Below are 1044172 nucleotides of genomic sequence, written 5' to 3'. Positions count from 1 at the left end.
CAGTGGGCCTTGGATAAATGAGGGATTTGGACCCAATCTGATAAATAGCAGGACAAGAAAAGATTTACTTGGCAGGAATAAGTAGTGTGAATTTCAGAGAAGAATCTGATAACAGAAATATTGGGTTTTCAATCTGCAGTACTAGGGCAGGCACGAAAAATGGGCCTAGCCTAAGGCAGCAGAGGAGGAAAGTGAGAAAGAACCCACAGGAGGGACATAATGAAAGTACATCTGCAGGATTTAGAAGATAAGTAGACAAAAAACCAAAAGGATTGCCCAGGTACCTAGTTACTAAGACAAAGGTTTAACAACCTGGTTGTGTTCATTATTTTAGGCAAAATGTGATCAGTAGGGAAAGCTAGATATTCCAACTAACAGCTGCAGCAGGCACAAGATACTGAGCCAGGACCACAGGCGGCAGCTGCTGGACTCTGGAGTGGCTTCATGACTGTTTCTAGTCATCTGAAAACACGTAGACAAAAGGCTTCAACTCTTTCAGGAAAAATGCAATTAAATTCTAATGAAAATGTATGTTCCCCAGTAGCAGTCAATGATTTCTTTAAGAAAGTTTTCTCCTTAAATCATTATGGTAATGATGAAATATATATTTGGGCTGAAAATGTACTGTTCTTAAGACACTATTTTTTACATGCAAGCTTCTGGTAAATTCTTCTTTATAAATAGAGAATTGTCTATATACAAGGGAAAATAATATGCTGCACTTTTACGTTCATTAACTAATTACTAGCACATTGCCCCCATAAAACATCCTTACCAAGACTGGGTACATCACCTTCCTGATACAAAAATTTCAAAGTCTTACAACCATCTTTCATAAAAAAATGAGTAAATGCTTCCAGCTGTTAAACAAAAGAGAAAATGATGATCAATAAAATGACTAGGGAACTACAACAAAATGAACCAAGCCCTGTACGAGGCATTTCACACACCTTAATTAATCCTCATCATTTTGCAGATGAAGAAAATGAGGCTCAAAGAGTTAATTCAAGACACACAGAGGCAGGTACATTAGAGGCAAGATTAGAACCCAAACTAACTTAACTCCAAAACTACAATGGAATATAGGTAAATTCTATTTCTTAACCTACATTAATGATCTACAGCTTTGGGCAGCCACTTACCTGACCCTGCCTCACAGAATCTTATAAGGGTAAGTAGGTGAGTTCAACTGGAGGTAAATAAAGGAATTATTATTAAGAGAAACTTTTTTTTTTTTTCTTTTTTTTTTGGCAGCTGGCTGACACAGGGATCAAACCCTGGACTTTGGTGTTATCAGTACTGTGCTCTAACCACCTGAGTAACCGGCCAGCCCAAGAGAAACTATTCTTAAAAGCTGACTTGGGAAACAGAAAACTTGTCTTATTAACTAACCATTTTGTTTGACCAATTATTTAAGCAATTATGTTCTCAGCAATTGTAATTTGACCCATATATAGCCAAACTAATATAAAAACAAATTATTTTAATGATATTCTTCCATATTTATGAGCACGAAGTTATTATTCAATTATTTAGGAGTCAGTGTAATATCTCAGTAAGTAGAAAACTAAATAGCTCACATAAGCAAAAGCCTTCAAACATCATACAGGAAATGCAAAGTTACTATACTCCTTTCACCTAGTCCCAATGATTCCATACAGAAATCTCTCTCTTGGTTACTGAGTTTGTCTTTCCTTACTGATCACTTGGGGGAAGAATCCCAAGTGTAGCAAAGCCACTCCCCCTAGGGCAATAGTTCTTAAACTTCAGTGTGCATCAGAGAATCACAGAGAGGGCTTTTTTAAAATATAAAATGTTGAGCCCAAGAATTTACGTTTCTAACAAGTTCCAGGTGATGCCGATGCTGCTGGTCCTGGGACCACATTTAAGAACCACCACCCTAGGAAATAAAACAGAACCACATAGATGCACTTAGCTCTAGCTCTAGCCCTTAATTTTCTACTCTTCCATCTCCCATGTAAAATTGATTCTCACATAATTACAACCTAAAAGATACAAAAGCTGTCAGCACAGCTCTTCTTGCCCAATTCTATCAATACTTCCTTCCTGATCCTTAGCTTTGAAAGCATGCAAATTCTCAAAAGTAGTACACATGACTATGACAAAAAGATATCAAAATATCAAATGCAACAAATCCTTGCTTTTTAGATACATCGTACTTCTGATACTAGCAAAGCAAATGTTGTGGGCCAAAATCATGAGTGTGAATTAAAAGTTCACTTATATTACATAAAATTTTACAAGTAGTTTATCTGAGCTTCACCCTAACATTGCGCTAGGTAAAGGTAGCATTATTATGGCCACTTTGTGGAAGCAAAAACTAAGGCTAAAAGGAAATTAAGTGAAGGACCCAAAGACACACAATCACAGTATGGAGCCTGAAATTGGTCCCCAGCCTCAGGTGTCCAGATCTGTGCTCCTTCCGCAGAACCGTATGTGGCATAATCCTGCCTGACAACGCCAATTTGTCTGGCTACTGCTAATGTCTGGAATCCTCACAGTGCCAATTGTCTAGCTACTCGACCACGACTATGCCAGTTGTGGTGCTCTTTTACCTACTGGTAATCCTGCACCGACTGGGCCAATTGTCGCGCTAAGGCTGGGTCTGGAGCTCCCAGACCCCTCAAGCCCATTCACAGACTGGGTCACAAAGCCTTCACACACCAGGCTGGGTCCACAGACCCCTTCATGCAGGTCTATGAGCTAGGTAACCAGCCAAAAAGGTCCTTGGACACAAGAACAGCAACAAAACTAAAAAGATACATTGGCGCACATGCACACTAACTCCACACACACAATTTGCTTACAAAGGATGCTGAACCACACCCAACTGGACCCAAGGCGAGGGCCCTGACCAAACTATTCTATTTTCCCAACAAACCTGGAACCAGGCTGAGAACAGGAGCAGTTCTGGGAGGGACTGCTTGAGAGGAACTGTAGTCATGGGAGAATACAACTATGGCCAGAAACATAGCCAAGTGTGGAGCATCAGACTTCCCTTCTTTTCTGCCCTCTAATCTCCTGCTGGTGCCTCCCAGTGGCTGAACCAAGTGGAAGCCAGAGAGCAAGGGAGTCCATGTGATAGATTCCATAGAGTTCAGCCTTGTAGACCACAGAGTAGGGCAAAGACAAGGGGAGAATGGATCTGGAAGCAAGCAAAACAACCATCATGCCCTCTGCTGTCTGCCTTTTTGTGGTGTCCTTACTGAGCTACTTTAACTCTGGATTGCACCCCAGGCTTCACATTCATATACGCAATTTCCTAAACCACATCAAACCACGTCACTGCTTGTTCCTTGTTCCATCTTCTTACTCACCTGGCCATCAACCTTGACGCCAAATTATCAAATGTTCTTGCCTAGTCCCTTCAACCAGATAAGCAATCTAAACTCTCTCAGGGTTTGACACTGGTTTCCGTTCTGGCTGCACTATCTTCCTTCCCCTGTACATTCACAAACAACTCTTTTTTTTTTTTTTTCTTAGGAAAAGGAAAAGAGTTTATTTCTGGCAGCCAGGGATATGCAGGCCAATCGAAGTGTGCAGCCCCGAGTTGAAACCTCTCGCAGCTTTTATTTTTAGCTAGGCGGGAATTTTTCGCGCCTGACACAATCTAGCCAATGCAAGCAAGCCAGCGGTACATAAGCTAATTTTGCGGTTAGCCCTGTAGCCCCTCCCCACCCTGGATTCCCCATAGGGACTTTCCAGCCTAAAATGGCGTTGGTTATGCTAATTTGTTTATTCCTCCATTTATTTTAGCAAGCAATTTGTACAGAAGCAGAATGCATATGTTAAGGTCAGTAGGAGTTGGGGCGTCCCTTAACATCCCCCCCTGTTGTTGTAGCTATAGCAAATCATTGCTATCTTAGGGGTTGAATTTTATTTTATTTTTTTTTTTAATTTTTATTATTTTTTTTTTTAGTATCAACACTGGTTTTTATTAACACTGGCATGTGGGATCCAGGTGTCTAACATAATATTAAACACATGTTTAAAAAAGAAAGAGAGGGAGGGAGGGGAGAAGGAAATAGACAAGAAGGAAAGAAAGAAGGGAGGGAAGGAGGGAAGGTGGGTCAAATAGCATATGTTTTCAAAAGCTGCACTAAAAAAAAGAAGAGAAAAGACGGCACAAGAAATCCATCTTCATGTAAGGAAAATATAGAGCCGTTAAGACTTTTAAAAGATAAGAATATAGATAGAAATAGGTGCTATATTTCAAATATTGAGATGTTAAAAATTCATCTAGTCCAGCCCTGTAGTATCAGGCTGGACTAAATTAGTTTACGCCAGGGTTAGACTCACTCCTGATAAACGGCTGCTGAATGCATAGTGTAATCAATCAATCTTTCTTTTTAAATCCAATCTGTCACTTCCATTCTCAAAACCCTCCAGTGTCTTCTCACGCCAGGAATAAAATCCAAAGCCCTTCCTGCCCTAGGCTCCCCCTAGGAGCCTCTAGGAACCTGCATGACGTAGCTGGGGTTTCCTTTTTACTTCATGCCCCGCCTCGCAGTTCTGGCCTTCTGACTGTTCCTTCAACATGCCAACTCACTCCTACCTCCCTGCTTTGTGCTCACGGACGACCCCACCTTTCCCAGCTCCCCTCACCCCTGCTTCACCCCCAACTCTCTCCCTGACTGAATTCAGGTATCTGCTCAATATCACCTCCTCCAAGAAGTCTTCCCTGACCACTCTTTTAAAAGAGCCCTCCAATCACCAACCATTCACTCTTTCTCCTATCTTTATTTCTTCTTTGCACTTATTATCATCTGAAATTACATTATGTATTCATTTTCAGCACTTTTTAGTATCTATTTGCTGCACTGAAATGTGAGCTCCATGAAAAGGGACTTTCTCTTCTTCACCAGGGTATCCCCCAACTCCCTAAAGCGGGGCCTGGCATTAGTCAATACTCAATATTTGTGAAATAAAACATCCTCACTTGGAGAGATACTAAGCCCTTAATCAAACCTGTTCCAACACTATCACTATCAACAAGTCCTTCCTCTGGTCTTTACCTGAATCCCAGAGTGATGACCAGCGGTTGACTAACAATCTCCGGTAAGTAATTCTTTGAGATTACAGACTTGATGGTGAAATGGGGCCTTAGTTATGACTTATTACAGCCCTTTCATCCTAAGCTGAGCACACAGGTGCAGAGAGGTTAGCTGTTTCTCCAAGCTCACCCAGAAGCAAGTGACCCTGGGTCACTTAAAGGGTCCACAGTACCTTCTTCATTTCTGTAACCCCAGGACCCAGCAGGGTGCCTGGCACAGGGAAGGAGCTAAGCAGAAGTGCACCCAGGGGACAAATGCCCTCAACCCTGCTCCAAGTGCTCACTCTACTGAACTGCCCTTCCTCTTGTGACTTCCTGCCTGAGAGCCATTTCCAGTCACTGAATCATGTGTCATTACTTCCTGTCCTCTCTTCTTTTATTTATTTTTTATTTATTTATTTTTTATTTCATTTTGTTGATATACAATGTGGTTGATTATTGTGGCCCATTACCGAAACCTCCCTCCCTCCTCCCTCTTCCCCCTCCCACCCAACAATGTCCTTTCTGTATGCTTGTCGTGTCAACTTCAAGGAATTGTAATTGTTATGTCTTCTTCTCCCCCCGTTTTTGTGTGTGTGTGTGTGTGTGTGTGTGTGTGTGTGTCTGTGTGTGTGAATTTATTTATTTATTTTTAGCTCCCACCAATAAGTGAGAACATGTGGTATTTCTCTTTCTGTGCCTGACTTGTTTCACTTAATATAATTCTCTCAAGGTCCATCCATGTTGATGCAAATGGCAGTATTTCATTTGTTTTTATAGCTGAGTAGTATTCCATTGTGTAGATATACATTTTCCATATCCACTCATCTGATGATGGACATTTGGGCTGGTTCCAACTCTTGGCTATTGTAAATAGTGCTGCAATGAACATTGGGGAACAGGTATACCTTCGACTTGATGATTTCCATTCCTCTGGGTATATTCCCAGCAGTGGGATAGCTGGGTCATATGGTAGGTCTATCTGCAATTGTTTGAGGAACCTCCATACCATTTTCCATAGAGGTTGCACCATTTTGCAGTCCCACCAACAATGTATGAGAGTTCCTTTTTCTCTGCAACCTCCCCAGCATTTATCGTTCAGATTCTTTGGGATTTTAGCCATCCTAACTGGGGTGAGATGGTATCTCAGTGTAGTTTTGATTTGCATTTCCCAGATGCTGAGTGATGTTGAGCATTTTTTCATATGTCTGTTGGCCATTTGTATATCTTCCTTAGAGAAATGCCTACTTAGCTCTTTTGCCCATTTTTTAATTGGGTTGCTTGTTTTTTCTTGTAAAGTTGTTTGAGTACCTTGTATATTCTGGATATTAATCCTTTGTCAGATGTATATTTTGCAAATATTTTCTCCCACTCTGTTGGTTGTCGTTTAACTCTGTTAATTGTTTCTTTTGCTGTGCAGAAGCTTTTTAGTTTGATATAATCCCATTTGTTTATTTTTCCTTTGGTTGCCCGTGCTTTGGGGGTCATATTCATGAAGTCTGTGTCCAGTCCTACTTCCTGAAGTGTTTCTCCTATGTTTTCTTTAAGAAGTTTTATTGTTTCAGGGTGTATATTTCTTTAATCCATTTTGAGTTGACTTTAGTGTATGGTGAAAGGTATGGGTCTAGTTTTATTCTCCTGCATATTGATATCCAGTTCTCCCAGCACCATTTGCTAAAGAGGCAGTCTCTTCCCCAGTGTATAGGCTTGGTGCCTTTGTCAAAGATCAGATGGCTGTAGGTGTATGGGCTGATTTCTGGATTCTCTATTCTATTCTATTGATCAGTGTGTCTGTTTTTATGCCAGTACCATACGGTTTTGGTTATTATAGCTTTGTAGTATAGTTTAAATTCAGGTAGTGTTATGCCTCCAGCTTTATTTTTTTTGCTCAGCATTGCTTTGGCTATGCATGGTCTTTTGTTATTCCATATAAATGTCTGGATAGTTCTTTCCATTTCTGAGAAAAATGTCTTTGGAATTTTGATGGGGATTGCATTGAATTTGTATATCACTTTGGGTAGTATGGACATTTTCACTATGTTGATTCTTCCAATCCAAGAGCATGGGATATCTTTCCATCTTCTTGTATCCTCTCTAATTTCTCTCAGCAGTGGTTTGTAGTTCTCATTATAGAGATTTTTCACCTCCTTGGTTAACTCAATTCCTAAGTATTTTATTTTTTTGGTGGCTATTGTAAATGGGCAGGCTTTCTTGATTTCTCTTTCTGCATGTTCACTATTGGAGAATAGAAATGCTACTGATTTTTGTGTGTTGATTTTGTATCCTGCTACTGTGCTGAAATCATTTATCAACTCCAAGAGTTTTTCACAAACAACTCTTAAGGGAACACCTTTTCTGGCTTGATTATTCCCTTCATGCCTAAATTTACCATTCCTTGCAGCTTACGCAGTGTCTGGCCTGGTCTGCAATGGCTTTAAAAGTAGATCCTAACCACACAGAGACAAAGTCTGAGACATACTCCAGGAATGGCAAATATAAGGATTTGTAGGCACATGGCACTTCCACTTCCTAACCAGCATGCTAGCCAGTGAGAAAGACTTCTCCCAGAGAATGCCAATCCAGAAAGCCAAATGGCAAATATTTAAGGTGGGATTACCAGCTCCGCAGACACCCACCTCCCTCATTTAGTTCTAGCAGTTGTCCTCCCCTGAAGACAATGACCAGACCCCAAAGTCTATGTCTATACCCTTTGCACAGCTGCTAGAATTTCAGCTGTGGGGTTGGCCAAATTTGTGACCTAGCAATTTTCAGATAAAACAAGATTGGAAACCTAACTGGTTTCCTCCCTAAGCAAGTGCAGGAATGGTCCTCAGGACAGGCCTGAAGCCTGGGCCTACTGAGAAATGCTTTTTTAGAAACTGGCCTTTCCCTCATTTCATCGTCGTCATCTCAAGGATACATATAGGGTTGTTTTGCACCAATTGTTTCTTCTTGGAGATTAGGCAGACATGTAGCCAAAGTCACCATAGGAGCCAAAACAGTCATTAGAGAAGGGAAGCCATTAAAACAAACAAACAAACACAACTTGAGAATGGCAAAGAAAATCCTCTTGCTATATGGGTAGTATCATCCACAGTCAGGACCAGCTATAGAATTTGTGGGACCCAGTGAAAAATGAAAACGCAGGACCACCTGTTAAAAAATTATTAAGAATTTTGGGGCCGGCCCGTGGCTCATTCGGGGGAGTATGGTGCTGATAACACCAAGGCCTCGGGTTCGGATCCCTATATAGGGATGGCCGGTTAGCTCACTGGGTGAGCGTGGTGCTGACAACACCAAGTCAAGGGTTATGATCCCCTTACCGGTCATCTTTTAAAAAAAAAAATTATTAAGAATTTCAAGATGGTGAAGGGAGATCATTAAATCAAGCACGGGGCCATTCTAAGCACAGGGGTCTGTATGACTACACAGCCCACATGCCCATGAAGCCAGCCTTGATCATGGTGGTACATTCCAGCAGGAAATTTCAGTGTCCTAGGAAACCACACCCTACTTCCAGTTGCTTGCTGTGGTGCACCTTTTTTCTTATGTACACATATCTATGCATTCTCTATCCTTGGTCATTAAAATAGCTTAGAGCTATTGATGTCTTTGCATGAATCACATCATTGTTACAACTGTATACTAAGGGAGCAGGAAAATGAGCAATTCTGTCGGGGACTTCCAGGACTAGACTTTTATAAGGGGTCTTAGAAGAAATGAAGGGCAGACAACTTTGCAGAACTTGGCAACACACTGCATCAAGCAAGGGAGAAGCTCTTTTAGGCACCATTCCACAGAATGTTGGCTCATAGAGCAAGCTGAGGAACTTTGCTCAAGTTCATTGACCCTTGTAAAAGCAGGGAATATGGCCCCCATGGTGACAATCGCACCACAACCCCACCCCACCCCAACTCTCTCACCAGTGCATTCAGTGGGACAATCGGCTCACCACTAACTTATACCTGCTCACTGGTCTTGCTGGGATTCTAGCCCAACTGACTCCTAGAGTTGGGAAAAAGCCCAAACAGCTAGTGGTAGTGTTATCAAAAATTAATTTAGAACCAGAGCTATGAGGAGGAAAGCTACGACACAAATTTATCATATACTACTATACTTAGGGTGACCATATACATTTATCATCCAAAACTGGGACACTCTTAGGAGTCAGAGGAGGCAATGTTAATAATTATGCCAGGAAAATAGGCATAATCCAGAACTGTTCCTGGTACACTGAGACATATGGTAACCTGGCCTTGTTGCAAGCTGACATGACTGACTCCATCTTTGTCCCAGTTGTAAAAACAGATAAATGCATTTTTACACTCTGTAGCTCAGTGGTCACAAGCCTGTTCCTGTGTTAGCAAGAAAACCACAGACTGCCAACTCTTTCCTGTGTAGATAAGAAACAAAGTTGCTTTCTAAAGCAGACCCCTCCTCAAGTAACCACACTTCCTGCCCTTGCACCCAGGTGTGATAAAGACCCTTACCCAAAAAGCTTCTTTACCTAGTTTTAACTCACAACCACAGTAACCAGGTTAACCATTTGTTAGAAAAACCCCAGTTTAGGAAACTCTGCCCGCAGACAGGCAGAGGAGCCAATAAAAATGGCTTAACCTGCTTATTTTGGCTTCTGTAAACCAGCTTGCTTGCTCTTGCAGAACATCCTTTATGCCAGACAGGATGCAGTTTTTGCCTTTATAAACCCTTCCCTAACGAGGCTGGGGGCTGCTCTCTGACCAGGCTTTCTGGGGAAACAGCTGGCCAGCGGAGAAGTAAAATCCCTAATTCCTGACTTTAACAGTGAGTGTCTGTCATTATTCACTCAGGGTGTGCACCATAGAACAACCTGTAATTGCTTCATTGTTTTCTACTATACTAATACAATAGTAACTGTTCCCTAGCTCATATTTATGCAGTTTGGTTTTCTACATGCATGATTTGCATAGGTAGTTCATATAACCTGTACAGTCTCTAGTATCCGCTGGGGATTGGTTCCAGGACCACTGGTGAATACAAAATCTGAGGATGCTCAAGTCCCTTCTATAAAATGGTATACTATTTGCATATAACTTATGCACATCCTCCCATATACTCTAAATTATCTCTAGATTACTTATAATACCTAATACAATGGAAATGCTATGTAAGTAGCTGTTATATTGTATTGTTTTTTATTCGATTTTTTTTTTTAAATATTTTTGATCCACAGTTGGTTGAATCCATGGATGCAGAACCCACTCACGCAGGCTGGCTGTACTTATAAACTATTATTCTACCTGCGCTTGTCTAGACCTCTAGCTTCTGAAGTCATTTTGAGTTAGAATTTTAGCCCAATTTCATTTACTAACTCTCCTCTTTTCTTCCTCCACAATAGTAGACCTGACTAGAAATATCGCTCAACTTTCAACTGACTGTAATTACATATATAATAGCTTCTTCTCTAGTCAGTAAAATTCGTTCTCTTTCTAAATGTTTTGGTGTTCATGACAATGACTCTGGCTTCTTAAATCAGTCACTTCTTTAAAAGCAATTTAAAATATATAAAATTTAAACTTACAGATGGGCAATCCAAAATTAATTCTTCAACAGTTACTATGTCCAGACCAAGCTTTTCTGCTAGAATTTCAAATATATATTTGTATGAAGGATCAATTTTCAGTTTTCGGCTTTCCCTTGCATCTCTAAATCTTGCCTAAAGAATCAAAACCACATGTAAAAATTGTGATTATGAAGAAAAAAATACCAAAATATTTCATTTAAAATAAAAGTGATAAGTGATACACATGAAAAATCTATCAGAAGCACACCTGTCTCTCTTTCAGTGTTTCCTGTAGATTTGGAATGCCACTCATACTTCTGCGATACCTGGAGGAGCGATGGGAAGACTGAGAGGAAAGCACATCAGAAAGCACTGATTGAACCAGTCGTGGTCCAACCCTGGGTCGAAGTCTGCTCAAATCTGTCTCATCATCATCAGGAAGAATTATCATTTCTTCAGAAGGAATGAGATCCTGGTAACCAATCAAGGAAGGTTCCACACCTTCTGGGGAAAGAGGGACAGCATCTTCTCCTGGGGCCTCCCCTCCTGGAAGGGGAGGGGCCCCTTCTTCAGGAGGGGGCGGGGCCTCGCCTCCGGAAGTGGGTGGGGCAATATCTTCTGAACTGGGAGGCGGTGCCTCTTCCATAGAGTGCGGAATCTCTTCTCCCGCAGAAGGTGTGCCACCTTCTTCCGTGCTCATGTCTTCTAACCTTGACTCCTGCAGAAGATCTTAAACTTCAAAACCTAAAATTATAAAATGTTCTCTTTTAACACTGTACATTAAATTGAGTGTTATGTGTTTTTATTCCTCCCCTTGAAGCTAAATAGGTAGCAAAATCATCTACTTCTCCCCTGATCATATTATCTAAAGAAGCTAAGTTTACAGCGCTAGAGAGGTGATTTTTTTTTAGGTGCACACACACAAACACACAAACCTAGGGGATTTTTCAAACTATGAGTTCCTCCTAATTATGTCATCACCCAAAGGTACTGTCCTTCCACACACATTCCAACCCTGCTGTAGTAACCACTCCAACTGATGGGAGGGCACCTGTCCTCAGCTGTATCAGGGCTGAAGAAAAATTGACAGCCACTGCATTAGAAGACTGACTGGAGATCGTTGCCAAGATATGGACTGTGCAAGAGACCAAGCAAACAACTACACGGGCTTAAAAAGTGCCTTGCTTGGGCTGGCCCCGTGGCGCACTCGGGTGAGTGCGGCGCTGGGAGCGCAGCAGTGCTCCCACCGCGGGTTCGGATCCTATATAAGGATGGCCGGTGCGCTCACTGGCTGAGTGCGGTGCAGCCCGTCACAAAAGACAAAAAAAAAAAAAAAAAAGTGCCTTGCTTCAAGGAACAATATGGTTCATCAATCAGATATTAAATTGTCCAGCCATCTCATCAATATAAGTATAACCAAAACCCCACAAAAGCATAAATACATCCTCTTAGTAGCCAAAATAGATATCCCAAATCCAAATACAAAGTTCATGCTGAAAAGCGATTATGACTATTTGTCGAAGCAATGGTGCCATATAAAGTATAAATCCAAGTAGCTAAATCAGAACAGCTCTAATTATTAAGGGGTGTAGCAGTTATCATGAGCACATAATCATGAAAATTGGGGGATGCCAGTGGGACAGGAGAAAATTTTTGTCAGTTACAGACAAAAATCATATTGTAGGACAATAATGAAGGCTCCATCAAAATAAACAAGTTTCAGGATATGGTTAAAATCCAGAAGCCAGAATAATAGTAAATACTTAGAGAACAAAAGAATAAATTCCCAAGCGGATAAGAAAACAGAGAGAGGGGCTTTCTAGTGGGAAACTCTGACAAGGACACTGGTGCAGACCTGACCTAAGTAAGATGGAGCTTCTGATGGAGGGACAACAGCAGACATAACACAGAGACAGACTGTCACCTATGCCCCACAACTGCCCTCTCCAAGTTTTCCAGAGAACTCATCAACAGCTGAAATTGTTTTCTCTTATACCCTTAGTTGGCCTACTCAAGGAAAGAAGTACCCAAACTGATCTTTTAGCTGCAGCTAACCAGTTTACCCACCCTCCCCCCTCAAAATGTGCAAACAAGAACCACTGTTCCCAAACTGTCTGCAGTTGATTTTGCTAATCACGCCTCTCTCCCCTCTTTCATAAATCCTGGGTTTTGCCTTTGATCTTGGTTTTTTGCCTTGACCCCAATCTAGTGTTTATCTCCTTCATACATGAGTTAATCTGGTTGGCAAATAACTATTTAAATGTGTCTCAGTTATTACTGGACACAAAGAAGATCTACAACACCCAGGAGTTGTGTGTGCATTACTTTCGTAACACTTGAAATTGGTCTAGAAGAGCTCATCATACCATCCATAACTCAAGAACAAGTATGACAATACATACTAGTGAAGTCATATCAACTGCCTGTCACTCTGCTCAAATTTATGCCTTTGAATCCTGCAAAACAATTCACTTTATTCAGTAAAAGATTCTGCACCTTTCCTCAAAGAATACTGATAGGCATCATCGTCTGGTTTCTGTAACTAAAGCAAAATTTAATTTAATTTCAGTATAGTGGTAAACACATGTACTGATTGAGTTCAATAGGAATGAGGAGCATCCCTGTAGGCTCCTTACAGAGCCATATAATTATTTAAGCCACTATAGAGCCACTATTATTTAAGCCATCGAGGAAAGGCTAAAATTGAATCATAACACGATCAAGCTCCACATAATGATTGGCCGTATATACAATTGTGGTCAGGGCAATAGGCTGGCTATACCACCAAGCCTAGGCTATACCAGCTAGGTTTGTGTGAGTACATTCTATGATGCTCGCATAACAACAAAATCACCTAACGATGCATTTCTCAGAATGTGTCCCCATCGTTAAGCAACACATGACTGCACTTTGTTTAAGATATCAGGGAAGTATACAGTAAATCTTAATGAGTTTTCATCTAAAAATAGCTACTATGTTTTAATTGGAGGTACAGATTAAATTTTTATATAATGTTATTATCCAACACAATTCATTCCCTGAAGATTCCAGACAGTTGAGATTCATGGGCACATAACTTCAGAACTTAGAAAAAAAAACTTAGAAATCATGCAGTTCATCTCTCCCATTTTACTGGTAATGACGATCCAGAGAAGTTACAGTTCTTTCCCAATTACATAGCCAGTACTCCCAATTACATAGCCAGTACTCCCAATTACATAGCCAGTAATGATCGATCTAAACTTCGGATCATTTCACTACTCTACTTAAGATTCTCCTCTGGGCACCAAATATAAACTATTGTGAAATAATTTGAGATATATTTTCTATGTGGTTGTTGAATATCAAATCTTACTTGCCAGGTAATAAACTGTAAATACTCAAAAATCAGCTTATCACTTCCAAATAGTGATTCAACTATTTAATTTTAAGTTAGAAAATGTATACAACTATTTTATATAAAGGAATTCCTAAAAACTGCACCAAAACTTTAAATACCTTACATACTTGAAATGGAAAAATCTTAGCAAATATAAGTTAACTTACTTTATGTACACATTCTATATGTATGTGTATACATACACATACACACAGAGTTGTTGGTTCACTGCAACATGTTTATAATAGCAAAAACAAGCAAACAAACATACACCTTGGAAACAACCAAGTTGTGCCTTAAAGGACACATTAATTGTACTGTATTACCCATCTTCAATAAAATGTTAATGCTGACATTAGTGATAAAAAGAATAAGGTAGGACTATATATGCAGATACTGAAGCTCTCCAAGACATATTGCTACATGGGAAAAAAAAAAATCAAGGTTCAGTACATTGCATAATGATACCAACTGTATACATTTTGTAAGTATATGTGTGTGTATATATATATATATATATATATATGGTATTTCATCAAATCTAAGATGCACACTTTAAGGTTTAATTGGCAGCATTTTTTTGTTAACATTTTTTTCTTTATGCAATTACATAAAATGTAATTTGCATTTAGTAATTGCATAAAATTTTACCATCAGTAACAGTTTACGTTTTATAAAATACATTATAAGCTTTCAAGGAAGAATACACAATAAATTATTAAGAATGATCACTTTGAGTGAGAGAGACTGGAGAGAAGTAGAGGAAGAATTTTACTTTTCAATGTTATAATCATATGTTATTTTACATGTATTACATGGGTGTATATCATATACAATAACATACAACATGTGTTTATATTTTTTATCTATACAACTTAGGACTTAAAATGTAGGACCTAAAATTCTCTATGAATTTACCCCAAGCATTCAGGCTCTGCTGGTGAAAAGAACACAGTGAAGGCAAGATAAACATTTGTTCACCTTCTCCCAGTCTTCTCTTCCACAAACAACTAGCTGCCACATGCAATTATTTTCAATCCCCAACACTCCCCCTTAAGGTCAATTTTGGTGGTTCAGTGAATTTTCCAAAATTGACAAAGTCATCCTTAGGTCATTTTTAGGAGCAATAGGACATTGGACTACTCCACACCTAGGAATACTGCAGTAAGCGAGCAAGTTGCTTTCCTGTGTGCAAAGTGTACAGCCAACCCAACCACAGCCCCTTCTCTTGTAACCCATTTCTGTAACCCTATTGCTGAATGCCTTAGCTCATTCCTGATTATTGAGGGTCTTCTGAGTAGCTTGGCTGCTGTGCCTGCATACTCTAAGACTCAGGAGCCCTTCCAAAGCAAAATGCACAATCAAATTGGGGTCGGAGACTGTTACATACAACATAAGTGGTCGATGTCAATAAAACGTGAATGAAGAAAGGACTGAGAGAGCCTGGCAGGCAGAGAAACTTCTGGGGAAAAATACTTGACAGAGAAAGTGACATTTGAATCTGACAAAGGGCTGTCAGGAGAGCAGGAGATGGGGAGCATTCTAGGCATAAGGTGGGCTGGTGGAGTGCAAAAGCAGGGAAGCAGCAAAAGGCACAGCTGGCTGGGGAAAGTCAGAAATTCAGGGATGAGACTTTAGGGCTGCAGGGGAGTGGGAAGGTTGGGCAGCAGAAAATACTCCTGGAGATGTAGGTATTTTGTCTGTTTTACTTTTGAATTCTTAAAAGGTGGGTGGGAGCGGGACGTGAAGTCACTTAGACAAAAGGCAATGACTTAGCTTGGGTTTTGTAGCAGGATGTTCACGGAGTCTACTCGTGGAGAGGGGGACTGAATTTTAGCGTGGACTCCAGCTCCCAAAAGGGAGGAACGTGGGTCGGGGATCCGGCGGGAGGAGGCTGTGAGGGGGCGTCGGATGCGGCCTCCCCTGGAGGAGAGCCCGCGGCGCCCACCGCTCCCAGAGCGCCCCTACCGCGCACTCACCCGCTGGCGCCCAGGGTCCCGCCACCGCCCTCCACTCAGCCCACCGAGGACGGCCCCGAGCGGCCTCGCTGCCCCTGGAGCCGGCCCTGGAGAGCCGCCAGCGCGCCCGGCCGTTGGGAGTCCGCGACAGGCTCGCTCCGGGGCGGCCGCGCGGGCTCCGCGGGGCGCTGCTCCGCGCGAGCTGTCCCTGCGCTACCCGACAGGGAACCGGCCCACCCAGCCTGAGAGTGAACATCGTTCAGGGGCCCCCGGGCACCGACGGGCAGCTACCTGCAGATGGAAATTGGGGGTCAAGGGGGCAGGGGCGGTGCCAGGGTCTTGGGAGGTTTCCAAGGCACGCTCTGAGGGGATTGGCATGGAAATACGTAAATATATAAAATAATGTTTTCTAAGATCTTAGTTTCTGAAGTTACTTAATGTTTCACTTGAGAACTTAAACTTTCTTGCTGAGTTAGTTTGCTCAGAAACCTATGATTGGTGAAGAAGAGAATTAAAGACCGTGAAGAAAACTGACTTCTTAAAGTTCACCCTCTCCCTTTTCCAGTAGATTTTTGCTTTTCCTGTGACTCGCTGACATGACGTGACCCTGTGCATGTGCATTGTAGTTGGGTGTTAAAGTCTTTGAATGTACAGTAGATCAACGTAGAATGAGAACTGGAAGTTCTGCCAACTGTTAAAAAAAAAAAAGAAAAGAATATAAAAATTACTGGTAGGGCTGGCTGGTTAGCTCAGTTGGTTAGAGCGCAGCCTTGTACCACCAAGGTCAAGGGTTCAGTTCCCCTTACTGGCCAGCTGCCAATAAATGAATGAATGAATGAATAAAATAAAAATTACAAACAGAGTTAAATAACCATGGCCCATCCACATTAAGAGATACTGTGCAACGATTATACAGTATGAGATTATAGGGGGAAGCAGTCCCTGCACATCCTTGCTGAGTATGCAAGACTGCAAGACCTATCCACTCTCTGACTCTGAGCCACTTCCTTAGCTACTCTGTGGGCAACGAAGTAGGTCACAGCAACCACTGTGTGATTAAGGCACACTGACTACTGTATTTACTGCTTGCTACAAAAGAAACCCTAGCGCAAGATTTCTTAGCTGCCTCACAATCCACTGTCTGCATCTGGGCCCTTGTTATGGCCCAGTGGGACTTGGGGAGGCAGGGGAACTGGTCTCCCTTATGACACTCCTGCCATTTGTTGGGCTATGAGTGATAACGTCTCTCTCTGGTCCGCTGAATCTCATTGTCTACTTTTGGCACTGAAATAATACTCCATATGGACAGAACTTTTGTTCTAAAGATGTGTGTAGCTGTATTAGGTTTGTAGCACCATGTTCCATGGAAGAATTTCATTAACTCTGGCAGAAAACCAGATTCATGGAGCACTGCCAATTGATAGCATTCCTGAGAATGCCTGAGATATAGGAAAACTACATGTTCTACAGAGTTCTCTTGAGGCTTAGTAGAAAGTAAACACCATGTAGCCCATATACCAGGTGCTGTGGATTGATTGAATTGTGTCCCCCAAAGTCCATATATTAGAAGCTTAATCCCCAGTGTAACTGTTGATGGTGGAAAATCCTAGTGTGATAACTGAAAGGCGGGGCCTTGAAGAGGTGATTATGTTACTGGACTCAGGTCCCGCTGCCCACCCCCTTGAAAAGGAAAGAAAAAAACTCAGAAGTCAAACGGTTGGTGTTAGAAAAGCAGATGTATTCAGCTGAAGGGAATGGTAGTCTGTCCCATCTCAAAGATTTACACTGACTGAGGGCTTTTTAAAGGAAGGGTTGAGGGAATGGTATGTGGGAGCTGAAAAGCAGGAGAGCCGGAGATGTGAGTTACGAGGGGTCTGTTTCTATGCGTCAGGTACAAGGTCTTGCCAAGGCCTCATCTGGTTTCTGTTCTCATCTTCGCTGTTACCCAGGACCCTGAAAGATTTTGATTTGCGCCAGTGTACTTGGCTAGTGCCCAAGGTCAACTTCAGTCACTTGGCCTTGATCATTTCTCAAAACTCTACAAGTCTCAAAGAAAGAACTGTTAGCTTTGCAAAGTACTAATTAGCTTCTCATCCTTGTTTTCCTACTTAGCGAACGAGATAAGAAAGTCAGGGGATGGGAAGAAAGAGTCGAGAGAAAAAAACTGTCCCTTTTAAAATCCTCCCCTACTCTGCAGCCCAACATGGCTTCAGTCCTGCTCACTCCAACAATTAGATTGTAGAACCATGCCTTAGTGAAGGGATTGATAATGGTAGTCAGAGGTGTGGTTCTGAGGGCTTTAAAAGGAGAGCCTGTGAGAATTTCTCTCTCTCTGCTCCTCCATTTTCTGCTATGTGAGAGCTCTGGGTCACTGTTACCACCATTAAGGCCTTCACCAAATGTGTTCCCTAGACTTTGGATTTCCCAGCCTCCAAAACTGTAAGCAATAAATTATATTTTCTTAAAAAATCATCCAGTTCCAGGTATTTTGTGGTAAGCAACAGAAACAGACTAATACACTAGAGTACTTGAAAAAGTTCATGAAAAGTTTCTCATAATCTTTCAATTCCTTTTTTCTACGAACTTTTTGACATTAAGTGCCCAAGATCCTGAGAATTAAATGTCCCTGAAAATACAATAAGGGAATGTATATAAAAAATTAGCATGATAGTACATGGTAACTGCTTAATCAGTGCTAGCTGTTATTAGTAGTAGTTCAGTATTAGTGTATGTAGTGAAGTAAAATACTGAAGTGGTAATCAGGGAACCTGAGATTCAGTCCTATGACTGTGCTACCCAGTAAATAATCCAACTAATTAGTTGAATAACCCTCAGATTGTGAAACTACTCTAGGTCTAGGTGTCCTCATTTGCAAAATGAAACAGGGGAGATGTGATAATGTCTAAATTCCCTTCCAGTTCCAAAAAATCTATCACTCCATGACAAATTTGATTTCAAGCCTCACCGACTGAAAGAAAGATGATACTATTGGCAGAAACAAAAATAAAACAACTAACTGGAAATGTCTAGATGTTGTAGGAAATATGCAGTTAAAATGCATCAATTATCAATATTTATTCTAATTATCCTAACATAACCATATGATCATATTATCAAATAATTTAAGTAGCCAGGCACTTAAGTAAAATATATATAAATTTTGAATAACTATCCACAACTCATTCCCTTGAGATTTTCTTCCAGGATTATCAGTTTATGCATGTAACAGCAAATTTATACAGTACCCTGTTTTGCTGTTCTTGCTAAAAAAAACTGCCAGTGCAGAAAACCAAAACACCTGACAATGAGAACCTAAGCAACTGATAAAATGACATTCATTAAGGAAAATAAATATAATCATAAAAGTATTTCAAACATATTTTGAGTAGATTTCCTAATATAATTCTAGCAAAGAAGAAAAACCATATATATATACCCCTTGTAATGGGTTGAATTGTCTCCCCAAAATTATGTCCAAGTCTTAACTCCCAGTACCTGTGAATGTGACCTTATTTGTAAATAGAGTCTTTGCAGATGTAGTTAAATTATGGGTCTCAAGGTGAGAGAGATCATTTTGAACTAGGGTGGGCCCTAAATGCTATGACTGGTATCCTTATAAGAGAAAGGGGAGGGAGATTATGGACAGAGACACAGGGAAGAAGTCCATGTGAACACAGAGGCAGAGATTGAAGTTATGCTGCCGCAAACCATGGAACTCTGGGAGCCATCAAAACACTGGAAGAGGCAAGGAAGGATTCCTCCCAACAGCCTTTGGAGGGAGCGTGGCCCAGCCAACACATTGATTTCAACACTTCTTCCCTCCAGAATTGTGAGAGAATAAATTTCAGTTAAGTCACCAAATTTGTGATAATTTGTTATGTAAGCCCTAGGGAAACAAATATACTCCTTTTACCAAAAAAGAAAGCACTTCTAAACTCTTTGGAATTTGTGTTTTCTCAAATAGGGACCATTTCTAAACTATTTCCCCACTATTGCTGTCATCCCTTGTGTTTCTATATGTGGTGCTTATTACTGTTTACTTTTTAAAAATGTTTTATGAGATATTTAAGATACACAGAGTTATAAAGAATAATATGACAACTATCCATTTGACCAATATCCAGCTTAAGTTAAAAAACATTATCTACACAGTTAAATCCCCAGTGTATTTCTCTCACCTCTTCTTCCACTGCCCCTTAGAGAAAATCACGTTCCTGAATTTGAAGTTGTTTATTCCCAAGTTCTTCCTGATACCATTACTAGATGGGTATTTAGCCTTAGGCAATATGTTATATTATTTTGCATAATTTAATATTTTGTGAAAAGGGATTGTGCCTTATGTATTCTTCTATAGCTTGTAATTATTTCATTTCTATTTGTGGGATTTATTCATGTTGGAATATGTACCTTTGGTTCATTCATTTTCATTTATGTACAGTATTCCACTCTATGAAAATAACACAATCTATCTCTTTTCCTACTGTTGGACTTTTAGACTTTATCACTATTTTTTCTTTTTTCTTTTTTTTTTTTTTTTGCTATTTAAGCCATGTTTCTTATACCTATATTGTAGAGTATAGGCACAATAATCCTCTAGGATATATACTTAGCAGTGGATTCTAGGATTTACTATTTTCAACTTTGCTAGATAGTGTTAAATTATTTTCCAAATCATTTCTAATAATTTAGGTTTCCACCAGCAAATATTTATAAATTTCAAATGCTCCACATCCACATCAACACTTGATACTGACAGATTTTGATTTTTTTAATTTCTGTTAGTCTGAAGGGCATGAAAGAAACTTCATTGTTACATTAAATTGAATTTTCCTATTTATGAAAAGATTGGAGCAGTTTTTCATATGTCTATTAGCTATTTGTGTTCCCTCTTTTATAAACTGCCTGTTCTCTTTTGTCATTTTTTTATATTGAGTTGTTTATCTTTTTCTCACTGATTTGTGAGAGTTTCTATATAGTCTGAACACTGAACCTTTGTTGACTATGTTTGTTACCCATACCTTCTCTCAGTCTGTGATTTCTTTTTACCTTATTAGAATGTGTTTTAGTTTTCTTTTATATTTTGTGCTTTTACATCTTTCAACCTAAATTGCAAAGAGAGAGGCTCTCTAAAAGAATAATCAATTTAACTGACAATAGAACATTGCAATGGGAATATGCATGCCATAGTAAGCCATGTATCTGTGTATTCAGGGAAGTAAAGGAAAGTGAAGGTTTTTAAAAGCAAAAGAGAAAAGTACATGTAATTTTTTTGAAACAGAGAACATTGGTTGCAAGGGCTTATCTCATTAGTTGATGCCAGTGAATTAATGGAGATTGCATAAGGCAAGTGTTCTTGTGCATCCAACTAGCAGTCCTTGTGACTCATGCAGAAAATTGCAGTTTGAAAAGTCTTGGCAAAAGTTTTTATTACAGTTATATATGTGTAAGAGAGTCTTTGTAATAGCTCTTACCATAAGAATGTAAGCATGCGTGTCCTCCCTTCTCAGCCTCCTCGCTGTATTTATTTATATTTTGTTAGAATTTGGCACACGTGGCTCCATTTTGATTCTGAAAATTTTCACACATCTCATTAAGAAATTTCTACCATGAATTCATGAAAATATTCTCTAATATTTTATTCTCTGAGTTTTTAAGTTTTGCTTTTTCACATTTATGTCTTTAATCAACTTGTGCTTCTGTTTTTCTTTATGGTGTGAAAAAGAGATGTATGTTTTTTTGTCATCAAGATAATTGATTGTCCTAGTATCATTCATTGAAAAATTTATCTTTTCTCTTCTTATCTGCAGTACTAAAAAGTACATATATCAAGTTATATTTATGATATTGAGCCTTCCTACCCATTTATATAGTTTATCTCTCACATATTCTGGGGAACTCACCTGAGGGGGTTAAAGGAAAAGAAGACAGTTGGGGTGTCTTTTCAATAATTCAGTGGTAGTGCACAGTATATGGAATATTTGTTTATTGCCTCAATTCTTGAGCTTAACAGTTTTAAGATCTATCTCCAAGTTGAAGTTCTGTAGTACACTGACTTTTGATGAAATACCTTTAATAAGTTAGTACCAGGTATACACAAAATTTATTTGGAAATTTTTATACTGCCAACCTTTTTGCAGGGGACATCTATGGTTCAGTTTGCCCAGCAACCCTCTCTTCTTACAAGAACATCATCCTTAATCTTTTGGGGAATTGCTTCTGTCCCAAGTCCAACCAGGTGGTTCTAATCCAGGCTGCCAATTACAGTGCCCCAATTACAGGAGTAAGCACAGGTCCTAGACCAAGCAAATCAGCTCCTTTCTGGATTTTATCAAATTGGAATTCAGGGAAGAGGTTCACTCCATCTCCTAATGAGAGGCTGAGAGCTGCCCCATTTCTAGCTAGTGTGCCTGACAAGATGAAGCTCAGATGCAGAAAGAAGCTGAGATGACAGATGGAGACCATCTTGGTGGTGGCCAGGTGGCTGGTGCCATATACATCCCTGCCCTGCTTCATTTTGGTTAGGTGAACCAATAAACTCCCATTTGCCCAAACCCTTGCGTCCAAAATCATGACATCCATCAATTTTCTTGCAAATTTACACAGACCCTCCAATTCACTTAAAAACTCTCTGTCAGATTTCATTCCTCATTTATCTATTAATGTTACAGAACCTTAGATAGTTCACCTGCCCACGTGCGTAGCCCAGCTAATAAATCTGCACACCAAGATTTGCAGCAGGAAAGACTAGCATTTATTGAAGGGCACCAACTAAAGAGAACAGGCCAGCTAATGCTGTAGATACCTGAACTCCCTGAAGGCTTAGAACCATAAGCATTTATACAGTAAGATTTTGATTGGCTCACAGTGGAGTCAGCATAGCCATTCCTGAAACCTTGAGTTATGACTTCCTTGGTATGAGGAAAATGGAGTTAGTTTAGTCAAGCCCTCCTGCCTCATATCTGGCTGGGTATGAGTCAACATGTCCTTGCCACTATTGTGTAGTTTGGTGTATAAAATAACAGCTTCAAACCACCAGGGGTGGAGCTCGTGTTTGGAATAAAGCATGTGTACTTTGCCCACAGCTACTCAGTTTTTCTTTCGCTTACCTGACTCATGACCTGCACAGGACTGGGTGGTGGGGTCTGTGACCCAGCCCAACACTCAGCATAGTTTGGTGGCAGGATCTGAGCAGGTAAGAATGCCACAGGCCCCAAGGGAGGAGGAGGATATGCGGCCACTCTCAAGCATGTGTTACCCGGTGGCTGCAATCCTGTGGACTTGGGGCTCACTGGAAACATGGGACCAAGTGTATGGATCCCCTATGAGTATTGAGAAAGCACTCCAGGTCCTGAGCTCCACGGTGTAGGATGAAGAGGCCCAGAGAGTGGCTGGTCAGATGGGCTGGCTGATGCTTACTATGCTACAGGCCAACATGGATCTTCATGACACAGCTTGACTTCCAGAGTTGACATGAGAAAGAGAGATTCAAGACATGTGAGTACACGCTCTGGAGGCTGAAGTGCAGCAACAGGTTATTCCTGCTGCTGACACCAGGGACTATGATGAACCCAAGGGTGAGTACATCTCCATGGAGGAGACTGTATGCTCTAGCCATGACCTGTAATCCATCAGAAATCAGAGCATGAACTGCCCATGGGACAAGGTGGGCAACGAGTAGGCAATCCACAAGTGACTCAATTCACTACCTATGTCCCCTACACTCAGGCTGAGTTGGTGGACTTAAGGAAACAGTTTTGGCAGAAACAGGGCAAACCCCTAGCTGCTTGGCTTCTGCAGCTGTGGGACCAAGGGGTGGATGGCATGATGTGTTCTGGTGAAGAGATGGAAAAGCTGGCATCAATCACCATGCATCCATCCCTGCAGCAGTGGTTACAGAATAGCTGCAGATATGCACAGGGGCAAGGCAATCACTCCTTGATGGAATGGGTGGATGCAGCTCTCCAGACTGTGTGGATGAATGCTGGAGAACTGCCCGAACTGTGAGTAAACAGCAAACATATGCCAAGCTGGTCCAAGTGATTTGGGAGCTGGGGATGTGACAGTCCATTTTAATGTGAATACCCGTGGCCTGGATGACAAATACTTCACAGGCAGCATGAGGAACGCAGTGCTACAGAATGCTCCATCGAAGTCCTTTGGGTTGCTGGTGGCTACATCGGCCCCATACGTTGGGTGCCCCATACATGAAGTAAGAACCATGATAGCCAGTCTGGGTGAAGCCAAGGGAAGGAGACAAACAAAGGGGGTCCAAAAGGTGGTAAAGGAGAAAGCCCCCCAAAATACTCAGAATGGTGCCCACAAGGACTAAACAAAATGAGCCACATATAGATGTGGTTTGACTTGCTTATGGCAGGAGTTGACAGAGGGAAAATTGACTGACAACCAAACGCAGTCTTGTTTGCCTTGTGGCAACAATTGCACCCTGAATAGGGCGATACCAAACTTCCCCAAGAGGCTCACAATAAGGTACACCCAGTGTATTTAAAGGATTTCATGGCTACTTCTCCAGAATGTTTTCTTTTGGCTCGGGCTCAGGCCAAGGTGCTCACCTCCCAGGGGCAGACAAGGATTGGAGGTACCATGTTAAACTGGCAATACACTGTTCTGAGGTGAATGTATAGCATGTGTTAGTGTGGTAAGACACTGGCACAGAATGTAGCCTGATACATAGCAACCCAGAGAAGTTTCCAGGGTCCACAGTGAATGTTGATGGTTATGGAGGACAGACTATTAAAGTCAAAGCTGTGTCTTTGCCACTGAGCACTGGACAATTGCCCCCTGATGTATATACTGTGTATGTATCTCCTGTAGCCGAGTACATTTTGGGTGTGGATGTACTCTGTGGTTTGCACCTGCAAACAACAGTTGGGGTATTCTGGCTGCAGATCCAGACAGTAAAGCCTGTGCTGCAGAGATATGTCAAGCATGATCCACAGGTGTAACCCATGCCAAGGCATGTGGTAATGTGAAACAGTACCACCTGCCAGGAGGACATGCTGAGATATGTCCCACTATCTTGGAGTTAGAGAAGGTTGGCATCATTCGTCCTGCACATGGTCTTTTTAATGCCCCCATTTGGCTAGTGAAAAAACCCAATGGTACATGGAGAATGACTGTGGATTATTGTGAACTGAGCAAAGTAGTGCCTCCTTTACATGCTACTGTGCCTTTGGTTCACAATTTAATAGATCAGCTGATGACTCAGCTAGCAACTTATCATTTTGTACTGGATCTTGCAAATGCTTCATTCTCCATTCCAATTTTGACTGATAGCCAAGATCAATTTGCCTTCACCTGGGAAGGAAGGCAATGGACTTTTGAAGTGTTACCTCAAGGCAATATACATAGCTCAACTATTTGTCATGGTTTGGTAGCTGGAGACTTAGCCAAGTGGACTGAGCCCAACACAGTCACAATGTTTCATTATATTGATGTGTTACTTGTTGCTTTGCCTCACGCAGATTTGTCACCTTTCTTCCCCTGGGTGACAGAGCTGCAAAAGGATTACTCAAAGCCTATCTCTTCTGAGCAGTGAGAGACCCTGAAGGGGTTAATTTCCCAGAACCCTCAAGAGAGAGGCATTCTTTCCATGGGAAATTAACCAGTTGGGTTTCTCTCCCTGCATTTATTCTTCAGACCAGGAAGTTACAGGAAAAGAACATAGGTGGGGTTTAACAATAGAGGCTGGTAACATCAGTGAGACAAGCAAAGTGACATTCCATAATGCAATTTGCAAAAGGTTAAGTCCACCCATCATCAAAAGCTTGGTCTTAGCAAACATTCTCTTTCCCTACAGCAGCTTCCCCAGTGTTTTACATATCAAGTAACTTGTCTGTCCTTGAGCCAGCAACCTTGCTGTGTTACAATTCTATATCTTACAACAGAGACTTTAGCCTGGGGAAAGTTTCCTGTCTTTTGAAAGGTTAACATTTCTATATGTGATTCTAAAAGATTAGGCTAAACCTGAGACTACAGGGCTTTGGAGGCCCTTTGAAATACATTTGCTCCATAAATGTTAGTGCTCTCTACAGTTACTAACCTCTGATTCTCTTGCAGTTTTAACTGAGGTGGCTCTGATTCTGTTAGGTCACTTGGAACAATGTGGGTGGGCCTTGAACACAGCCAAGGTGCAAAGACCTGGGCTATCTGTCAAACTCTTGGGAGCTGTTTGGTCAGGTAAGACACAGGTCATTCCAGAAGCCATTGTCAGTAAAATACAGGCATACCCTCGGCACACAACAGTGGTGCAGCTACAGACGTATTTGGGACTGTTTGGGGGTATTGGAGAACTTTTGTACCCCATATGGCCCAAATGATGTGTCCACTGTATGCACTAACAAAAAAGGGAGCTCCTTGCGATTGGTCTGAGGAAGTGGAATGAGCTTTCCATGCTACAAAGAGGGCAATACAGCAATCACAAGCTTTGCAAGTGGCTGACTCCACTAAGTCTTTTAAGTTAGATGTACATATAACCCATGAAGGGTCAAGATGGCAGAGACAGGACCGATTCTGAATGCCTATTGAATTCTGGTCTCAGCTTTGGAAGGGCGCTGAAGTATGCTACTCTCCGCTTGAGAAACAGTTAGCATCTGTGTATTCTGCCCTGATGGCCACTGAAGCTATTACAGGAAATGCCAAGGTCCTTGTGAGGACAATATACCCCATTCTACGTTGGTTGCAGATGTGGGCACCCGCTCCTAAAACTGGTACAGCTCAGACTCCCACTCTGTCCAAATGGGGAGCTTATATAAAACAGAGAAGCACTGTCAATGAGTCCTCTGTCTAATGAGTTACAAACTGTATTGGAACAAGTAGAGGTTGTGGAGGACACTTTGACACATCCTACACCCATGGAGGTGGAGACCACACCTCTCCATGAAGTAAAGGGACCTAATGCAGAGCAGGCTTGGTATATAGATGGCTCCAGCATGGGTCCCTCAGCATCATGGATGGCTGTTGCTGTCCAGCCCTTAACTGATACCATGTGGTACAAGAATGGTGTAGGGCAAAACAGATGGTATGCCAAACTGAGAGCAGTATGGATGGTAATAAAAAATGAGCCTGGGCCATTTACCATCTATACTGACAGTTGGGTTGTATTCACAGGTTTGATCCTTTGGATGTCTACTTGCAAGTATCAGTGGTGGCTGGTAGGTCACTGACCCCTGTGGGGACATGCTATATGACAGGAATTATGGGATTTAGGACAGGAAAAGGAAGTAACTCTTTTCCATGTCACAGGACATTCCCCCTTAGCAAGTCCAGGCAATGATGAAGCTGATGAGCTGGTAAGGTAAGATGGCTGGAGAGAGCTCCAGTGATTGATGTAGCCCAATGATTACATCAATGGGTGCAGCATGCTGGGAGTAAAACCATGTGGATGGCGGCTCAAAGGTGGGCCCTACCTATAAAATGGAAAGATGTAGTAAATGTGTGTTGCGTTTGTCTGGTATGTGCTCAAGAGAGTCCACACCCCCAAGGGTGCTGCATACCAATGGGCAGATGCTTCAAGGAAGGGTGCCCCTGACTCGATGGCAAGTGGATTTTGTGAGACCACTTCCCACCTCAGGGAATTTCAGGTACATTTTTACAGCTGTTGATACAGCTACAGGACTCCTGTTTGTATGGCCATGCAAGGCCCCAGACCAGGCAAGCATTATTAAGGCATTGAATAGCCTTATGGCCACGTATGGTCGACCACTGGTCATAGACAGTGATTATGGAACCCACTTTACTGGACATGAAGTTCAGAGGTGGGTTTTCCAATTGTCTATTCAGTAGAAACAACATGTTCCATATCACCCCCAGGCAGTGGGAATTATCGAATAGTACAATGGTCTTTTGAAAAAGGAACTAAGGCTGTCTGCCCAACCCCCATCCATGAAGGGGTGGACATGGCAGTTGTGGCTGACAGTCAAGATCTTAAATGAGAGACCCTGCAAGGGCAGGCCCTCTCCAGTGGAGGCTCTATTGCATAGAGCCGCAGCACCTATTCAACTGCAGGTTACTACTAAAGAAGAGCTGCTGAATCCGGATATGGTAAGAATGGAAACATTCTCTTACCAGCCCCCACTGTTTGCAACAGGGGCAAACAGTACAATGGGAATGGCCATGGAAGATAGAAGCCCCACATGTATGTTGGGTAGGCTTAATCGGACATTGAGGGAGAGCATTAAAAGAAGATTTACAGGTCTCAACTTGGGTAAAGAGTGTTATGGAACAGATGTAGCAAGGAAGCTCCAAACACTCAGGGGGTGGGAGGGTCAGAAAGTTTATTATGCTAGTGGGACCCAGGTGAACTCACGTTCTGAAATCCTGGGAACCCGCCCTGAATCTTACAAGGCTTTTTATAGGCAGGTTAGGTGGGCTCTTTAAGTTTTGGTTTCTCTGAATTCACGTGACTTGAGCAGGCAGCTGATTATTAACTGGGCTGACTTCTGGGAGCCCTGGTAGATAAGCTCAGTTAGCCACAGAGACGCTGCATAAGCACAAAATAATTTTTAATCTTGAGTTTTCCAACAAGAATACTTGGCCTCCCTGAGTAAAGGTAACATGGCCTGGAACAGAGAAATGTTCCATTCTGAAGGGTATGTTTATTTTGTCCTTGTGGCTGATTATGAGTTCCCCTATATTTTTACATGTAGAACCTACAAATCCCACAGTGTTAGCTGATAAGCTGTGGTATCACAAACCAGGTAAGGCTCCTGTGCCCACAACCTTCTTTCTCAAGATAGTAAATTGGCATGCATTCTGCCTGAGGGGCGAGTGCTCCCCCTCTTGGTGCCGATAACTCTTTTGTCTTTCTGCCCATAGTTTTGTAGCTGCCAATACCATAGTCAACCGGGTGCACACATATGCAGATGTAGCCAATGTCTCTGCTTACAGAGTGTGCACCAAATTCCCACCAGTGTGGCTGCAGGATTCCCATGGAAGATCACTCCAATGACAACTGCTAACTGAACCTGGTTTTTCTGGAACTTTTCACATACTGCCATCTGGAATGGTACTACACAACATATTGTGAAAAACGTGAAGGCCCACCTCAATATTCGTAAGCCCTGGGACAGTTACAGTGTACAAGATGGGTTTTCTTTGTTAGCAGCTGACAGGGTAGAGTTTCAGGGTTTGGCTGATAGGTGTGTTGAATGTACTGAGGGTACAGAAGTTATGGGCTGGACCCCCCACTCCCCAATGTCAAGAAATAGAGTATGAGACTGAACAAAGACCCAAGAGAATAGTGATATCAGTACCACAGGGAACATTATGGGTATGGGGGACTCATGGGTGGCCATATCTTCCACACAACTGGACAATTAGATGTACCTGGGACACTCTTTATTTACCAGCCTCAGTGTATGCAACACTGGACCAACATCCCTCTAATTGGGACTCCATTAAAACTAGATATACGGTGAAACGTACCCTCTGGTGGTATTAGCCATTAGCTTTGCTTTCGCCACAAGGAGCGGCTTTGGTGTCTGAATGGAAAATAACTGCTTTAGCAGATCATGTTGCTAGAGCCCTGAACCAAACCCATCATGACTTAACCCTCTTAACTTTAAAGGATCAGGAACTTTATCAAATGAGAAATGTGCCGTTACAAAACTGCAGGGCTCTAGACATGTTGACAGCTTCTCAGGGTGGAGTGTGTGCTCTCCTTGGAACGGAATGTTGTATATACATCCCTGATTATCACTACAATGTTATTCAAGCTTTACAGCAATTGACAAATGAGATTCGTGCTGTGCAAAAAATGACTGGTGACCCTCTCCAGGAGTGGTGGGCAGATGGGTGCTGGCTGTGCTTGAAGGAAGTGCCTGTGTTTTTGGCAGCATGCTGCTGCAGCCTATATTGCGGCTGTGGCCTGTGGATACAAGGCTCATCTATCCTTGCCAAGGGAACATCGTGGAAGAATACAGATGCATAGATTGTACAAGGAGAGACCCTGAAGGGGTGGGGTGTGAGAAAAATGGAGTTAGTTTAGTCAGGCCCCACTCATATCTGGCTGGGTATGAGTCAACATGACCTTGCCACTATTGTGTAGTTTGGCATATAAAACAAGGCTTCGAACTGTTGGCTTCGAACTGCTGGCAGTGGAGCTCACGTCTGGAATAAAGCATGTCTACTTTGCCCATGGCTACTCGGTTTTTCTTTTGCTTACCTGACCCACAACCTGCACAGGACTGGGTGGTGGAGTTAACGACAGGTCAGGCTCGGCTTGCACTCTCGCCTTAAACAAATGACCTGAAAGTCTGAAAGTTGATGCAAGGAGTGGAAGGTTTCTTCAGATTACCGGTACTCAACTAAATGTCTAACCAAGCAAACAAACAGAAAAGTGGAGCAGTGGGGTCCAGTTTAGCCTAGTCCTAATTGGCGGGGCCAACCTATTCCATTAACAGTAATTGATAAAGGAGGTTCTCCCCACTGTTTTCAGCATAAAGAAGAAAAGTATCGACTAGATTTTGAAAGAAAGTGAGCCGAGATGCCGGCACCGCCGTTCAAGCTTTATCAAAGAAAGAAATTTGCTGGGCTGTGCTCAAAGTAGCAGGCAGCCTAGGGCTTCCCTGAAAATGGGGGACAGCACCAGGTGGGGTGGTGGTGGTAGAGCTTATATAGGTATGTTGGCGCCAAGAGCTGGGTGATACCATCAAGGAGGGTCATTATGCTAATGTGGATCCGGGTGGAGAACTGCATCCTTGTGGAAGCAAAAGGGGTTTCTGTTTAAGTCAAGAGGCTTCTCATAAAGGGAAGAGGGGAGGGGAGGGGTGGAAGTGGGTGGCACCATTTTGTACCTGAGCTTGTCTAAAGTGGTGCTGGTTATGTTGCAGATCTATTAGATTTAAATCAGAAAAACAAAGCATAGCCAGGAGCCCTCCAGGGTGCCCCTATACAGAAGTGGATACAATCCAAACAGAAGAAGGCTCAGAAAATCAGAGAAAGGTAAAGAGAATAAGCAATGCCTTGTCAGACTTTAGGCCAGGGACTCCAGGAGAGATCTACCAGCAGCAGAGAAATGGAAGCAAAATAGTCCCAGTGGCCACTTGCCTCTTGCAGCTAGAGTCCTCTCCGGTGCCCAAAGCTTTCCAATTTTTGCCAGTGATTAAATTAGGCTCTCGGATTCCAAAGTCATAGAAATGAACAATGTACCCAACAGTAAAGCAAGCAACGCTTTATTAAAAGAGTAGCTAGACTTATGCATAAGGGGGGTAGCAACAGTAAGCTAGCCCCCCGCCCCAAGGGAGCTGTTCAGGGTCTTTTATAGGGAAAGGAGTTAAGGGGTGGCAGGCCATTGTCACTGGAGGTGGTCCATTCTGTTTTTCCTGGTTGCGTCATTGGTGCATGCTCAGTAGGAAATGGTGTTCATTATTGTCACCCCAGGACAGTCATTGTAGCAGTCACCTTGATGCTTTGTGCCCAGGTGGGAATTCCTAAAGGGGTCTTAAGGTTAATTTGTAACTTTTACAATTATAGTAAACAAGCCTTGGGGAGGGGTTTTGCAACTCAGTAAATATTTGTTTCCTTTCTTATCTCCTCTGTTGGGGCAGCCCATGGGGTAATCATTTGCCCTGAGGGGTCTCAGGACTGAGGAGTGGAAAAGTAACCAAGTGTCCTCTGCAGGGAAAATAGAGTCAGTTTCATTCGCAGGTCTAGTCTTACAATGTTTCAGTGGGGTTTGTGACCCAGCCCAACACTTGGCTTCTCCAGGTCTGGATAGTAGCAAGGCCACAGTTCGGGTAATCTGAAAACACAGCTCAACGTTTATGTAAATAATTGTTATCCTGGCCCATAACCAAGGTTCAAAATATCAAATGACCATGAGAAAAGAGGGAAGTCAGAGATATGCCCACCCTGCTAACCTCATGCCTATCAACATTCTGTTAGGCAAGCATATTCCTATTTCTGGGAATTCAGCCAGCAAGTTTGACTGGAAAACTACCTCTATGGCTGAGCCTACTCTAGCCCCAGGGGTAAAAGAATTGAATATGGGGTCCTGCTGTTTCATTAACATAAAATCCTTTTCTAAATTACGTTTACACACAGGAGTTACTAGTTATTATTTTAACAATAGGAAGTACTTATTCAGCATCTACTATTGAGGCAGGACGTGGTAGGGACACACCCCAGGGAGGCTGCTCATAAATTTTCAGACTGGATCAGCCAGAGCCTGTGCCCGAGAAGGGGCAGAGGTTAGCTATGAGGAGTTAGCACGGAGAGGATGGAAAAGGTCAGGGGTGCCTGCCGTCTCTTTCTGGCAGAGATGCCTGTGCACTTTGGCACGGACCTTCACTTGGTAATAAAACCCTATCATGTTCCCTTTCTCTGTCTCTCTCTTCCTTTCCTTCTGCTGGTCCACAAAAGATTCTTCTTTCATAGATCAAGAACCTGGAAATGTCGCCCAGTAACACTATGAATCAGGCATCGAAGACACAGTGATGACTAAGCCTCCCAATGAATACTATTTAAATATATGCCTTAGCAAAATTAATGTAAAAAATACTGCAAGTTATGAACATTTGGATCATAAGTACAGTAGTCAAACCAAGTTTTAAATCTCATTTCTCATCAAATTCTGTAATGAAGCTCAGAGAGGGTCAGTAATTGTTCCATGCTTCTAGAGCTAATACATGGTGGAACCAAAATTTGAACCTAGGTTTTTGACTAAATCAAAGTTGTTTTAATTATCCTGTGTTGCTTAAACTGAGAAAATGCTGGTGTAAGCAGAACTGAAGCCATGTTGGGACCTAAAACCACCTGGGTTGCAGGAAGGGTTGGGTAACAAAAATAGACTTTGAATCTTTACAATTTAAAAACAATAACTCCCAATTCTCACTTTCCATTGGATTCCAATTTTCTTCAAATTGCAGCCCTGGGGTATGAGTGGTTACCGAATAACAGATCTGCAACATAACCAGCCCCACTTTAGACAAGCCCAGGTACAAACGGCGCCACCCTCCTCCTCTCCTCCCCTCCCCCCTTCCCTTTGCAAGAAGCCTCCTGACTTAAACAGAAACCCCCTTTGCTTCCGCAAGGATGCAGTTCTTCACCCCAATCCATATTAGCATAACGACCCTCCTTGATGGTATCAGCCAGCCCTTGGCACACCATATAAGCTCTGCACACCTGGTGTTATATTATCCCCACACCTGGTGCTGTCCACCATCTTCAGGGCAGCCCTGGGCCCTGTGCCACTTTGAGCACAGCCCAGCAGATTTCTTTCTTTTAAAGCTTGAACAGTAGCCGGCATCTCGGCTCACTTTCTTTCACCGAACTTTAATAGTTAAACAGAAACAATTAGGTCATTAAGTAACAGAAAAGCCACGCTCCCCAGCCGGTGGTAATCTTTTTAAACAGCTTGCCTCCGGCTCGTGCAAGGCAACATGGGAGTTGCAGTCTTGAGGCGTAGGCTCTGACTCACTAGGACCCAATCAGCAGAGAGCCAACCTGCTCTCCGCGCAGCGATTGGCTGGAAGTCAGAGGCCGCCCGCCCCCGGCGCAGTCGCACCGCCTTCAGTCACGGCAGTACAAGGGCGGGTCGGGGTGTTTGTGGCTGCTGGGTTCCTGAATACTGTCGTTCGTGATACCGCAGTGCGGCCATGGCAGAACTGCAGTCGGCGTCCGGCGGCCTTACTGACGAGGCCGCCCTCAGTTGCTGCTCCGAAGCGGACCCCAGCACCAAGGTTGGCACAGGACCTCATTCTCCCGCTTCAGGGCCCTCAGAGGGAGCGGATCCTGGGGCTCCGCCGGGCCTGGGCCGGCCCGGATTCGAACCCCATCCGGCCTCCGCTGCAGGTCTGCCGGCTTTGGGCGGACTGGAATGGGCAGGGAAGAAGGCTAATGGTGTCCGATGGGGGGATCCGTGGAGGCCACGAAGAATGGAGGGGGATCCATTTCCTCAGATTGTTTCAAAGACTGCCACCCTACTTGCATTAACTTGTTTAATTGGGGGACGGTAACTGGGAGCCAGGCCAACCTAGGGTCAGGTTCCTTGTCTGTGGGTGTGCGGTTCCCCAGGTCAATCTCCATGGCTTATAAGAGCAGTTTCCGAACTCTCAGTCCTAAATTCGGTGGTCCCTGTCCATACCGGTCCGGACCTCGCAGCTTCGGTAATTTTTCGTAACCACCCCGACGCCAGGCTTAACTCCTCCAAACTAATATCGCTGGGGGTTTAACCGCGCCCCAAATTTCACTTTTGCTTGACTTTTGCTGTTGCTTGCGACCGCACTTCTGCCTCCTTGTGCATGGTGGCCCCCAGGAGAGATGACAGACCATGAAGCCAGGTAATCTTAGAAATTCCTTCTTTGACCCTCCCGTTTTACAGTGGTGACCCAGTGAGAGGAATGACCTGTTGCGTATGACGGCTTTCACTTACTTAACATCTCTGTACTGAGTCAGTGTAACTCACTCAGGTGTGGTGCCTCCCTGCGTTGTCAAGATTAGACACAGCATCCTGCTTGGGGGAGGTTATTCCAGTGAAGTCATAATTGTCAGTAAACACCTTTGTCGTTATTCATTTGACTGCAACATTTGTAAATCCCTCGAAGATTGAATATGTGCTTTATGTAGACCTCTAAAAGGAGCGATGACTGGTCCCTGCTTGCTGTTTGCCTTCAGGGCAAAGAGACACCTCTAATTGCTAAAGCTATTGACTAGAACCTGGTACTTAGCTTAGGGAAAATGTCAACGCAGAATTAAGGGGGAAGGGGAAAAAAAAAATCCCCTCTCACACTCATCTTGCTTGTATACCCCTTAATATTAATATCTAGTTATTTCATGTAATATAAATTGAGTCATTCAGTGTAAATTAATTTCCCAAATAACAGTATTTTATGTACTTACAGAAATTAAATTCATGATTAACAAACTTTGAAAAAAGATATCTGCAGACCCAGGTGCTTTCACTGGAGAATTCTACCAAATATTAAAGAAGGATTAACGTCAATTATACACAGTCCTGTCCAGAAAATTGAAGGGGAAGGAACACTTTTATAAAGCAGTATTACCCTGTTATTAAAATCAGATGAAGACAGTACAAAAAAAACAAACAAACAAAAAAACAAACTATAGACCAACATCTCTAATGAATAAAGATGTAAAACTCCTTGACAAAATATTAGCAAGTAGAATTCAGCAATATATAAAAATAATTATATACCATGACCAAGTGAAGTTTATTCCAGAGATGCAAGGTTAGTTTGATATTCAAAAATCAATCAATATAATCCATCATGTTAAGGTAAAGAAAAAAAATTAAAACTCAAATGAGTGTATCAATTGATGCAGAAAAGGCATTTGAAAAAATTCAGCACCCATTCATGAATTTTTTAAAAAGTTAAGAAAAAATAGGAATAGAAGGGCATTTTGTCAACTTGATAAAGAGCATCTATAAGAAAGTTACAGATAATATTACACTTAATGGTGATGCTTTCTCCCTATTGTTGGTAACAAGGCAATGATGTCTCCTCTTACTACTCTTACTCAACAAAGTGCTGGAAAGTCTAGCTGGTACAGTAATGTAAGAAAAGGAAATAAAAGACATAAGTTGGAAAAGAAAAAATCAAATGTCCTTATCTGCAGATGACATGATTGTCTAATAGTAAATCCTAAACAAACCTGCAAAAAACTGGTAGAATTAATGAGTTCGGCAATGTTACAGGGTACAAAACAAGCATACAAAAATCAATTGTATATTTAAATACTAACAAAGAACACATGGGCACCAGAATTAAAAATACAATACCATTTACAGTTGTTCAACAAAATGAAATACTTAGGTATAAACTAATAAATGTTTAAGAACTTGTATGCTGAAACCTGCTTAATTCTGATAATAGGAATTAAAGAAGATCTGAATAAATGGAAATACATACTGTGTTCATGACTGGAAAACTCAGCATAGTAAAGATGTGAATTCTCAGATTGATACACTTTTAACTCAATCCCTATCAGTCTTTTTTTAGATATAGACAAGATTATTCTAAAGTTTATATGGAAGATGTCTAAGTCTGTCTTCAGTGGCTATAACAGAGTGCCATAGACTGAGTTATTCATAAAGAAAAGAAGTTTTTAGCTCACAGTTGTGGAGGCTGGGAAGTGCAAGAGCATGGTGCCGGCATCTGATGAGGGCCTTTTTGCTGCATCATGATATGGTGGAGGGATCACATGGTGAAAGGGCAAGAGTGTGCATGTCAGCTCAGGTTGCTCTTTCTCTTCTTTAAAAGTCACCAGTCCTGTCATGGGGGCCTCACCCTGATGACCTTCTGTAATCCTAATTACCTCCCAAAAGAACCTCCCCATCTCCAATCAACATGAATTTAGGGATTAAGTTTTCAACACATGAAATTTGGGGGACACATTTAAATTATAGCAGAAGGCAAAAAAGCTACATTAACAGTTTTGAAAAAAGAATAAAATGGGAAGAATTTGTCTAACTGATTTTAAGACATTGCATAACTACAGTAATCACTATGTGGTATTGGCAGAGAGTTAGAGACACAGATGAGTGGGATGGAATAAAGAACCCAGAAATAGACCTATGCAAATATGCCCAACAGATTTTTGACAAAGATGAAAAAGTTCAATGGAGGAGAGCCTTTTCAACAAGTGGTGCCACAGCAATTGGCATCCATAGGTTAAAATATAAAGCTCTACCTAAGTCTCATACCTTATACAAAAAAAAAAAAAAAAAAAATCCATTTAGAGGTGCTCAAAGGGGTCTTGATCCTTTGGTTCACGTACCTGTCCCACTTTTACAGTTTCGTTAGGATTATATTGTAGACAAGTAGGTCATGCATTGGTCACATCTTTGATTGTACCTTTAAAGTTTTCTCGCAGTCGATTTGAGGTAGTTAAATTTACTCTCCCCACCCCGCCACCCAAATGGATTAGGTCTATTCTACCTTTTCATAAGGCAAAGGAGCAAATCTTTGTCACCTGGTAGCCATCCCAGGAAACTCAAAGAGAGTTTGGGCATAAAAGACATCTTTTATTGTTCCAAATTTAGAGCATGATAGGGGAAAGACAAAGTTAAAAATTCTCAGATGAGACAAGACATGAACATAAGTCTTACTTTTTGAACACAAGATATATTTTAAACAATACTTTAGAACTAAAACAATAAACAGTAATTTTTAAGGACTAAACTTTTTAAAACAGGAACTTCTTCACAAAATCATGCAAGTGTTTGCCAGAAGTACAGGGAGTTAACAGAGTATTTTGGTGATAGAAAACTATCTGAGCACAGAGTAACTTGATTATTTTATAAACAGCAAGCCTTGTTTTTTATATCATCCATGTAACAAATCATAGTGAAGGATTTTAAACCTCTATTTTATTAATAAATCTACTAATAGTGAATTTATGAGAGGTCTTCCAAAAGGTCATGGAAAGATTAGTATTTTAATTTTATTTTTCTACGCACCTTTTGAAGTACCATTGTATTTTTATTTTGCCATTTATAAACTTTTTAAAGTTAATTTTGACATTCATTTTTACGTATGGATTTAGACATATAATATATAGCTTTGTTAATAGATAGTAAAATTAAAGGCTTTAACATTAATTTTAAGATATAATCTTAATAGCATATTAAATAAAACTGTGTATTTATACATGTATATTTTGCTTTTTAAACTTAATATACCTATGTGCCTATCCTTATGCTATATATTTCTAAGCAGCATTTTAAATGTCTTCATAATATTCTATTTTGCCTGTGTCATACTTTATCTGACTAATTCTTTGTTATTAAAGGCAGTTTAGCAGGGTGGTTGAAAGCAAGGACTTTGGAACTGGATTGCATGGGCTGGAGTTTTTTCTCTGCCACGTAACTCTCAGCAGTAAAATGGGGATGATAACACATACCTCATAGGGTTGTTATGAAGCTTACATGAATTACTTTCTGTAAATCTCTTAAAACATCTCTTACACAATTATTGTATAAGTGTTGTAATGACTGTCTTTGTACATAAATCTTTGTCAGAGTTTCTAAAATTTCCTCAGATAGATTTTTAGAAAGGGAAACATCTTGGCCAAAGAGTGTGAATTCTTGAAGACTCTTGAAATCCAAATAGCTTTCTAGAAAGATTGTAGATAGGGATAAGTAGGATTGTCCAACTTCTTTGACAAGTACATGGCACAGCATCTATAGCAAAAACAAACAAACAACTTCTGAAGTACATGGATTTGAGTATAGCCTTTATGGACTGAACAGAAGCAATGATAGTCATTTGTAGTCTAGCAGTACTAAATGTTGATACTAGAAAGATCTTGAAGAGACAAAATATGAATGTGAGCAATGTGTCATTGGTGAAATAGTTAACTGGATCACCACAGAACAGATTTTAAAAGGTAGTTTTTAGATTTTATACTTTTTTTTTTTTTTAACTGAAGAAGAGACCAGTAACATTGGATGCAGCTTTGCTGAAAATATTTTATCTCACGGTTCTGTAGTTTAGAAATCTGACATGGGTCCCACTGTTTTCAAATCAAGGTATTGTCTGGGCTGCGTTTCTTACTGGTGGCTCTCCAGAAGAATCCTCTTCCAGACTCGTTTAGGTCGTTGCCTGAATTCATTTCCTTTCAGTTGCAGGACTGAGGTCCCAGTTTCCTTGCTGGCTATTAGCTGCGGATGAGTGGGGGCTGTCCACTTTTAATTCCATGCACTTGTGCGCCTACATCTCAGAGCCAGCACCCACCCACACAGGTTGACTCCTTCTCACACTTGAAATCTCTGACATCCCCTACTGCCATACCTCTCCTCTGCCTTCCTCTTCTGTTTTTAAGGTCTCATGTGGTTATATTGAACTCACCTAAATAATCCAGGCTAATCTCCCTGTTACAAAGCCAGATGATTAGTAATCTTAATTCCATCTGCAAAGTCCCTCACAGCAGCACCTAAATTAGTGTTTGATAGAATAACTAGGGACATCTTTAGAATTTAGTTCTTGCCTGCAACTCACCCCAGAGACTGCAGTGCATGGGCTGAGCACCAAGTCCGTCTCATCTTCAGACCTCTGCTCGTAACTACCCGCCTGGCTATATTTATTTATTTTTTTCCCTGAACAGCAAGTCTGGGGAGGAGGAGAGCTTTATCCCATGAGGCCTTCCAGCTAAAGCCTTTGTAATTGCCTGTGGTCTGGTCTGAAAGATCACCCATAGGATTTTGTCCTGGAGTTGGCCTCCTCAAGCAAACGTTGTAACTGATAGAGAGGGAGCAGTCATTCATTTTAGCTGGGAGAAGGGAATGTTTGCTATTTTTGTAGTAATCACAGTGCCTTCTTTTAATCTGTGCTTAGAAAAGGATATGAAGTTAAAGTGGTCTTGTGGCTTTTTAAACATTTTTTTAAAGTTTTTATTTTTGGTCTCACTTCATTGTAGTCACAGAGTGACTTTGTAGGTGTTTTTACAATTATGTTCAACAGGAGAAAACCAAGGCCTAGTCGTGAATGCCAGGCTAGCACCGGACAGTCAGGAGCTGCTTTTCCACTTTCTAGGCTGCTTGCTAAAAAACTGAGACCTTTAGGAGGGTAGCACCTAACAAAGAAAAGCAACCCAAATATTCTAGAAACGTAACTTCAGAGCCAAATGCCTTATATGTGATTATCAGCTGTGAATGAAGAATTTAATTACTGAGGTCAGTTTTAATAAGATAAAGTAGTTTTCAAGGCTAATTTTATTTTAAATAAGATGTTTAATGCTTAAAAGAGAACATTTTGGTAACTTAAAATTCAGCAAAATAGAAAAACATTTCTTAATGACACTGAATGAATAAAGTATATTTGTATGATGTGAGTTACAGGGGAGAAATGGCTATGTGGCTACAAAGGGAGTGGTCAGAATTTTCAGGTCTGTTTTGTCAAGTCCATGGGTATAACAAAAAAAATCAGTTGGGAAGCGGTGATGAGGTTAACAGACTCATGGTCTGAAAGGTAGCTATGGTAAAAGGAGACCTAAACTTAGAAGGCTTGGACAATTAATTTAATCATTCAGTGTCAGTTTCTCATCTATAAAATGGTGATATTAGTACCTATAGATAGTAATACCTCATAGAGTTATTGTACCTAATTCTGTCAAACTCCTAAGCAAAGTATTACTATTAATGCTAATAATAATCTTAACTCCAAGAATTAATAAACTCTACCTTTTTATCAGTCAAGCCTTCTGTTTCCTGATGTTTATAAATTGAACATTTTTACAAAGGTGTTAGAGACAGTTACTTTTTATCCTTTTAGTTATTTAGGAGTCTAAGATCTTGTTAGTAACTCGTTGCTAATTTACACGGTTATCAGTTAATGGTTCTGGAAGGGCTTTTATGGTTTCATTCAACAAATATTATGGTGATTGAACTCTTTATTTATAACATCAGTGTCTTAGTTTCGGTCACCCAGAAGCAGACTAGAGACAAGAATGTAGTTGTTAGTAGTTTATTGGAAGTGGTCACAGAAAGCCCTGTGGATTGGGGAAGGGAGGCCAATAATAGGTATATGTGGATAGATTACCACTGTGGGTAACTGGGCTTCAGTCCTGCTGGGAGCCTCTGAGGGACTGTGTGGAACATGCCTCAGAATTGTCCCACTAAGGGGCAAGGAAGCCAAGCCTTTTATCCACTATTGGTTGAGGGCCATTCTTGGGGTGTAAACTCCTTGGCACTTTGGACCTGCCCCCACATAGGGACCTGCAACCAGAAAACACCACTGAGCAGAGAGCCACAGACATTGTAGATTGTAGATATGGAAATGTTTCCAGGTGATTTCCATTGTAGGCTGAGAGGACAAAGTTTTTTTTGGTTTTTTTTAACCTTGTGTTACAGTGGTGTACCATTTGTATCTTGTTACAGAAAGCACAATTAATGTTGGTAATGTCAACCTAAGTTGCAAAGAGAGAGGCTAAAAGAATAATGAGTTTAACTGCGAATAGAACATTGTAATGGGAATATGTGTGCCATAGTAAACTATATATCTGTGTATTCAGGGAGTTAAAGGAAGACGAAGGTTTTTAAAGGCAAAAGAGAAAAGTACGTGTAATTTGTTTTGAAACAAAGACAGCATTTGTTTTAGGGGCTTATCACAGGAGTTGATGCCATTTCAGTAGTGGAGAGAGTATCAGGCAAGTGTTCCTATGCATCCAACTAGCTGTCCTTGTGACTCATGTAGCAAGTTGCAGTTTGAAAGGTCCAAGGCAAAAGTTCTTGTTACAGGCATGTGTGTGTAAGAGAGTCTTTGTAATAATTCTTATCACAGGCATATATGAGTGAGGGCCCTCTCTTCTCAGCATCCTTGCTTTATTTTTTGTTAGAATTTGACACATGTGACTCCATTTTGATTCTGACAACTTTCAAAGTAATAAGTGGTAAAAGTTAAAGGTGTTTAATACAATATGTACTGTGTCTTCTTAGGATTTTCTATTGCAGCAGACTATGATACGAATTAAGGATCCTAAGAAGTCATTGGATTTTTATACTAGAGTTCTTGGAATGACGTAAGTGAATTATTTATTGGCACCTTAATGTTTAAATACATAGCTTTGCAAACACAGGGAATGTTTTCAGATCTATTTTTAAAATTAAAGTTTGTTTTAGAAGTAACAAAAGTTCTTTTGGCCAGGAGTCTGTGACTAGGCCTGATTGGACAGGGCTTGTGTGAAGTTCCTTTTCTTCTCTATCCCAGCTAGGCTCAGTGGGCAACAAGACACAAATACTTGGATTTTCTTTAATCACCCTTCTCTCTAAGAGCTATGCTCTAAATCCTTAATATGTTCAGACACCTTTTGATGTTCTGACCACTTCTAGCCTCTTGTTTACTTCAGAAAACATATAGCTGTAAGTATTGACCACTTTTAGCCTCTTGTTTACTTTTGATGTTCTGACCACTTTTAGCCTCTTGTTTACTTCAGAAAAGATATAGCTATAAGTACATATTACTCATAAAATGAATGGCTTTACTTAAATCTAGCCATTTGTTCCATTTTTATGGGCTGTGTTTTCTTTTGCTGAACATGTAATATCTTCTGATCTTGCAGTCCTAAAAGCATATTAATTTATTTTTCTCTTTTCCCCAGCTTTATTGGGTATAATTGACAAACTTTGTTTTTCTTGATTTGTTTCCCTAAATAACATGAGTTTTTTGTTTTTGATAATATAGATATGTAAAGAATAAAATAAAATGATCTTTAATTTACTGCCTAGATAATCTCCACTAACATTGAGAGAAAAACTCAAGTAATACAGATATATGTGTATGTTTAAAAAATTTGGCCAGCTTAGAAAAATACAAAATGAAAAGTGATAGCTTCCCTCCCCTAGTCCTTTTCCCCAAAGATTACTGCTGTTAAGTTTCTTGTGTTTCTTTCCAGAAAAAGTAGTTATGCATACATTTGTGGCATATTTAAAGGACAGAATGAAAACAAATTTATTGAGTACTTGCTATTTGCCAGGCACTTCACATGTTATTTCTTTCAGTCTTCATAGTAGGCTTATGAGGTAGTTTATTCCTCATTTTACAGATGAGGAAACAAGTGCTTAAAGAGATGAAGTTACTGGCCCCAAATCTCACAGTTGGCATGTGGCAGAGCTAGAATTTGAATCCATGTTTGATTGACTCTAATGTTGACCTTGGTTTTAAAGAGCCCCGAAACAGGATACAACTTGACAATAAGCTGAAAGATACGCCTTGCAGAGAAAAGCAATTTGCAGCAGGTTTATTTGCTTCAGTTCCCATCTGATTGGTCTATAAGCCTTGTGCTGTCTGCTTTAGTAGGCACAGAGATAGATTTTCATGACTCGAGTATTTGATATGTTTGATGCTTTATTATAAACATGTTAGAGTAAATCTTACTTGTAGTAAGTCAGTGCGTGGATCTCAGTGGGCCAAGGCAGTTACACAGCAGTGATAATTAAAGATTTGGAGAACTTTAGAAATTTTTCATTTGCTATGCTTCAACCATTTGCTCTTGATTATGAACAAGGTCATCTTTAAGCATTTAATCCTCCATAATCTAAAAAAATTTGTGTTATATGCATCCTCATTTTACCTCACTCCTTGTAAAGTAATTGTACACTCCAAACTCACTTTATAGTTCATAACTTCAATTATCTTTTTTAAAACCTCAGGATTAGTAATTCATTCACTCTTTCTCTTATATCAGTCTCACTTTTCCACTTAACTCCGTTCAACCTACATACAAGCTTAAGTCTTTTTTCTTCTAGAATGTTCTTGCCCTCTGCCCTCTCATCCACCTCCCCATTGTCACCATCCATCTATATCGGTAGATTGCACTTGCTGCTGTCTTACTTGCTCACCTCCTATTCTTTCTCCCAGTTTGATGCAGTCTGGCTTCTGCTGCCCCGTGCTACTGAAACTGCTCTCACAGGACCATTCTATATCATGTGACTTTTTCTGTCTTAATCCTGTTTGACCTTTCTGCAGTATTTGATGCCACCTGATTCTTATTCTTATTCCTTCTCTTACCACCTATTTCTTTCCTAGAAATTTTGGCATAGTAGGAACTCAATAAATGTATTTATTAAACTGAGTGGCATATATATTTGAAAGAACAGTAAGGTAATACATTATATTTGTCACTGCAAATAAGCAAAATTCTCTTTTGAATATATTCTTTTCCATTTATAAACAAGTACCATAATTTCAGCTAAATTTCATTATATTTGAAGAATTGATGAATTACAAGTTTGCCTTTTTATTTTTGTATTTCACTGATATTTATAGATGAATAGATTTTTTTAATGAGATTTTTTCCACTGCTTTTCCCCCCTGCTTTTCCCATTAAAATAGCCTCACTACATATAGCTCTTACTCTTAGTAAAACTTGAATATTAAGTTATGTTAATTTTAGTATGAATCAGCCTTTCCTATTGTTAATGATTTAGGCTTCTTTCTTAATTTCAGGCTACTCCAAAAATTCGATTTTCTTTCTATGAGATTTTCACTCTATTTCTTGGCTTATGAGGATAAAAACGACATCCCTGAAGATAAGGATGAAAAAATAGCATGGGTATTCTCCAGAAAAGCTACACTTGAGCTGACACAGTGAGTATTAGTTTTTATCTTTTTATATATTCTAGATTTTTTAAAAGTGGTTTTTAAAAAAAATTTTTTTTCTTACCAGTTTAGTTCAAACCAGGTCTACCTAATCACTTCACATTCATAACAGGTTGTTTGAGCATTTTTACATGGATCTTGTGGTCTTTCCATTGTTCTTATGGCATAGTACATAGTAGGGCAAGTGAGATCAATTGTTTTTTACATAGACAGTATAAGACTCTGAAATGGTAAGATATTTGCCAAACTGTAGCTAAGCAATATTTAGGTAATACAACTAAAGTCTTCCAGCATTAAAAATTTTATTCTTTTATTATTTTGCTGCATTTGTGATCCAGAAATGTTGTATGTTCTTTTAAAAAGTTAAACATTTTGTAATAATAAATGTTCAAATTTTAAGGTATTTTTATAATTTCCACATTTAAAAATTTAGATGATTTCTTTACATTGTTTCTCTGCATTCTTTAATAACTACCAAAAGAGCATTTGTTTTAGGGTGTGTGATTTAGTTGTGTCCCTTGACAAAGCTTTGGAATCAGACAGACCTAGACGTGGTTCTTGGCTCTGACACTAGTGCTGTGACCCTAAAAAAATCCAGTGGCAGTCTCATATGTAAAATGTAGATATTCAAATCTAACCTGTGGAGCTGTTTTGAGGGATTAATGAAATATAAAGTTCTTAGCACAGTGAATGATAGTTGCTCTTATTATAATTATTTTTCTGATCCAGATGCCTGGTTTTACTGTCTCTTTACATCTAGTTAAAATTATTCTTTCCTGGGCCGAGCCCGTGGCGCACTTGGTAGAGTGCTGCGCTGGCAGCACGGCAACGCTCCCGCCGCGGGTTCGGATCCTATATAGGACTGACCGGTGGTGCACTCACTGGCTGAGTGCCGGTCACGAAAAAACGACAAAAAAAAAAAAAAAAAAAAAAATTATTCTTTCCCCATTTGCCCTTCTTCAGCTGAAAACAATATTTGTAGTAGCAGGGGTTAGGCCAAGTACGTAAAGTAGCATATACACATGGTAAAATTTCAAAGACAGATTATTGCAACTTTCTTTTCAGAATATCATCTGTTCTACGGGACAATTATAGTTATGTTTTCCCTCCTTTTGTAGCAATTGGGGCACTGAAGATGATGAGACCCAGAGTTACCACAATGGCAATTCAGACCCTCGAGGATTTGGTGTGTTTGCCTATTTGTGTACATATTTATGATTATAATAACCCTAAAACATTAATGGCCTAATTATTAAGTACTGTATAATCATATAATCAATTTATTAGCAGTATGGTTATTTTAATTTTCCATAAGTAATCTTATTTAGGAGTTAATTTCAAAGTCTCTGTCTGAACATTACATTTACTCTTTCACAATGATCTTACTTTTAAGTCTCAATATTATATTTCCAGTAGACTTTTTAATTTAAAAAAAACCAAAAAACTATGGTTAATAGTAATCCTAATTTCTGCTAGCATGTTACTTCTGCCTTGATCTGAAATCTCTCAGTCAAGATGACAGGATTATAGGCTTCAGTTGGCTGCTAAATACTCAATGCCAACAACAAACCTATTTTTTTTGGTATAGATTATAAACAGATTGAACTATATATTAGCCAATATTGGTTTATTTTAAATAACTTAAAATTCAGAGCAAATAGTTTTTTATTGCACCCAGCCAGTTAAACCTATATTTGTTCTTTAATATATTATAGATTTTGAACCTACTTCACTTAATCTGTTTTCAAGTGCCTTATGTTTTGAAATAGTTTTGGAAGCTGTTTGTGGCACTTGGACACTGTTGTGATTATTCCTTCTCTCTGCATATTTTTCGGGGGATGTCACCTAAGGTCACATTGGAATTGCTGTTCCTGATGTACATGGTGCTTGTAAAAGATTTGAAGAACTAGGAGTCAAATTTGTGAAGAAACCTGATGATGGTGAGTCTACTACCTACTGTGTTAAGGTCTCTCTTTAGTTAAATAATATTTACTAAGCACCCATAGAAGCCTCTGTTGTAGTAAAGCCCTTTGGTTGCAAGTAAGAGAAGCCTACTTTTTAATATGCTTAAGGAAAGAAGGGAAATTATGGGAAGAATATCTGGATATCTTAGGGAACTGAAAGACAGCAACTAGGGTGGCTTCACAAAGGACTAGACACAAGACCTGGAGAGCTATCAAAAACCTAGGTTACCTCTCCCACTCCTCAACCTACCACATTCTCTCATTGGCCACCAGCTTTCACTATTTCAGGATGTATCTTGATACCTCAAAATAAGTTCCTTAAAATCTGTTTTATGGTTTTAATATAACTATGCTAGCTCTCTTTAGTTAATAATAATTGCCTGGTATTTCCTTCTCATTCTTTTAAATATGTTTCTGCCATCATGATTTATTGTTTCAATTTTAATGTGAAACATTTCACTGTTTCATTTTAATCCTTTTTTTTACCCAGCTAATTATTAAGTATCCGAATCTTCTCCCTAGTAAGAAAAGAACTTGCTCCCTTTCACCCCCATCATGTTACTGTTACCTAGACTGGGATATTATTGATTTATTTTTTCTTTTTCTTTGACCTTGGCTTTTTTTTTTTTTTTTTTTTTTTTTTTTTCAGATAACAAATATATGAAGGTGTTTGATCACCTTTTCTGTATATATATCTTATAGCATCTTTTGGATTTTTCTGTCCCTTTTTTAAGTACCTCAAACCAAAATTGTTTTCAATGGGTTTGTGAGGTAAAACTTTTGAGACTCTGTATGCCTAAGAACCATGCCTTTGTATATGAATGACAATTTTGTTGAATATCCTAGGTTTATTTTCCTACAATCTTGAAAATACTTCTCAATTGTCTTTTTGCATACAGTGTTGCTGTTAAAAAAATCTGCTGTCAGTCTGACTTGTGTTCCTTTCTATGTTTCTTTTTGTTCTGGAAGTTTTTTATATTATTTCTTTGTTCTTGCCTTCTTTCTAGAAGACTTCCTTGAAAATTAGCTAATTTCCCCCCAAATATATCTGTTCTGATATTTAACTCATCTTTTGTGTTATTAACCATCTGTTATAATTTTCATCCCTAATTATTGCTTGGTTCTTTTAATATTTTCTTGTTTCGTATTGGTAGTATTTCATGCTGCTCATCACTTTTATGTGTTCTTGGCTAATTATTCTAATATTTCTTCTTTTGTTTGAATCTATACTCCATTGTTTTGGTGTTTTTTAATGGTTATGTTTCCCAAATTCTTGTTATTTTGTCCTCTGAGCTTTTTCTCCCTGCAACTGTTAGCTATTCCAATCCATCAGGCAGTGTGAATGGGGGAAGACCAGATCCCAGTCCTTAACAACCACAATGGTCTCAGGAAGATGGGCTGGATAAGCCCAGGTTGGAGATACCTAGGCACCTGGAAATGAGACTTAAATACTTCACACTCCACAGAACAACTCCTCAGGTCAGATCTTCCCCCTTTGTCCTTCAGAGAGAAGCAATATTAGTAGGAGGTACTTCTGAGATTGTCATTTCCTAGCCCTGGATATGTGGATAGAGGGCTAGGGAGCTCAGTTGGCCCCCACTTGGTTTTCTGTGTTTCTCACAAGCACAAGACTCCTTCACTGCCCTTACTGACCCCTGAGGATATCTGAACAAATGCAAGGGCAGGTGCTGATGTCCAAGATACTGGGGAGAATAAGAGCAAAACTCCTGTTTATTCTCCCATAGCCATGATGCACTGCCCTCTAGTCCAGGCCCAAATTACCACCTCCTACACAGACTGGGTTACAGTTGCCCCACCCCATCTCTCACCTATTTCTCTCTCTCCCCAACCATCACCACCAGCGTTTCTTTTTTTTTTTTTTTTCTATTTTCCATCTGTGTTAAACTAGGGTTGATGTTGGGAAAGGAGCCAGAGATAGAAATCAAACCAATCTTGGTCTCAAAAATAAATTTCTGAGGTCACATTTTTTCATTTAAGCAAACAATTCTGACCTATTAGCCTCTCAGTCCCAGTTGTGAGTTCTGGGAGAAAGAATCTGATTGGCAGAGCTTCGGTTACTTGGCATAGCGTTTAAAGGGGTTTATATGACCCGAGCATCTGGGTCTTTTGGTTATGTGGGTAAGCCATGCTCTCTGTTCCCTTGAGCACCTCACAGTTCCCTTTTTCTTCTTTAACGTAAGACAATTTCTTTTCTTTTTTTTTTTTTTCCCTCGGTCTTTTCGGCACTCAGCCAGTGAGCGCACCGGGCCATTCCTATATAGGATCCGAACCCGTGGCGGGAGCGTCGCTGCACTCCCAGCGCCGCACTCTCCCAAGTGCGCCACGGGGTCGGCCCTAACTTAAGACAATTTCTGTGACTAATGAACTCATTGCATGAAATGGTATTATAAAGGTGAGGCAAATACCTGATACCTAAAAAATGCAGCCAGTCCCAAAGTTTATTTCTTCCACTTTTGTGTGGAAGATAACACTTTAGTCTTTATGAAAAACAGGCATCTGGGTAACAGTGACAATGTAGAATATTTTAAAAATTAGAACTATTAACGAAATAATGTACTTTATTAAAATACAAATTGAAATTTAAATTAATAAAAATAATTTTTTAATTTTTAAGGTTTTTCAGTCTTTTTAATAATGAAAAAATTTCATTTTACAGGTAAAATGAAAGGCCTGGCATTTATTCAAGATCCTGATGGCTACTGGATTGAAATTTTGAATCCTAACAATATGGCAAATGTTATTTAGTTATATGAGAATGCTCCTTTGAAATTTCAGTGAAGACAGAGATAAAAAAAAGGAAACAATGTGATTCAAGATATTCAGATACCAGAAGCATCTAGGATTGATGGATCATTGTCCTAATTCAAATTATTCTTAAATCCATTTCCTTTTCCTATTTCAGCTGTTTTTTTTTTTCTTTTTTTGTTTTTCAGCTAACTCTTCAGTCATTCTATTTTTTAAACAGTGCTTTATCTTATGTCCTTGAATGTAGTTGTATAACTTTACTTTTTAGGTAATAATTAGAACAGCTCCCTTCAGAGGCTGCATTTGCCTTCTGCTGTCTCCTAAATATTACTTCTTTTCAAGTCTGCCTTTGAATCATAATTTTCAAAGAAAACATTTAACTTTTTTGTTGTGGTTATCTTCTGGGGTTTCAATTCCTCAGAAATAACTTTTCACAATGGAAAGTAAAGAACACTGAACAAAAATGAAACATCAAGTTTACTTCAAACAGTATAAAGTGTTTGTTTTACAAAAGAGAAGTTACTCTTGAGAGCAATTCAGAATCATGCTGACAAGGATACTGGGAGACAAACTAATTTTTTTTTATTTATAAAGTATTTTAAAAGTTCAAGGACTAACCCTATTTATTTGGGAATGGGGAGGAGAAAGGGAATAATATTTAGTGGGTACCCAGACAGTGGACTAGGCTGTAACATACTTTATCTCATTTAAACTCCCAAGTATCATGTGAAAAAGAAGGACATGTAAAATAACTTTAATGAATTGAAGGCAATATAAATAGGCTCAAACACTAAAGATCTCTTCATCATTTTTAGTATTTAGATTGTGCCTCAAAACTAGTATCTTGCAGTATGTCCTCCACTAGTCTTCTGTGCTAAAAACTATAGGTGAGTTTGAGCATTGTGCTCTCAGCTCTCAGGCCTGAGAAAACACAGTGAGGGCAGTAGCAGTAGAAGAAATCTATAGCTCAAAACCACTCTACGGACGCCTGGTTATTCCTGCCTAAGTAATGCTTATATTACTCGTGAAGAGTCCTTCCTACACCAGGGTCTTCATGATGCTAGTAATCATTTATGATAAACTATGTTCAGTGATAACTTAGTGATTAGAAATCAATTCAGTGGTCTTCCCTGCCGTGATTGACATTTGATGGGTTTTGAAAAGTCAAAGTGATTTTGAAAATCTCCTATGGCCTGGAAAATAAAACACCCAATCTGTGGTTGAACTTCATTTAGATTTTCTGTAGACTCTAGTAGGAAGGCCTTTGGATAGGTCATGCCAACTGAGCTTGCCCTGCTAGAGCCACTTTACATTTCCTTTTTGGATGAAATGGATTTATGTGAGCAGTTTAAACAAATAGCAGTACTTACAGATGGAAATAAAATTTTAAATAAGACTGTTTAATTTTAAAATCTTTGTCTGGCATGTTCTTTCTTTAAAAAGGCTGCCTTTAGGAATACTAAAAGGATTTGAGAAGATTTGCAGGTTCATTCTGAACCAGGAATAGTCATAATTCTGTACAGCTTATAAAGCAGGTAGTTTCTGGATAAGGAAGTATGGGAAAGGTGGGAAAAAGAAAGTAAATTAGGAATAAAAGATTGTGGTAAGGTGCAAAGAGAAGAAAGGCAAAATATCAAAAAGTGAGTCAGGAATTTAAGATCAATTTCTCAGGTTGAGTACTAGAATTAGCAAATGGGAGGGCTATTCATAAATTCAGTCATTTCAGCTTTATTTCTAGTGAAAGGGGCCTTCTCTACTTACTAAGTAGACTTGCCAAAAGATAGCCCATGCTTATTAAATTTATTCATCCCTATATGCATTGAAATATCTGTATATATAGTGTCACCAGGGCTTGCTAGCAATTAAAACAATTCACTTCCAAATTAACTTACCTGAAAAGTGACGATATAAAAGGGAAACTAGAGCACAAGAAATAAGTTTTCTTATTTTCCATGATTATAGTCAATGTAGAATAATTCAGTCTCATGAGCCTTTCACAGCTAAGACTGGGACTTAGTATAATAGAGGTGGTTTGAATTAAGAGCTTATGGCTGACAAGATGTCATTTGTAGCTTCCCAGCGCAGTATTTTGACCAAGATTGCATACAATGTGTCTTAGATCAGGCCACTGTAACAAAAATACTGTACACTGGATGGCTTAAACATTTATTTCTCACAGTTCTGGAGGCTGGGAAGTCCAAGAGCAAAACAACAGCAGATCCAGTGTCTGGTGAGGGCCTCCTTCTTGGCTTGCAGACAGGCACCTTCTCCCTGTGTTGTCACACAGCCGAGAGATGTCTCTCGTGTCTCTTACAAGGGCACTAATCCCAATCAAGAAGGCTCCACCCTCATAACCTAATTACCTCCTGAAGGCCCCATCTCCAAATTCCATCACATTGGGGATTAGGCTTAAATATATGAATGTGAGGGGGACACAAACATTCAGTGAAGAGTTATATCAGTAAGGATATCTGCTGCTGGCAATAAGAAAAAACCCAACTATCTGATGTAGCAAGTACTTCAGAGATTCTAAAATGTGTTGATAGAGGGTTCAGAGATAACAAGAACCTCATATTCCCCATCCTGTCATTTTCGGCATTTTTCCTCTTTGGGCCAATACTACTTGTGATCAAGATGCTTACCACAATTCCAGGTGTCGTGTAGACCAACAATGTCCAGTGGAAAAAAAGAAAACCTTTTATTCCTCATGTGTCCCTAATAAGGAGTGAAAATCTTTTCCAAAGCTCCTCAGCAGAATTCCCCTCATGTTCCGACCAGAACTGGGTCACTTGCTTGTCACTAATCACTGGCAAAGGAGATAGGACCACAATGACTTAGATGGATCATATTTACCTGAGTTAGCTGCATGGGGGTGAACACTGGACCAAAACAGACTGCCAGAATGGAGGACACTGGATCAAAATTGAGACTGCCGGAATGGAGAAGCAAATAGGGGCTTCTGGGTAGGTGTAAACTGAAACTGCAATGGGTGAAATTAGATAATGGGAACCTAGTTGGTGCAGGCTGCTGTATGAAATCATAAGGTATTTCCTGCCCTTAAAAACCTCAGGTCTAATATTGTGGTTCTCAACCATATCAGACTGAGCAGACAATTTTTATTAGGAATAAAAATTGCATTGTAACATTTATAATATCATACCCACTGTAAAGCTAGGGCTTACAGACCCCTTGGGTCTGTTGCCCAGATTGGGTTACAAACCCTCCACATGCAAGTCTGTGAGCTAGGTAATAGAAGAAAAAAAAGGTTTTGGGAGCCGTGGGTATAGAAAAATAAATGAGTTTTAATCAAATCTAGGAGCAACTGTACTAGTGGCTTCTCTGAGAGTTTTAAGAAGCGCTGTGGATCAGATCTCTTAGTCTTTTATACTTAAGTCCACAACCCTGGACACCTGGGTGCCCATACACAACTTACATTAAGCAGTAACAAGGAACACCTGAGGACATTTACAGCAAATTCTCCGCAAGACTGAACATCCGAGGGGCCCTGACATTTTCCTATTTTTCCCAACACCCACTGTCCTAAAATTAAATTCTTTTTTTGTTTGTTTGTTTGTTTTTTGTCTTTTTCATGACCGGCACCCAGCCAGTGCGTGCACCGGCCATCCCCATATAGGATCCGAACCCGTGGCGGGAGCGTCGCCGCGCTCCCAGCGCCGCACTCTCCCGAGTGCGCCAGGGGCTCAGCCCCTAAAATTAAATTCTTATGTCACTTGCATGTATACCAGTTTCAAAAAGAGTCAGTCCAATGCCTTTATAATAACATGAAGGAGATTGAAATCAATTTGTAATAAAATACTGCGCATTTCAACATGTAAATACCCACATACTACTATACTAGAAGACAAGTAGTTAGATGCTTGCCCTTAAATATAGGAGAAAAACTCTTTAATATAGTATTGTTGACACTATTTAATATTTTGAAATAAAGACTGAATTTGGTTCATGAAGAATTATAATTTTGCACCTTTAAATGCATATTGATAACAGGTGTGTTTTATTGGTGACTCAAAGAACGTGAATTATGTTACTGTAGGAAATGTTTACAAAATGGCGATCAATTCTTGCTAAAATTTTGGAAAGAGTAACATTCTCTTTGTTTATAGATTAGTTTTGTCCCTAGTGAATACTAAAATTGTGTATGCAAGTAGTAAAATAGAAGTTCTAGGATCAGATAATAAAAAGCAGGCTTTAAATTTTTTAATTTCTGAATAGTTTTAGATTTATAGAAATGTTGCAAAGATAGTATATAGGTTTCCCATATACCCCATATCTAATTTCCCCTATCTTTAAATCTCACATTAGTATCATACATTTGTTACAACTAATGAACCTACAGAAATATTGTTAACTAAAATCCATACTTTATATTTCCTTATTTTTTTGCCTACTTTTTCTGTTACAGGATCCCATCCAGGAAACTATTATATTTAATCACCATGTCTCAGGCTCCTCTGGACTGTGCAGTTTTAAAGATTTCCTTGTTTTTGATGACTTTGAAAGTTTTGAGGAGTACTAATTAGATATTTTGTAGAATGTTTTTCAACTGGAATTTTCTGATTTTTTTGAGGGGATGGGTCATGATGAAACTAGGGTTCTGGGTTTTTAAGGAGGAGGACCACAGAGAAAAAGTGCCCTTCTCATCACATCATATCAAGGATACATACTATCAACATGACTGATGATGTTAACCTTAATCTTCTCACTGAGTTATTTTTCAAATATCTGTCAAATTTTTCTGCTGTAAAGCTATCATCCATCCACCCCCTTTCCCATACTGTACTCTTTGGAAGGAACTCACTGTGTGAAGCCCACACTTGGTACGAAGTTATGCTCCATCTCCTTGAGGGGAAAAGCAGACTTTTTACTTATTTGAGTACTCAGTGGGACTTCCCAAAGTTGTGCAGGCCTTTGCAGGATCCACTAAATACCCAACGGAAAATGCCCCGTGAGTTCCCAAAACAAACTCTAGGGGTCAGTACTGTCCTGTTGAGAATCACCGGTCTAAGATTTCCAATTCTAGTTTCTTTAAAGGGGAGTGTGTTAACTTAAAAGCATTTATAAAGAAATCTGAGTGCAAGATCCATAGTTCTATGCTTTTCTCTTTATTTAAACATGACTTTTATGCCTCCAATTCAGCAGTAATTTATTTTAGCTATTTGCCTTTGAGAGCTCTTCATAACATTCAACTTTCTTTTTATGTAAACTCATATTTTATTGCTTTATATAATATTAAACTAAGTTATATATCCATAATTACAAAGATAATGGATTAAACATGTTGGTAGTGGATACAATTGATAAGCAATTCATCTGGGGAAGCAGAAATGCACAGGTGTCAACTAGTTATAGTTATTCAGTCTGTCAAGGCCTGGGTTCTTTAATTCAACAATTGGCTAAGTGGCAGTTGCTTAAGAGAATGTCTACTGTAAATGCATCAATATGAGTCCTATAAATTTTAGCAAAGATTACAGAAGATTTTTTTAAATACCAGTACCTAGGACTGCTGCAGTTATGATGAAATAGGCACTTTCATAGACTTAAAACTACACATCAATTTTGCTATAGGTTTCAAGAGTCATTAAAGACTTTTAAATGTTCAGATACTTTTATTTGGTAAAACTGATATTCTGGAAATCCTGTTTTCTAGGAAATAATCAGAGATTTTAAATTTTAAAATATATAAAATTTGTTGCTTGCACCATTTTTCATAATAGCAAAAAATTAGAAACGAATTAAATGTTCAAAAATAAGGAAATAGTTAACTTTTATAGTACCCACAATGAATATTATCTATTCTACCTATTTTAACAACATTGAATTGTGTTTTCAAAGAACATATAAAGCTATAGAGAAATGCTCTTGAGATATTAAGTGGGTCTAGAAGCTCTCCCTCCTGACTCCTCTTCCCAAAACCCAAAGCATCAGGGTTTAGATTTTGAAAGTCAAAAGGCTTTTTTCTTTTGTAATATCCCTGGGCCCATGGTCTAGCTGAATGGGGATGGGCAATGGGTTACAAAGAAATGCAGGGAGAAAAGTTAATATCTTAAAACATCATGTCATGTGAACAATAGGATATAAGGAATTAGTGGAGTAGGCACTGAATGATCGGGAGCACACAATCATATTAAATATTCTAATAGAACAAGAAGCCTAGAAATACAAGACATGGATCCTATTCTGAGAACATTATAATCTGTGGAGGCAAACTACATAAAACAACTAAAGCACAACAGCAAAGCGAAATATAAACAAGAGTAAAGTATAGTTAGAAGCAATACTACCTTTTGGGGGGCTATGAGTGGGACTATTAGTGCCAAGTTTTAGCACCTGAAGGACTAGTTTGACGTGTTCACCCCTAAATCAGTGGTTCTCAAAATTTGGCGTGCATCAGAATCACCTGGAGAGTTTGTTAAAACACAAGTGTCTGGGCCCCACTCTGATTCATTAGGTCTGGGGTGGGCTCTAGAATTATCATTTTTAACAAGTTCCCAGGTGATGCTAATGCATGGACTACACTTTGAGAACTACTGCCCTAAGCATCAACATTCTTCATGGATTTGTGGGTTCAATTCTACGAACTCACTAGAAAAGCTGTCTATTCAGCAGCCCTTCCTGATATCCCTTATTATTCCACCTGCAGCCCCACCCAACATAATTAGTGTATGTCCTTTGGGTTAGTCCCAACCCCCTTTCCAAAAATGGCATAAATATAATCTCTATTCCTGATAGATCCTCTCCTATGCATTACCTTAAAGCTCAGAAACATACTCCTCAATCTGTTCTTCCATTTCCTGTTGTTCCTCCCAGTATACCCCGTTCCATTGTGAACATATTCTCTCATGTTCTCAGCATTTCTTTTACATCATTTTACTTGTTCAGTAAGATTTCCAGAATCTGCATGAATATAATGCTTGTAAATAGACTGGAGACCAGGGAATGAGGAATTTAGTAAGATTGCTAGATACAAACTCAATATACAAAAATCTAGTGTATTTCAATAAAACAGCAATAAACAATTAGAAAAGGAATTTTAAAAATGATTTCATTTAAAATAGCATCTAGAACATCAAATACCTAGGAATAAATCTAACTAGATATGCAAGACCTCTATAAAGTATAGAACTAAAAAACTTAAATGACAGAAATTAAAGACCCAAACAAATGTAGGTATTATACCATTTTTATAAGTTAGAAGACAATAACAAGAGGTAAATTCTCTTCAGATTGATCTTTAGATTTGATGAAATTCCAATCAAACTCACAGAGAATTTTTATGGAAATTACCAACTGATTCTAAAATGTATATAGAAATTATTATAAGGGCCAAAATAAAAAAAATGATCAAGCAAAATTGGATAATTTTCACTGCCAGATATCAAGACTTATTATAATGTTACAATATTTAAGGCAGTGTGGTATTGGTAGAAAGATAGACAAACAGATCAAAAGAACAGAATACAAAGTCCAGAAACAGATCTGCATATCATCTATTTACAGCAAATGTTTGTGACAAAGGTAGCACTGCAGAGAAATAGGTAAAGGACAATGTTTTTTCAGGTTCCCAGAAAAATGACTCCAAGATGGAGATTCAAATACATATGTTTTATTGGGGAGTACTTTCAGGAGCAACACCCATAAGGAAGTGAAGAAAGCACAGTTGGGCAGAAGGAAGGATTTAACTATCATGCAGTTGCAACAGAGGCCTTAGCCAATCCCAATGGCCTTTTAGAGATATTGCAGATTGAGGCAAGAGGACCAAGCCTGTCCTTTGTACCCTTGAATTGATCAATCATTGGTTGCAAGCTGCCCTCAGGCTGGGAACCTAAACTTGGATGAGGCAGCTCCCTTACACCAAGGAAAATTCCTGGGAGAGACTCAGCGGTAAGCTGTCAGCAGGCAGCACTTCCAGCAGTTGGAGGAATGAGCATCTTGGTCCTGAAGCAGGGATCAAGGAAACACACCATAGCAAACAATATAGTCTACCCCTTGCACCATTCAGATCCACTTCATATAATAAGTTTAATCCATCTGGGAGCCATTCCTTTAGGATTCTGATTGGTCTCTTTTTCAATAGGAACTTATTATAGGAGAAAGGTTAAGAAGAATTAACTACTGACCCTACTTCTGCATTTGATTTTGTGACTACAACTCAAACTCATCATCTCTATCCTCTGCTGCCGTTCTAGACTCCTTTCATACTTGGCTAGCACCTCTGCTAGTCTAGGTAGCTTACCCAAACTGTCATCTCTCCTCTCTAAGGGGTCTGAGACCCTGGTCACCATATCCTTCAAAGGCCAGCCAGAGTGGCTGCACTTGTCCATTTACCATCAAAATCAACAGGGATCTAAGTGAATAAATCACATTAATACTAAGCATATTCCTAGAGGCCCCCATTGTGTAGCAGCAGCCCTACTTCCTAATGATCAAGATCACTTACTCCTGTCAGAATGGTGATTCTTCTTGTCTGAAATAACAGGACAGCAGCCATAGTTTAAAAATGAACGGTACTCATATTGTGCTCCCTGGTGGAAGTATTCTCCCTTTGAGAACCAGGGCCTCTAGATAAGAACAGCCTAGAGTTTGGGGATAAGAAGCACTCATGCCTGGATTACTGGGAACAGTGGTGGTAAGGGGGTTACTCAAATTTCCACCCCTTGGTTTCCAAACCCATGTATAATACCTATTGGGACTAAAGCACTAATAATGATCACTTATTTACGGTATATATTGTGTCCTGGAGGATAGCACCTCATCAGAGTATGGTCTCTAAGCTAGCACCTCAGCTGTATCTTTAAAAGACCAGCAGTGTCTAGTGTGTGAAGTATGTGATAGGCCCTGTGGATCCCATGGTCACATATCCATGGCTACATCCCTTTCTGTATAATGGGCCTCTTGATCTGATGAGACATTATTGTGTTGGTAGATCAAACACACTCTTGGAGTATATGTGTTGCTTTGTGTTGCTTTGCCTCCCACGAATTTGTCACCCCACTTCCCCTGGGTGACAGAGATGCAAAGGATTACTCAAAGCCCATCTCTTCTGAGCAGTGGGAAGCCCCGAAGTGGTTAACTTCCCTTCCTCGGGAAATTAACACTGAATTGGGGTTCTCTTCCTGCATTTATTTTCCAGACCAGGAAGTTACAGGAAGAGAACAAAGGTGGGGTTATAGTTTAACAGTATAGGCTGGTAACTTTCAGTGAAACAAGCCAGATGACATTCCAGTAGACAATTAAGTGGTCTTATCAACACAAGCTTGATCTTAGCAAACATTCCTTCTTATAGCAATTTCTCAGTATCTTTACATAACAATCAGTAACTAATCTGTCTTTGAGCCAGCAACCTGCTATGCCACAATTCTTATCTTGCAACAGAGACTTATAGCCTGAGGAAAATTTCCTGTCCTTGCAAGGTCAATATTTGAAACTGCAAGGCTTTGGAAAACCAGGCCCTGTGAAGTACATATGCTTTTTAGTATACTCCACATATATGCAGTGTAGGCCCTTGGACACTGATGCTGGCTGAGGTCCTGTGGTCAGGGAAGGCAAGCACATACCTAGAATACATGTTGATTCCAGTCAAGAGGAATTACTGCCCCTAAAGGGTGAACAGTGTTCAAAGAAATCAACTTGCCATCAAGTGGCTTATCAGTTTCCTCAAGGGATGGTGTCATATCAGGGGCTCAATATTGGTCTCTGCTGCTGGCAGGTTGGCAGAATTGAGTGGCGGTAGCTAGATCAGCATGGCAAATGGGATCCAATGTGTTAGGCCTGTGAATAGCTTTCATCTCTGCCACTGTGACCAGTTCATTCATGTTGTCCACCATGCCAACACTGGTGGCTGATCACAGGCTGGCTCATATGAACGGGCCAAGGCATCTCTTCTTGGTTGTTTAGTGTCTCTTTTGTGGTGGATGCTCTCTGGTGAGCATGCAATACTGTCAGTTTTATACTTCATGCTCAGTGTTACAGATCCAACCACATTCTTCTTTCCCACTGCAACTTGTCCCTAACCATCCAACCTTTCTCATTTTAGCCTCTAATCAATCAGCCACAGTATTAGCCACTGCTTTTGACTCCGTATATGTTTTACTTTAGGGCATTTCTTTTTCCATACAACATATCACACTGACTCTGCCCATCAGGATGATTACCACTCACTGTTTTTAGGGCCACCCTGATTGTCAGCTTGCACCCACATGCTGAGCTGACCTATCCATGAATCAAACTTATCCTTTTTCCTCGTGTCAGCTGGTCATGAACATCCCCACCCCCATCCTGTGTGGCCATAGGTGAGAACTTTGGAAGAGGCATTGTTACAACTGTGTTAGATGACATGAGAGTCTGGGTAACTTGCGCATATGGCTTACTTATTACAAGTGTCCCCTGCTTGTAGTCCACCTCAGATATACTTCCATCTTATAATGGCTTATTGCTGGGTCCACTGGATGTTCATGGGTCTGACCAAACTTAGGTCATGATGGGCAGTTCTGGCCACATGGTCATTTGCTTTCTCTTGGTCAGGTGATCCATCTCTACCATGGTTCAGGAGCACTTCAAAAACACTGTGGGAGTGGGCCGAGCCCGTGGCGCCGGGTTCGGATCCTATATGGGGATGGCCGGTGCACTCACTGGCTGGATGCCGGTCACGAAAAGGACAAAAAAAAAAAAAAAAACACTGTGGGAGTTTTTTTGTTTTGTTTTGAATAAAATATAATTCTTTGCTGCAAATTGCATGACATTGCTCCAGAATCCTAGAGGTCTACATTGTGATTCTCCTAGGGCTTGACATAAACTCCACATAGCATCTTTTCTTATCACAGCTACTTTAAATGCCTTAAAGTAGGCTGGATCATTTTGACCCAAGAGGCAAGGCTCTTGCACTGCTGTCTGCATCTATTGCATAGCCCTTTCCTACTTTGGGCTCAGCTCAGCTGGCAGCCTTCTGTGGCACTCAATAAATGAGTCAGAGCAGTATTACCAAGTGTGAAATATGCTGCCCCCATACTCTAAAGGAGCTTTCCAGATGTGGTGCTTCCTTCCTTCAATAATTTGTCCTCTACTTTGGAGGGGATGACCTAGCATGCCTTAGACACTGGGATTCCTAAAAACATCATTGATGTGTGGGCCCCTGAATCTTTTTATAGTTTATATATACTTTTGGGAGTTCTGAGTCTTGCCAAGACCTCTAATACATTTTCCATTTCTTGCTTATTCAATTCAGTGAACACAATGTCATCAATACAGTGAACCAATGTGATGTTCTACAGAATGTGTAGGTGGTCTAGATCACTTCAGACTATGACACAAGGTGGAAGAGTTACCATAGCCTCAAAACAAGATAGTAAATATATTTGCTTTCCATCACCTGAAAATGCAAACTTGCGTCTGGTCCTTCGGAAAAGAATGCATTCACCAGATCAAAGGCTGCATACTATGTAACCGAAGCTGTTTTAATCTGCCTAAACAAAGATACCACATCTGGTACAGCACCTACAATTGGGTTAGTACTTGTTGAGTTTGAAGTAGAGCACCATCATCCTTCAGGATTGACTTGGTGTTTATATGGCCCAGACTACTTAATTATATGGAGATATGAGGGGGTTTACCACACCTGCATCCTTTAGGTCTTTAAGGCTGGCATTAATCTCTGTTCTACCTCCCAGGTTTTGATATTGTTTTTAATTTACTATTTTGGCTGGGGTGGGTGTATTTCAGAGTTTTCTACATGGCCTATCCCATTAGTACTCCATTTATTATCTGACTCTTTTATTCCCCCACTCTATCAGGGGGGCCATGATGATGCTTTGGGTTTGCAGGTATCAATGACAACTTGAACCTTGTGTCCAACAGTCTTCAAGATACTGCGTATTCCCTTTTCACCAGTGTTATCCTAGTAAATGACTGTAGCCCCTTTGGGGAAGGACTGGAAGAAATTATTACTGATAAGCTCACTGTAGTGTTGCAGGGACATTCTGGCAACTTAGACTCTCATTCAATTAGTGGATCTGAAAACAGGTTCAGATCTGGGCAAGAAATTGTGATGTTTTTTATATTGAGTCAATGGTCATTAACCTTTATTTCTTTTGATCATATAAGTTGAGCAATACTTTTGTAGGCCACCCGTCTACTTTCCCCTGGGGAATCCATGTTCTATTAACCTTCTCCATCTGGGGCCTCCTCCCCTCATTGACTGCCATCCCAACCTTACTGCTCATTGAGATAATTGCACCCACCTTGTTTCTGAAGGTTAAGTGCATAGCCTCTATTATTTGGGGAACTTTCATCCCCATTACAGGCAGCTCAGTTCTGTAACAACATCTCATACCATCAGTTCTAGAGAGTACAGAGCCACTGCTGAGTTCTCGGTGACAATGGTGTCCTCATCATTAGCACTCTTTTTTATTGTTTTGGTAAATAGAATGTGTTATAGGCATTCCTGTGAAACATAATCAACTGATGGGGCTTCTGGCCATACATAGGTTATCCACTGTAGCATGCCCACCTCTCAGCTATAACCAACTACATTAGAAGTCAGGAAAATAGTTATCTTCAGGGAGGAGGGAAAGATGGTAACCGGAAGGGAGCATAGGGGGTTTCTGAGATGCTGGTAATGTTCTATTTTTGAAAGTCCAACAAGCTATACGATTATTTGTGCACCTTATTGTATGTCTATTAGATTTCAATTAAAAATAAATTTTTTTAAGGAAAGTACCATAAATGGAAAAATAGTGACAAGAGGAACACTGTAGATTAGAAACAAGACAAAGTTTATTCTCCTCAGGTTGTTTCCTTAAAGAGTATGATTGCAGAGTATGATTGATCACTCAATATTAGAACACACTCTGCTCACTTAAAAGAATGTTCTTAATTCAAGGGAGCAAATAAGATGACCTTTCTTGAAACACTCCTCCCTTTCCTTCCATGAAACTGTAACCCACCTAGTTCTAATCTTACCTTCCTGACTGTTCCTTCTGTCTCTATTTACTTTTTGCCTTTAATTACAGATGAGAAATACTGAGTAGAGAAGAAAAGGAGATGAATTGAGACGGAAGACCAAGATTCAAACCTTGGTTCAATTACTAAATGTGAGAATCTGGACAAATTATATCCATGTGAGGAATTATGTCTTAACTATGGAGTCAAGATAGTGATACTCACTTTACTTCCTCACAGGGTTATTGCTAGATCAAGAGGGAACATGGGTGTGGACCATTCTGTAAACGGTGCCATAGGAATGTAAGACATTCCCCAAATATTCTGTCCTCAGCATTAGCCTTTTCTTTCTGTACAGTCTTTTCCTCTTTTGGCAATTTCACCTACTTTCATGGCTTTAACTATCATCTCTTTGATAATAATTATTTAAGGATTTAAAAAGATTAAAGCTATAACATAGGCAGAGCAAAAACAGAAATACAATTAATATACAATTATATTTGGCCTTGATGTCAGTCTTCCTGGGCTTTGGGAATGAGACTGGTTGCTTATTTTTCCACATGGAAAAACTGCCTCTCACTTTTTGCTGTTTATGTCCTATTCTCTTCCCTTTTCTCTATCTCATGATCAGGGGACATTCTTTCTTTCTTATACCCTTGGTTTTTCACACTCTCTCTGATTGACTGCTTCCTTCCCATAACTACCCTAAGCCAGTGGCTCTCAGACTTTAGCATATCAAAATCCACGAAGAAAACACTGTGCTTAGTGAAAGAAGCCAGTCACACAGGACTGCATATTTTATGGTTCCATTTTTATGAAATGTCTAGAATAGGCAAATCTGTAGAGACAGAAAGCAGATTAGTTGTGCCTGGGGCTGGAGATAGTGGTGTGGAGAATGAGAAGTTACTGATAATGGGAATAAGATTTCTTTCTGTGTTGATAAAAATGTTTTGAATTAGATCATGGTGATGTTTGCACAATTCTATGGACATACTAAAAACCACTAAACTGTACCCTTTAAACAGATAACATATATCAATGAGAGGGGTCTTCAAAAAGTCCATGGAAAGATTTGTATTATCTTTTAATTCTATTTTTCCACAAACTTTTTGAAATACCTGTGTATAGTTGTTAGGAAAAAAAACAACAACACACGGAGGACTTGTAAAAACACCGATTCCTGGGCCTCACCCCCAGAGTTTCTTATTCGGTAGGTTTCTGATTCAGAGTTTCTGATTTTGTAGAAACTTGCATTTATAACAAGTTATCCTTAACCCCAAGAGTGATTGTGATGCTGCTGCTCAAGGACCACACTGTGAGAGCCACTGCACTAATGTACCAATGTCCAATAGAAATGTAATATGAGCCACAAAAATTTTTCTAGGAGCCACACAAAAATGTAAAAAAAAAATTTTAAAAACAAATTAATTTTCATAATATGCTTTATTTAACACAATATATCCAAAATACTTTCAACAGGTAATCAATATAACACACTTATTAATGCAATATATTCTTTTGTTTATATGAAGTCTTCGAAATCTGGGTGCATACAGCATTACATCACGTTTCAAGTGTTTAATAACCACAGATGGCTAGTGGCTGTTGTAATGGACAGCACAGTTATAGAGTATTACCTTTTTTTCCTTTCTTGAAAAGGGCTAGGTTTAAACCTCATTTGTGTAATGGTGATAATAGCATATCACACCTCATGGGATTGTTGAGGACACGGAATAAGTGAATACATGTAAAAATTTGTATAATAATTTCAGGCAGGTAATGAGGAGTCAGTGTTATCTATTATTGTTTCCTTAATAAGTCATCAAATGAAAGAAAAGAATATCTGGCTCAGTAAATTTTGAATAAAATTAAAAAGAGACAGATGAGCTATTTCAAGTTCTAACCTAAACCACTGAAATAAAATGATAGATTTTAACCTATTTGAATCAGATAAAATGTTTTTGACAGGAAGAAACAGAAAATTCAGTTCAAGCAGATTTAAATAATAAGGAAATTAAGGGCTCATGTAACTGAGGTACAGAAGGAAAGTACATTTCAATTTTGGTTAATGCAATTCAAACAACAATGTCATCAGAAGGTCTCAGGTCTTTCTGCCTCTTCACACTCTTGGTTTTGGGATGACTGCTAGTTACAATTAGAGCTAAATGCTTCCTGATTTACATCTGGCCAGAAACAGAGAGTGACTTTCCCCCAACCATTAAAGTCTTTTCCTTCAGTATAACAGGGGTTCCTGGTGTGCCAGTGATGTTCTATTTCTTCACCTGGGCTTGTTTTGTGAAAATCCAACATGCTGCATAATGATTATTTGTGTACTTTACTGTATATATGTCTAATAAAAAACAAAATGTTCTCTAAAAAAAGGAAACAACCATAAATGGAAAAAGAGTAAAAGGAACACTTTAGGTTAGGATCAACATGAAGTGTCTTCTCCCCTTAGCAATATATAGTATTGTTTCGCTTTATTTTTTAACTTATATATAAAAAAAATCAGACACAGCTTTCCCTTTTTACTCAGCATTATATTGTGAGATTAACACATGTTGAGATATGTATACTCTAGTTAATTCATACCCCCAGTTGTGTACTGTTTTATTATATAAATCTACTACTATTTATTCTTCTGTTACTAGATACTTAAGACTTTTCATATTTTTCTTATTAGAAGTGACATTACTATGAACATTCTTATACATGTCTCCATGAATAGGTATGGGGGAACTTTTTCTAGGGTTCTATCTAGGAATCACACCAAGGAGTAAAATTTCTGGGCCCTGGCACATGCCATCTTCAACTTCACTAGATACTGCCAAATTATTTTCCAAAGTGATTTATCTATTAGGATTAGGTTTAGTTGCAAGTGATACTAAGCCCAAAATAACAGCAGCTTAAAAAAATGCAATATATTTCTCTCTTACATAAAATAAATCTGGATGTAGGCAGTCCAAGTGTGGAAGGTGGCTTTATAAAGTCATAAGGGACCCAGAAAACTTGTCTTACTGTTCTATCATTCTTCACATATGGTTTTTTCTTATAATGCAATATGAATGTTCAGACTTCAATCATCATGTACAAGTTCTGGCCAGCAAGAAGAAGAGGAAAAGAAAGGCTTCTGAGTAGATAGCATTGGTCAGAATTCAGTCACCTGATCAAACCTAGCTGCAAGAGAGACAGGGATATGTAGTCTTTATTCTGAGTGACTAAAAATAGTGGACTCTACTACTAAGAAAGAAGTGGCAAACTGGTTTGGGAAGTAAATAAGTAGTCTCTGCAACAGTGGTTGTACCATTGTAGTGTACACTCTTACAAGCAATGTTTAGAGTTCAAGTTGCTCCACAAACTTATTAAAACCGGGTAAAATCCAGTCTTACCTTTTTGTTATCTTATTGGTGTAAACTGGTTTTTCATTTATTCGAATAAGTTTCTATTTAGATTCTACTACGTGCCAGTTACTGCTAAAGGTGCTCAGGACACAGCAGTGAATATATCAAAGTCCTAAAGTCACAGAGTTTACATTCTAGTAGGAGAAAACAATAAACAAATAAGCAAATATGTATATATGTGTGTCTCTATAAGTCATATTTTGATAAGTGCTGTTTGGAGAAATATGGAATGCAGGTAGAGTTGCTATTTTATATAGGTTGGTCAAAGAAGACCTCATTGACAAATGACACTGAAGCAGAGACCTGAAGAAAGAGAAGTAGAGAGCCATGTGAATGAATATCCTGGGGAAGTGCATTCTGGGTAGAGGAAATAGCAAAGAGGCCAAAGTGATTACAGAGGAGAGTAGCAGGATCTGAGGATGTCAGCAGATGTGACCTGGGCAGAGACTGGATATGTGTTTGTGTGGCTGGGCTTTGCTTTTGGGCTGCAGCCACCATCGTGACCAGAACATGCTCCAGTGAGCCCATGCCCTTCCCTCGTGGACTCCAGAATGGAACACATGGAACACAGCCATTCCGGGTGTCTCACAGCCTGAAGCAGAGGGACCTCAGCTCTTCTGAATGAGCAAGAAATAAATGCTTATTGTTGTATACTGCTGTAATTTTGTGGTTGTTATACAGCATTTTTGTGGCAATAACTGGTACACTTCTATACTCCCCACCCCCACCCCCATCAATTTCTTAGTTTATCTCTTTTTTCTAACTTCTTAACTGGATGCTAAATTCACTTATTTACAATATTTTTACCTCAAAAGCACATTTAAAATATTTTTTTCTTCTGAGAACTGTTTTGGTCATGTAAAACAGCTTTTGATATGTAAGGTGCCTACTGCCCTTTTTTTTTTTTATAATTTCAGTTTTTATTTCTTCTTCATCTCAAGATAGATTTTATTTTGCTATCTTTTTGATATTAATTCTAGTTTTATTGCATGTGGCTAGAGACTATAGCTGTATTATTTCTTCTTTTGGAAATTTACTGTTTTGAAATTTTCTTTGTGAACAAGCATATTACTGATTTTTGTGAATGTTCCTTGAACAAAAATAGTATGTATTTTCTGTAGAATACTAAGTTCTATTTTGTATCAATATCATTGAGGATTTAATTAAAATCCTCCACAGCCTTATTGTCTATTCGGTGCATTGAATTCTAATAAACATATATTAAAGGCTCCTAATAAAATGATAGTTTTATGAAAATCTCCTTATATTTTAAAAAAGTTTTTGCCTCATAGTTTGCTAAGGATTTTGAGATGGAAGATTATCCTGAATTATCCTGGTGGGTCCTAAATGCAATCATAAATGTTCCTAGTAAGGGCCGACCCCACGGCGGCGCACTTGGGAGAGTGTGGTGCTGGGAGCACAGCGACGCTCCCGCCGCGGGTTCGGATCCTATATAGGAATGGCCGGTGCACTCACTGGCTGAGTGCCAGTCACGAAAAAGACAAATAAAATAAAATAAAATAAAATAAAATAAAAAAATAAAATACTAAAAAAAAAATGTTCCTAGTAATAAAGAGACAGAGAATGATTTGGCACCAAAGAGGAAAAAACAATGTGACAACAACAGCAGAAATTTGAGTGATATGCCACAAACCAAGGAATGCTGGCAGCCACCAGAAGCTGTAAGAGGCAAAAAACAGCCTCTGGAGATAGCGTGCCCTTGCTGACACCTTGATTTTGGCCCAGTGAAACTAGGACTTTGGATTTCTGGCCTCCAGAACTGTAAGAGAATAAATGTGTTTTGTTTTAAGTCATCAAGTTAGTGATAATTTGTTACAGCAGCCATAGGAAATAATACTTTAGAAAAATTTTTTCTTACTTTTTATAAATATGATATCATGCTCTATACAGTACTCTATAATTAGATTTTTTTTCTCTTAGTAATGTATCAATTACATCTCTACAGGCCAATATTTATAGACGTCATTCTTTTTAATAACTCAGTTAATACTCCATAGTATAAATGTTTCATAATTCATTTATTCATCCCCCTATTGATGAACATTCTGGTTGTTTCCAGTTTCTTATTGCAAATAGTGATGCAGTAAACATCCTTGTGTGTAGAGGGTACTTCAAGAAGTTTGTGGAAAGATTCCTGTTGTCTTTTAATTCTATTTTTCCACAAAGTTTTTGAAGTACCCTCATACGTATTTTAAGAGTTTCCTGCTCTACCGACTAAGCTAGCCGGGCCACCTCATACATATTTTATATGTTAGGATTTTTTTGCAGGGAGGGGAGAATAGACTCTTAAGAGGATCTATGGGTAAGTGCATTTTAAATTTTAGGAGGTATCATCAGATTACTTTCCTAGAAAGCTGCAAAAATTCACACTTCCATCTGATTTGAATTCCCCTCAGGACAAGTGTGGTTGAGCATCTTTTCTTATTTTTTGGTAATTTGCTTTTAAAAATTTTTTTTATTTTACATAATGCTTGCTTAGTTCTTCTGCCCATTCTTTCTTTCGGGTTATTTGCCTAACTCTTTTTCTGTCATAGGTTTAAGAAATATTTCTCTAGTCTTTCAATTAGTTTTTGATTTTACTCTCCTTCCATCAAACTGGGACAGAATTTCCCCTGCCCACTTACATCTAAATAAGCCTGAGAATCTAAAATGCCTTTCCCTCTATGCCTTGATCAAGAAGCCCCACCTGTCATTCCTCTAATACAATATTTTGGAACAGACATTTCTCTCTTATCCTTCATTCTAATCCACCATTGTCTGATGGATCTCAATGGCTTTATCTGCACAGATGCTCAGAGAATCCACATAATATCAGTTAATATGGGCTAGATAAAAATGATCCCCCAAGTCAGTGGCTTATAACAACCAAGGTTTATTTTTCCCCACAGTGCATGGCCACTGAGGGTCTCAACTGCAACTAATAGCACAGTCTTTATCTGTAACATTGTTGGCCATCTTGGCAAAGGAAGGCAGCATAAAAGCTTCAGCTATAACTAATACACATTAGTCTTGCTCACATTTCACTAGCTAAAATTAGTCACATGGCCATACTTGAGTCTCTAGAGCAAGGAAGTGAAATTCTTCTACAGGGCAAGTCAGTGAATATTTATGTAGAGTTATACTATCTATGATATACACACTGAGATATGCAGGCAATTGAAAAATCACAAGTTATATAAGGGCACTGAATGACTTGAGGAAAAGTAAACCAAGACCAAAAAACCCAGAAGGGCTGACTCCTCACGTCAGTGGAATCAAATGGCTTCTCCCAGGGCTGCTTTTATCCTTCTGTCAAGGTGTACAAGGGTCACCTGCCTGGAGCTCTTCAGGCAGCCACTGGACTGAACATTTTTCTTCCCAGGTTCAGACAGAGGCAGGACTCCTCTGAGGCTGCTGGCTCCCTGGTCCTTCTCTGGCATAGTAAACTCAGTGCACAGATGTGTCCCTGAGCCTGTATCATAATGCCCTACATCATCCTCTCAAGAACCTGAAGCCTCTGATAAGATCCCTTTCAGTGTCATGCCTCTCTCTAAAAGAGAGTTAGTCAAGAATGTTCGTCCACAAAACACTCTTAACTCAACATTCTGTTCTTGGTCATTTCATCTTGGCTTCATTCTCTAAGCAAAGAATTTGATATATTTTTAGACACATAGTAAGTATAACATGCTCCACAATGCTTGAGGTACAGATAGTCTCAGCATTCTTATCTCACCAAGACAAATTTAAATTGGCTTAAGCACCCAGATAACAGGCAGAAAATTCAGAACCACTCTGTTGGGCTATTCCCACTTACCCTACACTGATTTAGAAAAACAGACTTGCAAGGTCACCCTCAAATGAGAATCTCTGGCAGCAGAAATCAACATGCCCCAAGTCATTCTTATGTACCCTTCACACATGATGTTTCTCAGTCTGAAATTACCTTGCCCTACATTGTCTGTGTGTTTCTCACTTGATTTCTAGACAGCACAATCCAATAGAACTTTCTGCAATGATAGAAACGTTCTATACATGCACTGTTCAACAGAGTAGCTATTGTGGCTATTGAGTTTTTGCAATGTGGCTATTGTGACCAAGAAATGAAATTTTTAACTTCATTTAAAATAGCCTACGGTCAGCCACCTAAATAAATAAATAAAAATAAATAAAATAGCCACATGTGGCTAGAGACTACCATATTATACAGTGCATTTCTAGACTGTTAGTTCCTTGACAGCAAATACCGTATCTTTAATCTCTGCATCCCCTTTGTGCCTGGCACAAAGTAGCCCAGGAAATGAAAACTGAAGTAGGAAATAAGCTTAGGCTATTTCCAATTTTTTTAGGTTCCAGGTATATTAACAAACGGAGAAATGCCAAAATTGGATTACAAACATTGTGGTATATTTTAAATATTTACCTTACATTTACAAAGCAGCTTTACTGTCCTATTCTCAAGATAATTACAAGATTAAAATATTAAATCATAGACACATTGGTGTTGATGACAATGCCTAAGAACAGTATGGTATTCAATTACCCTTCTGCCTTTGGATTAGCAAATATAAAAGATGTATTAAGACAACAATGAACTCTGCTTTAGAATCTTCCATGTACCTTCAGTTAAAATGAATATGTGGAAATATATATATACATTAGTGAATATAATCAGATCATTAATATGTGAGGTAGAAAGGAGTTTAGAACAAAGAATATAATTTAGATTAGATATACAGAGAGCTAATCCTTCAAATTCTGGCCTACTAGAAGAGATTACTGAGAGATTGTGAGAAAATTATTTGATTGGAGAACTTGGGGCTTGAAGCTTCCCATTTACTTTCGTCAACCATTACTTTACCTATGTGGTATATTTTAAATTTTACCATCGCCACCAGAAGAAAAAAAGCAAAATTAAAAGAATGGTATTCTGCAGAGCTGCAATACCATTAAAACTTCCTTGAAGATAATTCATTGTTCTAGTTCTATTTATCTCATGTAAAACACTGGAGAATTCATAAACAAGACACATTCCTATCATCATGGAAGGGTGTATACATTTTAACTCTTGCCTGAAGTGAGGGCAAGGGACTGGGCATAAGATAATCATCATAAGCATATTTACCATTTGTTTTCCTAGCCTAGTGAAATTACCCACAGAATGTAGAAAATTATATATAAATCAGAGCAAGAGAAAGTATAAATCTAAATAAAAGGTTTGAACCAGTGAACAAACTGGAATGCAGATAGGCAGGCCACAGGATCCTACCTAGGCACTAAAGTAGAGCCACAAATTTGACTCAGGGCTTTGTGGCAGCCAAGGTGAAAAGGGAAACACATTCAGTTACACATTTCACTTATCCGTAAGGAAGACATATCAGTTACTCAAGGGTAGCCAAGCATTTCATGATACTTGGCTCTTAAAAAAAATTCTCTCCTGGGAACATAAAGTGATCAAGGGCACAATAACAGCCCTACAGTAAATGCACTAGTCTCTGTGGAGTTATCTCTTCTTGAATCCCTTAACATATGCAGAGGACACAATACTCAAAACACAAGTCAGTAAAACACTCCTGGCAGGGGGTGAGGAAGATTTCTGTGTGTGTGAGCTCAGGACAATACGGTCAAGTATGCAGTTTTCCAATGGGCCTGCTAGTATTGTGTGGCTGACTAAAGGCCAATATATACTGTTTAGAATTCAGTAATCTGATCAGCTGATGACAGAGGGTTGAAAGCCTTTTGTGAAGAGTGAGTCACCCCATTAAGATTCTCACCGAAACAGGAACATTCCTCTCTATATGGTAGTGGATAGAGGGCACCCACTGAAGGGAATCCAGAATTTTCCTTAAAAAACAACTCTTAAAAAAAAAATGTTCAAGACCATCAAGGTCTATCCAATAGAGCGGAAGGTCTGCAAATTCAGACGTCATGTTTTTCTTTTTATTAAAGTTCACATTAGTTACCAATATTTGGAGATCAATAGATTTCAAATCTGGGCACACTGGATGTTTATGTTACATGACAACAATCTGCTGAGATGAGTATAGAGCAATTACCCTCCTGTCTAGACCATTTGGGCACTGGAATGATGAAGATTAGATTTAAAAAGTTTCAAAGAAGAAATTATTAATTGCTCACTTTGACTATAGGAAAATCTGAATAATGTTTCCATGAAACACATGGCTTTTAGCAAAGTAGCTGGCCAGTAAATTTACCTGGATGAATTACTTGCAAAACATATCCTTAAGTAAAGATATTAATCTGGTATTTAGTTACTGAATCAATTAAATCTGAGGACATGTATCAAAATAATTATTTTAGTTTTGGAACATGTGATCTTGATCCATTCTTTCTGACAAGTGGTAGGTGAGCAATAAGACCAACTATACATTAAAGTTTGTTATAATAAAATAACAGCAGCCTATAAAAAGATAGTAAACTTTCTTATCTCTAAAGCAAGGGAGCATGTATCCAAATAATTTAAAAGTGGTTTCAAATTATTTAGATATAAGTTAAAAACAAGAAGGGCCACAACTTGGCTATTTTATGCTACTTGAAATACTTTCTGATTTGTCTGAACAACAATTCTATTGATATGGACTTTCAAGGTCATACAGAAATCTTGGTTTTATAAGAACTAGGATTCTATATGTAACACATGCAACTTAATCTGAAACTAGTTCTCATTCACGGAATCAAAGCATGAGAAATCATTTGAAGCTGCAAACATTCTTTTAAAAACAAAGTTTATTTTTTCTAATTATAAAATGTACATTGTCAACAATTTAGAACAAAAAATTAGATTTTTTTTCCCCTATGTATTTTGAAAAATTTCAAACCAACAGAATACAAATATGCAGGCCAATCCATCCAGTTACAAATGCTAAGCTGACAAATTTACTCAGAGCTTCTTGGCAGTCTAAGTGAAAAAGGAAAAACAGCCACAATATAATCCACTTTGCCTATTAAGAGAAAACACATCAGTTATTCCAGGACAGTCAAATGTTTCACGAGTTTTGGCTCAGAGACAAAATTCTCTTGAGTTCTCATAAGGAACATAGAGTGATATCACACACAACCCTGCAGTAAATGCACTGGTGAGTTCTGTAAGCTATGTCTTCTAGAATCCCTCGATGTAAGCAGAGAGTACATGGTATGAAGGTAGCAGTCAAGGGGTTAAAAGCATGGATTCTAGCACCCAGCTACTTAGATTTTAGTCTAGGCTGCATCACTTATTGTGTGACCTTGAGTGATTACTTAACCTTTTGTGCCTTAGCTTCCTGATTTATAATATATTGTGATTAATACCACCTACTTCAAAGGGCTGTTATAAGGCTTAAATGAGCTAATGTCCATAACACACTTAAATGTGGGTAACATGGGTACAGGTACTATGTAGGTGGCACATAGTAAACATCATTATTATTACAGTAAATGTTGAAATAAATGTGTGCACATTATGCTAATAGTACAGAGGAACTTAAACCAACCAAGAGCCTGAGGGAAGGTTTCCTGGAGAGACAATGCTTGTGCTGGGTTGAAATCTTGGTCTACTTCGTAACTGCATTATGACTTTGGCCAAATTATTTAAACTTTGCATCCCATCTGCTAAAACTGAGATATAATGTCAGTGGTCAATACAATAAGCTAACGTTTGTGAAATTAAATAAGACAATATATGAGGGTTAGATAAGTAAATGCACTAGAGCACTGCATTTATAATAAATATGTTTCTTCTTGGATTTGGTGGAAAAATAAATTACTCTTGCACCCAACTTTTACTTGTGTCCATTTTTTCCAACTGAACAATTTTAGTTTAGAAATAGTTGTACATAAATATCAATTCAGATCACAACAAAACTACCTGGAAGGTATGCTAAAGTGACATCACTGGCTTAGCACAACTCTCCTGATCTTTTTCATTCTCATGGAAATGCTTTGGTATATTTGTGTCCATTTTTGCGGCATTTTTGTGCCTGACAGAGTGGGTAAATACACCTTGACTTCCATTAGGCAGAACTGATTGCTCCCTCATTTATATCACTTTATATGTCCCTCATTTCTCTTCACACAGATTCTTTTTTTTTTTTTTAATTTTATTTTGTCGATATACATTGTAGCTGATTATTGCTCCCCATCACCAAAACCTCCCTCCCTTCTCCCTCCCCCCTCCCCCCCAACAATGTCCTTTCTGTTTGCTTGTTGTATCAACTTCAAATAATTGTGGTTGTTATATCTTCTTCCCCCCCCCCCCCCGGTTTGTGTGTGTGTGTGTGTATGTGTGTGTGTGTGAATTTATATATTAATTTTTAGCTCCCTCCAATAAGTGAGAACATGTGGTATTTCTCTTTCTGTGCCTGACTTGTTTCACTTAATATAATTCTCTCAAGGTCCATCCATGTTGTTGCAAATGGCAGTATTTCATTCGTTTTTATAGCTGAGTAGTATTCCATTGTGTAGATGTACCACATTTTCCGTATCCACTCATCTCATGATGGGCATTTGGGCTGGTTCCAACTCTTGGCTATTGTAAAGAGTGCTGCGATGAACATTGGGGAACAGGTATACCTTCGACTTGATGATTTCCATTCCTCTGGGTATATTCCCAACAGTGGGATGGCTGGGTCGTATGGTAGATCTATTTGCAATTGTTTAAGGAACCTCCATACCATTTTCCATAGAGGCTGCACCATTTTGCAGTCCCACCAACAATGTATGAGAGTTCCTTTTTCTCCGCAGCCTCGCCAGCATTTATCGTTCATAGTCTTTTGGATTTTAGCCATCCTAACTGGGGTTAGATGGTATCTCAATGTGGTTTTGATTTGCATTTCCCGGATGCTGAGTGATGTTGAGCATTTTTTTATATGTCTGTTGGCCATTTGGATATCTTCCTTAGAGAAATGCCTACTTAGCTCTTTTGCCCATTTTTTAATTGGGTTGCTTGTTTTCTTCTTGTAAAGTTGTTTGAGTTCCTTATATATTCTGGATATTAATCCTTTGTCAGATGTATATTTTGCAAATATTTTCTCCCACTCTGTTGGTTGTCTTTTAACTCTTTTAATTGTTTCTTTTGCTGTGCAGAAGCTTTTTAGTTTGATATAATCCCATTTGTTTATTTTTCCTTTGGTTGCCCGTGCTTTTGGGGTCGTATTCATGAAGTCTGTGCCCAGTCCTATTTCCTGAAGTGTTTCTCCAATGTTTTCTTTAAGAAGTTTTATTGTCTCAGGGTGTATATTTAAATCCTTAATCCATTTTGAGTTGATTTTAGTATATGGTGAGAGGTATGGATCTAGTTTCATTCTCCTGCATATCGATATCCAGTTATCCCAGCACCACTTGCTGAAGATTCTATTATAGCATGTAGTATACTGTATTATAGTTACAGTACATTTATACCTTGCTTTTTTTAAAAAAAAGAACTTATGGCAGTTTGTTATATACTTAGGTGTTTATCTCTCTCTCCAAACTGTAAGTTTCTTGAGTAACTGTGTCATAGCCAGAGTATCTGGACAGAAGCGGGCACAGAATGTACTGACGCTCAATGTTTGCTAAATGATCTGAGTAGCATTTGAAGTGTGCTGTTATAAGTAAATGAAACTAATATAAAGTTGGGGGGGATTATCTAGGAATTAATGTGGAAATTATCCATTCAGTCTGATCTTTTCCTTTGATAGATGAGAAAACTAAAGCCTGGAATAGTTGAGTAATTTGCTCAAGGTTATCTACCTAGTTAATGGCCAGAACCAAGACTAGAATTTCAATATCCCATCAACCAGTCCAGAGGCCAATCCATTATACTGACCTGCCTTTCAGACCCCAGTGATTTGGTGTCTATCTCCACTACCATACCAACCTGCTATTGTTGGTCACCAATCACTTTTGTGTTGCAAAATCTAGTCAATGCTTTCTAGCCCTTGGTATACTTGACCTATAATGGTCTCTGACTCTGTTCACCCCTCTCCATCTTGTAATTCTTTCCTATCCTGGCTTCAGAGGCATTCCCCTCACCTAGTTCTCCTTTTATCTGTCTGGCCATTCGTCCTCAGACTTCTTTGTGGGCTTCTGATCATGTACCACCTCTTTGTAAAGTTAGTGCTACCTGGGGGTTCTATCCTTGGTCCTCATTACTTCTATATTTTCTCTGTGACTGATCTCATCCATGCCTAGGACTTAAATTACCAATTATAGGTTAATATCCTTCCAAACTATTATATTTCAATTCAACTTCTCTCCTCACTCATAGACCTAAGTAATTTGTTTATTGGACATTTCTCTCTGGATGTGGAGAAATCTCCATCAGGTCACAGTCATATTGCCATATCTTTGAGGGAGGTAATCAATTGTATCCTTTTCCAGATAAAGGAAACCAACTATCATCTTCATTACCACCTGTATTAGTTTTCTATTGCTATTTTAACAAATCACAATATGAATTTATTATCTTACCGTTCTAAAGGTCAGAAGTCCTAAAATTAAGGTGCTGGCAGGGGTGCGTTCCTTCTGGGGGATCTATGGAAGAATCCATTTCCTTGCCTTTTCCAGCTCCTACAAGGTGCCTGCATTCCTTAGATTCATCTTTATGGCCAACAGTGTAGCATTTTCAAATCTCTGACCTCTGCTTCCATCATCCCATCTCCTTCTCTAACTCTGACCCTGCTGCCTCCAGCCCAGCCAGACAATCCAGGATAATCTTGCCAGATCTATAACTTAATCACATCTGCAAAGTCCCTTTTGCCATGTAATGAAACATATTTACAGGTTCCAGAGGTTAGGATGTGGATATTTTGGGGGGCCATTATTCTATATGACACAACTGACAAAGTTGGTATCGGATATTACCTGTGGACAGAGAGCTTCCTAATACCAAACTCTGGAATTAAATAGGTTTACTTGCTTTGTAGCCCTGGACTAGGCACCCTCACCCCCACCCACAGGCCCTGCTTCTGGAGAAGGAGAGAACACCATGACAGTTCCCTGAAGGCAGCTCTCTTTTAATAGAAAAAGAAAGGGATGGACTTCACATGTCCAGTTTCTCCTTTTAAGTTCACCAATCAGAAAGTCATTCATTCAAAAAGGAGTGAGCTGGGGAAAGGTGCAGCAAGAAGCCGGGAATATAATACTAATGGATGTTACTCCATACTGAGGGAGACATTGAGAGTGCAGAATAAGTGTTTCTCCTAACAAACATATCCCTATTTGAACTCATCACACCTTGCACATCTGTTGTCCTAAGGAATGTTACCACCACTATCTCATAACTTAGATACCTATGGATAATCTAGACTACTCTTTCTTCCCATATTGTTAAATGTTACCATCTGCTCCAGCACCTATACTATTAACTTGGCCTACTCATTTATCCCCTACTTGGTGCTGTCAATTCTATCACCGTCACAGCACTCACATCTATCTCCTCTTCTACATTCCCACTGCCAGTGCCTTGGTAAAGGTTCTCATCACTTCTTGTCTGGAGTACTGCAATGGCCTCAAAACGGGTCTCCCTGCCTCCAATCCTTGCTCATCTTATCCATTTTCATGTTCTATCTCTATTCATGAAGCTTCTTGCAATTAAGTCCTTCCCAGTTGGTCTCCCCCAACCCTCTCACCCCGGTCCCCCAGCTTGCCTCAGAGCCAAGAAGAATTGATTCTCCGACATCAGCCAGGGTCAGATTTGCACCCAGATTTCTAGGACTCCAAAGTCCACGATCTTCCCTGCTCTTGCTCGTCTGCCTTCTCTTATGAGAGAGATAATTTAAAGTCGAATGGGCTTTATACTTTATACCTTTGCGTACATTATCTCGTTTTAGCCTCATAACTCTCCAAATGCTGGCAAGACGGGTATTGTTACACTCATTTGCGGAATGAGGAAACAGAGTCAGGCGAATACAAGTTTCGGCCCACCACAACCTGCTGCTAAATTAACGAGTGTCACTCAGCAGCCTAGACACTCAGCTCCTTGGAGAACCTTCCCGCACCTCGCAGAACTTGCCCACCGGGACCGTGCCAGTCTGGACGAGGCCACTGCTCTCCCCACCGTAGGCGCCCTGAACCTTTCCATCCGCAGCGACCTGCACCGGTGACGCCATATAGTGACGTGCGGTGACGAGACTCACCCGGAGCCAGGTGCCGGCAGAAGCCATACCCAGAAGCCCTCTGCTCCGGGAGGCGGAGGGTCCGGCGGATGGAGAAAAGTCGCAGTACGAGACTGAGGCAGCCCTGGGCCCTATTCCCGGAGACCCCGCCTGCCCGCGGTCGATCGGTTGCTATGTGACGCCAGCGCGCAGAGGCGCGTGCGCGGCCACGGAGGTGTGCGTGAGAGTGGAAGCGCGCCGCGGCGGCGGCGAGGACGGCGGCGACGGCAGCGGCCGAGGGGGCGGTGGCTACGAGGCGGGTGCGGAGCAGGCGGAAGAGGCGTCTGTGCCGGCGGCTAGGTCGCAGAGGAACATCGTTGGGGTGAGTAGCCGGGGCTTCACAGGGGAGGTGGGGCCTGGCTTCACCTGCTGCGCGGGCCCGGGGCACGGTAACGCGCGCCCCAACCGTACCCGTGCGCGCCGCTCCACGCCCCTCAGCCGCTTTTTCCGGGGGCGGGGAAGGAGCAGGGACGGGGGCTGACGAGGGCCAGTTCTTGGGCCCGGGAGCTCTGGGAAGCGGTAGCGAGGGCCCGGGGAAGACTCGTTGTCCTAGAAGGTGCAGTGGGAAGTAGGTGTCTGGGGGGCTTCGGGGTGGCTCTGCCAGGCTCCCAAACGGAGGAGTTCGAATCCGGACATCCCGGTTTCCCCGAGAAGCCTCGCATCCGGCTTGAGACAAGGTTGCCCGAGACCAAAAGAAAACGAAACTGGGGACCCCGGGGTTAGGGTGCGGAAAGTTTGGGATACTGGGGCCCTCATGGCCCCTGCCCTGGCTCCGAGTAGGAGACGGTTGTTATGGAGAGAGTTGTGAATCATTGCCTGTGTGCGGCGTCAGACACACCCACGACCTAGGGGAGGCGTCAGCATAGATGTTGCCTGGAGTTTCCAACCTCACATGTATGTGCACGTGCTTCTTTGGCATTTTATCACGTTGTTGCCACAGATTGTGAGGCCAAGTGGCTGATATCCATCCTCAGTTGCTACTTCCTTATAGACCAAATCTGCTGTTATATTTCCGAGAACTGTGTGTTCTTTTGTCATTACTAGGGCCAAGGAAGTATGGAAGCACTAGTTTTTGTTTTTCCTAAAAGTAGTACTGGGCAGAAAATACAGATTCCTTTCAATGTGTGAGCTGGAAAATGTTGATCAGAGAAGTCAGAATGTAAAGGTGTAGCAAAATCATCAGCCCAGATCTCTTAGTTTGCTGGACTACCTCATGGGTAGAAATGCGGTGGTTGTGGTCACCATCCTTGGGAGGTTTGGGCAAGAAACTAACTCCATAGTATCCACTCGGTTCTAAAATTCGGTGATTCAGTTTCAAAACTGAGGATTTGTAAAGTGTGTTACGTCTTGGAACCTTGCTCTGTAACAGAGTACTCAGAATTCAAGGTCACTTCCTCTCTGGACTACAGTAACTTTTAAGACAAAAATCATCTCTATTTTCTTCCTCACCATATCTCCAGCACCTAGAAAAGTGCTTACCACAGAGTAGGCACATAGATATTTGTCGTATATCACACTGTTCATAAGTGGCATATCTATGTGTAGAAAGCATTTAGTCCAGTCCTTCAAGTACTTAATAACACGTTCTCCCCTTTGCCCAGTATTATGCTAGATGTGTGAGGAGGATTGTGAGATTACAAATGACATGGAAGGCCTGAGTTTTTTCCTTGAAGAGCAAAGTTTAGGAAAAGAAAGCATATGTATATAAAAGAATTACGAGACTAAATGAGGTAGTGTGTAAACAAGTGCTATATGAGGACTATACTTTAAGTGCAGTAGAAATTTAGAAAAGACATCACGTGGACTGAGTTAGGGAACTCTTTGGAAGAGGTACAGCTTGAGCTGCTCTTTGAAAGAACTATAAAATTTGAATTAGAAAAGAGATAAGAAATAATGTGCTGAGAAAATAATGTGAATTTGGTCATTGGGGGATATGTTGAGGAGACACATGCCTAGTGACTGGAGCAGAAGGTCTCTGATAGGGGAATATTGGAAGGGAATGTTGGTTTAGCAGGTTGGGAAGGGAAAGTGTTAAGGACTAAGGCAGGCTTATCAGCATCCTGCTGATAACAAAATAGGGCCTGTGTAGAGTCTTAGACAAGACTGAGTATTATCCTTACTTAAAATTAAAGGATATTATGGTTGAACCAGGATCAGGTTGTTATATGGTTTTGATTTCAGTTACTAATTGGAATAAATGCCTCACTGATGTGCATGTATCTCAGGTAGTCAGCAGTGTGTCTTGGATTGAATGTCCCCCCAAAACTTAATCCCCACTGTAACTGTTGAGGGTGGGAAATCCTATTATGGTAATTGAAAGGTAGGGCCTTGAAGAAGTGATTAGATTGTAGGACCATGCCGTAGTGAATGGATTAATAATCGTGGTCAGGGACGTGGTTTGGAGGGCTTTAAAAGGAGAGTGAATGAGGAGGTTAGTCTCTCTGCTCTACCATTTCACAATGTGATACCCTGTGTCACTGTTGCCACCACCAAGACCCTTATCAGATGTGTTCCCTAGACTTTGGACTTCCTAGCCTCCGAAACTGTGAGCAATAAATTTTGTTTTCTTATAAATCACCTGGTTCTGAGTATTTTGTTATAAGCAACAGAAACGGACTAATACACAGTGCAAGTCTCAATTTCTAAAATCTGCCTAATGTGCTTGAGATGTTCTTTTGGAAATTTACTGAAATGATGTACCAAAAATAGTGATCCAGACACACTCAATGACACAGTTTTACTTGGGATTATCTCTTATAGTGGCCTGTGAGGTTTGTAGTTAACTGTTGCTTCTGTAAAAAATACAAATAATATTATTTGGGAAAGGTGTCTATCTGAAGAAAGATACTCAAAAATATTGACAAAGATTTGAGAATAATTAAAGACATTGCTGCTGAATGTTGAACCATTGGTCTTTTAATACACCTTTCGTTATGTGAAAATTATTTTGAGTGGTGTGTAAACCTGAAGTTAAATTGCTAACCCAGACATGTAAAGTTACAACAGCAAATGTTGCCTTATTTAACAACTCAGCAAATATTTATTGGATATTGGCTCTGGCTAGCCTCTCTGCTGGGTGCTGAGAAGACAAAGGTGACTAAGACACAGTACACTCCTGACATATTAGTGTTCATCAGAGGAGATAAACCACTAATCATTGTATGTTGTGATAAGTTAATCACTTTTGGAATGATAAAGTACTGGGAGAGCAGATCCCTTTGGCTGCGGAAAAAATTGATAGGGAAAACTTTGAGAAGAGGGTGCAACTTAGCCCTGAAAGTAGAATTTTGCCACATGTGAAAGGGAAAGAGAACATTCTAGGCAGAGGGGATAGCATTAAGCAGAGTTGCTGAAGATTAAGACTGAATGGTGTTTTGGGGAATATCTTAAGTTGTTTCTTGTAAGCTTCTTGCATGGCAGAAGTGATGAAACAGAAAAGGTATTTTTGGAGTCAAATTACGAGGGTGAGGTCTTCCACTCCATTCTAAAAAGTCTGCACTCCTCCCCCACCCCTCATACCCTCCTACCCCCAATTGAATTGGCAGTGAAGGGTCATGGAAGATAAACTAATCAGGTCAGAAAGTTATTTGACAGTTCATGTGTAGATTGCAGTAAAGAGGTAGGGAGACCAGTTAGGATGTAGGTGAGAGATGTTGGTAGCCTGAAGGAAGACAGGGGAATGAATAGATTGTGGAGACATTTTAGATGTTAAAATCTGTAAACTTCATGACCAGCTGGAGCTGAGGGAGAGGGAGAAGTCAAAGATGATATGTCTAGCTTGAGCAACTGGTTGATTATGGTGACATTAAATTAGAAAATACAGGAGGAGGAACAGGTTTGTAGTGGAGAGAAGAAAAAATGGCATGTTAATTTTAAGGTTCCTACGGAGAGTTTAAATAGATCCACCAGCTAATTGAAAATTCTATTTCCTAGTTTATGAGATAGTAAGGAACAATTGTAATGTGGTTGACTGCTAAGCCTATGGGAATACCATCCTTCTAAGAGGCACATTTTAGTATAGTAGTTAACTTTGTGGACTTTGGAGTTAGGAAGACTTTAGGTCAAATGTCTGTCAGGCCATTTATTGATTTGGTGCCCTTGGGCAAGTTATTTAACATCTCTAACTCTCAGCTTCTTAACCAGAATTAAAGAATTGTCGTGGAGTGTAAGTAAGGTAGTATGTGCACAGTGATTAGCACAATGCCTAGCTTATAAATGCTTAATAAACGGCAATCATTGCTATTATTATCTGCAGTAATATATAAAGAGACAGTAAGAGAAGTACTGACTACCCAGAAAAATGGAGAGTGAGAACTGGAAAGGACAGTGAATGGAACTTTTGGAAATCAACATTTAAGTCAGTGTTTAAACTTAGATCAGTTCTTAGTCCATTTTGTGTTGCTGTATCAGAAAACCAAAGACTGTGTAATTTACAAAAAGCCAAAATTTATTTCCTCACAGTTCTGGAGGCTGGGAAATCTAAAATCAAGGTGCTGGCAGCTGTTGAGGGCCTTCTTGCTGCATCATAACATGGCAGAAGGCATCACATGGGAAAGAGGAGAGTGAGGAGAGAGAGATAGAGAGAGAGCAAACTCATCTTTTTATAAGAAATCCATTCCTGGGATAACAGAACTAATCCACACATGAATGCAGAGCCTCCATGGTCTAATTACCTCTTAAAGGTCCCACCTCTTAACGCATTTAGGATTAAATTTCTGATACATGAACTTTGGCAGACACATTCAAACCATGGCCATATTCAAACTTGAGTGTGCATCAGAAATACCTGGAGGCCTTGGTATAACACAGATTTCTGGGTCCCACTTCCATAGTTTCTGATTCAGTAGGTTTGGACTGGAGCTTGAGAAGTTGCGTTTTGAACAAGTTCCCAGATAATGCAGATGCTGCTATTTCTGGGACCACACTTAGAGAACCACTGACTTAGAGGGTGGGTGGAAGAAGAGGAACAGGCATAGACACCAATAAAGAGGTGGAGCTTTATAGAGAACCAGGAGAGGGAAGAGTAGGGAGTTCAACAGCCACCAGACTGTGTAGGTCCACCAGTCTGATTTCCAGTTCCATAGATCTCATCTCATTCTTATTTTTGTTTTCTCCAGAATGTAGTATAATACATAGCAATGTTTGAATGAACCTTTGAAGTTGCTTGATACCGAGCTTGTGCATGATTGCATGTACTTCACACAGATTTCATTCATCCTCTTATATCTCTGCTTAGTCATGGGAAGGACAGTATTTCTAATATTAAACACACAAAATAACTACAGAAAATTTCAAATAGCTGATGTGTAGCTATGTGCATTTGACTTTGTGTTAGGTACCCTCTACCCTCTTTTTTTTTAAATGACAATCTGATTTGCAAAATAATTGTCAATAATATGTGCCAATATTCCAATTTGTGTCCTGTATTAGACACGTTGGAGTTTTTCTAAGGGAAGCAAATAATATACTTCCCATTCCTGGGAAGTTAACAATAAGATGGACGAAATGGGCAAAACCCAAAGAAAAGAAACAGGAAAAGGTATAATTACAGAGACATGGATGTAAAGGAATCTGAATCTAAGAACATATTCCTTATTCAGTGATATAATTTGGGTATTACATGTCATATACTGACTACTTTTGGCCTGTAGCACAGATTTTAGTCCTGTTCTCTGATAGGAAGTTATAAGGGAGTTCCACTATGTGAGGAAATCAAACAATATCTGTGAGAAGTTATAAACACATTTGTAAAGAGATTTCAGGAATTTAATTGGAGCTTCAGGAATAAGTTAGCTACTCACCATGTTTCCTAGGGTGCTTGTTCTATCTCATTTATTTTCTCAGCTAACATTCAGTAAGCATATACTAAGCACCAGAAATTGTGTGAAGTGCTGGGCATGGAGAAATGATAATTGCTCTTGGCACCTAGGACTGGCCATAGTTAGGAGGAATGAGTATGTACATGTGTATATTGTCAGGGGGAAGATGCCTGACTTTTATAATCTTAAGATTATATTGATATGAACAGACATCGAGGACATAAAATTAAATTCATTCAGCCTTGTGTATGCAAGAGGCCGTTAAGAGTATAGAGGTGTATAGATTTTTTTTTCAGCAATCAAATTTGTAATTTGATAGAAGGTAAAGAACATATTAGGAGTTTTACAAAGAATATGAGAAGTTCTATATACATATTGATTATAGACTAGGTACTTAAACTGCATGCTTAAGGGAGCTGGACAATTAGAGGCTCCAGTGCTGATTTTCCTATACATGCTATATTTGACCCAAAATTTTTTTAGTTGACTGAAAGGAGATTTTACATAAACATTCAGATTTCCCACTTCTTTATGTATAGGTGCAAAGTCTTCTAGAAGAGGAACTGTACTTTTTGAAGCTAACGGCAAGCTAATTCAGAACTCTGTTTTTTATATCCCTTAAAACCTCATCCCAAACAATGTGGGCTGTATACTTAAGATTTCCCAGCTAATCTCCCTTCTTCCTATCTCGCTTATTCCCTCCACTCAAGTATTTAATTTTTAACCTATTTATAAAATAAATAAATTCTGTTTATGGTTTAATATAGTTATTCTGATTTGATTCATTCCTTGCAGTTTGACTGACTCTTTTCAGCCCTATTTTATCCATTCCTGGAAATATAGACTGTAATTATCTTTGTAAATAATAGTCAATTTTAGCTAATTTTACAATAAATATTTCTATAAAATTATGGTTCTGCAAATGGAATAATATTAAACCCTGTATTACTGTAGTTACCTATTTTTATGTAACATATTATCCTAAAATTTAGCTGCTTAAAACAACAAACATTTTTTATCTCACATTTTCTGTGGTTCAGGAATTCAGGAGCAGCTTAGCTGGATGGTTCTGATGAGCTTCAGTCACGCTTTTAACCAGCAGTGCAGTAGTCTGGGGCCAGAGGATCTGCTTGCAAGACGGTGCACTCACATGGCTATTGGCAGGAAGTGTCAGATCTTTTATAGGGCTGCTTGACTGACCTTACGACATGTCACCCAGCTTCATCCAGAACAAGTAATGCAGGGGAGGGCAAGGAGGAAACTATATGCCTTTGATGTCCTATTTTGAATATACACACTTTCATTTCTACTATATTCCATTTTTTATAAGTAAGTCACTAAGTCCAGTTCACACTCAAGGGAAGGCATTTTAGGCTCCCCCTGTTTGGGGAGGGTGTCAAAGAATTTGTGGACATAGTTGAAAACAGCTGTAAATCCTTTTTCATATGAAGCCATTTCCTCAGCTGAAATTGATTGTTTCTCTTCCAGCACCTGCTGTGATTTTTGAGTTGATTTTCTGTTGTTGTTTTGGTGGCTGGCTAGTACAGGGATCGAACGCTGGACCTTGGTATTATCAGTACCATGCTCTAACTAGCTGAGCTAACTGACCAGCCCCTCTTACTTGAATATTCACAGTATTTTCTGGAAATGCTCTGAAGAAAAGGTAGTGGTTTTTAAAATTTAAAGAAAGTTTTCATAAATTATAGAGTTGTAGATTCCTTGAAGTTTTGTATCTATCATATTAGCTTTAGTACTAATGCAGCCTGAGTGCTTTCATTTTTATCCTATTGTATACATTTATTCTTATATAATTTCATTTACACTTAGTAGTTTTAGCAATTACTCTGAAATAGAACCAGACATTTCTAGGTAAGTTAATTCTTCTTTCAAGCTTTTAGAAGGAAAATGTTTGCTCCACCAATGTCTGAAATCACACATTTCAGTTTTCATTTGGCAGAGCAACTTTGGATTACATGGCTTAATTGAATCTGATATTAAATATTTGGGTACTTTACAAACTTTTCTCCTTGAGTAAGGTCCTAACTGGATTCATTTTATTCCAAATCCTACTCTTCAGAAGGTGTATATAGAACATAATTAGTTTAGTCAGGGATACTTTTTCTGAATGCATCACAATCAATTAGGTTTATGGTTTGATGGTTTATGTCTTTAGGTGTTAACCAGATCTTAACTTCTACCTCTACCCTAACAAGTATCAACAACTTTTTATCTTAACCTAATTTCAGACATACAGAAAAGTTGCAAGTATAGTGCAAAGAATTCTCATAAAATATTCACCACATCTCCCAAATGTTAACATTTTACCACATTTGTCTTATCCTTTCTCTCTCCTTTTTTTCCTGAACTGTTTCAAGAGTGGGTTGCAGGTATAAAGCCCTATCCTTCAGTGTGCCTTTCCTAAAAACAAGGATACTCTGTTACTAACCATTTTACCTCCCTTGTGGTAAGAATTCACCTAACTCAGGTGGAATTGGGGAGGAGATGCCCAGCAGCTTCCCTTTTATCCATGTAAACATGTGTTGACCTCTTGCTAGGTTGTATTTGGTGCTGTGGGTACAAAGGAGAATAATTTATGGTCCCTGCCTACAAAGAATTTGTAATCTAGTGGGAGTGTAGATTTAAAGGTAGGTGTTTGTAATGTAAAGTGGTAAGAGCTATGGTAGAAATATATCAAGAATTTGGATCCCCATACAGGCCAGCTACAAAAAAAAAAAAAAAAGGAAATATATCAAGAATACTTTTAGCTTAGAATTTATGTACCATGAATACTTCCAGGTCTCTAATACTTCTGAGGAGTATGAGAATGAGTATTAGAATTAGCTGTCTAATACTTCTGATGTTCAGGGAAGGATTCTTGGTGATGGTGACACCTCACTAAGCCTAAAGAATAAAGCCTTGCCTATGCAGGGGGTGAAGGGAATATTTATTGTAGGCAGAGAGGTGGCAACATATGTAAAGGTAAGTAACCATTAGTAGTTCGGTGTTGCTGGAGCAGAAAGTGAGAGGCAGGGACTACTCAGAGGAAAGGCTAGAGTGGTAAGCAGGGGTCAACAAGGGCCACGTGTGCCCTGTTGATGCATCTGTATACCAGCTGAATAATACAGTCATCAATAACTACTGTTTGTTAAGCACTTACTATATGTCAGGAATTGTATTAAGTGCTTTGTAGGTATTTTCTCATTTAATCCCCTGGGAAAATATGGAGGTGCAGAGAAGTTGAGTAACTTGTTCAAGGCCATGTCTAATGAATGTAGAGAGGGGATTCCAAAGTGGAGAGGTCTGTCTGACTCCAGAGCCTTTTAATTGGAGAATAATTAGAAAAGTGTTAAGCAGAGGAATAGCATGATTATATCTTCATTTTGGATTGATTATTCTTCAGGCAAAGTGGAGATGGAATTGAGGGGGACAAAATGGGAGGCAGGGAGATAGTTGGGAAGCTGAGGTGTCCAGGTGAGAGGTGACTGAGACCTGAACTGGAATAGAAGTTATTTGACAGGCATAGAAGTGATAAATTAGAGGAATGTTTAGGAGGTGAAATCAGAAGGTCTAACTGATTAGATATGGTGGGATTAGGTAGAAGATGGAGTCAAGGGAGACTTATAGGTTTTTAGCATGAATTACTGTGATATGACATCACATATTAAGATAAAGGACACTGGAGGAAGATATACATTAAGAGAAGATTAGTTTGGTGTTGAGTAGTTGATCTGAGGTACCAGTGGGGACAAACATTGGAATAATATTGCAGTCATATGAATCTGTACATATGAATCTGAAATTCAGAGGAGAAGTCTTGGTTACAGATAGAGATTTAGAAGTTATTAGGTGACAGTTGAAAACAGGATAGATAAATAAACTCACCTGGAAGGCATAACCCTGGGGAACATGACTCTTAAGGAGACAGTAGTAAAAGAAGATACAGTTAAAAGGAGAACCAGAAGAAGGATGTATCACAGAGGCCAAGGAAGTAGAGAGTTTCAAGAAGAGCATGTTCAGTAGTATCACATGCTGTGGAGAGATCCAGGAAAGTAAAGACAGAAAAGTGATTCTTGGGTATTCAAATTAGTAAGTCATCAATGACCTTGGTGATAGCAATGTTAGTGGAGTGGTGGGCTGACTGTGAGACTTGAATTGATTCAAGAATGAATTGAGGTTGGAAAGAGGAGGCCCACACTTAGATAATCTTATAAAAAGTTTGAATAAAAACTGGAAAAAGAATTAGAAAGTATGTGTAGAGCACAGGGTTGAACAGTTGGCTCTAAACTCTGCATACTTTCAACTGTGTGGAAGTAGGTTTGGCCTTTGTCCAACAAGTTCAAAGTTCTTGAAACTTTTGAGGAGTACAGACTTAACTCTTGAGAGTTGGGGCTAGGTGCTTCCTCTGTAGCCTCTAGGTAGGTCTTTCTATTCCTGAATGGAGTATAATTAGCTCTAATTTGTTGTCAATGCAATATACATGTCAGAAAATCATTACCAAAGTGCATCACCATAAATTATATTTTGGCAAAAAACAAATGAACGGGGAACAACAACAACAACAGCAAAAAGTGGTGGAGATTGGTAGAAGCAGCCCTAGGAAGGAAAATGATAGTATGCAGTAACTGTTACATGTCAGGCACTGTACTGTGTCCTTTGTGGTTTTTTTTTTAAAATTTATTAATTGAATCAAAATTGATTATACATATTTTTGGGGTTGAACATTGAGATATGTTGATCAAATCAATATTACTAGCATATATATTGTTACAAATCATAATTATTCTTTATGCCCCTTGTCCAGTCTCTCCCCCTCCCCCCTTTCTCTCCCCTCCAGCCTCTAATTACTCTAGATTTCTTCTCTCCTTCTGAAGGAGTAACGGTTATTTTGTTGATTTGTTGCCTAGATGATCTGTCCAATGCTGAGAGGTGTGTTCAGGTCCCCCAGTATTATCATAGAGCAGATGCTTCTTCTGTCACTCTGAAATGGGCTTTGTGGAGAGAGACATTCTCTTCTTTTCTTTGTCTCTGCTGGTGACTCTCGTGTCAGTGCACTCCACTGGTTGGCAGACCATCTGCATGGTGATTGTGGCGTCTAACCACTTTTATGGCAGCCATGATTATTGTGGTGGCTGTGGTGGGCCACCAAAAGGAGGTGATGTTTTTGCCATGCTCCTTGGCGCTGGTGGTGTGCCTGATTGTGGGGTATGTCTGGTCCCCTTCTCCATGCCTCTGGTCCCTGGGCGGGCCCTGAGGTGCCGGCTCCATGTGCCTGGTTGTGGGAGGAGGGTCTCATCCCCTTCTCCATGCCTTGGGTCACCAGGCAGGCCACAAGGTGCTGGTGGCACAGTGTGCCTGGTTGAGGGATGGAGGTCTGGTCCCTTTCTCCATGCCCCGGGTCCCAGGGTGGGGCTTGAGGTGCTGGTGTGGCGTGCCTGGTTGTGGGAGAGAGGTCTGGTCCTCTTCTCCATGCCCTAGGTCCCTGGGCAGGCTCCAAGGTGATGGTGTGGTGTGCCTGGTTGGGAGGAGGGTCCAGTCCCCAGCTCCATGCCTCAGGTCATTGGGTGGACCCAAGGCACTGGCATGGTGTGCCTGGTTGTAGGAGGATGGTCTGGTCCCCTTTTCCATGCCCTTGGTCACTGGGCAGGCTCAGAGGTGCTGGCATGGTATGCCTGGTTTTGGGAGGAGGGTCCAGTCCCCAGCTCTGTGCCTCGGGTCATTGGGTGGACCCAAGGCGCTGGCATGGTGGGCCTGGTTGTGGGAGGGGGGTCTGGCCCTCTTCTCCGTGCCTCAGGTCCCTGAGTGGGCCCCAAGGTGCTAGCACAGTGTACCTGGTTGTGAGAGGGGGGTCTGGTCCCCTTCTCCATGCCTCGGGTCCCCGGGCAGGCCCCAAGGCGCTGGCATATTTTGTGTGAAAGTGGGAGTGGGGTCTGGTCCCTGGATGCAAGCCTCCGGTTCCCAGGCAGGCCCCAAGTGCTGGAGGTTTGCCTGGGCCGGAACTAATTTTTTGTCCTTTGCTTCTAAAATGGGGGAACTTCCTGTGGGAACCAGTACTTGATCTCTATGGTTGAGCTAAATTGCTGCTTTGCTGCTGTTTCCCTAGGGAAGGCTTTTTGTGCAGCTCAAAGTTTAATGGTTGGTCTTATAGGTACTTCTGGCTCTCCAGAGACCAGGTGGATGTGTGTTCTGTGGAATCTCTGATCTGAGCCTGAGTTTTTTCATCAGATTGCATGCCATGAAATTCTGCATTCCTGACTATTCTCCTGTGAGTGGTCCTGTGCTGATTTGGGGGCAGATCGGCTGTCCTTGCTGTGTCCCAGTGTTCTCCCGGTGGGCCCATCTTCCCCACTGCCCGTGCTCCAAACACTTCCCATGGGATGGGCCCTGCGCCTGATCCTTTGTGATGACTCACCGGCCTCTGAATGGCTCCCTTTTTTCAGTTGTGGCTCCTTGCTCTTGTGTGGGTCCATGGGAACCATATTAGTGGTCTTGCTGTCCTGGGGGCCACTAAGGCCCTCTTCTCCCCTGCTGCCTCCAAGTAACTCCATCTGAAGGGCACAGCTGTGCCTTCTGCTGGATCCTGCTCCATGCACTCACAAGTTCCAGCCTTAAAGCAGCCGTGGACTGAAATGCTCCAAGCAGCTTTTTCTTTCTCTCATCATGGTTACTCCTGCCTTCATGAACTGTGTAGGTCTCTCCTCCTCTTCTCCTGAGTTCCAGTGGCCCCACCTTGGCTGATATTATATTTTTATAGTTGTAAATTTGTTGATTTGTGGGAGAGAGTGATGCTGGGAATCGTCTATTCTGCCATCTTGACCAGACCCTCCTTTGTGTGTTTTATATTATTTTATTTTATCCTCATAGCCACCCTATGAGGGCAGTAGGTTATTCCCATTTTCTAAATGAGGAAGTTGAGAGCCTGTAGCTTTATCTTTCCTGATCATATCCCAGGTTCTGCCACTGAATGGCTGTAAGCTTGGACAAGTCTCTCAGTTTTCTCATCTGTAAAGGACCCTGGTTGTGATCCTGAAGTTTTTTTCCAGCTATGGGTTCTAGGAATCTGTGAATATTTACTAATAGTGTTCTTATTTGGGCACGAAAAAAGGCTATTCAGAGAATTTCCCCCCTCTCAGTGAGTTAATAACTTAATAGTAACACTGTCAGGTTGTCCAGACTAAATAATTTATTTTCCCCTCACAAAGTGAGTACCCATTATCTATGTGGCCTTATAAGGCTACTATAAAATATATCAAGCAAATAGGCTTGGTGACAGGCTCTCCATTAATTGTTACTGGCCCTGAGCACTTCGGCAAATAGCTACCTGCAAGATTGTATGATGATTTTAAAGTGTGTTATAGGTTAAGTGCTAAGTATTTTTATTAATTTAGGAAGTACTTTGGCATGTGACCTTTAAAAATCACATAATAATATCATAAATCTTAAGGCAACAAAACATTTACTATAGCCAACTTCACAGCTGGGGTGAAACATTTTATAGCATGTATAATGAGCCACTAGATGATGGTGATTCTCTGTTCACATCTGAAAAACGGGAGTTGGGAAATGAATTAGAAGCTTTAAAGGTCTATTTAATTGTGAAAATTAATTTCAAGAGATAGTGTCATGTGCCCAGTGAGTACTTAATAATTGAGGAGGAGAAGGAAAAAAGGAAAATTATGAGGCTTTCAAACCTCAAGCCCATTTTGGAAAAAGGTTATAATAAAACTATAATGCTAATGTGACTATCAAAAACATACTTTACAGCATGATATAAAAAGAAACAAAATTAGCACATACTATACATTTAAGAAAAAATATTCTCCCAAATTGGAGACTTTGTATTCTAGGTACACTAATCCTGGAAAGCAGAGGTTCTCATTGCGCATGGCCCATTACCGAAACCTCCCTCCCTCTCCCCCCTCCCTCCCAACAATGTCCTTTCTGTTTCCTTGTCATATCAACTTCAAGAAATTATAGTTATTATGTCTCCCCCCCCCCCCGGTTTCTGGGTGTGTGTGTGTGTGTGTGTGTGTGTGTGTGTGTGTGTGTGAATTTATTTATTTATTTTTAGCTCTGACCAATAAGTGAGAACATGTGGTATTTCTCTTTCTGTGCCTGACTTGTTTCACTTAATATAATTCTCTCAAGGTCCATCCATGTTGTTGCAAATGGCAGTATTTCATTCGTTTTTATAGCTGAGTAGTATTCCATTGTGTAGATATACCACGTTTTCCATATCCACTCATCCGATGATGGGCATTTGGGCTGGTTCCAACTCTTGGCTATTGTAAAGAGTGCTGCGATGAACATTGGGGAACAGGTACACCTTCGACTTGATGATTTCCATTCCTCTGGGTATATTCCCAGCAGTGGGATAGCTGGATCATATGGCAGATCTATCTGCAATTCTTTGAGGAACCTCCATACCATTTTCCATAGAGGCTGCATCATTTTGCAGTCCTACCAACAATGTATGAGAGTTCCTTTTTCTCTGCAACCTTGTCAGCATTTATCATTCACAGTCTTTTGGATATTAGCCATACTAACTGGGTTGAAATGGTATCTCAATGTGGTTTTGATTTGCATTTCCCGGATGCTGAGTGATGTTGAGCATTTTTACATATGTCTGTTGGCCATTCATATATCTTCCTTTGAGAAATGCCTTTTTAGCTCTTTTGCCCATTATTTAATTGGGTTATTTGTTTTTTTGTTGTAAAGTTGTTTGAGTACCTTGTATATTCTGGATATTAATCCTTTGTCAGATGTATATTTTGCAAATATTTTCTCCTACTCTGTTGGTTGTCTTTTAACTCTGTTAATTGTTTCTTTTGCTGTGCAGAAGCTTTTTAGTTTGATATAATCCCATTTGTTTATTTTTCCTTTGGTTGCCCATGCTTTTGGGGTCGTATTCATGAAGTCTGTGCCCAGTCCTACTTTCTGAAGTGTTTCTCCTATGTTTTCTTTAAGAAGTTTTATTGTTTCAGGGTGTATATTTAATTCTTTAATCCATTTTGAGTTGATTTTAGTATATGGTGAGAGGTATGTGTCTAGTTTTATTCTCCTGCATATTGATATCCAGTTATCCCAGCACCATTTGCTGAAGGGGCAGTCTCTTCCCCAGTGTACAGGCTTGGTTCCTTTGTCAAAGATCAGATGGCTGTAGGTGTATGGGTTGATTTCTGGATTCTCTATTCTATTCCAGTGATCAGTGTGTCTGTTTATATGCCAGTATCATACTGTTTTGGTTATTATAGCTTTGTAGTATAGTTTAAATTCAGGTAGTGTTATGCCTCCAGCTTTATTTTTTTCACTCATCATTGCTTTGGCTATGTGTGGTCTTTTGTTATTCCATATAAATGTCTAGATAGTTCTTTCCATTTCTGAGAAAAATGTCATTGGAATTTTGATGGGGATTGCATTGAATTTGTATATCACTTTGGGTAGTATGGACATTTTCACTATGTTGATTCTTCCAATCCAAGAGCATGGGATATCGTCCATGTTCTTGTGTCCTCTTTAATTTCTCAGCAGTAGTTTGTAGTTCTCATTATAGAGATTTTTCACATCCTTGGTTAACTCAGTTCCTAAGTATTTTATTTTTTTAGTGGCTATTGTAAATGGGCAAGCTTTCTTTCTGCATGTTCAGTATTGGAGAATAGAAATGCTACTGATTTTTGTGTGTTGATTTTGTATCCTGCAACTTTGCTGAAATCATTTATCAACTCCAAGAGTTTTTTTGTAGAGGTTTTAGGCTGTTCGATATATAGGATCATGTCATCTGCAACGAGGGACAGATTGACTTCATCTTTTCCAATCTGGATGCCCTTTATTTCCTTCTCCTCTCTGATTGCTCTGGCTAGTAATTCCAACACTGTATTGAATAGGAGTGGTAAGAGTGGGCATCCTTGTGTAGTTCCTGTTCTTAAAGGAAAAGCTTTCGGCTTTTCCCCATTCAGGATGATATTGGCAGTGGGTTTATCGTATATGGCTTTAATTATGTTGGCATACTTTCCATCTATACCTAACTTCTAGAGGGTCGTTGTCATGAATGAGTGTTGAATTTTATCAAATGCTTTTTCAGCATCTATAGAGATGATCATATGGTCCTTGTGTTTGATTTTATTGAAGTGGTATATCACATTTATTGTTTTGCATATGTTGAACCAACCTGGCATCCCTGGGATGAATCCCACTTGATTGTGGTGTATAATTTTGTGTATGTGTTGCTGTATTCTGTTAGCTAGTATTTTATTGAGGATTTTTTATCTGTATTCATCAAGGATATTGGCCCATAGTTTTCTTTTTTGATTATATCTTTACTTGGTTTTGGTATCAGGTTGATATTTGCTTCATAGAATGAGTTTGGGAGAATTGCTTCTGTTTCCATCTTTTGGAATAGTTTATAGAGAATTGCTGTCAATTCCTCTTTGAATGTTTGGTAAAATTCTGCTGTGAATCCATCTGGCCTAGGCTTTTCTTTGTTGGGAGCCTTCTGCTAGCAGCTTCAATCTCTTTTATTGTTATTAGTCTGTACAGATTTCCTACATCTTCTTGGCTCAGTTTTCGTAGCTTGTGTGTGTCCAGAAATTTATCCATTGCCTACAGATTTTCAGATTTGTTTGTATATAGTTGTTTATAGTAGTCTCCAATGATTCCTTGTATTTCAAAGTTATCAGTTGTAATATCACCTTTTTCATTTCTAATTTTTGTTATTTGGGTTTTCTCTCTTCTTTTTCTAGTTAGCTGTGCTAATGATTTGTCAATTTTATTTATCTTTTCAAAAAACCAACTTTTTGATTCATTGATCTTTTGTATTGTTTTTTGGGTTTCAATTTCATTCAGTTCTGCTCTGATCTTAATGATTTCTTTCCGTTTGCTTACTTTGGGTTTGGATTGTTCTTGTTTTTCTAGATCTTTAAGGTGAAGTGTTAGGTTGTTCACTTGCCATCTTTCCATTCTTCTGAAGTGAGCATTTAATGCAATAAATTTCCCCCTTAATACTGCTCGTGCAGTATTCCACAGATTTTGGTATGATGTATCTTTTTTTTCATTAGTTCCAAGAAATTTTTTTATTTCCTGTTTGATTTCTTTTTGGACCCATATGTCATTAAGTAGAATGCTGTTTAAGTTCCACGTGTGTGTATAGTTTCCAGAATTTTGTTTGTTTTGGATTTCTAATTTTAATCCATTGTGGTCTGAAAAAATACATGGGATAATTCCAATTTTTTTGAATTTGTTGAGACTTGATTTGTGACCTAATATGTGATCTGTCCTGGAGAATGATCCATGTGCTGATGAGAAGAATGAATATTCTGAGGTTGTTGGATGGAATGTTCTGTAGATATCTGCCAAGTCCAATTGGTCTAGCGTATTGTTTAGATCTTATGTTTCTCTGCTGATTCTTTGCCTAGATGATCTGTCCAGTATTGACAGTGGGGTGTTCAGGTCCCCTGCTATTATGGTATTAGTGTCTATTTCCTTCTTTAGGTCTAATAGAGTTTGTTTTATAAATCTGACTGCTCCAACATTGGGTGCGTACATATTTATGATTGTTATGTCTTCTTGATGGATCAGTCCTTTTATCATTACGTAGTGTCCCTCATTGTCTCTTTTTATGGTTTTTAATTTAAAGTCTATTTTGTCAGATATAAGAATAGTTATTCCAGCTCGTTTTTCTTTTCTGTTTGCATGGTAAATCTTTTTCCATCCTTTCACTCTTAGTCTATGTGAGTCTTTATGAGTGAGGTGGGTCTCTTGAAGGCAGCATGTAGTTGGGTCCTCCTTTTTAATCCAGTCAGCCAGTCTTTGTCTTTTGATTGGGGAATTTAATCCTTTTACATTAAGAGTTGTTATTGAAAAGTGTTGATTTACTCCTAGCATTTTATTGATTTTTGTTTGGATGTCTTAAGTGTCTTATGTTCCTTTCTTTCTGATTTGCTGTTTGTCTTCTGTATTTGTTGGCTTCTTGGGTTGTAGATAAATTTTATTTTTCTTCATTGTTGGCATTTTTGTTTTACTAGTGGGTTTTGATTTTTCTTGAGTTTTTATCCAGTGGTAGTTATTTTTCAGGTACCAAACCCAGTACTCCCTTGAGAATTTCTTATAAGGGTGGTCATGTGGTAGTGAACTCCCACAGTTTATGTTTGTCTGAGAAATATACTATTTGCCCTTCATTTTGGAAGGATAGCCTTGCAGGGTAGAGTATTCTTGGCTGACAATCTCTGTCTTTTAGTATTTTGAATATATCATCCCATTCCTTTCTGGTTTTTAGGTTTTGTGATGAAAAGTCTGATGTTAGCCTGATTGGGGCTCCCTTATAGGTGATTTGACGCTTGTCTCTTGCACCTTTTAAGATTCTCTCTTTGTCTTTGAGTTTTGCCAATTTGACTATAACATGTTTTGGAGAAGGCCTTTTTGGGTTGAATACGTTTGGAGATCATTGAGCTTCCTGAATCTGAACATCTGTGATTTTTCCTATACCTGGGAAGTTTTCTGCCACTATTTTGTTGGATATATTTTAAATGCAATCTCCTTTTTCTTCCCTTTCTGGAAGACCCATGACTTGGATATTTGAGCGCTTAAGGTTGTCTGATATCTCTCTTAGATTTTCTTCAATGTTTTAAATTCTTTTTTCTATTTTTTTATCTGCTTGTGTTATTTCAAACAGCTCATCTTCAAGGTCAGAAGTTCTCTCTTCTGCTTCTGTAAGCCTGCTGGTTAAACTCTCTGTTGTGTTTTTTTATTTCATTGAATGAATTCTTCAGCTAGGCAAGTTCTGCTACATTCTTTTTCAGGGCATTGATTTCCTTGTACATTTCTTCTTTCAGGTCCTGTATACTTTTCCTCATTTCATCATGATGTCTAGCTGAGTTTTCTTTTATCTCATTTAGTTTCCTTGGAATTATCACTCAAAATTCCTTGTCAGACATTTCAAGAACTTCTTGTTCTATAGGATCTGGAGCTTGAGAGTTATTACCCTTTGTTGGTGTACTTCCTTGGTTTTTTATATTTCTGGTATCTTTCCTTTGATGTTTAGTCATGAGGTAGGGGATTTCACAGTCCAGTGGTTTGACACTATTGTCTGGTTCAGATGCTGCTGGGGCTGCCAATTTGGCTTGGCTGCCTCAGTGTGTGCTTAGTTGCCCACTGGTGCCTCGGGTGTATGGTTGCTTCGGGTCTTGCGCCTCTCTAGGGAGGTGCCTCTCTGGTCAGCCTGCCCTCCACTGGGCTGCGGATCGAGTCAGGCAGTGGCAGCGAGGCCTCCTTCTGGGTTGCCTGCTGGCATCTTAGGGCTTGTGGTGTCTGTGGATCCTGGGCCCCTCCGGCTGGGCGCCTCTCTGATTGGCGCACACTCAGCCATGCTGGGGATAGAGTCGGGCAGTGGCAGTGAGGCCTACCTGCTGCATCATGTGCTGGCACTGCAGGGTGCATGGTCCCCGCGGATCTTGGGCCTCTCCAGCTGGGCACCTCTCTGATTGGCGCACACTCAGCCTGGCTGGGGATGGAGTCAGACGATAGTGGCGAGGCCTACCTGCTGGGTTGTGCCCTGGCACTGCAGGGTGCCTGGTCTCCGCAGATCCTGGGCCTCTCTGGCTGGGTGCCTCTCTTATTGGCATTCACTCGGCCGGGATCTCAATATATTTATTTCTAAGTTACCTGCATTGTAGGTTTCTCTTATGAGAGCATGGTACTAGTATTTTTTGATGGGCTATGACATTCCAAGTTGATGCTGTAGCTGAGCTGGTCACATATCAAGATTATGACTTCAGGTAAAGAATCAACTGAGGAAATTCCAAGGAACAGAGATGAGCCTTGATACATATTTTGATCAAGATACAAGAGATAGAATTCAATATTAGATGTGAGTCAAATTTGGCCCATGAATGTTGTTCAAAATTGAGGGTAGCATTCTAATCATAAGCTCATCAATCATTCACTAGTGTCTTGGGGGTATTAGTGCACAGAATACAGAAGACCCATCCACTCCTCTTTATAGTTTTGTTCTAAAACAGAAAAAAATACATACTTCCTTTTTTTTTTTTAAATGAGTTTTATTCTCCCACAGTGTAGGTGAAGTATATATGTACACCAGAAGAAAGTGAAAGGCAGGGCACATGTTTTCTTATTCATGGGAACTTGTGATATTTGGTGGTAAGATTAAGTTTGGAACATGCAATGGTGACAGTTTTATGGGAAAAGTCCATTTTCCTAACTTTAGAAGACATGGGTTTCTTGGACTTAAACTCTTTTTGCCTAAGTTTTTCTGTTCCTAAAATGAAAGTTGTTGCCTTGACTTTGTGCCTGTTCATTCCCATATTCTTATATACACACTATAGGTTTGGATATGGAAAAAATTCTTGGTCTATAATTCAGTGGCTCCTTAGCTGAGCCAGTCACTGTCTGTAGTTTTGGACAGTAACTCAAAGACTGCATGGGATAATTATCTCTGAGTTTTACTCCTTTGTTTTTCATTGAGTGATATGTTGGAGTTAAAAATAATGCTAGTTAAAGATAAAACTAAAGGGGGAAAAACACCCAAAAGACTAATATGATTTATGAACATTTCCTTTATATTATGTTCTAGTGTTATGTAATGGATTTGACAGAGCAGCAGTTGGCACTCAGAGGGTTGGAGAGTCAGGTGGGCCAGATGAGCTAGTGCTCCAAGATCTGAGCCCTGAGTTTAGGTCTTACAGGGTTTATATAGGCAGATTCTTCGAGTTCTTCTAAGTTTTGTTTTTTCAGTATTCATGTAGCCAGTGTAGTAGCCATTGTGATAAGCAAGCACATTTACAAAAGCGGGAGTGCGAGCACTTGGTTATCAGTAAAGCTGAAACTATAAGCAGGTTCTGTTCTAAGGGCAAAACAAGCTACTAAAAGAATTAATTTTGTATTTTTCCAACACCAGAATATACAAATAAGCATATAAGTCAGGATTTTAGGTTTGTACTAATTTCTCATTTGATCTCTTTTATTTCATAGTTTCACAGAAAATAGCCATGATATTGGGGTTTAACAAACTGCAGGCAAAGTATGCACAGTAGAACATTTTTATAACATTCTGCAAATGAAAAGCCAATTTCCTTTACACAGGCAGTAATGCAAATATTCACAGTAGCTTTGTTATGAAGAAATTAAATTGTTGCAATTGATGATTCCACCACTTTAATGGGAGTTCATGTATAATAACCTTTATTAATTAGGAAAATATCATATAATTTAAACCTGGGCAAGAATATTACAGACCCATAAGTTGCTACTGAAGAAATTAAACAGAAATGGCTTGTCTTGTATTTTCAAATATTATTACAACTGATAACCTCTGCACCCATCATGACTTTTTCATTGTTTTTTGGCTCAAGGTGCATATATATTTATGCTCCCAGCATACAGTTCATGCAGTTTTTAATGGGCTTGGAACCAGTATGGTTGAGAGTATGAAAAAGGATAGATAGTGATGTAATCTCTGAGATACATAAGTGATAGCTGATACTTAGAGTTGCACCCTGTGACTTTTCAGTCCCCAGAGTTATCCCATCTTATGGAGGATTGCCTAATATGGAGTCACATAGCGGAGCAAACGAGAGCTGGGAGACTGAAGGAAGGTTGGTATCTGGGTGAGGTAGGTCTTGGGTAAATATTCTTAACTTAACTTAAGAAAATCTGGTAAGTTTTTGTACCTGATCCCTTTGTGAAGCATAAGCTGAAGAAGGTAATTTGTAGGAAAGAAAGAAGAAGCAAGCTTCAGTATTTGGAAGAAATTTGAAACAGAATGAAGCTCAGTTGGGTCATTTGATATTTTACTTTGTTCCAGGATACCTGATTTGAATGGTTTTGTTTGTGTTTAGGTATTTGGGAAAGGTTATTTTAGAGATTGGATCTAGAGAGACTGGAGAAGGCTTGGATTGAATAGAAAATAGCAATAATACTGCAAATTATAAATTGGGCCTTTTTTTGCCTTGGGAGTTTTAGATATTTTATGATTGAATGATAAAGGAATAGCTTCTCCCAGCCACCACAGAATTAGTTATTATTGCCAAATGAGCCTGGAGAATTGCCTCATCTAGAAGAACACTTTTCAAAAGATGGCCCAAGTCTACTGGTCCAAAAAATATTGGCAAATAACTGGTGATCTCATAGTCTTTCATTTATATGTATCCTTTGGCAACTTACTAATAACCAATCATGTGAAGCATTAACGGCTTGCAAAATGTGGCAGGGATTCATTCATAAACCCATATTAGCATAATACTAGAGTTATAAAGAACACTGATTTAGTGTTAAGAAGTCTGGTTATTATGCAACACGTAGTGACATTGCAAAGCTGTTATCCCACGTATGAACATACATAAGTCAGAATTATTTTACATTTTTTGGAAAGATATTTATCACTAGTATATGTCGAGTTGAGCTTTTCAGTTGTTTCTATTCTCGTTTTTTCCTTATACATTACTGTTTAGGCTTATCATTATTATTTAAATTTGTTATAAGTTGTTCAGTTAATCATGTAGTATATAATGATGCATATTTGTATCAACAGCATTCTTTTCTGTAATTTTTCCATAGCTAGATTATACATTTTCCCCCATATTAGTAAAGCACATGTATATGTAATCTTTGAAAACTTGGCTTGAAAACGGCATTTCATTATTATCACCCATGGCATACTTTACCTGGTCTCAATAGGATATGTTAAAGTTTGAGAACTGCCGGTCTGAAGAGTTATTTGGTAGGCATAGAAGTCAGAGTCAGAATCATTTCTGATTTCTTATATGTCACTACAGCATAGCTCTTATAAGTTCAGGACCTTGACAGACCTCTGTTTGAATCTGCTATTTATTGGCTGTGTCCTTAGATGAGTTTCCTAATCTTGTCTGTCTCAATTTCCTGTGTGTAAAGTGAAAATTTAGAAAGTACCTACCTGGGCTGGCTGATTAGCTCAGTTGGTTAGAGTGTGGTGCTGATAACACCAAGATCCCTGTACTGGTCAGCCACCATAAAAAAAAAAAAAAGAAAGCACTTAACTAATCCAGTTTTTTGAATATTAAGTAAGATGATGTATGTAAAGTGCTTAGGACTGTGCCTGACTTATAGTAAGTTGTCAGCAAATAGTAGCCATTATTATTAGGTGAGAAGAGCTTTCTGTGGCCCTACTGCAAAATGGTTAATTTGCTACCAGATTGTAATTCCAGCAAGTATTTATTTATTCAACAAATATTTTAATGACTTTTGCATAGAGGTTTATTGTTAATTATAGTGTTTCAAATGATCTTGATTATTTCAAATTTGAGGGTCACCTTGTTATAACATCTGATTGCTAGGAGGAGAGTTGTCATATTGGCCATTTACTTATTGTTTGCTTGTGCGGCATTGTTACATTATTTTCAATTAGTGGTTTCCTTGCAGGAACCTTTTTAATCTCCTTGTCATTTTGTGAGGGATAATTTAATTAAAACTAGATAACATTTGGAAAATTCACTTAAGTAGGCACATGTAAACTTAATACTTTCCATAAACAAAAAAGGATACTACCTTCAGCCCTGCCTGTTTGTGGAATTCCCACTCTTCTCTCAAGACACCTGTTTATCTTATGAGACCAGCTACTGTTTTTGACATGCAGATCATGAGAGGGAGGCAGTATCCATTTACATATAAATATTAGTAAAGCTTAATTTTTTTCTCATTTTTCTGTTTTAAAAATAAGTATCAATAGAAGTGTTAATATTTTCTTCCCAAATCCCTATGGTTTGTATTGCACTCACCCTAGGATGTGAGCACATCATTTGGAGAGCAAGTAGACAATTATATAAATATTAATTCTTACTCTGATATAAGAATATAATTGATGATTTCCTAAATTACTGTTAATTTAATATTATGTTTAGCATCTTTGTAGTTGTGTTGGTATGATATTTATGGAAGTAGTAGACTTCGTAAAAATCATAAAATCATGCCCTGCTAGTTGTAGAATTGACATTATTTGCCATCTAGTCCTTCCTTCCTCAGAAGACAATGAGTTCTTCAAAGGAAGAAGAGACTTTTATTAATCTTTGTGTTTCTATCACCTAGCACTGGGCCTGTTGAGAGAGCTCAATAAATCTTTTATCAAATGAATTTTAATACTGATTCAGAAACTAGTTAGTGCCTTGGCAAAGAATTGGAGAATCAATGTGATAATTGGTAATTGGAGTTACATGAAATCTCAATAAAATAATCTTGTCAAATATTTTTGTTATGAAGCAGTTCTTTAGTATTCAAAGCAGAACATATTTGTAAACATTTATTTACAAACATATAAAATTGTAGGATGACAGGACTTTGGAGCTGGACTTTTCAGTCTTTCCCAGAGAAAAAGAAATGTCAGGAATCCTGTCATGTGAACTCCAGTTATGTTTCTCGCTGTAGCACTTCATTGGCCAGGTGGTATTACTCTTCTGCAAGGTTTGGAATTGGATTTGCAAAATATCAGAGTCGAGATTACACCTACCAGTATGGTCAGTCTTCACCTGTTTATTTAGACTGTTACCGAGACTTTTAGATGACAGGTTGTAGAATATATATCGAAAGAAGTGAAGTATCCTTCCCATGAGAAAGTAGAATGGGATTTTTTTTTTGAGTGTTTAAGTTGCAGACAGGACATCATTTATCTTCCCAAGCGATATTAATTTAAAGTTTAAGGAATTTTGCTTCAAATTACACACCACATAGGTACTAAGAGCAGAAAGAAATTGCTAAACCATATGCTCATGAATGCCATCTCTTTCCTCAAGAGAAAGATCATTTATATTTGCAATTAAAGAGCAGAAGGTCTTTTTTCCCATAAAAGCCTTTCAGTCAGGAAATATTCTGGGCAGAGAGGGCTTCCCAGGGGAGATTCATACAGTGTTCAAGGACTTGTTGGCGTCTCTACCTTGTGGATCTTTGCCCTTCAACTATTTCCTGGAAAATAAACTTTAATTCTAAAAATATAATTAGCCCTTGTCAAAGTTTGTAAACAGTTCTGCTGGAAGTGTAATTTAAGTAAAGAAATTGATATTTAGTCAACTTGGTTTTTATCTTTCTTAAGAGGCAATTATAACATTACAGCATTATGAACTACATATGGTGTTCTTACTTTATTGATGGATGTTGTTTATTATTTTGGTTAGAACAAAGGATGTGGGTTTCTTACTGCATAATAAGCAGGCAATAACCCTCATGTGGGAAGCATTGTCAAGTGACTGTATGGGAAGCATTGTCAAAATGAAAAATAATGTTTGACCTTTTTTGGTTATACTGACATGTTATGAATATGTGCTCCAAAATTGTGTAAGTTTCTTCGAAATCCATCTCTTGATATAAATACTATCAGTCAGAATCTTGGTTCAATTATAATGTTAAAGTGTTATGTCCTAAGCTAACAGATACAGCTTATTCTAATGAAAAAAATAGATTTTAGGTTTTAGTTGATAGTTTCAATTTGGGTCAGTACGTGGGATGGCTGTGGGACCCAGAGGATACTGAGTCGGGTCCTGAGTGTGCATGGTGTCTGCATGAGCTTGGGCTGCAGTCCAGACTTGCTCCTACTCCTCTGGGTTTAAGTGAGAGGATAACATAAATGTCATGTGAAGTGAGAATTTTCTTTTTTATATATTGAGAAGGATTTGTAGTATATGATCTTAATCGCTTCTCTATCTGAGCCATATCAAAGGAAAAGGGAACATGGACCCAAATAACGTCCTCAGTTCCCACCACCTCCCGAAAAGAATAGGGAAAGGGAGGTTGGGGCTGTTTCACGCTTTGGGGGTTTGATTTTAAAATATTAGACCTCATGGATAGTTTAACATCAACACAGCCAGGTTAAGCAACTTTCCTCTTTCTTCCCCTCCCCTTTCCCTTTTCTGCTCCTGGAACTGAGCGACTGTTATCATCAAAGGAACGTCTTTTGGGCTGTGTCTAGCAGGCTTTGGACTGGAATGCTTTGTGCTGAGATAGGGGCTAATCAAGAGCCTATGACTTAACCTACCAGATGCCATTGGACCACAAGGGCTGTGTCACCTTGCATAACACTGATTTCAAAATTGCCCATTACTCTGTCTGAACCCTCCCTAAAAGTCTTATAAACCTTGTGCTTTCCTTAGTTCGCGAGAACTGATCTGGGTCATTCTCCCCTGTATGTTAGTGGAATAAACCTTTTGGCTGAAATGGCTCTTGACTCGGGTCTCTCTCTCTTTTCTCTGTCTCACCAAACCTAACAGTTGTTTATTATTTTGGTTAGAACAAAGGGTGTAGGTTTCTTACTGCATAATAAGCAGGCAGTAACCCTCAGGATTTTAGTACTTCTGCTTTAGTCATTTAAAAATTTTTTTGATGTATTTGAGGTTCATGAAAGTTAACCAGCCAAGAAAAATAGTGTAGTTTCCATACCACCATCCCTGGTAGATAAATCCACACGAGGTCCCAGAACCCCCAACTAATAACTGTATTTGGTACCATGAAAGGCACCATTTCCTGGCTGACACATTCCTGTCCTCTCTTAGAGGAAGTTCTTGTTCCTGCTGCCTTCTTTACTTTGAAGGGACAGTTTGAGTGACAGATTACTCTTGCTCTATCTGTGAAGATCAGCAAGTTCAGACTCTGGGACTGTCCCTAGGAGCAAATCTCAGAACACTTTGCATCTGAGAAAATCTGCCTTAAGTCTAGAAAAAGTCAGACTGAAAATCTCTTAGGTGAAGATCTTTAGTTGGGATGTATAGGATAGAGTGTTCTGATAGGCCATACTGCTCAGGTATCTGATTTACCTGTCTTAGTATAATGAACTTTATTATTATTATTATTTTTTGCCTGTGTTAGTATAATGAACTTTTTGTCCTTGCCTTCAAGTTGTTAATGAATTTTGACCTATGGAGATAATTATATAGTCCCTCTGCTTGCCATTTCTGTTCTTAGTCATTAAATCAGGTACTACTGGTTGTGGCAAATTAAAATACTTGTTCTCTCCTACACAAACTAATTTATTTTGTAATTTTAGTGGCCAAACTTATTGAAATATCTGTTTATAGTTGTATTACAAATAAAACAAGACTTTATAAAATTTTTAAACATTACAGAAATATGTACTGCATTATGTAAAATTTTTCCACAGCCCCAATCCCACATGGATTGACCCTGTTAATAATTTGATGTATGTGCTTGCTTTTTGAGTGTTTATTTTTTAATTAATTTATTTAAACAAAATAAGTTTTTACTACTATTTTGCAGCTTGACTGTTGCATGTAAATACATATTTTTTAAGTTTTTTTAATGTCAGTATCTACTTTTATTCTTTTTAAATCATTTGTAATATTTCATTGTATAGAGGTATGATTATTTGTTCAACCAATTCCTTTAAATGGCCATTTAGGTTTTTTCCAGTGTTTTGCTGTTATAGAATGTGCTGAAGCTGATATCCATATGTATTTTAAAAATTTTATACTTTTGTTTGAATATCTGACTTACTTTTTTCCAAATGGCTAGCCAACATCTTTTACTTTAAAAAATCCATATTTTTGGCCAGCCACCAAAAATAAATATATAACTAAAAAAATTAATATTTTCCCCTATTGAATTGAAATGCTACATTTATATATATATTGAATTCCTATGTATACTTGGGTTTATCTCTGGACTAATATGTTCCAATGAACTGTTTCTCTAATATGACATTATTTTAATTACTCTAATTTATGATTTGCTGTCTTATCCAGTAAACTGGTACCCTCTCATTGCTCTTCTTTTTCAGAATATATACCAAATTACATATTTATTCTTCCGGATGAACTCCCTTACCCTAGTTTACTTTAAAAACTCTTGTGATTCTGATCAAGATTACTTTAATCTGATCAGGATTACTTTTTTTTTATTTTTAAATTTTATTTTGTCGATATACAATGTGGTTGATTATTGTGGCCCATTACCGAAACCTCCCCCCTCCTCCCTCTCCCCCCTCCCACCCAACAATGTCCTTTCTGTTTGCTTGTTGTATCAACTTCAAGGAATTGTAGTTGTTATGTCTTCTCCCCACCCCCACCCACGATTTTTTTTTTTTTGGTGTGTGTGTGTGTGTGTGTGAATTTATATATTAATTTTTAGCTCCCACCAATAAGTGAGAACATGTGGTATTTCTCTTTCTGTGCCTGACTCATTTCACTTAATATAATTCTCTCAAGGCCCATCCATGTTGTTGCAAATGGCAGTATTTCATTCGTTTTTATAGCTGAGTAGTATTCCATTGTGTAGATATACCACGTTTTCCGTATCCACTCATCCAATGATGGACATTTGGGCTGGTTCCAACTCTTGGCTATTGTAAAGAGTGCTGAGATGAACATTGGGGAACAGGTATACCTTCGACTTGATGATTTCCATTCCTCTGGGTATATTCCCAGCAGTGGGATAGCTGGGTCATATGGCAGATCTATCTGCAATTCTTTGAGGAACCTCCATACCATTTTCCATAGAGGCTGCACCATTTAGCAGTCCCACCAACAATGTATGAGAGTTCCTTTTTCTCCGCAACGTCGCCAGCATTTATTGTTCAGGGTCTTTTGGATTTTAGCCATCCTAACTGGGGTGAGATGGTATCTCAGTGTAGTTTTGATTTCCATTTCCCAGATGCTGAGTGATGTTGAGCATTTTTTCATATGTCTGTTGGCCATTTGTATATCTTCCTTAGAGAAATGCTTTTTTAGCTCTTTTGCCCATTTTTTAATTGGGTTGCTTGTTTTCTTCTTGTAAAGTTGTTTGAGTACCTTGTATATTCTGGATATTAATCCTTTGTTGGATGTATATTTTGCAAATATTTTCTCCCACTCTGTTGGTTGTCTTTTAACTCTTTTAATTGTTTCTTTTGCTGTGCAGAAGCTTTTTAGTTTGATATAATCCCATTTGTTTATTTTTCTTTTGGTTGCCCGTGCTTTTGGGGTCGTATTCATGAAGTCTGTGTCCAGTCCTATTTCCTGAAGTGTTTCTCCTATGTTTTCTTTAAGAAGTTTTATTGTTTCAGGGTGTATATTTAATTCTTTAATCCATTTTGAGATGCTTTTAGTGTATGGTTAAAGGTATGGGGCTAGTTTCATTCTCCTGCATATTGATATCCAGTTCTTCCAGCACCATTTGCTAAAGAGGCAGTCTCTTCCCCAGTGTATAGGCTTGGTGTCTTTGTCAAAGATCAGATGGCTGTAGGTGTGTGGGTGGATTTCTGGATTCTCTATTCTATTCCAGTGATCAGTGTGTCTGTTTTTATGCCAGTACCCAACTGTTTTGGTTATTATAGCTTTGTAGTATAGTTTAAAGTCAGGTAGTGTTATGCTTCCAGCTTTATTTTTTTCACTCATCATTGCTTTGGCTATGCATGGTCTTTCATTATTCCATATAAATGTCTAGATAGTTCTTTCCATTTCTGAGAAAATGTCATTGGAATTTTGATGGGGATTGCATTGAATTTGTATATCACGTTGGGTAGTATGGACATTTTCACTATGTTGATTCTTCCAATCCAAGAGCATGGGATATCTTTCCATCTTCTTGTGTCCTCTTTAATTTCTCAGCAGTAGTTTGTAGTTCTCATTATAGAGATTTTTCACATCCTTGGTTAACTCAATTACTAAGTATTTTATTTTGTTGGTGGCTATTGTGAATGGGCAGGCTTTCTTGATTTCTCTTTCTGCGTGTTCACTATTGGAGAAAAGAAATGTTACTGATTTTTGTGTGTTGATTTTGTATCCTGCAACTTTGCTGAAATCATTTATCAACTCCAAGAGTTTTTTTGTAGAGCTTTTAGGCTGTTCGATATATAGGATCATGTCATCTGCAAACAGGGACAATTTGACTTCGTCTTTTCCAATCTGGATGCCCTTTATTTCCTTCTCTTCTCTGATTGCTCTGGCTAGTACTTCCAACACTATGTTGAATAGGAGTGGTGAGAGTGGGCATCCTTGTCTTGTTCCTGTTCTTAAAGGAAAAGTTTTCAGCTTTTCCCCATTCAGGATGATATTGGCAGTGGGTTTACCATATATGGCTTTAATTATGTTGAGATACTTTCCCTCTATACCTAACTTATAGAGGGTAATTGTCATGAATGAGTGTTGAATTTTATCAAATGCTTTTTCAGCATCTATAGAGATGATCATATGGTCCTTGTGTTTGATTTTATTGAAATGGTGTATCACATTTATTGTTTTGCGTATGTTGAACCACCCTTGCATCCCTGGGATGAATCCCACTTGATCGTGGTGAATAATTTTACATATGTGTTGCTGTATTCTGTTAGCTAGTATTTTAGTGAAGATTTTTGCATCTATATTCATCAAGGATATCGGCCTGTAGTTTTCTTTTTTGATTATATCTTTACTTGGTTTTGGTATCAGGATGATATTTGCTTCATAGAATGAGTTTGGGAGATTTGAGTCTGCTTTCATCTTTTGGAATAGTTTGTAAAGAATCGGTGTCAATTCCTCTTTGAATGTTTGGTAAAATTCTGCTGTGAATCCATCTGGTCCTGGGCTTTTCTTTGTTGGGAGCCTTCTGATAACAGCTTCAATCTCCTTTATTGTTACTGGTCTGTTCAGATTTTGTACATCTTCATGGCTCAGTTTTTGGAGCTTGTGTGTGTCCAGAAATTTATCCATTTCCTCCAGATTTTCAGATTTGTTTGCATATAGTTTTTTATAGTAGTCTCGAATGATTCCTTGTATTTCAGATGAATCAGTTGTAATATCACCTTTTTCATTTCTAATTTTTGTTATTTGAATCTTCTCTCTTCTTTTTTCGTTAGCCATGCTAATGGTTTGTCAATTTTATTTATCTTTTCAAAAAACCAACTTTTTGATTCGTTGATCTTTTGTTTTGTTTTTTGGGTTTCAATTTCATTCAGTTCTGCTCTGATCTTAATGATTTCTTTCTGTCTGCTAACTTTAGGTTTGGATTGTTTTTGTTTTTCTAGTTCTTTAAGGTGAAGTGTTAGGTTGTTCACTTGCCATCTTTCTTTCTTTCTTTTTTTTTTTTTTTTTAAAGATGACCGATAAGGGGTTCTTAACCCTTGACTTGGTGTTGTCAGCACCACACTCAGCGAGTGAGCGAACCGGCCATCCCTATATGGGATCCGAACCTGGGGCCTTGGTGTTATCAGCACCACACTCTCCTGATTGAGCCACGGGCCGGCCCCCACTTGCCATATTTCCATTCTTCTGAAGTGAGCATTTAATGCAATAAATTTCCCCCTTAATACTGCTTTTGCAGTATCCCACAGGTTTTGGTTTGATGTATCATTATTTTCATTAGTTTCAATAAATTTTTTTATTTCCTGTTTGATTTCTTCTTGGACCCATATGTCATTAAGTAGAATGCTGTTTAAGTTCCACGTGTGTGTATAGTTTACGGAATTTTGTTTGTTATTGATTTCTAATTTTAATCCATTGTGGTTTGAAAAAATACATGGGATAATTCCAATTTTTTTGAATTTGTTGAGACTTGATTTGTGACCTAATATGTGATCTGTTCTGGAGAATGATCCATGTGCTGATGAGAAGAATGAATATTCTGAGGTTGTTGGATGGAATGTTCTGTAGATATCTGCCAAGTCCAATTGGTCTAGCGTATTGTTTAGATCTTATGTTTCTCTGCTGATTCTTTGCCTAGATGATCTGTCCAGTATTGACAGTGGGGTGTTCAGGTCCCCTGCTATTATGGTATTAGTGTCTATTTCCTTCTTTAGGTCTAATAGAGTTTGTTTTATAAATCTGACTGCTCCAACATTGGGTGCGTACATATTTATGATTGTTATGTCTTCTTGATGGATCAGTCCTTTTATCATTACGTAGTGTCCCTCATTGTCTCTTTTTATGGTTTTTAATTTAAAGTCTATTTTGTCAGATATAAGAATAGTTATTCCAGCTCGTTTTTCTTTTCTGTTTGCATGGTAAATCTTTTTCCATCCTTTCACTCTTAGTCTATGTGAGTCTTTATGAGTGAGGTGGGTCTCTTGAAGGCAGCATGTAGTTGGGTCCTCCTTTTTAATCCAGTCAGCCAGTCTTTGTCTTTTGATTGGGGAATTTAATCCTTTTACATTAAGAGTTGTTATTGAAAAGTGTTGATTTACTCCTAGCATTTTATTGATTTTTGTTTGGATGTCTTAAGTGTCTTATGTTCCTTTCTTTCTGATTTGCTGTTTGTCTTCTGTATTTGTTGGCTTCTTGGGTTGTAGATAAATTTTATTTTTCTTCATTGTTGGCATTTTTGTTTTACTAGTGGGTTTTGATTTTTCTTGAGTTTTTATCCAGTGGTAGTTATTTTTCAGGTACCAAACCCAGTACTCCCTTGAGAATTTCTTGTAAGGGTGGTCATGTGGTAGTGAACTCCCACAGTTTATGTTTGTCTGAGAAATATACTATTTGCCCTTCATTTTGGAAGGATAGCCTTGCAGGGTAGAGTATTCTTGGCTGACAATCTCTGTCTTTTAGTATTTTGAATATATCATCCCATTCCTTTCTGGTTTTTAGGTTTTGTGATGAAAAGTCTGATGTTAGCCTGATTGGGGCTCCCTTATAGGTGATTTGACGCTTGTCTCTTGCACCTTTTAAGATTCTCTCTTTGTCTTTGAGTTTTGCCAATTTGACTATAACATGTTTTGGAGAAGGCCTTTTTGGGTTGAATACGTTTGGAGATCATTGAGCTTCCTGAATCTGAACATCTGTGATTTTTCCTATACCTGGGAAGTTTTCTGCCACTATTTTGTTGGATATGTTTTAAATGCAATCTCCTTTTTCCTCCCCTTCTGGAATACCCATGACTCAGATACTTGAGTGCTTAAGGTTGTCTGATATCTATCTCAGATTTTCTTCAATGCCTTTGATTCTTTTTTCTTTTCTTTTTTTTTTTTTTGTCTGCTTTTCTTATTTCAAACCGCCCATCTTCAAGTTCAGAGGTTCTGTCTTCAACTTTCACAAGCCTGCTGGTTAAACTCTCCGTTGTGTTTTTTATTTTGCTGAATAACTTCTTCAGTTCGGCAAGTTCTGCTACATTCTTTTTCAGGGCATTGATTTTCTTGTACATTTCTTCTTTCAGGTCCTGTATACTTTTCCTCATTTCATCATGATGTCTAGCTGAGTTTTCTTGTATCTCATTCAGTTTCCTTAGAATTATCACTCGAAATTCCTTGTCAGTCATTTCAAGGGATTCTTGTTCTATAGGATCTAGAGCTTGAGAGTTATTATCCTTTGGTGGTGTACTTTCTTGATTTTTTGTATTTCTGGTATCTTTTTTTTGATGTTTATTCATTGTGGCAGGGGGTTTCACAGTCCACAGGTTTGACACTATTGACTGACTAAGATGTTGCTGTGGTTGCCAATTTGGTATGGCTACCTCAGTGACTACTCAGTTGGCCACTAGTGCCTTGTGTGTGTGGCTGCCTCGGCTGTCGGGCCTCTCCAGGGAGCCACCTCTCTGGTCAGCTTGGACTCTGCCGGGCTGCTGGATCACGGGGCGGTATCACAGGGTGTGTGGTCTCTGCTGAGCTTCCACCTCCCATGCTGGACTTCTCCCTGTTCCGTGCGCTCTGGCCCAGGCTGCTGGGATTCGCCGAGGCACTGCAGAGCATGTGGTCTCTGCAGAGCTTCCCCTTCCCCCATAGGATGTCTCCCTGCTCTGTGCCTGCTAGGCCAGGCTTGGGATGGAGCCGGGTGGCGGTAGTGAAGCATACCTGCTGCTAGATCGCGCGGCGGTGGCCCTCATTTAGCGTGTGTGGACTCTACGGAGCTTCTATCTCCCTTGCTGGATGACTCTGTGCTCCGTACGCATTGGGCAATGCTGCTGGATCGCGTGGCAGCAGTGTGGTCCCTGTGGAGTTCCCGCCTCCCCTGCCGGACGTCTCCCTGGTCCGAGTGCACTAGGCCAGGCTGGGAATGGAGCCGGGTGCCTGCAGTGAAGGCTACCTGCTGGATCACGCAGTGGCGGCCCCAGAGGGTGTGTGGTTTCTGCAGAGCCTCCGCCTCCCCTGCCAGAAGTCTCCCCACTCTTTGTGCACTGGGCTGGCCTGGGAATGGAGCCGGGTGGTGGCCGTGAAGCCTATCTGCCAGATCATGGGATGGCGGCCCCGCAGGGCATGTGGTCTCCGTGGAGCTTCTGCCTCCCCCGCAGGATGTCTCCCCATTCCATATGCACTTGATGTTATGTTTTTATAGTTGAAATCGGTTGATTTGTGGGAGAGAGTGACGCTAGGGACTGTCTATTCCGCCATCTTGACCAGGATTACTTTTAATTCAAGTATTAATTAGAACTGTGTTTCTCAACTTAAAAAGCCTTTTAATAACTATAAATTTTCACTTCTCATTCAGTTTTTTAATATATATGCCCATTTAGCAAATTATTGTTTATAAACTGTGTATTCCTACCAAGAATATTTTGTTGAATTTTGTTTTCTTAAGTTTCTCTTACTGTACTAAAACACTTTTTGTTCACAATATGAAGTGCAACAAAATATCAAATATGCTTTTTTCATATGGTGATTTAGGGACTATTGATCTCTTTACAAAACTGAATCTTTACATCCCCATGTAATGTATGTCTTCATTTATTTTTCTTAGATTCTTTAATAGAGTTTTATAATTTCCTTACACGTCTTGTGAGTCTGTTCCTAGGTATTGCATGTGTCTTGCAGTTAGAAATCTTTTTCCTCATGTTTTCTAGCTGGTTTTTAGTATGGAAGAATGGTTTATATTTTCATATAATTATTTTATGTGGTTGCTTTAGTGAACCTTCTTTTTTTCTGTAATACTTTTTCAGTTGATTCTATGTATTTTTCATGTGGGCAGTCATTATCTGCAAATAATGATTATTTTGCCTGTTTCCTAATTAATTTACCTTTAATTTGGTTTTCTTAATTGCATTGTCTTTTGTTCCTGCACGTGTTAGTAGTGATAAGAGTAGATATTTTTGTCTTATTTTTGAACTTTATTTCTCATTGTTTCTCATGTTTTATTATATACCAGATGCTTACATCTGTTAGTTAGGTTGTGTATATGTGTGTATCAAGAAAGTATCCTTTCATTCCTATTTAATTAAAATTCTTTTTTATAAACTTGTTAATGAATGTTTAAAACAGTATATTAGTTTTTATTGGGCTAATTATATGATTTTTTTTCTCCTTTGACCTTTTAATGTGAAGACTTAATTATTTTTCCTAATATTCATCTGTCCTTAAAATTGACCCACCTTATCATGAATTCTTCTACTAAATTCTGTTTTCCAATATTTTATGTAGGACTTTTTTCATTTATGTTGGTTTTTGAGTGTATGAATGTGGTCACGTCCTTGTGTCAGGGCTATATTGGCTTCATAAGAAGAGTAGAAAAATTTACTGCTTCCCATATGCACTGAACAGTTTAAATAACATTGAAATGATGTGATCCTTGAAATTTGAAGAAACCTTTTCATAAAGCTGTTTGGATCTGGGATATTGGGAGGTCAGGGGTCAGGAATACATTCGTGAAGGTTTGGTAGGTTTTTTTTAGTTTCCCTTTCTCTTATCCAAGTCTAAGATTAAATAAGTGTATCAGATAGGTATATCATACAAGTAGACTAAGTTCATTGCTTTTGCTAACATTATTAGATCCTCTGGTTATTTCTGGCGCTATGAGCTATGCAAGAAATATTTAACATAGCAGGACTGAACTTTTTTCTGCATACCCAGGGTTTTCTTTGGAAAGGCTTGCTTGCAAGGTTGACCCTTGTCTGGCATCTGGGAACTTAAATTTGGGGAGGGTTCCTTCCATTAACTGATGAGTGGCACACTGTGCCTAAACTGTTTATACAAACAGTGTGGTTTATGCTGAATACCTACGTTCCTTCTGGGAGTCTAGAATTTGGAAACCTGCCAGGCAGAGGCTACCTATATGAGCAGCCCCCATTAGAAACCCTAGGCATTGAGTCCCTAACAAGCTTCCTGGTGGGCACCATTTCACATGTGTTGTCACAACTCGTTGCCGGGAGAATTAAGCATGTCTTGTGTGACTCCATTAGGAGAGGACTCTTGGAAGCTTGTGCCTTGTTTCCCCTGTACTTTGCCTCATGTGCTTTTTCCTTTTCCCCTTTGCAAATTTTGCTTTGCAGGCTTTTGCTGAAATAAACTAAAGCCATGAGTATAACTATCTGCTGAGTCATGTGAGTCCTCCTAATGAATCATTGAACCTGAGGGTGGTCTTGAGAATCCCTGATACAGTACCTATAGAATTTTGACATTCGAAGAGACTGAGCAGTCTTCAAACCTTTCCTTTTTACACGAACCAGAAGTTCTTTTCCCACACCAAGCCCAGCAACTACAACCTTTCTAACCAAACAAATGATCCCTTCTCTTTTAAGAAAAAGGATAGGAAACAGTGTGATATTACATTGGGAATTGACAGAATGAGCACTTTCTCAGCTTCTTGCTATAGGTTGTGTCTTTATAGTTTAACTAAAATTTCTGTGAAGTTTTTAGCATCTTATGGGAGGTGCTCTCCTGGACTAGAAGCTCCCAGAGAGCATGAACCCAGCCTATCTTGAGCTAGATATCTTCCTAGTTTTTGGCTAATGGTAGGTGTATTAGTCCGTTTCTGTTGCTTATAATAAAATACATGGGACTGGGTATTTATAAAGAAAACAAAATTTATTGATTACAGTTGCATAACTCGCCAGCTTTGAGATTTAATGCCTGCCCTGCTGGGTTTTGGACTTCTTTGGGACCTGTTACACCTTTCTTTTGGCCTATTTCTCCCTTTTGGAATGGGAATGTGTACCCTGTGTTTGTCCCAACGTTGTGTCTTGGTAGTAGATAACTTACATTGATTTCATAGATGGGACTTTGAACTTTGGACTTTTGAGTTGAAAGAAGTTAAGACTTTGGGATGCAATGAAGTATTTTCAGGTGAAAAGACATGAGTTTTGGGGGGGTCCGGGGGAAGAATGTAGTGGATTGAATTATGTCCCCCAAAACTCATTGAAGCTTGAATTGTGTCCCCCAAGTTTTATTTATTAGAAACTTATCCCCCACTGTGACTGTTAAGAGGGTGGGAAATCCTATTATGGTAATTGAAAGGTAAAGCCTTGAAGAGGTGATTGGATTGTAGGACCATGCAGTAGTGAATGGATTAAAAATGGTTATCAGGGGTGTGGTTCTGAGGACTTTAAAAGAAGTGTCTTTCTCTCTGTTGCTCTCTCTGCTCCGCCATTTTTGCAGTGTGATACCCTGTCGTCACTGAAGTCACCACCAAAGAAAGCCTTCACCAGATGTATTCCCTGGGCTTTGGATTTCCTAGCCTCTGAAACTGTAAGCAATAAATTTCATTTTTTGAATAAAATACCCAGTTCCATGTATTTTGTTATAAGCAACAGAAATGGGCTAATAGGGTAGATTCTTAATAAATATTTTAAATGAGTGAGCACAAAAAACTAATTTCACTTAGAAATTATTCTTTGATGATGTGCCTTGGAGTTCCTTCCCCTCCCCCTGCCCTGGCCTTATATAGGTGACTAGAAGCTGACTCTTCTTTTGTACTAACTTTGGAATTGCTGACAGTTGTAAAGTTTATAAAGAAAATGAAATACTTTTCATATAATCTTTTAGTTATCTATTGCTACAAAAGGAAGTTCTTTAAAACTTAATGACTTAAGTAACTGTTTTATGTTTCATATAATTTTGTAGGTCAGGAATTTGAGCAGGGCCAAGATGGGTTGGCTTATATCTATACCACATGATGTCTCTTAAGGCTGGAACATCCTCACATATCTAACCCCTTACTGCCAGGTTGGAAGGGTTTGACTGGGATTATATGTCTGAGGCTTGGTTTTCATTTCACCTGGGTTCCTCGGTGCTTCTCCATGCAGTCTCAGGGCCTCTTGCTTTCCATGTGGCCTCTCCAGCATGGTCAGGGCAACTCAGGGTTCCCAAAAAGTGCAAAAGCAGAAGCTGCCAAATTTTCTTAAGGCTTAGGTCCAGAACCTTACTTCTATTGGTTAAAGCAGTCCCAGGGCCAGGCCAGATTCAAGGGGAGAGGAAATGGAATCCACATCTCACTGGGGAGGTAGCATGTGTGTATAGGGAAAGAAAAGAGTTTGAAGGCAGCCATTTTGGGGACTATCTAATGTATGAATAATGCATTTGTACGAACTTTTCAGAATTTCCAATCCTATTCATAAACTTTGGTTTTAAATGTATGTTCTTGTTTTATAGCTGAAACATCTTGATTTTATATGACAGGCAAACACAAAGAAGTATTAAAAGGCAGTGGCAGAGTTATAAAATGTAGCTTAGAAAAATAATTGTCTACTATAACCATGTCATTACAGGTATGGAAACAATCACATGGAAGTTAGAAAATTTGTCAAAGATCATATATGTAGTAAATGGCAGAATAACTTTTAAAGCTTAAGAAACAAGTCAGTATACAGCTTCACTCCATGAACTTAAACATTTTTTTTCCCAATTTTATTATCAAGTTAAAATTGGTGGTTTAAAAAATTAACTTTATTGATACATGGTTTCTAAAACATGCCTTTTGAAATACAGGCTGGTAGACCCAAACTATCACTGTAGATAAGCTAGCCCATTGGTGAAAATGTGTATTTTCTATATACAAGCTCTGGCATTGGTAACTTTGTTAATACCATTTGCCTCTGTGCAGTAAGATTCAAAGTAGAATCATATCCTAAATGTATTTTTTCAGTGGATATTTTGTTTACTTGTGTACCTAAGTAAGGGATGTAAACCTACAAAAATAATAGTTTAAATCAGTAGTTATTTTCTGGGTTGCTCATAAGCATCAGTTCAGAATGGTGATTCCAATGCCTGTATCCCCTTCTAGACCAATTAAATAAGAATCTCTGATAGGTAGGATTCAAGCATCTTTTTTTTTTTTTTTAGATTCCCACGTGATTCTAATGTATGGCAAGAAGATTGAGCATCACTGGTCTAATTAAAATTACTATACGCCAATTAAAATTTTGTTTATTCCATACTAAGTGGCTATTTTTTGTACCCAGCAATATTCTCTTTATGTCTCTATTTGGAAAAACATAATTAAATTGTAAATTTAGCAAAATACGATTATATGTATTGAGAAGCAAAGATCTGGAGAACTTAAGACAGTTATTTACATACGTAGTATTAATGGTTATGATGTATCAGTAGAAAAATTATGAATTTTCCTTCTGAGTTGATTAACCAAAGATCCGTCATTATTCATCAAGAGTCTTTAGTCAATGATTTGAATCTTAGCCATGACCTAGATAATATATTCTCTGGTATAATATTCTCTTAATATTTTATCATATTCACTAGGTATATGCATTGCATTCTTTCAGCCAGGGAAAGAGTCTGTTTTGTTTAGAGGCATGCACCATAACTGAAATGTCGGACAGTGATGTGAGAGTTTGTTTTGATGAGGAATGGGATTTTGAAGTGAGAGTCCAGTAGCTTTCAGAATTTCCTGGCTGACATAGGAAATAACCATATTATTTTGAGTATCGATTGGGTAACCCAGCAAGAAACAAACAAAAAATCCCCCTGGTCCTCTATCTAGACTACAGTCAGTTCTTGATGTCAGTCCTTGATCACGTATTAGGCTAGGGGTGGACAAACTACGGCCTGCAGGCCAAATCTGGCTTTTTAAAAAATACATAGTTTCATTGGAACATAGCATGGTCATTAATATACTTATTGCCTGTGGCCACTTTTAGGCTCCCATGGCAGAGTTGAATAGTTGTGACATAGACTCACAGCCTGCAAAGCCTAAATATTTCCTATCTACCCTTTTCTGAAAGTTTACCAACTCCTGTGTTATACATTTGTCTGTTTGTATCACATGTTACTTGCTCATACTCCTAAATAGATCCTTTTAGGCTGAATTTGGTCTTTCATACATAGGTGACTAGAGATGATTCAGTTTTTAGGGCTTTCAAATGGACGCTGCAGTTGAGGAAGAGGGATTTGCTTTGACAATGAGGGGAGTATGCTTTGGCCCTCTGATGCTCCTTCTACAGGGGACCAGGAGCTTGCTCACTTACCTGGAGTGGGTGTCTCCTTGTCTAGCTCATCCCTCATGTTCATCTGTATTGCCATCCTTTTCTATTGCTCCCTCTGTTGGGGGTGGGCATTTGGTAACAGGTAACTGGAGCAGGCAGCTGGGAACCTCATCCATGAGTATCTTCCACTGTAATCGCAGAAGAGAAAAAACATTTTTCATACACCTTGCTAATGATAGTGGATCTGGATGTGGAAGTATAAAGATTAGGAGCTGCTCAACCTTTAATTGTGATTTAATTGAAGAGCTCAAAAAGTTGTGGAGCTCCAGTGGAGAGAGCATATCTGGCAACATGATCTTCAGAGCTGCAAGATTTTTTTTTTGTCCCAATTAAAACATTTTTTTAATTTTTATTTTTAAAATTTTATTTCATTATTTTTTTGAAATTCAATTTTATTTATATTTATTTTTGTGGGATACAGTGTGTTGTTTCAGTACGTGCATATACTGCACAGTGATTCACTTAGGATAGATAGCATAGTTCTGTCCCCATTAGTTCACTCCTAATCTTCCCTCTACCCCCACCTCCATCCCTCCCAGCCTCTGATAACCATTATTCTACTCTCTACTTTTTTTCCCCTAAACACACAAAGATTAACATCCTTATTGCAAAAAAGAACTCTTAAAGATGAATTAGAAAAATCTAAGCAGAAATTTGGTGAAAGACATGAGCAGGTAAGTCTCACACCCCAAAGAAACTTACGTGGTTAATAAGTATATTCTAAGATCTGGTTGTGGGCAGGGGCGGGGCTGGCCTTGCCCTGGTCTCAGGATCCCAGGTGTCAGGCTGGCTCTGTTGCTAGCCTGGATGTGCGGTGGGGGTGGGGCTAAGGCCCATGGTCTCTGTCTCTCAGTACCCCCAGGCGGGCGTCGGGCTGGCTCTGTTGCTGGCCTGGATGTCCAGAGTTGCAAGTTTGGAATGGATGTTAGTCTTCAGAAAAATACTGGGGTTATTATTTGTGGGGGGAAGGTGATTAGGCTGCTACTATAAACTTTCATTAATAAATGTAAAGTTATTTTTGTGACTCCAGAGATTATAATATTTATAAAACATTTAAAATGATTTCAGACCAAAACCTTTTATTTGAAATCTGATTATTTCATCTATTCTGTTTGTAATTCAGGCCTAGATCTGTGCCTGGATGAATTTTCTGCTGGGTATAGTTGTACTCTACCTTACTAAATATATCTGTGCTAAAAGAGGAGTTATTTTGGATGTTGACTTTCTCTTCCTGAGGTACTGTGAGTAATATGGGACCTATGTTTGGGCTCAGTTTTTAGACTATGATAGCTTCAAGTGCTGTCAGTGTGTGAAGACCCTGACATTTTTTCATTCCTAGTGTGATTAGGCAGTGAAAGTAGAGGAGGTAATGGAAACAGGCTGAATTGCTTCTCAGAATAAATGGGTTAATAGACTCTCATGTGAATTTTTTTTAAAAGCACTTTAAATTTTTACTTATCTATGTTTATGGTGTGTGATTTTCTAAGTGTACTGCCTTCCCTGCACTAACTCTCTTCCTTTCTTTCTATAATAGGTCAGCGACTATCATCTGTTCCACAAGATGAGTAACAGCCATCCTCTTCGCCCCTTTACTGCAGTGGGGGAAATTGATCACGTGCACATTTTGTCTGAACATATTGGTGCCTTGTTGATTGGGGAAGAATATGGTGATGTCACATTTGTTGTGGAAAAGAAACGTTTTCCTGCCCACAGGGTAATTTTAGCAGCCAGGTGCCAATATTTTCGGTAAGTTTGGAATATTTTCGGTAATACTGTTTGGAAGATTCAGGTCACTTGTAGAGAACAGTGGTCTTTTCTACTTTATGAAAAATATGTAACCAAGCATAACGACAAATTCTAGCAATCCTTCAGTTCAACATCTGTAAGAAGTTCATCTTTGTAGACTTTTTGTTTGTTATTTTTGAGAATCGCCTTTACCTTTAGGAACATTTTAGAATTAAGAGGTTAGAAGACTTCCCAGGCTAGACAATACCCAGTCAACCATTTTTCATGATCTCAAGATTATATCTCAGGCTGAGTCTGTTGCCCTCACCTTCTCCTCATAGTAAATGACTAATGAGACTTATTAAACTGATTTACTGGCAGATAGACTTCTTGTTACATAGGTGGAATGACCTCTGGACTTGCTAATGGACATGTATACCTCTTGGTTTCAGACTACTGAGGTCCAGGACCTGTAGGTAACCCAACAGATCTCTCTGAGACATGTAGTTTGACAATCTCAAATTAAAGAAGCTTAAGTATTGAGTAAGTCCAAGTTTCATAGTTATATTAGAACTAAAACTAAACAAAATACTTATTTAATGTAAAAATTCCATTTATATGTAGCTATTGTTTGTTATTCATACCCTTAATTTCTAGGATTATAAATATTAAACTGATCTAAATAAATATTAAAATTATTCTATATTTTGCCTAATATTAGTTAAAAGGGAATTATTACTGAATTATTGCCTGATATTTTATTGATAATTATTGACTGATGAATAATTGAATGATAATTTATCCTTGATAATGGATCTTTTTCTATTTACAATGATAAAGATGGTCCATAGAGTTATAGATTTGCCTGGGAAACTTAATATCTGAAAATGGAGATGCCAGTGGCTTGGGGAAAACTTTAGTTACTTTCTAGTGAAAACCACAGTCTGGCTTTTACAATCAGAATTAACCAAGACAGCAAGATAGCAACACATAGAGTTACATATATTGTAGTAAATTGTGTCTCTTGGAAATATTTACTCTTCAGCTAGAACTCCTATGGTTTCTTATGAACATTTTCAGAACTTCCTATCTTGTACATATAAAATGCCACTATACGTGGAACCAGGAGCTTAGAAAAGAGAGGAGTTTGTCAAGAGTTCTAGCTAATACTTTCCTATTCTCCTTCCTGGTGATCAACTTTACCACGGTGGTCAACTCTACTCTGGCCTTGGTCTAGTCATTATTTGTTACCAACCTCCGTCCTCTGCACACTTTTCCTTTTGTGTTTCTTTTCCTTTTCTTAAGAGTCCACTCTTTATTAAATCAGAACTTTTCAGCCTTATGTTTAATTTTTGTTGATACTGTGTACCTTACCCTTTTCCAAAGATAATTTGAAAAAACTGTATATGGGTATCTTTTAGGTGATCAGTATATTCTTAAAAGAAACTTTAAATTTTAGAAATTTAAAGATCATAATGAGTGAGTGGAATATACTCCCCTCACTTATTGGCCTGTTCTTCATGTCTCTTTGTAATATTTGATGGCTCACTAGGCTAAACTCAGTCATTATCAATGCTGTCTTAGATATAATCTTATTGATGACACTGTTTTTGTGCAAAGGTAAGTTAACTGTTAGCAGTCAAGAGAAACCTAAGTGTTGTTATAAGAGCCTGTCAATTCCTAGATAAGAACAAGGTAACTGTACAGAAGGGAACTTTTCACAGTAAACATTGAACCTTTGTGCTTGTCTCCTGGACGAAGTTGCCGGTTTATAGTGTTTCAAAGGAGCCTTGTCAAAACCACTTTTAAAGCATTGAGAATGCAGATAAATACATTAAATCACATTGAGTGTGAGTTAGTGTTATTGAGGTCTTCCCAGGAAGAAGGAGTTCTTTATTTATTTATTTACTTATTTTATTTTTTATTTTATTTATTTATTTATTTATTTTATTTATTTATTTTTAAATTTTATTTTGTCGATATACATTGTGGCTGATTAGGAGGAGTTCTTTAATTGGGTAATTTTAAGGACATGGTTGGATGCTCTTTGGATTAATGAAAACCTTCAAGGGTGTTTTTAGGTAGAGTATATAACCCAATGAAGAGGTATGCTCAGAATATTCTTGAATCTTTTGCTGGGTTGTTTCGACTATTTTCCTGAGGCAAGCAAGAATGCCAGGCCCCGGGGGAGGGTGGGAGAAGTTCCAGGCACGTATGGAGAGAATCCCTGAAATGCGAGTCCTGCTGTAAGAATCTTAGGAACAGAGAGAATCATGTTCTTGCTCCCTTAGTCTCTTGCTCTCACTTTTACATCTCTTCTTTCTTACTCTCTACTCTTCTCTCCCTTTTTTGCCATCCTCCCTTTTCCTCTTCTGGCCACTCTTTCTTTCCTGATGGAGATTTACTTGGCTCATATTATTTCTCCTAGAGTGATAGAGGTGGAAATTCAAATTCATTACCCTACTGGATTGTCTAGTTTTCATTTTTTACATGAGCAGACAAGCAATAATGTGGGGCTTTTTTTTAAACCTGAAAGACCAAAAAAAGAAAAAAAAATCAAATCACTCATAATTTCATTTTTAATTTATAAAATAAAAAATATAAGTCCTTCCCTCTCAAGCATCAAATTCCATTCCCCAGAGACAACTGCTGTTAACCCTTGATTTTTTCTTGGTTTAAACAGATATATCTATATATACATATGTACATACATATAAGTATGTGGTTATACACTTTTTTTATGCAATACATATGTATCTGTAATTTGACTTACCTACTGTATCCTGGACATCTTTCTAAGACAAATATTTCTGAGGCAGTACATGTTAACCTTCCTTGATCTTTCTAGTGGCTGCATAGAATATGTATCATAGTTTTTTCAACCATGTTCCTATTGATGGACATTTATTTTTTTTTTCAGTGTTTCAGTATATATTCTTATCAATTTATCTTTACTGTATTATTTCTCTAGAATTGAGTCCTAAAAGAGAGATTAGTGAGTTGAAGGGTATGCACATTTTAGATTTGAATAGATATTACTAAATGTCATTACAAAAAGGTTGTACATTTATATATACTCTCAAAGCAGTCCATGAAAGATCTGTTTTCCCATTACTTTTGTAGCAATGAATATTAACAGATTTTTTAATTACTGCCAGTCTGACAGGGGAGAATGGCATCTAATTGGTGTTTTTAATTGTTTTTATTTAATTACATCTTCTGTTGAGTTTTGATTTTTAAACTAATTTATTGACTTTAACACCTTTATATTGATTTCATTGTTTCTCTCAAAAGATCACTTTTATCTTTCTATTTAATATCTATTACATATCTTGAGCCCTCAGGATATCTCATTAGTTTAATTGTTTACGGAATTAAATCAAAATAGTTCTTAGATCATTCTTCTTGCTTTCTTTAGAGAATCATTTAAATTGATAACTTTGGGGTTGGCCCGTGGCTCACTCGGGAGAGTGTGGTGCTGATAACACCAAGGCCACGGGTTCGGATCCTATATAGGTATGGCCGGTTAGCTCACTGGCTGAGCATGGTGCTGACAACACCAAGCCAGGGGTTGAGATCCCCTTACTTGTCATTTGAAAAAAAAAAAAAAAATTGATAACTTTGAATTTCTTCACCTGGATTTTTGTGTCATTAAACAAATTTATGTTTGTATAGTGTTGATAAACAATATTTCATACATTTTATAGCAAATCCTATTTGAGGTTTTCCTCATGTGTTTCTTCTCTGATGTGCAGAGCATTACTGTATGGTGGAATGCGAGAGTCTCAGCCTGAAGCAGAAATCCCTCTCCAAGACACCACTGCAGAAGCATTCACAATGCTACTCAAATATATCTACACTGGGCGGGCGACGCTGACAGATGAAAAGGAGGAGGTGCTGCTGGACTTTTTGAGCTTGGCTCATAAATATGGATTTCCAGAGCTGGAGGATTCTACCTCTGAGTATCTCTGCACCATACTCAACATTCAGAATGTCTGTATGACTTTTGATGTTGCTAGTCTCTACTCACTTCCCAAGTTAACTTGTATGTGCTGCATGTTTATGGACAGAAATGCTCAGGAGGTGCTCTCAAGTGAAGGTTTCCTCTCTCTTTCTAAGGTGTGTTTTTGTGTACAAGTAATTTATAGGCATGCACTGTTTTTTATTTTTACCTGTACAGTAGAAATATAGCAATGGACTAAGAATAAAAAAATAAAAGTCATTGGTATCCAGGAGGATGTCTAGCCAATCACTTGTCTCTGGTTGTTGGGACTCTAGATCATATAAGAGAGAGAGGCTCTTTGGTTGTGTTTTCTTTTAAGATTCTTCTGGTGAGTTTTATGTACAAAATAGACTGTGCAGCTATGTGGTTATTTTCAATGTGATGACAGTTAAATAGGGCCCTTTATGGTATTGCATACTACTTTTTGGTTTTGTTTTTCTTTGACAGAGAGTGCAACTAATAATTACAGCAAGAGGGCAAATTTATAAAGGAGATCTGATGCATCATTGGATGTCTTTAAATTACTTTTTTTTTTGCTGGCTCAAAATTCACTATTATAGCTAGAGTGAAACTATTTTGCTCAAATCATTCTCTGTACTCTGGATGGTGGTTGTCTGTCTTTTTCCCTTTTTGTGTTTCTTCTAGGACCTGGATATTTCTAATTAGAAAACGTATTGAAAAGCTACGTATCTTGGTTTGAGTGTAAACTATGATTTTTATTATTCTACTTAATTTTTAAAGGCAAGGATCTTTGAAGGTTGTGCCAGTCTGGACATCTGAGAACTAAAAATATGGTAGTGTAGTAATACTGTGGAACAAAAGATTTTGAACTATAAATGTTAGATGTATCTTACTGACTTACAAATGTATACTGTCCTGAAGAAACTGTATGTATCAACAGCTCTTCACTTTGCCACTTTTCTTCTTGTTTTAAACAAGATGGGTGAAGATGTATTTGGAAAGAGTAGATGTTTGATGTAGTGGTACAAGATGCCTGGGTAGGAAAGAAAGGTGATACACCATTTCTTGTTATTCACACAGCCATAATGGGCAGGAGAATATGTGGCACAAAGCATAAGGAAAGAAGGGGGTCAAAAAGAGTTATTTGTCTAAATATAAGCGATACTTGCAGTTCTGAAAGGCTTTACTGATTGATCATGCATATGGATGGGCTCCATAATAACTGGAGTTTTTCCTTTTTATTCTTTTCAGACAGCACTTTTAAACATCGTATTAAGAGATTCATTTGCAGCTCCCGAAAAAGATATTTTCCTAGCCTTGTTAAACTGGTGTAAGCACAATTCAAAGGAGAATCATGCTGAAATCATGCAGGCTGTGCGTTTACCTCTCATGAGCCTCACTGAACTTCTGAATGTTGTGAGGCCATCGGGACTATTGTCTCCTGATGCCATTCTGGATGCTATTAAAGTACGATCAGAGAGCCGGGATATGGATCTCAATTATAGAGGCATGCTCAGTAAGTACCAACTTATTCTAAACCCACCAAGAAATTTTGTTTGCATCTTATGCCATTCTCAACTACAAAACTCTAGCTACAAAACTATAGTGCTGGGATATGTGGTATATTTAGGTCTACAAACATGGTATTTGTAACTCTGCTTCCTATAGAATGTCATTCCTTGTCATTCTCCTTTGTCTCTCCTGAGAATGATTAGCCTTTGGAGATCCCCAAATAGGTATTTCTTGCCATTCCTGTTCAAATTTTTCAAGCCACTCCCCAGAATGTCAGAAATAGACACTTTCCTGGAAAGCTTCTTCTCATGCTAAGACCTTTCCTACCTTCCTCCATCAAATAAATACTAAGTACATGCCATGTACTTATTACTTCAGATACTATGAACATGGAGATTCTAAATAACAATAATAGCTAATACTTGTGTAGCATTTCCAACACTTATGTGGTGATTTTTCTTATTAATGAAAATAATAGCAATTAACACTTACAAAATGCTTATTATATATGAAGAGCAGACCGTACATGACCATTTTATTCTTACAACAGCCCTTTGAGGTAGATACAATTATCAACTTCATTTTACAGATGAGGAAACTAAAGCACAGAAAGGTTAAGTGACTTGCCCAAAGTCACACAGAAAGATGCAGAGCTGAGAGTCACACCTATGTAGTTTGGCTCCAGAGGCTGTGTAATTAACCACCAAACTATGCTGTGTAAGTGCAAAACATAATATCCACCTTTGATCCTTTTATTTTCATTGTGGAAATAAGATATAACTTCCATGAAAAGTTAAATACAACAATCTTCAAGAGGTTACATGCAGTGGAACTTTGGAAGGAGGAGTGGCTTGGAATGATTGAGGGAGATTTCACGGAGGTTGTGATGCTTGAGTTGAGCATTGACATTTAATTTGAATGGCATCAGGGTTGGGTGAATTTAAGATGAGAAGACTGGTGAAGTTAATAGACAGAAGTTAGAGCATTTGTTGGCCGTGAATAGAAGAGCTTGATTAGAGTAGAAGGCTTATGTTTATTAATAGCAAAGGAAGTGTGTGAAGGTCAGCTCAGGTCATCTTTGAAACTAGATTGGAATCTATTTTATATGCAGGGAGGAGTCGATTTAAGAGAGGGGGTGTGGCATGCATAAAGTGGTGGTTTTGAAAGATTGATCCATGGTGCTATACCTGAGGATTTGGGATAGGTAAAAACTAGATTCAGTGAGAGCAGTGAGGAGTGTATTTAATCTGTGCACAGTTGATACAAACTCAGACCAGACTGGTGGTAGAGAAAATGGAAGATAAAGGATGTGTAGAAGGCATGTTATGGGAAAAAAATTGGATCTTGATGGTTAAAGGGATTTAAATTTGGGGATTAAGTTTAGGAGAAAGTTACCATATTTTATCAAACCTAGGGAGCCAGAAATTCTGAGGCACCATTATTTTATATGCCACTAAGGAATCAATCCTGCCAATTAAACTGTGACATACCATGATGTCTGCATTTGAATTTCAGAAATGTTAAAATTTGAAAAATGTGTGTGTCTTAGAGTTAATAAAATACAGTACTTTGAAGATGATGCTGAGCTTGTTTTTAGGTTTATTAGGTTTGAGGGTTTCTGGGACATCTAAGTTGTATCTCATGCTAGTCATTTCCCTGAGTAATCTCTTCCTTGATCATGGCTTCAAACACTCCCTTGAAATACTAATTGATCTTGAATAGGTATCCTTAGCCTGGACTTCTCTCCTGACTCATCAGATTTATTTTCACTGGGCATAGAAGAAAAAGCATATATTTGGGGCCAGATAAATTTGACTTGAAATCCTGAATTAGTCACTTACTAGTTGTATGATGTAGTATTAAATCATTTAAGAAGTTTTACCTGTAGTTTTATATTTCCTAGTGTTGTAATAAGAATTAATTGAAATAATGTGTGCAAGCTCAATATAGGAAACCATTGTTATCATATTATCATTACTGATGTATTCTTCCTCATCTCTGTACATCTGTGTGGGAATTATCACAGTGATCACATTGTTTTAAACATTTTTGTTTATTTGTATTTGATCCTTAAAGGCAGAGATGATTGTTGCTTTGCCCCCCATGGATTTGTCACCCCACTTCCCCTGGGTGATTACTCAAAGCCCATTCTCTACTGAGCAGTGAGAAGCCCCGAAGTGGTTAACTTCCCCAGAACCCTCAAGCGAGAGGCATTCCTTCCTTGGGAAATTAACCTTGAATTGGGGTTCTCCTCCTGCATTTATTTTCCAGACCAGGAAGTTACAGGAAGAGAACATAGGTGGGGTTATAGTTTACCAATATAGGCTGGTAACTTTCAGTGAAACAAGCCAGATGACATTCCAGTAAGGCAATTAAGTGATCCATTAACAAAAGCTTGATCTTAGCAAACATTCCCTTCTTACAGCAATTTCTCAGTATCTTTACATATCAATCAGTAACTAGTCTGTCCTTGAGCCAGCAACCTTGAGAGACTTTTATAGCCTGAGGAAAATTTCCAGTCCTCCACAAGGTCAATATTTGAAACTGCAAGGCTTTGGAAAACCAGGCCCTGTGAAGTACATTTGCTGTAAGAATCCTCTACAGATGATCTTTGAAGGCCTTATTGATCTTTGTGTCATCAACATTTAACACACTGAATAGCATATAGCAGGCACTTGGTGAATGCTTGGTGAATGAGTACAAGAAGAGTCTAATAGGAAGTGGAAACACATTACTGGTGTTTAGGAAGCCATCAAAGCTGGTACTAAGATATCAAAACTGTGCTAGAGTATGGAGAAAGAAGTAAAGATCAAAGTCTGTGACTTGGAAAAGACCTATAGCCAGGGAACTTAAGGTAGAGAAGAAAGAATTGGAGGGGTAGGAAGACAACTTGGATAGAGGAGAGTTACAGAGGCCAACCAAGAGGAGAGAGCTTTTATACGGAGAGGGTGGTCAGTGGTATTTCGTGATGTTGGGAGGGGAAAGAGAATGAGAGTAGAGGGAAAGCTTTTGAATATAAATTGTAGTGAGTGAGTAGTCTGGACAGAATCCTGCTGCACAGGGAATTAGGCTATAAATATTTGAAAGATAGTGGATATAATGTGTTGACCATCTGATTTGTGAATTGGGCTGAAAGGTGCAGAGAAATAGTATGGTAACTAGAGAGAACAGCTTGGGAGAGGTCCAGGAAGAAATTGGAGATGCTAGAGAATGGTAATTAGTTGAGGGTCAGCCTTGGATAAAGTGTGGGAGGGTAGAGAGGTAATAAGATGAGTAGTTAATTTTAGACTTTCCAAATCCTCATTGTTAGATTCTCTCTTTTATAAGCTCCTTCTCCAGACACACACCCCGCCCCCGCCTTCTTGCCCTAGGTTTGATTTAAGGTGTTGATAGGGCCTTAGAACTTGATTCATTATAGGAATAGGCTTGGGACACAGCTGCGGAGTGAGGGGATATTTTGTACTTTTCACGTAGTTACTAATAGCTTGAATTGATCAGCTGGTCAGTATAGGTGTAAGACCTGTGTTATAATAAACCCATGAAATTACTTGTGAAAGGGAAAAATCAACAAGTTGAGGCACTCAGTTCTGGAATGATATACTTACTGTGATTATTGCTCATCAATGTTAAATGCTTCATTTTGGAGTAATTCAGGGGGCGGTCAAGGAAGAGATTATATAAATGTTTGGGAATCCTTTATCTAACTTCTAAACTTGAGCAATGATTAAATAGGCTGTTTTTTCTGACTTCTAAAGTATATAAATAGTAAAATCAATAATATAAATACTAAGGAAACATAACACTTCCCTATCAGATCCTAAAAAAAAATAGGTTAATTATTTTCTAAGTAAGTATTGTCATAACATTCATATCATTACTTTCTTTTTATCAGATTTCTGCATTGGTAGGAAAAAATCATCTGAAGTCATCATTTCAGAATTGTTCCTAGACTGATGATTTGGAAAGATAGGTCTGCGTATTTTGAAGTTATTGACAGAATTTGTTGGTTCACTTTTTTGTTCTTCCCTGGGTGTAGGTTCTGTGTATTTGGGGACTTTTCGTGATATATAGAGAGGTTCTATTTTGCGATTAGGGGCATAAACACTAATGCTTTTTCTTTGAGTTCATTGTCATTGGTTACTGGGAAGTTTAATTCTTAGAGCTGCACATCCTGAGGCTTTTACCAAATTACAGAGATTTTTCCCCCTTAAAAAAAGAGACTCCAGAAGATGTTTGTAACTTACCAGTGATGGTTTGCCTTTCTGAAAGGTAGTTCAGACTAGTTTTATGCATGTATAATGATGAGCATTTGTCTATACAGCTGAGGAAAGGGAATTAACTTTTTAATGAAATTATTTTTTTCCTTCGGATATTTGAACTACCTGTACTATTTCCTTAACATTTAAAGTCTTTGACTTCTGTTACTATTGTATCTTCCCAACTATAATTTGTTGTGATAGGGAAAATCTCACCTGTAAACTAGGGAGTTCATAAATCATCTCTATGAGTATTCCTCTGTAGAGGCATTTAGTGTCTGTATATGTGCTCTTGTCTCATTAGATGGAGCTCTAGAAGGCTGAGTGTGATCAGCACATAGGAGGCAGCTTAGAACATTTTTTTCCCCTTTAGATAAATAGAATGAAAGTCCCTTTCAGTGCTGTTTCTAAGTAACTTGTCTAAAGTTACCAAGTAAAATTGATGCCTGAGCTGGAACCAAAGTACTGGTTTTCTGACTCACGAGGCCAGTGCTCTTCTAGATTCTCTTGTGTGTTTGAGTAAAAGCACTGTCAAATGTGGAAAGAAGGCCTACAGAGAGTGGGGATAGTGGGGAAAGTTAAGCTAAAGATAGGAGTTGTGGAGAAAGTCATTTGTAATGCTGAGGTTGTTGGGAGAGTATTCATAGGAGGGAGCCATATGTTCTTCACGGAAGTTGGGATAGGGAGTAGAAGATGATTTAGGTGAACGAATCGAGCAATGGCATTGCAGTGGACAGAGAATTAAGTCTGCATCCAAATAATCAGTTGGGGTGAATGACCCTGTCAACCTACAGTAATACAGAGTCTGATAAAAGATGATGATGAACTTAAAAGCAATTAAAGAAAAACACAGGATAACCCAGCATCACTCAGAGTTTGGCACTGTTTTAGCTAGGGGCAGGTCCTGCTCCATTTCTACTTAGTTTTTTTCCCCCTAATAATTGGCTTGTTTCTACCAAGCTGTGGAGCTTCAAATATTAATTTTTTTAATGTTTGTAAAATGCATTAAAAATTGCAAATGTAAAGAAAACTGTGATTGTTATCAACTATCTTGTCGAATCCCCCACAACCTGGTATTTTTTGAGAGCTCTTTTCTTTACTGATAGACAAATAGAGACACTAAGAATATTTATGGTTTGAATTATTTTATTATTGATTTGGATTTTCTCATGATGTCTTTCCCTATTTATCATCACTTAACTATAGTTTTTTTTTTTTTAAAGGAAGGAGTTTATTTGAAATTTTGGAAATGATTTTTTAAATGCACACCCTTTTTTTTTCCAACTTTATATTTTTGTGGGGTATATAGTGTGTTGTTTCAGTACATCCATATACTGCACAATGAATCACTTAAGATAGATAGCATAGTTTCGTACCCATTAGTCCATCCCTTCTCCTCCCTTTCACCCCCTCTCCCCCAGCCTCTGGTAACCATTATCCTACTCTCTGCTTTTATGAGAACCACTTTTTAAAAAATTTTAGATTCCAGATATAAGCGAGACCATGTGGTATTTGTCTTTCTGTGCCTGACTTACTTAACATGATCGTTTCCAGTTCCATCTACATTGCTACAAATAATAGGATATCATTTCTTTTAAATCTGTGTAGTATTCTATTGTGTATACCTTGTGTATTCCATTGTGTATATAGTATTTTTACCCATTCATCTGTTTATGGGCACTTAGGTTGATTTTATCTCTTGGCTGTTGTGAGTGGTGTTGCAATGAACATAGGAGTGCAGGTGTCTTTTTGATATACTGATTTCATTTCCTTAGGGTATATGCCCAGTAGTGGGATAGCTAGATCTTAAGGTAGATCTATTTTTAGTTCTCTGAGGAACCTCTATACTGTGGGTGTACCAATTTACATTTCCACCAACAATGTAGGAGGGTTTCCTTTTCTTTGCATCCTTGCCAGCATTTGTTATTTTTTATATTGTTGATAATAGTCATTCTAACTGGGGTTTGATGATATCTCATTGTGGTTTTAATTTGCCTTTCCCTGATGATTAGTGATTTTGAGTATTTTTTCATGTGCTTGTTGGCCATTTGTATATCTTCCTTTGAGAAATGTCTGTTCAGGTCCTTTGCCCATTTTTTTAATTGGGTTATTTGGGTTTTTGCTGATGAGTTGTTTGAGTTCCTTATACATTCTGCATATTAGCTTCTTGTTTGATGTGTAGTTTGCAAATACTTTCTCCCATTCAGTAGGTTGTTTCTTCACTTTGTTGATAATGTCCCTTGCTGTGCAGAAAGAGGGTTTTCATTTTGATGTAGTCCCATTTGTGTATTTTTGCTTTAGTTGCCTTTGCCTTTGTGGTCTCATTCAAAAAAGCACTGCCCACTCCCATTTTGTGTAGCATCTCCCATATGTTTTCTTCTAGTAGTTTCATAGTTTCGGGTCTTTAATTTAGGTTTGTAATCTATTTTGAGTTGATTTTTGTGTATGGTAAGAGATATGGGTCTAGTTTCAGTTTTCGGCATGTGGATATCCAGTTTTCCCAGCACCATGACTGAAGAGGCTGTCCTTTCCCCACTATATATTCTTGGTACCTTTGTCAAATATCAGTTAGCTCTAAATGTGTGGGTTAGTTTCTGGGCTCTCTATTCTGTTCCATTGGCCTATTTGTCTATTTTTATGCCAGTACCCTGCTGTTTTGTTTACTATAGCTTTATAGTATATTTTGAAGTCAGGAAGTGTGAAGCCTTCAACTTTGTTCTTTTTATTCAAGATTGCTTTAGCTACTATACGGGGTCTTCTGTGGTTCCATACAAATTTTAAGATTGTTTTTCCAATTTCTGTGAAGAATGGCATTGGTATTTTGATAGGGATTGCTTTGAACATGTAGAGTACTTTGGGTAATATGGACATTTTGATGATGATAATTCTTCTGACCCATGAATGTGGGATATCTTTCCATTTATTTCTGTCTTCTTCAATTTATTTCACCAGTGTTTTGTAGTTTTCATTGTAGAGGTCTTTCACCTTCTTGGTGAAATTTACTTCTAGGTATTTCATTTTTGGGGTAGCTATTATGAATGGGATTACTTTCTTGATTTCTTCTTCTGCTATTTCATTATTAGTGTATAGGAAGGCTGTTGATTTTTTGTGTTGATTTTGTATCCTGCCACCACACAGAATTCCTTTATTAGTTCTGGTAATTTCTTGGTAGAGTCTTTAGTGTTTTCTATGTATATGATCATGTCATCTGCAAACAGGGATAGTTTGACTTCCTCTTTTCCAATTGGGATGCCCTTTATTGCTTTTTCTTGCTTTACTGTGCTGGCTAGAACTTCTAGTACTATGTTGAATAAGAATGAGGAAAGTGGGCATCCTTGTCTTATTCCAATTTTTGTCCATTCAGTATGATGTTAGCTATGCGTTTGTTGTATATGGCCTTTATTGTGTTGAGATACATTCCTTCTATACCTAGTTTGTTGGATGTTTTTATCATGAAAGGGTGTTGGATTTTATTGAATGTTTTTTCTGCATCTATTGAAATGATCATATTGTTTTTTTCTTCATTGTGTTGATGTATCACATTGATTGATTTGTGTATGTTGAGCTATCCTTGCATCCCTGGGATGAATCCCACTTGATCATGGTGAATGATCTTTTTAATGTGTTGTTGGGTTTTGTTTGCTTGTATTTTATTGAGGATCTTTGCATCTGTATTCATTAGGGATATTGGTCTGTAGTTTTCTTTTTTTGTTGTATCTTTTTCTGATTTTGGTTGACACATGTTAAGGTTAATGTTGGCCTCATAGAATGAGTTTGGAAGTATTCCCTTGTCTTTAGTTTTTTAGAAGAGTTTGAGAAGAATTGGTATTAGTTCTTCTTTAAATGTTTGCTAGCAGTGAAGCTATGCTGTCCTGGGGTTTTCTTTGTTGGGAGACTATTACTGCTTCAATCTCATTATTCGTTATTGGTCTGTTTAGGTTTTCTAGTTCTTTATGATTCATTCAACCTTGGTAAGTTGTATGTGTCCAGGAATTTATCCATTTCTTCTAGGTTTTCCAGATTGTTTGCATATAGTTGTTTGTAGCAGTTTCTTATGATCCTTTGCATTTCTGTGGTATTAGTTGTAATGTCTCCTTTTTCATTTCTGATTTTGTTTGAGTCTTCTCTCTTTCTTTCTTTGTTAGTCTAGCTAAAGGTTTATCTATTTTATCTTTTAGAAAAGCCAACTGTTTGTTTCATTGATTTTTTTGTATTGTTTTATTACTCTTTTGTACTTTTTAAAAAAAATCTTTAATTCATTTATTTCTGCTCTGATCTTTGTTATTTCTCTCCTTCTACTGATTTGGGGTTTGGTTTGTTCTTGCTTTTCTAGTTCCTTGATGTGTATTGTTAGGTTGTTTATTTGAAGTCTTTATTCTTCATGTAGACATTTATTGCTATAAACTTCCCTCTTAGAACTGCTTTTACTGTATCCCATATGTTCTAGTATTTTGTGTTTTCATTTTTATTTATCTCCAGGAATATTTTAATTTCTTTTTTGATTTCTTCTTTGACCCATTTGTTGTTTAGGAGCATGTTGTTTAATTTTCATGTATTTGTATGTTTTCTAGTGTCCCTTTTGTTGTTGATTCCATTTGTTGAGGCTTGTTTTGGGAACTAACATATGATCTATTCTAGAGAATGTTCCATGTACTGTTGAGAAGAATGTGTATTCTGCAGCTGTTGGGTGAATTATTCTATACATGTCCATTAGGTCCAATTTGCCTGGAGTAGATATTAATTCTGATATTTCAGAATTAATTAAGGTTAATTTTCTGTCTGGATGGTCTATCCTTTGCTGAAAGTGGAGTGTAAGGTCCCCAACTCTTATGTGTTGTAGTCTGTCTGTCCCATTAGGTCCGGTAGTAATAGCTTTATGTAACTGGGTGCTCTGGAGTTGGGTGCATATATATTTACAAGTGTTATATCCTCTCGTTGATATAGTTTTTTAGAAGAGTTTGAGAAGATTGAGTTGATCCCTTTATCATTATATAATGACCTTCCTTATCTTTTTTTACTTCCCTTGGCTTGAAGTCTATTTTATCTAAGTGTAGCTACTCCTGCTCATTTTTGGTTTCCTTTTGCATGAAATATTTTTTCCCATCCCTTCACTTTCAGTTGGTATGTGTCTTTATACATGAGATGAGTTTCTTATAGGCAGTATATTGTTGGTTCTTGTTTTATAATCCATTGAGCCACTCTGTGCCTTTTAATAGGGACAGTTAATCCATTTACATTTACAATTATTATGTAGGGACTTGTTACTGCCTCTTTATTACCTTTTTTCTGGTTTTGTTGGTCTTTTTTTCTTTTTTCAGATCTGACTGTCTTCCTTTGTGATTGAGTGGTTTTCTCTAGCAGTCTTTTGATTTCTCACTGTTTTATTTTTAGTATGTCTCTTGTAAGTTTTTGTGTTATGGTTACCATAAGGTTTACAAAAAACGTGTTATAGTTGTAACAGATTATTTTAGACTAATAACTTGGATATATAAGAAAAAAAGAAAGAACTAAAACCAGCACCACATTTTGGCATAATTTCTCCCCACTTTTTGACATTTTGTTGTTTCAAGTTACATTTTTTAATATTACCTACATCTTATACAGTTGTGTTTGATGTTGTCTTTTTAGGTTTATCCTTTAGTCTTCATAATAAGGATGCAAGTGGTTTATTCAATACCTTTATAACATTGGAGTATTCTGAGGTTGTGAACATACTTTACTAATGAGTTATGTACCTTCAAATGTTTTCTTGCTACTCCTTAGCATTGTCTTCTTTCAGATTGAACTCTCTTTAGCATTTCTTGTAAGGCAGGTCTTGTGTTGGTGAATTTCCTTAGCTTTTGTTTGTCTGGGAAAGACTTTATTTTGCCTTCATATTTGAAGGTTAGTTTTGCTGGATAGAGAATTCTTGGCCAACAGTCTTTTTCCTTCATCACTCTGAATATATCATCCCATTCTCTTCTGGCCTGTAGAATTTCTACCAAGAAATCCACTGGGAGACATATTGGGGCTCATTGAATGTTTTGTGTTTCTTTTCTCTTGCTGCTTTCAGTATCTTTTTTTTGTCTTTGGGTTTTGATAATTTGATAATGATGTGCCTTGGTGTGTTTCTCCTTGGATTGAATTTCATTGGCAACATCTGAGCTTCCTGTGCCTGGATGCTGTCATCTTTCTCCGTACTTGGGAAATTTTCAGCCCTTATTTCCTTGAATATGCTTTCTATGTCTCTTTCTTTTTCTTCTCCTATGGGTATGCCAATTATGCGGAGGTTATTTCACTTGAGGGAGTCCCATATTTGCTGTATTTCTGTTTCATTTTTTCTTATTCCTTTTTCTCCTCTGATTCAGTAATTTCACGTTTTATCTTCAAGTTCACTGATTCTTTCCTCAGTTTGATTAAATCTGTAGTTGGAGCTTTCTCTCGAGTTTTTCAGATAATATATTCCTTATTTCTAGAATTTCTATTTGGCTTTTTTTGATTGACTGAATTCCTTTGACAAGTTTCTCATTCTGCTCCTTGATTGTTTTACAGATATTTAATTTTTTATCTATTTTCTTGTGACTCCATGAACATCCTTAAGAGAGTTATTCTGAATTCTCTATCAGACATTTCATAAATCTGCTGTTCCTCTGGGTTTGTTAGTTCGTGCTTGGTTTGTTTCCTTTGATGGCATCATATTTTTTGTTCTTTCTCAATTTTATTGTGTCTTTACATTGATGCCTAGGCATTTGAGGAGACTGCTTCCTCTTTTAGGTTTCATATGTGTTCTTTGGTGGTGTTAGACCTTTACTGATAAATATCAAAGCTCTGTCTCTGATCTGTAGGGTTTATATATTTTTGTTTTTTCTTTCATTTCTGTGTTATCTACCACTACTACTTAAACTCTGCACTGGAACTAATTTGTCTTTTGGTTAATTCCAAAGTGAAGAAATTCCTGTGGGGAGCAGCACTTGAGCCCTGTGGTTGGGCTAAATTGCTGCTTTGCTGCTGATTCTCCATAGAACACTTTTTGTGCAGCTCAGGTTTTAATTGTTGACCTTTTAATCACTTCAGGGTCTTGGGAGGTCAGATACACCTGGGTTGTTTGCAAAGTATGGCCTGGGACTGAGTCTTTCCAGCGTACTATACCCCCTGCATTTCTATATTCCTGACCAGTCTCCACTGAGTGGCCTGTGCCAGTCAGAGGGCCGATCAGCTGCCCACACTGTGCCCCAATGTTACCTCAGTGGGCCAGCCTCACCCCACACTCCAAACACTTACCATGGGGTGGGACATGCACCAGTCCCTTACAATGACTGGCCTCTGAGCAGCTCCTATTTTTGATTGGCTGTGGCCTCTTCCTCCTATGTGGGCCCATGGAAAGCCTGTCAGTGGTCTCACTGGCCTGGGGGCTGGGATGGTGCATGCCGAAGCCCTCTTTTCCCCTGCAGACTCCAAGAAACTTCATGCAAAGGGCACAGCTGCACCTTTTGTCAGCTCCTGCTCTGTGTGCTCACTGGGGCGGCTTGCTGGAGTGGTTCCTTCTTTCTCTTGCTGCAGCTTCTCCAGCCTTCATGAACTTTGTGGGTCTGTCCTCCTCTTCCTCTGAGCTCTAGCAGTCCCAGGTTAGCAGTTTTTGCTTTTTAATAATTATAAATTGATTGGTTGTGGGAGAGAGTGATGCTGGGGACTGTCTATTCCACCATCTTGATGACGTCCCAATCTCTTAACTATAGATTTTGCGAAAAATAACTTGGAGTATTTATCCAGTGAGGTAATCACATTATAGTTATCGTGAGAATTTTCACTTGTGTAAATGTTCTCAATGTTGAAGTGAAAGATACTCTCAGGGAATGAATCTGTATCAGGAAAAAGGTTAGAAAAGTTCTGAAGTACTCTTGAAATAAACTTCAAAGAAGACTTAGATTTGTGGTTCAAATTTCATTTCCATTTTGGACTTAAGTTACAGTTACTTGAAACTCATGTGCCTAGTGTGTTATTCCTAGCTTGACAAATTTTAGTGCTGAAGAAGCTTACGCTTAGAGAAAATCAGAGCATGGCATCAGTTTCTAAATCTGAAAGCTTGATGTTCTCTTTGGCTTAGTCTTCACTCCTGGTGTCAGAACTGGAGGAGAAGTTTCTGGTGGTCAGCAGCAACTGATTCTGCACCTCCACACTTTATTCCTAGCAAGAAGGGAAAAAAATGTTTCATTTTGCCAAGTAGTTATGCATCATAGATATCTGAAAACCACAGATTTGAAGCTTTTGTTTGCTTGCTTGCTCATAAGCGCTTCATCTCTGGATGGAGGTGTCACGAAGGCAGGCCTGTCTGTCTAGTTCACTAAGTTATTCCCAGTGCCGCACATGGTACCTGGCACAGAGTGATTCCTCAGTGAATGCTTTTAGACTGAATGAATGCTTTATACAGTATTTTACCATATATTATTTGTAGTGTAAGTTTTACAGTAACACTGTGAGGTGGATTGGGCAAAGTATTATATTATCTTTAGATAAGAAAACAGATTCAAAGCTACTAAAGAGGCCTCACTCAGGGGTATTGAGTGATAGAGCCTGAGTCCGAAACTTAGGTTTTTTCACTTTAAGTCCGGCATTTTCTTTTACTATTTCAGACTATCTGTTTCTTCTCTCTGAGTGTTAGAGGGCAGGAGGAGTTAGAAAGAGAGGAAAGGTATGGTCATCCCCTCAGAAACCCTTCATGTGGAAAGTGGCAGTGTTAAAAACAGGGCCCTTGGAGACATATTGCTTGGGTTTTAATCTCAGCCCTGCTACTTGCTGGCTGTGTGACCTTGGGCAAGTAAGTTCATCTAACTTTTCTTTACCTCCTCCTCTCATCTGTGAAATAGATGTAATAGTGGTACTGTACTCAAAGGATTATTATGAGGAATAAATTAAAGGAATTAATATTTGTAAAGTACTTAGAGCTGTGTCTAGCACACAGTACGTGTTATGCGAGGTTTGTTAAATAAGTAGGAAGAATGTGAATGATTATTACAGGCTAATAGAACTTAGAAAGTTATAAATCTATAGCACTTGAGCTTCTGGTGGTAGGAAGTTGAGCATGACTAGGGTTGTTTTGTTTTTGCGAATTGCCTCAGTCTTTTGCTAGTTAATTAAATCTCACCGCAACCTCCATTTTCAAGTGCATTTATTGTGCCTTTACTTGGCTTCATTTGAAATTTTTCTTTAAAACCATTTTTCTAAGAAGTCCACAATGATGAATTACTTAGTTTTTTCCCTAAGAGCCTGATTATAGCTCACACTTTTCTCTATTCAAGTCACACGCCCAAGATATATGTGTACTTATTTGAAATGCTTGGAACCAGAATTGTTTTGGATTTTTTCAGATTTTGGAATAGTTGTATATAAATAATGAGATATCTTGGAGATGGGGCCCAATTTTAAACACGAAATTCCTTTATGTTTCACATACACCTTATACATATAGCCTGAAAGTAATTTTATATAATATTTTAAATAATTTTGTTCATGAAACGACGTTTCTGTACATTGAACCATCAGAAAGCAAAGGTGTTACTATCTTGGCCACCTTTGTGGACAGTCTGTGCTTGTTTGGCATCAGCATGATTCCTGACTCTGAATTTATACGTTACAGATAAGCAATCATTTTTTTACCCTTATTCACACATAGGTACCACAGTAAAAAATGACATACAATTAATACAGTGAAAAAATAATGTGTCAGGTGTGGAGTTTTCCATTTGTGGCATCATGTGGGTGCTCAGAAAGTTTCAGATTTTGGAGGATTTTGGATTTTCAGGTCAGGGATGCCCAATTGTACTGTAAGAATTCAGTATTTATTTACAGTCTGTAAATTTGCATAGTTTTCTTATTGTGTTATTTTAAATATATGTTTCATAATAGCAGTTGCTATATTATTTTTAGAGCTTACTGTGTACTCTATAAATGTCATTTTCACTTAATCCTTAAAACAAATAAACAAACAAAAAATATGTGGTGGGTAGATATTGCCCTGTTGAGAAATTGAAGTTTGGATGACTTCCCGGAAGTGATACACATGGTTGAAGGAGGAGCCACTATTTAAACTCTGGCTCTCCAAGCTCTCAACATCTTTGTGTAGCCTTTTGTTTCTCTATGGTGAGAGTCAGTTTTAGAGTGTTAGTACCTGAAGGACAGATACCAGATCTGTGAAGCATAATTTGCATAGAGGACTTCAGATTACCAGGCATAGTTGGTACTTAATAAATCTAATATTAGAAAGGGGAGGGGATTTAATAATAACTGTAATACTGACTTTGATAACAGACTGCCAGAATTTTCATTTTTAAAAATTTTCAAGCGAAGTAAAAATATTCTTCTTTCAAACATAATCTTTGTATTTTTCACCTAGATTAATTGATTCAGCACGTCTGTGCATAACTAACAGCTATACTATATTGGAACCTTTCTTCTTGCTGTTGTTTTATCAGGTGTCTGACTTATTTGCTTTGCTTTTATACATTATCCTCATTCTAGATAGCAGGTCCAGGTCATGTTACATGCTGTTTTTGACCAGTAGATATTAAATTAAAGGTACTAATAGAATGAACTTAGTAGAGCAGGTTTGTTTGTACATGCTTTTTGTAGTATTATTAACTTTTTCTTAATAACATTAGTTCCAGGAACTTTGCAGCTGTGATGGTGATACTAAATTTAAACTCTAGATGGTGTCTTAATCCTAGACATTCCATATCTTCTATCCCCATAGACTTGCCTATGTCATTTTTAAATTAAATGCAGATACTAAAATCAAGTAGAATGCTAGAGTTTTATCTTTTCCCCCCTAAAATATAGAATAATATAATAAGTAACCATTAACTTTGCTTTTTCTAATTTTAACTGTAGTACCTGAAGAAAACATTGCAACTATGAAGTATGGAGCCCAGGTTGTAAAAGGGGAGCTGAAGTCTGCCTTATTAGATGGTGATACTCAAAATTATGATTTGGATCATGGATTTTCTAGACACCCCATTGATGATGACTGCCGTTCAGGCATCGAGATTAAGCTAGGTCAGCCGTCCATTATCAATCACATACGGATACTCCTGTGGGACAGGGATAGCCGGTAAGTCATTAGCTTGACTTAGAAGCGGACATCATGTTTGGTTGAGATGACCTAACTTTGTGGCCATCTACTTTGGTTTTATAGATTTTGATGATTTATTTTTTTGTTATCACTCTGTTATTTCTTTTGAAGGTTAGTTTCCAGGGAATAGTTAGAAGGCTTTAAAAAAATAACATTTTTTTTCCTGCTTATAAAAGTGATGAATATATATTTATTGTGGAAAACGTAGAAAATACAGGATAGCACATAGAAAAAAATAAAAACTGCTAGTACTCTCACCATCCATTGTTAATCTTTGTTTGTATATAACTAATATTTTTTATTATGCATAAACACACACACTCATATACACACAACAGAAACCTGCACAAATGCAGTTTTATAAAATAAAGATTAGATGTACAAAAAGCTAACTTTACTTTTTAATTAATACATTGTGAACGTTCTAGTCTTTCAAAAATATTCATCTATGGCTGGCTGGTTAGCTCAAGTGGTTAGAGCACAGCCTTATAACACCAAGGTCATGGGTTCAGATCCCCATACTGGCCAGCCTCCCCCCCAAAAAATTCCTTTTAACAGTTGTCTGGCATTCCATTATATGGGTTAAAATTATTTAGTTACTTGATTCCTTTTGGATATTGTAACTCTTTAAATGCATTTTATTCTATGGATGAAGAAAAAATGTCTTTAAATGTGTGGATAAATATTATTCTCAAAATAAAATAAATTTGTGAAAAAAATTTGGTGGGCTTCAGCCTGGAAGCCCACCCAGTTTCTCGGCGGCTTCAGGATTCTGCCTTCCTTCCAGCCATTGTGATACTTTCAACCACTGTGAGTTCTAGTATTCATTCGTGATGGCAGAAATTACCAGAGCAGTATGGGTGACCAAAACTGAATTCTCTCTCTCTTTGCTGCTTATCATTAACCTAAACCCTATGTACCCGGAAACTAAGCCCTGCTCATGCCTCTTTAGTTGTATGTATGAAGGGCTTAGTAGGAATAGTGTTAATGCCCTGCAGACCTTGCAAGGTAATGCATTTATCTTGTTGCCACCACTGGCCACCACCCTGGCCTTTTATGCCATTTGAGCCAAGTATGAGGGATGCTTTGTGAAATGAATATCAGCATTTCCTATGTATCTGGGTGTTTGAAGCCCAAGATTATCTCTCCCTGTTTCTTTTTTATTAAGTGTATATTTCTTGATATATATCTTGTTGATATAATTTGATGTTTAATTGGCAAAGTGGGGCTAATTCATGTATCTCATTTCCAAGTCTATGATTAATAAAAACCGTATAATAATGCTACTTATATAGCACTTTCATTACTTTTCTATGGTAGGCACTGTTCTAAAAGCTTTACATGTTTCACTCATTTAATTAATAATGAAATTGGTATAAAAATAATAAAAGAAAAGGTTAGTATGTTTGAAAGTGGAAGTAGTTATTAGCATTTCCATGATGTTAAATATTTATAGGCCACTTTGTTTTAGTATTTGTGTTACATTCATGGGGGACTTAACTTTACCATATGACTGTTATTTTCTCACAGAAATTGTTACCATTCTAAGCAAAGGTGAATAATTCAGAATCTTAAGCCAAAAAGATTTTGACATGTTATAAAATTATATCCTGCATTACTGATAACCCAGAGAGGTTCAATAAAAGGTTATAACCAGTTTTGAAACTGAGCGATAAAATGAATGGGAGTGAGAGGATAGCAGAAAATGAGGGGACGACACAAAATAAGCTGACCTTTTCTGGTTACAGCTGTGGGTTGCAGGCTGACATTTATGGTCACCTAAATCTTCCAAGATTGTTCATGTTGATATTACAGTACAAGTAATAACTACATCTCAAATTTAAATTTGGCTTATGACAGAGGAATATAGATTTGTTTGGTATAGGACCAGCATGTAATGGTCCGGGGAAGCTGACTAGGGGAGGATGATAGGCTAGTTTCATTACTGCCAGATTATTAGCTGGCAAGTTTTAAGTTGTACCCAGAAGAAATACACATTATCTCTTCACCCATGCCATTTATTTTCTGCAGGCTGCTTGTATGTGTGGGATGTCAGGAGACTGGGAGGTAGTAGGAGATAAGCTGGCCTCTGTGGGGAGCCCTTCCAAACTGGCTTTCCTCCAAATAGGGGAGGGCTGTGCACCCAGGCCAGGGGAGGGAGAGGGAGAAGGCATACCTCCTGCATCCCTATTTTCTGTTTATGAATCTGCTAATATGGTATGGACAAGGCATCCTAGCCATATTTCAAAAGGAACAAATGTCTTGCAAGCCTGATATGTGCCAAGCACTGTGCTTCATATCCTCCTGCATCCCTATTTTCTGTTTATGAATCTGCTAATATGGTATGGACAAGGCATCCTAGCCATATTTGAAAAGGAACAAATGTCTTGCAAGCCTGATATGTGCCAAGCACTGTGCTTCATATCCCTGGGGATATGAAGATAGATATGGTTATAGTCCTTGTTCTTAAGCAGTTTATGATTTGACAGGCAGGCAGACAAGCTGAGAGAGAATTTTGATCCACAGTGGGATATATACAGCTTTCATTATTATCAGTATTTGTTATGCAGAAAATGTAATTAGTGAATTCTGTGGTTTTTGTACCTTTAAATGTTTTATTAAAGTGTGTAGATTTGTGTTATTATTTTAATATGGTAATGTTTCTGCCTCTTTCCTTTTGATTCACAGATCTTATTCATACTTCATTGAAGTATCAATGGACGAACTTGATTGGATCAGAGTGATAGATCATTCGCAATATCTGTGTCGTTCTTGGCAAAAGTTATATTTTCCAGCCCGTGTCTGCAGGTTAGTTCCCAAGGTTAATAAATGATTTTGGTTTTTATATAAGTAGGTTTAGATTTTGAGAAGCAGACAGCATTTTTCTATCTCATGGAAGAAGAGTTTTCAGGGTATCAACTACTAGATACATGCCAAGTAAAAAAACTTAGGGAAAATATGGAAAATTATGTGTCTTCATATTTAGAGTGTATCATGGGACTGTTTATCCCAAATGCTTTGTACCTTATTTATGTAGTAGAAATGTGAATGAATAGGAAGGGACAGGGAACATTCGAGAAGTGATAATGCTTTTTAAACTCCATGCTATACATTGAAAGCAGAATTCTTGTTAGGGGGTGCCTTCTTTCCATGAAAGCCATGAGAAATATTTCTGGAGGCTTCTCTGGCAGTGTCCAGGGCCAGGAGGAGACTTTCTAATTCCAGTGTACATGTTCTGGATATCTATGTTCTTTCTCTAGGTCAGTGGTGATCAAATGGGGTTTGACAGGTGTTTCAAGTGGGGTTTGGTTTGGGGCAAGGGAGGCTTAGATGGTGGAGCTCCAGGCTAACACCCTCCCTTCAACCAGAGCACCTCAATTTTTACTGTTGTCATGTATTGTAGCCCCAGGTAAGATTGTTTTTAAAAAGTATTGAACAGCTACTGTTCTAATATTTCATTTTCTTTTTTTATGTCCAGTACACACCATTGTGCAAACTTTCTGAAATTTTGTAAAACCTGTATGAATTAATGAATTTGGGAGTTGGGAAAGGTTTGGCTAAAGGCCCCTGAAGTACTGTTGTTTTTTTCTGTTGTAGTTTTACTGCTGGAAATTGCCCTCAGATATTCTTTACTTCAAATTCAAAAGATCAAAGGCAGAAAGTGATTGGTTCATTTAGTCAAGTGTGGCAGGAAGAAAAAGGAAGGAATGTGGTGGGTGTAAACCAGGAAAAATGTGGAGCTGGCCCCTTACCTACTTCCCTCCCCACCCTCACCCATGACTCTTATTGTAGCTGATGTGGAGCATATGGCAATGTCCCACACACTTAATCTCTTGGTCAGTAGTCTCCTTTATACTTGTTAAACTCATGGTCTAATAGCACAAGGATGAATTCTTATCTCCACCACAGAGACTCCACAAAACCTTTCAGCCTCTGGTACGGTAAAGAATGTTGCCTTCATTTTTTTATTATGGGTATGACTGTACACAATATTGTATCCAGGGATCCTCTTGTGTGCAAATGAAGAAAATCAATTTCATTTACCCAAAGTGGGACTGAAGTGTCTGAGGTCAGGTGTTTGCTGTTTTTATCAGAGGAGTTTTGAATGGATTAGAATGAGAGGGACAAGAAATTGAGTGAAGGTTCCATATCTCAGAGCAGCCTGGGAGTACTTCGAGAGTGACAGAGGTGCCCCCACATGGAGGAGATTGCGTCTGCATTGACTGAGGTTATTACCATTGTATGAGATTAAACAATAAGCAGCAGAACAATCAAAGTGTCTGATGTGGACCGAAGGACTGCGTGTTTGTATCTAATTTAAAACAATAGGAACATGACTCCTAGCACAAATCACCATGAATGTAATACCAGCCATGACAATCTCTGTGCTTTGCTTGCCTGAAAGCTCCAGTTGTATGGAGGGAAACTTGTGCCCTCAGTCGTGGTCTCTGGGTTTTAGAAAATATATTTCCCCTTTATTTATTAATGGACATTATTTATTTTCCCTTTTCCTTATTTTCTCTCTCCTGTCTGGCCTTGACTTTGTTGGTGTGGCTTTTATGTTTTTAGAGCTTGGTTGTATTCATGATGCTAGTTTTTGTCTTGGTATAACCAGTTCCCAACTCTGATTGAGAAAAACTGAGCAAAGATGGTGTTAGAAACAGTGATAACAAGAAAAGAAAATTGATATTCACATTAGTAAGAAAATTAAAATAAAATTATAACCACTTTAACTTATTATTTTTAAATTAACTTAAGAGTAAGTCTCTATTGATTATCCAAGGATGTCTTGGTGTTTCTTATCTTCACAATCATTTATTGACTACTTGAACACAGTTCTAAATATTCTTCTTCCAGTAACTTCACTGGGCAAATAAATTCTTTACTTTATTTCCTTAGCACGTAAATGTTGTTTGCATTATGTTAGTTAATTTGCACATTTGTATGCCACCTTTGTTCTCTAGTGTCCTTTGCATGTTTGTCTTTCCTCTAATACTAAAATTACAAACTCTTGGAGGCAAGGAATATGGATTCTAATCTTTAAGTATTCTTACATGGTATTCAGACTGTGACCTTGTATGCAGTAGGTAGTCTATAAATGTTAGCACAGATTTCATGGTATCAAGTCACTGTCTATGTAATGAAGAGAGATAAATTTAACATTAATATGTACATATATTCATTGGTACTTTTTATCAGTGCATTCATTAAAACATATAGGAGTGCTAGAAAACTCTCTAGAGTGGTTTTGTCCTATTTGCAAAGGTTGCTTTCTCTTTTTTTTTTCTTCAGGAAACTGAATTTTGAGGTTAATTCTGAAGGATGTGAGTATTACCTATTGGTGAAAGATTACATTTAATACATTCACCAAAGAAGAGATGCTCTATGAATTGGGGAATGCACAATTACCGAGTCCTCTCTCTGAGTCTAGGCTAAACTGCATATAAATCATGTAGTAGAAAAACTATGGGCTGTGGAGTTAGAGCTCATCTCAAGTCTCAGTTTCATCTCATACTTGTGTTGTGATAAACTTGTGCCTCTCTGAACCCTGGTATCTGCACCCATAAAAAACAGGAATAAAAACGCCCTCTTCATGGGTTTTGCTGTGAGAGTTAGATGACATAGTGTATTTACAAATACTGAGCACTCTGCCTGGCCAAAAGCAGAGGCTCAGGAAATATTTTTTATTATTTTTCCCAATTTCTGAGACTCACCCAGTGTTTGACCTTCAGAGAAAGAGCCATCCCTGCCATCTTTGGCCATGGTGGCTCTCATTGTTTCCTTGTGTGTGTGTGTGTGTGTGTGTGTGTGTGTGTGTGTGTGTGTGTGTGTGTGTGTGTGTGTGTGTGTGTGTGTGTATTACACATGTAATATATATATATATATATATATATATTTTGGTGGCTGGCTGGTACAGGGATCTTGGTGTTATCAGCGCCACACTCTAACCAACAGAGCTAACCAGCCAGTCCCATATATTTTGTTTTTGATAAAACTTTTTTTATTTTGGTAAAGTATATAAAACATAAAGTTTTCCATTCATCTGTCTTGTGGAATGTAATTCAGTCAGCATTCACCTTGCCAAGATAGTGGATATTATCTAGTGGCAGTAAGGACACCTTCAGGCTTCAAAACCAGAGTGCTTGTTGCCACCATAGTAGTGAATGGGGGAAATTATGTCTTTCTGGACTCTTTTTAGGAATGTTTGTGGGATAAGTGGTGACTGGCCTATGTATTCAAAAGCTTAGACCCATCACTGCCTTCCCCTCCAACCCTGACTGCGGTTGATGAAAAGTGACTCTGATTTCTGTACAATTTTTCATATGCCCTCAGAGCCGTGTTATGTCTTGTCAGCCTTCTCTTTCACAGGAGAGGAAATTTCTGCTTTGCTCACAATCTGCAACCTTCAAATTGTCTTCTTGGCTATCGAGTAAGCTCTCTCAAAGTCCTTTCCACAGCTTTCTTAGATTGTAGAGCCATCTAAGAAACACTAGTAAGGAATGGCAAATGTTGAGTTCCCTGGGAGTGTTTTTAAAAAATTTCTGGCTGTTTTTCAGCATTGTGCTGTTAATTTGGCAGCCATACAATATTGCTGAAAAATGAGAACACTTGAAAACGTGTGTGAATGGGTAGAGGTAGACTTCAAAGTCTGCATATGACTGGTAGCTGGAATTATAAGAATGATCTTAGTGTAAAACCTGGGAGTTGAGGGAGAAGAATAGCAGGACTAAAATCAAAGTCCTCAATGATATGCCTATTGGGAGAAGGAAGAAAAGAGTGGGTGGCAGAGGTATTTACTGCAGGGGCTGATTAGGGAAGAATTAGGAGTACAGTTTACTGAAGACAAGGCCAGAAAGCATGCTGACAAGGGTACAACTTGACAATTTAGAACATGGCACACGAGGGATGATGAACTTGAACACAAAACTGGATTTCTTTCTTTTTTTCCCTTTAAAAAAAAAAAAAGACCAGTAAGGGGATCTCAACCCTTGGCTTGGTGTTGTCAGTACCACACTCTCCCTAGTGAGCCACGGGCCAACCCTTGTTTTTAATTATTAAAATGGAAATATCTCTCCTCATAAGTTATAATGTAGTATATATTTTAAATATTGATAAAACTTGCCCTCTGGAAAGGTTGTACTCAATATCTACCAATTGCGTATAAAAAATACTTGTTTCTCTAAACCCTTAGCAATACAGGCATTGTCAGCATTTTGTCAATGTCATTTATGATTTGTAAAAAAAAGTCTTATTTTACTTGGATTTTTTTTATCTGTGAGTCAGAGTTTCTTTTAATACTGGCCATTTGTTATATCTTACTTATGAAAAGCCTATTTTTGTCTTCTCATATTTTTCTTCTGAGATGATTATCTTTTTCTTTTTGGCTTGTGAGAACTTTATATTGATACACTGATAGATATATTTATTATATATATGACATTATATATATATTGTCCATATATGACATTATCCTTTTGCTTGTCATGTATTGTGAAATTTGTTATTAGTTTTTAGTGTTCTATTGGTACTTATTACCATATAGAATTTTACTTTTTTAAAAAATGTACTCAAGTCTGTCAGTCTTTTTAAATGATTTCTGGTTTGGTATTATGTTTAGAAGAGTGTTCTTCCCCTCAATATTAAAGAATGTTATCTTTTCATAGATTTTTTTCTGCTTTTTTTAATCTTTATACCTAAATATTTAATACATCCAGAATATTTTTCATACATGTTTTCAGATAGGGATAGTCAGTTGACTAAGACCATTTATTTGATGATAACTTCTTACTATATTAATGTGAATGACCATATTTATCATGTGCTGAATTCTATCAGATACTTTATTCTGTTCCATTGATTTCTTTGACTCTTACTGAAAGTGTTTTAATTATTGTAGTTTCCCTCCCCTCTTTTTCCTTCTTTTCTTAGAATGAGAAATTGTAATGTGCCAAATGTGTCATAGAAAAAAGAAAGGGTGTTATAGAGCATCTGCCAGTCTGTCTTCTGGTCTCAGTGGTCATATTAGAGGCCATAAGTGATGATAAACATCTCACTAGAATAGTTCTACTTTCACTAACAACAAGAAATTTAGGCATGCTTTACCAACTGAGGAGATAGATTTCTCTTCATTTATTCATCGTTTATTCATTCGTCACTCATTCAATAAATAAGCACCTACTTTGTGCTACACATTGTGCTTGATACTTTTTCATTACACTGAAGAAGACTCCCAAGATTTCTGCTCTTATGGAATTTGGAAGAAACAGATGTAAACAAACAAATGGTATGAACACATCAATTGTAGGTGATGTGATGATGATACTGTGATAGTGAAGGGGAGAAGGTTGTTAGGGAAAGTCAGAGAGGGGAGGTGGGTGTTATAAATTGAGATGAAGGGAGTGACATTTTCTGGTCATTGTTTAGACATTTAGGCTTTCTTTAATATACATTGACTGTTATTCAGGAAGAGCCAGTCTGCTGTGGGAGGCCTCATTAGATGAATACTAAAACTATACTGTTTTTTGGTATAAGGCACTTTAATCCCTTTTATTGCTACCATACATTCCAGGTTCCTTCTTATCCCTGTCATCATTAGATGCAGCATAATTTTTTTTTTCACCCATTCTCATTAGATTATAGTACCTATGCAGCGCTATAGATCTATGAGACATAAAACAAATGAGAAAATAAGCATTGCTATTTATGGAAGCATTCTTTCCCTTCCTTATTAACATTGTATTAAAAATGCATATTGTCTTTCTTTTCTCTTTTGTTCTTCCCTCACTCCCCATAACTAGGCATTGATACATTTATTTACCTTTAAAGGCAGCAATTTTACATTATTCAGTGGTTCACCAATGCTTTAAAATCATAGCTAGAATTATGCTGAGCCTTTACTTTCTTTATATGATTGGAGAGCTTCACAATTCAAGAAATGCCTTATTCAGATGTAAAGAAAACAGAAGTAAGTTCACTTAAAAAGGTAATAATTTTAGTTCAAGCTTAGTTTGATTTGTCCCTCTACCTACAACTTTGATATAATAATTGAACTTTCATAGAGCAATTCTGCATACAAAAGAACATTTTCTTCTAAGAATGCAAAGCAAAATGTAGCCACATGGTGTCACTAAATTATAACAGTTGTTCTTGGAGCCAAAGAGAATTTGAAATTGCTCTTTTATAAAACCATATTTAAATATAAATTGTTCTGAAGTCTATGATTTGTGAAATAACATGTGAAACTATCTGTACTATTTAAGCCTTTGTACTGATATGGAGCATTAATTATGCCTGAAGTCCATAGGATGTACATTCAGGTGCTAGCTAGCTCTTGTGTCATCATCTGCTAAGCATTGGAGAGATGTGGGCATCTGTAGTATAGTTATTCAGTTTCATACAAACAAGGTGTTTTTTAACTTTCCTTTGGAATTTTGAAATAAATAGAAGAGTAGCTTAAAGAAGATGAGACAGATTCACTAAATAAAAGGAATCAGAAAACAGGAGGAATGAGTATAGAGACAGGGTTGCAGGACTTCAGGGGGTGGACAGGAAGGGAACAGTCTCACATTTGTTGAGTGTCTTCTGAGGACCAGGCAAATATTACCCTATGTGATTCTTACAATGGCCCTATGAGAGAAAAACGACTACCTTAATTTTACAAATGAGGAAATTTAGCCTTAGAAAGGCTAAATTTACAACCAGGTCTGTCTCACTTCACAGTCGATGTCACATGACGTTGCTGCAGCAGGATACGAGGTAAAGAAATAGCTCTGCTTTAGAGTGCGAGGAAGAGACATGGAGCCCTGAAGGAGTTCACTGCCTCGTTGGGAGGAAGTTTCCAGAATGCTGCAGGAGAGGGCGCTTTATGACCAAACTCTGCTAGTGCTGGTCATAGCCACCCCGACTACAAGCACATGTATACTAATAAAAATGATGAACAACTGGGGAAGTTTCTTTTTAAAAATGCTCCAAGGGGAGTGTGGCAATCTTTTATCTAGGTATGTTCAGTCAGTTTGTCAATAGAGCTTTGAATTTTCCAACTCCTTAGTTCCCCATAAGATCATTTTAGACTGTATTGTTATAGAGTGAATCTCATGTTCTTAACTCCTGGTTTGTTGTGCTTCAGCTGTGTTTAGAAACAAATTCCATATGAAATTTCTCTTCAGAAGATCTCTTCACATCTTGAGTTGCTTTTCTTTTTTTAGTTGAGAAATTGTCTAGTTATTATTTTCACCTAGAATCCTCTCATTAGGAAAAACCCAACAAAACAAAACAAAACAAAAAAACCCCACTGTGCTTTATATTCAGTAAGACCTTTGAGAAACGGCTGTTTATCCTTAAATTACTTGTTTGAATCCAGGGTTTTTTGTTTGATTTTGTTTTGTTTTAAGGATAGTAACATTTTGAGCTTTTGTGGGTAGTGAGGGGATTGGAAATGAGAAAATAGAACAGAGTTGTCCTTTTCCTTTACATTTTATTTTATAATTTTAGAATATAAATTAGTGTCTTGATAAGCCCATTGCATGAAATGATGTTAATAACACTAATAACCTGTTATTATTACCACAAATAACCATTGTCTGTTTTTCATTCTGGAAGGGCGAGAACTATATTTGGTTCTGCTAACAGTTGCTTCCCAAGCAGTTAGGTCTAGGATTAAATTCATATAACACCTCCCTAGTTGATCATCAAACATCCTTTTTCTCATGCTTTCCCTCTTCTCAATACTATTTTTATTACTTATAGGATTTATTTATTCAATCACTCCACAAACATTTATTGAACACTTGCTGTATTGTATGCGTCTAGTTTAGGTGCCAGGCATAAAAAGACAAACAAGGCACAGTTGCTGTTCTCAAGCCTTTTGTGGTATAATGGGGATGACAACTTTCTAAAAATTGATAAAGTAAAACATGATAGGTGCAATAATAAAGATATATGTAGGAGGTACAGGAGCGTAGTTGGGGGGGGTCCTACTGAAGAGAGGATTTGAACTGAGTCTTAGAGGACTGAGAGATTGCGCAGGCAAAATAAGGAAGAAAGGATGTTCTGTATATTCAGGACACTTGCCAACAGTAGACTGTGCATTGGACTTGGCCACATATAAACCCTTCACCCAACGCTCTCCATCATTGGGTCCTTGTGCTTCTCCAGTTTCGTCCTTGGTTCTTACAAAAAAATGTTCCTTTTTGGTCTCACTAATCAGATTTGTCTATTTACCATCTACCCGCCAGTACTTCCTACCTGTATTACCTTGTATAACTGTGTCAGGTATACTTAGTTTTAAGGTTATGTTTTTTAAAACTTCTTTCAACAAAATTAAAAGACTTCCTGTGAAGAACTGGATTAGGTTGTCACAGAGAATAGTAAAAATTTTCAAGAGGTGAAGAAAAGTACGTTTTTTGGAGCCAGGATTTGAGCTAGTATGTCTTTTGCTTAGAAAAATAATGTATTTGCATAGGTACTTCATTTTTGGGTGCATGCTGCATTTGAGGAAATGAACATTAGCACATCATTTTTCCTATTTGAGATGTCCTTCAGGAATCTGTTTTGGTGTACTGCAGCTCTCCCAACAAGTTTTTCTGAAACTTAAATCCTGAAACAGGAAGCCAGGTACTGAACTATGAGGCATGGGACTGTGGGTCTATCAAGTAGAAAGCAAGGAAGGAATAGAATGCAAAGCCATCCAGGACTTTGGGCACCTGATTGTGAGCCAGGGGCCCCCAGCATAGGAAACAGAGTCAAAAGTGAGCTTTGGAACTAGAAACAGGAACTCAGCAATTAGTGGAACTGATGGGGAAGAGTTTCCAGGACTTCCAACCTAACTTCTGGAGTGAATAAGAAAATGATAGCAGTGGAATAAAGTTTTACTGACTTTGCTTTTTGGAAGACCGAGACGATGCAGGGGGAGCTAGATCTTGGAGCTAAAATAAACAAACTTGGAGAGATTTATTTGTGAATTGCATAGTCATTTTCCTATCCTGCTTATTTTAGAAATGGTAATCTAAAGAAAATATTAGTTAAGTATTTAAAAACTCTCTCAGTGGAGAGTTAGGCTTGTGTACATTGAAATTTCACCTGGCACTGCCTAGCAGTGATTGTTCTGAACTTTCATAGCATTTATAGCTTGAGTTACTAGGTTTAGCCATTAATTATATAATATTTTGTATACTTCTCTCTTTTGTGGTTCTTGGACCTTGCTTTGTATTCCTTTGGTAGTAGTTGCTCATCAGATATCTTGCTGAATCTCTTTAGTCCTCTACATCCTTGAATGCCGGTGCCTGGATAATAATCGATTTTTCTGGAAAATATCTTTTTAACACTGCTGTTTTTTCCCCAGTGTTAGAAGGAGATACTAGAAACAAGATTCTTTAATATATCTTTCCACAGAAAATATGTTTAAAGAGAACTGTGTGTACAAGTCCCATGGTTAATAAAATCATCAAAGCTTTCTCAGTGATCATTATAAATGGTACAAGTTCCCTAGATCAGGGTGCCTTCTGTGAATACAAGGTTAGCTCATGGGAGAGTGGACCAGAAGTAAAATCAGTCAGCTGCCAGAAATTCTGGGCAGAGTGCCAGGCTTGGTTCACCTTCTAAAAATTCATCTTCCGGTATGAAAATAGAGGGCTTGATCCCTGCAAGGAATGGTGGTAGCATGAACACTTGGTCTACTTTCCTGCCAAAGTGCTTTACTGATGCGGAGAAAGGTGGGGGAGCTGATCAGTGTAAACTGGTGGCTTTGACCTCATTTAAGAGCTGTATTATTTTCCTTAGCAGCCTTACTTGATTATGTTCACGTTATGATTTCATAAGTTAATAATTGTTCTTCCAAATAATGTGGGTCATATATATACACATGAATGTGTTCTGCTCGATGAGAAGCTATAGGTGTAATTTCTAATAGTTACAGAAATTCTGTGCACATTATGAATCTATTAGGATGTAACAGCTGTTTTAGTTCATTTCACCCTGCAAAAGAAATGTGATACAGACTAAAATGATCAGTAATTATGTATTTTGAAAGCTAAACCTCCAGTTATAGAGAGGGCTAATTTACACATTAGATACTGATAAAAGTATAGTATGCTGAGTTTCAAAGTTAGTGTTATCTCCTGTATAGGACTTTGAAAGAAAATCTGTACTAAAAGACATTTTTTTCTTTGACATCCTCTTTTGCATTGCCCATTGTAATTTTGGAGTTGCAAATCAACAGTAATAAAAAAATTGCTTGATATTTTTTCTAAGGAAAAAAATTAGAAGGACTGTTGGAGTAGGATTTAGAAGGATTTTATTTTATGTCTGTTGATCAGTGACTACCATCTGCCTTCCGTTTAATGTTGTAGAAGCATGCATGCATTTCCCAGTTCTGAACAGACGATGTGCATGGTTTGTTGAGATATATGTGCGTTCTGGATGTGTGTGTGTGTATATACCTACAGTGCTTAAAATCACACTTGAAGTGTAAAACAGATAATGAGGCTCCATTTTGGGCTAATTTACATATTCAGCTCTTGTACACAAAACAAAAGACTACGGTGACACTGATTTTCTTTTCTACTTTAGAGTCAGCACTAACCAGCTGTCAACAAACATTTTGATTAATCACTTTTCTTTATTGGGGAACTTTGGGGCACATTCTTTGTGTAAACATATTTTCTTTGATTTCAAGGGACATATTTTCAGTGTGATTCATGAATGCAGCATACCGGTAAGCTGTCGTGCACAAAAATATATTTTTCTACATAAACCTCCTTTTTCACTATTGATTTCTCTAGGGCAAAAATATGGTTAAGAACAGAATATTCCAACTCAGGGTATATGCCTGAAATAAAGGTGGTAGAATGTATAAGCCTGCTTTAAGTAAATTGAAAATTTTAAAGTATGGATTCATAAACTTGAATTTTCCAAGAGATTTTTAAAGAAGATTTAACTGTTCTAATACGTTTTAAATATGATTCATCTACAGAAATTTTGTTAATATTTTGACATATATTTATATATTTTGACATACATTTGTTAGAATATATGCAGTATGTTCAAAAAGTTCATGAAAAGATTTGTATTATCTTTAATTCCATTTTTCCACAAACTTTTTGAAGTACCCTCGTATTCCAGTCTCTCTTCTATGTGTAATTATACATAAACATGTTATTTACAAAAAATGGTATTATGTAATATATGATATTTTGAAACTTGCACATACATCTTTATATTCATTGTTGCCGTTGTTCATGTCAGTACAAAAAATCTGCTTTATCCTTTTAAACAACAGCACTGTATTCTAAATCTGCTGTATAACCAACTAGTTCCCTATTGAGGATGTTTAGGACCTTTAGGATGTTTCCAGTTTTACTACTGTAGAACAATGTAGTCTTTGCCCACTTATCTGATTATCTCTAAACAAGCAGAGTTAAAGGGTTACCGTCTTAAAATGTGAAACATATTACTAAATCCCATCCAAAAGCATTGTACCAGTTTATTCCCATCAGTGTATGATATTACCTATTTTCCCACATCTTTCTTAACAACGAGCATTATCATTATTTTTAATCCTTGTCAAACTGATAAGCAAACTGTGGCCTCATTTGTTTTGTTGTGCAAATTTGTGACTCTTTGTAAAATTAAAAAACTATACATCTATGTATTGATAGGTATCCACATTTGCATGGAAAAGATGAGATTTGAGTTGGCTTGAAAGGATGGGTTGAGTTTTGATCAGGTGATTTTAGAGGGCTTTTCCCGTGAGGTCATCTAGGATAGTGGTTGTCAACCTGGGGTGATTTTTCCCCAGGGGACATTTGGCAATGTCTGTAGACATTTTTGAGGTGAGTGGTAACTAGTATCTAGAGGGTAAAAGCCAGGGATGCTGCTAAATATCCTACAGTGCATACAAGTGTCCCCTACAAGAATGAATTATCCAGCTCAAAATGTTAATAATGCCAAGGTTGGGAAACCCTGATTTAGGAGAAGGTTGCAGTAATCCCATATGTGAAGAGAGCTTGAACTAGGGTGTCTGGTTAAAATGGAGAAAGGTAATAGCTGTGAAAGACATTTTAAAAGAAAAACCAGTCAAACTTGATGACTGGTTGAATGTAGAGAAAAAACCATAAACTTGAGTCACAGAGAGCTTCAAAGTTTGGAATGTAGATGGCCAGGAATCTAGAGGGAAGTTGTGAAGAAGTCAGTTTGAGCTAGTTGCAATTATTCTGCAATTATTATTTAAGAAAAAAGTGGTGATGTTCTTTGCTCTTTTATCTGCTTTGCTTTTATATAGTGAGATACTTATTTTATGCTTGGTGACAGGATTGTGTTGGATTTTGGATTACACAGTCTCTAACTAATACCAAACATTTGACCTCAAACAGTTTCCTCTTTCTGAAATATTCTTCTCTCATCTACACTCCTGAAATCGTATTCATTCATTTAGCAAGCTGAAATGCCACTTCCTCCAGGAAATTTTTCATCTCCCCAAGTGAATTAAAAGTTTTTTTCCCTCATTTATTCAACAAATACTTATTGAGTGCCTGCTACGTGACAGGCACTGTGATAGTTACTGGAGCTACAGTGGAGAGCTTTAAACACACATCCCCTGGCCTTGTGGAGTTTACAGCTTAGTAGGAGAGTCAGATATTAAACAAAATAATTGCAAATAAAGGAATAATTATAAATTGTGATAAATGCAAAGAAGGAAAAGCGAAAGTGGGCATTAAAGGTATAACAGAGGAATACAATTTAAACTGGGGAGTCAGGAGAAGTCTTTTAAGGGAAGAAATATTTAAGTAAAGACCTAAGTGATGATTAGGAGTTAGATAAGCAAAGATAAAAGGGGAAAGGGGAAAACATTTGAGCAGAGACAGGAAAGCCTCAGGGAGGAAAGAACTTGGCTTGTTTAAGGAAGTGAAGTCAGTGTGGTTGGAGAGTGACTGTGAGGAAGAGGGGTAAGAAGTAGGTAATGACCAGGTTGTCCAGAGCTTTGGGGGGGTTGGGGGGGTGGGGAATGGAGAACACATAAAAGAGTCTATAGAAAGTACAGTCCTTGGGAAGGATATTAAGCAAGGATGTGACATTATCTAACTTTAGTTTTTTAAAGACCTAATCTATTTTGTGGGGAATGGATTGAGGTGGATGGGAATGGAAGCAGGGAAACCAGTTAAGAGACTTCTGTTATAGCACAGGAGAGGTATGGTTGTTGCTTGTGTAGAGATGGTGGCAGTGGAGTTGGAGAGAAATGAGGAAATGGGTAGATTTGAGATTTGTCTTCAGCTTCTGTGAATTCCAAAGAGCATTGTTAGATACACAGGCTTGGAGCTGAAAAAGGATGTCTGAGCTGGACATCAGTTGACATAAGGATGTCAACTCCTTATGACAATAAGAGTTGTCGTAGAGGATGATATTTGAAGCAATAGGAGTCAATTAGAGTCAAAAGAGATAGAATGTAGTAGAGTGTAGAAGAAGAAGAAAAGAGGACTAGAACTGAATTTGAGGTGCTCCAAAATTTGCTCTAGTAAAAAAAGGAAAAATCGTCAAAGGAAATAGGGAAGGAATAACCAGCGAGAGAAAGACAAACAGGAAAAATGTGGATTCAAGAAGAAGGGACAGACCAATGATGCCAGATGTTGCTGAGAGATCAAGTAGATGAGAAATGGAAAGTGTCCATTGGCCCTGGCAACTCAGAGTGCTCTGTTCACCTTGGCAGTAACAGTTTTACTGATACAGTAGGGGTGGAAATCAGATTAGAGTGGGTTAAAAAAATGTGTACTTTATAATAAAATTGGACATACATATATACCCATTGAGCCAGAAATCACCCTGTTGATAAAATTTATTCAAAGAAAATATGTATGTGAGGATAGCTTATTGCAGCATTATTTATAGCGTCAAAAAACTGAGAACTACCAAAATTCCCATCTATAAGGTAATTAATTAAAATTAAAGAATTGTACCCAAATGAGTTAATCTAGAGGGATTTCTATTAGATGAAAAACACATATTGCAGATAGTATTAATTGTGATTCTTCTTTTGTCAATAAACAACCTTACATATGTTTATAAATATGTGGATTTATGTTAGCATAGAGAATGGTGAGGAAGTATACACACATTAATATTTATTATTTTGTGAAAATGAGGATGGGGTAAGAAAAGGAGGAAGATAGAATTAGATTTTTAGTTACCTTTTGTTATACTTGCTGTACCATCATTTTTTTTTTTTTTTAATTAAAAAGGGAGTCGAACTTCAAAAATCTTCTGGGAGGTGAGGCAATGGAGAAAGAATGAATAGATAACTTTTTTAGAAACTTTGCTATGAAGGTGAATAAAGATACAGGATGGAAGCAGAAACATATATACTTTTAAAAAATGAGAAAAGTACAAAAGCGTGTTTAAATGCTGATTAAAAGGATCCAGGAAGGAGGCTTCCAGTCAAGATGGCAGAATAGATGGTCCCCAGCATCATTCTCTCCCACAAATCAACAAATTTACAACTATAAAGAAGCCACAGAAGCCAAGCTGAGGCTGCTAGAGCTCAGGGGAAGAGGAGGGGAGACCTACGGAGTGCATGAAGGTCGGAGAAGCAATGATGAGAAAAAGAAACCGCTTTGACATTTTGTGCTGCAGCTGCTTTAAGACTGGAGCTGCTGAGTGCATGGAGCATGGAGCTGGAAAAAGCCACAGCTGTGCCTCTCACATGAAGTTGCTTAGAGGCAGTAAGGGACAAGAGGATCTTGGTGGCCCCCAGGCCAGCAAGACCACTAATAGGGTTCCCGTGGATCCATGTAGGAGTGAGGAGCCAGAACAACTGAAAAAAAGGAGCCACTCAGAGGCCAGTGAGTCATCACAAGGGACCAGCATACAGCCCATCCTACAGGAAGTGTTTGCAGCATGGGTGGTGAGGGAGATGGGCCCACCAGGGGAGCACTGGGGCATGGCAAGGATAACTGACCACCACCCCAGTCAGTGAAGGAACACTCAGAGGAGACTGGTCAGGAATATAGAATTGCATGGGGTGCAGTTTGATGAAAAGACTCAGGCCCAGACCAGAGTTTCTACACAACCCAGGTGCAGCAGGTCCTTGGAGAGCCGGAAGTACCTATAAAGCCAACCATTAAAACCTGAGCTGCACAAAAAACCTTCCCTAGGGAATCAGCAGCAAATCAGCAATTTAGCTAAACCATACAGCTCAAATACTGGTCCCCACAGGAAGTTCCCCATTTTAGAAGTAAGCAAAGGACAAAATTAGTTCTGGCCCAGGCATACTGCCAATGCCTTGGGGCCTGCCCAAGGACCCTAGGTATGGAGCCGGGGACCGGACCCCCTCCCACAACCAGGCACACTGTCAGTGCCTTGGGGCCCAGCCAAGGTCCCAAGGTATGGAGCCGGGGACCGGATCCCCCTCCCACAACCAGGCACACCACCAGTGCCTCAGGGCCTGCCCGTGGACCCAAGGTATGGAGCCAGGAACTGGATCTCCCTCCCACAACTAGGCACACTGCCAGTGCCTCAGAGCCCACCTGGGGTCCTGAGGCATGGATATGAGGACCGGGCCCACCACGCAGATGGTCTGCCAGCCACTGGAGTGCATTGACGCAGGGAGAGTCACCAGCAGAGACAAAAGAAGGGGATGTCTCTCTCCATAAAGCCCATTCCAGAGTGACAGAAGAAGCATCTGCTGTGTGATAATATTGGGGGACCTGAACACACCTCTCAGCATTGGACAGATCATCGAGGCAACAAATCAACAGAATAACCATTACTCTTTCAGAAGGAGAGAAGAAATCTAGGGTTATTAGAGGGGAGAGAGGGGAGGGAGAGGGAGATAGGGAGAGATTGAACAAGGGGCATAAAAAATAACCCTGTGGTGCACTCAGGAGAGTGTGGCGCTGGGAGCGCAGCGACGCTCCCGCCGCGGGTTCGGATCCTATATAGGAATGGCCGGTGCGCTCACTGGCTGAGCGCGGTGCAGGCGACACCAAGCCAAGGGTTGCGATCCCCTTACTGGTCATGAAAAAAGAGAAAAAAAAAAAAAAAGTACAATTTGTAACAATATATATGCTAGTAATATTGATTTCATCAACACATATCAACAACATTGAACCCCCAAAATATATATAATCAATTATGAGTCAATAAAAATTAAAAAAATAAAAATAAAAGGGATCCAGGAAGGAGAGAGTGAAGAGGGAGAGAAAAAGACAGCCAACGGAATGAGAGACACCTTCGTTTTTTCTAACAGGAGGAAAAAAGAATAATGCTTTTATGTTATAATAACTTCTGTTTCCCTGTGCAGCCTTCGTGACTGCAAGGCATATGTTTTAAAATATACCCTACAGAAATTGAGTCTGAGGGAGTCTGACTCACATCTTGATCTTTAGAGGTTTGGGCTTGTTTTTTTTTTTAAATACAAATTGTTGATGTCTTATTTTTTTATTCAAGAAAGATGCCTCTTCAGACGATATCTTATTTTTTAAATGGTATTATCTGTGTGGTGTTGGTAATATTGATAGATGCCTTATAGTACTAGGTGCTATTAATGTAAGTTATTTTTTTCAGTTCTTAAAACAACCCTTGGAGGTAGGTTTTATTATCCTCATTTTACACAGCCTTATAAAGGTTAAGTAATTTGTCCAAGATCTCAAAAGCAGAAAGGTTTAGGGTTCTAACCCAGATATGTCTTGCTTTACAGCCAGTTTTATCATACTTTGTCACTGAGAAAGAACCCATTCACATATTTAAATACCTTCTTCCCCTTTATTTGTAAGGTTTAGGGGATACATGCTTGGTTTGTGACCTCATTGGTTTTTTTTTTTTTTTTTTTTTTGGAAGCTTTGTTTATGATATTGGTTTTATCAAGGGATTCTGACAAAGTTCACATAATGATATCCTAATATCTTGTTTTTATAGACAGGAAGAGCCTTATCAAAGACTTTTGGAGGCTTACACACTGTCGTAATGCCTGGAAGAAGGAAGCAAGTTATAGTTTATTAGTCAAGACATGGTCTATAGCATAGGTAATAACCACAGTTTTCCAGACACTTTGAGTATTTCATTTGGTCTTACCTGGGAGGTAGGTATTGTTGTTCAAATATTGTATTTCAGAAGTGAGGAAACTGAGGCTTAGAGAACATAGTGAACTTACAGTCACCTAGCTAGAACATAACAGCTGAGATTGAAGCGCGGGTCTGTCTGACTCTAAAGGTCTTTTTTTAACACACAGTCCTGTCTTCTTTATCTCTGTTTATCATCTTGTGGCATTATTTTTGTTTTTTGTGAGGCTTCAAAGATAAAGTTTTCGAACTTCAGGATTCTGAAGTAATAGCTTTTAATGAAGAGTGATCAAATACTCTGTCTCTCTCTCACACACACACACACACACACTTTATAAAACAAGGATAATATCCGTATGCTATGTATCTTTTAATCTTCTAAAAGCATTTAGTACCTGCAGTAGGTCTGGATTCTGGCAGTTGCCTGATAAGTATTTGGGCACTTAAATTAATAAGTCAAGATTTTAATTTTGCTGCTGTGGCTAGTAAATGACACCAGATTGAAATCATTTTTGCTATCAAAGAGTGACATGCATACTAGGTATTGTTTTATTCAGTCTATTTATACTATGGTGATAGGGCACACAGACAGGCAATATTAAAATATAGATTGTTAGGATGTGCCTCTGGGATGTGCTTCTAGTCTCCTAAGAAACTTTTCTAGTTCCCAGAGACAGAAGTATTTCTCTAATGACTGTGCGGCCTCTCATATATGGATGCCCTTGTTATCTGAGTATTCATTATCTCGTGCCTTGCAGTCATGAAGGTTTCATAGGGAAACAAGTCATCATAATATAAACATATTTACTAATGAACTGTCCGCGTATAAAATTAGTTCCCACTCAAACATTTATCCCTGATGAATATTATTTCTGCCCATCCCATTGGTTATAGTGTTTCACTGATTGTTGGGATGATGTAAAATCATTGTACTCAATTGCAAAGTCAAATGGCAGATTTTGCAAAAACACAAGAAATAAAGATTTCATGAAATCTACAAAAGTGAGGTTGAAGAACTGCCAGACCCACTTGCAAAAGCCATTGGCAAATGAAATTCTGTCAGTGTTAGACCAGTGAACAACTGAGAAAGAGAAAATCCACCAGAATGATTACGTGGTATGCATTTTAAGAGAAGGATCTGACTATTGAAAATTAAGGAAATGTTGGTGATGTCCAGGTATTTTGGAGGAATATCCCTTACTGTAATTGTGCTGGGAAAGTTAGTCAAGAAATGTTAGAAAAGTATACTAAAAGGTATCTAACAACTGATTGTTTACTACTACTACTACTACTACTACTACTTTGGTTAGCACATAGTTGCATTTATTACTTCAATTTTGTTAAAATATACTTACATTTGACCGTACTTTTTAACTTAATGAAACCCTTTTGTTTCACATTAACCATGAAATTTTGGTCCATATTTTAAGGAATTCACTTTAAATGCCCTTTTTCAGATAACTATTGTCCCAGAATAATGAGAACCTCCTGTAATGGGCTATATACTTGTCTTTATGTGTCTATATGCCTTCCCTCTTAAGTTTAGCTGGTAATGAACAGCAACAACAAACAGTGGCGTGGCAAGTGAGAGGTAGGGGCAACTCATCCTGAATAAAATTGTCTTTTAACCAGTGAGGCAAAGAAACAGAACCTTGATGAGCAATAGTCTATTCTAGAAGAATGGCTAACTGGCAGATTATACTTTTATCTTGGAGAAAGGATTCAGGTCACTCATTAATCAAAAGGCATTACGTAAATAAGGATTTCCAGTTTGGAGGTGATTGAGAGGAATGTAGCAGTATTGTTTTTGAAGTCTTCGTTTCTATTCAGTAGCACTGCCCATAGTTTTGATGTTACTCAGACTCCAAGGTGAATAAGTTTGGAGCTTCCTAATCTGTTTGAAAAGAAAAACTTGTTTGTGACTTTACCAGCCTTAATTTTGCTCCACTAGTAGTCTTGGCAGGCTCAGCTGCAACAGCAGGAGTAGAAGCTAATGTACCCTACTGGCTGTTTTCACTACAGCCAAGGTTCTGGAAGCCCATTATTTCTGGGGATGACATTCCTTTTATTTTTTTTTTTTTTAAGTCCTAGAGTCTGGGGAATACCCCAAGGTTGTGGTGGGGTCAGAGAATTCAGTATTTTTTGGATTTTGAATTATATGTACAGAACATATATTGGTTGAAACTATAGTGCATAGTTGATTTTCTGGCAGTTTCCAACTACGTGCAAGCCCTATTCTAACAAAATCAAAAGATTGTTTTTTTTGAGATCTGAAAGGTAAATGTGTACCTTAAAGCCATTCTCCAAATAGAGCTCATTTATTATGACCCACATTTGCATTCATGCTTTCCTTGAACCTAGGCCAGAATATTTATCTGTGCAATTTAAGTAGCAATACGTTAGTTAAGTGCTTGATTTAAAGTAGCTGGCATTTCAATTTATTTTTCTTTTATTGGAAAAGTTCATCCCTCTGAGAGGGGTTGAATTAGTCATTGTGTAGTTTAGATAAGTCCCTTGATCTGGGGACAAAACATTTGCAGGATTTGTGGGGCTGTCTGTAGCATCTGTGTGACTGGCACGTCATGAATCTCTTAATAGTTGTGAGATTGCTTTTCACTGAAAAATGTGACGTGTGACTGACTCCTTGTCCTCCATTTTATGGAAAATCATGTAGCTTGTATATCATGCTAACCATAGATCTTAATTTATGTTTGTCCAGGGATTTTACTCTGAGATTACCTTCTTAGAAAGTGAAAAGGTTTAATACCGTATGGTTTCTTTTATTAGTATGATCAAGAATATATTTTCATCAAAATATACCATCTGGTTGTTATAAGAAAAAGCAAGATAAATACACTGATTTATTTACTTCATTTTTTCTCCTTTTTTAGCCTCCATCTAATTAGCTAAAAAGTATAAATCTTTTAGATTGGCTTATTTAGAAAATATTTTTTTAAAAAATTTAAATGTCTATATTGAAGCAATAAGTTCTTTAAGGCTGGTTTCAGCCATCTTTTTGTCCCACATATACCTTGCATTATGTCACATATATAGTGAAATTTCAGAAAATTTGTGGAAGCAAAGTTATCTGTAACTATGGTGTTTTATGTTATATTGTAAAACTACAGAAGTATGTTATTTGGTTGGAGTTACATTTAACTAATGCTGTGAAAAAGAGGTATACAGTATTGAGAACATTTAATGGAGAGCTTTGACCTTTTTCTCAAATGGGGATGGGGATGAATGAGGATTAAAAGGAATTATCTGGTGAAGGATGGCATGGGGGTGAGGAAGTGAGAGGCAGAAGCAAATTTCTAGAGTCTCTTCTCCACAATGCTGCCATTTATATTTTCCTCTTGGACACTTCTCTGTCTCTGTGACGAATCTTTTTTTTTTTACTTTTTAAAAAAACTATTATTTTTTTTTTGTGGCTGGCCAGTATAGGGATCCGAACCCTTGACCTTGGTGTGATAACACTGTGCTCTAACCTACTGAGATAACTGGCCAGCCCTCAGTACCCAATCCTGTTGGTTGCTTGCTCCTCCAGGGTTACCGCTGGAATGTCCAAGTTCTTCTCCCTTCATTAGGTAGAGCAGTTCCTCTATCTCCAGGTCCTAAACTCAAATAAATAAATTTTTATTAAAAAAACCCTCCATTCTCCTTTCAAGATTTCACCCTCAGATCAAGGGAATTATTCTAAACCACACATTGACATCATCATTCATTCATTTTTTCATTCATTCATTCATTTATTCAACACATTTGACTGGGCACTTGTTCTCTACAATTTGGCTTCTAATGGCTGGGCATATAACACTAAAGGAATTCACAGTTCAGTGGGGTTACATGCCCAGCACATTAAAGATCTTAGCAAGATAAAGAACACTCAGTTAAACCTCTTTAGAAGACAGTGGGCTTATGAAAATCAGAAATATTCTTTTGTGACATATGAAACAGTTATGTATATATCATAGATGCATCAGAATGAAACACACCAAAAACTGTGACTTTCAGCCTGAACAGATCCTTGTGGTTTATTTTGTTGTAAAAATAAAATTTTAGAAGTTGCAAATGGTTTAATTTCCCATACTTTCTAATTACCAAATTTATTAAGTACTATGTAAATCTTTTCTTTTTCCTTTATGTAAAATTATTTTAAAGTAAACTTGCATGGTGGTGGTGGGGGGGGTATTCTGTCATTTCTGCCCTATTGAATTCTAAAGGATATAATGTCAGATGTATGGGTGACTTTGTCATAACTGGAAGAGTTTTTTACGTTCTTATTTTCTCTGAGTCTGTATGTTAGTAAAGTCTCATCTTGTTTGGTATTATATGTTTTTAAAAACAGAAAGTTTGTATTAAAATAATTAACTTTCTGTAACCAAAAGACCTATTTCCTTGATAAGACTAATGAGCTTTTCCAGAGGAATCTTTTGTTATGAGAGGTAGGGAGGGGGAAGTCTCTGTAGCAGAAAAGTTGACAGTAAGACTACTAAACCAGTAAATAGTATATTTTGTTGAATGTTTTCCATGTGCCTAATATTAAAAACAGTGTAGAAATCCAGTGGACCCAGAACTTCCTCTTCTCAAAGGTTTAGTAATCAGTCTTAGATCTTTTAAATTGTATCATTTAGCTAGATTGCTAATAGGAAGTCTTTCCACTATCTCTGTTTTTTCTAGACTGGAAGGATTATTTCTGTTGGCTCAGGCTCTTATGGCAGACAGGGTCCTACATTATCTAGAATCTTTTAAAAAGACTTTTTGCCCTTGATGCTCTAGAGAGGCCATGTGTCCCACTCTACAACTAATATTAGGGACTGTGGTGTAAGGTCTATCCAGCTTTTTCTTTTTCAACACTCAAAATGTCAGCCTTAAAGATGCTACGATTCAAGTACAGCTGGCTGAGGTGACAGCTTTGTTCTTGGATCTGTTTCAGTGACCAGCCTGCTTTCTCTAAATCTAATCAATATCAAGTGAAAATTATAGTCCCTTCACTACCATCTTGGTATTAATTTTAGTTTCAGTTAATATTGTTTGACCTACCGTGGTGTGTTAATCCTGTTTGTCTTTTGCCTCCTTCATTTTCATCATACTTAATGTCTGGTGGCCTTTTCTAATATATTAACAATATGCTAGTCTAATTGATCAGAATGTAGGATGTTGATCAGGCTATATTTACCAGTGAGTAAGGTTGGTAGGTATTAAATAATCATGCAGCCCCAGGGTCCTGTCTCTTTCATTTTCTTTATCTTTGGGATTGGGCCAAACTTGCCATCTTGTTCTTTGTCTTGAAGGTTTCCTGCCTCGATGAGGTAGTTCTGCCATTACTTTCTCTTTCTGTACTACTTTTATACTTTCTCCTTAGAGCACTTCATGAAGCACACATGTTCATCCCATGATCTCATCTTGTTCTCTCTTGTTTTCTGTACATATAAACCTAAGTGTGCTGGATACTGCTTCAGGTCCCTGTACTATGTGGTTGGCTTAAAGGTTGGAAAATCCCAAGATATAGAATTGGACTGAAAGAAAGACAGAGGCCCTTAATTACGTCTTGATCCTAAGCCAAATGCTCCAGCCCAGCTTTATTAGATTCCTGCTTTATGGTATTTGGATACTGAGCCAAGTAATGATAGAGTGATATTTTGATTTTCATTCAGCTTTTGATTTCTCATTTTTTTAAAAATGTAAATACATATGGAGAGAGTAGTAAATGGCAGAGCACACAGAGTTCCTGGGTTTTCAGCCACCACACTATCAAAACCCCTAATAATTTCTGCATTCTAGCTGTTTCTAAAAATCTGTCCGTCCTTCTTCCAACTCTCTGCCTTAAATCCTGCCTTCAACATCTCTAGCTTGGACCTTGCTCATGATCTCTTTGCCCTTCTCTAGTCCATTTGCCACATTGCTGTCTTCCTAAAGTGCAAACTAATCATATTATTCTCTAGTGTACAACCTTTCGCTGGCTCCTTCTTATCTATACCATAAAACCCAAGATCCTTAGCCCAGAGGCAATATCGTATAATAGTTGAGGGTACAGTTCTGGAGTCAGTCTGCCTGGCTTTAAATTTGGCTTTCATATATTAGCTGGGTGATTTTGGCTAAGCCACTTAACCTCTCTGTCCTCAATGTATACACCTGTAAAAATGGAGATAACATACTGGCTTTTTTGAAGGAGAAGGGTTGCTATGATGATTAAATTGCATAAAAACAGTATAAAGGAATTAAAACAATGCCTGGCATATAGTAAATCTGTAGTAAGTTTAGACTCCTGCCTACTTTGCTAGTCTTACTTTCTGCTGAAACCTGAAGCTCCAACCAAATCAAACTGCTTATAGATTTCAAATGTATACCATGCTAGTTCATTATTCTGTATCTTTAAACATGATATGTCCTTTGCCCAGGATGAGCCTCACCGTACCTGATGCCTGAGCATTGCCTTCCCTATCAAGGTTTCCCAGACCAACCTGAGTACTGTAGGCATTCAGGATTTAGCAAAGTACAGATTGCACAAAAATGCCTGTCTTCATGGAAATTATGTTCTAATGGGGAGAGACAGACAATAACCCAAATAAACAAGTAAAGCAGGGAAGAGAGACTTAGGATATTTATGGGGTGGGGTTTGTAATTTGAAATAGGCAAGGCCTCATTATAAAGGTGACATCTGAGTAAAGACCTGAAGAAGATTAGGGAACAAGTCAATGTGGGCAAAGCTGAGGGAACAGCAGCTGGCCCTGATGTGGAAACATTTCTGGTATGCTCTTGGAATGGTAAGGAGGCTACTAGGGCTGGAGCAGAAGGGAAATTAGTATAAGACAGTATCAGAAAGGAAATGGGGCCTGATTGCATAGGGCTTGATTTCAGTAAGATGGGGCACCAGTGGAGGGTGTTGAGGAATCCTGTGATCTGATGGTTCTAACTACTGGGTGGAGCATAGGCTGTACAGGGGCAAGGGTAGACACATTTCAACAAGAATAACTTAGTAGTAAAAAGAGAGTGGTGGCTTGGATGAGAGTAGAAGCAGTGGAGGTGGGGAAAAATGCTTTAGATTCTGATGTATTTTGAAGGTAGAGCCAGTGGCATTGGCTGATAGATTTAATATGGGGTAACAAAGAAAGAAAGGAATTGAGGATGACACCAATGTTTTTGGCCTGAACAACGGAAAGGATGGAATTGCCATAAACTTAGATAAGGAGGGCTGTGAAGAATAGGTTTTGGAGTAGCTCAGTTTGAACATTTTAGATTTGAGATGCCTTTTAGGTGTTCAGGTGGAGATGTTGAAGAGGGATTTGAATATATATCTAAGGTCCAAGGGAGTAGTGTGAGCTGGATACATAAACTTAGGAGTTACCAGCATAAGGTGCTTCTTTAAGCTGTGAGACTGGATGAGATCACCAGTGTTAAGAAGTTGAGGACAGGAAGACACTCCAACACACAAGACTGAGAAGGCACTGCTGGGGAGGCAAGGGCAAAGTGGGGTCTTGGTGAGGGTAGTGTCTTGGAAGCCAAGAGGGAAGCATTTCTGAAGGACAGAGTGATCGACTGTGTCAGGCTGTTGCGTGAATGAAGACTGATGGTTGATGATTGGATGTGGCAACACAGAGATTCTGAATGTCCTTGAGAAGCAGTTTTAGAGGAGTGGTGTGAGGAAAGCCTAATTGGAGTAGTTCAAAATGAAAGAGGAATTGGGAACAGCATGTGTAGACAACTGTTTCAAGAAGCTTACCTGTGAAAGAAAGGACAGCAATCGGATGGTGATTCCCTGCTTTCTGAAGACTTACCACAAAGTCAGTTCTGGTATCAGAACACAAAAATACTGAACCAGCCTGTTTGGGGACAAAGATACCACCCTTCAAAGCAGGTTACCAGGACTGTCAGTTTGGAGACATGACATTTCTGAAGACTTGGGGCAATGCCATGTGAACAAAGGACAGCTAATATTTATTGAGTGATTCCTCTGTGCCAGCACAGTGTTGGGTGTTTTATATCCATTGTCCATTTAACTATAATAGTTACTTGAGGTAATAGAGCTTCATAAAGAGAATCTTACAGGTAAATAACTGGGGATTGTGACAATCCTCTCAGCAGTATGTCTTATTTTACCAACTTTGATAGCTCGCCGGAATGTCCAGGGTGCTGTGTTTTATGGGTATCTCAGAAGTGCCAGGCACATTTATGGAACTGGGCATTAAAAGGAGTGAGATTGTAGGTTACTTTAAAAAAATATTATGTACCTCTTGTTAAGAAGATAGTCTTCACTTTTTTAAACTGAGAGGTTAGATTTTGGGAAAAATACCCCAATCCAATGAAAACCCTCCAAAAGAGCTTAGTTAAATCCTTAGAATTTACAGGTCCCCTTTACCCCTGGGTTCTATTGTTCCTTTCTGCAGTTATTGATTTTTCCTGTTGCTTTTTCTATAATGTCTGCCTTTATCCACCTCCTTATGGATTTATTGCTCTTCTTTTTATCCTGCTCTCTTTAGAGGAATACTATGTCAAACTTTTATCTCTTCTTTCAGGTTACAACAATTTAAAGCTAGATTGTGCTCCTTGCCTAAACATGTTGACAATGACCCTTAATAATATTTGAATTATAGTGTGGTTTTTCAAATAAACATCTTAGTGCACTGTTTTATTTTTATGTATGGACCTTACTTCTTTACTTATTTACATATCTCTAGGGGAAGATAAATGCCTGAATTGGGCAGAAAAGAAATCATGCTTTGAAAATGCCCTATTCTTTTTTTCAACGTGTCATCTAGGAATGCACTATTTTAAAATTTTGAACTTGGTAGGCACATTTTCATTTTAAAGGAAGAGGAAAAATGACTTTAAAAAATGTGTTGGCAAAACCTGAAAAGAAAGCTCTAAAAAAAGGACTCTAGCCTGACAAGAGAACAGGAAGAAATGATTACTGATGATTTCAATTTCCAGTAAATTACAAAGCATACATAATAGGCTTCAAAGAGAGGTGATTCCTATGGCATGCTTCATGCTGCCTTCATAAATAAGTGTGTAAATGAAAGGGAAATGAATTGTCCCAGCCTGGCAAATCTATACCATTTTGGTAGAGTGAAAATGAGTGAAATTGAAATAATTCTATCACTCCTTACTGAAAATAAAACACAAGTGTTTTTGATGTATTTCTAGAGAATAGTGTACTTTTAGATTTGCTGCAAAGAGACATAATTTTGAATCAAAGGTAACTAGATGAGTATCAAAAATAAGGATGTAATAGTGTTTTTTATAATTTAAATTGCAAAATTCAAAAATTCGAAATATTCCTTTGTGGCTAGAAGTGTTTTTTAAAAACCTCCTTAGAACTTAGCAGATTTTTTCCCAATGGAAAGAAACTTCATTCATGTATTTATTTAACACATATTTATTGAAAGCCTATAGTGTGCCTGGTAATATTATTAATAAGGCAGAAAAAATCCCTGCCATTAGGGAGCTTATATTCTAGAGGAGGAGACAGATAATAAACAGTCATGTAGATAATTCTATCATTTCACTTATCATGTGATAAGTGCTATGAAGGAGCAGTTTAGGATTCTTTGAGAGGTCCTCCTAAGGCAATGATGTTTAAGCTGAGGACTGAAGGAGAGGGAAAGGTGGTCCAGGGAGAAGGAACAGCATGTATAAAGACCCTGAGATGAGAAGGAGCTTGGCAAGTTCAAAGAGCTGAGATAAGCTGAGAGTTAAGCAGTGTGGATAGAGCAAGTGAGAAAGAATAGAAAGGCACAAAATTAGGCTGGAGTGGTGAGCTGGGAACAGATCACTTAGAGCCTAGTAAGCGATTTCTGTTGTGGATTCTAAACTTCATTCTGAGAGCAAGGAGAAGCTATTAAAGGATTTTTCGCAAGTTTGAATTTTAAAAATATAATAGGAAAAGGACATCTTTCAAAGAAGATATACAAATGGCCACTAAACACATGGAAAGATGCTCAACATCATTAGTCATTAGGGAAATGCAAATCAAAGCCACAGTGAGAAAACACTTCACACCCATTAGAATGACTGTTATGAAAAACAAAACAAGATTGAAAATAACAAGTGTTAGCAAGGATGTGGAGAAATTAGAGCTCTCGAGCATTGCTGGTAGGAATGTAAAATGGTGCAGCTGCTGTGGAAAAGTTTGGCCATTCCTCAATAAGTTAAACATGTAATGACCATATGATCCAGCAGTTCCACTCCTAGGTATATACCACCAAAAACTGAAAGCGAGAATTCAAATTCAAACAGATGCTTGTACATCAATATTCACAGCAGCCAAAAGGTGGAAACAATGCAAGTGTCCATCCACAGATGAATGGATAAACAAAATGTGATATATACATATGATGGAAAATCAACAAGCCTTAAAAGGGAATGAAATTCTGATACATGCTAGAACATGATGGATGAACTTTGAAAACATACCCAGTGAAATAAGCCAGGCACAAAGGACAAATATTGTATGATTTTACTTATATGAAATACCTGGAATAGACAAATTCCTAGAGACTGAAGATATAATAATACAGGTTACCAGGGATTGGGGGTGGTAATGCATGGGGATTTATTGTTTAATGGATATAGAATTTCTGTTTGGGATAATTAAAAAGTTGTGGAAATGGATAGTGGTGATGGTGAATGTACTTAATGTGTGAATTATACACTTAAAAATGGTTAAAATGGTCAAAACAAAACATAGTATGCTGTGTAAAAATTCACCATGTATATCAATTTGGAATTGTTTTAGTACAAATTACAGGGAATTTTGGCTTAAACAATTGAGGTTCTTATTTTTCTCAGATAAGAAGTCTGGAAGTTGGCAATGTGGTATAGGAGCTGACTGATGCCTTCAGGAGCCAGAATATTTCTGTCTTTCCACTCTGGTGTCCTTAGTACGTGGTATTTGTCCTCGTGCTTGTTTATGGAGGTCACCAAATGTTTGTTCCACGTCCAGCTCCTTGTCAATATTCCAGGCAGGAAGAAGGAGGATTAGCAGAAAGGGGCAACCACCTGGATCAGGAAAGAGAAAGCTCATTGGCTAGAACCTTTGTGTTGTCCTACATTCCTTTTTTTCATATACCACATCTAATCTATCAGCAAATCCTGTTGGCCATACCTTCAAAATATATCCAGAATTGGGACCACTTTTCACCATATTCACTGCTACTACCCTGATCCAAGCCACCACCATCTCTGTCTTAGATTTTTGCAGTAGACTGATACCTTGTTTCTAAGCTCCCTTTTTTGCACTCCTATAGTCTTATTTTCAACCCCTGGGGTATTTTGTGTGTTTTTTAAAAAATTATTAAAACGTAATTCGCATCCATAAAATTCACTCTTTTGAAGTGTGCAATTCAGTGGTTTTTAGTATATTCACCAGATTGTGCAACCATCTAAGCCCAGAGAATGTTCCTTTTTAAACATAAATCAAAAACTTCTTAAAATCTTCCAGTCACTCCTCATCTCACTCAAGGTAAAAACCAAATTTCTTGAAAATTCTGTAAGGCCCTACATGACCTAGCCTCCCCTTACCTCCAGACTTCATTTCCTACAACTCTCTCCCTTCGTCACTTTTTTCTCAGCCATATTGGCCTCCTTGCTGTTCTACACCAGACAAGCTCCTGCTTTGAGGGACCTGTACACTTGCTGTTCCCTCTGCCCAAAATGCTTCCTCCTTTACCTCCTCCCAGTTTTTCCTCAATGTCACCCTTTCAGTGGAACTTTTCCTGACCACCCTATTTAAAATTATAGCCTCCGCTTTATTGTCAGGTCATTTTAGCATGATTGAAAAATCAGGGAGAAAGCTTTTTTTAAATGCCTGGAAGGAATACTGTATGAGATGTCTAAGATGCTGCCTCTGATTCCAGTTCTGTGACTTAATACAAAATCTCTTTATATCTCAGCTTTTCTCTGAAACAGAAGATATTCACAGAGTCATTGTTAGGATCAGTGGGATAGTAGCACATTAAGAATTTATTGTGGGAATCTCCAAGATGGCGGTGGCTGCGGCGGTTGGTGCGGAGTAGCTGAGGTGGAAAAGGCGGCCACTGGGCCTCAGGCAGCCGGGAAACTTGTGGACTTTCCTCTCACCATCTCTTAACGGAGGACCGCTGCTGCTGGCCGGTCGTGGGGGCTGACCGCCACTTTGCCCCGGCAGGAGAGGCTGCCTCATTTACAGGCAACAACTTTGAAGTGTGGAGCAGGAAAAGAACTGTTTCTTAGCTGCAAAAGCAAGTCTCTAAACAGGGAACACAGCGCCAGGGCTGCTGTGGATGCAGACAGGATCCTGGAGGCTGGGGCCATGCTGAAGGCGGCCAGCGGCCCTATTCAGGATTCAAAGTTTCAGGCCGGCATTAAAGAAGATTCCTGGGAGCGCCCGAGCCGCGCCGCGGGATCGACTGAACAGCCCGAGGCGGCAGCGGCCGAGAATGGGGAAGGCGACAAACAGAGGCAGAGAGTGAGCGCCCGACCTGGCACAGCCCTGTGAGTGACCCCTGGCCCAGCCCTGCTCGGGGGGCTGACGCCCAACCGGCTTCTGCCTGCATCACCGGGTCACTCACCGCCCCAGGGCTGCCTCCATTTTCCCAGGTGCTGGCAGCTCGGCCCGGCTCGGCCCCTCACTGAGCCTTCCCACTTGCTTGCCCCGGCGCGGGGCTTTCTGGAGCCTGTGGGCTGGCCTCACCTCCCACTCCCTCCGCGGTTTTCTGGCGGGGCTGGTGGTGTGGGACGTCCCTGGCCAGAGTCGGGAGGGCAAGGAAGTACGGGCAGGGCCGACTGTCACTCCACCACACCATGGACTCCGGCCCCCAGTAAACTTCCTGTTACTGGGAGGCAGATACCATCTCTGCGGCCACCAGTTCGGAAAAAAGCATAACCAATTTCTGGCTGGGAATAGTGTGGTAGGAGAGTTCCCAGGTCCGCTTGAACCTGCCGGAGAGCTGGCTGCAGGTAGGCGCTAGACTTGGTCCATGCCGGAGGGATACAAAGGTGAACAAGTCCCGAGAAAGATCTACACAGTGCTACAAAGGCACCCAGAGCGACTGGTCATCTGTGCCTACCAGAAACCTGGTAGACTTCCTGGGCGAGGCGGTGCCGAGCAGGGTCTTGAAGGCCCAGCTGATAGACGAGGGTTGCAGAAGACATGTCCCAGCCCAGCACAGTGCGCACAGAGTGGGGAGACGTGCGGCCAGGGAGGGGGAGACTCGACAGAAACCACACACCCTGTGGGGTTGCCATGGCACGATCCAACAGCCTGGGCCAGAGCACATGGAACAGGGAGAAGTCCTGCACAGGAAGTGAAAGCTCAACAGAGATCACACACCCGGTGGTACGTGATCCACCAGCCCAGCAGAGTCCAAGCTGACCAGAAGGGTGGCTCCCCGGAGAGGCCCAAGACCCGAGGCAACCATACACACAAGGCACTAGAGGCCAACTGAGGAGTCACGGAGGTAGCCATACGAAATTGGCAACCACAGCAACATCTTAGTTAGTCATTAGTCTCAAACCGGTGGACTGTGAAACCCCCTGCCACAATGAATAAACATCAAAAAAAAGATACCAGAAATACAAAAAATCAAGAAAGTACACCACCAAAAGTTAATAAATCTCAAACTCTAGATCCTGTAGAACAAGAAGCCCTTGAAATGACTGACAAGGAATTTCGAGTGATAATTCTAAGGAAACTGAATGAGATACAAGAAAACTCAGCGAGACATCATGATGAAATGAGGAAAAGTATACAGGATCTGAAAGAGGAAATGTACAAGGAAATCAATGTCCTGAAAAAAAATGTAGCAGAACTTGCTGAACTGAAGAAGTTATTCAGCGAAATAAAAAACACAATGGAGAGTTTAACCAGCAGGCTTGTCGAAGTTGAAGAGAGAACCTCTGAACTTGAAGATGGGCTGTTTGAAATAACACAAGCAGACAAAAAGAAAGAAAAAAGAATCAAGGACATTGAAGAAAATCTGAGAGAGATATCAGACAACCTTAAGCGCTCAAATATTCGAGTCATGGGTATTCCAGAAGGAGAGGAAAATGGAGATTCCATTGAAAACATATTCAACAAAATAGTGGCAGAAAACTTCCCAGGTATAGGAAAAATCACAGATCTTCAGATCCAGGAAGCTCAACGATCTCCAAACATATTCAACCCAAAAAGGCCTTCTCCAAAACATGTTATAGTCAAATTGGCAAAACTCAGAGACAAAGAGAGAATCTTAAAAGCTGCAAGAGAGAAGCGTCAAATCACCTATAAGGGAGCCCCAATCAGGCTAACATCAGACTTTTCATCACAAACCCTAAAAGCTAGAAAGGAATGGGATGATATATTCAAAATACTAAAAGACAAAGATTGCCAGCTAAGAATACTCTACCCTGCAAGGCTATCCTTCCGAAATGAAGGGCAAATAGTATATTTCTCAGACAAACAAAAACTGTGGGAGTTCACTACCACACGACCACCCTTACAAGAAATCCTCAAGGGAGTACTGGGTTTGGTTCCTGAAAAATAGCTACCACTGCCATAAAAACCCAAGAAAAATCAAAACCCACTACTATAATAAAAATGGCATTCATGAAAAGAAAAAAAGCTAACAAAACGTTATCTACAACCTAAGGAACCAAAAAACACAGAAACCAAACAGTAAATCAGAAAGCAAGGAACAAAAGACACCTAAGACAACCAAACAACCAATAAAATGCTAGGAATAAATGAACACCTTTCAGTAACAACTCTTAATGTAAAAGGCTTAAATTCCCCAATCAAAACACACAGACTGGCTGACTGGATCAGAAAGGAGGACCCAACTATATGCTGTCTACAAGAGACCCACCTCACCCATAAAGATTCACATAGACTAAGAGTGAAATGATGGAAAAAGATTTACCATGCAAACAGAAAAGAAAAACGAGCTGGAGTAGCTATTCTTATATCTAACAAAATAGACTTTAAACTAAAAACCATAAAAAGAGACAATGAGGGACACTACGTAATGATAAAAGGACTGATCCATAAAGAAGACATAACAATCATAAATATGTACGCACCCAATGTTGGAGCAGCCAGATTTATAAAACAAACTCTATTAGACCTAAAGAAGGAAATAGACACTAATACCATAATAGCAGGGGACCTGAACACCCCACTGTAATATTGGACAGATCATCTAGGCAAAGAATCAGTAGAGAAACACAAGATCTAAACAAGACTCTAGACCAATTGGACTTGGCAGATATCTACAGAACATTCCATCCAACAACCTCAGAATATTCATTCTTCTCATCAGTACATGGATCATTCTCCAGGATAGATCACATATTAGGTCACAAATCAAGTCTCAATAAATTCAAAAAAATTGGACTTAACCCATGTATCTTCTCAGACCACAATGGATTAAAACTAGAAATTAATAACAAACGAAACTCTGGAAACTATACAAACACATGGAAATTAAACAGCATTCTACTTAATGACATATGGGTCCAAGAAGAAATCAAGCAGGAAATCAAAAAATTTATTGAAACTAATGAAAACAATGATACATCATACCAAAACCTGTAGGATACTGCAAAAGCAGTATTGAGGGGGAAATTTATTGCATTAAATGCTCACTTCAGAAGAATGGAAAGATGGCAAGTGAACAACCTAACACTTCGCCTTGAAGAACTAGAAAAACAAGGACAACCCAAACCTAAAGTTAGCAGACGGAAAGAAATCATTAAGATCAGAGTAGAACTGAATGAAATTGAAACCCAAAAAACAATTCAAAAGATCAATGAATCAAAAAGTTGGTTTTTTGAAAAGATAAATAAAATTGACAAACCATTAGCATGGCTAACAAAAAAAAGAAGAGAGAAGACTCAAATAACAAAAATTAGAAATGAAAAAGGCGATATTACAACTGATTCATCTGAAATACAAGGAATCATTCGAGACTACTATAAACAACTATACGCGAACAAGTTTGAAAATCTGGAGGAAATGGATAAATTTCTGGACACACACAAGCTCCCAAAACTGAACCATGAAGACATAGAAAATTTGAACAGACCAATAACAATGAAGGAGATTGAAGCTGTTATCATAAGGCTCCCAACAAAGAAAAGCCCAGGATCAGATGGATTCACAGCAGAATTTTACCAAACATTCAAAGAGGAATTGACACCGACTCTTTACAAACTATTCCAAAAGATTGAAATGGACACAAATCTCCTAAACTCATTCTATGAAGCAAATATCATCCTGATACCAAAACCAGGTAAAGATATAACCAAAAAAGAAAACTACAGGCCGATATCCTTGATGAATATAGATGCAAAAATCTTCACTAAAATACTAGCAAACAGAATACAGCAACACATACATAAAATTATTCACCATGATCAAGTGGGATTCATCCCAGGGATGCAAGGTTGGTTCAACATACGCAAATCAATAAATGTGATACACCATATTAATAAACTCAAACACAAGGACCATATGATCATCTCTATAGATGCTGAAAAAGCATTTGATAAAGTTCAGCACTCATTCATGACAAAGACCCTCTATAAGTTAGGTATAGAGGGAAAGTATCTCAACATAATTAAAGCCATATATGCCAAACCCACTGCCAATATCATCCTGAATGGGATGTAGAGAGGAAGTAGACAAGGATGCCCACTGTCACCACTCCTATTCAACATAGTGTTGGAAGTACTAGCCAGAGCAATCAGAGAAGAGAAGGAAATAAAGGGCATCCAGATTGGAAAAGATGAAGTCAAACTGTCCCTGTTTGCAGATGACATGATCCTATATATCGAACAGCCTAAAACCTCTACAAAAAAAACTGCTGGAATTGATAAATGATTTCAGCACAGTAGCAGGATACAAAATCAACACACAAAAATCAGTAGCATTTCTTTTCTCCAATAGTGAACATGCAGAAATTGAAATCAAGAAAGCCTGCCCATTTACAATAGCCACCAAAAAAATAAAATACTTAGGAATTGAGTTAACCAAGGATGTGAAAAATCTCTATAATGAGAACTACAAACCACTGCTGAGAGAAATCAGAGAGGATACAAGAAGATGGAAAGATATCCCATGCTCTTGGATTGGAAGAATCAACATAGTGAAAATGTCCATACTACCCAAAGTGATATACAAATTCAATGCAATCCCCATCAAAATTCCAAAGACATTTTTCTCAGAAATGGAAAAAACTCTCCAGACATTTATATGGAACAATAAAAGACCACGCATAGCCAAAGCAATGCTGAGCAAAAAAAATAAAGCTGGAGGCATAACACTACCTGACTTTAAGCTATACTACAAAGTGATATTAACCAAAACATTATGGTACTGGCATAAAAACAGACACACTGACCAATGGAATAGAATAGAGAATCCAGAAATCAACCTACACACTTACTTCCATGTGATCTTTGACAAAGCCACCAAGCCTGTTCGCTGGGGAAGGGACTGCCTCTTCAGCAAATGGTGCTGGGATAACTGGATATCCATATGCAGGAGAATGAAACTAGATCCATACCTCTCACCGTATACTAAAACCAACTCAAAATGGATTAAGGATTTAAATATACACCGTGAAACAATAAAACTTCTTAAAGAAAACATAGGAGAAACACTTCAGGAAATAGGACTGGACACAGACTTCATGAATACGACCCCAAAAGCACAGGCAACCAAAGGAAAAATAAACAAATGGGATTATATCAAACTAAAAAGCTTCTGCACAGCAAAAGAAACAATTAACAGAGTTAAAAGACAACCAACAGAGTGGGAGAAAATATTTGCAAACTATGCATCTGACAAAGGGTTAATATCCAGAATATATAAGGAACTCAAACAACTTTACAAGAAGAAAACAAGCAACCCAATTAAATAATGGGCAAAAGAGCTAAAAAGGCATTTCTCTAAGGAAGATATACAAATGGCCAACAGACATATGAAAAAATGCTCAACAGCACTCAGCATCCGGGAAATGCAAATCAAAACCACAGTGAGATACCATCTAACCCCAGTTAGGATGGCTAAAATCCAAAAGACCCTGAACAATAAATGCTGGCGAGGTTGCGGAGAAAAAGGAACTCTCATACATTGTTGGTGGGACTGCAAAATGGTGCAGCCTCTATGGAAAGTGGTATGGAGTTTCCTCAAACAATTGCAGATTGATCTACCCTACGACCCAGCTATCCCACTGTTGGGAATATACCCAGAGGAATGGAAATCATCAAGTCGAAGGTATACCTGTTCCCCAATGTTCATCGCAGCACTCTTTACAATAGCCAAGAGTTGGAACCAGCCCAAATGTCCATCATTGGATGAGTGGATACAAAAAATATGTTACATCTACACAATGGAATACTACTCAGCTATAAAAACGAATGAAATACTGCCATTTGCAACAACATGGATGGACCTTGAGAGAATTATATTAAGTGAAACAAGTCAGGCACAGAAAGAGAAATACCACATGTTCTCACTTATTGGTGGTAGCTAAAAATTAATATATAAATTCAGACACACACACACACACAAGAAAAAAAAACGGGGGGGGGGAGAAGATATAACAACCACAATTACTTGAAGTTGATACGACAAGCAAACAGAAAGGACATTGTTGGGGGTCGGGGGGGAGGGAGGAGGGAGGGAGGTTTTGGTGATGGGGAGCAATAATCAGCCACAATGTATATCGACAAAATAAAATTTAAAAAAAAAAAAAATTATAGCCTCCTTCCCTGTACACATACACACACACTCACACAGTCACTGACACGCATTCACAACATTCCCTTTTCCCCCCACTATTTTTTTCTTTAGTCTTTTTTACCTTCTAATATGCTATATAATTTACTAACTTACTTTATTGTCTCTCCCTCCCTATTAGATTATAAACTCCTTCAGGGCAGGGTTTTTTGGCTTTTTGATCCCAGCACCTTGAGCGGTACAATATATATTTGTTGAATGAGTAGATGAACTGCGTTATGTGGCACCTCAACCTGCAAAAGTGGCTAGCCTCTACATTAGAAGAAATGAGGAATGAGTTGGGAATGGGTGTTGACTGAGCCCATTGAAAGCTGCAAAAGCTGTTATAGTAACGCATCGTTTATTTGATAAATATTTATCACTAAGTGCTAATCACTCGAGTTACAATGGCAAATAAGGCATTCCTGGTCCCTGCTGTCATGGAGGTTACATTCTAGAGGGGTGATATATACAATAGGTAAGTAAACAAATAAGATAATGCTTGCTATGAAGAAAATAAGACAAGGTGATAGAAAATGAAGGTAGGCTATAGGCAGAGGTGGCAGCACTACTTTATTTTTTGTGGTCAGAGAAGACCTTTCTAGAAGGTGACATTTGAGGTAAAACCTGAATGACAGGGAGGAGCCAGCCATGTGGATATCTATGAGCCTTCTAAGCTTCGGAACAAGGACGAGAAAGAAGGCTAGTACAGATGGAGCATGGTGAGTTGGGAGTGGCAGGAGATGAGACTGGACAGGACAGATTATGCAGGGCCATTGAGGCCATGGTAAGAGTTAAGATTTTTATTTTCAAGCTGACCGGTTACCTCAGTTGGTTAGAGTGTGGTGCTGTAACACCAAGGTCAGGGTTCGGATCCCTGTACCGGCCAAGCAACCAAAAAAAAAAGGTATTTATTTTATGCTGTGTGAAGTCATTAGAGAGTTTAACCAGGGAAGTGATCACATTTTATTTTATTTTGTTTATTTATTTTATTTAAAGATGACTGGTAAGGGGATCTTAACCCTTGACTTGGTGGTGTCAGCACCATGCTCTCCCAAGTGAGCCAACCAGCCATCCATATATAGGGATCCAAAGCCATGGCCTTGGTGGTATCAATACCACACTCTCCCAAGTGAGCCACGGGCTGGCCCTAGTGATCACATTTTGAATGGGAATTTGTACTGGAGTGGGGTTCACAAACTCATTTGCTTTCAGTGGCTGTGTAGCATAAAAGTATGAAGCAGACCCATATAAGCAAAATAATATTGAAACTACATTGATAAATGGCAGTTTTCCTTGGCCTATGTGTTGGGAGACAATAGAGAAGTGGCAAACAAATCAGAGAGCATAGGTCCTATGCCAAGAGGTGTAGCCTCTCCTGAGCCCCACCCAATTTAGGCCAAATGGAATTATGTGCACAGTATTGCCAGCTCTTTTAATTTTTCAAGAGAAGCCAGGAATCCAGAAGATTTTGTTAAACTCTTCAGTTCATAAATACTAGCAACTAATCCAAGTAGTTTATTAAAATACTATGGGCCGAACTTCCAGTCAAGATGGCGGAATAGATGATCCCCAGCATCACTGTCTCCCACAAATCAACTAATTTACAACTATTTAAAAAGCAGCGACAGCCAAGCTGGAGCCGCTAGAGCTCAGGGGAGGAGGAGGAGAGACCTACAGAGTGCATGAAGTCTAGAGAAGCCACGATGAAAGAAAGAAAAAACCTCTCTGACCTTTTCGAGCTCTGGCTGCTTCCAGACTGGAGCTGCTGAGCACACAGAGTTGGCAAAAGCCACAGCTGTGCCCTTCAAATGAAGTTGCTTGGAGGCAGCAGGGGAGAAGAGGGCCTTGGCCCCTAGACCAGCAAGACCGCTAATAGAGTTCCTGTGGACCCACATAGGAGTGAAGAGCCACAGCAGCTGAAAAAAAGGAGCCACTCAGAGCCCGGTGAATCATTGCAAGAGACCGGCATGCAGCCCATCCCATGGGAAGTGTTTGTAGCACGGGCAGTGTGGGAGATGGGCCCACCAGGAGAACACTGAGGCACAGCAAGGACAGCTGATGTACCCCCCAGTCAGTGTAAGACCACTTAGAGGAGACTGGTCAGGAAAATAGAATTGCATGGTGTGCAATTTGATGTAAAAACTCAGGCCCAGACCAGTGTCACTGCACAACTCAGGTGCATTGGATTTCACTAAATCCGAAAATCCTATAAAGACAACCATTAAAACCTGAGTGTACAAAAAGTTTTCCACAGGGAATCACCAGCAAAGCAGCAATTCAGTTCAACCACAGAGCTCAAGTACTGGTCCCCACAGGAAGTTCTCCCACTTTAGAAATAAGCAAAGGACAACAAATTAGTTCTAGCGCAGAGTTTAAGTGATGGGAACAGCAAATGATTCATCACGAAACTGAGAGAAAAAAGAGTACCCACAACCAGAGACAAAGTTTGATATCAGCTAGTAAAGGTCTCATTTTACCAAAGAGCACCTATAACACCTAGAAGGACCGGAAGTCCCCTGAGCTACCAAGCCAGAAAGGGGGACAACCAGGCATACCGCCAGTACCATGGGGCCCACCCAGGGTTCTGAGGCACAGAGCTGTGGACTGGACCCTCTTCTCACAACCAGGCACACTGCCATTACCATGGGGCCCACCCGGCATGAAGCCGGGACCAGATGCCCTTCCACAACCAGGCACACCACCACCACCACAAACTAGGTAAGGAGCATCCCCAAAACATCACCTCCATGTGGGTGGCCCACTACAACCACCACAATAACCACAGCTGCCGAGAAAGCAGCTAAACACCACAGCCACCATGCAGATGGTCCGCCAGCTACTGGAGTGCATTGACACAAGGAAAGTCACCAGCAGAGACAAAAGAAGAGGATGTCTCGCTCCACAAAGCCCATCCCAGAGTGACAGAAAAGCATATGCTCTGTGCTAATATTGGGAGACCTGAGCACACCTCTCAGCATTGGACAGATCGTCTAGGCAACAAATCAACAGAATAACCATTATTCTTTCAGAAGGAGAGAAGAAATCTAGGATAATTAGAGGGGGAAGGGGGAATAGAGGGGGGAGGGGGGAGATTGGACAAGGGGCGTAAAATAAAATATTATGGGCCAAACAGAAGAGCCCTGCAGCTAGATAGGGTCTTGTAGATGACACTTTGAAATCTCTAGATTAGGGTAGTGGCAGTGGAGATGCAGAAAAGCAGATGAGTTTGAGATATGTTTTGAAGGTGGTAATGACAAACTTGATGATAGAACGGATGTGGAAGATGTAGGTGAGAGAGAGGGAGAGGGAGGCCTCATCCTTGACGCTGGGTTTCTGGCATGAACAACTGGGTAAATGGTGGTACCATTTATTGAGATAGGGAAATCTGGAAGAAAGGGTGTGGGAAGACCAAACGTTTAATATTGGGACTCACCAAGTTTGAGGTGTGTGTGAGTCATCCAAATGGAGATTTCCAGAGAGAGTTGGCTGCACAGGACTGGTAATTGGAAAATAGGTCTTGATTGGAGATACAAATTGGTAGTTACTGACCTATGCTATAGTTTAGTTGAAGCTATGGGGGTAGATGAGGTCAACTATAGAGTGAGGGATTAAGAGAGGGTAGAGAAGAATGTTGTATGTCCAGCCTTAGAGTCATAACCGTACTCTCTTGATAACTGTCTATGCTTTCTCCTCTTTATGTACTCTCTCCATATAAACTTATGGGTTAAACATGTACTTAAGAAAATAAATACTGTTTTATCTTTTTAGGAGCCATGACAACAATCCTAGGAACCTCAGGATTTCTATTCATATACAACTAGAAAAAATGGCTGGTTTTATATTAAACTTGCTAGAAGCAGAGGAAGTAAGCAGGGCTTTGGCTAATTCTTAGTAGAGATTTCAGAGTGTGGGTCACTCCCAGAATGAAAATTTTATAGTTGGCCTCTGTTGATGCTCCAGTTATAAAATTCCCACCTGTCTGAATTCTTCCCTCCTTCCTGTCCTTATTCTCACCTTCCTTGCCTTCTTTCCTGCCTTCTTCAAATATTTGAGTACCTTCAAAGACTTTGTGTAGGCATAGGTCATGCAATAGTATAACAAAACAAAACCATGAAGCTTGTTGTCTATTTTCAGTAATAAAATATATATTGTGAAATATGTATTTGTTCGTCATCCCTGTTTCCTGGCATGCAACTCCTAAATTCCTTAGAATCTCCAAAGTGTTGTCTTTTTGTATGCTAATAAGTTGATTACTGGCTGTCAGCCACTAAGTAGTTTCAGGACTGGGACTGGTCACGTGAAAGACCAAGGCAGTTTTAGGGGGTTGGGACTTTTAGGGAGAAGGGCAGAAGGTTAAGTTGATTAGCAATAGCCAGTGATTTAGTCAATCATGCCTGTGTAATGGAGCCTCCATAAAAACCCTAAAGATGGTTCTGGAAGCTTCTGGATAGTTGAACATGTGGAGGTTCCTGGAACGTGGCACACCTGGTGAGGGCATGGAAACTCCTCGCTCCTTTCCTATACCTCACCCTGTGCATCTCATCATCTCTATCCTTTGTAATAAACTGGTAAAGTAAGTATTTCCCTGAGTTCTGTGAGTCACTCCAGCAGATTAATCCAACCTAAGGAGGGGGTTGTGGCAAACCCAGTTTACAGCTGATTGGTCAAAGCACAGACAAAATAACCTGGAGCTTGAGAATGACATCTGAAGTGAAGGGGAGGGCAGTCTTGGGGACTGAGCCCTTAACCTGTGTCATCTGATGCTGTCTCTGGATAGATAGTGTGGGAATTGAATTAGACGGCACCCAGCTGCTGTCTGCTGTAGAATTCCTTATTTGCTTGATGTGTGGGGGAAAACTCCATACATTTGGTCACAGAAGTCTTCTGTGTTGATTGTTGCTGAGTAAGAGTATAGAAAAACACTTGAGTTTACTTATTTTTATATTTTCAAGATATGTTTAAATACTCTATTATTCTGATATTCTTTTTTAAATTTTTCATGTCTTTTTATATGGGGAGAGATGGGAGACCTAAACATAAAAATTAGAATAAATACAAATAATATGCATTTCACTTTAGGAGTCTTTCATCTGAGACTACCAGAAACATTGTTAGTAAGTTTCTATTTACCATTACATCTTTGTCCAACATTAAGGCATTTATTGTGTTTTCTTGCCATCCTTCTGATCAAACTGTGAATGTACGAGAGAGAGGACACAGACCATGTGAAAATACTGCTGTGTGTAACATATCTCCACTCTAGTATGTGGGATCGTAGAACGCAGCGTGAAACACATCACAGCTCTGCTTTGCTTTGGTGTTAAATTCAGAATAGTGATTTTATTTTATTTTTTTAGATTTGTACTTAAACTTTTAGGTATCTTAACACTTGCTGCCAGTAAGGCACTGCTGAAGCTCTCCTGCTAGTTGGCTCACGTCTTTGGTGTCCAGAGATAGTAGTGTTTTCCTGAGATAGAAAACACTTTTTATTTTATAAATCTTTTAAAAATTGGCCCTTTGGGTTGACCTTCAGGTATAAGACATACAGCTATTGTTTAGTGTTTTAAAAAGAACAAAAAGTAAATCTGAACAGAGCCAGGCTTTTCTTTTTGTTAGAATTTTGCATCTGCTTTTACACCATGTGAGTGCCCAGAGTCATCTTAAGATGGACATGATTTTATAAATCTTAAATAAAAAATAAATGCTTTATAGGTTTGAGATTTTCAAGTGAGTAATATGCTGTAAGTCAGTGAATCTGTCATAATGCAATAAAGTTTATTGTAATATAAGCCAGTTTATCAAAGGTATGATTCATGATTACTAGCCTAATCCATAAAATGGGCCCCACTGTGGAACATTTCATATTAATTTATTATAATTCCACCATGTGTAGTATTACTTACCATTTATTAAATGCCAACAGTTTCCTGGGCACTGAACAAAATCAAGAGATGGAACTTGACCCAGGCCAAACAGTTGGTTCATAGTCTGGCACAGGAACACAGTAGAGGAAGAAAAGTCCTGCTTTTCTGAGTTCCTTGTTTTGGTGTCTGTGCCCGAAGGGTACTTTTGATCCCTAGACTACTTCAATCCCATTTTAAAATTCAGAGTTCATGTAGAAATGCTCATGATTTACTTGTCTTATTAATTATGGGTATTAATAAAGAATCTTAACTTTTAAGAGAAAAGCATCTCCATTTCTCAAAAATAAATAACTTTAATATCCCTGCCCTTCATCCTGTGAAAAACCTTTAAGATTGGCAATCCAACCACCCAGGCATTTCTAAAAATGTTTTTTTCGCATAGCTTGTGAACTCTAATAGAGCATAGCTTTTCTTTAGTTGCATATCTATGAGTCTAATTCCATATAAAGCTTAGTATACAGTCGTGCTTTAAAATATCTTATTTTTAATACTTGTCGTTAAATCTCATTTATCTCTTGGTCTATTTTCCATTCTATTTGTAGTGGGTTTTTATACCCAAGTTGAATTGGTTTAACTACCGGTTTTGCTTCCATCATTTGACTTGTACCCAGGGAACGCAAGTCATTTTTCGTATTATCCTGAGAAAAAGATAATCAAATCTTTTAAAAAAATTAATAGACATTTCAAAGCCAGCTAGAAGTGATTTTCAAGTTTTTTTTTTAATCATCTGTGCTTCTGGCATTGGTTAACATAAATAATCAAAGTTGACTGTGGCACAATATAATTCTTGAACAGTGGTCATCTGGTTATAAATACTAACACATGATAACATGTCACTCCTGAGTTCATTTGGTTAGAGGAATAAAAATATAGTCATACCTCAGTATCCTCGGGGGATTGATTCCAGGACCCTCTCAGATACCAAAATCCACAGATGCTGAAGTCCTTTATATGAAATGGTGTGGTGTCTGCATAGAAACTACGCATATCCTCCTGTATACCTTAAATAATCTCTAGATTACTTGTAATACCTAATACAATGTAAATGCTGTGTAAGTAGTTGTTATATGCATTGTTTTTTATTTGCACTATTTTTTACTGTTGTTATTTTTATTTACTTATTTTTTTCACGAATATTTTCTTTTTTTTTTTGAATTTTTGTTTTATTTTTTTATTTTATTATTATTATTTTTTTAACTTTTATTTTGTCGATATACATTGTGGTTGATTATTGTTGCCCCTTACCAAAACCTCTCTCCCTCCTCCCTCTCCTCTCTCCCCCCTCTCCTCTCTCCCCCCCAACAGTGTCCTTTCTGTTTGCTTGTCGTATCAACTTCAAGTAATTGTGGTAGTTATATCTTCGCCCCCCCCCCCGCCGGTTTTTTTTTTTGTGTGTGTGTGTGTGTGTGTGAATTTATATATTAATTTTTAGCTACCACCAATAAGTGAGAACATGTGGTATTTCTCTTTCTGTGCCTGACTCGTTTCACTTAATATAATTCTCTCAAGGTCCATCCATGTTGTTGCAAATGGCTGTATTTCATTCGTTTTTATAGCTGAGTAGTATTCCATTGTGTAGATGTAACACATTTTCTGTATCCACTCATCCAACTATGGACATTTGGGCTGGTTCCAACTCTTGGCTATTGTAAAGAGTGCTGCAATGAACATTGGGGAACAGGTATACCTTCGACTTGATGATTTCCATTCCTCTGGGTTTATTCCCAGCAGTGGGATAGCTGGGTCATATGGTAGATCTGTCTGCAATTGTTTGAGGAAGCTCCATACCATTTTCTGAGGAAGCTCCATACCATTTTCCATAGAGGCTGCACCATTTTGCAGTCCCACCAACAATGTATGAGAGTTCCTTTTTCTCCGCGACCTCGCCAGCATTTATTGCTCAGGGTCTTTTGGATTTTAGCCATCCTAACTGGGGTTAGATGGTATCTCACTGTGGTTTTGATTTGCATTTCCCGGATGCTGAGTGCTGTTGAGCATTTTTTCATATGTCTGTTGGCCATTTGTATATCTTCCTTAGAGAAATGCCTTTTTAGCTCTTTTGCCCATTATTTAATTGGGTTGCTTGTTTTCTTCTTGTAAAGTTGTTTGAGTTCCTTATATATTCTGGATATTAACCCTTTGTCAGATGCATAGTTTGCAAATATTTTCTCCCACTCTGTTGGTTGTCTTTTAACTCTGTTAATTGTTTCTTTTGCTGTGCAGAAGCTTTTTAGTTTGATATAATCCCATTTGTTTATTTTTCCTTTGGTTGCCCGTGCTTTTGGGGTCGTATTCATGAAGTCTGTGTCCAGTCCTATTTCCTGAAGTGTTTCTCCTATGTTTTCACGAATATTTTCAATCTGCGATTAGTTGAATCTGTAGGTGCAGAACCCATGATATGGAGGTCTGACTGTACTTGAGTAATGCAGTATTGATTGTTGAACTGAGATACAAAGATTAATTAATGTTACCTTAGTTGACATTAGTTAAATGTGGCACAAGTGATTAAAAATTTGGTAGACATAAATTTTGATAAAAAAAAACTGATCTAGATTTTGATACTCAAAATTACTCCTGCTTGTATATAAGAAATGTTAAAAGAATGTTATGTAGGTAACATGTCACTCCTATAATCTATTTGGATTTTAGAGTTAAAATCACAATGAATACTTTTATCATTTCTCCCAACCTCCCACTCCCATTGCCTTTTGTTATTAGTGTTGACAATGCACATGTTCCTCAGAAACCCATTAATTTCCCCAAAGTAATTTGCAATTTTGTCTCTTGGATTTAATGCTATGGACTCAACCATTACTCTGTTATCTTAAGAAACTAATGAATTCTTAGGCATCAAGTTTGTAGAAATAGATTCATAGTGGAAGATTTTTTTCTGCCAAATTGGTACCTCAGTACTGTGACCTTGCAAAGAGTGGTTGTGGAGTCTAAAATACAGTTCTGGTGTTTAATTTTATCATCATCTGTATTAGTAAAGGTACAGATTAAGCTATGGCATCAGGGACCCAATGACTTTGATAAAAATAGGTTGCTTTTTTCTCACTTAACTGTCCGGTGCTGGTAGGCAGACTTTACCTCAAAATCTCGTGACTCTCAGGCTGGCAAGGTGGCTCTGCCATCTTTCAGATGTGACTTCTGTGGTTCCTCTAGTGGTCTCTGTGATAGCAGAGGAGCGCATGCCCAGTGTATGCAGACCAAGGCTTGGAAGTGTTATACATCACTACCACTCATATCCCGTTGGTGAGGACTTAGCTACTGGCCATACCTACTGGTGGGGGAAGCTGGGAAATGTCTCAAGTTTGGTAGCTGTGTGCTAACTAAAATTTGCCGTAGAAGGGAAAATAACAAATTTTGAACGTGTGCCACTCCATCTTATGTCTAATGTTTTCTTTGTGCATAACATAAAATTTAATGTTATGTTGTCAGTACTTGGGAGCCAAAGTGAAGCACTTTCCCTAACTCTCCTCCATCTCTATCTCTCAAAAATAAAAAAAAATTAAAGAGGTGTATTTGTCCTTGTTTTAAAAGGGAAGATTAACCTGTTACATTAGATCTGCAAAATCAGCAGAAATTGATAGAATTATTCCCTGTCCTGCAGGAGTGTTTGATAATCTGTGTGTATTTGCATATCCACAAAAATATGTCAGTCAGAAGGCCTATTGGCCATATGTGGAAAGATAATAAAGGATATTTATTGAGATAAACTCTGGGAGAGCATATCCAAGCACTTTATAGGGGTGTGATTGTTTCCAGTGTCATAGTATGGCTATCGTAGTCTGATGTCTTTGTTCATGTCGGCCAATCTGATTATCTTTTCGTAGTACAGACTCATCAAGTACCCTCTTGATTCCTGTGCAATTCTCTATACACAGAGAAAACGCACCAATCATACAATCTATAAATATTTCTGATTTCTATGAGAGTGGTTTCTCATAATTAAAAAAAAAAAAAAAAGATTTGGGATCATGGCCATATATTCTCTCCACTCCTAGGAAATTAGTTTCTGGTTATGATTTTGACTTCTATTGATGTGGTTTAACTATAGAGATAGAATGTGTACTTTCTCCCATATGACAAAATATGTCAGTCTTAAGTGAATTTTACTAAGGGTGAGTCATCTCTAAGGGCTTGATCATCCAGACACTGACCAGATAGACAGATTTAGCTGACTTTCCCTTGTTGACGCTGCCACCCCCTTCAGCTGCAGAGAGAGAGGGAGGGAGGGGGAAAAGAAGGAGAAAAGGAAGGATGGAGGGAAGGGATGAATTCTGACCTCTGTTGATATCCTTCATTATGAGTATTATAAAACTTAGCTAGAGTGCAGAGAGCAAAATTCTTTTGTGGTTTATTTTATAATGTTTATCAAACAAGGGTGGCTTTAAGAAATAACTGAATTTGTTACCTAAATACTGCCATAATGAGTATTGGCTATGCCAAAACTAAAACTAGTTTCTGAATGGATAGAACTAAATAATCTCATGTTATTTAGTCAGTGTGTACATTTTTCAGAAGACTCTAATGTTAGCCTTATTGGAATGCAATTCTGCATAAAAATCATGTTTGACAGAACACAACTTAGATAATTTTGTGGTCAAGGTAGCTCATTCATTTATTAAATAAACATTGATTTAATTCTTGCTATATGCTCACTGTTCTAATACTAATCTATGTCTCTACTTTCAGGCAAGTCTACTCAGTTTTTCCCAGGCATTTTTTATTTGTAGAGATCCTAAGGAGAAGAAAAGTTCCTTAACCTATCTTACATTCCATAATATATAATCAGTAAAATGTTTTTTCCTGAATCGTTCTATCATCTGGAAATGGGAACTCAGTCAATAACCAGCTTTTCTTTAATATACCTTCTATACTTAAAAATGGTTTGAGGTCACTTGTCGAATTTTAACATCTTATTTCTGTCACTTCCTTATATTTTTAATTTAATAAATCCATAATATTTGTTGGTAGCAATTATTAACGTAGAGAAATCAAAGTAATTGAAGGTTCAGCCCTACTTTTTAAGAAATTAGTCTAGTTGGGGAGAAAGGACATAAGTATGTCTTGTCACCTCCTACTAATTGAAGAGATGTCTCAAAGCCTGAATAGTATAGCCAAAAATGCCAAAGGACTTCAGATAGGCAGCAGAACACACAATGTTTTAAGAGCACAGATTTTGGAGCCACACTCCCTGGGTACAAATCATCACTTTGCCATTCACTAGCTGTATGTCTGAGCAGTTGTTCAACTTTTCTGTGCTTCAGTTTCCCCATCTGTTAAATACAGATAATGATAGATCTTGTAGCATTATTGTGAGGTTGAAATTTAATTAGTTCATATATAAAAAGTGATTAGAACAGTGCCTGGCACATATTAAGCATGATATAATAATAATAATGGTAAAAAACCACTGCACTATAGACCAAAATGTTGGAAGATCTTGTGGGATTAAGGGGAGATTTGAAGGACAGATAGAATTTGGATAGTCTTAGAGGTGGGGAGAGACTTGTTCAGGCAAGGCAGGGAGACTACGAGATGTGTAGAGGGCATCGAGGGGACTGGTTTTGTTGGGACAGAGTTGTCTGAAACATGCGGATTTGAAGGCAACACAGAAAGGTGGGACTTTGGCACAACTCTCAGAGACTTCAAGCATCACTGTGAGGTGGTTGGATTTAATCTTTGTAAGTGGTAGGGTACAAGTAATATTTTAGTTTTGATGTGAGGCAATTTGCTACATTGGTGGAGATGGTTGGCGAGAGTGACTAGATAGAATGTTATAGCACAGGCCTGGACTGGATGGTTCGGTAAAAATGGAGAGGAAGAGATGTCTGCAAGAGGCATCATCATGGAAAATTGAAAGGATTTGCCGGCCTCTGTTTTTTGAGCAGTTTTCTCCTGCCTAGTATGCACTCGTCCCTCATTCGGTATCTTTAACTACAGAGGGAAAATCAGAATAGGGAGCAGTCTGTGGGTGGAATATCAGATGTTTTGGACATTCTTAGATTGAAAGGCTGATTGGAAATGCCTGACAGGTAGTTGGAAATGAAGGGCTGAATCTCAGGAAGAAGGACCAAAACTGAGAAGTTAGGGCTGGAGTTAGAAATACGGCAGTCATCTCCTTAGAGCTAAAGTTTGAAGCCACGACAAGCACCAGAATCTTCAAGAGAGAAAGAATAGGAAGAGCTGGCCTATTCTTTGAGGAACTTATGGTTTGAGGGAATGTGACAAAGCAGCCAAAGAATTGGGAGAATACCAAGATAGCATTAACAACTTCTGTTCAGGAAGCATTTGCAAATAGAACGCATAGTCAGCAGTATCAGAAGCTGCGTAACAAACAGAATGAGGCTTAGAATAGTTATTGAGTCTGGCAACAGGGAGGCCATTAGTAATCCTGGTAAGTGAAGTTTTAGTAGAGTTTAGGAGACCAGACTGTGAGACTTTCATTTGAGAAGCATGGATGTGAAAGAAAGAAGAAATATGGGATTGTTCTAGTATGTTCCAATCTAGATTTTTTTCAAAAAATGGAGATTATATACATGTTCAGGTAGAGAGAGAGAGAAGCCAGTCTAGAGAGAGAGATTAAAGATTTGGGGAGGGAAGTGGAATGAACTGGCAAGGAGCTGGAGCAGAGGGGATGGATAAGATGGAGCCTGTGGGCTTAGCTTCAGAAGGGATGAGATCCACACTCTTAGACAATGCATGGTATCATGTGCCTGGGACAGTGCTAGACACCGAGCAGGTACTTGGAAACAGTATATAAAGGAGGGAGGCAGGCTAGATGTAAGAACAGACATTTAGAAATAGAGAGGAGGTGAAAAAGAGTGAGTTAATATTGCCTGAGAAGTTAAATTCTGTTATTAAGGTAGGAAATGAGATCCTCAGATAAGGTGTTAATGAAGATAATAACAGTAATTAAAATCTGCTGCCTGTCAAGCACTAATGTTTACACGAATTATCGCATGTATTTCTCAAACAAACCTGTAAGGTACTATTTCCCCATTTTGTAGATGGAGAAATTAAGGAAAAAGAGAACTGATTTGCCTAAAGTCATACATTTAGTAAAGGGCAGAGTAGGGATTTGAACTGAGTTAATATGACCTCACAGGTCATGATCTTAACCACTGTGCTACTTCTTCCCAGGCCCTGGGAAATAAATGGAAGATTTAGGACATTTGTGAACATTTAGATTGTTTATGGTGGGAATGGGGTCTTGGATGCAAGCTGTAATGTATATACTTTGAAATCTTTAACAGCAGTAATTTTTTTAAAAATGGCATCTTTTTTGGTAATTCTGTAAGTAATATATGTTTATCGAAGAAAACTTAGGAAATAAAGAAAAGTATAAATTTGAACAAAATCATCCTAAACCCAGAGGTAATTGGCATTGGTAATTTTGTGTATTTTCATGTAATTTTTAATTTTTTTCTTTTTAAAAAATTGAATCATAAAGTATATGCATGTATATGTGTATATATATGTATGTGTGTGTGTACATATACATGTTGTGTGTGTGCATATATACATAGTTTCATGGGATTTTCATTTGAAATTTTATCCAGAGTGTTATTTAATATCATCAAATACCCTGTAAAATTTTTACCATTTCTCTTCTGTTGAATGATCAGGTCATTTCTATATTTTATTCTTATAAATACTACTACAGTGGCTATTTTTCTTTGTCTACAATTCTTATTATTACCTTAGGCTAGTGTATTAGTCAGGACTCTGGTGGCAAGCAGTAGGAACCCATCTTGAACTAGCTTAGGTTGAAGCCAGAAGTTCTTGGCTTACATAAATGCTGAAATGGTTGGGATGCAGCTGGGCCTCAAGGGTAACTGGAGCTGGAGAAAATTCAGGTGCCTAAAAACCCCTCCACTCTTTGTTCTTCGTTCTTTCTGCATTTTTTTTTACTGAAATAAATTACTTGATACCCTGGGCAACATGAGCAGAAATAGCTCCTGAGCCATCGCTCACAGCATTGCTGGCAGAGTAGGACTGCAGCTTGCTCCTCTCCCCCCACTCCATTATATTATGAAAATTTTCAAACAAAAAAGGAGAGTTGAAAGAATTTTATTTTTTTTATTATTATTATTTTTTTGGCTTTTTTTGTGACCGGTAAGGGGATCGCAACCCTTGGCTTGGTGTCGTCCGCACCGCGCTCAGCCGTGAGCGCACCACCGCTGCGCTCCTGAGTGCGCCACAGGGCCGGCCCAGAGTTGAAAGAATTTTAAAGTGACACTTTACTATATAGGTATGTATAAATACAGATGTTACTATACTTGATTATCACATATTTGTCTATCAATCCGCTATCCATCAATGTATCTTTTAAAAATACGCTTCAAAATAAATTGCACATATCACTATCCTCCTACACTTGAACTTAGCCAAAGGGCTGAGAAGCGATAGTAGGCTTCCTCCTAAACACTTCAGCATGCATATCGTAAATTTAGAGTTCAGTATTTACGTTTTTCCTCTGATGTAAAATTTACATACAAAGAAATGCATAAGTCTTGAGTATATATTCACTGACTTTTGAGAAATTCACACACTTGTGTAACCCAAACCCTTATGAGACTAAGTTGAAAAACTCTCATGAATGGCTCAGACTAGTCCACTTTGGGCCCGGCACCCATCACAGAACTCCCATAGTTAGATGGAAGCAGCATTTCCCACATGCAAGAGGATGCTGTGCTAGACAGACAGAACTATAGATATCTACAAGAGAGAGCTTCCTGGAAGTTGAATTACACTAATTACATTTTGTGCTATAAAAAAGCATGTGTATCAGTTTCATCTTCTTTAGAAAGCTTTCTCTAATGTCTCACACTGATGATTTCTTTATTCTATGTATGTACTTCATTATTTTTTCCTTAATTGATATATCACTTTTTTCCTCAGCTTGTTTCATGTCTTTTAGAAAATAGATTGTAAGCTCTTGAGGTTAAAGACCATTTATTTTGAAATCTAACCTTATCCCTTGTATAATAGCATGTGATGGTAGGTGTTCATGTTTCTCCAACAAGCAGATGCTTTATGCAATCAGTAAAGTTGCTTTTAGCTGTAAGTAAGAGTAAACTGACCAAAGAGGCTTAAATGATAAGGAAGTACACATCCCTATGTAAAAGTACAGAGATTGGCCAGCTTCAATGTTGGTTAACTTGGTGGCTTATGATATTGAAATTGTCAAGGACCTAAGATTTTTTCATCTTTAGACTCTGCCATCATTATTATGTGAGCTTTACCCTCAAACTGGATCCTTTCATGATCACAGATGACTATTACAGGTCCAGGCATCATGTTCAGATGCAATAACATCTCTTCTCTTCATTGCTCAAAAAAGCTAAGGAACGTCTCCCAAAAGGCCCCTAGGGACCTCCATATATCATTGGCTAACACTAGTTGAAATTATCAACCCCGTATCAGTCACTAGTGAAGATAATGGAACCATGGTGATTACTGGTCAAGATTTACACCTGGAAACAGTATCCCTCCTCTTTTCCCATGGGGAAGAGAAGATACTGATACAACTGGGACTCTGCTAATAAGAAGGAAGGAAGGAAAATTCTGTAGGCAACAGATAGCATCAATTACACAGCATTATTCTTTAATGCAAATTCCTGATCTTGTCCCCCGAAGTTGGTGGTGGGGCACATTAAAGAAATTCTTTATCTAATTCTTGTTGCTGCCTAAATGCTTTCTCAGTTGGTAGCATTTGATATTGTATTGGCCTTGATATTTTAGGTTTTAGTTGCTTAATATTTTTCTATTTTTCAAGGATTTATCAGCCTTTGAATCTTATTGTATTTTGAAAATGTGCATTGTAATGATTTCTTCTTCATTTCATCTGGAATTAATTCCTGTAAGCCTAGTGTCTAAGTCTGTGTTCTCTGGAAAACAGAGCCTGAGTCAAGGATTAAGATGTTGATGCTTTCTTTGAGAGGTGCCAGTTCAGGTCTATAAGGGTAAGGGATAAAGGGAAGTGAAGCAAGGAAAGATGTCAAGAAATGGATTTGGTGTATTATAGAGCTAGCTTTTCCTTCACTACAAGCTATGAAGCAACAGAGCAGGTCACTCACATCATCCTTGCCAACAGGATTTCTCTGAAAGGGTTGCAAGGAAGAATTAAGAGTAGTCCTTGCAAAAGAGAAAGAAAGGGGGGATTTATCTGTCTGATTTCTTCCTGTCTCCTGTTCCTAATTGATGGAGGTTTACTCCATATAGGGCGCTACCTCTTCTGCACTCCCAAGCTGCATCATCCAGGCCTTCTGTGGCTACTCAGGATGCTTGATCCCATGCTCTACATTGTGGTATTTTATACAAGTTCAAAAGTGACTTGGATGGGGCAGCAACTAAGAGAAGGAGAGAGGAGGGGCGCCAGGGGGCAGTGAGGCGGGGGGGAGGAGGAGTTGGCTGCAGGTATCTGAGAAGGTAAACAAGGTTTGTGTCCTAATATACCTAAGAAGATTGAAGTCAATTTTTTTTTTTTTTTTTTTTTTTTTTTTGCGATAGCATTATTTTGGTATTTAATTACTGGGAAACAATATAGTTTCACAACGTAAGTCAGCTACTGCTTTTGTTATCCAAAGCTGTAAAGTTTAAGATAATCACCTTATGAATTAGTTTACTTTTCTCTGGTCTAGGAATCTCTTATAGTAAGTGTTGACAGTCTTTCAGAGCTCAAAAATCATATTGGTTGTTGTGAGTCTAGGTCCACATCAACTCCATAGCCATTCTGAAAATATGACTGAGGTGGAGTGGAGTGGCTCTGGACATCCTTAGATGTCTTGTCTCTCCAAGTTTATCAGGATTGATGGGTTCTTTGGAGCTCTAGACACTTGGAAATCCTCTGAGTACTGGCTTTCAATTCTGCAAATTCTTCCAAGGCCAACTTCTTTTCAAAGAGAGCAATTTTCATTTTTATTCAGACTACAGTGAGAAAATTGTGTTGAATTGGTGGTAGAAGAGGCATAGCCTGATGGGATGAAGTAAACAATGTCAGCTCTGGGTTACTTTGGTCTTTGCATTCCTCGTATGTGTCTTCTGTTTTGGGGGGTGTTTTGTTTTTGTTTTTTGTTTTTTTTTGGTTAAATATCTCTGGTGTTTTTATTAATATACTTTACTCAGATCTCTATAACTGCTTAATAGATATTACAGAGTAATGGTAGCTGCTTTTTATGTGGGAGATTAAAGGATGAGCTTGTCAGCGATGAATATTAATTGGGTGCATCTAATAAGCCTGAAGAGACTTCCTGCTTCATGTGATAGGAACTGAGGCAGCAGAGCGTTTGGACGTTCCCAGCATTTCATCAGCTGAATGCTTTTGACCCCTTCTGAATTGTCTACACTGAGCAGAACTGCATACTAGAATGTGGGACCAGGTACCCTTTCGATCTGCATTGGAGGCATGGAATTCTTCACCAGTCTCTGATTTGTGCTATCCAGATTTTTAGAAGTATTTTGAAAGTACCTGTGTTCTTTTACCTGACTTTAGTGACTGGACTTAACCTAGGGACATAAAGTCACATTTAGCCTATTGGTTTTTAAATACATAGTCCTACATGTATCTGGTTAGTTGAGTTTTTCTTCTCTCTATTTTTTTTAAAATTCATTGAATTATTTATTTTATTTAACATAAACTTGAAAATAAAATCCTCTCCCCCAAATTTTCTAGTCTTTAATTTACCTTGGGTATTTGTTGTTTCCTGCCCTAAGTATGAGGCTACTTGTAGGACTGATTTAAGGTGAGATACTTTTCCTCTTTGAGGCTCTCCATATGTGCTGGAATCATAAAAATTCAAGAATTGTGCCAAATTTTCTTTTGTTGATGACTGTGATTTAGTCTGTTATGTAACTGTAATATATAATTTACACATCCTGAAGATCATCAGTCTCTGTACAGAGTGACTATATTTAACCCTCACTTCTTTGGAAAAAGAGAACATTACCAATTATCTTTGAAACTATATTTGTGAGACAGTGAACATTGATCCACCCTCTGTCTCCTTTTTTAATTTTTTGTGCGTCAGTAGTACTTTATGATTTATTCTATGCTTTTCATGTATAAAGGCTCAGAGGAGGAGAGAGCCTAGTAGCTGATGGCTATATCTTGAAGCCTCCCAGTGCTTATATTGTCTAAACCAAGAGTAACAGACATAATATCTCTGTAATCTCTATTAACACACAGGTCCAGAGAGAATAAAAGGATAAATCTCTTCCCACTGTTATCTTTTAGTTGTGGAAGGGGAGTGTGAAGAGAGGATATTGAAGTAAATTATTTAATGGTGAACAGTTGTATGCTTAGCAATAAGAAAATAACACCCCTTTTCTCTGTATCACAATGCCACTGGTTCCTGTGTGATTTGAAGAGTTTTTGAGAAAATGATTAATGTTAGTTTCCTTGTATCTCAGCCTTTTAATGTCAAGTCCAGTTTTAAGCTCAAAATCCATGATGGTGTCTTTTAAACAAATTTGCTGTTTACCACTCAGCATTTTGCCTCATTGCCCTGCCTCAGGCTCTGTTTGTATGAAGTTGTCATGATGTAAGAGGAAATGTTAACTGTTTTCATATAGGATTATGTTCCCTTAAAAAAGAAAGCCTTGAAGAAGAAAATGATGTTCTCATTAAATCAGTGCTTTAAGAGTAGGTGGGAGGAATTGCTATCGATCTAATGGATTTAGTACCTCATATACAAAGTCTATGGAATAGAAGTAATATTCTGCAGCCGAGTAACTGCAGATTAATCCATCTTCAGACAGAATTCTGGAAGCATCTGTAAAATTAGAAAATTACTTTTTCTTTTTTTCAAGCACAACTGGACTAAATGTATTTCCTAAATACTTTAGAATTAAATTATATTCACATAAGTAGTTCTACTAAGAATTATATGAAAAATTGAAATAAAATCATAAAATATAAATGTTAGGTTCTTCTTGGCTACATTTACTCTGGTGCCAGTCTGTTGGAAGGGCTGCAGTATTGAGGGGTAACCAGAGGTCACTTGTAGAAATTTTTTCTTTGTTACATGGTTCTCTAATAGCTCATGGTGGTCCATTTTAGTTTTCATTTGGATGAAGTCGTTCTTTTAAGGTGGGTGGTAAAGTCAGACGTTTAAGCTTCTCTTCAAGTTCTTCCTTTGACCCTTTTGAAACCTTTTTCTTATGTTCCACCCAATGAACGTACATTGCCAAGTCCTCCTTCTTTGTCAGGAAGGGCTAGCCACCATTCCCATCCTTATTTTTCAACTAACCTTTAATGAGTTGTTGATTCTGTGAAGATATAGGTACTCCCAGGACATGTGAGAATTTTAATAGATATGAGTGGCATTCTACAGACATATTTGTAAGACATTAAAGGGGATGGACTTTGTTCATGTTTCATTCTTGTTTAAATTACATATTCCATTCATGCATTACACCTATCAGATATTCAATTGGGGTAGCATTTACTGTTTGAAGGTTCTCAAGTAAATAAAAAGTAAAATAATAACAATATTATTAACAACTACAATTCCATATAATGGAAATGAAAAAATGCAGAAGGAATTAGGACTTTTTATAAATTTACAACTAAAAGAATAGACACATATTAGGAATAAGAGCAATACTGTATATTTCTATGGAGCATTGCAGTTTACAAAGGACTTTTCGCACCCTTCATCTGAGTTTAGTGTGGCCTTACGTCATAGCGGGGGGCGGGGGGGTTGATTGGTTGGACTCCCATGGTTTCTTTAGCCTTAAGATCTCCATCTAATCTTCACACCAGCAATTTTAACTGGCATTCTTACTGGACTGTGTATTATTGGACTGGTTGAATTGTGAGATAGTCTGCTATTGGTGGCAGCTGTTCTTCTTTATGTTTAATTCTTTCCATCCTCTGCTTCTCTCATCACTGTCACTTTCCAGTTTGAAAACTAGAGCATATGTAGCCATCTTTATTTACTTTTGTTCTCTGCTAGCATTTGCCTTGTATTAAATGAAGTTGTCCTTTATGAGACAGCTGGCAATTTGTTTTTACAGTCAAGACTCATATACTGCATTTTGGAACCTGGGATATGTTAGTAAAGCTACAAAAATAAAAGTATCATCTGAGTGAGCACTGCATTGGTGCTGGTGAGCTGCTGACAACCCTCCCTCCACCCCTTTCTCCCCAAAAGCCACTGCCTGAACATTGGTACTTTTGCTTGTATACCCCACCTTTCCTGATAGTTTTACAATTCATAGTAGGCTGTGAGAAGAGCTGTAAATAGACTTATGTATGTGCACATGTCTTCATATTAATCTTATTCTCCAAAATGGAATCATTCTTTAGACTTATTTTTATGAGCAGTGTTCCTAATTTGATTTTAATATCAGCCCAAGGAACATTTCTTATATTCCTTACATTGGGATTGTTCAATGCAAGGTGGGAGCACTTCTTAAAATATGCTTTTATTAAACTAACCTTATAAGAAAAATTCTATAATCCAGGTAAACCTCAGGTTTCCCTGGGCTCTAATAGATTACATGGTCAGGCATTGTGGTAAGGCAGGGGCATGATGAACTCCTTGGAATTTATTCTTGGAATATATGGTCCAACCCAGTTAAGAACCACTACACTTGTTAACATAGCTTTCTTATTGGGTTCTTGCTATACTTTGTTAATTTTGGTGATTTTAGATTATGCATATTTTAACACCTTGTTTTTATAGTACGGGTATCATAATGTTAAACTTTACCATTAAGCTACGTAGAAATACTTAGGTCTCAACCACAAAATTCTATCAGTGTAGTGGTTAGTTAAACATATTTATATAAAGAATGGTTTGTAATAATACAGATTCATTTTTCAAATCTGCCCCTTCAGAGTTAAAATCTCACTTCTTAAAGGTGATGAAGATATTTCCTGAAATTTATTAAACTATCAATGACTGCCTCTAAAAGGATTATTTTGTGTCTGTTTTTTTTTGTGTGTGAAAAGGTCAGGCAAAATAGTTAACTGCCAGCAACACAGTCCACTCTGTTATGGAAGCTGGTGAGATTTGCAGAGCCTGTTACATAAAGGTGTTAACGGATTCAATTCAGTTCAGTAAGCAAGCCCCCACCCTTTTCTTGGTACTGGAGATACAGTAGTGAATGTGCCCATATTCCTATTCTTAAACAGCTCTTAGTTAACTGGACGAGTGAATTTTACATGGCTCATCACGTAATTGGTAGTCACCATATGGCATTTGACATGGACATGTTCCACAGGCAGTCTATGATTAAATGGGTGATGCAAATCATACTATCCCTTTTCTTCTTTAAAACTTGTAGTTTTTTGTTGCCCTGTGGATCAAGCTCAGCATCCCCATGCTGAACTTTGAAGAAGGCCTTAGATCACTGCATTTCTCTTTCCTCTACTTGTACACATCTAAGGTTAAGTCCTTCCCAGAATTGCATGTTATGTTTGGAAAGCCCTTCCTGTCATCTATCCAAGCAAATCTTTACTCTTTGCCCTTCTGTGCGAAACTTTTCCATATCTATGAGAAAAAGAACCCAAATCTATGGTTTCCCCTTATTCTTTGAGTTGTGTCTAATATGCAGTTTCTCATCATAATTCATATAGGAATCAAGCTACACTAACAGCATTTACAAAATACTATGGGAGCAGAACACAGAGGAGGCGATGATTATTTCTGGGGAATTCAGAAAACGTTTTGTGAAGAAGGTAACATTTATCTAGGTCTTGAAGGATGAGTAGGAGTTTTCCAGTTGGGATGGTTATTTTGGCCAGAGGGAACAATATAGATGAAAAGTTATGGCATTATGAAAGAAATTGGCATATTTAGGGAATGAGGCTGAGCTGTGGGGTATGCACCTTTATTTGGTGGTGCTGAAGCTGAGAGACAATGCCATCTATAGGATTTGTACAACAGTCTCTGAAATGCAAAAACCAGGCTCAAGTGGTTCTTTTTTAGTATGCTGTGTACTATCACATTACCAGGTAGGTTTAGGTACTTGATAATTTTTTTTTTTTCCCGTGAAACTAAGGGTAGTTGGCTTTTTGATGAGAGTAGGAAAATGTAAGTAATCCTTTAGGAACCATATTTATTCATCATCCATCTGGCAGTCATTCAACAAATATAAATTGATATTGCTGCATTCAGGGCAACGAGGGAAATATAAAGATTTTTCTGCCCAAATAGAAAAAACAATCCTAATTGAACAGCAAAAGACCCCAAATAGCCAAAGCAATCCTGAGCAAAAAAGAGCCAGAGGCATAACACTACATGACTTCAAATTATACTACAAAGCTATAGTAACCAAATGGCATGATACTGGCATAAAACAGACACTCATAACAATAGAACATAATAAAGAACCCAGAAATCCACCCATAAACTTGCAGCCAGCAGATCTTTGACAAAGGCACCAAGAAAATACACTGGGGAAGAGAGTGCATCTTCAATAAATGGTGCAAGGAAAATTGGACATCCATATGTAGAAGAATGAAACTGGACCTGTACCTCTTGCCATATACTAAAATCAACTCAAAATGGATTAAAGACTTAAATATAAGACCTGAAACAAAACTACTAAAAGAAAGCATAGGGGAAACACTTCAGGAGGTAGGACTGGGCAAAGACTTTATGACTATGACTCCCAAGCACAGGCGACAAAAGGAAAAATAAATGGAATTATATCAAACTAAAAAGCTTATGCACAGCCAAAGAAACACAGAGCAAAAAGACAACCTACAGGGTGGGAGAAAATATTTTGCACACTATGGATCTGGCAAAGGAATAATATCTAGAATATACAAGAGAACTCAACAGTAAAAAACAAATAACTCCATTAAAAAATGGGCAAAGGAGCTGAATAGGCATTTCTCAAAGGAAGATAGACACATGAAAAAAATGCTTAACATCACTTGGTATCAAGGAAATGCAAATCAAAACCACATTGAGATAGCATCTCACCCCAGTTAGACTGGCTATTATCAAAAAGACAGAGAATATAAAATACTGGCAAAGAGGCAGAGAAAGGGGAACCCTCCTATACAGTTGGTGGAACTGTAAATTGGTACAGCCATTACAGAAAATGGTATAGAGGTTCTTCAAAGAACTACAAATAGAACTGCCATGCGATCCAGCAATTCCACTGTTGGGTGTATACACAGAAGAATGGAAATCATTATGTTGAAGGAATACCTGCACTCCGACGTTTATTACAGCTCTGTTTGCAATAGCCAAGAGTTGGAACCAACCTAAATGTCCATTGTGGGACAAATGGATAAGGAATATGTGGTTTATTTACACAATAGAATACTATTTTGTCATAAAGAATGAAAAATATTGCCATTCACAGTAACATGGGTGAACTTAGAGAAGATTATATTGAGTGAAATAAGCCAGTTACAGAAAGAGAAATACCGTATGTCCTCCCACTCATAAGTGGGAACTAAAAAATAAAGAAATGAATTTTTAAAAAAAGAAAGATAGAACAATCACAATAATATGTTGAACCTTCAAAAGGAGAGAACAGAACTGAGGTTACCAGAGGATGAAGGGGGGAGCTGGGGGGTAAGGGAGGAATTGGTAATGGGCCACGAAAAATGATTACATTTTATATTGTTGAATATACTAATTATCCTGATTTGAGCATCACATATTGCACACAGATATTGATATTCAACACGGTACCCGACAGACATGTACAATCGACTATGTTACAATAAGAAAAAAAACAAAAGATGTTTCTGCCCTGTTTGTGCAATATCTCTTCCCCAAATTGAGTGTTTTATTAGATTTTTCTTTGAAAAGTGTTAATTCTGTGCCATTTTATTGTTTTATGTGTGCTTGCTACTAAAGTAGTGTGTAGTTATTGCTGTGTCTGAAGGATTCAGAACCATTTTAACCCACTCCACTGGTTTATTTCAGGCATTCTTACCCTGCCTTTTGAGGAGAGTACAGGTTCTCAAATGGCTGGCATTTTTCTGTGTATTGTGCCTTTCCAGCCAGTATTTATGAGGCGAAGAAGGCGGAGCATGCAGTGTTATAGATATGAAAGCTGATTTGTTCTAGACCTTTTAGGCCTAGCGTATTTTAGCTGCCATTCTTATAGTTGATGCAAAGAGAACATAGTTTACCTGTAGCAAGGAAAAGCTGAATAACACTGAAAGCAAAATAGAAACTTTATTCTCAGTGATTGAATTTATGGCAATATGTCCTTTTACCCATGTGTGGAAGAACATTCAAACCTATTCTTGAGGATTATTTTAAATCACAATCCCTTCCGTCCCTCTCCCCCTTCCCTTCTTTCCCTTCCCTTCCTTTGAGTAACCTCCATGTGTCAGCACTGTGTTGGGTATTGGGTTACAACAATAAACATCATGCTCTTTAGCACCTCAGGAAGGGTGCTGGGGTCTGGATGTTTGCTCTCTTCAAATCTCTGGTAGAAGCTTGATCCCCAAAGTGGCATTGTTGAAAGGTGGGGCCTCTGGGAGGTGACTGGATTGTGAGGTCTATGCCCTTGTGAATGGATTAATCCATTCATGGATTAATGGGCTAATGGCTTTGAGATTATCATGGGAGGGGCATTGGTGGCTTTAGAATTCTAGGATACTAAAGCAAATGAATGGGGAGGATGGAAGGGATGTTGGGAGCGTGAGCTGTTTGGATTTAGAATTTTTTCAGGGCTATGCTTTCTCTTGACCAACTCAAGGAGTTGCCCATGGATTTGGGTCTCTGAGGTATCGTGGAAGAAAGGGTCCCTGGATATGAAGATTTCAAGAACGTGGGAGAACAGGATATTGTTTGCATAGTGTATATTATTGTTGACATGTGATGATAGGAGCTGGAGTGAAGGAGAAGTGAGCCGGGAGTATAAGTTTTCAGTTAGGTGGAATGAGTGTGAATTTGGGAGATAATTGTGACAGGAGCAGGTGGGGCTTAAGCTTTTAAAGGGCAGGGAGAATTGCAGGCAGAAGAGAAAGAGGTGGTTTGGGAATAGTAATGGGGAACAAGGGTATTGGCCTCCACCACGTCCTGGCCCTGGGATTTATGGGGCATTGAGAGAGAAAAAAAGTCACTTCTTGAGAGGGCTGCTGTTTAAATGCTGGTGATAAGAAATCAGCAGAGACGGAGAGGTTGGAGAGTGGAGTTTCCTGAGAAGGGAGCATAGGTAAATGGACTGTCGAGTCTTAGTGAAGAGATTAGCCTTGGCCTTCTCTACAAGGAAGGGGGAAGGCAGCAGGCTCATGCATGGGTTGGGTGGACAGAGGCCAGTGCTTCTCTTCTCTGTAGAAGGCAGCAAGAACAGCTGCTAGGAGTAATGCTGTAGAGGATTGGGTAAGAGATGTAAGAGGAATGGAGGAGGTTTGAAATAGCAGCTGTGGAGAATGGAGGAATAGAAGTGACACACAGAAAGATCATCAGGAGATGGTGAAGGCTCAGCTGAGACTGGAGACCGTGAATCAGGTATAAACATTTCATTTCTCTCCCTTCCCATTACATATCTAATGTCTATTCCCTCATATTCCCACCAGACTGAATGAAATTGCTTCCTCATCTATGTTTCCATATTGAGCACCTACTTTTATATCACTTACTGCATTGCGTTACAGTGATTTGCCTTGTTTTCCCTTTCAGAGTGTGAGTTCTTGGACAGTAAGGCTTATGTATCATTTATTCTTTCTTCATGATCACCTAGAATAATGACTGGAACATAAGCACTCTGTTAACATTTATTGAATTGAATTGAATTACACAAGTGTGGTCATTTTCTTTTCTTTTTTTTTTTTTTTTTTTTTGCGGCTGGCCGGTATATGGAACTAAACCCTTCACCTTGGTGTTACAAGGCTGCACTCTAACCAACTGAGCCAAGCCAGCCCCCTTATTTTTCTAATAGTTCTTCTCCTTTATGGATCTAATGCCATATATTCTAAACAACTTACTGGTTTCTGTGGGCACAGTATGCTCATTAAGAATAAACCATCCTATGTCCATCCTATGCAAGAGCAAGACCTGTGCAGAAGATTAAGATATCCCACTTGTCTCTATAGGTTTGGCATTAATTTGCCTTGGGGATTTCTGTCAGCAGAATGTTGTTTGCCTTGTTATTGACCTTGCCACATGGCCATGAGGACATTCTTTGAGAATATAGTGAATGGTCATATTCCTCTGAGCCCTCTTTATCCTAGCATTCTCTTCCTTCAGAGTGAATGGTACCAGACCATGTGATTTGAAAGCTATAGCAGGCTGGATATGAAGAAGAGTGCTTTTCTTGTAAAAGGAACCCAACAAGCAAAATTGAAAAGTCACCTAGCTTCCAAAATGTTGGAAATATTGTATAGACATGAAGACCATACAACCGTGGAAAAATATTAATTTGCCCATAAATGTGTTCATATTGTTTTGAGGGTACATTAAGTATTATTCATATTCCACATCAGTAGCCACAGCTCCAGAAGGAGGCTTTGTTAGGTTCCCTCTGAGATGGAATTATAGAATCTCATGTTAGAAAGGAATATCAGGAGCAGCTGGTCTAGACACCCACTTCAACATTTGAATCCCATTATCCAACATCCCCTTCAAGTAGGTGTCCAGCATCTGCCTGTGTACCTCTAGGGATCAGCAGAGTTCCTGAGAACAGAAACCAGGTGCTGCACTGATATCAGGACATTGCAGAATGCTAACTCTATAACAGTAGTTCTCAAACTTTTGTTACTAGGAGCCCTTTATACTTTTAAAAATTACTGAACACCCCAAAGAGCTTTTGTTTGTACAGGATATATCAATATCTGTTTCTTAATTAGTTTGAAAATACAATAAAACCATTACCTGTCAATATAAATAAAATTTTAATGAAAAATAACTATATTTCCCCCCCAAAAAATAAATTTAGTGAGGAAAATGGCCTTGCAAATTTACTTAAGGTCTGGTATAATAAATAGAAGACAGGTGGATTCTCATATTTATTTTTCGTTTAACCCATTGTGGTATCACAGGTCATGGAGGTTATGGAAAGTTCAGCTGTACATATATGCGAGGCAAATAACTTCTCAGAATTAAGAAGTTTTGACCTCATGGACCTCCCAAAAGGGTCCCTGAGACCCCGGGTACTAGTGTACCCAGATCACACTTTGAGAACTGCTACTCCCTTGTACACCAAGGTAATGGGATGAGTTGGTGAAGTAAACTGGTAAGGACAGCAAGGAAAGAAAAAATAGATGCAAAAGGGACCAAGAAAAATCTACTCATATTTGTGGTCAACACGTTTGAGTGCCTACTGTGTGCCCAAGTGCAAAACACTGAAAATGCTAATGCTCATATCAATTGTTCCCTATCTTTTTCAATATAAAGACCCACTTTGACATCAAAAAATATTTCAGGACTGTAAATTAGCTTTTTTACTCATAGTATCCATTAATTGAGAAAATGACAAAAAGCTACTGTGAATTTAGTTGTGGTTTTTAATAAATTTCTATTTTATTCATCACAACAGTATCTGTGAATGTTAGAAAATGAATACTGTGTCTATGTTTTATATGTTATACATTTGGCCTGCAGGCAGTGCCTGTTGCCCATGGGGATTTGCAGAACCCATGCAAATAACTGTGCCTGCCTGTGTAGCTGCCCTACCACATATGATCCACAGGTTGGAAACTGAAGTCGTTTATCATTTCTTGTCACCAGCATTAAAGGGGTTGAATGATGGATTTGTTTTGGGGTTGTTTTAAGCCATGAAGACTTTTGATGCTTTCAGTTAAGATGGCCAGGTATCATTTAGAAAAAGCCAAAGATGGGTGTGTGTGCTCTGGGGTTTCTGGTTCTCTTTACTTGCCCTTCTCTTGCCAAGAGCAATGGATAGGCACTTGCAGATTGAGTGCTCTCACCTGCCCTGTGAGATGTTGCTGAGAGTTAATGGGAGAGAATTGTGTTGAGAGAGTTAATTCTGAGATAGAGAAAAGTGGAAGTGTGGTACTAGTGCAAGGGGAGGAGTGAGAAATTAAATGGTATCTTTTTAGAAGTCTGCCTTATTGCAGTCTGCATTGCTCCTTGGGGATTTTTCTACTGAGTACGAGAAAATCAGCAAGCACTTCTCGAAAAACCCAGATGAAATTACTGCTATAAATTTTTATTTTTTTTTTCATGGTATAAAACCCTTAATTTAGATGAGGAGGGTTTATTACTAGTGTTTTCTTGGTGTTGCTTAGTTCAATTAATTTCAGATGACAAGCTCCAGCTCCCCCTATTCCTCCCCCCATGCCTTGCCTTTTTTTCCCCCCTCCCAATATGCGGAAAGTACAATTTGTTATTGGTTTGCCTTTGGCTCTGGAGACCTCATTACGGACCTGAGAAAGGGATTCTATCTCTCTTTCCTTGACACCTTTCTGTTATCTGCTGGATTCAGACCATTTGCATTGTCACGTGGAAAGTGTGTGTGGTGTGTTTGGGGGGAAGGTTAGCAGACAAAAGTGGTTGTGTTTATACCTTTTAAATATTGATTTGAAATGACTATTGGAAGTTAAGAAATTGTTACCACACTGTTCACCTAAGATATGGAGCTCGGCTTAAGATGAAGTCTCTGAAAAGAACGTGGGCACATTTAGACAGGAAAACTTATTTAGTTGCATTGACAGTTCATATGTAGCATACCTGGTTGTTTGAAAGCAAGAACAAGATGTCAACAGAATATTGTATTTACTCACACTCCTAAGACATAGCATGCTGCACCTTCTAGTTCTTGTTCCTATCAGAACACTGTGAACATATCTTGCAAACAAGGGAAATAATCTATGGTGTTTTGTTTTGTTTTGTTTTCTGCATGGTAATATAGAATCTATTGTAGTGTGAATAAAAGGAGTCGCAAGAGATTCATTTCTGTTTGTGAAGTGTGCTGTCTGTATCTTTCTGCATGTGATTCTTTATTTTACTTAAAAAGCAGATATAAAAATTAGAATGAGGTGATAGAGAATATATATCACATAAATAAGCAATTCAAACAAAAGTTTTGCCATTATAACAAATAAATACCCTGCTTTAGAGGCTGAAGATTAGAATCCTGTTACATTAAATGCTTGACAATTAATTAACTATTGTCTATAAAGTTCCCAAGATGACAAGTTACTTAAATACCATTATTAGAAGTAGCTGGATTAGTAATAATAATGTTCAAGTGCCATTGACAACAATGAGGAGATTTTAAAAATAAAGATAAATGCATGTGATGGTAGTCCAAGTGATTTGTGTGCTGAATGCAGAGCAGGCGGTCCCTGTGCACAATGTTTTCTGAGATTGTAGTTTGGAATGTGCAGTACTTGGGACAGTGTTCTGAGGAGGATGAGTCAAAAGTGCTTAATTTGTTAATATTTTTTCTCTGTTCTTTGTGTGTTGCTTAACCTCTTGTCAAAATAGTGTTCACTTAGCAAAATTAAAGAGAAAATAAGAAAGCTGACAAAATAGGCTTGGCAAAAGGCCAAGAATAGAAGATGAACCTCTAGCAGGTGCTGATAGGCATTGTTTATACTCCAAATATGCTAGGTCATTTGTTAGTGTATTTTTTTTTTAATGGTACATTATTTATATAGATAAAAATGTGTGAGCATTTAACTTGATTGTACAGGTTTTTGTTCTGTGGAGTTTATATCCTTAGGGCCCCATTGTTAGAGGTAACTTTGTAAGAAAATCAACATAGAACTGGCCCAGTATCAATAATGGGGGGAAATTATAAAGTAGGCAATACACATGAATCTTTATTATGGGAAGTGAATCTTATAAGATAAATGATGCGGGGCTTCTTGATTTTTAGAATCAAATATTTTAAATATTGGGTGATGTGCAGAAGCAGTAGTGCTCATCACATATTTCATTTGTCCCCTTACATTACCCAGCCTCTGTTGTTGTAGGGTTTGGGCTATGTGACTTGCTCAGACCAGTGGGCATTTAAAAGCCAGAGTACTGCTTCCAGTCCTTTTTGGTTACTTCCTGCTCTGTATTTCTTTTTAGTACTAGGTAACAGAACAAAATAGAACCATGCAAAATTTTGAAATTTGTATGTGCCTCTAAATAATGAAAGCAATTTAGCTTATGTTACATGAGCACAATCTGCTGTTTAGAAGAGTACATAGCATTCTCTTATCCATGAATATGGACTGTGGACAACAGACTAGTTCTGGTGTTGTGACTTGTCCTTGATACCTTATATGAGTCCTGAAGAAACCTCAGTGTGGAAAACCTGTGATAGGTTGAATTTGATTTTAGATATTGCAGACAGGTGCCTCAGGCATCCAAATTCATATAGTAAACCACTTTTATAAATGGTCAGATTTCTGCCTCTGATAATTTGTTGGGTATCACTTGAATGTTGGTCTTGCTAGAGATTTTTATTAATGTGAAGGTAACTTTATAGTTTGTGTTTCCATAAAGCCAAAAAGAGTCAAAGCAGTGTTGAGATTAAGGGTACCTCAACCATAAATTCATCTGTTTTCAGGGTACCTAACACACAGTATTCTTATTGAATGCTTCTTTCTATAAACCTGGCTGTTGCTACCTCAGTTGGTTGCTCGCAGTTTAACTCTAGCCAGGCTTGCTTAATTAAGACTTTAGTCCTGCTTGGAGGTTGAGAATAGCCAGGTCTGAAGCCTTTGCTTGCTGTGATGGTTGCTCAATAGTTGGTTGAAGTTTTGCAGCAACAAGGTCTGGAAACCCTCTAATAAATAATGATTTTCATTGTTAATAGGTCTAGTTATAAGGAGTAGTCAACTGTATTGACAATAGTTCTTTCTGGCTGAATATTCTGTTCAGTTTTCTTCTCTCTTCATATTCCCTACTTTCTCCTTTCCTCCCCTTCCTCCCTTTCTCTGTCTTTCCATATAATGAACTGGTAAATTTGAAGAAAGGGACACCTTACTGCTGCCATGTGTAGGGTCCAGGAGTCCTGGTCATTTTGAAGAACTAGCCAGTTCTAACACGTACTTAGGAAACATCTTACTGAGTGTAGCATCTTTGGTGATGGGTGAAATAAAGGAAATACCATTTGAAAAAAAAAAAAAAAAGCATATTCTCGGGACCTATCTTAGGGGAATATCAACTACAAATTAATATAAAATTCAGATAATATTTTTCAGGCAATTATATGTGACAGCAATGGGAGGTGGGAAACATTCCCTCCATGTGTACATTTTGAGAAATATGGTGTTTTTATTTGGTACAGTTGCATATTCATTTCTAACAGACTGTATTCTAAAAGAATTGGACTTTTATAGATTCTATGAATATTCAGAGAGTCACCAAAACCAGTTCTGTCCTTTACCTTCTGTATCTAGATCCATCTGTCATTTGCTTGCTAGATGGTCCTAGTTCTGTGTTGTAGCATTTGCCTTTCGAAAAAGAGATATTTCCTGTGTTGATGAGGGGGACATGTTTGTACCTTCACTGCCATGCTTGAAAGTTTCCACCCTCATGGTAAATCTTGGAGGTAGGGTGTCACATGCCAGGTCCTGCCTACTTTAGCATCTGACATAAGCTGTTTTAAGCTTTTAGATCATTGCTTAGGAAATGGATGCAGCAAAGGAAGGCATGATGGCTATTTCCACTAGTAAGTCATCAGGGTACTTGGCAAGCTGGCAAAAAGCTAGGAGCCTTATCTATTTGCATTTTAATTGGCATAAGCCCAAAATTTAATAGTTGTCTCATGAGTCCTCTCTCCCTTTACCCTCATTTTCCTGAAGCTGATTTGCATCTTTAGAAAGAGATTGTTTCTCAGCATTTTAAAACTCATGTCCCTTTTTCTAACCTTAGCAATCTTGCACCTTCTTTTAATATTTAAAGTATCAATTAAAAAGTAAGAATTGTAACAAAAGAATCAAGGCAATGACAGTCTTAGAAGGATGCCTTTTTATTCCTTCAGTCACATGAGATCAGTGTGATAGTGGGGCCGGCTTGCTTGCCACAAGTGTTTTACCCATTCTTGCTGGTTACAGAGCACAGGGTAGGTCACTTTCACATCAATCCTGTTCAACTGCTTTGTTTTCATGGTCACAAAGGGCAGAGAGCCTGCTTTGCAAATATAGTGTATTTTATTATAATTTTGAAAATACTTTTTCAGAATACACACATACCCAAAAGATTTTGATACTACTCCATACCGTCTCCCACCAACTCGCCTCTTTAAAGATACTGAACTATGAAGAAGCAGATGAAAGTAATTAAGATGGGATAAGTAAGACATTCTTCTTCATGAGCACATGAGCACATCTGTGTTTCTCTACCACCATCTCCATGGGGCTTTGTTATTGCTCCTTGTCTTTACTGTCTTAACCACCTCCAGATCTACCTGCGTGGTCATTTGGGCTCTGTCCTTCAGTCTTACTTGGACTAGAATAAGCCAGCCTTACTGATTCCCATCACAGTAATAATTCTGCTCCATATAGGACCTGCGGTGCCTTAAGTAATAAGGTAATGTATATAGAAAAGCTGGGTGCAACAAGTAGCACTTGAAGCATGTAAACAAATGCAAGTTCTGTTCCCTTTCCAGAATTTAGTGGTGTGTGTGTGTGTGTGTGTGTGTGTGTGTGTGTGTGTGTGTGTGTGTTGTGTGTGTGTGTGTGTGTCGTTTTTCGTGACCGGCACTCAGCCAGTGAGTGCACTGGTCATTCCTATATAGGATCCGAACCCGCGGCGGGAGCGTCACCACGCTCCCAGCGCCGCACGCTACTGAGTGCGCCACGGGCTCGGCCCAGAATTTAGTGTTTTTGCTTCCAGAATCATCTTTGGGTCTTCTAATATGTAATAGTAAAGGACAGGATTTTCATAGATGAAATTCTGAGTGGGTTTTATTGATTCATTCATGTGATTCCATTTCTGCTAACTCTGGTTACAGTCCTCCTTGTGGTGAGAATAAGTCTGCATTCTTTCAGTGGTAAGAACAGATGGAGAAAACAACTAACATTCTTTGAAGATCTCCTGTGTGAGTTCCAGGCACTGGGGCCTAGTATTTCACCTGCACCATTGCACTGAATCCTCATAACATTCCCATTAGATGGGAACGTTTATCTCCATTTTGTAGATGAAGAAACTAAGCACAGTGATGTTATTTGCCTAACTTGGTCTGTAGTGGTGAAATCAAGATGTAAACCCCAAGCCATTTCTCTTTATGTTATACAGAGTTGCTTTTTTCGTTCCAGTGAAAGGAATGATCCTTTCAAATATGTTCAAACTTTTCTGTTCTTTGGGTAGGCAAGATAGGAAATATATTTAGTTAGATATTCATTATTATTCTTTTGAAAATGAACCACATCATTCTGCCTAGTAACTATTTGGTGTGGGATCTAGGATAGTGCTTTCATACCTAGCAATTTTTGTTGAGTAGAAATCAGAATATTGTACCTAATTTATTTTATTTTAGTTATTATAAATAGAATTATGATCCATTTTTATATGAGAAATCAATGTATTTTCAAGAATAGAGATATAGATTGGCCTTAAGGGAGCTTTTTTGATAACCTGTAAAGGTAACCAAAGGGTTATCTTTTCCTACCTTCTCAGAAAAATATTTGGAGCTCTTAACTTTGAATCCATTTTAATAGGAGTTGTAATGATGAAAAAATAATGTGTATACAATAGATCTTTTATACTGTTATTTAAAAACAGAAATGTTCACATATAGAAAAAATAAGATATTTCTATAATTTTGAACTTGTCATATGTGCTCTTCATTTTGTATAACAGACAAAATAGAATTTCATAATTTTTATGATCTCATTCTGGAGTTTAGATTTTTAACACTTATGAATTAGTTATTACCACTCTAGTGTTGGCATAGACATTACCATGGTTTCATAGAGAATTCACTCATTATTGCAACTATGTGTATCTGTATAAGGTTTCATTTGTTTTGCTTTGATTTTTTACTTTCCAGAACATTTCTTCGGAGGAACAAATCATATTTAAACAAAAATTTAAATTTGGTGAGGGAAATTTGGCAATGGAAAGATGGTCTGATATTGGAAATATGTGCTAAGATAAACAGTTTTGTTAAAAAGCAAAGAACAGAAAAGGAAAGAAAAGTAAAAAGAGCTAATGCTGTCATTTACCACTGTTCAATATGAAAAGATTTGTTGCTGAACTTTGGCCTTTGGAAATTGCATTTTGAACCTTGGAACACTGGAGGGCGCTGTGCTACTGCAAGCCACTTATTTATTCAAGTCAGAAGTCATCAAATCTCTTCCTTTTTTTCTTCTCACCGAAAAGATAAAGGATTTATATTCTTGTAATACCAAATCAGTTCATACTTAACATTCAGCCTTTAGCTGTGGAAACTTGTTTGAATGACAGTAATGGCTTCATTTCAAGTTATTTAAATGTTTAATGCTGTGTAATTTACTCAAATGTGTATAATCCTTTATTTAACTAGATGAAAATAATATACTGTTAACATTGTTTTTAGCATTAGTTAATGTGACTAATTAAAGTTAAAAACACTAAAACCAATTTCCCTGTTTTCTTGCATGATCAGACTGTAGAGAGGTTTCCCTCTGGCCCAGGCTGGTCTTGGTTCAGTGCTCATCTCCCCGCAGCCATGATCTTTGCCCCATGCACTGTCCCTCCTCTCCCTGCTGTTTTCGTAGTTAATTTGATTTCTGTGTACCAACAGCTACTCTTGGTAGCAAACCTGATTAATTCTAGATCTTTTTCCTCCTACAACTTGCCTTTGCAATGATAGGAACGTCCTAACATTATTTTGTTATTCCAAAATGAATGTAGCAGTAGTTGAAATGACTGAATTACAATTGGCACTTAAAAAGAGAGAGAAAAGACGGAAGTACGTGTTGATGTCACTAGTCTTGGCAAATAGGAGATGAGTATTTCAGCAGGAAAAGGTGGAACCTCAGTCTTCCTGCCTGAAGGCCTTGTCAGCACAGGTATTGTTGCCATTGACTCAATAATAAGGAAGAACAAAACCAAAAGCTCCTCCTGTTTTCAGAGCTTTAGTCTGGTCTTGGAAATCAGATGCGTATAAATCAAAATCAGGTAACATGTTTCTGGGAGCCCGTTTGTACTGCTGTGATGTGTTATATTAAAACTGCCCATTACAGTTCTCTGTTTATGGACATACATAATTCTTTCTCATTAAACACTGCTCTTGCAGGGTGCCAGAGAAAGGAACATTTTTACTCATTGTTATTGTTGATAAGTATCCTTTATTCAAAGTAATTATTAGATCATAGCATACTATTCTTATTATTCTGAACTCTACGGAAGTTTTGTGCATAATTCGGACAATTTTTTTTAAACGTTAAAAAGGCAGAAGTATCTCATTATTTTTAGATTAAATCCTAGATAAGAATTGTTGTCTAGCTTAAAAAACATATAAACAAAACCTGTCAGCTACTTCTCATAGTATTTTATATCATCATGTAATTTTTATATGCAGTGGCACTATTCTATTTTGTGAGTAAAATCTTAAATTGAAAGCTTAAATTTAATCTCATGAGTAAAATGCAATCTTACTATTGTTTAGCACATTGACTCTGGCTTATTTTTAATTAACAAATTTTTAAAGAATTTATGATATTTGTGTCACACCATAATTTTTCTTACCATAAGTTTAAATGTTATGTTATACATATACACACACACAATAGTTTTCTCAATTGGGTTAAACAAATAATTGAAACAAATAATTGAAAATTTTACTTATTCTTAAATATATATACATAGCACTTTTAGGAGATGAGGTTATGAACTTCACGAATGACAGAGTGATGCAAGTTTAAAAATCATTATTTTAGTTGTTTTTTTCTTCTTTTTAAAATCCATAAATAATACATATGCCCAGCCTTCCTACCATTTGATCATTACCTACACTGTATGAGGTAGTAGGTGTAAAAATTATCCCTATTTTGTAATGAAGGAAATGGAGGCACAGGAAGAGATCACAGAAATAGCATGAGATAAAGCTGGGGCCAATATCACAGAAATAGCATGAGATAAAGCTGGGACCGAGCTCTAGTTTCTTGCTCCTACTCAGTACACTCTCTTCCATCATCCTCCCTCCTTCAAAAACTCAGGGTGCAGTCCTGAAGGGGTGCTATTGAACCCCCAATGAAGGCTGTGAGCTGAGATCCCAGGAGAGGTCTCTGAGTGGGAAGCCTGGACTTTCTGTTTGCCCATTTTCTCATCTCAAAAATGGGATGTGGTTAGTCTTTTACCATTTTTACCAAGGCAGAGAAAACAATAATGGTGTTTTAATTTATTGAGAACGTTGAGCCTGGGTTTAAGAGCTATTTGCAGTGTAGTGTTTACCTTCTGTGTTTTTTGGAAGGGAGGAGTAGCCCTTTTAATTTACATGAAAAGGAGTAAGCAAACTTGAGAAAGAAAGTATTGGAAGTGAACAGATAGATGAGGCATCCTTCACCACACAAGGAAATATTATGTTCATTACTCATAATACACCCCGTTGGGCCAGATGGAGGACTCAGGATTTGTTTTTCTTCCTTCATTGCTTCCTCGCTTTGTGGTTTCTTCTCATTTGAGAATGAGGTCTTTTTTATATTTATTGGTATGTGATAATAGATAGGCTGATTTCTTTAAAAGATGCAGTGTTATCAGTGTTTGATTGCTAAGATTAGATTAAACTATAAATTAGGACATAACATTTCCTAAAGACATTTTATGTTTTAATCAGTGCTAAGGAGGAAAAGATAAATACCTACTAAAGTAGCAATAAAATGAAGAAAATGAACAGGTGTTATTACATAATATTATGCAAGAAAAAATAATTACTTGTTAAATACACATAAATAAATACTAGTTAGCGGTGATAAGGTAAAGGTTTCAGCTTATTCATGTGATATTTCATGATCCTGTATAACCTGGACTCAGGACTTTGTTGTTGGCACCTACAACACAATGCTACTATTATGTAACTAACACTTTGCCTTTTTTGCCAGCATCTTAATATTTCAGATCAAATATTATTATTTCACAATATTGTGTTTACAGGTACTTCTCAGGGACAGAGGACATCACTTTCATCTCTACAACTCTGTCAATCTGTTCTTAAGACCACTTCTCCATATGCTTGAGTTTCATTATCTTTTGTCCCTTTTTGTGTCTATGATCTAATTTATACCTACCCTCAAAGAGCTCTCTCTCCACACAATGACCCTCATAAACAGCTTTTTCCCTTTGCCTCAAAACTTGTACCACTTTTTCTTATCCACATTTCTTTCTGGGTCTTTTTATTCTGGTTTTTATACCCATATCCAACATTTATAGTCCCCCAGGTGATTCAGAGGAAGCCACAGTAAGATTACCTGGTGCCTTCTCTTGCAAAAATTTATGCACTAGTGTTGAGCCCTTTTTCAGCTTAGATTCTCTGCTGCCTTTGACCCTCCAGATCATGCTGACTTACTCAAAATGAATTCTGTAACCTGCATGTTCTCTCCTGCCAGACATTCTCTTTTACCGTCCCTCACCTTCTTCCCTCTTTTCATTGACAGGTCTCTCTGGGGTTGTAGGTTCTGACTAGCCCAGAACATATAGTACTGAATTCCCTTCTTTCATGTGTCAAATAAGCGTGAGCCTTAGAACCAGATATGCCTTTTGAGACTGTAGTGTCTACACCTTTCATTTGTAGGTGAGGTATACAGTGCCCACAGAGCTGTGGGGTGTGCCTAAGGACATGCAGCAAGCATAGGACTAGCACCCAGGCCACCTGACTCTCAGTCCCTTTGGTGGCATTCCTACTACACATTTTTTTCCATCTGGCAACCATTGAGTGGAACCTGTGCAGGCTGTGCAGATTTGGGAGTCTTACACTGGCTGCTTTTTAGAGACTGAAAGATCAGTAGCCAGCTCCAGTAGCTCATCCCTTACATTACTCCATGTCAACACTGGGCTACTGCTGATCCCTATCAAAATAACAAAGGACAAAAGGAGGGGATTTGATTAGACAGAAATACTACATTTCTGGAATTAAAAACAACAAATTAAAAAGACAAAATTAAAAGGCAAATGGCAAGGTGGGATAAATATAGTATTTATGATAGGAAAATAGGCTAAAATCTTTACTATTTGGCTCTTATAACCAAAAAGAAGATGAGCACCTCAGATAAAAAATGTGACTAGGACATGTGACATTGGGACTAGACAATTCACAAAAGAAGATATAAATAGATGACTGTGTGAAGAAAGGATCAACGTCATTGTGAAACAAAGAAAAACTACTTTGTGCTTATCCAATGGAAAACTATTTTGAATAATGCCCACAGGCAGTGTTGATGAGAATGAGTAAAACATTCCTTCAGTATGCTCATCCTGGAAGGATTAATTAATTATAGAAATTACGATACATATACATAGAGGAATTGTACACCATTAAAAATGTTTTAGGATAATTTATATGAAACAAAAATGCCGACAAGTTGAGTGAAAAAAAGATACTAAAATAAACAGTACTCTTATTTTTTAAATGACATAAGTATATGCATTTTTAAAATAGCTGTGAGGGAAAAATGACAAATGTTAAAAGTATTTTATCATAGAATGAAGAGATTATGAATGATTATTCTTTTCTTTAAATTTTTTGCATCGAAATTTTCTATAATAAATGTGTACTACTTTTGAAATTTAAAATAAAAGCATTATAAAAAAATAAGCAAATTAAAATTTTTTGTGGAAGGGGTTAGGATTTCACCTTCAGATCACACATTCTTTGCAGAGCTCCTGATTTTCGTCTGACCTTTTAAAAAGCTGTCTACCACTTCTTGGTTTGCAGAGCATGTCTCTATAGTAAGGTAAAGGCCATATGGCACAGTGAGAATAGACCTGGTTTAGGGGCCCAGAGATGTGACTATGCTGTGTGAGCACATTGTGGCCTGAAGTCACTGCCCCTCCCCTGGGGCATTTCTTCATTTTCAGAGAGAGGACATTGGTTCATAGTTTCTGTAAGGTCCCTTGCAGCTCTCAAATTGGGTAATTCTGAATTTTCCCCAAACCCTTTAGCATCTTCCTTTCCCTTTTATGTCCCCTGATATCATCTTATTGATCCTAAGTTGGGAGGCTAGATCCACTTTAAAATCTGACTCCGGGAAGTTTTGTTGTTGATGGTTTAAAAAAAAAATTTAAAAATTTCCTTTGGATACTTTTAAAAACATTGAGGGAGTTGCTTTTTCAAACCTCGTACTTTATTCTCTATTACAACTATTTCATACTTTTTGTATCTGTTTTTAAAATCTAAACCAGGGGTCAACAAACTTTTTTGGTAAAGGACCAGATAGTGCCACACAAAATCTCTCTCTGTTACATGTTCTTTTTCTTTTTTCAAACAACCCTTTAAAAAATGTAAAATCCATTCTTGGGTCACAGGCCATAAGCAGGCCATGGTTTGCTGACCTCTGATCAAAACATTAGATGAACAAAAAATTATTTTGTCATACCTGGCGATACTTGCAAACTTGATTTTCCTTTCCTGTGTTTCTAAGATATGTATTCACATTATAAATAAAATAATCCTTCCTGATGACAGAAGAGAATTTATATAGTGGACAACTAAGAGCACATTATTTTGTCCATTTCCTCAAATGTCTCTATAACCAAAAGTTTAAAGACGGAATCTACATTATCGCAGTTTTAAATGGTTCTTCATATTGTGTTCTTTATGCATTTCCTGGAAATTCTTTGAATCCTAGATTTGGGTGAAGACTCAAAAAAATTAATCTTGGTGCTTCTAGCAAGGCTACATCTAGTGCTTTAAACTCTCCCTTCTAAACATGGGGATTAAGAGAACAGATTTTAGAGTCAAACGAACTGTGTTTGGCCCCAACTTGGTCATTTATCAACTGTGTGGCCTTTTCAAGTTAGTTAGCCATGCTAAGCCTTCATCTCCTCATCTCTAAAATGAGAACACTAGTAGTCCCTGTTTTACAGGGTTGCTACAGATGTCAAAGGAGATCAGGTTTGTAAAACCGCCTTGGCAAAGCTCTTGGCACAGTGGAGGCACTCAATTGATATAGGATTATTATTATCTCTTTTTGTTTTAAAAGGGTATTCAGTGCTCTTCCTCAGCAACTGATTATAACCTCAAATAATAGTCACTCCCAGGAAGCATTTTCATTACTCTAACCCATGTCTCATCTTCTTTAGAATCCATACCCAATCTACTGAACCTGTAATCCATTTTTAAAATTTAATCCTCATTAGACATAAAAAAAAAAAAAAAAAAAAAAAAAAAAAACTAGTGATGACCCCCTGAAGAATGAGAATAAAACACTTCCTCAGTAATTCTAGTTCTAGTTCCGTAGGTCTGATTCCCCTGTGCTATAGTTATTTTTATGTCTTACCTTTACCCTTCCTGTGCCCTTCTGCATTTGAAAAGCAAATAGCTGAACACAGGATCCTGAACAAGGATTCCATTATCATTTCATTCATCTATTGAGTGAATATTTACAGCATTCCACAACATGCCAAACACCATGCCTGGAGCTGGTCAGAGAGCAGTGAATGAGATTAAGTCTTTGCTAACTGCAGCTTACATTCTAGTGAGAGAGGCAGACAAATGAGATGTGAAGAAATGAATATGATACTTACTGGTAAAGTTTTGAAGACATTGGAATGGGGTGATGAACTAGCAGGTGACTGAGTTTGGGGAAGGACCACTTGAGCAGGATGGTCAGGGAAAATTTCTCTGAGGAATTTGGTTGAACCAAGACATGAGTTATAAGAAGCTGGCCATGCAGCATGCAAAAGGACGAGTGTACCGGGCTGGTGAACAACAACAGTACAAACTGAAGTGAGAACTAGCTTGAGGGTTTGAGGAAGAGAAAGAAGGCTATGTGTGTCTGAAATATGGTGAATAGATAGTGCATAGGGTGTTGGAGAAGGGTATGACTGGAAATGAGGGCAGAGAGGTAGGTAGGCAGGATCCAGGTCCTACAGGGCCTTGGTAGTGTGGAATTTATTCTAAGGATGATGGGAACCATTGGAGGGTTTAAGCCAGATGATGAACTAACTTGATTTATACTTTTGAAAGATCACTCTAGTGTTATCTAGTGTGAGAATGGACTGTAGCAGGGACAAGAAGTCAGGCAGGCAAGGAAAAGTGTATAGAGGAGACTGGGAAGGAGCTAGCTGCCAGTGAGGTAGAAAATAGGGACAGGCTTTTCACGGAAGCCTAAAGAAGAGAGTCTTTCAGTATGGGCAGAGGGAAGATGGGACTGGACAGTAGATGCTACACAAGACAGATAAGAACAGAAAGTTGATTCATGGATCTCGCAAGGTGGAGCTTATTGGTGGGCTTGTTAAGAGCCATTTCAGTGGAGTCATGGGAGGAGAGAATGGAAGCTGAGGAAATAGGGGCAGCAATAAATGTAGAAGATAAAAGGCATATCACTGGGAAGAGAAGCAGAGAAATGATGAGGCTGGAGGGGGACTTAGAATCAAAGGACGATGATGGCAAGGTATGTTTGTGTGGGAATTGGACTGATACCATTGTGAGGCGGGTGGGGAGAATTTGGTAATGCAAGAGAGTCGATCTTTGTGGGGGCCCTGTCCCTGTCCCTGATTATAGGAGAGGGGCTGGGATACCGAGCTCAGATAGAAAATTGGCTTTGGGGAGGAACAAGGTTACCCCTTCTGTCCTTGTAACAGGAGGAAAGGCAAAGTAAGTAGAATGGATATGCACGGATAGATTGAATGAAGCAAAAATGTAAGTACCTTTATGTTCATAATTCTTCCATTTTGCTGGGTCTTTGTGGTATATTATGGCCTCCTAGCTCTTTTTTTGCTGCTTTGCTGAGTTATTTGTGCAATGTATTTTCTTTTCCCTATCCAGGCCTTGTATCTCAGATAGAGATCTGTTTACATGTCTGTCTCCCCCACTGAATTGGCATCCCTTCAACAAGAGTGGTTATCTTTGTATTTCCAGACGCAACTCAGTGTTTGGCAAGAAATGAGTTGAAGGAATGGCAGCTACATCAGTACAAAGGACTCATGTAACAGCTACACAGACATGCGGTAGAAAGGAAAGTAATTCAACAGTATGAATAAAATTAAGTATTTACATTATGTAGAAGAATTAATATGATTTCTCTTTTTTAAGTTGAGTAAATTGTTACTGATCACCAGAGTTGAGGAGTAGCTCAAGGTAAAAATAGAATCACTTCACTACCACTTGGAATAAGATGGGATTTTAATGGCCCTTTTCAGTAGGGATGAATTAGTGCCTGGCATACTGTGGTGGAAAACACATTTCTAATTTCAGGAGAAAGTGAGAACCAAATACGTATGGGAAAAGTGAATCCCAGTATAGTCAGCTTGCTTGTGAGGATCTCAGAGTAAATGTTAAAGAGATATGGCCTAAGCAGACTTGTGCCAAAATGAACGAGAACAACTTTACATAAAGTTTCGGTTGCACACGTGTTAACTCTTTCCCAAATGCTTTCTACTTGGATTGGGAAACAAAACAAAACAAAGTAGTTACTTTCTCCTTCAAGACTATATGGCACATCCTAAATCAAACATGACTTTCTGAGTTTCAAGCAGCCCCTGGCAAAGAGGCTGGTTGTAAGAGCATAATCTCAATATGTGCCTTGAAATTAATGTTCCATGGGCACTCCAGATTTGTGTGATGTACTGTAAGTTATATCCAACACAACTGTTCTTTTAACCATCTGCATTAAGTATCCTGAAATGAGTTGCCCTGAAAGGAACCATTTGAATAAAGTAGATTTTATGCCTTTATAATTCCTTACTGCATGATCCCAGGTCACTGCTGTTGATATTGGGAGCTGTCTCTCCCACTTCTCACTCTCTTGCCTTTAATGGATGGGAGGTCTCTGTGCCAGGCTTCCTTTCTCTCTCAGCTGCCAGGTTCTGGGATATGGTGCTGCTACCCCCAGTGGAGGTAGGGGTGGGGGGGAGTGGGAGACAGGACTGGCCTCTCCATCATTTGTCTCCCTTTCTCAGAGGCCTGTGGGATACCAGCTGAAGAAAGGTTGCGGTCACAGCTGCCCATCCCAGAGTTCATTATCTCCAGACTCATTAAAATGCTGCTGCCTTCATCTTTCCCCTGGATTTTTGCTTTTCAAAACACTTTATGATGTGTGGCCTCATTTTATTTTACATTAAGCTGACAACCTAACATCTCACCAAGTATCAGTTGGGAATACGGTTCTGCAATCACTGTGCTGTGCCATTTTGCCAAGTTCTGTCTTTGTTACTCAGCTCTCATTCAGAAAGGAATTTGAATTACATGATGCTATGGTTTTCTCCTTGAAGAAAACTGGATTCTTGCACGCCTTGGGAAAGTACGTATCTGTGTACTTGAACCTTCCAGGTTACATCTTCCAGGACTTATACATATGAGTCCTTTGAATTGTGTACATATGTGTGTACTTGAATCTTTTAGGTTATGTGCCATCCCCCTTCTCTATTCTTTCTCTTTCATGTCATCATGGGGTCTCCTTATGTTAGAATTAAATCTTCCTGTTTTGCCTCTCCCTACTCAACAGGATTTCCAAGGACCTGTTGCTTCTGTCTTTACTTCTTTTTACCCAAGAGAAGCTGATAAAGACAGAAAGACATTTTTCAGTCTAAATTACAAAGCTGTATGTTTAGAGGGCATTTTTAAGAGAAGAGAATTTTTACATTGCTGAAGGTAGCCAGGTGTTAACTTACTTCCCTAGGAGGATTTTGAACAGAGCTCACATTCATATCTGTTATGTCTTACTGACCCTGTGTGATGGCTACTTGATATCTACCAACAGTATGATCTGTTCAGGAAGTGCCAACTCTTGGATGGGCACTAGACCTAAAACTGGCATGGAATCATCTGCTTAAAGGAAGAAAAGACTCAGAGCAGGTAGGGAGTAAAACAGGCAAGTCGTTAGGCTTCTGTTCATTTGGATCTCAATGTACAATTCTATTAATTAGAACAGGGGGTTTCTGGCATATTCTATACCTCAACTGCCAGCAAAACTAGATCTTTTTACCTTTTTCCTATTTTGCATGGAGCCCCAGTTATGGTACTGATTTTCTGAAAAGAGTTTGACATTCCTGCCATGCTTAATTTAAATTGGAGGCTAAAGCAGAGTGTGTATCCCACGAATGCCCATGTGATGGGACTTTCACCAGCTTCAACTACATTTTCATAAAAGCTCCTAAACAGACTGCTGTAAGAATATCTGTGGGTCTTCTGCCTTAACTCCAGGAATGGTAGAAATAAGCTACCATTTACTGAGCACCGACAAAGGGCAGGCTCTCTGCTAAGTGTTATATGCATGCTGTCTCAACCCGCAAGAACCCTCCAAAGGAAGGCGTTACTTCCCTTATTTATAGATGGGGAAGCTGAATATCAAAAAGCTTGCTCAGAGTCATCCAGCTGCTAAGGGGCAGGGCAGCAGTTCAAACTACATTTATCTGGTTTGAAAGAATGTGCGCTTTCCTCTATTCCAAATGGTGCTTCTCAAGTAAATCTTAAGTATTGCTTTTTTCTCTTCTATTTCTCTTAGCAGTCTATAGAAAGGAGCGTTTATGTAAAGATTTTAGTACACCTTGTAACTTAGGGCTTGCATTCTGAGATAAAAATTCTTGTTCCAGGGTGTGTTGATCAAGCAGGTATGGTAGTATCCATCAGTGTGGCTTGGTGGCCCAGCCTCACAGATGTCGTCCAGAAAGGGGAGTGTTACCTTATATAGCAGTGATTCAAGCCTGGGCTGGGTGTTAAAAGGTTAGAAAGTTTTGAAGAAATGAAATTTTTTTTCTTCCAAAGATTATAATGATTTGCCATTGTACTGTTAACTTAATCACTGCCTCACTTGTGTCATATAACCATTGTATATTTTTACTAACATTAAGGACACTATTCTTTTTGTGTTTTCTCCTTCATGTCTTTCCATTTTTTTCCATCTACACTGTGCAGACTATCAGATAAACTTAAACAGGAAGGTCAAACTAAGTTAGCCAGTGTTGGCATGGTACTATGTGAGTGAGAAGCCATGCTGGGGTGCACTGGGTGGGTTGTGTGTCTGAACTCCTGTCACTTTACTGTGCTCCACAGTGGGCCCCTGTCGGCCTCTACACACCTTTCATTATATATTTGGAAGCTATCTCATAGCCAGAGTAAAGCCCAGGGAAATCTCCACTCTCACAATTTTGGTTGTGTTCTTGTAGTTTCCAGTTGATAACAGCATAGTTTACAGAGAACTTTTGGAGCTTTTTGAGAACTCCTGAGACTCTTATTTTGTCTTTGCCAGCAGCCAAGATAATTGAAGCATTGTCAATCTATTGCAGCAGCATGTCTTCAGGTAGAATGTGATACTATTTGGGATGTTCAAATAGACCAAAAAGAACACAACTTGTAACTCCTGCTGGAGCTATAATTCTGGTTCTATATGTGATAAAAATGAAATGGATTTTTGGCTCATAAGACATACTGAGGCAACTTGGTCATTATGTAGTAGCAGCCTCTCTTGTAATTTCCAGTCTCCTCTGATTTTCAGTTTGATAATTATTCATTCCCTTTTTCAAGGAAAACAGGATTTCTCAGCCCTTCCCTGTAGTTGCAGAAATAGATTCACACAGAGTTTGAAGGCAAGTGAAGTAGATCAGAGCCCATCCAGAAGCGAAGAACCCACCTTTCTTCCCTCTAGTTTTCTGTTTTGTCTCCCTCTGCACATTTCCTCTCAGTGAAGAGAGACCGATGGTGGTCTTCTAAGGAGAATATGGGAGCAAACAGTCAAATTCAATGATGCAGAAAGGGGAGAAAATGATTGTAGATGAATGATGTGATTGGACACCATCCTTACTGCTAGCCATGTAATTATCTAAAAAAGACGGGAGCCAGGGTAGAGATAGTCACATCACACTAAAAGACTATTTTTCAAGCATCCACATGCCCAGAGATGCCCAAAAGACCAGTAAATGGTTGTGTCAGATGATATATGTGGGTAAACTAATATTATATTCAAATCAATAGAGTAAAACCAAAATATTTTAAATGTGGCAAAGCTCATGACATCACAGTACTCACGAATATATGACCTTATTTTGCACATGCCCTCTCCCCTCCCCCACATATATACACACACAAGCAGAGGCTGGTAGTAAAATTTTTGAGCCTCTTACTTCCTCTCCAGATGAAGGCATTTGGGGGAGCAGAGAGGAAACAGTGCATAGTGACCACATGGCACTTCCTCACACGTACTTTTGTCTCACCTAATCCTGTACAGTATCCCTGTGCAGCAGAGGTATTTCAGTTTTTACAGATGAAGAAATTGAAGCACAGAGAGGTCACACAGTTAAAAAAAAAAAAAAGAAATGATGGGGCCACATTTCAAAAACGGGTCTGCCTGACTCCAAAGACCTTGTGTGGATTCGCCTCCCACCAAATCACACTGCCTCACCAGAGAGCCAGTGATGTCTTTACTTGATGTGTTTGTAGCATCTTTGCTTGGTTTGAGTCAAGCCTAGTAATTCTTAAATGACTCTAGGATAAGAAGACCTCCTGTAGAGGCTTTACAAAAAACAAATATCCCCAGTCAGTGTTACTTTCATCTTCGCTTTCTTAACTATAATCAGCATTGATTCTTTCTTATTCCCTGATAGTATTAAGTTATGATAACATTAGAGTGACAGAAAATAAAATCAGCAAATATAGATACTGCTCAGTAGCTCAGTAAAATGTGAGAACTGGCAACAGTTACAGTAGGTCTTATCTAGAAAGTATGGACATAAATTCAAAGCACAGGCTTTAGAAGCATTTCAGATAAAGATAACTTTGTTTTCTAAACAAGCTTTTATTTTGGTATAAAGGAAAATACAGTCTTGCTCCTCAGCATCTTATTATAAGCATGATTCTGCCTCTGGCACGTCCTGCAGAGAGTGAGTTTGCTTTTATAAAATAAGCCATGTCTATTCAATTTTATTCAGATGTTACATCTAGCACATAGTAGGTACTAGGTAAAGGTTAGTTGAAACGAATCACTCTCAGACTTTAATAAAATGTCTTTTAATGACTTCATTTTGCTTCTGTTCCTTTTACCTCTAAATTGCTTTACTCTCCTCTAATTTTGTCTGTCATCCTAGTGGTTAGAGAAAGAAAGCACAGATTAAGTTTTCTCTTTTCCTTTCCCCAACTTCTGCCTCCGTGGAATTCATGCCATTTCAGGAGCTCTTCCATTTTAGGAGAGACATCTGTCTTTGTCGTGTATCTGCTGGTCCTCAGCCCTATTCATTATCTTCAAAATCCCACCCATCCCAGGCATCACCTCACTTAAGCCTGGATGTCATGGGTAGGGCCCCTCATAGTATTGTTGCTATCCTCACTCTGTGTGCATATTTTGTGCAGTTAACAAAAGTTTCTATTTAAAAGCTCCAAGGGAAAATTAAGTAGAGTAATAACATTTTCATATGATTATTTGCCATATTGGCATTGAGGCAGAGAAATCTGTTAGAAAAACTGTTTGCTCTTTTCCCATGTGTCCATATTTAATAGTATAGAGCTGGATATACTGTCTCTATTCTGAAGCTGTCATGTGTTATAATAATTGGTTTGACACTTATTATCTTTTTTAATACAAAGAGGAAATTGTCACAGTTCACAACAGTAAAATAGATCCTTTGTTATTTGTATTATTTTCCCTTAAAAGTATTTTTTACTCTCCTTGCCTTGATAAAACTGAAGTTTATGTGGTAAAAGATGATGCATGACATGAAATGCCATAATTTGGACAGTATCAGAGCAGAGCAGGATTCAAATGAGTCATTAATTGGTATTTTTTTAGAACCAATGTTTATAAGCAAAGCTGTCAACTCAAATCACATTCTAACCTCATAGGATCTTAGTGCTTTATTGGATTATTGGAATAATTATTCATCAGTGACTTTAATACGTCTTCCTGGAGTTGTTGAAAGCTTACTTTCCACTCTGGTTCATAAGCACATACCATACACCCTGGCTTCACTCAGGCCTGCATTCATTCATTCCAGGGTTATAAGGAGGGAAGATGTAGCCTCACAAGTACACTGAATTATGCTTTTAATTTTATATCCCTGGGAGGAATATTTGATCAGATTATTCTGGACTTTGTGCTGTGCTGCCTTGAAAACAATTTCTAAAGTGCCTAATGGTTAAGCTTAAAAACTACTTTAATTTACTTTGAATGAACCTTTGATATTCAGCAGTTAGATCATACAGAGTGAAAAACACAAAGGCAATCCCAAATAAATTTTCTCTAGCCTGTCAGGAAATCTAATGGCCATTTTCAAACTTACTTGCTAGTTTACACTGTTTGAAGAGTTAGGGAGGAGGACTCTCTGCGTCAGCTGCCATAGGATCACTGGGAACAAGACCACTGAATTTAGAGCCATCGTGTATTCAGGCCTGGCTCTACCATTGCCACTACCTCTCCCCCTTCCAGGGTCCCTCAGAGAGTCTGCACCTTTAGAACTCAGCTTTAATTTCAGGGGTTGAGCTAGACCCTATCTCAGGTTTCTTCTCTGCCCTAACTATCTGTGAGTTAAGGTGGGAAGTATGACAGCAGCTTTTGGCCACAAAGCAGCAGTGTCTCAGGAGATCATGCCCATGTTATTCTTCTCAGGGCCAAATAGTGGCCCCTTTGTTAGGATAACTACTTCTTTCTCAGCAATCAACAAATATTAAATGCCAATATAGTAGTTAGGCCCCGCCCTGCCACCCTGAACCGGCACTGTGCAAGTGAGCCCACCGGCACCAGCCAGCAGAACCACAAGGCTCCACGTGGTGCCCCCACCCCACTGCCTTGGACCCAGGTAGGGGGGAGCTCCAGGCCCCTCCCTGCCACCCTGAACCAGCACCGGCACCAGCCAGCCAGCGGAACCACGTGGCCCCATGTGGCCCCTCATCCTGCGTCAGACCCAGGGGGGAGCACCTGCCTACAGATCCGACCCACCAAGTTTGGCCCAGCAGAACTCCATGCGTTAGGGGCTCATTCTATAACCACAGAGTCTAGAATGGGAACCAAGTTGGTTTAACATAACTACCAACACACCTACTGTCAAGTAAGACAGTTCACCCCCTGCAGTAGCAACCAAGGCCACTCCACAGCCAACCTCAGTGTAATAGAAGAAAAAAAACCCCTACCAAATGACCAGGCATCAGTGAAAAAACACTAGAAGTACAAACAATAAAGAAGAAATGACACCACCTAAAGGATACCATAATGCCCCAAAGTAAGACTCCATGGAGCAGGGAATCCTTGAAATGTCTGAAAAAGAATTTCGAGTAATGATCTTAAGAAAACTTGAAGAAATAAAGGAAGACTCAATTAGAGAACACAATGAAACAAGAGAAAACATCCAGAATATGAAGGAGGAAATCTACAAAGAGATTAATACCGTAAAAAAGAGTGTAGCAGAACTTCTAGAAATGAAAGACTCACTCAGTGAAATAAAAAAACATGACTGAGAGCTTGAGCAGCAGGGTAGAGCAAGCAGAAGAAAGGATTTCAGAGCTTGAAGATGGTCTTTTTGAAATAACTCAGGCAGACAAAAAAAATGAAAAAAGAATTAAAAATAATGAGAAAAACCTAAGAGAAAGAGAGCAGACAATCTCAAGCACTCTAACATCCGAATTGTGGGTATTCCTGAAGGGCAGGAGAAGGGAAAGGGTATCAAAAACCTACTCAAGGAAATAGTAATGGAAAACTTCCCAGGTGTAGGCGAGATACAGACCTTCAGATCCAGGAAGCTTAAAGGTCGCCAAACAGATTCAACCCAAAAAGATCCTCTCCAAGACATATTACAGTTAAATTCTCAAAGCTCAAAGACAAAGAGAGAATTCTACAAGCATCAAGAGAAAAGCGTCAGGTCACTTATAGGAGAACCTCCATCAAACTAACAGCAGACTTCTCAACCGAAACCCTATAGGCCAGAAGAAAGTGGAATAATATATTCAAAATACTAAAAGAAAAAAACTGCCAGCCAATAATTCTTTACCCAGCAAGGCTCTCCTTCAGAAATGAGAGAGATATAGTGTATTTCCCAGACAAACAAAAGTTGTGGGAGATCACCACCACATGACCAGCCGTGGCTGCAAGAAATTCTCAAGGGAGTCATTCATCTGGATTCTGAATAATGGTGACCATCATCACGAATACACAAGAAAGAACAAAACCCACAGTTAAAACAAAAATGCCAGCCAGCAAGAAAGAGAAAGAAGCTAAACCATTCTGCCTTAAATCCCCAACTCACATTGAAAAGAGAAATAAAAGGGGAAATAATGATCAAAAGATATTTAAGCCACCTAAATAGCAATTAAATGACAGGAATTAAAAAAAATTTCTCAATAACTACTCTAAATGTGAATGGACCAAACTTCCCATTCAAAAGACAAAGATTAACTGACTGTATTAAAAAGATAGACCCAAGTATATGCTGCCATCAAGAGACCCACCTCACCTATAAAGACACTCATAGACTAAAAGTGAAGGGATGGAAAAAGATATACCATGCAAATGGAAACTAAAAACGAGCAGAAGTAGCTATTCTTATATCAGACAAAAAAGACTTTAAACCAAAAAACATTGAAAAGGACAAAGAAAGCCATTATATAATGATAAAGGGAACTATCCAGCTAGGAGACATAACAGTCATAAACATGTATGCACCCAATACTGGAGCACCCAGATATATCAGGCAAACACTCTTAGACCTAAAGAAGGAGATAGGTCCTAATACATTAATAGTGGGTGATCTGAACACCCCTCTCTCAGTATGGGACATGACTTCCAGGCAACAAGTCAACAAAGAGACATAGGATTTAATCTACACCCTAGACCAATTGGATTTCCAGATATATACAGAACATTTCACCCAACAGCTAAAGATACACTTTCTTCTCATTAGCTCATGGTACATTCTCCAGGAGAGACCACATATTAGGTCACAAATCTAGTCTCTGCAAATTTAAAGAAACTGAAATCATTCCGACAATCTTTTCAGATCACAATGGACTAAAACTGGAGATAAACAATAAGCAAACCACTGGAAGATATACAGATACATGGAAAATAAATAATAGGCTCCTGAATGACCTATGGGTCCAAGAAGAAATTAAACAGGAAATCAAAAAATTTCTAGAAACTAATGAAAATAAAGATACATCATACCAAAACTTGTGTGATACTGCAAAAGCAGTACTAAGAAGGAAATTTTTTGCAGTAAATGCTTATATATAAAAAAAAAAATGGCAAGACGCCAAATAAATGACCTAATGCTACACCTCAAAGAACTTGAAAAACAACAATCCAAACCTAAAAGCAGTAGACGGAAAGAAATAATTAAGATCAGAGCAGAGCTAAATGAAATAGAGACCCAAAAAACAATAGAAAAGATTAACAAAACTAAAAGTTGGTTTTTCGAGAAGGTAAACAAAATAGACACACCATTAGTTAGATTAACAAAAAAAAAAAAAAAGAGAGAAGAGAGAAGACCCAAATAACAAAAATCAGAAATGAAAAGGGAGACAGTCCAACTGACACCACAGAAATACAAAGAATCATTAGAGACTATTATAAACAACTGTATGACAACAAATTTGAAAATCTGGAAGATATGGATAAGTTTCTAGACACATATAAGCTACCAAGACTGAACCAAGAAGAGATAGAAAACCTGAACAGAACAATAACAAGCAAGGAGATTGAAGCAGTAATTAGCAATCTTCCAACAAAAAAAAAGCCTGGGTCTGGATGGCTTTACAGCTGAATTCTATCAAACTTTTAAAGAGGAGTTAATACCAGTTCTCAAGAAACTGTTCCAAACAATTGAAACAGACTCTACTCTCCCCAACTCATTCTATGAGGCGAACATAACTGATACCAAAACCAGATAAAGACATAACAAAAAAAGAAAATTACAGGCCATTATCCTTGATGAACCTAGATGCTAAAATCCTCAACAAAATATTAGCAATTAGAATACAGCAGTATATTTAAAAAATTATACACTATGATCAAGTGTGATTCATCTCAGGGATGCAAGGATGGTTCAGTGTATGAAAGTCAAAAAATGTGATACATCACGTCAACAAGCTCAAGGACAAAGACCATATGATTATCTCAATAGATGCTGAAAAAGCATTTGATAAAATTCAACATTCCTTCATGATAAAGACTCTCAAGAAATTAGGTATAGAAGGAAAATATCTTAACACAGTAAAAGCCATTTATGACAAGCCCACCGCCGGTATTACTCTGAACGGGGAATAATTGAAGACCTTCCCCTTAAGGACAAGAACAAGACAAGGATGTCCACTCTCACCACTTCTATTCAACATAGTGCTGGAGGTACTAGCTAGAGCAATCAGGCAAGAGAAAGAAATAAAGGGAATCCAGATTAGAGAAGATGAAGTCAAACTTTCCCTATTTGTAGATGACATAATACTATATATAGAAAAACCTAAAGACTCTATCAGAAAACTCCTAGAGCTGGTTAATAACTTCAGTACTGTTGCAGGATACAAAATAAATGCCCAGAAATCAGTAGCATTTATATACTCAAATAATGAATTAACAGAAAGAGAAATAAAGTAAGCACATTTACAATTGTCACCAACAATGTATGATACTTAGGGATCAATTTAACCAAGAAAGTTAAAGACCTCTGCAGTGAGAATTATAAACCTCTTCTGAAAGAAATTAAAGAAGACACAGGAAGATGGAAAGATATTCCATGCTCTTGGATTGGAAGAATTAACATTGTGAAAATGTCTGTACTACCCAAAGCGATTTACAGATTCAGTTCAATCCCAATCAAAATACCGATGACATTCTTCACAGAAATGGAAAAAACAATCTTACCTTTCATATGGAAAAACAAAAGACCCTGAATAGCCAAAGCAATCCTGAGCAAAACAAAACAAAACAAAGCTGGAGGCATAACTCTGCCTCCAAATTATACTACAAAGCTGTTGTAACCAAAACAGCATGGTACTGGTATAAAAACAGACATTCCGACCAGTGGCATAAAATAGAGAACCTAGAAATCACTCCTCAGGCTTATAGCCATCTGATATTAGACAAAGGCAACAAAAATCTACATTGGAGAAAAGATTGCGTTTTCAACAAGTGGTGCTGGGAAAACTGGATATCCATATGCAGAAGAATGAACTAGATATGCATCTCTCACCATACACTAAAATCAATTCAAAATGGATTAAAGACCTAGGTATAAGACCCAAAACTGTAAAATTACTAAGGGAAAATATAGGTGAAACACTTCAGCAGTTAGGTCAGGGCACAGGCTTTATGAACATGAGCCCAAAAGCACAAGCAGCAAAAGAAAAAATAAACAAATGGGACTATATCAAGCTAAAAAGTTTCTGTACAGCAAAAGAAACAATCAACAGAGTGAAAAGACAACCTACAGAGTGGGAGAAAATTTTTGACAACTATGCATCCAACAAGGGACTAATATCCAGAATACACATGGAACTCAAGTAATTATTCAGTAAAAAAATAAATGGCCCAATTAAAAAATGGACAAAGGAGCTGAATAGACATTTTTCAAAGGAAGACATACAAATGGCCAACGGACACATGAAAAAATGCTCAACATCACTAGTCATCAGGGAAATGCAAATTAAAACCACATTGAGATACCACCTCACTCCAGTTAGACTGGCTATGATCAAAAAGACAGTGAATAACAAATGCTGGCGAGGGTGTGGAGAGAAGGGAACACTACTGCACTGTTGGTGGGAATGTAAATTAGTACAACCACTTTGGAAAACAATTTGGAGGTTTCTCACACAACTACAGATAGATCTTCCATATGATCCAGTAATCCTTCTTCTGGGTATATATCCAGAGGAATGGAAATCATCATGTCGAAGAGATACCTGCACTCCCATGTTTATTGCAGCTCTGTTTACAATAGCCAAGATATGGAACCAACCTAAATGTCCATTAATAGATGATTGGATAAGGAAACTGTGATATATATATACACTATGGAATACTACTCTACCATAAAAAATAATGAAATACTCCCATTTGCAACAACATGGATGAACTTGGAGAAACTTATGTTGAATGACACAAGCAAAGCACAGAGGGATAAATACCTTATGTGCACACTCATATGTGGGAGCTAAGAGAGAAAGGAAGGCAGGAAAGAAAGACCACAGTAGTCGCATGATCCAACAGAGGGAGGGAACATTTCTAGGGCTACAAATTGAAGTTGAGGGGAGAGGGGGAGAGGGAGGGAGGTTGGGGATAATTGGAACAGGACAAAGGGTACAAAAGTAATTTCTGGTAATGGGTATGTCCCCAATATGAATCTGGCCCTCACATCATGGGCAGAAGGGGGGACAATCAGCTTTGTATCTCATGAATATTTGAAATACATACATACATACATACATACATATATACATATATACATACATACATTAAATGCCTATATAAAAGATGCTGTGCTTGGTGCTGTGGAGCAAGACAAAAAAAAAAAGTGAATTTGACAGAAGAGATGAGACCTAAAGGCACAGAAAAGAAATTGATGAGTCAAGGCAGCATATGTTCTGTCAGATGAGTGCTTTGTGTAGTAAATGTTGAGAGCAGGAATTGCACTATGAAGGGAGGTCTCACACACCCATGGCTGCAGAGCAGGAGAATGCATGGCAGGCAGTGGCAGAAGCAGAACAGACTGCTGAACAGAGACTGGGAGAGCAATATGGAGCTGAGGTGGAGAAATTTTTTCCTCTTAAATGTAACCATTGCTGGGAAATTTTTCTTTTTTTTTTTCTTTTTAAGTTTTATTTTGTCGATATACATTGTGGCTGATTATTGCTCCCCATCACCAAAACCTCCCTCCCTTCTCCCTCCCCCCTCCCCCGCAACAATGTCCTTTCTGTTTGCTTGTCGTATCAACTTCAAGTACTTGTGGTTGTTATATCTTCTTCCCCCCCCCCCGTGTGTGTGTGTGTGTGTGTGTGTGTGTGTGTGTGTGAATTTATATATTAATTTTTAGCTCCCACCAATAAGTGAGAACATGTGGTATTTCTCTTTCTGTGCCTGACTCGTTTCACTTAATATAATTCTCTCAAGGTCCATCCATGTTGTTGCAAATGGCAGTATTTCATTCGTTTTTATAGCTGAGTAGTATTCCATTGTGTAGATGTAACACATTTTCTGTATCCACTCATCCAACTATGGACATTTGGGCTGGTTCCAACTCTTGGCTATTGTAAAGAGTGCTGCAATGAACATTGGGGAACAGGTATACCTTCGACTTGATGATTTCCATTCCTCTGGGTATATTCCCAGCAGTGGGATAGCTGGGTCATATGGTAGATTTGTCTGCAATTGTTTGAGGAAGCTCCATACCATTTTCCATAGAGGCTGCACCATTTTGCAGTCCCACCAACAATGTATGAGAGTTCCTTTTTCTCCGCAACCTCGCCAGCATTTATCGTTCAGAGTCTTTTGGATTTTAGCCATCCTAACTGGGGTGAGATGGTATCTCAGTGTAGTTTTGATTTGCATTTCCCGGATGCTGAGTGACATGGAGCATTTTTTCATATGTCTGTTGGCCATTTGTATATCTTCCTTAGAGAAATGCCTACTTAGCTCTTTTGCCCATTTTTTAATTGGGTTGCTTGTTTTCTTCTTGTAAAGTTGTTTGAGTTCCTTATATATTCTGGATATGAATCCTTTGTCAGATGTATATTTTGCGAATATTTTCTCCCACTCTGTTGGTTGTCTTTTAACTCTGTTAATTGTTTCTTTTGCTGTGCAGAAGCTTTTTAGTTTGATATAATCCCATTTGTTTATTTTTCCTTTGGTTGCCTGTGCTTTTGGGGTCGTATTCATGAAGTCTGTGCCCAGTCCTATTTCCTGAAGTGTTTCTCCTATGTTTCCTTTAAGAAGTTTTATTGTTTCAGGGTGTATATTTAAATCCTTAATCCATTTTGAGTTGATTTTAGTATACGGTGAGAGGTATGGATCTAGTTTCATTCTCCTGCATATGGATATCCAGTTATCCCAGCACCATTTGCTGAAGAGGCAGTCCCTTCCCCAGTGAATAGGCTTGGTGCCTTTGTCAAAGATCAGATGGAAGTAAGTGTGTAGGTTGATTTCTGGATTCTCTGTTCTATTCCATTGGTCAGTGTGTCTGTTTTTATTCCAGTACCATGCTGTTTTGGTTATTATAGCTTTGTAGTATAGCTTAAAGTCAGGTAGTGTTATGCCTCCAGCTTTATTTTTTTTGCTCAGCATTGCTTTGGCTATGCGTGGTCTTTTATTGTTCCATATAAATGTCTGGAGAGTTTTTTCCATTTCTGAGAAAAATGTCTTTGGAATTTTGATGGGGATTGCATTGAATTTGTATATCACTTTGGGTAGTATGGACATTTTCACTATGTTGATTCTTCCAATCCAAGAGCATGGGATATCTTTCCATCTTCTTGTATGCTCTCTAATTTCTCTCAGCAGCGGTTTGTAGTTCTCATTATAGAGATTTTTTTTTTTTTAATTTTATTTTATCGGTATACATTGTGGCTGATTATTGCTCCCCATCACCAAAACCTCCCTCCCTTCTCCCTCCCCCCCTCCCCCCCAACAATGTCCTTTCTGTTTGCTTGTCGTATCAACTTCAAATAATTGTAGTTGTTATATCTTCTTCCCCCCCCCCGTGTGCGTGTGTGTGTGTGTGTGTGTGTGTGTGAATTTATATATTAATTTTTAGCTCCCACCAATAAGTGAGAACATGTGGTATTTCTCTTTCTGTGCCTGACTTGTTTCACTTAATATAATTCTCTCAAGGTCCATCCATGTTGTTGCAAATGGCAGTATTTCATTCGTTTTTATAGCTGAGTAGTATTCCATTGTGTAGATGTACCACATTTTCCGTATCCACTCATCTGATGATGGGCATTTGGGCTGGTTCCAACTCTTGGCTATTGTAAAGAGTGCTGCGATAAACATTGGGAAACAGGTATACCTTCGACTTGATGATTTCCATTCCTCTGGGTATATTCCCAGCAGTGGGATAGCTGGGTCGTATGGTAGATCTATCTGCAATTGTTTGAGGAACCTCCATACCATTTTCCATAGAGGCTGCACCATTTTGCAGTCCCACCAACAATGTATGAGAGTTCCTTTTTCTCCGCAACCTCGCCAGCATTTATCGTTCATAGTCTTTTGGATTTTAGCCATCCTAACTGGGATTAGATGGTATCTCAATGTGGTTTTGTTTTGCATTTCCCGGATGCTGAGTGATGTTGAGCATTTTTTCATATGTCTGTTAGCCATTTGTATATCTTCCTTAGAGAAATGCCTACTTAGCTCTTTTGCCCATTTTTTAATTGGGTTGCTTGTTTTCTTCTTGTAAAGTTGTTTGAGTTCCTTATATATTTTGGATATTAATCCTTTGTCAGATATATATTTTGCAAATATTTTCTCCCACTCTGTTGGTTGTCTTTTAACTCTGTTAATTGTTTCTTTTGCTGTGCAGAAGCTTTTTAGTTTGATATAATCCCATTTGTTTATTTTTCCTTTGGTTGCCTGTGCTTTTGGGGTCGTATTCATGAAGTCTGTGCCCAGTCCTATTTCCTGAAGTGTTTCTCCTATGTTTTCTTTAAGAAGTTTTATTGTTTCAGGGTGTATATTTAAATCCTTAATCCATTTTGAGTTGATTTTAGTATACGGCAAGAGGTATGGATCTAGTTTCATTCTCCTGCATATGGATATCCAGTTATCCCAGCACCATTTGCTGAAGAGGCAGTCCCTTCGCCACTGAATAGGCTTGGTGCCTTTGTCAAAGATCAGCTGACAGTAAGTGTGTGAGTTGATTTCTGGATTCTCTATTCTATTCCATTGGTCAGTGTGTCTGTTTTTATGCCAGTACCATACTGTTTTGGTTATTATAGCTTTGTAGTATAGCTTAAAGTCAGGTAGTGTTATGCCTCCAGCTTTATTTTTTTTGCTCAGCATTGCTTTGGCTATGTGTGGTCTTTTATTGTTCCATATAAATGTCTGGAGAGTTTTTTCCATTTCTGAGAAAAATGTCTTTGGAATTTTGATGGGGATTGCATTGAATTTGTATATCACTTTGGGTAGTATGGACATTTGATTTTTCACATCCTTGGTTAACTCAATTCCTAAGTATTTTATTTTTTTGATGGCTATTGTAAATGGGCAGGCTTTCTTGATTTCTATTTCTGCATGTTCACTATTGGAGAAAAGAAATGCTACTGATTTTTGTGTGTTGATTTTGTATCCTGCTACTGTGCTGAGATCATTTATCAATTCCAAGAGTTTTTTTGTAGAGGTTTTAGGCTGTTCGATATATAGGATCATGTCATCTGCAAACAGGGACAATTTGACTTCATCTTTTCCAATCTGGATGCCCTTTATTTCCTTCTCTTCTCTGATTGCTCTGGCTAGTACTTCCACCACTATGTTGAATAGGAGTGGTGAGAGTGGGCATCCTTGTCTAGTTCCTGTTCTTAAAGGAAAAGCTTTCAGCTTTTGCCCATTCAGGATGATATTGGCAGTGGGTTTGTCATATATGGCTTTAATTATGTTGAGATACTTTGCTGGGAAATTTTTCTGAGAATAAAAGTATTACTATTGTAAAAAATTTGGAAAGTAGAAAAACATTGAGAAAGTAAAAATCACCCATACCTCACAGTCTATAGACTGCCACTTTAATCTGTTTCTTTTTGGTCATGTCTGTGTGTTTGTGTGTGAATTCTTTTTAAAATTTTGTATGTTTTATATTCTGCTTTTTTCATTTAACATTGTTTTACTTTTCCCCATGTTGTTTAATATTCCTTAAAAGCATTTTTGAGGATTGTATAATATTTCATTATAGAGAGTTAACATAATTTGACTTTTCCTGCATTGAAGCACATATAGATTATTTGTTTTGCTATTGTAAATAATGTTGTGATGAATATTTTTGTGTATAAATTTTTGCTTATTTGCTTATTGATTATTTGAGATTTTAAAAAATTATACTTCTACTTTTATGTAGAATTTAATGTGGCAGTTGAGGAGTTTGAACTTTAAATTGTAGGCATTAGGTACTATCTAAATTTTTTTATTGTGATGTTGACTAAAAATTTGACCCCAGAAAATAAATGTAATTGTATCTAAGAAAGAGACAGGAAGAAGTTTCTATGCTGGGATAGATGGAAGTATCATGAAAAAATATCTGTGAGAACTGATGCTGATATCTATTTAATGATTCACTCATTTATTTGAACCAGGACCTGTGCCAAGCGTTGGTAATGAAGACAGATTTGATTAGTTCAGATCACTCTCAGCTCTTTCTAGAACTACTGCAGTAGCCTCGTAACTAGTTTCCCTGTTTCTACTCTTGCTTTCTTCCCTTTCCTACCCAGCAGGAAATCAGATCATGTGTATAACCCTTTCAGCTTCCCATTATATGGGATTATGGGATAAAACCCAACTCCTTAATATGGCCTGCAAGGCCACTGTATGGCCCATTTATTATCTTCAGCCTTATTGGCCTATTTTGCATTTCTTAAAATGTATCGAGCTTTTTTCTTTCTTTCTTTTCTCTTCTCTTCTCTTGCTTGTTGAGCTCTTTTCTATACTTGTGTTTTCCCCCATGCCTCTCTTCCTAGAATACTCTTCACCCAGTGTTAGGGTTTGTACTCTTCCTGAGCTTGCATATTGGCTGTGAGGATAAGAGAAGAGAAATCAGAAATGATGAATGAGGTCTTTAATTTAGGTGGTTGGTAGGATCGACAGAAATGGTTAGGCTAGGAGGTAAGTGAGATGAAGAGAGAAATGCTGAATCCAGTTTTAGGTTTGTGGAATTTAAGGATGAAGTTGGATAATCCATTGGAAAAAGCTAGCATTCCAGTACCAATCTGTTGCCTTAAAACAAAGCACTAATCCAAACCTGCTGTTCATTTCTTATTTTGGACATTATTTGTGAATCAGAGAACTCTTTTTTTTTTTTTTTTTATTGAGGCCTTGGAGCCTATTTTTTAAAATAATATTGCATTTATTCTTCTGAGTTGCAGATGAATAAATGGAAATGATAAAGCTGTCTTTTTATTTCACTCGAGGACATAGCATTCTGCCATCTCCATTACTAAAGCCCTGATGCCTCCTTATTCTGTTGGGAGGAGAAGCAGAAGTTGGACTAGTCTCCCTCTCCATTCTTTCCCTCCCCAGCCAGTCCTCACTTCCCATCAACCCTCATTTCTGTTATTTTGGGAAAATATCTAAATTACAAATTTGAATAGTTTCTGTAGTGTTTTCACATACTTATGGGTATCTAACCATACTATCAGGCTTGCAGTATTAGATTTTGAATATAGTGTTTAAAGTCTTGATATTTTGCAGAATTGCAAAGATAAACTTAAATTGGAATCTGATTTTTCCCAAGATAACAGAAATATTCTTAGCTCTCTGAAATGTGAGTAATGCAAGAGTGGGCTTGATTATGACTTGAGCAGGATTATAGATCTTAGAAAGCCAAACCTAGAGGTAAGCTCGTCTACTCACATTATAAGCCTAGCATATTTTTAGAAAATGAATGAAAATATGAACCAAAAATCTCAGGTAGGTGCCTTTAAGCCTGTTTCTATAGAAATCATAGAATTTTATCCCTGAATTGGTTGGTTACTTTTTACTTGTTTTCAAGATTTAGGGTACCTTTGACATGTTGTTAGTAAGGTACAATGTGGAGGTCATACATACTTTTTAAAGTTATATAAAAGACCAAGGAATTATCTTTTGTTGCTTGGGCAACTTTCTATGACAGTGCCCAATTCTCTTTTCCAGTAACCACCTCAGCCTGACACAGTTGTACTTGTTGCTGAACACTCTGTAAAATGTTATTTAAATATTTCTAACTTATTGTTTTGTGCTGGGTTTTATGGAACATAAATTTCTATTTCGGCCACTAATTTACAGTAGAAGTTTGTTACTAATATCACTGCAGGCTCCATCCATCTAAAAATACTGCTCATAACCTATGCTGAAAATATGTTATATATTTGCACTGTATGTAAACAGTGTTGTGTTTTATTAGTGTGCGGTACTTTGTCTATGGAAATGTTGGTATTGCAGCATATTTTTAGAGGGGATAGGAATACAAATATGGTGGAGAGACTACATAAAAGCAAAATCCCTACAGGATGGGATTTATGGAATTTCCAGAGCACTTTGAAGAAAATCTACATACAATACCCATGTTATCTACAAAGACAAAGTGGAATATTGCAGAATCTGTTCCGGAAAACTGTTATTTCACGTATTCTCCAGATTTCTAATTGCATTACAGAGGATTGAAACTACAAATGTACTCATTTGAAAGAGACAGTCATTATTGCTTTATTGACCATATTTTTACTTTCTGAAAATATTTATAGATGGGCAGAAATAACATAAGTTGGATCTTCTCTTTAGTAATGAAGAAACATAATTCCAAGAAATGACATTTTGCTTCTTTCTCTGTGTGTCTTCAAGCTGGAGGAGATAGTTTAGGGGATGGAAGGTGTAAGACTTTGAGTTTCTTTAAATCACTGTGAGCAACCTGTAGTTATTGTAAGTCACTTAGACTGTTACCTGTATTCAGTTCTATACTCTAATTCTGTTCTTCCCTAGTAAAAAAGAGCGGAAAAAATAGTTTAATTGTGAGTTAATCGTAGTTAGGCACATTAGTTTTGTTCCCGAGTTGCTAAGGGGTCTGTTTCCCTGGGTGAGGCAAAATGTGTGCTGACTACATGGTCTTTGCTTTGACAGAAACGTCACAGCTGGGCACAACTTGGTGAACCCAAAGTTGCTACTTGTTGACCAATTGAAAGGAATATTCTACCTCAAAGACATCCTGATTTAAGTTGCCAGTTAAGCCACTTGCGGCTGAGCTTTTATCACGTTTCAAGGTTATGTTGAGATTTGATAGCCATGTTCATAAATGGAAAATCTTACCAATTGTTTGAAATACAGTGCAGAAAATTAAGGCCATTTTTTTCTGCCCCTAAAATAGTGATGCTATGGTAAGTTTACTATATTTACATGGTTCCCCAGAGCTACAAAAGCCATCATCTGTGATGATGATTTTTTACAAATAACTCCTAAAGAATTTTAATGTAGCAAATGAATCTTGGAAAACTACTCTCTTTCTAATTTACTACTTCTTTCAATGCATGTTAAACAAGAAGTAGTGAATCATATAATTAAGGTGGCACTTTCCAGTTGATACTCACTGGCATTTTGGTTGGCCTGTTGGACTGAGGCAGGGGGTCTTGCAATATTCAACTCTTCTGAAAGTAGACTGAGAGTGAGGGGTGCTACTCATCATGCCTTTAGATGGCTCATCACACTATCATAACCTTGCTCTGCATAGGCACACACTCCAACTCCTCTCTTGTTCATTGTTTTACTTAGAAATCTCAAAAATGTTTGCATTAAAATAATAAAGGATTTTCTAAAAGCTGACCACTAGATCACTAGGACACATGGAATGGAATCTGAGTAATAAAGTATTTCCAACAAGGGCCTTTTTTCCTGAGTTCGTGTTAAAAGCAACACCCCCTAATCCATGTTTATATCCACAGACAGGGCATTGCGTGCAACTCCCTGAGCCATAGCCCTCCCCATCTCCAACCTGTGCTTCCATTTTCAAGACCAAGACATTCTTTGGCTATATAGGAATTCTGTGGCCAGGATCACAGTTGCCCTCCCATCTAAGCTTGGCCAAATAGTGCATAGGCCTGCACTGGGCAGGGCAATAAATATGAAAATTGGACTACATTTCATGGCTATGGTCTCCACTTTGTTATTTTTCTCTCCTCCTCTGGCTATTTTTTTTGTTCTTATAGAAAGGAGAACAAAGCCCATTTAACAACTGCAAAGTACACAGTCTACAGGGACCTTAAAGATTACTGGCAACAAAACATATTTATGTCTTTAATAAGGAATTGAAATTTACTACTCTATAAATTTTCCTTCTCTTTCTCTTTTTTTTTCCTTTGGAAATTGTTAGTGTTGGATGAAACAATTTGGTCTACAGGCTATTATACTGGTGTCTTTTGTTTTCTGAGGAAGTATTTTATAGTGTTCCTTCACAATAATAAAATTTTGAGGTGATTCTCAATTCTTGTGTATGCTTACAATTTTGAGTTAAATATTAAAATATTTTGTATGGCTTCCAAGTGTCTCAATACTGAAAGAGAGTATGTGGCATGTAATGAATAAAGATGGGTGTGAGAGTTTATCAAAAGGGCAAAGATATAGCTGTGGAATAGAGGTGATATATTTCAAGGTAAAAATTGAGTGACCATATGTTCAATCCAAATTAAAATTACTCAGATGAAATGATCATTTTGGCTCTTTGATGGTCCTCTCTAACAAAGCCACTCTTGAAAGATGAGGAGGTCATGAGTATGATGCTATGAATCATGCAAGGTGTTTTTAAGAGTGGGCTCCTTAAAATACCCAGATCCTCTTTTCTATACCCCTTGGGATACATGGTTAAGCAGGTCCAGAGACTTCGTGTGGATATGAGGGATCTGGAAGTACTATTGAAAGTCATGGAATATGATGAACTGGGCCATCCACTGCTTTTTCCTCATTCAGCTTATTTACTTGTTGGCCATTCATACATTTCGGAATAGGTGGCTTTTTTTCTTTTAATGGGACTTTAGATTTTTACAAACATATGAACAAGAATAGTAGCCTTGACAAACTGATATTTTATTTCCTTATTAAGGAATGGATTTTTTTTTTTATACCTTGATAATCTTCTGAGATAACCCATCTTCTTGGGATTTCCCCTACGTAGTCAGACAAAGTTAAATATTTTGGATGGCGAGTGAGGCTGAGGGGAAGCTTTGCTCAGAGAAAGGTAGTAAAATAACTTTTGAGGAGAAATATAGGAACTATATTTCTACCTGAAAATGTTCTTTTATACTGAGATTGTGATATTCATTCATTGGCTCATTCACCAAATGTTTGAATATCTTTTCTGGGCCTGTGGTGGTATACTGTATACAAAAGAAGATGCAGTCTCCTTTGAGTTGAGTTTTAAAGCACTGTCTAAGAGAAACTTGAGAGTTACAAAAGAGAATAAAACATGACTCCTGCCTTCAAGGGACTTACTGTTTTGTAGATACAAAATAACTCTAATAAAGTCGTACATATTAAGTGAGACAGCAGAAATACAAAATGCTCTAGGAGTCTAGAGCAGGGAAGCCTGTATTTGCAGGGATATCAGGGAAGACTTAAAAAAAATTTTTTTTATGCTACACCTCGAAAGATGCCCAGGATTTCTTTAGACAGAAGGGGCAGAGAAATGTATTTCTGGCAAAAATTATAGGGGTGTGAAAGGACATATTTAGAAAATGACAAGTGTTTCAGTTTGGCTTAAATGTGAGGTATATGTGGGGATATAGTAGGAAATAGAGTTGTTGTATAGATTGGGGTCAAAATATAGAGCTTTGAATGTGCCAAGTGAAGGAGGTTGAATTTACATGACAGCTGATCATGAGGATTGAGAACTAGGAAATTACCCAGTCAGAACTATGTGTTAGAATGATGTACTGGGAAGACATGAGTAAAGCAGATTGGAATGAGGAGTAGTGGGTACAAAGAGACTGGAATTCAGAAAGCCTCTTTGGAATTAATTGTAAAAAACTAAGGTAGGTCCACTTTAAATATGTGCAGTTTATTATATGCCAATTATACCTCAATAGAGCTGTTTAAAGGGGAAAAAATATATAGGACAATGAGGACTTGAACTTGGAAATATGAAGGAAAGTTTAGATTTAAAAGGTATTTTGGAGCTGGCTAATTAGCTCAGTTGGTTAGAGCACAACCTTATAACACCAATGTCACAGTTTCGGATTCCTCTACTGGCCAGCCACCAAAAAAAAAAAAAAGAAAAGAAAAAGTAAAGTATTAAGAGAAAGAATGCCCCCCCCCTCAAAAATAAAAGGCATTTTGGAAATAGAATCTATGGACTTGTCAATTGTGATTAAGTGGAGGAGGATGGAGAAAGTGAAGAAGTAGGAGTCAAAGATGATCAAGTTTTTAAGTTCAGGTAATTTAGGAAAATTATGGGGCCAGAATAGAAATAGAAAGGTCAAGAGGAGGGAGGAGAAATCATTTTTGATGAAATGGCGAATCTCTGGGACACGTTGAAGCTGAAGGGCCAGTAAGATATCAAAGTGGCTTTGTTCAGGAGGCAAGTGAAAATGTGGAGCGGTGTTACCTGGGGTAGGTTAGGTTTTCAGTTGTCCCTGCCCTAGCTGAAGCTATGGATATGGATAGAAGAAATTGCCTGGCAATTTCTTGTAACTCTTAACTTTCTGTGACCTGAATTAAACTATTCCTAGTTTTCTTGATTAATATCGTAGGTGGTATTATGGCCTGATATGGGTAGAGATAATTTCTGTGATTTTTTTTTTTTTGCATTTGTTTTATTAATGAGGTGTTTGTATACAGAGATGCTAACAGAGCATAAATTCAGAAACAGATAAATAGTTGTCTTTGTTTATGTGAAAATGACTGGTATTCTTTCCCTAAGTGTAGGGGGACAAACTTTGCGGGAAAGAAGGGCCTGATTGTTTCTGGAAACCAAAGCTAGAAGGGACAAAAATAGAATGAGATCCTTTTCTATAGCGTTTTCTCTCTATGGTTTTGGGAAACTATCTTAACTTCTGATGCTATAATCCTTTTTTTGTTTTGTTTTGTTTTAATTCAGGACCACAAATAGCAAAAGCTGTCATTTGCATTTTGGTTTAATCAGCTCTCTCATTAGCACATTCTAATGTAAGTGTTCCCTAAATTATTGACTAAGTTTAATGGATTCTGTGCGTATGTTTGGTTATGCATAAATTTGGTTATGCATATGTTTGGCTATTGCTCTTGAATGTTGGTGTCTTTAATTTGTTGATAATTACTTCCTCTGGGCATGAAAGGTGTTCCAGATTTTCTAGTTTTCTTAAAAATATCATTGAAAAATGCCAGATTTTAAAATGAGTGGCAGGTATTTATTTCTAGCTCTATTCATTTAGGGTGACTATTCTTTCTTTTGGTGTTAGCACTACCCTATCCTATACCTCTGTCTTTGGCTTTTCTACCTTGATTTTCATATTTTTAAAACATTAAGCCATTTGTGGATAAAGTACATACCTCAAATTTTAAAATTTTATCAATTTTTGTAATTGAAATGTATCTAAAGGTAAATATTTTGAATTTTAATTCAATACCATAAACCAGCAAAAACAAAAACCCACTTTGCCTTCTTTAAGAAGGAAATGAAAGTGTGGAGCTCAGAGTTTCAATCACCTGAAAGAAGTTGACATCACTACAGATTCTACAGATACTAAAAGAATATTATGAACAACTTTATGCTAATAAACTAGACAACTTAGTTGTAATGGACAAATTTATTAAAAGACAAAAACTTCAAGTCAATCAGGAAGAAATAAATGACTGGAATAACCATATATATATATTGAAGATATTAAAATGAAAGCTAAAAGCTTTCCCACAAAGAAACACCAGGACCAGATGTCCTTACTAGTGAATTCTGCTAAAAATTTAAGGAAGAAATGACACCAATTCTATGCAAACAATTCTAGAAAAATTGAAAAGGAAGGACTATTTCCCAATACATTCTGTGAGACCAGAATTTCCCTAATACCAAAACCAGGCAAAGATATTATGTACAAAGAAAACTGGAGACCAATATCCCTCATGGAACACAGATTTTAAAAAATGTTATCAAATTGAATTCAATAGTTCATAAAAAGGACATTGCATTATAATCAAGTGGAGTTTTTCTCTGGAATGCAGGGCTGGTTTAATGTTAAAAACTCTATATTAACAAACTGTATTAGTTTACAAAGGCTAGCATAACAAAATATCACACACTGGGTGGCTTAAACAACAGAAATTTATTTTCTCATAATTCTAGAGGCTAGACATTTGAGATCAAAGTGCTGGCAAGTTTGATTTCTCCTAAGACATCTTCCTTGGCTTGCAAATGGTTGCCTTTTTGCTGTGTCCTCACGTTTGCCGCTGTGTATGTGTGAAGCTGTTTCTTAATCACCTCTTCTCATAAAGACACTAGTCATATTGGATTAGGGCCCACTCCAATAACCCCATTTTAACTTAATTACCTCCTTAAAGGCTCCATCTTCAAATACAGTCACATTCTGAGGTACTGGGGTTTAGGATTGCAACAATATGAATTTGGGTGGGGGGACATAATTCAGCCTACAACGCAAAGTAAAAATCTTGTGATCATCTCAAAAGAGGCAGAAAAAGAATTTTGTAAAATTCAATACCCATTCCCAGTAAATAATATCAGCAAACAAGATATAGAAGAAAAGTTTCTAAAGCTGATGAAGGACATTTGTAATAAACCAATAGCTAATTTAATACTTAATAGTGATAGACTGAATGCTTTCCCCGTAACATCATAAGTATGTCAGGGATATTCACTCTTATGACTTCCATTGAGCATTGCACTGGACGTTCTAGCTAGTGCAGTACAGCAAAGAAGAGAAATAAAAGGCATCCAGATTGGAAAGGAAGAAGTAAAACTTTTTATTCTCAGACAACATCATTGTCTATGTAGAAAATCTAATGGAATCTACAAAAAAGCTACTAAAACTAATTAGTAAATTTAGCAAGTTTGCAGGATACAAATCATTGTGCAAAAATCAATTCTACAATTGCCAATTGAAGTTTTGAAAAGACAGTACTATTTACAATAACATCAAAAATTTGAAATACTTAGAGAGGAAATCTGACAAAAGATGTGCAAGACACTGACAGCTAAAAAAAAAATGCTGAGAGAAATCAAAAAACAAATGAGATAGAGATACTGTGTTTATGGGCCAGAAGATTCAATATTGTTAGGATGTCAGTTCTCCCCAAATGTATCTATAGATTCAGTGCAATTCCAATTAAAATCCCAGCAAGCATCTTTGAAGAAAAGGGCAAGCTGATTCTAAAATTCATATGCAAGTGCAAAGAAGATAGATTTGTCAAAACATCTTTGAAAAAGAACAAAATTGGAGACTTAACATTATCTGACTTTTTTTATTATAAAGCTACTTTAATCAAAACAGTATGGTATTGATGTCAATGATAATGGAACAGAACAGAGAGCTTAGAAGTAGACTCACACAATTAGAACTGATTTTCAACAGATGTGCAAAGGCAGTTCATGGAGAAAGGAATTTTTTTTGACGAAGGGATATCAATACGTAAAAATGAACCCTAATCCATACCTTGTACCATAGACAAAAATTAACTCAAAATGGATCATTGATCTAAATGTAAAACCTAAAATTAGAAAACTTAAAAAGAAAAAAAAAAAAGAGAAAACCTTTGTGACCTTGGCCTTAGGCAGAGTTTTCTAGAGCACCAAAAGCATGATTCATAAAAGAAAAAAAAATTGATAAATTAGACCTCATCAAATGTAAAATCATTGGCTCCCCTAAAGATATTTTGAAGAGAATAAAAAGATAAACCACAGACTTTGGGAAAGTGTTTGCAAATCACATATCTGATGAAGAACTTGTATTTGGAGTATATAAGGAATGCTTACAACTTTACAACTCAATAGTAAAAAAACAACCTTGGGAGAGGGCAAAAAGTTTGAACAGATACTTCACCAAGAAGGATATGGGAATGGCAAATAAGCATATGAAAAGATAATCAACATCATTAGTCATTAGGGAACTGCAAATTAAAACCAAAATACTGGAAACAACCCAAATGTCCATCAACAGGTGAATAGAGGAACAGATTGTGAACACAGTTTATTGTATTGCATATATGTTCACAAGTTGCATGCAATAGAATACTACTCAGCAGTAAAAAGAATGAACTATTGATACATGCAATGACGTGGATGAACCTCAGAATAATTGTTGAGTGAAATAAGCCAAACAAAAAAGAGCACATACTGTATGATTCATTTATATAAAAAGTTAGAAACCTCAAAATAATCTGTAGTGTCAGAAAGCACTACAGATTGTAAACGGGTGGAGAGTGGGGAGATATGGGAAGGAAGCATTCAGAGGAGCACAAGGAAACTTTTGGGGGTGATGGATGTTTTCATTATCTTGATCATAGTGGTGGTTTCATGGGTCAAAAATTATCAAATCATACACTTCAAATATATGCAGTTTGTTTGTTGAACCTCAGTAAAGCTGTAAAAAACAAAAACTCCACTTTATTTACGAAGGGAATAGAATTATGAAGCTCGGAGATTTAACCAACCTAGGAGAGATTTTTAACACTTGAAGGCTAGTCCAACTTGCCTGAGGTATTTATAATGGAGACATTGAGATCTGTAGCTATAAAACTTACTGTGTCATTTCTTTCATCCCCAGAGGGTGAGCTGAGTGAGAGTAAAAGGCCTAGTCAGGACTGGGGAGGTGATTTCCTGAAGCACAGAATTTAATTACTTTCATAGTTAGGTGACAGAACTTAAAGATTTTATCAATTATTAAGTTATCGAGCTTCTAAAAAAGCCCTGGTTGTGAAATGATTAGCAACAAATTCCATGGGTTGGCAGAGTCTATATGGTATTTGAAGAAACATTTCTTCTTGTTTATTATAAATTCACCAGCTATTAGTTTAGAGTGTCCTATTGTTCTCATATTACACTAGTAAATTCTTTTTTGTTTTCTCTTGGAAGAGAAAATAAATACGCGACTGCAGTGTGCATAATGATGTTCAGACTAATGTTGTTACCAACCAAAAAACAAATAGCAATGTGTTGTCACCTTCCTGGGTAGAAATGACATAAGGGCCAGACTGGTTTTATCATTTCTCGAATCCAACTGTTTGATGATTGCTGTGATATTGCTAAGTTGGAAAGGAAGAAAACACGAAACTTAAGTATACAGAGAAACTCATGTAGAAATAAGATTGTTTGCATTTTCTTCCTGTATAAGATTTAGATGCAGATCCTCGGAAGTTTAGTATTGTAATGGAGAAGGCTGTTAATTTATGTATTAAAGTATAAGCAAACAGATTATCTCTTTGTAATAATTATTTTAGCGTTGACTCCCTACTCTATTAAATGGACTGTTTTCCTAGGATTTTCTAATTGATATCTATACAATAAGCTAGCTTAAGATGATTCCTTAAAGATGATGAAACAAATGAAACGATGCAAAGTTAAAACTCTATCCATGTAATGCTGTAAACCACTATATACAAATCAATTCAGGAGGTAACAATAAGAAATAAAATGGCTCTTTTAAAATCAAAGTCTGCTTTTAAAGAACTGGTCTTCGCAAATAATTGTGTTTGCAAATTAAATGTGTACTTGTGCAGTGTGAAATGGGTTCTTTGACCAAAATTAGTCTTTAAACTTATCTCCTTCAGATTATCCATTATTACAAGCATAATTTTCAACTGTGTAGGTGTATTGGTAAAGGTAGGCTAAGCTGTGTTGTAACAGCAACAACAAAAACAAAATCTCAGTAACTTATCCTAACAAAAGTCTTTTTCTTGTTGACACTACACATCTATTATAGGTCGAGGATTCTGTGCCACATAGCCTCTCAGAGACCTAGGCTGATGGAGGCTCTACTATCTTGTATATAACGGTATCATTTGGGACATATGGCCTCCTTGGTCAAGACAGCAGGGGAAGCCAGAGTTGGAGAGTCATGCACTGGCCTTTAAATTCTTCAGTGTGAAAGTGACATGTTCTTTTACTCACAGCCAGTTGGCCAGAACCAGGCAAGCTAGCTAGAGAATTATCATTCTTCTATAGCAAAGACATTTACTTATCACTGGATATTATACAACATGAATTCCACTTTGCCTGGCATCCCTGAAAGTTTAATGTCAGATAATTAAAGTATTCAGTTGGCAAAGATGGTTATAAAATGGCCTTTTTATTTCATTCTTAAAATTTTTGTGTATTCTCATTTGTTAATATGGAGGGGGAAAAGAGAATCAATATATTCTTCAATTTACCATTACTCATATAAATGGTAAATTGCCAGTTTCCATTTTCCAAATAATCAAAATGACCTTGCTTCCGACCACAAAGTAAGATTTGGTGTGTGTGTTTGTATGGAAATAGGCTGTTACAATGAAAACTCACAGTATATGTTGAAAACTGCTAGAGTGATTTCAGGTATCTTTGGTTAGGAGTTTCTCCTGTTAAGTATCTCTTGATTCCAGTTTTTGCTGAGTTATTATGTTAAATTTTCCCTTCCAATAAAGCTAAACTGTTGAGGAAGAGATTCTTATATCACAATAGAATTATCTTGAACTTTTGTTTAGGCTGTTTCCTAAGTTTTGAGGGAAGGTCTATTTCTTGATAGAACAAATCAAATGTGTAAGGAATCACGGGTAGTAGTGGCAGGAACTATTGGGTCATTTTGCATTCTTAGGAACTTCAGGGGATTATTCATACTCAGATCATCAGATCCAAAGATACTTAGTCTCAGTTTGCCAGTCATCTGACCTAGTAGCTTGTGATCTCTAATAAAAAGAAATAGCTCATTTTGTAGGTAGGAAACAAAAATTAGTAAGAAAGACAATCCTCAGAATAGTTCTAGTTGAAAAGTGACTTCTTTTACTTGCAAACAAGTATTTTATTGAATCTGCTGGGGTTTTTTTTGTTTGTTGTTTGTTTTGTGACCGGCACTCAGCCAGTGAGTGCACCGGCCATTCCTATATAGGATCCGAACCCGCGGCGGGCGTGTCGCTGTGCTCCCAGCGCCGCACTCTCCCAAGTGCGCCACGGGCTCAGCCCGAATCTGCTGTTTTGAAGGGCCCCTTTTTGCTTGAGATACTAGTTGTCCATCATGGACACTGCAAAATCTGGCACTTAAAGCTCCACTCTGGGTCTATAATCTCCTTATGGTTGCTCATTTATAAGACTCCTTGCACACCTCTACACCCTGATGTCATCTTCCTTCACATGTCATGCCTGTGTGAGTTCCACAACACTTAAGTACTTGTTAAGTATCAGGCACCAAGATTTGTTAGATACAGATCTATGTACTTGAAGAACTTACAGGCCAGTTGAGAGCAAGAAAGACAGGTAAAGTGGTATTGTAATATAATGTTGGAGTGCTTAAGAGCTTGATTGTGAACTCCCGTTTTCTCTACCTACTCTCCCATTTCTTATGTGTGTATATGATTCTAGCTCTCAAATTTATCTCTCTGGTTCCAGCTATCGACTTGAAATCTCTGCTGGGATAATATCTCTTAGACATCTCAAACTTAACATGTCCCAAATAGAAATCTTCATTTTCGTTCCTCCAGTCAGTTCTTCTCCATCCCAATAAATGTCACTGTTATTAATCCTATTTTTTTGGTCCCAAAGTGCTTTGGGTTGAATGTCACCCCCAAACTTAATCCCAATTGTAACTGTTGAGGGTGGGAAATCCTATTACCATAATTGAAAGGTGGGGACTTGAAGAGGTGATTAGATTGTAGGACCATGCTGTAGTGAATGGGTTAAAAATGGTGGTCATGGGTGTGGTTTGGAGGGCTTTAAAAGGACAGTGAATGAGGAGGTTAGTCTCTCTCTACTCTCTCTGCTCCACCATTTTCGCAATGTGATACCACGCTACCACCGAAGAAAGCCTTCACTAGATGTGTTCCCTGGACTTTGGACTTCCTTTCTAGCCTCCGAAACTGTAAGCAAGAAATTTTCTTTTCTTTCTTTCTTTTTTAAAAAAAAATTAATTTATTTATTATTATTATTTTTTTACATTGTAGATGTTGTAGAGCAGTTGGGGGAGACAGAAGGAGGGAGAGGGAGATAAAGTGGAAGGAGGAGGGGTGTGGTCGAGGCCCATGGCATCTCCCTCACTCTGGCAGGGGAGCCCAGGGGGCTTCTGGCAGCAGGTCAGTGATTGCTGGGCTAGATGTGGACATCGAGGTGGGGTAGGGTGTGGCTGAGTCCCTCGCCCCCCACCGCACAGGCTCAGGAGCCCAGGGTGCTTCTGGTGGTGTCTTGGTGGTCATCGTTGGGCTGGATGTGGATGTTGGGGGGTGTGGCTGAGGCCCTCAGCCCCCAACCACCCCAGCTTGGGAGCCCAGGACGCTTCCATCGGTGATTCTGTGGTTGTTGAAGGGCTGGGTGTGGGTGTCAGGGTGAGGTGGCTGAGGCCCTCAGCCCCCTACTGCCCTGGCTCAGGAGCCTGGAGTACTTCCTGTGGTGGCTCAGTGGTTGTCACTGGGCTGGGTGTGGATGTTGAAGGGGCATGGCTGAGGCCCTCGACTCCCTAATGCCCCACTCAGGAGCCCAGGGCTCTTCCAGTGGCAGCTTGGTGGTGGTTGCTGGGCAGGGTACAGATGTTAGGGTGTGTGGCTGAGGCCCTCAGCACCCCCCTGCCCTGGCATAGGAATCTGGGGCACTTCCATCAGCAGCTTGGTGGTTGTCACTGGGCTGGATGTGGTTGTTAGGAGGCGTGGTTGAGGCCCACACCTCTCTCTCCCTCCCTGGCTTGGGACCCTGGGGGGCTTTCTGTCCTTCTAGGTTTTATAGGTGTTCTTTGGTGGTGTTAGACCTTTACTGGTTAATATCAGAACTTTGTCTCTGATCTATGGATATTTTGTTTTTTATTTCAGTTATGTGTTGGTTTATTCACTGTTCCCACCACTTAAACTCTGCACTGGAACTAATTTGTTGTCCTTTGCTTACTTCTGAAATGTGGGAACTTCCTGTGGGGACCAGCACTTGAGCCCTGTACTTGAGCTAAATTGCTGCTTTGCTGCTGATTCTCTGGGGAAAGGCTTTTTATGCAGCTCATGTTTTAATTGTTGACCTTGTAATCACTTCCAGGTCTTGTGAGGTCCAGTACAACTAGATTGTATGGAAATTCTGGTCTGGGCCAGAGTCTTTTCAGCAAATTGCACCTCCTGCAGTTCTGTATTCCTGACCAGTCTCCACTTAGTGGTCCTGTGCTGATTAGAGGGCAGATCAGCTGTCCATGCAGTGTCCCAACGTTCCCCCTACCCCACCCGTACTCCAAACACTTCCCATAGGACAGGCCATGTGCTAGTGCCTTGCGATGACTCACCAGCCTCTGAGTGGCTCCTTTTTTCAGTTGTCTGTGACCCCTCTCTCCTTGGTGGGTCCACAGCAACCCTGTCAGTGGTCTTGCTGGCCTGGGGGCCACCAAGGCCCTCTTCTCCCCTGCAGCCTCCAAGCAACTTCACAGGAAGGGCACAGCAGCGGCTTTTGCCAGCTCTTGCTCCATGCGCTCACCAGGGCCAGACTTGAAATGGCCAGGGCTTGAAATGGTCAGAGCAGTCCTTTCTTTCTTTCATCATGGCTTCTCCTGCCTTCATGAACTCCACAGGTCTCTCCTTCTCTTCCCCTGAGCTCTAGTGGTCCCAGCTTGGCTATAGTTACTTTTTAATAATTGTAAGTTGGTTGATGGTGGGAAAGGGTGATGCTGGGTACTATCTATTCTTCCATCTTGACTGGAAGTTTCATATTCTTTATAAAATACCCAGTTCCAGGGCCGAGCCCGTGGCGCACTCGGGAGAGTGCGGCGCTGGGAGCGCGGCAACGCTCCCGCCGCGGGTTCGGATCCTATATAGGAATGGCCGGTGCACTCACTGGCTGAGTGCCGATCACGAAAAAGACAAAAAAAAATAAAAAAATAGAAAAAACAAAATATCCAGTTCTGTGTATTTCGTTAAAAGCAACAGAAATGGACTGATACACCAAGCCTAGGAGTTATCCTTGATCCTTTCATTTTTCCTACTTTCCACATTTCAGTCCATTTGTTATAGGACATGGGTCTGGCTGCCTGCCCCCTTTCAAAAACAAACCACTCAAAAGTCAAATGTTGGTGAAGATGGAAGTCAGCTTTTATTCAGGAATACTTGTGACAGGAAGAGAGTTGTTAGGCTAACCCATCTCTCCAGTAAACCTGAAGGAGAATGGCCAGACCGAAATCATCTCAAAGACTCAGATTTACTAAGGGGTTTTTAAAGAGGGGGCTGAACGTGGGAAATGAAAAGCAGGAGGGAGGGGGATGTGAGCTTTGAGGGCTTCATGCAAGGTTTCAGATGCAAAGTCTTGCCAAGACTCAGTCCAGTTTCTCCTCCTGTCCTTGATGTTATCTCGTGGTCCTGCTGGAGGGGTAGAACCAACATAGATTTGTTGATGTCTTCCTTGGTTTCCCAGGGTCTGCAAGTTTGCATTTTCAGGCTGGCTGGAAAGCAACTTTACATTCATGTAAATAATGTCATCTTGCCCCATAACCAAGGCTGAAAATACCAAATAACAGTGGGAAAAGAAGGAACTCAGAGAAATGCATGCCAAGGAAAAAAAAGCTGTGTCCTTTTAAAATCCTTTAGAGCCCATGCAGTTTTAGGTCCCAACATAGCTTCAGTTCTGCTCACTCCAACACATTGGAGAGTTCTGTTGTTTTTAACTCTAAAATACATTTTGAATCCATCTACTGCAGTGCATTTGTCTGGACTATAGTAGCCTCCTAACTGGTCTTCTTACTGGCCTCTCCAATTAATTCTTTATGTGTAGTCAGGCCACTCTTCTTAATGTTAAGGAAAATGTTAAGGAAGATCAAGTTACTGTCTTTGCTTAAAACCCTTCAGTGGTATCTCACCTCCAAACTCTTCCAAGGCCTGTAAGACTTTAAGTGGTTTGGTCCCTGCCTCTACTCCTTCATCCTCTTCTCATACCTTATTCTGCCTCCCTCACTGAGCTCTGGCCATGGTGGCCTACCTTCTATTTCCTGAACTTGCCAAGATTTTTTCATCTCATGACTTGTTTTGCTCTTCTCTCTGCCTGGATATTTCTCTCTCTGGCTTCTTATCATTTGGATCACAGTTTAAATATCAACCCTATCTTTATCATGTCACTGTATTTATCTTCTTCAAGTGCTCATTATAATGCCATACCTGATATGAAAGGCTATGGTAAACTGTTGGAGCAGGGGAATGATTTTTTTAAAAACAGCCTATACTTGAGAAGGTGTGTAAAAAGGACTACGAGGAGGAGAAAATTTGCAAATCACATGTATGGAACAAGATATGTATCCAGAATTTATATATAAGAACTCTCGAAACTCAAAATAATAGACAACCCAATTAAAAAAAAAAAAAGGCAAAAGATTTGAACAGGTACCTCATCAAAGAAGGTGTCCAGATGATAACTAAGCACATGAAAAGATGCTCAATATCATGAGTCATTGGGGAAATGCAAATTAAAACAACAATAAGATAACAAAAACTACAGTAAGATACCACTACACACCTACTAGAATGACTTAAAAAAAAATAAAAAGCTGAAATGATAATACCAAATCTTGGCAAGGATAGGAAACATCTGGAATTCTCAAGTATTGGTGGTAGGAATTCAAAACGGTATAACCACTTTGGAAAACAGTTTGGCAGTTTCTCATAAAGTTAAACATATACCTACATATGACTCAGCCATCCCACTCCTTAGACAAATGAAAACTTATGTTCAGACAAAAACCTGAATAAGAATGTTTTTAGTAACATTATTAATAGTTGACAAAAATTGGATATACCCTGGAACCCCTTCATTTGGTAAATGGATAAACTGTGATATGTCCATATTGTGGAGTACTACTCAGCAGTAAAAAAGAATGAGCTACTGATAGAACAGCATGGCTGAACCTCAGATGTTTCATTCTAAGTGGAAGAAGCAAGATTCAAAAGGCTACATATTGTATGACTCCATTTATGTGTCATTCTGTAAAAAGCAAAACTTTAGCAATGGAAAACAGATTAGTGTTTGTCAGAGTTATAGGGGTGCGACAAGAATTTCACTACAGAAAGACAGCATAAGGACATGTTTCGGGGTAATAGAACTGTTTTGTAATTGTTGTGGCAAGTGCACGAGTCTATGCGTTTTTTAAACTCATAGAATGGTACACCAAAAGAGTAAATTTTACTATCTCTCAATTCTTAAAACAAAAACAAAAAGATTATAAGCAATGTTCTTTAAGTATTAGGTAAACCTTGGTTTTGATTTTTTTGATTCATCATGATGACTGTTGTGCTGCCAGGCCAAAAAATTTAGTTTTTTATTCTTCTTTCCAGAAAAGAGGTATCTGGTTATAGGAACTGTTGGTTTCTCTTGGCAGTCCAGATGGCAATGACATTCATTAAGCTGATAATGCTGTATTGATTCTCCACATTTTTAATTAGCTTTTGTTAAATAAGTGAGGTTTCATTTTATCATGACTTAAATTATTTCCAGTATTTAATTTTATATTAATGATGCTTTTTAAAGAACACTGTGTAAAGTTCTGTTTTTTTTAAACTGCATAACCTAAGAGTGGGATAATTTTCAGTGCTTTATTACCCAACATTCCATATGTGAACTTTAAACTATTTAACCTCAAAAATAATTAGACTAGTGGCTGGCCAGTTAGCTCAGTTGGTTAGATCATGGTGTTATAACATCAAGGTCAAGGGTTTGGATCCCCATACTGGACAGCCACCCCCCCCCAAAAAAAATAAATAATTAGACTAATAAGGTATATAATAAAATGTTTCCCCCACTTTTAAATACTTTGTGCTCATTGCTAATAAAATAGCTGTGTCCACTGGAGGACATGAACATTGAGTTAATGTTTATCAGACAGTGTTTTGCACTCTAACTTCATTATATTTTGCAGCAATCCATTGTGCAAGTGTTAGGTTAATTACTTGAAACCCAGACCTACTTGCTTGAAGAATTTTCATTTTGAAGTTTATCAGAGTCATTATTCACTGCAACTTTTGAAAAACTTCCCAGCATTTATTTTTCTATTATCTCCCTCAACAAAAGGAACCACTTTTTGTTCTGCTGTTGTGCGACCTGGTGTGTATGGCACTGTTTCACGAGTATATAGAATTTAGAGTTATATTTGGAATGCATCCTCAACATTCCTGCACCATATGAAACTTATCCCATTTTCTGATGTCTTCTTCCAAAAACAGCTTGATTTATTTATGTAGCAGTTATTGCAGCTGTACCATTTTAATTCCCTGTATCATCTTCTCTCTTCACTTGGGATGATATGCAGGGCAACATTTGATGTTCCAGTGGATATCAGAAGAGAAAGTTGAAGAGCTAAGTAGGGGACATTCTTCATACAGAATATATCCAGTTTTCAGGCTGTCCTCAATCAGAGGGATAGTACTATAACTCCATTCTCATCTACATCATACATTTCTTTTAAAATTTGTCGTTTAAAAGGTATAAAACCAAATATTTAAAAGCACTTTGGATGTTTACTTTGCTGAGCCTAACTGTTGATTTTGTTGTTTTATGGAATGCCATAGAGGAGACCATTGTTAATCACATCCTAACCATATAAAATATGTAACAAGCTGCTGAACAGAGTGATGACACAGAGAACAGAGTTTCATTTGAATTCATGCAAATACAGAGGTTTCTCAGAAAGCCATTTTTAAAGTACGGAGCCACATTTTGAAATTAAAACAAAGAATAACGCCTTGGAGTAGAAATCCACAATGAAACACATAATAGCTGAAAGAGTACAATAAATTCTGCTGGGAGAGCTTTCCATTTTCTGTTCCTTTTCAGATTCTAATACGAAACTCTATTAGTAGTGTGTATAAAATAATGAGACACGAAGCCCTGCTGGGTGTAAAACTATTACTAATCTGTTACTTAGCATAAATTTTCACGCAAATGATTGTCTGTGGTCGTCTTAGGAAGGACTTGTTATACGCTTTCCTGCTAAACAGATGAGACCTATTAACTATCTCCTTTGAATGAATGGTGTTGGAATTTGCAGGCATTATACATTTTTACAAGTTGGATAAAGAAAGAGATTGCATACAAGGAACAGAAGATATTTACTCCAGTCACAGATTTGTGTTCTTATGTGAATGGACATCCTTTTCATCAGTTTCAGTGTCACATTAAGGAAAGGCAGAAAGGCATTTTTACTCTTATTTTAAAGATAGGTGTATTCTAAAGTAGTCACCTTCCAATATCTATGTCACATTGTTGTTTTACTTTCAATAATTGTAACAAGAAATTTTTCATTTCCTGCCCCATAAACTCTGATCTTACCCTTGTCTTACCTGTTTCAGTTTATGGCACCTTTTTTGTTTCTTGGTCACACAGACGTAATTTAAATCAGCTCGGATTCTTTTTCTCTTACTTCATATGTTCAAGCAGTTGCCAAGTTCTTTTGATTCATCTTTCATAACTTCTCCTATATTTGTCTCTTTTTTCCATTCCCGTTGCCAGCATCCTAGTACATACTAATATGGCCTCATGCCTAAATTATTACATCTTTAATTGGTTTCTCAACCTCCAGTTAATTTCCTTCCAATACATCCTGAACATCACCACTAGATTTATCTTACTACACAGCTTCTCTTAAACTTAGCAATTGAAAGTTTAGAAGTTATTGTAATAATTGAAGCTATTAGTGTTATTAAGAGACACCATAGTATAGTAGTATATCGGCTTCAGAACCAAATAGACATAGTTTGGAATTCCAGATCAATCCCTTAGTGGTGATATGACTTTAGAGACTGAGTTACTTGACCTTTTTGGACTCAGAGTTCTCATTTGAAAATAGGGAGAATAATACTATAGTTTTATAAGGAATAACCACAATATTTAAAATACATAGCATAGTTTACTCAATTAATGATAGTTGTTATTAGTAGAATTGTCATTGCTGTTATTATCTGTAGAACCAAATGGAGAAAGGGAACAGAGTAGAGGATAGAACCAGGAGGAATACCCCCAATTATAAGGCATATGGGAAAAGAGCCCTTCTACATTGACAGATGCTTCTGAAAAATGAGGAGTTTTAAAAATTTGTGTTTCTTATAATTTAAAAATATATCTAGGTTTTCTCTCCTCAAATAGACTACAGACAGTATTTTTCAGACATGTGAACTAATACTTCTTTGCAAACCCAAGGATCAAAGGCCATTGGTTTTGGTGATTAGAAACTTAATGCTGACTTTCCAGATTACAGTTTCATATAGAGCAGTGTGACAGATGGGAATGAAAAAGAGGGATAGATGTAAGAGATTTTATCAAAAATGGATCAGGAGAACTTGGTAACAAATGCCAATAGTAAATTATGATAGCAAAGTCAGGGCAAAGAGTGGTAGACTTTTTATCCAATAAGTTTAAGGTGAAAAGAAGGAGTGAAATAGGGTGCTAGTTGTAGGAGGCCACTGGGGTAAGGAGAGGCTTTTTCACCACAGGCTGGAGACATAAAGTATTTAGAAAAGAGGAAGGAACCACTGTTGACGGTAAGTGTGAAATCAAGGACCCCCACCATGAGTTGGAAGAACTAATGATACTGTTTTATTCTTATGTGGCACCAGGGCTGCTCTTGAACTTGGGCATCATCATTGTCTTCCTGTGTGGTCACCATCCTTATGCCATAGAAGAAATGGAGTCTGCTACTTTTTTGCCTCTCTTCTGCAAATCTTGATCATTATACTCTTTGAGCAATCTGAAAATGTTTGCCATTTACAAAACAGTTTGAGGTATACATTTAAGGCTAGTTAGTGGGAGTTATAGAGGGAGTGGTGAGTACTTTCTGATGCAACTGCTTGTAAAAAAAGCCTTATTGCCTGAAAACCCAGAAAGAAAATGGTAGTTCCTTATCAGTTAGTTTGATTCAAAGTTTATCAGACCTTCTGGTCTATTTAAGCACTGTGCTAGGTCCACACTGACTAGAGAGATGAGCATGTGCCTTCAAAGAATTTACACTGAAGTAAGCACAAAATATCCACAATGTAAGGCATTCATTCATTCAGCAAGTATTTGTTAAATTATAACACGGTGTGTGCCATCTTCTGTGTTAGGCAATTAGGATAAAATGGGGAATTAGATAAAGACCCTCAAAGTATTTGTAGTATGTAGGTAATTATTATTCTATTGTTCTGAAATCTTTTCTTCTCAAATTAAGTTAGTATAGAAGTGTTGTCTAGCCTCGTTTGGGAAATTATTCTTGGGCGCCTTGGTGTCACAAGGTCATACCACCACAGTTCATTGGCCTGCTAAGTAAATATTTGCTTGACAAACAAAGCAGAAATCAATATGATTCTGTTCAGCTTGAGTTCCTTACAATGTTGTAAAAAAAAAAAAAGCCTTGATACTTCTCTATTCACTTTCACAAGTGAGAATGTTCTATATGAGTACCTCTGACTTTCCTTTTTCATAGGAAAGGGATGTCTGTTGGCTGAGCAGAGAAGAGAGGGTGAAGCTTCTGATGTCATCATATTAACATCTTTGGGTGTATTCTTCCCCTCTAGGTACTCAGTACTTTTGTTTTTATTTTAAACATAGATACAGCAAGACTCTTTTATTATATGAATTCAGATCTATCATAGACTAAATGTTGTCCCCACAAAATAACAGTGGAGTCTAATGAAAGCCTGCTCTCTGACACTGGTATTACGGAGGTGCTGTAATTTTGTTATATATATTTCTATGCATTCTAGTAGTAGGAAGGTATTTTCTCTTGCCATGGTTTTGCCTGGTCCCTTAAAATAGGAATTTTTGCACTCTGAGGAATTTTGGGGAGGAAGGCTTCATGCTTGAGAAAATGGCTGTGGAACTAGACTGAGTTATTTCCCAGCTCTGTGCTTTCTAGTTGTATGACTTCAACTTTTGTTTGTGCCATATGTAAAAATGGACTGTTGGTAGCATCTCCTTTATAGGTTGTTGTCAGGAATAATGAGGTAATATATGTAAAGCACTTAGAATTGTATCTGGCACATAGTAAATGCTCAATAAATGTTAGCTATTATTGCCTTCTGTATATCTCCCAGGATAAGGTGATAGGATTTCCTCTCTGTAAATCTCTGTAATATCTAATATAGGATTCTGCATTCAGAAACCTACTGCAGCCCCCCATACTATCCCCTCCCTCCAAATTGTAGGAATTGGTAAAGAAAAAGGGGAGGAGGTAGGTCCATCCAGAAGAAATACTACCACCCAAGAGAAATGAAAATCGCCTCTAAACTGGACCTTTCTGGGTTGTGGGCTACCTTGGCTGGCAGTCCCACAGCACTTCGGGCCTGGGATTAGGTCATCCAGTGTTTCTGTGCTCTCTAGGAGGTTTCTCTTTTATCTTAGTGTTAGATCTGAGTTCTGTGGAATAGCAATATTTACCCTCAGGGTTATGATTCTTTTCATTGCCTTTATAGGCAGTTATCCAGCTTTTCTAATTCTCCACAGGGCATTTCTGGAAAGCACATGATAAAATGGATTATATTTTCCTATAGGAAACATATAAGTGTAAATTATTTTTCTAACTTAAAACTCAGTATCAAAAAAATTCTAGCATGGTGCTGATAACACCAAGGTCAAGTGTTTGGATCCCTGTACCAGCCAGCCATCAAAAAAAAAAAAAAAAGAGAGAAAACCAAAAAAATTCTAAATTTGGTTAATGCTAAATTGGAAAACCCAAATCTCCTGGCTCCCTGACCAATGTTATATCTACTATAGCTCATTATCTCTCCTTTAAAAGTTTTATAAAATGTACATAAATGTTTAATTAGTATATGTGGTAGAGACGATCCTAATACACTATTAAGTAGACATTCAACACATTAAAAATATGTCTATTCTGCCATAAATTTGGCATACCTAAAAGTAATATGTTAGCTATAACCTACATTAAGCATTTAATTAACACTAAGGTTGCTTGCTTTTTTATAATTTGGAAGGGACTTGATGGAAGAATTTAGAAAGCTTCTCCAAGAATGTTTGATACTTTCCAGAAATATTAAGAAAGTTGTCTAGAAGTTGTTCTTTTCCCTCTTACACCTATTCCAAACAGGCCTCCCGTCATATTATAACCTCCAACTGCCTTTGTCAAGGTCACCAGTTATTGTCATAGTGCTGAGTCCAGTGTCCTGTTCTGAGTCCCTGTTTTGCTTCAGCTGTCAGCAGCATTTGGTTTATAGTTCATCATACCCTGCTCCTTGAAACATGTCATTTACTTGACTTCCAGGACAACACTCTCCCCTTGTTTTCCCTCTGCCCCACTGGCTGCTCCTACTTAGTGTGTTTTACCAATTCCTCCTTCTCCTCTTGACTTCTAAAATTGAAGTGCCCTGGATACCATCTTTGACACTCCTTTCTTTGTACATACTCATGCTCACACTCTTGGTGATCACATCCATTCTCGAGAGCTTTAAACCATTTCTATTCTGAATACTCTGAAATCTGTATATCTAGCCCAGACCTCTCCCTGGAACTCCAGACTCATTAATTCAGTTGCCAACTTTGCACTTTTACTTGAATATCTATAGGCATCTGAAACTTAACATAAAGCCACACTCCTGAACTAGCCCCTTGAAATCTCCCTCTTCCTGCAGTCTTCAGTAGTTTGGTAAGAGCAACTGCATTCTTTTGCTCAGCCCATCTTTCTGTCATACCCCTCATTCAATCTGTCTATAAGTCCTGTTAGTTCTACCTTCAGAATATTTCTAGAACATGGTCCTTTTTTGCCATCCAAACAGCACCCACCCCTAATCAACCCCCCAAACCCATCTCCTGCCTGGATATAACAGTAGCCTCATAATAAGTAATAAACTTTCACCCTTGTCCCCTGGAGTCTTTTCTCAACCTAGCAACGAAATTTATCCTTTTAAAATGTCAGACCATGTCAACATACCTAGCCTTTTCTGCAGTGATTTTTTATCCTACCCAAATTAAAAGTCACACTCATTACTACAGTAGCCTAGACGACCCCATATAGCAGATACCCTGTTACCTCTTGGACTTTCTTACTACAGTTCTCTCTTCCATGTTTTCTTCACTCCAGCACACTCTTTCCTATTACTTGAACACACAGGGCATACTCTTTCCTCAGGACCTTTGAACTTGCTATTCCCTCTGTTGGAAGCTTTTTTCTCCAGATCTTTGTATAGCTCATTTCCTTACTTCTTTTAGTTCTACACTTCTGTGTCATTTTCTCAGTAAGACCTTGGTAAGGCCAAATGCCTGTCTACCTTCAGTTTCATTTTTCTCTATAGCCTTGGTTACCACATATCAAATATATTTTACTAACTTATATTATTTAATCTGTTTATTTTCTCTTTCTTTTTGCACTAGAATGAAGCTCTCCAGCATGTAGAACTGTACCTATGTGTGCCTGCTGCCTCAGGGTAGCCTTGGGAGGGTCACAGCAGCTGGTAACTCTTTACGAAAGGGAAGGGGAGGGGTCCTTCTCAAGATTTCTTTCTATTTCAAAGAAATAACAATAAACCCAGAAAATGAGAGGTGTTATTTTCATACTTCTTTTTAGTGGCTAGAAGTAAAAATTAATAATAATGGGAAAAGGAAATAAATGCTAATAACTTATTTGTATCTTCCTCTATTTCTTCTTCCTCAAACTGTTGTGAGCTGACAACATAGTATATATGTGGTGCATAGTAGGTGCTCAATAAATATACTTTTAAGAGTGAAAGAATGAACATTTACTCTTCCTTTGTAGTTTTCAGAGAAAAGGAATCTATTTATCTGTAATCAAGGCCTGAATGACCAAGAGGTTTATTTCCTAGGAGTGTTCATATTTGAAAATGTTGTCTTATTGCTAGGAACATGTGAGACATTTTTGATTAGTGCTTCTTATTTCTTCCCCTAGAACTCACATTCTCACTCATTGCTCTCATAGCCCTGCAGAAGAATTGGAGTTATCTACTTGCCATCTTAGCTCTTGTCGAGCTCTTTTACCTGCCTGTAACCCTGCCGACTGAGCCAGTTGTTGAGGTAGGGCTGGATCTGGGGCTCACAGACCCCTCAAGCCCGTTCACAGACTGGGTCACAAACCTTTCACATGCCAGGCTCGGTCCCCAGACCTCTCACATGCCAGGCTGGGTCCCCAGATCCCTCACATACAAGGCTGGGTCCCCAGCTCCCTCACATGTTAGGCTGGGTCCCCAGACCCCTCACACGCAGGTCTATGAGCTAGGTAAGTGGCAACAGTGTCCTTGGAAGCCATAGGTGGGTGAGCATGGCCACGTGGGCAGACACCGAGGCGGTCAGCAGCCAAATCGCAGCACCATGCATGTGCACTAACTCCACCCCCCCCAACTTATTTAAAAAGAATGCGCTGCACCACCCCCAGCCTGACCTAAGGTGAGGGGACCTGATTAAATTATTCTATTTTCCCAACAATCCACTCCTTCAGTGTCCCTCACTGTACAATCTATGTGTTCAGAATCTTCTGCGATGTTCCCTTAGCGAGGATAAATGACCCTTACATTTACATAACCTATTGTCTCTTTAATATGCCTTAAGGCTTGTAGTTCTGTCCTTTTAACTATTAGCCAAGTACGTCTGGTTAGTAGTCACCATTGGTGTGATCCTCCATGTGAATCCTGCAGTCATACTGATGAGAAGTTCAATGCACATTCAGTAGGCTGACACATTGATCACACGAGTCTGGTGCGGTGCCTACAGCCAGAACATTATGGGTGAAACGACAGAAGGGTTAGGTTATTGGTACCAGTAGATTATCTGAATAGCTTCTGGGATGACTCTGATCTTACCTGACCAGACCACTGCCAGGAATTTGACTGACAGCCCAGGTCCTTGCACTTTGGCTGTATTCACGGCCCACCCACATTGTTCCAAATAACTTAACAGCGTTGGAGCTGCCTGGGTTAAATCTGCAAGAGAATTGGAGGTTAGTAACACATCGTCAGTGTAGTGAAACATTGTAATCGTGCTGGGCCTAGTCCACTTGGCTAGGTCCCCAGCCACCAAACCATGACAGATGGTTGGGCTCTGCAGATAACCTTGGGGCAGTACTTGAAAGGTCCACTGTCTTCTTTTCCAGGTGAAGGCGAACTGATCTTGACTATCAGCCGAAATTGGAATAGAGAAAAAAGCATTTGCAAGGTCTAATACATAATGATAAGTTCCCAGCTGAGTCATCAGCTGGTCCATCAAGTTATGAACTGAAGGCACAACTGCATGCAAAGGAGGCACTACTTTGTCCAGTTCTCGATAATCTGCAGTCATTCTCCAGGTACCATCAGGCTTTTTCACTGGCCATACTGGAGCATTAAATGGGCTATGAGCCGGACAAATAATGCCAACTTTCTCTAATTTCAATATAGTGGCACTATCTCTGCATGTCCTCCTGGTAGGCGATACTGCTTTACATTAACTACACATCTTGGCTTGGGTAGTACCTGTGGGTCATATTTAGCATATCCTTGTAACACAGGCTTTACTGTCTGTATTCGTAGCCGAAACTTTCCAACTGTTGTTTGCAGGTGCAAACCATAAAGTATATCCATACCCAAGATGTATTCAGCTACAGGGGATATATATACAGTATATACACAAGGAGGTAATCTTCCTATGCCCAATGGCAATGACACAGCTTTGACCTCAGTTATATGTCCTCCATAGCCATCTATATGAACTGTTGCCCCTGGATACTTATCTGGATTGCCATATATCAGGCTATATTCTGCACCTGTGTGCACCAATGCCAAAACACACTGCACATTTGTCCTCAACCAATATATTGCCAATTCCATATGAGGCCTCCAGTCCTCGCCTGCCTCCAAAAGACGAGTACTTTGGCCTGCTCCCTAATTGAAATGGAACAGTTCATCTGCCTCCACAGGAGCAACCAAAAAATCTTTTAAATCTACTAAGTGTACCTTGCTACCTGTTTCCAGACGTTTGGTAAAACACTGTTTAGGGCTCAATTGCTGCCACAAGGCAAATAGGACTGCATTTGGCTGCCAGTCAGTTTTCTTTTTATCAACCCTGGCTGCAAGCAAGTCAAGCCACACCTGCTTACAGCGAGTCTTGCTTGGTCCCTTTGGGATAAAATCCTGAGCATTTCTTGGGGGTTTTGTCTTAGCCACCTTACAGACCCCTTTTGCTTGTCTGCTATCCTCTATTTCACCCAAGCTGGCTATCATGGTCATTACCTTATGTATAGGATGACCAATGTATGGGGCCACTATGGCCATCAGTGACCCAAAGGACATTGATGGGGCATTTTGCAGCACTCTGTCTCTCATGCTGCCTGTAAGATTTTCATCGTCCAGTCCACGAGTGTGCTCACATTAAACATGGACTGCTGCATCCCCAGCTCTCGAATTATTTGGACCAATTCAGCATACGTTTGCCATTTGCTAAGAATCTTGGGCAGTTCTCCAGCATTTGCCCACACTGTTCAGGCAGCTGCATTCACCCAGTCCATTGAGTAATTACCTCACCCTTGTGCATGTCTGCGGTTATTCTGCAGCCGCTGCCTCAGGGATGGGTGTATGGTAATGGAGGCCAACTTCTCCATCTCCTCACCAGAGCACATCATGCTATCCATGTCACATAACCACAACAGCCAAGCAGCCAGTGTCTCCCCATGTTTCTGCCTGAACTGTCTCCCCAAGTCAACCAGATCAACCTGGGTATACAGGACATAGGTGGTGAACCGGGTCACCTGTGGATCGCCTACTGGTTATCCATCTGGTCCCACAGGCTGCTCATGCCTCAATTTTTCGTGCACAATAGGTTGTGCCTGGAGATGCACAGTTTCCCCCAACTCACCACTGGCTTGGTTGTCTTTCCTGGTGTGAGAAACAGGAGTGGCCAGTTACTGCATGTCATCCTCTAGGACATTTATCCATGCTTCCAACAATTCTGCTTTCTGCCACAAATCTCAATCAGTTTGCAGCATTGTCAGCAGCAGCCAGGCTCTGGTCAGCAGAAAAGTGGCCACTGGGCACCGCATGCTCAAGGATAGCCACATTTCCTCCCCTTCCCAAGAGGTTTTCTGTTGTAGTGCCTGGTCTATGCTGCCTTGCAGTACAGTGTGCAGCAACCAGATCCCAGTCAACAGAAAGGTGGCCATAGGGCAGAGAATATTCAAAAGTAACCACATTTCCTCCTTCTTCCAAGGGTTTTTGGCTCCCATACCTGCTCAGAATCCTGTCACTGATTACACCAATTGTAAAGCTCTTTTACCTGCCCATAACCCTGCCGACTGGGCCAATTGTCAAGCTAGGGCTGGGTCTGGAGCTCACAGACCCCTCAAGCCCATTCACAGACTGGGTCACAAACCCTTCACGTGCCAGGCTGGGTCACCAGTCCCCTTACATGCAGGTCTGTGAGCTAGGTAACTGGCAAAAAGGTCCTTGGAAGCTGTAGGTTGGAGAGCATGGCCGCCCAAGGCAGTCGCCAGCCAAATCGCAGCGCTGTGCATGCACACTAACTCCACCCACACACAACTTGTTTACAAAGAATGCAAGGCACCACCCCCAACCTAACCTAAAGCTAGGAGACTTGATTAAATTATTCTGTTTTCCCAACAGCTCTGAAAGACTATTGGTTATAGTCTGCACCTTATACAGTGATCACCATTTCTCTACTTCACCTGTTTTTCTTTACTTCAACTGCCAAAGATTATATGGAGGATCTAAAGAACAGGAAAGCAGTTTTTTATGTACTAAGTTGACATAAGCTGTAAGATAGTAGTAGCATTCTTCAAGCTAGATTCTTTCTACATATGTTTCAAAATTCAAAGTCAGTGCTATTGGTGTCAGTAAATATATTCTCCCTTCTCTGTCCCCAGAGGTCACTGGGCTTTGGAACCAGGTCAGTTTTGTTTAAATTAGAATTCTAGGTCTGACACTCATGTAGCTGTGTGACGTTGAAACTTCGCTTAAAATCTGAGACTGGGTCTGAAATGTTACCTTTCAACACAGATTATTTCCCTTTGCCTTTTCTACCCCTTTTCTGTTTTTCTTCTCATCCCCTACACAAAAAAGAGAACTGATCACTGGATTTTTCGTACCCTATGTACAGAAATCCCATTTGAATAGTGTCCCCTGCTTAAAAGTTATATTTAACCCTGAACATTTCAGTATGATCTTTCCCCCTTTATTATTATTAATGAAATCATCTTCTCTTCGTCAACTATGTTCTGAGCAGAAATCCTGGAATCTTCACTTTGTAAGCATTGCAAAGTAAGACAGATATGTCTTGGATATAAGATTAAAGATGATTGCATCTGAACATGTGGAAAGGCCATTACAGTTTTCACAGTCCTTCTCAAGATGTCTTTCTTTCTCAAAGAGATAACAATAAACTCAGAAAATGGCAATTGTTATTTTCATACTTCTTTTTAGTGGACAGAAGTAAAAATTAATAATGGGAAAAGAATATAAATGTAAATAAGATATTTGCATCTTCCTCTGTTTCTTCTTCCTCAAAGTGTTGTGAGCTGACAAATCCTGCAGTTGATAAACCTCAGAAGCCATGGTAGACAGGGGCAAGAAACTGACTAGGACTGCCCCCCTTTCCCTTTTCCTGTGTGTGTATTTTCTTTTTTTGGTGGCTGGCCAGTATAGGGATTGAACCCTGGACCTTGGTGTTATCAGCACCATCCTCTAAACAACCGAGCTAATCGGCCAGCTTCCCCACTTCTCTTTTGTAAAGAGTTACCAGCTACTGTGACCCTCCCATGGCTACCCTGAGGCAGCAGGCACATCCAGGGGAGCTTTGTCATTAGTATCCTTGTTCTCTGTCTTGATGTCATCCTGACTTCAATCTTAAACATATACAGGTAGTCATAGTTGATTTTGTATTTACATATTCATCCTCCTTGAACCTTGGATTTATTGAATTTGTATTAATTAATGTTTAATGTACGTTATCACTGGCCCAGTCCTTTTTGATACCATGTTTACTTCTGCATCTTTAGGAGGATAAGTAGAAACCAGCTTGCTTTACATATCACAAAGTCAGGGGAAGGCTCAGTGATTAAAGAGTGGTGTACATATACATATTCCTATGACTACAACTATCATCATTGTACACTTGTAATTTACAGCACTTTCTGTTTACAGATAGAGAGGCTCAATTTGTGACTTGAATAATGCCAGCAGTCTACTCAGCCAAGGACTCTGGTTCTGACTGAGGGTAAAGCCCACAGCTAGGGAGCTCAAGCAAGGCATATAAACATGCCCCATTCCTTTCTTTTTATGAAAAACTCCATGAATGAGAATGTTGATGTTGACATATGTTCACATTAGAATTTAAGTAGATATTATTGCTTCATTGGTTGCACTTGAAGAAAATTCTGTAGCCTTTCCTCTCAGTGTTGGACAATAAGGTATTTGGGGGGGGAAATTTGGATTTAAGATGGGAAACTGGGATGTGTCTTTTCGGGTGTTCCTCATTCTATTTCTTATATTGGCTATTGGCAGGAATCTCTACCTCTTAGCCTCATTTTTTACACTTAGAAAAATGGTGCTTTCTATTTATCTGCTTATCAGTACTAGGCAGAGGTTCTGTATAACTTTCAGTTTCAAGATACTTAAGAAATTTATGACACTTAATGATTTTGCTCCAAATTGTTAACTTTGTACTCAGAATGTTAATATTAACTTTCTTACAGACCTGTGGTTATATAGGATACTCTTATGCTTCATGTACTGTTAGAAAAATAGAGGTCTGTGGGGTTCCTCAGTTTTAAAGATTGGCTGTGTTTTGTTTTTTAGTGTGTTCTAGATTTTTTTTCTTGGCTGGCCGGCTGGTATGGGGATCTGAACGCTTGACCTTGGTGTGGTGACGTAGATTTTTTTTTTTTTTTAAGAACAGAACTTTAATCATGCTTTTTCCGAGGTTAAATTTAATAGTCTTCTGTGTCTCATTCTTCTGAAAGGCTGAGAGGACAACTGCACGTACAACATGAGTTTGGTAAGCATTACTCTGGGCTAACAGTGAGCCAGAAGGACATATCCCCTTAGCTGTGACAAAACAAGTCAAACCTCTATTAAGCATTGCATATCTTTCTGAAACTTTTGAGATACAAAAGAAATAAGAGGATATTTCCTATTCTCTGAAAGTTTCTAGGTGAGAGCCAGATATAGAAATATATCTATTCACATGGACCAACTAAAACAAATTTTAATGTATAATCACAATCTAAGTGGCAGACTACTACTGAGGAGAGTGTGTAAGGGAAAGCTGTTTGACTTTGAATTCATTTTTTGGACAGTTACTGAGTGAGTGCCATGCACTGTTCTAGTCACTGAGGATAAAGCAGTGAACTCAACAGATGTGGTCCCTGTTGTTGTGGAACTTACATTTTACGGTGGAGGAAAGAAAGACAAAAAATAAACAATCAAATAAACATGGCAATTTCAAATATGAGGTATGCTAGAAAAAGATAAAATATGGTAGAGGGATGAGAAACTTTATATTGGGTCGTCAGGGAAGGCAAAATTTGATCTGAAGCTTAAATGACAGGAAGGAATCAGGCAAGTAAAAATTTCAGGAGGGAAGTATTCCAGGCAAAAAGAATACTCTGCACAGGGCACAAAGTTGGAAAGAGCTTGGTGTATTCAAGGACCAGAAGGGAGGCCATTGTGTGCAAGAGGTAGTACAAGTGGTAGTAGGTGAGGCTGAAGATGTGGCTAGGAGACTGATCATTTAGGGCCCTGTAGGCCATGTCAGGGAGTTTGAACTTTATTCCAAGTGAGATGGGGTGCCATTAGAAGATTTCAAGCAACTTGTTATTAACTAAAAGTTTTACTCTTGCTGCAATGGAGATACACAGATGAGAGTAGAAGCAGAGAGACGAGTAAGGAGTTACATTATTCCTCTGTCACTTCTAGAGGATAAATGATACGGATTGGGCCTTGGGTGCTAGTAGTGAGAATAAAGAACTGTGGTCAGATTCAGGATATGTTCAGAATTTGCTGATGGGGTAGATGCAGAGAGGGAAGGAGAGAAATTCTCGGTTTGAACAAGTGGGTGTCTGATGGTGAGGAAGACCATGAGGAGGAGCAGGTTTGACGAATGGGAATCAAGGTTTTATTTTGGCCATGTTTATTTTGAAATGCACTGTTCTGACATTTATTACTAGTAGAAGATTAAACAAATTGTTCCAATTCCTCATCCTTAAAAAGGGGATAGTAATAGTACCTACACTATATGGTTTATGTGAAAATTAAATGAATTAATACCACTGATGCACTTAAAGCACAATCAGACACATAGTGAGTTCTCAGTAAATGTTAGCTATTGCTGCTGCTACTGTTGTTGTTAGTATCATTGCTATTATCCATAATAGTAGTACGTAGTAGTATATATTCAAATGAAATGTTGAATAGGCAACAGGATATATGAGTCTGGACCTGGAGATAAACTTTGATAGTTATCAGGATATAGGTGGGTATTTAAAACCATGAGACTAGACGAGATTCCCTTTGGAGAGAGGAGAAAAGAGAAAAGAGGCAAGGACTGAAGAAGGGGGTACTCCAACATTTAGAGGTCAGGAAGAAGAGGTAGAGTTAGTAAAGAACTGAGAAGGAGCTGTCAAGAGACAGTAGGGAAATCTGAAGGGTGTAGCATTGTGGAGCAAATACAGAAAGCATTAAAAGACAGAAGTCAACCATATCAAATGATGCTGAGAAGAGGACAGACCTGACCATTGGATTTGGCAAAGGGTAGTTAAATTGATGGTAAGCTCCACAAGAGCCATTGCATTGGAGTGGTGGGAATGAAGGATCTGTTGGAGGAGCTGGAGAGAATGGGTTGGTAAGAATGGGGCAGTAACTAGAAAGGGATGGGGGTATGGGATATCTTGGGAAGCTTACTTTAATATGGGAGTGTTAAAACATGTTTGTATGCTAATTGAAATGATTAAATAAAGAGGGAGAATTTTATGATATGAGAGAAAGGGAATAATTATAAGAACAAAGTCCTTGAGTAGAGAAGAAAGGATATGATCCAAGGGAGACTTTGAAGGGGAGCAGAAACACTTCTATTGTAAAGGGAGGCAAGGCAGAGTATGGACACAGCCAAAAATAAGATGGTGGATTGTGACAGAATGATGGTAATTTTTATTTAATTGTATACCTTTTATTTTATTTTTTTTTAAAAAGATGACTGGTAAGGGGATCTTAACCCTTGACTTGGTGTTGTCAGCACCGCGCTCTCCCAAGTGAGCCACGGGCCGGCCCTAATTGTATACCTTTTAAGATGAAGCATAAGGTGAAGTCATCAGAGAATAAGAGAGAGGGAGGAAGACTTGAAATATCCATAATGAATTGAGGATCTAGACAAATGCTATAGGCATAAAAAAAGTTGCTTTAAAAAAATTTTAAAGCTGCAGTCTGAAAAATAAGGAAAAAAATAAGGAAAGTGAAAGAAAGTGAGCCGAGATGCCGGATGCCGATCAAGCTTTATTAAAGGAAAAGAATCTGCTGGGCTGCACCCAAAGTGGGGGGCAGCCCAGGGCTGCCCTCAAAATGGAGTTCAGCACCAGGTATGGAGGTGGGAGAGACTATATAGTGTGCCAAGGGCTGGCTGATACCATCAAGGAGAGGCATTATGCTAATGTGGAAACTATGCAACCAGGGTGGAGAATTGCAGCCTTGCAGAAGCAAAAGGGTTTCTGTTTAAGTCATGAGGCTTCTTGTAAAGGGAAGGCGGGGAGGGTTTAGTGCTGGAGTGGAAGACAAGGCCAGTGGCTCTTTTGTGCTTATTGTGTGCACAATGGCGCCGGTCACGTCCAAAATCCATCAGAAGGGGATAGTCCTCATCTAGGAAAGATAATATATTATTTGCTACCAGTGATAAAACAGAATTATAAACTCCTACTTTACTTCCATTTTCTTCAGTAAGGAATTTGGCCTTCAAACAGGAAAGGAAGATACAGACATGGTTGAGAAGGAATTGAAGCCCAGGTGGGTAAAAGGGTCAAAGGGAAAGTAAATAAGTATTTGCTGCTTTAAATTAGTTCTAATCTCTAGGTTCTGCTAAATTACATTCCAGGGGACTCAGAGAACTTGCAAATCTGATTTTGGAATTTTCATTCACCGTAATTTCTTGCCAGAAGGCTAATACTATGGGTGATTTTTTTTCCCCCCGAAAAGGAATTCTATATACAAAGAACTATAAGCTTGACTTTTATCCCTGGCAAAATTCTAGAACCAGTAATTAACCTGATGATTTATGAGCATTTGAGAAAAAATGCATAGCACTAGTAACCAATTTGAGTTATCTAATAAGAAGTCATTCCCAAATAAATAGATTTTCTTTTAGAATTTTGTTGGTAATTGGGACAATGCTGTGGATGCAATGTATCTTCATTTCAGCAAAGTGTTTGATGGAGTTTCTCATGACATTTTTGTAGATAAGAGGAAGGCAAAGCCAACATTTAAGTACCTATGTGTGCAAGGCACTCTATAAGATGGTGAAATTATATTCAAAGCATTGGTTCTTGAATCAGTGACGCCCATAATGTCATTAATGGGGTATCATGGAATTCTGTTCTTGGCTCTGTCCTGACCAGAAACCTAGATAAAAACATAATAGGCAAATGAGGAGAACTAATGCAGTAGATGACAGAGTCAAATGAAAAATAATCCCAAAGACTGGGTAACTGTGTTATTTGACAGTCATTTGGGAACCATTCATTGGTTCATAGATTTATTCATTTTTAGTGAGTGCTTTATGACAAATACTGTTCTTGGTGTTGGTCCCTTCCTTTAAAGACCTTATAGAGTCTGACAAAAGAATGCACTAATAGAGCAAGTATTAACATAGAGTTGTGTACAAAGCTCTTTTGGTACCTAAAGATGGAAGTGGTCAGTTCAACCAGGGTGCTGTTCTGTGCAGTGCTGCTTTTTCTTCCAAGTGCCCAACTCCTGAAGAAGAGTTATCACTTCAAGCTCCTCTGCCCCTTTTTAAAAAGTCCTCCATGAAGCATCTCTTGATGTTTAAATGTCAGGGATGTCTCTCATTAATCTTTGCAGCCTGTTCTTACCCCTACCACTCTGGACAAAGCATCCTTCCCAGAACCTCCACCCCTCAGAGTAGGTGTTCTTTGTTACTCATTTGTTTGAGTAGTTACCTCTTTTTATGCAAATATAGAAAAGTACCTTCACTTATGCAAATGTTGAACATTAGCAGTTCCCAGTGCCCAGGAGCAATGTTCCCTCAAACATTACAGTGTTCAGGAGTAACAAACTATGAAGGTTAAGCCTACAGGAACAGTTTAAACTCATAATCGAATGATAGGTACTCTAGTTAATGCAGCACTTGCACTAATGTACCTCATCGTTATTATGCTGCATTGTAATTAGTCAAATGGAGGATGGTTGGCCTAAGAGAATGCAATTAGTATTTCTTTTATACAGTGAAAATAGATCATTGTGGGTTTTTACTTCTTTTTGTTAATTCTCCCTTCCGTATAATGATCTTTACTGTTGTCAGTTTTTCTTGAGACCACTGTAATTACTTTTTTGGTGTACTCATAAACACACACACAGATCCTTTGACACACAGGTTAAAAAAACAAGACTCTAGCACTTCTAGCTGACGGGATTCCCTCTCTGCTCTTCTAGAGAGGTGTCTTTTCTATGCTTGGCTAACCTATGCAATGTATGGTTGCTCTTGCTTCCCTCGCTTTCCTTGTGTGCTTCCCTCATCTCCAGTGGTGCACTGGAATCATTTGAGGAGCTTTTACAAAGCCACAGTGCCTAGAATCCACCTCTCAGAGAGTCTGACTGGTCTAGGTGTGCTTGCCATCAGTATTTTTTTAAAAAGCTTCTTAGGGGGCCGACCCCGTGGCGCACTCGGGAGAGTGCGGCGCTGGGAGCGCAGCAGTGCTCCCGCCGCGGGTTCGGATCCTATATAGGGTTGGCCGGTGCGCTCACTGGCTGAGCGCGGTGCGGCTGGTCCCAAAAAAAAAAAAAAAAAAAAAGCTTCTTAGGTAATTTTAATAAGCAGCTAAAGCTGAGCACCACTGCCCATAAAAAGGGATAGAGGTATAGTGGTTTCGTGATAATTTGTCCAGGGCGTATCAGCGTGAGCATAATGGTGCTATAGAGGTTAGATCCTGCTGGCCTGGGATGTAGAATACAGAGAGTAGAGAGATTCCACCTGAGTATCTGGGAAGACCAGGAATTGAAGCTTCATTCAGGCATTTCAGGGGGTGTTGGAAACTGGATGGTCTGTCTCGTAGTCCAGACATCGTACTACATCAAACATTCTTCATTATTTTCTATACCCCCTGGGAATAGGCTTGAAGCAGTTCTGGACAGCTCCTCCTCTCTTCCTGGAGGTACATCCTGAGCCTCCTTTTTATAAAGACATCAAGAATTTTATCAGATTTAGCTTCTGGGCTGGGCTTTCCATTAAATACTATGTGATTGCTAGGGGCAAACGGGATCTCCCTCTTCCATTCCCTCTCCCTAGAAGTACCTTACACATAGAATCTCAAAAATTGAAAGGAATCTTAAGGCATCCCTCTCTTTTTTAGATAAGATATTGACACCTGTAGAAGTTAAATGTGCTGCCTAATGTCACACTATCTGAAATGTTGTGTTAGAGCTAAAATAAAGATCCACTTCTCTTAGCTGCAAGTTCATTGCTTTTTCTGTCACATCATACTGTCTTCTAGTATATTCTTCTGAATATATCCAGGAGAATAAAGATCTCTGTATTTTGAAAAGAGGTGAACTTTCTGAAACTTTTGTAACTCATTCAGATTAAAGGAGATTCAATTCAGATTCAAGATGGGGTGGGAGATCTACCTAATGTTTGTGGTCCATAATTGACTGAAAATTTGCAATGAGCTGGAACATTGCCATTGAGCCAATTGTTGGGATATATATAAAGATAGATAGATATCTCTGTCTATAAAGTAGCACAGAGAATTTCTCAATTGCTTCAAAATTTCTTCCTTAAAAACTGAATAGACAGTGTGACCTTGTGGGATGAATTTTGAATGGACTATGCCATCTGCTTGCTGATGCCTGAAGTTTCTTTAAAGGAGACAATGATTTTCATTCCATACTTAGAAATGAAAGCCTAAAGATGCAAATATCTCAGAGACATAATACATATGAAGCTCATTCATTCATTCCCCAGTCATAATTAGTCAATGAGTTAGTATAAAAATAATACTAATAGCCATCACTTATTTAATTCCTCTTAGGTACCTAGCTCCTAGATGCTTTGAATATTTAGTTGAATGCCAGTGTTATTTCCATTTTGCAAATAAGGAATTCAAGCTTCTTAAAGGTCAAGTAACTTGCCCAGGGTCATGCAGCCCTAAGTGAAAGGGCTGAACATGGCATGGACCCTGTCACAAACTGTTTAAATATATAATCATTTATTCATCTTAGATCAACAAGCCTCAGTTGAATTTTTCAGATTCCAAAGACATTCTTTTAATCCAGTTTTATGTGACTTATTTTTTATTGTATGATTTAACTACAGTATCCCAGTGCTAACTTTTATCCTTTGACCTGGTAGGTTTCAATTTTGTTAACCATTTTGTCTCTAATTCCCAAACAAAAATGAGGGGTTTATTTATAATGACCTGTTTGGCATTAGCATGTGTGTCCTTTGGTCATCTTATGATAATTTATAAAGGAGTTAATGGATTTTGATAAAGGATATAAAGGCAGACGTACTTGTGCCTAGAAAACCCTGTGTAAAATAATTAGGTGGGCAAATCATGACATTTGAGAAAGGTTTTCAAATGGAGATACTCTCATTGATCATCATCAGTGAGTTTTGTTTTTCACAGAAGGTCTAGTCCTAGAATATCAGATCCCTATTCTACAGGGAAGGGTTCCACGTCTTTATTTCATTTAGAACATTGGTTCTTATCCCTATCAGGCCCAACATTACCTTTTTTAAGATTTTTGCCATCCTGAAATAAAACTTGTAAAAAGTATAACCTATCCACACACATAAATTAAAAAAAAAAAAATCAATATAACTCCAACTGGTTGTTTAGTGGAATTCAATAGGCTGATTCTAAAATTTGTAAAGAAGTATAAAGGGTCAGAAATAGCCAAATCACCTATGAAGGAGAAGAATGGGGTGGGAAAACTTGCTTTATTAGCTATCAAGTCTTAATAGGAAGGGGCACATGAGGGCTTCTGAGATACAGGACAGGAGTTTATTTTACAACAGTTTGCTGAGTTACACTTTATATTTTATCCGTTTTTGTGTATACTGGTTATATCACAAGGAAAAGGGAGTTTGAATAAATCAATATTATATTCTAGCTATGCCATAAAGGAGAAATGAAAGGAAAGAATTAGACTGGAAGACAAAAGTGTTCCAACAGATTCCAGAGTGCCCCCTAGAGTGAGACCACCCCCACTGAAAACCTCTAATTTAGAAAATCAACTTGGTATGGAGGTTTTACAGCTGTATTTGATGGCACTGTTTGTTTGTCTAACCAGTTGAACCATTATTTCTTAATTAGTTATCCTAAATCCCTCCTCTTGCATTCTGAGCCCAATACCACTGATCCTTAATGGAAACTGACAGCAACTGATCATTATTTTCAGCAGCAGACATGCATATTTTTGGCCAAGTTTCTGCATTTTATATTTGTACTCCGTATTTCCTTTCTTTTCTTTCTTTGTTTCTTTTGCATTAGTGATGTACCCTGTACTTGTCATTAGTGAACTTAATTATTTTTTCCATTGACAATTTAACTTTTGTCAGAACTTCTAGCGTCTGGCTAATGTCTTACTGTTTGGTGTCATCTCAAAATTCAGCAGTCTGCTTCTTATCCACTTGTCTCATCCATGAAAATGTTAGACATGGCCTGGTTACAACTGGCCATATTACTATGAACCACTAAAATCCTGTGCTCCATGTGCCTTTATCCTAAGGCCAGTAAATAGAAGCAGACATCTTTGAGATGGGCTGTCCCATCTATAAAAGCAGCTTAGGACATGTGTGTATCAAGGAAGACTAAAGTTAGGCTTAAAAATTATTAAATTATTAGTAGATAAGAGTAAAATTTTAAACCAAAACATATGTTCAAAAACAAATGAATAAAATAATCTTGTCTCCTAAATAATCTTGCCTCCTAAAACTGTAATTGTTTTGTAAAAATTTTAAGTACACTTTAAGACATAGAAGGAAATAAGAATCTTAAAAGTTTTATCCAGTCTTATCACTGATTTATCCAATGTTATCACTTATAACATTTTAACTTTTTTTTTTTTACCTCATTCAACAGTTGTACAATGAATATGTTATAAAATGTATGAAGTCTTTTAAAATTTTTGTGATTTTCTTTTGCTTATGTAACATTTTAAAAACTTTTCCATGTAGCCCTCTCAGTTACCAATTTTAATGGCTGCGTGGTATTCCATGTATTTGAAAAAACCATTCTGCTGGATTTAACAAGTGAGAGGCATTAACAAAGGTCCATGACTGAGGGATTTTATTGAGGCACAAGTTTGAGTCATTGCTAGTATTGTCACATGGGTGTCAAATGAGTTTCTTAGCTTGGAAGTGAGCATAGTCCCTTCCCCAACATAAGCATTTTAATGTCACCTTGTTTTCTACTGGTCCTTATATGCACAGTAACTCTTATATAGCAGTTAAAGAAAAATCCCTTATGGAGTTATGTTAAGTACCTGGGTATTGGTCACCATAGTAATGATGTAGAATAGCATTCATTTTAGTGGCAAGATTGGCTTTATTAGTCATATAAATTTTTGTAGTCTTCTACTTACAGAATAATTAAAAGCTTAAAAGGATTGAAATTTTTTTCAGTTTTATTTATTTGTCAGAAAAATCAGATGTCAGTAGTTTTTCAGAATTTATATATTTATGAGTACTTTGGGATAAATCAGTTTTGACTATTTCAGGTCTAGTGTAATTTATTTGTATTCCCTTGTTAAGCATTTGGTTTGTTGAAAGGAAGATTGCTTTGAGCATCATAAAAAATGTTAAAATATTTTCCCTTAATATTTTTAAGTCAATATTTTAGAGTCTTCCAAAATTATCATTTTCTCTTCTTTCTGGACTAGATCATTGTATTAGTCAGGGTTCTCCAGAGAGATCAAAAGGATATGTTATAAATATGTGAGAGGGGATTTATTAGGGAAATTAGCTCATGCGATTATGAGAAAAGTCCCATGATAGGCTGTCTGCAAACTGGAAGCCAGTAGTGTGGTTCAGTCCAAGTCCGAAGGACTCAAAACCAGGGAAGCCAGTGGTGTCCTTGGTGTCAAGTCCTGGAATCCAGAAGCTGAAGAGTCTTGAGCTCTGATGTCCACGGACAGGAGAGAAGAGTGTATCCCAGCTCCAGCGGATAGAGCCACAGAGAGTCGCCTTTTTTCTCTGTTTTTTGTTCTCTCCCGGGCCCCCAGAGTATTGGGTGGTTCCCGCACATATTGAGGGTGGGTCTTTCCTACCCATGCACTCATGCTAATCTATTCTGGAAACAATATCATGGACATACCTAAAAAGATAGCTTTAACAGGTTTCTCAGCATTACTTAATCTAACCAAGTTGACATTTAGAATTAACCTTTACGATCATATACTGATTTTTTAAGTTACAGTTCACAATGAATTTGAAATTTCAGGTCAAGTAAACAAGAGACTGACTAGAAGATCTCATAAATGAAATGTCTAAATATTTCTGAATTATAAGCACTATTTTTTAAATAGCTTTAAGTCACATACCATACAATTCATTCAGTGGTTTTAGTATAGTCAGAGTTGTGTAACTATTACCACAATTAATTTTGGAACATTCTTATCACCTCAGAAAGCAACCCTGTATCCTTTAGGTATCTCTTCCCTACTTCCCCATCACTCAGCCCCAGGCAACCACCAGTCTGCCTTTTGTCTCTATAGATTTATCTGTTCTGGTTGTTTCATATAGATGGAAACATGTGAAATATGTGGTCTTTTATGTCTGGCTTCTTTCACTTAGGATAATATTTTCAAGGTTTATCCATGTATCATGTATTAGTACTTCATTCCTTCTTATGACTGACTAATGTTCCATTATGAATATACCACATTTTTAAATACATTCATCAGTTGAAAGCAGGATTGTTCAAGAGCTTGAAGTCTCTGACCTGAGAACTGATGGAGCTTACTTGGTAGTAGGAATGGATGTGAGAAATTTTTCCTGTAACCAACCCCCCAAAAGAATAATCAGTAAATGGAAAAGGTATCCTAACCTGTTTGTATAGCGCTTCCTGGGATCAGAGATTGCAGGCAAAAATTAAATCTACTTACAACCTCCCCCAAACAGAATCCCCACTGGGCTATCAGAATGTTGGTTGGGGGAGCAGAGGACATGGGCCACTGTTAATTGAACCTCAACCAACTATAATCTCATCAGGGTCAGCACTTAAAAAGATTATTAAATACATATGTTAAAAGAGTAAACTAGCAGTATTCCTAAATAAAGTTAAATTCCACGCTTGAATTTCATCAGCTATTTTATAAGAATGGGTTTAATGATCTTTAGCCTACTTTGCTAGTTCTTGCATTCTTATCAGGGTGATATTGCCCCAAGGGAGTGAAAAATTCATTCCTGGGGGTCAAAAAGAAGGTAATGATTTTTATGAATAAAATACAGATATACATACAGTACATAAGCAGATGTACAGTATAGTTGTGGTACTAAAATTTCATGGGGAGGACAATTAGGGAAAAAAATGTCTTGAAAAGCTCCTAAGAGGGACAGTAATGAAAAACAGGTTGAGAAATACTGCCATGAGGAGGAAAATCATTACTCTAGAGAGACCTGGGAAATTTGAGGCTCCATTAGGGAATTTTCCTAAGGATCCCTGTAGCAACTAGCAAACTCACTAGCTTACTCACTCATACTCATGCACACATACATTCTTTCCTCTCCATCCTTTTTTATTTCCTCGTTGGTTGTGGGGGCAGGGAGCAGGGTGGAAGTGATAGAGATGGAGAGGAGAAATAGACCAAAATACACTTGGGTAGATGAGTCCAGACTGTCTGATTTGTAAATGGTTACCCTTATATACAATTAGGCCAATTTCTAGATCTGAGCCTTAATACATTTACATGGTAGTTGTGCAACCCTAAACATATTTCTCTCTGTACTTAGAGTATGAGAGAGTGATTTTGTGTAATTTATTTCCCTTGGAAGGCTCATCTCATACCACACTTTTGTTTCATCAAGATCCTTTATATTTTTCCCTTAAATTTCTAATGCAGTTAAGTCTGACTCTTTATGGGCCGTAAGCAAAGACATAAATGGTGATAGAAAAAAACATTTTTCAATTATAGGAGGCAAGAGTTCTAGGGTATGTTGTTCAGCTGTTTTCTTTTCCCATGGTAGAAATCTGATAACAAATAACTTTAAAAAGGTTTTTCATTTTTTTTTTCATCCCCTTTGGGAAAGTTATCCAAAACAATTGCTATTTCATATTATGCAAAAATGAAAAATCAGCTAAAACTAATATCCATATACCTCTTTGTTTATTCAACAAATGTTATGTGACACCTGTTATGTGTCAACACTTTATTAGGTGTTGGGGCAGTCTCACCCTCTAGGATATTACATTCTAGGCAGATGATATGGATTAAACAAGTCAACCCTGTAACACCAAGGTTGAGGGTTCAACAACAACAAGAACAAAACCAGTTAACCCTTACATCTCAGTGAGGTAAGTACAACAATGGGGAGTGCCCCAGGCAATGCAGGAGTGCAGAGGGGACACCTAACTCCACTACTTGGGGCTAATTCAAGCACTACCTGGCAAATAGAGAGCTGCCCTTACAAATGGAGAGGACCTTGAGCAAGGATGGAACCTGCGTGTCCCAGATAGAGTATCAGGGTAGGAGGACATAGCTTCCAGATCTTGGGCAAACCAGTTTTTTGGTAACTTTTCTAGAAATGTTGTTTAATTGTACTTTAGAGATACTGAGGGCTAGAAAGGAAAAGGGCCGAGCTGTGTAGTGACAGTGTCCCAGATTGCAGAGCCTCACTAGCCATGCTTTGTAGTTAAGTGCACAGACTTAAAAGATGTCGATTCAACAGTTGTCTGCCACTCTACCCCACCCCACCCACATCCCACAGGCTAATCAGAAGTGTTTTCTTCCAGTCTCATACAATATTTGGTGCTGTGGAATTCTAGGTGTAATTTTCCTCCATTTCTTTACATTTTTAGCATTGTATAGTGCCTCAGCAATGTTTTGATGTTCTATATAGCCAATCTGTCTGGTTCTGGACCATCTTTCTCACTCTGATAGGCCTTTATAGGGTGTTAGATCCTGAAGTCAGTGAGGAGCCATTTGAAGGAGTATAAAAGGGCAGATGCTTTTTTTTTTTTTTTTTTTTTTTTTTTGACTCCTCTGGTAGGGAGTAAGAATGGAGGGTCAATGGATAGGAATGAAGTTGGATGAAGGTGCCAAACTAAAGACACAAAAACCAGTAGGAGACTGTAATCATAGTTTAGGCAAGATGAGATGAGCTTGTGGTGATGGGATGAAGAAGAAGAATTGGATTTGAAAGTTATTTAATAAATGCAGCAATGCTTGAGAGTAGTTGACTGAAAGTGGAGGATAGCTCTCCAGCGTCTGCCTTGGGTGTTGTATTAGTTTGCTGTTGCTGCTGTAACAAACTCAGTGACTTAAAACAATGCAAAGTTATTATCTTAGTGTTCTGGAAGTCAGAATTCTGAAATGGGTCTCACTGGGCTAAAATCAAGGTGTCAACAGGGCTGCATTCCCTTCTGGAGGCTCTAGGGGAGAAACCATTTTCTTACCTTTTTCAAATTCTAGAGGCAGCCCACATTCATTGACTCATGACCCCATTCCATCTTCAAGGCCAACAACGGCCGGTTGATTCCTTCTCGCATTGTATCGCTCTGACATGAATCTCTGCCTCCCTGGTCCACATTTGAAGGCCTTCATGTTTACATTGATCCCACCCAGATTATCCAGGGTAAATAATCTTCACATCTTAAAGTCAGCTCATCAGCAACCTTAATTCCCCTTTACCGTGTAACTGAACATATTCACAGGTTCTGGGGATTAGGACATGGACATCTTTGGGGGGCTATTATTTTACGTACTACAATGCCTATATAAATAATGATGCCATTTGATAAGTTGGAAAAGAGAAAAGAGCAATTTGGAGTGACAAAATTGAGATGATCATTTCTATTTTAGATATTTAGGGTTTAAAGTGCCTATAGAACCTTTTAGGAGAGGTGTCCAGTAGGTAATTGGAAGTGTGGGTCTGGAGCTTAGTTAGTATTAATTTGGGTGTTAGTAGCTTAAGGATAGTAGCTGAAATCGTGATAAGGATGAGATTGCCTGGGATAGGTATACAAGTATAGAGTAAAAAGAGAAGGTCAGGTGAGACTCTTAAATTTAACACCTATGTTTAAGGGACAGAAGAAAGGACCATGCATAAAAAAGAAAGCTATGGATGAAGAGTGTAGGAAGAGGCAGGAAGGAAAAAAAAGGAGAAAATAGTGTCATAGAAGAATGGAGTAGTTAGTCACAGGACTGACAAATATCTGAACAGATCCAATGGAGTGGTAGGGCAACAGCCCAGTGGCAGCATGCTGAAGAATAAATCGGAAGAAAGTGGAGCTTGATGTGAAGGAAAGAGAAAAGGGCAGTAGCCAAAGGGAGGACATTGGTTTGACAAGTTTTTTTAAAAAGTAATATATTGTTGGGAGAAAATGATGAATTCACATCAGCAGGGCCCTATGACTTGCTTCTTCTGTTATTTCCAAGAATTAGTAAAAGTTATTGGTAGAGCCACTATTAGCTGTTATTATTGAGATGCCATGGAGCACAAAAGACAGCTGTATAAACTAGAGAATAGCTTCTGGAGTTTAACCCCAGTAATTACAGTAATTACTAATGTCTTTTCCTATTCCAGATAGCAGGGAAGATATTGCAACATATCATCAAACAATCCACCTAAAATAAGCACCTTGACAAGCACGAGGCACTGAATAGCAATGACTATGTTTTTACTATGTTTCAGTGATAGGCAGTGCATCAACATAAAGAGGAGATCATAAATGTAACACTTAAACTTTGGTGAAACTTTTGGGGGTACTGTGAACTGTACAAATGTTAAATGGGCATATAGCTGGCATACCAGCTATAATAATAGCATTAGTCTCTTGGTCTGGTAAGTGTATCTATGTGCCAGGCATTGTGCAGAATATTTTACATATATCAGATCATTCAGTTTTCACAACAACCCCATCAAGGAGATGCTTTATGATTCACATTTTCTGAATTATTATTATTCCCATTGTATGGATGGGGAACTACTTGAAGGGTGGGACAGAAGTGCTGGCTGAATCAGGTATCAAAGGTGCAAGGTTCTAATCTGAACTTTGATTAAAAAAAAGAAAGAAAGAAAGAAGTAGCTTTGTGATTGAGGGCAAGTTCCAGTGTAGGTTGGTATGCAACTCCTTAAAAAAATGAACGAGGCCCCAGAATGCTTATATAGGAAGATGACATGTAAAACTAAGATGTTATACTGTGCACCAGTCACATCACATCCTTAGAAAATGTCCCTTTTTGGTCTCTATATTTTGAAAAGTAATGAGTAGGGCCGAGCCCGTGGCGCACTGGGGAGAGTGCGGCGCTGGGAGCACGGCAACACCCCCGCCGCGGGTTCGGATCCTATATAGGAATGGCCAGTGCTCTCACTGGCTGAGTGCCGGTCATGAAAACGACAAAAAAAAAAAAAAAAAAAATGAAAAGTAATGAGTAACTGGCTGGTCTAGAGAAGAACAACCCAGATGACTAACCATTTTTACCATTTACTTGGTTAAAAATTACTTGGTTAAGCCCCCTGAGAAAAGATTTAAAATGTGCCTTACAAACTAGAGGTCTAAACAATGGTATTTTTGTTTGTTCTATACAGTGTAAGGAAATGTGAATTAGATGCCAGCTCTTAATTGGGGACTTTCCCATAAAAATATCCAAATCAGCTGCTCTTAAAAAATTGGAAACTTTATCAACACCAGATCCCCCTACCCCTACAGTGAGCATAAGCATATGTTCTCCAGTATGCCCTCATCCTGTACCCCTGCCACCCACATGGACATTTCAGATTGCCTTTCCTAGTTTAAGCCATGTGACTGGAGAGGAGTCTAACTTATAGAAAGAATACTTTCTAAAAGAGGAATGGTATTGTCCTTCCTGAAGGAAAAAGGGTTGGAGAGGGAAGGAAGAAACTTAATTTGAATCAAAATAAGAGTTTGGTAGGAATAAATGATTTCTAATGGATAGGCAGTAGGTAGCAGGCCCATACATTGAACAGTCCCAGTGGGCCCCCCACTTTATATAGTCCATGTGAAAGTCACCCTTGGGGTTGCACCTGTTCATCATGTACAACTATATGCAGTAGGATGGACTGGGAATTTCTAAGGCAATTTATAGAATTTTGAACTGTGAAATTTTTTATGTAGCCCATATGCTGCTGGCTCCTTAGTGCACTGTCATATAATAGCAAGACCTCAAACCCTCACTCTAATTTCCCCCAAACAGAGTATGTTTTTCAAACTTTTGGAGGTATAGTGGTGAAACCTCTTTGTTTCTCTTATCAGTAGGGAAGTTGAGCGTATGTTTTTGGGATGCTTGACAATTCTTTTTTCTGTGAACTCCGCTCAGATCTCTCTTCCAGTTTTCTACACAAGCTTTAGTCCTTCTTTATTTTTAGGAGTTCTTTATATTTTAGGAATATTAACCTCTCTGTGTAATGGAAGTTGCAGATATTTTTTTCTCAATTTGTTATTTGTCCTTATATTTTGTTTATAGAGGTTTTATTATGTGGAATATTTTTTTCTTTCTCTAGTCAAATTTACTAGTCTTTTTCCTTTTTGCTTCTAGATTTTAAGTCATTTAGGAAATATTTCTCTACTCCCAGAATGTAAAGTAATTTTGCTGTTTTTTCCCTAGTACTTAATATTTTTTTCATTTTTTAATATTTAAATCTCTGATTTATTTGGAATTTATTCTCACATATGGTATAAAGAATGGATCTGATTTTATCTTCTTCTGTGTGGCTATGTAGTTAGCCCAACAATATGTATTAAAAAGTCCATCCCTGATCTGAGATATTGCCTGTATTATGTAATATGCATGTAGTTTAACATGCAGTTTGGTTCTATATCTTGGGTTTTCTGTACCATTCCATTGAGCTGTCTATTTATGTATCAATACCACATTATTTTATTTATAGAGGCTTTATAATGTGTTTTAATATTTGCTCTTCTTTTTCAGTGTTTTCCTGGGTGTTCTTGTTTGATCACTCTTCTAAATTAGCTTTATAATCAATTTGTCTAATTCTAGTGCATGAAAGTTGGGGGGAGGATAGGATTATGGTATATTTTTATTGGGTATTTTTATTGTTATTAAATGTAGAATTAGGGAGTAGTGATACCCTATGATATTGAGTCTTCCTCGTCAAGAACATAGTATGTCTTTCCATTTGTTGAAGTCTTTTATGCCATCCATGTTCTTTCTTACGCATGTTGTTCCTTAGTTTGGGCCAGGTTGAATTTGAAGAGCTGGTAAGGATATCCAAGTGGAACTACTTGGTCAGTATGTGGGGCAGGACGTCACAAGAGAGAGAGGTTGTGCTGGACATACATGCTGGGAACGATTTTCATTAATATATGATTTTATGAAATGAGATTTTTACCATTGCACACTGTTGCATCTTTAAGTTAGTCATTCATTTACATTCTCTAAGAAACCTCCTCACTGAATAAATTTAATTTGTACAAGATATATGACCAAGTAACATTTTCATGTTTTCTTATCAATGGAAGTAGTGTTTTAGAGCTGTTTGTTTTAAAATTTTGTGTAGAACAATTCCTCAATTTCATGGAATAAAAAATATTAAGTTTTTGAGATTGTTTCATTGACTAAATTTTTGTTTTTAATTTCAAGATGCAAAGATAGTTGTTTTGGATTTTATCAACTGTACAAAAATATTCATTAAAAATCCTTGATACTGTTTGTCACTAATTTCTTAGAGCAAATAGTGGTGATGTTTTTTAATAAAAACTCATTGATGTGCTGTAGTGTAGAAAATATAATGGTTTAACTTCAGAAGTTAATAATTACAGAATGCTTCACAATAAAGAGATGACTTATAAATTAGTTTGAATTGTGCTTTACTTTGGTTTTATACTCAGGAAATCACATACATGTAAAACAACCCATAAGGTTACATTGTAGAGAGAGCCTTTTCAAGAAATCCTTAATCAGAAAAGTAAACAGGAGTTTATGAACATCTGCTTTTATGTATTTTAGAAATATTTTTATAGATTATGCAAGAATTTTAAAAACAACTGCTGGCCACGGTGTCTTATGTATTACCTTCCATTTCAAAACTAGTTAACACTTATTAAATCCTTGTAGACCATCTCAGAAAAGTAATGTTATGATGTTGCAGATTAAGCTTGCTTAAGGAATTAAGGTAACTCACATTACATTATAGGCCATCAACCATTTCTCTATTGGATAGTTGTCTAGTTATCTATTTTTCTATAGCACTGCTATCTGCAGTAGTACTAAAGCAGTAGAATTTCATATCACTTTCTGTCTTGATCCTTGCTTTGGGCTCTGTATGTGCTGAGAATCGTCCTTTGGGGTGGGGTGGGGGATGGTAGAAATGCTACTACCTTCAGCCCTAGTTTTAGAGAAAGAAAGGCAAAGACAAAATTAATTCAGAAGCCCTTTGTTGGCAAGACTTAGGAAATAATAAAACATATTGTCTCTTTTTTACATACATCACTTTTTCTTCCCCCCGTCGATTCCCCACAGAAGCTATTTTATTTGGAGTATTTATAACTTGTAAACTGAACGATTTTTCAGAGATTTTTCTTTTTAGGCCAATATGCAAACATAATGACCCTCATAACTATCTTTTTTGACAAAGGGCTAAGGTGTCAATGTAGTAGTCTTAGAATTATTTCAATCCAGGCAGAAGACAGACAGACTTTGGTGTGTCCATCTCCATATCCATATCACAAAGCTTTGGATTCTTCTATCTTCAGTGCATTTAACCTTTGGGGATTAGGCTAAGCGGGCAAAAGGAATAAGAGAATGTGAGAACATTTTTTAAAAGTTGGAAAAAGATATAGGCTGTTGCAGTGTTACTTAGACTACATCACAACTTTCAGTTAAACAAAGTGCCAAGGTCAGCCTCTGGAGGATGGATTCTTAGGTGGCAGTGACAGAAGTTGGCTCTTACTCCTGTCTTATAGGCCCACTTCAGGGGAGCATGCTCACTCACCACTTAGGTGCCATAATTTTAAATCATGTCCTTTAAGTGCAAATAAGTAAAAAAGCTTACTTTTAGGCTATATCTTAGCTGTTTCATTGGAATCCCTTTTCTGGGTGAAAAAAAATCAGTTATCTCCACAAAGAAAGGAGAAAGCAGCTTTCCTTTGAACATGCATCTCCTTGTACACCAGAGTTACCCATTCAGGTCCTTGAATGCAAGTATTCTTGAGTCAATCTGGAGGGGTAGACAAGCATAATATATTTAGTTAGTCTTCTAATTGATCCAGTTTTGGTAATTATTTGTACTGTTTTTAGGGGATTTTCTGTTGATCATCTTTGTGATCATGAACATAGGAATATATTTTGAAAATACCCTGGGAAAATGAAATATTTTTCTTTTTGCTGAAAACAGTTCATTAACTGATATTATCCTGCATATTTCTCCACATTTAACCTTTAACTACCTACCCAACTGTATTAGTCTGTTTCTGTTGCTTATAACAAAATACACAGAACTTGGTGATTTATAAAGAAAATGAAATTTATTGTTACAGTTTCTGAGGCTGGGAAGTCCAACGTCCAGGGAACACATCTGGTGAAGGTCTTGGTGGTGGTGACAGCATATCAAATTGTGAAAATGGTGGAGCAGAGAGAGAGACTAATGTCCTCATTCACTCTCTTTTTAAAGCCCCCAGAACCAATGCCCCTGACCATCATTATTAATCCATTCACTACAGCGTGGTCCTACAATCTAATCACCTCTTCAAAGCCCTGCCTTTCAATTACCATAATAGGATTTCTTACCCTCAGCAGTTACAGTGGGGATTAAGTTTTGGGGGACATTCAATACAAGGCACCAACTTATCTCCCTTTTTCTAAGTTACACCTGACGTCTAGAATGGTAGGAAAATGACTTTAAATGCATGACCAGAATTCTTCGAAACCCCAGCCAGGTTCTGCAAGGGGCTGCTGCATGTTTCACACAGGAAGAATTATGGCTGGTCTGCTCCTGGTCCTGAGCCAGGCATAGCCAGGCTTGTTCCAAGACCTCAGTAAGGGTAAAAATACCTGATAATTAATTGCTCTTGAACATAAAATGTCAAAGAACCAAAATTCGTAATTGATTCCCTACCGAAAGAGCTTCCTTTCTCTTTTCTCTGAAATTATCTTTCAATTTGGGTTCATTCTGAAAGCTGCTGTTTGAATTGAATGGACAACAAATGTTGGAATTTACTGAAAACAACTCATTGCTTAATCTCTGGCAATTTCATTTTATTAGATGATCAACAGATATGTTGTAAGTTGGATTGAAAAGGAAAATAAAAGTTTTAAATGGTTAAAGTGTGGTCATCGAATAATTTTCCAGACACTGTAGGAAAATAAAATTAGAATCTGTTTGAGAAAAACTCAGCTGCATCACAGATTTTTATTCTGCTGTCTCCTTGATCACTCCCATCTCTGCTCCCCTGGTTATGTTTGTGTGTTTATTTACAAAAGGCAGTCAGTAGTGGAAACAGAACAAGGAATTTGGACTCTGAAGATTTTTAATTGTAGGTCTGGTTCTTCTGCTTACCAGCTGTGTGAATTCTTCTCAGACTGGTCATTGAGCTTCCCTGAGCAAGGTGATAAAAGTACCTGTCCTACATCCTTCACCAAGGTGATTATTGATTTTTCAGATGATATGATGTACATAAGAAACTTTAATTTTCCCCAGTGTGATTTTTCTTATTGAGATTGCACTTCTAGGACTGGTCCTTTAAATTTTCTAACACTGTTTATAAGTGTTAGTGTCTTCTAACACTGTGTTTGAGGGTATAGATATCAGAAAACTATTTTCCCAATCCTTCCACTACCAATGAACTCTTTGGAATTGGGAATGCCAAGTTCTTACTGTAAATGAAAATGTAATTCCCTAATCTAAGAGGTCTTTCCGAGTATCAATTCTTACAAGAAATTTAATGGAATGGTAATGTATATGTATTTCTATATAGTGTAATATGGGGCTTGCTTAAACTTGCTGATAGGCAGTAGAATTTGGAGGGTTTATTTGTTTTTTTTTAAATCAATTCTAGGGCTATAGATCAAAATCTAACAGCACTTACAGCTTGGCAGAAAATTTTGCCTTTGGCTTGTTCTGATACTCCTTATAGTTATTCTTTTCTGAGACTCTAAAATGTTAGAGCTATGTAGAAGCCAATTATTTGTAAGGAGGTAGTAGGTCCCCCTCCTACAGAGTTGTGAAGAATTTCTTTCCTTAATTTCCCCTCCCCTTTAGCTAAGGACCTGTGAACGCATGTTGGATCTTAGCTAGGATTTTGGGTTTAGAGGCCTAAAATAATTTAGCCCACGTGAGGGGTAGCTTACCAACATATCTCTCTGATCATCCCATCCATAGCCTTTTGACATTAACCATAGCCTATGGTTGATCACTGAAACACCTGTATTTCACTATGACACTCCCCTGTCCCCCAGCATCTTCACAAAGCTCTTACTCATCAACAGCTTTTTCAAAATTTAATTTGTGGCTGTTGTGCACACCTGAAATGGAGAACTATTCTAGGTGCTAAATTGTTTAGCATCTTAAGGATCACAAAATATTTGTTATTAATATGGAAACTCAAGTAGGCTTTATGACTACTTTTCCTGATTACATTGACTTCTATTTATTTGAGAGTATTTGCTTTAGAAATTAGAGAACAAATCTGTATGAAATAATTTGAAGGTTTGCAGTCATAAAACAATCTATCATTTGCACTGAGAATGCAACACTAGCTGTGTGTGTGTGTGTACAGCAGAACCAATAAAATGATTAATATGTGTTTTTGTAGGAGCTTATTTCTCATTATAGCTTTAACACTGGAGCAAAGATTAAGTTTCTGAATTTGAATCTGATTTTTCAGACTTCCAGCTTCCTATAAGTTTTTATGTGCTGATGCAGGGTTGCTGTTTTTAGGTTATGGCAATTTGGCTTTTCTAGAAGCTATTCTTTTTCTTAGTGACTGACAGGAATCATTACTCTCTAGGGCAAGAAACCAGAAGTTGGCAGGAGCCCTACAACTGACTGTCCAATTGGATTTATTTTTTTTTAACTCTTGTGCCAGTTTCCAAATTATCTTTAGTAATAAGGCATCTGTTTTCTTAAAAAGGTTCAAAGTGGGTGATACACATGTAGTCACAGCCCTGCCCAGATCAGTTGTGAAGGGACAGGCCCTTCCTCAGACTTTCTATTTAGCACTCTGGGCAGAAGCCAGAGATCACAGTACATTCCTAGAATTGCACAAGTCAAAGCCACAACCATCAGGCAATCTTTGTATTTGTTCCTGAAGCTCTCACATTGTGAGATTGTTTAGAGGTTTGAATCAGACAAGATTGCTTTCTAACGATTGACAATAAGTACTAAAAGCCTCAGTGATTATAGCAATATTTCCTGCCTCGGCCTCTTCTCAGTATGAATTTAAAAACACTGAAAAGGAAAGGGCCAGCGCTCTAACCTGAAGAGATTTCTGAATTTGCTTCTTTTCTGGGAGAATTAATTGAAGTAGAAAGTATTTCAAGTAGGAGCTACTCCAGAGCAGAGCTCTACGTTTTTACCTGAAGTTAAACAGTCCCACTTTTATCCCCTGCTTTGCTGGTCAGGGCCAATTTGATAATAACAAGCCCAGAATGAAACTCCTCTGTTTATTTTCCTTTATCTCCAATAACAACTAGAGATGCTTTTGCTTGTTTGAGTTTTGTCCTCCCTAGAATCTTGATATTTGTTTTGAATTTGGTTTTTGGAAGAATAAGATCTCTGCATGCCCAGTTCAAGGATGTATATTTAGTAGTTGGGGGTTTTGTTATCCTTTTTTATTGACTTGCTTTGGGATGAAGCTTTCAGTTTTTAAATGTCTGACTCTTCTATTGTCCTAGCTGTGCTGTCAGTAATGAATGCATCTTCTATTTTGGAACTGTGATGGATGAGATACAAATTTGTCTGTCCTTTTCCTTTATCTAGAGTTTACTCAATTGGTTCTACTGCTGTTTTAAGATGTTGAAGATTTACAAAATTGCGCTGTAGTAAATGCAGAGTGCTTGTTCTAAAAGTCTGCTTAGGGGAGAAAATGGGTTAGTGCTCTAAGGGAATGGATTTATATTATCTACTCTTTTTTGGAATTATTTTTTATTGAGATATAATTCACTTACTATAAAATTCAACATTTAAAAATGTACAATTAAGTAGTTTTTAGTATATTCAGAAGGTTATACAAACATTACCACTCTCTGGTCTAACATTTCCATCACCCCAAAAAGAAACCCCATACCTATAGCAGTCATTCCCATTCCCATTCCCTTCTTCCCCATCCCCTGGCAACCACTAATCTACTTTAAGTTTCTATGAATTTTGTCTATTCTGAACATTTCTTATAAATGGAATCATATAATATGTGTTTTTTTTGTGTTTGGCTTCTTTTACTTCACATAATGTTCTCAAGGTTCATTCATCTCTATTATAGCATGTATTAGTACTTTATATTTATGGCTGAATAATGTTCTGTTTTACGAATATACAGCATTTTATTTGTCCATTCATCAGTTTATTAATATTTGGATTGTTTTAATCTTTTAGCTATTCTTAATCTTTTAATCTTTTAGTAATGCTGCTATAAACATTCATGTACAAATTTTTGTGGACATATGTTTATAATTCTCTTGTGTATATACCCAGGAGTAGAATTGCTGGGTCATAAGTAATTCTGTATTTAACATTTTAAAAAACGGCCAGAATGTTTTCCATAGGAACTGCAACATTTTACATTTTACATTTCCACCAGCAGTGTGGGATGGTTCCAGTTTCTCAATATTCTCACCAATATTCCTTATTAGTCTTTTTGGTTAAAGTCCTGTTGTGGTATCTCATTGTGGTTTTCATTTGCATTTACCTGATGACTAAAGATATTGAGCATATTTCCATGTGCTTATTGGGTATTTGTATATCTTCTTTGGAGAAGTATCTTATTCAGATTTTTTGCCTATCTTTTAATTTAGTTATTTTTTGTTTATTTGCCCATTGTTTATTTGGATTATTTGGTGTTTTTTGTTTTGTATTGTTTTGTTTTTTTGAGCCTGGCTAGTATAGGAATCCAATCCTGGACCTTGGTGTTATCAGCACCACACTCTAACCAACTAAGATAACCAGCCAGCCTATTTGGTTTTTTTAATTGCTAAGTTTTAAAAGTTCTTTATTTTAGATACTAGACTCTTATCAGATATATGATTTGGAAATAGTTTCTCCCATTCTGTGGGTTGTCTTTTTTTGATAATGTCCTTTGAAGCACAAAAGTTTTAAATTTTTATGAATCCAGTTTATTTTTTTCTTTGGTTGCTTGTGATTAGGATTCATATATAAGACACTGTTGCCTAATCCAAGGTTGTGAAGATATATGTACCTGTGTTTTTTTCTAAGAGCTTTATAGTTTTAGCTCTTATGTTTAAGTCTTTGATCCATTTTGAGTTAATTTTTATATATGATGTGAGGTAGGAGTCTAAATTCACTTTTTTGCATGTGGATATCTAGCTGTCCCAGCACCATTTGTTGAAAAGATTATTCTTTCCTCTATTGAATTGTTTTGGCACCCTTGTCAAAAGTCAGCTGACCACAGATGTATGGGTTTATTTCTGGACTCTCAATGTATTCCATTGGTCTACATGTTCTGTCTGTGTGCCAGTACCATACTATCTTGATTACTATGGTTTGTAGTTAGTTTTAAAATCAGGAAGTGCGAGTCTTTCAACCTTTTTTGGGGGGTGGGGTTGGGGGTGTTTTGGCTATTCTGGATCCTTTCCATATGAATTTTAGGATCAGGTTGTCAATTTCTACAAAGAAGCCAGCTGAGATTTTGAAAGGGATTGCATTGAATCTGTAGATCACTTTGGATAGTATTGCCTTCTTAACAATATTAAATCTTCCAATCCATGAATACAGGATGTCTTTCCGTTTCTTTAGGTTTTTAATTTCTTTCAATAATGTTTTATAGTTTTCAATGTATAAGGCTTGCATTAACGTTAAATGTATTCCTAAATATTTTATTCTTTTGTATGCTATTGTAAATGGAATTATTTCCTTAATTTCATTTTCATATTGTTCATTGCTCGTTTATAGAAATACAACTGATTTTTCATATTGATTATATTAACCATTTTTAAGAAACCCTTCTTGTTATAATTTCAGATATATCGGAACCAATTTATAAAGCCAGTTGTCTTCCTTGAGATTCTTTTAAAGAAAAGATGTATAATTAACATTTATTGAACACTTTATATGTGTCAGGCACTAAGCTACTGCATATGTTACAGTGAATTATTCTTATTTAATGCTAACCTCTGTCTCCATTTTATAATGAGGAATCTTCACCCATAGTTCTACAGTAAATAAGTGGCAGAGCTGGGACTTGAACGCAGCTCTCCCACCCAAAACCTTGTGTTCTTAACCACATGAATATACCGCGTTTTCTGGGAATAATTCATAGGAGCTCTATCCTGGAAGCCAGGCAATAGATTAAGTACCATAGAAATATTTTTTAGATTTGTAATTTTTCTCTCTTATGAGGGTTGGTCTTTTCACTTTTGTACAATGATGGTTTCTCCCTTCTTTGGGAAATTTTAATTTCAAAGAGATCCTTCCAGCGAGAATGTGTGAACCATTACAGAGGCTGGAGGCAGGAGGTTGTCTCAACAGGCGAGAGATGATTAAGGAGCAGCAGAGAAGGTGAGATAAGGGTATGGCTTTGAGAGGCATTTTGAAAGTAGAGCAAGAAGCCAATTACATATAGGGAATGAAAAAAAAAAAGGGAATGAAAGATGACTGAGCTTTTTTAGCTTTAATGACTGGATCAATTATGATAGTATTGGCTGGAAGGGAGGTTAGTTAGGTGGGAGAAGATGATGGGTTCATTGAAACAGGAGAGGGAAGTTGATGATATAAAGGTTGGAATCTTAGAGTATATAGTACAATAAATAGACAACTTGGTTCATAGCCAATTTCATCAGTTGCTAAAAATTATTTAATTTACATATTCAAAAAATATGATTTGCTGATAATGTAATGATAACTAAAACAGATATGATCCCTATCTTCATGGGACTTACTGTTGAAGAAGTCTGTTGGACATGTCAGATAAAGTAAACACACGGTGTATAAGTACCATCTGTGATGTATTGTGGAAAAGAACAGGGTGCTATCAGAGAGAGTAACATGAGGTCCTGATCTGGGAAGGCAGTCAGGGAAGAAAGTGACCTGCCTGAAGTATGGTATGAATTAGCCTGGTTTCAAGTAGGGACAGGGCTTTCCAGAAAGGAGTAGATGTCTATTTCATAGGATTATGGTGAAGCTTAAATAAATAATGCACATGAGAATTCTTAGCCTAACCTCGGACAGAGAAGGAGCTTTAAAACAGTTTTTTTAAGGTACTTGCAATGAGCATGAATATGTTTATAATCAGAAAGCCAATAAAACTTTTTGCTGAGACAAGAGGGAATCTGGGATGGTATCATAGGGAAAGACCATTGGGGTAACTGAAAGAGGTGGAGGGTACAGAAGAGCCTGAGGAGGAGTGGTCAGACAGGCAGTAAAAGAACCTGGAGAGTATTACAAAAGGCGGAGGGAAAAAGGCTTTTGAGGAGAAAGGGTGGTTAATCACACTCAGTATCTCTAAGGCAGTCAAGTGGGACAAAGACTGAAAAGAGACCGTGGGGTTTGGCCTTTAACAGGACATTGGATGATCTTTTAGATCAGTTTCAGTAGAGTAAAGGGGAAAAGGACAGATTGAGAAGCTAAGCCTAAAATAAGGAAGTGGAAAGAGGGTATATGAATTGTGGGTTCAAGAAGTTTGATAAGAAAGGGAAGGAGAGAGGAGATGATTGCTGGAAACAGGTGTGTTTAAGAATCTGAGCTGAGAGGAAATAGCTAGTGGAGAGAGGGCCATTGAAGATACTAGAGAGAAAGAATAACTGATGGGACAGCTGGTGGGAGGAACTGGTGGAGGCAACATGACAGGAGGGGGTCAGGAACACAGGTGGAGAGGTATGCCATGGAAAGGAAGAGTAACAGGAAAGGGGGAAAAGAGTGAAAAGATCAGAACATAGTCAAATGGCTACTTCTAGCTGCAAGGAAGTTTGGGAATGTAGTTTTTATTCCAGGCAGCTAATGCATTCAGCTAAAAAAAAAAAAAATAATCAAGGTGGTTTTCCTAAGGAAGAAGAGAATATATTCTTGGGTGAGCAACTCTCTGTCTCTGCTCTTGATAATCAAACCTGTCAAGGTGGTTGGTGAGCCAACATAGGGAATTAAAATTATTTATTACTCAGCAGTAACCTCCTTTTACTAACAGGTAAACTAGCACTCCAGAAGGTTAAGTACGTTGCCACAGTTCATACAATGAGGAGGTAGCATAGCAGAAACTAAGGTCTTCATCCTCCCAAATCCAGCATTCTTTCCATGCACTGTTGTCTTTCATGTGATTGTATGTGTATAGTTTTGTAGTTCAACTAATTCAAATTGTAGTTCAAAATTGTAGACAATTTTAAGATTTAGAGCCTTACTTCCAGATATTCTAAATATTCTAAATCTAGATAGTATTAGGTATATTATATTTAACTATAAAAGATTAAGAAGTCGGTGGGATTTAGATGTGGTCCATCGGGAAGCTTTTTACAATGGATTTAATTTAGTTTTTGTTCAGAAACTCATTTGGCTTTTGAGACAGTTATTTCTCAGTGTTTTTGCAAAGTGTTTGCAAATTCTTCCCGCTAGAGGACCTGCTATTATATCATAAGGAACACTGGTGAAAGCTATTCCTGAATACCATTTATTTTGAAAACGAAACTTTTCCCAGTAGAAACAGATGTTTCTCCATCTTAGTGTTGTGAGATGTATTTCATCTTAGAAAACTCAGGATGGAATGAAAGTAGTGTGATGGCAAAAGACACTGAATTGAGGAGCAGGGAGTATGTGACTCCACAAGTCACTTCTCCCAGCCGTAAAATAAAATAATTAATTTTTAAAAAATGGGTATGAGAATAAATTAAGAAAGAAATGGTAAGTGCTTTGACTTATAAAGTTAAAATAAACAGATAATATTAAACTCGATTTCAGCCATTAATTTAATTTTCTTCTCCTTCCTTGTCATAGCTAACTTGTTTAGGGGTTTCCTTCTTTTCTGGACCTATGTGCATATGAAGGGAGGGTAAGTGGGCAATGGAGTCATCAAGAGCTGAAGAGCAGGTGGATGGAGGATGGTGAAAGGGCCTGGATTAGGCCATTGCTGGATAAGCAGGCTGTGAACTTTTATTGTCTCTTTTTAGTTTGGGCGGATCAGTGACAACCCTCAAGAGGATATTTACTTTTTTCTTTCCATGTATTTTGCCTGAATATGTAATATGCGCAGTGAACATTGGTTCCTTTGTATGGCCTCATATTCCTAACGTTCAGGCTTGCCATACATATGTTACCTGAGAGTGAATGAGGGGGAAGGATGGGGAAGGAGAGAGACTTGCAAAACTGGCACAAGTACAGTTTTATAATTATCTCACCAAGGAAATTAATTTTTAACCATAGACTGTTTAGGTTTTAAGGCATAGAGAAGTCATTTAGCCCAATGGTTTTCAAATTGTGCTTCATGGAACTCAGTGATATGTCAGGACCAAGTAGATGGGGGTTCCTTGGAGTAAGGAACATGTACCTTGAAGAACACTGTAAAGATCAAATGATATAATTCTACTTGAAACTTCTCTGCACTCCTCTTTGTCTCTGACATAAAATCCAAGATCCATAGCTTAAAATACAAAGCCCTTCATGATCTACCTACTGTGTGCCCATGCATTTTCTCCTGTTTTATTCCTCATACTCTGTATTCCAATAGTACCAGACTCCTATCCCTTCCATGAACTTGTCAGGCTGTTTACAGCTATCTGCATTTGCACTTGATGTTTCTTCTACACAGAATATTCTTTCTCTTCTTTATTTGTCCAGAGTACTTCCTTGCTCCCATGTCAGTTATCCCCAGAATTAAATAGCCACCAAACCCTATGCCATCACTCACTATATTGTGATTCTGCTGTAATTTCTGTATAACAACTATCATAATCTAGAATGATATCCTTAACGTGTTTGTTTCTGCCCTGTTTTCCTCACTCTGCATGCTCTCCATGAGCAATCTCATGAGCTAACATGGCATCAGTTAATAACAGGTCATCATCTCCTGCCTAGTTCTCTCTCCTGTGCTTGCAGCTGGCACAGTGAAATATGACCACCAGATAGCTTCACTAGAGTGACACGTAAGCACCTGGAATTCACAACAGAATGCCTCCAGCTAGCCTCCAACATGCTCCTCTTCCTGTGTTCTCATCTCAGTGACTGGTGCCCCTTCCACAAAGCTAGGTGTCATCTTTCATTCCTCCCTCTTCCACAGCCAGTCATTTCAATTTGGCAATTCTTTGTCCTTAAATTCCTTTACAGTCTGTCCTCTTTTCTACATCTCCATTGAAACAACTAATTACCCTTTTCTTGCTGTCTTATTCCAGGTCCTCTAGAATAGTACTGTTCAATAGATGTATGTTATTTACAATTTTCTAGTAGCCATATAAAAAAAGGTAAAAAGAAACAAGCAAAATTAGTTTTAATAATATATTTTATTTAAATGAATACATTCAAAATATGATCAATTCAACATGTAATCAATATAAAAAATTATTAATGATATATTTTGAATTCTTTCTTTAATAATAAAGTCTTTAAAATCCTGTGTGTATTTTATACTTACAGCACTTATCAATTTGAATTAGCCACATTTCTACCCCTAAATAAGAAACTGTGGTTAGTGACTACTATATTTGACATTGTAACTATAGAATGTAGAGCCTGAAGCAAGGATTAAAGTGCTGATGTTATCTTTGATAGGTTCCAGCCCAGAATGGTGAGAGTAAAGGATAGAGGGAAATCAAGCAAGGAAAACTGTGCTCTAGAGCCTTACCATGCCAGCCACCACCTCACTACCACTAAAGACTCACAGCAGTTTGTTCAGCAGACATGGCTCCCTTTCGTCTTCTGTTTCCTGTTGACTTCTTCCAACCCCTTGACACCTGTTCAGGAAGCAGTATGACATTTTATCCAAGTCTGCAAATGGAAGAGCAGCTCCGTATAGATTAAAGAAAAAGTTGAGAAGCTGAGGGAATCCCAGAGATATGATAGGTTAGCATCCAATGCACTGACGGACCTTTTTGACTTGTGGCTTTGTCTGTCTGCAGTCCATTTTCCATACTGTAGCCAGATGTTCTTGCTAAATGCAGACTTGACTCTGTCATTCCCGTATTTCAAAACTCCAGTGCTCCCCATGGTTTTCAGGGTAAAGTCCAACATTCCTTTTGTTCAGACTTTTACTTGATCTGTCCCTGCATACCTTTCTAGCTTTTTATCTCAGCCACCTCCCTCCTATCTTGAATGCTGTGTGTACTAGTTATCTTTTGTTGTGTAGCAAATTACCCCAAATATAGTGCATTAAAACACCACTAAGCATTTATTATCTCAGTTTCTGTGGGTTAGGAATTTGAGAGTAGCTTAGTCGGGTGGTATGTCTTGAGGTCTCTTAGTTTGTTTGGTCTGCTATAACACATACCATAGACTGGGTGGCTTATAAAGAACTAAAATTTATTTCTTACAATTCTGGAGGCTGAGAAGTCCAAGATCAAGGTGCCAGCTGATTTGGTGTCTGGTGAGGGCCCATCTACTTATTCATAGGTAAATTCTGACAGTGGCATTACATGGGGGAAGGGGCACACAAGCTCCCTTGGGCCACTTTTATAAGGGCACTAATCCCTTTTATGAAGGCTCCTCCTTACAACCTAATCACCTCCCCCAAAGCCCCCCTTCTAATACTATCACCTTGGGGTTAGGATTTCAACATATGAATTGGACATAAATATTCAGGCCATAGCATTGTCTTATAGAATTATAGTCAAGATGTCAGCCATAGATATAGTCATCTGAAGTCATGACTAGCTTGAGAGATTTACTTTTAAAGACAGCCCACTTGCATGGTTGGCAAGTTGGCACTGGCTCTTGGCAGAGGCCTTTGTGCCTCTCCATGTTGGCTTCTCTAGGGAGCTGCTGGAGTGTCCTTACAGCATGATGGCTGTCTTCTCCCAGAGAAAGTGATCCAAGAGAGAGCAAAGCAGAAGACAAGTTTGTCAGTTTTGTTTGTTTACCTCGTGTCAGAAGTCACACATTGTCATTTCCACAATATCCTATTAGTTACAAAAGTCAGTGCTTTGTAACCAAGGGAACTACAGAAGGGCATGAATAACAGAAGACAACCATTGGGAGCCATATTGGAGGCTGGCTACCACTGTATGATGCATTTATAAAACTTTAAGCCCCACTAGCATGCCCTGACTTGTCTCTGGACATTCCTACATATTGTTCTCTCTTACCACAAAAGAATTCTCTCTTCTGTTTCTCTTCTCCTTGTTTGTCTAACTCATATTTATCCTTCAGGTTTCCATTTGGACATCTCTTACTGTAAGAAGCACCCTCCTTACCGGCACAATCCTTACCGCACTGTCACCAACGGTGGCTCCTTATTCCATGCTATCAGAGAGCATATCACGTATCATGTTTTCTTACAGTTGCCTGTTTCCTGGACTCTCTTCCCCACTAGATTCTTAGTTCTTGAGAGCAGATACCACATCTTTCTGGTTCATTGTTATATACCCAGTACTAAGCACAGTACTTGGCAGCAGGTTCTCAGTAAATAGTTGTTGGTTGGAAAGATGAAGGAAGATGGGTGAAAGGATGGATGTATGATTGATCAGATATTTTGTCTTTTTCATCTAGATTCTGAACTACTTGAGAACAGTGCCCTGGTCTTTTTATTTATGTATCCCCAGGGTGTTACATGGTGTCTAGCAGACAATAGGCCCCTAATAAATATCTATTTCTCCTTCCTTCTCTTTGTCCCTATTCTTTTTAATGGAATAAGGATTTCAAGAGGCTCAACATCTCGATGGGTCTGTCATTACTGGTAAATCTGATTGTTTACAAAAATTTACCTCTTGATTGTTTCTTATTGTCAAATATTGCTGACATTCTCCCGTAAGTCAACATTGTAGTAAGATTTCAAATAATCTGTATCTGCGATGAGAGGATTTAATCACCCTTGCAGTGTTCATTCAGGTTTAAGTAAGTCCCTTGAACGTGGAAGGTGTTATGTGAATAATTGGTGAATAAATTCAACATACTGATAAGTGTCTTTTAGTGAGTAACTATGGTGAGGCTTCAGACTGTATGAGAAGTGAACAGTTTTTCTTAGGTCTTGATACTGTTAACACAAGGAGTTACTTAACATGTAAGTTGAATAAGTTGTTTCTGTGTCTGGATTTGAAATTTAGGAGATTTACCAGCTGTGGCCTTGATTACTTTTAATGCCAGACATGTCACTAATGTTGGCCTTGCCTCCTCCCCTCAGGATGTGAAGAGCCGGGGGTCAATTACCAAGAACCCTCTGGCATGAAAGCAGTAACCTTAAACGTGGCTACACATTCCTCCTACTATTTTCATTCTCTTTAAAAATCATTCTCTTATTTTATATTTTTCTTTATTTTCATACTCAGGAAGTTCATTCTATATTTGTTTTAAGCTTTTTTGTTTTCAAATTTTTTCCTGTAGGTTCATTAAAATAGCATGGGCTTTGGAATTAACCAGAACTACATTCAAATTCTGACTGCCACTTCTTTCTGGATATGTGTCATTGGACAAGTTGCTTTATAGCTGTGAATCTTATTTTTTTAGTATATAAAATGAAGATAAGATTGGCCCTTTCATAAGACTGTCATCACAGGCTCAGTAAGACATCTTATGTAAAGTGCCTAATGTGGTCTTTGGCACGTGGTAAATGATCAATCCAGATTGGGTAATAACCCCTTTCCTAGGCTGTCTTGCTTAGCTTGAAAGGGAGTTTGCTGTGTCTCTGGTGGTGTCACATTGCCCCAGGAATGAGTGACTCATCCATTCTGGCAGAGAGGTAGTTCACTAGACCATCTGACAAAACTCTTACTCTTCTCTCTTCCTTAATTTATTTCCCAACCAACCAAAGTAGTGAAGTCTGAGTGTATTGTTCCGTTCCAGTGTGTGTTTTCTTTTCTCTATCTCTCTCTTTTTTTTCACATTCTTTTTTTTCTCTTTGACTGTTTTCCTCTCCTTTCCTTTGGTAATGACTGGTAATTTTTAGATTCCTACTTTCTTCTTCTTACTGGTATCACCAGGAGTAGTTCCTCACCCTATACATCCCTTTGCCACGCCATAAAATCTAGACTCTGGGAGAAGGACCCTCCTCCTAGGAAGCCTTTGCTCCAAAAATTCATAGCAGGGATTAGCCACTCCAGGCTTTACTTGGTGCTCTGCCAGGAAGTAGTTGTTTGGATGATGTATCCTCATTTTTCTCCTTACGATCTTCAGAGAGATCTGTCTGGGAAAAATGTGACGGGCCCCACAAATAGACTGTCTGAGTATCCAAATCTAGAGTTGAGTGGCCTGTTAAAAAGGTTCGTGTCAAAAGTGATGAATAGTTTTTGTGGATTTTGAGCAAGCTGCCAATCGATCAGCTCCTGTTTAATGAGAGAGATGCACAGTAAGAGGAGCAAAAGCCCAGCTGCCTGTTTGAGAGCCACCTGCCTTTTCTCTTTACTTCATTTTCTTGCTAATGAAGGAACCAATTGGTTTAGAGCGATCAATGCTGACCTATTAGGATCAGACATTGTTTTGGCATTGCCAAGGCAATTAAATTCAGCAGGGTGAGGATTAGAGAGAGAAAGGCTGTGAAAAAAAGAGAAATAAGGAACTTTTTATTCAGAAACAACCACTCTGGTGTTAGGGGTACAAAAAGGATTAGTTAAAAAAGAATTAATTATTAGAGCATTTTCTCTCTTGGTAAAATAATCAGAAGATTTGTTGACATTAATTCTTAGATTTAGGGAGGTAGGAAACTCTGCTACCTTGATCTGACTTAAGTTACATACCTTTATTATTGCCCTCTTTTCTATTTAAAACTGTGACTTATCCAAAAAGCCCTGTCTGAGAGACTGTGGATTGTGTATTAGGTACTGTGACCTAAATGTGCTAGATTTCCTAAAGCAGCTCTGAACTTAAGTAGTCTGGCTCTTCTTCATTCCATTGACAGATATGGATTCAGAAATTGTTACCAGTCTATCACTGGAGAGTTGACAGTATGTTATAGTATGTAAGCCCCTTGAGCATAGTGTTCATGAACTGGTCATCTTGGCACACACTCCTCCCTCTAATTCCTTCCCCCCAGCATGGTGTCTTCCACTTAGATGCTCAGTAAATATTTGAGTAAACTGAATGAATGAATAAGAGATTGAGTCTTTAAAAATGGGTAGGATTTGGAGCTGGCGTGTTAATTCAGTTGGTTAGAGCATGGTGTTAAAACACTAAGGTCAAGGGTTCAGATTCCTGTACTGGCTAGAGTGCCTCTGCTCCTCCCCACCAAAGGGTAGTATTTGAAGACTTGATATTTCAGGGTTAGGAAAACAACAGGAACAAGCAGGAATCATAGAGTAAATTAGGGAGACCATAGGTACTTTTTGGAGTGGAAGGCATGTGCTGAAGCAGGAGTTCCCAGACTTCTGGATTTCACAGACCTGTGCAATTTCCAAAAGTAATTTTGCTAAGTAAAGGTGTTAACTTTAACTGTTGTCTCATAATACCAAAATGTAGAAGTAGACAGAATTTTGGCAAAAAAAAAAAAAAAATTAGGAAGGCTGTTCTTTAAATTGCTTACATTTTGCTATATTACAAATTTCTATGTAGTTCTTTCTGTTCTGTACCAAGGAGAGCTGTTTGCACAGACACGGGCACTGGCCTCCAATAGCTTGGTTCTTGTAGAGTATGTCCTTCAGAGTTATCACTAAGGTTGCCATATATGGATTGCAGATGGTGTGCCAAGGAAGTGACTGAAGACCTCTTTATAATGAGAGTGGAGCCATGCATCAGTTTAAGCAGTCGTGACAGTGTAGGGGATTCTGTGAATGTTCCTCAGACTTGTATAATGTCCTTGATTTATAAGTGGGTAGTGTCTTGACATCTAATCTGGTTGATCTTTGATCCTCCCATTGCTTTCCCATGCCTTTTGTTTTGATTTAAATGTCACCTATGATGTTCCTTTTTTCTTGCCCATGAGGATATCTTAAACAGGAGCTATTATTGTTTACTCAGAATGCTCTCTGGGGTTCATTGGATAATTGCCCGTGAAATTGTCAGAGAACTTTATACCAGTGGTCTCACTTTTTTGATCTTGTACCCATTAGTAAAAAAGTTTCGCACATAAAGAAATGATCAACATCATTAGTCATCAGGGAAATGCAGATCAAAACTAGATAGAGTGAGATAGATACCAGTAGGATGGTGCATTAGTACATTTCTGTTGCTTATAACAAAATGCCTGGAACTGGGCAATTTGTAAGAAAACAAAATTTATTGTTTACAGTTTCAGAGGTTGGGAAGTCCGAAGTCTAGGGAACACATCTGGTGAGGGTCTTCTTTGGTGGTGGCTTTATAGCAATGTAGCGCTCTCACATGGCAGAAATATGGCAGAGCAGAGAGAGATTAACCTCTCATGTGCTCTTCTTTTAAAGCCCTCAGAACCACTCTCTGGTTCACCGTTATTAATCCATTCACTATGGCATGGTCCTACAGTCTAATCACCTCTTCAAGGCTCCACCTTTCAATTACCATAATAGGATTTCTCACCCTCAACAATCACAATGGAGACCAAGATTCCAATATCTGGAACTTTGGGGGACACAATTAAAGCTTCAGTGAGTTTGGGGGGAACATTCAGTCCACAGCAGATGGCTAGAATCAAAAGTCTGATAACAACAAGTGTTGAAAAAGATATGAAGAAATTGCATCCTCATAAACTGCTGGTAGGAACGTAAAAATGGTACAGATAATTTGGAAACAGTTTTACAGGTCCTCAAAAAGTTAAATATAGAGTTTCCATTTGACCCAGCAATTCCACCTTTAGGTATATATTCAAGAGAAATGAAAACATATGTCCACATAAAAATTTGAACAAGAATGTTTATAGCAATGTTATCCATAATAACCAAAAGGTGGAAACAACCCAAATGTCCATCAACTGATGAATATGTAAAAAACATGTAGTATAACTATACAATTAAATATTATTTGTCCATTAAAAGGAATGAAGTACTGATACATGCTACAACATAGATAAACCTTGAAAGCATTATGCTAAGTGAGAGCAGTCAGTCACAAAAGATCACACATTATGATTCCATTTACATGAAATGTCCAGAATAGGTAAATCTATAGAGACAGAAAGTAGATCAGTGGTTGCTTAGAGGTGGGGGAGTGGGGAGGTGGTTATTTTCTGAGGTGGTAAAAATGTTCTGAAATTGTGGTTATAGTGTACAGCTCTTTGAATATACTATAAACCATTGAATATTGTATACTCTAAGTGGGTGAATTGTTTGGTATGTAAATTACATCTTACTAAAGCTGTTATGAAAAAGATTTTTCAGTGGGGGGGGCTCCAGTGATATAAGTATATTTACTCAATTATAAATTATATACATGTACTCCTGTGCTATTATGTAATAAAACAGACAAAAACAGATATTTTAAAAGTATACAATAAAAGTAATGGTCATAGAAATTCTAGTATTTTCTTTTTGTAACCAATGAATTAGAATCTTACAAACCCCTGGAGTGTATGCACCCCCCCCCCACACACACACTTTGGAAATCACTCTTTTTTGACCATGAGGCAAGCCTGTACAAGAAGGCTAGGTTTGCCAGGTCCAAAGAGCCTGGATCCATCTGTACTGTGAAAATCTCTGGAAGTGTCACTACATCTCAAGAAGTGAAAGCCTTCTTCTGTATTCTTGTATCCCAGCACACTCTGAAATATGTGACGGCACTAGCAGAGAGGTGTTTCCATTCTCTTCATTGTACCATCAGAAAGAAGTTTGAGTGGCATATGATGACAATCAGTGATGGCCCTGTAACCTCATATTTCATAATTACTACTGGAATGTATTCAATATGTATGTGGGACTCTACAGAGAGAGATAGGAAAAAATTCTATTCCCAGCTGCATGACATGAAGCTGTATTTTTATTAAGAGCTTTGACTGACAATATGAATCATAAATCACCGACATGCAGCTTGAGGCATCAGAAGTCAGAGAGAAAATATAACCTATAAAATGTACCATGCTGGTATACTTTAATATTCATAGTTCCTAGGATTTTAAAGCAATTATTTACCAAATTAAGGCATTTAAATTTTTTATTTAATATTTTACTTTTTCAGGTGAGTTAGTCTTCTTGATTCTTTGTGGCATTTATCATGTCATCTGATAATAATCAATTTGGATATTTGTGCCTTTGAGTGATTGCCTCTTGAAAAAGATGGTGAATAATTATAGCACATTTTCCACAAAATCTTTGTATACTTTGAAGTCACTCTAAAGAACAGTCAGTTGTAAATGAATGTGTACACCCAACGACATCCAACTTGGGACAGTATATGTAGTGCGGGTATTTCATACATGTTTATCAGTGGTGATAATGATGTTGAAGGGTTAAGGGGAGAGTATTTTTAAATTTCCTGGCTCTATTTGAAATGTACAAAGAACATGGCATTACATTTGCTTGTCTTTTGGTGCAGTAATGTATCATTAACAATTTATTGTGGTGTATCAAGCCATGAAACAGACCACATCTTGAGCGTATTTCTCTGGCAGACAAAGGTGCAGATTTTATGTGTTGAGTTAAAGGAAATGAAACTTTCCCAGCAAGGGCAAGTAGAAAGAAATTTGGCTATAGGTATGATATATGTCCTTACGATGTGGTGAAAATAAGTTTAAAAGATTCTTTATTAAATCCTCAGCTCTATTAATTAATTTCTATGCTATAAATTATCACAGATTTCCTGTCAGTTAAAGACAGTTAAAAGATCAAATGGAAAGTTTGGTATGTGACATAGTCCTAAAAATAAATTTTTATTTTGCTGTTGTCATTTTTTCCCCTTTGTTTAAAAAGCTCCTTTATGGGTATAAAACCTGTGGTCTAACACAACTCAGATTTCTTTCTTGAGGAAGGATAAGACAATGCATCGTAAAACACAATTTATTAACCCCTTTTAAAATGTAGCTTTATGATGACATTTTAATATTTCAGAAGTCATGAAGGTTTAACTTTAAGTTCCAGTTTAAATGATCCTCAGGTTTTTGGTATTAGTATTTATTAGAAACAGAGTCATTTCAAGGTTAAAATTTAGAAACAGAATAGGTGTTTTTGTACATACACAAAGATCTACTGGCCAAAGGACTGATGGACACTGCCATTTTTAACACACTTCATTTGAAAAGGACCATATTGAATCTATAAATGCACTAAATTTAGCTGATATGTTTTCTTTCAGTCAGCATGAACTCTGGTAATACGGTGAAGAGATAGGAAAAGCTAAAACACCATGTGCAGAAAATACACAAATAGCTCTCTATTCCAAAGCTTTTTTGTTCCTCTCTCCTCAGCGAAAAACATGAAGCTGTAAACCAAATCATTATAAAAGTCTAAGTACACTGTAATCCTAACAGCTTGTAGCTTAGCACCTAAAAGTTACTAATTTATACCATCTTTCTTTTTCTTTTTTTTTAAAAAAAACAAAACAAAGGAAAACAAAACAGCCCATGATGTTGGACAGCTGATGCTGCTGTTATTTTACAAGTCAAATAGAAGACAGATGCTAGTTACTGACAACATGATCTGGCTCCAGACAATTAAACTGTGTACCTCAAAGCTGTTTTACTAAAGCAGACTTTTTGTCAGGATCTATTATACTGGAAGCATTTTCTTGGCAGAAAGTGCATATCTGAACATTTAAGTCCAGATATGCTAACAGATGCCTCTTGAGTAAGAGCATCATAAAACCAGATTTCACTTGAGTGAGGAAAATACTTTTTCCATCGTTTTTTATTTTTCATTTGGAGATTACATTTTACTTTAGATGACAGCCCTGTGGACTATGATTAGAAAGGGTATCTGAGGAGGTAGAATTGGTACATCCTATCAGTGTGAGGTGAGCACATGCATTTTAAATGAAATTGATGCTACCTAGTTCTGAGAACATGGAATGCTAATGAAACAGGCCATTATCTTTCTCTTTTGGTTTTCAGACCTCTTCACCACAAATGTCTCACACACTGTGAATTTGCTCTCCTCCTTTATAATTCTGCATGAATGTATTTGGCATCTAGGCAAGTCCTTTTCCCAAGAATTTAGTGAAATAGCTTATCTGTTGGCTGATTTCTCCTCTGGGCACAGATGGAACAAAATGAATGATACACTTCTAGAAAGTTTCTTCCAAATCCATATTATATATCTTGTGGCCATTACGCATAATCTCTGTCTCACTGACCAGATACCAACTACTGAATAACACGTACTAGATACATGGTCCCTTCATATGGCTTTTGTCTGATTATTTTAGATTTAATGTAGTCTCTTCCTACAACCAACAAATATGAAATATTTTCATTCAGAAACATAATAGTGGTTGAAAAAGAGATGTGATTTGATTATTTAATTTGAATTTCCTAGGAATGTGAATGTTCAAGAGTAAATTCTTAAATGCTTCCTTGTTTGTTCTATCTGCAAGTATCCTTTCTTGCTACACAGTATAGAACATCACTTTAGAAGTGCATCAAATACATACACATCTTGGACAAATGGAAAATTGAGACCAAAAATATCACCAACATAGAGTGGACTCCTGGGAAAGAAGAGTAAATTGGAAAAATGTATCCCAAATATAAATATCATTATAATTTATTACATTTATACTAGTCAGAATTTAAAATTTGGACCCTATAATGTAGGAACCAGAATTGTCAGCGTTATCACCTGCTAAATTGATCCTGTGAACATTGTATTGTGCATATGAGGAGGAGCAAAATATTTTGGGGCAACTTATATTTCTCTAATCTTGTGTTCTTCATTGTTTTTATATTTATTCCATTTAAATTTAAGATAATTTGTCATGAATATTGCTTTATATTGCTTTGAAGTTTTTCCTTCTTATGAAATTTTGAGGTGCCAGAGTTGATGTCCTACCTTAAAATTTATCCTTATGTCACATGAAGATTCCTCAAATAGAATTGTTTTTTGAACCTCATAGCCTAAATGGAATAAAGTAAAATTAAAAAGAGGTTTTTTATTTAAGGTTATGAATAATAGCTTACTAAATAATAGTATAAAGATTAGAATTATGATCTTTTAAAATCTCTAATAGCCTTTTAAAAAATTTTTTGTAGGCACAGATTGATTTAAAAACATAATGTTCTTTCTAAAGATATCTAGCAAATCTATTTTTTCTTAATATTTTCACTGTTTACCTGTCTCTTCATTTATTTGACCACTCTTGTTTTAAATAATTAATTTTGTACATAAAATGACTAATATTCATATAATCATTATTATAGTATTTTACTCTTGCAATAATAAATACATATTTAAACTTCAGCTGACTTTAAAAATTTTAATATCAAAATTACATAAGGAGATTTTCACACCAAGTTGCTTCAAGGATACTTACCTATTTGAAAGTGAATGATTAGATATTGTATTAGTCCATTTCTATTGCTTATAACAAAATACACAGAACTGGGTAATTTTTAAGAAAATGAAATTTATTGCTTACAATTTCAGAGGCTGGGAAGTCCAAAGTTCAGGGAACACATCTGGTGAAGGTCTTTTTTGGTTGTGGCTTTACAGCAATGCAGGAATCTTATATGGCAGAAAATGGTGGAGCAGAGAGAGACTAACCTCTCATGTGCTCTTTTTTTAAAGCCCTCAGAACCACACTTCTGACTACCATATGAGTCTATTCACTACAGAATGCTCCTATAATCTAATCACCTCTTCAAGGCCCCAACTTTCAGTTACCATAATAGGATTTCCCACCCTCTTAACACTGTCACAGTGGGGGTCAAGTTTTGGGGGGACACTCAGTCCAAGGCAGATATTAACACTAAATCCAAATGGCATACTTTGTTCATATTACTGTGGTTATGATGCTGATTAGATATGATGGAAACCTGTGTGATCACATGATCACTAATTATGAATACATTCATAGATGCCAGAATTGACCCTGATGCTCTCAACACCCTTTCAAAGGCCGATAACAGATAGCTGCAATCAAAGCCAAGCTTGAATACATCCCTATACTAACATTGGACAGAACTTGGTTTCCCTATGTTTGTATTCATGCTAAAAGAATCCTGAACATTTAGATCTGATATGGAACGAGCATATTTTTGTCAGTATATTCCATGCAAGATGAGACAATTTCCCTGTGAAGGCTGGAAGTCTTTTATCCATATTGGCCATCATATTCAGGCAGTTGTCTTCTTATGAAATTTTAGGTCATTCAAGAGTTATATATTACCCCAATCAAACTGTTTTCCATTCTTCTGAGTCCTGAAAACACTGTGACTTTTCTCACCAATTATGTGAATATAAGGAAGTAGTAGTTGTGAAGACCTTCTAATATGTATCTTATGGAGATGAGTTATTCCAGTTTATAAATGCTGACTGATATAACTACTGTATGAGCTAAGCAGACTTTGTTGGTGGGATACATTTTGCATTTCCAAACGAACCTTTTGCCAAAGGCCTAGGCTCAGAGGAAAGATAAAAAGCAATTTATATCTGACAGCAATCTTTGTCTCTTTTAATCCCATTTTATTGAATTCTTCATAAGGTGAAAACTGCTCAGTGAGTCTAAAGATATACAGATTAGGCCTAGAGAATATCAAGCACATTTGATGTTATAGCAGAGAAACAGTAAAACTTTATATAAGGCAGTGTGTTTTATTTTTATATAGTCTAATTCACTGAATCACAAGACACTTTACAGAAAGAATCAATTGCTGGATTAAAAGAAAAAGTAAACTTTTAAGGTAGATTTAAGGATGGAATATATTCTAATTTTGCAATTATCTTACAACTGAGTCAGAATCACCGTGCTTCATGTGCCGCCATTATTGAAGTTAGACTTCATGTTTTCCCACTGAGCCCTATACTATCAGCCTGCCAAAGGGAGACATCATCTGACTGCAGAGGGGTGCAGTGTTACCATGCAGCTCGCCATTTGTCCAATACAAAAGGCACTGTCTCTGCTACAGCCCACTCAGTCGTCCTTGGATTTAGGTGAAATTCCACCCAAAGTCCATAATCCCTATTTATCCTCTCAGTTATCAACCCAGGTCTTCAGTTGGACGCTAACATTTTTGTCATTGTACCTTCTGATTTTATTTCAGTTCCTCTGCTGTCACTGAGTGTTGTGTGTGTATGCATGCATGTATGTATGTGTGTGTTTGTGTGTGTGAATATTTTTTTTTGCTAAACATGTGATACACTTGTAAGATTCTTCTTTGAATTTTTTTTAAAACTCTAAGAATATTCTGTTTAAATTTTCTTAAAAAGTTATTATCTTGACTTTAAAAATTTCTGTGAAACATAAAAAAGAATGTGTATATGTCTTAATCTGTTCAGGCTGCTATAACACAATATCAGAAATTGGATGGCTTACAAACAGAAATTTATTTCTCACGGTTCTGGAGGCTGAAAAGTCCCAGGTCCAGGCACTGGCAGATTTGCTGTCTGTTGAGAGTCTGCTTTCTCGTTCAGAGACATCATCTTTTTGCTGTGTGGAAAGGACAAGTTAGTTCTCTGAAATGTCTTTTATAAAAGGCACTAATCCCATTCAGGAGGGCTCCACTGTCATGACCTAATCACCTCCCAAAGGCCCCAAATCCTAATACCATCACCATGTGGGAGGGGTCAACATATAAATTTGTGGGGAGACACAAATATTTATAGCAATGAGTTTTAATAAAATGAAGACCACATTGCTCATCATTCAGTTTAAGAAATCAAACATTAACAGTTCTGTTGGCATGTTTATAATATTGGATCCTCCTATTCATGAACATGATGCGTCTCTCCGTTTATTTTGGTCTTCTTTACTGTCAATAAAATTTTATAATTTTCTCCACATCTTCAACATCTTTTGTTAGGTTTTTTCCTAGGTATAACATAGATTTTTGTTACTATTGTGTACCCATCTTTTATTTTTTAAATTAAATATTTTTTAAAATTTAAACAAATTTTATTAATAGACCACCAAGTGATCACAATTCTTCACATTTCCATACTACTAATTCTTTTGATTTTTTTTATGTCAAAATGATTTTTATTCAACTTATTCATTGTACCCTGTCAGGGGGAATGAAAATTAATTGAATTATAAATAGCAACGTAAAAAGCTCTTTTTTTAGAATTAAAAATAATTGCATTAAAATGTGATTAATGGGCTAGTAAAGCACTATCTTTACAAAAATTTTTTTTATTGAAACATATCCATTGTACATGTTTATGGGGAGTTATATTTCAATACATGTATATAATGTGTGATGATCTAATCAGGGTAATTAGCATATTCATTATTGCAAAACTTAATCATTTCTTTGTGATGTGAACATTTGATCTCTCTTCTAGTCATTTGAGAATATGCAGTAAATAGGGCCAGCCCATGACTCACTTGCGATAACAACAAGGCCGTGGGTTCGGATCCCTATATAGGGATGGCCGGTTATCTCACTTGGGAGAGCATGATGCTGACAATACCAAGTCAAGGGTTAAGATCCCTTTACTGGTCATCTTTTTTAAAAAAAAAGAGATAATATGCAGTAAATTATTGTTAATTATAGATTCCTAGGTCTACTGTACACCAATAGGACTTATTTTTCCTATCTAGCTCTAATTTTGTGTCCAATAACTAGTTTCTCACTCTCTCTCCTACCCCACTCCCCTTTCCTGCCACTAGTAACCACAGTTCTGCTCTTTCCTTTTGACAGTTCAACTTATTGTTATTATTTGGTTTTTTGTTTTGTTTTTTAGCTCCCACTTATGAGTGAGAATGTGCAGTATTTCTCTTTCTGTGTCTGGCTTATTTCACTTAACATAGCTCATCTGTGTTTCTGCAAATGGCAGAACTTCATTCTTTTTTATGGCTGAGTAGTATTCCATTCTGTATAGGTACCACATTTTCCTTATCCATTCATCTGTTGATGGACATTTAGGTTGGTTCTAAATATTGGCTATTGCAAAGAGATGTGATAAACATGTAAGTGCAGATATCCGCTTGACATGATGCTGTCCGTTCCTTTGGGCGTATACCCAGTAGTGGGATTGCTGTTTCATATGGTAGTTCTATCTGTAGTTGTTTGCAAAACAGTCCCATCGACAACATATAAGAGTTCCCCTTTCACTGCATCCTCACCAGCATTTGTTTTTTTCTGTATTTTTGATAGTAGCCAGTCTAACTGGGGTGAAATGATATCTTAGTGTGGTTTTGATTTGTATTTCCCTGATGATTAGTGATGTTGAGCATTTTTTCATGTACCTGTTGGCCATTTGTATGTCTTGTTTTGAGAAATGTCTGTTCAGCTCCCTTGCCAATTTTTTCATTATGTTAATTGTTTTTTTGCTATTGAGTTGTTTGAGTTTCTTGTATATTCTGGATATTAGCTCCTTGTTGGATGTGTATTTTCCAAATTTTTTCTCCTATAGGTTGTCTCTTTGCTCTGTTAATTGTTTCCTTTGCTGTGCCGAAGCATTTTTAGTTTGATAAAATCTCATTTGTTCATATTTGCTTTTGTTGCCTGTGCTTTTGGAGTCTTATTCATAAAATCTTTGCCTAGTCCTGTGTCCTGGAGTGTTTTCCCTGCATTTTCTTCTAGATGTTTTATTGTTTCAGGTCTTACATTTAAGTCTTTAATCTATTTTGAGTTGATTTTTTTTTGTATGATAAGAGTTAGGGGTCTAGTTTTGTTTTTCTACACATGGATATCCAGTTTTCCCAGCACCGTTCATTGAAGAGGCTGTCCTTTCCCCAATGTATGTTATTAGTGCCTTTGTCAAAGATCAGAAGGCTGAGTATATGGGTTTATTTCTGGTTTTTCTATTCTGTGCAGTGTCTTTTAATTCAATATATTCTGCCCATTGATTACAAAATGAGGGAACAGAAGGAGCGATAGTGGTCATCCTCATATTTATTGTTGTTGGTGGGTGTTTTTTTGTTTTTCGTTTTTTGTTTTTTCCTGGTGGCTGTTTCTTTTCTTTTTTCCTGTATGGGAATCTGAACCCTTAACCTTGGTGTTACAACATGGCACTCTTTATTTTTTAAAAATATTTTATTAATTGACTCAAAATTGCTTATACCTCTTTTTGGGGTTCAACATTGAAATATGTTGATCAAATCAATATTACTAGCATATATATTATTACAAATCGTAATTATTCTTTATGCCCCTTGTCCAATCTTTCTCCCTCCCCCCCACCCCCCTCTAATTACCCTAGATTTCTTTTCTCCTTCTGAAAGAATAATGGTTACTCTGTTAATTTGTTGCTTAGATCTGTCCAATGCTGAGAGGTGTGATCAGGTTCCCCAATACTATCATAAAGCAGATGCTGCTTCTGTCACTCTGAAATGGGCTTTATGGAGAGAGACATCCTCTTCTTTATCTCTGCTGGTAACTCTCCTTGTGTCGATGCACTCCAGTGGTTGGTGGACCATCTGCATGGTGGTTGTGGTGTCTAGCCGCTTTTAGGGCAGCCATGTTTATTGTGGTGGCTGTGGTGGGCCACCCACTTGGAGGTGATGTTTTTGGCATGCTCCTTGGAGCTGGTGGTGTGCCTGGTTGTGGGGTGTGTCTGGTCCCCTTCTCCATGCCTTTGGTTCCCAGGCAGGCCCCATGGCGCTGGCACAGTGGGCCTGAATGTGGGAGGGTGGTCCACTCCCTGGCTCCATACCTCGGGTCACTGGGTGGGCCTGCAGGTCCTGGCGCGGTGTGCATGGTTGTGGGAGGGGGGGGGTCTGCTCCCGGATCCATGCCTTAGGTCACTGGGTGGGCTCCGAGATGCTGGTGCAGTGGGCCTGGTTGGGGGAGGGTGGTCCGGACCCCTTCTCCATGACTCGGGTCTCCGGACAGGCCCCAAGGCACTGGCGCAGTGTGCCTGGTTGTGGGAGGGGGAGTCCAGTCTCCGGCTCCAAGCTTCAAGTTCTCAGGCAGGCCCCAAGGTGCTGGTGGTGTGCCTGGGCCAGAACTAATTTTTTGTCCTTTGCTTACTTCTAAAGCAGGGGAACTTCCTGTAGGAACAAGTACTTGAGTTCTGTGGTTGAGTTAAATTGCTGCTTTGCTGCTGTTTCCCTAGGGAAGACTTTTTGTGAAGCTCAGGATTTAATGGTTGACCTTATAGGTACTTCCAACTCTCCAGAGACCTGGTGGATGTGTGTTGTATAGAAACTTTGATCTGGGCCTGAGTTTTTTCATCAAACTGCACTCCATGCAATTCTGCATTCCTGACCAGTCTCCTCTGAGTGGTCCTATGCTGATTGCAGGTGGATTGGCTGTCCTTGCTGTGCCCCAGTGTTCCCCCAGTGGGCCTGTCCCCCACTGCCCATGCTCCAAACACTTCCCATGGGACGGGCCATGTGCCAGTCCCTGGTGATGACTCACTGGCCTCTGAATGGCTCCCCTTTTTCAGCTGTTCTGGCTCCTCCTGCGTGGGTCCACAAGAACCCTATTAGTGGTCTTGCTGTCCTGGGGACCACCAAGGCCGTCTTCTCCCCTACCATCTCCAAGTAACTCTATCTGAAGGGCACAGCTGCAGCTTCTGCCAGCTCCTGGTCCATGTGCTCATCATTTCCAGCCTTAAAGTGGCCATGGCCTGAAACACTCAGAGCAGTTTTTTCTTTCTCTTATTGTCGTTTCTCCTGCCTTCATGAACTGTGTATGTCTCTCCTCCTCTTCCCCTGAGCTACAGCAGCCCCAGCTTGGCTGATGTTACATTTTTATAGTTGTAAATTGGTTGATTTCTGGGAGAGAGTGACGCTGTGGACTGTCTATTCTGCCCTTTTGATGGAACTCTATCTTCTGTTTTATTAATTCTTTCTAACTGTCTGATCTTCTGGTTAACTCATTCATTAGATTTCAATTTAAATTATATTTTTTATTTCTATAACTAATATATGGTTTTTTCCCTCAAATATGCTTTGTCAACTTTGATATTCTTGTGTTGCATTATGATACTTTCAACCTCTTTCTTCAAATATATTAAGATATTCATTTATATTCCATTTCTTATAGTACTGCTATCTGCATTTATTTGCCAGTCTGATTATGCTCTTTGTTATTTCTACTCTCACTTATTGATACTTGTTTCCTCATGTTTTTAGTGATTTTTTTTTTTTTTAACTGTGAGCTCATAGTCCTTCACAATTTTTGTGTAGGAATTATATTAGACCTTCATATGTGTTCCTCTGCTAGGTTACCTTCTCTCCTGCGCCTTAGGGCAGACTACCAACCAAAGATCATTTAAAACTTAATTTTTAATTTTGGGTATTTTAGGCTAGCCTAGTAGTGTGGACTTTGGCCTGAAACCTGAACTTGGGCTTAGAAATTCTCAAAGGAATATTTTTTTCCTTCTCTTTTTCGTGTGTGTGTGTGTGTGTGTGTGTGTGTGTGTGACAGGTCTGTCTCCATTGGCAAGACAGATTTCTTTTTGGGTTGTTTTTAAGTCAACCACTAAAAGCATGACGTTTTGGGAGTCTAGGCTTTGTTCAGGGGTCTCTGGTTCAACATCTCTCCCTGTTCACACTCCAGTCTTTGTTTCCTTTCCCCATGCATATATGTGGTCTGTTAAAATCCAAACTGCTGCCAGGGATCAGCAAATGACCTCAGGGTAAGGTGATCATATATCTTGGTATGCCGGGAAAATTATGAATTTGCTGCAGCTTAATTATTCATACCCCAAAATGTCTTGGTTTGGCAATAAATTATATTTATTAGTAGGTGACCACCCTACCCCAGAGCAGACACCCACTCGAAGACTTACTCATCCATAGGTCCCTAGGGAATTGTTCTTTTTGAAAGATTTTTGCCTCCAATTATTTCTTGTACTTTATTGCCAGCTTAACCATACTTTTAAAATAATTAAAAAATATGTTGTATTCATTATTTTGGGGTGGTCTTCATGAGGAGGGGTTTCTCTTCACATATAGTCAGCTATATTGGTGGATATAAAAGTCCTGCTTGTATCTTTTAAAAGATCTTTTCCAAGGGCCAAGCCCGTGGCACACTTGGGAGAGTGCGGCACTGGGAGCGCAGCGACACTCCCACCGCGGGTTCAGATCTTATATAGGAATGGCCGGTGCACTCACTGGCTGAGTACCGGTCACGAAAAAGACAATAAATAAATAAATAAATAGTGCTTTATCTTTAAAAAAAATAATAATAAAATAAAAGATCTTTTCCAGGAAGGAATCTAAAGTTCTTTCTCAGGAAGAACTTACTATATTCCTTGTTTATACCAGCCTACGGTTTATGTAACACTTCACAGATTAGAAAAATTAATAATCCTATTAAAAGGAAAAAAAGTGCTAAGTGGAAAATTAATGTTTTGGATAAATATAATTATGAAGTAAAAAGAGAGGAACATCTTAATTAACAATTAACTTTCTCAAATATTGTAACTGGAAATTCTAAGAAGAGTCCAGAATTATTGAAGTGAGTGAGGAATAGTCCTGGGTAAATCTAATAAAAGATATGTGTGTATTTGTGTGCATGTGTGTGCATATTCTTAATTTTTATGAACCCAAGAATGAAATGCACAGTAAATTGAGAAACTGAAAGCCAAAGTAGAGGTTAAATCGTGTTCTTCATGTTTAGATAATAGATTGCTCTGGCCTCAGCTGTAACAGTTGCATACTATCATTGGTTTCTGATATTCTTAAAAGGTACCATAATAAGTAATGTCTGTCCCTTCAATCCTAAATAGAGAGGATGATTTCATTCTGTCGTAAGTAATTGTTTCCAGTGGAAACACTAGTCCTAGCCCAACAGTAGCTTCCTTGCTGTGCCTGACGTGGTTTCTTCCAAGAAGAATGTATTTGGCAGCAGTACTCAGTTACATACTAAAATGGAGACTTCTACAAAGGACTAAGACAGCATTATGTTAAAGTGTTTACTTTTCATTTATCTACATACCAAAATTGACTCATAACAGTTTCAATCAAAAATCTATGTATTTTCTGAACAGAACAAAATAGTTATTAAAAGAAATACAGAAGTTTCAGTGAACCTGATGAAATATTGGAGACCTTGTCCACCAACTCAAGAAATTGGTTTAGATAAGCCTAACTTTGTTCGGAGAAATTATCTCTACCTTGGAGAGCAGAATATAGTATGGCTAGGGAGGGGGCCGGTGTGTCGCCAAGTAGGATAATATACTTAAAGGAAATTATGACACATAGTATATTCAGATGGTAGTCATTATAATTCTAATTACCCAATCTATTTAAGGTACTGAATAGCTTTTTATGATTATAACTACTCCAAGAAGGACAAATATAAGGTAATAAACATACAGAGATATTCAGTATCCAGAGTGCATAGACTAGCTAAAATGAATGATATCAGAATACATCAGCTTGCCTCCAATTTTCTTTGTATGCGATTGCAATAAAATTTGATATGCATTGCAGGGTGTAGGAGGTTTTTAGTGGTTAATGATTTACATAATGATTTTCCTTTTATCAGAGAGTTAACATAGCTCTTGTTTCTGGATTTTGAATAATTTTGTTACAGCTTTCATTCTGTTTAACTTAAATGTCTGTCTGCATACGTAACCTCATCATTTGAGATATGTGAGTTTTATACATTAACCACCGTATGTAGAATTTATATTACATAGATTGTAGGAAAGTTCTGGCATATAGGATAAATTTCCTTCCCTTAATTTCATTCCTATTTTTTCTCAATTCCTTGTTTTCTGCCACATCAATAAATATTACCAAAAATTTATTTTTCACCCTTCAACATTATTTGTAGAGAGCAGGACCATATTTAGTTGGCCCTTAGCAAAACTGTGTGTGCTTAACTCTTGCAATATTTCTGCTCACATCACTCCCTCTGAGCCTTTCTTCACATGTATTTCTTCCCTAAACTTTGTTAACTTTGTATAGCATTCTTTGTGTTTAAAAAAAAAAAAAAAAGCCACATAGGGAACTTTTCCTTTGTGGCTTTCCTACTCATCAAGCAACAAGGGATAATTAGGAGTTTGCTTTTTGCTCTCAAATCTTGGGTGTGCTTTCTGGTTGTGTTGCATGAGACATGCAAGACTGCAGGTGTGGCTTATTTTCTTGTCATGGTTATCCCTACACTTTTTTTTTTTTTTGGTTTGTTCAAGGTTGATTGTTTTGGGAAGATTTTAGCTAGATCCAAATTTACAGTTTTAGCTTACTAATAAACTGATGTCCAAAACATACTACTACTATTTTTTAAAGAACTATAGTTGCGCAATATGCAATGCTTGTATGTCCATCCCTAGCAACCCAACCATGATTTTCCAACTTGTCCTTTCCCATAGACCTTGTCCTCTTGAGGAAGTCTGTCCAATAATTAAGATGGTTAAATTCCTCTGAGCAAGAAAAGGTCTGATATTGTTGCCAGAGTCCAAATATCTGGTAACCCTTCATGCTGTGATTAGTAGTGGTAGACAACAATTTGGAAGGCATTGTTTCCAGCCTCAGCTCCCTGAATTTAGATGCTTGCTGACTTCCCATCCTCTGTAATTAATGGATGCAATGACTAGCATTTGCTTCTGCATGAACTTGCCTAGAAGATTGTAAGCACCTTCAAGGCACAGACTTTCTAACTCACACTAAAACTTTTTAATGCCAAGCCCCTGGCACAATAGTATTCATCTTAAGATTGCTCAGTAAATATTTTATGCTAATAAGAAACAGGATACAAGCAGTTTAGTTGTCCAAATAAGCCTTCCCACAGCTCCTGTTGAACATGATTTTGACCAAATTTGTGGTTCATTGTTATGTTGATTGTCAGTGCTTTACATTCTGAGAAAGCTCATGTGGACAACTCAGAAGCATTTCTTTCATTAACTTTCCTGGTACTTGTCTAGTTATGGCACATCTTGCCTCCTGACTTTTCTTTCAATGCTGGTTTTATCAAGGGACTTAATATTCCTACCATCTATGGAATTCTAAGAGTGATTCAGTCTGTACTGCCTTAAAGGCGAGAACATGTGAAAAGACAACTGTAAGCCTCTTTCTCCTCCTCCCCCACTCAAGTCTCCAGAGTGATGACTATCACATCTCAGCTGCTCCTAGAAACTGCCTTGAGTTTTTTGGACATTGTGTTCCAAAGATCACTAAAATGTCGCTGTTAACTCTGAATCCCTTTCCTTGTCACCAAAGTCAGTGAAAAAAGCCGGTGACACTTTTCTGAGACACAGTAGGTATATCCAGAGGTCTATCAGTGCTTTCAGGATCACATAGAAGATATCAATTTCATGCTGATTTCTATGCAGGGTTAGTTTTCTCTGTAGATCTCTGTTATGTGTGTGTGTTGGGGTGGTATCTGTCAGAATGCATGCAGAACTTTTTTCCTGCAAATAATCTGTTTTAAATTGAAACTATTTCATTAATTGGTTTGTTCATTCTGTTGATTATGCTAAAAATGAGAAGTCTCAGGGAGACAGTTCTTTTATCAGTACACAATAAGTTAAAATTATATATAGTATTTGATTTTTAAATAAAATTTTTTATTATCTAGAAATTTCTTGAGTATTAATAAATCTAGCTCTGACATTTACAGAATATAATTTTTCTGTGCTATCTTTCTTTACTCCTATGTAGTTTGAATGTTGATATTTAGAAAGCTTATTTTTCAGAAAGATGCTAGGCATGGAGGAAGAGTTAAATGTTGCTTACCGTGATATTTATATATTCCTTTTTCATGTTTGAGGTTTAATGATATTAACCTCTAAACATGAATTATAAACCAATATTAATGAGTTTCTATGTACCTCCCAACAGTAAGTATACAGAATGCTTTCTGCAATGCGTACTTTTATGGTTTCATTAAAAAAGAAACTGTCACAGTAAGTTTCTTTCAACATATATTGGGTATTTAAGTAATGTACTAATAATGTGGGAAGTACAGAGATGATTTAATCATAATTCCTATATTCAGTGAACTTAAAATCTATTAATTCAAATCCAATAGAGAGAACTAGGTCAGTACACAGAATAATCTGTCCCCAAAACAATAGACTGGCATGTGCAGTCTATCAGTAATTATATATAATACTACCTGAAATGTACAAGTCCATCTACTAACCAGCTTAATTAGGAATTTTTCTGAATCCCAGATTATTTTTCAGGGGTGTCCAGAAAATCACTGGAAACAGCACAGTGACACAGTTTACTCTTTTTGATCTCTTGTGGATATGTAGCCTCCCGAGAAGAGTAGCCACCAAGGACTATGGTCCTTGTCAAATGATGGTCCTTAAGTTCTTGGTGCTGGTGGCCACACAGATAGCTGGCAGCCCTCAAGCTGCATGAAAGCTAATAGAAGGACCTAACTCTACCTCTCCCCCATAGAAAAAGAAATGTATGCTTACACATCATACAGAGAAACCTGTAGATGGTGGTAGAGAGAAACATGGAGAAAGAGACAGGGGAGAAGGAAGTCCAGCTGAGAGTTTTTGTAGAATCTGGTAGCCCTTTGCTATACTTGTTTCATGGCAGATATAAGACCCTATGGCTGGAGGGGAAGGCTTTTGGATGTGTCAGAGGTAGAAAGTGGGAGAAATTATGTCAGGTTTGGGAAAATTGTTGGAAGGAAGACTGGAAAGAGGCTCATGTGGTCTGAATGGAGGGCACAGAGGGAGAAGCCAGGGAGTCTGAATAACCCTTCTAGGACCTGCTAGCACCAGGTGGATGGGCCATGGTCTCAGTGCTGAAGATGCCAAGAACATATCCCTTAAAAAGAGAAAATAAGCACAAAAAATGATACATTTGTTGTTCCTGAAAATATGGATGAAAAAAGTTTTATCCTGTTCTGCTTCATACTTTAAAGTGTTATTTTTTTTCCTGGAAGGATCTGTGGATTGATGGAGGAGTATTTTCTTCTAGCTGTTGTAGCACTGTTTGATTTTTGAAAATGGGTTATGTTAGTCCACACCAACTCACTAAAACCCCAATTCACATCTGCCGAAATAGCCTGAGGAAGTGACAAATTAGTGTACCTCATCATATTGTGATTAGGCTTAGTGTCTTTTAATATTGAGTATGATTCCACATGGTAAGAAAATAAACTGGCAGTTTTTACAAAGATGTAATCTCTCAGGAATTTTGGCAATATTTAAATTTTAATCACTGTAGATTTGGGATTATGAGTGAGCAGAAGGTACGGCCAAAAATTCTGTTACTCGGGGTCCAGAGATACTTGTTTTATTGTTGACACATGTGACTGATGGCCTGGGAGACATTGAAGTGTGTAATTCCTGTGGGATTCTTGGGGGAAGGACATGTAATTGAACCTACTTCTTTTACAGTGAAGTGTTGTGATGTGTTGTTGATCTGTGGATGAAATTATCTTTTGTTTTAATTTGAGGTGTTCAAAACTACATACAGATCTTCCTTTCAGTTGTATAAAAACTAGAAAAAGACACTGAGGTCATAAAAGGTACAAGAATTTTGAAATTTTATTAATTTTTCCAGTAATAATTACAGGTTAGATACTGATATAAACAATTTGGAGACATTAAAGAAAAAGAACATCCATACTGTACTTGTTGGATTCACTGTGGGTATATGCCTTATTTTGTGAGCTAACATTGTTTACATTATTTTCAATGTGCTGGTGTGCAGATTACAAAAAGATTGGAAAGCTGAGAGATTTATTATTTACAGAAGGTGGACAGTAGAGTCTATTGCTTTAGGAAAACACATAGCTCGGAGCAGCAGCCTGTCCAGCATTAATGAATCATAGTGATGGCAGTGACCTTGAGAAGTCATTCATCTTATTCACCCTTTGCCTCTGCACAGGGCTGTATCTCACAAACAGCCCTGGGCAGAGTGAGACTGTCTGTCATGTGCTGGACAAGATCCTAAGAAGGAGGGTCCACAGTTTTCCCCAGTCCTCCCAACCAGTGGTCATCTGGTAATCCTAAGTGTTCTTATACATCACAGTCACACCAGGCTGATTTTTTTCATTGCTGCCTGATTGTTGGAATACTTTCAGAGCTTAGATTTCTCTGTCTTTTGAAAAGAGAGCCAAAGTTAAAGTCTAGCAAAATAAAAGGTCTCATCTATCTATGCATGATTCACAGAATGGTAAATTGTCCCAGGTGTACTGGATCGTCTTTCAGTAAACTGATACTGCTGAGATCCATTAAAGCAGTGGGGGGCTGCCAAGATCTCATATCCTAGACTCATCAACTTGTTTTTTTGCTGACCACTCAGTCAGTCAGCAAGAACATTGTGATAAGTCCTAGATGATAAACACGGTTCTGTTGCAGAGACAAAATGGATCACAGCAGAGAAGAAAAAGTGTTTCAGATGAGAAAAATAAATGCCAGGAGCAAGGTCCTTATAGGTGAGAGCAAGTCCTTTCTGATCCAAGAGAGGCTCATTTCCCATGTGGAAACTACAAGGGGAAAAAAATTTTTTTTTAAATGTCTCACACCGGTCCCTCAGCCTCAGACGCCTGCAAGTTTGCAGAACATCTCCAGGGTCCCGAGCCCGTGGCGCACGCGATGACGCTCCCGCCGCGGGTTTGGATCCTATGTAGGAATGGCCAGTGCACTCACTGGCTGAGTGCCGGTCACGATAAAAAGACGAAAAAAAAAAAAGAACATCTCCGGGGAATCCCTTGACTCCATGGCATGTTAAGGGCAAATTTCAGTACTTGCTTAATAGAGTAGAGACATTTGTTGCAATGAAATGCAGATCTGTTCTTAGTGTGAATTTACTGTTCTGTAGCATCTTTATTATTTCCTATAAAATACAATCTGATTTAAAAATAACTGGTCCTATGACACTTACAAGGTTGAATCTGATGGGATGTCCATTGCAGATGAATAGCCCTGTAAATAATTTATGTCTTTTGTCACTTGTGTGTGTATTCTCTTAGACCTATAGTAATTAGCAATAAGTCTTGGAGTAAACTAGAGAGTGAAAGTATCAGAAAGTCATGTAGGTTAGTGAATTCTATTGATTCTTTAAAATAATTCTATAGTAACGACCATGGGAAAGAAGCCAGTGTTTTTCCAAGTCTGATTAATAGCTGATTTAATTCATAAGCCTTAAAGCCTAAAGCAAAGATTCATTTGTTTTCAATTTTGTTTTATGTTTTTTGGAGCATTGAAGCTTGGATAGTTTATTTAAATGAGGTACATTTATGACTTTTAATATGATTGCCCTCCCATTTACACAGAAAGTGATATATTACATTGAATAAGGCAGGTTGAGTGAGTAATCCTGGCTATAAAACAAAAGAACGCGATCTGGATTTCATACTGGATGTTACTTCCGTACTAACGCTGACATATTCAAGTCCCTTATATTGCAAGGAACAGAAATCTGCTTAGACTGACTGGAACAAACTGGAATTTACAATCAGGATAGATGGATAGTTGATGGAACCAAGGGAGAAAATATGGACAGACCTTATTAGAGAATAGGGGCTAGAAAGTGGTCATGAGCTGGTGCTATTTTTGTTCTTCTTCCAGGGCTGTACAGTTTCCTATCTCTTATGACTGCTTTTATCTGCAGACAGACTTTTCCTGCTTTAGTGAGAATATGTGGCCAACCATAGTTGCGTATATTTCAGATTTATATTACTTCCCAATTAAAGAAATACCAACAGACTAGCTTGAATCCTGATTCTAATTCTAGATTCCTGGAAAGAGAATCTGGCCCAAAGAACTATGGCCAAGAGGACAGGATAGCCCAACATCAGAAGGGCACCAGGGCTAAAGCTCCAGTTTTGCCTAAGATATTTCTTGTTATTCCTTTTCCTTTCCCATTTCTTGCCTACCATGCTTCCTTGATGAGCATTACAAACGTTTGTAGAGCAGTTACTTGATAAGGTGCAGAGGAAAAGAAAGGTGCTGAAGTTGTTTCAGGCAGAGGAAATGGCAGGAATGTGAAGCTGCACAATATGCAGAGTGAATTGCTTGCAGTTTGATAATAGTAGAGCATCAAGTGGGGAGTGGGAATGGCATGAAAACGAGAGTTGGGGGCAGGTGATTTGGAGACTGTTAGGAATCTAGGACTTTACCTTGAAAGCCATTTGTGTACTTGTGTTTTTCAGGGGATTGGTCATTGAAGGATTTTAAGCAGAAACTGACAGTTTGTATTCCTAGAAGCTTACTTGGGCATTTGTACTTTTGAAGAATGGATTGGACAGAGGAGGGCAAAAGTAGAGATGGAGACATCATTTAAGTGTCTCAGGTAGGAGAGGAAAAGACCCTGAACTAGGGCAGAATACTGAAAGGGAGGGACAAACTTGGGAAATATTAAGGAAGGATAGTGGGCAGGACTTGTTGATTCATTGGCTATAAAGTGAGGAGAAAGGAATCAAAGACAACCCAAATTTTTGCCTGTGAAACTGGGAAGATATGGTGGAATGAATTGAGTAGGAATCCAGAAACAGGTTTTAGTGCAAGATGATGAGTTCAGAATTGGACAATTGAGGTTGAAGTATCTATGGGACATCTAAGTGGATATGTCTAGTAGCCTAAGCGTTTGAGTCTGAAATGGGGGTTAATGCTTGAACTATGAATTGGGATTCAGGAATACTCATATGGTAGTTAGAGGGGTGAGAATGTATGCAGTCACCTCAGGAGAGCGTGCAGAGCAGGGTCTGTGGGTAGACTCCAGAGGATTCAGTGAATGTTCTGATTGTGTGTAAAATTTTGTACATATATTTTGGATGAGGAGTGAGGAAAGGGTCCAAAGCTTTCGTCACATTCTCAAAGGGGCTCATGAATCAAAAAAGGGTTAAGGAGCTGTGGTATAGAGGAGATGTCCTCAAAGTGGGGAATATTTTCCCTCAAGTGGGTAAAAATTGGTTCTTGGGGGGCTAAAAAACTTACTCTTTTTATTTATAGAGTGCAGGAATACATACAGTACATAAGCAGATATACAGTATATCTCTGGTATTAAAATTTTAAGGGGGGGTGATTAAAAAATATCTTAAAAGTCATCTTAGGGAAGTGATAATGAAGAGAAAGATGCAAAACATTGTTGTGGAGTAAGATGAGCAGTGGGTTTTCATCTGTTTTACTATCAGTGTCCAAAAGCTGAGAACAAAAAATTTTTATTGCTGACAGTGATATTGCTATACCACACTTTTTCTTCCTTTCTATTATCGCATCACCGTCACCACCATCGCATAGATACTGTCTGAAAAGTTTATTACAGTGAATTGAGTTTACTAAGGGTACAGGGAATAAAGGAAAAACATTGCACTTTTCAAGAAGGGGTCTTTTTTTGTGCCATTTCTGGTGTGACACTTTCAAGATGATGTACATAATAACTACATGAATATCTAGAGTTAGGAGCCCATTTTTATACCAGTCTTCCACATTAATAGATATGTCTAGTTACCTGTCTGCTGACTGATAAAGCACCCTTTGTGGTCTGAGGGAGCTGAAAGATTCTAGGAATTGTAGTCCCTTCGGCCTTTTCTGTACTTCCTCTTGTACAGCTAATGATTTTCTCCAATGAATAATTATCGAGCCCTTACTGTGAACATAATGCCAGATTTAAATGTTGAGTAGTTTTACAGAAGTTAAAGAAGACCTGATCCCATCCTTGAGGCTCTTCTCTCTCCCCCCAAAATGAAAGCAGCAGTTCATCTGAGAGGCAAGCTGCTGCTGCAATGTAATTGTTGGAAATCATGCTCTGAGTTCTTCTCAAGAAAACCTAGGTCACTATAAAGTATGAAGAGGATGCCATTTCCCTGTGTAATGTATTAGGTATATTTCCAATCTTAATATTTTTATAAGCTGTTAATAAAAAAAGATGGACAAATTAACCAAATTTTACTAATCTTTTCCTGATTTTATTCAATGTAAATTATTGGCCACCCATGGGGCCAGAGCTGAGAGCAGCAAGTTTTGGAAGGGGAAAGCAAGATCAGCAGTTTTCTGGCCACTGTGGTTCATAGTCAAATAGTTTATCTGCATTAACTCTTGTTCTAAAGTGTCACATTTTAAAACATATGTGGGTGAGGGTTTTCATAGGATAAGTATCTTCTTTGTGTATTCATCTTGAAACCTTATTACTGAAAATGGAGCTATTATGAGGCCTCTACAGTCAAGCAGTTGAGAGCATTCTTTGTGTGCTTACCTTTCTTAACCAAAGACCAAATGTAGCAAAATTGTGATAGCAACATTACAGGAATGCTAGAAGAAACTGAACCTATACCATTTGGAGGAAAAGATCATTCTTCTTTCCATTCCTAGTGAATGGTCATGAAACAGAAAGTCTTCTTTTTTCATTCTTCCAAAAAGGCCTTTTAAGAGAGAGATCACCATTATATTTGTCATTCTTTTCCAGTTTCCTTCATGAGATCAGTCACATTTGTGTGCTTGAAACTATTTAGGAGCATTTCATTGTTTAACAACTTCTAAAATATTTGGTTTAAAGTATGTCTTTTGGTCTTAATTCATAAACCAATAATTCTTTTTTGTTAGTGAAAGGCCAGGCCTCTGTTTTACATATACTCTTTGGTTCTGGTCTGAAATGAAGTTTACAGTGTATATGTGCTTTTTATGACATGCATTGGGGACAGCTTTCCTTTTCAGAATCTGCTTCATGTGTCACCTGACTGGCACCCGCAGTGTTGGGGAAATGGAGTGGTTCCTTGGTGACTCCACATAGCTGTCAGAATTAATCTGTAGACAAGAAAGGATTTTCCTTGAAATGAAGCTAGAGAAAACTGCAGAGTAATGCCTGTACATCATTCTAAGGAGACACTTAGGCCACAGTGGAGGCAAGAAAGTTGGGGTGCTTATTTTGCAAATTAAAATTGTGACCATCTTTTCTAGACAAGTGAAAATCAGATTCAGTGGTTTTTAAAAAATATTTAACTTGTAAGTTCCTTACATTTTGATAAATCAGACCTATCCACTTATGAAGAAGGTCATACTCTTCTTTTAATTCTGTAGAAGTAAAGCTGGCATTTTCTCACCTTGAAGTGCTGGAGAACCAGATACCTTAAGGAAACAGAGATCAGAGCCGAAGTTCAGTGTAATCCCTTCCTTTTGGGTGAGAAGTATCCATTTAACATGGAAATGAAAATCTCTTTTCCATTGTTTCTTCTGAACCTTGTTTCTGAAAACCAGCAGTTGTCTAATTTGTGAGCAGTCTTTCATTTTTAAAATACAGAAACTATTTTTCCACAATTTATCTTCCAATTGCTCATTGTAGACCACACAGAAATGTGTACTTATGGGTTAACTTGGCCTTGTAAGTAGACTGTTATTCTTGCTAGTGTGGATGGTATGATTACAAGTGTCAGATTTTTACTTCTAGTTTTAGTTCAGTTCCCATAGCCATGCAAATTAACTCCCAGGTCCATGGCCAGAGACTTATGGACAAATGCAAAAGCAAGTTTTAAAAAAAAAACAACAAAAACCATTACCCATGATTTGCCAGCCATTGCTGTTCTATACTGGTTAAACAGTTATAATGTTCTAAAACACAGCTTTGCCATTCAGATGATTTGAAAGCATCATTTGTAAGCTTGTGAACCTGAACAAGTTAGTTAAACACTGTGATTATGCCTCAGTTTACTCATCTGTAAAATGAGGATAGTGATAGTGCCTGCCTTATAAGTTATAAGGATTTAATGAGATAAAATAGGTATAGTGCTTAACATGGTGCCTGGCATAGACTAAGTATTCAATAAATGTTAACTACTTTTTAAAAATTTGTCATAATTATTATATTATTTTGAACTGTTAAACATTAGCCTTGATGTTGAAAGTGTTACAGTTTAGCCCAGTCCTGAATACACCTTTGGAGACTGGATTACTCAGTTTCTCCCACATTCATTTACACAACTGGTACCTTGTTGAATGATTTTGAGGAATCTCTGAGAGAAGTCTCAGAACAGAAAAAATCCATCTCCTCTCAAGATCTACAGGACCTTGTCTTATTCATCAACCTATTTGGTTTAGTTTTCCTCCAGTCTATATGTCAGTATTTTCCATTTTACCCTGTTAGACAAGCTGAAAAAGAGTAAAGTTAGAGGATTTTCTCTAGGTTACCTGAGTTTGGTAGCAGAAAACCATTTTGACTGCTATTTGTGGATGTCATTTATTACATAAAGTCCTTCCACATGTAAAGTAACATGTGCCATATCACTAGCTGTCAAGGTCAGGCAAGGAATATTGCAGTTTATCTCATGGATTGAATTGCTTAAGTGTTAATTCTAAACCCTTTATCATAAATAATTAAAGCAAATAACCAATTTCCACTTAATCATAAAGCACAACTCTTGTTAGTCTGAAAGCATTTGCATGGAAAATTACATATCACTTTAATGTGTTTTCTGTCTGTGTTTTGTGTCCATGTAAAAATAACAAACCACAGATGTATGATGACATCATCATCACTGAACCAAAGAAGGAAGCAAAGGAAATCATTTTGTGAGCTGAAGATTTAAACTGTCTCCATTCAGCTTGGCAGTGCTTTCCTTAATATTTTTAGGAGAAAGTTCCTATGTGTAGAGTCAGCTACAAGATCAAGGGCAATTGACACTCATTCCTGCAAAATAAGCCCCAAATTTAAACACAGTGTCCTCCAAATGTCCCTCGGCACCAATGAATGATTTTTTTTTTTTTATGCTACATTAGGCTCTCTAGTTCATCCCACTCAGCTCCATTGCATTTTCTCTAATGTTGTGTCCAATTTTAAATGACTTGAATGATGGGCCTTCCATCTTTTACCTGGCCAGTGTAACCCTTGAGTGCCCAGGATTCCCAAGACCTCATTCCCTGTGACAGCCATACTGTACTAGACCTGAGAAAGGGGTGGCAGAGCTCACAGGGTTTTAATTGCTGCCTAATAAGCTATAGCAACCTGAACATTTTATTAAGAGGGCAGTTAAAATTAGCATTACTATTCCAGAAGATGCTTTTAAACTGCAGTAAAAATCATGCTGAGAGAATGTGATATGCAACCTAATTTCACCATTTTCTTAATTTCTTCTATTACTTCTAGTAATATACCTCTCAAACCATTTTATATCCTTCTCTTTGTACTTCCCTGGTTACATAAATAATTTTACCTCTTCCCTTTCTGTTTTCCCAGAATATTCATGGTAAGCATAATTCTGGCAATAGAATTGAAGTGTATTACATGCAGACTTTTCAGAGTTAGAGTAACTTTTTAAAAAGTAGATCCTGATGAATCCCATGGAAGTAGGCATTATGTATCTTCTCATAGCAATAATCAGGATAGTTTTGGTTTTTTAAATTTTTCTTTCATTTTCTTCTCTTAGGTCATTCAGTTCTGTCATTTCCAGGCTGCTCTCTCCTATTACTGAGACTCCCATGAGTGAAAGCCAGATTTCAATAATGTCACCCTTCTAGAAAGGAATTTTTATCTCAGTGATGATATTTGAGCAACTCTGTCATCATACTATGGTTATTTAATTCTATTATATTTATAAGCAATTCTGTAACCTGCTGACAGTTGTCATTTAGAAACCTTACGGATCATTTTCCTTTCTTCTGCTATACTCATCAAATCCTGCTGCCTTATTCCCTCAACTGTACATTGTGATGTTATCCCACCAGTATATGGCTACTTTAGAAAAAGGATTTTTGAAAAAAGAAACATTGACTAATTGAGATTTATTGGTTTCCACAGGGAAAATTATTTGTCCTTTGTTCTTTGAGAGTAATTTATACTCTTCTATGAAGTATTTTACATAAATATTATTTGCTTTGGCAAATCTTAACAATCTTTTAAGATTCTTATAGTCTTAAATGCAGTTCTTGAAGTGATTACCTTTTGTTTATCCACACTGATTCATTTTGCAAGCATTCGAGTGCATTCAGTGCTAGGTGCTTTGAAAAGGAAAATGAACAAGGAATGGTCTCTGCTTTCAGAAAGATCAGGGTCTAGTAGGGGAGGCTGAAAAGTGGATACTTTTATACTATGTGAGACACAACTATAAAAGAAGTTATGTGAGCACTGATGAGGGAAAAATTAATGCATCTTGGGTTGAATCAGTACTCATGGGAGATTACATAAAGTATGTATCATTTGAGCTGAGCTTCATAGGAGAAGTTAAGTTCACTAAGGAGAGAAAGGCATGCCCAGAAGCAGAAACCACATGAGTAAAGCATAGATACCTGAAGTACTTTGAGGAATGACCCATGATTCAAACATAGGGCATATGATAGAAGTAGCTAGTAATAGAGCCAGAAAAGTAAATGGAGGTACACTGAAAAAGTGGACCAGCAGTCCAATAATCCAAAGGAGAATTAACTCCAAAGCAATTCATCTTTGCTTTTGAAATGTGTTTTTTTATTTATCTATGGCTGTGGTTGTTTATTGTAATTTAGACTAATGGTTCCCACCCTGAGCTACACATTAGACTCTCTGCCTCATTTTTTATTAAATCACAATTCCTGATGGTAGTGTCCATATATTTCTAAAGTTCTTCAGGTGATTCTTATGCACAGCCACGTTTGAGCAGGTTCGTGGAGATACCCAAGGAGACCCTCATTAAAACTGGGAAGAGGGGCCGACCCCTTGGCGCACTCGGGAGAGTGTGGCGGGAGAGTGCGGTGCTGGGAGCGCAGCAGTGCTCCCGCCGCGGGTTCGGATCCTATATAAGGATGGCCGGTGCGCTCACTGGCTGAGCGCGGTGCGGCCGGTCACAAAAATGACCCAAAAAAAAAAAAAAAAAAAAAACCTGGGAAGAGGTGCCTTTAAATCAGAACCACTCCTCCCTTACACTGGTAGGAAGCAGCAATGCCTACTTCTCTGCTTATGGCCCTTTCCCCCACACAGCATTTAAACTTATCAAATCACTTTCTCCTACTAATAAATAAAACATATCCCTCTCTTAACTTTACAGTCATCTGTCCAGCCATCATCCTGTTGTTCCATCCTGTTAATTCTTGTCTTCACAGCCACGCCCTGTGTTTCCACTTTCACTTCTGCTCCCTTCCAGTTCAGTCTAGACCCCAGTTCCACTGTACTGCCCACAGTCTTCCCAGCCTCCCAGTGTCTCACTTTCCAAGACTTTGCACAAGTTGCTCTTCTGCCTGGATTTTTCTTTTCCACACATTTTTTTCTTGGCATCCATCTGGGAAGCATTTCCTGGTCTTTCCTGTGTTGATTAGGGGCCATTCCTTTGTGCTGTCATGCTATTTGTGTAGAATTTGTATAACAGCATTCATTAGTATGCATTGCAGTTACCTGCCTGCATTAAAACAGTAAGCCCTTGAGGAACTGACGTTTTCTTATTTGTTTCCATATGTAGTGCCTAACAGTGCTCAGCATATAGTAGTTGCTTGATTGAAATGCTAAATAATGTAAAATATATCAGTTTAACATTTTTGAGTACCCACTATATGCTAGCTACCATTTATTGAAAACTTAGTATGTGCCTGGTAAAGTACTGAGTACCACTTAACACATGTATCATTTAATCCCACAGACTCCCCCCAAATTAGGTACTGTTACTTTCCCCTTTACAGATGAGGAAACTGAGGCTTTGAGAAGTTAAGTGAATAAACCTAAACTGAATTGCTTTTTCTGGTGTCTTTCCCAAATTTGTATTTCATATTTAATCTAAATTGGGGAACTTCTTTAATTTAGACTAAAAAATTTAAAGCAGAATATATAAACTCCAGTTATATTTGTTGTAAATTAGTTACATTACCAGTTGTCTCTCGTGTTTGTCAAAGTAATTTTTAAAAAAGATAGGATCTTGTATGGTTTAACTAGTGATTTTTCTCTTTTTGTCTAACATTTCTAATTTTACTAGCCCTCCAATGAAAATAGAGCATAATAATTATTCCATTTGAGAATTAAGAGAAACCAAATTATTAAAATCAATAGATTGTGCTACAACCCCCAATTCTCAACCCTTTATCCCCACTGAGGAACCTCTTGAGCCAATAGTTTGAACATCTTTTCTAGGAAACCTGCTCATAAGTAGAAAAATTGGCTACTTTGACTTTATCCCTTCCTTTTTTCCCCTCCTCTCTGCTAATGAGCAATGAAATGGCCTAATGACTGGGGCCACGGGGATGGGAGAGCAGAGCAGAGAGCCTGTGCTCTGAATAATCTGTGCACCGAGTTATCAGTCCCTGAGTAATTGAGTTTTCTTTGGCTTTCTTCTTTTCAGAGTTCAGCATTTTAAAGTTATTGAGGGATACACGGATGCACTGTTTCTCAAGGCACCAAGATGAGCCATGTTTTCAGTTTCTGCCGTGATCATTTTGATTCAGCTGTGTGGGCTGGATGCCTTGTGCTTCTGACAGGGACTCCAGAAAAGTAGCTGGGAGAACTCAGAATGACACAGCTCCCTTTCTGCTGAGAGTCAAACACAGAATGGCCTTTTAATACGCTTGTCTGTTACACTGTACATGATATAGGCTGAAAAGCATTTGTGTGGAAGTTGCTCAGTGGAATATGAATGCAGCCCAGCTTCATACAGGTCCTAGAACAGCAAAAAGCTGTTGGTTTATAGGGTTTGCCTCGTTTGCCTCATACTGAGAGGTTTTCTGGAATCTGGGACTTGCAGTGCTAAAATCAGGGCAGTCCCAGGCAAACCTGGATGGCTGGCTAGCCTGTGTGCTTAACTTAACTTTCCTTAGCTTAACAAAAAGGTCACAATCAGTTGAAAGAATTTCCTACTGTCTTTAAATCCTGTCTGACTCACTGAATGATGCAGGAAAACAAACAGAAAACCTGAGAATATCCTTGGACTAAGCAGTTAAATTGAAGGGACCCTTGTTGAAAGCTTTCTTCCTATTCCACCTGCATCTTATTCTCCACTTACCTGATTTAGAACCGATGCCCACCCTGCTCCCCACACTTATGAGGTATTTCTTTGTTCTTCCTCCCCCTCTCCTTTTGCTGCTGCTGCAGAAACTCCAGGGATTAAAGAGGATGTACAGTATATACTTTCTCCTACTTTGGCACTCACTTCCCATGGCTCTACTTAGATGCAGCTGGCTGAGTTGGGGCATTAGGAAGCCTCCAGGAGACTCACAGCTGAATCTCTCAGGTCCCCCACAGCAGCTGCTATCTCAAACAACTGGGTTGTGCCAACAGCAGCAAAGGAAGGGTGCTGTATGGATGTGCAGGAAGAACACCAGACAAGCCTGTCTCTGCTCCAGAGGGTCTAAATCACTCCATCTGCACGTGGAGCGTGGTGATTGTTCTGGTGAGAGCAGGAAGGGGAGGAGATGGTGTTTTTCCACAGTTATCAAGATAAACAGAGCAGCCAGTGCTATCTGTGTGGCTGTTTTATTTAGTGTGAGGATGAGTTAAATTATTTTATTTTTACTCAGTGGAAATTAACACATTCCCCCTTTCTTTTGGAGAGAGACTGTGGCTAACTAAATCACTCAGTGATTTTGATGTATTTGCAGAATGGTGATAATTTGTGGGATTGTCTGGACATATCCTTGTTTGGACGTTCAATTAGTGAGAAACCAATTCAGAAGATAAAATAGCTAAGAAATCTGAAACAACCATTTGAAGACCTGGTAGAAGGAGTTGGACAAGGAGGGGGATAGAGGAATGGCAATAGTTGAAAATGTTATTTCAAGACAAGAAGGAATGAAGAGTTGTAGCCCCTAGGCTGAAGATGGGGAAGGAAATGAAGAGAAATGGTTATCTCTGATATTATTGTCCTAAGTTCCTGACAATTTTAGTGTTTGTACCCTTGTGGCCATAGCAGGTTGGAAGGCCTAAGACCTCAGACTCGGTGAGTAACTCCAGCAAAGATTCCTGCTTGAACCTTTATCTTTACAGGAATAACCAAAAGAATGGATATACACTTGTGAAAAATTATTAAGGTTTCAGGTGATGATGAAAAGTTGAACACAAAATGGATTCTCACTCCCTTCAGAACAAAACCCCACTAAAATGTCATAAACCCACAAGGATAAAGAAAATGGGAAGAGGAGGCAAAAACATGGAAGAGGAAGCTGTAAAGCAGAAGAACAAGTGGCAAATAGTTTAATAGGCCCAAGAAAACTGAATCCTAAGCTACTGAATCTTCAAAGGATTAGGAATTAAAGGCATCAGGTGCCTCTGAAGCTATGATGTCTGCGGTGGATAGGAATTGGCTAAAATGAGGAGGATTGGTTAACTGTGTGTTTATGAAACAATGAAGAGCTCTGGATCCTCTCCCCCACTTCAAAGAACGTTGACTGCTTCTCTCCCACCCTGATGGAAAACTGGAAATTTATTCTCTGATGAGGGTAAAAGAGAGGGTCTGTAAACCAGGACAGATACCATGCACAGTTTAGAAAGGTTGTACTGTAGGAGAATTCAGTAGTCATATGCTGAGATCCCAGCTCTCAATAATACCTACCCTTCCCCTCCCCTTACACAGACAAATACTACTGCCCTGTTTCACCACTCAGCTTCTAGAACTCTGGTAGTCAGACTTATATTTTCCATTCAAGGGCTTAGAAACATCTTAGATAATCTGACTGGCCCAAGGGGAAAGAGAGAAAGAATTTGGAAGTAGGGTTTTCCTGGCAATTGACCCATTTAGGTAACCTTAAAGTGAAGTTGAAAGTCTAAAACCTTCACTGTATATTCTCAGAATTTCTTATTGTATTTTTAGTTTCCTTCCTGACAACCTTCTTGACAACCAGACATCTGAGGAAACAAATATGAAACATAAAGACCAAAACAAATGGGGAGCAGAAACTATATAAGGAGATGAAAACTTAAAATAAAAAATTCTCTATTTTCAGAGATATTAAAGTACTTATGGCAATTCTAGGCCAAGAAGAAGATGCCATAAAAAATGAACATTAACAGAATTACAAGTACATTTAAAAATTTAATATATTAAAGCAGAAATGGAAAGTTCAGTAGACAGCATAAATAATAAAGTTGAGGAACTCCCTGAAAGTAGAACAAAATCACAAAAAAAAATGGCTAATACAGGAAGTATAAAAATGCAAGTCAAGATAATGAGGTCCAATATTTAAAACTAAGAGTTTTATAAAGAAAAATTAGGAAAAGCCCAGGGGAAGAAATTAATAACAATAATTCAAGAAAATTTACCAAAGCTAAAGTACATGGGTTTTCAGATTGCAAGGGCCTTCTTGCCCAGTGGAAGAAAATAGGCCCACACCAAGGCACATCATTATGAAATTTCAGATTAATAGGGATGAAGAGAACATCTACATGCTTCCAGAGTAGGACATGGTTTTTAAAAAAAGAAAGAAACCAGGTCAGATTTCATGATGGCTTCTCAATAGCAAAACTAGAAGCTGGACAGGAAGTAGAACAATACATTCAAAGTTCTGAACAAAAACTATTTCCAACCTAAAATTCTATACCTAGCTAAACTACCAATCAGATATGAAGGTAGACTGAACATGTATTCTAACAAAGTCTTACAATTTTTATCTCCCGAAACCATTTCTCAGGAAGCTGTTGGTAGAAATACTCCACCAAAATGAGAGAAGAAGAAAGCATGAGATACAAGATTTGAGACATTTAACACAGGAGAGAGATGAAAGGAATCCCTAGGATGATGGTGAAGGCAAATCCCAGGATGACAGCTTGCATTAAGCTTGGACAGCAACTAGACTTGACTGAAACTGGTAAGGCTTAGGAAGACTTCTTCAAGAAGAAGAAATTGCTAGAAATACCTGATGTGTCAGAATGTCTTGAGAGCAGCTTAGTCAATTAAGGGAAAGTTGGAGGAAGAAGGTGAACAAGTGTTAAGCTCATACAAAACCAAGCAAACCAAGAAGCAAGACTATTTTTAATTCTAGCAGGGAAAGAAAAAAATTGTGCAGGAAAGTACTCCATGTATTAGTTGTGAATACCATTTACATAATCAGAATGTAAATGAATATTGATCCAGCCAAAGTTACAATACAATCTAAGTTGGGGGGTGGGGGGCGGGAAAGGGTGCATATGGAGAGGGGAAAGCTATCCTTGTCTTCTACAGTGGTAGATTGGTAGGTAAAGCCTAAAAACAAAAGATTAAGAAATAGCATTAGAAGCATGTTAATTATAGATGTGAGATAAATCTTAAAATAACAAAATAAAACAGGTAAAAATGGTTGTCTCCTAGAAGGGAAGGAAATGGAACATGGGAGGAGTATTTTCCATAATAAACCTTATAGGCTGTTTGATTTTTTAGACTATGTGCATGTACAACTTTATTTTTAAAATGTTAAAAAAAGAAATGTTAGCCAGCTTTGTTCTGTTTTAATGAAGAGTCCAAGCACCAAAGCAGTAGCAGTAACTATTAGTAATATGATAGAATCTTCTTGCTTATTTAAAAAAAAATTCTCTCTTACAAAGTATACATTTTACTTTATGTTCATTCATTCATAAGTTTTCTTTTTCTTGAATTTCTGAAACAAGTGCAAGGACTGACATTTTCTTTCTGATCACTGGCTTAGCACTAATGACATACCAGTAAAGTCTAGGTCATGAATGGCTGAACTCTCAAGAAGCTTTGGGGAGGGGAAAAAAATCCTTGCCAAACTACTCCACCTCCCAACCTGCTTGCTAATCTACCAGAAATATGGATTGGGGACAGACTTCAAAACTGAACTTCAGCAGTACGTAGGACTCTTAACACATAAAGGGTGTGTATGGGGAAATGTCTTTTTAAATGATTGGGGAGACTGTTAGGTTTGAATTTGAACCACGTCCATTCAGCCCTACTGTAAGCAGCAGACTCTGTTGACCACCAAGTAGTGCCACTTGGATCATCTTCTATTTTCTTTTCTTTTTTGCTTGTGTTAAAATTCTTACACATTGACAGATTTTAGTAACAAAATCTCTTATACAGGTAGTGCTGAAATAAGTAATTTTTCATGCTATTTGGAAGTTGGAGTACAGGCTTCTACAGTGAAATTGGTCATGCACTTTCACCTTTAACAGTCCCTGAGATAATGTATTATATGTATCCATACTAGTTTTGTCACCCAGGACAAAAACACTTCTGTGTGTGTCTCTCTCTCCTATTATTGTTTGCATTCCCAATGCTGTTGGTGGTTAGCATTCTTATCAAATTATCTATAGTATTATTTTTATTTACTTTGACTACTCCACCTCTTACCGATAGCTTTGTACATATAGATGATAGAATTACATACTAAGTAAATCTCTGGTTTTTTTTTTTTTTTTCCTGATCTATTCTCTAGGTAGAGGTCCAGAATTTCCCAAGGGGGAAAGGAGGGTCCCTGACATTTTTTGTGAGCACGAAAGCAGTCTAGGGATAGTAGAGAGCATGTGTGGAACTTTTTTGAGTTGGGCTTGTTTTCCCAAAATACATTACAGTTAGTTCTTTGAGGAGCTGTTGCCTGAAACACAGGTTTCTTTACGTAGGTTGTAAAGAACACAGAGGCTTCAAGGGCCATACATTCTGTTGAGCTTTGAAATTTTTATCCTGAAGATGAAGCTATACTACTATAATATATATTAATATATATATAATATATAATCACATATATTATATATTACTATTAAATATATGAGCCTATGTTACAATTGGTTGTATGAGTGTGTGGGATATGGGTTTTCCGTGAAAGGAAATAATGTATGCAAAGTCTGCACATGCGACGTGTTCAGAAGTCATTAGCTTTTATTTTAATTCCAATTCTAGTTTCTCAGGAGTCTGTATTGAAGATTTGTGATTTCTTCACTCTCTATGCCCTTTTTATTACTCTCTTGGTTTTGACATTTACTTCTGTTTTTACTTCTGTTTTTCAGACCATCTTGGGCAATTCCTGTTTTATTTTGCAGGGTGTCTAATGTTTACATTCTTGGAAGCAACCTTAGGTTTTTCTTTAGGGAGAGGCATTTTATTTACTTTTTTATTTACTTTTCCTCCTCCTCTATTTAATCCTCTACTCTAAAAGAAAAAAAGAAAAAAAAAGATTCCTTCAACCCTTAAAATTTTAATTTACAATAAATAGCATATACTCACAATAGTCTTAGGTTAGAAAAAGAAAAACTTTCCCTACCCACCATGGTCCTAGAGCAGCCATGTTACAGGTCATAGCTGCTAAATGAGTTCTTACAGATTCATAGGGAAACTAACAAATTTAATTTTCTTCTGCTTTTTCTGTAGTGCACAGTTCCATTAGACTCATTTGTCTACGTTCGTAGAAATGCATAGCCTATTGGATAAAACGAAAATGATAATGCAGCCATTTTAAAGATAAAACTAGTGAAATTCTCTCCCCTGCTCCCAGCATCTTGGACTAGGGGAAAAGTTAATGAAAAAATGCAAATGTTGAACTTTTGGTCATTTAATTCTATTTCTAAAAATATACTTTGTGTTGGTTTCAAATGTTTTATTGAGTAATAAAATTGGTTAACATTATTTCCACATGGGAATTTGTTCACATTACCACATAACAGAGACAGAAGAGGAGACTGGCTTATTCATATTCATTTTCTTTGTCTCTCTCTGTTCCTCTCCCCGCCTCTCCATCTCTCTCTGACCCTTCCCTGTTTACTCCCCCTTTTCTCCCTCCTCTTTCCCTTATTCATTTTTTGTTTTATATACTCCACCTCCCATTTTATCTCTCTGTAATCCCTTGAAAATTACAAACTGAAAAAAAGGAAAGATAAAAAGAAAACTAAACCGTGAAATAAATAAGACATTTCTTCCCATGAAATTCAAATTAGTTCCTCTTTCCAGATCCTAGGAAGCATACTTAATTAGATTTTTGCTTATATCCTGCCAAATATCTGTAATAGGTGTACTTTATCTACAGCTCAGACTCAGTTACATTATAGCCGTCTTCTTAGACAGAACTAGTTGTGCTTTCCCGTTTGACCCTTCTTTTATCCTGGAAGGTAGGGGTTTTATAACTGCTTATCCTTCCAGTTTAGCAAGTTTGTCTATAAAGTTCTGTGCTAAATGGATCATCTACCAACCAGTGTATAATTATTTGATTTTTAAAATTTGTTGTTTGTTTCCTGACATGAAAGGTAAGTTCCGTGGAGGAGGGATTTTATCTGTATTGTTCTATCCCATATTCCAGCACCCAGCAACAGTAGCCGGCATGTAGTAAGAACTCAGTTCATATTTGTTGGATGAATCAGTGATCTTTCCTGAGGGGGTGGAGGGGAGAAGAGAGTTACTTTTCCTTTAACCATATTTGTTTTGTTTTGGTCTTTGACGCAAGAGTAGTTCCCAGGGAGGACTTTTAAAGTTCATGTTGCTAAATTCAGTGTTTTAAGACTTAGCTACCATATGTGAATGGGTAATAAGCTCCTATAAACTCTTATGTCCTTCTTTCTACCACTGCTACCAGTGTGGAGCCTGAGACTGAGAGAACTTAAGGAACTTACCACATATTTTATATCTAATGCATTATGAAGCTCTAACTAGAACCCAGGTCTTTCTTTTGACTCAGTTCTGTCAAAAGTCATATAGTTTGATGTGTTTTAGTCTTGCCTTCCAAACTGCGCTATAAATTTCTCCAGTTCAAGGTTTAAGTCCTGTCTTTCTGGCCCATTCCTCATAGGACTTGGCATAATTTCTTGTACCTAGTAGGTATTTATTAAATATTGATTACTAGTAGATTTACCCAATATATCAATAAGGTCTACTGACTGGTAAATGTGCAAGAAGAAAATTTAAGTAAATTAAATAAATTTTAGCTATTACGTAATTTTCATATGATTTATGTAAGTATTATAATTAAGTTCTTTTTGTGATACTAATTCCAAACATAATTTCATACGTTGAAGGCATATTGTGGCAAGTTTTAGTTTCTGCATATTTGGGGGACAAGTAAAGCCTCCTATTCAAAATTCGTTTTTCCTGTAAAAAGCAACAATTAAATATTTATCTCTAATGTTGGAATGATTTTCTATTTTGGGTAGCAGTGGGTTATGCTGTACTAGTAATTATTTTTACCCATCTTATCCCCTTTGTATGTTTAATTCTATATATCAACAATTTTCTCTGAAAAACAAGATGACTTCTTTTGTTTGCCCTTCAGGTTGAATAGTTGCAGTGCTGGAATATGATGCTCCCTTTGCAGGGCTGATGGTCAGCCAGCATTGGGTCTGCTCTCTGAGATAGTAGTCTCTGCTTAGGCTAGCTCTGCACACAGTGTTTAACCTTTCAACAATTCTCTCTCCCAAATGAGCAAATGCTGTAGGGCCCTTTGCTGAAGTCAGTAGAGGAGAATCTATAGCTCTACAGATCAGCCAGAGGGAAGATTTTCTAAGAGTAACAAATCTTTTCTTTCGCAACATGATTTTTCTAGAAGCTTTTTGTCATTCTGGCAGTAAACTGTTTTCCACTTGCTGCCTTAGCAACAAGATCTGAAGTCACTCCCCCTCTAGTCTGTGGTTTGATTATAAGAGCACTAACATTATACCCAGAACTGGGAGAAAGTATCATACTGGAGAAACCCACAGACATTACCTGCTGCTTGGGTTAGAAAATTATTTTTGTGCATTTTCAGCATCTCTTTGAAGGGGAAGGTCAAATAGGAAATCTTGGAAATGGTGACTCCAACCCCCATGTGGTCCCAAATCTCTAGTAAATGTAGACAAATTTCTTGTTACGTGACTGTTTTTGGCCACAGCAAAGAATGGTTTTTGTCCTCAGAGTTCTCCATGGCTACATGGAGAAAGAGTCAAAATGTTAAGGATCTCTTCTTGTGCATTGGTCTTAGGTTAACTCTAGTTTTCAAGATTCTTTGCTTAACCCGAGAATATAAAGTTCAATTTGAGAATAAAACTTTGTTTACCAAAGAGTATAATTCTGATGGATTTGGCTTTAGTTGATCCCTTGAGATCTCTTTTAAATATTTCTTACCAAATTCCATCTTATCTTGTAATAGAATGTGCTCAGTACAGAATTTAGGTGGTCACATAGCTGAGGAAAAGGTTAAGGATTAACTATAACTACAAGAAGGCTTGAGGTCCACTAGAACTAAAGACTAGAAAATACCAAGGTTTAAACTGGGAATGGACAAGTTGTTGTTTTTCTATATTTTATTTAGTATGTTAAAGATATATGTGACTTAGAAATTAAATCCAGTAGCATCTTGACAAGAATTGATGGAAAGATACATTAGGAATAGGAATTTATACTTTCCCAGAATAGGCAGAGAATGCAATGAAATCTCCAAAGCAAAATTTCTCTGGGTCACAGTATTGTAATGCCTGTAAGGAAATGCTATTTTTCTGAATAAATTAAAAACCCTAACTTCCAAGGTTTCCACAAAAAAGAAACTCCAGTGCATATGGGTAGCTGGACCTCATGGCCCTCACCGGTCTGCCTGGATTTCACCTTCTTTGCCGAGGAAGAAGCTTGGAGGGGTGGCAGGTACTTTAAATTTGAAACCCAAATATGGGCAAAAGATTCTTCTCTTGGTTCCTGAGACAGGTCAAGGGCATTTTTTAAGGACTAGGAAGTCAAAGCAGGAAATACCTTAGAGCCAGGAAATCTGGATTCTGAATGTAGCTTGCTTTCTGTGGCCCATAGTGCCTATACTGTGGTGCCCTAGGAGGAAGGACATGACCCTGCCTGTGTTCTTGAAGTCTGGTCCTTGGCCTGCCTCATGAATGCACCATTTTAACACCCACCCAGGAATACTCTCCCACACAACCAGAATTCTACAAGTCCAAACCAAGAAATTCTGCATCCAACAGTGTACTCTTTGAATTTCTGTTTAATAATATCCTACTCTGCCAAGCACTGCAGTAGGTACTTTAAATACTTATCTCATTAAAATACTCTGTAACATTTGTATTATTGACCTCACTTTGTAGAGGATGAAACTAATGTTCAAAAAGGTTTAAAAAAAAAATTTTTTTTTCCTTAAGTGATATATCTAATTCAGTGATGAGGCTGGGCTAAAAATTTGGTTTTGTTGGACTCCAGAGCTCACGTTGTTTCCAACTCTATAGTACCTTTCAGTGTTGGAGTACTGTCCTTGGAGGGTTTAGGTTTTATTTTATTAAAGAAGACAGAATCTCTTTACCCACAATCTTAAAGTTACTAGAAATTCCTGTATTGGGATATCCTGTTCTGAACAGTGTTTAGGATCTAGTCTCTGTCAGCCTCTTGAATACAGCTAACATAGGGAAGGGAGAAGAATATTGGAAGCAAACTGTTACACGAAGGCTCATGTGAACAGCGTTCATCCTCATCAGAAATGGCCAATCTGTTGCATATCTGCCTTCCTCAGCATGGTTTAAGTTTTAATTATCTTCCAACTGTCCAAGCTGCTGCTGAGGACTGCAGAGAGAACAAAGGATATCTGTTATATTTTTCAGGAGTACTCCTCTACACACTGATGAAGTCACTAGCTGCCACTGCCCTTATTATCAGGTTAAATGAGAATCTGTGCATTGGAGAGACGGTGCTGAAAAGAGGGGGGAAAAAAATCTTAAGCTTTACCTGTTATTCAAAATTTCTGTGACAGAGAAAATGTGGTATCTGCTTCTCCCATTTAGGTGTTATGACCCAGAAGCAAGTTTTACTTTGTTTTTCAAAAAAAGTAAAAAGAAAGAGAGGACTCTCTCCTATCTCTACCCCTTGGATTTTCAACAACTCAGGTACTAATAACTTCTGTTCTACCTTTGGGATGCTCCATCGTGAGCCCCATTAAGGAACTGTGCTCATGATCAATGATGGTACCTGTGCTGCTTCCCTCCCTCTTCCAGGCACTGCTCATGGATCAGGGCACTCCTTCCCTTGTGCTGGACGGGGCCTCTGAAGTCTTGAGGGAGAGCACCACACTGCCACTACCAGTCACTGAAGTTGGACCATTAGTTGAAGCCTAGTTGCCTAGATCTTTAGTACAGGAAAGTCCTGGATATTTACAACTTCTTGCTTGAGAAAAAAGAGCATGGCTTCTTTCTTTTAATGTTACCATTTAAAAAAAAATACGTGTTTGAGTAAGGACTTTATGTTATTTTTGTAAATTATCCTATAATTTTATAGAGACTAAGAAAGTATTGTAGAACTAGAATAATTAAACTTGTTATGAGCATTACACATACCAGGCTAATCAAGAAGTATGATGTACAGTGGTGAATTGCTAATTTGACCTCAAGATTATGCAGCAGAAATAACATTATCTCCACTTATATAGAGCCTTTATCTGGAGGCATCTCTGAGTGCTTTTCCAACCATATATATTATTTTGTTTGTTATCTCAAGCACTATCATTAAGACTGTAAAATGTATTCCAGTAGAACTTATTATTTTCAGTTGCTTATAACTGGGGGGAAAGGGTGGGGCAGGTTGCATACTTTCTCCCATTCCTGATATTTGCACCAGGGTAAAATTTGGGAAAATGACCATTATCTACATTTGGAAAGCCTGCTTCCATATAATGTTGTAAAAAGAAAGAAGGAGAAGGAGGGAACATTATTGCATCCCCTTAGATCAGCCTGGACTATATTAACTTTAAGAACTGCCAACAGGGAAAGGCCCGTTAGTCACTTCCTGGCTCTTCTACTGTGCACAATAGGAGAACTGTCTCTCCTTTAGTAGAAACTTGACCTAGGCAATAGGAAAACGATCTGATCAAGTTCGACCTAACCACATTCCCTCCAAGGTTGCAGACAGCAGCACTCAGGCTGTCATAGCCATGTGCAGTTGAAAATGCTATGCTGGTTGAGTTCCTGTGGGTTTAAGGAAATGGACAAAATTAGATTCAAGCCCAGGTGCCAGGTTTAACACACCCCTTCCCTTCCAGAAAGCACCAGCAAGATTATCACCACTAAAACTAAAGGATAACACAATCTGTACTATCTAGACTATTAAGAACTTATTTTAAATGAACTCACCCACCCACTTAAACCCACTAAAAAAAATCAGCACTGTCTGTTTGCCGTAAGACCTCCAGAGAGGAGATCAGGGCCAACTTCCTGCTTAACCAGAGGGCTGCAGTATGTGAGGCAGTTGCCCTGGCTCTCAACACAGGAAGAGTGGTGTCTCCCTGCAGTGAGTATGAGCACACTGAACAGTCCAGGAGATAGCATTAATATTGGTTGTGAAGATGAATGATCAGCTCACGTCAAGGAGCAGATGGCTAAATGAGGTGCACAGGGAATGCCATCAGATTAAGGCTTGAAGAAACAGGAGGGAAAATAGCTCATGATATAACAACCCCAAATATCGTCTCCTTAATGCAAATTTTTAAAATCAGCATTATACATTATACAGTTAACTTGTGATGAGAAATGTAAGGAAATTACCGAATTAGTGAACAGTGATTAACTCAGAAGTAAAATTATATCATCTAAATTGAAGGTTATTTTATACAGCAGAGAGAAGATATTGCTAAAACCTTGCCCAGTCTGTCATATCCTAATTGAAATCTGTTCGGTTAATATGCCCTATCCTTCAGAGTGCATAGTTCATAATTTGGGAGAGCAGTATCAGTTAATCTAGTTATTTTTCCTGGTTCTTCCTTTGAATTCCAGTAAGACAGTGTATGGCATGTTCCCCATGGAATTGTGTGACACTCAGAAGAGTGGGTTTGAGTGTTCATTAACCTGTGAACTGTCAGGTCCCTTTGGAGAGTAGAGGGAGCAAGCCAATGCAAGGTTAATTCTTGTTTGTCGGAGATGAACTCTCCAGGGAGATAAAGAAGGTGAACAGGCCAAGATGCTCAAGACCTGCCTGGTGAAACTCTGCATGGTGTGCAGATGCCAGCTCTGTGTGGCCAGAAGGGAGGCTGCAGAGCAGTCTGGGCCATCTCTGCAGATCATTTCCTCTGGTCAGGAGAAAGTTTCCCAGTCAAGTGGGGGGCTGGCGTAAGTATAGAGGGTTAACTTCGTAACAAGGATTTAGAAGCAATATTAAAAGAAACTGTGAATGGTTTTCAATAGTTTCGGTGGATTTTTCCTTTTAAACAGGAAAGTAATATTGATTTCATGCATTTGTCTCTACTGGATGCAATGTTTCATTGAGTTGGAAGGCATTTGCTTTTGCTTGTATTTGTGCACATGTGCATAGGCACATTCCTAGCCATAAGGCAAGGGTATTTGTTATTCTCCAGTGTAAATGTCTCATGGACCTATAATTGTACTGACAGTCAAGAGTTGAACTGAACAGTACCTGGTTTGATTTTTCTAGGTAAATAAAATCTGGGTTCTACTTAATCCTCTGGGAAGTGACATCTCCTTAATTTTGTTGTAATTCTAGGCTCAGTTGGAGCTAACACTAAAGAACAAGTACAGGGTCTAAAGTCAGGTTCAAAGTCTCCTTGAGTTCATGTCCTGGTACACTGATGTATCTTATTCTGTTATCCTTGGATTGGTTCTGATGGATGCTCATTATCAACAGATTTTCTTTCTTTTTGCCCTTAGGTATATTCGAATAGTTGGGACACACAACACAGTGAACAAGATTTTTCACATTGTGGCTTTTGAATGTATGTTTACGAACAAAACCTTCACTCTTGAGAAAGGGCTGATAGGTAAGTATTACAATTACATCTTTGTATATATACTTAGATACTTTATATTCAAATATTTTGTCATTCCATTAAATCATCTTAATCAGCTCTGACTGAAGAGTCTAGTTGATTTGAATTTCTTATAATTGAGTAACATAGGGGATGATTTACATTATTAGAAGTAGCCAAAATAGTAATTCCAATAAACTTAAAAGAAATAATATACATATTGTACCAGTAGTTAAGAATTGAAAACATTTTAGTGATTCATTCAGATTTGCTATGTAGGGAATCCTTATGATAGTCAAGTACAGCCTTTCATATCAAAGGCTATTCTATATTTAATGGTGGGTGAGATTAGGGAGGGAGTCTGCATAATATTGATTGGATGTTCATACTTTCCAAGGCTATGCAGGTATTTTGGCCTTTGATTTGATATGAATGGTGTGCTCAGCTGTGATAATATCTTTTTTTAATGGATGTATCAGTCCATATTTGCCCTGTTTAGTCAAGTTCACCTCAAGAAAGTGCCCAGATAGATATAATTTAAATAAGAAGAGAGTGACTAAATTGTTATTGCAAAAAGTCAGGTTATTTGGGTGGGAAATACTGCCTGAGCTTTTCAGAGGGAATTTTAAATTTTGGTTTAGTTATTTGGTTGTTTTCTGTTGTGTTTTGCTTTTGTTTTACATAATGTTTGCTCTAGGTATCGTGTACAGTCCTTCCCATGTATTGATATTCAAGATATCATGAATGGCTTTTCCCATCCAGACTGGTTACTCATCTTCCCTTTTTCCCATGCCTGTGGTTTTTGCTTACCTCCTGTGAAGATCATAGTTAGACTAAATAGATCATTGAATCTGTGCCGTAACTGCAGCTTCCTTTGAGAAGGGACACCCCTGCCTTGCTGTAGCTAAAATAGAATTCTGTGCTTTTACAAGGTATTCAGTCTCCTCTCCTTCTTAACGTCTGCCATGTTGAGACATGTGTCCATATTGATACATCCTAAAAATATGGTAATGACTAGAATGAGAAAAATGAGTGTAAGTTGCAAATGTTTACTAATTCTTTGAATGGTCATCACCTAAATTTCCCTAACACCTGCTGTGTCCAAAACATAATCCTTTACTTATGGAAATTTGGGAAGGTAATATTAACCAAGTAGCAGGAGTGGACATTTTTCCAATGTATAGAGTGCTTTTAGAACCTTGTTAAAATAATTATTTTGGTTTTAACTTTGTTATGGATGTAATTTTAATATTAAATATAAATATTAATAACTTTAGTGACTTTTAAGCAGTTTGCAAGTTAACAAGTTTGGAGTGTTACCTGATACTATCGTTTTTTAATACAGTAGGCTGTATAGAATTGTGCTTATGGAGGGTTGTGGGGAGGGTACTCTTTTTTACCTGCCTCCCAGGTTCTTCTATAGGCTGTAGGCTTCACTGTGTATGTGATTGGATAGTTAGGAGAGTCCTTTCTGAGAAGGATCTTAGGAACGACTATCCTTCATAGTCACAAGATGTGTAGCATTTGGTTACTCATTTCAGCCCTGTGCACTGCCTTTTTGAATATGCTGCATGGAACGTGTCATATACTTAAATCAGTCCCCCCTTCTTCCTGGAGGAAGAACAAGTTTGTGGACACTGTAATTGTTAAAGAAACAGGCATATCTGGTGTGAGAGGCCATTACAAGAGTGAAACTCAGGATTGGTTGTAATGAGAAATGCTGCTGTTGGTCTACATGTTTTGTCCAAACTGAAGTAGTCAGCATTATCAGAAGCCATAATAGTCTCAGGCATGTCAGGGCATGAAAGAAGATTGCAGAGATGCAAGAAGTGTTTTTGGTGTCTGGTCAAACACTTTTTCTTCAAGGCCTTTTTTATGATGCTCCCAAGTTTGACTACAAAGATCACTGCAGTCATCTCCCTCTCTGTCATCATCCCTCAACTGAATAGGATATATGGGTACAATTGTTGGCAGATGGCCTGCAGTGAGATCTCCTCCTCAAGACCATGTTCACAGCTCAGAGCTGTCCCATGCTGAGCAGACAGAGAGGTGATATGAGTTCTGAGGGAGTGCAGGGGGATTTCATTTTCCTCTGTCTGACCCTGCAGCTCTGCTTAGCTTACAGGGGTGTTTGAAATAGTAATGGCCAGCTTTCTGTATTATCTCAGGTATGTTTTAGCAGCATACAGGCCACAGCCAGCACACCCTACAGGAACCTCCCAGAAAGGAGTGGTCCTCTAGTGGGGGCACAGGTATGTCAGTACCACCTAGAGTTAATTTTAAATTTAGATGCCTACTTTTTACTCTTTCCTGTATCCTGTAAAATATACACTCCCTTCTTGAGAACCACTGATGTATACTCCACATTTTCATGGGAAAAAAAAATAAAACTAAAATAGTGTCATCATGTATCAAAGCCTACTTTTATGTTTCTAGATTCAGAACTTTTTTCTTTCACAGTTCCTGGTCTTCCTTTCATAGTCAAGCTCCTCTAATTATTCTTCTGTAGGCCTTAAAAATGACTGAAAATATTTGCATTTTTAAAAATTAGATTTTAATGTTATTATTTAAAATGAAGAGTGATGCCAGGAAATAACATATATTAAAATAACAATAATATTCTGTTGTAAAACATGGATGAACTTAGAGAAAATTACGTTAAGTGAAATAAGCCAGGCACAGAGAGAGAAATAACACATGTACTTACTTATATGTGGGAGCAAATAAATAAATAAATAAACAAAGAAAAAAAAGATACAACAATCACAATAATACATTGAACTTTTTAAAAGAAGAAAAAGAACTGAGGTTGCCAGAGTTGGGAAAGGGGGAGAGAAAGGGTGGAAAGGGAGGAATTGTAAAAGGCCACAAAAATCGATTACATTGTGTAATGTTGAGTATACTAATTATCCTGATTTGAACATCACATATTGCACACTGGTATTGATATTCAATGCTGTACCCCACAAATATATACAATCAACTATGTTCCAGTTTAAAATAAATAAATAAATAAAGATTAAAAAAATAATAACCACAAAAGCTATAGGAGATTTTTGTCTTCTTTTCCTCCTGAAGGGTTCTTCCCCATTTTTGATAGTAGCATGTCACTCCTTCACTTGCACAGATTCATGGGGATGCTCTGAAGTCCTCCAGGTTCATATATCTGTGGGAACAGGCCACAGCTTCACCAGTATTGGGCACTTCTTCCACTTTTGCTGCTGCCGCCACAGCCCCTTCTCATTAGTTGGCTGCTTCTGGATTTTTCTGGGATGTTTTCTCTCCTGGGAGAGTCATCCTGTGATGACTATCCCTCTGTGTTAGGAGGCATTTGTAGGAAATCCTAACCTATCTTCCCAGTGCGTGGAAGGAGTAATTAGAATAGATGTGACTGCTATTTTAGAAATGTTCAACCTCGCAAAGAATGTGTCTGCTTTGTCTTAGCACTCCACTTTGTGATATGTGCATAGCATCTGCCAAGTCCTTCTATTTTGTCATAATGAATGCCAAATCTTCCTTTTCATTTAATCTTGTGTTTAAATTCACTTCATTGAATACCCTACTTGTTATTCAAGTAGAGAGAATAGTACGTATCACCTGGCTTAAACAACTCTCAACTCATAGCCAACCTAGTTTTATCTGTATGTGACCTACTTCCTCCCCATCAGATTATTTTGAAGCTAATCCTGGACATTTGATCATTTCACCCATAAATATTTTATTATGTATCTCTAAAAGTAAGGCCTCCTTTTTGTAGCCATAATCGCAATACCATTATAGCGCCCTCAAATTGAACAGTAGTTCCTTAAGAGTATTAAATATCCAGTCAGTGTTCAAATTTCCCTAATTTTTTCAAAGTCTGGAGTGAGAGTATGTGTTTTCATAGACTGATTAAATCAGAATTCAGATAAGGTCCATATTATGCCAATAGCTGGTAAGACTCTTAAGTCTCTTTAAATCTGTAGGTTCCCTTCCATTTGTCTATCTATCTCATTTTTTCTCTCTCTCTGATTACAATTTATTTGTTGAAGAAACTAGGTTTTTGTCCTATAGGGTTTCTCACAGCCTAGATTTTAGTCATTGAATCCCCATGAAAACAGTTAAGATGTTTATACATTGCATTTCTTGTGACTTAGTAGTTACTTAGAAGCTTGATCAGATTTAGCTATTATTTTTTGGTGATAATGCTCTGTAGATAGTGTTATGTGTATCTATCAAGAAACACAGAAAATCTTTGGTTGTCTTTTAGATTTTCATAATTTGGCATTACAAAATGGTTACATTCTAATTCTGTTATGCCTTCATTTTGTAGCTAGAAAGAGAAAATTTCCCTCAACACTCATTTGGTAATCCTGAGATACAATTTTCCCAGGAAAAGAAGGATAAATGTTACTTTCTTTCCCTTTATTTACCAGTTTTCAAAATGAAGTGGGTTTCTAGTGTCCTCCATAGATGGCCAATGAGGTTTGTTGGTAGGTTTTATTAAGTGGAGTTAGCTACATATCATCTTGAATTTATGGGATTGAACACATTTGATATCTGTTAATCACTTGCACTTAATATTATTAATATTCAAATTGTCCCATCTTTAATCTCTTGTAATTGGTTCTTGAGTCTTTTTGACATGATTTCAGTTGTCCTTACCAGTTCTTTGTTTTCTGGCATGACAAGATTTAGCAGGTCTGTCTTGTACGTTTCCTGCCTTTGATCTGGAATCAGCCATTTTCAAGAAGCCTTGGTTGTGTTTAGTAGAAAATAACATTTGGAAACCTCAGTGCAGTCACTGTAGATGATCCTTGCTACTGTGTTTGTCACTGTTTTTAGGCCTTTTGGTAGACAGAACTACAAAATACATGAACATATACTTTATTTATGTCACATATTTAACAGATAAAATTTATTATGAGCACACGCTGACACTTCTAATTCAGATTCAGTACTACAAGGTTCTTGTTTAACCTTTCAATCTTTCTTTTATCTCTCCTTTTCTCCATACTGAAAATCTTGGTTACCAGTAACACAGCACAGCAATTCATTTACTTTATTCCCAGTACATACAAAATAGTCTTAGAATAACAGTAGCAGTGCTATTGTGAGCCATATAATTACTAAAATAGTTTAAGATTTTTGCAGTTATTTTTTGAGTCCTTACGATATGTCCCACTAGATATGTACAGTAACATGACATGTTTAAAGTCACTTGAAATAATTCTCTGTGTGGTTATGCCACCATTTCAGTGTATAGTTATGTTCATCTGTTCCATTTTGCTTTCAATACTTAGGGATTGCCTTTTTAGAATTTTATTATATAATTATGTGAAATGCTTCCAAAATCAAATCTATAAAAGAGCTGTATTTAGAGAAATCAGGCTTCTATTCCTGTCCCCTGAACCCCTGTTAGTAATCTCTTTTTCCCCTTTAGTTTTTTGGGTTATCATTCCATTTTTAAAAATGAGGGAAAATCATTTATTTATTTATTTATTTACTTATTTATATTTTGTTTCCCCCTTAACCTTCTTAAATAATTGGTAGCCTACTATATACTATACATATATTTCTTTACCTTGCTTTTCTGTACTTAACACTTATCCCGGAGCTAGCTATAAGAAAGATATTATTCATTCTTTTTATAGCTGTGTGGTATTCATTAGTGTAGATATATCATAGTTTATTCAACTGTTTCTCTGCTGATGAACTGTTTGGGTTGTTTTCAGTCTTTTCCTCCTACAAATAGTGCTATTGCCTTGTGTATAAGTCTTTTCCTATTTTTGGCACTTTATCTCTGGGATAGATTCCCAGAAGAGGCATCATATGATCAAAGGGTAAATGCACATATGATACTGCTAGATATTGCTGAATTCACCTTCATAGGGATTATACCATTTTAAAATTCTCACTGGAATTGTATGATAAAGACTGTTTCTTCACAGCCTTGCCAATGGAGCATATTGTCAAACTTGCATTTTTGCCAGTTTGATAGGTGAGAAATGGTATCTCAGTGCATTTTTAACTGAATTTCTCTTATGAGAGAAATTGAGCATCATTTCATATGTTTAAGGGCCATTTGCATTTCTTCTTTCTTAAATAGCTGTTTTCCTCTTATGAGTCTTCTAGATGAATAGAGAATATGCTTTTAGTAAGACTTCGGGGAGCAATAAACACTTTACACTGATATTAAAGTACGGTATTCAGCATTACAAGAGTCTGGTTTTCTTCTTAACGTCTCCTGGTTCTTCTTGAAAATATAAGCTCTCTTAAGTCCCTCTCATCCTTATCCTTGGCTCTACCTCTCTGCTTAAGAGATACAGCATGGTGCTCTAGGCCCAAAATTCAGGATTCTTCAACCCTTTCAAAGAATGGGAAGAAGATCCTATTATTACCTTTAGGCCATAAAGTATTACCTCTGTGTCTGCCAGCATGGATCAAGGAAGACTGGTAGCTTTTTGTTCTGGTTTCTTGATATTTATAATTGACCTAGGGCAGCCAAAACAGCATAAGCACAGGAACTCTACATTGTTGAAGCTGTCGGACCACTCACTGCTGCCACCACCTCTGGAACTGCTGTCTGAACAGGAATACTGGAGCCCATATTCCTCTGCTGCTACCTTCGGTACCACCAGAAACAGATAGAAAAGAACATATTTTCTTCCTTCCTCCCATCTTCCAGTCTCCCAGCAGTTTCTCTGTTGGCAGAACCAAAAGCCAAGATAGTAAGGGGAATCTGGGAACTGTAGTTTGCAAAGGTATAGCCTCTGAGATGCAATGTAGAGTAAGGGAAGGAATGGAGCTGAAAGCAAACAGAAGACTGGCACAAAGGCAGAAAGGCAGGCAGTGTAAAAGGGCCTTCTTCTGACAGGAGAATTGCCATCTAATTTAGAGTGGCAAGGCAAGCACATTGGCAAGGCACGGAAATATGTGGCAGGGAGAACAACAGGCAGAGGCACAGACAGTGTGGGGACAGCTGGCTATAGAGGAACCCAACTTGTTTTCTTGCCTCATAAGATAAAGCTTCATGAAGAATGGTGTTTTGAGCTGGGCCTTGAAGAAGTAAGTAAATATTATGGAGCAATTACAAAAGTGCTAATTTAGGTAGCAACAAAAATAAATGACACTTGTTTCCCTCAGAGGAACTGAAGGTAGTCTGTGGTTGTTACTGACATTTAAAAGTATTTTGAGATTGTAACAGTGTGTTTAGAATGCCATAAAATTTCTGGGAAAGTAAACAGTTGGAAATCTGGGCTGTGAAGGGCTTTTGGCATCCACTGAACTAGGAATATAGTATGACTTCTGTGCTTTGCAAATGTGTTTAGAAAAATAAATGTTCTCTGTAGTAGAAACAGAGATTTGGGAGTGGGGTTGTTCGTTAGTGGATGAAAGGGTTAGAGTATGGCAAATAAGTAAGCTTCCTGGCTTGGCAGAAGGGCCCCAAAGGCCTTAAAGCAGATAGATTCCTAGAATGGCACTAGTGAATCTGGACTAGTCCAGACCAGGAACCATGCTTTTCCCAGACCTATTTCTCTAACCATATACTAAGCCTGGTTCTAATTGTTGGTGAAACTTAACTTCTTTATCTACTGTACATTACTTGGCATTAAGCAGACATTTATTAACAGGCTGCCAAGTGTATCTTAGGCATTGGGGAGAGAAAAATACACAGGTGTAGTTTCTGCCCTGGAGGAGTCTATGAGCTAATAAAGAAGAAAGACACTTAAAATGAAAGTGACAACACAGTAAAATAAGTCATATATTGGGAGATTTCAGCAGGTGTTATAGTAACGCTGAGCAGGTTGGTGCCTGAGCTGGAGAATGGTGTCAGGGAAGACCTCCCAATGGAGAGAATGAATTGGGTCAGTTCTTAAAGAGAGGAAGACAGAGGAAGCACAGGGGAGGATCACAGAATATGCTCCCCCTGTGCAAAGGCTTATCTATCTCTGACCCACTCCACAGCCAGAGCCCTTCCGGTGGACCACTTTGCATCTGGTGGGGGGATTGGAGTAGGAGTTAGTTATTTGTATCTTTCCATTTCCCCTGGAGAAGATAAAGCATCATTTTCTCACAAGACCTTAGTTTTACAAAAATTCAGATAAATACCCTACAATAATGCATACAGATTATAATACAGTTTGCTTTCCACCCTGGGTTGCCCATGTTCTCAAACAAGAGTGGAATACAGTTCTGATGTGGGGGATAGTCAGAGGAGAGCAGGGAAGTGTGGTTAGAAAATGAATTCCTCACAGTCGTTTAGGATTCCTATCTTAGTGTGTGGTCACTTCTATACATATGTATCCTTTCATTATCCATTTAGAATACAGACTGCGTGAAAAAAGTATTTACTGCTCTCATTTTATAGGATTTACTCCTGCATTTTACAGGATTGAATTTTTGGGGTTCTACTTACATATCCCCTCATTATAGCAGGGATATATAGATACAACTTGTGTGTGTGTGTGTGTGTGTGTGTGTGTGTGTGTGTGTGTGTGTGTGTGTGTCCAGGTAAATGTAAATGTCCCTTTCAAAATAAGGGACATCTAGGAGGATATATCCAGCATTATAGAGCAATATTGTTTTCTCACAAGCCATTGTTCTACCTCAAACTGGCAGGCTATAAATGGGCAAGGTGTTTCTCTGGCACTGACTGTGAAAGATACTCTGGTGGTTATGGGTTTGTAAAATCTAATTTTGTTAGCTTAGTCCTTAACCCAGCACTGCATCCTCCATCCCAAAACCTGGTAGGTAATTTTTAAATTTAATATTTTGTATAGCTATTACAAATACAAGGGGACTTCAAAAAGTTTGTGGAAAAATGGAATTAAGAAATAAAAATAAAAAACTTAAATTTGATTTCTGAACATAAGCTCCATCAAGTTCAAGACATTTTTGTAACCAATGATATCAGCTATTTAATTTATCCCTAAAGAACTGAGGGTCCTGGAAATTTAACCATATCAGTGTAGTCTTTTATATATTATTAACTGACGAAAAATGGGTGCCCTTTAAAGATTTTTTTTTTTTTTTTTTTAAGATTAGGAAGCAAAAAAAATCAGAAGAAGCCCAATCAGGACTGTAAGGTGGCTGCCTAATGATTTCCCATCAGAACTCTCACAAAACTGCCCTTGTTTGATGAGAGGAATGAGTAGGAGCATTGTGGTAGAGAAGGACTCTCTGGTGAAGCTTTCTTGGGCATTTTTCTGCTAAAGCTTTGGCTAACTTTCCCCAAACACTCTCATAGTAAGGAGATGATATTGTTCTTTGGCTCTCCAGAAAGTCAACAAGCAAAATGTCTTGAGCCTCTCTTAAATCTTTTGGCACAACCTTTTCTCTTGACCAGTCATCTTTTGCTTTGACTGGACCACTTACATTTCTTGGTAGCTATGGCTTTGATTGTGCTTTGTCTTCAGGATCATACTGGTAAAGCCATGTTTCATCTCCTGTTACGGTTGTTCAAAGAAATGCTTCAGGATCTTGATCCCACTTGTTTAAAATTCCCATTGAAATCTGCTCTTGTCTGATTTGGGCACAAAAGTGTTGGCACTCATAGAGTGAAAAGTTGGCTCAACTTAATTTTTCAATCAGAATTGAGTAAACTGAATTAATTGAGATGTCTCTGGTATTGGCTATTATTTCTGCTATTAATCATTGGTCCTTTTAAATTAGGGCATGAACAAGATTAATTTTTTCCTCAGAAATTGATGTAGTTGGTCTGCTACTTTGGGGTTTATCTTCAATGTGGTCTTATCCTTTCTTAAAGCAAGTTATCCATTTGTAAACTGCTGATTTCTTTGGGGCATTGTCCCTGTAAACTTTTAATAAAGCATCAGTGATTTCACTTTTCTTTCACCTGAGTTTCACCCATAAATTTGACGTTTGTTCTTGCTTCAGTTTTAGCAGAGTTCATGTTGCTTTAAGAAGGGCTGTTTTCCAACTGGTGTCTTATCCTTCTTCGTGCCTTAGACTAGATCCTGTTTGTCCTTGTTACAAGTTAAGATGAGTTTATTTTGGTGCAAAACAAATTTGAAATCCGTGCATAGTTTTTTCATAATATACATTTTCCATTAACTTTTTGAAGACCCCTGACAATGTATTCTTATTTCCTTCCTTTTTATTAAAAAAGGTAGCACATATTCACATAACTTTTTTCAATTAACAATGTTTTTAGGAGGTTTTTTCTTACTGGTACATATAGAGCTTTCTTGTTCTTTTTTACATTTGTGTAGTACTCCATTGAATGAAGGTGCCATCATTTACTTAACCATTCTCCTCCGATAGACATGTGAGTGTTTTCAGTCTCTTACTATCAATAACAATTTTATAATCACCCATTCTCCCATTGTATGAACAGTGAGGTTTAATCAGAGATGGGTGCAATATAGCCTAAAGCAAAAATTACCATTATGACCCCCAGGGCTGGCTACATAACTTGTAGACACAGTGAAAAATGAAAATGTGGGACCCTTTGCTCAAAAAGCAGGAGAAAAGTTCCATTAAAAGCTTTAAAAAAATTCTCAGCTGGGTGGTTAGCTCAGCTGGTTAGAGCACAGCATTGATAACACCAAGGTCAAGGGTTTGGATTACCGTATTGGCCAGCTGCCAAAAAAAAATTTTTTTCCCCTTTCTTCTGCAGTCTCTCTCTCAACTTGGCATAGTGTTTTTTACTTGCCATTTAATGTCATTCTAAATAAAGAAAAATTAAACTTTTAAGTTATTAGCATGAATTTTACCATTTACTTTTATATTGTGCAGTGGTGGTTTTAAATACAAACATAAGATATTTATCTCATATGAAGAATCACCAAAATTACACAGTTCACATTTGTTAGGTCATACGTGTATATGAATTTAGTTCTTACTAGAACAGTGGAAATGCTGCACAAAACTGAACTGTTTTTATTTCCTTTCTTGATATATGTGAATTCTCCCAACACTCTCTACCTTTGGCTTGTTGATGAATAAGGAAAGACTTAAGGGACAACTACTATGCTTTGCCTTCCCTTTTCCTTTCTTTCTATGTCATTATTTTTAGCATGTGTAGTTTGCTAATACAGAAAAATAACAAGAGTGAAAAAGGATATGATAGAGTTCCTCAGTCATTAGTTCTTCTTGGAATGCCTTTGCCTTCTTTCTACATTTGAAGCAAGTTCTAGTTTAAAGGGAAAGTGTCCTCTTGGGACTGTCAACAGCTCCGCTTACTCAGTCATAGACATAGAACATTTACCTTGTACTTGATCTGAGTCTCACAACTCCCATGTGTTGTGAGTCCACTGGAATTCTGTGCTCATAGGGCATCGTGAACATATATACAAGTTAGGACAGCAAGGAATGATGGACACGCATATTTTATGTATCTCCTCTGCTCATGGGCTTGCTCCATTGTCCTTGGACCTTACTTGTAAACGTAAGTTCAAAGATAAGATTATTAGGAGTTTTAAGTCAGGGACAGTGGGACATTAAAGTGTGGGTCCCATCTGAGTGCACAGGTCGCATACCCGTGAAGCTGGACCTGATCACCACTCTATTAACATTGCCCTGGAAATTCTTTTTTTTTAAAAGATGACCAGTAAGGGGATCTTAACTCTTGACTTGGTGTTGTCAGCACCACACTCTCCCAAGTGAGCTATGGACCGGCCCCTGCCCTGGAAATTCTGATGGCAGTGGGAAGCAGGGACAGGGGGCTGGGGGTGGTAGGGTGGAGAACAAGAAGTAGGTATAATAAATATTGGAGAGAAGAAATATCATTATTTGCAGATGTGATAGGATAATGTACCCAAGGAAGTGAACTGAAAAAAATATTAGAACTAATAAGAAAGAACTCTAAGGAAGGTAGCCAGACTCCACAATAAAAAAAAAAAATCAATGATTTTCTCAATTCCCTGCAATAACCAGTTAGAAAGTATAATGGGGAAAGAATTCTATTCCATTCATAATAGCAATAAAACTGTAAAATACTTAGAAACAATCCATGAGCCACACTTCTCCTTTATACCTAGTCTATCCCTAGCCCTATTACCAAGGATCACCCATCCCTGATCCACCTCATACTATTAGAGATGAGATAAGGTTCAGGAACAAGGTGGGAGGCAGTATGATGGTGTGTGCAAATAGTGTGGCTTGACTACAAGGTGAGCATGACAGGGAGATCTGCTGGAATTTTTAAACATTTTTTTCTTCCCACAAACAACAAATACTTACATGGGAATAAAGTTAATAAATCCACAGGTTTTAATGTAAAGAAACTATAAATCCTTTAGGAAGCACTCAATAATGGAAAGACATATTCCTGGATAGGAAAATTTTACAACATAACAATGTTGGTTCTTCCCATCTTAACCTACAAATTTAATTCAGGACTGTGGAGAATCACAGTAGTGTTTTTTTAAAAGAAACTTTGACTAAGTTAATTTTTTTTAATTTCCAAGAGAATAAATAAATGGAAATACTCTCCCACTCCCACCCTGGCCCCAAAAAACCCTGAAAAAATAAAAAGAAAAAAGAATGAATGAGAGGTTTATTACCACGAGCTATGAAAATCAGTACTGCATGCTAAAGTAGTAAGGTATTAATGCAAGAATAAACTGGTAGATAAATTAAGCAATCACCCAAACTGTGAATTAGATCCCAGTATGTGTGAGAATATAGTGCATGATACAGATGACATTTCACAGCAGTTAAGAACAGAAGGGTAATACAGCAAATGATGCTGATTCAGTTGACAATTAAAAACAGTTGCATGAAATTCTTTCCTCATACCATACACCAAAATAGTTTCTTGTTGAAGAGTTAGATTTTACACTGTTACTGTACTCCAAAAGAACTGTAGGGAGCTAATAATAAGTATTTATCTGATCTCAAGGTGAGGAATGACTTCCTCAGCATAAAAGCAAAGGCAGAAACCATAAACAGAATTCAAAGGTGTTTGACAACTGGGGAAAAGTAATTGCAACATACACGACAATGAGTTATTGTCTGTAACATATAAGTACAAAGAAGTAAGAAAAAAATATGAATCCCAAATATAAAATATATTCAACAGCAATTTATTAAAAAAGAAAACAAACAAACAAACATAGTAGTCAATAAAGTGGAAAGAGTTTGGCCTCACTAACAAAGAAATGCACGTTGAAACAAGATACTGTTTTTTGGCTTGTTTAATTGGCAGATTTTTATTTATATTTTTTATTTACATAAGTAATATAACAATAATTTTTAATCAAAAACCAAACAATACATAAGCATATACAGTAAAATAAAATATTTTTATGTTTTAACTTTGTCAGCCTAGTTATTACCAAAATTGAGTATATTTTTGTGTTTCTTGGCTGTTTCTACTTTACTTTGAATTACTTATTCCTTTTCTTTGCCAACTTTTCTTTTTGATTGCTTATATTTTTCATTAATTTGTAGATTATGAATATATATTCTTTGCCTTTTATATAGGTTCCAGATATCATCTTCTAGACTGTTAGTTTCCTTTTAACTTTGTTTATTGTGTCTGTTGTACAGGGGTTTTTAATTTTGAGTTAGTCCTATCTGTCAGTCATTTCTTGCTTCTGGATTTTGTGACTTGCTTGGAAACTCCCTCTCTAGCCCAAAATATAAAAATATGCTACTCTGCAGTAGTTGTAGTTGGTTGGTTATTGTTTTGTTATTGGGAGAGAGAGAGTGTGTGTTCAGTATTTCGCTCTTTAAAATTTCTTTTGTGTTTGGTCTGAGGTAGGGGTTCGACTTATTTCCAAAATATGTGGCTGTTGTCTTGATATCACTTAATTATTAATTGTCTTATCCTTTCCTTCATTGATGTAAAACATGGATTTGTATTTCTATTCTAGCTTCTGTGTCACATTGTTTAAGTCACTACAGCTTTGTAATCTATTTTGCTATCTAGTACTGCAAATCTACACACAGTTATTCTTTTTCTAAATTTTCTAGGCTATTCTTTCAAATTTCCTTTTCCAATGAACATAAAAGTCAACTTGTCAAATTTCATTTTGAAATTCTGTTGGCAAAGGTGTTTTAAATGAAAATGCTTAGTATTAGTGAGGCTTTTGTAAAATGGGCAGTCTCATATGCTGCTGAGATATGCATGGTACAAGTTTTCTAGAAGGTAATTTGGCAATATCTATGAAGAGTTTTTAAAATACCCGTTAATCTACTACTTCTACCTTTAGTAATTTATCCTAAGGAGATACTCAGGAATAGCATTTCTTCTACGTGAATGTTCAGTACAGTGTTATTTTTGACAACCAAAAAAGGGGAAGGACTACAAATGTCCAACAATAAGGGCATAATGAAATAAATTATGGCACATTTACACATCAACATTCATGTATAGCCATTCATAACATGGGAAAATGCCCATAATGTAACTTAAAATAGAAGTAGGATACCATCTTTATATTTATAGCCTAATTGATGCCAGTATTTTTAAAATTAAAGATAATATATGTGTATTTATATTTGCATGTACTAATTTACTAGGGCCACCATAAAAATAATACCACAGACTGGGTGGCTTAAATGATAGAAATTAATTTTCTTATAGTTTTGGGGACTGGAAATTCACGATTAAGGTATTGGCAGTTTTGGTTTCTCTTAAGGCTTCTCTCTTTGGCATATAGATAGCCACCTTCTTCTCAACACCACACTCTCCTGAGTGAGCCACGGGCCGGCCCCTGATAGCCACCTTCTTGCTGTGTCTCACGTGGTCTTTTCTCTGAGCACACCCCTGGTGTCTCTTCTTCTTATAAGAATCCAAGGCCCCCTGGGGCCTTGGATTAGGGCCCCAACCATATGACCTCATTTAACATTAATTACCTTTTTAAAGGTCCTATCTCCAAATACAGTCGTATTCTAAGGTACTGGGGGTGAGATCTTCAACATATAAATTCTGGGGGGAGATACAGTACAGTTCATAATAGTGCATTAAAAAGAATATAAGCAAGAACATCAAAATGTTAACAGGTTTTTTAGATGGTGAGATTAAGGTGATTTTTTTAAATTATATTTTTCTGTATTTATATATTTTCTCCAGTGAATATGTATTACTTTTACAATCTGAAAAAAGTGAATGTTTCTTTTTCTAATGAATAACTATTTCCACATTGCCTGCTTCACTTGAGAGGCAAGGCTGAGTGGACAGGGCTAACAGCAGCGCTCTCTGTGCACCTTGGCACCACGCATACGAGCTCCCAAGTGGCCTGCTGAATGAAGAAAAGTCCCGTTTTTAGGTGAGATAAGGGCATTCCTTCATGAAGTATAGTGATTTACCTGATGATTCCATTGAATAAATCAAGAGTCCTTGAGAATCTGGATGAAAGATGCCAAATGAGAAAGAGCCTATGCTGTGAGTTTCCATTTGTGTGCAATTCTAGATAATGCCAACTAACTTGTAGTGACAGAAAGCAGATCCATGACTCTCTGAGGTGGGCGGGGGTGGGGGGTGGGGGCGAGGAGGAATTACAAAGGGGCAGAGATGACGAAAAGCTTTGTTGTCTTGATTATGGTGAGTTTCATGGGTGTCTACATACATCAAAACACATCAAATAGTACACTTTAAATATGTGCTGTTTATTGTATGTCAATTATATCTCAAGAAAGATGTTTAAAATGGTAGGAGGGAAGTGAGAGAAAAGATTCCAGTAGCCTTTTGGGCATTGCCTTATTACTTATCTATTAAAATAGCAATGTGGGGCTATGCTTTTGTGAACCAAATGAAACCTTTAGGATTTGGAGGCTGTTGGAGCATCCTGCTGTATAAAATGTTTGGGGAAGCGGCCTCTGAACCTGTTGGCCCCCTCCTGCCTCATCATCCAGTGTAGCAGGGCTTGGGTGTGTCACTGATTTGAGTAAAATGAATGAGAGTGGAGGTAGGTGAGCCAGTCTGGGACACAACAATCTTTTTCAATTTATTGGTTCATTAATATCGTGAAGATGGGTATGTTTTTTTTATAGCTGCATTAGATACTTATCTTTTTTTTTTTTTTAATTTTATTTTGTCGATATACATTGTGGCTGATTATTGCTCCCCATCACCAAAACCTCCCTCCCTTCTCCCTCCCCCCCTCCCCCCCAACAGTGTCCTTTCTGTTTGCTTGTTGTGTCAACTTCAAGTAATTGTGGTTGTTATATCTTTTTCAAGACAGGAATCAGTACAGTGCTACAAGAGTGAAATGTACTTAAAAATCACAACACTACCTGTGGTAAAATTATCATAAAAACTACCTAGTGCTCAAGCAGGGGATTACTTCAATTCTGCCCCAGTAATGACAGGAAATGGTCGTTCTGAAGTTGTTTTCCATGAGGCGGTGATGAAATCAACTAAAATGATAATAAAGTGGAGTATAAAAGTGAGAAACTCAAGTGAGATGTAAAAGTGCAGAAGGTGTTAGAATGTTCGAATTCTAACAATCTTCAGGAAATGATTCTGTAAAATATCAAATACTGATTGATTGAGTTCTCAGTTCAGGACTGTCAGCATTGCAGGCAAGTTCCATAGCTTTGGGGAAAGCAGAGGAGGTGGGAACTCCTTCCCCCCAAGCCCAGTCCTGACTGGGCAGCTACTATTTTGCTAATGGTCAGAAGAGCTGTAAGGCACAGAAATGGTCTTTAGTGGCAAATGACAGTTTAGGAAAGGTTTTAAAGCCCTATTTCCTTCCTCCTGGCTGTGGGAACCAGTCATCCCAGGAGTATTATCATACTTTTTCCCAATGATTCTTTGATGAATTAATGTCCAGTAAATGTCTGTTATAAAAAATAGGAAGCACATCTCAATAAAGACCCAGTGAGCTGTGGAAGCACACTAAAATATACATGATCAGAGATAATTTTATACTATAGAAATAACTTTTATATTGATACTATATTCCAAATGACAGATCTGTCCCCTTCTTGCCACCACTGCTGCTACCACCCTAGTGCAAGCCACCACCACCTCTCCTCACTGTTGTCATTTCTGTCTACTCACTGTTCTCCTGTGTGCTCTCTGGTCTTCTCATTGTTCTCCGCACTCCAGGCAGAATTATCTTATTAGAACACTTATTTGTTCAGAATCACTCAGAGGCTTTCCATTGCCCTTAGAATAAAGTTCACAATCTTCACCATGGCCCTCAAGGAAGGCCATGGTCTAGTGCCTGCATATTTGCTTCATCTTGTACCAATCCCCATCTAGCTCTCTGTAATCAGGCCATACAAGCCTTCTTTCCATTGCTAGAATACACCATGCGTTCTCTGTTCACAGTGCCTTTGCACTTGCCATTTTCTCTGGAATGCCCCTCACCCTCTCTTCATCCTAACCCTCACCGCATCAAACCCCACCCCCAGCACAAGTGCTGTATTCCCAGCACTTGGAACCCTGATACAATAAATGGTGAATGAATGAATGAATGAAATGATGTGTTGCATTCTGAGGACTGGAAGATGAATCCAAATCCTTGTTCCCCCTGTACTACTGATCTGCTATGTGATAAATGAAACACAATCTCTCTGAACCTCAGATTTCTCACCTATGAAATGAAAAAAACTAACCTAATGACCTGTTTTTTGTTTTTAAACAAGTACCCTTTAGGTGTAGAGAATTATGTTAATCATATACCTCAGGTCATAATAAGCCTTCCTCAGAAGTCCATGTAAGGTCTCTCTCTCTCTCTCTCCTCCCCCCTCCCCGCTCCCTCTCTCTCTCTTCTCTCTCTCTCCCCTCCCCCCCCTCCCTGCTCCCTTTCCTCTCTCTCTCTCTCTCTCTCTCTCTCTCTCTCTCTCTCTCTCTCTCTCTCTCGCCACTTTTTATTGTGGTAAAGCACATATAACATAAAAATGGCCATTTTAAGCATTTTTAAACATACAATTGCATGAATTAATTACATTCACAATGCTGTGCAACCACTATCTCTAGCTGTTTCCAAAACTTTTCCCTTATCGTAAATGTAAATTCTGTACCTATTAAGCAATAACTTCTCATTACTCCTTCCCCCCTGTTTCTGGCAACCTCTAAATCTACTTCTGTCTCTGAAATTTTTTTTCTTTTCAATTTTTTTTTCTTAATTGATCAATGGTAATTGTATATATTTATGTTGTACAGTATGATACATGGATACATTTATACATTGTGCAATGATCATAGGGTATGTAGCATATCCATCACTTCAAACATTTGTCACCTGTTTGAGGTGGGAACATTCAGTATCCTTTCAACTAGCTACTTGAAGTTATACAGTAATTTGCTACTCTCAACTTCTACTCTCAACTTCTGTGAGATCAACTTTTTTAGCTTCCACATACGAGTGAGAACATGTGGTATTTCTCTTTTGGTGACCGGCTTATTTCACTTCACATAATTTTCTCCAGGCTCATCCATGTTGCTGCAAGTTGCAGAATTTCATTCTGTTTTATGGCTGAGTAGTATTTTATTGTGTTTATGTACCACATTTTCTTTATCCAGTCATTCGTTGATGGACATTTAGGTTAGTTCCAAATCTTGGTTATTATGAATAGGGTTATAATAAACATGGGAATGCAGGTATCAGTTTGAATTGTTGCTTTCCACTCCTTTGAATATATACCTAGTAGTGGGATTGCTGGATCGTGTGGTAGTGCTATCTGTAGTTGTTTGAGAAACCTCCGTACTGTTTTCCATAATGGCTGTAGTAACTACTTTATCACCAGAGTTCACCTTTTTCCACATCCTTGTCAGCATTTGTTATTTTCTATCTTTTTGATAATAGCCATTCTAACTGGACTGAGATGATATCTCATTTTGATTTTGATTTGCATTTCTCTGATGATTAGGGATGTTGAGCTTTTTTTATATACCTGTTTGTCATTTGTATGTCTTTTTTTGAGAAATGGCTATTCATGTTATTTGCCCATTTTTTAATAGGATTGTTTGTTTTTTTTACTATTGAGTTGCTTGAATTCTTTATATATTCTAGATATTAATCTCTTGTTGGATGCATAGTTTGCAATATTTTCTCCCATTCTTCAAGTTGTCTTTTCATTCTGTTGGTTGTTTACTTTGCTGTGCAGAAGATTTTTAGTGTGATATAATCCCATTTGTTTATTTTTTGCTTTTGTTTCCTGTGCTTTTGAAGTCTTATTCATAAAATCTTTGCCCAGTCCTATGTCCTGAAGTGTTTCCCCTGTGTTTTCTTCTTATAGTTGGGTAGTTTTGGGTCTTACATTAAAGTCTTTAATGCATTTTGAGTTGATTTTGGTATGTGATGAAAGATAGGGGGCTAGTTTCATTCTTCAGCATATGGATCTCCAGTTTTCCCAATGCCATTTATTGAAGAGAATGTCCTTTCCCCTTTGTATGTTCTTGTCTCCTTTGTCTAAAATGAGTTGGATGTGGGTACATGTATTTATTTCTGAATTCTCTATTCTGTTCCATTGGTCTAGGTGCCTGTTTTGTGCCAGTACCATGCTGTTTTGATTATTATAGCTTTGTATTATATTTTGAAGTCACTAAGTGTGATGACCCCGCCTTGTTCTTTTTGCTCAGAATTGCTTTATCTATTCGGGGTCTCTTGTTCCATATAAATTTTTGAAATGTTTTTTCTATTTTTGTGAAGTATGTCATTGGTAGTTTTATGGGATTGAATTGAATCTGTAGATTACTTTGGGTGGTATAGTCATTTTGACAATATTGATTCCTTCAATCTATGAGCATAGGATGTCTTTCCATGTTTTTGTGTCATCTCTAATTTCTTTAATCAGCGTTTTATAGTTTTCCTTGTAGAGATCTTTCACCTCCTTGGTTAAATTTATTCCTGGGTGTTTTTTGTTGTTATTGTTGCTGTTGTAAATGGGATTGTTTTCTTGACTTCTTTTTCTGCAAGTTAATTGTTGGTGTATAGAAATGCTACTGATTTTTCTATGTTGATTTTGTATCTTGCAACTTTATTGAATTTGTTTATCAGGTCTAGGACTTTTTTTGGTAGAGTCTTTAGGTTTCTCGCTATATAAAATCATATCATCTGCAAACAGAGACAGTTTGACTTCCTCCTTTCTAATTTGGATGCGCTTTATTCCTTTCTTTTGCCTAATTGCTCTGGCTAGGACTTCCAGTACTATGTTGAATGAAAGTGGTGAGAGTAGACATGCTTGTCTTGTTCCAGTTCTCAGTATGATGTTAGTTGTGGTTTTGTCATATGTAGCCTTTATTGTATTAAGATACTTTCCTTCTGTACCTAATTTATTGAGAGTCTTTATCATGAAAGGATGTTAAATTGTATCAAGTACTTTTTCTGCATCTATCAAGATAATCATATTTTTTTCTTTCATTCTGTTGGTGTGATGTATTATGTTTATTGATTTCAGTATGTCCTTGCATCCTTGGGATAAATCCCACTTGATCATGGTATATGATCTTTTTGATGTGCTGTTGGATTTGGTTTACTAGAATTTTGTGAAGATTTTTTTCATCTGTGTTCATCAGGAATATTGGCCCATAGTTTTATTTTTTGTGTGTCCTTGATTGGTTTTGGTATCAGGATAATGCTGGCATTGTAGTATGAGTTTGGAAGAATTCCATACACTTCAGTTTTTTGAAACAGTTTAAGAAGTATTGGTATTAGGTCCTCTTTAAATGTTTGGTAGAATTCAGCAGTAAAGCCATCTGGTCTTGGGCTTTTCTTTATTGGGAGACTTTTTATTACTGATTCCATCTTATTACTTGTTATTGGTCTATTTAGGTTTTCTATTTCTTCTCAGTTCAATCTTGGTAGGTAATAGTGTCCACAAAGTTATCCATTTCCTCTAGGTTTTCAAATTTATATCATATAGTTATTCACAGTAGTCTCTAATGATCCTTTGTATTTCAGTGGTATCAGTTGTAATGTCTCCTTTTGCATTTGTGATTTTATTTATTTGGGTCTTTTCTCCTGGTTAGTAGGATAATGGTTGTTGATTTTGTTTATCTTTTCAAAAAACCAACTTTTCATTTGATTGATCTTTTTAATTGTATTTTTAGTCTCAATTTCATTTATTTCTGCCCTGATTTTTATTATTTCTTTTCTTATGCTTATTTTGGGTTTGGTTTGTTCTAGTTCCTTGAGGTGCATTGTTAGGTTGGTTATTTGAAATATTTCTATTTTTTTGATGTAGGCATTTGTTACCATAAACTTTCCTTTTAATACTGTCTTAGCTGTATTACATAGATTTTGATATGTTGTGTTTCTGTTTTCTTTTGTTTCAGGAAAGTTTTTTATTTCCTTGTAAATCTCTTCTTCATCCCATTGGTCATTCAGGAGCATGTTGTTTAATTTCCATGTATTTGTGTAGCTTCTGGTTATTGATTTCTAGTTTTATTCCATTATGGTCAGAAAAAATACTTGATATGATTTTGATTTTTTTGAACTTGTTGAAACTAGTCTTTTGGCCCAGCATGTGGTTAGTCCTGGAGAATGTTCCATGTGTATTCTGCAGCTGTTGGATGGAATGTTCTATAAATGTTAGGGTCTTGAGATCTATGGTGCCATTAAATTCAATATTTCTTTGTTGATTTTCTGTCTTGATGCTCTGTCCAATGCTGAGAGTGGGGTGTTAAGGTCTCCAACTATTATTACATTGGCATCTATCTTTCCCTTTACATCTGATAATATTTGCTTTATATATCTGGGTGCTCCAGTGTTGGGTGCATATATATATATATATAATTGTTATATCCTTTTGCTATTATCAATCCCTTTATCATTATATAATGCCCTTCCTCATCTCTTAGTACAGATTTTGATTTAAAGTCTGTTTTATCTGATATAAATATACCTACTCTTGCTTGCTTTTGTTTTCCACTTGTGTAGAATATCTTTTTACATCTCTTCATTTTCAGTGTATGTATGTCTTTGTAGATAAGGTGTGTCTCTTGTAGGCAGCATATGGATGGGTCATGTTTTTTAATCCATTCATCCAGTCTATGTCTTTTAATTTGGGCATTTAACCCATCTACATTAAAGGTTATTATTGATATGTGAGATCTTACTCCTGTCATTTTGTTGGTTGTCTTCTGATTGTTTTGTGTATCATTTGTTCCTTTCTTTCTATCTTATAAGATCTTCTCTTTTGTTACTATTTCTTCTTCTTTAAACCCTGCTCCCATTCCCCTCTTTTTATGACACCATTCCTAGTATGTTTGATTATTTCCTTAATATGCACATATTCTTGTAAAATCCATAATACTGGGGTTTTTGTATATGTGCTTTAGTGCTCAAAAAACAATTTTATGCTATGAATCTTATTCTTTTTTTATATTTTTCTCACTCAATATATTTTTAAGATGTATATTTACCTAGTTTTCCATCATAATAATTATAGATATATTATTAGCAAATTTATATAGTCCTTACTGTGTGCCAGAAACTGTTGTTAAGCACTTTACATAAAATCATTTAACACTCACAACAGTCTTGAAAGAATAAGTACTGTTATTATTTTCATCTGTTTCATTCATTTCTTAGCCTGGTGATGGATACCTAGGTTGCCTTCAGTTTCCTTTTCTCAAAAACAAAGCTGCAGTGAATTTCCCCGTGTCTGTCTCCTTTGCCTGCATGAGAGTTTCTCTGGGACCTGTATCCAAGAGTGAGATCCTTGAGTACTAAAGCACACACATATTTAATTTAGCTTTATACTTCCAGATTGCCTTTCCGTATGGCTGTGCCTCTACCACCAGGAGTACTTGAGAGCACTTTTCCTCTCCATGACAAATATATCTGCATTTCTATTCTTTGCCATTATGATGACCATAAAGTAGTATATCAGTGATGTTTTAATTTGCATTTCTGTGATTCCTGGTCAGTGTTTCACCACTGCTGCTGCCACCAACCTAGTGCAAGCCACCATCACCTCTTCTCACTGTTGTCATGTCTATCTACTCAGCAGTGGCTGTTGGGAAAATATAGGAAAATGGTCAGGGCTCCTCAGATGTTCAGAATCTTTCCAAGCATCTGATGTAAATAGGCACGTGTGCTCAGGTGTTCCTTGGTTATTGTCTAATGTAATTGCGCATGTGCACCCAGGTGTCCTGGGTTATGGACTTAAGTCTAAGGGAAGAGTGGCTCTGATCCACGGCACCTCCCACCCCCGGGATACCCCTGGCGGGGGGGACATGGGGAGGCCACTACTGCTGCAGGAGGCTGCTGCTGCTGCTGCTAGTGCCCCCAGGACCCTCCGAAAGGCCACCGCCACCGCCGGACCTATAAGCTACTGGACCTGTAAGCTGCTGCCGCTGAGGAGGCTGAGGACTGAGCTCGTGTCATCTGCCAACAGCTTCCAGAACCTTTCCCGATCACCTAGCATGGACCTGTGTGTGAGGGGTCTGGTGACCCAGTCTGTACAATGGGTTTGAAAGGTCTGAGCCCTAGCTCTGAAAATATAAATGGAAACTTAGTATAACTAAAATAATAACAAAAATAATGAAACATTTTGACTTTAGTTATGATTTGCCTTACTTTACAGTGGTCTTGCATCCTCTCTAGTCCTTCTCATTGGTCTCCATATTATATAGCAGAGTAATCTCACTTAAACACTTCTTTGCTCATAATTACTCAGAGGCTTTTTTTTCTTTAATCCACTGAAATGTTAGATGTTCTAATGATGACCCGTACTTGCAGTCATAGACTCTTGCTACATGGATAGGATATATATTCTAAATAACTATTGGATTTGGTTGTCTAACGTTTATTTTAGAATTTTTACAACTGTTTTCTTAAATAAAATGGGCCTATAATTTCTTTTCTTGACCATCTCTAAGTAGTTTTATAAACAAAGCTATATTAAATTGACTTGAACAGTTTTTCTTCTTTTTCTGTTTTCTGGATCAATGTGTATAAGATGTAATAAATTATCTGTTCCTTGAACTTTGAGTGGTCCTCAAAGTTCTTTTCTAACTATAATTTGAAGATTTGGTGAGCCACCATACTTGTGGGTTTGGGTTTCTCACCAGGGCTTCACAGTTTTATAGATTAGCCAAGCAAATTAACATATATCCAAAGCCTCAGTGTTGCTAGAGGGAGTTTACTTACCCTTTGCAGGATTTCTGTGGTATATCAGTTATAGGTACAAGGTACAAAATAGTGTGTTTTCCTTCGTGTGCCCATTGACAGCTGTAGACAGAAGTTACATAGTCAAATGTGTACTATTGTTATTCATTCGTTGGTTTTATGAAATTTTAGCCACAAAAATTCTGTTGTGTAAGTTGTGTCTAATAGAATATTAAGGACCCTTCCTGGCCTCACCCTCATCCCCACCCCACTGATATCCTGGACCCTCCTTTCCTTCTCCATAGAAATGCACTGCTTTGTTTAACTTCTACTTCATCCCTTCTTTCCCTCTGCTCTCTTCTCTCCTTCCCATCTGTCTGATATTTATGGCTCTAGAGGAAAATTGGGTTATTTGAGCCTAATGACAAGGAGATAGCCAGAAAGGGTAGGTTTGGCAAGGTTGGAAGAGTGGGCAGCAGAGAGAGGTGATTTAGTCCCTGTAAATTTGGCAGGTGATGGGAAAAAATTCTCACACTGTGCATGATTTTATGACCAGAGATTTGTGGGTAGATACACGATGTTAGTGTTGACACATAGCGGCTTTAGAGAACTTGGGCAGTGTACCCCCAGTTTTTAGTTTAAACTACTTCGATAAGCTTTACATGGTGATTCTCTGCATCTGTCTCAGCTCAAATGAAATCAGAATACATGACATTACTATTCAGACATCTTTCATTCCTCTGAGTACATATTACTTTAACCATGATAGTAATTTTCATATCATGTTATTTTTATTTCGCACTTGGCTTAGGACACAGTACATGCAGAGATGATTTTTCATCAGACAGTAACTGCCTGGCACATACAGTCTACATAATGGCAGTTAAGCTGGGATCGAGAGACTGACAAACAAGCTATAAAAGCTAAAAGACAGGATTTCTGTGGTAGATCAGTTATAATAATTTTATATCTCAGTGCTTTACATATGTGACATTTTGTGTAGTAAACAATAAACTGCCTGCTTTTGACATTTCAAAGTTAATGTGAAGAGAAGTATAAAACAGACACTGTAAACCTCACTTCCCAAAGTGAAGCAGTAAACGGCTACCAGCCTCCGAGAGGGTAAGACCTAATTATTCTTCACTGTGCACTCTGTATCTTTTTACTACCAGTTGGTGTTTCATTGTCTTTGATAAACAAGATAATTGATATAAATGAATGTGATTCTGTAAAATGGTTCCCCAATTGTAGATTTTCATGCTGGAGGTATAATTTTCCTTATGGCACATTACCGTTAATCTTTAAATGAGTAGGTTGGTTAATCTGCCTTCCACGAGAAGACATGAGGTGAGTCACCCCTTATCAGAGCTTACAAAAGCATTGGATATAACTAGGCCACAGGAAAAAATGACTAATGGTCACATTAATGAGCAAGAGCATGTGGATTTTTGAGCGGGAGGTTTAGAGTTGGAAATGCAAGAAAAATATCGTGGAGATAAGGAGGAGATGCAGTCCTTTTCAGGAGGAGGACAAAGGTAATATGTGCTGCAAAGGGACAAGGCTCAGCTCTCCCCTCTCCTTCCTTATCCTCTCTCTTATCAGCAAGAGGCTGACTTTGCCACACTCAGTGGCTCACAAGCTGAGGATCTTAAACAGGGAAGCCCAAATGCACATTCTTCCATCTTATTTGGTGAAAAAGGGCTAGGGCTTTGCAAAACTACCATTTTGTCATATACATTTGTACTCAGCATCTTAGTCTTCTGTTGGAAGTCTCCTGTTAGGAAATGTCAAGGACAGAGCAAGCAGGAGAGCCATGTAAGTTGTACCTATTTGGGAAGTCTGGAGTGAAATAAATTGACAGTGTGCTTTGAAAAACGTGTTTCTTTTCATAAATATAAATATATTACAACAGGGAAGAATGAACGAAAAAGAAAGTGGGTAAGCAGTTAGGAGAGAAGGGGAATATTGTGCAGCTTGTCACTTGGAGTCATGGCGGTTTAAAAATAATAATTAGTAATCATTTACTTTTCTAGGGTATTCTAATATTTAGTTTTAAAAACTAATTTAAACTCATGGCAAGTAAAACCATAGTGAAATGAGATTTCTCCCAGGACGGTTCTCTTTGGCAGTGCTATCACACAGCCTTTCAAAGATCCAGCATGCTAAGGGTGGTTTGCTGTCCAGTTTAATGTCATCCTTTCACTGAATGGATGGGCTGCCTCCCTCCCTGTCTTCCACTCTTGAAAGGTTAGCCTTTCTTCAGAATAGTACAGGTTTTTCCTGCAACATCTGTCAACTTAGCAACGAGCACACCCTAAGGAAATTATGAACATTTGAAGACCATCTAAGTACTGCAGGGAACCTTTCCTCTCCCTCTTTCTCTCCTCTTTCCCACCTCTCCCTCCTGCCTTCCCCTAAGAAGAGTGGGGAAGCCACATGGCATTTTCATTGTCTGTCTCACTGATCGATTATAAGCCCATTTGTGTCTTATAAAATTTGTTTGATTTTTAAAATTTGTTTTGATTTGTTCATTTTATTGTGATAGCTCTTGAAACCACAAAGCAGTGACTATCCTAGAAGGCAGGCTGTGGGCAGAGTCCTTTGTTTAATGAAAAGACCCACTAGCCATTGTACTGTTAACACAAAATGGCTTCTTTGGTGTAATGACTCAAATGATCTTGATCTGATTCAATAGGTCAGAAATTGCTGTCCCCAGCAAATATCGACCAGAAGGAACTGCTTTCTCGGTTATTCTGAAACTGCTAGCTGCATATTACACTAGCAGGTGCAAATAGTTTTTTGCAGGTCAGTAGAATTGTTATTAGTTCTTCCTTCCTTTGCCCCCTATCCTTTTACAATTACCAAGTGGCTCCTGAGAATAAAAGTCTCTCATCTTGTATAACACCTGGATTTCTGAAATGCTGGTCCCACCTACCCATCTCACATGGGAAGAAACCTGGCTCCTCATGTCTGGGGGCATACCAAGATTGGTTCCTATGTTTCTCTGAAACTCTCAAAGTGCTTTCATATGCATCATCTAATTTATTCTGTCAACATGTGTAAGAAGGTAAGGAGAAGAAGGGATTGTTCCCTTAATTTTACAGGTAGAGAAACTGAGTCACAGGGTGGTTAAATGGCTTCCTGGAGATTACCTAGGAAACCATTTACAGAACTGAAGTGAGTTCTTTGGGTGCCTGCTTTCCATTCCGTGGTGTTGTCCGGTGGACTTTAGAGCAGAAGCTGGGAAGGGAACAGTGGCCATTTCCCCTTCAGAATTAAAGTGTGTAGACATGATGGAAAGAGAGCTAGAACCCAGAAATAAGATACTTCTTAACAGGCTGATATGAAAATATTTATAATGAAGTGTCATAGAGAAATATACCAATTTTTCATTTTCCCAAGCACTAAATGTATTCCATTAAAAGAATTAAAAACAGTAGTAAAAGGCTCTTTTTAAATTACCTTTTATTGTATTTTAAACAAGACCTTTTTCATCATACTCTGTAAGTCTACTGAAAAACATAGCATGGTTTTGTTTCCTCCATCTAGATTAACTTTGGCCTCCAGAGGTAGTGTAAGTTGTATGTTTTGCCAAGGCTTTTCTCTGATAACTACTTTTCTTTAGAAGTATGTTCCAGGTCATTTGGAAGACTCTGGCTGTCTTTGAAGCTGGGGAGCCAAATTCCCCCAGTCCTCCCAATTTCACCCCTCTTGAGACATCACCCCAGTAACCCCAGGGGATTGCCCAGCTTACCCACAGCCCTGGGCTGGTGCTGTAGGCAAGAAACGAGAGAGTGCCCAGGGAGGCAGGTTGTTCCCTCTGACAACCTTTGTGGTTTGATTAAGGACTCTCAGTGCTGAGCCCAGTATTCAGAAGTTCAGACTCACCTTTACTCATATGTTTATTCTAAATTCCAGTCTTACTCCCTTGAGATCCTCAGACAGTCTTTCCTTCTCGTACCACTCAATCCAGGACAGTTTGTGAGGGCTAAGACATATGAGAATTTGGTTTTCTCTCTAACCTTTTTCTCTTTGCCTCCAAAGGTTATAGCAGGAAGGTTCTGCCAAAGTGAAATTGTACGAGCATACTTGCTGCAGATATGGCTGGGACAATTTCTCTACAGTGTCCATTTAATATTTGAATACCTCACTATGGCTACTACTTTAAGTAAAAACTCAAATCTTATAGTTATTGATGCAATGTTAAATTTATTCAGGGTCTTAAGACTCAGGGGTTATCTGTGATTGGAGAATCAACTGAATTAAAATTATTTAAATTTAAACCAGATCAGCCTCCAACTTAAAAAAAGAAAAGCAAAGTTACTACTTCATTAAAGGGATAGTTTAGAAAAAAACTTCCTTACAAAAAAGTATTAAATAAACCAACACTTCTTTTGTCGGGCTTTTAATAGCCTTTTGCACATCCTTTGTTCTCTGTGCAATGTGAATAAGAAATATTCCCTGAACTATGCTGACATCTCTGCTCTTGGGTTACAAAATTTTTGTGACCTGACAGTACCTTTAAACCAGTAGTGTGGAACAAAAATAACTCTGTTGATTTCAACATCTTTTAGGAATAAGGAAAAATAAATTCACGTAAAATTCTTATACTACTACTCGTACAAAAAGATGGCCTTTACATTATGACTTTTTAATTTTTTTGAGAAAGAGTTTCCAGAACTTACAAAACCAGTTTCAATGATTATTTGTATGTTGGGTATTTTTTCTCTTATATCAGTATGAATTATTTGTTGGTGTGCTTAGGGGACAGATGTAGAGTCTCTTTCCCTGACAGATTATGTCCAGAGAAAAGAAAAAGAAAAAAAAAAAAAAAAAAAAAAATCACCCCAGTGAGATATTGCCTATTAGTTCAAACAGAGTTGGATGTTTGGGATATCTTTTTTCTTACACCAGGAAATGCCTTTGTCATCAATTTCAAGGCCTTGCCTACAGAGTGAATCCCTTTTTGATACACTGCGGTTGTTACTCCTGCTAAACATCTGATGCTTGATTCTTCAAGGCCTTTCTGAATTGAAGATTTTCTCAGCTAAAACCTCCAGCATTTAAAATACAGGGTTGTCAAACTACACACGGGACAGTAAGCCATACAGTTAGTTTTGGAATGTTTTCCTTCAAAGGCCCCAGTGTGAGGAGAATGAGAGAATATATTAATCTTGGTGAACTCATACATTTGAGATCCACTTCTTCCCCCCCACCTCACCTGTGCCCCTGGAGATAACTATTTCTGAATTTTCATCTTCTAGAAAGTGGGCTACTTCTGAAGTATTTAAAGCTTTAGCTTCATAAAGTTTGTATATGTTTGAGGAGTGGGGGTGTGGTGGGAACCACATCTGAAGTTTAGAAAAGTGTTACTTTCTCCTATCACTTGCCAAAATGGAGCCCAGCATGATTGTAAAAGCCCTTATAATCTCCAGATATGATGTGGGTTAGGGCAACTATGGTGATTTATAAATTGGAGCCAGAAGAAGAATGATCAGAATGTGAGATTAATATTAATTAAAACAGGCAAAACTGTCCCTCCAGCAAGGAGAGGAGGAAAAGAGGCTCAGGGGAAAGGGGCTCCAGAGTTCAGAAGGCACGGTCTGTTTTCTTCCCAGGGCTTCCCCCGCAGGTACAGAGGTGGTCATGACTGAATCCTTTGGAATTGTGTTAGGAAGCAGCCGTCTCACAGAGGGAACTGAGGGAAACTTGGGAAAGGAAAAATTTAAAAATTGTATGCCATGTATAATCCATGGTTTTTCTTTGGTGATGCGATATAATATATGGTTGAAAAGTGATTTTTCTTAACCTGATAGCTAAAACTCAGAATTAATGTAACTAAGTGCCTGTGTTGTAGAATACATTTTTGCAGTTTTTCGGTAGTTTCCAAGAAAGATGGGCTTGTTCTCTAATTAAGTATTGTTCTTTTACAGCTGTTAAGACATAACAGCTGTGGGTATTTTTTCTTTTAGAATAACTACACAGAAGGTTGGATTGCAGTTGGGTTGGAAGCTTGCCTGATCAGCAACAAGTTCCTATATAGCCCTGGTGATAGGCCTCTAGGGTGTTTGCCCCTTAAAAAAACAAAAACAAAGGTAGGCCTGTGGGGGAATATCTAGGTGTGACCTTAATTTATAGCTTTAGTTATCTTTTTGTACAGGAAATATTTTGTGTCTCTGTGAAAATCTTGGCGATAGAGAAGAATGTATTCAGCCTATTAAGCACTCGTTTGGTGTGTGAACCACTATGCCATTAGAAAACAATTTTGCAGTGAAAACAGCCAGGGAACATTGAATAAAGCCCAACACAAGCACAGTTTTTGAAGATGACAGTCCTCTATAAGGGCTAAGTGTTATTTCATTTTTAAAAAAATCTGCTTTAAGTGGTTTTTTTTTTTTTTCTGCCTCTCAAAGGTGATCTCTGGAGACAGTTAAATAACATGTCAGTCTTATCTTTAAATATAGCTGGTACAGGTGGCCCTCAGGTCATGTCCTAGTGAAGTAATACTGCCTTTTAAAAAATTTATTACTCCTGAATTAAATTTACTGGCAAGCTGTTGGTCACCCCTTGTGCTGCGTAAGAGAAGAGAGCAGTAAAATTGTTTTCAGATCACTTTTTCTGCAGTTCACCACAGTCTGAGTCGTTCTAATATTCATACACTTGCAGAATGTGTACACTTTGTTAACATGGAACTTTTGCATTCAGAAGCAGCAAATTAAATTTGTCTTAGCAGAATTGCTATGTGCACGGAGAGGGAAAAGTAATTTCTACCCAGGCAGTTCCCCTTTGCCTTTTGTTCCTAGCACAGGCTATTGTAATAGGTATGTAGCTGAAGGACAGCAATGGAAAACCAGAAAGAGACAGACGCAAGATGCTGGGATTTGGCAGTATGGTTTTATAAACAAAGTGACACAAATTGGGGCAGTAATTCCAGTGGGACAAGCGAGGAAACTGGAAGACTGGAAATACAGCACAAAGCTGAGTCCCATCCAGATGGTGTTTTTAATAAATTTATCAGACACATATGAAAGATGGTAATGAACATTCAAAATAGGGAGTGGCCCAGTCCCTCTGGGAAGAAAAACAATATGGCACCTTCTGTGTGCTGCAGTCAGTTAGAATCACTTCTAATTTTTTCCCTGTAAGAAAGACCATAGAACATATTCAAATCATCAAGCAATTACTAGGCAATCCAGCTAGGCCAGCTGAGGTTTGTGTTTCTAGGAAGAATAATTAATAATAGAATATTTCCTACTAAAGTGAAGGAAGTGGCCTATAGATATTAATAAGCCCAGTGGTGACATTTAGGACAAACTTCTTTTGCCAGAACTCCTATAGTGTGACTAAAGCAGACAGCTCTCCCCTTCAGGAATAAAAGGGCTTTTATATTCTTTAAAATCCACATTGTTATCTACGTTTCTCCTATCCCTCTAGCCCCCCCAAATGGTTTCTCCATCAAAAAATACTTTAGTCTATGATGAGTAACCAAACTTTCTATATGTAGTACAGGCTTTTAAGGGAGAAGTTGAGAGAGCAGAGGGTATTTATAATGCTTAGGTAGCAACTCTTCTGCCATGGGCATATTTGTGTTCTTTTTAATGTTTAGGTCAAGACCCAGAGATTGACTATACTTTACTTTTCTATCTAAGAAAACTTTCACTGAGAAAGCAATTTTTTTTCTGCTTTATTCAGTAATTTTTAGATTTTAACTTTTAATAAGGAATTATGTTAAGGAAGATTAAGTGCCACAACCTTACACACACATCATTTTCCAGCTCTGATTCATTCACCCAGCAAATATTTATTGACCACCTACTATGTGCCAGGCACCATTTCTTCACAGTGGGAATACAGCAGTCAAAAAAGAAACAAAAGTTTACTCTGTGTATTTTTTGGTATTTGTTCTTCTTAATCAGTTTGCTTTGCGAAAATGACCCTTGTTGATGTGTATCAAGAAAACACTTTTTCTTCTCTAACACAGTCAACACTCCACACTTATGGTCACTGAAATGAGTGGGTTTTTTTCCCCCCAACGCCAAGCAGTTCTCTAGTAGGCACCAGCAGGGTGTCTTACAGTTCAGTTCAGTTCTGACAGACACCATAGCTTAAGGGCTCACAAAACTACTCCCTACTTAACACATCAGTCACAGACAATAGGTTCCCAGATTAACCACAACTTTTGTCTGACTCGGCTAATCGGAGGTTCCTACAGCCTCCTTCTTGGGTTCAATAATTTGCTAGAGTGTCTCACAGAACTGAGGGAAACACTTACATTCACCTGTTTGTTATAAAGGATATTACAGAGGATACGGATGGACAACCAGATTAAGAGGTGTATAGGGCAATGTATGTGGGAGGGGGTGCAGAGCGTCCATGACCTCTCTGGGTGAACCATTTGCCAGGACCTTTGCATGTTCAGCAACTCAGAAGCTCTCTGAACCCTATAGTTCAGCAATTTTTACAGAGGTTTTATCACTCAGGCATGATCAATTAGTGCAGTCTCTAGCCACTACTCCCTTCCTGGGGGATGGAGGGTAGGGCTGAAAGTTCCCACCTTCTAATCATGGCTTGGTCCTTCTGGTGACCAGCCCCCAGCCAGGAGCCTACCAAGAATCACCTCATTATAATAAAAGATATTCCTATCACCCAGGAAATTACAAGGGATTGGGAGCTTTGTGTCAGGAACTGGGGTCAAAGACCAAACATTAGAATAAAAGATTCTCCTAGCACTCCTATCTGCGAGGGTTTTAGGAGCTCTGTCTCTGGAAACTGAGGGGCAGAGACATATATGTAGGGTTTTTAAAAAATTATTATTTCACAATACACATAGCTCTAGTTCATTTATTTTCAATACTATGTATTTTTGGTTTAGTGAAATTTTCATAACTCAGTGGACAAGTTAAATAGCAGATTAAATATACATAAAGAGAATTAGTGAACACAGATAGTAATTTTAAGAAATTACCCAGAATGCTTCAAGGAGAAATAAAGAGGGGAAAATGAAAAGAAAATTGAGAAACCTAGATGGTAGAATGAGAAGTTCAAACATAGGTCTAGTATGAATTCTAGAAGAAGGGAAAATAGAAAATAAGGGAGCATCAATATTCAAAGGAATAATGGTCACAATTTTCCAGAACTGATGAAAAAGACATTGTGATAGTTAATTTTAAGTGTCAACTTGACTGGGATAAGGGATACCCAGAGAGCTGATAAAGCATTATTTCTGGGTATACCTGTGTGTGTGTTTCCAGAAGATATTGGCATTTGAATCAGTGGACTAAGTAAGGAAGATCTGCCTTCACCCATTGTTGGCAAGCACCATCCAGTGGGGTGAGGGCCCACATAGAACACAAAACCAGAGGAAAGGAAAATTTGCTCTCTCATCTGAAGCTGGGTCACCCATATTCTCCTGGCTATTGGGCATCAGAGCTTCAGGTTCTCAGGCCTTTGGCCTCTGACTGAGAGTTACACCATCAGCTCCCCTGGTTCTCAGACCTTCGGACTTAGACTGGGCTACATAACTGGCTTCTCTGGTTCTCCAGGTTGCAGACAGCATATCTTGGGACTTCTTAGTCTCCATAATAGTATGAGCCAATTCCCATAATAAATCCCTTCTTATATATGTGTGTATATGAGAAGTTGGGAACCTACTGCTTATAGTTGATGCCTCAAGTGGGGAGCAGTCTTGTGGGACTGAGCCCTTAAGCTGTGGTGTTTTTCAGAATTGAATTGGACTGTAGGTCACCCTGCTGGTGCCTACTAGAGAACTGCTTGGCGTTGGGGGGAAAAACCCCACACATTTCAGTGACCATGTGTGTGGAGTGTTGACTTTGTTAGAGAAGAAAAAGTGTTTGTTTTTCTGATACACAGATCAACGAGGGTCATTTTCACAAAGCAAATTGATTAAGAAGAACAAGTACCAAAAAATACACAGAGTAAACTTTTGTTTCTTTTTTGACTGCTGTATTCCCACTGTGAAGAAATGGTGCCTGGCACATAGTAGGTGGTCAATAAATATTTGCTGGGTGAATGAATCAGAGCTGGAAAATGATGTGTGTGTAAGGTTGTGGCACTTAATCTTCCTTAACATAGTTCCTTATCAAGAGTTAAAATCTAAAAATTACTGAATAAAGCAGAAAAAAATTGCTTTCTCAGTGAAAGTTTTCTTAGAAAAGTAATAGAGATAGCTGGTGGGGCAAATAAAGGAAACTATCAATTAACTAGAAAACTGGAGCACAGAGGACAGAAAGGTAAAGGAAGCAGCAGAGAAAAACTTGTAATTAGAAAGTGAAAGTGAATCCAAATATATGAGTAATAACAATATGTTATGTATATCTGCCAGTTAAAAGACAAAGGACACTGATTTAAAAAAAAATTATTATTTATTTTTGTAATAATAGGATTATATATCCTGTTGATTTCTGTTTCTCTGGAAAACCTTGACTAATACAGCCATAAATGCTCTCACTCTGTCCTGAGAATGATAAATTTCATCTACATGTAGTAAAATTGTAAAACACTGGAACCAAAAAGAAAACCTTAAAATTAACTGGAAAGAAAAAACAATTACAGCACTTAGAAGGGTAGCTGACTTTAGAAGGCATAACAGTAGAGGCCATAGACTATGCAACAATATTGTCAAAGTGCTAAAGAAAAACAACTTTTAACTTAAAGTTGTATACTCAAACTATTTTTAAAGAGTGGTGGCAAAATTCACTTTCAAAGGCTTTGCTGAATACTAACAGATGTGTCTTAGAAAGAAGGAAATTGAACCAAGAAGAAAGGAGGATATAAAAAAAGTAATGGCAAACAAACTAATTGGTGAATGTGGATAAATAAGTCTTGACTATATGAAGTAATAACCATAATGACTGATTTAGAGAGTATGAACAAGGTGGAACTAAAATGTTACATAACAATGACAAATAAGCCAGGAGGTGAGTGATTGGTATTAAAAAGTGTTAAGGTCTTTTATATTGTTCAGGAGAAGGGAATATATAATTTTTAATTTTAGGCATTGTTAAGTCTGGTATACCTGTCTTAATTTAAGAGTAAGTAGCAAAAGAATAGAAATGGAGTGTATAAGGCCGGCCCGTGGCTCACTCGGTAGAGTGCGGTGCTGATAACACCAAGGCCACGGGTTCGGATCCTATGTAGGGATGGCCGGTTTGCTCACTGGCTGAGCGTGGTGCTGACAACACCAAGCCAAGGGTTGAGATCCCCTTACCGGTCATCTTTTGAAAAAAAAAAAAAAAGAAAGAAATGGAGTGTATAATTGCCAAACCAAATCAATAGAGATAGCTGGTAGAGGAAATAAAGGAAACTATCAATTCATTAGAAAACTGGAACAAAGTGGACAGAAAGGTAAAGGAAGCAGCAAAGAAAAACTTGTAAATAGAAAGTGGAAGTGAATCCAAATATATTAGTAATAACAATATGTCACGCAAATCTGCCAGTTAAAAGACAAAGGACACTGATTTAAAAGAAAAAAAACTATTATATGTTATTTGCCAAAAAACGGAAAAATAGAAAGTAGAGTGATACTAAGGAAGTAGTAGCCAAAGTAAAGGTGCCATAGTTATTTTACATCATCACATCAGACAACATAGACTTTAGGGCAAAGCCATTAATTATTAGGAATAAAGAACAACAGTACCTAATGATGAAAGGTTCAGTCTCCCAGGAAGATATAATAATTTTAAAATGATAAACATGAAATGATGTGATCTCAAAGTATACAAAGCAAAAATTGACAGAATTATAAGGAGAATTTGAGAAATCTACAGTGATATCAGGAGATTTTAACAAATATCTCCCAATAATTAGTAAGCATATAAGTAATTTGAATAACACAATTAACAAGTTTGATCTAACAGACACTTGTATATAGAACCATATGGCCCCCAAATTAGAGAATACACATTCTTATCAGGTACACATAAAATATTAATAGGAATTAACCATTTATTAGGCCACAATGCATATCTAGAATTTTACAGTCAATATTGTGCAGACTGTACTTTTTTGCCCACATTGAAATGTAATTAAAAATCAGTGACAAAAAGATAACTTGGAAAGTTATACTTGGAAAGTTTGAAACATACTTCTGAATAATTTATGGATCAAAGAAGAAGTCATAATGGAAATTAGAAAATATTTAGAAATGACCAACTTTTAAAATACTGTATATCAGAAAACCCAAATTGAGGGACATTCTACACAATACCTGACCAGTACTCTTCAAAACAGTATGTATAAAAACTTGAAGATAAAGGTAAAATAGGAGATATTAGCTTTAAACACATTTATTAGAAAAGAAAAAGATTAATGAGTTAAGCTTTCACTTCAAGTAGTTAGGAAGAAAAAAAAAATAGAAAAAATTCAAAGTAGTGGCCGGAAGAAAATAATAAAAAGAAGAAAAGAATTTAGTGAAATAGGAAATAAAGAATCAACAAAACCAAACATTGGTTCTTTGAAAGCACTAATAAAATAGACAAATAGGACTGATAAAAAAGAAAGAAAAGGTACAAATAAACAATATTTGGAATCAAAAAGAGACATACTGTGAAAAACTTCATGCAAATATATTTGAAAACTTAAACAAAATGAAAAAATTTCTTGAAAGGGCTAAAAATATCTAAGAAAAATTTGAAGAAAAAAGAAGAAAGGAAAGGAGGGGGAGGAGAGGCACTAACCTCATGAGATTTTAAGATTAGTGTAAAATTATAGTAATTAAGACATCATGGTAGAGGCACAAGGCTAGGCAAATCATTCAGTGAAACAAAATGCAATCTTAAAAAGAGATGCAAATATATATGAAAACTTTGTATGGTACTAAAGTAACATAAATTAGTAGGGGGAAGGATGGACTGCTCATTAAATAGTACTGGTGAAATTCATCCTTATGAATAATAGATAAAAATGATCCCTATCTTACAGCATACCAAAAATAAATTCTAAATAGATTAAAGAACCAAATGTGAAAAGAAAAATTTGAGAACTTTTAGGAAAAAATATAGGAAAATGTCTTTATGGCTTTGGTATAGGAAAGAATTTATAAACAAGGAAGGAAAAGCACAAATTGTAAAGGAAAGATTAAATATTTTAACTCAATGTATTGACCTACAGTGGATTGGCATCCTGCAAATCAGAGAAATAATAGAAAAATAGGCAGAAGATAAAAATAGGCAGTTTACAGAATAGAGATTGAGAATGATTCCAGAGAGAAAAAAGAGGAAAAAAATGTTCAACTTCATCTAGCAAATAAATGAAAAACTAAAATCACATTGAGATCTTATTTCACACTCATATGTCTGAAATTACCAAGAATTAATGAGGATGTAGAGCAATAGTTGAGAGTGTAAATTTTTATAACCACTTTGGTGAATAATTTGGCCACATGTAGAGAAGCTGAAGGTAACTCATAGCCATGAGTGTAATTTTACTTCCATATGTACACTTGTATATAAATTTTATGTATTTCTTTAAGAAACTCTTAGGAATGCAAGAAGACACGTTTGTAATGCAAACAGTGGTAACAATCTAAATGTCCCTTAGCAGGAGACTAGATATATAAATTTTGAAATATTACATATGTACTTTAAACAAACGAGCAGATATATCTGTCTATTGAATGTTCTTTCAGTCTGGTTTAATGTTTGTGGTAGATGTTAACATTGTTCACCAAATATTCTGGTTCTTCTCCTGGGCACACAATAGGGTTGCACTTTCTCATCCATTTGGAAGTTAGGTAAGGCCATGTGACTTGCCTTGGTCACTGAAAAGTGAGCAAAGTGACTGTGTTGCTTTCAGAGAAGAGTTTTATGAGCCTAGCTCACCCTCTTCCTACTGTTGCTGTGATTGAGGAAACACATGTCAGTATGAAGCCTCTGTCACTGGGATCCCTGAGTGATACAGTGAGCAGAGGCGTCACTGGGCTGAATACATAGGGTGAATGAAAAATAAATGTGTGCTGTGTTAAGCCACTGAAGAAATGAGTGGTGGTGGTAGTGTTACAGGGGACTGCTGTCTGTTACTGCCACATAACCTGCCTGCAGTTTATTATTATTATTATTATTATTATTATTATTATTATTATTAGTTATGAATATTCATGAGACAAATGCTGATTGTCACCCCTCATGCTCAAGATGTGAAGTCCAGATTCATACTGGCAGCATGCCTATTACCACAAATTGTGTTTGTACCCTGTGTCCCCCATCTAATTATCCCCCTCCCCCTTCCCCCACACACCACTTTGTAACCCAAGGAATGTTCTCTCCCTCTGCAAGTCCAACGCACCACTGTGGTCTTTCCTTCCTTCCTTCTTTCTCTCTTAGCTCCCACTTATGAGTGAGTACATGTGGTATTTATCCCTGTGTGCTTTGCTTATTTCACCCAACGTTAAGTTCTCCAGGCTCATCCATGTTGCTGCAAATGGGAAAATTTCATTTTTTTTAATGGCAGAGTAGTATTTCATAGTGTATGTATACCGCAGTTTCCTTATTCACTCATCCATCAGTGGACATTTAGGTTGGTTCCATGTCTTGGCTATTACCTACGGTATTATCTTATGTCTCAGCTCAATTTACTGTGCATCTTGTGTCACTTAAAAGTTAAGTTCTGACTTTCAAATCACGGAATACTGCCCCTTTTCCATGACATAGAGGTGCCATGACTTACACTCTAAATATAGTCCTTCACCTCTGTTTCTTTCCAAAGTCATAGAGAGCTTCTTTCTGAGTCCCTTCTCTGCCAGGAAACTGTCTTTACAGGTAATTTCACCAGTATTTGTGCTTGTTGCTTAAGCTTTATAGTCAAGGGATTCATTACCAGAAAATCTATTCTCTCTCTCCCTCCTTCCCTCCCTTCCTTCCTTATCTGTGGGTGGCTTTCCTCATCTGCAGAGAGCAAAGCAATTAGTACAGGTATATCCAACTTTGGAAGATAAATGCACTGCTTAGAAGATATATGTAAAATTATTTATTCCACATCATTATAAAGTTAGAAATGTTTTGGTATGGTGGTAGTATTGCTCACCCTCTTTCTTTTAAGAGACTATGTATAATATTACACAGAAAAATACAGCAGGTTTATATATCTAATGAGAAATTGTCTTTTTTTGCCAATCCACTTTTAAATTGTCTAAAGTAAGCTACAAATCTTGAATGTAAGTAGCTAGGGTTAATTGTAGATTTTGGTTAAATAATTTAAATGTCTGAAGAAAACTGCATATTTTGGTTAGATAACTTAAATGTACAGAAAAGGTCTCAGGGGACTTAAAAGGCCCTTACCTTTTATTATTCTCTTCTCTGTGTTTAGAGAATCTACATCATATTGGAAAGCCATCACTTTCTGGAAGCTCTTGACTTTTATAAATGAACAGGTTGATGTGGACTTAAAGTATAGAGAGAGATTCAGAATCAAAACAGAGTTGTTTTTTCAAGATACAGCAGTTCATGAACAAAGGGAAGAGCCTATGTGTTGCAATGCCCAGAATAGTAAACAAACAAACAACAAAAGGAAATGAATCACAGCTGAGGGCAACTATATATTCTGAGAAGGATTGGTACAATGTCCAGGATCACTTTCCTGCTTTATGATTTCTAAAATTCTGAATCTACATATATACGTATATAGATATATGTATGTATGTATATAATGTTTCTTTAAACAAATTTCCAGAAGAGTAGATGAAGTAAATAATCTACAGCTTAGAGAATACTAATAAAACAAATGCCTGTGTACCTATCACCTAGATTAAGAAACAGAACAAGACCAGTATTCCTTGGAAATGAAATAAGTTAATATTTGAACGAATCTCTTGAGCTGGCATCCCTCCAAGATATCATCTCCCCTCTTTCCAGACAAACTGTCCTCAATTTTGTGTAAGAATTTCCTGGATTTTCTTTTTAGTTTTACATTAATATATGTATCCCTAATCAAAGTAATTTTTAGTTTTGAGTTTTTTAAAACTTTATATAAATGAACTCATATTCTATGTCTGTGCCTTGCTTTTTCCACTCAACATTATGTTTTTTGAGATTCATCCATTTATATGTTGCTGTAGCTCATTAATCTCAATTGCTGTATAGTTTCTCATTGCAGTGATATTCCGTGATCTATCCGTTCTATATTTTATGGGCTATGATGTTTCTTTATAATAAAATAGTTTAGAGTTAATTGCTACATGTGGTTTGGTCTGTTCAAACCTTAGGTTCAACTTTTCTGTTTTTAAAGATGTTTGGCATGAAAAATGTATTCATATCTTAAGATAATTGAGATGTTCTATATTTGCCTTTTATTGTTGATTTGAAATAGTGATTAATTTTGTTCTGAGCACACTATCAGGATATGTTTGGCTTCTCTTATCCTAATGCCACATCTTGTGTTTGGATTCACAGTTCCCATGGACAATGTTGCTACAATTGCTGATTGTGCCAGTGTGATTGAAGGAGTCAGTCGGAGCCGAAATGCCTTGCTGAATGGGGACACTAAGAATTATGATTGGGATTCTGGCTACACGTGTCACCAGCTAGGAAGTGGCGCAATTGTTGTTCAACTGGCACAGCCATACATGATTGGGTCAATACGGTGAGAAGATTCCTTCTCATTCATTAATTTTAAAATGGAAGGTACACTTGTGATACAGTTTGAATGTTTGTCCCTTAGAAAGCTCATGTTGAAGCTTAATCCCCAATATGATATTTGAAAGGTGGGACCTTTGAGAGGTGATTGGACCATGAGGGCTATGCCCTTATGAATGGATTAATCCATTCAGTTAATTCACTTGTGGATTAATGGGTAATGGATTAATGGCTTATCATGGGAGCAGACTGGTAGCTTTATAAAGATAAGAAGAGAGCACATTAGGATGCTCTAGCCCTCTCGCAATGTGATGCCCTGTGCCACTTCAGGACTCTACAGAGAATGCCCACCAAGAAGAAAGCCCTCACTGGAGGGGACCCCCGACCTTGAACTTCCCAGCCTCCAAAATTGTAAGAATTTAATTTCAGTTTTTTATAAATTATCCAGTTTCTAGTATTGTGTTATAAGCAACAACAAAAAAGACTGATACAACATGCAAATTGCATTTTGGTGAAATGATGATTTCAGTAACTTTGGTGAAGAAACTCTACTGTTCTTTGCTCTAAATATTGAGAAAGGGGTGAGAGCGGAAATGGGGTGGAGGACAGTGAGATACAGGATGCTCGTTTGGATTTTCTGGTGGGGAGATGCACCATAATTAGACTTGTGGAAAGACTAGATAAGAGGTCTCTCTGGTATGGTTTACTTTCTTTTCAAGTCTCAGTTTGTATTGGTTAGAGACTTAAATAATGTCAAGATAGGTTATGTAGAATAAGAAATCATTTTTAACTTTATTAAATGACTTCACATATGAACCAAACAGATATGAATATGAGAGCTAGTTCTAAAAGATCGTCTTAGTGAACTTTGTGTCTTGGCTTTTTGTTGTTCCTTTTGGTTTTGTTTTAAGAAGGAAACCTTAACTTTGCTTGATTTATAGGATTATGAAATTTTTAAATGTGTGACTAGTGACATCCCCCAGAGAGTATATTTTCAGTTCAAGAGAGCCATCAGGGTCTTCAGTAGGTTGCTTTTTCTTTTCTTGTCTTTTTTTAAGGTTCTAAGAAGGCCTATGAAGGGCTAATGTTAATTATATATATATAATATATACATATATATATATATATTAGCCTGCCTGGGGTGGAGGTGTTAGTAGAACATGACTACCTTTGCCCCATCGTGCTCTACCATATTTGTTTCCTGTTTTCACTGTAAAGTCAGTATGTAGAAAGAGAGAAATAGCACACAAAAATAAGCTAGTAGGATATTAACAGGCAAATGTTTATTGGTGTTTGGGCTAGTAACCACAGAAGTTAATGCTACTTGCTGGTTTTCCAAGGCACCCTGAGGAGTTCATACTGGATTTCTTGGAGAATTCAGACTGTGGATTTTTTCATTTAAACCGTCAAGCTCTTTTCATAAAGGGCCATGTCATAGGCTGAGTACCAACAAACCACAGATAGAGAAGCCTTGAGCTCATACTGCCTGCCACACACTCATTTTTTGCTTAGATGGGGGGAAAGCGACAAGCCACAATCAGTCTGGAGAAGCTACCAAATAAACTTCCATTGATAGCAAACAACACTCCTCTTTCCTTTTTCTCAGCTACATGCATTAACTAAAGTACTCATAATCAGTTTATTTAATAAACTATTCTAGAATTCTTGTTATAGATGATGTGATACTTATCTGTACATTTCCCATTACAATCTATCCCTTTTTAAAAATCAAGAAAACAGTTGTTCTTCTTTTGTCTTCTGGCACTCCTTATAGTCTCCACAGTTTCTTGAAGATTGCCAATCGTGTCTCTGAGATTACATCTGCAATTTCTTTCAGCAGGCTTGGAGTGTAACTCATATGAGCCAGGAGACTTAAAATCATTTAAATTGACTAGATACTCTCTTTCTTTCACTTCACCTATTTAGGACTTCAATTTTCTCTTTATTATGTTTGTTCTGCCATTTCTAATTTGAAGACCAGTCTTCTTGCCATTGAAGATTGAAGCAAACGGCAGTTTAGTAGCTCTGTCCACTCCCTTTTAATGTTCTCTGTATTCTATTCACTTACCTAATACCCTCTCCCTAACACTGCCACCTTCTAACAGTGTTCCATGTGCATGTCAAACCAAGACGTCTAAAATAGAATTCCATGATCCTCCCCCTCCCCACTCAAGTCACCTCTCATTTTGATTTCCCATCTCATTCAGTGTCACCACCTATCTGTTTATTGCCGGAGCCAAAAACATGGGACTCTTCCTAAATTCCTTCCTCTCCTTCACCTGCTCTCAACCAGTCATGCTGCCTCCTAAACATCTCACAAATCCTTCCCCTCTTCTCCACCTCGCTGCTGTTACCACAGTCACACCTTTGTGGTTTCACTTGTCTCCCTGATCTTCTAGACTTCCACCTGGCCCTCACTTCCCCACCCACAACCATTTCTCACACTGTTTCTGCAAAACTGATGTGGCCACACCCCTCCCTGAGAGGATTTGTGGCTACCGTTTGCCTTCAGCAGAAAGTTCACATTAAGGCATTTAAGAATGATCTGACTTACCTCTGTCTACAAAGGCTTTTCTCCTGTGTCTGCATCCCTCCCAGGCCCCCTACCCTTATGTGTATTCCATCTCAGTCTATCCGGCTATTTAGGGTTCTGCACACAAGTCCCACCTTCTCTTTTTCCGTTCCTTCAAATCTTTGAACATAGTGTTATCATCGCTTCATCTCTTCACTACCTACTCATTACTCCTTTTGCCTGGCTCTTTCTCATTCCCTCTTTAGGTCTCTGATCCTTTGGGAATGCTTCTTTAACCTTCCATCATCTCTTGGGCTTATTGAGACATCTCTCTTCAATAATCCCATATATTCTGGATATAATTCCTACCAGAGCATTTGTATTATAACTGTTTTCTTGCTGCCCCTTCCCAGCCTCACCTCATATATAAAGCCTGTGGCAACTCAGAATAAGCTTCCCTTGACAGATGAATGTGCAAATGAGGTAATCCGTGAAGATGGAAGGGGAAATTATAGTGGTTACATTGGGAAATCTAGAATTTTAGATCAAGCAGGGACCTTGTGAGGTCATTGCCAGGGTGACAACTCTCCATGAGGCAAGGCCACCTCAGCTTCTGGCTTTACCCAGAGAATCAGCAGTGTTGAATCTAACTCCAGAAAAAGGTGTCATTGGGACTTATAGCAAGAGTATAGTGCCCATTTAATTCTCTTTAAATGTGGAATGAAAATGGTTCTCCCAATTTTTCTTTTCCTGACTCAGAGGGTGGATGATGAGCATGAGCACAACCAAAAGCAGATTGTGTATCTCCATGCAGTGTGAAGCACCCAGCTTCCCCAAGCCCTACCACTGTTTTTTCAGTAAGAAAATCCATGCAATTGAAGCCCTGTATAATTGGCTGAGTGTTCAGAGAGACACGTCTCTGTGAAGCTAACATTATGTTGTCAAGAACTGCATTTGCGTCTTCTGTGACATTATTAAGAGGAAAGAGAGAGAGATTTCTCAGCCACCAATGCCTGTGGACAATGTTGGATATCTTGGCAGGCTGTGGTTAGCAGCAGCTGATGTGCCCAGATAGACATTTATTGATAGGAAACTAGATCAGTGGTACCTCTTCATGGGGATGGGTAACTGCCCAATGACAGGTTGATTAGTCAGTGACATTTGACCCACAACTTCTAATGCTTGTGATGACTGACTTGCTTTTATAGTCACTGTATCTGAAGCAGCCCAGTGATTCTGAATGAACACCTAGAGGGAGAGTGGTACAGAGCAGCCCAGTGCCTAACAGTTTCCCTGTCTAGGAGGGAAGAGGTCTGGAAATCCTGGAAACTCTTTCTCTTAGCCTCTCTGAGCTGGGGCCCAGTCACATAGTATACTGCCTTTGAAAACTCAGGTTTCTTTGTAGTTAGTGACTATAAAGACAAAAGTCTCAAACATGAATTATCTTGATCACTGCATTCTTTATTCCTAAGAGAGGAATAAAGAATGCAGTGAATTATTTTGTGAATTATTTTGTGAATTATTTTGCTTGGCTGTTTTCATCCACAGAAACTGTTTCTTCTTTTCCTGAGCATTTGCCTGTAGCTGGGGAGGCAGGCAGAGCCTTCTTTCTTGACAGAAAACACTTGGGCCTAACCATAGTCAGTGGGAGCCTAATCCTCTTAGAGTGTCTAGTATTAATACCCTGTGGTGTCCTGGAGAGGGTGGGCTTGGAACATGGTCTCTGACCAGCTCTCTATACCCCCATTCTCCCATTCTCTTTCATTCATTTGACAAACATTTACTGAGCCTTTTATTATGTGCCAGGCACTGTTGTAGACACCTGGCTACAGCATTGAATACGCAAAATAAACATTGGTGCTGTCATGGAACTGACATTCTAGTGGGAGTAGGGGGAGATAAACAGTAAACACTATTTATAATATGTCAGATATTTAGAAGTGCTATGGGGAAATCAGGAGGGGTGGAGTCACAGTGCAGTTTTAAATTAGGTGCTCAGGGAAGGCTTCACTTCCCCGAGAAGGGTGACATTTGAGCAGAGTCTGAAGGATGGGAAGAGCAAGCCATCTGAGGATTGGGGGATGAGCATCACGGCAGATTGCCAAGGCCCTGAGGTGGGAGCATGCCTGGCAGGCTATAGGAGCAGTTAGGAGGCCAGTGTGGCTGGAGCACAGGGAGGGAGGGAAGAGCAAGAAGCAAGGTGAGGGAGGTAACTTTGAGAGATGATAGCCCTGAGATGTTTTGTTGCTATCTCTATGTGTAACACCAACTCCCAGAACCATTCCACCCACCACTACCATCCCCATCCTAGTGTTTCATCAGCACCATTAGAGGAAAGGAGGGGCAGGGATGGGGAGGCCCTATTGCCTTCAGAAGCCACCTTCTCTACTCTTGGCCTGCCTTGATCCAACCAACTCTTGGAAAAGAAACAACAGGAGGTGTCCTAGTTCTTATCATTTAATAGGAAACTCTCACTCCCATCTTTTGCTTTAAATAAAGGAATTTGTCCTTGTTTACAGGCACAGCAAAAGTTACTCATTTTATTTTAGAGAAAAAGAGAGAAATTACCTGGAATGTGCCTTAAAAGTGGGTAATTGAGTAGTAATTATATCATTTTCATGCCACTTTAAAAACATTACATTTTAAATAACAGGAAATCTTCAGAGGCCTGACCACATAAAAGGACCAGGGTAGAGTCATAATAACTAACCAAATCTACCTAACTACTTAGTTTATAGTCCCTCTGTCACCTTAGTTTCTTATTATCCTTCTACTTGCTAATCATGTTATGCCTTTAAGTGTTTTCAGGCTAGTATGATAAATCAAATATACTATGCTTTAAGTACACCTGTCATCCAATCTTTTTCAGCTAATAAATGACAGCACTTTGTTGAAAACCCCAGTTATAAGATGTTGATTAAATTAACAATTTTTTACATTAGCTTGAAAATAATGGTTTTGTAATTGATATGTGCAATAGTGTAAGTAAAATACCCATAATGCTTTTAGTAACAAACCTAATTATAGGTAAGTAAGCTGTCCAAAGAAGAGACAGTAGTTAGATGCAGCTAAATGGACCTGTCGTCTCTCTGGGTATTCTGAGGATTAAAGAGTTAATGACATAAAAATATTAAATGTTATATAAATGTAATATGATAGGACAAAATGGGTCCAGCCCAGAGTATGTTCTTGATGTGTATTCATAATCTCTTTAGTCTCTGGGGATGAATCTCTTTTTATTTTGCAATACGAAAAACATAATTCTACCACTTATAAAAGTTAATCTATCACAGAATGTCTGAACAACAAATCAGCTTATATCTTGCAGTTATTAAACATAGATAAAAAGAAGTAGTAACAAGTTGATCCTTTAAAAAAAAAAATTACATATGCACTGTGTTCCTTATTCATCCTGGCACATTTTTCTTTCTCTGTGAACTGTCTAGCCAATGCCTGGTCAACTACCCTTTCACTATTGTGTGGCTACAACCAACTGTAGATTATCTATTCAGTTTGTAAATTACCAAGACCCTTTTCTGATTGATATTTTTCCTTTTTCCTACTGCTTACCACCCTGCCAAACTATTGCTCATTCACTTCCCTCCCAAAAGACAGGCACAGAAAAGAAAAAGGAGAGGAGTCACAAACCATTCAATTTTGTCTCATATTTAATATTTCTAAATGAAGCCTTAATCGATGAGTGGAGAGAAGAATTGAAGCTAATGACTCAAATAATGTCTTGCAATTATTTGAGTATTTTCTATATCTGTGCAGCCCTCAATCTCTAGTAGGACCACAGATAATCTCAAGGTGAAGATAGTGATTTTTTAATATTGTGATGGACTTGGGTCTTTGCAGCAGTTTCCAGTGCCTAGTACGTACTCTGTGCTGTGAGTACTCAATAAACACTCATTGACTGAACTGACAACATAGCATGTTAGTGCAACTAAAGGGAGTTCTATCTATCAACTAAATTGGACATCATATTTGCTCAGTGTGTCTGATCTAAGTGTATGTGAGGAAACTGCTAAAGATCTGGCATCTCCAGCAGATGACTGAGATTAAGCTCTGAAGTTAGGCGCTGACATTAACACAGGTGAGGACGCCTGCATCACTCGTTCCAGACTGCCTCCATTTCACTCTGTCTGAGTGCTACACAGGCAAGCAGTACATCTATTTACATTAAGACAGTCTTCTTTGCAACCTAGAGAGCTAGAAATTTCCTTTTTATAGTCTGAAGAATACAACAAACATCTAAATATATGACTCCTCCAGCTTGGATTAAGATTGCCTGTAATTCTAGTCAAAATTAGGAAGATATTTTTACAGAATTTGCTTCATATCAGTCATGCTGAGTGTCATCTGTCACAGCTCTGAACGAAGAAATTCTTCCTTGTCTTGCTGATCCATGATTTATTAACCAAGTGTTTTTCTCTGAGCCTGTCTGCATTACAGTGAAGTCTTATCACCCTCAGACCTCGAGGTCTGGTTGCCAGAAAAATAGCAGAATAAAGAATTATATCTGTGGTTGCCAGTAGTTCCTGGAGTCTGAACTGTGTGAATGCTTAGGGAGCTAGAAATCCTGAAGTCTGGGAACAGATAGCCGAGTTTGGGGGCATGGTAAATATGCCTCAGCCAGTTTCATCCTAGAGGTGTTTCAAGACCAGAAAGTATTGCTATGGCAACTAAATTGTGTGTTAAGAAAGAAAGAAGGGGCACTAGAATCCAGATGATCTTTGGAAAAGCAGGAAAGGTTAAGTGCCAAAAAAATGCATTTGTGTGATTTACTTCACACATCAACCATTTATCTCTCTTGAATGATTAGGGAATTTGACAACTAGTCATTATAAAGTATAGCTGGATACATGAAAAGAGAGATCCGTTTACTTTTCAAGATTAACCCATCAATAAGACATTTTTACAAAGGATCTCAGCCCCATCTGATCCAGTAGTTCATGCACAAACATATGTTTAGTAATTACCCAGAATTGTTATTAAGATATCTCTAAAACAAAAACTCACTTTATTATTAGTGATTTAAACAATCATTTTAAAAGCCAAAATCATTCACCTTGGAAGAGCAAATGAGTGGAAAGCATCAACCTCCTCCTCCTGTGGTTTTACACACTGCTGCCCCAGGGAAGGCCAGACAGGATCACAGAAAGGTGGTTGTTCTCATGAGTATTAACAACCATAGGACTGTCTGCAAATTGACTGAAATTTCTACAAATTTAATACATCAGATTACTTTAATATGTTTTTTGAGTATTAAGTGGATAAAGCTATTCTGAAAACTTTCGAAGGGTCACAGTCATTTAAGGTTAATACTTGAATTAATAAACCAAAGCAATAATCTACCTTTGAAAATCTTCATATTCCCATATTTGAAAATATTCATATTCCTTTATATAAATCTGAGACTTTTTCATAGGAGGCCAATTTTATCACCTTGTTAAGTTGGTTTTGGTGCACGTTGGCAGCACGTGATAACAGTGACATTGTGTGTCTCTTTTTTTGTTTTTTGAAGTTTAGCCCTTTGTAAACTGGTAACCACAGAGGCGCTTGACCAAAACATTCTTGTATATCTAGTTAAGAACAAGCAGAAGCACTGAGATCAAGAAAGACTCTTCCACCTCCTCTTCCTGCCTCTCCTCTCTACCTCCATTTCTGCATCCTTCTCCTAGGAAAAGTGATGATGATGGCTGGTTGGTGTCCCTCAAGGACTCTTTTTCAGCAACTTTCCTGGACATTCAGGAACTTAGCTCTAGCTGAGGAATCATTTTTTTCTGCTGTGTTGCCTGTTTCAATGATGTATCAGATTCAATATAAGGGGTATTGGTTACATAGATAAATGCAGAGTATGCTTTTACTTCTCCTGGGATTTTCTTTCCTTTCTGCCCTTAAGACCTAACAGCAGCTATCCCCTTTCTTCCTTTTACCTTCCAATGCCTGAAGCCATGTCCCTCAATAATTATGACATTACCAGCCTTGCCGTATTATTCTTCTACTGTAACTGAACTCCAGCCAAGACTGTTTAGATTTTCTACACAGTTTAATGTTTACAAATGGCTACTGGTTCTTTTAGTCACCATGTCTTTCAGTATCTTGAGCTTTAGCTGCTCTCACTGTCTTCATTTAAGAGATGAAGAAACCAAAGTATAGTTTGAGTTCCTCTTCTTCCTCTCCTCCATGCAGGGTGCTAAAACTCCATCTCCAAAGATTCCAATTGGAATCTTTGTTGCAAGACCCTGCAGAACCTCCTGTGGCCTTAAAAATAAAATGAGAGAAGGCATCGCATCTTTTGGCTCAACTCAACCCTTGTTTCCTAAGGCTTGAAATTATAGAAACTTCTGTTAAATGTTGCAACTACAGCTTGACAACATTTGTTTTTATTACTAGTATTTATTTGTTCCAAAGGAGCTTGCAGTTGGATTGCATTTGGTGGCAAATAACAGAAAATCTCATTGAAAAAGACTTTAAAAAAATTTTTTTTTTAGTTTTTGTTTTGCTTTTGTTTGTTTGTTTGTTTTGGTCTCACATAACAAAAAGTGCACAGGGGGTTGGCTGCCAGTGTTGGTTCTGCAATTCAGTGAGCTCTATAATTTTCTTGGTCCTTTTTTTTTTTTCTTTTTTTGTATCCCCACTAGTTTTTTTTTATTTTAAATTTTTAAATTTATTATTAGCATATTCATTCTTACAAATCATGATATTTCTTTATGCCTTTTGCTGAGCCTATCACTTCCCAACCCCCCTCTCCCCCCATCTCTAGTATCCTTAGGTTTGTTCTTTCCTTCTGAAAGTTCAACATATTTTTCTTCCTTTCTTTCCTTCATTCCTTCCTTCTTCCCTCTTTCCCTCCTTCCCTCCCTCTCTCCCTCCCTAGCAGCCAGCTATGAGTGAGAAACATGTGGTTTCTTTGTCTGGCTTATTTCACTTAACATAATTTTCTCTATACTCATCCATGTTGCTGCAAATGGCAGAATTTCATTCTTTTTTATGCCTGAGTAGTATTCCATTGTGTATATATACCACATTTTCTTTATTCAGTCGTCTGCTGATGAACACTTAGGTTGGTTCCATATTTTGGCTATTGTAAGTAGAGCTGCAATGAACATGGGAGTGCAGGTTTCCCTTCCACATGATGATTTCCATTGCTTTGGATATATACCCAGTAGTGGGATTGCTGGATCATATGGTAGCTCTATCTGTAGGTGTTTGAGAAACCTCCATACTGTTTTCCATAATGGCTGTGCTAGTTTACAGTCCCACCAACAGTATAGAAGAGGTCCCCTTTCCCCTCATCCTCGCCGACATTTGTTATTCTTGGTCCTTTTAATACTGGCCAGTCTAACTGGGATGAGATGATATCTCAGTGTGGTTTTGATTTGCATTTCTCTGATGACTAGTGATGCTGAGCATTTTTTCATGTACCTGTTGGCCATTTGTATGTCTTCCTTTGAAAAGTGTCTATTCATCTCCTTTGCCCATTTTTTGATTGGATTATTTGGGTTTTTTTATTGTATAGTTGTTTAAGTTCTTTGCATATTCTGGTTATTAATCTCTTGTTGGATGTATAGTTTGCAAATATTTTCTCCCATTCTGTTGGTTGTCTTTCTGCTCTATTGATTGTTTCCTTTGCTATGCAGAAGCTTTTTAGTTTGATATAATCCCATATATTTATTTTTTTCTTTTGTTGGTTGTGCTTTTGGGGTCTTATTTGTAAAATCTTTGCCCAGTCCTATTACCTGGAGTGTTTCCCCTGTATTTACCTTTAGTAATTTTATGGTTTCAGGTCTTATATTTAAGTCTTTAAGCTATTTTGAGTTGATTTTGGTATATGGTGAGAGGTACAGGTCCAGTTTTGGTCTTTTCCACATGTATTTTTGCCCCAGAGAAACAAGACTGCTGCTACAGCTTTAACTACCATGTCTGTGTTCAGGCAGGAAGAAGGATAAGGGCAAAGGGGTAAAAGGATAAAGAGCCCTACCAGCCAAGTCTGTCACTTTTTATTAAGAAAAGCCAAAACTTTATTTTTGAAGCCCTACCCAGCCAACTTCCACTTAAAATCATTAGGTAGAAAGAAATATGTCATATGGTCAACCCTAGCAAGGTTGGCAAAGAAATTTAGGGTTATGGGTAAGGGGTTGGCTCATCTAGCCAGCAGCTCTGGTACAGAACCCTATCTTTTGCTTGACATTTCACATCTGCTTTGGAATTTTTGCAAATCTCCGTATTTCACGTGTTCATTTATTTTTTAAATAGCTTTATTGAGATATAATTCACATGCCATACAATTCATTCATTTAAAGTATATAATTCAATGGTAGGTTTTTTCCCATTTATTTTTAAAAGCTACCTTTTGAGCTCACAGCTTCTGGATATGTCTAAAACAGTACTGTAATAACTGCTTTTTATATTATTTCAAAAGTGCTCTGTAAATTTAAAGTCTGTGTCTGCTTACTGCACAATTCTGATCAAAAATGAGAGGCATTTATGATTATGTTATGTGTGTTTGGTTTCTTATTCATGAAATTTCCTTCTTGACAAAAACTGTAAATTTCTATTACGAACATTTAATTTACTGGCTTTCTGTAACTGGTCTGTGTTTTACCAAGCTCATAATGAAATCTAGGAGGCAGGGCAAGACCCCAGGTACCTTCTGACTGATCAAAAGGAGAATAAATTTAATTTGGTTTGCTTTTACTATAGTTAGGTATACTTTATCATATCTGCATTCTTTTTAAAATTGAAAATCCATATGGAATCTGTTAATCAGATGTATTTGATTAACTAAAGCATCTGTTTCCCTTATGGGGCTATAGAAGGTTGACTATTCTTGTGAACATATAAAATTCCAGTATCAGAAACTTCTCTGCATATCCATGTTATTTTGTAGTGACAAATTAATTATTCAAAAGTTCTGCTAGAAATAACATTTTCAGTCTTTAAGATCTGGAGTTAAAGAAAAGTCATGTACATCTACCCTGGAATGACATGATACATAAAAAGACCTCTGACTTTCAAAGGGGATATGGGCAATGACTGTCATACTATCTCTAGTCTTTTCTTTCTCTAACTTCTTGGATAATGTAGTGAGTTTTTCTGTAGGATTACAGTGAATGTTTCTGGCTTCTGGGGTATTTGAAATGAGAAGTACAGTCAGTGAGAGGGTAATTATAGCAATACCATGATTTTAAATCTAAGGAGAAGAAATTCAGATACCCTCTGCTTCTCCTTTCTCCATTTCTTTGTGCCTTCCCCTACATCTGTCTTCACTCCTCCCTAAAATGTTGGTGGTGGTAAAAGCATTTAGTTACTTCACAAGGTTGAACCTAATCAGATTGGTGAATTTGCAGGGCTCAACCTGGGCAAAAGTGTGATGGATTCACTTCTTGTGTCTCTGGTTTCCCACCGGGCCCTAAGTAGCGTGGGCCAGGACCACTCCTGCTTAGAGGAGGCCCTGCCTTCCCACACTTCCGCTTGTTTCTGCCTCCCCCCCCAGCTCTCTCCACTCTTTTCTCTCAGAATAAGGTGGTAAACAGACCCATCTTTTTCTCTCCCTTGGACACTCTTAATTCCTCTTTTTTAAGACAATGAGGGTAAGACTACTGCCCGAGCCTAGGGACAGCTCAGTGCTAAGCAGTGGGAACAATGATATCTCCTCCCATATTCACTCTGTTTCTGTGGTACTAGAGTGCATATTGGGTTGATCCTTCCTTAAATTGTAGTGGTAAGAACCAAGAATAAGTTTTGGATGTTGAAGAAGGGACAGAGCAGGCCCCCTGGCTTGCTTTGGTTTGAAACTGTTCAGGCATATACAGCTTGGGAACAGGGAGTGCTCCATGTACTGTGCCCTTTACATTAGGGTTTGGGGCCAAAAGTTCTACGACTACTACTTATTCTATTTACTTTAGCAGTGAAGTGTCCCCTTACTTCTCATCTGCTGGAACTTTCCTTGGCATCTACTTATCGCAAGAACCTTGTGGAAAAGGGTGACTGGGGTCTAGGGTGATAGCTCTTGTTCCTAAGTCCCATAGGCATATGCCATTTAATTGTCCCCTCATGTCCAGTACAAGCTGTCATCAATTCTTCTTCTGACATCTAACACTTGTGTATTCATTTCTTCTCTGAATTTAAAGAAATAATGAAGCATATATAATCAAGTATTGTCTTTATTAGAAAGTCCGTAGTAACTCTGTTGGAAAGAACAGCATTATCTATAGAGAATTGTTTGAGAATTGGTGGTAACCAGATAAATAATATCATGTTGATTAACAGCCGTCCTAGTAAAACAGGAAAATGGCTTTATCGTGATTATATTAGAGACAAGTGGAGAATTTATGGTGATTAGTTGCATCTACTTGGAAAGAGCATGTTAAACAGAGTCATCCATTTAAAATTGGTTTCATTAAAGATTTTAAATGAGTAGTTCTGTTAAAACGCCAAGTACTGTAAGGTTTTTATTGTTTTGTAGTACAGACAGCCCTGGCCAGCTATCTTGTAAAATGCTTTTTTATAATCACAATAGGCAGAGCTGGAGAGATGGCAAGGGTATAGACCTACACAAATCCATTTTCACCGGGTAACCAACAAGCAACTCAACAGTGTCTCCTTAATTGGTATGGTTTAGTCTGTGGTGCCATCTTCCTCTATAACCAATACATTCTTATTTTACTGCTGTCAAATTAACTGCCTTATCAATGACTATATAACTTTGGTGGGGGGTGGGTGGGGGCATATTGTTTATTGACTTTAAACATCTCTGTAACTTCTTCACGTTACTCTACACTTCTATCCCTTTAGTAGGAATCTGGAGGTCGGTGGCCAATGACTACCCCCTATGAACATCTTTAATTTGAGAATGTAGCTCCTGGATGTATTATCAGTCCAGGGAATAAGGAGTGTTTGGGAAATGGTTTTCATTTATAATTGGAGCTTCTTTTTCTTTTTGTCCTACTTCCTTTCTAGTTCTTTCTCTTAGGAGAGATACCAGAAATTTGGGGGTGAAAGGCAAGCCAAGAATTGTCAGTACAGTTGTCACAATAACAAAGATGGGATTATGACTATAGCAGAATCTAAAAACTCCATGGGGAATTTGCTACATTAAAATCTATTGAAACACAGAAGAGATCGTAGACATTTCTAGGCTAAGCTCAGCCTTAGTTTAAATTGTACCTTTATTTCTTACCTTAGTGCCATAACTCTTTACTGCTCAATAAGAATAACTTTGGTTTTCTGCTTTTTCCTGGGGTTGGAAAACTTTTTTTAAAGGGACAGGTAGTAGATATTTTAGGCTTTGCAGGCCATACAGTCTCTGTTGCAGCTACTCAAGTCTGCTGAGTGGACTTGGCTATGTTCCATTAAAACTTAATTTACGAAAACAGTCATCTATGTGGCATAGATTACCAATGCTTAATCTATTCAGCTCATTTTCTCACTAACATCTCTGGCCCATATAGGTAAAAGTGGAGTTGGGGAAGTTCACTTGCCGTTCTCTGTTTCAAAAAATGTGAGTAATAATACTTATAAGCCTGCTATTAAAAGAGTACTGAAAATCAGCAGTTAGTTTGGGGACAAGTTACCTACCATGACCCAGTAGTGTTCTTACTGTGTTCTGTGGGGGAATGAGCCTTGTGGGCTGCCACAAGGAGGGGCAAATAGGAATTCCTGGCAGATGAGGCTTCATCCCCAACTCTGACCTCTGTGGAGTCATTCTATTTTTATCTGTTTTAGATATTGAGATTCTTCCAAGATGTTGTTTGTAAAAGAGGTTCTGCTACTAAAGAATATTTTTGAAAATATTGGTTTATATATTTTGCAATTAGTATAATTTTTTTATAATAGATTAAAAAGTACCAAGGGATTTATCATATATCACTTTGTGTTTAAAAGGAAAAAATAGATTTAAAAAAAGAGAAACCACAAATCATCTAAATTAAAATGCATCTCCTTCTCTCCCCCTGCATCCCCCCCACCCCATTTTAACAGATTATAAATCTGAGAAGGCATGTTGCAAAAAGCAAGACAGAGGCAAAGTTGGGACTCCTGTCTCCCATCTGATACCACTGCTACTTGTTGCCTCAGAATGTTCTTGTGTGCATCAGAGACTTAAGGAGATCAGTGGAGCCCTTCATGGCTGAAATAGGCTAAGGAGATAAATTGAAGCCTCACTGTTTTCTTCTTACCTGCTCATGGTCCCTCTTCCCTTGGGCTGCTAGGAGCCCCCAAGCTCCTTAACGTCACCAAGCTGTTAAGGTGCAGAATGTGCATACAGTTTCAGCACCAGCTGCTTAGAGGTTACCTCCAGGATCTTTCCCAGCCCCTGACACCTGAATGTTGATTGTCCCAAGTCTCATGTATGACCCAGACTGGTTGCCCGAGTGGGAGGATCCCAAGACATCTGAGATCTCACAAACACTGGGCATGATTCCTTCCCTGGCTTGTGAAAGTTCCTAATCTTTTTTGTCTATATCTTTCTGAATGTGAGTCAGGGCAGTAACATAAAGGAGTGTGGAGGGTGTCTGTGTGCGTGCATTGTGTTCTCAGGATGCCCATGTAGGTCCCATCAGCCAAAATAAGAAGAAAGTAAAAAGGGGTCCAGCAGATAGGGTTATGGAACATAGGGTAGATAAATATTTGTTGTTCTTGATGAGGAAGGGTGAGCCAGCTAAACAAAAGAAAGAGTTTAATTCACAGAGTGCAGTATTCTAATAAAGCCTCATGCTGTGCTTGAGTCAATGTAGTAAAATCTAACTGCAGCAGGGCATTAGGTAGGTAGGAGTCATTTATTCATCTCTGCCTCCTTCACTCAGGTTTCCTTCTTTCTACCATCCAGTATCCATCACTGGAAAGCCTAGTTTCTGCATGGGAGTTTACCCTCGTAGCTTGCCTGGAATACATTTTGAAGGATTAGTGTACATGGCACGGAGACTGGCCCCTGTCACTCTGGTGAATATTCATGTGAGCACCTGGGAGGGTTGTTTCTAGAAAGGCAGCTCTTGCAGAATGCATTCCAAAGAGGGAGTGCTTTTCTCTTGTCTGAGCATCCTTCAGCCAAACAAATGTGGGAGGGAGGGGGAAGCTGCTCTGCAATTGTGGTGAGTATTCATGAGACAAAAACTACATCCTCACATCTTGTGCAGCAGTGGGGAGAACCGCAACCCCTCCCCGTGTGGAGCCTGTGCCTGGGCCTCCTGCTCTGGGGGGAATGGCATAGGCAATTCCAGAACAACAACAAAAAATGGCACCTGTTCATTTAGGCTTTGGTCCTGTAACTCACACCAGTTTGGTTTAATTACAGCTGTTTAGCAGTTAGGAAAGTTACAGTTATTAACATTCAGCTGAAGACGTTTGAATTAAAACTTGTGATCCTAGCTTTGAAGACCTGGATCAAGAAAACTACTGAGTGGCCAGTGATCAGAAGAATTCTATTGAAAAACTTAATTAGCCATTTTTTCTTCTAGCTGTTACAAAAAGTTACATAAAATATTGCTTTTTTTCTGGCTTCTTACCATCCTTCAAAAGATTTATCACACAGAACTTGTAGTTAGTAGTTAGGATTTTCACCTTTATATACTGGTGGAGAAGATGTTACTACTATTATTCTCATTAATGTTGTCTTTATTTTAATGGTAAGGCATGTACCACATGGAGAATTATGTTTTATCGGACACCTCAGCCTTCAAACAGAATAATCTACATTAATTGTTTAAATTTTATAGCACTTGCAACTTATTACAGTTTTATTTTTGTGTTTTAGAGGGTGGTTGTTTTCATGCGAAAGCCTTTACAAAAGATTTCATGAAGGAAGTTTATTAGAGAAGGGACTTACAAGGAGAAAACTGAAGACCAAGTAGATATGAGAGAGAGATAGACAGACACACTGATTTTCATTGTATGGGGTCTACGAGAATGAATGCCAGAGCTGGGAATACAGTGGGAGGAAGGCAGTAGTAGTTCAGTAGAGAGAGGACGCAAGGGAGGACTGGGCAACAGCTTGCAGAAGAGGTGCCACTGGAGGAGGGTAAGGGTCTGAACTGATGGACAAGTGGTTTAAAACCATTTTCAGCAAGAGCTCAGGACTTTGTAGAGTGTGCCCTGTGGGGAAAAGAAGATGATTCAAAGCTGGAGCAAAGGTTGAAACCCACATTTGACCCTGGAGAAAAGGTCAGGCTGATAAGAAAGAGAAAGAGGTGTGGGAAAATAGTACCCGAGAGACCAGAGAAGAGACTGGGTAAGAACAGAAGTAGAGAGATTACATGATTGAATAGGAAGAGTTTTGCCTTGTAGTTCATCCCTGCTGGAATGTTCTCTTGCTGTGATATTTAGAGAGGAGCCTTCCCACCTTGTTTTGCCCTTCCATTATCTCCCTTTATCACCAGGTTGAGAGAATACAAAGATCTGCCTGTAGCTAAATTGTGAGTTCTCCCACAGACACAGATTCCTGTGAAAGCTTGACCCAAGGGAATAGAAAGGCGCTTATTAAATTTCTGTTGGCTCTGCTTCTTGGTGCTTTGTAGGTTGTGTGCATGTAGGCACATATTAGCATGTGATCAGAGGAGGGGCAGAAGAATAAGCTCAAGAGATGAAATAGCAGTCAGAGTTGATATTTTTCATAAATTATCTTTTATATGAGACTCTCCAAAATGGTGTGGGGGCTAGGGGTGGAAGACTGGCTTGGGGATGAGGGGTTTGTTTTCAGATTGGAACATAATTCAGTCCATGGAGCCTTGAAGGTTCTGTACTGGGATGAGCTACCTGAGTTTTGTGAGAAAGGTGATTTATCTGTGGTTCCTGCTCCTCTTTCCATCATGCGCTCCTGTCCTGCTCCCCATGACTCCTTCAGTTTAACTCAGTAGAGCTTATGATCTGTAAAGCATTGTGCTAGGGACCATGAGGAATAGCAAGACCATTAGCCACGCATGGTCCCTACACTCTAGAAGCATGGTCAGGTGATTCCTCCTGACCGGTCTTGGTCCTGAAAGCTGAAGGGAGGTGTTATGCAGTCACCTGGAGCCAGGTGACTACTCCCCCACCTATTGAGTAAAGGCCCACACTGGGGCCATTTTGTTCAACAGGAATCATAAATGTTAAGCAAAGACCCAAAAAGTAAAATCCCTAACCCTTAGCTTATACTTTAGTGAGTTCTGAGCTCTTTGACATGTCTTTGTGTTGTTCTCACCCTTCTAATAATTTCATAGAATTGAGGACAGGGAGCAGAAAAGCTCACACAAATGCTTATTGCCTTCAGCTGTTAAAAGAAAAAAAACTGATTCTGGCCTTTTAAAATCCCAACAGCCCTTAATAGCCTTCTTAACAAATGTAGCTAAAAGTGAGCTGGACTTGATACCTAGGGAGCTAAGCCCTGTGGTCTGGGCAGGACCTCGCCATTTCTATCTCTTGCACATCCTTTTCTGATCCTGCTGGTGAGCCAAAACAGTCCCATCTCACTGATTGTGCATACTCGTCATGATGAGGAAGCCGCTGGGATCAAGGCAGATGGCCTTGCTGCGGAGAGGGGAATTGATGCCAAATTTAAACACAGGGAAAGATCTGTAAAGGCTGCATACCTGCTTAGTGTGTTGCTGCCCAAGTGCTCTGTAACATAATGAGACTTCACCTTTTAAAATATCACAAGACCATTTGAACGGTTCCCAATGTATTTGATGCCAACATCTTGCTTAAGGAAGGGGCTGTATTGGAAAGAGTCACTTTCAAAAATATAAGAAAACTGCCTTTTTTCCCAAGGGCTGTTTGGCCTGGACAAAATTTTCTCATATACCCACATTGAAAACATAAAATGAAAGAATTTTCACTAAATTGGACTGTGTAGTATGAAACTAGACCTTAAGCCTAGGCCAAGTGATTGAATAATCTGTAAAAGATTGCTTGGGCAGTGTTTAGCCCATGTAAGAAAACCAAGGAACTTAGAAAAATAGATTTCATTGAAAGCAGGAAATGTGCTAATTATAAGTTGTTTTTCCCCCCAAATGTGATAATGTATGCAAAAACATTTTGCAACCAGTGAGGTCTGTGTGAATGCAAGGTGGGATTATGATTAGTTGTTCACTGTTCATTCCACACTCGGTCTCTGTTGAATATTACAGTGGCAACCATGCTATTTGGTAGTATGGTATTAGCTTTTATGTTATCACCTAAAACTTGAAATTAAAAACTTAATCCCTCCAGGGAGTGAAAAGATGGTCTCAATTAGGTGTTAAAATTTGATAGTTTTGTATTGTCTCAGAATTTTAAAAAGTTTTGCCAAATCTAGCTATCCATAGTTATATCCTTCAGGCATATTCTCATTGATATTTCTCCACTTTCAAATAACTTACCTGGATTATACTGTATCAAAGTTAAGATTTGACAGGTGAGGAAACTCCTTTTATTTCCTCCTTTTTCAATGAGCCAGCCTACACAGTGGAGCTAAGGTGTATACTTTGCTACCTTCCCGCTTTTTTCCATCCTGCGGCTTCAGTGACTAAACACAGAAACTGCATGTTCCAGACAACCAAGAGCTTGTGCTTGCCTTTTCCTTGGCCAGCCACAAAAGAATATTATTAACCAGTGCCATTGTTTCTTCCTCTCTTAGAGAAATCACCCTCCACGCACCAGATGTGAGGGATTAAACAGTATCAGAAAGTACACAGACTCTCTGATGTCCTCTGACTAATGTATTTCCCAAGAACCCATTCCATCTGGTGAGCAGCCTGAATTTCTCTCCTCCTGCTATTAGAAGAAGCCCGGTATCCCCTTTACCCTGAGAGGCTGTGGCCCACTTAGAAGCAGGGCCCCCGTGGTGGCAGCTCCTCGGGAGTTCTCATGTCTGGAATCTGCAGGACAGCCACCTGTCTGCTTCACGCAGTTCTGATAAAACATTGTTGCTTGGCTCTAGTCTCCTGCAGAGAATCTCATTTTGGACTTGCAGTCCTCCCATGGCTCTTCTCAGCTGGACCTTGCTCCCCATCTGGGGATGAAGCTACATAATTGAACCCTGTGACAGCAGACAATAAGGAGCCCTCTCATGTTGGGAAAATCCTAGTTTCTCACCAGTAAAGTTGTTTCTCTGAACCTGTATCAGTTCCTTCTGGCAGCTTGGATGTGGCGTTTGTCTCCTTGCTTCTCCTTCAGAAGAGTGAGGGGAAAGCACTGTTTCCTTTCGTGACTACAACTTCTTACCTTTCTCCCTCACCTTCCCGGCTGTTGCATCTGTCCTTCTGTGTCATAACCTCCAGTCCCTCTCTGTTTTGAAAGTTAATCTGCCCTCTCTGACCCCACTTACCTCCTCAGCAGCCCAGAAGTGGTCAGCACTTTTTCTGGCCCTTCTGTCCTTGACCCTGCACTGTATCCTTCTTGTCACTGTCAACTGCACTCCAGGTACCACTGCCGAGGAGAGTTATAAACTATGCTGATTATTCCATCTTTGCAAGGCCCCTTCCCTGCAGCTCTGCTGACCCCACTGAGTCAGTTCCAAAGTCTGTTTTGCCTTGTCACCTTGTCACAGGACTCTTGGCTTCTGCAAACAATCTTCTTTCATGCTTGAATGAAAAGATGGCCGTCCAAAGGGAGCTTTCCCACCATCCTGTTCTTTACTTCATTGTCCCTCTGGCCCTGCAGCCACCACAGTGGCACTGCCATCCTCATTACTATAACATCTACTCCTCGTGGAGTACCTTTTCTGTCTTGTGTACTCTGCTAGGAGCTTATTCTACGCCCTTTTGGTTCCAAGTAACAGAAACCAAGTAAAGATGGCTTAAGTCATAAATAGTGACTTTAAGTGATTGGGAGATTTCTCATGGAATACTAGGGCAGAAACTCTGATGGCTCTCATAGGGACTAAAACCAGATGTTGGAATGTGTCAGGAGCCCCAGCAGCCCTCTCTTGGCCACACCATCTGTCATCTCTGCTTCTTGCTGCAGATGGCTTTCTTTGCTTCTTTGTGCCTACAATGAATCACCCCAGAATGCCTGCCTTTTCATCTCATTTTAAGTGAACAGGGCCAATTAAGCTAGAATCTTACATAATTCTAAATTTTTGAGAAAGGAAATCTGATTACCCAGCATGGGTCATGTGGCTTTCTAGGATGCCATTGGGTCTACAGGACAAAAACTGAGCTCAGGAACCTCCCACATCCACCTTGATGTGGGGCTGCAAACAGCTCTCAAAGAGAGGAGTTACCGAGTAATGTACAGACATACCAAAAAATCTTCTGCTGCATATGCTATAGCAGAGAATTATAAAATGTTAGAACTAGAAGAGCCCTCAGAAATCATTAAGTCTAGACATTTAATTTCACAGGGATGAAACTGTGAAATATAAGTAAAATAAGTGCCTTGCCTCATGTTACTTAGTTGGTACTTGGTAAATATTTTTTGAATTGTTGAATGGAAGACAATTATTTCTGAAGAACTTAATGGATCTTTAACAAAGAATAGTCTATAAATTTTTGAATTCAGGAGTATCTTTGACTTTAACTGATATCCTGGCAGTTGATCTTTCTTTAGTTGTTTTCATCCAAATGAGAAAATTCTTAGCAACATCAACAGTGTAGCCCCAGGTCTTCCAGTGTAGTCTCCCACAAGATGTGTAGTTAGAAACAGGCAAAACAGGCACTTGCTCCTGGTCTAAAAGGTACCAGTTCACTGGAGAAGCTGTTGATCTCAACTGTTCTACCTCAGCCATTGTTCACAATCTGGCACAGAATTAATCCCCTAAGAAAAGGATGAAAAAAATGCCATTCAGCACAACATAGTTTGTCATCGCATGCATAATGCAGACTTTCCAATTAGAATGCTACAATTTGGAAACTTTCTTCACAGACTGATGAGAGAGCAATTATTTTAAAGAAGGGAAAACTCAGCCCACTGGGTTTGCCTCCAGTCACTTCTGACTCAAGCCACAAAGACAAGAGTTTTGAAAACATATTCGCTATTGAATTTTGTATCAAAACACCAGCAAGGAGAGCAATTAGTTGCTGTAAACTGAACCCCTGGTAATCAATGGTATGCAGCCAGCCAGATCATTTATGGAAGATGTAAGCAAAATCACATCTGCTAATCAATTTTTTAAAAAAACAGCATTTCGCTGCTTTTAGGGAAACTCCACAACGAGAATAAGGGAAGATGGAGGAAACAACATTTAATGTCACCAGGCATTCATGGAGTGCTCATTAGGTAGAGAAGTTTGTGGCAACAACTAAACACAGACCCGATCCGCATCAATAGATCTTGGCTGAGCGGCTTCCTTTATTCAGCCTCTTTTGAAAATGCCTTCTAATGTATGGGTGGTATTGTGTGGTGGATGCATATGGGGTATGTTTAAGGAGTTCATCTCAGTGAAGGTCATAGGGAGTGTATCTGTCCTTGGTGAGCTCACTGCAAACATTCTCAGCCAGATTACAAGTCAGAAATAGCTCTATGTTGTTGCCAGTACAGAAACATAAGAACAGACTTTGCAGGCAGGGAAAGAAGTGAAGGGAGTTGGTGGGTTTTTCTGTGGTACTTTATTAGAATAAAATTTCTCTCCATGGAAAAAGAGAGATTGAAACAATTTTTCCTTTAGTGTCCTCAAGCTGCACTTGGCTTTTTTCAGTCGAATCAACAAAGGGATTTTCATCCCTGGCTAAGCCTAAATTCCAAGCAAATAAATGTCCTGGCTCATGATTAAAATCCCTCTTAAAAACTCTACAACGTAGGTGAGTCTGAGCCCTAGGCTTGATAAACTGAGATCCAGCAGTGTCCTTTTTCCACTCAGGAGTCACCATGACGCCACATTTCCATTCCCCAGAGACCCCTAATAGAGGAATAGAGAGGAGATATGTGCACTTGGATGCTGTTCAGAAAAAAAGAACTTAGGCAGGGAGAAATTATTGAGGTAAAGATCGATAGACTAAGCTAATAAAAATTAATATCTTCAACATGCAGACTATGATAGGCAATGGATTAATATCCTTTAAATATAGAGGACATTTTGTAAGTTATTAAAAGCATAAATATAAGTAGAAAATGTACAAAATGTTCAAGTTCAATGATAAGCAAAAAACTGAAAGTTAATGAGATATATTTCATCTCTCAAATTAATATTTTAAACATAATATACAGTATTGGTGATTATGCACAGAAATAGGCATTTGTTATACACTTCAGATAGTATGAGTATAAATTGATATTAGCTTTTGTTTGGGGTTGGGGAAGGAGAAGTATATAGTTATTTTGTAATACATATCAAAGCCTCAAAATGTTTACATGCCCTGCTGTAGGAATTTCACTTACAGAAACTTTCAAAGGCAGTAATCATAGATTTAGCTAAGAATGTTCATCATAGAGTTTCATAACAGTGAATATTATCAACCATCTAAGTGTCCAGTAATAAGACTTATTAAATAAACTATGGAAATATACTATGAAGTCAGTACAAATGATGTAGAAGAATATTTGATGATGCAAAAAGGTATTCATAGTAGACTATTAAGCAAAAGAAGCAAATTATGAACAATATGCACTATGTTTATGTGATTAAACAGTTCCTGGGGCCTGACTGGTTAGATCAGTTGGTTAGAGCATGGTGCTGATAGCACCAAGGTCCAAGGTTCGATCCCTATACTGGCCAGCTGTCAAAAAAACCAAAAAACAAAACCCTAGAATTAGAGATGCTATTCATTTAAAAATAACAGTTCACTTTGAAACAAATTGGAGAACGTTATAGAATAAGCTACTTACAGGGCATGACATGCACAACTTTAAGAATTCTTCTAATATGCTCTCACTCCAAGAACTCTACTAGAACATTTATGATACTAATAATTGGTCTTCCTTTTATATCTTCTCTGTATTTCATATCCTCAAAGTAGTCTTTTTCCATGAAATATTTTGAGATCTGGTTAGGTACTATCCCAAAAGGGACTGATTGTTTTCCTTTGGACACTCTATAGAAACACTAACTCATGATTATCTAGAAGGGTAGGGTTTATGACAAACCTGGCTCTCTATAAATAATCCAAAATCCCATTGAGGAAAAGAGCCTCAACATTGTCTCTGAACGAACCTGATACCAGAGCTGTTAAATGAAGAGAATGATTAACTTGAAGCTTTTTAACTAGTTTTAATCTACTCTTACAGAGTTATGGATTATATCAGCCCAGAACATATGTGGAACATACATCATGAACAGTGAGCCTACATGTTTGAGTAGCATTTTTAAAAAGAGAAAGATTAAAGGTCTTTCTAAAAGTTTTATAATCTGAATGAGATGCAAACATAGAAGCAAAAACTACATTTGAAAATTACTCGGAATAAATGTAAGTTAGCATAGGCTAACTGCATAAAAGTGCTGAAAGACTAGAATAATATTCTAGGAAATGACTAATGGAGGAAATCATTCACTTATTAGGCAAATTGGCATAATCTAAGAGTAGAATTATTGGAAACTTAAGAACAATGGGGTGAAATTTTTTCTGATTCATTCAAGAGTACTTTGAGAGATTAAATACTCAGGTGAATTAAAGGGAATCAGTAGGTATGATCTGTTTATGCTTTCCAAAAGTTTTTAACAGTTTTCTCTACTTAAAGATGAATTTTAAAATATTAGATAGTGTGGGTTCTAGTCATTGATAGTAAACATAATTACAATTGAAAACAAGGAATGGGAAAGGGAAACACAGGAGCAATCCTAATCCTCAATAATAGCTTTGTAGGTGACACGAAACTGAACTTGTGCAAAGGATTTTCATTGATTATAACTGCAAGATTAAAGGAAACTAGCATGAACTACTTTTATAGAGTGATAAGTTACGAGTTGTAAATTATGACCCAGATACATATGAGGGTACTTCAGAAAGTGGAGTAAAGGAAACAGCAGGTTTACAGAAATGGGCTTTGGGTCAGGATACCATATTGGAGCCCTATATCCACCACTCACTAATTGTATGAGTTTAGACAAATTACTTAAAAGCTTTAACCCTCACTTTCAATATCTGTAATTTGATGAGAATAATAGTGCTTGCTAAGAGACTATTTAGAAGGATTTAATAAGATAAATTGTATAGAGCACTTAACACTGTCTGATACACAGTAAACTTTAACTAAACGTTGGCTGTCGTGACCATTATTATTGCAGTTGTTACAAGGAACGTATTTACTTAGCAAACATTCACTGAGTGTAAACTGTACGCTGTGCCAAGTACTGGGCGTAGAAAAATCAGTTTGACATAGGCACTGCCTCCAATGAGCTGTCTATTCCAGCTGGTAGAGGAAGCAAACACACATGACCAACTATAAAATAATAAGATACATATTTTGTATGGGAAGGACTTTTAAGGCTGAAATCATAGAAAACAATGATTTATCTCCCATGTGACACTGTCAGAAGCAAAATGCTGATCTTCAGATTCTGAGCATTGCAATAATTCTTATTTTTTAAATCAAGGAATAATGCACATAGAGTGCACAGATCTTTTGCATATAGCTCGATAAATATTTCCATGCATCTGTACCTGTGTAACTACCACTCAGATCAAAATTAATACATTTCCAGCATTCTAGAAGGTTCTCTTATACTCTTTCCCAATCGATATCTACCCCAGAGGCAATCACTACTATGATTCCTGCCTCCAACAGATAAATTTTGTCTGGTTCAAGCTTCATGTAAATGGAATCATACAGTTAATGCTTAGGTTTTTATCTGGGCAGAAAAGGGGAATAAGAAAAATAGGACCAAAATAATTAATTTCTAAATAATGACTAAGAAAGTTTTACTAATGAATATATGTTTGCCTGTATCTCCAAATCAGGTGATCTTACCAAAGCTATGCAAAAATTCTGGTGAGAAAGAGAAGGAATCTAAAACATGGTAATAATGGTCATGAGGGCATGCTGGTTATCAGCAATTAGAAAGTACAGATTCCCCCCCCCCCCCCCCCCCCGTGAGCAGTGGTCTCAAGGATGTGACCTTTGGTCAGCCAAGTCAACTGGAAATGACACCTTGAAGAAGCAGGAAGGAGGATTTAGGTCCATCTCCTCCTCCTAAGCCAATCTGGAGAACTTTGGCACTAGGGAGACACAGGCTGCCCTAGGATTGGGTGACTTATGAAATAAACTTCTGAAAAGACAAGCCTCTCACTGCAGACTGCGCCTATTCTTTTCCTTCTTTCTTGAGATTCTCTTTCTTTCTCCAGTCCTGGAAGTGTGGTGAGGCAAAGGAGGCCTATGGGAGGGAGATAGTAGACATACATTCCCCTATGCCTGCAGCCCAAGGAAACAGCCAGTTAGAACATTTACAGCAATCCTGTGTTTTTCCCTTTGTTCAGGTTATTACTTTGGGATTGTGATGATCGAAGCTATAGCTACTACGTTGAGGTTTCTACCAACCAGCAACAGTGGACCATGGTCGCTGATAGAACTAAAGTCTCCTGCAAGTAAGTTGTGTCTTTTCTAGAATTTATTCCAGTGGAAAAGACAGTATTTCTGATGGGTTCAGGGGTTCTAATAAAAAATCATGGAATCACCAAATTATATTCTTATTTGGAGGTTGAAAACATTGCAATGATCCTTTACTTTAGTTTTGACTATTAAGTACTTTTATGAGAATTTACTTGATGTGACCAAACAAGCTCTATCTTGTGGTTTGAACTTGACTCAAACTTTTGAAAATGATATATGTACCTAAACAGGGGGAAAAAGATATGAAAGATATTTTCCTTATGCAGTACTCTCTCAGGCCCTCCCCCCACATCTCATAGTATCCCTTTAGGATTTTTTTTATTCCTTAGAGAATTTTTCTGAAGTGATATACACCTTAGTAGTTATTCTGGGGCTCTATCCTACTCCCTACCCTCATATCATTTCAGGGGTAGCTTTAAATATTGATCTCATCTCAGTGTTAGCTACACTGTTGCCTAAACTAAAGAAAGCCTTGTACCATACATTCTCCATAGGCAAACGGAGGTATTTAATGCATATGGCATTGGGGTATGAGCTCACCTCATTGCAGGAGAAGCTAGGAGGAAGGATTCTTTGGGTTCTGACCAGCATAGAATCATGGAACATGGAAAGAGCTAAGTGCCTTTTGTGTAGAGCCAGATTCTCTGGGAGGCCAGGTAGAGCAAATGGCTATTTCTTTTTAAAATTGAGTTATAATTCATACACCCTGAAACTCACCCTTTTAAAATATAGAATTTAATGGTTTTTAGTGTATTCATTCACAGAATTGAGCAGCCATCACTACTATTTAATGTCCAGAACATTTTCATCACCCCAAAAAGAAACCTCTTCCCCATTAGCAGTCACTCCCTGTTTCCTTCCAACTCCCCCAGCCCCAGCCTCCAATCATCTATTTTATGTTTCTATGGATTTGCATATTCTGGACATTTCATATAAATGGAATCAAATAGTATGTGACCTTTTGTTTTTGGCTTCTTTCGCTTAACATAATGTTCTCACAGTCATCCATTTTGTAGCATATATCAGAATTTCATTTCTTTTTATGGCTGAATACTATTCCATTGTATGGATATACCATATTATGTTTATCCATTCATCAGATGATAAACATTTGAATTGTTTCCACTTTGGGGCTATTATGAATAATGCTGCTATGAACATTCCTGTAAAAGTTTTTGTGTGAACATATGTTTTCAGTTCCTTTGGGTTTATACTAGCAGTAGAATTGCTGGGTCACGTGGTAACTCTGTGTTTAACTTTTGAAGAACTGCTGTACTTTTCCACAGCAGTGGCACCATTTTACATTCCCACCAGCAATGTATAAGGGTTCCAATTTCTCCACGTTCTCACCAGCACTTGTTATTGTCCATCTTCTTTGTCATAGCTATCCTAGTGGGAGTGAAGTGGTATATCATTGTGGTTTTGACTTGAATTTCCCTGTCGGCTAATGATGTTAAGCATCTTTTCATGTGCTTATTTGGCCAAGATTTCTTAACTGCATTTAATGATGGCTTATTTGATGCAATGTCTGACACTATCACCACTGTTATTATAGCATGTTTGTGTAGGTTAATACCTGCTACTGTAACGAATAAGCTTCAGCATTTCAGTGGCTTAACCCAGTAGTTTGTTTCTCAGTCATGTAACAGTCAGTGTGGGTGTTTCAGGTTGTCCAGTGGCTCTTCTTTATAAGTGACTGAGGAACTCAGGCAATTTCGTTTTTGTGATTCTGCCCTCATCTAGGCCCTCATCAGCATCATCTGCATCTAGCTTGTAAATGGGGAAAGGACAGAAAGAAGGTATACCTGGTTCTGAAAAGCCTTGGCCTAGATGTAGTGTACGTCCCTTCCACTCACATGCCATTGGCAAGACTAGTCACAGTGCCACACTAGATGCTAGTGTAGCTGGGAAGTGTAGTCAGCTCTTGGCTGGACAACCACTTCATAGTGGAGCACAAATCTTGTGGTCATCTCTGCCGCAGCATAAAAAGACTAACAATTATTTCCTAATTAGTATTCCAGTACTTTCATATATTTTATCTCATTCTGTCCTGAATACAAGACCCCGTGTGGGATACTGTTCTTATTTTATAAAAGAGAAAATGAACCTCAGAGAGATTAACTGTCTTTTCTTAGCAGAGCTAAGAGTTAAGCCCAGGGCTTTTCCCACTTTATCAGACTGCCTCCTAGTACCCAAAGCACTGCCAAAGAGGGCTAAACCAAGCTAGATGATGAAAAGAGGGAAGCAAGGTGGTTAACTTATTTCCAAACTCCTAGAACACTTTTTATACAATGGGAAGGCCTCCAAGGCCCGTGAAAAACCACCCATTTGTCTTTCCAGAGTCTTTGCTTATTGAGTATACAGCTCCCAGACCAGACTCTCTTCTTTCTCAAAGCTCATCAACTTTTACATGTCTTACAGGTTACCGCCACCCCCTCTCTGTCATTTCATGTGTTATAAACTGGATTCCTCGTCTCTTTCTTTTGTGTCCCCCTGTTGAAGGTGCTATATACAATGTGGGTTTTTAGCTGATTGACTGACTATTGACTAGGTACATCTTGTAATGGTTTTGTATTTAGTTAAATGGGTTTTTTCTTGATTCAAAAACCATTCACTTGTTAGATCCTCTCCTAGTAGCTTTGCATTAAGGCATCAACATCTTTTTCTTTCTTTTTTCTCTTTTGTTTCCTTTAGTTGGTGGATTAATTTATATGTTTCTAACTTTGTATTTTAGCACTTAGATGCTACAGCAGGTATGTGTTTTACAAATTAATAAATAATACATTAGAAGAACAAGAATAGTAACGTGAAGGCAAGTGCCTGTTAACCCTCTAAGAATCAATGGAACCAAAGGTTATTTTATGTTTATAGGCATAACCTGAATCTATTGTACCTCCCATTTTCAAGTTAGGCCTTAAGAAATATAGAAGATATGCAAATGGTAAAAGATGAAAGGTTTTCCTTTTTAACTAATATACTGCAGAGCAGACCTCAAGAGAAGATTCTATTAGCTTCAAGAATTGTAGCTTGTATTTTATTGAAACAGTGTGAGTCATGTTATAAATGAAATAATATAGAATCTTTAAAGATCATAGCTCTGCCTCTTCATAGCATTCTACATGGTCAAGAAATGAGAACACAGATTTTTGCTGTCCTCTGAAAAATTCCTAGGGAATAAGATTCTCCAGTTTTTCTGTTTGTCTTTCTGCTCCTGGGGTAGGATATTTTCCTTTATAGCTCTCCTAAGTCCTTTCTGCTATAGTTTGAACTTTTCTTGTTTTGCTTTCAGGATAAAGGGTCATTTTCTATTGTAGATAACACTGCTTTTGTGTTGACTAATTTTTTAAAATTACTTTTTACATCTCTTCACATAATCTAATCCTGTACTCTTAGCCTTATTTCAAAAGACCCCACTTTCCATTGTTGATTCCTTTACTCTGCTGTCCTCTAAATCTGTTTTTGACATCAGTTTTTAAATTATAAATACAAAACATGCACATGGAAAATTAAACAATACAGAAGGATATAAATGAAAAGTAAAATTTTACCTTCCAATCCTACACTCCTGAGAGGGAACTACTTTTGACCTTTTTTTTTTTTTTTTTTCTTTTTCTTTGGTTTTTGTAACTTCTCAACTATAAATACTATTTTACACATCTTTTTATTAATTTATCAGCTTTATTAACTTCTTGATATAGAAAAATGAGAACTTTAGCTCACATAACTACTCCTCATTTTTGTTAGTTACATTTTCCTTTTTAGTTCTGCTATTATTTATCTTTTAACATTAAACAGTATACTATAACCTCTATTTTTTGATCCATCAGTTATAGACAGTATTTCTTAACTCCCTACTATATTGATAAAGAAATTACTACCCCCACATTTTCCTCTCTCCTTCCCCTTTTTTCTTTCTAGCTTCTGTTAGCTGTCCTACCATATAACATTGTAAAGATTTATGATACTTATTTTTGTTCTATAACTTATCATTAAATCTTCCATGTGTTAACTATAAATTGATCCTGAAAAGAGAAAACCACTAAGAACTCATTATAATATTTCGATTATATAAACATTGTTCATGACAGATCTAATAAGTGGTTGTATCTACAGTGAGGGAAATGCTGTTCTGTGTTACTAAACTTGAGCCCCTCTTAGAAGAATTATTCAGAACAAATAGATTAGATTTTCTTACAAGTGCTCAGAATTATTTCACATGTTAAATAGCTTCATATTAGCCAGCTTTTCGTTTTTCTAAAGTTCCTAATTGCCTCGTTTCCTGTTACAGATGCTTCTGAAGCATAGTGTTTGTTCATTGGTTAATTTTGAACAGATTGCTTCCTACACCTACTCTACAGCTGTGACCCTAAAATTTCTTTTTCTTTTCTGTCTAGGTTGGTAAAACTGATTTTTGGATTTCTTTTTCTTTTTGTGGAAAGTGGGTAAAGGGTTAACAAAACCTTTTTCTCATTGCATGAGATACTGACCTTGAGCCCGGTTACATTTCTAGATCTGTTCCCCTGAAAACCTGATAGAAGTGGAATGTCAGCTCTATTATTAAATAGCATAGCTCATGATAAAAATTATCCCTGATTGGTAAATCGCATCTGGCCTGGTAAAGATCTGGTCAGAAGCCATAGCTTTGGGCTTCCCTAAGTGTGGTGGCTTTTGTAATTGGGCTTGTCCCTTGTGATTCTGAGATCTATGCTTATGGAGCTGTTAGAAGAGATAGTAGTTTCTTTTTGCAATGTGAGGCTTCTAAGCCAAAGTGGCCCCACACCTGCCCATTGTTGAGTCGTATATACTCTTACCTGAGCTCTCACCTGCAAGCCAAAAAGAATAGCTCATGGACTGTTGTATATTCTGCTACAAGGACTCCCACTGGGAAGAAATGCCTGGTGCTGCCCAGCTGTCTTGCTGTGTTTCTTTTTCTCTCTCCTGTGTGAATCTGAAGCCATGTGTGCCTTGTTTGGGTCTTTGGAGTCTGAATATTTAGTTAAGAGTATTGCTCGTGGCCATTGCACAGAATAAATCTGTAGGTAATTGTTTTCAGAAAAGGTATGTGGAAAGCAAATTTCCTGAATTCTTGAATGTCTGAATCATAGGTTGAGTATAGAATTCAGTTCCTTCAGGAGTTTGAAACCTTGGATTTATTGCTGTCTAGCAACTAATGTTGCTGATAAGAAATCTGATAGTCTAATTCCTATTCTTTGTAGCAATTTGTTTTTCTTTGTAGAAGCTTTTAGGATTTTTTCTTCATCCTTGGTGGTCTTGGAGAGGTGATGGTTGAGGTCACTATCACTTTGGCAGACAGAATTATTAATCAGTGGGACACTGACACAGTGAAGAAATGGTTTAAAAAAATGAACACAAATGAGGCCAATATGTGAGGGATTACACTCTGTCAGGAAACAAGACAGCTACATAACATGGCAGGGATGCTGCCTGGAACAAGGAAGGAAAGGAAAATGATTGAGTCACTAGGGATTCTCACTGTGCTTTTGAGAATTCAGGTTCAAAATGGCAAACATTGTAGGCACGTTTACCTTTCTCCCTTCCTAGAAACCACTGGCATGCCACCAAAGAAATACAAAGGGAATACTTTCATAAAGGTGTTGCAAACTGGAAGGAAGAGCGTTAGCAAATCAAGAGATTTTGGTGAATTTCTAGAAAAATGATAGATGAAATATTACTCATTCATAAATTGAGGAGAACTGGGCAGATACTGAAGCAAACAGCAGAATAGATGACAGACACCCCTCACCTAGCTACATCACTGTGGACTTTAAGACCACCAAGGATGAAAAATAAATTTTTTTCACTTGGCAAACATTTTGGCAAATATAAATGATTAAATATAATGAATTGAGTAATGAAAATTTTCTTTTTCCACTTGAGAATTCTGTGGCTATAGTCTAGAACCACCTCATCTTTCTAGCTTTTAGCTTCTAATTTTCTCACAAACTTTCTATCTGCCTGCCCGATTTGCCATCCAGATTCCCTTCTGAATAAATTTTTTTCTCCAACCTAAGTGTTCATTAAAAATGATGTTGCAAAGAGTTTTTAATAACTTTAAGAATATACTTATATAATAAGATTTTTTAAAGCAGTGTACAAAATTATAGAAGTATTATCACAAGTAGGAAAAAAAAAAGAAAGAAAATTAAAAGTAAATATGCCAAAATGTTACTGTTTGCCTTTGTGTAGTAGGATTATGGAAATTATTTCTCGTTTTCTTCATTTTTGACCAAATTACATATATTTCTTTTAAAATCTAAAAGAAAACTTTACTTGAAGAATTTTTTTTCTTGCTGCAGCCATAAATATCTTGTAGTTGTTTGTCCTTGCCATTATTTGAATAGCATATGCTGGCAGAGTGGCATGGTTTATTCACTGCCAGCAATAAGTCAAAGAAATTAAATAAGTGCTGTACACAGCAATATCCCAACAGCTCTTCAGAACCTTGACAGCACTTACCCCAAGCACAAGTTATGCTTCCCTGAAAAGGACACTTGAACTGCATTTTTCTTAGGCTTCTCCCCATGGACCCCTTATAGCCCAGTTCTCCGAGAGAACTTCCTTTTACCTTTCCCCAGGATTCCAAAAGTGCATTTTCGTCTGGGTTTCTCCTCTCAGAGGGGCCTGGCTACTTGGGTGCACCACCTTGGAGGAGTTTCTGTTGCATCCTAGCTTTAGGAAGCTCCTCCCCTGTGCCTTCCCTGAGAAGCACCTTGACAGTCTCTGTGTCACCAGGAAAGACCTGTGTGGGGTCAGCTCGTCTGCTGCTTGGTCTGCAGCATGTTTATAATTTGTATCTGAGAAGCTTTGTGTGTCCCCTTGCTCAATATACTGTCACTTAGTCCTGGGGAAGGGCAACATCCTGTTCTGGGGTCTGTTTCTGTAGCTCGTGCTATTTTATTCACTAAGAATCTAGGAAGAGGAGTCATGTTTCTTCTTCTCAGTGCTGCAATGGCTGAGGACAATGGGATAAATTAAAGGTGGAGAGTTACAGCCTCAGTAAACTCTTCCAAAGTGTAGCAAGATTGAAAAATGGCACATTTAAACCTAGACAATTTACTTTGTCTGTGATTTTCTGCATCTTCTTTGCCATTGTTGGTGACAAAGTTGAGAAAGCTTTCTTTCCGCCTGCTTTGTTTCTTAGCCTGACACTTAACAAAACGAAAACCTTGGATGGGTTCCAGAAGATCGCTGCTAACCTTGTAATTTGGAAATTGGGTGTAAAGGGCTCGGTGTCACTAATGTGATGCAACAGAAAGAAAACAGGTTTTAAAGGAGGAAATGTCTTTACCACCAATACTACTGATGAGAAGTAGTTCATAGTTAGTGTCAAGTTTTAATTTTCAGGAAGGGATTGAAGCTCTTGACTGTCACACAGATCCTGTGTTGAAATACTGCTATTTACTGTGAGCTTTTGCTGTGGTAATAGACGGGCTGCTCTCCTCAGATCCCTCTTTCCTGCAAAGGGGGAGGAGTATGCTTGCTCGATCCTTCCAGAAGTGTGAGCCAATTAAAGGGGTCTGGTTGTGTAATTGTCACTTTTAAAGTGCTCAGTGAAGGTTTTATTTTTTTCTTTTCATATTTAATTCCATTTTTCTCTACAGCATTTGACAGTAATGAAAAAAGCCAGTCATGTTCTTTACTGTTTTTTTTTTTTAAAAGGGCAAACATTGTTATTAATTTTGTCAAGAGTTTTAAAACTTGAACGATAAAATACATGTACCTGTAAAGGGAATGGCAAAAAAGTTAAAAATTAAAAAAATAACAGAATTCAAATAACACACACACATGCAGTTCAAGTCTGATACTAGGCAGATCCCTGTGTTAATGATGAGATAGCAGAGCTTTCCCTGTAGAAGGCCATCTATATGTTAGACCAGACTTGGAGACACCTGTTAATCAAACTGTTGTTTATAGGGTTATAAAGTACCACTAGTAAATGAAATTCAGCATAGAAAACATTAATAGGGAGTCATTCAGTCATACCTGCACATTTAAAGTGGATTTACTTTTTGTGTTGCAGAAAGATTTTATGCAAAAATTTACCAATACAGAGGAAGGCATGGGGAAAGTGGATTTTGATGCTAAGTATGAGAACTGCCAGAGTTCTAAATTTAGAGCTATCAGCAGGTCCTGTGGACCCCCACTGGGAGGCGCCTCCATACCCAGAACATTTGACAGGTGAAGGAACTGGAAGGAAATGAAGTCCTCTTGGGTATCAGATGATGAGGAGGGAGAATCTGAGGGTTCTCATTTCCCTCTTCCTTACTGAACCCAGGAGCCACATTATGCTGTGAGGTAATAAGTTTTTCCATGCCTGTTATAAGAAAAATGAAGCATACCTCAATAAAACTTTCTCACTGAGCTGTGTGAGCACACTTAAAATGTACATGGTCAGAAGGATTTTTCTTTTATTATGGAAATAACTTTCATATTAATATTACATTCCAAATGACAAAAATAAATCAAGATCACACTAATCCAACTACAATTATCTCTCTCCTGCTCTCCTCTCTACTAACTGGCCTCCCTACACTCTCTGCACCATTCTGCAAGTTTACTTTGCTTATTGTAGTCACAGTGGCACTTTTCAAGCACGGCTCTGCCGTTGCCCCTGCTTAAGACTTTTCGCTGGTCTCCTGTTGCCTAGAGAGCCCCACACAGTCTGGCCCCTCCTGCCTCTCCAGGCTCACCTGCCGCACTCTCCTGGTGCTCTCCATGTCCTTATCTCCCTAGCTTCCTCTCTCTTCCCACCAAGCATCAAGCTCTGTCCTCCCACAGAGCCTTTGCACATGCCATGCTGGCCTCTGTCTGGAGCCCGCTCCCTGCCCTTTGTCTGGTTAACTCCCATTATCCTTCTGTTCTCAGATCAAGGTCTCCTTTCTCAGGAACATCTGCCCAACCACCCATCTCCATCAGATCACTTTGTTATCCCCTCTCAGAACTGAGCTTACTTTCCTTCACAGCCCATATGGTACTTTGCAGTGACCCATTCCGTAGCATGGTTATTACATTACTGCTGCTCTTCTCCATGAGAGCAGAGATTTGGTCTATTTTACTCACTCTTACCCATCGTAGCCTACAGAAGACCTAGCCCTTGTAGGGGGTCAGTATGAACTTGTCTGAATGAATGGATGCATGAGAGCCGTTGCTCTATCTCCAATCATACATGCATGTTGGTTTCATGTGTCCTGTTACCATCTAGAGCTGTCGTCATCACAGAGCTTGATCAGGAAGTCTTTCTATCCCAGCTCAGGTGCTGCCACATGGAGCAAGGAAGAGATGGTGGAGAATAAGAGTTGCCCCTGATGATGTATCCTTGTAGACTACAAATGTGTCTTCCCAACTTTTCTTTATTAATCTTTTATTGACCTATCATCCTTGGTTCATTTACAGCCGTATTTCACAGATTTTAACTCAATCATTGCCAGAGGTTCAATTTTCTCTGGTCATCACATCTATCCTTGCCCCTCGAGTTAATGACTGTGATCCCCTAGTAACAGTTTATCACTTGAGGTTGGTTACTGGCTGTAAGTCCATAACCTCTATTTTAACCACTCAGAGTAAACTTTTTCTTTACAGGCCAAATGCTTTTAAAACTGTTTGCCAGCTGTGTCCCACCTATGTTTAGAAATTGATTTGATTTAAAATCCCACATTTGTCAAGTTAATACATTTCAATTGCTTCTCTGAATTTTCAGAGTGAAAGTTTAAAAAAACAAAAACAAAAACAAAAAAAACCCCTGACCTTAAATTCTGGAGAGGGACTCTTAACTGCTTGCCAAGTCATTCCAAGTACTTCTCCCAGCAGGATAGAGTCTGTTCAACAGAATAGATCTCACTCTGGATTCCTGGAGCTCAGCTGCAGAGAGTCCAGCCCCAGCAGTGTCCAGATAGGTGATCAGTCAGCATCCCTTACCATGACCAAGCGTTGATTAACCCCTTCACTGAAGTGGGTATTGCCAGAAAACAGTGCAGACAAGAGACCTACCTCTAAAAGGACCTTTAAGTCAGAGTCACATAACCCTAATGTAGGTAAGCAAATTGAGCACCAGATACCACTACATCATACATATCCATTTTAAAAAATGAATGGCCAGCATGGGCATCTGCAAAAAAGGAAAGTAGAGCCTGTTTGTTGGTCAGCAAACAAAGGGAGCAGGAAGGAAAAGCACTATAGTTTTGATCATATCTTCTTAAACTGACCTGCCTCCATTTACTGAATTATAGCCAGAGGTTGGCAGCCAGCGTCTGGATCCTTATGAGAAGGCTCTGTCTTGGTAACCATGCCATGATTATTGCTGGCTCAGCTCTATACCAGAGTGCTAAGAGGCTCATGTCATTTTTTTTTTTTTTTTTTGGTTTTTGTTTGTTTGTTTGTTTTTTGCTAAGAGGCTGTCTTTTTTCAAGGTTAAAAGAAGGTGGAGGAGGGGGTAGTGTTCCTATGAATTCAGAGGTCCAGGATGCACATAGAATCAATTTTCAGAACTGAAAGGGCACACTTCCTTAACTACTTGGCTTATTCTCTTGACTTCAGTTGTCTCTTCCATTCATATTTTCCACTGGCTCCTTCTAGAGTAGCTTCTCAAACTAAACTCATCATCATCTTTCCCCATAAAGCAGCTCCTCTCCTTTGGTACGCTGGCTTGTGTTGGCAGTAGCCACCTGCTCCTGGGCATCTCTTACACCTTTGACTCTTTCCTCTTCTTTGTCCTCCACAGCCAGCTGGGTACCATATCCTTTCTGTTACACCCTGTCTTTTGTAATTTCTATTCCCATTGCCTCCATCTTAATCCAGACCTTCATACCTCTTTCCTAGAGGATTTGTAGTAGCTGCTCATGGATTTCCCACAATCTGTACCATGTTTGCAACTGTTGCCATTCTCGTGTCAGGAACACAGTTGCTGGATTGTTCTTGCTGTGATTCCTTAATCCCCATACAGAGACCTCCAATGGTCTGAGGAAAGCCTCAGATCCTTGCCTGGGTCATCTTCCATCTCTACATGACCAGCTTTTCCCAAACATCTTGTTTTCATATATTCTATCCCCTGTTAGGCCACATGTCCAGACTTCAAATATATAATTACCATATCTCTCAGACTCTAACCAAACTTTCTAACCTAATTCTCTAATTCTCTCTTTAAAAGTGTGTTCCTACTTTCCTTTAGTCTGGCCCAATTACTATTGTCAAATGAGACCATGCTTTAGACCAGTGATTATCTTTATTTCCTCTGGCTGATCTTCAGGTCTTTACCTATAATATGTTCTCTTCAAGACCCAGCCAAATGCTCTGTGAGTTCTTCCTTGATCTTTCTCCTCCGAAACATGGGTGACTGCTCTATTACCTGAATGTCCACTGTAATTTATTTACGTATACCTTGATAACGTTCACTCTTTCTTGGGTCTGTTTCAGAGAAAGGAGGAAATAAGGGACTAGATATGTAGGAAGATTAGGGCTGGCCTGTGGCTCACTTGGGAGAGTGTGAGGCTGATAACACAAAGGCCACGGGTTCGGATCCCTATATAGGGATGGCCAGTTAGCTCACGTGGGAGAGTGTGGTGCTAACAACACCAAGTCAAGGGTTAAGATCCCCTTACCAGTCGTCTTTTAAAAAAAAAAAAAAAAAAAAAATTGTAGGAAGGTTGCTTTTTAAAAATCTGGCTAGTTTTCATGGTACACTAGGATTGATCCACTTGGAAGTACAATGCCAGCTTTTTCTAAGGTAGCTTCTGTAGGTGTGTAATCAAATGCACAGCCCAACCAACTTTGATTCAGTGTAATAGTTGCTGAGCAGCTCTAGTAGATAGAGGCTCATATTACATTGTGAGGGAAAATACTGAGGAGACAGGAAGACATTTCTCCTCTGAAGGAACTTACATGTTATATAGAACATTTGGGAACCATCACACACACACACACACACACACACACACGCACACACACACACACACTGTAAAATACACACTGTGTAAAATACAGAGTAGAATCCTAAAATCATAAAATATTGTAAGTAGAAGTACCTTGGAAATCATAGTCCAAGCCTCTCACTTTACAGATGAGAATTTGAGACAGAAGGCACGAGTGCCTTTCTCAAGTTCTCGTCAAATGGCAGGGCCCAAATTAGACCCTAGGTCTCCTGATTCTGAGCCCTTTTTTCCAAGAATTTTGCATGGCCTGTAAGACCATAGAAAAAACAGACATATAAGTGCTGTGAGAATATAGATATGATCAGCGTATGGAATGGAGTTAGGGAAGTTTTCCTGAAAAGATGCATTTTCATCCTACCCACTTGCTACTGGCCCATTTCATAGCTAGGACAACTCATGATTTCCCAACCAAAGGATCCTATGAACTTCAGATTTTAAGATCACCTAAAGATACAAGTCAGGAATAGACTCAGCTTCTAGATAGTATGATGAAGACTATAGATTACAAAGTAATCCACCTATATTTTCATATGATTTCCTACCTTGCTATCACTACTACTTCTTCCATAGAATATTAATTTGTCCAGCCTATTAGCTGTATCATAATTCATACTTTAAAAATTGGTTTTAAAAGCAACCTCTACATCAGTGCTCAAATCTAGATTATCTAGGGGTTCATTATCGAGGTTACAGAGTGTATTAGCCTCTGTTTTTCTTCCCTTTTCCTTCCTAGTACCTACTTTAAAAAAAAATCATTACACTGTTTATTAGGCCATTTATTAGACTATTTCCTTCCACCAAAAGAGACTTGCATATGTGTTTTTTTCCCCTCTGTTTTAAGCCGAGATCCATAAAGCATATTTTCCCCACAGTTGACATTTTCTTTTCACAATCCCTTGAAATGGAATGTAAGTGAATTTCACCATGGTGTTGTAAATTATGTACTGAGTATCAGTAGTAAACATTTCTTACAAAGTTTAAAAGTGTAGTTTCAGAGTGGTGATCATCTGGAATTGTGCACATTTACCAGCTGCTTTGGAGGAAGTTAGTGAGTGCTTTCTGCTCATACACTTTTCACCTCTTTATCTAAATTTATACAATACGGAGCCTACATAATAAACCTAAATGGAACAAAAGAATGTTTGCATTCTTAGTAATGTGCCTTAGCAATCTTAATGTGATGAGTGGTCATCTTGTTCGTCCTTCTACCTCCAGGCAGCATTGCGCATTAAATTTGTCCCAGAGAGCTCATGGTTTTCCTCTGGTGAAGAATACTAGGTAATTCCCCTTGCTTCCTCGTCTCTGGTTCTCAGAGCCTTAGTGTAAATTTCTGATGTGGGGGTGATTCTCAGGCAGAGAAGGACTTCACATGTTGGTCCTGCTCTATGAGAGTAACTTGTTTGTGTTGTTCTTTTTTCCTTTCTGATTCTCTAGGGAGTTACTGAATTCTCTGTAGGATTTGGCAGTATACATATAGGCTTAATAGAAATTCCGACTGCTGGAGCTTTGAAATGGATAGTCTTTCTCTGAGGGTATGCTGCAGGTGGGAGAGGGAGAGGCTCCTGGAAGCTTATCTGTTTGTTTGTTTTTTACATTTCTGAATCTTCTGAATTCATTTTTCCTAATTGATATAAAAAATCCAAACTTCTACTAATCTAATGTCAAGGTCACAGATTTAAACTAACAGGACTCCGAAGTTCATGGTCTCACAGCACCACTGAGCTCCTCATACCTCAGCCTTTGCCTGTCTGACAGCACTTCTAGTAGGCTAATCAAAAGCCCCAATTGCACAGAGATGTGGTTACAGTGCCCTGTGACATAGAGCCACAGTATCAAGTAGTAATCAAGTTTTCAGTAAGACATGGCATGTACTATGAGTCTACAATTACAAATGCATTCATTTTTGGATTTCTAGTCTGATTTTCAAATTCTTACCTTCACATTGCATTAATATGGTATTCTTACAGTAATATTAATTAATTATAAATTTCTGAAGAGGTGAGAAGAGAACAGTCTTCTAAGCCTTTCATATTTGGGGATGGAACAGTTGATATTTTGAGCACTATTTTCTTCTTTTGTCGCTTCCTTAATTAAGATTATCATTCAACTAATATTGAATTATCACCCTGCCAAGAACCCCAATCTGTGGGACACTGGCCTATGTTAACTCAAAAATTTGATATTTATTCATTCACTAACTTAGCAGACATGTTTTGAGCCACTGCTTTAGTCAGTCTCCTCTCATGGCCTCACTAGTTGAGCCTGCCCAATTGGTTCAGGACTAGTCGAGACTGAGGGGCCTGGATCCAAAGCAAATAGAGGCGTTTGTGGATTCTGGCACATGTAGCTAGACCAAATCTTCTCTTAGAGAATCAGAAGGGACAATATTTATGGGAGCAAGCAGCATGCCAAATCTGGAGGCACATACTGCATAGACGGAGTGGGGTTGGCCTTGGTGGATAAATAAAGATCACTCCTTCTCCCTTCAGCCTGCTGGAGGGAAGTTCAAGTGTGCCTTTGAGCTCAGATCTTCCCAGAGATGGCATATTGCAGCCTGCATGCTCAGCCAATCCACTCCTTTTGTTACCTTTTATACTGAAAGCAATAACCTCAGCCATACGGAGGCTTAGTAAATGGACTAGGTTTTGTTGCACTCCTGAGCCAGTGCTCTGGCTGCCCTCTCTGATGATGAGAGAAGTGTGATGTTCAGCTTGTAATGATCACTTGCACTTTCTGTAAACTGCGCAATACTATATAATAAGCAGTAATTTTCCACTTATCCTTGGTAATGGGAGGTTTCTGCTTGGCTTTTAGTAATAGCCAAAAGGTGAGTGTTTTTCTCTCCCTCACCAATATGATGAATTTTCAGCAGTGTCTTTTTGTTTTTTTTAAAAGATAGATTAACAAGTTGTTTCCTAAGTTTGTCCAAAATTTGTAATGGTTAGTCTTGCCTTAAAAAAGTCAAAGTTAAATAAAATGATCCTGAAGTAGCCATTTATAATAAAATGACTATACATATTCTTTAGCTTGTTTTAGCTGTCTTCTGGCTGTGCTTTTTTCTTCAAGGGATTGGTATCTTGAAACTTAGCCCAAATAGCTTGGATGATAAAACTGCCAAGTCTCAAGTTATTGTTTTAAGTTTCCTATAAGAGATTATATCTTAAATGGAAGATGACTTGGTGCCCTTCCCTGAGACAGGAAAATAGCCTTTTATGCTGTGTACTCTTCTCCCCTGAGTCTCACACTGTTAAGATTGGATGGAGACTTGCTCTGATTTTTTTAATAATTGGAAAATACATTTAGAATAGAAACAGACAAAAGCTTTACGTTGTAACCCTCCCACCTCTGTTTAAAGTCATCTCTTTACTTTCTCCTGATGCTGGGAGCACCATAAGATTCATTGTTTTTCTGTAATAAATTAAGATTGCTTTCTCGTCAGACTATCATTACCCCTTTCTGAGATTTGGCTTGCATTATCCATTCATTCATTTGTTTCTGCAGACCTCTTGGTAACAACCCCTGTCAGATGGCTTGAGCAAGACCAGCAACTGTTGATTTTGTGGTATCAGGGAAGTCCTATGAATCACAGTGATGGGAGGACTGGTACTTCTGTGATCACTGGGCGCTGCCATTTGTCTGTCACAGAGCTGTCCTTGCTGCAGATTTCTTGCCTGGCATTTCGTCTGACTTGCTAAAACCAGGATATCAGTGAACATTGGCAACTAAGACGCATAAGTTGTTTGAGCTGACCTCACATGTAAAAGATGATTTTGCCTCTTTGGCACAAAAGGTTGGATTTGTTTATCAGAATGATAGATGGATCACCTCTGTGTGTGGAGTTCTGTGTGGAGTTAGGAAGAAAAGAGAAGATACACTTTTTGCCTGTAGTTCTGGTTTGAAACAACATACACATAAAAAAAAAGACTCTATTATCAGCTGACTCTTCCCAAGTGTCATGTAAAAAGCAAGCTAGAGTTGAATGATTGTTTGCTTCCTGTGTCTGCTTAAAAATTCATCCAAATCACGGAAGGACAAGTGTGCAGTTTATGAAGACAGTTTATTAGAACTAAAAAGTGAGCTAGTAGCACCTTTGTGAAATTTGACTGCTAAAGCAGTGAGGTGTGAGAGAAGTATGTCCTTGGGTGAGGACCAGACTTCCCGTGGGCCCCAGTGTTTGCAGTGTTGCTCAGAGAAAGTGCTTCCCGTCCACTTGGCACATACATCCTCTCTCGTACCTTTTGTTTCCCAGATGTGAATCTGGACACACTATCTCAAAGACTCTCGGGTTTGGAGGGCTATTGTTTTCTTCTCCCTGCTGTGCCTTCCGTTGAAACTGCTACTCAGCATGTGGAACTGAATCCATTCTGCACATGAAGTGTACTGACCCAGGTGGAAGCAAATTTTTAATCAACTGTCAGTAGAACAATCCATTTCCTACTGAAATCTCTGGAGTCCTAGGATTACTAGTGCCTGCATTTTCTAGTTGTTTACTGGGATTTTATTTCTAGCCCTGCGTGTTATCTTTGGGGTTTACTTAGGTCAACTGAATTAAATTAGGATTTATGGTTCTTATGAACCTCTTAGTCAGGAATTTTACGTGGAGAATCCTCCATTACAGTCATAACATTGTGTGTTGACAAACAGTCGTAATCCAAATGCGGGTCTTTCCTTCAAAGCAGAAGTGGTTTGCCCTACATTAGATTTGGGTGTTATTGTTTAGCCTCTGTTAGAATGTTGGATATTTGGATTTCAGGTTTGGAGTAGCTTTCCAAGTTGTTTGAAATGATGTCATAGACCAGTGTTCTCCTTCAGAAATCTAGGTCATATCATTTGTTAATTTTACTGCAAATGAAAAGTAAAGTAGGGGGATGGAGGTAGCTATGGAAAATTTAGGATTGCATTTTCAGAGAGGACCTGAAATCTATACTAGTGTTACTAATTCCTGGTCTACTGTTTGAAAAGTGGCTGAGGAGGAAGAGTACCTAACAGAGGGTGTGGGGAAGCAATGTAAAAGCTATTGTCATCATTATTATTTCTTAAGTGAGGCACTCCTTTCCTATATAGGAACATCTAACTTATATTTTCTTGAGAAATAAGAATTCTGGCTGTAAAGAGATCCGAAGTCATAGGTTCCTGACTCTGAAGTCCTGTTCTGTGCAACACTGTTATCCCAAGTGATGAGGCCTGCCCTTTTTACCTTGGGCCAGGGGTCTTTCATTGTCATTAGGCCCAAGGGGTCTGTGAACACAACTATATTTCATTGTTTTCTTGTGTGTTTTACTTCATGCATTTGAAAACATTCTGAGAAGGGTTCGTAGGCTTTACCAGACTGCCAGAGAGATCCATAGCACAAAAAAGGGAAGATCTAAGGGTCAATGAACGCTCACATATGAAAACTTTTGGATAAAACATGCATTTCAATAGAAATAGGAAGTGTCAGTTATGGATATCTTAGTTATTGTGTCATTCTTTTACCTGATTTCTGTTTTGGTCTCCTGTGAACTTTTCCATCCAGTGTACACCCTAGGTCTGGGGCCATTTACTGCTGAGATGAGCAGGTCAGGTTCATCTTTGTCACTGACCTCCTCATGTTAAACCTTGAAATGTGGTGATCTTAGTTGTCAGACTGCAGACAGTGGTGCTGGGAGCCAGATGGAGTTCACAGCAAAACCCGAGCCATCCTTGCCAGCTCAGGTTTCAGAATCACTTTTCTCTTTGTAGCTGTATTTGCACATCAGTCTTGAAGGTTTGTTCTGAAGATCAGGGCCAGGGACATATGGCCAACCCTTGGCTTCCCTTTAGCCTTTGCTTTAACCCTTAAACACCACCTGTCTTCTTTCAGGTCTCCCTTTTTACCGACAGGAGAATACACTATCTACCTGCAGGAAGCCTATGCAGACTTTTATGCATTCATTCAAGCCATTTTAATGAAGTACCTGCTATGAGGTCAGTACTGTGCCAGGCAAAAACTGCCTGACCACAGAATTATAGAGCCCTTGGGAGTGGGCTACCCTGGGTGACTGCCAAGAATGTAATCTGCAGACTCGTTGTGGGCTGAGAGCTGCAAACCCCCTGTAATTTAGCAGTTTATACTGTGCACCTACTGTGTGCTAGGCCCTTAACTGGTGGAGTGCTCAGAGCCTGCCCCCAAGGGAAGTCGTACAGGCTATTGCTGAAATAAGGTACACATGTAGGAAAGTGAAAATCTGCCAGAGGGCTTCAAAAAAGTTCATTTTATCTTTTAATTCTATTTTTCCACGAACTTTTTGAAGTACCCACATATGTTGGAATTGTCTTTAATGTAAAACTATCCCAATCTTAGGCTTTATATTAATAATTAAGTTCTTGGAATACTTACCAGTATCTTGCCACCAGAAAGAAAGGTGTGAAATATTGCAGCATTAAGTGTACATGAATTAGGTAAAACGGGCAAAATAAAAATTCCTGGACTAGAAATCAGGAGGCCTGGCTCTCAGCTGTAGTTCTGCCACTGACTGGTCAAGAGTCCTTGGGCAAGTCATTTACTGTCCTTGTGCCTCTGTCACCATGTCTGTAAAATGCCATTCCTAAAACAAGGCTTGGTGCAAAGCTCCGAGGCCTGTTTTTATTAAAATAGTACAGTTTATTATGTTATCAATAAAAATGTGTAATAATTATGTAAAACATAAAATAAATGGATTTACCCCTAAAGTTCCATCTAATCTTTACATACCATGGTTCTAAAGTCCTAGAATAGCGTGTTGGCTGGGCACATGTACAGACACTCACATGCAGTATGCTACCTATAAAAAATACATGTGTGAGCTTTGAATTCTTCCATATGAGGTCACACTGACCCTGTAGCTGCTTCTCTCCATCTCCTGAGCCTCTTGAAACTGTCATTAACTGTCATGTGCCTGGGCCCAAGCAGCTACAGGATGATAGCTCCACCTCTCTACAGCAAAGCCTGCAACCTCAGATAGTTTTGTCAGGAAGTGAAAAACCAAAATAACAATCTGAAATATATTAAACACCTTCAGTTCCTTGAAAATGAAGGCTGTAACAGATATGTTATGTATTTGAAAGAAATAGAGTCACATAGAACAGCAAATAGAGGTGCTGAAGCACAAGGTCAGACAAATCTGTGTTTAAAGAAGGGTCAGGAAGTTAGTCTTTTCCTTCTAAAATCACAAACTGCATACAGCATGACTGGAAGCCTTTTCCTAATGAAATATTAACCTCCATTAGATGTTGGGTGTACATTAAAAATATCTTCACATTTGTATATTTAGAATGGACACAGTGGTATCAGTTAAAATAATTAGCTCTTGCCTGTAATCTAAAAGCCTTATCTCTTTACTCTTACTTGTTTAGAAGGCAGATGTTTTAAAACTGATTTGAAAATCAAATTTGCCCTTCAGTGATTTCATTTGGAAGAAACAGCGAAGTAAACAGTATAAAAAAGCCTTTTTGGTACATTATGCATGTAAATGTGGCAGCTGAATTCAGGTTCACAAGTGGAGGTGGATGACTGTTCTAGTTGGAAAAGGTTGAGTTGTTCAAATGAACACAAAGGTCATCAACCCTCAGGTTGTATTCCTCTGTCATTTGGTAGCAGGGCTGTTGCTTCATGTTAAACTCCATCTGCCAAAAGGTAAGAAGGAAAGGCTCTGGCAAGCAAAGTAAGGCTGCATTAATAGTGCAGTGGCTGGGTTTAAACAGTCTGGGAAGACTTTTATCAAGCCCTTACTCTCTGCCCGGTCCTGTTATGCTGGGTGCAGTAGAATCAGGTTAAGGGGGGGTTTCTCTTACCAGAATACCACACCACTGGTGTTGAGAATCTGAAGGCTGTGGTCACAGAAATTAAACACGTGCTGTAAAGAATCTCTCTGATATACTTATAGGTTTGTCTGATATCTACTCAAGGGTCAGGGACTATGTCTTACTCATCTTCAAATCACCACAGCATAGCACAGAGCCTTACACATGGTAGGAGTCATTTTTGTGAAAAAAGTGAATGAGTGAGTGAGGGGTTATATTTGAGGACCAGTTTGTCTTTTTTTTTTTTTTTTTTTTTTTAAACAATTGCAACAGAGATTTTGTCAGACTCACAGTGATTTAGATAAAAGTTATCGCTATGGAAGAGCAGAAAATGAGATTTAAACTAATCGAAACCAAATTCTTGGTCACTGTCCTGAAGATCAAAAACTTGAGCCCTCCTATAGATCTGGAGAGAGGAATCTCCCACCAAGGAAGCATGACCACCCTGCCTAAAATTTGAATTAAAAATCCAATTGGCTCAGTCCTCAGAATCCACCCACAGGAAGGAGATAATTCCCCAGGGTAAACACAGTATCCTGCAGGAAGAGCTTGCTGGGGTGGGCCAGACTCAGCCTGAGCTTTCACAGGAGGTCTGGCATCTTTCCAGGGAGAGTCATTTAAGAAGGCCTCATTAAATGAACTGCAGCTTGGAAGTCCAATGACAGGAACCTTTTGGGAAGAGCTTTGTGCTACACTGTATCTCTCTTGTATCTTTTATCTCTTTTCTGTTTGAGAATCATTATTTATCTCAGGTTTCTTGGGGAATGTGATGAAAACTTTCCTGGGCTGTTCTAGTTTCCACCCTCCTTTCTGCTAAGAGAATTCCTATTGGGCGAGAGGTATATTCCTTTTGGAGCTCCTATTCCCTGCTGCTCACTCCTTCTAGCACTCTCCTCAGCCTGCACACATAAGATTACAGTCACCTCTGGTTCTGAACTGCTGCTGATGGCTCCCAGAGTTTTTCTGAATACACCTAGCTGGAGGTATTTATGTATCTCTAATAATTGGATGTTATAAAAGGGTTTTCCTTCAACAAGCATTTGAGCACCCACTGCATGCAAGGCACAGAGTCAAGCACTACATTCATACTCGTCCTGTGTCCTGGGTCAGGTTGAGAATTTACTGAACTCATTCCTGCATCCTAGAAAATGGGTTTTCTATATCATAGGCCTCTCTAGGAAGCCTTTGGAAGCAAGACTCTCAGCAGCCTATTAACAAACAAACAAAAAGGTCAGATTTTACAAAAACAGTAAGACATCCTCTCTGACTTTCTTAAAAACAGTCATTTAGGAATGAAAAAGAGGTGGGGTGGGGGAGGCTGGGGGTATTGTACCTGCCAGTAGTATAGATGACTGATCTGTTAGGAAGTAGAAACTATGCCAGCTCTACTAATGTGTCTTTGCATCTCTCAAAATCTGGTGTGTGTAGAGAGGTGGTGAAGGAAAATATATATAAGGCACTCTAGAGGATATGAGCCAAGAGAGGCAGCACCAGTGTTCTCCATCTCTGCCCCTGAGGGGAGCCCCCATCACCAAGGTACAGTGGCAGCCAGTGGAACTCTACACTTCCAGAGAGAGGGAATGGGAAACCTCCACAGTTAGCTTCACAAGATGACCCAGTATCTTTTAACAAGAAGCCCTCACCTAAGTGAGGGGTATCACACGCCCATCAAACTCAACTCATCCTAACCCCTTCCTTCCCTGACCGTCCCGCATGAGCCAAGGCCTTTTTCTATATTCACACTCATTTATTTCCCCCAACCTAGCAACATCTAATCATTCTCAATTCCATTTTCTTCACTGTCTACATCAATTCTGTTTGTGTCTCTCCTATCATTGATTGTTCCATCGTCTCCCATTAGCCTCCCTCTGCAGTCTCTCTTCCATCTGCCTCTCAAGTTATCATCATAAGACAGTTGTCATCAGCTTTATCACCATAAAGCTATTATACCACCTCTTGTCCACAGTCCCAGCGCCTCACCCTGACGCTCATGTGCTTACACAGTCTGGCCGCAGACTTCCTGTCTATCTCATCTCTTGCTTCCATATACATTCTCTGCTTTCACTGCTGTGGACTGCTTCTTCTCAAGACACAGTCTGTGCTTTCTCATCTTTGAGAAATTTTCATATACTACCACTACCTGCAATGCTGGTCTTCGTTGTTCATCTCCACCCCCGCCTATTCTCTGACTGGAGAATTCTAGGTCATCCTTTAAGCCCAGCTCAACATTACCTCCTCTTTGAATCCCATCCTGACACCTCTGTACAAAACTTGGAATAGCCAGAATTCCCAGTGCAGGCCAAATGTGGAAATGACCTTCTGCTTTTCCCTGATCAGTCCAGAAACTGGGCCCATGGACTTAGGGAGGGACTAGGGAGGATTTCAGGTCTAATTTAATGATAAAAGCCCTTAAAGGGCTCAAGAGAGGGAAAGCATTCTAATTACACATCTCTTCTCTGTGATGAAGGCAGGAACTGGGTCTGGTTTGTTCACTACTACACTGTTTCTATTTGGTAGAAGCTTAGTACATGTTAATGTCTGTGAGTGACCCAGGAGCTCATCTGTTTCCTAATCTAGAGTGTGAAAGTAACAACTAGAACTTGAGGAACTCATGGACAACACAATCACTGAAAAGAAACTATGGGACCCAGAAATTCCACTCCAAGGGATATACCCTAGAGAAATGGAAACACAGGTTCACACAGAAACTTGTGCATGAGTGTTATAGCACATTAGTCTTAATAGCCCTGAAGTGGAAATAATTCAAATGCACATCAGCTAATGAATAGATAAACAAAAAGTGGCATATCCATGGAATATTATTTGGCAATAAAAAGGAATGAAGTACTGATACATGCTACAACACGGATGAACCTTAAAAACATTCTGCTGAGTGAAAGAAGCCAGTTGCAGAAGATTATATATTGTAAGACTCCATGTATATGAAATGTCCAGAATAAGCAAATGCGTAAAAACAGGGTAGATTATTGGTTTCCAAGGGCCAGGAGATGAATGCTAAGGGGCATATGGCTTCTATGAAGATGTTCTAAAATTGATTGTGGTGATGGTTGCACATCTCTGTGAATACACTAATTGTACACTTTAAATTGAATTGTGCACTTTAAAGGGGTCACTTTTTATGGTATGTGAATTACATCACAAGAAAGATGTTATTTTTAAAAAAGAAAAGAAAAAAGAGACTGTGGGACATTTCCAGACCAGGACAGAAACTACCCATACAGGAAGGAGCCTCCATGTCAGGGAGCCAGGGCAGCTCTGTGGAGGAGGAAGGCCCTTATATTGTTGACATGAATACTCTAGATTATATTACCCCTGCAGCTTTCGGCTCGTGGAAGGGTCACATGCTATTGGTGGAGCTCATAGCTGTTGAAGAAGAAGGTTAGACTAAAACTGCAGCAGAGAAACATGACTTTGCTCTGCCTTTTCCTTTCAATTCCTTTGAGCAGAAGGAAGAGAGGTGAGGTTCAGATTCACTTTTCCCTTCTCGCCTCTCTCCTGCCCCCACCCTCTCTGCCTCGCCCTTTCCTTATTTCTCATGGTTCTCCCTCCACAAATTTGTGGCTGGAATAAGGATTACTTTTTAAATGCATTTTAATTTACATATTTAGATCCAAAGATTTCATTCTATGGCTTTTGGATGAAAAGAGGGCAAGACACAGAGCAGATTGCCCTGCGGTCATTGTAAAAAGAATGGTCTTGTCTTTCTCACCTGTGCTTGGGCCACAGCAGACCACTGGGGGCCAGTGCAGGCTTCAGGGGTGTTGGCTGCATGGTATTGGGATTGATGAGCTGCCAGACTCTTGATGAGCCATTCCAGCCCCATTTATGGCCCACTTTATGTGTTGGCCACTAGTTCGACAGTATGAGTTCCTACTGTAAATGGAGTCTTACACTGGCATTGTAATGGGATCCAAGTCAATAAAATTCATATTTTAAAATCAGAATGATCCTTGTCCGTAATGTTATATTGGACATAAGTATAATATAAACACAGGAATTAGAGACATTTGCATGAACTTTACCTGATTGAATAGCAGCTCTCATAAATGGCTCTTTTGATATGAAAACGATCTAATTCTGTAGCCACAGAACTATATATGAAATGTTAATTCTGCACCAACAATGTAGAGGTTTCTCACAGTGCATGGTTTTTAAGTAGCATGTCTGTGTATTCCCACGTAATACATTTTTACTACCAATTATTGTCTGACCTAACTCAGTGCTGGTAATTCAATTTGATTCTTTGAAGGCATCATAAAATATTGATAACAAAGTAGGTAATAATAATGGTGTAAGAATGGAATCAAGAGCCATTTTTTATTAATGGAAGTGAAGTCATAGCAAATATATTTCATTTCTCCTGATTCTGTAATTCTCACTATTACTCATTCATTCAACAAATAATAATTTAGCACCTACTAAGTGTTAGGCACTGAACAAGGCAGACGAGATCACTGCTTCCATCAAGTTTACATCCTGGGCTGGCCAGTTGGCTCAGTAGGCTAGAGCACAGTGCTATAACACCACAGTCAAAGAGTTCGAATTCCCAGACCAGACAGCCACCAAAAAAAAAAAAAAAAAAAAAAAAAAAAAAGTCTTTTTTACAACCTAGTGAAGAGAAATAACAGATAAGTAATAAAGGTTCAACTACTGATAAATGCTTTGAAGAAAATGAATGAAATAGGGTGTTAGGTAGAGAGTGACTAAGCTATCTATGGTAGGCAAGAAGCAGCTACTTTAGGCCAGAAAGGCCTCTCTGAGGAGGTGACATTTGAGCTAAGTGATAGAAGCCAGCCTTCCAAAGCCTTGGAGAGAATTTCAGGAAGAGTTAAGGTCCTGAAGAAGGAATGAACTTGGTGTGTATGCAGAACAGAAAGGCAGCTGGAACTGAAGAAGCTTGGTAAAGAAGGCAGAGGGCAGTAGATCTCAGATCATATATGACCTTTGGGTCTTGGTAAGGAGTGTGACTTTTATTCTAAGAACAATGGGGAGTTATTGGAGGGTTTTAAGCAAGGGAGTTTATTTTTGCTTTTTAAAGTTCACTCTGGTTGCTGTGTGGAGAATGAATTGGGCAGGGGGGATAATATGGAACTGGGAGACCAGTAAGGAAGCTGTTTCTGTAACCCAGAAAAGAGATGGCAGGGACTTTTACTAGGGCAGTGACGGTGAAGATGGTGAGAAGTGGAATGGAAAACATTTCTGATGGAATGGACTCAGGGCTGGGATAAGGATAGGGGAAAGGAGAGAAAGGTCTTGGTTGTGCTTTCTGGCTCTGTCATTGGTTCTGAACATTTCACCTTTTTTTAAAATCAAGCCACCAAAAGGCATGCTTCTTGGGTTTCTGGATGAGACAAAGCTAGGAGGGATGACTAATATGTTAGAATGGCAGACAAGAGATTCAAAATGATCTTTCCAGGCTCTAATGTGGGACTAAACCAACAGGATGGGATTTAATGGGGATAAATGTGATGCCCTCCCTTTAAGTTCAGAGGATCAATTGTTTAAGTACAGGATGGGGGCAGTCAGGCTTGAGAGAAGTTTGTGGGGAAAAGAGCTGTGGTTTTAGTTGGCCACAAACTTAGTATGAGCTAATAGGATGGGGCTGCCACAAAACTTGGGCAGTCTCAGTCTACAGTGGCTGTTCATATACCCACACAGAGCCATAGTGCTTTGTGTTCATCAGGACATGTCTGGGCACATGTGTCCATGTTTAAAGAGGTACATTGAAGATGGCCAGGTGATGAGAGTTCAGAAAGCGCTCTCATGGAGAGACAAATTAAAGGAACTAGGGACAAAACAAGATGGAGGTAAACCATCAAAGGGGTTTGTAGAGGATTCATAAAGCAAATGTACTTCACAGGGCCTAGTTTTTGAAAGCCTTGCAGTTTCAAATATTGACCTTGCAAAGGACAGGAAATTTTCCTCAGGCTATAAAGTCTCTGGTGTAAGATAAAGAATTCTAACACAGCAAGGTTGCTGGCTCAAAGACAGACAAGTTACTGAATGATATGTAAAGATACTGAGAAATTGCTGTAAGAAGGGAATGTTTGCTAAGATCAAACTTTGTTAATGGATCACTTCATTGCCTTACTGGAATGTCATCTGGCTTGTTTCACTGAAAGTTACCAGCCTATATTGTTAAACTATAACCCCACCTATGTGCTCTTCCTGTAACTTCCTGGTCTGGAGAATAAATGCAGGAAGAGAACCCCAATTCGTGGTTAATTTCCCAAGGAAGGAATGCCTCTCATTTGAGGGTTCTGGGGTAGATTAACCACTTCGGGGCTTCTCATGGGCTCAGAAGACATGGGCTTTGAGTAATCCTTTGCGGCACCGTCACTCAGGTGACAAATCCATGGGGGGCAAAGCAACAAGGGTTATGGGGTCATAATTATCTTTAAATATGTGCAGAGTTATATTGTGGGAAAAACACCCTAGTTCTTTAACCCCAGAGGTTGGCACGAAATACCTTTTTTATTAATACCTTCAATACACATTTAGTGAGCATTTGTCTCATTCTTTAGGTAGCAGAAAGGCATGATAAAGCTGTGATTTCTTTAGGTAAATTGTTCTGGCAGTGCTGAGTAGAATGAATGGGCAGAAGGAGAGACCAGAGACAGGGGAAACCAGGGAGTAGCTGTTATAGATGATAGATAATCAGAATTTAAACTAGAGCTATGGCAGTTGGAACAGAAAGTATTTCAGGAGAGAGGCTATAGTGGGGCCAAGGCAGGAAAGGCAGGGAAATCCCTTTATAACTCTGTACCCTACTATTCAGGGGCAGGGGTGGAGCAGAATTTGGGCAACCAGTCAGGAGGCTGAGCAGCCAAGTGCAAAATGGTCAGAGGCAGAAGGGCTTCTTCAGAGGAAAGCACCACACATCATTCCAGAAGTGCCAATTGCAATAGAACCCACTGCTCCCAAGTTTGTGTGCTAATCTTAGCACGCGGTGCTTGAGTTGTCGGCGTGGAAAGCCTGCCAGCCCCACACTGCCTTCTCCATTATACTCTCACTCAGAGCTCCATCAGCACTAGGAGTTTCGAGCACAAAGGAAAGTGATCCTTGTTTTTTTCTAGACATGGATCTGTGACCTTCTGAAGGTGGCTTTATGGCCTCTCTGAAGCATTCTTGAACCTGTTTCCCAGCCATTTAACTCAGCCTGCCACTCTGGTCAGCCAGCCCTGCCATCTCAGCTACCTTCTGCTGGAGGATCATTGTCCTTCCCTGCCACATCGGAGCAGAGGGGACAAGTACAGTAACTGACGTGTTTGTCTGGGGCTCTGTAGCATTCAGTCAAACCTCACTGTATGACAGTTCTCCAGCTATTCTTGAGAGTCTCATTGTTTAGGCTTTCAAGAATCTTTGGGGGGGGGAGGGGGGGAGGGAGAAGGGAGGGAGGTTTTGGTGATGGGGAGCAATAATCAGCTACAATGTATATCGACAAAATAAAATTTAAAAAAAAAAAAGAATCTTTGGATTAGAGATCTGAGGAATTTGAAGCTAGGATGTAGAAGAATGTAAGCTGCGAGCCACCTAATAAATATGTGCCCATAAAACAACACTAAGGGGCAGTCCTAATGACTACAGCCAGGACTTCAAAGTAAAAACCCCCCAAATGGTCTCATTTGTAGAGAAATCAGAATCCCAGAATTCTCAGAAAATTTGAAAGGAAATTTCTGACTCATCTCTACACCATGTTCTGCATCTCCTTGCAGTACAGCATTTGGTGTCCCTCTTAAGTGACTTTGCACTTGGGGGTGGGGCAGGGTGAGTTGAGGCACATGTTGGATGAAAAAGCCACCCCAGGACAAACTTGTTAAGTGGTAACCCTCACACTGCCCTAACCTCTGTTTGTCTCAGCTGGAAAATCCTGGGTCAATTTGTGGTTACAAAGTCGATGCTTCCAAAGCAAACCTGCTGTCATTGGATCTTTGTTTTATTCAGGGTTGCTCTGTCAGCTGCACTCTTGCCTTTGATAGGCCACAGCAGTATTTTTCATGTCTAACTAGTGTTTTAATGTTTTTGAGAGACTGTAGTTAATTGGATCCCCATGGTACCACAAATGGCTTTAGAAGCCTCTTATGTCAGAGGTGGTAACACTGTGACTCAGAGAGAGAGAGAGAGAGAGAAGGAGAGAGAGAGAATGTGTGTGTGTGTCTGTCTGTCTGCCTGTCTGCCTGCATGAATCCTCACACTTGAGCCAGCACTGTGAGATTTAAGTGTTCTTGGGCCCAGATCTCAGGTCTGGGTTTTTTTTTTGTTTGTTTTTTTTTTTAAAGATGACTGGTAAGGGGATCTTAACCCTTGACTTGGTGTTGTCAGCACCATGCTCTCCCAAGTGAGCTAACCAGCCATCCCTATATGGGATCCGAACCCTTGGCCTTGGTGTTATCAGCACCACACTCTCCCGAGTGAGCCACAGGCTGGCCCAAGGTCTGGGGTTTTTAATACTTGTTTTTTCTCAAAGTCAAAAATCTTGGCATCACCCCTCGATTCTTAGCCTTTCTCCTCTCCAACTCTTGAGTTGTATGAGTTGTTTTGAGGCCAGCTGGAGCAGCCCAGCCAGACTTGTCTTGATCTGTGTCTAATCTACATTCACAGATCTATGATGAGCTTCCACCATCTTACTGACTGCTGTATGCCATCCAGTCCCATTTATTGATTCCTTTTGCAGAGTTGCAGCAGCAGCAAGGACCCTCCACTCTCTCATCTGTAGTGCTCTGCTTGGTTACTGTGAAAGCTTCTGAGCCTGTGCCTGTTCCCCTGTTCTGCCTTGAGATGTCTTTCCACAGGCAGTTGCTTATGTATAGGTTGTCATGCTTTGAATTGTGCAGTCCAGCCACCTAGGCAGGATCATCATCTTATCAGTTCTTTACAAAGGAGATGGTTCCTCACTCCCATCCCCTCTCTGAAACCTGAGGTGACCTATTCCTAGTACCTTGAACAAGCCTGACTAATAGCTCTATGGATAGAGCAGAGAGACTCTGAGAGGGCAGGTTAGGGCGAGTGTTTTTATAAGGGAGGAACTGAATACTTTGGAGCAAAACAGACTAGTGTGCCTTAGGAATTGGGACCCTGAAAAGTAGAGAAGCTAATCCACCTTTGGCTTCTGGCTTCTGGCCTCTGGCCTCATGTTCTGTCCCAGCCAATGGATTGTGTTCACTCATTGAGCACTAGTAACTGTTAATTTTCTCTGTTTATGTGTGTGTCATATCTGTCTTATATGAATTAGTGCACATGGAATTGATCTCTAAGTGGTAAAACTCTATACAAAAGTAAAGTATCATTGGATCTCTTCAATTAGATCATGAGCTCCTTGCAGTCCGGGGTAGCCCCTGATGCTCCCTTGTACTCTCATAGGTAGTCCCTAATATTCCCTGCTATTTGCCTGGCTAGTTAGGTGACCCTTTCCAGCCAAGCTGAGCTGGCCTCCCCTGTTGCTCTCTTTCATAGCATTGTATTCTTTTCCTTCATAACACCTGTCAGAATTTTTAATTTTAAGTTATTTATAACTTATTATGTATGTCTTTCCCATTAGACTTTAAGTTCCATGAAAGTGGAAACCACGTCTGTTTTTTTCATATCTACATTCTCAGCACCCATATAATGCCAGGCACGTATTAATATTTTTTTAGTTATTAAAGGAAAGGGAGGACATTAGTAAGTTTAGAGACAGAGAATGTCCCTGTTTTCCTAAATCTTACCACCTGGGGAAGCTTTGGCCTTTACCTTGAGGTTCTGCTGGGCCAGCTTCCTAATATCTCCTGAGCATTCTGCCTCTTCCCATTACCTCTGAATTTGACTACTGGTGACTTGACTCAAGTGAATCTGAGAGCCTCTGGGGCACATCATTGGGCAAGAAGTGATTTGTTTCTATTCCATTTGTCTGTGGTATTGTGAGAGAAGAAGGGATGGATGGCCTTATGGCCCCAGATGCTGAGAGGTGGGTAAGTGGACTTCTGACCAAGCAATTCTGCCCTTTGAAACTGTGGTACAAATGCAAAGGCTGACCTGAGGGGCCCCACAGAGAGAGTATGCTCTTTTTTATTTTCCTGTCCATGATGGTGATATGTGTCCCTCTGTAGGAGAGCTAACTAAGACATACATTCACCATTTACCAGCAAGAATTCCATCAGAACTTAGTTATCTTCAACTAAATATGACTTGCTGACCCACATTTGTGGATTTGCCTTCATTAGATTGTGGAATAGCAGCATCACACTTCATTATTACCTTGAAATTACAATTTCATTCCTGATGACCAAGCTTTGTACACAGTGTAAGCACCACCTGACACACATACTCTAAAAACAAGCTCCTCCATGTTAAGCTGCAGGTTTGTAATGGGTGATGTTTGGATGACTCTGATTAAATATATAAATTATGAAAATCAGAAATGAAATAAAAAGATAGCTCCCTGCTTGAACCAGCTGCTTAATGGTCCTTAACTCAACAACGGATCGTTTTCTCTCTTACAGGTCTTGGTCTTACACAAGCTGCTGCTTTTATATTTTTACCTTTCATTTATGGCACTCTTTTACCCTTGTTCAGACCTTCCAGTAAACAGAGCTTCTCCATTTCTACTGTTTACACATTGTATGTACTTTGTCTAGTAATCCCTAAGCCTTTGTGCAATGTTTTTAAGGATTTTTCATCCAACATTGGTTTTGCCCCAAGGATCCTCTTCCCTCAAGTAGTGGCATTGGATTTGGACAGTCCTTTTCTTTCTCATCATAATGAGATGGCCCTCATCCAGAAGTATGCTCATTGCCATATATGAGATTAGGAATTGCTCAGAAGGCCAGCGGCTTGCCAGCTGGGCCAGGCAGACAGATAAATCCAAGGAGAGGAATGACAGCATAGAATAGGAGGTTGTGCAGGCCATGAAACTCACATCTGATTGTTGAATTATTTAGACCTCATCATTTTAAAGAATTTTCAATTGCTCCAGAAGACTGTAGGAAGAAAGTTAAGCCCAAGGCAGGGATTCCTAAAGCAGGATGAGAAATTGGGAAAGGTTGGGGAATATGTTGGGGCTGGATGTAACCAATTTTTAAAAACATACAAGGAAAATAAAAATGAAGGAAGTAAAAGAAAATGTTTGGCAGAAATGCAAAAGTTTAGCAGAAGTAGTGAGAGAAGGTGAGGACAGACCTGTGGATGGGTGAGGAACTGGGTAGGGAGGTTGCCGACTGATATCTAGATTCAGAATTCCTGTGCAGGAATACCTTCCCATGGTTAGGAGGATGACTGTTTAATGCTATAGTTTAGTGGGATTGACTGTTAGGATACTGCGCAATTGTCTGTTGTGATAATCTACAAATCTTCCCCCAAACTCAGGATTAGAACCTCATTTCTGCTGGCTCGCCCACATCATATATATATATATATTTTTTTTTTTTTAAATGAAGAATAAGTAAACAACAGGAGGAAAAGAAAGCTAGAAATGGGGTGCCAAAAAGAACACATGTAGCCACACCACACACCTGCTTATGTGTGTGTGACACATGTAGCTATAAATATATGTTTTACATGTCTGTCTACCTTACATTTATGTGTAAAGGTATATATGTGGGTGTTTCTGTTTTTGAGAGACAGAGATGAATGTTATATATTCTTCAACTAGAACCTTTACACATTCATGGTGCCCCCACAGTACTATATAATACATCTCATTTTGTCTATTATTAACATCGGGGCTTTTTGTTAATTAAATAAAATGAATGCATTATCAATGCTAATTTAGTCTTTCTCTCTTCATCAGTGTGGTTTTTAAACATTTTTATTAATACTTTTCAGTGTTATATTCGAGTGGCTAAGAAGAACGCTGTTATTTAAGACAAATCTTACATTTCAGCATCAAATGTATCCAATTCATGATAAGTGCTTGAACCATTCTCCTCCTTCTCTGGGCTTCATTTCTTCTTTTGAACAATGAATGATTATTCCAACTCCTCCCCACTTCAGAGATGTGTGGAAGGTAAATGAGACCATACCTCTGACAGCACTGTCTGCTCTTTGTTGCAAGTCTGTAATATTGTTATTAGGTCGTTATTATTATTCTCTTCCAAACTGCACCCCATGTAATGCTTGTGGTGCCCACAGTCTAGCCAGGCTTTCCCTGGCAAAATCATTTTAATGCAGCAGCTCATCGCAAGTCTGTGCTCAGGGCTCATCATGACATTGTGGGGGCAGGAGTATAGTGGTTCTCTTGGCTTGTGTGTCTGTGCATCCAGGGTGTTGGGATGTCTGAGCCTGAGGGGAAGATTGTGCTGATAGCTTCCTGGTGAGAGGATTTTGGCTGGGAGGTGGCTGGGTGATAACAGGAAGGCAGGTGCTGATTTACCTATTTGCCAGTTTATTTTCTTTTGGGAGGCAGTGTTTCAATTTACTGCATTCCTTGAAGGTTTGACATATCAATTAGATGTTATCGACAGTAATAGAGGGGCAGTTGCTGTAGATGTGAAGTTTTTACTGGTAGGCCATGAAATGACACCCCAAGGGACTGTAACAGAGTGGCATGATAAATATCATGTTACTTGCACACAGGCAGAGGGACTGATTAATAAGGGAGGATGATTCTGTCTCCTGCACTAAAATGTTATTTATTCATTTGCTGTCAATCAAACCTTCTGTTCTAATTGGCTGAAAGGTTAAATCATCAAGATCTGCTCATAAACCAGGTTAAAGCAGAAAGAAAAGCAGAGCTAAATCATAATCAGTAGTTTGTTTATTTACTGCATTGTTGTATCTGTGTGACCTTGGAGAGCCTTTCTTTCCCCTCTGGTTACAGTAGATCTAGGCCTTGCATGCCTGGATCGAGGGAGCTGGAAAGAAGATGTTTGCAAGGCCTGCTGGTGTCACCAGGATCTGAAGAGGGCAGCGATAGTACTTGGTGCGACGTTACCTCAGCATAATTAGACCACTGCTACTCTTTCTGCTGCATATTTAATGTACGTTTCTTGTATTGCACAACACTTGTAAAAGGAAGAATTATTTTCAATAAGACAAAATTTATTTCCACACTAACAATTTTATAAAGATGTCAGCAAGTAAGTATAGGCATCATTAAATCACATTTTAAAGGCAGGCTTCTCATTGTGATAAATCCGCATTATCAAGTCTCATTTCTAAAATGAATCCTACATTGTAAAATTTATGGTAGTTGAGTAAAAGATCCCTTGTTGGCCTAGTACAAGTGTATATTGTCAAACCATGCAGAAAGGATAACTTCACATCCCAGTGAAAACACTGATACAGGGTTACACTCCTTTCTTAGAAGCAGTATTTCAAGCACAAGCACTTTTGGGTGTAAGGAGCTTTTCTCAGTGCCAAAGTAGCTTATTCAATGAAAGCCAAGAGTACATTCCTGTTCAAAGGATCTTTTACTCAGTCTGGAGCTGTGAGAACACAGCTTGCTCTTCAGTGGGGCTGGTAAGGGTCAGTATCCCAGAACCATAGTGCTGAGGAGGGTGGGGCCGTGCATGGCAGGGACAGGCTCCCCATCTAGATAGTGTCCCCACCACACTCACACTTCCCCCACCCTCATCTGCCACACTTGAGCCTCATGCTCCCCCACTCCCCCTCCACTGCCACCAGCCCAGAGAGGCAAAGCACTTCAGCCTGAGAAGTGGACTGTTTTTCCATTATCTTGATACTAACAAATTCACTTCCATGGTAATTTGAGTATTTTAAGCATGGACAGCCACATCAACTCGTGAATCTGATATGCCATAGTACCATATTAAACAACATATGAAATACTATTGATATGCCATATTAAAAACACATTAGCCAAAGAGTGTCTGTCTGCTCTTTGGAGAGTGTCTCTGAAGAAAGATGGCAGGAGTAGGCAAATGTTTTCCTTAGCGTTTGTAATGATTTGTATTTGTGTATATATTTTAGGCCATTGTGTTGTGGAAAGATGTTACAAATGTTTATTGGTGGCTGAAATGCAAAACCAGCCAACATTATCTGCTTTTTCATCTTACTAGTGATTGCTGAGTCCATTTTACTGTAGGCACATACCAATCTTAAGACCACCTGGCTTTATTTATTCTTAGTGAATAAGACTTTGTGGTTGTGTTGTTGCATAGTAAGACTGCAGGAGAAATGCATGACAGTCAAACTCCTAGATGATGTGACAGAATTGGAACAGTTTCAAGTCAGAGCATTAATCAGAAAGATGAAAGTTGAGAAGTGAATTTAGGTGGCTAATCCAGTAAAGAGAGAATATTAATTCTGAAGAAGAGAAAATGATAAAGTAATAACTTAATAACATCCCCCTCTTCATCCTCCTTTTGAAGAAACAAACTGAGCAGCACTTGGGTGTGTGTTGCTACTTACTTGACCCTATACAAAGAGCTGGTTAGTCATCATTAGGTGTCACTATCACCAAACCTGATGCACGGTCTGGGTGCATACTTAAAAAAAGACTGCATGAGAGAGTGGTCTGTCTGAAAAGTCACAGTCAACAGGTGGATTGTTTTTCCCAGACAGATCAGATAAAATGTCCTGTATAACTAGAAATTGTCATTAAATTATTGTACCTGAGAAATATATAGTCTCTTGACCAATTGGGATTTGAGAGTAAAGGAAATTAACTCAGGATAACCAGAGTTTCCTTGATGAGGCTGCCCATTACAGCCTCAATGTGGCTGTTCTTGTGAGCTTCCAGCCATGCTACACACACTCACCCTAAGGGTTAGAACGCAGGCAGTTGGTGGTAGACTTTCCAGACCAGGAAAGCCAAGTCTGGATGTAGCCACACCCATGGAGATGGAACAGAATATTTTGAAAGATCTCTGCAGCAGAAGGGGTAAAAGTCAGAATAAGCAATCATAGGGGAAGTTTGGCAGGTCCAGGGGGTTGTTCTGGCCTAAAGACAAATAGCACTGCCTTGAAGCTGACAATAGGAAGTGTTCCAGGCAAGGGGTAGCAAGGACACAGCCTTGGAAACTGAGGTCCAGAAACAGACTGCAGCCCAAGGAGGGTTGGAAAGGTCATGGCAGGACCTTAGTCCTCTCGGCAGTTCAGGGGATTGGGTAGAGCAGGGGTCAGGGCCAAAGTTGCCCACAGCCTGCTTTTGTATGGGAACCCCTAAGCTAAGAATGGTTTTTACATTTTTAAGGGTTGTAAAAAATAGAATATGTGGGTATTAGTCCATTTCTGTTGCTTATAACAAAATACCCAGAACTGGGTGATTTATAAGAAAACAAAATTTATTGCTTACAGTTTCTGAGGCTGGGAAGTCCAAAGTCCAGGGAACACATCTGGTAGGAGCCTTGGTGGTGGTGACAGTGAAAGCAGAGTATCACATTGCAAAAATGGTGGAGCAGAGAGAGACTAACCTCCTCATTCACTGTCCTTTTAAAGCCCTCCAAACCATACCCATGACCACCATTTTTAATCCATTCACTATGGCATGATCTTACAATCTAATCCCCTCTTCAAGGCCCCACCTTTCAATTACCATAATAGTATTTCTCACCCTGAAGAGTTACAATGGTGATTAAGTTTTAGGTGGACATTCAACCGAAGGCAATGTGACAGAGTCTTATGTGGCCTGAAGGACCTAAAATATTTACCTTTACAAAAAAAGGGTTTTTTTTTAATTTTATTTTTTAAAATTTTTATTTTACTTCTTAAAATACATTGTAGTTGATTTTTATGCCCCTTTACCCGTTCCTCTCCACCACCACCCCCCAAACCCCAGTATCTGTTGTTCACTTGACTTATATAGTTCAGGGAATTTTTGTGGCTATTCTGTCTTCTTCCCCCCACCCACCCTTTGTTTGTGTTTATTTATTTATTTTTAGCTCCCACAAATAATTGAGAACATGTGGTATTTCTCTTTCTGTGCCTGACTCGTTTCACTTAATATAATTTTCTCTAAGTCCATCCATGTTGTTGCAAATGGTCATATTTTGTTCTTTTTTACAGCAGAGTAGTATTCCATTGTGTAGGTGTACCAGTTTCCTCATCCACTCATGAGATGATGGACATTTGGGCTGGTTCCAACTCTTGGCTATTGTAAATAGAGCTGCAATAAACATTGGAGTACAGGTATCCCTTCAGCATGATGATTTCCATTCCTCTGGGTATATTCCCAGCAGTGGGATAGATGGGTCATATGGTAGATCTATCTGTAATTGTTTGAGGAACCTCCATATCATTTTCCATAAAGGCTGCACCATTTTGCAGCCCCACCAACAGTGGACAAGAGTTCCTTTTTCTCTGCAACCTCTCCAGCATTTATCATTCTCAGTCTTTTGGATATTAGCCATCCTGACTGGAGTGAGACAGTATCTCAGTGTGGTTTTGATTTGCATTTCCCAGATGCTGAGTGGTGTTGAGCATTTTTTCATGTGTCTGTTGGCCATTCGTATATCTTCCTTTGAGAAATGCCTATTCAGCTCCTTTGCCTATTTTTTAATTGGGTTATTTGTTTTTTGGCTGTAAAGTTGTTTGAGTTCCTTGTATATTCTGGATATTAATCATTTGTCAGATGTATATTTTGCAAATATTTTCTCCCACTCTGTTGGTTGTTTTTTTACTTTGTTGATTGTTTCTTTTGCTGTGCAGAAGCTTTTTAGTTTGATGTAATCCCATTTGTTTATTTTACCTCTAGTTGCCACTGCTTTTGGGGTCCTATTCATGAATTCTGTACCCACTCCTACTTCCTGGAGTGTTTCCTCTATGTTTTCTTTAAGGAGTTTTTTTGTTTCAGGGTGTATATTTAATTGTTTAATCCATTTTGAGTTGATTTTGGTATATGGTGAAAGGTACGGGTCTAGTTTCATTCCCCTACATATGAGTATCCAGTTTTCCCAGCACTACTTGTTGAAAAGGCAGTCTCTTCCCCAGTATGTAGATTTGCTGCCTTTGTCAAAGATCAGTTGGCTGTAGGCATATGGATTGATTTCTTGGTTCTCTATTCTGTTCCATTGTATTTTTATACCAGTACCATGCTGTTTTGGTTATTATAGCTTTGTAATATAGTTTAAAGCCAGGTAGTGTTATGCTTCCAGCTTTATTTTTTTTTTGCTCAGGATTGCTTTGGCTATGCATGGTCTTTTTGTTGTTCCATATAAATGTCTGGATAGCTTTTTCCATCTCAGAGAAAAATGTCATTGGAATTTTGATGGGGAGTGCATTGAATCTGTAGATCACTTTGGGTAATATGGACATTTTCACAATGTTAATTCTTCCAATCCAAGAGCATAGATATGTTTCCATTGTCTTGTGTCCTCTTTAATTTCTCTCAACAGTGGTTTGTAGTTCTCTTCGTAGAGAATTTTCACATCCTTGGTCAGCTTTATTCCTAAGTATTTTATTTTTTTGGTGGCTATTGTAAATGGGCTTGATTTCTTGATTTCTTTTTCTGCATGTTCACTGGTGGAGTATAGAAATGCTACTGATTTTCATGTGTTGATTTTGTATCCTGCAACTTTGCTGAAATCATTTATCAACTCTAGGAGTTTTTTTATAGAAGCTTTAGGCTGTTCAATATATAGGATCATATCATCTGCAAAAAGGGACAGTTTGACTTCATCCTTTCCAATCTGGATGCCCTTTATTTCCTTCTCTTCTCTGATTGCTCTGGCTAGGACTTCCAACACTATGTTGAATAGGAGTGGTGAGAGTGGGCATCCTTGTCTAGTTCCTGTTTTTAAGGGAAAAGCTGAAAAATATCATTCAGGATGATATTGGCGGTGGGCTTATCATATATGGCTTTAATTATGTTGAGATGCTTTCTGTCTATGCGTATCTTGTAGAGAGAGTCTTTATCATGAAAGGATGTTGAATTTTGTGAAATGCTTTTTCAGCATCAATAGAGCTGATCATGTGGTTTTTGTCTTTACTTTTATTAACATGGTGTATCACATTTATTGATTTCCATATGTTAAACCAACCTTGCATCTCTGGGATGAATCCCACTTGATCATGGTGTATAATTTTCTGTATGTGTTGCTGTATTCTGTTAGTTAGTATTTTATTGAGGATTTTTGCATCTATATTCATCAAGGATATTGGCATGTAGTTTTCTATTTTTGATGCATCTTTGTCTGGTTTTAGCATCAGGGTGATGTTTGCCTCATAGAATAAGTTTGGGAGAATGGCATCTGTTTCAATCTTTTGGAACTGTTTGTAGAGAATTGCTATCAGTTCCTCTTTGAAGATTTGGTTGAACTCTGCAGTGAACCCATCTGGGCCTGGGCTTTTCTTTGTTGGGAGCCTTCTGATAACAGCTTCAATCTCTTTTATTGTTATTGGTCTGTTCAGATATTCTATATCTTCTTGGTTCAGTTTTGGTAGTTTGTATGTGTCCAGAAATTTATCCATTTCCTGCAGATTTTCAAATTTATTGGCTTATAGATGTTTATAGGAGTCTTTAATGATTCGTTGTGTTTTTGAGGTGTCAGTTGTAATATCACCTTTTTCATTTCTAATTTTTGTTATTTGGGACTTCTCTCTTCTTTTCTTAGTTAATCTTGCTAAAGGTTTGTCGATTTTATTTATCTTTTCAGAAAACCAACTTTATGTTTCATTGATGTTTTGTATTGTTTTTCTTGTTTCTATTTCATTTAGTTCTGCTCTGATCTTAATTATTTCTTTCTGTCTACTAACTTTAGGTTTGGATTGTTCTTGTTTTTCTAGATCTTTAAGGTGAAGTGTTAGGTTATTTATTTGCCATCTTTCCATTCTTCTGAAGTAAGCATTTAATGCAATAAATTTCCCCCTTAATACTGCTTTTGCAGTATCCCACAGATTTTCGTATGATGTGTCATTATTTTAATTAGTTTCAAGAAATTTTTTGGTTTCCTGTTTAATTTCTTCTTAGACCCACATGTCATTAAGTAGAATATTGTTTAATTTCCATGTGTTTGTATAGTTTTCAGAGTTTTGTTTATTATCGATTTCTAATTTTAATCCATTATGATTAGAAAAAATACATGGAATACTTCCAATTTTTAAAAATTTTTTGAGACTTGCTTTGTGACCAAACAAAACCCGAATGTTCCATGTGCTGATGAGAATGAATATTCTGAGGTTGTTGGGCAGAATGTTCTGTAGATATCTGCCAAATCGAATTGGTCTAAAGTATTGTTTAGATCATGTGTTTCTCTGTTGATTTTTTTGCCTAGATGATCTGTCCAATGATGAGAGTGGGGTGTTCAGGTCTCCCACTATTATGGTTTTAGTGTCTATCTCTTTCTTTAGATCTAATAGTGTTTGCTTTGTAAATCTAGCTGTTCCAACATTAGGTGCGTATATATTTATGATTATGTCTTCTTGATGGATAGATCCTTTCATCATTATATAGTGGCCTTCTTTATCTCTTTTTATGGTTTTTGATTTAAAGTCTTTTTTTTTTTTTTTTAAAGATGACCAGTAAGGGGTTCTTAACACTTGGCTTGGTGGTGTCAGCAGCACACTCAGCCAGTGAGCTAACTGGCCATCCCTATATAGGATCTGAACCCGTGGCCTTGGTGTTATCAGCACCGCACTCTCCCGAGTGAGCCACGGGCCAGCCCTTTTAAAGACTATTTTATCCGATATAAGAATAGCTACTCCAGCTCATTTTTCATTTCTATTTGCATGATATATCTTTTTCCATCCTTTCACTCTTAGTCTATGTGTGTCTTTACAGGTCAAGTGAGCCTCTTGAAGACAGCATATTGTTGGGTCCATCTTTTTAATCCAGTAATTTAGTCTGTGTCTTTTGAATGGGGAATTTAATCCCTTTACATTTACAGTTATTACTGAAAGGTTTTGATTTACTCCTAGCATTTTACTGATTTTTGTTTAGATGTCTTAAGTATCTTTTGCTCCTTTTTTCTAATTTTCTGTTTGTCTTCTGTATTAGTTGGTTTCTTGGGGTGATGGATAAACTATTTTTTTTCTCTTTTGTTAGCACTTTTGTTTTGCTGGTAGGTATTGTTCTTTCTTGCATATTCATGGCAGTGATGGATGGTTTTGTGATATCAAACCCAGTACTTCCTTGAGAATTTCTTGTAGGGCTGGTCATGTGGTAGTGAACTCCTGCAGTTTTTGTTTGTCTGAGAAATATACTATTTGTCCTTCATTTCAGAAGGATAGCTTTGCTGGGTAAAGTATTCTTGGCTGGAAATTTTTGTCCTTTAGTGTTTTGAATATATCATCCCATTCTTTTCTGGCTTTTAGGGTTTCTGATGAAAAGTCTGATGTTATTCTGATTGGGGCCCCCTTATAGGTGAGTTGCCACTTCTCTCTTGGAGCTTTTAAGATTCTCTCTTTGTCTTTGAGTTTTGCCAGTATGATTATCAAATGTCTCAGAGAGGACCTTTTTGGGTTGAATGTGTTTGGTGATCTTTGGGCTTCCTGAAACTGGAGATCTCTGACTTTCCCTATACCTGGGAAGTTTTCTGCTATTATTTCATTGAATATGTTTTCAATGCCATTTCCTTTTTCCTCCCCTTCTGGAATACCCATGATTCAGATAGTTGAGTGCTTAAGGTTGTCAGTTGTCTCTCTTAGATTTTCTTCAATTCTTTTGATTCTTTTTTTCTTTTTTCTGGTCTGCCTGTGTTAATTCAAACAACCTGTCTTCAAGGTCAGAAATTCTCTCTTCTGCTTGTTCAAGTCTGTTGGTTAAACTCTCTGTTGTGTTTTTTATATCATTGAATGAATCCTTCAGCTCCACAAGCTCAGCTACATTCTTTTTCAAGGCGTTGATTTCTTTGTACATTTCTTCTTTCAGATCCTTTATATTTTTTCTCATTTCATTGTGTTGTCTAACAGAGTTTTCTTGTATCTCATTTAGTTTCCTTAGAATAGTTACTCTAAATTCCTTGTCTGTCATTTCAAAGACTTCCTGTTCTATAGGATCTAGTGCTTGAGAGTTATTAATTTCCTTTGTTGGCAATGTACTTTCTTGATTTTTCATATTTCTGGTATCTTTCCTTTGGTGTTTTGTCATTGTGGCCGGGGGTATCACAGTCCACTTGTTTCACCCTGATGCCTGGCTTGGATCCTGAAGGGATTGCTGCTTCTGGGCAGCAGAAAGTAGCCTGAGCCAGAAGTCCCACCCTGCCTGCCTTCTCCAGCATGGCTGGCTCGGGGTATGGGGTCCCCAAGCTACTTAGGACGCCCCTGGTGGCAGGGACAGCCTGGGCCAGAAGTCTTGCCCCGCCTGCCTTCTCCGGCTCAGCTGGCTTGAGGTGTGAGGGATCCAAGCCTTTTAAGTCATTCCCAGAGGCAGGGACCAGCCTGGGCCGGAAGACCTGCCCTGCCTGTCTTCTCTGGCCGGCAGGCTTGGGGCGTGTGGGCCCAGAAGCTCTAAAGGGCGTGTGGGCCCAGAAGCTCTAAAGTCGCTCTACGGAATGGGGAGCAACCTGAACTGGGGTCTCACGGTGGGCGGCTCCCATCTGCTACAGCACAGATCTTGGATCCTCTGTCACTGCTGCTCAGTAGCTGCAAATTGGTTGCTCTGTGGGAGAGAGCGACACCAGGAACCAACTACTCTGCCATCTTGACCATGTAGAAAAAGTTCTTTAAGGGCCGACCCCCTGGCGCACTCGGGAGAGGCGGCGCTGGGAGCGCAGCCACGCGCCCGCCGCGGGTTCGGATCCTATATAGGAATGGCCGGTGCGCTCACTGGCTGAGTACCGGTCACGAAAAAGACAAAAAAAAAAAAAAGAAAAGAAAAAGTTCTTTAATACAGACAGTCCCTGAGTTACAACTGATTCAACTTAATTTTTTGACTTTACAATGATGTGAATGCAGTACATGTTCAGTAGAAGTCATACTTTGAGCACCCATACAACCATTCTGTTTTTCACTTTCAATACAATATTCAATAAATTTCGTGAGATATTCAACATTTATAAAATAGACTATGTTGGATGATTTTGCCCAATGGTAGGCTAACATAAGTGTTCTGAGCACATTTAAGGTAGGTTAGGCTAAGCCATGATGTTGGAGGTTTGGTATATTAAATGCATTTTCAATTTATGATATTTTCAACATGATAGGTTTATCAGGATGTAATCCCATCGTAAGTCAAGGAACATCTGTATAGAATAATTCCTGGAGCCAGGAGTATGACATACTTTAAAATTACTCCGAATCAATGAGAGCCAGTTCCTAGTAAAACAACCAGAGCAAGGCTCACTTAACTGCTGAGTCACTTCCTATATACCCTTCCCAGGGAGAAGATTGAAGGCAGAGCCTGGGGTAAAGTTGGCATGTAACGGAGGGGCAGTTGGCTCCTGCAATAGGCAGGACGTCCCTCAAGGACACATGTGGGGCAGCAGGAATGCCTTACATTCCTAGTGACAGTTTACATACAGTGTGCTCTCCCAGCCACCTGCAGGATAGGGTTTTCCAGGTGCCTCACAGTAAAGACTCACAAAATCAAGTGATTCACCCAAGACCACACAGCTAGTCAGAGCAGAACTGGGCCAAAACCCAGATGTTGTGATTCCTAGTCTGATGGACTCACTGCTCCCTGTAGCATGCACAACCACGCATCTAACTAGACTCATTCGGCTACCACAGTTGTAGCCAAGGATTTGCAGGAGTGCTCTACAGAGCCTGTACCAGCCTGCTGGTCCCCAAACCCATCTGCTTGCCAGGGCATTTTGACCCAAAGTGTCTTTCACACAAAAGTTTTAAAATTGAAGATAAGAAAATGAAAATCATAAAAACAAAGATGAATACCCCAAAGGTATAGCCATCACTCTGTTGGAGTAGAGGCCCAATTACATGCTCTAAGTCAACAAACTGTACAATGTAAGAGCTGCATTCTTAATTTAGTATAGTTCTCTTTCATAATGTTTTGTCATATCCAGAAGAAATGGTTCCAAAAGGACACTTGTCATCTTTAGTTATAGAACAGAGCAGTGGTCCCTCACAAGGAGTGGAGGACAAAAATATAAATATCCTCCCCTTAGCCTCAAAATTGATATTGAGGGCCTTCTCTCTGGACAATATTTAGGCAAGGAATGGAATGGAATTCTTAGTGGCAGTGCCATTAGGGGTTTTTGTTGTTTTTTTTCCTTTTATTGTTGCTTTCTTTTGTTTGTTTTAGTTAATTTTTAGTTTAAAGGCTCTTCAGTATAGAGTTTCAGATCTAGAGTTCTGCTGACTAGATGGAAAAAACAGCTGAACGATAGAACAGCTGAAATTTCATCTGTGTCTCCATCTCACAGCCCACAGCCCTTCAGAACTGCTCAGCAGGATGCCCACGTGGTCCCAATGGCAGCAGAGCCATCACAGGGGGGGAGATGAGTAAATTGTCTGGCAACTTTAAAACCTACTTTGTGCTTTCACACACTTGGTTGAACTTTTCAAAAATATTGACTAAACAACTTGCCAGCTGTGATTACCAACAGCTCTATTTGACAGTCTTTGACAGAAAGCCAATGGGCATGTGTGACATCATCTAGCTCTAACAGGGCCTTCATTAGCAGCTTCTGCGGGGATGAGTGCTCTCCTGGACCCGGAAGAGTGATTCCTGTCCCCCGGTGCTGCTCACTGGCGCATCAGTAAACTGTTTGCTTAGCGAGCCCAGAGGCAGATGTTGAAGCCTGCCTGTACGTCTCCATCACTCTTAGGGTTTTTTATGTTCTGATCTCCAGGAACACAAATAATATTCTTTCTAAGGTGCTCCAAAATACAAGTGATAGAAAATATCATGGAAAAGGTGAATTGCCAGACAGTAAGCCCTCATGACCTAGAGCTTATTCATAAAATGATGACAAATTTATTGCATGCATTCACTGCTGGCTTTCTGAGATTAATAGCTGATCTATCTGATTTTAAAGCCTGACAATAGAATCAGAAGGAGTTACTGGTCAGTTTTCTCATCCATCCCCTTCACCCAGCAATCCTTGTCCCCAAGAAATAATACAGAAAAATAAGCTGATTTAGCTTCAGCAGCAGCCGTATGGTATTTTATTGCAGGAGATTTCCTTGTGCCAAGGATAACTTTTAACCTTGTTGAATGCAATTTGACTTCTTGGCATCTGCCTTCAACTCCGCAAAACCCTTAGGGCCAGGGATTAGCATGGTGAATAACTAGGGATAGATTGAAACACAACTATGAAAGAAAGCCATATTTTCTTGCCTGTCTCATGGCTGCTTGGTTACTAGGAAGTAGTAAAGAAGTCATTGTTTGATGTCTTAGCGTTTGGGGCACCAACAAAATCCAAAGCAGGTGTTAAGAAATACACTGCATCACATCTTGGGTGCAAGTGCATGTTGTGCACACACAAGAAACCTAGGTTTGCAAAGTATGGGGAGGGGATCTCTGAGGTTGCTGGCCTGATGGGAATTAGGAGTGCTCACAAAGATGTGGGGCCTCCCAGGCAGCCTCTTTCTCCCTGTTTTCGCTCCTATGGCCAATTAAAAGAATCTGGTGAGTCCCTCTGTCCTGCCATATCTCCAGTTTGTCACAGTGCCAGCCATATCCCACTTTCTGTCTTGGCATCTGATTTTTATGTCATCAATTACTTCATGTATGTACTTAACATATGCCATTGTTATCACCTGTCCTGTCTCATTGTCCACCTGCTTGGTGAGCTCACAGAGAGCCACTTTAGGCTGCTTCAGTTCTTCCTACACCCTGGCACCAGCATAATGCTGCACAGCAGCCTGGGTGAAGGCACTGATATGTGCAGAAACAAGGTTGCAAGGGAAGTTCATTCTTGCCTGCATCTAGGCCCGCACAGCAGGAACCTGGGGAAGGGGTTGAAGAGTGACTTGGAGATCAAGGGGGCTTGTGAGAGAACGTACACCTTTTATAAGTCTAAGAGAGGTCTAGGCCAGCAAAGATTAGACCTAAAAAGTTGACAACACCGAGTTGAGGGGTGGTGGTGCTGATATTTTTTAATCAAGAAAGTGATTGAAAAGAGAGAGAAATGATTATTTAAAATTCAACTTTTTCATGGACAGAAACTGCCCCAGAAGAAAGATTGTTTCATTCCACGTACCGCCTCACATCAGTGTGCAGATCATTCACTGTCTTGGGTGTTCATGTAGAGTGCAGTGCTTTGTGTTAAATGTGACAGTTAATGCAAATTCTGGAAAGGGCCTTTATGGGGCTTGCCTCGAAGACTTGTCACCTTTTTATTACAGTACTCATATTCAGAGATTCCAGTGCCTTAAATGGCTCTAGGCTAATCTTGGGCAGCTCCATGCTAAGATAGTTTTCATCACAGAGAAACATTTTTTTAGACTTTAGAGATTTTTTAAGCTTTCCCCAAGTGCCCCCAATTTCTTAGCTGTTAAGCTGCAAATATCAGGCCCTTAATGACTGGAGAGGGAGAGTCTATTTTTAAACTTTTTACTGAATATCTCCCTGATGTTAGGTGCTGAATGAATATGGCATGTCATCAGACCTGGAATACCCATAGGGGCTTAGTGTAAGTTTTAGGTATGAAATCAATTGGGGTTGCTTCTGAGAAAGTCTGGTGATCCTTCCGGAAGGCCACTCACTTGCTTAGCAGTGTATACTGTAGTGCGTTTATGAGGTCAGGGCCAGTTTTGTTTTGCATGGGCTTTTGGCATGAATTTCCATAAAAGCAGCCTTTAAAAAATACAAAAAAAAAAAAAAAAACCACCTGAAATTCAGGGGGCATTTAGTCCCTATTGTGTTCTAAATCCCTTTAGTATTTAAAACAGTAGGAAATGAAATTGCCAAATTCTTAACATTTGAAAATTGGCTCCTGCCCATGCCTAGTGCTCACATTTCCAGCGTGCACCTCTGAGGGAGTGTGCTTCTGCAGGAGACCTGGGGGCGGTGTTGGACAATCACATGGAGCGAATGAGGAGGAGGCAGCTCTCTCCTTAGAGGCAGCAGCCTCTTCAGAGTTTGTCTGCTCTCCTCACAGGCTGAAAGGAGCCACATATGTCACTAAATAGATAGCTTTGCTGGGCATTGTGTTTGCTCGGACAGGGAATCCTCTGGGGAACAGCAGACAGAATTTGCTCTCTCCCCTCACCAGCATCCAGGGGTGGCTGCTGGCAGAAGTGTGGGTGAGCTGCTGGCTCTCCCATTGCCATTCAGTGGAGACATAGACCTTGGTGGTTATTCTATTTCAGGCAAATTTCAGCAAAATTCACAAGCTAGGTGCTGAGAGGTCAAAAGTAGGAACATCCCTAATGAACAATATGGAGTAAATGAGACTAAAAATCATGTCCCATAGTCCTATCTCACCCCTTCTCAAGCCCCCTGACCCCCCACCACAGGCCTGGCCTAAAGTACCCAGTCTGTTCTGGATAGGAACTTCACATATATGAAACCACAGCCCCAGGTAGGCCCTTCAGCATGGACGTACCCAGTGTTGGGCCCAGATCATTCTACCCAACTGTCATTGCTGAGAAGGATAAGTGATGGGCCAGATTAGTGAGAGCCCTTGCCCCAAAGAGTTTTTTCCAGGCTCTTCAGCTCCCCTCACCTCCAAGGGAGGGCCACATCTGTGCTTTTCTTTCACATCACCAAGGACAGGACTCCAAAACCTCTTGGTCACCACATTAAGTGGTTTCTGATTTCTCTGGTGGATCAAGAGGTTGCTGATTTCCCTTGGGCGCATCAGCTGGTAGTGAGCCAATTCGTGGACTCTACACCGTGGTGGCAAAATGTTAGTCCAGACACTGCTTGGCTCCTGAAGTCTGGTCTGAATGTTTATTTCCAGGGATAGTTAGGAATTCTGGCCTGCCAAACAAGTGTCGGTAAGAGTCCTTTTTTTAACTACATAAATACACCTCTGTTCAACCTCTTCCCTCCTTTCCCTTTCCAGTACAGGGTCTACTTGGTGGTATTTATTCTTCAGAGGGGGAAAAAAAAAAAAAGGACTTGTCTCTCATGTATACCTTTAACCATATAAGTAATTACTTTTGCCTGAAAAAGATAACTGGTCTTCAGCTAATGGATAATCCTTCAATATCAGACAAGGTTGAGCCAAAGTGAATTTTTTATACAATCCATGTATATTGGAGCCTTCAAGAGCTGCAAGGACAGGGACAGAACTTGGAGAAGCTGGGAGTAAGGACTCTCCAACCTCCCATCTCCACACTGTATCTTGTGAGTTGAGGTTCCTTCAGGCTCTAGATCCCTAAACTTTGAGCAAGATTAGCTTGGATAGTAGCTATTTCTTTTCGTTTGTTTTGGGTTTTTGTTGGCTGGCCGGTAAGGGGATCTGAACCCTTGTCCTTGATCTTATAATACTGCACACTAACCAACAGAGCTAACCAGCCAGCCCTATAGTAGCTATTTCTTCACCCATTTCTTGCTCCCTTACTTGTTCAGAATCTTCTTAGAGGTCTGAATTGTGCAACATAAAATCTTTGTACCTATAATGGCCAGCTTCACCAGAAAAACTAAGGAACAAAGGCTCCTGAGGGTTACCTTTTGCCCTAAGGGGGAAGGGCAGGGGAGCCATTAGGCCAAGGAACTCAAAAGGCTTGTGGCCCACTTGGCATTTGGGAAGGTCTGGGGCTCCTGACAGTGTGCAGCAGTCTATTCAAGACACTTGCCTGGAAGAGCCCTGGTTTCTTTCTCGTACCTGATGGTCTCTTGGAGAAGGCAGGTAACAGACAAGGGTAAAGGTCATTAATTATAAGATCCAAGCATGACAGAGCCCTGTTAGAAGAACACATCTCTTCAAAAGACTTACCAGACATTTAGAACAGTTTCAATGGCATTTAAATTTGTGAAGGAAACCATTAAACCTTGTAAGAAAAAAATGCCAGAGCAAGAGGGTGCTTTATAGACACTAATTTGACTAGGCCTCCCCTATTTCTATACCACACGAGAGCTCTTGCCCAGATGCAGACACACTCACACTCCCACCACCAGTTGTGTACAAACATGATACAGAGACAGAAAGAAGCATGAATTTGCTTTTTTTCTGCATGATAAACTCAAAATCATTGCGTTCCCAGCACAGCTGCTGCTGCAGGAGAGAGAAAAGCACTTGGCCCCCGAGTCTGTTTATGTGTTTGAGCCGAGAAAGCGATTTTTGTTGCAAGAAGCTTTAAGTGAGACAGAAAAAGTCAGAGAATAAGAGAGAGAGATAATTATCTAAATTATGTTCGTGCTATTATCGAAGACGAATATAGTTAAAATGTAATTAAATATGACGGGCTAGCAGGATGTAAGCCAAGCTTTGGAATGCTAATCATCAATTACTGCATCCCCTTAGGGGAATCAAGGAGTGCTATATGGCAGAGCAGCAGAGCAGGAGCAGGAGCCTGGGGATGGGGACTGAGTGAGATGTGGAGTATTAAAACAGCCCTCCCCCCACCCTCCATATCCTCACTCAAACACTCCCTGAATGTCCCTGGGACATATCCTTTCTGTAGCTGCCACATGGGTTAGCCGCTTTCAGCTCAATTCGTATGAGAAGCTGGCAGAATGGTCCTGACCTTCTCTTTGAGAGTAAACTGCTCTAAAAGGGAAAATCATGCTGTGAGCAGAGACGGTAAAACCCAAGACCAGCTTATGTTAGAGCAGTAAATGCAAGTACATTTACCAGAGAGACGTCTGAAGTTCCCCCTCTGCCAGAAAGCATAAAATGCCCCCCTACATCCAGGAATCCCAGGAGGGAACTCAGGAAGAGAGGCTGAGGTGGACTGTAATTAGGACAAAAGATGCCACCTATCCATGCTAGCAAGCTGCTTCCCACCACTCCCTCCCCAGCCTGGACAAGAGTCCTACCTTGGTTGCACATTGAAATCACCTGAGTTGAAAAAAGTGATTCTGAGTTTTAACTGGTCTGGAGTGTGGTCTGGGAGTTGGAATGTTTACAAGCTCCACAGGTGCTTCTGATGTGCAGCCAGGTTTGAGAACTACTGGTCTAGCTAGACCCAGACTTTTGCCCACAGCTGAGGGGAAGGCAGGTGGCAGGAACAGAAGACTGTATAAGTTGTTACATCCTTCCACGAACCTCACTTGTACCTGTATCAAGGCCAAGAAGAGAACAGTGTAAGAATGTATGTATTCTTAATTATTTTTAAATACTGAAACATAATTTGTATGTCAGTTCTGGTGCTAGGTCCCCCCCCAGATTTTTGAGGTTGGTGGGATTCCTGTACAAGAGTTAAAATTTTAAATTGCTCCATTTTAACACTGCCTAAGATTAGTCTAAGGCAGGGAGAGAAACCTGACCACCTCCTTGGGCCAGATGGGTGACATGAGTGAATAAAGCCAGCCAGGCCAAGGCAGGCTCCAGAATGTGAGGGAGACCACCAGAAATTGGAGCACCTGGGTCTGTTGTGCTTTCCACAGCTCCAGCCACTGTTGTGCAGGAAAGAGGACCCATATGTACCAGATCTTCTGGTTTTCAGGAGAAACCAGAAATCTGTATTTTGATGTGAACGCTCCTTTTTTATTTTTTTGTGACTGGCCAGTACAGGGATTGAACCTTGGACTTCGGTGTTATCAGCACCACACTCTAACAAACTGAGTTTACCAGCCAACCCTAAAATCTCCTAAGTTTTAAGTGGTAACTAATTCAACTTTTAAAAAATGCTCATTAAACGAGCAAAATATGTCTATGAGCCTCCTGTGTCCAGCTTTCAATCTCAGTGAGCCTTTGGCTAACAGCGTGTGATGAAATGATCACTAGTCCCCGTGTCTTCTAACTCACTGTTTTCCTACGGCCTTAGGTCTGCAGTCAGGTTAGACAAACTTGGCCCCGTTTTTCCTAAGCCTAGCATGTAGAGGATTCTCAATAAATAGTTATTGGATGGACAGACAAACATGGTGCATGGAGTGAGCCCAGAATTCCCTATAAGTCTGGGCAGTGAAACAGCTATAAAATTCAGGTAAGCATCAGATAGAACAAAAGAACTTACTCCTGGGGTGCCAGATTAGACAGAGACCTGCGCGCTGAGGCTTCACCTTAGACTGGCGTCAGAAATCTGGGGATGAGGGAGCTCTTTGGAAGGGGATAAACAGGATCAGGGCTGATTTCGTGTCTCTGCTGCCGAGGACACCCTCCGTAGCTCTGCCTCTGGGGAGTCAGTGGGCAGACCTGCAGGCCCAGTTTGAGGCTATTAAAACACAGTAATTGCCACCTCACCCAGTGCTGTGGAAAATGTTCTCTCCCTCATATCCCCAGTCCATAGATCATCTTTATTTTTTTTTTTTTTTTTTTTTTTTTTTTTAATTTTATTTTGTCGATATACATTGTGGCTGATTATTGCTCCCCATCACCAAAACCTCCCTCCCTTCTCCCTCCCCCCCTCCCCCACAACAATGTCCTTTCTGTTTGCTTGTCATATCAACTTCAAATAATTGTGGTTGTTATATCTTCTTCCCCCCCTCCCCCGGTTTGTGTGCGTGTGTGTGTGTCTGTGTGTCTGTGTGTGTGTGTGTGTGTGTGTGTGTGAATTTATATATTAATTTTTAGCTCCCACCAATAAGTGAGAACATGTGGTATTTCTCTTTCTGTGCCTGACTTGTTTCACTTAATATAATTCTCTCAAGGTCCATCCATGTTGTTGCAAATGGCAGTATTTCATTCGTTTTTATAGCTGAGTAGTATTCCATTGTGTAGATGTAGCACATTTTCCGTATCCACTCATCCGATGATGGGCATTTGGGCTGGTTCCAACTCTTGGCTATTGTAAAGAGAGCTGCAATGAACATTGGGAAACAGGTATACCTTCGACTTGATGATTTCCATTCTTCTGGGTATATTCCCAACAGTGGGATAGCTGGGTCGTATGGTAGATCTATCTGCAATTGTTTGAGGAACCTCCATACCATTTTCCATAGAGGCTGCACCATTTTGCGGTCCCACCAACAATGTATGAGAGTTCCTTTTTCTCCGCAACCTCGCCAGCATTTATCGTTCATAGTCTTTTGGATTTTAGCCATCCTAACTGGGGTTAGATGGTATCTCAATGTGGTTTTGATTTGCATTTCCTGGATGCTGAGTGATGTTGAGCATTTTTTCATATGTCTGTTGGCCATTTGTATATCTTCCTTAGAGAAATGCCTACTTAGCTCTTTTGCCCATTTTTTAATTGGGTTGCTTGTTTTCTTCTTGTAAAGTTGTTTGAGTTCCTTATATATTCTGGATATTAATCCTTTGTCAGATGTATATTTTGCAAATATTTTCTCCCACTCTGCCTCTTCAGCAAATGGTGCTGGGACAACTGGATATCCATATGCAGGAGAATGAAACTTGATCCATACCTCTCACCGTATACTAAAATCAACTCAAAATGGATTAAGGATTTAAATATACACCCTGAAACAATAAAACTTCTTAAAGAAAACATAGGAGAAACACTTCAGGAAATAGGACTGGGCACAGACTTCATGAATACGACCCCAAAAGCACGGGCAACCAAAGGAAAAATAAACAAATGGGATTATATCAAACTAAAAAGCTTCTGCACAGCAAAAGAAACAATTAAAAGAGTTAAAAGACAACCAACATAGATCATCTTTAGATATGATTAAAGAGATGAATGTGGTCCTTGGCCCATCAAAACATGAGCCAGACAATAAGAACAGCGCGCTTGGAGGGAGGACAGGCAGCTGTGGGTCGTGCAAGAGGTGCACTTATGAAGAACTGTCACAGGGATCCTCAGGCAAGTCTCGAAGCTCACTCAAAGCCTGTAATACCTGTCACGTCTCAGTGCCACACGGCTCGCGGAGGGCAATGCCAGCACTGCTGCAAGCTCACTTGACAGGGGACAGCCTTTGTTATTTCCTCCTTTTTCAAGAATCTTCTCCAAAGGTTCATGTTTGCCTTCCAGCCCTGCTCCCAAAGGTTGTAAATCAGTCTGTTCCGCACATACCCTTCCCATTCCCTGTCACCACAGGCTTCACTCCCTTTCTTGGCTCTGCTTTTTTTTTTTTTTTTAACTTTAAAATTTTAAAAATTTTTATCAGTTATGCATGTACATAGTTTTAAAAGTCAAGTAGAACCACAAGACTTACAATAAAAAGTAGCAGTCCCCTGCTTTATCCTTCCTTACCCCAAGTCCCACTTTCCAAAGGCAACTGCTTTCCTTATTCCTCTTTTAAAAGGAATTTAATATTTTGAAAAATATATATTCAAAGAGAATACATTTAATATGGCTTTTTTTTTTTTTTTTTGACCGGTAAGGGGATCGCAACCCTTGGCACGGTGTGGTCCGCACCACGCTCAGCCAGTGAGCGCACTGGCCATCCCTATATAGGATCTGAACCCGCGGCCTTGGCGCTACCAGCGCCGCACTCTCCAAGTGAGCCCCCCTTATTATGGTTTAAAAATCAAAAACTATAGACAGTGACATGTCTCCCTCCCACCCACCTTTTCCTCCAGAGGTAGTTTATGCATAAACAAATGTGTATTCTCCCCATTTTTTTTTTAATACAAACTTTTCTGTACCTTGAAGATCTCTTGAGTTTCTCTCCCTTTCCCCCTCCAACTGCATAGTCTTTCATCATAGGGACAGGGATGTATCATAATTTACTTAACCATTCCCCAGCAATGAGCATTTAGGATGTTTCTGACCTCTTGCTGTTCAGACAATGCTGCAATGCAACCCCTATTCCTGATGCTTCCCTATGCTGTGGCATAGCATAAGCTAAAGTAGTGCAGGGGAGTGGCTAGCTCTAGGGGTATGTCCATTTAAAATGCATCTAGTTGCACTATGTCAACTTACATTTCCTCCAGCAGTGGGTCAAAGTGCCTGTGTTCCCCCACTTTGTCCAACATAACGTGATCAGACTTATAGATCTTGAAGCAAACATGGTCATCGCTTTTAGACCATTCTCTTGGTGTGTACCTTCATATTTCTAAACTATATGCTTATTCTGCTGTTTCTTAATTCCATTACCAAAATTATCTATTGTTTTCCTACTTTGAAAGATAAAGATTTAGCTTTGTTACTCTTCCCTCTGGCAAGTACAGTATACATATGCCCTCATCCTTCCGCTTAGTTAGATCACAGTTTTTCTTTGTAGCAAATTTATAGTTGGCACGAGCATGACTATGTACCTATTGTTGAGAGCCAAGCCATGTAGTGTACTGTGATCACCTTTCTTTTCTCTCTCAGTTGTTTTTTTCTTGGAGTAAGAAATTAGTTTTCTATATACCCATCATTCGTTGATTTTCTGTGTACTTATCACTGGTTCTTCCCCCTAGCATTTGTCCGAGTGATACAGTTCTCTAACCTGGTCTAACACATCTGATCAATCAATTTCTTTTCCCCCCGAGGAACCGCCTGCCTTCTCTGGTCAGTCTGGACTGGCTGCTCTCCAGGCCTGCTGCCCACTCATCCTGGGATCTCCTGCCCATCATCCTGAAAATTCCCATTGCCTCTATTCCATGTCAGATCCTCTGCTTTCTGGATCCCATAACCTTCTCTATCTTGGTTTAGTCCTTTGTTTTGGTGGAGCACATTTTCTGGTAGTTTCTTGTGAGTGCATTGGAGGTGAATTTGGGGGGATTTATGCCTGAATGAAGGTTTCTTTATTCTGTTCTCACACTTGACTGGTGGTCTGGCTGGGAATAGTCCTCTGGCTGGAAACTAATTTTTCCTCAGCGTTTGGAAGGAAGGGCTCAATATCCTCTAGCTCCCAGTGTTGCTTTTGAAAAAGCTCACGTGAATCTGATTCCCAGGTCTTTGTGTTGACCTGCTTTTTCTCCCTTCAAAAGCCTTTTTTTTTTTTTTTTTTTTTGTCTTTTTCGTGACCGGCACTCAGCCAGTGAGTGCACCGGCCATTCCTATATAGGATCCGAACCCGCGGCGGGAGCATCGCCGCGCTGCCAGCACAGCACGCTACCGAGTGCGCCACGGGCTCGGCCCATCCCTTCAAAAGCCTTTAAGATCTTCTCAAGTTTCTTAATAATATGCCTTGGTGTGGATCTTTACTCATTTATCTTAGTGGCTCCTTAGTGGGCTCTTTAACTTGGAAACTTATCTCCTTCATATCTGGGAAAATTTCTTGTGTGACTCCAACAATTTCCTAGCTAATATTTTCTCTGCTTTCTTACTGGAACATCTACTAATTAGATAGTGGACCTCCTAGTTTGATCCTCTCATTCTCTTACCCTTCTATTTTCTATCTTTGTCATTTTGTTTGACATTCTGGGAAATTTTCTCAGCTTAAGCTTCTAACGCTTATGTTGCATTATTTATTTCAGCTCATACTTTTAATTTACAGAAGCATTTCCTTATTATCCAATTTTTCCTTTTTTATTTCATTTTATTCTGTTTTGAGAGGTATAATAATACTTTCTATTTGAATCTTTCTGAGGATAATATAGGTTTTTTCCCTGAAGTTTTATCCTGCTTGCTGAGTGATATCTACGTCCTCTAATTTTTCTTCTTTATCTGCTTTTGGTTTTTATCTTTCCTGTTAGAATCTTTCTTTGGTGATCCTTGACTGGCTGTTCACCTTTGAACATTTGACATTGAGAAAGCTGCCTGGAAGCTTTTTGTATGTGGATGGGTTTATGGGCTTCACTGAAGGTTATCAGGCAGGGATTGGGAGTTTCATTGCGAGACCCCTGGCAACACAGTCCAATCCAGCACGCTGGCTGCTTCTGTTCATTCTCACTGGAATGCTCTTTGAGCTTTGAATGGCCATTTCCTCCATCCAATGTAGGTCTTAGCTCAGTTGTCACTTTATCAAAGAGGCCTTTCTTAAATATGTTATCTGAAGCAATGCGTCCTTCTCAGTCTACTTACACCGCTTTATTTTTCTCCATTGCCCCTCTTTATGTCTGATAAATGTATTTGTCTCTCTCCCACTACAATGTAAGCTCCTTGAGGGCAGGGACTTTGTTCTCTGCTATATCCTTAGGTCTCAAATGAGCCTATTCCATAGCAAGCACTTGATAAACGCTTTATGGAAGGAAGGAGGGAGGGACAGAGAGAAGAAGGGTAGGTTAGTATCTCTAGGTCTTTCCTTTCGGTCTGCTGTCTCCCTATAGGGACTCTCCAGTCTCCTACCTAGAGATTAAGACTGGATCACAGTGGTCTGAAAGCTGAGTGTGGGAAGGGGACTGGGGTCTCACTGTCTGGGATGTTTGCTTCCATGTAACTCCTCTGCTCTCAGCCCTTGTAGGCTTCTTGCCTGGTACCCCCACAGTCCAGACCTTCTCAGTTCAAGGGCTCCAGAGTGAAATATCTGTCCCCTGCCAAGTTGGAGGAGGGCTCATCCTCACTGTGCAGGAAGAAGGGAGTAGGGTTGGGGATTGCACCTGTTTTTGGTTTTTTTTTTTTACCTTCTTTCAACCAGTCTTCCTGGTTTGGCCCCCCTCACATCACACCCCATCTTTGGAGGTAGCTGGTGACTCAAGGACCTGAGCCTTTCTAGGGTTTTGCTGTGTGAATCTGCTTGCTTCCTATGTGTCTTCTCTCTGAGGTGTTGTCACAGAGATGATCACATCTCCTCATCCTTCCTCTTTGTTGTGCTGTTATGTATCTGTGTATATAATATATGACACTTATACTTAATGTAAACATATATTAAATTTCTTTACTGCCCTTTTAGTGGAAGGAGCAAAGATTAAGCCATGTGTTCACTTTGTGGTGTTTAACTACTGGTCTGGCCCTGGCCAAAGACACTCTCATCCCTGTCTCCCCAGTGTTCAACAGGTCTGCTGAAGAAACATTCTGACATTTGCTTTCTCTTTATAGCATATGCAGCAGAGTCACAAAATTTTCCACATCCAAGACTACCAGGCACCCCTGGACGTAGGATCCACAGGCCCCCTCATGAAGGCAGGGTGAGGTTTAGCATGGAAAGCTATTCTTGGCTGTCCTCTGTCTGTGTGGAGTCCTTGTCCTCGGGAGCCACTCACACGAATCCTATGCCCATACAGCCATACAGATGGTGAGTGTGCTCTCCTCCCCACCCAATGGCTCTCCTGTCCTCTGCTTGTTTCATACAAAGCTACAGCTAGCCAAAGCCAGCAGCACCACCTGGCATACCCACACCCCTTCTGTGGGACCAACTCCACCTTTTCGCCTAATTTTTATATTTGCAGGTTAGTTAATTCCACCTCTGGCAAATTCTCACATAAACACAGATAATGTTTAATCCCTTTCTTCTCTCTATCTTTATTTCAAGAACTACTTAAAATACATAAAAGAATAAAATTAATACAACATTTGCTCACATACACATCCCTCAGAATTGACCGTAGTTAATATTTCTCACATACACTTCGTCTTATTTTAATCAAAGAAATGAAGCACTGTAGTTAATGTTGAAGTCTCCTTTGCTCCCGTCAGCAGTCCCATTCCTCTGTCTCTCCTCAGAGACAACCTGTCGTGATTTTAGCATGTGTCCTTCCAGAATATTTAAAATTCTTTTACAAGGGCCAAGCCCATGGCGCACTCGGGAGAGTGCGGCGCTGGGAGTGCAGCGGCGCTCCTGCCGCGGGTTCGAATCCTATATAGGAAGGGCCGGTGCACTCACTGGCTGAGTGCTGGTCACAAAAAAGACAAAAATAAAAATAAATAAAAATAAAAATAAAAATAAAAAATAAAAAATAAAATTCTTTTACAAGCATATGCACTGTCATGAATAAGTGTGCAGTTGTGTGTGTGCCAGCCTACATTGTATAGATTGTCCCATAACTTGCTTTTTAGAACAGCCGTCTATGTTTGGATCTCTCTCTCCATATTGATCTTTTTGTAGAGCACCTGCTGAGCCTCTTCTCTTTTCCAGTTTACCATATGTGTGAATATAAATATATAATAATAATATCCAACAGTTACTGTGCTTTCACCACGTGCCACACTCCTTGTGTATTTTTGTTGAAACCTCATAGCCCTAAATGGTACAGTACTTACAGTACACCCATATTTCACATGGGAAACAAAAACCTCAGGGAACTGTGACTTGCCTGAGGTAAGCTTGTGGTCCATTCGTGTGTGTGATCCCATGTTTCTGGCCACTGTGATCTCTAGCCCTGGAGTCATGACACAAATACATAAATGAGGTGTCAATAATACTCTGGGACCCAGGAAAATAAGACCCAGGGGACAGTGAGTAGTCAATGATCCAGCCTCTAGATTATTTGAAAGTTCCTCTGCGTTCTTTGGCAGAAAGAGCACAAACTAACAGTCATTAAATCTGGCTTTTGTTGTTGATTCTATACCTGGCAGCTCTGGGATGTTGCACAGATTACTTATCTTTTCTCTGCCTCAATTTCCTCACCTCTGAAGTGGGATTCAAGTTGGCTGCCTACCTACCTAACAGATTGTGTGGGGAACCAGGTAGATCATGGTTATAAAGCACTTTGTAAACCACACAGTGGTCTGCAGATGGAAAGGCTTTTAGGATTACAAGCTTGGCCCACTTTTTCACTCCCCTTATTAACAGACCACCTACCATGTTCCAGCTATATCTCCATAATTTCATATGCATGATGGTATGTAATCCTCATTCCTCAAACAGCAGCTTTAGAAAAATTGTTTTAAATCCTTTGTTTTTTTGGCTCGTTTAATTACTACTATCGCAACAACATAATTTTTCCTTCCTTTTTAAAACTCATATATATATAGTATTTCAACCTCATAATGAGTTAAATTGAGTTTCGTGGGTGGGCCTGGGAACCCCGTCAAAATTTATAGCTTTATTTCTCTGGAAAAACTGCTTCCAAGCATCAAACAGCCTATATTACATTGGGAGTTTTGTCTAAATAATGCTGATTTCAGTATCGTGCTAATGTCAGAATAATGCTCATGTCAAAAGTGTGCTGATGTCAGAATAGTGCTGATGTAACAATAGTGCTATTGTAAGACTGATACTGATGTCATTATAGCGCTAATGTAAAAATACTGCTGGTGTCACTATAGTGCAGATATCACAGTAGTCATGATGTCAGAACAGTGCTTATGTTGTAACCAGTGTAAGCTGGGACCACTATACTGTTTGCTTTGTTCTCTAGTTTGTGGAAGGATAACTGATCTCTCTGGTGAGATGATAAACTTCAAAGGGTGGGCACTACATCTTGCATGAATCCCCAATAACACCCAACAGGGGCCAAGCTCAAGAATGTCCTCAACAGATGCTCATTTAATTCCCCCAACACCCAGCTGCCTGTCTGCCTCCAAGAAGTCGGTGCTGATGGGAGTCCCCTTGGGCGCCCCTGGGAACCACTGTGGTAGTCATTGTGGTAGTCACTGTCAAACATGATGATGCACAGATGAAGCAGAATGTCTTATCCAGGTTCCTTTGGCTGAATGGTGATTGCAGTAGTAATAACAATAACAACTAAAATTATTTTTAGTGCTTAGTATATGCCACACTGTTCTAGATGTTTTACACTTGTTAATGTACTTAACCTTCACAGAAAAATTTTAGGTAGTTATTTGAATTATTCCTATTTTACAGATGAGGAGACTGAAACAACTTACTTAAGGTCACAGAACTGGTAAAAGTGCAAAACTGAGATTCACACGTAGGCAGGCTAGCTCCAGAACCCGTGCTCTCAGCTACTGTCCATGAAAGCCCAGCAGCAATACCTGCTGTCTTGACTGCCACCACAGTGATCCTCTCCTGGAAGTCCTTTGCATAATAATACAGTCTCGGCATTTTCATTGGCTTCCTATCATGTGATCTGTATTAAATCCTTGGGCAGTAAGCAAGATAGATTGCATATACTAATATTCTAATGCTTACATATACTCTACCAAATTCAAACAGTATAGAAAAGTATAAAAGAAAACTAAATGACTCTTGAAATCAATTCTTCCATCTGAAGTTAAAATCTTGATCACCATTTTGGCAAACACTCTTACAGACACTTCTCTTTGAATGCATAAGTGTACAGGTACATATTTATCATTGGACATAATTAGGACCTCATTCTAGATGCATTTCTATGACCAGGTGAGCAGTATAGTTTCTGTCGGCATTGGACAAATGAGGAAGCTACAACTCAGGACAGGGTAATCACTACAGGGCCAGCGAGTGCCAGGATTGGGACATCAATCCTGTGTGGGGTTTGTGGTCTTTCAGTAAGCCTCAAAGCAAAGACCACATTTATCTTTTGACACTGTTGCTTCTGTTCAGACACCTTCCTCCCAGCACCCAGTCTTGGCTCTGAGGTGAGGGGGCTGCCATGTCTTGAGGCCCCGTGGTCTTTCTTGGGCGTTTTGCCTACTAAAGAAGAGATTCTGGGTACTTGGCAAGTAGGAATATTTATGCAGCTGTCAATAAAGTGCAATAAAAATGGCAGTCAAGCTTTCTCATAAATGAAATGATGGTGGTGATTTCCTGCCCTGTGAAATCTCAGTCGAGGCAGCGTCCTTTGAGGTCGCCCAGAGATTGCAAAAGTGACTATTCCAGTGCCACCTTATCAGTTCCCCACTGAGCAGCATTTAGTTATTTTGAAGGAGCTTGGGGAAATGGAATCTGATAGTTGGGGAGGGAGAGATGCTTAGTACCTTGTCCTGACCACCTTCCCTTCTAGTGATACTTTGGTCCTAGGATTGTATTCTGCTGAAGATGAAATCATAGATTCAACTCTCAGGCCGTATTAGTGAAAATGAACTCTAATGTGATTAGACATTAATGCAATGTAATGGAGGACTGGTATCACATTGAGACCTGGTCTTGCTGCTCCACAAACACTCTCATGCTTGGGCTACTGCTCTGCCAGCCTTGTCCCCCCCAAGCAGGAGCAAGGGGCTGTGGTGCTAGAACCCTGAGCCCAGTGGCAGCCTGGTGTTGAAAAGCGTGGGGGGAGAGAGGGGAGGCTGGGGGCAGCAAGGCCTCACTCACTGCCTGTGCTGCCTTGAGCCCTGTCCACGCTGTGGAGGGAGGAGTGGCTGGGACCACAGGGCTGTAATTCTGGGCCTGCCTACACTCTCAGGACCACGTGTTGTTGAGGACCAAGAGCTTCCAAGTGTACAGTTTTACTTTTACATCCAGGGTTTGACAGGCATAGGCCTAGAATGCTAAGAACAAAATCCTCACTCTATGTCTTCCTCCTCCACCTCCCCCCACACCCCAGTCCTTTTTGTGAAATTGAGACTTAAACCAAATAGTTGTCACCGGCTGTTGTCACTTGTCTTCCTTCTGTTTCCCTTTCCTGGTGGGGTGAGCTAAGAAGTAGGCAGTGCACCAGCTTTAGTGTGTGCTGCAGCTTCCTTTAGGGACAGGATGGGACTGTGACAGCCCACACAGTGTGAACCTTGGCTGGGGCAGCTCCCCTTGCCTCCTGGACCTGTGAGTCTGCAGTCAGTTACATGCTCAGCTCGGAGACCCGCAGGCCCATGGGCTGCTTCTCATCCAGTGGGCTCCCCAAGAGAGAGAGGATCTGGGAGAACAGCAATCCCCTGCTGAGAAAATGGGCCCACGGTGCAAGCCCTGGCAGTAGTCAGATGGCAGGACCTTCACGTTTGAATAATAGTGTTTTTACAAAGAGAGTGATTTTTCTTATTCTTTTTCCAGAAAACTGCTTTCAGAGGCACAGACTTTGCACACAGGATGGTAACGACTTTTTAATGACCTTAAGGGGACTGGTGTCCAGGCAGCAGTGAATCAATCTCAGTGGGAGGTTCATAGTGAGAGAGAAGATGTAACACCTGAAACCAAAGGGGAAAAAACAAACTGCAAATACATATATTTTCTTTGCTAGCATTACTTGGTAATTAGACAATTACAGGAAACAGCTTCCCAGCAGCTGTTTTCTACTGTGTGAGCAGAGGAGGGATGGCAACAACTGTGAACTTCTCACATTTATTACAGAAAATATTATTGGAGTCTACGTGGTGGGTGCCATGCACTCCCTGGTGCATCCTGATGAGTGGCTGAGCATTAAACCAGGAGCAGAACTCCTTTTCTCAGGGTTTATTCAGGGCCTGCTTGGCTGGGTTTTAAGTGAGCTGGCCTGGCTCATGCTGATCAATGAGGAATTGCCTTCAGAATATTGGGGCTGATTTTGAGACCACCAGAGACAGGCCAGTCCTGAGTGTAGACCGTCTGGGGGGTGGTGTTGGGAAGCAGGAAAGGGAAGGGTGGAGGCCTGTGGAGAACTTGTGCTCTCCCCAGGTGCCATCACTTGCACAGGGGAGGCAGGCTGTCATGAGTGACCCCTGCTGCTCCAGCCCCAAGTGCTGGGACTACACAGCCCTCCTCTTGCCCTGGCCCACCCAGCCCACATCTCTGCCCTGCTTCAAAACTCTCCTCCTCCCAGAAGGCCCCTGTGATGTGCATCTAATGAACTACCACAGTCATTCTGCCAGCAGCCCTCTGAGGTAGGCCCATTGCGGCCCCATTTTATAGAGGAGGAAATGTGCTTTATGGACGCCCACCAACCTTGATTACGTTTATATTTCACACACTCGTCACGATGTAAATTTGGTCTGTACTCTGCTTGTTTGTGGAGGATATTATAAGAATCTTAAGTCACACTCACAGATGGGTAGGAGTGCCTTCTTTGACAAGATTGTAGGCTCCTGAATGGGGACACTATATATTTCCTACCTCCCTCAGCCACATGTGAGGAGAAGCCTTGCTCCCATCTCTGCACAGAGCTCCCGAGGATGGGGTCTCTCCCTTCTCAGTGGACACTATTCTGTGGGCCCACACCACCAGCAGGGTTAACTGCACTGTCTAACCAGGCAAATGGTTGTGTTTCCTCTCACAGGTCCTGGCAATCAGTAACTTTTGAAAGACAGCCTGCCTCCTTCATCCGAATCGTAGGAACACACAACACAGCAAATGAGGTAAGGGTCTCTTTTCATGAGAGGTGCTCTGATATTTCATGATGTACAGGTAAATGCTACATCCTGAGTTAAGTGGAACTGTTTGTTCTGCCTGCTCGTGGCCTGTTGTTCAGACAGCTTGGTACAGAAGAAAGTCCTGCTCTTGCACAGTGGGGATATCGTTATCATTTCTGGATGTCTCTTCACTAGCAAATGAAAGACAGCTCCTATTGCTTTGCTTATTCCTCCCACCCTCTCTGCAGAACCAGCCGCCACAGAGAGCTTGAGAGGTCAAACCCCCCCACTACCCCATTCCCTCATCTCCAAGTCCTGAGTCCTCAGCCCTCCCAGATGACAGCAGTTTTATAGGCTCCTTGGCCCTGTAAGCGTGGTGTCCTGTAGATGGCCATGCTGTTAACTTAGTTTGCTTATCACTCTCTTGCTTTTCTCCAGTCACACTGTGTTTAGTGTATACCTCTGAAGAACCTCTGGTTAAAGACAGGAACCACAAGGAATGATACAGTTGAAATTCAAGAGGTAAAGGAGAAGCATAAAAATAGTAACAGTTCTGCAATTTCACCTTTCTGTGATCTTTCCGAGATCTGTACAGGACTGGTTTCATGGGTGTACCACCAGGGCAGTTGCATGGGCCCCCATGCTTGGGGTTTCATGCTCCGTGGCACCGTCTTGAAATTCTTAGTGTTTTCTGAATTATGTTTTATGAGGGAAGCCCCACGGGACAGTGGAGCACGCCCTAGGGCCTGGAGCCTCGGCTCACACGTGGTCCCACTCCTGCCCCTTCTCACCTTCCCAGGATGGATCCTCAGCCACCCACCCTGTGTACCCTGGTGCCCAGGCCCTGCTTGGCCTCCCCCTCTCAGCCCACTCCATGACCACTGCCACTGTCCACCCCCAGTGGGGCCCTGGCATGGGTACGGAGAGGGCCTGGGTCTGCTGTGAGTGCTGAGTTCGAGTCACAAGGTAGGGTCCTGTGCCTGTGAGGAGCTACGTGAGCCTGAGAGTATTCCAATGCCTGAGGGAAGAACATTAACTAGCTGCTAAAAAACTTCATGGCAGGTCGAGAGAGAGACTTTGGAGGAGAAAGCTTTCTTCTTGCTTTTGGAACACAGGGTTCTACATTTTCATTCTGCACCAGGGTCCCGTATCTTACAGAGCTGGCCCTGGATTCATGCACTGTCTTCGTGCAATCAGAATTATCCCAGAGCGCATCAAGGTGCTTCTGGTACTTCAAAAAGCATTTTAAAAAGTACAAATATTGTGATAACTTATATTCATTTTGCCTTTTTATTTATTTATCAATTGATATTTTTTAAAGCAAAATTCAAGAATTCTAAACACCAGCACTTTTTTCTTTTTTTCTTGATGTAATAAAAGTAAATTTGAATCTGTATTTTAATATATATTTGATCCCCAAACCAACATCATATTTTTTAAAAATTGCTAGTTGCAATTTTTCTTACCACTTACTGCATTAATTATGTGTGTATTGCCTACTAAATTTGAAAACAATTGAAATTTATCTTTAGTAATATGTCAAACCAAAATTAAATATCTTTCATTTGCAGTCCTTGTTTTTTATACCAAAAAAAGACCCCCCAAAAAACACCAATTTTTGTCTTTAATTCCTAAGTGGAACTCTGAAATTACGTATTACAACAGAAGGAATTTTCAGGTCAGAAAAGGCTGAGAAGCACCAAAGTGAGTCTGATTAGGGTCTACTTCCAGGCCTTCTCTCAGCCTCAACATTATCACCTCAGTGACCAATGGAAGAAAAAGAAGAAACTTGGACATTTTATTTCAAAGCTATTCTAGATGAAGAATAATTTCCCATTATAGAGCTCTAAAGCTTGAGTGCAAGAACACACTTTTGTGATGAGTTTCCCATAAAGTATCTGTGTAAGGGGCCCCAGCCCTTTGGTAGAGACTGGACCAGCCAGTTTGAATAGGTTGGCTAGTAGGTCATTAGTTGATTGGTGATCTGTCACCTTTGGTTGATGAGTAACTTACTCAGCTGCCTTATTGAATCAGCTATTGATCAGGAAAAGAGCCTCAAGTAGTGTTGCCAACTGGAAAGCATCTTAAATCATAAAATAAATGATGAACAAGATCTATAAACTATGTCATTCTCAGAGCTCCCAGGAAGGCACAATAAAGTTGAATTTCACTGGGCGTCACGAATATAGCAAGCCCTCAAAAAGAATGTTCTCCACTGCAGCATACCGGGTTCTGGGACATCGTTTGAAGGAAGTTGTATCACCTGTCTTAGAGAACAGCAGAAATGTGTGTAAGCTGGTATGGCAGAGTTCAGAGGTGTGAGGGACAGGGGAGGAGGGTGGCTTGGGTTGTTTGGGCACAACTCCTCAGGGAGACTGCTCTAGAGGAGAACTGTGATGGTGCAGACAGGGGGACAGCAGCTGGGGAAAGGAGGCTGGGGATGAAAAGAGTCCAGGACAGCCCTGCTCCATAGTCCCATGGGAACCAGACTGTACCATCAGACATAGAGGTCAGGGCACCTCCTCCTCACTGTGGAGGGTGGGCTAGAAGACAGGAGATGCAGGGTTTCCTCGGTCTGTGCCCGCTTACTTGCCTGGCGACATTGGTGGCTGTCTTAGCCTGGGCTGCTGTAACAAAATAGACTGGTAGTAAAACAGCAAACGTTTATTCCCCACAGTTCTGGAGTCTGGAAGTCCAAGACCAGGGTGCCAGCAGGGTTTGGTTCTTGGCGAGAGCCCTCTTCCTGGTTGTGTCCTCACATGGCCTTCCTTGATACATGCATGTGGGAGGACTCTAGTCCCTTTCTCTTATAACGGTACTAATCCCATCAAGACCTCATCTAAACCTAATCACCTCCCAAAGGCCCTACCTCCTAATACCATTCCATTGGGAGTTAGGGTTTCAACATGTGAATTTTGAGGGGACACAAAGATGTGGTTCGTAACTTCATTTCAGTCAGAGGCAGGATTTGTTTCCATTGGGTTCTGATTGTTTGTGAACCCAAAGACTTTGTGCTGATTTTGAGAAGTGTAGGTGGAATTGGTTTTTAGCACAGAAAGGTAAGATTGTCTGTGTTCATAAAAGGCAAGTCACAGTCACATAGCCATTAACACACTGGGCTCCTGGCCCCGTGAAACTACTTAAGGTCTCAACACAGCCAGCAGCTCTGGCCACTTCCCACCTTTTGCCCACACAGCCCAACCGCCATCCCCTCCGACTCATCTTCCACTCTCAGGAGCCCTTCACTACCCCCTGCTCCACCTGCCACTCTCTTGATGGGGCAGCAGCTGCAGAGAGCAGGGCTATGTGGGCCATGTGGCAAAGGGTTTGTTCACCCACATTTCTATTTCTTTTATGTACACAGACAATCTTACTTTTCCATGCTAAAAACCAATTCCACCTACACTTCTCAAAATCAGCACAAAGTCTTTGTATTCACAAACAATCAGAAGCTAAAGGGAAACAAATCCTGCCTCAGACTGAAATGAAGTTACGAACCACATCTTTGTGCCCCCCCAAAATTCACATGTTGAAACCCTAACTCCCAATGGAATGGTCTTAGGAGGTAGGGCCTTTGGGAGGTGATTAGGTTTAGATGAGGTCTTGATGGGATTAGTACCGTTATAAGAGAAAGGGACTAGGGTCCCCCCACGTGCATGTATCAAGGAAGGCCATGTGAGGACACAACCAGGAAGAGGGCGCTTGGAATAACGGAGGTGCATACCAGGCAGTGAGTGAAAGCAGGCTCCTAAGCTGAGACAGATTGGGATTTCTTGCCCACTGTAGGCATGGGTCTATGTGCTCCAGCAGGCCATGCCTTCCTGTACCCAGAGGCTCGACATCCGCCTGCTGCATGTTGATTTTCCCTCCTTCCTTATGACCGGGCTAGCTCTCGGGCACCAGCAGCCCCACAGTCTGTGGAGGTTCAGATTTCTTGATCACCTTTTCTGGCACGCTTCTTATTTCCTGCGGCACCCCACCCCTTTCCTCTGGGAAGTGTACGTCTGCTGCTGGCATCTGTCGCTCATTTTCCTTTGTGAGCATCGCAGCAACGAATTCATTTAATGTTTTAACTGCTTTTACGACTTCTGTCCATAAATTCCTCTAATGCTTACCTCTTAGAGACTCCACCACTTCCTTCCCTGACCTCCTGCTACATGTGCACTCAGCATCATCCTGTCATTTATCTAACTCCTTAGAACACTCGCCTTTCATTTCCTGACAGCCTGTGTTTGTGATCCTCTGCCCGTCTTCTTTGTTCCACTGTCTCTGCTGTGCTTGGCCTGGGTCTCCCATGTCTCGCGTTTCTCCTTTACCCTTGAACGCCATTGCCCACATCCTCTCCCTGCCCGTGCCTTTGTCCTCTTCCCATGCCTCGCACTAGGTGGCAGACATACGTCAGTTTGTCTTTGAGCACATATACCCTCCCCTTCAGTTGTTTCTGCTTACCTGATTCTCCCCAGTACTTATGGCCAGAAAAGTCCTTCTTGGCCTTTTCCTCAGTCACTTTATGTGGTCTCAGATGCCACCTTAGCAAACTCGTGGTCATCCCTGTGTCACTGCCCATCCACCTCCACTACTAATCAGCTCTGAGCCACCTGGGAGGCAGTCACTGCTCACCTTTCTAAGTCTCTCATACCTGAAAAAGGTTGGAAACTGGGCCTTGTCGACACCACTGCAAATGTCATGGTGGACTTTTCAACCCAAGTGATGATGCCACAGAGCCGTGCTGGTTCTGACGCATGGCCTTTCTCAACAGCCCCTTCATTCTCATTTCATTAATTATCTTAGAAAATGACAAAAGCACACACCTACATCCTTAAAGAAATCCAGAAGAGTCTAAATGAGATCAAATCAGTGGACCTATGAAAGTCAGTGGTATTGAACTAAATAGACATTATGCCTGCTTCTTATGAAAGGTTTTTATGAAAACCTGGGTTTGAGAGAAAGTTCTGGAGTGATTTTTCAGTAGGCAGGGAGCTAAGGGGCACAAAGCAGCCCTGGGGGTCAAAAAGGACTGTCAGAAAAGCGAACTCTCTGCAATGTAGAAAGACAGAATTCCTGCTCACAAGAACCTACATGAAATCTTTTGCCGAGTCAGTAACAGAGACTGAGGATGGCATTGACAGGCTGTAGGCAGCTCTCAGAGTTCCATTTTACTTCCTGAATTTATGTAGTAAGGGGAGAGGCTGTGTCGTATTCATCTTTGTATCTGCAGCACCTAGGCTAGCATGGTGCCCTGCACATGTGAACAGAGTACCTGTTAGCTGGATGAATGAATGATTTGATGTGTACATCCCTCTCTCCCTCTCCCAGAGAGTCAATCAAGTAAAGTAATAAAGGAAAAGATTTAGCAGAACTCCTTTTCATTATCAAAAAACCATGGCATTCCAAGACAGAGTTTCTGTAGTCATACTGAGGATTTTCTTAAAACAGAAACCAGAAGCTTTTGTAAGTGGAAAAGTGTGCATACCAAATATCTTAGCATCTCCTAGCTTAGGACTCTTATAATTAAAATAATTATTATTATAAATTACAGTAATAGCAGCTAGTATTTACTGAGCACTTACCATGCGCCAGGCCCTATTCCAACCCCTTTATAGTTATTACATTATTTAATCCTCATATGTGAAGTAGGTTCTACTCCCACTGTTGCTTTAAAGATGAGGAAACTCAATACCAAGTGTTGGCAAAAGCATGGAGCAATGGGCAGTTCTCATCCACTGTTGTGGGAGTATGAATGAGCGCAGTCACTCTGGAGGATGGTTTGGTGTTACCTATCAGAGCTGCACACGTGTGCACGCTCACCCTGTGGCTGAGTATCCCCACCCCCGTGCATATTCTCTGAAGCAACTCTCGCATTAGTTGAGGATGCAAGAATGAGGCTCTCACCACAGCTTCACTCATCAGAGACCCAAAGGGACACCACCCGATTGTCCACCCACAGAAGAATGGATCAGCAGCACATGATTCATTGTACACTGGGCCATGGTCCACCTGGATGAATATCCCAGCACGTTGAGGAAAGAAGCCAGACACCGAAGAGTACATATAGTAGGATTACAGTAGTGGTAACTTCAAAAACAGGGGAAAATAACTAATGTTTATGCATTCACAAATGGTGAAACTATGAAGAAAGAAAAATCAAGGGAAGGATTACTATTTAAACCAGAATTGTGGTTTCCTTAGGGTGGAGGAGGCTTGGATCAGGGAGGGGCACATGGTTCTTGACCCAGATGGTGTTTCTATGAGTGTTCTCCATATATAATTATTCAGCAAACTATGCATTTCTGTTTTATGCACCTTTTTACATATAGTTTTCACAGTAAAAAGTTTGGTTTTAAGCAAAAAGGAAACATGGATGAGAAAACTGAAGCTGAGAGATGCTAATTTGCACAATGTCACTGCAGTATTGAGTGGCAGAGCCAGGATTTGAATCCAGGCAATCTGGCTCTTAGCATACAGGCTGTGATGTCTCCCAGAAAAGCATAGCACATGGTAAGGGGCAGAAATGCACTCAGCTCTGCCCTGGCTCTTAACTCACTTAACTGTGAGTCAGACTTTGATCAGCAGGTGGCTCCTCTGGGCATGCTCTGTGCACCAGCCTGTGCTAGATCTAGGGGAGAAGCCAAGGCAGGGCCTTTCCTTTACGGAATTGTAGCTGCACTGCCTGATAGAAATCAACTCCCATGAAGAGCATCTTGAATCTGGGTGACATTTCATATGGCTGCACCCAGTCGATGGCAGGGACAGAAGTGCAGTAATGTGAACAGAAGCAATGGCAGCTGGTGTGGGTGGATGCAGGGCAGCCCTGAAGGAGTATGGTGAGTTTTCCTCATCTGTAAAATGGATCAAGTGATCCTTGCCCTTGGGCCTTAGGTTTGGGTAGCCATGAATGAGATTATATCATGGAAGATTTTGCAGGGGTGGGAGTTGCAGATCACTGCATGCTAGTTGCTCGCCACATTAAGAATAGCAGTTGGCCTGTGAGCTTGTGGCAGAAGGGTCTGCATGAGCTGGCACCAGCAGGACAGAAAGTCTGAAAGTGGCTGCCTGAGCTGCCCTCCAGGACCACTCAGCTCAGAGCCTGGAGTGAGGCATAATTTATTTACAGGCTTCTGTCAGTCCCGTGAGTGGCTCTGAGCTCCCAGTGCTGTCCTCGTTCCCATAGCAACATGTGGCTCTAGTGAGAAAAAAAAAAAAAGCTGGGAAAACAGACTCTTTAAAAAAAAAAATTAGGTAAATGCTCCTTCCTGACCTGGTGACAATTATTTCCCAGCTCCCCTTCCCCCAGGTCTGATCACACCCTCTCTGGCACCCTGAGGACTTCCCCTGCAGCTGCAAGAGGGTCCTCTTCTAATCCCAGAAGGCACCGCAGAGCAGTCATGTGCTGGATCCCGAGGTCAGAATCCCAGCGGTCAGCAGCCACAATGAAGTAGACATGGGGGAGAGCCTCAGAGAGATGTGGAGCAAATGGAGAGGTGATCCCCTCCCTGCGAGAGCTCCTGGTCTACAGGGAGTGACAGTCCCAGCCTTCACACTTCACTCCTGCTGGGGAGAGAATCTGGCCCTCCAGGGGTTTCTTGTCCCAGTGACTGGGAAGGGGTGCACACAAAACCTGCTTGGGAAATGAAGTAACCAAAACAAACCCAGATTTCAGATGGCACCGTGGCTGCCCTATGCAGTATACACCAGGACTAGGTGCTGGCCAGAGAGAATGTAGTGCAGGAGCAGCAAGGGCCAGGTGGGCAAGCCAGGCAGGTGGGCTGCAGCCTGGCACCTGTCAGTTTGCATAGTAGCCCTACTGGGTCCCCTGCTACACTGCAGCTCTTGAGGACAGGGACCATGTCCCCAGTACCAGTTCAGTGCCTGGCATGCAGTAGTCCCTCCACAAATCAGACCAAGGCCAGTGCTTAGGTACAGCATTGGAGTGGAATCAGCTGTCAGGAATCACCTGTGTGTGATAACCTGGAGCTGGAGAACAAGGGAGAACTGAAGACTGCACCAAGACTGTGACCCGCATGTTCTTGGAGAATGATAGAATTGTGATGGTTATGAGAAAACCTGAAAACATTTAGTTGCAAGAAAATATAGTGCAGTGGAGGAGCAGTGAAAGGAGAGCAATCCAAACAAAAACCTGGATTTAAAGATTACATGTGCAGATAATCATCCAGGCCAGGGGCCTGGGAAGAATTAGGCTAGGAAGGAAGGGGCGTGGAAGTCTAGAAGCAAGCCCTGAGAAACAGCCGTCATGCATAGACTGGACACAATGGGACAGGGACGTGGGGATGAGTTGAGGAGGAGCCAGAAGTGAGTGGGAAGAGGGGAGGGTGTGGCCCTAGAGGCAGGGTTCACAGCACTGGTGCCCGCCTTACCTCCGACCAGCCTTGTGGCCCCAGCAAGTCACTTCACCTCCCACCTCTCAGGCCTGTCTTTAAAATAGGGAGAGTGAACTAAATATTAGAGTGTCCTTCCGAGTGAGATAGGAAAAAGGCAGAAAAATATTTAATTTATTGCATAATTACAAAAAAGACCTTTTTGGGGGCATCTTTATGCTTACATGTCTATTATGAAAGATTTTACTGGAAAAAGAGAGGAAAAGAGACACAACATTGAGCACATGTCATCGTTTCAAACACTGCACAATCCTCACACCTGTTGTATTGGAGCAGCAGTAGCTCTGCATCCTCAGCTGGCCTGGGAGAAAGTGCCCACAGACCTGGGCAAGAGAGTGCCCGGGAGCCACCATGCAGTGAGGTGAATGGAAACCTCCAGCTGCTGCCGAGGGTGATCTCAAACACTGTCCCACTACCAAGTCAGCGGTGAGGAGGTGGAAGCCTCCACACTGCTGGAGCGCTTGGAGAGGAAAGGCACACGTGAAAGTAACAGTGGCAAGTTAAAAAACTGTTGCCATATATGAGCACTGTCACCCAGAAACTTCCTTCCATACCTTGTAGGGATAAGTGCTTATAAAAAAATATTTGGGTACCCCTAAGCAATACTAAAATACTGTTGCTCACAATTAGGAAATGTCTCCCTATGAAATGGTTCCTTAACTGAAAACAATGTGTTGGCTGTTCAGATGCACATATAATTTCTGCTCTGAGACGAGCATAAAAGAGATGGTGATGGTCACCATCATGAGGATCAATTAATGTTTGCTGAATGCTGGGTAGGTGTGTGATGCCACCACACCAGCCACTGTGAAAGGGAAATAAGGAATCTTCAGGAGGTATAAATCAGAAGTCACAGCTTTGCATTTGACTCATGGGCAGACATCATTGAGAGGTAGGTATCTATTTTATACAGAATGCCACCTCGTGAATGTAAGTTGAAAGCTTGGATCAGAAATCCTATTTGTTTTTGTTGACATGAAAGCAGTCTGTAGAAATTACTTAGTAGAAACTAGGAAAGCAAGGTATCATCACTGATCAACATTTATCAAATTTTCCCAATTTCTGCTACAGCTCACAGAGGACTCTTAGGCCAACTTGGGAAAATTAGCAGAGGTTTCTGCTTTTAAAAACCATGAAGATATGTCGAGCAAAATAGTTCTTGGGGAAATCCCTCTAATGAAAGGTGGCAGACAGTGGCCAGCCAAGGAATTAGCCTGATCACCAAGAAGGGGCCGGCATATCTGAGTGCATCCTGTGCAGGGTTCCGGGAGAAACGAACACCCCAGACTGTCTCAACGTGTCGAGAATTATGGCTCCCAGAGAGGCAAGGCAAAGGGATAATAAATAGCAGTTACAAAAAAGGACACCCGGATTGTGACTGAGGCTGTGTCAGATTCATACAGATGACTACATTCCAAATTAGCTGACTCCTCTCAGGGGATAGATCCGGAGGCCACTGAAGATGGTTCAGTGAAGGTGCCCCTTTGTGAGCAACGGCAATCAAACAGGCTAATGGGATACATGACTGTGGAAAAGGGAAGGGAAAATGATGCAGCAGCCAGGGTAATGGTTTTGCATAAATCAGTAGTGCGTCCCTGCCCTGTATGCCTCATTCACTTTTGGTCACATCCTTTCCAAGGAGTACTGCAGTCTTGGGGAGGTTTGGAGGAAAGAAATGGAATTACACAGCTTCTGAGTGAACAGAACATTGGGACGTGGCTGTTCCACCTGGAGAGAGGCCTGGAGGTGCCTGGTGGGAAGACGAAGTGGGCTGAGGAGCTGGGGGCAGCCAGGACAGGCCAGGGCACACTTCCAGACACCCCTGCCCATGGTAGTAATGACTGGTCTGAGCTTTTGGCACCCTCCAATTTCCACGTGAAAAGAGTGGAGGCTACACAGCCTCCCTTCCCTTACGCACCTCTCCTGGGGTGGAGGCTGCTTCAGGCCCAGCCCCAACAGCACAGCCATCAGTGGAGGAGCCAGCTTCCACACCACAGGCTTACTTTTCACCCCTTCTGGATGCCTATTTGCACCACGTGCAAATCTGAAGATGCCAGGGGTCCTGGGGTAAGGAACCACAACCTTGCACCTGACGATGATGGTGAGGTGCAGACACCATGGTGTTTATTGAGCACCTGCGGTGGTCTGGGAGCTGGCTGGGTGTTGGCTTGCTTTGTTGCCACATCGGGTTCAAGCCTCCTGGGCTTGGATCACTGATGCAGATGATTGAGCCAGGCACATTGTTCCACAGAACAGTGACAGCGGGTGAGGGACAGGCTGCCAGGGTCCCACTTTATCTGGAAGTCCTCTCTTTGCCCCCTCAGCCTGGAAGGCCACCCCCTTCCCTGTCTGCCTCCCATCCTTCAAAGTCTAGTGCATGCACACCTTCATCTCCCTATTCTTTCCCTTCCAGGCAAAATTAGCTTATCACACACCCCTGGAGTAACACGGCTGATCAAGTGCTTTTAGAGTTGTTTTGTGAGGCAGGCTTTGTTTCCCAACACAGTGGAAGGGTCCAGGCTTGGGAACTGGCCAGCCCAAGGTTGAATCCCAGCTTCCCCACACTCTCTCTTTGCAGAAAAGCAGACGCACACCCAGCACAGAGGCTCTGCCTCGCTGCGCACAGCACCCCATCCCTTTCCGCCCACCCTGTGCAGGGACCGAGCAGTAAACGCATCTGATCAGTCTGTTCCGTGAGATCGCTGAAGATGAGAAAACAAAAGCAGTGAAATGATCTATGAGCGTCCTCAGCTTGAGTGCAGGTCAGAGCTCCCTCCACCCACGGACCCCGCTACCACCGCCGCCTTGTAGCACCATGGTCCACCCGTCTCTGTCCCTTCCAGAAAATCCTTACAGTCAGTGTCGACCCTTTTCTTTCCTTAATCAGTCTTAACCAGTCTGTTATCAAGTTCTGTTCTTTTTTCCCTTCAAAAATGACTCTTTCCTATTAACTCCAAATTACTAGGTTCTACCTCAGGGGTTTTCAATGTGTAAGGGTTTACGGTCATTTACTTACTTTCTTTAAATGCTTATGTTATTTGAATTTGTCACCCCAATCATATATTTCTTTTGTAACATATTTTGTTTTTTCTTAATCTGTAACTTATTTTATTTTTTAAATTATTTTTATACAGTCTTTGAGATTTTTTAAGAATTTTTTTAATTGAAACGATTGATTATACATATTTATGGAGTAAAGAGTTGACTCAGAATTTGTGTACAGTATGTGATCATCAATATTATTACATGTCCATTATTACAAATTATAATTATTCTTTTTGTCCCTTACCCAATTACTCCCTAACCCCCTTCTCCTTTCCCCTTTCCAACCTCCAGTGACCACAGGACTGTTTTCTTCTTCTGCAAGTTCAATGTGTTATTGTGGCCGGTTGGTCTCCCCCCCCCTCCTCTCTCTCTCCGCTCTCTCCCTTCTCTTCTTTGTCAACTCAGTCCTCACAGTCTTTCCACTGGCAAAACATCTTTTTCACTTAGAATCTTCACCACACAGTTTGTGACTTAATAAAATGAACTGTTTCCTGTGTTTTGCCTTTGAGTCTGGCAGAGCCTATGTGACTCTGTAGAGATGCCTAGGGAGCCCACAGTGAAACTAGCTGGGATTCCAGGGTCACAGACTGGAGCATGGCTCTGAGGTGGCCCCAGGTCCTAGTGTCTGGTGGCTGCACCCTGGCCGCAGTGTGCTCTCCCAGAACCACAGCGGAGCTACGGCCTGGGGCTTTCAAGGGCTTCTGGGGTCCCCTTCACTCGATGGAAGAGCCTTCCATGAGCACCGTGGTGTCGGGGAGAGAAACAGTTACGCTTTCTCTAGGAGAAATATCCACAGGAAAACATAAGAACAGCCGGTTGAGATTCTTTGTCATATTGTTAGGTGTATTGGGAATAACAGCTATTTGCATTATTATTTGAAAACAAAGTGGTTAATGGGCTAAATGCAGTTGTGCAGTTAACACACCCAAGTAAGACGAGGTAAATTCAGCTGGAAATGGGAATAACAGTGGGAACCAGGGCACCGACAAGAGTCAGGCTATGGAACATTTGTCATGTGCTTACTATAGAGAGAGTGTATCTTTCTAGGCTTTTTACACAGAAACCCACCCTGCCCCTCCCTCAGGGATAGCATCACGCATGGGGACCCCTCCTCAGGTAAGAAACATGTTCTAAAGAATCAGCTGTTGGCATTAGGCCACTCCGAGATCTTTTTTAACTTTATTTCTCAGTCCAGGGTTTTTACTGATTCGTTTGTTCTTGTGCAAGGCCCTGAGCTGGAGAAAGGACAACTATGCCTTGGACTTGAGTCAGCTGGGAACCGACAGATCAGGAGACAGAGGCAGGATGGGGGGCCTTGGGGCAGGAGGCGCCCTGAAGGCTTGCAGGACAGGTTGGGGAAGAGCTCACTGGTAATTAACAGGACTGAAGAGCACCTCACAAGAGCAAAAGGAGAGAAAAACCATTCAGTGCAAGAGGGGAGATCTTGAGAAAAGGTAATAACGACTAGGACACATATAAGTCAATTCAGGGATTAGTGTCGGCCTGGGGCTCTGAGGAGCGGCCTCAGAGATATTGGCGGAGCAAAGAGAGCAGGGATTACACAGATAACCGATTAAAGAACACAATGGTGTGGGATGAAGAGCTGCAGTGTCAGAAGGAGACAGGGTCAGTAACATGCAGCTGCTTCTGAAAAGGCATCCATCATTCATGGGTAGGAGAGACAAAGCGTGACTCTGGGCCCTTTTCCAGAAGAGAATGGGCTATTTGTTGGGTTGCAAGAAGCTTTAGTCAGGTTTAAGGACACAGCCTGCTATCTAGGCTTGCCTGCTGGGGGCTGCCACTGCCCGGCCACGCTGCCCATATCTGCGTCTGGAAAGGGGAGCACTCAGAGAGTGAGAGGGACCAAGTGGTTAACTAGCCCAGGAGGGTCTTGTCACTTCGGAAACCTAAAGTATGTTAACCTGGTGTAGAGGAAGGTTTTCAAGTTTACCCTGCTAGCTCAGGTCAGAGCCGATGGCCCAGATAGTTTTCTTAGTCTCCATATAATGCCCTCCCTTCTGACGTAGGCCCATCTGGCCATTAACAGCATCTGCAGATGGGCCCAAAGAGGGAGATTTTATATAAAAAGAAGGGAGGAAAGAAAGAAAGGAAAAGGAAGGAGATATGAGCTAATGGGGCAGCCGCAGGCAGGCAGGAAGCCCTGGACAAGGACAGCGGACAAGCGCCTGACCTGTAGGTAGAGAAATATACTCACTCTAAGAGAAGACGGCACTGCCAAAACGGAGAGGACAGACCAGGGAAACGCGTGGCCTGTTAATCTTCATATTAGAGTTTGGAATGTGAAACTTGAAACCATGGTCAATAAATGAATTGAAGTGGGAATATAGAAAAAATAATGATGCAGGAAGGTAAGCACGGAATTCAGATTTTCAATATAATTCTACAGTTGATATCACATTTGTCTTCTCTGTGAACTTGATTCTATAATAGAAGGGCTCATGTGCATGGGGCCCATGAGGCGCTATGCCTGCCTGCTCCTCCCATGGAGGATCAGAACTTCCCTGGGAGAGAGTGGCCCCAGCCCACGACTCCTCTGAGCCCCCTGCAGTCTCACCACCTCAACCCTGCCTCCTCTGCCAGGCCCTCCCTCAGTGAATGACAGGTGGCCAGCCAGCCCTGCCCTGCATCCTGCCCACACCCAGCACCAGTGCCCTGATCCTCTAACCAAATAGGCCCTTGCCCAGGAACAGACTCACCAAACATGGCAAATCCAAAGTCCATTGGCTGCTCACCAGCCAGCAGGCCCCTCGGAAGGAAAGCAAGGTGAGGTTGCAATTCCCCAGGAGCACTGGGCGGGCCGGGGAGGGTAGCAGTGTGTCCCACACTTGTGGCTCAGAGTGTGGTGGGCCACTCACCACTGCGCACACAGGCTCTAGACACCTGTCAGTGCTTTCCAAGCACATCACTAATAGTGATCATTTACACGCTTACAGCTTAGCCTCAGTGTGTGCACCCAAGTTCAACGATAGCTTTTTAGCAGTTGTGTCACTTATTTATAATCTAGGGCCTCTGGAAAATTTGGGAGAAGTCTGGAGACCAGAACGAAGGCCTTGGGATAGGGCAGTGCTGTTTGGAAAGCCCGGGTTCTGCTTCCACTAGCTTCTGCCTTTTTTCTGCAGCCATGAGCGCCTGGTCCCCCATCCCCAAACACTGGTCCCGTTGGCTACCCCTGGCCTCAGTTCCTGTCATGTTGCTGGCCTTGCACATCAGCTTCTCCAAGGCTGTCTTGTCAGGCCCCTCAGGAACTGGAACTCATCCTGATCCCGTTCCAGCTGAGACCTGACTGCTCCCTGCTGCCCCGCCCGCTCATCTTAGCTCTGCCCTCTCACTGGGCCAGCACCGCCAGCCCTGCCTTCCCCAGCTTCCTGAGCTCCGCCGCCCACGCACCTCACCTCAGCCCAGAGCTTGGGGTCTCCCTCGGGTTTATCCATCGCTCTATACTTCATCTCTAACAAGTAACCAGGGTTAGTGTATTTCTCTCCTTAAACACCTCACAGACCATAACTCCTCCTCTTGGCCTCCATAACCACCTATCATAGGACAGTCTTGCTCCCAAGTTGATCCCTGGTTTCTCCATCTCCAGGACACCCTGCACCTCACTGCCAGGTGAATCTTTGCAAATCTCAGTACCACACCACCAGCGCGTACTCATGAGGCCAGGACCTCTGTTGTTTGATCTGATGTGGAGGCCTGGTCCCATGGGAAGTGTCTTGTGGGAAGCAGCCCACGAACACTGTGGAATGGGCGGGTCATACATATTCCTTCTCCAGAGCCCTCACTGGCTTCCACCGCTGATCCCCCTCCCCACTGTCCCCAGTCCCTTCCTCACTGTCCCAAGGCCCCTCCCCGCTGACCCTAGGCCCCTCCCCGCTGACCCTAGGCCCCTCTCTCACTCTGCCTTATTGGTCAGATCTTGCCCTCAGACACCACTATACTCTTTCCTCCCCAGTCTTCACTTATATTATTTCAACCCTAAAACATCCTCTTCTTCTCCTTCAGGTCCTGCCTATTATTTTTTAAGAGAACTATATACAGGGCATAGATTCTCCTAAGTGCTGTAGAGCTGTGGCCTTCAAACATTTTGTTTGTGTATTCCCCCAAAAGAGCTTTGGAAAAATGCGTAATCCTTTGAACATTTTAGGTTGAGAAGTAAAATGTTTCATAAGTTTAAGTACAATTATTTTTGTTAATCAGAGGAAAAAATAAACATAAAATGGAAAATGAGGATTGACTAATTACTAGGAATAAATATTTGATGGCATGATTTTGATAAAACAGATTTTAACTAACTCTTTGAATAAGGCACACCAGATTTGAAAGTAATTACGGAAAAGTTTTATCCATGGGTTTTAGCGAGAGTATCTTGAAAATGTCTTCATAATTCTCGAAGAATTCCAATTACACCTAAAAGAATTCACATCACCCCTGTGCATGCTTCAGTTCCCAATTCAGAGCCTCTCACTTGGGCCAAGCATCCCCCTCACAGAGTCCCAGGAGGCTGGCCAGTGACTTGTCAGAGACTGTGCCCAGTCCAGGGCTTCAGGGTGGTGAGAAGGAGGTCTGTATGCTCCAGGGCAACACACCAGAACAAGAGAGGGGAGGGCTGGGCTTTTGTCCTTCGTGTGGTGGGCAAGGGTACTGGGAATTCAGGCACACCCTCAGGCAGTTTGAGAAAATACAAATTTTGATGATCTGGGAATTGATTCCCTTAAAACTGCTAGCATGCTCCTTGGAAAGTTGATCCACGACTCCAGACCTCTGCTTCAGAAGATGGGATTTCTGCCCTTCCAAGGGCTCAAGACTGGCGCCCAGAGAGTGGAACCCCAAAAAGATCTGGTTGTTGGCAGAGAGAGGAATTTCCATGTGTGGGCTGGGGCGGTGGCCCACCTCTTACCTATGGTTCCTCTGACTGCACCCCACAGCTCACACTTCAGCACTTGCGGTCTGTTTTGTACCGTGAGTGTCAAGCTCACACACACACACCCCCACCCCAGCCCCACTGCCATGCTGTATATTCTCAAGGTCATGGCCATTGCTCACCCGTGTCTGCTGAGCGCTGTGCTCAGTGCCGTGCCCTGTCTGCACAGTTGCTGGCACAGCACTGACAGTGCAGTAATGCTTCTGGGCCAACCAACTGGTGGGTAGGCAAGCTTTCCCTTGGCTCCTCCAGGTTGAGGACATTTGTCCAGGTGGGCCTGAACCATACACAGTTGAAGTCCACTCCCCAGCACAGCTGCCCAGCAGGGTCTGGGCTCAGCCCTTGCAGGGCCAGAGAGAATTATGCATCAGGACCTTGTGGGAGATAAGTGTGGTCCTTTCCTAGGGTGGTGCCCTGCTGGCTTTTTCTTTTTTTTTTTCCCAACAGCTTTTGAGATAATTTTCATAACATACCATTTACCCCATTTGAAGGGGTACAGTTCAGTGGGTTTTAGTATATTCAGAGTTGTGCAGCCATCACCACAATCAGCTCCTTTTGTCTTTTAACCCAGCCGCCAAATACAAGAATAAATTAATTTAAAAAGAAAAATAGCCCATGAGACAAAAGTAAGCAAAAAGTGAGTAATCCAATGAGAGCATTTTATAGGAACCCATGCCACGGCCTCTCTAACTTTTGGGCCACTGGTTCATTTACTTTTATCCTGACTGATCAAAATGCATTTACAGCCTTTTGGTTGCTGTCAGGTGCCTCCGCAGGGGCGGAGGACAGTGGGAAGAATGTCCTCTAACTCCCACATGGCAGCCCCAGAGCTGGGCAGGACAGTGTCTCGACTCACGGCAGCTCCGGGGTCGCACGCTGACTCATCACTCATGGGGTCTTCTGTTCCCACCCAGGTGTTCCACTGTGTCCACTTTGAGTGTCCGGAGCAGCAGAGCAGCCCAAAGGAGGAGAGCAGCGAGGAGTCGGGGCCAGGGGCCACCAGCCCGGCCAGCCAGCTCAGCCCACATGCCCTGCGGGCTCTCAGCGGCCGCTCACTGCCCTCCAGCCCTGCCTCCACCTCACGCTCACCCAGCCGGCAGCACCAGTAAAGAGGGCAGCAGACGTGGTGTGACTCGGTGGGCCCCAACGACAGCAGGCATGATGTCCTCCCTGAACAGGATCTTTGTTGACTGTCCCCCCACTGCCCCCAATTTCCAGGGAGGAGCAGACCTGGCTGCAAAAGCGGACATAGAACAGGTTTCTCCCAATGACAGAAAGGGGCTGCTTTGTTCTCCTCCATTTGTTCAAATCAGACTGGTCACCAGGGGGAGAAAATGGGTCTTCAATCTTCATCAAGTCCACCATTAACACCCTACCTCTCTAATTTAGCCCAACGAAGGGAACCAGGGAACAGAAGGAAGTAATAGTCAGGCCCATGTCGGAATACAAAAATGGCATGTGAACACCGGGACGGAAGAGAACATATTAGGCCTTTATTACCTGGAGGCTCCCGTTAGGAAATGGGTTTCCATAGTGTTTACTTTTATGGAACACATTGCCCTGGCAACTAAATGATTTTGTATTTCTTTTAGTTATTCTCCATTTGCTGAATCATAGGTGTTCCAGATCTTTTTGAAATGTTCAAAGATCAAATCACTTGTTTTTAATCCCTTCCGCCTCTGCAGTTTACCTTCCTTCATTTTGCATGGCTGAGTGTGGGGCAGAGCAGAGAACCATTGTGTGCAGCTCCTAAATGAGACACAGATGCCACTCATCATGGCACCTGGCCTGACAAGAAACTCCTTTGAGGAAGTTCAACAAAACACAGAGCAAGCAAATCAATCCATGGACCCTGGAGTTAATAATCACTAGAACTGCCAAGTTACTAACCCGTCATTCCTGAGATGCACCCAGCCTTTAGGCTTGGGATGCTGACAAGGAAATGGTTATCATACCAGCTGCTAACTTAACACTCAGGAGTAGATGTGGGTGAGTTTCTCCCAAGTTCCGGCCTTGCCCACCTGCCTGGGACTTGCTGCGCTTTGCTGAGCCAGCAGAGGAGGGGCAGCGTTCGGGATGGGGCCGGCAGCTGGGGAGTGGCTGCTTGGTGGCAGCTGATTTCCCCCACCGCACAAAACTCAGCTGGGGATTGAGAAACAGCAGATCTGAGAAGCTTTTCTCTAATCCTCATTGAAAGGATCTCATTGGACTATTGAGCTCAATCTAGCTGTTTCTTACTTGTTGATTTCCATTCTGGTGCTGACTGCCCTTGGTAGCCTATTCAGACTCTGCGTCTGCTCATCTCCAGCGTTCTCGCATCTGTTGCCCTCAGCTGCAGCCTGAGAGTCGCTTCCTGAAAGCGTGGCCAAGTGGTGCAGTCCTGTGACCTCGGCATGGTCCTGTGACCCTGCTTGGAGGAGTGTTGAAGGCCTGGGGGTTCTTTCTAGTGTCGTAATGACACATTGGTTCAGGGTGTAGAAAGAGCCAACAGGGCAGCTGGTAACTAGCTGTTTTCTCCTAGTCTTAATTTTGACCAATTTCTGCACGTCGGAATAGTAGGGTAGCATTGGACTGCATGGTGCTATGGGAAGCTTGTCTTTGTTGAACACAGGCCTGCAGGACACGGAGGTCACCAGGCAGGGAGGAGATGGCCCTGAGGGAGGGGCGCTGGCCAGCATTCTCATAGCCTCAGGGCTGCCCCTCCCCGTTGTGGGGGGCACCAGGCCCTTCAAAATGTAAGAGGCTCCAGTAATGAATGATGGGGTGCCTGCTCGTGGTGGAGGTGCTGCCTCAGCATCCAGTCCCCAGTCGCCAATTCGCTCAGAGAGCTCCTGCCCGCTCAGCACTTCCACCTGGGGACAGAGGAGCCAGATCGGTCCTACCAAGGTAGAGTTCACACGTTTGGAAGGATCTGTTAAGGGGCTGCTTTTTAAACACTAAAGTCACCTGTCCAGGCGCTGCTGCCCTTGGGAAACAGGTGGGCAGGTGAAGGAGCGGAGAGCGACCCCGCCTCCCCCTGCAGTCCCCTCACTGCGTCACCCACGCCCTCCTGGCGCTGGGAACTAAGTGCAGGTTTGGTAGTTCAGCTCATGTCTGAAAAGGCACACACTATAGAGCCCGGGTGGCCTTGGCTTGTCTTGCCTCCGCCCTCCTCTGCCAGCAGTTTCCTATAGTCTGTGCACCTTCCAGATCTTTCTCCCAGCACTTAAAGATGCCCTTTAGATCAGATAAAGCGGAGTAAGGGAGGATGGGCGGCGCCAACAACAGATGCCAGCAGGGAGGACTGAGGGCAGGGTCTCATCCCCCCAGCTGTGGCTGCCAGCTCACCTCCCCGAGGTGCCCACTCCTGTGTGGACACCCTGTGAAGCCTGCTTGGACCCCACCCAGGAGGACACTGGAGCTTCCTTGAGGGGCCTTATGATTTGGGGACTGGAGGCTCTTTTTGTACGTCCAGCTGAGCCTGGAGGCCACAGTCAAGGTACTAAACACCAGACACAGAGGCCTACATCTCCAGGGAACAAGGATGAGCCAGCAACCAAGAAAACGCCCCCAGGCAGCCCGGAGTTTCCTGGAACCTGGCTGGTCCTTGGAGGACTTCTCCCCTGGGGCCAACTGGACCAAAATGGCCCAAATACTTGAAGCTAAATGCAAGTGCAGATGAAGCTCAGGCTGGCACGCAGCTGGAGGGTGCCGGGCACTGCAAAGCCCTCAGCCAAGCACATGGTGGAGGCTGATCCCACTGGGAACCGTGTCATGTGAAGGAGGAGACTGGGCCACAAGGGGGGGAGGGGCTACAGGCAGATGGGGACTTGTTAGAAGAATGGTGAGGTGAGGCCAGACCCTTCAGGGACAGAAAGGGCTCTGGCCTCTGGCCCTTTATCACAATTCTTTAAAGTTACAAACTGAAATGACACCTTTGTAACCACCACCAGGTCAAGAAATGGGAAGTTGCTAGAACCCCCTGTCCTTCTGTTTTGATCATGTTTTTTGGGAGAGTAGAAAGAAAACTTCATTGGGGCTTTTGGGAAAAGACTTCGACGTCACCTTCTGGCAGCTCCCATGGGGGCCATTGGGGTGGCACTGAGAGGGGAAGGACATGGGGGGCAGGTGTCTCCTGCACCTCCAGGCAGAGCGGTCCTAAGGCGGTGCTTGCTGCCAGCCCTTCAGCTTTAGAAACACCCGCGCACGTGCTTGCACAAGCTTGTTTTCCCATTTCTAGTGCTTTTTCTGTTTTTCTTCTGATTTTAGAACCATGAGCCCATGATGGATGTGGGACTCTTCTTAATTGCTCTTTAATTGTCACTTTTTTAATCTTATTAAATGAAGTGTCGATTCCTGACAAATACATTAAAAGTGTTTTATTCCTAGAAGAGTTGGGAAAATAAATTATTTTCAACAAGAGTGGGATGTGTTTGTTAGATGGATTCCTTGGCAAAAAAAAACCAAAAAAAACTTGAATTGTGCAAAAATTGCTCAGTAGTTAGGCTCTTGCCCCAGTTGTCAAACTGCTGTGCAGACAGCTCCAGTTCAGTCAACTTCTTTTTAATTTAGACAAAATTGTAATCACTTATCCTCTCTAGAACCAAGGGGGAAAAAGGAAAGTGTAATCTACAATAAAAAGCAGAGCATTCTGTGTGCTGAGGCCACTTGGCCATAAAGAGACAGAGCATTCCCCATTGCGGACTTCAATTAAGAGCCTCCCTTTGGACAGGGAAGAAAAGTGTCAAAGAGGAAAAGAAAATTAAATTTGCCTGCTTCCAGGAGTTTTTCCTCATTAGCGTTTTGCTTTTCAGTGTTATTTTAATCCTGCCTTCTGTGCAGTGACCAGTTCCTCTGCATTCTGCAGAGCCGGGCAGGGCGTCTCCGCAAGGGTGTGCTGCGGTGGGCACGGGCCATGCTCCATTTATTTTTGCAGCTGCAGCCATCTATTCTGCATGTTTATCCTGACAACAGCTCCAGCAGGGGTTCAGTGCTCATTAGTGGCCCTAGGAATTTAAAATGCAGTTCATGGTTCTGTGCCACTGTGGGTTTTATTATTATAACATTAAATTAGAAGTCATCCTGGTGCCTGATGTTTGCTCAGGAGTTTTTGGAGGAGAGGGAGGGAAGGATGCAGACAGCACACAGCACAACTGCAACGCCCCATCTCAACCTGGACCCACCCAGTCACACCGGTCCTGGCCAGTCCTTGAGGCCCTGGTTGTCTGCAGAGAGAGTGGTAAAGGTGGCGAAGGATGTTGTTTGCAGGCTGGACCAGCTTCCGATCATGCCCTAGCCGCCCTTGTGAGAGGTGGGGCTGATGGAGGAAAGAGGACAAGGTGGGTCCTCCTGGTAGACTTCCATCAGGCTGAGGCGGCGGCGGCAGCGGCCATGCGCTTGCTGCCTGGCTCTGGCTGCACATCTGAGGATGCCACTGCCCCCTCCTGCACAGTGCCCGCTGCACACACCAGCCCCACCCATGTCCCTCCAGCCAGGACTTGCTGCTGGGCCAGTGCAGGGATTGGGGCAGGTACACAGAAAAGTACGGAAACCCCCACCCGCCACACTTGTTTGAATAGCACTATTGTATCTCTTTAAATTACGGATTTAAAAAATCATACGAGTAATACTGCTCATGGAATACCATTCTAACCTAGCAGAATGGGCAATGATCCCTCCTCTGGCTCGGAATCACTTCTGAGCTGGGCCCACATATCACGCACTCCTCTGGGACTCACCACTGGCTGCAGTGCTCCCTGTCCCCAGCTTGCCATGGCTCCCGAAACCCTGCCCCTCCCAGGCCAGCCTGCTGCACCCAGCAAGCCCCAGCCAGAATCCAGGCTGAAGGCCCTCTCACCCCATTGGGCTAGTTCCCTTCTTCCTTTCTTTAAAGAACCGAAATATTCCCCCAGAGGCCTCATGGCCTAAAGACTCATAATCACCCACCTGTAATTTATGATAAATGTCTTGGAGCATTTACCATTTGCATCATGAGTATTTATAGGCCTATGCAGGGAAGGAGGAGGAGGAGGAGGAGGAAGTGGTGGCCGGGAGCTGTACACCTGTCTTTACTATTGTCTCCTTCCCAAGGTCCGAAGCTGAAGGGTGCCACCTCTGAAGGCCAGTGGGCAAGCGCTCCTCCCACCTGGAGGTGGAAGGTGCCACAGCAGAGGCCCTGACCCCACTGCAGAGAGGCAGCACTGGCTGAGCGAAGTGCGGAGGGAAGTGGGCAGCAGGGCTGAGAGGCTCTGGGCCCTGGCACACTGGTGACACTGACTGTTACAGTCCATAGCCTGCTCCCCACAACGTGAGCCCCAGGGGTTGATGGCCCCCTACACCAAGGGCACCCCTGCCTGAGCAGAACTGGGCTGTGTATGCCAGCGAGTCTCCCTTGGAGAAATTGGCCTCTGCTTGCTGCCCTGGTGCCACAGCCCCCGATGGCTGCTTCTGGCCCCAAGTTCCTGGGTTTACTCCCAGTCCATTTTCCTTCCACCCAGGGCCTGGCAGTGGGGGCCCCAGCTTCTACAGGAGTTGTTCCCTCTGAGACCTGCTTGTGGCCCCTCAATCAGCTGCTCCCTAGGTGATGGGACAGGGTGCTGCTGGTGAGGACCTGCTGGGAACCTCCCCATGAGACTTCCCAGAACCAGTGTCCCTGCAGCACCCCATTCCCACTTCCCAGTGCCTGGAGAAGCAGGAGGAGAGGGGCTGGCTCAGCCTCTGGAGTGGGCTGCGGGGAGGTGACAGCCCTCAGGGTGGCGACAGGGCTTGGCCCACAAACTACTTTTGCCAAACTTGTGTATAACCTGATTCCACTAGAAAACGAGAGCCGCCTCTGCCTTCAGGGTTTCTGGGCCTGTCAAAGTGGTAGGTGCCATCCCCTTCTCCCCTTCCCAGCCTCCCGGATATGTGAGGGCAGCGGCGTGCGAGGCCTGGGGTGGGGCGGCTCTTCCACTCCAGGGGCTTTGTCCAGAATCTGAGGAAGCCCAAGGGGCAGCGGAGCTGTTCAGCGTGTTATCTATGAGCAGATGCAGCTGCTTCCCCAGTTTGCAGAGCAGCCTAGTGGGCAAATATACAAACTGTGTGTGTCCAGAACAACTCCTGAATATGTGTGAGAATGCTGTGTGCTTTTTGTTTTAGAAATAAAGCAGTGACTTCTTGTGCCTGTGTTGTGTCTTCACTCAGTCCACAGGTAGCCCCCACTGCCTCCTCCCTAGGACAAGCCCCCAGGGGGCCGAGGCCAGGGTCAGTCCCTCTGCCCCCAGTCCCCTCATGTGGACGCTGGTTGTCCAACCCTCTGGCACCCTGCAGAGCACCAAGGGGGTGTCTCTAAACAGGCTCACCCTGGCTCCCTCTGCCTCTTGGAAGAAAGGCAGACAGCCCTGGAACATGCACTGTCCCCTTGCCACTGTGCGGCCCTCTGACGAGGGTCTGGTTACAGCTCCAGTTACCCATGCAGCCAGCCAGGGGTTAGGACTTGGGCCCAGGCTGGAGCCAGCTCTGCAGCCTCTTGTGCACGCTCTCCACACGACGCCCATGGCCTATTCAGTGCCATTTTGGGTGGAAAGAAAATTCCTGTCACCTTGAACACAGGTCCACTTCCCTTGTGATTTCCCCTGCTCTGAGCTCAGCCCCAGCTGCCATCCTCTTTATGTTTTTCTTCCTCTATGGGACAAGCATGAGTATTTGTCCCCAGACGTCTTTTATCCAGCACGCTCTCCTTTGCCTGTGGCTCCACAACTGGGCATGAGTCTCCGGCCACCCTGTGGTGCTGTGTGGGGTCCAGGACATGAGGCTGCACTTGGCTACCTTGGACTTGGCCTCATACTGAGCTGCTGTCACACAGAAGTCAGGTAGGTGTGTCACACAGAAGTCAGGTAGGTGTCTGTTCCCATTCAATGTAATTTCTTTTTGGAACCTAAACTCAGGACTTTACATTTCTTTTGTTGACCTCCATCTGATGGTTTTAGCCTAGCACTAGAGCTTCATATCAAGGCCATTGTGAAACTTGATTTAGGCATGTTCAGTGAGCCAACCTTCTTAGCTTTGGATCATCTGGAACAGACTACATGTTTCCAACAACTTGTTGATACCAGTGTTGAAGAACAAAACCAAATCCAGAAAGCACCAGGCTTCCCCATGCGCTTCCCCAGGCCCCAGGCTGCAAATGGCACCCAGCCCATCACACCCCCATTCAGCACCTGTTGGAGATGCAGCAAGGATCAAAAAGACGAAACCGACCCATACCCTGCCCTCCGGGTGCTGACATTGCAGAGGGAGGTGACAGAGGACAGGCAGCATCAGGAGTGCTCACGTGGAAGAGGACTAGCAGCTGTGGCAGCACGCACAGATTGGAGATGGTGGTCTGGGGGAGCTTCCAGAGAAAGTGACAGCTGAGCAAAGCCCTGAGGGTGGGGACCAAGGCTCGAGGCAGGAGGAGGGAGGGGACGGGGAAAGCCTGAGATGCCTCATGGCTGGTGTGGGGAAGGCTGACTGGGGCAGGGAGGCCGTGGGTCATTACAGAATGCTGGCAGGCAGGGCAAGGTTCTGAGCAGAGGAGGGACCTGAGGGCTTGCTCTGGCTGCTGCCTGGAAAGTTCACTGTGGGGGGAGGGGGTGGTGACCAGCCAGGAGGCGGTTGCAATAATGTGGCTTGGACCAGATGAAGCAGTGGAGGTGAAGGTCTGCTGTGCAGATAGTGCTGGCAGGATTTGCTGCGTGCACAGTAAGAAAGGAAAAAGCAGAGGCAAGGTTGACTCCAAATGGGATCACCCTTTACAAGGTGGTCGGTGTCAGACGTGCTGAGCTTATCAAAGGGAGAGAAGGCCCGGGAGCCAGGCTCCAGAAGTATGGCTCACCAGACACAAGATCCAGCAGGTCTTTAAAGAAAACTACACAAACTTTACAAGGTGTTCAAGTTCACACTGGTCTGGCTATGTTAGAAAAAGGGTGTTCCTCTCATGATCCCGGGTCAGAAGAGCATACCTTATCGTCATGTACACACAGAGCCAAACTGTCTTAACATCGGAGTCCTGAGTGTAGGAAACAGGGACTCAGAGTGAGTCAAAATGACCTGTTAGTTTTGGTTTGGCTCAGAGTGTGAACTGTGCTTTGTTTCACTGACTGTGGGGAGATGCGAGTCACCGGTGCAACTGTGGGAGGTGACTGCCAGAACAGTCTTCTCAGACTTGATCAACTGCCACCTCCACACCCGCCCCAGCAGGTCTGATTCCGGGGGCTGGTGGGGCCCAGGGGTCGGCATCCTCAAGTGCCCCGCTGATTCTGGGTCTCACAACTGCCGGCTTCTGAGGAAAGCTGAGCAGAGGTGTCAGCAGCCAGACACCTCAGCCCTGGGGGCACGGGGGCTGGGCTGGGGGTGAAGGGTTGGCATCGCCAGCGTCCATGGTATTTACAACTGGGAGCCTGGATGAGATGACCAAGCAGAGGAGAGGTGGACTCCAGGCCACTCCTGGGAGGTGAGGAGGGACAGCACAAGAGGCTGAGGGACCGGAGAACCTGTCCCCGAGTGCCTGGCACTGACAGCTCAAGTAAGATGAGGACTGACCAGGCATGCAGGGAGTAGCTGATTCTGGGGGCTGTCAAATGGTTTTTCTAGAATTGGCCACCTTTGGGACAGTCCCCGAGGCTGATTGTGAGCTCTTGTGTGGGTATCTGGGATTCCCCACTCTCCTTTCTCAGTGTTTACAATCCTCCTCTAATTGTGGTAGGGAGGGAAGGTAAGTGTGGACAGCCTCAGCCTGCCTCAGAGTCTTAGCCTTTCTTCCTGTGACACGATTTGCCCACCAGGGGCCAATGGTTATCTTGCTCATCTGTCCCCAGGATATACTTGCCCAGGACTCGGAAGGATAAACTCTTCTCAAGTGACTACACATTTCATTGTCCCTTCACCTATCTGGGACCTCAAAATTTCCAGTATATTCCATGTTTCATCTATTTTAATTTTAAATATCTAAAGTCTTGGACTTTGAATTCAAGATGGCGGACTGCCAGTTTGGAGGGCAGTTTGGCAGTCGACTAAAATTTAACATGAGCAAAAGAGGTAAAGTGGGCAGCGTTGTTACTCTCCCCCCGCCCACAAGTTACAAGCAATGATCAAAAAGATATATAGTTTTGAAAAAATAACCAGAATGGAAAACGAGAAGGGGCCAGAAGCTCAGGAACTGGTAAAGACAAGCTCTGAGCGCTGCCCACAGCCCTGGGCCGCCGCGCTTGGCGTTTCCGTTTGGCACGTGATGCGCAGCACACGTCTCTCTGCAGACACACACGACTTGTTCGTACAGTGGCCACATCGCCACGAAGGCAGGCCCCACGTGTTCCTAGACAAAAGGCGAGAGGTGGAGTTCTCCCCTCGCCCCTGCTCAGCTGTTCTGGTTGTGGCGGAAGCAGCAGGGCTTGGGCGGACATGCAGCTACGAGCGTGGTCACCTCTCAGCCTCAGTTCCCTTGTCTGTCCAATGACGCCAGCAGTAACCCTTCGACTGTGAGGATTAAATGAGACTCGTGTGTGTGAGTGAGACAGACTCACCAGCTGTTCTGAGGATCTGTTAATGTTTTTCCTCAGCCTAAAGCACTGGCATTTTTCTTATGACAGAATAGTCCTAAAACCCCATTTCATTGTCAGGCACATTTCCCCCAAGCTTCGACTCCTCCATGTGCTCCTCTCCTGGGTGTTCCTCCTGGCTGTCTCCCATCTTTTTGGGGTGCCCTTTGGAAATGTGCACTCTTCAGAGTATCTGGAGCCACCAGTGTGTGAGCCCAATGGGGCCAACAGTGTTTAGGGTACTGGGATAAAAGGCCCTACCCAGGGTGGGCCCTTCCAAGGGGACAGAAGGATGGACAGCACTCCAGATATAAACCAGGGCCCAGGAGATGGCACAGTTGCTTGGAGACTCCCACCTTTTTCTTTCTCATTGGGATTCCCTACACAATTTAATTGTTTAAATCTCCTCTCCCTTGTCAGCTCCTTTCCCAGGAATACTCTGTGGCCATGGAATCATAACTTTTCGCCCACTCTTTGAAACCTGCCTTGCTTTAATCCTGGGCTGATGCCCAGCCAGGCCATTCCTGATCACCACAAACTTTCAAGCAGTCCTCTGTCCCGAGAGCCCGCAGTTCCTCATGCAGGTCTTCCCCACTGGTCTGGTTTACCAGGAGGAGGAGCCACTTCGTGCATCCTCATCTCTTGGTGATGTGCTGCCTGAGGGGTGGGTCGGGATGATGGGACACTGTTGGCAGTTGCAGAGGCATCTTCGGGTCTGGCAGAAATGCAGTCAACATCTGGCACCCCCTCTGCCTGGTTCCCATCAGCCAGTGGTGCAGAGTGGCCAGGCCACCACATCCCTCCTGAGTGTCCACTACCCCCACCCTGCAGACTCCTGAGCTGCCCCTTCTCACGTTTCGGGGCATCTAAGCAGTGCTGTCTTCTGGGCCCCGGTTTACATCTGGAGTGCTACTGCTGTTGATCCTGCTATTCCCTTGAAGAATCCCCCATGCCTAGGGCCTCTTACCCCAGTACCCTAAACACTGCTGGCCCCATGGCTCTCACCTGCTGGGCTTCCCCACCGCAGCTGCTGCAGGTCAGAAGTCTACCCCAGGTCCTGTCCCCTGGCAAATGACTGGACCTGTGAGGCGGAGGGGCTCCAATGGTCTGTAGAACTCCACTAAACACCCACTGATGAAAACTACACCACAGAGGGCCAAGTCAGATGTTATCTATCATATACTATCACATAATTTCTAGAGGCACCAAAAGCTTAAGAGGAAAAAAATGGAAGCCATTTTTGAGAAAATCCACCCAGTACCTTTTCAATCTGCAAACTGGGAAAAGAGGCTATTAGCCGGGGCCTCCCAGTTTGAGAATTAGTGTTTCAAGTGGTTGCAAGTGGATTCATTCTGTCATGCCCTCTTGCGGTGGGGCCACAGCGATGCTGCACTAGAGCAGTGGCCCAACCCAGCTGCACCCTGGAATTGCCTGGGGAGCATTGTAAAAAAATCCCATGACCCTGCCCGCCCCAGAGATTCTGATTGAATTGGTCCTGGGTGGATCAGGGCATGGAAATCTTAAGCTCCACAGGTGATTCTAAAGCAGTCAATGGCTGAGAGCCACCAGTGAGTGTCTGGGATAGTGGAAACTTCCACATTCCCCAGTGGGGGAACAGGCCAGAAGGGAGATGGGCTCTTCAGAGGTGTCCCAGCCTGGGAGAGGCCGAACTGGCCAAAACTGAATCCTAGTCCAGGGCACCCTCCCCTGCTGCCCCAGCTGACCAAGTGGAGGGGGAGCCATGAGGACTGGGAGGGGCAGGTCTTCCTTTGGGTGCCTCACTCAAGGTGCCAGAGCCTGCCCTCCGTGGTGTGAGTCCTCAAGCCTCCCAGATGGGCCCTCTCCCCATCCAGTCCTCCAACAGCTCTCCAAGTCCCCTGTCCTCCCTGATGCAACCAACCCGTGAGACCCAGCTCCATCCTCCAAGAACCACAACCGCTTGGGGGCTGAGAGGTCCCTGCAGTCCTCAGATATCTCTTCTGGTCATATCGCTGCAGAACCACCACCCTAGGACTTAGTGGCCTAAAACATTTATTTTGCTCTAGAATCTGCAGTTTGGTCAGGGCTTGGGGGGACAGCTCATCTCTGCTCCACTCAGTTTCACTGGGTCAGCCCAAGTGAAATGCACTCCCTCACCCCGTGTCTGGCTGGTGCCCTGGGGAGACTCAGACAGTTGGCACCTGGGCATCTGTCTCAGTCTGATCTCTCCACATGGTCTCTCTAGCATGGCTGCTTCACAGTAACAAGACTTTTTTTCTTTTAATTGAGGTGAGATTCACAAAACATAAAATTCACCATTTTAAAGAAACAATTCAATGGCATTTAGTACATTCATTGTGTTGTACAACTACCACCTCTGTCTAGTTCCAGAACATTCTCATCACCGCAAAAGGAAACCCCACACCTGTTAAGCAGTCGCTCTCATTCTCTCCTCCCCACCAACTCCTGGTGATGACCAGTCTGCTTTCTGTCTCTATGACCTCCCCAATTCTGGCTATTTAATATAAATGAAATTGTACAACATGTGAGTTTTCATGTCTGGCTTCTTTCACTTAGCCTAAGGTTTGTGGGGTTCATGTATCAGTACTTTCTTTTTATGGCTGAGTTGTGTGACTATACCACATTTTGTCTGTCCATTCAGCCTTTGATGGACACTTGGGTTGTTTCTACCTTTTGGCTCTAGAGAATTCTGCTGCTATGAACACATGTGTACATGTAGTTGTTTGAGTCCCTGCTTTCAGTTCTCTTGGGTATGTACCTAGGAACGGAACTGCTGCGCCATATGCTAACTCCATGTTTAGCTTTCTGAAAAACTTACTGAACGCAGAAGCCAGTACTGTGGCACCAGTTTTTAAGAAAAGGCTTTATCACAAGGTCAGCCAGCAAGGAAATGATGGCAAGGCTCAAATCTATCTCCCCAAATTAGGCTCTGGGCATGTTTTAGGGGATCAGGGAGCAAGGAAGTTTCGAGTTGGCAGAGTTTGATGGGTTAGTGCACCAGGTCTTCTTTATTGTAGGACCTCTCATTTCAGAATTGGCTCCTGTGGTTAAGTTTCCAGCCTTTTGGTTCTGCTGGCAGGGAACTTTGTTCCTGTAGTGCTCAAGGGCACAATCTCCCTCCCCTACACATACTCAATGGGTTTCCTGCAAAACAACATGCTAGTACAAAGAAGTGAGACTGGCTGAAACCAGTTATGCAGTTTCAAAACCAGCAAACTCTTTTCCACAGCAGCTGCACCATTTCACATTCCCACCATGCACAAGGGTTCCAACTGCTCCATATCATTGCCACCACTTGTTATTTTCTATTTTTTAATTACTCCCATCCCAGTGGATGCGAATGGCCAGACAACTAACTTGGCAGACTCAGGGTCCCAAGGTACACGTCTCAAGAGAGCGCTGGGTGGAAGTCTAACACATGCCTTTTAGGTCTAGCCTCAGAGTCAGGAAGCATCACTTCTGCCACTTATGCTATTCACCAAGGCTGCCCATACCAAGGGGAGGGTCCACTTTTTGATGGGAGGAGTATCAAAGCAGGGACATGTTCTAAATTCATGACATCTTTATGACATTTCTCATCCACTCTTTTAGACCGGCTTATGGCAAGGAGCTTATACGAGAATATAGAACTGCTCCCTTCATCAAGAAGGTCTTGTCAGCTACCTATGGGGAAGGGTGCTTAGCTATGGCACTGACGTTCAGAGGAAGTGCCTCATCTCAACCCAGTGGAAAGACCATGGCCCCACTTTGAGTAGCACTGGGAGCCTCACTGACCATTTCTGGCCCTTGATTCTCTCCCAGGTCTTACAGGGCCTAAAGTTTATACAATTGGGGGCCCCCTTTAAATGTTATGTTTAAATAATAAATATTATGACTACAAAATTAGGTTCAAACATGAATATGAGGAATGAGAAGAGAATTTGTGACTAATACACACATTTTTAAAAGTTGACAAATTCCCAAACATCAAAAAATTCAGAAAGGCAACATGAAGTTTTACTGATTACGGTGCACCCTGTAATACTTTGTTCTTAACTGTTCAGCTCTGTCTTCTTTGATCTCTGTGGAATATATTTAAAAGCAAACGTACTTCACAGGGCCTGGTTTCCCAAAGCCTTGCAGTTTCAAATATTGACCTTGTGGAGGACTGGAAATTTTCCTCCGGCTATAAGTCTCTGGTGTAAGATAAAGAATTCTAACACAGCAAGGTTGCTGGCTCAAAGACAGACTAGTTACTGATTGTTATGTAAAGATACTGAGAAATTGCTGTAAGAAGGAATGCTTGCTAAGATCAAGCTTTGTTGATAGCCTTGCTGGAATGTCATCTGGCTTGTTTCACTGAAAGTTACCAGCCTATATTGTTAAACTATAATCCCACCTATGTTCTATTCCTGTAACTTCCTAGTCTGGAAAATAAATGCAGGAAGAGAACCCCAATTTGTTGGTTAATTTCCCGAGGAAGGGATGCTTCTTGCTTTAGCGTCCCCAAGGGAAGTTAACTGCTTCAGGGTCTCTCACTGCTCAGAAGAGATGGGCTTTGAATAATTCTTTGCATCTCCATCACCCAGGGGAAATGGGGTGACAAATCCATGGGGGGCAAAGCAACACAAAACAACAGATCTCCCTTCCCATGGTAATGACTTTGTAATATTGTGTAGGTGGAAAGATTTCTCAATCTTCCTCTGACATGGTTGATCAAATTTTGTTCTGAATTATTGAAACTTTAGAAAAGTTTCTTTCATCTTCCCAACTTAGATTGGCACAGTCATGTAAAGTTTTAGAACTGCTGTCAAATGTGGGGAAACCATTACCAAGTTTCTTTGATAAGACTCTGGGACAAGTCAAGCATTCCATTTCTTTCTAAGATTCTGGGATGTGTCAAGCATTCCTAAACTAATCTTTAATACTTTGAAAAAAGTATGGTGTGCTTATAATTGTACATGTTGCATTGTCAAGCCTATTCTCGACAAAATCAAGCTTCTGTCTCAAGCAGGTATTGGTGGTAAGAATCAGTTTTCCTCTTTTAAGAACACATCTGCTGACTGGAAGAATTTTCCACAGACTAGCCTCTGGCGCCATACATTTCAAGCCATTTCTCCTCCACGACCCGCTTACTCTTTGTGCCAGGTTCTGCAGGACATGTTCCTGTGGCAACACAACCCTGGCCTTGCACTTTCTAGACACCGGTGATGAGCTCAGTCGGCAAGAGGAGTGTTCCTGGAAGCTGTCCTGCCCAGGATAACCTACTAACGTGGAAATGACTGTGAACCAAACACATAGAGAGTACTTCAAAAAGTTCATGGAAAGATTCGTATTATCTTTTAATTCCACTTTTCCATGAAATTTTTGAAGTAACCGCATATATCCCAAACTAAATGTGTCCCCAACTTTACATTGCAAGATCTCAATAGTGTCCAGGTCACCTCAACACCACAAAAGGAGAGGAAGGGTGTTGGAAGGGAAGTTGGGATGAAAAGAGGTAACAGGTTTAGCCAAATGAAGTAAAAGTATCTCACTTTTGCAAATTGCATAAAATCTTGGGAACATGCGAGCACATAGCCAAGGACCATCACGTGTGAGGGGCTTCAAGCGCAACCCTTCCCTCAGAGTAAATCTGCTTCTGCACTCCATCAAGCCCTTGCTGCACCCCTATCCAACCTCACAGGCACCTGATTACCCTGCTTTCTATTTCCGTGAGAAAGCAGAGCAGAGAGAACATCCACCTCTGCCTGCCAGCCTTGACCTGTGGCCATACCTGCCAGCACTTGAGTACCACACCCATCAGAGGCATCACTTCTGACTTGCATAATATTACCCCTTTCTAATATCTTCACACTTCCCTAGTTTTGTCCCCCCGGAACACTATAGGTAGTAGTTTTGGTCACCACTGTATCCCCAGTGCCTGGGACAGTGCCCAGCATAGAGCAAGTGTTGAGTGAGGGTCATCCTAGCCAGGGCTCTGGGCTGGAAGGTGCCCCAATAGGGCTCGAAAGGCTTGGATCTGGAACTTCTGCCTTTGGGGACTGTGTCCTCTGGTCATTGCCCATCCCAACTTGAGCACCTTGTCACAGGGAACAGATAGATCCCTCTTCTAGTCTGGACTCCCTCCCCCTTGGTGCCTCCTGCTGCCTTGTGGGCCTGGGCCTGCAGACACCAAAGACCACTCCAGTTTCCCCTGCCTTGGGGGGTCAGATTCTCACATCTGACCCTGTGATGTGACAACCCCCCAGCCCCCTGCAGCAAGTCCATACGCTTCATGGCAACAGCTCAAGCTCCCCCTCACCCCAGCCCAGGGTGGGGGGCAGAGGAGAGACAAGAATGGGGCTGCTTGGAAGAGGGGGCAGGAGGGGAATCTGAGGGGTGGGGGCCCAGCCTCCCAAGTTGTAAACTCAACAGGGCCTTTTATAGTCTCAAGTCTGGGAGGTGTCTCATTTGTCAATAGTTCAATCACCCAAACCTGTGAGACATACTGGAGCCCAGTGGCCACATGTCCTGCCCCTTCCCCATTCCTAGGGTGCTCATCAGTTTTATCTCCTGGGCTATTTCCCAAAGCCTGCCCCGGCCCAGTGCCACAGGCCCATGTGCAGTGGGAGGGAGCCAAGTCTGGAGCCTGCTGGTCTCCTCAACACACGCTCTGGGTGTTGCTCCACCCGCTTGCTCCAGGCACTTTTTCCATCTCAAACTCCCTGCAGTGATTGATGAGAAACCCCCTTCTGTGTAAATTTGGGCACAAGATTTAAGCCAAGGGAAAAGTGAAATTCCATATATCCCCCAGCAACCCCAGCCAGGTGTCTGGAACTACTGGATGTCACACCACAGAGGCCCCTATAAGTAGCACGGTTGTCCTGATTAAGGGAGTGGATTTGACTATTCTTAGTACCTCCTATAAGTGGAATCGTATAGCATTTGTATGACTTGATCAAGGGAGATTTGATTTGATTTGATCAAGGAAGACAGTTTTTCAAGTGCTTGGCACACCGTAGGTGCTCAATGAACCAGGGCAACCTCTCCCAAGGTGTGCTGATTAAGGATATTCTGTGGTAGCAAGAAGCATGGTGCCACCGTCCCCAGGGTTTTCACATGTGCTGTGCCTTGTGAGGCACCAGCCGCCTGCATCTTCCAAAGTGTCTCTGACCACAACCGATATTCTACCCTGCATCTCGGAATCCTGAACTCCCCGAAACCCACTTTGGGGAGTGCTGGGATGGGTTTCCTTAGACTTGGTCTCCCAACTCCCAGGGAAGGCTAGTCCCTTCTGTTGTTCATTCTTCAAAGCATTTGAATTTTTGTAGCAATGTCACGTGTCCATAACTGTAGGAGTAACTATAAGGCTCACTGCATTCCCATCCCCCACCCCAAAGAAACCCACTTTGAACTTTTAGCTTTTTCTTCGGCATTTACCTCCATAGTTCTTAATAACAAACATACTGTGCTCGAGTTTTGTCCGGACATTATTTGTTGATTTCTCTCTAGGGATGAGGAGAACTGAGCTCTCTCAAATTCTGCACGTACATAAGCACACACTCCCTCTTCCCAGTCTCCTTGTAGACTTCCAGCACACATTTTTACAAGAGTAATAGTCATTATTATTTTTATGTATTCACATTATTTGTATGTGAATATTATTTGCAGCTGAGTCGTGCAGGGTCTATGGTTCCTCTTATTTTTTATTTGGCATTAATAAATTGTCTTATTTGCTGGATTTTCTGTATTTATCTCAGATTCTGACCTTCCTCAAACCGTCTGAAGGAAGCGTAAATCAGGTGCTGACACTCTCAGACTCATCAGACTGTCCTGCAGCCCTGGTGCTACCCGGTATGGCCCAGAGCTGCTGTCCCCCAGCCGAGCCCTGGGGGAGCCTGAAGAGCCTCCCCTATTTCCCAGGGTTCTGTGTCTTTCTCTGCTTACTCCTCCCTTCCCGGAACCTTCCCTCAGGCAACTGCAGACTTTTCTAAGGTATTTCTATTGGTTTTGTGCTCATTTGGGGTCTTCCCTCCCGGTAACCCTCTTCTTTGGGGCAAGAGGAGCTGCTCACAGTTCTCCAAATGTGCCACCGATGGCTCCCCGGAAGACCACGGCCTGGCCCGCTGTGCTTCCCTCTTTCTCATTGCCACCTGCCCAAGGTTTCTCCTCCTCTTCCCACCATCCCCTCTTCTTGCTGTAAGTAAAAGCCTCTCTGACACAAGCAGGAGGGGGCTGACGGGGAAGCCAGCTCCTGCAGGGACAATGGGGGAATAGCACAGCCCACTGCTCCTCGGTGGCCTGCCATACTGAGGCCACCAGACTCTCTTTGCTCTGTGCCCACCTACTGTTTGCCTCCACCACACACTTCTGCTTTTCTCTCAGGATTTTTCATCGTTCTCCATGACAACCGTGTGGTCAATACCTCTGCCCTAAAATCAGTGGGGACAGATGCCACTCCTCTGCCTCATCCCCACCAAATGTTTTTTAAACATTTTGAAATGTAGTAAGTGTATCCTATACAACAAAGAGTTCGTACAGCATATCATCCTTGTAATCCTCCCTTTGGGCCACCTTCATCATTCAGCCTATGGGCCCTTCCTCAGGAGGAGTTTGAGTCTAGGAGATGCTTCCTTCCCCCAGGAACCAGGCACCCAACCCACATACACCTGGAGGGCCTTGGGGGTGGTGCTCATGTCGCCCCCTTTTCCCCAGCAGACCCACCTTCACCCCAGTGCCAGGCCCCGTGGCCTCCCGAGGCAGACCCTCCAACAGAAAGCAGGGATACAGCTCTTTAGCCTGGACACTTACTGGACAAGCCACCTCAGTAATGCAGAGGGACTCTGCAAAAAAAGCCCCCATCTCCACCCAGCCCTAGCCAGAGAGACGTTCTACTGCTTTTCTGGCTAGCTAGGGGACACTTAGGAGAACCGGCAAAACGAGATATCCAAACTTTCATATGATTGGTTTAATTTTTTTCAGCAGGAGAAAAAAGAATAACGTTACAAGATTCTTTTAATATTTTCACAATGTTAAAACTAAAACTGAGCTCTAGGCTATGTGTGTAAGTAAATCTAGAACACAAAGGGGTTAAATAAGATTTTCTCTTTTAAAGATACAAGAATTTAAGCTTTCCTTACATTTGACAAACTTCACAGAACAGATACTGTGGGGGACAGCCCTCCCCACCCCGCCCCCACTCTGCTGGCAGGAAGTGCACGCGGCTTCTTCCATCCCTGTGTGTGGCTGGCTCCCAGAGCTCCTTTTTCCCATTGCTGCCTCCAGGCAGCAGCCAGTGGGGCCTGAGGAGGGACAGGAAGGGTGTGTGTCTCTTCAGGATCAGAGCTTGGCGGGGGAGCCTAGGCCACCTTACTGAGGATAGCCATGTAGTGGCCAGAGGGCTGAGGCTTGACCACAGTGGTAAACGCTGGGCAGACCTGGCCCCTCTGCCCTGGGCTGCCCTAGAGCAAGACACGGGTCTGGGTCCTGAAGCAAGAATTAAGGCTGGAGATTTTGCAGCGGATTCCACTCTGGTGGAGATTGGAAAGTAGGGTGGGAAAAGAAGGTTGGGAAGAGCATGATTTCCTATTTCAATATTTTGGATCAAAAAACATTTATAGTTGCAGGTGTTCAGCTGTTAATTTGCAGACAGAGTTGAACTGTTTGTTTTATAAAAAGGAAAGTTGCTGGGTTTAACTATTCCAGTGGCCTCGGTGTGTGTAGATCCACGCTGCCTCTGCAGGAGCCTCCTCCCCTCACACACCTGGATCAGATGGGGCGGCTGGGACTGCTCCAGCTTGGGCTTTCAATGGAATCCTGATCCTGTCTACCCCAGCCCCCACCCCCATCTAATTGGTAAAGATTTCTCAACATGGGCAACCAGGCCCACCTCCACCCTTCCCCACCTGGCCTGAGCTACTGCAGCTACTGAACTCCTCCCCATCCACATGGGGCAGCACAGGCTGAAAAATACGCCCGCCCACCCCCACCCACCAGAACAAATGTCACTCTTAGAGCTGGGCCATGGCCACAAACCCCTGTTCTAGACAGATCCAAACCCACTGTCCCTGTGAAGTATGCTGCCTTCCCTTGCCAAACTTGCTATGTGGTTTTGTGGACTGGTTGTCCTTGGACTACGAGGCTGCATAGAAACGAGCGCGGAGGCCACAGCATCCTCCTCTTGGCCCCTAGTGGGGTGAGTGGGCTGCAGCTGGAAAGGGCAGCATCTGCGGGCAGCAGCTTCCCCAGTTGCTCCCTAGCACTTCTGATTCCTGTTGGCTATGAAAAAATGTCTTTTTAAAAAACTCCCAATATAGAAATCTAGCTGCAGAGGCCAGTTTGCAGACCCCGCCACAGTTGCTGTGCTGCCATTAGCCTTATCTGATCAGTTGCCAGATCCCAGCACTTGGCAAATGGCAAACCAGAGCTGGGGAGTCAGGGTGTGCTCTGGCTGCTTCTCATAATCACGGATCCTGTGTAGAAAAGACGGGTCTCATTCGTGGACTAGTCTTGAGTGGAGCAAACTTTTCAAAGTGAGGTTACTGTTTCTCCTCTTGTATGATGAGTTTTTTCATAGCAAGTCAGGTAAAAAATTTCCGTAAGAATCTGTCCCTCCTCCCCCTGCATTTCCAGCTCTGTGGGAGAGCAAGGCCACCACCCAGCCCAGCCATGTGGCCAATCTCAGCAGCCTCCTGTGACCAAGGCACACGTGACCATCAGGTGTCCTGGCTACGGGGACTAAGGATAAGTGAAGAGGTGAAAGGCTGAACGTTAAACAGAGGTTCTGGCAAAGCCAGGGGCATCGTGGGAACTTTAACACCAGCTTCTACTCCTCTATTAACTCAGAGTCTCCGTCTGGAACACTTTCCGCTTAAGGCTTTTTATAAGTTTGACTCCAGCAGTGACAGGTATGTGTTGTTTTAAATCCACTAGCCATGCTCAAAAAAAAATATTCTTCATGTTTTAATTTTATACAATGGCTAGCAGGCACCTTAGTAACCAGCCAGAAATCAATTTCAACCACCATCAACCCCTAAACTACAGTACCAGGATGGCTGGCTAAAGAAAGGAAATGGGCTGGCTGTAGTCTGACGCGTGCCCAGTACAAGGTGTCTGGCTGACTTTGTCCTAAATAAGGCTAACATTAGTGAACTAAGAACAGCGTCATGTGGTGGCCGTGCCTGGCCTTCAGGAGCACCCCTCCCCGATGCGCTGGCAGGAGCGCCCCACTTTCCGGTCCAGTTTCACCATTTTCATGATGGCTTCCTCTCGGCCGCGGCCCATGTGGTCAAATGTACAGTCATGCTGCTCGGGGAGGCGATGTAACATACAGAACACGTAACCTGCAGCAGTGGGAGAAGCAGAGGAGAGAGACTGTTAGGGTGGCCTCCAAATGCTCAAAGCCTTGTTTTTGCCCTTGTCAGAGGACAGAGGGGGCATCTCTGTGGATGGACAATGGTCACGGCAGGGGCTCCTGCTGCTGAAGCGAGTTTACCACACGTCCCCCTGTAACAGAAGGGCCAGCACTCAACATTCCATGGTGCTCATGTGATGTCCTCAGAGCTCCCAAGCTGTGGCTGCTCAGAGGCTGTCCTTGCCCAAGTTGACTGCTACAGTGAGACACAGCCCCTTCCCTTGGAAATGAGTGGGCTCTGATCCCCCCACCCCCACCCCTAGTCACCAGGTAGGCAGGAGAGCACAGAGCTGCCTGCTCAGCACTGTCCCTGGCTGGGGCAAACTATAATATCCACCACATGACACTCACCATTTCTAGGAGGCAGGAAGGGAGGAGAAATGATTATGGCTTAAATTGCATCTGACCTCCTATACAGTCAGGGCTTGGGGGGATGGTGGAGTGATCAAACCACAACCCACAAGTGAGTGAGGAAGAAAACGGATGATCTCAGCTGCTGGAAAAGGTTATTACATATAGAGGAAAGAAGAGAAATGCTGAATTCTAAACTGCCATCTCCAAGGAACCTGATACTTCAACTCCAACTGGTAAGTGGGAGGTTGAGGTCCCCACACCCAGGGTCTCCCCACATGCTCTGCCCTCCCAGAAGTGCAGGAGGCTACAGCTCTTCTCTTTGTGGAGCAGAGAAGTCCAAGGGAGACATCAGTCCGGCAAATAAGAGAAAAAGACCATTGAGGCTAGTAGAAGCAGGCAGGGAGGAGAAGCCACAGAGCAGGGAGTTGGTACAGATGAAGTCCTTCCGGGTAGGAAACAATGAGGGGAGGACCTCAGGGAGTCAGGAGAGAGGCTAAGAGGACAAAAGGGAACACAGAGCTGCATGAAGGTACAGCCTGTTCCCTCCCCACTTCCCGGCCAATTTCTAGAAAGGCTGATATGTGTGTGTAGTACAGACACTTGATGTCCCCTGGGTCTGACTCTCTTTCAGGGAAGTTGGAGGGGACAAGATCTAGGCTAGGAAGACACCTGCCAGCACGGGCAAGCCCCCTCACTACCTTCTCATCCCATCAGCTGTATCTGGCCCCATGGGCCTAAATCAGGTTTACAGGAGCAAGTCTCCAGGTGAATCCAAACCCATTCCTGAACCTCCTCTCCTGTGCGCCTGGAGCAGGCGTCCCACAGCAGCCTGCCTAGACCAATACTCTCCTCACTTATTCTCCAAGCCAACTGCATTTCTTCTCAGACTTCTTTCAAGCCCAGGTCCAGACCACGGACAATGGGCAGCCACCCTTTACAAACTGACTCATCCATCCCCATATTTTCAATTTCTTTTCTTTTTTGTAGATGTAGTGGCTGTGATTTTAGAACAGCAGAAGGTAAAGCAAGGATTGAGTGGCCAGGATAGACAAGAGTCTCAGCAGCCTTAACGTTTAAGATTAACTTCACCTAAACAACACTCCTCAGCCTGAGGGAGTGTGAGTGTGTGTGTGTGAGAGTGTGTGTGTGTGTGTGTGTGTGTGTGTGTGGTCTTAAACGGCCTGACACCAAACACTAACCAGCTTCTGGAACTCGACATATAGCTACGTAGCTGAGTGCATGTGCACATGGGGGTGGGATGGGGGGTGGTGGTGGCTGAACGACCAAACTGAGCCTGAGCCCCATCCACTGTGCAGAAAACACATTATTAACTGTTTCCCAGGGAGAGCAGGGCAATATGTTTGACTCTAAATTGGGACTGCATTTAAGGAAAAGAACAGAGATGAAATTTTTGTCTCCTCAGAAACTGAGCTCCCACTTGGTCCAAAAGCAAAGTTAAGATTAATGAGCTCATGTGTTATATTTACTGATAAGTTCACTACTTGGAGATATTGGATACCAGTTTTCTTTCTCCTAAAGGATTTCACAACAGAAGCAAGTATGGCCACAATATGCATCCTCCATCTAACAAGCAAAACTATCATTTTGGAGCAAAGCCCACCTGGTGGGGGAGAACTGCCAGGTCAAGGCTTAGGGTGGAGACACCAACAGGACAGTGTCAGAATGTGTCTGTAGACATTTTTGTCACCAAGTCCCGACACACTTCTGTATCTTCACCATCTATAATAAGAGGTGAGAGGACACCTGCTGCCGCCCCTTCCCCTCCCTTCCCTTTCTTCAAGATACTGATGATTCTCAGGAGAAGGTCCCAGGGGCTCTTCTCTCCTGATGAATGGTGCTGGCTGAACAAAAGCAGGAGGAAATGGATTAAGGCTGAAATTACCATATCTCCTGGCTCAGGTCACACCTCATTGGTCAAAGGCAGACTGGGGTGGAGAGGAGAGGCTTCAGTCTGGTCCTCATTAACACCCCCACCCCCACTGCTTGGCTTGCCTTCTGGCAGCTAGCAGACAGCCAACTTGGTGGATTTCAGAGCCCCAGGCCTCTGTCTGGAAAAGGAAACAAGGAGTAACAACCACAGCAACCCCCACGCTCCCCACAAATGTTTGCTCTATCCACCCAAGGATTCTTCACCCAGCCCAAAATGTCTTATTTCTCTGCCCAATTCTGTGTACCTGTAAGACACACCTTTACACTTGGCTTTGGTTTTTGAAGGTGAAATCTGAAAACAGCAGCTAGATTTTGGGAGCAGCACTGGTAACAATTAGAATATATGGCACTATAACTCACTGGACAAAGTCTGGGCAAGATTTTGGAAGGCTAACTTCCCAAGGTGCTGCACTGAGGTTATTAGATGGCATAAATTAAGCTCAATTCCCTCTCCTGTCAGGATCACTCAGTAAGAGGAAGTTACATGCTGCAGCTCGTCCCAAAAGCTGAGTAGGTAGGCAACCACACACACAAGGCACTAGAGGCCAACTGAGCAGTCACGGAGGGAGCCATACGAAATTGGCAACCACAGCAACATCCTAGTTAGTCATTAGTCTCAAACCGGTGGACTGTGAAACCCCCTGCAACAATGAATAAACACCAAAAAAAAGATACCAGAAATACAAAAAATCAAGAAAGTATACCACCAAAAGTTAATAAATCTCAAACTCTAGATCCTATAGAACAAGAAGCCCTTGAAATAACTGATAAGGAATTTCGAGAGATAATTCTAAGGAAACTGAATGAGATACAAGAAAACTCGGCTAGAAATCATGATGAAATGAGGAAAAGTATACAGGTTCTGAAAGAGGAAATGTACAAGGAAATCAATGTCCTGAAAAAAAATGTAGCAGAACTTGCTGAACTGAAGAAGTTATTCAACGAAATAAAAAACACAACGGAGAGTTTAACCAGCAGGCTTGTCGAAGTTGAAGAGAGAACCTCTGAACTTGAAGATGGGCTGTTTGAAATAACACAAGCAGACAAAAAGAAAGAAAAAAGAATCAAGGACATGGAAGAAAATCTGAGAGAGATATCAGACAACCATAAGCGATCAAATATCTGAGTCATGGGTATTCCAGAAGGGGAGGAAAATGGAGATTCCATTGAAAACATATTCAACAAAATAGTGGCAGAAAACTTCCCAGGTATAGGAAAAATCACAGATCTTCAGATCCAGGAAGCTCAACGATCTCCAAATGTATTCAACCCAAAAAGACCTTCTCCAAGACATGTCATACTCAAATTGGCAAAACTCAGAGACAAAGAGAGAATCTTAAAAGCTGCAAGAGAGAAGCGTCAAATCACCTATAAGGGAGCCCCAATCAGGTTAACATCAGACTTTTCATCACAAACCCTAAAAGCTAGAAAGGAATGGGATGATATTTTCAAAATACTAAAAGACAAAGATTGCCAGCCAAGAATACTCTACCCTGCAAGGCTATCTTTCCGAAATGAGGGGCAAATAGTATATTTCTCAGACAAACAAAAACTGCGGGAGTTCACTACCACACGACCACCCTTACAAGAAATCCTCAAGGGAGTACTGGGTTTGGTTCCTGAAAAATAACTACCACTGCCATAAAAACCCAAGAAAAATCTAAACCCGCTAGTATAATAAAAATGGCATTCATGAAGAGAAAACAAGCTAACAAAAGCACTATCTACAACCTAAGGAACCAACAAACACAGAAAACAAACAGTAAATCAGAAAGCAAGGAACAAAAGACACCTAAGACAACCAACCAATAAAATGCTAGGAATAAATCAACACCTTTCAATAACAACTCTTAATGTAAAAGGCTTAAATTCCCCAATCAAAAGACAAAGACTGGCTGACTGGATCAAAAACAGGACCCAACTATATGCTGCCTACAAGAGACCCACCTCACCCATAAAGATTCACACAGACTAAGAGTGAAAGAATGGAAAAAGATTTCCCATGCAAACAGAAAAGAAAAACGAGCTGGAGTAGCTATTCTTATATCAGACAAAATAGACTTTAAACTAAAAACCATAAAAAGAGACAATGAGGGACACTACTTAATGATAAAAGGACTGATCCATCAAGAAGACATAACAATCATAAATATGTACGCACCCAATGTTGGAGCAGCCAGATTTATAAAACAAACTCTATTAGACCTAAAGAAGGAAATAGACACTAATACCATAATAGTAGGGGACCTGAACACCCCACTGTCAATATTAGACAGATCATCTAGGCAAAGAATCAGTAGAGAAACACAAGATCTAAACAAGACTCTAGACCAATTGGAATTGGCAGATATCTATAGAACATTCCACCCAACAACCTCAGAATATTCATTTTTCTCATCAGCACATGGATCATTCTCCAGGATAGATCACATATTAGGTCACAAATCAAGTCTCAGTAAATTCAAAAAAATTGGAATTATCCCATGTATCTTCTCAGACCACAATGGATTAAAACTAGAAATTAATAACAAACGAAACTCTGGAAACTATACAAACACATGGAAATTAAACAGCATTCTACTTAATGACATATGGGTCCAAGAAGAAATCAAGCAGGAAATCAAAAAATTTCTTGAAACTAATGAAAACAATGATACATCATACCAAAACCTGTGGGATACTGCAAAAGCAGTATTGAGGGGGAAATTTATTGCATTAAATGCTCACTTCAGAAGAATAGAAAGATGGCAAGTGAACAACCTAACACTTCACCTTAAAGAACTAGAAAAACAAGAACAATCCAAACCTAAAGTTAGCAGACGGAAAGAAATCATTAAGATCAGAGCAGAACTGAATGAAATTGAAAACCAAAAAACAATTCAAAAGATCAACGAATCAAAAAGTTGGTTTTTTGAAAAGGTAAGTAAAATTGACAAACCATTAGCATGGCTAACAAAAAAAAGAAGAGAGAAGACTCAAATAACAAAAATTAGAAATGAAAAAGGCGATATTACAACTGATTCATCTGAAATACAAGGAATCATTCGAGACTACTACAAACAACTATACGCCAACAAATTTGAAAATCTGGAGGAAATGGATAAATTTCTGGACACACACAAGCTCCCAAAACTGAACCGTGAAGACGTAGAAAATTTGAACAGACCAATAACAATAAAGGAGATTGAAGCTGTTATCAGAAGGCTCCCAACAAAGAAAAGCCCAGGACCAGATGGATTCACAGCAGAATTTTACCAAACATTCAAACAGGAATTGACACCGATTCTTTACAAACTATTCCAAAAGATTGAAACGGACGCAAATCTCCCAAACTCATTCTATGAAGCAAACATCATCCTGATACCAAAACCAGGTAAAGATATAACCAAAAAAGAAAACTACAGGCCAATATCCTTGACGAATATAGATGCAAAAATCTTCACTAAATTACTAGCAAACAGAATACAGCAACACATACGTAAAATTATTCATCACGATCAAGTGGGATTCATCCCAGGGATGCAAGGTTGGTTCAACATACGCAAATCAATAAATGTGATACACCATATTAATAAACTCAAACACAAGGACCATATGATCATATCTATAGATGCTGAAAAAGCATTTGATAAAGTTCAGCACTCATTCATGACAAAGACCCTCTATAAGTTAGGTATAGAGGGAAAGTATCTCAACATAATTAAAGCCATATATGCCAAACCCACAGCCAATATCATCCTGAATGGGGAAAAGCTGAAAGCTTTTCCTTTAAGAACAGGAACTAGACAAGGATGCCCACTCTCACCACTCCTATTCAACATAGTGTTGGAAGTACTAGCCAGAGCAATCAGAGAAGAGAAGGAAATAAAGGGCATCCAGATTGGAAAAGATGAAGTTAAACTGTCCCTGTTTGCAGATGACATGATCCTATATATCGAACAGCCTAAAACCTCTACAAAAAAACTGCTGGAATTGATAAATGATCTCAGCACAGTAGCAGGATACAAAATCAACACACAAAAATCAGTAGCATTTCTTTTCTCCAATAGTGAACATGCAGAAGGAGAAATCAAGAAAGCCTGCCCATTTACAATAGCCACCAAAAAAATAAAATACTTAGGAATTGAGTTAACCAAGGAGGTGAAAAATCTCTATAATGAGAACTACAAACCACTGCTGAGAGAAATCAGAGAGGATACAAGAAGATGGAAAGATATCCCATGCTCTTGGATTGGAAGAATCAACATAGTGAAAATGTCCATGCTACCCAAAGTGATATACAAATTCAATGCAATCCCCATCAAAATTCCAAAGACATTTTTCTTAGAAATGGAAAAAACTCTCCAGTCATTTATATGGAACAATAAAAGACCATGCATAGCCAAAGCAATGCTGAGCAAAAAAAATAAAGCTGGAAGCATAACACTACCTGACTTTAAGCTATACTACAAAGCTATAATAACCAAAACAGTATGGTACTGGCATAAAAACAGACACACTGACCAATGGAGTAGAATAGAGAATCCAGAAATCAACCCACACACTTACTGTCAGCTGATCTTTGACAAAGGCTCCAAGCCTATTCACTGGGGAAGGGACTGCCTCTTCAGCAAATGGTGCTAGGATAACTGGATATCCATATGCAGGAGAATGAAACTAGATCCATACCTCTCGCCGTATACTAAAATCAACTCAAAATGGATTAAGGATTTAAATATACACCCTGAAACAATAAAACTTCTTAAAGAAAACATAGGAGAAACTCTTCAGGAAATAGGACTGGGCACAGACTTCATGAATATGACCCCAAAAGCACGGGCAACCAAAGGAAAAATAAACAAATGGGATTATATCAAACTAAAAAGCTTCTGCACAGCAAAAGAAACAATTAACAGAGTTAAAAGACAACCAACAGAATGGGAGAAAATATTTGCAAAATATATATCTGACAAAGGATTAATATCCAGAATATATAAGGAACTCAAACAACTGTACAAGAAGAAAACAAGCAACCCAATTAAAAAATGGGCAAAAGAGCTAAATAGGCATTTCTCTAAGGAAGATATCCAAATGGCTAACAGACATATGAAAAAATGCTCAACATCACTCTGCATCCGGGAAATGCAAATCAAAACCACATTGAGATACCATCTAACTCCAGTTAGGATGGCTAAAATCCAAAAGACTGTGAACGATAAATGCTGGCAAGGCTGCGGAGAAAAAGGAACTCTCATACATTGTTGGTTGGACTGCAAAATGGTGCAGCCTCTATGGAAAATGGTATGGAGGTTCCTCAAACAATTGCAGATAGATCTACCATACGACCCAGATATCCCACTGTTGGGAATATACCCAGAGGAATGGAAATCATCAAGTCGAAGGTATACCTGTTTCCCAATGTTTATCGCAGCACTCTTTACAATAGCCAAGAGTTGGAACCAGCCCAAATGCCCATCATCAGATGAGTGGATACGGAAAATGTGGTACATCTACACAATGGAATACTACTCAGCTATAAAAACGAATGAAATACTGCCATTTGCAACAACATGGATGGACCTTGAGAGAATTATATTAAGTGAAACAAGTCAGGCACAGAAAGAGAAATACCACATGTTCTCACTTATTGGTGGGAGCTAAAAATTAATATATAAATTCACACACACACACACACACACACACACACACACACACACACACACACAAACCGGGGGGGGGGGGGGGGGGAAGAAGATATAACAACCACAATTTTTTTTTTTTTTTTTTGTCTTTTTCGTGACCGGCACTCAGCCAGTGAGTGAACCGGCCATTCCTATATGGGATCCGAACCCGCGGCGGGAGCATCGCCGCGCTCCCAGCGCTGCACTCTCCCGACTGCGCCACGGGCTCGGCCCCAACCACAATTATTTGAAGTTGATACAACAAGCAAACAGAAAGGACATTGTTGGGGGGGAGGGGGGGAGGGAGAAGGGAGGGAGGTTTTGGTGATGGGGAGCAATAATCAGCCACAATGTATATCGACAAAATAAAATTAAAAAAAAAAAAAACAAAAAACGCTGAGTAGGTATTATCCTCTGACAGCGGCCAACGGCTAGATGCACTTTGGTGTTAGTAGTCTGGAGTGGGTAGGGTGGGAATGACTGGTGGATAAGATGAATCTTTATCCTCTTTTCTTGATACCCACAGATCTGTTTCCAGAAAACACTGCAAGTGTCATGAACTTTGGATTATTCTTTGATTGCAATCTGGAGACCAAGCTGGGTATGGAGAGAGATGAGTTCAGGCTGCTAGGGAGGATGACTGTTCTTAATTTCAATGATGAGCACAGTTATTAAGCACAAGAGGATTTACAGCCTTAACACTTCCTCCACACCATTCATTACAAACCAACTGGGGCCTTTCCAGAGAGGACCAAAGAAGGTAGTATCCAGAAGGGATGAGAACACAAAGGACAAAGAACTGATGAGCAGAACTGTGACAGTGGTTCTATATTATCACCAAGGGTGTCATGTAATTCTTTTTTTCCTCCGATTTTAAAAAGTTATATATTAAAATCAAATTAACTCACTCATTCACATATAAATAATCCCATATCTACACTCTCCTTATGGCCCCATTGTTCAGCAGCATGTCATTTAAAACACAATTTCAACATACTTTTGAAAACAATTTCAATATACTTTTGCTTACTATATAGCATATAGTGCTTTGGAGGGATAAAGAGGGATAAGGGTAGGGAAATATGATTAAAAGGAAGCTCACCCCCAAAAGAAAGGAAAATAGCCAAGAAAACATTTTTGAAAACATGGTCTGCCTGCTAAATGTGGCAGATCGTGTTTTCATGATCTTTCCCCAGCCAAGTCACATGACTGGCTGCCACGCTCCTTGGAGTCCAGATTACTAGAAATACAAGCCACGGAGCTCCTTTTAAAAGGCTGCCTGAGCTGTTTTCAGTAAATCTGCACAAAACACTCAGGAAAACTTGTGTGGGCGTCTCTTTGCTTGCTGGCACTGAAGAGTAATTTGGGACGAGCCCTTGATTAAAAAGGGAGGGGGAAGCAGCAGCTCTATAAGCACTTTGTTCCATGGCCCCATCATTCCATGCCCCTCCAGACTGCAGCCTCTCTCCACCTGCCAATGTCCTGGCTTCTGACAGGCCATCCTGGGCATGGGAAGAGAGAGTAGTACGAGTGATGAGGCCCAACCACAGCAGGTAGTAGCAGTCACCCCTGCGATCTGGAATGGAAGGTCTCCTGAGGGTCTCAGATACCTACACCCTCAGTCTGAGAAGACCTTCTTCAACTGAGCAGGCAGCATCAAGATGAGGACACATGGAAGAGGAAGGGAAGACAAGGATGCCTGCCCAGACAGCCACAGTGGATGAACCACCAGAGGCTCTCATCTCAGAGCCCAGCAAGTCTGTGACTGTGGAAAGAAGAAACGCGGGGAGAGCAGTAGCTTCCCTGACTCTGTAACTGCCAGAGACCTAAGATTGCGGCGTAAGGCAAGAAGAGAGGAGAGGGGGAAAAAAAAAAAAAAATCAAGACCTAGCTAAAAAGAACCCCATGCTGATGAGAAATACAGAAGGCAGCTTTCAGGTTGCTCACCCTGAACAGAGAGGCCTGGAGGCTTCTCTTGGGAGAACGAGTATTTCAATGGAGGGCACTCATGGGTATTAAACCAGCACATCTAGACTGAGCCTTCCTGATGCAGACACAGGGCCTGTGGTCATGTGCCACACAGACTTAAAGAGGCCCAGCATCCAAAGGGCCTTGGAAATTGCAAGCAGAAAACATTCCCAGCAGAAAACTGAACTGAGGCTCATTTTTCTAAGACTCATAAAAGTCTGACATGCAAATTTCTAAAAATGCTCATTTGGTAGGAACCAAATTTCTGACTCAACCCTATAGCCTTTAAAGCTAACATCTGAAATTCTTACAATTCCTTATGATCTCTCATCCACAGTGACACCTCACCTCTGCTTACTCAGGAGCGGGCATGGTGAGTGTTTTGAGATTACAACCTAAATGACTGAGAGCAGCTTGCACAAATGCCATCATTAGCCAAATATGCGGTATCACCCAACACCTTGCGTGAAAGTTGTAATATTTCCGATTTCATTCCCTGTGTACAAAAATCAACCACAATCACTGCCTAAGAGGAATATTCTGAAAGGTCACCCAACGTAGGCCCCCCTAGAATTGGTCTGTGTTCTCCACCTCTTAGCAGTGCTGGTAGACAGGGAGCCAGGGTCAGCTGAACTAACATCAGTGCCTGGTCTGCAAGTCCCGTTGTCCCCACTTCCTTCTCCAGGCCACAGGGAATGGCCACTGTTTGGGGTGGAGCAGGAGCTAGAGGGCAGAGGGAAGAAGCCCACCTTACATGCTGCCCAAGGTGAGGCCCCTACCCTTGCCTGAGGCCCTGGGTCCCAGGGCTCCATGCCCTAAGAATTGGGTGAGGTTGGAACTGTCCTTTTCCACAAAATTTTCTGAGGGAAACAAAGAAAAGATGCCAAAATTCACATTCACAGTTTGAGTCCTTGACATTTTTATTCAATCCTTGACAAGCAGAAATGTTGCTTATTGGCTTTATCTTGGAGTAGAAAGCACCATTTAAAGTTGGCAAAACTGGGCAGCTCTGGACACTTTTGGACTTTAATTAATTAAACATTTGCTTTCTTGCAGATCCCTCACTTGGAGGCTCCCCCAAGTGGCTGTTTTATTAAAGCCACAGACTAGGGCAGACCTCAGCTCCAGCTACGCAGGTACTTTCACCTCACTAGCAAGAAATGTTTTATACTTTCTTGCTCATTTGAATTTCGAGTTGTCAAAGGTTCAAGCAGAAACTAAAAATACTGACAAGGCTTAGGGACTGAGGTACTGAAATATGTCTGATGGTGTGCATCCTGAGGTGGCAGTGCACGTGTTGTCTGTGCACAGTGCGCCTGTCCTGGCATGCCTGCTCACCAACCCCCCACCCCACCCCCCGCCACTTGTGCAGGAGCCTAGCAGGTATGCCCAGTGCCAAGGTAAATCAGAGACTATTCCCACAGATACACATGGACTACAGCAAACAGAACTTATCCAATCTCTCCCTAAACTTCCTGAGTTGGCCTTCCAAATCTTACTTCATTAATAGGTAAAAGACAAATAACAAATATGCCTAACCCATGTGTCTAAAACAACCAGGAAAGCTCATTCAGAAAAAGAATCACATTTTTCCAGCAAGGTAAAAGTTTCTCAAAGCTCAGGAAGGCTCACTGACCTTACAGCTCATTTGTAAGCACATGTTGGGAACAGCAGGTGCTTACAGGGAAGCTTGTTGGAAAGCATTAGCCATTTATACTCATACCAGCAGCAATCCCTGGATTACACCACATCCGCTGACCCAATGCCCAAGGCAGAATTTGTAGCACAGAAATGTATTAAAGGATCTTAATGCATTTTATTTCATCAGGCCCATGGTACAGGCAAAGCAGCTGCAGGTGTTTTGGAAATGGAACACGTCTACTTTACATTCTCCTCCATCCCTGGCTTTGCATGGAGGAGGGAAAACCATTATACTGCAGAACTGGATCCCCTGCTCACTGAGCTGGCTGGCACAGTGCTCTGCTGGGCTGGGAGAAAAGAATCAGTGGATGGACTGAGGTCAGTTGCCCAGGGCGCTGGAACCAAAGCCATTATGAATCACCAAGCTGGGCATCAGTCTGTCTGCTTTCCAAAGGCAAGGAGAACTTGCAACTTAGAAAAGCTCACTCTACTCCTGAAGAATTTAATAAAAACCACTAAATCATACCGAGACAATTCTAAAACAGAAACAATCATCTGTTTTCCCCCACGTCAATTAAAATGTTAGTTACATACAAGCTTAATGTTAGAACAAAAGGCAGGATGACATAAAACAAAGATACAAGAGCCTTGTGCAAGGAACTCCTAAGGCAGCTCTCTGCACTCAGTGGTACAGAGCCCTGCCTTGGCATGTGTTGTCACATCGCTCTGAGATAGTGGTAAGCAATGAAGGGAAGAAAATGGTGTCACAGTCTAGCTCAATAAAGTTCCTGATGCAGTACACACATCATTCTAAAAGTACACAAAAGTTCACCACTGCTGATACCCTTTATTATTGTTTCTCCAGACAGCTCTATTCTTGCAAAGACTAATTACCCCTTCCCTCTCCTCTGTGAGCAATGTTTGTCCTGCCCACCAGCAATGTCTCTTCATATCACCCATCACAAGCAGCCCTCACTTGGCCTGGCAGTCAGAGAGCAAGTCTCCCATGTAGCAGGTCTTGTCTCCACCTAAGACCTGTTTTTGCAAGCTGGGGGTGTTGGAGTAGGGGGCAGGGTGACCACACCGTGAAGGCCACTGTGACTTGTGACAACTCTCCTCTGAGCAAGCCCTTTAACCTCCAGTGCACAAGGAGCAGGGGGCTGGCTGCAGGCTCATATGCTAGGCTGTTTTATCTAGAGATGAACATATATTTAAAAACTAAGAGAAAAATGGCTCAAGGCAGTTTTTGCCACAGGAATAATGACTTGCTCTTTCAAAGATCATTTCATTTCAGTAGCTGAAAGCAGGTGCATTAACCTTTTGGTACCTGAGGCAGTTTTTAGGATTTAAAAACCCCCTAGGAGGTGCCTGCACTCCTGGGCTCCTCCCATTGCCTCTACCCTCCTCCCACCTCCAACCTCCACACAGGCTCTCAGGAGAACAATGTTGTGCTGACAAGAAACTTGTTTTCCTTTCCTTTTCTTTTTTTTTTTTTGTCTTTTTGTGACCGGCCGCACCGCACCGCGCTCAGCCAGTGAGCACACCGGCCATCCTTATATAGGATCCGAACCCGCAGCCGGAGCACTGCTGCGCTCCCAGCGCCGCACTCGCCCGAGTGTGCCATGGGGCCGGCCCAAGAAACTTGTTTTCTAAATGACCTTATCCTCCTTTCAGCAGGCTCCTGATTTGTCTGGCCTTCTCTTTCAGCATTTCCTTGTTCTTTAAAAGATTGTTTTCTCAAATGGAGCAGTTTCCTACAAAACCAGTTCCAAAGCTTCAGGGGAGGTGAGAAAAAGAGCCAGGCCTATCCCACCCATGAGCCACTGAGGACACAGCCTGGGCCCATGGGGGTGATTCAGCTGCCAGGCTCCTGGCACATGGCTCACCAGGGAACTGTGGCTGCTTTAGCCCTGTTTAGTCATCCCTGAAGGCTCCTTTGCAGGCAAGAGCCAGTTCATCCAAATCACAGAATGTTCAAGTGGCAATGCAGTCAGGGGGCATCAGACTGTAAGTGCCACACCTCTCTCTCCAGAGCAACACCTGGAAAAGAAAGAAACAATTTCTGCATCTAACTCTGCTTGCCTTTCATTGCACACCATGGGGTCATAAGAGAATACAAAGATGAGAGACCGGAGTCAGGAGAGACCTGTAGCTTAGTCCAACCACTGCTGCCATGGCAAGTCCCTTAACAAGTGAACCTAAGTTCTCTTTCAGGATAATCTAGTAAAGAATGTGTGCTGTGGACCCCCAAGTACTGGATTCAGATTCCAGCTGTACTACTTTGACAACTGTGCCTCAGCTATGTCTGCTATAAAATGGGGTTCTTGTGGGCATTAAAGAAAATAATGCCTGTGCACACCCGGCATGCACTCAAGGTTGGCTGTTCCTGGGATAACTCTTCAAGGTGGTGTCAACCCTCTTGCCTTACACAGTACAGCTAATGCACTTGGCTTCATGGCTCTGACCCACCCCCTCCTCCCCAGTCATGCCTCCTTACACCTCCACCCACACAGCTTTCTTTCTGCCCCACCTGCTTTTACCTCTCAGTCTAGAGATTCTGGTTCCCTTCTGCTTTGAGAAGTCACTGCTGACAAAGGAGAGTGAATGTGGAAATCTTCTTGCAAACATGTGATGCACAAGTTTCCTCTCTCCCTCTCCACAAACCTGTTTTTACAGACTATAAATGCATGCTAAGTGACAAGCTCTGTAAAGATTTCTGCTGCAAATTTTAGAGGAATCTGATTTAAATATGTAAAGACTACACAGGGCAGCCTGGAAAGCATTCAGTGGTTAGGGACACCATGAAAGGGACATGGAAACATTTCAAGGACAGCTGAGAGCAGCTTTTCTGCTCCTGTGGGGGTGTCTCCACAGGTACAGTTGAGAATTCTGCAAGCCTCTGTCACAAGCAGAGGCAGTGTGTGCATTTCCAAGTTTGATCACGTACTGACTGTGTGTTGAGGAGCCTTGTGTCTATTTCCCTGAGACTGTCAGGCTGGGAGCTGTAGTAAAAGGATGAGCAAGAGAAAGGAATGGGCTGTAGACACTATGCAAACAATCTATGCTTTCACCCAAACTGTGCCAGTATCATGCACACTTGTTTTATGTGCTTCTTTTAAGAATGAAGTTTCTCTACATGTCTCTTGTCTTTGCCACAATAACTCAAAAAGGTCATTCTGAGGAGTTTAAAGGAATAAGCAAGCTTTTCTCTATTTTCTCAAATTTGAGCTTTAAAGTCACAAGTCCCACATCTTTCTGCTGTCCACTGTTATAAGTGTGTGTGGGGGTGTAGAGAAGCTGGCTTCTTGATTCTTCCTATTTAAAGAAGTTATTTTAAACACATCTCCCCTGGAGGGAAAGGGGCTTATTCAGTGACAGAAGAATGTTTCGGCTGCAGACATGAGTTCAAATTTAAAGTCAGACTACAGACTATAGATAAACCAGCCCAATGAAGGATCCTACAAACTTCCTGCGTGGAAGGATCTAACCCCATAGTCCAGTTCCATTTCATTTGGAGAGTGGGTGGAGAGCGGGCTCAGATATGAGGACTTCACCAAATGGTTACAACCTAAGTATGAAAAACAACCCATGAATCAAACCTGAAAATTTCTGAATCCACTGATCCTTTTCAGCTCTCATTTACAGCATACGGAACAGTTGACTACTCCCGTGGGCTCCATGACACCTGCTTACCTTGTTTTCCTTCTCTTTCTCTGATAGGTCTTCATCTACTGTCCTTGAAATAGGAGAATTACTTAGTGCTGGACACTTTTTTTTTGTCTCACCCTTCTCAAGGTTAGAATTCTTCTATATATGCTAACAGTTCTGAAGTTAATCTTTCTGCCCCAGACCTCTTTGGATCCCCTGCCTCTGTATTCAATTATGTACTTGGTCGCTTGGCTATCTCAGACTTGAGATGTCTAAAATGGAACACTTGCTACTTCCCCACAAACCTGCTTCTCCTTCAGTGTCCCCCAGCCAGCGGCCCATGACACAGACCTGGAGTCATCACTGATATCTTCCTTACTCTTCACATTCAATTACCAAGTCCTGTGGATTATATTTCCAAAAATCAAATCCATTGTCTCCTGTCCTTCTCTACTGCCCTCACCTACTCAAAGCCACCAGTATCTTTTTACCAAGGCTACTGCAATAGCCTCCCCTGTAGGTGGTCATTCCACATCAAATCCATCTTCCTCACAGCAGCCAAAGTGATTGGATATACCCTATCTGTGATCACTGCGCACCTTTATTTAAACCCTTTAATGGTTTCCCACTGATTACAATAAAAACTTCCCCATCATAGCCTGATTTCAGCCCTGGTTGCCTCTTTTGCTCCCCTTGTGCCATTCACCCCCTTGACTCTGTGCTTGGCAGTCTGACTTGCTAAATAAATTCTTGCTTATTCAGGCCTCAGCTTCAATGTCTCTTCCTCAGGAGGACCTTCCTAGATGCTCAGACTAGATTACATGCTATCATGGCATCTTGGACTTTTCCTTCAATCATTAGTCACAACTGTAATTTTAGGGTCATTTGTGTAATTTTTTCATTTAACTTGTCTCCCTGACTAGATTTCATGAAATCAAGGTCCATGTTTCTGTAATTTATCACTTATCCCCAATGCCTAGAACAGTGCTTGGTTCACTCAAAATATTTTGGTTGAGTGAATGGATGAGAGGTTACTTACAAAGAGACAGTGTTCTCTGAATCTTAGGACAAGCAACAGCCAATCAGGAGCTCAAGTGGCCAAATCCAATACCCTCGCCCTGACCTCTCCATAGCATTTGTCCACTTTTCTCTGTTTCTTGAAATACTTTCCTTTCTCATCTTTTGCAATATCACACTCTTAATTTTCTTCCTATCTCACTCCTTAGAATCCTTTACTGGCTTCTCTTCTAAAAAACATCCCCAAATGAGGTCTTCCTGCATTTTCTTTTATATTCCATCCTTTAGATAATCTCATCCAGATTCAAGACTTTACCTAAAATCTCAATGCCTCTCAAATTTACATTTCCATCCATGAATTCCTCCCCTAAAATCCAAACTCCTATATCCAACTGCCTACTTGACAAACATATCCAACTAGATTGGCTAGTAGAAATCTCAATTCTAACATGTTCAAAACAGAATTCTTAATCCTCTTGACCTCTACAGTAGTTCATCTCCAAATCTTCCCGCCTCAGTGAATGGCAATATATCCACCCAGCTGCTACTCCTCCTTTCCCTTACTCCTCACACTGACTTTATTAGTAGTCTGGTCAGATTTAACTCTAAATGATGTCATGAATCTACCCTGTTTCTCTCCATCTTGTGCAAAGGTCTTGTGACACAAATGAGCTTAGCATGCTGATGGAATAGAAAAAAGGCCAGCAGGGCTAGGATGCAGTGAGGCCAACAGCTCCACAATGGCCTTCTAGAGCCCACAGCTAGTCACCCTGCTTCTGCTTTTAATGCCCAACAAGACTCCCCGCTCACAGCAGTTGGAGAGATTTTTCTTTAGGATAACTAACCTGAAACATATTTGTTTTATATTTGTTAATTCCTCTTTGAATAGATAATATATTAATATAATAAAAATTCAAATTGTATAAAATAATATTCAGCAAAAAGTAAGGCTTCCATCCCATTCTCTCAGTTACCCTCCCCAGAGGCCAAGCAACCACCACCACCAGTTTTTATGTATTCTTGAGAGTCTATGCATATACAAGCATTTATATTTCTCTCCCAGAGGAATATTTTTAAAATGTAAATCAGATCGTGTCACTCCTTTGCTCAAAACCCTTGAATGCCTTCCCACTATACTTAGAATAATAGTCAAACACCTTGCAAAGGCCTACAGACCAATAACTGGACCTCACCTGCCTCTCCCCTCTCCTCCTGCCCTGGGCTCCCCAGATATGGCAAATTTGTTCCTACCTTTAGGGCCTTTGTTGCTGTCTAGGACACTTTTCTTCTGGTTCCCCCAGTCTTTCTAGATTGCTGACTTTCCACCTCTACTCATGGCTCCCCCTTGCCCTCATCACTCTGTCATTTTATTACATCATATCAGAAATTACTCTGTTTATCTGTTCCCTTGTTCTCCCCCAGAGAATAAAAGCACCAAGAGGTGAAGGACTTTATTGGTTTTATTCCCTGCTCCTCCTATAGTTCTCAATAAAGATTAATAGAATGAACAAATAAACATTTGACTCATGAAAAATAGAAGAAAATTACTTGTAGCAACAAGAGAATGTTTAATACTAGTAACTGTCCGCCCCCCACCCACCACCAAACTCCAGGAGAAGGGAGAAGACCACCACCACACAGTTTATTTTCAGTTACTTAGGTGAACAGGAGTGTAGCTAGCACAATCGAGAAGTTGTTACTGTCTGGTTTTGAATGTACCCCATTTTTTACGGTAGGTTTACTTTCTAATCATGCTTTTCTACTGCCATTATTAATATGAGCCTATATTCGCTGAGCTCACTCTAAGAGGCAACCTAGAAACATCCAAGATGGCATTATATGCTCTCCCGAAAACGAAACTTTGCTGTAGCTCACGATCACAAATGAGCTGAGTACAGATAATGAAGAACTGAATGTAATCACACAGGTTCTTTCTGACATTCATTTTCTGTTCTACCATGGTATTTCGGTCAATTACTCTAGATTCCATAGAAAATTAATCCTGGGGTAATAGTTCAGCTCAAGGAAAGAGCAATTTAACTGATGCAAGAGTACTAACACAAACCCGGCCCTTTAATTTGTAATTCTGGACCCCCACCCCCATCCCCCGGCTAAATCTGTAACACAGCAGCAGACAGCTTAGGAGAGCACGAGTCATCCTGTGTGCTAATCACAAGGATGTACAAACCCACTGTGTGCTGACTCACAGCTTCCATCTCCAGGGGCTACCAGGCCAACAGGGTTCAAGAAGGAAGAGTGCTGGAGTGTGAGGACAGCAGTGGCCTGCTGCACACAGCATGTGTCCCTATGATCCAGTGAGGAACAGGCCTCCTCAAGGCACAGACAGGTGACGCTGGACTGTTTCTTGGACCCATAGGATCTGTCTTTAACCATAGTAGCCACTGCCTACCACCTCTCACCCTACAGCCTAGAACCATGCCATCCTGGGCAGCAAATGTAAACATTTTAACTAATACTTCACAGAAACTTTTGGAAGGAGAGCATATAACACTGTCATGACACATTTACCCTAGCTCCCCTGCAGCCAGAGCCATCAGAGTAAATGAAGCAGGCCTGCCTGGGATCACACAAGGCAGTAGCTGCTGCAGACGAGTTATCAGATGAATTCTGTCATCTGTCTTCCAGTCACCCACCCAAGCACTGTACATCTTGGCATGTGCACCATTTGATGAAGCCTGTGATCATGTACAAGGAGGTACTCGAAGCAGAGGGGCACATCCTGTCATCCCTCCTTCCAACTGTCCCAGGCACTGTTAGGGGTACAGGTGGTTCCACCTCTGAATGCCACAGGTGAAAACAGAGGAAGAGGCCAACCTTCAAGTCTCAAGAGAGAGTAAGCAGTGGCACCCTCACAGGCTCAGGGCCTGGCAGCTGTGGCCAAACACTACCCCTGGGGTCAACGCCAGTGGACTTCCCACACCCCACCGTCACACCTCCTTTTTTGCTCCCCTCCATCTCCTCAGATTTCTAGTTCTTCTCTACTTTCTTCCCTTCTTTCGCTCCAACATCTTGATTTCCCTGTACTTTTTTGTTTCTCAAGGTGCCTCAGTAGCTATAGGTTGCCTTAACTCCTGGATCAGACAGTGGAGGAAGCTTGTGAACTGCAGGCTCAAGGAGGCCAAGTTTGGTGACACTGGTGAGTATCCACACCAAACAGCTGTTGTGTGTGCACCTCTCATCTGTCTGTCCCATGGGAGATGTGTTCATTTCCTACTGAACTCTGTCTAACCCTGAATAGGGATGGAAATGATGTCTGCACAAACAAGGAGATATGAACAATTTTCTAGAGAAGCCAGCTGTTCCAATTACGGGTTGAGCATCCCTAATCTGAAAATCCAAAATCCGAAATGCTCCAAAATCCAAAACTTTTTGAGCACCAACATGATGCTTAAAGGGCACGCTCAAAGGAAATGCTCATTGGAGCATTTCAGATTTTCGACTTTCAATTAGGGATGCTGAACCAGTGAATATAATGCAAATGTATCAAAATCCAAAAAATGTGAAATCCAAAACACTTCTGTTCCCCAGCATTTCAGATAAGGGATACTCAACCTGTATTCTAGGCACTTCTCCAATGAACTGCAGGACTGAAGCATCTAATCTTTTCCAGTTTTTTGCCTCTGAGCTTTGCTCCAGTGTTTCATGGTCAGTCTCATCTACCCAGATATGAAGTGTGTTAGCTCCTTTTCCCTCTAATTTGGAGAGTGCCACCTCTCAGCACGTATTCCCAGCCTATCCAGGGCTTGTTCCTTTTGAGTCTCTGGGGATGGACCACCTGTCATGCTCCTTGTGGGTCCTGTCCCAGTGACCCAGCTCCCTAGCAGCAGGGCTTTGCATCACAGAGACTGAACAGTTTCAGTGCCCCTAACACCAGGCACCGTGTGATAGCCAACAACCGACGTATGCTCTGGGAATGGGGTCTGGTTAGTGGGCAGATGCACTGACCTCTAAGGCAGCCTTTCCCATGTCTGTCTTCCAAAAGATGGCAGTGCCCTCCAAACGCAAGTTCTCTTTTTGTGACACTGGCTATGGAGTTTATGTTGCCACAGAATCTTATTTAGGCTCATTGCTGGTGACAAGATAGCAAAACCTGAAGTGGCCAGGCTTTTCTTGGAGTCTGTATCTCCAGGGCCCAGTGGTTGAGGACTAAGGGCTGTGATGTGATCTTAGCAGTACCTTGGTCTGCTTGGGTAAAAGCACTTTCCAGAAGCAGAAACAAACTTCACCGATATTGATCTTCTCAGAGGAAAGGTGCTACAGAAATCTCATCTAATAAATAAAGGATTCAGGCTCCACTGCTGGGCTATCAGTCCAGCAAGAGAAAGAAGCTATCAGGCTCAAGGAGTCAAAAGTATTTATTGGTCACCTGTGCACTGTTTACAGAGCTCTATTCTAGAGGCTAGGTGGAGAAGAAAAAAAAAGAAAGAAAAAGTCACTAGTTCCTGCCTTTAAGGACAGCTGGAGATGCACGAAAGGAAAAAACAGCTAAAGGTCAAAAGGAGGAAAGCAAGAAATCAACTGCAAATAAAATCAATACAATTCAACTATGTGTAATAAATCGGGGGCACCAAGGTGAGGTCAACTGCATAAGGTATCCCGGAGGAGGTAAGTTTTCAAGGAAAATGAGGACCTAAATTAACACTCAGGAGAAAATGGAATGTACACGTTAATGAGAATTAAGCACCACTGTATCTCATACTACCCAGGAGTGTGGGAGACAAAAAGGTGACAGCACTGTGGTCCCTGTCCTCCAGAAGCATCTTATGTAGATGTGACAAGTGGCATATGGAACACAACTAAAAACAGTGCATTGGAATGATTCATTAACACCATCTCAAGTGGTTCTCACACAGTAGGACACCTACATTTTTGCCATTCAATGTTTAATAAAAAGCATCTCAGAAATGGGGAAGTGGTTAAGGAATGGGCTAAATTCTATATGGCTGAAAATATGGATATCCCATGCTGTAGTAATCTTACTGTTTAGGGCACCCCCTTGGCCAGATGGGGACATGAAAAAGCAAGCAGTGGGATCCTGGGAGCTCGAGAGACCTGGGCTCAAATCTCAGATGCTCCCTTATTTCTCAGTTACTTAACTTCAAAGCCTGAGTTTTCACCTCTGTAAAAATGGAGGTACCATTTGTCCAACAATGCTTTAATAAGGGTCAAATGATATTCCACAAGTGTAGACACCCAGTACACAGCAGTTGCTCAATAAAGCTATTCTTTTTTCTTTACCCAGAGGATCATAACTGCAATGGTGCAGGGTTCTCACAGTCTATTCAAATATTTACTAAGCATCACTGCAAACTAGGTACTATAGTAGGAGCTGAGAACAACAGGAGAATACAATACGGTCCCTGCCCTGCAGTATTCATGGTCTGGGAGGAAGGACAGACATGTAGATAGACAATTTCAATATGAGAAATATATCAACAGAGGCCAACCATGGACTCCGCAGAAGAGAAGACTTTAGAGGAGTCTCAGAGGGAGATTACCAGATGAAGGCTTTTGTTAAAAAAAAAGACACCAAGACTTTGTGAGGGCCTCTGGTAAGGAGAACTGTGGAGACAAACACTGAGCCCAATCTGGCATTCCTACACCCAACCCTGCCTTTGATGTTCCAATATCAGTTCTTTAGTCCCTGCGAATGGACTTTCCGGGGTGCTGGAAAGCCTAAGCCACTGTGCTCAAATATGTGAAGAGCAAGCTTGCAAAAGAGGGTAGAGTGAGGAGGAACGAGTTATGTTATATAAGGAGGCCAGTCTTAGTTCAGTGGAGTAAGCAGTCAGTCCAAGTTGACTGGCAACAGGAGATGACATACTCCCTCCATTCTGGAGATATACACAGTACTGGATTACCCATTAGGGCACTGCTGATGTGGTTTCTGCAGCATCAGTTCAAGGACCTGGATTGGCACCAGATGGGTAACTTCTAGGGTTCCTTAAGCACTTGGATTCTATGTCAAAGAGTGGCAGATTTGTTAGGCAGGCACAAGGGACTAGTGTGGTTACACACTATAGGTCTGTCATGTGGTTGTCTTTGTGATCTCCAAAATGCTGATCTTATTCATGCCTAAGTTAAAACATAGGTTTTATTTATGAAAATATGCCTTTCCCCAAAGTTGATTATTTAATTAAAGCCACCAGCATATCAAATACTATAATTAAATCAAGCAAACAATGCTTCCCTGTTTGATAGTATATATGTCTTGTCTGATTTTTTTTCTCCACCAATAAAAATTCAAGGCAGAGATGCAAAATATGCAAAAAGTATGCAAAAATAAACCTAAGGTTCTGTATCTAGATCTTATTCCTTCAGCCAAATATTCCATTGGGAAACCCTGAGGTTGCACATGTACCCTGGGCCTCAATTATTTACATAGGGACTGGCCCAACATTCTCCCACTCACCTGTGGTTGGACCTGCCCTCAAACACTATCCCAAAAGGGCTTTCCCCTAATGAGAAGCAGCAAACTCAACAGAACACCATGTATCTTTGACTTTTAATTTTTTTCTTGTATGTTATTAGTTAACACTGGGTACACATCACAGGCCACACACTCCAATAGGGGGCTATGGCAAGCTACATAACATCACATGGTCCTGGCCCGTGAGGATTTTAGAGTCTGTGAGGGGAGAGGAGACCAGAGGGAGTAAGACATGTGTTAAACACTGAGAAGGTGTAAATCTCTAAGTGAAAGAGTATGGAGTTGGCTAGAACTGATATAAAAACCTCACTGATATGAGTCCTATTCATTGAAATTTCCAGTAATTCTCTTTGGTCTTAAATTACCGCTGTTTCCAAAGAAAAAATGGGTTTATTAAGTGTATAGGCAGTTTAGGCAGTTATCAAACTTTGGGGTACATCAAAATTACCTAAAGAACTGCATTTTTACTCTCTAAAGAAGGAGCATCCCTTCCACTCAAGGACTCTGAACTGCTGGGCTGAGGCCCACACTTTTCAGAAGCACTGCTTAAAAGGGAATCTCAGTAAGAATCTATTAGGGAGGTAGAGAGTGCCTCGTAGCAGACATTTGCATACAATGTGCTAAACACAAATAAGTTTTACCTATCCTTGGAAAGGACATCCACTTTGGTAAAACTTTGTGAGCAATTTGTCATTAATTTGGATGAAAAAAAATTTTTTTAATCCCATTGTCTTGATTAAATGCTACTTCATCTATCTACTTATTTATACATTTTTTTTTTTTTTTTTTTTTTTTTACTATTATTGGTCTTATGTGGTAGTTTTGCTGCGAAGGTTCTACACAAGGGTCCCAGACCTCAGAATAAGGTTTTGGAGGGTGGGCTAACTAAGAAGAGGTTAAGGGAGTTGTATGTATCAATTTGGAGGAGAGGCCAAGAAATGTGGGTACTTCAGAAGAGACATGCTGGGTTCTGTAATGATGATGGGGCAGGAAGATGTGATGGGGAGGTGCAGTTAGTAGGGCTGAAACCTATACTGAATGAAGAAAGAAGTAGGAACTGCCCTGAGCAGTCACAATGGTCAGATCTCTTCAGCACACCAAAGTCTGCATGGAATACCATTATTTAGCACACACGTGTGATCTGAGGTGAGTGACCACATATTTTGTCTTGGTCTCTTCATTTATTAAAAAAGATGTGGTTGGACTAAATGATTGCTAAGGCTCCTTCTAATCCTGGTGGTATGTGATTCTATTATCTATCTACCCATAGATTTTTGCAATTTTGCATTTAATTCAAGCAAACCATTTCCAATCATCTCTCAGTGAGGTTTGCTTTCATCACCTCAAGTGAGACTAACCTAGGCCAGCATCTTGGGTGTCTGATACTGGTTTGAAAAGAAGAGGGTCACTCTAGGGTCAAAGGCTTTCCCCACTGTAGCTAGACAGATACATGACAAATGACAGTGAAAGATGGGAATATGCTTCAACTGTAAACAGAAATGAATCTAGGGGATGGCCACACTCTTGAAAATAGTCTTGTTGCCTTTTATAAGCCACATGGTAGCTTACTATGGGCTAAATCATCTGTTTTTGGAGAATGCATTTGAACATTTCCCAAGTTTTCCTAGAATACATTCATCAGCCACAACTATTAAAATTTGCCAGAATAGAATAGGGACAGCTATGAAAAACCTATAGCTAAATCATACTTAATGGGACTGAGATCAAGGAAAGGGCAAGGATGGCTCAACGCTTCTATTCAACACTATGCCGGAGGTACAAATAAAGCAAGGTAAAGAAATAACAGGAACATAGACTGGAAAGAAGTAAAACTGCCTGTATTTGCAGATGACATGATCACGGATATAGAAAATCCTAAGGAATCTAAATTAAGTGAATTTAGCTAGGCTATAGGATAAAAGATCATATACAAAAATTGAGTGTATTTCTATGTGGTAGCAAAAAACAGTCTGAAAATAAAATTTAAAATTCCATTCATAATATCACCAAAAAGCTAAAACACTTAGGAATAAATTTAACAAAAGAAATACACTGAAAAACACAAAACACAGGTGAGAAATTAAAGACCTACATAAATGGAGAGACATAATATTTATGACTTAGAATATTGGTAAGATGGTAATTCTGTAAAACTTTTTGTAAAAATGGGCAAAATATCTGAAGTATGAATAGACTCTTGACAAAAAAGATAAATGAGTGACCAAAAAGCATATGAAAAAGATGTTCGACATCACTGGCCATTAGGGAAATGCAAAACATACCACAATGAGATACTACCACATACCCACTAGACTACCTAAAGTTAAAAAGACTGACAGTATTAAATGTTGGCAAGGATAAGGAGAAACTAAAACCCTAATGCACTGCTGATGAGGACATAAAATGGCAGAATCCATTAGGAAAAGATTTTGGCAGTTTTTCAAAATTTTAAATGTACACTTACCATTTGATCTGGCAATTCTACCCCTATGCATCTACCTAAGAGAAGTTAAAACACATGTCTACACAAAGATTTGTGCAGCTCTATTCATAATAGCCCGAAGCTGGAAACAACCCAAATTTATGTCAACTGGTGAATGGATAAACAAATGTAGTAAATCTATACAATGAAACACTACTCAGCATTGAAGAGGAATAAACTACTGACACACAACAACATGGGTAAATCTCAAAAACAACATGCGATATAGACACAAGACTACATCGTGTATGAAGCCATTGATATTAAAATTCTAGAAAAGGCAAAACTATAGCAATAAAATGTAGATCAGTGGTTGCGTGAGGCTGGTGTAGAAGAGTGTATGGATTGACTGAAAAGAGGCACATAGGGAACTTTCTGGGACGATGAAAAGTATTCTAAAATTGAATTTGGTAATGACTACATAACTTAAATGAATTTACTAAAACTCACTGAACTGTTAAATGGGTGACTTTCATGGAATGTAAATTATTTCTCAAAAAAACTAAAAAAAACCAAAAACAAAAAACCCAAAAACACCTTATTAGGCAAAGAATTAACTAAAACTACTTACTACTCAAACTAAAATTTTTAAAAGATTAGTAATTCATTTTCTTTCACAATAATCTATTTTTCTCCCCATAAAAAATTATTCTAAACAGGGTAACCTAACCAAACAGCTTTCATAAAATTATTATTGTACTGTTATTGCTGCTAAGATTCTACTATGGAAATAACTGCAAGTCTGCTATTGAGATGGAAACTCTTTCACTTAATGGACAAGGGTCTCCTGGCTCACTGTCAGTAGGGTCTGGGTGGGGATGTAACAGACATGCCCTGCACATTTTGTCTTTTAAGAGCGCAGTCTTGGATATTCCTTTGCTTGGGGAGGGGGAACTCTTCATGTTTCTGATCTCTCTGTAGCTCTGTCAAAGGACATATGGGAGGTTGGATCTCTGAGACAGTGCTGTACTAATGGACTTAAATACATAGAGTTTGTGTTCAGTAAAAGATTTGATTTTTTTTGCTCTAACACCTCAATTTGCGATTTATAGAGGGGCAGCAGAGGGACTAACCTATTTGGTTTTAGACTAGAACGCATATGCATTAAAGATTAAATGGGGAATACAGATAACAGACTGTTTAGACAGTGAGAATGAAAAGAAGAGAGTAGTAAAGAAAGAAATTTTTCTCAGAATTTGTCTCAAGATTTCCAATTACCCTTAGCTCTCACACATACAATAACTTCCATCAAAGTGTGTTTTTTTTGTTGTTGTTTTTGCCTTTAGGAGGGTGCATAGAATACCTCCTTCTCTTGAGCCACAGATAACAAACACCCTAACTGCTGCTATCTTAGGAGTATTGGAGAAGTTTTAGCCTTTCATCGCCAGACTCCTACAGCATAAAAACAGGAACTCCTAAAGGCCTGGGTCTTTTGGTCAACATGCGTCTGTCTCTGTATTAACACATGGCAGAGCATGGACTCCTCACTAAATGGAAGTAATGATAACACCTAAACAGCCAAATCTGTTCTGGTGGTGATTAAGGATTTCAGGTGCTTTCCTGCACAGCAGCATTTTCTGGTGGATCCAGGGTAACTCTGTACACATAAGAACATACTGCCTCACTTTCTTTCAGAGACACAGGACGGAATACCAAATGTTCCTGACAGTTTCACACTTGAATGAGAATTAAAATAAAGGCACAGACACATGTGCTGATTTTTGATTCGGTAAAATGAATTAGCCTGGTAATTTCATGTCCCCACATCCTTCATAATCACTGTAACTCCTTGTCGTACTCTGGACTTTAGGCTATCACTACTGGTTCACTGTGCAGCCCCCTGTAATGGCAGCAACAGCAGTGACATATGCACATTCCTTTCCACTTAGTGAATCAGTTCACATTCTTCCTAGATCATTCTGCTAAAGAGATTCAACACCTCCTTGGCTTTCCTGCATGCTTAATTTTTTAAAAAGTCAAATTCATTATGTTGTTAATATTCAACCATTGAGGACTTCTCACTGTAAGCCAACATCCAAACTCCTCAGTCTGGAATCTGGAATCCTTTTCCTTCCTTTCTAGCAGTCTCTCCTCACTTGAGTCCAAGACTCCATCTAGCTGCACAGAGGTCATCTCCAAAACACCAGCTTTGTCCAAGCATTCTCTCTTTTCCCACCTCTAAGTCCCACCCTTTCTTTACAGTCTCAATTGTAGAAGCCTGTCCAGTTCAAAGTCTTCTGGTTAGAATTAATCTCTTCCTTTCCATATCCCTGTAACATATGGTTTGTACCTTCATAAAACTCTTATGGTAGGCTGCCCTAAGTGCCAGTCATTTTATATGTGTGTCTGCCTTCCTCTCAGGTCTAGCAAACCCCTACTTCAGTGCATGTTAAAATCATCTTGGAGATCCTGGGAAAAGTGGTAGATTCCATGATTGGTGAAAGGTAAGTACAAGATATATCTGAAACACATCTTGTTAGGCCAAAGAGTAAGGAAATGCTCTCTACCTGCTGCCTGCCACCCGCACCCCCAAAAGATGACAAGCATGTCACACAGGAGCTAGCTTAAAGGAACTTCCAGTAGACAAAACTGGGACAATTTAAGCACCAAAACAACTAAGTACAATAATGAATCATAAACCACTGAAAAAAATAAGAGCCCGTGAGTCCATACCAATAGTAGATAAATAAATGGAGGAAGGGAGGAGGCTTCATTTACAGAAGACTTCTGAATGCCAAATGGTAAATGTGGAAGGAATGCTAGTCATCAAATCATCATTTTGCTATCATCATAGTAAAGATTGATTAAGGCCAGAATCATCAGTGGATGCTGAATATAGGGGAAATTTTTGATGAAGAGTAGGGCATTTACATGGTCTTAAAGTGCTTTCCCACTTTTGCTTATTAGATGCAAGAGGAAAATTTGCAACTATACTCATACAGTGGAGAAATCAGACACCACCTTGATTGCATGGGTGATTCAAGATTAATATCAACAATGAGGGACTGATGGACATCTGTGCCTCCCAAAGTAAAACCCTGAGAGGCACCATTATCACGCAGTATTCTGGCTGGGAACGTGTAACGTGAATCTAATCATGAAGAAATATCAGACAAACCTCAAATGAGAAGTGTTCTATTCTTTAAAAAGGGTGGGGGGGTGGTGATAGAGGGCTTTATTCTTAAAAAATGTCAATATCATAAAAAACAGAAAGACCATGAAAATGTTCCAGATTAAAAGACTCTAAAGAGACATGCCAACTAAATGCAACACCCAATCATGGACTGGATCCTGTACAAGGGAAAAATGCTTTTTTATAAAGGATATTATTGGATCAGCAAACAAAACTGGAATATAGAATGACAGATTCGAAAAAAGTATTTTATCAGTATCAATTTACTAAAGTTGGTAACTGTGCTGTGGTTATATAAAATAATATCCCTATTTTTAGGCAAGATTCAGAGCTAAAAGGCAATGCGGTTTGCAACTTACTCTGAAATGGTCCAGGAAAAAAAAAAATTACTTCCAAATAAAAAGTAGAAAATAATACCTGGGGACCTTTTCTGACTTAATTGTTTAGAGTGGGGCCCAGATATTCTACTTAAAAAAAAAAAAAAAAACAACCTTTCAAGGATTGAGAACTGCCTAGAGCTGAGGTTCTCAAACTATGGTCCTCAAAACAGCAGTAAATATCAGCATCACCTAAGAATTTGTTCTATTGAATCAGAACCTTGGGTGGTGGGAACCAGCAACGTGTGCCTTAATACACCCTCTAGGCAATTCTGATGCCCAACCAAGTTTAAAACCACTGACCTAGACTACAAGCTCCTAGATTCTATATTTTTAGCTCCTATTTTCCCCATAAAACCTAACAAAATGCTTTTTGCATAGTCATATCTCAATAAATGCTTGATAAATTTGGTTTGACAGTGAATGATAAAGCAGAAATGACCACTGAGGTACTTGGAGATGATAAACTACTCCACAGGCCCCAACTAAAGCATCACTCTGGGTTTCTAATGAGAATAGAAAATTTATTTTGAAAACAATAACGGGCTGAGGGCAGCCCCCTCTGCCCAGAAGCAGGCAAGAGAGCTGGCCAAAAACACCACTTTGGCATGGGTGGTCCACCACAGCCACCACCACAGCCATGGCTGCCACAAATGTGGCTCAATGCCACAACAGTAGCCACAGTCACTGTGTAGGTGGCCCACCAGACATTTGACTGCACTGACACAAGGAGAGTCGCCAGCAGAGACTGGAAAAAGAAGAGAATGTCTCTCTACTAAACCCCACTCCAGAGTAATATAAGAAGCAACTGCTCTATCAGATGACCTGACATCCACATAGAGATATCAGAAATACAAAAACCCAAGAAAATATGACACCACCAAAAGAATACAGTAATTCTCAAATACCAGACCCTATAAAGCGGGAAACCTTTGAAATGACTGAAAAAGAGTTCTGAGGAGCAGCAATCTTAAGGAAACTGAGATACAAGAAGACTTAGACAACATAACGAAACAAGGAAAAAAATCCAGGATATGAAAGAGGAAATTTACAAAGAGATTAATACCTTAAAAAAGAATGTAGCTGAACTCATGGAACTGAAAGATTCACTCAGTGAAATAAAAAACACAACTAGTAGCTTAAGCAACAGGCTAAAACAAGCAGAAGGAAAGATTCTTTTTTTTTTTTTTTGGTGTCTGGCCATTAAAAGGATCTGAACCCTTAACCTTGGTGTTATAACACCACACTCTAATCAACTGAGCTTGAAGATAGTCTGATTTTCTGATCTTGAAGACAGTCTTTTCAAAATAACCCAGGTGGATGGAAAAAAGAAAAAAATCTAAGAAAGCAAGCAGACAACCATAAGTACACAAACATTTGAACTGTGGGTGTTCTAGAAGGGGAGGAGAAAGGAAAAGGCATGGAAAACCTATTCAACAAAACAGAAAACTTCCCAGGTGTAGGAAGAGACACAGACATTCAGATCCAGGAGACTCAAAGGTCCCCAAATAGATTCAACCCAAAAGGATTCTCTCCAAGACACATTATAGTCAAACTGGCAAAGCTCAAACAAAGACAGAGAATCTTGAAAGAAGCAAGAGAAAAGCATCAAGCCCCCTATAAGGGAGCCCCTATCAGACTAACAGCAGACTTTTCAACAGAAATTCTACAGGCTAGAATAAAATAGGATGATATATTCAAAATATTAAAAGAAAAAAACTGCCAGCCAAGAATATTATTTATAACCAGCAAGAACAGTATACCCGACCAAGAATACTATACTTCAGAAATGAAGGAAAAATAGTGTATTTTCCAGATAAACAAAAACTACAGGAGTTTACCACCATGCGACCAGCCCTACAAGAAATCCTCATGGAAGTCCTGCATCTGGAATCCGAAAAACAATAATCACTACCACGAATACACCAGAAAGAACAATACCCACTGGTAGAACAAAAATACAAACAAGAAACTAAATCTTACCACCACGAAAACCACAATGACAACTAATAATGCCCCTGCTTTAACTTTAATATTTTTGGTCTTCTCCCTTTTTTTCTTGGTCAGTCTAGACAGAGGTTTGCAAATTTTGTTGATCTTTTTAAAGAATCAATTTTTGGTTTTGCTGATGTTCTCTATTGTTTTTTAATTTCCTACTTCATATACTTCTGTTGTAATCTTTGTTATTTCCTACTTATATTTCTTTTGGTTTAGTTTCTTCTTTTTCTATTTTCTTAAGGCAGAAGTTTACATTACTGATTTGAGATTTTTCTTATTTCTAATATAGGTGTTTACAAGTATATATTTTCCCCTAACGGCTGCCCTAGAACCTATAAATTTTGATATGGTGTGCTTTGATTTTTATCTGAAAGTACTCTTTGATTGATTTCCCTATGATTTTTCTTTTTACCCATTGTTTATTTAGGAGAGTGTTGTTTAATTTCCACACATTTGTTAATTTTCTAAGTTTCCTTCTGTTATTGTGGCCAAAGAACATATTTTCTATGATCTTAGTCTTTTTAAATGTATTAAGACTCTTTTTGTGGTGAAAAGGGAAAAAAAGAAAAAAGAAAACAATAAAGAAGTCAGATTACTCAGGACTTTAGCAAAAGCACTACTGTCCCCAAAGGGAGTATATCCGCTTACAGTTTATTAAGTAATCATCAAGTGAAAATAAGAAAAAACTTATGCAAGCTCTTAAACTGGTATTTAATTCTGTGTTCTGGGAAGCAATGTACAGTGATTAAAAAACCATGCTGTGTGTATCATGCAAGATCTGCTTAGAGAAGACAGCATTCATGTGGCTATGATATGGCCCAGATTTGATAAGGATGGCTGGATTTCAGAAGAGCATCCTTTAGATGGTATGTCAGGAGATAAGACTCCTGCAATGAGAATAAGCTAATCAATTTGCCTACTGAGCAGAAAATGAAATAAATAAATCTACTTTTATGCAACTGTTTTCTAGCTTGAGAAATTAAACTGTTGAAGATACTCCAGGATGCAGAATATCATCCCAGCCTTGCCATATGCCTTTTCTAATTGGCACCCTGAAAGATTTCACAGGAAAAGGGTGTTACTTTGGTATTGTTGATTTAAAGGTTATCTAGTCATAGTGAGGCAGAGGAGAATTCCTCTTAAAAATTCACTTCCTTATTGAGAGCCCATGGAGTGTCTTGGCAATTAACAATTCCTATCACCTCTAGCTGTTCCCTATGTGAGAAGGCTCACAACTCGTCTTACAAATTGCTCTTTTGAAGATCAAAGGGAAGCTGAATGTGTCTGTGTGTGCTCTTGATGAAATTGTAATTTAATGGAATTTTTAGAGAGGGCTTTGCTGGCAGTGTTTGGATGACAGCCCTGGGGCGGAGGATTCAGGGGAGCTTGGCCACTCTTCCCTTTGGAGCGTCTTCCCTGCCTTTAATTGGCACCTCATTAGAAATTAATGAAAATGACATCCTCTGTTCCTCCTGCTCTAGGCATCGAATGCTACAAAAAGGCCCATCACAATTCATAACACATTCAATTTATATAGCAATGGCTCTTAAGCATTATTTATGAGATGTGAATTTCTTGTCAGCAGTTAATAACCTGTGCAGAATAGAAGGGGAATGGAAGAAAAGATAGCGAATATATATATATATATATATATATATATATAAAAAAAAGATTTTCTGCAGTGAAAAAGTATTCTGTTTGAGTTCAAACTATCTTCCTGAGTCTTCACTTTCAGTAGTAAATTACTGTGTTTCTCCCCCACAAAACCTTTCAGGGCAGTTATATGTCTCTTCAACACTCCACGCATCCTCAAGGAAATAACTGTACAACTCGCCCTTTCCTAGAGATCCAAGCAGACAGGCAGGAGGAACACAAGAGCTATTTGTCAAAGACAGCCCCAGAGATGCATGCTCCCACTGCTGTCCATCTTTTAAAGTGTGGCAGTTGACTCAGTCATTTTTCTGGGCACATAAGTGTAATGCTGTCAGTGGGCCAAATTGAACTACCAGCTCCCTCTAGGAAGGCTACTTCTGGAGAGAATGCAGAAAGCTCAGGACTTTCCTCCCCAATAGAAAAGTCAAATCTCTCTATAAATAGATGATCAGAATCAGGCACAAGCCAAGGCACTACATGTTAGACCATTTAAAAAGAATGCACATCTGTGGCAAATGCAACAGCCACTTTAAAACTCAGCTTCCTGCCCAAGAGAGTAAAGAGCACAACAGAGTAATCTATACTGACCAGAGACAGTCAAACTGGTTTCACTTATGAGCACCTCAAGTCATATTTCTGGATTTTTTCATCTGGGTGCTAATAAGACTTTACAGAATTAGGTGGTTTGCATCAAAGTTAAAGGCTAAACTGGGAGACTTGGTTACAACATCTCTGGATCTTAGCCCTACACTGTGAATTCTCACTGCTTACCTGACAAGGACAGGAAGCATTAGCCACTACCAGAAGCAAGACAGCACACTTGATGGACAAATTGCTTGATATGCTATGGCAAATCCTGTGCAATACCCAGGATTCGGTTACTTTCAAGAAGGAAACAAGAATATAAGGTACAGGAAAATCCCATGATTCTCATTTAGGAACAACCAAAGGCCTGTTATAAAAGCAACAGGCAAAACTGGCCAGATAGTCTGTACAATGCTGGTAACAAACTGAATTGATCAATCTCTCCAATAGTTCACATGAAGAGCAAAGCAAGAATTTGAAGACCGCAAGAGATTAGACAGACCCTTCAGTAAGGAGCCAAGTTGGTTAGCCATCAGATCCTAGAATTTCCTTGACTAACTACAGTATCCCTCCTCTACCTCACCAAGAATTTAAAATTTCCTGGCAGGATTAATCAAAACACAGCCTAAGAATAGGTTCTGGATTCACCTGGGCCATACCACATGCATGAACACAACTGAAGTCTGAAAAATCTGCTGACAGCCACTATCCTAACCCTCCTCTTAAGGGTTTCCCACAAGCACTTAACAGTATAACTAGATGCCCCCCCAAAATAAATAAATAAAATTTTCTCTGGTGACACTTGGACTCCATGCTGGTCCCCATTTCTGCAGCTGAATATACACTTCTAATCTTGTGAAGTACCACACACGCCAGGCGTGTGTAACAAACAGATATCTGGTCATGACAGGAATAGGAATTCCAACTTAGTTTCCATGAGAAGTTAGAACACTCTCCCTTCCTTCTCATTTCCAACAGGGCAGATAATTGAGGGACTGGAGCAACAAGCCTGTCTCTTCAGAAGACAGGGAACTTCACGTGACTACAGCTTTGTCACTGCTGAGCGAACTATTTAGTCCTGACTGCCAGCAATAGCACTTATAGGCTATCTATGGCTATCTCAAAGGTGAAAGGGGGCTTCCAAAGCTGACTTCTCAGGATAAAAGATAGAGGATTCTCAGAGGCTAGAGCCAGGCCTCAAAGTCTGCCTGATGACACCTCTGTTCCCCAGAACAATTTAATATTATGCTTTAAAATCAGGAAATAAAAACAGGTATAGGAAAACTGTTAAGTCAGCCTAAAATAATGCAGCCACACAATTTTGCTGCTTTGTGACATGATGTATGTGGTCAAGAAGAGAGAAAGAATTGGCTTAAGTTTTGTTCCACTGTGGGTAGGTAAAAAGTTTTTAAAAATACATTCCTGTGCAGCAATTCCAAGAGGTGGTATTAAGCTGGAGAATACAGAAAGAAAGTTTACTTGAAAGCTATTTTAAGGTATTAACTGGCTGGATGAATTAAGGTTAAAAACAAAAAAACACCTAATTTTTCTAATCAAACCTTAATTTAAAAGGGATATGAGGGAGAAATCTTCCATTTATCATAAATAGTTAAAAGCTCATTCAAAATTAATTTCATATCTGAATTATATGGTACATACCTTAGAATTTTGCTGGCTTGGTTAATTTCTAAAGTCACAAACAAGAAGGAACCAGAATAGTAAGTGGTGGGGAGAAGCTGAAAGCAGGAAACAGTGACAACGTAACTCTAAGTCTGTGTCAGAGGAGTTGTGAATGTTTTTGTCTTTTTTGTATGTGTGAGAAGAAATGAAGGGTGTTTAGAAGCAGTATTCCTGTACTCCTGATTTCTCAAGCTACCAACCTATTGCTTGTAGGGAGGCACTCAGGAGAAAAATAAAGAACTTCAGCCTTTCAGGAATAATTTCCAAAGCTGTGGCACAGTGTTAAGAACACAGTCTCCATCATGCCACTGGAGGAGAGGCTTACCGCAGCGACATGATCCCAATTCTTGCTGCACCAGCTCCAGTTTGGTTTGGCACTGGAAGCACCGACGTCGACTCTTCTGTTTAGATCGGCTGGATTCCTCAGGCCGTTCAGTATTCTCCAGTAGTCGTGGTCGCTTCACTGGCGAAGCCTCATTTTCAGACTGTGAATCTGACCAAAACAACACATTTGGGGATCAGGATTAGTGCTTGGCCTGGCAAGCACAGGTTATTAATGTACTGCCAGGCATTCTTCTGACCAGGCTACTGCCTTTTTCCAGGAAGGAACTGGACCCCGTGTGAGCAAGAGAGCCGGTTCTGACTTGCTAGTTTATACTGCACAAACTGTGACAAGCATGGACCTTTATGGTTGACTTCTAACAAGCTAGGCCTGAGCTGGAGAGGAGAGTGGCGGTGGCCTCACAAAAATCAGTTCTACGTTGCTGTTTTTAAAAATAACTAAGTTTCCGGCCGAGCCCGTGGCGCACTCGGGAGAGTGCGGCGCTGGGAGCGCAGCGACGCTCCTGCCGCGGGTTCGGATCCTATATAGGAATGGCCGGTGCACTCACTGGCTGAGTACCGGTCACGAAAAAGACAAAAAAAATAAATAAATAAATAAATAAGTTTCCATGAGGAGACCATTCCAGCTGGAAATGAGATCCTTTCTTTGCCTGCACCCCTTCACTGGGCCCTAGTTGTTTACTACTTGTATTGGTTATTTACCTTTTCTTGGGTATTTGCTTATTCTCAAGTAGACTGTAATTCTTCAAAGAAGGGACTTGTATCTGATGTATCTTTATATCACTATGCCTAGTACAATTCCATGCCCTAAACCAGTGTTTGATGGGTAATCTATAATCTTTTCTAGTTAAATTATTCATGTTACTACTCCTAAACACACAAGAATCTGGTTCTAGATTGAAAATTAGTCCAACTTTATTCAGAGTGAAGGGGTACCCCTCTTGTTCATAAGCAAGCTGTCCCATGGCCTCTACTGTGGTGGTACTGGTAGCACCTGATACCACAATCCAAGGGGTGGTGACAAAATGGAAGGTGAAAGGAGTTATAATGTGTGAGAATTTGTGTTTTGCATTCTCAAAAAAGTAACTAAAATGTAATAAAGTTCATGTCACAGGCAGGCTTTAAATAATTCTTGCCTTAAAAAAACAGGTAGCACCTGGGGGCTTTGCACTCCTGCAACAGCCACCACTCCAATACTGAGGATGCACCTCTTGCCTAGGTTCCAAAGTGGTTTGTGCTAAATCACCTCTGGAAGGAAGTCTCCCAAATCGTCTTCTTCAAAATAATCCAGATCTCATCACTTCTCACATCTCCACCACCCCCACCCTGGTCTAAGCGAACATCATTTCACCCAGCGTAATACAAGAGCTTCTTAACTGGTATCCCTTGCTCAACCCCTTGCCCCTACAGTCTGTTCTCCATACAGCAGCCAGGTGATGCTGTTAAAAATCAAGTTAGAATCACATCAGTTCCCTGCTCAAAAACCTCTAGTAGTTCCCCCTTCTCAGAGTAAAAGTCCAAATACTTACCTGAAGGTCCTGCATGATTTCTCTCCACTCACCTCCTGCTGTGCTCTCCCTTTGCCCCATCTACACTAGCCTCCTTATTGTCTCCTATCTCTGGGCCTGTGTTCCTTCAGTTCCCTCTGTCTGGAACACTCTTAACCCAGATCTGGGGATCTCATCTCTTTAAGTCTTTGCTGCAAAGTCACATTTTCATTAAAGCCTTCTTCCTTGATCATCCTGTCTACACCACCCCACCCTCTTCCCTAGCACCTCCCCTCCTCCCTTTAGGCCTTATGTTCCTCCACAGCACTGATCTTTTAACATTATCCCCCCTCTAAAACAATGTAAACTCCAGGAGGGCAGGAAATTTCATGTGCTTTGTTCACTGATGTGTCCTCCCTGCCTATAACTCAATAAATATTTCCTGAATGAATGAATCTTCTCCTAGGCAATCCTGATTTCCTATTTAAAGTGGCTCTAGTGAGAAGCTCCAGCCTGTGGGATGTATTTTAGTGAAGGTATCTGTATGCCTTTCCCTAGCCTCCCTTTGTGTGAGGGAGATGCTGCACTTCAACAAAGATCATCCACTGGACCTGACAGTGACAACAGTACAGTATGCTAATAGCCCCCCAGCCCCATCACATTGTGCGCTAGCATACAGAGGCCCTGAACCATTCTTAGCAATTGTAAACTTCATTTTTCATCTCATTTAATTCTTCCAATTCTACGCGACATTTTCCCCCAATACAAACCAACTAAATAAGGCCTTTGATGAAAACAATTGAAAGCAAGTTCACCCTATTTCCCAGTTGTGCTGAGCAAAGCTGTCCAAACCCAGTCAGTGTAGTGACTGAGGCAGCCACAGACATGCCAAGGCCCCCTCCCCCTTCCTTTACAAGAGCAACAACCAACAATCTAAACATAAATCATTACAAAGCAGTCAGCCAAAAGGAATTTACCTGGTATGAGCCACATTACTCTCCAGGGGGTCCTTCTTCACAAACCAGCAATGACACTCCTTGCATTAATAATCCTATTTAGACATACTTTTGTTTGTGGGGCGTGGGTGGTGACTAACAAGAAGAAAATTCTAGAGTAAAAGATGCAACAAAATATGATGTTTGTTCTGAGACAAGATCCTAAATCTGAAGCATCCTTATAAGAAATTATTATCCCCCAAACTTGGGGGGGTGGGGGAAGGGGAGAGGAGAAAGGTTGGGCTACCCAAACAAAACTAGGAGACAGAAGACCATTCAGACTCTGAGCCTCTTTCATTCACACCTCTGATAGAATTGAATGTGTTTGGAAATATATAGTTAACATTCAAAGCTCTTTCCACGAGTCTGTCCCAAACCGTCAAATGTATGGTCTACTGCAGACCACCTACATCCATTTCTAAAGTAAATCTTTGCTGCAAACAGAATACAATATAATTTCATTGTGGCAATAAAGCTAAAAAAAAATTTCAGTGTGGCAATGCTATCCATAGCTAACTATTCTCAAATAAGCACAGGAGTTACAAGTGTAGAAGATAATTTTTAATGTATGATTCCTATGATTGGGAAAACAGAATTCATAACAAAATCATAATCATCATCAGTTATCATCAAACAACCCACTTTTTTTTTTTTTTTTTGTTTGTCCTTTTCGTGACCGGCACTCAGCCAGTGAGTGCACCGGCCAGTCCTATATAGGATCCGAACCCGCGGCGGGAGCGTCGCAGCGCTCCCAGCGCTGCACTCTACCAAGTGCGCCACGGGCTCGGCCCCAAACAACCCACTTCGATGCGACCCCCCAAAAGCTAGGAGGCCTGTCCAGTCCTGACCTCTTTCCTTTAATTCCCCACCTTATCTGACCAATGAGCATTCAATAACACCACTAAAGAATAAGTCCACATGGTTCTGTGCTGAGATTTTCTTTTATCCATTCCACATTAATATTAAGACTACTGAGTTATTTGTTCTGGAAGGCAGTAGGTATGGGATACTCCTGAAATAATGGGTCCTAAGGGAGGTTGCTGATGCTGCCAACAGCTTCTGGCAGTTCTCTGAGAGTCAACATCCTGGCATCTGTACAAATCTATAACCAAAGGCATCCATCTATAGAAAGTCTGAGAAAGTGTGAGAAGCAGTCCTAGATGATTATAAGCTAAGACAGACAAAATGTCTAACAGAATGTGTTATTTTTTTAGGATCAAGGAACTGTTCCCAGACATTAAGAGATCTATAACTTTTAAGCTCTGGCATACAGCCACTTACCCTTCCCCCCCTCAGTTGATAGTCTATTAGATGGAAAGGAGTCCTTGTGCCCTCTAGTGCTTCTTACCACAAATAGAGAGGGAAAATAAGCTCCCGAAACTGTTCACCAACCTCCACATGCTGCCAGCCAGGAAGGTCATATATACCTTTCATATATAATTTCTTGGTAAAGCAAACAATTCCTTGGCATTTTCTCACAAGTCAACTTAGTGTTTTAATTAGAAGCTAATGAAATAAATAGGAGTCTATAGAATCATCATCACGTCTGCATAAGAAATTTACAACTCCTCTGCTAATTACTTAATGAAACCTTGTGCCATGGGGTGAGTTGCCTACATAAGAGAAACAGATGTCCAGGGCAGGGATTCTAATTATATAATAATCAACAAAATAATTCAACCATTCAATTATACATTTTATGTCTACTAGAAAAAGACTATCAGAAAGAGCCAAACAGGATTAGCATTAAGGGAATCATCTATTGTCCACATTTGAATAAATTATTTACTTTTTGCTCACAAATATCATTCCTGTCACCTTGAAGCATTTTCAATTTCCTGAACAATGAAAGAAAACACTTAATAGTCTACTTGCATATTCTGAACTTGGGCAGTAAGGGTTAAATGTGGAGAGAAAGGTGAACAGAAATAACTCTTACATGTAGCTTTAACTGTCAGAAGAAGCGAGTCCTTGAAAAGAGCATGCTTATTAGCAGCAGGAGGAGCTGTAGTGGCAAGCTAGAAACTGTTCCCACTCCAGGAGTTAAGAGTGATTTCTAATTAAGGTCCTTCATAAAGGGCCAACACAGCAGATTTTTTTTCCAGTATGCTTTTTCTTGAGAACATAATCTAATCTGGATATACCCAGACAGAACTGCCACACTCCCATGCCAGGTTCACAGCTCTTGGTACTCACCAGACCCTCTCTTTCTCAGCCAATGTTTAATATTAGAATGAGAAAGATATCACATCAGATCTTCTAGTCAGAGGAAAGGTTGATCAAGAATCATAATGTGATTAAATGAGGAGGGAAAACCTTAAGAAAAAGCATTTTACCTATCAGCTTTATTTGAAGGTAACCACTGCTTAATTTGTGACAGAAAAATAAGTAGAGTGATTTTAAAAACATACTCATATAATCTTCTGAAGAGAGAAGCTCTTCTAATTGTACTTTCCTAGCTAATTGCAGAAAGTAATGGTAAGACCTTCAATTTAGGAACACAGTTTAACTGGAAAGCTTGACTGGAGACAACAAACAGAGCTACTACTTTTAAAATTCTGTTTTGTCTCTGACAGAAATTCACATTTGTTCCTTACTGTCACTGTTCTTGTCTTTATTACTCATGTTCTCTCCCCCAAATTTCTAAATAAATTGTGTCAGGCCTGTCAGAGTTGAATCCCAATCTCTCTTAATCTCCTGTCACTGTGCAGCTGGCAGGCTGCACACACTCCAGGCTGCTAACTATGGCTATGGCTTTCTGATGTCTCAGGCGGGTTCTTAGCCCTCTGTACAAGCCAATATTCACAATACAGAATAGGAGAGTGGGAGAAGCAAAGTGGCAACAAAGAGAAGAAAGCCTTCTTCTATTCCCTTCACCCACACCTTCCCTTACTTCTGTGAAAGAAAGATGAATCTGTTTAATCTCAAGCTTTATGACATCTTTTGAGGTACTCAATCAGTTTTTTCAGAACCTATCACAGTCTCTTGACAGAATGACATTTATGATCCCAACAGCCTGTGCAAACATCAGTGAGAGCAATAATTAATGAACCCTCACACATCACTGCTGTCTCTCCTTCGACCATTTAAAAGGAGCTTAAGCTGCTAAAACCGGTGTCCATGAAAAAAACCATACTCTCACTGGAAAAACCAACAAAAGAGACTTGAAAAAAGCTGTTTTACAGGTACTTTCTCTCTGTGTTTCTCCTCATGCTTTGCTTTCAGAATGTATGCAGGGATTAGATTCATCCTTTACTGGCATTTTATTCTGTGTGCCATAAAAGACTTCAGGAAAGAAAACTCCCTCATTACCCGTTAAAAGTTTTTTCCCCCATTTTGTTTGACTGGGATTTTCCCTTTCTTTCTATCTTCCAATGGCCCTAGAATAATTTTGTGATAACTCGTCTGTTAAAAAGCCATTATGTGGACAGAAGTGAGGTTCAAGAGGCTGATCATTAAAATTTTGTGGAAAATGCCATCATCTTCATTTGATATGGAGAAGAATCTAGCTTGAAATACACCTAGGATGCCATGTCCTAGATCATACCTATTTAAAAAGTCAGTTGTTCATAAACCGTCAGGCAGTACAATTCCTAAGCATCAATCCCCCTCTTCTCCTTCCTCCTCCATTCCTAAATTATTTTCTTTAGCTCTCTTCTTTGCTATTAGAGATATCTGAGGGTGGTCTCACTCTCTATCACAACCTCAAGACTGAAAGCAGACCTCGGACTCTTTCTCCCTGCTGGGAACACAAGATTGGGAGATCTGGGGTGGCTAATTGGTGGGGCCAACTATCTCAGAAGTGCACCTGAATTTTGGGGGTCTCTGTCCTTTTCAGTACGCTCAAAAAAACATTAGGCATCAAATCTTCTAGGTGATCGTTGTTATCTAACTGTCTGATTTTAAACTTCGATGACAGCAAGACAGAAGCTGCTTCTGTAGAGATCCTTTGGTTGGAAGATATCTTAAAAAGCAGCAGAGCACACAGAAGTCATGAGTTATGATAACTTGTGCCCCTTTCGAAGATGAGTACTCACATATCTCAAAGGCATGTTTGCCTTGACTGGGATTAGATTGCTCACTTCTTCACAGCCCATCTGCCCCTCCAGTTCCTGGTATATAGGAACCTGGAAGCTGATTTTGGTGGTGCACCTTAACACCAGAAACAAGTGATTGTGAATTCATCAAAGGATCAAGCAGGAGAAGCTAATGGGCTGTGGGGAGATCAGCTCTCCATCAAATAAAACAATCTTAAACAAAAGTCATGGCACCAGAGTCCAACAGTTCTAAGGGATGAAGTTTTCCCTCCAACTTTTTTCTCTATCTGTACGTCTTTTATTTCTTTTTCTTGTCTGTTGTGCTGTCTAGGCCTTCTGAATAGGAGTGCTAAGAAGAAATCCTTGCCTTTTTCCCAGCCTTAGGAGAAAAGCATTCAGTCTTTACCCAATTTTTAATTTTGAAAAATTTTGAACGTATGGAAAAGTTGAAAGAATAATATAATAAACGTCTGTGTACACTCCATCCAGATTCAACAATTGTTAATGTTTTGCCACATTCCTTTAATTCTCTTCCCTCCATATTTATACTTTTCCCCCCGAACCATCTGGAAATAAGTTGCAAACATCAAAATACTTTACCCTGGAATGCATATACATCAAATAATCTTACGTGACCAAATTATCACACCTAAGAAATTAAGAATAATGCCCGAATGTCATCTAATATTAGTTGGTATTCAAATTATCCCCACTGTTCTCAAAGGCATGTCCAATCAAATTTCATGTATTACATTTGGCTCTTATGTCTCCCTAGTTCTCTTTTAATCCAGAACAGTACTGTCCCTCAAACTGTTTGCTTGCTCATTCATTCATTCATTCAAATAATATGGACTTTCTGAATGGTCCTGATTAGCTTTCCTGTGGAATGTGCCATATTCTGGATTCATTCTATCTATCTATATCTATATATCTATCTATCTATCTATATCTATCTATCTATATCTATCTATCTATATCTATCTATCTATCTATCTATCTATCTATCTATCTATCTATCTATCTATCTATCTATCTATCTATCTATCTATCTATCTATCTATCTATCTATCTATCTGTGGTATTGTTTAACTTTTAAGGAGGAGAACCAGAAATGTAAAACTTCCAGCCATCACCTGACAAGATTCATTCTATCTATCTATCTATCTATCTATCTATCTATCTATCTATCTATCTATCTATCTATCTATCTATCTATCTATCTATCTATCTATCTGTGGTATTGTTTAACTTTTAAGGAGGAGAACCAGAAATGTAAAACTTCCAGCCATCACCTGACAAGATTCATTCTATCTATCTATCTATCTATCTATCTATCTATCTATCTATCTATCTATCTATCTATCTATCTATCTATCTATCTATCTATCTATCTATCTATCTGTGGTATTGTTTAACTTTTAAGGAGGAGAACCAGAAATGTAAAACTTCCAGCCATCACCTGACAAGATTCATTCTATCTATCTATCTATCTATCTATCTATCTATCTATCTATCTATCTATCTATCTATCTATCTATCTATCTATCTATCTATCTATCTATCTATCTGTGGTATTGTTTAACTTTTAAGGAGGAGAACCAGAAATGTAAAACTTCCAGCCATCACCTGACAAGCCCACATAGTTGGAGGGTTGGCACAAGTTTAAGGGCAAATGAAACGCAGGTACTGTGTAATCAGCCCAGTTTCTATTGCACCTTGGCAGTGGCGGGGGGGAATGCTCTTCCTGCAACTGCCTTCACTGCACCTCTGCCACATAAGGATATGGTTCATCTGTGCCTTGGCAAGGAATGAAGGCTTAGGCAAACATTAGGAGATGAGCTAGCAACTACTGCTTTCATCCATGACTTCTTTTAGTCGATGACACTCTATGTGACTGAAGTTGATGCTGGAAGGCCATACAAGTCATTCCTCCAATCACCTCCTTTCCAATGGCCTCCTGGCTTTTTTCTGACTGTCCGTCCCCTCCTGACTGACTACACTGTGGTTAATAGTTGCTATAAGACATCTCTTCAGAGCTGAACCACCCAACTCTCTAAAATTCTTCCTTACTTTAAAAAATAAAAAGCCTTCCTTATTTGATGAAGTTTGGATGTGTTGTCCCCTCCAAAACTCATGTGGAAATCTGATCCCCAATGTGGCAGTGTTAGAAACTGATTGAGTCATGGGGGCTGATCCCTCATGAATGGATTAGTGCTCTCCTTAGGTGGGGGAATTAATGAGTGAGTTCTTGCTCTATTAGTTCTCTTGAGAGCTAGTTGTTTAAAAGACCCTGGCACCTCCTCTTTCTCTCTCTTGCTTCCTCTTGCCATGTGATCTGCTTGTACCTGCTGGCTGCCTGCCACTTTCCACCATGAACAGAAGCAGCCTGAGGCCCATGCCAGATGCAGCTGTCCCAGGATCGTAAGCCAAATAAACCTCTGTTCTTTATAAATTACCCAGTTTCAGATATTTCTGTTATAGCAACAGAAGATGGACTAATACGTTATTTTAAACCTAAGGAAAAATTTCACCGGATTAAAAAACATAAAGCCCAGGAAGGTTCATTTGCAAAAATAATCACAATCTCATTTAATACAATAATATTCCCAGTTTACTTGATCTGTTTAATTTATATAGGTCTCTAGATAAATGACCACTCTGTTTCAGGCCATGACAAGAGTCAATATTTCATTAATTATTCCTCAAGTACCTACTATGTGCCAAGCCAGCACCAGCTTTGAATTGTTAAATCAAAAGAGTATGGCAGTGATCTCTCCCCTCCAGGATGCCACAATCCAGAAGTAAAGATGTATATACAAAAAACCTACAGCATAGTAAATGGTATGTTAATATATGAATGGAGTGCTATGAATATAGAGAGTGGAAGTAATAAATTCTGGGGGGAAGGGTGATTAAGAAGTAGAAAAGGGAAAAGTCAGAAAAGGTACTTACAGAACTTAAGAACTATATTATACTCATATGTATGCAGACAGATGATTTTTAGCTCACATTTGTCATCCCCACATTCCTTTCTGCTAGGCCTGCCATTTGTATATATGTTGTTGATCATCTACCTTCTTCTCTTTACCAAAAATCTTCAACTAAATAGACCATTTCATAGTCTGGAGAACACCAACTTGATGGGTTTTTAGGGAAATAAAGCTGTTGTTTCTCTTTCCCTTCTTCTCTTTGATTCCAACTGGTTTTTCTGGATGTCACAAACTTCTCACTAAAATATTAGTGATCAGCTCACAATTTTCCTTCCATGATGTTTATTAACCTTAATATTGGCCTGTCTGTTCAGACACATACATGGCTTTCACTGCCAATTTTTCTCTATCAGGAATCTTCCATGACCATTTTATTATTTTGAAATAATTGTAGGTTTACATGTATTTATAAGAAATAATACAAAGAGACCCCATTTACATTTCACCCAGTTCTCCCCAATGGTAACATCTCACAAAACCCTAGTATAAAATCACAACCAGGATATTGATATGGATATTGTCAAGATATGCAACATTTCCATCACCGTAAGGATCCCTCATATTGCCCTTTCATAGCCATGCCTACCTCCCTCCCTGTCTTGGTCCCTGACAAACCCCAGCAACCACTAATCTGTCCTCCATTTCTACAATTTTGTCATTTCAAGAATGTCATATACAGTCATGTGCCGCATAATTATATTTCAGCCAATGAAACACCACATACATGATGATGGTCCTATAACATTATATGGAACTAGAAATTTTCTCTCTTTTTTTTTTCTTTTGACTGGTAAGGGGATCACAACCCTCGGCTTGGTGTCATCTGTACCACGCTCAGCCAGTGAGTGTACCGGCCATCCCTGTATAGGATCCGAACCCGTGGCCTCAGTGCTAACAGCACCGCACTCACCCGAGTGAGCCACGGGGCCAGCCCAGAACTAGAAATTTTCTATTGCCCAGTGACATCATAGTTGTCATAGTATCGTCGTGCAATTACTTTTCAAAAATAAATTTAGTGTAGCGTAAGTGTACAGTGTTTATAAAGTCTACAGTAGCATACATTAGTGTCCTAGGTTTTCACATTCACTCACCACTCACTCACTGACTCACCCAGAGCAACTTCCACTCCTGCAAGCTCCATTAATCATAAGTGCCCTATATAGGTATACCATTTTTTATCTTTTATGCCATTTGTATTGTATCTTTTCTATATTTAGATATGTTTAAATACACACTTACCATTGTGTTACACTTGCCTACGGTATTTAGTACAGTAACATGCTATATAGGCTTGCAGCCTAGAAGCAATAGGCTATACCATATAGCCTAGGTGTGTAGTAAGCTATACCATCTAGGTTTGTGCAAGTACATTCTATGATGTTCACACAATGATGAAATCACCAAATGACACATTTCTCAGAATGTATCCATGTCATTAAGCAACACATCCTTGTATATGGACGCATACATGGAAATATAAATGGACTCTACAGTATGTAACCTTTTGTCCAAGATCATTTTTAAGGCCACTCATCACAGAAGGTGGATTTAGAAAGTGCTAGTACAGAATAAGTGTTTTGTGCTAGCATTCATTATTGCAACTGAGGCTAACTTAAGGAATATCTTTTGTCATATCCACAAATTAGCATCAGTAAAAATTGCTATAATGAATGCTAACACAAAACACTTATTCTGTACTAGCACTTTCTAAATGCTCTTACATATATTAACTCATTTAGTTCTTATAACAAGGCTGTGAGGTAGGTACTATTACCTGCATTTTACAGATAAGGAAACTGAGACACAGGTTAAATGAACTGCCCAAGATCACACAGTTAGTAACTAGAAGAGTTGGGATTTGAACCCAGCAGCTTGGCCTACAGTCCTTGCTCTTAACCACAATGCTATCCTGTTTCCAATGGTTGTTATATTAAAGATTCTACTTCTGCTTTATCATGAAGACAAGTTTCTGCTACTTTCTATGTATACAAAGACCCAGTTATCTCTGGGATAAGGGTGGGGTCCAGGTCCTGGGCCAAGGATGGGGATGAAAACAAGCTCCTCTCTCTGTTCTGTATAGAATACTTTTGCCCACACGATTGTCAATTTCTCTAGGATACATCTCTCTTGAATAACTCTACCTATCCTCTGCTCTTAGAATATGATTTGTAAGACTTACTTCTCATACCATTTTCTTTTCACTTCTGCTAACTCTCTGGATTGCTGTGGACAGCAAGTAGTCAGTTTTTAATTTATATTAAAACAGCTTTATTCTTTATTTTCTTTTTTGATGTACTAATGCTGTTCCAACTGTCATATCTTGTGCTTAATCTTGGATTTAGACACTCAGATGTTACTTTTAAAAGAAATCCATCTACACTTGGTAGAGCGTGGTGTTAATAACATCAAGGTCAAGAGTTCTGATCCCCATACTGGCCAGCTGCCCCCAACCCCAAAACCCATCCACAAGTTTCTTTACTGATTATTTGTAGGATGACAGAGTCCCCCCCCCCGAATATCACAAGAAAAGCCACTTATTTTCATTTGAAATTTTATTTCTCTTAAAAATAAGAGAAGGTAAAACATGTCTTCCTTTCTTTATATGAGCCCCACACACAGAAATTGAAGCTTCCTCTTCTCAACCAGCGATAGCCTCCTCCAGCTCATATACCAGGTCTCTTTACAAAAAAGCACAGATAAAGGTGGGTAGCCCATAAAACACTACTGAGTTCATGTGAAAGACTGCAGCCACAATCCCTGTTTATTAAGTGTTATTCCTACTGCACTATTTACTGAAAGGGCATCACTGGGAGCTAAATTCCACGAAGAGGTTGCTGATCAGTGGAACCTGTCAGGCCAGTGGTACAGTGGTATCCTTTGCAGCTGGTACTTGGCCTAGCACCACTTCTTTATTTTAGCTTCTCCATTAGTAAGACCTGTCCTGCCTGCCCAACTGAACCATATTACTTTTCTCCACAGACTTTCCAGTCCTCATCGAAACTGACAAATTATCTTCAACAGATAATCTTTTCTTTTTGTAACCTGCTTGGGTATTTCAGAGTTCAACAACATTACAATGCATTGATTTTTTAAAATACTGCATTTTATAGCATCAGTAGAAAAAAGAATAAGGTAGCACTATTAAGGTAAGACAAAACAGAGAGAAAAGGAGGATTAAGAGACCTAAGAGAAAGATCTACTTCTCAAAGGCCACATGACCAAATCCCCTAATTTCAGTTCCTTGACAAATCAATCTATGACCATGAGAGTCCAAAGACTTGTAAAGTGATAAAACTAGTCTTACACTTCTGTTCTACTCTTTTCCGGTATTACCAGAAAAGATCAGCCAGATTTGTTTTCATCTATCCAAAGAAAGAGATATTTGAGGTCCATAAGTACCTGTATACCCACATTCATTTTCATATAACTATGTATAAAATGGGCAATACTATTTCATTTAGTTTCTTAGAACACTCATTTAGGAGTTAAACTCCCCCCCCCCCAAATGGAATAAGTCTTCTACCAACTCTGTAGTTACATGAAGCCTAGAGGTTTTTGAATTGTGGCTTACAAAAATTATATAACTGTTTGGGGCAGCTGGTAGTACCTGTGACTGTGACCACTTCCTCCTACTGTTGAATTATATTTGAAGAGACCTGGAGGAAAGGGATAAGTCAGAAATCTTCAAATAATATTGTACCCCAATATCTTGGTCTTGAAAGCATTGATGACTTGCCTAAGGGTTAACCTGATCTGGCCCTTGGGCCCTCTGCCAGGAAGACTGAAAATAGGTGTTATTTATGGAGAAACAATGCATACAGGGATTGGGTGGGGAAATGGGTAAAGATAACTGAGACACTAATTCAAGTAATTTTTCTGAATATTTGTTAAAAAACACACAGAGAAAAAGTCAAATATTTCCTTGCAAGTCATCTCACCCCTGTGAAGCGTAACTACCCTCCCTGCAGGTGTATTTAATCTTCTAATTATTTTCCTGTCTGACTTACAATGCAAGTTTCTAGGGTAGGGACAGAATCAGCTATGTTTAGTAACCCACTGGTGCTCTATAACAACAATATAATAATAACAATGATGGAAAGGAGGAGGAATAGGTGGGAGAAGAGGAAGAGAAAGATGAAGAACTTTATAACATGACAAATTCCTAATGATGGTAAATCTTGCAATGAGAGATTGTTATCCTGTGGGGTGTGCTCCAAGTTTAATGTAAGAGAAAAATGTTTGAACGTTTGTATTTTGCTGTTTAAAAAAATCAGCCTGAATGCATAATTGAGTAGATGCTAAAATTAAATAGCTGATTTGTTTTTAAACTATTTTTGTTTCTAATTTAGCATCAGCATAATTCCGTTCCTCTTCCAACCTATCACTTAGTTTCTTCCACTCAAAATCTAGTCTTTTGACTCATTATCCTCAGGGCAAATTCCTAAGCTTGTAAATAAATAACTTCTGTGTTTCATTTTAACTCCTTCTTGTGTGATGCTAAATGAATCTAAAGTTAAATTTCTTCTAGTATATGATGACAAAAAGTGCCCAGAGAAAGCGTTGTGGCCCCTGCCCTCCCCCAAATGACTGCATTAGGTGTTCCTTAACTTAGGGCTGTATCAGTGGTGACACAGACACAGGTATGTAGAAGTTTTAGGAGGGCTGAAGTAAGCTGCCTTAAGAAAATGTTTTATAAAGAAAAGAGAAATAACTCCATCTGCAAAATAAGCTGCTGGAAAATCAGAGGCAAGGACTTCTGAATAAAAATTATTATGAGATTTTACAGGCAACAGCTTTGAAGTGTGGAGCAGGAAAAGAACTGTTTCTTAGCTGCAAAAGCGAGTCTCAAAACAGAGAACACGGCGCCAGGGCTGCTGTGGATGCAGACAGGATCCCGGAGGCTGGGGCCGCGCTGAAGGCGGCCAGCTGCCCTATTCGAGGTTTCAGGCCGGCATTAAAGAAGATTCCTGGGAGCGCCCAAGCCGCGCCGCAACTGAACAGCCCAAGGTGGCAGCGGCCGAGAACGGGGAAGGCGACAAACCAGAGGCAGAGAGTGAGCACCCGACCTGGCACAGCCCTGTGAGTGACCCCTGGCCCAGCCCTGTTCGGGGGGCTGACGCCCACCCGGCTCCCGCCTGCATCACCGGTTCACTCACCGCCCCGGGGCTGCCTCCATTTTCCCAGGTGCTGGCAGCTCCGCCCGGCTTTGCCGTCACTGAGCCTTCCCACTTGCTTGGCCCGGCGCGGGGCTTTCCGGAGCCTGCGGGCTGGCCTCCCCTCCCACTCCCTCCGCGGTTCTCTGGCGGGGCTGGTGGCGTGGTGGCGTGGGGCGTACCCAGCCAGTGTGTCGGGAGGGCAAGGAAGTACGGGCGGGCCGACTGTCACTCCACCACATCCTGGACTCCGGCCCCCGGTAAACTTCCTGTTACTGGGAGGCAGATACCATCTCTGCGGCCACCAGTTTGGAAAAAAGCATAACCAATTTCTGGTTGGGAATAGTGTGGTAGGAGAGTTCCCAGGTCCTCTTGAACCTGCCGGAGAGCTGGCTGCAGGTGGGCGCTAGATTCGGTCTATGCCGGGGGGATACAAAGGTGAACAAGTCCCGAGAAAGATCTACACAGTACTACAAAGGCACCCAGAGCGACCGGTCGTCTGTGCCTACCAGAAACCTGGCAGACTTCCTGGGCGAGGTGGTGCCGAGCAGGGTCTTGAAGGCCCAGCTGATAGACGAGGGTTGCAGAAGACACGCCCCAGCCCAGCACAGTGCGCACAGAGTGGGGAGACGTGCGGCCAGGGAGGCGGAGACTCGACAGAAACCACACACCCTGTGGGGTCGCCACTGCATGATCCAACAGCCTGGGCCAGAGCACACGAAACAGGGAGAAGTCCTGCACAGGAAGTGAAAGCTCAACAGAGATCACACACCCTGTGGTACGTGATCCACCAGCCCAGCAGAGTCCAAGCTGACCAGAAAGGTGGCTCCCCAGAGAAGCCCAAGACCCGAGGCAACCACACACACAAGGCACTAGAGGCCAACAGAGCAGCCATGGAGGTAGCCATACGAAATTAGCAACCACAGCAACATCCTAGTTAGTCATTAGTCTCAAACCGGTGGACTGTGAAACCCCCTGCCACAATGAATAAACATCAAAAAAAAGACACCAGAAATACAAAAAATCAAGAAAGTACACCACCAAAAGTTAATAAATCTCAAACTCTACATCCCATAGAACAAGAAGCCCTCGAAATGACTGACAAGGAATTTCGAGTGATAATTCTAAGGAAACTGACTGAGATACAAGAAAACACAGCTAGACATCATGATGAAATGAGGAAAAGTATACAGGATCTGAAAGAGGAAATGTACAAGGAAATCAATGTCCTGAAAAAAAATGTAGCAGAACTTGCTGAACTGAAGAAGTTATTCAGCGAAATAAAACACACAACGGAGAGTTCAACCAGCAGGCTTGTCGAAGTTGAAGAGAGAACCTCTGAACTTGAAGATGGGCTGTTTGAAGTTATACAAGCAGACAAAAAGAAAGAAAAAAGAATCAAGGACATTGAAGAAAATCTGAGAGAGATATCAGACAACCTTAAGCACTCAAATATCCGAGTCATGGGTATTCCAGAAGGGGAGGAAAATGGAGATTCCATTGAAAACATATTCAACGAAATAGTGGCAGAAAACTTCCCAGGTATAGGAAAAGTCACAGATCTTCAGATCCACGAAGCTCAACGATCTCCAAACGTATTCAACCCAAAAAGGCCTTCTCCAAGACATGTCATAGTCAAATTGGCAAAACTCAGAGACAAACAGAGAATCTCAAAAGCTGCAAGAGAGAAGCGTCAAATCACCTATAAGGGAGCCCCAATCAGGCTAACATCAGACTTTTCATCACAAACCCTAAAAGCCAGAAAGGAATGGGATGATATTTTCAAAATACTAAAAGACAAAGATTGCCAGCCAAGAATACTCTACCCTGCAAGGCTATCCTTCCGAAATGAAGGGCAAATAGTATATTTCTCAGACAAACAAAAACTGTGGGAGTTCACTACCACACGACCACCCTTACAAGAAATCCTCAAGGGAGTACTGGGTTGGGTTCCTGAAAAATAGCTACCACTGCCATAAAAATCCAAGAAAAATCAATACCCACTAGTATAATAAAAATGGCATTCATGAAGAGAAAACAAGCAAACAAAAACACTATCTACAACCTAAGGAACCAACAAACACAGAAACCAAACAGTAAATCAGAAAGCAAGGAACAAAAGACACCTAAGACAACCAAACAACCAATAAAATGCTAGGAATAAATCAACACCTTTCAATAACAACTCAATGTAAAAGGCTTAAATTCCCCAACCAAAAGACAGAGACTGGCTGACTGGATCAAAAAGGAGGACCCAACTATATGCTGCCTACAAGAGACCCACCTCACCCATAAAGATTCACACAGACTAAGAGTGAAAGGATGGAAAAAGATTTACCATGCAAACAGAAAAGAAAAACGAGCTGGAGTAGCTATTCTTATATCGGACAAAATAGACTTTAAACTAAAAACCATAAAAAGAGACAATGAGGGACACTACTTAATGATAAAAGGACTGATCCATCAAGAAGACATAACAATCATAAATATGTACGCACCCAATGTTGGAGCAGCCAGATTTATAAAACAAACTCTATTAGACCTAAAGAAGGAAATAGACACTAATACCATAATAGCAGGGGACCTGAACACCCCACTGTCAATATTAGACAGATCATCTAGGCAAAGAATCAGTCGAGAAACACAAGATCTAAACAAGACTCTAGACCAATTGGAATTGGCAGATATCTACAGAACATTCCATCCAACAACCTCAGAATATTCATTCTTCTCATCAGTACATGGATCATTCTCCAGGATAGATCACATATTAGGTCACAAATCAAGTCTCAATAAATTTAAAAAAATTGGAATTATCCCATGTATCTTCTCAGACCACAATGGATTAAAACTAGAAATTAATAACAAACGAAACTCTGGAAACTATACAAACATATGGAAATTAAACAGCATTCTACTTAATGACATATGGGTCCAAGAAGAAATCAAGCAGGAAATCAAAAAATTTATTGAAACTAATGAAAACAATGATACATCATACCAAAACCTGTGGGATACTGCAAAAGCAGTATTGAGGAGGAAATTTATTGCATTAAACGCTCACTTCAGAAGAACGGAAAGATGGCAAGTGAACAACCTAACACTTCACCTTAAAGAACCAGAAAAACAAGAACAATCCAAACCTAAAGTTAGCAGACGGAAAGAAATCATTAAGATCAGAGCAGAACTGAATGAAATTGAAAACCAAAAAACAATTCAAAAGATCAACGAATCAAAAAGTTGGTTTTTTGAAAAGATAAATAAAATTGACAAACCATTAGCATGGCTAACAAAAAAAAGAAGAGAGAAGACTCAAATAACAAAAATTAGAAATGAAAAAGGCGATATTACAACTGATTCATCTGAAATACAAGGAATCATTCGAGACTACTATAAACAACTATATGCCAACAAATTTGAAACCCTGGAGGAAATGGATAAATTTCTGGACACACACAAGCTCCCAAAACTGAACCGTGAAGACGTAGAAAATTTGAACAGACCAATAACAATAAAGGAGATTGAAGCTGTTATCAGAAGGCTCCCAACAAAGAAAAGCCCAGGACCAGATGGATTCACAGCAGAATTTTACCAAACATTCAAACAGGAATTGACACCGATTCTTTACAAACTATTCCAAAAGATTGAAACGGACGCAAATCTCCCAAGCTCATTCTATGAAGCAAATATGATCCTGATACCAAAACCAGGTAAAGATATAACCAAAAAAGAAAACTACAGGCCGATATCCTTGATGAATATAGATGCAAAAATCCTCACTAAATTACTAGCAAACAGAATACAGCAACACATATGTAAAATTATTCATCACGATCAAGTGGGATTCATCCCAGGGATGCAAGGTTGGTTCAACATACGCAAATCAATAAATGTGATACACCATATTAATAAACTCAAACACAAGGACCATATGATCATCTCTATAGATGCTGAAAAAGCATTTGATAAAGTTCAGCACTCATTCATGACAAAGACCCTCTATAAGTTAGGTATAGAGGGAAAGTATCTCAACATAATTAAAGCCATATATGCCAAACCCACAGCCAATATCATCCTGAATGGGGAAAAGCTGAAAGCTTTTCCTTTAAGAACAGGAACTAGACAAGGATGCCCACTCTCACCACTCCTATTCAACATAGTGTTGGAAGTACTAGCCAGAGCAATCAGAGAAGAGAAGGAAATAAAGGGCATTCAGACTGGAAAAGATGAAGTCAAACTGTCCCTGTTTGCAGATGACATGATCCTATATATCGAACAGCCTAAAACCTCTACAAAAAAACTGCTGGAATTGATAAATGATCTCAGCACAGTAGCAGGATACAAAATCAACACACAAAAATCAGTAGCATTTCTTTTCTCCAATAGTGAACATGCAGAAAGAGAAATCAAGAAAGCCTGCCCATTTACAATAGCCACCAAAAAAATAAAATACTTAGGAATTGAGTTAACCAAGGAGGTGAAAAATCTCTATAATGAGAACTACAAACCACTGCTGAGAGAAATTAGAGAGGATACAAGAAGATGGAAAGATATCCCATGCTCTTGGATTGGAAGAATCAACATAGTGAAAATGTCCATACTACCCAAAGTGATATACAAATTCAATGCAATCCCCATCAAAATTCCAAAGACATTTTTCTCAGAAATGGAAAAAACTATTCAGACATTTATATGGAACAATAAAAGACCACGCATAGCCAAAGCAATGCTGAGCAAAAAAAATAAAGCTGGAGGCATAACACTACCTCACTTTAAGCTATACTCCAAAGCTATAATAAACAAAACAGTATGGTACTGGCATAAAAACAGACACACGGACCAATGGAATAGAATAGAGAATCCAGAAATCAACCCACACACTTACTGTCAGCTGATCTTTGACAAAGGCACCAAGCCTATTCAGTGGCGAAGGGACTGCCTCTTCAGCAAATGGTGCTGGGATAACTGGATATCCATATGCAGGAGAATGAAACTAGATCCATACCTCTTGCCGTATACTAAAATCAACTCAAAATGGATTAAGGATTTAAATATACACCCTGAAACAATAAAACTTCTTAAAGAAAACATAGGAGAAACACTTCAGGAAATAGGACTGGGCACAGACTTCATGAATACGACCCCAAAAGCACGGGCAACCAAAGGAAAAATAAACAAATGGGATTATATCAAACTAAAAAGCTTCTGCACAGCAAAAGAAACAATTAAAAGAGTTAAAAGACAACCAACAGAGTAGGAGAAAATATTTGCAAAATATATATCTGACAAAGGATTAATATCCAGAATATATAAGGAACTCAAACAACTGTACAAGAAGAAAACAAGCAACCCAATTAAAAAATGGGCAAAAGAGCTAAGTAGGCATTTCTCTAAGAAAGATATACAGATGGCTAACAGACATATGAAAAAGTGCTCAACATCACTCAGCATCCGGGAAATGCAAATCAAAACCACATTGAGATACCATCTAACCCCAGTTAGGATGGCTAAAATCCAAAAGACTATGAACGATAAATGCTGGCGAGGCTGTGGAGAAAAAGGAACTCTCATACATTGTTGGTGGGACTGCAAAATGGTGCAGCCTCTATGGAATATGGTATGGAGGTTCCTCAAACAATTGCAGATAGATCTACCATACGACCCAGCTATCCCACTGTGGGGAATATACCCAGAGGAATGGAAATCATCAAGTCGAAGGTATACCTGTTTCCCAATGTCTATCGCAGCACTCTTTACAATAGCCAAGAGTTGGAACCAGCCCAAATGCCCATCATCGGATGAGTGGATACGGAAAATGTGGTACATCTACACAATGGAATACTACTCAGCTATAAAAACGAATGAAATACTGCCATTTGCAACAACATGGATGGACCTTGAGAGAATTATATTAAGTGAAACGAGTCAGGCACAGAAAGAGAAATACCACATGTTCTCACTTATTGGTGGGAGCTAAAAATTAATACATAAATTCACAGACACACACACACACACACACACACACAAAACAAACCGGGGGGGGTGGGGGAAGAAGCTATAACAACCACAATTACTTGAAGTTGATACGACAAGCAAACAGAAAGGACATAGTTGGGGGGTAGGGGGGAGGGAGAAGGGAGGGAGGTTTTGGTGATGGGGAGCAATAATCAGCCACAATGTATATCGACAAAATAAAATAAAAAAATAAATTTAAAAAAAATTTTAAAAAAATATTATGAAAATTGTCTTTAGTCTATATTTGAAACATGAGAGGAGCACGTACATAACATTTTAACCTCAATTCAACCAATTCTGCTCAACTCTCTTCGCTGAAAGAATTGTCTATTAAGATGTCCACACTATGAACAACCATACTAAACATCAACTATATATTATATCAATGTCACATTCCAATTTTGAAAATTGTACTATGGCTATGTAGGATAATTCCTTGATTTTAAGAATTACACACTGCGCTGTGTGGTTAGCTCACTTGGTTAGAGCATGGTGCTGATTACACCAAAGTCAAGGGTTTGAATCCCTTTACTGGCCAGCTGCCAAAGAAGAAAAAGAATTACACATTGAAGTTTTTAGTATAAAAGGCTATCAAGTCTGCAACTTATTCAAATGGTTAGGTATATGCATATGATATCAAACACACACACACAAACGTATACAGGCAGACACAAAGAGATAAAGCCAATGTGGTAAATGTTAACAATGGGCAATCTGAGTGGGGGGTACCTGAGAATTGTATGAAATATTTTTGTAACTTTTCTGTAAGTTTGAAATTATGTTAAAAAAAAAAAAAAAAAAACCACCAAAATACCCATAACTATATTCAAGAGCAGCCATATTTGGAGATGACTGGCTAGACTGCCTGCCTAATTTTTTCCCAGAAATGTTGACACTGCTTAGGTCTAATGGGAAAGTGCATGACAAAATGGTTGTAGCAGATAATCAACAGTAAGGTGAAAGCTCATGCTTCTCCAGGTCTGTAGTGAAGTCAACACTTACACATAAGTGTACTTTAATGATTAGTCACAGACTTTTACATGTCACTCTCCTCGTCTATACTTTCTCCAACCCCAGTAAGGATCCATTTTTATTAGCATCAATTACCACAACTGCCGTTCCAGGAAGGATGGTGACGAAGACCTTATGATGCAATTTTAATCTGCTAATAATGGATTTATCAACAGGACTCCGAGGAAAAACTGGAGTTTGATCTTGTCAGTTACAGGAACTATCAGTTACTGCCAAGCTGGAAAACAAATTCTCCTATAGCTAAAAGGTCTCATTCAAAACAGTACCATGCAAGTCCCTCCTCCCCCAATTTTCTTTTAAAAGCCACCCTGCATATCTGAACATAAAATTTAAGCTGTAATGTAACAACATTGTCTTTGGAGAAGAGTTATTCAACTTTCTCTAGAAAAAAAGCAGCAGCACCAAGTACATTTTTTGAAGTAAATATGTACCTTGGCCCACATTCTAGGTAAAAATCTTAAAGACTGTCTACTGAAGTCTCTTTTTCTTTATCCACTGCTAAAGTAATAGAAAAATTAACACAAACTGAGTTAAATGCCCTATTTTCTTGCTTATATATGTACACATTTTTAATAAATTTTGAAAGGGCAGATGGATGTGGGAAATGAATAGCATGTAACTAATTCCCCTGTCCATTGAGCTAACAGATATGTAGTTTATTCAAAATTCTGAGTTGTGGTTCTGCTATGTGGGAATGGCTTTCCAAAACTCTGTGGGTGGATACTGGTAATGAAACAGAGAACTCAGAACGGCAGGGAGCAAAAGGCCAAGTAAGCTTTTATAGCAGACTGTGTATGCACTAAAAGTAATTATACATGTATAGTGGGAGGCTGGTTAACTGAGCCCACAGAAGCACTTGGCTGTTCAGATTACTAATCACAATGTGAAGTCCCCCATAACAAAAATGCCTCCAAGGTTAAACTGTCTGATTTTAAATCATAAACAAGTGGATTTATTGGTTAAAGTATCTTCTCATGTTGTTGGTTTGGATGCAACAGCCTGTCTCTTTTACCAATATTTTAACCACAAGAAAATTATTAACCCTCTGTGGCCCCTAAATTGTGATTTGCCCCAGAAAGAAGAGGAGTTCCCAATTATAAGTATAAAAACTAAGACAACAGCTCAGGAAATAGGTTATATGGTTGGGTCTGTTATTATTCCTTCTACTTTAGAGAAAAGAATGTCAAGGATCATAGAGAGTTCCAACAACTCTTCTAGATATGTGGTTGGTGAAAGAGGACTCTGGAATGTGAACTCACATAGTCTACCTCTAGAGCCCACATTCTCAACCACCACCCTCTACTTCTTTCCCTTTAGGATCATAAGCTTTAACCTGGGTACATTCTCATCCCCTAGATTTCCAAAGAACCACATCATTCCACTGAGGTTACCCTTTCCTTTTGTCTTTCACCAATGATTAAATTAGAAATCAGTCTTAACTTTGTCCCAGATAACTTTTGGTTCAAGAGAATACACTAAACACATTTTCCTCTGATTCCCTCCCAGACCCAACTGAAATAACAGCACAAAAATAACATGAAGAATAAACCCACTTTCAATAAAAATAATTGTATCTTTAACATAATCAACAAAGAAATTTTTAAACAGTTTTCTAGAAGCTCATAGCTGCAAGCCATTGTGTGTAAGGAAAGTCTTATGAGGCTCCGGGCTCAGAAGCAGCAGGAACGGGGAGAAGCAGAATGAGAAGCAGGGCAGCCAGCAGGGGGACCCACTGAAAATGTATTTGTAGAACAGCTGGATTAGTCTGTACCTCCTACCCTTGCCAGTCAGCCCACATTTACTTGGCAAAAATCTAGACAGCATTTCTCTAAAGAAACTGAATGATCTGTTTAGGCAAAACTGTTTCTATGGCCCCTCACAGTCAAACTCTCCTTTTAAATTTGAAAGCCAAACAGCAGGTTCTCAATTTCCTTACAATCAATTCTGCCAGCTAATACCTCTACCCTAATCCAGACCACACAGAGCCCCAAGTAAAAATTCTCACTCAGGAAAAAGACATGGTAGAAAACAGTCCTACCTTCCCCACTCATCCAAGCCTTCTTTTTAAAAAGTCAACAGAAAACCAAGCTTCACCAGGCAAATGAGGAGAACCAGAGCATGAACGAGAAGACCAAGACAAACAGAAAAACTGGCCTCAAGGTTATCACAGATAACTCAGCAAACAGAAGAGCATAATAACAAATCCAACCACTAATTAATATGCACAGAAGCTGTAACTAATGTAATTATTATTATATTCATAAATGTAGTGGAATGAATTATGTCCCCCCAAAACTCCCTGAAGCTTGAATTGTGTCCCCAAGTTTTATGCATTAGAAACTTAGCCCCCAGTTTGACTGTTAAGAGGGTGGGAAACCCTATTATGATAAGTGAAAGTGGAGCCTTGAAGAAGTGATTGGATTGTAGAACCATGCAGTAGTGAATGGATTAAAAATGGTAGTCAGGGGTGTGGTTCTGAGGGCTTTAAAAGAAGAGAAGAGTCTCTCCTCTCTCTGCTCTCTCTGCTTCCATCATCTTACAATGTGAGACCCCAGGGTCACTGTCAACACTACCAGATGGACTTTGGACTTCCTAGCCTCAGAAACTGTAAACAATAAATTTCATTTTCTTTATAAATCACCCAGTTCCAAGTATTTTGTTATAAGCAATGGAAACGGACAAATGCAATAAACAAGAATAGGATATTGTGAAAAAGAAACCTATAGAGGAAAAAAAGTGAACTCATTGAAAGTATGATTATTGAAATAAAATCAAAAGAAGGGTTAGAAGACAAATAGCAAAGGAGATGGAGGTGAGGAAAGGAGTTAAGAGAAAGATGATCAATGTAGCAGTTCCAACATCTAAACTATAAGAGTCCCAGAAAGAGACGAGAAAGTTGGGTTGGAGGAATATCAAAGACTTTCCAGAGGTAAAGGAGTGCATCAGTCTTCAGATCTAAGGTGCCTAGCAAGTATTCAACATCTTGAATAAGAAAAAGGATGCCCTCTAGATACTCCATTACAAATTTTAGGATGCCAAGGATAAAAACATGACCCTAAGAGTTTTAAAGGTGGAAAAAAATCCAGATATATTACTTAAAAAATAAAAATCCGTGACATTTGACTTCTCAGTAATACTAGAAGACAATGATTTTCATCCAAGAATTCTTACTCATGCACACTTTCCATCAAGCTGGAGGCAGAAAAGACATTTTCAGGTATGCAAGAACTCCAACACTACTTCTCTTAGGCACTAACTTGGGGGTGAATTTGGAAAAATGAGGGAATAAAAAAAAGTAAGAACAGTGAAAGTAAATTCTAGGGTGACACAGTAGGCCTAAAGAACATCTAGTCCAGATTGGAGTGCAAAGATGTTCGGCTCCAGGAGGGAGGTCTCAGGTAAAAGGTATTAAATACAGGGTTAGGAAAGAAGTAGTAACATAAAACCCAATATATTGCAAGGGGGGAAAAAAGTCAATTATTAATGCCAAGAAAAAAAAAAACTGTATTAAAGAGTTATAATTCAAATATAAAGAAAACTAAAATGTCACATGATTTTTGAGCAACAGATAAAATATAACAAAGACCCAATCTGGGTTGGCTGTAGGAACATTCTTTTTCAATGGCCCAAACTTAGTGACATTAGACTCATAGAAAAAGAAATATATTCCTAGAACATAACTTGGCAGCCTGTCAGGGGACAACATTTACAGTAATAATAATGTGTCATTTACTGGCTTTCAATTTTTAGAAACAACCTATGGACATAACATGGAAGATAAGTTGTGGTTACAGGACTAAATGCAAATAGTTAACAATCATGACAACATAATAAGTACAAGTGTAGCTTACAAGGAGGTATGAGAAGGAAGTATCTCTAATCAGAGGTACTATATTAGGAAATGGTGCTGAAAGTTGATGAATCAAGAAAGAGAAGAGTGAAAATCAATAATACAATACCAAACACTGGGATGAGGAATAGTATGAGCTAAACCTTCATATTGCATACCTGTTGACATCTCAAAAAGTAGGCTTTAAGCATTTTTTCTCCTATATCTATAAGGTAATCCACAGAGTGATAGTACTAGAACAGAAACCATCAAGAAAGAAAGGCTGGTCAGTTTTTTGGAGTAGGATTGTCTTTTAGACTATCACCTTTTCTTCTAAGCTGTTCTGTGGTATGTTTTACTTTTGTAAAAATGAAAACTTACGATTAAAAAACAAAGAAGTGAATGCCATTTGTTCTCTCTTTGCTCTTTTCTTCTGGGCTAAATGTAGTACCCAGAAAAAGTGTCACTTTGGCCCACTATAAATTTAAACTATTTAATAAAAGCTTATACTAGTAGCCACTACTTGGAAATCCTATTTCCCCTCCTCAGTCCACAATAGTTCTCTCCCTACAACTTCAGTTCTATGCTGCCTATTACAGCTGATGTTATCTATTTCTTTATTCAGAAATGATTACTTTTTAGGATGAACTCCTTAGTTCATCTTATCTCAGCTAACCATATATATGTTAAAAGAGAAAATCTAATTATGTATATCTGTATTTCCTTCTTTGTACTCTTAGAGAAAAATAATGTTTATGGGTATCGCTTCCAATGAATCTTGCTTGTATACCTCTCCATTTCTCCTCTAATATTTTCTCTTTCTTTCTCTTCCTGGGTCCCTTTTCTCTGTATTTTAACAAGGACAAACTGTTTTCCTATCTTAACACCATATCCACACCAAGAAATGCCACCACTATTTATTTTTAATGGCTCAACTAATTCCATAATAAATGATTTCTGTTTGCTGCCTTTATTTCCTTGTTATCAAGAGCCTCTTTAATGATTTCAGATTTTCCAATCGCCTTCTGCTAGCCATAAGCAACAGCTTTCCTTAGTCCTCATATTTTCTGACCCCTTTTCTTATGTCTTTCTTGATCCTGTAACAAGCTTTCTCCTTTCTTTAGCTTCCTTAACTCACTAGTTTCTCCTTCTCTTTCCTGAACCCCTAAGTACAATTCTTAGACCCTTGTCCTTCTTTATTTCCTTACCCATTTGCATAGCTTTAATCATTGCTTCTAGATTGCTAATTTCCAAACTAGGCCCATATTTATAATTTTCTATAGGACTATCTACAATAATCTAAAATTTAGCTCATCAGAAACTGAAAATAGTTTCAACCAGTGGGGATAACCCACTCCTTCCCTGACATCAGTCACATTTCTCCTCCCTCAATTCCCCAGGTTTATACTTTGCAATCTTTCTTCAGCCAAGTCTAATCAGCCATTGAATCCTGTCAATTATTCTTTTAAAACATCTTTCTCAGATTCATCTCTTTCTCCATCCCACTGGCCACGACCCAAAGAATATTCTCTGAATAAATAAGTAGGAATTGATTTTTTTTTGTAAGTCAAATATTGCTTTATATGCAAAAGGAAAACCCTATTTACATTAACCCAATGGCAAGGCATTTTATAGATTGAAGGGCTTTCCTATAAATTAATTCTTAGTTTATCTGGCCTGTAATACTGGGATTATCACGTTAGGAGTCTTTGAAATGATGTACACCTATGTATTACTTAAGGCATCAGAGAAAAACTATAATTTCTCTAACAGCAGGAAGTCTCCTCCTGATAGGTTAATTTTGTAGGTACTGCATAAAGAAGTGTATTCATTTAAAGGGACAAGTGACAACCAAGTGAACTACCAGAATGCTCTTAAACTCCTGGATCAAACTGGTAAGCCCTTTTCAAAAGTATTCCTCTGTGACCCTGCTACAGATTCCTCCTCTCTCTAAGGTTTAATTACTGTGATTTAGTGAAGCTGAGTGATCATCAAAGTTGAACAGAGCTGTATCTCAACTTTCCCAAGTATTAGGTGCTTATGTGCTACTCAAAAGCACTGCCAAGTCATATTTAAAGTTTTCCATTCAATAGAAAACACATTCCCACGGCTAGACTTTCCCTTTACATTCCAGTGTCCCTTTATCACTTCTAGTGACTCTACGGAAATAAATTCTAAACATTTCACTAGGAAGGTAATTCTTTAAAATAAAAAACCACATTAGTATTTTATTTGTCCTAATGATTGGCAAAATCTATCCTCCCTGTCTTCACTTTTTGAAATAAATATAAGTTACATCTCTTGCTCTCAAAGCTGGAATTAATTGTATTTGTTTTTGTACTTATTCTATATCTTCATGGTGTAAACTCCCAGAGCAAGACGCATGTTTATTACTACTATGCCATGTTCCTACAGAATATCCTGCAGGACTCTGTCACAGTGGTCTTTTAATCAAGTGCTGGACCAGCTGACTAACCACAGTGTCTCAGCTGGTCCTATATTCCACATAAACAACCACTTCTGAAGGTATGATCTATAACTTCGACAGCAGGCAATACAATAAGATTATGGCTTTAATCGGCTATGATTATGAAATATTTCCAAAGACCCTTCATAGGGGGGAAAGGGAGGGTGCCTTGGAAGCAGACACAGGTGTGAGGAATAAATGCCAGTCCACCTGCTGGCAGGAGAGGCAATGGGACTGTCTCTTCAGACAGATGAGCAAGAAGGAAAATGGATAACACAACTTGTCTTGGAAGCAAGCAGCAAGATGAGGCAGTAAAAACCCATCAGCATACATCATCCCATCGTGGCGCAGTGTCATCCCCAGCCTCTATTAGCCCTCGCTGCATCAGCGCAAGTCCCAGGCACTTTATCCTGTTTATAATTGCTGATGAGCAGTAATAAGGCCTCCATGCCTGAGCTCCGTCTGTTCCACATCAGCACCCACCTATTAGGTAATAACTTTTATTTACAGCCTTGCTTGATGCGCTGTTCTATTAGTACAGCCAGGAACCAAGTAGGGCAAAAAAAAAAGTCTCCTTAATGGGCACTATCATTGTGAGGCTCAGATGATTTATAAGGCAGCTTTGTGGCTGTTCTATCACACGCCTTCTGGTAAGACTGCTTTGGGAAGGCTACATTTCTAACATGCTGCCCTCTAACAGGCACACACATGCTATGGAGCAGCACCTGAAAGGTATTCCCAGATTCATCTCCCTCACCCCCCTCCAATCCAAAAGTTTCAAAGGAGGAGAGGGGTATTAAATTCTCTTGATATCCTTTTTAAATAGTGTTGGCTCAAGCATTTTGCCCCAGTGGAGCAATAGAACAGCTAATTAATGGAAGTTCAGTGCTCTTTTTTCTTGGTAAGAATGTAAGCTATGATAAAATAAATGACTGTAAGGGGGGCGGGGGAAACAGCTGTAACTGCATTTGTGGATCCAAGAAACCTGAATTTGCACAGAGCATGTGAACCATGAGAAGCTCAACACCAAAGCCCAGACTTCTCACACACACATCACCAAAACAGCAATAAGCCACATCATGCTTCCCTTTCCTTTTGATACTGGAGTACATTTTTATTTTTCAAGGGCAAAAATTCCTCTTGTCAAGACAAGCACCTAGCTTAAAATTCATTTTTACCAGCTTTTTCTCAGAAGTGGAGCCTCTACTTCTCCTGAGTAAAACCCAAACTAAGCATCTGAAACAAGCCTCTAATTTCAAGTCCAGCAAACCTACACATTACATGCTGAGCTGGCCAGACACACCAATTGGTGGCAAGGGGACCTAACTCTCACTTAGGGGTACAATTAAAAAACAGTAAGCTTTCCCTGACTTTTTCTGAAACATACACATTGTATATGGTGTCTTTAAACTCATCTGCTATTTTTACATATCAAGTATCAAATGATGTAATTATATAGTGCCTTACTCCCTCATTCTGTTCTTTAACATAAACTGAGGCAGACTGATTAAAGTTTTTACAGAGGAAAAAGAAGAACAAACCAAGAGAAAACATTTAGCAGATTATTTCCCTTTGCCAATCACCCACTCAATGGCCAAAACCCACATAGTGTCGTCAGTCAACAGCCACTATGACATACTATCACAGACTTTCTTGAGAACCACATTTTTTCTGTGGCAAAATATGGCAAGACGGCACCTTTTTGATTAGAGCAATTTTTGTAATCCTGCCAAATATTTGGTATTCATTTTGTCCCCTGCCCTAGGAATCAAATGAACTCCTCCAGGACCTGAGATGATGAGTATGCAAGGTAAAACATTTTTTTAATACTTTTTTCCTTGCCATGACAGATTTACTGTTTTGATCTTTCTTCAATGGTTACATTAAATGCTAATAAAAAATGAAAGGTTTATATCTTCCCTAATATTCTCCTGATGGGTACTTGCATATTACATAAGTAGGTCAAATTTCTAATTTTCTGCCTCAAATGCTGATACTGCAGACCTGAGGGAATAGCTATACCTGAACGACCAACAAGAAAGAAAAAAAAGTGAATCACACAGTTGAACTCACACCTAAAACCTTTAAAACTCCACAGAGCAAAGGAAGACATGAAGTCTTCCTCAGAAGAGCCATCTACAGTGTGTAATATTGACCAATACAGTTTATAGTCACTGACTCAACTCTGTAGGATTACATGTACTGGTGAAATGTTTCCATGAATATTGACTCTGCCAAGAGATAAAACACACAACTGTAGGTATTTCTAAGATTTATAGGGCCACCTCTGATTTAACATCACCACCCTTTAGCTTCTGAATCAATTTAAAAGATCTTATATAAACTTCTGGTAACATTGGGCAATGAAACATTTCCCTTTAACTGGCTTCTGAACACTGATGTGGAAAAGTTTAGCACATCAATCTTCTCAACTCCCAGGTGAAAGCGTTTTTTTCTCTTGTCTTTGTAAGAACAGACAATAATATCACAGGCAAACTGCTTGAAAGAAAAGGTTTTGGGGAAAAAAGAGAACGATGAACAATACAAGGCTGTTCTAGTTCTTGCTACTGTTCATCCCACTGAAAGGAAAATATGTGAACCAAAAAGAGAAACATGTGCTTTCCAGAGGAGGAAAGGGAGGAACAGAAGGAGAGAAGCAAAGGAAAGAAAGATGGATGGATGGAAGGAAGAATGGAAGGAAGGAAGGAAACCAAAACACAGCAGGTTAAGGGATATATAGTTAAACTAAATTACAGACTAGAAAGATGACAATTTCTGAAAAAACTGCCTTGATTTTTAAAGAGACAGTTTCTAGTCCCATCTGCTTTTATCTCAAGCAATACCACAGCTCCCTTATGGCCCTACCATTGGTTATTTTACTTGCTACTCTACTAATTATAATCACATTTTTAACATACGCATAGCATTTTTAACCATCATTTTTCAAGTCTGCCAGAGAGAATATTATCTACTCATCATATTTGCTAGAAGAAAAGTAAAAGCAAATATATGTGCAGTAGAGCAAAAGTCTGTTGACAGTACCATCAAGTCTATAAACTTGATTTTTTTCTTATTTTAATTTCATAAATAAAATGAAATGAAAATGAAAAGATAAAATGAAACGAAAAGACAAAATAAAGCCTTACAAGTGTGGTCAACTAGGAAGTGAGCAATTCTCTTGTTTTCATATGCTAAAAAGTCTGTCCCTTCATATATTCAACCTAGGGCTAAGAGATAAACTTATCCCCACTTGGATGATGCTAACCCTCCCCACCAGAGGAGCTGGCCCAGAGGAGCAGTCCTTGGGCTAGTCACTGTTCAAGGATCCTGCTGGAGACAGACTATTTCTCCAAGTAAATTTAAGACCAGACAAGGTTCTATATCTGTCCATTACAACTTAAATTTTAAGGTTTATCAATAGCAAACTCCAACAAAAGAAATATAACATTTCTTTTACTGTACCTCTGCAAAAGTCTGAAGAAAAAAATCATCTAACATGTCTTTCTATAAAAGAAATACAAAATAACATTTCTTTTACTGTACCTCTGCAAATATGTCTTAAGAAAAAATCACCTAACGTGTCTTTAAATAAGAAATCCTAATAAAAGGCAACAAACTCTCCTCCTTTTCCCCAAGGTACCTTAAACATAAAAATATGACATCATGAAGATATCCACCTAAATATCCAAATACCTTCTGTATTAGTCCGTTTTGTGTTGCTATAATGGAATTACCTGAGACTGGGTAATTTATAAAGAACAGAGGTTTATTTGGCTTACGATTCTGGGACAGCTGCATCTGGCATGGGCCTCAGGCTCCTTCTACTCATGGCGGAAAGTGGCAGGCAGCCGACGGGTACAAGCAGATCACATGACGAGAGGGAGAGAGGAAGAGAGAGAGAAAGATCTGCCCCCATGACTCAATCAATTTCCAACACTACCACATTGGGGATCAAATTTCCACATGAGTTTTGGAGGGGACAACACATCCAAACTCCATCACCTTCCAAATAAAATTGCCTAAAAGAGATGACCATAGGTCAGGTTACAATGTTTTAGCTTAAGGAACGATGTGATGGTTAGGAAAGATGAAGGACAAAAGGGAATCTTCTGGTAGTTTGTTGCTAAGGGAAGTGAACTCTTTCCTTCACAATATACTCTTTCTTGGCAGGAATGTTGTGAGAATTAACAAGGGAACATGTGGAAAACATTCTGAGCTCTTTGAAGAAATGTAAACTCTATCTAGTAATCTGAAGGTGTTATATGCTTTCACTCTCACATTCTAACCAAAAGCAACTGGGGACTTAGCAGCACTTTTCAACTCTTTGCTGACTGTAGATATCCCAGAGCTCTACAAAGGGGGCAGGGGTGGGGTGGAGTGGGGACAACCACACATCGCTTTACTTAACTTGTCTCTGCTTAAACACCAAAATGATCACGGTGCTGCTATTTTTTTCCATTTAAAGATTACACTGAGTTTAACTGTTAATAGTTCTGTGTGGCTAAAAGTCAGCACCTAATGAAAAGTCTTTCCCGCCTTGCTTTAAAAAGTCAAACTGATCTTTCATTTGCCACCACAACTACACTTTTTGCAATCTGCTTCTTAGACTCACTGTTATCACAAAGCAATTTCTTAAAAAGACTTCCCTCTCATTTTGATGGTTGCAGACTAAACCACTCTACACTGCTGTCTGCCTCTCAAAATTAAAATACCCTCTACCTGATCAAAACAATAGACACTTGAAATATAAATGGAGACTGATTAATCAGCCACTCAGGTCTTTACCTACTAAACAAATAACAATGGGTCTAATGCTAATCTTTAGATCTAATTTTCAAAGTAATAATAAGAAAGTGACTTGCTTATTGAAGAAGAGGTCACCAATCTTTTTTCACTGCACACTCCTATCAAAAATATTTGGCCATGTATATTTAATATGTATATATTTGTATGAATATTTGTTTATAAACTACATGTATGGACTAATATATATATACACACACACACATATTATAAAATAAATTTGCAAAAGAGAAATTTTAAAAGGCTGAGTTAGCGAGCTTTTATTATTTTCTCCCCACACCTCACAGACTGTACATTGTGTACCCTTCTTCAGAGACTGCTGACTTAAAGAACCACTTTATTCTAGTCTAAGTATCCCTTTCTCTAACACACATCATTATGAAGCTCAAGGCTGCTTTAGGTCCAACCTTGTATGCCTAAATTGGCTGGGAAGCAGTTGGTAAGATTTTACATAGGGTCTTACAATAAATGTCATTCATCACTGCAAAGTAATTATTTACTATCGATGTCTGAAGGTGCATGTTGGATCTGTCTGGGAAATCCTTGGGAGAGCCCCCATGGTAGAAGTGACAGAGCACATGTTACAGGCATGAGTCCTACTCTTGAAGAACCTAGACATAAAGACTTCAAGGAACCTTCCAGTGATATAACAATAACAATTGATGATTCAGAAGAAAAATGATCAGAACCCCTCATGGGCAACTGCTGTTTGCAGGATAGAGAGAAAGATGAAGACAGAGACAGGCAACCTGTGACTCTCAAAGCAAATCATTTAATTTACTTCTCAAAATCAGGAAGCTTTGTCCTCTAGTCAGGGCTGGTACCTAAGGCTGAAGCACTCTGGCTAGCCTGAGCAGCCTTGGAACTTACAGAACAGGCTACTTGAAAAGAAGTCCAGCAGGCTGAACTTGATGGCCTTTAATGTCCATGCTGAGAAATCTCAACTTTCCTTCAGGCTTTTTTGGAGATGAGCTGCACATTGCATTAACTTCCTTCTAAGCCAAAAATTCTCAATCTTTTTCTAGTTAAAATGTATGTATTCACCTAAATGAAGGCCTAGAAATGTGTGACTGAACTCAATGCCTCTCTTATCTTTCACTTAATGGAGACCTAAAAATATTATCCTCAGTTTCTACTATAATATTGACATGCAATAGAGAATGTGATTAACATAAAATCAATTAATGAAACTGGGTATGGCAATGAGTGCTAGTACTTCTACCTTACTCTTCCTTCTGCCTAAAACACCTATTGATGTATGTATCAACATCTTCTAACAGGTATACTCTGAAACTCTGCAAAGACAGGCCTGTTTGAGGTTTAACATCAAACTATGAGCATTTAAAGGAGCTGAAGTTTCAGTGTAAGTATGTACATGGAAATATTTTGTGCTATTTCTGTTGAGGAGTTACAAGGACTTTTTAATTAATGAAAAATACTCTATGACTTTTAGAAAAATAATGTTAATTATTCTGACTCTCCCAAATATAATCCTTGAGATATTTTAAATAGCAAGCAGCATTATTACAAAAAGCAAATATTGTTAATAAATCAAGCTATAGGCTGGGGGCAATGGGCATTATGACTGCTCTTTAGAGAGCTACAAGAATCATGACTTCATGTTTAATAAAGATGTCACAGATGCACAAAGATGTTTTTGGGACTCCATGCTTCTAAAAAGAATGATTTCAGCACATGGCTTTAAGAAGAATGAAAAAAAAATTTTTTTCCAAAATTAAAGACACAATAATAGTCAAGTTAAAACACTGATTTTCTATACTAAGTCTTCTTTCACCCTCCAGACTCCATTATTTAAGCAATATTTTTTTAGTACGTACAAGACTTAGACAAATTAGCCACATGTACAAACTGAATATGATCTGCATTTTCTGTATGTTTCACTTCTTAACAATATTCTTCACATATTAGGCAGGTAAACTTTGATGTCCACTTTCTTGGATCTAGTCACCAGCATTAACTCAGTCAACCTGACCCCCAAGAATACCACTGTGACCTCTGCTTACACTCCACTCCCAATACTAGGCACATAATAGATCACTTCACAATTAATAGAAGAAATCAGAGAGTACCCTGGCCAGCACACCAAGTCAGAACCAGTTGCTAATTCCTGTGACAAATTCAGGAAAGGATGAATTCACATAAGAATGACGTACATACCTGTAGCACAGGATCTTTTGGTTGGTGTGATTAACGAGACCTGAGCTGTGTCTGTGCATGGCCCACCTAGAAACAGAAAGGTAGGCACATAAGTAAAGACATATCTTCTACATGCCCATATTTGCTATGTTGAATAAAGAGAAACCTAAGAAGGAAAGGATCGAACTGCAAATGTGCATGAGGAGGGGCAGTAGGAAAGATAGTAATGGTGGGTTAATTCTAAGAATCTAATTTTAGTTCAGAAATTTCGTCTATAAAGATCCATAGTGTTTCTACATTAACATGTTTTTCATAAAAAAAAGTCAAGTCTCACATAATGTTAAGAACTTAAAGGATAAAAATCTAACCAAAAATTCAGATCCAGATGAGAGGAAATTACCCATAAGTTTGGGGAGAGGAATTCTTCTTTCACAGAGTGATAAACAGGAATATTCCCTCTTAAGTTAATCTCTGTGATCACTCAACCTTTGCATTTATTGCAAAACTAGCCTTATTTAAATGGGGGAAACTCCCCAAGAAAAAACTGCTTGTCAGAAGAAATAAGGATGATTGTAATATATAAGAAAAGTATTGCTGACTAAGGAAGAATATTTAGTTTCACTTTAAGAAACATGATATGAAAAAGGCCTTCATGGAATCTCAGTGGACCCAGAGATCTGATGCGTAGGCATAATTCAAGAGTATGCAATAAACACAGTCAGTGGTGAAGGCTTGAAAAGCCTTCTGCAGATTCATTCTGCAGATTTGGAACCATCAACACATTCTAAAGTTGATACTTCACACCCCAAAACCCACAACTGACTATGCCCTACTTTCTGAAATCAGAAGTTACTATACAAATTTGAAGGTCAGTGGTTCTCAACAGGCCCTGGGAGAGACAGTGGTAATGATCATGAAGGCCATAGAACACAAACACAGTTACTTTGCATAGTTGTACATCACCTATGACAAAACTTCATATCACTGAAGTTACTCACTGAAAAGGAAGGAAAGATGAAAGAGCTCTGAGACCTGTTCCTAGAGTTTATGCCACTGAGATCCATGGGGTTAGTGACTTGGAGATCCCACCCAAGAAGTTCACCATTAGCCCACTCTTTCCTCTACTAAGGCCATAATGGAAGCAACCCTTACTGAATGTAAGAAGACAAAGAGGGGAAATTTTAAAAGGGAGGAAAAACCAAGTAAGTGCATTGTTAACTTCAAAAAATGCTTAATAAATATCTACTATGTGCCACCACAAATTAGTCCTGTGGTTAGGGAACTTATATACAATCTTGTTAGGAAGACAAAATTTATGTACATAAATAAAGAATAATAGATGACAGCCATAAGTAGCTTGATGGAAAACGATCAAGTGCCAAAGAATATGGAACAGGTAACAAATGCCATATGTAATCAAGGGAAGACGCTCATCATGGGCTGGTATTATCTGGGAATCCAAGAATTTGAAAATGAGGCAAGAATATATTGAAGAGTTTAGAAAGTCAGACCAGAGAGCAGAGTATTCTAATTGAAAATTTTTCTACAAATGTCATATTCACCAGAGAAAGGTTAACATAGTAAAATACCAGAGGTTCAAATGGACAACTGTGACATGAAAATAGGCAACATTAAGAGACAATGAGCCACATACATATGTAACACATACCCCACATCCTAAAGAACTCTCTGGGCACTGGCTTTTTATAGCTCCATAAAATGCTGTAGCTTCTACTTCCATGTAAGGATTTTTGGTTTGTTTTTGTTAATTGAAGCATTATATCTGGGAAAGCACGGCTCTTATAGAAGACTCAGTTTAAGTCTTGCAATTACTCCTTACCTGCTGGGTAATCCTAAATAAGTGATCGTCAGTTTCTTTATCAAAAAAAAAAAAAAAAAAAAAAAAAAAAGGGAATAGTAACATTGCCAATAAGCCAGAGGTTGATGGATCATCTGTGCAAAAAGGCTTCATAAACTACTCGTATAAAGCTTTATGTTATGTATCATTATCACTTTCTCTTCCACCACATTTTATGCTCCCAAGGGTCAAGACTCACACTGTTATCTACTATTGGGTCATGACTATGTGGAAAGTGGATGCTTAACAATGCTCATTAAGTGACCACTGCAAGCTGTTTGACTTAGGAGAGTAATGCACATTTTAAAAGAACTTTTTTACTGAGGTATAACATAAAAAGAATGAAATACTAGAATGAAGTGCACAAATCTTAAATATACATCCTGAAGGATTCTAACATATGTATACTTGTGTAATGATCCTCAGATACAAAATATTAAAACAACTCCAGCATCCAGAAAATTCTGGGGATAATTTTAAAAATACAGATTACCAGGCTCCAAGTCTGGAAATGTTGATGCCAAATGTTGGGGTAGGTCTAGGAGGAGATCAGTGTACATTTCTAAATGACTTTAGCACAATGTAAACATTAACAGCCCAGTTAGCTTGAATCGCTGGTAACATTTTTTTTTTAACCCCTAGCACAATATCTGGCCAGGATTACTAAATTACCACAACATAGTGAGCTGCATAGAGCACAAGAGTCAATAAGGGTGTAACTACCAGAATACTTTTTTAAAAGAACATAAAATAATTCATCCAGTAAAACTGTAAGAGAAGGAAGAAATCGTCAACTCAAAACCCCTAAAGAAATTTGCCTGGGACTCATGATTAACATTTCTGTATTTACAAGTGTCCTAGATGATTATCAAGTAAGAGAATCTTTACCTCATCCACAGATTGAGAGTTTATCCTTCTAAATTTTCTAGAGAATGAATTTCTGTAGGTTTTAGCAAATATGCAAATAACTTTAAGGCAACCTTAAAGTTATCTAGCATATCTCAACATGCATCACCATGAAAGAGTTCTCCAGAGAGCTTGTTAAACTAACAACCCAATCCAATGTATTCACTACATTAAAGTACATACAGAACCATAGTTAGGTCAAGACAAATTGACAGCAAGAGTAACTGGTAGTGATAATATATCCCAGCTTTGGTAATTGGGCAATATTATCAACAGAGACCTTTGAATTAAGTTTGGTCTGGCAGACTACAACCTATAAGACTTTAAAATCCAGAACGGAAGCATATGAGCACCATGCATATATTCCACACTAATTGTGCTGTTATCTAAAACTCCTATATATACCCTCAAATAAAAGGAACAGCCACAGAAGATTACGATATCTATCCTAACACAATTAATTCCAAATCAACTCTATTAAAAAGAATGCAAAAAATTAAGGGCCGTTCAAGTGAAACTTTTTAGGTTTCTGCCCACAACAAATAAAAATATAACATGGGTCTCCCGTGGTTACAGCAAACAAAATAGTTTTGAGAATTGACGATAAGGGTCAAAGTCAGGATATCTGCTCCATCAAAGGAATAGAGTTGGCTTTTCTTTTCTGTGCTTTCTAATGCCTTGGAGAGGCGCTGGCATATGTCCCCATAAGTCACTGTAAACTCTGCTCCCATTTTTGGCCTTTCTTCTTCTTTCCAAGTAGCAGGGTGTACAGCACTTGAAACTGAAGAGCAAGGTGAGGAAGCCTCTTCATGACTGTGGTTTATTTCAGTGCATGTGGAGTATGTGTGTGTTTGTGTTAGTGTGTGTGTGTGAGTGACTGTGTGTGTGTTTTGAATGGGATTGAGGTTGTGAAAATAAATGGATGTATTCCTGAGCACAGAACAATTCAAACCATTACCTTCTAAGAAGCCTATATTAGTGGCAACTGAGTTTGGAAAAATAAGTTTTGGGGTTTTGCACATTAAAAAAAAAAAATCACAGAGTTCCTTGCTTAGTATGACAGACCAAATGATTTCAAGATTAAACAAACTGAACTAACTTTTAGCTAATCATCATGAGTGCTTTCTGCTTTCTTTTGCTAAAGCAAATTGAATAACTGAATTTTTTCAAGTTTCTTCATCTGGAGATATTTAATAACAGTCTAGTGTTTTGCATTTGATATTACATTCAAAGGACTTTTTCCTAAAATAATGTCAAGTTTCAACAATTTAGGGTTTAAAATTTGCAAGGGAATAATTCCTGTGGTAGCTAGCTTGTAATTTGTGACTAGAGAAGTCTGAATAGTCTATCTTTTCTTCTATGGATGTTTCTATTCTTGTATTAAAGGTGTCACACATAACGTAGCACTATGGATCGCATTTGCAATTCCACGTGAAAGCCATGACATTATATTCTTCAGCTGTATTCCCAACAAGTAGAAACCTTTAAAAACATTTGCAATGGGGTAGTGAATTTTACTGGGGAAAAAGTACTGATTTCAGCCCTGTAAAGATGAAGACACAGGTCAAATCTGCATCCTCACTTCACTGTAACCTAAAGAAACAGTACTAAATAAAGGTATCCCATTAACAATCAACATACACATTTCAAACTGAAGTAGGAAAATTCTTAAATTTTTTTTAGTGTCTTAAAAAAAAATAGTTTACTAAACATGTAAAAAAAAAAAAACCCTGAGTTACCCATATAGTAGTCAATCCCATATGCTGGTTGAAGATTTTGACTCCAGGAAGAAGATGACAAAACTAGTTTGGAGGACAGCTGCATTGAGGCTAGCAATCCTCTCAGGCACTCAAAACCCCAAGCTAAGTACATACAGAAAAATAGTATTTCTCCTTCATCTTGAAATGGAGACCAACAATCTACTCTGAAAGGTTTTGTTAAAACAGCTGTGATGACTGGTTATTTTTGGCTCCTGGTTTTACTAGCTCTCATTGGCTGCAATTAAACCATGTGCTTAAAACATATCAATTAGGAAAAACAGATTGCCAACCAATCAGTTAGCTAAAAATTGCCAGAAGCTCAATAATCAAATATTCTACTAGCAGTCTTTTCATGGTAACTGAAAAACATTAATACACAAAAATAGCCATTCCTTTTGTAGATTTATAACACTTCAATTTTCTTGCTTAATTAACATGACATTTACATAACAGTATCTAATTAATTTCCAAAGAAAGCCCTGTGGGCTAATTAGAAATGCATCATCCTTTTTTAACCAGCTTGTCAATTCCACTCTATCATAAACTGTACATTGTTTACCTTTGCAGCATCTCACTTTTCCAGGCTCATAGTTCTAAAAGTGATTTCAGACAAGAAATTAAAGAGCTACAATTCTCCCCCTTCTCTAAAGATTTGAGAGTTTCTTGATGAGGCTTCTCAAAAAAAGACAAAAAGAAGTAAAGAAAGGAAATCTATGCAATGGAGATAGTGAAATACACTCTACACCGTGTCCTGATATGGCCATGTTAAGAATGTTAAATTAGGGCCGGCCCCGTGGCACACTCGGGAGAGTGGAGCACAGTGGCGCTCCCGCTGGGGGTTCGGATCCTATATAGGACTGGCCGGTGCGCTCACTGGCTGAGCGCAGTGCAGGCGACACCACACCAAGGGTTGAGATCCCCTTACCGGTCACAAAAAAGGTGTTGCGATCCCCTTACCGGTCACAAAAAAAGACCAAAAAAAAAAAAAAAAAAGAATGTTAAATTATTCAGCAATCCCACTACTGAGTACATTCCCAAAGAAAATAAAATCAGTATGTCAAAGAGATATCTGCACTCATTTTTATTGCAGCACTATTCCTAACTGCCAAAATATGGAATCAATCTAAGTGTCCAGTAACAGATGAATGGATAAAGAAAATATGGTATATATACACAACGGAATACTATGCAGCCATAAAAAAGAATGAAATCCTGTCATTTGTGGCAACATGGATGAACCTGAAAGACATTATGTTAAAATAAGCCAGGTACGGAAAGACAAATACTGCATGACCTCACTCATATGTGGAACCTAAAAAAGTTTATTCATAGAAGATTGTAGATTAATGGTTACCAGAGGCTGAGGAGGGAAGGGGGATGGGGAGAGATTGGGTACAAAGTTAAATTAAAGTAGATCTGAATAATAAGTTCTGATATTCTAGTGCACAGTAGAATGACTATGATTATTAATATTGTATTGTACATTTCCAAATAGCTAGCAGAGAGAATTTTCAATGTTCTCACCACGAAGAAATGATAAACGTATGGGGTGATGGATATGATAAATACCCTGATTTGATCATTACACAATGTACACATGTACTGAAACAATACACTGTACCCTGTAAATATGTACAATTATATGTCAACTGAAAACAAAAAAAGAATGTAAAATTATCTTTTAAAAATGTTCAAATAGTCTATATTTCTTTAGCAGTAAAATATTCCTTTTTAAAAAGCCTTCAACATGCACATGGAGATTTAAAACAGTAAAGAATTGATGGTAATAAATGGGTATCAGGGACAGATCAGAATGCAAAAGAAAGTCATTTCTTCAGAAAAGAAATCTTACCCTCCTCCAACCTTACCCTAAACCTGCAATTCACGAATTGTTTTAATCAGAAAGGACACACCTAATCTGTCTATATAATTGAGCTTGAAAAGCACTATCGATTAAAAACAAGGATACATAAAGATATAATGAGTGGGAATCTAAGTTTACAGGAAAGCTTCAGCCCAGATAACAGCTCTCCCATTTCTCCAAATGAAACTTCCAAATTAAACAATTTACAAAGCTTGCTACAGAATCTAAGTGTAAATCTCCTAGTTAGAAGTTCTAATCCTCACTCATTGCATGATCTCTCACACCATTTAGATCTAAATGAGGAATTTATGAGAAGGGGATTTTCAAAGTGGGTCAGAACTTGCTACTGGTAGCTTATCTATTTTTCTCATAAAGAGCTTCTCAACAAAATTTCATTACTACTCCACCCTGACTCCCCTAAATAATTAAAGTGTTGGGTAGCTCTGCAAATATTACAGCATGTATGTGTGTATGGGTATGTTTATTATTAGCTTACTTGCTCAACAGAAATAAAATTAAAATTCTCCCATACCACCTTCCCCTGGGAACAACACTAAGAGCAGCTATGGATTGAATTATTCCCCCCAAAGTCCAGGTATTGGAAACTTAACCCCCACTGTGACTGTGTTAAAAGGGTGGGAAATCCTGTTATGGTAATTGAAAGATGGGGCTTTGAAGAGGTGATTAGATTGTTAGGACCATGCCATAGTAAATGGATTAATCCACATGATGATTTAATGGTGGTCATAGATGTGGTTCTGAGGGCTTTAAAAGAAGAGCCAGTGAGGAGGTTAGTCTCTCTCTCACTCCTGCCTTTCTCACAGTGTGATATGCTGCTTCACTGAAGTCATCACCAAAGAAAGTCCTCACCATAAGTGTTCCCTGGACTTCGGACTTCCCAGCCTCCAAATTGTAAGCAACAAATGATCCCTGATGATAAGTGATGTTGAGCATTTTTTAAAATACTTGTTGGGCATTTGAATGTCTATTCAGCTCCTTGACCCACTTTTTAATTGGGTTATTTAGTTTTTTGCTGTATACCTGTCTGAGTTCCTTGTATATTCTGGATATTAATCCCTTGCCAGATGCACAATTTGCAAATATTTTTTCCCATTCTGTAGGTTATCATTTCACTCTGTTTGTTTCCTTTGCTGTGCAGAAGCTTTTTAGATTGATATAGTCCCATTTTATATTTTTTCTTTGGTTGCTTGTGCTTTTGGGTCTTATTCATAAAGTCTTGGCCCAATCCTACTTCCTGAAGTGTTTCTCCTATGTTTTCTGTTAGTAGCTTTATAGTTTCAGGTCTTTTTACTTAAGTCTTTAATCAGTTTTGAGTTGTTTTTGGTATACGGTGAGAGGGAGGTCTAATTTCATTCTTCTGTATATGGATGTCCAACTTTCCCAGCACCATTTACAGAAAAGGCAGTTTTTTCCCCAATGTATGTTCTTGGTGCCTTTGTAAAATTTCCATTGGCTGTAAGTCTGTGGGTTGATTTCTGGGTTCTCTATGCTGTTTCACTGGTCCAATTGTTTATTTTTATGCCAGTACTATGCTGTTTTGGTTACTACAGCTTTGTACTATAGTTTGAAGTCAGGTAGTGTTATGTCTCCAGCTATATGATTTTTACTTTTATTTTTTCACTCAGGATTGCTTTGGCTATTTGGGGTCTTTTGTTGTTCTATATGAATGTTAGGATTGTTTTTTCTATTTCTGTGAACAATGTCATTGGTATTTTGATGAATCTGTAGATCACTTTGAAAAGTATAGATATTTTCACAATATTGATTCTTCCAATCCAAGAGCATGGAATGTTTTCCACCTTTTTGTGTCTAATTTCTTTCAGTAGTGATTTGTAGTTCTCACTGTAGAGATCTTTCACCTCCTTGGTTAAACTAATTCCTAGGTGTTTTATTTTTCTGGTGAGTATTGTTAATGGGCTTATGTTCGTGATTTCTCTTTCTGTTTAATTGTTATTGGAGAATATAAACACAACTGATTTTTGGATGCTGATTTTATATCCTGCAACATTACTGAAATTATCAATCAGCTCTAAGAGTTTTCTGGTAGAGTCTTTAAGTTTTTCTGCATATAGGATCATGTCATCTGCAAACAGGGATAGTTTGACTTCACTTTTTCCAATCTGGATACCCTTAATTTCCTTCTCTTGCCTGATTGCTCTGGCTAGTACTTCCAATACTATGTTAAATAGGAGTGGTAAGAGTGGGCATCCTTGTCTTGTTCCTGTTCTTAAGGGAAAGCCTTTAGTTTTTCTCCATTCAGGATTATATTGGCAGTGGGCTTGTCATAAATGACTTCTACTGTGTTGAGATACTTTCCTCCCATACCTAATTTGCTGAGAGTCTTTATCATGAAGGGATGTTGAATTTTGTTGGATGCTTCTTCTGCATCAATTGAGATAATCATGTGGTTTTTATCCTTGATTTGGCTGATGTGGTGTATCATGTTTATTGACCTACACTGAACCATCCTTGCATCCCTGGGATGAATCCCACTTGATAGTGGTGTATAATTTTTTTTGATGTATTGCTGTATGCTGACTGCTGGTATTTTCTTGAGGATTTCTGTTTCTACACTCAGCAGAGATATTGACCTGTAGTTATTTTGTTGTTGTTGTACCTTTGGTTTGGTATCAAGGTGATGCTGGCCTCATAGAATGAGTATGGGAGAGTGGACTTGGTTTCAATTTTCTGGAATAGTTTGAAGAGAATTGGTTTTAATCCTGCTTTAAAGGTTTGGTACGATTCAGCAGTAAAGACACCTGGTCCTGGGCTTTTCTTTGCTGGAAGATTGCTGATTACTGTTTCAATCTTGTTGCTTGTTACTGGTCTGTTAAGGCTTTCTATTTCTTTTTAGTTCAGCCTTGGTAGTCTGTCTGTGTACAGAAATTTACCCATTTCCTCCAGCTTTTCAAATTTGTTGGCATATAGTTGTTTGTAATATTCTCTAATGATTTTTTGTATTTCTGTGGTTATCAGTTGTAACGTCTTTTTCATTTCTGATTTTTGTAATTTGGGTCTTTGTTGTTGTTAACGTAGCTAATGGTTTGTCCATTTTGTTTATCTTCTCAAGAAACCAATTTTTGTTCCATTGATCTTTTGTATAGTTTTTTGGGTCTCTATATCATTTAGTTCTGCTCTGATCTTATTTCTTTCCATCCACTAACTTTGGGATTGGACCATTCCTGTTTTTCCTAGTTCTCTGAGCTGTGGTGTAAGACTGTTTACCTGAAATCTTTCTATTTTTGTGATTTAAGCATTTATTGCTATAAACTTCCCTCTTAGCACTGCTTTTGTAGTATCCCACAGGTTTTGATATGATGTGTCTTTATTTTTGTTGGTTTCTAGAAATTTTTGATTTCCTTTTTAATTTCTTCTCGTACTCACTGGTCATTCAGGAGCCTGTTGTTTAATTTCCATGTATTTGTATAGAGTCCTGAATTTCACTTGTTATTTATTTCTAGTTTTAATCTGCTGTGGTCTGAAAAGATACTTGAGATGATCTTGATATTTTTAAAGTTATTGAGACTTGCTTTGTGAACTAGCATAGCATGTGGTCAATCTTGGAGAAACTTCCATGTGCTAATGAGAAGCGTGTATATTCTGTAGTTGTTGGATGAAATGTTCTGTAGGTATCTGCCAGGTCTAATTGGTCTAATGTGTAGTTTAAATCCTGTATTTCTCTGCTGATATGTTCCCTGGATGATCTGTCCAATGATGAGACAAGGGTGATCAGGTCCCTCACTATTATCATATTGGAGTCTATCTTTTTCTTTAGGTGTAATGGTGTTTTCTTTATAATCTGGGTGCTCCATTGTTGGGTGCATACATAATTATGATTGTTATGTCTTCCTGTTGGATAGATCACTTGTCTCTTTTTACAGTTTTTGGTTTAAAGTCTATTTTAGCCAATATAAGAATAGCTACTTCTGCTCATTTTTAGCTTCCACTTGTGTAGTATATATTTTTCCAACCCTTCTCTATTAGTCTGTGTGCATCTTTACAGGTGAGGTGGGTCTCTTGAAGACAATATATGGTTGGGTCTAGTTTTTTGATCAAATCCATCAGTTTCTGTCTTTTGAGAGGGAGTTTAATCCATTTACATTTAGGGTTGTTATTGAGAGGTACTGTATTACTCCTGTTGTTTTACCACTTTTTGTTTAGATGTGTTAGATATCTTTTGTTCCTTTCTTCCTCTTTTATTGCTCATATTCAAAGTTTGCTGGGTTTTTTTTTTTTTTTTTTTGAGGTGGTAAGATTTAGTTTCTTTTTTCTTTCTCATTTGCATTTGTGTTTTGCCAGTAGGTTTTGTTCTTTCTTGTGTATTCATGGTAGTGATTATTGTTGTTCAGATTCCAGATGCAGGACTCCCTTGAGAATTTCTTGCAGGGCTGATTATGTGGTGATGAAGTCCCACAGTTTTTGTGTCTGTGAAATACACTATTTTTCCTTTATTTCTGAAGAATACCCTTGCTGAGCATGTTATTCTTGGCTGGCAGTTTTTTTTCTTTTAGTATTTTGAATATGTCACCCCATTTTCTTCTCACCTGTCGAGTTTCAGTTGTGAAGCCTGCTGTAAGTCTGATGGGGGCTCCCTTATAGGTGACTTAAGGCTTTTCTCTTGCTGCTTTTAGGATTCTATCTTCATCTTTGAGCTTTGCCAGTTTGAATATAATGTGTCTCAGAGATGATCTTTTTGGATTGAATCTGTTTGGGGATCTTTGAATTTCTTGGATTTGAAGGTCTGTTTCTCTTCCTACACCTGGGAAACTTCCCATTATTATTTCATTGAATAGATTTTCAAGGCCTTTATCTTTCTCCTCCACTTCTGGAACACCCATGATTTAGATGTTTGAGGGCTTAAGGTTGTCTGCTGGCTCTCATAGCCCTTCTTCATTTTTTAAAATTCTTTTTTCTTTTTTTTTTTGTCTGCCTGGGTTATTTCATAAAGACCATCTTCAAGTTCAGACATTCTTTCTTCTGCTTGCTCTAATCTGCTGCTTAAGCTCTTGGCTGTGTTTTTTATTTCACTGAGTGAGTCTGTCAGTTCCATGAGTTCTGCTACATTCTTTTTGAAGGTATTACTACTCTCCTTGTAAATTTCCTCCTCCATATCCTAGACATTTTTTCTTGTTTCATTGTATTGTATAACTGAGTCCTGTCATATCTCATTGAGTTTCCTTAAAATAGTTACTCAGAATTCCTTTTCAGTCATTTCAAGGGGTTCCTGTTCTGTAAGTTCTGGTTCTTGAGAGTTACTAAATTCCTTTGGTGTTGTCCTATTTTCTGGGGGTTTTTTTGTTTTGTTATGTTTTTTTATTTCTTCTATCTGGTCATTTGTTAGATCAGTTGCTTCTTCTATTACTCTGGAGTGGTCCTTGAGGAAAAAGTCTTCCTTTTTTTCCAGGCTCCTCGAGTGACTCTCCTTGTGTCAATGAAGTCAGCTATGTGGTGGGTCACCTGCACAGTAGTTGTGGATGTTACTGTGGCAGCAAGCTGTCTGTGCAGCAGAAGCTGTGGTGGTGGCTGCTGCAGACCACCTCTGCAGAGGCTGTGTGAGGCTTCCCCAGTAGCGGTGGCACAGGTGTTTGCCTTCTGCATGGGTGGGATGGGGTGGTGGCAGCAATTGCCCAGGTTTTCTGCTTGCCTGGCACTTTACCCATGTCTGCAGTGGGGTTTCCTGCCTTCTGCACAGGAAGGGTGGGGCAGCAGTAGAGGTTGCCTTGGTTTTCTACCCGCTTCGGGCCTTGCCAACATCTGCAGTGGGGGTTCCTGCCCTGTACGGGTGGGGCAGGGTGGCAGCAAAGGCTGCCCAGGTTTTCTGCCTGCTTGTGATCTCGCTGGTGCTTTCAGCAGGGGTTCCTGCCTTTCGCATGGGCAAGGCAGAAGAACTTTTATTTATGTGAGTTATATCTATTGATATCGGAAATTAAAACTGACAGTTTTTAAATGTTTTTATTTAAAATTAACAAAAATAATTACATGTCAACACAGAAATATATTCTTTTATGAAGAATAACTATAATTAAAAAAAAGTGACAGCAGCCTGGCTGAAAGGAAGATATCTGGATTTTCATATTTGCATCTGCATTCAATCTGTTGCATGTGCCGTTTATATGAAGCATATGAAGAAAACCCACCCTCAGAGAGATATATAGCTGTAAAAGGTAAGAACTCATGGACGTCCAAATGGGTCTTGGAGACCTCCAATGTCCTCAGATCACACTTTGAGAACTACTGGTTTAGCACAAGACAGTGAACCTAAGGGTTAATATAATTTCCAATTTCCCCATACTCCTTACATGCTGATTAGCTTATTTTAGTCTGCAGAGACTGCACTAAGTATAAATAATAGTGAAAGGTTTCCCCATTCTCAACAAAATGTTAATTTTTAATAAAGGTAAGGGGTAGTGGAATCAACTTTATAGTCATGATTTCAAACCAGAACACTCTATTTCTGCTATTTATACAGTAAGAGTAAAAACATGATTCATGGAACTCAAAGGATTCTGGGCAAGCACTTAACTTTGTTTGACTTCAGTTTTTCAGACGTGATTCACAACCTTGAAATCATTATGACCAAAACAGAGTTTCCCATATATGAAGATGCTGACAAACACTTATCACTAATACTTCAAAATATGATAAAGCCCAACAGCAGTTAACAGAGAAATTCTAAGACACCACCATCACAAGAGTCAAAACTAGGACCCTTTTATGAGAGGTCAAAATATCAACTGGCTAAAAAAAATCAGTTCTAATTTTAGACACTGTTTTGTTTCTCTCTTGTGACAAAGCATATTTAGTATGGATATGAAATCAGAAGCTGTCAGCCCTCTAATTTAGGTTTCAGTTTTGACTATTTACAGGCTTAACTAAGGCCCAACTCAGATTTCTAAATTTGCATTTTACCATCAACATAAGCATGATTCTCGTAACAACACTAATGGAGACACCACTCAGCACTGGAAAAGCTTTTATTTTTTTACATAGTTCACCTAGCAAGAGCGTTCTCATAAATCTTGGCCTGCATCATCAGCAACTGAAAGAAGGCTTCCATGCCTTCCTCAGAAAGGGAAATTATTTGTGCATGTTCTTCATAATAGGCTTCAGAGAAAATGAAAAAAGACATCTATTCAGGCCATAGGTCCTGCCCCCTGGACTTTTTAAAAGAACTTGGAACACAGGTGCCCTTCTTCCCTGCCTCTTTGCTGAGACTCTCCCATAGGTAGCTGTACCACAGCCAGCAATGTGTTCAGAGCGACACTGTATGGAAGGTACCTTATTTTAACCTTCTTGTTTTACAGACAGAAGTGAACACCAGCAGGTCTTACTAACAGGAACTCTCTTTGCAACTGATAGCTGAAAATGCCACAATTTGAATTATGTAGTAAAAGGGTTATATTGACATTTTGAAGTGTTAAAAATTCCTTACTAAGGTGGAATCCTATTGTTTTTACTGAATCTATAGAATCATCTTCTTAGTGGATCAAAAGTAAAATCGTTTACAAAGTAACAAAGGACATGAATACATAGTCATTTTTCAGTATTGGCAGCTCTAATTTTTCAGAGAAAAGTTCACAAACACAATTAAAGTATATTCATGTAAGGTTCAAAGGAGTACTTCTAACACATTCAAATAGATGCCTCTATTGTAATATAATTTTTTCGCCAAACATTTTTGTCATAAATTAAGCTTAGATTTAGTTTAAAATCAGCAGTGTCATCTATTACCTGTACCTACACAAAATAAAAACAGTATGACAACCACAAAGGACTAAAGCTGTGAGAAGTCTGGTTGTTAATTGTGACCTTTACTTTCACAGAGAAGTAAAGAGCAGGTAATTTAATAAGAACATTTTTTAAAAAATCTATATTTGCAAAGGGGGAGAGGCAGTGATGATGTTACTTCAAAACCCAGACTGAGTATCAACAAACTGTATAATCTTGTAGATGCCTGAGGAAATCTTTATGGGAAACTAACCTTTCATATTTGTGGACTTCCTAAGGGACCCTTGAAAATGAGTATTAAAAGTTTGCTAGTCTTCTCTCTTGTGAAGGGGAATATTGAGGAGGGAAATTCAGGTGATAAAAGAAATACCTATGAGCAAAAACTTATTTCACAACAGGCAGGTGGGTATTTACACAGTTAAAAAAAAAGGAAGAGCGAGAGACACTCCCATTATTCCAAGAGTCTGAGATGAGTTGTCACCACAACAAGGCACCCAAATTTCAATATTTGGTAGGGACAATGACTTTCTGGGTTGCTTCATTTTGGGATTACTGATTGGTACAGAAAATAATGAAACAATACCAAGTAGCTATTCAAAACTCAAGTAACAGGCAATGAGAAGCCCCTCTTTAATGTGTCAAAACATATAAGGCAGGTTTCCAAAACTAAGAAAAATTTTAAAAACTTTTCTGAATATTTAAATCAGTAAGCATTTACTGAGTATTGCCCTGCCAAACACAGTGCTAGGTGCTCTGGGGCAGAGCGAAGCAGCATAAAATAAAGTCTTTGCTAATTCTGGGCTTAACCTCTAAACTTGTTCAGAGAGATGGCATTCTTACGTCAAAAGGGTAACCAATACAAGACAGTTATGTGATTAGACAGTATAGTTCAGAAGTACGGAAATTCCTTGGAGGAAGCAATCAGTGTAGATGAAATTAATTTCAAGTTGGGCCTCAAAGAGCATGAATGAACATAGTAATATGAATGCCATGGTGTTTTCTGGGGGAGCTGAGCATCAGTGCTAGCAGTGGTAGGTAGGTAAGACACACTGAGGGTCTAGATTACGGGGAAGGATATCTGATACAAAATTAAGAAACTGGATGGACCCATGTAAGCAGTCATGAGTCAGTGAAGCATTTCCTTTTTTTTTTTTTTTTTTTGCACTTCTCTTCTTTTATTAATATATGCATATACCTAAATTCTTTAAAATTACAACTTTGAAAATAATTGTAAAAAGTGGTTTTCAATTTGTATGCCACAGTCCAGTGTTTATGTACTAAGACTAGTAAATTACAACATACAATTTTAGAAGCAAAAAACTGATTATTGAATGTATACTGGAATTTTAACAATGTTTTACTATATTTACCCCATATACTCATATGCTAAAATTTTCAATTAATACACTGAGGAATTTTATTGACTGAAAAAAATGTCCCAAATTTCTGTTCTGTTTTACAAAACTCTGAATATACCTTTAAAATTTCTTTTTTTTTTTAAAAACATGCTATTAATGGGAAATTCATCTCATAGGTTTATGGATGAGGAAGAGATCAGTAGCAAGAAAGTGTGGAGATTGTGGCTATAATCTTGTGAAAACAACATTCCAGATCTTTAATATTTTTCCACTGAGTTAACTAGAGGATCATAAACAGAAAAATCAGTAAATAGAAACAATATTAGAGCAACTGAGAATAAATTTTACTTTGTGTACTTGGTACAAAATACACTTTAAAGTTAAGAACACCTATAATGAAAGAAATTTAAAAAATAAGAACACTATGTATAATTTTATTCCAATAAATTTAGAAATCTAGATGAAATGGACACTCTTGGTAATAAACATTAATTGCCAAAACTGACTTAAACTGAGGTAGAAAGTATAAACAGTCCAATAATCATATGTGAAACCAAAAAGGTTTTACAAGATCTCCTTGGAAAAGATATCAGGCCAGTAAGTTTTATGAATAAGTTCTTCAGGCTCTTAAAGGACAGATCTATTACACAGTGTCAGAACATAAGATGAAAAGCTGCATTAGAGCACAGGAAAAGATAAAAAGCTTTCTGTGAAATTAATGTAACTAATACCAAAACTAGACAGCAATAGGATTCTCACCACATATAAACACACATAACTCTCACTTGAAAAAAAAGATGTACAATTTCAAGTAAAATTAGCATTTGGAATCCAGCAGTATACTAAAAGAACTAGTATGATGTACTCAAGGAATGCAAAGATGGCTTAACACTGGAAGTCTATAGAGTCAAGAAATTACATATTAAAGAAGAAATACCATATGAGCTTCTGAACAGACACTGAAAAAATTTTATAAAATTCAACACCCATCTCTAACGAAAAAAAAAAAAATGAAGGTATAAGTAGAAGAGTTTCTTAACCTGATAAAGAATATTTACAAGAAACCTATGCAAATACTGTATTTGTGAAATACTACTAGAAAAACTATGAATGCAGTTTCATTAGCGTCAAGAATAAGGAAAAAATTATAAAGCTGCAAAGAAGAAATTCTAGCAAGAAATGTATAAGGCCTAGTTTAAGAAAATGATAAATCTTTACTCAAGAATATATAAGAAGGTTTGAATAAATGAAGACAAACTATATGAGGAGACTTCAAAAAGTTCATAAAAAATGGAATTAGAAGGTCAAAATAAAAAACATAAACTTTATTTCTCAACATAAGCTCCACCAAGGTCAAGACACTTTTGTAAGTGATGAGACCAGCCGTTTAGTCTATCCCTGAAGAACAGAGGGTCCTGGCAATTTAACCATGTCAATGGAGACTTTTTTTTACATTATTTCCTGAAGAAAAATGGGTGCCCTTTAAGGTCTTTTAAAGGTTAGGATACAAAAAGAAGTCAGAAGGAGCCCAGTCAGGACTGTAAGGTGGATGCCTAATGACTTCCTGTCAAAGCTCTCATGAAATTGCCATTGTTTGATTAGAGGAATGAGCAGGTGGACAAGGATTCTCTGGTAAAGCTTTCCTGGGGCATTTTTCTGCTAAAGCTTTGCCTTTCTCCAAACATCTCATAATAAGCAGATGTTATCATTCTCTGGCCCTCCAGAAATTCAACAAGCAAAATGCCTTGAGTATCCCCCAAAACTGTTGCTGTGACCTTTGCTCTTGACTGGTCTGCTTTTCTTTGACTGGACCGCTTCCTCCTCTTGGGAGCCATGGCTTTGATTGTGTTTTGTCTTCAGGACCATACTGGTAAAGCCATGTTTTGTCTCTGATTACAATTCTTCAAAGAAATGCTTCAGGATCTAGGTCCCATTTGTTTAAAATTTCCATTGAATGCTCTGCTATAGTCTGTATCGGATCTGGGTGCAACAGTTTTGGCACCCATCAAACGAAAAGTTTGCTCAACTTTTTCAGTCAGAATTGTGTAAACTGAACCAACCGGGCTGTCTGTGGTGCTTGCTGGATGTTGTTTCTGCTGTTAGTCATCAGTGCTCTTCAACTAGGGCATGAACAAGACTAATTTTTCCTCTCAAATTGCTATAGATGGTCTGCTGCTATGGGCTTCATCTTCAACACTGTCTTGTCCTTTCTTAAAATGAGTTATTCGTTTATAAACTACTGACTTCTTTGGGGCATTGTCCCCATAAACTTTTCGTAAATCATCAATGATTTCACCATTCTTCCACACAAGCTTCATCATAAATTTGATGTTTGTTTTTGCTTCAATTTTAGCAGAATTCATGTAGCCCTGATAGGGGCTCTTTTCTAACTGATATCTTATCCTCCTTAGTGCCTCAAACTAGATCCTATTTCAGACATGTTATAACAAGTTAGTATAAGTTTATTTTGGTGCAAAAAAATTTTTAAATCCATGCACAGATTTTTCATATACACATTTTCCATGAAGTATTTGAATACCCCTTGCATTCCTATATGAGAAGACCCAATAGTTTATAAAAATGTCTATTCTTAAATTTATATACTCAATATAATGCCAATCAAAATTACAAATTTTTAATAGAACTTGATATGCTGAATATAAATTCATTAAGAAAATAAAAAAATTGGCCAACAAAATTTAGAAAAAAAATAAACTAAGCAGGACTAGCCCTTTCAGATATTAATACATACCCACAAAGCTATATTCCAGTTTTAGGAAAATACAAGTACACAAATGGAATAAAATAAAGATCCTAGAAACAGATATATGTTACAGCAATAATGGCATCTCAAACCAGGACCATTCAATAAATGGTTGTGGAATAATTGGTTATCCATGTTGAAAAAAATAAAGGTAAATCCCTGTACCTCATATCATATACAAAATAAATTCCAGATGAGTTCAAGACAACCTATAAAAAGTATTACAAACATTAGAAAAATATTTTTTGTAACACTGTGATTCAAAAAGCCTTCTAAAAACCTATAAGACAAAAGACCAAAAGACTTGAATTTTTTTAAAAAGTTCAATTTTCTAATGGAATTTAAGGCAACCAAATCAAAATTAAAAGCCCAGTAACATACCAGAAGAAAATACTGGCAATATATGTAACAAAGACTTATTATCCAGAATATATAACGAGTTTATACAAATCAGTTAGGAAAAAAACAGCTAATAAAAAAATAAATAAGCAAAGAACACAGGCAAATCACTGGAGACTTATAAATAGCTAATATATATATATGAAATAATTCTGTCTCACTATCAGGAGATTTCAGGAAAATGCAAGTTAAAATGAGCTTTTCTTTTGCCCAAGTTCCCCCCCACCCCAAAAAAGGAACACCTAATATTGGTGATGGTATGGTAAACAATCACTCTCAAACATCACTCTTAGGAGTACAGAGTGGTACAGTTATTTTGGAGAGTACTATTGCCATGTATATCAAAATTTAAAACATACTGTTGGGAAAACAATAATTTAATCAGGCCCCCTAGCCTCAGGGTAGGTTGGGGGTGGTGCAGCATTCTTCGTGGGCAGGTTTTGTGTGGGTGGAGTTAGTGCGCCCCTGCAGCACTGCCACCTTGGCTGGAGTTTAGTGCCTCGGGCGGCCACCACCGCATGAGCAGCCGTGCCTTTCCAACCTGCGGCTTCCAAGGGCCTGTCTGCCGGTTACCTAGCTCATAGATCTGCGTGTAAAGGATCTGGTGCACCAGCCTGGCGTGTGTGGGGTCTGGTGACCCAGCCTGGCAATGTGAAGGGTTTGTGACTCAGTCTGTGAACAGGCTTGAGGGGTCTGTGAGCTCCAGACCCAGCCCTAGCTTGACAAGCAGCCCAGTTGGCAGGATTATAGGCAGGTAAAAGAGCTCCACAGTTGGCATCACGAACAGGATTAACAGCACTACAATTGGTGATATCAGCAGGATTCCAACATTAAGCCTAGCGCCACACATACATATTCTCTAACTTGTTAGTTCTTCTTCCATGTATTTATCATGTAAAAAATGACACATGCACAATCGGTAATGCACAAAAATGTTTACTTGACATGGTTTATAATAGTAAAACATTAGAAAAAGTCTCAAAAGAACAGGAAAAAAACATTATAGTAATCTAATATGGAATACTGTTCAGCAGTTTAAAAAGAATCAGGCAGATCTCCATGTGCTGATCTGGAAAAATCTCTAAAATATATTTTAAATGTACATAAAAAAGCAAGTTACAGAACTATATAGTTTGCTCTCATTTACATAAAAATTAACAAAACTTATGTGTTTGTAAAAATGTACACAACTGCATAGAAAAAGATACAGCCCAAAATGAATAAACAGTGGTTATTTCTGGAAAGAGTGAGAATTTGGTAATGGGGAGGAGTGATGGAGATAGGCGTGTTAAAAGAGCATTTTCACCTTCTATTCTACATAAACCTATGTCTTTGCAATTCAAAAAATGAGAATGTAGTCACGTTTTACCTGCATACTTAAAAACAGAATTAAAAGTTAAGAATAAAGAAAAAAAGCCAGGAAATGAGTAACTTAAAAATAATGGCTTTGTTTTAATTTGATTCTTATTTTGACTGCAAGTTGAAGGTCGGATGACATAAGTTCTTGAACAAGTTCCCACCCAGCTAACATTATGGAATAGAAATAATTTCTATAAGAAAACACTGCTAAACTCCTCAAGTCCTACTGCATTTTGACAGGGATTAACTTAATGATCCCACACATTCATTCGTGGTGAATTAACAGCCATTCAATTCAATACAGCATATAACTGTACATTATCATACTATGCTGCAATGTATCAATCTTTTTAGACACAGCCCTAATAAAAGCAGAATGCTTTACAGAAACAACTTCAGGATAAATAAATAAATGCACTGGGGAAAAAGAACCTTTAAATTAAAATCAAAAGAGACATTTAAAGTTTGGGCATTCTTCATTATGGGAAAGAATCTTCTACTTTGAGACTATTATATATCAGAAAAGCTCCATCTGTTGTATAATTATCTCTGATAAACGACCTGATCCTTTGAGCTTCATTAGAGAAAAGGAAAGAGAAAGACACACACAGACAACTGTAAATAAATCTCCCAACCATATTTCACTTAAAACCAGCCCAGCAGGAAGTCATAAAATATTTAATAGGTAATATTTTCTAAATGTTATACTAGATGTAGCCAGCCTGTTTTGCCCAATATTTGGCATTCTAAAGTAGGCATTAGTCTGAAAAAAGAGAAAACTGATTTCATTTAGAGATTATGAAAAATTTAATTGGTGAAAGCAAACAAACAAAAAGTTTAGCCACTTGGTGACAGTGATATTAATTTTCCAGGGGACAGATAAGGGCTTGTCAAACAGAAATGAAGACAAGGAGTCACTGAAGCCCAATTCATGTTCAAAGACCCAGGGGCAGTCTAGCAAGGACATCTGTTAAAAGGCACTATGCTACTATTTTTTTTAAATCCCTGGGAGAGCTAGAGTATTGCCAGAAAACATTTTCCAAGGAAACAATGGAAATCTCTTAGTTTAACCAAAGTAATTTAACCACAGGTAAAGAATGTTCTCAAATTTCTATTTCGGGAATCAGTGTCATATTAAATGAAAATTCAGTCAGCACTTGGAAATGAAGCTATAATCATTAAAAATCCTAACATTCCAGCTTGTTCAGTTCTCACTTTCTCTGTATATTTTCTTACGGCTACAACAAAAGCATCTCTTGGGTAGATGCAGTAGAAAAGATCAGGAAAAAAAACCAACAACACACACATACAAGTATTATAGATACAAAAGGCCCAGAGCTGAGTTCTAGCTCTGTCATATGACTCAAGGTGGGTCACTCCCCAAAACTCCTTCTTTTCATCTGTAGAACAGGAAGGAGAATATCTGCCCTACCTATATTGCGTGCTGTCAGGATGATATCTGGAATATAAAGTGCTTTGGAAGACAAGGGCTTGCAAACTTTTTCTTAAAGGGCTATTGGGTCCCTGTACAAACTATGCAACTGTGTTGTTGTAGCACAGAAGCACCCACAGACAATACACAAATGAATGAGAGAGGCTGTGTTCCAATAACACTTTACTTATGAACACTGAAATCTGAATTTCATGTAACTTTCACATTTCACAAAATACTATTCTTTTGATTTTTTTCCAGCCATTTAAAAATGTAAAAATCAGCCCAGGGTCCTAGGCAGGAGCCAAGGGGAGCAGCCCACTCCACCCAGAAGCAGGCAAGAAGCAGAGCACACCTGGGAACCTAGGCAGGAGCTGAGGGCAACATCTCCCACCTGGAAGCAGGCAAGGAGCACACCGAAAATGCCACTTCTGCATGGGTGGCTCACCACTGCTGCAGCTGCTGCAAAAGCAACTCAATGCCACAGCAGTAGCCATAACTACCATGCAGGCAGCCCGTAAGACCCTCAATTGCACTGACACAAGAAGAGTCACCAGTGGAGACCAGAAGAAGAGGCTGTCTCTCTCCTCAAACCCACTCCAGAGTAATAGAAGAAGCAACTGCTCTACCAGATGACCAGACATCCACAGAGAGATATTAGAAATACCAAAATCCAAGAAAATATGACACCACCAAAAGAATACAGTAATTCTCAATTATTAGACCCTATAGAGCAGGAAACCCTTGAAATGACTGAAAAAGAATTCTGAGCAACAATCTTAAGGAAACTCACTGAAATACGAGAAGACTCAGACAACATAATGAAGGGAGAAAAAAAAATCCAGGATATGAAACAGGAAATTTATAAAGAGATTAATACTTTAAAAAAGAATGTAGCAGAACTCATAGAACTGAAAGAGTCACTCAATGAGATAAAAAACACAACTGTTAGCTTTAGTCAAAGGCTAAGCAGAAGAAAGATTTTCTGATATGGAAGATAGTTTTTTCAAAGTAATCCAGGCAGATGGGGAAAAAGGAAAAAAAGCATTGTAAAAAATGAAGAAAATCTAAGAGAGAAAGCAGGCAACCATAAGCGCACAAACATTCGAATTGTGGATGGTCCAGAAGGGGAGGAGAAAGGAAAAGGCATGGAAAACCTATTCAACAAAATAAAAACGGAAAACTTCCTAGGTATAGGAAGAGACACGGACACTCAGATCCAGGAGGCTCAAAGGTCCCCAAACAGATTCAACCCAAAAAGATCCTCTCCAAGACACATTATAGTCAAACTGGCAAAGCTCAAAGACAAAGAGAGAGTCTTAAAAGAAACAAGAGAAAAGTGTCAAGTCACTTATAAGGGAACCTGTATCAGACTAACAGCGGACTTCTCAACAGAAACTCTACAGGCTGGAAGAAAATGGGATGAAATATTCAAAATACTAAAAGAATACTATACCCAGCAAGGTTATTCTTCAGAAATGAAGGAAAAATTGTGTATTTTCCTGACAAACAAAAACTGTAGGAATTCACCACTACATGACCAGCCCTACAAGAAATCATCTGGAATATGAAAAATGATAATCACTACCATGAATACACAAGAAAGAACAAAACCTACCAGTCAAACAAAAATGCAAACAAGAAAGAGAAACTAAATCTTACCACACAAAAAACTATAATAACGTAATAATGCTCCTGCTTTATTTCTGATCTTAGTATTTTTGGTCTTCTGTCTTTTTTTCTTCATCAGTCTAGATAAAGGTTTGCAAATTTTGATCTTTTTAAAGAATCAACTTTTGGTTTTGTTGATTTTCTCCATTGTTTAATTCCTTATTTCATATACTTCTGTTGCAATCTTTGTTATTTCCTACTTATATCTGCTTTTGGTTTAGTTTGCTCTTCTTTTTCTATTTTCTTAGTTTACATTAGTGATTTGAGATTTTTCTTATTTTTAATATAGGTGTTTACGAGTATAAATTTTCCTCTAAGCACTGCATGAGCCCTGCATCCTATAAATTTTGATATGTCACAGTTTGGTATTTATTTGAAAGTACTCTGATTTCCCTTTGATTTTTCTTTTTACTCACTGTTTATTTAGGAGAGGTTGTTTAATTTCCATGTATTTGTGAATCTTCTAAGTTTCCTTCTGTTATTGTAGCCAGAGAACATATTTTCTATGATCTTAGTCTTTTTAAATGTATTACGATTTGTTTGGTGGCCAAAAATAAATAAATAAATAAATAATTTTTTAAAAAAGAAAGAAAATGTTAAAAAAAAAAAAAAGGAATGAGAATTGTGGATCATTCAACTGTGGATCCATTTAGATCTTTCTTGAACTGAATTTGGACTAGTTGACCTCTTAAAGTATCCCCTACCCTATCTGTTTTTTATGGGGGGAAAAATGTAAAAATCATGCTTACTTTGTAGGTAGTACAAAAACACATGATGAACTGGATTTGGCCTGTGGGCTGTAGTTTGCCAACCCCTACTGTAAACTATAATTTTATATACATGTTGGTGGCTGTTTAATTCTTAATATGTGTCTCCACAGAGCTTAGAAGAGTGTTCTGTATGAAGTAGGTACTCTCTAACTATTCTGTTGGAATGTCAGAATATTTGAAAACAAGCTCATCTATTGCCATTAATCTTCCTTAGTATTAGGCATCAGTTGCTTTTCCTCTTCTGCCTAGGAAAAAACAAAAGTAGCCAAGGCCCTCCCAACACCCCCACTTCCATCAAATACACTAGTGGGATTGGGGGGGGAAAAAAACAAAACAAAAACCCAGGTAGGCATGCACATTGTAAGGCTCCCAAACAGGTCAAAAGAAGGAATGGCCCTTCTGTAAGAGCATGACAACAGGAAAGGGGACTCACAGAAGAGAAGAAGAGGACATTTTCTCACCTATTAAGTCTAATCTGATAAGACTCTGACTTCAGATGAGCAGTCACCTGCCTGTCACTTAAGAACAACAAGAAAACAAGAACTGATTCCAGTGTTCTAACTACAACTTGACATTATCCTCTTTCTCTTCAGAAGTTGGGTCAAGAAACAAAACTACAAATCACACTCTATTTCCTTTAGGAAAATCCTGGAAATTGGGAGAACAGTAAACAGCAAATAGGTAGTAGAAAAAGCAAAAAGAAATAACACCCATTCCTGTGTACAGCCTACTTTTACATACAATGTCCTTTAGACTATAAATCACTATAGAAACAGGCAGCTATGGTGTGGTGACAGAGAACCAGTATCCTGGAGCCAGACTGCTCTGTGATTTCTTGGGTAAGATACTGAATCATCTAGTGCCTCCATTTCCACACCTGTGAAATGGATATGATAAAAGTACCTAACTTATAGGGTAATTACAAAATAGGTTAATACATATGAAATACTTGGAACAGTGCCTGGTACTTGTAAGTACTGTAGTGTTTGCTGTTACCATTACTATAGCATTTAAATGCTGTGACAAGTCCTTCAGTACTATTTAAATTTTGTTTACGCCATTTTTTGAAAAGGTTTCTAACGGCTAAAGTTGCATGGAATCCTATGCAGACACACAATTTGGGAGAGGGACAGATGTGTGCTCAGAGAGAGAAATGGAGCTTTTGAGTATCTGCTCAAAAAAATTCTTTTGGGCAAAAATCTGTCCCGTTTCTCTGCTTTATACTCTTGTCAATAGTTATTAATATGTAGTCTTTTTGAAACAAAATGTACCCAGACTCTCACCACCTTTCTGTTGATATATTCATTAAAAGTAAGAAGTTGAAAATAGATTTAAGCAATACTCATTCTCTTAACAGGAAAAAAATTAAAACCTTTTCATAAGCCCTGAAGAATACATAGCACTTCCCACTCTATGAAATTACAATGGATCTATTAACTACTAAATATTTTACAAATTACGTAGTACTTGGACTTGGCATCTGAAAACCCATCTTTTAGCAATTCCTACACTTGCTTCTTCTCCACATCTCTCTAGGGGAAGCTAAGGAGGATCAACAGATGAAATTCTGGTCCCTTGAGGATAGATACTAAAATATCAACATAGGTAATCCCCTTCTGTCTCTTCCTCCATTCTTCTCCTCCTAGGCAGGTCACAGCTGAAGAAATTTACAAGAAGTAGAGGGATCAGGCTGTCTAATCTCACCTAGGGTCTTTACCACTACTTGGCCATCACATTAATTATATCATGCTGACTTATAAAGCATCTACCCTGACAGCTTTAACAAACCTTCGTTACTTTTCTTGTCCCCATATTCCCTACCCCCAAACCTGACACACATCTCCTCACTCTAGCACAGCTGCTTTCAACCTAGGTGGGGTAGCAAAGCCCACTTGAGAAAGCTTTTGCAAATGACATGCTTGTTAACCACTGCTGGTTGCTGCCTCCCTTCCAACCCAAAATTCCTATGCACCTGTTTGGGAAAACAAGCTAGAATCTCAGGGAGAGGCATGTGTATTTGAAAATGTGACCTCCTTGTGGGTAGAGACCTAATCTTATTCATATCTGTCAGCACTTAACCTAGTGCCTAAACATATACGAGGCACTCAGCAAAGATTGCTAAATAAATATACAAACCACTGAAACACTGTATTGAAAGTTTATTTAGGTAATCAGTCTCATGATCACCAAATCCAAATGCCTCTTGTCAGTTTACAGCCTCAGCAGCATTTACACAACACTGAGGGAATATATGCTGTAGTGGCTGAAAGATAGATCGGGACCCAAATTAGTGTGTTGGAACATGGACTCCACTGCCAAGCAGAAGCTCTGTTACTTTGAAGTTACTGAACCTCAATGCTTCAACCTCCTCAACTTTAAAAATGGGCATGTAATCAAAGCACCTACCTCATAGGCTATATTGAAAATTAAATGTTAGTACATCTAAAGAGCTTAGAAGAGTGCTTAGAAAATAGCAAAACTTCATAAATGTGAGCTAACATTTTCATTATTATTATCATTAAAGCCCACACCCTAAGTTGGAATTTGTCTCTTGACTTTTGTGATCTTGCCCACTATCATTCTCCTCTTCTCTGACTTCTTCAGTTGCATCTTCTTTATCTTTTGCTCCCTAAATATAGAGGTTTCACTCAAGGGTCTATCCTCACTTCTTTTCTTTGCTCTTATCCTTGGCAATCTCATCTAACGCCAAACGCTTAAACTATTGTCCCTATGTGGATAAAGTCAACCTTGACTTCTTTCTCCTGAAAGCCAACTCAACCTGCCCAGCTGACCACAATACAAAACTTAAGTCATCATCATATCTCAGACTGGCAAATCTCATTTTCCCAGATCTATGAAAACCTGAGGAATTAGGAAATGAGATTAGCTTCAGAGTATAATCTAACATAATAGATTAAAGCAGTGATGTCACCAGGAGGAGAAAGAATGGATCTGAAGCTAGTAGAACTAAACATCCTTAATCAGACTGAAGGTGGATTTATATATCAAAATAAAAAACATGGCAGTCTACAGTGACCTAGACTGGCAAGTTATGGAAATATAGAAAGTTGTTTTAGAGGTTCCAAAGCTCAGGGGAGGTCTAAACCCAGGTAGAGGGAGGGAAAAGGGATGTGAAGATGGAATTTTGCACCTTCCAAGACCTTCCCTATTGGTCTTTAGGGTGCACTGGACAGTTAGCAGAACTATTACACTTGATCTTAGCCAAAAGGCCAAAAAGCAATAGCACAACTATTAAAAATTCACTTCATTTAACTCCACTTGTTCTGAGTCCATGCTTTGCCATTTGCTATATAAATCCTTGTTATGGGTCAGCCTCCCATGAAGATCTGCCTTTAGATAAAATGTTTTAGTCATATGGATATATGTTTATTTTCAACCCTTGTTAACAATGATTTTTCACAATGAATTAATAAAGTAATTTCTGGTTATGATTTGGGTTTTCACATACCTTAATTATAGGGAGAGAAAGCACTGATCTTGCCAAATGAATATTCTGTTCTCCATGACACTTATATTTCACATTGTGAATTAACTAATGAAAAGCATGGACCTTAAAAGCTAAATGCTTGAATTAGAATCCTGGTTCTGTCATCTATTAGCTTGTGACAATGAGCAAATTACTTGATTTCTTTGTGCCTGTTTTCTCATCTACAGAATGAGGATAACAGTGGTATCTATCTCAGTGCATTCTCATGAGGAATAAATGAGAAAATATGCAAAACACGGAATGATGTTTTACACATAAAGCGTTCAATGAATGGTAGCTATTGTTATCACAGTCTCACGTGTATTTTGGCTGCTTGAATTGGTTTGTTGTGGCCTGATCCTGGTAGGTACGAATCCAATCCAGGTTCCATCAGATGACTAGGTCTAACCTTTCCCTTAGACCAGGAGATCTTTAATTAAAGCCCATAATGAGCTTTAGAGAAATTCTATACAAAATTGGGTGTAAATGAACAGTTTATATTTTTCTAAGGTAAGGGGTCATAGCTTTCATTAGCTCCTCAGTGAGTACATGACTTTGAATAGATTTTTTAAAACAAAACAAAATCTACTGCCTTAACATTAACACTATCACTTTCATCTTTTTTTCTCCTCAAATTATTTCTATACCTGGTCTGGCCTCTATTCAATAAATTATAATATTTAAAAAATTCTCTCTCTACAATGTTATTCCAGTATAATCCTTCCCATTTTTAATACGGTCAAGGTTACTTCTCCAAAAGAACTATAATAATATCACTTCCTCTGCTCAACAATATAGCTATTGTCTGAAGTCCAAATAGCTTAGCTGGGCAGTCAAGCTTCTATAAATTATGACTTGGCCATAATTTATCTTTCTGACCTTGTCCTCCTTTCTCCTCCATAAATGCCCCTACAGGAGTCACTTGCCATTGAAGAACTCCATGCATCTTTTGTTGATGGCTCATTATCCTCTGTCTAGAATGTCTTTTCACCACCTTCTATCCATCTTCAATACCAATTCCTCAGGTAAACCAATGGCCTTCTTCAACAGTCACTGTCTTCAATACATAAGAAGGACCATTACCATGGATATATATATATATATATACAACCACATAACAGGGTTTCTCAACCTCAGCGTTACTGACCCATTGAGCTAGATAACTCTTTGTTCTGGAGTGCTGTCCTATGCAATGTAGAATATTTAGCAGCATCCTGGACTCCAGAGATTACCAAATGTTTGGGGAGAAGGGTAGTGGCAGGAGGAGAAATCATTCCTGGTTGAGAACCACTGACATACTATAACAAATATATTTAATTTCCCCTGCTAAATAGTAAATTCTTGGAAGACAGGGACTATGACCTTTTTTATATTCTAAATATTACTGAATACAGTAGTTTATAACAGATTTAGATAAATATCTATTCTCTGCTAACCCTTCCAAGGTTAGTAGACAAAACATCTTAAACCACTACATTTCTAGATATTCACTAAAATTGAAACATTAAATTTCAACCTTGTTAAGAAAAGCTTTTAAAACACAAAAAAATGCTATGGCATAATATCCCTATAATTTTTAGCAAATACTATCAGTTATAGTTGTGCTCCCAAAAAGATAGCTATAGCATAATAAAGGCTAAGTGGACAATGAGTTTCCATATCACATACATAACAGTATTCTATCACTGAAGACTTACAGGAGAGTAACTACAAAGTATATGGCTTTATTATCTCAGTTAAGTGCTTAGAAACAGTCAAGGCCCAGTTAGTGACAAGGGTAGGTTTTAATCCAAGGTTCCTAAATCAGGGTTAAGTTGCATATACCACTGGTTCTAAACCCTTGCTGCAAATTAGAATCTTCTGCAGCGTTAAAATGAACAGATCCCTGGGCTTCCCTCCAGGCCAATTAAATTAGAATGAAGGAAAGATGCTGAAGATTAAAATTGTTTTAAAAATCCCCAGTGTTTTCTAATGTGCAGCCAGGGCTGAGAGCCACTGCTCTAGACTGGTTCAAAACCTCATGTACATTGAAAGTTAATATAAAAGGCTACCTCTTAAGGAGAACTTAAACTCTATGGAATGGCTGAAACTTATTCTCTTGTTGCTGAGTTTAGGCCCTATATGTGAACACTTATCCTGAATTAAAAGAACTGCTGTCTTTTTTCTGAGATTAGGCATTACCAAGAAGCTCATGATATGGTTCTCAAGCTGTTCTTCCTACCATTCTCAGGATCTGGGAACTTACACTCCTCTTTACTCGGTGAAGTTACATTCAGTTCTGTCGGAAGCGGCTGCTGGCTGGGACTAAGAATTGGCGTGGTTATCGAGGTATTGTTGTTGTCACTGGTGGTCTCTTCGGAAAACAAATCTGATTGGCTGTTGCTTGTACTTGGGGCAGAATCATCATCTGGTTGTTTCTTTTGAAAATCTGAAGAGAAGGAGTGAGAAGAGCAGTTTAATAAGGAGTTCACAATCTCTTTGAGTATTAGAGAACAATGGAAGTTAATATAAAAGTAAAGCACAACAACAGCAATAATAAAGAATAATCTGGGTAATCAAAAAAAGATGGAAGTAAAACGCTGGTCAAGAACATATAAGATTTGTGGAGTGTGGCTGGAGTTAAAATTTTCCAAGGCCTTTTATTGTTCCCAAGAATGGTATATATACATACTGATTTTAACATCAGACTCTGCAAAGCCAAAAATGCACATTAAAATTTTAAGGGTTATCAGTAAAAGGTAAAAGGAATAAAGAAAAGTTGTTCAAACCAATACAGGACAAATGAAAAGGAAAAAGGCAGCACAAAAAACAGCAGGGTAAATAGAAAATACATAATAAAATGGTAGAAGTAAGTATAAATATATCTATCAGTAATGGAAATAATGTAGACAGACTAAATTTATCACCTAAAAGACAGAAAATTCAGATTAAATAAAGTCCAGTTATATTCAGTTTATAAGAGATATAATAAAGACATAAACGTGAGGATAAAGAAATTTTAAAGTATGTAAGAAAAAACAGGCAAATATAAACAAACAGAAAACCAGTATAGTTACTAGAGTAATGTCAGAAATGTAGACTTTAAGGCAAAAAGCATTTTACAACAAAGCCTATGGTCTTCAATCACAACCAAGTGATGTAGAATGGTGAGCACTGGACGGGCCCAAGGAAGAAGGAAAAAGCCTCCATGTCAAGCCCCGACCCATTTCCAGCACTACTAGTGAGTGCAATGAATTTAGCCAGTCACTAACCTGGTATGCTCATCAGTGATCTAAAATCTCTACCACTTCTTTTCTGTGTATTTACTTCTCCTGGCCACTTTCTTATGCTTCAACATTTTTGGTATTTTTAAATGGCTTATTATCTCAATGATACTTGCACAGCACATTCAAGAAAAAGGTACCACATAAATGGAATAAAAATACTGCAATAATGATACTTTTTATGTTAAATCATCATTAGTTCCTCCGTCAATAATCATTGTGTCCCTCTTATAACCATCTCTTTACCATTTAATTGGAAACATTATATAGTCTTAAATGAACTGAATCTGAATCATCACTGTACCATCTAGCACAATCCCCAAAGCCTAGACACACACACATACAAACTCACACAGGCACAATAATCCTTTGAATTTAAAAGATGTTGGTATCTAAAAACAATTACCAGTTCCCACCCAAACAATCTCTAGCCCATGTTTGCCATGGCTCCTCTGATGCTCAGGTACTTGAATTCAAGTTTTCTTCTGTGAATCAGAAGTTGACACAATGAACTTTCTTTAACCCATGCTCCCACCATGGCTTCTCCACACCTCCACTGGCAATGGTGTCATAAAATCATCAGGCCAACAGTATTCATTACAAACCAAATTGGCTGCTCACAAAGAGAACTAGCAGAAGCTCTGTAAATTTTCTGCTGGAATGCGAAAAAGAACCCAGGAATCACAGAATTTTACAACCAGAAGTGACTTTAAAGATTCAGCTCAATCCTCTCATCTTACCAATAGCCAAGGAAGTTAATGTAACTCACCAGAAATTCAGAAGTCTTAAGAGTTTTCTAACTCCTATGACAAAGTTAGCAACTTGTGCAATACAAAGAGCTTTAGAGTTAGACCTGGATTCAAATCCTGACTTTGCTATTTACTAGACTTATGGCTAAAAGCAAATTGTTTAATCTTTTAGGGCCTTGTCTATAAAATATTTCTATGATTTCCTTCTTTCTCGTGGTTATTTGATACTTTGAACCTTGGTTACAGGGCAAGATGACATTATTTACATAAATGTAAAGTTGTTTTCCAATTAGCCTGGAACTGCGAACTTGCAATAAGACATATACTATGCAGACCCTGAGAAACCAAGGAAGACATCAATAAAGCTATGCTGATTCCACCCCTCCAGTAGGACCCTGAGATAACACCAAGGACAAGAACAAAGCCAGAAGGACCCTTGGCAAGAATTTGCACCTGGCCCCTTACATGTCCCCCTCCCTCCTCCTTTTCACTTCTCACATTCCATTCTCTCAACTCCCTCTTTAAAAAAACCCTCAGTAAATCTGAGTGTTTGAGATGGTTTTAGTCTGGCCATTCTCCTTCAGGTTTACTGGAGAGATGGGTTAGCCTAACATCTCTCTTCAGGTCACCTCATTAAAGATGACTTCCATTTTTACCAACATTTGACTTTTGAGTTGTTTGTTTTTGTTTGGGGTAGGCAGCTGGACTTGGGCTCCATAGCAAGATTTTGACAAGCCTAAGCCAGGAGCTGAATGCCTCGGGTAACAGATTTTGGCAAGCCAAGCCAGAGTTTTTGTTTGGGGTGGGCAGCCAGGCTTGGGCCTGTTAACAAAAGCAAAAGAGGTCACTAGAAGATCTACTGGAGCCACTACAAAAATCTGGCCATTGTTCTCATTTTCACCATGTCTGCCCAAAGGAGCATGTTCCGATCCAGAAATAAAGCCTCAATGTGTGCCGCCAGTGTTTCCATCAGTATGCAAAGGATACAGGCTTCATCAAGGTGAACTAAGTGATCTACCTTGAATGGATTATCCAAGGGATCCACCCAACGAAAAAAACCATGCTAGCTCTTTGTACATAAAAATTTTTTAAATTTCTTAAGAAATAGAAAGAGAAAAAGAAAGAGAAAGAGAAAGAGAGAAGGAAGGAAGGAAGCCTATCCCCAAAATGAAGGGGAGCAGATGTATATTACATGTAAAGAAGGAAGCAACAAAACAGGCAGAGACTCTCTCTCCTCACTCTACACTGAAAGCAGTGCAGATGAAGGGTCGAGAAACAGCCACTTCATCTGATGCAGACACAGTGATGGTCTGTTCATTTGTTATTGTACAATTCTCATATAAATTGGAAAACCAGAAACCTCCAAGCTTTTCCATCTATATAAATGAGAAAAAAATAGGAATAATTATTTTTATAAATTGGTGGAGTTAGCAATATATTTAAAGGTGTAAACTTCCCCTGGAATAAAGCTGTGAGTCTCAGAGAGATTTATGTGAATAAAACTTTTTTTTTTTTTTTAATTTTTATTTTATCGATATACATTGTGGCTGATTATTGCTCCTCATCACCAAAACCTCCCTCACTTCTCCCTCCCCCCCTCCCCCCCAATAATGTCCATTCTGTTTGCTTGTCGTATCAACTTCAACTAGTTGTGGTTGTTATATCTTCTCCCCCCCAACCCCGGTTTGTGTGTGTGTGCGTGTGTGTGTGAATTTATATATTAATTTTTAGCTCCCTCCAATAAGTGAGAACATGTGGTATTTCTCTTTCTGTGCCTGACTTGTTTCACTTAATATAATTCTCTCAAGGTCCATCCATGTTGTTGCAAATGGCAGTATTTCACTCGTTTTTACAGCTGAGTAGTATTCCATTGTGTACATGTACCACATTTTCCGTATCCACTCATCTGATGATGGACATTTGGGCTGGTTCCAACTCTTGGCTACTGTAAAGAGTGCTGCGATGAACATTGGGGAACAGGTATACCTTCGACTTGATGATTTCCATTCCTCTGGGTATATTCCCAACAGTGGGATAGCTCGGTCGTACGGTAGATCTATCTGCAATTGTTTGAGGAACCTCCATACCATTTTCCATAGAGGTTGCACCATTTTGCAGTCCCACCAACAATGTATGAGAGTTCCTTTTTCTCCGCAACCTCGCCAGCATTTATCGTTCAGAGTCTTTTGGATTTTAGCCATCCTAACTGGGGTTAGATGGTATCTCAATGTGGTTTTGATTTGCATTTCCCGGATGCTGAGTGATGTTGAGCATTTTTTCATATGTCTGTTGGCCATTTGTATATCTTCCTTAGAGAAATGCCTTTTTAGCTCTTTTGCCCATTATTTAATTGGGTTGCTTGTTTTCTTCTTGTAAAGTTGTTTGAGTTCCTTATATATTCTGGATATTAACCCTTTGTCAGATGCATAGTTTGCAAATATTTTCTCCCACTCTGTTGGTTGTCTTTTAACTCTGTTAATTGTTTCTTTTGCTGTACAGAAGCTTTGTAGTTTGATATAATCCCATTTGTTTATTTTTCCTTTGGTTGCCCATGCTTTTGGGGTCGTATTCATGAAGTCTGTGTCCAGTCCTATTTCCTGAAGTGTTTCTTCTATGTTTTCTTTAAGAAGTTTTATTGTTTCAGGGTGTATATTTAATTCTTTAATCCGTTTTGAGTTGATTTTAGTATATGGTGAGAGGTATGGGTCTAGTTTCATTCTCCTGCATATGGATATCCAGTTATCCCAGCACCATTTGCTGAAGAGGCAGTCTCTTCCCCAGTGAATAGGCTTGGTGCCTTTGTCAAAGATCAGATGGCAGTAAGTGTGTGGGTTGATTTCTGGATTCTCTATTCTATTCCATTGGTCAGTGTGTCTGTTTTTATGCCAGTACCATATTGTTTTGGTTGTTATCGCTTTGTAGTATAGCTTAAAGTCAGGTAGTGTTATGCCTCCAGCTTTATTTTTTTTTGCTCAGCATTGCTTTGGCTATGCGTGGTCTTTTATTGTTCCATATAAATGACTGGAGAGTTTTTTCCATTTCTGAGAAAAATGTCTTTGGAATTTTGATGAGGATTGCATTGAATTTGTATATCACTTTGGGTAGCATGTACATTTTCACTATGTTGATTCTTCCAATCCAAGAGCATGGGATATCTTTCCATCTTCTTGTATCCTCTCTGATTTCTCTCAGCAGTGGTTTGTAGTTCTCATTATAGAGATTTTTCACCTCCTTGGTTAACTCAATTCCTAAGTATTTTATTTTTTTGGTGGCTATTGTAAATGGGCAGGCTTTCTTGATTTCTCTTTCTGCATGTTCACTATTGGAGAAAAGAAATGCTACTGATTTTTGTGTGTTGATTTTGTATCCTGCTATTGTGCTGAGATCATTTATCAATTCCAGCAGTTTTTTTGTAGAGGTTTTAGGCTGTTCGATATATAGGATCATGTCATCTGCAAACAGGGACAGTTTGACTTCATCTTTTCCAATCTGGATGCCCTTTATTTCCTTCTCTTCTCTGATTGCTCTGGCTAGTACTTCCAACACTATGTTGAATAGGAGTGGTGAGAGTGGGCATCCTTGTCTAGTTCCTGTTCTTAAAGGAAAAGCTTTCAGCTTTTGCCCATTCAGGATGATATTGGCTGTGGGTTGTCATATATGGCTTTAATTATGTTGAGATACTTTCCCTCTATACCTAACTTATAGAGGGTCTTTGTCATGAATGAGTGCTGAACTTTATCAAATGCTTTTTCAGCATCTATAGAGATGATCATATGGTCCTTGTATTTGAGTTTATTAATACGGTGTATCACATTTATTGATTTGCGTATGTTGAACCAACCTTGCATCCCTGGGATGAATCCCACTTGATCGTGATGAATAATTTTACGTATGTGTTGCTGTATTCTGTTTGCTAGTATTTTAGTGAGGATTTTTGCATCTATATTCATCAAGGATATCGGCCTGTAGTTTTCTTTTTTGGTTATATCTTTACCTGGTTTTGGTATTAGGATGATGTTTGCTTCATAGAATGAGTTTGGGAGATTTGCGTCCGTTTCAATCTTTTGGAATAGTTTGTAAAGAATCGGTGTCAATTCCTCTTTGAATGTTTGGTAAAATTCTGCTGTGAATCCATCTGGTCCTGGGCTTTTCTTTGTTGGGAGCCTTCTGATAACAGCTTCAATCTCCTTTATTGTTATTGGTCTGTTCAAATTTTCTACGTCTTCATGGTTCAGTTTTGGGAGCTTGTGTGTGTCCAGAAATTTATCCATTTCCTCCAGATTTTCAAATTTGTTGGCGTATAGTTGTTTATAGTGGTCTCGGATGATTCCTTGTATTTCAGATGAATCAGTTGTAATATTGCCTTTTTCATTCCTAATTTTTGTTATTTGAGTCTTCTCTCTTCTTTTTTTTTTGTTAGCCATGCTAATGGTTTGTCAATTTTACTTACCTTTTAAAAAAACCAACTTTTTGATTCGTTGATCTTTTGAATTGTTTTTTGGTTTTCAATTTCATTCAGTTCTGCTCTGATCTTAATGATTTCTTTCCGTCTGCTAACTTTAGGTCTGGATTGTTCTTGTTTTTCTAGTTCTTTAAGGTGAAGTGTTAGGTTGTTCACTTGCCATCTTTCCATTCTTCTGAAGTGAGCGTTTAATGCAATAAGTTTCACCCTCAATACTGCTTTTGCAGTAACCCACAGGTTTTGGCATGATGTATCATTTTCATTAGTTTCAATAAATTTTTTGATTTCCTGCTTGATTTCTTCTTGGACCCATATGTCATTAAGTAGAATGCTGTTTAATTTCCATGTGTTTGTATAGTTTCCAGAGTTTCGTTTGTTGTTAATTTCTAGTTTTAATACATTGTGGTCTGAGAAGATACATGGGATAATTCCAATTTTTTTGAATTTACTGAGACTTGATTTGTGACCTAATATGTGATCTATCCTGGAGAATGATCCATGTGCTGATGAGAAGAAGGAATATTCTGAGGTTGTTGGATGGAATGTTCTGTAGATATCTGCCAATTCCAATTGGTCTAGAGTCTTGTTTAGATCTTGTGTTTCTCGACTGATTCTTTTCCTAGATGATCTGTCTAATATTGACAGTGGGGTGTTCAGGTCCCCTGCTATTATGGTATTAGTGTCTATTTCCTTCTTTAGGTCTAATAGAGTTTGTTTTATAAATCTGGCTGCTCCAACATTGGGTGCGTACATATTTATGATTGTTATGTCTTCTTGATGGATCAGTCCTTTTATCATTAAGTAGTGTCCCTCATTGTCTCTTTTTATGGTTTTTAGTTTAAAGTCTATTTTGTCCGATATAAGAATAGCTACTCCAGCTCGTTTTTCTTTTCTGTTTGCATGGGAAATCTTTTTCCATCCTTTCACTCTTAGTCTGTGTGAATCTTTATGGGTGAGGTGGGTCTCTTGTAGGCAGCATATAGTTGGGTCCTCCTTTTTGATCCAGTCAGCCAGTCTCTGTCTTTTGGTTGGGGAATTTAAGCCTTTTACATTGAGTTGTTATTGAAAGGTGTTGATTTATTCCTAGCATTTTATTGGTTGTTTGGTTGTCTTAGGTGTCTTTTGTTCCTTGCTTTCTGATTTACTGTTTGGTTTCTGTGTTTGTTGGTTCCTTAGGTTGTAGATAGCGTTTTTGTTGCTTGTTTTCTCTTCATGAATGCCATTTTTATTATACTAGTGGGTATTGATTTTTCTTGGATTTTTATGGCAGTGGTAGCTATTTTTCAGGAACCAAACCCAGTACTCCCTTGAGGATTTCTTGTAAGGGTGGTCGTGTGGTAGTGAACTCCCGCAGTTTTTGTTTGTCTGAGAAATATACTATTTGCCCTTCATTTCGGAAGGATAGCCTTGCAGGGTAGAGTATTCTTGGCTGGCAATCTTTGTCTTTTAGTATTTTGAATATATCATCCCATTCCTTTCTAGCTTTTGGGGTTTGTGATGAGAAGTCTGATGTTAGCCTGATTGGGGCTCCCTTATAGGTGATTTGACGCTTCTCTCTTGCAGCTTTTAAGATTCTCTCTTTGTCTCTGAGTTTTGCCAATTTGACTATGACATGTCTTGGAGAAGGCCTTTTTGGGTTGAATACGTTTGGAGATCATTGAGCTTCGTAGATCTGAAGATCTGTGACTTTTCCTATACCTGGGAAGTTTTCTGCCACTATTTTGTTGAATATGTTTTCAATGGAATCTCCATTTTCCTCCCCTTCTGGAATACCCATGACTCGGATATTTGAGAGCTTAAGGTTGTCTGATATCTCTCTCAGATTTTCTTCAATGTCCTTGATTCTTTTTTCTTTCTTTTTGTCTGCTTGTGTTATTTCAAACAGCCCATCTTCAAGTTCAGAGGTTCTCTCTTCAACTTCAACAAGCCTGGTGGTTAAACTCTCCGTTGTGTTTTTTATTTCACTGAATAACTTCTTCAGTTCAGCAAGTTCTGCTACATTTTTTTTCAGGACATTGATTTCCTTGTACATTTCCTCTTTCAGATCCTGTATACTTTTCCTCATTTCATCATGATGTCTAGCTGTGTTTTCTTGTATCTCATTCAGTTTCCTTAGAATTATCACTCGAAATTCCTTGTCAGTCATTTCGAGGGCTTCTTGTTCTATGGGATCTAGAGTTTGAGATTTATTAACTTTTGGTGGTGTACTTTCTTGATTTTTTGTATTTCTGGTGTCTTTTTTTTGATGTTTATTCATTGTGGCAGGGGGTTTCACAGTCCACCGGTTTGAGACTAATGACTAACTAGGATGTTGCTGTGGTTGCCAATTTCGTATGGCTACCTCCGTGGCTGCTCTGTTGGCCTCTAGTGCCTTGTGTGTGTTTTTGTTTGCCTCGGGTCTTGGGCTTCTCCGGGGAGCCACCTTTCTGGTCAGCTTGGACTCTGCTGGGCTGGTGGATCACGTACCACAGGGTGTGTGATCGCTGTTGAGTTTTCACTTCCTGTGCAGGATTTCTCCCTGTTCCGTGTGCTCTGGCCCAGGCTGTTGGATCGTGCAGTGGCGACCCCACCGGGTGTGTGGTTTCTGTCAAGTCTCCGCCTCCCTGGCTGCACGTCTCCCCACTCTGTGCGCACTGTGCTGGGCTGGGGCGTGTCTTCTGCGCCCCTCTTCTATCAGCTGGGCCTTCAAGACCCTGCTTGGCACCGCCTCGCCCAGGAAGTCTACCAGGTTTTTGCTAGGCACAGACGACCGGTCGCTCTGGATGCCTTTGTATCACTGTGTAGATCTTTCTCGGGTCTTGTTCACCTTTGAATCCCCCCGGTATAAACCGAGTCTAGCACCCGCCTGCAGCCTGCTGTCCGGCAGGTTCAAGAGGACCTGGGAACTCTCCTACCACACTATTCCCAACCAGAAATTGGTTAGGTTTTTTTCCGAACTGGTGGCCACAGAGATGGTAACTGCCTCCCAGTAACAGGAAGTTTACTGGGGGCCGGGGTCCAGGGGTGTGGTGGAGTGACAGTCGGCCCGCCTGTACTTCCTTGCCCTCCCGACACTGGCTGGGGACGCCCCACGCCACCAACCCGCCAGAGAACCGCGGAGGGAGTGGGAGGGGAGGCCAGCCCGCAGGCTCCGGAAAGACCCGTGCCGGGCCAAGCAAGTGGGAAGGCTCAGTGAGGGCCGAGCCGGGCGGAGCTGCCAGCACCTCGGAAAATGGAGGCAGCCCCGGGGTGGTGAGTGGCCCCCCAAACAGGGCTGGGCCAGGGGTCACTCACAGGGCTGTGCCAGGTCGGGCGCTCACTCTCTGCCTCTGGTTTGCCGCCTTCCCCGTTCTCGGCCGCTGCTGCCTCGGGCTGTTCAGTCGCGGAGCGGCTCGGGCGCTCCCAGGAATCTTCTTTAATGCTGGCCTGATACCTCGAATCCTGAATAGGGCAGCTGGCCGCCTTCAGCGCGGCCCGGCCTCCGGGATCCTGGCTGCATCCACAGCAGCCCTGGCGCCGTGTTCCCTGTTTTGAGACTCGCTTTTGCAGCTAAGAAACAGTTCTTTTCCTGCTCCACACTTCAAAGCTGTTGTCTGTAAGTGAGGCAGCCTCTCCTGCCGGGGGCAAAGTGGCGGTCACCCCCCACGACCGGCCACCAGCAGCGGTCCTCCCTTAAGAGATGGCAAGAGGAAGGTCCACAAGTTTCCCGGCTGCCTGAGGCCCAGTGGCCGCCTTTTCCACCTCAGCTACTCCGCACCAGCCGCCGCAGCCACCGCCATCTTGAAACGCGGAGAATAAAACTTTTTGAAAACTGTTCCTTGTAAAATTTGAATAAAAACCTTTGCCCTTTAATGGGATTACCATTCAATATTGAACTAAAGCCAAGATCTTGGCAACTGACCGTATTATCAACTAATTGGACAAATAATTTCTCAACATAGGTACTCTTGAAACATTTAGTATCCAGATATGGGATGTTTCTACAAGATAGAGAAAGTGATCTAGGGAACACTTATTCTAGTTTATGGAATAACTTGTTGCCTGATTCTAGAATCACAATAAAGCCAATTGAGATCTTTACCAAAAAAAAAAAAAAAAAGGAAAGTGACCTAATCGTGCCAGCTAAGCCAAAATGGCTAGTAAAGTCCCTGGGGTTGGCTGCCCACATATACACTGGGCATATTTTCACCACTGTTTTCATAAGATTTTTCACAGATCAATGTTCTTTCTACAAAATGTACTTCAAACGACTGGGAGCACCATGAAAACACTTTGCCCTGTCCTGCTGACAAGCCCATTCGTCTGAACAGCCTCTCTGGAACTATACCCTATCTAGCCACTACTCAAAACTCACCTTTGATATGCACATACCCCATTGTTTATCACTCTGATGTACCACACAGATTTGGCAAGATGTTTAGTTCACTGACATCCCCACCCCACTTCCAGATTATGACAATAATGTCTTTTTGAAAGATTTCTTCAAAGCCAAAAATCTACAAAAGTAATTTGGAAAGGGTTTCAGTGATTTCACTAAATTTTGTTTCTTTCTTTGAAAATAAATTAAGTTTTCACCTACTTTTTTCTCTTAGCAATGTACCATGAATATTTTTTCAATGTCAAATATAGATTGGTGTAATCACTGATGGGTACGTATTTCCATTTACAGATATATTAATTAAACCAATTCACTATAGGTACACATTTTGTCATCAATTTTTCACTATTATAAGCAAGATTTCATCACACTTCCGTAGGTTATATTGCTAGAAGTAGATCAACTGGTAAGAGAGGATGCACATCTTTAAAGCATTTAGTACAGGTATGTAGTCTCAAATACTTTGGGCACAAATTCTCTTGGATCCTACCTAATGGGAAAAGCTATGACGTATTCAATGTGGCTGGGTTTATTTAAACTTCTTTTCATAAATAATCTCTTCTAGATTTTTTAAGAAACAAAACCAAAATACCTTTATTTCACCAGATTCTCACCTACCCTCATGATGATTCTTTCTCTTTAAAAACCAGATTGTCTTCACTGATCTCAGCAGAGACAGACTGAACTGTTTTTACTTTTGCATGCTTTCAGACAAGTTCAAAATATATACATCCAATATGGGGCAGAGAGGGTCTTCAAAAAGTTCATGGAAAGAAAAATATTATCTTTTAATTCTACTTTTCCACAAAGTTTCTGAAGTACCCTCACATACATATATCTTAATCATGATAAATGACTCCTATCCTGTGTTCCCTATTTAGGTCCAAGAGTTTGTGAACTTTGATGAATACCTCAAAAATTAAAGCAGAAATGTCTTCTGCCCTTCTTCTCATCTTACTGGATGGCACCAATATTCACCTAGAGGCTTTAGTCAGAAGCCTGGGTATCATCTGGACTTCATATTCTCCCTTCCTTAATTCTACATCTAAAAAAATCACCAAGTCTAGTCATTTACAACTCCTAAATATCTCTTGAATCCATCCACTTCCCCATTACCACTCTAGTCTAAGCCATCATCATCTGTCAGATTCCTTCAACAGCATTTTAACTGAAATCTTTGTATGCTCTCTTGGCTCAATCTAATCCATTCTCCACAAAGTAATCAGAATGATTTTTATTTTTTATTAGCATATTCATTGTTACAAATCATACTTATTCTTTATGCCCTTATCCAATCTCCCCCTTCCCCCTCTAACCATAGATTTGTTCTCTCTATCTGATAGATTAACTGTTTCTCTGTTGGTTTGTTGCCTAGATATGTGTCCAAGTCCTCCCCTATTATCAGAAATCAGACACTTCTATTACTCTGGAGTGTGCTTTGTGGAGAGAGAGGATCCCCCCCCTTTTTTTATTTTGGTCTCTTCTGGTACCTCGCCTTATGTCAATGCAGTTGAGAGTCCGGTGTGCCATCTGCATGGTGGCTGTGACTGCTGCTATAGAGACTAGCTGCTTTTGCAGCAGCCATGGCAATTGCAGTGGCTATGGTAGGCTACCCGCGTGGAAATGGTGTTTTTGGTGTGTTCTTTACCTGGTTGTGGCTGGGTTTGGTTTCCCCCAACTCCATGCCTCAGGCCCCCAGCAGGGCCCCTGGGCCGTAGCAGCAGCTTGCCTAGTTGCAGCTGGGTTCAGCTTCCCCCAGCTCCATACCTCAGGACCCCAGTGGGGGCTGGGGACCCAGGACACAGGGTGGTGGTGGCAGCTTGCCTAGTTGTGTCTGGGTTTGGCTTCCACCAGCTCCATGCCTCACTCTAAGATGTTGCAGAGCAATTGGGGGGAAGGAGAAGGATAGGTGGAGGGGAAATAGGGTGGGAAGAGGGGGAATGTGATCGAGGCCCATGACCCCCCGCCATTTCAGCAGGGGAGACTAGGGGGCTTCCAGCAGTGGCTGGGTCATCACTGGGCTGGATGCAGATGTCAGGGGGTGTGGCTGAAGCCCTTGGACCCCAGCTGCCCTGGATCAGCAGCCTGGGGCATTTCCTGCAGCAGCTCGGTGGTAGTCACTGGGCTGGTTGCAGGTGTCAGCGGGTGTGACTGAAGCCCTCGGCTTCTTATCGCCTCGGCTGAGGAGCCCAGGGCACTACCAGCAGCACCTTGGCGGTCATTGCTGGGCTGGCTGGAGATGTCAGAGAGGCATGGCTGGGCCCCTCAGGACCCCACTGCGCTGGCTCGGGATGTCAGGGGAGCATGGCTGAAACCCTTGAACCCCACCACCCTGGCTCAGGACCTGGGGCACTTTCTGCAGCTGCTTGGTGGTCATCACTGGGCTGGTTTTGGATGTCAGGGGGCATGGCTAAGGCCCTCAGCCCCCCACCACCCTGGCTTGGGAACCAGGGGGACTTCTTCCTTTTAGGTTTTATAGGTGTCCTTTGGTGGTGTTAGACCTTTACTAGTTAATATGAAACTTTATCTCTCATCTGTGGGTGTGTGTGTGTGTGTGTGTATATATATATATATATATAAATTTTTTTTTTTTTTTTTTTTTTTTCCATTTCTGTGTTGGATTATTCACTGTTCCCACCTCTTAAACTCTGCACTGGAACTAATTTGTTGTCCTTTGATTACTTCTAAAATGGTGGAACTTCCTGTGGGGACCAGCACTTGAGTCCTGTAGTTGAGCTAAGATAAATTGCTTCATTGCTGCTGATTCCCTGGGGAAGGCTTTTTGTGTAGCTCAGCTTTTTTTTTCTTTTTTCAACAGCTCAGGTTTTAATGGTTGACTTTGAGTCTTGTAAGGTCTGGTATGCCCGGGTTGTGTTGAAACTCTGGTCTGGGTCTGAGTGTTTTTAGCAAACTATACCCCCTGCAGTTCTATATTCTTGACTAGTCTTCACTGAGTGGTCCTGCACTCAATGGAGGGCAGATCACCTATCCATGCTGTGTGCCAATGTTACCCCAGTGAGCCCATCTCCCCCACCGCCCACACTCAAAACACTTCCCATAGGACAGGCTGTGTGCCAGTCCCTTGCGATGACTCACCGGCCTCTGAGTGGCTCCTTTTTTCTGTTGTCTGTGGTTCCTTGGTTCTATGTGGGTCCACGGGAACCCTGTTAATAGTCTTGCTGGCCTGGGGGCCAAGACCCTCTTCTTCACTGCTGCCTCCAAGCAATTTCATAGGAAGGGCACAGCTGTGGCTTTTGACAGCTCTTACTCTGTGTGCTCACCAGCTCCAGCCTTAAAGCAGCCAGGGCTCGAAATGGGGGGAGTGATCCTTTCTTTCTCTCATTATGGCTTCTCCTGCCTTCATGAACCCCGTAGGTCTGTCTTCCTCTTCCCCTGAGTTCTAGCAGCCCCAGCTTGGCTGTTGTTGCTTTTTAATAGCAGTAAATTGGTTAATTTGTGGGAGAGAGTGACACTGGCGACTGTCTATTCTGCCATCTTGACCAGAAGCCCCAGATTGATTGTAAAAAATAAATTTTGTAAAAAACAAATTCTGATAATGTCACTTCCTTGCCTATATGTTTGAATGGCCTCCCACTGCCTTTACAATCAGATTCAAAATCCTAAACATGGCTTAGAAGTTAGAAGTCAATTTAAGAACGGGCTTCTGGCTATCTCTTCAGTCTCATCTGAAGCCAATGGTCCTCCTCTCCCTCTCCCTGCTTCAGTCATTCTCTAGTCCTTTCGCTTTTTCAAACACTTCCACACTCTCTCAACCTCGAGTACTTTGATCATCCCATGTGCAAGACTTTATCCTGGTATTACCTTGGTAACTCCTACTCATCTTTGAACTCTTAACATAAGCACTACTTCCTCAGGGAAGTCCTTAAGATTACCCATAGAAGGCGTTTAATAAATATTTGTTGGATGAATGAATGTTTTATTCACTGTATACCCAAACCCCTAACAAAATGCCTACCACAGAATACACATTATAGATTTGCTGGATTTAACTTACTGGATACTGGTGAACACACAAAGTTTAAGAATATTAGCTCTCTTAGACATTAATAGGTTTTTAATTGCTACAAAATTTATTTATAGGAAACAAGAGTGCTTCTCCACACAGTAGAAACATTAAGCACCCCTGTCAATAAGCCAATGTTTGCATTTTACAAATCATCCCTGCACACGGAAAAAATTTCTTCCTTACGCGTCATGGGTAACTGGTCCTGATAGGTCTCAAAGGTCTCTCAAGTCACTTCCTGTCTGCTTAGACTCAAACCACAAACTGCAAACTTTTATTGGAGAACAGAGATAACATTAGATTGGCTTCCAAAAGCACGTCCTGAAATGTTTCTTGCAAAAAGTCAGTGAGAGAATACATGAAGTTGATAAAGCTTACTCTTATCAGTAATTACACATATTTTACAATCTGGTTTATGACTGAAATTATACAGTCCCTAGATTGTTCACAACTATGGAACCAACTGCTCGGAAGTGTGAACTAGCAAAAAAGTTATTTGGAGAAGGCTTATTTCTTAGAAAAGCATTTGTTTGTGCAGACTATATAGTTTTCCCAGTAACAGTGTCTCATATTCATTTACAGGGCATAAATTAACATGTTAACAATACAGCAAATATCTAACAATCCATTAGTATTACAATAACATGCACAAGAGATATTTACCTCATTTCAGTCTAACCACAAACCACAAAATGTCTTTCCCTTTTTTTTCTTTTTAAAAAAAAAAAAAAAAAACACAAGGAGTTTTCCAGATGTTATGACATTAATCTAGCTTCAACAAAACGGGCATTTGATGATGTGTGTGCATATATAATATATACATACAGCTCGACCATCAAAATGACTAATAGGGCTAGATGTATCGTGGAAAAATTAGGCAAAGCTGACAAAATAAACAAGTTAGAAGCTGAAAACGAAATAAAAAACTTCTATTTGTTTACAGCTGATCTTCACAACTGTCCAAAGACCTCCCCCTCAAGCTATTAGAACTTAGTGTCATTAATGAATCACTCCAATGGCACGGGTGTGGTATGAATGTAACTGCTGCAGAGGCTGGAGCCTGGAAGATTTTTTGAACCTAAACCTAAGGCTTCAAATGCACCATAAAGAATTCAATGACAACAGAAAAAAGAATTAGAAAAGCATTTGGAAATAAATTATGAAAAACAGTAGGTTATCCCTTTTTTTTAGATCATTGATTCTTTCTATAATTGTATCCACAGTCCTCATGCTACCAGCCCTTCATTTTACCATATAGAGAAAAAAAGACAAAAAAATAACTCCCACTGGTATCTCCCTTTTGGGGGTAGGGTGGTGATGGGAGTGGGTAGCAGTGTTCCTGCTCCTACCCACTGATACCCCTGCAACACGGTCCTCTTTGTCCTTGCTTCCCTCTATCAATGAGGGCAGCTGTGCACTTAGTGAGCTATTCCCACCCATGATACTACATTTCCACTCAATTCTCAGCCTCACCATCTCATACCAGGTTCGCACACCACCAATCTCCAGTCCTCCTTCATTTAAGCCCTGTTGCTAAGCTGACCACTGCATTTGTTGAGACTCTCTTTCCCTTAAGATAAAACTTGCAAAATGTTCAGCACAAATTATTTTTCAAACAATGCAATGTGGTATATTTTAAGAATGTCAGTCTCTTTCCTAAAGAGTAATAGACCTCACATTGGTTTAAACTGCTAAGAGAAAATTTTTTAAAAGATAAAGTGATTATTTTACTAACATATCCTCACTGCATCTATTAAAGCATATCAGGAGATGTTCAGAAAAGATGACCATGATTTTCACAAGATCAGGCCTAATTTTTATTCAATGAATACAAAGTACTAAAAGAATACATCATGTTGTAATTCACAATCCCTATTTAATAGCAGAAAGACTATCCTTTCTAAAGAGCACTGTGATAGTTATGGAAGGGTTATAGCATAATATGAGGAAAAACTTGTGGCTCTTCACATAAAGGCTATCAAACTACAGATATAAGAGATTTCTCCACTTGTGAGAAAAGCTTGTGCATAGTAATCTACACAGTGTGGAATCAGACTGCCTAAATTCAAATCCTGCTCTACACCTCTTAATAGGTGTATGACATGGGGCAAGTTATTTAACTTCTTTGGCTTTAGTTTTCTCCTCTAAAATGAGAATAATAATTGTGTCTACTTCATATAGTTACTGTGCAGATTTTATTGATCAATACATGTTAAAGTCTTAGAATAGTGCCTGGCATACAGTAAGTCTCAAATTAACTATGATTGTTATTCTCCTTCTGCTTCCTTGCACACATTTTAAACATTTGCTAGCTTGACATTGTGGCACTGAAAATAATTTCTCTGGGGCCAATAAATGGCCAGATGGGAATTACACCTAAATCCTTGGCTTCATTAACAATGTATCCTATTAGCCAACACTGGGGTTACAAACTCTTCAGGGACCAGGCAGGTATCATAAATGTGTGAAGTCAGTTGGCCTAAGACAATAGGGTGTGGTAGTTACTGTGGATAACTGGCAAGTGCAAGCCTCAAGTAAAGGCATATAATTTCAAATATAAAAACAAAAATAAAACCCTCCAAATACATCATATATGTGCTCCAAAAGCCAATAATATAAGAACTCTGACTTAGAGATGAAAGTATTTATTATATAAAATTTTTGAACACTGCATTATTACTCCTGCATATCAGTAAAGTAATGATTCACCAGATACATGTGAAATGGATGTAAATAGGAAAGTATAGAGGTATAATACAAAGAGAATCAGACAGACCTATGTTTGAATCTTGCCTTAGCTACTTAGAAGCGGTATGACCCCATTCACATTTTACTGGCTAAAAGAAGTCACATGGCTGAGCCTGATGAGGAGGAGCGGGAAGTATTATCCTTCCACTGGGAGGCGCAACACATATGTGGAAATAATAATACAATCTGGGGTTCATAATATGTGTAAACTGAAAATTTTGCATATAATTCTTAGTGATCTTACTAAATTACATGCAAACAGGCACATTTTCCCCTCAGAAACAGGAACATAGATATTATATTCTGAAAAGAATCACAGACCAAAATGACCTAAGAGAAATCAGATTGGATTTGAAAGAAGTCAGGTCTCAAACATATGGCCATTACTAATGATTTTATAATAATAGATCAGTACTTCAAGTCCCAACTCTGATTTTCCCAGTTGCTGATTATTGAACAATGTGAGCTGGGGAAATAATCTGAGCTTTCTACCAGGCTGCATTAAATTGTATATTGCCTAATAAAAAATCTGAGTATATGAATGTAGTAAAGCAATATTAAGCAGATATTGGTATTGTAAATAAAGTCTTATCTGAAACAATTGTAATTTCCAGGCAATTAAAGACTCTGTTCTTTATAAAATGCCAGATAACTAACTCTAATCCAAAATTTTGTGTTTTAAATTAACAAAGTCATGCTATGTTTATTTTATTTTATTTATCTTTTACTGATTGCAACTCAGTCTCACTCCTAATTCTCAAATGGACACAGGCTACTAAGTCAGTGTATTAAAATATTTATAGCTCCCTATCAAATAGAAAAAACAAGTTATTAGAAAGTCTTTCTTAGGAATCAACTGCCTCATATCTAGTTAAATAATTCAATCTGGCTTGTGTAAATTTCATTTTACACAAGTGAAATTTGGTATAACTAACACGTTTTAAAAGTATTTTTTATTTAAAAATGCATTTTTTATTTCACTTGCAAGTGTGGATAAATGCACTTTGAGTGAAATGGGGAAGCAGCAGAAGTTATTCATTCTAAAATTATCTCTCAAATATTTAATGGCATGTAATATTAGCAAGTTCCTCTTGGTAGCAGGAAACAAATTAAGTGATAATGTTCTATGAGGATACACTCCCATTATCTCTTACTTGTATTCTATGTAGCCCAATAAGAGGTGTGGTAAATCAAAGTCCTTTATGACTTCTCCTAATTTAGACAATTTATTGTGCTTAGGTCTTGCATTAGCTTGAGAGATGGTACCTACCATCAATAATCACCAATGGGGAAAAGGAAAATGAGATCCGTTTCCGTTGTCACCACCAGTACTCACCTTTCATAGATGGTACTTCATAAGAAAGAAGCATGTGAAAACACTATTTTCACATGAAACTGTAAGAAAGAAGCATGTGAAAACACTATTTTCACATGAAACACTATTTTCACATGAAGCCACAAGAAGGGCTCTTACTGAGAACATTGTTCACTACTCTTCTCAATATCTACTTTAGACCTCATAAGATGTTGATCTTTGAACTGTTTGTATTTCCATTTTTGCTTTGACCCCTAAGAAACTCAGATCTCAATCTGTACTGTCTTTAATGATTACACAGGCATTTATGGCATGAATTTCTATGTTCAAATTCCTCTTGTCTTCAATCTGAACTTTCCCTTTGTCCTGACTTTTTCATTTAAAAAGAAAAGGCTATTGTACTATATGTTATGTTTTACTACACTACCATTTTTTAGAAAGAGACAGTGATAATCAAATAAAAATAAACACCATAATCTCACTTTTTATGTGGGGGATTTCATAAAGGTAAAAATGTGAAACAATGCATATTTATGTCTGTATATATATTTAAGTGAAGGTTACTTGTAAAACCAAAAGGAAGGAAAATTATTAGAAAAATATATATCAAATTAGGAACAAAATTTCACATGAACTGCATTAGAATTTCCATATGAGGGAACCATAGTTACAGATTTTATCTCATTTTGTCTTTCAGGACAAAGAATGCATGCAGAAGAAATATCAACTAATATCTTAGAATTTCTATATGAGGAGGCCATAATTATGGATTATACATTTCAGGGAAAAAAATACAAGTAGAAGAAATATCAACTAAATAGAAATGAACAGGTTTTAAGAGAAGACTTGCCAAGTCTAAGTAATAGATTTAAAGACGTGAGGAGCTGAAAAGTAATGGACAAACAAAAATGAACAGAGTATGCTTAGAAAGCTAGCTACAATATTGCAAAAGCAGTACAATTTCCCTTACACTTTGCACTTCAATTGTCTCAGCACAAATCATACAAATCTAAAAAGATTAGACTCAGAAAAGAAAGAGTAATTATTTTTGCATCTTCAAATGTATTTTATCAAGAGCAAAAACATCTCCCCAACACAACCAGCCCCAAAGCTCCCATTTCATGAAAGTGATTTACCATTTCACTTGGCTCTGTATGTGAATAACACCATAGTGCAAACTCAAAGCAAATGGCTAGCACAACAAGGAAGGCTGCAGCAAATTCCTAATTTCTCTTTTAGTACTGTGTTTATCAATTTGATAGATGTTAAATTCCATTTATCTTTTTTCCTAAAAACTAAAACTAAGGGTGACAAGGAAAATTACATTCTTTTCAGCAAAGTTCTTGCTGAAGCATTTAAGATGCATAGTCAAGAGTGAACTGTGGCTCCAGCACTCAAGACTTCAAATTCTTTGTAAGATGGCCAAAGGATCAATTTTATTCATTTCAGATAGGGAAAAAACATTACCCCACAAATTTTTAAAAAGCAAGTGTCAACTAACTAGCCTTACCTTCAACCATATTAAAAACCAGCAATAACTTTTCCCCCCCATTAATTTATTTATTTTTAAAATTTTATTTTGTCAATATACAATGTGGTTGATTATTGTGGCCCATTACCGAAACCTCCCTCTCTCCTCCCTAGCCCCCTCCCTCCCAACAATCTCCTTTCTGTTTGCTTGTCATATGAACTTCAAGGAACTGTAATTGTTGTGTCTTCTTCCCGCCACCCCCCTCCATTATTTGTGTATTTATTTATTTATTTTTAACTCCCACAAATAAGTGAGAACATGTGATGTTTCTCTTTCTGTGCCTGACCTGTTTCACAATAAAATTCTCTCTAGGTCCATCCATGTTGTTGCAAATGGCAGTATTTCATTCTTTTTTTTTTTTTTTTTTAATAGCAGAGTAGTATTCCATTGTGTAAATATACCACATTTTCCGTATCTACTCATCTGATGATGGACATTTGGGCTGGTTCCAACTCTTAGTTATTGTAAAAAGTGCTGCAATGAACATTGGAGAACACTTATACCTTCAACTTGATGATTTCCATTCCTCTGGGTATATTCCCAACAGTGGGATAGCTGGGTCATATGGTAGATCTATCTGCAATTGTTTGAGGAACCTCCATACCATTTTCCATAGAGGCTGCATCATTATGCAGTCCCACCAACAATGTATGAGAGTTCCTTTTTCTCCACAAACTCGCCAGCATTTATCATTCACAGTCTTTTGGATATTAGCCATCCTAACTGGGGTGAGATGGTATCTCAGTGTGGTTTTGATTTGCATTTCCCGGATGCTGAGTGATGTCGAGCATTTTTTCATATGTCTGTTGGCCATTCATATATCTTCCTTTGAGAAATGCCTATCTAGCTCCTTTGCCCATTTTTTAATTGGGTTACTTGTTTTTTTGTTGTAAAGTTGTTTCACTTCCTTGTATATTCTGGATATTAATCCTTCGTCAGATGTACATTTTGCAAATATTTTCTCCCACTCTGTTGGTTGTCTTTTAACTCTGTTAATTGTTTCTTTTGCTGTACAGAAGCTCTTTAGTTTGATATAATCCCACTTCTTTATTTTTCCTTTGGTTCCCCGTGCTTCTGGGGTCGTATTCATGAAGTCTGTGTCCAGTCCTATTTCCTGAAGTGTTTCTTCTATGTTTTCTTTAAGAAGTTTTATTGCTTCTGGGTATATATTTAATTCTTTAATCCGTTTTGAGTTGATTTTAGTATATGGTGAGAGGTATGGGTCTAGTTTCATTCTCCTGCATATGGATATCCAGTTATCCCAGCACCATTTGCTGAAGAGGCAGTCTCTTCCCCAGTGTATAGGCTTGGTGCCTTTGTCAAAGATCAGATGGCTGTAAATGTGTGGGCTGATTTCTGGGTTCTCTATTCTATTCCATTGGTCAGTGTGTCTGTTTTTATGCCAGTACCATGTTGTTTTGGTTATTATAGCTTTGTAGTATAGTTTAAAGTCAGGTAGTGTTATGCCTCAAGCTTTATTTATTTATTTTTTTCACTCAGCATTGCTTTGGCTATGCATGGTCTTTTGTTATTCCATATGAATGTCTGGATAGTTTTTTCCATTTCTGAGAAAAATGACATTGGAATTTTGATGGGGATTGCATCGAATTTGTATATCACTCTGGGTAGTATGGACATTTTCACAATGTTGATTCTTCCAATCCAAGAGCATGGGATGTTTTTCCATCTTCTTGTGTCCTCTTTAATTTCTCTCAGCAGTAAAAACCAGCAATAACTTTGAAAAATTAAATCAATCTCTTCCATTAACCATTTAGTCATGAGCAGAAATATATGCACCACAAGCAATAATTAGTATATCACTATGGGTGCAAAGCAAAGGGTACAGAGGGTCAATTTAAAGTGGAAAATATAGTAATATTGGCTTATACTAGTAGTGATTGTAATCAGAGGGAAAGTTTAAACAGATTAAATTAGAATGGATTTTTATTGGATTGGTTTTTATTAAGTTGGCCACAACTACCTATCCAAGAAAAGCTATTCTTTGCAACTGTTCCCCTTATAGACCTTGTCCCAAAGTCTGTACTATTTTTTTAACCGTTTCTAATTTCAAGGAATATACTCATGTAATTTTGGAGCTGAAGGGCTTTTGAAACAATCTGTTACAAGGTTTCTGATCTAAAAATAATTTCAAAGGTATCACCCACATTTTAAAAAAACAGCATAGAAAAAATATCAAAGTGCACTGTACACAGTAAGGTTAAATTTTGTTTTATAAAACTTTTGATATTCTTATATATATTTATTTTGCATATACATACATGTATATTGGATCATAATGTAAAATATATTTCTTCTGGGTTGTAGTCAAAAAACCTATTCTGGCAGGAGCATCTTAATCACTGTGGCAGGAACTCAAATAAAAAACATACAAAAATGTCTGATCCTACAAGGGAAATGCCCCCTTATCATAGACGCTAATCTATAGCTTTCCCAAGTAGGTTTTCATTACTTAATATTAGTTATAAATTCTGTTAATCATCCATACTTTAAAAAATACACTCCAAAAGTCTGGTTCTGCCATTCAGATGGTTGTGAACTATTAGTCTTGAAGGCACCAAAAGAAAGATAAACCCTTCTTTATCTTCATCTCCCTTTCTTGCAGATATTTTTAGTAGCTGGAAGCCAGTAATGACAAAATCTCTTTATGCTTCTCAAAAAGCAGATCAAGAAATATATATATATATACAAACCTGTCTCAAGAGTTTACATGGACATACTTTTTCCCCCTAAAATGGGCCAAAGGTGTGATTTGTTTAGTCCAAACTATATTTAAAATATGCATAATTTTCAAATCCAGAAAGTCCAATTTAAGAAAATTGTTTTAAGAAAAACAAATACAAGAAGATATAGATATTTTTAAAAGCCCAATGGTGACATCACAAAACGACACAGAAATCAGATTGAAAGGATTGCCAGTAGCCAAATCTGAGGCAATTTGAGCATTAATGATAATAATAATGATGATGATGATGATAATAATAATAATAATAATAATAGATAACTTACTGAATAAAATAGGAATCTCTGGGTTTATACTGATATAATTTTTAAAAGGTCAAGAAGGAAAAGCTCTTCTTTACAGTGGAAAGCAAACCAATAAACAGAAGAAATTATGCAGTTAATAAAAACCATCAATGGATGCTAAAACTAGGGGGTAAAATTTTGATAAGAAACAGGATACTAACAGTCTCAAAGTATCTCTCACAAATTCCTTATTAATTAAAATGGGAACATAGTAATATCATAGTGGAGAGACCTGAGGACAGCACCTTAATCACATGCCTCTTGATATGATCCACTGAGGACACAACATTGCTTTTGTGATACTTCTCTCAAAAAAGCATAACTTGAATCTAATCATGAGGAAATATCAGACAAACACAAATTGAGGGACATTCTACAAAATAACTGGGCTATACTCCTCACTAACCTCAAAATCAAGAAAAACAAACAAAAACAGGCTGAGGGACTATGACAGACTAACAGAGACTAAAGAGACATGACAACTAAATACAATGAATGCATCAGACCGTGACCTGGGGAGGATAGCTACAAAAAGCTATGAAAGCTATTATTGGGACAAGTGATGAAATTTGAATATGGCCTGTAGATTAGATAACAGAATTATATCAATATTAGATTTCCTGGTTTTGATAACTGTACTGTGGTTATATAACAGAATGTCCTTGTTCTTAAGGAAATTCACACTGAAATATTTAGGGATAAATGGGATGATGAAAAAGAAAAAAAAAAGGGCACAATGTCTTCAATTTATGCTCAAATGGTTTGAGAAAAGGTGCACGTGGGTGTGTGTATACATACATACATACATATATACATACATACATGCTTAGAATGATAAAGCAAATGGGGCAAAATGTAAAGAGCTGTTGAATCTGCACAAAGGATATGAGTTCCTTGTATTTTTTGCTGCTTTTCTTAAAGTTCGAAATTGTAGCGAGATAAAAAGTTTTTTAAAAGGTGTGTACTTGAAAGCAACTCACATGTCCGTCAGCAGATGAATGGATAAACAAAATGTGATATATACATACAATGGAATGTTATACAGCCTAAAAAAGGAAGGAAATTCTATCACATGCTACAATATGAGTGAACTTTCAGGACATTATGTTAAGTGAAATAAGCCAGTCACAAAAAGACAAATAATGTACAATTCCCCTCATATGAGGTACCTAGAGTAGTCAAACTCATAGAGACAGAGAGCAGAATGAAGATTGCCAGGCCTGTGGGGAATAGAGAATTGGAAATTGCTGTTTAAAGGGTATGGAGGTTTCCGTTTTGCAAGATGAGAAGAGTTCTGGAAACTGGCTGCACAACACTGTGAATGTATGTAACATTACTGAACTGTACACTTAAGCACTGTTAAAATGGTAAATTTTATGTTAAGTGAATTTTATCACAATTTAAAAATTAAAAATATATAATGAATTAAAGTTTTAAAAATGCATATACAAGAATAGTCACTGTAACCTTTTCTGTAACAGTGTTAACAACCAAAATGTCCATTAAGATATGAGGCAGATCTACATGTACAGACAATGAAAAAAAGTTAAAAATGTAGGCTTATAAAGTACTATGTTTAATATACTATGTCTGCATTAAAAAAGTATTTTAGTTTGCTTATCCATCTCTCTCCCAAAAATCTCAATAGAGATGCATCATAAGTTTAAGAGTGGTAATATTCAGGTGGTAGAATTAAGAAGGGGTATATTGTTTTCAGTATTTATATGATTGGCTTTTTAAAAAAATAGTAATTGTATATTTTCAAAAATATTGAAAACAAAGCATAGTAGAACACAACAAAGTACTCATTTGTCCCACCACCTAGAATTAACTAATTTTAGTACTTGTCATATTTGCATTATACATTTGTGTGTAATTTTTAAAAAGTATTTTTAGCAAAACTGTGGTTCTCCTCCCTACAGCTGTGCTGTTCCATAAACACAACCATTATCATGAATTTGGAATATCTTCTTACAGGTCATGTATTCTTTTATTACCCATGCACTATAGAGTATTGTTTTTTAAAATTTACATAAATGGTATTGTACTGTATGTCTCATACTATAATGAGCTTTTCCTCAATGTTAGTTTTTGCATATATCCAGGCTGACACATATGCATCTAATTTATTTATTTTAAATTCTGAACACTACTCTACCTCATGAATATATTATACTCCCCCTTGTTCCTCCTTCTGAGACAAAATCCCTGGGAAATTTTTTTTTTTTTTTTTTTTTTTTGTCTTTTTCGTGACCGGCACTCAGCCAGTGAGTGCACCGGCCATTCCTATATAGGATCTGAACCTGCGGCGGGAGCGTCGCTGCGCTCCCAGCGCCGCACTCTCCCGAGTGCACCACGGGCTTGGCCCCCCTGGGAAAATTCTATAAATCCTTGACAAAGCTAGAATAAAAATGTGTATGAAAAATTTAAAGAGGGAGAGGGTGGCCAATTAGGTCATTCCATGACCTTAGGTATTTTTTGAAGCTGGCTATGGACAATTTTAACCTTCAAGTAGCTGGGAATCATTGACATTTGACAAACAAAATCCTGAGATTCTATACACTCTTAGATCATCACACTTTCCCCAAATAATTTTCACAGTCTTGTAAGATTGTCCTTTCCTAAGAAAGCAGGTTTTAAGACATTAACTTACAGAAGTAAGAGCTCATACCTCTTTTTTTTATTTTATTAACAAAATACAAAGAAACACTGTCGAGTTTCTCAAACCCATAAAATTTTGGAACACTGACAACAGAACCTGTTGATCCCACATCGAGAAATATGATATAGGTTTTATTTCCAACCTGTCTTGTACTTAAAACAAAACAAACCCTGTTCACTTTAACCTCTGTGGTTTTACTTCCACCTTAAGAGCAAAAACCACCAAATCTCAGCTTGAGCTTCAAACCAACCAGATTTTAGGATATTATTCAACAGTTTTCAGGAGATAGTGCTGCCCCAAGCAGTTTATACAGTAATGGATTCAGTTCTTTTTTGGTGTGCCTTGCTTTCAAGACCTTTGAATCCAGAATGACATCTAAATGTCTGAGGCTAATGTTATTTGGCAAAGGCAAATGATAATGATGGTCTACTGACACTGAAAAGGTACAGATGACAATTCCAAATCTGCTGAATCATTCCAGAAACACCTTTTTTTCTCTCTTTTTTTAAAAAAAAAAAAAGGTGAGGTATCAGGTAGGGAGAAATTACTTCCAGTTGACTTCTACACAAATGTCTTCAGAGACCCTGCCTCAGAATATTCTGCTGGAGGCCTACAGTGAAACTTGCCATTTAAAAAATCCTATTCTATAAACAATTTCTCTTGTACATTCTTTCCAAATCCAATTTAAATGGTACATTTACTTCAGTTTTAGTTGGGAAGATTCATTTAAAGTTTAAAAATATCTATATGAAATAAAAAGTCATGAGCCCTTTCATAAAGAGGGACCAACATACTAAGCAGAATCTCTTCCCTGATTGCAATCAAAAGGCTGCATTGCATGTATCACCTCTGCCTTTTCCATACAGGAGGAAGTAAAATGTTTTGTCAACATTTTACTAGAGAGTAATAAAGCTCTCTAACAGAGCTACTTCTACTCTTAGAGTCTTCAATATAGCAATGGCAGAAAAGGACAGGATGAAATACAAAAGACCAGAGGACTTGGACCAGCTGATTAATCCTTGGAGAGCTGCTTGGTTGTATTGCAGAGCAGTCTTGGAAACCCTTCTACTCCATGAAGGAGCAGAGTGTGGCCCATGCTGCTTTTACTGTCTAAACTCTCCATTCTTTCGCACTTGTACCAATTAGCTCATACTCTTACCCACAGACCCTCATAGATAATATACACTAAGATCATGTGAAGGAAAAGTCACTCCCTGCAAGAAAGGATTAAGGATGTGCAGTAAACACTCAGGAATACACTGGGGTTGATATCAGTTATTTGCAACTAGTGTATAGGCAGCCACTTGGCTGGTCTCCAGAACAGCCAAGAGGGGACATGAGAGCACAACCTATATACCCACTCCTTATGAGAATGACAAATGTGAGCTTCTTAAAGAGCCCAAGGAGTCGTCATCCTAATTAAGAAGTATCAGCAGTGACTGTATGCGCTTTACTTTGTAGGGAACTTGTGTGGCCCAATCTCAGTGGAAGTACTACTGTGTTCCCCACTCTGGGCATTGCTGTTTCCTTTATCTACATTAAAGTATATGTACCTTTTACCTGTAAGCTGATGCCTTTCAATCAATCATATTATCAACATAGCCCAACTTCATGGACAATCAGGATCATGGAAAAATTCTTATCAACAAGTTATTTAAGCATCCACCTCTAAAATGGTGATGGGTTGGTGATTACAATGCTTGTTAAACAAGTACCATCACACTTCTCTTAAAACTAAAAATCTGATATGAATTTACAACTTTGTATATTCTGCTGCATACAGTTGTAATATACTCTAAATTCTTCCTGGAAACAAGTGAACATATTAGGTCAGCTTAAAGGAAAATGCAAGTTTTTATATTTATTCAAGGATGAAAATGTTTGACACAAGTTATACATGAGACCAGGGTATAGAGGAGGAAAAAAGACTTGGAAGTCATTTTTATAATTTACTCCTGCATTATGAACATGCTTATTCTCTTTAACTAGCTGCAATATACCAACCATGCTTACCCCAGTCAGATGTTACGTCTGGGGTTTTGATAACTGTACTGTGTTTTTGAAAAACCTGAGATGAGAATATGTCAAAAAAAATACAGTGTTTACTAACATACAGCGAGTGGAGTTCCACTCAACTACCTTTGCCAGAAATTCCATTTTGCTGAATCCCAGATGGCTAGCTTGAATCAGACATCAGGAAGACCACAACAGGAGGCCTCCAACAAGGCTTGGTTATCACTCAGATAACACTAAAAACATTTTTCTACTCATTTCCTGGTATTTTATATTGTGTGTGCTTACCCATTACATCTTACAAACCTTAAAGAAGTTCTAAACCACAAATGGCCATGGGATACTTATTCTCCGTTTACTAAAAGACTGAGAAGCTCAAAGGAAAAGAATATGTTGGGTTAGCAGGATAACGTATGACCGGAGTTTAGATCCTGCTCTTTAGGTAAGAACTACATTACATGTTTACAAGCTCTGAATCAATGTGTTATAAAATAAACAAACTAAATGGAAGAAGTGTTATCTGCCCAAGACAGAAAAGTATACATTATACAGAAGATGAACTCTGATTTTATAGTTTCTGGATATCTCATGGGATAGTTTACTTTATTTTTGGTGGCTGGCTAGTTAGGGAATACAAACCCAGATAGGTTACCTTTTAAAATATATTCATATATTTAAACTTTACATGTTAGAGCTTACTTACCAACTTAGCTTCTGAAGTCTCTATTTCTATTTGGTTCATTTTAATAATCTCTTTATTGATATTCCTCATTTGATGAGTCACTGTAATCATACCTTCTTTTAAACATACTTATGATTATATATTTTTGAAACATTTATAATGTGAAGTCTTGGCCTAAGTTCAACATCTGGGCCTCCTCAAAGGCAATTTCTATTGTCTGCTCTTTTTCCCAGTGTAGAGTCAACACCTTCCAGTTTCTTTGCATGACTTACAACTTTTTTGCTGAAAACTGAACATTTCAGATAATATAGTGTACTAACTGGCTACTTATCCTCTAACACCCCCATTCTGGGGCTTGTTGTTGTTTGTCTGTCTACTGACTTGGCTGGACTAATCTGTAAAGTCTAATTACCTCTGCCACGTGCAGCCTCTGATGTCCCTGCTAAGAATTTTTTGTTTTTATCTTTTAAGCTGGCTTCCTAGGGGTCATGCCTAGGTCCACTTTAAACACTTATTGGCCAAAGGTTGTACTTAAGCCTCCTTAGCCAGTCAGACTTTCACCCTTTACTGTTGAAAGTATATGTGGCTTGGAGACTGCTATCACATTTCAGGGCATTTATGATTTTGTCCTGCATTCAGCCAGGGAGCTAGAGGTTTAGCTTGGAGGTTTTCTCTCTGGTTGCTACTGAGGGGGTGCAGCCTCGGACATGTGCACAGTCTTCCACACCACCAAGGATGAATGTGATTTTATTTTTAAGCTTGGCTTCTTAGGAATCCCTCCTGGGTCAGAGTAGGCTATTGTTCAGTCAGAGTTTGTTCACAGGTTGTGCTTAAGCCCCTTCAATCAGTTAGACTTCCACATTTTGCTGATGGATCTGTGTGAGGCTTGGGGAATATTTTCAAGTCTGCCCCACATCCTACTCAGATTGATCCTAAGTGGGTACAATGCAGTGCTTGCACACAGCCTTCCAGACCCCAAGGGATGAGTGTGATCTTTTTTCAGCTATCTTGTTCCTTGGTTCTATTAAATTTCTGGCTGGTCTGACTTTTCACTTGGTGCTACTAGTATCATTGAGCTACCCTTCCCCTTTTAATTGCTCCACTGTTTTCAACAATGCCCTTCATCTCCAGACTCCTTCGAACAAAGTCAGTCTCTTCACATAGAGCTGTGGATATCCCCCATCCCCTGCCAATGTGGAACTTCTACCACTGCACAGTTGCTGAGAGCGAAGAAAGTGGTTTGCTTCTCCCAGAGTGACACCCTAGTTTATCTTAGCTTGCCCCTCCTGGTATAGAACCTCTGCTCTATGAGCAAGCAGGGCAACTGCAATCAGAGGCCCAGTATTTTCAGCTTATTGTGTCTGGGGCAAAATCCTTGCCCTATGAGTAGGAGCTGGGTCAGGGAAGAAAGCCCCAGTCCTCTTGGCTGCACCTGTCCAGAACAGCACTTCTGCAACATGGGGTTGCAGATAAGAGATGCTGGCAGCCTATTCCAGGGTAAAACTGCGCCCCTAGACTCAGATAGGGGGAGAGGGGGCCCTGTATTCTTGGCTGCTCTTGCCTGGAGTAGACCTTTTGTAATATAGAGCTGGGAGAGGTAGTGGATGAGAGCAGGTTGTACTCAAATGCCACAGGCTCTTGCTGTTCTTACCAAGATTTGGTGGACTTTCCTGAATAAGTATTTCTCCATTTGCTGTGTGTCCTTAGATAACTTCCACAGACTTTAAATGTTTTTTTTTTTTTTTTAAAAATAATTTTCACTAAATGGTTGTTTCACTGGGGAGAAATTCCCACCCTGAACACTATTTCTAGAAAACTAAAACGTGTATATAAGATGATAGAATCTGTACCTTTCCTAGATAAGTAGTATATGTTTGCTGTGTTCTTGAATGAATCAACACTGCTTATACAATGGTTTATGTTACAGAAAAAGAAAATGCAGAAATTTTTATGAGAATTATGTTAATGAGTCACCCTCACAAACTAATTAAGCAACATAAGTTTAGTAACTATTTTGTCTATGCCTAAATATAAATGTTATTGATAACTCAGAATGTGGGTAAGAAAATGTATCACCCTCCTCCTTTCTGAGAATTATTTTTAAGGGTTTCAAAGTTAAAATACACAATCACTTAAAAGCTGCACATACATGCCAGCCATGTTATCATCTTAGTTGCTTAGAAACCATGAGGCATGGCCTGAATAAGCAAAATTAGAGCAGCAGAAGGAAGAACCCCTTTGTTAAAAAGAAGTTCAGAGAAAAATACCTTGGCTATGATTAAATATTTTGAAAATGAGACTGCGAAGTAAACAAACATAATGAATGGTTTAGGATGTCACTTGTGAAGGTATCTTCTCAAGCAAAATCACTTTAATTCTTATGTCGAGTTATATACTTCAATTCAGTTGTAACTCACCAGGAAAAAGAACACCTTTTATGCATGTACAAAATTTCCATAATCCCAAGCATCAAAGTGTCAAAAAACCACCAAGAAAGAAAAGCTGACCCATACTTATGATCCCCCAAAGGTCAACATAAAATCAACTTTTCACTAAGCTCAGGAAGTATAAAAACTTAATTTCCACTCAATCCTGATTATTTAATAGCATGAATCAGATGTAAGGCAGCCATCAACAACCCCGTATATTTAATAGTAAATCTCAAAACTGACTAAAGATGACAAAAGAAGAGCCACAAAGAATGTAGTGCCTCTAATCCAAGTAAATCACATGTACTTGGATTGGTTCTAGTTTATATTACCTTTTTTTTTTTTTTTTTGTCTTTTTCATGACCGGCACTCAGCCAGTGAGTGCACCGGCCATTCCTATCTGAACCCGCGGCGGGAGCGTCGCCGCGCTGCCAGCGCAGCACGCTACCGAGTGCGCCACGGGCTCGGCCCTATATTACCTTTTAAATATCCGTCATGATATATATTTGATTATATATAAGAAAAAAGTGATCTTTGATAATTACTGAATTAAAATTTTGATTGTTGGTATTCACTCTGAATCCTATCCTCTCAGAAGATACACATGTGGCTGGGCTTAAGTGCTCGACCTCTTCTAAAATAAAACAAAATTTAAAAAATAATAAATCACAAGAGCTAAAGCAAGAGTGTCTCACATTTTCTATTCTAGTCCTTTTTTTAAAGGAAAGAGGCAAAATTATTTTTAAAGTTGCCAATATTTATAGTTCCTATAGGGGATAGGAAAATTACTTTAGAAATCAATAAGAAAGACATAAAATTCAAAAATTCTTGTGTATAGTCACTCTTAAGAGGTTTTTATGGTTCATTTGTTTGTGAAGTACAAATCTTGGGAGATATATAATTTGCAAATGGAGCTCATTTTCTTGGCTGAACTGAGATCAAATAAAAGAAGGAAAGGACTCACCACCCAAAAAGGGTAGTGCCCCAAAGAAAATGGATTATTTCCTTAAAAATATTCTCTTCTATCCAACCTAATTTTAGGGCTAGAGAAGTGTTATTTAGGGTTCAATCTGACTTTTAGTTGAATTATTACATATAAGGCACACAGAACAATGCCTATATATAGTAAATCAAATAAATGGGAGCTGCTATCCTCATCCTTATCCTGCACACTGCCTCCCCAACATAGAAGTCAGAGGGCCTTCATCTCATTTCTAATGACATTTATTCTCATTCCACCTCAACTAACAATTCCCAAGGCAATAACCTGACCCCAGGACTCCAAACAGCCCATTTCAGCACTCTTAAACTCACCATCACATACTTTGACTACAACCTACTTTCCTTCCACAGTCTGTACTCCTCTCCTTTATTCCCAACTATTCTTGCTTTTCTTCTTCAGTTCCCCTCAAGTGATTGCTAGTCTTACTTCCATATCTTACCCAGTCCAAATTCCTATGGTACATTATCTGGACTACTGTCAATATCCACCTCCCTTGCAACCCTATCTTCTGTTCCACAGGACCTGCAAACACCCCCTACCCACCAAATCTGGATCAATCCCACACTCTGCTCCTAATCTAGACTGCCAAATTCTATTAGAAAGCCTTACACAACTGGGTGGACTAGAGCCACTTCAAGCCATTCAGCTCCCCTTCAACTCTCCCTATGTGCTGGTTCCTTATCCTCAGTATATAAACATGCTAAAATCTATTCCCATGACACATGTTGAAAAATAAATTTAAAAAGCCCCCCTCTGGCCCCTCACCCCATAGCTATTACTCTCTTTCCCTTCTCATTCAAGATTTTCAAGACATACACAGTCTTGCCTGATTTAAGCTAAGGAAGAAGTATACATCAATAACATCAGAGGAAGTAATGCCTACATGACAAAGATTAAAAATGCAAAGCCATCACCACCACTGATTGATTGCTGGGCATCAGTCCCTGTGGTAAGTGACTTTTTCTACTTTGCAAAGTAGGTGCTCACAGAAATGACAAAACTGAGGCTCATAGATGCTAAGTTACTTGTCTTAAGTAATAGAGTTAATAAGTGGTAGAAACAAACAGGACATACTACTGAAAGCAAATAAGGATTGAAAGAAACAATCCTTATTTGGGAAGTGATTTCTTTAAAGCACTCATAAGGTCCCCAGAGAGTTAAAATTCCTCACTGTGAGAAACTGGTTTGGTAACATTATTGAAGAAAGGAAAACATTTTATCAGTCTCATGCTTAACTTTCAAGATTTGGTTTTAAGTCAATCTAGCAATAAATATAAAGTTCTACTACTGCAATTATCTTCTTTTAAAAATTAAAGATTCTTTTTTTTTATCCTCCCCAGAGGCTGGAGAAGAATTAAAGATTCTAAATTGCAACCTGTCTTGTTAATTTAGTCTTTACACTATGATAAACTGAACATTAAATTCACAATTTAAACACAGTTCATTATTACACAGTACATTTAAAGTAACCTTTTGGGGGGTAGTATAAAAACAATTGTATTTATCAAATTAAATACCTTACATGTAAAATAACAATCTACATTCAATGAACAATCTACAATTCTTGTTGGTTGATCAACTTAACTCCTCCGTTAAAAATGTCTAGATCAACTTCTAAAAACGCCTAGTAGAACCATTTCATTTTTAGAACAATTCTTTAGAAGTGATAGTTTTTCATATACCTGAAGTCCCCATATGGAGAGCAGACCTATTAACAGCTTTTGACAAAGATTCTTTTTAAAATTTCTATTATGGTTTTATTTAATATCAATTTTAAAACCACATTGGAAAAATGATCTTGTTTATTTTTAGTTACTTTAGTCAAGAAATTTAAAAAGATACATATTTTTCAGGACAACCCAGCAAACACATGATGTACTCCCTCTGCTGGCTTTGCATTAGTTCTTCCTTAAGTGTTCCTTACATCTTGAAGCAGAAAAGCAAATAATTTTTTCTAATAAAATAACTAGAGAAGGGTGGCACATCCCATTATAATTTATTGGGTGGCCTTTCAGTACAGCAGATTTAGCAAAGGTCTATTAAACCAATCCCAACAGACTTTTTCTTTCTTATTCTGGATTATTTTTGTATTTTAATACCTCCATTTCTTGCATGGGCTGGAGGTGGAGAAGGTAAAAGCTTCATACAAAGAAAAGAGGAAGAGACTAGTTTATTTTACTAAAAAAACAATGAAATATGCAATTTGGCACATTTGAGTTCACATAAAGGATGAAATTAAATGTAAAACATAACAGGTAAATTCAAATCTATAATACACACACTAAAAAGCTGAGGAAATTACTGTTTCAGTAAAATGCCCAACTTTGCATTAATGCTTTTTCAGATTCCAAAGGGGATAAAAGGTTAGAAAATCAATGCACAAGCTAGAAAATATTCTTTCAGCAGAAGCTGTATTTTTCAATTCCTAGAACTTTAAGTCATTTGCAAAATAAAACTTATTTTGCAACAGTAAGTAGAACCCTCTTAAACAAATGCTTTAATTTTGATTAATTACCTAAGATATTAATTTTAATTGCTTTTCCAAGTGCCATTAGATGAATGTCACAAGAGTTGTTACAGAGGAGTCCTATGAATGATTGAGCCACCCCGGAAAGGCTCCTAGGGAGAACATGAAAATCTACCTGGTTCTTGGCTATCAGTGAAATAAAAGATAAAAGGACTTTCAACTCAAGGCACAGTTGCTTATCATGTAACAAATACAGTCAATTATAAGCATTACTATAAGAAAATTAACTGTGGATTGGCACGTAAAATTCAGTACAAATAGAGAAATGTGAGCAAATGGGATAAAGGTGAATAATCTTTACAGACAGAGCTGAATTAATACTTTAAACTACTAGCTGTCACACACATACTGTTCTAATTACCTGGCTAAAGCAGCCTGCAGACCATTCCTGTGAACCCCCTATATATGACAAGCTTGGTCTCACAATGAGGTAAGAAAGGGAACACTGCAATAAATATAAGTTCCATTAACTAGATCAAACAAGCAGCTGGTACAATGACATCAACCCTAGCTAGAGAAACATTTCAACTTGTTTTTACATGCAGAAAGGCAAAATTTCCACCTTTTTAAAAAATAATAATAATAAAGATTGATAAAGTTGGATTATTATTTTCTAACCTATCCCTGAATCCTATGCCCTTTCTCAGAGTTGACAGTCTATATGATGTTTATTTTCTATAAAAAGTAAACTAAACCCAAGACTCTTCCTTTCTTCTCATATCAGCTCTCAATAAATTATTTCAAACTTAGTTCTCAGGAATTTAGCTCTTAGATAAGGATTTACTTGTAGCCATTTTGACTAAAGTGTTTAAATTTTTCAGCTAGCAGGCTTCCATGTCTTTTCAATAAGCTTTTCACTGGCTTTATACCCAAAGGATACATCTTTATGCCAACAAAGTAACTTATTACAGCCTTTGTATTAGTATTTTGGGAAGACAATGAAGGCTTAGGTCTTATACTGAGTAGAAATATGGGCTTTACATATCAAATTCACAGGCACAAAACCAAGACTGATCTTTATTCTAGTTCCTAGGTTTGAATAAACAGTAATAATTCAATTCAGAACACACCCCTCAAATCAGGGAAATGCTGATTAGAAACAAAAAAGTTTGCTAGGTTCTTGGTAAGATAAGAAATGGTATGCAGATACATGTAAGCTAAACAAAGTCCAGGGATTCCTTTTGGGCTTTGCCTGGTCACCATTCTCATCCAGAGTTATTAGATAATCAACCTCTTTCAACTGTCCTTAATACTAGCTTTTAAAAGAAAAGCAGGAATTTATCAAATGCCTTTTGAAAACAATCTAGACCTCTGCCTTCCCCAGTAGTTCCTCAGTACGTTTTAAGGGAAGTGGGTACTCAGAGATCTCTTTTGGTTAATGAGGTCCATGTCTCCCTATAACCTGCGTTGTCACTTATGCCACCCTTCCTGAGATCCAGAGGCTAAAAATTTGTAAAATCAGTTTACAAGATGACTGTCATCCTGGGCACTCTGAACAGTCAGAAAGAGGGCCACCCACCTGTAATAGTTTGTTGATATATCTTGATGGAGATGTTTCAAAATATAGTTCTAAAAACTTCTCTGTTTAAAGAAGATGAGTAAAGAAGCCCTAGATAATTTTAATGACTTTTCTGTAAACTCAAATTTTCTCAAGGTAGTAATTCAGACACAACTGAAATAGCTACGCAAGCCCAAAACTGAAGATTTAGGTCTTACTGATTTCCCTTTTCCTCCACTGGCTATTAAGAAAGGCTTAATCAAGATAGTCAAGAGAAAGATGTGTCTATGCTGAGACTCAAGATCAATCTTACTGAAAACACATCTAATCAGAGGTAATTAAAACAATTTCTTACAAACAGAAAATAATGCTTGATCTGGGGTGGGCTATTCTGTCCCATGCTTTCTTTGTAAAGAAAGGAAAAAAAACCATGTCACCTACTTACACTCTGTAATGGAATTTTACATGGAATATACGAACTCAAACCATGATAAACCAGAAGCCATACCAAGATCCCATTGGCATTACTTAAAGCCATGTAAAAAGCTGCGACTTTGAATTTACTCACTGATATGTTAACTTTGACCTTATTTTGTTGCCACACTGCAAAGGAGAGGTCAATAAGTGGGTTCTTTACTGCAATAGTACCTTAGGTCAGACAGGCTTTCATTACAATGGGACATCACCTTCTCAACCTAATCAAGCAGATCTGCAGTTGCCTGAGGAAATTAATTTGGAACAAGGATATCTTGATTAGACAATAAATACAAGCATGGAATATAGACGCTTGTACATTCAAATTTGTATTTCAGTAGCTTGGAGAAAATGATGTTAAGTGAAATAAATAAGCCAGGCACAAAAAAGAGAAATACCACATGTTCTCACTCTTATGTGGAAGCTAAAGAAGTTGATCTCATAGAAGTACAGAGTAGAATAGTGGTTACCACAAACAAGTGAGGGAAGAGGAGAGGGGGACAGGGGGAGAGGGTGGTCAATGGATACAAAATTTTACAGAGACAGGAAGAATAAGATCTAGTGTGCTATAGCAATATAGGGAGACTACAGTCAACAGAAATCACTACATAACTTCTAAAAACCTAGTTGAGAGGATGTTGAATGTTCCCAACACAAAGAGGTGACAAATGTTCGAGGTGATGGATATGCTAAACACTCTGATATGATCACTGTACACTGTATAAATATACTCAAACATCATATCGTACTCCATAAATATACAAAATTATCATGGGTCAATTAAGAAAAAAATGATGAAAAAAAAATTCAGAGCCAGAAGTACATTAAATGTTACCAGAAAATGGGGGGTGGGGTGGGGTGTGTGTGTGTGGATTAGAAGTTATTCCTTCATGGGTATAGAATCTATGTGTAAGATAACAAAAAAGTTTTGGGAATAGAGGTAGCAGTCACACAACATGGTGAATCTAATTAATTAATCTAATTAATTCCACACATCTGTATGTTTAAAAAGCTTAAATGGCAAACCTTACATTACATATGTTTTACCACAATAAATAAAACGGGAACCCCACCCTCCACAAATTCATCGTTTGCTAAGGCTATGACCAGGTATGTTAAAAAAAAAAAAAAGAAAAAAGAAACAGCATTTCTTTTTGGGCTGATGAAAATGTTCTAAAACTGGTTGTGGTAATGGTTACACAATGCTGTGAATATATTTACAACCAATGCACCGGGGCCGAGCCCGTGGCGCACTCAGGAGAGTGCGGCGCTGGGAGCGAAGCGATGCTCCCCCCGCGGGTTCGGATCCTATATAGGACTGGCCAGTGCACTCACTGGCTGAGTGCCGGCCACAAAAAAGACAAAAAAAAAAACAAAAAACAAAACCAATGAACCACTCAATTGTACACTTTTAAAAAAAATTGTAATACAATACAGAAAATTTGTATAATGTTTACACAAAACTTTTAATAATATATCTATCACACATTTAGGTCCTACAAACCTCACTCAAAATTTACAGTGGAGGCTAGAGACCTATGTTTTCTAATTCACAGATGTGATTACCTTGTAAACATTTGCCATATAAACTATGTGCCCCTAAGTCTAAATTTCAGCATGAGGCACAAACTACAGAACAGGGAGAAGAAAAGGAAGAGCATCAGCCTATTCCTGGGATTGATGGTCTTTCTGTGATACTGGCTAAAGGGAGACTTCATAAATAAGAAACTGAAGACAAATTCCAAACATTCTGGTAGCAAATGTGCTCTCCTAAATGGAGTGACAACTTGCAGAGAGCGAAAAATGCCCTGGGGAATGTCGGCTAACCTTTAAGCTCAGCCTTGGAAAAAACAATGTCTTCCTAGTCCTACAAGAGGCCTGCATGAATTACAGAGAAAACAAAAGAAAGTTGTGCAACCATTACCACAACCAATTTTAGAACATTTTCATTACCCCAAAAAGAAATGCTAATCTGTGTTTGTTTGTTTATTTGTTTTTAACAGCAGTGTAGCCATGAGCTTTAGGAGTACTGTGCTTAAATGAGATTTGCTGTGCTCCCCCCAAGGACTATGGCCGAGTGCTCCCTGAGTTGTTCTGCTGAGTCAGTCTTCAACTCACCCTACCTTACCTCCTATCCTCCTAAAATATCCAGATTGGTTTCAAAGCCTCTGCTGAGAGCATCAGCCTTTTGTACAAATATTAATATTTTATAACTACCAAGGCAGCCAGCTGTGAAGAACAGTTTTTCTTCAAAATTTTGCTTTGATTCTTTGCTACTCTCTCTGAGCTACTGAAAGCTAGATAAGTTACACACATGCTGCTGGGTTTTTCAAGCTTTAGTACACTCATTAATATTTTACAGACTTAATTCCAAGGCACCTAAACAATATATTCTATTAAAAATGTTCTATTAAAAAAGAGGTAGCTTTAGAAGGGCAAGCCTAAAATATACTTACAGAAGAAAAAGTTAACCTGGAAAACAGGTATCTCCAAATGCTATTCAGAGCTCTTTGGTTCTTTTGAGAAGGACCTTAAAGATTCCATAAATCCAGCATGAGGTTTCTGAACAGCGACTAAAGGAGAAAAGACTACTTGTTGACAATGAAGCATTTAAAAGGCTTGCCAAATTTATACTTGGGAGAAGTATTTTGAAAAGCAGGAGGTAAAATGACATGAAAGAAAATCACTACAATCTACGCTTCTAACCATACTTTATCTTGAGGGACTAACAGATGTTTGTATCCACATGGCAACACCATTTCACTTGAGCTAATTCATTATCCATCACTAGAGCCCTGTAGGCTCTTGAAGGCCTCTCTTCCTGGACTGGGGAAAATATTTATGAAATGGAATAGAAATTTACTTAATCCTAAAAGAAAAAAGTCAGTATATCCATTCCTTATTCAGTAAACACTAACCAATTCAAAAACTTAGACCTGGAATTTCATCTGTAAGAGAGTGAACTAGCTAAAGTACAGGCAGGAACTAAAACTAAATTTGCTTCCCATACAAAGTGCCCACACCTTGAAGGAGATACCCAGTATTAAACACACACACACACACACACACACACACACACACACACACACACACACACACACACACACACACACACACACACACACACACACACACACACACACACACACTTAGGATATTTTACTAAAATGAAACTGTAATACCTATCATACAGGACAGATGTCTACTGTTGGATTTAAAAACCATTGTAAGCTCACCTGAAACTAAATTTGCTTCCCATACAAAGTGCCCACACCTTGAAGGAGATACCCAGTATTAAACACACACACACACACACACACACACACACACACACACACACACACACACTTAGGATATTTTACTAAAATGAAACTGTAATACCTATCATACAGGACAGATGTCTACTGTTGGATTTAAAAACCATTGTAAGCTCACCTGAACAGGGATCCTATAATAATACAAATAATAAATGCTAACAGAATCTGTGATGCAGAACTTCCAGGCTGAGTAAGCATCCTTTGAGTCCTTATTTAGTTACCAATCATTTCTTGATGTCTTCTGTGGGTAAACAAAGCCCCTGATCACAATGCTAAACCAGGGGGCAAAAGAAGTTGTCATCCCAGGACTGGAGAATCAAGATTCATAAAAAAATACAAAAAACAATGTATCAAGTATAAAGTGATTCAGTATAAACTTGATATATGAGTGTTTAGGGGACACAGAGATTAAGATTTCCTTGAAGAACGGTTTTAAAATGGATCTGGAAAATGATTTGTTAATAATTTTTAATCTAAGTAATATGAGGATACTTCAGAAAGTTTATGGAAAATTAGAATTAAGAGATAATAGAAATATTTCTATGAACTTTTTGAAGTACTCTTGTAGGTTCTTTTTATAACAGCTTGAGATGCAAGTCACACAATATAACGTTCACCCATTTAAAGAGTACAACTCAGTGTTTCAATGGTTTTAAGTATATTCAGAGTTACGAAACCACTACCACAACCAATTTTAGAACATTTTCATCACCCCAAAATGAAACCCTGTACCCTTTAGCAACAAACCCTTATTCCCCCCCAATCTCCCAGACAACTCCTACCCCTCGCCCTAGGCAAACACCAATCTACCTTCAGTCTCTATAGATTTTCCTGTTTTGGACATTTCATATAAATGAAATCATACAATATATGTATGGTCTTTTGTGACTTACTTATTTCATATAGCATAATGTTTTCCAAGTTCATCTATGCTGTAGCATATGTTAGTATTTCATTACTTTTTATGGCTGAAAAATATTCTCCGTATGAAAGACACTGGCTAAAAGATGAGTAAACAAGTTATTTGTCAGACTAATCTGTTTAAAGGCTAATATTTTATAGTCATAAATACCACTAATTCAGCATAACTAAATATTTCATAAGAATAAAATAGACAAAAACGAATGAGTTCACAAGATCCAATAATTTCCTGTATACTTTTTGTATTAATCTGACCCTGTTGTTCATTTAAGTTTCAAGAAATAAATAAAAGCATTCAGAGAAATTCTTCTTCATTTGATGTGCAAGACATGCCATTTTTCCTCCTTAACTTGGATATTTTGCCCATTAAAGGGGGGTGAAAACAATTCAACACTTCTTTAATTAAGAGGGGAAAACACCACAAGTAATTATGAAAAAATGTGGCCAAAGGAAGACCTTTGCCTCTCTTTAATAATGTCCACTCATAGAAGTATGTGAGGAGGGAAAAAAGCTTTTTTAATGCTGCCATTTTTACGGCACCTTAATTAATCCTTGAGTTAGAAAATGGAAACTTACTTCTAAAACAAAAGAATTTAATAAGTGGGTCCAAAAATGTACAAAACTCAACATTGTATAATAATATCCACACTGTTATTAAAATGTCCTAATAATTGTTAATGATAATACCTCAATCAGACTAAATATTTACAATGGAAAGGGAAATATCTACCTTAAACCACATTTTATACTCACATGCACAGCTCCTTCTTCAGTAGAGGTTTTTATCAGAAAGATTAAACCTCCCTCGATGAAAGGGAAACCTGAGTAGAGTCTCTCTCTGAAGAATCATATGACATATGAATGTGTACCAGATATATTAAAGAATTCAACCAGAGAAGAATAAATAATACTTATGTTTTATTGAAGTGAATTCACATAACATAAAATTAACCATTTTAAAGTGAACCTCTCAATGGCATTTAGTGTATTTAAACTGATGTGTGACCACCACCTCTACCTAGTTCCAAACCATTTTCATTACCCCAAAAGCAAACCCCATACCCATTAAGCAGTTGCTCCCCATTTCCCCTCCCCACTGCCCCTGGTAACCACCAGTCTGAGTCTGTCTCTATGGATTTACCTATTCTATATAGTTCATACAACTGGAATCAAATAATATATGACCTTTTGTATCTGACTTCTTTTACTTAGTATAAATGTTTTCAAGGTTCATCCACATAGTAGCACATATCTGTACTTTATTCCTTTTTATGGCTGACTAATATTCCATTATATGGGTATATCATAATTTGTTTAACCATTCATTTAATGACAGACATGTGGGCTGCTGCCACCTTTTGGCTACTGTGAATAGCACTGCTATGGGCATGCACATGTATATGTACTTACGTTTAAGTACCTATTTTCAGTTCTGTTGGGTGTATTTATCTAGTAGTGGAATTGCTGGGCTGAATAATATACTTTTGTAGAAAGGTATACTGAACACAGTGATTTCTACAATTGGCCAATATCATTAACTTGCTTTTTAAAATTGGCTTTTTTCCTAATAATGGAGAAGTTTAAACAAAAGAGATAGAAAGCATTTGAGACCAAACTGAGTATACAAATGGAAATACCACTTAAATTACTTGAAAACTTTTTAAAAGTTTTTTTTTTTTTTTCTTGAATCATTCCTGATATTTCCAGACAAGTAATGACATTTTTCTTGTGGGTGTATAAAACTGCTCTTACATTTGAATGCTTTCCTCTTGCCAAAATGAAATGTTTCCTCGTCTATGCCAAAAAGTCAGAATACAGACAGTTTAGAGATAGCACATTCCAGATTCTAAAACCTTCAAATCTTCTTTTTAAAAATTTATTTATTTTCGATTGACAAATAAAAATGGCATATATTTATTTTGTACAACATGTTGTTTTAAAATACACATTGTAGAATTGCTAATAACATTTGCATTACTTCACATACTATTGTTTTTTTGATCTCTCAAATCTTTTTTTTTTTTTTTTTTTTGTCTTTTTTGTGACTGGCACTCAGCCAGTGAGTGCACCGGCCAGTCCTATATAGGATCCGAACCCGCGGCGGGAGCATCGCTGCGCTCCCAGCGCCGCCGCACTCTCCCAAGTGCGCCACGGGCTCGGCCCTCAAATCTTTTTAAAATACAAAAAGGTTCATGTTGTTATTAAAATGTCTTAATAATTGTTAGCGATAATACCTCAATCAGACCAACTATTTACAATGGAAAGGGAAATATCTACCTTAAGCCACATTTTATACTCACATGCACAGCACCTTTTCCAGTGAGGTTTTCTGAATAAAAACTATCTGAAAGATTAAACCCTCCTCAATTCAGTGTCCTGGCTAGCTCACCTCTAAAGCCCTTCTAGCCTTATAGATTCATGGCTAGAGCTTGCTGAGGGTATTCCCAACCACTTTTTCCCGCAGTAAATTATAAGTTGAGGAATTCACAAAGGACAGTATATTCTAGTAGTAAATGTGATTTTATTTGCAAAGCATATGCAGACTCTCTGTTCTTAAAGCTACTCCCCCCCCCCATACCTGTTCCCTAAGTTTACAAGAAATAAATAAATAAATAAATAAATAAGGCCAACAAAAGTAAGAGTCATCGAGATAGTGGCAGAACTGTATTAGAATCCTTATCTCCCAAATTCCAGTTTAAGGCTGTTCCAATGAAGTTGTGTTGTGCTCTATGGGAACAAAAGAATGATAATCCTAAAGTCAAGTATTACAAATTAGTAAAAATTATACATTTTACATACCTGCCCTTAGATAAATTCTGACCAAATGGCAGAGGAACAGAAAAGCACATTGGCTAAAGGGTTTGGACTCAAAATCAAGTCTGAATTCCATTAATACTCTGAAGCTATGTGACCAAGGGAGTCACATTAAAATTCTCTGGGCCTATTTCCTCACTGGAAAATAAAACAGAAAGAGAGGAAGGGTGTTGTAAGGACTAAATTAGAGAACTTTATAAACTTAGTATAGTGCCTGGAACACAGCAAACTCTTAATAAATGGCAGCTGTTGTAATTAAAAGACCTGACTTATTTCTGTTGCAGAGATTAGGTAGAAATAACTACATTTATCAATAGCATCTCCAGGAAAATGCAGAAACAGCACCAAAGAATGTGGCATTGCAATGACATTAAAATCACAATCAGGCTTCCTGTTGGTGAAATAAAAGACATTTTTCTTTTTTTGGAGCCTTTATGTCTCCTCTGGACAAAAGGAAAAGTATGGTAGATGCTGATTTTAGAAAAGCAGGCTATGGTTTATAGAAGAGCTTCTTAAATTTTAACGTGCATTCAAATAACTTAGGGGTCTTATGAAAATGCAGATTCTGATTTAATATTGGTATGTCTGGGGCAGAGCCTGAGAGTTTGCATTTCTAAGAAACTCCCAGGTGATTAGGATGTTGCTGGTGGTCTGGAGAGCAGTCTTTGAATAATAAGAATTTACAGGATAGCATATTCAAAACAAAAACAAAACACAGCAATAAAAATATAACTTTGATCCTGATACCAGATACTCCATTTCCAAACGACAGGACTAGAATGTTGCTGATGCCATCATAAATCTGCTATAAAACTATACTTAAGTACTGATGGTTTCTTAAATACTCATCTAAGACAATCTTTCTCTGCCAGGGCACTATTTCACACAATGGTGTTGGTGCCACTTTCCCTTGCCTCGCACTGAAGGTCTCAGAAAACACAGGTACTTGTGGTTGAACGAAGAAAGCAAGTCAGGAAATCTAAGGTTATAAAAGCAGCCCTGCTCAAATTTACGTTCAAAGATGCATTCAGTGGTTGAAGAGGAAAGGTATACCATCACTAATTTTTCACCCATACATCTTCAGACACCTGCCCTGAGGGATTAAGTTCCACAACTTATTCAGTGAAAACAAAAGATGAAAACTACATGAGTTGGACAGGAAGACAGAAGTGAGAACCTTTAATTATATAAGAAAGGTATTTTTTTCTACCCCCTCCTCCTTCCAGGTTCCACCTTACTTTCCCTAATCAATGAAAAATTCTAGTCCTTGGGGGTATAATTGAAATATAAAGCTTACTTGGTTTTATCAAGGAAAAAAGAGCTAGGAAATCACTAATTCATATCAAGAAGATAAGGATATAGCTATGAAAAGCATACTCCTTCCTTCTTCCCTGCCACCTCACCTCCACCTTTTAAAAAAGGGCACAGTAACAAACTTAACGCTCACTGGTTTTCATAGACAAATCACTGATCCACATTACTTATCATTGCAGCTAGGATAATGTTTGCTCTAATCTAACAGATTTTCATTTCAAAACCAATTGTAAAGCTCAGCAGCGTGCTATATACAACTTTAATGAGAGCTTCTTACCCAAGACTCCTCCAGTATGTACTTACTCAAAATTGTTGAATTTTACTGGCTGGAGGTTGTGGAATGAAGCAAGAGGAAGTTTAACCAAGAAACAGAATTTTAAAAATATACTTCCTTTCATATCTTTTCTATTCCTATACGTAATAAAACACTAATAAATTTTACCCAACTGGTAGCAGAATTTACATTTACCTTCTGTGATATCTAAGCCAGCTCTATGTAATTCCTTTATAGACCACTTTACATCGCATCCCATAGTTCCCTACAGTTAATGCAGAGCAAGGGAGTAGCTCTGTAAATCTGCTGACAGCTGTTTAATGGAAGAGGTGGAAAGTAGTGGACATATCCTGGCAGTGTGCTTAATGATACACAAACACCACAGTCATCAGCCTGAACTGATTCTGGCAGAAAATTAACTTAGAGAAACAAAACTCATTTGGTGAGAAGACCCACAGCAATCTGGACGATATCAGACTGTGTAATGGGGAAAGGGCAAAATAAGAAGATGTATTTTCTAATCTTCCCTTCAAGGAGGAAGCACTGAAAAATATTTTTTTCACATACTACTGTGTAGCTTTCTTCCTCTAACACATAAACCAGCAGTTACCACCTCTTTGGAAAGCAAACGCTACTACGGACAGTCCCCAGCTTACAATGGTTTGACTTAAGATTTTTTGGCTTTACCATGGTGTGAAACTGATATGCATTCAATACACTCCTCCGATTATGATGGGGCTATGTCCAAATAAACCCATCCCAAGTTGAAAGTATCGCACTTTTGAAAGTGCATTTTCAACTTAATGACATTTTCAATTTATGATGGGTTTAGCCGGATGTAATCACTTTGTAAATCGGGGAGCATCTGTATGTACTTATAAAATGATCCCATGGACAGAGTTATGTCAGAGACTTTTCTGTAAATACCACAATATCACTAAAAAACAGTATTTTATGAGATAATTTGGGACATGTTTTTATCACCAACTAATTCTATTTGTCCAACTGTTTTTCTCATCATTGTGACACTGAGGTTAGAGAAAGGAAGAGAACTAATGTGTGTTGGATTATAAATAATGATGGCCTGCTCTAAGAATATAATATATACATTATCTTCCAATTTTCATAACTACCCTGAAGGTACATACAATAATCTTCACTTTACATATGAGAAAACAGAGACTTAGATACATTAATCTATCTCACACAGTAGTTACACAGCAAAGCTATGACTTGACCGACCATTAGTCTATCTGGACCTACAGTCTATGTCACACGAGCCATCCTACAATTAAATAGCAAAAGCATTATGAGAAAATGAAAAATAGTGTTTTGATGTTAGAGGTTTTTTTTTAACTAACAAAGGTATGCCTTTTTAAGGATAAAAAGCAAAATCAAAAAAAGTATTTAAAAAAATAAATTTTTCTTTTTAATTTCAGGGAAGGAACACCCTTTCAATCTGACACAAAACGCAGTAGCCATAAAAGTAAAGACTGATATATTTGGCTACATGAAAATAAAAACTTTCTGTATTCTGACACATGCCATAAATGATCAAATAACAAATACTAGGAGAAAATACTTACAACACACAGAACAAAAAACTTTCACTAATTGGGAAGCATTCCCACAAGTCAAAAAGACCCAAAGCCTAATAACAAACTTGACAAAGGACATGAACACATAATTCACAAAAATCTGAATCACTTTAAAGCGTACAAAAAAAAAAAAGTTCAACCTCAGAATAAACAAAACTGAAGAAAATGAAAGCACCATTTTAAAAATCTGTTAGACTGGCAAAGGTCAAAAAGTTTGTTCTCCTCTGTCAAGAGAATGGAAGACTCTCAAACACTTCTAGAGGGAGCATCAATTGTTGCAACCTCCATGGAGAGCAATTTGGCAATATCAAAAGTACACATAACCCTTTGACTCTCAATTCTGTGTCTAGGAGTTCATCCTAACATATATAATCTTGCCAGTACAAAGTTCCTTATGCATACAGACAATAACTACAAAGTTGTTTTGGTAAAAGCCAGCAGGGTGGGGGGGGGAGTTGGATCTAAATATCCAACAACAGAGAACTGGTTCAATAAAATTGCAGTATAATATAAAACTATGTGGCCATAAAAAAGAATGAGTCAACATCAGCTCTATTTATACTCATGTGTAATGACTTCCAAGACATTCTGAATAGAAAGTAAAAGGTACAACAGAATGTGTAAATATGAAAACCAAAATGAGTGTACATAAGGGGTAGCAAACTGTGTAGATGGAGATCAGTAGCAGGAAGGAGCTTTACTTTTCATGATATACCCTCTCATACCTTTTCAGAAATTTTGCAGAATGTGTATACTTCCTACCGAAAAATTACATGAAATAAGTTTTTACATCAAAAATTAGAAAATTATATGCTTTGAAAATATATTAAAGAAAAGTTTATTTAAGATAGCTTTAATATAGCCATTTATGATGGGTTTAAGGTTCTCTGTATTTCACTTCAACATGCAAACTTAACTAAATTTTCTTATTTATTAATATGAGAAGATATTAAAGGAATATGTAATGTCAGTAGATCCCTTTTATAACAGATTATGGATGACGAGGCTAACGATCATCTTATAGACTATTATACTAAGCTTTATTTAGGAGTCAGGTTACAGGTGACATTACCTGACCCGTGTTATTTTAAAAGCCACATATAAATTCATATTATATTAAGGTACTGGCTCCTCAGCTGTGATAGTGTCATGTCCTAGTCTTAGTCCACCAACAACTGCAAAAGTTAGCTGACTCTCAAAAGTATGCAAAAGGGTGGGGGAAAGATAATTATAAGTAGCTTTCTAGGAAACTAGAAAAAGCCAATTTGTGAGAAAAAAGGGACAGAGACTTGACGGGGGAGGGGACAAACCCAAAACTAGAAACCCAAGAATGCTGATATGAATGTTACCTTTTGTGGTTTGAGAAAATATAGTGACCACCTGTTTCCATAAAACAAATAGGTTCTTATCTTTGGCTAGAAAGGTAAAATATAAAGGAAGTTCCCCAAAAGACAGAAATGTACATCTAGAAATACATGGTTCTTTTTTTATGGGAGGCCCTCCAGTAAGACACAAATAAACACAAGGTCTTACCCGTCTCCAGTAAGACACAAATAAACACAAGGTCTCTCCTCAACCCCAACTTTTCAGGTATCAAATATATAAATTCTAAAGACATATATATTCACTCTGAGAAGACCGTTGACTTAATAGTTTAGTATTCACAAAATGAAGAAAGGCTCTGCTAAAGTGCCTTCAGAAAAAAATAGGAACAGTGGTTTAGCGGAACTAAGCAGATCAGGCTTTCAGACTTCATTTTAAAAACACTAAGCTACCTCAGGAATGCATGGCTCACTGGACACACTAATAACTAGCTTCAAATACCAGTTGAAGTCACTGTGGAAAGGAAAGGCAGTGTTTCTAACTGAATGCCAAACAGCCCCTGCCTGGATCACCCTGTATTCATTCTTCCTCCAGAGCTTATATTTCAAAGCTTCCTGCCCCTCTGTAAGTTGTGAGTTGCCTATTGGACTATTGTTTCTAGAAGTGATCAATCCATGGGAGAGGCTAGATGAGAAAGCTGCTCCATTGCCACAATATGTTTGGACTCAAAACACTATTCCCTCACTTCCCTTGGCTGTGGGCACCTGCCAAACATCCACAACTGTAAAATGCCTGTAACCCTTTCACTGGGGGAGGCTTTTACAATGATATGTTCTCAGATATCAATGTACTCTCCTACGTCTCAATTCAATGAATCTGACCAAAAGGCAAGCAATAACAGGTTAGAAAAGGTAAGTCCAAGATAGTGGGGTGGAGAAAGCTGTACCTTCTTCCTTCTTGTGCATAGAGTAAGGAAGGACCCCATGGCTAGAAGTCTGAGTCTGACTTATGAATACAATGTTTCTACAGATCCCTAAAGCCAGCAGTCAAAGGACAGTTAAAAGAATATATTAACAGTAATTCTGTACTGAAAATCAAGAAAAGGACCACTAAAAATATCAACTTCACAAAAAGGATTTTGTCAGTCCATAGAATACCATTTTGTATGTTGCACCTACATGTGTCTTTATATATCCATAACTGGTTTTATTCATAATTTTCATGGACAAATCTATTAAGGATGGGGGTTTCAGTTGGTGAAAAATTAACCTATTTTTAAAGGAGTTTTCTCCTTTTAAAGAGCAAGGTTACCCAAGAGGAAAGCACAATAACAAAGTTAACATCAAAGATCTTTTATAATTAAGTTTGTAGGTGGAACTCAGTACAGAATATAATTCTAATGCATTCTCTAGGTTCTGACATGGATTTTGTATTTTCAAAACTTTTATTTACACCAGTCACACAGATAATAAGCAATATTGCATATGTAACACGCTGCCCCTCAATCACCATGGCTCTTCTCAACTGAAGGATGGCCCCTTGAAAATAGGATTTTTAATCATGGTGGTTAAAGGCTAAATGAAGCTATCATATATTGAGTGCTTACTACCTGTAGCATACTTTTTTTTTTTTTTAAATCTCACAATCCACCCCAGGAGGTAAGACTGATTGCTACTTCACAGATGAGTATAGAAAGCCCAAAGTCAGAAGGCTAATAAGTGGGATTTTAACTCACATATATTTGACTCCAAAACCTAAGTTCTGAATCTCTGCCTTAGGTCTCAGGGCTACGTGCAAGAGATGGTCTGCTATTCTACAATACTATTGATGACTGAATTTTGTAGCCCCTTATAAATGTACTACCCCGAATACATCTAATCACATATTTTATAAATATACAGAAAATTATAGAGAATAACACGACAACTGTGCCTACTATCTAGCTTTGTCTAATCTTAACATTTCACTATATTTGCTTCAGAGTTTTAAAAAGAAAGAAAACATAACAGGTCAAGTTGAAGGTCTGTGTATACTCTCCCCCAATCCCATTCCCTTTTCTCTTTCCCAGAGGTAACCACTATCCTAAATTTGGTTCAGGATCTGCATTTCAATGCATGTTTTTACACTATTTCTACAAATAAGCATCCATAAATAACATGATTTTTGCATGTTTCCAAACTTCATATAATGGTATCATACATATGCTGAGTTGTTTTTTTTTTTAACTCGGCCGTGTGTTTTGTTTGTTTGTATTGACTACTGTGACGTATTTTTTTAAACTATATTTATCATTACACAATGTAATCATTTTTGTGGCCCTTTACCGATTTCTCACAAAGCCCCCGTCCCCCTCCCACTTCCCACCTGTGGTAGCCTGAGTTCTGTTCTCTCCTTCTGAAAGTTTAACAAATTACTGTGGTTGGTGTATCCTTCCTTCCTTCTTTCTCTCTCTCTCTTTTTTTAAGTTCCCACTTATGAGTGAGGCCATGTGGTATTTCAGCCATGTTTCTGAGATGTATTCTATGCTGACAGCTGCATGGTGTTCTAGTGTATGAATAAACCACAGTTAATCTGTTCACCTGCTGCTGGATAGTTAGCTTGTTTGTAATTCTTCCACTAATACAAACACTGCTTTGATGAACATTCTTTTATCTGTCTCCTTCGTACAAGAATTTCTGTGGAATAAACTCAGAAATGCCAGGACAAAAGGAATGCTACCTTTACCAAATACTGCCAAATTGTTCATGAAGTTGGTATTCAATTCATACTCCCACCAACAGCAGAGCCCACACACCCTTACTAACATTTGATATTGCCAGAAATTTCAATTTTTGCCAATATGATAGTATAAAATTATCTCATTTTTAATTTGTATTTCCCTGATTAGTAATGACATTGAGCATGTTTTCATAATTACTAGCCACAATCATTAAAAATGAAACTACAATACCACAGTTAATTAATTAAGCATCAAAGGCACAGATGTAATATAAAATAAAATGTATGTAATATAAAAGTTTTTCCTAAAGGTTAATATTGAATGTTAAAATCTAGACAAAAAACGAAACAGTAAAATATATACTCTCCTCCCACTAAACCATAAATAAAGCATAAGTTTCATCTACCAGTCTTGATTTGGTCATTGTACTGGTAAAAAGCAGGAGGTTAAATTAAATGATCTAAGATATCTTCCAATTAAAAATGTAATTTAAAATACAGTCAAACCCTTCTACGGGAAAACCATATAACTTGATGATACATGAATAAATGAATGAAACAAAGACACCCACAAAAACAAGCAAATTCCTTTGTGTTTAAAAAACCTCAATAATTACTTTCTGTAATTGTACCTACAACACTTTTAAGCACCTTAGAAAAAACAGTATGTTGTACCTATTAGGCAGAAAGAAGAAACAGAAAGAGAAATGGGTTGAGCTTATTAACTAGATACCTTCTTCCCTGTATCTTAGAAAGTAAAAAGCAAACACCTCCTCCCTTTAGAGAACAGGGCCTCCAAAAGGAAGAGAATTTCAGACAAATGGCAATGTGAATGAAAAGAGATGACTGAAGCCAGATGTACTCGGTAAACTCTAGTGTTTTTGAAAATTAGAAACAAAAATTTCTAAATATTTTACCATTTAAAGGGACATAAAAATCAAATAGATTGTATACTGACAAATTAAAATTCAAAAAATGGAGTCATTAAATACATAAATATCTTACCATTTACAGATTCATTTGAATTAACTCTCTCCCTCTTTTTAACAAAACTTTTAAAAAGTTTTACAAATGTTTACAGAAAAGTTGCGAGACTAATACCAGGAAATCCCATACACCCTTTATAGGATTCAACAATTGTTTACATTTTGCCCCATTTGCTTTACCATTCTCATTCTCTCATTCTCTCTCTCTGGATATTATTTGGGAACCACTGAGAGTAAGTTGGACAAATATCTCCTTTAACAGCGAATAACTGGATGTTAAGCCTGTTAGTTACCTGTAGGTCTTAAGCCATCAAAAGTCCTTTCACCTGGTTTGGGAAAGGTATTTTCCCACAAAAAGCAGTTTTAAGTGACAGGAGTTTAATACCTATGCATTATAGGTTAAATAGAGCAATAAACTTTTGCTGTACATTGGAATCACATGGGGATCTTTCAAAAAATATATATCGAAACCTGGCTCCCTTCCGAAATACTTTGATTTAATTGGTATGAGGCATGACCTGAGCATTGGGATTTTTAAAACTCTCCTGTTTAAAATGTGTAGCAAAGTTTTGAAACCAATATTTTAGGGCCTCAGCACCTACACACCACTTGAAATACTGGTTCTAGGAAAATGTACTGCAGTTCCAAACAAATGATTAAAATAAACAAGGCAAATACCATCACCTTACGAACTGAGGGAAGCAGAAGCTTTCAGTAGTAATTTAGGCAAATACTACTTGTGTGTTTTGTTCTGAGGCTGTAGAATATAAAGAGGCAGAGCAAAGCCAGGAAGTACACAACACACATAAATAACTACAGCAGAGGCAGTAAGTACTATATTAAAAATATTGCAAGACTAATAGGAACAGAGAATATATTTACTGTACTTTGAAGGTTCACAGGAATGGTGAGTGGTCCGGAAAAAAAGGTGATACTTTGAGAAATTCATTAGAGGAGAAAGAGGACTTTACTGAGTGAGACTGAGGTAGAGTTAAAGAACATTCTGGGAAACAGCATCACCAAGAACTATGTGCCACTGAAATGTTAGAGAATGATCAATGTTCCATTAAAACCCCAAATGGAATTGAATAAAATACAGGACATAGTAGGTAACTCTTGTATATAGGATCAATGTAACTCAAATCTATACCTTAAGGATTAGGGATGATGTATAAAACAGTGCCTGGCACATAGAGGTGATCAGTAGGTGGAGCTTTCTTACCTCTGGGGCTCCCTTTTTGTTTCTTTGGCTTAAAAGAAATAAAACAAAAAGTTAACTGAATAAAATTTAGAAAATGTAGAAAAGTGTATTTATGAAAATAAAGTCATCTATAATAGTACTACCCAAATAACCAATGTTGATATTTTAAGTAACTTACTAAAGTTACTTGTCAAGAATTATTATTCTAAATTTTTTTACTATATAATACAAAAAAAAGAATTCTGTATAAACAAAGAGTCCCACAGCCATTTTCTCTCCTGAAAAACACCAAAAGAATATCAGGTGAAATTGCAATATGGCCACAGCAGCCACTAGAGGGTGGCCAAATCTGATGTATCTATCCATCAACTATCACCCTCCCCTACTTTCTCAAAGGCACTTAATTGACATTCAAGTTAAAATTTCTAGCCCCTACCACTGCATTACATAAACATTAAAAATTATTATCAAAAAGAAAGAAGAGGCCATTTCAGGGCAATATAGTGTTAACAGTATATCAAATCTGCTTGCTCAGTTAATTTACCAAATTTTTTCCCTATACTTCTTGAGAACAAGATGCAATTTCTCCCACAGGGATGAAGATACTTGCATTATGCAGCACCATTCTACATTCCACTATTGCCTGTCTCTCACCCCCACCATTCAATATACAGAATCCTAATATAAGGCTAGAAGCCTCAACTCCCAATACTACTACAGAATTTGCCTCAAAGTAGTACACATATCCCAACTATCAAATGTCAGAACTTAAGATCTTCTCTATATTTTAAACTTTCACATTACAGTTTCACCAAAAAATAGAATGACTTATAAATAGAGCTATGTATTCTTTAATTAACTGAGGAATAGGTTAAAACCATTTCGAAAGAATTTACATACAGTTTTAGCTCTCCAGAAACCTCCTAATTAACTAGGTATGGTGGTCACAAACTATGACATTTATTTTAAGTATATGGTCACATTTTAGTATAACACATTTCTGGACAACCAGAAAACCAACTAAAATAAAAATAATTGTGCTGATGATCATGGAAAATCAAATAATGTTCTGAGAACAAAAAGGTTACAATAAAGCAAGATGGTAACACAATTTTAAAACAAAACTTCCTACCTGGTGCTTTTAACACAAATGCCACAAAGTACAAATCCACATCTATTAAAGAAACAAATTTTAAGGTAAGGTAACTTAAAACCACAATGAGATATCACCACACACTCACTGGAACAACTAAAATATTTAAAAGATTGACAATACCAAGTGTTGACAAAGATGCAGAGCAACTGGAACTCTCACACGTTATTGGCAGGAATGCAAAATGGTATAGCCACTTTGGAAAACAGTTTGGCAATTTCTTATAAAGTTACACACACACTATCACCCAACCCCAAAATTCTACTCTTGTCTTTTTATGCAAGAAAATAAAAATGTATGATCATACAAACACCTGTACTTGAATGTCCACAGCATCTTAACTCAAAATAGCCCCAAACTGGAAGCAACCCAAATGTCCATCAACTCAACAAACTGTGGTGAATCCATACAATGGAAAGCAATAAAAAGGAATGAACTACTGATATGTGCAACAACATAAATGAGTCCTGAAGGTATTGTGTTAACTGAAAGAAGCCAAACACAAAAGACTATATACTGTACACTTCCACTGACATAAATTTTTACAAAAAGCAAAATGATAGTGACAAAAAGCAGGTCTGTGGTTGCCAGGAACCAGGATGAGAGAAGAGGATAACTATGAATTGGTATGAGAAAACTTTTGGGGGTGATGGAAATATCCCTCTCCCTCTCCCACCCCCTCCTTCCTCTCTCTCTCTCTCATGATTGTGGTGGTGGTTATACAACTGTGTACATATGTCACAACTCAACAAATTATACTCTTAAAATTAATTTTATATAAATTATATCTCAAAAAAAAGCTGATGTAAAATTTCATTAAAAACCTGCAAAACAAACAGATTCTCACACAATAAAAGTCAAGACTTAATAAATTAATCAGAAGAGCAATCAAGAGAGATGGTCAAAATGAAGACATACATATAGAGAAATAATTTTTCTTTTTTGAATCTTTTTTGGGGGGAGGAGGAGAGAGGCTGGCTGGTACAGGGATTGAACCCTGGACCCTGGTGTTCTCAGCACCATGGTCTAACCAACTGAGCTAACCAGTCAGCCCCTCTCCTTTGGATCTTAAAGGACCCATGAATATTTGCAGGTTCCTTCATGTAAAAATATATACACACAACACACTTTTACAGGTGATTATTAATTTACCGTCCACAACATGGAGAAACATAAGTCTGGAACATGTCTGGAGCATACCACCTTGTAGTCGTCACCTGCACTAATCCTCATCACTGTGCTCGTGTGGTCATCACTATACCTACTAGCCATGTAACCCTGGGAAACAAGCCCAGCTACCCTTCAAGTTCTGGGTCTTAATCCTTGATAAAACATGAATGGGAAAATCCATTCTCTCTATATGTATGTCCTGCCCTAACTACTAGGCAGAGCAGCACAGCATGGGAAGCACCAAAATGACCTGTTCCCTATACTTTATCACAGTCCTAAACCTCTGCCACTAAAATAACTCTTCTGAGTTATTAAATGGTCTTTGAAAGTCCTCAATTATTGTGCAAATATGTGGTTAAGAAACCACATTAAAGTATGATCAAATCAATATAGTTTATGGGTATTTTCTTTTTGGGGAGAAGAAAATGTTCTGAAAATAGATTGTAGTGTTGGTTGCAAAACTCTATGAATCTACTAAAAACCACTGAATTGTATACTTTAAGTGGGTGAATTTTATGGAATGTGAATTATATCTTCATAAAGCTATTTTTAAAAAATCAACATAGTTTTTTGTGTTAGTTTAGAACTCAACACTGGAACCAGAAAACTTTTAATGCAGCATGAAGGAAAGAGTATGGGGATACGGATTAATCATGGGGAAAAAGACAGGTGTCAGAGAAAGCCTCAGTGAGCACTGGGATAGGAATATGGAAGGGCAGAAAAGAGCAAATACATTGGCTCAGGGTTCAGTGAGCACTTCAGGGCTGGTCTTGAATATCTGTTGTCTTTAATATAAATCTGTTGCTCTTCTACAAACTATTTATTAATATTAATGTTGTCTTTTCTCCACCCTTTTCCAGCTTCATGATTATCATCAGTTTTATTTTTTTCAATCACCTAAAGTATCACAGCCAATTTACTTGATCTATGAAACTGCCTTGAACTGTACAAAATAAGATGATCACAGAATATTAAGAGACCTTAGATAACACACTGCTAACTTTCTTATTTTTACAGGGAAAAAAAAAAAATTAATGCACAGAAGAAGTGACTTGCCCAAGACTACCAGCTAAAAAGAGTAAAGACTAGAACAAATTAGCAATCCAATTTCTTATTTTATATACCACCATACATTACCTACCTTAGAATTTCACAAAGGGTGTAATTAATTCTTAAAAATCACAGTCGTGTACATATGTATATAATTCTTCATAAATACATTAAAAAGTTTTTTGATCTACTCGAAAAGGAAGGAAAATTAGTTCAATATGATCTTAGGCACACTTGATATGACGCTGTGGTCACTCACAATTCAGTTGGTAAAGGAAGACTCTGCTATCAAGTTGCAGATTTTACCAGAGTGTAGCAATAAATTAAAGGTCCATATTCTTTTCAAGATTCTAAAACAATCGAAAACTATTAGATGTATAAAGTATAGTCCTATGGGAACATCTATCTTAAAATGTGACCTGGTAATTAAGAATTCACCAGCTATCTTTTATATTCTGCATACAAAGTATTTAGAGAAAAGTTCAGCTAAATTAACAAACTAAAACAGAAAAGTTAGAGCTTTACACAACCTGTCATCATTGCATTCCCACTGAAGCCCCAACAAAGGCACAAAAAGACTTACAGCTGCAGGCGAAAGCAAAAGGCACACCACCGAACCTGAATTAATCTTATCAAAATGATACTATTGTATATAAACTTTCAAAATCCCAGTTAAAGTCCTCTACTGAGGCTTTGGGCTCCAAGTAGCCTGGATCCTTCTGGCCAGTTATCTGACAGAAATGAAAGAAAGTAAATATTTTCTCTCCTTTTACCCCTCCCCCCAATGTTCTCATTTCATCAGGAATGTTAAAACAAGTGATAAGATTTAAATTTCAAACTTCAGAGAAGGTAATATAACTGTAACCTATTTGTTATTCTGGCAATTGATTACAGTTTGTAACTTAAAAGGCAGTGATAACTACTAGTCATAACATCTGCTCTCTTAAAATGTGGCCAGATCAAAGTAAAGAGAGGTCTCTATATTGGTGTGTCAATACAAGATGAAGGAGGACACCTAATCTGGTCCAGGAATTTTCTGGGAAACACCCTTCAAAAGAAATTAAACCATACTCACTTCCAAAAAAAAGTCTGGCTGGTGGCTACAAGTTACAGATTATGGTGGGATCCTATAAGAGTCCAGAATACAGTTTTGGCAAGCTCTTGCAGACTAACAGAGGTAGGAGAGAGATTTGGAAGATCATTTTGTCTCTTCCGATACAACCATTTTTGGATATTTATTTACACTGAAGACTGCAGGGTGGGAGATAAACACTGGCTCTTTTATAACCTGATACCCAGCAGTGTTTTGGAAGTTACTTGCTGCTGAGGGAGAAAGAGAAGAAATCCACCACCAAAGCACAGGATGTCAGTGTGAAATGAAGTCAAAAGCATTTATCCCTTGTTAAGATGCCACCCAAACCTAGTATTTCTTCCTCTTCCACAAAACAGTGCCTGGCATCACACATCACACACATTTAGTGGAAAAGATTAGACTTTTTTCTTTAAATTTTATATATAACTATTTATTTGATTAGTAATATATTCACAGGTTTCAAAATTCAAAAGGTATACAATGAATACTCCCTCTGGTCAGGTCCTCCAATCATTCAGTTTTCCTCCCTAGAGGCAATTCAGAGATGTAAGACAACCAATTCTAGCACAGGAATAAGAGCCTGTTTTTGAACAATATGCTTGCAGGCAAACACCAAGGGGATTCTTAATTAGCAGGGGACTAAAACCTCTGAGCCCTGGATGCAAGCATAAAGAATGATTATATATTTAAATATCTATTAGTAGAAATTCCATTGTGATTTTTACAGATCCTATCAACTGAACAAGTCTAAACATGTGCCCTTCAACTGGGTCTTAAAAGTGAGTCATAATCTTTGATTAAGTACTAGACAAAATCCTCAAGATGCTTAGTACTGTCCTCTAGAAGCTTAAATTTAAACTGTCTAATGGCAGAACAATCTGGGGTGGGGATGGGAGAGAGGAGAGGGAAGGAAGGGAGGGGGAAGGGAGGGAGAAAGGAGGATCTCTCTGTTGCTACACATGTCCAGAGTGGGGTTCTCATGTTCAAAGTTCTCACTCTAAACAGAGTCCTCCAACTGGCTGGGGGTGGAATAGATGACTTCTAAAGTGGTTCCCAACTTTTGTTCTCATTTTTATTTCAAAATTTTACCACTTGTTAAGTGTTCTGTCCAAAAATTGTGACATAAATATTTCCTGCTTAAAAAATGTTCCTCTACTTGAGATTTTACCTGTTTTCCTAAATACAAAACCAAGCCTAAAAAGATAAACCTTAAAAACAGTTTCCAAGCCCTTTAGATACTCCAATTTATATCTACTGATAAGCTAATTATAAGTTACATTATCATTAAGTAGGTCTCAAGCAGTCTCTATACTACATTTTTATGCTAGTCTTAGTTGCCATTTTAAACTACCTACTTCCTCTAATAACCCTGGTTTTGGAGCACTTGTTAATTAGATTAGGCAAAGGCTATGTGAAAATTACCTAACTGAAACCCCTGTCTTCAGAAATGTCCCCTGAATCAGTATCTCCAATCTGCTAAGCATGTGAATCACCTGGGGATCTTGTTAAAATGCAAATTTCACTTCAGCAGTTACAGGGCGGGCCCTGAGACTCTGCATTCCCAACAGCTCCTGACTGATGTTAACGTAGATGGTCTCTAGATCATACTTTGAGTATCAAAGCCCTAATCATTCTTTAAGATTTAGTTATCCCTTCCACAATCTCATAAAATTGTATTTGTGAATGACTCAACATGGCAATGTGCACCACCTACCTTTGTGAGTACCTACTGACTGATTTGGGTTTTTTCTCAGTTGTGCTCAAATTTGCTATAAGCTTCTCTAGTTGCTGAACCTAAAATTAATTAAATACACCGTGTTCTGCAGCAGTGCTTACCATCAGGCAAGAATTAACTTAGAGCTGATGTAGGCCAACGTCACGGTTTTAAATTTTAAAGTGTTACATTAGTATTCAAGTTAATTATGGTCACTTGATTAGTAATTCCTAAATTCTGGGCCACGGACTAGGTAATGAAATTTTTATACTTAAATGAGAAGGGTAAGGACAATACCAGTTTTTCATAAAGCTAAATATATTCTACATTGTTACACATACTATGTTTGCTATAATTTACTTTATTTGTAACTCTATGTTGATGATTTTCCTTTTAAATGTCCAAATGTATAAAGGTTGACAGTCCTATATTGGTCACTTTCCCTTTTCTCTTTTTAACTTTTTTAACTGCTTCATGTGATCCAAAAGTCTGAGAACCACCAAATTCAAATGACTTCTCCATACCTCTCCCTTCTTTGAGAACTGGGGGTGCTGAACTCTCAATAGGGTGTATGTGTATATAACTGCAGGAACACTTAGAATCACTTTTTAAAAAATCCTCCCCACACTAATCCCATGTTGTGACTTTGCTTACTAATGGAAGTGTGCTGACTCCCTCAGGTGAGTCTGGACTGACAGGGGAAAAGGTTACATACAATATTTAGACACATGAGATAAGGCAATTCCAAAAGTCCTACAAACTTTCATAGCCTGTCATTTCAAGGAATTCACACCTTTTCTTCCTCCCTCCTCTCTGAACAATCCAGAGCTTGAGCCAAAACCATAAGTCAAAAAAACCTCTTCCTCTGCTCTGTAGGCTCAGCACGTCAGTGTTATAGAGGTTTTTTGTTCTAAGGAGAAGTATGTGGCTGCATTTTGTACCCTGTGTTATTCATAACAGAAAGAAACTATGCTTTAGCTGAGTGCAAGCAGGTTATCTTGCATTAATAATAATGAATGAGGACAAAAGCGCTCAGAACAGTAGAGTTCCAGAACAAATTCAAATTTATATTTAATTTAGAAACGACAACCTCTTAATTAGGCAAATTTCACATGTTCTTTATAAAAAAGAAATAATTAGCATTATTTAGTGTGAAAATTAGTGTGAAATTTCTCACCATCCCACATTCTAGTAGAGCAAATGTAGAGACACACAACAGCTGGTCAATCTAACTTACATCTTCTGTTATTAAACATTACCTCAGGTCCATTAAGCTCACTTTCTCCCCCAACTCCTCCTCTTCCGAAAGACTACATATAAAAATTGTATGCTATGTGTCATAGTAGGAAGATGATGACCTTCTCTGGGTCATGATGCATGCTGAAATTGTTACTACAGAAAACTAAAGTAAAACTAACCCATATTTCTCATATAAGTCTCATTTCAACATAAGTCTCAGAGCTACACCATGTAGGGGAGAGTTGCTGAAGCTGGCTGACTCTGCCTTCATCTGAGTTCATTTAGCACATAGTGAGAAGACTCTTCTGGTTCAATGATCTGTGATTACCTAATTAATAACTTTTTAAAGGGATTTCAAAGGACCAGGATTATAGGCTCAATAAATCTGCCAAATGTCCATATATGTGCTCATGTCCCCTGAACTGTACATTCAGTTTAGTGCAGACTGATAACATCCAAGTAGTCTACTTTACCTCATACAGAACTATAAAACCACAGTAATATACTGAATCCTATTTCTAAAAATGCTTTGGAAACCTGATCAAATTAAGATTTTTCAGCTGTAATATTCTTCTCTTGGCATGTCACACTTATTAACTATGCAGAATGTTATAACTATAATAATTTAAAAGATTTTTTAAAAATCCATCATTGCAAGAATAGTGATTATTTGATTTAATGTGTCCAGATTCTTGTATAACACTGAATGAGTGAAAAGCTATTTGTCACAACTGGCAAAGGAAGCAAAATTACTCTGATTTCTATAGTGTTTTGAGAAAGGTAGCTTTTGTCAACACTGTTTTCTATTTTTTTACATAAATAATTCCACCACATATGCTGAAAATATACATGATCATGAGTTACTTAGAATCAATTAAAAGGGCACACAGTTCTTACTGGATTCTACACATAACCCTAAAATGGCCCAGCCTTAAGAAACTTTCAGCATCAGACAGCAGAGTTTCACAGAGGATCATATTTAATCAAACTGATACTTGCCTGTTAAAATCTAGAGTACACCTTTCACTTCAGTGACTTTATCATTAATCATTCAGAAACCTATTTGCCTAAAAATGATATGAGTGCAGAACCAGTTTAATCCTTCCTTTTCTTTTTCTTCTCTCTTTCTTCTTCTCTCTCTCTCTCTCTCTCTTTTTAATAGAAAGAAGACAATGAATAATTTTGAGTGCAAAGAAAAACACAAAATCAATATGGTGTGCAGAAGAAAGAGTAACTGCTTTGTTCAGGAGACATAGGTTACAGTCCTGGATCTGCAACTTACTAGCTATAGGAGATAAGTCTTAGTTTCCTTATTTCTGAAATAAAAGAATATATAAACTGATTTCATAAATACTTTAAAACGACTAGATCGCAGCCCTAATCAGAAAATGACTTTGTGACAATATCATTGTAATGAATTCTTTAAATATTTTCAGTGCTTTAATATACATCATATTTTACTCTCATAAAAGATCTATGATATAGACCGAACATGCAGTAGTATCATCACTCTATAAATACCTGTTTTTCAGATAGTTAAATGACTTGCCCAAGAGCTCAAAACTGAGAAAGAACGGAAACCTGTCAACCTTTTTTAAGAGCTCTTTTTACTATACATTACATGATTCTGATCTAGGAAATTTGGGTATATTAAAAGTATATTTTTGGCAATCAACTGTTAGTTCTTATTGGCAATGTAATAATGCACACCTATACTCATTTTATATACTGGCACTATAAAAAAATTAAGATTTGATTGCAAGGAATTATTCTTAGAAACCATCGGTCAATGTCTGCCATCTTTTTGGAGAAGATATTAAAGCCCATTTTTGAGATTTCAGTACTCTTTTTCAAAATATGCTTAGGCAGCTCTGTACAATGAGAGAAAGACATATAGAATATGTCCATAACAAAGCCCAAAATAAAACTATCCCATGTGGAGCTCCTGGGGTTTGAAATGACATTAAAGAAATTTATCAGAGATTCTCTACAAATCTGCTAAGCAGACTCTCATTTTCAATCTTCCTCATATAAAAACTTTAAAGCCACTACTCTTTCAGAAGCTGATTATTTCATTGAAGACTGTCCATCTCTTCTTGTTACAGGTTGAGCATTTCACTATCCACACATATCTCCACAAATTTGTGATGTCAAGAAAAATCACCATAATGATTTTCTAGTTCAAGACCTGTGCTTTATAGTCTTTAGGTAAACCCTGGCTGATTACTGGCTTAGCCCCTCAGAACAACCACCACACTCTTTCCCACTCTGTAATACCTTTACCACATGATGATGATCTGTTTTATAGCTAGACATTTAGTGGAAAGGACATAAGTTTTAACTTTAAATGGTTAATAAAAAAGGTTGAAAATTATCTTGGATTTCATTTTTTCATGCCATTCTTTTTCTACAATAAACATCATGTATTGGGCTAAAAAATTCAAGTCTTAAGGTTATGAATTTATATTTTACACATTCAAATATACAAAATTTAGAAAGTATAGGATCAAAAGTACCAATGAAAATATTATTATATTTAGTATTGTTCCATTCCATCTGAACAAACACCTATTTATTTTTGTCCAAAAAAAAGATAAAGCTCTTGCATTTACAATACTGTATTGCCTTTATCAGGACACTGACTGCTGTCTTAGAGCTGGAGGGAAGAAGGGAAAGAGAGAGAGGGAAACAGGGAAAGGAAAAGAAAAAGAAAATGAAAAATAGAAAAGAAATAAAAATCTCACAGAGAAGGAACACTGATCACATCTCCAAGGCAGGTATTATAATGCTATGAACGGATGTGTTAGAAAACAGATTTCTCCTTTGCTAAGATTTTACCAAATAATGTACTATCAGAAATGAATTTTCAAAATTCACAAAAGTTTTCTATAATCCAAGATCTCCAACTGAAAATATCCAAGTTACAGAATACTAATTTGAGGCCCCTGTCATAGCCTCTCTCCATCTTCTATACCCAACTCCATGTTACCAAATTTTTAAAACACAGGACTCCAAAACTCCTCCAAGGAACCACTATATAACATAGAAAGCTGACCCCAGAAAGCTGGATAATGAGCCTTTGGTCCACCTTCAGTCTAATATGAAATATAACAAAATTAACAACAAAAGCTGAGAAGAAAAAGTGAATTGCCTCTCAAAAAATATTTGAGTCCTAAAGAAAAAATAAGTGTTCTCATTCAGACAGAAATGATGGTGGATTAGAGATGACCCACAGTAATTAGCAGTGATTGAGTAGTGCCTGAGGGCAGAAGGAAAAGATACATAAATAGGAAAGTTAAGATTCTGCACAGCTCTTAATAGCAAAAGTTCATTTATTCAAATTTCATTAGTTCCACTTATAATCAAATACAATATATGAGATGTTTTAATTATTATTAATTAAGTAAAAAGAAAGGAGTATAACTCAGAACCAAACTCAAACCTTCCTGAGGGTATCATTGCTGTGTCCATAATGTCTTCACAGAGCTAGGCAAGTTTATTGCTGAACTAAACCTAGTTTGTGTTTGTATAGGCTTAGTACATATGAATACTAGTACTATATTTTCTTAAGGACAATAACATCTCTGAGTATTCTATAACTCAGGCTTTTTATTAAATTGAACAAAATTTCTGGGGCTTCCTTCACTTAAAATGTTCACATTCGATTGTATTTTCATTGATAAAAACACATATCCACCTACTAATACAATAAATTAGATCAAGTTTTCCTTGTCAAGTAACTAGAGACCAAAGACCTTGCTCATGAGAGAAGAAGGGGTACTTTTTATTGAACAACCACTATATAATACCTGCTAGGCACTGTGTCAGATAATCTAGCATCTCACCTCCAAGGATATTATAATCTAGCTAATCAGTTAAATATAAACTATTTCTTTTTGATCATACAAGCAACTTGATCTCTGAGTTAGTCTTGTTTTCACTTTAATATGTCCATGATTTTAAACAGGGAAAGAGAAATAACTGAAAACCAGTAGAATTTTAGACACCTGAAATCAAATCTAACCTAAAGATTAAAAGCTGATCTTGAGCCCTAAAATTTCAGTGAGTTCAGGAACCATTATCTACATTTCAAATAATGCTAAAGCTAAAACAAAAACAACCAGAAATGCAAGCATAAAGGTAGCATGACTGTTAAACTCTGTATTCACCTAATTTATCATTATTTAGACTAAAAGGTATGAGAACTAAAGCCAACAGCCACAATTCAATTCTTTTGTGTGCAACTAGTTTTTATTCCTAGCAACAAAGAAGTTATCTTTACTTTTATTCTTCTGACCTTCTCTACAGAGCTTGCTGGGAGCTATGGGAATGCAAATACTTGTTTGTCCGTGTTCTGAAAAGGGTTTTCCAAAACCAGACATCTCACTACACCAAATACATCATACAAATTTAGTTACACATGACCATGGGATGAATTAACGGCTAAAAAAGAAGTGTTAATATTAATCTGGTAATTTTATAGAGTGAAAAGTAATTCTATACTCTCTAAAATCTAGAGCTTTGAACCTTTGGCCAAAAACCCACTAAAAGATAAGATTCTAACGTGGTTTATGTTGCTTTGCTCTGTGGAAAGATCCTAGTAACACAAAATAAATTGAAAAGGAAAGAACACCAGGATGAAGGATCATTTATAACAGAACAAAGATTGTTTGATATACATTCGCATCAGCCCTTTAGATCTCAGTCCTAACTATAGTTTCAGGGGCACCCTGTACCTTCCAGAAGGTCAAACACTAGTAGAATAGACTTGTAAAGAGGGAAACAGTGAACCAGTTTCAGAAATAACTGGACTTTTTTTCTAGGGGATTAAGAATATTATTCAACTTGGAACTTGGTACTACCCTACTCCAGGTCAAGAATATTATTCAACTTGGAAGTTGGTACTACCCTACTCCAGGCCAAGAATATTATTCAACTTGGAAGTTGGTACTACCCTACTCCAGGTCAAGATTTATTTAAGAAAAATGAATAAAAATGGGTCAGAATGCTTTCCAAATGAAGGCTCAGTTTATTTATTTATTTTAAATCTCCCTCCCCCTTTGCAAAAAGGATTCTTGCATTTCTAAATTACCCTGCATTCTTCAACTTGTTCTCCTTCATGTATAATTAGAGCAAACTTTGAGCTTCTTCCAGTGCATGAGAGGGAGGTTTGGTACCTATAATTTTTCATTTATAAATACTTCTACTGGTAATAAGAAAGAAGATTAAGTAAAGTAAACGGTAAGCACAAGACTCAGAGTCAGGATCTACGGATTTAATCACTCGTTCATAAACTTGTTTGGAAAGCATGGGAAAACCAGTTTGTTTCTCAATTTCACAATTAGATGAGAAGCATTTATAATTAATTAATGGAAGGTATTTGGGTATGGCAAGTGATAAATATGGGAATTAAGATGGCTGTTATCTTGGAACCTCTCAGGATGGTCACAAGAAGTTTTTTGGTTTGGTATCTGAATTTGCTTTTATTCTTAAAATTTTTTTTAATTCCACTAAGGAATAAGTATAAGTAATTCCACTGTGTACCACTCAGAAATATTTTCTTTAAAGAAAAAGTTTTATTTTTTAGAATAGTTTAAGATTTATAGAAAAGTTGCTAGGATAGTACAGAGAATTCCCATATACCCAGGAGCCAATTTCTCCTATCATTAATATTTTATACTAGTTTGGCACATTTGTTGTAATTAATGAACCAATATTGATTCACTATTAACTGAAGTCCATACTTCATTCAGATTTGCTTAGTTTTTACCTAATTTCTTCTTCTGTTCCAGAATCCCATCCAGGACACATTACATTTAATTATCATGTCTCCTTATGCACCTCTTAATTGCAACAGTTTCTCAGATGTTTTGTGTTTTTGATGACCTTGACAGGAAGAGTACTGGTTGGTATTTTACACAATATCTGTTAATTTGGGTTTGTCTGATGTTTTCCTCAGTTAGACTGAGTTTACAGGTTTTTAGGAGGACCACAGAAGTAAAGTGCCATTATCATCACATCATATCAAAGGTCTATGCTATCAACATCAATTATCACTATTGTTAATCTTGATGACCTGGCCGAAGTAGTGTTTGTCAGGTTTCTCCATTTAAAGTTACTTTCCCCCCTATCCATACAGCACTGTTCAGAAGAGAGTCACTGTGCATAACCCACTCTAGGCCAAGTATCAACATAAATTATTTGGAATTCTGCATGACAAATTTATCTCTTTCTCCCCTTTTATTTATGTAATCAATCACTAATTATATCAGTATAGACTCATGGATACTTATTTTATACTTTGGGTTACAACCCATTACTACTTTGTTTCTCAAATTGTTCCAGCTTTGGCCATTGGGAGCTCTTTAGTTGGCCCCTTTGTCCCCCATTATTGTGGGTTTTTTAAAAATCAATTCCTTATTTTCTGGCACTGCAACATACTCCAAGTTCATCTTGTATATATTTCCTGTCCCAGTACTAGAACTGGCATTTATCTAAGAGCCCTTGTTCCTTTTACTGGAGAATGGTATTAGAAACCAAAATCTGGGGTCTAGGTGTGATCACTGCTGCTGGGATGTCTTTGCTTCTAGGCACTCTCGGCTGACAGAGAAAGGAAATAAATATAAGTGTGTAAACCAACCTGTGTATACATTCATATTTGTAGATATTTCTACATGTAACCATCTACATCCATGTTAAGCTAAACATGAGTTATTACTGATGTCTCTTTCTCTAATCCATTACCACATGAACCATTCTAACCTCCTCCCCTTCCTTATCTGTAAATTCCCAATGCAACAGTAAGATATTTGGCTTTCACCATCCTCTTATTTGTCCCATGTATAGCAGTATCAGAATTGTTAACCTGTACACCAAGGAAAACAACTTTATCAACTAGAGTACAATTCTTAATATGCAGGTCTTTTGTCTTTAGTTTTACAGATTCCACTTATTTCCAAAGTTACTTAGTTCAGCACTTTTTTCTCCCACCCACCATCCACCCACCTTTAGTGAAGTTGTTTCATACATCTATAATACAGTCTGTTTTGGCACATTCTGCATTCTATCCTGGAATATCAAATCTCCTAAATATTTTTAATTTGCATACATTAAGGTTCTCTCTTTGTGCTGTAAAACTATATGTTTTGACAAATGTTATGTACCCACCATTCCTGTAGCATACAAAATAGTTTCATCACCCTAAAAATTCCCCCATGCTTCACCTCTTCAACCCTACTCACCTCCTGAACTCCTGGCAACCACTGATCTCTGTACCATCACGTTAGTCTTCCATTTTCCACAATGTCATATAAATGAAGTAATAGGGAATGTAGCCTTTTCATATCAGCTTCTTTCAACTCTGCAATTTGCATTTAAGACATCCATGTCTTTCTGTGGCTTGAAAGCCAATTTCCTTTTATCACTGCATAATATTCCATTGTATGGATGTACTACAGTTTGTCTACTCACTCACCTAGTAAAGGACATCTTGGTTGCTACCAGTTTTGGGAGATCACAATAAAGCTACTACAAACATTTGTATGTAGATTTTTGTGTGAACCTAACTTTTCAAAGGAAGTTTCAGTACAGCATTTAACATCATCTCTTCTTCCTAAACAATCTTCCAATTATGTTAAACATCCATTGAAGTCATCAAAATCTCTCCCCACCAACTTGATGCATCTGGCCAAGAAGCCTCTAATTATCTAGTACAATTTTCACTGCATATCTGCTAGCCAGTCTTTTCAAAGCTCACCTATGAATAAAACTCAATTGAATAAGCATTTACTAAGGGCCTATTATGTGCCAGGTACTGTACTAGGACTCAAAGGATGAATGAAACAGTAGTCTTGGCCCTCAATGATGTAAGTAAAGTACTCTCCATTAGTTCACCTAAAGCACAACGCACCCAACATGAGTGCTTCACAGTGCACCCAAGCTTGTCCCAACGGCTACCCTTCCCTGCAGTGATTGTCTTACTTCAAGTAGGAGCTAACCTGGGGCTCCCTAGGAATATGATCTGCCTGTGTATTTTTTTTTTTTTTTTTTTTTTTGTCTTATTCGTGACCGGCACTCAGCCAGTGAGTGCACCGGCCATTCCTAAATAGGATCCAAACCCATGGCGGGAGCGTTGCGGCGCTCCCAGCGCCGCACTCTCTCTCCCGAGTGCGCCACGGGCTCGGCCCTGCCTGTGTATTTTTATTTGAATTTTTCCTCCTCTCTTACCACTATGCATCTAAGCTGGCTAAATCCCTAGCTTTCTGTAGGTATGAATGACAAACCTACTATTATTCTTATCATCATAGTCAACAGGCTTTCCTGAACCCTCTTCTTTCAATACAATGCTATTCTTTCCTCCATCTACATTTTCCTTATAGGGCTTGGAATCACATACCTGCCATAATCCTGGAAATATAAAAACTAAAAGACTATGCCAAAGAATAAGACTGAGATGTTATAGCACTCCTACTTTAATATTGCCTATATCTCTTCAATTCTTACTTTTCCCAATGGAAATAAGTAAATAGTATAAATAACTCAACCCCTTTCTACTATTTATATGCAAAATGACTTAATAAGGAATATAACATATTTTATTCTGCTAACTTATTTCTTTTTTTTTTTTTGTCTTTGTTGTGACCGGTAAGGGGATCAACCCTTGGCTTGGTGTCGCCCGCACCGTGCTCAGCCAGTGAGAGCACCGGCCATCCCTATATAGGATCTGAACCCGCGGCGGGAGCGCCGCTGTGCTGCCAAGCGCTGCACTCTCCCGAGTGCGCCACGGGGCCGGCCCATCTGCAAACTTATTTCTCCCTACCTAATTCACATAATAAAGGTATTGCTAGACAGGAACTAACATATGAGTTTCAGGAGTACTTATGACCCATTTCTGGGAATTTAGCCTACAAAAAATTCAACAGAAGAAAAATATTCTATACAGAAAAATGTTCATTACTACATTATACACAATAATGAAAAACTGAAAACAACCAAAACAATTCCAAAGTAGAGGAATAAACAAGAAAATATGGGCAAATTAGGTCAATGGCATAATATGTAACAATTCAAAATAATTTGAAAACAAAAATTAAAATACAGGAAATGTCTGATACAGAGAATATAAAAATCACAAATACATTTATACACTACAGAAATTTGTATATATAAAAATAAATGGAAAAGATATAGAAAATGATTTATGTAATGAAATTAACCAAATTTTTCCTTAAAAATTTTATTTTACAATAAAAGTTTGAAGAAAAAAAGTTAGCATATTCCTTTACTTTAGACAGAGTTTTGCAGGTTCTTCCACACTATATTTAATAGAAATAAAATGAGATTTAGCTGGGGGGTGGGGGAGAAAGAGGGAAGTTGAGCCCAGGAAATGAATAGAGATAAAAGATCTGACTGCCAGGTTTGAATCCAGGCTCTATTAGCTATTAGCTCTGCAACTGTGGGACACCTACTAATCTCTGCATGTTGGGAAAATATATGAAAATGGTCAGGGACCCTCAGATGTTCAGAATCTTGCCAAGCATTTGATTTAAATATGCACATGAGCCCAGGTGTTCCTTGGCTATTGACTAACGTAATTGTGCATGTGCACCCAGGTGTCCTGGGTTATGGACTTAAGTGTAAAGGACGAGTGGCTCTGATCCACAGTGCCCCCCCACCCCTGGGAGGCCCCTAGAGGGGGGTCACGGGGAGATGGCTACTGCTGCTGGAGGCTGTTGCTGCCAGGGCCCCCGGAATCCACAGAGAGGCCGCCACCACTGCCGGACCTGTAAGTTGCTGGACCTGTAAGCTGCTGCAGCCGTTGCTGAGGAGTGAGCTCATGTTGTCTGCTAATGGCTCCCAGGATCTTTCCCAATTACCTAGCATGGACCTGCGTGTGAGGGGTCTGGTGACCCAGCCTGGCACATGAAGGGTTTGTGACCCAGTCTGTACAATGGGTTTGAAGGGTCTGAGGCCTAGCCCTGACAATACAAATGGAAACTTAGTATAACTAAAATAAAACAATTTTGGCTTTAGTTATGATTTGCCTTACTCAACAACTGGCATAGTCCTGTAGCTTTACGCTGCGAATCCCCCTGTAAATTGGGAACACAACCCTTACCTACCCTTGCAACTCAGGCTGAGAATTTAATGCTTGAAGACATGAAGTTCTCCTAAAATGCTTGCCCCTACAATTATGAATAGAATTGACACCCAAGATAAAAATTTTCCTCAGCTTAAGAGGTTATCAAATTAAATTTCTACTAAGATCACCTGAAAAGGAGAAAAAATCTGGTTAATAGGATCCGCCAGGAGTCTATAGCTGCCTTTATGCCCTTGATATAGAACACTGCATCCACAGAACTAATACTCTCACACAGGTGTCTTCAGCATTATGATGCTGTCACTTTCCTGTTTGTACCCTCGCCTTGTACTCTCCCATTCATTCACTACTGTATTCAAGGGAGCTGTTCAACTGCTACACCACTGCCAGCAACTAAGGCAGTTAGAACCAATGGACCAACTGGAGACCACATTCTAGAACAGGTTCATTAGGATAACTCACTCCTCTCTGAGATAAGAAACTTCTCAGCTGATCTCTACTGTACACCAGAAACTTGGGGGAACCTGCCAGATGTCTAACCAGTAAAAAACAGCACAGAACAGCACCTGCAAAAATCTGGTCCTATAGTCTTGGTAAATCTTCATTGTTTCAAATTACTCTAGTGAGTCATAAAATGTAACAAACTGTTTAATCCAGCCTGATTTGAAACTAAGCAGCTGTGCTTTATTGATGGAAATAGGAAGGTAAGAGTTACAAACTACATATTTAATATTATAAAGGCATCTATACTTTATTTGATAAATACAGACACCCTGAAGATGAAGTACCCTACACTCTGCCAACCACACAGTGTCAAAACAGTGAAAAATATTAAGACACCAGCTCATAATTAGTCATTCTACTGCCCAGGAGGTGATGGCAGGCAATTTCTGGGGAAAAGTAATGTCTGAGTGTGGAATAAGCAGTCTCTCTCTATCGAAGAAGTGGACACTTAGAACTGCTTCAGCCTGCTCATAAATATTCCCATTCACAGACAGACACCAAGTGGTCTACCTAACCTGTTTGGGAGTACAGCCACTGTAAGAAAAATAAAACCAAAGAAAGAATAAGTGCTTTCTCAATTCCTTAATCCACTATGGGAAGGAAGTAAAACTGCCTGTCCTCTGAAGACACTTCAGGATTTTTCCTCTAGTGACTTGAAACTCCATCTTTGGGATCATAACAACCCAATATAAAATAACATCTTTGCTCTATCTTTGGGATCATAACACTATAATGATTATATAACATAATCATATTTTTTTCTAACAGAAGCCAACACACACATCGCCCCCCCGCCCCGTGAACTTGTTCTTTGAACCACAAACACAATTCTAGTAAGTGCAAAAACAAAAAAGGTTAGAAATCCAATTCTCTTACTGTGACACATCCTGTCTTACTATGACATACCCTGTTTGAGTGATAGTTTGATAATGATTTATCTTTACTGGTGACATTCATCCATTAAAAGGAGGATTTCAGTATCTTTGCAAAAAATAAAAATATTACAATGAACCAAAAGAATTCAGAATTACATGCTAAATAAACAAAACAAAAATACTACTATACTATGCTGTGTAATGTAAATACATTTAAATTAATCATTAGTACGTGAAAATTTTGATTTGGTTAGGGTAAAGACAAGCTGTTGAAGTTAAATTCCTGAGTCTTTAAAGGAAACTGATAGATCTGCCCCAATATTTTCTTTTTACTGGTAACAATAAACAGCACATATTAATAATTGGAGAAATTAATTTGAAGAAAGAAATAGTTTCTTTAAAAATAAAATCATTTGGGCTGGCTGGTTAGCTCAGTTGGTTAGAGGCAGGGTCATAACACCAAGGTCAAGGGTTTGGATCCATATACCAGCCAGCAGCCAAAAAATAAAATTTAAAAAAAATATATAAAAATGAAAATTTTTTTTCAAGGTTAACAGAAGTGAGCCAAGACTGTATTTTTTTAACTCTATGGTTTCATTATGTGTAGGGTCACAAAAAGACCAAAAAGTGTGTCTTAGCGTAATAAATAACCTGGGTTTCCCCCCCCTACATTGAAAAGACACTTCTTTACCATATAAAATTTAATCCAAAAGTGAGGCTGGACCCCACAGAATACACAGTAATTACAGATGAAAAAATATATGTATATAATGAAGTGATCTGGTGGTCACCAACTTAAGCAAGTGATCAAACTTGGTAATACCAAGAGAAGCACTGCCTGACATTATGGAACTCTTAAAGTAATGCAGTGAGAAGTACATGTCATGTATAAAGAATTCCTGCCAAAAAATGTTGAAGCTGAATTTAATCATGAAAAAACCAATTAGATGAATCCAGAATGTTGGACACTTCAAAAAACTCAATATCAGGAAAAACAAAGAAACCAAAAAATGGCAGAGGGACCGATGCTGATTAAAATATAATAAAGAGACATAATCAAAGCTTGAATCATGATTGGATCTTGGATTAAAACAAAATTTTTAAAACTGCAAAAATAAAAGACATTTGGGGACCAATCAGGGAAATTTGAATAGAGACTGTATATTAGATGTTATGGAATTGTTGATATTTTTCTTAGGTGTAATAATGGTATTGTAGTTATGTAAAAGAATATCATTATTCTTAAGACATGAACGCTGAAGGATTTAAGGGTGAAGTGTGTCAGAATGTCTGCAATTGGCAATAAGGCAGCAAAAAAAAAAAAAAAAACGAAGGAGAAGGAAAGTGTGTGTCAAAAATGCTAATAACTGATCAAACTAAGTGAAGGGTATACAGGTATTTGTTGTTCAAGTATTTTAACTTTTCTGCAGGTTTGAACCTTTTTAAACTATAAACTTCGGAGGGGGTAAGAATGGTTGTGGGAGCTCCACTCTTTTCATCTACTTACAAGTACTCTGCTTTGCTTCTATCCCCAAACACCACCCACATCATCATAACTTTTCTCTCAGCAGCAAAAGATGATATTAAATGCTGACGCATGATGAGCAGAACCGATATAAAATTCCCTTTTTTTTCTAAGCATAGGAAATATTGCCTAGAAATACAAATACAAAAGAGAGCACTTCAAGGGTGAGTGAATTTAAAAGCCTAGTCTAAGAAACAATACAGTTCCCAAACCTCACTGCATAACTTAAAAGAAACACCCCAATCAATTTAAAGAAAATCAGTCAGCAAGAGTAAAATATTTTCAAAAAATGCAAATCATATTGCTCATTTATAAGTTTAAAGAGGTTATCAAACATGATTTATCACCATTTCATATGTTTATCTTCCAATAAGTGCAAAAAGAATGCTGAATGAATATAAAAAGTTTAGTAACCAGATATCTTCTTTCTGGTGGGATTTCATTAAGTTGCTTACAACAATCTCTGAAAAACATGAAAACACCAAAAGAGGATCTATAAGGAATAAGGAAACTGTGTCAGGCACATAGTGGTTACTCAAATATTTGCTAAATGAATACTTACCAAAGACAAAAGTACACCACATACCTTTAAGATACTCTACTGTCCAGCAAAACAAGGGCATGTGAAATTTTTTCCCTATTTAAAATTGTAACATTGCAATAAAGACACACATATTACACCAAAGCAAAATCCTAGAAAAGAAAGTGGTTCACTGGCTGTTTGAAAAGCATATTTACTCTATCAAAAAATAATCACAAGTCCTAAGGGGATTCTCCTTCACAAGAGAGTCTCCATAGACACACAGAAGGAAAACGCCTTTCCAATGAGTCAAGAGGCCAAGTTGTGGAAACAAACAATATCACACATGATCAGGCAGGGCTATTCCTTATACATTGGGAAGTTCCAGAGCCCCTCTTCCAGTGGGAAAACAAGCCTACAGTACTTACAAGAGAACTTTTAGAGGACATTAGGTTATAAGTGGCACAATATCCTTGGTAGAAGCTAACTCCCAGGAATACAAACTTTTGTACCTGACTGAACTTTTAAGAAATAGAAAAAGCCTATAAATCAGCTCGAAGATGCCTGCTATGACCAGGGTCATTCTTTCCACATTAAGTAAAACAGGGATACTTCTACGTCTGTAACTAATTAGACCAAGAATCAGTACCTGAAGCAAGGCTAGATATAACAGAGATGGCCAAAAGGATACATTGAGAAAAAGTGCTGGTTAGACTGGCACTATCTAAAACAGTTGTTACCAGCCACATGTGGCTATTAAGCAATTGAAATTTGACTAATCTGAATAGAGATGTGCTAAAAGTGTAAAATATACAATAAAGTAAAAGACGTAGTATGAAGAAAAGAATATAAAGAACTCAATAATTTTCAATCCATGTACTGAGCCACACACCAAAACAAAAAACTCAATATCTTTATATTGATTAAATATTCGAATAATATTTCATATATATTGGGTTAAAATTATTAAAGCTAATTTCACCTTTTTTTTTTTGTTGCTTTAAAAGTATATGCTGTTCATTTTATATTTTTATTGGCTAGCATTGGGTTAGACAGACACTCTGACCAAAAACAGAGTTCAATAAAAGCAGCAGCAACTTATATTTACTAGGAGCATTTACCAAGACTCAGAGATGTGCTAACCATTTCAAATACAGTATTGCTTTTAGTCCTCACAGTAGCTCTAACAAATACATATCCTGGGTTCTAGGAAAGGAAACTGGCTTGTGGAGGGAGGGAGGGACACACACACAAAAAAGGACCTCAAATCACAGAGCTAGTAAATACCAGAATAGGGATCTGAACTCAAACCTTCTGATTCCAGAGTTTAAGTCCAGAACCCCTAGGCAAGTAGTTCTCAAAGTGTTGTCCAGGACTACAAATATAACCTGGGAACTTGTTAAAAATGACAATTCTCAGGCTCTACACCAGACCTAGAGAATCTAACTCTGGAGGTGGGGCTTAGTTAGCAGTCTATATTTTAACGAGCCCTCTAGATGATGCTGATTCAGCCCTAAAATTTGAGAACCACTGCCCTCAGCTATACAGGTGACATCCAGTCAAATCCTCCCAAAGGAGGATAAATATAAGAAGCCTGAGAACAGTCTACTCCCTGTTACTCTACCCTTTTGTTGAAGCTCTTCAAGAGACCTGGTCTAAGCCCCAGATCTGGTGAGCACTGAGGCTCTGCAGTTGCATCCTGATTTTCCAGAGTATGCCTCAATTAGTCCATCATCTAGAGCAGCAATTCATTTAATTTAACATCCAAATGGATTATAGATTTGAGTGCAAATAAAATCACAGAAGTACTAGTAAAAAATACTTAGTTTTTTTAACAATGTTAGGGTAAAGGCCTAAGTATGAAACAAACCTTGGCACTATAAAAGACTGATGAATTCAATAATATAGAAAAAGAACAAAAACCCTGAATTGCACGAAAACATTACAAACAAGGTTTCAAACAAAACCAAACCAAAAGGGTGAGATAATATTTGCAATGAATATCACAAAGGACTAATTTCTTAATTTATAAAAATAATTCCTACAAATCAAAAGAAAAAGAACCACCTGAGAGAAAAAAAATGCCTCCTCAAATTAATTAATTAAAACACATGGGTCACATAAGGGTAAATGCTCAATTTCACTTACAGTAAGAGAAACAAAAATTAAAATGAGACCTTTCTGCAATTCAGTTTATAGTAATTCTACTCAGGAATTGCTCAATTCAAAAATTTCAATATCACACTTGATGTGATATTTGTCTGTTTCTCTCTCCCCTTTGCCCCCTCTCCCACATCTGATCTGCCAGCAAATCCTGCAGCTTCAAAAAATATTCAGAATTCAACTACTTTTCATCACCCTCGCTGTCATCAGTCCAATCCAAGCCATTGTGAACTCTCCCCTGGATTACTACAGTAACCTCCCAAACGCCCTTGCCCTTGTCCCCCCACTCATCTAACACAAAAGAATCACTCTAGCTGCTAAAATGTAAATCAGATCACATCACCAGTTTGCTCAAAACCCTTCAATAAAATTTTTTTTTTTTTGTCTTTTTCGTGACCGGCACTCAGCCAGTGAGTGCACCGGCCATTCCTATATAGGATCCGAACCCGCGGCGGGAGCGTCGCAGCGCTCCTAGCGCCGCACTCTACCAAGTGCGCCACGGGCTCGGCCCCTTTTTTTTTTTTTTTTTTTTGCCCTTCAATAAATTTTCACCTCATTTAGTAAAGGCTGAAGTCTTTAGCGTGATCCACAAGCCCTTCCATGATGGGTGCCTTCTTACCCCCGGCCTCATTTCCTGTCACTCCTCTCTCTCCCCTCCGCAGTCATACTAGCCTCCTCACTGCTCTTAAACATCAAGAACACTTCTGCTTCTGGATCTCTGCACCAGCATTCCTTACTCTGTCCGAAATGCTCATCTTCTAGATATCTACAGGGCTAACTCCCTTACATCCTTCAGATTTTTATTTAAAAGGCCTTCCCTGGTCACCCCATCTAAAACTTTACTCTCTGACCCTGACACTTCATATACTGCTTTGACAGTATCCATTCATTGATTCATAGCATCCAATGTGTTAACTATGATTCTTCAGATTCTCCTTATGTGGGGAACCCAGTGTGTAGTTTCTTTTGGAAACTTTAAAAAAAAAATCTGTTACATTATAAAATTTAATCAGGTGGTATCCTGTATGAGGTCTTATACCTCACTTACCTTGCATATTATTTGGGGTGGGTCCACTGACTTTGAAGATTTCTGTCTTTAACACTGGAAATTTACATTCATTATTACTTTGATCCCCCTCCCATTTTCTTCTGCTTTGCCTTTTAGAACAAAGTCTTTGAGGGAAAATAATTTTGAATCTAGACCTTTATACTCAAATAGCATTCTCACCAAAGAGCAAAACATTGATACTTCCAAACATGGAGGCTCTCAAGTTTACCACTTAGATCTTTCCGATAACAATACCAGAGGATATTCTCCTGCAAAAAAGTGAACCTCAACAATAGGAAGATGTGAGATCTTGTAAGAAAGTTGTAAGCAAAGAAAAGGTTAAACTCATGGTTATGTCTAAACAATGGTTGCTCCATAACATAAAAGAGGATATACACAGGAAATGATCCCTGTCTAAAGTACTGCAGTGATCACTGGGTTTTTGTTTGGCTTTTTAACCTAGCAAATAGCTAACTCCATAAAAAAAAAAGATCATCAAACAGTTTTAGGCGACTTTATCCAATCTAATAAGCATCTCAAATTTAACATGTCCAAAATCCAGTTCCTCATTTTCCCACCAAAACTGCTTCTCTGGCAGCCTTCTTCATCTCAGTAAAAGGCATTTCCATAATTACTGTTGCTTAGGTCAAAAATCTTGGAATCATCCTTGATTATTCTTTTTCTCATCCCATCAGTCAAATCCTCTTGGGTCCACCTTCAACATATATCCAAAATCCTAACCATTCCTCCCAACTCCATAGCCCTAGTCCACACTATCATGATCTCAAACTTCAATTATTGCAATAATCTCTTAAATGGTCTTTCTGCATCCTCCTTTGCCCCCATATAGCAATCCAAGTAACCCTTTTAAAATTAAGTCTGATCACATCAGTCCTTTGATGCGATCAAACAAACCCTACAATGACTTTCCATCTCACCCAGAGTAAAAGCTAAACTTCTGAGCTGGCCTTCTAGCTCAGTTGTTTAGAGTGTAAAGCTGATAACACCAAGGTCTGGGGTTCAATTCCTGTACCAACCAGCAATTTTAAAAAAGCTAAAGTTCTTACAAAGGTCTACAAGAGCCTGAATGACCCAAGCCTCTTGTTACTTCTAACCCCGTCTCTTACCAGTGTCTGATCTTTCTTTCTACACCAACCAACAGTTCTTTGCTTTCCCTGGAACACATCTTGGAGCACTCTCCAGTCTCAGGGCCTCTGTACTTGCTGTCCCCTTTGCCTGACACTCTTCCCCCAAATAGTCACATGGCTTGATCTTTACCTATTGCTATAGACTGAATGTTTGCATGTCCCCAAAATTGCATATGTTAAAGCCCTAATCCCCAGTATTAGGAGGTGGGACCTTTTTGGGGATAATTAGGTCATTAGGGTGGAACTCTCATGAATGGGATTAAAGACAGATGATCTCTGTCTCTCTATGAGAGGGCGTCTGCAAACCAGGAAGAGGAGGAGCCTCACCAATAATCAAACTAGCCTTGATCTTGGACTTCCCAGCCTTCAGTACTGTAAGGAATACATTTTCACTTAAGCCACCCAATCTATGGTATTTTTGTTATAACAGCCTAAATTAAAATAGCTACTGGCCTCCCTATATAAAATAGGAAACTGACATATTCACACACTCCCTCTTCCCTAGTGCTCCCTCTCCCTTTAACTATGCTTTATTTTTCTTCACTGCACTCATTACCATCTGATTTGCCACATATTTATATATTATATATTTACTTGTTTATCTCTCCTCCCATAAGCATATAAGGTCCTGGAAGGTAGAGACTTTGACAATTTAATTTTCAGCTACATTTTCAGTGCTAGGATAGTGCCTGGTATACATTAGGTGTTCAGCTAAATATTTGTGGAATGAACAATACTTTTAAAGCATGCTAACAAGCACACCGCCCAGGATGCTGCTCACTGCTCCATTTCTGGAGCCTGAGAGTCCCCACCACAGAGCAGATAATAAAGGCTGGAGGGAGGGAAAGAAGCAGCTAACAATCTGCTAAGGCCACGTCCTTAAATGAGCAAGAGGAACAAGAGAAGTTAGAAGGACTATGAAGACAAATCAATGTTAAATATTTGTTTTAACTCAGAATGAGGAATGACTTCAAAGGAGACATGGAGCTGAGAAAAGCATTTAGGAAGCAGTATATTTTAATTTCGCAAAATGACAACCTAAAAAACAGACTTAGAAACTGTATTGAGAGAAAACGAACAGCTTGAATTACATGAGGGAAAATAATGCAGATTGTCAGGAACAGAGAGACAAAAAAACCAAAATAAACATATTTCAGAGAAGTAACATTTCTGGCAAGGGGCAGGAACTGGGAAGAGTTTGCAACAGATATAGGGAGATACCATAACAAGGACAAAGTTTGGCAGGAACAAAAAGCATAAAGGTCAAACTGCAGATACATATTTGAGACCACATATTTAGTTTACTGGAAAAGGAGCATTAAAGTTCATATCCAGTAATACAGAAAGAATCCTATGTTGCTTCTATGGTTATCAGAAACATAGGCCAATGGGGTAATAATGCAGCTGTATGGGGGCAAGGATAACGTTACCAGGGGAACTTTGCTTCCAGTTTTTTCTATTTACTGGCAAAATTAATATGTTCTCCTGATGTAGCATTAGAAACTTTTACAAAAGAATTTAACTTACATACTATTTTCTTCCAACTCCAACAACCTTAATAACTAGTAGTTTTCAAAACATGTTCTACAAGAGTAAGAATATGCAAGTAAGACAGACTAGACTCACAGGAGAAACTCAATTTCTTCCCAGAAAATAACTAAATCTATATAAAAGACTATTTTAAAGAGGATGTTTCATTTTGAAGGCATATCCAACAGTAAGAATACTCCTTTTTAAAGAAAGGGCAGTTGAGACCAAACAAATCGTTACCCAGAGCCTTTATATCTATGCCTGTTTTCCAGTGAGAAGAGTCAGAATGTCACCAAACTGACTATTTGGTTCTTGCTCCCTCTCCTCTCCATAGTGATACAACAAAGTGCTCCAAATGGTCTCAGAAGTTCTGTGTCAGAACAGTAGTGCTTACACAGGGGTTAAGATTTAGATTCACTAAGTCTGGGGCAGGGCCAAGGTGTTTAGAGTTTACAAAGATTCTACAGGTGACTTGGAATTATCATTTGAAACTGGACAATTACTTTACTGAGATGCTCACTATTTTTTTTAGGTTTATTGGTTTACGTTTATAGTCCTATTGTTAAGGTCAGTAGGGGTTGAGGCGAATGTTAAGGGACGCCCCAACCCCTACTGACCTTAACATATGCATTCTGCTTCTGTACAAGTCGCTTGCTAAAATAAATGGAGGAATAAACAGAGTAGCATGGCCAACACCATTTTAGGCGGCTCTGCCATTTTAGCCTGAAAAGTCCCTATGGGGAATCCCGGGTGGGGAGGGGCTACAGGGCTACCCACAAAATTAGCTTATGTATCGCTGGCTTGCTTGCATTGGCTAGATTGTGTCAGGTGCGAAAAATTCCCGCCTAGCTAAAAAAAAAGCTGCGAGAGGTTTCAACTCGGGGCTGCGCACTTCGATTGGCCTGCGTAGCCCTGGCTGCCAGAAATAAACTCTTTTCCCTTTCCTATCACCCGGTTCTCGTGGGCAAATTTCTTTTACCCGTCAGACGTTGGCCATAACACTATTACCCACAAACACATCTTTATCAAAAAAATGCACTCCAGGATCTTATTTTTAAATTTCTATAGAATGATTTCTATTTTTTCTACTCACTTCCCATTTGACTGTAAACTTTTCTGGCAACAGTCACCAATTGGAAAGATTGTAGATACTGTTACTGGGAGGACTTCTAGAGCAAATTCAAAACTCTGAACCATGTTTTCAAAATCTAGAAACTTCCATCACCACCTGCAACCTCTCACTCACATCACAGAAATAAATTTCTCTTATTCTTGGAGATCTACTGGCTACTCACTTATCCTCTCCTTTGTTCTGAGTATTTACAATGTATCCTAGAACTGGGGTTAAATTTCAAACTTCACAGCAGGTACCACAATCTGATTCAAAGTAAAGTCCTAATCCAGCCTAAATGTTCTTGAATGTTTTCAAGCCCACAGATTCTCAGAGATAAATCACTATCTTACACTCAGGAAATACAAGTTTTAAAACTGATAAATTACAGGCTATCTAAATGAGACCATGTCATATTTATCTTTGTTATCCCCTGTGCCTGGAACATTTAGTAAACATTCTAAAAAAATTTTTGCTGACATAGTTATGACTTAGTTAGGGTTCTTAATAAAATGATGAATATGAAACAAAGTTTGCTTTTAGCCATTATATACTAAAGGAAATGAAAAAATATCCTCCCTCCTGGTTAAGTATGAATAGTTAAATAATATAACATTCCTGCTTTCTTCAGAGATCCATCCTTTGCTCTAATGATTAAACTTTCTTGGATGGAGAGAGAAGAGTAAATAAATGATCTGCCAAAATGCCCCAACCCCCACCCCAGAAAAGTCAGGTCAACATAAAGCTGGACAGAAAGGGGATTCAGGAATTTTCACTAATTAAAACACTTATTTTTATCCACTAAATAAGGATAAGAAACCTACAGACTGGGGGCTAGCCACTGTATGTCATTTGGTGAAGTTATTTCTTCACTCCCCAAAGAAGGTATTTCTTACGCACAAAAGGTACTGGCAGTAGCTTACTAAACATAATTTCTGGTGCCTATAATGACATTCAACCACTTCCACTGCCCCAAAATTTACTTAAATTCTCTCCTAGGTAGCAGGTGATGAATTCCATCAGAGCACTTAAGGGCACAGTTCACAAACTCAAATGTCCACAGGAACTGAGCAAGTAACAAGTGAATAAACTGAGCTAGGTTCAGGACAACAGGGAGTAGTGAGTCTGGCATACTCAAAGATGCCTGCCAGTCTAAAGGGGCAACATCCACTCAACTCCAGCCAACCAGAGCCACAGATAAATTAAAAAAGAAAAAAACAAACAAACTATATTTTGTAAGGAGAAGTCAAACATTCAGAATTTATGTGAAATCTGCCCTAGTTTTAAAATCAAACAGATCTGCAGACAATGTCTACTTTTGTGTTTCTTATTAAAATACAAAAGGCCCTGAGAAAGCTGGTTATCAATTTAGGTCTAGGGATATCAGCACAATGCTTTTAGCACAGTAGGTACTTGATAAAGACCTGTTAGACATGGATAGATCTGAGATTACAAACTAATTCAGGTGTTAAGAGAGACCTGGAAGAATAAAAAGCAGATTTCACATAGCTTCACAATTTGGCAGACATTTGCCTCTCCTGTCCCATTTACCTTTTCCCCTTATTAATTCTCCTTTATCTGTTGTTTTTTACTTCCACAATTGCTTATGCTTTGCTGTGTTGGTGGCACGGATGACTTTAATAACACCAACCTAAACTTTATTTATTTACTTTAAAAATTAAACTGTTAGAATAAGGATTTCAAATAAATTTTAAGATTTTTTTCAGGCCAGGTTTGTTATATTCGTTTATCTTCCAGCTATCACTTCTCTATCCCTGGTCTTAATATATAAGTCCCTAGGCTCTTAATATATAAACATTTGTTAAATTGAGTATCATTACAAAGAAATTTTAAAAATTTTATTTTACAAAAGGATTACCTCAAGAATCGTATTCCTCTAGTACCTTACATATATATACCTGATACTCGATAAATACTCACTGCCTAGTTTACAGATCTTTACTAGAAACTGAGGGAAATAAAGTATTGGAAGTCTTACACAATTGAACAATTAGGAATAAAACGTCCCTTTTAATTTTTCAGGCAATTTCTACATTCCACATTAAGGCTTTGTTAAAAAGGAAAGTACAATTGCCACAGTGAACACATAACACATACAGCAATGCAACTCTCTGATAATTTACAGACTGAGTCCATGGCTTCCATATTCTCAAAAGAGGGATGCAATGAGTTACTACAGCTGGCTCACTGATTGAGACGGATAGTTGGACCTAGCTGTACCCTGCCGTAACCTCTGGAAGAGCAGCTCACTCTAGAGTCATGCTGGGACACCTGGATGGAGGGGTGAGGAAATCCAAAGGCTTCACAGAAGTCTTAAACAAATGTCTCGAAGTGAAAAGTTTCTGCCAACTTACCTTTAGCAGTTTATCAGGGATGACACTGCTTTGTTCAAATTATGTATCCAAACATAATGTAAAGGTTGCCAGGAAGTGTGATCTCTATGCCCTACCATCAGCTAAAGAGGAACCCAAGAGGGAGTGACTGTTGTTCAAGTTTTTAGTTTGCTCTCTGTTACCACCTGAGGGAATGTGGAAGCTAAGACTGCACGTCTGCACCTCCATTCCAACACATGGCTCTGCCACCAATAATACACTTCTTCTAATATGTATAATGGGACACCTGACAGTTTTACCTTAAAAGCTCTTAATCCTTAGTTTATCAGACCCAATTTTAGTTTTGTGTTTCTTTTTCAGCAGTTCTAACTAATTGTAAGGATTGGTATTTCATGACCTTTATTCTTTCTTAGGGTCATTGAAAGAAATTTCATGCTCTATCTGGCAATTACCATATTGGTCCATTGGATCCATTTTTATAAATCTAAGACACATCCGGGAAGCTTAGTGATCTCATATTTCTTATAGTTTGAAACATGTTTCCATTCATCATCCAGAGAGTTATTTTATTATTACTCACTAATTATGTCCAACTATGCTTTTTAAAAAGACTACAATATACTAAAGAAAAAAAAAAATGATGGAATCTCCTACACTGAAGGATGACACAATAGTGAAATAAATCATTATCCTTCAGTTTTCTCACTGCATTGCCTAAAGTATTTGCATCATCTTTCAAGAAGAAATAAAAGATTGGAGAAACCATCTCTGTAGTCCATTTTTAGCTTCCTATGAACAGAGAATTAAGAGCTTGTCATTTTCTGCCCATGATGCAGAAAAGAAAATTAACAAAGAATGTTGATCCATAATTACTAGACAAATAAGATGAATGCAAAGAGACAGAAAGCAGCACTTTAGACTCTATGACTATATTTCTAGAGACTAAAAGAAAACATGGTATTTTCATCCAGTTAGTCATTTATCAGGAAGGATTTTGTCACGCAATATTTTGAAACAAGAACACAGACCATGCCATTCTGCTAAAAGTACATGTGATGGTATTCTTTCATCTTGTTTGATGTTTGCATGTCAAAATTTACTTTACACAAAGAGGTTTGCCACATTTAAATTCTAATGAAAATTCCTAAAAGTTTTTTATTACCTTTTTATTCTTACTCCTGCATATTATTCATAAAATGATTTAAAATATAAAGGAAGAGAAGATCATTGTACTGAGATGGTTAACAGTGATTATTTTTTCAACCTACCGGAAGATTCAACATCAATTTTCCTCTTCCTACCCACTACACTCACTCTCTTGAAGGCTGCTATACTTATATCATTTACAAATACAAAAATGTACATAATTGTTTAAATTTTTATTATACAGCTCATGTTGACTTTCTACAAAGAAAAATTTTAAAAGTAAAATTATTTCACCATAATCCCACCACACAGAGTCAAATGCTATACATTTTGGTGTTCCACATCAAAAAAATTTGTATACATATGCTTTATTTTATATATATTTATGTACAAAACTGAAATACTATAAGAATGTATTTCAGCTTCTTTCCCTCAAAAATATAAATATTTTTAAAGTAAATTTAAAATTTATAATTATTGAAACTTCATTAGTATTCTAAAGCACGTATCTAACCATGACCAAAAATCACAATTGCCTGAGATCTCATTACAGAGGTCACAGACATGACACTGATATTGGCTCCCATGTGGATGAAAATGATAATTTTTAAAAAAGAACACTGACAGAAAAGCATCATTTAGCCCTATCTGAAACAATAATAACAGCTCTCTTCTTATCCCAGAACCCTGATTATGGTACTACCCTTATGTGTAAGTACTGACCTCATCGTGTTGTGTTTTTTTGTTTGTTTGTTTGTTTGTTTGTTTTTTAAGTGCCCCTAATTTCTCAGAATATAAGAAACAAGTTATTCCTACAAACAAAACAGAATCGTTAAATCAGCCCAAATTCCTCTACCTGCATCTATCACCACCAGCCATTTCTATCAGCTTCTAGGTTTGAAGTACCAGCTAGGTGTGGTTCCCCCAGGCTCAGACTGCTGGTTTTCTTATTTCCCTTTTTAGAGAACCTTGTACTTTAAATTTATCCCATCTCCCTTACTATGTTTCCCTGGTACACTTAGAAGTATATTCCAATTGTGGTTTTTTTGTGTGTGTACAAGAACAAGTAGCAAACAGAGAAATAAATTCCCATTACAATTTTTTCAGGAGGATTCTACTTCACCAAGCAAGGTACTGCTTATCCTACAATTAATTTTAATATTGTAGCAGGGAGGATTTTTTTTCCTTTATGTTGTAATCTGGGGACAAGAACAAATCTAGTAACAGAACGTCAACATTAATTTGAGGGGAGATGAAAAATGACTTAATAACACTGCAGCAGGATTAATATTGTACGATAGATCATGGAGCCATAAAACTCCTGACAAATTCATTTTTGTATCACTGTATATTCTTGCTAATGGGGCAGGGCATATCTGAAAGGCTGTTAATACCTTACTGCACAAATGCTGACCAAATTGCACTGCAAGGGGATGTATTTTACAGAAGGGGGAAAAAGAATTGTACTCACCCATCAGCGGTTTGTATTTAAATGCAGCATGGAGAAGAGTAAGAGCAGAGTGACTTCAAGCAGGAAGCTAACACTTGCTTGAAATCTAGTAGAATTCAGAAAATGAGTTGAGGTTCCCAAGTAATGTGCTTCCACTTCAAGACTCTCTAGTCAAGGAACTAAGGTTAGAAAACAGACCAGCAAATGATACAAGAGAGATTTTACTTCAAATAGCTCTAAATAAGGTGCCACACCAACAGACCAAATAGGAGAATCCTAGCCTAGTTTGACACAAAAGAAACTACTAGGTCCTTAAAATGTACACTAAAAATAACTTCTGCTTCCAGGCAAGACAGACTAAAAGGCACTGGATTTATCTGTCTGCCTGAAACAAACAAAATATCCAGACAAAAATACATGAAAGAACACTTTTCAAGACTCTGGACATCTGGCAAAAAAAAAAAAAAAAAAAAAAGAGGGGCGGGGGGGGGGATAAGGGAGAACAGAGGGATAGTGATTGCTGAGAGATGGGAAACAAAGGAGACCAGCCCTACAACTGTCTCGGTTTGTTGCCTTGAAGAGTGTTTCTGGGCCACAGAGAAGAGAAGGGAACGTGAGATGGAGCTCAGCTAATGCCCTGGCTTTCATGAACATGCACCTGTACAGCTGCAGCTCAAAAGGACCTATGCTTGGTGTAATACTCTGCTGTTGCCACCTTAAAATTCTAAGTAATTTTTGAAAAACTGGCCCACAATTTCATTTTACACTGGGCCCTGAAAATTATGTGAGACTTCAAAAAGTTCATGGAAAGATTAGCCTTGTCTTTCAATTCTATTTTTCCACAAATCTTTTGAAGTACTCCCGAATAGGCTTGGTCCTGCCCCAGCCAATGCCTTGAGTTAAGGAAATGAGATGAGAGTCTGGTGAAAACAAAGCAGCTAGAGTTTAGACGACAGAGTAACAGACGAGCTGTACATCATAAAGGGTCCCCCTTGAGTATTCAGCAGAGTACAGATCAGCACATGCATATAAACAAACTATTCAAGGCCAGGGAAAGAATCACCAGAATAGATTAGAGGGAACAATACCTGAAATGCACATAGGGCTGGGAATAGTACCTATCCCCAAGGGTCAGACTGGAAAACCTCATAATTCAGGGGCAGTTGGTAGAATACTCAAGAAAGTCTTGCCTCAAAGTAGAGAACAATTAACCCTAGACTAAGCACAACTCCAAATCCACCAAAAAAAAAAAAAAAAAATGATAAAAGCATGACTCTAAAAGATCAAATTGTTTCCAAGTAACTTAACTGATGTCAGAGTAAAGCACAAGAAGATTTGTAGGTACACAAAAATATTCAGCATCCAACAAAGTAAAACAATATCTGGCGTCCAAACAAAGATGATTAGGTATACAAAGAAGCAGGAAAACATGACCCTTAACAAGGAAAATAATCAATTGCACCTAACCCAGAAATCACACAGATGTTAGAATCAGCAACAGAGAACATTAAAATGACACAGCAGAATTTGTAGGCTTCCACTAAAACAGTACTTAGGTAGAAATTTATAGTGCTCACCATACTTATCAGAAAAGATCTCAAATCAATGTACCCAGATTCCACATTAAGAAACTAGAAAATGAAGAGCAAATTAAATTCAGAGTAAGCAAAAGAAAGGAAATAATAAAGATTAAAGTGAAAACCCATGAAACAGAAAACAGAAGAACAAGAAAGAAAAGCAATGAAACCAAAAGCTGGTTCTTTTGAGATGATCAATAAACTGGTAAGCCTCTAGCCGGACTAACTAGGAAATAAAAGAGAGAAGACACAAACTACCAATATCAGAAATTAGAGATGTCTTCAACACCAGTAAATAATTTCTCCTTGCTGATCTCTTACTATGCACAAGGCATTATGATATTATAAAAGCCAGTGAAGTTGATATGATTACTACCATTTTATAGATATGGGAATTGAGGCTCAGACAGGTAAAGTGACTTGTTTAACGCACAAGTAGTCAATGAATAGCTTTATTCTTCTAACTTAATCTGATCTGTAGGAATATTGGGTCAAAAACTAATCTCAAAGGGATTAGGATTAAATGCATGAAATTAACTGTGGGACTTGAGTACAAAAGTGTAAAGTAAGGATATGATTACCACATACAAGCTACAAAGTGGACAGGGGGAAATGTCATAAATTCCAAGTCCTTTTCTAATAAGCATCTTTAAAGTTAATTTTCCAGCCCAATAAGCCTCATTGGTCCTTTTCTCCCTCGCAGCAGGTTTCGTAAATTCTCTTATATAAAGCTATGCCTTTAAGAAGGTCATTCCTGGCAGGGTACCAAAGAGCAGAAAAAGCCTCTTCTCAGTTCTCTGTCCCTCTCCCCATTCTTCCAAGAGGCTCTCTTACTTTTAGATAAGCAGAGAGGCCCCTTTCATTTTAGAAGCTTACCTTTAGAGAAACAGATGGAGGAGCAATCACCTCCAAGCCATACACCCTGTGAAATTCTGAAAGTCCGTGTACTTCCTGAGGGTATTTTAACAAGGTATGTGCAAGCATCTCAGACTCTGCTCTTACCGTGAGAGTGGGATGCATCAAACATCTCCTGTCCTCTGTGCTAATTTTCAGTAAGGGCTATGGCAAGTCAGCCGCCTCTCATCACTTTCCTGGTCTTAAGGAGCAAATGAAGGCAGAAGAGAACTGTCAGGCTCTCAAGAACACTGACATCACTGAGGCCCTCCATCCTAGGGCCAGTGGGGCTTAGTAACCTTTCATTAGGCCTCTGTACCCCCACCTCCACTCCATAAAGTACCCCATGTGCATTTTCTTACTTCAGTGAAAGGGACCAGCCAGAAAGTTGGCCTTGATGCTTAGACTTGCATCAGTTCTCTTTCCTGCCAACCCCACCCGGGCCTGGAATGGCTCCAGAGCCTGAGGTGGGACTGAACCTGCAGGTGGAATTCAAGTGTCCCCAAAAAACAAAAAAAGAAATTAGAGATGTCTTCACTATAGTTTAATAGATATTAAAAGCATAATGGAATATTATTAACAACTTTATGCCATAATACAATTTAGATAAAATGTACAAATTCACTAAAAGACAAGCTCACTCAAGAAGAAACATAATCTGAATAGCTCTGTATCTTTATTAAAGTAATTGCATTCGTAGTTAAAAACCCTCCCACGAAGAAATCTCCAGGTGTTGATAGCTTCATTGGTGAATTCTAACAAACATTTAAGGAAAAAATAATAGCAATTCTAAACAAACACAGAAAATTAAAGAGGAGGGAATGCTTTCCAACTCATTCTATGAGGTTAGAATTACTCTGATAACAAAAGCAGACAAAGACCTTACAAGGTAAACTACAGACTAATATCCACGATGAATAGATGCAAAATTTCTAAACAAAATTTTATCAAATTGTATCCAAAATATATTAAAAGGATAATGCATCACAACCAAATGAGGTTTATTCCAAAAAACAAAGGACTAGATTAACCTTTGAAAATCAGAGCAATTAATTCACTACATTAACAAACTAAAATAGAAGAACCATATGATCACTTCAATACACAGAGAAAAAGCATTTGACAAAATCCAACATTAAATTTTTCTAATCAACATTCTTGATCTTTTTAAAAAAAACTCTCAGAAAACTAGAAATAAAAGTGAATTCTGTCAACTCAATCAAGAGCATCTATGTAAAACTTACAGCTAATGCCACACTTAATAGTTAAAGACTGAAAGCTTTCCCTCTTATAACAGAAACAAGACAGGGATATCTGCTCTCACCACTTCTATTCAACATTGTACTAAAAATCTAGCAAGTGCAAGCAGGCAAGAGAAAGAAAAGGTATCTAGATTGGAGAAGTAGTAGTAAAACTGCCTTTATTCACAAACATCATGATTATCTATATAGAAAACCCAATGAATCAACAATAAAGCTACTAAAACTATTATGTTAAATTTATCAAGCTTACAGGATACAAAAAATCAATATACAAGCCATCAGAAGTAGAAAAAAAAATTAAATATTCTTTACAATAGCATTAAAATATTAAATGCTTAGAGATAAATCTGACAAAAGATGTGAGAGACCTATATAACAAAACTATAAAATATTGCTGAGAGTAATTAAAGAAGGCCTTAATAAATGAAGAAAGATGTCTCTTTTTTTTGGTAGCTGGCTGGTATAGGGATCCAAACCCTTGACCCTGGTGTTATAGCACATGCTGTAACCAACAGAGCTAACCCGCCAGCCCCAGAAAGATATCTTGATCATGGATTGAAGGACTCAACATTGTTAAGATGTCAATTCTCCCTGAGCTGACCTACCGATGCATAGCAATCCCAGTCACAAACCTAGCAGACTTTTTTGTAGAAATTGACAAAATGATTCTAAAACCATACTGAAACAAAAAGGACCTAGAATAACCAAAACAACTCTGAAAAGAGAATAAAGTTGAAGGATTAGCACTACCTGATTTCAAGAATTAGCTCCAGTAATCAAAAGTACTGGGGTAAAGACAGACAAACAGAGCAATGAAAAAGAATATACAATCCAGAAAAATACCCCACATATATTTAAACTGTTTTTTTACAAAAGCACAAAGGCAATGCAGTGAAGAATAATGTTTTCAACTATTGGTGTCAGGGTAAAAAAAAAAACAAAACCCTGGAATCTATACCTCATACCATATATAAAAATTAACATAAAATAAATCACAGGTCTAAATATAAAAACTAAAACTATTAAACTATTTGAAGAAAATGTAGGAAGAAATTCTTTAAAAGCATAATCTATAGAAGAACGAATAGTTAAACTGAACTTCATCAAAATTAAAAACTTCTCTTCAAAAGCCACTGCTAAGAGAATGAAAAAACAAGCCACAGCAGGAGAAAATCTTTGCAAACATATACCTGAAAAAGACCTGTATCCAGAGTATACAAAGACTATTAATAATATCAGTAGTCATAAAATAAACAGCCCTATTTTAAAATGAGGAAAAATTTCAACAGTTCACCAAAGAAAATACATGACAGCAAATAAGCACATGAAAAGATGCTCAGTGTCATTGTTACCAAACCAGTGGGACCCGGTTTGCCTGCATGCCACAGAAAGCCAGTGACTGAAGCACGTGTCTTTACAGTAGAGAAACAAAGTTTAATCACATCGCTGCTGTTGTGAGAAGGCGGAAGATCTGCATCTCAGATCTGATTCCCCACAACGTGGGAAAGTAGTTAGCAATGGTGAGAGGCGTGGCGGACGGTGATTGTTTTAAAGGTTTGAAGAAGTCCTTCGGCTAACTGCGCCCACTCAGGCCTTTCACATGTTCAGAAGATGGCGTCTGAAGGGGGAGCTCTCGCCCTCTGACGTCAAACGTCAGATCTTTGCGCAGGCTCGGTGGAGATGTCTGCAGGCTCAGCTGCCCTAGGCCTGTTTGGGTTGGGCCATGCTACCCTCAACAACACTGAAAAGAAACCTTACACACATAACTTATGACTTCTATGCCAGAGCCATTATCTTAAAGAACAGATAGGAAGAAACGGAACGAGAGGTTATGGAAACTTACTGAAAGAAGGAGCAATTTAAACATGGAATAAACTTTATGTGAAAAGCCATGGTTATATCATCAGAGAAATGCAAATTAGAAGGGCTAATATTAAAAAGACCATACCAAGTGTTGGTGGGTATATGGAGAAACTAGAACTCCCCTACACTGCTGTTATGAGTGTTAAATAGTTATTAACCACATTGGAAAACTTTGGCAGTTTCTTAAAAAGTTAAACATACACCTGTTATGATCTTGCCATTCCATTCCAAGGCATTTACCCAAAAGAAAAGAAATAATGTCTATATACAGACTTGTATGTCAATGTTCACAGTAGCTTTATTTGTAACAGGCAAAACCTGGAAACAATCCAAATGTCCATCAACAGACAAATGGATAAGTAACTGTGATATTATCCACTCAATGGAATACTACTTAGCAAAAGAAAAGAATGAACTATTGATACCGGCAACAATATGGATGAATCTCAAAATAATTATGCTGAGTGAAAGAAGCCAGACCCCCCCCCCAAAAACGAGTATATACTCTATGATTAATTTACATTTATATAAAAGTCCACAAAATGCAAATTATTCTATAGTGACAGAAAACAAATCAGTGGTTGATCGAGATAAGGGTGAAGTGGGGATGGAAAGGAGACATCACAAAGAGGCAAGAGAAAAACTTTTTTAGATGATGAATGCATTCATTACCTTAATTGTAATGTTTCACAGATATATACATGTGTCATATATACTTTAAAGTTTTTTTAAATGTACAACCAATATATTTCAAATATAATCTACAAAAGCTAATTCAGACCACTACCCTGCCCTCATTAATAAAACTTTCTTTTTTTTCTTCAGCATTTACAGCACTACCAATTAAAGCACTTCTTGAACGAGAATAATGTCCTTCAAAATTTCCTTCAGGTTTCTGCATTACAACTAGAACTGCTTTTATACCTAATGAAATGTTTAGTGAGTCCCTCCACCAAGCTGATCTTCCATCAAGCCTGTTTATCAGTGGTGGATTAATCTGGGATATACATAGAGTAAGGCTGCTGTAGGTGAAACTCTACTTATGAAAAGGCCAAATTAGCCTTCACTTCACAGCCCCTGCTAAGAACCACTTTTCTGAATCTCAGAATGAACTTGAGCAAAACAGTTATTTTTCTTCATTACTTATATTAAGCATCACAAAAATAGATTTTGTACTGTGAAATCAAAAGTAGGGAAACTGAATCAGTTTATCATCAAGTTAGATGGAAATGTAAGGGGACAGCTCACCAGTTCATGACTAACTGGCCACTTTCTTGGGTCAAGCATGCCTCACCTCACCCAATATGTGATCAAAAATAATTTTTTTATGCTTATCTATTTCCTACTGATTAACATAGTTTCACTTATGATTAACCTCCAATTGACAACTTGAATAACTTAAGGTTAATGACAAACTTTAGAGGTATTAGTTACAGGAACCTGAAAAGACTATCTTGAGAAGCAAAAACACTGTTGTAATATGAACAATCACTCCCAGATTCATCTACATACAAAATATTCTTAAAACACATAATACTTGCAGGCAGAAAATTTTTCAGAGAAAATAAGTCATGAAGGGAAAGGCAATAAGTATGAGAAACAGCAGAATGAAGAACAGTTTGTGTGAAAAGACAAAAGCTGCTATTTCTACTTCCAAGTCCAGCAATTTTGAGTAAAGCAAAAGTTGATTATTTTCCTGCAGACAGTAGGCAATAAACTCCCAGGTCACTAAAACTGTCTCTCTGAGATAGAGAACTAATCTAACATATAAGACAATATACTGGCCACCGTATTGCTCATCTGAGATTATAGTAAATGCTTTCTAAGTAGTTTAGAAAGAACGTTTCAGAATTTCCCCAGATGTAAAAACTGGAAAGAGTGGAAGACAGTCCTTAAATTATTTCATGGAAAAACCAAGAAGAGTAATGAACAATTTCTGACTCCTGGCAGTATTTAGGTTTTCAGCTTCAAGAAAACTGCAAAGTGATCACTTTCTTTTGGAAACTCTAGCTTAGGTACTCATAATAATGCTCCAGAGCTGTGCTGTCTAATACAGAAACTAATAGTCCCATGTGGCTATTTAAATTAATTTAAAATAAAATGGAAAATTCGGTTCCTCAGTCACACTAGTCACATCAGAAATTCTCAATAACCACATGTGGCTACCATATCAGATAGCACAGATATAGAACATTTCCATCACAGAAATTTTTATTAGACAGTGCTATTCCAGAGTGACCAAGTTTAGAGTAAGTTGGTAGCTCTCTTTCACAAACTTCTTCAGAAAAATTTCTTCAGAAATTTTCATAAATAGGATAATATAGTTCTATGAATCTATACTTTTTAAAGTTTTAGGTACTGAAGCCATCAATGAAATGAAAATAGCTTCAAATACCATCAACATAGAATGGATCCAGATTTTTTTTTTTTTTTCTAATCCTATAAAATTTCCCCTACCTTGGATATAGTTAACTACTGGACTTAAAAAGTACCATCAGTAATCTATGGCACTCAAAGTTGTTCTGCCCCCTTTGGAATATTTAAAGACTGACAGAGAAGAAAATCATGATAATTTTACCAAATCAGCATCTCAGAACTAAGAAAAAGCAGTCACACAATTATAAACCATGGATATACTGAGAGACTATCTACTGACTTTGACAAATGAACTCAGAGGAGGGAAGTGCCAACAAAACTCAGTTAAGTGCAAATTTTTTTTGAAATAAACTATGACTTTAAATGGATATAAATGTTGGTAAATTGCATGAATAATTCAGGTCTATTTTCAGTTAAGTGGAATCTTCACTGCAGCCACACATCGTTGACTTCACAGCACTTATCTCTAGTTGACTACTAACAAAACTACTCTAATCCTGGTTTGCAACCAATAGTGGAGATGGACATCATCTATCACTCTCCTACCTCTTTTAGTTAAGTACCTTCTGCCAAAATAAAATCTTACCCTGGTGTCATATATAATTTAACAGGGTTGAAAACCTTACAAAGGGAAGGGAGGTTATAAAGTACAGCACCTGGTCCATCTATCAATCTGGTATTACATAATCCTATTCGAATAATATAGGAACTATTGTGACTCTAAGAGTTATTCTTGGATATTTCAAATCATACTTGTTAAGTCCTCCTAATTCTTTATGGATCCTCAAAATGAACATTCTCACAATTCCAGATACCTGAAAGGGTCCGAAAAATGCTGAGCAGCCACATCTGTTATTCTAACACCATATATAATATGTATCAGACATCTGGGGATGTACACGCACTTCAAAAAAGTTCATGGGGCCGGACCCGTGGTGCACTCGGGAGAGTGCTGCGCTTGGGAGCACAGCGACGCTCCCACCACGGGTTCGGATCTTATATAGGAATGGTGCGCAGTGAGCCCGGTGCAGACGACATCAAGCCAAGGGTTGCGATCCCCTTACCGGTCACAAAAAGACAAAAAAAAAAAAAAAAAGTTCATGGAAAGATTTGTATTATCTTCTAATTCTATTCTTCCACAATTTTAAGTACCCTCCTGTTTTCATTAAGAGAAAAATCATCAATCATTTCTGAAGCCTCACAGAGGCAAGTATAGACAAAATAGAATGGCTGACAAAAATAGAAAGACCAGTTTGAGGAACTGATGCTCTTAGAGTGGGGTTTATGTGCTAAACCCAACTTCATGTGGATCCTGTGTGTGCAGCTAGGACAGACAGCTGGTGCCTCAGAAGCTGTAAAAAAAGATTACTTTGCTGAGTGAGGTGTAACAGCTGGGTCCTACTAAGCCCAGTAAGTGGCTAAAATTGTAAGTGGCTAAAAAATAGGAGAAAGGTTGTTTCACCAAGAAGAAAGAAGCAGGAGAAAGACTCAATGAACACAACTAACTCTGGTTTTCCATTTTTTCCTTCCCTCCTATGCACTCTGCTGTAGATTGAATGCCCTCTTACCCCCCAGCCTCATTGAGGCTTAATTCTCACTGTTAACTGTTGAGGGTGGGAAATCCTATTTATGGTAATTGAAAGATGGGACCTTGAAGAGGTAATTAGGTTGCAGGACCATGCCCTAGTGAATGGTTTAAAAATGTCAGTCAGTGGCATGGTTCTTAGGGCTTTAAAAGGGGAACATGAAGAGTCTGTCTTTTACTCTACTCTGCCATTTTGAAATGTGATACCCTGAATTGCTGGGTCACCACCAGGACAGAGCCCTCACCGGATGTATTCCCTGGACTTTGGACTTCCCAGCCTCCAAAACTGTAAGCAATAAATTCCATTTTCTTTGTAAATTACCCAGTTCCATGTATTTTGTTATAAGCAACAGAAACAGACTAATACACAGAAATCATTTTGGGACACAACTATTTAACAATGACAAGATTAATCAGTTAGAAGAATTTTATACAAACACAATATGAAGCTCTCGTTTCTGCTATGAAGCCAGAGGAAAACTAATGCAAATACTGGGAAGCAAGCACTGCCACTTCGGGAAAAAAAACCTTAGTAGGTCTGTCCTCTTAGCTCAGTCAGTAGAATATGGTGCTGATAACACCAACATCAAGGGTTAGGATTCCCATATTGGCCACCCACAAAAAATATGACCAAAATAAAACACCTTAGTAAATCTTAATAATAAGTGTGTACTAGTCCATTTCTGTTGCTTATAACAGAATACCTGAAACTCAATGATTTTAAAACAAATGAAATTTATTTCTTACAGTTTCAGAGGCGTGGAAGTCCAAAGTCCAGGGAACACATCTGGTGAGGGCTTTTCCCTTGGTGGTGACTGACTATAGCAACGCAGGGTGTCACACAGTAAGGAATGACACAAGCAACAGAGAGCTAGGCTTCCCACTTGCTCTCCTCATAAAGCCATCAGAACCACACCCATAACTCCATGAATGGATCAATCCATTCACAAGGATACAGTCCTCACAATCTAATCACCTCTTAAAGGCCCCACCTTTCAATTACCATAATAGGATTTCACACCCTCTTAACACTGTCACAGTGGAGATTAAGTTTCCATGCATGAAACTCTGGGGGATAGTTTTACCCTATAGCGAAGTGTCAGACTGCTGACTGGAATAAATCAAGAGAAGAGGAAGGGTGTCTGCAAACTTCATACAGCCATAAGCAACAAATTAAGAATGTGTTCATCATGCTACTCAGAAGGCAGTCAAAAAAAAAAAGAAAAATGAAAGCAGTCAAATCAGCAGGTATCAAAATCAAAGATTTATTCTCAATTAGTAAGACACTGGCCAACCCAGGACTCATTCCCTCACACAGGTACACAGAACAGCATCTCCTTCATTTACAAAATGTGCTTGAATGCATACAATAAGAGGGATGTGCATTAATTACAATAAGTAAGGTCTGAGGCACTAGATGGCTTAGGAAAAAAAACCACATAACCTAAGTACTTTGCTCAATTTAAAGTACTTGATAGAGGAGTGGAGACAAAAAATTATACTCAAATGAAAGCTAAAAGATATTCCTGATTGATGACATCACTCAGATTCTGTGAACACACATATACCAAAATCACAAACCACATCATTAATCCAACTTTTTAAAAAATAGAAACATAATTAATTATGCACATTTGTGGGGTACAGAGTTGAATATCAATACCTGTGTACAATATGTGATGATCAAATCATCATTACAAAACAAGCATTCTTTGTGTCCATTAACCAATTTCTCACCAACCCTGCTCCCCCTCATCCTTTTCCACCTCTAATAACCACAGTTCTGTTTCGACTTTTCAATGTGGATTATCATAGGAAGAACGGAGGAGAAATGAATGAGAGTTCTAGACTAAGGCATTAGTCTTTTTTTCTTTTAATCCCTGGGAGCTTCCATTCCAATCCTGTTCCAGTCCTATTTCCTATACTGAAATTTGAGTCAAGACCTACAACCTGGTCCTTAGTCCTTAGTGGTACTTAGTGCTAGTTGTACTAGGAAATTCTTGCCACAGAACCAAATTCTGTCAATACTCAGTCACTGGAATGGACTTCTCTGGTATCTCAGGAAATCAGAAGAAATAGGCTAGAACCTTGGCATGCAGAATCTTTCGTTACCTTTAATTTTCACACAACTTCAAACTTTCAAACACTATAAGAATAATTCAAGGAATTGCCATATACCATTTACCCAGATTCACCAACTATTCACATTTTCTTGTCAGGGAAAATCTGATACATTTTTTATTCCTGACCTACATGCATTTTCCTTCTGAAAATGACTACATCCTAACAAACCTGCTAACTCCTCTGACTTTAATAATACTAATTAATTTAATAACCACAAGGGAATTTGATTATTTCCTAAAGAAAAATACAAGAATTTACTAAGCAAGGTTCCCATCAAAGAAGTTTACCTCAGCTACTCAGGTAGTAAATAACTCCCAAATGACTGTATTTAGGTATGGAAGGGACGGGGAAAAAAAATAATCAATTAATCAAAGAAAATTTCAATAACTATTGGATCAATACTCCCTTAATATCTTAAGTTCTTCTAAGTAAGTCACTCTGACCACTACTGTATATTTGATTCCCCAATACAACTTTCTTTTGTTTAAAAATACTCCATATAGCATATAGTTTGTTTAACTGCACTGAATTATATCTTTAAGAATTTTCAGGGTAGGGCTTCATGATATCCCCAAATTACTGGATACACTCTGAGGTATTTAATAAAAACAGGGTTAGAATAAGTTTTCTTGTCAGTTTGGTCTGATGAGAAAACATGAGAAAGTATGTAGTCTTGGGAATGGGTTTACTCTAGGGCAGTACACACCTTCTTCCCACTGTCCCAGTTCTCATTGTGAAGAGATTTAAAACTTCCCTCTTAGTAACTACTAGCCAACCTTCCTGCTTATCTTCCCCACGCAACAACACACACCAAATATAACTGACACCCCACCCAGCTTCAGGCCTCCTCCTGATCCTCCTCTTTCAGACTGTCTGCTTTTTCACCCTTCCAAGGACGAGGAATCTCTGCATCTAGTATGCCCCAATCTAAGTCTCCATCCAGTTTGGCTTGTTGATTGCACAATATCCTACCTATAGTTAGGCCTAGCTCAATTAGCTCTTTCAGTGAAGATTCTTCCCGCCCCCACCACATCCATTCTAAACCCTCTTGATTGCCCAGAATGTACCTCATTCCACAGCCTTTTCAGAACAGTAAAACTTGTTTTTCTTTTAAATCTCTAATGAGACTTCTAGAGACAACCCATTAAGTCCCAATTTCTTGTCAAAAGAACAATTCTACTTCTGTGATCACTTGCAGAATACAAATTATTGACCCAGGCTGATCCCAGAAAATGTTATTTTTCAGCTCTAATGTTCAATTCCTCCCACTTAGATATTCTAGTTGTTCTCTAACCAGCAGGACAATCATTTTGCAGAATTTTTAATATTGCAATTTACACATAGCAGCAAAAACACCAAAATAAGAGGACTGAGTTAGCACAATACTTTCATTAAGAAAGTTCACTTGGGAACCCATGTGTGGGAGGAGGGTGGCTACACTGAGAGAAAGAGAGGAAGTGTCTGAAATGGGGAGCCAGAACCCAAGAGGAAAAACTGGGCATTCATGCAGAAAAGAAGGTAGTGACAGAGTCGGGAGACTGGTAACATACAGGGGTACCTATCATTTAGCAAATGTGTTAAGGATAGTGGAAAACAGGTTACTCACTGTAAGAGAAGGACATCACAAAATAAGACAGGGAGAAAACTAGAATGAATCCTGTGGTACTGGATTGGAATTGGAGTTACCAATATGAATTCACAATTTTCAGTTTACTTAAAGATAGAAATAAATATAAAAGTAAATGTGAATGTATCCACTAAAGAGGGTCTGGGAACAGTAGCACCCAACAGTGGTGAGCACACTAATCACCCATAGGTTGGCTTCTAAATACCTTTTCCACTAAAAAGAACCAGGACCCCCTGGGGAAGTGACTGATTGTCCAGGGCTGGGGTAGGGAAAGTACAAGATGAGCTTAGAACATCTTCTTGTGCCAAAAAGCAAGAAAATACTGAAGACTGGTGGGGACATGTCAAAATGGACACAGAAATGAGCCTGAAGGGGCTCCCACTAGCCAAATCTGGGACAATATGGGCTTCGAAATAGACAATTGTAATAGATTATAATCTACTAAAAAAAATAGAGAACTATAAATCTATAAAGACACAAATTTAAAAAATAAGTAAATAAAATGTCATGGAGATGGAATATTTACGTAATTTTAAAGAACTTACCCATGCATTTATTAATTACAAAATCAAGAAGAGTGACTTTATAGTAATGAAGCCCAGCACACATCACCTTAATAAAGCAGTCAAAGTGGTCATCATTAGTAATGGGTCAAAGTGAAAGTGTATGTCCTGTGACAAGGTACAATGAGAAGAACATCATTTATCTTATAGTCCTCCCTCCTCAAGGTATGTACCTTGAATCATGAAACAACAGACATAACCAAATCAAAGAAAATTCTACAAAATAACTAGCTTGTAATCTCCCAAAGTACCAAGTTCATGAAAGTCAAGAAAGGACTAAGGAAATGTTCCAGAAGGAAATAAAGAGGTATTATGGGAACATATGCTATAAAAGACATTATTGGAACAACTGACAAACCTGAATGGGGTCTGGGGATTAGATGATAGCAACATATCAAAGTTAATTTCCTGATTTTGTTCATTGTATTTTAGTTACATAGAAAACCGTTCTTGTAGACAACAGACACTAAAGTGTTTGGGGGTGATAAAGCATCAGGTTGGCAACTTACTCTGAAATGTTCCAGAAAAATGCGATTTTTTTTTTTTAAGGTGAAAAAAGAAAATCCACTTAGGGGTTTGGAATTAAAAATCAAGTTCTGCCACTTATGAACTATAAGGCCCTGAGCAAGTTGCTTAATCTCTCTAAGCCTATTGGTTCAATGAATATTGGGGATCAATCTATGGTGAGAATTAACTGAGATATGTTTACAAGATAGCTTAGCACAATGCCTGGCACTTATTATGTGCTTTTTAACTGAAAGTTATAATTTCCCTGAACATAAAATCTGATAATGCTTAGTTTCCCCCAAAATAATTGGAAGAGAATATCCAACTCTGGCCACATCTAGCATTTTGCAGACTTTTAGTGGTCAATCAAACTTGCTATTTCTAGAAACTGCCGTTTGCAATTCTGTACCACACATTCATGGGCTGTCAATATCTTTGCAAAGAAGAAAAATGCAAATACGAAGCTCCTCTAATGGTTCCCCCTTTGTCTACAACCATGCAGTCTGGTTTGAGGGTGTGCTTTAGGTATCCAAAAAGTTATTTTTTATTTTTTTTGTCTTTTTCGTGACCGGGTACTCAGCCAGTGAGTGCACCGGCCAGTCCTATATAGGATCCGAACCCGCGGCAGGAGCGTCGCTGCGCTCCCAGCGCCGCACTCTCCAGAGTGCGCCAAGGGCTCGGCCCCAAAAAGTTATTCTTTTGACCACACTGCCAGTGATTGCTTCACCTCAGTGTACAAGGCAGCAGTACTCAGCATTCTACTGAGCAGAGGTGATTGTCCAAGATAATGCATGCTTATTTGGTCTAAACTAACGAGCAACTAAGGGAGAACTGCACAACTCAGAGGAAAAGAAAAGAATGACAACTCTATCACCTGGGAAGCAGTGGAAAAACAATCATATAAAGCAGGTATTCTAGAGGCCTCAGATGTCCTCCATACGCTGTCCAGGTGAAGAAATGGATTTGAACTACTGGCTACTTATTATCAATGTTATAAGAATGTTTCTGTTTTTAATCCCCAACTACATGTTAGCACACATATATTCTGCTTTCTATAAGATTGTTTATATGCACTAAGACAGTGCAACTCAAAGGGTAGTCCACAGATCAGTGCCAGTCTGCAATTGTTACTGATCTATATTAAGTAGAAATATTAAGGATGAGAATTTAGGAAATTTTATAACAATTTGGCAGAATAACTTTTTTGAATATAATATTAAAAAATCAGGACTTAAGTCTTCACTGTTGGTGGTGTTTTAAATCTAGTACTGTAATTCATCTTCATCGTACTCAAGAAGTACAGGATTGTGACAGTTTGAGGGAAAAAAAGAATTGGTCTTTTACCACAGATACTTTGAAAAGCAATACACTAAGATTTCCATACCCTACATTTTTGTACAATAACCTAACATTTACTGAGCACTTACTACATGCTAGGTATTGTTTGCTTTACACACAATACATTACTAAATCCTCATAGTAAGCTAAGTCCTATTGATACCCTCATTTTCCAAATGAGAAAACCAAGGCTCAGAAAGGTCATACAGCATATCCAAGTTGCAGAGGAAATGATACGTCTGACTTCTGAACTTAAACCCTTCATCACTAAGCCATAGGGTCTTAAAAACTACAAAGTAGAAAAAGAAAACTGTCAATTTACTTAGAAATGAGAGAAGGAATTCTTGAATGCATGAGAACCAGTTGTTGTTCATTGAACATGGGTGTTTTGGCTTGGCTCCATAGTAAGAGTGACAGTAATCCACTTAAGCTGCCTCAAGTAAAGATAAAGCGGATAGTCACAAGAATACCTCACAGGGATTCAAGAACAGGAATTAGGTCACTGTCAGAAACCAAAGATTGCTGGCTGTGCAGTCATTGATACTATGAGTGCTTCTATTTTGTTCTCTCTGCCAAGGTCTTATGCTTCAAACTGTACACAATCAAAGAGAGCCCAGCCCAAGTATACCTGCCAATCACTGGCTTAAATTTCCCTCTGATTCTCTAAGAAGTTCACATTTCTCCCAGGAGCTACAAATGTTAGAGGTTAAGGGCCTGCTACACCTCATGAATCAGGCACCCCTTCTAGTCCAGTAGCATGGCAGGGTGGTCAACTGACACAGAACCTGGGTGAATCCACATACAATAGCTAGTGGCCAGAGCAGGACTTCAAAGTTCCTATTTCTCCTACAATATTACATTACCTGATGCTTGAGAAGATAGTAAGAGTCCATAAGGTCTGAGGAAAGATTTGGACTCAAGGGTTTGTGTTATTTTGCAGGAGTTAGGGGAGGGGAAGGTAGGAAAACTGGAGGAGAATGGAAGAGAAGGAAAAATAGAATTACAACAGAACAAACAAGATAAGAAAAGGATTTTAATATGTGGAACATTGGTCCAAGTCAAAGCAGTTGACAATTCTTACAGAAAAGTACAATTAGGAAGATAACACACCTCATAATTGAGACCTCGAGAATACTACAGGAAAACATGCAGTTACATGTCCTTCTTATGTACCTTACATTACTGACTTATCCTGCTGTGTTATGGTAGAGTCCTACATCCAATGGAGAAATCTTAGACAGGTTTGACACCCAGATCAATAGAACAATGTTATTAAATTCTAGGTTCAGAGGGGAAGGAGCAGAAAGCCCAAGAAAGAAAGTATTGGGAGAGAAGGAGGCTTCCACATTGAGAAGCAGACTAGAAACCATCACAGGAGAAGCTTTTAGTATTACTGATGAGGCAGGAGGGAAGACTAAGAACTAGAAACCAGCCAAGACCTTAATTTTTTAAAGAAGAGGAGGAAGAGGGAGGAAGAATTCTCAGGGTAGACGACTGTCATTTAATTGGAGATAAGTAAAAACTTTGATAAAGGAAGTTTCTGTACCTAGAACGAATCAAAATAAGTAAATATGACGGCCCTTTCTAAACTTCTAAATAAAGAGAAGGCATACACATGGGAAGGTAGATATCAGGTTCTGAGATGGTTGTTTGAGTGTATGTACATGCTAAGAGGATGTAATTCACGGAGAGTGAGCAGTTCTGCAAAAGGAAGGAGTTGCCGTGCTTAGGCCAACATCACTGATGGTACTTCCCCATCACCTTCTGTCCAGAGAGTGAAAAGTGTATGTGAATGTGTGCTGGAAACAGAGACCTGAAACGTGTGCCACCTATTGTGGCATTTGATGATTTGACATTTGGGGTTTCAAGTTTCACTGTACATAATAAGTGATTTGCTAAGTATGAATTTTAATTGCCTGTGTTGCAGGACAACTCTTCAGGCATGAGTTACTTGGCTAGTCGGTGAGTCTAGGCAGACCAGCTCAATGTGGTTTTACTGTTTTCATTTAACAAAGAATCTCAATTAATTCTCAGAACAATTTTGAGAGATAGGGTATTATCATCCCCATTTTACAGCTAAGCAAACTAAGAAAACTATATACTACACTTATATTTTGAAGGTTTCAGAACACATCTCCCACAAATTTCAAGGGTCTACTATTGTACTGCCGTTTCAATGCTTATGCCTATCCCCCCAATTAGATGTTAAGGTCTTTTAGAGCAGGAACTATATATATTCATCTCTCTCTACAGTGCTTAATGTAAGACAATAAACATAGCAGATATTCAAGAAAATTATCTCTTGAACAAATGCAATTTATTCCCATATAACACTCCTCAAGTTTCAGAGGCCCAGGCTATAAGTGTTCTCAAGAAGAAAACAGTTTAAATTAGAAGCCTGAAGAACACGTCTGTATTTAGTCTCAATTTAATTCTAGATCTGGAAGATAAAAGTTAACTTAATGGAAACACTTTCAAACTACAGATATAACCAGGAAGCAGCTCCAGAAAATGCTCATTTTTATAGAAGCAAAAATTACAAGTATAAGGTCTTTTAGTAAAGTCCAAAAGTGTTCACATCAAATTCTTATATATTCAAAGATTATATGTTTATGTATTTGACAATTTATATGAAATCATTACTGTTTCTATCCATAATATGCATCCATGTTATTCAAACTGACATTATTTGAATGGTAAAACAATACAGATAAAATACTACCACAATCAATAAAAAATACATGGTTATGTTAACTGCTTTAAGCTCTAAATGTTTTTTTTTTTTTAATTAAAAATAAGTTTTTAACACTGTGCACATAACAGTAGGACAGAACTCCTGGATTTGGAGCCATCTATATGATTACCAATGCTAACATTTCTATTTTGATGAAGTCAGGCTAAACGCATTTGCAGGAATCCATCACTACAGTAGAGAAACTGCATTAATAATGTTGAAACAACATGTTCTGTTGCTGCACATTCATGTCACAGAACTAGACTGAACCTCGATTTTATGTATGGTTCACTATACTGCATTAGGCTATGTTGCATCATGCTGGTTAAAGCTGCAGCACAAAACCAAAGCCCTGTATCTGAAAGAATTTTGAAAGTGAAATTGGGCTGCCAGGAATACCACACCTCAGTACCCACTATTTCCTTTCTACTTACCAGGAATTTAGCTCTTTAGTTCTTCACCAAGTACTGCTTTCACTGATGCCAACAAATGGGTACTGAACCAAGGAAATATGCTGGTGCTAGAACCTCTGGCAGGATTTTGGTTCCCTTATCCCTTTAACCTTTTTGTACTTTAAGCTAAGGTTCAGAATTCACTTGCAGATGCAAGTAATAGGGGCCAGTCATCTTAAAGCTTGAAAAATACATATAGCAAGTTTTGTAGAGAAATTCTAACATAATTCACATCTGCCCCTATGGAAATTTACCTTTGTAAAACACAAGCAATGTAAACATAAGGTACATCTGCCTGTCTGGGAGGCCTTGAAAAGCCAGGCAAGGCTTCTTAGAAGTCATGAGTGTGGAAGAAAAGCTGATCCATATTCATCCCAAACTTTTATTGTTAGAACCATGTCAGTTCAACTCTTTTTCTAAGTAAAAATCAATTCAAGTGCTCAGTATCTCAGGTCAAATATTTAGCTTCCAGTATTGCTAATTAGAGTAATGATAAACGGTGTAGTATTATAAACAATAATCTTATTTACATATAGTGGTTTAAAGTAGACCTAAATGAGCAATTTTTGAAAAATCTTATTTTTATACTGAAAATGTACAGACCTAAATTGACATCACTAAAGAATAAAAAATAAAAATAAAACATTATGATTACTTTCTGTCCAGTCATATTATAAATTCATTCCTCCAGAAAAAAAAATTTAATTTTATCTTCTATCACATTGATCTGCCCCGTCTCCCTATTTGATTTGTGTACAATATTTTTGGACTAAACATATTGAAAGAAATCATAGAATATAACAACTTATGTCACATACACAGCACATTTGAGTTTTCTCCAAAGGCATACGCACAAATTATCTCACTAGGAATATTTACCAGGGTCAGCTGCCTCTCCTTGTCATTTAGGTCTAAGTCTGTGCGCAACTAGCATATGAAAGCACTGACAAGTTTCCTAGACTAGATCACATCTCCTTGACAAGTAAGGGTAGAGTTCTACCACATTTGTTAGACAGAAAGTAGCTGGCAACTCTGTTTTCTTTCTACTTATTTATTTTAAACCTGTGCAACAATTTTTTACACATCAGCTTCTAGTTTCAGGACACTACAGCCTAATTTTCTGCTTCAATAAAAAGCAAATTTAGACCACCCTAGCACTGCTTACCAATATGTTTTACTACACTGTGCCTAATAAGAAACAACTTACATATGTAGAGGTTCATAGTTTACTATGGGCCTTATAAAATTATTCGGTCCTTACAACCCCCCTGTATGGCAATTTATCACCATCTTCACTAAGCGAAACAGCAAACTGAGACAAAGAAATTTAAGTCATTTGCCTAAGGCCACACCATGAACAACAACAAAAAGAGTTAGAATTCAATGAAAAAATTTTTTGATGTCAAGTCCAAAGCATTAGGCCAAGGATACAACAAATAGCTAAATGTTTCCACTAGAATTGGCAAGTGATAGAAAAATAATTTGTTTTTGTAGAAAAAATAATGTTTTTCCTGGAAGAAGGGAAACTTGCTTAATACATGACAGAAAGACTGTTCAGACTGAACCATCTCAAACACAGTCAACAGTTCTGACCACACCAGAGTTTAACAGCAGCAGAGAAACAAGTGTCCAGGAAAGCAAGTCAGAAAGCCATGGGTCATTTCAGTTTTCTGAAATGAGTCTATATTTTTTCACAGTACACATCCCTAAAAACTCAGGTAGATGTGCAGACTGCCAAAGTGTTATTTTAAGGACCTCCATTTAAGCAAATTGCACAATCACCAGTCCAGTCCCAACCATCTTTACAATCTTGAGGAAGTGTCCTTTCATTTCCACAATTACTTCCTTCTTCCCTGCTCTTTCCCTCTTAAAATATGGTTTCCACACTTACCACTCTTAATGAGACTACCTTAAAGCAGAGTTCTTCATCTGGGACCCAAGGACCTCAATAAAATTTATGAACCCTCTTAAAAGCGTGTGTAAAACTACAGGCACGTGTATATTTTTCTGAGAGAATCCACAACTTTCATTAAACTTTCAAAGGCTTGTGACCCAACAAAGATAAACACTGCTCACTAAGGTCACAAATGACAATATTATCCATTAAATCTGATACTCATTACTCATTCATTTTTATCTCTCTACTTCACTTGATACCATTTATTTCCCAAGCTTGAAATCCTGAAATATCTCCTTTCTAGAATCTATGTCCCTAGTGTCAGCTAGTGAGTAATGGTCACTACCTCTGTGACTTTGTTTATCTTCTTTTCTTCTTCCTCCCCCAGGAATCTCAGCACTCCTTTTGCCTTCTATATTCATTTCCCTAAGCCAGTGCTCAAAGTGTGGTCCTCAGACCACTACAGCATGTGGAAACTTGTTAGACACACAAATGGCTCTGGCCTACTAAATGAGAAACTCTGGGGAGTGGGGTACAGCAGTATGTATTTTAACAACACCCCCTCCCCTACCAGGAACATGCTCAAATTTTAGAACTAGTGCCCTGAAATAATAAGCTTCAACCCTATTAGTTTATTTTATCTTTCAAACACGTAATGAACACTAGCTGTGTACAATGACCTCATCTTATGTGGCAACTTTTCAAAATTGATTTTGGACCTTTCGCACAGTCCCAAATTCTGAGTACCCTACAGAACATATGCAGTTCCCACATTACCTCAAACTGAGTCTGAAACCAAATTCAACACCTCCCACCTCCAAACTGCTCCCCCCACATACATATGGGCAATCAATTTCTTATTCTTGCAGTTGTTGAAAACCTTATAGTCAAAGTTATTTCTTCCTCTTCCTGATTCCTTTGGAGAACCCATGGATTTTTTTATCCCAATGCAATTTTTTTTTTTTTAAATTTATTTTTTATTTTTTGTTGTTGTTGTTGGTTTTTCGTGACCGGCACTCAGCCAGTGAGTGCACCGGTCATTCTTATATAGGATCCGAACCCGCGGCGGGAGCGTCGCTGCGCTCCCAGCGCCGCTGCGCTCCCAGCGCCGCACTCTACCGAGTGCGCCACGGGATCGGCCCCCAATGCAATTTAGATTCACACCTTGCTCCCCATTCCCAAACACTACCCTGATCGGAAATTTTATCATACCTGTTGCACAAGTCTAACCACAGAAAGTGGCACTTGAGAGCTCAAGCTCTCATTCATTAAGCTACACTGCGTCCTTGAAGTACATCAAAGCAATGACATCATTAAACTCCCTATTTAAGATCCTAAATGGCTTATCATACTTATTGGCTCACAGCAGAACTGTGGGGCACTCTCAGCCAAAACACTTATTCCACTCATGTACCCACTGTTCTGTGTCAGGCCTTAAAAACTAACGCAACCTTAAGTGACATTACAAGCGGCGCCATTATGGGCCCACAAGGGCGTATTAACGTGGCAGCCTAAGACGGCGCCAGGAGGAAGTAGGGTGGGGGTGTCTGCGGGAACCTTGCCTTAGCCCCTATTGGCCAAATACGTGTTTCCGTGCTCGTGAACACTGCGTGATTGCAAAAGCTAGGCATTGAGACAGGATGCATGCCCTTGACCTTTAAGCTGATAGGATTATGTAAAAAACCTCCCTTCCCCATTTGCCTTTATTTTTATTATTATTTTTTTTTTGAGTTTTATTTTGTCGATATACATTGTGGCTGATTATTGCTCCCCATCACCAAAACCTCCCTCCCTTCTCCCTCCCCCCCCGCCCCCCAACAATGTCCTTTCTGTTTGCTTGTCGTATCAACTTCAAGTAGTTGTGGTTGTTATAGCTTCTTCCCCCCCCCCCCCGTGTGTGTGTGTGTGTATGTGAACTTATATACTAATTTTTAGCTCCCACCAATAAGTGAGAACATGTGGTATTTCTCTTTCTGTGCCTGACTCGTTTAACTTAATATAATTCTCTCAAGGTCCATCCATGTTGTTGCAAATAGCAGTATTCCATTCGTTTTTATAGCTGAGTAGTATTCCATTGTGTAGATGTACCACATTTTCCGTATCCACTCATCTGATGATGGACATTTGGGCTGGTTCCAACTCTTGGCTATTGTAAAGAGTGCTGTGATGAATGTTGGGGAACAGGTATACCTTCGACTTGCTGATTTCCATTCCTCTGGGTATATTCCCAACAGTGGCATAGCTCGGTCGTATGGTAGATCTATCTGCAATTGTTTGAGGAACCTCCATACCTTTTTCCATAGAGGCTGCACCATTTTGCAGTCCCACCAACAATGTATGAGAGTTCCTTTCTCTCTGCAACCTCGCCAGCATTTATCATTCAGAGTCTTTTGGATTTTAGCCATCCTAACTGGGGTTAGATGGTATCTCAATGTGGTTTTGATTTGCATTTCCCGGATGCTGAGTGATGTTGAGCATTTTTTCATATGTCTGTTGGCCATTTGGATATCTTCCTTAGAGAAATGCCTACTTAGCTCTTTTGCCCATTTTTTAATTGGGTTGCTTGTTTTCTTCTTGTAAAGTTGTTTGAGTTCCTTATATATTCTGGATATTAATCCTTTGTCAGCTGTATATTTTGCAAATATTTTCTCCCACTCTGTTGTCTTTTAACTCTGTTAATTGTTTCTTTTGCTGTGCAGAAGCTTTTTAGTTTGATATAATCCCATTTGTTTATTTTTCCTTTGGTTGCCCGTGCTTTTGGGGTCATATTCATGAAGTCTGTGCCCAGTCCTATTTCCTGAAGTGTTTCTCCTATGTTTTCTTTAAGAAGTTTTATTGTTTCAGGGTGTATATTTAAATCCTTAATCCATTTTGAGTTGATTTTAGTATACGGTGAGAGGTATGGATCTAGTTTCATTCTCCTGCATATGGATATCCAGTTATCCCAGCATCATTTGCTGAAGAGGCAGTCCCTTCCCCAGTGAATAGGCTTGGTGCCTTTGTCAAAGATCAGATGGCAGTAAGTGTGTGGGTTGATTTCTGGATTCTCTATTCTATTCCATTGGTCAGTGTGTCTGTTTTTATGCCAGTACCATATTGTTTTGGTTATTATCGCTTTGTAGTATAGCTTAAAGTCAGGTAGTGTTATGCTTCCAGCTTTATTTTTTTTGCTCAGCATTGCTTTGGCTATGCGTCGTCTTTTATTGTTCCATATAAATGACTGGATAGTTTTTTCCATTTCTGAGAAAAATGTCTTTGGAATTTTGATAGGGATTGCATTGAATTTGTATATCACTTTGGGTAGTATGGACATTTTCACTATGTTGATTCTTCCAATCCAAGAGCATGGGATATCTTTCCATCTTCTTGTATCCTCTCTGATTTCTCTCAGCAGTGGTTTGTAGTTCTCATTATAGAGATTTTTCACCTCCTTGGTTAACTCAATTCCTCAGTATTTTATTTTTTTGGTGGCTATTGTAAATGGGCAGGCTTTCTTGATTTCTCGTTCTGCATGTTCACTATTGGAGAAAAGAAATGCTACTGATTTTTGTGTGTTGATTTTGTATCCTGCTACTGTGCTGAGATCATTTATCAATTCCAGCAGTTTTTTTGTAGAGGTTGTAGGCTGTTCGATATATAGGATTCATGTCATCTGCAAACAGGGACAGTTTAACTACACCTTTTCCAATCTGGATGCCCTTTATTTCCTTCTCTTCTCTGATTGCTCTGGCTAGTACTTCCAACACTATGTTGAATAGGAGTGGTGAGAGTGGGCATCCTTGTCTAGTTCCTGTTCTTAAAGGAAAAGCTTTCAGCTTTTGCCCATTCAGGATGATATTGGCAGTGGGTTGTCATATATGGCTTTAATTATGTTGAGATACTTTCCCTCTATACCTAACTTATAGAGGGTCTTTGTCATGAATGAGTGCTGAACTTTATCAAATGCTTTTTCAGCATCTATAGAGATGATCATATGGTCCTTATATTTGAGTTTATTAATACGGTGTATCACATTTATTGATTTGCGTATGTTGAACCAACCTTGCATCCCTGGGATGAATCCCACTTGATCGTGATGAATAATTTTACGTATGTGTTGCTGTATTCTGTTTGCTAGTATTTTAGTGAGGATTTTTGCATCTATATTCATCAAGGATATCGGCCTGTAGTTTTCTTTTTTGGTTATATCTTTACCTGGTTTTGGTATCAGGATGATGTTTGCTTCATAGAATGAGTTTGGGAGATTTGCGTCCGTTTCAATCTTTTGGAATAGTTTGTAAAGAATCGGTGTCAATTCCTCTTTGAATGTTTGGTAAAATTCTGCTGTGAATCCATCTGGTCCTGGGCTTTTCTTTGTTGGGAGCCTTCTGATAACAGCTTCAATCTCCTTTATTGTTATTGGTCTGTTCAAATTTTCTACGTCTTCATGGTTCAGTTTTGGGAGCTTGTGTGTGTCCAGAAATATATCCATTTCCTCCAGATTTTCAAATTTGTTGGCGTATAGTTGTTTATAGTAGTCTCGAATGATTCCTTGTATTTCAGATGAATCAGTTGTAATATTGCCTTTTTCATTCCTAATTTTTGTTATTTGAGTCTTCTCTCTTCTTTTTTTTGTTAGCCATGCTAATGGTTTGTCAATTTTATTTATCTTTTCAAAAAACCAACTTTTTGATTCGTTGATCTTTTGAATTGTTTTTTGGTTTTCAATTTCATTCAGTTCTGCTCTGATCTTAATGATTTCTTTCCGTCTGCTAACTTTAGGTTTGGATTGTTCTTGTTTTTCTGGTTCTTTAAGGTGAAGTGTTAGGTTGTTCACTTGCCATCTTTCCATTCTTCTGAAGTGAGTGTTTAATGCAATAAGTTTCCCCCTCAATACTGCTTTTGCAGTATCCCACAGGTTTTGGTATGATGTATCATTGTTTTCATTAGTTTCAATAAATTTTTTGATTTCCTGCTTGATTTCTTCTTGGACCCATATGTCATTAAGTAGAATGCTGTTTAATTTCCATGTGTTTGCATAGTTTCCAGAGTTTCGTTTGTTATTAATTTCTAGTTTTAATGCATTGTGGTCTGAGAAGATACATGGGATAATTCCAATTTTTTTGAATTTATTGAGACTTGATTTGTGACCTAATATGTGATCTATCCTGGAGAATGATCCATGTGCTGATGAGAAGAAGGAATATTCTGAGGTTGTTGGATGGAATGTTCTGTAGATATCTGCCAATTCCAATTGGTCTAGAGTCTTGTTGAGATCTTGTGTTTCTCTACTGATTCTTTGCCTAGATGATCTGTCTAATATTGACAGTGGGGTGTTCAGGTCCCCTGCTATTATGGTATTAGTGTCTATTTCCTTCTTTAGGTCTAATAGAGTTTGTTTTATAAATCTGGCTGCTCCAACATTGGGTGCGTACATATTTATGATTGTTATGTCTTCTTGATGGATCAGTCCTTTTATCATTAAGTAGTGTCCCTCATTGTCTCTTTTTATGGTTTTTAGTTTAAAGTCTATTTTGTCCGATATAAGAATAGCTACTCCAGCTCGTTTTTCTTTTCTGTTTGCATGGGAAATCTTTTTCCATCCTTTCACTCTTAGTCTGTGTGAATCTTTATGGGTGAGGTGGGTCTCTTGTAGGCAGCATATAGTTGGGTCCTCCTTTTTGATCCAGTCAGCCAGTCTCTGTCTTTTGGTTGGGGAATTTAAGCCTTTTACATTGAGTTGTTATTGAAAGGTGTTGATTTATTCCTAGCATTTTATTGGTTGTTTGGTTGTCTTAGGTGTCTTTTGTTCCTTGCTTTCTGATTTACTGTTTGGTTTCTGTGTTTGTTGGTTCCTTAGGTTGTAGATAGCGTTTTTGTTGCTTGTTTTCTCTTCATGAATGCCATTTTTATTATACTAGTGGGTATTGATTTTTCTTGGGTTTTTTATGGCAGTGGTAGTTATTTTTCAGGAACCCAACCCAGTACTCCGTTGAGGATTTCTTGTAAGGGTGGTCATGTGGTAGTGAACTCCCACAGTTTTTGTTTGTCTGAGAAATATACTATTTGCCCTTCATTTCGGAAGGATAGCCTTGCAGGGTAGAGTATTCTTGGCTGGCAATCTTTGTCTTTTAGTATTTTGAATATATCATCCCATTCCTTTCTAGCTTTTAGGGTTTGTGATGAGAAGTCTGATGTTAGCCTGATTGGGGCTCCCTTATAGGTGATTTGACGCTTCTCTCTTGCAGCTTTTAAGATTCTCTCTTTGTCTCTGAGTTTTGCCAATTTGACTATGACATGTCTTGGAGAAGGCCTTTTTGGGTTGAATACGTTTGGAGATCGTTGAGCTTCGTGGATCTGAAGATCTGTGACTTTTCCTATACCTGGGAAGTTTTCTGCCACTATTTTGTTGAATATGTTTTCAATGGAATCTCCATTTTCCTCCCCTTCTGGAATACCCATGACTCGGATATTTGAGCGCTTAAGGTTGTCTGATATCTCTCTCAGATTTTCTTCCATGTCCTTGATTCTTTTTTCTTTCTTTTTGTCTGCTTGTGTTATTTCAAACAGCCCATCTTCAAGTTCAGAGGTTCTCTCTTCAACTTCGACAAGCCTGCTGGTTAAACTCTCCGTTGTGTTTTTTATTTCGCTGAATAACTTCTTCAGTTCAGCAAGTTCTGCTACATTTTTTTTCAGGACATTGATTTCCTTGTACATTTCCTCTTTCAGATCCTGTATACTTTTCCTCGTTTCATCATGATGTCTAGCTGAGTTTTCTTGTATCTCATTCAGTTTCCTTAGAATTATCACTCGAAATTCCTTGTCGGTTATTTCAGTGGCTTCTTGTTCTATAGGATCTAGAGTTTGAAATTTATTAACTTTTGGTGGTGTACTTTCTTGATTTTTTGTATTTCTAGTATCTTTTTTTTTGGTGTTTATTCATTGTGGCAGGGCGTTTCACAGACCACCGGTTTGAGACTAATGACTAACTAGGATGTTGCTGTGGTTGCCAATTTCATATGACTACCTCCGTGACTGCTCAGTTGGCCTCTAGTGCCTTGTGTGTGTGGTTGCCTCGGGTCTTGGGCTTCTCCGGGGAGCCACCTTTCTGGTCAGCTTGGACTCTGCTGGGCTGGTGGATCACGTACCACCGGGTGTGTGATCTCTGTTGAGCTTTCACTTCCTGTGCAGGACTTCTCCCCGTTCCGTGTGCTCTGGCCCAGGCTGTTGGATTGTGCAGTGGCGACCCCACCGGGTTTGTGGTTTCTGTCGAGTCTCCGCCTCCCAGGTCGCACGTCTCCCCCCTCTGTGTGCACTGTGCTGGGCTGGGGCGTGTCTTCTGCACCCCTCTTCTATCAGCTGGGCCTTCAAGACCCTGCTCGGCACCGCCTCGCCCAGGAAGTCTACCAGGTTTCTGCTAGGCACAGACAACCGGTTGCTCTGGGTGCCTTTGTAGCACTGTGTAGATCTTTCTCAGGTCTTGTTCACCTTTGTATCCCCCCTGCATAGACCGAATCTAGTGCCCACCTGCAGCCTGCTCTCCGGCAGTTTCAAGTGGACCTGGGAACTCTCCTACCACACTATTCCCAACCAGAAATTGGTTAGGCTTTTTTCCAAACTGGTGGCTGCAGAGATGGTATCTGCCTCCCAGTAACAGGAAGTTTACTGGGGGCCGGAGTCCAGGGTGTGGTGGAGTGACAGTCTGCCTGCCCGTACTTCCTTGCTCTCCCGACACTGGCCGGGGATGCCCCCCGCCACCAGCCCCGCCAGAGAACCGCGGAGGGAGTGGGAGGGGAGGCCGGCCCGCAGGCTCCAGAAAGCCCCACGTGGGGCCAAGCAAGTGGGAAGGCTCAGTGACGGCCAAGCCGGGCGGAGCTGCCAGCACCTGGGAAAATGGAGGCAGCCCCGGGGCTGTGAGTGGCCTGGTGATGCAGGTGGGAGCCGGGTGGGTGTAATCCCCCCGAACAGAGCTGGGCCAGGGGTCATTCACAGGGTTTTGCCAGGTCGGGTGTTCACTCTCTGTCTCTGGTTTGTCGCCTTCCCTGTTCTCAGCTGCTGCCGCCTCGGGCTGTTCAGTGGCGGCGCGGCTCCGGCGCCCCCAGGAATCTTCTTTAATGCCGGCCTGATACCTCGAATCCTGAATAGGGCAGCAGGCCGCCTTCAGAACGGCCCCGGCCTCCGGGATCCTGGCTGCATCCACAGCAGCCCTGGCGCCGTGTTCCCTGTTTCGAGACTCGCTTTTGCAGCTAAGAAACAGTTCTTTTCCTGCTCCACACTTCAAACCTGTTGCCTGTAAATGAGGCAGCCTCTCCTGCCGGGGGCAAAGTGGCGGTCACCCCCCACAACCGGCCACCAGTAGCGGTCCTCCCTTAAGAGATGGCAAGAGGAAGGTCCACAAGTTTCCCGGCTGCCTGAGGCCCAGTGGCCGCCTTTTCCATCTCAGCTACTCTGCGCCAACCACTGCAGACACTGCCATCTTTCCCCCATTTGCCTTTAAAAGCAAGTGCTTGTGTGATAATAAATGGAACTGCTCAACAGAACCCGCCGTGTCCTTTAAACCAGGCTGGTTGGGGCCGGCGGTGTGCTCACCTCTCTTCATGGCTCCCTTCCCCCGTCTCCTTCCAAAGGGGATAGGAGGGTAAGAGGAACCCGGGCCATTTGCTCGCCCACCAAAAGGAACGAGGCTAGGGCTGTTCGGGTCGGCTGGCGGTGGACCTGACAGTTCTGTTCCCATGACCCAACACTGAGCCTTTCTACTCTGGGGAGCTCCCTCTTCTTAAAAGCTCAAGTACAGTGAATGCATTTCTGTCTGTTACAACAGGAATGAAAGGTACACATATCACAAAAGTGAAGGGCAATGTAAATTCACAGGACACCAGAGAGTACCTACAATCAACCAATGTTTGGTACATTTGAGATTTTCTATTTCCCAGAACTAAAAAGCATATCCTTTAACTTTCCTACTAATTTTATAAAGATTCTCTAGAGGATTTCCACTTCTAGCTAAGATGAAGAAAGAGAGATTGCATTTACCTGCCCGCCTTCAACAATCAAAAATCTGGCAAAATATATGAGACAGTTTTCAAAACATTAGATATCAGACACAAGGAACAGTGCTCCCCTTAGAAACAGGAAGTTGGTAAGGTGCGTGAATTCAGGTAAAGCCAGCAAACTCCCAGAGTTGAAGAGGCAGAGCTGAGAGTCCACAGAGACCAAAGCATCTAGAATTTGCAGGATAGAATACTGGAAGAGGGAGAACACAAGATACCTGCAAAGGGTCCCCTTTGAGTATTTAGCTGAGTATTGATCAAAGCATGTGAGGAAAGAGCTTCAGGCTAAGAACCACCAGAAAGGATTACAGAAAACAATGCGAGCTGCTTACAAAGGACCAGGGAAAGTGTCTATTCCCACAAGCAGAGTTAAAATCCTCAAAAAAACACTGGGTTGAGTACACAGAAGAATCTTGCCTCAACAGCATGGAATAATTAGCCCTAGACTGAGAACTGTTCAAGGGTGCCTCACAATTTTTAAAATCAAGCCTCAAAAGATCAAACTGTTTCCAAATACTTAACTGCATCCCAGAATAAAGCACAGGAAATTTTACAGTCATACAAAAATATCCAATACCCAACAAGACAAAATACAGTGTCTGATATCAAATAAAAAATTAACAGAGCATACCTAGAAGCAAGCAAAATGACCCAAACTGAGGGGAAAAAGCTCAATCAAAATTGATCCAGAACTGACACAAATATTAGAATTGGCAACAAAGGTTTTAAAACATATAAAAATTATATTCTATAAGTTGAAAAGTTAGATAGGAGCCATAAAGATATAAAAGATGCAAATTAAACTTTTAGAGATGAAAAAACTGTAACATCTGAGATGAAAAATACACTGGATGATATTAGCAGGAGATTAGAAATTGCAGAATATTAGTGAACATGAAGATATAATAGAAACTCTCTAAGATGAAATACAGAGAACTAAGAGAGGGAAAAAAGAGCATCAGTTAGCTGTGGTATAACTTCAAGTGACTGAATATATGTGTAAATGGAATCCTAAAAAGGGGTGGGGGCGGTGTAAAAAATATTTGAGGGAATAATGGCCAAAAGATTTTCATATTTAATGAAATATATAAGCCTACATGTCCCAAAACTCAATGAATCTCAAGCATAAGAAACATGTAAAAAATGACGCCAAGGCACATTATAATCAAGTTACTCAAAACTAGCTATTAAGAGAAAATCTTAAAAGCACCCAGAGAAAAGAAGCCATGTTAAATATGGAGGAACAAAAATGAGGATAATAGATATGTCATCACGAACATTTCAAGAGACAAGACAGTGGAGCAACATCTTTAAAGTACTGGGTGGCAGGGGGAAACTCAACTTAGACTTCTACATCCAGTGAAAACATCTTCAAAGTAAAGGCTGAAAGAAGACTTTTTCAAAAACTGAAAGAATTCATCTCCAGTAGTCCTCTACTATTAAGAAATGTTAAAAGAAATCCTTCAGATAGAATGAAAAGGATACCAGACAGAAATCTGGATCAACACAAAGGAATGTCAAGAGCAACAGGAACAGTTATAATATAAGTAACTATATACAATTTTTTCTTAATTAAGTTTCTTTAAAAGCTAACTATTGAAATTTAAAAAGTAACAATGTAATAAAAGCTTTATAAAATATGCAAAAGAAAAATGTATGACAAGAGCAACACAAAGGTCAGGAGGGAAGAAATGAAAGTATTATTATAAGTTTTTTATACTATATGTGAAGTATTATGATTATCACTTGAGATAGACTGTAAGAAATTAAAGACTACACCTTAAAGTTAGCATTAAAATAAAAAGAAATCTACAGAGGAGATATATCTATCATCATAAAAAAATGTTTAATTAATCCAAAAGAAAGTAGGGAAAGAGGAAAAGCAACGAACAGATGGGACAAATAGAAAACAAATACCAAAATGATAAATTTAAATCTAATCATACCAATATCCACATTTAAATAGAAATAATCCCCCAAATAAAAGGTAGAGACTGTTGGAATGGACAAAACAGCAAGACTTTTTTCTTTCTTAAGAAGTGCATTTTATTTTTTTAATTTATTTTTTTAAGATGACCAGTAAGGGGATCTTAACCCTTGACTTGGTGTTGTCAGCACCACACTCTCCCAAGTGAGCTAACTGGACATCCCTATATAGGGAACAGAACCCGCGACCTTGGTGCCATCAGCACCACACTCTCCCAAGTGAGCCACGGGCCGACCCCAAGAAGTGCATTTTAAATATAAAGGCATAAACAGGTTAAAAGTAAAGAAAAGAAAAAGATATACCATGCTAACACTAATCAAATGAAAGCTAGAGTGGCTAATTAATCTTAAATAACATTTTACAGCAAATAACATTACCTAGGATAAAGACGGTCATTTTATAATGATAAAAGGATCAATTCATAAAGATGTAAAAATCCTAAACATTTATGCAAGTAGTAACACAGCTTCAAAACATATGAAGCAAAATATGATAGAAATATTTTAAAAAACCAGAAAAATCCACAGTTATATTCAGATATTTTAATATCCCTCCTCTTGACAACTGATAGAACAAGTAGGCAGAAAATCAACCAAGACATAGCATATATAACACCATCAACCAACTTGACCTAATTTACATTTATAGAACACACCACTCCACAACAACAGAATGCATATTCTTTTCAAGTGCACACAAAACATTTGCCAAGACAGACACCATGGGCCACAAAATGAGTCTAATAAATGAACTGAAGTCATACAAAATATGTCTTTTAAACACAATGAAATAAAAATAAAAGTAGCAGAAAGATCTCTGAAAAATCCAGAGAAGAAAAATAGAAAAGAAGGAAAAGGATATACCATATTATGTTAAAATACCCCATAAGTTACAATATTTATATATCCATAAAATGTAAATATTGAAGAATTATTTAAGCAAAAATTTCACTATGAATATTGTGTGGGGGTAGGAAAAGATGGTATAAGAAAGCAAAGGCTTTAACCATAACAGAACGTTAAAAATGTCTAAAAGTGAGAAATCAAAAAACAGTAATGTATGTATATTAATCACAAATATGGAGAAATATAAATTTAGAAGAAACAGCAAAAAAAATTGAAAGTCACTACTTCAGGGAAAACTAAAGAGTAGGTAGGAGGGGGGCATTTTGTTACATGTAAGATTTTGACTTTTAAAACTAGGTACATGTTTAATAAAATACTTTTTAAATAGATTTCATCTACATCATCTAATTTGATTCCCAGAGGGGGGGTATGATGACCCCAACCTGACAAATGAGGAAACTGATATTCCAGGTTAAGTAGCTTGCCCAAAGGCAAAGCCACAATACCTTCTTTGATTTAATTATATACAACACTTATGGCATCATCTACACAAATAAATAAAGGAGGGGGAAAAAACTATTGAAAATTGTTTTCAATTCTCATCTTTATTTATTTCCGGAAATATTTTTATTTTTGTTCTCTACTGCAGATGACTAGTTTACTGGTTGCATGGAACAAAAAAAGGAATATTCACAATTAACAACTCTTATTAATTATGGACTTTTAAAAGAAATTTGAAGAAAGAAAGATCCTTGGCAAATGTGTAGAACAAAACTGCACTAGAAATCGAAAATCACGTAATATTTTTAATCATTATTTTTAATTGTGATAATACACATAACATAAAATTCACCATCTTAACCATTTTTAAGTATGTAGCTCCAGTGGTATTAAGGAGATTCACAGTGTTGTGCAACTATTACCACCACCCATCTCGAGAACTTTTTTCATCTTCCCAAACTGAAATTCATATTATATCCATTAAACAACTCCCCCGTTCCCCCCTTCTCCCTGGCACCCACCTTTCCACTTTCTGTCTCTATAAATTTACTTTTTGTCTCTATAAATCTGACTGCTCTAGGTATCTCATATAAGTGGAATAGTATAGTATTCGTCCTTTTGTGACTGGCTTATTTCACTTAGCATAATGTCCTCAAAGTTCACCCATGTAGTAGCAAAACACTTTTAAAGCTAGTTTCCAAAGCAGTATAAAAATTATTTCTTTGATAATGCTGTGAGAAATTAAAGCACTGGTGAATTTAAAAGACTGTAGTCAAAAAAAGTTAATGTTTCCCTCTCCTCCAACCACAATCAGGGCGCAAAAGAATAAAGACTATGTCACAACTTTAAACTATCAAGAAAGAGTATCTTGATAACTTTAAAATGTGCACAAAGAAATAGAAAAAATCCTAATTTTGTTTTTTGAAAAATTCAAACAATTACTTCTCTAAGATATGATCTCTTGAACTATATAAGACAGTGCTGTAAGGAAGGCCTTCTGTAAATGCAGAGCTGATCTTTGTTTTCTATTTTAAGGGTGGGGCACACAAAAGACAAGAGAGCTAACAATGTCAAGTGTTCACAAAAACCTTACTAATAGTGAATATCTAATGAATCAGAAATTTGAAACTGCCTTCATTCAGTCGCACAGAGCGCAAGTAAGAAATACATGAAAACTGACCTTTATAATATACTTTGAAAAGGTTCCCTTGGTTGCAGTTTAAAAAAAAAAAAATAAAGCTTGTGTGCCTTTATGTTCCCCATCATTCTCTCACTCTGAATTTCAGCACTGAACACCCTGCATTTATTTCCATTTAAAACTAACACAGAGGTACCAGGCATCCTTTCAGTGGAGACACTAAACAAAGCACACCAGCCTTTTAAGTACCGGAAAAAACACTCTGATATTAGCATGGGGCTGGTTCTCAGAATTTTGATTTATTATGCAACTAGAGTCACTCACTGAATTTTAACAAGAATTGGTAACCAGCAGTACCTCAGGTGTCCAGGTGTCTGGCGCGCACTCAAGCAAGAGCTGTGCTTTTCATAGGCTCAAATATTAAACCAAAAAAAGGAAAAAGTCTGCTTAAAGCAAAGTCAGATATTTTATATGACAACTATATAAAACAGTGTTTTAGACAATACTTTCATTTTTTGTTTTACAAAGGTTATAAAATTTAGTGTCCAAAAATAAGTGATTACCACTGATAAGTGATAAGTATAAAGATGTTCCAATGCAAAATTTCTTATTGTCCAAAATTATCTGCTCCCCTTGCTATTTTTCTAGATTCCCCACAGCCAAAAAGACAAAATATGAAGTACCCAGCACTATTATTACCAAAGTTCTTAAATTGCTACCTAAGCTTTAAGAGGTACCATCTCCATGTGACACCCACTATAGGTCAAAACACAAGACCTCAGTCATCACAAAAGAAAAATAGACTTATTGCTTCTGATTTTCCTTTTAACGAAAACAAAATTTTGACATGAGGCAACATTCAAAGTTTTTTCTCTTCTCTTTTTTAAACTCCTCCTCCTGTAGGGCCTTTTAAGGATTTTGAGAGAAGAATTTTGCCTGGTTTGTGATATTTTATAAAGCCAGGCTACCTGATAGAGGAACACCATTGAAAAGATCTATTTCCACAGAGTATAGATCTTAGGACATGAAATACTGTATGTATCTTGAGTTAAAAAAAATAAAGACTTTTATCAAGTTTGGGGGGGTTTAAGGCACTAATGATGCAGAAAACATTTTTAGGACATTTTAGTGCTTCATTTAATTGCTATATGGGATAAAATTTCCTATAAAATGCAAGCCTCTTATATTTAAGAAATTTTTAAGATTTAAAAAAACTGTAATAAACATATAATAGGATTGCATACACAAAGTTGACAGTTTTATCAACTTTACTGAACAATGAATAAACAAGTTATTTTGCAAGACAATCAACAAATGAATTAACAGACAGTACACAGAAAAAAGGCATATAACCCCTTAGCAGTATCTACAAATAAAAAGATTGCTGCAACTTTGTCACAGATTTCTTTCTAGGCTCATCTAGATTACTAACATAGCATAGTCACATTGGAAGGAGAGAGAAAACTGCGGTTGAAATACACAAAAAGATGAAAAAACAGGCCACATTACCCCTATCATCTCAGTTCACTTTGAAACTCATTATTCATTCAGTAGACATTTGGAACCAGTACAAGTGTTTTGACAGGAAAAGCTCTAAGATTCCTTCCACTCAAATATTCTATGATCCCCATTTCCTATGATCACATGATTAATTGGACTCACACACCCGGACTTCCTGAAAACAAACACAGTGTTACAAAATACATGATATACATTGTGTAACTGAATGGGCATAGAAGAAATGGACAATCCATCTTTCATTTGCCATTACAAGACTAAGACCTGTGTTAAAATTTTTGAGAAAAACTCTTCCTGATACTAATTTCTGCTTCAAGTATAGAAATTAATAGCTACTGGATCCTAAACCATTTGAATCAAAGAACACACCATTGTCACTTTATGCAAAGCTAACAAATTCACTGATTTCTACAGATATCAAATATCAAACAAAATTATGTGTCCTGCTGTAACCTTAGCAACAGGTAAAAACAAAAAAAAAGATGCCAGCAGATTAAAGCCTTAATACCTTCACTCAAATGTTAATACCTTCACATTTAAAGTATTATCAATATGGGTGTAAATCTTCAGAAATGAAGTATTAGGCAATTAATAATATTGTTATAATGACTTCAAACCATCAGTAGGCCTTGCAAGACTTTCATAGGACAATGTCAGAAATGTATATGTTTGGTTTAATTTAGTCTAACCAGCCTCCTCCTCTAGTACAGAGCTCATTTTTCCAGAAACCTTTTATTCCCCCAACAGTGTACTCATACATACTTTTTAACTGAACTGTTCCATTCATATATTCCTCTTGTTCTCTCTTGCTTGTATAGGTTAATACATACTAAAATGTTGCCTAAATCCATCTAACTTTCCCCTTGATGTTTTTATTTCAAACTTTTGATACAATCCTACTTTGTTCTTCAAAATAAGTCCTATGGAAAATAGAAAAACATAAGCAACTCCATGCTTTCCTTGTGTGAATGCCAAATTCTAGAGTGTATTTGACATATCAGCTAAAAACAGAATTCTACTATTTTTAAGACAGATACAAATACGATAGCAGAACCAACTTATGAAGGTCTCTCCATGAAGAGATTAGTAAACTATTAGCCTATGAAGGTCTACTCAAAAACATCTGTGCTTTAAATGTTTGATAAAAGTGCAGCTAAACTTCCAAATATCTTAAGTCATTAATGGCTCAAAATTCTACTATCATCTGAAAATAAAATAATATCCACACAAGACTGCAAAGCCTTACCCTCATCTTCAAAATTTTTAAGTATCTTTGAGGAAGGGAATATCTCTATTACATTGAAAACTTGGCTTGATATATTAGAAAAATAAAAAGAGGCTAACATAGTTAATTGATTTCATATACCATCACCTTCCTAAACATGAATACATTAGTCCCACGTTAGCTGTGATTTTGCCTTCTGTTGTTCCAGTTACCCAAAAATATTGCGGAGAAAATTCCAGAAATAAGCAATTCTTTGTTTTAAATTATGTGCCGTTCTGAGTAGTGTGATGAAATCTTGGTGCTTTTCCACTCCATCCCACATGGGACGTGATTCATGCCTCATATCCATGCTACGTACACTACCCACCACCTGTAAGTCATGTACTAGCCATCTTGGTTAACAGATCTACCTTTGCAATATCTCAGTGCTTGTATTCAAGTGACCTTTATTTTACTTAATAAGGGCCCAAAGGCGCAAGAGTAGTGATATTGGCACATTGTTATACTTGTTCTATTTTATTATTACTGTTAATCTCTTACTATGCCTAACTTAGAAATTAAACTTTATCATAGGTATATATATGTAGGAAAAAACAGAGTATATACATATACGTATACGTATACATATATACATATATGTATACATATATACACATATATATACATATATATACACATATATATACATACATATATATATATGGTTCAGTACTATCCTCGATTTCAGGCTTCCACTGGGAGTCTTGGAATATAGCCCCTGAAGAATAGGGAGGACTACTATAGCTTAAAATTCAGAAACTGCAGCAGCCACTGGTTAAATACTCAGGAATTTAGAGAACACATCTCAAATGATCATGAAGAAAAAAGTGGATTTGAAAGGACAAATTTTTAAACATATTTAGTCACCTGAGGAAATTTACAAAACCATATTTTATGGAGGTTAAACCTTTACCCTTTTCTCCCTGAAGAAAGTACTGATCTTAAGTAATGCCTCCTCTTTGTGAGTCAAAGAGTTAAAACTATCTCTTTTATTCCCAAATGAGTGTCAGTCCCACTCAGAGGTGCCATGTTTTATTTAAAACATACTCTTTCTCAGTAACCACTTTGTTCTAATTGGCAAGGCAAACCAGGTCCCTAAAGCACACAACTCCTTGCATTCAGTTTGGATTACAAAAACAGGATGAAACAAACTGCATCGAAATGTACAAATTAACGGTTCAGGAGTACGGGACAGGGTGGTGGAATTAGATTATAATATGGAACAAAATCCACAGGGAGGCTTGGGAACAAATCACTACTGTCTCTATAAACTATGCAAGGTTTCCAAATGAGCAAATACATAAGGCAGAGGACAGGTTTTTCCGTAACTAGACCAAATTGCTAAATATGGATACAACAAAACAAGAGTTTTTTTCAACACTATTACACACACGTATTAGAGAACGGGAATACCAACAAGAAGGTTTAACAAATGAAACCTGCAGGATGCACTGTCTAAATATGAAATTCATCTTCACCTTCACCCTGACAATGTGCAAACAGCTCTGCAATTAAATCACACTTCCAAACATTTTTTAAAAAATCTTCTGAGAAGCTAAACACAGGAGACTAAATTAGAAATGGTACTTCACTATGCAGTGCAGAGAGCAAGGTTAATGAGCTAAAAGTTATATGAACAAGAAAGATGTTAAGAAATGAAGATCTCACCATCAAAATAAAAAATGCATTAGATAAAAACACTCTCCCCACCACACATGCATACCTTTTCCCAAATTAGCTACTCTGTGAAGCTGCCAACACTGTTTCTCTCACTTTCCCTGGATATCTAGAGACAAATTTCAACTGAACTAAAAGAAAAGAGCACAGGAAAACTGCATACTCTTGACCTACACAAAAATGCAAAACAATGGTACTGCTATATCCTCACAGTGCAATCCTATCTAAATCTATTAACTTCACTCCTAATAATACCAGATATTAGCGAGGATAAGGACTAGAATCTAAACACTAAAATCAAATCTCAGTTCTTCACTTTAAAATTTATTTAATCTTGGGAACATGACTTAATCCATTTGAGCAACAGTCTCCTTTTACGTAAAACATATAAAATCACCAATGTTGTGAGGATGAAATAATATTGTACAAAAAGGCTTAATAACATAGAAGGACTGCAGCAATCTTAGTATTGCAATTACTTCATTTCATTTTATTGACTTTTAAAAAACAAAGATATAACTGTCAATAGCCTTCCTCCATCTTTTTTCACAAACCATAATTCTTGTTCCACTACTGAGCATCTTTCTTTTTGCATTCCCTGGTTAAGATTATGTACCATTTTAATTTTTCTCCAAACCAGAAATCTTATTGTAAGGTATCTTTTCTCCTCTATATCCAATATTTAGTCTAAAAGTAAATTAAGAAATTTAAAACAAATATTTGCTAATAGTTAAGATTATTACCATAAAATCCACCTTACATTGTAAGAACAGCTAAGCACTGGGGCATTTAAATGATAGAAAATTTTGTAGCATTAAAGATAATATCCTAATTATATATCAATGGCCTAAAAATAATGTACTACCTTTTTATTTACCATCCATACTGAGGACTAAGAATTAGATGCAAGTGGATTATAATCAGAAAATGTGTCAAAAAGCAACCTCATCATAACCCCCTAATTCACACACAAAGGAAACAGCCAGAATAGGAAATACTGTAAGTATGTGTAGTCTGGTGGAGCCAAGGCCACTGAAGCACAAAAAACGGCTCATAGTTCCTTCCTGAGTCTATCTGATAGTCATTCATATTCCTGCCAAGCCTAAAAGTGAGCCCATAAACCTAAGCCTGATCATTCTGATATAGACTGAATTAGTCTACTAATATGAAAATATGAAATATAGGAAGTATTAGCAGTTAACTCTTAAATGGCTTTTCATGTCATAGAGAGTTGTCTTAGTTACATGAAAAGAGGCCAACCATATCTAACCCAAGCAGTTCTCAGAACTAAGGGTCTCCAAGCTTCTTTGATAGAGGTGCACCATCAATATAAAATTTGAGCACTCTTACACGTCTGTTTGTTTTAAAAGTAATTACATATTCCTGCCATAGATTGAATGGTGTGCCCCATCCCTGCCCCCACCCCCAAAATATGTCCACCCAGAACCTGTGAATGTGATCTTATTTGGAAAAAAGGTCTTTGCAGATGTAACCACGGATTTCTAGATGAGATATCCTGGATAAGGGTGGGCCCTAAATCCAATGACATTTTTCCTTAGGAGCCAGAAAATGAAAAGACAGAGAGACAAAGGGCAGGCCACGTGAGGATAAACGCAGACACTGGAGTGATGTGTATATAAGCCAAAGAATTCCAAGGATTGCTGGAAAACCAGAAGCAAAGAGAGCATGGAATGAATTCTCCTGCAGAGACTCTAGAAGGAATCAACCCTGCTGATACCTTGTTTTCAGACTTATGGCCTCCAGAACTCAAAAGAATGAATTTTTGTTGTTTTAAGCCACCATGTATGTGGCTGTTTATGGCAACCTTAGAAAACTAATACAGTTACCAATAAGATTAATATTTAAAGAATGATAATTTAAGTATAAATTCTAACATATTCTCTCCCTGGCCTAATAGATAATCCTGTGTACCACTAGGAAGACCACAGCTTTAGACCAACATGTGGGCAGAAATAAAGCCACTGACAGACCAAACTACCTTAAAAGATCCAGTAACTACTAAATTTCTTCCACCTCACCTATAATACTCTGACACACGGTCCTAATTTTTCTATGTAAGGCCTAAAAAAGAAGCTACTTTTCTGCTACTTACAGCACTGAGCATTTTGTTTCCCATTAGAAATGAAACAATTATTTTTGACATAATTTCCATAACATCATCTTCAATTTATCTTGACTAGCATAATAATTAACCACATAATTTAAAAATGCTTATTAGTAAGACATCAGACAGCTACAGACTGAATGTCAGGAAGGTTTGCCACAGTCCAGCACTGTTAATCAGTTAAGGACCTGCTGCTGCAATGTTGCTGTCATCTGAGAGCAAGGGCCACAGTCCAGCACTGCTAATCAGTTAAGGACCTGCTGCCGCAATGTTGCTGTCATCTGAGAGCAAGGACACTACACCCCAAAGAACAGGGTTTTTAATACAGGAAGAGTCTTTAACATATTCAAGCAAGTATTAAAAGAAAACAGAGAGCTGCCACCTTGGTACAGAAACAGTAGTTGAAAACAACTTCAATGTCCATCAACAGACAAATTTATCAATAAATTTATCAATAAATTATTGGGGCATATTATAAGGAGGGTCACCAATAAATTTATCAACCAAACTGGGACACTTTGAGGAGTACAAAGGAATGCTATCAATATTTTCACTGGCACAAAAAGCATAAACTGAAACTGTTCCAGATAACCTCGGACATTAATTATAATGGCATATTATGGCTAAAATGAATTAAGAGAAACGTGTCAACGTGATTAGTTTCTAGACTGTTATTTAAAAAAATTCACGTTGTAGATTGACTAGTGCAACATACCACTTACAGATTTTAAAAACAGAATCATATATTGTTTATATAAACACCCATACATAATTAAAAGTATAAACAAAAGGATAAGGAGGACGGTAGTTGTCTCTGAGGTGTGAAGAAGATAGTTGGGGTAAAAGACGACTTTATCTGTGAGATTTTAGTGCCCTTTTTACTGTTATAAAGAAAAAGGCAAAACATTAATATTTGTTATTTCTGGGAAGGCTTGTGGGTGTTTATTATATTACTCCGTAACACTCTGAATTTCAGATGCCATCTGCCAGACAGATAACCACCAACAGACACATAATGGTTGAACTGTACTCTTTTAACTAATATATGACCAATGTGTGTTATATCTGAGTAATCTTTCTTGGGCTCTCAACTTCAAAGAAATGAAAGCGTATATGACAATAATCAATTCAACAGAATTACAAAGACAGAAATACCCTATTCAAATGCTTTGTCTGAAGAGCAGCAGCTGCCTTTCCTTTTTGAAAAAACAAGGTATGACAAGCTTACGGATTCCACTGTCCTAACAAAATTTCACTCACTGGAGTATGTAATTTGTTTTTATACTATTTTACAGATGAGTGCAGGGTTCCTACAATTTCTAAAAGGAAACATGCATAACAAAAAGAACTTAAAATATTTTAGATTCATTCTGTTCCTCTTACGGTAAATCCTCAAAAATCAGTTGTAGCTAGTCAAAAAGATGTTGAATGTTCCTGACACAAAGAAGAGACAAATGTTTGAGGTGATGGATATACTGGGCATCCTGATATGATCACTGCACATAGTATGAATGTACTCAAATATCATATTGTACTCCATTAGTATATACAATTATCATGGGTCAATTAAGAAAAAGAAAAAAGAAAGAAAAAAAGAGAAATAGAGAGTAGAATAGTGGTTACCAGGAGCAAGGAAAGGGGAAGGGGGGGAGCCAGGGAAATGGTACAAAGTTACAGAGGCACAGTTAGATAGGAAGAGTAAATTCTGGTGCTCTAGGGTGACAACAGCTAATAATATTATATTGTAAATTTCAAGATAGTCAGAAAAGAGGATCTTGAATGTTATAACCACAAAGAAATGACAAATGTTTAGGTGATAGATATGCTAACTATTCTGATTAGATCATTATACAATATATGCTTGTACTGAAATAACAAGCTGTATGCCATAAACATGTACAATGAAAAAAATAAATTAAAATTAAAAAATAGGAAAAAAAACCCAAAAAAACCCACCAAAATAAATAAATAAATAAATGAGAACTAATGAAATACAACCTCACACCCTCTAGGGTAAGGAGACTCAAATAGCTAGACAATAACAAACATTATCTAGAATTTGATGAGATAGGAACCTTCATACCAGGGTACTTTAAAAAGTTTGGAAAGATTCATATTGTCTTTAACTTTATTTTTCCACAAACTTTTTGATGTACCCCTGTATACTGATGGTGGGACTGAAACATGATGCAGTTGGAAAACAGTCTGGCAGTTCCTCAGGATAGAGTTAACATATGACCTGATAATTTCACTTCTAGGTATTTTCTCAAGAAAAATGAAAACACATGTTCTCACAAAGTTTGTACAGAAATATTTTCAGCAGCATAACTCGTGATAGCCCAAAACTGAAAACAAACCATTGTTCATCATCTCAAAAACAGATAAATACAATGTGGTATATCCATACAATGGAAAATTATTTGGTAATATAAAGAATTAGGGCTTCCAGTCAAGATGGTGGAATAGACAGTCCCCAACATCACTCTCTCCCACAAATCAAGCAATTCACAACTATTAAAAAGCAACAACAGCCAAGCTGGGGCCACTAACAATAGGGGAAGAGGAAGAGAGACCTACACAGTGCATGAAGTTAGGGGAGGGAGGGAGGGAGGGAGGGAGGGAGGGAGGGAAGGGAGGGAGGGAGGAGGGAGGGAGGGAGGGAGGGAGGGAGGGAGGGAGGGGGGGAGGGGGGGGGGGGAGGGAGGGAGGGAGGGAGGGAGGGAGGGAGGGAGGGAGGGAGGGAGGGAGGGAGGGAGGGAGGGAGGGAGGGAGGGAGGGAGGGAGGGAGGGAGGGAGGGAGGGAGGGAGGAAGGAAGGAAGGAAGGAAGGAAGGAAGGAAGGAAGGAAGGAAGAAAGAAAGAAAGAAAGAAAGAAAGAAAGAAAGAAAGAAAGAAAGAAAGAAAGAAAGAAAGAAAGAAAGAAAGAAAGAAAGAAAGAAAGAAAGAAAGAAAGAAAGGCTCTGTCTCGAGCCCCGACCGTTTCAAGCCCCAGCTGCTTCCAGGCTGGAGCTGCTGAGCGCTCTGAGCAGGAGCTGGCAAAAGGCACAGCTGTGCCATTCAGACAGAGTTGCCTGGAGGTGGCAGGGGAGAAGAGGGCCCTAATGGCAGACCACTAACAGGGTTACCATGGACCCATATAGGAGCAAGGAGCCACAATAATTGAAAAAAAGGAGCCACTCAGAGGCCCATGAGTCACTGCACAGGACTGATGCATGGCCCATCCCATGGGAAATGTTGGGAGCATGGGTGGTGGGGGAGACAGGAGCACAGGGAGAACAGTAGGGCACAGCAGGGACAGCTGATCTGCCCCCAATCAGCGTAGGACCACTCAATGGAGACTGGTCAGGAATACAGAACTGCAGGGGGTGCAGTTTGCTGAAAAGACTCAGGCCCAGCCCAGAGTTTCTACACAAACCAGGTGTACCAGATCTCACCAGAGCTGGAAGTACCTATAAAGTCAACCATTAAAACCTGAGCTGCACAAAAAGCCTTCCCTATGGAATCAACAGCAAAGCAACAATTTAGCTCAACCACATAGCTCAAGTACTGGTCCCCACAGGAAGTTCCCCCATTTTAGAAGTAAGCAAAGGACAACAAATTAGTTCCAGTGCAGAGTTTAAGTGGTAGGAACAGCAAATAATCCAACACAGATGAATAAAGTGAATAAAGCCAGTAACAAAAGACTATACGTTTGTGATTCCTTTTATATGAAATTTTTTTTTATGTGAAATTTTCAATGTGGGCTAATTTATAGAGACAAAGTACATTAGTGGTTGTCTATGTTTAGGGGTGGTAATGAGAATTAGAGATGACGGATAAAGGGTGTGGGGTTTCATGTCAGTGTGATGAAAATGATCTAAAATTGATTGTGTTCACAGTTCCACAACTCTGTTACTACACTGAAAACCACTGAATTGTACACTTTAAACGAGCAAATTGGATGGTGTATGAATTATATCTTAATAATGTTGCTACCATAAGAAAAGTGAAAAAGAAAGACTTTTTTAACAAGTAAAAACAAAAAAAATTCAGCTTTAACCTACAACTAACTCTTCTCTTTCAAAAGTGACTACAATCATACTTCTGCTCTGCCCCTCTAAAAGGGAATTGAGGCAGAAAAGAGATTAGTGTACAACTGCAAGCACTAAGAGTTACAAAACCATAAGGAAATGTTTTAAAATTTACTTGCTACGAAATGGGAATTTGTTACCCTCTTCTGGAAATTACCATGAAATTCAAGTCACTTTGAAGAAAAATGTTAGCATTTTGGTTTTCCTGCATTTCATCCTATACCCAGCATTGCTATATCACTTACCTTGTATGTCAACATTTAGATTCCCCATACTGCAAGCTACAGGTAAGTTTATTTTGCTCATTCCAGAAACTAGCCACTTCTGGAGTCTGTCCAACATAAGGAGGATGCACTTTACTTTATAAAAATTTATAATTTGTACAATTACATTAATAACACACATCTGAATATAGACAAACAAAATTAAAATTTAAATCTTCCCAATTACTCCTACCCAGAGATACCAAAATTACATTTTTCATGTATCATCTTCTGGCTTTATCCCATGCAGCTATATACATATACATTATATGTAGTCTAATTAAAAACATACTACACATACCACTATGTAGTCCTCTCAATCAGCATTTAATTCATGGCCCTATGTTATTTTTTAAATGAAAAAAAAATTTCCAAACAAACTAATGGCATGTTAGAAAGCATAAATTATGGATACAAATTATGCAGCAATGGGGAAAATGAAACCCTACTTCAATACTGGTTATTTCAACCTTTATCCCTTCCCCAAAGTCCACTTTAAATTTAAAACAATATGACATTAGTATGAAATAATAAAAGTGAAAATTAAATGACTACACAGGATTAATTTTGTTCCAAGTGACAAAGGCTAGTAGCAGAAATATGACTTATAACAATATTTTCGCCAAAGTTAAATATCAGAACCCAGTGTTTAAGATTGCATTTTTGAATAGGCACCTGAAAACAGATTTCTACAAAAATAAGTACACCCTTGGCCCTAGAGTCATACTAGAATATGCTACCTTATGACATACAGGTATCATTTTATTTACTGCAATATGCTTTACCAATAATGAGGCATAACTAATCATGAAACAAATGTAACCTTAACTATCTTCCGACTAAGAAACATATATATTTGAAAAGTTACACTGAAATTAATTTCCAGAAAATAAAATAACTTCACTATTAGCTTATAACTTAAGAGATGTTTTATCTGCATTTTAATCTTCAACTGACATGAAACCCCTTACACTTGAGTTCTTCTAGCCTTATCCCTTTCTGTAAATCAACACAGTAATGCATTAGTAGTATTCCTTTTAAAGTTACTACTTTTCCAAAAAAAGGAAAGCCTTATTCCACTATGAATAATCATCCCTCCCTTATTCATCCAATTTAATGTGAATCATGGAATAGCAAGTTTCTTAAAAGTTACTCTTTAATGGAATGATTTGTTTTAAATCATGTCTACAGTTTAAAAGAAACTGTCTGCTTTAATTTTTCAATGAAGCACTTTGGTCTCAGTCTATAAATGATAGACATATTAGTGTCAGTTGTTTTTAAGAAATTGCCAAAAATTATTGAAAATTAAACACAGATGTCTAAAAGTCCACGGACCAAATGTTACTTTGTACACTGAGTATATTGTCTGTCTTCTGATGAAAATTTGTCATCAGTGCTACTCAAAGAATCTTCTATCCCTTGGGACATACCTTCAGGCTCACTCGCTTACAAAGTATAAAATGATCTATACATTACAGCTACTTCCTAGTCACCATACTCCTCTGTCCCCCAGCAAGCATTTCCAAGGCTTTCTGGGTGATAGTGGTGATGCCTTATTACTGGAGGAGTTACTTCAGTCAGTTCTTTCAAAATTTCTGCCTTCCCACTTGTGGTCATCCTGTTTGGTTTTTCTGTCATCCGTACTTTTATTTAGGAGGTCAGCAAAACCATTCTGTAAAAAACACTGCTTTAATGACAGCTGGGTTTCAATATGGTAGTACAGGAAGTGGTTATGAACTACATACTAAATGCCCCTAATAACAGACTGCTGAGTATCTAAAACTCACAAATTCATGAACTGAATGTGCACTCAAACAGAAAATAACACTACAGGCAATATCATTTCCACGTTTGTGAGAGGCAGGACTATCCTTCAGAGGCTATTCTTGACTTTTCATCTGTATTTTAACACAGTAGTAGGCTATCAGGTTGAGTTCACGCTCTCAGATAGAAAATCATGAATTCAAACTAGTCAAGAGCTCACAACTGACAAAGATCACAAGAAATCAACTGGTTTATCCCTTGCCTAAAGACATAAAGAAAATACCCCCCATTTTAGAAATGAGATCCCAAGATTTGAGATCCCAAGATTTCTCAAAGCCATACTTCTGCAATTCACAGGGTTCCAAACGTTGTAAACCATACCTCACAATAATATATATACATATTTACATCAAAACCCATTACACATGTTATTTTCGCTTATATATCTAACTCAAAGCTTTCACAAACAATATCCTTACTATTTGCAGTGCACTCTGGTATTTTCTATTCTATTCAATTTTTTTAAATGCTGCTCATGATCCATTAAATTTATTTCTCTACCCACTAATGAGTGACCAACACCCACAGTTTCAAAACTGCATTAGGTGATGTTTCAACCAGTGTTTACTTACTGTAACTATAAATTGTATGTCATGAAATTTTGTTGCTTTCTATTGCAGACATTTACTAATTCTTTTAGTAAAGCCACACAAAATTATATAAAAATATTTAATGAAAGGGAAGGATAATATGACAGGTAGAATATTATCAAGGAGATAGAAAAGCCAAAACTAGGACCAAAAAAAATCCTCAGACTAACTTTAATAATTAGAAAGAGATGTGTGGCAAGATCAATTGGTAACACATGTTCAAGGGTGCTTAAAATGCCATCCTTTTCAACGTTTTAGACAGTATTTCCACAACTTCAAATAAATTGCAAATCTGTTAAGCAAATTGTTTCTTTAGAGATAATATAAAAATAACTAACACTCTCGAATGGGAAGAATAACACATGAATTCAAAGGTGGAAGAATCCTTATCCAAACTGCAGGTGTTTCTGGCTTCTGTTCACAGAATAGTCTTAGTCTTGAGATAGGTATACCAACATTTCTAAACGAATGTACAAAACTGTGATTTGAGGAAGGAAAATGCAAAACATATGAAAGAGGGATTGATGGGAAGGTAGAAAAACAGCAAACAGGAATTTGTACAAGAATGGAGAAAATATAATATGGTAAAATTAACTCTTGCCTCCTTTTTTAAAAAAAGACTAGATAATAACCTCCAATAAAGAGAATCCAAGAGCACTGGAGAGGGGGTTTGCAGGCCCCACCAAAACACCATGCAGGCTGCACAGGACTGCACACTGACCAAACAGGAGCCTAGGCAGCCCACTGCACACTCAACTGCATTGATAAAAGAAGAGGCACCAGCAAAACATACAGAGGAGGAATTCTTCCCCCTCATAACCCACTACAGAGTGATAGAAGAATTAAGTGTTCTACCAGATGACCAAACATCAGCGTAAAAATATTAGAACTACAAATAAACAAGAAGAGATGACACCACCAAAGGAATATGGTATTTCTCAAGTACCAAACCCCACAGAGCAAGAAACCCTCAGGATGCTGAAAAAGGATTCTGAGCAATGATTTTAAGAAAACTCCAAGAAATAAGAGAAGAATCAACTAGAGAACACAATGAAACAAGAAAAAATATCCAGGATATGGAAAAGGAAATTTACAAAGAGATTAATCACTTAAGAAAGAATGTAACAGAACTCCTAGAAATGAAGAATTCTCTCAATGAAATAAAAATGCAGAACAGAAAGCTGGAGCAGCAAGCTAGAGGAAGCAGAAGAAAGAATCTCAGAACTCAAAGATGATCTTTCTGAAGTAACCCAGGAAGACAAGAAAAAGGAAAAAAGAATTTTAAAAAATGAAGAAAATTTAAAAGAGCTAACAGACAACTTCAAGCACACGAACATCTGAATCATGGGTATTCCGGAAGGGGAGGAAAAAGGAAAGGCACCGAAACCTTATCAAAGGAAGTAATAACAGAGAACATCCCAGGTATAGGGAGGGATGCAGACCTTCACATTCAGAATGCCCAAACGTCCTCAGATTCAATCCAAAAAGATCCTCTCCAAGACATGTGATAGTCAAACTGGCAAATTTAAAAGACAAAGACAGAATTCTAAAAGCACCAAGAGAAAAGCGCCAAGTCACTTATAAGGGAGCCCCCATCAGACTAACAGCAGACATCTCAACTGAAACCTTCCAGGCCAGAAGAATATGGGATGATATATTCAAAAGACTAAAAGGAAAAAAATTGCCAGTCAGGAATCCTATATCCATCATGGTTATCCTTCAGAAATTAGGGAGAAATAGTGTATTTCCCTGACAAGCAAAAATTATGGGAGTTCACTACCACATGACCAGCTCTGCAAGAAATACTCAAAGGAGTCCTGCATGCAGAATCTGAAAAATGATAATCAATGTCACGGGTTCACAAGAAAGAGCAAACCCCACCATTAAAGCCAAAATGCAAACAAGATAGAGAAAGAAGCTAAATTATATCACCTCAAAAATTCAACTAACCCTGAAGATGAAAAAAGAGGAAGAAAAGGACAAATGATGTTTAAAATATCTAAACAAAAAGCAATTTAATGACAGGAGTAAAATAATACTTATCAGGAACAACCCTAAATGTAAATGGATTAAACCCCCCATTCAAAAGACACAGACTGATTGTATTAAAAAGCTAGACCCAACTATATGCTATCTTCAACAGACCCACCTCACACAGACTAAAAGTGCAAGGATGGCAAAAGATATACCATGCAAACGGAAACCAAAAATGAGCCAGGGTAGCTATTCTTATATCAGATAAAATAGATGTCAAACCAAAAACCATAAGAAGAGATAAAGAAGGCCATTGTAAAATGACAAAGGGATCTATCCAATTAGAGGACATGACAATTATAAATATGTATGCACCCAACAGTGGAGCACCTAGATATGTAAAGCAAATACTCTTAGACCTAAAAAATGAGATAGACCTAAATACAATAATAGTGGGTGACCTGAACACACCTCTCTCAACGTTAGACAGATCTTTCAGGCAACAAATCAACAAAGAAACACAGGATTTTAACTGCATCTTAGACCAATTGTACCTGACAGATAACTACAGAACACTTCATCCAACAACTAGAGAATATACATTCTTCTCATCAGCACATGGAACATTCTCCAGGATAGACCACATACTAGCTCACAAATCAAGTCTTAGCAAATTTTTAAAAAACTGAAATCATCCCAAGTATCTTTTCAGACCATGGATTAAAACTGAAAATCAGTAACAAGCAAAATTCTGGAAACTACTCAAGTGCACGGAAACTGAATAGACTCCTGAGCGACCTATGGGTCCAAGAAGAAATTAAACAGGAAATCAAAAAATTTCTTGAAACTAATGAAAATAAAGATACATCATACCAAAACCTATGAGCTATTGCAAAAGCTGTATTAACAGGGAAGTTTACTGCAATAAATGTTTACATCAAAAGAATGAAAAGATTTCAAATAAATGGCCCAACACTAATACCTCAAAGAACCAAAAAAACAACAACAATCCAATCCCAAAAGTAGTAGATGGAAAGAAATAATCAAGATCTGGGCAGAACTAAATGAAACAGAGACCCCCAAAACAATACAAAAGATCAATGAAACAAAAAGGTGGTTTTTTGAAAAGATAAGTAAAATAGACAAACCATTAGCTAGGTTAACAAAAAAAAAAAAAAGAAGAGCAAAGATCAAATAACAAAAATCAGAAACGAAAAGGGAGACATTACAACCAATACCACAGAAATACAAAGAATCGTTAGAGATTATTACAAACAACTGTATGCCAACAAATATGAAAACCTGGAGGAAATGGATAAATTTCTGGATACATACAAACTACCAAGACTGAACCAAGAAGAAATAGAGAATCTGAACAGACCAAGAACAAGCAATGAGATTGAAGCACTAATCAGAAATCTTCCAACAAAGAAAAGCCCAGGACTGGATGGCTGTACAGCTGAATTCTATCAAACCTATAAAGAAGAATTAATACCACTTCTCTTCAAACTTTCCCAAAACACTGAAACAGAAACCATTCTCCCAAACTCATTCTATGAGGCCAGCATCACCCTAATACCAAAGCCAGATAAAGACACAACAAAAAAAGAAACCTACAGGCCAATATCCTTGATGAACACAGATGCAAAAATCCTCAACAAAATATTAGCAATCAGATTACAGTAACACATCAAAAAAATTATACACCATGATCAAGTGGTATTCATCCCAGGATGCAAGGTTGGTTTAACATACGCAAGTCAGTAAATGTGATACACCAAATCAACAAAACTAAGGACAAAAACATATGATTATCTCAACTGATGCACAAAAGGCATTCATCAAAATTCAACATCCCATCATGATTAATACTCTCAACAAATTAAGAATAGAAGGAAATTATCTCAATACAATAAAGCCACTTCTGACAAACCATTTGCCAATATCATCCTGAATGAGAAATGATCTTGTTCCCTTAAGAACAAAAACAAGACAGGATGCCCACTCTCACCACTGCTACTTAACTTAGTATTGGAAGTAGTAGCCAGAGCAATCAAGCAACAGAAAGAAATAAAGGCATCAAGACTGGAAAGAATGAGGTCAAACTGTCCTTGTTTGCTGAAGACATGATCTTATATATAGAAAAACCTACAGATTCTACCAAAAAACTCTTATAGCTAATTAAATATTTCATTAATGTTGAGGACTCAAAATCAACACCCAAATATCAATAGTGTTTTTATACTCCAATAACAAACTAGCAGAATATGAAATCAAGAAAGCAAGACTATTTACAATATTGCCAAAAAAGAAAAATACCTAAGTATCAATTTAACCAAGGAGATGAAAGATCTCTACAATGAGAACTACAAAACACTACTGAAAGAAATTAAAGAGAAAACAAAAAGGTGGAAAGACATACCATGCTCTCAGAAAGGAAGACTTAACTTTGTGAAAATGTCCATTCTACCCAAAGCAATCTACAGATTCAATGCAATCCCCATCAAAATACCAATGACATATCACAGAAATAGAAAAAGCAATCCAAGTATTCATAAGGAACAACAAAAGACCCAAATGGCCAAAACAATCCTGAGCAAAAATTAATTAATTAATTAATTAATTAATTAATTAAGCTGGAGGTATAATACTACCCAACTTCAAATTATATTACAAAGCTATTGTAACCAAAACAGTGTGGTACTGACATAAAAACAGACACTTGGATCAATGGAACAGAATAGAAAACCCAGGAATCAAATCACATACTTACAGCCAACTTATTTTTGACAATGCCAGCAATAACACACATTGGGGAAAAGACTGCTTCTTAAATAAATGGTGCTGGGAAAATTGGACATCCATAGCAGAAAAATGAAACTGGACCTGTACCTCTCACCATATACCAAAATCAACCCAAAATGAATTGCTTAAATATAAGACATGAAACCATAAAATTACTAAAGGAAAATATAAGAGAAACACTCCAGATAATAGGACTGGGCAAAGACTTTATGAATAAGACTCCCTAAAACACAAGCAACAAAAGAAAAAAATAAACAAATGGGATTATATCAAACTAAAAATCTTCTGTACCGCAAAGGTAACAATCAACACAGTGGAAAGACAACCTACGGAATGGGAGAAAATATTTGCAAATTATACATCCAACAAGGGATTAATATCCAGAATATATTAAGAACTCAAACAACTATACAGTAAAAAACCAAATAATCCAATTAAAAAATGAGCAAAGGAGATGAATAGACATTTCTCAAGGAAGACATACAAATAGGCAACAGGTACCTGAAAAAATGCTCAACATTACTAGTCATCAGAGAAATGCAAATCAAAACCACACTGAGATATCGTCTCACCCCTGTTAGGCTGGGCATTATTAAAAAGACTGAGCATAACAAATGCTGGTGAGGATGCAGGGAAAGGGGAACTCTTCTACACTGTTGGTGGGACTGTAAATTAGCACAGACATGATGGAAAACAGCATGGAGTCTTCTCAAGCAACTACAAATAGAACTACCATATGATCGAGCAAATCCCACTACTGGGCATATATCCAAAGCAATGGAAATCATCATATCGAAGGGATACCTGCACTCCCATGTTCACTGCAGCTCTATTTACAATAGCCAAAATATGGAACCAACCTAAGTGTCCATCAATGGATGACTGGATAAAGAAAATGTGGTATATATACACAAGCGAATACTACTCAGCCATAAAAAAGAATGAAATTCTGCCATTTGCAGCAACATGGATGAGTCTAGAGAAAATTATGTTAACTGAAATAAGCGAGACAAAGAGAAATACCGCATGCTCTCACTCGTAACTGGCTGCTAGGAAGGAAGGAGGGAAGAGAGGGAAGGAGGGAGGGAAGGGAGGAGGGAAGGAGGGAAGGAGGAAGGAATGAAGGAAAGAAAGAAAGAAAAGACCATAACAATATGTTGAACTTTCAGAAGGAGAGAACAATCCTAAGGATACTGGAGATGGGGGGGAGGGAGGGGGTGTGGGAAGTGACAGGTCAGGTAAAGAGCATAACGAAATATCACGATTTGTAAGAATGAATATGCTAATAATAAATTTTAAAATTTAATTAAATCCATTCTTCCCCAAATCATAATACTCAAGTCAATTATTTCCTGGTGCTCACCCAGAATACTTCCTTTAAATGGCCTAGTGATCCTGACATAGAAAATCTTGTCTGATAAAGGTCTTCAGGTCAAAGGCACTTTAAGGCTAAGAAAGAAGTATACTACACATTTGTGAGGAAAACTCTAAATGGTCTTAAACATTTTCAGCCTTTAAAGGTAACAGAGGCCAAACCAGGGTGCAAGATAAGAGAGTAGCCAAAAAATAGAAATAAAAATAATAACCTCCCATTTCAAAGAGAAGAACTTTGGTTGAGCTATAAGCCTTCACCAAATCCAGCCGATTTGGGCCCTCTTCTACACACATGCAAATGTCTGATACAGACATTTAATAATACAGAAAAAACACTATTACTTGGTATATATTTTATGAGCAACTAACATTTCAATGGTTTTTTAGTAACTCTCATTCTCAATATATTTATTTCCCTTTCCTTCTTATTCCATTTCCCTAAACTCAAATAGCACAGGAATCTTTTACAAAGAAAAGGGAAAATACCCAAAGTGATGGTGGTTATTGAGGGGGTATGTGCTCAACGTTTAGCAGAATATTTCATCAGAGGCAAAACAGTTATCAATGTTAACCTTAAACTACTAGCACCCACAGTACCCAACACACCAGCTAGTATATAACTCAACAAAACGTTAAACTTTTTTTCCCCCTCATTTCATTCAATTTTATGTAAACAAGTTATAATAAACTTAGTTTTTCACCGCATAGATTAATTTTGAAAAGGAATCTTGAAAATTCTCTTTAAGTAATCTAGTGGAACACAATAATAGCTACTGTAAAAGTGATTTTCTATCTTTTAAATTACATTGTTTATTTTATAATTTTATAATATATTGGGGGGGTGGGGGGGAATAGATGGACACTACGTATTTTTAAAGTTCAATAAATATATTTTTATTCAATTCAAAAAAGTGAATAAAGTTCAATTTTTAAAGTTCTTTTCTTTTGAATTTCAAAAATAATACCAAATGCTCTTTTAGGAAGCAGGATGTTATCTGTCATTCATGCAACTGCTGTTGGGGAAAACAGGAATGTGAGGATAAGGACAAGAGAAAAGAAAAAAGAGTATTTTCTTTACAAAGTTAAAAACATTCTCTTAATACTTTTAAAAGCAAAAGTAGGGCTGGCCCCGTGGCTCACTCGGGAGAGTGCGGCACTGGTAGCACGGAGGCCGCGGGTTCAGATCCTATATAGGGATGGCCGGTGCGCACTGGCTGAGCGTGGTGTGGACCACACTGTCCCAAGGGTTGCGATCCCCTTACTGGTCAGGGAAAAAAAAAAGCAAAAGCAAAAGTAGCAAAGCTGTGTAAAAAGTAAATGGACACAGATCATCTCAGACAAATAATTACAACCACTATAATAGCCCAAAGAAACACAAAAACTATGGCTGACTTCTAGCTTCACTGGTAATTTTTAAAACTTAATATTCACTTAGAGACATGATTCAGTTCTTTATGAGTATTTGATGTGAGTCACCTTATTCAAAAGTGCCTGTCCTTCTCTCGAAGTCTCACTTTACTACATTACAAGGGGGATCTCTACGTGGAGACAGATATACAATATAAGATGTATTTTTTCTCATTGCTACTTTCATCTTAACTATATAAAGTTAAACTCTAATCGGTGAGGAAGCATTTCTTCATATTTGTAACTGTAGATATGCAAAGTTAGAGCAGAATACAGTCCTTTAACACAGGACATATACTGTTAAAAATTGGATAAAAACCAAACTTACCAATATTTCTTTTCTTTTAAAGACCTAAACTACTGGACAAATTCCAAACTTTGAACAGATAAAAACTGCTAGCTTTCCCAACCTTCCCAACTCCTCTCTACCTACCTCCTAGTTTAGGCACAAAAGTAAAATTCTAAAGCTTTTACTATGATTATTTCCTTGCCCAAATAGCATAATGAATAGAAAATGAAAATTAACAAAGAATCTCTCTTTAATCAAACTCTAGCCAGGCTCTCTTCTCAACTAGGCCTCAACCTGGGCCTGTGAAACTATAGTCTCTCAACACAGATGATTTGTCCACCCCCTCCCTCCACATTAAAAGACTTAAACACTAATATAGTTACTTTTTCTTTAACTTATTTTTTATTGTAACATAGTTGATTGTACATATCTGTGGGGTACAGAGTTTAAAATCAATCAATACCTGTGTATACTATGGGATGCTCAAATAAGGATAAATAGTAGACTCAATGTTATACAATGTAATCATTTTTTGAGTCCCTTTACCAACAGTTTCTGACAGCTCAAGTCTACATCCCTAAGGATGACTCTAGCACCCCTTAAAGTGTCTGCCTCTTAAAGCTCAAGGCTGAGGAAAGAATTTACTATTCACTGTAGCCAGCCAGCACCTGAAGATAGACCCTGACCACCCTCTTAGATCATTTACTAAAAAGGGCTTACAATTGTGAATCCTTCCTTTATCCCCTTGAGATGCATATGTATCTCCTACAATTCCTGAGTGTCTCTAGGACCTGAAAGCCATTCCTTCAAAATGTAATCATCAGGAAGCACAGAGTCTCTATCTCCCAGTCTCTGTAGGAGGACAGAATCCTAACTTTGATAATTGCCAACTAGCAGACACAGCTGGCCTAATCAGCATATTTTACCAATTGTTTGTTATTTTTTACTATCCAGACTCTACTCTGCCCCTCCTCTCCCACCTCCCAACTCCCTCATTCTCCCTTTAAAACGCTCAGTCCAAAGTTGAGTTCAGTACATGCTGGACTCTCTTCCCTACTGCAACAGTATATTACTGATTAAAATCTGTCCTTACCACTTTAACTCGTGTCCAGCTTTGTTTATCTTGGACAACATGAATAAAGAAGAAAAGTTAAACATATCCTAATAAATAAAGATTTACTTATTTCATATAAGAAAGTTCCTTTAAAAAAGAAACTGAAGGTTTCAACTTTATAATTCAAGGAGTCCACCAAAGCATCTGGGGGCTAGATAAAGGCCCTTGGCAAACATCAAGCCCAAGTCTGTCATTTTTCAAATGATGAATTTAACATCAAAAGAGATTAAGTGACTTACCCAAGGTGATTTCAATGAGGGATTTGATTAGAAGGAGCTAACTCAGGATGATTTTCTTCCTGACTCCAACATGAAAATATTCTTTCTGTATTCGCATTGGTAAATCAATATTCACCATTAATCATTCAAGTCAAGATTAGTGATGAATATTTACTACCCTACTTAAAACACACACATTTTTACAATTACACTGTACACCAACAACAGTAAACCAAGGAAAGTCTGTTTGGTGCAAGTACACATGAGATTGCATTTCACTCAGGGAACACTGTTTCAACAGTCCTAGGCAAATATATGAAGCACACTGGTGGGAGAAACTGCTTTAATATACCAGCTAAGAAAATCTCACACATAAATCCAAAGGAGGGCCAAATGATTTAGATAGTCTTAGAAACAACCAAAAGAAAAAGAAAAATAAATTAAAAACCCTTTTTCTGCACTTACCAGCAAAGCATTTGGAACAGAGATTCATAGTCTTGCTGGACCTGGGGCAAAAAAAAAGAAAAGAAAGAAAGAAGAGCTAAAAAATTCTGTATCACTCTAGTCAAAACATAAGATGTTTGAAATGTAGGCAAAGAATTTCCTGTCCAGGCAACTGAACTAATAAACTAGTAAGTCCCTAGCCAGCCAGCCTTCCTCCTCGCCAAACAAAACAAAAACAAACAAAACAACAAAAATAAAACACTTGTTTTTTATTTTTATTATTTACCTGTGAGTTAGCCAATGCTTTTTTTTTTAAATTGTGATTAGCACTTCATACAGTAACAAGTTTGGAAATATTGTAATATGCCCAGAAAATGGCATAGGAGTCAATTTATCCCATATGATTACAATACTCCCTCTGTTCACAATGAAACATATATAGTACCACAAAGTTATCACTATAAACAAAAAAAATTTTTTTCTGTAAACTTCTCCTCATATACACTCATTTATCCTCCATAACATCACTTCAACTTTTATCTCATTTTATTCCTTCTCATTCTAGTCCTATTTCAGATCCGGGTCACATTATGACCTCGTTGTTTAAAATCCTTTCTTCAGATGTTCCCAATCAAATTATTTTTCATGTCCTTTCATTTGTTGTTAATAGCTACAATTCACTGAATACTAACTTGGATGGGCATTTAACATATATTATCTTATTAATCTTCTCAACATCCCTAAGATGGGTATTACCATATTGCTTTGCTTCTAAAATGCACTTTAAAAAAAAATCACATTAGCATTTCTGTAACCAGGAAACACTTTACAATTGGCTACACATGATGAATGATTTAATGAGGAAATATTCCCCCCACTCTCCTCCAAGGTACTATTAAATTGAAGGATCGTAGAAATCAAGGACATATTAAGTCTTATCGCCATTTAACAGGTGAGCAGTTTGCCCAAGGTCACACAGCTAGGGAACTGCAGAGGAATATCTGACCTTGGGTCTGGGCTAACTCCAAAGGCCATCCTGCCATCCTTTCTTCACAAAACAGAACCTGGCTCTACACAGCAGCCCAAGGACTACACGGCGAGCAATCAATAATAACTTGTCAAATTTATCTCACTGCTATTTCCCTTTGTGATCTTCTCTCAAGTGGACTCATTCTTATAGCTCTTTCTTCCAAAAACTTCCTAGAATACTCAGTGTTGGGCAAGCTGCCCTATACACAGCTTCATTACTCAGCCATTCCCCTCCCAATATTTGAGCCTTTGACCAGAGTTGCCCCTTCAAATAGAATAAGCCAGCTTTCTTCTGCCCTCTTTACTACTGTCATAGCATGACAAAATGGGGGAAGGGGGGTCATTTTTTTTCTTTGCCAAAAGAGATACTATGTCAACAAATGGATATTTCTTTAGAATTCTGCTTAATATAAATACATCGAAGGCAATGAGGAAAATTAAGTATCAATAAAGGAATAAAAATAAATAAATGGATGAAGAAATGTTTTAATGGCAGCATCTGACATTTATTACATGCCTACTATGTAGTAGGCATAATACCAGATGTGTTTATCCCCATTTTACCAATGAGGAAACAGAGGCTCCAAGCAGGTATATAACTAGCCAAAAATTATAGAATTAGTAAACAAATAAATCTGGTCTAACTCCAAAGCCTGTGGTCTTTTCACTGTGCCAAACTAGGGCCCCTGCCCCAATACAGAAGCTGAGGTACACACACCAATCCCAAGCCAGCACTCTGGCAGTTTGTGAGAATGGTCCAATGACTAAAGATTTAGTGGACAGTAATCAAGTTAGCTCCCTGACAAAGTAAAATCTCACATCTGGAGGAAGCACAACCCCTGCCCTCCCCTCCAAACACATATACATACACACAGAAAAACAACCCAAGAATCCCAGTCATTTCCATTCCAACTCGAGGAGGAACGGAGGATAAAGGAATTCCTTTGTTACTAAAACTCTCCCCAGAGACACAGGTCCCTTGCTGATGTGGTCACTATCTGTCATCCATGCAGCGTAACAAAGACCCAAAGACAACTGGTATATCACCTTTGCTGCTGCCCACTGTCCAGCAGAAATCATGGAAAGCCTGCAGAGAACAACTGAGAGCAGCCAGTTTTAACATCTGTGCTTCACAAAGTTGATTCTTTTTTAAAAAGGCAAAATAACATTTTTCTCTGAGTCCTCTTGATCTCTCTTCAGATAGTTTATGTATTTAAAGTGCTCACCATACCTATATGTACCTGAAATAACATCCATTCTATATTGAGTAGGAATTTCAGAAACACGGTTATTAATCAGATTATGAAAGAAATAGTATAGCTACTGATATTATTAATCAAAACAGAGATGTTTTAAATCTGAAATAAACCAGATTTGGGCTACAGAAGTAATGGTCACTGCTAAACAATGCCAACTTGGATCATATGGGTCAACGACACTGAATCCAAAGGAACTGGCAAAGGCTTCTGAGAACTTTGCTCCTTTCTCATGTTGAATATACGAAACTTGAAGCTGACCACAGGCACACAGCTACAGATTACCTACAGAAAAGCAGAGCAATCAACTTACAGTCTTCAGACAGTAGATTTTTTTTTCTATGTGGCAGTATGAAAGGTACATATGATTCTCTTTTGTCCCCACTGCTGCAATGAAACTACTCTCATTGAGATCTCCAATGGCTACCGTGTTTCTAAAACCAAGGTGTACTGGGTTGAATAACGGCTACCCAAAGATATCAAGTCCTAATCCTTGGAATTTGTAATCCTTGTAAATTACCTTATTTGGAAAAAGGTCTTTGCAGATTTATTTATCTGTTACATTAAAGATTTTGAGATGAGGCCATTATCCTGGATTTTCTAGGTGGGTCTTAAATGACATCACAAGTGTTCTTGTGAGAGAGAGGTAAAGAGTTCTCATAAAAGAGAAGCAAAGGCAGTTTAGAGAGAGAGAGACAGAGGATGAGGCAATGTGAAAATGGAGGCACAGCTGGAGTTACATGGTCACAGCCCAGGAAAGCTGGGGCAGCCAGCAGAAACTGGAAGAGGCAAGAAATGGAATTTGCCTTAGAGTCCTTGGAGTGAAGGTAGCCCTGCCAGATTTTGGACTTCTAGCCTCCAGAACTTCAACAGAATAAATTTCTATTGTTTTAAACCACCAGATTTGTGGTAATTTCTTACAACAACCTCAAAAACTAATACACAGAGGTTATGTTTCTGATCTCATCTTATTGCCTCTTAGCATCATGCAACCAGATCTATACCTCTTTCTAAAACATTCTCTATTTTTACTTCTTTGTTACTCAGGTCCTAGATGAGATCTACTCTGTTCCTCCACAGTTTCCTCTCACCCAACCTGCTCCCTATTAGCCACTTCTGTTGGCTCCTCCTCCACTGCCAAGACCGTAATCTGGAGATCCCAGGACTCAGTCCTCATTACCTCCACTTACTTACTGATCTCAGGCAGTCCCATGGCATTAAATACAGCCATGTGTTGCTTAATGAAGGGGATACCTTCCGAGAAATGTATTGTTAGGCAGTTTTGTTGTTGTGTGAACATCACAGAGTGCACTTACACAAACCTAGATGGTATAGCCTACTACACACCTAGGCTATATGGTATAGTCATTAAAATCTTACGGGTTGTCTATGCAATCCATCATTAACCAAAAATGTCATTATGCAATGCATGACTATCTTACTCTATACACTAAAGACTCACAAATATGTACCTTTAAGCTCAAAGCTTTTTGCCTGGCTCCTGGCTCATATATCTAACTGCCTATTCAACATCTCAACATGCAGCTCAAACTCAGTATTAAAAGTAGAATTCTCAATATTACCCCCAAAACTTGCCTGACCCATCTTGGTAACACCTTCTTCCCAGTTGCTCAGATCAAAATCCTAGAAAGCACCTTTGATTCCCCTCTTTCCTGCAGTCTCCCATATACAACACTCAGCAAGATCCATTGGTTCTACCTCCAAATAGACCATAAATCTATGTACTTCTCCAGTGCTTCTACCCTCTGGCCACCATTAACTATCACCTGGGCCACTGTAAATGACTTTTTACTGGTCTCCCCATTCCCACTACTGACCTCTAACAAAGATTTTCCATATGGCAACCAAAGGAATCTTCTAGAAACAAATTAGATCATGCTATTATTAATGCCATCCCACAACTTACTACTGCATTTGGTATAAAATTCAAACTTTTCACCAAAGCCTGAAAAGTCCCCTTGTGATGTGACTTTGCCTACCTACCCTCTTCCTCTCTTACTATTTTGTCCCTCTCACTCACCACATTCCAACCACACTGGCCTTTTTATCGCTCCCAGAACGTGCTGTAGAGCTCTTGCCCTTGTTCTTCCTTCTACCCTCAAATCATCATAAGGCTATCTCTTTCTTGTCACTCAGGTCCTGGTTCAAGCCTCCTCTTTCACAACACAACAATCTTTGAGATCTCACCATTTGCCTGTTTGCTTGTTGATTGTCTTTCACCACTACAAGATTAAGTGCCATAAGAGGACAGACCCTCTCGGTCACTCTTGTTTGATACTTAACGTGCACTTCAATAAACATTTGTAAAATGTAGAGATGAATCAATCCTCTCTTGTAGGAGTGAATTATGAAAAATAGAAGTAGATTTTTAAAATGCATTTTGTAGAGGTCAAACACCAGCTAGAATACAGGTTACCCACAATTTCTGTGACTGTCAGTCTGTCATCTCTCTAGAGCTCTGTCACAAGGCATTACCTACAACTGGTAGATAATGCCACTCTATGTATCTGGCCATGATTTTGTCACTCAGGAGGTGACAGACACTTTCAGAATGTTCTTTCTAAAATGAAGTTAGAAACCAAAAAAAAAAAAAAAAGAAAGAAAGAAACCAGCTTAAATTTTTTCTGCTTTTAATAAATAACGTTTAATGAGATTTTATGATTTCGAGAATACGTACCCCTTGTACACAATTTAGAAAAATAACAGAAACATTTAAGCAATAACTAAAGATCACTTATAATTCTACCTCCTCAAATTAAGAATTGTTAACATTTTGAAATACTTCCTTCTTATCTTCATGAATAGATATTCATAATTCAGAACTTATTATATTTAACAGTATTGTTAAAGATGTATGGTATGTTCACAGGTGTTCGTTTTATTATGCTTCATATCATATATACACATTACTATTTACTTTTGTATATATTAAAAATTTCATAAGAAACACATAATAAAAATATACAGATTTAATATTTCTAGTCATTAAATACCCTTCAAAAACATTTTTATTGCTGTGTAATAATCCATTACATATTAATAATTTATTTAGTCATGCTCTTACTGTTGGATGTATAATCTTTTTTCTCAGGTTTTATATTATAAATATTGCTATAATGAGCATTCTTGCTTGGTCATAAATCTGGATCTGAATGACTTTCTTTAAAATTGGATTTACTAGATGAAAAAGTATAATTTGGATAAGTATTGTGAAATTACTTTCCAGATAAGTTCTACATACTTTTTTAATACACTCTCACCAACAGCAAACATTTTTACTTTCAAATCTTTGCTTGATGGCAGAAGTGGTTATCTTGTTTAATAATGTGTTTTGTTTAAAAAATTCTCCAATTTTGAAGGATATTAATTTTTTAATGAAGAATAAATTAGCTTTCAAGCCAGTTCATCTTAGAGAATTAAATAATATTCCTAATTTCTGGGAATTTTAGGAACATTTATAATATTTTCCTGATACATATATAAGACTCTCTCTCTCCACCCAGGGAAACACACATATGCCAGCCCCCCCCCCAAAATTTAATATAAATATGGAAATAAAAAACAACCCTGTCACCATATTAGTGTTCCTAAATAACCACTCTTTTTTCCCAATAGTAAGGAAGAACCTGAGGCACAAGAAAAATAAAGAAGAGAATAAAGAAAATCAGTACCAACATATAATAAATATGTCAAGCCCGTCCAGTCTTGTGGTCCCTAAACTTCTCTAGGTTAGGCATGGATCATAAAACCCAAAATATCTAGACTACAAAGAGATTTCCTTCTCAAATGAAGGCAACCAATCTATAAAAACTGACTAGTCACATTTCCTAATTCAATCTCCTTTAATAATCCACAGCAAGGAGAAGGAAGAAGAGTATAAGAGAACAGAGGGAAGGAAAAAGGGAAGGGAAGGAAAAAAGCAAACTACAATGCCTCCTCCACTCTAAAAATCATTCCAGTTGCCTTATAAGTAAGATCAGATGATTAAAGACTAGTAATAATCTGGCTGCCACCTTACACACTTACAGCCAGAAAGTCTAACTTCCTATACCAGCTAGGAAGCAGCAAACAACTCTACTAAATCATCACTCTCTGCTCACCCCAGGCGAACAAGAAAAAGGCCAGTTCAAACAGATGACATCCTAGCTGGCAATGACAAAGGAGCTTTCAATGGTGCAACCAGCCTGTGGGAACTGTTACACATCATTCCAAATCATTCAGACAATGTCTGCAAAGTTTTCTTTTTAAAAGAATATTACAAAGGAAGAGACAGAGTTGTTAATAAGGAGGATTCATCTCTAGAATGCTGCTGTATAGATACTGCTCACTTGAAAAACTAATTTCAATGTAACCATTTAGATTCCAGGTTAGTATTGTAATTATCAGTGCCATCATTTTATACCCAAACTTAAGGACAGCAAAGCATAGTGTATGCTTCTGATTTTGTGTTTTAAGTCTTTGAATTAAAAGATACACAGATGAAAAACAAGTCACATTACCATCTCTGGCCCATCTAACACTTATATACAAGATGAAGCATGTCCATCAATAAACTAGTCAAAAGAAGGAGAATAAAAATTAAAACGTGAAAAGCCTTGTAGAGAAATTGGAGAAAAAAATACAATGAACTGAATATAAATGCCAAATAATTTTTTCACATAAAGAGAAACTTAATGACACTACCAACTCTAACACACTCTTTATATATATACGGTTGTATTAGTCTTACCAGTTTTACCATATATGCTCCAACATAAAGGTTTTCTTCCCTAAAATATTTCAGAAAGAAGGCACTGCTTTACAATTAAATCCTTACTTTTCAGGCAGGCACCAATTATTTTATACTAAATATCAACAAAGGTAAAAAAAAAAAGAAAAAGAAAAAACCCGGAAGAAAGAAATCTAGGCATTCAGTCATGCCCAGGGAAATGGTGTTTGGGACTTCAAAAGTGATTCCAGGGGCATCTATCCAGTCAGAGTCTGTGAAAGGGCTGAGACAGTGAAGTTCTTATCATTAGGCAGACACTGAGGTTTGGAAAAACATCAAGCAACCCTAGTGTTGGATGCTTTGTCAAGGTTATTACACCAAACAAGTATTACCAGGGGAGAGGGGGATACAGTTTTCAACACAGATTTAACACTTATTTCTGGAGAGTAATCTCACAATTTTAAGAAAGAGCTGCCACTGAAGAAGGCCTTTGAAGATCATCAAGAAAGCAATCCAATAAAATCCTTGGAATGTCAACATCAATATGATGACAACTCTCCTAACAGTATATAAATAAATTTATTGTAGCTTAGGATAAAATTTCCAGTGATAGTAAGATTTACAGATTTTTAAAGTGCTCTATCTGAAACAACTTGAAAGTTAAAAAAAAACCAAAAGGGAGTGAATATAAAAATCATGAAAAACTATGGTCTAAAAAACCATGGTCAATAATTTTAAAAGTGGTTTTAGAAGCATTAAAGACTGATGTCTGTGAAGACATGAAGAATTTGAATAAATCTGTTCACTGAATAAGTATCTAAAAAGTAATATTAAAAGATATTTAAAATATATACAAATACATACAATTTTATATTATCTGTGATCTTAAATATGCATATGCAGTTACCACTGGGGTAAGCTGGGTGAAGAATATATGAAATCTCTCTGTATTCCTTTATACAACTGTGTATCTCAAAATAAAGTTTTTAAAAAGATTTTTAAATGTGCATGTACAATTAATGACATTTTAATTAGACATTTAACTATTTCATCTACACCCCTAAAAGTTTCTGTATTCAGCTGACCAAAACACTTTTCTTTCTTTTATTGAGAAAATGGAAGATTGCCTTGTATCTGTGTCTCTTCATATGCAAATAGATATAATACTTTAGGAAATTCAAACCCTATATTAAAACCCAGTAGAATTCATTTCTGTAGTAGAGAAAATAGTAGGAAAAAAGACTTTGTTCACTAATGCCCAGCTACCTAAAGAAATCATATAAAAGTGGATGGTTAAGTTTCTTGTTTAAATTATTCCCATTATCTCACAAAATATTTTTTTCAGAATTCTATATCAATGGAGGGCACTTTCTGGAGTGGTAAAAATGTCCTATATCTTGATCTGGGTGATGATTACATGGGTGTATATATTTGTCAAAATTAAATTATACACCTAAGATCATGTAATATAAATTACAGCTCAATCAAGTACTTTTGTTATAAAAACTAAATTGAAAAAATTCTATCCTATATTAAGTAGTACTACTGGTCTACTACAAAGGCATTCATCACATTGTTATGAAAACAATCCAGAGAAGACTTCCCAACCGCTTAGTATGAGATCAAAAATCTGAGAATGAAACTGAGAACAAAAAAATTGAGAGAGATAACAATGAGGCATTTTCTGGCCTTATTTTTACCTTGGCTAACCACTCTGCTTCTGAAAATAGGCAGGTGTGGGGGACTAGTATATTTATGTAAGTCAGAGTGCTTTTTCCCAAACAGTGGTCAAAATAATTAAATAGCTATGAAACTTTTGCCATGGGAATAACAATACTAAAGAACTATTTCTTCTCAGGCAAAAATACTGAGCCTTGCATTTGCAACCATCATTACATAAAAACCGTTCAAGAATTACATATGCACCTTTCCTACTCAAGTGGCAAGTATTTCTGCTTCATCCTGGTGAAGTAAGCATTCATCTACTCTCATTATTAAGATAATTCAGGCTTGCAGACAGAGGCATTCACATATCCATATTTATAGAAAATAGATCAAAGGCAGGATAGTTTTAATGAAAGATGAAAAGTAAACATAAAGTATTATTATTATATCTTTCTCTGTCAGAAAATGAGACATAAACCTGGGAGATAGAGTTCCAAGAGTTCAAACTACAAGGCTAAACAGGCCAGCAAGGGCAGCTGTATAGGTGAGAAAGAAAAGCACAAGGTACGTCTAAGCAGCTGGAAAACATCCAATTAAAAAGACATGTACACAGTCACACACACACACACACACAGCCACACACACACACACACACACACAGCCACACACACACACACACACACACACACACACACACACACACACACACACACACACACACACACACACACACACACTAAAAGACAGCTATAACATGCAATGTCGGGCCTTTAAAAACTAACGCCACCTTAAGTGACATTACAAGTGGATTAACGTGGCAGCCTAAGACGGCGCTGGGAGGAAGTAGGGTGGGAGTATCTGCGGGAACCTTGCCTTAGCCCCTATTGGCCAAATACACGCTTCCGTGCTCGTGAACACTGTGTGATTGCAATAGATAGGCATTGAGACAGGATGCATGCTCTTGTAACCCTTAAGCTGATTGGAGGATGTAAAAAACCTGCCTTCCCCATTTGCCTTTAAAAGCAAGTGCTTGTGTGATAATAAACGGAACTGCTCGACAGAACCCCCGCTGCGTCTGAGTGTCCTTTAACTGGGCTGGTTGGGGCCGGCGGTGTGCTCACCTCTCTTCCTGGCTCTCTTCCCCTGTCTCCTTCCAAAGGGGACAGGAGGGAAAGAGGAATCCCGGGCCATTTGCTTGCCCACCAAAAGGAACGAGGCTAGGGCTGTTCGGGTCGGCCGGCAGCGGACCCGAAAGAATGGTGCCCCGTGTGAGGAGTTTTTAAAACTCGTGGGTGAAAGGCGAACGAGTGAGGCCCCCGGCTGCTCGGTCCTGAAAGAAGGTCGACGAAGGGTGATCAACCAGCGGAGTGGCCCCCACAACCGCGGTAGTCGCCGTGAAGTAATCTGCCTGCGTGTCAGGGTGAGTACCATAACAGGGAGAAGTCCCTGCACTTCTCTGCCCTGTTGCTCCCTTTGTCCCTTCCCCACGGGGCAACATGGGAGGTGTGTGTGGAAAGAGTGAGGAGACAGCCTGCAAGGCTCTAAAGTACATGTTAAAAAGCAGAGGCCTAGAAATATCTGACTCCACGGCCACCAATGCCTGGTGTCACGTGGTGCAGGTAGCCCCTTGGGCACCTTCGTCCAACTTGTTCTCGTATGAGACTTGGGACCGGGTTCAGACCCTGGCCAGAAAGAACGAGATTAGTCATGGGCTAGACCCCCCCCCCTTTAGGGTTCTACCCAACCATCTCTGCCTTAAAGCTTTGCTTCCATCCCGAGCATCAGGAAGGGGCAGAAAGGGATTGGGCGCAGTTCAATGAGGAGAGAAAAAAGGAAACAAAGCTGCCAATGCAAGGCCCTGAGCCACTGAGTGATACCTATGCCCCTACCCTGTACCCTCCTCTCCCGGCATACTCACCCCGCCAAAGTTTAGCTGAAGGAGAGAAAGCGGCACGTGAAGAAGTGGAGGAGGCTAGTCCACCTTTAAAAACATCCCCGGCAGAGCCACACGTTTTCCGTTATGGCTCGCTGGGAACCGTCTGCAGCCCATAGGAGGAAGAGGCCCCTCAGGCCTAGCCGGTCAAGTTGTAAAAGAACTAAAAAAGGCTGTTGCCGAGGCCAGGACTTTATCCTCAGCCTTGCAGGCTCAGACACAAAACTTAAACGAAGCCTTCAAGGTGTTTACCGCCCTGATCCCCTCAGGAAACAATACTTCCCCATCCTTCAAAGGACAATATTTTGGTTGCAGAAGACAAGGTCATTTTAAAAGCCAATGTCCCAAGGCTAAAGGCAAAAAAACCCCTACCACACCTTGCCCCCCCCATGTAAAAAAGGATTACATTGGAAAAAGGACTGTAGGTCCAAATTTGACAAAGCCCCTGGTGAAAATAGGCCGGCCGCTTGGTACCCTTGGGAAGCTCATGACCTTAAAGAGCTGAAAAAGGCTGTCGCAGAGGATGGGCCCAATTCCCCATGGGCAGAAACCATCCTCCAGGGCTTAGCGCACCAACCCTGCACGACCCAAGATTGAAAAACGCTCTGTAAGGCTGTCCTCCCTCCAAATTTATCAAATTCTGCGCCTTCTTTAAAGAAGAGTGCCATGTGCAGGCAGAGATAAATCAAGCAGTAGCATTGCCCAATGCCACCAACCCCGGACTCACCTTCCCGGGGGTCCTTGGCAAAGGTTCCTGTGTAGGTGACAACAAACCCTTTTGCAACACTGTGGCAAATCTCACCACCCCAAAACCCGAAATAAGTGGACCCGAAACAAGCTGGCTGCAGGGGCAGCTGCGGTGGCCATCAGCTCCCTCTTGGGAGTTATTGGAGCGGGTACTGGGACCACTGTAATAGCCTTGGCACATCAACAGGTAGCTTCCCTTAGGGAGGCAGTGGACACAGATCTTGGCCACTTGGAGGTGTCTGTATCACATTTTTAAAAAAAAATCGCTAACATCACTTTTTGAAGTTGTTTGGAATTGACGTGGACTAGACCTGTTGTTCTTACAGCAAGGAGGATTATGCGCTGCCCTCAAAGAAAAGTGCTGCTTCTATGCCGACCACTCTGCAGTGGTCAAAGACTCCCTAGCTAAGCTTAGAGAAGGATTAGAAAAGTGAAAAAAAGAACGTGAAGCTAATGGTAATTGGTTCCAAAGCTGGCTTTTAAGTTCCCCACAGCTCACCACCCTGCTATCCTCCCTGCCGGGCTCTCTAGCCATTTTCATCTTGGGGCCTTATGCCATTCGCCAGGTTGTGTCCCTTATAAGGCACAACACCACTTCTCTCATAATGTTCACCCAGGTGGTAGAGGAGGTGGCCCATAATGAAAGCCCTGACAGCCCTTGGGTCAATATGGCCCTTCAAGAAATCAACGCCAAGTTATAAGGCTCCGCCCCACCCCCCGCTTGGCTGGATAGTCAATGACAGGTAAGATTTCCAGAGGGAAACAACCTAAGACAGGCACAGCCACCAGAGGGAATGGAGGCGAGGCTGGGAAGGTTAGTCACCTCCAGCTGCCTTATTAAAACAGAAAGGGGGAGATGTCGGGCCTTTAAAAACTAACGCCACCTTAAGTGACATTACAAGTGGATTAACGTGGCAGCCTAAGACGGCGCTGGGAGGAAGTAGGGTGGGAGTATCTGCGGGAACCTTGCCTTAGCCCCTATTGGCCAAATACACGCTTCCGTGCTCGTGAACACTGTGTGATTGCAATAGATAGGCATTGAGACAGGATGCATGCTCTTGTAACCCTTAAGCTGATTGGAGGATGTAAAAAACCTGCCTTCCCCATTTGCCTTTAAAAGCAAGTGCTTGTGTGATAATAAACGGAACTGCTCGACAGAACCCCCGCTGCGTCTGAGTGTCCTTTAACTGGGCTGGTTGGGGCCGGCGGTGTGCTCACCTCTCTTCCTGGCTCTCTTCCCCTGTCTCCTTCCAAAGGGGACAGGAGGGAAAGAGGAATCCCGGGCCATTTGCTTGCCCACCAAAAGGAACGAGGCTAGGGCTGTTCGGGTCGGCCGGCAGCGGACCCGAAAGAATGGTGCCCCGTGTGAGGAGTTTTTAAAACTCGTGGGTGAAAGGCGAACGAGTGAGGCCCCCGGCTGCTCGGTCCTGAAAGAAGGTCGACGAAGGGTGATCAACCAGCGGAGTGGCCCCCACAACCGCGGTAGTCGCCGTGAAGTAATCTGCCTGCGTGTCAGGGTGAGTACCATAACAGGGAGAAGTCCCTGCACTTCTCTGCCCTGTTGCTCCCTTTGTCCCTTCCCCACGGGGCAACATGGGAGGTGTGTGTGGAAAGAGTGAGGAGACAGCCTGCAAGGCTCTAAAGTACATGTTAAAAAGCAGAGGCCTAGAAATATCTGACTCCACGGCCACCAATGCCTGGTGTCACGTGGTGCAGGTAGCCCCTTGGGCACCTTCGTCCAACTTGTTCTCGTATGAGACTTGGGACCGGGTTCAGACCCTGGCCAGAAAGAACGAGATTAGTCATGGGCTAGACCCCCCCCCTTTAGGGTTCTACCCAACCATCTCTGCCTTAAAGCTTTGCTTCCATCCCGAGCATCAGGAAGGGGCAGAAAGGGATTGGGCGCAGTTCAATGAGGAGAGAAAAAAGGAAACAAAGCTGCCAATGCAAGGCCCTGAGCCACTGAGTGATACCTATGCCCCTACCCTGTACCCTCCTCTCCCGGCATACTCACCCCGCCAAAGTTTAGCTGAAGGAGAGAAAGCGGCACGTGAAGAAGTGGAGGAGGCTAGTCCACCTTTAAAAACATCCCCGGCAGAGCCACACGTTTTCCGTTATGGCTCGCTGGGAACCGTCTGCAGCCCATAGGAGGAAGAGGCCCCTCAGGCCTAGCCGGTCAAGTTGTAAAAGAACTAAAAAAGGCTGTTGCCGAGGCCAGGACTTTATCCTCAGCCTTGCAGGCTCAGACACAAAACTTAAACGAAGCCTTCAAGGTGTTTACCGCCCTGATCCCCTCAGGAAACAATACTTCCCCATCCTTCAAAGGACAATATTTTGGTTGCAGAAGACAAGGTCATTTTAAAAGCCAATGTCCCAAGGCTAAAGGCAAAAAAACCCCTACCACACCTTGCCCCCCCCATGTAAAAAAGGATTACATTGGAAAAAGGACTGTAGGTCCAAATTTGACAAAGCCCCTGGTGAAAATAGGCCGGCCGCTTGGTACCCTTGGGAAGCTCATGACCTTAAAGAGCTGAAAAAGGCTGTCGCAGAGGATGGGCCCAATTCCCCATGGGCAGAAACCATCCTCCAGGGCTTAGCGCACCAACCCTGCACGACCCAAGATTGAAAAACGCTCTGTAAGGCTGTCCTCCCTCCAAATTTATCAAATTCTGCGCCTTCTTTAAAGAAGAGTGCCATGTGCAGGCAGAGATAAATCAAGCAGTAGCATTGCCCAATGCCACCAACCCCGGACTCACCTTCCTGGGGGTCCTTGGCAAAGGTTCCTGTGTAGGTGACAACAAACCCTTTTGCAACACTGTGGCAAATCTCACCACCCCAAAACCCGAAATAAGTGGACCCGAAACAAGCTGGCTGCAGGGGCAGCTGCGGTGGCCATCAGCTCCCTCTTGGGAGTTATTGGAGCGGGTACTGGGACCACTGTAATAGCCTTGGCACATCAACAGGTAGCTTCCCTTAGGGAGGCAGTGGACACAGATCTTGGCCACTTGGAGGTGTCTGTATCACATTTTTAAAAAAAAATCGCTAACATCACTTTTTGAAGTTGTTTGGAATTGACGTGGACTAGACCTGTTGTTCTTACAGCAAGGAGGATTATGCGCTGCCCTCAAAGAAAAGTGCTGCTTCTATGCCGACCACTCTGCAGTGGTCAAAGACTCCCTAGCTAAGCTTAGAGAAGGATTAGAAAAGTGAAAAAAAGAACGTGAAGCTAATGGTAATTGGTTCCAAAGCTGGCTTTTAAGTTCCCCACAGCTCACCACCCTGCTATCCTCCCTGCCGGGCTCTCTAGCCATTTTCATCTTGGGGCCTTATGCCATTCGCCAGGTTGTGTCCCTTATAAGGCACAACACCACTTCTCTCATAATGTTCACCCAGGTGGTAGAGGAGGTGGCCCATAATGAAAGCCCTGACAGCCCTTGGGTCAATATGGCCCTTCAAGAAATCAACGCCAAGTTATAAGGCTCCGCCCCACCCCCGCTTGGCTGGATAGTCAATGACAGGTAAGATTTCCAGAGGGAAACAACCTAAGACAGGCACAGCCACCAGAGGGAATGGAGGCGAGGCTGGGAAGGTTAGTCACCTCCAGCTGCCTTATTAAAACAGAAAGGGGGAGATGTCGGGCCTTTAAAAACTAACGCCACCTTAAGTGACATTACAAGTGGATTAACATGGCAGCCTAAGATGGCGCTGGGAGGAAGTAGGGTGGGAGTGTCTGCGGGAACCTTGCCTTAGCCCCTATTGGCCAAATACACGCTTCCGTGCTCGTGAACACTGTGTGATTGCAATAGATAGGCATTGAGACAGGATGCATGCTCTTGTAACCCTTAAGCTGATTGGAGGATGTAAAAAACCTGCCTTCCCCATTTGCCTTTAAAAGCAAGTGCTTGTGTGATAATAAACGGAACTGCTCGACAGAACCCCCGCTGCGTCTGAGTGTCCTTTAACTGGGCTGGTTGGGGCCGGCGGTGTGCTCACCTCTCTTCCTGGCTCTCTTCCCCTGTCTCCTTCCAAAGGGGACAGGAGGGAAAGAGGAATCCCGGGCCATTTGCTTGCCCACCAAAAGGAACGAGGCTAGGGCTGTTCGGGTCGGCCGGCGGTGGACCCGACAATGCAACATTTCAGTTCATGTCATTCAGTTAAGATACAAGTACCAACAGAACAACTACTAAATATGGAGGAGGAGAAAGCAATATCTAGCAATATACAAACACAAGAAAAATTTCAATGTGTAGGTAATGTCACTGACATTAAAAAATACATGTCTTTTGTACTTCAATAGCACCTTTCATTTGCTCATATTCCAAACATTTTATACATTACATCAGACTACTGGGATATTCTCAGGGAGTAGGTGGACAGGTCAGGAGGACACCATACCTACCTTGAAGCTAGATGAGGAATGGTTCAAACGTGATAGCAGAAGAGAAACCACTTTCCTTATTCCCAGTCCAATGCTCATTGACAAATAAGTTCAAAATTTAAAATTTCCATTTCCTGATTATTTTAGTCACTCACCACAAAATACAAGATTGACTAAAGTTTGTAAAAGAAAATTCTCCATGTAATAAACCTAAGCAATTATAATTCCCAGCAGAAAAATGAGAAACAAAAAGAAACTCAAGAGTACATCTTTTCTGTCTGCTTCAACTGTGGAATATACTATAAAGAATATGTACTTCACAGGGCCTGGTTTTCCAAAGCCTTGCAGTTTCAAATATTGACCTTGCGGAAGACTGGAAATTTTCCTCAGGCTATAAGTCTCTGGTGTAAGATAAAGATTTGTGGCACAGCAAGGTTGCTGGCTCAAGGACAGACTAGTTACTGATCGTTATGTAAAGATACTGAGAAATTGCTGTAAGAAGGAATGTTTGCTAAGATTAAGCTTTTGTTAATTGTCTACTGGAATGTCATCTGGCTTGTTTCACTGAAAGTTACCAGCCTATATTGTTAAACAATAACCCCACCTATGTTCTCGTCCTGTAACTTCCTGGTCTGGAAAATAAATGCAGGAAGAGAACCCCAATTTGGGGTTAATTTCCTGAGGAAGGGTTGCCTCTCGCTGGAGGGTCCCAGGGAAGTTAACCACTTCGGGGCTTCTCACTTCTTGGAAGAGATGGGCTTTGAGTAATCCTTTGCATCTCCATCACCCAGGGGAAGTGGGATGACAAATCCTTGGGGGACAAAGCAACACAATGCAACACTCAACAAGACTTAATCTAACGTATCCCTGTTCTACAACCACCCCAGATTCTATTGCTACTTTTTGTATATTTCACTGCCTCCCAACCCTTGTAATCATGAAGTTCTAATGTCTTATTTATATCCCTACCACTGTTGTAAACTCCTTTATAATATTGGCATCAGTGTAAAAACACAGGCTGCTACAGGGGTAGTGGTAAGAGCAGTGACCTGGGAGGAAAGGGCTTGGCTTGAGTGTGTGATGCTAGGTCTGGGTTTTCTCACCCATTAAAATAAAGTGAGTTACTTAGGCCAATGACCTCTGACATTCTATGAATGTATGATCACACAATTATATAAGTATATACAATCTACTAAGAAAACTAAACTCTCCATTATTTCTAGGCTAAATATCTACTAAAACATTCTGATAGGGGACTATTTCCTAGTTTTTCAAGCAGTTTTCTCACTCTTGAACATTTTCTGAGATCTTCATTGTATGCTTAGACCATGAAGGTCTAATACTAAATAGGGGGTAAAGGGATGGCCCTGCAATTTCTATAAGCACCGCTCCAAATATATAATTTATTACCAATGATTTTAAATGCAAAGGCATCATTGACCCTTATTTAACTGGTTTTCTTACACTTTGGGATTGGATGTACTATCATCTGCATAAACCAAACCCAACTCCCATACTGACTTTCCACAGCTATTTACTTTCCTTAAGAAAATTATTTTGCACTCATCCAGCTGAACGTCACACTATGTATACTCACTAACTTTTCTAAACTATCAGGTATTCTGAATTTTAAGAGGGTTTTCTATTGAGCCACCTATCCCACCCAATTTGATGCCATTCACAAACTTAATGAGCATACTCTTTGTGCCACCATCTAAGACTCTGACGGAACTATTAAAAAACACTGGGCCCAGGATCGAACTAACAGCCCTCGACTTCAATGCACAGTCCTCCTCCCAATGCTGAAGACTGGTGTTGAGCCATGGCTAATTGTTCTAAAAAGACCTTGATACTCCTGGGTTGTCTGCCTTCTTAGACATAGAACTTGCTATCTTTCACAAACATATGCTACCTAAACCATCACAAATAATAAGATGAAAGGCTGTAAGGTGGCAGAAAACAGACCCATAACAATCAACCTAAAGTAAGTGCCCTAAGATGTTGAATCTGCACCATCTTCCTCTTCTTCAAAGAATACAGCAGAAATTTTCTTGACAAGATTCCACTTAACAACTGGCTATATTAACCTATGCTATTGAGACCCCCATAAAACAGACTGACCCCACAGCTTGCTAAATGCTCTCTCAGGCAGCAGAGCTACTTTCTAATAAATATGCTCATTTCCACTCCTACCTGTTGAGCTGAATGTCTATCAAGAACCAGTTGGGTTTTGTTCCCAAACCTGTCTAAGCCTTATAATTATGGCTATTTTACTTGTAACTATAATTACATAATTTAATTAGTTGCAGCCTAAACCAATAAGTACAAAAGGAATTCATTATTTCTATGAAATCTATGTTAACTACTTTGAATAGATTAAAAGACATGTTGCTATTAAAAAAGAATGCTGGCATCTCAAGCATGACCAATACAACTTAAAGTCTGGGGAATAAATCAAAAATCTAGAAAGATTATGCACAGCAAAGGAAACAATCAACAACAGAATGAAGAGACAACTTACGAAATAAGAGAAGATGTGTGAATTATACATCTGATAAAGAGGTTAGAATCCAAAATACACGAGAAACTCAACTCAATAGCAAGAAAACAAATAACCTGATCAAAAACTGAGCAAAGAACCTGAAAAGACATTTATCAAAAGACATACAGATGGCCAACAGGTATATGAAAAAATGTTCAACATCCCTAATCATCAGAGAAATGCAAATTAAAACCACAATGAGATACCACCTTTGCACCTACCAGAATGGCTATTATCAAAATGAGCTAAGTGTTGGCGAGGATGTGGAAAAAAGACAATCCTTGTACACTGTTAGTAGGAATATAAATTAGCACAGCCAATACAGAAAACAATAGATTAGAATTTAAAATAGACCTACCATGACCCAGTAATTTCACTCGTAGGTATACATCCAAAGAAAACGAAATCAGTATGCTGAAGAGGTATCTGCACTCTTACATTCAGTGTAGCACTATTCATGATAGCTAAGACATGGAATCAACCTAAGTATTTATCAATGGATGAATGGGTAAAGAAAATGTGGTATACATACACAATAGAATACTATTCAGCCTTTAAAAAGAAGGAAATCTTTTCATTTATAACAACACTGGATGAACCTGGAGGACATTATGCTAAGTGAAATAAGCCAGGCACAGAAAGACAAATACCACATGATCTCATTTATACAAGGTGTCTTCAAAAAGTTCATAGAAAGATTCATATTATCTTTTAATTCTATTTTCCACAAACTTTTTTTAAGTACCCTTGTATGTGGAATCTAAAAAAGTCAAATCCATAGAAGCACAGGGTAGAACAGTGTGTGTGTGGGGGGGGTGTTAGGGGATAGGGACAGAGGTTTGGGAGATATTGGTCAAAGTATACAAAATTTCAGTCGGGAGAAATAAATTTAGAAGATCTATTATATAATATAGTAATTACAGTTAATAACAATATATTGTATACTTGAAAATTGCTAACAGAGTAGATTTTAAATGTTCTCACCACAAAAAAAAAAATGGTAAGTACATGAGGTAATGGATCTGTTAATTTGCTTTAGTCATTCCACAATGTACACGGATATCAAAACATTATGTTGTATACCATAAATATGCACAATTTTTTTTGTCAAAATAAGAAAATATTTTAATTAAAATTTTTTTTTTAATCTAGAGAGAGTAACTTCAGACTGCTTTACAAACATCTTTAGGTTCTCATGCCACTTAAGGAAACCAAAACTGGACATTAATTAGTTCATTTAACACTTAGGCACTTATGTGCCAGTCAGCAGGATAAATGAGTTAACCATTTTAAGCTAGTAAGTGTTTTTCAATTACTAATTCATTGCTATTATTACTCACATTTTACAAGTAGGGAAAATGAGGCATAGAAAAGTTAAGTAACTTACCTAGGTTCACACACTAGTAAGAAGGAGAGAGTGAAAGCTCCAGCCCAGGAAGACTGGTCCCAGAGGCCATATTCCTATTATGCTAAGCTATTACAGACAATGTGTGGCTCATGCAGAAATAGTGGATGGCACTCAAATCAGTTGACTGATATGCAAAGAAAAGGTCATAGGCCTACATAAAAAAATGCAACTCATGTACTTTCATGTTTTAAATTAAACTAAAGCATCAAGTTATTTCTTAGGATTCCATTCTTTAACACATGTTTTTCACTTACCTATCAGTCTCATTGATTTGAATAAGAGATTGTTATACAGTTCCCGTGTTCTGGGGAAAACCGGTCACAAACCACAATGATAGAGCAAATAACTTCACATTAATTACTGATACTACTAACATACTATATTCTCTTTTTCCAGAAAAAGAAAAAAAAGTATTTACAGGCTTAATTTAACATTCTGAGATTCTGTCCATGATTAATCAGCACCATGGTACAAGCAATTCCAGAAAATCAGAGGACAAAACAGGCAACTCTACCAAAACCTTGAAAAAAAAACTGCAAAGAAAAAGAAGTGAACATCGTAAATGAAATTCTTAACATTAAGAAACAATTCAATCAGGTTTTTCAGGTGAATTAGGTGATATGAGAGTTTATTTAGTACAGAGAATGTTTCCTTCCTAGTGGATTCCATTAATTTCTCTACCAACTAGCTGACTGCTAAACTGAAATCAAATATCACTATAAAAATCAAAAACAAAATCCATCTCCACACCCTTACATATCATGACAATAAATTTCTAAGCAAATTCCTCTGTGTAAGTACAAACTATAATGTGACAAATCTGGGAGACATCTGGAGTATATTTACCCAAGCTTAGAAACCTAAAGAAGACAACACAAAATGTTTTTTCAATATACAACTTACAAATTTATTTTTAAAAAGCATTCTATGCAGCCCCCAATGCAGTGATTATTTCAAGCAATGGACACAATTAGGTAAAAGGTTATTGAAGAATAAGTACCACATACCATATGGTCTCCAAATTTCATCCTACAAACTACTTACTAAATACAAAGCAAAAATCACACCTTTACAAATCCAGCACTATTTATCTTAACCTAGTGGTCAAACTTTGCTACACAAGTAAGGGAATTATGTACATTATGTTCAATCTGATGCGACGTACATTTAAGTCTTAAACTAAAATAAAGCAATTAAGGTATTTTTGTGAATCATGCTTTAACTCACTCTTTCACTTAATTACTGGTGCATTAAAATATACATAACCCCACCTATAATATTAAGTATCCTTGCCAAAAATGTTTAACTTAAAACAAATCATGAGAAAGCAGTGAGACAAATCTAAAATGTAGGATATATATAAAATTGGTCTGTATTCTCTCAAACCTCATTGACATGAAAAACAAAAAGAGGCAGGGGAAACATTTTAGATTACAAGAGACTTTTTTGGACAGGTAGGTAAATTTCAATATAGACTATAAAATAGGTGACATTATGAAATTATTGCTAATTTTCTTAAGTGTGATAAATGATACCATTGTTATATATGAGAATGTCCTCATTCTTACAAGATTCATGCTGAAATACTAAAGAGGTAAAGTACCACGATATCTGCAAAAGGTTCTGAAAAAGGTACATTTATAGAAAAAGACAAAGCATAGTGGGTAAATGTTAATAATCAGTGAACTAGATGAAGAGTATATGGGTGTTTGTTATACTATTTATTTGAACCTTTCTATGGGCCTGAAATTTTTCGATATAAAAAGTTGGAGGATATCCACACAAAGACTTGTACATGAATGTTCATTATGCATAACAACTGAAAACTAGAAACAATCTCAATGCCCATCAACTGGTGAATGGATAAATAAAATGAGATGTTATCCACAGAATGGAATATTATTCAGCAATAAAAAGGAATAACCCATGATACATGCTATAACATGGATGGAACCTTGAAAACATCATGCTCAGCGAAAGAAGCTAGTCACAAAAGACTATAAATTATGAATGCCACTTATGTGAAATATTTGCATTTCAGAAAATGCAAACCAACAGAAACAAAAAGCAGATCAATGGTCACCTAGGGGAGGGAGCATGAACTGACTGCCAACAGGCCTAAGGAAACTTTTCAGAGTTATAGGAATGTTCTAAAACTGGACTACTGTAATGGTGGTACAACTGTGTAAATTTACTAAATATCATTAAGCTATACAATGAGTGAATTTTACAGTATGTAAATTATACCTCAATAAAGCTGATAACAAAAAAGTTGGGAGAGGAATATTCTATGATCTAAAAAAAAAAAATCAATTGTGAAACAATGATAATTTGGAAAGAAATAAATTTGATTATCTGCTACTACAGACTGGAGGCAGGGAATCAGACACCAGACTAAGTTATAAAATTAAAGAGAGTTACATTTCTACAAAAACAGATAAAAATTAAACATTCAATAACATTTTACTTCAAAAGTAATAAACTTCAATCCCTTATATTTATATTCCAAAATATATTTTTTCATTACCAAATGTATTTTATAATTCCAAATTAGGCCCCCAAAGAACAATACATAAATTGATTTTCATAATCAAAAGACACTGTCTTCAACAACAAAAAGACAAACAACCCAATTAAATACTAGGCAAAAGACCTAAACAGACATTTCTCCAAAATATACATATGATCAAAAAACATATGAAAAGATACCTAATGTAATTAGCTATCAGCAAAATGCAAATCAAAACCATATGAGATATACTTCATACCTACTAGGATGACCATAATCAAAAATCCCAGAAAGTAAAATGTTGGCCAGGATATGGAAAAATTGGAACCCTCATACATTGCTGATGGGATGTAAAATGGTATAGCCACTATGGAAAACAGTTTGGCAGTTCCTCAATAAGTTAAACACAGAATAACCACATGACTCAGCAATTCTCCTAGGAATGATCCCCAAAAGAACTGAAAACAGGTATTTAAAAAACTTACACGTTTGTGGCAGCACTACTTCCACAACCAAAAGTTGAAAAGAACCCAAATGTCCATCAACTGATGAATGGATAAACACATCTGGTATATCCATGCAATGGAATATTATTCAGCCATTAAAAAAAATGAATGACATAATGCTGTAATGATATGTATTACCACAGATGAACCTTGAAAACGTTATACAAAGTGAAAACAGTCACATGTTCTATGATTCCATCCACATGAAATATACAGAAAAAGCAAATATATAGGTAGAAAACATAAGTGGTTACAAGGGGGGATGGGGAGAGGGCAAACAGGGTGTGACTGCTCAACAGGTACAGATTTCCTTTTGGGGTGATAAAGATGTTCTGGAACTAGATAGTGGTGATGGTTGTACAACTCTGTGACTGTATTAAATGCCACTGAATCATTTACTTTTAAATGGTTAAAATGCTGTGTTTTATGGTATATGACTATACCACAATTAAAAAAAAAAAACTCCACCTGGGGGTGTACAGCCTTTTAACTTGAACTTAACTATTATATTTTTTGACTTCTTTTGGCTTTTATGTACACCATAGATAATACAGGTATGTCGAAATATTTAATATTTACTGAGAACTTGCTACATTGTTACAATCAAGATACATGCAAGGCACTTACTGTGCATTTTAGTTAATCTAAAACACCTGTGAAGTAGGTACGTAGGTATTATCATCCCCATTTTATGTATAAGACACCAAGGCTCAGTGAAAAGAGATTTCTAATGAGAAATGAGATTTCTAACTATTTAATTAATAAGAAGTACAGCTGGGATTCAAACCCTAACTCAATAAACTAAATGATTTCTAAGGCACCTTCCAGTAATACAACTCTATGAATATACCATAAGAACAAAGGAAAACCTTCTCCTTCCTCAAACTGTCCTGATAATAGCTTTCTGGTGAAATAAAGACCTTTAGTATGATACATGCTACCATTTCTTTCCTTCCACCAGTATAAGGACATTATGAATTACCATGCTGTTTACCATTTCCAGAGAACCCAAAAGGCCCAAGGTAATTGTCACCACTCATTTCAAAGTAAATCATGAAACAGAAGGAGGGGACCAAGTGGCTGTACATAAGTACCACAAGGAAATGAAATTTTTAAAAAATAGGGGTCCTAAGCCCCACCCCAGATCTAGTGAATCAAAACGTCTGGGCTAATGCCCAAGAATCCTTAAGTTTTCTCAAAAGTCTAGGTCGGCAGCCAAATTTGGGGATTGTCACAGGAAAGTAAAAGGAATTTTTTTTTTTCTTCAAACAAACAGAATTGATAAGCCCAGTCCAATTAGCATTCACTCTAGAGTAAAGGGGTTACTTATACTTTAGTTATGATGTCAGACCTTTTTACTGCACACTAACAATTCAGAGGACATGATTCTCCCTAAAATACAAGTATACTTGAATTTTTGCATTAAATCATGATACTCAAAATATCAAATTATACCTATATTGCCTTTAAGAAACCTTTTATGGATTAAATCCAGCTGCTCATGTACATAGATGTATTATATAAGATACATACACACACTCACACACACATTAGGAAACTTACACAACATTTAGCATGATGCCTAACAATCCAGACCCAAATAGTTTCCAAATAAACAAATACAAGTAAACCCAATGAATATTTACTGACAATCACATTATGTGCCAGGCACTGTGCTAGGTGCTGCAAATATAGCCAAGAACAACACATACTCTCACAACACTTATTATTAGCAAAGGTATCAGTAATTAAGCAGGCTGCTATGGAAGTACCCACCCCTTTTCATTTTTTATTTTACTTTTAGATGTCGAACATTCTGCTTCATCCTTCACTAGGGCATTATAGAATTTTCACTTTGTCATATCAATACCTTTAAATTACAGTTTTCATTTTACATGGGGAAAATGTACATCCGGACCTAGCTCCTGTTACTATTTCAAAGCAACTGGAAAATCCCAGAATCCACATTTCCATTGGCCTGAGACTTTTGAATATGCCTAATAACGATACTTTATGACCTAGAAGTTCCAATGAATTGGTAGTAAGAAAACATTGATCTGCTTCAGCGGCACTGTAATTGGAATGGTGATTAAATACATCATGTTAAATTTACCCTGGGCCTTTTCCAGTGTGGCAAATATAAAATGAGCTATCAGCATCAGCAGAGCCTAAACCACTTTTTCCTTCTAAAATGATACTTCTGCATGTCAAAGGTGATATGTTTGAGCTTCCCCACTAATAATTAGGTGGCCATAACATGACAGACTGTATACACCCATATAGGCTTCCAAAGGATGTACACTGCTCAACATGGTTTACTGTATTTAGCAACTTGGGACAACCTTATGTATGTCAGAGCAGTGTATTTGCACCACTATAGTTAATGGTCTGTCAGCATTTCCATTATAAAGCAATTTTCAAAGGTTTATTGCTCTGCTGAAGAATTTGCTCTGAGCTGAAATTTGGCATTCCAGAAAAGCCCATAGTTGTTTATTCCCTTCCAAGTAGGCCAAGTAGTTTGGTTTTTTTAAAGTTAATCTGGCCCTTTGTTTCAGAATTTCCACATATAGCCCTTTGGGAATATCCACAGAACAAAAACCTCACACCTCACAAAGGGACTATTGTTTGGTATTAGCAGCTAGCAACTTGCAAGACACAGAGCACAGATTCCAACGTATTTTTGAAAAACAATTTTTATAAAGCAAGCATATTTTTTATGAACTGCAACTTTAAAAACTTTTTCATGGGTTCTATCCAGCTATGAATAAATTATTCATGCTATCAGAGTACTCTGTCATAGATATTAAAATCAATGGATGACTTTACAATTCTCAGCTGTTAAACCTCCTTTTATCCTTCCCACCCAAGAACCATAGCTACTACTGACCTAATGTGAATGTTACCTACTCTCCATTCCATCTTACACTCCACTAGTTAAAAGGAATAAGCACTGTAAGTAAAAGCTAAGTAGCAAGAAAGGTTACACAGTAAATAGAAAAAGCTTTGAAAACAATTCAGAATATTCAGAAAAAGGATGATCAGTCTCTGAATGACAAAGTTCACAGAAAACAACTGTGGCAATCTAGAAGATTGGCACGAGTGATTAACAATTTTATTCAATCTCTGGAAACTGTTCTACTAGTCTGAAAGCTTGCGAGAATATTGCATGCATCAAACAAAGAAGAAATCAACTACTCTGGTATTTTTGGTTTATTGTTATTGAATCTAACTTGAAAGCTTAAATATTTACACTTCAAATTACAGGGCTTATCAATTATACAGATAATTATAATTCTGATACAACTCTACCCAATGAATAAAGCAGTTGTAAGGTAAGAATGATTTTCTGAGCTTAAAAATTCTCATTATGTACAAATAAAGACCTTCTAAAATTTTGAGATTGGTGACCAAAGTAACCTTTTAAAAATAAACACCTTTTAAAGAAGTGTAAAGATTCATCCTAAATTACTACATAGATACAGCTTGATATGCTTTGCCAATTTTCCAACTGTATATTACTCTGAAATTATGACTGTTTAAAATCATCTACGAAAGTACTTCCAAACTAAGTAACAACACAGAACAATGTACAGTGTTAAGTAATTCACGATTAATTCATGATTGCAGCTATTGGAAACATGGATGTCCAATGCACCAAACAAGGACTAGAAGGGTCTAACAAACATCAAAAGACGGACAAAATTTTTTTTTTATGATTTTTACTGATGTTGTCATAATATTCCTTTTATAACAAATATTTTATATTCAGATTCCAAGTTAACCCTACCTTTACCTTTGGCAGGCATTTTCTATACTCTCCAAATTTAGAAGCATAAAAGCTGAAGTCAAAAACATTTACCACAGGATACTTAACAAACTAACAGAATACTCAAGATTAACCCTCAACAGCTACAAGTGTTACAAGTTAACCGTATTACATGCACAGAATCAGAGACCCAGGTAAAGAATAAAATTATCTTTTGCAATTTTTTTAAAGGCCTCAACTAGAAGGTCCCTCCAGTACCTAACCGAGGGCCTGTGAATCCTTTTGATTTTTGTGAGAGAAACCTGAAGTCAGCTGAACTGGTAGTTCAGATGCAGGTAATGGAGATGCAGCGACCCAACAAGTGGTACTGAGCATCAAACCTTCACTCAGCCTCATTGCTTTTATTCAAAAGGTTGAAGCTTCTCTAAAAGGTTTAACTGAAAGACATGGAAGTCAGTTATTGATTATTTCATTTCCATGTCAGAAATACAGCCTTGTTAATGATTTAAAATAACAGCAAAGGGTTTTACCAGATTTCATAATAGCTTTTCATCTGCTACCCATTTGCCATTCAAATCTCCCTTACTTTCTCAGGAAGCCCTTTTCCTTAATATGCTATTAGTAGGAAAATACTATTATAGAACCACTTTTTGAGTAAGAAGTACCTGCCCACAGTGAAAGGACCAGAAATGAATTGCAAAAAAGTGGGGTGATTTCCTGCTCCCTCACCTCTAACACCACAGTAGCCAATCTTTCAATAAATTTTAATTTATTTTTACGAATGTATCACACGTTAAAAGATCCAATAAGCACAAGAGGATTGGTGAAAAGTAAGCCTCATTCTTGCCCCCATCTGCCAAACCACCCAGTTCACCCTGTCAGAAGCAACCACTCTGTTCTTGTGGATCCTTCCCTAAGGCACATCCTATTTTAAACTATATCCCCTATCCTCTAAATCTCAGCACCCCCTAGCCTGCCTGCATGCTTTATTTTTCTCTCTAGCATTGATTAATATATATCCATTATTTGCAATTAAATCAATTATTTTATTCTTGTCCCACCCCGACCTGCAACTAGAATAAAATCTCCATGAATAACTCTGTTCACTGCTATATCCTAGAGAATAAAACGATACCTAAAACATAATGAACCCTTGACAAGTACTCGTTAAATAAGTTAATAACCTCATTATTACAAATACTAGTAACAAGTAAGTTATTCTTCTTCACAAAATACTAATGCTTTTCCAAAAAGGAAAAAAATAAAAAATACAGCAATAGTGTACTTAGGTAGCTAAATCAGTTTAAAAGTAACTAAAATTGCAACCACTCATTACTGCCCATTGTTTGAGATTATAAATTTTACACATAAGAGGGAACTGGTGAATCATAGGTTATGTATGTTTAGCTTCTGCTGTAGTGGCTACACCAGTTTACTCTCCCAGCGTCAGTGTATTAGTATTCCAGTATTCCACATCTTTACCAACATTTGGCTATTTTCAGTCTTTTTAAATTTAGCCATTCTGGTAGAGGTATATTGGTATGATATTGTGATTTTAATTTGCATTCTCTGATGTCTAATGATGTTGAGCTGTTTTATGTACAATGAATAAGTACAATCAATTAAAAAATAAATTTTTAAAAAATAATAATGATTACCTACAGAGGGGGCTTTGACTAGAAGATGGGAAGAAGCCTAGAGAAGTGACTGAAATATTCTTTATGCTGATCTAGCTAGTAACTACATGGATATATAAACAAAGATACACATAAAAATATACATTTATGAAAATTCATCAAGTTGTAAATTGAACATCATACAATTTACTACATATAAGTCATATCTAAATTTAAAAAGAGGACATTATGAACAGTATCATCCCAATAAATTTAAAATGTCGATAAACTTCTAGAAAATAAAAACTTACCAAAACTGACAGGAATAAATAGAAAACCTAACCAACGCTATGATGAAGAAGAAAATAAATCCACAATTTAAAGCTTCATCAGAAATGAGGAAAACTTCAGGCTCAAGTGGTTTTAGTGGCAATTTCTAAAAAGAGTTAAGAAATAAGTCAACCTTAAGCACACAGTAGAGAAAAGAGAAGGAATACGTGTCAACTCATTTGATACGGTCAGCAAATCTCAACAAGGGCACAGGTAAAAATATTACAGACGAGCCTCATTCATGAATGCAGATGTAAAGATTGTAAATAAAATTTAGCAAACCAAAATGAGCAATAAAAGAATGCTACAGCACAATCAAGTCGGGTTTATTCTGGGAGTCCAAGGTTGGTTTAACACACACACAGTAATGTAATAGACCACATTAATAAAATAAAGGAGAAATAGATATAAGCATCCAACAGATGGAGAAAAAATTAATATGGATAACTGGGGGGAAAATTAATATGCATCTGTGATTTTTTTTAAAAATCACAGGGAACAGAAGAGACTTTCCTTATTCAGAAAAAGAATACTGTAAAAAAAAAAAAAAAAGTTAAATAAAGCTACAGGGAACATCAAACTTAACAATGAAAAGCTGAGAGCTTTGTTTCAAATCAGAAACAAAAATAAGTATAACCATTATCATACGTCTATATATCTCCCCAATGCTACACAAGGTAGCCCAGCCAGTGTAGTAAAAAAGAGAAACAAGTAAAAGGTACAAAATTTAAAAAGATAGAAATTAAACATTCAGAATACGTGATTGTGTAAGCAGAAAACCCAAAGGCCCCTATAAATTATTAGAATTAATAAGTGAGTTGAGCAAGGTTGTCTGATACAATGTCAATATACAAAACCCCACTGCATTTCTATATACCAACATGAAATTACTTGGCAATATTAAAGCACTACTGGTAATTATTTAAAGTGTGATAATGGTATTGATGTTATATCTGGAGGAAAAAAATCTGTCCTAAGTTGTAAAGATACACACAATTATTTTTGGATGAAATGATATGGTGACTAGGATTTGCTGCAAAATGATTGCTGGGGTATGAATGAAACAAAATTGAACACAAGTTAATAACCTTGGGAGCTCCGTCAGAGTACAAGGGTGATTCATAGTACTATTCTAATTTTGTTTCCATTGTCCCATAATAAAAAGTTAAAATATTAACAGAATGAGAAGACAAGCCACAGACTGAGAGAAAATATTTGCAAAAGATGTATTTAATAAAGGACTGTTATCCAAAATATACAAAGAACTCTTAAAAATCGACCATAAAAAAAAAAAATTAAATGGACAAAAAACCTGTCATCACCAAAGATGACATACAAATGGCAAATAAGCAAACGAAAAGATGTTCAACATTTTATGTCATTAGGAAACTGTCACTTAGAACAACAGTGATATACCACTATCTACCTATTAGAATGGTAGAAATCCAAAACGCTGACAACACCAAACGCTGACAAGAATATGAAGCAACAGCATCTCTCATTCACTGCTGGTAGGAATACGAAATGGTATAGCAAAATGGTACTTTGGGAGATAGTTTGGCAGTTTCTTACAAAACTAAACATTACTATACAATCTAGCAATGCTCCTTGGTATTTATCCAAATGAGCTAAAAACTTATGCCCACACAAAAAGGTGGCACACAAAAATGTTTATAACAGGTTTATTCATAACTGCCAAAACATGAAAGCAACCAAGATACCCATCAACGGGTAATGGAAAAATAAACTGTGGTATTTCCAGATAATGAAGTATTATTCAGTGCTAAAAATAAATGAGCTATCAAGCTATGAAAAGTCATAAAGGATCTTTAAATGCATATTACTAATTGAAAGAAGCCAATCCGAAAAGGCTACATACTGTATGATTCCAACTATATGACACTCTAAAAAAGGCAAAACTATGGAGACAGTAAAAAAAAAATTAGTGGCTGCCAGGTGTTGGGATGGGGGACAAACAGACAGAGCACAGAGGATTTTTAGGGTAGTAAAACTATTCTGTATGATACTATGATATATAAGAGTACTTCAAAAAGTTTGTGGGAAAACAGAATCAAAAGATAATATAAACCTTTCTATAAACTTTTTGAAGAATCCTCAGATATATCATTATGTATCTGTCCAAACCCATAGAATGTGCAACACCAAGAGTGAACCCTAATGTAAACCACAGACTTTGAGTGATAATGATGTGTTGATGTAGGTACATCAATTGAAACAAATGTACCACTCTGATGAGGTATATTGACAGTAGGGGAGGCTGTGCTTATGTGAGGACAGAGGGTATATGAGAAATCTCTGCACCTTCCACTCAATTTTGGTGTGAGCCTAAAACTGCTGTAAAAAGTAAAATCTATTTAAAAAATAAAATAAAAATTAAAATACATATATACACATCCCATTTACACAGCACTAAAAAAGTACCAAATACCTAGTAAAAACATATGAAATATCATAAGATCTCTATTCTGAAAACTACAATATGTAATTAATAAAAATTCAAGAAGACCTAAATACACAAGGAGTGAGATAACATGTTCATAGTTGAAAAATTCAATAAAGTCAGTCCCAAATCTAAAATAATCAACACAATCCCAACCAAAAGTCCAACGGACTTTTGTAAGAAAACTGACAGGCTGATTCAAAAATCTTTCTGAAAATGTAAATGACCAAAAATAGTCAGGACAATCTTGAAGAAAACATAGTTGGCAGACTTCCTCTATCAAATATCAAAACTCTCTGTAAAATATAAAGGTACAGTAACTAAACAGTTTGGTACTGGAACAAGTATAGACAAATAAACTAATGTACTAGAATAGAAAATCCTGAAACAGACCACATGCATGGACATTTGTAGGAAAAGTGTTACTGCAAAGCAGTAGGGAAAAATGGGTCTTTTGAAAAAATAAATGGTGCTGACCCACTGAACACCCATAATGAACCCTGATCCCTACCCTCACATCATACATAAAATTAATTCCAGGAAGATTACAAATCCAATTGTGAAAGGCAAAACAATATAGCTACTAAATGATAATATAGGAGAAACGTACTCGTGCACTATTGCACTATAAAGATTTCTTAGTCCAGACACACAAAGCACTAAAAAAATTACTACACTGGGCTACATTAAAATTAAGGCCATCTTTTCACTGAAAGACAAAATTAACAGAGTGAAAAAGCAAACTATAGAATAAGAAAAAAAATCTTTAACATGCATAACCAGTCCTAATTAATATCCAGAATATACAAAAACCCCTACAAATGAATGAGAAAAAAACAAAAGAGAAAGGGGAAAGGGCCTTAAATAAATACTTCATTAGAAAATGTTTTAAACATATGAAAAAAATGTAATAAGCAGAGAAATATAATTAAAACCACAGTAAGCTAATATGACTCTCTCAAGAGGATGGTTAATATTAAAAAGATCCACAATACCAAGTGTCGGTAAGAATCTGAAACAACCAGAACCCATATGTACAATTTTAGAAAACATTTCATCATCTATTAAAACAGGCAATATAGAAATCTATGATTAATTACTCCTAGTTATATACCCAACAAAACAATACACTCACGTACACTGTAAAACACATACATGAATGCTCAGAGTAAACAACACAAATGTCCATCAACAGCTGAATATATAAACAAACTGGTATAGTCCTATAATGGAGTAGTAAATAGTAATAAAAATAAATGAATTACAGCTATATCCAACAATGTGAATAATCTCATGTATTGGTCAGAAGTAGTCAGAGTTGAGAGATGGTAAAAAAGGAAGGTTTCTGGGATGCACACAATGTTCTATTTTGTGTTCTGTGCAGTGGTTACACAAGAATTAAATTTATGAGAGTTCACTGGTATGTACACTCAGAGTTGTACAATTTTCTGTATGTACCTATAATTTCATATGCAAAAAAATGAAAGAAGATGAAAACTTCCACTTTCAACCAAGATGAAATAACAAAAACCAGATTTATCCTCCCACCTCAAACAAAAACAGACAAAATCCATGGAAAAAAAGGTTCCCAAGACATATATAACATCAGAAAATGAAGGTCAGTGATCAGAGAGACAGTAAACAAATAAGGTAAGCTTATGATTTCTCCATTTTACTAAACAGAGAGAGTATCCTATCCACAGCACAGACAAGGGGAACCCAACAGAGGCCAGCACTGCCCTAAATTGAAGAGAAAGACATGGTAGTCCAAGGAGACTCAGGCAGCTAGAGTATGCAGAACAGTTATAGGAGAGGAGAAAGTAGCACAGAGAACTCTGGCAATCTGCAGAGGGTCCTCTTTGAGTATTCAACTGAGTGATTACCAGTGTATACATGTAAGGAAGGATGAAGAACTACTGGAAAAAACTAGAGGGAACAACAGCCATAGTTCACACAGGGCCTAGAACAGGCACCTGTTCTCATCAGTCAGAATAAAAAATCTCACAATTCATAGGACACTGGGTAGAGTGCTCAAAACAGTTTTGCCTCGGTAGTTGAGTAAATGAACCCCAGATTAAATGCTGACCTGGTACGAAAAAATTTTAAAGACATGAAATGATTGAACTCTTTCCAAGAAACTTAACCACATGCAAAAACGAAGCTCAAGAATACTTATAAAAATACAAAAATATACAAAATCACCCAATGTCACAATGTCTGGTATATCATCAAAAATTACAACAGGCATTCAAAGAAGCAGAAAAATATGTCCCAGAGTGACAAGAAAAATCAAATCAATCAAAACTGACCCAGAATTGATATAGATGATAGAATCAGTAACCAAAGACATTAAAACAATCAGTATAACTGTATTCCAAGTAGAGACTTGTATAATATAAAAAAGAACCAAAAAGAACTTCTAGAGATGTAAACTACATTGATAAAAAATACACACACACACACACACACACACACACACACACACACACACACACACACACACACACACACACACACAGGATGGAATTAACAGCAGATCATACATTGCAGAAAAAGATAAATGAACCTGAAGACCAAGCAATAATAAATACTCACAATAAAACATAAAGGGTAAAAAATGAAGGATAAAAAAAAAAAAAAAAAAGAACAAGGTATAAGTGAGAAAACCTTAAAATTCTTGGTATGTGAGTCTATGAAGGGGTAGGAAGTAAGGAGAAAAAATACTTGAAGAAATAATGGCAAAAATGTTTAAAAATTTGATTGAAACCATAAGCCCATTGACCCAAAAAGCTCAATAAACCAAAGCACACACACAAAAAAAAAAAAAAAGAAAGAAAGAAAGAAAGAAAACTACACCAAGGTATATCAAATAATAAAATTGCTTCAAACCAATGATAAAGACAAAATTTTAAAAGCAGCCAGGAAAAACCACATTACATACAAAGGAAAGAAGATAGGAATGGCAGCAGATTTCTCATTGGAAACAATGGGAGCAGCATCCTCAGAGTACTGAAAGAAAAAACTGTCAACCTAGAATTCTATACTCAGCAAAAATATATTTTAAAAAAAGGAGAAATGAAGACCTTTTCAGACATACAAAAGCTAGAGAAATTCCTCACCAGCAGACCTGCACTACAAGAAAGGTTAAAGTATGTATTTCAGAAAGCATGAAAATTATACTAAATGGAAATATGGACCTATTCAGAGGAATGATGAGCACTGGTAATGGTTATTATTTGAGTAAACAGACTTTTCTAATTATTCGTATCTCTTTAAAAAATGACTGTTTAAAGCAAAATTAATAACAATGTAGTGCAGGTTTTACAACATATGGAGAAGTAAAAGTGCACAACAATAACACAAAGTTGAACAGATTAAAACAGAAGGTATTTACACCATATATGAAGTTGTATATCACTTGAAGACAGACTACCGTCAAGTTAAAAATAAAAGTTAAACCTAGAAGCCTGTTATCAGGTTGAGAAAGTTCCCTTCCATTCAAGTTTATTGAGTGTTTTCATCATGAGATGGTGCTGAATTTTATCAAATGCTTTTTCTATTGAGATAACTGTGTGATTTTTCTTTTTCACTCTGTTGATAATGGTGTATTTACATTAATTGATTTTCCAATGTTAAACCAACCTCAGACGCCTAAGATAATCACACTTGGTCATGGTATATATTCTTTTTATATATTGCTGATCCGGTTTACTAGTATTTCATTGAGGATTTCTGCAACCATACGTAGTTTCTTTTAATATCTTTGTCTGGTCTTATTATCTGGGTAATACTGGCCTCATGGGTTGGAAAGTGCTTCCTCCTAATCTTGTGTGCATGAAGAATTAGTATTAATTCTTCTTTAAATGATTGTTAGAATTTCTCAGAATTTCACCTGGGCCTCAGCTTTTCTTTGTGGTAGCTTTTTGATTACTGATTCAAGCCTTTCACTTGTTTTGGCCCTATTCAGATTTTCTTGAGTCAGTTTCAGTAGTTTTAGTTTGTCTAATAATTTGTCTATTTCATCTAAGTTATCGAATTTGTTGGCATACAATTTGTTCATAGTATTCTTTTATAATCCTTTCTATTTCTGTAAGGTCAGCAGTAATGTCTCCTTTTTCATTTCTAATTCTATCACTTTGGGTCTCTCTTTGTATCTTGTTCAATCTAGATAAATGTTTGTCAATATGTTGATCTTTTCAAAGGACAAGCTTTTGGTTTCACTGATTTCCTTTATTTTCTGTTCTCTAGTTCATTAATTTCTGCTCTGACCTTTATCATTTCCTTCCTTCTGTTTCCTTTAGGTTTAGTTTGCTCTTCTTTTCCTAGTTTCTAAAGATGGAAATCTTACGGTACTGATTTGAGATTTTTTTCTCTCTTAAGGTTATTTACAGCTATAAATTTCCCTATAAACACTATGTTAGGTGTATCCCATACATTTTGATATGTTGTGTCTTGATTCTCATTCATCTCAAAGTATTCTCAGATTTATCTTTTGATTTCTTCTTTGATCCACTGTTTATTTAGGAGCATGTTGTTTAATTACCACGTATTTGTGAGTTTCCCAAATTTCTTCCTGCTATTAATTTCTAATTTTGTTCCACATAGTCAGAGAATATAATTTGTATTATTTCTATCCTTTTAAATGTATTGAGGTTTATTTTATGGCACAAACTTTTAGAGATAATCTCATATGGTCAATCCTGGAGAATGTCCATGTGCACTTAAGAATAATGTATATTCTGTTGTTAGGTGAACTATGCTATAGATGTCTGTTAGCTCTAACTGGTTTACAATGTTGTTCAAGTCTTCCATTTCTATGTTGATCTTCTGTCGTTGTTCTATCCATTAATAAAAGCGGGGCACTGAAGTCTCCAACTATTACTGCTGAATTGCCTATTTCTGTCAGTTTTGCTTCATGTATTTTGGTGCTCTGTTATGTGAAAATGTGGAAACAACCAAAATGCCCATCAACTGACGAACAGATAACAAAATGTGGCATATCCATACAAGAGAATAATATTTAGCCAAAAAAAAGAAAGAAGCACCTATCTGATGCACGCTACAACATGAATAAACCTTGAAAACATTATACTAAGTGAAAGAAACCAGTCACAAAAGACCACATATTACATGATTCCATTCATATGAAATGTCCAGAGGAGGGAAAACTAAAAGACAGAAAGTGGTTACAAGGGGAAAGAGGTTGGGAGGGTTGCGGGGGTAGGGAAATGATAGCTACAGCATAGACAAACATTTTGTGGTAATGAAAATATTTGCTTGGTGCTAAAACGCTTTGACTGTTTTCCAGATTTCTGACAAAGTTGGTTCTGACAGCTTCTGCTTGTTTTTTGGTGTTTCTGTGGAGAGACTAGCATTTGCAGCTGCCTGCTCCACCATTTGGCTGAAGTCACTACTGGCTTTACTTTTAAGATACTAGAAACTAGAATGAACCATCAAGATAGTTTAAATTGTTCAAAATAAAAATTAAATTTAGAATAACTTCTGCTATTCTGTATGTTGATAACTCAAATTCTTAGTTTATCGGGAACTCTACAAGGCCAGGACCATGCTTATCTTAAAATGAAGCAAGCTGATAGAACAATGTGAATTAGCAAAAACTGTAACTGATCGGATGGTGTTACGTTTAGCTATGTTTCAGTTGCCTTGGGTACTTTTTAATATCTGTTTACTCCATAAAACTTACAATTAATGATAACGATACATATCAATTTCATTTGTGAAAACTTTCAGGCTATCCACAATCTAATTCTATCCATATAACACTCTAGTGAGACAGAACAGAAGACAAGGTGTTAAAGAAAAAGCAACTGCATCTCAAAGAGAAAAACGCCTTCACAGTCATTCAGGTAGTCAATAGCAGAGTCAGAACAAGAGAGCCAAGGACTCCCGGCCTTTCCATTCAACCTGCACTACTCTATAGAGACCCAAAAGTCCAAATATCAGCAATCAGGGATCACGCATCTAAATATCTCAAATTTTATAACAGTTAACACTGCAGGGACTCACACTGACGTGCTATTTACTTGAAAAACAAAAAGCAAAAACATACATTCATTAAATAAATTGTTTAATTAATTGAGAAAGGATTTATAAATGCACTTGTAAACTTCTCATTCAAAATTATTAATTTAAGAATGACTGCAGCAAAGCAATGCCTGTATGTGTTGTCAGCTGGGATATGAATATAGAAGGAACTAAAATGATTCTTGCTATGAGCAGCATGTACATTTTTTAAAATTCCTATTTTCTGAGTACCTAAAAGTAAGAATTGAGTGTTAAATGTAAGCAGTAACGTAACAAAATATAAGGCCTCAATGTTCAAATGAAATATAAGTACCCTGAAGATGATGGATGGAATATGCCTTAACATGCCATATCATTTAACTTTTCTAACACACTTGCAAAAGTAACCAGAAAATAAAAAAATCTGCTTAAAATATATACTGTGTAGCTTCTAAAAAATAAAATATACATATGAAATTAGTAACCATATATATTATACAATAAAAGTTGTATCAACAAGAAAACTTTTCTATTTTTTCAAACTTATTAAAACTGGCTAGTTATTAAATCATGGTTCAAATCAAATACACTCTAGGCAGTAGGCAAGTACTACATAGAAGATCCCTTAAGGTTCGACTTAATTTTTCGACTTTATGATAGTGCGAAAGCCATACACATTCAGTAGAAACCATACTTTGGGTACCCGTACCACCATTTTCTTTTTCACTTTCAGTAGTACAGAATTCAATAAATTACATGATACATTCAACTCTTTATTATAAAATAGACTTTGTGTGAGATGATTTTGCCCAACTGTAAGCTAATGTTCTGAGCATATTTAAGGTAGGCTAGACTAAGCTATGATGCTTGGAAAGTGAGGTATATTAAATGCATTTTGATTTAGGATATTTTCAACTTACAATGGGTTTATCAGGATGCAACCCTGATAAACATCTGCATAGCAGGAATGCCCAATGGCAAATTCCAGACTCACCAAGACACGCCCATAGTCTAATATCAAGAACATGCAAAAGCTAATGCATATACTAATTTCCTCTCAATTTTCTATGCCTTTCTTAACTATAACACAATGAAATAAGTTATTAAATTCAATGACACTCAGACTGACTTCTCTTAGTGTGGCAGATACTGTTGGTAACATACCCAGCCATTGCCCAATCCTCCTCACTGACAAAATCCCAATTTTCTTCTGGTGGCCCTAGGCACAGCACCAGGGGAGAATTCAAAATTGGTCTACGTCAGTATGGCAATCTATTGTTCTTTTTTGCCCACAACTGATGTAGGGTAGATGTGTCTATGTGACCCAGTTCACACGTGACCCAGCAAATGAGAGGTAAAGGCAAGTTTTCCGGGGTTGGGAAGTGGCAGAGAAGTTACTGGGAAAGTTTTATTCCCTAACAATATAGAAAACAAAGCAGAAGGAAAGATCCCTTCTTTTCCTCCTCTTCCTTCCTTCCTGTTTCAGATGCCTCATTTGCAGGAGGGATACTTGGAGCTGTTGTAGTCATTCTGTAATCACAATGGGAAGGACAAGCAAATTGCAGAGCTGCAGAACCCATCCTGGAACCACCAAATCCAGACTCCTTGGTTAAGTGAAATAATAAATGTCTCAGTGATTTAACCTGGTGCTACTCAAAGGGTAGTCCATGTACTGTTGTCACTCTGCAAAGTGTTTTTACCAGTCCATAATAAGATAAGTACAGTAATAAAGAGCAAGCATTTAGAAACTTTATAGTAATTTTATATTGCTGCAGCACTTTTATCCTATTTTACAAAATATAAGCCTGCAATGAATTGAAATTATAAACAACAACAACGATTCTTCACCACATAGTAGAAAAGTGTTTGTTCAGGCCACTTTTAGCTGGGTATTAAGGCACTTTCAGCCAAAAACAACCAGGGACTCAGCAACACCCAACTGATAATAAACTATACAAATCTTTTCATATCCTTACCCCTTTTAGAGGTAACCATTCTGCAAATAATAAAATATACCAGGTAAAACTAAATAAAAATAGAAACCATCTGATCTAGAGAAGAGCATTTTGGTCTCCTATCTAATCATAAATTTCCAAGGATCCCAGAGCACTGTGGAGAAAGGGAAAGGGAAGATACACAAGAAAATTCAGTGCATATACAATCCAATGATATAAAAAAATTATGCAACTACATTTCAAATGTTAATTCGCTTTAGAATACAATATTATCTGACTTCATTAAGCTAGTTCAGAGCTCAATCAACCTGATCTAGTACAGTATCAGAGACTGAGCTACGTGACATTCAAACCTGCCTTTAAAGAAATGTAAACAATGCACAATGAGAAACTATTTTTTTTTACCCATCTAGTAAAACTTTTTTTATCACAATTTGCAAAAATGTTAACCATACTCTAAAACAGAGAAGCTAAAACACACATAAAAAAATGTATAGCTGTGGGCTGAGGTATTACGAGGAATACATAACACAATTAAGAAAAACCTTAACTTACGGTTCCACCTTACAATTTTTTTCTATTTAGTAAATTTAAAAAACACACAAGAAAAATCTACGAACGCCTTCATAGTACAGTTAAAAATGACAGACAGATGAGAACGTAAAAGCAGAAATCTCAACACAATGAAAATCCCAAGTGCACTTGAGACAGCATGACTTTATAAATATGTTTGCCAAGGCTATTTGTTTTCCAAAAGTCTACACATTAATTTCCCAAGGAATAATCCATATTCCTCCTTCTGAAATCAGAAGCTAAAAAAGCTTGTCCCAAAATTAGATATGTGGTTATAACAAACATCTTCATGACCTAATAAGATTAACTCTCCTTGATTAAATACCTAACTACTAAATAAGGCAACCATATTTGGATGCATATTTGATATATTTATGAGAGCTGCATCTAGCACCAAATAGAGATCCCCAATCTAAACAGAAACAAAACTAAAATACAATTTTATGTTTATATTGGCCTTGGCAAGATTCTTCCCATGATGGAATACAATTTAAGGTGTTTTTTTTTTCTTTTCATCACAAGTTCATCCCCAACATCTTAAGTTCCAATTTGATTACGACTTTTCTTACAATATACATTAAGGCTACTTAACTTCTTTAAAAGATATTTCCTTTAATAATCCTGATATGAACCCAAATGCCTTCATTGGTACAAAGTACTAATGATTTTGATTTTAAAAAGGAAAGTCATGATGATTACATATTTAATACAAATTCTTATACGTGCCCAGAACAATAAGCGCATTTCTTTTAAACTGAGAAGTAGTTCTGATATACTTTACAAGAGTATTACTTCCATTATTCTGTAATTTCACTGTTTTCAAATCCAAGAACAAAATTTATACCTAAAATGACATTTAAAAGAAAAGCCAAAAGGGCTTTTTTCTCCACATCACCACACTTCCTACTTCACTAAAACACTCTTTATGCTTTATAATTTTAATTGATTGAATAATACAGTACCACATTAAAGAACAGGAGCATGATATACAACCAACAGCTTCTTGATCATAACACCCATAACATGGGAACCTTACTTATAATATGTGCATAGATACTCATATGCATACGTACTAAGCCACCTTCTTAAGCTGTAAAAGGTAATGGCTTTACTGAGCAAAAGTGTACTGAAGAAATCAATATGGAATCCAAGGGTCCTCTCCATGATATGACTGTGGAAGCCAATTTATCTCTTGGAGCTTGGATGTGTCTTTGGGTGGAAGAAATGATGTGTTTTTCAGAGACAAGATTGGGGAAAAAATAAAAAGGGTGGGTGATCATCAAGTTGAGGAATACTCAAGGTCTCTACTGAGATGATCCTAGAGCAATGAAAAGAGCCCGTGATGTATGTCCAGGGACTTTGCAGCCACAAGACTTATGCGACCCTGGTTTCTTCATCTCTAAAACCGAAAGCATATCTACCTTATAGGATTGGTAGAAGGGATAAAAGAGCCACACATATGCCAGAATTCTAGACCTCTTTCTGTCCACCAGAGCTCTTAAAGCCCTAGAGCTCTTGTTTATCCAAGTTTTCTCCATGAAGGATGACTGTAACCTTCAGTAACTCTAACTAAAGGTTCCCAGGCCTGGTAAATCTCCTGAACATCATGAGCTACTTGGGTGGAAGAAGAAGAGGAAATAGATAATGAAAGGGATACATCATTAGGTATGAGATGTATTTCTAAAGGCTTAGGAATTTAGAAATATTTGCAAACAAAACTCATTTGTAATCTAGGTACTTTCTATACTGTCAACAGCAAAAAAGGTGGGGTGGGGGAGAAATTAGGAAGTACAGAAAGATCCAATGTTAATTCTCCTCACAGTGGCAAATAATAGTGCTGGTACAATGATATAAAATTATCCTAGGATCTACTTACCCTCCAGATGTGTTCTGCACATTGTTTATACCACTTGTGATTCATATTACTGATTTATTAACCAGAACTTTAAGATGTTCTAAATATAACCATATACTGGATGGTGCTAGTGAAACACTAAGAAACCACTGGAATATCCTGAGCAATGGCAAGTGTTTATGAGAAAAACACAAATTCCATAGTCCCACATTGAACAAATACAAAGAAATGCAGAGGATTTCCAATAAGAAATGTCAATAGAACTGTTCTTCATCTTTATTTGTAGCCTAGACCAGGAATGGGGCTAATCTAGCCTGGCTCTCATCTCTGATGTCAAAAGGGGTGGGGGTAAAGGCACAAACTCTCCATGCCAAACAAATGGGAACCACGTGCAGAGGGCACAGACCAGTGAGACTATTGTCTCTAGATTATGTGGGAGTAATCTCTGCTTTCCTTTTCCAGGGAAGAAGTAGAGTGGCAAGGGCTATAGCAGGGACTGAGCCCTAGGACTAATCCAGAAAAAACATACCTCCCAATGCAATCCTTCTTTCAAGCATCAGAGGAACCCTAGGTCTGGGAGCCCTAACCTTAGTAAATATCCTGTCCTTGGGCAAAGGGAGAAAGAAAAAGGAGGGCTATATCATACTTCTGGTTTGACCACTGCCCCCCAATAAACAGAATCTAAAGAGTCTAGGATTAAGGGCTTAATTTTGCCCACCATATACTGATGAGAGGACACAAGAAATCAGTGCTAGTGGAATCAGTGTAATTAAAGCAAGGCCATTCTTGGTCATCTCTATTTCAGGAGAGGTTGAACTGCCTAAGTGATATACAGAGAACTATCTTGTTGACACACGCCCTAAAGTAAAATACCACCGCTGTCCCACAACCAGTGACCCAACCACATGACTAGCTCTATCACTGAAAGGCACCCTAAAGTTACAGCTATCTTTACACTAGCCATGCTTAAAATAACCTGGAAAATTCAATATTCGGCACATTCTGTTGCAATATAGTGAAATTAAATTGGCTATTAGAAAGTGAAAAGAACAAAATTGTCCTGACACAGACCACTTGCTAAGCCCTGCACTCTAATGGCCTGTAGTCTTCATGTGACTATAAAGAGACTTTTTTGAACTCAATACTTTTTACCATATACTAGCATCCAGAGGAACGTTTTGTTTTGTTTTTTAATGACAACTGTCAAAATTCTAAATACAGTCTTCAACTCCATCCCTGCAGTCCTTGCTCTCTCAACAGTGAACCTTTTCTTCCAAACCCTAAGAAGTCAGAAACAAAAATCTCTATGAAGGCCCCAAAGACTAAAAATTCTCTTCCTCAGAGCTCTATTGCTATGTTCAAAACCCTATATAGCAGGTACCTTTTGGCTAAGAAGATATGAAAACAGCAAAGTCCCAGCAGCCCAGCTGTTTTCTTTTCTAATTAGCGAAAGGGAACCTGTGGAAAGATTAAAGATTTAGCCTTGTCCCAGAGCTAACAGCCTCCCTCTAGCAGCAATCCTACCTCTTGCTGGTATAAGCAGAAAGACAGAACAGGCAGTCAAATCTAGATCTCTGGCATTAATGATGGCTCTGACAGTCTGACCAGCCACACACCTAACTCTTTTAAGTCATTATAATCTCAGTCTTCCTTTGCAGACTATCTTTTATGAGGCTCTAGCGTACAACAGTAGGTCATCTAATAATGAACTCTGCAGAACATACACGATGTGACAGTAATTTATGATTATAACTATATAACTTTTTAAAAATATATATTTTCCATTATTAAATATATCCTTTATGAAAGATGTTTGTAAAGCACAAAGCATACCTGAAACCAAGTTCTGAATAAATTATATTAGGCAATGTTTTCTCAAAACTTGTAATACAGACTTTTTAACTCCTTTTAAAATTTTTAGTTCAGAGGGGCTATCTCACCTGGAGGACTTTTCCAGCTTGATCTTCAGATTCCAAGTAGCTCATTCTAGTCAACTCTGGAACATTTCTAGTGAAAGATTCACACTAAACTAACTCCCTTAGCAAGTTATTCCATTGTCTGAGTGACCTCACTGTCAGGTAATATTTTAGTTCGAGATTAGAACATTTTTCTTTTTCATTTCCAGAACAAAGTGATTTTTAGATCAAAAAGAATTGCTGCAGCATCCCTGCTGACACAATAGAATAAAGCAAAGGAGAAAAACACTGGTTAATAACATGCAAGCTCCTGGAGAATTTGTTTCTAAAGCTATGAATATAGTATTGAAATACAAGGCTTAAAGTAACACTGACAGCAAATGTACGTGTTTTTTCGCTGCTATATTTTAAAAATTAAATCCTTTAATGGCTTTTTGTCCATTCACCTTTCTTTTAATACCAAGAAAAGGGAAAAGAAAAACATTTCGTGTTAGTAAATACTTTATTGACCTAACTCTAATCTGAACAAAAATAACCCATATCTCACAACCTCTAAAAGCTTGTGAATTTTTTTAAGGCGAATATACAAAACACACGCAAAGACTCTATTTTAATCCTTAGAATACAGCCAGGTGGTCAGCACTAATGATTTGTCCTCATGCATATAGCCTGCTACACAGCCCCCTCAAAAGTTCCAAATCAACTTCAGGCTATCCTAAAAATTAGACAACATTTCATTTAAAAGAATTAAATGTCAAATACATCTGTTTCCAAGTGTTACTTAGTATTTCATACCCAAACTCACATTCTGAAGTATCTCTAAAAGGCAAGTGCTGGGAAAATATAGGAAAATGGTCCGGCCCCCTCAGATGTTCAGAATCTTGCCAAGCATTTGATATAAACATTCATGGGTGCCCAGGTGTTCCTTGGTTATTGTCTAATGTAATTGTGCATGTGCCCCCAGGTGTCCTGGGTTATGACTTAAGTATAAAGGATGAGTGGCTCTGATCCACTGGCCCCCACCCCCAGGATGCCGCGGAGTGGGGGGGCATCCCAGGGAGGCTGCTACTGCTATGGACTGAGCTCCTGTCGTCTGCCAATGGCTCCAGGGACCTTTCCTAATTACCTAGCTTGTGGACCTGCATTTGAGGGGTCTGGTGACCCAGTCTGTACAATGGGTTTGAAGGATTTGAGCCTTGGCCCTGACAATACAAATGGAAACTTAGTATAACTAAAATAATGAAACATTTTGGCCTTAGTTATGAATTACCCTAGCCATACAATTAGCATAGCTATTGCCTCAACCCGACAACTGGCATAGTCACGTGGCTTTACAGCAAGATAATTATCTTCTACCAATAATGAATTTACGATCATCCATATTGGAAAAAAGCATGCTCATTCATCCAGTTATCTGAATACTCTTAAAATATTCACTAAATACAGGCAAAACAAAGTTTCATACACACACATTTAAGTACTTTGATTACAGTTAATTATTCAGTTGGGTTCTGGTACATGGACATACCTGAGAAAAACTATACACAGAAAAAACTCCATTTCATAGCCATAAAAAATAATTGCCCCTATTATGCAAGTCCAAGAGGGAATCAAGGATGTTAAAGATAGTTCCATTCAATCCTCCCCACCTGCCCCCCTCAAAAATCACTTTTTGAGTGGAAGCCTACATCTAACTTTTGGACCAAAGAAGTGGTCTATGCAGCATCTTACCACATAAGATAATTCTGATCAAAGTGGTCCCAACTTGTTCTCTCTTTGCCATCCTATTCTACTCTCCACTAATTCCTCCAAGGTGTTTTTTGTAAGGAACATAAAACCAACAGTTATACAGGTAAGAGGGGTTTAGTAGATGTACTCAGGTTGGTAATTAACTACATATGAGCTGAGGGGTGTTCCTCTGAGGTTCCCGACCCCAGCTGTGACAAAGATATTTGCTCCAGGAATAAAAATACTAAAATCAACCCAATCAAATCCTGTCTACAGGATTAATTAATAGGACTAAGAGTTATCTGGAGCACTTAATAATCATGAAGCAACAATGATACACATTCTTAGCTACTTAAGAACCTCAACAGGACCACTGGGATTGGGTACCTATACAGTAAATGATGCAAATTCCCATATTTACCCCTCAATTCATTCCTTGCCACTCTGAGAAACCTGATCAACCAGACCAGCACAAATACTTTTCAGAAACTAAACTAATCCCCAACTTTAACAGCTTGAGATTGCTTCCTTCCTCTTATTTCTCACAGTCTTAAGAAACTATCTACACAACCAAGAAATGAGGAAATACTTTCAATGGTAATCTGAGGTTCATGTTAAATACATATAGAATAACAAATAAGAATGCTGCACTAAGTAATTTTTCCCCCACAAACATGAGGAAAATGCCAATGAGGCAATGCTTCCAAAAGAAAAGTGGTACGATCTGTCCATGCTCAGAACAAACAATAAACAAACCACTTTATTTATTCCAATTGGTGAAATGAATTTTCAAGAATGTCTTTAAATATATATGTTCTTGAACACCTATACAAAACTCTCCAACCCTCCTTTAATATACATAAAGTACCTGTATAAATATACAAACACTAATACCCAAGATCCATGTGTCAGTCAAGGAAATGGTTGCTGCAGGCACAGAACGTATTAATACATTTCTAGAGTTTCCACAATGGAACAGGAATACCTTCAAGACAAAGGAATTTAATAGATATGCATAAAAATAACTAAACATCTAAAATAACTAAGTTGAATTAGCCAATTTATGTGTTTGTGTGTTTTAATCTCAGAAATAAGGCAGAAAGATCATGCAATGATTGTCCCATTCCAAGCCAACAGGGACCTAGCTTTATATAATAATATCCAATCAAATGTGAAAAGAGGCTCACTGCTCTATCACACTCTAAAAGGTCCCTTGCCTCAGTCTTAAATACCTTAAGACACACAACATGACTGCTGATCTTTCCAGATTTTTAGGATATAGGTTGACATGAAAGACTGACCAGAGATAAAATTATCTCATCGCCTCTTCAAAAATACCATGAATCATTTCAACTACATGAACATACAAGAACTGGGGCAATGAAACACATTCCAAAAATATAGCCTTTATATACAATAGGGATAGAACACTTCCTTTTCCCTATCTTCTTCTCTACCTTTTTAGCACAGTCAAAACATGTCTTTATTTTAAAACCTTTTTAGACTTACTTGCTGACCAGGGGACACTTCATTTACCACCAACATGTAAGCAAGAAGTTCTTTCACCTGCTCAGGCACTACCAGTAACTCTACCTAACTTGTACCAAAAAATACTAAAGAAAGGTTTATCTATGGAAGTTGAAAGTAGAAACAAATCAGTGCCTATAAGATTCTAAAAGTTGCCAAGGAAATGAAAACAAAACTTGGACTAGTAACTTGAGATGATTTCATTTCTGCTGTGCCTTCTCCATCAGTATATTAACCCAATTTAAAATATCCAGTTTCATCTATTCACTGCCTCACCTTTTCCTATTAGGTTACATATATTAAGCCACAACTTTCCAAATTTTCAAGTATTAAAAAACTTTCTTTCAAATGAAAACTTATAAGACCAGAAAAAGAAGAGGAAGTCTCTCCTCAAAGCCCACTCCAAAGTAAAAGAAGCAACTGCTCTACCAGATGACCAGACATCAGTGGAGAGATACTAGAAATAAGAAAACTCAAAAAAAAAAAAAAAAAAAAAAAGGCACCACCAAAAGAATACAGTAATTCTCAAATACCAGACCCTATAAATTAGGAAACCCTTGAAATGACTGAAAGGAATTCCAAGCAACAATCTTAAGGAAACTCACTGAGATATGAGAAGACTCAGACAACATAAGGAAACAAGAAAAAAAAAAAAAAAAAAATTCCAGGATATGAAGGAGGAAATTTACAAAGAGATTAATACCTTAAAAAAGGACATAACAAAACTCGTGGAACTGAAAGATTCATTCAACAAAATAAAAAACACAACTGAGAGTTTAAGCAGCAGGCTAGAACAAGCAGAAAAAAATAACTTCTGATCTTGAAAATAATCTTTTCAAAATAACCCACACAGACAAAATAAAAAAGGAAAAAAGAATTTTAAAAAGTGAAGAAAATCCAAGAAATCTAAGAGAGATAGCAGACAACCTTAGGCACACAAACATTCAAATCATGGGTGTTCCAGAATTGGAGGAGAAAAGAAAAAGGCATGGAAAACTTATTCAATTAAATAAGAAAACTTCCCAGGTATAGGCAGAGACATGGACCTTCAGATCCAGGAGGCTCAAAGATCCCCAAACAGATTCAATCCAAAAAGATCCTTTCCAAGAAACATTACAGTCAAACTGGCAAAGCTCAAAGACAAACAGAGAATCTTAAAAGTATCAAGAGAAAAGCATCAAGTCACCTAAAAGGGAGCCCCTATCGGGCTAACAACAGACTTCTCAAGAAAAACTCTACAGGCCAGAAGAAAACAGGATGATATATTCAAATTACTAAAAGAAAAAAACTGCCAACCAAGAATACTATACCCAGAAAGGCAATCCTTCAGAAATGTGGGGAAAATAGAGTATTTTCCAGACAACCCTAAATGTGAATGGATTAAACTCCCCACTCAAAAGACACAGACTGACTGGATTAAAAGGCTAGACCCAACTATATGCTGTTTCCAAGAGACTCACTTCACTTGTAAAGACACACAGACTAATAGCAAAGGTATGGAAAAATATATACCACATGAATGGAAGCCAAAAATGTGCAGGAGTAGCTATTCTTTTTTTTTTTTTTTTTTTGTCTTTTTCGTGACTGGTACTCAGCCAGGGAGTGCACTGGCCAGTCCTATATAGAATCTGAACCCGCAGCGGGAGCGTCGCTGCACTCCCAGCGCCACACTCTCCCGAGTGCGCCACGGGCTCGGCCCAGGAGTAGCTATTCTTATATCAGATAAAATAAACTTTAAATTGAAATGTATAAAAAGAGATAAAGAAGGTCATTATCTAATGATAAAGGGATCTACCCAGCAAGAGGTTATAACAATTAAAAATATACATGGACTCAATATAAGAGCACCCAGATATATAAAGTAAACAATATTGGACCTAAAGAGAAAGACAGACTCCAATACAATAATAGTTGGGGAACTCAAAACCCCTCTCAACATCAGATAGATCATCTAGGCAACAAATCAGAGAAACACAGGATTTAAACTACACTTTAGACCAAATGGACATGGCAGACATCTACAGAACATTTCACCCAACAACTACAGAATATACATTCTTCTCATCAGTACATGGAACATTCTCCAGGATACATCACATGTTAGGTTACAAATCAAGTCTCAACAAATTTTTAAAAACTGAAATCATTTCAAGTACCTTTTCAGACCACAAAAGATTAAAACTCGAAATCAATAACAAGCAAAACTTTGGAACCTATACAAATAAATGGAAGTACACAACATACTCCAGAATGAACTATAGGTCAAAAAAGAATTAAACAGGAAATCAAAAAATTTCTTGAAATTAATGAAAATAAAGACATATCATATCAAAACCTATGGGATACTGAAAGGGCAATAACAAGAGGGAGATTTTTTGCGATAATTGCTTACATAGAAGAATAGAAAGATTTCAAATAAATAACCTAATGTTACAGCACAGAGAACTAGAAAAACAAGAACAATCCAATCCCAAAATTAGTAGATGGAAAGAAAAAATTAAGATCAGAGCAGAACTAAATTAAATAAAGACCAAAAAAATGATACAACAGATTAACAAAACAAAAAGTTGTTTTTTGAGAAGTTGAACAAAATAGTCTAGCCATTAGCTAGACTAAAAAAAAAAGAAGAGACAAGACCCAAATAACAAAAATCAGAAATGAAAATGGAGACATTACAACCAATACCACAGAAATACAAAGAATTGCTAGAGACTATTATAAACAACTGTACACCAAGAAATTTGAAAACCTGGAGTAAATGGTTAAGTTTCTGTAAACACTCAAATACCAAGACTGAACCAAGAAGAAATAGAAAACCTGAACAGACCAATAACAAGCAACAAGATTGAAGCAGTAATCAGCAGTCTCCTAACAAATAAAACCCCAGGACCAGATGGCTCTCCTGCTGAATTCTACCAAACCTTTAAAGAGCAATTCATACCAACTCTCTTCAAATTATTCCAAAAAATTGAAACAGAAACCATTCTCCCAAACTCATTCTATGAGGCCAACATCACCCTGATAACCAAAAGCAGACAAAGATAGAACAAAAGAAAACTACTGGCCAATATCTCTGATGAACATAGACAGGGATGCGAGGATGGTTCAACATACACAATCAGTAAATGTAATACACCACATCAATAAAATCAAGGACAAAACCATATGATTATCTCAACAGATGCTGAAAAAGCATTTGACAAAATTCAACATCCCTTCATAATAAAAGACTCTCAAGAAATTAGGTATAGAAGGAAAGTATCTCAACACAATAAAAGCCATATATGACAAATCCACCACCTATATCATCCTAAATGTGGAGAAGCTGAAAGCTTTTCCTTTAAGAAAAAGAACAAGACAAGGATGTTCACTCTCACCACAACCATAAAGACAGATTATAACAAGTGTTCGTCAGGATGTGGAGAAATTGGAATCCTTATATATTGCTAGTGGGAATAAAAAATGGTGCAGAAAATAGAAAACAGTTTGTCAGTTCCTCAAAAGGTTAAGCATAGCGTTATCATATGACCCAGCAACTCTACTCCCAGGTATAAAAAAATGTTCATAGCAGTTGTATTAGTCCATTTCCTTTGCTTATAACAAAATACCTGAAGCTGGGTGATTTATAAAGAAAAACAAAATTCGCTGCTTACAGTTTCTGAGACTGGGAAGTCCAAAGTCCATCTGGTGGTGGCAACAGTGACTCAAAGGTCTCATGATGCAAGATGGTGGAAGCAAAGAGAGCGGAGAGAGAGAAAGACAGACTCTCCTCCTCCTTTAAAGCCCTCAGAACCACGCCCCTGACCACCATTTTTAATCCATTCACTACTGCATGGCCCTATAATCCAACCACCTCTTCAAGTCTCCACCTTTCAAATACCATAACAGAATTTCCCACCCTCTTAACAGTCACAGTGGGGGTCAAGTTTCTAATACATAAAACTTGGGGACACAATTCAAGTTTCAGTGAGTTTTGGGGGGACATAATTCAATCCATTACAGCAGTGTTACTTGTTATAGCCAAAAAAATTAACTGACATATGATAAATAAAACTTAGCACATCTACACAATAGAATACTATTCCACAATAAAAAGGAATTATTTCTAACGTATGTTATAACATGGATGAACCCTGAAAACATCATATTAAATGAAAACAGCCAGATGCAAAAGACCATATATGTTATTATGCCATTTATATAAAAAGTCTAGAATAGACAAATGTATAGAAACAGAAATAAGATTAGTGGTTGCTTAGGGCCAGGGCAGGGGAATGGTGGAAGAAAATGGGGAGTGATAATTAATGGGTATGTAATTTCTTTTAGGGTTGACAAAAATGTTCTAGGATTAGATTGTGGTGATGGTTTTACACTCTGTGGATATTCTAAAATACACTGTACTGTATACTTTAAATGAATGAGTTGTATGGTATGTGAATTATTTTCTCCAGAAAGCTGTTGAAAGAAAATAAAAAGAGGTATAACAAAATGCCAATAAACTAAAATGGAATACTAAAAATGTTTAATTAACCCAAAAGAAGCAGGAAAAAATGAAGAAATAAACAAAAAAGAGTTGGGACAAATAAAACAAATATTTAAATGGTAGAACCAAATTCAACTGTATCAATAATTACATTAAGTGTTAATGGACTAAACACTCCAATTAAAAGGCAGATTTTGTCAGGATGAATTTTAAAAAGCAAGAACCAAACGTATGCTGTCTGTAAGAGACATACATTAAATACAAACACTCAGAAAGGCTGAAAATAAAAAGATGCAAAAGGATATACCAAGCAGAGAGTAAATAAACATAACAAGGCTGGGGTTTCCTCTAAATTCATATCAGAGGAAGGAGCCTTAGATTCATTGAGTATTATCAGAGAGAAAGAGGGACATTTCATAATGATAAAAGGATCATCAGGAAAAATGAAATACTAAATGTATATGAGCCTAATTTTAAGCCTTCAAAATACATAACACAAAAATTTCCAGAATTTCAGTAACAAAGACAAACCCACATAGGTGGAGATTTTAATACCTTCTCTTAGCAATTTAATACCTTCTCTTACAAAATCAACAGCAATACAGAAGATCCAACACTATCAACAACTTTTAACTCACTGAAATTTATAGAATGCTATACTCAACAACAACATAACATATTCTTTTCACCATGACCAGTAGAAGTCACTCTATGCTGGACCATAAAACAATTCTCAACAAATTTCAAAAAACCCTAATAGCCCTAAATCTACTAATCAAATTTCCTTACCAAATGCATTCAAACAAAGAAAACCATAGGCCCAAATAGTTTCACTGGCAAACTCTCTCAAACTTTTAAGGAATAACTAATGCCAACTGAACAAAAACTCTTCCAGAAAATAGAGGAATAAACATTTACCAAATCATTTTGAGGCCAGCATAACACATCATATCAAAATCTGACAAAGAAAACATAAACACATATGCAAAAATACTTAACAAAATACTAACAAATAGAATCTAGTAATATATTAAAAATATGACTCATAATGGCCAGGTGAGGTTTATCCCAGAAATATAAGATTGTTAAATAAATAACTCATCATACTCTATACCATATCACTGCAGAAGAGATCTCTTATCACAAGAATCTAATCACGTCCTTCACTTTCTCAAAACACTTTGACTCTGCATGGTTACATATAAGACAGAAATCTTAACAAAGCATGCAAGGCTCCTTTCATAACCCCACCCATTTCACAGCAGCCACTTCTCTAGTTGCCAGCCTCCAATATGCACCCCAAATTCCCACTACAATGGCCATGCCCTCTGCCCAAGATGTGCTACCCCTCTCCTTCCTAAACTCAAATTTCAGAACTCCATCTCAGCCCAGTTCCCCTGAAAACCCTCCTGACTTCATCAGCTTGACTTCATTACTGCCCCCTACATTACCACTGTATCTTTTGCAACCCTCAATTATAACAGATATTACCATTATTTCTTTGTTTTCCTCTCTACTCAACTATCACTCCTAGAAAACAAGTGCCAAATGTTTCTACCAAATAACAGAATAAAGAAGAAAAAAACCACATGAGCATTTCAATAGATGCAGAAAAAGCATTTGACAAATGTAAATACACATTTGTGAAGTAAAAACTTTTGGCAAATTAAGAATAAAAGATTTCTTCAATCTAATAAAGACATTTAAAAAGAATATACAACTAACATCGTACTTAACTTACAAGTACCACTAACCTTAGTAGCATTATTCAAAATTTATAGTGCCTATCTCTCACTGGTCCTTACAATCACATTGTTTTTTATTTAAAAAAAAAAGGTAAGGAGTTAGGGAGTTATTATTGTCCCAACTGGTATAATAGCAACTCTGAATCAGAAATGTTAAATCATATATAGAAGTAAGAAAGCCAGGACTAGAATCCAGTCATGGTGTACTCTTCTACTACAGTATACTGTCCCTCATCTTCAGGCTCACAGCACAATGGACAATTAGACCCCTCCCCCAAAGCATACTTTGGTAGCCTTGTCAAAGACTGAGTACTTGTCCCTGCTATGGCAATTCTTAACATTTTCTAGCAATGGTTTAGGTGACTATAGCAAATAGCTAGTAAAATACTCAAACAGTTGTTATATTTCATTAGTTAACCAAATAAAATAGGACAAGTACCACTAACGTGGAATAAAAAATTTTTAAACCCATACTAAAGACGCATAGAAGAACCTCCAATCCCCTTTCCCCAAAATGGCTATGCCACAGAGAGAAAAGGACATAACCACTGGTTTGTAATCTTCCATTCACTAGTCTAAAATGCTGTAGATTGCAGAAGAGAAACAGGTAATTCAAGGTCTTGTTTCAATTTCTATCTTTAATTCACTACCTGTCAATGCCTTAATTGAGCAGCTGTCAGCTAGAAGCTCAGGACCACAGCTCCTTAACAGAAAAACCAGGGTGACACAGCCACTTCTGAGTTTCTGTTTCTGATCCATATGAATTTTTCATGCAGGAAAATATGAAGGTTGCCTTAATACCTTTCCATCTGTGATTCACCCACAGCAAGCAAGTTCCGGAATGAAGACAGATTTGCTTCTTTACTGCCCAACGTGCACTTCACTTCAAAGCACACAGGGAAATCTAATTCTCTTCAAATAATGTCAACAGAACTTCAAAAAAAGATAAGAATTTTTTTTCTTTAAACTAGCTTTGCCACCCAGGTGCCTATAGGCTAACCATTTCTATTGTATCCTTGTGTGTTCCCTAAAGGTGAACATTTGACTTTGAGCCATCAATCATCTAGAACAAAACATTAAACAATTAAGATAAAATAAGCCTTCTCCACAAACGGAGTTTTTTCTGTGTGAACATCCCAGGTCCTTAGTAAAGCAGTCTATATGTTTCATGATAACACAGTGCCCTTTACAGACAAGTTCCTAAAAGGCCTGGTGAATTTCTTATCCGACCTTATTACTGTTGAAAGTCAGTGACCACAGAAGTTATCTCTCGCTGACATTTACAGTGATTGAAGTCAAAATAAGGAGCTCTTTTCTTTAAGTGACACAAAAAACTCAAAGGTCATTAGATAGTACATTACCAAGTAGAGGGCATCAGTATCTCAGACACTTCTATACTCAAAATGTCTACTTTCAACAATCTTTGGGAGTGTCCTTCGAAAACCACTGGGTGACCTAAATTTTTAATCAAGCAGTCAACAAAATAGCTTCACATCACGACTACTCTCTGGATAAACCAATATTATATTTTCAAACAAACTTCTCTTTAATTCCAAGAAGAATTCATAAATGTTTGGATACTTGAATAATGTCTTTAAAATTAAGAATCCACCTTATGATTTAATTCTTTTCTTATTAATCATCTAAGAAAAAAAGAGATGGGAGTTACCAAGATAATTTAGAATTCCTTCAAGTACTACTTCATGTCACAAGGTTGAGCAAACTACAGACCAACCTATTTAACTTCACAATACCATCTTCAAATCTAAATTCAGGAAGAAATAAAAGACTTAAAAATCCAACAATGATACTCACCCAATCGCTTTCTAATACAACTTTTTTTAAAGCTCCCTTCTAGCTGAGTAATTCCAATCAACCCTCCCACCATCAGCCTGGGGCTAGTAGAGCTGCTGCTATCTCAAGGTCAGGGTAAGAGTAGCCATCAGAAATATGCATTTGGGGCACAAAGACCAGAAATAAGTAAAGCAGACAGAGCATTCAGGAAGACTGAAGGGTTAAAGCCACACTCCCAGTTTCATAGGTGGAGCAAAGAAAAATTTTTCACCCACCAATCTATTCCCAACCTGCCTAAGAACCACATTCTCTGTGGTCATATTCAACCCAGCTCCTCCATTTCCTCCTACTTCCTCAGAACCTATGAAGCTCTAAAACAATCATCTTTTGCGTCCCTAGTCTGCAACTGAACTCTAAAGTTAATTTATTTTCTCCACTCAAACTGCTCAAACCACATCCTCAACCCATACAGTCCCATTTCACATAAATTTTGTTCGAAGATATAAGCATTACAGATAGTGCAATGCATGTAAAATGTATTTTTAAATTGTAAGCAAAAATGGGAAATTCCTCAGTTAAAAAAGAGAGAAGAAAATAGATATGATTACAGATAATTGTTACAGATAATTGTTTTACCTGAGTTTAAAATGCATAATTTCAACTGAGAAAATACCATACATATATGAAAATGCTTACAAGCCATATTATATAATGTGTGTATATATGTTAAGTATGTGTATGAATGTATATACATATATATACACATATATTTTTTCTTTCTTGAATTGGTCTCTATACAAAAAAAGGCTATATCCCCTCTCCTAATCATTTCTCATCATGTCCCATAGAGAAGAATAATCTTCCAGGAAAATTTATAATCCTTCCCACGCAGATAATGTTAACTATGGCACAGTACTCATATTTAATTAAGAAACCATAATTTAGCTTATCTCAGATTCAAAAAAAAGTGCACAATGTCTACACATGTGCATGTAGAAAGAGATCATGAAGACAGATTCAGGCCTCAAAGAAAAAGCTCTATTTAATTTTTTATTTAAATTCAAAAGCAGAACTTTTAAGCAGTCACTAATCTTAGTTGGTCAAAGTATGTTGTGTCAATCTCATAACCCTGACCCACATTTACCCTTAAATGATCAGGTGGGAAGAATAAGACACTCCACTTTAGTCCTCGGTAATGTAAAGAACCACCAAACAAAATGTACATATTACAGATCAATTCAAACAAATATACCAGGGTACTTCAAAAAGTTCGTGGAAAAATAGATTTAAAAGATAATACTAATCATTCCATGAACTTTTTGTTGCACCCTCATACAGACAGACCCTGATTTTCAATTGATGTGTACAAATTTTATGTTCATTACATGTGAACTACTAGGTGCACATATTAAATACAAATACTGAGTTTCAAACCCCAATTCATATTCAAACTTTTAGAACAACAAAAGCTATCTGTGTTGTAAAAACAATGTATACTATTCCAGACTATCAAATACTCTGGTACTTTCTATAAAAAGGAATAGCATTATCAATTTAGTGAGTAGTGTCTATAACCAATAGGCAAATTGGTTGTAAAAGACACTGAAATTTTTGTCTTTAATTGGTCAGTTTACAATTACCCACTGGAGGGAAAGAAAGCTGTCTACTGAATTCAGCAAAGATACAAAATTATACTTAAATGTTGTCATTTATTTCAAAGTGGATTGCTTTAGGCATATTTACGCTAGCAAACTTACCATTCATTTGTTCCTTTTTTTCAATCATTCCATAAATATTTCTGTATGCCTGTTCTATCTCAGGCACTATGAATAAAGTGGCAAATAAGCCATATACAGGCCCTGCCCTCATGGAGCTTAATATATGTCATCAATCCAATCCATCCATCCATTTTAGACAAACAAAATTTGATATGATGGAATTCACCAATGGTCCAAACATCACTTGCCCTAGACTATTTGGTTTGTCTCCCAGAACAGATGATTGCCTACCACTAGGTTAGGCAATTATTATAATCAAAGCCATTAACGCTTACCCATTTGAAAACATGTTTGAGAAATCATTTCAGTTAAGCTAGAATGGAAAAATCAGTGAAAGCTAAAACCTTTCAACAATAAAACAAAAACAGTTCATCATTAAAATCAAAGTATAAATTAAACAAAAAATTAAATTAAAGTCACACAAAATTTTCTTATGCCATTCCCTCCTTGAGTGCATTTTTAAAAAAAGAACTCTGAAGCCATACCCTGACTCAACAAGAAAGAATGGCCTGGATCAGTTATCCCATGACCACCAGTGACACTGGGGGAGAGGTGCAGAGCAGTAGAACACATACAACATATTTTCTATCCTTACAAGCAATAGTTCAACGAAATTTTAGCAAGTTCTGAGAAGTGAAATGTAGAATAAAGCAACAGTTACCCATACTTAATGCTTACTAAGAAATATTTCTAAGTAGATTTTGGAGCGTGAAAACCACACATCATAATACCTATGCTCCACAGTCTTATCCAACTCTCTGAAATTACAGCCAGAGGAGCACAAACTTCATCTGCAGCCAGATACACACAGGATAAAATCCTACAAGTTTCACAACTTATAAATGGAAATGCTAACAACAGTTTTAACCTCTATAAGTATTACTTTCTTCGTCTGTGAAATGAATCATCCCACACCAGAGGAATAATGTGAGGATTAAATCGAGTGTGGAAAAGCTCCTGGGACAGTGCTTTTCACTGCTCCCTAAATAAATGACACTAATTTTCTACTCGTGCCTTTTGTCATGTTGTTCCCTCTGCCTGGAATGCCCAGCTTTCTCTTCCCCTCTTCTGTATATTTAAACCAAATCCATTCTTCAGGGTCCTTTTCAAGTCATTCTTGATGCCTACCATATCTACAACACGATGGTGGCCTTCTTCATCTTTGAGATCCAATTTTTTACTGCCTGTAACATTCATCACACTATTTAACTAGACATTGCTCTGAATACTACTTAACGTTTCACTGGCATATGGTATAGATCCCAAGCAGAAGAGAAACTCCAAGCCTTTATGGAGTATCATCTCATACTTTTACATCAGCCCCAACACTTATCGGGGCTTTACAGAAACTAAGCCACATTCTATAAATAAATACCATATGAATGAATGATCAAATAAAGACCCAGAAATAACAAGCTTTCCTCTTTGAAAAAAAAAAAAAATTGGATGAGAACGGTAGCTGAGGTGGCTCTTATGAACAGAGAAAATTATGACACGTTATAACTAAAATTTAGTTTACCTTAAAAAAATAAAGCTAAATGAATATCTCTGGGCATCAAACACCACAGCAAACAAGTTGCAAACAAGGAAAGATATAATGCAATCAATTCCTTACTCAAAATGACACCTCCTATAATTTTAGCCACTTCTACAGAGAATATAAAAGTTGACAGATTCTCAGGTCTGAATTAGGATTCTGCTTTTTCCTAACTCATTATATTTCTAAAGAATCAGCCAGCAGGGGGAGTACAAGTTCATTGACACTACTGTCACAAAATACTGTAAGGTAAGAAATTTTTGAAAATCTGGATTTTTTTTTGAAACTTCTGAATATTAGCCATAAAAATCACTTAAGCCCGTGTGTTTTTAAATTATAATATTTTATAATATTATTCCTTCTATGCCATATAAATACTCCACAAATCTGCCACATCGTATCTCAAATTTTATGGGAATAGGTACATTCCAAATAAAATATGAACATAGAACCTTTTTAAATACAGAAAAATAAATCAGTATTAATCAAAATGTAAATAGCAATGGAGAAAAGCTGTTGTTCTCTAAAATATTACCCCAACTGACTGACATACAAGGCCCGCCTCATAATCCCCACAGCCATTCATCAATTCACTCTTTACCTATTATTAATACCAAAGCTTTACCTGCATGCAGGTCCCCTGGCTGCTGTTATCATCCCCCTCCCTGATAAGCAAATCTCATTTGTAGTCTTTGACCATAAGATACATCAGAAAATAGGGAGGGTCCTGGAAATTACACATTTCTGAGATATGATTTCAGGAGCATAGTCTTTATGGACAACTACAGACAATCATGGCTACAAATGGTAAGGAAGAGGACTGGAGAGAACCAGGGGATTGGCAATAGAAAATACTAAAGTTCAAGTCCAAATTACCAAACACAGAATACTCAGGAAAAAACTGACACTAAGCAAAAGTGTGCCAGGACTGTCTATAACAAAAATAACTAATGAGATGTATAAAACCTTAATGTAAACTTTCTCCATTCAACTTTAAAAGTACTTCTGTATACATTAATATATTTGATCCTTACAACAGTGCTTCTGTAAAGCAGTCAATACCTATTTTACAGTTAAGGGAACTGAGATGTGGAGAGGTTGTATTATTCAAGGTAATAAGGCTAACAAGTGGTGGGGCCAAGATGATAACATGGACTTCCTGGCTCCAAAGTCAAAATTCTTTGTATCACAACATGCTGCTGTCTTCTTGAAAACAGGGCGAGAACATATGTGTATTAGAAATACACATATAGGTATTAGGCTGACCTGCTTGCACAGACACAGAACTTTTTTTAATAATAGGTAAATGAATAGAAGTCAGTGCAACATGTCCAATGCTGGCCCTGGTAGCAAATCTGTTCTTTCTAGCTCTTCCAGTCCAAAGAAATGACAGTGCAGTTACTGGCAAACTCAAAAAAGGCAATTGCAGCACAGCATCATAAACACAAAAGTGCCAGTTAATCATTAATAATTTCTCAAAGAGTAAACAAGTTGGTCATCAAAATACTACATAAAGAATTGTTTTAAAACAGCATCTTAACCTTTTATAGCTTTTTTTACAGTCCTGTTAACATGATTTAACAATAGGTTTCACTTAAAAAATATTAAATATATAGCATTAGAAAATTTAGACAGCAATACATGTTATTTGTGTTCAAATCAGGAAAACATATATAAAAGTTTGTGTTTATAATCAAAGCCCCACTTTTCAGTCATGTCGGTGGGAACATAGTCTTTTGTCACATATTTGCAAATTTAAAATTTTTAAGAAAAAACTACTCTCCACTGTCAGAAGCTATCCTCTGATGCACCTAAAGCCTCAAAAAGGACAGATTTCAAAGCTGTATTAGTCTATTTGAATGCTGGTTTGTTTTAAATCTTATTGATACCTTTCTGCACTTCAGATGCTCCTCAACTTACAATGGGGTTATGTCCCGATATACCCTTTGTTAGTCAAAAATATCATTAAGTAGAAAATAAATTTTAAAAAATAAATAGAAAAAAAAGAAAATACCATTCAGTCAAAAATGCATTTAACATCGATAAACCCATCGTAAAGTTGAAAAATCTTAAAGTTGAACCATTGTAAGTTGGGGAATATCTGTATAACTCTCTTACCATCACATGGTGGCATTCTGTTGAGATTTCTTGAAGGCCCTCAGTACCTGCTGATAACCACCTATAATCTACCATCCTCTCCCCAGGAAAAGTGCCACAAGAGATTCTTCAGGCATGAAGTTGCCTGTGTCTATTAGTGAAGATGACACTGATATTCTGGTTTTGCCACACTGAACCAGGGACTGGTGCTCCAGCCAAAAGCAGCCATGGACTGACTGGCCATCTAGGCTGAAACTTGGCCCAACATTGATAACTGCACAAAAAATGGTGACAAACCTATCCAAACAGGCCCTCTCATAAACACTATGGCACAGAGATAGCAGGTCATGAGACTTTAGGTAGTATTCCAAGTAATTCTAAGCTCTCTCTATGAGGACTACTCTACATCCTAGTCTGGGAAGTAACAGTACCCAGAGTGAATACACCGTTAATAAGCAGACACTATCCTATGCTACTGCACACTTCTCTCAATAAAGCCCCATTTTTGAAGGTACATCCCTTCCTCACAATCTTAAAAAGTCTATCTAATACAACTGACCTACTTCTCTAGACACACCAACATGTTTACTCATTACATGCTGGTCATCTGGCATCCAATCCTTCACACAAACCATTATGCTCCTATGGAGACAGGGGTAAGTAAAGTTGAGGTATTACCAAAAATTCTCTCTTATCACAAGAATACATCATAATCCGGAACTGCTTGAAAAGTCATCTCCTTCTAGACTTCTACAACTAATCAAAATAATAGTAAATTACTCCTTCACTCTATGACCCTTCTGTATATTTAGTTTGTTCCACAAATCATACATCATTTCAATAAACTTTTGAGATTCAGTACAACTTATAAAACCATAGTAATTGCCTCATGCTAAACATTATTTGAAATATGCTGGGCCTCTGAAATTTTTTTCTTTAAAATTAGAGACTTTTATCCCCACATGGTTTGACTACTATATTTACTTATAATTACTACCACCGTACTGTGTTCTTCAGATATACTTGTATACAGCATTTGTATCTCCACTACAAAGCATCTATCCCAAAGACTTTATCATGTCTATATTTTCATATGCTTCAACAGACTCTAACGTAATATGTTGCCCTTAACAAGTAAACAATTTTGTTGACAGACATAATATTTATCCTAATCAGATTATTTTGAGGGACAAATGAAAGTGAGATATTTTCATTACTCCATTATTCTAGATTTTCTAATACTGTTGCACAAACACGTGAAAAGGACAGTTATAACATGGATTTTATTTTAGGTACAGTATTTACTATGTTAATTAGAATTATTAGTTGTATTCTCACAAAATTATTGTATGTGAAAAATGAGAAATATGTATATTTCATTATTTACATAGTACAAAGGTATTAGGCAGTGAACATAAGGCACAGTATCAAGAGAACAAAATCAAATGGTGCCTTGAGCAGATCGGATTGTAAGAGCCAACCTAAGGTAAGTACAAACAGTATGTACGTGGGAGTGGAGGGCACATGCAACAAATGGAAAGGGAGGTAAGGGAAGGTGAAAGTCAGTAGGTGTTGGTTTCTTCACTGAACAGGTGGAGATTTGAGTACAATCTGAAGCAGTAAGAAAAAGCTATATATGCTGAATATTGAAAGAAGCAGGTATGTAACACAGCTAGAAATGGAATATCAGGTTAGTAGAAAGAATAATATGGATCCAGAAAAAATACTTTTACATGAAACCATGCAAGTGAGCTGAAAGAAAATAAGACTAGAGAAGAAAAAGAATTGCTACCAAGGTATACAAAAGGAAGGATGGAGTCTGAAAGAGGGAGAGAGAAAATGACAGAATATTACAGATCATCCTTGTGTGCAGTGTCAGCATTCAAGAAGGATATAATGCAATATTATGCCTGAATTATGAATAATGTCATAATTTTAGTTTCTATCCAGAAAGAAAATTCTTCCAAGTTAATCCTCAGTAAGGCAGCAATAATTACAAAGTATATTAACTGTGTATGTGCATAGTACATAAAGTTTTACATATGCTCTCCTATTAAAACAGAACCCTGATTTTACATTCATTAAGTAACTTGCAGCCCAAAAAAATCAGAAAGAAAAGGTGTTGCTTTCCCTTTGATCAACAAAACCAGAACGAGTACTCTCTCTGTTTTCTCTTCAAATTTTAACCATTAAAACAATGATCCCTGGTCAGAAAAAGTTCCTAACATCAAAACCAAATTTATTTCCTCTTTCATTAGGTTCAAGCTCTGTCAAAGAATTAGTGGGGGGGGGGGGGGGGGGATCAACAGCTGAATTAAATTATGGACACAAATTTCAACTGCCACAGAATCCAAAGTGACTCACTCCCTCAGTGCAATCTTCCAAAAAGCAGGATTTTAGATTACTGATATCAGAGAGGATCACCCAGAGACTGGAAAGAAGAGGTAATTAATTAGCACCTATATCATAATCCAGCAACATCCCAAATGCCTCACCAAAGGACTATTATTTTTCTCCTATAAACCTCACTGTTCTAAAAATTTTGCCTTCTAAACTTCACTTATTACTAATTTATTAGCTCTAGCTTTTTTAGACCAAAGATGTATATAATTGCAGAGCTTCTGATTAGCATGAAACAACCATAATTAAGTAACATGAGTTCAGGCCAGCCTACTTCTCACCAAAAAAATCACACAAGAAATTGGCATTTTTAGCCTATGTTGTCTCAGTAATCAAGTATGATAGCTAAGAGAGAGTTCTAGAATTAAACACAACTGGTACAATCCTGGTTGTCCGATCTCAGTAAAGAAATCTGAATCTGCTTCCTCATCTATAGAATGTACATATTACAATACTTATCTCACAGAGCTGTTAAAGAAACAGGAGATAATACATATAATACTTTTTGTACAGTGCCTGGCAATTGTAGGTGAGAAAGATTGTAATCCAGCAAGAAGCTCCATTAAGAGGCAATAAACCAACCAGGAAGCAGAGGCTGCCTGAACTAGGGTGACAGTGATGGCAAGGAGAGAGACAGAACAGATATACCTAGAAGACCAATTTGGTGAATAATGGGGTGGGAAACGGAGGGTGTATATAGAGTCAAAGATGACAATGACCTGTTTTTATTTTTATTTTTTTTAAAGATGACCGGTAAGGGGATCTTAACCCTTGACTTCTTGTTGTCAGCTCCACGCTCACCCAGTGAGCTAACTGGCCATCCCTACATAGGGATCCAAACCCGTGGCTTTGGTATTATCAGCACCACACTCTCCCGAGTGAGCCACGGGCCGGCCCGACACTGACTTCTGACTGGGTAGATGTAACCAAGACTAGGAAAACAGTAAGAGAAGCTCATTTCCAAGGAAAAATAATGAGCTAGATGTGGATTTCCAGGCCTAGCCTCATGACCTCAATTACCTAGCTTTACTTAAGCAAGTCAAGTAAGTTTCTACTTAAATTTTATCTTCAGTGAAACAGGGAAAATATAACAACCACCAATTTATTTGTGCAGATCAAATAAGACAGTTAAATCACTTTTGAATGAACCAGTCTAGTATAAGGAATAAATATTCCTTCTTTTTCATTCCTGGCAAAACAACCACTGAGTACAATCTTCACCGGGTACCTTCATTTCCTTATCACAAATCTTTCTAACTCCTCTTCCTGTCCATTTCTGTTCTGGTTTTTTTGTGCGTCTGTTTTTGTTTTTGTTTTAACCCACTGTGTTTTACATACACACCTCTACCTTGACATTCTTTACAGTATCTGTTTCAGAAAAATCACACTTGAAGACATTAACTCTGGAAGTTTCTTTTCCACTCACACATTCTTCACCTCTACATGTTTCTTCTACTCTATCTTCTCTATTCCCTACTGCCAAAGTCCCACCTCAAATTGAACTACTTTAACAGTCTCACAGCCTTCAACCTTTTGCCCAATGCAAACTCCCCCCACCTCCAAAATCCTCATGGCTGTTAAGTCTGGCTGAAGGAGGGAATCACTGAGATGAATGTGTGTGTCTCTTTGTGTTAAACCTCAGGAGAGAAAAGAGTTGTAGGAAGTTGGATCCTATACTCCCCCCCCCCAAAAAAAGAACCTCAAAAGTTGTCTTAGACTTTGCAAAAAAAAATTAGTAGGAGTTTTACAAAGACTAGGAAAGGGAGAATAGGGGAAAAGGGGATGGAAAGAGGGTGGTCAATGGATACAAAATTGTAGAGAGATAGGAAAAATAAAATCTAGTGTGCTACAGCAATATACAAAGACTACAGTCAACAAAAAATTACTGTATTACTTCAAGTAGCTAGTAGAGAGGATGCTGAATGTTCCCAACACAAAGAGGTGACAAATGTTTGAGATGATGAATATCCTAAATATCCTGACATGATCATTACACTCTGTATAAATGTACCCAAAAATCATATTGTACTCAATAAATATATACAATTATCATGGGTCAATTAAGAAATAATAATTTTTTTACTATTTCAGAGATGGAAGTAGATTAGAGGTTACCAGAAACAGGGCAAAGGAATAATGAGATGACAAAAAAAGTTTTGGAAATAGATATAGGTAGCAGTTGAACAGCATTATGAATGTAATTAATTCCACATAATTGTATGTTTTAAAATACTTAAGGGCCGAGCCCATGGCGCACTCGATAGAGTGCGGCGCTAGGAGCGCAGCGACACTCCCGCTGCGGGTTCGGATCCTATATGGAAATGGCAGGTGCACTCACTGGCTGAGTGCCGGTCACGAAAAAGACAAAAAAATAAATAAATAAAATAAAATACTTAAAATGTCAAAAAAAAAAAAGGGGGGGGGGGTAGGGAGAAATCAAAATATAGAAAAACACATAACTGCAACACACAACCAGCACAGTTAGTTACATGTTCTACTAGGCATGTTTCATGGCCTATATCTACCTTCATGCCCTTGAAGAGTAACTGCTCTCCAGAAAAGTTCCTGACAAGACCAAGAATGAACATTAGAGGCCATTGGTAGCAGAAGAGAATAAGAAAACATCCATATGTAGTCAGAGGTAAATCAATGAGACAATCCCTTGAAGGAATTTACTAAGGCTTTGGTTGTCAAAGTGTGGTCCCCAGAGGAGCAGCATCCTCACAGAATGGGAACAGCAATCTATTTCAACAAGGCTCCACATGATTGTGATAAACCCTCAAGTTTGAGAATCACTAAGGGATGAACATCTGCCTACTACTATGCTCCTAAGGGCTCCTCGAATCCAGAACCACCTGACAGACACAGACTCAGTTTCAGTGTAAGGTTTATTAGGCATACCATGCATCCTGCTCTTGGATCAATGTGAGATTTTCCTGTATCCTTGAATACCTAGAATAGTGCCTGACACAGAGTAGCTACCCAATAAATATTTGTGAATGATGGAGTGAATGAACGGCCTTAAAATAAACTTCCCCCTGACTAAACTACTTTTAATGGAATTGTTATTTGTAACGAAGTGGTTTTAATTAGGCAACATGCGTAGGGAGTGATGGCAGGGTACACACAAGATGGCCAGAGTAATTTAGAGCTAGTCCACAAGGGCTTTAAAAAGAACTAGGCCATTGTTTTGATAAGAGAGAGCAAAGAAACATACTTTGCGCAAAAGAAAATGTCAAGAATTTCAATGGGCAAAACTGAGAATTTAACAACAGTGTCAAGGAAATTGTAGCTCTGAGGCCAAAGCAGAAATTGCCATGCTTTTCAAGAGTTTAGGAAGTTAAGAAAGACTTCGACCTCTGCCCCAATGAGGAGCGACAAAAGTCTGTGTATCTAATGATTTACCTCTTGTGTATGTCACTTACAGCTTAAGATTCCATCCCACAATGGAAATCATTTAGGCCCTTCAACTCTGCTGTATTATAACAGGGAAGGAATAATCAGAAATAAAAGCAGCTAGGGGATGTCTGGTTAGCTCGGTTGGTGAGTGCATTAGAGTGTGGGTGTGGTGTTGATAACACCAAGGTCAAGGGTTCAGGTCCGCATATTGGCCAACCACCAAAAAAAAAAAAAAAAAGAGAAAGAAAGAAAAGCAGTCAGACTAAATTCTGAAAACTCTTAGAAGCAATTCTTCATTCTTTCCGATCCATGTTGATATCCTGAATGTTGATAGCAGAAATTTACTTCAAAAAGGGTCAGAGAATAAAGAAAAACAAATGAAAGCTTGGGGGTGGGGGGGCACGCACCTGCCTCTTTCGTCAAATCCCTTAGTTCCAATTCCCTGTATGTCACAGAAAAATTCTTGTTTCTCAAATACTGTATTAATAACATTACAGTCCTTCAGTGGTCTCAATGAAACAATCTTCCCAATCCCATTTTAACACTCATTATGGACCTCTTTTTTAAGTAGGGCATTATTCCACTTGTTAGACTATTTCCCACTATACCCCATTTTATACCCTTTGCCTCCACATTAAGTAACTGTATCACCCATTAGATGTGTCACCCTCATGTAGGCTACATGAGAGTAGGGACTTGTTCTCGGTATCCACAGTGCCTAGAGCCATGCTTGGCACAAAGTAAAGAGTAGAATATTTGCTGACTGACTGACTCCCACTCCTAATCCCAATTTTTAAAAATCTATTAATCCCAATCAAACCTTCCTCAGATAGAGAAATCTCACTTCTTCCAAAAAGCCTCTCCTGATTGGCTCTAAAGAGCTTCGACTAAAAGAAAACCACTTTGCTTCTGGTTATGTTTCCATCATATACGTTTTATTGTAATCTATCATCTATTTTAGATAAAAGACTAGAGCTAGAAGAAGCAAGATTCCCACTGCAATAATAAACCTACTGGAGCTGGCTGTGCCCAGGGTGAATGCAATGTTCTCTCTAATGATTCACTGTCCAACTTGTTGACTGGATACAACACAGCCATTTTATGGGTACCTGCAGCAGGAAGTAGTGGCAGCAACAAGGGCTGGCAGAAGGGAGCACAGAGGAAGGGATATGGCAGAAAAGCAATCACACCTAGGTGCAATTATGGGAAAGAACAGGAGATGGTGGCAGAACCCACAAAGCCTCACACATTACTTTCTCAGGACCGTACTATTCCCTTTCACAAGGCACTCAAAACCAAGTTATAAGTCCATCAACTACCCTTAAAGATGTTTTCCAGCTATTATCACAGCTCTATTTCATCTTAAACATAGTGAAATTTAAACAAAATCAAAATAATAATGGCACAAGCACTAACTATTAAATAAGGCAATTCATCTGGAGAAGATAGGTGTTTGTAAATTACTTACCTCCCCTCACCCCCAAGAGGTGAGGGGAGAAAGGCAAAAGAAAAACAGAAGAGCAGAAAGCTACTCTAAAAGGGGAGCTATGGCTCTAGGATGTGGTACACCTGGTATTCCCCTCCCATCCTCCTCCATCTTCACCCCAACATTCTGGCCATTGCTGTTCTTGCTGATGGGCAGTAGGAACATGGAATCTGAACTAACTGATCTCAATTTGCAAGGCAGATTATTTTAATTACCCGAATAATATAACATTACTTGCTGATACTTCTTAAGACTGTCAAACCAAAGTTGATTTTTTATTTAAAGTTTCCCTTCTACAGGAAAACATGATGCTGAGGAACCTCACTTGTCAAAACTAGATCAAAGTTACAGAAGTTCCATACAGAAGTTTAAAGAAGCTAACAGCTCTCTCAACGGTTCTCTTATCCCCGTCTATAATTGTCTCCAGTTTCATATAATATAAAACTACCAACATTAAGACAGCAAACAGAACACTCTACAGTTTTTTAAAACACATCCTCAATGATAAACTCCGTCACATTCTAAACTAGACAGCTCCCTCTCCAGTTTAAAATTTCCGTGGCTAATTTATGATAACTCAAGGAGTCCTCTTCCTTCATTTCCTAACTAAAAACTTACCAGAGAAATGATTTTTAACCAAAGAAAGAGATCAGCAGACAGTAATTTATGACAAGGCTGCAAGAGACAAAGGGAACAGTTCACATAGGTAGAATAACTAGTTTCCCTATTCAGTGCTGCAGCTCCAGAAATCTAATGATTCTTCATTTACTCAAAAATGAAAATGATAATAAAATTCCCCGGTGTTGACAGATTTTAACTTCACTGCTGCCGTCGGTGACAGGCACCTCCAGGCTTCACCTGGCCTCAATCTGTCCAGTGTAGAACTGCCAATTAGTAGCTTCTCAAAAGCAAATCTCAATGTAAGCCATTAAAAAACAGTGCTTTTCAAAGTGCAAAATACAATGGACTAGTCAAATTCCACATGTTAGAACAAAATAAAACTTGGGTGCCCAATCTTGGCTGCAATTGTCAGTCAAGTGACAAAAAGCAAAGAAAGGAGCAAATTCTCAAAACAGTTCTGATATACACACTCCTCTTAAATACAGAGAACACTACAGCAATCTAATAAGTATCTTCACTGGTAATCTTGGACTTTCTCAATTAAGGTTCAACAGGACGGAAATAAGAACTAATGACCTAAGGCAGAGATTGGCAAACGTTTTCTGTATGTTAGGCTTTTTAGGCCACATGGTCTCTGTCATAACTACTCAGTTTTGCCACTGGAGCACCAAAAAGCCATCAACAATAAGTAAATGAGGGAGCATGACTGTGTCCCAATAAAACTTCACTTATGGACACTGAAATTTGAATATCATGTAATTTTCATGTAAATACTATTCTTTTTTTCAACATTTAAAAAAGGTAAAACCATTCTATAAAAAAAATTCTTAGTTCATTGGATTTGGCCCTGGGCAGTAGTTTGCTGACCTATTCCGAAGGCATCTTTTGTATGTAACACATTAACTTCTTTCCTATGCATTTAGAATGTTACTAATTATGTACCATGTCATGGAGAATTGAGAAAATAATTGCTCAAATAATTTTCTGTGTGTCTACAGTGCTCTGATTGTGTAACAGAATACTTTGTCTAGTACAGCTGATTGGTGAGATTTTACTGACACTTGCTAACTTGGGCAAACAACTTTACATAAGTTAAAAAAAAATTTTTTTTTAAATTCTCAGAATATAAAAAGGAAGTTTCACACACAGTATACCACCAATGAGTGATACAAATCAAATTGCTGCAAATTAAATTTCTGGTAAATGTACCACCAGAAATAGAAAAGAAATTCTTCCAGTAAAGCCAAGAATTCAACTATTATCTTTCAATCTATTTTGTATCTTCAGATTTTATGTTTCTTCTTAAAGCAAAACATACCTGAATAAAAATCACAAATATAAATTACAGAATTGCCTCAATTACGTACTAGATTTAGTTCCAGCTTCACCTCTTTCTAGATGAGTGAGTTCCAGACTCTCTTTGCTCACCTGTTAAGGAGATGAGTAAATACTTTCAACCTTCCTCCAAGAGTAGTCAAAAGCGTTCAATTAAACTTATGTAAAAAGAGTTTGTATACGATGCAATGCCATAGAAACATCAGTTGCCATTATTATGGCTTTCTCCATGACTTCATATTATAATTTTCCCCCTTGTATTAGTCTGTTTCTCTTGCTTATAACAAAATACTTGAAACTGGGTGATTTATAAAGAAAACAAAATTTACTGCTTACAGTTTCTGAGGCTGGGGAATTCAGAGTCCAGGGAACACAGCTATACAGTAAAGGTCTTGGTCGTGGCAACACTGACAGCAGGGTATCACATTGCGAAAATGGTGGAGCCAGAGAGATAGAGAGACAGACTCTCCTCTCTTCTTTTAAAGCCCTACTACCATTTTTAATCCATTCACTATGGCAGGGTCCTACAATCTAATCACCTCTTCAAGGTCCCACCTTTCAATTACCATAATAGGATTTCCCACCCTCTTAAGAGTCACAGTGGGGGCTAAGTTTCTAATACATAAAACCTGGGGGACACAACTCAAGCTTCAGTGAGCTTTGGGGGGGCATAATTCAATCCACTACACCCCTTTTTTTTAATAACACTTACTAGTTTCTGCTAAGCCTTGGATTTAGTGGAATATTGTGCACCTAGGAGTATATCCCACCCAACACATTTAAGCAAAGCGTAATGTGAGAAAATGTGGGAGGAATAGAGATGACTAAGATGGTCTTGACCCTCAAACAGCTCACAGCAAACTCAGACACATACACATAAGTCAGTGCTGTAACAGGAACAAGGGAAATCTAACATGAGTGCCCTGTAGGATCAGGAAAAGTTGTGTTGTACAGGTATTTAATCGGGGCCTGGGTACATACAGGAGACATAGTGTAACAGAGCAAACTGCAAGAGCAGAGACACAGAGACAAGAGAACACTTCACCTATCCCAGGATGCAAGGCAGTATGAGTTCTAAAACAAATTCCAAAAGGAGAATTTCATTTTTAAAATCGAATCAGAAAAACTTTACCATTAGTCTTTAGACCTCTAAAAGGTAAGCATCTTGTTGGATAGCTAGGGCTCATTTTAAACTCAGAAGTAGGGAAAATTATAAACTATGCTGGTTTCAACCCATTTCATCATTATTTCCCAAAGCTCTTTATAAACATTATCTAAGAGGATATGTTCAGAGGGGACTGAGTACAGGAAAGAGACAAGGCCAACCTAGCAAGTCTCTGAGGAGGTAGAAGACTGGCATACAGTCAGTCCTCTATATCCAAGGGTTCCACATCCTCAGATTCAACCAACCACACATTGAAAACATTCAGGGAAAAAAACTATTTAAAAAAACAATACAACAATAATAAAAAAAAAACCCACAAATCTAAAAAACAATACAGTATAACTATTTACATAGCATTTACATTATATTAGGTATTATAAGTAACCTAGAGATGATTTAAAGTATGAGAGGATACATGTAGGTTATATGCAACCACTAGTCCATTTTATATAAAGGACTTGAGCATCCACAGATTTTGGTATCCGTGGGGGGAGGAAACCCATCTCCTGCAGATACCAAAGGACAACAGTACTCTCTTCTCTTTATTCATACAACCTGCCTTAAAAATCATTTTCTTAAATGCTGCAAGTTATCACAGTTCTCAGTAAGAAAAAGCAATATAACAAACTCAGTTTGTTATATTAAAAGATTAAGCTATGTATATAGGCTTCCTTTTGGGAAGGAGGTTCAGGAAATCTGACATTCTTCTGGAGTTTATTTTCTCATGTATATCATTAAAAATCTTTTCCCCAACAAATTTTATTCATGTTTACTCCTCAGCCAACAATGACAACAAAACAGGTTTACTTTGGAGCTGGGCCTGGGCATGGTAAATTTTAACTTGCATGAAAATTTCTTTAAAAAATACTGATAAGAAGGGTGTATGACACATTTAACACCTAAAAACAATTACTGTCTGTTATTTAGTTACCCCTCCCTCCCAAGATTGCCACTGCATTGGCCACACAACCAGTGGAAGATTAAAGATGGCCCCAAACTCTGTGCTACTCCTCTCATTGAGAGATAGGAGTCCAGTTCCCCCTCCCTTTAATCTGGGCAGGCTCTGTAACTGCTTTGACCAATAGAATATAGCAAAAGTGGTGCTATGCTAGTTTCTAGCTAAGCCTGTCAATTGTGAGAGATGAAAATAAATTGTTTTTTAAGCCCCTAAGTTTTGGTGTGAAAGCCATGTTATCATAGATTGAAGGATGGTGTCAGGTCCAAATGTATACCTATTTACCAGGGAGTAGAGCCCATGCTCTAATTTGTTTCTCCTATTCCACCAGGCACATGCTCCTGCATAGTGTAGCACTCCTAGTTAACACAGTGCACAGCAAAAGGAGGATGACTGTGAAATTGCTCTGGCTTCCTGCTTTTGGTTCTGAAGGACACTATGCAAGAGGAGAGCATTACACAATCCCTTCAGAACTTCCTCCCATGCGTCCAACAACTCTGTTAGGCCCTCATGCAAGCCAGACTTTATTTAGTACCATGAAACCAATCCCTATGGTGTTCCTCTCCCTGGAAGCATCTGCCACACTCCCAATCCCAAGAAAATGGGCAAGATGGTTGGATAAAATATAAGAGTGGCAGCAAATCAAGTCAGAAAGACACAAGACAGAAAAGAAAGAAAATAGTTCCTCCCTTAAATATCTAAGTTTTCATAAATTATCCCTATTTCTTGTTCTTGCTGCTTCTCTTTAGACCAATTCCTTGCTCCTAAGAAACTCCATTAGGAATCAGATAAGGAAAAGATGAAATTCAAAACAATTCATTCTGCTACGGTTATTAAAGTCAAGTAAAGAACCAAATTGGAAAGGCAAGCAACACAAGGAAATCTACAAGTCTTTAAAATTATCACAGGGTTTGTCACTAAGTGTTGAGAACTCATTGTAGCTATAAGTACTTCCAAGAGCCCTTCCCAACCCTCAGTTTATCAGATTTCCTAAAGGGATAGAAGCAAAAGTTCTGCAAGTTCCAACTATCAATATTCCTTCTAAAGCATCATTTACTAGAGTCCTACAATCTCAGATTCAAATTTTTCCCTATATTAAACCCCAACATTACAATTTAGCTTCCATCCCTCACAGGAAAATATAGATACACGAGTTAAGATACAAAATGAACTGGTAAATCAAAAAGAGTTCTATAAAAACTAGATAAACAGAAAAATGTAAGTACGGTTTAGCAAATGTAGATATAAAACATAAAACAAATTAGTGGGGAAATGACCAAAGGATCAGTCATGCTGAACGCATTAATAATACAGAGCAACTTGAAAAGCAGGAGACAGAGGAGAGGAATCATGCTGAGTTATTTTTAAAGCAGTGTAATACAAGGGTACTTCAAAAAGTACGCCATAAGATTCATATTATCTTTTAATTCTACTTTCCATAAACTTTTTGAAGTACATTCATACATCCAAAGTTTAAGAAATGATCTCATTGTATTCAGCATTATCAGACATTTATTAACTTTGGGAGTATGTTCAAAAACTAATTTTTAATTTTGTTTTGGCTTTTTTTTTTTTTTGAAGAAACTACAAGGATCTCTTGATGGTAGAAAATTATCAGAGAGTTGGAAATGTTAAAATATGGGATGTCTGACCCAGAAAAGAAAAGGAAAAGAAAAAAAAGAGGTCTTGTTTACCAATGATTATTGGGCATGTTAAGGGTTTTTTAATGAGAAAAATGCTGAGATTGCAAAATCAGGCTCAAGTCATTAAGCAAACACTGGTCTCTAACCAGGAATATAGTGGACCACATAGTTCCCAAAACAAAACTCTCATATTAGCTCTAGACAATGCCTTCAGCTTCACAAAGACAGGTAGGATTTTACACAATTGGATCATGAGTGAGGATAGGCACACTTGTGGTTAAAAAAACAAAAATTACCTTAATAGTCAAGGCACAGTGGACTTAAAGGACTAAGATTTAAAAGATCATCCCCTAGTAAAAATCAACACATAATGGATGAGATGGTTTGGAACTGGGGTGCTCATGGGGCCACAGTATCTCCTAAACTATACCTAAAATCAAATGAAGACAACTAGAAAAGTGAAGCTGGAATATAAAGTTATCTAAGAAAATTCCAATCTATAAGTCCATTTCTGGAAGTCAGGTAAGACTACTTGCTGATAAGTGATTTTTTTAACATGATTTAGAAAGCAAATCAGGGTATCTATATACAGGAAAAATAGACAAACAAAAATGATGGTATAGTTACACAATGAAATATTTTAAAATATGCAATAACAAAAAGGAACGAACTGATACACCCAACAACACTAATATCAAAACATTACACTGTGTCAAAGAAATCTTATACAAAAGAGTACATACCACATGACACCATTTATACGACTTTTGAGAACTGGCAAAACTAATCTATGGTGGGGAAAAAATCAGAACAGTAGTTACCTCAATGAGGACAAAGCGGGGAGAGGGGACCACACTGACTAGGAAGGGACATGAGGGAACTTTCTAGAGTGAGAGTAACATATAATATGGCATAGTATAATATATATCATAATGGAGGTTTAGGTTACACAGTACTATAGTCTGAATGTTGCTGTCCTCCCAAAATTCATATGTTGGAACCTAATACCCAATGTGATAGTGTCAAGAAGTGGGGCCTTTTGGGATGTGATTAAGTGATGAGGGTTCCCCACTCATGAATGGGATCAGTGCCTTTAAAAAAGAGATTGAAGGGCGTGCCCCAGTCCTTTCTGCCATGGAAAGACACAAAAACAAGGCACCATCTATGAAGAACAAGTCCTCATCAGACACTGAATCTGCCAGTGCCTTGCTTGACCTTGGGCTTCCCAGCCTCCAAAACTGAGCAATAAGTTTCTACTGTTTATAAATTACCTAGTCTAAAGTATCTTGTTATAGCAGCCCGAACTAAGACACACAGGTATACACATTTGTCAAAGATCACTCATTAGGACACTTAAAAATTGTGTTTTTACTGTATATAAATTTTACTTGAAAATCAAAAACAAACCAAATGTCAAACTCTGGTTAAAAATATGCATTCTCAAGTATTTGGGGGTAAAATGTACTGATGTCTGCAATTTACTTGGAAAACAATCAAAAAATAAGATGGAGTAATAGAGGGACACAAAGCAAATAAAGCAAATATTACAGAATCTAGGTGGTAGGTAAATGGGTATACAATTCTGCTTTTTCATGATTAAAATGTCGGGGGGAAAAGAAAATTAGATGCTACTAAAGAAACAGTATCTTTCCATTAAGCTATTACTCAAAGAATTAAGGCTCATCTGGAGTCTCTTCTTACAATATTCTCTTTCATTCACTACCCTCTTTGATATCTGAAGTGAAATAGTTATTCAAGATCAACAATTCCCTCTTTGCTGATGTTTCTATAACCCAACAACCCTCTAAGTGATTACTAATTGTTTCTCAAGTATACTGAAGTCACAAAAAGGATGCTTTGGAATGAGACAAATGTATAACAAATTCAAGAATTATAGTCATGAAGTATATTCTAAAGAATTTTAATCAATTCATTCCACGCTTTATTATTCACATAATTAATCTTCCTGTTATCTCTGGTTTTTCTAATCAACTAGGTCTCTTATGAGTTTAGTTAGCATAATAGCCTTTCCAAAAGCCTTAGAAACCTTCATTTGAAAAAAAAAAAAAAAAACAGTTTCTGGTTTTTGGAAAGCAAAGGACCAGATCTTTGCTTTCCAAACAATAAGTGATGTGTCAAAAAATACCACCAACCCTGTGAAGGTAGCTATGTCTCAATCAGCTAACTGATTTTCTCATCTGAGTGAATTATCTAAATTCAGATAGTATCTTTCCTACCGACAACAGAGTTGGGAGGATAAATGAGATAACGTACATGAAAGCGCTTTGAAAATGGTAAAAGTTCTACACATGTGTAATATGTTATTATGATTCCATGATGTTACTAATGATCTCTCAGAACTGTGTATGTTACTGGAACAAACCAAAAATAAATAAATAAAACATTTTACTACCATAAAGGAATTAAGGTCATTTAAGAGAGCTTTCCAGTACAAACACTTGGCCCATAGTGATTAGTATTGACTCATATGAATATCTGTGTGAGTCAAGAAGTACTACTCCCAGTTTACCCAACAGGTCTTTTTGTTTTACACACATTCAAGTACACAAATAGGGGAGACAGACGCTGTTGAGTATAATGGCTTAGTGACATCCTTGTGGAAGTGCTACTGAATACCTCTTGAAAATGCAAGGCTCATAACACTACTGACCAATTAAAAAGTTTCTGATTCAAGTAAGTGTCATCAATAAATTATCTTGTCCATTTCAGACACACTCTCAAGAAGATCATCATCAGTACTTAAAGGCTTGCACCAAGCTCTCATTCTGGTTTTGAAAATAAATTTTTCCCCAATCCATATAGCAACTCAGCAGATTCAGCATAATTTTAAGATTATTTATTCAAATGAGAAATAGTATCATACAGAAGACAAAGTTACCTGCAGAATGCTGAGACATATTTAAGAGCACTTTAAAATTTCTCTTTTTTTTCTTAAGGAAGTAACGAAGGAGAAAAAAATAATAAAGTTTTATTTAAAGTTTTAGTTTGAGCCTAAAATTCTAGGCTCAAAGCTTACCATCACCACACACCCTGAACAGAAGAAACAAACAAAAAAAGGGAGGTGAAGGGCTTATACCAAGTTAATCAAAACTCACACCAATGTCTTCATCCTTCAGTATTTACTGATTAGTTAACAAAGTGCTCAGCATTGTTATGAACTGTTGCATGTTAAAAATGTTGCATCCTTTACACCACCCTATAATAACAGAATTCTGGAATGAAACATGAAACCCCTACTATTTCCTTTAGCCAGTTTTTCAAAGGCTCAACGAGGCTCTTCCTTCACTCACCCACAAGTAATTCCACTGTTCAGAAAAACAAAAAGCAAACATGGAAATATTTAAACACTTGCTCTTTGACAAAGCAATAGCTCATCTAAAACAAGATTTAACAAACTGTGGATACAAGTCATCTTTCATATCGTAATCTGAATACAAAAAACCACCTAAACCTGTTCCCAGTCAAAGCCCTTGTAATGTTGGGGGGGTGGGGTGGGGTGCATGGACCTGAACCTCAACTGCTTAAAATGGAAGAAAGAATGACATTCCACATACAAATAGAATACGGCAAGTATTAAATGCAGTCCAGCTACCTGCTACTGCCTGCATATTATGGAAATGAATATATTTAACCTTCTATTTAAAGGATTCACCATTATTTCCAAGTAGTTTAGAGTAGAAGAAATCCAAGCTCCCAAGAGTCAGTTCTGACACTGACTTGCTATGTAAAACCTCAGACTACTGACTAAGCCTCAGTTTCTTTGTCTGTAAAACAGGAAACCACTATTTCACCAACCATACAATTCCTAAAAGCATTAGGGAAATAATGCATATAAAATGACAGGCACCCAATAAACAGTAGCAATTATTACTGTGTCCAGTACTAATGCATATTTGACCTAATACTTTTTCTTTTTTTAAAGACTAAGACAAAGAATAAATCACAAAGGAAACTGGAAAATACTATGAGATATATGAAAATAAAAACAATATACAAAACATATGGGATCCAGTTAAGCAGTGCTTAGAGAAAACTTTATATCTATAAAAGCCCATATTAAGAAAGATCTCAAGTCAATAAACTAATCTTCCACCTTAAAACATGAGAAAAAGGGCAAAAGGAAAGAAAGAATAAAGATTAGAGCAGAAATTAATGATACAGAGAATAGAAAAACATAGATATAACAAATGAAATCAAAAGTTGGTTCTTTGGAAAGATCAGGAAAATTGACAAACCTGTAACCGGAGGGACCAAGAAAAAACAAAAGATTCAAAATATAATACTTAGGAATAAAAAAAGAGACATAACCACCAACATTACAGATTTAAAAAAAAAAAAAGATTTTAAGGGAAAACTATGTACAAGTATATGCCAATAAACAGATGACTTAGACAAAATGGACAAATTCCTAGAAAAACAAAAACTACTGAAAACTGACAGGAAACTTAGAAAATCAGAAGATCTACCAGTAAGAAGAGCAAACTAGTGATTTAAAAACTTTCTACATAGAAAAACCAAAGTACAAATGGTTTCACTAATTAATTCTACCAGGAATTAATACCAATTCTTCACAAACCCTTCCCAAAAAGTAGAAGAGGAGGCAATACATCCCAGTATATGAAGCCAGTATTATCCTAATACCAAAACCAAAGACATCACAAAAAAAGAAAATCACAGATCAATTATCTCCTGTGAACACACTTCTTCAACCTGATATTCAACCTTGTATTGGAGTTTCTAGCTAGGGGAATTAAGCAAGAAAAAGAAACAAAAAGCATCCACATTAGAAAGGAAGAAGTAAAACTACCCCTGTTCACAGATGACATGATCTTGTATAAAGAAAATCCTAAGTAATTAACTAAAAAACTATTGGAGCAAATAAGTTCATCAAGGTTGCTGTATACAAGATCAATACACAAAAATCAATTGTATTTCTATACACTATTAATGAACAATCTGAAAATGAAGTTAAGGAAATAATCTCATAATAGTATCAAAATAAATAAAATAGGTATAAATTTTAAAAAGAAGTACAAGGCTTGTACACTGAAAACTGCAAAATGTTGAAAGAAATTGAAGACACAGATGAATGGAAAGATATCCCATATTCAAGGATAGAAGACTAAATATTGTTAACATGGCAACATTCCCCAAATTAATCTATAGATGCAATGCAATTTCTATCAAACTCCTAGCTGGCTTCTTTACAGAAATTGACAAGCTGATCCTAAAATCACATGTAAATATGAAGGACCCACAGGTAGCCAAAATAATCTTGTTAAAGAAGAATAAAGTTAGGAAGCCCACACAACTTCCTAATTTCAAAATCTACTATAAAGTAAGTACTCAAAGACACTGTGATACAGATATACAGACAGACATTATAGATCAATGGAATAAAATTAATAGTTCAGAAATAAATGCTTACACTTACAGTTAACTGATTTTTGACAAAGATGCCAAGATAATTCAATGAAGAAAGAATTACTTTTTCACCAAATGGTATAGGGATAACTGGATATCCATATGCAAAAGAATAAAGGTGGACCCTATCTCACACCTTACACAAAAATTAACTCAAAATGGATCAATGACTTAAATGTAAGAGAAGAGCTAAAACTATAAGACTGTTAGAAAAAAACAGCATAAATCTTCATGACGTTAATTAGGCAACAATTAGAAAAAACATAATGTAAATATTCATGACCTTAAATTTCTTAGATACGACACCAAATGCACAAGCAACAACAACAAAAAAGATAAATAAGACTTCATAAAAATTAGAAACTTTTGTGCTTCAAAGGGCATATCCAAAAAAATGTGAAAAACAAAGTACAGAATGGGAGAAAATATTTGCAAATCATACTCATATATCTGGTAAGGAACTGGATATAAGGAACCAAACATATATCTGGAAGATATATAAAGAACTTTTACAACTCAACAATAAAAAGACATATAACACAATTTAAAATTTTGCGAAGTATTTAAATAAATATTTCTCCAAAGAAGATACACAAATAGCCAAAGGGCACAGGAAAAAATGCTCAACATCATCAGTCACTGGAGAAGTGCAAATTAAAACACACGATACCACTTCACATACATTAAGATGGCTATAACCAAAAAAAGAAGCAATGACAAGTGTTGGCAAAGATGTGGAGAAATTGGAGCCCTTATATTGCTGGCGGGAATGTAAAATAACATAGCTGTTCTGGAAAACAATATGGCAGCTCCTCAAAAGTTAAACACAAAGCTACCATATGACCCAGCAATTCTCCTCTTATGTGTATGAGGGTACTTCAAAAAGTTCATGGAAAGATTCGTATCATTCTTTAATTCTATTTTTCCACGAACTTTTTGAAGTATCCATGAATATTCAAGAGAACTGAAACCAGGTGTTGAAAACCTTGTACACAAATGTTCACAGCAATATTATTCACAATGGCCAAAAAGTGGAAACAACTCAATATCCACCAACTAATAAACAGATAAACAAAATGTGGTACATCCATAAAGGAAATATTATTTGGCCATAAGAAAAAAATGAAGTACTTCAAGTTGAATTATGGGGATCAAAATTTTTTAAAAAGAAAGAAAATGAAGTACTAATACATGCCACAACAGGGAAGAACCTTGAAAACATTATGCTAAGTGAAAGAAGCCAGACACAAAAGGCCATGTATCTTATGATTTCATTTACGTGAAATGAACACAATTGGCAAATCCATAGAAACAGAAAGTAGATTCGTAGTTGGCAGGAGCTGGGGGGAGAAAGAGAAATGTGGAGTGAATGCTATTGGGTATGGGATTTCTTTTTGAGGTGACGAATTTTTCTGGAATTAGATGATTGCACAACCCTAAAAATCATTAAATTACATGCTTTCAAAAGGATGAAATGTGTATAATGTGAACTACTTCTCAATATTAAAATATTAAACAAAAAGAAAAACTGATGAGGAACAAACAATTGAAACTTACTTTCTACATTCAATAATGTTCTATGTATTAGTGAGGGTTCTCCAGAGAGACAGAATCAATAGGATATGTTATAATTTTATGAGAGGGATTTATTAGGGAAATCAGCTCATGCAGTTATGGAGAAAAGTCCCACAATAGGTCGTCTATAAAATGGATGCTGGTACTGTGGCTCAGTCCAAGTCCGAAGGCCTCAAAAGCAGGGAGGCTGATGGTAACCTTGGTGTAAGTCCTGGAACCCAAAAGCTGAAAAGCCTTGAGCTCTTTGTCCACGGACAAGAGAGAAGAGTGTACTCCAGCTTCGGCGGATAGAAAGAGCACTTCACCTTTTTCCTCTGTCTTTTGTTCTCTCCAGACCCCCAGCGGATTGGATGGTTCCCACCCATGTTGATGGTGGGTCTTTCCCACCCAGTCCACTCAGGCTCCCACACTAATCTCTACTGGAAACGCCCTCATGGTCACACCTAAAGATAGCTTTACCAGGTTTCTCAGCATTCCTTCATCTAAACAAGTTGACACCTAGAATTAACCTTCACAAGTCCACCCCTTGTCAACTTGGTGTCCATACTACCTCCTTAAATCACAATTAATTTTCAAATGGTATGACATAATAGTTTGGCCCAACATGATACACTATCCTGCATACAATCGGAAACTCATTAATCCCTTTCCAAGAAGAAAAGATAAAGTTCTTAGATGATATTTACCCTTCTCCCAATAGCCCATAACTTAAAACTGCAAATACTATGAGGTAAGGTTAACAATATTTAAATGTTGGTATAAAGTCAGTAAGTCTCATGGTACATGATAAAGAAGAAGAGGAACAAAAACAAAGATAATTGCTTAATATGTGTACAGTACATATACATAAAGCATTCTTAACACAACAGGGAGAACAATTACAATCCTCGTTTCTGCAACTGGTCATGTGGTCGAAGCTGGTATTTATACCTTCTTCTACTACCCATTCTGTATTCCCTTTGCCTTCCGTGAGCACCTCAGCTAGTCATGTTTCTTTACGTGGTGGAATGACCCAAAACTTCATCCTTGAAAGGTCTGGGCCATTTGTAGTCTTGCCTGGATTTGATTGCTGTAATTTTCCATTGACCTTAATCACAGGGCATGGTAGTACTAAGAGACATCCTAACGGATCTCCTGTATTCTAGATATACTCTTCCTTATCTCCATTGTGAAGTAGTAGTCCAACTTCCCCATGGTAGTCTGGGCCAATCGCCCTAGCCAACACTGTAACTCCTTTCTTAGCCTGTTGACTCAGAGGCACAAGGAGCTCAAAGTGGCCAGGTGGCAGCCTTAACTTCCAGTTCAATGGGATCATTTTCGTGTCTCCTGATGGAAGCATTCCTCCCTCCAGAACCAAGACCTCTAGACCAGCAGAGTATAAAGTTGCGAGAACAAGAAGCAAATATTTTGCTGATGGGTCCTATCGGTAAAGGTGAGTGGTGCCACTTCTGTTTCCACACCTTGATTCCTGGACCTGTGAATACCGGCTATGGGAGAAACAGTACCATATCCTGGGAGCTGATTTAGAGCATATATGGCCTTCTGGAACACTTGGCCCCAGCCCTGCAAGGTATTGTCACCTAGCTGGCGCTGTAACTGTGACTTCAAAAGGCCATTCCACCATTCTATCAGACCAGCTGCTTCAGGGTGATGGGGAATATGGTAAGACCAGTGAATTCCATGAGCATGAGCCAACTGCCATACTTCTTTAGCTGTGAAGTGAATTCCTTGGTCAGAAGCAATGCTGTGTGGAATGCCATGATGGTGAATAAGGCATTCAGTGAGTCCACAGATGGTGGTTTTAGCCAAAGCATTTCATGCTGGGAAGGTAAATCCATATCCAGAGTAAGTGTCGATTCCAGTAAGGAGAAAATGTTGCCCCTTCCATGATGGAAGCAGCCCAATGTACTCAACCTGCCACCAGGTGGCTGGCTAATCACCCCAGGGAATGGTGCCATATTGGGGGCTCAGTGCTGGCCTCTGCTGCTGGCAGATTGGGCATTCAGTGGTTGCTGTAGCCAGATCAGCCTTGGAGAGCGTAAGTCCATGTTGCTGAGCCCATATGTAACCTCCATCCCAGCCACCATGGCCACTTTGCTCATAAGCCCACTGGATGATGACAAGGGTAGCTGGAGAAAGAGGCTGACTAGCATCCACCAAACGGGTCATCCTATCCATGTGATTATTAAAGTCCTCCTCTGCTGAGGTCACCTTTTGATGGGCATTCACATGGGAAATAAATATCTTCACATCCTTTCCCCACTCAAGAGAGGTCCATCCACACATCTCTTCCCCAAATTACTTTCTCACCAATTTTCCAATCATGTTCCTTCCACGTCCCTGACTATCTGGCCAAACCATTAGCTACAGCCCACAAGTCCGTATATAATCACACAACTGGCCATTTCTCCTTCCAAGCAAAGTGCACAACCAAGTGCACTGCCTGAAGTTCTGCCCATTGAGAAGATTTCTGCTCACCACTGTCCTTCAGGGATGTCCCAGAAAAGGGGGTACAGTGCCACAGCTGTCCACTTTTGGGTGGTGCCTGCATATCATGCATAACCATCTGTAAACCAGACTCTAGTCTTGTCTTCATCTGTCACCTGATCATAGGGAACTCCCCATGAGGCCACAGGTGCAGGCTGGGGAAGAGAAGGTAGTAGTATAGCAGAAGTAGGAACCATGGGCATTTGGGCCACTTTTTCATGTAACTTACTTATGCCTTCAGGACCTGCTTGGTTCCGATCCCATATACACCATTTCCATTTGGTGATCGAGTGCTGCTGTGCACACCCAACCTTATGACTTGCTGGGTCAGATAACACCCAGTTCATGATTTGCAGCTCAGGTCGCAAGGTAACATGGTGGCCCATAGTCAAGCGTTCAGTTTCTATGAAGGCCCTGTAGCAGGCCAAGGGCTGTTTTTCAAAAGGAGAATGGTTATCTGCAGATGATGGCAGGGCCTTGCTCCAAAATCCTAAGGGTCTCTGCTGTGATTCACCTATAGGGGCCTGCCAAAGGCTCCAAACCGCATGCCTATCTGCCACTGACACCTCAAGGACCACTGGGTCTGCTGGATCATATGGTCCAAGGGACAGAGCAGCTTGCACAGCAGCCTGGACCTGTTGCAGAGCCTTCTCCTGCTCTGGGCCCCACTCAAAACTAGCAGCCTTTCATGTTACTCGGTAGATGGGCCGGAGTAACACATTGTATTAAGAGATTTCCAAAAACTTTCCATCCCTTTCACAACTACAAAATGATAATCCCAAGGTTTCAGCTAAATCAAATGTCATTAGCACTTCAAAGATGTCTCTAATTCTGAGCCAAGATATCAAGAACAAACTTTCTAACCTTTCTGGGTTAAAATACAGTAAGTTATCCTTGTCCACAGATCCAGCCACTGCCTATACTGCAGACCTGGGCCTTCCTGTCAGTCCCCATATTGTAAAACAGCAGGGTGTCAAAATACCTGCAACCTTACCTGTCTGCCCAGGGATATTCTAAAATAAAGCAACAGCAAGTTGCCATTATACTTATTATTATTATTATTATTTTTTTTTTTTTGGTCTTTTTCGTGACCAGTACTCAGCCAGTGAGTGCACTGGCCATTCCTATATAGGATCCGAACCCGCGGCAGGAGCGTCGCTGCGCTCCCAGCGCCGCACTCTCCCGAGTGCGCCACGGGCTCGGCCCTATACTTATTATTTTTAATTATACTTATTACTCATTATACTCCTGACACTAAATGTATCAATACAATTTTTAACAAATTTAAAATTCACCTTTGTGTATATTTACCATTAAACACATACTTAACATTAACATAATGGTACATAACTGTACTTCAATAAGAGCCCATCTATAAATTAAAATGACCCAACTCTCTTTGATTACACAGTTCAAATGCTGAAATGCTTAAAATTCTTTAAAGTTACAATACAGCAGTCATATAGCTATGTATAACTGAAGAATGTTTATAGAAAATAACATGCAGTAAAATAAGATTTTTGGAATATCTAAAAAATGCTACTTGACCTTAACTCTCAATCACATTGTTTTCTCTAATAATTCTAATATGTCCTTTCTTCTTGGGTCACACTGACACGTACAACCCACATCATGAATAAAACAGTATAAATCAGTATCAGCCAAGAAGTCTGCCCCCTCATCTTACCTCATACTTCATCTAATTTTTCCTAAATATATATACATTGAGCTTTTTTTTTTTTTTTTAAAGAAATACATTTCATTACCTCCCACGATTGGCTTCTTTCTAACTGCTCCCAACCAATACCAGAGAGAGAGAATATGAATATCTAGTGTCTTTTCAGCAACTTAGATGTATATAATTGGAAAGACTTCAGAATAGACATCTGAATATTTATAGTAATGAAAGTCCAGACTAAATAAAAGGAATTCCTAAATTCCAAGAAAACCAAAAAAAAGAAAAGAAGGAAAAAAGAATGGAAACAAAGGTTAAGACTATAAAATCAAAGAAATTATCAAGACAGATGAGGTGAGTGCAATCTTGTCCATCAGAACCTAGCAGACTATAAGGATAAAGAACCTCTTAAAACCTAAAAAGTTGAAGGCTTTCTTTTTAATCTACCCTAAAAACTTACATATTAGTGAAAGAGTATTAATAGAAGCCAAAATTATACACAGATTCAAGAAAAGTGTCTTTCATGATTGCTAAATCCATGAATCATTAACAGAAGATGTTAATTTATTTTACTCATGAGATAATTACGGCAAGTTTTCACAAAAGGTACTCTAGTTCCAGAATACTGCTATGATGCATAAATGTGATTAAAAAGGCATTAGTTAAATTCTTCTAGAACCTTTATACAGCACAGAAGTCCCAATTATTATCTTACTTGACCACTCTCTGCAGCATGACCCTACTGCCACTTCCTCACTGAATTATCCCCTCCCTTGGTTTCAGTAATCCTACTCACATAATTTATCTCCTATCTCTGTTCATCCACCTCCTTCCCAAACTCCTCTTTTTCTACTTGTGTTTCTCAGGGTTCCCTCCTCAGCTATCTTTTCCCTCTATACCACTGGATTTCAAAATGAAAGTGACACATCTTCAAGGGATAAGAGAAAAAAGGTCAAGAATAATTTGCCCAGATCTCACCCCGAACACACTAACCTGGAGCTGGGGAAAGCATCAGTAATGTGCTTTTTAGAAAAGACACCCAAAGTGATTCTGACAACCCCATTCCTAGCCCACAGAGAACTACTGGTCTAACAGTACTTTCTGTGTGATCCTACCTGCTCTCTTGGCTTCAGCTATGATCTGTGCACTCAAGTCACCCTAAATGGTGTATTCCTAGTTCATCCTCTCTCCTAAACTTCAGGCACTTAAGGCACTTCCACATTTAGATGGTCCATAAGCTATCATTATTATTATTATTAATAATATTTATTTATATACATGTGTATGTGTATGTGCATGCCTATACCAGATTTTATTTAGCCAGGTTATCTAGTCTCTTTTTGATGGGTATTAATAATAATAATTATTATTATTAACAACACATTTATTATTTATACATTTATTTTATATTTACATAATTATTAATAAATAATAATTAATAATAATACCAATCAAGAAGAGACTAGATAACCTGGCTAAATAAAATCTGGTACAGGCACCTACTGGACTACTGCACTGCCATTTAAAAGAAGCAGCTAGAAATGTATATGATGATTTGGAAAGAATTCTAAGATATACTAAGTGAAAAGGGCAAGGTGGACAACAGTGTGTAGTATATTTGTGTTAGAAAAAAGGATATATGCGGTGCGTGCACAGGAAACTTCTGCAAGGATACTCAAAAAACTTAACCACGATTCTCACTAGAAAGTGGGACTAAGGGTATGGTGTCCCACTAAGGGTAGGCGGGAGACATCCCTTTCATCATACACTCATTTGTGGTATTTGAATTTTTTTACCATACAAATATATCCCCTTTTGCAATTAAAAAAAAAAAAAGAACTTAAGATACTACAAAACTATGCAAGTACATTTACATGCTATCTGAAAAAGGACACATATCCAGAATCCTTAAAGAACTCTTAGAAATGAATAAGAAAAAAGCAGATGACCCAATAGAAAAATGACAGAAGGCATGAACAGGCTCTTCAAAACAAACTTTAGCCAAATGGCCAACAAAGAAAGGTACTCAATTCATCACAGAAATGCAAATTAAAACCATAATGCGATAATCTTACACACAACTAAACTGAAAGAGACACTCAATGTCAAGTATTGACAAAGATGTGGAATAACCAAGAACTCTGATACACTGGTGGTGGAGTGAAAACTGATATAATCACTTTTAAAAACAGGTACTAGAGACTAAGTCAAAACATACATACAAGGGGTTTTCAAGCTGTTCATGGAAAATGTGTATATGAAAAAACCACGCGTGCATTTCAAAATTTTTTGCACCAAAATAAACTCATACTAACTTGTTATAAAACATGTCTGCTAACAGGTTCAAGTTTGAGGCACTAAAAAGGATAAGACATCATTTCAAAAAGAGCCTTTATCAGAGAGCAACATGAATTCTGCTAAAATTAAAGCAAAAATAAACATCAAATTTACAGTGACGTTTAAGTGGAAGAATGGAGAAATCATTGATGCCTTGAAGAATGACCCCAAATAAATCACCAGTTTATAAAATGGATACCCGTTTTAAGAAGGAATGACACAATGTTGAAGATGAAGCCCGCAGTGGCAGACCATTCACATCAATTTGCGAGCAAAAAAATTAATCTTGTTTGTGCCCTAGTTGAAGAGTACTAATGATTAACAGCAGAAGCAATAGCCAACACAACAGACATTTCAATTGGTTCAGCTTACACAATTCTAACTGAAAAACTAAAGTTAAGGAAACTTTCTGCTCAATGGGTGCCAAATAGTTGTGCTCATATCAGGCGCTCACATCAGCTGCAGACAAGAGCAGAGCTCTCAATGAAAATTTTAAACAAGTGGAGATCAAGATCCTGACTCATTTCTTTGAAGAACTGTATCAGGATATGAAACATGGCTTTACCATTACGATTCTGAAGACAAAGCACAATCAAAGCCATGGCTATCAAGAGGTGGAAGCAGTCCAAAGTGGACCAGTCAAGAGCGCAGGTCATAGCAACCGTTTTTCAGGACGCTCAGGCATTTTGCTTGTTGACTTTCTAGAGGGCCACTGATAACATCTTCTCATTATGAAAGTGTTTTTAAAAAGTTAGCCAGAGCTTTAGCTTAGCAGAAAAACGCCCCAGGAAAGGCAGACCTCGACAATACTGCTCATTCCTCTCATCAAACAAGGGCAATTTCACCAGTATTTGACAATACTCCTGCTCATTCCTCTTATCAAACAAGGGCAATTTCAGTTTCAGTTTAGAGGGGAAATCATTAGGCACCTACCCTACAGTCCTGATTGGGATCCTTCTGACTTCTTTGTTTCCTAATCTTAAAAACATCTTTAAAGGGCACCCATTTTTCTTCAGTTAATAATGTAAAAAAGTCTCCATTGACATGGTTCAATTCCCAGGACCCTCAATTCTTTAAGTCTGGACTAAATGGCTGGTATCATCACTTACAAAGGAGTCTTGACCTTGATGGAGTTTATGGTGAGAAATAAAGTTTATATTTTTTAATCTGATCTTTTAATTCCATTTTTCTAAGATCTTTTTGAAGTCCTCTCATATATCTTGTAACCCAACAATTCTATTGTTGGGTATACAGACGAGAAATGAGTGCTTATGTCCACCAGACACATGCAAGAAAGTTCACAGCAGCATTATTTATAATATCAAAAAACAGAAAACCCCAAAAAGTAGGATGGATAAATATTGCTGTCATATATTGAAACACCACAAAGCAATGAAAAATAATTACCTCTATACGAATGTGGATGAATCTCAGTCATAATACTGAGGAAAAGAAGCCAAATGCCAAAGAGTAAATACTAAATAATTCCCTCTACACAAAATTGAAAAACAGGCAAAACTGATTTGGTGAAGAGGTCTGAAAAAGTTGAGGATATCATCCAGAGTAAGACACAAGGGAGAGTGCTAGGGTGCTGGAAATGTACTAACAATACATTGATCTGGGTAGGTGGTGGTTATATAAGTATACACATATGAAAAAAGACTGGGAGAAAATATTTGTAAAAGACATATCTGATAAAGAACTGTTATCCAAAACATACAAAGAACCCTTAAAACTCAACAATAAAAAAACAAACACCACGATTAAAAAATGGACTAAAGACCTGAACAGACACCTCATCAAAGATATACAGATGGCAAATAGCATATGAAAAGATGCTCAATATCATATACCAGTAGGGAATTGCAAATTAAACACAATGAGACACCACTACACACCTATTAGAAAAGCCAAAATCCAAAACACTGACACCACCAAATGTTGACAAAGATGTGGAGCAAAAGGAACTCTCATTCACTGCTGGTGGGAATATAAAATGGTACAACTACTTTTGAGAGTTTGGCAGTTTCTTACAAAACTAAACATGCATGCTCTTACCATATGATACAGCAATCGTGCTCCTTAGTATTTTCCCCAAATGAGTTGAAAACTTATATCCATACAAAAACCTGCACGCAATATTTACAGCGGTTTTATCAGTAACTGCCCAAACTTGGAAGCAACCAAGATGTCTTGGATAAACAAACTGCGGTACATCCAGACAACAGAATATTATTCAGCACTAAAAATAAATGAGTTATCAAGCCATGAAAAGACATGGAGGAACTTTAAATGCATATTACTAAGGGAAAGAAGCCAATCTGAAAAGGCTAGATACCATATGATTCCAACAATATGACATCTTGGAAAAGCCAAAATCATGGAGACAATGAAAAGATCAGTGGTTGAGGGGGAGGGAGAGATGAATAGGCAGAGCACAGAGCATTTTCAGAGCAGTCAAATTATTCTGTACGACACTATTATGGTAGATACATATCATCATATATTGTCAAAACCCACAGAATGTACAACACTATGACTGAACTCTAATGCAAACTGTGGACTTTGAGTGATAACGATGTGTCAATGTAGGTTCACCAATTATAAAAAATGTACCACTCTAGCAGGGGAGGCTGTGTGTGCACGGGGAAAGGGGTACATGGGAACTCTTTATACCTTCTGCTCAATTTTGTTAACCTAAAATTACTCTAAAAAATGCGTGCAGTAATCAAGTCATGCCTCAATAAGAAAACAGAAAAAAACTAAGAAGAAAAAAATGTTAAAGTAATCTACGGCACTAGAAGTCAGGACAGTGATCACCCTTGAGAAAGAAGGAGGTAGTTACTGGAAGAGGATAGGAGGAGGGATTCTTGGGGCTGAGAATTCCTGTTTCTTGATAAGGATGCTGGTCACATAGGTATATTTACTTTGTGAAAATTCATTTAGCTATTCACTTAAGATTTATGCATTTTTCATCAAGTATGTTACACTTCGATAAAAAGCTTACTTAAATAAAAAGATACAATAAAAATACACTGACATGCTATCTAATTTACCAAAAAATAAACTCAAGCTGTCTAAAATGAATCATCTCTCCCCACAACCCACTTATCATCTTCTAGTACAGAATCAATTCAACTTAAGAACTTTCCAAGTATAAACTTTATTCTATCAAACAAAACTCTGCATATCACTGACAGACGGTACTAGTGGTTGCTTCTACAATTCCACTTTGGACTTAGGAATAAACGGATTCATGAACTGGTTGGATTCAAAATCTAACCAGTATGTAAGTGGAGGAACTTCTATAACCACCATATGTGATTGTCATCACTTTCATCCTGCAGACCATGTCAGAAACCCTGATGCCTATCATTTCCTTTATCACCCCCCAATCTGTCCCGGCTCTTATACTCAAGCCCTCCTCTTCAGTATCCACTGTCCCAGGTTTTAGCCTACATTAATTCCCTGCTCCCCTACTGCAGCATTCTCTCAGGGTCGCTTCAGCTAGGGTCCACAGACCCCAAGGTTCATGGACAGATGTATTTCAATCTAATTGGTTTCCTTTGTAATCACAGATGTTTTATTTTATGCATTATTCTGAGAGGTCCATAAATTTCACCAGATTGCCAAAGGGATCCATGGCCCAAAAAGGTTTAAGTGCTATAACTGGACCCTCTACTTCCATTTTTATACAATCCAATTCATCCTTCACACTGCTGCCAAAATAAATTTTCTAAAACATAAATATCATCTGTCATCCATACTTAAAATCTTTAAAGGATTCTCAACTGCTTCCCAATCCTTAAGCGCAATGGGCACAGAAATCAAGTACCTTCATAACTGGCCCCTGCTCATCTCTCCAGCTTCATATTGCTTCCTGCCATACACTGCAGCTAACACACTGAGTTGTTTTTGCAATTCTCTGAATTCAGCATGCTTTCTCACTCCTATGTGCCTCTGCACAAGCTGTTCCCCTGCCTGGAAAGCCCTTCCTCACCATCTTTGCATGGTTAACTACTACTCATCTTTCATACCCAGGTCAAGCACTATTTCCTGCCTGAGAAGCCCTTCTGGCCATCCTCCAATTCCAGTCTAGGTAAAATGTCCTATCAGTGTTCTTCTCACAATACCCTTCAGTGATCTCCCATACCCTTCTAGAAAGTGAGCTTGCCTAGGGCAAAAGTCAGAACAAGTTATCTCATGCCTAGCAGAGCTAAAGACACAACAGAGTGCTTAACAAATGCTTGCTGAACAAGGGATTGGCTCTGGAAAATCGCCAAAGGGGCGAAAGGGGCCAAAGGCTGGTCAGAAACCCCATCAACTAAGTAGGTGGTATTAGTCTGAAGATCACCATAAATGAAAATTGCCCAGTTGAGGTAAGATAGTTCTGCATGTATTAATCTGCCACCAATGCTCCTTCATTCAGGGTTGGGAAGCTATCCCTTAATAAATGTAATAATTACCATGACAACCAGGCACTGTGGCATGGGCTTGACAGGCATTAGAGCTCACTAAATCTCAAAGCAACTCTAAGAAATTATTTTTAAAGAAAAAGAGGCAGAGAGGTAAACCCAGGTCTTTGATTCCAATCTGGATCTTTGATTCCAAAATCCATACCTAGCCACTGAGCTTAGTTGGTTTTCTGAAGATACGAAATCAGCATGCCCTTCATCTTTGGAAGGAGTTTTGGAGAAGCTTGGGTTTGACGAGAGAGGGCCCTTCAGCAAATAAGAAAGCAAATAAGAAAGGTCCTTTTCCCCAGGAAGCACTACTACTAAATTCTCTAAGATTTATTGTAACTTCCCCCATATGTATTCATTATAGAATCTTTTTAAAAAGAAGGGTTTGTGTGAGTTTCTTCCAAGAACAAGTTTTTTCCAATAGCAAATAAAGCAGAAGATGGGCGAAACTTTATTGAATTCCCCACTAGGCTTGGGGGAAAAGAAAAATCAATCCCAGGAATGGAATTGGTTGTGGCAGTACCAATAAAGAAGAGAAGGTATGTTAAGTCTCCACAGCCTGCTGCAGAGACATCACCGAGCACTATCCTTTAACTGGCTGAGAAGGTGCCTCTGGGTTTGGCAGAAGAAAGAACCCATGGAGTTCCAACAGATGAAACACCAACTTTGCTGAAAGCTCCTGTTATTTCCACTTAACTTCAGTTTGAAATCTGCATCACAGCTCTCATCCTGTGATCTTTAGAACTTACCTATAAGACCCCAGGGGACTCACAACCTAACACTTCAAAAAAAGAATGTTTTCTTTAACACCACCTACCACCTGTTCTCATTAGTTTCTCCCGTCATTACAGATGTGACCGCCTCTCATATTTTGACTAGAAGATGGTGGCCACAAAGCATCTTCATTCCTAATGACCACCACCCCACATCCCCCTACTTCCCATCCTTATCCCCTCACACTCCAGTCTCCTCCATGACCACCTCCTGTGTCCTTACCCTTTCATCTTACCTCCAAATCTAGTGTCTGATACAGATCTGTCCAGTGACTTTTCTGCAACCCAAATTTAAACACAAACCAACACAGTCCATTCTTCCTGTCCCTAGCTCCATCCAAACACACAAACAAGGTAAGCATCTAATTTATCTACAGTGAAAACTATTCAGGTAAATTTAGGGGGATTTCAACTACAATATTAGAATACCTAATTCTAGATAGTTTAACACGAAGGATAAGAAAATGCAGTCTGTACAGACACATATTACCACAGATTAGGATTTATGGTGGCTATCATTTTCTAAATTAATCCATACTGACATTATTGAGATTATAAACCCCTAAAGATTCTAGTATACACAGTGCAATACTCCACACTTTTACTCAAAACTATATCTGTCATCTGCAAAGACTGTCATCATCTAAGTCACAGCAACTGTTCCTTGATTAGATCCTGCCCAATATGCAATGAAGAAAAAGATTAGCCTTACAGATAAAATGCATGGTTTAAACACATCTTGGAAGTGCTACAACACTAGTAGGGAAGGGGGGACAGGGAGAGGTAATTAACAGTGAATGATACACAGAAACAGGGAATATAGGCCCCAGAGATTACATGAACATGTCCCCCCACATCAACAAGATAATGTTTTAAAAGTTCCCATAATATATAAGGATTTTTGCAGGTCAACATCCAAGAACATTCCTCTTCTTTTAAAGGTGAGTAGCATACCTTTGAGTTACATTAAAAGGGAAAGGCAAACTAAATAAAACTATATGTAGTAAAGTCATACACTGTGGAAATTTTGTATATACAGGCAAAGTTCTATATGCAAACACAAAAACACTTGAAAAACCATTTTCTGGGTTTCAGTGGTAAATGAAGAAGGAAAAGAATACCATCCATGGCACAGAAATCAAGAAATCATAAACCTAGAAACAACTCACATTGAAATACACCATACCTTCTTCTACCTCCAGTTTATTTTTTATTATTTCTTGCTAGTTAATACACTTCTGACCAGTTTAACAATGTCTGTATTGTTCAGTCAACTTTATGTGTTTCATTCATAAATCTTTTCAAGATATAACTCTTGCCAGCACATCTATCCATGTAATATAGCACCCTAGAGAGGGTAGAGAGGGCTGAAATTAAAAAACGATGACCTGATGATCTAGGCAAAAGCATTGAAAGAAATGACAGAAAAAGACAGACATGACAGAAAAGCCCTGCACCTACTCTGTGTTCCCTAACTTCCTTCCTCCACCCTTCCAGTTAGATACCATAAGCTACAGGAAGTTTCTTGAACTGCATTCAGAAATGCTACCAAAGCAAGCCTGAAAGAGAAAATCAAGTGCCTGGCTCAAGAATCCAACTGTGGGAAGAGTATTTGTGATACTCCTGAATGGTCAGAATGCTTCTCCTACCAAGAAGTGTGGCTGAGAGTGTGATTATTTTATTTAAATGCACTTAAACTTACCAGTGTGACAGAGTCCAAGAAGTAGATAAGACATGAATAGCTATTATTCCACATCATTCCACTTCAGCAGAAAGCAATGAGAAAAGACACTCCTCAAAGATCCTAAGTACATCACTAACTTCACTCTTTGCCAGGCTATTACTAAGGCAGCAATAAGGCTAAATACAGCCTGTCCACAAACTAGAAAAACAAAATGCTGTGCGTGGTTCCACCCCAATACCCCCACCCAAGGCCAGAGTCATAGGGAGCAGCATCAATGACCTCTCCCAGGACATTCTTCTTCCCTAACACACACTCAAGCCTCCCTATAATACAGGACATCTAGTACAGCTGAATGAACAAGCACAGCTGACTGGTACATCATCCTTCCTCTGGTTAACAGCTTTAGGTGCCCAGCACTGTCTGCAGCTCTGTCCCCTGGCCTCATGGATGATGCAGCATTTTCATTTATCTCGTGCCATTCCTTCAGCCTGGTGCATCACAGATCAGTCTGGTTTTGCCCATTGCTGCTGGATATTCCAACACATTCCACTTTCCTCCATATATAGGAACTTGAATTTATTAGAAAATCCAACACATTGATCCCTAATCACATATAAAAAGCTGCCATATCAGACTGAGATTTGTGAAAGCAAATAGAATTCCTCTACAAAAGTCACAGCCCCTTCAAAAACATGAGTACCTAAAAAAATTCTCTAAGAAAAAAATTGATTATCTATTGTTCCAACGCCTCCCTGTGTAGGTCTTGAAGTTGCCAGTTTAATAGTACTAAGAAAAAAGCTAAGATGATTGACTCCAAAGCTAAGATGAAAAAAATGTTCAAATTTTAGACTAATGTATGCTGGAATTTTAATTCCCATAACGGACCAAAGGAACATTTGCCAGTAATCTGGATTAACAATAGCATTGCTTCTCCCAATAGAAATAAAATTTTAGAGCTGGAAAGAAACTCAGAGCTAAATTAAACAAATCCCTCATTTCCAGAATATAAGAAAAAAGCAATTTGGAAAGCCCACAAGAAAACAGGCTTGAAAATCCTAGCTGCCTATCAGGTCAATATTCTAGAACAGCATTGTCCAACAGAATTTTCTGGAAGGATGAAAATGTTCTATATGTTCCTCACAGGATAGCTACTAGTTATTGAACTACTTAAAACGTAGCTAGTGAACTAGTGAACTAGTGAACTAAATTTTTAATTTTATTTAAGTTTAATTAATCTGAATTTCAATTGCTACTTGTAGCTAGTGGCTACCATACTGGACAGTGCAATTCCAGAATACCGTCTTAGATTATGGTTATTAAACACTTTAAATAAAGTTCCTTAACCTTCCTTCTACAGGTAACACATAACAGGACATTTCTTTACGTCTAAATATCTCATTCAGCAATGTAATCTTGTTACATAGGGACCCAGCCCAGAGAAGAATTCCTGTTCCTCAAAGCTCCTATTTGAACTGACAACAGTGTCACCTACACAGCGGGAATGAAGGCCCCTCTTCTGCAAACCACTCTAACACAAAGTCCCACAACATCCAACAAGCCAGAATCTGAATGATTTTTTAAGCATTTCATTAAAATTATACAATCGTTGGGTAACAACCAGTGACTTCCTTCATGTGGCTTTGTTGAGATACCAACCTTAACCTTTCTTCAAAAAAGAGAAAAGAATTTTGGGGGTTGGGGAGTGGAGCAAACTTTATTAGGCTCAGCTCCCAGCCTCAGCCACGTGGCCCTGCCGCCCCGGGCCTGGATAAGAGAAAAGAATTTTTAACTTTAATCTTGATCTATGATTTCAAAATGTTGCATCACTTTGCACAGACACAACCTTCTTATGACCCACTAAAAAATCCAAAATGTATTTGTTCTCACCCTCTCAGAACTCTGCTCTAAGTTAATAATATATTATACACTGTTCTTGGGGTTTTTTTTTAAGGACTGTATGCATTTTTTTTTTTTTTTTTTAAAGATGACCGGTAAGGGGATCTTAACCCTTGTCTTGGTGTTGTCAGCACCACGCTCAGCCAGTGAGCAAACCAGCCATCCCTATATGGGATCCGAACCCGTGGCCTTGGTGTTACCAGCACTGCACTCTCCCGAGTGAGCCACGGGCCGGCCCCGGACTGTATGCATTTTGAATGACTCTTAGTCCTCTGATTTTTCCAGCTAGGAAAAAGTTAATTTGTGAAAACTGTTAACTTTGATACCATTAAAAATTAAGAGATTTTTAGACAAAACTTTTCAGTATGATTTAAAGTACTAGATTCTCTTTTTTGGAGGAGGCGGGGAGTGGGAAATGGGGTGGAGAAGAGGATAATAGCAAAAGAGCCATATGTCCTACATGCTAGCTTGATCTAATTCTAAAAAGTTATGGCCTCAAACCAAGAGAAATAAGGGCCATGTTATTTTAAAACACACACACACACACACACACACACACACACACACACACACACACACACACACACACACACACACACACACACACACACACTCTCTCTTTCTCCCTCCCTCCCTCCCTCCCTCCCTCCCTATGTTCCATCACATCAAAAGGGCATATCTGGTATTTTCTGGATACTCCAAATATAATCAGGAAAATGGGACAAGTAGATAAATATAACGACAGCACATACTTAATGTAAATCATGCTGTACCTTCAGATGCATACAATACTCAAAGATGCAAAGTAAAACTGCACAAACAAGCTGTTTTGTTTTTAAGGGAATGTTTAAGGGGGCTTTATAATGAAAGACAATTAGCGACATCACTGGAATGAACATTCTTACTGATTAGTGATTCATGCTGTGTTCACATGAACTTAGAAACCCAGGTTAAACTAGCTGAAGTGTAGCAACATGTTCCAATTGGGAGACTGAGACTGAAGATGCAAAACAAATGTGAGGGCCACACAGTGCTAGAAGCCAAGCACCCTAGCCAGTGACAGTATCAGAGATGATGTTTTGCATCAATTCACAAAGCCTGGGCTCAGAGTAAAAAAAAAGAATATATTGATTCTATTTCAGCTAAACTAGTCAGTATCTTGTGATTGTCAAAAATAAAGTGGAATAAAACAAATCATGTTATGTTTTCAATCAACTTTCTACTAGAAACCATTTCAGAAATGGAATTTATTTTTTAAGATTACTCCTATCCCCATCTCTGCCTATCTCCATCTTTACTTAAAATACACCTATTATCTAGAAGATCTAGTTTGTAGGTAAAATGCTTCAATAGAATTAATCACAAAAATGAAATACTAATAAAATCTATTTCCCTAAAGAAATTTACACATGTAATATTTGTTTTTGACATGATTTGTTAGAATGAAAGGGCTTCTTTTTTTATCATCAAAACCTAGTAATAGTTTACACCTAATAAGCCCCATTTTTAAATACTTCATTATTCTCTAAATACCAGACTGAACATTTATGTCTACTATACTTTAAATTTATTTATGAAAGAAATAATACTTCCCAAGGTTTCCACAATACTTCATCACAATAGAGTGTCTCCAATTGTGAAAGCAAAATATCAATAGCAGTAATTGGAATTTTACACTTAATAAGTAGAATTAATCTTCCATCCTAATTACCCTTTCTATTATCCTATAATACACATAGTATATTCTTATTCTCCTTCCTGTCTTTTCTATAATATTCTAGGTCTGCTCTTTCAACAACTTTTGAAAATATTTGTGAAGAATCTAGATGCCTCAGTACATTTCAAATGTCTAAACAATGTAAAAATGCAGCTTCAACTAATACCACTTACATGTGTGCAGTTTAAAAGTACTTTTGTATATGTATGTATTTCTACTAAAGAAAATGTTCTGACCATTTTATTTCATATATGACAATTATCAAAGAGTATGTTTTTTGCCTGATTACTGAATGCCTAAAGTGAGTTAAGACAATGCTCATACTTGACTAAAAGTTTTAAATCCTTATCTCAGGGAAAGAACTTTTTTAATCCTAAAAACATTCTATATACTTGTAGTATACAAACAACTCCCAACTCTTATAAACAGGTTAATCTTCAACAATTTCCAAGGCATCAAGGTTTCCCAGTGGAGTGATGGTCTCTCTACAAAATAACTTAATTACCTGTAGGCAATTACACAATATAAACCAAGAGGGAGGGAACTGAAAACTAAGTGTTTTAAGCACTAACCCATTTGAATTGTATGCTCCTCTTGGTATTCTCCTTTCTAATTGTGTTCCCACAAGAAAGACCTTAAAGCTCTCCTATTTAACCATGTCTCACTGACTAGTATCCTGACTGGACAATGCTGGGCAGCAAGTCCTGCAGCCTGAGTCACTGGAGAGAGCAGTAATCCTAAAGGAATTGCCTTTAGTCTGCTGGTGCCAGAACATTCTGCGGAGAGGCTCCTCTGCAAAGGGCTGGGTGTGGACCTGGCTAACTGACTTTGTAGACCTATGGCTTCCACAGAGTGCAATAGTGCATAAAATTCTTTAGAAAACATACAACGGTACTTCAAACAGTTCATGAAACAAATAGAATTAAAAGATAATACAAATCTTTCCATGAACTTTTCAAAGTACCCTCATAATTGCCTTCATTTTCATGAAGATTTCACATTTTCATGTGAATCTTTCATATACGTTGCTTGAAATTCTGCTTCTGAATGTGTATATAAGCAGCATTAAATAAATGGTTTAAAACATTCATAGAAAATCTATGTAAAAGAGAATAACACATCTTTCCCATTTCAGAATCATACGTCATTCCCATTCAGATAGCAAAAGGTACCTTCTGAATGGCTTTCACATCTATCTACTTCGATTCTCCTTGGCCATTACATGAGTTCATGCCACCATCATGGCTATAGCCTAGACTACTTCCCTTGACAGGTCTTCTGTATCACTGGACTTGGCAATACCACATGAACATACATACAACACATTTATACAGATGCACACAATCATACTCACGTACTCACACCCAGGCCACTCTCAAGATCAACCAATAATCTCTCACATTAAAGATAATCACATCACTCCCTGCTCAAAGTTCTTCAGTAGCTCCCTACTGCACTCAGGATAAAAGTCCAAAGTCCTCAATGTTACCTATGGGGGCCCTGTAACACCAATTCTTCTCACCTCCCCAACCTCATCTCTAGTTGATCCCCTTCCCCAATCTCCCAATTAACGCAACGAACTTTCTGTTCCTCAAACAAGTAGTGCTTTCTCTCACCTCCCAGCCTTCTCCCATTCTATTATTCCTTCTGCCTGAAAGAAACTCTATTTCCATTCTCTCCTCCTTTTAACCTTCCTGCAGGTCTAGGGTAAAGTGTTACTTCCTCCAGGCTACTTTCCTCTACCTCCACCCCAGCTAGGGTAGTTGCTCCTCCATGGCACCTTGTACAATTTATTGCAACTGTCAGTTTATTTCTCTGTGTACCCTGCCCCAGAGGATGGAGTCAGTACTCACTTGTCCACTGTTATACCAGAGGCACTCAAATACTTGTTGAATATGTTTATTTAATGAACATAATAGTAACGTGGCCCATGTTCAAAGTCAGTTATATGATGGAACAAGACAATTCTGTTACACTTTGGTGTAAAAAACAAACTATACTGCTGTCTATGAAGATCCTTAGGAAAGGTTAAAACACTTGCACACTAAATATAACACTTTTCACCATAAAAACATTAATTTTGTGCTCACTACCCCTGTTGAGCAAATTGCAGTTCATAAAAAGTGCCAAATTGAAAGCACCAAAAAAGAAGCCCTGATTACTTATCGGTCAAGTACAACAGTAACTTTTCTTGTCTGCTACTACCAACCTCTTTTGGCTTTATTCAGAACTCTGCTGGCTAAAGGTAAAGCCTATTCTATTTCCTTAATTTCTGAGCCTTGACAGAAATCTTTCAATAAGGATTCCACTCATGATAATGGTCCAAGAACATAAACATGTTGCCAGGAAAGAGACCTCTGATACATCCTTGACATTAATTGCCACTGGAAGCTAGTTTCTTTAGGCCACATGTCTTAAAATGAGTTACAATCTAAGGCTTATGATACCAGATTTTTCCAGGACAGCAGACTGATGTCATAAACGTTATGGTATGAAGAACTCTAAAGAGCTCACCAGCTCCACCCTACACTCCCTATGTGAAGGGGCAAATTATCCACCACTCTAAGCCTCAGTTTTCTCATCTAATAGTAGACTGATTCCTACCTCCTAAGATTCTTATAGGAATTATATTTTCCATGAAAGCTCTTCACAGACGATCTGAATATTACTTTCAAATTAAAATAAAGGGAAGATTATAAACTTAAAATACCTCCACATCTTCAGAATTTTTGGCAATGTCATAACTTATTTTTGTCTAATGTCCTTCCACCTGGAAATATTTGAGAAAGGCAGAAAGATGAGAAAATGAGAATCCACTTCATCATAACCTTTAGATTTGACAAATTCCACAGAAATCTACATTAAGATCCACTTCCTGTCTCTGAACTCCCCAAATTAGAGGCTTAATCTCTACATTAACCATTCCTAGAATATGGAAGATAGCAAAGAGAAAATACTTCACTACACCTTCCCAAGATGGCCTCAACAAAACAATCATTTTCTTCCTGACTATGCACCTCCATACCGAATCTTAAAAAAATAATAATAATATTTAAAAGAAAAAAAGGGCTCAATCACAGAAGTTGGCCTTCAAGGTCTCCAGTTTCCTTACTACAAAACTAGTCATGTAGTTCTAAGCCAAACCACCCTGAACGCGCCTGATCTCCTCTGATCTCGGAAGCTAAGCAGGGTTGGGCCTGGTTAGTACCTGGGTGGGAGAACTAGTGATGTGGTAATATGCAGATACCTGTTAGGTGGCAATTCATGAACTCCAAGTGTTAAAAGGAGAATTTAAACTGTAACTGTGGGGAGGGGGGTTGATTTCCCACCTCACATTTTTTCCTCCCAACACAGGATGGCCAAGTAATAATATACGCTGCCTACTGTGAACATTTTTATCATTTTTAGAAAATCGTTAAGAGGGGAATTTGAGAGTCAGTTGAGGAAACTGGCTCTCACCTTCCCCAAGTCAGGCTGACTGGAGGTTTTGTCGGTTTTTTTCTTTTTTTCTTGACAGGGAAATTTCACAGATCTTCTGTAACGTGTTTTAAATACAGGTAAGACCTCAACAGTCTTATAACTTTACCCCAGCCTGGGTTCTGGGCTCGATTTTTACAAATGGGTGACGTGTGAACAGCTTCCTAAAAGCAATAGGACACTGGGATATTATTTAGGAAGTGATGATGCAAGTCCCTGGGGGACAGGGAGGAGGGGAAGTGGAAAAGTCAGAGGAAATACCCTTCTGGTGCCTGGGCACCAACTCATACTAAGGGAGGTGGAGGAGGAGGAAGGACTGGCCTCCACACGCCAAGGGAAGGGGACACCCCTGCCCCACCTGGAGGTACCAACGCCCTGCCCCCTTACCCGTGGCCCGGGCCGCCCCTGTCGGTCCGAGCCTCAGGCCGGCGAGTCCCAAATGGTGGCAGCGCACGCCGGGCAGGCCTTCTCTGCCCACCCCCAGCTCCCCACCCGGCATCCTCCCCAGGACGCGGCCCCTGCCGCCCTCCCTTACGCCCGGCTTGGGCCCAGTCCCCACGGCTCCGGCCTCCCAGGCCCCGAGGCCTGCCCAGGCAGCCCCGGCGCCCACCCCCACCCGGCCGGGCACTTACCCCCAGAAGCCGCAGGGACAGCGAGGCGGCAGGCTGGGCGCTTTGCTGCGCTCGCTCCCGGCGTCTCCCATGGTGCTCGGCGGCGGCGGAGCTCGGCGGTGGTGGCGGTGGTGGTGGCGGTGGCTGGGCCTGGGCCCCGCTGGTAGGAGGCGGCGGCGGCGTCGGTGGGCTCGGGGCGGGGGGGAGGTGGAGGGAGCGGGCGCGCGGGCGGGCGCGATTCCGGGGCTTCGAGCCGGGATTCCAGGCCGGTCAGCTGGAGGCGGGCCGCACCACTCGGCCTGCAGAGACGGGGGGGCCAGGAGAGGCGCAGAGAGGACAGGGAGGGGGAGCTGAGGAGGAGGGGCGTGCGGGTGAACAGAGGACCGCGGGGGAGGAGGGAGACCCGAGGCCTTCGGCAGCTCCCACCGCCGCTTTCCAGCCAGAGCGATGTCCCGTGCGGCGGGGCGGGGAAGGACCTGAGGCCCCCGCCGGCTCTGGAGTCGCAGCGGCGGCTGTGAAACCCGGGCCCTGCTCACTCGGTAACACTCTTACCCCTCCCCCAGGCTGCGCTGACCGGACAATGGCCGCTCCGCCCCCTTCCCCTCCTCACGCACCCCTCTCAAGGAGTCACAATGGTCTCGTCCGAGGGCGCCGCCGCCAAAGCCCAGCAGCTGATCAGCTGGGATCCGGGCGTGCCACTTTGTTCAGCGCCTCAAAGGCAGAATACGGGGCCGTGGGCAAAGCCGAGGCCGTCGGGCTATCACTCGGCGACGAGCCTCGGAGGATTTCGTATTCTTGGAACTTTTAAATTCTGAGGCAAACTTTATCTCCCCCCTGTCTGAGGAAGGAGAGCAGGTTACTGAGTACTCTGGGGCGCGGCGCCTCCCCCCAAGCGCGAATGGTACGCCCCAAGCGGGAGGGGAAAGAGCGGATTAGTTGTTTAGGGTCTGTTGGGCCCGTCCTAGAGCGGCGGCGCATGCGCCCGGGACCCCGTAACTGGATGCGGGGTGGGGCCAAGAGGGATTGCTTCCAAACCCGGAAGTGGGTCTCGGACTTCCCCGGGCTGTAGGCTGCTGGGAAGGTCTCCAAGGCCTCTAAATTCTGGGCTGTGTTGGGGAGCATTTTCCCCCAAACTGCCAAACCCTTGGGAATCTCTCATTCTTCCCGGGCCCCCAACACCCAACCCACTCTTCCAGTTCCACCCGGAGAAAAGGTCTTCTCTCGGCAGTAATGAACTTCTGGGAAATGTCCCTCTCCCAACCCCTCCAATGGTGGAGGAAAGGGGAATAAAGTGTCTTGGTCAACTTCCTCGCCTCTTCTCCCCTACCAGTGTCCCCAGCCTCAGAACCACAAGTCCACACCTTATGCCTAGGCTAGGAGAGCCTCTCTTTAGAGCGAACAAGTTTGTTATTTGAAAGGGAAAGAGGGGAACTATGGCCGAATCAGTGATGGAGATTGATACTGACAGAAGAAATTTGAGTCACTGTTTGATCACTGTAATGGTCAGCTACCAAAAAGAAAAAAAAAAAAGTTTGAGCCATTGAAAAATGAGTCTTCTAACGCTCCTTATCCCGGATCCTGAATTTATTCTGGTCTACAGCCAGTCGTGAGCAGAGAAGCCAATTGTTGATGACTAATTTCAACAGGGAGGAAACTGCCACCAGACCTCTTGGAGGGCTGACCCACTGCTGAGGCCCTTGAAGGCGAACTTCTAAGTCTCTGCTACTTCCAGGAAGGCTCCCTGGCTCCTGGGAAAAGCTGCGGTGTACCCTCCTGACCATAGGGATACAAGAGCCTCAAGAGTGTATTACCTACAATAGTTTTATTATCAAATGTTGCTATTTTATTTCTTTATATACCAGATCATATTTCTGTTTGTACATTCTCTGTGGATTTATTAACATTGATGTCGTTTCTTTGGCCTCTAAACTTCTAAAGAGCAAGGATCACATTTAGTTTAGTGTCCTCCTAAAGATGCTGCTGTTGATGGTAAAGACAATGAGTGAAAAATTCAAGCCGCTTAAAGCCAAAGCACCCCAAAATGTGAGTGCTGATTTATTGTGCATAGTATTTAGTTTTGATTTTGTGGATTTTCACAAGCCTTTAACAAATATTTCTGTCAAAAGTCCATAGAATGGATGAAGAAGCCATACAGCACAGATTGCTCCCCTTGAATTCATATTACCCTTAAATCTTCACTTGAACTACATAAAATTGCCACACACATAAAATACTTACAGCCTTTGAGTTTAACACAGTGAGATTAAGTGAGACTCACTCTCTATTAGCATCTTGGTGATTTTCTTTTATGTACGGAAAAGGAAGCCCTAAAACCAAAATGAAGAATTAGTATAAAAAGTGATTGTCATCTTACAAACTGCTTGCCTACCTGTTTGTTTGCCAGATATTCGATTCAGCAAGCATTTATTGAGTACTCAGTATGTAAAAAGACATTTCCTAAGCCTTCTGGAGACTAAAAAGATTAATAAACTGTAGCATTCATCAGCAGGTCCAAACTCCTTATATATAAGATGTTAGATAATTTGGCTCCCATCTTCCTCTCAGGCTTCATTTCCTACTCTTCTCTGTGCATCCTGCACATTAGCCACTAGTTGCCATTCCTCAATTACACCTTGCTTTTTTACTTCTCCATTCCTTTGTCCCTCTCACTACCTTCTGCCCCGACTGTACTTCCTCTCTCTCGCCCAGCACACTCTACTCCTTCAGAAGCACGTTACCTTTTCTGTGCTTTACAAACTCTGCCAAGGAAGAATTGGTCCCTCCATCCTCTGCCCACATAATCTCTGTTATGGGACCAAGAAATTTACATGTTTGTCTTTTCTCACAAAACCTAGCTCCAAAAGGACTGAGATTTAAGCTGGCTCAATCCATGTTTTCTGAATAGAAAAACTAATCTGATAAAACCCAGTCTTAGCCAAGAGTCATTTGTCTGCAGCTAATGAAAACCCACTTAAACTTCCTCATGCATATATACATTTTTTTTTTTGAAGGAAATAATCTTACGGAACCCAAGGGCACAGAGAACAACAAGATTTCATGAAGGACTGAAACAAGGACCTAAAATATGAACAGGAAGCTAAGTGGTTATTCCCTCAATATCTCTTTCTTTTTCTTTCTGGTCTCATGTTCTCCCATCTCTGCTTCTCTCCACAAAACTGCTTCAGACCTGCTTTCCCTGTTTGTTTGGGAATATAGTCCAAGCTTACCCATCATTTCAAGAACGAGCAGAGCCTCATTAGTATCTACGACACTCAATTCCCAGGAGAAAGAACCTGATTGGTCAAGTTTATGTCAGGTTGTCTGCTCCTGGAACAGTCACCTTTGACCAGTAGAGCAGTATACAGTGGAAGCTCTTTGATTTGTAATGCAAATGTGGCTACCAGAGGCCCATCCTTGTAGGCTGTAGTTGTCAAAGAAGGTCAGTTATGTTCTTGGCAAAGATTCCAAAAGGTGTCCACCATAGACCAAAAGGAGTAAATTGCAGCCTGTAATTCAGAAGCATAAAGAACAATGGACATGTTCAAGAATTTTCCAGTTGACTAAGTCCTACTTTAACTATTTCAGACCTAAATTTAAATAGCACTCCTTCAAAGAAGGCTTCAGCCCTAATCAAAACTATGTTGCCCCATTATTATCTTACTTGGAACCCATTATAGCACCTATCACAGTTTATAATTAAATATTTGTGAGTCTCAAAGAGCATGTCTATTTGTTCACTGTGATATACACAATGCCCAGGATACATCTGGTAGGCATTCAATAAATATTTTTTGTATGAATAAAAAAGCACAATAATTTGTTAGTCAATGTGAGATCCACAAATGGGTTGGTATCCTAGTCAGACTATCCTGTGGGCATGTCTCAGTCACCAAACCACCTCCCCTAGAAGACACTGAAACTCACTGCTAGCTTTTTCATCATTCAGTACTTGTATGAAATGAGACCCAGTGTTTATCTGCTCCCTCTTAAGACATTCCTAGCCAGCTTACTCTTCATTATTAGTTCCCAAGGCCTTTATCTGAAGAGCCTTTGATCCAGTTCCTATAACATGCCCACTTAGTTGGCTGAAAGCTCAGAGAGGGCATAAAATTTCAGGGCATCATCAGATTAGGGTACCAAAGTGTGGGGTAATTGACAGATGTGATTTTGTCATAAATGTCTTGACTATTTTCTAGTGTGGATTATCTTCCAGGTGAACCTGTGATGTGACTCTTGGGAGTAGTTTGCTATCACTATTGTTCCAAAAGGAGCCATCTACATGCTCAGTAGGGTCTAATACAGGATAATACTAATGCTTCAGCAGCCAGAGCTTTTGAAGTAGCAACTGAGGTTGTATGGGAAAGAGCCTTGTGTTACTCAAGGGCAGAGGCTCACAAGGGCTGCTTTCTTGGTAAGAGTCCAAAAGACCCTATTCAGCCCTGGAAGACACGACAGAAAGAAGGAGCTTGTAGAGACCTGAAAGGAAGCAGATGATGTTCCACTCTGATTCTAATCCTTACCCTACAAACCCTCTCTTGGTTCAAAGCCTTTCCTCATTATAATTCGTTCTAACCTGGTATTAGCCCCAATGTCCAATCCAAACTCTGGCCTCAATCCTAATCCTAATTAATATTAATATTAATACTAACCTTAATGTTATCTGCCAAACTTAATCCCAGATTTCAAACCTAATTCCAACCCTAATTCTGTAAGCTTAACGAAGGCTCCTTGCCTTGCCACTGCGTTGTTTTCCCCAGCTCTTTTTTCTTGTGATCCTTGAAGCTGACTCATGCGTGGGAACAGAGAACCCTATAACATCCTGGACCCCTGGGAAAAATGGAAGCCAATATCAGTAATCCAGGGGGAAAAGGGCCTTGGGCTTCCGTGAAAGAGAAATTGGGGCGTCTCTCACCTAAGCAGGAGGAGGCAGAGACCCTGCCCGTTCAGTCACAACATGTCCTGTTCCCTAATTCAGGAGCCGCTCAGCCTCTGAAAGTCCACAAAAGATGTAATCCAAGTTACCTGTGTAGACTCAAAAATGTATGGTAAAGTTGGCCTAGAGCAGAAGACCTCAGACCCTTCTGCAAAACGGTAGGATTAGATTACACGAGTGTCTTTCAAACCATGTTCTCGGAGAGCAGGAATTCTGGTTCTTCTGTCCTCTCAATTTCGGTTTTGTTTTCCAACGGGGGGAAACCACTGAGCCAGACCCTCACTAGGTTCCTTCTAGCCCTCAGGTTTTCTGATGTGTGGTTGATTCTTCTAGTCACCTACAGTCTAGTTGGCATGGATTAATTCTCAGAGCCAAGAGAAAAGAAGGGCAACCAAGCATACTATCTCCAACCCTTCTCCGGAAACTAAAAATAAATAAAGAGTGTGATGGGGAAGAGAGGGTAGGAGAGGAGAAAATGCTGCCATTTCACATCCAGTGTTCCTCATATTCATGAGGCAATTGCTGATTTCTCTGCTGCTCACACCTATCTTGGTGTGAAATTTGATTTTACTGACTTTTAAATTTCTTTTCAAGAATGGAAATAATTGTTTTTTCCAGAAATACTAGACCTTTGTTGGGGGGAAAACTTTAAATGACAAAGCAAAAGTCCTTTCTAATACCATCTCCTAGGGATACCCTTTGTTAACAGTTTGGTATATAGCCTTCCAGGCATTTCGTTTGTTTATGGTCATATAAATGAGATCATGCAACACATAGTATACTCTAACTGATTTTTTTTTTTAAACTGTGGAATATGTCATGGACATAGCTTTGCAGTATAGTCTTGTAGCTAAATGAATTAGTCAGGGTTCTCCAGAGAAACAGAACCAATGAGAAATATAATCATATGTTGCTTAACGATGGGAATACATTCTGGGAAATGTGGTATTAGGCAATTTTGTTTTTGTATGAACATCATAGAGTATACTTACATAAACCTAGATGCTATAGCCTACTACACACCTAGGCTATATGGTATAGCCATTATAATCTTATTGGACTACCATCATATATGTGGTCTGTAGTTGACTGAAACATCATTATAGGGTGCATGACTTTATATGTATATGGGATTTATTGTAAGGAATTGGCTCACACAATTATGGAGGCTATGCTCCAAGATCTGCAGTGAAGGCGTGAGAACCATAAGGAACCCATGGTGTAAGGTCTAGTCTGAGTTCAAAGGCAGAAGACCAATGTCCCAACTCAAGGACCATCAGGCAGAAAGCTTGCTCAGCCTTGTTCTGTTCAGGCCTTCAAAGGATTGGATAAGGTCTTCCCACCTTGGGGAGGGCAATCTGCTTTACCCAGTCTATCAACTTGTTTTAGTCCGTTCAGCCTGCTATAACAAAATACAATTGTCCCCTGGTATCCTTGGGGTATTGGTTCCAGGATCTCCCTTGGATACCAAAATCTGCACATGCTCAAGTCCCTAATGTAAAATAGCATAGTATTTGCATATAATCTACACACATCCTCTTGTATACTTTAAATCATCTCTAGATTACTTATGATACCTGATACAGTCTAACTGCTATGTAATTAGTTGTCATACTTTATTTTTTATTTGTATTATTTTTATCGTTGTATTATTTTTTCCCCAAATATTTTTGATCACAGTTGGTTGAATCAGAGGATGCCAAACCCATGGATATGGAAGGCCAACTGTACCATAAACTGGGTAGCTTATAAACAATAGAAATTTATTTCACATAGCTCTGGAGAATGGGAAGTCCAAGATTAAGCCACCAGCAGATTTGATCTAATGAAGAGAGAGCATGCTTCCTGATGCATAGATGCCTTCTTGCTGTGTCCTTACATGGGAGAAGGGACAAATGAGATCGGTTGGCCCTATTTTATAAGGGCAGTAATCTGATTCACCTAATGACCTTCTAAAAGGCTCCATCTCCTAATACCATTACCTTGGGTGTTAGAATTTCGATATATGAATTTGGGGGCGGGGACACAAACATTCAGATCATAGCAAATGTTAATATCATCTACAAACACCCTCATAGATACACTCATAATATTTAACCAAATATCTGGGTACTCTGTGGCCCAGTCAAGTTGACACATAAAATTAACCATCACAGTAAAATCATGAGCTCCAAAGTCAGGCTCTCTGAGTTCAAATGCAGGTTATGCCACCTAGTAGCCCTGAGGCTTTAGTGAAGCTAGCATGTCTTTGCCTCGGTTTCCTCATCTGTAACAGGAGGTATTTGTAGTGGGCTATGCTTCTTAGGTGCCTAGTTTCTCTTTGGAGGGGCCACAACTAATGGTGGCCCACACAAATTTAAATTAGATTCCAGTATGTTTCCATGAGAAAAATTCTGACTATCCCTAATATTATCTACCTATATCATAGGTTTATTGTGGAGATTAAATTATTTAATCCATGAGGAAATCTTAGCATAGTATATAGCATATAATACAAGCTCAATAAACATTTGCTGTTATTATTTTTATTTGTTTATTTTTAATGGCTACTGACCACTATATTGTACGGGTGAACCATTTAAAGAATTCCCTCTTGATTTATTTATCCCATCATTCATTCATTCATTCACTTGTTCATTCATTTATTTATTCAACAGACAGTTATTAAGCACCTACTATGTGTTAGACACTATTTTAGGTATTAGGAATATAGTGGTGAAAGGGACAGATAAGTTTTGCTACTCTGGTGGTGTTTATCCACTAGCAGTAGAGGCAAGCAATTAACACTTTTAAAAATGCCTTAAAGGACAGATCCAGCTTTCCATGTTTATAAATAATTTTACACTGAACATCTTTGCCTGTTTTCACTATTAGTGTCTTAGATACATTTTTTAGAAAAAGAATTGCAATACCATTTAACATTCATTATATATGGCCAAACTTCCCTCCAGAAAGGTTATACCAATTTACACTCCACCAGTGAATGAGAAGGTAGATTTCCCCATACTTCAGTAGCCTTGGGAGATCATTAGTCTTTTTAATCATTGCCAATGTAAAGGTAAAAAATGGCACCTAATGGATGTTTTCATTTGCATTTTGGGGGTTATTAATGAGATCCTGGTTTATATATATGCCTTTTGAATTTGAATTTTGATTTATTTTTGTATAACATTATCTGTTTATGTCATTTGTCTATTTTTCTACACGGGCATGTTTTCCTTCTTATTTAAAGATATTAATGATATTAAGAATATTAATGCTTTATCGTATGCACTGCAAATTATTCCTGTCATTTGTCTCTTAATTATCTAGGTTTTTTTTTATTTTCAGGAGTCTAAAATGCAGAGGAAATGTGTGAATTAACCTTGGCTTATGTTTGAATTGCCAAAATGGACACTATTTTCTTAAGGTCTCTCATTGTTGCTCAAACGGTAAAAAAGAAAAGGAAAGAATTAAAGAGGAAAAGACAGGAAATTGAAGGGGGTGGGTCAGGTGACTGAGAGAAATCCAACCCCTTGGCCTGCCCCGCCCACATCAGCTCAGGTAGGCTCAGCTCTGAGACAAATGGCCAAGGCCTCCAGGGGCCAGCCCAGTCCCTCAGGCGTGGTGCCAGCCCCGAGCTCCCTGGGGTGAACCAGCCAGGATGTGTGCCCCAGTCTTCTCATTTCTTGTCTAGAGGTTTTTTTTTTTTTTTTGTCTTTTTCGTGACTGGCATTTCGTGACCGGCACTCAGCCAGCGAGTGCACCGGCCATTCCCATATAGGATCCGAACCTGCGGCGGGAGCGTCGCTGCGCTCCCAGCGCCGCACTCTCCCGAGTGTGCCTCGGGCTCGGCCCTTGTCTAGAGGTTTTTAAAAAGCAGCTAGAAGCCGCAGCCCTATAGCTCTGGGAGTCTCCAGGAACTGGCCTGAAGTTTCCCATTCAGTCCCTTGTTCAAATTTGTAGAGATCATTTCTAGGGATAAATGGCATTGTGTGTGAACAGGCTGGGCTCCAAGGACTGACCCAAGGTGAAGAACCAAGGATATCAGAGGAAGGGAGAGAGTTAGGATTTATCGTTAGGGTGAAATTAGGGAGGGAGCCAGCATTTCAGGGGTTGGGCTAGGGACTCAGGAATAAGCATTTAGAATGCCAAGCAGAATTAGTGGCTCAGGAAAATGGTTGGAGATGCAGAAGAGATGTCCAGGATGGGGTTGAAAGGTAAAAGTTGGTGTCTTAGTTTGGGTTCCCTCAGAAGCTGAACCTGAGACAAGGATTGGGAGATGCAGAGAACATAGCTAGGGATAGCAAGGTTGCCAGTAAAGAGTGTGTCATCAAGCCAGCTATTGCTGGGAGTGACTACAGCTCAGTCCTAGTGGAGACCTAGTCCTAGTGGGGACTGTACAAAATCATACCTTAAAGTCATCCCACCTGAGAAGCAGGGGGAGGTGATGGCCTGAGGATTTATACACACACTTCTGTCAACAGTTGATATAGATCACAGCACTTCAGTCTACCTTTGCAGGCAAGGCAGCCTTCCCTGGTTTCAGAGAAAGCCTTCAGATAAAGAGATGCAGAAACCAGCCATGGGAAGCTGACAGATCGCTCTGAAGTGGTGAGGCCTGCGGGTTATGGATGGGCTGTCTACAGTGTCTGCTATAGCTGGGGACAGTGTGTGTGTGTAGATTTCGGGGATGTAATACTTGCTAAAGTTATCCAGGGGTTTCTTCCTAAGGCTGTGATTAATCAAGTAAGGCTAGTTGTCTTCTTAATAAGAGTTAGGGAGCAGAATTAAGTTACAATTGAGATTAGAGAATTAGGGTTCTATTAAGGGCCATCAGAGGGGCTAATCATCCTGCCCCATGTTACAACAGCTAGTAGGTTGGGATCCAAGGCAGGATTGAGGCCTGGTCTGCATTACTCTGAAGACTCTTAAGAGGACAGAGGGCAGGATGGCCTAGTAAAGGGAGGGTGGTTTCCACAGGATTCTTGCTACCCGTGGCTTCTTCCCCGGCAGCCAGGGAGCTGGCTAGGAGGCAGCCGTGCAGCTGCCATCCGTTCTCTTGGCTCCACTGCCTGGCAACTGCCTGCCCATGTCTGCTCTCTGTTCTGGAGGAGGAAGCATTCCTCTACGGCCCATCGGGCAGGACGAGGAGATGTGCCCTCGCCAGCGCTGCACTGCATGATGGATTCAATGATTATGCCTTTCTGATGTGGGGGCTGCTCAGTCATGTAGCAGACCCAATCCCATCTGGTGTATGTTTCTTGAAAGAGCTACTGGGAGGAAAATTCTGCAACTGCTCATGCTGGCAGAAGTGTATTCATGTATGCGCTTGTGCGGGTATGTGTACACACAGGTGTGAACATGAACACTGGGAGCTCAAAACCATTGTGGTTTCATTTCCTTCTCAGAGATCATTTAGCAAATAAGTCTTTAATGAATAATAATGCTATTCTTTTTTGAATGCTTTCTACATGCTGGTAAATATAGTAGGTGCTTTACACACATTAGTCATTGTAGTTAATACAAACCTTACAACTACCATGCAAGAAAAATTTTATCTTCTTCATCCTACAGATGAGAAAACCAAAGTTCTCAAGGCTAAATGACTTGCCCAAGGACTCAATTTGTTAGTGGCAGAACCAGGATTTGAGACCATTTCTCTCATTCCACACATAGTGCGTGGTATTTAATTTCCATCCCCTCCTAAATCTTCTCAGGATGAGAATGAACAAACCACAACTGCACACAACAATATGAATGATGCACATAAAACTAATGTTGAGCAGAGAAGAAGCCTGACACAGAAGAATGCCTGCTACATGACTTTATTTATATAAAGTTCAAAAACAGAACTAATCTAGGGTATCAAGAGTTAGGAGAATGTTAGCCTTGCAAGAAGAAGGGAATGACTAGAAGAGGGCACTGGAGAGATTTCTGGGGGGCTAATAATTGGTGATATTTTATTTCTTGATCTCGGTACTGTTCACATGGATGTGTTCAGTTTGTGGGAGTTCACTGAGCTATGTATGTATGATTTGTGCACTTTTCTGTTTTCCTTTTTTGTGCATATGTGCACTTTTCTACATGAATGTTTCACCCTGATAGAAAGTTCAAAATGAAAAGAAAAATCCTGCCAGTTGCTGTGAGGGATTCAGAAAAAGAAAGCACCATAGGGCCTGCCCTTGAGGGCTCCAATTCTAATCAAAGTTACACAGTCTGAGCCTCAGGAAGCTTCCAGGCTATGGAGTGGAGAGGGATGTTGAGGTTAGTGGACTCCAAGCTGAATGCTACAGGCGGGATGACAAGGAGGAGTAATGAGGGCCAACAAAAGTTAAATCTAAAGACCAGGCCACCAGAGGTGGTCAATATGCAGTGGCCAAGAGAAGATTGCAACCTTTTGGAGTTCAACAGGCCTGGGTTGACACCCCAGCTCCATCCTCTACTAGTTGTGGGAACAGAGAACTATTTAACCTTTCAGAACCTTGATTACTGATATTAATGACTGCTATGAGGATTAAGTAACACAATATAGTTAAGACACCTGGCACAGAGCATGGTACATGTCTGGCATCCAGTTAAAGGTATGTTCAGAAAGTGGAAGAAAAGATGCTCTGGAATGTGTGAGCTTCTTCGAATATCAGAGAGGCCGGCAGGTAGAAGGTCCTTCACATTCACACTGGGTAGCTCATGGCCAGAACAAAGTGATTTACTACCCATGGGGTAGGACCTGGTCTGTGAAGAGCAGGCAGGTACAAGGTTGGTAGTGGCAGCAGGGACTGACTGATCTGCTCTATAATTAAAGCCCCCCTGAGAGAGATCCAAGAAAAAGGACCCAAGAAAAGTATCCAGGCTTAGGGGAGTGGGGAGATGCTTCCAGATTGGCAGTCCAGCCAGAGATGAATTCTGGGGGAGAAAGTCTTAATTTAACAAAGGCTTATGAAGCTGTGTGCTGTGAAGTGGGAGTTCTTCCCCTGTGAAATCGTTTGGGGTCCACCCTCAATTTTTTTCCACAAAACACGGAGACCAATAGAATTTGTTTTGAAAAGTGGCAAAAGGACCAAGTTTGGACAGGCTGACAGAGTGTCAGCATTCTAAAGACACAGCTGACAGATGAGTTACCTAAAGAAGAACTTTCTGACTTCTCCTAACTCAAGTGCCAACTACCCTAAGAAGCTTCGTTCCCCAATGTCCCACTTAGAATTTTGCGGTTTCTCTTTCGTGTTCCTGTAGCATACTGTACACACCGCACAGCCCATGGGAACTGATGCAAGGGAAAGAGGCTTGCATCAGTTATCTTTCTGCTTATAACAAGAAACCCCCCAAAACAGCAGCTTAAACACAACAGTGGTTTATTTGGGTTTCATTTAAAAGAAGTTCATAAAAACTTGTGCTTCAAAAGATACCATCAAAAAATAAAAATAAAAAGGTAAGTCAGGGACTGGAAGAAAATGTTTGTACATCATGTGTCTGATAAAGGACTGGTCTCTGAAATAAATAAAGAACTCTTGAAACTCAGTAATAAAAAGACAAACAATCCAATTAAAAATGGACAAGAGATTTGAACAGACATTTCACCAAAGAATATATGAATAGCTAATAAGCACATGAAAAGATGCTCAACATCATTACTCATTAGGGAACTGCAGATCAAAACCACAATGAGATACCACTTCACACTCACTGGAATGACTGTTATCAAAAAGACACGCAGCAAGAACGCTTAATGAAGGCAGGGGAAAACTGGAACCCACCTATGGAACACAAAATGGTAGGAATATAAAATGGTACAGCCGCTTTGGAAAATAGTTTGGCAGTTTCTTTATAGGTTAAATGTGAGTTTACTATACGACCCAGCAATTTCACTGCTAGGTATCTACCCACCCAAGAAAAATGAAAATATATGTCTACACAAAGATTTGTACACAAATGTTCATAGCAGCATAATTCATAATAGCCCCAAAGTGGAAACAATTCAAATGTTCATTAACTGCTGAATGGTATAGCCATATACCATAGGAATACTACTTAGCAATAAAAAGGATAAAAGCACTGATACATGCTACAACAGCATGAATGAACCTCAAAAATATTATGCTCAGTGAAAGATGTGAAAGACCATCTGTCGTACGACTCCATTAATATGAAATGTCCAGAAAAGGCAAATCCATAGAGACAGAAAGTAAATTTGTGGTTGTCAGGGCCTGGGTGAGAAGGAGAATGAAGCCAATGGGGCACAAAGATTGTGGTTAGGGTTGCACAGATCTGTAACTTTATTAAGTTAGTCCTGTTGTTCCTTAAGTTTTGTTTATTTTTATCGAGGCATAACATACATACAAAAAAAGTGCACAAACCTTAAACGTACAGTTTGATTTACATACAGATATACACAGAAACTCAAACACGGACACACACGCACCTGTATAACCACAACCCAGGTCAAGATAGCGAACATTTCCAGCACCTAAGAAGGCTCACTCCTAGCCAGCCCACCACCAACGTCACTATCATTCTGATATCTGTCACTGTAGGTGATTGTTGCCTGTTCTTAAAAGCACAGAGCAAGCACTCCATGGGTGTCTCTCACCATTTTCTACTCTAATATGGCTCTTAACGTTTGCCCTGGGCTCCTCGGCTACTGTCTTCTTATGGCAACATTCTGCCCCAACTGGACACCACCTCTCTTTCTTCATCCCCTCAAAGTGCCACTCACACATCATGACTGTTGATTTTTACTGAAGATTTGGGGTCAATTGAGAGTAATTGCAACACAGGGCATGACACAACCTAAAGTTCCTTGTTAGGCATCACAGATCCTTCATCTGTACTGGCCATTCTTTGTCATTGGGTGGATCTCTTCCAGGTCCCTTCTCTACCCTGTAATTGCCTGTCCCTGCCCCAGTGAGGATCACAAACTGCAAATCCTACGCGGTACAGGAAAATAGCATAAGTGGCTGAAGTGGGCTGGGTGTGAGGAGGGACTGTGATGACCTGCAGAGTATAAGCCCCATGAAGCAAGGGCAGCCATATTCAGCTCCAACCCAAAGGTGCAGAGTATGTTTAATAAAAGCTGCCTGCATTCAGTCACTTTGCACTATCAGCTCCAGGCTCTTCTGGCTTTTCTCTCTTCTCCCCCTTTGTGGGCCTCCTCCTCCCCCTACCTTATTATGCAAAGCAGTTCAGTTCCTCTTAGCTTATGTCTTCCCGTCCAGGCTGGGCCCACAGCCCCTCCTCTTCCCCACCAAAATCACCTATCAATCACCTATCAGGACTCAACGACTGTATTTTTTTTTGTGTGTGTGTGTGACTGGCCAGTACCCATGAACTTGATGTTATAAGGCTGTGCTCTAGCCAACTGAGGACTCATCAAGGTGTTTTCCTAAATAAAAGAACCCTCCACCCAGGAGGTAGGAGAGACTGCATCAACTTTTTAAAAATAGCACTTTCATTTTCCCTGCTTTAGTTCCATTTTAGAAATGAAGAAACAGACCCAGAGAGGTTAAATAACTTGCTCTGATCACAAAACTCTTAATTGGTGAAACTGGCGGTTGAGCCCTGACTGCAAAGTCCACGAAGGGTGGCGTGTCCATCTCTGTATCCCCAGAACTTAGCGAAGTGTCAGAACATGGTCAGAGCTCAATTAGTGCATGTTGTATTTGAATCTAATTAGAAGATGGCTTGCGGGGGGAGGAAGGCGTCCTAGGCCTGTGAGGAAAACCAGAGGGAAGAAAGGACAAATTGTTGAGGGAGTTGGTGGAGGGCAGTGAAGTGAGAGGGGCTGGGCCCTGCCGCAGGCCTCCTGGAGCGGGCCGCCCTCACCGGGCCCACTCCTGCCTGCCTTCCAGGGAGGATGATGCTCTGGGCAGAGGCTGCCGCCATCCTTCATCAAAGCCAAGCATCCTGAGGAAGCTCAGGGCCCATCCTGTAGGACACTTTCAGTCAACTTCTGTTCAATTTATTTCCTCTAAATGACTCTGAAATATAAATAAAATTAAATTACAGCTACTGTATTTATCTCTGGCTAGGGCTGTAATGGCTGCAGTCATGCTGCCCCTGAGATCAGCTGTGAAGAGAGAAGCCTTGGTGGCAGCAGTGTCCCCAGCTTTGTGCCCCTCCACACCTACCCCTCTACCCTCTCTGCTCTGGAGGGGCAGGCTGCGCCATCCACACTCATCAATTTGGGGGAGTGGGAGGTTGTGTCATTTCCATCCCTTAATCCACCTCAGAACAAGCCAACCTGGACCACCTAATTGCTCTCCGCAGACACACCATTGCCACTGCCCCATTCCCCTCAACTCCCAAATTTGGGGAACTGTAAAAAAGGGCAGAATGACTGTTTTCTTTGCCCATCAGCCAAGAGTGTACACCCAGCGGCCCATCTGTGGTGAGCCACCCACATGGCTCCTTCACCAGGACTCAATCCCTGGGTCCCCTTGCCCCTCCACAGAATGGGCTCCATTGCCTTAGAGCAGGGTTTCTCAATCTTGGCACTATTGACTTTCTGTGCCAGAAAATTTTTTGTTGTGGGGACTGTCCTGTGCATTGTAGGGTATTTAACAGCATCTCTAGTCTCTACCTGCCAGATAGATGCCAGTAGCTCCTACTCCTACCTCCAGTGTGACAACCAAAAATATCTCCAGATATTACCAAATGTTCCCAGGGGAACAAAATCACCTCTGGTTTAGAACCACAGCTCTGGGGGTGGGGTGGGGGGGAGACCAGAGAAAGGAGGGAGCGTGAGGGAGGAGGGGACAACAGAATCCCATAACATACACGTGTCTTTCCTCCCTCATTCAGTCTCATCTGTCCTGCCCTCCAATATATATCTATCAACTTTGTTCTAATAAATAACCATCCAACCTTTGGACTAAACACCAGAAACCCTTGACCTCTTCCATTCAACAGGCTCCCTCCACCCCCTCCCGTTCCAGTCCCCCAGCTTACCCAGCCCAGCCTCAAGACCTTCCCACCAAGACACCAAGAAAGGGGGATTCCTTTAGGATTTCTCCATTGGCAGGTATGCCCCAGGTGAAGGAAGTTTCAATACATTGGGGTTCTCCAAAGAAGAAATTTCTTGCCAAGAGTAGATTACCCCCAAAAAGGAAATTTCAAATAGGAGTACCTTCTACTTTCCCATAGAAGTAGGCCCCCAAAACTTTTTACTGACTGGACTACTAGAATTCTTCACTATCTTTCTGGTATTCAACAGCCCCCATGCCCATGCAGGGCAGGTGGGGGCTGGCAGAAAGCTTTCAAGTTCTGCCCCCTCATGCTGGGTCAAGAGAAAGCTGGGAAAGGAGAGGAGCATTATCTTCCAGGGTTCAGAGGTCCTGATGGCAAAGACAATAACAATGAGTTTGTCCAGGGCCCCAGGGGCCGGGGCAAGTCCCCACCACACCGTGCCCTCTCACCTCTCACTTCAGCCATCTCAATTTACAGAACTATGGGAAATCAATCCTGTGATTTTAACTCTATTTATAAATCTCTTAAAGCTTTTATGTGGTCCAGAAGAAGGCCTAGCCAGGGCATTCTAGCTTACACAAAGGAAATGAAAGAAAATGTTTATAATCACGGACAAAGCCTGAGGCTGGAAGTCCACCAGGAACTGGGGGATGGGGTGGGAGAGGCATCCCTACCTCCTGCTGGATCCTTTATCACAAAAGAATTAAAATCCCACCTCCCTCCTTGTATTTCTTCATAATTTGATTTGTGTGTATGTGTTTGCTGTATTTCTATCTCTTGCCAAAATCTGCTTCTGGCAGAATTTCTGATTTTTGAAAGTTGGTAAAAACCATAGTCCAAAAGTACATTCATAATCTGGAGAACATCCATCCACCAGCTTTGTGTTAGTAGGATGTTTATTTGACCCACGGCTGCTGAGCTCATTCACTTAACATAATGTGCTGATCCAGACCCAACTGCCCTTGAGCTGTCTTTGAGCTAATTTTTTTTCTGCTAATTCTGCCATGCTAGGACACCCTAATGCAGGTGATAAGAACCCACTGATAATAACAGATGGGTGAACACTTCACACATCTTCACATGGTTCCATTAGCATGGCAGTGACTTCCAAGTACAGACTTCACCTCTCCCTGGCATACAGAAGAGCTGCTTTGATCATTCCATACTGGTAGACACTGTGTACCACCCTCTTGAGGACAGATGGAAAGAAGTGGGCTCAAAGTGCTGAGGGAGAAGTGCCCTGGACTCTCCTGAGTTGGGATGGGGGGGGCTCTGGGCCTCAGCCACACCCCACCCCCGACACCCACAACCAGCCCAGGAACAACTGCCTAGCTGCCTCAGGAAGTGCCCCATGCTCTCCTGAGCTGGGACAGTGGGGGGCGAGGTCTTTTGCCACACCCCCATGACATTTGCACCCAGCTCGGCAATGACTAAGCCACAATTGGAAGCCCCCTGGTCTTCCCTGTGGGAATGAGGGGGGTGCCACAGGCCTCAATCCTGCCCCTCCTTCTTCTTCCTTCTTCCATCCCATTTCTTTCCCCTTCCCTCCCCAACTGCTCTGCAACATCATAGAATGTAAAAAAATAATAATATTAATTTTAAAAAAACTAATAAAAATTTTAAAAAATAAAGTGCTGTGAGAAGGATGGAAGTTCTACCCTCAGTGACTCCTCCACCTCCTCTGTGGAATCCCTGTTTGTATCAGATTCACAGTTGCCCTGGGCCTTTGCCTTTCTCCTCCCTCCTGCTGCAGCCCTCCCTGGGTTGTCCCAGCCTCCCAGCTCTGGATGGAGCCTCACCCACGGGGCCTGGGTCCGGTACACAAAGGGAACTTCATTGATTCTCTCTCCCTACCACATGCCAGGAGGTGGTGAGGAATAAGAACTAGAAAGAGTGGGAGGATTCCAGATGGTTTTCCAGATCCTTCCTGGAGGGGTAAGATTCAAGTTTATGCCTCTTTTACTCCAAAGCCCATTCAGGATGAATAGGATTAAGCAAGACTCTCTCTGTCCCCCAGGACACTGCCCTCCTACCCAAGTGTCCATGTCCTGCATGCTTTTCTCCAACAGCCTCCTCCAAAATGGGGCATCAGCACTTTATTGATGGCACAGCAATTGGACAGAAACAGGAAGCAGAGTAAGAGGCCCAGATACAAAAGCTGATGAAGGAAGAAAGAAAGAGATGAATTGGGAGGGGAAGAAAACCAAAATGGGACTCTAACAGAGACCTGAGTAGATCCAGAGGAGCCAGAGGAGTTGAGTTTTGTCACCTCCCTGTGCCTCTCTTTCCTCATCCATAAAATCGGGACAATAATAGTACCTACTTTATAGGGGTGTTGTGAGGATCAAACAAGTTATGTACCTAAGGCACTTAGAACAGTGCCTAGCTGTTTTATTTTGTAACAGAAACACTGGCTGTTATTATCATATCCTCATCCCCTCTGGTTCCCAGACTGGGGCACAGGACACAGTGGGGAGAAGGACAAGCCACCTTTGGTGCCTCTGCCCCATTCTGCTCACTGCCTATGTCCTCCTTGCCAGCACACCCTCTGCCAGTACTTCTCAGTACCACTCCTATCTCTGGAACACTTTTTTCTCGAAAACTCCCAAAGTTTTCTCTCTTGCCAAACTGGACAAGTAGTTCTATATATCTGAACTGTGCACCTAAAAAAATGGACACATTGGTTATACAAAGTAGGAGATAATGTTGAACAGATGGCTTGGAAAGCCTTGAATGTTAGGCTACAGTTTGGATTTTGTTCTGAAATAAATGGGGAGCCATGGATTTTGTTAGAGAAAGAATATGGTGTGGTCTGGGCTAAGCATCCATAAGACTGGTTTTTAAGGACTATTAAGCGTGGGATAATATTTTAAGCTCATCTCAGCCATTTATATGCTTGTGAGAGTGAGTTGCAAATGCTTTCATGGGAGCAGGTTTGAGCAGAGAAGAGGAGAGAAGGCCTGAGTGTTTGGGACAATTCAGCCTGGGCATGGCTGGCCCCGATGTGAGGGCTGATATAGACCCCAAGCAGCCAAGGTCAGGCATTTTATCCCAGGCAATTTTCTGTATTTGAGCCTGGGCTGGAAGCCAAAATAGAGAATGGTGCACAACTGAGTCGTGCTGTATGGGCATGTGTGTGAATGTGCATGTGGGTCAGGGGCCAAGGCTCAAACACACACTTTGAGACACACAGTAGAATCTCTGTAAAGTCGTGGGGGTAAGGAGGTAGAGTGCAATGGTTATAAAAGTGGAATCTGATACCATACAACCTGTATTCAAATCCTGGCTTCTAAATGCGCAACTGTGACCAAGTTAATAAACCACTCTGCCTCGTTGTCCTTATCTGTAAAGTGGGTGTGATGATAGTACCTACCTCATTGGGCTATTTTGAAGACTAAATGAGTTAATACACTTAAAATACTTAGAACAGCACCTAGCAGCTGAATAAGTTCCCAGTAAGGCATGGGTCTTATCATTACTGTTATTATTCCTGTCATTAGTTGTAAGACGCTGAATTGAGAATAGGAACACCTTGATCTCACCTTGGCCTCTGAGGTTCTTCCTTCTTATCTCTCACATTGCTGTGGGGCTGGTTACCCAATCCTCCATTATCCCCCAAACCATCCTCCCCTTCCTTTCCCAGGGGTGATCACCCAAGAGCCAAGTTAGTTTACTATGGCCTTACCCACTGACCCCTGGGATTGGATCAGGGCTGGTAACTTCCCTGAGCTTCAACAACCAGAGGCTCTACCTAGGATTTTGAAATTGGGAGAGAGAGAGAGTGAAAGAGAGCAAGTGAGCTATAGGGAGCCTGAGCCATGTTCAACCTGAGACTGGTCCTATAATCTAAGCTCATTTGGGGCAGAGACCTTGTATGTTGGGGCCCAGCTGTGATGGTGCCTTTGGATTCCACAAGACTCCTCTGTCTTAATAATAATACATTTCTCCTTTCTTCCTTAAGTTAGTTTCTGATGCTTGCAAGCAGGGTACTAACAATCACAGTCTCAAGTGTGTATATAATTTTATTCCGTGTGTATGTGTTTATGTACATATTCCCACTCCAACACAACACACACTCACACACACACATATCCAACTTCAGTCGCCTGTCATTCATCAAGGTCAGGCAGGGACTCTGGCCTCTGTGGCTAAAAGAGGCAGCAAAGTCTTCATCTCTTGCAGCAACTTCCTCCCACTTGGGCTCCAGCCCTAATGGCTTCCTGAAGTTCCATAAATACGGCTCATGCAGCTATGCCTCCCTGCCTTTGCACCTTCGGTATCCTCTACCTTTGGGCTAACTCCTCCTCAGTTTTTGAGATTCAGATCCAGCATCACCTCCTGCAGAAAGCCTCCCCTGGCTCTACTCCTTCCACCCAGTTGTAATTGGGCATTTCTCCTCTGTGCTTTGGTGACACCACCTTTTTCCACCAATTGAACACTGGCAACACTGTGTTACATTGTCTGTTTACCCATGTGACTTGCCATTGCCTGAGAGCCACCTAAGGGCAGTAACTGCCCCTTCTACTTCTGTATTCCCAGTGCTCAGTATAGTGTCGGACACACAGTGGATGCTCAGTGCTTTTCAGAAGGAATACAGACATTGAGGGAGGACAGAAATGTATTAGTATTTAGTATGCATGCTATGCTCTCTTTGTATGTCACCCTCTTTGATCCTCCTCAGAGCAGTCTTTGAAGTAGACATTGTTATCTCCAGATCAGGAAACTGAGTCTTAGAGCATGTATTTGTTAGGAATAGGTGCTGTTGCAAGTGACAAAGATCCCAAGAGAGAAGTTTATGTGAAAATCCAGAGGTGAACTGTGTAGGCTGGTATGGCACCTCTGCTGCATCAAATCCTCAAGGCTCACCCCTTCATTACTACCCCCAGGATGTGCCCCTTGTTATCCATAGTCCAGGATGATCAGGTAGAAGATGGATGAAGAGAGAATGAAGAAGGGGGCAAAAGGAGCATGACTTTTAAGAATGGTTCCCCAAAGCCACCATATAACACTTCTGTTTATATCCCATTGGCCAAAACTTAGTCACATGGCCACCAAGGTCCAAGGAGTCTGGGAAATGTCTTCTAGGTGGTCATGTGCTGAGCTAAAATTTGGAAGTTCTATTGCTACGGAAGAAGAGAGCCAATATTAGCAGTCTTTGCCACAGAGAGGTTAAGTAAGCTATCCAAGGTCACACAGTGGAGAAGTTGCCAGAGCTCAGACTCAAGCCCATCTCTGTGAGACATGAGAGCCAGTGTGCCTTCTGGTAAAACATGCTGCTTCTTACAGTCAGGAGCACAGGGCAAGGTGTTTACAACTTTTTAAAGTAGGGTAGAGCATGCTAGGAGTTGGAGGTAAGGAGAGTTCTGAGGTCAAGATCAACACAAACATATGCATCAAAACAAAGATTCTGAGTCAGGCCCCACAGTGATGAATGACCACCACTAGAGGGACTGGAAAATTCCCATGATGCCTCTGGCCACAGAGGAAGAAGCTGGGCCAAGGCTCCTAGAAGGACTGGGGTCCCTTCTTAGGCAATAGCTTCAAGGAGCAGAGTCGTGTCGCCCAAACCCCAGGGAGGACCTGGGAGGGGGCAAAATTCCCTCATGACGTGATGGTTTGTAGCACTTCAGAGTGGCCCAGTGCTGGGCTATGGAGAAGGATTATCAGCTACTAATAGGAAATTGTTGGATTTCACTCCTAGAATTAAGCCTCAATCACTTCTCCAGTAAAGGCTTGCAGGCTTTAATTCCTTTGGGATTGGATACAGTTCTGTTCCCCCCGGAGAGATCCTTCACTCAAGGTAAAGCATTCTGGCACCAGCAGGGACAAAGAGAAGGGGGACGGGGAGGGTGCAGCCTCAGACAGCAGAGGCAAAAGTGTTTCCTGCTTGAAGCTGGCTGTGGTGGGGAGGATGGGAGCTGAGGATCGCAGGGTGGGGGGAGCAACTGGACAGCCACCGAATGGTGAGGTTGGGTTCCAGCACACGCACACACCCTCTTTCAAGCTCTCCTACCACCATCTGCCTGCAAAAGCATAAGCAGTTCTATCTCTAGCTACGTGACTTTGGGCACGTCACTTCACATCTCTGAGTGTCAGTATTCTCATCTATGTAATGGGCAAAAATACTATGTTAAGGTGAGAATAGAGGTTACCTATGGGGGATACTAACTGGGATGAAGCAGAGGAAATGCTCTGTATCTTAATCTAGGTGGTGGTTTCACAAGTATACATATATGTAATGATTCATCAGGCCATACAAGGGTATTTCAAAAAGTTCATGGAAAAATAGAATCAAAAGATAACAGGAATCTTTCCAAAAACTTTTTGAAGCACCATCATCTGTGCACTCAAGATTAGGGCACTTTACGGCATGTAAATAACAGCTCAATACAAAAGTAAACAAACACAAAATATGCCCCTCGTTCTCAAGTCCAACCTAGAGGGTGGTTGTGAGGATTAACAGAGAGGGTGAAAGAGGGTGGTTGTGAGGATTAACAGAGAGGGTGAAAGCAAAGCACTTTGTCCAGGGCCTGCGTGGAACTACCATGTTTTTTGGTTTGGTTTGGTTTGGTTTTGTTGGCGGCTGGCTGGTAAGGGAATCTGAACCCTTGACCTTGGTGTTACAACACACTTGACCTTGGTGTTACAACTGAGCTAACCAGCCAGCTTCTTCTACCACGTTCTCTCACTTCCTATTTGTATCCCTGAAGGGTTTGTAAGACAATCTCAAGGAAAGCAGTTGCCCTATGTCTTTCTGGGGAACAAAAACTGTAGTGTAATTAACTACGTAAATCAACTAGGAAGACTTCCCTAACGTGAAAATTGAGGCACAAACCCAAATGAGGGATGAGACGTCCTCATTTTAGGCAGGAGAGGTAACAGCATCTTCATTTTGGAGTCAGCTGAGGCACAGAGAGTGACCAGTATGTAGAAGGCCCAGGAAAGACTAACACTCAGGCCCCCTGACTCCCAGTCCAGTGCTCTTCCCAGCACAGGAATCACTCAGATGGCCAGGAAGCTAGGCCTGGCTCCCCTTCGCCCCCCTGTGGCCAGCCTGGGAACACTCCAGTTGTAATGCTGCCAGGACCGTCTGCACACAGATGGGCAAGGAGGGGACTGCCCCTATTTGCTGGAACCCTCTGCACTCTGTGACAACTCAGTGATGAGTTATCCCAAAGAATGAATGAGCTGGAGAACAAACCCCGCCTCCTGCAGGAGGGGCAGGAATCCCAGAGCGGCTCCCCTGCCTTGTTGCTGACTGAACACTTCACAAGCTTGCTGCCTGGCCCCTGGGCTTACGGAGGAACAGAGATGGGGGTGTTATTTCCTAGGTACCTTGGCTGACCTCTTGACCCAGCCAGCTCCAAGCCCAGTCCTAGACCCCCTACATTTGATATGTCCTGGTGAGAGTTCCATTTATTGTTCAAATGGTTCTCCTACTGTCCCTCAGGCACCTGCTCCCAAGACTCCTTTCTCTTCCCTGCAGCCTCCTTCTCCCTGATCCCTGACATGCACTCTTTGACTCAACCTCATTATCTACCAGGCCAAGAACACCCTTCCTGGCTGAGGTGGAGCTTGTCAATGAATCATTTATTACTGACACCCAGCAACCCTATTGTCCCACCTGGCTGGTTTCTCCATCCCAATAAATCCTACTTGGTAGCCTGTCTAAAGCCTTAAAAGCAATTATGGTGTGAATCTCTGGATCTATTTGTTCACTCCTCCATTCAGTCATTCAATAGGTGTTTATTGAGTGCTAACTGTATGCTAGATATTATGCTGCATGCTGGAATACAAAGATACAATGCATTGTCACAGCCCCTAATTTAGCACTCAAAAATGTTTTTTTTTTACTTTCTTCTTCCCTTCAAGAGCTCCATTTCCGAGTTTTCCTGCTTACTAGCTTACTTTGAGCAGAAAACAAGAAAAAAACCCATTATCATAGATGCCAAGTGCTATGCTTTACATCTGTTGATTTACATCTGTTATTTAATTCTCCTGACAACCTTATGAAGTAAATATTATTCCCATTTTTTGTAGGTCAGGAAATTAAGACTAGGTAACTTAAACTTACCCAAGACCACACAGCTAGTAGCTGGCAGAGCCATGATTTGAACTTAGGTTGCTCAACCTCCCAAAACCTCTATTTCCTCATCTATAAAATAGAATCTATGTCATACACAAAATCTATGCTATATACAGCCAAGCAGCTTTTAGGAACATTTTCTGCTTAGGTTCATGGTACAAATCTTGGCTGGGGCCTCAGCTGTGCCAAGAGTGGCACGAAGACTCAAGGCTGTACTTGGAGGCTTATGGGGTCTGCCCAGGGCATCCTTAGGCCATCCTCTTCTCCCACACACACATCCGTGATGTGGAGTAAATAATCTCATCCCAGCATGGCACAGCCCAGTGGGAGGATGTGGAAAGTGGTATGTTGTTGTTTATTTTAAAAGTCAAGTATGTGTCTCAAAATAATGTTAATAGATTCATCAAAAGACAGGTATTCATAGCAGTTCCATTAAGAATAGCCAACAATTGGAAATAACACAAATGTCCACCATCAAGAAATGAATAAATTGTGATATACATATATGTTTATATTTATACAATGAAATACTGCTCAGTAATAAAAAAGAATTCCTATAACCACATGCAACAACATGGATATCTCACAGATATAATGTTAAATGAAAGAATCAGGCACAACAAAATCATATACTGCATGATTCCATTTATATGAAATTCAAGAAGCGGCAACATTGATTTATGGCAATAGAAATCATGATTGTGGCTACCTTTGGAGGGGTGTTGACTGGGTGGGAGCATACACCTTTTGAGGTGCTGGAAATGTGGAAATGTTCTATATCTTGTTCTGGGTGGTAGTTACATGAGTGTATACATATGTCAAAAATAACTGAGCCTTGTGCACTTTACTGCATATATGTTACACTCATATCTCAAATAAAAAAACAATGGTAATGCCTCCCAAGGTGTTACCCATGCCTTGTGGCTTCCCCGAGTCTCCCCCAAGCACACCCTCAGCGATGGCCACCTGAAGTAGGATGGATAAAGAAAAGGAGGGGCAGGCAGTGCCTGAGCAGGTGGGGTTATCAGGGGCTCTGTCAGAGGGGGCAGGATAGACACCCACCTGTCCCAGACTCCTGTCCATTGCTCTGGAAGCAGGTGGGCGCCCCCTTCCCTTAACTGCCCCCTAAATCACCTTGCAGGAGTATTGCCCTTGCTGTGTGGGGTTGTGCCCAAGGGTCCTCCCCAGACACACTGTGCAAATGGCGCCAACAATCTCCAGAATCCAAGAATGATCTGCCCTATTTCTATTAGGAAGAGGCAGTGTTGAAAGCCCTTGCAAGTGCTCTACCTCATTCAAACCTCCAGGGTTTACTGTATTCTACTGCTCAGGAAACAAGCCTTGAGAATCGAGGAGCTTGTGGACAGACTTCTGGTGAGTTGGCGGGGTGCTGGGGTCAGAACTAGCCCTCCTCTCTTCAGGTTCCTTAGGCTGGAGTAGGATGCTGGGCTGGGGAGGGGCAGGCTTGCTTATTGAAAGTGGGGTCTTCAGTAACCCATGACCAAAGCACTCAGTGTGGGCACCTGCATATGAGAAGGAGGATGTGTGTAGTCACTAGGCTGGTTATGGGGGTGCATGGGGTCCTCTGAAAGCTCTGACTTTCTCCCTACCTCACCCCAAGGGAGAAGAGAGATGGACCTTTCCTTCTTTTCTGTGTCCATGACACCCCCTTCCTCAGCTCTCCCCATCACCCAGGCCTCTGCTGGCTACTCTGAGAAGTGCTGAACCCTTTCAGTACAATTTGCCATATGGCTTTTCTTTAAGAGGATTTTCCGTGTTTACTGACTGGTTGGGAGTGCAGAGAGTAGAAGTTAAGGCAGGGGAGACCTGGGGTGAGAGGCAGCAATGCACAGAGGCGAGGGGAACAACGAGGGTTGGGCTGCTCACACTTTGACGTGGGGCCCCCCAGCTCAAGGGAAAGAACACACACAGTTCACGTACTGAGAAAGAGATGAATAGACACAGCCCTGCCCTCCAGCCAGCCCCGAGGTCCTATGAGAACAGATGACAGAGAAATAACAGCTCAGCCCTTTCCTTCTGGAAAGTTCTCTCTACTGTCTAACTTTCGCCGCTCCTATTAGAGTTCCTTCCTGGCTCTTTTGTTCTGTCCTCAGTGGAAGTGGAGAGGCTGCAGGAGATCAGTGGAGAGGAGAGGCAAAAAGACTCTTACTCTAAGCCCCACCTCCCTGCTTTTCTCCTGAGCTCCTGGGATCCTGAGAAATCTCTCCCAGGCCCTCCTCCCTTAGGGAAGATTTCCTCTGCTGGCTGTCTGCGCCAGCCCCTCTGGGTCCCTTTCTGGGTCTGGGATGGCACCTGGCACAACCTGGGCACCCCCACCAGGGTGACTGGTGGCTGGACATCCCAGGAGGAGCAGGTGGCAGTGGTGCATTGCTGCAACCAAACTCACACATTCCACACTCCAGGCCTTCCAGGCCCCTCGTTTAATTCTCAAAATTTTCCCACTTAGTTGTAATCATGTATATTTTTTCATTGAATAGGTTAATAGACATTCTTATAGTCCAAAATCCAAAAGCCACAAACTCTCTCCACTCCTATCCCCCCCGCCCCCGGATTTTCTTAGAGACAACTTCATAAGGCTCTTGAGCCTGCTTCTCAATCTATCCTGTGTAGGCCCATAGATAAGGTGTATTCTGTCTGCCTCTGTTTTACAGACACACACTGTCCCCAGCTCTTCGCAGTGTATCTTGGTGGTGGCTCCACATCAGCACATATCAAGCTTTCCTCATTTGTGTGCGGTGAATTATGACACACACACATCGCTCGCGGGACAGTGGAGTGAAAACAGCGAATAAGCCGAAGTGCCTGCCCCTGGAGGTTACAGTCAGGGGGGACAAAGATAACGACGCAGGCAAGAAGTAGCTTTGTCGAATAAACTAGAAAGCCGGGGAAGGGCTGGCAAAGGCTCCGGAGGAGGCGACAGCGACAGTGCGGCAGTGGGGTCAGCCGGGTGGGGAGGGGGGAGAGCTATAAGCCGAGGGAGCCACCCGCGTCGGGGGCGGACGGAAGAGGTCCCGGGCACAGGGTGATTCCACGCGGGGGTCGGGGCGGGGGCGGCCGACCACGGAAGGAAGATGGATGGGACGGGCCGCGGGAGCAGCAGGGACGCGGCGGGGGCTCCATCCGCGACGCTCTCGGCCCGCCGCCGCCCCAACGCGGGCTGGGGGTGATCGTAGCCTTTTCTGGCCACATTCCCTCACCTCCGAAATGAAGGGGTGGGTTAGACGAGTCCTGTGACTGCAGCCTCCTGTCGAGTAAGCTGACTTCGGGGTTCTCCTCCTGCTCGCCCGCCCCTTTTCCTACCTGGTGCTTTTATGCAGAGGGCCCTCATTTCGTTTCAAGTACTTCGGTGCTTAGCACCGGTAATCACTCAATTAGCTCCTTCTCCTCCTCCCTCGCCAATCTTGCAGGCAGGCTCCCTTCTCCGGGAAACCACTGGCTCTCCCATTCTCTCCTGCTCGGTTATTCAGCCACTTCTGGGGGTCCTATTCTATCCGGGTTTCTCTGGCTTCCTGAGTGATGGGAACTGGAGGGGGGCTCACCTTTCCGCTCCTCTCTGGAGTCCCAGTCTCCACTGGGTCAAGTTGACCTTTCTCAAAGCCTGGGGTCGGGGTGGGCGGCCGGGGGAGGAGACATTCCACCACCTGCTGGTAACTCTCTTTTCCCTTCCGATCCACTTTGCTCTGTGTACGAAGGCTGACTTCTACAATGGCATCACTGGACCCCTTGCTCTCTGGCTTCGAGTTGGGTTCAGCCAATGGCAGGCATGGGCAAAAGATCTGAGGGCAGGAGGAGAGAAGAGCCAGCATGGTTATCTGCCCCTCCCGGTCTGCCAGGCTGCAGTTTGGGCAGTGGCTGCATTTCTCTACCAAGGCCGAGGCTGCAGCTCCTGTTGGGTGGGCCGCCAGCTCCTGCAGTGACAGCTGGTGCCCGGCTCTGGTAACAGCTCCCTTCCTTTCCCCTCAGGCCTGGGGTGGTCACTAACCCTGGGTACTTCATCATCTCTCCTCAGTTTCCTTGAAGCTGCCCACACCTCTGTAAACGGTCTCTTTATTTATGCCCTCTCAATTAACCTCGGAGGGTGCCCTGTGTTTCCTGCCAGGACTGCTGAATACACCCCATCCCTCTTCCCCCACCCCCTTGCTGGGGTGAGAAAGTTTGTGTATCTCCTTTGGTCACTGGTGATTCTTCTCTTTGACCTTGGACAAGTTGCTGATGCTCTCAGTTTTCTGGTCGGTAAAATGGGAATAATGGTCAGACTTCATTCCTAGGGTGGTTGTAAAGACTGGTGTGTGCTCATGAGGCATGTCCCCAGCTCGGTGGCCGGCATGCTGCGGAGCCCCGGTGAGTGTTAGGTTCTTTCCTCCTGGGGCACGGCTCCTTCTCCACAGCTGCCTCCACCCGACCTCTGGGAGAGCATTCCCTCGGAGAGGGGAATTTAGGGAACAGGGGGAGTGCTCCCGATGGCAAATCCTGTTCCGAAACCATACCCGTGACTCCATTAACCTAGAGAGTGCCTCTCAGTGCTTCATTTGCCTTGTAAATAAAGAGCAGGGTGGGGTGTGGGGGGGTCTGCTCGTGTCAGGAGGACCAGAGAGGCCACTCCCTCTCCCCAGCCCCCGCTGTTTGCCATCAGCGCCGCCCTGCCCGGTGCTGCTCTCACTCCATTAGCCTTCAGGAATAAAAAGAACGATTTCTTAAGTCAAGCATAATTATTTCAACCAGCTTTCCTCCTCAGCTCGCTGCTGTGCCGGCTGGGCCACGTGTGTTGGCTGACAAATTAATTTCTATTATTTATATTGGGCTGGAGAGGAAGTACAGGCCCAGGGAATGTAGGAGCAGGGGGGCACTGGGAGAAGAAATGGGAGCTGGGGCTGGAGGGACAGGGATGGGCAAGCGCAGAGAGAAGAGCACAGGAAGAGGGGCAGAGAGAGAGAGAGAGAATCAGAAATACAGAGAGGGAGGAAAAGACAGTCGGTGGGTGGAAGGAAAGAAGCAGAAGATGAAGGAACCGGAGGAGGGTGGGCTGGGGTGAGCTCCAGGCTTGGGAGGAGGGGGCCCCGAGGGTGTGGGCATTGGCTCTGCTCCCCGCACCTGTGGCGGCGGGTGGGTCTGGGCACACCAGCAGCAGGAGTCTGTTCTTTCCTGAAGATCTGCCGGTGAGCTGGCCTCCCGGTCCTCCCCATCTGGGACATGCACTGGCATATCATTGAGCACTCAGGGTGAATGTTCTTCACAATCCATCAAAATGCACAGAAATGTCTCTGTCTCCCTCAGCCTCCCAGTCTCCTGCCAGCACCATGCCTCCTCCCCGGGGTGGGGGTGGGGGCCTAAGAATGTCTCATTGAACTTACCCCACCCAATTCAGGACTACAAGAGGCTTGGAGGAAACCTGCCCCTGCCCAGCGCCTGTCAGCCCCTCTCTCCTCCTTGCTCTTCCTTCTTCTCCCTTTCTCTCTCTTCCTTCCTCCCACCCCCTAGGATGGACGGGGTCCCTGGCTTGACAAGCACCATCCCCTGGAGGAAGAATTGGGGGGCACAGGATACAGATCTATCAGCAGGTGGTGAGGCTGGGGATTGGAAGCCCACTGCTCCCCTCTGTGCAAAGACCCAGGACCCCTCTATGCAAAGATTTAGGACCCCTCTCTCGGAAGAAAGGGAGAGTGGGCAGGGGGTACCTCCCGGTTCCTCAGGATGCAAAGCCAGAGTTGACTTGGCTGCCCCAGCTGTGGCCCTGCATCTTTTAAAATGATATATATTATGCATTTACTTATTTACTTTTTTTTTTTCATCTGCGGCTGACTGGTACCTGGACCTTGGTGTTATCAGCACCATGCTCTAACCAACTGAGAAAATTGGCCAGCCTTATTTATTTACTTTCTTTTTTATTAAGGAAAATTTTAAGGGTACAGCTTGATGGGTTTTTACATATGTATACACACCCCTGTAACCACCAACCACTTAGATCAAGATAGAAGACACTCCCAGCACCCTCGGAAGACCCTTTTATACCACAATCCCAGTCTACGCCCACCCCGCCCCCACCACCTTGAGGTAACTATTATTCTGACTTCTTTCACCACAGGTTAGTTTTGCCTGTTAGTGAACTTCACATAGGTAGAACCACACAGCATAAACCCTTTTGTGTCTACCTTCTTTTGCTCACTACTACTTCTGTTTGTTGCCCATGTTGCTGTTTGTAGCAATAACTCATATTTTTCATTGTTATAGAGCACTCTGGTGTGTGAATCTATCACAATTCATTCACCCATTCTCCTGTTGATAGACAGCTGGGCTGTTTTCAGTTTTTGGCTATCATAAATAAAGCTTCATAAATATTCATGTTCCTATTACACTCTGCACATTAAGGGCACTGGGAACTTTGGCAAGGTACCTAACTTCTCTGAGCCTCAATTTCCTGTTCTCTAAAATGGGAAGAAGGGAAGATATTATCATGTTAGATAATCATGAGGACTAAATGAGATAACACATGTAAAGCACCTGACACAGTGTCTGGCACACAGTAGGTGCTTAACAAATGTCATTTCCTCTATCTCATAATCTGCAGGGAGCTGGGAAAGGAGGTTGCTGTATATTATTTCCAGCCTGGCACCCTGAGGTCAGAAAGCATCTCAATAGCAACCACCACCACAACAAAATAATATCAGTACCAATGACCATTTATTGAGCATTCACGTGGTAGGTACCATGCTGCAGAATTTTATCATCTTTTCTAAGATTATCTGTGGCTGCTCCCTGAGACCCAATTCTCTGTGGCCTTTCAGGTTTCCTAGAACATAAGGTTTGATTCCTATTTTACAGATGGGAAAACTGAGTCCCAGAATAATTTAAAAGATTTGCCCCAAATCACTCATCCATTTTGATGGATCATTTACTGAGAGTAAAGCATGTCTCTTTCACCTCTGTGGCTTCTTGCCTGGCAGAGGGTCTGCCTCAGGGTGGGTGATCCTGTTTGTGGAATAGATGGAAACTGCAGCCTTCTCTGTGCCCAATCCTTCCTCCTGAGCAGTCTTTATCAGGAAATTATGGCTGCTGTCTACCACCTAACTCTGCACATGACTTCTCCCCTAGAGAGGCCTCCTTTGCCTTAAACTGTTGTGCAACAAGCAATGGAGAGCATTATAGCCAGTCCTGAAAGTGAAATGGATCTGGCCCAGTGTACTGAAGAACCCCAGCATCCTGGGCTGGTAGAACAATCCCAGGGGTCATCACATTTGGTCTCTGGCCAGGGGGTCAGTCCTAACCGGATCGGTGGCCTGCCAGCCCTCCAAAGCCTTTTAGAGAAGGGGCTGCCTTTCCTTAGTCTGTAACTGTTGTTCCTACCACATGATAAATCTCTCTTTTTTTTGGTGTTTAGTCAGTATGGGGATCTTCGACCTGTGACTATGGTGTTATAGCACTGTGCTCTAACCAACCGAGCTAACTGGCCAGCCTCACATGATGGGGCTGCCTTTCCGAATGGCAGGGGAGGAAGCAGAGGAGACTGAGGCTGGGAGCTAGACAGACAACTGCAGTTTAGCTTGCCCCACTGACTGGGTGGCCTTGGGCAAGTCACTGTTCTCTCTGGGCCCTGCTTTCCTTTTTTTTTTCTTCCTGCTTTTTCCTATCTAGGACAGGTCCTTTCCAGCTGTACTTTGGAAGAGAGGCAGGGCAGTTTCACTCCATTTCAGAGAATTTGGTGAGTGGGTGTGGAGGCGCAGTGGAGGCTGTCGTGCGCGGTGACTCCACTCAGGGCCAAAGCCTCAGAGGCCCCAGCAGCTCTCCTCCCCTCCCGAAGCCATACAGACAAGGGGCTGCTAATTGCGAGGTGGAGCACCGTTAATGAGCCTGCTAAGGACCTCAGAGATAGCTCTGATGGCGCTAAAGGGCTTCCCTGAGTTTCCTTAAAAGCCCTGGTGGCAGAGAAGCCTCCATTAGCAGGAGGATTAATCACTAGACAGGTCTTGCCCCCTCCCTTCCAAGTAGCCTCCAGCTGCCTCTGCTGCCCCCTGAAGTCAGAGAGAATGGAGTTTTGAGTTTAGGGATGTCCCTACCTATGACCTGCCCTATCTGATCCAGGTAAACGAGGAAGGCAGGGAGATGGGGTCTGTGGGGCTGGACCTGGAGGACATCAGGAGACAGAAGGATGGGGGATGGAGAGCTGAGAGACAGGGGCAGGGGCCTCCAGGGAGTGATTGCAGAGACCCCCAGGAGAATGCAAATTTTATGCAAATTATTCAAACCATTAGTGATTAGTTGTGGGTCAAGAGCCTGGGTCCTCTGAGTAATAAGTTGGCAGCTTTGCACTCTAAGCCTCTGACTGGGCCCAGCGGAGGGTCAGGCGGCATGGCCTTGGTGGGCCTGGGTCAGGACTTCCAGCCCCTCAGATCACCAGCCCTCCTGGGCATGACTTCCAGCCCCCACCCGACCCCCCCACCGCAGTGAGGGGTTCAGGTAGCTGGAGGCTCAGAGAAACCCCCGTTCTTGCTGCAAACTCCGGAGCTGGAGCAGCCCTCAGCCCAGAGGAGGCCATGCCAGGCTCACCCATTCAGTCCTAGTCTGGAGCCAAGTCTCTTCCCCAACCCTTCCCTTTCAAGGTGCATGAATTTCCCTTCCTCCCTCCCTCCCTCTGCTTCTTCTCCCTGCCCTCTTTCCCTCCTTTCCCACCTCCTTCCTCCCTCTCTCCACCTGTTACTGATTCCTGGGGACCTCGCCTCAGTTCCGTTGATGGAAAATATACCAACTCCAATGCCCATATGCCCCCGTCACTTAATTTGCACCTGGTTCTCATTTGACCCAGAGGGCCCAGCAGCCCTGGGGAGTGGGGAGAGGGGGACCTGCTCCATCATCTCACTTTGTGAAGAAGACCCACAGGGCTGACGGGAGCTGCTGGTCACGCCTGCCTCTGAGGGCAGTGGAAGGAACCCCGAGAGGGCACATATCCATCCCCTGCCTCCCATTAGGCCATGCTGGACACGTCGACAGGGCTTTCCATGTTGTCATGACCCAGGAAGGCCCCACTGCCTTCTGAATACCTGGTCCTGCCCCCAGCACCCCTGAGGGGGAAATTCTTCCCGGGGTCTCTGCCAGGCAAGGGGAGAGAAGTGAAATAATCAATATTTGCCAAGTCCCCACTGTGTGCCCAGCAGTGCTCTAGGTACTGTAAAAGGAAGGAGGATGGGGGCGAAGGAGTGGGTGGATTGTGTTCAGAGAAGCCACTTTCTCTGAAATCCCCTTCCTCAGTTTGCCCCACCAGGAAGCGAGGTCTGTAGTCCTGGTGCACCTGACTAGGGAGCTCCATCTCTGGGTCATTCTTTGGGAAGATACCTGCAGCAGTGCAGTGAGGGAGACCCAGAGGTCAGGGAGAGGAGGCACGTGGGCTAACCTTCACCCCAGAGCAGGGGGTGTGAGAGCAGCGGTGTGAGAGCAGCAACACTAGACCCCACAGTCTGACCCTCTGTAGTGGTGGATGTGTGTAGCAAGGGGGACCAGGCAGTTCTGGGTGGAAGACCACAGGGGTAGGCCCCCTCAAGTCCTCATGCCGGCTCCTCTCCAGGCTCCTGTGGCAGCTTCCTGGAGTGAGTGCTGACTCAAGGAGGCTGAGTTAGCTGGGCATTTTCCTGCATAGTAACATTTGGAGTCAGACACGTTACTGTTGCTGTTAGGAGTGGCAGTGGTGGTGATGTTTGTCTCTTCTCTGGCCCAGGGACCCTCAGCTATTTCTCAGTTTCCTCTGTCACTTTCCTTTCCCTTCCTGGAAGAGAGGGCAGGAGGCAAATCTGGGGGCTCTCTTAGCCGTAATGAAAGTTGGAACTCCCTGCGTGGAGTTCCCTCCTCTGTAAAATGGGGACGATCCTGCCTGCCTCCTGGGGGTTGAGGTGAGAAGCAGATGAGAATGTTTAAGTGCTCTGGGGACTTGAAAATGCTATGCAAGGCAAGGTCTTGAGTGCAAAGCTTCTCCCGAGGATTGCCTTGCAGGCTCGTGGAGGTGTGGAAGTTATGCTGTGTTTGTTCAACCGCCCTTCTCCTCCTGAACGCCCCCGCTACTCCCCTCCCCCTCCCCCGCCCCCGGGCTTTCTCTTTCTGAGAACTCTGTTCTACACTGCCTCCACTGCAGGCTGCTTTTGTGAGCAGCCTCTGGGATGGAGACCCCCTTTCCAAGTCATTTTTTCCCTTCTCAATCCACCCTCCCCCTTCCTGCTCAGCAGTCTCCTTTGTGACATTGCTTGAAAGGCTGGGAAGCAGACCCCCATCTCCCAGGGGCCTCTCCAGTGTGTGAGCCTCATCGGCTTTCCAGCATCCCACCCTGCGCTGGCCCAGACACCCGCTGGCTGCCTGTGACCTTCATGCGGTCCTCGGATCCTCTTTCAGCTCTCCTCCCCGCTCTCCCCGCCTCAGTCCTCCCTGCTTGCTGCCAGCCTGGAAGGCTGCTATCTCTGCTGCCACCAGGGGAGGATCAGGTGTGAAGGCACTGGGGCCCGGATCCTCCCTGGGGGCCCAGGAGAAATCGAACAACTTCCCTGACCTTCTCTGATTGGGCAACCTGAGCCCCCTCCTCTTAAACTGGAGCAGAGATGTACATGGTTGAGAAAGAAGGGCCTGCAGAATTGGCAGGATTCTGGGCAGCCTGAGGCCCAGGAGACCTTGCTGAGCTGGGCTTGAGGATGGAAGGGGTGGACCAAGGAGGAAACATAGATAGGGCCTGCGTTAGGGTGCTTCACTCACTCAGGCAGAAGCTTTAAGGGGCACCAAAAAACTCAGTAATTAAGAGAAATAACACTATCATAAAATATTTTTAAAAACTAAAATTGATGCCAAATCCGGGATTATGCTAGGCAGAATGATGCTCCCCCTCCCAAAGAGGTCTATGTCCTAATTCCTAGAACCTGTGATGTTGTTAAATCACATGGCGAAGGGGAATTAGGGTTGCAGATAGAATTAAGGTTGTTAATCAGCTGACCTAAAGATAGGGAGGTGATCCTGGATTGTCCACATGGAGCCGACATAATCACAAGCGTCCTTGAAAGTGGAAGAGGGAGGCAGAAGAGCTAGAATCAGGAAAGGAAATGTAATTGAGGAAGCAAAGTCAGAGTGATGTCATGTGAGAAAGACTCCCCTGGCATTGAAGGTTCTCCCGTAGAGCCTCCAGAGAGGAGTGAAGTCCTGCTGACTCCTTGGTTTTAGCTCAATGAGAGCCATGTCAGACTGACTTACAGAACTGTCAAATAATGCATTTATGTTGTTTTAAGGCCCTAAGTTTGTGGTAATTTGTTATAGCAGCAATAAGAAACTAATACAGTGATGAACCAAATACTGACATTTTAAATAGAGACAGAATTAGGAGATTCTAGGCTCCTGGCAGGGGGACACAGCCTCAGTTCTCAGGCCCACTCAGCCCTTGAACTGCAGGTGAGATCAAGAGGGAGGGAACGACAAGGCAGAGGAGTTGGAGCGCACTGTGGCAGCTCCTGAGAGTCACTGCCTGGGAGGTGCACGGTCTCAGGGTGGGTGGGGGTAGGAAGGACTGAAGAGAGGAAAGAAGAGGTGGGAAGAGGCTAGAGGAACAAAAGAGCATTGAGCTGCAGCTAGGAACTGGCATAGAAAAGAGACCCAGAGAGTTAGGGCTGCAGCAGAGGTCAAAGATTAGAGGTTTCACAAATTTCTGTTTGGCCAGCATATTAGTATTATATGAATATAATATTAATATAGTATTAATGTTTATAAATTAAAATAATATGTGCACATAGTTAAAAAGTCAAATATTGAAAGGCTTATCATGAAAGAACCATTTCTACTCTGGCCTTTCCTGCCCTGCAGTCCTGCTCTTGGGAGGCAGCCACTTTTAAGTGTTTACTATTTTTGTTTTTTCTAGTATTTACTTCAGATTTCTAAACAAAATATGCTTATTTCTCTAGTTATTTTTCAATTTTAAGTATTAACTATTGTCTTCATTCTATGGAAGATGAAAAGTTAAGTTTATTGAACCACACCCTCCACTTTTCGTCCCCCATATGAGTTGTAGAAACACAAGCAAACTGTGTTTTTTCTGTTCTCACAGCACAGCAGCAAGCAACACAGACTTGTGTGTCCAAATGTGCGGGGATTTGTCCCCACTGGCGAGCAAGCCAGCAATTCTCCAGTTGACACCAGCTGGCTGTCCTCCAATTCAATTCTGACACTATCTACCTGAAGATAGTATCAGATTGCACAGAGTGAGGGCTCAGTTCCCAAGACTGCCACCCACTTCAGATGCCAGTCACAAGTTCAGGCCTCTGAACTTTTGATCGACCAGCTATATAAATCAGCGTTCCCACAACCCCTTCCTTTGGTTCGATTAGTTTACTTGAGTGACTCACAGAACTCAAGGAAACACATACTTACATTTACTAGTTTATTATCAAGGACATTTATAAAGGATACAGAGAGATGTATAATACGAGGTGTAGGGGGAAAAGTGCGGAGCTTCTATGCTGTCCCTGGGTGCGCTACCCTCCAGGAACCTCCATGTATTCAGCTATCCGCAAGCTTTCTAAACGCTGTGCTCTTGGGTTTTTATGGAAGCTTCATTTATGTAGTCATGACTGAAACATAGACAACAGTATAGAAATGTGATTGGACAAAAAGGGTCTGATCTAACACCAACATACTAGGTGGGGAAACCCAGCAAGGCCTGTTTGTTTACATTCTTTCTGACCTCTCCCTGCAGCATTCCTTCCTTCTGGGTATGGGGCAGGACCCTTTCTGGAATGGGGGTCTTATGACCTACAATCAGATAAGGTTAAGTTAGAGGATTTCTTTATGGCCAGATCCAAGACAAAAAGTCAGGGCAAGGTTAGAACAAGTCAGCAACCATGGATGCAAACCAATAAATACATATTATAACATCGCATCCCCCAATACAGTTTTATCACTTTTTAATAAATCAATACTTAATGTTTACATTATTATGATTTTGCAAATATTAGTAATGGCTGAGCCAAGTAGTGGACTCTGATTAAATTTTTAAAATTGTATTACTCTTGGGCTGAGCCCGTGGCGCACTCGGGAGAGTGCGGCGCTGGGAGCACAGCGACACTCCTGCCGCGGTTTCGGTTTCGGATCCTATATAGGAATGGCCGGTGCACTCACTGGCTGAGTACCGGTCATGAAAAAGACAAAAAAAAAAAAATAAATAAATAAAAATAAATTGTATTACTCTTCCTCTCATTGAGTTAATTATTGCCTCTATTTTTTTAATGTCATTTAGTTTTTCCAATATCTATCACTAATTCAACTCTAAATTTTGTAATACTTTTAAACACATTAGGCAATCTAGCTGTTTTATTTTTTCTTTAGTAGTATCTTTCCTGGAGTCTTCTGTCCCCCCACTACAATCTAAATGGATACTTCTCTGGGACAACTGCCCAACTCTCATCCTGGGAGTTTCCTTTTACTGTCATCTAACTAGTGCCCTCTGCCATTCTCCTGTGTTGCATCCCTTCTGTCCTGTACCATAAATTTATCTCTTTCTTGATTGACTTTCTCCTTTTAGTGGAGCATATTTTCCAAGAGGTATTTGAGAAAGGATCTATAGGAAGTATGTATGTTGAGACCTTGCATGTCTGAAAATGTCTTTATTCTACCCACTCTTTGGTTGATAGTTTTGCTGAGTGTGCAATTCTAGACAGAAAACCATGTCTCTAAGAATTTACAGTGCATTAATCCATTGCCTTCTACCTTCCACTCTTATATGTGAAAAGTCTGAGTTTATTCTGATTTCGTTTTCTTTGCAAGTGATGGTAATAATCCATCTCTGTTGCTTATAACAAAATACTGGGAACTGGGTAATTTGTAAAGAAACAATGTTTATCATTTACAGTTTCAGAGGCTAAGTCCAAAGTCCAGGGAACATATCTGGTGAAAGGCCTTTTCTTGGTGGTAACTCTACAGCAAATGTAGAGTATCATATGGCAAAATGGCAGAAGCAGAGATAGAGATAACTCCTCATTCTTCCTTTTAAAATCCTCAGAACCATACTCATGACCACAATTAAATCATAAATGGATTAATCCATTTACTTGGGGATGGTCCTTACAATCTAATCACCTCTTCAAGGCTCTGCCTTTCAATTATCATAATCAGATTTCCCACTCTCAATAGCTACAATGAGGATTAAGCTTCATTGAGTTTGGGGGGACATTCAATCCACTGCAGTGACCTATTTTTTCTCCTGGGAAGCTTTTAGGATTTTTTTTTTAATGCTAGTGTTTTGAAATTTCACAGTAATGTGGCTTTGTAGGGGTCTTTTTCTGTTCATTGTTCTGGGTGATCTTAAGCATGACTTTTACTGCTAGGAAATTTTTCTCGTATTATTTCTTTGCTTATTTTTTTCTCCTCCATAGTCTGTTTTTCTTTTTCTGATACTCCTATCAGTCATATGTTGGACCATCTTGACTGATCTTTGAATTTTCTCTTTTCTCTCCTATTTTGCCACTCTTTGTCTTATTGTTTTACTTTATGGGAGATTTCTACAACTTTGTCTTTCAATCCTTATGTTAAATTTAAGCAGTTAACATTTTTAATTATTTTTCATCTTTAAGAACATTTCTTTTCTGAATGTTTCCTTTTACAGCATTTTATTTTCATTTCATGGATACAACATATTCTCATCTCTCTGGAATTAATTTTTATATTGCTCTTTATTTTGTAAGATTTCATTTGCTTCTGTTTCTATTTCCTCATATTTCCTTTTTTCCTGTTTGTTTTTGTGTCTTTCAGGTTGGAGACTTTCTGTAGACATGTGGTAATATCTGCTCTCTGTTCATATTTAAAAATGGGTTACTATGGGCTGGCCAGTTAGTTCAGTTGGTTATAGTGCAGCCTTATAACACCATGGTCACAGGTTTGGATCCCTGTACAGTCCAGCTATCATCCCTCCCCCCCGTCAAACATGGGTTACTAGGAAATCATCTGACAGCTCCATAGGAAAGTTGTCAACTAGTGAGCCCTATGGAAGGGTGATCAGGTGGGGACTCAGCTGCTTCCCTGGTAGATGCCCAGTGTCCATACATACAGACTTTTATCTTGAGCCAGTCAGTTTCTCTAAGGAGATGTTCTCCAATTCCCCACCTAGTGGTACTATATAAATCTGACTAGCAGCATGCTGAGAACTGAGTAGGGCAAGAGAGCTGGAGTCCAACTGTTCAGAGTACAGAATTTCACTTTGTCACTTTTTCCAGTAAAGTACCTGTAGTGGGTTGAATGGTGACCTCCAAAAAGTATGTCCATGTTGTAAATCCTAGAACCTGTGAATGTTCTAATGTGAACATTTTTGGGGAAAGGATCCTTGCAGATTTAATTGCGTTAAGGATTTTGAGATGAGGTTATCCTGGATTATCTGGGTGGGCTCTAAATCCAATGGCAAGTGTCCTATAAGCAACACACAGAGGAGAGACACACAGAAAAAAGAAGTCCATGTGAAAATGGAGCCAGAGATCAGCGTTATGCAGCCACAAGCCAAGGAACACCTGGAGCCACTAGAAACTAGAACAGGCAAGAAATGGAATCTCCCCTAGAACTTCTGGATGGAGTGCAGCCCTGCCAACACCTTGATTTCAGATGTCTTGCCTCCAAAACTGTGAGAGAATACGTTTATATTGTTTTAAGCTACCCAGTTTGTGGTTATTTGTTATGACAGCCCTAGGAAAATTATATAACATCTCGCCTCCAGCTGGCTTGTTATTCCTGAGACCAGAGTCCTTTTGGTTCAGCCTCTCCTGGGAATAAACCTTCAGTCTTCTGCTGGGGTGGGGGCAGGTTATTTGACTGGCTGAGGTCTGAGAGGAGATCCAAGGGCCTGATTGTTCCTTCTAGAGATTTTTAACCAATATTCCCATTTTCAGCCTCACCTCTCCCTTCCTCCTTCAGTGGTATCTGTATCTTCAGTACTTGGACATTGCTGAGTTCTGGTGGTGTGAATTGTCTGGCTTCTTGTTGGCACTGTCCCCGCTCACCTCCCCTCCTCCCCCAACTTGTGGTCATGGGATTCTTTTTTACATGGTAAAAATTCGTTACCACCTGTGTTAGTCAGGGTTCTAAAGTGAAACAGATCCAATAGGCTACATTAAAGGAGATTTATTATGGAGGTTGGCTCACAAGATTATGGAGGCCAAGAAGTCACATGATATGCCATCTGCAAGCTAGAGAACCAAGAAAGCTGGTGGTATAATTCAGTCTGAGTCCAAACACCTGAGAACTAGGGGAGCTGTTGGTGTAACCCAGTCTGAGTCTGAGGACCTGAAAACTGGGTGGCAGGGGTGCCAGTGGTGTGAGTCTTAAAGTCCAAAGGCCCAAGAACCAGGAGTACAATGTCTAAGGGCAGGAGAAGACAGATGTCTCAGCTCAAAAGAGACAGCACATTTGCCCTTCTTCCACCTTTGTGTGCTGTTCAGGCCCTCAACAGACTGGATGATGCCCTCCCACATTGGTGAGGGTGGATCTTCTTTACTTAGTCTACCAACTCAAATGCTAATCTCTTCCAGAAACTCCCTCACAGACACACCCAGAAATAGTGTTTTACCAGCTATCTGGGCATCCTTTAGCCCAGACAAGTTAACACATAAAATTAACCATCACACCACCCATCCGTTAGCTTTCCAACTTCCAAAATTTTAATATCTCTCATCTACTATCAATCTTTCATTCTCTCTTTTTTTTTTTTTTGGTGTGGATTTTGCCTTTATTGAAAAATATCTTTGATTGTCATTTAGTGGTGTTTTAGGAGGGAGAAGAGATAAATGAATGTACTCAATTACTTTGTTTAATCAGGACATTCATATCTTTCCATGAACTTTTTGAAGTACCCTTGTATTCTTAATTTTAATTATTTGAGTTTGACTGTTGTAAGGAAAGTCATGTACTCTCCAGTTTTCCACAGGCCTCACCACTCCCTGCAGTGCTATACCTGGTCTGATTTGCACATTTATGTTTTCCCCATGGCTTTTTCTACATTTGTTATCTACATTTGTTATCACTGCTTCAGGTACCCTCCAGAGATCAGAACTCCAGAGAACCATGGTGAAATAGGTATTTGGCAAGAAAACTTCTAATTCTCCACATTTAAAATGACCTGCAACTAGGCTAGATAAAAAAAAAAAAAGTTAGAGAACTGGGGCAGAAGAGGAGGGAATTAAAGATGGCTCAGCTTGGATTGGTTGACTTTCTGTTTCCTTGGTTGTGTAACCTACTGGCTCCTGTTTTTCCACTCTGCCTCAGTTTCCCCATTTGGCTAATAGGTACAATCATATGCCCAGTGGAGTGAGGGTGGGATAGTAAAATAAGACACAAAAGGAAAGTGGGCGCTTTGCTATTTTCACTTTTATCTAGAGCATTAGATGTTATCTTGATCAGCACTGCATTGTATTGTTCAGATCCATCTGCTCCTCCCCATTGGAACTAACTGCCCGGGCTCCATTGGCTGGGAACACTGCCTATTAGAAGGTGAGACCTTGATACTCAGAGACAGTGGTTTGGGAGTCCTGTTTTTGGAATTGGCGCTCCCAGCTAAGAAACCTGACCATCATGCTCTGGGTTCCTCAGCAGCCCCCACACCCAATTGCTTCTGATATTGGAGGATGTAGGGATCTACTAGCTACTAAAGAGACGAAAAGCAGTAAGAAGGATTCTAGGAAGATCTAGAAATGCAGAGGTGGTTGAACTCATCTTTCTTGGCAGGGGGCTTTGAAGGGGATGCTGAGCAGTTGCTGTGTGTGGGGAAGGGAGAGGAAAGTGGAACTGGCTACAGTTCTCCAGTGAGGGCCAACTAAGCGTCTGGCAAAATACTCAACCTCCCCTCCTTCTCCCATCCCTCCCCTTCTCCCTAAAGCCCCGGGGGCCCCAGGCAGATCTTCACACAGTAGGAGTTCTGACCAATGGGGGTGGCAGTTGGATTGAGTCCAATGGCTGCATTGCGACGTTCTCTGTCCTCCCAGGAGCTGGGACCCAGGGGATCAGGGGCCAGTAATTCAGGCGGAAACTGTTCTCTCCAAAAGGTCAGCCAGGCGCACCCCACCTCCTCACTACCACCAGGGCCAGTGTCCCATGGTGCTGGTCCCGGGAAAGGGAAGAAGCAGAATCTGACAGGCCCAGGCCCTGCCACCTTTCCCTCTTCTCTCCCCTCCCCTGGCCCTTCCCTCCACTATTCCCCGGGAAGCGGCAGACACAATCAGCAACTTTTATTTTTTTTAAAAATAAAAAGGCACTTTAGGGCTTTTATGGAGAAGGCTGAGGCCCATTAAGACACAAATTAAATCTTCGCGGGAACAGCTGGAGTACAGATTCCCTGTGTGAGGAACACCGCTCACTGGCACTGCCGCCCCGGCCCCAGGCTTCACCGCCTCGGGCCCCGCCTCCCTCCCTCTCTTCCCTGGGATTAAAGTGCATCTTAGTCTCTAGAGGGGAAATTAATCAGTCTTTGCATTAAGTAGGTTATAGGGCTGGGCTGGAGTGGAGCAGGAGGAGAGAGAAAGAAGCAGGCCGGGGGTCGAGGTGGGAAGGGAGGAAGGGTGGAGGCAGTGGGGGCCTCTCCCGGACACTCTACCTACTGTTCATTTAACCCTCTCACCAAGGGTAGGGGGAATCACTACTGCTAGCTTCCATTTTACAGACAGGGAAAATTGAGGTTCCACCAAGTTAAATGACATGACCAAGGTCATGCTGCTGATGTCAGCTGGGATTTGCATGTCCTTTTAGAGGAAAGAGGAAGAGAAATGGAAGAGAGAGAGAGAGAGATACATGTTCCCCTTCTCTCTAGTCCCTCCACCCCCTCCCAGAGCATTTCTCTGCAGCCAGTTCAGGAGCCAGGCAGTCCTAACTTCACTTCCCTGTGGCCGGTCCCTCTTGAGGGTCTCACAGAGAAGCTGTGCTTTATTTGTGCCAGGGACACCAGAGCATGTGTACGGATGGGTGGAGGTAGAGGAACACTTAATCGGTCTACCCAGTTAACCCACTGGGAGCCATGCCAGGCCCTGGGGTTTAGACAAAGGGGGAAGGGTGGAGACTGACCAGGCCTAGAGCCTGGTGGCCTCCACAGTGGGGGGTGGGGAGTACGGGAGGGGCCTTCCTGGAGGGGCCAGCTCCCTTTGCCTTACTCATTACTTGTGCAGCACTGACCTGTCACTCATTCATTTGTTCAACAAATGTTTATTCAGCACCTGCCGTGCAGCTGGTGGGGGGCTAAGTGCTTCAGTTACAGAGCAATAACAGTGAGAATATGCCATATTTCTTCTTTCTAAGAAGCACATTTGCCTCACAATTTTAACATTTCTAAAATCAGGATCCATCTTACAAGCAGTGAACGTTACAGTTATTTTCTGCAGTTTTATTTTTCTTAGAAGTACATACAGTCATGATATGTTCAAACCATGATAGCTCAGATTCAGTGAAATTTGGTAATAGCTACACTTATAGCACTTACTACATGCCAGGCACTTTCCTCGCTGCTCAGCATGTTTTAACACATTAGGTCTTTCCAACCATCTCTGAGGGAGGAATTATTACTGTCCCCATTTTAGAGATGGGGAAACTGAGGCACAGTGAGGTGAATCCTCTTCTCCCCCTAAAGAGTGGACAGCCCCAAAGGCTGCCTTGCAAACACCAGTGCCAGGCTTGTGACCACAGTGGAGTTGTGTGCAGGGCAACAAACAGAACGCCAGAGGGGGAAGCCCACCCTGGAAACCTCCCAGTCAGGGCTGGCTCTGGGGGCCCTCCCAGACCTTCCTCTCCAGCTGAAGAGCCCTCTCCTCTGCCCACCCCCCACTCCCTTTTCCTTGATGTATGGTGTATAGTGATTACTCATGGAAGCACATGTCACTCCTATCCACCTGACAGCTATCTGCTCAGTCCAGGCCACAGGGAAAGGGAGGACGGGATGGGAGGGAGGGGCACAAAGACACACTCAGGGAGCTGCAAGTGCAGCGTCTCATTGTTCCTGGCCCCTTTTGGAGTAGACACATGGCCATTTCTTGAGGTTTCTCCTGGTCTGTCTCAGACTGGGGAGGCGCTTGCTGGTGGGGAAGGTTTACAATAGGGAGGAGAAAAGGGAAGAGAAGTTACCAGAAATCCCCCCTCTGTTACCATTCATACTCCAAAGAAGTCCAAAAGCCACCTTGGGGGGTATAGAGCCTAGGGTTTAGCCCCTCTCCCCACCAAACCTGTGACCCTAGGCAAATCTCTATCTAAGCTTCAGTTTCTCAGTCCTGGGTGGGAGCCTAAGAAATGCCAATTCTATAGTCCTTTTTACCTCCTGTGTCCTCTCTCTCCCTGACCAGCTCCTGTCCCCATTCGGTCCCACCCCTCCCTGGCCTGACGCTGCCAAGAGCTGGGAAATGAAGACCTCACCTGCCAAGAGGAGCTGGGAGGAGCACTGAGGGCCTTGCCAGTAGCCTGGAGCTGTCAGGCTGGTGGTAATTAATTAATCAATCCATCTGAGAGGCCCACAGTAGCCATCGGCGGTGTCTCCTGGACACAGCACGGCAGAGAGAGACAGCAGCTATTCCAACTAGATTAAGGCCAGGAAGGCCTGTCAACCTCAGCCACATGGACCTCGGGTCCTGCGGTTGGAGAAGGGGATAGGGGGAGTAGAAAGGAGGGGTCTGTCTTCCCAAACCTGGTGTGTCTCACACGTGTACATCCATTCAGCAAACACGACCGAGCACCTGGCCAGGTCTGCTGGAAGCAGAGCCCGAGACAGGGATTCACACATGCCTCATCAGCAGGGGCTTGATCTTCAGGAACCCCTCGCAGAGGAGGGGGCTGAGCAAGGATGTGGTCTCAGCTAAAGTCTAGCCTTGGCCTGATCCACGGGGACTCTGGAGCATATCCCACACTGCCAAGTTGTCTTCCTCTTTGAGAGGAGGGTCAGCCCTTTCTACCTGCTCCTCAGTCAGTCACTGGCTGTGCTCTGTGGGAGGTGGGTAACCTCCGGGGCAAGGGACTTCTCATTAGCAAAGGGTGATACCATTAGCAGTGGGAAGCCATTAAGGGCTGGTAGCCACAGCAGCTGAGGGATGGACGCACCTGCCTGGGTTCAGGGATCTGGGCACAGCATCAGCAGGTTCTACTCCACCAGTCATTCCCAAGTGTGGTCTCTGGACCTGCAGTATCAGCGTCATCTGGGAAATGAAAAATTTCAGTCCCTGTCCCAGAGATCCTGAATCAGAAGCTCTGGGGGTGAGGCACAGCAAGTTCTGTTTTAACAAGCCCACCTGCTGATTCTGATGCCTGCTTACTTTGGAGAACACTGAACTACACTATACAAGGGTGAGCAATACAGTCTCAGTCCCAGTGCTCACATGACTTAGAGTCTAGTGTGGCTGATTGGCAGGATGCATGTGGGGCTTTTTGTGGGTTGTGGACTCAGGTCTGTGGCTGGTAACTCAGCTGGTTTGACCAGAGTTTCCACACAGTGGTGGTACTCCCCACCACCTCCCCAAGACCTTCATCCTCAAAGTCATCCATAGACTAGTACTCCCCTTGTTACACCCATGGTACAGCACCCTTCCCTCAGCACCTCACCATGTTTCCATTATGAGGGGAGGGTGTTCACATTCAACCAATGTATGTTGAGTCTCTTCTGGGCTCTTTCTCATAAGCTATTCATTTATTTATTTTTGGTGCCAGCCGGTATAGGGATCCAAACCCTTGACCTTGGTGTTGTCAGCACTGCATTCCACCAGCTGAGCTAACTGGCTGTCCCGTCATAAGCTATTTATTTAATCCCTCCCAACAGCAGCTCCTGTGTGGTAGATATTAGCACCCCCATTTTACAGCTGAGGAAACTGTGGCTCAGAGTTACTTGCCTAAAGTGACACCGTTACTAGGAGGAAGTGAACTCAAGTCTTCTGGGTCCAAACTCAGTGAGTATCCTGCTGCCAGCAACTTTAGCAGAAGTCAGAATTGTGGTTACCTTCGGGTGGGGGTAGTGGTGGGACAGGGCACCCAGGAGCCTTCTGGAGCCCTGGCAGGGCCATATCTTGATCTGGGTGGTGTTAACACATGTGTAAACATAGGTGAAGAGTCACTGAGCCTTAATACTTAAGATTTATGCATTTTTTTTTAACTTTTATTTTGTCAATATACATTGTGGTTGATTATTGTTGCCCCTTACCAAAACCTCCCTCCCTCTTCCCTCTCCTCCCTCCCCTCCAACAATGTCCTTTCTGTTTGCTTGTCATATCAACTTCAAGTAATTGTGGTTGTTATATCTTCTCCCCCCCCCGGTTTTTTTTTTTTTTTGTGTGTGTGTGTGTGTGTGTGTGTGTGTGTGTGTGTGAATTTATATATTAATTTTTAGCTCCCACCAATAAGTGAGAACATGTGGTATTTCTCTTTCTGTGCCTGACTCGTTTCACTTAATATAATTCTCTCAAGGTCCATCCATGTTGTTGCAAATGGCAGTATTTCATTCGTTTTTATAGCTGAGTAGTATTCCATTGTGTAGATGTACCACATTTTCCGTATCCACTCATCTGATGATGGACATTTGGGCTGGTTCCAACTCTTGGCTATTGAGATTTATGCATTTTATTGTATGTAAATTATACCTAATTTTTTTGATTGCAAAAATAAAAGCCCTAATAGTCACAAAAAGACAAATACTGTGTGATTTCATTTGTATATGAGGCTTCAAGAATGGTCAAACTCATAGAAGCAGAAAACAGAACAGTGGTTGCTAGGGACTGGGGAGGAAATGGGGAGTTGTTTAATGGGTCTAGAGTTTCAGTATTGCGGATTGTTGCATAGCAATGTGAGTATGCTTAACACTACTGAGCTGTCCACTTAAAAATGGTTAAGATGGTAAATTTTATGTTATATGTATTTTATCACAATTAAATTTTTTTTTGAAAAGCCCTAAAAATCTAGCTTTGCGATGCTCCAGGGTGTCAAGAGGCACTAGAGGATATGGTTGCCCTTTAATAGTACTGGTCAGGGACTGGCCTCTCAAGTGATCTGGCTAGAACATTAGAACCTTGAGGCCAGTGAAGGCAGGCTTTTCTCCTACAACATCCCTGCTAGATGGCTTCCAGCCTGTGCTGAAACACCTTCAAGTGATCAGGGAGCTCACTCCATCCACACTTAAAAGTGATGCAAGGTAATGCTGGATACTTACAAGATGCTGATGAGCATTAATGTCTGTCCTTCATTATACAGTGCTATTAAAAAGTCTCTATTTGTGGAAGGCCCCAAACTCTGCTCCTTGGTCCCTATTCTAGGCCTTAGAGCCATGGAGTATGAGTGACACTGTGCACAGGACCAACCTGCAGAGTTTTGTTTTGGTTAGTTTTTTGGCTCCATACATTTGAAACTTTATTTCTTCTCCACTATCCACCTACTTCTAGTGCTGGGCACATAGGGTGCACTCATCTGGAGATCTGGCCTCTGACTCTGCACCTTTGTGTCCCGTTGTCCAGTGAGTCAGCACAGTTGGCAGTAGGAGTATTTCTGAATGCCATTCCTACACCAGGACGGCTAGCTGTAACTTAACTAACATGGAAGTGACTGTGCATCAAATAAACCCAACCAAAATAGATCTCTTACTCAATTTCCCCTGAGCTGGATCCCATAAGTGCCCATGGCCACTCCAGTGCCACCCAGCATGAGGGAAAGTGTGATGAAGGGGAAGTCAAAAGGGAAAGAGACAGGGATCTTAACTGATTATGGTTAAAATATCTAGGTTTGCAAATTTTACAAAGCCATATGACCTCGTGAACATATTTCCAAAGCCCTCTGAGGATCTTGGAAGTGGCCTACATATACAAGTGGCCCTGGAGCAGAAGCTATGTTGGCTACATGGTGAATCCATCTCTTTCCATGGACTGTGAGTCCCCAGAGGACAGGGCAGCCATAAAAGGTTTTGAGGACACTAACCATCCTCGCCTTTGTATCTATCCTCAGTCCTCTCTTGATAGTTAAACATCACCAGTGCCTTCTATATTTCCTCAAAAGCAGGTTCCTGGTTTCTGTCTGGCCGGGTGGCAGTTTGTCTACATCCCCAGAACTGAGTGACAGCCTGCTGACCCCATGGGCCAGAGCAGGACATCCACACGTATGCACCCAGTGATTCCCTCAATGGCCTTGGGGCCAAGGTGTCACATTCAGGCAGTGCCTATCCTTCATTCATGGATTAACTGGTGACTATTTCTGAGTGTTTCATCTGTGCCAGGCCCTGAGGTAGGCCTTGGGGGTCCAGATACAAAACAGGAGGGTCCCTGCCCTTGGGGAGCTTATACCTTCCGCTGGCAGAGCTGCAGCTGTGAAATCATGACTCCCACCCCATCCTGTTTCTACAAAGTTAGCTTTTAGCCCAAAACCCGAGGCCTTCCATAGATCCTAGACTCAATTTCATCTTATTAGATTTGCTCCACTTGGTCATTCTGCCAAAATCATTTTGGATCTTGATCCTTGTGCCCTGTCTTCCCTTTCCCTCCCGGCTCTGTGTCATCCACAAATGTAATAAGCCTGCCTGGTATGTCTTCCTTGTAGTCCCCTATAACAGTGTTTGACTGCCCAGGCTGAGGACAGAGCCCAGAGGCACTAGAAGCTTCCCTCCAGGTGGACGAGGATTCTTTAATCAGCACCCTTGGGGGACAATGGTTCAATCCACCTAATTACATGGCCTCCGAGCCATGTTGTCCATTTGTTCTCAAGGACATTGTAAGAGGTCTTGTCACATTACTCAGTGAAGTCCAGACACACCACATCTGACAGTTTCCTTTCTGCCAGTCTCTCACAGCCCTGTCAAGAAAAAAAGAGTGGATTCTGTTCTCCAGCCACCGGCACCATGCTTTTTAAAAACTTTTCATTAGAGCATGCATTCAGAAAAGTTCCCAAATCATATGTGTACAGCTCAACAACTTTTCACAAAGTAACACACCATGTAATCAGCACCTAGACCAAGAAATGGAACAATACCAGCCCCCTAAATCCCCTCATTTCTCCTTCGAGTCACCTCCCCTTGCCAAAAGTAACCCTCTTATGACTTCTAACACCATAGATTAGCTTCTCCCACTTTTGAACTTTGTATACATGGAATCATACAGGACGCATTATTTTGTATCTGGTTTCTTTTGCTCAACATCATATGTGAAATTGGTCCATATTGTATGTTGTCATAGATGTTCATTCTTGTGGATGTATAATATCCCATACGAACATAGCACAATTTATTTACCCATTCTGCTGCTGGTGATTAGAGCTGCTTGCAGTTTGGGGCTATTACAAGTAGTGCTGCTATGAACACTCTGTTATTTATGATGTGGTGCACATATGTACTCGTATGTTGAGTTTGTACCTAGGAATGGAATCTCTGGGTTGTGATGTATGCATTTTGTAGACTTGCCAAATAGTTTTGGAAAGTAGTTATACCATTTTATACTCCCACCAGCAATATATGAACATCTTCACCAACATTTGGTATTGTCGGTCTTTTCAATTTTATCCCTTCTGTGGGCGTGAAGTGGTATCTTGTTGAATTTGCATTTTCCCTGATGACTAATGGTGTGGAGCACTTTTTCACGTGCTTATTGGCCACTTAGATAGCCTCTTTTGTGAAGTGTCTGTTTAAATCTTTTGCTCATTTTTCTATTGGGTTGTCTGCCTTTTTCTTATTGATTTGTAGTAGTTTCTTTTTTATATTCTGGATATGCACTGATTCTACTCTTAGCCTCAGCCAATTATTTTTGCAAATGAGTGTTTTTGATCCCAGGAGGCAGCTGGCAGGGAATGAGCGTCCATTCAGTGAGAAGCCGATTCACGGAGGAGCTAATGATTCCAGTTGTCATTTGTAATCAGGCTGCCGTGTTTTTCTCGAAAAGTAGTGAGGGTATGTAGAAGATGACAGGATCCAGAAACAACCTGTTGAAGAAAACCAGGCAAAGGGGCAACCCCAATAGCCTTGGTGGGGCAGGATGGCATGAGAGGGCATGTTGTGAAGGACTTTGGGGCTAGTGTCAGAAACCCTGAGCTCGGGCATGGGCCTCACCGCTTCTGGATGTGTCTTCTCGGGTAAATCACTTAGCCTTTCTAAGTATCAGAGTCCCTCCCCTGGGGAACAAAGGTAATAATACCCATTTCACAGCGTTTTCTGAGGTTAAATAAGAAAGCAGTCTATAAGATGTAAAATTGTATGCAAATGTCATATATATCTTGGAGGTGGAAGGATCCCACAAGTCTGGCTTAATATAGTAGCTGCTCAATAAAGACACATTGTTGAGTGCCTAACCAGGTTGGCAATATAGTGGTAAAGAGCCTCTGATGTCAGATTACCTGAGTTCAAATGCCAGCTCCACCACTTACTACCCGTGAGTCATTAGGCAAACAGTGTCTTTGTGCTTGTTTTCTTATCTGTAAAATAGAGATGGGATAGTTATTAACTACACAGGATCGATGTGGGAGTTAAATGAGATAATTTATGTAAAGACCTACACCAGGCTCATAGAAGGCACACAAATGTTAACTATTGTTTTCATTATTATTATCAGGAGCTTACATGTATCATCTCACATTTTCATCCTAGTGAAACAGAGTTTGTGTTATCGTCTCCATTTTGTAGATGAGAAGAGGTTAAACAAACTGCCCAGGTCACATGACCTATAAGTACCAGAGCTGGGACTTGAACCCAGGCCTCTGTGGGTATGTTGCAGTCTGGTGCATCTAACTGGGCTGCTATCCAGCTCATATTTGTCCACCCTATTTCCAAGAACATCAGGAAAGCCTTTGTCAAATTCCTTCCTGGATTTCTTAGGGATGCGGGGGCAAGAGAGGCCTGAGCCTCCAGACACAGCTGCAGAGTAGGTTGGGTACGGCTGGCCTGGCATGAGGGGCGGGGCTGAGAAGGGAGGTTGGAGAGTCCAAGAGCACTGAGCTGCAGATCCATCAGGAGCCCCCCATCGGGGGCTCTCCTGAGCCCCAGGCCCTGCAGCCCGGGATGGCCCTGGAGCTTTCTGTAATGAGCCTGCCACATGGCTGGACAGAGACTTATGACTTCTGGTGGCTGGGCCACCTCCTCCCACTTGTCCTCCCTGGTTATTTATCACATTTGTCCCTCTGGAGAGGCAGGGCCATCGCTTACACTGTCCAGAACAGGGAAAGCAGTAAAGCCAGTTCTGCAGGAAGCCCTGAGCCCTACCCCTTCCCTGAGGGTGGTGGGTGTGGGGGGGCTCTCCTGATGGGGGTGGGGCAAGGCTCCAGTAGCAATGCCAGCACGTCCAGCTGCTTCCCAGGAGGTCTCTAGCAGCATCACCATCACAGCAGTGACGAACATCACTCACGCTGCTGAGCTAAGCCGGCACTAACAGGATCACTAACAGCATCCCACCACCCACTCACGTAATCACCTCCACACCACCCTGGGCACTGCTGCCACCAGTAAGACTAATGCTGTCACTGGTGACACCACCCTCATCCTGCAGTCAGCGTCACTACCACCACCACTGCCACCATTACCACCCACGGGAAGGTAATTACCAGCCTGGCTTCATTACCCACTTCAGCTTGGCTCAGGGAAACAAGGGAATCAGAATTTTCACAGCTGTTCCTGCCTCTGCTCCTGACTTCTGCCACCATAAGGAACCTCTACAGACAGATCCTGAAGAAGGCAGCGTCCTTCTTTTCTGGCTGCCCTGGCTCCATGGAGGCAGAATGGGAACATGAGAAGAGGTTGGCTCTAGACAGACCTGACCTCAGACCCGTCTGTGCCACTGACTATATGAGAGGCCCAGGGCCAGTCACATGCTTCCACGTGCCTCAGTAGTCCCCATAAAGTGGCAACAGTAAATCCACCTCAGGTAACCGTAGTGATACTTGCTAAGTATCTGGTACATGGTAAGTGCTTAATAAGTGGCATATAAAATGATGATCATAATTATTATTATTCCAGGGTGAAACTGCTTTCCTTCTAGATACTGAGTTACCAAAATGACAGCTTGCTTGACTCTGCCCAGAATCTCCTGGGTCTTCTGCTGTCCTGGGCTGCTGTCCTGGTCACCTAGCCCAGAACAACAGCTTCTCTCCCCACTTCCTGCTGCCTGACCCAGTTTCTGTGAAAACCCAAGTTTATCACAGAGCAGAGATGGCAGAGTCACATCTACAGGTCTCATCGTCCTATTAGGACAACATCAGTGTAAACATTAGTTATTCACAAACCCAATTACATTTTGATTGCTCTGACCCAAGTGAGATTGGGGTTACTCTCAATCCACATTTATTTTTTGGCACAAGCTTCCTAAGGTATGGAGAGAGGAAAACAACCTCCTCCTCCCTCCACTGCACCCAGGTGGGAATCTTCTCCTGGGTTCCCTAATTTTTTCTCCTTCCCTGTTCCTGAATGTAACAAGACCTGGGCACTCTGCCATTAAAGGGAGAGGGGGAGGGGCTGGTCCAGGGAGGGAGGGAAGTTTGGTCAGAGTGAAAGGAGAACTTCCCACAGGGAAGAGGGCAGGAGAAGACGGGAGGGGAGGACGCAGTGTTTTTGCCCAGCAGCCTGCATTCGGGATGGCTGTGCCTCTAGTTAAGGCACTCACACTTGAACTCTGGGTCTTTCCCAAAAACATGTTTCTCCTGAAGTCTCCCCCGTCTCAGTAAGTCCTTCAAGTTGCCCAGGCCAAAACCTTGGAGTCATACACAATTCCTTCCTTTCTTTCACTCCCATCCATTAGCAAATTCTTTGGCTCCATCTGCTTATAGTTTTCTCACCACCTCCACCACTCCCAGCCCAGTCCAAGCCACCGTCATCTCTTGCCTGGTTGACTGTAGCAGTCCCCTAAGTGGTCTCCCACAGCCACCAGAGTGACCCTTTTAAGCATGTGTCCGGGCAAGTCATTTCACTGCTCCAAATGCTGCAAGGGGTTTCTATTTCTCTCAGAGTAAAGGACAAAGTCCTGAACATGCCCACCAGGCCCTGTCTGGCGTGGCCTGCTGCCTTCTCACTGACTTCGTCTCTGTTCCTCTCCCTGCCCTCACTCCGCTCGAGCCACAGACATGCCAAGCACAGTCCTGTCTCTGGCTTTGGTACTTGCTATTCCCTGTGCCTGGGACCCTTTCCTTCCAGATAGGTACATGGCTCATTCCCTCACCCCCTCCACACCTCTGCTCAAATGTCACCTTACTGAGGAAGCCATTTCTATCTGTCAGATCCAGGAGAAAACGGATGGCACACTGAAATTCAGATCCTTTGAGGAAAGTTTACTAGGTGTGGGCAGGGTATTTGGAAACCACAAAGACAGCACAAGACCCCCAGGCTATTAACAGTGGGGCAGGGGCCTGCAACCACCCCAAGGCCAGGTAGGGGAGGCAGCTGTTACAGAATCCTGGGGAGGAAAAGGACTGCATGGAAAATGTGACCTGATAGGGGCTGAGATCTTTTGTGTGGGGATGCCCCAACCCAGGCGCTCTCCCCCTACCCTCTGATCTCCTGTGGGGTTCCGCATTGGCCAAACACACAGAAGCCAGAGGGCAGGGAGCTCAGGTGATGCAGTCCACGTGGCCAGCCTCCCAGAACCCTGAACTGAGTGGAGAAGGGTGGAGAGTGGTCTGGAGCGGCCAAGGGAGAAAGTTCAGATGATCACCCCGACCACACTATCTAAACATCACCCCCAGCCCTCCATCACTCTTTCCTGCTTATTTTTCGGTATACCTCTTATCACCTTCTAAAATAACTATAATTTTTATCTTCACCTACTGAATTGTAACTCCATAAGGATAGGGGTTTTGTCTGTTTTGTCCACGGATGCATCCCCAATACCTAGAACAGTGCCCGGCATATCCTACATGCTCAGTAGATATGTATTGAAGTGAGGGAAGGGCCAGATGAGAGTTAACGTGGCCTGAGCTCTGTCCTGCAGCCCAGGGTCTCTGGGTTTCACTCTAGGAATTGCCATCCTTAATGGAGAAAGAAGGTATTTGTTGTTCAGGTAATTGGTAGTAACTGATGGTAATTTCAAGTAATCAAACACTAATTAATTCAATGAGTCAGTAATGTATTTATTTATGGTATCCATGTTTATTCCCTTATAAATATTGGTATTACATTTGTCAGGTAATTAAAATCCACTGGGAAAGTCACTGAGGTCCCAGAAGGTTATGGAAGCTTGGCCTGGCCTGGGCAAGAATGAGCAGTGGGATCAGGGTTGGGTAAAGGCTGGTGTGGGGGCTCACATGACTGGGGGCACCAAAGCAGATCCTGGTGAGGGGTTTTGTGTGTTTGGCTGGTGTTGGTTTGGGGTGGGGGATTAAGACACTCAATCCCCAAATCCTTTCCAACTCCTTGACTTTCTCTTCAAAAGTATTCTTTTTAGGTTGTAATACATGAGGTCCATCTGGGACACTGGGTATAGAAGGTCCTCCTCTCCCTGAGTTTTTTCCCAAGAGAACAGTGACCCAAGTCCTTGGACCTCTGCTCTGAGGCCAGATCCCCTAGGCACAAGACCAGCCAATTTGGGGCTGGATAGAAGATGGAGAAGGAGAGGAAAGGGGACCTTGAAGGACCCAGAATAGGACCTGGGGACTGAGAGGAATCATATGGGGGTGGAGGCAGCTGGGGGAATGCCTGAGCTCAGAAAAGGCAAGCTTGAGGCTTTAGGGGCTCTCAAAGACTTTGAGACCAGGCAGGTGTATGTATCTGGGTCCTGTAGATGGGCCGGCATGGAAGGACAGAGGAATGTCACCCATAAAAGACACTGCCCTCATCTTTCTAGATTCCCAACCTACATTCCCCCAGCATCCTCAAACTAGCAGTGTCAAGCCTTAGGACTTCTCAGAGGCTATATGTGTAAGAGATCTCTCTCTTCAGGAGCCCTCCAGAACTGCTATTCCCCTTCCCAGTGTGGCCTTTCCCCCTCCAAAGTGGCAGTGGGGAGAGGTTAAGGTACAGGCTCTTGGAGTCGGATGACATTGGTTCAGATTCTGGGTGTGATGTGATGGGTGATGTTACTTGACATCTCTGAGCCTCAGTTTTCTCATAGGTAATGGGGATAATAATAGTACCTGCCCCACAGAATAGTCATAATGTTTAAATACACTTATGCATATAAAGCACTTAGCTCATGTAGCCTGACAGGTAGGAAGTACTTAATCCGCATTAGTTATTAGAATGGCTATTGTAGGTGTCCGGCCCACCTGTGAGTCACCATCTGCATTCCAGTTTGTCCCCATCTCTAACCTCAAAGAATCGCCTATCCCCATTGGTTCTGACCAGCCCTAAGAATTCCCCTTCCAAGGGCTCAAAAGTTCCCCACTTCTTTCCTTCCAGATCTGAAGAGGGCATCTTCATGGCAGCAGACCTTTACTCCTGGCGCCAAATGTCAGCAGAGAATTCTCTTTCCTCTACTCCTGCCTCTCCCCTGCTGCCAGCCTCAGGAGCCACCTGCTGTACCATGACCTCTGGCTTCAGGCTGCTCACTGCGTTTCTGTGACCCACTGCCACGGGCAGTCTCACTCCGTCTCACTGTCTTTGTCTCACTGTCTCTGAGTCTGTCCCTGTCTCTCTTCCTTGCCTCTCATGTCCCCTCCTCTCTCCCCCTTTGTTCTGTTTGTCTCCCTTAATTAGCCATACTCAGGAACTGAAGTCTTTTTATTGTGTTTTATTTATTGAATGGCTTTACATTCCCTGTTCTTAATTTAAAAGGAAGGTCGATAAAATGCTTTATATTCCTTGCTTAAAACAAAACAAAGCTAAGTTAAGTTGTTCTTTGCTCCTGTGGCTCTCTCTTCCTTGCTTATTTCTCTCTCCATAGGAAGAAAAGTTCCTCATCTACATTCTCTCAATTGACTTTACTCTCTGGCCCATTCATTCAATTATTCAGTAAACAGTTACGGAGTCCCAGTTGTGTACCAGGCACTGTGCTGGACTCAGGGGGCATAGAGACAATACAAAGCAATGTTACTGCCCTCAAGAGGCTCCAATCTAGCTGGGGAAATGGATTTGGGCACTGATATGTGCCAGAAAATGTTCACGGTGCTGGGTCAGCATGTGTAGTGTTGGGTGTGGCACAAGTGAAGGGATGGGGAAGGCTACCTGAGCAAGCTGGTCTGAGAGTTTGAAGATGAATAGATGTTTTGATTTGGGCTCAACCAGAGGCAGGCGTTAAGACAAGGAAATGAATGCAAGGAGTTAATTTGGGAGGGTCCCACGAAGCCTTAGCAGGGGAAGAGGGAAGAGAGAACTGGTAGGAAGGGGGAGAAAGACCTGGTAGGAAGCAGGTAACCACTGTGGGCAACTGGGGCACCATCCCTCTGGGGACCTCGGGGAGACTGTAGAATACACCTCTGAGTTATCCCAACTGAGCAGTGAGGAAGTTGGGGTATTTATATCAGCTGCCACCAACAACTGGTGAGGCTGCCCCTGGGACATATTAGTTCCCCAACACTCCTGGTCTACTGCACAGATGGCAAAGCAGGCTCTGGTGGCCAGAGAGAGCCTTCAAGCAAAGCATGCAGGTCCGGCTGGGAGTCAGACTGGTCTGCACTGGATTGGTAGGGATGACGGGGTGCAGGCGGGGCACCAGCATCATCTGCCGGGGCAGGGGTTGGGGAAGGGCAGGCCATTTCAGACAGGTGGAAAGTGTGAGTAAGGCCGGAGGGTGTGGAGACCCTAGGAGCCCACACATAGTTTTGGATGGTTCCAAAATTCAAGTCCAGTGAATCTGGCTTTGCATCACCTGAGCCTTAGCTTCCTTATTTATAGAAAGGTGATAAAAACACCTTCCCTACTCATCCAAGATGATTTGCGCAGAGCCCCCATCATGGACCCTGCAGAACAGAGCCCAATGCCGCCCTTTCCCGTAATCCCTCCACCACACCTCCTGCCAGCCTGCAAGGCCCTGGATATGCGAGGCTATTTATGATTTCCTGTCGATATCTGTCTTGGCAGCGGAGCGTGGAGGGGACGGATGGAGCCTGGGGTCCTATCCATCAGTCACTTGGCTGCAATCTCTAAAGAGATTTTAATTGTGAGCTCAGATTTACTCCAGTCATCAGCAGTGCCCGCCTGCCTCTTTACCAGTGGAGAGTGGGGCCCGCGGGTCTGCTGTGGTTTGCCAAATGGACGTCTTGTAGCAACGCTGAGGAAATATTTGCTGCAGTGAAACAATGCGCCCAGTGGAAAGCAATCGCCCTAAATCGCCCCCTGACAGCCTGCCAGAGCTCTACCAGGGGCTCCTTCCAATATGCTCGCAGCTTTCTTTCCAGAGTTGTACCCTGCCACCTGCCCAGGGAACAAGGATGATCTCCTCAAAGCTGAATTGGAGAGAAACTGAGGCAGGGGAGCACCACTCTCCCTCCTCTAGGCCACATGGCAAAGAGGACTGTAGGAGGACAAGGTGGCAGGTGTGGGGGATGGTGTGGGAAAGGGAGCCCTGTGTTAGGTAGACTTGCACCAGGCCCACCCTGAGCAAAGTGCAGTGGATTTTAGCCCCATTTACAGCTGAGGGTAAGGAGGTAAGGGAAATGGGAGACTAGGCTGAGATTGCACAGCAAGTTATGATGGAAATCTGGAGCTTTGGCCTTTTGGGTTTTTGCATAGGGTTTTCTCTTTGGACCCCTCAGCATTCCTTTCTGAACTCCCTTTTCTATGTCTCTTCAGGGGATCAGGGCCCGTTCACTATCAGGATTTACTTTGGGGAAATGATCTGTTTCCATAGGCTTGAGCCTCCCAGTGAGTTTATGTGGCTTCCTCTCTTAGAGGTGGCCACAGGCTTACTTACACCTGTGGGGTAAAAGTGCTTATATCCTGATAAAAGGAGAACCTCTGAGGGAGAGGGAGCGAGAGAAGGAGGAGAGGAGGAAGTGGAGGAGAAAGAGGAGGAGAAAAAGCAAGGAAAGAAGGAGTGGGGAGAGAAGGAGGGATCCTTTCTAGTCTGGGAAGTCACTCAAATAAGGAGCCTCCTACTCTGCCTTCGTGGTTCAGGACTCAGGAGCAGGTCTGGCCTAAGTGCACATTCCCTTTGACCCAACAAGCCTATTTTTGTCTCATTTATCCAGCTGAAACAAAAGAAAACCATTGGCCCACAAGAATTGTGTACTTGATATCTATTATCACATTGCTGGTGATAGCAAAAAACTGGAAATTTGAATGTCTATTAATAGAGGAATCTTTGAATGAGTTATGGTCTAATATTGGAATATCATGCAGCTGTTAGAAAGGAGGTAGATCTAATTGTTGACTTGCAAAGTCATACATGAAACAATCAAGTTGCAGAGTGATATATGTGTTTGGATCCCATTTTTAAAAATCTGTATGTTTGTATTTTGGGGTAGGTAAAGAAAAGCCCATGGAGGGGGTCATACTAGAATTAGGTCCCGCTATGAATAACAGAAGAAAGAAACCACAAAACAACAGTGTTTAAAACAAGATAAAGTTTTACTTCTCTCTCAGTGTTCTGTAGGTAAGTGGTTCAGGGCTGGGATAGTAGTTCTACTCCATGAAACCCTCAGGTTCACCATGAGTGGCCTCCATGCCCAAGGTTACCTCATGGCTAGAAATGGCTGCTTTAGCTTCAACATTCCAACCAACAGGAAGGTAAAAGGCACAAAGAGTGGCATGCCCCCTTCCCTTAAAAGGTCACTACCTCAAAGTCTCATATACAGTGTTATTTTTAGTTACAGCCCATTTGCCAGATCCTAGTCTCATAGGCACACCTAACTGCAAAGGCAGCTGGGAAATGTAGTCTTCATTGAGGCAGCCATGTGTCCAGCTAAAATTTTTTTACTTAGGAAGCAGTATGGATACCAGTGAACAACTAATCGTCTCTGCCCAGGGGAAGGAAACAAACTTTTTATTGACCACTTTAGGAAATGGGAAATAGTTGAATATTAATATATATTTGTTTACATCCTACACCTCTGTATTGCTTGACCTGATTGAATTATTATTACAAAGTATGTATTACTTTTATTACTTTTGTGATTAAAGAAACCTAATAACATATCTCTTAAAAAACTCTCTGATGGCTCTTGTTATTCTGGTATAAATTCCACATCTCTTAGCCTTGCATTCAAGGCCCTCTCACATCTGCCTAGGTGACACTTTGCAGCTTCCTCCTTCCTCCCTGCACCTTGCTGTGAACCTCTCACTTTCCCCCGTGAATTCCCTGCCTCTGTGACTTTGTGTATTCTGGTTCCTCTTCCTAAAATACCCTTCCTGCTCTTCATTGCGTCTTTATGGACACCACTCAAAAGTCATTTCCTAGGAGAAATCTTCCCTCCTTGCCTGAGCACTCACCCTCTGGCCGTGCCTCTGCTATCCTCAGTCCTCTTGCAGAGCACTCTGTGCCATCCAGTGTTTTATCTCTTCTGCGTCCACTTCCCCCACTGACCAGGAACTCTTCCAGGGCAGGGACGGTCACTCATTCGTCATTTCCTCGGGCACTTATGATGGCACCTGTTGCATAGTAGGTGTTCAGTGAATGTGCCAGATGCTCCCTACATGCATTACATCATTTAATCTTCATATCAACCTGTGACGTCAGTACCATCATGACCATATTTTACAGGAGGGGGTGGCACTATTATGCAGTTGTTATGGACGAGGAGTTCAGGTAATAGCACTTAGGTAAACTACTTAACGTTCTAAAGACTCAGTCTCCCCATGTGTATATCAAAGCTCATGTTGGCATACCGGAGGCACTCAATACATGGTAGTGATTCTTGACTGTCAGATGGCTGGGGCTGAGATCTTTCCCTCTTCCCTCTGCTCTTTACCCGTCCTCCAGTTGGGTGGAGCCCTGTTGTCCATATCCTTTGTCTAGCCCTGCAGCCAGTTTCCAGGACATGTCAGGTCAGGCCCAGGTCATCCTCCCACCAGCCCTGATGTGGAAGCTGGAGGTACAGGGAAGGAGGAGGACTGAAGTTTGATGTCCTTTAAGTGACTGTGCCTTCTCCCAGTGTGTCCTCCCAAAGGTCATGGTCTGTGCAGTGTCTCTGCCACTGGCTCCGGTTCGCTTCCTATTGATCAGAAGAGACATCCTACCTACAGGACCTCAAGTCATCCTTCTGGGGGCGGGGTGGGGCACTGGGCAGAAACAGTTCTCCAGGACCCGAAGAGAGCAACCTCCAGTGTCAGCCGATGCCCACCTTGCGGCCTGTCCCACAGCCTCTGGCTGGGCAGCCTCACCCCATCCTTAGGCACTTGTTTCAGATCAGAAAGAGAGAAATTGTCCTGAATCTTGGGGAGGGGGACACCATTCAGAGGAGCTTCCCATGCACAGGAGCTTTAGGGAAGGAGGGAGATTCAAGTATGAGTAGGAACCCTAAAAACCTGGCCTGTAGATGACCCTAATTGGACTCCATATGTACACAGGCCAGCGGTGGCTTCTTGAGGACCTCTCAGCTCCTCTCCTGAGTCCTGTGTGGTAAGAAGGCACCAAGCCTCACACCCCCTCCCTGTAATTATAGATCATGGGGAGAAAAATGGCTGTCCCTTCTTGTCCTCTGGCTTCTGCTTTGTCCAGAATCAGTCTCTCATTCTGTGACTCCTCCTGTACTGTGTCAAGGGGCAGTCAGAAAACTGTTGATCCAGGCTCTGACTTTGGTCACACACACACACAGACACACACACACACACACACACCACACACACCAAACAAACATGAGTAGAGGCATTTGGGGGACGGGAGGCGGGGAAGTGATCCCAAAGGATTCTGGAAGACTTTCCCACGCCTCTCCTCAGGTGGACGGTGGCTCTGCAGCTGGGAGAATACTCTGGAGTTCATTCCCCTCCCCGCCCCTCAGTGGTCTTTGGGGGTGGGGCAGGGAAGCCAGTGGGCAGAGGCAGGTGACTCTTTACTGAGCTGACTGGGTGACTTCTGGGTTCTGTGCTCTGAAGCCCTGGCTGCCACACTTCAGCCTCTTTTGTCACTTGTTCTCTGCTTCTGAGACTGACTTAATGGCCAAGCCCATACTGTTCTTCCAGTCTCCTCACTCACATGGGTGGGGGTGGGTGGTTATGGCAGAGGAGGCAGGAAGAGGCTTCCTGTCTGTGCCCTCCGCCCCCACCCCAAATCGCCCCCTTCACCTTCCCCAGTTGAGTTTACCTTGGCCTCCTCCCCCTGCCCTGTTCTCCCAGCCGATCTGATTGCTGTAATTAGTTAATCAGTAACCGGCATAATTTCCCCCTGATTAATGCAGGAATAATCACCCACCAGGGCTGCCAGCAATTTGCTTATCAGAGTCACTTTGAAACAGCTTTGAAAATGAACGATTGGCACTTTCCTCCTTCCTCGGGGTTAAAATTAGAGCCCAAGGAGGCCGCCCTCTGCTGTGGGCATCTGGGAGTGTCAGGAGGGCTGGCAGGGGAGCCCGCACCCCACTCACCTGGGCCTCTGGAGCCAGTGAGCACCATGGTTCCCATGTCTGTCTGGCCCCCAAAATGTTTGCTGAATGGAGGGAGGATAGATGCTGTCCCTGCCCTAGCGTGCTGGCTGCATAGGGCTCCCAGGGACACAAAGGACATGGGCGGAGGTGCTGTGGCTCCCTCCAGGATGGAGCTGATAGGGGGAGACCAGGACAGGAGGCTGCTGATAAAGGAAGGGGTGGGGTGATTGGGCAGAAAGGAGGAGCCCGCTCTAGGTAGTCATAATAATAGTAGTAGCAAAACAGCCTTATTCTGGTCTTTTATGGAGTAGAACCGTACTAGGTTCTTTATATACATTATCTCACTTAATCCTTATGAGATAACAATAAACACTTCATGAGCCCATACTATGAGCTCAGGAAGCTTCTTTATTTTTATAATTTTACTTTTAATTATGGAAAATTTCACACACACACAAATAGAGTATTGTAATAACGCACTCCTATGAACTCAACACCAGTTTCCACGTTATCCATATTTTTCTAATCTTGTTTCATCTATTCCACCCTCCATTCTTGTTCTTGTTGCTGTTTGAGCATTTTAAAACCAGTCCCAGACATCGTAACATTTTACCTGTAAAATGAGATACAAGTTAATAAGAGCATCTTCCTCATAGGGTTGTGGCAAGGATACAATGAGATGACACATGTTTAGGCTTAGGACACATACATACTCCATAGATATTGGTTATTATTATTATGGAAGTGGGGGGTGGGGAGGTTAGTTTACTTGTTTGTCTAAATCTGTAGAGTCTAGAGGAGAAGCAAAAGACAGAGCCAATGAGTGAAGCAGGTTCACTGTCCTCTGGTTACTTGTCCAAATCCGGTAAGACAGAACTCACACACACGACAGGTTACATAAAGCAGGTTTATGACTTACAGATAGGCAGCAAGGGGCAACAGAAGCCTGAGATTCATGACGGGCTGGTCTCCCTAGACTCAGACTGGACTCCCTAGAGCTCCCTGGGGTGGATGGAGTCTCGACTGCGTGTTCCCCACTTGCACCGCAGCTGAGAGACCCAAGAAAGTAGCCTGCCCTGGATTTTATACCCTCGGGGTGACAAACTCACTGGGCTAAAGTGTTGAAGGACATCCTATTTCTAGGAAGGACTGGAAAAGAGCCCAGACTATTCTGGCTAGTCCCTTCTTATCTTAGGATGTTACATTCCCAGCACATTCTGCAGTTACTCTTCAGAACTATGAGAAAGAAAGGGGGACAAACTGGGTCAGTACAGGGCCACCCAGAGGATTGTCCTGCACATGGGTGTGTGAGAATATCCTCATTAGGGTGCAGGGGTTGCTCAGACAGGATTTGGCGGTATGGAGAGGTGAGGCTGGTGTGATTGCTTCTAACATTTCCTGTGCATGTGGGTCACCTGTGGAGCTGCACTTGGGGACCAAGGTAATGATCACAGAGGATGCTGCTCCTCACCCAGGGTCTTCCATTTGGCTCACGGAGTCCACGCCTTTCTTTCCAGCTCTCCTCCACCATAGGCTTGAAGAGCTGAGGGATAAGGGACAGGCAGGTAATCAAGGACACTGGAGCACTAGATCTCATTCAGAGGGGGACATCACAGCATCAAGTCAGGGGAAATCTGGGTGGTCCTTTGAGTACCTCTATGCACTGGGGGCTGGGGATGCTGTGTTGTTGTATTTGCTTCCAGATGCACTGCTGGGGAAGGAGGGAGATGAAAAAGGGGTGATGGAAGCTGTCCCCTGACCACAAAGAGTCCATGACTTGGTTGGAACACAATGAGTTAAGCAGTGATCTATAACTAGACAAGCATCACACACAGTGATGTGCAGTTGTCCAAATCAGTTCCCAGGCCGGGCCTGCTGGAGCCCTGAGCTTGTGAACCCCCCTGTGTGCACGTGTTCATGTGCACGCCTGTGGACTCACATTCCTGACTTGCAAATGAGCTGTCCTCTGCACATATTGTCAAGGAACACCTGTCACAGAGAAGCTTTTGTCAGGGCGAGAAATAATAAGAAGTTAATTTAGAATCATTTCTCTGTCAAATAGATGAGACCGTATGCCTAGCTGCATTTAAAAAAAATTATTTAAACGCCACAAAAGAATTTTAAAAATGGACTTAATTGTAAAAGAATTGAGCTGTTTTCCATGCTTGAGCACTTCCCATTGGCCAATTTGCAGGGAGTACAGGCAAATAAGCTTGATAGATTAGGCATGGGAGTGAGTGTCTCCCCCCACTCCACCGCACTGTGGGTAGGTCCCACTTTCCTTGAGCAGGGAGCTGGGCCTGCCCACCCTCTCTGCACAGCATGAACACTCTGTATCCATCTCCTTCCTCCTTGAAAATCTCACCCCCTCCACTTTGCTGACACTGAACTCATTCAACTTCTCCTACCTCTTTGGTGGCTCCTCCTGCATCTCCTCTACCAGCTCCTCGTTCTGTCCTCCCCTAAATGCAGACATCCTCCCACCCCCAGACTCCATTCTCAGCAGAGTTCAATTCCTACACCACGCATCCCCTTGCATGATCTCTTTGATCCTCTTGTAGTCAAGTCTTTTATTGCCGTGGAGCAGACAACTCCCAAATAAATCCCTATCCCTCATCCCGATCTTTCTCCAAGGATGCCGGCCAGCAGTTCCCCTTGTGTCCTGGACACTTCCACTAGGCTCTCCTGCCAGAAACTCAAATTCAATTTGTCTACATAAATTTGTCAGAGTCTTCCCTGCAAATTAGATTATCTTTCTGCAATCCCTAAGCTTTCGACAGGCACGACCTGCCTTTCAGTCCCTTAATCCAGAAACATGGGAGTCACACCCTGTCGCCACCTAACCATGTGGATCCAGAGGGTTCCGTTCCTGAATGTCTCTTCCTTCCATCCCTTCCTCACTGTCCCCACTGACCACTCTCCCAACTGGCGCCTCTCACAGGGACTTTGCCTCTCATCTTGTCCTCCTCCCGTCCACCCTCCAAACCCTAACTAGGGTATAAAGTTCAGACTGCTCGGGAAGGCACAGGTGAGCTCTTCATGATTGGTCCCAACCAATTCCTTCCACCTCACTCCACCTTTGCTCCCCTCTCCCTGAACCCTCTGCAGGAGCATCGCCCTGGTGTGGCGGCTTTCCCAGAACGCACCAGGCACTTGGGTACATTTGACCCTCGGCCATCCTGATTTGTACCTATCCCATTCCTACTCACTTTATTAGTTAATATCAAGTTCAGCTACCAATCATAGAGACCCCAAGTAATAGTAACTTAAGATAGATGTTATTTCTCTTTCATGTCAAAGTCCAGACGGAGCTCTGCTTCATGAAGTCCTTAGGAACCCAGGCTCATTCTCGCTTACTGATTTGTCTCCAGGGTGCGGTTCCCATCCTCATGATCCAAGATAGTGGCTAGAGCTCTGCTCTACCTGTGTTCTAAGCATCAAAGAGGATATGTGTGGCTGCTTTTAAGGAAATCTACCTGAGGTACCTGGCTGCATTTCCACTGGCCAGGTGCAAGGAAGGGATGTGAAATTTAGTCTTTATTGTGAACCATGTACCTGGTTAGGAATCTGATTTGGGGTTGTATTACTATGAAAGAGGGGGAGAGAGAATGTCTCTAATGTCATCTAACCCATTCAAACGCCTCTTTCTTCAACTGCCTTCTCAGATCTTCTCTTCTGCCATCTACTGCAGTCACCACTGGCGCTGGTCTCTTCTCCTGGACCTTAAGCTCCTGGGAGACAGGGTAGTGCCTTCCACAACCCCGAGCCTCCTCACAGTCAGTCGCAGTGGGGCAGAGAAAGTCCTCAGTAAACGTATGCTGACCAAATTGAACTGGCCCTTGAGCATGTCAGGTCTTTCCTCACTGGGGACCAGTGGTGTCGCTGGTTGCTGCCAGCATCACAGCCTAGAGCTGCTGCATGTATGGACCTCCCCTGTGTTTATGGTTTATTTGCCTTTATTTAACAGTGCTTTATTGAGATATAACTTACACACCTTAAAGTTTTCTGATCTGAAGTCTAAGCTCAATGACTTTTTACAAATGTACACACCCATATAACCACCACTCACAGCAACAGAGAACATTTCCAGCACTTCAGAAGGTGCTTTTGTGCCCCTTTGTAGTAACAGCTCCTGCAAAGTATGTTGTTCGTACTTTGTATGTGGCTGTGGCTTTACTCATGCTGGGATTAACTGCAGCCACAACTGGGTGCTTAGTGGCTGTGAAGAAAGCAGGATACTGGGTTGGGAGGCATTTCTCTCTCCAATTCCAAGTCTTTCCCCAACTTTTTATGTGCCTGTCAAACTAGTTTTTAAGTTCCTTTAACTCATTCAGCTTTCTCTGGCCCTAGGGCCTTTCATGTGCTATTTCATCTTCCTAGAGCACTCTTCCTCCACATGTGGCTTATTATCCAATTCCTGTTTGACCTTCAGGTCTCAGCTGAAACATCACTGCTTTATGAGATGTCCCTACTCCCACTAGACTGGATTCTTTATTCCCACAGCACCTTGAACTTTTCCTCCTGATGCAGTCATCATCCTTGTAATTCCATAATTCCTAGTGTGGTGGACACACCCTAAAGCGACCCCAATGAGTCATGCCTGTCTATAGTCCCCTCCCCTGAGCTGGCCGATTAGCATAGTTGGTTAGAGTGCGGCCTTGTAACACCAAGGTGACGGGTTCAGATCCCTGTACCGGCTAGCCAAAACAAACAAAACAAAAAAAAACAAAAACAAAAAAACCTCAAAAATATAGTCCCCTCCACTTGTGTATGGGGTGGGAACTGTGACTTGCTTCTAGTCAATAGACTCTGTCAGAGGTGAAGGGATTTAGTAGTTCCAAATCAGCTGATTTTGAGTTAATTAAAAAGGGATATTATCCTGGGTGGGCCTGACTTAATCAGGGGAAAGACCCTAAAAGAGAGACTGAGGCCCTCTCTGAGGTCAAAGACTCTCCTGTTGGCCTGAAGAAGCAAGCCACCAAGCAAGGAAATTAATTCTGCCAAGGATCCGAGGGAGGTTTGAAGCAGATCTTTCGTCAGTCAGGCCTCTGATGAGATTGCAGTCCAGCTGACACCTTGATGTTGCCTTGTGGGACCATGAGCAGAGTACCTGCGTAAGCATTGCCTGTACTCCTGACCCACAGAACCCATGAGACGAGGATTGTGTGTTTTAAGCTTCTAAGTATGTGGTAATTTGTGACACAGCAATAGATAACTAATACCTCTGCCTTTACCTCTAGACTATGAGCTCCTTAAGGGCGGGGACTTTGTCTTACTCTCTATTGTGGATATCCCTGTCCTCTAACATAGAGGTTCCCAAACTTTCTTGGTTCACAGCAGCCTCAGTGTCTTAATTTTTTTTCAAGATGTCCCTAGATCAAAAGAAATACCTAAAACTTCCATTTATTAAGTAGCTATATCCAAAGAACTTAATAAGTATTTATGTCCTAACAACTTAGTAGTCATTTGAAAAAACAATACACATAAATTGAAAGAAAAATAATATTTTTATTTCATTCTTAACCACAATTACTAACTGGTAAGGTGTGTGTCCCTGTTGGGCACTGCATAACTTTTCAAACTTTGGAATCAGATTGAACACCGCCCCCTCATCCTCATTTCCTGTTCCGAATAGATTTACATGGATGAAAACCTATCTCACAAAGATATGACATCATGAAAAGGAATGCAGTGCAATCTAATGTTCAGCTTGTGTGGTGTTGCTGTGTTTTCTTTGAAAATTTAAAATATCCCATAGTGCCCCTGTGAGTTCACTGTGGTGCCCCACTGTACCTTGGCACACAGTTTGGGAACCTTGAGCCTGGTAGGTACATGGAAGGAACTCAACAAATAGTCATTAACTGAGTGACTGACTAGATGAATGAATGAATGAATGAATTGTGGTGGGAATGGAGCCTGGAGAGAAAAAGAGAGGGCTTTGGCGTCATAAGGCCCCTTTCTTCTCCCCTAGTGCAGTGTTTAGGGTTATTAGTCAGAGTCCGAACAGGAAAGCAGAAGCCACTCCAAATGTTTCAAATAGGAAGCACATAACACAAGGAATTGGCCATATGAGGGGTGGAAGAATGGAGAAGCGACACAAGGGACGGTGAAGTAACTCAGAGATTAGTGAGAATAGGAATTTGCTATTACGCTTAGTCTGCAAAGACAAAGGGAGGAGGTTTTCCCAGGCCCCGGGGAACCACAGCAGGCCTGTGGGGAAGAAGTGAGAGCCAAGAATGGGGGGTAGAGGAAGACAAATACCCTGGCTTTCCCTTCTTTTCATCTTTCAGTCTCTTACCAGTACCTCCCATTGGCCAAAACCAGCAGGAAACCAGTTGGCACAGAGCCTGATAAACGCAGCCTGCCTGGCCCAGGCCCTGTCACAGAGAAGCATGGGGGAAGGGTAAGAAATGGATCTGAAAGCAAATAGGCCCGAGACCTGCTCAAGAGAGGTTGAATGGATTGGTTAGTTTACAGAGACTGGGCTGGGAGGAGGTTCATCTCCCCCGGGTTCTAAGCCTGGCTGGGGAGCAAGTAGGCATCATTCTGAGAAGGAACAGCATGTCCAGGACTGGGTCAAAGAGTACACTCTGTGTTCTTCCAGACACTAGGGAAGCCCCTCTACCCAAAACTCGTACTGAGACCAAGCCCAACTTATGGAGCATTGGAAGTAGACCTGCTGTCAACTGGCTGTGTGACTTGCATCAGGTCAGTCAAACACCCTGAGTTCTGGTCTTCTCACTGTAAAACGAGGGCTTGAACAAGACGACCTCTTGGATTCCTCCTGTCACTATCATCCTGATTAAGCCAGAGTTTGAAGGTGGAAGAAGTACCAGCAGGGCAACTTGTAGTTGGGAAAATATGTGGGCAAGAAGGTAGGGCCAGATTCCACCCATTTATCTGTAAGACAGAGTCTGGAGGCGGGTCACCAGCAGATTGTATGCATCTGAACCTCAGGCTTTTATTGGCAGGCTCTGGCAGAGTTGTCTGCTTCCTGGAGATACTGCCCAGGGACAATAGTTTTCTCTGGAGGGAGAGGAATCCCAGCATAGTCTACCCACAGTCTGGCCTCTCCTCCTGAAGGAGTGGAGAGAGCTTAGTGTCTGAGATCATCTAACTCTAGAGGCATCTGCAGTGATCTCAGAGAAGGGAATAGAGTTTGGGAGATGGATTCAAGTGCTCCAGAAAGACTGAATCAGGAAAGGGAGGAGTGAGCTGGACTAGAAGCTGTCAAATGACTCACAGAACTGGAGAGTCTCAGAGCTGGAATACACAGATTACGTAGTCCAGTCCTGTCTCTTTCCCAATGAAGAAACTGAAGCCCGCACAGGGAAAGTAACTTGCTGAAGGTTCCCGACCTATTAGTAGCCTTGTGAGTCCGAGCCTGTTTCTCTTCTGAATGACAGCTGTCTCCCACATTACACCCAGACCAAAACTGACTTGTTCTGCGTCTTATTCTTTATGGGCTATGCTTTGAACTGTCTGTGGTTCCAGAAAGTGAACTGAGCAGTGACTTTTCATTAAAACAGGGGCTTAATGTGCAGTCCTACAGGAATATCAGCCACACAAAAGCAGGGATGTTATCTGTTTTGTTTCCCACCACATCCTCAACACCTAGAACAGTTCCTGGCACATTATGGGCGCTCTATCACTGATCCCGCTCGGAAGTCAGAAGTCTGTTGAAGGTGATGTTCTAGATACAACATGCAGCAAATGGTAGGCACTTCAGGTTTTGGTTGGGATAGCTATGTGAGGTTTTCCTGCCAAATCAGGAAGGCCTATGTTTCCCGTGCTCATCCTGAACACCCACCCCGCTGACCCCCAGGGAGTCTGTTCTCTCCTTCCTCAGTCCCCCTCCCTCAGTATTCTCATCTTAGAATTTCTCCAGCTGGATCGGCTCCATCACAAAGCCTCTCTCTCCTCTCTTTTGCTCACTCACCCCCCTTCAAAACACCATGTAGGAGATTAGAGCAGTACATAAGACCCTCCCTCCCTCTCGGCCCCAGCCTCGCACCACCCTTGGAGCTGTTTTCTGAACATGTTATTTCCAAGCTTCAAGCCCACATTCTACGATGCTCATTAGGCCTTTCCTCCTGGATGGTGGTTGTGGGTTGAATTGTGTCCCCCAAACACAATGTGTCCTTATTGGTGAATGTGTCCTTATTTGGAAAAGTTAAAATGAGACACTGGATTAGGGTTGGCCATAATTCAGTGACTGGCATCCTTATAAAAAGAAGAAATTTGGACACAGACTGTATTAGTCCATTTCTGTTGCTTATAACAAAATACCTGGAAATAGATAATTTACAAGAAAATGAAATTTATCGCTTACAGTTTCGGAGGTTGGGAAATCCAAAATCTAGGGAACACATCTGGTGAGGGTCTTTTTTGGTGGTGGCTTTACAACAATGCAGGGGTCTCATGTGGCAGAAAATGGTGGAGCAGACAGAGAGAAACTCTCATATGCTCTCCTTTTAAAGCCCTCAGAACCACGCCCCTGGCCACCATTATTAATCCATTCACTACAGCACAGTCCTGCAATCTAATCACCTCTTCAAGGCCTCATCTTTCAATTACCATAATAGGAGTTCCCACTCTCTTACCACTGTCACAGTAGGGGTCAAGTTTTGGGTGGACACTCAATCCAAGGCATTCCACCCTTGACTTCCCAAAACTCATGTCCTTTTCACATACAAATACATTCATTCCATCCCCAAACTCTTAACTTGTTTCAACTCAAAAGTTCAAAGTTCAAAGTTCCATCTGTGAAATCAAAACAAGTTATCTACTTCCAACACAAACATAGGGTACATATCCTTATTCGAAAAGGGAGAAATAGGCCCAAAAAAGGGGTAACGGGTCATATGCGAGTCCAAAACCCAGCAGGGCAGGCATTAAATTTCAAAGCTGGCAAATCATGTGTCTTTACTTCATATTCAATGTCCTCTGCATACTGGTATGGGGGTTGGATCCCCAAGTCCTCGGGCAGCACCACTTCTATGGCTTTCCTGGTCTCAGGTGATGCTTTAGCTGTCACAGGCTGGTGTTCCATTCTGGTAGCTCCACAAGTCTGGGGTCTCCGTGGTTGTCCTGCTCTTATGGCTCCACTAGGCATTGCACTGGTGGGGTTTTCCTACTGCAACTCTGACCCCACATTTCTGCTCGGCATTGCTCTAGTGAAGGTTATCTGTGTGACTTTGCCCCACAACAGATCTCTTCCTGGGCCCCCAGGCTTTTCTGTACATCCTTTGAAATCTGGGTCGAGGCTTCCAAGCCTTCAGAGTTCTGGCATTCTGTGTGCCTGCAGAACTAACATGATGTAGATGCCACCAAGACTTCCAGCTTGTATTTTCCAAAGCTGCAGGTCCAGTCACACCTGGGGCCAATTTAGTCATGGCTGGAGCAGGCAAAGCAGCTGAGGAGCTGGTGCTAGAAGTAGCTTCCTGAGGTGGTCCTGGGCAGTGGGCCCACGGATGGTGCCTGGGCTTGTTCCCCCAAACCATGCTGTCTCTCTAGGCCTCCGGGTCTGTAATGGAAGATGCAGACTCCAAGATCTCCAAAATGCCTTCAAGGTCCTTTCCCCCTTCTCTCAATAATCCCTTTCTTCTGCACTAATACCCTTAGCATATGGTTGCTGGGCTGCACCATTGTATTTTTCTCTGGAAAATGCTTTCTACTTCTCTACTACATGGGCAGGCTGCAAATCTTCCAAATCTTATGCTCTGCTTCCCTTTTAATTATACATTCTGGATTTACACCTTGCCTTTTCTGCCATAACTTAGTGTAGGCTGTTGCAAGTAGCCATGCAGCTTCCTGAATGCTTTACTGCTTAGAAATTTCTTCCACCAAATACTCTGGTTCAGCACCTTGAAGTTTCACATTCCATAAAACTTTTGGTTATGAACAGAATGCAGCCAAGTTCCTTGCCAGTTCATAGCAAGGGTGATCTTTTCCCCAGTTTCCAGTAAGTCCCTTCTTATTTCTATCCGAGACCTCCTTAGAATGGTCTTTACAGTCCATATTTTCATAAGCATTCTGGTCACCACTATTTAGCCAGTCTCTAAAACATTCCAAACTTTCCCTGGTTTTCTTGTCTTCTAGACTCTCCCAGCAGCTAGCTTTTTTCTAGCCTTTTCCTCCAGATTCCTCCAGCCACTGCCCAACACCCAGTTCCAAAGCTGTTTCCATATTTTCAAGTATTTGTTATAAGCAACGCCCCACTACTCTGGTACCAATTCTCTGTATTAGTCTGTTTCTGTTGCCTATAACGAAATACCTAGAACTGGGGGATTTGTAAGAAAATGAAATTTATTTCTTACAGTTTCTGAGGCTGGGAAGTCCAAAGTCCAGAGAACACATCTGTTGAAGTCCTCAGTGGTGGCGACAGTGATCCAGGGGTCTCACGTGGCAGAAAATGGAGGAGCAGAGAGAGAAAGAGAGAGAGGAGAAACTCTCATGTGCTCTCCTTTTACAGCCCCCTGACTGCTATTATTAATCCATTCACTACTGCACGGTCCTACAAGCTAAACACCTCTTCAAGGTCCCACCTTTCAATTACCGTAATAGGATTTCCCACCCTCTTGATACTGTTACAGTAGGGGTCAAGTTTGGGGGGACACTGAACCCAAATTGTAACAGGGCACACAGCCCCTGGCTGAGGCTCCTCAAAATTGATATTGAACTCACAGGTCCGGCTGCCTAGCCCCAGACAAAAGTAAACCAATCAAAAGACAAATATCGGTGAAAATGGAAGTCAGCTTTTATTCAGGAACACCAGTGACCTGAGGAGAGATGTTGGGCTCACCCATCTCTCTGGTAAACAAGAAGGAGAACGGCCAGGCTAAAGCCACCTCAAAGACTCAGGTTTAGGGCCGAGCCCGTGGCGCACTTGGTAGAGTGCTGCGCTGGGAGCGCGGCGACTCTCCCGCCGCGGGTTCGGATCCCATATAGGAATGACCAGTGAGCTCACTGGCTGAGTGCTGGTCACGAAAAAGACAAAAAAATAAAATAAAATAAAATCTGGGTTGTACATATATTAAAAAAAAAAAAAAAAAAAAAAAAAAAAAAGACTCAGGTTTACTGAGGGGTTTTTAAAGAGGGGGATGAGAGAATGGAATGTGGAAATAAAAAGCAGGAGGGAGGGGCACGTGAGCAGTGAGGGGTCCGTGTTTATGAGTCAGGTACAAGGTCTCACCAAGGCCTCGTCTGGTTTCTGTTCTCATCTTCACAGTTATCTCAGGACCCCTGAAGGATTTTGATTTGCTCTGGAGTACAATCAACTCTTCTGCAAAGTCTTTTGCATAGTCTTGCTTCACAGAGCTCTGGTTGACTTGTCTGGTGCCCAAGGTCAGCTTCCAGTCATTTGGTCTTGACGACTTCTCAAAACTCTGCAAGTGTCAAAGAAAGAACTATTAGCTTTCTGAAGTACTGATTAGCTTCTCAGCCTTGTTTTCCCAATTAGGAAGCAAGATAAGAAATTCAGGGGGTGGGAAGAAAGAGTGGAGAGAAAAAAAACCTGTCCTTTAAAAAATCCCCCCCATCCCCCACTGCTGCACAGGTGGTTTTAGGTCCCAAGATGGCTTCAGTACTGCTCACTCCAACAAAGGCTCAGACATAGGGAGAACACCACATGCCCACAGAGGCAGAGGTTGGAGTGATGTTTCTATAAGCCAAGGAGCACCAAGGGGTTGGTTCTGGCAGCCACCAGAAGCTGGAAGAGGCCAAGGAAGGGTTCTTTTCCAGAGTCTTTAGAGAGAGCCTGGCCCTGCTGACACCTCGATTTTGGACTTCTACCCTCCATAACTGCAAGCAAATAAGTTTCTGTTGTTCTAAACCATCAAAGTTTGTGATGTTTGTTTCGGCAGCCCTAGGAAACCAGTACAATGGTCTACTGGTACGTCAAACTCATTGCATCCCAGAGAAAATCATTTTCCCTTTTAAGGCCCTGCTCTTCACTGGAGAATTGCCCTGGGACAATGGGAGCCATCTTGTCCAGGAAGTTATGCCCTGCCCCTGGGTGCGGCCCCGGCCAATGGGATGCAGAAGGCCAACTCTCTTGCCTCAAAGTGGGGCTAAGTCTGTGGTGTCATTCATGCTGCAGAGCTCCCTGAGGGATCAGGCTGAAGCCAGACTCTTGCGGAGACCACATCCTTGCTTAGTGCCTTCCCCTGCCCTACCCTGCTTCCCTCCTCCCTTTCTCCTGAAAGTTCTTCCTCAATGACCGCATCACTGGACTACGTGTCTCAGGCTCTGCTTTTAGGGAGCCCACATGGGCCCACCCTCAACAGAGCAATGGAGCAACAGAGTTTAAAATCCATAGTAAAATCCGCATGCCCTCACTTGGCATTCAAGCCCCTCTGTGGTCAGACCCAGAGCACCCACTTTCCCAGCCTTCTCCCCTGTCCCCCTTCTTTTGCTCTATCCTGCTGCTGAGCACAGTAGATCACTGAACTGCACAGGGAGCCGGGCACACGGTCCTCCACTTGCCACCTGGGAGCCTCCTGTGTGCTCTTCCTCTGCCCGGCACACATGGAAGCACTATCCATACAAGTACTACCTCCACAAGGAAGGTACCTTCTCTGCCCTCGGGCCCCAAGGCTCCCTCCTTTGGCCTCTGAGAGCACTGCCTTGGTCTGTCTCTAATGCCATGAATCACTTTCTGCTCAGTCATCACAGGGTAACAGTACATTAAATGACATTATATCTGTCTCAGTTGAGGCCCCAAAGTCAACAGGTGCCAACTGGTCCACATCCAAAGTGAGGTCAGAGACCACCCTGGCAGGATTTAGAAAAGAGGTGGCCAAGAGGTGGGCCTTGCTGCTGACTATTCGCTTCTAGGCCATAAGAGAAGGTGGGAGCTGGGGGAGCTGGAGTTAGAAGGAGAGAGGTGTTGGTGAGCTGAATCTCACCTCTCCATGTGCAGAGGGTGAGATCTGGTGGCCAGGTTTAGGACTTGTGCCTGGGAAACCTAAAGGGTCAGGGACTGCAGCTACTTTGATGGCAGATGAGTCAGCATTTGTAGGAGTAAAGAATGCATCTGAGGGCCAGCTGCGGCTGGCTTATATTCTTTCCAAAGGGGTGCGCCAGCAGATGTCCAGAGATTGAAGGCAGATGAAATGACAGCTGGATAGTGCCATACCCACCTCAGGGACTGAAGACAAGTGAGAAAGCTCAGCAATGGGTTGGGAGGGGGGTGTCTCCAAAGAACACATGGAGGCCCCCATGAGAGGATGAGGCAGCTTTACACACATGCTGAGTCCGGGGAGAGTTTTGTTGGAGAACTCGACAGTATCAGGCAAGTCAAACCTTCCCCGCTCTGTGCCTCCCATGCCCTGAACTCCAAGGGGCAGATGTAGCCTGGTGAGTGGGGAGAAGTAAAGAGAAGCAAGTAAAACATGCCCTTGTCCTTCCCGCAGTGGGGTGGCCAGCCAGGCAGACCTTTAAATGTATAGGAAGGTGCTGCTGGACTTAAAACAAACAAGCTTTCTTAGGGAAAGTTTCAGACACACGCCCATGTAAGGAGAATACTGGGCTGGATCCCAAGTGTAGCACTGAGCTTCTGTCGTTACAGCATGTGGCCAGTCTCGTTTCATCTGCACCCCTGCTCTCCTCCCTTCCTCTTCATGGACGGGACATTTTAATCACCAAATGAAACAGATTTTTTACAAGCAGAGAGCTTTTTACTGCCTAAGTGTAGTTTTGGTTCTGTGTGGCCTTAGGATATTGGCTTCCCCTCTCTGTGCTGTAGTTAGTGCCAGATCACGATCCCTGCCCTTCGGACCTCATGTGAGATGCTGGCATGATGTCCTATGGGAATGGACATGTGCTGATGGATGGGTGAGATAGTGATGATGACAATAATGAGTACCAGGATCAGAGAGTGAACAGGTGGCACATGTGGTGTGTAGCTGGCATGTGGGTCGCATGCAGTTGGTGTGGATGGCCCGTGGCTGGCCTGTTGGTGCTGCATTGGTGGTGTGTGGGTGGAGCATGGGTGCCATGTGGTTGTGTGCGGGCACGTGGTTGGCATGTAGGTGGTGGCCAGGGAGCGAGGTGTGCGGGTGTCGGTCGCTTTGTTTGCCTGGGCTCATGGTATGTCATGATTTATCTGATCTGCCTTCCCCTATGCCTCCCCTCCCAGCGGCTGCCGACTGCATCTCATACATACCAAGGTTCTTATCACATCAAGAATTCATAATCATCCCAAAATATTCAATGGGGATATGAAATATTTACATATGAGGCGCCAGACGATGAAACGAGCCTGTCCCCAGACGCTGGCAGAAACCTCTGTCTCCTGCAGGGACAGGAATAGGGCTGAGAAGGGGCTGGGGCATTTATATGGGCCCCAGAGCTCTTGGGTCCCCAGAGTACACACTAGGTGTCCTTGTTTGGTGGGGAGAATCAGATTTCCAGCCTCATCCATGCTCTTTGTGTGGGATCCCCTCCCTACCCTCCCAGCCCTCCCATGAGGGCAAGGGATGTCTCTGCCTGGCAGGGGGTGGCTGGGGGTGGGGGGGCCTGATGGGAAAAAGGCTTGACTTATATCATAGGAACTCAGAATCTTGAAAATGGAAGCAACCTCAGAATTTATCCACTGCTCTTCCCCCAGTATGCTGCAGGGATCCTCAATTATCTGCTTGCTTAACTTCAACAATAGGGAGCTCATTCCCCTAATCTAATAGCTGGTGACTTGTGGTTAGAAAACCCTTCCTTGTATTGAAATGCCTACAAACTCCACTTGCCAGCCCTCTTCAGCCTGACAACCCTTCAGCTCCCTCTTAGGGGTCACCTTGTCCATCCCCCTGCCAGTCTGGGTCCTCAGTGTCTTGAGGCCCCCAACCCTGTCAGCTACACTGGGATACACCAGAGCACAGATGGGCCCCTGAGCAGCCTTAATGGCCTCGTCTGTTTAATTAGCATGCAATTAGCCTAATGCATATTTTAACATCACAGCAGAACTGCTTATCAATCATCCCCAGCAGCCAGAAACAGACAGACAGACAGACAGACGACTTGCAGAGCCAGGAGGAAGAAGGTCTTGTCAGTGACTTTTAGGGGTACATCACCCCCAGAGGGGTACAAAGCAGCCTGGAGGGCTGTGCCATGTTAAAAGGCCTAGAGTTTTTTTCTCTAGCTTCCAGGGAGGGAAAAGGGTGCTCAGGCCTCAGTTTTCCCATTGCAGCTCTACCCACCCTTGGCCCAGCAGAATTGGCTCTGACTTCCTGTACATGTCGACTCCCCAAGGATGCTATCTTCCCCATCAGGCTGGAATCCTTTGAGGACAAGAACCCTGTCTTCTCTTTCCTCCCCTGTCTTCTCCCCATCCCACCCAGAATTCTCTACTATCATCCAAAACAGAAAGAGCACTGGACTGAGAGTCACTTAATGCATGTGTTATGTTGACTGAGCCATGTCTTCTGGCAGAATCTGTTTCCACCATAGTCGAGTGGAGAGAACAGAGGCCTGAGAGCTAGATCTGTGATCCATTTCAGCTCCACCACAGGCTAGCTGGGTGACCTTAAAAAAGTATCTTAACCTCTCTGAGCCTCCATTTCCTCAAATGCAAAAGGGTTTTAATAATAGCAACTTTATGGGGATTGGTGGAGAATAAAATGAATTAGCACTGTACCAACATATATAGATACCTGCGACATGAAGCTTTCTTCCCTCCCTCCCTCCATTTTATCTCAAACTATCTGGAATTCACGGGCCCCTTCATGGACTCTGACCACTTTGCTGGTGGAGAGATTCCTAAAGGACAAAAAGACCCTTATTGTCACTGCTGGGTGGAGCCCCCAGTGGGGAGAGTTGGGGTTTGTGCTGAGAGGTAGAATGTAGCCTCGGGTGGGTGAGACAGGGTGTTCCTGATGGACACATATTCCATGAGGATAAACTGGAACATGACACTGCTACTGTAAGACCCTGAGCAGCAGAACAGAGAAGCCTAAATATTTCATGGTCAAATTCATCAATAATGGAGACTGAGACTAAATTATATAACTGTCACCTTTCCGTTAAATAATATTTTCTGCAGGGGGCTGGGAGGGGGCCATGAAGGCTTTATTGGAAGTCATGAATGATTTAGGCCAGCAAATAAAGGGGATCAGGAAGAGAAGAGAGAAAAATTTTCTGGGATCATTTAACATATTGTCCCACTGTCTGGGGGTGGCTGGAGGGAATCTGAAAGGCATGAGGGTCTCGGGGGAGAGGGTTCTGGGTATATCTACAGGGAGGCTTTGGGGTTGGGGACACACCCTCCAGAGCAGGGTAGGGTGATTAATATGCCAACTCTCAGAGTTTCACTGTCAAGTTGTTTATTTTATATGGAGATGTATAGAAAGAAACTCAGAGACAACCAGAAATCGGGGGCTATTTCTCCCAGCAAATAGAAGGGTACTCTGGCTGTAGGGGCTTGTCTCCCCCATCAGACTAGGAACTCCTTGAGGCAGAGGCTTGTCTCCGCCATCAGACCAAGGGCTTTCTGAGGGCAGGAGGAGTGTCTGCACTCTGAGTTGGAGCCCTGTAGGCAGGAGCTGTGTCCTCCCCTGGTAGAGTGGGGCTTCTTGAGGTCTTGGACTATACCTTCTCCATCTGTTGACACTCGGGAGGCCCCGAGGGCAGAGACTGTGTCTCCCCACTCAGCCTGGATGCTCCCTGACACAGGTGCGTAAGTCCTTCTTCACTTCTCCTTTGCTTAGTGGAAGATGGAAGGGATGAGATGAATTGTCGCCGCGTCTCCTCTTGTGGCCTCAGCTGCAGGCGGGGCCTCCGCTCCCCAGAGTGGGAGCCTCAGTGGGCGCGTGTGTGCACTCGCCCTGCACTGCCAGCCCTCCGTGGGAAGGGCGAGGGTTGGGAGCGCTGTGCCCGCTAAGTGTATAATTACACAGTACTTGGGGTAATTTTCTTCTTCCTCAAGAAGCGCACGTTGGCCCTGATTTTCCTATCTGCAGATTGTAAGCTCGTAATTAGCAGCAAATTACCCACACAAGTGACAAATTTTTGTGCTTTCAAGTAAACAGACAAAATACCCACAGTTCATAAATTACCTCTCGGTGCAGCAAGCACCTGGCTCCTGGCAATGCCCAGCCTGCCCACACGTGGCAGGGAAGCGGAGCGGAGAGCCAGTGTGAGGGCCGAGGCCGCAGCCAGAGGGATCAAAGCTAGACTGGCTTGCCTGTCTGTCGCTCTGTCCTGCTTGCTGCCCATTACCAGCATGTCAGAGTCCTTGCTCCAGATTGGCTTTGTGGTCCCTGACATGGATGAGGAGCACTAGGGTGGTAGCCCAGCTTCTAGGATAAGAGATAGATCCCCACACCCCCATCTGTCACCCAAGAGGTCACTGAGTTTGGTCCTGTGTCTTCTCTCAGCCAGTCCTGCCTCTCTGGGTACCATGTGCCAGCAGAGCACTGTCTTTTACTTGCCTTTCATGCCATGGACCTCTGGCAGTCTAGCGAAGCCTCTGGCCCCCTTCTCAGAATAATATTTCAAATGCATAAAACGAAACACACAGGATCACAGTGTACTGAAATGCGGTTCTGTCCTCAGACCCAGAGTTGGAGCCCTGTCCTACAACAACTCTGTGCCCCATTTCTAGAGGGATACACTAATAAGAAGGCTGAACTTCAGCATCAACTTCAGATAGATTTGGGTTCAAATCCTGACTCTTCCACTTTCTGACTGTGTGACCCTGGGTGAGCCAGGTAACTTCTCTGAGCCTGTTTGCTCATAGGAAAAACAGAGGTAAAACTTCCCACATAGGATTGTAAGGATTAAATGAGATGATGTATGTAAAATTCTTATCAGAGTCTTTTGCACATAGTAAGTGCTCCATCAATGTTAAGTGTTTTTATTAATATCTCAGGATTTGGGTGAGTCCGTTGTTACTCTCCTCACCCTTCCTCTTCGTGTTCATTCATGTCATTCCCCACCACTCTCCCAGATGTGACAGGCACTCAGTTAATAAGAATTGATTTCCTGTGCTGCCTGATACCCTTAAGTTCCTCAATACCATCTGATAACTATGGTGCTCCCGCCCTCCTGGAGAGAAGACACCTTGCCACTGGAGGCAGATAGGACCTGAGGCTTGCACACACCCTGCCACCCTCCCTGGTCTCAGGGTCCTCTTCTTTAGAATGGGGTTAACTGCTACTTTATCAGGCTGAAAAGGGGTAATATTGGCGAAGTGCCTGGCAAAAGCGTCTGGTACATGGTGGACATAATGTAATTATACCTGTGATTAGTGTCACTGTCCCTAGTAACTTGTTACTTTGGTGGCCCCCAGTATTCATGCCCTGTGCACACTCCCCTCTCACATCGGCTCTGAGCTGGCCTTGAGCCCTGCCTTAACCAATAGAGTAAGATGGAGGTGACATGTTACCTCCTGGCCTGAGCCTTAAGCAGGCCTAGCAGCCCTGGTTCACTGGAGCTAGCTCACACTAGCTTGCAAGAGTTGACTGTTAAATTTCCAGAAATTTTATGAGCAGATTGACATCAATTTGGTAGCTTGGAATGAGTCTTGGTGGAAGTATTTGCACTACAGAAATGGGCAAATACTACAAATCAGGTACCTTCCTTCCTTCTGTCTTTTTTCCTGTACAGCCGGTTACCAGCACACCGCAGCCTGGCAGCTTCTACTTTTGAACTCTGAATAACCACCTGAGTTCTGCCACCCTTCAGGAAAGACTATCACATGGAAAGGCCTAGTAGAGAGGGACAGGTCCTGAGACTACGTGGAGGAGAACCAGGGAACCCACATATATGTCCCAGTCGAGCCATTCCAGCCAGCCCCCACCTTTTGAGCCCTCTTAGCTGAGGTGCCCAACTAAGAATGAAGAAGCCATGGGCATGCCAGCCCCAGGAGACATCACATAGGTCAGAGATGAGTTGTCCTTACTATAACCTATCTGAATTCCTAACCTGTAGAATTATGATCAATAAAACATTTGTTGTTTTAAACCATTAAGTTTTGGGGTGCTTTGTTATACAGCGATAGATAACTGAACTGCCATCTGTCCCTGAGGCAAGGAGCCAATGGCCCCACATCCCCTACCACAGTCTCTTCATTATGAGACTTCTCATCTCTTTCCACATTACCTGGGTTCCAGGAAGCCCATAGGAGAGGTCCCAGTTCTCTTCACCCCAACAGCAGCCTCACCTGCCCCTGAGCCACCTAATCTTCCAGGGATCCCAGAGGGCGTCCCCACTCACCCCCCTCCCCCCTCCCACATAAGCAGACAGGGAGATGCGGGGTGGGGGAGCCTTCTGGGGAGGCTGGTGTGGAGCTGAGAGGGACAGATCCCACTCCCTTCCCTGTTGACATCTGAAAAGGACAAAATTAGGAGGAAGGGGGATGCTACCTTTCCCTTCTCCCGGGGACCAGGGAAGAGAGAGGCAGACACCCAGGGTTCTGACTGTTATTGTTTCAAGTTTGGCAAGGGTGCTGGGATGTTAGGCGTGAGGTCACTGTGGGATGACAGGGTAGTTGCTGGTGGGCTCGGCATCCTGCAACAAAGGTTACCTGGGGCTGGCATCGGGCAAAACTGCCCTCCCCATCTCATTCCAATGCCCCCGTGCCTGGGTAAATCCAGTGGTCCCAACCAGGGCTGATGCCCTTGGTCTGCATAGGTTTCTGAATTCCTGACAGATATGAAGTTTGGGGACTTGAGAATAAGAATTTGGAATTCCCAAGAATTCTTGAAAATTTCTGAAGTCATAAATTATTCTGTATTTTTCATAACACATTGTTTATACATTTTGTTTTATTTTATTTTATTTTATTTATTTTATTTGTTGAATCAAAATTGATTATACATATTTTGGGGGTTGAACATTGAGATATGTTGATTAAATCAGTATTACTAGCTTATATATTGTTACAAATCATAATTATTCTTTATGCCCCTTGTCCAATCTGTCCCCTCTCCCTCCCCCCTCCCCTCTCTAATTGCCCTAGATTTCTTCTCTCCTTCTGAAAGGTTACTCTGTTAATTTGTTGCCTAGATGATCTGTCCAATGCTGAGAGATGTGATCAGGTCCCCCAATATTATCATAGAGCCAGATACTTCTTCTGTCACTTGAAATGGGTTTTGTGGAAAGAGACATCCTCTTGTTTTCTTTGTCTCTGCTGGTGACCTCCTTGTGTGAATGCACTCCAGTGGCTGGCAGACCACCTGCGTGGTGGTTGTGGCATCTAGCCGCTTTTGTGGCAGGCATGGTTATTGTGGTGGTTGTGGTGGGCCACCCACGTGGAGGAGCTGTTTTTGGCATGCTCCTTGGCACTGGCAGTATGCCTAGTTGTGGGGTGTGTTTGGTCCCCTTCTCCATGCCTCTGGTCCCTGGGCAGGCTCCAAGGTGCTGGCGCCATGTGCCTGGTTGTGGGACGGGTGGCCAGTCCCCTTCTCCATGCCTTGGGTCACTGGGCGAGACCCAAGGAGCTAGCTTGGTGTGCCTGGTTGTGGGAGAGGGATCCGGTCCCCTTCTCCATACCCCGGGTCCCCGGGTGGGCTCTGAGGTGCTGGCGTGGTGTGCCTGGTTGTGGGAGAGAGGTCCAGTCCCCTTCTCTGTGCCTCAGGTCCCCGGGCTGGCCCCGAGACACTGGTGCAGTTTGCCTGGAAGTGGGAGTGGGGTCCGGTCCCCAGATCCGAGCCTCTGGTTCCCAGGCAGGCCCCAAGGTGCTGGTGGTGTGCCTGGGCCGGAACTAATTTTTTGTCCTTTGCTTCTAACACAGGGGAACTTCCTGTGGGAACCAGTACTTGAGCTGTGTGGTCTTTTAAATTGCTGCTTTGCTGCTGTTTCCCTAGGGAAGGCTTTTTGTGCAGCCCAGGGTTTAATGGTTGACCTTATAGGTACTTCTGCCTCTCCAGAGACCCGGTGGATCTGTGTTCTGTGGAATCTCTGATCTGGGCCTGAGTTTTTTCATCAAACTACACCCCATGCAATTCTGCATTCCTGTCCAGTCTCCTCTGAGTGGTCCTGTGCTGACTGGGGGGCAGGTCAGCTGTCCTTGCTGTGCTCCAGTGTTTCCCTGGTGGGCCTGTCTCACCCACCACCCCTGCTCCAAACACTTCCCATAGGACGGGCCCTGCGCTGGTCCCTTGTGATGATTCACTGGCCTCTGAATGGCTCCCTTTTTTCAACTTTTCTGGCTCCTCGCTCCTATGTGGGTCCACAGGAACCCTATCAGTGGTCTTGCTGTCCTAGGGGCCACCAAGGCCCTCTTCTCCCCTTCCGTCTCCAAGTAACTCCATCTGAAGGGCACAGCTGCGGCTTCTGTCGGCTCCTGCTCCATGTGCTCAGCAGCTCCAGCCTTAAAGCAGCTGCGGCCCTTAATGCTCAGAGCAGTTTTTTCTTTCTCTCATCGTGGCTTCTCCCTCCTTCATGAACTCCGTAGGTCTCTCCTCCTCTTCCCCTGAGCTCCAGCAGCCCCAGCTTGGCTGATGTTACATTTTTATAGTTGTAAATTTGGTTGATTTGTGGGAGAGAGTGACGCTGGGGACTGTCTATTCAGGCATCTTGACTGGAACTCCGTTTACACATTTTAAATAACAACGGGTGTAAATAATAAGCAGTGAATCATTTTTCTAGGATAGGGTTATGTTAAAAGTTTCAAAGTTCTTTTATTTAGAAAAAGATATAATATTAAATGCATGAATTATTATTACTATGAACTAATATATTTGACAAGATTACATATTTTAATACCACAAAATTTCTCCCTATCTGACTTAGACATTTGATAACAGAAAACATTAAAGCAAGGGATTGTTAACACAAAATTAATGCCAAATAAAAATCACTTAAAAATTGAAAGCTAACACAAATATTTAATACTAAAAATTGTTCATTCTTAAAATAAAAATTTTAAAACACACAAAGCATTAATTAAACTGACAGTCTGGATCTTTGTTTTGCAACAAATATTCCAGACATAAAAAATAAAATCAGACATAAAAATAAAATTGTGTTGACATTGGTTGCATTGTCAAGCATGTGTTGAAAAGCATCCTCAATTTGGATGTTAGGGTACATGTTGCTTTACATAAACTCATTTGGTTTTTAACAATGAAAGTACTTTGTCTGCTTGCCCTGATTTTCTATTGGCCACTGAAACTGGTATTTCTTTTGCTCATTCAGATTTTAGATCAGTTTCTGATTCTGTCTGAGAATTTCACAAAATTCTTTTCTTCTCTGCATTTCTTCCATAGCAATATTCAAAACTGGAAAAGGCCAGTGACCATGAGAAGAGTGTAACATTAGGATCTCCGAGCAAGGTTAACTGTACTACATGTACTAAAATTACAAATTTAGGAGCTTATTTTGCTTCCAAAACTTATTTCTTGAAATATTACTGACAGAATTTGTATAAATTATACTATGCATAGAACTTATTCATATTTATTTTATTTGTAAAAATGACTATTGGTAGCAGACAAGGCCACAAACATACACTGATATAATGGCCACAGCTATAAGCAAGACTAACTGATTAGATGGTGACGTTTTTGCCTATGAGCTCCTGTCTCAGCTCTCAGACATGTTGACGTTAACCTTCAATTCCATGTATCAGGATTTCTGGCTCTTGCTTTGTTTGTTTGTTTGTTTTTTGTCTTTTTTGGGGACCGGCCGCACCGCGCTCAGCCAGTGAGTGCCCCGGCCACCCCTATATAGGATCCGAACCCGCGGCGGGAGCGCTGCTGTGCTCTCAGCGCCGCACTCTCCCGAGTGCACCGCGGGGTCGGCCCATCTGGCTCTTGCTTTGAAATTGACATCAGTTGATCCCTTTAAACCAACATCTTAAATCAATATTTCTATGCTGATTATGAAATTTTAATCCTCACAAGAGAATTATAGTACTTTTCCCCATTTTTCCTTTCTTGACTAACTTTTCTTAGGATTTTGGATTTGGAAAGAGATAATATCTGAGAAATGCTGGGAAGATATTTCTGCATTGCAACACTAGGTCTATAGCATGGCTTAAGGGACGTGAACTTCATCCAAGGAGAGTGAACTCGCCACATGTCAGCCTCTGGACAAGATGAGATGCTGTTACCCAAGGCTAGGTAGGGTTAAAGGTCACTAAAAAGGGAGTTAGACTCTGGTAGAGAGACCACCCAACTTTGCTGGCTCCCCCAATTTCCCACCTCCCCTGTTGGACTCTTGCAAGGCAACTTTCCCAAGGGAACTGTTTTCACCACTCTTCTTGTCTTCATGCTGTCCGGGGTCCTGCATCCATGATCTTGGTTTCAATGCATGGGTGAAGCCCAAATTCATGTCTCCAGCTCAGATCTCTCTCACTCTTTTACCTAAAGATCCATTTGCAAGTCTTTTCCTTCCTGTCTACGTGACTCCAAATTCTGTTGGTTTAGAAGTCTGAATATCCAAGGTAGAAATGTTTCCACCAGAAGACTATCAGGATTACATTGAACTGGAAGGTGAGTTTGTCACCAGGCCCTTTTGGTTTCTCATGCAAAAAGGGGGATTAAAGTGTTGGCTGGAGTGACTGGCCCTAATAATGAATGGGAAGTGGTGGGGGCAGGGAAGCATATGGGGCAACACCTAGTACTCCTAGGTCAAGTGGTAAAAGCTAATGCAAGACCATGGCAACTCCAAACAGGCAGCGCCATCGAAGGCTCAGCCTTCCCCAGAAAGAAGGTTAAGATTACCCCACCAGATAAAGAACTTAGCTGAGGTACTTCTGATGACAAATGGGACATGGGATGAAACAACAAATACTAACTATAGCCTTGTGATCAGCTGTAGAAACAAGAACTGTAGTATCCACCCATATTGTATTCCTTGCTTTGTTATGGATATATTCACCTATTTTAACAAAATTGTCTTTTTTCTCCCATTCTTATTCCCCATTGTATTTATATAAAGATTTCCTGATGGTTAGATTTTCAATTTATTGCATAGATTACAGAATTTCAAAATGGGATTATGACAGAACTATAGGGAGAATGGACTTCCCAGTTATCCTGGTGTAACTACTGATATAAATTTAGGTTGTCTCCCTTTGAGGAAAAGGGTAAGTAAGTCTTTATTGTGAGGAGTAATTACATTATGTTAGATAAGCAGGTTTTGGTGGTGATTGTCATGGCAGGTAAATTTAGGAATGGAAGAAGTGTGTATACTGATGTTGAGCAGCCAAGAAGTGGACTGTAGTGGACATTTGTCATTTTTCTTGGCTGCCTATTGCTTTTAAACCTATTTGCTTTATTTGGGACCTTCATATCTTATGTGCCTGCCTTTTCATTAAGTAGAAACCAGAAGGTCACTTTTCCAGGCTCCCTTATACCAGCTATGTGATTTAGGCAGCACTGAAGTAATGAACCTAGAAATGTCTCTGAAGAAACACGGCATTCATTTCTGTGAGTGTAGAGCAGAGACATCCAACTTCTAGAGGGTGTGATGGTAAAGGTAATAGGTAGTACTTCCCCTTAGACTTGGGCGAGAAGGGTCTCTGCCTTGGTCCCTGCATTTTAGAGAGTCCTGCTCTGGTCCTCCTCCAGCCACACTCCTCCCCTCAGGGCCAGGAATCTGCAGGACCAAGGGACGGGCCTACCCAGAGCCCACACTTCCACTTCCACATCATGCTTTGAGAACGAAGATCCCAAATTCTCTGCCCAAATGGCCACAAGCCCACTTCCAGGGCCTGTTTCCTGGGTTTATCTTCCAAGGGTAGATCTTGCTGCTGTTGTGAACCCTAAAGCCTGAGGAGCAGCCAAGGGGTGTTTGTTTGTGGAGGCTATCAACAGGGCTCGGGCCTGTGGGCAGGAGAGTCTCCACACAAGCACACAAGGTCTCTTGCAGTGCAGGAGAGGGCTGGGGAGAAGAAAGAGAAGGGGATGGGGGCAGGGGCCAGAGGTTGATTCCCTGCACCACATGTTGTAGCACAGTTCTGAGGACTCTAAATCTGACCCTGACCTTCCTGGTTGTTATCAGGTGTATTTGTCAAGGTAGTAGAATATGTGAAAGACTGTATTTTTCAAACATGCTAACAGCAGTATGTCTTGTCTCCCTTGCTCATTCTGATCTTTACTATTCCCCACCAAGAGACAGAGTCTATTTCCTGTCCCCTTGAACCTGGGCAGGATTTCGTGACTGCTGTGATGAATCGAATGCAGCAGAAGTGGTACCGCGTGACTTCGGATGCTAGGTCATAAGGTCATAAAAGACAATAAAGCTCTGTATGGGTGTCTATTTTTTAGGAAAGTTGCCCTTAAAATCCATCCACCATGTTGTGAGGAAGCCTAAACTAGCCCAAATGTTGAGACACATGGAGAAGCCCATGAGGAGAGAAACTGAGGCCTCCAGCCAACTGCCAGACATGTGAGTGAATAGACCTATGGATGATCCCAGTCCCCAACCTTTGAACCTTCCAGCAGAGGCCTCAGCCATTATTGGGCAGAGACAAGCCATTTAGGATCTGACTTCCAGTTCCACAGACCCTATGAGCATAATAAATCTTTGTTTATATCACTACGTTTTGGCATAGCTTGTTATGCAGCCATAGCAGTTGGAACAGATTTAAATATATTTCATTTAATAGATTGTTAGCTCTACAACTTTAAAATATTTTGATATGTAGTATGTGGGCCTCCCTTTGTACTCTTGCCCTGGATCCCGCAAGTGTTACGGACTATCACTAGTGCTTAGAGCCTAGTGTCATTAGTATAAGCTACAGGGTCTGTGCCCAGTCATGGGGACAGAAGGGTGTCCACAGCTGCAGGTCTAGGATGTAATTTGGGCATTGTTCCTGGCCATGTGATTTCCAGGCCTTGTCCTCTAGTCCTCCCAGAGATTCCATGAGCCACCTAATCTCCTTTGTAAATTTCTCTTCTGCATAAATCAGCCAGAGTGGTTGGTTTCTGTTGCTTGTAACTTAGAAACCCTGAATCAAATGGAAACTGGCTCCAGGCTATTTCACTTTGATTCAGTTCAACAGACATTAATTGAGTGCCTGCCACATGGCTGTCCTATTTTAGGCAATAGTGATGCAAAGATAAATAAGACGGAATCTTGTTATTAGATAATAGTTGCTGTGGCTGGCTGGTTGGCTCAGTTGGTTAGAGCATGGTGTTGTCTAACACCAGGGTCAAGGGTTTGGATCCCCATACCGGCCAGCCGCAAAAAAAAAAAAAAAAAAAAAAAAAAAAGATAATAGCTAACGTTTATTGAGCACTTGGGTTGTGCCAGACTGTGCTAAGCACTTTTCCTGCTGTATCTCAATTCTCATAACTGCTTTATTTGGTAGATATTATCATTTGCCTTATATTGGAGACAAGGAAACTGAGACTCAGAGAGGTTAAGTAACTTCATCAAGAACACACAGCTGGTAAATGGTGGAGCTGGAATTAGTCGGGACCACCTGACTGTAATGACTGTTCTAACCACTGCCTCCAGGCCATGTCTGTGTTTGGTGGGAGAACAAACGGATAATGTCATTTTAATTTCAATGAGTTAAGGATATTCCTTTAAGAGCATGGAGGAGGAGCACTTAGTGGACAGCCAGGAAGACTTCTGGGAAGATATGTTTGTTGCTTGAGCTGAGTCATGTGAGGAAGTGTTGAGACTAACAGGGATGGGCAAGGCACTGGAGACCGTGGGAACTGCATGTGCAAAGGGCCAGAGGAACGAAGTGGCATGATGGGAGCGCTCATACTGCAGTGTGCGGGCCAGGAGCAGTGGGGAGGAAGGCGGGGCCCGATCCCAGGAGCTCCACTCCACATGCTAAGCTGAACAGTCTGAACTTGATCCTGGAGGCTGAAGAGAGCCACAGAGGGATTTTCAGTGGATTTGAGATTCGGAAATGTCTTCTGACAGAGCAGGGAGCCAGTTTGCAGGGTGTGTGGGCTGGAAGCAGGAAGCTATCAGGAAGTCTTTACGTAATCCAGGGCAGATAAGGGCCTCACTGAAGCCTTGGCGATGGGAAGAGGAAACGGATGGAAGGGATGGGGATGAGACACATGCAGAAGACAGAAGCTGCAGGGCTTGCCTGTGCATTTCAAGAGGAAAGGAAGAGCTCAGGGTTAGGTCCAGGTGCTTGCCTGAGCAATGAAAATCACAATAAATACAAGAGGAAGATAAATGCAGGAGGAAGAACAGGGCTGTGAGCTGCCTCTGGGAGCTTGGGCTGAAGATACAGCTAATGCTGGCTAACAATTACTAAGTGCAGGCAGCGCCCCAGGCCCTGTGTCAGGGCCTACCTCAAAGGGATGTGAAGAAGATTAAATGAGTTAGTTCATGCGATGGGTTTAGAGTAGTACCTCTCACAAAGTAAGCACTCTGGAAGAATTTGCCATTATTTTTCCTGTTCTTAGCCTTGTACAGACCAGGAAACTGGGGCACAGAGAGGTGACATAGCCTGCCCCAGGTCACACAGCCAAGAAGCTGGTAATCTGACTCAGGGCAGTGCTCCTGGCCCCACCCCACGCTGTCTGCAGGTCACCAGGTGTGCGTGGGGATCAGAACCGTGGGGTGTATGAACTCACACTGGGAAGCATGAAAGGGATAAAATCGAGGGCCAAGGTCCTGGGCCAACCTTGAGACCTGGGGCTCACAGTGAAATCCTTCAGCACAGGAACGATGATGAGTGTTCTCTGCTGAAAAGTGGAAATAAATGTGGTACCTCTTCAAGGATGGTGGTGAAGATTAAGTGAAGTAACACTGTGCATGTATTCCATAAACCTCAGTCATTAGTATTATTAGTGCTTGTGTCTGAGTCTCTAGGGTTTAGCCCAGTGTCCAGGACTTAACAACTTCCTGTGGAATAAATGTCTGAAACAGAACACTGGTTCTGGTTCTGGCTTCCCCATGGGTGAGTCGTTCAGAACCTCAGTTTCCTTTCTGTAGACTGGAGACACTAATCACTGCCTCACAGGGTTCCCACGATTAAATGAGAGAGTAGGTGGCTATACTTCAGGACTGCGGAGTGTTCTGCAAGTGCAGTGTACAGTCACGGTTCCTGTCTCACCCCTCCCTGGAGGTGGTTGGTGATGGACTGGGAAAGGAGAGTGGGAGGCCAGCTTGAACTGGTGGGCATCTCAGTTTCTTGTCAGACAAATGGGGCGAGGTCAGCAGGGAGGCTGTGAGGATGTGGGCCGGGCGTGGGCTGGCACTTGCTCACCAAGCCCGGGAGGGATTGTTAAGGCTAATGGACTGTGGCCTCCCCCACGCCCATCCTTGCTCATGTCTAACAGTTTGGCATTTGGTGGTGCTGCATCCTGGGGTGTGTACTTGCCTCTGCACATGTGTGTGTGTACGTGGCTGGGTGTGCACACTTGGGCGAGCCCTGGCTGTCTCCCAGAGGAAGCAGGTGGCAGGTATGAAGTCTTCTTTGGGAAGCCTGCTTCTCAGGTTAATTCTATCCTGACCTCTTCTGTGCAGTAGAGACAGCTAAAGTACTTGCAGCATTTGGTTTGTTTGGGTGTCTGTCCTGACATCTGTAAGCCAAGCATGTGTGCGTGTGTCTGTTTGGGCTGCATGATGGTACCAATGAGCCACACACAGAATGAAGACAGGGTCAGTGGTGATAGTGGTTGTATACCACGGTGTACGCTGGTGGTAACGTGGTGGTGGTGTGGAGGGTAGGTTTACTGTGGCCCTTGGCTGCCCCTTTCACACATTGCAGGCATTTTGCCTGGAGGTCAGGCCTTTTTTGGGAGGAGGAGGAAGAGGAGAGGCATTCTCATCTCTCAGTGCCCCATGTTCAACCACCAACCCCTCCCCGACAGCCAGCTCTTGAGAGATCATTTTTTTCCTCCAGAAAGCAGTAAACTTTTGCTGGTGTGATGGGGGTGGTAATAAGTGGGAAAAACTCCCTGCTCTGGTGCTTTCATCTGGGTGTAGTGAACATACACTGCCTGGACCCCATCTAGACCTTTGCTTAAACTGTCCCATCATGCAGAATCTTCCATTCAGGTTGACATCTCACCTGTCCCTAAAGCCTCAGCTCAAATGCACCTCCTCTATTAAGCCTTCCTAGGTCTTAGACGATAGAATTAAATTCTTTATTCTTGGTGTGCTCCTAGGTTGCAAAGACAACTGTACAGTAGTTCATATGGTTTTGAGGCCGACAAAGCCAGATGGGCCAATGTTACACTGTAAATTGGGTCAATGTCCTTTTCTGTTTTAGACTGTAAATTCTTGGGGTTTAGTATCGTGTGGCCCAAGACACCAGGGCCTGGTACAGTGGTGTGTTGGTAAATGTATACCAACCAACCCTGCGGGGAAAATGCCCTGCTTTGTAGCCTGAATGTGGAATTGAGAAGAGATACTGCCAGCTTGAGAGCTGGTATAGTTGGTTTGAGTACGACCCATCTCTATGAACCTTAAATGTTGAAGTCAGCTAGTGCCTAGCACATAGTAGGTCCTCAACACATGGTTGTCACCGGCCATCCCTATATAGGATCCGAACCCGCGGCGGGAGCGCTGCAGCGCTCCCAGCGCCGCACTCTCCCGAGTGCGCCACGGGGTCGGCCCCTCAACACATGTTTGAATAAATAAGTGAATGAGTATATGAACAAATGAATAAATGAAGAGCTGGATGGGTGGGTGGAATTAAATCCAGTGTCTAGAGCATTGCTGACCAATGGCTGGCTTTGGGGGTGGGGACAGGAGAGAGGAGGTTTTGTCTATTGGGCAGAGACATTGATAGCCAGGCAACAGGCAGATCCAAGGTGTCCCAGCCCCCCATCCAGAGTGCCTTCCAGCCTCCCCCAGGCTTCCCCCAATGCTGAGGCTGCTTTGCATTCTCTCATAAATAACCTGTAATGCCACTGAATGTGGTGTTCTTGTTGGGGTTTTTGTTTCTTCCGTCATGACAAAAGCCACACTAATGAGTTATTGGAAAAACCAAGCCCTGCTCCAGGCTAAAGAGGCTGGGTAAGCACAGAGGGGGAGGCGCTGAGCAAGGCAGCCAAGGCAGGGCAGGTGGCTGAGCCATTTTCTTAGGAGAGCTCTCTCAGGAGAGGGAATTTGAAAAGCCCTAATAGCTCACATGTGCTCCAGGGCTTTCCAGAAGGATTCAAGGAATCCTTCTCCACAACCTGGCTGGGTAGGTGATGTTAACATCCCACTACTACAAGGTGCTTCCACCCCAGGGTCTTGTACTTGCTGTTCCTTCTGCCTGGAACCCCTTGTCCCCAGTATTCTTGTCTCACTCCCTTACTTCACACAGGGCCTTGATTGAATGTCACCTCCTCAGAGAGACCTTCCCTGACTACCTTACCTAAAGTGACATCACCCGTCGTTCTTCACCCCCTTGTCCTATTTTAATTTTGTTTTCATAGCATCCATGATAACCTGATGTCTTAGGTTGGATTCTCCCAGAAGTGGACCCCAAGACAAGGACTCAAGGGCAGGTAGTATTCGGTGGCTGTAGGAAACACCCATAGGAGAATGGGAAGTGATGCAGGGGAGGGCAGGCAGCCAATAAAGGGTGTGTTACCACTGTGGGGAGCTGGAGCACAAGCTCCTGGGGCACTCTGGGAGCCAGTGAAGGACATGCCTCAGAGATACCTGCCTTAGGGGCAAGGGCGCCTCCTGTGAGTTGTCAGCAAGGGCTGCTTCCTGGGAGCTGGGGGCCCCTGGCCCTTCTGGCTGCTGTGTGGGCAGGCAAAGAAGGCGTTGGCAAGTCAGCTGAGAGCACTGACATTAGGATGAGGGGATGTAGACTGGGGGCATCGACAGATTCTACTAGACCTGACATGTTAACAGTTATATTGTCTCGCCCACTAAAATGGAACTTCCATTGGGGAGGATCTTTGCTGAAGTCACTGCTCTGTCCTCTGTGCCTGCAGCAGTACCTGGTAATCAAGAGAGTTTCTGAACGAGTGGTTGCCCATTTTTCAAATGAAGATGATGAGGCTCAGAGATGTGAAGGACTGTGCTCAAGGTTGGATTCATTCATACAGGAATCTCCTGAGCATCTCCTTTGGGTCTAGCACTTCAGTCTCTCTGACTCCCACTCCTGGGCTTCCCTCTCACCACGCCACCCCCCACTCCCTATCCTAGGTGGGACTTCCTGACTCTGTTCTATACCCCCTCACACATAAGTGCTCCTCTGTCTTCCAGCTGGCCCAGCAAGGAGACGCCTGAGAAGCCTCAAGTCAAGGTTCAGGCATGAGCTGTATAGCCAAGATCTATGCTGAAATGTTATTTTCCGTTTTCCCCCTTCGCTTGGAATAATGACAGACCTTCTTCCATCCTCTATCCCAAGAAAGGAACTGTGGTCAGCGTCTGAGTCCAGCCTTTCTTGCCTCAAGGAGCTTTGGGTTTTGTTGTCAACACAGCAGGGATGCCCTCACCTGGTTGGGTTTCAGAGGTGGTGATCTCTTGATGGGGAGTGGAGAGAAGGTGGAGGGAGAAGGGAGATGGGGCCCCCTCAACCTGGGAAGGGACAGATTTGGGGCCTTTGTTTGTGTCTCTCTGGCTTGCAGTGCCAGATGGGTGTTGGTGGAGGCTGGACATGCCTGAGGGTCTCTGGGACCCACTTGTGGTCATTGAGAGGGCTGTTGTGGAGACCTCTCAGAGTGTGTCTGAGGGCGTTGGGGCCTGACTGAGGCCTGACCAGGGTTCAGGAGCCACAGCAGCAGGAGTTAATTGCCATGGCAACCACAAGGTCCTAGGCCTCTTTTCCTGGGCCCCAGATTCTTTTATGACCCTGGAGAATCCCCCCAAACATAACTAAGGCTGATTTCTCAGCACTGTGGCAATTGGAGACTTGGGATCAGAATTTATTCAACTTGAAAAAATAAAACAGTATGACATTTATTGCATGCGGATGTTGTAGAGTAAATTCAAACCCACTCCAGTGCAGAGGGACCTGAGGGCCTCGGATGAATGGTCTGAGCTGAGAGGCACAAACAGGCCTCCTGTCTGCCAGGATGCCTGGCCAGGCAGAGCCAGACCCCAGGTCAGGCCTCCTGACTGCCTAGAGGCCCGAGGAATTTAATTTTTTAAAAAATGTATTTGAAAATAACATTCATTTATTTCTGATTGTAAAAATAATATATGCTGTTTATAGAAAATTGGGGAGAAACAGAAACATAGAAAGACAAAAATGCAAATAACCCATAACTCCATCACCCACGATAATCATTAAAATGGTATTATCTGTCCTTATCTTTATTCTATACACAGCTTTTTACATAACCAAGACCACATTAATATTATTTATATAACTTATATTTTATCTATAGAGGACAACAGGTCCCTGAGCTCTACATGGTGAACAAACGAGGAACACGCACATGCAAACACTCCCCCTCACACACACTTAACTTACAAGTTAATTTGCACAAACGGTGAAGAATGAAGCAGGAGAAAGAACATTAAACAGTAACAACTCCCAACCCTCCTACTAAAAGGCGTTGTGACCCTGCAGTTACTTCACCCTCTCTGCGCCTTAGTTTCTTAGTCTGTAAAATGGGGTTGATGAAAACTCATAGTATTTTGGGGGAGGTCAAATGTGAAAGTCCTTTTTTGCCTGTAGTGATATCATTAGGCCATGTGGTGGAGCAAAAACAATCAGGAACTCCAGCTTTTGGTATTTAACTTGCTGTGTAGTCGCCTAGTTTCTCTTGTCCTTAGCTACCCACTTTGTTAAATGAAGGACTGGGCTATGATTCCTAATAATAAAACAAATAAAACATTTTTAGAATGCTTAACTATGTGCCAGGCACTGTGCCCAGCACTTCATACACATTTTCTAATTTAATCCTCCTAACAGCACCATGAGGTTGGAACTATTCTTATCACTGCTTTTCGGATGAGGAAACTGAAGCACAGAGAGGTTAAGTAACTTGCCCATGGTTGCTCAGCTAGTACACAGTACAGCTAGGATTAAAATTAAGGAATCCTGGGCACTGCTGTCCAGCAAAACCCTTATGATGATGGAAATAAATGTTCTGTACCTGTGTTGTCCAACATGGTAGCCCCTGGCCACGTGTGACTGTTGAGTGCTTGAAACGTGGCCAGTGACTGAGAAACTGAATTTTAAAGTTTACTTTTTAAAAACTTAATTAGCTACTAGTGGTTATACTGGCCAGTGCAATTGTAGGGTGTCAGCGTTTGGCTCCTCTCTGTGTGAGAGGCAGCGTCAAGTAGTGGGGAAGCGTATAGACTATAGTTTTTGGAGCCAGATTCTCTAGTTTGAATGCCAGCATTGCCACTTACTAGCTGTGTGACCTTAGGGGAGTGACTAAACCTCTCTGTTCCTCTGTTCCCCCATCTCTAAAAGGAAGATGATAAAGGTGGTTGTGAGGGCAGGTAGCCTTTAGACTGGACATTTTATCGTTATGCAATTGTAACACACACTCCTTCCTTCAGATAAGCCCTGGGGATGAAAAGGGCGAGAGACAGCAGCGGGCTGGACCACCCTCAAGTTGGCTGAGTGGCAGGTCCCTGGGATTCCTTCCACGCTCGGGCCGGGGTACATCCCGAAGGCCCCCTGGGACTGTGGGCATAGGCAGAGGATACCCTAGGAGAGCCGGGAGAGCCAGATAATGAGACGAGTTAATCAAAAGGGCAGCGAGTCCCCAGGGCTCGCGGCGTGTCGCGAACAGCGAAAGTGCGCGGCGGGGCGGGGCCCGGGACCCCTGTCCCCCAGCCTCTCTCTGAGGGTGTGGAGCCTTCCTGCGGGGCGGGGCCAGGCCAGCAGCGACCGGGAGGGCGAGGGGCGCAGACAGGAGCTGGAGGCCGGAGGGGCTGGGGTGGGGTGAGGAGAGAAAGAGCCGGGGAAGTGAAGCTGCGGGGCCACATTGCACACGGGGGGTGGGAAGTGGGCGCCATTCTTGTCGTATGCTATGGGAATGGCGCCCCCTGGAGTTTATACCGTGTGTGTGTGTGTGTGTGTGTGTGTGTGTGTGTGTGTGTGTGTGTGTGTGTGTGTGTGTGTGTGTGTGGTGTGTGTGTGTGTGTGTGTGTGTGTGTGTGTGTGTGTGTGTGTGTGTGTGTGTGTGTGTGTGTGTGTGTGTGTGTGTGTGTGTGTGTGTGTGTGTGTGTGTGTGTGTGTGTGTGTGTGTGTGTGTGTGTGTGTGTGTAAAATCCACTCCAGGTTTTCCCCCAACCAAAAAAGAAGCCTGGGTGGTTAAACAGAAAGGAAGCAAGAAGAATCACTGCTGGTCCCTGGGGCCCAGCCCTAGCCCCCTCCCTTCCCATGACCTCAGCTTCACCGCCCCCCTCCCCTTCCTCCTTTCCCCTTTCCCCTCAAGCCGCAATCAGTCTTCTCAAGCTTGGGGACGTTTGATCCTGCTTTCTCCAGAGCAGCTGGGGAGAAGGTGAGAAAGACCAGCTCAGCGGAAATTGATGCCTTCCACTGGGGCTGCTGGGGCCCTGGGGGCAGATGCCAGAGGACAAAGCCACTCTAGGCCTGGCAGAGCCCCCACACCTTCAGGAAACACACCTGACCCAGACCTCCCCTCCCAGACAGCATCCCAGAGGAGGCAGCAGTGGGGTCACTTCCCCCTGTCACTTTACACAATGGTTTCCTAGAACCTACCTGCTTCTCTAAAAACCTGCTTCCCCTCAGCCTGTACATAACGCAAACATTTCTTCTCATATATTTATTATTTCTATTTGTCTCTACTCTACATATTGTCTGGATAATTTGGGCTTTCCTTATCCTGATAATTCAGGTCTTGCCCAAAGCTGACTTTTGTTTGAGTTAGTCAGTGTAACCAACTCAGTTCGTTTTAACGAGCAGACATTGGAAGGCTACAGTGTGCTCAGGTCTGCACTGGGTGCTGTGAGTGATTCAATCATGAGTAGGACATGCACCCTGCCCTTGAACTCACTGCACACATGCAAACAGCACAATGAACGATGCCCACTCTAAGCCTGGGGTGGGCGGTGATATCCACGAGGCTGGAGTAGCAGGTGGGGCCTTTGGTGAGGAGCTGATCTCCAGGCAGTCCACTTAGCCAGGGGTGTCTCCCTTGGGGAGACCAATGGAGTGAGGTGGGGATGGGGCTTCTTGCTGGGGTGGGACTTGGCTCCCAAGAGAGTGGGTTCTCTCTCCTCTGGGTGCTGATGGCAACATGCCAGCTTCACAGTCTTGCCTTCAAGCAGGCCTGTTCCTGGGAGCCTAGAGAGACATTTGCATAGGAGAAAATACCCAAATAAAACACCAGTCTGCTTCTCTCGGGCTTAGCTGAAATTTGAAAGGCTGCAGGCAACCAGGCTTAAAGGATAGGAAACAATCTTGTAGTTGTAATCTAGAAGTCAGAGTAACCAGCCTGGTGTCTTTTTTGTTATCTGTGCTCTTAGCCCCTACCCGTGTAGTGAGTACTTCATCATTATTATAGTGGGACTGTGCCTAGACCTATAGCCTGGCTCCATTTTTGTACCAGGATCTATAACCCTATAGTAGGAGTCTCCCCACTCAGGCTGTGGCCCTTCCGGGTAGGGACTGTGTCTCCTCCCTCAGACTAGGAGCAGGGCTGTGTCTTTGTTGGTTGTCTCCGGCACATTAGGGTGTCCAGTATGATGTAGGTACCATGTCTGCTTCAATAAACACCTGTTAGGGCCGACCCCGTGGTGCACTCAGGAGAGTGCTGCGCTGGGAGCGCAGCGACGCTCCCGCCGCGGGTTCGGATTCTATATAGGTATGGCCGGTGCACTCACTGGCTGAGTACCGGTCACAAAAAAGACAAATAAATAAATAAATAAATAAATAAACACTTGTTAAATTAATGAATAGTCAAGAGAAGCCAACTTTTTCAGACCATTTGCCCATTTCCTAGACCCACCCAGTAGGGAAGCAGAGCCCCGTAAATCAGTGTTCCTTACAGGCTTAGAGTGGGAAGACCATACCTTTTTCAAGTCGGTGTTAAAACAAAATTACTTTTGATCCACTGAAACATAAGCTCAAAAAAGTTAAATAAAACTTCCTCCCCTGTTCCAACATTAGAGTGGACAAAGGGAGTGTGGGACTGTCCAGGTGACCATCACTTGGGAAATGGTGGCACCCAGATAACAGGTCTCGGACACAGCTTGCAAGGCTTTGGATCAATCTTAGAGGTGGTCTAGGCACATGCCCTCATTGTGAGAAGGAGAATCTGGAGCCCAAGAGGGGAAGGTCATGCAGTGAGGCAGGGTGCAATTGTGACATGGTGGTCAGAAAGGGGAGAGGGACTCCTGTCTCTTTTGTATTCCCCCCTGTCCCCCATCATTCTAGAACAGGTATCTTCAGTTACTGTTAAGCTAGTCAGTGAATGTCTCTTTACCTCAGTTTTCACATCTGCAAAACAGAGGGGGCCACAGGTCTTAACTTACCTCACAGGGATATTTAAGGACCAAGTAGGATAGTGGATGTGGAATTCCTTGGAAAGTTCAAATGTGAAAGCATCCATTGTGATGGTTGTAAAATAATTTATAGGAGACCCTAAATAAACTGGCCTTTCAAGCGTGGGCATGGTTCCCAGTCTCACAGTCTAGCCCCATCAATATTCATTCATCAGTTCATATGATAGGCATTTACTGAGCACCCACCAATTGCCAGGCACTGTGCTAGGTGCCAGCCATACGGCAGCACCCCCTTCAATCTACTCCTCACAACACAGCCAGAGTGAGCCTGCTGAATTCAAGTCAGATTGCTTCCCTGCTGTGCTCATGACCCTGTTATAGCTCCCATCTCACTTGGAGTAAAACCCAACCTCCTGCAGTAACCCTAGGCCCAAATGACCTGCCCCCAAACTCTTCTAATCTCAGCTCCCACTACTCTCCCCTTGCCTACTCAGCTGCAGCCAAAGTCTCCTCGCCACTGCAGGGCCTTGGCACTTGCCATTCATTGTCCCTGCAATGCTTTCCCCCTAGATAGTGGCATGGCTCAGTTCCTCTTCTCTTTGAGTCATCAATTGTTAGTGGGGTCTCCTCTGAACACCTCTCTACCATTTCAGCCCTCACATTTTCTATTCTTCCTAGCTTTAGGATTTTCCTTCATACTCTTTACTGTGTAGATATTGTTTATTTTCTTTGGGTAGTCTGTTGTCTGTCTCTTCACTAGACTAATCTCCATGAAGGCAGGGATTCTTGTTTCTTTTGTTCACATCCAGTCTGCAGTGCCTGACACATAGTAGGTGCTCATTAAATATTTGTTAACTGAATGAATGGTGAACATACAGGCAAGGTCCCTGCTCTCATGCAGCCTGCATTCCACCAGCAGAGGGCCTGCTTGGGGCATGAGGTGAGGAGGGAGTGGTGGGGGTTACAGACCCTGGGTGACACAGTCTATAGGCCCCTCCTCTCCAAGGGTGTCATAGCGTAGGATTCCATTATCACTAGTTTTGAGAGCTGCACAATTTATAACAGGAGTTAACTGCTTACTAATTAGCAGCTGGAGCCATTAATTGGCTATTTGTTAGAGCCCAGATTAATAAACTGATCTTTCAGTGGGGACCTAATTCTCCTGGTTCCTCATCCCCTCCCAGCCAGCCTTCCCCCACCTGATGAGAAGGCGTCTCTGCGTGAGATTGAATCAGTGCCTGCTGCTGTATGGACGTGAGAGGCAATTTCCCTTGTGAGACTGCAACACCATCCCAGGAAAGACTCTTCCTCTCTGTATCCCTCTCTTTTCTTCTAGGCTCTGACTTGCAGGAGGCCAGTGAGTGGCAGGAGGAGATGGGAGAGTTTTCTAGTAACAGGTTCTCACAAGAGATGCCTGCAGCTGCCCTGCTGGGCCAAAGCCTGGGGCTCCTGATTCCCTGGTTTGTCACACAACCCTTCAGTTAGCAACTAGTTCCTGAGACTTCCTGGGGCCCAAGAGCTGCGCTTTCTCTGGGGTAAGAGATGGGTTTTTTCTTCAGTGACAAGTGACCTTAGAGCACCTTGGGTGGAACCCAAGACTTGGCAGCCTGGCGCTGACTATTGAGCCCCCAGACAACCTGGCCTCAGTCTGACCCTGTGCCCTGCGGCCCACCTCACGGATGCCTTAGGTCCAGGGGTCTAACTGTCATGTACCCCTTTCCCTTAATGCACTAATTTGGGATTTGGAGAATTGTTCTCCGTGTGTGAAGAGAACAGAAAACACTTCCTGTGAAAATATTTACTAGGCATTGAGGCCCTTACGTTTCTTCAGTACGGAACAGTGGGAAAGAGCAAGGTCACTGAGCCAAGCTACCTAGGCCAAAGCTCAGTTTGGCCACTTAGCAGCTGTGTGAGTCACTAAATCTTTCTGTTATTCTCTGACAATAACGGCCCTGTCTCACATAGTTATTATGAGGATTAACTAGTTAGTACATATGATAGTGCCTGGTATGTGGTGTCAGCTGTTACCACCACTACTGCTCACCTCTCCTAACCATTCTGTGAGACAGGGATCCTACCTACTTCACAGCTGGGGAAACTGAGGCCTAGAGAGGTTAGGACTGAAACACAGGACTGGTGGCTCTCAAGTCTAGTGCCCTTTCCCTTCTCCCTGGTTGCTTCCCATTGTCAGACACTGGGCTCTGTCAGAGGCAAGCAGGCAGGGGACACTTGGGAGAGGAGATGACTGAATTTACAGGCATACACAAACAGGCTGTCAAGGTATTTACACTGCATACAATTAGCTGCAGAGTATTCACAAGTGGATTAGCTACAGCAAATGTTCAATCCCAGCCTGGCTTGAATTTGGTCCTCTGCTCTCCCCTCCTCCCCATCTCTTCTCCATCCTCCATCATGAGTCTTCTTTCTCCTCCAGGCCAGTGGGTGTGTTCAGAGAGGGCAAACGCAAGAGAATCTCAACTGAGCCAGAGGGGTTCGTGTCCCCCAGTTACTCACCCAAGGCCTAAGAGGAGCAATTAACTACTGTTTGGGGGATGGAACAGCTAATTGGAAAATAGGAAGGCAGTTTTCCATGACACGGAGGAGTGCCCATGCGGCTCAGAATAGGCAAAGCGAGGCAAAGCGAGGCAAAGCCAGGGAAAGCCAGGCAAAGCCAGGGAAAGCCAGGGAAAGCCGGAATCACTGTGAGGAGGAGGTGGGATCTCTAAAAACCTTTCAATAATGGGAAGATGACAACACAAGAAGCTACTCATCATCACACCCTCAATTGGTGCCACTTCCTTTGGTTGGGGAGGTGGGTGGGAAGAGGCATGCTAGCTCTGATCTCTGTGGGGTAACAGTTGGAGGATGGGGAGGAGATCGAAGGTATCCTATGTCTGTGGCATTTGGCCTATAATAGACATCACTCATTAACTGATTTAACAAATCTTCAGCTGGCATCTGCTGGCTGCACAGCACTAAGTTGTGTCTGGACCCCCTTATTCAGCCTTGGACTCACAGGAAAGGAAGGAGAGAGAAAAGGGGGAGGGGATGGGGATTATTATTTAAATGGGAGGTGTTAGAGAGTAAGTCTTCAGACTGTTCTTAGACTTCCCGAGATGGACAGAAAGCTGAGGAGGTATCGGCTGATGGCAGGCCACCAGGCATTTCCCGACACCTCCCACTCCTGCCCCTGCAGTCGGGAGCACGTGCCCCTAGGGGAATAAGCCCTGGAGCGTCGGGGGTAGAGGGATCTAGTAGGAAATGGGCCTGAGGAAGGGGTGGTTTGTTATTACTATTTTAAATTTTGTCTTAATTTACACATAAAAAATTCACTCTATTTTGTTGTGCAAGTCTTTTGACAAATACAAAGAGTGGTGGAACCACCATCACAGTCAAGATACTGAACAGTTCAGGGGGGTGCAGGGAGGAGGGTTTGTAATCTCCCGGTTTATTAGCGGCTGCGGCTGTCCGCGCTCCCACCGGCCGCCCTAATACAATCCCTGCGCACCCCCCGAGATAAATAACGGCGACAGGTGGAGCAGGTGAGATTAGCAGGACCCGGGTGGGGGTGGGGGGCGTGATCGCAGGCGCGGAGGGGGGCCGCCCGCCTCGCTTCCAGCCTACGCCCCTCCCCGCGGGCACGTGGGAGGAGCGCTCTCCCCACCCCGGCCCAGGAGGGCCCCGCTTAGGTCGCGGAGACTAGGAGTGCCTGACTCTCGCGGCTGGAGCGGGGCCCGGGCCTGGCTGCCCGGAGGGCGTGCGCCCCTGGGGCGCTTGGGGGCGCCTGAGGTCCTTGGGGGGGGGCGCATGAGGAGGGAGCGAGCTGGGGAGAATATGCAATGGCCGAGGGGAGCTCCGGCGAAGGGATCCCGCGGGCGAACCTGTTGGCAACCTGTGGGCAGCGACGAGGGCAGGAGCTCTAAGCGCGCGCTCTCCGTTCCCGGCTCCTACAGCTGCTCTGGCGACGTCCCTGCGCCCGACCCGGGGAGAGGCCGAGGCCGCCAGGAAAGGGGCGGGGACTCGGCCGGGGGCCAGGGCGACTCCCGAGCCTGGCTGACAGCCCTGAAAACCGACAGCAGGCGGCCAGGCTCGCGCGCCTGCAGGACCCTAGGAACCACGGGCGCCCCGGCCTCTCCCTAGGATCCCTACTTGTCCCACCTCCCCAAAGTGCAAAACATTTATGAAGTGTGCAGTGCCTTGCAGGCTTGGGTCCCCGGAGCGAGCGGTCGTGCTTGCCCCGCGAGCGTGCTGGGATCGGTGCACCCGGCTCGGGCAGCCAGTGTGAGTGTGCAAGGGAGGACGAGAGCGTGTGTGCAAGGGAGGACGAAGAGCGTGTGTGCAAGGGAGGACGAAGAGCGAGTGTGCGAGCGCGCGGCTGCACAGCCTTGGCCGAAACACACGTTCCTCCGCCACTGTCCTCGGGATAGATGGATCCATTTCTGCTTTCTGACATTTTCCTAGCGGGGCGTTGGGGTGGGGGGACGGGGAGAGAGAGAGATGGGGGAGGGGGAGAGAGAAAGAAAAGAAAGCAGGCAGTCTGCTTCCCCCAGCCCTGTTTTGTTTTCTCTAATTGGTCCTGGGGGAGGCGAGGAAATTGGACAGAGGCTGGGCCGGGCGAGCTGGGCTGCCTTTAATTGGCTCCTTTTTTTTTTTTTTTTTAACTGGAGGGGAATCAAACAGGAGAGCGAGCGACAAAGGGTGGGAGAGCGAGAGACCGAACGAGGAGACGCGAGGAGGAGGGAGGAGGGAGGGGGAAGAGGGAGGAGGACGGAGGGAGGAGGGAAAGAGGAGGCGGAGGGAGCGCCGCATGAAGAGCTCCGAGGGGCGAAAAAGCAGCACAGCGAAGCCCAAGTTCGGAGCGAGCGGAGCGCTCCCGCGGCCCGGAGCCGAGCGGCCGCCGCGCCCCAGAGCCCGGCCCGGCCCGGCCCCGCCCGCTGAGGGCCCCCGCCGGCCGAGGCCGCCGGGCGGGGGCGGGGACGACCAACTTGGGGCGCGGCGCAGCCGGGCTCTCCAGAGAGCTCGGAGCCCGGGAGCTCCACGGCCGCCGCCAGACGGCGGGAGCGGAGCGCGGCCAGCGGAGGCGGCCAGCGGCGGAAGCGCCGCAGCCCCGGCCTCGGCGAGAGCGCGAATATTTTTCAAACGACTCAAACTTTCCTCCTTTCCCCGCTTTCTGGAGCCCTTCTTCCCTGGAAGTGCTCTCCAGGGGCGCCGGGGCGCGATTCCTCCCCTGGGCTCCTCTGCAGCTCGGCTAACTTCGCGGACCCGGGAATCCGCGGCGCTCGCCGCTCGGCGGAACCCAGCGCACGCTGCTCCCCCAGCTCGAGAGCACGGGGCCGGGTTCGTTCGCCTCCGGGAAGGCGCCCAGCCCGACCCCCTTGGGTCGGGCCGCAGGACTAGAGACAGCGGATTGACCCGAACGGAGCCCCGGCCTCCCAGCTCCCGCTCCGTGGAGGGGCGTTCCCTGGGCGAGGAAACGACAAGTTTGTCAGTCTTCGGTGGCCTGTTGGACCCAAGCGCCAACGCCGCTGCAGAGAGGTCCCCGGCACCCAGCACCCAGTGCAGACAGCCCTGGGGACCCGGGGCGGCTCGGCAGCCGGGCTCCTTAGGCCGGGGCGCTGGCTGCTGCGCCGGGCGCTCCTAGGCACCTGGGACCGGGCCAGCGCCCCCTGCGTCCCCACGCGGGCAGCGGCCCCGCCGGAGGAGAAAGCCGGGTCGCCGCCGCCGCCTCCTCAGTCTCCTGGTCTCCGTCGCCGCCCACTCTGTCTCCTCTTAGGAAAAGGGGGGACACAGTGGGCGTCGCGGGGCCCTGGCGGATGCGCCCCTCGCTGCTTCTCGGGCTGCGCCGCCTCGCGGGGATGAAGCACCGGCCGTGAAGATGGAGGTGACCTGCCTTCTACTTCTGGCGCTGATCCCCTTCCACTGCCGGGGACAAGGAGTCTACGGTAAGAGCCCGCGTCCTGCTCCACGCCGGCTTAGCCCCGCGCGGAAACTTTCCGCGAGGCGCCAAGTGCGCTCCGCAGGGGTTTGGTGGAGACCTCGACTCGGACTCTGGAGTGGATGCGGGCGTCCCCGCCCTCTCCAGGGTGCGAGGAGACCGAGCTAGCCGCTTCGGAGCACAGGGACGGGTCGTAGGGTCTGGCGTGAAGCTGGGGATTCAGGGAGAGGTACCCACTTTCCCAAACCCTACTAGGGGTGGGAGTGTCTCGGAGCCCTTGAGAGTACCCAGTCAGCTCTGGAGACCCGGACAGACCTCAAGCCAAGGGCTGGGGCAGCGACATGCAACGAAACCTCGTCCTCCCCTGGCTTGGCCTCCGGAGTGGAAGCCGAGCGATGCACGACCCGGAGTTGCGCCCGGCTTTCAGGCGAGCCAGCTGCCAGCACCGCGGCCAGGAGGCGGGCTCGCCTTCCCCGCTGTGGCTGCGGCTTCGCTTCTTCTCCCTTCTTGACAGCTTGAGCGGATGCCGGCATCCTCTGGCTGGAGCGCCTACGACCCCGGCATCCCCTTTCGGACCTTTCCTGAGACAGTTCTTTCTGTCCCCGGTTCCCAGCTACAAAACCCCAGCCCCACCTTCCTTCTCCCTGTGCGCACACACAGACGCATTCAGCCACCGTCCCCAGGAAACGCAAACACAGCACGCACCCATCGGGCTACGTGTCCAAACTCTGCCTCCTACCAGGCAGCTTTCTTCCCACGTCTCACGCCTCGCCCTCGGCGCCAAGGGTGACTTTGGTTACCCCTGCTCCCTTCCATCCCATGGGATTTCCCAGGGAAAGCCCCAAGAGCAGGCATCATCCGTTCGGGGTCACTTGGGCTCACCCCTCCCACAATGCTGTGACCCCACAGCACAGAAAGTCAGTCTCTGGGGCCAGTGGCCCTTACTTTGCCTTCTGCTAGCTGCAGGGTGGTCTTTGTTCACTTTTTAATAATGTGTAGCTGGGGTGGGCAGGATTCTCTTTCCCTCTTTCTCTGGGGCCAAGGGCCTCATTATTCCCCTTTAGATAAGGGGAGAATTTGACCTGTCCTGTGCAGGGTAGCAGAGGCATTGTCCCTAGCTGCCAGCCTCAGGTGCTGATGCTAAATACTTCCTTCTGGAGGGTGCCTGGTCTGTCTGCCTGTGCCTGGCAAAGAGGAAGGGTTGTTCTGAGGGGTGTCTGGAAGGTGACATGCTCCTGGCCCTACACAGCTAGCTGGCTTGGGTTTAATTCCCTGGTGAGGCTAGCCCAGGCATCTGGCCAAACTCTGCTTCTTAATTAGTTTGTGTGTCTCTTACTGCCTGGCCCTCACATAGGCCAGGAAAGACAGGAAGGAGGAGGAATGCAGCAGGAACTGGGAGAGACAGGGTTGTGGGGAGGAGGCCACTGAGCAGGTCCTGGAGGCCTCAACCTCCCCAGGGCAGAGGACGACACCAGTGGTTTAGGGCTTCTCTTTCCTCTTTCTCCCCAACGTTTTCCTACAGCTCCACTGCCTCCTTCAAGGTGCCCTAAGAGGGATGCTGCTGAGGCCTCGGCCTCCTCACCACACCCCGGGGGCTGGGCAGAGTGAGGGAGACCTTCTCTGTGTGCTGCTGTCCCCCATCCTCCTCCTCCTCCCTCCGGGCACACTTGGGCAGATCTGGCATGCTCATCTCCTGGCCACCACTCTCCAACATCCCCTCTGGCTTCTCCAACCTTCTCCAGGGCTGCCTGGAGCTTATCTTGAGGAGGTTTCTCTGGGCCCAGCCTAGAAACCCCAGCAGTGCGGGTGGGGGTTGGGGGACAGGGGCAGTGGTCTCTGTGGACCCTCATTTCCGAGCACTTCGGGTCAGGATTCAGGCATAGGCTTATCTGTCCCTTTCTTTCTGTGTATTTTTGCCCCTCCCTCATGTGCCCAGATCCTAGCTGCTCACACTCAGAGCAAATCAAAGATGGCTGGATGCGCAGGGGCCAACCCCTGGCTCTTGGGTGACATTGCTTTCACCTTCCCTTTGAGAGCTTGGCTTCAGGGAAGGTTGGAGCCTCCGGGGAATTTCAGGGTGGAGAAGCCTTTATTGAGGTGGATGGAGAGAGGAGAAGATTTAATCCGAGGAGGAGGATGGCAAAAGGCTGCAGAGTTCTTGGGGTGTGAGAAGCTTTGGCGGGATACAGCAGAAGGGAGCAACTTTGTAGGACTGAGACTGGCTTAAGGAGTAGGATGGGGAGCTGGGATTGGTTCTTCTGCTGCCTTCCCATCCCCCCATTTCTCTACTCCCCAAAGCAGATACAGCAGCTTGAGAACGAGTGGGAGCAGTATGGAGGGTCCATCATTGTATCCAGCACCCAGCACAGTGACTGGCACAGAGCAGGAGTTCAGTTAATATTTGTTGAATGAATGAACAACCATGGTTGGGGTGAGGTTGAAATAATTCTTGCATTTTTTTCTCCCCAAGGAGTCTTTCTTGACTTTGTTTTGAGCAGGGCAGTGGGGCACTCTTTGAGGGTCTCTGCTTAGGGAGAGTCACGGAGTCTTAGGCTGACAGCCTTGGAAGAGAGAAGAGGCTGGAAGCCCAGTGCTGCCCTAGCAGTGGGGAGGGAGGCAGTAGGTTTTACTCAAGGCACAGGAGAAGAATCAGTGCCCTAAGGAGGGAGCCCCAGCCCCCGCTTCCTTGCCCCCAGGCCTGTGTGGCTGAGACGGGAGCAGGTTGATATGGAGGCTGAGCGGAGGAGGAGAGGGAGGAAGATCAGGGTGTGGAGGGCAAACCTGTCAGCATTTGTCTGGGCTGTGGGTGTCTGCTGGTCCTGGGAGGAGGCAGATGCCCAGAGCCCCGTGCCCTGCTTCCTGCTGAGGTCCACCTGCCTGCTCTAAGGTCTGTTGTCTGCAATAGGCTGGGGAGGCTCTCCCAGTCTGGCCAGGTGGCTTCACTCTTCTTTGGTGCACAGATGCTACAGCAGCCGAGTGTTGGACCAGATGGTCCATTTGGAGCCGGTCCCCACTCCTTCCTCGCCTCCCAATCTCCTGGACCAGTTTGTTGTCCTCTGGGGCGGATCCTATAATCTGCTTTCTGACAGACCAGGGGACTAGGCTGATCCCAGAGGCCTAGTTCTGGGGCAAAGGCAGTAGCCAAGTGACAGAAGAGCAACATCCTGTGTGTGGATAGCGTCGGAGAACACCCCCTCTTCTGTCCTGGCTTCGTCTCCTCCTCTCATAGCAGCCAGACTTCCAGCCAGAGCAGGTCGGTGGGATTCCCTTCCCTTATAAAAACACAACAAACCCCAGGATTATTTAATATGCAGGAGTGGGAATTGACATTATCCTTAAGACAGGTTGTTTGCAACTTACTGGTGGAAGTCAAAATATTTCACCAAAGGTGTCATCAGAAACTACTATCCTATGCTAATTTTTGTGGGAACATGAAGACAGATGTTGAATAATTTGACAAGAGCAACATAGCTTACAGAATTATCACCAAGTCAGGTTTTCCTCCTTCCTCTGGGGAGTGCGGAGAAGGAATTTCAGGGAGTGAGTCTCTGTGCGCCGTCTTCTGAGTGCTGATCTGGGTGTGGGCACTTGGATTTCTCACTAGAGTTTCTATCCCATGCCTTCAATCTGGCTCCCATATGTGGCTCTTCCTCTGGGGAAGGCATTGCATATGAAAATTCTGGTTCCCCAGGGCTAACAGAAGGCTCAGGGTTTTCTAATGTCCTCAAGAAGTTCCGTGCCTCTGTCCCTTCTTCCTTTTCAGTTATAGAAATTGTGTGTGTGTGAGAGAGAGCGCCTTGTGTCTGCAAATCCAGGCTGTTTTGTTTGCTTTGCCAACATTGTCTGCCTCCTCCACCAAGTTGATGTTGGCCCCTGAGCCAGCCTGAGGGCTCCCCAGGCTGACGAGTGCCCCTAGGTGCAAGATCTTTATGATATCCCTTTCTGCACTGCAGGCTGGGAATCTGTGCTTCATGGATGGATGGGGGCTCTAGGTGACTGTAGGAGGTTGGTTAGAGGGGATTTTATTAACCAGGAAAGTACCCTTGAGGGGGCAGGCTGGGGATATCCAATAGTCCCCCTCTAATTGGCCAGACCTGGCTGTGAGCTGCTGGGGCTGGTGTGGCAAAGCCTCATTTATAGCCTGGTATTAGCTCTGCTTTGCTGGAACATGGAGGGGCATGCAGGGGGCTCCGTAGGGAGAACGGAGGGAGCTAATCACAGCCGCCAAGGCTTGGCAAATGAATGATGCAGGAAATCAATACCTGGGGGCGAGAGTGGAAATTCAGGCAGTGGTAGCAGCCCTGGTTTCTCCTGGCTGCCCAGGAGGCACGAGTGGGCCTGGGAGGAGTGAGACAGAGGCAGGACTGTGGAGACCCCTCCCTGCCCTGCTTCCCCGCTACTTCTGACTTTTGTCTCCTCATGGCATGGCTGGGCTCCAGGAGTTGGGCCAGGAGATGCCCCACCCAGTGAAGGGGGACCTGGAGATGAAATCTTGGGCATCTCAGTCCTGGAAGAGCCTTGCTCGACCCCACACCTGCCTCTGGATACCTGAGCCGGACTAAATCCCAGGGGCAGGGGGTGTGTTTGTGATTGCCTGGGGGCCCTGCCCTGTGTGGCTGGCGCTGCCACTCCAGATGTGGCCAGCAGGGGGAGGGCTTGGCCACCACATTGCTTCTGGCCTTTCCTGGGCTCCCGTGGGCCTCACCCTATTGGAGGGCTGAGAGTTACTCTTAATTCTTTAGCCTGGGGCTGATGGGTACTCTTTAGGGCCTTTTGGAGCTCCAGGACCCCCTCCAGCTCCCAAGTATCCATCCCAGTGTCCCAGGGCACCTGCCTGTGGCCAAAGCTACACTTCCTGCACTCTAGCATGCCCCCTGTCTTTCCCAGGACAGAGGAGAGCTCCCCCGAGGCTGTGTGTGTGCGCCTGCATGAGCCCTCACAGAGCTGCCTCTGTATAGACCTGCACAGCCCCTCTTCTGAATTTTATTCCCCATTCAGAAGACCCTGCCTTGCAGGCATGCATCTGCTGATTGAGGGTGGTAGGTACTAAGGTGCTCTATGGCATTTAAATGCTGATATGGGAGGGAAGAGCAATGCTTAGCTCAAAAGAATGAATCTTTAAAAAGAAAAAAAGGAAATCTCCCTTCCCCCCAAGTCTATGAGTAACACGTGCTCAAAAGTATTAAAAAAAAAAAAAAAAGTAAAACTCACTTGATATCCCACTATGCATTTGGTGACAGTTCTTTCAGGGATCTTTTTGTGCAAAGAGGAATGAACCTTTTAGGGAGTATTGTTGATTATAAAAATAGTCTCTTATAGGTGTGTAAATGCCACATGCCTTACCGAGCATTTCCATGCCTCTACCGCCTTTGATTTCCACAACATTCTGTGAGGTCAGCACAGTGGGTCCTATTGTCCTCATTTAACAGATGAGGATACCAAGGTCCAAGAGTTTAAGTGACCTGCTCAAGGTTGCACAGTTGGTAAGAAGTGGTCCCAAGCCTCAATCCCAGTGGCTCTTCTGATTTGGGGGTAGGAAAAGTCGTGTGGTGTTCTTTTATCTTTCATTAAATATTTACTGAGTCTTTACCTTGGTCAAGACACAGTTCTGGGCATCGACAGGGCTGCCGAGAAGAATAAGATGAAGGAGAAGGGGATGAGAATCACATACGAGATGGCGGTTCCTGGAAGATCTTGACAAATGCCTGTGGCAAGGGCAGGCAAAAGGCTGTGGGGATTTGAAGGTGGAAGGAATTACTTTCAAGGCCTTGTGGAAGAGGCGGCATTTGAACTGGCCCTGACAAATAGAAGTGAGAATTGAGAAGGGCGTCCCAGGTGGAGGGTGCATTGTGGCAAAGGCGCGGAGGCTAAAGAACCTGGGTGTGTGGGGGGAGCAGTGAGTTGTTCGGTTGGCCTGGAGTGTAAGTTGAAAGGGAATGGGGAAGTTAGGGTTGGAACAGTAAAGGAATAATAAAAATTGCTAACATTTACTACCCAGGCTGAGATCATAAATATGCATTATGTCCTCACCACAACCCCTTGAAAGAGTCATTCATCAGCCCATTTTACTGATGACTAAACTGAGAGCTTAGAGAGATGAAGTCACTTGTCCAAATGGCAGAGCTGCTCTTGAACCCAGAACTGCTGACTGCAAAGAGGCCAGGGGGCCAGGGGGCCAGGAGGCTGGAATACTGGGTTTGAGAGAAGTTGTCAGGAGGGTCTTGAGCAGGAAAGTGGGTTGATGTGAGCCATATTTCGGGCCGGGTAGCCATGTAGCTGTGTGTTGGAAGAGACTGCACAGGGAGACTGCTCAGGAGGCCTTGCAGTATGTCCAGAGGAGTCACAGGGAGCCTCGTGGCTATCTGTAGGAAGCATGTTCCAGGCAGGAGAACAGCCAGTGCGAAGGCCCTGGAGTAGGAGCATGCACGGCCTGTTTGAGCCACAGTGAGGAGTCCAGTGTGGCTGGAGCAGAGTGAGCAAGGGGGAGGAGGGAAGGAGGTGGGGTCAGAGAGTTCGTAGGTCCAGATTGTTTGGAGTCTTGATGGCTATGTAGGACTTCATTCTGAGTTGGGGGTGGTGGACATGGAGGGTTTTGAGCAGAGAAGGGACATCAATTGACACCTTTTTAATAGGGTCCCTCTGGCTGCCATATGGAAAATAGGTTGTAGAGGGGCTGAGGGTGAGGGAAGGGAGCCAGTTGGAGGCCATTGCACAGGCTGAGAAAGGAGATTGTACCGTTGTTGGGCACTAAAAGTGTATCAGAAAGAGCTCAGGCAAGGGACAGGAGCTGAAAACGGCTGTGAGGTTTCGAGTTGGGAGACTTGGCACACAGTGATGGCAGGTAGAACAAAAGCCACCGGAAGTCATGCAGGTTGGAGGCAGTGAAGTGGTTAGGAGCCTGGATTTCTGCGTAAGAAACCTCAGCCTGAATCCCAGCTCCATCCTGCACCAGCTGTGAGAGCTGAGAAGTTATCTCTGCTTTCTAAGCTGTGGCTTCCCTGCTTGTCAGATGAAGATAATTGTACCCACCACACAGGTTTATGATAAGCATGCAATGAGACAGTGCCTGGGAAGCCCTGAGCATGGTGCCCGGTGCTTAGCAAGGCCTCAATGACAATGAGTTTTAATGACAATGTGAGTGCAGTTTTGTACTTCATGGGATTCTGGTGCTGGGATGTCTGGGAGGGATGTTGATGGGTCAGCAGGACTTGAGCGCTGGTGATCAGGAAAGGTAGATTTGCATGTCTGAATTTATATCTGCAGAATAATGTGGGTTGAAACCATGAGGTGGAATAAAATTGCCAGGGACAAGAGAGCAGAGAGAGACAGAGAAGGAACTGGGCTGAGGTCAGAGCCCAGGGGAGCACCAAAGTTAAGGGGGTGGGAGGAGAAAGAGGAGACAGAGTAGGTGGCATCGGGGAGGTAGCAGGAGACCCAAGGGGGACAGGGACATGAAAGTCAGGGATGGAGGGCCTCAGTCCATGGGAGGAAGGGCTATCTGAGGTAGAGGAGGAGATGGAGTAAGAAAGGGCCACCTGGGGACTGGGGAGCTCTGGGCAACTGCAGCACAAAGGGGCTCCTCAAACTTTCCAATGCACAGGAATGTGTGGGGGGTCTAGTGAGAATGCAGGTTCTCAGTCAGAGGGTCTGGGCTTCAATTCTGCATTTCTCACACATGGCTGTGTGATGCTGATGCTGTTGGCCCACAAATTGCACTTTGCATAACAAAGGCATAAAGGAAGAGGATTGGACTCAAATGGGTGTGACTTGGGTTGGAGAGCCACGGGGCAGCTTTCTGCCTCTGAGGGTCCTTGCCCAATAGCCTCACCTCTCTGAGCCTCAATTTCCCTGTCTGGAGGGCTGGTTCAGGCATACCTACCTCTTGAGATTACAGAGAAGTTATCTTGGGATTACAAAGTGCTGTCACTCTTGGGATTACAAGAATGACAGCACTTTGTAAACTCTAAGGTAAACCATGGAGATGCTGTTTCATGAGAGCAGAGGCGGTGGCAGGCAGATGGCAGGGAGCCCCGGCTGTGGGTGGCATGTGGAAGCAGTAGGTACAGGCTGCGCTTTTGAGAAATGTGCATGCCAGGCAGGTCTGGAATGGCAGTTCCCTCTACCCAAGCCCAGCTTCTTGACCTTGGTGGGGGCCAGTGCTTTGGGCAGGCTCAAGGGTGCTGCTTGGCTGGCTTTGAAGATTTCACCCCAGGCTCCTCTTGGTTTCTTTTCAGTTCCAGAAACTCAGCCGAGATATTTTGATTATGTGGAGGATTGGAAGCTGTGAAGAGAAGTGGTTCTCAGCTATGGTGCTTGTCAGAACCACCTGGAGAGGTTTTTCAACAACAGATGCCTGGCTCCACCCCGGACCTCCTGAATCAGAAACTCTGCAGGTGGCATCAAGGCAGCTGTGGTCATAAGAGCTCTCCAGTTGATATTTGGGCACAGCTGGTATAGACAGTGCATCTGAATGAGTCAGGCCAAAACAGATGTCTTCTTCCCTTAGGCTTTCTGAGGGCATTTCTAGGTTTCCGGGTCACTGCCCAAGCTTAGTTTCAACCAAGCTCATCTGGACCCTGGGGTCTTTAAAAAAAAAAAAAAAATTTCCCACTTAAACTATGAGCAGGGAGACTTCCTATTTTAATGGTGTCGACTGGAAGATCCAGGCCAGGAGCTCAGGAGAATGGCCCTCTTCCCTGCTTCTAACCAAGGGATTTCCAGTGCTGACCTAGAGAGATTGAAAGAAACTGCCTCACAATTGTGGTTTTCATTGATTTCTAATAGGTAGATCCTGTTACCTTTTTGAAATGTGGCTCATTTGTTTATTCTCTTCCCTGTTTGGTTAAGAATAAAATGAAAATTTCAGCACTGGAGTACATAGTAGCAGTTCAATGTAAATCAAACAAATATTGAATGAGTACCTCTTAAGTGTCTGGAAAGGTGGAGGGTGCTGGCTACAGAGATGCATGGCTCCTGCACCTAAGGAGCTCACAGTTGAGCAGAATGCACAGTGTTTTCTAACACCCTCATTTCCCAGATGGAGAAGCTGAGGCTCAGGTGACTTGCGCAAGGCCCTACAGTTAGCAGGTGGTAGAGTCAGGATTTGCCCAGTGCCAAGTCTAGTGCCTGCCTACAGCCCCACGTGTGAGGTTCCTGAAGGCACTACCTGGCTGGTGTTCATTTCCCAGCCTGTGCTGTGGTGGATGGGTTGGCCCATGGGAGCAGCATGTGGACCTCCAGTCCTGTATCACGAGTCACATTTTGTTGCTGGAAACAAAGACCTGACTACAGAGGCTTAAATGAAAGGTGACTTTCTTCCGTCTAAAGATAGGCTATCCAGGCTCCTCCATCCTGTTGTTCTGCTCTCCTTACAGCAGTAGTTCTCAAACATGGCTGCACATTAGAATAACCTGGGGAGCTTTTAGAAATCCTGATGCCCAGGTTATACCTCGTGCCGGTTAAATCACTGTCTGGGGATGGGAACCGGGTATCAGCATTTTTTCTTGTTAATGATGCCCAGGTGATTCCAATGTGCAGCAACGTTTGGGAACCCCTACCTTAGAGCATTTTGCGTAAAGGTCACCCGATGGCTGCTAGGGCTCAGCCATCATGACACATCCAGGCAGGAGGAAGGGAGGAACATTTAAAAGGGGAGGCCTACCACCTGAGTCATCTTTAAAGAGCTTTCCCAGAAGCCCCCTCCAATGACTTCTGCTTATTTCTCACTGGTCATTCTTAGCCTCAAGCAAGGCTGAGAAATGTCTTTTAGGTGGGCACTTAGTCACGTAAGAAAATATCAGGGTTCTGATAGAAAGAAAGGGAGAATGGATACTGAGTAGGTAATGAGCAGTCTTTGTCACAGATCCCCACCTCAGGGTAAGCTGGTGTTTCTTGAATGAGAGGGGATTTAAATGGATGTAAAAACCGCTTTCCTCCCCACCGTGTCCCACACTGCCAGCCTGGCTCAGGTGGGGATGGCAGGCTCTGGCTGCTCTGAAGATGCCCAGAGGGATGTTAGAGAAGACCAAAATCCATCGTGGGGAACTGACTTGCTTGGGGTCAGCCAGACACTCACGGAGTCCTGCCCAGCGTCCTGTCAGCCCGTGCTCTTGCCCTCGCCTCCCTGCCCCCATAGTCTGTTCACACTTCCATGGGATTACTGATTTCCACTGAGTGCTACCTCTCTCCACTAGCAAGTGTCTCCTTTGCATCCCAGCAGCAGGAGAGCTCTGTGGATCAGAAGCAGCAGCTTTCTGATTTCTAGGAACAGAAACCGAGGGGCTGTGACAGAAGCCATGGGCCAGAGAGTACTGTGCAGGTGATCTAACCCATCGTTCTGCCTCTCAGCAGGTTCACACACACATGAGACCAGGCAACTCCATTGCTGCTTGCTCAGTGTCTCTAGTCCTTCCTTTGGGGAAGTTCTTCTCATTGTCTGACATTATTTCAACTTGCTGTAACATAACCTCTCAGAAAGATTCAGAAGGTAGGGTTGGCCCGTGGCTCACTTGGGAGAGTGTGGTGCTGATAACACCAAGGCCACGGGTTCGGATCCCTATATAGAGATGGCCGGTTGGCTCACTTGGGAGAGCGTGGTGTTGACAACACCAAGTCAAGGGTTAAGATCCCCTTACTGGTCTCCCCTTACTGGTCATATTTAAAAAAAAAAATAGAGTCAGAAGCTGAGGCCTCTGAGCTGAACTTGAGTATCTCCTTGGCCCTGAGACTCTCCCTGTGTGATTCTTTAGAAACTCTGGGTGAAGGTACTTTCCCCCATCTCTGAGAGGGATATTGGGAGGGTAGAGGTGGGGAGTAGCCTCATCTACTTGGGTTTGGTTCTGGTGTTTCAGCAAAATGCAGGGGACCTTGGGGAGGTCAGTTTACCGTCTGGCAAAATACATAAGCCCACTAGGGAAGCTGAAGTTCTGTGCTGTGGCAAGGCCTGGCTTCACCCTCCCTTCTGGAATAAGACCACAGGGTCGACACAGAGAAGGCCATTAGAAGGGGCATGTGGGTGTGGCGAAGAATGAGCTCAGCTGCCCGCCAGTGGCTTTAAGTGACCCAGAGATAGACCTTTGAGCTTCAGTGCAGGAAGAGACTGAGACCAGAGGAGGCAAGTGGCATGTCAAAGTCACACAGCAATTAGGTGCCAAGGCCGAAGTTAAAGGCCATGTTAAGGGACCCTAAAGCTGGATCTTTCTCATTCTCTTATATTGCCTCCCAGGCTCAGGGGAAGCCAGGGCATGTCTGCATGATATTTATAAGCTCATTTTATGCCCGCATCTCTATAATCCTTCTCCCACTCCCGTGAACCTCATTTCTTATTCCCAGACTTCATTGTATCTGGACTACAGGATCTGGGGCTCAACCCAGATTCAGGACTCTGGTTAGACATTATAAGCCCTTAATGGAAATGTCGGGGAGGCCCCCCGTGTGGGTGAGAAGGTGAACCTGCTTGATAGTGTGAACTAGAGGTTGTTGCCAGTCTCCATCAGGTCCAACATCTTGTCACACTGCCTACAAGTTCCACCTTAGCGTTATTAACAAGTTGGCCAATAGGAGCACTGCCACTGTTTCCAGAAGATTGCTCTGGGAATACCCAACAGCCCTAAGCCTTCTCCCCATGGCCCAGGTTGGTTGATCATATGAGTTGGACCTTGAATCATGGGATTCAGGCAAGGAGGTTTCCAGGGCAGTGATGAGTGGAGGTAGAAGAGCATGAGGGTATTTTATATATGTGTGTCGTGGGGCTCAGGCAGTATGTGGGCTCTGACTTGTGGCCATGTGAGAAATTTAATAGTGGGCACCATGGACAATCAGAATTCACTTGGATTCACAGTCTTTGTTTGGGTTTCCCCAGAAGCAGACTCTGGGATAAGAAGTCACGTGCAGATAGTTTATCTGGGAGGTAAGTCCAGGAAGCTCTGGTAGGGGAAAGCAGAAGTGAGACAGGAAAGCAAAGGAAACCAATAAAATGTGTCTTATAAAGCCAGTTACCACTGCGTCCCATTGGGGAACTCTGGGACACTGTGTGAAACACTTCAGAGTTATCTCAGCATGGGGTGAGGGAGCTGGGGTGTGTATACCCCCACTCCCATCTGTCATTGGTGGAGGGCTGCTCCTGGGGGTGTTAATTTCTCAGGATTCCTGATCCACTGCACACACAGGCAGCATGAGCTCTGGTGGCCAGAAATGGCCCTCAGGCAGAGAGATGCCCGTGGGCACTGGCATCTGGGAGTTAGGCTGGTGGTGCACTGGAGGGTTGGGGAAGGGTCTGGGTAGGGCACCGGTAGCCTCGCTACATTTCACCTCAGTAAGTCTTGCTTTGTCAGAGCCAGCCTGTTTTGCTGAGCTCTTTGTTCTTAGGTCTTGTCTTCTGGGCTTCATGTATGAGCCCTGATTTCAAACTGAAAACTCTCCCCTGCGGCCACCAGACCTGAGAGCTGCTCATTTACTTCCTTGGATTCTATGACCAGAACTCCAGTGTCTTGATTTCCCCAAGACCTCCCTGATAGAATTAAGGCTCTCCCTGAAGGATTAAGGATGCCTCATACTTGCAGAGGACAGGGATGGAGGACTGTTCTAGGACAAATCTGGAATCTATAAGGTCCTTTGAGCATTGCCATGAGAGTCATGATCATTTGCTCCCCACCCTGCTAAATTCAAAACTGAGCCATGTGGGGACAGTCTCTGAGGCTAGAAGACTGCTCCTTCTCTGTGCAGGAAGGGTTCTGTGTGGAAGGGTTGTTGGGGGTCAGAGGGTAGGTAATAAGGTCGACTGCACTCTGTCCACTTTCCTCCCTAGGACCAAGCCTTCCCCCGTGGGCCATGATTGAGCTAGCCTGCACCCCTGAATACCCCTGGGCCTTAAGGGTCCAGCTCAGAGCAGCACCTCCATCCTGTTGTGTATTTCTCTCTGTCTCTTCACGTCCAACTGGGACCTGAGATTAATTAATTAATTCAGTATTTATCAAGCACCTCCTATGTGCCAGACTCGAACAGAGGATACAGCAGGTCCTGAGGATACAGCAGAGAGCAAGACAAAGAGATGATCTAGAATCACAGACTCTGGAGTGACAGAGTTGGAAGGGATCTAATCTTAGGGCAAATCTGATCATTTGTTAGAAGAGACACCTGAGGCCCACAGAAGGCAAGGACAAGAGAAGTCTTCAGGCCACACGGCAAGTAGGAGGCCCAGCTTGGAATCATGGAAGGTCAGTGGTTAATGGGTCCTACTTGCTCAGTGTTCAGAGGCAGAAATCCGTGGCCAAAGGCGAAGGGTCTTATCAAGCTGGTGGCACTGCTCTGCCTGCCAGTGAATACACCCTCCTCTCCCATATCTATCTCCCAAGTCAGATCTAGGCTCTCATTTACTGAGGGGTGTGTGTGATGTGAGCAAGGGTGGCAGGCAGGAGACACGAGTGACTTTCTACTAGTCAAGCCATCCCAGCCCTTTCTGGGGTATTCAGAGACTGCAGTGAGCTCTGCCCAGCCCTCCTGCTTTCCCCTAGCTCTGCCATACAGCCATGGACTCTGGCATTGCCCACTGGCACAGTGGCCTTGGGCAATGCCATGAGGAGCTCGCTGCTGAGAGACGCCCTGATGTGCCCAAAGTAACACCCCTGGCTGGCTCTCTCTCTCTCCCATGATGCGGAGCTAAGAGAGCAGGGGCTGCGAGGTTGGCCAGGGCAAGGGTGGGTTGCACCCCCCCACGGTCTCCTCCCCTCATGCTGTTGGAGGTGTGTGTGTGTGTAAGGAGACCACTGGCATGAGATAAACTGCTCTCACTGGGTACCCTGACAGGAGCCGAAATGCATTCTCCGTGTTCTCTCCATCCTGTCCAAGGGTACTTTATTCGTATTTTTTGTGCACATGTCAGTAAACATGGGCAGACATGCGTGTGCTGTAGGTGTGCATATGCATGATGATGTTGCACATGAGGACATATATATATGTGCAGAAGCCTATGTACATATTTGGGAGGTACTGCAGATCTTTGGGGAGGCTTCTCTGGGTCCACTTTTATCTCACTGCCCCTCTAGGCAGCCCCTAATCCCCCTTGCCTCGGTTCCCAGGCAGGGGCATGGGCACGGGCATTCAGCACCCTGGGTCATCAGACTGGTGCTCAGGTCCAGTCTGGGTATGGTTGCCCTCCACCCATTCCAGGAGACCTGAAGCGGGGCACAGAGGCAGGCCGAGGCTGGCTTGGAGCTCCTGGCTAATTTTCCTGGCCTCTATCGATCCAGCAGCTTCTCCTGAGTCTATTAGCAGTCGGCAAGTGAAAATATCCCCCATCGTGAGCCCTGACCTGAGACAGGGAGGAATCCATAGCAATTTGTTCAAACAGAGGAAAGCATTTCCCTCTGATTTGTATTCCAATTTATTCCAGGCAGGAAGGGGGTCAGGGTGGGAGGGCAAACCCTGGCACGGCCAGAGCTGGGCCCAGGCCCGTCCCCCTTGGCCCCCCATGCCAGCCGGGGTGGCAGCTGGTGCTCCCCATGGCTCCAGGCAGGGGGGCTAAGAAGAGAAGGGTGAGCCCCCAGCAGGGGGATGGGAAGGGAGGCCCGCCAGCCTTCCCAGCAGGCCCTGCTTGGCTGGAGAGCTCAGTTGTGGATTTGGTTTTCACAAAACACAAAGCCGACCGCTCGGAGCCTCTCTCCCAGGCACTGGGGCCCAGGCACTGGGGCCTGTGCCAGGCGTGCGCTCACTCACTGCACCCGTGCCAGGAGGGGGGCTGGGCTGGGCACATGGAGACAGTGGTCCCAGCTGGGCTGAGTGGCAGGGGGGCCTATTCTTCTCCAGAAGCCCTCCCTGGCCAGCCATGCAGGAACAGAGCTGCTGAGGCTCAGAGTGGAGCTGGCCCCTTTGACAAGCCCTGTTCCTGGTCTGAACAAACTGGGGCTCACTGGTGTCCTAGCCTGGGAGTCTCTTGAGCGCCATATATAATGACAGCTCTGGCTGACATTTGTTAAGTACCTACTGTTTGCCCAGCACGGGGCTACTGCTGCCAAGTGTGCAGGCCTTGCAGGGTCCTGTCTTCCTCCTGGGCCTCATTGTCCTCATCAGTGCTCCTCCCATCCTTCCACATACCTCTGTCATCTCCCTCACCCATCTCTGCTTTGTCCTTCTCACTTCCCCCTAAGAGTTGCTTCTTCATTCCAACTGAGGGTGGCCCTGGTGACTGAAGGTCTCAGTAGTGATGCATCTGCAGTCCTCTTTTTCCAGGGGGACTCCATGAACAGCCTAGCTTCCTGTCTTCTGGGTGGCTTCCTTTGGCCCCACCTTGCTCTCCCCTCCCACCAGGGTCCCTGCCTTGCAGAGGTGGCACCATGGCAACCAGAGAGGAAGATTCTGGGAAGGGTCAGCCAAGTGGTCCTGCCCTGCCCCTATTTCCCTGCCTCCACCTTTCCTTCTCTCCTGCGTCAGCCAGTGACCCCAGGGAGGAGAGTAACTGGAGAAGTTTTTTACACCAAGGTGTCAGCGACTAGCAGCTCTGAGGTCAGCTGTCACACATGACTTGCCAGGCTGCATGACACCACCAAGGTCTAATTTCAGAATCAAGTAACTAAATATGTCAAAGTCGATGAATAATCCTCTCTCACTCAGATGGGAGTGAAGGGGAGCAGTGTGGCCTGAAAGATAGGAAAGGGGGCTTTTGAAATAGATCTGCGTTTGCCTGATGTGCCTCTCACCAATTCATAACTTCTACTCACCCACAGCTTGCTCATACCCTGATCTCATGCAGGCCTGGGCTGGAAGGCTCCTTCATGATTCACACTGATTTAGGGTGGTGTGCCACAGTTTCTAGGACTTTTGTGGGCTCCTTGGGCTAGCCTGGCATTCAAAAAAAAAAAAAAAAAGAAAGAAAGAAATAGATCTGGGTTTGAGTTCTGCTTCAGCCACTCACTAGCTGTGTGATCTGGGGCAGATTTTGTGCTGTGCCTCAGTTTACCCATGCACAGACAGGGGTAGTGGTTCCACCTTCCTCAGAGGGCTGTAGTGAGGAGGAAATGAGGCACGTGTGGAAAGCCATTCTTAGCCCAGTGCCTGGTACATGGGGAGTCAATGACCACGCTGTCGGGAGGACACCCTGCTAAGTGAATGGTTCCTGGCTCAGGAAGCTGCTGCTGTCACCTTCTGAGCCACAGAAGCTGCCACCAGGGAAGTGGCCTGGGAGGCTCTGTGTATAGGCATGTGATACGGTATTGGGAGAAAGTGACTTGACCCTGGCTCAGGAGAAAGGGTGGAAGAATTCTGGCCCTCCTCCCCTTTTCCTTCTGAGGGAGCTTATAGCAAGAACATTTCCTTTTAGCTGCTTCATAGGGTTGGGAGACAGGTGTGTTTTACATGCAGCCTTCTACTGCCACCCACCTCACTGTCCATTCCAGATCTCACTTTCCTCCCAAGAGGAAGTACCCCTCCCCCTGTGTTCTCAGCCCCCAGGAGCTTCCTAATGGCAAGGACTTTTCTGTCCCTGGCTGTGATTGAACTCTGCTCTGATTGGCCTCCCCCACCCCCAGGTGCCTCACTTTTCTCCCCCAACCTACTGGATTTCAAGTCATTTACAAGTTGTTCATAGGTTCAGCATTATAATCAGATCCTACAGTGCATGCCACTTATGTGGTTTCTAAGATTTTAGCCAAAAAAGGAGAGAAACCCTTTTGTGATGGAGAGAAAAACTAATAAGAGCATACTTAAGCAGGAGGGCAGGTATTGCATTTCCTGGTTTATAATATACCTGATGCTAAAGAAAATATGTTCTCAAACTTGGTTTCCTAAGTTGACTCCTGAAATGTGCTTTCCCTTCCAGAGGTGTTTGCCTTTTGAAAGGGACACAGAAAGAGAATGAACAAGTGCCTATCTAATATTCCAGCGTTGATGAGTGATATGAAGAACACACAAAGCAGGGATGGGGACTGAGAATGACGGAGGTGGCATGGGTGTGCTGTCCTACGTCAGGTGCGGGGAAGGCCTCTCAGAGGAGAGCTGAAGGAAGCAATGGAGCAAGCTCTGGAGAGCTGGAGAGCGCAGTCCAGGCAGCGGGACTGCAAGTGCAAAGGCCCTGAGGTGGGAGCGGGTTTAGCTTGAAGAATGATGAAGACAGCAGTGTGGCTGGAGTGGGGGGAAGCAGGAGAACAGCGGCAGGGATGGGAGCGGACGACGGAGGCGTGGCAGGCTATGGAAAAAAGCACCGGCTTTGACTCCAGGTGAGATGGGAGCCACAGCCAGGGTTTGAGCAGAGAAGAGATGGGGTTTAACTTAGTTTTGTGAAAGGATCCCTGCGGCTGCTCGTGGAGAACAGGTTGTACCAGGCCAGGGAGGAAGCAGAGTGGACCTAAGAGGAAGCTGCTGTAATAATCCAGGCAGGAGATGGTGGTGGTGGCTAAGACTAGGGTGGATTGCAGGGGGCGGATTCAAGATCGGCTCTGAAGGTAAAGCCCACGGGGCCTGCTGGTGGATTGATTGGGTGTGGGAGAAGGAGAGAAGTCATGCATGACTCCCAGATTTCTGGCTGACACCTGGTTAGCAGGAGACAGTGTGTCTCCACCAATATGGGGGGAGGGTGTGAGGAGCAACTCTGAGGCCTTGGGAGTGTTGGGGGAGGAGGGCAGTAAAGGTTACAGAAGTCAGTGGATAGAGAGGAGCGTATAGCTAATCATGTTCTTACATTTCTGCTCCCTGATTTTTAAACCTCAGAGCTAATCCTCCTGCAGCCTCCTGGACCTTGTACCTCCATATGTAGAGGTGGCCTTAGGAAGTTTCTAGCAGTCTGGCTGCACCACCTCTGCTCCCACCCCACAGCTGGGTGGGGTGCTTTTCAGGAGCTGGAGCTCTAGACAGGCACCCACAGTGGCCTAGGGTGGGAGGGTTGGAATGCTGCCAGGTAGCAATAGCCCCCCTCCCGCAAACGCTGCCCCCTCTTCTGTCCTGGGGGCCAAGGTCCCACTGCTCTCAAGCTGCAAGATTGATGTTGCTTTCAGGGTTGTTATTGTTATTATTATCCACTTAAACAACTTCCCAGAAAAAAACCCCAATGACCATCAAACCTTAACCATTCATTCTAAATTCCCTGCTCATACCTGTCAATATATTTTTACTTAGCGGTAAACAGTGGTCCATTCTGCTTTCTCAGCTGACTTTATCTCCTACACACGCCTCCTGCTATTGACTGAGCCCTCAGACCTGTCACTTTAATGGCCGCAGGGCACCCCCTGCATTGATGTGCCAGAGTTTGGGTCACCATTTCTCCGCTTCTGGGCGTTTGGATAGGTGCCAATTTCTCTTTTCTTCCAAATAGCTCTGCCGTGAATATCCTTACATGAATTACTTTTTCTTTTAAAATTATTTCCTTGGGGCCTGTTCCCCAAAGTGAGATTGCCTAATAGGTCACAGGATAGGAACAGTTTTATGGTTCTCATTTCACACTGCCGGTCTGTGCTGCAGAAAGTCTGAGCTGGTGTTGCACACAGCCCAGCTACAATGGATTTTATCATTTTAATTTATTTTCACTGGTTTAATAGGTGTATTATGACCTGCTTTTTAACTTCCAATTTTCACTTCCTGAAGCCATTTTTGGGTCTTTCAGCACCTAATAATAATAAGATCTGATCTATGCAGAACTTTACAGTTTACATGGCACTTTCTTATATGTCGTCTCACTTAATAAGACTGTGAGTCTAATCTTATTGGCTTCCATTTTAAATTGGGTATATGGGGGTTTAGTCAAGTTCACTGCTGGAGTGGAGCCTCCAACCAGTTCTTGCAGGCTTGGTTGTGACTCCCACCCACTTATCACCATCCCATTCTTATCTGAGGGCTCAGGGTCCCCAGATCCCCATTTCAGCCCAAATTCAGTGTCTTAGCCCTGTTGTCTCTCCTTGGTCCCCACACCCAGGCCTATGCCAGAGCCCCAAGCTCAGCCCTGTGCTTCAGGGCTGGTCTCAGCTCCGTGGAGCTTGGAGGGAGCCTGTTCTATCCCCTCATCCCACTGGGCTTTTGGTTTAGGTTGGCCTTTGGGGGCTCCTTGCTTCAGCAAAGCCACTGCTCTCTCCCTTCCCTGGCCCAGGACTGGACCAGGCTCTGCGTTCTGGGTTGGAGACCTGGATATGCAGTGTGTCTTCCATCCCACCTAGGAGGTGCCCTGCCCCTAACGACTGAGCTCAGGCTCTTAGGGACAGGGTCACTCAGGGGGCTCCACATTGGAATAGGAGGACCTTCTCTGGGCAGACACACCTGAGGTATAAGTTTGGATTTATTCCACTGCCTTCTAACTCTACTTCTAGAGTGTCTACTAGGTGGCATGGGCAGTGCTCAGAGGTATCCCATTCTTACTGTGTTTAACACTTGTAGTAAGGAGTTCTTACACTTGTTTTATAGCCAGAAGAACTGAGGCTCTGCACTAGAGGGTTAAATGATTTGCCTCAAGTCACACAGCAATTACTGCAACAGCCTGGACGAGAGCCCCACACTCAGGACCATGTCTACTGTGGCCCTGCTCCTCCTGTGGGCTTGGTTCAATAGGTGATGAAGGGGAGCTTGGTCAGATCTAGACTCTGGGCCATTGTCATGGACCAGGGCCAAGTAAGCCATAGTGATGGAGTCCTCAGAACTGGTAGAACTTGGTAGAGCTGGGTGGCTGGGATGCAGGCAAGAAAATTTTACATGAGTAACCCTGTGTCCATATGCCCCACATGCCTGGGCCAGGCAAGCTCAGTTCCTGGGTTCCTAGGACCCACTCTCTGCCCGGATGTGTGGTAGCCTCTCTCTCCTGCCATCATCCTGGATATTCTCATGGGGAGATCTTTCCTTCCAGTGGTTACCACTGTCGGCCCACCCCGATCTTCTAATCTCTTGAGATTACAAAATCTTGGCATCCCTCCAAAGTCAACCTCCTCATTCAGTTTTACATTTTCCTCTTATAGCACTTTGGAATCGGTTCCCAAAAGGTCCTGGTTTATATTATCAAAAGGAAATGAAACTGAAATTTATTGAGTACCTACCAGGTACTAGTCATTGTGCTATGTGCCCAATCTGCATTATTTCATTTAATCCTCACAACAACCCAGAAGTTATTTCCGATAGAGCCTGAAATGTAGTATCATCCCATTTTGCAGATTAAAGAGGTTAAACAACTTGCCCAAGTTCACATGGTCATTAAGTAAGAGGTAGAGCCCTACCCCTGCCATTTATCTCACACTGTCCAGGCAGCACCCTCAGACTTGCATTTACAGCCTCTAGTCAGGCAGTGCCCAACTTGAGGCCTGGGCCTTTCTGCTCTCTCTGCGATAAGTGTCCTGCCTGCACTGGTTAGAGCTGCCCTATGTCCCCTCATCATGGAGAGTTTTGATCCTGGTGTCCTGGGGTCCACCAGACAGAAAGTCCTTCTATAGTTTCCTTCAGGGGACTTTTGAGTCCTCACTTAGAGGGCTGTCCAGACATCCCAGAGTTCCATAAGTGGGTATGCAGGTTAGACTTCCACTGACACACAGACCGTAAAGATTCCATATCATCTGGCACTTCACAATACCTGTGTGCCTTCAATGAGGCCAGGGTGTGGGTATAGTGGTGCTGGACATTCCCAGGGACTAGGGCACAGATGGAGGACTGGCCACCACTTTCAGCAGGGAGGATTGTCAAGAGTGCCAGCCTCTTCCAGAAGCTTCCGGCTCTGTAGTGACAGGCCTTGCAAACAGGAGCAGGCCCTGCAAATGGAACCAGGCCCTGCAACTGATCCTGAAAGTCGGGCTTGTTTTTATACTCAGTTGTGGTGACAGGGTGGCAGCCTGTATGCTGACCCTTTCAGCTCTGGCTGCTCACCTTATTCAGTGACAGTGCCCTTGAACCCAGAGATCAGAGACGCAAACACTCGGGTTGGGGAGAGATTTTTGCAGCCAAAAGGGAGGTCAGCTGAATACGGGTTTGGTTTTGATTAGCATAAAAGGCCTTGTGGTGGAGAGCAGACTTTAATATGGCTTGTGGCAGGGGGAGGGCAGAGGTTCTTCATTGAGGAGGGTTATGCCTCCTTTTGGCTCTGTGTCCTCGCACTGAGGACAGGAGTTTTCGTGTAATTGTTGCTCAGGAAATGTTACAGAACAAATCGGTGAATTAATAGCAAATTAAAAGGTGTGTGCCCTCTGAAGGGTCGGGAGAACAGGGAGCAATAGGGAGGCCGGAGAGGAAATGAACTTGGACCTAATGACCTGAGAGAGAATGACCAAAGGTGGATGGGCCAAGAGTCTGCTGGTGCTTCCCTTCAAGTTGACCTGCACTAGGGCAAGGCCAGAGGAGATGGTGTGGGCTGAGTGGAACTGTTTTGAACTGGTTTTCTGAGCACAGAACTGGAGCCTCTCGCAGACTCAAAGCTCCTAAGAAGTCACTTGGTCCGCCCCTGGCTGGCAGTAGACAGAGGACAGCCTTCAGCCAGCTCTGCAGACAGCTGGGACTGTGGGAAGGGCAGAGAGCACAGAAGGGCAGGGTTAATTTTCCAGCAAGGTCCATGCTCGATGGCCCACGGCCCACAGCAAGGCTCGGGGCACCATCCCTGGCAGAAGGATGCCCAGGCAGAGCTGGCTGGGCACCTGCCCAGGAAAGCCTCCTCCCAAGCCCCTGGCCACCATTCTCTGAGCAGCTAATTAAAAGAGAAAAGCCTGTTAATATTTCAGCACTGTTAACTCCACTAAATTATTGTGTCCATTTGCATTACATGCATAAAAGGATCAATAAACATGTGCATACCAGGAGCTGGGAGGGCTAGAGGCGTCACAGTGAGTGGGGGTTCTGAGGATGCGGCAAAGGACTGGCCCAACCAGCGACTTGGAGACTATGTCCTGAGCTTCTGAGCTCTGAGCCCTGTGTCCTCAGCCCTGTGCTGACACTTGGGAAGTGGAAACTCATGGGGGTTAGTATGAAAGTTGGGGAATCAGACTTCAGATCAGCAAGCATCGTTGGACAATTTACTTAACCTTGTTGAGTCTCAGCTTCCTCATCTGAAAAATGAGAACAATAATAGGCTTGTTATAAGCAATAAATAAGATAATAGATATAAAGCACTCAAAACAATGCTGGCACAGAGTAAATGCTCAATAAATGGTAGCTATTATGGTTGTTATATAATGGGGGTGGGGTGGGGAGATCTGAGACATACACAGGTCTCTGGTTCACAGCAATCCCTCCCTGCTCCTCTCTGCCTCTCAGAAGCCTGTTATGGGCATCATTCTTATCCCAACTCTTCTAGACTATATTAGCTCCCATACCTCCAGCACCAAGTTTAGCACCTCACACTGATAAGGGTTTGTTGAATGACTGTCTGATGAAAGTCAGGACCAGAACACAGATCCCAGTTGTGTACTGCCTGGTCCAGAACACTCAGAGATGCTTCTGGGAGGTGGTTAGTGTGGTGGCAGCCACCCTGCCATCTGCAGCAGATAGAAGCAACTCCAGACAGGGAATTCTGCAGCTCCCCTTCCCCTGCTCCTTTTGTCTCCTTGCCCCTCTTTGGAAGTCTCCTACCCTGCTCTTTGGAAGTTTCCTGGCCTCCAGACATACTTCCCCTGAAAGAGTCAGGAGCAGGAAGCAGGGCAACAGCCACTGCTTGGCCAAGCCACTCTCAGCCTTTTTCAATGCAGGGTAGGGAGGAAACCTGAAGGAAAGCTGAAGGGGCCTTTAATCAAGGTTCTCCATGTACTTTTCCTGTCTGCCTGTCCTGTTTGGTTCTGCATCCTAGTGTTGTATCTATGTGCATTTCAGCCATACCCCTGGCTAGCAGCTGGGGCATAAATTCTCTTAGGAGGGATGGAAGTCTTTGATGAAATGCCCTTCCTAAGTTCCAGTAAGAATTCTCCTTGGAACCCCAGTGGACAGTTAGACCTGAGTCTCTGAAGGTTGGTGGCTTCCTCACTGGGCCTGCTGCACACTGGCAGCCTCCATCCCCACCTACAAATATGGAGGGTGCATTTTTGGGGGAGGAAAGACGTGAGCTGATAGGCCGGAAGCATTCTGCCTCAGCTGTTCTCATCACAATGCTGCCCCAGGGTGACATTTCTCCTGCCACTTGGCTCTTTCCTCAACTGAGGGGCTGGGAAAGGGGCGTGTTACACAGCCCCACAGCTGTTAGTTTTGTACTAAGCTTTAGAATCAGCATTTCTCCACATGTTTTACAGAACACTGCTGTCTCTCAAGATGTCAAGAGGTATTCTGTGAAGAAAGGGTTTTATGGTCAAATAAATTTGGAAAGCACTAGATTTAACCAAGTTACATGGATGTGTTTACTGCAGGACTTTTCAGAGACTTTAATAATATACTCTGTGCTGAATCTCTCTCAGAGGCAGACAGAACATGCAGCATCCTTATTTAGTAGTGAAAATCTTCTGTGATGAACTGTCAATGAACACTCTGTGGCACACAGGTTGGGAGAAGCTATTTTCCTTTTTCCGTGGGGTTTTGTTGATAGAACTCAGGAGAGTGAAATAGGAAACATCTTATAGACCAGAGGCAAGGAAACACACTTGGTTCCAAAATCCTGTTCAATTTTCTATCCACCAATGTGGTGTCAAGCAGAGATAATCAAATACAACTGTGCCTCCGAAATTCCTGGGGAGCTTGTTCCAAAAACCAACTCTGAGGCCCCACCCCTGAGGAGTCAGATCTGGTGGTGCCTCATGAGACCGGGAATCTGCATTTTTACAAGCTCCCCTGGGGATATAAGCGGGGTATGAGTGGTCCATGGAAGACTGCGACAGTAAATGGAGTCCCAAGCTAGCAGGCAGAAGGCCTGGATCTGAGTCCCAGCTCTGCTTCTGTCTCAGTGAATGACTTGCACAGGGTGTCTCCTTCTCCAGGCCTCAGTGGCCTTCTCTGCTAAGGGGGCAAGATACAACTTGTCCTTTCAGCCTCTCAAAACTGAGGCGAGGAGCTTGGAAATATACAGTAGGCTCCAGGAACGTGGCATCATATGTGGCAGGGAAGGCAGGGTCCTTTCATGCAAAGGCCCAGCAGGGTCCAGGGGAGGCACGTTCCTGAGAAGACTGCAGGATCATTTATAGAATAATGATGCTGGCTGACATTTTTAGATTTTTCATTGCATGTTAGGCACTGTTTTATACACTTTTTTTGAATTTTCTTATTTGCAAAGGGTACTTCAAAAAGTTCATGGAAAAATAGAATGAAAAGATAATATGAACCTTTACATGAACTTTTGAAGACCCCTTCATTTTCCTCACAACAACCCCATTTTACAAGTGAGAAAACTAAGGCTTAAGTAACTTGCTGAAAGCCACACGGCTCATTGTGCTAGTGCTGTAAGAGGGGGGACACTGGGAAAAAGACTCCATCCCTGCCCCTATTTTCCAACTCCTCTGAAGCCCTGCCCAGCCTTCAGCATGAATTTTGAGCATATTCATGAAACATCCCTACCACTTCAATGTTTGCTTTGAGCATCTCTACCCCTGCGATATAAGGGGGCCACAGTGGGCAGTCTCCTGTCCCCATCTCTTGCTCCTATTTAATCCTCTCAGGAGCTGTCATTTATCAAGAAAGTACATACTATTTGGCCAGATGTTTTACGTATATTACATCGACCCCTCCCATTGCCCCTGGGAGAAGTCATCTTTGTTTTCATTTTACAAATGAAGTGGCTGAGGCTCAGAGAGGTAACTTGCCCAATATCACCCAGCTAGTGGGTAGCAGAGCCAAGAGTTAGTCCCAGATTGTCTGATTCCATAGCCCGGCTCTTTCCATCTCTGTAAAGCACGCCTCTCCTCTCCCCACTGTTCCTTATCACATCTCTCTGTTTTAGAGTCGTCATAGCTCTTTCCACACTCTGAAACCATCCTGTTCATTACTGTTTCCTTGTTTGTGATCCATCTCCCCACAGCGCTCTTTGAGAGCTGGTCCTTATTTGCTTGTCATGACAGTATCTCCAGCACCCAGCACAGTGCCGGCCCAGAAGCATTTGTTGTTTGACAGACTGAATGAAGGGATTATGTCATGGTGCATCTTGACACAGGCCCTGGCCTGGCTGCCTTTCGAATCAGAAGAGGCTGCTGCTGGCAGTGCCTTCTTGGGGTGTGTGGAGCTGGAAGCTGAGGTTAAGTGGGGCAGGGCCCCTTTGGGGTCAGGGTCAGAAACAGAGGTCCAGCCATTCCAGGGGTGAGCAGAGTCAAGAAGAGGCTGACTCATGTTACAGAAACTCAGTGGGGGCTGATGGAAAAATGGAATGCCAAGGCCAATGGGGTCTAAGTACTTTGTTACTAGTAAGCACTGGTTCCAGAAGTAAAATCTACACCTGGAACCAAGTCAGCCATGGAAAGTGGTTCATCAAGTAGGAGTCAGAATAAACTGAGTTGGATCATTAGTGGATTATCCTGGGTAATCTCAACAGTTTATGTCATCAAAGGGAGATGGCTGCTCTTTTTTGTTTTTAACTGAGGTGTAACTTAGGTCCAGTGAACTCTTAAGTAAATACTTTGATGTATTTTTAATGTGTATCTATCCACCCATGTAACCACCAATCAGATCAAGACATATGACATTTCCACCCCACCAGATGGGACCCCACCTTATCCTCAGAAATTTCTCTTGTGCCCTTCCCAGTAAATAATCCCCTACCTCACCCACAGGCAATCACTGTTAGGCATCTGTTACCATAAGATTAGTTTTTCCAGTTTTGAATTTTGAATAAATGAAACCATACTCGATGTACTCTTTTGTGTCTGGGTTCTTTCACTCCATTTGTGCCTGTGAGATCCAACAGCGTCATGTCTATTGTAGCTCATTTTTTTCACTTATGTGTAATATTCCATTGTATGAAGATACCAGAGTTAATTTTCTCATACTATTCTAGATGGACATATGGGTTGTTTCTTGTTTTTAGCTATTATGCATAAAGCTGCTGTGAGTATTCTTGCATTCTTGTTTGGTTGTCATAAGTGCTCATTCTATTGGGTACATAACTGGGAGTGGAATTGCTGCATCATGGAGTATACACTTGTTTAGCTTTAGTAGGTCCTGCCAAAATTTCTTCCAAAGTGGTTCTACCATTTGAGTTGGGTAGTCTTAATAGTTAATGTCATCAGAGGGATAATCTTAATGAGGTGTCATCATACCCACTCACAGTCCATCTCCGGTGGGGAAACACAATTGTTAGGTCACCAGAGGCCCTGTGTCTGCTGGCCAGGCCCCATCTTTCCTGACCTGTGCAGGCTATGCCCTGAGGAAGTCTAGCTCTTCAGCTCTTTTTCAGTATTCCTTATCAGTCACCAAAGCTTCTGTCATTACAACACTGCCTTGCTACAGGCAAGCCACAGTGTCCAAGATTACAGCTTATCTTCCACTGGAGCCTGTTAAATCGATGTCTTCCTTGTTGAGAGGCACCCGAGGCCTCTTGCAGACATCTGTGCAGCATCCTGGTCTTATCACCAACTGGCATGAACATCATCTCTTGGTGGGTTTTTTGTTGACAAGATTTTCTGGGGACCTTGGCCACAGATGGCTCTCTTCTATGTATGGTGATGTTTATGCATTTTCATTGCAGGGGGTGACAGTTTCGATCCCAGTCCCCAGATTCTAGGGTGCATAGGGACTATGTGATGATTATAAAATTCATAGAAGTACAAGTTTGAAAAAGACCTCACAGGTCATCCAATCCACTTCCCTGTTATGGGTGGGGAAACTGAGATCCAGAGAGATGAATTGACTTGCCCAAGTTCATGCAGCTTGTTTCCTGACAACCAGTCCAGGTTTACTGCTTCATTGCAGCCAGGCAGGCAGCATGGGGACACAGGCAGGATGGTGATGCCGACACTGACTCTGGTAGGGACTCTGCCCACTGTTTGCAGAACCTCTGCTGTTTACAGAGACCCTCATGGTTAAACATGGCCTGTGTCATTCCCCATTTCTGCCCCACAAGTTTCTTGATCTGCTGCTGGGCTGCCTCTGTGGACTCTACCTCTGTGATTAGCTCATGTCTGTCCCATCAGTGTTGATGGAAAGTCCTACTAGTGGCATCTGTAGAACACGTTACAATTCTACTAAGCACTTTTCATTTATCCTGTGTTATCACATCCACTGTTGTGAGTTCTTGGAGTTGGTAGCATTCTCTCCATTTCAGAGTTGAGAAAACTGAGGACCAAAGATCACTAGTGGGTACCCTGGGTAATGTATGTGAGACCTGGCCCTGTTGACCAGCACAGAGCCTCCCTATTCTTCAGCACTGGTTCAAAAGCTGCCTTTTCCATGCAGCCTTCTGCGGTTCTTCCTCCACGGGTGGTGATGTCTTTCTCCATTGACCTCCTAGGGCCTTCTACATCTCTCTCATGGTGCTTAGCAACTTCACCAGGGGATATCCTTGTAAATTCATTCATTCAGCATTCACTGAGCACCTGCTCTGTTTGAGGCCTTGTGCTGGGGATACCAAGAGGAAACTCATGGTCTGGTAGGCAGAAAGACAAGAGCCCTGAATTTGACAGACACACAGCTCTGGTGCTTTGTCGTGGCCCCGGGGGAGTGATGCACACTGACTGGATACAGAAAGAGGGAGGGTGCCTGTCAGTCATGGGATGCTTCCTGGAAGAACTAGCATTTTATGTACAGGTTTTATCTTACCTCTGTGGGCAGGGACTCTGTTGCAGCCCCTTGCATCCCTCATGCCTGTATCACCTCTCCCACCTCCACTCACTCCACTCTCAGCTCTGAGCAGACAGATGTGAAGCCAGGGACCTTTCTCTGCTTCCCAGAGCCCAAGCATTGGTGGGCTAGGGGCTGGTTTGCCTTCAGGACAATGGAGCTAGACACTGAGACCTTGGCAAGTTCACTCATTTTCCAGCTGGGCCCCTCCAGCCATATCCTAGCTTTGGTCCCCAGCCTTCAGCACTGCGAGAGAGGTCAGGGAGAAGCCACAGTCTTCTGAGAGTTCCCAGGCCCCCTGTGAGAACTTCTGTCCCTTGGAGAAGAAGCTGGTCCCAGGCTCAGGGAGCAATGAGAAGAAATGGGCAGTTACAGTTTAGGCAAGCAATTTGCTGAGAAAATGTTCTCAGGAGAAACTGAGGGAATGACGGAAGCAGCCAAGCAAAGATGTGGTTCAGGAAGTCTGGCTTGAGCCTGTCCTCAGAGGGAGCCCTGGAGCATAAGCAGCACCACCTCCGCCCCACCTTGAGAGTGTATGTCGGGGAAGGGAGTAACCTCTTACTCCTGCCTGCCTTTTCATTTGAAAACACCTGGGCATTTCTGGCCAAGGCAGCTCTGTTGGCTACGGGCAATTCCCTGGGGAGAGTGAGCACTGTGAGCTGCTAGCAGCTTGGGGTTGTGTGCAGCTGCCGTACTGGGGAGCTGGGAGAGCACCAGCAGCATTCACCACCAGGGGCTGCTAAGACAGTGAAGTTTATTGAGTGAATACCAGTCTGTACAGATTGCAATGCCCCCTCACATACATCAGCTCATTGAAGAGAAGTCTCCTGCAAGGGGCAGGAGAACTGTCACTTTCCCAAGTCCCTCCTGGCCTTTCTGGTTCTTGCTTGGGGGTCCTGGGGAATTCTTTCCTGAGCTCAATGCCTTCAGGCCTCTGGGGAGGTCTGGGCTGACCCCTCCCCCTGACACCCTTCTAAGGGAGCCTCGGATGCCTCTGGCCTTGGTGCCTCTTGTCTCAACCTCCTCAATCCTCTCTCGCCAGCTCCAGCCCAGGCCCAGATCGTGCACGCGGGCCAGGCATGTGTGGTGAAAGAGGACAACATCAGTGAGCGTGTCTACACCATCCGGGAGGGGGACACCCTTGTGCTGCAGTGCCTTGTCACCGGGCACCCTCGACCCCAGGTAAGCCCCCAGCCCAGCCTTTCTCAGGCCCATCCTGCCCTCACCCCTGACCTGGGATCAGAGCATGGGAGGACGCAGTAGGAGCCGGGGATCAGAGACGAACAGCGGTGAGTAAACAGAAGACAGGAGACTGGGGCTGGGGAAATAGCAGGAAAATTAACTCTGTGGGGAAGGACTGGAGGCTGTGGGCTTATTCACATGGAAACACTGATGGCTGAGGGGAAAAACTGAATGTCAGTTGTTCATTTCCACTTCATTCCATGTATCTGTTGAGCAAACACATTCTTAGATGTACCTTTGGCCGATGTTTGGGGACACACATGCGCCAAGCAGCATGTTAGGTGCTTTCTCCAGTGTTTGCTCTTTGAATCCTCACAGGATTGCTGTGAGGAAGGCATTAGTGCCCCCATTTTGCGGCTGAAGAAATGGAGGTTCAGGGAGGTTGGGTAAACTCCCAAGGTCGCACAGCTCTAGTGAGAGTGGAAGCAGAATTTGAACCCAGAACCAGTGTTCTCTGTAGGTTAGTACGTCTTTGGGTTGAAGGCTCCAGGAGTTACAAGCAACATAGAAAACAATCTCTACTTCAGGATGCTTCCAGTAAGCAAGCTCCACACTCTTGAGGTTCCACGACCCAAAGCAATGAGAAAGGGACAGAAAACAAGTATTCGGAAAGGCCAGATGAATTTTGTCACAGACCAAGCATGTGGTTCAGGCAGGAAGTGATGGCCAGTTATCACTGAGAGGTGATGGGAGGAGGCAGGGAGGAGACGGGCTGGAAAGATGGGAGGAATTTTCTAGTGAGCTGCTGTGACCTTTAACAGCAGCAGAAAAGGTAGCAACTGGGTCCTAGGAAGGACAGTAAAATACAAAATCCTTTTTTCTGGATAATATTGGGAACAGGGATGGCTTTAGTAGATTTGGCCTTGATACCAGAAGATGGACAAGGAAACCCCTAAAGACTCTTTCACTCTGAAATTATTATCACTGCTTGCTCCCTCTCAAAGGTTTGGTTGGAAGTGAACACAGTACTTCTGGAGTTAAGTCTGTTTCTGTCAGGTGTGACTATTAAAGTGGGGATGGTTGTCCCTACAAGCCAGTGAGGCAGCTGGGCCACCTCTCCCTAAGGCTGCACTGGCCATCTGTGTGTGTCCCCTTGTACGTCCCATGTATGAGTCATTCGTGGCTGTGGCTATGTGGACGTGCACCTGCTTTTCTATTTCCATCACTGGTATCGTTGTTTGTCCTACCACCCAGGCTCAAACCCTTGGACTCACATTTAACTCTGCCCCATCTCATTCCCCACATCTATCCAGACTCTTAGCTACCTCCCCCATTTTCTTTATGCCTCTTGCATGGGTCTTCTCCTCTCTATTCCTCGTTACTCATCTAGGTCAGATCTTCAGTCCTGTCCCTTGGTAGACTCTAAACTGACCTCCCAGTCTCCCACCTCTCCCCCTCCGATCCATTCCTGCACTCTGCTACCAGAACAATCACATGCAAACCTACGACATCATATCACTCCCCTGCTCAGAAACTATCAGTGCCTCCCCATTACTCTCCAGCTTCTAGGGATGGAACTGCAGACCTTCCACAGTCCAGCCCCCACCTGCCTCTCTTGTCTGATCTCCACCCAACACCCTGTGCTCCAATCGGACTTGCCTCCCCAGCATTACCCAAGTACACCCTGTTCATTTCTGCTTTAGCCACTCTGCTTACCTCTCCTGAAATGCTCTCTAGCTTCTTTTTTGCTCATTTCATCACAACAAATATTTATTGAGCAACTTCTATGTGCCAAGCAGCGATGGGTCCTGAGGATGCAGCTATATAGTTCCTGCTCTCATGGAGCATCCAGTCTAACAAGGGAGCAAGGGAAGTATCATCTCATGGCTCACTGTGTGGTCAAGTCGGGGGGCTGAGTGGACATGGAATTCCTTACTCCAAACAAGAAGCAAGAGAGGGGGATGTCTGGGGGCCAGAAATGCAGAATTTATAATGATGACAGTGAGCAGAAGTTGAAGAACCTGGTCCATGGAGATACTGAGACTCCATACACACCTTAGGGATAGTCATATTAATACACATAGGGGGATATGAGTTGATGCTACAGGTCCATCCATGGCTGGAAGCTGGAACTAGAGTCTACCTAAGCTGGAAGCTCAACAAGAGTGGTACCACCTATGAATGGGGACCAGAAGATCTCTGTCCCATACCCAGAGTCACAGCAGGGAACACTCTCTGCTTCAGGGTGTGGGTACAAAGTCACCTATGAGAGAGCATAACCCTAAACCAGTCTGTGTCTTGCACTATCCAAATGGTGAGGAAACCCTAAACTGAGAAACTTATGAAAACCAGTTGGGACCTACAAACCCATTATCTTGAGCACAGACAACCATAAAACTACACCGCAGACAGCCCTGCAAAGGCCCAAGTAGGACTTCTACAGAAGATAATCCCACTGAATACAAGCCTGTGGAGTAAAATTTTAAAATACAGTGCCAGGAGAACCAGTCCATAGACCCAACAAGTTGAACAATTCACATCTGAGGAACTAGAGAAAACAGAGCAAAAGAATCTTCACAATACGTATGTTTAAAGTATTAGAAAAAGCTAAGGAATGGAATCTATAAGACAGGAGATTATAAAACCTGATCACTCAGATGTGGCAAAAAGCAAATAGAAAACCTAGAAATAAAAATGATAGTCTTTAAAAAAAAAAATGGCCTCAATTCCCTAGAGATAGCTAAAGAGAAAATTAGTGTATTAGATGTGAGAGCTGAGGAAATCAGCCGTAATGGAGTCTGGAGAAGACAAAGAGATAGAAAATGTGAAAAAGAAGTTGAGAGACATGAAGAATAGAATGAGAAGCTATAACATAAATTCAGGTATTTCAGAAGAAGAGACTAGAGAAAACAAGAGAGGAGAAAATATTTAAAGAGATAAAGATTGAGAATTTTGTAGAATTGAAGGTGGATAACTCTCAGATGGATAAAGGAAACCAATCTTGAGCAGTATGTAAACAAACTCCATCTAGAAAAATTACAGTAAAACCATAAGACATCAAGTACAAAAATAGAAAAATATTTCTATGGCCCCATTTTTTCTCTGAAGCACCAAGTGTGAATGGCTTGTAACTGCCTCTAACCTTCCCCAAGTTTTGTAACCTCTAGGTCCATGGGGGTAAAGTCAAGGGTGGGGAGGGGATAAGAGTAGCAACACCGTGGCCTGCAGTGGCGCCTCCCTGCACGAGAAAGGGTGCCCTGCACCCACTTCTCCTCAGCCTCGTTTTTATGAACTATGGCCTGACCTATTCCCCAGGATCGGGGTCCTTGCCCTGACTCGGTGATAAGCAGTCCTCCTCAGCTTCAAGACTGAAGCTTTTCTACCCCACTCCCCAATCCTTAAACATAATTATCTGGAATTGATCAGTTTTTCTTAAATGTCTGGCACCTTGAGTAGTAACTCAGGTTTCTCAGGTGATCCTTGATATTTTCCCATAATCTAAGGCAATAATAATAGAAACTTGTTGAGTGACTAATGTATACCAAGGACCACACCTAGGTGCTTTAATCCTTTATCTCTAAACCTCATAAGAAACTCGGAAAGTGGGTATTATGCTATATTAGTTATTTATTATTTCATAACACATACTCCAAAACTTAGGGGCTTAAAGCAACAGACACTCACTGTCTCACAGTTCCCATAGGACAGGAATCTGGGAACAGTGTAGCTGGCTGGTTCTGAGTCAGGGTCTCTCAAATGCTGTAATCCAGGTGTCAGCAAGGGCTGCGGCTGTTTGAGGATGATGGGCTGGAGGATCCACTTCCAAGCTAACTCTTGTGGCCATTGGTCTGAGGCTTCAGTTCCTCCCCACGTGGGCTTTTCCATGGGGCTGCCCATGACATGATAGCTGCCCTGCCCCATTCTCTAGCGTGTGACCCGAGGGAGGGACCAAGATGAAAAAAAAGTCTTTTACAATCTCATCGAGGAAGTGACACACTATCACCCCTGCTGTATTCATCCCACCGAGTACAAGTGGGAGGGAGGGAGGGGACACGGCACTACGGAAAGGTGCAAAGACCGGGAGGCCATCTTGGCGGCTGGCTACCTCCAAGCTCACACATGAGTAACCTACCCAAGGCCACTAAGCTAGAAAATGGAATAACAGAGAAATTTTATGAAATACCTAGTCTTCTGGGCACTAAGTTTATATTCATTTAATCCTCCAAGTAACCCTAGGAAGGGGGTAATAATCGCCATTTTACAGATGAGGAAAGGACGACAGGAGAGGTTGGGTCATTTGCCCCCAAACCCGCGTTCTCAACCCCAGCTCTACACACCTGATTTAAAGCCTCCTGCCTCTGACCCCGGGTTCCCCGGGCTCTCGAGCCTGTGGCGTCCTAACCCGCGTGCGCATCCCCACGAGCCTGGGATGGCTCCCCAGGCCGGTGTGTGCCCCGTGCCGCTGGCCCGACGGCAGGGCGGCCCGCCCGGAGCCCCCGCCTCGTGCCGGCTCTCACTGCCCCGCCTGGCCGCCCAGGTGCGCTGGACCAAGACCGCGGGCAGCGCGTCCGACAAGTTCCAGGAGACGTCGGTGTTCAACGAGACGCTGCGCATCGAGCGCATCGCGCGCACGCAGGGCGGCCGCTACTACTGCAAGGCGGAGAACGGCGTGGGCGTGCCGGCCATCAAGTCCATCCGCGTGGACGTGCAGTGTGAGTAGAAGCCCTCTGCTCCCCGGACGCTCAGGTGGGGAAGCCGGGGGGTGGAGGGAGGATGGAGAAGCGACACCTCGATGACCCAGGACAGTAGAGCTTTTCTCTCTTTGGGACTAGGCAGGTGTCCTTGCTGTCCCTGCGGTGTGCGCCGGTGTGTACATTCCCATCTGTAATCCCATATGAACCTTGCAACATCCCTGTAAGGTGGGCAGGGAGGGCAGGAGGATTGGATTATGCCCCTTCCACAGATGAGTAAACTGAGGTATTAAGGGCATGTGACTTGCTCACCAGCCTAGAGCAGGTAGCCCCTGATGTGAACTGAGGACACAGGTCTCTTCCTTGTGGTTCAGTGCCCTTCTCACAGTACTTCATGGTGCTGCTTTTGCCCCAGGGCAGCTCTAAGACCTCCCTCCTCCACCACCTGTGGGTCAGCCCCCTCCCCCCAGTCCTTGCTACTGGTTGGATGGGAAGCCCCCAGTCCCTACCTGCTCTCCAAGGATATCCCTTTAACCCCTGGAGCCTGTCTCCCTGCTTGCTACCCTCTTCTGTGTCCATCCAGGCTGACCCAGGTATCCAGAAACTGTAGGACCAGGCCCAAGGGTATGTCTGGTACCATCTTAAGGCCTTCAGTGAACCTACCTGTTAACAACATACCCTCCTACCTCCCAAGTGGAATCGGACAGAGTGGTGAACGGTGGAACCCCAGACCTCTCTTCTGTCTCTCATCAGCCAGGCCAGGGTCCTGCTGACCCCTGGGACTGAGGGTCATTCCAGGTTATTTGTGCTGGAAGGGGCTGGCAGGAATAGCCTGGGCCTCACCAAAGCTCACCCTCACCCATGGCCTTGGTTATGACTTCTATCCAAGTGCACTGTGGAAGGGCAGAATGAATGATGGGATGCTGGAACATCCATTGTGGAACATTGGAATGTGGACTGTTGGTGCCTGTGCTTCATAACCCTTGCTACACGTTAGAATCTCTAGGGGATCTTTTAAAAAATACTGATGCCCAGGCCCCACTTCCAGAGATTCTGATGTAATTGATCGGGGATGGAATACGATATAAGAATTTTTTCTTGAACTTTTGTTTTTAATTGAGGATTAACCTATATCCAATAGAGTGCTCTAATCTTAAGTTTACAGTTTCGTGATTTCTTACATATGTATGTGTGTGCATGAACACAATCCAGTTCAAAATATAGACCATTTCCAAGACCCTAGAAAGTTCCTTCATGCCCTCTCCCAGTCAATAACACCCCCAGAGGCAATGAATATTCTGACTTTGGACAGAGTCAGTGAGTTCTGCCAGGTATTAAAAAATATATATCCATGTATTTCTATTGTGCAAACAGGGCCGAGAACTACCAATCTAGTCTAATTTACCAGTGAGGGAACTGAGGCCCAAAGAGAGGAGGGACTTAGGCAGGTCACACTACAAATTAACAGCTAAACTGGGATTTGAACCAGGGTTCCCTTACTTCCAGTCTGCAGCTGCTTCCTCCACCCAATGATGAGAGGGTGTAAATCTAGATGCCCCAGTGCAGGTCCCTGGGGAAGGACAGGCAGGAGGGAGTCTGAAAAGCCATCAAGTCCAGTTCCCTGCCTCTAATGAGTTGGTCAAGCTTGCAGGGCTGGGAGAGCATCTGAATCTCTGGAAGTGTCCCTTGTGGCCACCTAGTCCTGACTCCATGGACGCTGTGCCCTTGCAGACCTGGATGAGCCAGTGCTGACGGTGCACCAGACAGTGAGCGATGTGCGAGGTAACTTCTACCAGGAGAAGACGGTGTTCCTGCGCTGTACTGTCAACTCCAACCCACCTGCTCGCTTCATCTGGAAGCGGGGCTCTGACACCCTATCCCACAGCCAGGACAATGGCGTTGACATCTATGAGCCCCTCTACACCCAGGTCAGGACGGGCAGCTGGCTCACTATACATTCTTCCTCTTGTACCTAAAAAGGGAGGGGGGCCTGGGGGCTGAGGCCTTACGATCTGAAGTTCTCTAGCCTGCCCTGACCTTAACAGTTCTGTTTTGATCTTGGAAGCACACATTCTGATTGGAATTCAGACAGTCTGGGGTGGAATAATCAGGGCAGAAAGGTCAGGGAGCAGGGGTGAGGACAGGAGAGTCCCCAGGACAACGTATCTTCCAGGAACGTTGCTTATTAGGAAAAGCCACCCCCTAGGGGCAGGCAAGTCATCCCTGCCTGCTGCTGGTGGGCAGAGTATTGGGAACCCATGGGCAGGCACAGCAGAAGTTGGTGACGGAGAAATGACTCCTCTTCCCATGGGCCCCCGACAGTCCCAGGAGATGATGATGATGTCATCTTGCCAGAGAGGGCTTTCAGAGGTGACTGTCAGAACCCCATGCGCAGCCTGTGGGCCAGCCCCTTGAATGTGTAAGTTATAAGACAAAATAGGATGCCCTCCTGACCCCTCCATTCCCCAGGGTGGGGAAACTGAGGCCTGGTCCTGGCCGGTATGCACCAGGGCAACCCCTCAGACCCAGAGAAGTCCATGATGAGGCACTGTTGAGGGTACGGAGAGTGTGGCATCCATCTCAGGTTCAGGGCCCCTGGGAGGCCTGAGCCTCCAAATGGTGTGGTTAGGAAGACAGGAATTAGAATAGGATTTTGCTCTAGCCTCTGGTGCTGGGTGAATGAGTGTTTGGGACCCCTGGAGACTCAAGCAGGCCCCTCACCCCCATGGTCCACTGCTGCCCAGGGGGAGACCAAGGTCCTGAAGCTGAAGAACCTGCGGCCCCAGGACTATGCCAGCTACACCTGCCAGGTGTCTGTACGTAACGTGTGCGGCATCCCAGACAAGGCCATCACCTTCCGGCTCACCAACAACACGGGTACAGGCATTTCCCTGCCCATACCCCTTGCCAGCCAGGGCTAGCTTCCCAACCAGGAGACAGTGCCCCCTCCCACACCGGACTCTAGGCACATCACCTCTAGTGCCCCTCCTCCCCTCTGCCTGCTCCCTGTCTTCTCCCCTTCATCTCCCCCAAGGGCTTCCCTGGCCCCCATGGTTACCCTAGCCACTCATCTCCTCCACACCCAATCCTGCCTCACAGTCACCTAAGACCCCACCTCATTGTCCTCTTAGCACCACCGGCCCTGAAGCTGTCTGTGAACGAAACTCTAGTGGTGAACCCTGGGGAGAATGTGACGGTGCAGTGTCTGCTGACAGGTGGTGATCCCCTACCCCAGCTGCAGTGGTCTCATGGGCCTGGCCCACTGCCCCTGGGAGCTTTGGCCCAGGGTGGCATCCTCAGCATCCCTTCAGTGCAGGCCCGGGACTCTGGCTACTACAACTGCACAGCCATCAACAATGTGGGCAACCCTGCCAAGAAGACCGTCAACCTGCTGGTGCGATGTATGTGGCCTCAGGAGGGGTGGGAGGGAAGTTGTGAGTCAGACAGGGTCCCTGTCTTCTAAGAGCTACCAACAAACTGGGAAAAAGGCCTGTCTGCTTCGTTTTGGTACAGTGAGGCATGCTCAGGAGGCATGTTCCAAGCACTTGATTTCCCTGCAATTCACCTGTCTGTCAGCAGATGGCAGAAGGACTAAAATTTTTGTAAAGCTTTATTTACAGTTTACAATCTATATTTCCATATACAACCTAACAATCCAAGAAGTAGAAAGAGCTGGAATTGATTGATTACCTCCGTTTTTTTTTGAGTTTGGGAAGCTGAAGCTGCAAAAAGCTAAATGTGCACATTCTGGGTTTCAGAAGGAAATTTCCTGACTTTCTCTCTGTGTAACGAGTTCTATAGAAAATAACACACATTTCCACATATCTTATATGTAACTCTTTATTAGCAAAGGATTTAAGTGAATCTGAGGATAATTACTAAGTGTAAAAATGATATAAAATTTGGAACACAGTCTAAAGAAGTACACTTTCCTTACTAAACCTCAGCCTCAATAGTTATTATTAGCTGCTCACTATGATCTTGATTTTGCTACTCTGATTTAACAGAAAAACTTTAAATTGTTTTTGGCTTGTGCAGCTTTAGGAGTTCTTTGTTTTGTTTTGTTTAAGATCCAGGCTTATTTCCAGCTCTTTAGCAATTGAAAATAAAGTACAGCTTCTGCCCAATTCAACTGAGAGTCTCTGATGACATGGGTCCTTTTCTTCATTCATCTCTCACTGGCCAGTCAGTCTCTTTCTGATTCTGCTCACAGAAAGAAACTAGCTTTTTATGACTTTTTACTTAATCAGGGCAAGAAAGAAAGAAACAAGATTGTGGCTATCTGATGCCTACTTTTTCCTTCAATGGTACTTTTCCCATCAGAAGATGATTTTTCCCCATATGATTCCATTTGGCCTTTAAAACTTGGGTTGGTAAGATCTTAATTTACATTAAATATTATGATCACCTCTTAGGGTGACTATACAGCCTGCTTTGCCCAGCACAGTCCTGATTTGTGGCTGTTATGTCAATTTCCTGTCCAATTAGCATCCAATCTGTTAAGAACTGTGTCTAACTCTTGGCTTACATCAATCAAAATCCACATTTTTTACATAGGACAGACCCTTTTCTTTCTAAACTCTGTGTTTTTATGTAATTGCATATAAAATTATTGTTTTAGTCTTTTATTATAAAAATTACACAAACAGTACAAAAGGGTAAAATTTGCAAATTAACTTGCTCTTCAGTTCCCCTCAGTTCGCTCTCTAGAAAGAACCATTATATTCTAGTGCATCTTTCCAAATTTGTATTTTGCATATTCAAGGTTTAAAACAATGGTAAAAAATAAAGCAGTATAGTGATCAACAGTGCAGGCTCTGAGTTTCAATTCAAAATTTGCTACTTTTTTGGGCAAGTTGCTTAAACTGTCTGAGCCTTAGTTCCTACCTTTGTAAAATGGGGACAATAAAGCACCTCTCTCAAAGACTGTGGAAGGACTAAATGAGGAAATCCATGTAAAGTGCTTAGAACAGTGCCTCTCACATAGTGTGCGTCCGGTCAACAGCGGCTATGATTATTAGTAAACCCACTTTTCTGCTACGAGCTTTTGTGAACTTTTAAAAGACATCTGAACAAGCAGAACAGTTTCCAAGCAGAGAAAAGTGATGGTTTCTACTGGTGGGGGGTGGAGGGGGATTGTAGTCCCCAACCTCCAGGTGGGCCAGTTTGAGGGGAGAAGCTGGGTGTGAGTAGGGGTGGGATATGGACCCTGGCTTTGGGCCAGTCCAGCCACTCTTCCCTCCTCATCCATCCATAGCCATGAAGAACGCCACATTCCAGATCACCCCTGACGTGATCAAAGAGAGTGAGAACATACAGCTGGGCCAGGACCTGAAGCTGTCATGCCATGTGGACGCAGTGCCCCAGGAGAAGGTTACTTACCAGTGGTTCAAGAATGGCAAGCCAGCACGCATGTCCAAGCGGCTCCTGGTGACCCGCAATGACCCTGAGTTGCCCGCTGTCACCAGCAGCTTAGAGCTCATTGACCTGCACTTCAGCGACTATGGCACCTACCTGTGCATGGCCTCCTTCCCAGGGGCACCCGTGCCCGATCTCAGTGTTGAGGTCAACATCTCCTCTGAGACAGGTGGGCAGCTGGAGGGGCATCAAGGAGATGTGGGGGAGGTGGAGAGGCCCATAGAGGGCAGGTGGGGGCAGCAGCTTGGGAGAGGGAGGCCAGAGTTAGGAGGACACCATTTGTTTATGCCACACACATTTATTGAGTCAGCATCATATGCTAGGCCCCATGCTAGGCCCTGGGGCAGAGTGGTAGGCAAAACAGGCTCCGCCCTCATTGAACTTGTTTCAGGTGGTCTTATAAATAGACGTATCATTGCAAACTGTGACACATCAGAGTCTGGAAAGAGTTCCCGAGATAGAATGTTTGAGATCTGAGGAAGGGGCAGGATTTTACTAGGCAAAGGAGAGCAAGGGAGAGTTGGGGGAAGAGCAGTGCAGGCCAACGAATCAGCATATGCAAAGGCACTGGGGCAGGAAAGTGCACCGGCCATTTGGAGAACTGAAGAAGAGTGTGGCTGGGAAATGGAGTGAGATGAGTGGAGAGGCTGGCTAGACCAGGTTATGTAGGGCCCTGCAGGCTGTATTGGTTTGCTCGGGCTACTATAACAGAGTACCACAGACTAGCTGGCTCAGACAACAGAAATTTATTTTCTCACAGTTCTGTAGGCTAGAAGTCTGAGATCAAGGTGTTAGCAGGGTTGATTTCTTCTGAGGGCTCTCCCCTTGGCTTGTAGATGGCCATGTTCTCCCTCTGTCTTCACATGATCTTTCTTTTATGCATGTCTGTGTTCTAATCTCTTCCACTTATAAGGACACAAGTCATATTTGATTAGAGCACACCCTAGTGACCTCATTTAACCTTAATTACCTCTTTAAAGGCACTGTACAGTCACATTCTGAGGTACTGGGGGTTAGGACTTCAACATATGAATTGTGGGGGGGGGGGACACAATTCAGCCCATAATACAGGCCATGGTAAGGACTCAGGTCTTTATTCCAATAATAACAAATAACAATAATGAAATGATAGTAGCTAACATTTATTGAGTGTTTACTATGTGTTCTGATGATTTTATATTTATCTCATTCATTTTTGTGATTTACCTTACGGGGTAGTAGTTTATCCTCTCATTTTACAAATGAAGAAACTTAGGCTCTGAAAGTTTGAGAAATTTACCTAAGGTAATCCAACAGTAAGTGGTGGAGATGGTATCCAAACCCAGGCAGTCTGACTTCAGAGCCTGCTGTCAGCCACTGCTGAAGGGTCTACACCTTGAGAATGACAGGATCTTAGAAGGGATCTTTTGGAGAGGTTCTCGAGTCTCATCTCTAGCCCCAGCACCTTGGACTGAGAAGCGGGCTGATTTTGGCCAGCTATCACCACATGGCCAGATGTAGAAATGAGGACTGTAATTGTTATGAGTATTTCTTTGGCCCTTCAACAATCTGGGCCTCAGTTTCTTTTTGTGAGAGGTTAGACCTGGTAGCCTTAGAGTCCCCTCCCATCCTGATATCCTCACAAAGAGAGACCAGGTGAAACTGGAGAGGTCAAGAAAGGCTTCTGGAAGAAGATCAACTTGAGCTGGGCTTTGAGAGTGGATCAGAACTCCACAGATTCCACAAATCCATTTTGTAAACTGCTTTGTGCCACACCCTGGATGGCACAGGAGGAGCTGTGGATCCAGACAGACACAAATGCCACAGCTCCTTCCTCACAACTCACTGCTAGCCAAGAGAGAGAGAGATGTTTTGGAGGAAGGGGTAAGGCAGGACATGGAAGGGCAAACCTTGGAAATGTGACATGGAAGGGAAAGGAGGGATCTGTAGAGCACCCTGGGGACACTAGAGGAGGAGTTCCAGGCTGCCTGGGGAAGCCAGAGAAGTCTTCTCAGAGGAGGCGTGCTCCATGTGAGCCATGGAGGGTGTGCTGGAATTTGCCAGGTGGGGAAACCAGCCAAGGAGAGGATATAAGAGGCAAAAGAAACAAGGGAGCTCCCCAAAGTATAAAAGATTTGGCATGTCCAGGGAGTGTGCTCCTTACAAGTGGATCCTACAAATGGGACACAGGATGGGAGCGGGGACGTGAAGGTGGGGGTGGCAGAAGCCAGAGCCCAAGGGCCTCATTTGCAGAGCTGAGGAGTTTGAGCTTTAACCTGAGGGCAGTGTGGCCTCCGAGGGAAAAACAGCTCTTTAGCCTGTCGGGGGTGCAAAAGTGTTGGGAGCTGGGATGTTTTAGAGACAGGGAAGGGACCGAGGGCAGTTGCCTCCATTTGGTTCATAGGCCTGATGCCTAGGGCATAGAAGCTTTTTAAGAGCCCATGGAAAAAATTTAGACCTGAAAAAGTAAATTAATTGGCTCCAAAATATGAAGAGAAAAGTGAATAATTAAAGCCAATAAATGTATAATGTTTAGAGTATAAATTATGCTAACTAGATAGCTGGACCTCAGCTTGCCCTGCAGAGTTATTTACAAATAATAATTTTATGTTTATATCTAATGTGGGATATGGGTGCATTTTAATTTGTTTGATGTGATGTAGATGGGACCCATTTGGGCAATGTGTTGGGTTGGATTAGGTTTGGCTGTGAATAACAGAAGAACCCTAATTCATAGTGTCTTAAACAAGCGTATTTCTTCCTCGAATAAAAGTCGGCTGGTGGGCAGTTGGGGCTAGGATAGCAGTTCTGCTCCACCAAGTCCTCAGGGCCACAGCCTCCATCTGGCTTGCTGTTCCATCATCCCTAGCATGTGCTACCTTGTCTGTGACGGCGGTTCCAGCTGCAGCTATCAGGAAGGAGGAGAAGAGGAACACAGCCTCTTCTTTTAAAGACTCATTTCCCTTCATATCCCACTGGCCAAAATGCAGTCATGTGGCCACAGCTAGCCAGCCACAAGGCAGGCTGGGAGATGTAGACTTTAGGTATTCTATTACTTTAGAAGAAAGGGTAGGGATGTTGGGGAGCAGACTAGTGGTCCTCGATAACACTCCAGGCAAGAGAAGGTGAAGGCTTTAACTAGGACAGGGCAGCGGTAAGAGGGAGGGGATTGAGAAAGGAGATACTTAGTAGAAATGTTTAAAAGGTGGAATCCCCAGTGCTTAGTGGTGTGCGGGAGAAGGAACAGGCCGGGCTGACTTCAAGTCTCTTTTCGAGTTGGGAGACCAGGAGGTGGAGAGGATTTGGGAAGGTGAGTTCTGCTTTGGGGATACTGAGGGAACCACCTATGAGAAGTCTGGGATGGGGAGTGAGCTTGCACCTACCTAGGGGAAGGGAAGTGGGAGCCCCAGGGCAGAGGTGGGGGGGGTGGAGCTCTAACTCTGCTGCTCCTGCCTCTCTGGCCACTGTCCTCCTGCAGTGCCTCCCACCATCAGCGTGCCCAAGGGCAGGGCCGTGGTGACTGTGCGCGAGGGCTCGCCAGCCGAGCTGCAGTGCGAGGTGCGGGGCAAGCCGCGGCCGCCCGTGCTCTGGTCCCGCGTGGACAAGGAAGCTGCACTGCTGCCCTCGGGGCTGCCCCTGGAGGAGACTCCGGACGGGAAGCTGCGGCTGGAGCGCGTGAGCCGCGACATGAGTGGGACCTACCGCTGCCAGACGGCTCGCTATAATGGCTTCAACGTGCGCCCTCGGGAGGCCCAGGTGCAGCTGAACGTGCAGTGTGAGTCCCACCCCCACCTGGACTACCTTCTGAGCCGTCTTTTCCGGTTCCCAGCCTATTCTCCCTTCACCCCCTCACCCACCTCAGTCCAACCAAACCCCTCCATCTCTTGGTGACACCCCTAAAACCTCCTTGACATCATCCTGCCCACAGGACACGGAGGTCTGTGTCTCTTGTCCCACTTCCACCATAGTGTCCCCCATCTTCATTTTCAGGGGCCTAGTGAACAAACAATTTGATTTTGACAGGTTGAGATGGGATTTTGAAGGAGGAGGAAGGACACTCAAGGGGAACACACTGATAACAAAATGATGAAAATTAACTCACCACGTGCCAAACACTGTTCTAAGAACTAATTTAACCCTCCACAACCCTATGAAGAGATTCAATCATTCCCCCCATTTTTACAAATAGGGAAACCGAGGCACAGAGAGGTTAAGTAACTTGCCTAAGGTCTCACAGCTAGATAGAGGCAAGGCTGGGATTTGAACCTAACCCATCTAGCTCTAGAGATCGTGCTCTAAACCCCGATGTGCTGCTGCTTTTCATTACATGGGGCGGTGAGGGGCCCACGTAAGGAATGACCACAGGCCCAGTCTGCGAAGCATGGCTGGAGGGAACGGCCCGGAGGGAGTGGGAACCTACGAGTTTGGGAGGCCTGAGCACGGCTATTGTATGGATGTGTTGCGAGCGTGTATCCGCCCTGAGATCCTTCCAGGCTGGGGGAGTCACGGGAGTAGGGGCGAGTTCATCGCCTCCCCACGGGGCCTCTTCTCAGACCCCACTCGCCACTGACCTCCGCCCCCGCCCCCAGTCCCGCCGGAGGTGGACCCTAGCTCCCAGGACTTGCGCCAGGCGCTAGGACGGCCAGTGCTCTTGCGCTGCTCGCTGCTGCGAGGCAGCCCCCAACGCATCGCCTCGGCCGTGTGGCGTTTCAAAGGGCAGCTGCTGCCGCCGCCGCCTGTCGTCCCCGCCGCCGCTGAGGCCCCCGACCACGCCGAGCTGCGCCTCGACGCCCTAACCCGCGACAGCAGCGGCAGCTACGAGTGCAGCGTCTCCAACGACGTGGGCTCGGCTGCCTGCCTCTTCCAGGTCTCGGGTGAGCGTCCCGTCGGTCCCAGCCCACCTACGCTGGCGCACTTGGAGCCAGGCTGCACCCCAATGCCGACCCAGCCCTGCGTGGCTGACCCCGCCCCTTTGAAGCCGGCCTGCACCAGGCTTAGGCTTTTGCCTCTCCAAGACCCGCCCATGCCAGGTCTAGAGCCCGCCCCGTGCCACGGGATCCTATCCTTGGTCTCCTCATAGCCCCGCCCCCAGGCCCGGGCCACGCCCCTCCACCGACGCCCAGTCTAGGTCTCTTCCTTCCCCTTTCAAGGCCCGCCTACACCTGGCCTAGGCCCCACGCATTATAGCTCAGTTCCCTTCCTTGCTTCTTACAGCCGCACCCTTTTCAAACTTTCACCGGCCTGGGCTTAACCCCTCTAGCCCCACCGGCACCAGGCCTAGGCCCTTCCCTTGAAAGGCCCGTCCAGGACCTGGCCGGTTAGCTCAGTTGGTTAGAGCGTGGTGCTGATAACACCAAGGTCCAGGGTCCGATCCCACTACCAGCCAGAAAAACAAACAAAAATAAACGCCCGTGCTTACCTCGTTTAGGCTCCGCCCACATCAGGCATAGGCTCCACCCCTTACAGCTTCGTCCAATCCCAGCTCTGTGCTTCCAGCGTTCTCGTAGCGGGCACGGCCCGTTCCAGCCCCGCCCACACCAGATTTCGACCGGTTCCCGCCCGGGGCACCACCCCATCTTAGCCATCGCGGTTCAAGCCCCTCCCCCTCGGCCCCGGAGGCTGCGGATGGGGATCCTCCTTGGGGCGAGAACTGTAGTTGAGAGGAGAGAAGACGCCCCTCCGGAACGTCGCGGGTGGCGCTGAGCCAGCCTGCACATATTTCCTGAGCTGTCACCCTAGAGATGTAGGCCCTTGGGTGCCCAGAAATCCCTCTCAGCCCAACTCTTCATCAAGTCCTTCCCGGTTAGGCTGTCTGGGCCTGCAGACAGGCCATGGGTGAGTCAGAAAGGGGTGGAGGTCGCGGTGAGGGTCGAGGGTTTGGATTGCCGACGACCGCTCCTTTTCCCTCCATTTGGGGAGAGCTGTCAGAGCTGTTGGCAGCGCCCCTGGAGGAGAGTGCCAGGTGTGCCTGTCCCCCATTCCACTGCACCCCCAGCTTTCCCAACAGCTCCCAACTGAATGGATGACCCTTCAGCTCCTGTTCGGATCCCCCCCACTCAACAGCAGGGGCTAGAACCACTGGCCCTCTCCCCAGCCCCTCCCCGCCCACCCATCCCTGCCAGCCAGAGGCCCCTGTGACATTTCCCACCTCCTTCCCTTCTCCCCTGTTCTCCCACACTTTCCCCGTCTCCCCACCTTTCTGCCTCTCTCTATCCACCTCCTCTCTCTTCTCTTCCTTTCCTCTCAATATCCCTGATCCTTCTTTCTCTTTCCCCCAATCTTCTTTCTCTGTGTCTCCCCTAATATCCCTCCTCCCTGTCTTCCCAAATTTTTCTTTTCTGTCTCTTTCTCAACCTTTCCTCTTTATTCTCACCAATATCACCTCTTGGAATTTCCAATCTCCTTTCTTTCTATTTCCCACTTTTCCTCCTACCTCACCCTCATTCTCCCTAATCCACTGTTCTCCCGACATCTCCTGTCCTCACAATATTCCCTTTCTCTTTGTGCTGTTCCACCCATCCTCTTCTGTTCCTCTCCCACACCTCCTCTCTCTGTCTCCCATCCCCCCACCCTCCACGGCCCATGCCCCCCTCCCTGCCCTCTCAGCCAAAGCCTACAGCCCGGAGTTTTACTTCGACACCCCCAACCCCACCCGCAGCCACAAGCTGTCCAAGAACTACTCCTATGTGCTGCAGTGGACGCAGAGGGAGCCCGACGCTGTCGACCCTGTGCTCAGCTACAGACTCAGTGTCCGGCAGGTGGGTCAAGGGGGAGCAGGGGCCTGGGGGCAGGTGGTGAGTGGCTGACCCTGGAAATGCTCATCAAGGCCAGAGGAAGGGGTTGGAGACAGGGGCTCAGACACATTGACCCTCTTACAGACAACTCTTTAAAGGCAGGGAGAAAGTGTTCTGAACATAGCAGCAGGAACTGGGAGGCTCTAGGGACCTGTCCCTTCTGGACCCAGACTCTGGTCATATCCCTGAGGCAGTGGGTTGGGATCAGCTGGGTTCATGGGGGTGCCAGCACTGCTCACAGAACATAACAATCTACTTTTGGGTTAATAGCTTAAGGTGGGGATTCTCTACAGTGCAAAGCCTGAGTCACTATGCTGTTCTTATACCCAGTCTAATTCCATGTGTGTTTGTCCAGCCCAAGAGGCAGTTGGCATGGAGGGTAAGAGTGCGGCTCTGGGCAGATTGCCTAGGCTAGAATCCAGCTTCATATGAGCTTGGAAAAGCTAAGGCTCTTTGGCTTGTTTCCTTATCTGTAAAATGGGGATAATTTTAATCTACCTCATTGAATTGTTATTTTGAAGATTAAATGAGTTAATAATGGCAAAGCACTTAGAATGATGCCCAGTGCACATTAATTGCTGAATACATGTTGCTATCACTGTTATCATTAAGACATCCCTGGGAGGTGGGCATGGAAGGGGCGATTGTCCCATCTCACAGATGAGGTCCTGACTTCCTAGTCCTTTGCTCTTTCTGCTCTCCCATGCTGTCCCCCCAACCCCAAATTACACCAGGGCCTGGGCTGGTACTCCAATGGAGGGCATGGCCTGCCAGGCATCTGGGAACTCCCTGTATCTGCAGTTGAACCAGCACAATGCCATGGTCAAGGCCATCCCGGTACGGCGTGTGGAGAAGGGGCAGCTGCTGGAGTACATCCTGACTGATCTCCGTGTGCCTCACAGCTATGAGGTCCACCTCACACCCTATACCACCTTCGGGGCTGGTGACATGGCCTCCCGCATCATCCACTACACAGAGCGTAGGTGACGGTGGAGGTGGTGGTGGGAAGGGTGGACCCATCTCATGCTCAGGGACTCGCTCCATAATCCTGATGCTGTTCCCAAGCCTGGGACTCCCCTCTGTATACTCTACTACCCTGTCACTGCAGGCCAGGCTCACTGGCTTCCAGTCCTGGCTCTGAGGACCTTGTCCTGTGGTCCCAAGCCTGGGCACACTCGACAGAGCCCCACACCTCAGTTCTGACTTGGTTTCCCTGCTTGCTTTCTCAGCCATCAACTCTCCAAACCTGTCAGGTAAGACACCACCTCCCCCACCACCCCAACTTCCCCTTTCCTTTAGGGATACAAAGGCTCTCCTGGTGGGAGGAAGGGACCTCAAGAGATACCCAGAGAGAAAATAACTTCTCCCTGAGTTTCCATGGGGCAGGGGCCAGCAGCCAGAAGGAAAAGCAGGGCTGGGCTGGAGATGTTTGGATCCAGGATTTGTTTTGGGGCTTGAAAGCTAGGCTGGTGGGACGGGGGCCCATTGTCCCTAAAAGAAAAAAAAGGAGAGGCCAGGCTAGTCCACCCCCACCCCATTCCCTGAGACAGGGGTCCTTAATCTGTGATCCATGGATCCAGAGATCTGTGTATAGAATGCAGGGGTCTATGAACCTGGAAGGGCATACAATTATTTCTTTATTTTTCCTAACTTCTAGCAGACAGTACTATCCCCTTCAATGATGAATATAAGCAACAAACTACAGTACCTGTGACTTTGTCATCAGCTGAAATCCGATGTTTTCACATCACCTTACAGTTGCAGATATCTCTAAATATCATTTACATTCATTGGTATTTCAAAACTACAGTGGTTATTAGACCTAACACTAGATCTTGTGATTTAATTAGACAATAAGAAGCCCATATATTATTATATAACAAATTTAAAAATATTTTGACAACTGTATCTCAATATAATTGGTTTCCTTTGTAATCCTTGAATTTCATTTTACATGTCTAAAATCATTATTCTGAGATGGGGTCCTTAGGCTTCACTAGATGCCAGAAATGTCTGTGGTACAAAAAAGGTTAAGAAGTCTTGTTTTGGGAAGATATTTGTGTGGGCCCCATTGCCTGGTCTCTCAAGCCCTGAAATCCTGGGTCCATTGATTAGATGCTTGGGAGCTGCCTCGGGGTGGTGAGGGAGGCGAGGCTGCGCCAGAGGGGTGAGGAGGCTGACCCTCTTGGTCTCTCCCTCCCCACAACCTATTCATGCAGATAACACCTGTCACTTTGAGGATGAGAAGATCTGTGGCTACACCCAGGACCTGACAGACAACTTTGACTGGACACGGCAAAACGCCCTCACCCAGAACCCCAAGCGCTCCCCCAACACTGGTCCCCCCACCGACATCAGTGGCTCCCCTGAGGGTGAGGACACAGACATCTGCAAGAAATGGAGGACTGATTCAGGGAGGGGGCTACGCCCAGGAGCCCCAGTCGGGGGATAGAAGAAGACATATAGCCCTGTCCCCAGGGAGCCCCAGTCTGAGGAGGAGACACAGCCCCGTCCTCAGGGAGCCCCAGTCTGAGGGAGACACAGCCCTGTCCTCAGGGAGCCCCAGTCTGAGGGGGACACAGCCCTGTCCTCAGGGAGCCCCAGTCTGAGGGGAGCCACAGCCCTGTCCTCAGGGAGCCCCAGTCTGAGGAGGAGACACAGCCCTGTCCTCAGGGAGCCCCAGTCTGAGGGAGACACAGCCCTGTCCTCAGGGAGGATCAGGAAAAGAGAAACTTCAGTAGAGCTGAGAACTCACGAGGCTCATCAGACCGCTGTCTGTGCTGTAGGCGGGGAGGACGGGGTGGATTCAGGCAGCTGAAGGTCTGGCAGAGAGGGACCCAAGTGGAAAGAGGCGTGCGTGGGGTGAGGAGGAGTCTGTTGGCGCATCTCCCCTCCCCCACAGGCTACTACATGTTCATTGAGACATCAAGGCCCCGGGAGCTGGGGGACCGTGCGAGGTTGGTGAGTCCCCTCTACAATGCCAGCGCCAAGTTCTACTGTGTCTCCTTCTTCTACCACATGTACGGGAAGCACATCGGTGAGTCAGTGACCAGGTAGTCTGACCATGTGTGTGCTGGGGTGGGAGTCAACAGGAGGCCAAGGACCAGCCCACATGTGGCCTGAGCTTCTCAGCTTGGTTAAATCACAAGTCCATGGAGGGAGTATAGACAGAAGATTGGCGAGGGAAGTCAAAAGCCAGCTTGTCTGAGATTTTGATTTTTGTTTGTTTGTTCGTTTTTGATGGCTGGCCAGTATGGAGATCTGAACCCTTGACCTTGGTGTGTCTGAGGTTTTGAGATGATCAAGGCTCCCTGAGTCTGCAAATAAAAAGACTCTAGCAGGATGAGATGGAAGTCATGGAGGTTTTGGAGAAAACAACTAACAGGTTGCAAATATTGAGTGCCTTCCAGGTGCCAGGTGATGTCCTGGGGGGTATGCATCCCTGATCTCGTTAACTCTCACAACCACCAGGTGAGGGAAATGTTACCAATAATTCAGAGAAGCTAAGCATTTGTCCACAACCACACAGCCACCCAGGTCTGCCTGACTTCCCCAAGTCCTAAACAAGAAATTGGAAGGGTGCTGTTTTGCAAGTGACGAGAGGAAGGCCTGCTTCCTAAGTGTGGGAGTGAACTTAAGGACTGCCCTTTGGGAAGAGATGGGACTGGCAGGATTGTCACAATCAGTGAACTCATCAGTTCAGCTATTACTTCTGGAGCACCTGCTCTGTGCCAGGTATCAGGTGCTGCAGTGAACGAGAAGGATGAGTTTCCTGTCCTCTTGGCACCTACAGTCAAGTGGGAGAGACTGACATTAAACAACTAATGGCACCAGATAAGAGTTAGTGACCACAGGGGCCAAGACAGCTGGTAACAGGGAGGCCTCACCAACTCTGGGGACATAGTTGTGGAAGATCCTGCTGAGGAATTTAAATTTTGTTTGTTGCTTACTTATTTATGGGAAAGGTAATATACTTCACATGGGTCAAAAGGTACAAAAGGGGGCATGGTGAAACTCCCCCTCCCATCGCAGTTCTGCCACCTAGCACCCCTCCCAGAGACGATCAATAGACTAGACTTTGGGGCAAATTTCCACAGATACTTCATGCACGTGGAAGCCCGTACACACATATGCATGCACACACGTACATGCGCACACACACACTCTGCTCCCCCCACTTTACACACACTCTTCTATGCTTGCTTTTTCCCTCTGAGCCATACATCATTCCTTATCAGTCCACAGAAAGCTTCTTCATTGTTTTCCTCGACTGCACGGTAGAGGCAGTGACTCTAAGCAAGTGTAGACCCAAAGGCTCATCATGGAGAAGCCTCCACAACTAGAGGGATGTCTGTCTTGGGAGATGGTGAGCATCCTGTCCCTGGACAGGAAGACTATCCAGCAGGGATGCTGTGGAGGGGACCCCTGTTCCAGACCATATGACTCCACTGCTCCATCCCCTTGAAGGTGTCCGTCCCATCACCATGTTCTCCAGGCCTTCCGTTCTTAATCCAGCCCCTGTCTGCTTCTCTGATCTCTGCTGCCACTGTCCTCCAGCTCCTCCTCAGCACTAGCACACCAGTCTCCTGGCTTTTTATTAATTGCCTGAGGCCGGTTCCTGCCTTTCAGGCCTTTGCTCGTGATATTCCCCTAGCCTGGAACATTCTTCTCTCCCTTCACTCAGGTTTCCTCAGAGAGCTCCCGGACCGTCCCATCTAAAATAGCTCTCTATCCATTTCCCTGCATTGTTTTCTTTACAATGCTTACCACCAAGAGCAGGGAAGTGCACAAGCACAGGGGTCTTTGTCTTGTTCACCAATGTCTCCCTAGTGCCTAGAACGGTACCCGGTATATGGGTGCTCAGTTAGTTGAGTGAATGAATGATAGGGTGTCTGGGCTTGATGAACCCTGAGATAATTTCCAACCCTGAGATTCTAGAAAAGTTCTTGATAACAGTCATGGAAAGTTCTTCATTCAGCGTTTAATTATTGAGAACTGGTAGGGATTTGACACAGATCTTTCCACAAAGAGTCAAATGGGGAGAAGACATGAGTAACAATGACTGCCACACCACAGAGCAGAGAGCTGGGCAGTTTAAGGACTGCCAGGGAGCTGCAGTTTAAGGACTCAGTTCACAGGAATGTTAGGGGGCTCCCAGCACAAGCCTAGGAAGACTTCCTGGAGGAGGTGGCATTTCAGAAACGCCTTGGAGAAGGGGAAGGATTTGGCTAGGGAAACAGGGAAGGGCATCTCAAGCAGAGGGAACAGTTGAGCGCAAGCCCAGAGGCTGGAAAGCTGGAGCGTACCCAGGCATAAGCGTGTGGTTCCGTGTGGCTTCAGAGGTGGCAGGGAAGATGTGGCGGAACATCGTGATCAGGCCCACTCTCCACGGAGGCTGAGGATCTTAGGCTCTGGCTGGCCCCTATGAAGGGATGTCAGAAAGCTCCTGAGTAGGGAGAACCTGGGAGCTGATGGGGTGCTCAGGGAAGGTGGCAGAAATTTGGTTTTTGTTTGAGCAGTGAAAAAGCAGTCTTCCCCATCGGGGTCCTTGGGGCAGGGTAGTGGAGAAGGAAGAAAAGGTATGGAGATTGAAGCTGGACTCTGGGGAGATGGGGACAGGGGGCGGATCTCTGGGAGGGGGAAGAGTGAGCAGTCTTGTTGGGGATGGTGAGGACCCGAAACAAATCCAGGGTGGGTGCCTCCTGTTCTACTGGGTGCCGGTTGCAGCCCTCTTACGGGCCCCTCTCCTGCTGGTGAGGGCACCCCCCATACCTTGAACCTTTGCTGTGCTTCTCATTCAGCGGCTCTGCTCCTGGGTAGGGGGTGTTTCTTGCTGTTCTGGTCCTTCCTCTCCCCTTCCCTCCCACCCTGCCTGGGAGCTCTGGGCACCAGCTATCCACAGGCCTGTGTCTCGCTGATCCTCCTTTGTCCACGCCAACTCCTTTCATCCCAGGCAGGTAGCATCTGGTGGCTCTCCCCCACTGGGGGGGAGGGGGATCTGTCTGTCTGGTATCGCAGATGGTGTGGCTTTGTCTGAGGATAGTGCCATGGAAATGCCAGCCACCAGGCACCGTCTAAGATTGATTCCCCTCCCCTCCGAGCCAGGTCTTTCATGTCACCGGGGACTCCAGGTGGGATGGAAGGGACAGAGAGGGAGCACTGCCATTGCCTGGGTGCTCTTAGCCAAGTCACGACCCTCTCCTCCTCTTCTAGTGCTCCCCAGCACCCCCAGAATTCCAGGTCCCTGTGGCTGTGGGCAGATGGGCTAAGCATCCCCAGGTTAATGCCTCCAAAATCTCACTCTCACTGTTTTTGCTACAGCGATGTAGCACAAACTAATATTTCAATTCAACTTCTTTTTGTTTAGCTTTGTCCTGAGCATCAGTATCAGAGACATCCTGGGTTTGAAGGGCTAGTTTTATGCACCACATAAAAATACAAATAAGTATTTAAAAATGTAAAGTCCCTTCTTCTACCTCCAGAAATCATGTACTGCCGCGCGCGCGTGTGTGTGTGCGTGTGTGTGTGTGTGTAGGGGTGGGAAGATTAGCTGATTAGCAGGGAAGGAATGAAACGGAAAAAAATTTGTAAGTTGTCCCGATGAACTGAAATCCTGGTGCTGTCTTCCTTCACACAATGAGGTCCCCCTGTGCTAATGGGATGTTGAACCAGTCTGGGGATGGGGAGAAGGTTCCATCCAACTGTGGGTAGTGGTGGGAGAGGAGGGCTTGGTAAAGGGGCCTTGCCAGACCTCACTGCCTGCTCTTTTCACACCCACCACAGGATCTCTCAACCTCCTGGTGCGGTCCCGGAACAAAGGGGCTCTGGACACGCATGCCTGGTCCCTCAGTGGCAATAAGGGCAATCTGTGGCAGCAGGCCCATGTGCCCATTAACCCCAGTGGGCCCTTCCAGGTGAGTCCTCCCAGCCCAGAGGCGGGGTATGGGGGCCTTCCAGTAGATTGAGGGGAAAGGGTGGGGGTGGGGGTCTCTGGTGCCCGGAAGACCCTCCCCAATCCCTGCTCCCTGCTCTGTGACTCCACCCCAGATTATTTTTGAGGGGGTTCGAGGTTCGGGCTACCTGGGGGATATTGCCATAGACGACGTCACAGTGAAGAAGGGAGAGTGTCCTCGGAAGCAGATGGATCCCAATAAAGGTGCACGATTGGGAGAGGGTGGGGAAGCGGAGCCTGTGGGGGGCTGTGTGGGTGGGCATCTGTCTATTGGGGGAGGGTGTTTGTGTCTGAATGGGGGTTCAGAATGCCTGAGTGATGGGAATCGTGTGTCTGTGACTGTGGACATGGGCCCACCTTGGGCCCCACCATGACTCAGGCTATGGGGCATAGGGAGGACAGTGAGAAGCCCAGGCCCAGCCCTCCTTGTGAGCTTACTGAGTCATTTACAGTAGCAGAGTGCCGCCTGTGCCTGTGTCTGAGTACGTCTCTGTACCTGTGGCTCCAGATGTGAACGTGTGCCTTCCGGGGGCCAGATGTTTCCAATACTAACAGCTCCAGTTTACTGAGCCATTACTATGTACCAGGCAAGGTACAAAAACTTGCATATGCATGTTTCACTTAATCCTCACAACAGTCCTCTGGGGTTGTTCATATTATTAGACCCATTTTACAGATGAGGAAACTGAGGCCCACTGACATTGAGTAAATTGCCTCATGTCTTAGTGAGCCTGAACCCCAGCAGGCTGAGTTAACCCCCACACCACATCACCTCATGTCTGTGCTTATGAATGTGTCTTTGTGCATTGAGGGCAGTGCCACTTTCAGGCCCCCCAGAGAGATGGGGCAGAAAAATGGGGCCCTCCCATGGCCAACCTGCCTACCACTCCCTGCCCCTGCCAGAGCTGACTGGAGCCCTGGCCTGTCTCCTCTCTCTCTCTCTCTCATCGCAGTGGTGGTGATGCCGGGAAGTGGAGCCCCCCACCAGTCCAGCCCACAGGTCTGGGGGCCCATGGCCATCTTCCTCTTGGCGTTGCAGAGATGATGAGAGCTGCGTGGCCCCCCCACCCCGCCCCGGCACACCAAAGTGTCCACATCGTACCAAAGACTGACCCCCGCCAGCCGGGGTGCCCAGGGGCAGAGCCAGCCCGCCAGGGAGGGGGCCTGCAGTGGCTGCGGGATGAGCAGAAAACAAGGACAGAGGCCCAGCACCGAGGCCCAGCACCGAGGCCCTGAAGATGGTTATTTGACACACGCACACACGCACACACTCACACACACAGAAATATATTAAAGCACAAGTTTCTATCCGACCTGCCAGCACCTTCTTTACTGTGGAGACAGGGGACTTTCCTGAACGGTGTCTGCCACCCCAGGGACCTTGGTGCAACGTAGGCCTTGTCCTGGCTGCACTTGTGGTGTGTTTCTGACCTTCCCCTGTCCCCTAACTCAAGGTCAAACTCCAGCCCAGTGGCTTTGCCAGAAGGGAGCCAGAAGTGGGGCAGACATGGGAGCCCCTCCCTTGGTTGGACTCTGGGACTTCCTGGGATGGGGAGGCAGAGATCAGATGAGGGTCAGGTGAGACTTTGTGAGCTCTGTGACTGTCCCCCATCAAGGAAGGCGGGACACTTGCTGCACACAACTCTGTTCCCAGAGTAAGGGCTGGGTGGTAGAGACCCCAGGTTACCTCAGATGCCCTGACCTGTTTCTGGGACATTATATTCTTCTCCTCACTGTACCCCCTTTAAAAGGACCCAGCACAGGGTCTTGGGCCTGGGCAGTCTGAAGACTGACATCTTCCTCACCCATCCCACCCCCATCCTATCCCCATAATCAGCTGGACTCCTGAGAACACAGTCCCCACCCTAACCTCAGCTCCCAGCTGGGTCTCAGAGGAGCTGGGAGAGTGGTGGCCAGGCCACTTTTTGGGGTGAGGCCTGATGTTCAGAGGGGCAGAGGAAAAGTCCCACTCTGTGATTTTGTGCCCCCATACAGGACATTGAATTTGGGATTGGAGTGGAGCCTCTGTTTCTTATACACTTGGCATGAAAGGGTGCACTGGGTAGGAGGGAGTGTGTATAGGGCAAAGAACTGTCTGGTTGCCTGTTCCCTTCTCCTCCAGGGGCAGTGAAGGAGGAAGGGTTTGTAGAGCTAGGGTTGGTGGATGCAGGCATTTGCCGGCCTCCTGGTTCCCTGGTCCCCTGTGAGCTGAGCCTCAAGCCCTGAGCTGTGAAAGGGCTCTCTGGCCTTGGGTCCTGGATTGGGAGCCTGAGATGCGATGGAATCTAGATTTCTCTTCCTCAACATCCTCCCCGACCCCAATATCCCCACCCAGCCATCCATGGGAGAAAGGAGGCCCCACCCTATCTGGGATGAGTATGTGTGTGTGCGTGCATGTGGCCATGTGTGTGTACATGTGCATGTGTGTGCATGTGTGTGTACCCATCTGTGTCTATGTACCACTGTGAGTGCATCTCCAGGCAGGAGTGTATGCAAATATGGGTCAGTGTGTGCAATTACACACATTTGTGAGGCTGTGTCTATCCCCCATCTCTGTGAATGCCTGTGTATGTCAGCGTGCATGTCCATCTTCATGAGTGGCATGTGTGTTTGTGGGGTGCTGGCCAAACAGACCACTTCCAGCTCTGTTCTGCAGTCTCAAGCTGCCTGCCACAGCCTGAAATTTCACCTTTCATCCCCTGTGGGTGAAAAGAGCTTACAGATGACCTTATAGAATGTAGGCTCCTTTGGTGGAGGGTGTCACAGGGATCGTCCTGGAACATTTGGTGGGGACAGCTGCAGAGAAGAGCCTGGAACTCAGGCAGCACTGCAGCGCCAGGAGGCAGGCAGGAAACCAAGGCAAACACTGCCCATCTCCCTGCTCTGCCAGGCTTGTGTTATCATCATCACCAACAGCTGGTGGGTGGCCGGGCCAGGCTGCAGTGGGACCTCCTGATACCCGACAGCATGGCTGCCTTCCTGGCCCAGCCAAGGCCTCTGTCCAAAATGAGTTGCTCCAGGTTCCCAGCACACAATTCCATTGCGTCTGCTGGGTATTGTTCCTTAATTGTCCCATCTGTGCAGAGTCTGTTGCCCCAACTAGACTGTGAGCTCCGCCTCTGAGCCTTCCAACCCCTCTCCCCTGCCTCCCATTCATGCCCAGCACAAGCAAGCCTGGTATGGAAACCACTCCACGGGCTTTGTCCAGGGGAATGGATTCTATAAATCAGTGGTTCCCAGCCTGGCTGCAGAACAGAACCACCAGAGGCTCTTTTAAAAAGCACTGATGCCTGGGTCCCACCCCAGCGGTTCTGATTTACTTGGGCTGGAGTGCAGGCTGCTATCAGAAATATTGAAAAGCTCCTCAGGAAAACCGAGTGGGAACCACTGGCCTGTCACCTGCCAGGTGCTTCCTCTGTGCCCCTCCTGGGGTAGGTGCTGGAACACCAGAGATGAATGGCCCCAAGTGCCTCCTCCCTGGGGCTCCCATGGTGCCCTATGCCTACTTCCCTCGGTTGACCTTCGAAAACATCTGTCCCCTGCCCTGGCTCCATGATAGGGACTGTCTCCCTTGTTCACCTCTGTGTCTGCAGAGCCTGACACAGAAAAGGTACTCAGTGCATGTTGGCTGAGCTGAACTGCACACGCATGGCCCCTGAGCTCCTGGTCTGTTTGAAGAGAGGAGCCATGGTCATGTGGACAGAGGAGGCAAGGTGTGGGGTGGCAGGGGTTGCTGCTGGAGGTCTCAGTGGGCCAAGGCAAATCATGTCTGCCAAGATGCCGAGGTCCTTGTGTGTGAGCAGATGAGGTTGATGTGTGTACGTCTGTGGCTGCCAGTGGGTTTGCAGGGGATGTGGGTATCCATGTGTGCTAGTGGGCACTGCGAATGCCATGGCATGTGCCAGTCTGTGTGTGCTTGTGTGTGCGTCAGTCGGTCTGCAAGGAATGTGTCTTTGTGTGTCCCTGGGTGACCTATGTGTGTGTGTGTGTCAGTGTTTGTTGTGTCTGTGTGTGCCTGAGTCAGCATCTCTGTACCAGTGTTGCTTATGCCTTGTGTGTCTTTGTGCTGGTGGGTGGCCCATGAATACCTCCAGCCCAAGGGAGACCAGCTGGCTGGGTCCAGTGCATCTCCCAGTGACAGCCTCAGCCTCTGCCTCCAGGTCAAGGTAACTGAGGCATCTTGTGGCCTTAAAATGGGAAGTCCAGGGTCAGCCCTCAGGGTGTTGGGATTCTTCTATCCCGTCCCCTCCAGGTTGGTGTCTTGGGGGAAAAGGGAGTCCTGAGGCCAGATGCTGTATATAGCAGCTGATGCGGAGTCTCAGCTTTGGCTGTCCTGCCCCTAGAACCACAGAGAGCTTCCCAGGGATGCTGAGTTGGTGTCCAAAGGCCAAGAGTCCCCTCCTCCTGGAACGTTCATCCTACCTTTGCTCTCTCTGGGATGGGCCTGACACCTCTTTCCCATTCAGTCTCCTTTTCCCTGTGCTCTGAAAGACCCTGGCTCAGTCTGTCAGAGCCAGATGGGCCTCAGAAGTCCAAACCCCTCAAGGTGCAAACAAAGAAACTGAAGTCCAGAGTGGGGAAGGGACCAGCCCAAGGTCACATAGCCACTTGGGGTAGAGTCAGCCTTGGAAGCCAAACTACAGCGCTAGTGGTGTCACGCCACTGGCTACTGGCCCTGGGGTCTCCTGCCAGACAGCTACAGGGAGCTTGGTCAAACTGTCCTGCATCCAGAGTGCTGGTGGAGAAGTTATGGATGTTACTGGGCTCCTGCACTGGGAGAAGCAATGTCTCCCTGCCCCAAATCCTGGCCTCTCATCCCAGATCACAGAACCTCCTGCCCCATGGCAAGCCTGGATGCCACACACAGGCTGCCACCCTCTGCCCACGCTGGCTGTAGCAGCTGCACCTCCTCCGGGTTCCCAGATAGAAGAGACTGTTTCCCCTTCCCTCCCCTCTGTCTTCACAAGAGGCTGGGCTAAGAATGAAGGTTAGCATGTCCTCAGGTCCTCATGTCCTCATCCTGCTGGCTTCCCCTAAGGACAAGGAAGCTTGGGGGTGGGGGTGCAGAATCCTTGTGTTTTCCTCTCCCTGAACAGCTCAGGGGGTCTTGGTGGGTATTTCCAGGGTCTGTCCCCAGGAGTGGGAAGTGTGAACCTGCCCTGGGGAATCCCTGTATGGCCACTGGTTGATGTTGGGTTCTGGGTTCAGGGAAGCCCCCTCCTCTCTGTTGAGTCAGTGCTGTATGTGTGTGTCTGAGGCGTGTGGTGTGTGCATGTGCCTGTGTGTATGTTGGGGCAGAAGAACCAGTCTTTCCTGAAGATCCCTTTACCTTTAGAGCTGAAAAGGACCTTAGACATTATCTAATCCAGTGTCCCCCTGTACAGGTGAAGAAGCCTAGGTCCAGCGAGATGGCATTTGCTCACCCCTCTCCCTCACATCGCCTGCATTCATTTCCCAGGGACCCTACTAGAAATGCCCTCCCACCTTGCACCTTCCCACCTTCCTCCCAGCTACCCACAAAATCACCATCTCAGCCCTGTTCCCTGCCCCTCTACCCCAGTGGTCTCTAAGCATCCTTCCTGCCCTAGGATGGCCAGCTCACCGAGGCCTCTATCCCCAACCCAGGAGAAAGGGACAGGGGAGGAGGGGACTGCTCCAGCCCTGAGGCCTCGAAGACTTGGGAGAAAAGCCAGAACCCCTCATCCCAGGCCCACATGTCTGACCACCCCAGCCCACCCACCACCAAGGTAAAAGCACAACAGGAGACCCCTTATTAACGGGTGAAATGTATTGGGGTTGTTTTTTGAGTCACACAACCCCGCCATCACCCCCTTGCCTTTCTCTCTGTCTCCACCCCAGTCTCTGTTCCCCATTTGCCCCTCCCTCACCCCAAAACCCCAAATGTAACCTCTAGTTGCGGACGCGATTGTTTCAATCAATAAAGCTGCAGTGTTCTAGCGCTCAGAGTCAAGCTGTGTGTGTCGGCCCAGCAGGTGCGAGAAGCCTGGGGTGGGGGGAGATCCCAGGCGTTTCTCTCAGCTCCCTGGGGCAGCCTTTCTTCTCTTTGGCACCTGTCATCATGGATTTTGCTCTGTGGCCTGAACAGTGGGACCTGCGTCCTAGTCTACTCCCCAGTGAATTCGGTGTCCTCATTCATTTGTTCATTCAACAAATACCAACAATACTGCCTTTGTGGAAGCTCCTGCTTAGTGGGGGAGATGGTCATTAAGCTAATAATTGCACCAAGAAATATGTAATTATGAACACAATGAAGGCTGTGTAGGAAAATTGGTGCTGTGAAAGAAGGTAAGAAGAGGGTCCTTCTTTGGGTTGGGGGCTTCAGAGAAGCCTTCTCTAAAGAAGAGTCATTTAAGAGAGACCTGAAGAATGGTTGGAGTTAGCCTATTGGGGCGGAGGAAACAGAATATGCAAAGGCCTAGAGGGGTGGAAAAACCTAGAAGCTCAAGGAAGGGGGAAAAGAGCAAAGGAGGAGGAATAAAGTGGGCCTGCGTGGTTGAAATGCCCTTTTCCCTTTTGACCCCCACCCCCACCCTCCCTCCTACACTCCCAGAATTGCTCCCCTCGTTATCTCTGGTCCCATAACCCTCACTCTACACCCTAATCAGGGCTGCCTCCCTTATTCACCACTAGTTAGCTGCCCACTCACCCCAAATAGTTTTACGTCAACCTTTCCCTTTATCCTAGACCTCTCAGAATTCTAGAATTTCAGAGCTGGGAGATCCCTGAAGGTCACTTATTTCGACCATCTGCTCCTATGTTCTCCTTAGGAGAAATGTGCTTGCCGACGTCACAGGGGCAGGTGGCAACGAGGGAAATTCACTCTCCTCTGAGCATTTACAACGTGACCCCAAATCAAGGTCATAGATGTTTTGATATGAACTGGGGGAGATCAGGCAAATGACAGAAAGTCTTTCATGTTACTTGGTTACAATGACTCAGGTAGGTAGAGTAGATAGTTTCCATGTTCCAGACAGGGAAACTGAGGCTCAGAGAGGTGACAAGACCAAGGGCTTCCTACCCCCTGAGCTTGATCAGCTCTCACCTTGGGCAACGTCTTTCTCTTCTAAGGGCTTGGGTCTCACCACCACTGTAGGTTGGCTCACTGGGTACGAGAAGAGAGACCCACTCGAGCCAACTCAAGTATGGGAGCATTATTGTGCGGATATGCATGGTGAGGGGGACAGACACTCAGAAATCCAGACAGGAGTTGTAACAGGGATGGTTTTCCTGAGCCAGATAAACATTCTAGATTCAAGGTAGCTCTAGGACCATTGGCCATAGAGGCTTATGGCTCCTTACCTGTGGTAGAGTAAAGAGAGCTGTAAATCCCTTGTTATCCTTACTGGAGAGAGGCAGAGTTTCATTTCCCTTCCCCTTGAATCTGGGTAGATCTTAGTGACTTGTTCGCTGAACAGTATGTGACATTCTGAGTTGAAGATGCCTTGCAGCTTCAGCTCAGGCCTCCTGGAATGTTCTGTCTGGGAGCCCTGAACCACCACGTAGAATGTCCAACTGCCCGAGACCGCCATGCTGGAGAGGCTCTGGCTGACCGTGCCAGCTGAGCCCAGCCTTACAGCCTTACAGCCATCCCACCTAAACCTCAGAAGATGTGGGAGCCCACCCACCAGCTGAATACCTCTGTCAGTGCCACATGGAACAGAAGAATCGTCCAGCCAAGCTCTGCCCAAATTCCTGACCCACAAAATCATGGGATATAATAATTGTTTTAAGCCCCTGAGGTTGGATGTAGTTTGTTACAACAGCAATAGATAACCACCCTGCATGATTCAGCCACTCTCCAGCAACTGCTTCTTTTGCCCCCACAGTTTCTCTCCTGACTCATGGTGTCTGCTCCCTATAACTTTAGCTTTCCAGGCACCATGACTTCTGAAGCTCCAACTCTCCCTCATGACCTTCCAGTGGCAGCTGCCAGCATTCACTGACTCAGCCTCTGGCCTGATTGGACTGGTCCTCCGTTTTGTGTCCAGCTATACATACATTACTGGCAAACTGTTGATTGGCTGCCCTTGAGTCAGGTGCCACCTCTGATGCAATCAGCTGGGCTGGAGGAAAGGGTCATAGATATAAAACACAGCTACCTGGGGGCTGCCATTTCTAGAGAGATTGTGGGTGGGCCCCCTTAGGAGGGGCCGGGGACTGGCAGGCACCATAAATTTACCTCCTTGCGTTTTCCCTCTTTCTTCTTTCCTCTACTGACCATCCATTCCCAGGGGCATAGTTGTGTGGTGTGTGCACCTGAAAGTCCTCCAAGTGACCCTGTCCAAGGGCAGGTCCCGATGCAAACTATCCAGGTAGGTCAGGTAACCTACAGGAGCAGAGTCCTGTGTTTCTCACTTATGATGACTCAGGTATTTCTATTTTCATGTTACAGATAAAGAAACTGAGGCTCAAAGAGGTGATGTGGTTAGCTTAGTTCATAAAATTCAGAAGAGGAAGAACCTGGAGGCAAATTTCGATTTTGACTTCTGGTTCAGTGTTCATTCCGGTCAGCCAGATTTCCTCCTCTTCTTCCTCCCCTTGGAGATCATTCTGCTTTGCTCACCCGCACGTGCTCAGGGGCTGGGAGAAACAGGGCCCTTTCCTGGGAGGCTCAGGCTCCAGTCCTCTGCTTCAGATGGAAATTGTCCCCATCCTGCTTTTCTATTTATAGCTGCCTGACCTTTTTGCATATGTCCTTTGTTGAAAGCTACTACAACACCTTTTTAGAAAGAGGTTGGGTATAAATAAATCCAAGAAAAAAGTCGAAATTCTTCTCCTTGAAGTCACCCCAAACCTGGGTGAAGGCATCCTTCCATACTGCTTCTCGAACCCCTCATTCCCAAATTTATCTTTCCTGGACATGCAGCCCTGTCAGCACACAGCACGGCTTTCTGCTCAGAGGTCAACTTGGCAGGTCCTCCAAATGCAAATTGAACCACTGAATCCATCACCCTGTCTCTTCAGCTGTTTCAGTTTTCTCTAAAAATGCTTTGAGCTTCTCATTTCTCTCAGGTCCCCTGAGGCCAGCTGAAGCTCAGCGGGGTAGACTCCGCACTTTGTGAGGCCTCATTCTGTCTATACACGTTGTCCCAAGCAGAGCCCACTCTCAGTGCCCTCATCCCCCCTGACCCACCACCAATTCACTCTCATATGAGAGGCGGTGACAGCAGAGTAAACATGAGTCAGAGAGGCCAAGAGCACCAAATGTCCACCCAGTGGGAGTCTCTGCTGCCATTTAAAGATGTCCATAATATATCTTTGAGAGAAAACGATGGATTAGAAAAGAACATGCCTGTTACTTCCTCTTTTTTAGTATAAAAATATCTGCGTGTATACGTAAGTGTGTGCATTTTTTCAAGTCTGAATGACCATTCACTGGGATGTGAATAGTAGTTATCTCAGTGGTAAATTTTAAGATGCTTCTGACTCACATCGTTAGGCTTTCTGTGGTGTCTGGGAATTTTTACATGGGTGTGTATTATTTCTAATAACCAAGAAAAAATCTATTTTCTCAAGAAAAGCTGGAGGTCATCAAAGACTATATTAGAAACAAAGGTCACTTTCTGTTCTTAGCATTATTTCATAACTGTACATCACAGAGTTTGGGAAAGGGCTTTGAACTTAAAATCTTTTCCTGCTGATTTATTCAAATAAAAATACTCATACAATTGGGAGGGGAGGGAGAATTGGGTTGAGCTGGTCAGGGGCAAGGAGGAGGGGATGTCGAGCCAAGTTTTGAATGAGAGAAATCCCAAAGAGAATACTACTACTTCCAGCAACAACACTAACATTTAGTGTTATGCCCGATGCCCAGGCGCGTGTGTGCAAGTATGTGTGCATGAGTCCTTGCACACATGTGAGTGTATGTGCATGCCCACATGTATAAGCCTGAGGCAGCCTTGACTATATAATTGGTTGGAAAGCAAGTGGCTAATTGAGATACCTGAGGCAGTGGTTGCTGCACTTAGAGGGTGTAGCAGCTACAGCTCCTCTGCCTTCCCCACTCCTCACCTTCCTCCTCAGCCTCTCTTGTTCTCACCCAGACTCAGGGCCCAGGAGGGGAGACTGAGTCACGGAGCCATAGGAGGAGGGGGGAATAGGATCTGGTTGGCCAAGGCTCCTGTGTTCTGTCACTCTATCCCTGGCCTCCCTTGCACACACTCTCTTTTGCTCAAGAATTCCAGGTCCTTGTAGTCCCAAAAAGCAGGAGAGAGAGAGAGAGAGGGAAGAATCAGTCGAGTGAGGACCGATATTCTGGACCACTAGTTTGTAAACTCAAATATGTACTTAAAAGTAAAAGAATAATCCCTCCTCTGTGTACAGCCCTTCCAAGTTTACATCGGTTTCTCCATCCACCCTCACACTAACATAACTTTTACAGGAGGGGAAACTGAGGCTTAGAGAGGAGGAGGGACTTGCCCAGGGTCACACCTCTGCAAAGGTGAGAGCTGGGACTAGGAGCCAGATCTCTCATTACCATCTAGCGAGCTTTTATAGCTACATTTATGTCTTGAGAATCATATCACACAAGCACCATGTGTTCACTACAGGGGATGGCGGCAAGCCTAAGGGGGAAAATGAAAGTCACTCACAATGCCTTTGGATGGACTTTGGGGGCTCCTGAGAGGAGGGGTGAAGGGGCTGCAGGAAGGAATGGAGAGCACCTTGGCAGAACCCAGAGCTGAATTTTTCCTGGAACTAGTCCAGGCAGGGGTAGTGGAGGGAGTGGTGGGTTCTGAAGAGGTCAAGTGGGGATGGGGGTGGGGAGAGGAACGTGGCTAACAGTACAGGTCTCAGGCCCTTTCCTCCACTTACTGGCTGTGGAACCATGGACAAGTTACTCATCCTCTCTGAGCCTTTTCCCCATCTGGAAGAAGAGGATAAGTGTAACTAAGGATAATATGAGATAACCTATCTAAAACACTTGGCACAGCAGCTGACACACAACAGGTGATCAGCAAGTGTTAACTATCAACATCACCATCCTCATTATGTTGGAAAAGCAACACTTAAAAGATCCAGGAGCCCATTGCAGCATGTTTGTGGATGTGAAAAGCTGGGAATCCAGGGGCTCTGAGTGGCAGGAACACTAGGCCCGTGACTGGGCCAGTCCCCAAAGGCTTCCTGAAGGAGGTGCTCTTCAAAGATTAGACAGAGAAAAGGAGCAGGAGCCGACAGTGAGAGGCCAGGAACACAGTTGCAAGGAGGTGGCTGGCTGGCTTTGACGAAGACCAGAGATCGTGGAGATGACCAGGGGTCCAGGCGGGCCTCTTGCTCCTCCTTCCTCTTTGGGACATCTGCGGCATTGGCAGCCCTTGTGCAGTGCTGGCATCTCCCTCCCTCTCATTTAATGAGGCCTTGCTCCAGATAAGCTGAGCGTGTGAGGGGAGCGGGGAGGACCGGCCTGCACAGCCCAGCGAGCCCGGAGGGGAGAGGGCAAGAGCTGGGGTTGCCGCTTCCCAGACTCCTCCTCCACCCAACAGGCAGAAAGCCCTCCTGGAAACTCTCAGATCCTTGACAAGAAGCATCCAGAGCTCTTCTTGATGTTAAAAGTTCTCAAGAGGAGACAGGGCGATTTCCAGACCCTTCCAGGGTCCCATGCTCAAAGCTTTGTCTTATTGTCTCACTCCTGGTAGGAAGTTCTTTCTTTAATCTAACTTACATCTCTCCTGCTTTAGCCTGACCAGATCTTATTGCAGCAAGCTCCTTCATCTCTCTAGCATCCCCACAGCTGACCAGGCCCCTACCCATGGGAGAGCGAGGCTGCTGGCTTCTCTGCCCTACTGAGTCCTCTGTGACCCCTGCAGAGCCCCAGGCTCAATGTTTGCCTGGACATTGGCTCCTACAGGCATTTGCTGATCTCTGCCTCAAGACCAGGGTCAGAAAAGGGGTCCTGATGCCACAGAGAGAGGGAGGGGGGCAGGGGAGAAGAGGATTGGAGAGAAAGAGTGGAAGAAAGTGAGCCGAGATGCCAGCTACCGTTCAAGCTTTATTTAAGAAAGAAAATCTGCTGGGCTGTGCTCAGAGTGGCACAGGGCCCAGGGCTGCCCTGAAAATGGGGGACAACACCAGGTGTGGGGGTGGTAGAGGTTATATAGCGCGCCAAGGGCTGGCTGATACCATCAAGGCGGGTCATTATGCTAATGTGGATTGGGGACAACTACGTCCTTGCAGAAGCAAAAGGGGTTTCTGTTGAAGTCAGGAGGCTTCTTGTAAAGGGAAGGGGGGAGGAGAGGGGAGGAGGTGGGTGTTGCCCTTTTGTACCTGGGCTTGTCTAAAGTGGGGCTGGTTATGTTGCAGATCTATTACAGAGACTGAGCCCGAGTTTCTCTGTAAATTGGGAGAGTGGGGAGGTTTAAACTCGAAGGTTCTTCCTGCTCTGGGATTCAGTCAAAAGAGAGTGAGGTCCTCCTAAGCAATGCAGAGAAAGGCCCCTACGAAAGGGTAAAGGAAACTCCAGAGACATAGCCCTGTTTGTTTGCAGGACTGAGTATCTGTCTGTCTCTGTCCCCTCCCCAACACTGGGGACCCCCATTACCCAGGCCTAGGTGGGAGCTAGTCAAGCTGCTCCCCTTTCCCACTCACAATCCCTGAAACTGGCCCCACCCCCGCCAAGGGGCAGGCAGGTGGTGGGACCTGCGTGTTGCAGGCGGGGCGTGCGCGCTGAGCGCTGAGCGGTGGCGCTGGGAGGCTGAAAGGGACGGAGGGTGGGCTCTGGGCTCCTGGCTCTGGGCTGCATGCCCGGGGGAGGGCAGCCTGCTCTGCGCCAGCAGCCTCGGGAGGCAAGCGGGACCTGCAGGGGTAGGGTGGGTGTCAGGAACACTGGAGGACCAAGCCAAAGACAGAGGAAGGACAGAGATGGTCTCCAGGGAGGAGGGCTGCAGGGTCGGGGGAGGCTGCCGGTGGACCTGGGGGTGGGGACAGCTGCTAGGATTGGATGGTCTGGAGGGAGTCTTGCCCTCTGTGAAGCCCCAGAGGCATCAGAGAAGTCCCATCCAGCCCCCTCCCTCTACCCCGGTGATGGGCATGGTCTAGTAAATCCAGAAATTTGCCTGGGGGCCATTGGCTTTGTCCTGGACACCCTCTCCTGAAGTGAGAGTGAGGGAGCAAGTGGCAAGGAGCTGGAGCCTGCACGAGGTCTGAAAAATGTCCCCCCACTCCCTTCACCCTGGGTCCAAAGATGGGGACAGGTTGGGGTGCAGTGGGGGGTAGAAAGTCCCACTTCCCCTTCCCCTACGATGGGAATTTGAAGTCCTTTTCTGTATCTAAAACTTGAGAGGCAGAGAGGTTCTGGATGGGCCAATCCCTCCCCCATACTCCCCCACTTTCCCCCACAGAACACTACACCCCTGGGCACTCGGTTGGGGCAGCACAGGGGGTGGGGGGAGTATGCCACATCCTGGTGACTTCTGGCCTAGGGACTGGGGGCGGGTGTGGCCCCAGATCCCTAACCTGTGGTGAGTGGCCTGGCTCTGAGGAAGTGTTTCCCTCTCCCCCTCCGCTGCCAGCCTTGACCACGCCTTGCCCCAGGGCCTGTGTGGCACAGGGCCACACCTTTAGAGGTCATACATCTCTCTTGTCTCTCTCACCCACCTGTCTCTGTGGGAACAGCCTCCAGGGCTAGCAGAGGGGTTTGTGGTCTGTTGCCCTCAGACCTGAGCAGGGTCTGGCTTCTCCTGGCTGGTGAGAATTGAGTCAGTCTGAAGATGATGCCAAGGTTTTGAGCAGTGTAGGCAACCTGTGGTCACCCCCTCCAATAGCTGGCCGGAGTCCTCCCTACAACATCCCTCCAGCCTTGCTTGAGCTCTGCCAGGGACCAGGAGCTCACCATTTTGCTAGTCAGCTCACTCCCTGTTGCCCAGCTGTTATCCCCTCCCAGCCCTCTGCATCCTGCGTGATGTTGGGAAGCCTGTGGCAGAATGGAGGCAGAGCTCTGCCCTACACCCCTCAACATTCCAGAATGCTCTGGGGAACCCCAGGCTGTCGCCTTTCAGGTGCTCCATGGAGGCCGTGACTGTCTTGAGAAACTGTATAATGCCCAGTGGGAAGGGCAGACTGGGATCCTGGAGTCTGGGTCTGGTCCAGGCTCTGCCATGGCCTTTCTTTTGTTCCTGTCTCTGAGCCTTAATCTTTCACCTGCAAAATGGGAGGAATTTGGATTGAATGATTTCCTTAGGGACCTTAGAACTCTGATTTCCAGTGTTCTTTGTTTTATTTACTATTAGGGTAAAGGACTAGGCATAAGGGATCATCACAAATAACCCCAAATGGTTTTTTTGTTTGTATCTCTGGGTTAGCAAAGATGGATTCCTGCAACACACATTTAATGCAGGGGCCACTGTCCACATCTAGAACCCAGCACCCTTGTCTGTCCACATAGTCCCTGTCCAGGTTCTTAGGCTTGAAGGAACCCTGTTCCCCTTTTTAGGAACTGCGTCCTTCTCAAGCCACAGTGAATTTCTTTTTCTCTTCTGCTGCCCCATGAGTCCCCCTGGCCCAGCTTGCAGGTACCTGGTCCACCTGGATCCCTCCCTCCTTAACCACCCACCCAGATGCCAGGAACCCTGACCTTCCTGCTTCTTAACCCCAAGGGTACCCCCTTTCCCTCCATTGTCTGCTTTTCGCTTCCTGGAACCTGACCCTGGGAGTTCTCCCACCTGCCAGGGCTGGGGAGAACGTAGCTCCATTTTTTAGTACATAGGGTTTGTTCATTCACTCACCCACTTAGACACTGTGCAGGTACTGTTGTTACTAATGCCATGGCTGTTCCTGTTTTTTGCCCACCTCCCACTATAGAGCTTGAAAAACTGAGTTACTCATTTCTTAGCCTCCCTTACAGCTAGAGGTGGTTGATATGACTCAGTTGTGGCTAATGAGATATAAGGGGAAGCCTCTTGGGGGCTTTTGGGAAGGTTTTTTCAGCCTGTTGAAAGGAGAGTCAGGAGGATAATCCTATTGTCACATTGGCCCTTCCATGCTTTGCTTCCTGCCCATGGGCATGACTGTATGACTGTGAGGTTGTAATGCCTGGAACAGTGTTGTGTTGCTATAAAAGGTAAGAACAGATACTGGCAGGGGGGTGGAGGGAGCTGTCTGTCTTATTGATTTTTTTCTCACTAACACATTCATTCATTCAACAAACATGTGTTGAACACATGCTATGTGGAAAGCTCTACGTAAGTACCAGGGCCCCAGATTTCAGCCTCCTCATGGTCTAGTGGGATGATAAGGCAAGTCTAGAGGTCAAGTCCAACAAACCTTTGTGAACACCTGCTCTGCCCAGACATGCATCCAGACTGAAAAGCAAAGAGCACCAATGACATTACCTTTTGGGTCTCCTTCACCCATCTATCCCCTCATGTCCCCCTCCCTGACTGAGCCCAAGACGTGGAGGGAGGAGGAGACTGACAAAAGCAAGCAAGAGCATACCCTTTAGCACAGATCTTTGCTTAGGGTAATCCTTTGCAGGTTCTGGAATTCTGCCTGCTAAAATGTGCACTCTCTTTTTGTTCTTGGGCGTGATGGGCATTAGGACTGGCCTCTCTCCTGGGGTCTCTTCAGGTGCCAGCAATGTGGAGAAGAGTGGAGAAGACACAGACCTCCTGGGAGTGGTCCTGCCCTCTGGAGAAAGGCTGTCAGTCTTCCGTCCTCAGCATAGGGAGGTGGCTCTGTTCCTTTGGGAAGCAGAGAATCTGTGTGACTGGTCCCCACTCCATGCCTGCCATGCAACCATAGGAGTTTGATAAATGGTTGAACGAAAAATTGAGGAATGGAGAGTAGATTGTATTTTCCAATATGAGCTTCAAAAATATTTATGGTCCTATATTAGCTCTTCCATGACATGGCAACTCCTCAGCAAAAAGTGGGTCTATTTTCTCTCTCCTTGAAATTGGGCAGATGTGTGACTGCCTCCACCAATAGAAAACTTTTGCAGAAGTGACGCTGTATGACTTCTAAGACTAGGTCCTAAAAGGCAACACAGCTCTGCCCAGGTCTGTCTGTCCTTTGGGATGCTCACCCTTGGAACCCAGTTGCCACGCTGGGAGGAAGCACAGGCCATATGCAGTGGCCATGTGTGGGTGTTCCAGACAACAGGCCAGATGAGGTCTCAGTCCATAGCCAACAACAGCCCCAGAAGTGCCAATGAGTTTCAGATCATTTCAGCCTGCATCCTTTGAGCCACCCCAGCTGGTGCTGGGTGGAGTAGAGAAATCTGTCACCACCAAATCCTGCCCAAATTGAAGATTCCTGAGTCAAAAAAAAAAAAAAAAAAGCCATCATTATTTTAAGCCACTACGTTTTGTGGTGGTTTGTTATGCAGTGATAAATAATGAGAACAGCATGGTGGATTTCAAATGGCCATAAATTCTTTGCGACTCCTCCCATCGAGAGATGGAGTCTATTCACCGCCCCCCCTTGAATCGGGACTGGCTTTGACCAATAGGATACAGCAGAAGTGATGTGCAACTTCTGTCCTCGCTTTCTTGCTGCCCTGAGACTGCCCTGCGAAGGGGCCAAACCAGCCTGCTGGATGCTGGAGACACAAACTCCGGTGAAGAGCCCGCACCAGCCTCCAGACATGTGAGGAGTTCATCTTATCCCATCCTGCCCCAGTCAGGACACCGACTGCAGCCGCATGAGTGATCCCAGGCGACCCAGCCCAAACTGGCTGCAGATTTAGGAGTAAATACAGCGGTTCTTGTTTTCAACCACTAAGCCATTACACGTCAATAGATAACTGATAATATCAACTTCCTATTTCGGAATCAACCTATGAATCAAGAGGTATTTCGCATGCCCAGTGCTGTGCTGGAGCTGGGTGGGTGGGGAATAGGACGAGATTAGATTCTTGTCCTGTAGGAGTCAGTTGCCTAGTTGAACCATAGGGGGAAATTGCCTAGTCTAATCACAGGGAAAATTACATCTCACGCTGGGGTAGATTGCTGGCTGACAACCCAAATCCATTCTCCCTCCTCCACAGTGATGGAATTGCAGCCCAGCCGCACGTGGCTGCCCAGCTACACCTTGCTCCCCAGCCTCCCTCGCACCAACGTGCACCATGTGACTGAGCTCTCACGGGTGGCACATGGGAGGAAGTGATGCAGCCACACTCCAGCCCAGAGCCTGTAGGATGGCTGGGCTGTCTTGCCCCCTAGGGGAATGGTGGAGAAACAAGTGGAAGGAGCAGTGTCTCTACATGCCTTTTGGAGGAGAGCTGCTCATCGTCAGAACTCAGACTGCTCTTGAGGAAGTTATAAGCCTCTCACATACATATCTGCATTCTGGACTCTCTGTTATAGGAATTTAGTTTTATCCCACTTAACACAGCCAGCCTCTTCTACAAGGCAGCCTGCAGTGCCTGTGTCTCCTCCCCATACTGGATATTTGGGGCTAGGCTGGGAATTGGGAGGAGGTGGGATGTGGTTTCTTCCTGCTATTTATGAGCTTCAGGAGAGCGGGGACTTTTTGTTCACAGCTATGTCTCCAATCCAGTGCTGGAAACAGAGCAGGACAGATAGTAGATGCTCAGTAAATATTTGTTGGTGGGTAAGTGAACCAGGGCAGAAGTAGTATCTCCTCGTAATTCTGGGGGCTTTCTAAGAACAATGCTTATGTCTCCTGACTCAGACTAGGGGCTTCTGTAGTGCAGAGGCTGTGTCTCCCCTCAGACTGGGGCTCCCTGAGGACAGGGCTGTGTCTCCCCCCACCTCAGACTGGGGCTCCCTGCACCAAGGCTCTCTCCTCCCTGTACTCTGCAGGCTTAAAGTAGTGTCTCTGGGTGCTGAGTCCAATGCAGGGCCAGACTCATGGGTCCCCCTGCCACTGCCTCCCAGCCGGGGCCCCATGTGATGTGGGCAGTGACTGTGGCAAGGGCTGCAGATGGCATCCAGTGATGCTTGAGGGTGGTTAAGCATCCTTGGAATGAAGTTTAGCCTCATTACAGCTTGTTTGAGAGAAGAGCCAATTAGGGAGGCAATTTTCCTTGAGCGGTCTGAAGAATGGAGTAAAACGGGAGCCACCAGACAGGAAGCCAGCAGCCACCCCCATCTCTCCTGGCTGGGTGGAGGGCCCTGTCTGCCTCCTCGCCTCCTGGGAGTCCCCCAGCCACCTGGATGGTGCCAGTAGGTAGAGAGGGGCATTGGAGCCCCACCTGAGACCTCCGAGCTCCAGAGGCTTTCCAGAGCAGCCTCTCCCCTTGCAGCGTCCACTCACTTAGCACCAGCTTTGCAAGCCTCATGCTGCTGACTGTTGGAAAGTTCTTCTTCATCACTAATTGCCTTCTTTGGGGCTGAAGTTTCTTTCTATTGTATCCTTTATGAGGAAGGAAAATAGGAAACTGCCTTCGGAGAGGTTTGGAGGCCTCCCTCACCTTCCCTTCTCCATCCAGCAAAGATGGTTTTCCTGGAGCTCCGTGTTGGCCAGGACTTGAAGGCGAGCAAAAGGAAAAAAAAAAAAACAAACCCGAGTTTAAATGACTGAACTAAGGCAAAAAAGGGGTTTATGGGAAGTGTTTGGAATATGTCTCATAGTCAAAGGAAGGGAGGGCCGGGCAGGCAGGAGAGCCTTGGAGATGACGTGAACCCAGGAGCCGTGCCTAGTCCCTTTCCCTCTCACGGTAGGCAGCGTGGCCGCTCTCCCCTCACGTCTCATAGCATTTCCATCAGGAAGGAGCTGAACCTCTCCGGGCTCCAGTTTGAAAAATGCCAGGAAAGAATTCTGATTGGCCCAGCTTTGAGCATGTGCTCACTCCTCAACTGACCATCTAATGGGCAAGAGTGAAAAACACCTTCTACTGGAATCACGGAGCTGGACCGGTGGGGTCAGTTCCCCAGAAGAAGGTGATGCCAGTCGCAGGAGGTGGGCATTGGCTGGGAAGGCCACCTGATAGTTGTCAGTCACGGGGACAAAGCTGTCCCCTTCCCTCACTGTGTGTGTGATGGCCTTATCTCATCTCCTTTATTTCTTCAAACAAGCACGAGAGAAGTTTCTATCATCATCATCCACAATTTATAGACGAGGACACCGGGACTCAGAGAAGTTAAATAACTTGCTCCATGTTAACAGCTGTTAAGTGAGAGAGGCAGAACTTGAACCCAAAACTCTTGGCGGCAGGAGTGGGGGAGGGAGGAAAGTATAATCCATCTGATGAGATAAAGCGTGGACATGTGAAATGGAACTCCTTATACCAGGCAGTCTGTGCTGAGTGTCCAAAGCAGAGTTCACACAGAATTGAAGGCAGCCAGATCCAAGAAGCAGAGTTGAGCAGGCTCCAGCAATCAGGGTAGGCTTCCTAGAGGAGGTGCCATTTGCAAACATAGCAGGATGGTTTGGGCTGCTCTGGAGAGAGCTCGCGGACAAAGAGGCACAGGTGCTGGTGGTTGGAAGTTGGGCTGGTATATTGCAGAGGGTAAAGGTGAAGGAACACAGGTGGGCACTATGGCATCTCCTTCAGTGGCCGAGTCAGAAGGCTGTGTGACCCAGGTCAGAAAGGTGGGCTGCAGAGACACGGTGAGCAGGGCTGGACTTCACCCTGCTGGCACCAGGACACTATGGATTTTTAATAGAGGTGCTACCAGGAGGGAAACAGCGTTTCTGGAAGGTGGGTCTTGAATACTGAGCAGAGCAACCCACAGGCTGTGCTAAGGGGAGGGACAAAGCATTGGGAGTTGGGACCTCTGCACACACCATGTCCTGTCCCAAGGCAGAGTGGGGCTTAGACTCCAACTGGCTGAGCCATTGTGGGGGAGCAGCACAGCACCAGACGAAGAGTAGGCACTCAACAAAAAGGAGTAACTATCATCCAGCCTAGGCAGATGATAGCACTGCCAGGACTCCTGCTAGCCTGGGGTGCTGACATCCTAGAGGCTGTGGGGAAGGACACTCTCAGTACTGAGTACCTACGGCGTGCCAGGCACTATACATTCCTCCAAAGTAAGTCATGAGGGCAGAGACATTGTCTGTTTGGGTCATTGCTCTATCCTCACAACCCTGCACATAGTAAGGGCTCACAACTCTTTTGGTGAATCTGCAAGGAAGGACCACAAGCCCCATTTTACAAATGAGGAAACTGAGGCTCAGAGAATTAAAGGAACTTGTCCAAGGTCACACAGCTAGAAAGTGAGGGAATCAGGTTCTGCTGATTTCCCAAAGCCCGTTTCCTCAACGAGCACCCGCTGTCATTTCCTTGGGGATAGGTGGGGGCCAGGCAGGGGTGGGAATGGGGGACACTGCCTCCCCCATCAGACTCACTGATGCAAGGTCTGTTTCATTCTCCCTCTACCCCTGTCAGGTCCTGCTCGGGGTTCAAACACTTCAGACCCAGGTGGAGGCCACAGGAGAGGGGGACTTGCAGAGGCCTCCTCAATGACCTGGGCCCACGCCAGGCACCGGCCGCTTCCTGGAGAGTCTGAGGGCAGTGGCCTCAGCAGCAGTGGGCAGCCTGCTAATTAGGACACAGTCTTTATGACTCACCATTCCAAGATGTCATTTTCTAGACGTGGGGTTGGGGGTGGGAGCGGAGAAGGCACATACAGAGTTGCTTTTAATTACATTTGGTTTGCTAATTTCTGATAGAAAATAAATATTTACCGGGAGCCATATTTCTTCATTTCACGCCAGCTGACTCCCAAGTTTATCGGGAGCCCAAACAGGCACCTTCTGATCCCCCGAGCCCCCACCCCTGCTCTGGAGTCACACACCCAGAGCCAGGAGGCGGGGCGGGAAGGGGAGAGATGGAAGGAGATGGAGAGGCAGAGGGGCCAGGCCTGGGTTCTGGGGGTGGCAGGGCTGAGGGCAGGTGTGGACAGAGGGAAGAGGATCGGAGGGCGTGGGGAAGCTCCTTCCTTCTCATCCTCATGCGTGCAGTGGCCCGAACGCAGATGGAAGCCTGGGGCCGGGCAGCCCAGCCGTGCGCCAGCCAGCCATGAGCGCACCCTCCCCTTCCTGGGTCTGTTTCTACCGATCAGGGAGGTCTGTAAGGCCTTCCACACCTAGGATGTGGAGATTCTGGCTCCCAGAAGGGTTCCTCCGAGGACCGGCCTCTGAGGCCTCTTTGGGTGGTTTGGATGAGTAGGGAGCTTTGAAAGGTCATCCTGTCCACTCCTTGGCCTCCAGATGGGCCTTTGCAAGGGAGTGGGAGGAGGGAGGGGAGAAAAGGAAGGGGAGAGGAAGAAAGTATGGGGAACAGAGGAAGAAATGAGGGTGGGGGAGAAGGACGTGGCCCCCAGAAAGTTAGGGCACCCACTCTTCTCTGTGCTGAGGGTTTAGGTCTTGGGATTTACAGGGGACACGCTCGAAAGGGGGTGCCTCCCTGATGCTGGAAAGGGAAGAGGAAACTAGAGGCCCCTTAGGTGAGGGCCGGGGGCCTGAGCAGAGCGGAGAGCTGGAGTAGGGCAGGGGTTCTCAATCTCAATGCTATTCCCATGGAGGTTGAATAATTCTTTGTTGTGGGGCTGTCCTGTGCACTGGAAGATGCTTAGCCGCATCCTGGTCTCTACCCACCAGGTGTCAGGAGCACCCACTCCCCACCCCGAGTCATGACAACTAACATTGCCTCCAGACATTGTCAGACATTGTACATGTGTGTCACATGCAGGCAGTTGCCCCTGAGTCAAAAGCACTGTTTAGGATAACTGGGAGGTGGGGGCAGGCAGGACAGGAGAAAAGGAGGGACTTCAGGAAGATGGAGAGGAGCTTGTGGGCGCTCTGGGTTTAGTGGTGTTGGGGCCCCTGCGGGATGGGGAAGAGATAAGGAGATTTGGAGGCTGCAGAGTGGAGAGGCCCCTACCCCCAGCCTGGTTTCTAAATCCATGTTAAGCCACAGTTGGGTTTTTTTTTCCAATTACATTTCAATTTAGCTCAATTACTTTTCCATTATTGTTCAAGCGACTCGATTTTAATTGAAGCTGCTGGTTCTTATCTCTCTCATTCCCCCACAAACAAGGTGGGAGGGAGAAGGGGGGCTGGGGTTTGAGGGAGCCCAAGTTGGTGGCACTCCATGGGCAATGGGCACTTTCAGCAGAAAGATCAAAGCCTCCAGAAGTGGGGCATACTTTGGAGCTCTCTGGGGCATACCAGAGTGGCCAAATAAATCTGCAGGGGAAAAGGAGAGCTATAAAGAAGGAAAGCTGAGGTTATGGCAGTAAGAGCAAGACATTGTTGTAGCCAAGAAACGTTTAATACTTGACACCATCCTATGAGGTAATCACTATTATCACCCCCATTTTACAGAGGTAAAAACCGAGGCCGAGAGAAGCTAAGGAATTTGTCCTGGGTTATACACCTGAGGTCACCCCTCTGGCTCTTGAGTTTGGGTGCTTATCCCCAGGCTACATTCTCTCTCCCTTACAATTATGTCCACCGGCCCCTCCCCATCAGTTCCAGCTCCCTGACACTCCCTCCCTCACTCCCAAGCTCTGAGGCTCTGACTCAGTTCTTTCTAAGGCATTTGACTTTCCATCTGTCTCTAATTCCTCTTCAGTCTTTAAGGCCTGGCCCTCCCTACCTCTTACCGGAAGTCTTCCCTGGTTGTCCCTGCCCTCATGTACCCCTACAACTCTACACTGCCCATCTACCCACCCTTGTTACTAGCTGCCACAGGGCTGGGGTTGGAGCAGGGAATGTGGTGGGGGGTTGGAAAGGAATGCTTTGGCATTGGACAGATCCGAATTAAGTCACCTATAAGCTGTGTGATTTGGGCAACTCACATAAGCTCTGTGAGTCTCCATTTCCTTGTCTATACACTAGGTATTAATAACACCTACCTCCCAGGGGTGAGTGTTCTGAGGAATAAACTAAATGAGATGGAGTGTGTGAAGCACAAGCAAGGGGTAAGAAGCTTAAGCAGGATAATGGGTTGTCTCAGTCCATTTTCTATTGCTGTAACAATACCACAGAATAGGTAATTTATAAAGAAAAGTTTATTTGGCTCATGGTTCTGGAGACTGGCAAGTCTGAGAGCACAGCACCATTATCTGGTGAGAGTCATCCCATGGTGAGAGGGCAAGACCATGTCAGTTCAGGTCTCTCTTCTTATAAAGCCACCAGTCCGATCACGGGGGTCCTACCCTGATGACCTTATCTAATCCTAACTACATCTCAAAGGCCCCACCTCCAATCAACATATGAATATGGGGATTAAGTTTCCAACACATGAAATATGGCGGAAACACTCAAACCATAGCAAGGTTTTCTCAGCCTACCTTTATGTAGACCCTACGTCACAGGTACGACAGGATCGATTTTCACAGATTCAAACTTCACTTGACAGATGAAACAAATGAGCCCGAGATGTACTCAAATCCTGTAGGGATGTGGAATGGAGACTGGGATCCACTTCTCAACCCTGAATGTCATCAACCCTCTGGCAGAGGACGTGGGGGAGGAGTATAAATGGCTGTGAACTTTCTGAGCCGATGGGGGAAAGGCCTTGGATTCTTACTGTTTCACCATCTTCCTTGTCTTGCTGGGAGCCAGTGGAACCAGAGAAGGGCTGCCCTCATGGCTCTGAGGGTGGGTGAGTGAAAGAGGTAAGAGGCAAGCCCCCCGCCGTGCAGTTGTGCTGCGTATATGGTTTGTTCTGTAGGGAGATGCCTTCTGCTGCAAGTAGTGGAATATTAGACCAAAAGTTGCTTTAAATGGTTTTTCTCAAGTAGCAAGAAGTGTGGAGGTGAGTGGTTCTTGAGTCGGTCAGTGACTCAGGCTCTTCACAGATTACTGTTCTCTGCCACCTTCAGTGTCCACAGTGTTCACCTCATGGTCACAAGAAGACTGCCAGAGCACTACACCACGGCCCCACAAGACAGCATCCTGAATTGTAAGGAAGGAAAGAGAAGAAGGGAACCCTCCTCGTGCTCTCTCTCCTTTCATCTGGGAGAAAAGTCTTTCCCAGAAACTGTCCAGCAGACTTCTGTGTCTCGCTGGTGTTTCACAGTCACCCCTAACTGCAAGGGAGCTCGGAAAAGTCACTCACTTGCACCCTTAAGGTAAGGGGCCCCAGTCTGATGTGGAGAGGGTCTTCTGAAAGACCCCCCACTTCCGGCCTTGGTGGACCTTGACTTCTGTCCCTTTCATCTCAAGCCTCCCCTGAACGGAAGCCCAAGAGAGCGGTATCTGCAAATAATCTCAGGATAAACAGCTTTGGCGCTTTCCTCTCTGGTTATGAGCTTTTATCCTTAAATTAGCTTGGTATTCCCTGCTGCCTTTTCATCTTTTTGAAGCTTTTAAGTTTATTTCTTAAAATATACTTATCCAGCATGTTTTGCTGTTTTCAGGAGGGTTGATGTGAAAGCGCTAGCACACCATTCCCTGGGACCTGGACACCAATATCTGGCAAAGAGGATGGAATGTCATATTCAGCCCAGACCAGTGACTTGTCCTCCAAGACTGGGTGCATTGCTGAACCACAACAAAATCAGGATCCCCTGAGAGGAGGAGGGGAAATGGTGCAATGTCAGCTCTCAACAGCATCGTCACAGTAGTGATAATGATTGTTGAAACCAGTGGGGCAGAGCCACAGGGGGTGACTGAGGAGGCTTGCCTGGGAATGTGCCTTTTTTTTTTTTTTTAAATTTTATTTTGTCGATATACATTGTGGCTGATTATTGCTCCCCATCACCAAAACCTCCCTCCCTTCTCCCTCCCCCCCTCCCCCCCAACAATGTCCTTTCTGTTTGCTTGTCGTATCAACTTCAAGTAATTGTGGTTGTTATATCTTCTCCCCCCCCGTTTGTGTGTGTGTGTGTGTGTGTGAATTTATATATTAATTTTTAGCTCCCACCAATAAGTGAGAACATGTGGTATTTCTCTTTCTGTGCCTGACTTGTTTCACTTAATATAATTCTCTCAAGGTCCATCCATGTTGTTGCAAATGGCAGTATTTCATTCGTTTTTATAGCTGAGTAGTATTCCATTGTGTAGATGTACCACATTTTCCGTATCCACTCATCTGATGATGGACATTTGGGCTGGTTCCAACTCTTGGCTATTGTAAAGAGTGCTGCGATGAACATTGGGGAACAGGTATACCTTCGACTTGATGATTTCCATTCCTCTGGGTATATTCCCAACAGTGGGATAGCTGGGTCGTATGGTAGATCTATCTGCAATTGTTTGAGGAACCTCCATACCATTTTCCATAGAGGCTGCACCATTTTGCAGTCCCACCAACAATGTATGAGAGTTCCTTTTTCTCCGCAACCTCACCAGCATTTATCGTTCATAGTCTTTTGGATTTTAGCCATCCTAACTGGGGTTAGATGGTATCTCAATGTGGTTTTGATTTGCATTTCCCAGATGCTGCCTTTTTGCCTGTACTTTGAGATTTATTGACATTTTCCTCCAATAAGCATTTTGTGTTTTCATTTTGAGATGATAAACTCACAGAAGAGTTGCAAGTATAGTACAAAGAACTTTTATCTTCTGAACTATTTGAAATAAGTTGCAGACCTGATGCCCTGTGACCTCCAAACACTGCACTGTGTATTTCTTACACACAAGGACATTCTCCTGCACTACTGCCATCTGATCCTCAGACCCCATTACATTTTGACAATTGTCCCTCTAAAATCTTTTATAGCAAAAGGATTCAATCCATAATCACATGTTGCTTTTAGTTGTTTAGTCTCTTTGGCTTCCTTCATTCAGAAACAGTTCATTGATCTTTCCTTGACTTTGATAACTTCAACAAGTTTAAAGATCATGGGCCTGTTATTTTGGAGAATGTCCCTCAATTCGGATTTATCTAATGTTTTCCCATGATCAGATTCAACTTATGCATCTTTGGCAAGAATATCACATAAGTGATCTTCTTATTACATCCTATCAGGTTTCAATCTGTCCTATTTCTGACAATGTTCACTTCCACAAGCATGTTTTTGAACACATGTATATAAATCATGACCGCTGACTTCTCTAAGTGTCCTGCAACTGCTGTCCAGAACTGCATACCTAAAAAAAATGGAGGCTAGGGCAACCCTGTGCTAAAATGCAGGTTTCAGGCAATTCTATGGTTTACTCATTTAGGGGACAGAGCAATCAGGGAAGGCTTCAAAGACATGGCTGAGATTGAGTATGGCCTCCAAGAATGGGAAGGATTTGGCAGAGAGTGAAGGGGAGCATTTCAAGGTGGAAGGAAGAGTATATGCAAAGGCTCAGAGCTAAGAGTAAGGCACGTGTGACAGAGACAATGTTATGTCCTCAGCAATGCTATGTCCTTTCTCTCTTGGGTGCACAGAAGGACTATATTTCCCAGACTGCCCTTCAGTTCAGTTGGGCCATGTGACTGAGCTCTGCACAAGAGAATATGGATGAGAGTAGTGAACCCTGATTCTAGGCTTCCCATAAGTCCTTCTACGTGGTCCTCCACACTCTCTCCTCCCATCGTGGGGTAACCTTGGACACTGCAATGTGAAGATGCTGATAGCACCTGAGGGAGAGAGCCTGGGTCCCTGAAGGACCGTTTGGGGCAGAACTCTTCACCTCCCCCACTGCCAACTACAACTAAGCCTGATGTGATAAGCCACTGAGATCTGGGGGTTATTTGTTACAGCATCTGGCATACCTTGACTAATATGGTGAGTGATGGAGACATCAGGGAAACCAGTCTGGTTAGCACAGAGTTGTGTGGGGACATGTGAGACAAGACAATCCAGTTTACAGTAGGGCCTTGAATGTCAGGCTAACGAGTGAGGGAGCCACTTAAGGTTTGTGAGGTGGAGAAAAACATGAAAAAAGTAATGTTAAAGAGGAGATAGTTTCTAGCATAGCTCAGGTTGCAATGAAAGAAGCAGGGAGGCCATCTGGAGGTTCTTGTGATCATCCAGGTAAGGGGTGGTATTAAATGGGATTGAGTTCAGATTGACTGAAAAACCCCAGGTAACTGTGGCTTAATCAAGATGGATATTTACTTATCTCTCACATAAATGAAGTCTGGGGGTATCAGTCAAGGCTGACATGCAGGCCCCTTCCGTCTGGTTGCTCTGCCGTCCTCTGTAGACGGCTTCTGTGTCTTGGCCCAGCACAGCTGCCTGAGCTCCAGCGAGAGCTGCGTCTATTCTCCAGCCAGCGGGAAGAAGGCAGGAACAGGAGGGAGCAGCCCCTCTCTTTAGGAGCACTCCACAGAAGTGTGAGTTTCCACTTACATCTTCATCACATACAACTGCAAAGCAGGCTGGAGAATTTAGTCTTTACTCTAGATGGCTGCAGGTGAGAGCAAAATCCTCATAGGAGAAGGATGGGAGAGAATTAGCAATCTTTGCCGTGAGGGTGATGAGGCCTAGGCCTCAGGGATTGCACTGAGATTGGAGAAGCAAGGAGAGATCCAAGAATGATGAACAACTGGAACCAACAGTCCTGGGTTCAAATCCTGGCTTCCCTATTTTACTAATTATGTGATTTGTATTTTTGTCTTTTTCGTGACCGGCACTCAGCCAGTGAGTGCACCGGCCATTCCTATATGGGATCCGAACCCGTAGCGGGAGCGTTGCTGTGCTCCCAGCGCTGCACTCTCCCGAGTGCGCCACAGGCTCGGCCCTAATTATGTGATTTGGTCAAGTTCTTTAACCTTAGCTTTTTAATTAAAGAGGAACAATACTCCCCCCCGCAACTGGGAGATTAAATGAGATATTAAATATTAAATATCTGGCACATAAATGATACCCCCCAAATGGTAACTTATTTAGTTCCGGAGGGACAAGAAAGGAGAAATGGAGGAAGAGGGGCCAAGGGCAAAGAATTAGATCTTATTCATTTATTCATGCATTCATTCATTCACTCACACATACACTCATCGTCCCTTTGTTGACATGTCAGGCACAGTGCTGAACTCTGGAGATACTCGGGAAACAAAGCCCTAGTCCCTTTAAAGAAGTTCTCCAGCCACAGAGACAGACAAATAAATAAGCAACTAAAACATGACAGGATGGGAAGTCCTAGCCCATAGGCTCAGCCAGACTTACAGGCCCCTCCTGCTTACCACTCCCCAGGATAGCGGCAGGAGCTCTCCAAAGTTCTGACTTGGGTCCTCCACTCCTGCTCTGTGCTGGCCCTGCCAGCCACCAATCAAGGAGATGTAGAGCCATCAGCAGAGAAGAGTTCCCCTCTTTTGTCTCAAGGCTGGGAGAACATACTTTTTGAATACACAAGAGGGTGAGTAAGCAACTGAGTGAGGGAAGGGAGAGACCTGGGTGTTTGCATCAGTGTGTGTTTGTGACAGCTTGTGCCTTGGTTTGGTTGTTGGATGAGTTTATAGGCGAGGTGGTCCTTAGAAGTAGACTGACAACAGGCTGCCATTGTAACAGGGTTCCCTGGTAGTGAATTTCAGTTATCAGTGAAAGGAGTTGGCTTTTTTTCTCTTTTTTAAGAATTTGGGTTCTGGTTCTGAGGAGATGGGATATGCATACCCCCATCCTGTCTCTCCCGCTGTGTGAAACTATAAATCCTAAATTCATGGAGCAGAGATCAGAAGATTCTGAGAAATAAATGGTGGCAGGTGGGATAAGGAAAAATGAGAAGTTTTACCCTTCTGGTATTGCCCATCCTGCACTCAAAGGCAGCCTGAACCTCAGAAGTGCACAGAGAGAACTCTGTGAGAAGCTCTCTACTTCTGGACCAAGCAGTGGGGAAGAGGGACCCCTGTGAGTAAGCAGGCGTAGGGGAAATCCCCTCTTGGTCTTTTCTCCCTTTCCTGGCCCCAGTTTCCAAATACTGTGGTGGCAGTTGTGATGGCTGTAGAGCAACAGCAGTGATAGGAGGATGGGCAGGTGCCTGAGGGAGGGAAACTCTTATCTCTGATCAGAGAAGCTGTGACCCAAAGAGCAGAGGGTAAATCCCCACTTTTTCTCTCTCTGTCTTCCCATACTTGGCCCAGACATAGAGGCAGTAGTGGAAAGAATGAGGCAGAGTGGGGAAAATAAAACTCCAGATTTCTGTGTGGAGGACTGCAGAGGGAGGATCCAGGGGTCTGGAAAGTGTTGGGTGGATCATGGAGAAGATAGAGCTCAAGGGAATAATCCCATAAAGTTGTACGTGAATTCCAGGCCTGTCCTCTGAGCTGTGTGACTAGATCTGATCCTGAACAGCTTACACAGGATTTAAAAACTGAGCTACAGAGCAGATCATCACCCAGGTCCCAGACTGACCACGGGGCGGCACACACATGAGACTGACCTTCAAAACACTGCAAGCACTTTGAAAACCAAACTAATATTGGAACCACAGCCCACAGAAGGCAGGTCAGAGCTTACTGCCTAAATCTAACTTGATCAAATGCCTGCTACCAAAAATGTCCGATACACTTCTTAGGATTTAAACAAGACCCAGAATCACATAACATAATATTAAAAATGTCCAGGATAAAATCCAAAATTGTTTGGCATGTGAAGAACCAGGAAAATCTTAACTCACAAAGGAAAAGAAAATCAACAGATGCCAACCCCAAGATGGCACAGATGTTAGATTATCTAAAAGAGACTTTAAAGCATCTATTATAACCATGCTCAAGACATTAGGGTGAACACTTTTGAAATGAATGAAAAGATAGAAGTCATTTTAGAAGCGAAAAAAAAACAATAACTGAAATAAAAATTCACTGGATAGGTTCAATAGCAGACTGTAAATGACAGAGGAAAGAGCCAGTGAACTTGGGCGATCAATAGTTATTAAATTTGAACAACAGACACACAAAAAATTTTTAAAAAACTGAACAGAGATACAGGGATCTATGGACAACACCGAAAGTTGAACATTTATATTAACAAATTTCAAAGAATTAAAATTCAGTGTATGTTTTCTGACCACAGTGTTTTAAACTAGAAATAAATAACAGACAGATAACTGAGAAATCTCCAAACACTTGGATATTAAACAACAAACTTTTAAGTAACCCATGGGTCAAAGAGAAATCTTGAGGAAATATTTTGAACTGAGTAAAAATGAAAATAAAGCATATCAAAATTTGTGGTATGCAGTCCAAGCAGTGCTGAGAAGGAAATTTATAATATTAAATACCTATCTTTAAAAAGAAGAAAAGTTTCAAATCAACAGTCAAGCTTCTTCCTTAAGAAACTGGTGTGTGGGGGGAGCATAAAATAAACTCAAAGCAAGCAGAAGGAATAAATAATAAAGATCAGAGAAGAAATCAATGAAATAAAAACCAGGAAAATAAAAGAGAAGAATCAATTAAGCTAAAAGCTGCTTATCTGACAAGATCAATAAAATTGATAAACCTATAGCTAGACTGACAAAAGAAAGAGAGAAGGCACAAATTACCAATATGAGGACTGAAAGAAGGACTATCACTACAGACCCACAGACATTAAAATAATAAAGGAATACCACAAATTCTAAGTCCATAAATTTAACAACTTAGATCTAGGTCAGCAAAATCTGGCTTCTGGACCAAAATGGACCAAATATGGCCACTACCTGTTTTTGTAAATAATTTTTTATTAGAGCACAGATGTATTAGGTTGAATAGTATCCCCCCCAAAAAATTTGTGTTCACTTAGAACCTCACAAGGTGACCTTATTTGGAAAAAGAGATTTTGCAAGTGTAATTAGTTAAGATGAGGTCACATTCCTTTAGAGTGGACCCTAAATGAAATATAACTGGTGTCCTTACAAGAAGAGGAGGGGAAGATTTGGATACAGATATATGGAGAGACCCAGAGGGAAGAATGCCATGTGAAGACTGAAGTAAAAGTTATGCTGCCACAAGCCAAGGAATGCCTGGGGCTGGAAGAGGCAAAGAAGGATGCTTCCTTGTAGCCTTCAGAGACAGCATGACCATGCTGTGAGAGCATTTATTTCTGCTGTTTTCAGCCATCCGGTTTGTGGTTCTTTGCAATGGCAGACCCAGGAAATGAATACACCAGCCATATTCATCCGTTCTCATATTGTCTATGGTTGCTTTCATGCTAGAATATTTTCTGTCTGTCCCATTACAGAAGACGTTCAATGACTCTTGACTTAGGTTAAATAGACCAAGTTTTTAAAAGCCACAAGCTACCAAAATTCACCCAAGAAGAAATAAATAACCAGAATAATCCTATATCTATTAAAGAAACTAAATTTATAGTTTAAAACCTTCCAAGAAAGAAATCTCCTGGCTTGGATAGTTTCTTTGGTGAATTCTACCAAACAGTCAAAGAAGAAATAACACCAATTTTACACAATCTCTTCCAGAAAACAGGAGAGAATGGAATTCTTCACAGCTCATTTTATGAGGCTAGCACTGCCCTAATACATAAACCAGATGAACACAGTAGAAAAAAATAAAACTACAGACCACTATCCCTTACGAACATGACAAAAATCTTAAACAAAATACTAGAAAATTGAATAAGCAATATATAAAAAGAACAATACACCATGAGCAAATGGAGTTTATCCCAGTAATGTCAGCTTGGTTCAATATTAAAAAATCAATCAACATAATCCGTCATATTAACAAACTAAAGAAGAAAATCCACATTATCATATCAAAATGAGATAATAAATGGGTGTTGATTTAAGCTGCTAAATTGTGTGATAATTTGATACTCCGCAATGGATAATTAACACAACACAGTAGATGTCACCTCTTTTCCTCCCTTATCCCCCGCATCTCACACTCCCCAGCGGTAACCACTAACCTGAACATGTTACCTTTTCCATATATTTCTTTATATTTTTACTGCTTATGCATATGCCCCTAAACCATACACAGTATATATTACCTATATTAAAAGTTTTTATGAATGATATCACATCGTATGCAATTGTTCTGCTCCTTATTTTTCTCTTAATATTGTATCGTGTGTAACACATCTGTGTTATGTGTGTAGATCTTGTTCATTCATCCTTACTGCTATATAGCATGCCATTGCAGGACTACGCTACCATTTTATTCCCTCTTCTATTGATGGCCATTTCATTTGTTTTCAGATTTGTTGCTTTTACATACAGTGTTCCAGGGAACCTACTTGTACATGTCTCTGTATCA

The 1044172-nt window shown here is 40.6% G+C and overlaps 4 protein-coding genes across 8 annotated transcripts; 3 read left to right on the top strand and 1 right to left on the bottom strand.

Annotated features, from left to right (window-relative positions):
• The first annotated feature begins 33469 nt into the window (after nt 1-33469).
• Nucleotides 33470-50150, top strand: GLO1 (glyoxalase I). Its single transcript, XM_063097112.1, has 6 exons — nt 33470-33631; nt 41347-41429; nt 43856-43996; nt 45127-45194; nt 45859-45948; nt 48650-50150. Exons 1-6 carry the CDS (start codon nt 33548-33550, stop codon nt 48736-48738), a joined length of 555 nt encoding a protein of 184 aa, XP_062953182.1. The 5' UTR covers nt 33470-33547; the 3' UTR covers nt 48739-50150.
• A 27105-nt stretch (nt 50151-77255) lies between these two features.
• Nucleotides 77256-496409, top strand: BTBD9 (BTB domain containing 9). Of its 3 annotated transcripts, XM_063096889.1 has the most exons (12): nt 77256-77543; nt 114266-114355; nt 118643-118854; nt 122589-122952; nt 124049-124313; nt 139429-139648; nt 142358-142477; nt 345993-346102; nt 386454-386643; nt 412455-412562; nt 473963-474041; nt 491330-496408. In XM_063096889.1, the coding sequence occupies exons 3-12, from the start codon at nt 118670-118672 to the stop codon at nt 491522-491524; spliced, it is 1836 nt and encodes a 611-aa protein (XP_062952959.1). In that variant the 5' UTR covers nt 77256-77543; nt 114266-114355; nt 118643-118669; the 3' UTR covers nt 491525-496408. The 3 variants fall into 3 exon arrangements, with proteins under 3 accessions (XP_062952959.1, XP_062952961.1, XP_062952960.1); XM_063096891.1 differs by lacking the exon at nt 412455-412562 and having other exon boundaries at nt 491330-496409; XM_063096890.1 differs by lacking the exon at nt 114266-114355.
• A 13455-nt stretch (nt 496410-509864) lies between these two features.
• ZFAND3 (zinc finger AN1-type containing 3) lies at nt 509865-856584 on the bottom strand. 3 transcript variants are annotated; one of them, XM_063097510.1, is made up of 6 exons: nt 856052-856584; nt 755021-755061; nt 611827-612033; nt 582250-582315; nt 547247-547414; nt 509865-512253 (listed from the first exon to the last, which is right to left on the bottom strand). In XM_063097510.1, the coding sequence occupies exons 1-6, from the start codon at nt 856120-856122 to the stop codon at nt 512099-512101; spliced, it is 708 nt and encodes a 235-aa protein (XP_062953580.1). In that variant the 5' UTR covers nt 856123-856584; the 3' UTR covers nt 509865-512098. The 3 variants fall into 3 exon arrangements, with proteins under 3 accessions (XP_062953580.1, XP_062953581.1, XP_062953582.1); XM_063097511.1 differs by having other exon boundaries at nt 611851-612033; nt 856052-856582; XM_063097512.1 differs by lacking the exon at nt 582250-582315 and having other exon boundaries at nt 611851-612033.
• A 102889-nt stretch (nt 856585-959473) lies between these two features.
• Nucleotides 959474-1013497, top strand: MDGA1 (MAM domain containing glycosylphosphatidylinositol anchor 1). The gene is made up of 17 exons (XM_063097482.1): nt 959474-959540; nt 988197-988336; nt 992874-993048; nt 994759-994955; nt 995772-995904; nt 996159-996428; nt 998285-998614; nt 1001903-1002199; nt 1003014-1003298; nt 1005031-1005182; nt 1006020-1006197; nt 1006448-1006471; nt 1007438-1007590; nt 1008121-1008255; nt 1012002-1012132; nt 1012266-1012374; nt 1013124-1013497. The coding sequence occupies exons 1-17, from the start codon at nt 959474-959476 to the stop codon at nt 1013213-1013215; spliced, it is 2868 nt and encodes a 955-aa protein (XP_062953552.1). The 3' UTR covers nt 1013216-1013497.
• The last annotated feature ends 30675 nt before the right edge of the window (nt 1013498-1044172 follow it).

The sequence above is a fragment of the Cynocephalus volans genome, chromosome 5, assembly GCF_027409185.1.
Source record: "Cynocephalus volans isolate mCynVol1 chromosome 5, mCynVol1.pri, whole genome shotgun sequence".
NCBI lineage: Eukaryota > Metazoa > Chordata > Mammalia > Dermoptera > Cynocephalidae > Cynocephalus > Cynocephalus volans.
This window is presented reverse-complemented; position numbering and strand designations above follow the sequence as displayed.

Coding starts and splice junctions, on each gene's coding strand:
- GLO1 (XM_063097112.1), top strand. CDS start 33,548: ATGGCAGAACTGCAGTCGGCGTCCGGCGGCCTTACTGACGAGGCCGCC. Junction 33,632..41,346: donor AAGCGGACCCCAGCACCAAG/GTTGGCACAGGA, acceptor GTGTCTTCTTAG/GATTTTCTATTGCAGCAGAC. Junction 45,949..48,649: donor TGTGAAGAAACCTGATGATG/GTGAGTCTACTA, acceptor TTCATTTTACAG/GTAAAATGAAAGGCCTGGCA.
- BTBD9 (XM_063096890.1), top strand. CDS start 118,670: ATGAGTAACAGCCATCCTCTTCGCCCCTTTACTGCAGTGGGGGAAATT. Junction 139,649..142,357: donor CTGTGGGACAGGGATAGCCG/GTAAGTCATTAG, acceptor TTTGATTCACAG/ATCTTATTCATACTTCATTG. Junction 474,042..491,329: donor CACACAACACAGCAAATGAG/GTAAGGGTCTCT, acceptor GTTCCCACCCAG/GTGTTCCACTGTGTCCACTT.
- ZFAND3 (XM_063097510.1), bottom strand. CDS start 856,122: ATGGGAGACGCCGGGAGCGAGCGCAGCAAAGCGCCCAGCCTGCCGCCT. Junction 582,316..611,826: donor GTTCCCAGATCCTGAGAATG/GTAGGAAGAACA, acceptor TTCTGTTTCTAG/GTGGGCCATGCACAGACACA. Junction 547,415..582,249: donor CAAAAGATCCTGTGCTACAG/GTATGTACGTCA, acceptor TGTTTTGGTCAG/ATTCACAGTCTGAAAATGAG.
- MDGA1 (XM_063097482.1), top strand. CDS start 959,474: ATGGAGGTGACCTGCCTTCTACTTCTGGCGCTGATCCCCTTCCACTGC. Junction 1,003,299..1,005,030: donor CTGCCTCTTCCAGGTCTCGG/GTGAGCGTCCCG, acceptor CTGCCCTCTCAG/CCAAAGCCTACAGCCCGGAG. Junction 1,007,591..1,008,120: donor CATCAGTGGCTCCCCTGAGG/GTGAGGACACAG, acceptor CCTCCCCCACAG/GCTACTACATGTTCATTGAG.